Genomic DNA, 1,097,759 nt, shown 5'->3' with positions numbered 1-1,097,759 from the left:
AACAATGACTGATGGGGTAGTCAAAAAGTTAGTCATTACAATCAAACAGCCCAGGAAGTGTTACACCAGCTGTACTTACAGAAGAAATTGAGATCTCCTGGTCACTACCAGGAACTGGGTGCTGGGCTTCAGGGCCCAAACTTCCTCTTCCTATTCATCTTTCTGCCCTGTGCCAGTCAATCAGATTGGATCCTTCACTTTCCTGGGTTCTAGTTAAAACCTCAGATAAAATCAGTCCTACTTCCTCATGGGTAATTGTGCAAATTCACTTCTGCAAAATCATTGAGATACTTGACTGATTAAGCAGTAGTTCAGGGAAAGCCAGAATATCTCCCTGCCTTTTAGTGATCTCCCAATGAAACTTGGACTTGGCTGGGGGGGAGAAGGGGGGGAAACATGGCCTTTGAATCTGTGATGTTCCTCACACGTGACAAGTCTCTCCCCCCTCAGAGCACTTTCCCCCTTCCCAGGTCAGGAAGTCTCTCACTCATGGTCTCCCACTCCAGGTTTCCTTCAAGTCTCAGCTAGAGCCTTTCACAATCCTTTCACAATCCTCCTTAGTCCTCATCAGAGAAGACATTGATCCTGTATCTATTTGTTTGCACATGCTGGTTATTTTCCTGCTATCTTCCCCATTACTCCGTGGCCCACTTCAGGATAGGGACTGGTTTTTTGCATTTTTATATCCCCAGTGTCTAGCACTTAATAGGCACTTCATAAATGCTCGTTAAGTATACATATATTATATTTAACATATCCTTTAGCATATTTAACATGTTTTGGTCTACCTGCCATCTGGGCGAAGGGGTGGGGGGAAGGAGGGGAATATTGGAACAATATATATATATATATATCTTATAAATAAAAAGCTATAATAAATAAATAAATAAATAAATAAATAAATAAATAACTTCTGGAATTCTGACAGTTAATTGCTGAATGACAAGGCCTCAGGATTTAATTTCTCTAAGTCTCAGTTTCTTCAACTGTTTAAAAAAAAAAAAAGAATAGTTATATTTACACTACCTCCTTCATAGGTTTCTAAAGCTTTTTGTTGTCATTTTTCAGTTCTAGCCCATTCTTTGTAATCCCTTTTGGAATTGTTTTTTGTTTTTTTAATTTTGTTGACACACTAGAATCACACTAGAATCACAGAGTGATTGCCATTTAATTTTCTAGCTCATTTTATAGATGAGGAAACTGAGGCATAAAGGGTTGTGACTTACCCCCAGTCACACAGCTGATAAGAGTCTAAGGCCAAATTTGAATTCAGATCTGACTCCAGGCCTGGCACTCTATCGGCTGCATTATCTCACTGCCCTTATTGGTAATTAATCTGTTTCCAGCTAGCAGCCAAATCATCTCGGCTGAGCTATTTTTGCAGGATAATGGAAAGAGAGCTTGCTGGAATCAGAATGTAGAAAATGGGGTTGGAGATGTTGCTTCTGCACTAGGGTTGGAATGCATTGTAATAACCCACTTGTAAATGCCTAAGTGAGTAACTGGTTTTTGCCAATTTAGGCACTTACAGGGAACCATGACCAAATAAAATGAACACCAATGGGTGATATAATTAGGGGTGGGGACTCATATGGGGGAATAAGACATTTTATCATCTCTGTGACCAGCCAATGGGGAATCAAGTATTTCAGGACTGGGCATGAGCTATGCTTTGGTGCTTTAAGTGTGTGTGTGAACCTACCTGTTCTTGCAAGATGGTGAATAAAAATCTTTTCATGGCTTCATCAGCAAGTCTTCAGGGTTCCTGTTAAGAATCTTATCATTTATAAGAAGTTCTGGGTTAAAATTTTGCCTCCATCACTTACTACCTGTGGGATTTTAAGCAAGTCACACTTAACCTTTCTAGACCTCGGTTTTCACCTCTCTAAAATGATGTGTTTGGTTAAATGGTCTCTGGAGTTCTTTGAGCCTGTGAAAATGAAATGGTTAATGACTTTACTATCTTGATTTGCATGAGCTACCTTACTATCCAGAGGATACAGGAATCAGAACCAGCCAATTAGGAGGCAGACTGAGCATCCCTTAGGCAGGACATATTAGAAATCCTGTGTAGTACTGGCTTTCTGAGGACAGAACTCGCTCTCCTGTGCCAGCAGCCACAGAACCAACTCAGACCGGCTCATGCCAACCAGAGACCCAAACAGGCCCCAGGGACCTTCCACTCTGATCTACTTCCCTATACCCTTCTGTGCCTTATTATCTCTAAGAGCAGCTCAGCTCAGTGGCTGAACCTGCTTCTCTTCTAACTGGAGATCCACAAGCATGTCAGCTCACTTGAGGAAAATAAAGCAAGCATATAACCTGTTTGTCTCTTAGACCCAACTCTAAGGTTACCAAGTTCCAGATTTATAATCGTTGTCATTTTTTCATTTTCCCATCTTTCAAATGGGTTTAATTTTAGTAGTTTTTAAATACACGCTTGGGGCACAAAAACATTAATAAAAAATCCTATGAGTTTACCAAAGTCATATGCTAATTACAGCACTTCAAATATGTGCAAATTACTTCTCCATAGTTTGAAAGTGTCAATTCTTTAGTGCTCAGCTTTTCTTATAGTACAGCTCTCATAGCCATACTACTGGAAAAACCATACCCTTGACCATAACAGATCTTTGTCAGCAAGGTAATATTTCTGCTTTTTCGTATGCTTTCCAGATTTGCCATACCATCCCTTCCACGAAACAAGTGGTTTTTAAAAAAAATTTCATGGCTATGAAAAGATGGTCCAAGTCATTATTAATCAGAGAAATGCAAATTAAGACAACTCTGAGATACTACTACACACCTGTCAGATTGGCTAGAATGACAGGGAAAGATAATGCAGAATGTTTGAGGGGATTTGGGAAAGCTGGGACACTGAAACATTGCTGGTGGAATTGTGAATACATCCAGCCATTCTAGAGAACAATTTGGAACTATGCTCAAAAAGTTATCAAACTGTGCATATCCTTTGATCCACCAGTATGGGCTTATACCCCAAAGAGATTTTAAAGAAGGGAAAGGGACCTGCATGTGCAAGAATGTTTGTGGCAGCCCTCTTTGTAGTGGCCAGAAACTGGAAACTAAGGGGATGCCCATCAATTGGAGAATGGCTGAATAAATTATGGTATATGAATATTATAGAATATTGTTGTTCTGTAAGAAATGACCAACAGGAGGATTTCAGAAAGGCCTGGAGAGATTTACATGAACTGATACTGAGTGAAATGAGCAGGACCAGGAGATCATTATATACTTCAACAACAATACTACATGATGATCAATTCTGATGGACGTGGCCCTCTCCAACAATCAGATGAATCAAATCAGTTCCAATAGAGCAGTAATGAACTGAACCAGCCACACCCAGGGAAAGAACTCTGGGAGATGACTGTGAACCATTACATAGAATTCCCATTTACCCTATTTTTGTCTGCCTGCATTTTTTATTTCCTTCACAGGCTAATTGTACACTATTTCAAAGTCCGATTCTTTTTGTACAGCAAAATAACTGTTTGGACATGTATACATATATTTTATTTAACTTATACTTTAGCATTTAACATGTATTGGTCAACCTGCCATCTTGGGGAAGGGGTGGGGGGAAGGAGAGGAAAAGTTGGAACAAAAGGTTTTGCAACTATCAATGCTGAAAAATTACCCATGCATATATTTTGTAAATAAAAAGCTATAATAAAAAATATATATTTCCATTTTTTCTCTCTCTATTTGCTAGGAAGTGATGCCAAGTTCTTAGTTTATTTTTGTTTTGATTTTTAGATTATGCTTCAATAACTGTCGATAGTATAAAATATTTGGGAATATATCTACTAAAGGAGAGTCAGGAATTATATGAGCAAAATTACAAAACACTTGCCACAAAAATAAAGTCAGATTTAAATAATTGGAAAGACATTGAGTGCTCTTGGATAGGCCAAGCGAATATAATTAAGATGACAATACTCCCTAAACTAATCTATTTATTTAGTGCTATACCAGTCAGACTCCCAAGAAACTATTTTAATGACCTAGAAAAAATAACAACAGAATTCATATGGAACAACTAAAGGTCGAGAATTTCAAGGGATGTAATGAAAAAAAAATTAAGTGAAGGTGATCTAGCTGTACCTGATCTAGAACTGTATTATAAAGCAACAGTCACCAAAACCATTTAGTATTGGCTAAGAAATAGACTAGTTGATCAGTGGCATAGGTTAGGTTCACAGGGCAAGATAGTGAATAAAAATAGCAGTCTAGTGTTTGACAAACCCAAACATCCCAAATATTGGGATAAGAATTCATTATTTGACAAAAACTGCTGGGAAAACTGGAAATTAGTATGGCAGAAACTAGGCATGGACCCACATTTAACACCACATACTAAGATTAGATCAAAATGGGTCCAAGATTTAGGCATAAAAAACAAGAACATAAATAAATTGGAGGAACAGGGGATAGTTTACCTCTCAGACTTGTGGAGGAGGAAGGAATTTGTGACCAAAGAGAACTAGAGAACATTATTGATCACAAAATAGAAAATTTTGATTACACCAAATTAAAAAGTTTCTGCACAAACAAAACTAATGCAAACAAGATTAGAAGGGAAGTAACAAATTGGGAAAACATTTTTACAGTTAAAGATTCTGATAAAGGCCTCATCTCCAAAATATACAAAGAATTGACTCTAATTTATAAGAAATCAAACCATTATCCAATTGATAAATGGTCAAAGGATATGAACAGACAATTTTCAGATGATGAAATTGAAACTATTTCCACTCGTATGAAAGAGTGTTCCAAATCACTATTAACCAGAGAAATGCAAATTAAGACAACTCTGAGATACCACTACACACCTGTCAGATTGGCTAAGATGACAGGAACAAATAATGATGAATGTTGGAGGGGATGTGGGAAAACTGGGACACTGATGCATTGTTGGTGGAGTTGTGAAAGAATCCAGCCATTCTGGAGAGCAATCTGTAATTATGCCCAAAAAGTTATCAAACTGTGCATACCCTTTGACCCAGCCATACTACTACTGGGCTTATATCCCAAGGAAATACTAAAGAAGGGAAAGGGACCTGTATGTGCCAAAATGTTTGTGGCAGCCCTTTTTATAGTGGCTAGAAACTGGAAAATGAATGGATGTCCATCAATTGGAGAATGGTTGGGTAAATTATGGTATATGAATGTTATGGAATATTATTGCTCTGTAAGAAATGACCAGCAGGATGAATACAGAGAGGCTTGGAGAGACTTACATCAACTGATGCTGAGTGAAATGAGCAGAACCAGAAGATCACTATATACTTCAACAATGATACTGTACGAGGATGTATTCTGATGGAAGTGGATATATTCAACATAGAGAAGAGATAATCCAATTCCAATGGATCAATGATGGACAGAATCAGCTACATCCAGAAAAGGAACACTGGGAAATGAGTGTAAACTGTGAGCATTGTTTTGTTTTTGTTTTTGTTTTTCTTCCCAGATTATTTTTACCTTACGAATACAATTCTTCCTTTGCACAACAACAACAACAAAATTCGGTTCTGCACATATATATATTGTACCTAGGATATACTATAAGATATTTAATATGTATGAGAATGCCTGCCATCTAGGGGAGGGGGTGGAGGGAAGGAGGGGAAAATTTGGAACAGAAGGGAGTACAAGGGATAATGTAAAAAAAAATTTACCTATGCATATGTACTGTCAAAAAAAGTTATAATTATAAAAATTAATTTAAAAAAATAGATTATGCTTCAAGGCAGCTTTTAGACTCTCTTTTATTACCCTCAAAGAGGCTTTTTAATTTTTCTTCACTTTCTACCATTAGAATAATATTAATTCTATGTCTGAAATTGTTGATATTTCCTCTGGCAATCTTACTTATGGCTTTTTATTTGTCCAACTTGGCATTCTCATGATGATATACTCTGCATATAAGTTAACCAAATAAAGTGACAATGCCTCCTTTCCCAATCTTGAACCAGTCACTTGTTACACATTCAGTTTTAACTGTTGCTTCTCAACCCACCTATAGGTTCCTCAGGAGACAAGTACATGGCATTTTATTGATATTCCCATTGAAACCCATGATAGAGAACTTCATTACTCAAGGCAGAGTCCTAGTACATTATGAAGAATTTTCTTTAACACTTGATTCATAGTAAGCCCTCAGGGGAACCTTGAGAAATTACAATGGTACCACTCCCAACCCTCAATATTTTGAAACCCCCTTCCTACTTGTAAGCATATAATTCATAGTACTACAGAACAAAACTTTATTTAAAGGATGAAAAAAAAAGGCAAAAAGCCTCAAGCAAATTATCATTAATCCCAAAGATATATATAAATTTGCAAAACCACCTCTAGGTTCAAATATGAGGGTTTCTGTGCCCCATTCCCACTACAACACTTATCTTAGTTCAAAACCAGGAGGTAAGAATTCTCTTTCTCTCCCTCCTTTTTCTTCCTTTGAGATTGGTCTACCGGTCTTCTCAGACTGAGAGAGAATTTCTAAGGTTCTTTAATATTTTGGGGCTATGTTACCAGTGTAGCATCTTTAACTAGTTTAAATGAAACCAGTTTTCCTTTAAGTAAGGTAAAGTGGTTGAAAATTCCTTGTGTTTTGTGCTCAGATTCTACTAAGCAAATGAAAGGAAAATGCCATTTTCTCTGTAATAGAAATATAATACCGTGTTGTTTTTCAGTCATGTCTGACTCTTTGTGACCCCAATTAGGATTTTCTTGGCAATGATATTGGAGTGCTTTGCCATTTCTTTCTGCAGCTCATTTTACAGATGAGGTAATTGAGGCACACGGGGTTAAGTGACAGCTAATAAGAGTCTGAAGACAGATTTGAATTTAAGATGAGCCTTCCTGATTGAACACCTGACACTCTATCCATTGTACCACTTAATTGCCATAGCAAGCCATTTTTGGAAAAGTATAAAGGCAGAAGGAAAGATTTAGCTTGAGTATAGCTGCCAGGGAGAGGAAGTAAGCCCAGGATATATCAAGGTTTCTACTCTTCTAGTTGTTGCTAGAGTATGAGACTGAAATTACAGGGATTAGATTACTGCCAGAAGTTTGCTGAGGAAAAAGAGATGTGAGCAGGGAGGGACAGCACTCTCCCTGGCAATTCTTAGTAATCTTTGAGATTCCTGCTCTAGTTATAGCTGTCTACTGCTAACCTCTAAATCTAGGATGCTATTGTCATTTACCAAGTCAAGGTCAGGGCTGGACTCAGAGGTCATGGCAACCTGAGCAGTAATTTAGGTAAACTCAGTAATCCAGTAACACTGGTCTCTTTGCTGTTGTTCACAGAAGATATTCCATTTCCCAAACCTGAGCATCTTCACTCACTATTTCCTATACCTCCAACTCTTTTCCTCCTTGCTTTTACTTCTTTTCCTTGCTAATTTACTTCAAGCCTCCGCTGAAACCTTCCCTCCTTCAAAAAGCCTTTCCAGGATCCTTACCACTGGTGATTATCTCCATTTTATCCTGGAGACAACATCTTGTTTATACATAATTGTCTGCATGTTGTCTTCCCCCATTAAATTGTTAGTTTCTTGAAAATAAGAACTGTCTTTTGCCTTTTTTTTTTAATCTCCAGAGTTTAGTTCAATGCCTGGCACATAGTACGTACTTAATAAATTCTGGATGACAGTGAAAACATTTTCTTGTCCTTTTGATTCAGGTAAGAACACCTTTTGTTTTTGGAAGCTGAAGAGGATTTGAGTTCCATCCCTGGCTAACAAAGTTTTCCAAAGAAAGTAGCTTACTGAATCAGTTGTTTAGAATCAGTATGACATAGTACAATGGTGTCAAATTCAGATAAAAATGGGGGTCAGTAAAGCCATGTGTTAACTTAGAAAATCACATATTAACATTATCTATGTTCTCTTGCATTTTAAAAATTTTATTGAATATTTTATGCTTACATTTTAATTTGTTTCAGCTCCATTTGGGAAGGCTATGGGCCATATGTTTGTCACCTCTAATGTGATGGATAGAGCTCCATTTGAAGTCAGTAAAACCTGGCTTCAAATCCAGCTTCAGATAATGATTACCTGTGTAACCCTGAGCTTTCTGAGCTTCAGATCCCATCTGTAAAATGAGAAAGTTGAACTAAATGATCTCTAAGGCTCCTTATAGATCTATCTCTATGAGCCTACGATCACAATGCGAGTTAATGACAGAACTGGGTTCAAAACTTCAAACACTCAGATTTACCTGAGCAGCTATTTAGCTTTGGGAATGACTCCCTCTAGCCTCCTCTGATTAATCATTGTGCATCTGATACCAATTTAGATGCTGACTTTGTCATTTAGGTCTTTTTAAAATTTAATCTCTTTGTCCAGACTCTGAAAACTCTAGCCACAAATAAGGCTAATTGGTAGGCTCAGCAGAGAGACTGAGGGTTGAATGGTCACAGAAAACAAAACTAGCTGTTCTCCATGGACTTGAGCCCCTGGTGGAATCATGTGAGTAGAGAGGGTGGGAAAGGTCAGTCTGCTGTCTGCACTGAACCTATTCTGTGGAACAAAAAGCTTCAACCAACCCTCTTGGCCACACTGAATATGTTTTAAAGGAAATCACATTAAGGATAATTTTCTCTTGGGATAGTTTTTGATAATGTAGTTTTCAATTGTAAAACAAAACAAAAAAGAAAAAGAAAGAAAATCATTAATACAACTAAGTAAAAAATGAAATTATATATACATATGTATATGTATATATAACTACACATTCCAAGGTCACCAAAGACTTCCTCATTGATATTTCCAATGGCCTTTTTTCAATCTTTTTATCCTTGACTTTCCAGTGTCATCTGACACTGTTCATGCCTCTCTCCTGGATTCTCTTTCTTCCCTTGGTTTCTTTTATATTATTCCCTCCTGGCTTTCCTTCTGCTTGTCTAACTAATCATTCTCAGTTTTCCTTATTGGATTCATCTCCTTTCCCTAAAACTAGATGACCCATGTATTCCTAAGAGTTCAGTTATGACCTTATAGAGATGAATCCCAAATCTGCATGTTCAATCCCAATATATATCATAAAGTTTAGTCCAATAACTCTAAACTGCCTACTGAGAATTTCCATCTGAATGTCCTACTGGTGCCCAAAATTCAGTATATACAAACAAACTCACCTTCCCTCCAAAACCTGATCCTCTTACTAAATTCCTTATGTCTTGTGAGACTGCAATTTCATTCTCCCAGGCATTTAGGTTTCTAACTTCAGAGTAATATTGATTATTCCCTCTCTCCTGCCCTGTATCATATACCATTTAGTCGATTGTCTATCTCTCAAACCCCCATCTCCCTCCCATTCACACTACTACTTTTGTTTGGTATAGCCATATTTTTTGCCTACACTATTATAATAATCTAGTATGTGGTCTATCGTCCTCCAATTTCTATTCTTCTTTAATCTATCCTTCATACTCTTGTAAAGCAATCTTGTAATATTCGAAATTGATCTTCATTCATATGCTCAAAGTTTTCAGTGGCTCTCCAATGGATATCAAATTTTAGATTCCTTAGGCCAATATTCAAGACTCTTCTCATTCAGAACATTTCCTTTGATGTACTTTATGATGGCCAAACTGGTTGAATCAGTCTTCTCTTTCCCTGTGACTGTGAAACAATACAGAATTTCAACATTAGAAGGGACTTCAAATTCCATTTAGTACATCCCATATTTGAACAAAAATTCCTTCTATGATAATTGGCCATTTAACCTTTGCTTAAAGAACTCTAGGAAAGGATAACGTACTAACTCGATGGATAGGCTATACCACTTTTGCATAGTTCTAATTAAAAATAAAAATAATCATTTTTAAAAGTTCTTTACACCAAACTATTGCTAATTTCAAAAACTAATTTCAGCCCATTGATCCTAGTATTTCCCTCAATATCCAGACAGAATTAGCTTAATCCTTCTTTTATACTTTAGCCCTTCAACTATATCAGGTTGCTTATTATGGATCTCTCCCCTCTATCCCTCTACCCTCCTCCCCCAAGTCTTCTCCTCTCCAGACTAAATATGCCCAGTTACTTCAACTGCTTTTCAAATGTTCTGATCAAGGTCCTTCACCATCCCTATAGGTCTATCACTGTAGAAAATTTACTGCTTATCTTTGTTTTTCATAAAATATGGCTCCCAGAAATGAATACAATACTCCCTTGCAGTCAGACCAGGACAGAATATGGTGGAACTGTCATCTTCGTAGTTCCATCAACAAGAGTTTATTAAGCACCAACTTTGTTCAGCACTGTTCTAGGTGCTGGCTCTATACACTTTGCCTCATGACATATCCTAAAATGATTTTTTTGTTGTTGCTCCATCATACTGTTGACTCATAAAAAGTTTTCAGTTTACAACAACCCTAAAAATGAAAACGCCAAGCTTTTTAAAAAATGAATTGTTGTTTTATGCCAATGTGCTTATTGTTTACTCTAGAAATCTTTAAAAGATATCATTGTTCTATACCAGAGATTCTCAAGCTTTTGGTCTCAGAACTTCTTTATAGTCTTAAAAATTATTAAAGACCCCAGAGAGCTTTATATATGTGGGTCACATATATAAGAAATTAAAAACTGATACTTTAAAAATATTTATTAATTCATTTTAAAATGTAATAAACCAATTACATGTTAACATAATATATTTTAATAAAAACTATTTTTTCCAAAATAACAGTGAAAAGAATGGCATTGTTTTATAGATTTTTGCAATGTTTGGCTTAATAGAAGATGATTAGATTGTCCTTTCTGTTTTTGTATGCAATCTGTTGTGATATGTTATTATGGTCATAATATATAAGGGTAATCACACCTTGTATAGATATGTAATTATATTTTAATAGTCAAATATTATCTCATCCTTACCATGAAAATAGTTTTAACCTCAGAGATTCCCCTGAATGGGTCTCAGGGACCCCACAGTGTTTCACAAAAGACACTTTGAGAACAGCTTAACTACACCATTCTAAGTCTTACAAGATCAAGGCCAGGAACAGCAAGAATATTCTATGGACTCATTTGGGCCTCCCTTTATTACCTACGTGCAGGATCCTGATATGGGAAAAACAAACAAAGAAAATTTTCTTGCTAGAGGCAGTGGTCCTTTGGAGTTTAGGATTTGTACATGAGAGTTATAGTTATAGTTACATACCTTGAGGGCAATTCAGTTGGAGATCTTGGCCCAAAAGAAAGCAGGAAAGAACAGGGAAAATAGGTGAGAAAGATGAACCAAGACATCAGTGGGAAGGACCATCTGAGGTAATCTGAATAGTAATCCCTTTGAAAACATCCTGATAAGTAATTAAAGAGACCACCTCTTCTCCCTCCCCCCTCAACATTAATGTAGAACCCACTATTTCCCAAAACAGCATGAGACAAATGATTATTTTTCTATTAGATTAATAACCAATTATTAAATTGGGATTAAGGCTTTTTCTCTCTATTTTCTTATTCAGGGACCAGCCCCTGTAGGCCAGTCTCTGAAGAACACTGTTGATAGATGAGATTGCCCCAAATCTTCCTGGAATAAATTTCTCCATTTTGGGCCAGACCCCACCTATTAGAAGATACTACTTCCATTTAGTGTAAGGAGAATCTAATCTAGCCAAATTCCAGCCCCAAAACATTAATCTATGATTTCGCACCTCCCCACCATAGGAATTTAGGGTAACAGCTCATGAAGGAGAAAACCATCCAGAGTGGTTTGGGTAGATGGATTCTTTGATCTAGATTGCTGGAGGCAACTGAGTCTCAGGAACAATCTACTTCTCCGCAGAAAGAGCTGAAAGCTTTCAAACCCACCTCCTCTTTTGAAAGTCCATCCCCCCTTATTAATTATTAACCAATCAGGGTCTATTTTCATCTGTTTGGGGCACCCTTTTTTCCCAAAAATATTTAAGCATTCAGTGATCTCCCTGGTTTTGTCTTTAGTTATGGGGAGAAATCAATTATCATCAATTTCTGCATTATTTCTTAGCCTGATGAGGTCCTGAATGGTATTTTGGACCAAGAGAAACTAAAGAATTGATTCCTGAGGCAAGTAATCAGAAAGCTCTGATAGAGATCAGTTCTGCTCCATGGTCCCATCTTCTGGGGAGGTGGTTCAGTCTGAAATCCAAGTTATGTCAAACCCCTGAGATCCATTGTCTATAGCGGTCTTAAGCAGTCTCACCTTGACATGGCCTTTACCAAAGAGAATGGCCATTGTGAATTCTTCACATGACTGAACCCCAATTTTTGGTGCCTGCCATTATTTGGTGTCTGTATCATCCACTTCACTTTGGTCCATGAACCACATCATTTGGTACCAAACCCCACACCATAGATCATATCATTTGGTGCTCGAAAATCTTAGCCTTCTCCTGGACAAAAGGTAAGATATGCAAATCCCAATATTTTTCCTACTCCTTATCTAAAGCAGGGGCTGTCACAGCTGGGAACCACTTTGCTTACTGGGTATTGAGTAATGGACTTGAAAATAGAGGGGTTAAAACTTCTCTAGGTTTAAGGGTAAGATTTTGGGGTTTTAGGGATATTTGAGTCTCCAATATTGCAGAGGGAACTAATATAATGTCTGTCTAAATAAGATTTTTAAAAGTGTGTTTTTCTCTATATTATTCCTCTCTCTATGCTTGCATTTTTTTGGCAGTCCCAGATAGTTTGTCTTGTCTTTGCAATTCAAACTAACCTGAACTTTTCCTAAGTTAAGCTTTTCTTCTTGGAGGAGAGATTCAAGGTTCAACTCTGTCCTGATTAGATCACTGCCTTGATTAAAGATTTCTACCTCTTGTGATTATGTCTAGCCTCTCTGATGTACAATAGGTTCCCCAAAACTCTCTCTATGTATATCCTGGAGTTAGCCTCAGTTTCTCTCTAGATGGGGGCCTCCTGTGTTCCCAACTTCCTCCCCAAGTATATAAAAGAGTATGGCCCTTTCAGCTTCTCCTCAGGAGATACTTCTCCATCCTCTTTCTCTCTAGACAGAAACTGCCTCCAGATGGCTTAGGGAAATTTGGAAACAAAAATCTCTTTTGTACTTTAAGATTTTTCCCCTTTTCCTTCAAGTGAATAGGCTATGGAATATGAAATTCCTTAAATTATTTGAGGAAAATGGGACAAAAATGTATCCAACAATTTGTTGCGTTGCTTAAAAAACTGGTTCTTCTTACATAAATTTTTGCAATCAAATTAGCTTATATAAGATGAAGAAAGATGTAATATTTTTGAATAATTTTATAATATAATGTATTTTAAAATATTTTGCCACTGATAGACATACATCTGTGCCATAGAAACATTATAAATATTTTAGCCTTTCAAATTAATTCTGAAAAAAAGATTTAATTCTCAGTAGATTAAGTATTTTAAATTGATTTTCAATTATTCTGCTTAAATTTATTTAGAACAAACTTTAATTTAAGCTGTGAATTTGGGATCTTTAATGTAAATTCAGCTAATTTATCAGTTCATCTTTTTACTTTTGAATGAATATTTCTCCCCTTTCCATTAAAAATCATGATCCTCTTCCATATGGATTTTCAGGGAATCATCCCAGAGATAAAGCAGCAGTTCCCTGAAATTGACCAAGAATTCTAGATCTAAGATCCTGCTTGTGTTGAGGTTGGGAAAGGGACCCCAAAAGTTTGGGGTCACAGATTGGTCTTATGAGGTATCTCAAAAGAATTTGCAGATTTGAACTCAATTCCTAGTCAAGGGACAAAGCTTTGATTGTTCTTTTTAGATTGGGAGTGTGGGAAGTCCTTGAGAATTACTGACATTATTAGAACAGAAGCCCTAATACTATATTACATCATTTTTCCCTCTCAAGCAGTTTGTACCACAAATTCAATTAGGGCAAAGGGATGGAGATCTCATCTTCTAAAGCTGCTTCATGCTAATAAGGGGTATAGAGCTGTCCCTTTGCCTAGTGGGGCACAAACCAGGGAGGGGAGGCAAGATGGCAACAGCAACATTTAGGGAGGGTGTGCTGAGTGTCAGAATCAGTTAATCAGTGGTATTCAGAGTGAACAAATAGTTGGAAATTCATACCTTAGAGAAGAAGGAAACAAATCTCACAAGTAGGTTAAAAATGCAGAAGCCAATTATGAGCAAATAATAATAATAATAATAATAATTAACAGTGGAGTTAGGATAGGGCTTAATTGAAACAATAACCAGGAACCTCATCCAGAGAAAAGCTAGGGGTGGTAAGATGAAGCCATCATGAATGCCTCTCATACAAAAAGCTTTTCCTAGGATAAATACCAAAGAATGTTTTCCCAAAAATCCTTTTTCTCCTTGAAGAGGGGGGAGCAATGTCTGAAGCAATAGCATGGAAAACCCATTTTACAAAGAAAAGCATATCCCTTAGATGCACATATGGTACCTGAGGTTGAGTTTTGTAGTAACTTCCTAGTTAGTTGTCCCCAAGAATAATTATAATTGCATGACATTATATCAATCAGAATGTTAGTTCTCAGGAGGTTATAAAGAGGCTTCAAGAAAAGTGGTATAGAAGCGTTATGAGTGAGAATGTCACAATAATTTTGGAATTGATATCCTACAACTATGTGGGTAAGAGATCCTTTCTGGCAAGAAAACAGAATAGTTGGGTTAAAGTTATTCTCCTGGGGGAATAGCTAGTACAAATGGGGCAGCATCCAGGGCAGGGATGGTGCCATTTGGGAATTGGGCCATTGCAAATAATGCATCAGGACACATATGTGGGCTGCCTTGAGGATGCTGAGGGCATACCCAACAATCCTAAATGTCCCCACTGCCCACAGAGTTCCCTAGCCTGACTAAAGATTAAGGAGTTATCTCCTCACTGGCAGGGGCCACAGAATGACATCAAGAGAGCTGGAGAGAAAATACTAAGAGCAAAGCTCTCATCCTTGGAGTGTTGTTAAAGGTACATCTGGAAAAAGTGGAAAATGACAAGAAAGAAAGCTAGTCTTATTTACCTCAGTTACATTTAGAGTTATTTGAGAAGTGAAGGATGGGCCATTGTGGTGCTTCTAAGATCTGGGCTGGCCAAAAAGAAGTTCCCACTGACTTGCCTCTGGGAATAAAAGCTCACCTGAGGGTGTCTGAAACCACCAAGAAGGAGAAAGGGTGTGTCCTCTTTCTTCCAGGCTGGGGAAGTAAAGGTGCCATAGTCAGGAGCAATTAGGCAGCAGTGAATCCGAAAGCTGTTTCCCTTGCATATTTAAGAGAATATTTTGCTGTCAAAAGTTCCCTTTCTTTCCATATAGCTCCATGAGTGTACAAAATATGAAAAGCATATTGGAGTCTGTATAGATGTTCACTCATTCCTTTCTTCAGTTCCAAGACAACTGGACCCACCTGTAAACCATTCACCATCTGGGTTGTAATGTCACCCCACTCAGTGTTGTCAGGGAACAGAGTGTCAAGGTTAAGGATGTGGTATACCCAGAGAGTCGAGTTGGGGGGGAGTCCTAGCAGGAGAGGCTCAGTAAGCCTCCCACTGGCAAGCCACTGATACCCTTTGGCTTCAAAAATGCTCTTGTCCCTATGGTGAGCTTAGAGGCTTCCTCAATTAAAAGAGCTATGACTGCTAGTTCTAAGGCAGGAAGGTCACTCCCAAAGACACCATTTATTTGAGAAGTAACGGTGGGATAGGGTTCCAGCAACACCTTCCATCAATGTACAGTGTAAAAGGCTTTAGGTAGGACTAAGTTTGGGCAAGAAATTAATAGGTTTCAGGGTCTTAATCAGATTGATATGGGTCTTTAGACAAAGAAACTTCATAGCCCTGGGTGGGGGAGGGGGACTGGAAGATATGGGTTTGTCCAAATTGGACGGGGGGGTTGTCACAGATGCTCTGAGCTACCTCCATATTATGGACATGACAATCCATGTTCATTGGTGGGCAGTTACATTCATCTGGATTTGCCTCTTCAAGGGCAAAAATAAATTATAAATCTTTATGCAATGGTATGCAAAAGAAAGCATCTTTAAAATCTAGAGAAGGGAACCATTTTGTCCCCTGCAACACTTGCATTGAGTTCCTGGCTTCTACTGGCCATTTGCTCTGATTATAGAAATTTGCTATAAGAGAAACAAAACAAAACAAAAACAAAAACAAAAACAAAAAACAGGGACATGATTATAATAGCATCAAAACAGGTCATTTAGGCCTCAGTCTGAGAGCACATACATGACAGGAAAGCATCCTTAGATGTGTTTGACAGCCAATCATGCAGTAATAGTTAGCCAGACTCAGAAATAATCAGGTAGGAAACAAAGAAACAGGAATGGGAAATTGAGTCAGAAGGATCCCACCTTAAGCAGAAGCTAAGGTTGTCCTCAACTCTTGCCCAGATAAGACGTCCATCTAGAAACTTATGGCATTTTTCTTGAAGGGTGGGCTACTGACTTAATGATTAGGCAATCAAATTCAGAACTCAAAGGAATATCAGTTACAATCCCAAGAGATTTTATCTTTAACTGCAAATTCTACTAATCGCAGCTTAGGGCTAGATATATTATTTTGAAAGTCTATCTGGACCTAAATCTATAGGAGATTTTGTATAACATGTTTTATATGGTTAAATTTATTCTGGTGCAAAGGATCAATAATTAAACAAGCGTATAGATTCTTAGTAAACACATTCCTTGTTTAGAAACTGTAAATCCTAAACAGACTCATTTCTCAGGGTTGATGACCTTGCTTACCCTGATGATTTCAAGAAAACTGGCAAGTTTACAAATTAAGAGGAATTGACAGAGATCCCAGGGAAGGGGCTGAGCTTGCTGTTGCCCACTCCAACTATTCTTAGTGTTTTTGTGGGCTGTGCTGTTTGATACCTCCCCCATTATGTGAAGGGGGAAAAGGTGCTACACACCTCATACTTGGAGGGAAACTGATAAGGCTTAACATGGTGACAATAACTCCAAGTAACTTAGTTAACAATTTTAGAATTTTCCTAAGTAATAGCCAAATAATTTTAGCTATAATTTTTATTCCCTTAAATAAATTTCCCTTTTGTTTTTGGGAGAAGACAATTCTTAAAACTGAGATAGAACAGATTTTTTAAATTGACTTTGGTTAATGAGATTCCCTAGATTCCGATTAAATGTCTTAGACAAACTGAATTGCAATTTAGATATTTTCCAATTCACAGAAATCAGTTCTCTTTTGTGAACCAGGAAAAGGGTTAAAGTGCCAGTTTTTACTGACAGGGACCTCAGAAGTCTGATTCTAGATAACTAGAGTTTTTAAAACAGTGCCAAATTGCTTTTCTGTTTTCCTAAAGTTCCAAAACTCTTCAGTTAACACTATCAGTGCAAATAGATTACAATTTACAAATCTCTTTAGTAGGCTTTCATTAGAGCTCCTTTAAAATTGCTTTTGCTATCATATCTCAGACAAATTTACAAATCAGAAATCAAATATCAATTGGTCACATCTAAAAACCCATAAAGTTATCAAATATGAAGCACTTATATTCAATAAAGCAGTTAAACATTTATATAGCACATTTTATGCTAAGCACTTTTGCAATTATGGTTTTTCACAACTATTATTTCTTTTTACAAGTCAAAAAACTGGGCAGAAATAAAATAATTCTCCATTAATTACACAGCTAATACATATCCATAATTGAAACAGAGAATGACTGTCTTACCAAATGTCTGCATTTGACTGAAATTTGACTGAAAGAAAGCTGACTGGCTTTCTCACCCCACACTGCCATGCTGGGTATCCAAATTCTTCCCAGGCAGTTCCTGAACAGAACCCACTGAAAACTGGGGTAACTGGTGCCAGGATATCCCTTTGATAGTAGTTTCAGGTGCCAGGGCTCCGGAAGTGCTAACCATGGACCCTGACCCTTATTTCCCCCAAGCTGGGTTGGGAAGGTGTTGAGCAAGTTGTGTGGGTTCCCCACAGTTTTGCTTCCCCTATTTTTACAGGTGAGGCAGAATCTGAGTTTTAATCTGATCTGACGTGAGAGGGGTTAGCAAACAGAGAGACTGGGCTATATTGATCTTATTAGCAATCCCCACAACAGAGAAATATTCAGAACCACTCCAGGGAGTGGAGTGGAGAAAGTCTGTCAATACCTTCTGGGGTGCTTTCCCAAAGGAGCAGAAGGGGAACAAGATAGGAGTCAAGGAAGAGTTAGCAAAATGTTGCTATTTACCTAGTTTGTTTTTCCCTTTTTTTTCCTTCCAGAATGGGGTAAATTCCTGGAATTATCCTCAATGTTTCAGTAAATTTTCTTGCAATCTTAAAATAACTAATTTCCAAACTTCTTCATCATTGGTTTTAAAATTTTGAAAATCTAAAATGTTATTTTAATTAGCTATTTTGTGTGTGTGTGTGTGTGTGTGTGTGTGTGTGTGTGTGTGTGTGTGTGTAGCCTCCAGTTTGGCTAGAACTGAAGTCCACAGAAAAATATTAGGCTTTTTAAGAAAATTTCCCAGCATTTTAACCATAGCATAGAGGTTTTTTTCTTGCTGGTTTCTGGTTTTAAATCTTTCCAGGTAACAAAATCTAGCTCACAGAACAAACGTGACAGAGAAGCAGACACAGACAAAATGACATGAAAGAAGACTGTCCCATCTTTGCCAAAAGCCATAAAATTTTGCCAAAAATTATCCTATAGTACTTTCATCTTCTCTGGTGTCCTAGAGAAGGTGAAAGAGTGGCAAAGGTTCCCTAGGAACTTTGCTGAAAATTGCAAGAATTTTCCTATCTGGGCTTCCCCAGTTAAGGAAAACTTGCTAAACATGGAGCTCATGACAACCCTGACAAGCCTTCTCCCAGGGGATTGGAGTATCCCGCTATAGGACTGTGGGGAAAAAAATGGGGGGCTTACCTTGACAAGGAGGGAACCAAGGCAGGGGAGGCCAGACTCTCCTCCTACTGGGCCACCAAATGTTGAGGTTGGGAAGGGGACCCTAAAAGTTTGGGGTCACAGACCAGTGTTGCAAAGTAACTCAAAAGAATTGCAGGCTTGAATTCATTTCCTTGTTAAGAAGCAAAGTTTTACGTAATTGTAATGCTATTACAAGCAGGTTAAGTTCCAAGGAAATAAAAGCAAAGAGACACATTTATCCTGTTTTCTATTAATGAGGGAAAGGAAAGGGGGAACCCCGTTGGCTGGCACATAGATAGTAAGATAATCCCATGAGGCGCAGTGTCCCCTGTAAATGAATTTACAGGCCCGAAAACCAAGATTGATAAACAAAAGGTTTATTGTAGAAATTTGGAAGTAAAGTTCAATTAGAAAGACGCCAGGGCCAAAGGTGGCCGCTGGCGGGCAGGGACCCTTACATAGCTGGAAGGATACGTGTTGGCTAGGAGGGCTCCTGTGAAGAGAGAGCTCTGCTTGTCTCTTTTATACCTAGAAGGGGATTGTGGGTGGTACCCCAAGTTCTTGCCGGGCTTTTCAGTTAGCTCAGATCCGGTGAGGGCTGGGGGAAGCTGAGCAGATAGTGGGGCTGGGCCCAGATATTCAAAGGGTGCCTTTGACCAGGATTTGTGAATCAAGATCAGCCATGGGTTGGGCAATTAGAAAGGAATCTTAAAGGGACCTCAACCCCCATCACTATCATGTATCCCCTAAAATCAGGGGATCTCAAATTACATCACTTGACAGTCTTCTATGCTCTTGCTGACATTTAATGGAAAGTCATCCAATTTAAATTAGAGGTTATACTAAAACAGTAAATGCAGTATGGTAATACAGTTGAAATTCCAGATTTTATTATAACTGAGTTCTCCCTAGAAAGTTACCATTTCTCTGGAAACTGAATGGATGCCCATCAATTGGAGAATGGCTGAATAAATTATGGTGTATAAATGTTATAGAATATTACTGTTCTGTAAGAAATGACCAGCAGGATGAATACAGAGAGGCTTGGAGAGACTTACAGGAACTGATGCTGAGTGAAACGAGCAGAACCAGGAGATGATTATATACGGCAGGAACGATCTGATGGACGTGGCTCTCTTCAACAATGAGATGATTCAAACCAGTTCCAGTTGTTCAGTGATGAAGAGAGCCATCTATACCCAGAGAGAGGACCATGGGAAGTGAGGGTGGGCCATGACATAGCATTCTCACTCTTTTTATTGTGTGCTTGCATTTTATTTTGCTTCTTTTATTTTTACTGGTTTGATTTGATTTTTCTTATGCAGCACAATACTTATATAAATATGTATGCAAAAAAATAACAACAAAACCCTATATATGTGTTTTCAAATTATGGAACTACTACCTAAATCATGTCCATAATAAAATAAGTATAAAAAGTCAAAAAAATAATATGAAGTTATAAACAATAAAAAAAGAAAAAAGAAAGTTGCCATTTCTGATACTTAAATAAATATTGACTTTCTAAAATTTGCATTACTAATTCATTCCTAAGAAATTGCTAGTTAACACTAAATGCAGGAAAAGACTCTGATAGGGGCCAGTTTAATCTTATAGTCCCACTCTCTGTGGAGGTCACAGGTAGCCCCACTTTGCTGTTTCCAGCCAGAAATCCAAGTTATGATGTCCAGTCCCTGAGGATAAATTTCCTCTTTAAATCTGTCCATGGCTCACACTACCTTTGCTGAACCTCTGGGGTTAAGGCCATCAGAGTATTTTGCCTTCTGGTGTCTTTCCCCTCAGCCCTCCCCCATGCCAAATGGTGCCTTTCCTCTCATCCCCTCATCCCCCATGCTTCTCTTTCTTATAGCTAACTAGCTCTCTTAGGTTGTTATTTGGAACTTAGCATGCTCCCACCTCATAGAGCATCCTCTTTCTCCTGGTTAATTATGAATTTCACCAGAGAATTTATCTTTTCTATTGTTAATTGTTAAAACCCTTTTCCTTGCTAACTATATACTCTCTCCACTCAATTTCATATTAACCATCTCTGGTGTCTATTGCCTGTCTTCATTTTGTCTGTGACTGTAATGCCAGAGAGGCAAGATAGAGATTCGAGAGTTTTTAATATTTTATTTGGATTTCTGAGAGAGAGAGATCATGCTGGGGGCATGATGCCCCCAGGGCTGATGTCCAAAGCATCCAGCAGCAATGAGTTCTCAGTGACATATTTATAACTCTTAGTTCAGGTAGCTAAACAAAGGCAGGGGGTGGAGAGTTTTCTGGTGAGCGGGAATCTGCAGACATGCTCCATCAGTCCGGTTCTGACAGACTGGGGTAGGGGGGAGGTAGGACCATAAATTCTTACAAACTGGGAGTTAAGGAGGTGTCCAGCTTAGAGCTGGACTTAGAGGTATAAACAATGCCAATTAGATAGCTGATATGGGACATCTGGAATCTTATCTTCTGGAATGTCATATCTCCACAGCCCTAATTATCTCATTTCTAATGGGCAGAAAAGGGGTTTGCAACCAGGGAACCTGAGGCAGAACAAATCAGGGAAACAGACAGAACAATTAGAGAAACTGAGGCAGGACAATAAAAGGGAACTGTGACACAACATGACCTCTTCTTCTAGATAAACCTACTTTTTGCCAAGTAGAATGAATTGTGAATTTTTAAGTTATAGTATATGAATGTTTTACAATATTATTGTTCTATAAGAAATAACCAGCAGGATGATTTCAGAAAAGCCTGGAGAGACTTACATGAACTGATGCTACGGGAAGTGAGTAGATTGAAGAGAACATTGTACACAGCAACAAGAAGATTATACAATGATCAATTCTGAGGGACACGGCTCTTTTCAACAATAAATTGATTCAGGCCAGTTCAAATAATCTTGTGATGAAGAGAGCCGTCTACACCTAGAGAAAGGACTGTGAGGACTGAGTGTGGATCACAACATAGCATTTTTATTTTTGTTGTTGTTGTTTTCTTGCATTTTGTTTTCTTTCTCATTTTTTTTCCTTTTGGATCTGATTTTTCTTGTGCAGCATGATAATTGTGGAAATATGTATAGAAGAATTGCACACGTTTAATATATATTGGATTATTTGTCATCTTAAGGGTGGAAGTGGGGGGAAGGAAGGGAAAAAATTGGAACAGTTTTACAAGAGTGAATGTTGAAAACTATCTATGCATGTTTTAAAAATAAAAGGCTTTTAAAATGAAAAATTCTAAAAAAAAATAAAGTGTGTTAAAAAATAAAACAATTTTTAAAAAAATTTTTTAAAAGAATTGTGAATTCTTCATGTGATCAAACCCCAACATTTCATTTGGTGCTAAAATTGCTCTCAAACACATCAAGTTTATGGTGCTTTGCAGATCCTACATTTTTTACAAATTGAAGATCTGTAGAAACAAACTGCATAAAGTAAGGTTATTGGGACCATTTTTCCAACAGTATATGCACATATCATGTCCCTATATCAGATTTTGGTAATTTTATAATATTTCACCTTTGGTAATCTTTGATCAGTGATCTTTAATATTACTATTGTAATTGTTTAGGGGTGTCCATATGAGATGGGAAACTTAATAAATTTTGTATATATTATAACTATTCCACCAACTGCCTATTCCCTCTCTCCCTCTCTCTCTTTTTTATGGCCTCCCTATTCCCTGAAACATCACAATATTAAAATTAAGTCATTTAAAAACTCCATAATGGGGGGGGGGCAACTAGGTGGCAGCTAGGTGGCACAGTGAACAGAGCACCAGCCCTGAATTCAGAAGGACCCAAGTTCAAATCTGGTCTCAGACACTTAACACTTCCTAGCTGTGTGACCCTGGGCAAGTCACTTAACCCCAGCCTCAGGGGGAAAAAAAAAAAAAGAAAAGGAAAGAAAAGAAAAACTCCATAATGGCTTTTAAGTGTTCAAGTAAACAAAGGAGACTATTAATGGGGTAAACTGCATCTTTGTCCTTTTTTTAAGAAATTGCTACAATCATCCCAACCTTCACCAATTACCACCCTAATCAGTCAGCAGCCATCACCACAGAGAGGTAAAGATCCTCCACCAGCAAAAAATTACATCTAGCTGAAGGCTCAGATGATGATTACCATTTTTTAGCAATAAATTATTTTTAAACTAAGGAATGTACTTTTTTTAGACTATTAAATACTTAATAAACTACAATATAACATAAACATCATTTTTATATGTAATGGGAAACCAAAAAACTAGTATGAGTCACTTTATTGCAATATTTGCTTTATTGTGTTGGTCTGGAACTTAAATCACAATATATCTCTGAGGTATGCCTGAACATTTGATAACGTTCTCACAGAACAGAGTAGACTACTACTTTCACCTCCCTGTTTTTAATGTAACTAAGACCACTTTAGGTTTTTTGCGAATTTCCATACTATTGATTACAAATGAGATTGCACTACATCCATTATCTTTTTTTCACAAGAAACTCTTATTTAGCGATAATCCTCCACTCTGTATTTTCCAAGTTAATTTTTTTAAACCAAGTTTAAGATTTTTTATATTTATTCTTATTAAATTTTATCTTACTGCATTCAACACATAATTCTAGTTTGTTGGGATGTTTTTGCCTCTTGCCTCTCTTGTTCAGCATGTTAGTTCCCCCTCTTTAACCTAAGCTTAACCCTTTTGAATGACTTAACTGGCTATTAAGGCCAATTTGCCTAAAGCTATCCAGGATTGCTCATGGAAGAATGAGTCTCAAATTTTTGTTTAAAACTTTTAAGCAACTGGCACATTTCGGTTTGCTTTGTCTCAAGGCTGCCCCCCTGAGAATTTCTTAATTGAGAAATGCCTCTCTGTGTATCAGAACTGGGACTCAGGTACTGAAAGAAAGGATAGTCCAGGAGACAGTGGGGCTGGAGTAAGTGGGTGTTGCTGCTGGAAATGAGGGATCCAGAGGGAGAAAGAGCACAGTTTAGGCCTGGAAGTCAACAGAATTTGGAAAGGCATACAGGCAAAAAGAAAATAAATGGTTGTGAATTTCAGATAAATAGGCTAGACAATAGGTAGAGGGATTACATCAGGGCAGAGAAAAGAAACAAAAGTCAAACTCTAACTTTATGTGCCAGATAGAAAAACAGAGTAATAGTCAAGGGGTAAGGGGACCACAGGACAATCTGAGTTTGGGGTTCAGGGAAGAATTAACTTGGGCAAATAAGATCTCGGTATTAATATATTCTAGGGTGCAAGTTAAGGCTTTGCAACCTAGATGGACAGGTAGAGATTAACATCTCAAAGATAGAGAACAGTAGCTAAAGGGAAGAATCTGAGCATGAAGAGGTCAACCAAATGGCTTCCAGAAGAAGAGGAACTTAAAGAATTATTGAACCTCAGAAATTACATAGTCAGATAAAACTGAGTCGTGAATGCTCCAATTCTTTCTACAATATTCAAAAAAGCAACACGTCTAAACTCTGATTCAACACCTCTACTCACAAAAAATTTAGAAGTTCTTAAGGCAGCTCTTTCCATTTTGAGACAACTCTGATTATTAGGGCATTTGTAATTACATGGAGAGAAGCCAAAATCTTCTTTCTTGTAACCTCAATGCATTCTTGGGTTTTTTTCTTCCTCTAGAAAGGAGTTGTTAGCCTTTTTTTATGTCAGGAATCCTTTTTCAGAAAAATGTTTTTAAGTGCATAAAACAAAATACAATTACAAATGGCATTAACTAAATGGAAATAGAATGATCGAAATATGTATAAAAGAAATCCACAAACCCCAAGTTAAGAACCTCTGCTATAGAAATATAGAGAATTATTTATATTTCCTCTTCCACTAGTCTAGTATTTATTTATTTTGGGGGGCAAGGCGATCAAAGTTAAGTGACTTTGTACAAGGACACACAGCTAGTTAGTCTCAATTTTTTGAAACTGAATTTGAACTCAGGTCCTCCTGAGGTGTTCTATCCACTATGACATCCAATTCATCCTTACCAAAATATCCCTAACTTTTCATCCATTTGGCCTCCAACACTTAGTAGGGATGTGACGCTGCACAAGTCACTTAACCTTGGTCTACCACAACTTCCTCTTCTGTTAAAGGAGGGTAACAATAGTACTTACCTCCCAGGATTGTTGTAAGGATTAAATGAGGAAGAGATAAAGGATTTGCATTAGTTTTATGCTAAGGGGAGCTCAGTGATTTTTTTTTTTTTTCTCTCCAACAGATCTCAAGATCTCATGTTGCCAGAGTTTAAACACAGTGCTTGCTTGTCATCCAGTTGTGATGAATTAGACTTCTGCCATCCCCAAAGAGAGGCCCAAAAGAGATCAGACCACATTTAGTGAATTGTGTTTGTAGTTGGGCACCACATTGAGCACCATGTCTCAGGAAGGACATATACAATAACAGCAAAAAGTTTATGTTCAATGATGTCTGCAAGAACACTTGGTTCAAAGCCATCCAAGCCAAGAAAAAGTGAGGAACAGTTACTTCTGCACTGTTTCCCCCCATAACATGTACCAGTTTGGTTTCCCACTACTTGAATAACTCAATTATGGAGGACAAGGTCCACTTTTGTTCCCCTTCTCTCCAGAATACATTATCTGAGAACCATATTTTCTTTCACCTAGAAGTAATAGGGAACCAACAGAGTTTTGTAGGAGGGGAGTAGTGACATCATTATCCTCATCACTTTGCATATACTAATGCAATTGATCTTCACAATAATGGTAAAAAGTAGGGACTATTATTATCCCCATTTTATAGATGAGAAAACTGAGGCTGAGAGCCTAGACCACAGAGCTAGGAAGTATCTCTGTCAGGATTCAGACTCAGGTCTTTCTGGCTCCAGATCATTTTATCATCTAATTAACATTGTCAGTATACAAGTAATATCTTCTGGGAGCTGTGTGGAAGACAAATTGGAGAGGGAAATGAAGACATTGGAAGTAGGAAGTTCCAATTTGGAGGCAATTTAATAATTCAGATGAGAAGTAACAAGAGAGACTGAATTGGAGTGGGGGGGGGGTGTATGAGTGAATTTTAAAAGGGGATGGGATATAAGAGATGTTGTGGAGAGAAGTTTGACAAGACCTGGCAATTGATTGGGTATAATAGGATGAGGAAACAGGAAGAGTTGAGGTCACAAAACTCAAACTACAAACTACAAAGATTTCTTCCTCTTAGAGAGAAATACGTAAGTCAGGAAGAAGGCTAGGCAGTTATTGTATCTAACTTAATAAATATAAAGAAATAATATCCTTCTTTCTTTTCAGCATCAGATCTTGTAGATTAGATTTTCAAGACACCAGATAAATCTATATTTTTACCGTTTCTCATTAAATGAATTCCCATCTCTGACCAAGAGATTATGCTTTAATTTATGGTCCCAAATCTAATTTCATGCTCAGAATTATTTTGTTTATTTATTATTTATTTAACATTTTATTTTTTTCTCAGTTCTATATAAAACAATTTTTAATATTTGTTTTTAAAACTTTGAGTTCCAGATTCTTTCCCTTCTTCCCTCCCCCAATCCCTACCCCTTCAATTGAGAAGGCACAAGTTAGACACCATCTTCTTAGCTAGCAGTTAACTCAATTGATGCTTCCTCAAACCTAATAGCTTCCCATTTTCTTAACTTACTCATTTTCTGTGGCTTACTATTCCATTCCAGTTCAACTACACAGAGACACGGTCATCCCTTGACCTTACTATCACTCACAAATGAATCATTCCCTATGTTCTCGAATTCTGAAATTCCTTTGTCTTATCACAATGTCTCATCACTCTACCTTTCCTTCTGTTTTGCAAACACCAACCCCGTTCTTCATCCACATCCACATCTCTAGTCCATTAATCCCTTCTTTTGTTCTTTTCCAGGCCATAAACCTGTACTTGCTCTCCTCTCCTCATCTGACCCATTGTGAACCAGTTCAACTCTGTATAGTATATATATTAAATCCCTTGTCCCCTTATTCTAAGATCTTTCCTTGTCAAATCCCAATCTTACTCAGAATTATTACAACTATCTTCTGCCTTTATTTATACTAAAATGTTACTAAATTTGGATAGGAAAAAAATCACTAAACGGTGCTGACTGGATCCACAAATGTATGTTTCATAATTTCAAATAGGCTCTCACTACATCAAGGCAGTACTTTTGCCTCTCCCTAATTGATTCATTATCTCTCTCACCATAGAAGCTTTTGCAAACATTTTCCTTCCTTCTCAAATTTCCCAAGCCTTCCTCACCATCACCATCTCAACCAAGAGCTTTGCTTTATATTTCATTGGAAAATAAATGAAGCCATTCTCTGGGAACTCCTCCTTTCCATCATCTTCCACAACTATCTTTTCTTCCACCCCATCTTACCTGAAGGGCTTACCCTTGCCAAAGCAAATCTCTCATATGCATAAGTGGTCCTTTTCCTTCCCTTCTTTTCTAGCAGGTCATCCTCTGTACCATTCCTATTCTCTCATTTACTTTCAATCTTTCTTTCTTTACTGGATGTTTCTTTTTTACGTACAAACATTCCCCTAACTCCTCCATATTTAAAAAAAAAATCTTCATTGGATTCCTCCATTCCCCTAGCTGGTATCCCATATTTCTCCTCCCTTTGTGGCTAAACTAGAGAAGGCCATCTACAAGTCTATCACAGACGCCTCTACTTCCTTTTCTCTCATTCTCAGAATTTTTTGTATATGTCCTCTACCCTCATTTGACACTACAATGACCCTGATGAAGCCAATCAGCACCTTTTGTCTGGATTTTTCTGATAGAATATTGCTTGGTCTCCCTGTCTTGTCTCTCTGCATTTTAATCTTTCCTCTCTTGATTGTAAATTGATCTTACTCAAATACAGGTCTGCCCACATCACCCAATCCCACCTCCTGTTAAATTAATTCTGGTAGTTCCCTCCACTTCCCTCCACCTAATCTGTCCCCGGGAAATCTGTTATCTAGTGATCTCTTTGCTGATGCTGATTCTCCACCCTCCATTTCCCAACTCTGGGAATTTTTACAGACTGTTCCCCATACCTGAAATCCTTTTGTTTCTCATCTATATTCTTGTTTTCCTTGTCTTCCTTAAAGTCCCAGATAAGATCCCATCTTCCAAGAGAATCCTTTCCTAATCCTTTCTCTGACCATATTACTTATGTGAGTTGGACATTAAAAAAAATTCGTAAGAATTCTTACCCATCTTAAGGAGAGAAAGGGTATACAAAATAGGCCTGGGGACACATTACTTCTCAGAGTGAGATTGAAGTAATGGGTTTGGGTAATGATGCTTTCCTTGAAAGAATAGATTGAGGTTCACTAGTATTAAACATACTTAGTTTGTAGTCTCTGGAAATAGGTTTGGACAGGATGCATTTTTAAATTTTAAAAATTTCCATTTATTGAATTTTTTTCCTTATGCCAATTAAAAGTAAATAACTGGTGATCTGTATGCACATAAGCTGAATTTTCATTTTGCTTATATCCTGATCTTTAGAATGCAATATAGATGGGACTACTCCCTGAATTTCCAGCACTGTAACTAGATAACACTGGTTAAGTCATTAGTGGCAAAGAATCAGCTGAGCTGTCTTTGAGGCTTCTGCTAAGTGAAGAAATAGGAGGATAAACAGAGCTTTCCAACATGTTTTTAACATGACTAAGTCACATTTCTTCCCGGAAGCAAGAAATATTTCTGAGAATTTTCTAGAGGTTTTTTTTTTTTTTTTTTTTTTTTTTTTTTTTTTTTTTTTTTTTGAGGAGGAGGAGGATCTTAGCAGAGGAGGGATTGGGGCAGGGAAGTAGAAAGGTTAGTTGGATAAGAAATTGTTAAAAATCTAACCCATGTCCATAGTATGTGTTCAGACCCTCAAACCATAACAGAGTTTCTTTTTGACTGGTCCAAGTGAAATGCAGTTACTGTTTGAGGAAAGGATTAAAGGATTATAGTTGCTAAATCTTTTCCACTGGAAAGGGAATGGACACTTAGAAAGTTGTATTATTCAGTCATAGCCCTTTGCTTCAGCATCATACCAGGGTGGGGCCTGACAGTGATTCAAAGCTATGAAAAATCAATGAGGGAGAACACGGATTTCTTTTTGTCTTATTCTTTGCTTTTAGAAAGAAAAAAGATTTACAATGTGAACTATTCAGCTGCAATATTTTGCAAAAAGCCATTTCATCAATCGCCAGCTGATTCCTGCTGACTCAGCGTCTCTTTGTCTTACTTCTCCAGTGGAGCTCCAGCAGAGATGCAGCAGAACATGCCTGGGTGGGTGACCTCAGCCATAATGCCAAACGGATGACTAAAATGAATAAAGAAACACAAACCGTTGTCTTCAGTCTCAAATGCCAGCTTTGTTAAGGACAGAACTTTGGGTTTCTTTTTGGACACTCTTTGAGAGCAATGCCCAGATGCAGCCATCAAAGTCTTTTTTTTTTTCCATCCCAGTTCCTGCCCCACCCTACTCCATCATGATGTATGCCATATGTTCTAAGTGTCGAATAGCAGCTCCCTTTATTGACTGTGGCTACAGAAAGAAGAAGAGGACAGTATACGCAGACAAATTAAGAGGCAAGTTGAGCTGGCAAATTCTGCAAAAGACTTTTTTAAATGAATGAAAAGCAGAAATCACCAGCCTCCTACCTACCCTTCTTAGAACATGCTGTGCCATGTCCTTTCCTTATTGGAGAGAGAAAAAAGGAGACAGGTATATGATGTGTTCAGTGCTACTTTCCACATTTACAGAAGTGGAAACTGAGACAGAGTCTAGTTTATTCAGCATATCTACAGAGAGATTACAAAATAGTAGGACCAAGTTTTTTCTGTAACTCTTTTCTGTGACTCTTTCACCATTAAGAATTACCATCTAGGGGGCAGTTAGGTAGCACAGGGGACAGAGCACCTGAAGTCAGGAGAACTGAGTTCAAATCTAACTTCAAACACTTAATACTTCCTAGCTGTGTGACTCTGGGCAAGTCACTTAACCGCAATTACCTAAAAAAAAAAAAAAAAAAAAAAAATGCCACCTAGGAATCTCTCTAAGGCTTAGACCCATGTCCTTTTCTTCCTCCTACTTCTTTAGGTTAAAAATCAAGGAACTAATTCTCTTTTGATTGAGGATGGAGTTTCCAACACATCTAAGAATTCCATGGTAGGCATTAATTTTTTTTTTTTTTTTTGTAGAGAAGAAGTAAGTGTTATATAAAGTTTTGGTTCTTTTTATTGTTATTTTTCTTTTTCCCTTCCCTTTTTCCTTTTCTTTCCTGGGGGATTGGATCTTTCCAAATTTATGCCTCAGGAAATTGAGAGGATTAGGACAACTGGTTAATTGTGGGTTGGGTGAACTATACTGACTCCATCTTTGTGACTTAATTCTGAAACTAGCTCAATTCCTTTTTGATTCAATTATGAGTCTAGTCCAAATTCTGACTTGTGAGAAAACTTTATCCAATTGTGGAAATTGGAAGAAAATCTTATTGTATTATTTGAACTTAGCTAGGCATGGTGGAGAAGCTAGATCACTTCTACTTAATGTTTAGAGATCCTTGCTAAAGGCCTAAGTTATCTGGCATCCTGATCAGATCCAAAGACTAATACAAGGAGTTTTCTCACAATTATACCTCTCAGCCAACTTACATGTTTTATCTGAAAATCTACCCCATACTGATCAGTCAGGTACCTTTTCCATGTTTGTTTGATTATTCACAGACATTTGAGAGAAGTGGAGCACCTCTTTTTTCTAAATTCAAGGAATTACACTTTTTTTGCTCTCCCCCTCCCAACTTGGAAAGTCTACAATCTTTCATCCAATTAGAAATCTGATTACTTAATGATATATTGTTTCCTTTTAGTTAATTGGCTTCATTTGATTGTTTTTAACATATAAAAGTCTGTTTTCCCCTGTATCTGAGGTCCAAGACTAAGGTAAAGAGATCTAGTCCTAGGTTTGTTGGACAATTATCACTCATTTTTTAAAAATTAATATTCTCTAAAGAATGAGATCATAAATAGACTAGAGGAACAGAGAATAGTCTACCTCTCAGACCTGTGGAGGAGGAAGGAATTTATGACCAGAGGAGAACTAGAGATCATTATCGTTCACAAAACAGAAGATTTTGATTACATCAAACTAAAAAGTTTCTGTACAAACAATACTAATGCAAACAAGATTAGAAGGGAAGTAACAAATTGGGAAAATATTTTTACAGTTAAAGGTTCCGATAAAGGCCTCATCTCCAAAATATATAGAGAATTGACTTTAATTTATAAGAAATCAAACCATTCTCCACTTGATAAATGGTCAAAGGATATGAACAGACAATTCTCAGATGATGAAATTGAAATTATATCCACTCATATGAAAGAGTGTTCCAAATCACTACTGATCAGAGAAATGCAAATTAAGAGACAACTCTGAGATACCACTACACACCTGTCAGATTGGCTAAGATGACAGGAACAAATAATGATGAATGTTGGAAGGGATGGGGGAAAACTGGGACACTGATGCATTGTTGGTGGAGTTGTGAAAGAATCCAGCCATTCTGGAGAGCAATCTGGAATTATGCCCAAAAAGTTATCAAACTGTGCATACCCTTTGATCCAGCAGTGCTACTACTGGGCTTATATCCCAAAGAGATCTCAAAGAAGGGAAAGAGACCTGTATGTGCCAAAATGTTTGTGGCAGCTCTTTTTGTTGTAGCTAGAAACTGGAAAATGAATGGATGTCCATCAATTGGAGAATGGTTGGGTAAATTGTGGTGTATGAAGGTTATGGAATATTATTGCTCTGTAAGAAATGACCAGCAGGAGGAATACAGAGAGGCCTGGAGAGACTTACATCAGCTGATGCTGAGTGAAATGAGCAGAACCAGGAGATCATTATACACTTCAACAATGATACTGTATATATCTTCATACATTGAAGTGGAAATCTTCAACATAGAGAAGATCCAACTCACTTCTAGTTGATCAATGATGGACAGAAACAACTACACCCAGAGAAGGAACCCTGGGAAGTGAATGTAAATTGTTAGCACTACTGTCTATCTACCCAGGTTACATGTACCTTCGGAAGCTAATACTTATTGTGCAACAAGAAAATGGTATTTACACACATATCTAGGTTATACTGTAACACATGTAAAATGTATGGGATTGCCTGACATCAAGGGGAGGGAGTAGAGGGAGGGAGGGGAAAATCTGGAAAAATGAATACAAGGGATAATGTTATAAAAAAAATTACTCATGCACATATACTGTCAAAAAATTTTATAATTATAAAATTTTTAAAAAATAAAATAAATTTTAAAAAAATTAATATGCTAATTTGGAGCTGTGCCCATAAAACTAGGCATACCTTTTGATCCAGCAGTCTAACTACTTGTTTATATCCCAAAAGAGATCATAAAAGAGGGAAAAAGACCCACATGTGCAAAAATGTTTGTACTAAAATTCTTTTGTAGTAAAAAAACTGGAAATTTTGTAGTGGCAAGGAAGTAGATGCCCATCAATTGGGGAGTGGCTGAATAAGTTATGATTCATGAATGTAATAGAATATTGTTCTATAAGAAATGGCAAGGGAGCAGCTAGGTGGCGCAGCAGATAAAGCACCAGCCTTGAAGTCAGGAGAACCTGAGTTCAAATGTGGCTTCAGATACTTAAGGCTTCCCAGCTGTGTGACTCTGGGCAAGTCACTTAACCCCAACTGCCTTGGAAGGAAGACAAGAAGAAAGATGACTTCAAAAAAGAAAAAGAAAAATTTAAATCCATATATGCTCAAGTAATGAATTGAACCAGCTACACCCAGCAAAAGAGCTCTGGGAGATGACTATGAACCACTACATAGAATTCCCAATCCCTCTAATTTTGTCTACCTGCATTTTGGATTTCCTTCACAGGCTAATTGTACACTATTTCAAAGTCCGATTCTTTTTGTACAGCAAAACAGCTGTTTGGACATGTATACATATATTGTATTTAATTTATACTTTAACATATTTAACATGTATTGATTAACCTGCCATCTGGGGGAAGGGGTGGGGGGAAGGAAGGGAAAAGTTGGAACAAAAAGTTTGGCAATTGTCAATGCTGAAAAATTACCCGTGCATATACCTGGTAAATAAAAAGCTATAATAAAAAAAAAATCAATATGCTCAGAAGATCAAATCTTTGTTTCAAGTCATTTCATCTTTCACCTTCTAGAAGTCCTTGAACTAGTTCTTCCATCACTTTAATTTGGACCTTCTTCCCTTAACCCTTTTGGGGGCCTCAAAACCAGCAAATCAAATTAGTGTGACCAGTAGAGAACCAAATTGAGATTTGTATTGTAAGTAGGTTTAGCTTTAGGCAAAATTCTGTATAATACATTCTGTGAGCTTTTTAGACATGTTACATGGAGTACACTTTGTTGGATCCTCAGGGAGTGAGTGGTATCTCTGGATTAAGGATGGCCTAAGCTTGGTTATTTCTAAAACTTTAGCTGACAAGTTCCCATGGGTGTGCTTCCCATTAAAAGTCAGTGGACAGAGTTAGCTTTCAAACAGAGGCATTACTAAGATGACATAGTAAAAACAGTGGCTATAAAACATAACCCCCATAAACCTGGAGTACATTGTCCACAGCAGCAAGAGAGAGCTCAAACTTCAGGTAAAACAGTAGCAAGGTATACTAGCAGAAAATTGTATAGCAAAGGCAACTAAAAAAGTCTGGTACAACATAACCTGAGAGTCAATTTTCTCTTCAGAATCTTCTCATATTTCTCCTAGGATGCAGTGTTTCTGCTGTGGAAGTTGCGGTTCTGGCCTAGGTCTGATTCAGGTCAGTCCCTCGTTATACTTGGTACTTTGATGATGGAACAAAATGTGACGTCTGTCTCATTTGACAAGAAGAGATTTATTTAGCCAAAGCAGGAGAAGGATATTCAAAAAGGACAGTGTGAACTCTTTGAATTGAATCAGCTGAGTGTGACCCACAAGCAAACATTTGGAAACCACTTCAGCTTCTTGTGGCTGCTTTGTACTAGGGTGATGAGGAAGTGAAGTCACTTAGTCTTTAATCCTCTGAGACGACCAAATGTCAAGCAATGTCCCAGTAACTTTGATGGAAAAATTAACATTATCTGTATTAGGTAGGATCAGAATATTGCTTCTACCATTGTTGCTCAGTTTAGTTTTCCAGGGACTGCTTCTCTCCATGATTAGAGTTAGCTTTCTCTAGAGTGCATAGCTGGCTCTCTTCTCTAGGGGTCCTGTTCCTCAAAATTTTTTCCTTGATTGACTTTCTGTTTCTTTGGAAGTGTTTCTGAACAAATTTAGAGAATACACCCCAAATATTCACGCAGACTATTGACCCAACATGTGGTAAAACATCCTGATAAGCCTTAGGATACACTTTAACTTGATTCTAACATAGTGATGTCATTTTGGTTCTTTTCCAGAATAAAGTACAATAACTATATAATTTATTCTACTTTACCTTATCTCTAACTGGTGAACTTAGGTATTTTAAACTCTCCACGAGATATATCTGGGCAGCAAGGTGGCAGAGTGAATAGACCTGAAGTCAGGAACAGCTGAGTTCAAATCTGATCTCAAGACACTTACTACCTATATGGCCCTAGAAAAGTCACTTGATCCTGTTTGCCTCAGTTTCCCCATCTGTAAAGTGAGGAGGAAATGGTAAACCAGTCCAGTATTTTTATCAAGAAAACTCTAAATGGGGTCATGCAGAGTTGAAAATAACTGAATAATAATAGGGATGTGTCTAATTTGTTTGTTCAATCTATTGTGTTATTCCTTTCTTGACTCAGAGATATATGCTTACACATCATTTTTACACATTTTAATATTTTGTGATTACATTGTGGGATTTCCATATTGAGAAATGGGTCAAAGATACATACCCCTACATGTGAATGAGGTCACAGTTCTCTCTCTTCTTCTTCTTTTTCCTACTTCTTCCTCTATATAAACACATCCATTCATAACCTCCCTCTATTCCCACCCAAGCCTTATCATTTTTTATCATTCCAGCTTCTGTGCACTCAGAATCTGTCATGTTCATAGCCATTACCCTCTCTACCTTTCTGTTTTACCTAATTTTTCCTGCTACCCAGGTTCTAAGCTCACTTGTTTCCGTGCTACTACATGATCAAAAGAGATGGCAACACTGTCCTAGTATGTCAAACTTGGAAAAAGTCCATCATCCCACCCCTAGTTATGGCTCTTTAGCAGATCTATTGATGATCTTAATAATGAGGCTTTAAGGCCACTTAGAAGGGAATGGCTATACCAAAGAAGGTCCATGCAAGAAACGTTTTGCACAGTCTTGCATAATTTTTGAAATTACATCAACTATTGAGTGTTGTCTGTTTGATATACATATAGGATTTGATTCACCATTAAGAAAAAAATGAAGGCACTTGACCTTAACATTCTAAAAAGAAGAAACAACCATCTTCCATTTAACTGCCTCGATAATATCTAATGTACATTTTTCATTATCTGGTCCAACTGATTTCACTGTCAAAGTACCATAGAATTAATGATCATAACAACCAATGGACTGCTTTTTGCATACATTGCAGTCTGCACTACATTTATTATTCCTTGGCTCACTACTTAGATGCCATAACAATGGGAAAACATTCAAGCTAAAGATCTTATCTGCTCAACTCACAAGCATATAATGCCCACTTCTCAAATTATACAAGCAGTCTTTTTATAAGAATTCCATCAACATACAATTGGAGAATAACTTCTTTGGGAAGGTATACAATAATGAGATTATTCTGAGAAATTTTTTTAACTTGATAAGAGAAAGGCTAAATTTTCAGATTTTCACATGCTGCTTATACTTAAACAAGAAGTTTCTTGTCCTCATAATTGAAATTCAGAATTAATTTAACAACTGCTTGTGAGAGAAAATATGTTGCTGGACAGGATAGTGCATACCTCTGTAATCCCTACAACTAAGGAAGATTGATGGATTGTTTGAGTTCAGGAGTTCTGAGTAGCAGTAAAACTAAAGCTGATCTGGTATCCACAGTAAGTCTCACAGAAATATGGTGAGTACCCTGGAATGAATCAGAGTGATGGCAGGAGTGGGAGGGTGGGGCATACCAGCTGCCTAAGGAGAAGCAAACAGGCTCATCTCATAAATGGAGTGAGTCAAAGTTTGAAAATTTCTATGAGAATTAGCAGTATGATTGGCCCATAAATGTCTGTGCATTTCCAAAGGGAGGGAAGGAGGGAGAGAGAGAGAGAGAGAGAGAGAGAGAGAGAGAGAGAGAGAGAGAAAAGAAGAAGAAGAAGAAGAAGAAGAAGAAGAAGAAGAAGAAGAAGAAGAAGAAGAAGAAGAAGAAGAAGAAGAAGAAGAAGAAGAAGAAGAAAAAGAGAAAAGGGAGGAGGAAGGAAGAAGAAGAAAAGAAAGGGAGGAAGGAAGGAAGGAAGGAAGGAAGGAAGGAAGGAAGGAAGGAAGGAAGGAAGGAAGGAAGGAAGGAAGGAAGGAAGGAAGGAAGGAAGGAAGGAAGGAAGGAAGGAAGGAAGGAAGGAAGGAAGGAAGGAGGGAAGGAAGGAAGGAGGGAAGGAAGGAAAGAAGGAAGGAAGGAAGGAAGGAAGGAAGGAAGGAAGGAAGGAAGGAAGGAAGGAAGGAAGGAAGGAAGGAAGGAAGGAGGGAAGGAAGGAGGGAAGGAAGGAAAGAAGGAGGGAAGGAAGGAAGGAAGGAAGGAAGGAAGGAAGGAAGGAAGAAAGAAAGAAAGAAAGAAAGAAAGAAAGAAAGAAAGAAAGAAAGAAAGAAAGAAAGAAAGAAAGAAAGAAAGAAGAAAGAAAGAAAGAAAGAAAGAAAGAAAGAAAGAAAGAAAGAAAGAAAGAAAGAAAGAAAGAAAGAAAGAAAGAAAGAAAGAAAGAAGAAAGAAAGAGAAGAAAGAGAAGGAAGGAAGAAAGAAAGAAAGAAAGAAGAAAGAAAGAGAAGGAAGGAAGGAAGGAAGGAAGGAAGGAAGGAAGGAAGGAAGGAAGGAAGGAAGGAAGGAAGGAAGAAAGAAAGAAAGAAAGAAAGAAAGAAAGAAAGAAAGAAAGAAAGAAAGAAAGAAAGAAAGAAAGAAAGAAAGAAAGAAAGAAAGAAAGAAAGAAAGAAAGAAAGAAAGAAAGAAAGAAAGAAAGAAAGAAAGAAAGAAAGAAAGAAAGAAAGAAAGAAAGAAAGGAAGGGGAGAAGGAAGGAGAGAAGAAATAAGAAAAGGAAGGGAAGGAAGAGAAGTGAATACGTTGAAACAATATTATTACTTAAAAATATGATGCATTTCATAATATTAGTATCTACCAAAAATATGAATAGTTAACATATAAGTATACATAATAGGCACTTAATAAATGTTGATTATATTGTAAGTATTCTTACCTGACTATGGTGTCAAAATCTTTTTTATATGTATACACCTTCTCTCTGAATTGGCAATTTACCCAAAGAAAAAAATGTTCATAGCCTAAAAACCTGCTTCTGAACAAAGATGCTAACATACTTGCCTCTTTCTCATGACTAGGGGCTTCTCTCGATAACTGACACTTTCACATGTGGATCAGGTTCATTTCTGGGGGTATCTTGTACCCTAAAGAGGGAGTAGGCCCATTTTCACATTCTTTGGTGCTTTGCTCTCCCTCACATCCCCCATTTCTATCCTAACTTTGGGAAAATTACTTAAAGCTAAGGTCTAATTCACATCTGGGAACTCCGCAAAATTTAAGAATAGAAAGTAATCAGCAATGTAAATTAAGTATAAGACAGCTATTTATTTATTCCACACAAAAGTAATTCTAAAAACACAAAAGACTCACAATCACACTTTGACAAGAAAACTTAAATTATCATTAGCAATAACATAATTAAAACACCTAGAGTTGCTTCTTGATATTTATGGCCTCAGAAGTTCTTCCAGCCTTGGCATCAGGTTAGCCAAGAAGTTTCGATTCCTCTCTGCCCTTGATTGACCAGCTCTGCTGATTGTTTGGAAGACACTGAATTTGTCAGACACCAAACTGATTCAGGCAACACTTGGGCCTGTGGAACCAGGTAACACATCTGAGACTTCTCTTGCCTTAACAAGGTAAGATGTTTTTTCCCCTTCACAATTAATATTATGTGGATGGGTGTTGGAATACTCCCTGGAATACCACAGAAAACATTAGATTTGAAGATGAGGAACAGCTATCAATATTTTCTTTCCAAATACTTAACAAAAAGCTTTATGTTTTTATGCAAAGTGTTTAGTTGCTGATAATCAATGTTGATTTAAAACAGTAAAACTTATTTAAGAATAACTGAATAAGTGCTCTTGGATAGGCCGAGCGAATATAATAAAGATGACAATACTCCCCAAACTAATCAATCTATTTAATACTATACCAATCAGACTCCCAAGAAACTATTTTAATGACCTAGAAAAAATAACAACAAAATTCATATGGAAGAATAAAAGGTCCAGAATTTCAAGGGAATTAATGAAAAAAAAGTCAGAGGAAGGTGGTCTAAGTGTACCTGATCTAAAGCTATATTATATAGCAGCAGTCGCCAAAACCATTTGGTATTGGCTAAGAAAAAGACCGGTAGATCAGTGGAACAGATTAGATACAAAGGACAAAAAAGGGTACTTCTATAGCAATCTAGTCTTTGACAAGCCCAAATACCAACATTAGGGATAAAAATTCATTATTTGAAAAAAACTGTTGGGAAAACTGGAAATTAATATGGCAGAAATTAAACATGGATCCATACTTAACACCACATACCAAGATAAGATCAAAATGGGTCCATGATTTAGGCATAAAGAATGAGACCATAAATAGATTAGAGGAACAGAGGATAGTCTACCTCTCAGACCTGTGGAGGAGGAAGGAATTTATGACCAGAGGAGAACTAGAGATCATTATTGTTCACAAAATAGAAGATTTTGATTACATCAAACTAAAAAGTTTCTGTACAAACAATACTAATGCAAACAAGATTAGAAGGGAAGTAACAAATTGGGAAAACATTTTTAAAGTTAAAGGTTCTGACAAAGGTCTCATTTCCAAAATATATAGAGAACTGACCCTAATTTATAAGAAATCAAACCATTCTCCAATTGATAAATGGTCAAAAGATATGAACAGACAATTCTTAGATGATGAAATTGAAACTATATCCACGCACATGAAAGAGTGTTCCAAATCACTACTGATCAGAGAAATGCAAATTAAGACAACTCTGAGATACCTGTCAGATTGGCTAAGATGACAGGAACAAATAATGATGAATGTTGGAGGGGCTGTGGGAAAACTGGGACACTGATACATTGTTGGTGGAGTTGTGAAAGAATCCAACCATTCTGGAGAGCAATTTGGAATTATGCCCAAAAAGTTATCAGACTGTGCATACCCTTTGATCCTGCATTGCTGCTATTGGGCTTATATCCCAAAGAAATACTAAAGATCGGAAAGGGACCTGTATGTGCCAAAATGTTTGTGGCAGCTCTTTTTGTTGTAGCTAGAAACTGGAAGTTGAATGGATGCCCATCAATTGGAGAATGGTTGGGTAAATTATGGTATATGAATGTTATGGAATATTATTGTTCTGTAAGAAATGACCAACAGGAGAAATACAGAGAGGCTTGAGAGACTTACATCAACTGATGCTGAGAGAAATGAACAGAACCAGAAGATCACTATACACTTCAACAACGATACTGTATGAGGATGTATTCTGATGGAAGTGGAAATCTTCAACATAAAGAAGAGCCAACTCACTTCCAGTTGATCAATGATGGACAGAAACAACTACACCCAGAGAAGGAACACTGGGAAGTGAATGTAAATTGTTAGCCCTACTGTCTATCTACCCAGGTTACTTATACCTTCGGAATCTAATACTTAACGTGCAACAAGAAAATGGTATTTACACACATATATTGTATCTAGGTTATACTGTAACACATAAAATGTATGGGATTGCCTGTTATCTAGGGGAGGGAGTAGAAGGAGGGGAAAATTTGGAAAAATAAATACAAGGGATAATGTTATTAAAAAAATTACTCATGCATATATGCTGTCAAAAAATATAATTATAAAATTAAAAAAGAATAACAATCCTTTGAACAATTTGTGTTTATATTTTTGTTCAATTTCTTAAGTAAAATTGAAGTCAGTGTTCAAAAATGTTAAACAGATGTTAGAAGTCTGCAGGATTTCTGAATGGATATTTTACATTTCACCTTGCCTCTGCTATGTCCAAACAATTCAGATCCATAGAAGACATCTGATCATTCTTCTGCTGGTGGCCATCTTTTCTAAATAGGCTGTAACTGCACATCTCTCCTCCTACTTCCAGTGGACCCTGAAGAACCAAGAATCTCTGAACCTATTTATGAGCTTATCTTGCTGATACACTGCTCCTGGCTTGGGGGGAAATTGCCAGCTCCTAGCCCAGCCTTCTGAGGAAAGACACAAAGATTACGCTTTCAGATGGGAAGAAAGAAGAACCAAAGACAGAGTCATGCTTTTTTTTAAAGGCTCACTCTGGAACATCCTCTTCCACATATACTTCATGGGCTAAAAAAACTCCTGCTACAATGAGGATGAGAAATCTTGATCTGGAAGGAACCTCAGAGAATATCTAATCCAATCCCCCACCCACTTTTTATACAAATGGAAATTAAGGTTTTTGAGTTTAAGTAGTTTGACCAAGACTACACAGATTGTGGGCACCAAAGCTGGGATTTAAACAAATCCAATGACTCCTGAGTTGGTGCTTTTTCCATTGTAACACACTGCCTCAAGATTAGTAATAAAAAGGCTTTGAAGAAAAACTGCAGTTCATTAAATGAGGTTTGACATTTCCCAAAGGCAATTGAGTCTACTCTCTTTCTCCTATATAATCCTGGACCTAAGTAGGAACATTTCTAGTGTCTATTCAAGATACACACAAACACATAAATATATATACATATATATGGGAGACAATTTTAATCTATTAATGTTTATGGGACATCCTAAAAATATATTGGCGGACAATCTGCAGGCAATCTATTTAACTGCATGCCATAATTTGAACATTAGATATTATACATTCACTTGGTTCTTATTTTGTGTGTGGTTAGGTCAGAATCTTAAGACTTAAAAAAAAATCTTATCCAGGAGATTCTATGGTGTTTCTGAGCAAATAATACAATGTCATCTAAAAACCTCACTCCCTGCAAGAAATCTCCTATTTTTGTTGAATCTCCTTCATGACAATAGTGAATACCTTTTGTGATTGTATCTTCCTGTTTTATATCTTGACTGATAGTTATGATCAGAGGGCACTTTTTTCTATGCCTTTAAATGTCAATTACATGAATAATGTATATCAAAGAACTTTTTCTATTGTTGTTGAGTCATTTCAGTTCCATCCAATTCTTTGTGACCCTAATTGGGGGTTTCTCGGCAAAGACATGGTAGTGATTTGTCATTTCCTTCTCCGGCTCATTTTATTGATAAGGAACCTGAGGCATCCAGTGTTTTGTGACTTCCCAGAATCACACAGCTAGTAAGTGTCTGAGGTCAGATTTAAATTCAGGAAGTTAAGTCTTCCTGATTTCCAGAACAGCACTCTATCCAGTGTATTACCTAGCCGCCCACAGAATATTAAATGGTTAAGAAATTTGGGATTTAGAAATACATACAAAGTTGTCACATAGAATTTAATAGTAATTACTTTAGGTTATAGGAACAAGGATACCTCTGTTATATTTTTTCATGTAATTTTGAATAATTTTGATATATGGAAAATATCTTGTTAGAAGAGTCTTTTAAGCTGTTTTATTCTCCTGAATCTAATTTTTTTTTTTGGTACTCAACAAATTATAAGCAAAGAGGCATTTTTCAAAAGCAAAGAGGTATTCTTTCAATTGTGTGGTGATAAATATGTGGTCTGTTATATAAATTGCTTGTGAAACTTTTCCAATTCCCTATTGATTCCCTTATCAAGGGTGTCCTTGATGCACTGATGCTATTGATAGATTATTCTCATAAAGCTTTTAAAAAGATGATAAAGTAGGCATGTAAACTGAGAACTATTGATGCTATCTTGATGACCAAGTATTGGTATTAATAATATACAAGACCCCCCCCATATCTTCATTATCTTCCCTTCATTGAACAAAGGAATGATCATTGACCATAGTCAAAGAATAATGATTAAAATTTGACTTCTAAGGCCCACTGTAAGTCACTTTCTGGGCCTTGGTTTCATTTTGTATAAAATGGAAGAATAGAAGTAGATAATCTCTGAAGCATCTAGATGGCCTTTTAGATACCAATTTATAATCTCCATGATCTCTAAGGTTCTTTCTAGCTCTAACTCTATAATCTCTGTGTTGATGCATAAACTAAAATTATTTTTATGGTAGTTTGTTTTTGTTTAGTTTTTGCAAACTGTCCTTTCCAACATTTCAAAAGTAATTCATTATGGAAAAATCCCCACATGGGTAGAATCCTTGTAAAATGAAAAGGTTTACAATTATAAAATTACCATTACATTCAGTGGGGCAAATTTTTATATATTCTTAAATACACCCAAATTAATATTCATTTAACATTTTTTGATAAAAATTGTCTAATTGACACCTAAACACTCAACCAGGTACACATGTGCACCACACACACACACAGACACACACACACAAACCAGAACTGTAAAATTAAAAAGAAATAAATGAAAACAATGAAAAGCATATCATACCTAACAACTTGACACTATATTAATAATGGGCAGATAGAAAGACAAAGTGAGAAAGACTGTATCAGTGGTCCTGAGTCTGTTAAATACTTTCTTTGTTTTAGGAAGCCCGTTGCATGAAATTATCACATTTATAAACCAGCAAACTAAAAGTACAGAGGGAAGAACACTAAATGCAACACCTTCCAACCATACAACTGCAAAGATGACTAAATGGTGGTTCTTGTTTTGTGGTTCTCAGCTGCTTCCTAAGTGTAAAGAAATATCTGCTGAGCTAAAGTAGGGATATTCAATGAAATGTCTCATAAAGTTGAATCTTCAAAATCTAAATGATATATCTCATTGCATGACAATAGCTTATCATTAGTATTGCAATGTAATATCAAGTGTTCCATAAAATGTTTCTTGTTGCTTTGGAACACTTGGCAAAATTGACTCTGCCAATCCCTTCAATTTTTCTCTTTAAGGAGAGTCTGTGAGCTTGCTTCTCATTTAGCAATAGTTTCCTTTTTTCTTTTGGTTTCATTTGTAGTAAGATCATTAAGATGAATATAATTCAGTTCTTCCAGTTATGTCCTATACACAGTAGTCATTAGACAGGACACAGTACTAATAGCTAAGTTAAAGTTAAATATTCTCAAACCTGTGATTTCAAATATTCTCTGTCCTCCTTTCCACCACCTTCACCATTATGACAGAAACATAACAAAAGCATGAGAAACATTTGTATTTTTATGTGCATCATAAGGTGCTGTGCTGTACTTAGCTAGATTGTTCCTTAGAAAGTAAACTTTAGGGGGCAGCTGGGTGACTCAGTGGATAGAGCACCAGCCCTGAAGTCGAGGACCTGAGTTCAACTCTGGTCTCAGACACTTAACACTTCTTGGCTGTGAGATCTTGGACAACTCACTTAACTCCAATTGCCTCAGCAAAAAAATAACATAAAATAAAATAAATAAACTTTATCTGTTATTGGGACAATATTCAGAACCTGCCCTAGCTTATCAGTGGTACTCATTTAGAACTCAGGGGATTACCTCCTCACTTCTTTGTAGTATAGCAGTAGATGATTATAGAGGAATTCTACATAACACATTAAATTGATAATTTTCTGATTGATTAAATTTTTGACAGAACTAAGAAGATAATCAATAACCATTTGTGAATAAATGATTCAACATAGATTCAACCATTAAGATAATAGAAATGAATATTTTTGTATATTTATTTTGGTCAAGAAAAATGATCTGAATTTGTCCAGAAACAGCACTGTATTAGGTCTGAGTATACAGACTCAGAGTCTAAGTTTGTCACTTACTATCTGTGAAATCTTTTGAAAGCCACAATTTCTGCAGTCCTTAGTTCCTTCATTTCTAAAATAAAAATTTGGATTAGATAATCTCTAGATCATTTTAGATTATTTTACATGATTTCCAGCTCTAAATATTATATTCATACCAACCAGTAAGCAAACTTTATAAATGAAATCAGTTGAAAAGACATTGGTATATTATCTTTTTTTTAAAGAAAAGAGTCACTCTAGCTCTTTTCAACAATGAGGTGATTCAAGACAATTTCAATAAATTTGGGATAGAAAGTACCATCCATTTCCAGAAAGAGAACTATGGAGACTAAATATGGATCAAAGCATAGTATTTTCACCTTTTGCTGTTGTTGTTTGTTTGCTTGTTTTTTTTTTTCTTTTGATTTGTGTAGAGGGCCACAGATATTGGGGGAACTCTGGGTGAGGTATAAGACCCTTCAGCCCAGAGGGAACCTGCTGACAATGTCTGGTTCGGCTCCCCATTTCTCCTAAGAGTTTTCGGCTTTTCTGAGAAATCAGGAGGGAGTGATAATCTATGTTGTGATTGAAGAGAGTGATACAGGTGGAAGAATGATACCAGCAATACCAGTGATACCAGTGATAGCAAGTTGTTTCTGTGGTCCCACGTGCGCAGTATCTACTTAGTGCATACACAGTGTTGCTTTGGTTGGGCTCTAGAAAGCACACAACACCCTGGTGTGGGAGCTCTAGAAAGCACAGTATATTTTGTCACCCCAACTTGGGGGCTCTAGGAAGCAGGACACAACAGATTTGATTTTTCTTATGCAGCATAATGAACATGAAAATATCTTTAGGAGAACTGCACATGTTTAATCTATATCAGATTGCTTGTTGTCTTGGGAAGGGGAAAGGGAGGGAGAAAATTTGGAACACAAGGTTTTGCAAAGATGAATGCTGAAAACTATCTTTTCATGTATTTGGAAAAATAAAATACTATTAAAATGGGGAGAGGGGCAGAAAAGAGTTATCTTTAAGAATTTAATTCTAACAGGAATAAGACCTTATTGGCCCAAAAGTCATTCTCCAATAGATAAGTAGTAAAAGGACTTTACCCAACAATTCTCAAAAGAAGAATTGCAAATTTATAACAATAATGTGAAAGAATGCTTCAAATCACTAATGAGAGACATGCAAATCAAAACAACTCTTGAGGTTTCACTTCATATCCTACAAATTGGCAATGATGATAAAACAGTATTGGAGAGGTTATGGCATGATAAGGTACACTAGTACATTGTTGGGGGAGCTATGAGTTAGTACAACCATTTTGGAAAGCAATTTCAGGTTATGTGATAAAAATCATTCAAATGTCCATATACTTTGATTCAGAAATTCTACTATTAGGTTTATACCCGAAGGAGGCTATTGATAAGAAAAAAGTCCCCAGACACACACACACACACACACACACACACACACACACACACACACACACACACACACACATACACACATACACATATCCTTTTTTGTGATAGCAAAGAAGTAGGAAGAAAGTGAATGCTAATTGATTGAGATTGGCTGAAGAAATTATCATCCATGAATGAGTATAATGGAATATTATTGTGCAGTAAGAATTAGTGAATATAGAGAAATATGAGCTGATGCAGAATAAAATAAGAAGAGTCAATAAAACAATATACACAATGACTACACCAATGTAAATGGGGGGGAAAGCAGTCACAAAAAAGTAAAAAATGAATGTTGCAAAACTACAAAGAATAACTACGTCTAGAATGAAGAAATATGAGATAACTCTATCTCACCTCATTGCAGAATTGGGAGATCAATAAATGAGTGAACAAATTTTCAGACTTTTTCCCTACATTGTCAGTCAGGCTGATTTTATTTCTTTCTGCTTTTAAAAAATATTACTTATTATATGAAATAGTTTTTCAGAAGAAGGTGTAATATTGAAGGAAAATATTATGATGTAAAAAAAGCAGTAATAAAAACTTATTTAAAAATTTTTATTGGCTATCACAAAGTTATTTTTTTAAAAATCATATGTAGATAAACAGAGAAGAAGAAATTTGAAGCACTATTTCTCATTAACCCTACTCTCAGGTTGCTGAATATTTTTTTCTCCTTCAATTAACTTCATTATGCAAATTAGTACATGACCTCATTCCAGGACCAAAAATAAATTAGGTAGCAGTTGTGGGGGGGGAAAAAGTAGACTAAATTTTGCCTTGTTTTTAAATAATCTTTTTGCTAAATTGTTGTTGATGTATGTGTTGAGAATGAACTGGTGGGATTCAAGCATATATTTATCTCACTGATATGCCAGAGAAAGAGAAAGCATAAAATTGGTACTACTGATCACAAGAGGGGACAGTTAAAGCTGACTGGGCAAAAGAGATGTTTTAAAATATATTGGTATTTTTCATATGCTTAAAATCTATATGGTGCTGGCTAACATGTCACTAAGAACACACTATTCTGGGGCATCTAGGTGGCATAGCGAATAGAGCACAAACCCTAGAGTCAGGAGGACCTGACTTCAAATTTGGCCTCAGCCACTTACTGGTTGCATGACCCTGGGCAAGTCATTTAACCCCAGTTGTCTCCAAAATAAAATAAAACCACATCATCCAAATCAATTCCTATATATATGAATACCTGACTCTGGGTTCCTGAATCATACTGGGAGTTAACAAAAGGGAAGCCTTCATTCATCACATTTAATCTATGTGAAAGGGTCTTGCCTGATGACCTATGAGGTACTTTTTAAAATTTCCAGAAAAGGACATATCAGGGATGAGGCAACATGATGCAGTAGAAAGATTGCTATCCCTGGAGTCAAGATACATGGATTCAATTCTTGTCTCAGAGGAAGCTGTGGAGAAGTCATTTAACTGCTCTAGCTCCTTCACTTGTAAAACGGGGCAATAATACTTGTCTTACCTGCTTCATAGCATGTTATAAGGAAAATTTTTTTGTCAATCTTCCACTATAAAAATGTAACATTTTTATAGTGGAGAAACTCTATTATATAATGTTGCATTCTAGTGATACCTCCTTTCTGAGGTATAGAAGTTGTTCCTAGAACACTGTGATTAGGTAGGAAATCTCCAGCTGTTGTTAGGGAAAGTTGTTTCAATATCAAAACAGTGTTAGCTATTCTCTCTGCCCAATCAGCCCTATGAAGACTAACGTAAGGGAATGGATATGATTTCTTTTTTTTAACAACCACCTACCTTCAATTATGAGTGGGAAAGGGGTGAAAATGAGCTAATAAAAGGGCTCAATTTCTACTTAATAGGATCACTTTACACATAAATTCATCATCTTAACTCTGGGATACTGTGGACCCCTAAAAAAAAGCAACTTCCACAACTGCAGATTCCTTATTTGACAGACAATTGATGGTACTAATTAGATTGAAACTTTCCGTTTCTTTAGAGAATACACATTGTGTGATACCTCTAAAAGCCAAGGTGTTGTGATTTTCAGGAGAAGTAAAAGCTTTCTCAACTTTATTATTCTGACAGTGTAAGCACATCTGCTACAATCAAATTTGTTTTATAGGAAAGCAAGTAAGTCGCCACAAGCTATTGAAATCGACCTTTCCTTTCTTAAAGATTATTTGTTAAAGCAGAAATGGCAGCAAACTGAGCAAGATTTCTAGTTGCTTCTAAAAAATGAAAGCACATCCTGAAATAACATATTTTTTAAGAAAGAGAACTCCAAGTCAGGTGTTTTTCCTCCATGATTCTCTGAGGGAATTCTTTTAAGTCATGACTATACATGATGCTTTTTCTCCAGAGTTCCCCTTTCTTAAGGAATTTCTATCTTTAGAGCACTGTAGCTCTCATGGCACAAATAATTTGTATCACGAAGTGCACTTGAGAGGCAGCATGGCACAGTGGGCAGAGGACGGTCTTGGAGTCAGAAAAACTTAGGTTTAAATACTGTCTCTAACATATAATGGCTGTGTGAATATGGGTCAGTTATGTAAACTCTTTGTGTCCTAGGCAAATCACTAAAACTATCAATTGTAGCTGTTTCTGATCTACATCTGTGGGAGGAGATTCCTTACAGGGACTGCCTTCCATAAGGCAGGCAAAACAGATCCAGACAAAAACCAAACACAAATGCATGTACAGATGACATGGATAATAACAATTGTTGTTTAGTCACTTTTTAATCATGTCCAACTCTTTGTGACCCTATTTAGCAAGGATACTGGAGTGGTCTGCCATTTCCTTCTCCAGCTCACTTTACAGATGAGGAAACTGAGGTAGGATTAGGTGACTTGCCCAGGATCATACAGCTAGCTAGACCAGATTTGTCCTCAAAAGATGAGGCTTCCTGACTCTAGTCTTTCCACTATGCCACATAGCTACCTCGATAATAACAATAAAAATAATAGCTAGCACTGACATAGCACTTTAAAGTTTGCAAAGTGCTTTATAAACATGATCTCATTTTATATTCACGCCAAACCTACACTATAACTGATAGCATCTTCCCATTTTACAGGTGAGAAAATTAAGGCAGACAGATATGAAATGACATGTTGAGGGTCAAATAGCTAGTAGGTGTCTGAGGCAGGTTTTGAACTCAGGTCTTCCTGAATCCAAGTCCATTGTTTTATTCACTGTGTTGCCTCTCTCTCTCTCCCTTCCTAACCCCCCCCCCCATGTAGTTTGTGTATATGTGTGCCTCTATAAATACATAAATATATTTTCTGTTATTTATATATATCACAAACACACATAAACAGATGAATATGTACATATACACATAATATGTATTATAACACATATAAAATATATGCAACACACATATAGCATACATTATACACATAGACATAATCATTTTTAAAAATTGAATTAATCTCACACCTTAGAATCAAAGGCAATGGCCAGAGGGTTATAGCTCATCCAGGTGTTTGATGTATAATGTCCCTTTGTTTGTCTTTGAAAATTTCCTTCTGTTCAACAAGTGTCTCAAGCCAAAGAGGGATTATGCTTGAAAAGTGAGAAGTCAGCAATAAAAGTAAAAGGCACCAATCATTCCAGATTGCCTAGCAGAGCAGTAAGGCTCCAAGCCCCAGTACCAAGTGTGCTGTACTGTCTCCTCCATCTTCAACCACAAACACTAATTGATTGCCTATTTCATATAAGATATTGGGTTAGCTACTGGGGGTGTGCTGTATAAAGGTCTTTTTGTGTACAAGCATTGGACTCAGGAAAGCACAGTTCTGCTCTCAGTTCTGTAATCAGCTATGTGAGATTTTGAAGTCAGTTAATCTCTCTGGGCCCAGTTTTCTTATCCGTAAAGTGAAGGTGAAATAAAGTAAAGTGAAGTTTTCTTATGTGTAAAGTGAAGGTGAAGGTTTGTTGATCACTTCCTTTCAATTCTAATATTATATGATTCTAAAATGAATTACAGGTTTCAACAATAACAAACAATAATGCTTCAAAAGTATTAGATTTCCTGTCCTCAATGAGCTTAGTCTCATTGAAAAGACAGAAGTTTGCTGGATTTTGCTAGACCTCTGATCTCATCACCATGACTGCTCTCTTCATCTCTGTTAGTACAGAGTATAACCTATCCACATCTTCTCATCCTGTACACCACATCCTTCTATACATCTTCTACCCAGGTGTCAAAGCAAATATTAGGGGTTCTTATCCTTGGGTCTGTTAACTTGTTATATATGTCTGTTATATGTCTGTTAACTTATATTTCATTATAAGTGGTTTTCTTTGAAATCCTATATATTTACTTTATGCATTTAAAAACATTATTCTTAAGGAGTCTATAGTTTTCCCCAGACTGACAAAGAGATTGATGACACAAGAAAGATTAAAATCTTGAACTAGATCTATTGTCTGCAGCCAGCTGTCCTTCAGTTATCCCTAGTCTCGTCTGCCTCCTTTTCTGATCTCACATCTCTTGGGTGATTTATGATACTTCTTGTGGGCCTAATTCATCACTGACAACATGGTATAACCTATTTAAGCCTATCATGTGTTTTTACATCACCCTTTGGGTGATCTTTAGGTTTTCTTTTTCAGAGACTGTTGTAGTTAATCTTAGTGTCTTCCTTCTGAGATTAGCCCCAATCAATCTTGTCTGTGTTGTTTGTACATAGTTGTTTTCTTATTGTCTTTATGTTAGACTATGAGTTCCTTGAAGCCAGCTACTGTTTTTGCTGTTCTTTGTATCTCAGTTCTTTGCACATTGTCTGGCACATAGAAGGTGCTTAATAAATGCTGCATGACTTGACTGAACTTAATCTATACATTGCAAGAAGTATCCAAAGAATATTAGTGTTAAAAAAAAAAAAGATGAGTTTTTATTTCAGAGAGAAATTTGGGATTATCTAAAGTAGCTATTCTTAAAGTACAGTCTGGAGATCCCCACCTCTTTCAGGGAGTTCACAAGGTCAAAACTATTTTCATAATAATTCTAAGATATTCTAATTTCTAATATGGTAAATATCAATTCAATCAATGTAAATAGAATTCTTTTGGGTCCTCCTAAGTAAAGGGATCTTAAGACCAAAAAGTTTGATAACTGTTTATTTAAAGTATTCTATACTTTCTCAGATGTCATCCAACCTGATCTTTTATTCAATTCTAGACAAAGTTTATTGTCCAGCTGTATTGGATATATTTATATGGATAGACCAAGTCTATGGGATGTCCATCCAAGTAGATAATAGTTTTCTTTCATCCCCTTGAACTCATGTAGGTGATTATGGATCTGATTTAAGAGGCTATGCAGTGCTGCAGAATTTAATGTAATTAGCACAATGTCTACCTCAAAAAGAAAACAACTGGAAGACTATTAATAATTAACTGAGAACATTGAAATCATACTGCTGTGAGGCACCATATTTCTTTTGAGACTAAAGCATTAATGTCCTTGGGCTGGTTGAAAATTTCCTGTATCAGATGGGAGGAAGATTGTGTGCAACAGGGAATTAGTAGTGATGGGCAAGCCCTAGCATACTGAAAAGATCAGAGATGTGACTTCCAATTACTATCTGATCTTTAGCAAGTCATTTATCTTCAGGCTTCCATTGCCTCATATGTAAAATGACTAGATAATCTTGAAGGTACTTTCTAGCATAGACAATGACTTCTTGAGTAGATGAGCCATCAATATGGTCAACCATTATATATTTACATAATCTTGGACAAGTCTTTAATTTAGCTCCTTTGGGCCTCCTTTTCCCTAGGAATAAAGTGAGTGAGTTGGAATAAATTACTACTAAGTTCCTTTCCATCTCTAAATCTATGACATTAGCCATTGTAGATAGACAGATCTGGGCTCAGAACTGAACAGGAAGAAGAAAGAGGCTTGAATTGTATTTGGAAAACTGTAGAGTATTTAGTTATCCTAAACTGCTTCCTGACTCAAAAACCCATTAATTTATCCCATCAAATATTCTTGGGGTATTGCTACATGACTGTGAATCAGAGAATACCACATTCTCCAAAGAATCAAAATTGTTGGTAACTCACAGGACAATTGAGAGATGCATGGTGGGCAATAGCAGGCTGAAACACATTCTTCATGACTTGGATGGAAAAAGTAACATGTATGAGAATCTGCCACATCTTCTCTTTGGGAGAGATTTTCTAGGTCTTAGGAAATGCTTCACAAAGGGAAGCTTTGGGAACAAATGCCAAGATTTTAGTACATGAAAGAAATTGCCCCTCTTCAATAGGTACATGATTCTTTGTGTATTAGAAACAAGAGTTACATGAAAGAATAAAAAGGGATTTAATTCATTTTGTTCTCTCTCTTCTTCCCATCCAAACTGACAGTGTACAGCTACCAGCGCCAGGGCCAGTCTGGGAAGGCATCAGCAAATGCTACAACATGACTAATGCTGCCCAGGATGAGCCATGTTGAATCCTGAATGCTAGCAGTTTGATAATCTGGGAGAAGCATTATCTTCTCCAATTTTCTTTAATCCATGGGTGAGAAAAGCAGCAAATTAAAAACATCTTTTCCTCTGTTCCTCTATATGAGCTATGGATGCTCATAAAGAAGAAATTTTCTCCCATTCTCATCAGAAATCTGGGAGGGAAAGTAGGTACAATAGAGAACATTTATAATTTTTTTTTGCATTTCAATTATATGTAATTAAAATTGTGTAATCACAAACTAATTTTGTCCTCTCTCTGATTGCTGTGAAAGTGAAACAAAGTGAAATACTCCTAACGGGAGAAGGGTGGAGAGAATGGGACAATAAATCAAAAATAAACATAGTAAAGTTTGTATTTTATAATTTGATGAAAACTTTATCTCTTACATCATAGTTCCATCAGGGTGGTAGTTGACTTTAATGCTGTTTTGAAGGCATCCTCATTGAAAGCATCTGACAACATTGCTGAATTACTTTGCTAAACTTTCATGCTTAAAAAAACACACAATTCTATTTAGTGACTGGGAAAGCAAAAGAGCATCATGCATTATCCAGAACCATTGTAAATATGCCTTCAGAGAACTGGCATACAACACTGATGAACTTCTCTGGGCAAGCAAATTTTGCCATTAGTCCTCAAGACTGATAGTATTAAAGGCCAACACATCTTACGTATGGACCATGTAGCATTTCTCCTGGACTTGTTAAGAAGGAAACATCATTTTGACTGTCCCTTTGCTCTTTCTGAGGCTACACTGTCTTTCTCTATTATATAACTTGAAAAGGCTATCAGCTAAGACTATAAGTGGAGGGAGAATTGGTGCATGACTTTTTGTAAACAGATTTTGGGCACTCAATACAGCCTCGAAGCCCGAAATAGAACTAAATATGGATTGATTCTCTGCCATTTGTACTAATTTTGGCTTAATGATTAATACCAAGAAAATAGACTTTCTGTTTGACATCCAAGATTCAAACATCTATGGATGGTACGGTCAGTCAGCAACATACCATCCATACATGGGATCATTGCCAATCATCATTTTTCTTGCCAGAACTTGGATGACTCTGGAAGAGAGAGTAAGGCTGACGACTTTGTGCAGCTCTGCCTCCCTTATATCCATTCCATTCATGTAAGTCAAGACATTATCCCATGATGTCATTGATCTTATTTGTAATGAAGGATAAATAACCACACATATAAGCCCTAACTCCAAGTGAATCCTATTCCACATATATTTTCCTTACTACCCTCACCCCCATAAATTTCTATCCCATGGAAAGACTAGTAACAAGGTTAAACATGACAGGAAATTGAGATGTAATAAGGGTAAAACATAATAGATGAATACTTTGAATGTTACACTATCTCTATGAAATGTTAAGACCTAGAGGAAGATCTGTAGTAGATTTTCTTTGGGGAATTTATAAGAGGACATAGACAAGAATCATATGGGATTAGAAGACATGGATGAATTTTGATATATACTGTTGAAAGGAGTACCCATATCAATAAAATCATTGATCCATTGAAGTATTAGCAGGCCTGAGCTCACTGACTGAATAGTGTCAAGACTTTTTGCTATTTCCAATTATTTGCACCATTGCTCAAGTCTATTATGTTATAAAATTGCCTGTAGTTGTTTGAAATCCTTCTCCTTTTTTTTGATAATCTACACTGGTACCACTATACTAACAATAAGCCACTATATAAATCTGGTTAGCTGGACATTTGAGGTCAAGTTGTTAGAAACCTTATAGTATATATTGAATCTGTCACATTCAAGTGTAACCGCATGAAATTGCTCCAGACTGCACACTGTAATGCAATCACACAAAACCACCATATGGAGCCAATAAAAGGGGGTTTGAGTTTTTTTTTTTCTTAAATAAGAGGGGAAAGTTGCTGGTCAAATGTGTGCTTACCACAAAAAATATTTCAATCAGGAATGATTTTACCAATTCAAATGTAACTCAGGTTTTGTTTCTATTCAACTATGAATGAAATATTTTAAATTACAATCCATTAAGCAGAGGTTGCAAGACATGGGAAAGGCAATAATTCTTAACCCAAGTATAACAGGTAGAAACCCTCAGGGAAGAAATGTTGGTGATCTTTGAATGTAACCCTTGTGTCTAAGATCCATAACATGAAGGATCCTTGATAGATTAGAATTTTTCCTCTCTCTTGGGTACTATACATAAATCTTTCTGGGAAAGAAAGTACTTTTTCCACAAAGCTACTAATATATAACAGATACTCTAATAAACTTGCATTTATTGTTGTTTTGTAGTGTTATCAAACATTAAATGAAGAAAGCAAACCATAAATCCTTGAATGAGCAATCATTATGCCCAGATGTATGTAAATAACCAGAGAGACTTACAGAGACCCCTGTCCCAAAAAATCCTGCTTACTTGTTAAAGATGGAGGAAGGGGGAGGGGCCATTTTATCCTTTTTCTCTTCATCTTCTACACATTCTCAATGCCAGTGTCAATTATAGCTAGAAGACCAAATAGGTGCTTAAATAAGATGAGGGAAAGCCTCCTCTTTCAATACCATTGTCCATGTAAAATGTGTGAAACTGCAGAATCATCTTTTTTCTACCTCTGGGCGCCATTGCTCTTATTACATCCTTACTAGTCATGAAGCCCTTCTTCTCCTTTATCCTTTATCTAGTCTTTCCTCAGTTACCATCCCCACCTATGACTAAACATATCTGGATGATGGGGCAGAAATCACATTTTATTTTAAGAAATGGAGGGAAAGGGGGAAAGAATTTTAACACTTACTACATTTTGGAATTTTATACAAGGACCTTATTACTATCATGGTCTTTTAAATTGCTCAAGCCTAAAACATGATCTGGCCCTATTTAAGATCCTGAATTTATGTTTCACTCTCCCCCAATGTGAATTTTACCTACTACACATATACACTAGGGAAATGAAGTGAATTTGCTTAATTAGGCTCCTCAAGCTGACATTTCCCTTCTATGATTTCTCTTCCTCCACAAAGCTTATCTTAGGTTCATTTAACCTTATTTCCTAAGTACATAAAAAAGGGGAGGCAACTTGTACCCGCACATTTGTGTTGCCCTAGGACTTCAACACCCCTGAATGATAGAATGATAAGAAGTAATATTTCAAGAAAATTCACCATGACTTTTGATCTCTTTGCAAATATTAGTACAGTAATTTAAAATTTAAAATTCCTCTTCTAGGAATTGATTCAAAGTATTTGGGATGGGTCATACAATTTTTTCAGGCCATGCTGGACACTAGTCCATTCTATCTACTTTTTCTTGCAACTAAAAAAATTAACAATTAAAAAATAACAAAATATCCCAGGTCTGGAAAAATGAGAATCAATTGACATACTTACCTCAAAGAAAAAAGCATTTACTAAAATGACAGTGAGTGTTGCCTTGAAACATAGCTTCTGCTAAAAATCAAAGAAGAGAATAGATTTTGTTAGATGTCTTTCTCTAAGTAATACTAGTTTGTAAGAAGGTGGGACACTGATGCAACTGGCTTATTTTCTGAGGGAATGTGCACATGTGCCTGTTTCATTAAAGAATCTCATTTTCACTATGTCCTCAGGAAAGGAATGTTCAAACGACTTTGAAGGTGCACACTTTCTACAAAACAAAACTTGATACAATAGCCAAAAAATTCAAGAAAATTAAAGTGTAATATCCTGAAGAATAAAATGTTACTGTGGTGTTGAACTTCATTTCCGATGCTGTTTTTCCCAGAAGTAGCACCTGTCTAAACATCTCAGATACACTATCTAAATAAAAGAGTTGTGTTTTATTAGCCAAAAAAAAAAAAATCACAGCTTTTCTCCTCAACTTCTCCCCAAAATATATACAGTATCAGAGGGAAGAATGGACATAATTCATTGCACACTAGTAGAAAAGCACATGTCATAGGACAGAGTATGCCCATGGCCAAAGAAACTTACACCTCTGGGGCTAACAGGTCCTGATTTCTTTTCTTCTTCTCTGAGGATTATCATGTTGCTCCTCCTCCTCCATACAGCATCTCTTCTAGGCATATCTTTCTACTGGGCTCCTAAATCTGCTATACTATCCAGTCTATGTCATCTCCACTGTACACTCTATTTCCTTGCTGATCATCTTCCATCTTTAACAAATGGGAAGGAAAGGGAAATCCTCCTTCTGTCCTTATTCTTGAAGAGTAGGAATACAAGTGGAAAGGATAAAGAACAATTCTCTCTCAAGAGATGAGTTCTTCTTTTGCTTATTCTTTGTTCAACTGCCAGATATGACTCCCTCAGCTAACTCAAAGGATAACTTCCATGTGCCAATGATGATTCTCTTTATCACTGCTCATGATGTTTTAATGCTGCCAGGCTTATCCTTCAGTTATCCAATGGTTTTGTTGCCCCAAAATTCCATCAATTTGATTAATATATTTCTTTACATCTCTTATTTTACATTTCCTTCATGTCCTGCCCAAATTCCCCCCCCCCAGGCTGGGGTTAAGTGACTTGCCCAGGGTCACACAGCTAGGAAATGTTAAATGTCTGAGACCAGATTTGAACTCTGGTCCTCCTGAATTCAGGGCTGGTGCTCTATCCACTGCGCCACCTAGCTGCCCCCCCCCCCCCGCCCAAATTTGAAAGAGGAAAATGCTTTACAAGGTACAAATGAGCCATTCCCAATTCTGCACCCTGAATAATCTAAGAATAGGTCACAAAAAATTATGTGGTTCTATATATTTTACAAACTGTGTGGCAGCTACTCAAAGTTTTTAAGGAGCAAACTCTTAATTAATAAGTATCAATAAATCATAATTAAAATTTCATTGTTATCCACATACATAAAAAAAAAACAATTGATGGGAGCAGTTAGGTGGCATAGTGGATAGAACACCAGCCCTGAAGCCAGGAGGACCTCCGTTCAAATCTGACCTCAGACATTTAACACTTCCTAGCTGTGTGACCCTGGGCAAATCACTTAATCACTTAACCCCAATTGCCTCAGCCAAAAAAAAAAAAAAAAAAAAAAAAAAAAAGAAGAAGAAGAAAGAAGAAAGAAGAAAGAAGAAGAAGAAGAAAGAAAAAAAATTGGAAAACAATAGTAAAAACTAATAATCAATATTAATGTAAAAAAAGAAAAAAAGAAACAATAGTAAATAGTCAAAAAGAAGAGTATTTCTGCTAACTGTGATTTTCCCTATTTCCCTATCTATACCATATCTGGTGATCTCATCAAGTTCCCATGGATTCAACAATCATCTTAATGAAGATCATTTTCAGATCTATATGTCTAAACCTAACATCTCTATTGTTAACAAAGACAGAAAGATAGAGAGAAAGAAGTCTAGGATAACACCTAGAATGCAAGCCTAGGTAAATGGGAAAAGAGTGATATTCTCAAGAGTGATAGGGAAATTAGGAAGAGTGGGGGAAATTTAAGTTTAAGTTTAAGTTTAAGATGTCTATAAAACATCCAATTTGAGATACCCAATAAGCAGTTGGAGATGAGAAATAGAGGTTAATTGATATGCTTTACGGGTTTTTTTTGTTTGTTTTGTTTTATTTTGTTTTTGCTAATAAGGTATCAGTATGAAGTACTTTTCTCCTCTGACAATCCTGTTGCAGGATTTCCTAATGTGTGTTATACCTGGATTATTGCAATAGCCTTCTGCTTGGTCTTCCTGCTTGTCTCTTCCCATACCAGTCCATCTTCTACTCAGTTGTCAAGCTGATTTTCCTGAAATGCAGGTCTGAACATGTTTCCCCTCCCCCCCATTTCTCATTAAATAAACTCCATGGGTTCCTTATCACTTCCAAGATAAATTTAAAATTTTCTGCTTAGGTTTCAAAGTCCTTCATAACCTGATGCCTTCCTACCTTTCCAGGTTTCTTACACATTACATCTTCCATAATCCCCTTCACTCTATTGATACTGGCCTCCTTACTAATCTTCTTACAAGAAACTCCATCTCCCAACTCTCTGTATTTTTAATACCCTGTAACTCCCTCCCTCCTTATCTTCATTTCTTAGATTTGGGGGCAGCTAGGTGGTGCAGTGGATAGAGCACCAGCCTTGAATTCAGGAGGACCCGAGTTCAAATCTAGTCTCAGACACTTAACACTTCCTAGCTATGTGACCCTGGGCAAGTCACTTAACCCCAGCCTCAGGGGAAAAAAAAAAAAAAAAGAAATACATTTCTTGGATTCTCTGGCTTCCTTAAAGTTTCAGTAAAAGTCCCATCTTCTATAAGAAGCTTTCTTCAACAAAATCTTTTCTGGTAAAAAAAAAAAAAATATGCCTCAATCTGCATTCAGACATAATCAGTTCTTCCTCTGGGTAAGGAAAGCATTTTTCATCATAAGTCCTTCAGAATACTCTTGGATCACTGTATTGCTGAGAATAGCAAAGTCATTCACAGCCATTCATCCTATAATATTGCTATTACTTTGTACACATGTCATTTCACTTTGCATGAGCTCATGAGGACTTTCCAGATTTTTCTGAGAGCATCTTCTCATCATTTTCTTAGGACAATAACAGAATCACAGGATTTTGAGCCAACCTCCTATTATTTTTGAGGAAACTTAGGTCGAGAAAAATTCAATGGCTTGCTCAAAAGCTGAGTCTAGGAGGGGAACTGGAGAGCTCTGGCTAGAATGCATCTCCTGGAGTATTAAGCATGGTTCAGTCTAGGGCCTGGGAAACATATGGTTCAAAGCTGAAAATCAGCACTTTGTTTTAACATAGCAAACCCTGGGTGGTCCCTTGGTCCTCCATCACTCAGAGACAAAAGCAAAGAAAAGGCAAGATACTGCATTTTTAAAAGGAGAGACAGATTCTAGCTTGCTATCACTCTTTCTCACCGGGCTACCCAAAATCTTAGAGGAAAGTTGGCAACCCTCTTCTTTTTAACCAAAGGAGGGCCATCTCTGAAGGACCAACAGACCCCCCAGAAATTGTTGGATCATACCACAGTACTTTCAGTTGAGTCACATACTTCCTTAGACATGGTCATTGTTCAGGGTTAGCACTACATAGGGGTATTCTTATTAGAGCAGAACAGTTGGACCTGATTGTTTATTCTTCCTCTTAAATCAATAACAGAGAAAGGATTTGAACTCAGATCCTCTGCCTATGAAGCCATTGTGATTTCAATTATACCCTACTGCCTTTCAACCCAAACACTTATTTAGTGTTTGCTCTGCTAGATATGGGCATGCTGATAAATACTTAATAACCGATCTTCTGGGGGGGGGGGGTAATGGTATGAAATATTTTTATAAAAATAGTTTTTTATTTTTCAAAATACAGCCAAAAAAATTCACCCTTGCAAAACCTTGTATTCCAAATTTTTTCCTCCCTTCTCCCCACTCACTCTTCCCTAGACAGCAAGTAATCCAATATAGGTTAGACGTGTGTAGTTCTTCTAAACATATTTCTACATTTATCATGCTGCGCAAGAAAACAGATCAAAAAGAGAAAAAATTATAAAGAAAAACACAAACAAGCAAACAACAACAAAGGTGAAAATATGTTGTGATACGCATTCAATCTCCATAGTCTAGATGCAGATGGCTCTCTCCATCACAAGTCTATTGGAATTGGCCTGAATGACTTCATTGTCAAAAAGAGCCAAGTCTATCCCAATTTATCATTACATAATCTTGATGCTGTACGCAATGTTTTCTTGGTTCTACTCATTTTACTTAGCATCAATTCATGTACAAAATATTTAAAAATTCAATCTTCAGACTGAGCAATTAACAAAACAATAAATGAAGCCCTGATTTATATTATTTGTTAGTGTAAAAGTTCAAACTGAAAATTTAACTATCAACTCTCTCAAGCAGGTAAGAGTTGGCTCCAGCACACACTTGTCCTGACCAGAGCATATGTGAGTTATTTATGGGCTTGCTTCAGTGCCCATGTGTACAGAGGCTGTGTGTGCCATTAGTCATTAAAATGCCTTTTTAATGATTATATTTTTAAAGTTTCTAGTCAGTTTATAAAACCTAAAGAATACAAAATTTAATCTGAACACTCCTTTTGAAGAGCTCATCTTCAGCCACACATTTGCCCACATGCTCTTTTTTTTTAAAAATAACACCCAAACTAGACACCTCATCTAGTCAGCCTGTTGACTGAAATTTTCACCGACACCTCCTCCTTCCACTCTCTTCTCCTCAACCCCCACGCATATTCTATATATCTCATTATACTTCACAGAGAAACTATGGCATGGCAATTCTTCAGGGGATAATCACTAAATCTGAAATTGTTTAGAAAAAGAAAATGGATAGGATTCTTCTGGGTGATGGTGGAAGAATGAGATGCAACCTGTTTGAGATATCTTAAGATTTGCCAATGGAGTCAGAAGAGTAAAGCCAAACCTATTACACTTCTCTCTCCCTACTTCATCTCCTCTCCTTATCTTGTCAGTTATTTCTTGAGGAGAGGAGGAAGGCTGGTATTTTTTAGGAAGGCTATTATTAATAAGATTATACTGTTCAAAGGAATTACTTAATTAAAATGTGACTTTATCAATGGAGAATGTTGTTTAAACCCTATAGATGTGATAAACTACTACTGTATAATAAAAAAAATATGAATATGAAGAATAAATATGGAAAGATTTAGATAACTGAGGTAGAATGAAATAAGAAGAATCAAAAGAATCAAGATTATAACAATGGTTGTAGCGTGCTTTCTAGAGCCCCCATGCTAGGGTGCCAAAATATACCATCTGGACTAGCTCTCTCGAGGATCTTGGGACCAGCCCAAGTCCTTGGTCTTAGTGGAGAAGTGATGAAGCAAGAGACCCATGAGGATGGTCAAAGATGGAGTCCCTTTATTTCAAGTTTTCTTAGCCCCTAAATACCTTAGTATGATTACATCACTACAGCACACTGAGCATGTGCCAACTATAGTACCATTACATCACCACAGCACACTGCAGAAGTGTTAACTATAAGCACCCTTGTATTGATATGCCTCTTTATTTTAAGTATCCCTTGTTCAAGTAGAACACAGATGGTCACGCCCTCCTTGACTTCTCAGGAAGGGTGAGAGCCCTTAAGAGAGATGGAGAGCCAAACCAGATATTGTCAGCAGGTTCCCTCTGGGCTGAAATCTTATACTTACCCAGAGTTCCCCCACTGTCTGTGGCTCCCTACAAATGGTAATGAAAAGAAGCTGATATCTGAGTAATGGAGAAACCAGTGAGGGTCCTGGAAAAGAGATAATAAAATATACCCATTCGTTCATAGCAGACAAGTGTGCAGAACATATTATATACATTCTCATACATATCTTGTCAAATGTTTTTGTTTAATTTTTTTTAAGAAGGATGAGAGTCATTCAGGAGTAGGGAGTGGGAAAAGAATATTGTAAAGGCAAAGTACATCAAGAAAATGTGTTGTTAACAAAAATAAGTAACTGCTTAAAAGAAGTATAAGAAAAATTAGGGAATAATTGTCACTACACACTTTACTGAGTACCTATACAATTAAATATTATGTTAATTTTGAGGGGAAGGGATTAAAAGTAGGGAGAAAATAGCAGTGAGATTTTATAATTTATTAAAATGATTAAGGAGAGGCTGGAATGAGACATACTTTGATAAGAACATACTCACTGAATGTATTTTTAAACTTTCAGATATTTTTCATATTAAAACCCCTGTTTTGTATCATGTGATGATCAACTCTGGTGCACTTGGCTCTTCCTGACAAGTGGTGATTCAAGGCAATTCCAATAGATTTGGGATGGAAAACACCAATCACATCCAGAAAGAGAGAACTATGGAGAGTGAATGTAAATCAAATAGTATTTTCACCTTTTTGTTTGTTTGTTTTAGTCTGACCTTTCTTGCATAATATGACAAATATAAAAACATGTTTAAAAGGATTGTATATATTTAACCTTTATCAGATTGCTGTCTTGGGAAGAGAAATGGCAAATAAGGGAGGGAGAAAAATTTAGAAAACAAAATTTTTTAAAAATGAATGTTGAAAACTATTTTAGATGTATATGGAAAAGTAAAATATTATTTAAAAAAAGAATGTTGATGGAAATGGTTTTAAAGAAACCTATGAAGACTTATATGAACTGATGCACTACAAAGTGAGCAGAATCAAATGAACAACTTATACAATAAAAAAGTTGTAAAAGCAACCACAAAAACTACCATACTGTTAAGAAGGTCTTTTTTTGCATAGGATTTCACCACTAGTAAACAGAAGAGATAGAATTCAGATTTAAGTCCTATTGACTCCAAGCCCAAAGTTATTTCATTCTTTCCATGTAACTTAGGTTGTAATTTATTCAGGGTAGAGAAGAAAAAGCAAAAAGGGACATTTTGAAATATTTTATATGTGTTTATATTTAGTAACATAAATTTCTCACCTTGGCAAAATTTGTAATAGTCATGATAAAATCTTTGTGATAAATTATCATTAATTTGTAATAAATTGTCATGATAAAGCTCAAACACTCCAGTTAGCCATAGGTCTTAGACACTGCCTCATACACATAGGGGCCTCCTCTCTATTCAATCTACAATATTCTCTCCTTCCAAACCACTTTTCTCATTATGGTCTATACTATTAATTTGACACAACTTTATGCTATTTTATGTGCCACTTCCATTTTTTACCTCTCTTTTGTCAGCCCAGTCTCCTAACTGGGATAGGAGAAGCTCCAATAGACAGAAGAGCAACCCTCCCATTAACTTCAGACCACTCATTTCCTTATCCGTCCCTTGAGGGTAGAGGAGTAATGCCCTTCATTCAAAGATGAACATTCATATGATAAATGTGGAAATATGTATTGAAGAATTCACATTGTTTTACACATACTGGATTGCTTGCTGTCTAGGAGAAGGGAGAAAGGGAGGGAGAAAAACTTGTAACACAGGGTTTTGCAAGGAAGAATGTTGAAAACTATGTATTTTGAAAATTAAAGACTATTATTAAAAAATTTTTTAAACCTCAACATATTTCAATATACTGCCTTAATGGAGTAGAACTGTTTTTGATATTTGTTGAGAAAAAATGAACTGTATTTGTTGAAAAAGAAATGTGATCTATCATGGAATATTATTGTTCTGTAAGAAATAACCAACAGGATGATTTCAGAAAGGCCTGGAGAAACTTACATGAACTGATGCTGAGTGAAATGAGCAGGACCAGGAGATCATTATACACTTCAACAACAATACCATATGATGATCAATTCTGATGGACGTGGCCATTTTCAACAATGAGATGAACCAAATCAGATCCAATAGAGCAGTAATGAACTGAACCAGCTATACCCAGTGAAAGAACTCTGACGATGAACCACTACATAGAATTCCCAATCCTCTATTTTTTGTCTGCCTGTATTTTGGATTTCCTTCACAGGCTAATAGTACACTATTTCAAAGTCCGATTGTACAGCAAAATAATTATTTGGACATGTATACATATATTGTATTTAATTTATACTTTAACATATTTAACATGTATTGGTCAACCTGACATCTGGGTGGGGAGGGGGGAAGGAGGGGAAAAATTAGGACAAAAGGTTTGGCAATTGTCAATGTTGTTAAAAAAAAAAAAAGAAAAGAAAAGAAAAAAGAAAAAAAGAAATGTGATCAGGACTTAAAGTACACAGCAACTGTATTCTTTGATGACTATTGCTATGACACATCTTCTATGTAGTAAAATAAAATATTTTAAGGGGAGGAAAAGATGAACATTTGCACATCTGGTCACCATCCGTCACCTTCATATTTATGCCCATACAGCTGAACAAAGGTAAAGAAAAATCACAGAACCATTCTCACAGGGACTAATACAAATACATCTAGGGAAAGGGGTGGGGAGAAGGGGGGAAATTGAAATGCAAAGTTTTGCAAGGGTCAATATTAAAAAATTTTCCATGCATATGTTTTGAAAATAAAAATCTTTAATTTTAAAAAATTGAGATCATTCATTGTGAACTTCCTCTTCTCCCCCCCTTCCTCATTTCCTATTAGTTATGTTCTGCTATTCTCTCCTTCTTTACCCTCATCTCACATGGTAAAGTGTCCTTACTCCTTACCAACACAGACCCCTAAGCTTATTCAAGTGATCCCATTCCATCTTGTCTCCTCCAAAATATTGCTCTCCACTCCTTTATTTCTTCTTCTTCTCCTCCTCCTCCTCCTTCTTCTTTTCTTTCTCTTCTTTTCTTCCTTCTTTTCCTCTTCTTCCCTCTTTTCCTCTTCTTCTTCCTTCTTTTCTTCTTCTTCTTCCTTCTTTTCTTCTTCTTCATCTCCTCTTCCTCTCTCTCTTTCTTTCTATCTCTCTTTTTTCTCCCTTCTCCCCTTTGTCTCTCCCACACCCTCCCTCTTTCTTTCTCTCTCAGCTCTTTTCTTATGGCCTAGAAACATGACCATGTTTCCCCTGTTTTGAAAAAAAAAAAAAACCTCATTTAGTCTTTTGCGTCCTTGACAATGATAGTGCTATATTTTTTCTGCCCTTTGTGTTAAACTTCTCAAAAAAGCTCTTTATAATAAGTGCCTCCATTTCTCTACTCTCACTCTCCTTTTAACCCTTATAATTTGGTTCCAACATCATATTTCAAATAGTCTTGTCATAGTCCTCCAGGCAAATGCTTTTGATTCCAAAGAACATATATGCATGAGATTAAGAGTTTAAGAAATACATTTATTATGCACCTATTTATGAACAAAGACTAGAGGCCCTAGAGACACAAAGATGAAAAATGGCATTTTCTGCCCACAAGGAGTTTACAAGTCATGGTGGGAATGAGATATGTTTACAATGAAGTCCCAGATGTGCAATGTAGAGTGTCATAGAGGCAAAGCAAGGGACCAGATAAAAAGTTATAAGAAATATGTGGAGAGAGAAATCATTTTCAGCTGAAGGGAATCAAGGAAGGCTTCATGGCATCACTGGCACTAGAAATGGTTATTGAAAGAAAAAGAGGATTTCTTAAAATGATCTGAGGAAAACACCAAAACCTCAGCCCTATGGATACTTTGAGGAGCTCAGGATACTGCCTCAAGCATTAGGCTGTTCATTGCTAGTTTCTCGTTTAAAAGTAGACCTTCCAAGTCCAGGCGTTTTCAAAAGCTAAATGCATATTCCATCAAAACTGGTTTTTTTCTTACACATTTCCCCCACACAAGCCTTCTCTGGCAAGGGCATCAGCCTTTGTTTGCCATCTTGAGATGAGACAAAGGAAACTGGCACCAACAATCAGATCTCTGGATATTTACTTACCCAGATTAAAGATGACAATGATTTTCATTTTAATCTGGGTGTTGGAGGGATATGCAGATATGCATAGCTATCTGCCAACTAGAAATGTGAGATCAGAACTCAGAAGAGAGATATGAACTGATGTTTGTTATGAACTGATGTTTGTTTCTTTTTTTAAGTGTTTGGAAAAATTTGTTGGGATTTCCCTGCTTTAAATATGGTCTCATATTCCAAATAAGAAGTCAGGAGTCAATAGTACTCCTTAACCTCATTTGGTTTAGAGATTAAACATCTTGATTAAACATCAAGAGGTCCCGGCACCTGAAAGGATTAAAATTCCAAAGATTGGTACATTTGTATTAAATATCTTCAAGTTCTAAATCATTTTTTCTAAACAATTTCTACACCTGATGTGACATGTATAAACCTAGTAGCTGACTTTACTAAGGTAGTTTGTAGAAAACTGTATTAAGTTTTTGTTTACATAACAGTCTGAGATTGTTTTCCATAAACAATGCACTGGAAATACTGTAGGATTTCATTTTCATTAGTCATATGAACCAGACTTCTCTTTTGTGAAGTATCACTCCCTTAAAAAGTCTCCCTCCTCTACCTTCTCTCCACATGTGTTAAAGACAAAGTGATTGCTTTGGGTAGAAATAGTGGGGTTTATATAACTATTATTTTGCTGATTTTTGTCTCAGGAATATTATAAAGCATTATGGTCAATTGTGTGGAAAATTTATAAAAATGGAAAAAGTTGTCATATACATTTTCTTTTTAATTCTAAAACCTTGTGTTCTAACCACAAAAGGAAATTAGAACTCTAAATTATATACATGTATATACTAAAATGGGGGGAAAAGCTTCCATTTTAGAAAAGTAGTCACAAGCTTTTGTCATCATTTTGATCCCTAAGTGCATGAAAGCCTTAACCTCTAACTCAGAGCACTTTCATACAGAGTAAAGATTTTTTGTGTCATGGACCCTTTTGGGTAAGGAAAGGAAGGAAATAAGCATTCATATAGGATAGAACGTGTGTGACAAGCACTGTTGTGAGGCACTTTACAAATAGTTTCTCATTTGATCCTCACAGCAATACTATTATTATCCCCATTTTATAGTTGTGAAAACTGAAGTAAAGTAATTTGCTTGTAATTGTCTGAGGCTGAATTTGAAGTCAGGTTTTCTGGGCTCCAGGCACACCACTTTTTTCCATAGTCATTCAGCTGTCTTTGAAAGTCTGCTGAAGTGTAGGAGTTCATTCTCAGAATAGTGTATTTTAAATAATTGAAAGAAATGCTAATTTTTAATTAGAGGTAGTGATAATAAAGATAATTTTTTTTCTTTCAAATTTATGGACTCCTTGAAATCTATCTACAGATACCTCAGGAATCCTAAGTGGAGTCCAGGATAAGAATCTTTATTCAGAGGGACACCAGAAGTCATCAATTAACAAATGTTTATTAAACACTTACTATGTATTAGACAACATGTTATTCACTGAAAAAAAAAAAGGCCAAAAAAAAAGTCACTTCTCCTGAGGAATTCATAATCTAATGGGGAAGACATTGTGAAAATAACTATACACAAATAAGTGTAGAGAGGAAAAATCAGAGATAATCAACAGAAAGAAACACTAGTGTTAAAGAGCCAAAAAGGTAGTTGGAGAAGGTAAGACTTTAGCTGAGATTTGGGGGAAATCAGTGGATACAGAAGGCAGATAAAAGGAGGGGCAGGATACCAGGAATAGGAGATAAACCATGAAAATGTCCAGAGTCAAAGACTTATGGGAGGGAATTATAGAAGAAAGAGCAGCATTATGACATGTGTTGTGTCACTGGAACACAGAGTGCATGGCAGGGACTGGGAGGTAAGAAAGAGTTTGAATCCCTGAAAAGAGGATGTTATATTTGATACTAGAGATTTTTGAAGAGAACCAATGACATCACAAGGTGATTAAAGTGAGGTAGAGATGAACAAAGTCTCCGGCTACACTCTCTCTTCAGGAGTCCTCAAAGTCCAATTTGAAGACAAAAGTCAAAAGGACTATAATGGATCTCCTTGGGATCTTTTATGTCGCTAAGCATTCAGCCACCTTTATGACTGTTGAAACAAATTGTTCCCATCTGCCCATTCTAACAGGGGAAGTTTTCCCATGCCTGGAGTAGACATCCTTCTACCTCACCGATCAATTTGAGGCCTGTTGGTTATTCACAATAAACATTATTTACTTTATGGTGATTACCATGTATCATAATCAGGTAGATCCCAAATAACACTTCAAAATTATTTCCCTACAAAAGAAATATGTTATAATAACAAAGTTATTAAAATCTTTCTTGCTATTAAGGATAATATAATTGTCATGTAAGTAACATAAAATTCCTTCACAGTCCATTTTCAATTATGAGGCTTCAATTTCTAGCCAGGAATTCCTTTTAAAATTTTTCTTTAAAAACCACTTTAAAATTATGTACTGTATGGCATTAGTTTCAATTTAACAATTTTCAAATGTTAAGAACAACCATACTCCTAGAGAAAACTGAAGACATCTTAGAAGCTTGGAATCATTTTTCCTATTCTACAAGATGAGTAAAAGATTCCCTTGAGGGGGGAGAAACAAAATTAAGAATCTGAATCTCATTCTGCCACTTTAAGCAAAGATTATTCTCAATTCAACTAAGAGGAAAGGTTATTGTATAAAGGGAATCACTTATTAAATATGCCCAATGAACTTTCTTTAATTAGCATCTCTTTTCTGTCCAGTTGAATTTTTTTTTTTTTATCAGCTCTCACTTTTGTGCTCTGGACATAATTTCATTGGTTTTCATTTCAGTAAGAAACATACGATTCTTCTGGCAAAGTCAGAACTTTGTCAAGTATTATAGAACATTAGACCTTTAAGAGACCTTAAATGTAATTTAATTGATTTTTTAATAGATGGGGAAATCTTTAATTGATTTATTTTATAGATCAAGAAAAGCTGAGAAAAGTTAAGTGATTTTATTTGACAAAAACTACTGGGAAAATGGAAACTAATATGGTGGAAACTAAGCATTGACCCACACCTAACAACCTATACCAACCTAAGGTTGAAATGGGTTCATGATTTAGACATAAAGAGTAATATTATAAGCAAATTAGAAGAACAAAATATAGTTTGCCTCTCAGATCTGTGGAGAAGGAAGGAATTTGTGGCCAAAGAAGAAATGGAAATCATTACTGAACAAAAAAATAGATAATTTTGATTATCTTAAGTTAAAAAGTTTTGTACATAGAAAACTAATGCAGACAAGATTAGAGGGGAAGCAATAAACTGGAAAAACATTTTTATATTCAAAGTTCTGATAAAGGCCTCATTTCTAAAATATATAGAGAGCTGACTCAAATTCAAGCCATTCTCTAATTGATAAATGGTCAAAGGATACAGACAATTTTCAAATGAAGTAATTGAAACTATTTCCAGTCATATGAAAAAATTCTCCAAATCACTACTGATCAGAGAAATGCAAATCAAGACAACTCTGAGGTATTGCTACATATCTCTCAGATTGACTAAGATGACAGGAAAAGATAATGATGAATGTTGGAGGGGATGTGGAAAATCTGGGACATTGATACATTGTTGGTAGAACTGTGAACAGATCCAACCATTCTGGAGAGCAGTTTGGAATTAAGCTCAAAAAGTTATCAAACTGTACATACCCTTTGATCCAGCAGTGTTTCTACTGTGCTTATATTCCAAAGAGATCTTTAAGGAGAGAAAGGGACCCACATGAGCAAAAATGTTTGAGGCAGCCCTTTTCATAGTGGCAAGAAACTGGAAACTGAATGGATGCCCATCAAATGGAGAATGGCTGAATAAGTTATGGTCTATGAATGTTATGGAATATAGCTATGTTTCTATAGGAAACAATCATCAGGATGATTTCAGAGAGGACTGGAGAGACTTACATGAACTGATGCTAACTGAAATGATCAGAATGGAAATCATTGTACATGGCAATAACAAGATTATATGATGATCAATTCTGGTGGATGTGGCTCTTTTCGACAATAAGATGATTCAGGCCAATTCCAATGATCTTGTGATGGAGAGAGCTATCTACATCCAGAGAGAGGACTGTGGGAACTGAATGTGGATCACAACATAGCATTTTTACTCTTTTTGTTGTTTGCTTGCATTTTGTTTTCTTTCTCATTTTTTCCTTTTTGATTTGATTTTTCTTATGCAGCAAGATAATAGCATCAATATGTATGCATATATTGAATTTAACATATTTTTACCATGTTTAACATATATTGGATTGCCTGTTAAAGTAGGGGAGAGGAGTATGAGAAAGGGGAGGAAATTGGAATACAAACTTTTGCAAGGGTTAATGTTGAAAAATTATCCACATATATCTTTTGAAAATTAAAAAGTTTTAATTTTTTTAAGTTAAGTGATTTGTCAAAGATCATACAACTACTAGTAACAAAACCTGGACTAGAACCCAGTTGGGGTTTCCTTTCTTTCAAGCTCTTAGTGTTTTTGGTTGATGTGCTTGTTAAATATATCTCAATATAAACCAGCCTTAGTAAAAAAAAAAAAAAAAAAAAAAAAAAAAAAAAAAGATCCAAAGCTGTTGTATTGTGATCTAGTATCAGGAAAAAATAAAATAAAATACATATATATATATATACATATATATATATATATATATATATATATATATATATGTTTACTGTGCTTAGAAATCTTCAGTTAAAAGAAAAATCCCCCCCCCCCAAAGGCATCACTAAATATTTAGTTTTGATTTCTCTTGCTGGGATGATTCATAATGTCAGGCAGTAATGGAAATGACCTTAATCCAACCACCTTGTTTTATAGATAAGGAAACTGAGGCCCAAAGAAATTAATTAACTTGCCAAGGCATCAGATGGAAGAAGCATGATTTGATTCTGGAAACCCAAGATTTTTGCTTCCAATCTAGTGTTCTTCCCACTGAATAATGAAACCTAAAAAAATAAAAAAAATCAGAATTTCCCTTCAATTTAGCTGTGAGATTGTACAATGAATAAGAGTGGAGTTTTTTGTACCATTACTAGCTAAATAATCCAAGCATTGTTTTACCCATCTATGGAAGAAAAGGCAGAAATCTTATTTGTAGTAGGCCACCTAACACATGTTTTATTAAGTCAGTTTGTCCATTTTTTTCTTGCAAATTATTTTTTAAAAAATTTGAAATTGTATTGTAGCACCCTCAGCAGCAATTGTTGGTACAGATCACAACTGTGAAAGAAAGGGAGAAAATGTGTTCTCTGGAACTGTGATGTTGGAGGATCTACAGACAAATAACACTGGTTTTCTCCTTTGTAATAAAAATTGTTGATTATATGCCAGATTTCAGTTTCAGAGCTGGTTGCCTGGAAATCTTATGAGCAGAATATAAAATATTACAATAAACTGGAAAACTTAATTTAAAGTCATGTCCATCTAAATACAGTCTCCACTGGCATAGAGCAAAGGGTTAGAAACTCTTTAGTCGCAGCTGGTGAGTTTGTAAGAGCTACTCTGAATGCTTTTAAAAGGTGATGGCAAAACCCACAATATCACCATCAATACCTCTATCTTCAGATGCCCAGAAACTGTTTGGGAAGGACCCAAGACAGATTTGGCTGTATGTGAAGCATTAAGGAAAGCATTGCCAGGAAAATCTGAGGATATGATTTACCTATTAAGAAAGGGAGGATATTGAATGTGGATTGAAGCATAGTATTTTCACCTTTTTTTCTCATGCTTGTTTCCCCTTTGGATCTTACTTTTCTTGCACAACATGACAAATATAAAATTATTTTTAAAAGAATTGAAACTTCAAGGCAATTCCAATAGACTTGGGATGGAAAATATCATCCACATCCAGAGAGCAAACTATGGAGACTGGATGTGGATGAAAGCATAGAATTTTCACCTTTTTTATGGTATTATTGTTTCTTTGCTCATTTTTTTTCTTTCTCATGCTTTTTTCCTTTTTAATCTGATTTTTATTGCACAACATAAATATAGAAATAGGCATATCAAGCTGCTTACTTTCTTGGGGAGAAAAATATAGAACACAAAGTCTTATAAAAATGAACATTGAAAACTATCTTTACATGTATTTGGAAAATAAAATACCATGGAAAAAATTTAAAAATAAATTAAAAAGAAGAGGGAGGATAGATGCTGCAAAATTTTTTGATATGATAGATATTAAACTCTCACATTTATAAAATATCTCCCTGGATGTTGATTTTTTTATTCTTTTGTTTATAAGCATTCCACATATTTCCTATACCAAAACAAAATAAAACTCACACCAATAAAAACAAAAATTCTTCAACAAACTTTTTGAATCTGCTACCATCCTCATTCATTTCTCCTCTCTTCCTTTTACCGAATTTAAAAGCATTTTTGAAAAAAACAACTCAAGCACCAAATAAGAAAAGCATTTTCATATATAAAGTAAAACAGAAAAAGAGGATTGCACATGAAATTTCAAATCTTTATCATGCACATGCTTTTCCTTTTAATAAACTCAACATATAACTTTCAAAGCTGTCCTGTTTTTCTGTTTTCTTCTCGTTTTCCTTATGTTTTTCTCATGCATTTAAACAAATTATCTAATGAATCTCTTTTCTTTTTTTCTTTGACAACCCATGTCATTAGTTCTTCTTATTCTTTTCACAAATAAACATAGCCCAGAAAAACAAATTTCTACTTTATCATGTCTGAAAACATGAATCTCATTCAATACTTTGACCCTTCGCTTTTCTGTCAGGAAATATATCACCACACTTCTTAGAGAAATTCTCTATAGTTCATTAATTTTCCACACTCCAACACTCCCTATAATCCTTTGAAAATGGATTCTCCTAATTTGGAATTATATCCCTGGATATAAGCCTGGAAAGGCTTATGCTAAGTGAGGTGAGCAGAATTAAGAAAACATTGTACATAGTACCAACAAGATTATGTGATGATCAACTGATGGACTTGGCTGTTTTCAACAGTGAGGTGATTCATGGCAATTCCAATAGACTTGTGATGGAAAGTGCCATCCTTACCCAGAATGAGAACTATGGAGACTAAATATAGATCAAGTATAGTATTTTCACCTTTTTTGTTGTAGTAGTTGTTTGTTTGCTTGGCTTTTTTTTTCCCTCATGGTTTTTTTTTCCACTTTTGATCTGATTTTTCTCGCACAGCATGACAAATATGGAAATAATTTAGAAGAATTGCACATGTTTAACCTGTATTGGATTGTTTGCTATCTTGTGGAAGGGGGAGGAAAGAGGGGAGAAAATTTTGGAGCATAAGGTTTTTCAAAGGTGCATGTTGAAACCATTTTTGCATGTATTGGGGAAAATAAAATATTATTTTAAAAGAAAGAAAAGAAAAGTACCTCTCTTTCTCATTTTATTTCAAATGCTTTCTTGAACATAATGACCTTTTTTTTTTTCCAGTCTACATTTCTTGGTAGCATTTGGCACTATCGGTTATCCTCTTCCTTCCTGAAAAACTCATTCCTCTATTTGATTCCACATTACTGCACTAGCTTAATTCTACTATTTCTCTGACAGATGTTTTCTCCATTGGTACCTCTTTTCTTCTAAATGTTGAAATAGCCCAAGTTTTTGTCTTTGGTTCTCTCTTGTCTCTCAGTATAGTCTCCTTGGTTATTTCATCACACTCTCAATCTTCAGTTCTAATTGTTCTGCTCTGATGATTCCAAAATCTCTATTTTTATATATTTCTCTCATGTTCCAATATTTCAATTCCAACTTTCTGTTGATTATTTTCTGTATTAAGGCTTTACTCTTATTTTGTTTCTCAAATTCAAATAATATCTCCCCACATACCGCTTCTTCTCATTCTTATATATCCTTAATAATAGTCAATCATCAAATTTTTATCTGTTAAGTATGCAATATTTTCTGAACCTGTTACCTCTTCAGATCTCCATTACCTTGATTACTGAAAGTTCCCACATATAGTCTCTCCCTATGAAATCTATCCTATTATTATTTAGAAATCCCTGAAAATACTCTATAGACTGGCATTCAAAGCACTCCACATTCTGACTCCAATCTATCCCAAACCTTTTTTGTTGTTGTTGTTATTACAAAGTGAACAAAATTAATAGTAACTCTATTAATGTGCAGCATTCAGCACTCATAGTCCCTCTTCTGTGTATGAAAATGAAGGATATGTTCCAATCTATCTTTCTAATATTCTCTTATCACTTCCCTTCACACTCCCCATAATCTGGTCATTCTTAATTATTTACTATTTCCCAAACATGTCTTGAACTTCACAGACTACAGATCATTAATTCACGAGCAGAATGCCCTTTCGACTTGTCTGCATCTGAAAACATTTGTCCCATTCTTCCTCCCCCCACACACACCTCTTTTAGTCTATTACTTCTCTGTCTGGAGATAGACCAAACATTCAAAAAATGCTCTTCACTTTCTTATTCCCACTATTTTCTTCTTACACATAAAATGTATTCTCTGTCTATTGAAACTCTACTTGAGTTTCAATCCAGGTCCAATGCCTCATAATTCATGAAGATTTCCCTAAAAGAATCTTCTTTCAATAGAAAAAACACCTGTAAAATGTATGAAACTCTTTTAGAAATGTTTATCAAGATTCCATACAATGTGTCCCTAGGCCTTATATTTAAATTCCTCTGGATCCCCATAAGACTATATAAAACTAGCCAGTACAGAATACTCTGGGCATCCAGTGAAATGAATAGGGTATCAGAGCTTGAGTCAGGAAGTTGAGTCTTCCTGAGTTCAAATCTGGCCTCAGACACTGACTAGCTAAATGACTCTGGGTAAGTCACTTAATCCTGTTTACCTCACTTTCCTCATCTGTAAAATGAGCTGGAGAAGGAAATGGCAAATATTTCTAGTATCTTTGCCAAGAAAACCCCAAATAGGATCACAAAGAATTGGACATGACAGAAACAATCAATAATAAACAGACTATTGATACCATTTTTATTTTGATTATTCGAGATGCTACACAGACTGGGGAAAGTATAGGGGAGTTATAAAACTTTTCTTAGAAAAACATGGCTACTTATCTTCCCTTAAAATTTGTTGAGTTTTATATTTTACCATGTTTAACTTATAATGGATTACACTCCATCTAAGGGAGGGGGGAGGAGAAGGGGGGAATTGGAACACAAAATTTTTCAAGGGTCAATGTTGAAAAATTTATCCTTGCATAAGTTTTGGAAACAAAAAACTTCACTAAAACTTTTTGTTGAGTTTTTCTTTTTACATCTTTATTTCAGAATATTTCTTTCCCCCTTCCCTACCTAGTAGTTTATTTCATGTAATAAAGGTAAAGGAAAAAAGAATGTAGTTCAGCAAAATCTGACAATGCCTCTGTAAAGAAGAGAAGAACTCACTGTTTATTAAAACATGTTCATCTGTCATTATAATGTTCTAGGGACCTCTTAGTGTACACCTTCTAAGCTTCTTATCCAAGGAGACCATGGACACATAAGCCACAATGTAACAAATAACAACTATGAAATCTCATCTTTGTGGGAAAGAAACCCTGGTTTCTCACAGGCTGTGACAACATAGTATAAATCCTAGGAAGTTCCTATCCAGTCAGGAAGGCTTTGGGTAGGAGTCCAGTGATAGAAGTTATGTCTATGATTAATCTAACTAAAATGTTAGGCTGGCCACAAGGAAATGAAGTTTGAGTCACAGAAATTCTCAACATCTAATCTTAGTCATAGAGTAATTCATGTCACAGTTAGTAACAATCCATTGAAGAATTTGAAGAGCCCCTAAATATTAGTGACAATTATGCTTTTGATTATATGCTGTGGCAGGAGGGTAGCCTTGATGAAAACTCAAGGTCTAATCTTTTGCTATTAAGAATTGTTGTTGGGGCAGCTGGGTGGTGCAGTGGATAGAGCACCAGCCTTGAATTCAGGAGGACCCGAGTTCGAATCTGGTCTCAGACACTTAACACTTCCTAGCTGTGTGACCCTGGGCAAGTCACTTAACCCCAATTGTATTGACAAAATAAATAAATAATAAAAAGTTGTTTGCTGTTGTTATTATTTCAATCATGTCTAACTCTTCATGACTCCGTTTGGAATTTTCTTGGCAAAGACACTGGAGAGGTATCTTCAACTCATTTTATAGATGAGGCAAACAGGCTTAAGTGACATGCCCAGGGTCACACATCTAGTAAGTATCTAAGGTCACAAATGTTCCTAATTTCAGGCCCAGCACTCTATCCATCGTGCAGAATAGCAGTCTCAAAATCTGAGCAGATGTGGAATTGAACACCTTCAGGTCATCTCATCATTGGTAACTGCAATGTGGCTCAATGCTCATTAGGACTATGCTTTTTGAGAAGTACTTTTTTTCAGGTGGTGATATTCTTTATCAAGTTACAGCTCACTATTCACTTCTGCTGTTGAAATATCAGGAAAGTAGGTTCTTCAATGGAAGTAACAGCCTCAGCTCACATTGGATGGCACATGCTGCAAGTCATAACTCAAAACTCTTTAAATTATTTGAAGAAATAGGAAACATTGAAAAAGTTACTTTATAAATAGCAAGTCCTACTCCTTTGCTTCAAGAATCATTGTGTTCTGGAAGAGATAAGTTGACAGTCAAATACTTTAGAAAAATGCCATGTTCTGTCTGCTACTCATTCTGCTGTTATTGATAAAACTTCTGTTCTCCAGTCCAGAGAAAGTGACTCATCACTACAACTTTAAGCAGGGAATAAATAAAGAATACTGTGATTTTGCTGTGAACAATGCTGGGATTTCCAAAACTTTTTGCTTCTTGAATCTCACTTTACTAATATGCAAAACATAGAATGAGATGGTGACTTTCCACATAAAGATGTCTTATAGTGTGTGCTAATTATAATAATACAGCCTGTTTTTATAGAGAGCTTTTACAGCTTACACTCATTATAACCCTAGAAAGCAGAGATTAAATAACTTGTTAGAATTAGATTATAAGCAAGAATAAGATGTTCTTACTCTTACCTCTAGGTTTTTTACCCCCAGAGAAGAATGCTTTGCAAACAAGAAATATTATATGATATCTGAACACTTCGGAGAGAGTCAGAGTGCTTAAGTTGCCTCCATCTATAAGTTTATTACTGATGACTTAGGAATATTTTAATGTGTAACTTGCAGAGAGCCAGCTGAACTGCTTGAGAAATGTTCATTTACACACTAAAAATCGACAAATGTACAAATTGGGGTTGGGTTTATTATTGTAATGATGGTTTAAACTTAAAGGAATGGAGAAAATGTTAACAAGAGCAGATTAAACTTTAAAATGTATATTAAACTGTATGTACATATATATTTATAATGTAAAATTTTCATTTAAATTTTGAATCTTGAAGGCTCCATTGAATCTTTCTACATGATCACTATCCAAATAACTCTTTGCTTAGTTCCAGATTTGAAAGCAACTCCTTGCTGGGATGACATGTACATACACAGATGCATGTACATGTATAAATAAATATGCATATATTTACATATATATAAATTTATATAACTCCTTGCTGGGATGGCATATACTGACTGTATCAAGTTGTATGTGCATATATGTATATACATGTATAGATATAGACAATGTGTCATATATCGATATTATATATCTGTACCTATATATATATATATATATATATATGTATATGTACATGTAGTTTAATTTATCCAGTACACATCATACCAGCAAGGAGTTGCTTTCAACTCTAGACCTAAGCACATAGTTATTTGGATAGTGATCATGTAGAAAGATTCAATGGAGTCTTCAAGATTCAAAATTTAAATGAAAGTTTTACAATTAAAAACTAGTTCATAAGAATGGGAAAGGCTGTTGTTAAACCTTTACCAGAATACCTGTCTGTGTAAGAATTCCCTTGTCTTTCTAATTTTTCTTTGCAAATTTAGGGATGCTTAATCTGAGAACTACTATCTTAAGCAAATATATATATATATATATATATATATATATATATATATATATATATATATATATATATGTATATATATATATATATATATATGTATATATATATATATATATATATATATATATATATATAGACATAATTTTATACACTCAAGCCATTTAATTCAATATACATACAGGGTATCCTAAAATAACATTAGATAGCTATTAAAGCTTAAAGCTTGGTCAGAGATGCCATGGTCATCTACTGCATCTTGCATCATAGCCTGTTGTCTTTGTCTTGCTACTGGAATTCCATGATTCTAGAAGTAGATTAAGGTTTGACCTTGGTCAAATCCAATTCACATGCAAGTCAAAACAATATCCTGTGATGTCATTGGGCCTCTTTAAAAGCTATGGGCACTTTACAACAAGCATTGCAAATTCATTGTTGTAATGGCAGCTTTGGGGTATGAGCAGAGTACCAGTCTCAGGGTCAGGAAGACTTATGTTCAAGTACTGTGCATGATATAAACTGCACATATGACCCTGAGTCAGTTATTTGGTCTCCTGGTGGCCCAGGTACTCTTGGAAAATTTGAAGTTGCTGAGTGGTTTGCCTATTTGTAATGACAGAAGACTTTCCTAACAAAATAAAATGCAAATTCTAAAAATAACAGTAACACAACTAACACAGCACTTTATTCACAACAACACACAATTTCTGTTGTTTAGATGTATAGTGTTTCATCTCTCAATTGAGCTTAATCTCCTTAAAGGCAGAGACTGTGCAATTTTTGTTTTTGTATCCTGATCACCAAGCACAGGACCTGGCACAAAGTAGCATGTGATATTTGATAAATTATTATAATGACAAAGAGTAATAATATTAAAACATTTTCTAAAATATAAATATAGGGAAAGCATGGTACAATATGAATCCAAGCAAAGTAAACAAGCAGAAAAACAATACACACAATGACTATACAAATGACTATATACAAATTAAAATAATGTAAAACAAGTTGTGCATATGTGTACATGTGTATATGTATGCATTATGTGCTGTGTATTCATGAATGCCTTCATTGCACATTGTGTAAGTTTACATTCACATGAATGTGCACAATACTCCAATCACTTGGATTAATCCACATGCATGCACATATTCATGCACACAGGTAAAAGCAAACATGTACATGTGCACAATACATATTTATACACAATAGAATATGCATGCCCACATTTACATATTTTGTACATCAATATGTACACCCTGGTATATAACAGACAGGAAATACTGTATATGCTTATAGTATGTATGCACACATGGAACATGTATGCAAAGCAGTCCTTCAAATATATATGTGCATGTAATCATGTCCATACCTGTGCACATGAACATAGTGCACATACCTTTGAAAGACATCCATGTGCACATATACATGTGAATATAATGCACAATACAAACAATAATATGCCTACCATGCATTGCATATATTCACTGTGCACATTGGTATGGTTATATGCCCAAAAAAACTTCATACACACACAAACAAGAATGTACACACTGCACATATGCATATACACCACACGCACCACATGAATATGCAGTAACAAACATATTCTTATATACATGAATACATAAAGGTAAAGAATATTTTGCATACATAGGTAAAGAATATTCATATATACATATATATGTGTGTATAATGTATAAAGATATACACAAAACATACATATGCACACCAAATTATACACAAATGATAGCGCATGGCAATGTATGCATTGTATATTTAATGCAATGACTTGTACATGTATATCAGCAATTAACATAGGACCTGACAAACAGCAATCACTAAATAAATGTTTGTTGATGAGTTGATTGATTATATAAGTTCACAAATGCAGATGCATTTGTATATCTCAATACTAGGTATGAGTACATGTGCTTATGTGTCAGTGCATTGCATGTACACATGCACGTAATTATGAATATGTATATGATAGGCTCTGTGTTTTATACTCACATGTCTACATGCATAAATTATATGTAGTACATGGATACATGTGCCATTAACCTGAAGACATGTAAACATGTACTGTGCATGTGTGTACATGTACTTGGTTTTCCCATGCAAAAATGTACATGAAGGCACAAAAATGTGTATACATGTACACACACAACAAACTTACACAACCCACACACTTGTACAAATGAATATACAAGTACAACCTCACACAGATATGTAAATACATGCACAATTACATAAGAACAGCAAATATCATGTGTTTACATATGTGCATGGACCTTTATATTAACACAATATATGTATACTTATATAATGTGTATATGCATGTACCCATATCACAGCACACTGTGCACAAGCATGTGAATACAAAAAACACATGCACATACAATCACAAACTCCTGAACACATCCACACACTCATACACAACCACACATATATAAGGAATGCACATAAGCACTGAAATGCACACATATGTGTGTATGTATATGTGTACATATATATATATATGTATATATATATATATATATATATATATATATATATATATATATATATATATATATATATATACAGTTTCACAATGATTATGCATATAAGCATTATACATAAAGGCATGCATGAATGCACAAGTGTACACATACTCATATTGATCCAGATACATATATACTACATGTTTGTTTTCACACATTTGTGTATGCTTACTCACATGCATATGCAAGCATACTAGTACATACATTCATATACTTATGTGCAAACTTACACATATGTGCATGTATATAGGCTCTTACAGTTTTCTATGGTGCAATCATGCAAAAACATGATTTGTGCATGCACTACTCATCCATGCAGGCAAGTATGCACACCTATTAACACACTTGCATATGTGCACACTGATACTTACACATGTGTGCATATGAGCTTATACTATATATGTGTGTGTGTGCATACATTCATATCCATAAATACATGTTGCACACAGATATTGCAAGGGTTCCAAGGGTAATAACACCTCTTTTGTGCTCCTGGCAGGTGCCACAAAGTGGTCTCAGTGATTGCTAAATGCTTCACAGAGTTGGTAGCATGCTGGTAGGAAAGCACACCTGCTCATTCAATATGCTCCTCGAGGAGAGAGCAAAGAAAAATGGCAGATGAAGTTCAATGACAAGAAACAAATTCCTTGCCTCTGTCATTTGGATGAAACTTATGACCTGTTTTCTTCTCAGTTTTAGGCAGTAGTACCAGGAGCAGAGGTCAAGTCTGGATGGTAGATTCCAAAGCTTGCACTGGGAACAATATGTATTTCTAGCCCCACAGAGATAATCAATCAGCAGCATGTTCTGCAGGCAAGGGGATGGGTCTGAGGGTCATTGTCCAAAATTTTATCAGCAGCCAAAAGAGGGCGTAGTGACCTGTGGATCTGAAGCCTTAGCTGAAGCTATTTTACCCTGTGTCTCTATCACAGTGACCACAAGGAATCTCGTCAAATATTAGTTTTCTACAGATATTTCTGTGGTCCTTCAAACAGACATCCAGTGTTCCTGTATTTAAAGTTGTTAAGCCTAGTCTGCCATAGCCAGACTAAATTATAGTCCAGAAACCTTTTTAGCAAGCAGGAAAGAGCAGCAGAAGTGACTTTCCCTTCCTATCTCACAATATTTCTGAATGGGATAATGTTGTTACAAAACAGGAATCTTTTAAAGCTTCTTCATGAAGGGAGCTAAGGCACAGGATTGAAACCAGGAAACTGCCTCTAACTCCACCACAGAAGCAGACGAAAATACCTGTCCAGGTGACGACACACGTCTGGAAGGGCAGAATTGTTCAGGGGTAGGTGAAGGTAAATAAGCCAGCTGCTGCCTCATATCTGGATCTGATTTGCATGTAAATCCATTGATGTAAAAATATGTAAGGTAAACATCAAATACTAATCACAGGGACTCAATAAGGACAAGCTTTATGTTTTATAGATAGACATGGAAACTGTATATCTAATATCATCATCCGTAATTAGATCATTGGAAAGACTGAAAAGAATTTTGAAAAATGGAAAGAGCTGAGTATGATGTGATTTTAAAAAGCAAAACTGTGTAGGGAAAGTTAAAAAGAGTAATTATCTTACATAAAAGAGGTGTGAGAAGAACTGACATAGAAGAATTAGATGGGGTAAGAGGGCTGGTAGTTCTGGAACACATTTGTTCTTCCTTCTCAAAGAGGACCATGACAGCAAGAAGTGATGCTATGGCTTGACTCACTGCTAAAGCCATCTGGATTCAGTGGCAAAATATATATCAGGACAACAGGAGATGGTCCTGGATGTACTAGGACTTCTGGAACCCTATTCTCATCAGGAATAAGTTAAAGAGGGAATAATACATACATACTTATACATACACACATACATATTTACATATGTATATATGTATATACATATATAATATAGAAGTGTATAAAAGTTTTTATTTTATTTATTTCAGAAAGAAATAAGAATATAAGGGAAAAGGGAGGGGGAAGGGAAAAGGGAAGGATTTTTAAAAGGAAATCTACTCACATCAGATTAAGGTTAAAGAGAGAACAACATATACATTTAGAAGGGAAAAAAAGTCTTCTAAATGTATAAAGAAATAAGAGGATGAGGGAATAAGCTAAAAGGTGGGATATAGAAGGGTGGGCAAATTAATGGGAATCATATAAAGTGTGCAGATTAACTGGAAAGGGATAAAGAGGAAGAGAATGGGGAAGAGGACAAGGGAGGGAACCTGACAGAGAGGGGGAAAGGTCAAGTAAAAAGAGGGCAAGGTAGAGAGTAGAAGTAAAGTGAGCAGTCAGGAGGGATATGAAATAAGAGATACACACAAACATAAAAAACAGATCAGGAGTAGAATTTGTTATATAAAAAATCAAGAGCAGTAATTACAATCTCAGATAAAATTAAAACTAAAATAGATTTAATCCAAAAAGTAGAGAAATCATCGTACATGTCACCATATTAACAAATATTATATTATACTTTTAAAATAATTAAACAGTATGAGGTTGGAATGTTACTATGGCATGGGAAATGATGAATTGTTGGAAGATTTACGTTTTAATTTGGCCTCACACACTATCTGTGTGACCCTAGGCAGGTCACTTAACCTCTATTTGCCTCAGTTCCTCATCTTTAAAATAGGGATGCATTGGAAAAGGAAATGGCCAACCACTCCAGTATCTTTGTCAAGAAAAGACAAAGTTCATGCAGTTATGTAGAGTCAGACAGAATTGAACGACTGAACAACAATAGCAAATATTAGGGTTACCAGACTAAGGTTTAGGTATATATGCATGTGTGCATATATGTATGTGTGGTAATATACATGCACAGTCAATAAACATGTGAGCATGTGTGTATGCATGCACAATATAAATATGCATTTGCAGGATTATGATCAAGTATATCCACATAGTACTATGTATGTGTACCTACTTTGTGTAAGCACATGCATGCCTAAGGCACACCCAAACCCACCTACATGTACTGAACATGCACGGGACACACATACACATGCCTTACACACAACTACATACAGACACACACGTGCACACATTTATGGCTATAAATCTGTACTTTTACACTGCACATTTGTACAAGCTTGCATACCTGAAACTGAACTATCCATGAATACACAGGTGTTAAACATAGATGTGAATATATATGTATATCCTCGTAAATACACATTCATCTGTTTTATAAGTATTATTTCAGCACCTGAAACAGATTATTAGAATATAAGGTAACAAATGGAAGAACTGGGATTTGAATTAGGATCTCTGGCCTTACATCCTGACTTCTCTCTTTGCCACTAAACTGATCATATCCCATAGGCTAGATCCCAAACCCACTTTATTTGGCCATGTTATTTTAGTTGTATTCCTGAAGTCAGCAGGATGGCCTAGGTTAGGTCTCCTCAATTGCTTTTCAGTCAATAGATTCTCTGATTCTATATATTGTTACTCAAGTTTTGAAACTTGCCAGTCTATATCACTAAGAAAGAGCATTGGGGTAAATATTTGATATTTCAGACATAAACACAATTTTGCTTTAAATACATAGATAAGGCCAGAGCAGAATTATTTGTCCTGAATTATCTGTGTGGTTCTTTCAGGGGTGCTGTAGGATAAGAAATATCAAAGGGGGAGGGGAGAGGGGAGGAAGTGCAGGGACAGAAGCTAAACCAAGGATTTAGTTGTCAAAAGAAAGATTAACTTCTATATTTTACCACTGGAAATAAATAGGTTGGGAGACTAAGCAGAGGAACCAAGGAATGGATATCATTTAATATGATATGAAATATTATTCAATTTTGAAAATTACTTAGAGTACCTTAGGTTTGCAAAAGGAAAGAATAAAAGGCAATGCTGAGCCTACTTAAGTGGAAAAAAGGAAAACAATCCCAATTGTATGACATCTCTTTCTGTAGACTCAAATATTAATTTGGCCTTTGCATTGCAGAGAGACCAGGGATTTGTTTTTTTTAACTTCACAATTAGAAAAAGCTAAAAGAAAATCCTTCTTGACATCTCTTTTACAGGATTGATAATATTTTTTCTACTCAACCCTCTAGCCATGTTGGCAGAAACAAAATCTTCAACAGGACTTTCCAACTTAGCTGAATGATAACAAGTGAATGAAAGGATGTAAAGGACAGGCAGGATAACTGAACAGCCCACACAATGTCAACATGACTGTGTCTACACATGAAGGGAAAAACTTGGGCAACTGTCCATGCAATTAAGGTCCAAAACTCCCTCAAGCCTTTCACCTGAAATATCCAAATAATTAACAAATGAAGGTATAAATAAGATTTTCTGCATTAAAATATATATAAAATTAACTCAACTTCATCAGTGTCTCACTCTGTCAGGGAGGTGGGGTAGCTCTTAGCCTAGAGATAGCAGGAACTGTACATCTTAGCTTATTACTGAATGCTGTCTCCCTGTCTATTGCAGGATGGCATTTGGAACAAATCTAAATCCCTAACTAGATCACCCATGATCTTGGCACTATTTGAGAAAAGGCTCTTTGCCTCCCTTCCAGCTGGTACACTGTGCCTACACCTTAGGCCAAACATAATTTGGAGATGTCATTGGATTTATTGCTTTCATGACAGACATTTTGGTTCTATCCATCATGGAAAAAAAACTTCACTGCATCCAATAAATAATAAAACATCCATTACACAAAACAATACCTTTTATTCTTCAATGCTGCTTTCAAGTTTACAACTGTGGGCATGCTAATAGATTCAAACTTGAAAGGTAAAGCCAAGAATGCTTCATCATTGCAGCAGGTAATTATCCCATTGGCAAAATCCCAGAACAAGACCCAATGTTGACTTGGCAAATCAGTCTTTCTTTTCCAAGAACTCATTAAAAGCATACTTTAAGAAATTATTTGCTCAGTACATTGACCACATAGGAATAAGTCATAGAATTAATGGCAAAGCAGAGTGGGCAGCATGGAAATGATAACAATAGCTCACATTTATATGACAATGTCCCTAAAATCTTAATACAATTTTAAACTTTTTCTGCTTAATAATTATTTCCTTCACTCTGTTGGAGACAGTGCTCCCTGCTCACTCTCCGCCTCCATAATAGCTAGGTACTTACTTTTTAAAATTCCCTTTAAATTTTGTCTTTCTCATTAGAATGTAAAGTCTTGAGATTTTACCTCTTGTTTTCTTGGTTTTATATCTCTGGTGCTTAGCATGGTGCATAGCACTTAAGTGGTTTATAAATGCTTTCTCTATTTGTCTACTTATGATTATTTCCATATTACAAAAGATAAAACTAAGATTCAGAACAATTACTCGGATGAAAGTGTCAGGGCTAGAACCCAAATCTCCTGACAACGGGTATGGGAGAGGAGCTTCTAGGAAGAAGGAAATATGATATATAGCACTCAGTTATATATCACTTAAACATCAGGATTGCCTTAATAGCTGTAATGCTAGTGCTTCTTTTTTTATAATTTTTAAAATTATAGTTTATTTTAAAATTATAGTAATGCTATAGGCTATGAGTGGAGCATTCTATTTGTCAATTCAGAAAATTTAGAATTTTTTTCTCCTTTTCCCTTAACCATTCAGTTTTGCCACAGATTATCAACCATAGGCTTGAGATGAGAATTAAAATTTCATTTAAAGAAGGAAAGGATGTTGTGTATGAATTCCAAAGTAAAAACCAGTCTGTGTAGTTTGTATATTTTCCCTTGATAAACATGGAAAATTGAAAGCTCACTGTGGCCACGACTACACATACAACTAATTTTAATTGATGAATTGGTGTCAGAGTCTTGCATCCTCTGATTCCTAGAGCTGCATGACCTGAAAGAAGAGGGGAAAGCTCAGAAAGGGTTTTCGGGGACACATTTGTCATTGACAAGGTATGATGCCATAATTACTGAAGTTTACTGCTTTACACTCTATCTTTAGATATTTAATAGCTTGCTAGGTAGACCACTACATTAGGTTCTCCCCAAAGACACATATTATAAAGGAAAACACAAATTCAGAATTCCAGGGAAAAGCCACCCAATGAATTTGTTGCTCAATCATTTTTTCAGTCACATTGGACTCTTTATGAACCTATTTGGGATTTTCTTAGCAAAGATGCTGGAGTAGGGGTCAGCTAGATGGTGCAGTGGATAGAGCATTTAACTCTGAAGTCAGGAGGACTTGTGTTCAAATCTGGTCTCAGACACTTAACACTTCCTAGCTGTGTGACTCTGGGCAAGTCATGTAACCCCAATTGTATCAGCCAAAAAAAAAAAAAAAAAGATGCTGGAATAGTTTGCCATTTTTTTTTTCTCTACTCTATTTTACAAATGAGGAAACTGAGACAAATAGGGTCAAGGGACTTGCTCAAAGATACAAAGCTAGTATTTAAGGTCAGATTTGAACTCAGGAAGATGAGTCTTTATGATTCTAGATACTAATAATTTATACATTCCTAAACTATATTATTTTGTCACACAGAGGTCTCCCTTATTTCTCACATCATAGTCAATTGCAATAAATGGACCAGTTTATAAAGATAAGCCCAGAAGCTTAGTATAATCTGGTTAAAGGCAGAGAAATAGAAAGAAGCTGATATTATTGTTGGAATTATTGGTACCACTTGCTACCCTTGCCTTCCTTATGTGCTAAAAATTATTATGAATATTAGTAGCTGCCCCACTGGGCACCCAAATGACCAGTTCCAATTGGTCAATGTTCCCTTCCACACCACCATTCCTCCCTCCCTTCCTTCCTTCTTTCCTCATTGTTTTAATTTTATTGGCTCAGAGTGAATATAAATATCAAAAACAACTATTCTAGCCAGAAACCCTGAGGGTCTTCCCCTTCCAGATTGTTTTTTTCGTTTTTTTGAGTAGGCAAAAGAAACTCTCTTCTACCTCATTTCTTACCTAGCTTTAATTACTGAATGGGTGCTGCCTCAGACAAAGTGAGACCTTGGAGAGTGGACCTTAGCTTAAAAAGGCGAAGGTCTCCCTTTGCATCCAAGGCCATCTCTAGTGATCCTGATCTATATTTTGCCAGTAGACTCAGATGGCTCTGGAGAAGTGAGGTTGGTGGCTTTGCACAACTCTGGCCTCACTTAAATCCAATTCACTTGTAAGTCAAAACATTACCTTCTTCGTGTCACTGGTTCTCTTCCAGAATGAAAAACAAATAACAAACAACAAGCTAACAATTACTAAACTAATTGCTTGTTTTCAATGCTTGCTTGTTTTAATCCAATGAGTTAATTGTTAATACCTAAATCAGTGAAAATAGTTTTGTAAGTAATAAACTCATGTACTGTGGCAAAGAGCTCTTTTAGTAGCAATATATATTTAATCCTCTCTCCCACAAGCAATATATCCGATTACCATTGAGAAATAAAATGACTATAGTCATACTGTTGCGATATATTTATCTAGCAATAACAATTTAATGGGAAATCACATGAGAGTTGGGAGGGTGTGGCTACATAAACTGCATCTGTTTTCTTTTGGATCCCTTTAGAAGCAAGGGGGAATAGAAGATTTGCTGTTAAATGAAAGACATCTTACCCAATTCATTTCTCAATCACCTGTTAAGTGGAAAACATTTGAGAGGGGAACATTTTCCTTGAAAGCTATTCAAATTTTACTTGGAAATCACAGGATCCAAAATAGAGGGAATTGATATCTTTCACAAAAAAAAAAAGGGGGGGGGGGCTACAACGGAAACACTGAAGATCTGTTCCCAAAATTCTGTGATAACCCACTATCATTCTATATAGTGATTGTAGTGATAGAGAGGTCTATCATGTACATAAACAGATATGTACTGGTAAATATTTAACAACTGGCAGGGGGAGGAGAGTACACCATTTTAAGTTTAATTTGAATTAGTATTTTCTCCATCACTTTCTTAAGACTAAACAATAAATAAAGCAATCAATCAAGCCTTAACTTATAGCTGATTTCTCAGATATAAATGCTCACACTGAGAATTTAACGATTGGCCCTTGTGAGACAGTACACAATGGTTCCATTACAGCATGGTATGTAGATGTCTAAACATAATCATCAAAGACTAAACTTGGACTAACAGTAAACCAAGAACTATTAGAAAATTTATGGACTGAAGTTCTCTTTTTTGTTTTTGAAAGAAAAGACCATGTTCTAGAAAACTGACATTAGTTTAAACATGTGATGGATTCAGTTACAAAAAAAGACTGTAAAGTATGAATTTTATTTGGGTTGTGCTCTGTTAAAACCTATTGATTCAAGTTCTGACTTAGCCACTGCCTTTCTGGACCTTAGTTTCCTCATCTGTAAAATATACAGGTTGGAATAGAAGAATTCTATTTTCTCTCAGTTCTAAATATAAGTTGTGTGCATACATATAAATACATTTTACTCATGAAAATAAAATTATTGCATATTGGTATGTTGTCTATGTCAGTTGTTTTTTTTTTTTTCCCCCTGAGGCTGGGGTTAAGTGACTTGCCCAGGGTCACACAGCTAGGAAGTATTAGTGTCTGGGATCAGATTTGAACTCAGGTCCTCCTGAATTCAGGGCTGGTGCTCTATCCACTGCACCCCTATGTCAGTTGTTTTTCAAACACAATGGTACTATTTAGCAAGTGACTATTTTGGTGTATTGAGAAGTTCAGGTCAGTTAAAAAAGGGAAATAATGAGGCTAAAAGTCTTAATTTAATTACTTCATCTCTAACCAGATAATATACAGAAAAGGAATTCTATTTCATTGTCATGGGTTTTGTTCTGGAGTTATTAGCCATGTTTACAAATGTAGCTCAGAGTATAAGACTGAATGAAAAAGTATGAATGATCAGAGGAAATTCATACCCACTATTTTACATGTGGAAGATTGAACTAAATCACCATTTTATTTATTTATTGCTGTTTGACAACTTTTTTTTAACTTAAGGAATAAAACAAACATTACATAACAGTATAATAAAAAAAGATGATTGTGCATGAAATTGTGGATATATTATGGACAACTTGCTTTTCTTTTTAATGTACAACAAGTTATCATGTAACTAAATCTACCTTTAAAGTTCCTTTTTAATCAGTCCAAATATAGCAAAAAGTAAAGTCAAGGTATATGTCATGCTGAAAACATGTTATCTCCCTAATATAACAGGCAGCATATATATTTCTGTTATGTTTTAACCTGTAATGGATAAAGCATTTCCTAATGACTCTTAACATCTTGGCTGAGCATGTTTAGAGACTCAATGATTCATTATGAATACTAGTTGTAATAATTGCTTAAAGTATAGGTGCTCAATCAATATTTGTGCAATGAATGAGTAATATTCTAAAACACTTTATTCTTTATAGTGGCGCCTTTATCAGTGTTTACCTGGATGATGAATGTTATGATATTTAACTGCAACTGGCAAACAAAACAAAAAAAGTTTCTCTACCTTAGAAGACAATCAATGGAAATTGAGACATATGCGAAAAATCCTAGGCAGTTTTATATGTATTACTCTTATTTGATGGAATGTCACTTCTCCCTACAGGCTAAAAATAACTGAATTGCCAGACAAAAAATCCCCCTGAAATTTTTTATCAGTGGAGAGAAGGTTGATTATAATTGGTCTGATAGAAAAAAACAAACAAACAAACAAACAAAAACAACAAAACACTGGGTTTGGATTCAGAAAATGTGGTTTCAAGTCTTTACTCTCCTACTTACTACCACTGAGACTTCATACAAGCAATTTATACTATTATTAACTGTTTCCCTAATTGTGAAGGGGAGATGATTAATACTCATACTACCTACCCCACAAGGTTGTTGTAAGGGTCAAAAATAAACCTTGATATGATGAATGATATAAAAATTATTATGAACTTGTTTAACATAAATTATAATATTTCATCAGAAAAGTATGCATTTCTCTCTAATTAGCATAAAGTTAAATTTTTAATTCTTTGACAATCAGTTGTTGAGAGTTCCCAGTTTGTCTATCTGCTTGTTAAATGAATGAATGAACCATTGTTTATTAAAGATCTGCTAAGTTAAAATGTACATAGTACCTGATCTAAATTTTATTCAACACTAATCACATTATTGAACATTAATCACAAATGACAAAACAAAAACAAAACATTGTATGTGATCTCTAATTAAAGTTAGAGAAGCACCATTGAGGATGGAAGAGAAAAGGCAACATTTATTACCTTTCTGATCATATTTTATCTTTTTAGTAATTTTTTTTATTTTCAAAATATATGCAAAGATAGTTTTCAACATTTACCCTTGCAAAATCTTGTGTTCCAAATTTTTCTCCCTCCCTTTCCCCTATCCCCTCCCCTAGACAGCAAATAATTCAATATATGTTAAACATGTGCAATTATTCTATCCATATTTCCACATTTTTCATGCTGCACAAGAAAAAACTGTATCAAAAAGGGAAAAAAATGAGAAAGGAAAAAAGCAAGCAAATAATAAAAGAAAAAAAAAAGGTGAACCCTGTGATCCACAGTCAGCCTCCATAGTTCTTTTTCTGAATACAGATGGTTCTCTCCAACTAATCATATTTTAAATTAATTAACTCTAATGTCCTCTGCAAAAGTTCTATTTTGGCCAGGCATGATGACCCACTCTTGTGGTCCTTGCTAATGAGATAACTATACTTGGCAAACTACTTAAACCAGGGAGTTTGAAATGTAATGAGCTAAAGTGAAAATGTGTCCCCTATAATCAGAGGCCCCCAGGCTACCTAAAGAAGACTATTATAACTCAGATTAGAAACAGGGCAATTCAAATCTTTCAGGCCAATCAGAAAGACCAGGTTAACAAATCATAAGCTCTGGCAGAGCCTATCAAGCTGGAAAGATTTTGAGTATGGTTTTGCTAAAAGGTTGTGTCTGGTTACAAAGGACTAGTGTAACTAAGTATAGACAAGCTTGGTAGATTGACCATTTAGAATGGATTGTTTGGCCATTGCAATGCAAGAAAAAATTTAAAAGGCAATATGTTTGTTAGCAGAACTGTGGAAAATGGGATAAAAGATGGTAAGAATTATAATACTTTTAAGTTTTTTTTTTTCAATTTTAACTATTGATTCTCCAAATTTGAGATCCTTTACCAAAGATCAATGATTTGAACTACTATCAGTGGCACTGAGCCAATATTTGCATTATTGCTACAAATTATAAATTATAAGGAAATTCGGCTAAATGAAAAAAATAAGTTTTCTTGGAAGATCAAAGGAATTGGTAAAAATGATATCATAATGTATCCAAAAATAAGTCATTCTTCAATTTTCATATTGATTTTTCAATTTTTCTATTATCTTAGTTTTCAAATATATCCATCCTACTGTCTCCTATACAATGACTCATTTATCTTAATAAAAATATTTTTTAAAAGATGAAAGGAAAAAAGAAAGCAATTCAGCTGACAGTGTATGTAGTGTTCCATCTCCATAGAGTCCCATTCTCTAAAGTAGGGAGGGAGTATATATTTTTTCATATATCCTATTTCAAAGGAATTACAATTTATTTTATACAATATACAGTTTCAGGTTTTTTTCCTAGCTTTCCATTTACTTTGATGTTTATACAATATTTAATTTCAGGTTTTTTTCTAGCTTTCCATTTACATTCATGTAATTATATATACATATATATATATATATATGTGTGTGTGTGTGTGCGTGCACATATATACACACACATATACATATATACACACATGTATACACACACACACACAATTATCCTTTCCACATTGTGACTTTCCACATCATTGTTTTAAAAATCACAGGTCAGCATAAAAAATTAAATGAGAAGAGGCAGCTAGATGGTGAAATGGATAGAGTACCAGCACTGAAGTCAGGAGGACCTGAGTTCAAATGTGATCTCAGACACTTAACAATTCCTAGCTAAGTGACCTCGGGCAAGTCATTTAATCCTAATTGCATGGGTGAGGGGAGGGAGGAAAAATGGGAATTTGAAGAGAGTTTTGCAGAAACTACAGAGTTCAAGCAAAAGCCAGCAGATGACACAGGAAAGTTTAGAAATTCAGAAATGCATGAAATGTATATATGTGTTATATAATAACAACATATTTTCTCTTTTAATACCATAATAATTCAAACTTCTTTTCTGGTATAAAGGAAAAGTCAAAAAAATTTTATGTAGATTTTCCAGATCATAGTACCTTGCTCCTAACTACAGTGATGTCAAAGGGATAACTATTATTTTCCTGGTTCTTCTTCTTTTACCCTGTATCAGTTCATATATACATTTTGCCATGTTTCTCTGAATTTTTTATATTCATTCTTTCCACAATATTATATGATTTTTATAATAGTATATTACATTGATAATATTATCATTAAAATGTATTTAGTCTTTCTCCAGTTGATAGGCAGGTATTTTTGTTTCTTGGTTGTCATAAAAGAAGTGCTACAGTAAAATATATTTACTTATATGGTGCAACACTTTTTATATGTATTATGAACAACTTATTAAGAGTATCTTATTATGAAAACCTTCTTTCCTTTTTCCCTTCTTTTTCTTATCTGTTACCTCCTTAACTAACAATAACTCAAAGAATATGAAAATTTTAATAATTTTAGTATAATTTTGAATTACTATCTAGAATGATTGAACAATTAATAATTCTACTAATACTGGATTAATAAACATATCATCCTGAGGCCATTGGCTATTTCTATCTTTTGTCATTTTTTATAGCTTGTTCAGACTTGAAAGTCATCTTGCTTTTCATTTATCTAATTATTAACATCAAAAAATACTTTATGGGACACTTGAACATCAAAACATGTAGTGACCCACATATGCATAAGGAAAAAATTGCAGTTTATTTCTATTAATTGCATTGGATTTATAGGAATAACTTAACAGTATCTTCCAAACTAAGTCATTATTTATGTTAATACTTACGATTTTGATATATAATATATAAATACATATTTTATATCAAAATATGTAATATGTAGGGGAAATAATTTTTAAAATGTTGTAAAAATAGATACGAGATTAAGAAATCAAAGGTTTAAAATCTTGTATACTACATAGAAGTCTCACAACTCTATATCTTGAATACCTTAAGAAAAGAATAAGACTTCCTTTATTCTAACTTGACAAAGATTTAATAACATCACAAAAATAAAATTGACTAAGTCATAAGAGGAAGGAAATGACTCATTACTCATATGAGAACCATTTCCAAATCAATTATCAGTGCACAGACCATGAATTCATTAGAGCAAAAGTCAAAATCAATGCCAAATTAGAAGAAAGATGATTAGAACACACTGAATTTAATTACTACAGTTTCAACCTGACTTATTGATGAATACTATTGACTTGAAAAATAGGAAATAGATCAATAGATTATTATAATTTCTTACAGAAATGTAAACCATAAAAGAAAATACCTCAGTGAGACAGCCAAAAGAGCCCAGAAGTCACTTCAACTAGCCAATATTTAATAACCTCTTAAGTTGCTAGACAGAAGCAACAGGCAATGCCAGGTTAGAATACAAACTCATTTTATAATAAATGTATATTCTCACTCATTTGCAAAATTGTATATAAGAGGATGTAAAGGGCTGAAACTCTGAATAGGTGCACTGGAATCAGACAGCAGAGCACTTAAGGCTACCTATTGGCCATTCTCTATTAGCATATGCTTAGAAAATGGCCCTTCTCACTATTCTGTGCTAGCTTGATCTTTTGGTGTATACAGATAATCATAGGAGGGATTGGGGTGGAGTAAGATAAACCAGAGTCACTTTGGCAGTGGACAAAGAGAAGGAAGTTTGGTAGGTGGAGAGCTTGTCCATCTCCTTTACTTCTCCCCCTAAAGACCAAGGACTTCTGCTGATCCTGATTCTGGATGATCCTGAGGTCAACAGGGAACTAACACAGACTTCACAGGAGGATGCTAAAAGATAATGAACAAATTCACCTTTATAAAATTGTAAAGAATAGTCAAAGAGAAACTTCTAAAAATTAAAAGAAAAGAAAAAGACTAATAAGCAATTCTGAAGAAAGATTAGCACAAGACTTAATCCAGGCAATTCCAACAGCATTTATGTATATAACTAAAGGAGAAGCCACAAACAGAAAAAAAGTATAACAGATTTGTTAGAATTCCTAAGACATACTATTTTCATCAATGATTGTGGAACTATTGAATTCCTACTAAACTCCGGTCCACTTCAAACTAGTAATAGAAATGGCACAAATGTACACAATAAGATAATACAATTAAGATCAAGGTTGTGTTTAGATGTAATACTATTTTGACATCACTGTAGAAATCAATTTTTAAGATGACTAAAGGAAGAAAGAATAATAAAGAACTGGAGGGAAATGGTGATTGAAAGGGAAATAATTATTATTGATCTGTGCTTCATTTCTCATCTCTATCAAATCTTTATGTATGTATTGAAGGATTTCACTGATGAAAATATGAACAAATCAGATTTATTCTGATTGTTTTCTTTAAATTTTTAAAAAATTCTAGAGCCAATTCACACCAAGTAATATTAGCATTTCCATACAAAAAGTACAAAAAGAGGATTACACACAAGACCATGAATATTTTGAACAGCTTATTTTTATTTTTAAGAGCATTACTTTTAATTATTATTTTTCAAAGCCAAACTATTTGCCTATTTTTCCTACTTACTTTAGTTCTGCTCCACGTGCTTTTAAAATTGTTTTATTACCCTCTTTTGATTTTAATTCCTTGAATTAAAAAAAAAATTATTATATTATTTTTGCCCTACTTTTTTCTTCTTCATTTTGTTAACCTTACCACTAGGTTCTCTTCCAACTTCCACCCAACTCAGAGAAAGAAAAATAAAGATATGTTAGATATGCATAAGTAATACGTTAATCCCTACAATGGACATATGTGAAAATATATGCCACATTCTAAAGCTTGAGTTCATTATTTTCCTATAATATGTTTTTTCAAATCATGGTTGGTGATTACAATGATCAGAGTTCTTAAGTCTTTCAAATGTTGTTTTTCTTTTCATTATTGTCATTGTATTCGTTTTTTTCTGGGAAGTCTTGATCTAACTTCAGCTCCAGGTTACCCAGCCTCTGATTTCTTTCTTTTCCTTTTTTTTTCCCCCTGAAGCAATTGGGGTTAAGTGACTTGCCCAGGATAATACAGCTAGGAAATGTTAAGTGTGTGAAGCTAGATTTGAACTCAGATCCTCCTGACTTCAGTGCTGGTGTTCTATCCACTTTGCCACCTAGCTATCCCACCTCTGATTTCTTTATTTCACAATTTTTGCTGTGAGTCCTGTGTCAGTCTCAATCAAGACTATTCACCTTGTGCTTTCCTTTATTTCAGGATCCTCTCCACTACTAAGGCCATTTTGGGACCAAGCCCACCTTACATTGCTAGTTGTAGCCTCCTATCCTAATTTCCCCAAGCCATACTTTTACCTACTCCTACTTGCTATGAAAGGAAACAATGTTACAAAGGGAGAAACATCAGACTACATCTGAAGCCAACATATGTCCAATGAACAAAAGCCTTGTTTTTTTGCCTTGTTAGTTCTTTTTTGTTTTAGATGAAAGAAGTTAGAAATGGCTATGACCTTGTAAACATCAAAAGGTCAGGAGTAGTGAGCCATCAGATGTTTGTGAGTGAAGTCCATTCCAGATTTCTTGGCCAACCAGTCCAATATTGAGGCTCCAAGGAGCAAAAACCAGTCTTAGTAAGAACCCAGTCCAACAATAACCAAAATGTAGACTTAACCAGGACCTACTACATTTGGACATGAACTTAGTGGGACCAAGTAAGTGCTAAGTCTGTATTCACTCACAGAGACAGCAATGGTATGGGAGGTATGGGATAGAACATGCTCCCCAGGTGTTGGGAGGAAGCAAAATTCAACCTAAGTAGTTCATCTAGACTTGGTTGGTTCATCTTGACTTTACTGAAGACAGCTCAGTGCCTTCTTATCTCTTCATTTATGTAGGATTTCATTTCCCAGTTAACTAAAGCTCATTTTCCTTGACTAACAAAACAAAAGTGGAGTAGTTGAGCTTTTTTTTTTTTTTTTAACCATGATCCTTTACTGTATTTTGATCCAACTTGAACAGTAGTTCTGTGTTAGGATTACAAGGTGAGAACTCAGGTTGTCTGGGCAATTCTCTAGCTTAGAATTCACACATTTAGTTCTGGCCTTTAGGGGGAGTTTACACCTTTGAACTTCTGAGGAGAAGTTTACATATTTAAAGGAGTTTACATTTTAAAAGGAGTTCTGAAAAGGTACACAACCTTTAAAAGGAGCAAGTTCATTGGTTGAAGTAATTTTCCCACAAGCCCCTGAGTTCTCACATGCCCATTCTGTGGGAGAATAAAAGAGGCAGCATTGAGCCTGGAGTTAGTCTGACTAGGAGTTTGAATTTAGACGGTGGTCTGGGAGGAGAGTCTGATTGGAGGCTCCAGAACAGAAGAAACCTGCTCACAGAGGAAAAGATTTTACAGAAAAGAGATCTCCTCCCAGAGAAGGATTATAATTGAAGAGATGACAGGACCTTTATATTTTGGCACCCACAATGTGGGGCAAAGACTTTTGCTTATCCTGACCAGGACTTATTCTGAGCCCTTCAGAGGAACTAGCCCGGACCTTCACAGTTCTGCTTTGATCTTTTTGCCTCTTCCATGACTAACAAAAAAATTTTTTTTTCTTTAGCATTAATTGCAACCTTTAGCTCATTGTGGAATTTATTTTTGTTGTTCCTGATTATTGTTATTTTGGTGAGGCAACTGGGGAAAGTTACCTGCCTGAAGTGACAAAGTTAGTAAATATCTGAGGTAAGATTTGAATTCAGGACTTCCTGAGTCCAGGGTTGGTGCTCTATCCATTGTACCACCTAGCTGCCCCTCTTGATTATTTTTTTAGGATAATATTTCTCTTTTATCTTCATCTTTATATAGCCTGTATATGGCACCAACCTCCAAATCTCCTCAGGCTGGTCTCTCTCTCTAGAATGGGGCTAAATCCCACCTGCATATACTTCCCTAGTCAGCATGATTCCTTAGAGGAACAATCAGGAAGTCTCTGGGTTCTAGGAGTAATCCTTTTAAATGAATATTCTCATGATGATTCTCATGAACTTCTCTGATTCCCTGCTTCTACTCATCTAGACTGACTCCTTTATAATTACTGTAGAACCCATCACATAGCTTCAGGCTTAGATGATGCCTTCAACAGAAAGTGTTATATTCTTCTAGGTTAGCAAAAGTCTGCTCCCTTGGAGGATTCCTTTTTCCTCTTCCTCTTCCTCTTCCTCTTCTTCTTCTTCTTCTCCTCCTCCTCCTCCTCAATTTGTAATCAGGTAAATTACATTTGTCTCATTTCCACTGCACAATTTCATATCTTTATATTTTTGGTTATTAATCTAAAAGCTATCCAACTCTCAAATGCAAATCACTGAAGCTGACAGTGTTTTTCCATTCATTCAATGCTTGTCATATGCAAATAAGCAACTACTGTCTCAAAAGTCTGAGTCAGAATTAACTCAGGAACTGCTTATCTTAAATCCTGAGGATTTCTGCCCCTCCCCCAGCCTCCCAAGAGTGAACTTTTATAGGTCATTATATTTATAGGTCACTGAGCTTTTCTCTCTCATACATGTCTTATAAAAATCTGAACTGGTATGTTTCTGTGTATTGACATCAGTCTCTTTAGACAGTTCACTCTTTTCTCTCTAGTCACAATAACATTGAAATTTTCTCTTTAAAATTAGAGAACCTTGCATTCAAGCATGAACAGTACACCTATAAGCAGCTAGGCATCTAATTTTTTTTTTAATTTTTATTTTATTTTTATAATTATAACATTTTTTGACAGTACATATGCATGGGTAATTTTTTACAACATTATCCCTTGCACTTACTTCTATTCAGATTTTTTCCCTTCCTCCCCCAACCCCCTCCCCCAGATGGCAAGCAGTCTTATATATGTTAAATATATTACAGTATATTCTAGATACAATATATGTGTGTAGAACCGAATTTTTTGTTGCACAGGAAGAATTGGATTCAGAAGGTAAAAATAACAGTTTACACTCATTTCCCAGTGTTCCTTTTCTGGATGTAGCTGATTCTGTCCATCATTAATCAATTGGAATTGGATTAGCTCTTCTCTATGTTAAAGATATCCACTTCCATCAGCATACATCCTCATACAGTATCATTGTTGAAGTGTATAATGATCTTCTGGTTCTGCTCGTTTCACTCAGCATCAGTTGATGTAAGTCTCTCCAAGCCTCTCTGTATTTCTCCTGTTGGTCATTTCTTATAGAACAATAATATTCCATAACATTCATATACCATAGTTTACCCAACCATTCTCCAATTGATGGACATCCATTCATCTTCCAGCTTCTAGCCACTATGAAAAGGGCTGCCACAAACATTTTGGCACATACATGACCCTTTCCCTTCTTTAGTAGTTCCTTGGGGTATAAGCCCAGTAGTAGTATGGCTGGGTCAAAGGGTATGCACATTTTGATAACTTTTGGGGCATAATTCCAGATTGCTCTCCAGAATGGTTGGATTCTTTCACAACTCCACCAACAATGCATCAGTGTCCCAGTTTTCCCACAGCCCCTCCAACATTCATTGTTATTTGTTCCTGTCATCTTAGCCAATCTGACAGGTGTGTAATGATACCTCAGAGTTGTCTTAATTTGCATTTCTCTGATCAATAGTGATTTGGAACACTCTTTCATATGAGTGGAAATAGTTTTAATTTCATCATCTGAAAATTGTCTGTTCATATCCTTTGACCATTTATCAATTGGAGAATGGCTTGATTTCTTATAAATTAAAGTCAATTCTCTGTATATTTTGGAGATGAGGCCTTTATCAGAACCTTTAACTGTAAAAATTTTTTCCCAATTTGTTACTTCCCTTCTAATCTTGTTTGCATTAGTTTTGTTTGTGCAGAAACTTTTTAATTTGGTGTAATCAAAATGTTCTATTTTGTGATCAATAATGGTCTCTAGTTCTCCCTTGGACACAAACTCCTTCCTCCTCCACAAGTCTGAGAGGTAAAACATCCCATGTTCCTCCAATTTATTTATGATTTCGTTCTTTATGCCTAAATCTTGGACCCATTTTGATCTAATCTTAGTATGTGGTGTTAAATGTGGGTCCATGCCTAGTTTCTGCCATACTAATTTCCAGTTTTCCCAGCAGTTTTTGTCAAATAATGAATTCTTATCCCAAAATTTGGGATCTTTGGGTTTGTCAAAGATTAGATTGCTATTTTTATTCACTATCTTGCCCTGTGAACCTAACCTATGCCACTGATCAACTAGTCTATTTCTTAGCCAATACCAAATGGTTTTGGTGACTGTTGCTTTATAATATAGCTTTAAATCAGGTACACTTAGACCACCTTCCTCTGACTTTTTTTTCATTAGTTCCCTTGCAATTCTCGACCTTTTATTCTTCCATATGAATTTTGTTGTTATTTTTTCTAGGTCATTAAAATAGTTTCTTGGGAGTCTGATTGGTATAGCACTAAATAAATAGATTAGTTTGGGGAGTATTGTCATCTTTATTATATTCGCTCGGCTAGGCATCTAATTTTAAGACAAATACAAAAAAGCTTATTGAGTGTCCTCAGTTTTGTATTTTCTCAATAAGATGTGGGACATTAAAGTAGTGCAACTTCTTTTTTCTTTAAACAAATAAGAACTTATACATCAAGTTAATGTAAGGAAGTTAGAAAATGAATCTGATACTAATTGTTCCAAACATTTCCAAAAATCCTCTTTGGGGATCACTTTCATCATCAATAAAACAGTGACATATGGACTAAATAGAAGTTACATATTCCCTTTTAAATCCGAAATTTTATTTTCAGTCTATCAAATGCATGTGTATACTCACTGATTAACATTTCCATTTTTAAACCTAAAATATTATCACGCAGAGCAATCATCCAGCCTATTCAACAGATTTGTTTCCAAAACACCTCTAGCTGTTTTTTACAAATTAAATGTGTCCTCCTTTCAAATGCATTCCAATTAAGGAACTATGGTGTGCAGAAGAATATCTTAGGTCATGAAAGTGATATAAAGTTTGGGTTAGACATGGATCCTGTCTTGAAAGAGTTTATATTCTAGTTATATGATACATGCACAGACAGCTATAGTTTTAAAAATACACAATAACAAGAGAGGGGAGGAAATACCATTCCAGATATTTCCAGATTACAGGGATCAAGGATAACTTTTAATAGAAGATGTGGCATTTGAACTAGATTATAAAGAATAGGTAAAATTTCTACAAGCAATCTGTGAGAGAGGGAAGGAAGAGAACATAAAGAAAGGTCTGGAGACAAAAAAAAAAATTAGGGTACATAAAATAAATGATAGATACTTCAATTTGGCTAGGTGATGAAATAAATGGGGAGGAGTGGTATATGACAGGTTTTGTTGAGGTTAAGAAGGGGGAACCCTAAAAGTCCCAGACCAGTTTCATGAGGTATCTCAAAAGAATTTGCAGGCTTGAACCCATCTCCTAGTAAAAGGGCAAAGTTTATTAAAAGCGTGTGATGCCCATATATTGTATCTGGGTTATATTGTAACATATATAAAATGTATGGGATTGCCTGTCATGGGGGGAGGAGGGTGTGGAGGGAGGGGGGGAGGGAGGAGGGGATAATTTGGAAAAATGAATACAAGGGATAATATTATAAAAAAAATTACTCATGCATATATACTGTGGGAAAAATTCTAAATAAAATTTTTAAAAATAAAATAAAATAAATGTAGACCAAAAAAAAAAAAAGCGTATGATGCCATTACTGAGCAGACTGAATTCTAAGAGAATCCAGTCAAGAGACTGAAGCAAGGAGATATTTAGCTTTCAATCATAGATATGTTAATTCTATAACTAAGGGTTAGTGTAGGAAGTAATCTCCAGATGAATTAAGAGTGGTCTACTAAATTTGATTATCACTGACTAGCTCAGTAGTCAGAAATCAGACTGGGCATAGGAGTTTTCTAAGGAGTGGTCAGAATCAGATAGATTGGAGTACTCAGTTTCCTGAGGCAGACTCCAAAGCCAGAATACCTAGGACCACTGACCCATGAGAAGCCCCAAGGTCAGGGGAACCCAAAATCACATTACATCAATTTGGCACCAGAGTTTGGAGATCCTTAAATAGCAGGCTAAAGATTTTGAACATTATTCATTAGTAGTAGGGTCATAGTGAAGGATTTTGAACAGAAGACTTATATGTGAACTGATTTGGGCATAAGGAAGATTAATATGGAGTATTAATGATGAATTATCTGGAGGAATAAGAATATAAACATAAAATACTCCATTGGAGACTAGTAGACCAAAAGAGTATGTTTTCACAAGAGCTGGAGAAGGATAGCAGAGAGTATTTAGGAGGATGTAATCCACAGTATCCAATGATGAAGAGGTCAAAAAGAAAAGTTAAGGTTAAAATTTGTCCCAATAAAGGATTTTCAAAGAATCCCCAAATATATTGGAATTGAAAAGGTCACTTAGCCCTTCCATACATTAATTTCCATACATTAATCCCTTTACAATATGAATCAATCAAAACCAATTTTTTAAATTAAGGAAACAAATAAAAAGAGCAAAATTATCTTTTCCCCAAGAAAGCTTATATTCTACCAGAAGAAACAAAAGGTTTATATATGAGATATGCAGAATATAGTATAGGGTATTTAGGGAAGGAAGATACTAATAACTGGAGGTGAGGAGGAAGAATGAAGAAAGACTTTATTTAGAGGGTGGTACTTGAAGTAGGTCTTTTTTTTTTTTTTTTGGCAATTAAGGTTAGGATCACACAAGCTAAGCCTTAAATGTCTGAGGTCACATTTGAACTCGGATTCATTTAGTTCCAGGGCTGGTACACTATCCATTGTGCCATCTAGCTGCCCTTTGAAGTATGTCTAGAAGAATGAAGAAGGACTCTAACATGAGAATGAAAAGGAAGATTATTCCAGACTTGAAGGATAGCCATTGTAAACAGATGAAGATAGGTGATGAAATGTCAGATGAAAGAGTCAGAGAGAAGATAGGTTTGGTTGGATCATAGAATGTAGGCAATAATAATGTTCACTGAGGTTGGGGTCAGGTTGTGAGCCAAAAAACTTGATATTTTATCTTAGAGGGAATAGTGATCCAGAGGAGTTTGTTGTTGTTGCTTGTCTTTCATTCCGAAGAGGAACAAGACTTCAGGGAAGTGATATCATGATATGAAAGTGAATTGGATTTAAATGAGGGAAGGCTGTGCAAGGTCACCTGCCTCGCTTTCCTCTCTAGATCCAAATGGATCCAGTGGCAAGATGCAATAGGAGAACCTGGTCTTTTGAAACTAAGGTCTTCAACAGGTCTCAATTAGTCTGAGTCCACACCCATTCAGTGATTAAGATTAAATAGCAAAAGAGGAAAAAACAAAAACAAAACAAAACAAAAAAAAAAAAAAACCAGCCTCTTTCAGAGTCAATAAGTAAATAAACAAATAACAAATAAATCTGGGAGAGGAAGACCCTTAAGGTGTATGACCCAAGCAGAAATAATTGTTATTTATATTCTCTCAGAATCAATCCAGACCCAAATATAAGCCAATGGAGGCGTGGCCTCGGACCTACTGTTGGCCAACTAATGAAAGTCAGAGTAATCTGGGTCCTTAAGAAAGTCAATCCCAAAATATCTTGGGAAGGTTCATCAAGCCAAAACCAAAACAAACCAAAACAAAACCAACATCTACAGGGAAGGGGGAAGGGGAAAAAAGAAAGAATTTTCTAGTTGACCAATTGGGTCCCTAATGGGGCAGGTCTACTCACAGAAATTCTTTGTCCTTTGTTCTTGACGAAAACCATCACATCAGAAAGGTGATGTAGTGAAATAGGATGGTCAGATCTGTGCTTAAGGGAAATCACTTTGGCAGCTTAGTGAAATAAGTGGGGAGAGGCTAGCAGCAATTAAAACAATTAGGAGGCTGTTTACATTAGTCCTGATGAGAAGAGAGGAGAATCTGAACTGAGATGGTAGGAAGAATGGAAAAAGTAGGCTTGATGGGAGAGATATGGAGGTCTAAATGATAAGATTTGCCAATTAACTGGATGTGTGTTATGAGGGAAAGAAAGGAGAAGACCTCAGAGAATGAAATGTTAGCCACTGACAGGTGGTCATTCTGTCTCTTCTTGAACATTTATTAGCCCTATAGTTAGAGAAGCTTCAAGGAGGGATCAGGTGAAATACATTATGACTAATTATACCAATTTGCCAATCATTTTTATCAACTTGATATTTTATCCTAGAGGGAATAAATTGTTTTGTAGGACAAAGACCACTGGCTCAAATAAATTAAGGAAATTTCTCAAGGTAAAAACAGAAAGGAACTTTATTAAGATCTTGGGAGAAAGGGCGTCTCCCTCCCCACAAGCAGTTAGGCAAGTAGAGGCAAGGCCTAGTTAATAGACAGGAATTATATAGGGGCCTGGGCTAACACTCCCTGCAGGCTGGATCTTTGCCCTGATTAGCCAGGACAAATGACCTCACATTCCAAGTCATAAGTAGGAAAAACTTCTAACCCAACCACATTTTTAGGATTACTAAATTACTTTATATGAGAGTTTCAATGCCAAGACAGCCCCAACTTAATCTCACAAAGAAAAGGTCCTACTCCTTGTAAACCACATGATTTCTGGAGCAATAAACCTGGCCCTGGAGCAAAGCCGACCTTCACTCTTTAAAACACTATCTCCATCTTATGTGGCAGCTTTCATAGTTCAGTTCATTCATTGTTAACAGTTCATTTTAATTCTACTCAAAAAACATTTATTAAATACTATAGTTTAAGGCTCTGGGGATATAAAGACAAGATGAAAAAAAAATGTCCCCTGTATTCAAGAAGCATATATTATTTGGGGCAAGAATCATATAATACTTAACAGGGATAAATAAGTGCACAATAATTTGTGGAGAAACAACACTTTCTGGGAGATCAAGAAAGTTTCATTAAGCAGATGGAGTTTAAATTGATCCTTGAAAAAAAAATAAAAATTCTGGAAGGATATGAAAAAAGAGTGAATTCCAGATATTGGAGAAGGTTGTGCAAAGGAGGGGAGGAAATGAACTACAGAAAATAGCTCATTATCTAATAGGATTTTTGGAGGGAAAAAATGTTAAAATGATCCTGAAGAAGTATATTGGAGCCAAATTGTGGAAGTCTATAAAAGCCAGGCTGAGGAAGAGAGGCACCATTGAAGTTTTTTGAGGATGGAAGTGAAATGGTCAGTTAGACCTATTTTGGCAGGTATAGAGGATATATTTGATAGGTGAAAGATTAGAAGCAAGGAGAATAAATAAGAGCCATTCCTCAATTAATAAATGATTAAAAGATATAAACTATGCCCCAAGTATTATAAAATCATGCATATCCTTTGACCTAACAATACCACTCACTATTAGGCATGAACACTAATAGAAATTTTAAAAAAGAAAAAAGGAAAAGAACCTATATTTAAAAAAAAAATTATAGCTGCTCTTTTCTCAAAACAAAGAATTGGAAACTGAGACAATATCCATCAGTTGGGGAATGGTTAAATAAATTGTGGTACATGATTATGATGGAATATTATTGTTCTATAAGAAATGATGAGCAGGATGCTCTAAGAAAAACCTGTAAAGTCTTCCATGAGCTCAAGTAAAGTGAAATGTACTTTTGCAACATGACTTTTATGAAATTTCATATAACTTCACATGTCTTCACAATGCGGGGATGTGGGAATGAAGGAAAAGAATCTGAAACTCAAAGGTTTTTTTTTTGTTGTTGTTTTTTTGTTTTTTGCTGAGGCAATTAGGGTAAGTGACTTGCCCAGGATCACACAGCTAGAAAGTGTTAAATGTTTGTGACCACATTTGAACTCAGGTCCTCTTGAGTTCAGGGCTGGTGCTCTATCTACTACCTAGTTGCTCCAAAACTCAAAATTTTAAAAACAAAACTTTAAAATTGTTTTACATGTAACTGGGGAAAATAAGAAAATATTAGAAGCAAAGAGAATAACAGTTCAAGTAAAAGATGATGAAGACTTGAACTAGTCTAGTGACTGGAGGGAAGATTTTCTTTGATTAGCCCTTATTGCCCTTAGAGCTAATAAGCATACCTATAGTTATACTTGTCCATTAAGACCAGCTGGTAAAATCAAAGGCAATTGTCTGAGAAGTATTTAACAGATTATAGGGACCAGCGATTTAGAGCTTGGAGGGATCATAAGATTGATTATATAATTAGAACCAAAGGGGGCTTTAGGGATAAATATAATCCAGATAGACGATAAAATGACCAGCCCAAGGTCATACAGGTTGTAAATGACAGAGATGGTTTTTGAATGCAAGTTCTTCCATCTCCAAATTTAATGTACTTTCCATTAACTAACACTGTCTTTCTCTTTTGAGTATAACAATTTTGATTATTCACTTAGACAATTGGTGTTAGGGATAGGGGACAGGAATAAACTTACCAAAAAACAAAGAAAGAAAAAATGAAAATACTGTGATTTAAAAATTTCTGTCTGATTCACAGTGGCAATAAATTAAAATTATCTATGAACAATTTAAGTGATTTTTTTTGTTTTAAAATATAAAAAGGTTTAATAAATATGAGTTTTTCAGTAATATTAAGCAAATTACCTCATCCCTCTGGGTCTAATTATCTTCATTTGTAAAATGAGCATTTTTTTGAAATGTTTTTGTTTTTTTAATCTCTAAGGTCCTTACATTCCAGGATTTTAAGGATCTATAAAATCTAAAATCCATAATATGAAAAATGAAGATAACATGTTTTTAAAAAAAAACTCTGATTTTTGTTAATGAATCTATATATCTGTCCTATATTTAGATTACAATATAGTAATTTTACTTAATTTTTTTGAAAAATACTTGGTATGATGCTTCCTTCATTGTAAGCGTAGATATTACTTATATAACAGTAATTGAGACATTGTCTTGGGTATAAACTATTTTTCCTATTAAGCCAGCCTTTGAAAATTGAATTAACTTTCTTAGAACTCCAGGATGCTTTCAACTAATGCTCCTTCAGGCACCAGAAAAAAAGCTTAGTCTATGTGAGAAACTTTGGGCATCAATGATATTTTTAAAGATAAATAAGTCTTTAAGATCTGTCTAGCATTTTAAAAACACCACGGGATAGTTTATTTTTCTTTAGCCATTAAGGCAAAGTAACAAGTGGTCCTCTTTAAATGATAAGCCCTGAATTTTTTTTTAACCTCCCTACCCCCAGGGTGGGAAAAAAAAAAAAAAAAAAAAAAACTAGGAAACAAGCTTGAAGGTTAAAGGATCAAAGTTCACAATACGGAAGAATGAGCAAGAGTTATTTACCATTTGAACAGGTTATTGAAATCTCCTTTGCTGAAAGTATTAAAATGAGGACAATTTTATATCTGTCAGGAACTGATTATGTTTCAGAACAGGAAAATGGATTTAAAAAATTCTCATTTTATTTTTCTGTGATTCAATGAGCTAAACATTCCTTTTCCCTTTGTTTAAAATAAATCTCTATTAACTACCATTTTTTCTTCAAAGTACAATTCACCAAAGGCCATATTAAAAATTTCATTTCCCCAAATGAAGAAATGTATATACCTCCTAAATTTATGTTTGGCAGAGTTTTGTTCAAATTACCTCCTTTGCTTATTACCTTTACTCTAAATTTGGAATCAGGAGGGGGAGTTGTGGTTTTTTGTTTTTTTAAGCTCTTTTTAAAAAGATCTGTTCTCTTAGGCTTCAGAATTAGTGGAAGATGCCAGATGGACAGCCTATTAGTTCTGTTTTTATCTACAGAGAAGGCAGGTGCATACAGGGGCAAACTCAACATCCTACATAATCCAACTTGGAAGCTCTCAAGGAAGATTTAGGTTGAACATATAACACTGACTATATGACACCATCCAAATGATTTAACTTCTCAATATTCTCAGCAACTTCTTAAGACTTTAAGTTGCAAGAAAGGTGCTGACCTGTATTGATAGTTTCCTCATCTGGGACTTCCCTATATTAATGAAATCACATTTTCAGTCCCTATACACATAGACACACACACACACACACACACACACACACACACACACACACACACACACACAGGAGCATGCATAAGCATTCAAATACACACATCTACACATACACATTTATATATGTAGAGAGATATATGCATTTATAACAAACATATATTTATGTTGGCAATGTGCAATGAAAGTATGCTCTTTGCATTCAAATAGACAACATAAAAGAAGCACAAGCCAAAAGATAAAGGAAACTTCTCTTTTGAATCTAGCAAAAGAGCCAATATTGAAGAAAAACAATAACTTAGATTTATATAGTGCTTTAATTTTCAAAGTACTCTCCTCGCAAGCATTCTATGAAGTCTTTGATTGGGAGAAGAAAACCTTTCCTTTTCTTCATTAAAAAAATATATATATATATATTGCTATATTGAAAGGGTCAACAGTAAGGAGGCAAGTAATTCAGAGAGAAATAAAAAAGTGAATGGAGGAAAAGAAAATTCCTGGCATCATAAAAATAAGCAGGACCAGGAATCTTTTGAATCTTTATAGAGAAGTGCATTACATTAATTTGAGTGATACTATAAATATCATGAAATCTGATTTAATATGAAACTATCAGTAATGATTTACCTTATTAATGTAGCAGCTGACAGTTCACAATGTGTTTTCCTCATAATAACCTTATGATATATGTTGTTCATGAACAATATTATCTCCATTTTTACAGATGAGCAAATTGTACCAGAGTTAAGGTACTTGTCCCTAATATCATATAACTAGTTTTAGAAAAGCTAGGACCCATAGCCAATTTTCATACTATCATGTATTGATTCAGCCTAATTACATACATCAGTTACTCTTTCCAAAGATTTAGAGAGGAAAAAAAGAGAAAGGACACATTCTATTTTACATGAGGAAATACAGTTTCTGCACTGCACCAATGCTGTATATGTTTTTCTAACCAGTTTTTAGAAATGGGAAAACAGCCTACTTGTTGATCATTAGTTCAGATTAAAAATTATCTAACAACACTGAAACTAAGCAGCTAGAAATCAGGAAGATGAGTTCAAATCCAACCTCAGATCCTTCCCTTGCTATATGACCCTAGTCAAGTCATTTAATTTCTGTCTTAGTTTCTTCAGTTGTAAAATGGGGATAATAATAGCACCTACTTCCCATAGTTGTTGTGAAGATTAAATGATATAATTGTAAAATGCTTTATAACCAGCTGTTGTTATTATTTTTACTCTTTAACATAGACTCTGGCTATAGAATAGGTTGTATGTTGAGCTTCTTGAGTGGTAGTGTTAAATATCAAGCCAGGAGAATTTTTTCCATCAGGAGCTCTCTTCCAAGATTGAAACTACCTTCACTAATGCAGATTAGTAACTCAGCTGCAATTGTTAGTTTTAGACTGTTCCTCTGGACAATCCAAAGAGAGGTTAAGTCATTGTTCAGACTTATTGTTTAGAGTCACAAAGTTAGTATGTGTCACAGGTAATCATTCCAGGTTTTCTGGATTCTAACACTCAAACTTCCATTCACTATTTCATAGTGCCTTCTACCATAATAATATCACATAAAGACATAAAGTTTACATTTATTTTTAAAACAGGTTTATTTATGGTTTTTTGTTTTTATATTACATTCATTTTCTTACATATTCTCCCCCACTGAACCTTCTCTTGTAACAAAATAGTTTGGCAAACCTACCACATTTGACATCACCCATACTTTCCCTTCTCTATTGAGAAGAAGGAAATGTGTATTATCAGCTGTTCTTTTGGACTGAACAAAATGAAGCAAGGTCTCTCAAGAAAGTTATGAAGATCGAGTAAGGCTTCACTAATTCCAAAGTTGGTGTAGGTCTGAACCAACATCTATTAGGACATTCCTACTTCCCTTTCCTGCTCTTCTTCCATGACATCATTTGCTTCCTACCTCAACCTAAACCAAATATGGGCAGCTATGCTCTTATTGACCAAAGTTGGATTTCCTGAGGTAGTTCTCATGTTTAGAATGTTAAGATCCTCATTCATGAGGATAAAGGTCAGTGATGGGAGGGATTTGTGTATTTAATCTGCGTTCTGTCTCTAAGGCATCTTCTCCCTTCAATTGTTTGTTCGAGTGTAGTGAAGTTCACTTCTCTCAAGAACTTATAATAAACCTTTGTTTTGCTCCTAGAGATATCTCCAGCTTTTTTTATTATATGATGGTTACTTATTTCTCTGTCTGAGCCACACAGTTTTGGGGGCTCATCCGGGATCACATGACTTGGTGAATGGGCAAAGTTTTGGGTGCTAGCAGCACGGTGCCCTGTCCTGTTTAGGCACCTCGTGATCATCCAGGGAGTTTCTCCTTGCTCTCCAAGGTAAAGTGGCCCAAAGTGGAGAGACTTGGGGCAAAGCAAAAGTAAGAAACTCCACAGCAAAATTACACCCAGTTCAGTGTGAGAACAAAGCAATCAAGCAATTTATGTGCACAGAATCCAAAAAGTAAGTCCTGTAAGAACCTTGAGTCAAGGGTTACAGACTCTGGAGGGATGCTTTAGACAGAATAGCCCTTTTTGAGAAACTGAGGTTGGGTGGTAACTCCTGGCATGTTTGAGTGAGTGGAATTTAGATTTCATCCAAAATAAAATGGGTTTGTCTCAGTCCTAGTCATCCACCTCTACAGAGAATAATGATAAAAAATTTCAATAGATAGTCCCTTGGGAAATAAGTTAAGTAATTGGAACAAGTTGCCAGAATATAAGGGGAAAAGCAAGAAAAAATGACAAGATAATGTTGTTTTGCTGGGGCAACAAAGATATTGGTGGAGGCACCATTTGGCCTAAATATGCCTCCCCTGAAGACTGGGTGTGTCAAAAACTAAATTTGTATGTTAATAGTAAAGAATCTGTTAATCCAGAAGAGAGAGCATATGCCAGACTATGGCTCTCTGGGGGTCCAAAAAATGTTAAGCAAGGATCAAAGTGGAAAGGGGCTTGGAGAAAAGGAGGAGATTAAAAAGACATAGTCATGGGACCCATTCTTATCTCTCCCTCTTCCATACATATCTCTATCCCAGGAAGTCATGTCCAGACCTGGAAGGGGAGGAAAGGACTTGATTCAATCAAACCCAACCAGGCCTCTGAGGGCAAGAGAGGACTTGATTGAATTAACCCTGCCCAGGCTCTGGTGGGAGCTATATTCATTATCAAATTATCCCATTTGAGAACACAAGACCCCAAATCCTAAACTGTATCCTTTAAAAGAATTTCCCTTGGATCAGGGAGGTATAGGATATGTTTAGGACACTTTAAGAAGGAAGTCAGGAATTTTAAGAAGGAAATGAGGCCCTTAATAGAAGATCCCACCAAGAAGAACAATTTGACCAATTCCTGGACCCTAATCTTTTTACCTGGGGAGAACTTATGTCTATTTTGAATTCTCTCTTTTCATGAAGGGATACTAATTAAAGGGGCAACTATGAAGGAGTGGGATAGAAAATACCCTTCAGCTGCAAGAGTAGTCCCAACTGATCAGAAATAGCCTTTAGTAAATTTGAATTAGGATCACAATAACTCTGTACATCGGGAAAGTATGAGAGAATCTTAGAGAATTGATTAGTTATGGAAATTCAAAATGCAGTACCAAAGGCACAAAACATGAAAAAGACCTTTGGGGTGATTCAGGGGAAGAATGAGTCACCAGTTGAATATCTGATAGCTTGAAATTACACTTGTGACCAATACATGATCAGATATCAGTAAGAAGTTACAGAAAGTAGAAAGGTGGAATAATAAGAGCCTTTTCAATCTATTGGAAGAGGCCACCAAGCTGTATGTTAGGAAAGATGTTGAGAAACAAAATCTTAGTCCAGATGGTACAGAGATTTGCAAAGAATGCAGAAAAGCCAACAGGATAATGCAGAGAAGCCAACAGGACAAGGCCCCAAGGAGAGGAGACAGGGATACTCAGGAAGGAACAGGAGGCTTGCTGTCCCTGCTGGCAGAAAGCTTTTGAAATGTTGGAAATGTCAAAAAGTAGGATATATACAAAAAGACTGTCCCCAACAGAGAGTGGAACAACAGATATATTCCCTTGTTAAGCTTGACAAAGATTAGGGAAGTCAGGGGTACTTGAAAGACTCCCCCCAGAAATCTTTGATAAATTTAAGGGTGGGGCCCCACCAAAAAGCTGTTGTGTTCTTAGTAGACACCAGGGCTCAAGATCCTCAGTGACCTGTTTGCCTGAGGGAGTTAAATTGTCTAAGGAGACCCTAGTTATTTCTGGAATTAAAGGAGAAAATTTTCTTGTATCTATGACTATGCCCTGTAAAATTTGTATGGGGAAAAGGGAAACATTGGGCAGCTTTTTGTTCATCTCAGAAGCAGGAATAAGCTTTTTTGGAAGAGATTTAATAACTAAATTAGAAATTGTGTTGATTCCACAGGGACCTAGCATATATGCCAGTAGAATGGCACTAATAAATAAGGAAGGGCAGACTAGGTAAAGGTTTGAGGTTTGGGTGGGACCTGTTAATCCAGGCAGAGCAGACATAGCTCACCTTGAAAAATCCTAAGGAGGTAATGAGGTTCAGGCAATACCCAATTTCCCTAGAAGGAAGGAGAGGTTTACAAGGCTTGTAGAACCTTGTATTTCACCCTTCAATACATCTATACTTCCTATCAAGAAGAAGGATGAGAAATACAAATTGGTTCAGCATTTGAGGGAGATTAATAAGATTGTGTTACTATCTCACCCTATGGTTCCAGATCCATGTCCCATACTGGGCCAGATTTCCAGATCTGCCACGTGGTTCAGTGTATTGGACCTGAAGAATGCATTCTGGAGCTGCCCTTTAGAGGAGAGTAGTAGAAACCTCTTTGCCTTTGAATGGGAAGACCCAGAGACTGGAAGAAAGCAGCAGATGAAGTGATGTGTTGTACCTCAAGGGTATACCGAGTCACCAAATTTGTTTGGTGAGTCCTTGAAAATTGCTTGGGAAACTTCTATCCAGTAATGGGAACTTGGGTGTTACAATATGTAGATGATTTATTAGTAGTGAGGGATACAAGGGAACATACCAGTAGTTGTACCATTGATTTATTAAACTTCTTGGGAGAATTCGATTTTAGAATATCAAAAGAGAAATTGTAGTTTGTGGAGAGGGAGATGAAATATTTAGGGCATTTGATCAGTGAAGGCAGCAAGAGATTGGTCCCTGCCAGAATTGAGGCAATATTACACACAACCAAACCTAAGATGAAGACAGAGCTACGCAAATTCCTGGGGTTAGTAGGATATTGCTGGACATGGATAGATTCTTAGACTGTTATCACTAAACTCTTGTATAAGCACCTGCTGGAGAAAAGTCCAAATTCTATCATGGAATCAAGAAAGTGATCAAAAGTTTATATAATAAGTTTATATAAGTAGTTGTAGTTCCTAGTTGCATGACTCTGGGCAAGTCACTTAACTCCAATTGCCTCAGCAAAAAAAAAAAAAAAAAAAAAAAAAAAAAGAAAAAGAAAGAAAGAAAGAAAGAAAAAAAAAAGAAAAGGATGATCTAGTAATCATTGAAAATCATAATCTTAACCCTGCCTCCTTTTTGTCCCCTAGACCAGAACCATCCCCATGAGAGGAACATTATTGTTTAGAGTTAATTGATTATGAAACAAAAGTAAGAAAGAATTTACAAGAATCTCCAATCCCTGGGGGAATGAATTGGTTTATAGATGGTTCTTCCAGGGTGGTAGATGGGAAAAGAAAAAATGGATTTGCTATTGTTGATGGAGATAAAACTTTCACTGTTACGGAGGGTGGTCTACCTGCCCATTAGTCAGCTCAAACTTGTGAATTTTATGCCTTAAATCAAGCATTGAAATTATTGAGGGACCAGAATGGGAATAGATAGATAGATGGATAGAAAGGTTCGAAATATGCCTGGGGTATGATGCATGTATTTGGAAAAATTTGGGAAGAAAAAGGGTTTGTAAATAGTAAAGGCAAAGATCCACCATACATTTGTCAGAGAGGTAGTGGAAAACATTCTGGCTCCTAGGAATGGAGCAGTAATATATATAAAAGGACATCAGATGGGAAATTCTTTTGAGGTAAGGGAAACCGATTAGCAGATGAGGAGATCAAGGGAGCTGAAGACCAGGAGATTACTCATATAATGGACCGGTACTCCCCCCTAGTCTTCCCTCTCCCAGTTGGAAAAAGAGTAGGCCTTGATTCTCAGAATGGTTGAGAATATGGAAGGATGATGGTTCCTACTGGATGGCAGAGAGGTACTGACCAAAGCAAGTATGAGGCAAGTCCTTCAGCAACTGAACCAGAGCAGTCATTGGGATGTCCAAACCTTCTATGAAGCTGTGCTGACAAGGATGTTTCCCCTGGCCTGTATACTATGGCTGGACAACTGGTGGACGGCTGCCTCGAAGGACTAACAAGGCTGCTCAACCCCAGGGGCTGAAAGGGGGACAACCTCTAGGAATCAGACCATTCTAAAGCATCCAGGTGGACTTCACTGAGCTGCCACTAGTGGGTGGCCATAGTGGATCATCTGACCTCATGGGGGAAGCATTCCCCTCAGCCTGAGCAACAGCCTCAACAGTAAATAAAATCTTATTAGAACAAATTATTCCTAGATATGGAGTAGTGGGAGGATAGACTCGGATCAGGGAACACATTTTTTGTCCCAAGTACCAATTATTGCAGAATCTTTTTTTTTTTTTTTTTTAAACTAATTATTTTTATTTTTATTTTTTTTGATACTTTAAAAAATTAATTTTATAATTATAATTTTTTGACAGTACATATGTGTGGGTAATTTTTTTTTTACAACATTATCCCTTGTATTCACTTTTCCAAATTTTCCTATTCCTCCCTCTACTCCATCTCCTAGATGACAGGCAATCCCATACATGTTAAATATGTTAGAGTATATCCTAGATACACTATATGTGTGTAAAACCAAATTTTTTGTTGTACAGTAAGAATTGGATTCTGAAGGTATAAGTAACCTGGGTAGAAAGACAATAGTGCAAACATTTTACACTCAATTCCCAGTGTTCCTTCTCTGGGTATAGCTGTATCTGTCCATCCTTCATCAACTGGAACTGAATTAGATCTGCTTTATGTTGAAGATATCCACTTCCATGTATGAAGATATATACAGTATCGTTGTTGAAGTGTATAATGATCTCCTGGTTCTGCTCATTTCACTCAGCATCAATTCATGTAAGTCTCTCCAAGCCTCTCTGTATTCATCCTGCTGGTCATTTCTTACAGAGCAATAATATTCCATAACATTCATATACCATAGTTTACCCAGCCATTCTCCAATTGATGGGCATCCATTTAGTTTCCAGTTTCTAGCCACTATAAAAGGGCTGCCACAAACATTTTGGCACATAAAGATCCCTTTCCCTTCTTTGAGATCTCTTTGGGATATAAGCCCAGTAGTAACACTTGTGGATCAAAGGATATGCATAGTTTGACAACTTTATGAGCATAATTCCAAATTGCTCTCCAGAATGGTTAGATTCATTCACAACTCCACCAACAATGCATCAGTGTCCCAGTTTCCCCACATCCTCTCCAACATTCATCATTATCTTTTCCTGTCATCTTAGCCAATCTGAGTAGTGGTATCAGAGTTGTCTTAATTTGCATTTCTCTGATCAGTAGTGATTTGGAACACTCTTTCATATGAGTGGATATAGTTTCATATTGCAGAATCTTATTAAGGCCTTAGAAATCATTTGGAATCGACACACCCCTTGGCACTCTCCCTCTTCCAGAAAAGTGAAAAGGATGAATCAAGAAATAAAACAGCAACTGACTAAATTATCTTTAGAGACCCAACTACCTTGGATAAATGCCTTCCTCTTACTCTGGTCAGAATCAGAATCAAGCCACATAGAGATATTGGGCTTTCACTTTATGGATTGTTGTACGGTTATCCTTTCCAGGTTTATCATATGGGAAACTGGGACCCTATTTTAGAAACAAAATATTTCTTAAGAGATATGTTAAATCATTGGTACAACATTTACAAGAACTATAACAAAAGGGTTAATAGCTCAGAGTCCTCCTCTAGATTTCCCTGTTCATAGAATTCAGATTGGAAACTGGGTACTGAACTGATCCTGGAAGGATGAGAACCTGACTCTATGCTGGGGTGGATCCTACCAGGTGATACTGATCTTGGACACTGCAATTTGGACCCAGAAGTGAGGCTGGACACACCATACCAGAACTAAAGGACCTGTGGCACCACCTTTATCAGAGTGGATTGTCAAAGACATAGGAGACCATAAATTACATTTGAGGAGGGAGCCTCCAATGAATGGGATCACAATCTCTGAACCCAGTGCATTATAATTGTCTATATATTATTCTTGTAATTCTTTCTTTTTTTTCCCTACATTAACCAATTGAGGCCTCTTTGCCTGTTTGGAAGCTGATATACTTTCCTCCAGGAATTTCACTTTAATCTTGCAGCATAATAATAGTTGGACTCCATAGTGGGCTTTGGGCCAACTTGTTTCCTCATGACAGTCATGGTGGTTATAGAGATCAGAACCTTTACCTCCCAGAGATAAGAACCAGTTCCTCTTGCTCATACAGAATATAGGAAGGACTTTTAATTTATTAAATTATTGGATCTGTGGTGGGCCCCAAAATTTGAGCCAATGGCTATGGGTACTTGTTCCCTTAAGTCCAGTCTGGATCCTCAGTAACCAATTCCAAATTCATAATGGGATCAGTTTCTGGAATTTAGAAGAGATACATCAGTGGCCATTGACAGAAGATAGGAAAGTGAAATACTGCCTGAATCAGATGAAGCAAGGCTTGAAACTAGGGAATAGTGTAGAATGGACCTATTTGAGAAAAGACCTGAAGCCAAATACGATCTATTGTACAGAAATGTCTAAATATTGTCAAGACATAAATAGGAATCCCCAATTGAAATGTGGGAAGGATTGCAAAAATTGCACCTTGGATGCTCTCCCAGAAATGGGAAGAACAAGGATATAGTTATTGACAGATTTCTGCAATGAAGTGTAATAAAATAGAGTGGGATGTATTAAATTGTATAAAAGAGAATAAGAGGAAAGGGGACATATACAGGCGGTATGGTTATCAATGGGGTTAGTACAATGTTATCCCAGAGACACCTAAAGGTCATGGAAATTTGTTCCCCACCCTTTTGGAGTACCTCCAACTTAACAGATCAATGACCAGTTGCCAATCGTAATTAGAAGAAGGAGCAAGGATTATGAAAATGTCAAATGTCAATTTCATGGGGGGGAAGATCCCTTAGGGACAAGAGACCAACAATATTACCCCTTTACAAGAAATAGCTCAAACATATTCTCAGGGGAACCAACCTGTCTAAAGGGCCACATCCATTAGATTTGTGGCTTAACCACTTATACCTACCTGCCTCTTAATTGGACAGGGGTCTGTTATATTGGATTAATAAGGCCAAAATTTTTCTTTCTCCCTGAACTGACAGATAAACATTTAAAGATTCAGCTATATGATGATCTGGAATGAGGGAAATGAAGTTTAAATACCTCTATTACCCATTATCGACAGACTGGAGATGCAAATGGTTGGGATGACACCTGGCCTCCGGAAAGAATAGTTAAAGAGTATGGGCCAGCCACCCAGGGTCAAGATTTTGGAAGCTGGGGATATAGAACCCCAATATACATGCTGAATAGGATAATTAGACTTCAAGCAGTTATAAAGATTGTCACCAATGAGACAGCTGAAGTGTTAGATCTTTTGGTGACAAGCTACTCAAACCAGAGAGGCCATTTTAAAGCACAGACTTGTGCTAGACTATTTTTTGGCTGAAGAAGGGGGGGGGGGTTGTGCTAAACTAAATTTATCAACATGTTGTATAAGAATTGATGACAATGGAAATCTAGTGAAAAAAAAAAATCACTGAGAACATTAGGAAACTTGCTCATGTTCCTCTACAGACCTGGACCTCACTATTCAATACTTCCTGGTGGTCCTGGTTTGAGTGAAGCTGGTGGAAGCAACTTCTTTGGTTTGGCCTTATAGCACTTAGTGGTGTTATATTACTCCCTACCTATATACCTTATTTGATCCAATTGGTAAGTAGAATAATCTAAAACTCATTAGGTTGGAAGGGAAAGCTGAAGGGTCTATAAGATTGATGGTGTTAAAAGGACAAGGGTGGGAGCCCCTGGCCCAAAAAGACCAACAGGAGCCAGAAGGAGATGAGGAATTAGATAGGGAATGTGAAATTATGTTACGAAAATTTGAAGAGATCTTGGTAGACAAATAAAAGGAGGGATTGAATGAGATTCAGTGAGATCTCTCAAGACAATTGTGAAAATTCAGTAAGGCTTCACTAATCCCAGAGTTGGTGTAGGCCTGAACCAACATCCATTAGGACATACTTACTTCCCCTTCCTGCTATTCTTCCATGACGTCATTCATTTCCTACCCTCAATCTAAACCAAACAGGGGCAGCTACGTACCTATTGGCCAAAATTCAGTTTCCTGGGATAATTCTCCCATTTAGAATGTAAGACCCTCTGGCAATGAGGATGAGGGTCAGTAGGGGGAGATTTTAGTATTAGGGATTATTTAATCTGCTGTTCTGTCTCTAAGGGACCTCCTCCCTTCAATTGCTTGTTTGCCTAGAGTGAAACTGTCTTTTCTTGAGAATGTATAATAAACCTTTGCTTTACTCCTAAAACTATCTCCAGCTTTTTTTTTTTTTTTAATTATATAATGGTCACTCACCTCTCTGTCTGAGTCACACAGAGGCAAGATTGGAAGTTTTGATTAATCTGAATTTGACTGCTTTCTAGTGTTGTGTTCATTTACATTTCAATAGGTGTGGTGGATCCTGTTGATTATTTAATTTTAACTCAGTTTATTTAGCTGTCCCTATAATTCCCTGAATTCTTTATATTCATATTTTTTATATGTAATAATATTCCATTATACTCATATGCCATCATTTGTTCTCCAATAGATTGGCATCTACTTTTGGGGGGATATCATTTAGTCTATCCAAGTAATACCTACCTTAATCACAGAAAGTCTATAATACAAGATAATTACCTCCCATAACTTAGTAATCCTAGTAGACAAGAACATGCTTAGAAATTTTGACTCCTGATACAAAATGTGTGATAGGAACATATCTTCCCCTTTGTTTTTTAATTTATTGTTTGGCACAATAAATGATAACTTAAATTTTTATAATGCTTTAAGCTTTATAAGGAGTTTTCATCATAATTTTATGAAGTGGATAGTACAAGCATTACTTTAATTTTACAAGTGAGGAAATAGATTCAGAGGAGTTGTGACTTACAAAAGATCACATAGTTATTAAGGTATGAAAATCAAGTCTCCTGGTTCTAAATTTATTGCTCTTTCTAAGTACCATATCTATCATTCCATATTAAGGAGCCAGAGGATATGAGTTCAAATTCTACTTCTGATATTTCAAGCCCGTGTGGCTTGACATAATTTCTCTGTATTTAGACATCCTACATAAAGTCTCTCATAGAATGATGATTCCATACATTCTTTATCAATAGAAATGTTTTGCATTATGCTTTCCCCTTTACTATATACATTTCTTTGTCTATAAAAACCCTGATGAAGTATTGGCTCTCTAAATGTTATATGATTCTTTTATATTCTGGGGTGCAAAAGAAATACTAATTAGATGACAGTAAACTTCTTGAGGGTGGGAACAGTATTTTGCGTGGTGTACTCTATATATCTAGTATAATATACTTTGTCAACATTCATTAACTATTTGTTGATAATGTATATATTTTCTTCCTTCAGTACTTGTTTTCTAATATAAACACATTAATTTTTAATTTCCCACAACCATACATGAAGTAGATGAAGGAAGTCATTATAGTTTAATTTTTAAAAAATTACCACTAATTGTATGTTAGTATATTTATGATTTGTTGGAAGGGTCCCTGGAGATTATCTAGTAGAAGATTTGCCCTGACTCCCATTTTATTTATCCTCTCCTCCCTTTTTAAAATAGATGACAATTCTGAAATCCAGAGAGGGGAGTTGACTTTTCCAGTAATGTGGACCCAAGTTCACTTACTCCAAATCCTCATCATACTATTTTGCCAACTATACCTACTATATGTCTGACAATCATAGAATTTTACAGCAGGTAGGGAAATCTTTTACCTATTTTTTTTTGTGATACACATTTATTTAGTTCTTTTATTTCCAAAAAATTTTCATGGTTTTACTCTTATCATCTCTCTACGACAGAAAGAGCCACCATAATTACATTTTCAATTTAAAGACATAAAAATTGAGGCATAGAGTAGCTAAGTGATGTACAATATCCTTTTTTTTTTCAGAATTTTTTTTCACAGTACATATGCATGAGTAATTTTTTAAATAATATTATCCCTTGTATTCATTTTTCCAAATTTCCCCCCCCCTCCTTCCATTCCCTCCCCCCCCATGACAGGCAATCCCATACATTTTACATGTGTTACAATAAAACCTAGATACAATATATGTGTGTAAATATCATTTTCTTGTTGCACATTAAGTATTAGATTCCGAAGGTATAAATAACCTGGGTAGATAGACAGTAGTGCTAACAATTTACATTCACTTCCCAGTGTTGCTTCTCTGGGTGTAATTATTTCTGTCCATCATTGATCAACTGGAAGTGAGTTGGATCTTCTTTATGTTGAAGATATCCACTTCCATCAGAATATATCTTCATTCAGCATTGAAGTGTGATGTACAATATCCTTAAAAATTTGTATCCATTTAATTTCACAGTACTAAAAAAGTTACTTCTATTTTTGCAATGAATTCGATTTTCATGTATATGTAATGCCAGATAAAAACCTGAGATTATAGAAGTCAAAAGTAGTACAACTTAGAATTCTTAATTGTAAATGTTCATGATAGTTATTCAATCAGGCTTATGAATAGAGAGAGTGGGTTTTTAATAACTGGAGAAAAAACTTAATGTGATTTACTTTTATATTTAGTAACACTCCTTCCATCATAAGAATTCAGGAAGATATAGACAGTGATTCCTTTGTACTAGTGTCAGAATGAGACTGACTATCAGAGGAACTGAGTTTGAATCTCAGTTCTGAAACTTACTGTCATAAGTCAGTCAGTGAAGCAAATTGGGTTTTAGTTTCTTCATTTATAAAAGGATGACATTTGACTAAATAATCTCTGAGATCATTTATCCCTCAAAAATCTATAAATAGCCTTATTCATGTCATAAATGAAAGTGATTGGCTCTACGACCCTGACCAAGTAACTTAAAATCTCAATGTTTTTCTAAACACTATCACTATTATCAAAATGCTATATATAGCTTGCTTATGGATATCAGAGAGATGGGTTGACTGGGAAAGCTGTTATTTAAAGAGTATTTCCATTTTTTAGGCATTTGAGAACAAGTTAATTTAGCACCTAATTAGGAAGAATAAGGAATGAATCATCTATTTATAAACTTTGATCCAGGGATATCCCAATTAAGCATATATCTCTAAAGAGATCAGAGAAGAAGAGGAAGGACCCATATTATAAAATGTTTATAATAGCACCTTTTTTCATAATAGCATAAGAGATACCATTGGGGAATGGCTAAACAAATTATGATATATGAATGGAAGAGAATATTATTGTACCATAAGAAATGATAAAAATGGACAGGTTTAGAGGAAACTGGAAGATCTGTATGAACTAATGCAGAGTGGAATGAGCAGAATCAGGAAAACAATGACATTTTAAAGAAAAACAACTCTAAAAGATTTTAGAATGCAGATCAATATCGTTACATGATTCCAGAGTCCTGGATGAATGAATCATACATTCCACTTCCTGCTAGAGAGCTGACAAACTTGAAATTTATAACAAGACATACATTTTTGGACAAGGCCAATGTGGGATTTTTTTTTTTGTTGTTGTTGTTTGATTATACATATTTGTTAAGGTGGGTTTTTTTTTTTGTTGTTGTTGTTTGTTTTGTTTTTTAAGTTACTTAAGGGAAGGATATGGGGGAGAAAAATAAATGTTTGTTAATGAGAAAAAAATGTAAATTTTGGGGAAAAGCAATTTGTTGAATTAGAAGCTACTAGGTGATGGGCTTCCTTCTCTGGCTCACGTGGCCACACACCAGGATGCCCTCCCAAACCTGGTCCTTCCTTAACATTAAATTTTTCTTTAAAAGTTGAGTTGATGTTGCTGAGTGAAATGAGCAGAACCAGAAGATCACTATACACTTCAACAACAATACTGTATGAAGATGTATTCTGATAGAAGTGGATATCTTCAACATAAAGAAGATCCAACTCACTTCCAGTTATCAATGATGGACAGAAATAACTACACCCAGAGAAGGAACACTGGGAAGTGAATGTAAATTGTTAGCACTACTGTCTATCTATCCAGGTTACTTATACCTTCGGAAGCTAATAATTAATGTGCAACAAGAAAATGGTATTTACACACATATATTGTATCTAGGTTATATTGTAACACATGTAAAATGTATGGGATTACCTGCCATGGGGGGGAGGGAGTGGAGGGAGGGAGGGGATAATTTGGAAAAATGAATAAAAAAAATATACATATATATATATATATATATATATATATATATATATATATATATATATATATATATATATATATAAATTAAATTAAATTTAAAAAAAAAAGTTGAGTTGAGGAAATGTTTTCTGATGCTTGCCCTGAATGTAAAAATTGCTTGCTACAATGCTCATGTTCACTACTCATCTTTCAAGCATTCTTTTAGTCATTAAAATTTTAATTCCTCTATGATCATGAGGTCCCATAATTTGCTGCCATGTAGCTTTACCTGAAGGACAATACTATGTGGTAAAAATATTGATTACTTTTCAAGGAGCACTTTGGAATAACTGAAAGCACTTTACATTTCCCAAATACAGATCACATAAAATTCTAGACCCAGCTTATGATCCACTATGAGCTTTTATCTAAAGTACACATGTACACATACCAAATAAAAATCTCAGAGGACTGTTTTTCTGCTTCAATAGAAAGCTGCCAGTCTTGATAAAAGTATTTTCTTATACTGAAAGCTGAGAAGATACAGACCTTTCTAGAGCCTAAATCCCTCAAGAGACTACTCTTGTTGTGGAAACATTTGTTATGCATGAAAGAATTTCTTTGAAAGCCATTACACTATTTTGTAGGGTCTCCAAGCTCACTTCCTCTGGCATAGTTTGCTAGAGGTCAAAGAGGTGGTAGACAGATGATTCCGAACTTCAGTTTCAGTGGCAGTCACAGTCAACAGGAACAATTTATTTAGAAAGCTGGTCCTCTGGGAAATTCTTTTTATTTTCCCGCATTTTGCAACATCATCTACCACATAGCAGACATTGTTATAACATAGTGCTCAAGAAAAAATACTTAGCAACATCTGTTGCCTGGTTTTAGTTTAGGAAAAGTTACTATGTATCTATGTCTTTAAAGTAACCTATTTTGCTACTCATAATTTATCTGACTGTGAGTGTAAGAGATACTTACGTATTTATGCGCGAATGTACGAATATTCCCCTCCTACATTTCCCAAAGTGACTTACTACAGTCTCAGGAATTCCCACAGGCTTTTGAATTCATATAAGCTTTAATATCTTCTCAAAGATAGGAACCTGTGTTTTGTGTTCTGTGTATTCTAGCAACTTAATAAATATGTGGTCAATTTAAAAACTCACTATTAAAAGTCACCAACCTGTCAAAGACTTTTAACTTCCACTGGTAAAAACTGTATTTGCATACTTTGTCCTTGGCAGTGAGCTTGTATGAGAGAATAAATGTGATAAGACTTACCAGAGAAAAAAGGCCTGGGTCACTGGAAGAAATATGGCCAGCGGAAGTATACATGTAACAAACTAGCATTTCTTAACTACAGAAAATCATTCCTGCCCCTGCACTGATGGAGGAACCCCTAGGCAAATGCAGTCTTGTTCTGCAAGTCAGACACATGATGTATGAAGGGAACTGAATCTGGAGTTTGTGTTTCTGAATAAAAAATGTTTCATTCAGTCTAAACTAAGTTGCTAGTTTAAAATTTACTTTACTTGTTCCACCTTTTCTCTTCTTCTATTCTTCCTTCACTTTTGATCCTAACATGATTTCCTTTAACTTGGAAACATTGTGAATGCTATTTTAAAAAATCTTTTAAAATGGATGAGTGCGGGAAGCTAGAGAGGACTGTCTCTGGAATTAATTAGAAGGACCTGAGTTCAAATTTACTCTCGGATACTTACTAGCTGTATGGCCCGGAACAAGTCATTTAACCCCACTGCCTCCAAAAAAAAAAAAAAAAAAAAAAAAAAAAGTCTAGGTATTTGTAATTCATATACACATAAAAGGAAAATTTCCAAGCCAGATTTTGAACTAGGCAACATTTTTCTTTGGCGTTCCCAGCTCTCCTTTCTGCATTCCTTTTACCTTTTTTGGGGGTGAAATCAATTTTCTTTCCTGCCCCTTGATAAAAATCTGTTTCAAGAAGAGGTTTGATATATTTTACATGACCACTTGCTAACCTAGACTAAATTGCTTGCTTCTCAATGAAGAGGGGAGGGATGAAAAGGGGAGAATTTGAAACTCAAAATTTGAAAAAAAAAAAAAAAGTTAAAATTGTTTTTATATATGTTTAAAAAATACTATTTTTTAAAAGTTCCGTAACATTTTTTTCAGACTGAAGTATTACTTTTTCCAAAGGTATTTTCATCTCAACCCCTGGGGTTGATGCTTTAAATGTAAAGGGTCCAAAAAAGCAATTTTTACTACTTACTCTACGTAAGACATTGCTCTAGATTTCCCAGAGATACAAACATAAAACTTTTTGGGGAGAAGTCACGCACAAATGACGCGGTAAGACTGGTGTTCAACATATTTCACTGGTTCACTTCTGCCTCGTAGTGTTAGATTGTGAAATCAAAGCTCAGTGTGGAAGGACAGAACCAAATGGCCTTTAACCCACGATCTGGGTTCAAGTTCAACACTTATTATCACGTATGGTTTCCTCATCCGTAAAACAGGGATGACATTACTAGGTTGTGAGGAACTTAATGCCCCAAGTCTTTATTATATTGTTATGCAGCGTCTCTGACAGGTTGAGACCTTTAACATTTTGACCTTTAACCTTTGTGACTTTTTACATTTATGGCATGTCATTAAGTGCCCGAACATGCGGGACATGAAAGAGCGCAGGTATAGCTGTCTCTGACAAACAACAATTTAAAGTCCCGTATGTACTGTTATAAGAAGCCAGGACAGCGTCTCTTACACCGGTGTAAGCACCTCAGCACAAACGCGCCATTCAGGCAGCTCCACAAAGACAGAGCTGGAGGCGATGTCGCCAGATCATCTGGCCCGGCCCCCGCCTCGTGTACTTAATTCCCTTTGTTAGCGAGGCTGGACCGACGCCTGCCTCAGCGGAGCGGGCCTTGACTGTATAACTCTTTTCTTCCGTTACGAGAAGATATTGGAGGGAACACTATGAGTTAGGCAAAGCCACACTCCACCAGGGAGCTTCAGCAATCTTTGCGGAGGAGTTCGGCTTCCCGACAGGGGGCGTGGTTGCCGCGTGCGGCCTCCGCTAGCTGGAACTACGAGTCCCAGCGTGCCCTGGAGCAAGGGGCGGAGCCCCGGGTCCTGAGGAGGCGGAGCCTTGGAGAAAAGAGGCATTGTGCTGGGAGTGAGGTGCTGCTGCTGCTGCATTTGTCTGCTCTCTCTGGCGCTCGCGGATCTTTGTGCTATCTCCGGACCGGGGACTCGAGGGTGATTGTGTCAGGGACGGCAGGAGCAACCACAGCCGGGACTGATTAGCCGGGAGCAGCGTGGGCGGGGAGGACGTGTGGGAGCGGGAGGACCACGCGCGCCCGGGGCCAGGCGTGTGTCGGCTCCCGCGGTTTGCTAGCGGAGCTTGGGCGTGGAGGATGGTGCACCATGCCGAGAGGATCCAGGCGTCCTAACGATACCTCCCGAAGAAAAGAGGTCCAGGCTGTGCTCGGGAGGAGAGAGAGCCGCTGGCGAAAGCATGAAGGTGGAAGGAGGCAGGCTCCTCTGTGAGCGCTGCTAGAGGGAGACCTCGGTCTTCGACCCGCACGTTCGCCTCTCTCCTCTCTCGGGCGGGCAGAAGGGGGGCTTGAAGCAGGAGGGGGCGCCGGGTGGGATAGGGAGGTGCGGAGGAGGGGGATAACGGGAGAGAGCGAGGGGAGGGCTAGTGCAGCGCGTTTCTGATCTCACCCACGGACGGGAAGGGGGGCTGGAGGAGAAATCCCCCCCGACTCCGAAAAGCGGCTCACCATGGGGAATGCGGGGAGCATGGATTCTCAGCAGACCGATTTCAGGGCGCACAACATGCCTTTGAAGCTGCCAATGCCCGAGCCAGGTGAACTGGAGGAGAGATTTGCGGTGGTCTTGGTAAGTAGGGACCGGCCGGATACGTTCCATACTTAACAATACCCGTTTGCTTACGCTGAAGCAGAGCCCTTTCCCCTAGCCTTCCGCACTGCCCCTTTCTTTTTTCCTCTTTCCTTGAAAAAATTTTTGAAGGGAGGGAAATGTAGGATAGTCAGGGGGCGTCCTCTGCCTCCCACCTTTCTCACTCTCCTACTCCCTCTAGTTCTCTTTCCCCGCCTCTGAACCCGTTCCCCGCGGACCGGGCTCCCAAGAGATGGATCTCGGTGGCCCTCCCGGGGCTTCCAGGTCCCGGGCACTTTCCTGAAGGAGTCCTGCTCCTGCGGACCTTTCTTCCCCCCCATTGTCTGGAGAAAGGAGGCAGCTTGTGTGCCCGGAGGGGTGTGTGTGTGTGTGTGTGTGTGTGTGTGTGTGTGTGTGTGTGTGTGTGTGTGTGTGTGTGTGTGTGTGGCGGAGAGGGGCCCCGTTGCGCGAGGAGGAGGGGGGCTTGTCTGCTGGAGCTCTTTTTCTTTTTAAACACCCGCAAAGCCCGGACAGCGCCCGCAAATGCCACGGTCTGTCCCTCCCAGCACTTCGCGCTGACCGGCGGAGCCTCCACTCAGGCCCACTGGGCTCTGCCCGGCTTTGTAGTGGGGATGATGCGGCCCATGTGGCTATGAAAGCACGGATGGGGGCCACCCGGGAGAAGCAGTGATTCGGTCTCGGCCTTTCCGCAGCTGTGGCCGAGCCCCCTGCCGCTAGTCCTTCCTCATCTAGGAGGAAGAGTGGTCTGCATCTCGTTTGCCAAGTGGAAAAAAAGACAATCCCTAAAGCATAGCCCCTCGGAAAGTTAGGAGTGGCCGACTGCAAATAAGGAACGAATGATTATAGAGACGCTTCTCTTTGAATGGGCTTTATTGGGTCTTAAGTTTTGAAGGTACAAAAATATGTAGTTTGGGGGGAGCTTTCAGATTATCCTCGCCTTCTCAACTCTTCCAGCAGCCTGCCCCCCTCCTGCTCCTCCCATAGTTCCCTTTCAACTCTTCTGCTTCCCAACTCTTCCTCAGCTGTCTAGCATCTTGGAATTTCTGGCAAAAGTCTTTCCTTCTCTTTTACTTATTGGCACCAAAGTTTCTCACCATCTTCTGCTGTAAGCCCGGGAGAGAATTGGTTACAGCAACACTTTCCCCCTTTGAGATTTGGAGAGGAACTAGCCCCAAATACTAGGATTAATATCTTTTTGCAGTCAGGTGCCCCAAGGGCATATAGGCCCTTTGGGAGGGGCGGTGAAGGGAAGAGAATTCAAGCTGGGTGTAATAGCTTCCTTTTCCTTTTATCTCTATTTGCTCTATTTTGCCTTCTGCACCCTTACTTATTTGGAAGTCTGTGAAGGACTAAGAGTCTAGATTTTGAGAAAAAACTTGTCTAGATTGGATAGATTGCCTTGCTGCCTTTCTTCCCATTTGTTTTGAAGAGAGCCGCCTGAGGGAAGTCCCTAATTTTGTGGGGTGTGGGATTGCTAAACAGTCTGTGACATTCTATTCCCATTCCTTAGGCCTTTAAAAGGGGGCTATTTGCTATGGAGATCAGCATTCTGAACTGTGGTTTTCCTCTGTCCTGTATGCACAGCTACACAGGAGAATGCTGTTTTACACCACCTACAAACTGTAGTGGTGAAGCTTTGAGAAAGACCGACTGCATTGACTGTCTTGCCTTGTTCCTTCTGTGATCTCTTGCAGCTGCTTCTTTAGTTGTATAAGATGGGATACTAGGAAATGAAACTGCGTAGCCTAATTACTTCTTTGGGTAGTCTGGATACATTCTTGATCTGCCTTTTTGGAGAGAAGTATCTCCATACAAAACCTTCCTAACAAACATGTGGTCCCTGTCTCATCTTCTGGTCTTATTCAGTCTGCTCATCTCCACTATGGGTTTGTGTGAATGTTTGTAGATGCTTTGGTAGAAGGGGCAGTGACATAGGCAAACCAGCCATAATAATAATAACAGTTTAATTAGATTTGGCTCATCTGGACAGTTTTGTTTTTTTTTTTTTACACGAGTCTAGCATTTCTGTCTATTAATAACATATGGCATAGATTAATCTTTTAAAAATGGATGACCAATGACTAGGGTGGTGGTTTTTATTAATGTTATCTCAAGCAGTCACAGATTCCTCATGTGATCATTCATGGTTTTTATATTCAGAGTGCCTCAGGGCAGTGGTTGTTGCTGTGGCTACTTTTACTGTACAATGCGTCATGCACGGTTGCTGGATACATTTTCTTTCTTACTTGTTTACAAAATTCTTAGCCTCCAAAAGTAAAATACATCAAATCTGACCCTCTTGTTAGGAGAGACAAAACTTAGGGAAGTCTTGGTTTACAAGGCTTCCTGTGGGTTTATACTTCTACTATTGGAGTCTTGCTTAGTGGTCTAAGAAAACTTGACAGGATGCTCTCTGAGGAAAAATATTATGAGAGGATCCAACATTTAGAGAGCTAAAGGTATTGAGGAGGAGGTCCCAAGTAAAACAGTTTTACTCTGTGAATGTTTTTCTGAAATTTCATATGATTGTGTATGCTTTGCAAAGGTAAATGTTTGAGAACAGTTTAGTCAGACTTTTTTAATCTTTGGCATCAAATTGGGAAGACAAAGGCTCAAGTGGAAGGATTCTTAGACTGCCAAGGGATTATATTGGCATATCAACAAACTTTTATTAGCATCCATATCTCATATCTAATAAAGCTCACAAAAACCTGTAGGCAAACAAGCTAGTGATACTGTTCAAAAATGTGATCCTTTGTAACATGAAGTAAAAATCAACATTTGAGGTAGTTTTGACATAGAAAAAAGAGTTCCTCTTTTTTCTTTGGGCTTTAGATTATTTGCAGTCCTGGGAAAGAGAGAATGAAAAAATAAGATGACAAATGTATAGGTTATTTCTGGTTAGATGTGTTATCAAGTCATAGAGAGAAACCTCAGTGAATGAGCCTCTTACCTGTCTTACATATAGAATGATACTATGATTTAATGTGTTAATTGAATCAATCTGTTTTGAATTCATTGGCATAGGTGGAAGGGGAAGTGACACGAAGGTTATATTTTTGAATTAAAATCAGTGAAGTTTATGGGAAGGCCAGATTTATAGGAATTTAGCTAAATGGTCATCAATTGAGGATCAAATTTTAAAACAATCATGAGCTAAAGAAGAAATTCATCATCCTCAGTCAACTCTCCTCAGTTTTATTTTAAGAAGGTGTGATTTAGACCTAAATATAGTGGTTCTCATAATCTCCAGCATCCCTAGTTTAAAAACAAAACAAAACAAATTAAACAACTGTGTATCACTTTATGATAGCCTGACTTTACAGGCATCTGTAAAATGTAAATAATATTATTACTTAAATCAGAGGGTTATTATGAAGATCAAAAGAGATACTCTGTGTAAAGTGCTTTGCACTTTATTATATCATATTATAGTATCATTATTAACATTATATATTAGCTATTATTGTTAAGCATCAAATATATCTTTATTGCAGTGCTGGTGAAGTGATAGTTTCTAGTCTGTATTTTCAAGAAGACTGTTATGGATGGTAACACCTATCTAAGTATTTTAATGTAATTGAAAAGTCACACAAGTATTATGTGCCTAACTTTTCTTTCTATACTGGAAAAGTATAAGGTACTTTTTTCTGAGCCTGGGTTGCATCTAGACTTGACTCCATATAATCTTTAAGACTTTTGTCCAGAAAGAGCCATCCCCCATTATTTTGCCCTTTCTGAATTTCAAAAGGAAGGGCCATTTTTATTTCTTTCTCTGTTCTTGTAGCACAGAAAAAATTCAGCAGCTATAGAGAGTAAGATAAAGCCTCATGCAAGCAGATCTAAAAATATAGGTTAAGAACTATTAGATAGTTTAGGGAATTGACTTTCTAATGTTAGTTAATGAGAACTGCTTTTGATTTTAATTAAATTTACTGGGCTTCCTTTTTTGGTTTTCATACTTAAACCCAATAATTAAATTGAAGTTGTCAAGTTCAGGTTGCTAAAGAAAAGACACTTTAGAAGAGGTTCAGGAATTCTGTTATTAACCTTTTGGGAAATTTAAGGTTTAGGGGATACTAAGTCTAGGATACATAGGGCTCAAGTTAGAACTGTGTCTGAGGTTGTTAAAGATTTTTTCTTGGTAATCTAAATGAAATGCTTTTAGACCTTTTACCTTAGGATTTAGTGGACATCATAAGCTATTATCATTGGTCTGTATCACTATCACTATCTCTATATTTCTATCTCTGTCATTATCATGATCTCTAATTTCATTTTGCAATTTTCATTATGGAATGAGTAATGCTTTCTAGTCTAGAGGTTATTCTGTAATGACACAGTTGAAGTACCTTGTTTGTGAAACTCTCCTGTTCTTTATGGACTGAATCTTTTAAAAGAATGGGCATGAAGTTTTCAGTCATTTGGCTTGTCATTCAGTCACCTAAACTCTAAGTACTGATTACTTGTGAAAGGAACAAGGAAGGTCAAATTCTAACATTTGCTAAGTTTTCCTCTCTGAAATTACTTCCTTTCAACACCTTCCAAGTAAAGCAACTGCCATGAAGTCTGTTTAGCAGATGGATTGGCAGGCACTCATTGAACCATCAGTTTATACTTGCTGATTTGTTGGAAGGCATACCCTGAAAGAAAGAGGCATCATACTTCATCCAATTTTGGTCTTTCTAGATAGTGTCAACCAGACCCATCTTATCCTTGGAGATATAAGTATAAATTAGAGATTATCAAGTGTTATCTGAAAGTTTTCCAAAGGAGATCCATTTATTATTTTTCCAACCTGTATGTTAAGATTCCTATCAAATGCCATTCCCTCAAGGAGATCTCTCTTTTATGAAATAATAGATTGTATTTTTTTTCCCTCTCTTATGACACTTATCTTTCTTTGTGTTAAAATTATTTGTATTTTTTCCTCCCTGTCTGCCTTCTAGATCAAATGAGATTATATATAAAATACTCTGTAAGTCTTAAAGTTCTAGATAAATGTTAGTCACTATTGTGGTCATCATCATTATTATCATCATTCATCATCATCAGCAGCAGCAGTAGCTTCTTGAGTGTGAGGAATTGTCTTTTTTACCCCTGAATTCTCCTTGACATCTAATATGGCACTTTTCACATAGTAGACTCTTAATAAACATCCATTAAATTAAACTTCTGTGATAATATCCCTAAAAATAGCGATCTGTTTGTCAATATGGGATAGATAGAAAGATGATCCAATAACTATCTTTCAGTAGAAGAAAGCAATTGAAGATTTTTATACAACTTTAGAAAAGGGAATACAGGTCAGTATCTCTGCAAAAATCAAGAAAAGTGGGTTCTTGTTCTATATTTGTTATTAATTTAATATAATCTTTGGCAAATTACAACTTCTCTGGGCCTCAGTTTCATCAACAGTGTATAGGGATATGAGAGATGTTTTGGCATATTACATAGTATATAGCCTTTGGAGTCAAGAAATTCTGGGCTCTGGAAGGTCCTGTTTCTGACATATTAGTTGGGTAATCTTGGGCAAGTTATTGCCTTAGGCAACTCTTTAAGGCTCTAAGTTACTGGCATCGGCAAGCCGAAGGCTGAGACATCTCCTACACTGATGAACTTATAGATATGGACCAAAAAAGTCTGTTAGTACTTGTTTGCTTACTGCTAGAATTAATATGAGTTTTGAATGATGATGAGGACATTTTGAAGCACATAAAACACTATACAAAATATAAGAAAGTTTTTATTGATTAACTTTTCCCAAATATTTGAAAGGTTATCCTGTGGCATAAGTAAGTTTTCTTTTTGTTCCTCAGGATGGAAGTAGGGCCAATATGGGAAGTTTCTTTTGGCTAAATATGATGAAAAATTTTGTAACAAATATAATTGCCTTAAAACATAATTCCCTCCCCAAAGTAGGGAGCATCCCCATCTATTTGATAGATGCCCATCTTTCAGTTCACTTTCAGCTAGAACATGATATACTTATTTAAAATAAATTGATGAGTAATGCAGAGAAATAATTAGTTCTAAAATACTCAAGGAAAATGATGAATAATTAGAGCATTTAGTTGAAGGAGGAATGCTTAAGAAAGTGATTCTGATATGAGATGGCAGGCTGGACTAGATGTTCCCAAAGCATTTTACAGTCTTAATTCCTCTAGTAAGAGATAACATCCTCTGTGATGAAATGGGAATGTGCCATTTTGAAGGTCTGGGGTTATAAAATCTGAGAATTTTATAACTGTCAATTAAAGGGTAGGAAAAAAAAAGGTCATGGGATCAATTTGCAAAGAAACAAACAAAAAATAGCTTGTAAAGATTAACAGAAATTCCCCCCCACTCCTTCAGTCCATTGATTTTGTTGAATATCTATTCCTCCCAGGAAAAAAAAAAAAAAGTGACATTGCTCTAGTTGGGGCTCTTCCTGATTTTCAGATTGAATAAGTAATGCTGAGGTTAAATATTGGCAGTAAAAATGAGAAGTTTAGTTGATCATCTCTTAGTTTCCAAGTAGAAAATGACTCGTGATGAAGAGAAAAAAAGACTTTGGGAGCAAGGGTGTGAATGAAAAACTGTGGTTATTTGAGGAAAGCCTCTTAGGTCATTAATTAAATATGTAGGAATCTTTTGTTCAAATAAGTTCCCCTACCAAGGTGTTTCTTCTAATAGATATTGGGAAATTTCTGGCTTTTATATCATGAGTGAGCATGTCCACAAGCTTTAGGTTCTTATCTTCTATAAAGTCATTTATAAGACTGCCCCTGTAGGGTATAAGTCAAATGTCTATGTCCATCCATTCAGATTCTAGGAACTTGAGATATTGAGACATCTTCTTTGTTAATTCAGCTTCCCTGCTGTTTAAAATGTATCTGCTCCTAATACAGGGTGGTCCTCTCTCTCCTTTTGTCAAAATACTTAAAACCAAACACTGTGCTCTTTTCCACTGATACCATGCTTTGAAAATGTTATTTGTGAGGTGCTGGTTGGCTCATGGAATCTTTAAAATTTAAATGGAGATCTTTAAAATCCCATCAACTCAGTTATTCCATTGTGAGGAGCTGTTTTGCCTAATGAATTGCCATTGACTTATGTCCCTCCATGATCACTGGTCCATAAATGTATGTTGAAGTGACCCTGAATCTTTGGGGAGAGAGAGTCCATGTTTTTCCTGTTTGGAATATAACTTGATAAAATCAAATATTGTTCTGAATATTTTAAAAGGAGTATGAGGGTGAGAAAGGGAGGAAGGGAGAGAAGAGAAAGGGGACAGACTAATGCAGCCTCTGTTTAAAATTTTTGTCTCTGGAATAATTGTCTCTGAAAGGAACCTTGCAGTATGTTAAGGATGAAACAGTATTAGTTCCTGTTTCTCTCTTTCTTAACATTATACTTATAGATTTCTATGGCTATTGGCTTTGGAAACAATGGTATTTTGATTAATTTATAGGGATAATCCTACTCGATTTGCTTTTATGTAGTAGATGGTGCCAATGACTTGGTTTATCTTTTAAGTTTTGGCTTTAGGGAAGCCATCAGATTATTTACATTTTTGGTCCCATATCCTATACTATGGTATTCAGGTATGACAGTTGTTTGAAATAACTAAAGTTCTGAACTTCTCCATGGAATTAAGTGTGTAGTTCTCATTGCTTTTTTTTTTCCCCCCTTTTCTGGATTTTTGTAATTTCATATGTCTATATAGCTATTTATATATTGTATATATCTATATATCCAGGATCATGTAAAAATTTCTTGGGTGAAAAGAGGTTTGGAGTGAGAAATGTTTAAGGAGCCTTGTAGATCTTTAAAATCCCATCAACTCAGATATTCCATGATCTTAAGAATTAATTATAAAAGGAATTCTCTTTAGATAGTGTGTTGAATAGTGGGCATGCATCTGACTATATGAGGAATAACAAGTAGCAGAACAAAGGGAACACTACATATGGTACCTTGCTTCCTGCCATGCAAAACCAACTGGACTTGATCTTTACTCTAATTTCATTCTAAAGTGGACAGAAGTAATACAAACATCTTATAAAAGTTCCTTGTATTATGACTAATGGCCAAGTACTAGCCTCCTTACCATGGCAGGGGGAAAAAAGTTACAAATGAATTAATTATGCTTTGGCATTTTTATTTCTATTTCCAAGGCTAAATATTTTTTTTTTCTTATGCAGACCTTTTGTGTAATTTGAGACAATGATATTTGCTTTCTTGGTTTGAAATATAAGGCCTGTAAACATTTGATAACTTTTTTAAGGAGCATCTAATATAGACAAATATTCATATTTAGAGAAGTAATTATTTTTAGAGAAGAAAATGTTAGTAGGACAAGTCAAAAATTGAATGGTGATTACCATGGACCCACTGAATTATAAAATTAAAGCTGGAAGGAACCTTTGAAATGATCTAATCCAACCCTTCTAGAGATAAACCCTGAGAGAAGTGATTTGCTCAAGGTTATCTAGCTAGTTAGTGATATAGCTGGATATAGAACGCAGTCTCTTGACTTCCAGCCTAGAGTTTTTCCACTACACTACATCACCTCATTAGTCAACTCTCATTAGCTGGTATAATATATTGGCAAATATCCATTTCTATAATTCATCATCTTTAGTGGTTTAGTTATAGTAGATAATGTGTGTGCTTAGCCTAAATATAGAGGGGAAAAAAAAAAGGCAGCCTTATTTTCACTTAGAGATTTTAGTAAATCCTTGAAGAATGGTCCTTGACTGGATATTAAAAGAAGACATTTCTGTAATTGACTATAGAATGATAAAAAGTATAGAATAGAAAGTAGAAATTTTTTTATACTCAACTATAGATTATAGATTCATTTTTGTGGGGAATGGAAAAAAAGAGCTGGGTAGCAGAGGAGAATAAGTAAGAAAATATACATGACTATCTTTATAATTAGAGAGAATTATGGGAGGTCTCTTTGCCATCCATGGACAATGATCTCATTCAGCTTTGGGGCATCAGAAAATGAAGCATTATGGGAACTAATATCAGCTGGAAAAATTAAATGTGGGCTGACAGGATTAGGCTTGTATTCAGGCAGCATGTTTACAAGTTATGTATAGTTTGCCCAGTTTGAATTTGCCTTGAATTAGTTTACTTCTAGCAAGATAGCAGTAACATTTACTAATTTAGACCTAAACATAGCAAATGAAATGATCTACTGCTAATCTTTATTTTACAAATGGAGAAGCTGAAACCCAGAGAGAATTTCAAAGTTTGCTTCCAGTTTTGATGTTTTATAACTCAGTAAGTCCATAGTAATGAAGAATCATCATTCAATTTTTGACTTGTTCTACTAACATTTCTTTCTCTAAAAATAAGTACTTCTCTAAGTATGAATATTTGTCTATATTACACGTTCCTAATAAAACAAAAACAAAACTTTACATTTTAAAAGGCTTCTTCACATACATAGGCCTTATATTTCAGACTAGGAACCAACTAAGTCCAGATCTGGATTGGCCTGAGATACGTTCAATAGAACCTTTTCTTTGGATAGCAAAAGTGGGAAGTCCTAACTGCCTATGGATCATCTTTTTTCCTGAGGATTTTTGATTAGTGGAATTGTGGGATCTATTTTCATATAGAAGCCCAATACATCTGAATTCTGCCAACAGGTCTTTATCTGAAAACCAGATTATTTTGGGGATCTTTTGGACTGCTCCAACCTGAGCAAAGAATAATTTCCAAACCAGTAGAGCTTGCAAAAGAGAAATGGCTGCCTTAGAAGGAAATGAGATTGCCCTTATCAATGCTCTTCCAGCAAAGAATGGATGACCATTTATTTGTCCGTCTCCTTTTTTAGATATGGGTTGTATTCTGTAGTTGTTTAGATCCCCTCCATTTTGAAATTCTATATTCTGACCAAAAGATTATTTCAGAGATTGGCTTCAATTGAAACTAGCTCAGCTTTAAGCATATGAGAAGTCATTTAATTGTCTCTGATTATCTTAATTCTATATTCTCTATATTCTCTTATTGATCAGTTATTTTTCAATCATGCCCAACTTTTTGTGACCCCATTTGGAATTTTATTGACAGAGATATGGGGTGGTTTGCCATATCCTTCTTCAACTCATTTTCTAGATTAAGAAACTTGAGATAAAAAAGGTTGAAGCAAACAGTGACTTGCCTAGAGTCACACAGCTAGTAAATGTCGGAAGTTGGATTTGAACTCTGAAAGATGAGTCTTCCTGACTCTAGGTCTGGTGCTTTATCCATTGTACCACTTAGCAGCTGGCATACATTTTTACATACTCACAAAATTTTCTAATCCAGAATTTTTCTCTGGATAAATTTTCTTTTGGTTTTGAAAAGGATTTTAAAAAAATCATAGTCTCATTATCTAGTGGTCTTTACCTTTAAAAGTTGGGAAAATATCTGGATTTTTTTTTTTTTTTTTGCATTGGTTTGTATTTAGGCAATGTCTGTATAGATAGGAAGATCTGAGTTTGAAAGCCTTCTCAGATATTTGCTAGCAGCTGTGTGGTTTTTGGTAAATCATTCATCATTTTATGCCTACTACACATTAATAATTTGAGGATCAAATGAGATGATTTGAAAGCCTTAAAGTATTGCATACATATTAACCGTTATTATCATCTTAGCCTAATCCTCATTTAAAATGAATGAATGAATTATTATGAAATAACATGTAGTTTTTATGATCCCAAGAATGATACCACAATTTCTTAACTTATTTTATGTTATTCACTATTGATAATTATAAAAGTTGGACAATGTTAAAAAATTACTAGGAAAAAAATTCTGTTTGTATTTTCTTATATCTTTGTGGAATTAGACAGCCCCTTATCTTTAATCCTCTTCATAAATAACTTGAATTCAAACATATCATAAAAGAAAAAAATTGCTGCAGGATTGTTCCTAATGTTTCCCTTCTAAATGATCCAAGCAATGAGGTTTTCACCATTGCTATTGAGAGACTCCCAAATCTAACTAACTCTAGCTATTGGGAAATACTATCATCCAAACTCAATTTTCCATTGCTCATTGTCTTTGTTGCTTCCACTTGTCACTATTGAAAGTTAACTCTACTGGATATTTTAAACCATTTTTTCCTCTAGGCTTTTGCTAAGCTGTATACTACTACTTGGGTCATCAGAAAGCAACATATATGTATCATTATACCAACTTACGTAAACCAACTTTTATGTAGATTTTCAATACAAGTTTAGGAATCCAGTTAAAAGGTCTATATAGGGCTTTATGTCTTTTTTGGTGCTTGGCTAGAATTCATTATAATTTCAGGAACAATTTAAAGTACTAATACTCAACATGCTACTTTCTTTTATCTATTACATTACTATCTTTCCTTTCACTGAAGGCCATTTGCTAGTCATCACCACTACACTTGGAAAAATTGCTATTGTTTCTCTCCAGATTAATTTCCAGGGCCTATATTCTGCATACAATATATGTTTAGTAAATATTTGTTGAATAAGTGAGTTTCTCAATTTCACTAGTTCTTTTTCTCTTCTTCCTTTAGTAGTCATATTTAGACATTGGAATTGGAACAATATAAGGTTAGAAGAGGTAGAAGACCTGAGGAAGTTGGCTACTAAGTTGATTTTCTTTTTCTGCTACTTTTTTTTTTCATCTGTTAAATGAAGGCAGTGGAATAAACTTTTGAAATAATATTTTAGTTCTACTGTTCTGTATATTTTAGAAATCTTTAGGTCACTATTATTTTTCAAAGATTCTCCATGGCTACCTATCACTTTACTTTTCTAGTCTTATTTTCTACTAATTCCTCACATGAACCTCTATTTTAGCCAAATTGGTCTCTTAATTGTCTCTAGTGTATATCTAAATAATCATTTAACTCTTGGAACATAAAGACAAAAATGAAGGAAATGAAAAATCTCTACTGTCAAGGAGTTTGCATTCTAATGAGGCAAATAACATGTACATATATTAGTATGTACAAAATATACACAAAATGAATACAAGATACCTCTCTTCTAGCCTTTTTGCTAGCATCCAATCTTGTTTGGAACCCCAAATCTCTTATCTTCCGATTGAACTTTTACGCAGAGTCCAGTTTAAATTCCTGCTTATTGTATATCGTGAGGCTAATTATACTTATGAGCAGACATTCCCTGATCACCTTAGCCTAAAGTGATCCCTCCTATAGTATTAAACTATAAATCATATTGTTTGTATCATAATCACTATATATTACATCATTGTGATGGTACTCGTAATTGATAGCCTAGTTATGTGCAATAATTGTAAATTAATGAACTGGTTTTGTGTAGTCCCAATGTGCTTCATATGTTTATCCTGTCATATGTATGTGTGTTTTAATATGACCATCCAGAGATTATAAACTCTTTGTGGGCAAGGGTTCAATCTTATGTTTCTTTCTTTTTATGTGGTTTACTTCCTATATAATCAAGAAAGTATCAAGAAAGTACCAGGTCTTTATATGTCTAGTATCAAATAGGATTTTAAAAAGTTATCACCTAGAAGAATAGCAGGAATAGCCTGAAGTGCATAATATGTCTTTGTTTTGAAATGAAACAGTGTTAGATTGATAGTTCAGTAACAGTGAAACAAAGGTCATCCTACAGGAAGATGTAAGATGACTTACAGGAAGATCAGTGAATTTGGGAAAAGGGGAGGAGAAGGGAATCTGGAAGGGCCCAAAAATATCAGCCTTGCCAGATTGGTAAGCTGTGTTGTAATGCAGTGAAACTTGTGTGTAATGTGCTAGGGAAGACAATTTCATAAAGGAAAAAAAAATCTTTGCTCCAAAGTTTTTTGGTTTGTTTGGCATGAGATATTGATAGTCTTAGTTCTGTGTTTGTCTTCTAAGTTAATGTCATTGAAATTTTGTGCTCAATATAGTTAGTAGGAATTTATTCCTTCAACAGATGTTTATTGAATGCATATTATTGTATTAAAAATTGCATATATGTATATACACAGGCACACATATTTTATCTCTCTACACACCAGTGCCTATGCCTTTAATCACAGTATCTAGCAAGGAAGTATAAGCCTGATCATTAACACTAATAAGAAGTATTTGGAGTTTAGAGAAAGGAGTTATCACTTTCTGCTGGGGAAGGCTTGATTAAGGTATAGTGGGTCTTAAACTTGGATCTTAAACTTGAGTCGAGCCTTAGAATTCTGAGATGCCAGATGATTCACTGTGCTGCTTTGCTCAAATGATGCTGCTTAAAAAGATCTATACCCTTTTATATTTTAGCTAAATTGATCTAGTTGCTCTTCCTTGCACACATTTCCTCTCTATATCTTTGCCCTACCTGTTTCCCATGCCTAGAATTTACTCCTTCATTACCTCTACCTGTTAGAATCCTTAACATCTTTCAAGATTCTGTTGCAGAACCATCTCTTCTAATCTTTTCTTGTTGTCATCACTTTTTAAAAACAGTTTTCCCTTTTAAAAGTTTTTTTTGTATTCACTTAAAATGATTACTAATCGATATTTGCATAGTGCTTAAATGATTTAGAAGTGCTTTACATATATTATCTTATTTGAGTATTATAAAAACACAATGGGATAAGTTATAGGTGCCATTATTTTAATTCTACAGATAAAACTCAGTTTGAGTGATGTGATTCCCAGAGCTTAGTAAATATTAGAGGCAAGATTTGAATCTACTCTTCTAGATTTCAGATCCAGGATGCTATCTTTGATAAAGGACTATCCTCTACTTAACATAAACCTCTTAAAAGATAGGAACAGTGTTTTCATTTTTATCACCTTGTCCTCTGCCCCTAGCACCGGTCTTTAAACTTAATAGTTGTTCAATTAACTTTTGTTTTGTATTCTTGTCTTTTCGTTGACACTTTTGATGGTTTCTATTGTAATTTTTACAAATATATCAGCGAATTAAGTGCCTGGGTTTTGGTGTCTTTTTTGATTTTGTTTTGTTTTGTTTTGTTTTTGTCTTTAATTCATTTTAACATTTTGTCGAGCACTTTGTGTGTGTGTGGGGGGGGGGGGGGCCTAGAGTCACACAGATAGTAAGTGTTAATCTTCTCAGGCCAGATTTGAGCCTCTTTTGACTCCAGGTCCTTTTGATTCCAGGGCCAGTGCTCCATCCATTATACCATCTAGACAGCTCCACAGGTGCACTTTATAAAGTCATTCCTGGGAAGTGGCTTTATGCAGTAGCACTTCTACCACTGGGTTAGAATTCAGATAATTTTTTTCAAAAGAATTATTTATTTCAAGATTTTCATGGTTTCAGGTCTAGAAACTTTCCTAACTCCTAAGATTAGAAAATTGAATATATAGATTTCCTCCTGGGGTTATTTTACCTGGGTCTTTTTTGTAGTGTTTTGCCATGCCAGTTTTTAATCTGTTTGAAACCCTACAGGCAGTGCTTAAGGCAGACATCGGATAAGAAGAATGTGTGACTTGCTGTGAATCTTACTTTTTTTATTTTAAAGAGGCATTTTTTTTCCCTTCAGTTTTTTCTACTGCATCCAGGGCCATCTCCAGTCATTCTGATCTCTATCTGACTATTGGACTCAGATGGTTCTGGAGGGGAAAGTGAGGCAGGAACCTTGCATAGCACTCCCTCACTTCAATTCAAGTTACTTGCATGTCATGGCTATCACTTTCTTGTTAGTTTTCTTCAGGAAAGAAGGAAGGACAGACAAACTACTACCAGCTACAACAATGATATTCCTTTACAACTGGCCTAAACATTGTTGCTTGCTTCTTCTTACAGTGTGGGTCTTATTCCTGGGGCTTTGAATATACTGTTCTCTGTACTTGTCATGCTCTTCCTTCTCATCTTACTATTGAAAGGCCAGCTTCTAAAAGATACCTTTCTTGATTCAGTTGTTAACAAAAATGACATTTTATTTGTTTCATGTGCATAATTTTATTTACATATCAATATACCTTGTAGTTCACTCCTTTCTTCTCCTACCTCATTCTCCAACTGGGGAGAATAAATGCTATTTGAGGGTAGGCCTTTGTTGTTTTGTATTCCCAGCACCATTCACTATGACTAAATCCTTTTAGGTGCCTAATGAAAAAAGCTTGTTAAATTGTGTTCCTTTACTGGTGAAGGATGTCTAGGAAAGAATAATCATAATCTAAAAGAATTATTTGTACTTAGTGATTACTGTTCTCTACACATTTGCCTCTAGTTAAACTTTTTTTTTTAATGTATTATTGTTAAATATGTTAATGTTACAGAAGGTAAATAGAACCTACTTGCAGGTTTTACTCCATACTGATTAAGTTTAATTTATAATCTGTATCTAAAATGAATATTGTTGTTTCAAGGTATTTGTCTAGGGTGACTTTTTTTTTTTAAATGGTAGCAAATGGTGGAGCATGTAACATTGTAACTACTAAGTGGCCAATTTAGGGAAGGAAACATTAAGGTCATGGTCACTTCATTATTAACATACCCGCTTTCACAGTCCTTTCAACATTTGTCAGTTTCTCTTTTTCAATTTTGCCATTCTAATAGATATGAGGTAGAAACTCAGAGTTAAAGAGTTAATTAATTAAAGAGTTGTTTTAATTTATATTTCTCCAATTATTAGTGAGTTGGAACATTTTTTGCACATGGCTATTGATAGTTTGGATTTCTTCCTCTGAAAACTGCTTATTCATAGCCATTGACCATATATCAATTGGGGAATGATTTTTATTTTTACAAATTTGAATCATGACCCTGTATATTTTGTATAGATTCTGATGCAGTGTTGTAAAAATGCAAATCTCTGTGTATTGGACATTGTTTAGAAAACAGTTTCTATTCCATTGTCACTATTTTAAAATCAGTAGTAATGCTTCTTCTCACGTGATCTAGATTTAGAAGCTAAATTAGGTTGATCCATGGCCATACTAGGTTGCATTTTTTTAAGCAACTCATTGTGTGGTTCTCTTCCAGAATGTTGTTTTATTAGAACTTGGCTAACATCATGCAAAATCTGTTTCATGGTGTAGGACAGTGATTATGTAATTCTTCATTCTGCTTTACACTGTGCTGAATGAAATTGACCATTATTCCTCCTCCCATCAAGGAAAAAAATGGTGAATGTCATGTTTGCCCTGGATTTTAAAACAGCAATAAAATGTTTGGAATTTTTTAGATAAAAATATTTGATAGGGGAAATAGCACTTTTGAATGTTAGACTTCAAAGTCAAGATGTAGCTGTGATTTTCAGAGAACTGTGAAGGGTTTTTAAATTGTGAAGATTAATGCTTGCATACATGCTTTTTTTTGGTGGCATATTTTCATATTTTTAAAAATTGGCTTAATTTATTGGGTTTTAGTGATGAAGGTATGAACCCATTCTGTCAAACTGCATATTTCTTTGGCCATAGCCTTTTACTCAGCTTAGTATTGCATGAAAGGAAGTAATAAGCTTGCTTTAAAAAGACCCAGATGAAAAGGATTATAATACAGTGAAGAAGTATTAGCATGACCCAGTCTGTGCATGCAAGTCATTTCTTTTGAAGTATCCATTCTGACAGTCTTTTAGAATGAAACTCCAAGTTCAGTGCTAATAATCTTGGCTGGGTGTTAGACTTTATCCTAATGCTGAAGGCAATAATTGCCAAAAGTAAATGAAGAAGCTAATTATAAAAATGACATACGATATCATCACAAGTATTTTATTTTCATTTGAACAAAAGCAAATTTGGAACTAAGCAGTACTATTTTCACAATATCCCAGGAAGTGATCGCCATTATCTGGCTTCTGAGACTTAATGAAAAATAGTATGTAATAACTGAGTTTTCCCAATGTCTTTGACTAAACGAACAAAAGTCCACAAGTTTTTCTCTTATCCTCCTTTTTCTATTTTATCATCTTTCTTCTCTAGTATTTCTTGGAGAACTCAAAACTAATTGGATTTAGGTTTTTATATTTGAATAGTTCACACACCCTACTAGGCTCTGAACCCTTTTTTTTATCTCCCTTCCTTTATGGGATAGCTATTTTGTTTGTGGATCTCCCATTAACTTCAAAAGAAAAGATAACATAGGATTTAACTGGAAATAGAAATTTGACCCTTTGTATCTTTTTCTTCAACTCTCCTTGTGCCTGCATTGTTCCCTTTTGTGTAAAGAAGGACTTATAATACATTATATCCTGGCATGCTGTTTAAATAATCTTAAGCTACATTCCAAATTTAGGTTAGCTATATCTGTGTTTTTGGTCTTTCTCCATTCATTTACCTCCTAAAAGGCATTAGGATGTAAAGGAGCATTGGATTTAGAGTTAAAATATCTAGATTTGTATCCAAGCTCTATTGTCTTTGTGATACGTCAATTTGCATGCAGAATTCCTCAGCCCTCTCTCTGGAAGGGGATGATATTTTTTTACTCCTGAGTTCTTTAAAATTGTTTTGGATCATTGGAACAGTATATTGTTCAGAGTAGCCATTTCTTTCTTTCTTTCTTCTTTCTTTTTTTATTAAAGCCTTTTATTTCCAAAACATATGAACAGATAATTTTTCAACATTGATCCTTGATTAGCTTCTTCCCTCTACCCCCTCCCCTAGATGTCAAGTAATCCAATATATGTTCTACTTGTTAAAATGTTAACTCCATTATATGTAAACATATTTGTACAATTATCTTGCAGCACAAGAAAGATCAGATCAAAAAGGAAAGAAAATGAGTAAGAAAACAAAATGCAAATGAACAACAACAAAAAGAGTGGGAATATTATGTTATGATCCACATTCAGTTCCCATAGTCCTCTCTCTGAGTGTAGATGGCTTTCTTCATCATGAGATCATTAAAACTGGCTTCAATCATCTCATTGTTGTAAAGAGTCATGTCCATCAGAATTAAAATAAAACAAAACTGATACTTTGTTTTAGTTAATTTGAAGGCAACCATTTTTATTCTTTATAAATTTTTATAGTAACATATATGAGATTAAAAGTTTAAATTAATCAGCCTCCTCATTGCATACTGCTTCCTTTTAATTACAGAAGTTTACAGAGTATTCTCAAAATGTAGAGGTTCATTGACAGTGAAGTAATAAGGAAAAAACTGTCAGTTTGCTGTGATTTTTATGTTGGCATGTTGGTTGCCAGGTGTGAAGTTCATAAACAAAGTAAGAAATATCAGCTGTGAAAGGAGGCATCTCATCATTGGAAATAGCATTGGATAGAAAATCAGAAACCCCAATATTCAGCCTGTGTTCTGGAACATTTTGCAAGTCTTTTAACTTCTCTAGGTCCCATCTATAAGATCAAAGTTGGGTTTGATCAGTGGTGTTAAACTCATAGAAATGGGAGGCCACTAATCTATATATAAAGATCTTTGTGATATACATGTCAGTTTTAAAATGTAATATTATCTGTGTTTTATTGTTTTAAAATTTTATTTTATTTAAAATTTCCCAATTATACTTTAATCTCATTTATGTAGGTATGTTTAATATCCCTGGATTAGACAGATGATCTCTTAGTCTCTTTGCTAAAACATTTGATAATTTTTAAATCAAATGACAAAAATCTTTTCACTTATTCTATTCAGAAGTACCAAAAACTGTTGAGTCAGTCTTTCAAAGATATTATTTTTAGTATGGACCTGTGAATTCAATGGTAGCTGGACATCTACTCTGCAACTTCAGGCTGAGAAAGGTGTCTAGTATGGGATTAATGAGCAGTTCATTTTAAGTGATTTGCCCAGGATCATTCAGGTAGTGATTGGTAGACCAAAGATTTGAACCCAGGTTGTCCTTGTTCTGAAGCTGATTCTCTTCACTATATCATGCTTCTTCACAAATAGCTTTTTAAAAGCTGAACATGTAGTTTTTATGAGTCATAATCATAATTTGATATCTTTGTTGGCAGTGAGCATTAGTAATCTCAAAAAGTACAGTGTTATTCTACAAGTGTGTTATTTTCTCCTTTCTGGTGCCTCATTTTGATATTAAGCTCATACACATATCCATACAAGGCAGCTAGGTGGTGTGGTGGATAGAAGCCAGGCCTAGAGTCAGGAAAACTTGTCATCATTACTATCTCTTTTCAGTGTCCTTAATTTGAATCCATTAATCATTTTGTAAAACTTTTCAAAATAACCCCGTTGTTTAGTGTAGAGATACCAAATTCTCCATCAGAGGGGTGCCAGGGCCTGCAAAACTCTAGTGTGTGAGCAGATTAAAATCTAACTGAGAAATGTTTTAACAAATTAAAAATACAGTACAACATAGATAATGTTAACTTGTGGTTTTCTAAGTCAGGATTTCTTAAACTTTTTCCTCTCTATTCCTTTTTGCTCAAGAAATTTTTATGGGATCTGGGTATATAGTTATGTAAAATAAGTATACATATCAAACATTTACTGATAATAAATCATAAATATTTTAAAACAATTCTTTGGTTTACATGTAATTTTACCATTTATTAAAGATGAAGGCAAATTTGCATGCTAATGAAATAGATGTTATTTTTATGTATGTTATTACATCTTGGTGGAATATTAGATACATTTTATTGTTGCCAAATTTTACCTGTCCCAATCATTCAGTTGTGACCCACAGTTTAAGAAACATTCTAAGTCACACGTGTGGCCATCAGGTATTCATTTCTATTATTGGTTTACTAACCTTATGATTCAATTACTAATCATTTAATTTCAATTTTTTAAAACAATTTTGCTGTAGTATCATTAGGTATAAATGGTGATATTTTCCATGTTCTTCTAAGTATCCAATTTCTGTTTAATACTTAAATTGTTTTGAAAATTGTTTTTATAAGACAAAAGTTTTCAGACATATGCAAAATATCAGGATGCAGCTTTTGATTTATTGGTGTTGGCCGAATTTAAGAACATGAGAATCTTTTTTGAAAGCACTCTGCAGCTGTTTTCCTGCATGCTCTTATGCTCCACCCTTCCTTATGAATCCATTCACCATCTTGGTGACTTCTGAGACCATAATACCCCTCCCTGGCCACCATTACTCATTCATTTTTATGTGTTGTCTTTTCCCCTATTAGAATATAAACTCAAGAAGCTTTTTTTTCCTTTTTCTTTTTCTTTTTGAATTTATATTCCTAGTACTTAGCACAGTGCCTGGCCACATAGTAAGTAGTAAATAAATTTTTTTCATTCATTTGTGCCAGTTAGACCCCAATGAAAATTTATTGACATCTGTCATGTTTTAAAATATAAAAAGTCACATTTTAGAAAGCTTATGAAACAATAATTGCACCATTTGTGAGTTTAAAAATATTTCTATGAAATACTGAATCTTAGAACTTTTATTAGACTATAAAAATATTGTGTATATATCAGGCCAAATTAAAAGATTATAGAAATGTATAAATTGGCAGATTGTCTTGTAATAACTGAAACCATAATTAAAATAGAGAAAAATATCCTAAGTCAGCCAGTAATTTTATGTTCTTTTAGTTTTCTGGCAGTCTACAGTCTATGTGCTCATTTCTCCTGGTATGATGAGACAGACAGGTAAAACAATCCTTATCATAAGCTAGCTGGAGGCACAAGGGTTTTTAACCAAAACATTATTGAACAGTGACATAGTTCTTGAGGCACTCTAACTAAAACAATAAAAAGTTAAATTTGGCAGAATTTCTGAAGCAATTCTCTGACCAACCTTTCCAATAAATTAATGTAATTGGGAATGCTTCAAAGAGTTTTCTGCCAAGATTGTGAACTTTGCAAATAGGGGAAATCAAATATCTAATCCAAATACTTGAGTTAAAGTGTGTAACTTTGATTAAACATAGATGAGCTTCCTCAGTACCACTTCACTTTAATTTCTGAAATAAATTCAGTAGAGTTCAAGAAATCAGATTCTCATTTTACTAGGACCACAGATGAAGAGCTCAAAACTGCCTTAGAGGTAATCTACTCCATCTCCACCCCATTCCCCCCCATCCCACCATTTTATAGGGGAGGAAAATGAAACCCAGATTTAAATGATTTGACTGTATCAGATGGATAATCGGTTCATGTTCTATGACTCAAAATGTTGTGTAATTTCTGCTTCACCCAGCTGCAACTACTACTTCGGGATTAGAACCAAAAAATGCAAAATTCTCCAAAAGCAATATTGATTATTTTAGTATTCTGATTTTTTTTTCCTGCTTGGTTGTCCTTATCTCAGAAATATGTAGCATGGGACTAGACCAAAGCACTCAAATGATTGCCTGTCAGTCAATCATTCCATCTTCCACTTAGCTGCCAGATTTCTCTTGCTAAAACAGAAGAATGACCTCATGATTCCCTAGCTCAAGAAGCTTTAGAGGGTCCCTATTTTGTGTATAAATTACAGATTCCTTTGTTGACATCTAAAGCCCTTCTCAGTCTGTCTTCTGTTTATTTCAATCTTCCATTTCTCTTTCTCATGTTCCATGCATTTCTGCATAACTGGACTATTTGTTCTTATATGCAACATTCCACTTTTGGTACCTTTACTCATATTGCTCCCCAAACGCTGAAATGCGTTCCCTTCTTATTTCTGCCTTTTAGAATTTCTCACTTATTTCATGAGTCTGTTCAAGTGCCTACTAGAAGCCTTTCCTGATATCCACAGTTGTTAGTGCCACCTGAGCCCCCTTCACATTACTATATATTATTCTTTGTATATGTGTGTGTGAACACATGCAAATATTACACATATTCTTGTCTGTATTGTTATCCTTTCACAGAATGAATTGTATCCCTAGGTACAGGGACTGTTTTGTTTATTGATAACTACAGTGCCTGGCACTCTATAGCTTCTTAATAAATAATAGTTGAATGGAATTGAATCACTTATTTATAGAATGCCTACTATGTTCCCAGCATTATGCTAAGTGCCAGAAATGATAAGACATTGTATTTCTACCTCAAGGATCTTATGGTAAAAATTATAAGAATAAATACATCAAAAAATTAGAATTAGGTATTCAACTATTATACTTTTGTAAATGTAATCAGAGTTTAGAGAATGAGAGTTGGTTGAAATAGCTGAGAAAAGTTCATTGAAGAGGTGGGCCTTGAGAAAGGAAGAAATTAACATTCTGTATGTATGGGTATGTGGTAGGAGAGGGATAAATGGACCAATCTACTAAAATATAAATTTGAGGTGGTGGAAATACTGGGATATTAGCTTAATTAGGAGAGTAATTAGGAGATAGAGATTGTAGAGGGCCTTGAAAGCCAAACAGAGGAATTTGGATTTAATAGGATAAAATTGTAGTTTGGTAATAAGAAATGTTTTTTTTTTTTTTTTTTTTTTTTTTTTTTTTTTTTAGCAGAGGTAACAATCAGAATGATGTCGAAGGGAAGTTGATCTTGAAACTCTAGTAATGGTTTGGAGTGAAAGGAAATCCTAGTGATTGCTGGGTTAATCCGGGTTTTAGATAATGAGGGTATGAACTGGGGTGATAAAAGTGAAATGGAAAAGAGAGTATGAAGCAACATACCTTGATGACTGATTTACTATACTATTGGGGTGATGAAGAAGGAAGAATCAAAGTTATCCCCATGATTTCTGATCTTGGAAACTAGAAGACTGATGCTACAATTAATAGTAATAGGATATTTAAAATGGAAGAATCCTTATTGGTATAGGAGAAAGATATGTTTGATATGGAATGTGTTTTACCATACAGAAAAGACATCAAATACAGATCTTCTATAAGTTATAAGATTTCTTATCAGTTTGTCAGCAAAAGATGAATTTTTAGAGTACTTCAGTACTTAAAGACCATCTGCTGTTACAGAAAGACTATGTGTAATCTGTATAAGTGGGGGAAGTAGTCATGCTGATGAAATTGTCAATTCTTGAAATATTGAAGTAAACATAGAAGTTTGACTTCCAGGTAAAGAGTATATCATAAATGCCTTCATTGTATTCATTTAAAGTTTGCTGGGTGATTTAGGGTCTATATACATGTGATAGAATCAACTGAGTGACCCTGCTTTAGCTATAAAAGGCCTGATACAGCACACTGGGAACTCATCCCAGGGGCTCTGTTTTTTTTCATTCAGTATAGAATGCTCCATTCAGTGGGGAATATTTTCCAGTCTGGACTTCAAAAATTTATGCCCTTATTTTCTCACTGTATTTACAAAGCAGTTATACAAGAACTTAGTGTAGAACAAAAGCTGGGGTCTGTTTTTCAGTGTGATGCAAAAATGTTGATGGGCTATAATTGAAATAACTTCTCTTCCAGCCCTATTTATAGCTTTATGTTCAGGTGTTCCATGCTTGAACTGATAGAAATAAAACTTATATAAAGACTATGTGAAAGGACAATGGCAAATTACTAGGCCCCTGAGAACAGAAAGAATTTTATTTTTCTTCCTTCTTCTTCGCAAAAAGATTGGAATGAGATAGCTAAATCTCTTAAGTTTCCTAGTCCATCTTCCTATGTTGCAGTGGGCCCAAACTGATGATTCTGACTTATTCATAAAGATCTGATTCTGAAAAGGAGCTGAAAGTCTCAGGCTTACATTTTTGTAGGCACAGGTGTCCTTGATTTATTTGGTCCATCTGCTTAATCTGTCCCAGTCTCAGCCAAGTACTCCTGTGATGATGAACATGAACTAGAGAGAGGCCTTGAGTCTATGCCATATGCAAGTGATTTGAGAGAGTCAAGTGGGCATGTTTAATCTACAGAAGAGAAGATTGAAGGAGAATGGAATAGACATTTTTAGTATTTGTAAAGTTTTCATTAGACTTGTTTGGTTTAATTCCAGTGAACAAAAGAAGCAGCAAATGGCTGAAAGCTATAAAGAGGCAATTGCATGTTGAGGTCAGGAAAATGACTTTCTGATCATTAGAGCTGAACAAAATGGAGGGCACTAGCTGGTGAGGTGATGCTTCCCATCCTTGGATGCCTTTAGACTGTCTGATATTTTAGCTATGTTCATTTTTTTGTATGGTTGTATGTTTTGTTCTTGAGGGGTCTCCGACTAACAAATTACATAATCCTGGGGATTTTATAGTTGTGTTGATAAGTAATAACCAGGTACTGATTGTACTAATTGAATCACTTATTAATTTGTTGCCTTAGTTGAGCTTAGTGAATGTTGTAGTTAGAGACTAGACATATTTAAGATTATATTGAGCTTGACCATATTAGCATTTAAGGCTAGTTTATGGTGTCTTAATAATTAACAACTTCAAATGGTGGATTAGTCAGGTTTTTGAGTATTCCTATGAGTCAATGCATACATACTCTTTCAGGTGCACATTAGGTAGATGTGATAAGCATGTTATGCATATTCTGTACCAATTTGCTAGTTTTGAATGGCTAATTAACTTTTTTCCCTCTTACCTTTTTGTTGGTCATGTTGATCTATAGGGAAGGATGAACATTGAATTTATAGATTGTTAGCACTATTAGATCTTTTGCTCATGATCTAGTTCAGCCATTTCATTTTTTAAGATAAGAAAACAGATCTGTATAGGGGAAATAGCTTATACAAACCCACATGTTTGAGTGAGATCAGGATCTCTCTATGCTCTTGGGAAGCTTTCTATATATGGAAAATCATGACCAGGCATATGGTAGGACTTGCCTTATTAGAAATTTTTTTGCTTTCCTTATCCATTGAATATAAAATAATGTTATTATTGAATCATATTCCCTGCCCTTGAACTTCTCTATTGTTTTGGGTTTTTTCCACTTTGGCAAAGTGTGCTTGACTGTCCTTGGGTTTTTGAAATCTCCTCTGTATAACCTGAACAATAGCTGCCTATTATCGATTGGAGGCAAGTGTTTTATTTTTTTTCCCAATGGATTGTTTTTAATTTATTGCCTACATTCTAGTCTTTGGAGACATTGTTTTCATTGAAGATTATTTTTTGCTCTCTCTCCTCCTTCATTGGTTATGTAACTAATTGATGGAGTCTGAGAAAAAGGCAAGCAACTCTCTTGAGAGCAGGACCATTTTGAAAGAGTAATTCAATGTCTGTCACAATTTGATGCCCATCATTGGGTAAACGTCCCCTAGGGATGGGAAATTGAAAAGAAGTTCAGCCAGTACAATTCAGACAGACAGTTCTCACCTTGATGTGAAACAGCTTTATCACTTATACTGCTAATTCTTATAATAGTCATGTGTTGATTGTAAAGACATGTTGGAGTGTGTCTGATGTGAATATAAGTTACCATAACTTCTTCCTTATTTCTGAGCTCAAGCTTTGAAAATGAGGTATATGTAGTTTATCTTGATAATTTTGATAGCCTCTCTTCCTACCTTAATAGCATTTTTGGCTTATTGAATATCTTGAATTAGACATGAATAATTAGAAATATAGACCAGACAATTTCAGGGAGTTCTATTTTACTAAATGAATCAATCCATCTTTTCTTTTCTTTTCTTTCTTTTTTTTTTTTTTTTTTTTTTTAAAGTACCTGCTAAGTGTCAGACACTACACTGGATACTGAGGATACAGTGATAAAATGAATCTCTGCCATTGAGGAGCTCACATTCTATTGAAGGATATATTTAAATATGTAGGAATATATACAATACAGTCATTCAGTGGAGAAGGAAATGTCGAACTGTTCCAGTATCTTGGCTAAGGAAACTTCAAATGGGATCACAAAGAGTCAAACTTGACTGAATCAATTGAACAACAATAACCACGTAATCATTCAGTCTAAATAGTGTTTTTTAAAAAGTGTCATGTGCCAGATACTTTGCTGAGCTCTGGGATTTAAAAGGTATGGGGGGGAGAGAGTCCCTCTTTTCAAGGAGTTCACAGTTTAATAAAATATGTACAAAATCATTGGGGCTAGTTTCAGAGTGAAGGCACTAAGATTAAAGAGGACAGGAAAAGATTTCTTGTTAGGTGGTGGGATTTTTAGTTGAGGCTTGAAGGAAACTAGGAATGCCAGAATGTGGATATGGGAAGGAAGAGCATTCAAGGCCCGGGGAAATGGACTGTGAAAATGCTTGGAGTCTGGAGATTTTTGTGTGCTGAACGGCAAAGAAGATGCTTTCACTGGATTGTAGAATATATGTTTATGAGAAAACTGGAAAGGTAGAAGGGGCCAGGTTATGAATGGTTTAAAATCCAAACAGAGGATTGTATTTGTGATTCTAGAGGTAATATGAGCCACTTGAGTTCATTGAATAAGGGACTGATTTGGTCAGACCTATTTTACACTAAGATAAAGGTTTTTTGAGGAAAAGAATTAGCATCTGGGGTAGCGAGGAAGATAAGAAAAGCCCTTTTCAAAATGTGGTACTTGAGTTAAATTTTGGAGAACCTTGGAGGAAACTTGAATTTAGTTGGTACTCTAAATCAAGACTAGACTTCCTTCATGAACTTGTTTGGTCAGGTATTCATTACAATCTATTTTTGACTATCTTATTCACTCCAGAGCTTCAACTATCACCCATTCCTAGCTGACTTCTAAATCTATATTTCTATTTCTGACCTTTCTCTTCAGTTCTACTACTTCGTCTCTAGTTGCCTACATGACATCTTCATCTGAAGGATCCCTTAGGAATCTTAAGCACAAAATTTATAATTTTTCTTCCAAAATCTTTTCTATTTTGCCTTTATTTTTGACTATAGGAGAATTACTCCAGCAGTCTCCTATGTTCCAAATTTTGGTGCTATCTTTTGACTCTTTCTACTCCCACACATCAAGACAATCATTTTACCAAATCCTGTCACTTCTATGTATGAAATATCTCTTGGATCTCTGTTTTTTGTCTCCAGTTCCACTGTCCCAGCCTATCATACCACGATTTGGACTGTCAAAATAGGTCTAATTTACTAAAAGATCTAAGTGCTTAAGACTGTCTTTTCCGCTTTCATTCTTGCCTTCATGTTGCTTCCAGATTAATTTTCTTCCTTCATTTCTTCATTCGTTATTAAACCAATTGTGTATAAAACTCTGAGTTAAGGAAATATAAAGTTTAGATAAGACATCATGAAGCTACAATCTAGTAGGGAATCAAGACAAACACAGATAATTATAGGGAATATCTCATGATAAGGACATTCCAGAGTCAGAGAAAAAATTCCTATGTGTTGATCTTGTTCTGTTATTCTGCTGAAAAGCTTTTGATTGAATAAAGATTAAATTCTTTTGCCTCTTATTCAAAGCCTACTAAATTTCTGGCTAATCTAGATTATTTTAATCTTCTTTGTTCCACCCAAATTGGACCATTTATCCTTTCTTCATGGTCCCTTGTTTTTCTGACTCTAACTTGGTCACCTAGAATTTTACTTCTCCTTTCTCAGCTCTTAAATTCCAACTTTTTCATTAAAGCTTGAGAGAGAACTATGGAAAATGAGTGTGGACCACAGCATAGCATTTCCACTCTTTCTGTTATTGTTTGCTTGCATTTTTGTTTTCCTTCTCAGGTTTTTTCTTTTTTTCTAAATCCAATTTTCCTTAGGCAGCAAGATAACTGTATACATATATATACATATATTGGATTTAACATATATGTCAACATATTTAACATGTATTGGACTACCTGCCATCTAGGGGAAGGGGTGGGGGGAAGGAGGGGAAAAGTTGGAACAGACAATTTTGCAAAGGTCAGTGTTGAAAAATTGCCCGTGCATATTTTTTGTAAATAAAAAAAAACTATAATAATAATAAAGCTTAATTGATGTGCCAACTCTTTAGAAAGCTTTTACCTCCCCTTCATTTATAGTGAAGTGGTCCTCCTCCTACCCTCCTCCCAAAGTCAAATCTTGTTTTTTATATGAATTTATTATCATAGTGATTTATATGGGATTTTTTGACTAGACTATAATAGCTTCTGTGATTCTGAACTATTTTTTATACCCAGTAGATGCTTAATAAATGTTAATTAAATTGAATTTGTTTTAGACTATCCTTTTTTAAGCATTGTACTTGTATGTAGCTCTTTTAATGTACTTAGACCTTGCCTGGTTTCCTCATCTTTAAAAAGGGACAATCATGGGCATTCCTTTCTCAATTTCTGCTTTATAAGATTCCCCAATTGTTAATGAAAAGGCATTCATAAAGTGTTTTTGATCTGGGTGAAAGAAAGGCTTATGTAAATACCAAGGAGTTATCTTATTTTAATAAACAGTTGAGAGTCAGCAAAGGGTTGAACTAAGTTGTATCCCTGCTGGGCTTCATGTCATCACTTTGTTATGATTATGTGATTATCTTGGGAGTTGTTTTCACTTTGTTTCCAGCTGAGGCTTTAAACTCTCTGATCCTTCTTGCTCTGGTGTGCACTCAGAAAACGCCAGTGGGAATGTCAGTGGAGAAAAAGTGTACTCTGAAGTCCAAGGCAATGCAGAACCACCCCTCTCTGCATCCTTGGGATGTAGTCAGCTGTGGGGGGAGAGAGAGAAGGGAAGCTACTGAGAGCTAAGAATGTCTGAATGCTGAGTTCGTTTTAGCTACAGCCCTACAGTGTGGCCTTGGACTCTTCACCTGTCTCCCTGCCTTACCTGTTGCAGAATGGGGTTGGATATTGAGGCATACACCACATTAATCCCTCTCCTTTTTGCAAAATCCTGTGGTGAGATTTAAATAGTAAATGTTATGTAAGTATTTCCACCCACATTTAGCTCCTTTCCAACACACACACACACACACACACACACACACACACACACACACACATACACACACACATACATACACACACGGCTTTATGGCAGTATAATAGCTTTCTGTTGATTACACTTTAATAAATGTTTCTTCAGTAACTACTATGTGCGAAGTGCTGTGCAAAAGTAGGGGTTTCCCTGGTTCTGCCATAGAAGAACATTATTATCTAATTCATTCAGTCAATCAACAATTATTTATTGCCTAGTGTCAGGGATACACAGAACCCCAGAAGTTTCCTTGTGAATTATTGTGTATGTTCCTAATGCTAGAACCTTTCTGATATGGAGTGACAATGATAGAGTACCAGATTTGGTACTCTTAAATACTATTTCACACATTTATTAGTTGTGTGATTCTATGCAAGCTACTTAACTTCTCTGGGCTTCAGTTTTCTCATTAATTAAAATGAGGGGGGTGGGACTTTATGAGGTGCTTTCCAACTTTAAATCTATGATCTCATGTTCTCATAATGCTATGACATAGGCATTTTGAGAGTGTGAGATGATGAAGGAGCTATAAGCTTCTCAGGTTTATTGCTTAGCTGTGCCAGGCAAACTTTTTATTTTTTTTAATTTTTTTAAATTTAATTTTTAATTTTTTTATATATTTTAATTTTTAAAATTTTATAATTATAATTTTTTGATAGTATAAATACATGAGTAATTTTTTTAAATTCATTTTTCCAAATTATCCCCTCCTTCCCTCCACTCCCTCCCCCCGATGACAGGTAATCCCATACATTTTACATGTGTTACAATATAACCTAGATACAATATATGTGTGTAAATACCTTTTTCTTGTTGCACATTAATTATTAGCTTCCGAAGGTATAAGTAACCTGGGTAGATAGACAGTAGTGCTAACAATTTACATTCACTTCCCAGTGTTCCTTCTCTGGGTGTAGTTATTTCTGTCCATCATTGATCAACTGGAAATGAGTTGGATCTTCTTTATGTTGAAGATTTCCACTTCCATCAGAATACATCCTCATACAGTATTGTTGTTGAAGTGTATAGTGATCTTCTGGTTCTGCTCATTTCACTCAGCAACAGTTGATTTAAGTCTCTCCAAGCCTCTCTGTATTCCTCCTGCTGGTCATTTCTTACAGAGCAATAATATTCCATAACCTTCATATACCACAATTTACCCAACCATTCTCCAATTGATGGGCATCCATTCAACTTCCAGTTTCTAGCTACAACAAAAAGAGCTGCCACAAACATTTTGGCACATACAGGTCCCTTTCCACTCTTTAGTATTTCTTTGGGATATAAGCCCAATAGCAGCAATGCAGGATCAAAGGGTATGCACAGTTTGACAACTTTTTGGGCATAGTTCCAAATTGCTCTCCAGAATGGCTGGATTCTTTCTCAACTCCACCAACAATGTATCAGTGTCCCAGTTTTCCCACATCCCCTCCAGCATTCATGATTATTTGTTCCTGTCATTTTAGCCAATCTGACAGGTGTGTAGTGGTAACATGAGTAATTTTTTAAAATAACATTATCCTTTGTATTCGTTTTTCCAAATTTTCCCCTCCCTTCTTCTACTCCCTCCCCTTGATGACAGGCAATCCCATACATTTTACATGTGTTACAGTATAACCTAGATACAATATATGTGCGTAAATCCAATTTTCTTGTTGCACGTTAAGTATTAGATTCTGAAGGTATAAGTAACCTGGGTAGATAGACAGTAGTGCTAACAATTTACATTCACTTCCCAGTGTTCCTTCTCTGGGTGTAGTTGTTTCTGTCCATCATTGATCAACTGGAAGTGAGTTGGATCTTCTTTATGTTGAAGATTTCCACTTCCATCAGAATACATCCTCATACAGTATTGTTGTTGAAGTGTATAGTGATCTTCTGGTTCTGCTCATTTCTCTCAGCATCAGTTGATGTAAGTCTCTCAAAGCCCCTCTGTATTCCTCCTGCTGGTCATTTCTTACAGAACAATAATATTCCATAACCTTCATATACCATAATTTACCCAACCGTTCTCCAATTGATGGACATCCATTCATCTTCCAGTTTCTAGCCACTACAAAAATAGCTGCCACAAACATTTTGGCACATACAGGTCCCTTTCTCATCTTTAGTATTTCTTTGGGATATAAGCCCAATAGCAGCAATGCAGGATCAAAGGGTATGCACAGTTTGATAACTTTTGGGGCATAATTCCAGATTGCTCTCTAGAATGGTTGGATTCTTTCACAACTCCACCAACAATGTATCAGTGTCCCAGTTTTCCCACATCCTCTCCAACATTCATCATTATTTGTTCCTGTCATCTTAGCCAATCTGACAGGTGTGTAGTGGTATCTCAGAGTTGTCTTAATTTGCATTTCTCTGATCAGTAGTGATTTGGAATGTGCCAGGCAAACTTTCACCTAAACTGTCTTTGTAGCATGAGATATGTAGGAAGCAGTAATAGGATCAGAAGTAAATAAGAAAGCTTGAGTTCTGACTTTTTATGCTTTGGGATAAGTCATCAATTTACTCATCTATAAAATGGGGATAATAATTGTACTATTTATGGTTCCTACTTCTTCCCACTGCCTCTAGCAATGTGGGTTAATTACCCAGAAAGCATTAACTAATTGTACTTTTAGGGGTCACCCTCAATGGTAGATTTTCTAATGCTGTTTCTAATATTAATAATTTAATAATAGTTTCTAATATTCATAAGCTCCTGTTATATTGTATAGCCTGTTAATCATGAATTAGCCAGTAAGAGTTAATTAGATTTTAGTTAGAGATATTAAAGAGATATAATAAAAACTGTTGGTACAAAAATTCACCTCCAAAAGTCTGAAACATACTCTTTCACCAATACATACTGAGTCCAGGGAATAAGTAGGCATAAGATTAGAAAGAGCATGTTGCAAAGAAGTAGTCCCTACTTCCTGACTGAATTGGGTCTTGAGCTCCCTTTAGCTATCTGCAGAGATTCAAGAGTTCTGAAGCTGCCTTTCTCGGGTCTAATTTGTCATTTCAGCTCCAGATAAGGTTTTTGTTAATGTTCTAATCTCTCCAGTGATATGTGGCAAAGAGGGAAAGAATGACCCTTTCTAGCCCATTTCTGCCCATTGACAGAAACTTTTCTCATCTAGATTATGCCTTTGATCGATAGATTGATTCAAAAGAAGTGTTTAGAATTTGTTAATACCTATTTTATACCTTTAATTCTCTAACTCAATCTAATAGGTATTCTCACCTGATAAAAATGTCAGGGCATATAATAAAATAGAATATTTTACTTTAAAAATCTAGATACCTGGGGAGACCTTACAGTTCATTTAGTTGAACCCTTAACCCTTTTATTTTGCATATGAGGAAATAAATGCCCAGAGGGTTGGTAATAATAATATATATAGCATTCTAAAGTTTGAAAAACACCTTATAAATATTATCTCATTTTATCCTCACAGTAACCCTAGGAGGTAGATGCTCTTGTTATTCTGATTTTACAGATGAGGAGGCTGAGGCAAACAGAGGTTAAATGATTTGCCCAGGGTCTCACAGCTATTAAAAATCTGACAGTTGATTTGAATTTAGGCCTTCCTCACTCCAGAATCAGTGCTCTATTGACTGCATCACCTAGCTGCTTAAGACTTGTTTAAGGTCACATAGGAATTAGGTCCTCTTGACTTCAAAGCCTAAATTTTTTCTACAGTACTACTAGTTGATGTAGAAAAAATAAAAGCATTTTGTAAGCTTATAAAGCACTAAATAAATCTGAATTTAGTTGCCATTGTTTTTATCATGATAGATAATCTTCAGAGTTCTTTTATGGTTCAAAATACTATGTAAGGATATTTTGGAAAGGTATCTGTACCTATTTTTTTTTTTTTTTAAGACTTGTAGTGTTGAATATTTACTTTTATGTTGAACAACCCTATCATTAGAAGTGATTGCATTTTCCCCTCCTTTCAGTTGAACAACACTTATTAGTATTTATATAAAGAACATTGTGCTCAGAGGTTAGGGGAGACATACATAGATAAAATGTGGTCTTTGCTCTCATGAATTATGATCGGAGAACTTCACCAGAGGATCTGCGAAGCAAGGAATAAAGCATATCTCTTCCATTCTCTTTTTCTGTGTATGTACTCTTTTTAGTGGCTTGTCATTTCTTTCCTACCACTTGTAAATATGAGTTACATCTATCTAATCTGTAAGCCCAGGACTAAATGATATTTGCTCTGTTATGCAACAGTTAAATTTGTTTTCAGACATTTCAGACATTTCAGGCATTTTATGTCCTCCTAAAGTTTCATACAAGTAAAAAACAGGCTATTATCAATTTTTGTTTTGTCATATAATCATTTTGAGTGGACATGTCTCATGAGCTAAGGAGATTTCCTTCTTTTGAATTTACTTAAGTTAAAGGAGGAATTAATAAACAGGAGGTCCATCTCACAAGGTAATGGTGAGACAAAATATAAAGATGAGATTTGGAGAGGGGGCAGGGAGGATGGTGGATTTTGGACCTGTGATTTCATCAGTGATAGGAAATGAAAATTAATGACAGTTACTATTAAGTCTTCAAACATTTCTGATCTTGTATCCCCAATAATCCAAAGTTAACTATCTTAGCTGAATAAGCATGTTATGCAAGCATTGCCAGCTGAGGGCTATTCAAGAGAGAGACATCTTGGTCCTTGGAGTCTCCACTATCGTCATTATAGCAATACTATATGAGCAGTATCCTTATAATAATATCCCAGCCTTTCCTTGTACTGATAATTGTCCAACAATGAATAGGCAATTTTAAAAATACATATATAAAGCTGTGTAGAGAGTATGTAGTTTATCTTCAATAAATGCTCTTGAAATTCAAAGATGAATTTTCATACTACTTAAAAAAAAATTTTTTTTTGAGAAATTAATTGGGGATTGAATGACTTGCCTAGGGTCACACAACTAGTAAGTGTCTGCAGGCAGATAGGAAGGTCCTTCTGTCTTGCAGGGCTGGTGCTCTATCCATTGCACCCCATAGCTGCCCTTTGATTTAATGATAGAGACTTCTGATGAATCATACTCTTATTGAATTAGTGTTCTCTGTAAACCAGAGAAAGTAATGCCAGCCCTGTCTTTTCTACCTCTTTATTCTACATAATAGTTATAATAGAATAATAGTTATTTTAAAGGATCAAATAGTGATCCTTTATCAAGATGATCAAGAATCATGAGAAAAGCAGCTATAAATTAGTAATTAAACATTCTGTGTATGCTTAGCATCTTGAATGGACTGTGACTATCGGCAAAAGATCTCAAAGGAGTTATCTAGAAGGCACTTTGAAAAATGTGTGTGTGTGTGTGTGTGTGTGTGTGTGTGTGTGTGTTTGTGTTTGTTTCAAACCAATGAAATGAGTAAACAGTTCTAGGCAAAAGTGGGAGTCGGAAGGAATAAATAAAGAGAGCCTATGTGAAACTGGTCTAGGTAGAACATAGATAGTGATGACTTTGTCAGTCTGTATATTTCCAAAACTCCACTATTAGTGAAGTGAAAACAGTGGTGGGGGAGAAACATGGTGAAGCTGAGTTCCAAAGGTGGCGTAGGGAAGCTTGTTTAGACATGTGATTTAAAAAAGATATGTTGCATGTCTGGAAGTTAGACAGATGCCCCCTTCACTCTGAGAAACATTTTTCCCTGCTTTGGGGCATGATCTTGAATTGGAAGCAGAGCCTTTGGTTTTGTTCACTTTGTTTCAAAGTTCCTAATAAAAAACGATTTTTAATCTTTTTTTTGTCTAGGAACTCTGATACTCATAAGCTTTTGCAATAAATTTTTCAAAATGTTGCTGGTTTGAATTGAATTAAATATATTTTTGTTAGTTAAAGAGCTGAGCCATAGTAAACTGTTGTGATGTGTTTATAAGATGGAATATTATTGTTCTATGAAAGGTGATGAAAAGGATTCTCTCAGGAAAAAACAAAACAAAACAAAAACCCAAACCCTGGAAAGTCCTCCATTAACTGTACTGTATGTAAAGAAATAGCAACCCTCTGGGATGACCAGCTATGGATTATTTTGCTATTCTTAGTATAATTATTCACAATTACTCTGACAGACTTGTGAGAAATTCTGTCCATACCCAGAAAAGGAGTGGATTGTGGCCAAATACAGATTGAAGCTACCTCTCCCCCTCTCTCATTTTTCTAGAGGGTTTTTATTTTCATTAGGACGGGAAATCTATGTTGGGCTTTTTTCCCTCCATAACTTGACTATTATGGAAATATTTTGCATAACTTAACAAGTGGTTTCTTAATTGTGAGGATAAGGGAGAGAACCTAGAACTCAAAATTTTAAAACAAATGTAAAAAAAATTGCTTGCATTTATCTGGGGGAAAATATTAAATATTTATTTTCAAAAAGAACTTAAAAAAAAAAATAAAGAACTGAGCTGTCATAGTAAGTGAATTGGACCAGTCTTCACTGGGAATAGTCATTGTTGTCATAGCTTGACAAATCTATTGTTTACTAGGAATTATCTTTACTTTGGTTTATCCCTTGGCATATTTTGCTTTCAGGTTAATTGTCTACATCTATCCTATTTAATTACTTTAACTTCTCTTCAGAGAGCTACTGAAACCCAAATATTTAACTACTTTTTCTACTGCAAAGAAGCTTAAGACAGGGTAAATGCAAAGATAACAAATTACTTGTAAAAAGAATTATTTTGGGGATGTAGCTTTGACACTCAATTCCTTTCCAGATGGCTAACTTTAAATCCTCCCAACTAAAATCTGTGTAATTTTGCATTAGTTTGAGAGATAATCATTCATTTTCTGAATGGAGGTGAATTTTGTTTTTCCATTTGTCAAATGGAAATGCTAATATCTGCCCCCTACTCTATAGAGTTGTTGGACAAACATTTATTTAGATGGAATATTATGGAAAATTTAGAAAACAAAATTTCCAAATATTTCATGGCATGATTAACTTTTACTTTTGAAATCTTTAGGATTAGAAGCTTGAGACAGTATTTTTTGCATAGTTAATAAGACAGATACTATTGAAGTTATCAATTGGGAAGACGTTTATTTCCTATTTGGATATTTCAGCTTCATTCTCACCATTAATCTTAATTATTGAGATTTTGCAATAATGAAAATTATAGAAAATGCGTCAGTAGATAGAAACAGGCAAGTTTTTTGGAAATTCAAGAAATGAATATACTGGAAAGAAGTACAGTATATTTGAGGAGAAACGTTTTTGGAGCCATAATCTAAAAGGGAGTTAATTGGATTAGCATTTAAATGGCTTTGGGAAAGGGTGGTGTTGGAGGCTAATTAGCTTGACTTCTCATAGTGATTTGGTATTTATGGTCCTGTGGATCTGGTTGGAAGATGTTTTATAAAAAAGGAAAATACATTAAATTCTTGATCACTAAAGTCCAGTGGTATAATTCTTTGTTGTAGTCAGTTCTCAATACTGTATTCTTACAGTATCATAACCTAAGTTTCCTTAGAACCTATAACCATAAAATGGTTCTAGACACTGCTAAAGAAAGCTTAAGAATATGGCAAAACATCAGAACAGCAGCATCAAATGACCTCAGTGAAAAAGTATAATTATTTTGGTAGAGCTAGAGAGAGGAAGCTTTTGAAGTAACAAGAATGGTAAAAGACCAAAAAAAAGTTTCAGTTGAGGTTAGAACTTAAATGAAATTAGTGTAAAGTCCGTTTTCTAACCCTAATTCTTGAGGGAAAGAAAGTAGGGTCACGTGCCAGGCAAATCTGGAAACCAATTCAGCCATCACCTCCCCTTAGAGTCATATATGGGCAGCCTAAGACTGAAGCCAAGAGCCCCAGTTATAACTGTCCTCTCTTGGGACCACCAGCCCTGCTTCCAGCCTGGCTTACACAGCCATAGTTCAGGGAAGCATCCTTGCAGAGATAGGCTGTCAAATTCTTCAGTTGTTGGAGCTGTTGCAGAAGATCTAGAAAATGAAGTTTTTATCCCAAAAATCTTTCATATTAATGTGACACAACTCTTTTTTTAGCCATTTCTCTGCATTGTTTCATTATTTAGTGCTACAAGAAATGCTACCATAAATGTGTTGGTATTTAAAGGATCTTTTTTTTTTTTTGCTGAACCTCTTTTGGCTTTGTTCCTAGCTATGAGGTCTGGGGTTCTTTTTCTTACTTTTATAGCATAATTCCAAATTACTTTCTAGACCAGTTCATGTCTCTATCAATAATCCATTTGTGTGCTTATCTTTGTTCAGCTTCTTTGTCATTGATTATTTCTACCTTTTGTTGCCTTTGCCAGCTTACTGGTGTGAGGTGAAACCTCAGAGTTCTTTTGGTTTGTATTTTTCTGATTGGTTTGCTTGGTATTATTAGTCTCAGTTCACGAAAAGTGAAGTGACTGAAAGCAAAAAATGGGATGAAAATTGTAGTTATCACAAATTAGACAGATATAGAATCCTGAGGATCAGTCTTTCCCTGAGGAAGGTGGCATACGAGCATATGTAAAACTCATCTTTTTTTACTCATGACTTCATCTGGGAAGGGAAAAGCTAGACAATCAGGGATTCTGTACTGCTAAGATGTTAGTCAAACAATGGGAAGGACATGATGTTTGTTTCTGCTTGTTCACAGTAGAAATCTCGTTTGAAGTTCTTCTCTTTAATAAAAAAGAATAGGAAATAGTTTACTGTTGCTGCTTTTGAGATGCTGCTCTGCATGATGTCACCAGAACCAGGAGTTATCCTTAATATAGAGATAGCAAGTACTTTATTTTTAAAAGAACATTTTTGACACTTTCATCAGAGTTAGAAATATTTTCTTTAAATTCCCAGACTGCTTTGACCAACCCAGTAGCTATCTCATTCTTATAAGAAATTAAATTAAAGCACAGTTACATTCTAAATGTTCAAAGAGTGTGTATAACTAGAGGACTCCCCGGGGTAAGTTAGCATAATAAAAACTGAATTCAATATTAATGGTAATCACTTTATGCCAATTGATTTGGAGAATTTAATAGGTTCTGAAATAATGATGTGTTGAGCTAGTTGGTGCAAGGAAGTAACTCTTACCATTTTATTATACCTCAAAATTTTTTTTCTTTTGACTGTGGTATTTTTTGAATGGAGGTTTTCATAGTCTTTACTTCTTCCAGAGACATCAGCTAATCATTTTTTATAAAGATAAAAGAGGAAAATAGAATTAATGGAAGTGTGTTTGTTTTTGTCACAGCATCCTCTTATTGTCATGGCAGACAGCTCTAAATTAGCCTGGATAGTGTCAAGAAGCTGTACCATATTTTTGAGGATGAGCTTTGGGCAGATTGTAAGAAGGGAGTTAATGCAGTGTGGGAGATCTTATTCAAAACTTTGTTTTAGTGCAATCCCTGGTACAAGTCAAATCACAAAACAAAGCCCAGAGGTGCCATTTCCCGTACTGAGTGCCAGGCTGCCAGCAGAGAATGAGTGATGAAAGGGGGTTTGATAACTTCAACCTTGACTGTTCTTTCATCATCTCATAGAATGTAGATAAGAGAATGAAAAGAAAGAACAAAAAAATGTAGACAGACAATTAGCAGCTGTCATTTATGGAAAGATAGGATCTGGGATAAATACTGCTTAGAAATACAATGTTGGGGTAGAAGAGAAGCAGGTGGACTTTGGGAAATAAAAGCAGAGGGGGAAACTTCTTAGGTGAAGACAATGTACAAGTTAAATGATACTAATAATATTGTATTTTGATCTGTGCTGTTTTATGGAATTATGATATCCTTCTTGGTACTTCCTCTATTGATTCTATTACATAGTTTTCTTCTCCATAGTTTTATAACTAAAGATTGAAAGCCTGAAGAGTCTTCTAGGAGTTATCTTCTTTAGTTATTTCATTTTTACAAATGAAGAAACGTAGAATAGAAAAATTTCTTGACTTGTCAAAAATCTAGGTAGTTCATACCCAAATTCTCTAACTCTAAATCCATTAAATTATTCTTACCTGTGTTATGGTGATTAAAAAAAATTTTTTTTAAATTACTTCTCAATATATCCTTCTCTCTGGCCAAAGAACTATCTTTTTTTTTTTTTTTTTAATTTGCAAAAAAGCAGTTAAACAAAATTAACCAACTACAAAGATAAAATCTGACACTATATGGAATGTTCTACACTCACATTCCACTTTATGCATAGCACAGTGCCTGGAACATAATAGGCACTTAATATATTCTTGTTCCCTTCTTCTCCACCCTTGGCTTCTTCAAATGGGGAAAAAAGAGACCTTGCATTTTCTCATTTCAAGCCAAGCTTGAGCTTTGTGATTACTCTGTGTATGTATGCATGTGTATATGTACATATGTATATGCTTTCTATTGGCATTATTCCAATTATTGTGTATATTGTATTCCCTGTTCTCCTTACTTTACTCTGTGTCAGATCATATATTTCCTCCTTATCTTCCCTGAATTCTTCACATATGTTTTTTTCACAAAACAGTACTATCCCTTAACATTGGTGTACCCCAATTTTTTTTTTAGCTAAGTACCTATTTTGTTTCTAATTCTTTGTTACCGCAAGAAGTACTATTATGCGTATATTGGGATATATGGATTTTTGTTTGTCTTTGATCTCCTTGTAATATACATCCACAAATATGTAATTGTTGGTAAAAAGCAGGGATATTTTATTCACCTTTTAAAGCACACTTCTAAGTTGTTTTCGAGAACGCTAGCAGTACATGAGTGAGTGTACCTGTCTGCCTCCAGCTTATCTAACATTGACTGTTGCATCTTTTGTTATTGTCAGTTTGTTGGGTATGAGGTGAAATTTCATATTTGTTTTATTTTATGTTATACACCTTGTTTGTTGTTGTTTTTTTTTTCAATTTGAAGGTGAACAAACTCTGGCCCATGAGCCAAATCTGGCCTGTCTCTACTTTTTGTATGAGCTATGAACCAAGAATTTATTTTTTACATTATTAAATAATGTAGCAGCAGCATTTGGCTCTCAGACTACAGTTTCCCAACCCCTGTTTTATTTTATTTTTTAAATTTTCAAGTGTTTTTTAAAAAAAATCATAGCTTTTTATTTACAAAACATATGTGTGGGTAATTTTTCAACATTGACCCTTGCAAAACCTTCTGTTCCAACTTTTCCCCTCTTTCCCCCCATCCCCTCCCCTAGATGGCAGGTAGTCCAGTACACATTAAATATGTTAAAGTATATCCAACCCCTATTTTAAACAATTAAAGTTATTGTAGGAAAAAAATTCATCACTGGGTGACAGGTCTCTGGTATTGAATCTCCAAAATTTGCTGGGCTGGTCCTCAGCTGACAGACATAAAGTTAAGCACCAGACCATATTTATATCTATTCCAGATTGGTAAAACTTGGTCAAATTTAGGCTTTAGTAGCATCTCTTAATGTGAATTAGGCATCAGGGTTTAATTTGGATAAATGATCCATGATGGAATGACATTTTGAAAATAAGTATGTATAAAACATGAATGTTTATGCTATAGTTTGGAGAGGTGAAGAGAATGTAGCAAACTAAGAATTTGTTCATGGTGTAATATTTAAATTTTATAAATTCACTTTACAAAATAAATTTTATTTTTCCCTTTGGGTTTTGTTCCTCTGCTGGTTCATAATGATGAACTGTAGATTTCTTTGAATTCCTAGGATTGCTTTCCCTGGTTATTCCTTTGTAGATTGGGATGGAAGTCAAAATTGAGATCTGAGAATATTTGTGAGTACAAATCTCCTCTCAGTTTACCCTGGATCTGTGACTGGGAACTGGGTAAATTAGTTACAGAGCTGCCCAGTGCTGCCTGATTCTGTAAGCTACACAGGATCTGAGATTTCTTAACCTAGTACACAGTCTTTCTTTGGACTGGACTGCTCCACGGACAATCTTCTGGCCACATCCCATTCCCAATGTCTGAAGATCCTCTGTTTTTGTCTCCCTGTGCTGACTTAGGCTTCACTGTAATTTTTTTTCTTTGTATCTTCTGATAAGTCTGTTAAGTTTCTTATTTGGAGGGCTTTGGTTTAAGAAGAGAAGCTCACTGCTCTTGTCTTACCATTCTACTATCTTGATTCTCAATATAAATATTGATTCTAACAAAAACTCATGGGAACTATGGCCTCCTTTCCCCACCTCCCCCATTTGGTGGTCTAAACATTAATGACTCTTAAGAATTTTTGAAGGATGGGTTGGTTCATAGGTATTTCAACCAGTTTATAGGGCTGATCCTTCACTCAGTACTTACTGGCTGAAAGTATGAGTGGCTTCTTGAATATGGAGCAAAGTGGCACTGGTGCCAGTGTATGAAAAAATATCTAGTACATAATATTTAAACTTGGAATGAAGTGATTTGATATTGGCTCTGCCTTGGGGTACAAGGCATTGTGCAGATTAAAGTCAGGCAAAGATAAAATCCCTCAAGTTGAAGAAGGCAAGTGGAGAAGAGGAAATGTACCTAATGGTTTCTGGAGGATCTTGTGGCTTTGTAGCTTATAATAAAACTTTTTACTTGTCTTGTTGCTCTCAAAAATATGCTTCTAATAAAAACTTAAAAGGCAAAGGAGAAAAATTCTTCCATTAAGGAGCACCTTGCTGAGAGTTATCATGGCTGCTTAAAACATGTACTGTTATTAGAAGCATATTCTGTGAATCTGTAATTGTTGTCAGACCAGATAGTAATAATAATATTCATTGTCCTGGTGAGTTTAGATTAAAAAAATAAGACAACCTCCCCCTCCACTTATGCTTCCCCTAACCCCCCAAAAAATCCTCCACCCTTTCTTGTTTAAATACATGGTGATGGAGTAAGACTATTTAATATCTCTTCTATTGGTTCTATTATGGTTAACACAATCAGTTCAGAAATGATTAAATGGTATTAAACTGATTTGGTCAATGAGCAGATTTACTATAGAGGTCTGTCAATATCAACATTTCACTGTTATTTGGGGCTTTATTCATAGGTTTTGTGGTCTTGTTCATGAGGTTTTATTTAATTGACTTTTATAGGAGCAATCACAATGGATGCACTTTGCATTTAAAAAAAAAATTTGTTTTCATGCCACAAATATTTCTCAAGTGATCAACTTCACCATTTTTGCCTGCTTTAATGTTTGCTGCCAAAGTTTGAAGGAAGCAACTGTCAGCCCTTCCAATTGGGCTTTGAAGCCTAGCTATGATACACTTTTGTCCTCTGATGATTTTTGTTCCCTTTATATTTTTGATTCCTAGCTAGAAAAAAAATAAAAATGGGGGGCAGGTAGGTGGTGCAGTGGATAGAGCACCAGCCCTGAAGTCAGGAGGACCTGAGTTCAAATTTGGCCTCAAATACTTAACACTTCCTAGCTCTGTGACCCTGGGCAAGTTAACCCCAATTACCCCAGCAAAAAAAAAAAAAAAAAAAAAAAAAAAATTAAAATGCCCCTCCTTTCCTACACACAAGGAAAAATGTTTTCTTGAACATTAGCAATATCATAATAAGCGAACAACAGATTTGGTGGGATAAATTCTATGTTTGATGTCTTCTCTGTATCTCTCTCTCTCTTTCTCTCTCTCTCTCTCTCTCTCTCTCTCTCTCTCTCTCTCTCTCTCTCTCTCTCTGCGTATATATATTTATTTATTTATTTATTTATTTATAGTGACTGTGCTTGATTCTGGAGATATAAAGATGTATAATTACCCTATCACTCCCATCAGAGAGATTATAATAGAAAGGATTGATTGTAGAGATAGGGTAAATCCATAAATAAATATATCAGTCAAGACAATGTGGCAAGCACAAAGGAGAGATCTTTGAAAAGACCTGTATGAAAAGAGGTGGAAATCATTTCCCCTAGTAGGGGAAGAAGGGGAAAGGGAGAAGGAGATTCATAGAAGAGGTAATACCTAAATTGGCCCTGGAAAGAAGAGAATTTCAAAACTCGGGGATAGGGAGGGAGGGCATCCACAGAAATGGATGAGGAGCATTTACAGAACAATATTTAGTTTTGTGGAACTGAAAGCTTTCTGGATGCTGGATCATATAATTTCCGGAGAATAAGACTGGGAGCAGGGGGAAAGATTGATAAGAGATAGAAAAGGACCTTTTAGGCTAAGTGGTTTGTACTTTATCCTATAATGAGTTAAGGAACAATTTATGGATTTCTGAGGAAGGGGGATGACATAGACTGCATATTAAGGAATTATTTTGGCTGTTTTGGAGCCAACTTGAGCCTACAAACCAATTGTTAAATTTTTTGTGGGAGCATTTACACCTTAGAAATGGATAAACCATAGAAATCAGAGCTTTGGTGTTTGTTTTGGTGACTTGAGAAAATATTAATAAAACATTAAATTTAAAAGTGGGCATTCATTTTTTTTTTCTCCTGGAGAGTTGGTTGTTAAGACTTTACTAACACATTTCCTCCCAATAGTTGTGTTAGATAGATTAGAAAAGGAAGAGTAGGATAGGAGTATTGGCATTCTGACCTAGAAAGAATGCTGGATTTGGAATTGGAGAAATAGGTTCAAGTTCTAACTACTTATTATCTGTAGCAAGTCATTTTATCTTGTAAGACATCATCTTCATCTTCCAGACTAGAAGGCTTCTTGTCCTAAATCTCTTATGGCTTCAAATCCTTGGAGTAAGTTAAGGAATCTAATGATATAATGGTGTTAGTATGGACTTTACTAGAACTTAAAAGGACTTGTGGTAATTGTTCGATTATTGGTATTAAGCTTAGACTGTCATTAACTTACACAGTTCTCCCTTAATTGATCATGCTTGTTGTGGTAGACCAGCCTAATGGGAAGTGAATAACAGAAAAAATCTGAAGGGATAGCAAAGATAATTTTAGGGAACAGAGTGAAACAAGCCTGGCATTTCCTAGCATTTCTTTTGTAGGATTTATACCATCTTGGGTGGTTTACTTGGAATTCATTTCCTTGTAATTAAGTTGATTTAATATAAGAGAATGTATTGTAACCCCAGAGCAGCTCCTTCCTGCCCCTCTTTATCTTTGCTGGTACAATAGGAAGACACCTTGTGCTTTGCCAGTAACATATGGGAGGCTCTTTGACTTCCCAGAGTTGTGCATGGAGCATCCCCTTTCCCTCTCTTCCCCCTCTCCCTACTCTCTTGCCTTTATTTCTTGGTGTTTGACAAGGCTACTGCCATATCCTCTCTCCTTTCTTGAGAATAAGGCTGTTTTTATTAGAAAGAACTAGTTTTGGTACATATGATTTTTCAAGTATTTTCGAAATTAGAAGTATCCTTTTAAGTGGTAAATTGTTATTTATTTGTCCTTTTAGGTTGTAGGGTTCTGTTGGGCAGGCATTCTCGCCTTTTTTTAGTGTTTTCTTTCTTGCACCTAGTAATATTTGGAATGAATAGAGGGGGTAGGAGACAAATGAGTTTTTGAATTTAATATAATTTGAGTACCAATATACCCAGGCACTTAAAACTGCTTTCAACTTTTTTTTTTTTTTTTTTTTTTTTTGTTATTGCTGATTAGTTTGAGGGCTGCTGCAAATTCTCTACGTTTTCCTGACTCAATTTTTGTGTTTTCCAACATCCTCTTCCTTTAGGCTTAGATATTTCAGACTCTTACTCTCTATGTGATCTTGGGCAAGACATTTCTGTTTCCTTTAGTTTCTTCAACTATAAAATGAACTGGAGAAGAAAATGGCAAATCATAGTATCTTTGCCAAGAAAACCCCAAGTGGAGTCACAGACTCAGATACAACTGAATGACAATAATTTTATTATTGGTATTTCAGTTTAGGGATGGGAGAGTTCCTTATCTTAAGAGAGTTATTTTTCACTTAATTGGACAAATTTAAATCACTTTCTATTCATTCCTCTGTATTTTTTTTTTTTTTTGTTCACCAATTAGTCAAACACATTCAGCAGAGATACATTATTGAGTATTCTCTAGTTTTACTTTGATTTTTGTTGCTGTTATTGTTTCAGATCTGAGATTTTAGCTTAAAAGGGAACTCTTTGTTCAGAAACTTCAGTGCAAATCAGTATCTTTCTTCAATTTTAGAGTCTAAGAGAGTTGCCACTGACCTCCGAGATTAAGGGACTTATCCATAGTCATAAACTAGTATGTGTCAGGGAGAGGGCTTGCATCCAGCTCTTCTCCCTTTGAAGGCCAATGTTTTATTTTCAAATAGTAGGAGAAGACAAACTCTGTTAGCTTGTGGGCACTGCACTGGGTGAAGTTTGTAGTTATTTGACCCCTCTCCCTTTAAGAGTCTTGGGGAACAGAAACTTATTTAAATGAAGCAGGACTCTGCCACACAGATGTTTACATTGAATGGTGCTGCTTGTCCTCATGTCTCAGTTGGGGATAAGCCCAGACTATGGAATAGAAATGGCTTCTTTTCTGCCCTGGAGATTAGTTACATTGTTGGGTCAATGCTGTGGAAGCTGCGTATTGAATATCGGAAACCAGACAGCTGACTCTGAAGAGCCTTATATTATAGTAGCTCATTTCCACTTTACTAGACTGAAGAGTGTTTAACATTTTAGTAGGATAATCTAATTGAAAAGTTATTTCTATCTCTGGAACAGCACCTATTAAACATGATTTCTTGGGTTTTTTGAATGGAGAGGTTGGGAGGAGTCAGAGACACCACTGCTACAATCTAACCTTAAATAGTAAGTATATTTTCCCCCAACCTAGAATTAGTCAGAACACAACAAATAAAAAGTTTAGAAAGGTCTTAGTAGTAAAAAATTATATTGATTAATTAATTGTTTTAGCCATTTTGAGTTCTGGTAGTATTTTCCTTAGGAGAAAGCACATCAGATTTTTTAAAAACTTTTTTTTTTAAATTATAAATCATAGTATTAGCATTAAATCACATATTACAACTGATCTGTCAGGTTTAGTTTAACTTTGTATTTTAAAAAGGGGGGTCGTGGTACTGATTTACTGTTTAACCACAACTGAGTTTTTATAGCCTTAACACAGTACAAATATTTTAAATATTTGTTGATTTGAATTAAGATTCCATAACCATTAAGATCAACTATAGTACCTGGCTGAGAATTAAGTGCTAAATAAGTATTTGTTGAATTTAATATTTTTGAGCTTGGAGTCAGGGTCTAAAAAGACTAAGTAAGTAAGCCCTTTGAGTTGGATCTGAGAAATTCTGTGCCTCAAAAACTAAGTCTTTGTATTTTTTATAAGAAACATGCACAAAAAAATGGATAAAACTTAGTGAAGAAAAATCTGATATGCCAAGTGGAAACCTTTATATCTTCCATTGATGAAACATTCAGCCAGATTAGCTTTCAATTCACTTTAAAATTTACAGTTTAAACCAAATGCATAATTAGCAATAAGATGCTTTGGAGTTGAAGGTGGCATCATGGACCAAAGCCCAATGTGCTCAAGATGAATGTTTCATTTGGTATATTAAAGTGGGGAATGAATATACATTTGTAAGTAGATTTGTTCTGTGTGTATGCAGGATAAATTGCACTAGTAGGGGAAGCTCCCTATCAGGAATTTCTTTTCCTGCTTCTTATTTTTTGTTTCTTACTTGAGCTCTTAAAATCATTGATATAGTAATAAGTCAACATTCTCTTAAAATAGTCCAAAACCTTTAGCATCCCTTTAATATCATTTTTACCAGAAATAGTAAAAAATAACCAAATGTCTTTGTATTCAAGGCACTGACATGAAGGATCAGCATTAGATAGTCATTTTGCTGGGTTGTTTGTGATAGTCTGTCTTCAAAGTACTTGTGACACAGTCCTCTGAACTAATGGTACCAAAAATGCCTTATAAAGGTCTGACAGGTGGTTTAAAATCCAACTGGAAGAATAAGTTGAGGGAAAATGAGGCACAATCAAAGGAAAATTATTGGTTTGTATAATGTCTCAGAATTCTTTGATGATTCTTACATACAGTCTTCTCTTTAAAATGAGTTGTTGGATAATAAGAAAAAGCATTTTCAGAAAAGGCTGTGACACAGAGACTTTCTTGGATGAAGGCACTTGTGACCTTCATTGTCTAGGTTTGTTTAGGAAAGTTAGAAACATGGTCCCATGATACTGTTGCTTAGTGGTCATGGTCAGAGTCTTTTTTGACTGAAGTTTAAAATGAGGTGACAGTTCCAAAGTATAGTAGGGCAAATCCAGCCTTCTAGTGATTTTATCCTTCTCTGAAGAGTTGATGCTTTCTTGGCTAAGTCCCTAGCTTGAATACTGGGAGGATGTTAACCACCCCCTACTTTTTTTTTTGGGGGGGGGAAGGGGGTTTGTGTGGCTCTTCATGCTTTAGTTTTACAGCATAAATACCTTCACCTTTTTGTCCTGGCTCAGTGTGCTTTGATAAAGGAAGCATATTTTTCAAGTACCCTGTTGTATATTGAACAACTCTGCCAAGTGAGATGTAAGGACAATAACAACAAAAGGAAATAATATACTGTTCCCAGAATTAATAATACAATTAACGAGTTACATTCTCACATGAAAAAGACATTTAGAGATCATTTAAAAGGTAATGTGTGAATATAAAAAATAATGGAAATGGAGCTGACTTTGAATCTAGCTCTTGTAAATGGCTAGCTTTATGAACTTGGGCAAATTATATCATAGCAATAAGCAGTATCTGATTCGACCCTTACAAGAAGCTTTGTCATAAGTAGTGGATTATTCTTCTCATTTCATATATGATATACTACTTATGACAAAGCTTCTTATAAGGATCAAATCAGGTGTTAAAATTCTTTTATATCATTAAAGCACTATATTTGTAAACTTACTATAAACAAACATAAAAAATATCCCCTAAACTGAATAAGTTTGTAATAGAATAATCAGAGAAGGCTTCCATGGTAAGGTAAGAATTGAACCCAGGATTTAAAGAAAGAAAAGACTTAGAAAAGAATGGAGAACATATGTAAAACCTTAGAGATAGAAATGACCTTCACCTAGCCAGTGAATTTGCTTGGCTGGGGTCAAGATTATACAAAGTGGGAATTGAAAGTTAATGAAAAAACATCCTAAGCATTAGGGATGCAAATTGAAAAACATGACATTGACAGTCTCAAGGCTCTCCTGTACTAATAGGAGGAAGATAACATAAATGAGATTTTAGCTGAAAATAAGGTGGAAAGCCCCCATGGTCTTTAGGGTTCAATGGCAAAGATGGTGGTAGAACAGCTTGTTTAATGCCATAAAACCAGATGTTTCTGATGTTGAACTATTTGGAAATTCTAGGGATCTGGGTGCCAAGTTTTCTAGGTCTTCAGTAGCTGTGGCTTTTGGAGAGGCAGGGGCTACAGAGCCAGCAGAAACAGTTGCTGTATCCTATTATCAAATGAAGTTCATATGCTCAGGAAACATTTATTTAGTGCATATCCACTTCATGTAAATTATAGTAAGCCAACCTTGCAGATGGGTTTTCTTTCTAGTCCATCATTTCCTTTCCTTCTTGGGTTTCCCAATGGTACAGTACATGGTAGGACTGAGTTTGGTATTTTGGAAAAATACAGAACTACTATCATCATGACTTGTTACTTATTAGACTGAGTGTTTTGCCTTGGCTTAATCTTACTCTTAATCTTTTTAAAAATCTTTGTTTGGCTAAAGGAAATGCTTTAGATAGAATCAAATTAGAAAAATTGGTCCAGAAGGTCACAGAAGACAGTATCAATTAATAATCAATAAATATTTATTAAGTACTTATTATGTACCAGGCACTGTGCTAAGAGTTGGAGATTCAAAAAATAGGTAGAAAACAGTACCTACTCTCAAGGAACTTAAGATCAAATGAGGATGGTAACATGCAAATGAATATATACAAAGCAAATTATATATGAGATAAATCGGAAATAACTAATAGAGGAAAGGCACTGGAATTAAAAGGTTTTGGGGAAGGTGATATTTTAATTGAAATTTAAAGAAAGTCAAGGAAGTCAGTAGTTGGAGTGGAAGACCGATTTTGTGTGTGTGTGTGTGTGTGTGTGTGTGTGTGTGTGTGTGTGTGTGTGTGTGTGTTTTCCATATAACTTATGCCTCAGGGTCTCATTTTTAAAAAATAATAATATATACCCCAAATGATCTAGTTTCATCTTCTATATTTTCCTCATGCCTTCCTCACACTCCCTCCTTCCCCAGCTTACACGAAGCTTATATGAGATTCCCCTTTGAATCAGACCTACAGCTGAGAAGCTGAATAACTTTCTGGTTTTACCTAAATGTTGTGGGAAATCCTTTGTTTCCTTTGCTTAACAAAGCAAAGCCAGTCATGTCTTATTTTCCAAATCCCTGTTTATATGACCTCTCTTCAACTATGTGCTGTCTGGAGATGCCCTTGACCTCTGACTTATTGTGTGGCTTATAGTAAAATCATCCAATTCTTCAGAGCCTTATTTTTTTTCTATTGCAATACATGGGAACCATCATTCCTTTAAAGACTTTTCTAGCTCTAAATCTGTAATTCTGTGGTTCTCAGTAATTTTGTATCTCTTCCCTTTTCTCTAGTTGTACAATAATTATTGTAGTTTATCTCCTTATCACTTTTAAACTGAACTATTGCTGTGTTCTCTTTTTTGGACTCCTAATATCTAGTCTCTGCGTACTAATTCATCCTTCATACAGCTGCCAAAGATCTGACCATTTTAGTTCTTGCACAAGAAAATTCAGAAAGAAAATGTTTCTAGGATAAAGTATAAATTCCTCTATGTTTAGCATGGCCTTTCCTCAACTATTTTCAACCTCTTTTTTTCAGCATCATTATAAATTATTCCTCCCTCTTGCACACTCTATGTTACATCTAAACTCCTCTCCTTGTTGTTCCCTGCACACAACACTCCTTCTCCCATTTTCATGTCTATGTATATAGGTTGTCCCTGTTTTTCACATGCCCTGCCACCTTATCCCGACTGCTTTATTCAAGATTCTACTCAGATTTCCTGTATTTATTTAAGATGTGTCCCACCAGTAGAATGTAAGTTCCTAGATATCAGTAGCTATCTCTCATTTTTCTTTGTGTATTTATTTAGCTCAGCATCTAACTCACAGGAATGGGAATAGAGACTAGGCTTATGATTTCTTAATATTAGAATAATAATTATAACAACAACAATAGCTAGCTTTTATGGAGCATTTTAAAGTTTACAAATATCTCATTTTGTCTTCCAGACTTGGGGATAGGTTTCATTTTAGTATTATCTATATTTTATAGGTGAGAAAACTGAGGTGAACAGAGGTCAAGTCATTTGTTCCAGGTCACACAAACTAGTAAATGTTGTCCAAGGTCACATTTGAACTCAAGTTTTCCTGTCCCCAAGTCTTAAGTTCTAACCTCCGGTGCCACCTAGCTGACTTGGTGAACAAATTCCATCTACTAATGCAGGTATTTAATACCTTCTCTACAACTTAAGAGTCTTAAGACAGCTGCCTAAAATATTGAGAAGGTTACAGAATCATTGTGTGGTAGAATTTCTATTTGAACTCAGGTCTTCATTATTGACACTGAATAGTATGTGCCTAAAAAATGCATTTGGGTCAGATCCATTTTACCCGCATGGATTGTTAGGAAGAATAATGAATTCAGTATAAACTGCTATGCAAAATACTTTCATTAAAAAATGCCAAACTTTTTATTATGCTGTCTACTATAAAGTGGAAATTAAATAACTATTTTAGGAGTTGAATTACAGATACTAGTGGCCAAAACCTATGACGACATGCATTGAAAGCAGTCTTGATAGGAAAAGGATTAATTTAGATAAAAATTTCAGTTTTTGTTTGTTTTTTGCAAAGCATTAAGTGGCAAGAATATATAGCCAATTTTGCCTTTTGCAAGTATCACTATAGCTTTGGGTTTCTTGCATAGGGATTTAGTAACTATGTTGTTAGAGTCTTTGATCTCCAAAGGTGTTTTTGGTTCAGTAAATCACATGCTTTTCATCAGTGAAGGAGGAAGACTAGAAAAGAATCTATTATTTTGTGATATAGTGGAAAGTACACTGGATTTAGAGTCAGAGGACCTGGAATTTAAATCTTGGGTCTGCTCTTACTATTTTGTATGACCTTAGGCTAGAAATTGCTTCATCTTTTTGAGTCAAAGTTTCAATAAATGAGTAGTGATTGGGGTAATAGGTAATTTCTACCTTGTCAAGAATGTGTCTCTTCTCCCTCTATAATATAACATGATTAAGTCGATATCATCGATTTAGTTCCTGTACAATGAGAAAACACATGACAAAAGCTACTATGAATTTTTGCCTTATTAATCACAGTAGCATATGTACATATTTGAAATGTAGTAATTCACATATGTGTGAATGAGTTTATACACATTGTGTTCTAATCAAGTCAATGTTTTGATAATGGTAGAAAAGATTAAAATAACAGTGCTTGGTTCACTTAGAGATTTAGCAATCTCTTAGATTAAGACATTTGAACCACTTAGATGGCCTTTAAAGTGAACTCTAAATTTATGGCCCTATAATATCCTTCCTTTTACCTAACTTTTAAATCTTATGTCCTACTTCTCAGTTTGTGAGGCTTGTCTGTCTACAATCCCTTGAAGATTCCACAGAAATTCTTTCTGTCACACTGAAAAACAAGAGAGACAGAGCCTTGAGAATGAGAGAGGCAGTAGTAAGGCTCTGTGGAGTCACTGCACCAAAAGTAGCCAAGAATCTAGGGTGGAGGGACAGAAAAGCTAGCATAAGAAATCGGCAAGGAGACATCCTAAACAGGACTGATACTGAGGTGATTTTTGAGCCCAGCCAGAAGTTTCTTAAATACTTCTGTTTAGTTCAGACACTCATAATAATGATTCACAATATAAAGTTTCCAAAGTGCTTTCCTAAGAATAATCCTATGAGGTAAGTCTTCTTTTCCCTATTTTACTGTTAAGAAAACTCAGTTTTACAGAAGTAAAATGACTTGACTGTGACTAGAGACCTAAACAGATAGCAAATGTTGAGGCAGGATTTGCCTTCCCAATTCAGGTCTTCCTCACTCCAAATAAAGCATATTTTATTCACTATACCATGAATTTAGTATGCAGTCTTAGGCTGAAGTGGAGTTATAGTAGTGAAAAGAATGTTGTATTTAGGACCCAGAAGAGACATCAGTTCAAATCTCATTTCCAACACAGATTAGCTGTGCAACTGTGGGCCAGTCATATAAACTTTCTGTTGCCCTTTTCTCCTATGTAGAGTTAAGTTAATGATACCTATCTCATCAGGTTGTTATTAAGATTAAAAATGAGTTAGTATTACATTAAAGCACTATTGAATGACAGCTAATTTAATTAGCAGAGATTAATGGTAATAATGTTACTCTTCAACTTGGAAAAGAAAAGGTTGTGAGGTGACTACTTTTGGGCTTTATTAATATTTAGTACAGTGGATTCAATATGGGCTCTAGCATCAGAGCCCCACTTCTAGTGCTTATGATTGCTTAACTTCTTTGGGCCTCAGTTTTCTCATCTGTAAAATAAAGGGGTTAGACTAGGTGGTCTCTGAATGCCCCTTCCAGCTCTAGATCTATGAGCTGATGACCTATGTGATTCTTTGACTATAAGTCCAAATTTAATAGTATAGGGTAATCCCCCCACTGACTTGGGTTAAAAGTCCTCTCATTCTATATAATTCTTGTATAAATTCTTCCGTGGACCTATCTTGAAAGATCTACTCTATGTACTGAAAACTTTCCATTTGTAGACTCAGATGTCTATCTGTGGTCTCTCTTATTAATATGTTACCCACCCATATCCTTTTCTGATCAGACATGTCTTTGATAATGGCTTTTATGCCTCCTACATAATTTATTATTGGTGGTATATTGCAGCCCACTTTTTCCCTGCATGTGATTTTTCCATTGTCCTATCGGCTAATATTCTCTTTTGGTAATGGGTTCTTCAGAAACCATGGCATTCCATAACCATAGCATTGAGACTAGTGGAAACACTCACTGTATAGTTGTCCAACTATACCTTGCCCAGGATATACATAGTGATATACTAATTTGGTGAGTTATCTATCCAATTATATGTAATAGCCTGGGTCATGTTTGATTTTCTATCTACTTTGTTTTCTAACATGGATTGTTAGACTAATTTCTTTCACATGCTTTGGATTTCACTGAGGATGATTTGTAGTATTCTGGAGCTTGATGCAATTAGTACAATGCCATCTGTGATTAAGGAATCTGTTGCTTGGAGTTTTTGCAGAATATCTTCTATGATAATGGTGAATATGACTATTTTTAGGTTAAAAATAATCTTTACTAACTCACTTGATGACAAAATTTAGTAGATTGTTGAACAAAATTTTCATTGTAGTTAGATCTGTTATAGAATCTTATTTGATTTTTATTCATCCTCAATTTTCTCAACTGTAAAATGAGAATTAAATAATTGTTGCACTAAAAGTACATTGTAGTTTTCCTGGAGCTCCCACGTGATAATATAATATGTAATTAGCTTTGTAAATCTTAAGTGTTATATAAATGTCTGTTTTACCATGATTCTAGTTATTACTAATTTCTATGAGAGATACTGTATCATAGCTTGACATAGAAGATACCTTGTTTAAGGAAGGATCAAGTGAAGTACTCTGAACAGCCAATAAACAGCCAGCATAGTTGAGTCTTTTGTAATTCATACATTTATTTCTTGTGTGACCAATTTCATTAATATACAGGATGATTATATAAATTTTAAATTTTGTGCTCTATTCTGAGTCTAAATTTATGATTGTGGGGCAGCTAGGTAGCCAGTGGATAGAGCACTACCCCTGAAGTTAGGAGGACCTGGGTTCAAATCCAACCTCAGACACTTAATACTTCCTAGCTGCGTGACTCTGGGCAAGTCATTTAATCCAATTGCCTTAGCAAAAATTAATGAATGAATGAATAAATGAATGAATTTATGATTTTATCTGACTTTATATGGATTTAAATTATAACATAAGGGATTTAGATTAAACAGAAGGAAGGATTTATTTAGCATAAGACTTAACAAGCACTGGAATGGATTCCTAAGAATGGTTATGAAATCATGTTCTCTAAATGTCTGTAAAAGCAAGCTAGAATTCTCATCTGCCTGGTGTAATTTGGGTGTAGTCATTCCTGAAAGCAAAGAGATGGACCAAATAACTATTCAAGGTCCCTTTTTGGCCCATGAGTCATTCAAGAACACTGAGTAAGGAAAATGTTAGGTTACATGTGAATGCTTTTTCATCTTACTGGTGAATATTTTTCGATGTAATGACAGACTAGGAATGAAGTCTCTAAGTCTTTATTTACATCATGTGCTTATTAATAAATGCTTGTTGGTTATCTAGTGAAGTTGGAACATTCTTTTGTGTTTTACAAAAGCCACATCCAAAGTTAAGCTAAAGAGAGAAGCAATAAAGCTTATTGTTTGCATTTATGAATGGCATTCTTAATGAATTTAAATCCATTGATTCTGTTGGCATGTTGACCAAACAAATGTCTTAAAAAGGTAGAAATGGACCATTACATTTGTTGGTTTAGTGTCATTAATCTATGGTCTTGAAGTTATTGTGAAGCTATCCTTTCAATTTAGGAATTAAAGAATTCCAAAAGCTTTGCTATTTTGGCATTTTCATCCACCCCTACCTGGCCTGATTTCCCTTCACCCCAACAGTCTTTCATCATAAGGAAATGATTATAGATACTGATAATCTAGCTGTTAGAGTACAACAATCATTGAATTTGAATGGGCTGATCTTCAAGGATTTCAAATGGGAAACAGCTACTACCTGGTCTCTACTTTGGAAATGGTATATACTTAAAAGGAGGTACTTCACCAGTTTACTAGGAACATTTAAATAAGAGTCAGACACATTTGGATATGATAGCAAAAGAGCAAAGGATGAAAGGCACTGGAACCCTAGATACATTCCACAGTATGATGTACAGCCACTTAAGTTCTCCTAGAGTTTGGGCCAGCTTTTGGAACCCCTGAAGTCTCAGGACCACCCCAGGAATCTGGAAATACCCTTAGAAGTTTGTTCTGGGCCTAAGTCCAAAGGACTCTAAGTGGGAGGTTTGGTTCCAGAAATTTTGATCCATGTAGGAGGGAACATTGGTTTCCTTTTGCATGCTAGATCATCATGTCCTGAGAGTGCTAGTGTTTCATTGATCAGATCCCTGAGTGGAGTCAGAGACTGCTGGTAGTCTACAAGTGTCTTCTAGTTAGTTTTCTCTTGTTGAGTTAATGTTTACAATATAATGAAGCCAATGCTTTTGTTTCTGGAATGAATTAATTTATTTTTAATATCTACCAGAGTGTCAGGGTGTGGCTCACTGTTTTCTCATTAAAAGCAATACTGACCCTTCTGTAAATTCTGGCATGAGGCTAGGTATTTTATTTTGGCAGTGACAACCTGGAATTGAGTATAGGGTCAACCCAAAGTGGGGTAGAGGTCAATGGTTGTAGAGGAAGCACTATCCTTAAGACTAGGATATGACAGAACACTCTTTGAGCACTCTAAAAACAAACACTGGCAGCTTTTAGATGTTTGGGGAGATAGTTTTGGCCTACCTCCACTTCCCAGTCTTGCCTTATGATAATTTCTTCACTAGTTGTTTATGCAATAGAAATATGGCAGCAACATTCAGGAGGTTGGAATAGTCCATTTATTCCCTTTTTGGTTTGTTTGTCCTATTTTAGTCTGGCAGGTATGGAATTGTATCTTAGAACTGTGGTAAATCCTGTTGAACTTTTCAGGGTTATAGTTGAGGGCAATTGATAGTACCCTAAGCTAAGGTATGTCTCAGTTCTGAGATTCTGTGATTCAATCAATCAAAAGGCATTTATTAAGTACTTAGTCTGTGGTAAGTATTTTCCCTAACTTGGTTCTAATAAATACCTATAGGAATGGTTAATTTTTAAAAACTGGCTTATTTCTTTCTAAATATTTTTTATGAGAAGTGGCAAATTCACCTCATTTATGTTTCATAGGATAGGTAAATTAATATCTCTTCTTATGAAATATTTCTCCATTGATTCTTTGTTGGCACACGGTGAAATAATGTATTCTGAATTTTAAATAAAATTATCTTTGCATATGGGAAGAGTATCAAGAATAATTTTTACAGGAATTCTCTGGTTTGGTAAGCTGTTTGCTAAGTTGTACTTTGAACTAAATTGCCTCAATGCAATTTGAGGAGGGTGGGTGGGGGAACAGTTGTATTGAAAATAACAAATTTTGCCAGGAATTTGTTTTCTTCCTTTCATTTCTCAGCTTAAAAACATCTGCTTTTCCCGTATCAATTGCCCATGAAGAATAATACACTTTTGTATTCAGATGGCACAAAAGCACATCCTTCTCAGTTAACAGAATAGCTGTTAGGGAAAAGTTTCCACCTCTCATAAAACTATTGTGTCAGCAGCAGACTCACCTAACCACCTTTTTGTACCTTACAGCTGATTTTTTTTTTAATTTGTTGAAATTCTGCTACCAAAAAACCTACTTTTGATCAGCCTTTGTTTGTAGTTATTGTGCTTTTTCAAACTCAAGCATTCTTATGTTTAAGTTGTATTGCCATGTTACCTCATGACATGAGTTGGTGAAACCTAAAGAAGAAGAGTTAAAGGAATAACAAATAAGTGCTTGGGGTATGGATTGTGACACTACAGTTTGCCAACAACTTCTGGGCAAGAGTATGAAGTAAAATGTCTCAATTCAAAATATTATATGCTTGGATAACTACAGTTTATGTAGGATCTGTTGTATGGCTCACCAAATAGGTCATGAGTTCATTGGAAAATAAGCTCCAACTTTCTAATCTTTTGTACTAATCATTAACTATCTGGACTGATCTCAGAACATAAAAATGAAATTTGATATGATCAATTGAAGTGAGCTTTTAAATGTATGATTATTTTGAAACTAAATTAGGGTCATCTGATACTTATAGCTGATAGTTCATTTTCCCCACCCAACATGTATTAATAATATAGTAAATATAATATAATATAGTAAAGTAATAATATACGAATCGTTGGCTGTACACGAAACTACAATGTAGAATCTCTTTGAATTAGTCTTGGCAAGTCAGATTTATTATTATTTTTTAAATTTTTTTTGGGAGAGAGACAATGTGTTCTTTGGGTAGTTGGCTCCTGCATCCAATTCCTTCTTTCACATATATTTCAACAGCAGAACCTACTGTGAAATGAACACTTTAAAATACAGTTGAAATTAGGAGGGCCAACAAAAGAAAAGTCAAGAAAACTTGAAAGAAAATAGCCATATGGACCCTTTTGTTTCTGCTAATTTTGAAATGCTGCTGGCTTTTGACAGATCCTAAAAGTCTCTACTTAAGCATGTTTGTCACTCTAGAGCACTAATGGGCTGGATGGAGGAGAATTCTGAAGTTCTTTAATGTGGTTATGTAAATGTAAGCCTTCCTGTTTAATTGTGGCATTTCTATAGAAATGGACTTGGGCTCCCATCTTGCTCTGTTCAGAGACTTAGGTTTAGATTAAGCATTTGTATAGTCCTCCTTAAATATTTCCATATTGGACTGCAAGATGGACTTGGCTAAATATGTTTCTGATTTTCCTGGAAGAGATTCTCTTTTTCTCTTCTTTTCTTCTCTTCTCTTTTTCTCCTTTCCCTTCTTTCCCCCCTTTTCCTCCTATCCCTCCTTTCCCCCCTTTCCTCTTTCCCTTTCCTCTTCCCCTTCCCTTTTCTCCTTCCTTTTCCTTTCCCCTTCCCCTTCCTCTTGGTATATCTTCAACCTAGGCAAAGGTAGATCAAAAACAGCTGGCAAATTTCTGTGTAAACGTCTTTTTGTTTCAATGCATCTTCAAGTGAAAGACCTATTTTCTGTTTGGAATAAATTATTTTAAAAAATCATACCTTGATTATATTATTCAGCATAGCTTGCCCCCATCATTATCTGTAGCTTCTACAAATGTTTAGCTTCCTTTAAAGATCACTGGATCACAGAAGTAGAATGAATTGGGCATATTGTACAGCAAGCCAAGCATTTAAGAGTAAATCTGTTTATTATTTCTTATTTGCCTCATACATGGGCTGGAAGACTTTATTATCCTTGAAAATGCTATTTTATTGTTGTGAAATTGGTTGATTGCATTGTGATATTTGCAAGTTGTTCATGCATTCAGTGGAGGCAAAGTATTGCTTACCCAATCCTGTCTTACCTGGGCTCTTTAGAAAGATAAATTGAGAAGAAATATTTTTTGAAAGAATAAAGAAAAGGACTTAGTTGCTTGATATTTGAATCCAAAAGATTATTTAAAAAAAAAAAACACTTCATATAAGACATTTATAGTTCATTAGGTTAACATCTAGTAGAATATAGTCTTTATAAACATATGAAGGGGAGGACATTGAACATTATCTAAAAAATTCAGGGAAGCCCTGATTAGTTATTTGGAATAAAGTAAGGTTGGTTAATTTGTTTTGTTTTTTGAAGATTGAAGTTACTTGGTGTAATTGGCCACAAATTATTCTCACTTTCCAGAATAAACATCATTAAAAGTAAGAAATGTAACTTTTTAATATGATTCAAAGGGGTATAAGTATTTTTAGCTGGGGAAAAATAAAAAAGAAACCTTTTAAACAATCTCCTGGCTATGAAATAATTTTGAGAGGAATGATTAAAACTCCAATATCATTGAACTACTGGTCTCTACTAATATGATTCTCAAAAGATCTTTCTCAAAGGTTTTAAAATAATTAAGAAATACAATTGATGCTTTTAAAGAATATACTCAAGCAACTTCTCAAAACCACTCCCTTCCTCAGAATAAAAACAGTTAATTAAACCAACCTACATGATAGTTATAACTGGTAGCCTCTGTGTGGTTCTAGATGCATAGTTCCCCAGAGGAAGAAAATTTGTTTCTTCAGTGGTTATGTGAAACAAGTTTAATCATTACACCTAATCTAAATTCTGATGTCTTTTAGCGTTTTCATTCATGTATTTGGGGAAAGAAATTTTAAAAATCCTATCATCAAGAAAATTATATTCTAATAGAGGAAGGAAATTATATTCTAATAGAGGAAGAAAACACATATAAGGGAGAATGCAAGAGAGTGGAAGTCTGGAAAGTAAAAAAAAGTTGGGAAGGCATTACTCATTGTTGGACTTTAAAGCTGGATGTTCTGGAGAGTTCTGATGAACTCTCAAATTCAGCAATATCAGTTTCAGTATACACAAACAGAACTCTCTTTCTTTATTCCTCAAACCCACTTTTCTCCATTCTTCCAGTCTTCTGGATTATCCTTAGCTCTTTTCTTCATTCCATGTAATTGCCAAGATGTACTAATTCTACCTTCACAACATCTCTTGTGCCCTAGCACTTTTTTCAATTCTCAGCTGTCACCTTAGTTAAGGCTCTGGTCACCTGTAGCTTTGCTAATTGAAACAACTTATTAACTGATCCCCTTGATTCATGTCTTTCTCCATTTCATTTCATCCTTTTCACTACTGTCAGTGACTTTTTTGTTAAGTGTTACTCCCTGACTGTGTTACTCCCTTATTCAATTAATTAATTGATATCAAAACTTTGGTCCCACTCAAATAGGCTTTCTAAACTCTATTCTTCACATAATATTCTTTTTTCTATTTGGATACTTTTGCATTAACTGTCACAGATGCAGGGAATGCATTCTCTCCTCACCTTTTTCTCAGAGAATCCTTTTCTTTCTTCAGCGTATGGCTCAAGCTGCATCCCTCTAATGTTTCCTGATTTCCTCTGCTGCTGGTACCTTCTCTCTCTCAAAACACTTTAATTACTTTGTACTTATTCTCCTTATGCTTATTTTGTTGATAATCTTGTTAGTTCCCAGAGTAGAATATAAGCTCAATGTAAGTAGAGATTGTTTAATTTTTAATATTTGTATTCCCAGGATCTATTGGTACATTAATTAATAACTTAATATACTATTTTAATAATTAATAAATGTTTGTTAATAAACCGATTGGCTAAGTATTTGAAAAATCCACTGTGAAAATTAGGATGTTAGAGCTAATAAAGACTTTACCATGTATTAGGGAAGTATTGAATTTTAAGTACTAAATTTTAGCCCTCTTAATCATTTTAGTTACTTGGGTAATTAACAGGATTGTTCTTGCCATTCCTGATTCTGTGACAAAAATAGAATTATGGGCAGTTATGGGTAGAAGAATAAAAGGGAAACTTCATCTCTGAAAGTTTGGGGATTTTATCTATTTACATCATTCTGGATATTATTTTAGAGAAGTGTTTACTTTTACATGGACTTTGTTTCTTTTGTAATAAACTATTAATAAAAATAAGTACTCTTATAGGTTTCATCTAAAAGATTACTGAGATGTGTATCTCTCCAAACTCCCCATAAGCTTGTGGGAATTACTAGAGTATACAAAAATGGCTTGACAGAAGTCACCTAGACTATCCCAGCGTTTTATTTATTTATTTATTTTTTGCTGCCTTGCTGCCAGTTGTGAATAAATAATTCCTTTTTCATCTTGAAAGGGAAAAGAGAAGATGGGCTGGAGGCAAAAGCTTGAGCTTAAATCTGGGCAGCATTTCAAAGGAAAGGATGGTTTAGTCACTATATTGGTAGTGCTTCCAATTTCAGTTGAAATATACCTTTTAAAAACATGAATTTTGAGAGAAGTGTGTGAAATCAGAGGGGAAGGAAGAGTTGGTACAGGTTGAGACATTTCCCCTATTTCTAGAGCCCTAGGTGCTCATCTGTCCTTGAGCCTGAAGATAATTTTCTCCTTTTCCTTTTTCTACAGGCACTTAATGGAGAATAAATTAAGAGGAGTTGGTTTCACATTGCAAACTATTAATTGGGTCTAACAGTAGCCAAAAACTAAAAAGAAATTGAAATTTTCTTAAATGTTTTCCTTGAGTGCTTTTCATCTTTGAAATCTTTTAGTGATAATACAGATAAATGAAATGGCTTAATCAAGGTCAGAGAGAGGTAGAGGCAAAGTCAGAGATGCACTGCCATTTCTGCAAAGGAGGTTGGACAGATCCCAATGTGCCAGGTGGATTTTTTAAGGACTGCTGCTTCTTGTCCTGAACAAAAAGTGCTAATTGGACCATAAACTACACTACAATACTTCATTTGACCCCAGTGAAGTATCCAGCCTTGGTTAGAAGTAGCTTTTTTTCTCCTTAACAGTGACCCGAAGGCAGATACTACTGATCAACATTTTACTTTCAAATATAGTGGAAAAAACCCAAACCTATAAGATAATCAAAGTAGGTAGATGGAAGGGGTTGAGAAAGGAATATTCAAAGAAAAAGCCAAAGCCTTTAAAGTGACTCTGGCAGTCTTAATCTTTGTGTGCTGTTACTTATACACAGTACAGATACACAGGCCTTCTCACTTTCTTACTTTTAAGTGGTTGGTGGTCATCGTCTTTTTGAAAGCCTTTCTCATGGCTTATTTCTTTCATAGGGCATCACATCTCACTCCTATTACCCTTTATTCTCTTTTAGTATTAGATTTGTAAATTGCCTTCTAAGTAATTCTAAGATTTTAGTTATATGACTAGTCTGTCTCCTCAGAAAGTAAACTTGTTTTAATTTTTTAATGCTCTTTTTATCATCCTTAAGCACCGATTCTAGAGGTCTGTGCATAGAATACACTTAGTAGATGTAATTGCTAAATAACATGTATATGAATAAAGTAATAGTACTTTAAAATATACAAAGGACTTTTTCTTACAATAGCTAGGCAGTTGGGTATCTCATTTTATAGAGCACTGGGCCTGATGTCAGGAAGATTGGGTTCAAATTTGATAGCCTCAGACACTTACTAGCTGTGTGATCCTAGGTAAAGCACTTAATTTTAGTGTACCTTGGTTTTTTAAGTTGTAAAAACAAACAAACCAAAAAACCCTTAAAAAAAAAAGTCTGTTAAAAAAAAAATCTCTATTCCCTTCCCTTCCTTTCTCTTCCTCTTCTCCCCCCCTACCCATTCTCTTGTCCTCTCCTCTCCTACCTTCTTCTGTCCCCTCCCTTGCCCTGGTAAAAGGTGCAAAGACATTATCAATATCTACTTTTTTTTTTTTTTTTTTAATATAAGGAAATTAGACTTCCAAGAATCACACAGAAAATGTCCTTTGAAGATTTGTAACCCAGGTATAAATCTAAATCCAAATCTAGAGCTCTTTCCATCTGAACTATAGTGTCTCTGAAAGAAGCTCAAAGCCCAGAGAAATATAGCCAATAGATAGAATGGAAACCAGCCTTAATTAAAGAGCAGGAAAGGGGAAAAGACTAGCAGTAAGAGAGACTGGGAATAAAATTACTCCTTTTCCTTCCTACCTCAACCTTAAAAATTCCTTTTCTTTATTAGTAATTGAATGTTTGCACAAAATAAATACTTTGAAATAATGAATGCATGCAAGATGAATGTTTGGAATGAAAGGTATTCTGGGCAATGAAAGAAAGTCCAAAGAATTACCTGTTGAGCTCAACTCAATAGGAACTGTTTCCCTAATACTTCAGGGTGGTTCATGAATCAGAACAGTATCACAGTAGTGATTGCATGAAAGATAATGTATTTTGTACACAAGCCTTATTAGCATAGCTGATTCCATTTTGGGGTGTGGATAAATGCTCTCAGCTATGTAAATAGATTCAGGCTTTTTAAAAAGGAAGAATGTTCAAATGTACTATTTTCTCTTATTTTCCAAAGATAACATATAGCCCATAGAATATCAGGAAATCATGCTTTTGTAAGAGTCCATTGAAAATATCAGTATGAATGGCTCTTGTGGGACAGAAGCAACAGTGCTACCTATTCCTTGTTTTTCATTCCACTTCTCTTTTTCACTTGTTGCCTGCTCAAATATACTGTTATATAAAACATTAATTAAGCACTCACTGTGCATCAGGCCCTGTACTAAGCACTGGGTTTTCAAACATTAGCTGGAAAGACAATTCCCACCTTTAATTTTACATTCTACTTTAGAAAGATAACACATAGTGGGGAGGCCTGGTTCTGGCCAAGATCAGACGAAAGTTCATCCTTAGGCAGGATCCAGTGTTGTTGAAGTGAGGAAGAGTGTGGAAGAGAGGAAGAGATGAGGGTTATTTAGTGTCTGGTTTTGTCTTAGGTGGTCTGTGAAGTTAAGCTCACATAACCTCATTTCCATATGATATGTGTGAGAAAATATTATGAATGATGGCTGTCAGTAATTGAGTTGTCAACCCCTCAGTTGTTGGGGTAGCTTCTAATGAAGATGACTGTAGAGGAAAAAATTTCATGTTGCCTTATTCAAAATCAGAGTGGAACACTAATTTCTGGATTGAAAGACATTTTTGAGGGAAGAAATATGATCAAGAGAAGGAATATCCTTAATATGGCTAAGTGTTTTAAAGCACAGAATGCTAAGATGTACTTAGGTCAATATTTAATTGGACTTGGATTCACAAAGACCTGAATTCCAGGCCTGCCTCTGGCACATAATGCCTGTGTGATCCTAAGTTAGTTCATTTAACTTCTCAGTGCAGGCAACCTCCAAGTCACCAACCAGCTGCACATCTACATTGCTAGAGTAATTTCTTCCCTAGGAGTTCATGAACTAATAAAATCACTGTTCTAGTTTAAAAGAAAAGTTATCTAAAAGTGATTTAATATTTAGATATTATTTTCTGCACATTTCCATGGGTATTTGCTAGGGGAACATGTAAGCAGGTAAAAAACAAGAAGTTCTCTCCTCTAGGAAGCTGGTCTTGCCCCTCCCTGCCCTCTCTATGACACAAGACTAGTGTCCAGAATGTCAGTGCCATGACTCATGCTGCTCCCAACATCCAGTCCTTATCTCAGGGAAGGAGAATTGTTTTTTTTCACCCCTTACCCCTCACCCCTTCAACCCCTCCAGGAGAGCTCTGATTTTTCAAAGGAAAAGTGAGTCTTTTTACAAAGTCCAATAATTCTTATTGTCTTGTAAGTTTTCAGTGGAAGCATCTCAAATGTTCCAGTTGACCCTCTATTTGCCAAAAGTTTGAGATTTGGTTTTATTCTATTTCTAAAAGAATTAGTTGTTTATTTGGCTGGCTGATCAAGTAAGTAAATAAATTTTAGGCCTATGAATATTAATTGAAATTGATATTAGTGATTATTTAAAATTATATATAATATAGCAAAAAAGCAAATTAAGCCAGTTTGTTATATAGGATATATTATTTTAATAGTTATTAATACAAATTAAACATGAAACAGTAATTCTCATTTTATAAATTTTAAAATGAAACATGGAATTATATATGTATGTGTACATATGTTTATATTTAAGAATATGTACACACATAGATATACATGCACACACAGATATATATATATACACATATATATATACGCGTGTGTGTATGTATATATATATATGTACATATATATATATATATATATATATATATATATATATGTATATGTATACGTATAAATATATGCAATGACAGATAGATAGACACTAACTAGAAAGGACTTTAGAGAAGATTATCTGGTCCAAACCTCAAATTTTCTCAAATTGAAAATCAAGGCTCAGAGAGATTAAATAATTTACCCAGTCATACAGCTAGTGTAGTATCTGAATAACAATTAAATCTTAGTGAATTAATTATTTCCTCCTCCTCCATGCACATGACTGTCATTTATCTCACAGTGAGTCCTTAAATATAAAATGTGAATGCTATTCTTGTTTTTCCAGTACCACTCTTTTAATATCAAGTTTCAGCTGTATTTATAGGGAAGTTTATCTTGTTGTAATTACATGGAATTGAGCCTCTTGTCAAAAAGAAAACTACCCTTATGAACCAAAGTTCCTCTATTCAATGGTACTTACAGTGAAAGGGCTGTCTAGTATTAGGTTGCATCCTGCTTGTTACTGAGGTAACACGAGGGCCTCCAGTGATCAAAATATGTGCCTGAAGCTGGGAAGCAAGTAGAATGGTGAGGAAAGGACAGTAATAGGAAGGTAGGAGTCAAGCTTTAAATGACTTTCTTCTTAGGTATCTCATTTTAGAGCTGGGGGGGGGGGGGCTCAATAGGAAGAAAGAAATGTGACAAGTTGCTTAGAGATGATTTTTCAGTGATCTTCCATTCTTGTTCTTCATTACACCATCAATTTTTAGGTGAAGGTTGGGGAAGAGGAATTTTTCACTGAATATCTCTTTTTTTTCCCCCTTGTCTTCCATTGGACACCCATTATCAATAACATACCATGGCCTGATTTTGCCTGTTGAACAAAATAATGCATGAATGAGTTTGAAATTATACGATCCTAAGATCATAGAATTAGGGTTAGAAGGGGAATCTTAGATATCTTCTAGTCAAATCATTTTACAGCTAAAGAAACTGAGGCCCATGCAATCTGAGTATTTTGACTAAAGTCATGTCGTTAGTAATCATAAAAGCTGAGATTTGAGAGCAGTCTTCTTTTCTGTATTTTTCTGATTGGTTTCTCTGCAAGAACTTACTTGTATTTATGGTGCACATTTTTAAACCTTTGTGTCTATTCCCTAGTTTCCTTCTCTGTGAAATGTGGGAAAAATCTTTCCCTGCAGAAATTCACATCCTTTATTATAAAAGGGTTACTTAAAGCAGAAATTGCTTCATTTGTCTCCTTCATTTTCTTTTTAGATTATATAAACTCTTTGTCTCTTTCTTTCAGTGCAATAATAAGGATTCTTTAAATGCTTCTTAAATAACTACTGAAAAAATGAAAAAATAACATGCCCAAAATTTTTACCAACATGAGGAGTTTTTCATTAATAATATATATAATAATTGGGGCAGCTAGGTGGCACAGTGGATAGAGCACCAGCTTTGAATTCAGGAGGACTCGAGTTCAAATTTGGTTTCAGACACTTAACACTTCCTAGCTGTGTGACCCTGAGCAAGTCACATAACCCCAGCCTCAAAAAAAAAAAAAAAAAAAAAAAATATATATATATATATATATATATATGTATATATATATTAATTAATAATAATACTTATTAATATTTTCAGTTTTCATCTTCCTCCTTTGTCCCTTGTTTAGGAAAGCCCTGCCTGGAGTAAGAGACTACAAGCTGTATGTTGGCTTAGTGGGTATTTGCTATAAAAGAATAAGATGGAGATTGCTTTTCCTTTTCCCCTTTCCTCCCTGCTTTTCTCTGTTTACTGAAAAAAGTCCCAAATATCTTTTCTTTCATTGGGTTTTTTTTTGGTTCCATGGTCTTTCATAATTTTTCTGCTTTTTGGCATTTATATTTTTCATGACCATGAAAACAGGTATTTGCAGATTCCCAGAGTATTTTTGGTACAATCCTGAAGGCTCCTTTTACTCCTGTCTGGTCTCCAAGCTGCTCAGATAATTTTATTTATATTTATAGGACAAAGATGACAATACCCAAAGATTTCTATATCAATTCTTTTTTTATTATAGCTTTTTTATTGACAAAACACATGCATGGGTAATTTTTCAACACTGACCCTTGCAAAAACTTCTGTTCCAACTTTTCCCCTCCTTCCTTCCACCCCCTCCCCTAGATGGCAGGTTGTCTCATACATGTTAAATATGTTAAGTATGTTAAATACAGTATACACACACACACACACATATTTATACAGTTGTCTTGTTGCACAAAAAAAAAATCCGATTTAGAAAGAAGGTAAAAATAACCTGGGAAGAAAAACAAAAATGCAAGCAAACAATAACAGAGTGTAAATGCTATGTTGTGGTCCACACTAATTTCCCAGTGTTCTTTTGCTGGGTGTAGCTGGTTCTGTTCATTACTGATCAATAGGAACTGATTTGGATCCTCTCATTGATGGAGAGCTACATCCATCAGAATTGATACTCATTGTATTGTTGTTGAAGTGTATAATGATCTCCTGGTTCTGCTCATTTCACTCAGCATCAGTTCGTGTAAGTTTTTCCAAACCTCTCTGTATTCATCCTGCGGGTCATTTACTACAGAACAATAATATTCCATAACAATTCATATACCCAGTTTACTCAGCCATTCTCCAAATTGATGGACATCCAGTTTCTAGCCACTATAAAAGGGCTGCCACAAACATTTTGGCACATACAGATTCCTTTCTCTTCTTTAATATCTCTTTGAGATATAAGCCCAGTAGTAACACTTGTGGATCAAAGGGTATGCACAGTTTGACAACTTTTTGAGCATAATTCCAAATTGCCCTCCAGAATGGTTGGATTCATTCACAATTCCACCAACAATGCATCAGTGTCCCAGTTTCCCCACATCCTCTCCAACATTCATCATTATCTTTTCCTGTCATTTTAGCCAATCTGAAAGGTGTGTAGTGGTATTTCAGAGTTGTCTTAATTTGAATTTCTCTGATCAATAATGATTTGGAACACTCTTTCATATGGGTAGAAATAGTTTCAATTTCATCATCTGAAAAGTGTTCATATCCTTTGACCATTTATCAGTTGAAGACTCAGCTTTTATGATTACTAACGACATGACTTTAGATTTAGACTCAGATTGCGTGGGCCTCAGTTTCTTTAGCTGTAAAATGATTTGACTAGAAGATATCTAAGATTGGAAATGAGCCCTTTATCAGAACCTTTAACTGTAAAGATATTTTCCTAGTTTATTATTTCCCTTCTAATCTTGTCTGCATTAGTTTTGTTTGTACAAAAGCTTTTTAACTTGATATAATCAAAATTTTCTATTTTGTGATCAATAATGATCTCTAGTTCTTCTTTGGTCACAAATTTCTTCTTCTTTCGCAAGTCTGAGAGGTAAACTATCCTATGTTCTTCTAATTTATTTATAATCTCATGTCTAGATCATGAACTCATTTTGATCTTATCTTGGTGTACTGTGCTAATTGTGGGTCATTGCCTAGTTTCTGCCATACTAATTTCCAATTTTCCCAGCAGTTTTTGTCAAACAGTGAATTCTTATCCCCAAAGTTGGGGTTGTTGGGTTTGTCAAACATTAGATTGCTATAGTTATTGACTATTTTGTCCTGTGAACCTAACCTATTCTACTGATCAACTAGTCTATTTCTTAGCCAATACCAAATGATTTTGGTAACAGCTGCTTTATAATATAGTTTTAGATCAGGTACAGCTAGACCACTTTCATTTGTATTTTTTTTTCATTAGTTGCCTTGAAATTCTTGACCTTTTGTTCTTCCAGATGAATTTTGTTGTTATTTTTTCTAGGTCTTTCTTGGGAGTCTGATTAGTATAGCGCTAAATAAATAGATTAGTTTAGGTAGTTATCAATTCTTATGCTATATACTATATACAATATCTTAGCCATTTCCTGGTAGTGTCCACCTCCTATAGTTTTTGAAGTATTCTCAAGTAAAGAAGACTCTGAAAGGAAGAAGGAAGGAAAAAAACATTTATTAAACACCTACTATGTGTTAGCCACTGTACTAAGTACTTTATAAATATTATATGCTTTGATTATCAAAGCAATCCTGGAAAATTGAGGGTTATATTATTGCTATTTATTAAGTGTCTAAGGTCAAATTTGAACATACACTAAGCTCTTTTTATTTACCAATTAACTTTCCATTCATTCGTTCATTTGTTTATTCATTCACTCATTTATTTATTTATATATATTATTTATTTATTTGTTTATTTATTTAGAGGGTCCATTTATGGTAATGCTAAAGATTGTTGACATCATTCCTGGCATATAACACTTAATAAATTCTTGATGATTAAATGGTTGATTGATTCTATTAAGGAGCTTCAGTCTAAGAAGCCTTCACAAAACTTACAGTGACTAGAAGAGAGACAAATTGAATAATATAAGAGCTCTCTGAAAGGCCAACTCTTCCAATTCTTTGATAAAAACATCAGTTGGAGTTAAGAGCTATAGAAATACAGGGCAAGTTTACCAAAAAATATAGATCAGTGTAACTGGAAAAAGTTGGCAAAGTAGAAGTATTGGGATCTCCTGATTCATGACAGTGCTTCATCCTTATGCTAAATTATGAAGAAGTTAGTGATGCTTTCTTGAAGAAAACAAGAGGCAGACAGATTGCTGCTTATACTATCAATTACTGCTGACCAGCACCTAAAAAATATTTTTATATTCAAAGTACTTAAGTTCAAAGGACTTAAAGAAAATGCTTTACATGACTAAATCCATTCTTTATTGCTGTTGTAAATTGTGTGCCTTATCTCTGATCTTTTATGTTTCTTGGACTGATAATGTAATTGAAATTTTCCAGTTTGTTTATAAAATTTAATGGGATTTAGACTTGTGGAGTATGAGACACCTATGAAAATATCTGGGTCTATACAGTCCTTCTAGTGACTGGCAAGTGAGTGTATTAGCATCTTCTTTGAGCACTAGAACTTAAGCAACCAAGGAGTCAAATAAAAATACATCTTTTATGTGCAACTAGTTTTTTTCCTTTAAATATAACACATCCACACAAATAAATATTAGGTTTTTTGTTTGTTTTTTGCTTTTGAGGATGTGGTTAAAATTTGGAGAACGTTTATTCCAAATTCTTTCATCCTTATATACCCTTATAAAACCAAAGCAGTACTGCTCATGTGCTAAGTATATACTGCTCATGTGGGACCACAAAAACAACTGGCTATTGTATGTAGTTTGCCACCTGATATCATTCTTTGCCACCTGGTATCACTCTGCTTCAATCACAACATAGGTTATCACCACCCCCTGACTTCTCAGGAAGGCTGAGAGCCCTTAGGAGAGATGGGGACCTGAACTAGACATTATTAGCAGGTAACTTCTGGGCTGAAGGCTCTTATACCTCACCCAGAGTTCCCCTACTATCTGTGGCCCTCTACAGCACCCACTCCCAAGGTTGTTGTGAAGTCTTGATTATAAAGTGCTCAGCACAGTGTTTGGTGCATGGTAAACATCTTATAAATATTATGTCTTATGATTATCATCACCAAGGGCATATCACTTATTCTCTCTGAACTTCTTCCACTTTCTAATTTTTAAAATGAAACATTTGGGCTAGAAAGTCTCTCAGGTTCTTTTCAGCCCAAGTCATTATAATCCATAGTGATCATGGGAGTTAATGGAAGTAATGGATCTAGAATGAGAGTTGAGAAGAATTTGAAATGAGAGAAGTGGGATTTGGCTCAGACTAGTGGGAAGGTTATTGCAAGAAAGGAAATGAAGGCTGGGATTTTTTTTTCCAAAGCTGCAAAAAGCAGAGCCAGGAGCAGGAAGCAGCTAGGTTGCCTGGCTAGACAGGAGGTTTTATATATAGAGAACTGATGTCAGACCTTGGGGAAGGCAATTGGTGGAGTACTTTGAAGTCCATTGTTTCTCTTTTGTTATATATCCTATTGTGGGGTTCCAGGGGTACTTTTGTCTTTACTTACAGTCATTTCTAGGAAAAAAAATATTCCCTTCTCTCCTGTATAATGAAGAAAAAATAATTAAGCAAAAACATCCTCTGCAGGAATCTCTTTTGCCCATGTATGTGGTATTGTTCTCTAGTAGGTTCCATGATCTTTTCTTTGGGTCCTGACTTGATTTTTTCACCTACTCTGAATGCTACTCTCCTTAAATGATCTTTATATTTATAGAATTGTGGTCATTGTACATATCTTCGTTCCAATTCTGTTTATTTGTTCATGGGGTTCTTCACATTTTTTTTTCTGAGTTCCTCATATTTATGCTCTTGTACAAAAATGTTCTGTCTTTCTCCCTCCATCTCATATATAGGTTTCATGCTCATTTTGAACCCATTATGCTAGACAGTGCAAATTGTTCAGCAAAACTTTTCTGTTCAGTTGCTTTTTCCTAGCAACTCTTGCCAGAAAGAGAATCCTGTCCCTATTTATTTCTGTTCCTGAATTTACCAAATCCTGAGCTACTGACTTTAGTTATTTCTGTTTCTTAATTATTTAGGCTATTCCACTGATTGGCTTTTCTAGTTTTTTTTTAAACCAAGTGCCAAAAAGTTTTTATTATTGCTTAATATCATTTAAAGTCTTATGTATCATTCACATATAGTTTCTATTTGATGTTGGAAATAATTGGAAACTGCTTACGTTTTCTGAACAGAGCTGTATAATTGAGGGAGGTTATCCTTTCTTGGGTGGGTTAGAGAGGAGAGGGCTGTAGACTAGCCAGGAGTCAGTTGCCAGGAATGTGATAATTGGGACCCAGAGAAAGGCTTAATTATTGGAATGGAGAGGATATGGAGGGTTGGGGGAGAAACACTGAGAAGGAGAAACATTTGAAGGCTTTCTCAGAGGTCACCAAATGGAAGTTAGATGGCCACTTGTTGGGTCAATCTTAGAGAAGATCCCTGTTTTAGGGGCATTTTGGGCTGGTTGATCTACTGATTGTGAAATTTTATGATACTGTGAAAACTGAGACCATTGATCCAGAGCTGGAAAGGCTGAGGCCATTTAGTCCTACTCTATTATTTTATAACAGATAAGGCATCTAGGACTCAGGGTATCTGTGATTTACCCAAAGTTAATAGGTAGTAAACATCAGAGAGGGAATTAAGTCCAGGTCTTCTGCTCATAGAGCCGCTAAATTTTCCATGGTAGCATGCTTAACAATGGACTTGATGTGGGAAATTTAGAAAATTAATAATGGAAATGATTTTGCAGTTATAATTCTCTAGAGATAGGAAGGATGATGGGACTGATGAAAGGGAATCAAAATATTTAGATTTAGAAGGGATCTGAGACATCATCATCCATTACAAACGCTTCCTTTTTTCAGATGAGAAACCGGGTTTGAAGAAGTAACATGACTTAACTGAAGTTACATAGAAAATAAGTAGCAGAATGAAGATTTTGAAGTCAGGTCAACTGATTTTTAGTTGACTCAGAGCTTTTTTCATAAAATTAGTTGATGAATTTTGTCTTGGGTATACTCCACCCTCATTAGGAAATTTAATTCTGGAGTCAAGTGACTTTCTGTAGACATGAATTTTTTTTTTAACACTATTGAAATCGGGTCTTCAGGAATGCTGAATACTTTCTGTAGAAAGAAAACACTAATTTTCAGAGGATTGTATTGAAGCATCCAGTTTGAGCCACTTAATATAGATGTCTACTTTAGTGGCAGACTAATAATTCCGTTTCAAAACAGTCAACTATTTCGGAGTTGGCTGGATCATTAAGTTCACGATAGCTAATAAATATTCAGCCTCCAGGCCTTACAGATTGTTCTTTAATTCATGGAATGACACAGTTGCTATTCTGTAACAACACAGCTCAGTGAATTTGTCATTCATTTGACAAGCTGCATAAATACAAATACATACTCACTATACCAAATCATTCTACTGTGGCCATATGAAGATTCAGATTTTTAATGGTGTCTAATGGCATGGACAAACCTTGTTACAGCGTCTACTTAAGGGATTTTTAAAAGGTCCCTGTATCTGAGAATTCTAGGCATATGTTTGGGAATAACCTCAGTTCCTTGTCTATAAATAATCAGCTAGAGAAAGAAATTTTATCAAGAAAACCACAAATGGATTCACATTGAGTCAAACATAGCTGAAAATGACTGAAACTAATCAAACTTCTTACAAACAGAAGGGGAACTAGTTAAATAGTGGGTCTTGTGATATTTCTTAATATTAAGCTAACCCTGAATGAACCCAAGGTTATCTTCCTCTATGTCTCTAATATCATCATAGGAAGGCAACATACTGTAATGGAAATATGGCTAAATTTGGCCCCAGAGAACTTATGTGATTTTGGACTCTTTACTTTCTTTTTGGTCTTCAACTTTTTTCATCCGTAAAATAAAGAAACTGTACTATGTGATCAGTAAAAATGCTTGTGAGTCCATATACCTAATTTATTCTTGTACGCCTAGGTCCCATTAATAAAATAGTTAAATGTGAATACACAGCATTTGAAATTGCAGTTATATAAAATATGTGAATATACAGTGTATATTCAAGTAATATGACCACTTAGTGGTTTATATTATTTACCCTAATCAGGATCTAGACCTGCAAATACTCAGAAAGGTCTGGGTTCATGTCTAGCCTCTGGGGCTAACTGTTTGACTCTGTGAGAGGAACTCAATCATTATTACCTTGGGTAATTACTAATTTGTTAATTAAATAATGATTATAAATCTGGTAGAGTCTCTCCACTCCCAGTCTTACCCAGTCAGAGATCCTTTCTATTTCTCTTGCCTATATCTTGATCTATATGTGTATATCTAGGTACATATATCTATGACTTTCTAATTGTTATGGGACATGCCAGCAGACTCTTTCAAACAAACATTTGAGATTAGAGGTAAAAACATTTCAGGTTTTTCAAGCTAATTATATTTGCTTTGGCAAGTTCTAAAGAAGAAAAAACTGGGTCCTCTTTGAATTTGCTTTTTGTCAAATTGACTAGTATGTGAACCTGTGCTGTGAGCATAGAAGCTTTGCTCAGGGGAAATATAATAGAAGGTGCAGTAAAAACAAAAAAGCTTTTCCATCCAAAATAATCTCCTGCACCTGCTTGCCACACATCCAAAACTATAACATTGGGCCAGGATGGGGGCTGGAAGGTCCCTCATATAATATGAAATATTTACGTAATATCTCTTATGTGCCAGGCACTATACTAAGTGCTTTAGAGATATCTCATTTGACCCTTACAACTACTTTTTGTAAATGTAAATGGTCCCATTTTACATTTGAGGAAACTGAGGAAAACGGCTATTAAATGACTTGCTGAGGTTTACCTAGCTAATAAGTTTTGGAGACTGGATTTAAACTCAGATCTTCCTGATTCTAGAACCAGTATTCCATTACTGAACCAACAAATTGCCTTAGTATTACAGATTCATTCATTTGTGTTAAGGATTATTAGTTACCTGACTCCTTTCCCTTAAAAAGTAAATACTTCTGGGGGAGATGCTATGTAAAGGAAGCCATTAGCACCTTAGTTTAAGTTAATTTGGAAATGATTTCCTAAAGGGTAGCTTGTTAAGTGCTAAGGTCCTGAGATCATTAGGTGTAGTTTTCAGGTGCACAAGTTTATAAGGGAAAAAAAGCGAAATTGGGCACTTGGGAAGAGCAGGTCTGAATAGAATTAATTGTAGCACCGTGGCCTGCCCAGTAACAGTCTGAGGGTACTGGGTGACTGGCATATGGAAAAATGGGGTTTTATGAAGAGAAAAAGATCTGGATTCCTGGCACACAGACAGAGCCTTTAAAAATGCTTGTTGATTGATTGATTGAAAGGCCACTGTAGATAAATTGTTCTTTTTCCAGTTTAGTCCATGATCAGCATATTGACTGTATTCTCTCCATTTATGGGATTTTCAGTAGCAGAGTGCATGTGCACGGAAGGAGGTGAGAAGTGGGATGATGTGGGTGCCATCCCCCTGTCTTTCCCAGGAGGGAGCCCCTCTGTAGTAAACAATGACAGCTGTGACTGTATAGCACATAGCCTCAGGGGAGAAGAGAACTCTGAAGCTATTTATTCTAATATCCTAAGTGGCATTAAAACCACATCCGTATTGGTAACAGGCTTGTTCATTAAACCATTATTCCAGCTTAACCCCAGTACAATCCCTCCCTCCCTCCCTCCCTCCCGTCCATCTCATTCCCTGTAAAGCTCGGCAATTCTCCAATCTCTCTCTGAAAAACATAGCTTACTCAACTTGAATGGCTCTCATGTACTTAAATTGAGCACATGGTAGCTCTTTTATTTAGCTGTGTGAGATGACCTGGACACCCTGGGTGAACTTTGGGCTTTCAACAGAAATTATATCTAATTCCCTAGTGACTCTTGTGTTGTTGAGTAGGTAACATCTGTCAACTCTATGGGCCAGGCACTCAAGTTCTAGTGTCGATGACCCCATTACTCTATAGCCACAGATGAGATCACAGGGAGACTTTAAATGTTTTGAAGTCAAATACTGTGTCATGTTAGAGGGGGAAGATTATTCCTCCCCTTCCTCCTTTGAAGTTCTGCGCCTACCCAGTACACTAAAATGATAGGCATTTATGAAATTTGAGTTTTTTTGTGCTGGAATCCTCTCTCACTAAGTTGATTCTTTCTTTTGGATGATTTGAATACATTAAATTTTTCTTTTAAGTTTTAGAATCACTGGAGTCTGTGCTTGAGTTTGTGCAACAATATGACAGGTATATGAAGATTCCCAGGGCTTTGTGGATTTTTTACAACCATAAATGGTAACTTTAAAAAAGAAAAAAAAATATCTGCCAAGAAGCAACTAACAAAAACCCTATAACTCAATGACGGACTCTTACTTAAATCTTCTTTGGATAGGGGGAGATATTCCACTGTTATCATTTTGTTTGTTTTTGACTTTGTCCTTTCATATTCCTCTCCTCTTTTTTTCTTTTCATGTAGGCTAAGCAAAAGGAATCATATTCAAAGACCACAAATATAGTCAGAACTGAAAGGTATCTTAGAGATCATCTAGTCCGATTTATTAATTTTGTGTGTAGATGGAGCAACAAGTTCAGAGAGGAGAAAGAATATTCAGGCTTAATTATATTTAGAATTTCTTTTTCTTTGGAGGAGGGATAATAGCAATAAGAAATTTTTACTAATATGTTACTGTATTTATTTTAATTATTTCAAAGTGAGTGTTTTAGAAAAGTTTGTACTTTCTAACAATAGGATTGCAAAAGTTCCTATGAGGAAAAAAATTTTCACTTATTTAATTTTTAAATGCCATGTTTACCAGAATCTGATATTTACTAATTCTGTGGATAAAAGTACAGGTGTGCAGGTAATACAGGTAATGTTATCTAATCCTCAAGCATCAATTTCAAACTAGGGGATTTGTGACAAATTCAATATGTGAAAAACTCAGAAGAATCTAGGGATATTCTTTTCCCTCTCTCATTTCCTTTTAAAGTAGTTCCAAGTTAACTTGTTCCCCATCTCACTGTTTCCCTGTCTCTCTCTCTCCCTCCCACTCTCCCTTTCTCTTCTTTTCCTTCCATTTCTCACATTTTTTTCCTTCCCTTCATGCATATATCCAGGCACCAAGACAGGCTACTACTCAACTGGACAATAATACTGTCAAAATGGTTATCAACTTTTGGGGGGTATTTTTTCATATGGAAGGATATAAGACCCAGCCTGTAAAGCAGTGAAAAGTCAGTAAATGGAAAGTCTTTGGCTAACAAGATAAACTTCTAATTTATTGTGTTTCATTAACAAGTTTTTTTTTTTCCTGAAAAGGGGTGCTGAAATCTTTGAAAAGATTATTAATGAACTACTTTATTGCAGTGTTATTTAAGTTATGTTTCAAGTAACTACTCATGTAACTTGTTATTCAAGTAATTCTATTTGCCTGCGTATAAAGCATAGAACTTCAACACTGGGAAAGGATTCTTAGTGACCATTTAGTGGTCACAGAATTGCAGAATGTTAGTAACTTGGCCCCTGAAAAACCTTTTTGGTTTGAAATATATTGACAAAATGTTAGCCTAGAGGACCTGAGAATATTGAACATTACCAGAGTAAAAGGGAAGATCAGGGAAATTTTGGAGCAAAATAGAGCCTATATATATATATGTAAATTTCCCTCACATAGTAAATGTTTTTATTTATGATTGTTTTAGTAGGAGAAATATTGCTAACATCAGTATTTTCTTTCAAAACCTCTATTCTCATAGTTACATATCCTGGAAAAAGAGTTGGGGAATCCTAATTTAAGCCAACCCCCCTTAGCAAAAGGAAACTGTAATTTAGAGAGGTTAATAGGATTTTTATTTATAGAGAAAAATCCTCCCATTTAACCTACCCCCTCATGTAAAGCAAATAGAAAATGAACATTAAGATATTTTACATCCATATCTGCCTCTTCCGTATTCTCTTTCATGAAAATGTGGCCATTTGAAAGGAGTTTTTAAGTTGAGTGCTCCACCAAATCCAGGTGACTTCAAGGTGGCCCAAACAGAGGCTCACTAACTACAGTTGCTTTTTGCCTTGGAAGATTACTAGGGCAAATTAATTACAGTCATATTTTTAGGCCAAGGGTGAAATAGAAACAGCCTCCACTAAAATAAGTGCATTTATTTTCTGGGTATTTGGTTGGTTTTCTGAACGGCTTCCATCTGTCCTTGAGGAGCATGGATTATGACATTTTTCATTGCATTCCTGACATGTTTAAAAAAAAAAAAAAACAACAACTGCTTTTCCAATCTACTGTAGTTGATTGATGCTGGAAAAGTTCACCATTCCTAACAATAGTTCTTCCTCATGAAACACTCCATTGATAGAACTCTTAGAGCTAGCCAAACACTGGTTGTTTTTATTGCTGTATTAATGGAGCCTGGTACTTGGGTGGAGGGCAGGGGCAATGGTAGGAGGGTGGGTGTGGGAAGAACATAAGAAAAAAGTTTGATCAAGTTCTTTATCTAGTTATTAAGGTGAGTTGCTCTGCCTTTACTTGGAGTTTGTCAGTTTCTAATAAAACAATATAATCATCCCAATGAGAGGAGGGGCTAATGTGCTTATGCAGTGATGCACTAAATGAATTATTCCTAGCCGTGAGGAACAAGTGCTTTCTCAGGAAGAATCAGCAAGTGTGCTGTGTTTTCTATGGCTTTCTCTCATGAAGTTATTTGCTTTCTTAACGTGCATGGAGGGGGAACAAATCAGTTGTAAAAGATGTATGTGGGCTGACTAGGGGGATGCTATGCACTTGGCAAACTCCTCATCACTGCCAACAAGAAGATGGAAAATAGAGGACTTTTTTTTTTCTGGCTTCCCCCTCCCTTTTTTTTGTAACGTAATTAGCATCTTTCCCTTGTAGCTTATTGCTTTCATTTGGTGGTTGTCCTTAATGGATTTCACAGACTTATAGAATATATTTCATCTGTATCATTTCCTATTCTAAGTCTCTCATCTAAGCCACTAGCATTTTCTTAGGTTGCTTGTGGATTCAAGGTTGAAATTTAGAGATTACCTTCGGTCTTCTGTGAAGCACAGAGTCAGATTTGTTTTACCTCTTGGAGGAGAGCCAAGGCTAAGGCTTTTAGGCTGAGGTGCTGTTGGCAGCTGCTGAGATGATTGGCTCCCTTAAGTGACATTGTACAACAAAGGAAATATCTTGGATATGTGGAAGGAGTTCTAAACTTGCCACACACTGGGTTTTGTGATCATGGGCGAACTACTTAATTCACCTTTGGGAACTTTCATGAAATCATTTATAAAATGAAGAGGGGCATGATTCAGTGGAAAAAACACTGGCTTTGGAGTCAGAGTACTCTAGGGTCAAATGTCACCCTTGACCCTTCCTACTTGTGAGGAAAAATCACCTAACCTTCCTTGACCACATTTACCTCATTTGTAAAATGATTAGCCTCAGATTAGCCTCTGAGGTTTCTTGCATAGAATTATAATTACTATGACTAAATGATATATAAAGTCTCTTTCAGGTCAAAATCTTTAAGGTCCTATTTTCTCCTATTACTCTGAGAACCACTTAAACTAGGTTCTAGAGCTTAGTAAAAGTACTGTTTAGAGGTAAACTGAATTATTCGAAAAGTCTGCCATTTCAGCCATCTCCACCTGCCAATGATAGAGCAAGGATTTTCCTTCTTGTCTTGTTCCATGTCTATGCCACTGTCATGTAAAACACATATTTCTCTTTGGGTATAGAGAATAAGAAATTGTCATTTCTAATGTCTGTAAAATTAATATGCCTCTATTTTGGGAGTATCTGGGTGGCACACCTGGAGTTAGAAACAACTGGGTTTCAGTGTGGCCTCAAATGCTTACTAGCTCTGTGATTCTGGGCAAGTCACCCAAACCTGTTTGCTTCAATTTCCTCATCTGTAAAAGGAGCTGGAAAAGGCAAACCACTCCACTAGTATCTTTGCCAAGAAAACCCTAAATTGAGTCACAAGGGGTCAGATATGACTGAAAATGACTGAACTGAATTTTATTTTCCTAAATCTAGACGGACAATTGTTAGTTTTGTGATCCTGGATAAGTCACTTGATCTCTGTCTCCATTTCCCTGTTAAATGATAGTAGACCTACATCCCAGTGTTATTGAGGAAAATAAATGAGGCAATATATGTAAAGGATTTAAAACAGTGTCTGGCACATAGTATGTGCTATATAACTATTAGCTATCCTCTTTATTAACATAGCCTAAAACTGTTATCCTTGTCCATTCAAACCATCATTGTAAGGGAGTTACATAGTTACTTTATTTCCACATGTAACTGTCAATCCAACAAACTGTGTATTTGGCATTGGAAAAGAACGGGGGAAAAAGACTTATCTCTGACCTTGAGGAGTTTACAGTCTATGGGGGAGGATGTCTTGTGGATCTGGGGCTTTGTGTTTCCCTCCTCCCTGTACCCTCATAAATTGTTTATTTAGTACTTGGGAACATATGTAATAAGTTAATCCTTGTAATCACTAGTCAAACAACTAGACTCAGCTCAGTTTTTTGCTAGTAGTTTTTATAAATGTTTTGAGGGATAAGGGGAGCTAGAAGCTAATAATTAAAACTAAGGTTAAGGATTATCCATGGTTTATCATTCTGCTAGCTAGTCCTCTTCCTTTCCCTCTGCACTTTCTTCTCTTCCACTCCATTACTGATTGAGAGTTGTTTGTAAATGAGCTGGAGTTTTTGGCTCTGGTAGCTCAGTAAGTACTGGGAAGGAGTAGAAGAGCTGTTCAAGTGCTAGTGTTGTCTAGTGTTGCAAGACTATGGTAGCAGGAAATTATTTCTTCATACAAAGTTACCCAGCTGACTATTGCAACCAAAAACTCCACTGCTGATTTGCTGTGAATTGGATAGACAAAAAAAAATTTCATTGCTGTTTCTTTGGCCACTCTGAATTTGGGTCCTCTGAGGGACATCCGATAGTCTTGAGAGGATTTCCTCTCCAAGCATGGGTGATTGGAAGTGTCATTGATTCCAGCATCTGGAATATAGGATTTTCTTTGAAATTAGTTAAAGTGGCCATTTTAAAATGATCTTATATTAGGCATATTGGAGACATCTTTGAATTGTTAATTTTTTCCTCTCTCCAAGATACCAATGGAAAGGGTGTTTAGTATCTCTGGTAGTCAAAGGACTTGGTTTCAAATTACATCTCTGATTAAGAGTGAGACCCTGGGCAAATTATGTGGCATTCTTTAGCCTTAGTTTTTTTTTTTATAAAATGATGGGGTTGGATGAGATGACCTCTATGGTTCCCTTTCCTACTTCCTAAGTAAGGATTTTAAACTTCTTTCTGTTTTTTACTTGACTTTATTGTCTCTGACATGCTTTCAATTTCTGAGAGGTAAATAGGTGAGCATAGAGAGAGAGAGAGATCATTGGGGGGCTATCTTGCCAACACTTGGAAAAAGATAAAAAGATGATATCTGAGAAATAGTGTCCTTCTGTGTCAGAGAGCCAGGATTTGGTATGATTCCCAGATATCTGCAATTGCCTTCAAAAAAATGAATTCACTTCTCTGTAAAAGCAAAAAGAACAAATGGTGGTACCACATAATGTAGACAGCTAGATGGCACAGTGGAGAAAGTTCTAGATATGAAGGCTGGAAAATCTGAGTTAAAATCTTACATAGCTCCATGATTTTGGGCAAAGCAGAGTCTCAGTTTATTCATGTATTAAATGGGGATAATTATAGCACCTACTTTTCAAGGTTGTTGTTAGTATAAAATAAGAAATATTTATGAAGTATTTCACAAACCTTAAAGCACCACATAGATGTTGTCTTGTCATTATCATCATTATCTTTCTCTTACTAAACTTGGGAAATGAAATATTTTATTTTATATTTTTTAAGCCTATGGACCTTGGCTTTTACATTCACTTTATGGTTCTACAGGGCTTCCTTCAAATCCCATGACTTGTATAAAATGAAAAGACCAATAACTAATAACCAATAGCCAGATCGGTTTAATATAGACTCGATTCACTCCCATCCATTCTGTTTTACAAATGCAATTCCACTATAATCTTCGAAAACTTGGCTTCTGGCTCCCTATTAGACTTCTAGTTATGCCAAACTGAGAGATGCTTTTGTGATTTGGATGAGGATTTAAACACATTCATTTTTAGCTGCTATATTTAACTTTTAATCATACCCTATTTGGGATAAGCTTTCATTTCTCAAGTGTTGCAGCCAAGACATGCAAATGTTGGCCAAATAGGTTAGTGCTATATAAAAATTCCTTGATGCCTTGGAGTGTAAATTTCCTTTGAAGTAGCATTTAGTCAGTAAGGCTAGCTCTGTCTCAATCTTTACTTTTGAAGGACAACTGACTGTCCCTTCTGTACCAACTATATAGTTCCTTGGAGCCTTGATTTACCATTTATAAATATATAAAAAATGCTGAGAGACATACTTTCTGGGTAATTAATCATTTTATTAACCATGCTAGCATATAATTAAGAAAAGGGTCAGTGACACTCTGAAATAGCAAAGACTCCTCAAGGAACCTTTCTAGTGTTTATTATACTGCCATTGGAAGACTGGGTATTCTTGAGGATGGAAATCAACTCTGATATTGATAAGTGATGACATAATGAATATTATAATGAGTATGGGTTTATTCTAATGAGGGCATAGGGGATGTGACATTATCATTGAGTCTTGGTCAAGGAGACTTATCTATACCCCTATCATCCATCTATGGTTATCTAGACAAAGGGAGAATCCATTTTTCCCCAGACCTGTCTGAGTAAAACGCAAAGGGTCAGAATCCATCATTCTAAACCAGAATTTCTTTACCTTTTGAACAAATCCGAGTTTTCTACTGCAAAAGCTGTCTGAATAACCTGTAAGGGCTGATTTCTAAATGAGAAAACAGGAAAGAGGCAAAATCTTAGTTCTAATTCAACAATTGGCTATTAACACAGGAGAAAAAAATCCTTTCTCTCACATTATTAAATTTCTATTTCTAAAGGATATGTAGCTTACTCTTAGTTATGCCCATATGCCCCCATGAAGGGCATATGGGAGCCACCTAAGCCTTCTTTTCCCATGTGACTTTTGCCTGTTCCTTTGTCTAACTCCTCTTTAGAGAATCCATCCACCCAATGCACCAGAAGTCCTCCTTTGGTTCTTCATTATTTCTTGGCTTTGGGGATGGCATGGCTATCCTATCTTCTTCCTCTTGTTATCTTATCTTTGTACTGCCTTTTCTGGTCAGAAATATTGTCAATGATGTCTCTCATGCTACTCTTCATAAAGGTTACTGTGGATAATATGCTGCAGCCTACTTATACTTATCCTATGGATAGAGCTATGGGTCAGTAGACCTGAGTTCAAATTCATCCCCAAAGTCTTGTGTGAGCCTCAGCAAGATCACTTAATCTCTGTCTGCCTCTTCCTTTCTTAACTATAAACATGAAGATGATAATAATACTACTTCCTCCCAGGATTGTGGTGAAAATCAAATGAAATAACAATGTGCTTAGCACTTTGCTTGGTTGTACATAGTAAGTACTTAATAAATGTTGATTCCGTTTCTTCTCCTATTGCTCCCTTCCCTTGCCATTTATTTATTTTTTTATAAGATCTTGACATCCCAGTATCAACATCCAGAGAATATTGATGATAAAAAGATGGGTTTTTAAAATATTTATTCATTCATCCATTCATCCATCTTTCTATCTAACTTTGCTGAGGCAGTTGGGGTTAAGTGACTTGCCCAGGGTCACACATGGCCCAGGGACAGTTGGCTAGGATTCTGAGATGTTAAGTGACTTGCCAGGGTCATACAGCTTATGAGTAAAAGGGGCAGCTCCAGGCATTATGCTTGGTTGCTTGTCTTTACAGTGGACAGAGGTTTTTGGTTTTTTTTTCCTCTTTAAAGCTCAATGGAAGTAGAATATGGGATCCATGTTAATCTCCACTACACTTTGGCCCCACTAGAATGGATGATTAAGTATAGACTGTTCTGTGAGTAGATCCACATTGAACCTCTACCTCTTGACATGAAAAGTCCCTCTCTGCAGCTCCATTTCTTCTTTTTTTAGTTGTCATACTGGCTTGTCCAGTCAGTCCAGACAGAAAAGCAAATGTTTCCGAGTAACTTTTACATGTGTAGAAGATGATTTGTCTTTCTTCCCTCTGGATTAATTGACATGGATGTTGCATAAGTGAAAATATCCTTATGCTATGGTTAGCATATGCTATGGTGCTGTGAATGCTGGGCAGTGATTTTGATTGTGTAATACCAATGAGCAACTGCTTAGAAGAGGTATGTAAGTTTGATATTACCTGGAATCACAATTCTGCTTTGGGGGATTCTTGGATTTTCTAGTAGACTTTGAAAACTATGAAGTATAGGAAGTAATTTGGAGAAAGAAGTGGTTTTCATAGCATAGACAGAAAAACTTGTCTTTAATTCTGAGGGCTCTAACTCTTTATACCTACCGCATCAATAATGGCTCTGCCATGAAGTGAGAAAATGACTGAGTTGATTTGTTTGGTTTTTTAGGTAAACTTTTGTAATTAGAGCTGTTTGGAAAAGTTTTTTCATTCTCTTGAAACAAAGCAAAAGAAAGCAAGACAAATTCAAGAAGGTTTTATGTTTTCAGAGAAAAGATCTGAAGCCTGAGCTTCTAGAATTGGTTTCTAGAATGTTGTCTTTAAAACATAGCTTCAGATGCTTCTTAGTTCAATTAAGATATGGATTTATTTCAAAAATGCATTCATTTAAATTCAACAGATATTTGTTAATCACCAACTGTGTTTTAAGGACTGTGTCAAGTGCTGAAGATGCAAAGACAAAAATGGAAATAGCATTATCAATTTAAGGTATTTTTGATGTAATGGTTGTTCAGATGGAGGTAAAAAGCTTATTATACAGAGGGCTGATGTACTACTACTGTTTAGTAATATAAGAAAGCCACAAATATGACCACCAAGAAATACAATGGTATGATTAGTTATAGTCTATAGACTGCTGCTTGTTTAATCATATTGTATGGCAGTTTGCTATTTATGTGACTACATACAAATGAATTGGCTATGCTATGGCTGTTTTTGCTATGTTATAAAGACTAATAATAGTACGAAAATAATAAAGAATAGTATTTTTATTAGTTAGTAACAAGATCAGGCTGTATATAGTAATGTTTAAAAGCAGTTTTAAAAAATATTTTGAAATTCATAATATTTTTGGCTTTGCCTCTTACCAGTCCTATAGGTTGTTGTGAAGACTATGAGATAATATTTGTGAAAATGCCTTATAAATGGTAAAACCCCATTCAAATAAAAGGTATTGTAAAAGGTAAAATGTTGGTAAGAAGTTATGACTACTTCTTCTCCTCATCATTCCTAAACAACAGATCGATTTAGCATCATTTTTTAGTATTGCTTAATAAGTATTTGTTGACTGATTACTGGAGTGGAAGTAGTGAGTGGTTTGGTGGATGAGAGGTCTCTTATTCATAGAGTCATAGTTCACAGTTGAGTGTTAGCTATGTTGATTTGGTGAAAATCTAGGGCACAGCGTACAAGGCACTTTTTCATTCATTATTCAACTTAATTGTTATTTTTAGTAATTCTTGATTGATCTTGGCTAAGTTGATATATATTTGATAATTTTTGTAAAGCTCTTGTGAATAGAATGCCTAAATAGGTTTGATATTGTAAACTTCTAAACTAAGTGCCTGAGACTTATTGGAAGTGGTTGAATGAGAGAGTATGTTACGTATAGTTAGGTGAAGAAGAGCCCTGGTCTTAGAGTAAGGAGGATCTGAGTTCCAAGTAAGGCTCAGATATTTACTGGCTAAGCAAGTCATTTTAACTGCAATTGCTTTCAAAATAAATTTTTAAAAAGAGAGATTATTTTGTAGTCTGAATAAGAAAGACCTGACTCAATCACTTACTAACCATATGAATAATTCTTTTCCTGAGAGTATCACAATGTTAGAATTATAGGTACAACATAAACTGCACTCACTGTATTGAGTAATAGCTTCCTAGCAATTAGCAAATTGAGACAACCAGGCCCTGATAATAAGGGAGGAGAAACTGATTTAAAATTTGAAAAACATATCACCATTTACACTTGTAGCAATCAATGGCATCTTAACTGAAATGTACAGGCTCTGTTGATAAGAAACAGCTAGTTAAGGAAACCTATACAGACTAATTGAAGATGTCCTTGATAAGAAGCTGAATCTTTTCCTGAAATGATTCTCTTCAATTTTCTCTTGGAAGGATATTGAATTCCTCTAGGAGCCTTTAGAAATTTGAAGTGGTACATAAATGTACATTGAAATTCAAGTTTTTGAAGCTGGTAACAGGCTTTTTTTTTTTTTTTTTTTTTTTTTTTTTTAAAGCTCATTTCCCTTTGTAATTAGAGCCCTGTTCAGGGTTTATTAAATGGATGGCTTATGTTATATAAATAGTGTAAAGTCTAGATAAAAGGAATAATACTAGACACAGAAGAGAGACTGGAATATAAAAATCAGACCTGGGATTGGGGAGTGGGGAGAGGGAAGAATTTGAATGTGTTGTCACCTTCATGAAGGAGATTAAAGGGAGAGCCAATACATTAAAATGTATTGATAGTCATCTAGTTAATGAGTAAAGTTAACTGATTTTCTAGGAAACTGAGACTATAATAGGTATCCTCATATTATATTTACTCTAAGCACTCTAGATCACAGATTACAGATATTCTCCTAGGTTTAGAGTGGCTGTAGAACTTCACAGTTGAAATTTTCATTGCCATCTTTAACTGTGCTGATTTGTTGAAAAGTCTAGGGCACAATGTACAAGGGGTTTTTTCATTCATAATTCAACTCAATTAAGAATGTTGTTATTCCTAGTAATTCTTGATCAATCTTGGCTAGATTGTTGTGTATTTGGTAATATTTGTAAAACTCTTGGCACATAGTTTGCATAGTAGGCATATTATGCATATTCCCCTCTTTCCCTTGTATACTCTCTCTATATATTATACTCTAGGCCTTTTGATCTTGTAAAAAGAAATGGAACAGAAATAAAGAAACTGCATTTAGACACAGTTTTAATGTTAATTGATTTTGTTGCAAAGGCATAGATATGAAAGATTTAATGTTATGAGGAACAGAGAAAAGATTAATTTTGCTGAATTGCTGAAAAGAAGAGTTTGGGAATATGGGTGAGATGCAGCTAGCACAGTGCCTATACTTAGAAGGCACTTCATAAATGCTTGTTGGCTGGCCACATTGATGCTGGAAAGAGAGGTTAGGCCAGGTGTGGAAGACTTTAAAAGCTAAACAAAGAAGTTTATAGTTGATTCTATACATGATAAGGAGTTACTAGAACTTAATGAGTAGAGGAGTGAAGTGATCAGGTCTGCATTCAAGACAGTCTATTTGGCAGTTTGTGAAGAAAAGATCTGAGTGAAGAGAAATTTGAGGGCAGAAGGACAGTTATTGTAATCATCTGAATTATGGTGGGTGCTACATAAAATGTAAGCTATTGTCAGCTAACAGTAGGAATGAAAATTATATTCTTTACCCTTAGATTTCCAATTTTTTTTTTTTATACTTTGAGGAATTTGCGATTTTTGTCATGAGAACCATTTTTGCTAAGATTGGAGTGATGTTTTAGTCCTGAGATGCTCATTAAAGGAACAATGAAACATGGAAAGGAACAAATAGTTGAAGGAAGAGGTGAGTCCTTTATAAAGAGACAGTATCCTCCATCCTTACATTGAAGGTCATTTGTAGTCTCTGGAGTCCAGAATAGTATTCTAGGGGAGGGCATGGATATTTTCTCCTTGTTCATCTTCCTCTTTTCCTGTAAATGGCTCTGGAGCAATTTCCCCAGGCCTGCCTGGAAGGGTTGTCTATTTGGTGTGCTTTTCACTTGAGGTGAAGGTTCAGAAGCATTATTTTGTATTCCTTCCAGATGTTGGATGACTTATATGATTTCTAGACATGGCAATCATGGTGGTGCAATGAATTGTACTCAGCGCATCTGGAATTCCTTGGCGGGAAAAACAAAACAAAACAACAACAAAAAAAACAAAAAACAAAAAAAAAAAAAACTACTAGACATTATGAAACTTTTCCTTCAATCCAAATTCCAAAAGGAGAATCACCAAAGCCTGGATTTTCCTTATTTCTTCTACAATAGCTTATTTCCTACAAGGATATTGTCTTATTTTTTCTTTTTCTTTTTCTTCTTCTTTTTTGGTGTGGGGGGGGCAGGTATTGAGGCAGTTGGGATTAAATGACTTGCCCAGGGTCACACAGCTAGTGTTAAGTATCTGAGGCTGGATTTGAACTCAGGTCCTCCTGACTGTAGGGCCAATGCTCTATCCACTGCCACCATTTGGCTGTCCCAGGGTATTTTCTTAGTTCTATCTCAGTTGATGTTAATGTCCTAGATCTAGTGGAAAGAATTAGATTAGATTAGACTCTGTTAGAAAATATTCTTGTTTTAGATAGAACTGAAGCAGTTCCGTGGTACAGTGGATAGATAGTGCTAGCTCTGAAATTGGGAATATTTAAATCCATATCCATCTTCAGACGCTAACTTAACATGATTTTGGGCAAGTCATTTAACTTTTCTGAACCTCAGTATCCTCATTTGTATAATAGGGATAATAACAGCATCTACCTCACTAGATTGTTGTGAGGACCAAATGAGAGAGCATTAGTAAGGTACCTAGTAATTCAATTCAGTAAACATTATTATGTCCCAGGTGCTGTGCTATATGCTGGGGATACAGAGAGGCAAAAGACAGTCTTTGGCCTTGAGGAGCTTTCAATCTAATGACACACAGTTACTATTTTGTTTTTATTAACTTGGCCTTCAATGTATCTGATTTTCATCATTATAAAATATTGTAGTTTTCTGGAAGATGAATGGATGTCCATCAATTGGAGAATGGTTGGGTAAATTGTGGTATATGAATTTTATGGAATATTATTGCTCTGTAAGAAATGACCAGCAGGAGGAATACAGAGAGACTTATATCAACTGATGCTGTATGAAATGAACAGAACCAGAAGATCGCTGTACACTTCAATGTTGTATGAAGATGTATTCTGATGGAAGTGGATATCTTCAACATAAAGAAGATCCAACTCACTTCCAGTTGATCAATGATGGAAACAACTACACCCAGAGAAGGAACACGGGGAAGTGAATGTAAACTGTTAGCACTACTGTCTATCTACCCAGGTTACTTACACCTTTGGAATCTAATACTTAATGTGCAACAAGAAAATGGTATTTACACGCATATATTGTATCTAGGTTATATTGTAACACATGTAAAATATATGGGATTGCCTGTCATCTAGGGGAGGGAGTAGAGGGAGGGGGGGGGATAATTTGGAAAAATGAATACAAGGGATAATGTTATATAAAAAAAATTACTCATGCATATATAATGTCAAAAAATTTATAAATAAAATTAAAAATATATATATTGTAGTTTTCTTCTAGATCTCTTATTTTAGCTTATTAGCCCTTTATCCTCCTAAGTAAATAATGATAAATCATATTTAAATAATGCTTTGTGGTTACAGAGAGCTCTATAGACAATCTTATTTAATCCCCACAACATCCCTGTTAGGTAGATAGTGCATCTGTTAATTTATCTTCATTTTTCAGAAGAAGAAATCATGGTTTAAAGAGCTTGAGTTTTGCCTTCTCTTATTTCTGATTCATTTGGATTCAACAAAAGCCACTCTTAGATCATTATCAGGTATTACTAAGTAGCCAAGAAACACGGAAGACAGTGAGTTGCAGGACTCATATGGGATGTGATATACTCCACTGATACCAATGGGATATTTTTATTGTTAGAAAATTTCCAGCTGCAAAAATATGTTTCTTAATTAAAAACATATTTTTCTTTATGTTGATTTGTTATTATGGAGTTTTTAAGGTTGCTATTTCTTAATTTTATTTTTTAAATGTAATTATATAATACATTTAAGATTTTAATTCTCACACCATTAGAAATAGGACCCTTCTCTCCTTACTAGCATAAAGAGGTAAAGCAATTTTCTGTAGTTATTCATTGTAAATCAGTGAAACAACTAGGCATAAAACCTACTCTTTGTTTCCAGATGGGTGTTCCTTCCAATATGCTGCACTAACTCAAATGACACCACATGTCTTTATTCTGATTGAATCCTTTGGCTTGATCCCAGATTCATTAGCCAAAATCTTCTCTGAGTCTTGATAATGAATTTTATGTTTGACTCATATTATATCCTATGTTTTGTTTGGTTTTATTTGGGATGCTTAAAATTTGTGAGCAATGAAATTATTTTGGGTGAACAGTATCTTTACATTTCTTCATACTTATTCATGATTTTTATTAGAACAATGAAAATCCCTCCATCAGCATTAATTCATTAGTACCTACTGCAGTATGTAATAGGAATTATTTAATAAGTATTTGTTAAATAAATGACCAGATGATTAGAGATTTAGACTGGTTGTACCATCTCCTTGTGGCTTGAGGGGAATTTGAGATTTTTTAATCTACTAAATGTCAGTTTGTCTGGTTATAAAGTGGTACTACAAAGCATGTCAGGCCTGAGTAGGATCTTAGAGATAAATGAATCAGACATGCTCATTTTACAAATAAAGAAATTAAGACTATACAAATTAAGTGACTTTCCCCAAAGTTGTGCAAGTATAAGTAGCAGAGGTTAAGATTGAACCAAGTCTTGAGACTTCTTAAAAATGACATCATATTCTCAGAGTCTCACTTTTTTCATCTATAAAAAGGGAATAAAAATCTTTGTCTACCAATCTTATTCAAGGCTAATGTGTATTAAGTGATTTTTAAGTTGTAGAAGTTTTTAAAATTTTCATTTTAATGTTTTTTGATAAATCTGGTTATTCTTTTTTTTTTTTTTGATTGCCAGTGATTTAAGCTCCTAAACTGAAGCCATAATTAAAAATGAGTAATAAGAAGCATTTATTATATTTGTGTTAGCCACAGTAGTTTTTACAGTCAAAATAAAATGATAAAATTCCAGTTCTGTCCAGACGTGTAAACAATCTAATTAAAATTCAATAATTTCTAATACACTTTGCATTTTATTGTGAAATATACATCCACAGTCAACTTCTGAGCAAAATTTTTTCAGTTTTTTTGTGGCACAGAAGTGAGACATGCATCAGACTCAGTCAAGGTTATGGTTTGCCATATGTTTCTGATTGATGTCTTGTTTTCAGATGATCTTGCTTGATTTCATTGCTGCTCCAAGAAACCAATTGTTTTGGGTAAAAGTAGGCTTTCCAGGTCACTTGTGTCTTAGCAGCCTCTCATTGCTATCTTCTCTGATCTCAGTGTGTCTGAGTATAGTCTCCATCAGTTTTCAGTAATGCATTTTGACAGATTTAGGGTAGGCATGGATAATTTCTAAGATGTTAAAAACATTTTTATTTGTTGCAATCATGCTGAAATACTTAAGTATATTGGCATTTAACTAAACGTGGAAGCCAAGGAAAGAGGAGAAAGGAGGAAGAGCTCACAATTCCTTTATATTTTTTCAGCTAAGCTCACTGTAGTTGATTTTGTGGTGGCATCAGACTATGATTTCTCTCCAAAATAGCCCTAGAATATAGGGACAACAAGATGACAACATTTTGAAATCAGGAAGTGATTGGAGCCAGTACCTAGGATAATGCAGAATGTCCAATATTAATTGACCCTAAAGTCCATCTGTCAGCAGAGCTGAGCCAAAAAGTAGAAAACAAAAATGGGAGAAAGTAACAAGGAGGTGAAGGCTAACAACAAGGGAGAAAGTTAGCCTGGAAGGAAGCTCTGAAAAAGGAGCTCAAGGTCAGGCTTAGGGCCTTATTGCAAAAGGCAATATCAACTTTAAAGGCCAAATTAGCTAAAGTGATTAGATTAGTAGAATTTGCTTCAGGTAGACCAGCAAGAACCAAAGAGCATTTGTAAGAGTCAAAGCCTGGAGATCTTCAGATAGGAAAGCCCAAGATCTAAAACTTCTACGTTGAAACTTTACAGAACAACGGAGGGAAGCATCTTTCTTTTTGGGACTTTGTGAAGCAGGGAAACTTCTCAAGTCATGATCCCTTGGGCCTAGGGTGAAGTGTTCCAGGTCATTTTTATGGTGATGGTGATAGAAAAACATCTTTCTTTACCCATAATTGAGTGCTAGAGAAACAGATTATGAAAGCATGAGCAGTCAAATCCACAGTAAGAGAATTAGAACTGTGCTAATGTCAAAACCAAGATCATGTAGAAATTTAAATCCCTCAGTTAATATATTCAGTAAATGTCCTCTCTGTTCCAGGGACTGTGCTAAATGTCAGGGATTTAAATGTAAAAAGACAGTGTCTGCCCAACCAGAAGACTAGACTTAGAGCCCAATAATGACATTTGTGTACTTATGAGTTTTATCTATTATCTTATCATAGCCCTCTTCTCTTACGTTTTCTTTTTAGTATTTTCATTAATAAATACCCTTTTAAAACTATAAAGAGCGGGGTACAGTTGATTTGAGGGAGTGAGGTGGGGGTAAAGGAAGAAGGGGAATGAGATAAACTATGTGGTCTTCCTCTGGAATGGCTCAGTATTCAGAAAATCCCACCTCAGGGAATTGCTGATATCATGACCCAGTACAAAGTGCTAGTTAATCAGGATATTTGGCTGGATGCAATGTGAATGAAATATTTTCTTTGAGGGATGCTAAAAGGGATGGGACTTGGTAACCAGTATTCTTTGAATTTTTGAGACTCTGGGTCTGTGGAGCCACAGTTCTACTTTGAATTTGTTAACAACTTTAATTATGGAAAGTTGAAATTATTCAAAAAATAAGAAAAGAAGAGGGAAAAGGGAACTGATGTTTTAATCACAAATACCTAGAAGATGTGAAAAGGGGAAACCTTTTCAGTGAAGGGCATGGGAAAAAAAATCTGTTCTTTTGTATCATATTTTGATACTTTACCCTCTGAAATTTCTTCATTCCTATGGATATACTTTGTGAATTTGATTTTTTTTTTGCTTGTTTAAGTGTTTTCTCTTGAAAGGATCATATCTGACTCTTAGTAATTACTACTATGAGCTTGAAATGCTTATTAGCTTCACCACAGTTGCCGTTCATTTATTCATTCTGCCAAGAAAACATTTATGACATACTTAACCATATAAAAGACATTGAGCTAGAGAACTATGAAGATGGAAGGTGTGTTACAAATCTGTTGTATTTTAAAGTAATTTAAAATTAATCATAAATGTTATATTGCTTATCTTGTGAAATTAAGAAGAAACCATTTAATCCACTACTTTTTTGGGTTGTTTTTTTCCTGTTCTTCTTTCTTTACTTTCCTCCTGTGATCTCTTTTTATTCAAAGGCTTTTTTTTTTTTATTCTGAAGTCCTGAATATACATAGCATTTTAAATTTTATTTTATAAAGATATTCCTTTCAAATCAAACTGAAATAATACCTTTTCCTTGTCTGTAGTTCTTTTACAACATGGGGAAGGGGGTGAAGGAAGGAGAAGGTTATTAAATTCCTCAGGGTAAGAGAGTATAGGAAAAATATTGTATTTAATTAAGTTAAGTTGTACTTTGATTCTGTTACTTTTGCTTCTTAATCATCAGTTCATTCACTCAGATGAAAATAGATCAAGTCTTTGGGTAATAAATGGTCCTCATATTCCCAATTAATTTCTTCCTACTTAGACAGCTAGCTCACATATTTGGTGCTGTTCCTGTAGTCTGTCTGGAAATTCATCTAATACAGCTGTTTGAAAATGACTAAAGCAGAAAATTCATTGAATTTCATTTAAATGTATTTAACATGAGCACAAATTGGTTGTTCTTATTCTCCCTAGCCCAGGTTCTTGCTTCATACTCAAACACCTGTGTATGTGACAGTTCTGAGAATTAAATTTACTTCCTCTAGTAGACTGGGACTTTGGTCATAGATGTTTGAAGCAAAGTATGAACTAATTAGTAGTTCATTTTCTGCTGATGGTGATTCATTTTTCTTTTCTTTATAGGCGCTGACATGTTTTTGTGAAAATGTAAAGGGACAAAGGTGTAGTTTACTCTATTTGGGATACATTGGTAGCTTTTATTATAGAATACTCTATAGATCTAGCCAGGATTGGATTGTTAAGAGTAAATCTCTCAAGCTTTGGAAATGGCTTAGATATTGGGGATTCTGACTAGAAATGTCTCTGACTTCAGAAGATGGCCAATGGATTATATTCTAGGGAAATTCCAATAATAATGAATTTTTTTCTTGAATTTGCCAAAAATCACTGAAATGATATGACTTTCCCCCTTTTTTTTTTTCCATTAAGAGAATTTTAGCTCTCTTAATCTACTCTATTTTGAATCATAGAATCAAATATTGAAGTAGAACATCTTATATTTTCTAGCTGGAGAGACTAAGGCCCAGAACAGGACAGAGGCTGGCCCAGATACATAGAAGGGAACCAGATCATCCAACTTCAAACACAATATTCTTTTTACTACTCTTTTACTACACTGTGCTGCTTTTCAACATTTATTACCTTTTTTTGGTGTGGAAATTAGAGGTTTCTTTAATGCAGTCTTTGCAAGCAATATTTAATGGTTGAAGCATGGATGATATCAGGGGTTACAGTGTCAGGATATGGAAAGAACAGTGGCCTTTGCATCCTAACTAGTTGGGATTGGGGACAAAGGGAAACATTGTACCTGCCTGGGTTCCAGTTTTCTGATCTATAAAATGAAAAGGTTGAATTTTATAATAATATTAACAGCAGCTGACACTTAGAGCTCTGAAGTTTGCAAAATATTTTATATACATTCTTATTTGAATCTCACAACAACTCTGAGATTGCTCATTCCCATTTTACTTGGAAGGAAAATAAAGGTAATAGCAGTGGTTAGACTTGATTAGTGGTAGCACAACTAGTGAGTGTCAACTTTACTATTCTGTAGTTCTATAGGTGGTTTTTAATCTATATTGCTGCAGTTTTAAAAATGTGACTGAAAACAAATATTCCAAGGAGCAATCACAGTATTTTTTCCCCAAAAGTTCAGATATATCAAATGATGGTGGAGAAGTAATCTTTCTCTTACCACAGATTTCTTCAATCTTCAATTTCTCTGAGGGAATTAAGAAATTGTGACCTACTCACTCGAGGTCAGAAGATGAATGTTCTGGTCAGCCTGAACTCCTTCTAAATGTGATTATTAGGCCTTTGCCTTTGGCAAGGTCCAGGCCCTTCTCCCTTCTAGTATTTTTCCTTGTATTAGTTCTGCTATCCTTCAAGTAGTCTGGCTCTCAAGTGGAACATTTTGCTCAATTTAATTCAGTATAGAGAGGCCAAAATGGGCAGAGTTATAATTTAGTGTCATAAGATATTGTCATAAACGACCCTGCATTGCAAGTGACTGTTCATATTCTAATCCTCCCTCCTATCTTCCATCCTTTTCTTAGACTTTTGCATTAGTCATTGTTTTCAAAAACATGAGTATCAGAGCACATGACTTTTGTTGAGTTAATGGAATAAATTCCCTCCAAAGATGAACCCCCCCACCACCACTTTGCTATTTATTTTGGATGGTTTTGCTTCTCAAGGCACACAGTCACCCTAGGGATTGAATGATTCATTCACCTGATCCTTCAGTGTTTGTGGGATTACTTGATTCACCAGGGTTCCATAGAACAATGATTCTTCTTAGGTCACTTTTTGCTTTCCCTACCATGGATGGATATGGTGCCAAAACCAAAAATCATGAATGCTGCTTCTAGTCTTATAAGGAATGTTTTGAAGATGAAATGAACTGATACAGTAGAAGATAGTAGTGTGAGAATGGGTACAAATCCCACCCCCTTCATGATTGCTTATGGTATATAATTCTTGTACATACCTCTCACTCCCTATCCCCCCAAGTTTTACTCAAAGCATGAATACTTCTTCTTGTTCTTTCAGTATCTTGATATACCCCTTGCACTGCCTGTATGTATTTTCTCATTCTAACTAAATCACAAGTCTAGTTGTTTATGTCCATAATAATGTCTTTTGTATCACTTTTCAAATACAAGTTGTCATCAGTAATATGCTAATTTATACATTTTTCCCTTCCAATTTGGGGTTAATTATAATTTTTCTTCTCTTGCGATTCTGGCATTCCTTTATTTCTATCCATACAGAATATCATGAGAAGATTGTTTAAAGGCAAAGATTTTTGGATTGACTGGTGATTTGGGATATTTGAAAATGCTATATGATTTCCAAAATACAATCTATCCTAGAGAATTAGTTTTGAAAAGTTACTAATTCTAAATAGAATTTGTTAATTCCTAGTCCAAATGGTAAATCATTTTGAGCTTGATCTTAAGGAAATAGCATGGTATCTTAGAGAAACTCCTAGACCCATCTGTGGCTCCAAGCGTGCCACTAATTTTCAGTGTGAACTCGTACAATCTATTCATCTTGGTTAATTATTTTTCTTTGGAATAGGAACGATAATGGTTCCTCTACTAGGATGCTTACAATTATCTAATGAATTCATGAATGTGAAAGCACTTTAAAAATTGTTTTAAGTACATTGTAAATTGGAATGATTATTCAAATATCTGTTAGGGATTACATATTTCAGGAAATCTCAAAACAGAAGGTTCTTTAAAGATGTCTTATGTCTATAGATTCTTACCAGGTACCAATTCTGATGATCAGGTAGCATAAGAAAACCAGCTTCCCTTTGAATGAGGGGAGAGTCAAATCTTGTTAAATCATAAATGATAAAAAAATTGTTTTTCTTTAGTTGCCAGAATGAATCATTTTAGGAATCAGTGTCACGTTAATTGAACACTGCTTAAATGGAATGGTGAGGTTTTTTTTTTTCTTTTAAGATTCTAGTGTCAGTTTCCTCCATCTGTTTTATATTCCTACAAAGCTTTAAATAGTATCAATGTACTTTTTTTTTTGTTTGTTTGTTTTTAATGAATAGAAACTCATTTGCTAAATTTTAAATGTCTTGAGACTTCCTGAAAGAAGAGATCTGAGGGTCTTTGATGCAAAATACTTTATATGTGTCACAATGTAATAAGTAATAAAAAGCTTTCTTGTTGCTATTAGTTTTATTTTAATAAAAATAATAATGTTAGCTAGCATTTAATAATACTTTTAAGGTTTGCAAAATGCTGTATCTCATTTTCTTTTTCAAAACAACTTGTGAAGGTAGATGCTATTATTATTCTCATTTACAGATGAGAAAATAGAGACACAGTGACTTGCCCAGGATCAGTTCAGATTTTGTGCTCTATCCACTGAACAACTCTGTCTCCATTAGTTAATAAACATTTCTTACTAGATGTAAAAGCTACTGAAAAGTCCTTTATTTTAAAGTGTTTCTTAGGCTGATATATCTACAGAAAGGGAAAAATCCTTAATTTATTCAAAATACAGATTGAGTATGAAAGATTTTGTCTTGTGGTATAAAATTAGCCAGTTATTATTATTATTTTTTTAATTTCACAAGAGTCAACTTTCTGTTCCCCTTCACTCCCATGCTTTTAAATTGTCTGTGTTTTCTGAACATGTTATAGCTTGACATGCTGATTCAATCACTGCCTGATTTTGCAATAATTCATATTGTAGTGGAAGCATCATGAGAGAATTTTGCCAAATTTCTTAAGGCCCCAAACACACCCACCCTAATTTATAGTATTGTTTTAAGGATGCATCAGGAAACACACACACACACACACACACACACACACACACACACACACACACACACAAATACAATATTTAGAAAAGGTTGACTGCCTCTTGTCCTTTTTCTTCTTTTCCCTTTGTTTTTTTAAACCCATTAATAGAATGACTATACAAATGTTAAATCTATACATTGGGTGACCTTTACTGTGGAGGAGAAAATATAAAATATTTTCTGGAAATATAAAATGACTTGTGAGTACCTCATGTATTTGATGTAAATAAATCAAATCTCTCTAAATCTTTGGATGTTCCTTTGAAAATTTTAAATAACAGCTTAATGTATAGCATTTCAACCTTCTTGGAAAAGTATAAGCCTTCAGATGGTCATAATTTCAATAAACAAAAACAGCAGAGAGATTCCATTGCAGCCACTGATAGGAAAGGGAAACAGTGAAAGGGGCTGGGTCGCAGATTTTCATGGTTACCCTTAAATGTTTTTTTTTGTTGTTGTTTTTGTTTTTGTTTTTTGTTTGTTTTTTGTTTTTAAGTCCATGCTCAAAGGGTATAGCAAGGCTAGTACTCATCTAAGGAGAACAAGGAAATGCAGAGCAACAGAGGAAATGAGATGATTTTTAGCTGTTAAGCTACCTAGTACATTCCTGTAGCATATTTTACTAATACTGTAAAGTCCTGGAGAGCTGCTTTTAAAAAGAAAGCAAGTCATTTGTTTTAAATCATCCTGTATTGTTGGGATAAGCTATGCCCAGATCCCAGAAAATGTTTGGTAGAAGTAAATAAATTTACTAGCTACAATTTAAGTTCTTTAAAGTTTGTAAAATATTTCATATATTGTCTTTTTTTGATCATTACAGCAATCCTGTAACATAGGTGCCATTATTAGTATTATTTTATAGAAGAGGAGACTGAGATGAGCAGAGATTAGATGATTTGTCTAGAATCAAATAGCTAAAAGAGTCTGAGGGAGGATTTGAATTCAAATCTTTCTGAGTCCAAGTCTAGCACTATATAGCTGCATAATATTTAGATACCAATTTTTAAAAAAAAAGTGAATAAATAAAACCTTGTTCTTTTTTTCTCAGATGTCCTTTTTAACTTTGCAGAGTAACTTAAAAGTCTTAGATTTTTCTGCAATCCTTTTATTCTCCTACAATAATAATATGAGAAAACAAGATAGATCCTAACATGAGCAACATGTTTGGTCTGTATGAAGGCCAGGGAAAAAAAGAATGGCAACAGAAATGTGGTAAGGAGAGCTGTGGCTTGGGTGTTTCCATGGGAACCTTACAGATATATTAGGCCTGTAAATGCCTCTATGGTGGAGGAACCTATGATAAGAGGGTTTTAGAGAGTTCAAGGACAGCACATTTCTTTTATGTAATTGTTCTTCCCTATTTGATCCCCTACTACATAAAAGTCTGAGGCCCTTCTCTTTCCAAAGGCTAGTGGGAGAAATTAGGTCTGATGCCAACAAAGGGAAAAATGCATTGTCTTCCCTTACACTGATTTCCACTTTTAAATGAACAACACTTCATGCATTTGGGGTAGATCTTTCTTTGGAAGATGTCACAGACAGATTTGCAGAATCTGAGAATTGAAAAGGTCCTCAACACTACTTTACTTCAATTGCTATTGACCAGGACATTGTAAAACTTTAGGATTTTCTTTCTTTCTTTCTTTCTTTCTTTCTTTCTTTCTTTCTTTCTTTCTTTCTTTCTTTCTTTCTTTCTTTCTTTCTTTCTTTCTTTCTTTCTTTCTTTCTTTCTTTCTTTCTTTCTTTCTTTCTTTCTTTCTTTCTTTCTTTCTTTCTTTCTTTCTTTCTTTCTTTCTTTCTTTCTTTCTTTCTTTCTTTCTTTCTTTCTTTCTTTCTTCCTTCCTTCCTTCCTTCCTTCCTTCCTTCCTTCCTTCCTTCCTTCCTTCCTTCCTTCCTTCCTTCCTTCCTTCCTTCCTTCCTTCCTTCCTTCCTTCCTTCCTTCCTTCCTTCCTTCCTTTTTCTTCCTTCCTTTTCCTTCCTTCCTTTTCCTTCCTTCCTTTTCCTTCCTTCCTTTTCCTTCCTTCCTTTTCCTTCCTTCCTTTTCCTTCCTTCCTTTTCCTTCCTTCTTTTCCTTCCTTCCTTTTCCTTCCTTCCTTTCCTTCCTTCCTTCCTTCCTTCCTTCCTTCCTTCCTTCCTTCCTTCCTTCCTTCCATCCATCCATCCATCCATCCATCCATCACTGCCCGATATGTTTTCGATTTTAAAAATGTGACAGTCATCTGGCCTCTTTTTGAAAAGTTCCAGAGATGGCAAAATCTCCATTTGCTGCTCCATTCAACTTTTAGACATACCTAGATGGAAGTGTTTATAGGACAATACAAAAAAAGATTCATGCAGGATGGGATGAGATGACATGGAAAGATTAGGATCAGCATCAGCTGAAGGAACTTGGCTATTGCAGGAAAACTGGTACTATTTGTGTTGGATAAGAAGAAAAGAAAAGAAGTTGATTCTAAGGAATAGGTTGGCTAACTTGAATAGTAGGAAATTTTAGCTATAATTGTTCCATTGATTAAGAAAAAAAATTCTTCAAGCTCTTGGAAAGCTCTTAGTAATTAGCATAGTAACCACTAATAAAAGTTTTACTTGGACCTAGAACAGCTTAGACAGGAAATAGGCAGAGGAGCTCATTTTATTTAAACTGTGCTGTGTGCCAAGAAAGCCAAGAGGTGTGTTTCTTCATGAGAACAATCAGCAAAAAATTTGCAAGTGTGGAGTGAGGGAGTTCTATATATTCAGCAGATGATGCTAGGTAATCTTGGGACCTTTGAAAGCTGAATGACCTTGGATTTTAGGTTTTCTGCTTGTATGTGTAGAAAGCTATGAATACCAACAATTTTTATTTCTTTAAACATCATTAAATTCTTAAGAATTAAGACACTTGATTTTACATATATATGTATCTATAAATATATTTACATATATAGCTGTTATATGCATCTATACATAATGTGTATGTATATATACATACATATACTCTTTAGAGTATACAGAATGTATGTAGAAATTATGACTCTTATCTTAGAAAATTACAGAAAAATAGACTGATTTTAAATTGTACTATATTATTCAAGTTCACTCAATGAAGATAAATTGCTCTAGAAGCCAGGGTCTGCCAAACATATGAAATGGCAGTATTAATCAGATTCGGCTTTGAAGGTTTTTTGTTGAACTTAAAAAAAAAAAAATGGTTACAAAAGAGCAGTAATGAACTGAACCAGCCACACCAGCGAAAGAACTCTGAGGAGATGATCTATGAACCACTACATAGAATTCCCAATACCCTATTTTGTCCACCTGCATTTTTTATTTCCTTCATAGGCTAATTATACACTATTTCAAAGTCCGATTCTTTTTGTACAGCAAAATAACTATTTGGATATGTATACATACATTGTATTTTATTTATACTTTAACATATGTTACACGTATTGGTCAACCTGCATCTGGGGAGGAGGGTGGGGCGAAGGAGGGGAAAAATTGGAACAAAAGGCTTGGCAATTGTCAATGCTGTAAAATTACCCATGCACATATCTTGTAAAAAAAAAAAAAGGCTATAATAATAAAAAAAATTAAAAATTGAAACTATTATTAGACAGGTGTGATTCCTTTGATATTAAGGTCATTTGGGAGAAAATTTAGTTTTGTCCAGAATTCCAGAGACCGCATGGTTCCCCTAGACTCCACTGGGAGTTCCTTGACCAGGACAGCTGCAGGATTAAAGTTAATATGATACTAATCCCTGACATGGTCCCTCAGAGCAATGTGTTGGCATGTTTGTTTTTCACATCCAGAGTCCACAAACACATGCCCATTAATGCTGAACAGGCTCCAACTCAGCACTTGGAGACTGGACATCTTAAAAATGAGGAGGTTTTGAACTTTTGCCAAAACCATAACAATAGCTAACCATAGATCTTTAGACTAGAAGCTGATGTATCCATGGATGATGCACTGGTGTTGTGCTTCCTGGGTTTCTTTCTTAGAGAATGGGAACTTTTGGTGTAAAAAGAGGTAATGGCTCATGCTCTATAGCCTGTCTCTCAGTACCTCCTCATAGGGCATGGTGTGGAAAATGAGATGATCTTTGGGAAAATTCTTAGGAAAACAGGCTCTATATTAATCTAAAGTGCCTTGACTATCTGCTGTTTTAGATCATTTGCTTGGGGACTGTAGGAACACTAACTAAAGAATCTTGGTATATTTTTATGTTTCATCATTGGTATTCAGAGTTTGGCACAATGCATGGGAAATGTGGGGTGTGGTGCTGTAGGATAGACAGTGTTCATGCTAGCTCCCTAAATCTGAGGTGATGCAATACAGAACCTCGGTGAGACCAAACATAAAAGGTTAAAAATGTAGACAAGGAGAGATAAGGATGTATATGCATAGAAATTATGAAAAAGTGATGCATCTGTAACTTTGGATGGCAGTAGAAGAAACAAATAAGAGTCTGGGTCTTTGGGGTTGTTGTAAAGTTTATGTCAAGAGATCCTTATCTCTGGTTGGTGCATTTTAGAATCAGGAAGAAAAGAAAAGAATTCTACATTTTTTTTTAGGTGATGCGATCATCATGACTGAGTTTTGGATTGAGACAAGTTAAGACTGATTAAGATGATTCCTTCAGGTGTTATAATTGAGCACTTTGACTCAGAAGGACCTTGGTTCAAATCCAGCCTCAGATACTCATAAGCTTGTGATCTTGAGCAGTGCCTGCTTCAATTTTGTCATTTGTAAAATGGGAATTAATAACAGCACCTACCTACCAGGGTTGTTATGAAGATGCAATGCAATAATATTTGTTACGTGTTTTCCAAAACTTACAATGCCAGAGGAATGTTTACTGTAAGATATTACAATGATGATGAACATTATATGAGAGTCAGCTCTGAGCATAGATCTTACTGGTTTTAATTTTTGAAATGTATAGATATGTATAGATATTTATTGTTATGATTAGTCCCTAAGCATTCATAAATCACTCACTAGGCACTAGGCAGTATGTGTGATACTAGCAATATAAAAAGAAGCAAAGAACAGTTTCTGCTCAAAAGGAGACCCATTATACTTGAGAGAGGTCATCCAAGGGGAAATTACTATCCATTTGGGGGACTGGGAAAAAATATCCTGCAGAATGTGGAATTTGAGTTGAATTTTTTTTTTTTGAGGCAATTGGGGTTAAGTGACTAAGGGTCCCACAGCTAGGAAGTGTTAAGTGTCTGAAGCCACATTTGAACTCAGGTCCTCCTCACAAGGGCTGATATTTTATCCACTGCACCAACTGGTTGCCCCTTGAGCTGAATTTTTAAGGAAGTCAGGGAAATTTGAGCATTTGATACAGTGGGACTGTCGATAGAAAAAGTCTAAAGACTGGAGATGTGGAGGAGTTTTGTTTGTGCAAGGAACTGGAAATAAGGCAATGGAAGGAAAGAGAGAGTATAAGAGGCCTGGAAAAGTAAACTGTGGCCAGGTTATGAAGAGCTTTACAGACCAAAGGAATTCAAGTAGATAAATTACTGTGTTGCTTTCTATAAGTTTCTGAAATTTCTTATTGTTTTGGAAGGTAAATAAAGGTCTGGATTTGTCAGGTTTGGGGTTGTGACATCATGTAGTCTTGACCTGAAGAATTCTTAGCCATCACACTTTTTTCCCTAAGATCCCTCCTGAAAGCACGTATGAGGAATGTATGCATATTTTTGTTTGGAGGTCCTTGAAGACAGGAATCATGTCACAAAACATATGATAATTGAATTTTGTAGAAAATAAATTAATCTAATTCTGGTTACTCTATTAAGAAAAGGGTTAAGGTTGTCTCAAGAGATTCAAGTAAGGATCTTGACAGGAAAGGTGATGGATGTAACCTTTCAAAGAGGGCTCTTTATAAAGTTTATTTTTGAGTTATGAAAGGATAGCTATGGTACCTTTCCTCTCTGGTCAGTGAGTCTACTCCCTGGACAGGGAACAAGAGATGTACAAATAGCATAGTATAAAGGGAAAATCAGGGATCTTAGAACTATTCTTAGGAAGCTGTATGATTTTGGACAAGTTTTTGAACCCTCAGTGTTTGCTTGCTCATCTGTAAAATGGATATTAATGAGATCAAATGAGTCAAGATTTGAAAACTCTTTTAAATGTGTAAATATAAAACAAAAGCAGATATTTTCCCCTTGCCAACAGTATATCAGCACTGACTTTGATCATTTCTGATTGTTTCAGGTCCTCCCATCCCCTTCTAGGAATAGAAGAAACATATAGAGGTGTCTATCTGTCTATCCATCTATCTATGTCCCTCACATAGAGGGCATCTCACTAAAGGAAGCCTTCTTTTGCTTCCTGTAAAAAGGATAGACCAAGGAATATTAAAATAATGCTAAGAATGGTTTCATTGGTGATCTATTTAATTACATTCAAAACATTAAAATGACAGCATATATTAGTTTTTCCATTTCTCACAGCAGATATCTGAATTGTATTTAACTATTTCTTAGATAATTGACCTTTGAAACAGAGATCAGTTCTTTTTTTTTTCCTTCTTTACCATTATAGAGTTAGTTGTACTTAATACACAGCAACTTGATACTATTTTGCTTTTCTTCTTTTTTTTTGGTTATGAGCTACCTGTTCTAATGCCCTCCCCTACCCTTCTTTTTTTTTTTTTTAAATAAAAATCTAGATTTTTGAAACATTTCCTTTTTCTCTAGCCTTGAAGTTTTATGACTGGTCCTTGAATTGTTTTGTTTTGTTTTGTTTTTTGAATACCTGTTAGCTGCGACTTTCCAGTGCTGTAACCCATTGCACCTATCACCAGGATACCAAGTCATTTGGACAAGAATGCTAGATATACACAATGTCCCAAACAGAAGGAACACTGTGTAGTTCCTCATCTGTACTCCAGGCCACAGTGAAATTTAAAATTGAAAACACTAAACTTAAAGAGATCTGCAGCATTGGCCCTCAAATATCATTGCCTTTTTACTGTTTCTCTGATTATTTACTTAATCTACATGAACATTTTAAAGTAGTTTACTCAGCTCTACACACCACTCAGTTCAGTCTGAAAGGATATACTAAAAAGCCAGGGGACGACAAAACAGAGCAATCGAGAAATGTGTGTTCTGAACAAGAAGGATGTTTGACTTAGCTTCAGCATGGCAAACAAAATAAAAGACTTGCATGGCAACTTTGGTTGGTAGCTGTTTAGGGTGAATTTTGTTCTCAAAACTGGTATTTTTTTCCTCCTGAATGCTAAAGTCGATGGGCAGAATGCCTAAATGCTAGCATTTGGAAAGTTGGGAAAAGGGAAATTTGGATAAAAAAGGAGTGGAAGAATGTGATACTATGTCCTCAAGCCATTCCATTATCTAGATTAGTGACATTTTAATATTACAAAAAGGAATGTTTGTTGAGATTTTTTTCACAAATAGGAATGCTTTCCTCTTAGATAATATAAAGTATTTGCTATATATCATATGTTGATGGTCAATTTCTCGTGTTTCAAGAATGAAAAACATTTGTCCATATTCTGGCTCTTTCCTTTGCACTCAGAAAGTACCAGAATTTTGATGGTGGCAGATTTTTTTTGCTTCAACAGCAAATAAGGACTGTGAGCTATGTCTTCTCTGATATATTAAAAGAATTTGATTCAAATTCAATGGTCCTGGATTTCAGTACTTGTTCAGTCTCACTTTGCTCATCTAAATAAAGGGCATGGATAAAGTAGATGATTTCAAAGATTCCTGTATAGAGAATTGGGCTGTTTTTTTTTTTTTTTTTTTTTTTTTTTTTTTTTTTTTTTTTTTTTTTTTTAGTGGTATCCTCATGAAGTAATTTTTAGCTTTTGAGAGGATATTGTAGTTAGTACAGGAAAATGCACTGAGTTTGGTGTCTCAATATCTGGGTTTACAAAGTGTTTACAGCAGCTCTGTTTGTGGTAGTAAAAGAGTTGGAAATTTGAATGGATGCCCATCAATTGGGGAATGGTTGAATAAGTAACCCTATGTGAAATGATGAGTAGAGTGATTTCAGAAAAGCTTGCATTAACGGATGTTTAGTGAAATGAACAGAAATGAGAACATTGTATACAGCATAATTGTGTGATGACCAACTATGATAGACTTAGCTCTGCTCAGCAATACAATGATCCAAGACAATTCCAAAAGACTTGGGATAGAAAATGTCGTCTACATTCATAGAGAGAACTATGTAGACTGAATGCAATTTGCTTTTTCTTTGTCAGGGTTTTTCCCTTTTGTTCTGACTTTGCTTTCACAACATGACTAATATGGAAATATGTTTAAAATGATTATATATACTATATGCTTATTGACTTGGGAAAGGGAGAGGTAAAGGAAAAAAATTGGTACTCGAAATCTTACAAAAAAGAATGTTGAAAACTATCTTTACATATAATTGGAAAAATAAAATACTGTTTACATTTAAAAAAAAATCTGAATTGCTTTTTTCTAGCAGCTTCCAGTATTTTTTCCTTCGTCTGATGGTTCTTGAACTTGGCCAATATATTTCTTGGCGTTTTGATTTTAGGCTCCCTTTCAGTAGGTGAGCGATGAATTTTTTCAGTGTCTATTTTAACCTCTGTTTCCAAAACGTCCGGGCAGTTCTCTTTGATAATTTCCTGGAAAATAGTGTCCAGGCTCTTTTTTTCCTCACATTTTTCAGGGAGTCTGATTATTCTCAAATTGTCTCTCCTGGATCTGTTTTCCAGGTCTGTTGTCTTTCTAATAAGGTACTTGACATTCTTTTCAATTATTTCGTTTTTCTGATTTTGCTTGACTACGTCTTGGTTTCTCCTTGAGTCATTCATTTCTACTTGTTCAAATCTAATTTTCAATGATGTATTTTCTTCACTCACTTTTTTAATAGCTTTTTGTAATTGTCCAATTGTGTTTTTACGTGAGTTTTTTTCTTCTATGGAATTTTTTTCCTTTTCATCCATTTTATTTTTTAGAGTTTGTACACCTGTTCAGCTATTTACTAAGTGTGACTCTACAGTTACTTAACCTCTTGGGGATTTTATATACCTCATAAGATTGTTGTGAAGAACCAAATGAGATGATCTTTCTGAAGTGCTCTGTAACTGTAAAGTCTTATATACATATAAGATATCATTATCATTAGTCTATGGATAGTTGACAGTTTAAAGTTTTATTGTTTACTTGTAGAGGAAATAAAAAAATTAAATAATCCTCACCTGTAAAATAAAAGGAATTAATTCAGTTCTGTTTGGTTCCTAAGTTACCTTTGTCTTTCTAAATAGCTCAGGTTAGTATTTATTTCTTTCTAGAAAAATTTAACTTCCATTAATTAATAAACATTTATTAAGTATTTACTGTGTGCCAGGTACCAGGCTAAGTGCTGGGGTGGGGGGATAATATGTAAACAGATATATGTAACACAAGCTGTATAAAGGATAAATTGAAGATAATCTTGAGGGATGGAATTGAGGAAGGCTTCTTGTATAAAATGGGATTTGATTTGATACTTAAAGGAAACCAAGGAGGACAGTAGTTAGCAAGAAGGAAGAAATTTTCAGGGATGGGGGACAAGCCAGAGAAAATGCCTGGAGCTGAGAGATGGAGTATCTTATTTGTGGAGTAGCCAGAAAGCTAGTATCACTAGGTCAAAGGATACTAGTAAGAAGACTGGGAAGTTGGAAGGTGCTAGGTTATGAAGGACTTTGCATTCCAAAGAAAACATTCCTGGATCCAATAGGAACCTATTAGAGTTTATTGAGTAGAGAGACTGACATGACTGGGCCAGCTCTTTGTGGCTGAATGGAGAGGGATTAGAGTGGAAGGCACTTGAGACAGGTAGACCAAATAACAGGCTGTTGCACACTAATCCAGGGATGAGGTAATGAGGGCTTTTCCTAATGTAGCTAATGTCAGAAGAGAGGAGCGTACACATAGATAAGATGATGAAAAGATGAAATTGATGGACTTTAGCAAAAGATAGAGAGAATCGTGAGAGATAGTAAGGAATCCAAAATGAATCCTAAGTTGTGAACCTGAGAACTGAAAAGATGGTGTTATCCTCTACAGTAATAGAGAACTTTGGAGGAAGGGGTGGTTAAAGGGGAAAGATAATTTTGTTTTGGATATATTGAGTCCAGTATCTACTGGACATACAATTCAATATATCTGAAAGACAGTTGGAGATGTTGAATTGGAGGTAAACAGAGAGTGTGGGTCAGGGTAGGTAGATTTGAGAATCATCAGCATAGGAATTATATTTATATCCATGGGAACTGAAGAGAGAAGACCCAGGACAGCATCCTGGGGGACATGTACTGTTAGGAGTGATCTGGCAGAAGATCCCGCAAAGGAGACAAAGAAAAGAAGTAGTAATCAGATAGGTAGAAAGAGAACCATGAGAATATAGTGCCTGAAAACCTAGGGAGAAGAGATTATCTTTTTTTTTTTTTTTTTTTCCATTTTTTTTTATTATATATATATATATATATATATATATATATATATTTTATAATATCCCTTGTATTCATTTTTCCAAATTACCCCCCCTCCCTCTATTCCCTCCCCCCGACGACAGGCAATACCATACATTTTACATGTGTTACAATATAATCTAGGTACAATACATGTGTGCGAATATCATTTTCTTGTTGCACAATAAACATTAGAATCCGAAGGTACATGCAACCTGGGCAGACAGATATTAGTGCTAACAATTTTCATTCCCCTCCCAGTGTTTTCTTCTCTGGGTGCAGCTACCCCTGTCCATCATTGATCAACTGGAAGTGAGTTGGATCTTCTTTATGTTGAAGATTTCCACTTCCATCAGAATACATCCCCATACAGTATTGTTGTTGAAGTGTACAGTGATCTTCTGGTTCTGCTCATTTCACTCAGCATCAGTTGATTTAAGTCTCTCCAGGCCTCTCTGTATTCCTCCTGCTGGTCATTTCTTACCGAGCAATAATATTCCATAACCTTCATATACCACAATTTACCCAACCATTCTCCAACTGATGGACATCCATTCATCTTCCAGTTTCTAGCTACAACAAAAAGAGCTGCCACAAACATTTTGGCACATATATGTCTCTTTCCGCTCTTTAGTATTTCTTTGGGATATAATCCCAGTAGTAGCGTTGCTGGGTCAAAGGGTATGCACAGTTTGATAACTTTTTGGGCATAATTCCAGATTGCTCTCCAGAATGGCTGGATTCTTTCACAACTCCACCAGCAATGTATTAGTGTCCCAATTTCCCCACATCCCCTCCAACATTTGTCATTATTTGTTCCTGTCATCTTAGCCAATCTGACAGGTGTGTAGTGGTATCTCAGAGTGGTCTTAATTTGCATTTCTCTGATCAGTAGTGATTTGGAACACTCTTTCATGTGAGTGGATATAGTTTCAATTTCTTCCTCTGAGAATTGTCTGTTCATATCCTTTGACCATTTATCAATTGGAGAATGGTTCGGTTTCTTATAAATTATGGTCAGTTCTCTATATATTTTGGAAATGAGACCTTTGTCAGAACCTTTGTTTTTAAAAATATTTTCCCAATTTGTTACTTCCCTTCTAATCTTGTTTGCATTAGTATTATTTGTACAGAAACTTTTTAGTTTGATGTAATCAAAATCTTCTATTTTGTGATCAATAATGATCTCTAGTTCTCCTCTGGTCATAAATTCCTTCCTCCTCCACAAGTCTGAGAGGTAGATTATCCTCTGTTCCTCTAATCTATTTATTATCTCCCTCTTTATGCCTAAATCATGGACCCATTTTGATCTTATCTTGGTATATGGTGTTAAGTGTGGATCCATATCTAATTTCTGCCATACTAATTTCCAGTTTTCCCAACAGTTTTTTCCGAATAATGAATTTTTATCCCTAATGTTGGAATCTTTGGGTTTGTCAAAGATTAGATTGCTATAGATGTACCCTTTTTTGTCCTTTGTATCTAATCTGTTCCACTGATCTACCGGTCTATTTCGTAGCCAATACCAAATGGTTTTGGTGACTGCTGCTATATAATATAGCTTTAGATCAGGTACACTTAGACCACCTTCCTCTGAGTTTTTTTTCATTAGTTCCCTTGCAATCCTTGACCTTTTATTCTTCCATATGAATTTTGTTGTTATTTTTTCTAGGTCATTAAAATAGTTTCTTGGGAGTCTGATTGGTATAGCACTAAATAAATAGATTAGTTTGGGGAGTATTGTCATCTTTATTATATTCGCTCGGCCTATCCAAGAGCACTGAATGTCTTTCCAATTATTTAAATCTGATTTTATTTTTGTGGCAAGTGTTTTGTAATTTTTCTCATATAATTCCTGACTTTTCTTTGGTAGATGGATTCCCAAATATTTTATACTCTCAACATTTGTTTGGAATGGAATGGGAGAAGAGATTATCAAGGAGGAGAGAATGATTAACAGTATCAAAGAGAATGAGGAACTTTTGGAAGATACTGCTGTTGATAAAGATTAAAATAGCATGTACTGTATGGCTATTGTTAAAGACAAAGTAAAGGCTGAAGGGCAGAGAAAAGACATACAGATGAAATTGGGTTTCTATTCATCTGGGCAGTCTTGTAATTCTAGTAGTAGTGCAGGTGTCAAAGATGTTTTTTTTTTATTCCTGAACTCTCTCAAAGTCTTCCTGGACAGGAGGAAGGCTTCCATGTTTTTGATTTCCAGTAGCAGGCAGGTAAGAACTTATTTTCTCCTGTTAAACTGGTGACCTTTCTGAAGCTAATGACAGCCCAGGGGTAAGCCACAGACTGAAAAATGAACCCAGAATTCTAGCTCTGAGCCAGCTCAGCTCTGCCAAATGGAAGTGCAGTCAAGTTTTCTTGGATGTTTCTTTGGCACCAAAACAACTACTATCTCAGCTCCTGTGGAAATGAATAGGGAAAAGATAAACTTGATAAATGTGTGTAAGGATGTGGGAGTGTGCATGTGGTATGATTTTATATGTACAAAATAAAAAATCTTTTTACTAACATTAGGAATTTTTTTGTGCTATTCTACATTTAACCTTCATACACATTATTGAGGAAGAAAATGTGAGATGAGACCTTCCAGTGACCAGATTTGAGTCTTATGTCATTATTTTTTCATTTAATCCTAGAATAAGAGCAGTTTTTTCTTGGGATGTTAAATTGATGTTACTTTTGTTTATTATTCCCCCTCTGTTCTGAGGGTTTTCTCAATTATTATCCTTCCTCTAGGTCTATTTCACAAAAATTGTTCATGGTGTCTACTGACTTGTTATTAGCTAGTACAGTGGAGGTTGCCACTGAAAGGTGTTTCTGGTTCCATATTAATACTGTGTAACACTCTCCTACTTGCCGTGTGGCCAGAGGAACTTAATCTCTTTTTCACTTTTACTGAAGAAGGGGCAAAGTCAGCATCTTGGTAAGCCCCTTTTCAAAAGTTGCTGACTTATGCTGCTTTGAGTGCTTACCATGTAGAACTTATGGATTCATAGATGTCTGAGAGAAAAAAATATGCTCCTCATCTGAAGAATTTTCTTAGGGTTCCTCCTACCAGAATATAAGGACCCAATAGAAGAGCTGCAAGTTACTGTGGAATAGCAGTAAAATATGATATGTGACTAAACCATATAAACATATATGGCACATGTGGATTTGTAACCATTATGGTGGGGATATGAGAAAATCTTTTCTATGAAATCTGCGAGATTTCTCGTTCCTTTACCAAAGGAGAAAAATTTTTGTTCTTGCTTTGATAGAGAGGTAGGTGTCTGAAAGGCAGAATCCATATTATGGTCTTCTTCTTTTTTTTTTTTTTCCCTAAGTGTTTGGGAACTCGGGCCATCAGACATTTGTCAACTATTGTGTGTCACCTATGAAGAAATGCTAAAGACACAAGCTCATGAACTGGTGAGGGAAAAACATGCAGAGAACTATGTAAAACCCAAATTGACACAGGATAAATTGGAGATAATCAGGAGGGCATTAGGGGTAAGGGGACTTAGGAAAGACTTCTTCTAGAAGATAGGATTTTAGTTGGATTTGAAGAAATCCAATAGGAAGAAAAGAGGAGGAAGGGCATAGTAAGTATGTGTAAAACATCATACAAAGTCATAAAACATTGGACCTGAAAAAGGCCTTAAAAACACAGTCCAAATATTTCATTTTATACAGTTGGGAAAACTGAAGTGGGGGGGAAAGGAAATGGATCCATTCTTGACCTTGAAGGGGTTAAGAATATTTGAAAGCATAGGGCACATTCACTGTATGACTTACAAAAGCACGTATTAATGATTGCAAATATGTGTTCTTCAAACAAATGCTGAGAGCATGAGAAATAATGGATAAGTGTGCTGATGGTGGATTAAGTGGGGGCAGTGTTTTCGAGGGGATTAAGTTTTGAAAGAGATCAGAGACTTGGAGTAATGGACAGGAGTTGTAGAGTAATGAGAAATGAGGTGGGGGTGAGCAGTTGTTGGAAGCCTTCAAAAGACAATTTGAGAAATCTGGAAAAAATGTTAATGCCGTTAGATGGAACAATCAATTACTAGTTGTATAAGCTGTGATTTCTTTAGTGCTTTAAAGTGGAAAATATTTGTTTTGTGGTGCCTAACAATTTTAGAATTTCAGATACAACTGTGGTATTTTTTCCAGGGTAAAGTTGAAAATGAAGGAATACTAAGATGTCAGAAGTGATACAGATGTAATTCTGTCTCATGGAAAGCAATGAGAAGAGAGACATAAACAAAATTGGAAGATAGTTTTATATAATAGAATTAATTCACTCTATTCATCACAATTTTTTTTTCTTCAGTTGTGTCCAACTCTCTGTGACTCCATTTTGGGTTTCCTTGGCAAAGGTACTGGAATGGTTTGTCATTTCCTTCTCTAGTTCATTTTGCAGATGAGGAAACTGAGGTAAATAGAGTAAAGTGACTTGCCAAAGGTGACATAGCTAACAAGTGCCTGAGGCCAGATTTAAACTCAGGGGGATGTCTTCCTGACTGCAGACCTGCAATTTTATCCACTGTACTACCTAACTGTATACATCATGAACACTAGAAGAGTGTAATTCCGTTAGAAGCTTGGCACAATAGAAAAAGGGAGTTGGAAAATATTTGTTCCATCTCTAATTTGCCTCTTAGAACCTATGTGATCTTGAACAGGTCTTTGGGCCTTAATTTCCTTATCAGACACATAGGGTGATTGAAATAGAAGACGAGGTTTTTTCTAGTTGTAACAGAGGATCACAGATTTACTAGAATGCAAATTCATTCAATAAACCCTCACTGAGCACTTACAATGTGCAGAGTGCTCTCAGTACTGAATGAATGTGTTATTCTGGGTTTTCAACACAGTTTTAAAAATACCATGTAATAAATTCCTATTCTTTTATTTTCTGAAATTATCAAGGTATCTATTGAGAAGCATCCTCAACTTCTTTCCTCTCTTCTACTTTAATATTTCCTCATCCCTTTATTCTCCACACTTTCTTGTTTCAGTTGCAGATGGATCTTACCTCTTTACACAGCTTAATTAACTCTTCCACACATATCTTTAATCTTCTGTCTCCTCTAGGACTTGACTCCATCACTTATTATCCTGTTCTCGTATCTACACAATTTGTTTTTCTTCCTTAGAATTCAGACTTTTTTAGGGGTCCTCAAAATAAAACAACCACAACAACAAAAAGTCTTTGGATTTTCTACCCCCTGGAGCTACCAGCTGACCTCTTTCCTTCTTTTCACCACCAAATTTCTCTCAAGATATTTATGTATACCAAACTTTTCCCTTTCCATTCTGCCTTTCTAATAACACAGTTCTCCTAGGTAATCAGTGACATCCTGGCAAATCCAGTAATCTTTCCTAAGCCTCCAGATTCCCAGATGTCTTTGCTGTGCACTGTCACTTTTCTTGAAATATTCATGATACTGTATTCTCCTGCTTTTATTTCTACCCCTTTTTGTAAGTTGTGGATCCCTTTCACTATTTATGGAAGCCTTTGAACCCCTTCTCAGAATAATGTCTTTAAATACACAAAGTAAATTAAATTACAAAGAAAGACAATTATATTGAAATGCAGCTATCAGAATGTTTTTTGTTTGTTTGTTTGTTTGTTTTGTTTTAAAGTTTGAGGACCTCAGGTTAAGAATATCTTTGCTCTAAGTATTCATTATTCTTCATTTGGGATACTTTCTAAAGTTGTATTTTTAATCATTATATCTTTCAAGATTTCTAGTCTTTCATTTTTTGCCTCCAATAGGCATTTCTCTGGAATGTCATTTTGCAGTTTGAACTTAACTTGGCTAGAGTCTTCCTCCCAACACTAGTTGCTTCTTATTTTTCCTAGTTTTGTCAGTGTAACAACATTACTTACTAGTCACCAAATCCAATTTCATCTAATTTCCAAATAGCTTTCATTTCTATTCCATTCCTGATACTACCACTCATGTTCAGGCCCTCATTACTTCTTAACTGGGTTATTGCTCCCTTCTCTATTTTTTCACCCATTCCAATTTAGCCCTATTAGCAGATAAATCTTGTACAGCTTTGATTAAGTCATTTTCATGCTCAAAAACTATCAGAGGCTCTCCTGTGCTTACAAAGTCAACTTCAAATGCCTTATTGTCATGTCCCTTTGTCTTTATATCATTGTTTAAATTTTTCTCCTTTGCCTTATATCTTCCTTCCAGCCCCTTCAATCTCTGATGCCTAAAATACTCCTTTAAAGCCCAGCATCAATGCTACTTCCCATGAGACCTTTCCCCATTTTCTAGATACTTCTTTCTCTTAATTTTATACCTTTCTTATGGCTCTTAGCCACATTCTACATTGTTTAATTTGTGACATGTGCATACTCTGAAGACAAGAATAATTGTTTAGTAACCTTTAGAGTTGTTGTCCCAATCCCCATCTTCTTCAGATTGCCATACTTTGTAAACCACCAACACTATTTTTGAATAATTGAGGAGTTGAAGTACTCTGAATTTTTTAATTTCTAGAAAAAAACAAGCTCTTTGTTTTAAAATAATTGTCCTAACAATAAATCCTCTTTATCAAAGGATTTTCGTAAGTTCTAGGTACATAGGAATCAGTTCACTGCCCTTAAACATCTGTGTAGTAGGTGGATGCTATTCTTATTTGAGTAGTTGATTCTATGATAAAAGAACTAAGCCCTTCATATAGAGTTGCCAAACTCCTCAGTTTTAAGCAGGTTTGTGTTTCAATTATTAACTAATTTGTAGACCCTTAGAACCAAATTCCCTGAAGAAGATTCTTGAGTTGGTGGGCTCTTCTATTTAAATGGAGTTTGTGATACAAAAGTGAATTTGTGAGGTTCATTTAAGAAGAGCACTCAGGATCAGGAGTCACATCTGTCAGAAAAATTCTATGTGATGTACATTTGTGCATCTTTCCTTCTGTTGACAGACATGTGCATTAGGAGTCAGCTAAACTACTGTTATCTTCAAATGAATGAAAGAACCCTTCTTGTGTCTTCTCAGCCTCTTCATTGTTGAACAGCAGGAACTTGCCCTTTTGAACCCCTTCAGGTTGTCCAAGGGCCATGAGGACATCTGGGTTTGCTGAGTAAGATCCAAATTATGAAAGTGTAAGGCTTGAAAATAAGGACAGATGAGAAAGAAGGAAACTTTACTTTGTTTTCTGCTTTTTCTTTTCCTCATAAGTGGATTAGTACTTACTAAGTATGACTTCATAGAGCTCTAATTTAAATATTATTTTGAATATTATTGTCCTTGAGCCCATACTTAGGGAAATGATTAGTGTATCTTCTTTGAAGTATTATCACTTAATCAGGTTTTTTTCTCCTCCCAGTTCAAAGCCAGCTTCACTAAAAGGAAGCATAACTGGTTATCTCACATTAGACAGCTCTTTTGCCTAATGATATCTGCATGTCATTGCTGTCTGAATTTCCATACATATAGTTCTGTTCTTTTGGGTATCTTTCCCCAGTGATCTTCTTTGAAAATTGAAATATTTCTGGGAAAGTAAACATAAATTCATAGCACTATAGATTTGGAGCTATAAGATACTTTAGATGTCATCTAGATCAACTCCCTTCTTTAATAGATGAGAAAACTGATATCCAAAATAGTGAAGTGTGAAGTACCCAAGACAGAAAGCATCATAGGTAGGATTTGAACCCAGATCCCTCTGACTCCAGAGCTTTTTCCATTGAGCCACACTGCTTCCTAATATTAAACTTGAACTAAGGTATTAGTGATTGTTAAATTCTCTTTGTAATATGACAAAATGAAATTGTTCTCTGATGAGAAAGAGAAGAACATCTTTAAAAAGGAAGTGAGAAGAAATGGAAAATTTTTTTTTTTTGCCTTTCTTATGGTTCTCTCTAGGATCAGCCCTGTTCAAACTAAACTCAGGTTAGAAGGGGGATAACCTGGCCTTTCCTAAGCCTATAGGTTTTGGTGTCTTTTCCTTTAATTGGGGGTCAGCTACAAAGATATTGTTAAAGTGTACAATGTCCCCAAAACCCAAAATCACATATTCCCCTTTGACATTTTTTCAGTGTCATATGAATTTTGCCATTAATGACTGTGAGCTTCAGTAGCCTGAAAAAATGTATACCAAGTGCTATAGAAGATATTCTCTGTTTAGATTTAAATGTTAAGATGTTTTTTATCTTACAAGCTAGTTATGAATGGCCAACCCATCCATGGGTTTGCTTCAAGTTGACAGACATAATCCCATTAGGCCCTTAACTGTCAAGACCTGTTCAGATCTTTTCTTTCCAAATCCCACATTTAGTGGTACAGGTAAATTATTGATTTTGTAATCCATCCTTTGTATTACCTGGGATTGAGTCTAGAGTTGAGCAGATAGTGTTTGATTTTTTTCTTTTTTGGACTTCAATTTCAGGATATATCTAACTCATTCAGTAGAGCCAAAGGATATCAGGTTATATGTCTTTACATATGTGTATTTCTAGTTCCCTTGGGTCAAGGATATAGCTATGCCTTCAAGCCGGGTCTTTCTACTAAGGACAGTCCTCTCCTTATGTCCATCTTACCCTTTATTATTACAATAGATGCATCTCAAATATGCTGGCCACATGAGTATGAACAAGTCACTTAACATCTCAGCGCCTCAAGCCACAGCTCACTTGCCATTAGGAATAATCTGCGTTGGGGGAGAAATGTCTACAGCCATAGATACACCATGAAATCACAAGGTGCAGCAGTCTAAAATAAATATCCATTAGTTTTTGCCTTATTTAAATAAAGGAAAGTAACATTATTTTAGCTGGCATTAACTAGTAAGACAAGAATAAAAATGACTCATTTTCACAACACAAATGCTTCTTTGATGAAAACACAGAGCTACAAGTTTCCTGGGAAAATTTGTTTCTAAAGCATCAGGTGAATATTGGTGAAGTTCTCAGTAACTGGCATTCAGATGAAACATTATTTTTGCTTCTCTGGTGACTTAAGGCAACTTCAAAAAATTGGAAAAAGGTGCCAATTATTTAAATATAAAGAATTTAGAGCTGGAAAAGGGCTAACATTTCCTAGTTCAACTCCTTTATTTTAAAGATGAGGCAACTGAGACAGGAAGGTGGCTCACTTCAGGTTCTGCAGCTTATTCTTCCCTCAGCCTTTAGAAAATATTGGTCACATTAATGATAATAATATGACAAATTAGAAATAGATTATCTAATTCAAACCACTTCATTTACAAGTGAAAAAAAAGTGAGGCCCAGGGATTAAATGAAATAACTTACCTAAGGTTGCACAATGAGGAAATGAAGAATATAAAATGAAACCCAAAGGATTATTCATTCATTGATTAATTAAAAACCCAGGTCCCCTATTTCCCTAAACCATGTACTTCCCATTTGTACTAACCTATCACTCTCATTTCTATGGGAATCAAGAATGAAAAAAAATCACCATTAATAGAATTTTAATCAGAGAAAATGATGGGCAAGTTTTTTTTTCTAGTTATACATGTAAATTTTTTTAGAATACATTTCCTTATGAATCATGTTGGAGAGAAAAATCAGAACAAAAGGGAAAAACCAGAGAGAAAAAATAAACAGAAGAAAAAGAAAAAAAAAATGTGAACATGGCATGTGTTGATTTACATTCAATCTCCATAGTTCTCTCTCTGGGTGCAGATGGTATTTTCCTCCAAAGTCTATTCGGATTGCTTTGGATCACCGAAACTCTGAGAAGAACCAAATCTTTCATAGTTGCTTGTTGCACGTTCTTGCTGTTATTGTGTACAATGTATTCTTGGTTCTGCTTGTTTAGCTCAGCCTCAGTTTGTGTAAATCTTTCCAGGCCTTTCTATAATCAGCTTGTTCATCATTTTTTATAGAACAATAGTATTCTATTACTTACATATACCACAGTTTATTCAGCCATTCTTCAATTGATGGGCATCAACTCAATTTCCAATTCTTTGCCACAACAAAAATAACTTGAGTAGCATTTCTTTTCTTTTAAGACTTTCTATGTGGGATGCAGGTATTCCTTCCTTTTGCCAAGGTTATCCATATCACATGACAATACTTAGCTTGAAATAAAACTAACAGATATTTTCCCTCTTTAGATAAAAACTTTCAGTTAAAAAGAAAATCCAAACCATCATATTATTCTTATTCTGATCACCTGGTGGAGCAGCCTGAGTGATTTGTAAGGCTGGTTCAAGTTTGAAAAAATAGATTTTATTTTTCTAGTCCAGGTGGGGTTCTCAAGGACAGAGTAAAGAAAACTTTTCAAGGATTTTCTGAGGGTCACAAGAATTTCAACACATAAGAGGGTGCTGCTCAGCTTTGCCTCAGTTACAGAAATGAAAGGGATTGTGTGTTATTCACAGATGACAAAGAAAGATAGACAAATGGATTCGATAGGAACAATGAACCCCAGGATTATTTAGAAGTCAGGGTCATCCCTCTCCCTGGAAATTCTCTATCTGTTATCAAATCTTACTGTTTCTTCCTTTGAAGCATTTCTTACATTTATACTTTATTTTTCTTAATGCTACCATCTCAGCCTGAAACCTTATCTCCTACTGTCTCAATTACTGCCTGTTTTTCCTCATGATCTCCTGGTCTCGATGTCCATCTCAGAGTTGATCTCACACACTGCAGCCATGTTTATCTTCCTAAAATGTTACTTTTATCGTGTCATATCCTTGTTTAAGAACTTACAGTGGCAACTTATCTTCCTCATAAAGCCCATTTTCCTCTGTCAGGTTTTCCAAATACTTCACAGCATGATTTCATCTTTGTCATCTAGCTTATGTTTTCTGCTGTTGCCTACTTCTTAACTATTTATGAAACTCCAGTCAGGTAAGACTACCCATTATTATACTCACCTACCTCTGTGATTTGCTTGTGTTTCCTTCCTGTTTGGATTGTTTTAAATCCTATTTCTCCTTAAGATCTGGTTCAAATCCCACCCTTCTCATGAAATTTTCCATCTTCTCTAAACTAGAATTCTTTCTGTTTCACTTAGACTTCATCATTTTATCACTTGGCAATTTAATATTAGTTCTGTCTCCTCACCTAAACTATATGAACTTTTGGGGGACAGAGACCATTCAATTAAATTCAGCACACATTTATTAAGTGTGAGGCATTCTATTAAGGGGAAACAGAAAGATAAAATAATAAATATGGTCTCTGCCTCCAAGGAACTTAAAAATTTTATCAGGATGTAATAATATCTCATTTTATACTTGTATCTGTCACACTACCTAGCACAATTCTGGGTTCATGAAACAATAAACAGTTGTTGAATGATTGAATATGTATACCAAATGGGACAAGGCCTATCAATTCTACCTAATTTCATTGGTCACTTTCCAAGTCTTATATTATATGTCATACAATAAATATACATGGCATATAATATGCCATCCTTGTCTCTATAATGAATTGCTTTAACCTGGAGCATTTGTTTTGATAGATGGATTCTTAAACTTTTCTCTTTGGAGATAGTGAAATCATTGAAATGCATACTACTCCCAGCCATAAATCTTAGGGAAATATTGTTATAAATGTTTCTAAATAAATAAAAATAAAAATAAAATATCTACTGCTTTTGCTTTTTCACCTCTACTTTTAATGGACATTTTAAGATGGTATATTGAAATTGTTTGAAAGTTAAATCAAAGATCTTCTCACCTGCTAGGAGCTGGCAAGGGGGGAGGATAGGAGAGGTTTTCCCAAGAGATTTAGAGGATATCTTTGTTTTTTGAATGACGTTTAGAGCAGTGTGGGGAAAAACAAACACACATAAATTAATCCCCAGGAAGATATTTTCCCTGGAAGAAAAATTTTTCCCAAGGCAATACCTTCTGAAATATTTTCTTGGCCACAGAATCTGGTCTGTCCCTACTCCATTCACAAGAATAAGGCACATGAACTTTCTGATAAACTCTTCTTTGACTGGCCTTTGTTTGATAAGCTAAGCACTGAGTGAAACTTCTTGGGTTTCATTTTGTAAGCTTTGGGAAGTGATTTAATTGGCTCCATCAGGCAACTGTAGGCTATTCATTCAACAAACATTTATTAAGAACTGAAGAACGCTTACAAAATAATGTGCACATAGTAGGTTCTGGAGTGATTTGATACTTTTTCTCCCCCAGTAACAATATTGGAATGAAGGCAGTACCCCATTATACCATTTTAACTAGCTTGGATGAAGTATAATGAAATATTCTCAATTGAACTGCTTTCCTAAGTTATATAAGTCTTTTCCAAAGTTGTTAGTGTGTGTATCTCAGATGAGGATCTCTAATCTACTGTCCTTTGAAAGCCTGAAAAATAGGTTTTTGTGTTGTGTTTTTAAAAGGGAGAATTTTTAGCTGTGTACTTTAGCTTTTAAGAGGAAAAAGAAAGATTACTAATTCAAGCATTAATAAAAGATCAGATCTATAAAAGAAAACCCATAATGTTCTTTGGTTAACTTGGCATTCACTTGTCACGTCTAACAGCATCAGCTTCACCTAGCAAGGGCTATGTCAGCGTTTCCCAGGCTGGAAAAACTAATGAAGCACATGTGCCCTGTGCCTCTGAGCAGCTATCAAGGATTGGTTAACTAGAGAGTTTACATTCCACATACGTGCAGAGTTTCTTTTTACCTCCTGTTCTGTTTCTTTTTGGTCTTTATTTGTTGATAACTCCTTAGATTGTGACCTTCAGGTTTTAATCAGTAGCTACATGAAGCGGGGGAGAGCAGAATGTATGCAAAGATGTCATTTTCTCTACTTTTGGGCTATGGGAAAGAATCCACTTTCAGTTTTTTTTTTTTCCTTTCTTCTGATGCATTTCTGCAAAATTAATTAACAGTATAGAGTTTCTTTATTTTTTTTTTCCTCCATGACTGTTCCCCTCTGAAATAATCTGTTGTTTTATGGCTAGAGCAGCATGGCTCCTGCCCTTGCAGGGAAGGTACTAGTCAAAGTTTCCACAGCTAACCCTTTTCTTTTCAGTAGTTTAAAATTTCTTTCTCACAAATTTGCTTCTGGCTAAAAATGCATAGACGACATCTATATTGTCTGGGAGGAAATTTTCATTTGAGCCAACTAAATGTTCCTACTTAGAGTGACTTCCTTAGCTCAGCTTGTACTGATTCAGTAGGTTTAAGTGACATTTGGGGGAACATAAGGTTTCTTGCTTTTTTTCTTTTTAATTGAGATTGATATTTTGGTGGATATTCTCTCCAGCAATGCAGATTACAACCCATCCATGGTTCTTTAATTTTATTTTTATGTACAGCTCTTTGGATAATAAGGTCATTGATGTATAGCTAGAAGAGACTTTAAAGTCATTTAGGTATATCACCCTGATTTTTTTGATGAAGAAATTGAGACTCAGGCTAATTATTTGCTCAAAGTCATACAAAAGGTTGATGATAGAGATGGGTATTTGACTTCTGGTTTTCTGAGTCCAGATTTTTTTTTTCCTGCCAATTCTCATAAATCTGCCACAGGATAGCTGCCCATCATTTCTGCAGAACATTCTTCTCTTTCTTCTTCTCTTTCTTCTTCTCTTCTCTTCTCTTCTCTTCTCTTCTCTTCTCTTCTCTTCTCTTCTCTTCTCTTCTCTTCTCTTCTCTTCTCTTCTCTTCTCTTCTCTTCTCTTCTCTTCTCTTCTCTTCTCTTCTCTTCTCTTCTCTTCTCTTCTCTTCTCTTCCTCAATCTAGACACAAAAATAAGAAAACAAAAAAATGGAAAAAGAAAGACAGAAAAGGAAGATAAAAAGCAAAGCAACCTTAGCAAATAGTTCTTCCCATCATTTGAAGTCTTCTAGTTGTGATAAGGGGCTCACTGTTTTTTGTTTGTTTCACTTCAGTTCTTTCACTTTTGGATAGCCTGTTTCAAAGTTTTTCCATATCAAAAGCTGAAATCTGCCTCTTTGTTCTTGATCTAATTTTGTCCTTTCAGGTAGATACAGAAAGAGTTAATTCCTCATCCCCTTCAGCTGCTTGAAAACATTAATAATTGGTTCCCTGATACTAATTTTCTTCTCCAGGTAGAACCTCTCCATTTCCTTCAAATGTTCTTCATGGCCACTCTTGAACCTTTTTAGATCTGTAATCCTTGCTTCCTTTTCAGTTGATCTGTCAAAAGACAAACAACTTTTACTCTCAAGAAGCTAACATTCCAATGTGGGAAACAGCATGCAAAATCACTATGTACAGACAAGATATACAGTGTTGAAAATGGAAAGTAATATTACAGTGGAGACCTCCTTCAAAACATGGGTGGAGATGAGTTTTTTGAAGGAAGCCAAGTTAATAGGAAGGCAGAGATGGAAATAAGGAAAAAGCATGGGGAAAAAGTCAGCAAGAATTTTGTACTCTCATTCTTGGTGGAACTGTGAATGGATCCAGCCATTCTGGAGAGCAATTTGGAACTATACTCAGAAAGTTACTACTGGGCCTATATCCCAAAGAGATCTTAAAGGAGGGAAAGGGACCTACATGTGTAAAAATGTGGCAGACCTTTTTAGTGGCTAGAAACTGGAAACTGAGTGGATGCCCATCAGTTGGAGAATGGCAGAATAAGTTGTGGTACATGAATATTATGGAATATTATTGCTCTATTAAAAACGATTAGGAGGATGATTTTGGAGAGGCTTGGAGAGACCTATATGAACTGATGATGAGTGAAATGAGCAGAACCAGCAAATCATTGTACACAGCAACAACAAGCTTATATGGTGATCAATTCTGATGGACATGGCTCTCTTCAACAATGAGATGATTCAGGCCAGTTCCAATGATCTTGTGAGGAAGAGAGCCATCTACACCCAGAGAGAGGACTGTGAGAATTTAATGTAGATTACAATATAACATTCTCACTCTTTTTGTTGATGTTCACTTACACTTTGTTTTCTTACTCAATTTACTTTATTTGTTTGATCTGATTTTCTTTGTGCAGAAAGAGAATTGTATACATTTTTATACATATTGGATTTATATATTTTAACGTGTTTAACATATATTGGATTGCCTGCTATCTGGGGGGGGGGGGAAGAGGAGAAAATCTGAAACATAAGGCTATGCAAAGGTCAGTGTTGTCAAATTATCTGTGCATATGTTTTGAAAATAAGCTTTAAAAAGAAAAAAAAAGAATTTTGTAGTTTTCAAAGTCTAGCTCACTTGTAGTTTGTAGAGTGTTCTTTTAGGAAGGAAGGAAGGAAGGAAGGAAGGAAGGAAGGAAGGAAGGAAGGAAGGAAGGAAGGAAGGAAGGAAGGAAGGAAGGAAGGAAGGAAGGAAGGAAGGAAGGAAGGAAGGAAGGAAGGAAGGAAGGAAAGAAGGAGGGAAGGAAGGAAGGAAGGAAAGAAGGAGGGAAGGAAGGAAGGAAGGGAGGGAAAAGAAAAGAAAGCAAAAAGTGTGATATTGTCAATATTACAGAAGAATCTGAAGTCATGCTATGCTAACCAATTTTTCTTTGAACTCTTTGAAATTTGTTTTCCTAAAAATATGGGATGTGTGATATCCTGTGTCTGGCTTATATCTACTTCAAGTTCCTATTCCCATCATTCCTATTTCAGCAGCCATGCTCTCCTTGTTTTTAGAATCAGATCCAAATTCTGGGGAGACTGTATGTACGGAAATAAATGAGAGGCAGATAGAATAAGTACAAAAGAGAGGTCCAGGCAAATTGCTGTGAAAAATTTGAGGAGGGAAAGATCACTTTCAATTGAGGACATCAGAAGAATTTTTATTGAATGTATTCTTGAGCCCTGAATTGAACTTTAAAGAAAGAAGACTTCTGCAAATGAAGATGAGCTCAGAGTAGAAAATGAAGTCCAATCTTGGGAAATAATATATCAGGGATGAGAGAGAACAGAATGGGAATATGGGAATATGGAATCAGGTGAATAATCAAGTTTGGCCAGAACACAGAACATGAAGAATAACATGAGATGAGGGAGAAAGATAAAACATTAGATGTATTATTTTATTGATGAAACAATTTGCTCTATCAATGTAAGTATCTTCTGTGTAATTTAGAGTTTTTAAAAATTGCCTAGGGAATCTAGAAGTTAAATGACTTGAGCAAAGAAATAAAGCCAATATGTGTCAGAATCAGAATTCGAACACAGATCTAACTAGTTATGAGACTGTCTCTCTATTCATTATGCCATGCCAAGAAAAAAAAATAGATCAGAGCTGTGTACTTTATGTGTTTTGAATGTCAAGATAAGGTGTTTTATGCTTTATTTAGCAGGCATTTTGGAGGCAATAGTAAAAGTGTGTTGTTTTTTTTAAAGTAGAAGAGTACTATGAAAATCTTGGGCCAGTGCTTATGGTTCTGATTCAAGGATCTCATAAAACCATCCTATCAGTGGTAAGAATGAGTGTTATATTCAAGTGGTAGGTAAACACTTACAGGTATATTGAACAAGCATGGTTGGAGCCCAGGAATATTTAAATCCAAAGCATATCTGCCTTGGATTCCTGTTAGTTAAATTCTTTCTGTTCTTCTATCTGCACAATTTAATTTTATTTGATATTTGTTGCATAGAATTATAAATTTGATGTAAAGTGGACAATTGGAGAAAAATGAATACAAATGTTAGTTTGAATATTTATTATGCTACTGGGTAGGGAGGGCCTTCTCTTTCTAGAATGGTTAGAAATATGAGATAAGTATAGACAATATATATAATAAATAGATCTGACCGCTTGTCCTTAGAAGTCTTAGTGGGTTTCCAAGTGTAGTAGCTCCGACAAATATGCCGATATATTAGCATGTATATATTCCATGCTAGAAATAGCCAACTCTGAGTTTCTATATTTCTGCATTGTTTCAGATTTTTAACATTGGTCCAGCATATTTTGTGTGTGTATGTTTGTGTTCAGACCCTCACAGTTGTTTTATGATTCATAGAGCTGAAAGGTTTTTTTGTAGACTCTATACAACTGCCTTATTCATCCCACTTTTAAAAAAATACTTGTCAAAGTAGAATTCAAGGCTGCTGGTGCCGCCCCCATCTCCATGCCTCTCTATTTACTCCAAACAGAATCAGTTACTTCAGTGACCAATAGTGGAGAACTTCTAGGACACTTCTAGGACCAAAGACTTTCTTTGTGGAAACTTTCCAATGCCTCCTTACCAGTTTCCCCAATGAAAAGATAGAACATTTGAGAAGAGTGAAGTGGAGGGGAGTGGGGATTAAGAAGGAAAACATTCACTGGATCAAACAGATCATAGTTTCAACCACAAGCCATGGTTAGCCCACAGAGGTTCCCTTAAACAGCTGGACAAAAAGGCGACTGGCCTTGTATTCATTTGTTGTTGGTAGCTTTTCAGAACAACAAAAGCATGTCTGTGTTTCACTCACATGGACGTTTGGCCCTATGATTCACCATTGGAAGGGGTGAAGGCCTGTCATATTCTGGTGGGTTCAGACTACTGAGTGGAGGAGTGGGGAGCCATAGTTTCAGTGCAAAGACAAATGTGGGCTGTAAGAATTTGCAAGTAAAATAAATAAATAATTCGTTATAAGGGCATTTTTGTAATGTAAGAAATATGACCACAGTGGTCATTCCTCTCCTTCCCCGGAAAGCTTACTTGGGGGGTATTTTGGCAGTGTATAGTCAAATCATTTGGGAAATGAGTAGGCAGTTAAGTTTTTTTTTTTTTTTCTGGGAAAGTAAGGAAGTAACTCCTTTAACTACAAACTAGATTATAGTTGGAAGTTGTGTTTACTTTTATAGAAAGTAAAGGGCTCTTTTTCTCCCCATTCCCCTTGTAGATGCTGACATTTCTTTAAAGCTAATTGACCACCCCCATATTCTGACTCCCCAACCCTACTTTCAGCATTTGCCAACAATTGAGAAACTGTATACTGCTTGGAAAGAAGGTTGATAAAATTTTAAAAGCTAATTTATTTACTATTGTACCAACTGTATACTAGGAGTTTTAGATTAGAGTTTAAATAAGAAATAAATGTTGTTAAAGTCATTTCAGTTATGTCTGACTCTTCATTACCCCATTTGTGGTTTTCTTGGCAAAGATACTGGAGTGGTTTGCCATTTCCATCTCCAGCTCATTTTATAGATTAGGGAACTGAAGTTAAATGGGTGAAGTGACTTGCCCACAATCACACACAGCTAATAAGTGTATTAGGCTTAATTTGAATTTGGGCCTTCCTGATTCCAAGATAGGTGTTCTATCTACTTTGCTATCCTGTTGCACTAAGAAATAAATGCCTGTCACAATTTTTAATCAAACTTGAAATTCAGATTCTTCTGAATTAATTTTGAGAAAAGGGGAGTTGCTAGGAGGTTATAAAGATACAATCAACCCTTGCTTATAGCAGGATCAAGTTCAGAGGTTATCATTTCTTCTTCCTCCTGCCTAGGTTTTTGCCCATTTCATTGCTTTCTGTTTATGTCAGAATATAAGAAGGGGAGATAAAAATAAATTAAAAATCAACTATGTCTAGTTTTACTCCTTTATTAGCAATACTCCTTTAAATGTTAAATGTGGGCTGAAATAGGCAAATCAAAGAAAGGGAGAATTCTGGCTTTAAAATAACCATACTTTTCTATCTTTTATTATGAAGATTAATTGAGAGTTATTGCTGACTTTGAAAAAAAGAGAGAGGATCAGGCAAGTGTCTAAATATTTTGGTATCAATTGACAAGGCTTATAGAGTAATTACCTTCTCATGAAGAATTGTAGTAGGCTCAATGAGAATGCTATTTATTTAAAAACAAACAAAACACTTTTCTTTGGGACATCATAGTCTAGTTGGAGAGAATAACTACAACAGTAGGGCCATTTTATATTTTAGTCACTAAAGCAAAATGAATTACTTGACCAAGGACACACCGCTGGTAAGTATCTGAGACCACATTTGAACTAGACACTTTCCGACTCTAGTATCTTTGCTCTATCCAATAGACTAGCTGTCTCATTTATACTTATTATATAAGTATAAGTAATTTCAGACAAACCTTGATCCTTTTGAGGAAAGTCCTAAGAACAAAGATAGAATTAATTGTGTGTATCAAACTTCATGGCTTTCTAAGACAATTCAGGACTCCAGTTTGGGACCAAGGGGCAGGAAAAATGTTAATGGTAATGGATCAATCTCAATGTGGGATGGTGATTGCCTTTGTGTTATTGCTACTACTTCTTGAAAGAATACTATTTTTATGATACTTGCATTAATTTGAATTTTGTGTTGTAAAGGATTTAAAAATTTATATTTTAAGACAGTTTTGAAATTGAGATGAAATTATCAGTTAAACAGTGAAATGGTATATTGGTTGTTAGGTCTCTATTAGTTTTTTTTCCTCTTCGTATCATGTATTAAATTTAGATACATCAAGTCTCATTGCTAGTTCCCCAGAGATATCTAGGTGCAAATCTTCACACATGAAATTTAGAGCATCTGTCTTTTGGGAAATGTGTGAGCATATCATTTGAAAATTAATTGCTGTTAAAATCTTGTTATCGCTTAAGCAAAAATGAGGAACTATAGGGGAAAAGCTTCCATTTAAGAAGAAATGATATTTTGAGCACATGTGTGGCTGTGAATTTGGCTTTGCATGGAAGACTGGAAAGGACTGAAGGACAGACAGGAAAATCAAAGGAGAGAACAAAATTCTAGTTGGAAGGTATTAACCTTAATCACTAAAGTCAGATGAAACCCACCTTTTATGGATGAGGGAAAGCACATCACTGAAAGGGCTGAAACAAATTTAGATAAATATACATTCAAATGTCATTGATGTTACAAAATAGAAGATGGACTTGCTGGAGCAAGCAGAAACTAAGTGACCATGTGTCAGATATTAAAGAGGAGATTCATGCTTCACTTATGAGGAAGTGTTGTGCTAGTTGACTTCTCAGATCCATTCCAAGTTTCATGCTTAAGTAATATCTACAGAAAATAATTAATTTCAAAAAAATCAACATTTTAATTGAAGGACATTATTTATATTTCTGCATAGCCAGGTCTATGATTTACCTGTCTTTACATACCTAGTGCTTATCAAACAAAGCAATTTGAACAAATCAGTCATTAGGACACTGATTTCTAAAACTTGTGGGCAGAGGCTAAAGAGGTTAGATTTTTTGAAAGAAGATGTATGGAAACCTCAGAAAGATTTTATAGAGAAAACACTGAAAATAAAGAAGACTAATTTCTGTTTTTGGAGATGAAGTGAAAAGCCATGGATGCATTATTGGAACCTATTGGAAGAGGTGTTTTGTTTTGTTTTGGTTTTTTGTTTTGTTTTGTTTTGTTTGTTTTTTAAAAGTACAGACTTGGTTTTAATACATTTGAGTTACTGCTTTTGATGTTAGCTTAGGTCAGATACTGCTTCTTGGGATCACCCTCATTTTTCAAAGTAAACAGCAGTCATTGCACTAATATGTATAATATTTTTTTTAAATTGAGTCAGCCATGCTTCCTTTTTCACTTAAGAATTCCTTTAGAAATTCCATTTTGGATGGTGGGGTTCAGAAGGAGAGGAAAAAATGCTAGTTAGTGTACAGTGGCTTTTGTCATATAAAGTCTTGATTCCTCAAACTTTGCTCTGGGTTAGAAACATCACACCACCAGGTAGGGAGCCATGAAAGTCTTGAGGATATGCAGTCTATGTAGTTACTTATAAATTGGGATGAAAGAACTTAATCTCCTTGCTTCTAGCATCTTCCCACTTTGTATAGCATCCTAAATACCACCAAGAGATTAATTTTCTTAACGCACCATTTCTATGCCTTTCCCTATTCAAATCCTTTAGTGGATAAAATTCAAATTCCATTGCCTTTTCCACCTTCATCTTTCATTTGTTCAGAAGAACTCTCCATTCCAACTATTTTAGACTAAAAATTGGTAGGTGGCTCTTATTATTTGTCTTTTGTTATTGAAGAAGACCATGACATCAGGAAATTGATGCCATGACTTGCAAATAAATTAGATTTACGTGAGGAAAGGCTATGCAAAGTCACCAGCCTTCTTTTCTGTCCCAAACCCATCTGAATTCACTGGCCCATAAAGATCAGGATGACTGGAGATGGCCTCAGGTGCAAGGAGAGACTGTTCCCTTTTAAAGTTAAGGTCTTTCTTTCCCAAGTCTCAGTTTGGCTGCCCTTTCAGTGATTATGGCTAAATAAGAAATGAGGCAAAGAATGGCCTCTAATCTAGTCCAAAAAGAAATCCAGTCTGGGAGAGAAGAGCTAGATAGTGTATATCTGGACCTAGTTACAAGACATGCTGAATTCAAATCCAGTCTCAAACACTCTCTAGTTGTGTGACCCTGTGTTATTTTCTCATCTATCAAATGGGGACAGCACCTACCTCTTAGGATTGTTGTGAAGATCAAATGAGATAATAATAGGAAGACTCTCCACAGTGCCTGGCACATTGTAAACATTATATATAAACGGTAGCTTTTCTTATTAACTATTGGAGTACAGTATTCATTGGCATTGTAACATGTTGTGTACATGCCTGTGTTCATACCTTTACACAATTCTTTTTAGAATGTCTTTCTTCTTCCTTTCTACATATTAAACTCATATTCATTCTTTAAGACCTAGTTTAGGTACTTGATCTTCTTAGAAACTTTCTCTAACAATTCTGTATTTTGCATTTAGTGATTTTCTCTCCATGTATTCAACTAACACTCTGTTACATTATAAGTCCCTTGCAAGCCAGGTCTATGATTTACCTGTCTTTACATACCTAGTGCTTATCAAACAAAGCAATTTGAACAAATCAGTCATTAAGAACAATCTGGTGGGTTTTTTTTAATATGTCATTCATTTGTCCTCATTTCATCCTTATTGACAATATTTAGTGTTTGTCTATTTTATGGACCATAACCTTTATGAAGATAGAAATCAAATGGAAAAATTCCTTTGTATTCTTTAGCATGTCTCAATCATGGTGGTATGATAAATATCTTCTTTTTTTTTTTTTTTTTAAATAAATGCTGTATAAAGCTTTTCAGAAGGCTGCTTTAAGGTATTTTCATTTCTCCTCCAGTAGTTAGGTAGAAATGTAAACAGAAGTAAACTACTGGCATTTTATATACAAATAAAGTTTAAGGGGATAACTTGTAGCTTGTTTATCCTGCTTGGATTCTTAGAGCATCTATACAGTTTAAACTCTGGACATCACCTATCTGAAAGGTGAAATCTCTAAGATACTGGGTTTGTCAATCTTTTGTCTCTCTTTAAAATTTTCCTGCAACTTAAGGGATCTGAATTGTAGGAGTCCTGTTGGGAAGATTTGGAGACTTTAGAAAATAAAGGCCATTGTTTATTAGTGGCCTCCAGAAGGAACTTTGTACTTTCAGATTTCCTCATGATCCTTTTTACTAGTTCTTTGTGACAACTGGAATGCAAAGAATACCAAAAAGTCTGAATTCCATTGAACCAAAGCGGTTTTTGGAAGGCAACCTTTCATAAATACTCCATGATTTTTTATTTCTTCTCTTGTTAAGCTTGGAATCGTCACTATTATTTTTCATTATTTTCTAGGCCCCTTGGGGGCTTGGACCCAACTGCCTAACAAAATTTACTTTTGTTTTTTCACATTTGCAAGAATCCTATAACATCAATAAGAAACTGTTAGTAAGAGAAAAGCCTTTTTGAGAAAAATACTTTGGGTTTTTTTCTTTTCATATTTTAAAGTTTTCATTCTTTTACCAAACCACTTTAGAGAAGATTGGCAGATCAGATCATATATTTTCATTGGGAAAGAAGTTTTGGTTTTATGTCATGATAGAATTTCTATATGTTTTAAAAATTAAAGGTATGAAGTTGGGGCCAAAAGAAAGGCTAACTTAAGGATAACAGGTGTTTCTACCTGAGGAAACTATCATCATGGTAACACATGTGGATTGGAAATCACTAGAGTTTCCTTCTAACACCTAACCACTAAACAAAACAAAGTCAAGTTTTAGAGAAGCAATTATTCTGGTTGTCCAAAGGGAAAGATCTAGCATGATATTAAGGTGTTTGGCAATTTAAAAATAGCTTTCACCTTCTTCATTCAACTTGGTTGGTATTCTCTACAGTGATGACTAGCAATATGCCAATATCAAGAAAACAATTAAATATTTTGTTTAGCCAGGGTTAAGGCTGTCTCACAAAGGAATTATGCAGAACCAACAGGGTCTGAGTGTTATTCTGTGCATGAATTAGCTGCTATTAGTCCATACTTTAAAAGAGTTATGATTTTAATAATGTAATATTAAATTTTAATTAATAAAAATGAATTTTAGTAATTAAAGTAATTCTTTAGTTTCATACACTTGTTCTTTTTATTAATAACCATCATATGACTCGGAATGAAATTCTGAAAAGAATGGGAGCATTGACGTTATTACTACAGCTTAGCTTTTATTTCCTTTGGATGTAAATCTGCAATTTGTTCTAGAATTCAAAATCAGTAATTTAGTTTTATATGCTGAAACTCAGGAGCCGTTGAGATAGTAATTTAAGTTCAAGAGTGTTTATTGAACATGTTTTATGAGGCCAGCAATGTGATAAATACTTTAAGGAAATACAAGATCAATATTTCATATCCCCTATTCTCAAGGATCTTACAATGTACTTGTAGATGATGCCAGCATGCCTCAAATGCCTGGAGCACAATTGAAGGCTCCATTACTAAAGGCACACATTACTAAATTGTGTGGTGGAGTCTAAAATTGTTTTAGAAGTTTGGAGAAAATGGAAATAAAGGTAGGTTGTAGTGCCCCACAAAGTTTTCATGGAGGAAGTAGAATTTAGGAGAAAATTAAAGGATTGATACTATTTGTGAGAAGATGTAGAAGGACATTTCAACAAAAAGAATTAACATCAACAAAATCAATTTCAGGCTTCCATTACTAAGGCTCTGTTTTTTCTGTGATACATTACTTCTTAAAAAGCACAAAGGAAGAAGGAATCAAACAAGTCTTAATGATATCATAGAAACAATAAAATGAGCAGCCTTCACCAATTATGGCATGTTTTCCACACCCTTTTCACAATAGAGTCTCTGTCTTGATAATTAAAGAATGCTTTCTTTGTTGTTGTTATTGTTGTTTTAGAAATTAAAAAAACAACAACAATAATGTGGTGTTTGTAATAAAGAAGATTAATGGTTCTCTAAGAGAATACTGTTAAGATTTAGAAGACTGGGGCTGCTGTTCCCCCAACTGAAATGTCATACCTGTTAATTTCATAACTTGAAGAGATGTAGTTAGGACAAGTGTTTTAAAATATCCTTAAATGAAAGCCATGCAGTTTCTCTTTCCTTGAAGAAAGATCTCACCCCACATCACCTTGTTGATCTCGCTAAATCTCACCTTCTTATATCTGTGGGAAGTGGAATCATACTTATACCTTTGCTCTTGTGATGATAAAAATTTAAGATGGTAAATGCTATTTCCATACAAATGCCATTTAGTAATTTTCCTTATAACATTTTTTAAAGTTTTAAAAAACTCTTATTTTTTCATTGGTCATTTCTATTAACAAGCTATTAAAGTTTAAAGCTTCATTAAGACTTTTGGGATTGTTGTTGTTGTTTGTTCTTCATTTCAAAGAGGACCATGACATCAGGGAGGCAATGCAAGTGAATTAGATGTGGGTGAAGGAGGGCTGTGCAAGGTTACCTGCCTCACTTTTGCCTCTAGAGCTATTTGGGTCCAGTGACAAGATACAGATGAAAATGACTGGAGTAACCATCTATATGTGTATGTGTATAAAAAATAATCACACAGAACAAATACCAGTTTAGGGAGGAGGACATTAGCATTTGGAGGAACAGGGCTATCTGAGTAGAAGATGATTTTTGAGTTCTGTGTTGAAGGAATTGAAAGAATTCCATGTGGTAGAGGTGTGGTAGGAATCTCTTTCTGGCATAGGGATCACCTTTGCAACGTCAACACATTAGACCATGGTGGACTATGTTGGAAGAACAGAGAGAGGGCTAATTTGATTAGGCCAGGGAGTGCAAGAAAAGAAATAATGTGTGATAAAGCTGTAAAAATAGGTTGGGGTCAGAAGATGCCTAGAGACATAGTAGAGTGCTGGACCTATAGTGAGAGGAAGTCTTGAGTTCAAATCCAGTCTCAGATATTATAACCTGAGTGACTTTGGGCAAGTTACATAACCCACTGTCTACCTCAGTTTAAAATGAAGTTAAAAGTAGGATCTTTCTCCCAGGATGATTGTGAGGATAAATGAGATATTTGTAAAGTGCTTTGTAAACCTTAAAAAGCTATATATAAATGCTATTGTTATTGTGCAACAAGTTGTTATATTGAATTATCTTCAAAACATTTCACAATCATGGATACTTAAAATTGGAAAGAACCTTGGAGATTATATAGTGCAACTTCCTAAGGAATACAAAGGGAAGGGACTTGCCAAGGATCACAAAACTAATTGTTGACAGAGCTGATAATACAACTATATTGCTTTCTAAACTCTTTCATAGTAAACTTTGATTTTCTGTGGAGACCAACTGTGTGCACACACCATTGTCATGAATGTTTCAATCAGAAAGATGTAAAGTGTTAAAAAAAATATGGGGTGATCCTTGATTTTTGAAATGTTAAAACACTTGAAGCAGAGAATAATATGATAGTATATAAATCTAATGTAAGTTTTTAACTTTCCACAGAAAACAATGTTAAGATGACTGGAATGCAACTCTAATGTATCTCTGTATTATTTCTATTTTGGTGTTTTCTTCAAGAACTTTCAGGAAAGATTCCATGGAGAAGGTGGATTTTCAGTGAGTCCACAAATTGAAAAGATAGAATTTAGCAAGAATTCTACATTAAAGTATAATAATAATGACAATAATAATAAATTGATTTGTAAAAGCAACTATTATCATAATCTAACAAAATCAAATAGGAATAAAAGGTTTGGCTTGACAGATCAAGATGAAGATTTTTTGACAGCTATGATATTGTTCTTTTATTGCATACAGTGCCTAGCAGGATGTGTTACTGTTAGGTGTCTCACCTTGGACCCTAGTATCATTCTCAGACATTGGCAGCAGCCTGCCCCAGGCTAAACAGTTGGTGTAGGTTAGGAACAGATGGATCACCATCTCAGTGTTGTTGACTGGATTGCTTCCTTCCTGGGGCATTTTTTTAAGAAGCAGTCAGACTGTTTCCATGGAAGAATGTTATCAGCAGACTCTTTCCAAGATATAAGCCCCAATGCTTTGCACCTACATAGCAAAAGAAGAAAACTGAATATTTCTGGACATTTGATAGAGATGCAAATTGTGTTGATTAAGATATCAACTTGTACTGGATTTAAGAATTATCTGTCATTTAGGGTTGCCACGGGGGAAAATTGGATTTGTTTTCCTTGGGCAGGGGTGGAGTTGGGATGTGGGGGTTGTGGTGATGAAGGTGGACACTATGAGAACCACTGGGGTAGAAAATATAAATAAATATTTTTCCCCCTCTCAATATAAGGAAAAACTTTCTAATGATTAAAGCTATGTTCTCTTCCTCCACCTTCAAAAAAAAAAAAAGGTTAATATGGGCCACTTTAGTGAATAATGAATTCTTTATCACTGGAAATCTTTGAGCAAAAATTATTCTTCCAGGATATTTCTAGGGGAGGGGGGGGAGGAAGAAGTGTTCATGAATAGAGATGGGATTTAATGCTTTCTAATGTCCCTTCTAACTTTGCAGTTTTATAATTCTAAGTATAAATTTCACATAATTTATGATGCCTTAGTTTTTAGCAGTTAATTCATGAGGCTCCTTGAGAACCCCAAAGCACAGTGTCAAGAGTCCCAGTATATAGGTCTGAATCTTGATTCTGCCAGTGTACTACTACCTATGTGATTTGATGCAAGTCATATTTGATCTGTCTGGATCTTGGTTTCCTCATCTGTCAAATGAAGGTGTTGACCTGCATGACTGCTAAAATTTCTTCCAGTTCTGAGAATGAATCCTAAATAGCTTTTTTTCCTCTTGCCCCCAGAGACAGAGACAAAAAGTCATTCTTAGAAGAAGAGCAGCAATAAACAAAGCCCTTGCTCCCACCGAGGCTCTCTGCTTCTGGGAGAAATGTAATAACAAAGCTCTACATGGTTTTTGGTTGGTGTCACTGAGGCTGCTACTAGGCCAACAAAGCACCCAAGCTGCTCTGAGTGTTCTTCCCTGAAGCTTTTAGAGTGCAGATAATTATTCATCCTTCTCCTCCCTCCTGTAGAAATGTGGAAGGCTTGCCATAGCCTGAGGGACTGTGTGAGGCAGGAGGATGTCTTCAGGAAGCCAGCCCTGTGCATTAAGTAAAGTTTTGGCCTTGCCCCATATTTCTGTGAACAAGGCTGAGGTGGACTACATTTTGCTCTGCTGCTCTTAGGCAGAATCATATTGTTTAGTCTCTCCTTTCTTTAAGAAGTTAGGCGCTGGATACGTGTGTATGTTTCTTTCTTACCAGAAGTGCCAACAAATTTCTCCACATGAATAACTAGCACATTTGTACTTTCTAATGGATGGTCACTCCTTTTGGAAAAACAAAACAAAATAAAATACAAACTTCTCAGAGTAGATGGAAATAGATCCTTCACTCTTAATAAAAACCATGTGTGCTTATACTAAGAACTTACTTTGTACCACTCCCCTTCTCTGGTCTTCTTCCCTTTGTCCCTCTGTTCCAGAAATAAACTGTTATGATAGTGTTTCTATTGTGAACATTATTAGTTTTTCTGATTTCATGTGCATGGGTGATAATGCTACATCTTTATAAACCTATGCCAGCCTTTTAGACAGTGTGAACTGTTTATTGAGCTGCTTTATCTGTAGATGTTGTATTTAGTTAGGCTTAGGGACTGAGGTGGTGGCAACAGTGATCTTGGTATAGGATTTATTCTGCTTGTCATCTTGATAATGGGCAGTTTGAGAGTTTTTGCAGTGTGTGAGTCTGAGTTGGGGGAAGGAGAGAGGAAGTAGGTAATAGGGGAGGAAAGGAAGAGAAGGAGGGAGAGTCAGCCTGTACACATCCTCCAGACACTCATTCTCATTCCATGCCACACTTTGTTTCTGAGCAGGCCTGATGAAACTGTTTAACCTAATTACCATCTCAGGGATTTATTTAACTCTCAACTGAGGAAGCCCAGAGAAGCAATAACTTTGATTTAACCAGAGATATCTTCATTTTAACCATTCTGAAGAATTCTGACTTTATTACTTCCTTGAGAACTTTTCATTAAAAACCAAATCTTTCTGGTTTTCTGAGATTTCCTGCATCCAGTGTTGGTCCCTTAGGAGTTCAGATTTGTATTGCTCCCTGAGTGTGGACAAATAGGGTTCTAACTGATCTGTGTTCTCATTGCCTTGGAGATGAAGCCTATTATGTAGGATTGACTAGAAGGCACACTCTATGGAAAAAGCTATTGGAGCCTAGTTACTTTTTCTGGAAGGTGGCATTCCGTTTTAACGTATTCATGATGGTAATAAGCTATATCTGTATGGATGTGTAGGATGAGTGCTAGATCCTCTTTCCCAAATTAATTAATCAGAGATATCTTCAGTTATAAAGCATTTATTTAGTCTCTGCAAAGAAACAGACATGCTTGGGAGTCATCCTAACTCCTGCCATGTGCTCCTGGAACTTGACCAGCAGGAAGTAGAACATCTGGTTAAAGAGGAAAAGACTCAAGCCTTTTCATTGGATAGACTAAAAGGTCGTCACCAATGTTGTCTGCTTCCCACATATCACGCCACTTCCTGTAATTTAGGATTGACCTTTTACAAATCATGTGACTTCCCCAGGGTCCTTCTTGGACCCAGAGTCTCTCTCCCAGCTCTGGGAATAGGGATCATATGACTTAGGCCTAGTCTCAAACTGAGAAAACTTCAATCAGTCCCATTCAGATGTGTATATTATTATTATTAATTAATATCACGTTAATATATTAGTAGTTTCTTGTAATAATCTCATGAGATAGAGATAACTTTTTCCCCTAGCTCATATCTTAAATAGTACTTTATGTAGGTCTTTTCAGTTTATAAAGTGTTTTACTTTCACTATCTGATTTGAGCTTCGGAACAATCCTGTGAAGGTTTGTATAACAAATTAATTGTATGTAAATGTAACACTGATGCAGGACTGCCCAGCATGGCATCCCCTCAAGATGTGCTCTTGAGCACAGTACAATTGAATGTATTTAGAAGAAAGATGCTCAAAATTAGAGAATCCATCCCAAATGCTCAAAGTGACTATGGGGCAGAGTTTTCTGAGCTTTTATTGGTCTGATCAGATTAGTCACAGTCAGACACATAACTTGATTACCATAGTAATGTTATTTTGGTCCTCTTAGAGAACATTTAACAACTATTATCCTTTTATACAAATAAGGAAAATGGGGTTAATAAAGAGAAACGGAGTTGTTCTAGACTTTCTGAGTCTTAGAAAAAGTAACCCCTCAGGAGCAGTATGTCCATATTCTCCACCCTTCTGGATCCCAGGACCTTTTCGTTCTATTTCTTTTTTTTTTTTCCCTCTCCTAACTAGCAATGTAACCATTTGCAACTACTTCACCTGAGCCTCAGTTCAATTCATCCATTTAAAAAAGAAACAAACAACAACAAAAACCCCAAGAAATTTGAACCATAGGCCCTCCAAGATCTGTCCAGATTTAAAAATCTCACTTATATAATAGGTGGTGAAATGAAAAAAAAAAAAAGGTAAAATATCATAAGTAAATAATAATAATAATAATAGTAAGAAGTAAAACAAGTAAGCATTTTTGTCAGCATATTGGATACCTTTAGCAACCATGAAGAGTCTTTGGAGTCCAGCAACATGGAAAGACATTTTTTCCATTTTGGAGAATATGAATTGTATTCTGACTGAAACGTTCAAATACAAGCTATACATTTTTATACTAATAAGTCAAAAATGAAATAAAATACAAAATCCATGATATCCTTTGAGGTTTGACTGTCTTAACTAGTTTGCTAATTCTTTTTGCATTACCTTTCTAGAAGTACCTCATGTTGACTCCTAAGGCAGCTTCTATTGTTACAGGAGCAAGGAGATCATTGTGAAGGTTACAGTGACCTGCCAGGGTCTCCAGACTAAAGCAACAGCTGCCCAGGTGGGCAGGTGTCTGCAGACCAATGAGCTTGCTATTCTTTGAAATATTGGCTTTGCGAATATAATGTCAGCACATGGACCAAAAGTTGGACCTGTCCCTCAAGGCACAGCCAATAAATGAGGAAGTGACATTACCATCCTGCTGCTGCATATAATGCCATACATAGAGAGAAATATGTGAAACAGACACATACTTGAAATATATCAAACAAAGTTCTAATAAAGCAATTAGTTTAATTAGGCTTAAGTCTGAATACCTCTAGCTGCTTTGGAAGAAATGAAAGATTTCAGTAATCTGTTGTGTTTTGGATCTTTTTCTTTTTAACTGGTGATTAAAGAAATATTAGGAAAGGATTTTGATCATTTAGTGCTGGATTACCCAAAAGGCAATTTAGATACATGTTTATATTTCCTTAGAATTACCAAGTGGATACTGATTAGAGAAATGCAAATTAAGACAACTCTGAGATACCACTACACACCTGTCAGATTGGCTAAGATGACAGGAACAAATAATGATGAATGTTGGAGGGGCTGTGGGAAAACTGGGACACTGATACATTGTTGGTAGAGTTGTGAAAGAATCCAGCCATTCTGGAGAGCAATTTGGAACTATGCCCAAAAAGTTATCAAACTGTGCATACCCTTTGACCCAGCCATACTACTACTGGGCTTATATCCCAAGGAAATACTAAAGAAGGGAAAGGGACCTATATGTGCCAAAATGTTTGTGGCTAGAAACTGGAAGTTGAATGGATGTCCATCAATTGGAGAATGGTTGGGTAAATTATGGTATATGAATTTTATGGAATATTATTGCTCTGTAAGAAATGACCAGCAGGAGGAATACAGAGAGGCTTGGAGAGACTTACATCAACTGATGCTGAGTGAAATGAGCAGAACCAGAAGATCACTGTACACTTCAACAACAAGAAGATATATTCTGATGGAAGTGGATATCTTCAACATAAAGAAGATCCAACCCACTTCCAGTTGATCAATGATGGACAGAAATAACTACACCCAGAGAAGGAACACTGGGAAGTGAATGTAAATTGTTAGCACTACTGTCTATCTACCCAGGATACTTATACCTTCGGAATCTAATGGTATTTACACACATATATTGTATCTAGGTTTTATTGTAACACATGTAAAATGTGTGGGATTGCCTGTCATCTAGGGGAGGGAGTAGAGGGAGGGGATAATTTGGAAAAATGAATACAAGGGATAATATTATAAAAAAAATTACTCATGCATATATACTGTGAAAAAAAAAATCTAAATTAAAAAAAGAAAAAAGAAAAGAAAGAATGAGGGAAAAAAAAACCACACTTTAGTCAGTCAATAAGTATTCAATGACCAGAATCAAAAATTTTCTGTTTTAGGAATGTAACTGTATTTTACAGTGGGTTGTTCAACTAAAGCTAGAATACAGGACAACAATAAACTACCTATTTAAAAAAAAAAAAAACAAAGAATTACCAAGTGGAAACTAAATTGATCCCTGGTCATCCTACTTTTTGTTTCAGATTTTTTGTTTTGTGTATTGAGCATATCACTTGTACATAATAGGTGCTTAATAAATGTTTTTTGATTAATTGGTTCTTTCACTTCTCCCTTCTACCACAGCATTGAAGTGCTGCCCTGTCATATGCCATTTCTAAATGTAGAACTTGGTAAATGCTCTTGGTACCATAGCCTCTGAGATCTCTCTATTATCAAGCCTTTAGCTTTAGCTTTAGCTTTAAAGCTAATACCACTTCTACAGCACCAGGCCCAGGCTTGCTAACTTACACAATATGGCTATGGCTTTCCCTGCTTTGTTTCACAATTCTAACAAACCCTGTCTTCTGATGGGACATGGGGTTTTACAGAAAGGGGCCTCATTCAAGAAATCTTACAGGCCTAACTCCTTTATTTTACTGAGAAAAAGTGAGGTTCAGAGATGTTAGAAACTTCCTGTAAGTTATATAAGTAAGGTCCTCAGGCTCCACATTAGTGTTCTTTCCTACTGTGCCACAATTCTCTTTAATATTTGTGGCTATTACAGTTGTAATTGGGGGGGGGGGGGGAGTAACTGTGTTAAATTTTATGATTATAAACACTTCATAAATTTCTTTTGTTTTTCATAATTTAATTCATTTTACTATGTATTTTTCCATTTCTGATTAATTTTCTTTAATTTTATAAGTTTGTGTATGGTAAAAATAAAATAGAATAGTGTTAACTTATTAAAAACAACCCATTCTTGGACACTTACATGAGAAGCTTGTGAATTGGTGGAATGGGGTTTTGGGTTTTTTTTTTTTTTTTACATTTTTATAATATATATTTCCACCATATTTTTGTAATATTTTCAGTATAACAATTTTCATGGTGATAGTAGTTTAAAAAAAAAAAACAACTGTAAAAAGAAAGTATCCCCTTGCTTTCTTAATGATTTTAATTTATCATATTTATGGAAAGGATGTCTGAAAAAAAGTCATGCAGCTTCTGCTTTAAAATCCATCTCCTGCTGGTAAATATGTGGCTTCTGTTCTGCCTCTACCTTCACAAATCTTTGTGATTTCTTCTCCTAAAAGAACAGTGATTAACTTAGTTATATAACAACTGATGGACAAATTTATTGGGATTCAAATGTTGTTATATTTCTTATTCAAGAATTCTTTCAGTTCTAAAATTACTTCCTAGAACTTTAACAAAATTAAGCTTTTAACACAGTCAGATCTTTTAAAAAATCAAACCATTTTTGAAAATCTTTTTTAATAATTAAGAAAGGCAAGCTTTCATGCATTATTAACAAATATTGGTTACATTTAAGATTTCCTTTCCTTTGCTTTTGAATTTTAGGTATGGGACTAGAGACTTAGGCTCAGGGGAAGAACAAGACTGCTTCTCCAGCCTTAGATCACTGCTAACTAAATTGAGAGAAGGGGTTATGAGGAAGGAGTGTGAGCACAAAGATAAGACAGGATTATGTGGGGTACCATTTTTTCTCTAATTCTCAAAGAGAGAAAAAGAGGAGAAAGATAATACATAGTGTAGAAATACATGAATAAATCTGGTAATACATAAAGTGGTTAAGATGAGTAAATGGAAGGAAAAATGATCTTGTACAGAGACATAAGGTGGTATTTAAAAAGAGTTTTGGAGTCATAGGACATGATTTCAAATGTCAGTTTTGCCATATACTATCTGTATGACCTTGGATACATCACTTAACTATATTGAGCCTCAGATTCCTATTCTTTATTTTCTTCTTCATTATCATCACTGACATTTATGTAGTTCTTTGAACGTAGTAAAGCAAATATTATTTGTTATATCTCTATCAAAACGCCCAGGAGGTTGTTGTTATTCATTTGTTTAGTTGTGTCTACTCTTCATAACCCCATTTGGGATTTTCTTGGCAATTATAGTGGAGTACTTTGTCGTTTATTTCTCATTTTACAAATAAATACAAGGCAAACAGAGTGACACAGCAAGTGAGGCTGGATTTGAATTCCAAGTCTCTATTGAGACTTTTAGTGTATTAGGTTCTATTATTAGCCCCATTTTACAGGTGAAGAAACTAAGGCAGACAGAGGTTAAGTGACTTACCTATGAAAGCAGGATTAATAAGTGTCTGAGATGGAATTTGAACTCAGGCCTTCCTGACTAGATCTAGCATTCCACTGCACCTCTTCATTCCTTCTCACATGGCTTCTAATGTCTTATACGGCTCTAAATCTATGATATAATTACTTGTTCACTGAGATAATGTCCTTTCTTGTCTGGACTTCCTGCTATCAGTTGGTCAAATTTGTGCTATTTGGTGTCTTAACATTTCCAATTCTATGTTTCTCTATGACCTGATCCCTTAAATTTAATACATTAATTGATTACATATTGAGATTGATATCCAGGGGAACATCTGTGTTCTAATTCTATCTTTGAGAACTTTTTGTGATGGCCTTTGGAAGAATGATTTAATATTTTAGTGCCCTTGTTTTTCTATATACAAGGTAAAAACAGTTTTTCCAGGATCTTTATTAAGAAGTTTATTTATTTTTTAAAAATTATAACAGCAACTGAGGAAATTGAGGTCCAGAGTGGTCAAGTAAATTGTCCAGGATCTCGCAGCTAGCAGTGTCCAATAGTAGTAGAGGCTAGTATTCAAGCAACTAGAAATATTGAAATTTATGGAGCACTAACAAAATACTAAGGTCTAAACTGAACCTCAGATTAGGTGCCTTTTCTGCCAATGGGCTCATAATTTAAATTTCACAGATGTGCTAGATTTGCAATCATGAAGAGAGAAAGGGACCACACTCAGGGGGGATTTAATTCTTAGTAAAGTTCTTTGAAGATGAATCACTTATCTGAGAGCCAAGTATTTTTGATTGTTAAGTCAGCATCTTGACCCAGATTTCCTTTTTATAATTAGGACAGCATGTCTTATCTCCCTGCAACTCTCATCTGTTGGTGGTTACATTTTTTTGGTCTCCTTTCTTCCTTTTCCTCTTTTCTAGAGCCTTTAGTCCATCTTGTAGTGTCTGTGGTGAAGATATTGCATTGACTATTTACCTGTTTATGCATGGAGCTTCTTAGTCCCTTCCTTTTTCTTTTGTCAAATCTTCAAGACTATCCTGTATCTCAGATTACTACCAGTAGTATTTATGGGAGCATGAGTCTGATAACCAGTTGACTTCGTATAGCCATAGAGTCCTTGGAGCACTGTCATTGTCCATGTTGAAGCCAAAGAAATCACAGAACTTTTGAAGTATAATAGTTGATAAATACTGTGAGGTTCTCATGGGTCATTTGTGTTTAACTAGATATACCCATATATGCATATATATGTATGCAAAAACTGTATATATTTGTCTGGCAGATACATATTATATATGTCTCCTATATATACACATATGTACTACATGCATATGTGTATATGCATGCACATATAAACAAATAATACATTTATATATTACTTTTCTCTCTAGAAATTTTTTTGCTTAAGAGAAAAGGGAAGGGGTAATTTTGGAAATAAATGATTGTGACTTCCATAATTTCCATTTATAAGAGCCCTGAATATCATTGTTTCCATTATTAGCTAGAGATATGGCCTTTGACAAGGTATTTTACCTTTGAGCCTCAGTTTTACCAACTGTAACCTGAAAGAGTTGGTTTAGATTATTGTTTATAAGGTCCCTTAGTATTCTTTCACTTTAAGGCATCCAGGGAGCAAAAAGATCATTAACTGTGAAGCAGGTGTCTCCAACAAGTCACCTGGCTTTCAAAAAAAATTTTTGATTTCAAATGCTATGCTTAATAATATGCATATTGGGGCAGCTAGGTGGTGCAGTGGATAGAGCATCAGCCCTGAAGTCAGGAGGACCTGAGTTCAAATTTGCCTTCAGACACTTAAAACTTTCTATCTGTATAATCCTGGACAAGTCACTTAATCCCAGCTCTCTCAGCAAAATAAATAAATGAATGAATGAATGATTAATATGCTTATCCAAACCATCTCTTTTTTCCTAATCTTAATGGGAAAAGGGGAAGTTAAACAAGTTTTGCCCTTGCTTTAAGACAAAGTAAAATAAGAAAACAGAGGAGTCTGTATAGGTTACCAGAGAGCCGGCAATATTCCTTATGATTGGTTGTCTTCAACTTCCCTTAGCTGAAGACTTCAAAGTAGCCAAACTCAAGTTTTTGATTCCTTTTGCATTGCTGATGCCAAAGAGTGTTTAGAGTTTGGCTGACTCTGTAAGAATCAAGCCATGCTTATCATCACAGTCAATTCCAGGAACCAGTGATCATCTGTTCAAGTTGTTTATGTGAAGGATAAAGAGCCCACTCAGATAACCTGTTAGTCTAATCACATAAATTGAAACTTAAAGAAATTAGTAACCATTCATTTAAAAGTGGGAATCAGCTGGGATTTTCAAAAATGGTGTGTAGTTTAAAAAAAAAAAAAACTGGCTTAAAAGTATTAAAAAATTTTTCCATACTCGGAGTTATTGAATGTTTTTGCTCTTGTTTTCTAAAGGTATAAAGCAATGCAAGTGATTGTGTCTTAGTTTTAATAGTTTAAAATTTTAGAAATATGCTGTGAAAATAGAAGCAGATTTTTCTCTGAATTATTTCTACTAGAAGTAGGTTAGAGATCCAATCTACTTTAGTTTTCTTAGCATTGTCTGACCTTGTCTTTAATTCTACCGTCAGCACCTTTTGAAAGAATAGGGAAATAATTTTTTTGTTAATTTTTATAAATATAACATTTTCTTTGACAGTACATATGCATAGGTAATTTTTTTTTTTTACATTATCCCTTATACTCCCTTCTGTTCCGAGTTTTTCCCCTCCCCTAGATGGCAGGCATTCCCGTACATATTAAATATCTTATAGTATATCCTATACATAGTATATAGTATATAATATATATACAATATATATGTGCAGTACTGCATTTTTTTGTTGTTGTTGCAAAGGAAGGATTGTATTTGCAAGGTAAAAATAATCTGGGAAGAGAAACAAAACAAAACAAAAAACCAATGCTCTCAGTTTACACTCATTTCCCAGTGTTCCTTTTCTTGGTGTAGCTGATTCTGTCCATCATTGATCAATGGGAATTGGATTAGCTCTTCTCTATGTTGAAGATATCCACTTCCATCAGAATACATCCTCATATAGTATCATTGTTGAAGTGTATAATAATCCCCTAGTTCTACTCGTTTCACTCAGCATCAGTTGATGTAAGTCTCTCCAAGCCTCTCTGTATTCCTCCAGTTGGTCATTTCTTACAGAACAATAATATTCCATAACATTCATATACCATAATTTTCCGAACCATTTTCCAATTGATGGACATCCATTCATCTTCCAGTTTCTAGCCACTATGAAAAGAGCTGCCACAAACATTTTGGAACATACAGGTCCCTTTCCCTTCTTTAGTATTTCCTTGGAATATAAGCCCAGTAGTAGCACTGCTGTGTCAAAGGGTATGCACATTTTGATAACTTTTGGGGCATAATTCCAGATTGCTCTCCAGAATAGTTGGATTCTTTCACAACTCCACCAACAAAGCATCAGTGTCCCAGTTTTCCCACAGCCCCTCCAACATTCATCATTATTAATTCCTGTCATCTTAGCCAATCTGACAGGTGTGTAATGATATCTCAGAGTTGTCTTAATTTGCATTTCTCTGATCAATAGTGATTTGGAACACTCTTTCATATGAGTGGAAATAGTTTTAATTTCATCATCTGAAAATTGTCTGTTCATGCCCTTTGACCATTTATCAATTGGAGAATGGCTTGATTTCTTATAAATTAAAGTCAATTCTCTGTATATTTTGGAGATGAGGCCTTTATCAGAACCTTTAACTGTAAAAAATTTTTCCCAATTTGTTACTTCCCTTCTAATCTTGTTTGCATTAGTTTTGTTTGTGCAGAAACTTTTTAATTTGGTGTAATCAAAATTTTCTATTTTGTGATCAATAATGGTCTAGTTCTCCCTTGGACACAAACTCCTTCCTCCTCCACAAGTCTGAGAGGTAAACCATCCCATGTTCCTCCAATTTATTTATGATTTCGTTCTTTATGCCTAAATCTTGGACCCATTTTGATCTAATCTTAGTATGTAGTGTTAAATGTGGGTCCATACCTAGTTTCTGCCATACTAATTTCCAGTTTTCCCAGCAGTTTTTGTCAAATAATAAATTCTTATCCCAAAAGTTGGGATCTTTGGGTTTATCAAACACTAGATTGCTATTTTTAGTCACTATCTTGCCCTGTGAACCTAACCTATGCCACTGATCAACTAGTCTTTTTCTTAGCCAATACCAAATGGTTTTGGTGACTGTTGCTTTATAATACAGTTCTAGATCAGGTACAGCTAGACCACCTTCATTTGATTTTTTTTTAATTATTTCCCTTGAAATTCTCAACCTTTTGTTGTTCCATATGAATTCTGTTATTACTTTTTCTAGGTCATTAAAATAGTTTCTTGGGAGTCTGATTGGTATAGCACTAAAGAGTATTGTCATCTTAATTATATTCGCTCGGCCTATCCAAGAGCACTGAATGTCTTTCCAATTATTTAAATCTGACTTTATTTTTGTGGCAAGTGTTTTGTAATTTTGCTCATATAATTCCTGACTCTCCTTTGGTAGATATAGTCCCAAATATTTTATACTATCGACCATTATTTTGAATGGAATTTCTCTTTGTATCTCTTGCTGTTGGATTGTGTTGGTAATGTATAAAAATGCTGAGGATTTATGTGGACTTATTTTGTATCCTGCAACTTTGCTAAAATTCTGAATTATTTCTAATAGCTTTTTAGCAGAGTCTTTGGGGTTCTCTAAGTATACCATCATGTCATCTGCAAAGAGTGATAATTTGATTTCCTCATTTCCTACTCTAATTTCTTGAATCTCTTTCTCGGCTCTTATTGCCGAGGCTAGCATTTCTAGTCCTATATTGAATAGTAATGGTGATAGTGGGCAACCTTGTTTCACTCCTGATCTTACAGGGAAAGGTTCTAGTTGATTGCCATTACATATGATATTTACTGATGGTTTTAAATATATGCTCCTTATTATTTTAAGGAATAGTCCATTTATTCCTATACTCTTAAGCATTTTTAGTAGGAATGGATGTTGGATTTTATCAAATGCTTTTTCTGCATCTATTGAGATGGTCATATGGTTTTTATTAATTTGATTATTAATATGGTCAATTATACTAATAGTTTTCCTAATATTAAACCAGCCCTGCATTCCTGGTATAAATCCCACTTGGTCATAGTGTATTATCCTGGGGATGATTTTCTGAAGTATTTTTGCTAATATCTTATTTAAGATTTTAGCATCAATGTTCATTAAGGAAATTGGTCTACAGTTTTCTTTCTCAGTTTTCGATCTATCTGGTTTAGGTATCAGTACCATGTCTGTGTCATAAAAGGAATTTGGTAGGACTCCTTCAATCCCTATTTTTTCAAATAGTTTATATAGCATTGGAGTTAGTTGTTCTTTAAATGTTTGGTAGAATTCACATGTAAATCCATCTGGTCCTGGGGACTTTTTCTTAGGAAGTTGGTTAATAGCTTGGTCTATTTCTTTTTCTGAGATGGGACTATTTATTTAGACTACTTACTTCCTCTGTTAATCTGGGCAAGCTATATTTTTGAAGATATTCTTCCATTTCATTTATCGAATTGATTGGCATAAAGTTGAGCAAAGTAGCTCCTAACTATTGTTCTAATTTCCTCTTCATTAGTGGTGAGTTCTCCCTTTTCATTTACAAGACTAACAATTTGCTTTTTCTCTTTCCTTTTTTTAATTAGGTTTACTAAGGGTTTGTCTATTTTGTTGGTTTTTTCATAGAACCAACTCTTAGTTTTATTAATTAATTCAATAGTTTTTTTACTTTCAATTTTATTAATCTCACCTTTTATTTTTTGAATTTCAAGTTTTGTGTTTGTCTGGGGGTTTTTAATTTGTTCCTTTTCTAGTAATTTTAGTTGTAAGCCCAATTCGTTGGCCCTCTCTTTCTCTATTTTATGCAAGTAGGCCTGTAGAGATATAAAACTTCCCCTTATTACCACACAATTTGGTATGATGTCTCATTATTATCATTTTCTTGGGTGAAATTATTAATTATGTCTATGATTTGCTGTTTTACCCAATCATTCTTTAGTATAAGATTATTTAGTTTCCAATTATTTTTGGTCTATTTTCCCCTGGATTTTTATTAAATGTAATTTTAATTGCATTGTGGTATGAAAAGATTGCATTTACTATTTCTGCCTTGCTGCATTTGGTTTTTTATGTCCTAGTATATGATCAATTTTTGTATAGGTTCCATGAACTGCTGAGAAGAAAGTGTACTCCTTTCTGTCACCATTTAGCTTTCACCAAAGATCTATCATATCAAACTTTTCTAGTATTCTATTTACCTCTTTGATTTCTTTCTTATTTATTTTGTGGTTTGATTTATCTAATTCTGAGAGTGCAAGGTTGAGATCTCACACTATTATAGTTTTGCTGTCTATTTCTTCTTGCAGCTCTCTTAATTTCTCTTTTAAGAATTTAGATGCTGCACCACTTGGTGCATATATGTTTAATATTGATACTGCTTCATTATTGATGCTACCCTTTAGCAGGATATAATGCCCTTCCTTATCTCTTTTAATTAGATCAATTTTTGTTTTTGCTTGATCTGAGATGAGGATGGCTACCCCTGCTTTTTTGGTTTTGCTTGAAGCAATAGATTCTGCTCCACCCTTTTACTTTTAGTTTGAATGTATCACCCTGTTTCAGGTGTGTTTCCTGTAAACAACATATAGTAGGATTCTGACTTTTAATCCAGTCTGCTAACTGCTTCCTCTTTATGAGGCAGTTTGCCCCATTCACATTTATGGTTAGAATGACTAATTCTATATTGCTTGCCATCCTATTAACCCCTGCTTATGCTTTTCCCCTTTCCTTCCCTCTTACCCCCCTACCCAATATTAAACTTGTGAACACCACTTGCTTTTCACAGCCCTCCCTTTTTAGTATCCCTCCCCCACCTTAAAGTTTCTCTTCCTATTTTACCCCTTTTCCTCACAATTTCTGTATTCCCTTCCCCTTAGCTTACTCCTTCTCTTTCACTTTTCAATGAAGTGGAAGAAGTTTCACCCTAAATCGAATGTCTATTGATACACACTATGTTCATCTCCCTCCTTTCTTTCTCTCAGATATAATAGGTTACCTTTGCCTCTTCATGAGATATAGTACCACCACTTTACACTTTTTTATGATATAATTTCCTTTCCACCTCTAGTTTCTAAGACAAATTGTACATATGTTCTTTACAAATTTTTTTGGCAGAAGTATAGTTCTCAAGATTTCTTTTTACCATTTTAGAAATCTCTTGAGTTCTGTATTTGAAGATCAAACATTTTATGTAGGTCTGGTTTTTTCATCAAGAATAGATGGAATTCATTTATTTCGTTAAATGTCCATCTTCTTCCCTGGAAAATGATGCTCATTCTTGCTGGGTAAGTTATTCTTGGCTGCATACCAAGTTCCTTAGCCTTTCCGAATATCATATTCCAGGCCCCTTGTTCTTTTAATGTGGACGCTGCTAGATCCTGGGTTATCCTTATTGTGGCTCCTCCATATCTGTATTGATTTTTTCTAGCAGCTTCCAATATTTTTTCCTTTGTCTGATGGTTCTTGAACTTGGCCATTATATTTCTTGGTGTTTTGATTTTAGACTCCCTTTCAGTAGGTGATGGATGAATTTTTTCAATGTCTATTTTACCCTCTGTTTCCAAAACGTCTGGGCAGTTCTCTTTGATAATTTCCTCAAAAATAGTGTCCAAGCTCTTTTTTTTCTCACATTTTTCAGGGAGTCCGATTATTCTCAAATTGTCTCTCCTGGATTTGTTTTCCAAGTCTGTTGTCTTTCTAATAAGGTACTTGACATTCTTTTCAATTGTTTCATTTCTCTGGTTTTGCTTGACTACTTCTTGGTTTCTCCTTGAGTCATTCATTTCTACTTGTTCAAGTCTAATTTTCAATGATGTATTTTCTTGTCATGAAGTAAGTCCTGAGAGAAAACACGGAGCTCAAGCAGCTGTCTGCCTCCATGCCACCATCTTGGCCAGAAGTCCCGGGAAATAATTTAAAGTGAAGAAATACTTTGAGGAATGGTTCTTTTTTGAAAATAGACATGTTACTTAAAACAAACAACAAAGTACGCTTGTTCAGATTCTTTGGGAGATACTTAGAAGTAAAAGATGGTTTAGGTGTATCAAAATATATTTAGTCTTTATAAAGAGAGCTAAATTATGTACCAGTTCAGTCAGAAAGTTCTTCAGTTTCCTATGCCCAGCAGTTGTCTACAGGTTGCCTAATATAAGCAAGGGACCAAAAATAAGCAAAAGAATAAGCTCTCAATATAATCCTTCAGCTGAATTTGAGGAGCTGGGGATTTCTGTCCCACTGGTAGGATAGAAATGGAAAGGGAATGAGACCAGCTCCCAGCAGCCTTATGCTGTGGAGAGGTAGAATTAATTCTTGTTTTGTTGTGGTTGGATTTAGAAACTCTTAACCCTGTCTCCTCCCACTTCAGTCCTTAAATAATGTTCTTCTAGTAATGAGCTCAATTGGAATCCTACTTATTTGGTTAATTTAGTACATCTACCTGTTGTGATCTTTGTGAAATCCTGCTACTTTATTCACTGTGCATTTACTTAGAATGTCTCACTTTGGGGAGAGTCAAAGCTGTAAGTATCTTTTGTTAACATTCTGTAGTTGAAGTGGATTAAACAGAATTGTAGCAACTGCAGTAAAGAAAAGATAGGAAGTTGATTAACTCTTTAAATTCAAATGAGTAGCACTGTATCAGGCATATTTTTTTTGATTATATTATTAATCTGGGAAATTATTTTATCGCTCTCATTAGTCTGGCTCATGGCCAGGCATGGTATTATAGTGTTACATTATTAACTAGGTACATTGTAATTATCCACTGGCATAAAAATCTTCTTTTGATATGACAAGCACCTTAGAGTGGTACATTCTGAATTACTAGCAATAAAAATAAATGATTTCCATATCCTAAAGATATCCAAATAGTGATGTGGTTCTACTCTGGTTACTTTAAGAGCGTTCCTTACTCTGTATATTTTTTGGCATGGTCACTGAATCAGTCCATATATGTATTTGTCTCTCTTCTCTCCTCTTTCCCTTTTTTCCCTTCAGTCCCTCTCTCTTTCCCTATTCCTTTTCTTTCTTTTGTCCCCAGCTGTAGTGTGTATCCCTTTTCTTTACTAAGCCTAATGTGAGAGAGAAGTAATTTGAATAGCTTTCAGAATCTAGGAGAAATTGTTTTTGTGTTGTGAAGGAGCATTGCTATCCTTTAAATACAAGGGCCTCGTGGGGACACCCTTAATATGCTATGAAGAAGGGATGCTGAAGGAGATTCCTTTATATGGAAAATTCCTTCTAAATATTCATTCCACCAATTATAATCTTCCAGTTGTTGTTAGAAAATAGTTTATACACACACACACACACACACACACACACACACACACACACACACACACACTACACTGCATTCGTAAAAGGAAATGGAAAATGGATAGTTAACTAATTTGTTCAAAACAAAATATCTACCTTTTGATTCTACTATATAGGCAGTTGAGACAGGCAATTTAATTTTGGCTCTAATTATCTGAGTGGTTGACTCAACTCTATTTCATATTTCATATGTAGGCACAATCTAAAACCATCCATACAAAATACTGACAATGCTCTTCTGTTGGAAAATCCTGGCTAAAATAAAAGCTCATATTGAATTTCTTGGAACATGGACCATTTGTATAACTCCTTACAGTTGGAACCTTCTCCTCCTCCCCTTCTTCCCCTCCTCAGCTTCTCTACTTCATCCTTTTCCTCCTCTAATTTAATCCTAGGCCAAAATTTATTTAAACCCAATTGAAGTAGTGACAGGTAATTTGCTGTCAGTGGTCTCCACCCTTTTCCTTGAAGGCAAGGCAATTATCAAATACTCTGGACTCAATTTCCACTATACTTTTATTTAGAAAGCCCATTAACTCCATTGGAGAAGATTGCTTCTAGTCTGAGCCCAGGCAGAAGATGAGCTGTGCTCTAAACATAAAATATTTTAATTAATGGAGGAGATGAGAATTTTTAAAATTTTTTAAAAAATTTTTTACTATTTAAGTGGGATTCAGTCCTGTGCTCCTCAGAACTGGCCCTCAACAGTCCTATATATACACTTGTGTATGTACTTGTATATATTCACATGTAAACTCTTTGTGCATAGGGATTATTTGAAGAGATCTTATTTGTAGAACATCCTGCAAGCCTTATAGCAATATATAAGTATTCATCATCATGACAATCAGTTCATTGGTTAAATTTGTATTTGGAGTGTTTATTATAGTACTGGGTACATAGTAGACATTTCATGAATTATTCTTGATTGATTGACTTGGTATATAGCAGTAGATTAAACACTTTGCTTAATTAGTTTTCTCTGGACAGTAACACCTGGGGGTGCTTGCTAATGAATAATTAAATTGTCACGGTCTATTGAACTGAAAGGCAACAATACCTTATATATTCTAAGTACTCCATAAGTGTTCTTTAATTATATTTATCATAGATGTAATTGGTGATCAGTTAATCCCAAGGGCCATTGTTCCATTACTGTTGAGAAAAAAACAAAACAAAAAAAAAACAAATGAGAACTACAAGGAAGCTGAGGTAGAATACCTGCCATTGGCTTCCATGTCCACAAAACATTATTTTCTTACCTGTGAAATTAGAGAAAATGCTGTATTTACCTGCATATCCCCTAGAGATTCCATGTAAGATTATAAAAACAAGGGAGGTTCCAAAAATATAAAAACGCTGCTTATTCTGAACCTGCTCTTGAATCTGAGATTTATTTTGAGCTGTGCTTGGAAATTTGTGACCATGGACAAGTCTCTTCATCTCTTTTGAAGTTTATGATGTCATCTCTAAATTAAGGGGATTTAATTACAATTTCTTCTGTCTCTAAACTAATAAGATAAAAGCTATCTGGACTATGCTGCTTATATTACAACCCTATTCCCTCATCTTTTCCACCAAAGAAGTGACTTTGTGCAAGCAATAGTAACTAGTCTAGAATCATCAGAGTATCTGACATAATCCATCAGAGAAAATCCAAAAGTGGGATTTAAACATTGTTTAAAGGTTTACAAAATGCTTTATGCCTTCTCATTTCATTTTCACAATAACTCCTATGAGGTCCCAGCATCTATTATTATCATTCCTATTTAATAGACTTAAAAACTGAAACTTAAAAGGTTAAGTGAATTACTACTCATGATCATATAACAAATAAGTGTACATAGGCAAAATTTTAACTCAGATCTTTCTTACCGCCAAAGCAGAACCTCTTGTTCACTATTCCTTGTTGCTATAGATGGCCATAAAGAGACACAATTTTGTAGATTCTGTTTGAAGAAATTCATCATTTATGTTTCATCCTGTGTATTCTAGACATATCTATTTATTTGGTTGGTTTTTATTTTAGAATGACACCTATATTGCATACAACTTGGATATATGCTTAAGTAAGGAACCTATAAAAATTTAGTTTTCTTCATACTCTTTATCTAGAATAGGCATGCTAGATTAAAGGAGAAAGTTGTAGCTAGCACTCAATCAGTATTTATTAACCGCTTATCATGTGTCATCACAGTGCTAAGATTACAAAAAAGGAGGTCACAATCTAATGGGGGAACCAGTAAATAAAAAAAGAAATATACAAACTATATACAAGATAAATAGGAAATAATTAAAAGAGAGAAGGTACTAGAATTAAGTTTCTATAGAAGTCGGAACTTCAAGAAATCCAAGGAAGCCAATAGGTTCTCTCTGAGGAGGAAGAATATTCCAGGCATGGAGGAAAGCTAGAGAAGATGCCCAGAATCAAAAGACAGTGGGTCTTGTTCATGAGACAGCAAAGAAGCTGATGTTAATGGATCAAAAACTGTATTACAGAAAGTAAGGTGTAAGAAAACTGGAAAGATAGAAGGGTTATAGATTATAAAGGAGTTTGAATGCTTAATAGAATTTTATATTTAATCCTGGAAGCCATAGGAAGCTACTGAAGTTTATTGAATAGAGAGTATGATATGGTTAGACATATACTTTTGCAAATTTCTTTGGTGACCTAATGGAAGTTGAATTGGAATGGGGGAAACGAGGCAGATAGACCCATTAGCAGAAAAAATAGTGAAGTTACCCAACATTGAACGGCCTTTTAAATTTAAAATGTATAGAATTGCTTTCAAAACAAGAAATTAATGGCTTAATATTCTTTTATAATTCTTAAGGATACAAAAGAAATGAATAGGTATGTGGAGATGGATGAACTTCTCTCAGAACTCTCGTTTTTGAAAAACTAGCTATTGCTGGATCTTTAGAGAAAAAAATTTCACCAAGAACTATTAATTATTTGGGGGCTGAACTTAAGCCATTAAAAGCCAGTCATAGCTAACTTGGTTCCATACTCAATCCTAGATATTAAATATAAGACTAAAAAAGATCATGCAGTATTTTTTGGCAGTCACCAAAGTTACCCAACCTCGTAGTCAGTCTGATTAGTTGCCAGGAAATCATTTAATACAAACTGAATATAGATGACTTTGGAGGTCCAATCCATCTCTGAGGTTCTATGATTCAGTCCATTTTAATATTCATTGACCCAGCTCCAGTTTTCTTTCTTTTTTAAAAAATAAATTATGCAGATGATATAGAAAAAAGAAATAATATGAGCTGATTGGACTCATTTAGATGAAGGACAGGTTCATATAGTGGTCCATGAATATATCTGTTAAATTCCTACTGTATGCCAGACTCTGTGATGGGGATGGGGCAATGTAAAGCAAAGTTGAATTAATCTCTCCTCTCAAGGAGGACTCTAAGAATTAGTATAGCCACAAATCTATGGAAAGATCCAGGCCTTCAAATTTGTTGGCAAAGCAAATAGCATCTGACTGCTACAAGTTCTCAACCACAATTGCCTGCCTATTATTTTATTTCTCATTTGTTAGAATCAGCAGAAACAGTAGCTACACCAGGATACATCACATAGACAAGGTCTGCTTTAAGAAAGAACTTGGTTATAGAATGAAGCACCCAAGGGCTAAAATGGCCCCAGCAGTAATCTAGCATTCTTTATAGTAGGCATGACTTCCACGGAAACCAGATGTGGGCAGTAAAAAACTTATCACCAGCCTAGCACAAACTGTTCATTTTCCAGTGAGACCACCATAGAGACTGTGAATAGAAGGCCTGTGTTTTCTTACTGGATGACTCATTTTTGAACTATAGTTGGAACAAAATTTGGACCTCTGTAGTTGGGCTATTTTAAAAGTATATATATACACATACACACATACCAGTTATACTTTTATGATATATGCACAAGCCCCATCCTACATTCACATATAAATATTAAATATATGTGTCTAATCATTCTCTTTGTTTAAATATGCTGTATATGTACATATGCTCCATTCCTGGAATGCCCTTCATTGTGGTTTTCCTAGCTTTCTTGGAAGTTCCAACTAAATCTCTTGTGAGAAGCTTTTCCCTTTAATAGCTTTAATATCTTTCATTTCAAATACCTTTAATATAGCTTGTTTTTACATAGTTGTTTACTTCTTTAATTTGAATCTCCATTAGGATTTGAATTGCTTTTGCCTTTCTTTGTAACTATATAGATTAGCATAGGACATAGTACAGAAGTGATTAAAAAATGTTTTTTGACTTATGTATGTATCAACAAGTGTTTTATATATATATATATATATATATATATATATATATATATATATATATATGTATATACACACATACATATATATATATCACTATACATATATACACATACATGTTTTGCCTGCTATCTTGTGGCTATTAGAAAACATAAATACTGAAAGTACTTTTGACTCTATATTTTAACTTCTCTTCTCCATAGTAGATGAAATCAAAATTGAATACCCCTGTTTTTATCTAAAAAATACATCACATTTAAAATTTGTATCATGGATTGTAGCACAGATCCAGAGTTGGAAGGACCTCAGAAACTATCTAGTCCAACCCTCCTACTTTACAGATAGACAAACTAAGGCCCAAAGGAAGTTAAGTGCCTTATTCCCCTGGTAACATAAGTTAGAATTTGAAGCTGGGTTCTGTGAGACTCTAGAACTAGTGAAATCCCCATTGTACTTTAAGTTTAGAAAATACTTTTTCATAGGCATTGAGACCTGTGCAGACACATTTTTCAGAGGAGTAAATTGAGGCTCAGGACCTTGAGGCAATTTGCTAGTACTCACACAGTCAATATTGGAACTAGGATTTAAAGCCAAGCCCCTTTATTGCAACTGTCTTGATTTTTTTTTTTTTTTTTAATAGCGTAGTTCTTCTTTCAAGATACATGAAATGAATTGCAGCTGTTAGAAATATGGACTTGGTGCTGATTTTTTTCTCTCATATAGAAATGTATAGATGGGATTTTCTGAACTAGACAATTAGGACTTCAAATAAAAATTTACTTTCAATCCAGAAAGATCCATCAATAAAATGGATCATGTAGTACAAAATCTCTACTTCAATTTTCACTTGATGGAAAATTCTTCTTTTTTGCCTATTTTCAGAAAACTGTTTTAGATTCTTTCTCTTTGGACTAATGAAAAGAAATAGTATTAGTTCTATAAATAAACCTTAATGCTAGCCTTGAGATGACCTTCTTTAAAATGACTCTAGCCATTTGGAGAATGTTCTTAAATCACACTGTCTCAGTCAACTTTATAAACACTTTTAAGTTAAGTTGATGTGAACTTTCTACCACTTTGAGAACTGTCCCAGTGGATTTGTACTAGTGACCTCAGTAACACTGAATACAGTGGAGTCTTGTTAAGGAGTCCAAAAGTAACTTTCTCTTACCTTTCCTTGCCAGATGTCTGTGTAAATAGTTAATGACCAGTAAATATTTCGAATAAATGAATATTAAATTTTAATGCAGAGAAGACACAAAGCCTGAACATACGTATTATTTCACATAATTATTTAAATAGAGCAAAACCTTTTTTTTCTTCTATTATGTTTTTGACTTTTGTAACAGGAACTAAAATTTAGTTTCCTCCCTTTGGGGCTTATCTAAGAACAAAGCATATTTGTTGATCAGACTCTCAAGACTAATCTTAACTATCTGAGTAATTATAATCATCATCATGTATTTATATAGCACTTAATATCATATCATTTGTTCCTTAGAGAAACCCTGTAAGGTAAATGCTATTATTATCCCTGTTTTACAAATAAAACAACTGAAGCTGAGAGGTTAACCACTGCTACATAGTTTATAAATGTTTAGGGCAAGACTTCTGTCAGGTCTTCCTGATTCGAAGACCAGTGCTGTTTCCAATAGCTTGAACAAGATATTATTATACTAGAGTATAGTATAGAGCAATTAAATTGGTGTTTGGATGAATGATAAAGAATATTCTCTTGTTTATTATTGCTTAGTCATTTCAGTCTGACTCTTTTTGACCTTTTTTTTTTTTTTTTTTTTTTTTTTTAAAGCAAAAATATTGGCGTGATTTGCCATTTCCTTCTACAGCTCATTTTTATAGACTAAGAAACTGAGATAAACAGAGTTAAGTGACTTGCCCGGGAATCACATAGCTGGATTTGAATTTGGGTTTGCCTGACTCCCGGCCCTACTCTCTATCCACTGTACCATCTAGCTGCCTAGACTCTCTTATTTGAGACACAAAAACATACTGAATGAATAAATAAGTTCATTCTAAGGATATAGATATTTGGAAATAGGCATCCAATCAATGGGGAAAGAAAGAGTAGAAAGGTGTTTTCTTTCCTTACATAATAAATACTTATTCAAATGTTTGTGAAATTGAGTTAAATTTCCCTCCTTCCTATGCCCCTGGACATATATCAATTATCTTTAGGTGTGACACTTTGAAGCTAAAAATGGTTAGGCAACCATCTTCTGCTGAAATCAACTTCATCTGGATTGTGCTGCTCATTAGTTCCTTCTGTAGAGATAGAGAGCTCTCCGAGACCCTCCCTGTCTAGGATAGAGCCTGCCAGAGTTCCTCTGAAGCTTGGGATGTAACTCTACACGCATGTTTATAAAATGATGTATTTCTCTTTCCAAGCTATTCAGTTATGACTAATCAGTAGCATTCTCTCCTTCTCAAAAAATGGAAACACACCCACAAATGGCCACTGTTAAAAATGAAAAGTGTAAGCCTCAGGTTCCTATTTTTGTGGACAAAGCTCACACAGTGGCCCAAAGTCTTGTTTGAATCAGGTACAGCTCTTTATTGTGTGATATGTGATGACAATTTTTTATTTATCTCTTTGAGATTACTAAATATTTTGTGCAAACTTTTATTAAAACACATTTGTAGAGATGTCATCAACTATCTAATTTTACTACCCTATCACTACTGTGACTGTTGCTTTTATTATTCCTACTAACTAGTATTTATAGAGACAGTAAAAAATTGCAAAGTGTGTTTCAAATGTTACTTATTTTTTTCCACACTACAACCTAAGGGGCAGGTGCTATTATTATTCTCCAATTTTATATGTAATGCTAAATTTAAGTGACTTGCCTAAGGTAATTATAAATATGCCCACCAAGTGATTAACCAATCTGCTTGAAAATCTCAAAATCCACTTCCTTTTCAGGTACCCCATTTCATTTTTAGTCAGTTTGAGTTTTTAGGAGATTTTTCTTGCTTTCAAGACTAAATTTGCCTCTCTGAAAATTCTAACCTTGCTCCTGGTTCTGGCATTTTGGGATCATACAGAACTTCTACACACAAGCTTTGAAGATAGTGATCTTCTCTTCTCAAAATTAAACATGCCCTTTCAATTATTCCTCATGGATTCCCAATCTTTCATTACCCTATTGCTCTATGGGATATTCTTTAACTGATCAGTAGTTCCCAGAACCAAGCACAATATTCAAGATGGAATCTAATGAGGGTAGAGTACTATGGTGGAGCTGTCACTTCCTTATTCCTGGAAGTCATACTCCTCCTATTGCTGTCCAAACACATTTTTTTAAAATCTTATCACTTCATATTGCTGACAAATTGAGTCCCTGAAAACTCCCACATCGTTTTAGAAATTTATATCTATACATGGCTCCCTCATCACATATCCAAATAGGTTTTTTTTTTTAATTAATCAGTAACTTGGATATTTGATCCTTAAAAGTTGTAAAATAGATGGCATAAATACTATTATTCTTATTTTATAGATGAGGAGACTGATATACACTAAAGTTGTGACTAGCCTAAGTCACAAAACAACTCTTTTGATTTTAAATCTGATAATGTTTGTGCAAACAGGATGTAAAACAAGGAGCTTTTAGATTTGGTTTCAGTTGAAATTAATGAAATTCTGCTAACAGAAGCTCCCACTTAAAGAGAAATTTCAATATGATGACCAGAATACTTCGTAAATGGTTTCCTTGAGTCTTTCCTTCAAATCTTGGCTTATAACAGGGACATTAGTGTGTGGCTAAGGGTCTTGTTGGTATTTCCCTTAGAAACCTCAGGTTAGCAATTTGGCTTTAAATGTTCACTTAAGGCCAGAGTGTGGCTGCAAACCTATTCATCATTTCTTTTGCATTTTAAAAACATCTCTCATCATTTGTTGAAGTGTGTAAATGTGAGGGGAAAAGTATTAAAGATTTGGTAAAAGAGAAAGAAATAGGTGCTCATGGACTGTTTGGTCTGTCAGGTGAGCAATTTGGAACTACATCCAAAAGGCAATGAAACTGTGCCTACCTTTTGATCCAGCAGTGTCTTTATTGGGGCTGTAAAAAGTTCATTTGTAAATCAGTTGTTTGGACCTTTTCTCACAGGGGAAAAAATTAATTTATGCTTACATTCCCAGATTGACCATCAAAATGCAAGGTGTTTAGCTTATAATGTAGCTGAAAGACAATGCTTTTATGTTTTCTGCAAAATAGAATATTTTTCCTTCCTAGACTCCCCACTCTCATTATTGTTTGCCAAGAAATAAAGTTTCTTTTCCCCCTTTCTTCTGCTAAAATATATTACTTCCCTTCATCCTAGCATCCCCCTCCAAGGAAGGTCAGGGGATGCTTTTTGTTATTCAAAGTTCAGGGACTCTCTCCCCTTCTATCTTCTCTCCAACTACTGATATATTTATGATACCCAGCAGTAGAGTCACACCAGAAAAACCATTGGCACTTTGACCCAGAATGACAGTATCCAAGGAATGATCTTTCTCATAACATTGGTTCAGAGACTTCAGGTTCCCTATGCTGTACAAAAGAACCATACTCCTTCCCTCTCCCTACTCAGAGGATTTTAGTGCCATGAGAACTCTCTCCTGGGTCCCTAAGCTGATCTCTCTAAAGAGGTGCTGCTTTACTGTGCTGCTACTACCACAACTACTCACCACCAGCTAATCTCTGTGCCAACGCTTCCCACAAAACCCCAAGAAAAAGAAATTCTAATTTCTATGCAATAACATGGATTTTAGACGTTAGAGACTCCTTTTAAGGGTAAAAAAAACAGACTTAGCAATTCCAAGACTTGCCTAAGGTAAGAAATGGAAGCAGGAAGCCAGAATTGATTCAAATCCCTATCCTCTGATTCCAAATATGATGCTCTTTCTACCCCTCCAGGTCTATGTGTAAGTCAGAGAGCCAAGAACTGAATTTATAAAGAAGGTCTTTAGCTCCACATCCCTAATACAATGTATTTTGGCTTGTAAGTTACTTAGCTTTATTTATTTACCTATCTGGAGCAATGTGTGCTCACTTTTGTACTTTCAAATCCAGCCTTTGCTAAAGAGGAAATAGTGAGTTAGCTGCTTCTGTGTATCAGATTTCTAGTGGTCATTGAGAAAAATTTTCTCTAATCTTTTTCTGAGTGTTTTGTATACTTTTAAAAAATAACCAAGAAGAAATGCCAGAGTAGGTTATTGTATTGGTTAACACATACTCATCAACCCCAGGCCTAGCTTCCTTTCAGAATTGCATTCATAGGGTTTGTACAAGGATGCTGTGGGTGAGTACAATATTATGGCACAAAGATACGTGTCACAGATAGGAAAGAAACCTTACATCCTTCCTTCCTTTATCCCCTCATGACAAGCAAGAACTCTCCCTGTGGGTGCCAGTCTTGGTTATAAATATATAAGTATAAATATAAAATATATATATAAGCATATAAATTATTAATTTTTAGGTGGCAAAGCAGAAATATTCACAAACTTGTGTTATTCCACTCCTGAAATGGATTAAACATATATTTGAAACCACATCTTAGGGTCTTTGAGATATATGGACTTGAGATACACATGGACTTATTGACTCACTAATCCATTTATATATATATATATATATGTAATTACAATTATATATGTGTATATATATACTATTGTGTGTGATAATTGTCTCTTTGCTTCTTATCCCCATGCTTTTGAGAATTAAATGGGATGACATTTGTTAAGTGCTAAGCACTGGCCCTGGAATATAGTGGATACCCTATAAAAGCTAGCTGTTATTGTCAGATTGTAGGTTCCCTGTGTCTAAACTAAATTTGGTATCTCTTTCAATAGCTTAATGCTCTGTGCACATAGTAGATGCTTAATAAATGTTTATTGAATTGAATTATATCTTTTAAAAAAATATTTAAAGGATACTTAAAGGATACTTTAAGGACAAAAATATTTAAAGGATACTTAAAGGATACTTTAAGGACATATAGTATATTCATCATTAGTTCATTGGGATTGTTTGGATCATTATATTGATAAGGATAATTAATCCATTCACAATTCTTCATTGAACAATATTGCTGTTATTGTGCACAGTGTTCTGCTGGCTCTGTTTACTTCACTATGCATCAGTTCATGTAAGTCTTTCCAGGAAAACTTTAAGGATACTTTGTATTTGATCATGTTCAAGCAGTTAACATTTTTATAAATAACATTTAACCAAGCAATTTGCATATATTATCTCAGTTGAGAGTCACCACAATTTGGTAAGGTAGATATAGTACAATAGAATTATCTCCATTTTACATATGAAAACATTGAGGCTTGGAATAAAGTAATTAAAACAAGGTTTGAACTATATTTCCTAATCCCTAATTCAGTATGATAATCTCTACACCAAGCAAATTATAACTAGTTTCTTGTCAATTTTCTAGTAGAAATAGTATGATTAATTTTGGGTGTTACCTTTATGTGGGGAAGAACTGAGTCTCATGGTCCATGTCACATCTATCTAGAAAAATTCTAAGCATTTGAGAGAGATTCATCTACTTACACTAACTTGAATTAGGAAGGTAGCAGTTAGACTAAAATGAATAAATGTTTGCTATCTATTCACAGAATCAATAGGTACCAGAATTTTCAAGTCTAGAACTGTTATACCTTACATAGTGTAATAGGTATTATGTAGTTAATTTGGGGGGATCAGGAGGGGAGAAGCAAAGATTCCCCAAAAATGAATAATTGGCCACTATTTTGTAAGTGTAGATTTGTATAAAACCTGATTTTATTTCAGAAGGTCACACCTCTTTTGGGCCTTGTGTATATGTGTTTTGACAACAGAGTTCCAATATGACAACTGTTTACAAGGTCTTAGTGTTGCATTGTCATGCCCTTAGAAGAAGAAATGGTATCTATCAAACCTTAGTGTGTTGTGTCTATGCTTGCACTTGTGAAGAATACACATTCCAGGGAGGGAAAAAAGAGATTGCAGGCAGGTTTCTCTTGCATAATTGGCAAACTCTATCTCTGTTAGTAATTGTACAATTTCAAAGCATGAGGATTGTACATGGATGTCTGGGAGCCCTCAGGATAAATACATATAAAAGGATTGTGCCAGTCCCCATGGTTACCACTGTCATAATGTCAAACTCAAGTGGTTTGTCATTATGCTGAGACTCATGTAAGGGTCCTCCTGTGTTATATTTTATTTTGTTTCTGTCTTTTGATTTTGTAAAAGAATCAGTTGTGAGATTAAAATAACCTGGAGGATATTCTTCAGCTGTACCATGCTAACAATAATGTCAGTGGTGCAATTGTAATACATTTCATAATCTATCTTCAGTCCACTTTTCCAAGCTTATTTCTCACACAGCCATACTGGCCTACTAGCTTGTCCCTGTGTATGACATTCCACCTCCCACTTATGTACCTTTGCACAGCCCCTCCCTCTCTCCCTGGGATATATTCTATATTCATCCCTGTCTTGTGCAACCAGTTTCCTTCAGAACTCAAATCAAATGCTCTCTCCTACTGGAAGCTTATACTGATTCTTCTGACTATTAATTCCACCGTCTGAAAATCACTTGTATTTATTTTGCATATATTTTCTTAATAAATGTTTATTGAATTGAATTATATCTTTAAAAAAAACTTTAAGGATACTTTAAGGACATATAGTATGCTTGATCATTAGTTCATTGGGATTGCCTTGGATCATATAGTATTGAAAAGGATAGCTAAATCCATTCTCTGGATATTTTCTGTTTTATTTACTAGTGTTCATGTTGTGTCAAAAGAATGTCAATTCTTTTTTGTTAGATGCTTGTTATGTGCTATACATTGAGAATACAATTATAAATAAGGAAATCTGCTTTCAAGGTGATCTCAAGGAATTTAATAAGTGTCTGAGGTTGGACTTGAACTTAGATCTTCCTGACTCCAGTATTGCCACTCCATTCATTGTACCTCTGAGTAGTATAACTGAATGGTGAAAATATAAATTCTTTAGTTCAGGGAATTGTGGTTGTTTTTTTTGGTTTTTTTTTTTTTTTTTTTTTTTGGTCTATATGTCCCCAGGGCCTTGCACATACATCCTTAATAAATGCTTGTTGACTCAGTCACACTTGATTGTTTACTACTACTGTCCTTCCTCTCCCCCTACATCCTTTCTTCTCTGTCATTGCAAAAATTTTCATGATTCAGAGCAACAAAGCCTGAAATTTTTTATCTTTCTCTTCTTCCAGTTTTTAACATTTTTACTTTAAAATTTGAATTCCAAATTCTTTCTTTTCTTCTTTCCTTCCTCTTTCCCCTTCCTGGGACAGTAAGCATTCAAATATAAGTTATCCATGTACAATCATGTAAAACATTTCCATATTAATCATTTTTGTACAAGAATTGAACAAAAGGAAAAAATGAAAGAAAGTGAAAAATAGCATGCTTCATTCTATATTGAAACAATATCAGTACTTTCTCTGGAGACACATAATGTGCTTCATCATTACATCATTGAGATTGTCTTGAATCATTGTATTGATAAGGATAACTAAATCCATTCACAATTCTTCATTGAACAGTATTGCTGTTATTGTGCACAATGTTCTGCTGGCTCTGTTACTTCACTATGCATTAGTTCATGTAAGTCTTTCTAGACTTCTGAAATCATCCTACTTGTCATTTCTTATAGAAAATCTTGTTTAGCCATTCCTCAGTTACTGGACATCTCTTTACTTCCAATTCTTAAGTTACCACAAAAATAGCTGCTATGAGTATTTTTGTGCAAATTGGTCCTTTTCCCTTTTTATGGATGTCTTTCGGATGATTGACTCAGCAATGGTATTGTTGGCACAGTTTGATATCCTTTTGGATATAGTTCCAAATTGTTCTCCAGAATGGTTGGATCAATTCACAACTCCATCAGAAGCTCATTAGTGTCCTAGTTTTCCCACATCCCATCCAGCATCCAATATTTTTCTTTTTTATCATGTTAGTCAATCTCATAGGTGTAAGTAGTTCATCTTAGCCAATCTGAGATGTTTTAATTTGCATTCCTCTAATCAATAGTTATTTAGAATATTTTTTATAAGAGTATAGAGAAATTTGATTTCTTTGTCTGAAAACTGCCTGATCATATTGTTTCACCATTTATCACCTGGGGAATTGAAGTCTGATCTATCTGAATCATTTGGGTAGTTTAATCTTGAGGCTCCTTTATAACTGAGACATAGAGGACTAGGCTGTATAGATTTAGTGAATAAGCTGTAAAGACCTGGTTTTCTAAATAGTTGTAGGCTTTTCATCAAAATAAAACCTTTTAATTTGAATGCTCAGGAAAATGGGGTGTTCAGATTGCTTGAATTTTCTAGTGATTTGGAGATTAACCATTCAACCTCCCCATCTTCCCCAATTTCAACAATGTTAGAAATTGTTTTGAAATGTCTTATTTTCTAACCTTACTTAAGTTATATTCAGAGGGCACATGTTTCAGTGTTTATTTAATAAATGAAGATCTTCTGGTGTCCCAAGGGCATCATTTGGTATCTCAGCTCTTGTTGTACAAAACTGCAGATATAAATAGAATGTGAAGGAGGTTTGGGTCATGGTTTACTAATCCAGAGTAGAATCTACAACTTTTATTGTTGCTGAGAAATTTTTTTTTGCCACTTTATTTAATTGCTATTTGTGTACTTCTCATACAATTTAGATGGATGGTGTTACTCCTCCCTTCTATCCTGACCCATAATCCTTATCACTTAAAAAAACTTCACTGTGTTTGGAGATGAATTGTCACAACACAAATGGATGATTAATTTAGTTAACTGCTTAGTTAACAGAAATTTACATTTTTCATTTATCACTCTCTTGCATTACTCATTTTTTAGAAAGAGAAATTTGTCTCTTATGGAATCTAAAATGGTAGTGGACATAGCAATACTGATTCATTCATTGACTTTTGAAATATTTTTGACCTATTACAACTTACTTTTTTTCAATAGTATTTTATTTTTCCAAATATACATAAAGATGTTTTCCAGTGTTCATTTTTGTAAGATTTTGTGTTCCAGATTTTTCTCCCGCCATCTCTTGCCTTCCCACCTTCAAGATAGCAAGCAACCTAATACAGGTTATACATGTACAATCCTTTTAAACATATTTCCTTACTTGTCATGTTGTACAAGAAAAATCAAACCAAAAGAGAAAAAAAAAAAAAAAAAAAAAAACAAGACAAAGAAAAAAAAAAACAAACAAAAGGGGGAGGGAATACTATGTTTTGATCCACATTCAGTCTCATAATTCTCTCTCTGGATGAGGATAGCATTTTCCATCCTAAGTCTGTTGGAATTATCTTGAATCGCTGCATTGTTGAGAAGAGCCAAGATCATCTTAGTGGATCATCAAATGATTTTGCTGTTATCGGGGAGAATGTTTTTTTGGTTCTACTCACTTCACTTAGCATCAGTGCATATAAGTCTTTCCAAGCTTTTCTGAAATCAGCCAGCTCATTGTTTCTCATAGAACACCAATATTCCATTCTATTCATATACCATAACTTATTCAGCCATTCCCCATCTGATGGGCATTTATTCAATTTCCAATTCCTTGTCACTACAAAAAGCTGCTGCAAAAGGTTTTGAGCTAGTGGGTCATTTTCCCTCTTTTTTGATCTTTTTGGAATACAGACCCAGTAGTGATACTGCTGGATCAAAGAGTGTGCACAGGTTTATAGCCCTTTGGGCAAATTTCCAAATTGCTCTTCAGAATGGTTGGATCATTTCACAATTTCACCATTAATGCACTATTGCCCCAGTTTTCTCACATCCCCTCCAGCATTTATCATCTTATAGGCTTAAATTTAAAAAAAAAAAAAAAATTATACACTTAGAAATGTTCATCATCAGGTTAAAATTTTACCTTCATTTTCTTCACATGATATAGAGGCTTAAGAATTTAAGTATAAAGTAACTTGAGTGAGAAGATTGAGGCTGGGTATTAGCTAACTTTAAGGGAAAACAACCCCAATTTCCAGAAATGTCACTGAGAGCTTTGTTTCATTCTCTAACGAGAGAATTTGCAACTTGTCTTCTATTGATGGTGAATAGCTGAGAGCTGAGATTATCAAGAAACATTTTAATAAATGGATGATGTGTTTCCTTGGCTTCTGTCTTTAAATATGTACAGAACTGACTTCTAATTTTTCTTTCCCTTGTTTCTTGGTTAAGTGGCTAATACATGGTAGAGTAGATAGAACACTGGACCTGGACTCAGGAAGACTTGAGCCATTTATTGGCTGTGTGACTCTGGGCAAGTTACTTTCTCTGTGTGCCTCACATGTTTTGTAGAGAAAAATGTGATATTTGTAAAATGCTTTCAAGATACAAATAAATGTGTGTATATGTATCCTAGCTCTTACTATTGTTACTATTACCATTATTACTACTATTCAAATTTATTATTATTAATATTATTACTATTATTACAGAAGCTTTGTGGGGTGGTGAAAAGAATATGGTTATTGGAGTTCAGGTAACTGTCTTGAATCCAGCTTCTACTTTCTTTATCATCTTAAGCAAGTAAGTTAATGTTTATGGATCTCAGTTTCCTTAGATGTACAGTGAAGAGGTTGGAATAGTTGATCTTTTAGGTTCCCTTCTAGCTATACATATTACAGTCCTCTGAATTTATATACATATAAACAAAGTACAAAAGTAGCCACTGCCCACTGAATATCAAGTACAATCTCAATATCTAACCTATAAAAATGGAGTAGCTACGAAGTGGGATGAGAGGAGAACAGAGGAGGACACAAGCTCAAGTACTCCACTGACAACAGATATCAAATGAAAGCAATATGGTCAGGATAGTGCCTGCTTTGAAAGAACCATGTTGATGTGAAACAATCAGACTCACAAGATGTACCAGAGAATAGAATGCGTGTGGCTCTACAATGCCAGTCACTTATTGGATAAAATATTCCAAATTTCTGTGGTTCCACAAGTGCCATCTTCACATAAAGAAAGCATTGCACACTAGCATTTATTAAGATGGGGGGAATAGTCCATTGCTATAGTGCAATTAGATAGGACCACAAAGACAAAGGTTTGAAGCCTTGCTTTGCTCTAATTTCTCCAGGTTTCTTGAGGTCATGGGTTTGTAACTGAAAGGAATCGCAAAGACCATTTAATTGCAACCCTTATGCTTTATAAATGAAGAAACAAATTGTGATCCTGAGATATTAAATAATGTGCTGGAGGTATCTTAGGTAGGAAAAGCCAAAAGTGGGATATTACTATAATATCTACTAACTATAAGGACTGTTGACTTCTGAGTCATTGTTCTGTCTTCTGCCTTCTAGAACACATTTTGAGAATTTTTCTAACATTAACAAAAATAGAAATAAAGTAATCAAGGATATAACCTGTGTTTATGATAAACCACAAAACTTGGAGAATCTGTGCTCTGGTGTTTTTGTGGTTATTTATTAAGTGGAAAATGAATTGTATTCTGTGTATGTCCACATGACTGGAGAAATGGAGAGTTAATTCCTTAGTTTTTCTTTCTCACTGAGGGAAATTTGAAATAGTAGACAGATATCATGGAGAGGGTTCTTCCTGTTGATATCAATTAAAGATTCAGGGACTTGGAAAAAAATAATATGTGGAGTTATAGGTAATGTGACTTATTATATCACAGTTTCTCTACAAATAATTCTCATTATTATGAGATTTGACCTGATGGGCTCGGAAGAGCATTTCTTGTGGATAAATTACACTTATTTATACTTTTTGTAAATCCTTGGTTTTGCTGATGAGGGGCATACTCAAGTATGTGTTTGATGGATTTTAAGTCATCTCACTGTGACAATTTAAAATTTCATTTTGACATGCTCCAACTAAAATTTAACACATTGTAGACAAACTCTGTGCATACTTTGGTTTACTGCCTTAGCCACTGACACTGTATATACACTGAACTTAAGTTTCCTGGAAGATCTTGGCCTCTGTTCTGACTATGTTCCCTTGTGCAGGAGCCAAGAATTTAACAATCTTCCTGCATGCAGAGACTGCAGATGCTTCTTTTCACTCTTTGCTGTTCCTTTTTTTTTTTTATTTTTTATTTTTTTTTTTTTAATTCTAACTAATAAACAGAAAATCAACTAAAAATATTCAATGAGGAATCAGGCTAAAAACCTGACTTTGCTCAACAAGTTAAAAAAATTTAAAAACTTCTTTTAGGAAATGCCTTATTACAATTGATAAAGCAAGCAGTTACCTCTTAACTTTCCTGCTTGGCATTGCATGGTATCAGTCTCAGAGCAAATCTGGTACATACTAAAATGTGTGTGAACAAGGTATCTGATAGAAAAAGATTTACAGATGGGCCAGAATGTCTAGGCAAATACTGGGGTGAACAGTCTGCCAAACAATGCCTAGTTGTATAGAGGAAAAAAAATTGAAGAAAAATAATCATCTCAAAGGCAGTTTATGTGCTTTCTCTCCCCCCCACCCCTTCTGCTCCTTTCCTAGAACAGTGTCTTCTTCTTGAACACCAGATCTTCCCCTCTCACCTATAGCAATGGGGACTTTTGATTTTAATCCTCTTATCACTGGGTTTGGGAAGCATTTCAGGACATCCTTATTGGGACCAGAATGAAGGGGTCGTATTGAAATCCCATTTTGACTTTGATTTAAGTCTCAACTTCACTGGACAAAGTTCCTTCATTGAGTTATTGGACTTCCACAGACATGTTCTCATATCTTGTTCCATTGTTATGTGGGGGAAAAAAAAAACCCAACCCTTTCTAAATGAAGATATGGTCAAGAAACTATCCAGATTTCAGAGAAACTTCACTGAATTTGTGATCTTTTTTGCTTAAGTATAAAATGGGGAATGGCTGAGGAGATTTGCAGCTCAGTTATTTCAGGTCAGGATGCATGGGGTGGGGAGAGACACACCCTGGACCTGCTGCCTAAGCCAGAAAAACAGCTCCAATCAGCAGTGGCAACTGCCAGGGATGCTGTTATTTTCTGTTCCAATGCAATTTTTTGAAAGAACAGTGGGTGTGAATTGTTGACTAAAAGCTGTTGGGCTTATAAGGGTTAATCCAAACTCTTTGCTGATTTGGACAAAAGTCATTTTAGTGTGTTTTTTGGATTGTTTCCCCTGCCTACCCTTCAAAAAAAAGTCTCTTTTGATTTCCGCTTTGTAAAGCTTCATGGTTCACGTGCATATTATATGTACATACATAGCAAAACTCATTTGGACATTTTGAAGAGATTGTCTGAGTAGGCATTAAGCAACTGAGTCAAAAAGGTTGCCAAAATTTGAATCTTTTCTGACACTTAGCTATTTTAAAAATCTGATACAGGATAATCTTAATCATTTCCAAAATCTGAAATATTGAAGTAGGTTTGGTTTTCTTTTCCCCCTTATTAAAAAAAATCTCCAGTTGGATCCATAAACATAAATTACTTCAAGAAAAATGAACTCCAGAAGGTTGTCTATGATAGAGAAATTCTATCAGTGGCAGTTCAGAGTAACTGTTGAGAGGCTATTCCTGTTGAGGACAGGAAGATGGGATTCAGTTAAGTTGAAGAAATGGATATTTTAGTTATTAGGAAGGTTTTAGATCTGTGAAACAATGATAAATAACTTCTCAAGAACAACTATAGTAATTCCTTTTCTTCCTGTTTTAAAGGACAAGATAGGAACTGACTTGCATTGGATCTCATCCTGATTATAAAACCTCATCCTCCCAACTCTGTGATTCTATGATGAGATAATGTATATTAAAAATCCATTTCCATCACCTCACATATAATTTATGTTTTTTCCCTGTGATGGATTATATAAAAACCAACTCTCTGTCTATAAAAATAATTCCCTCTCAGGAAAGGTTTGGTAGGGATTATTTTTTCCCAGTGAAATAATAGCATCAATGCATATCTTTTCAGGAAAGTTCTTTGCAAAAGAGAAATTGGTTCAATATTTTTGGCTTTGTCATCATTGAACATCTAGTACTAGATAATGTTGTATGGTTATTACAGCTTTAGTTTTTATCAGCTGGAGGGAAATCTTAAGTCTTTGGAATTCTCTGCTCTTCTCTCCCCTTTCTCCCTCCACCCCTGCTCTCTCTCTCCCTCTTTTTTCCTCTCTCTTCCCTTACAATGTTATGAAAGCTGTGACATTTGCTTGCTTTTCCTATTTTTCATCATTTTATTCTGCATTTGTATTAATTAATATTAGCCGATGATGCTCATTGGTGGGTCTTTGAGATTTGGAAATACTCATTTCCCATGTTAATTTTTCTTTTGAAACTACTCTCCTTTACCCCCTTCCCTCAAGTAATAAATAGTATAGGGAAAGGACTCACCAGTATTTGCCTGGGTTGACCTTTCTACCTGATGTTATCCTCATAGATAGTGCTGATAAATTTGTTTATACACTGATGCATCCTTTCCCCTTTCAAAAATCCAGCCCGTGCTTCCTTTCCATTAACATCAATGGAAAAGAATTGGTGTTAAAAACATGGGTTTTTATGACAGTTAGCAGGGATTGTCAAAAGTACCTTCCAATTTCCTAGATATGATCCAGGGTATTGCATGGTAACCCATGGGTCTTCTACAGTTAACAAATAAGTTATTTTTTTTCCTTTAAGAAGCATCATGTTGTACTGAAAAAAAGAGTCAAGCAACATGGGTTTAAATCCTGCCTCAAACTCTTATTAGTTGTGTGGCCCTGGGCAAATCAATTAATCTCTGTTTCTCAGGTGCCTCTTTATGACTCGAGTTACAAACAGATGGAAGAGATATACTGGGGGAGGAAGTTTCCAAACTAATGAGTTTCTGTACAGTGAATTTACAGGTTGCAACAATAACAACAAATTCCATTAGTTATCTCTATTTATGTAAGTTATTTTTTTACTTTTTCTTTTTGGCTTATCTTGTAAATTTCATAGTGCCAAAACATTTTTCAGTCATCTATTATTCTTTGCTGAACTTGCTAGTGGCAGTATGGATATAGATATAGACAAGATAGCCTAGAAGCCACATACAAATGGTACTAAAGGACAAGTAAAGCAATGTTTTCAAGAATTAAGAAGTATGTGGTATAGTATCACTTAAACAGAGAAAAGACAGTTCAGAGATGCAGGCAATGAGAATAGGAGGAGAAGTCTTTATGAAAACAGGGGTGATTAGAAATTAGTCTGGAAAATAAAAATATTTTCTCACTAGAATCTATTTTATTTTGGGAATTAATCATTAGTTTATGGTTTCTTAAATAAATATGTTTATGTATATTTAGAGTAACTCGATCAGGTTAATAATCCAATCAATATTTGACATCTTTTCTCCATTCTCAAAATAAAATTTCAGAACAGGATTATCCAATTTCTAAGGTAATTTATGGTTATTAGAGTCTGTACCACCCGTTGACTCCGTAAATAGGACTGCTGTGTGTCAGGATCTGCCTGGATGCTTCAGTTTCTCTCTCTCTCTCTCTCTCTCTCTCTCTCTCTCTCTCTCTCTCTCTCTCTCTCTCTCTCTCTGTCTCTGTCTCTGTCTCTGTCTCTGTCTCTGTCTCTGTCTCTGTCTCTCTCTCTCTCTCTCTCTCTCTCTCTCTCTGTCTCTCTGTCTCCCTGTCTCTGTCTCTGTCTCTCTCTGTTTCTCTCTCTCTGTCTCTCTCTCTCTCTGTCTCTCTCTCTTTTTTTAAACAGTTTTGGTAAAGTTATTTGTTAGTTTTATTTTTCTGAACGAATATTAGAACTGGGAAAAGAACATTAAAATGGTGATGAAATGGGCATTCTCAATGATTTTCATAGTTTTTCAATTGGTACCATTTACTCATTTTTTATTCTCTCTTTAATGCATATGGCCTAATGCAGTGAAAGAAGCGTTGGATTTGAAGTCAGAAGCCCTAGATTCAAATGTCAATTCTACTATTAACTACCTGTATGGCTTTGACCATACCGCTTTATCTCTCTTGGCCTCTGTTTCCTCATCTGTAAAATGAGATGAGAGATGCTCTGTAAAGCACCTTCTAGCTTTAAATTATCGAATCTTATGGATTTCTTTGTCTAAATACTGAATGATGAAAATGGGTGGCAAGCATGCTCAGCCAAAAGAAATATATTGCCCCTTGTTTAAAGTATATTGTTTGTGTTGGTGGGACTGATGCTTTGTTATTTTTTTTATTTCACATGAATTGGGAATGGTTGAGTAGTATCATTTTCTATCCCATTCTCTTACCCTTTGCCCAACATTGTTGTATGTATCATGGACATTTAGAAACTACAGTTTTACATAGATAGTTAATTTGGACTGAGATGTTTATCTTCTTGCAATATGTGATAAGTGGGGGAATAATGAATGCAGGAAGTTGATTTTTTTTTTCCTGAGCAGTGAGCTACTCTTTTTATATAGAGAGTTTTGTGTTGAACTCAAACTATAAAAGACCTTTGACCTCTGTGTTAATGTACTTCATTTTTCAGCCTTGGGGTCTGACCTTAAGTATAAAGTATCTTTTGAGTAACTAAGGACACAGCTGACAACAGGCTATTAAATGAAAAAGGAGTCTAATTACACAGTTTGTAATCCTTGCCTCCTAGAAAATGAGATGGGAGTATAGTTAGAAGAATATACAGTCTTGATATCAAGATTCTAAGATGTTATTAATATAATAATGAGATTGTATTTTTCTTTTAAATATTTATTTTTAACTTTGGTCTAATTAGCTGAGAATGGAGCCAAAAGAGGTGTGTGTGTGTGTGTTTTAGTGCTAGACTTTCTAAATCAACATTCTAGGGCATAAGATCTTGATTTGCTCAGAGGTTTGCTATAGGATTAAGCTATGCTTGCATGTAAGATCTATAGACCAACTTAACTTCCATAGTTTTGATTACTACATACTGATTCCAATTAGCCATTTCCATGTATTTGGGGATCAAGAGCTTTCTAAGATCAACAAAATACTATTGAAGGTTGAATCAGCTATCTGAGGCTGTATCTACATTTGTTTTTTGTTTTTCATTTTTTGCTGAGAAAATTTTACTCAATTTATCCATTTTTGTCTGTTAGAGAAATGACCTGAGAGCCCTTGACCCCTCAGTGAGTTTACATAGTTACTACCACAAAAATGTAAAAATTCATGGAAGAAGGAAAGGGCTAGTAGGATTTAGACCTAGCAGCAACATGATTCTTCTTTGTCCTTGAGCCACAGATATTTTCTACAGTCTGCCAAATCTTAATCATACCTCCTTTGATTTTTCTTACCTTGATCTTGCTTCTTCCTCATCCACTTTATTGCTTCCCAGATTTTGGGCCAAATTGGAGAAAATATGTTTGCTGTCCTAGAGATTTTACAATGTCTAATACACATTTTTCCTGCCTTCAAGGAGTTTACAGTGTAATATAGGAAATATTATTTTAGGAAAGCATACCAATTAATCATCAAACATTTATTAAGCAATTAATGTGTTCCAGGCATTTTGATAGGCTTTGGGGAATACAAATAGAATTGATGAATCAAAGATAAATAATGTTACCTCATATTGCATAAAGCTTTAAGGTTTCTTTTAAAGCATCTCTCCTCAAAATAATGGATAAAATAGTGATTTAAAAAAAAAAAGTTTTGTGATACCCATTTTACAAATGAAAGTGTTGAATTTAAATATAATTTAACCTTTTGTCACACAGCTAAGTGCCAGGTCTGAGATCTGAAACTAGATCTCCTACTGTTTTCTTTAAATGAATAGCATAGATAATAAATGCTACAAAAGGTTCATATTAAATGAGGTGATGATGCCATCTATGAATAGATAGATGTAGTCTAGTTCTTCTTTGGTTTGTGATACCAATATGATCTGTAGTCCCTCTTCCCGGTTGTGGCCCCATTTTCATATCAATTAGTAATTGTCCCTAGCACACATCTTTCTTTCTCTCTACTTTTAGATTCAGCCTGTGATAAGTCCATACTTGTCACATAGGCAAAAATCAGGAGGATATGCTATATGCATTAGATTCTAGATATAGGTTTTAAGATACATTGTCTCTTAGGAGATCATTGATGGGCAGATGTTTTGAAAGGTAAGATGCTTTTAGACGCCAAGAATCTTAAAATATTGGGTAACCTGAATTTTAGCAACGTAAAAGATTTTTTTTTACCACTTTGGAAGCTTCCACATGTGAGGACTATTGAGAAATAACAAAGGTTCCTGCATTTTATTAATTAAAGGCTTTTAAGTGCCTATAAAAGGGATCATATATGTTTGTTAGAGATACATATTACTGTCAGTAGATGCGGTATGTGTGGAAAGATAGTTACAAATTTTTATTATGTAACTTGGCAAGATTCATGTTATTTGGGGTGGAAGCAGCTAGTTCAGAAAATTAGAACTGAGTAAAATATTTCATCATTTGAGGTTTGTTTTGACCCCAGGTGAAAAGCAACAAGAGATTAGAAAATGGATTAGTGATGGTCTATGGTGATGGAAGGATTGGCACCAAAGATTTCAAATACTAGAAGATCCATTTCTAGGCATTCTCTCCTAGCTAATAGAGCATCTTAAAACCTATAGGAAGCTTTTCAGAAGAGAGGAGACAGTCAGAGGGAGGGAAGGAGGAGTTTTAGCTATCAGTCAGCAATAATGTTCTTCCTCAAGTGGAGCAGTTAGACATATTGTCCTAAAATGCACACTTCTAATTCTTTAGTTTTCAAATTTTCTGCTCTTGGAATTAGTTGGATGCTTTGATTACTGAAGTTATTGATTTTTATGACTTTCTATAAATAAGTTGTAGAATTTTTTTACAAGTACTGCAGACCTCCTTCGGAACTGCAATCCAAAGGAATAATAAATCTCTAAAACAAATGCAAAAGAATGCAAAAGAAAAAAATGAGAAAAGGATTTCAGCTGGTTCTAAGCTAGACATTTGGAAGACTTTCTTGGCAGTGTTGCTAATTAATGGAATGGATCATTAGTGGAAGTTATAAGTTTTATTTTTATTTTTTATTTTTTTAAAACTGGAAGCCTATCAGAATAGACTCATGCCTCTTTAATAGATTTGTTTAGGTTCTTGTCTGGAGTTCATAGACAGAATAAATAATTTTTCTTCTAGCTCTTTGATTTTTAAAGAGACTAAAGTGATATTCATCTTTTCTTCCCCTCCCTCCTTCTATAAACAATGAAATGTACTAGATTCTAAGGATGACATAAAGACAAATAAGGCATAGTTCCTCCTTTGAAACAAATTTAGATCTATTAGAAGATATTATTTGGGCACAAATAGCTATAATGAAAATATAACTCAAATGTATAAGAAGATAAGTATATGAGAGTTTAGAGAATAGAGTGATCACTTCCAGTGAGGGTACTAGTCAGCATTCTGTCTGGGACCCCTTTCTCTTCTCTCTCTGCTTTACTTGGTGAAATCAGCTCCCATGGATTTAATTACTATCTCTATACTGATGATTCCCAAATCTACCTGTCCTGCCCTAACCTTTCTATTGACTTCCAATTTTGCATCCTCAGTTCTCGTTCAGACATCTCAAAGTAGATGTCCAGTAGACATCTGAAACTTAATGTATCCAAAACAGAACCCCTAAATCCTCATGCTCTTCTAGCTTCTGTTACTAGAGAAGGCAAATCTCTCAAACCCTAAAAATCATCTTTGACTTCTCATTATCTGTCCCCCTCCTTCCCTTCCCCAGCCCCATATCCAGTCTGTTACTGAAGCCTGTTGAGTTTACCTTTGTGAAAATTTTCAGATACACCCCCTTTTCTTCTCCGATGCTCTGGTGCAGGTTCTCATTACTTCAGGCTGAGACTATTTCAGTAATCTGCTGGTAGGTCTGGCTACCTCAAATCTTTTCCCACTGCAGTTCTATCTTTAGGGCCACCAAAGTAGTCAAAACACACACACACACACACACACACACACACACACACACACACACACACACACACACACACACCCATTCATAAATTCTAGTGGCTCCCTATTATTCCATGATCCAATAAAAAAATCCTCAGCATGATATTCAAATTTCTTCATAACATGGCTCTCTACTATTTTTCCATTCCATGGACAAAATGCTTCATCTTTCAGCTCTGGGCATTTTCTCTGACTACTTATGCTCAGAATGTTTTTCCTCCTTATCTCTGCCTACTGACTTCCTTTAAATTCTAACTGATAATCCCATCTTTTATAGGAAGTCTTTCCCAATCTCTCTTAATTCTAATGTCTTCCCTTAACTATCTTTTTATGCTATATATATATAGCTTATTTTTATATATTTGTCTGTTTCTTCCCCAATTAGATTTTAAGATCCTTGAAGGCAGTACTCTTTTGCAGTTTTTTCCTTTTTGGGGTGGGGGGGTGGGGGGGAAGGGGTAATCCTAGCACTGCTTAATAAAGCCTACATAGAAGGCACTTAAAAAATGTTTATTGATTGACTGATAGAGAGGGAAGGTATTAAAGTAAGACTGAAGTGAGAATTTAAGCTGGGCCTTGAAAGGTGGGTAGAGTGTCATGTAGTAGATATGGGGTAGAGGGAATGGAGGTAGGAGCACATTCCAGATATAAAGAAAAATAAGATTGATAACAAATAAATGGGAGAACTCAACAAAAGTGTAAGGAATATAAAACAGTGTGATTAGAGTGCAAAATGTATGAGTGAAGATGGTGTTGAAGTAAGTTAAGTAAGTAAGTTAAGTTGGGGTCAGGTCATGGAGGACTTTGCCTGAATAAGGAGTTCATTATTCTTCAGGAAGTTCAGAGTATGTATATCTGTGGAAATAAAGGGAGAGATAAATAGCTATTAGTACATTCAGTTTCAAGTTCCTGTTTTTGTTATTTTGGGAATTTGATGTTTGGCTTTTCCAATACTGGTTTCTGGAAAGATTGAAGTGCATTATTTTGCCAAAAAAAAAAAAAAAGAACCCAAACAAAACCTGGATACATTAAAAGAGTTTGTCGGAATTTCAGTCTCAGGCTTCTTCCAGCCTAGGAGGAGAGCCCTTGTCTGCTTTCACTTTCTCAGGTCTGAGAGTTACAAAGTTGACTTTATGAAGAAATGTTAAGATTTAAGAGTTTATGAAAAAGCACCTGAATCAGAATCAAGAGGTACTTGTGGAGCAAGTTAAATGAGAGAGAAGATAGATAACATGTTGTTATATTTCCAAGAAATAAAATGAAAATTGAGATGTTAGATTCTTAAGCACCATTAAAAGAATAAATTGTTAAATTGATCCCAAATCCTCTGCCATCCCCACACAAATAAAAAGATTTTCACTTTGATTTTTCTTATGCATCAAGGCATAGGCTTTAGCTGGTCATATATATGTCAGAGGAATCTGAGCTGTCTCTGAAAGGAATTTTGAAATGAAGTGATTAAGTTAGTTCCTCCAACCTTTTTTTTTTTTTCAGTCCCTCCTCTACTTAATTTCACTCCCACTGATATTTCTCCTCCCTAGGCCAAGTATCCCTGGGTAGGGATATTAGGAGTGCAGGAGTGCTCCATCATGTAGGATACACTCTAACTGATGTTCTTGGGAAGGCAACCTGATCTCTTTTTCACCGTTTCTTAAATCTCCCCTGACAAGTATGAATTTTCCAGGCCATTCCAACTCTCCCCATTTCTACCTCCCCTAATTCCTGGGAACTCAAGACTATCTAGGTAGAATGCTTTTAGGTTGGCAAATTTAAATCTAATTTATTAATTTATTCTCATCAAAGTCCTGTTCTTTTTCAATAGTGGCTGGCAGAATAAATCCAAAGTGAGAGTCTGGAATGTGTGTCAGTCTTCCCAAAGTGAATTAATTATTTCTTCTGTGAGGTTGCATTTTGTTCCATTTCTCTCATCCCAGAATGAAATAATTAGTATGTCAGTATGTAATAGGGCAAATGATACCCCACTTTGGTTCCCATCCTCTGTTTTAATTTGATGGCTTTACAGACCTTTATTACATAAAAGAGGCAATGTGGAAGAGTGATTGGAGAGTTGGGTTTGAATAATGAGCCAGGAATTCTTGGCACCTACTGACTGTGATACCCTGGGCAAGTCATTTTAACCTTAGTGCTATAAGTAGGCATATTGTAGGCATTTAATAAATGCTAGTTGACTTGCTGAAATGAAATAATATATGTAAAACTGTTTGGAATGAATGAATGGAGGCATTTATTAAATGCTTACTATGTGTCAAGTATTCTGCTAAGAATAGGAGATATAAATTCAAGAAAGCTCTTGTTCTCAGGAATTCATACTTAACTTGGGGAAGATGATGTATAAAGTTAAATTGCAGAGTGAATTGAAAGGCTTAGAAGTGCTCAGTAGAAAGGAGGGATAGCATGATAGAATATATCATTAGGTAAATGACAGTGCCCTGCCTGAGGTCTGGTGGGTATAGAATCAGTGAGGATGGTAAATCTTAGGAGTAGCAAAACAAATATTGTCTTATTAGTCCTCTGTCAATTAAGAAGGCCTACAGTTTGTGACTTTAAACTCATTAAGATGATATTATATGAGGATTGTGTTACGCTTACTAACTTGCAGCCCCATTGGATCTGGCCCAATTCCCTCAGGAAGAAGAATTAGTGAGGAAGGAGGAAAATCTGTGAGGGAAGTCCGATGCTAAGTCTTCTTACTACTCAGATTCTTGAAGGGGTCTGGAAGAGCCAGCTGTTGTTCTTATTTCACCTAGAAGAAGCACTGGGTAATAGTGAGATTGACTGCATACTAAATTCATCCTGTTGTCTCTGATGCATCTTATTCAGCAAAGACTCTGAGGATGTTCCATAGGGATTGTAGACTTTTCTCTTTTGGACTTCTCCTCCACCCCCTTTACATTTCCATATGCTTTATATCACAAAAACGTATACCTGACTTGTGGAAAACTTCTGGTAGAATAGACCAGCCTGTATCCTACTAACTTTTCTCTGTGTGTCCAGACCCAAGTCCAGGTGGCAGGATATGGTCTTATTTCCAGTTACGTGACAGCTTTGTTCAAGTGAACAACTTAATAGACAATTGTTAAACACCAGCAGGATGTTTCTGCTGTTCTTAGCAATCCAGAGCTCAACTGGTCATCATTATTGTGCATTTTTCAGTTTAATACAGTAGGAAAAATAAGTCTCTAGCAACTTCATATTTTATCAAGAACTGGACTTAAAATTTTAGGAAATGTTTTTGTTCTGTAAATGGAATTAATTTATGTTTTAAAGATTGCTTCATTAATAGTAATTTAATTAATGAATTTACCTCAAATTGATTTTTTAAATCACTGAATTTAACTTATGAAACTATCTATATGATAGCTTTTATCTACATTAATATCAATTTGCAAGATATCAACTCCAAAAACATGTCTGTTTTGCAGGAGGAATTTCTTTTATCTTGAAAATATAGTTTTCTATGCTGATCCAATTCTGCTGAGTTAATATCAAAAAGAGCTTTATTGAACAAACAGCTATTCTAAACTAACCATCTATTTTCTATTGACTCCAATGAAAAGTTGGTGTAGGAATTTGTCGCACTAATGACTGAAGGAAATTTCCATAACCAACAAAGGAGTAAGAGTTCTTCATTGGCTTAGTAGTGCTTTTGTATGAAATAATGGGATATGATGTAAAAAAAAGGAAAAAAATACAGTTGTGCACTACTCAGATTTTGTTTTGTTAGATATGTTTATCAACATTTTTGTAAAATTGTTTTTGGATCCTATCGTAGCTCATCCCTGTAGGCTGTCTCCATGTTAATGGGACTGGGATCACAGATGTCCTCTGCACTTTCAGTCTGAAAAGGGAAGGAGAAATGGGAAGACAAAATCTTTAAAAAGAAAAAAAAATTGAGTTTTTTGAATGAAAATATTAAACCACCTCTGAAGTGCAGTCTTCTGTGAGATGCATATTGGTAATATATCTAAGTTGCCAGGTGCATTATCTAGGCCATGATCCAAATATTCCAGCCCCTGTGAGTTGCATTGGTCATAAGATCCCTGGAAAAGACATTGATAATGGACTATGTACTATTAAGGAAAAAGAAAGACAAAAAAGAGCACATTTCACACACTTATACTTTTCCCCAAATACGTGAGATACATGCCTCAAAAATTCCTTCCTACTTTCATTTACTCTGAATCATGAAATAATTTTTTTTTAAATGCAGAAAAAAGTTCATTGTCACATTCCAGATCCCTGCTACATGATTTTATTGAAAAAACCTGAAGTTATGAATGCTCTGTACTGCAAATGTTTGTGACCATATAACCTATCCATGAAATGATGGGATACTTTTGCAAGTATCCCTGATGGGATTATAGTTCATTGGAAATTATAGTTTATAGCTTTCTGTACTCATAGTAGAGAACAGCATATTTTAACTATCAGGCTGAGGAAGGCAAGGGCATAAACAGGTTAGTGTTTCTCTGCCAGTGGCATAAAACTGACTTCCCTCCTTGCTTCTGTCCTTTTGCTTTGAATGAATGAGTATTTTAGGGTGACACTTTGTGATCTGCTGATCAAACAAACCAGTGAACCTGATCAAATCACTAGACCACTAGCTGCACCTAACTTACTTTTGCTGCACAAAGGTTTAACTTTTGTGTATATGTGTGTGCGTGCACATGGGTGCTAGTTTTACCTCTGCTTCCCCCCACTCCCAAGTAAATCCATAGACAAGTTTTAGTTTAGACTTGTTAGAAGTTGTTTCTCTAAGAACTTCATTTTTTATACGTATAGATGTGTGACATACTCAGATTTAGAAACTTGTCTGTAAAAGTACCACTTTAGAGAATATTTTCTAACCATTTGTTTTTATTTTGTTTTGTTTTGTTTTTATGTAGCTTTAATTTCTAAGATTTTGGTAAATAACAGCTGGGGTATTCAAAATAATGTAGTTATCATGCAGGCTTTCCTCTTTTCTGCCTCCTTCTCCCCTGAACTTTGTCTTTATCTTTTTGTCTCTTATCTCAGTTCTTCTCTTAAAGAGGACTAACTCTTGTAAGATGATGATATTGTGGATACAGTGACCCAGAGGTTGTTTATCAGAGATTCACTCTGCTTATATCACATGTGCTGATATCCACTTTTTAAAATTCACAGTTATTTCAGTGTCTTGACATATTATGTAAGGTTAGGCAAAAACATCTTTATTCTTTTTCCTTAAGAGAATGAATTTTGCTGAGCCAATAGAACAAATCCTCCCCCTCCCCTTAATTGTCATATGACTGGTTCTTTGGGGACTTTGTGAAAAGGAAATCTTTGTATAATTTTTTTTTTTTCTTCTCAAGGGAGATTGATGTTGGATTTGAGAAAACTGGCCAGCAACTGAGCTACTTAGGAAGAAAGTACAGTATTGTTGAATTTTAAGTACCTGTTAAATGAAGAAAAGTTTGAAAAACTTTAAGGAAAGGAAAAATAATAATTTACTGATTAGGAAATACATAATAGCAGAGGGGTAGGGGTGAAATTCTATAAGAATTAATGAAAAAAATCAAATTTTAATATTTTAAAAGTTGAAGGATAGTATTAGTGTTTTTTCTCCTTTCAAAAAATAAATTTTAAAAAAAGCAAGTTGCTTTCAGTAGCTGCTTTTCTTGCTTAATTTTACTCCTGTAAGTAAATAGGCAATCATACAGTTAGCACATTAATTGAAAGTCAATATGCAAATTGCTACTGAAAGATTCTTAAAAGTTCTTTAAAAATAATTCATTTCCCTTCACTTTTAAAGTAGACAACATTTCTTACTTCCAAGACTGTTTACATAATAGCTGTGAACTCACTAATGGTACTGAAGTAAATATCATCCTAGCATTAAATGCTGATTATGGATCATTCTTTTTTTTTTTCTGAATTCTTCAAATTCATCATTTATTGCCAAGCAATAATATTTCAGTATTCATTCATACATTATTTAGCCATTCCCCAATTTATATGTATTTCTTTTTTTTTCTTTCTTTTTTTTGCTAGATTATCCACACATTTATAAGAAGAAATGTAGGACCAATTTTTTTTCTATCCTTGACCTGACCTTGTCCTGAGAAATAATACTACCTCTTAGTCTGATTTATCTGACAGTGCTTTTAATGAAATGAAGATTTGGCTAATGAGGTTTTCAAAAATGTTAATATTGAGATCTGCTGTTTTCACAAAACCGAACTGCACAGTGATTCTTAGTTTTTTTTTTTTTTTTTTGCTGAGGCAGTTGGGGTTAAGGGACTTGCCCAGGGTCACACAGCCCGGAAGTGTTAATATCTGAGGTCATATTTGAATTCAGGTCTTGCTGACTTCAGAGCTGGTGCTCTATCCACTATAGAGCTGTCCCTGAAGATATTTTCTTAAGGGGGGCTCAGAACAACTATCTTAGACAAAAGTGGGGTCCTCTAATATCCTGTTCCAGTCTGACTAGTTGAAGCTTGTTCTTTTTGCTTACCCATAGAAAAAAACACTGAGTCAAACCATATGAACAATTGAGTTACTTTCCTTTGTATATCATATATTAAAATAGATATCCTGAATAGTTGGATTGCCTAATAACTACATCAACAATATACTAGTGTTTCTGTATTCATACCTCTCTTACTAGACCAAATTAAACTTTTGTGTTCATTCTTCATTACCTGCCTTTGTTTCCATTTTTGGCTATGTCTTTCAAAATCTAAATTGGTTGTTAAGTTTTTACAACAGTCTCTAGATGGCTTCTCCATTTCTTATTGGAATTGGAATTGTTTTCATAATTTTATTCTTGAAAATTTCCCCTCACTCTTGGCCTGAATTTTATAATCCTATCCTTCCTCTGAACCCTTTGAAATATTCTATTTCAAATCTAGTGTACATGCCAGGCCATGTCTGCCTTGTTTCTTCTCTGTCATGAATTCTAAGATAGTGTCCATTCCCCCCCCCCCCCAAAAAGGGTCCTATTGTTTTTACTTCAGCTATCATTTCCTCTTGGTTTGTCAATCAGGTCAAGAAGTTTTCCTTGCTGCTTCCTATGCCTTCTGAAGGTTGAAATTATCATCAAAGTAAGCCAATAATTTATTAGCTGCTTTGCTTTGGTCAGAGACAGAACTCAGCAGATGTTCAGATAATAGAAGGCCCCAGTTGATGTTATGTCATGCCTTCATCTCTGGCTTGTGATGTTTTCTAAGCTCACCTGTATTCTTCTTTTGTGCAGGTATACAGACTATTTCTGACAATATTGGCTTTTTTTTTTTTTAATTGATCTTCATCCAAATACTTTTTGCTGTGCTTCCATCCTTAGATTTCTGAATTTCCTGGTTTGACTATTCTTTTTAACACACAATGTCTTTTAAATAGTGTTGATATCCTTTTGAAACTATATCCCAGTCATGAATTTCATCTCACTGAGTCTGTTTTAACAATGAGGTCAAATTTCTCTCCTTGTATTAAATTATCCAACTTAATTGTGTCAAATATATATAGAAATTAAGAAAATACATATTAATATCTATGTTGTATTATATTAATACAACATAGATTAATGTGTTATATTCACTTTTCTCATTACTTATAACATTTGAGGCCTTAGGTTTTATTGAGTGACAATTTTCTAACAAAATACTGCTCATTTCTACTGTTCATATTTTTCTTATTATTATTGGAAGTAGTATCTCTCTATAAGAATACAAATTGATAAGCTATAAGGGCACCACCCTCCCTTCTCTTTTCTTTTTAATGGAGAATTCAAAGATTAACAAGACATTATGCTCTTAGATTTTACAGAATGATGGGGTAGATAAGCCATATATAAGCACTGATATGCATAAAAAGCTATAATAGATTCTGTAAAAAAAATAAAGGAAGCAACCCTTCTGGAGACACAGCCTGGTATCTCTTCCTGTAGGACTATAGCTATGATTTTTGAAGACCCAGAAAAGAAAGTACTAGTCATAGATGTCCTTGATACTATCAAATAATTCAACATCAGAATTTGCAGGATTTTATCAGTAGAAGTGGCATTAAAGAAGAGGCTTTATCATCTGCTTTGTCAGTGTACTCCAAGAACCATGGGATCTTTCTATCTGACTTACTATTGAAACATTTCATGTATTGAATCACTCATCAGAATGTGAGCTCCTTGAGATTAGAAACTCTCTTTTCTATTTGTTTCTCCCTATGCTTAGCACTGTGCTTTGCACATAAACAGTAAGTGCTTTATTTCATTCAAGAACAGTAGAAATATTAAAAGAAAGCTGCTTCACTTAATGCAAAGAACAGTGGATTCAAGTACCATCTTAAAAGTTATACGATCAAGGGCAAAATTCATTTAATCTCTTTAGCTCATGATATGTTTATAACATTTGAGGCATCTGGGTTGGCTAGATAATAGAGGATGTAGAAGGAAGGTATATCTGGAAAGTTAGAGCTAGATTGAAGTTTTATTCTGGAGGAGTTTGTCTGCCAGACTTAGTTTGGACTTGATTAGAGCACTGTCATATTACTACATGCTCAGAACTGCTGACAGGAGTATAAGATAGGATGAAAGGGAGGAGACTAGAGGAAGAAAATCCAGTTAGGGGACTACTGCAGTAGTAATGGTAAGAAGTAACTCAATGAAGACCTGAACTTGAACAGTGGCAGTAGGGATGAAGAAAAGAATACATTGTGGAAACATTTTGGACAAGAATCCATTGGTGACTGAAGATGGAGGATGGGGGGAGAGAACAGCATTCAGGGTGGTTCCAAGAGTTCTAATGTGAGAGATGAAGATCAAGAATGCAGATAATTTTGTTTTAGACATAAAGCTATGTGATGTTATGAAAAGAACACTAGATTTGGAGTCAGCGGAGCTTGGTTCAAATTTCAGCCCTACCTCTCAATGTCTATGTGACTAATCTCTCGGGCTTTAGTTTCCTCCTCTGTTAAATGAAGGGGTTAGGTAGCTTAGAGGATAGAAAGCCTTTCCTAGCTGTGTGACCCCAGGAAAGTCAGTTGGTCTTGTTGGTCTCAATTTCCACATCTATAAAATGAACTGGAGAAGAAAATGGCAAACCACACTAGTAATCCCAAATGGGGTCACAAGAAGTTGAAATGACTAAACTAAACTAGAGATTGAGCTAGTTCTCTAGTTCTTAATATGTGATCCTATGAATATTAGTGTATTCCATATACAACTGGAGATATCTAGCAAGCAGTTAGAAAGAGATTTAGAAGTCATTCTTTTTGAGGTGATAGAGACATGGGAATATCTGACGTTACCATGGGAGATATTATATATAGAGAAAGAGAAAATAATGACAAAAGGAGAGTTGAACCAAGTCATTTCCCTTTTTAATAAAATCATGTCATATTTCACCCATGCAAAGAGATAATTATAGTTTTTGTTTATATTCCTCTCAAAAAAAAAAATTTGTTTGTCAACATTCACTGATAAGTATCTAACACAACAATTAAATAAAGCCAAAGAATCTATGAAATAGAAGGGGGTTGAGGGGCCCTGGGGCCCTGGGAGAGAACTTAGTTTTTAGTATCAAGTTTCAAAGTCACTTTTAGGAGTGAAAATATTCTAGCTATATTGTTTTTGTTTTAGTTTTTGTTTTTCCTTCAAGTAAATTGTAAAGTCTTTGTCATTCTCACTTTTCACTGGAACTTTTAGCTATTTCTTAATTTTGTTTTGTTTGCATCTTGTTAAATTCTTAGCAGAAGGAAAAAGATCTGAGTTAGGGAGTCAATCTTAAGATTACAGAAAGTCTCAAAGAATCAAAGCAAACACTAAGTATATGGGACATGGCTGAGTTATCCAGCATTACCTTTGACTGCCATAGGGTTTGATGTTTCTCTTGCTTGGCAATGTGTTCACTTAGTTGGGTGTGTTGCTCCCTCCTTGAAGAGAGATATAGATGTAGTAGTGGAAAGAAGGAGTGGAGGGGTGTCAGAATGAAGAAATTAAATGACCACCAGAGTATTTCTGGTATCTCTCCAAATACATAGAGCTGTTTTAGAAAAGGACAACTAATATTATTTTGTTGAAAACAGAACAAGTGTTTTCTACTCCAAGTGCATCCAGTGGGTGGACTTAACTTAAAACAGTCCAGGGTCATGTCCTCATAGCCCACTGCCTGTGTTTGGCCAACAGAAAAGCAAATGGATTGGATAGTCTTCTTCCTAGTCAACCCCCCCCCCCCTTCTCTCACCTCCCCTCTCCCTCTTTGCACCCTGCCAAACTTGGCCCTTGGAACTGAAAGATTCACAACTCAAGGTTTGCTTCCGAGAAGCTGGATGCCTGCAAATATAGGTGTGCACATACTCTGGGAAAGAGTTTGTTTTTTATTCTTTGCTGTGGTTATTTCCTGTTGCCCTTTGGTGGCCCCTGAAATATAAATGAGACCATCCTTCCTTGTCTCTGGTCCAGCAACAGAACATGCACTTTTATAGGGTTTTGGTCAGTGGAAAGAACACTCTAAGAGGGAAAACATAAAACATGGGGATGACTTAAAGTGACATTCACTTGATTTCCTGTGGATCTTAGCACAGGGTGGGTGCAAATAACAAAGACTGACCTTTCATGCATCAAACAAGGACTTCCTTTTTTTTTTTTTTTTTTTTTTTTTTAAAAATCACTAAGCTGTGTAAGGGTTTAAATCCCACAATAAAGCAATTAGTTGGTTGAAAAAATTATATTTCACTTATACTCATAAAACCTGGCAACTTCTAGATTAAGTATTGAAAAAAAAGAAGGGTTTTTCTTTACTAGTGTTCTGCAGTTTGTTTTTTTAAAGCAGTTTAATTCAGCAGATTTTTAGGTCTGGTAGCTGCTACTCTGGGGGGAAAAGGAAAATAAGAGTGCTTTGGAGGTGTTGACTGAAGGTTATGACTCCATAAAACAAAATCAGAAGGTCCCTTCCCAGAAGTATGTAGTAGAGTTCAAAGAACATTGACCTTGGAGTTGAAAAGACCTGGTTTCTCCATTTTTACCATATGACCTTGGCCAAGTCTCATAACTTTATCTGAGTCTCATCTTCCTTATCTGTAAAAAGATGGAGTTAACGATTAAAAACTGGATTCTAAGTACTTAAAACATTTTTTCTTGGATAACTACACTTCAACTTAATTTATTTCTTTCATAATCTCATATACATACACACATACAAACACAGAGATACACACATATATGTAAATGTATGTACATACTTTTTTATATGTGCGTATATGTATATATTTATTATTTATATTATTCTGTGGAATCCATAGATTTTGCCAGACTACCAAAGGAGGAGGGAGGCATATGACATACAGAAAAAAATTAAGAAAAAATAAGAATCTTGATTCTGTGATTTTGAACACTTAAATGATTTATATTCTCAATGGGGAGATACTATATATAAATGAAACAGTTGGACAGTAATATATTATGTTTGCATGTTATAGAAGTTTAATAAATTGGTTTTTGAATGAATGAGATCAAATCTACTGAGAATTGGAAAAAATATATAGCTGTGGGGCAGAGTAGTCTACAGAGAGAAAGGAGAAGCAAACAGCTTTTAATGATGGGTTTTGGATAGGGTTAGGTAGACTGCATAGTAAATATGTAAATACTTTTTATTACCACTAAGGTCTAAGGAGAAAAGTCAAAGGAAGGCCTTATACTGTAATGCTAATATAGCCATCAACCACTAAGAAGTTAGTAGATTATACTTACTTTAACTAATCTGTTCCTACCTTATTGTTTTGTCTATTTAAAACCATCAAAGTTATTAAAAGATAATAATAATGATAATAGCTAGCACTTATGTAGTTCTTTAAAGGTTCAAACACCATACACTTATAATCTCATTTAATTATGTAACAGTAGTGCCATTAGTCCAGCATTGACAATGACAAATCATTTGTGGTCCCTAAAGTAAATTATGGGTGAAATTGTATGGGGGTTTTATTATTGTTGTTGCTATTTTTAATCGAAGAGGGAATCTTAACAGCTTTCTCTAGAGGCCAGTAAAAGACATACTTCAAATGGAATCAGAAGTATCAACTTCTCATTTGCAGATTGCTGATGGTGAGGTACTGGAAACAGTAGTACTTCCAATACTATTCATCATGTGTTACACAATAAAGCAGGTGATGAATTTTAGCTTCTTAATCCCTCTCACCAATGGGAAATAAGGATCAAAATCCTTTGCTTAGCTTTTGGGAAAAGTAGCAAACAAGAAAACAACAGCAGAAATTATGAGAATATTTGAGACTGGGGTGACAAGAAAGCTGGACTTTTGTTTTTTCTGTCTCTAGCACATTGTGACTTTTATGAAGTCCTTTCCTTCTAAGAACACGTGTTCAGACCTGGAAAGTGAAGGAGTTAATATGAGCTTTTAATGATCTCTTCCATCTCTGCCATTCTGTCTTCTTTGAGTATGAAGATGGTAAAGTGAGAGAATTTGGAACCCAACTATCTATGTCTTCACATTTTTCTGCTCTGCTCTGTCATTCTTGCTTCTCCTCTAGTTGAATTTGTTTATGAAGACAGACTTTGTAGTTCTCTCAGTACAGTGTCCCCTAGCCAGCAGTGTATAAATAAATGAAAATATAACAATTGGCAAAGCTGTTTCTAACATACCTCTGCTCCCAGCTCAATTGTGGATTGAATTGAAGATATAATTGTGGATATGAAATGAAGCTTTAAAATGTACCAGCTCAGTCATAGTGCTGGGACTGTGCTAATTTGTGGCCTACTAAGAAAGGCAGAAACTAAATATGTCTTAAAAGAGCTCACAGTATAGTGATGGAGACACACAAAGAACTATATACAAAATCCTTACACACAGAAAGGGGAGGGAAGTGGAGGGGGGAGTAAATTGAAGATCATCTCAAATGTAAGGCATTAAAATTCAAGAAGTTTGGGAAAATTTCTTGCAAAAGATGAACTGAGAAGAAGACAAGAGAAGTTGGAGAAGAGAAGAGAATTCCAGGCATGAGGAATAGAGAGTGAAATTAAGAAAGGGAATTTCTTATTTGGGGAATAGCCAAGTTGTCAATATTACTGAATTACAGCATATATTTGGGGAAGGAGAAGAAGGACTAAATTACAAGAAGACTGGAAAGACTGGAATGGGCCAGATTGAGAAGGTCTTTAAAAGCCAAACAAGATTTTACATTTGATGCTGGAGAAGTAGAGAGATACTAGATTTTATCATATGATGGGTAATGTTTGTGACATAGTCAGACCTGTACTTTAGGAAGATTAGCTTGATAGCCAAGTGGAGGATGTACTGGAGTAGAAAACTGAGACACAGAAGATAACCAGATGGCTATTTCAGTAGTCTAGGTGTGAGACAGTGAGGGTCTACTTATCAGTGTGGTAACAGTGTGAGAAAGGTTGTTACCAATATTAGTGTTTTGCTTTGTATAAAATAGAATTCTGTTTAATTATAACTTCTCTTTGATGAGTTCTTCAATTTTCAGTAATTTTTGTTATGATAATAATTATAATTAAGATCTAGATATGAGGTTGAAACCATATTTGCTTTAAAAAAATTTTTTTTGCATGCAAGAAGCACAGATGAATAATTTTAGGATCCAGGTTAGGGCAAAATAAGGACATGACCTTGTTATGAGCCAGTTGGTGGTAAGCAAGTAGTCTTGTGCAAACTATAGTGTATCTTTGCAATAATTTCCAGATCAAGAGCTCTAGAATTTATATTGGAGCTATGTTCAGATAGTTACAGTAAGATATCTCATAGACACCAAGGTTGAAGAAACCTTATTTTGTCTTGAATTTTGTCTGTTTGGTGAAAAGTCTGTCAAAAGACTGAATGAACAAGAAGCAATGTCAGGTCTATTTTTGGCAGTAGAAAGTTAGTCAGATGGAGACCAGTTAAAACAATCCTTGTGAACTAAGAAGATGCACCAAAGTATGGTAGAATGAAGCTTAGATGTGGTATATTTTGTTCTAATCCTGGTCTTGCTACTCATCAACTCTGTGTCTTTGGGCAGACCATCACCTTTCTGGAAACCTCAGTTCCTTCATCTGAAAGATGAACTAGATGAACTCTGTTAGGTCTCTTCCAATTCTATCATTCTGTGACTGAGATCAATATTTTGTTACTTGATTATGAAACAGACTATTCAAATAATGGTACAGTGGAAAGCATGGTCTTTGGAAAACCTGTTATTAGATTTTACCCCTGACATTTATTACCTGTGTGATGTTGGGCTTCTGTTTCCTTCCCTGTAAAAAGAGGAGTAGCTAAGTACTTTATCTTAGATTACCTCTAAAATTATCTAAGAATATATTTCTGGTATGCATTACTACTTTAGTTACTTTTCTTTTCCAAATGGCATATTCATCATCATAATGATAATTTTCTCATAAATCACTTTTATGTACTTGAAGGTCACAAAGTACTTTGCCTTACATTATTTCATTTGATCATCACAACAATTCTTACAAGGTAGTTCCTAACAGTTTTATTACCTGTATAAAGAACTGAATGCCCAAGATCACCAAGTATTACTGTATGAATTAGGTCTTGAACCCAGGTTTTCTTACTTGTGATCTAGTGTTCTATCCACATCAGCACATTCTTCCTCCGTGGAATTGCTCTACCATTAAAATAAACATCGTCGTGTATAAATCACATTGTCTGAATTCCTGAATGTATAATACTCATCAACAAACACAAGCAAAGATAGGATTTGGAATAAGAGGGTGTGGAAATATACAGAGAATTGACTTTAATTTATAAGAAATCAAACCATTCTCCAATTGATAAATGGTCAAAGGATATGAACAATTTTCAGATGAAGAAATTGAAACTATTTCTACTCATATGAAAGTGTTCCAAAAAACTATTGATCAGAGAAATGCAAATTAAGACAACTCTGAGATACCACTACACATCTGTCAGGTTGGCTAAGATGACAGGAACAAATAACGATGAATGTTGGAGGGGATGTGGGAAAACTGGGACACTGATGCATTGTTGGTGGAGTTGTGAAAGAATCCAACCATTCTGGAGAGCAATCTGGAATTATGCCCAAAAAGTTATCAAAATGTGCATACCCTTTGACCCAGCAGTGCTACTACTGGGCTTATATCCCAAGGATATACTAAAGAAGGGAAAGGGACCTGTGTGTGCCAAAATGTTTGTGGCAGCCCTTTTCATAGTGGCTAGAAACTGGAAAATGAATGAATGCCCATCAATTGGAGAATGGTTGGGTAAATTATGGTATATGAATGTTATGGAATATTATTGTTCTGTAAGAAATGACCAACAGGAGAAATACAGAGAGTCTTGGAGAGACATCAACTGAGTGAAACGAGCAGAACCAGAAGATCATTATACACTTCAACAATGATACTGTATAAGGATGTATTCTGATGGAAGTGGATATCTTCAACATAGAGAAGAGCTAATCCAATTCCAATTGATCAGTGATGGACAGAATCAGCTACACCCAGAAAAGGAACACTGGGAAATGAGTATAAACTATGAGCATTTTTTTTGTTTTTCTTCCCAGATTATTTTTACCTTCTTAATCCAATTCTTCCTTTGCAACAACAACAACAACAAAATTCGGTTCTGCACATACATATTGTACCTAGGATATACTATAAGATATTTAATATGTATTTAATATGCCTGCCATCTAGGGGAGGGGGTGGAGGGAAGGAGGGGAAAAATTCGGAACAGAAGGGAGTACAAGGGATAATGTTGTTTAAAAAAAAAAAATTACCTATGCATATATACTATCCAAAAAAATGTTATAATTATAAAATTAACATAAAAATTTAAAAATTAAAAAATAAAAAAAAGGTATAAGAGGGTGTGGGTTCAAATCTCTTCTTAATAGATGTATGATTTTAGGCAGAAAACTTATTGTTTCTTTTTGTTCTCATCTGGAAAGCGAAAGGTTTGTAAGATATATGCAACTTTAAAGGCGCCTTCTAACTTTAAATCTTTGATTTGATTTGAAACATTTTTGTGCAGAAGACATCAAGTTATATTTTATTATTCTCTAATGACTTTATATATTTCTTCTTCCCCTTTCCCTGCCCTCAGTAGAGAAGGGCATCTAAAGCAAAGACTTAATTATCCTTTTCTTTTATACTCTTCAGTACTTACTATAGTACTCAGCATGCAATAGGCATTTAATAAATACTTATTGCTTAGTATCTTGAATCTAAAAAAAAGTAAATTTAAAAAAATTTAAATTAAAAAATACAGAAGTACATTCAAAATTAGATATATTGAAACTGAGAGAAACTGAGCATAAAAATTCTCATTTCTGCTCCCATTTTGTTTGTAGATATTTGTAATCTTTATCTTGGGAAGTGAGGTGACAGTGGAAAGCACTTTGGTATGGCTATTAACTTGGTTACATGGGGAATAAAAGAATATGTAGATATGTGGGAGAGAGAATGGTTGGCATTGGTGTGTATAAGGATGAATAATGCAAATTATGTGATCTTTTTTTATAAATGAGGAAAGTGAAATGCTAAGTAATTTAGTCCCTGGTTTCAAAGGTCTTGACTCCTTTTATTGCTCATAATTGTGACAATTATAGGAACCTGAAAGAAACTAAACTTGAAGAGAGCTTTGATCTCTTTCACTTGAAATGAAAGAGATAAAGTATCCTTTCATTTCCTAATTGATGTTTGGAGAGATAATGGTGGGGGTAGTACTTAAAAATGCTTGTGGTTTTCCACAGGTATTGGGATGACTTGCAGAAAATTAGAATAGAACTTAAAACTGCATGACAAATGGAAAAGACTTTTTAGTATAAATAAATAAAATCTATAAGGTGGTATAGCTAGGTGGGACTATGGATAGAAGACTGATTCTGAAGTCAGGAAGACAAGGTATTCTACCAAGTCACCCAAGCTGATATTTCTCCTAACAATGCAATCAGTGACTAAAGTCAATTACATTTGTAGGTCATGTAGAACTTCTCATATCATAAATGGTTTAAATAGTTCTCTTTCCATAGTGTGATTTGAAGGGTTCTGACAGACTTAGATGTCATAAGATATCTCCTCACTAGTTCTTAAATTTCCTGTCACTGTATGTAGCACCTAAACACCTAGGAGAATCCTGAAGAAACAGTGATTAGAATATATACATTTTGGTTGAGGGAGTGGGATCAGGAAGCTTTGGAAAATAGAAAGGAGATCTAGAAACAGGCCTGTTGTAAAAGGCCCAAAGAAAGCTATAAGGCACAAACTGAGAGCAATGTATAGCCATTGGCATCGAAAAATAAATGAAGAAGCCATGAAAAACAAATATTTTTCTACAGAAGATATTAACCCCATTGAGTGAAAAAAATAATATTGGTGGGTCTATCAATGGTATAAGAATCTGATATGCTGATCAGCTCCCCTGTAAAAATTATTATCCTCCATGTTTGCACTCAGTTGTGTATTCTGAGTACTTGAATCAGTATTTTTTAATGTATCTGTGACATGAAACTTCTTGCTTATATGCTGACACTTTTAGGGATGACAGAGACATAAACAAAGTATTTCTTCAATTCCAAGACAAAATATTTTACACTGAAACATTAACTTAACTTCAAATGAGACTTGATTCGATACTGACTCTGCGTATATTTATTTAGTATACACTGACCAGCTAACTCCCACCTTTGATTAGCTTCCTTTATTATAGTTCAAAATATGTAACTGTGTGAGTCTTGACTAAAGAGTTTTGCATGCATTTTCTTCTAGGACAAATGTAGTTTGCTTTGACTTAACAGCCAATACTCTCTGAAAGCTTTTTACCCTTCCCTTTTTTTCTCAACAGGCAGCTATATAAAAAGAGCTTATTTTATAGTAGCTGATTTTTTCATCATAGTACTGTAGAAGCCTTTTTTATATTATATCTATTTTGACATCTTATTCATTTTTGTTGTTGCTAATTCAGCATCACAGTGAAATTCTGTGATATAAGTGAATTGGGATACAAGAGATGGGGAGGAAGCTGCAGTGGTCATTTGACTATTTTTTTTTTATTATTTTATTTTAATAGTTTTTATTTACCAGATATATGCACGGGGAATTTTACAACATTGACAATTGCCAAACCTTTTATTCTAATTTTTCCCCTCCTTTCCCTCTGTGTGGTACGGAAATGGTGAGGGATCACCATTTAATAAAAAAAGTTGGAGAGATCTCTAGAGTAAAGCAAAATTTATTGTACATTCTTGGGAGAAGGGCATCCCACCCCTGGAGCCTCCTATGGGCAGGACAGCACCTTTAATCCCTAAGGCAAACACCCCCTCCCACCACTGACCCTCATCCTCATTGGCTGAGAGTCTTACATTCTAAACAGGAGAACTACCTACAAAATTGAACTTGACCAATAAGTAGATAGTTGCCCATATTTGACTGAAATAGAGAAGAAATTGTGTCATGGGAGGATAGCAGGAAGGGGACTCAATTATGCCCTTGAATCAAAGCTCAAAGTCCTTCAGGCCTACTCAAACTCTGAAGTAGATGAAGCCTTACTCGATTTTCACAACTGTCTTGAAAGATCTCACCTCATTTCGTTCACCTCCCCCTCCCCCCCATGGCAGGTTGACCAATACATGTTAAATATGTTAGAGTATAAATTGAATACAATATATGTATACATGTCAAAACAGTTGTTTTGCTGTACAAAAAGAATCGGACTTTGAAATAGTGTGCAATTAGCCTGTGAAGGAAATTCAAAATGCAGGCGGGACAAAAATAGAGGGATTGGGAATTCTTTGTAGTAGTTCATAGTCATCTCCCAGAGTTCTTTCACTGAGTATAGCTGGTTCAGTTCATTACTGCTCTGTTGGAACTGATTTGGTTCATTTCATTGTTGAAAATGGCCACATCCATCAGAATTGATCATCATATAGTATTGTTATTGAAGTATATAATAATCTGATCATTTCACTCAGCATCAGTTCATGTAAGTCTCTCTAGGCCTTTCTGGAATCATCCTGTTGGTCATTTCTTAGAGAACAATAATATTCCATAACATTCATTTACCACAATTTATTCAGCCAATCTCCAATTGATGGGCATCCACATAGTTTCCAGTTTCTGGCCATCACAAAGAGGGCTGCTACAAACATTCTTGCACATACAGGTCTCTTTCCCTACTGAGCTTATATCTTTAGGATATAAGCTCAGTAGTAACACTGCTGGGTTTGACTATTTCTACTATTCTTTTCTTGTGCAATGAATTGCAGTCTGAAAGGGGCTTTTCTTTTTAATTAGCATAGTTAGTACACTGAACTAGAAATACCAAAGCAGAGTGAAATGAAGGCATTAAACCACATTATCTCATCTGTTGGGTCAGAATCTTTCATTGTGAACTTTGAAGGATATGGTATTTCACTTGCCCCATCGTTAAACTCTGAATTTGATTGGCATTGAATTCTGAGGTATTTGGTGAACAGTTATCTCATGAAAGAGGTTATGTGGTATAGTTTTTTTTGGGGGGGAAAAGCACTGGATTTGAAATCAGTAGAGTCCTGGGCTTGTAGTCTAATGCAGACACTAGCTATTTTTATGACAATAGGAAAAACCAGTTATTTCTGAGTGAGCATAATGTTCTAATGAGACCAAAGTTATGGATTTAATCCTGTTGTCATTCTATTGTCTATTCATAAATTGAATTTGTAATCTTGACTGGACAATCTGTGGTCCCAAGAGCAACTGGGCAAGACAATGTGAATTGATCAGTATTAAAGTATAATATCACTAATGGGAAAATAACTGAGAAAACATTCATATCCTGTAGAAACACATCAACTTTTTGTATGAAGAAAAGCAAATACCTAAAGTAAATTCCCAGCTTTGAAAAAAACACAATTCCATTTGTTGTTTAGAAGTTAGAACATATTTTCCAATGAAAATGGCATTATTATAATGGTGGTTAGATTCCCAGGCTAACCCACAAGAGTCTATTTACCTTGTAATAAAGCTGAAACTTTTGAACTATAATAAAGCCTTGGTTATTTAGTATCACACCTTCCAATAGCCTCAGGTATGCAGGCTCTGAAGTAAACAAATTAAGGTCTTTGTGAAGAAGCAGTCTCTACCACAACAGTAAGACCAAAAGACCTGGAAGCTGTATTCAGAATTGTGACTATTTTATCCCATTAACACTAAAAGGAAGCTTGACTGTAGCCTGTCACTTTACAGAAAACTGAGAAGTTAACATACAGGAAAAGCAAGAAGAAAGAAAAAGTAGTTCTGTAGTATAAATGAGGAATTGAATAGGCAGAGAAATATAGTTTCCTGTGCTTACTAGTCTTTCAGGTCCTCATTATAATGTACTAAGTCTCCAAAACTCAGAGCTAATTGATCTTGGCATACTAAACATAACACAGATTTTAGAACAGCTTCCAATGTGGAGATTATCCTTTAGCTTTAAACTTCTAGGCAGTGCTAAATTTAGCGCCTCAACTGTAGTAAGCAATTAGTTCATCCCATACAAGAGCTACTTTCTCTATTTCTTTCTATTCTCAACCCATGTTTTGCTTTTTAACATGTCTAGTTCTACCCAATATATGTTTTTAAGTCACCTCAGATCCTGTTAGAAGTAGGAATATAATGTACAAACAATAATAGACCTTCAATTATCCAAATTTCTGAATGATTCAAAGAGAATATAATTATGGTCAAAGAAAAAGGATAGGGGAAAAACATCCCAAGTGGAGCTTGCTTCTGAGATTAAGCTCAAGGAGAAATTTACTACCTGATTCCTTTTATAGAGGTTTTTGGTAATGTAGTAGACATCTTTTAGTACAATTAAAAAAAAGTTATAAAATGTTATTTGAATATGTATTTCTTGAAATATTAAATCAGTGCACAGTGAAGAATTTTTGTAGGGGGCTGAGGATGATTTGGTTATGCTAATTTTTTTTCTTTCTGGTGTTCTAATTTACTTAAGGTTATGGCTTAGAGAATTTTTGGTTTCAGGATCTTTTTACCCTCTTACTTTTTTGAGAATGTCAAAACACTTTTGTTATGCAGGTTATGGCCATCAGTATTTTCTGTATTAGAAATTAAAACTCATAAAAATTTAAAGTGTTTATTACTTCATATTAAAATAGCAATAGGACTATTACATTTGAATAATTAATATAATATGAAAATAACAATATTTCCTCCTTAAAGACAAAATTTTATGAAAAGAATGGTATTGTAAAAATGTAAATGTAAAATGTTTGGCTCTTTAATATTTGGCTTAATAGCTGAATTCCCATATCTACTTCTGCATGTATTTCTGTTACAATCTTTTATTTTTTTAAAAGTATATAAGATAATCTGGTCTTACACAGATATTTGATTTGGAAAGGGAGCAGTATTTTAGTAGGCAAATAACATCTTACTGTTATGATGAAAGTAGTTTCATTTATCAGGTGGATAAAATAAGCTTTTGTTAGGTGATAGATCTCACTGACTTAACTTCCTAGCAGTTCCCTTCCTTTAATGTAGATATAATTAATTGCTGGTTAAAATGAGAATCAAATGCTTTAGATGCTAGGCATGAGTAAACAGAATTGTTTTTTGATTGTGAAATTTTAAAAGTATGATGTGTTCTTACCCATAGGGAGATGCGGAGGTAGTCTATTAGATTAAATTTGTATTTTCTTACCAAAAAAATTTTGAATCTTTTAAATTCTTACATTACACTTGGTTGATCATGTCATCCACAAAGGAACCTCAATACCATTCCACTAGAAATGACTAATTTTGAATACATCCAAGTTAGTTCCTGTAGACACTTTTGAGTTCACTCACTATTGTGACGGAGCATAGTTATTATGTACAATTCTATTTATTTAAATTTAAAACATCTTCCAAGTATAACAATTTGCCTTCAGGTATAAATGTTCCTGAACTGCTAAAAAGTGTCTAACCAACAAATTCAACTGCATCTTAAGACAGCTTCTAATAATAATGGAGAACTAACAAGTACTATAGACCCCTTGAGAAAGCTGAAATTGATTTGCCTATCAGTAAATAGCTAGTGAGAGCAGAATTCATATTCACATCTTCCTGATTCCAAGTCTACCACTCCATTACTCCTGGGTCATGCTGCTTCTCCTACTCAGAGATAATTAAACTGACTGTCTTAAAGGAGGTTCTTTGTCTTTTTTGCTGTAGCAGAAAAAAATACATGCTTCCATTCATAATGAAAGCTGTATTAAATCGTTTAAATAAAAATCAAGAGGGAGGGCATAGCATTTGTTTGGCACCATTTATAAGTGGGGATTCCATCAATCATAAGATTTATCTTGACAAGTTTGACTTAGTATTGTTAAATTTTTAAAAAGTATTAATATATATCGTATGACCTATATTGAGATTATATAATTTGGTCCAAAGACCACAAATTTAGAACTGAAAGGGATCTAAGGGATTATTTTGTAGATTAGGAAACTGAGGCCCAGAGAAGACAAGTGATCTGCCAAAGCTCACACAGGTAGGAAATAGCATAGTGAGAATTTGAAGCTAGGTTTTCTTATTCCACATTCAGCATTTTCTGTATTCTATCTCCTTTCCTTTTTTCTTGTGAATAGAATGAGCCACAAATTGTGTAAATAGTTCTTCACTGTTTTCTCAATGAAAACATAAAGTGATTATATAAATAATCACTCATGGAATGTCTGTCCCCCAAACCTGATTGTTCCTCAATCAAAATAACAATTAAGAATTTGAGATTTTGTAATTTAAGAATGGGAAAGGGGAAAACTAGCATAATATAGTACAGGGATGACCAACAAATTATTCATTCTCTAATTAGGGGAAGGGTTACCTTTTTAAAAGATAGTGTAGACTTCATTTCTGTCTATCCTAGGGAAGAGTACATTTACAAAATTTGAAAGATAAGTTGTCCAGGATTGGTGTACACTATACTGTGCAGATTCTGTATTATTCTGTAAATCTACTGGCAAGGTATCTCGAAGGCTATTTTTAAAAGTTATAAATTATTGGTTGGGTATTTTAGATTGCTTAGAATTATCGACTTCCCTTTGGAAGAGCTCTGGAATCTACAAAAAATGGAGGGAACCATCTCAGGACTATAGGATTGAGAAACAACTTCTTGATAGAGGTAGTTGCTTGAGTTGTTTTTGCATAAGTGGTTATCTTTTTGTACAAATTTAACCTATATCAAATTTCTTGCTGTCTTGGGGGGAAGGGCAGGTAAAAAAGGGAGGTAGAAAAATTTTAAATGCAAAGTTTCACTAAAATGGATGTGGAAAACTATCTTTACTTGTATTTGGAAGAATAAAATATTGTTGGAATGTAAAAAAAAAAAGGGCTATCTTTGGCACCAGCTGAATTTTTTAAAAATTTTATTTATAAATTTTTTGACAGTATATATGCATAAGTAATTTTTTTATAACATTATCCCTTGTATTCATTTTTCCATATTATCCCCTCCCTCTCTCCACTCCCTCCCCTTGATGACGGCAATCTCATACATTTTACATGTGTTACAATATAACCTAGATACAATATATGTGTGTAAATACCATTTTCTTGTTGCACATTAAGTATTAGATTCTGAAGGTATAAGTAACCTGGGTAGATAGACAGTAGTGCTAACAATTTACATTCACTTCCCAGTGTTCCTTCTCTGGGTGTAGTTGTTTCTGTCCATCATTGATCAACTGGAAGTGAGTTGGATCTTCTTTATGTTGAAGATATCCACTTCCATCAGAATACATCTTCATACAACATTGAAGTGTACAGTGATCTTCTGGTTCTATTCATTTCACTCAGCATCAGTTGATGTAAGTCTCTCCAAGCCTCTCTGTATTCCTCCTGCTGGTCATTTCTTACAGAGCAATAATATTCCATAACCTTCATATACCATAATTTACCCAACCATTCTCCAATTGATGGACATCCATTCATCTTCCAGTTTCTAGCCACTATAAAAAGAGCTGCCACAAACATTTTGGCACATACAGGTCCCTTTCCCCTCCTCAGTATTTCTTTGGGATATAAGCCCAATAGCAGCAATGCTGGATCAAAGGGTATGCACAGTTTGATAACTTTTTGGGCATAGTTCCAAATTGCTCTCCAGAATAGTTGGATTCTTTCACAACTCCACCAACAATGTATTAGTGTCCCAGTTTTCCCACATCCCCTCCAACATTTATCATTATTTGTTCTTGTCATCTTAGCCAATCTGACAGGTGTGTAGTGGTATCTCAGAGTTATCTTAATTTGCATTTCTCTGATCAGTAGTGATTTGGAACACTCTTTCATATCCTTTGACCATTTATCAATTGGAGAATGGTTTGATTTCTTGTAAATTAGGGTCAGTTCTCTATATATTTTGGAAATGAGACCTTTGTCAGAACCTTTAACTTTAAAAATATTTTCCCAATTTGTTACTTCCCTTCTAATCTTGTTTGCATTAGTATTGTTTGTACAGAAACTTTTTAGTTTGATGTAATCAAAATATTTTATTTTGTGATCAATAATGATCTCTAGTTCTCCTCTGGTCATAAATTCCTTCCTCCTCCACAGGTCTGAGAGGTACACTATCCTCTGTTCCTCTAATCTATTTATGATCTCATTCTTTATGCCTAAATGGACCCATTTTGATCTTATCTTGGTATATGGTGCTATGTGTGGGTACATATCTAATTTCTGCCATACTAATTTCCAGTTTTCCCAACAGTTTTTTCCAAATAATGAATTTTTATCCCTAATGTTGGTATCATTGGGTTTGTCAAAGACTAGATTGCTATAGTTGTACCCTTTTTTGTCCTTTGTATTTAATCTGTTCCACTGATCAACTGGTCTATTTCTTAGCCAATACCAAATGGTTTGGCACCAGCTGAATATTAAGACTTATGCTACCTATTGTTGTGAGGAATGTTTTATTATTAATAACATATCAAAATCTGTATTCATTATTGTCTATTATAATTAATTCTAAATTGCCCGGTAAGATTTATTTCTATCTCCTTTTCCTATGAAATGAATTGCTAAGTGCAGATCTTTTGATGGAAAATGTCAGGTAAATTTTACTTTTGGTATTGATAACTTTTCTATGTATTTTGTTTTTGGCAACCTGTATTAAGGAAGAGGGCTTGAAAAAGTGTCACTAAGGGAGCCAGATTAATTATGGTCTATCTTGGTTAGAACAGAGATGATAGACAACCTGGAGCCATTATCTGGGAAGAAAATTAGACATTGAGTTGGGATAAATGGTATTAGTGGATAACAGTAATGTCACAACATCAGATTCCAGAGATAAGGGACAGGTTTCTCAATTGATTGTCCCCAAAGAAAAGCTATACAGAAGGAGAGATTGAAAAAAAAAAATTTTATGAAATTGAGTGTGTGTGTGTAGGTATTGCCTCCCTCAATCATTACTCTTAGTTTCTGGTAAAGAAGTTGCCCTATGCCCTATTCTGGACGAGATGGTGCTTCTAGGTAATCTTTTGGGTAAATCATAGAGAGGTCACAATCCTAATAAGTAAGGGTACAAAAATAGAAAAACAAGTACTGTGCATATTATAACATTTTCTCTTTTTTATTGCCTCTGAATGATCTTATTTTTGCTCCTGAAAAAATAAAAATGGGGGCACTGTGAATGTTGTTGTTGTTGTTGTTGTTGTTGTTGTTGTTGTCGTCTAGGAGTGCAGGGTAAAGATTGCATTTGTTCAGGAACATCATACTTACATACAACTATGCTGACACTTAAATCATTCAACAATTTTTATTCAACTTAAGATGAGTGAAAAGTGGTGGTAGGTGGCATTGAGAATTTAAAGATGACTTCAAACTGTCTATAGTCTAAGATGGAATCTAAGGCATTTTCTAGTCATATGTAATACATGGTAGAAATATAAAATTATTTTCACAAACATTCATTAAGCACTTATTTATAAAGTCTTTTTCAAGTTGAGAGAAAGAAAAGATACATTCTAGATTAAGGACTAAACAGGACCTCTGTGTGGAGATGATATTTGAGCTGTGCTCTGAAGTATGGGGGATAGAGATGGGGTGAAAATTGAATTTCAAGTAAAAGTTATAACATGAGCAAATACTAGGAGGTAGAAAGTAGTATTTATTCAAGGAATGGCAGGTAGTCCAGTTTGGCCATATCTTAAGGTATATAATTGTAAAGTAGTAGGTAATGAGATAAACTGAAGCCTGCTCATGAAAGGCCTTGAATGTTTTGTTGCTTTGATGGAGTGGTTCAGACCTTATTCTGAGGATAATAGGAATTACTGAAGGCTTTTGATAAGAGGAAGAACATTATGAGGGACTCTGCATTAGGAAAATTAAATTGATAGTGATTGGGGAGGGGGGTAAAGGGAGAATTAAGGAATGTAAAGGCCTGAAGGAGGAAATATGGGGAGGAGTACATGTATAGATATGAGTTAAATAGTCACAAAAAGAAGGGTATAATTATCCATGCCCCATATGGATACCATACCCAGTAATAATCCAATGAGTTACCATTTAGCTCAGTCAGAATAGAAAAATCTAGATTCTAGATTTTATGCCTCAAAGGACTATATATTATGTTCATAGTGTCTAGAGCAGAAGTTTTTATCCTTTTTGTGTGTGTCGTGAACCTTTTTGGCAGTTTGGAATTCTCAGAATAATGTTTTAAAATATATAAACAAAATATACAAGATTATTGAGCAAAACAATTCTGTTGACATATAGTTAACAATGTTGTTTTTTTGTTTTTTGTTTTTTGTTTTTCTTTTAAATCATGGATCTTAGCATAAGAAACCCCTGACCTAGAGCTAGAGGGAGTCTTAGGGACTATTCAGTTTACCCTCAATTTAAAGATGAGAAAACTAAGGTCCAGAAAGACTAAGCAAAGGAGTTTTTTCTGTTTGGTCAGAGTCTGCAGTTTCAGTATGATATGGCTATTTTGAAAATATGTGAGAAAGACTAGACCAGATTATGAATGGATCGTGCAAATTTGTCCTTGCCATTAGAAAACAATCAATCTGGGATGGGGAGGGAGAAGGGAGGTGATATTGGAATCATTGTATGAAAGCAGTGTTTATGTACATTTCTCTAAGAATGTAGACTGATTCCCAAAGTAAACCTTCTTCATCAATGAAGCAGAGAATAGTAGCTGTTTCTCTTGGCATTCATCCTAAGGGAAATATTTTCATTTACATTCTAGTTGGCCAATGGTTTTGTGATATGAGAGATGTGGATATTTCCACCAAATAACGTTCATCCTGTGCGGCTCTTATCCATGTCTCCCCACAGGTCTGTCACAGGAGTCCACCCAACATACTGAAGCATTTCCTTTCATTTTCTTGAAATTGTGTGAATTTCAATAGAGCCTATCCATCAGTTATACCTTGGTTTCTCTTTATGACCAGTCTATGTAATTTTTTTTAATACCCATGTTTCTTTTATGTGGGAAATGATACACATTCTCCCCCCCCCCATATCCTTCTTTAATGTTACTTAATTTTTTTATTGCTATTGCTTACTAAAGGGCTCTGGCACATTGAATTTCTTTTGGTGATTGCCTTTTTCTGTGAGGCAATGTCACATTCACAGAAGACTGGAATTATAGTATTAGCAGGACAAGGGGTGAAATTCTGATGACCAGTAAGTGGCAAAGCTGTCCGTTTAAAAGAAGGAGCTTTTCATTTCCATTGTTTGAAACATCTAGCTCTTTTTTCAAACCAATAGTCCTCAAATATCCTAATGTGGAATTTTGGGATTTGTCTCCATTTGAGGACACTTTGATGCTTAAATGGCTCCTTGTGGGGGAGGGTGTGCTTTGGGCAAACTCAGTTGCCAGGAATTCAAAAGAAAAAAATTGGACAACCACAATCATGTTATTTTGGTCTGCACTTCTGACCTTTTAGTCTGTTGTGGTATCTGAAGCATGTTTTCCCTTTCTTTGCAGAATGCAATGAACCTACCTCCTGACAAAGCCAGATTGCTGCGCCAATATGACAATGAGAAGAAATGGGAGCTGATTTGTGATCAGGTAAGGAACAATTCATTGTTTTCTGGTCAAGAAGAAAAAGGAAGAAAAAAAGGAAAAGCCAGATATCTTTATTGTATATGAATTCTTGTGTATTATGGCTTCTTGTCCTTTCATTGGACTTGACTTGTAAAAAACTGGAAAATAACATTTCTTTCCTGCCTGGCTTTAGTGTTTCCTTTACCATGGAAATTTTTCTAGACATTTTTACTTGTTATGTACTTCCTGGGTAACTTGAGCTAGTGGTTATTTCAGCTTTTGAGTAACCACTCTGTTATTCAGTTTCCTCATCTGTGAAATGAGAACACCCAACAAGTCACTCTCTGAGGACCCTTACTGTTCTTACAGTGAGTCTTCTAGTTTGATATCCTTATTAGAGTAATTTGTGCAGTATTATTAGAGTTAAGTCTCTACCACCATTATTCCTTTATTGAGGAGGGTTTTCTCATTGGAAAATAGTCAATTTTAGTACTTGTTTGTATGGACTGGGCAGTTGTTGCTTTTAGAGAGAAATTTTCTTAAAGAAATCAACCTGCGGGGGAAAGAAACACTGTTTAGTTCTGTTACATGAAATATACATACAAGACATATACACTGCCTGAAAAATTCTCTGGAGAACAAAATGATAGCCTTTAAAAGCTCCTGTGTTTTTTCTTTTGAGGATTGAATGCTAAAGAAATATTTAAAAAAAAATTTACGCTAAAGAAATATTTTTATAATCTATGATTCCATCAGTGTAAAGAATTTTCAAGCATACTATGAGGTTAAAAGACATACCCAGATCATACTGCCTATATATGTCAGAGATGGTACTTGAACCTAATTCTCAAAGGCCAGCTCTCTATCCACCACATTATACTATCACTGTGGGATTATATATTGTGGAAAGTCAATTGAACAAATGTTTATTGTGCTAAATACCACCTGATTGAAAGGTGGAATATATGCATGTATAAATACACACACAGACACAGACACACATACGTATACACACACACAAACATTCTTTCTCCTGATTACAACCTGATCTACCCTTCACTCTCTCCCTTCTCCCTCTCCTTCCCCTCTCTCCCTCGGTAAAATCTTCTTTGGGCTCTACAGAAGAAGAGTGCTATATGAATTCAAAGAGTTTTAAGTCTCTGCACTAGAGAATACATGATTTCCACTCATGAAACATCATACCATTAAAAAAAAATTTTTTTTAATCATAGATCAAGTTTGTTGGAAAGTATGTGGAAATAGAAAAAAATGTATGCATTTGTTCTTTGTCCTTGAGAGAAGTTATAATTAATCATCCAGTCAGGAAGCATTTATTGTGTCTTCTATGTGCCAGGCACTCTGCTTAGTTTTGAGGATGCTAACATAAACTCTATGTTCAAGGTTCTTATTTTCTCTTGGGGGAGACAATATCACACAAATGCCATAGACTGCATAAATGTTATTTATGTTTTAAGAATGAGCATTCTTTAAGCAGAAAAAAACAAAGTCATAAAAATGGTAAGGGAAGTAAGGGAAACAGTGATTGAAAGAGGAAAGGTGAGGGAATTGAGGGGAAGAGTTCAGTGAAAATGATTAAATTTGATTTACTATTTGAGTCATGGTACATCTAGCTCTTCATCTGTTCTATTTCTTCTCTGAATTCTGCATATAGTAGAATGATTTCATATTACCTTTAGGTTGTGGTTAAATGGTTTGGAGTCAGGAGGCCTTCTCATCTCTAAAGTGTTTCTGACAATACTACTGTCTTCCACACTCTGCTGCCTCTCTACCATATAGGCAATTTGTGTAACAATGAATGGTGTTAAATGTCAATGTGAGTGGTACACATAATAATATAGCAATTAGGCAAGATTAGACTTGAACTGTTGGATTTGAATAGACAGGTATTTGACAGAGGGGGGGAAAAGTACAGAAAATACAGCAATAGAACCTTAACTATCTGGAAAGAATCATTAGATCTGTATTTTTCTCTAAGTTAAAAAGGCACTCGGATTTCACTTCAGGAGAATGGGATTTAATCTACCTTACTGTATCATTTGGACTTTTCATTTTTCAAGAAATTTCAGACATATGAATCAAGCATTGGCAGATGTCTCCCAGTATCAGTTAATGCTTCTAGTGAATCCTGAGGAATAAACGTAAAAGAGTAAACTATCTAATATTTCAGTGGGCTTGGTTGTTGATTTCCTAACTCTTCAGCCAGTTGTTTAATCAGCATACAATTACTTGAGTTTTCATTCTTTTACCACAATGCTGTATCATCTCCACACTTGGGCCAGACACATTCAAAAAAGAATGCCTTTTCTTTCACTCTTGTCAGCAGCCTTGTTGACATGAAGCATCACTTGAACAGTTCTCCTTAATTCGCGGATTGCTGTTCCAGTCCCCTGTCATCTGACTGATTACTGGTGCTCAGTCACAATGAAAACATATGCAATAGGCTTCTCCTTTTGTGCTTTCATTCTCTATAATTTCTTTGTTGCAGTGGCCTGGGCAGGTACTTTATGTGTTGTTTTCTCCTTTCCATACCATACGTTAGTTATGTAATGGTATTAGCACAGATATAAACTAACATCATTTAGCTCATTCTTTTCTGTTAATTTAGTTTAATTCAACTCAACAGTATTTATTAAGCATGGACTATGTATAAGGTAGTCTACTAGAAAGTGAAGATAACAAAGATGAAAAAAAAAACAGTTCCTGTCTGCAAGGGGTCTTCTATCTAACTGTCCATTTATTGTTTTATTTAGCTGGTGAGGAGATAGAAAATAAATCTGATGCAAGGTAGAATGTGGTAGGGAATAAAGATCCAGGAATCCAGATGTTGCAGTGAATAGAGCACATGTCCTCGAGTCTGGAGGACCTGAATTCAAATGTGGCCTTGAACCCTTTACTAGCTGTGTGATCCTGGGCAACTCAACCAAAAAAAGGGAAAAAAAAGAAAGAAAGAAAGAAAAAGGTTAATTGAGAGCAGAGAGATAACTTTTATCTGAGAAGGAAAGGTTTCATCAAAGAGAAGGCATATCATTTAGACCTTGAAGGAAGAGAATTTTTAACAGGGTTAGATATGGATGGGGGAGTACATTCCAAATATTTGAGAGACAGAGAGAAAGAGAGAAGGAAAGAGGAGAAAAAGAGAGAGGGAGAGGGAGACAGAGATACAGAAAAAGAACAAAGCAGCAGCAGCATCACCACCACTATCAATACCACCAATATCACAAATAAACAAGATAAGGTAACAACAGCTAGTGGTCCAGTTTGACTGCAACGTAAAGTATGTGAGAGGATCTAGAAAATAAGGCTGGAAAGACAGATTGGAGCCAGTATAGAAGGCTGGAGGAATCTGTATTTTGTCCTAGAGGTAGTGGGAAATCATTAAAGTTTTCTGAGTAATAAGTGGGCATTTTCAGGCTTGTGATTTTGGGAGCTTAACTCCAAGTTAAAGTAGAGCCAATCAAAATAGAAGTTAGAATGAGTACTCTATTGAATTTAAAGTCAGGGGATTTGGTCAGTTTGTCCTATCCATTTCAGTTTCTTCATTTTGTTTTAAACTGAATTTGAGCTCCCAATTACTTATTTAATAGCAGTGTAGTGTACTGGATAGAAGGCTAGACTTGTATTTGGGAACAATTCAAATTCTGTCAAATACTTAGTAGCTGTGTGACCTTAGGTAAATAACTTATCTGGGTCTCATTTTCTTATCTGTGAAATAAAGGGTTTGAACTGAATGACTTTTAAGGTCCTTTTTAGCTCTAAGTCTACGATCCTATTATAGTTGGATAGAGTTCAGGAGGAGTGCCAGGACCCATTTTTTCAAGTGAGAATTAAAGGTATTTAAAATTTTTCTCCTTGTAATTCTACATAGAATGTTAACTCAAATTCTGTGGGATATGGGGATGACTTCCCAAGTCACAAAGATCCTAACAAGAGGAAGTAGCCTTAACAATTAATGTAGCTTTTAATTAAATCTGTGTTTATATATATACACACACATACATATATATAAACATATACATATATATATATATATATATATATATATATAAACACAGATTTAATAAAAAGTCATAGTTTAACAGTTATATGAAGAGTGGATACTAGTGCATAAATGCTAGTATCTTTGTAACTTAAGACAATATAGACATGACTGAAATTTGCCTTTGGGACCTCATCCTCAATTAATCTTCTAACAGCATATATTTCTATATTATTGAATGAATATAAAGATTTTTATATGTTTTCAGTGAGGAAATCTAAGACATTGTGAATATTAGATTATTGGGACAAGGCTACATTTTTCATCTTCATCAGCAACAAGTTGATTTCATTTATATTAAGAATTGAATAGATAGCATTCCATGAATGGAGGACTAACATTATATAAAGACATAGTAGAAATTTGCACAGCATTTATGGAAGAAAGGAGATTGATCTAACTGGGGCAGAGGATTCCTGTCTGATAGATGGAACTGTGTGAGATTATGGTGAACTTTAAAATCCACTAAGAGTTTGGCTCCAGAACATCCTTCCATCTCTTTGTCCCCATTCTGACTTTTTCCTCTTCCCCTCTTCTTTTTTTTTCTCCTCCAGATAGACTTAGTTTGCCATTAACAAGCAATTCTGAATCATATTATTTCATTTTGGAAACAAGATGATAATATAGAGAAAATACTTTGTAATTCTTAAAAGTGATATTATTTGGAAGTTTTTTTTTAAGAGTGAATCATATCTGAAAATTGATTAAGTATTTTCTGTGTGCACAATGCAGTTACATTTTTTAATTAATTGGAAAAGGCAAATATATTTGTTTTTAAGATGATAACAATTCTAATTTAATCCAGAAAATGGGTAAAAGATTTATTAAAAGAGTAAAGCCCAAAGTTGCTGTTTATGATGAAAGTTTATTCACAGAAAAAATTGCTAGGTTAATGCAAGATATTTGAAAAAGGACGAACATCACGTAAAATGTCAATGAGTATAGAAGACATAGTTACATATCCAGCCTATAAGACAAAGACAGATGTTTGAATAGAGAATTCTGTGTGGTAGTTAGGATTTAGCTGATTTACTAAAATTGTGAAGTGAGAGAATTTATGTGAATTGCCAAAGGGGATAGGAAGAGGAATAAAAATAGGAATAGGTTTATGTGCTAATTCCTTAGCAGTGATGGGAGGAGATATTAGGCCAGTCTGGGATCCACAGAGAAACTGAAAGAATTGATTGAAGATATAGGGATACAGAATCTGAAAATGTATCAAACTCTGTGATAGAAACAAAAACAGAACGTAGTCATTCTTTTTTTTTTTCCGAGTAGAATTTTTTAAAATTAATTTTATAATTATAATTTTTTGACAGTACATATGCATGAGTAATTTTTTTTATATTATCCCTTATATTCATTTTTCCAAATTTTCCCTTCCCTCCCTCTTCTCCCTCCCCTTGATGACAGGCAATCCCATACATATTAAATGTGTTACAGTATAACCTAGATACAATATAAGTGTGTAAATCCAATTTTTCTTGTTGCACAGTAAGAATTGGATTCCAAAGATATAAGTAACCTGGGTAGAAAAACAGTAGTGCAAACAGTTTACATTCAATTCCCAGTATTCCTTCTCGGGGTGTAGCTGTTTCTGTCCATCATTGATCAACTGGAAGTGAATTGGATCTTCTTTATGTTGAAGATATCCAATTCAATCAGAATATATCTTCATACACTATTGTTGTTGAAGTGTCTCCTGGTGCTGCTGATTTCACTCAGCATCAGTTCATGCAAGTCTCTCCAAACCTCTCTGTATTCATCCTGCTGGTCATTTCTTACAGAGCAATAATATTCCATAACCTTCATATACCATAATTTACCCAACCATTCTCCAATTGATAGACATCCATTCATTTTCCAGTTTCTAGCCACTACAAAAAGGGCTGCCACAAACATTTTGGCACATACAGGTCCCTTTCCCTTCTTTAGTATTTCTTTGGGATATAAGCCCAGTAGTAGCAATGCTGGATCAAAGGGTATGCACAGTTTGATAACTTGTTGGGCATGGTTCCAAATTGTTCTCCAGAATGGTTGGATTCTTTCACAACTCCACCAACAATGCATCAGTGTCCCAGTTTTCCCACATCCCTTCCAACATTCGTCATTATCTTTTCCTGTCATCTTAGCCAATCTGACAGGTGTGTAGTGGTATCTCAGAGTTGTCTTAATTTGCATTTTTCTGATCAGTAATGATTTGGAGCACTCTTTTATATGAGTAGATATAGTTTCATCTGAAAATTGTCTGTTCATATCCTTTGACCATTTATCAATTGGAGAATGGTTTGATTTCTTATAAATTAGAGTTAATTCTCTATATATTTTGGAAATGAGGCCTTTATCAGAACTTTTAATTGTAAAAATATTTTCCCAATTTGTTACTTCCCTTCTAATCTTGTTTGCATTAGTTTTGTTTGTACAAAAGCTTTTTAGTTTGATGTAGTCAAAATCTTCTATTTTGTGATCAATAATGATCTCTAGTTCTCCTCTGGTCATAAATTCCTTCCTCCTCCACAGGTCTGACAGGTAGACTATCCTCTGTTCCTCTAATCTATTTATGATCTCATTCTTTATGCCTAAATGGACCCATTTTGATCTTATCTTGGTATATGTGTTATGTGTAGGTCCATATCTAATTTCTGCCATGCTAATTTCCAGTTTTCCCAACAGTTTTTTTTTCAAATAATGAATTCTTGTCCCAAATGTTGGTATCTTTGGGTACATAGTCATTATTCTTAAGGAATAAGGAAGATAATGTTTCCAACTATAGTAGGAATAAGAATTTATAGACAAAGCAACTGGACCTTTGTTCATTTAATTAATCAATTATAAACATTTTCTAAATATTCAACATTGTGCAAAGTGCTGTGAAGGGTATAGAAGATACTGACTTCCAGGAATTTACTTTCTTTCTACTACTTCAAGCATATTACATATGTGTGTATCTATCTATCCATCTATGATATTCCAAAGAGACTAATACAAGGCAGTATCAATGAAACATTTTGGGTAGACTACAAAGGTATATTGTAGCATATATACCAAGAGTCATTATAAATTTTGGGAATACAAATAAAAAAGGAAGATAAATCCTTATTTGAAAGAGTTAATGGAGGAGACAACACATAAGGGAATCATAGCCAGAGAAGGGTGGTGCTGTTTTTTTTGGGAAGTTACAGGAATGGTGAGTGAAGCCAAAAGGGAGTTTATTGACACACCCTTATCCCCTTGCTAGAAGCCTTGGTACTATTTATTTTAATGTAGTTTTCACAGATTGAGGTAGGAAAGGAAGAGATAGTAGTGGGATGGATGACAAAAACATCAAGAAAGGAGGATGGGTGGCTTGTGAAATTTGGTCTCATCTGAGACAAGCTAAATACCAAAGAGTTTATAGGCTTGCTTTTCTTCTTCAGTTTCCTGATTGTAGGCCACTGCTAATATATTTTGTTGCATATATAGAGATTCCTTGTAAGTGCTGACCATTCAGGACCCATCCAGTCACTCAGGCCCTCAAACTTGTGTCATCTTTAACTATCCATTCTCACTCTCCCAGCATGTCCAATCAGTTTTGAAAATCTTGTTATTTCTATTTTTACAACATTCTTTCTAAGTATCCTTTCTACTCACTGAACTGCAGTGCTGGTTTAAGCCATCATTACCTTTTGCCTAAATTATTGCAAAAGTCTTATAACTAGTGGTCTCTCTCCACTCTAATTCATCCTCCATTCATCTGCCAGAGGTGATTTAAAAAAATTTAATAGTATATTATTTTTTCAAATACATATAGTTTTCCACATTCATTTCTGTAAGACGGATTTTAAATTTTTTCTTTTTTCCTCCCTCACCTCCCCTTTCCCCAAGGCAACAAGTAATCTGATATAGGTTAAATATATGTAATTCTTTTAAACATTTCCATATTTGTCATGTTGTGCAAGAAAAATTAGACCAAAAGGAAAAAAGAAAGAAAGAAGGAAAAAAAACCCAAAAGTGAAAATACTGTGTTTCAATCCATTTTCAGTTTCCATAGTTCTTTCTCTGGATGAGGATGGCATTTTCCATCCTAAGTCTATCAGAATTGCCTTGAATCACCATATTGTTGAGCAACGCCAAGTCCATCACAGTTGATAATCACATAATGTTGTTACTGTGTACAATGTTCTGTTGGTTCTGTTCACCCAGGGTCAGTTCATATACATCAGCCTGCTTATCATTTCCCACAGAACAATACATTCTATCACATTGACACCCCACAACTCATTGAGTCATTCCCACTACATTTTTACACATGTGGGTTCTTTCTCTCCTCCTCCCCCCATTTTGATCTCTTTGAGATACAGAGACCTAGCAGAGATACTGCTGGATCAAAGGGTAGGTACAATTTGATAATCCTTTAGACGCAGTTCCAAATTACTCTCCAAAATGGCTGAATCATATAAAAACCTCACCAATAATACACTAGTGTCTCGGTTTTCCCACATCCCCTTCAATGTCCATTATCATCTCTTCCTGTCATCCCAACCAATCTGAGAGTTTTGAAGATTTTGAGGATCAACTATAAACACGTGTTTGGTGTTTAAAGCTTTTCTTAATCTGGTTTTTTCCTATAATTCTGTTGTTTTCCCACTTTTCTTCCTTCTATATATTCTGTGATTCAGCTACACTGGTCTTACAGTTCCTTAAACTCAGTCCAGCTCTTTTTGCTGTGTTGTTGCAATATCTTTACACTGGAAGGCTCGAGCTTATTACTATATCATTTAATTTACTTCACTTCCTTGGAGAATCAGCTCAAATCCTCTCTTCTGTGAGAGGCCTTTTCTGGTCCTCATAGCTGCAAAGGACCTGTCTCCTCATAGCGACTTTCATCACCTCTGTATGCTATCTTTGGTGTAATTCATTTTATGCATGTTGTCTCCGTTTTTGTAATATAATGAAAAATATTTACTATAAAGAGTGAGGTGAGGTTATAGATAGGTCTTCATTTTTGTTCAACAGACATTAATTAAATTTCTATTTTGTGTAATGTACTGTGCCAGGTACTGGGAATAATAAAGTGTAATTCCTTCCTCAAGGACTCTATCAACTACTGAATGGATCTTGGAGTCAAAGTTCCTGATTCCCAGTTCACTTTTTTCCTAACATATTGTGTTGCATATGGATCTCTTGTTCCATAAAATGAACCTGTGAGTAAATAAGGCTATCTCCACAGAACCTTTACCAAGATTTCTGAATTGTCTTTTTAGAATCTTGTTATACTCTGTTCCCAGAGCTATCTAACTAGTAGCCTGTCTGGGTTGAGAGGTAAAGCTGAAAAAAAATTAATCATTTGGTGAAGTAGGGTGGCATTGAGTAAGAAAGTTTTAAGTTGAGGGACAGGACAAATTCACAAATTACTTATGCTGTTTAAAGTGGACTTTAGTAATAGATTTAAAAAACCTAATTTTTAGAGTTTAAGTATCTTAAGAGTAGGAACTCTGTCTTACTTATTTTGCAATTAGAAGTGAATAAATGTTGAATGAAATGAGGAAATTTTCAGAAATCAAGTGTCTCAGGCATGGAAGGGGGTACCCTATTCTGTGGGGGTGTCCCTCACATAGCTCTCTCTTGCCCTCTGATGGCTAACTATGGCATTACACTGCAGCCAGAGTGGGCTATGTAGAGGGGTGTATGATGGCTGTGAGAGAAGGGAGGAGTACATTCAACTTCATTTCTACATAATAATTTAGAAGAAAAAGAGAATAAAAAAGGCCCAAGACAAGGAGGTGGCTAAGAGCCCTACCTATTCAGATTTTCTTTCCTGTATCAAATCTCCAGAGATTAGATTCCTACCCTTCTAGCCTTGGCATTCTGCCTGGTAGGAGGAAAGGTGAGAACTCCTTCTGCCATTTGAATACAGGTATAAGTAAGCCAGGGGCTTCTATTGTGTAAGTGTCAGGATCTTTTCTAACAGAGTTGTTCTTCCCTTCCTTTGGGAGCAAGACCAATCCATGTCCTTTTAATTACTTAATCATAGAGATTATAATTAATAATAATTAATATAATAATATTCCTCTTGTCTGGCAATGGCAGATAACCAATCTTTATTTCACTTTCAATCATTCGAATATATATATTATGTCACCTTGGTTTTCCTATTTTCCATTGCTATAGTGAAGAAGACCCAAATTTGAATCCTGCCTCATACCCTGGACAAGTCACTTAATATTTCTCAACCTCAGTTTCCTCATATGTAAAATGGAGATAAGAATGCTACCTATTTTCACAGGCTTACATATATGCATGTGTATTTACACATATATACATTATATCTACATATATATAAATATACACGTGTGTATATATGTATGTGTGTATATATATACATATATATATATATATATATATATATATATATATATATATATATATATATATATATATATATATATAAAATGGTTAGTATGTGTGAACCATTTTTCAGATCTTATAAGTTCTTATGCAAATCTTAGTTATTGTTGCTTGGATCCAGTTATATTGTATAACTTGTATTATACTTGTATAAATATTGTATATTGTATATTGTTAGTTTTAGTTTATTTTTTTCCATTTGTGAAATTGGGTCAGAACATTTCAGGCAACTATCAAGGAGATTGAAAAGCCAGAAGTTAGAGTTGTCCTTGAATAAGGACAATGGAGACTTGAAAGGTTAAGGTCTCATTTATCTTTATCTGACTTTTGTCATGAACATTTATTGAGCTTCTGCTGTGTTTAGAGCACTGTGCTTGGCGCTTTTGTTCCTAAAGTTGAGACTAGAGCCTATGGTTATGGAATATATACCCATAGCAGATTTCATGGATATCCGTGAAGACCAAGGCTGATAAAGAAATGCTGACCAGCAGTTTTTCAGTGTTGAGGCAGAAAGATGGGGCAGACAGTACCTTGAGAGAGAGGGGTAGTTTATTGATTTATTTGAAATAGTAGCTGAGGTTAGAAAGGGCCATTAGATCTAGGAAAAGAGAAGAAAGACAAGAGGGTAATTTTATGATCAAGTCACCATCTGGGACCTTTAGTATCTTTGTAACCAAGCTCACAGTTTTCTAATAGTAGTAATAAAAATAGCTAGTGCTTTACATATATTAACTCATTTGATAATAGTTATCAAGATTTCTCTCCTCCTATTTCTATAGTCACCAGAAAGAGCTTGTGGACAGCATCTATTTCCAGTTAATCTAGATTGCTGTTGAAACTCCCATCCAAAAGATTCAGTTGCAAGTAAATCCTATAGTTGTGAAAAAATGCCCTCAGTATTTTTTCATGGTTCAGCTGCTGTCACTGAACTATAATAGCAGTAGATATTGGTAATTGTATTTTTAGTTGTCTCCTTTATACTGTAGTCTGATCCAAGTTGTAAAGGTTATTGAGAGCATTAGTGAAGACAAGGCATGTTGTAATGGAAAGAGCATGGAATTTGCAGTCAGAGAAGTCTTGGGTTTATATTCAGTCTCTTGTTATCACTATCTGACATTGGGTTGATCACTTTTCTTGTTTAAACCTCCATTTTTTTGTGTGTAAAATGAGAGCCTTGGGGGACATGCTCACTAATAAAACCCTGTACAGTTCTAAAACTTGTGACTTGGACTCTCGTCCATTTGACCTCAACATGACTGCTTTTTCCTGTTTTCAACTCTGCCCTCATCTTTGGCTGTATTTGCTCTGTTTAGCTCTGATCTTTCTTTTAAACAATCGCCTCCAGACTCTCAGATACACTTTATATAAATCTGTTTTCTTTGTTTCCAGCTGTTGAATTACATATTACCCTCCTCCCCTTATATTCTTTAGTAACTGTTGTTTTTTATGTTTGATCTAAATTCCAATTATGTTAAGATTGTGTAAAATCAATTCTAAATTGTTTAGATATTTTGATAATTTTGATAATTCCTTCTTATCCTTTCTTATCTTTGCTGTCATCCTATTAACAAACAATAGTGTTCAGGACCATATTCCCAGATGTGAACCATAACTGTTCTGGACTTCCCCTTATAGTTATGAATAAGATAGTATAAAAGTATAAACTAAGTATTTGTATTTGGCTGCAAGGAATTAAGTCCTCATTAAATTTTTTTTGTCTATATCTGTCATGTCATTGATCCTCAGAAAATGAAGGACAAAGAACAATAACACATCCATACACACAAAGATGATTTTATTATCTATATATATATCTGTCTTCTATTTTCAGAACATTGTTGATTAGAGTTTTCCCTATAGCAGAAGGGCTGAACATAGTCCCTGGTACATATTAAATACTTTATAAATGTTGATTAATTTGGGGGTGAACTTAGAAAATGACTGATCGGAGAAGAGAACTCTGTTATTTCTGTTTATGGATCTGTTTGTAAATTTTCAGCGTAAGAATATTCATTTGCAACTTGTCAGCAATGTGCCATGGATAGAAAAATACAGATTTAGAATTGAAAAGGACTGTAGAGATCTAACTTAACTCCCTTATTTTACAATTGAGGAAATTATGTGGCTTAACTAGGGTCACAGAGGCAATATGTGCTGAAGCTGGGCTCATAAAAAATCATGTTTCATAGTATTATGCTAGAATAGATAGGAAAATGGTAAGGGAAAATGTCATTTTTGCAGAAACTTAAAAACAACAGACTCCTAGTATGTACTCTATAATTGACATTTTTAAAGGGCATGTTTTCCTTTCTTTTTTAAGTAAGGGTGGGGTTAGGTGGAGGGATTTGAAGATTATCAGTTCTAGGAAGGTTACTGAAAGTTGTATATTATAAAGAGAAGGCTCTGATCCCCCTCCATATAAAGGAAAGGGAGATCTCTACTGGACTTCAAGTCTTAGGACTCGGGTTTCTTGTTCTAAAACTAACAGGCAGAAGGATCAGTGACCAACCTGCTGGGTTGTGGGCTATATCATATTTGTGTTCTGTAGGGTGTTGGAAAGTTGAGACAGAACCTCCAAAACTAGCTTTATTTTTTCTACTGATTCCCATTGTCATGCAAACTCTCTAGGAGAAAAAGATTAGCCTGTCAATACTATGGGAGGTAAAGAAAAAAAAAAAAAAAAGGAAGACAAGGCAAAGGAAGGAGAAATAAGCATTCCCTTTTTAACTCATTTTTGGCAGCTAGAATTAAGTGGTCTGTCAAATGTGCTTCTCAGCTACAGCCAAACTCAACAGAAGCCCAGACCTTAGTCAAATTCTGTGTCTTTCAGGCCATGTGCCGTGTGCCTGCCCATCTGGCCCTGGAAGTAAAATTTGAATTTTTTTCTTTAAAGAAACATGCATGCACCATGCACCATGTACACAGGGCCAAATGAACAGAGTTGTATGGCTGTCAAAAGAAACTGGATATTTTAGCAGAACTATAAAAGTAAGCTTTTCCTGGAAGGTTAGAAGCTCTAGTAGAAAAATGACGAGAACTTTGTCTAATTAAACTAGCTTCTGCTAATTCATAATTTTTGAGCATTTAGAAGGGGCTAGTTTATTTTGTGCTCCCCTTTGAAAGAACTTGTTAGTTAAGCAAATAGTGTAAACAATATTTTGGTTGGAAGTGTTTAACTATTTAGAGAATAAACTTTTTCAAGCACCCTTAAGCCTTTAGAATTATGTTTACATACAAACAATTGATATGCTAATTACAACTCTTTCTAAGCTTCTTAGAAGTTAATGAAGTTTTCAAAAGTGCCTCTGTTAATATCAGAGAATGGATAGGCACTAAGATATATCGAAATGATAATCTTTGAAACATTAAATTACTCAACAAGAATGTGCTAAAGATCATCAATAGATTTTAGCTATGCATTTTATCCACATTTATCCTCTAACTGGATGCATGGTATTCTGTCACAGAGACCCCAACAGAAAGTGGTGGAAAGGTAGATTTAGAGTTGGGAAGGCCTGTAAGTAAATCCCTCCTTTACTAGCACTATAGTGACTTGAGCCTGACAATTCTTTAAAAAGAGTAATCCACAAAGAAGAATTTCACATAAACAGTATCATAATTCCTGGATGAGTATGTATGTGTGTGTGTGTGTGTGTGTGTGTGTGTGTGTGTGTGTGTGTGTGTGTAAACTTGTCATTTAGCAGCAAACCTCCTCATTCTCCAGTTATATTTCTTTCTTTCTTTCTTTTTTTTTTCCTGAGGCTGGGGTTAAGTGACTTGCCCAGGGTCACACAGCTAGGAAGTGTTAAATGTCTGAGGTCAAATTTGAACTCGGGTCCTCCTGAATTCAAAGGCTGGTGCTCTATCCATTGCGCCACCTAGCTTTTTTATTTCTTAAAAAAAGTATTACATCTTCTAGTATAGAACTATCCACACTCAATAAGCAATGATTGATAGAATTTTAAGAGGTGAAATAAAAAGGAAAACAATTTTAAAAGAACTGGCTTCTCAGGATCATTTATTTATATCTGGAAGACATTGTACAAGATGCCCACCAACTGGGGACTGGCTCAACAAGTTGTGATATGTGATTGTGATGAATATTGTTGTACAGTAAGAAATGATGAAGGGGAGGGGGATGGTTTCAGGAAAACCCAGGAAGAATTTCATGAACTGATGTAGTGAGCAGAAAATTAGTATAATATTGTACACAGAAAGAGCAATAGTTCCAAAGGACCAAGATGAAAAGTACCATCCACATTTAGAAAGAATGAACTCTTGGGTATAGATTGAAGCATTTTTTTTTCCAATTTCTTTTTCATGTCTTTTTTTTTTTTTTTTTTTTTTTTTTTTTTTTTTTTTTTGCAACTTAGTAAAGTAGAAGAAAAAGAAGAAAAGTCTTGCCAATTCTCTAATCCATCCTTCACAGCCACTTACTATGGTAGTGAAACAAATGGCATTTTCTCATCTTTTCTTTCTTTTCCTATCCCTTCTGCAGCCATTCACAGCATCCTTATAACCTTCTGTATTGTATTTATCCTGCCATCTCTATTATTTTTGGCAAATTCCTGAGCTGTGGGACCTACTGTAAATTTCCTCTGTCTCCTTCCAAGCAGCCCTAATCTCACTGCACTCTCCTTTCCGGCCTGAGCTGGTATCTGGGCTTTTTGTATTTTTTTGTTTGTTTGTTTTAATTTTTAATTTTTAAAAATTCTGAACTTAAATATGAAATGAAAGCATTTCCATGTATATCATAGCATAGAAGGGGATCGATTGCATATGAATCTGTAAATATCTGTTATGTAAAGTTTACCTTTCTACTCTACTCTGTGTCTGAAGACAATGCTTTTCCTGTATTTGGACCAATGAAAAGCCCCCTGCTTCTGTAGCAGATTTTTGGAGAAAGTACTTGTGATCCAAAATTCATATCAGATTCTCAGGAGTGAGGAGAGAGCGGGCTTAGGCCAGCACAGATGTATCACTTATTGCCTTCCCTGTCCTTTCTTTCTTGGCTCCGTTCCTAGGGCAGTCACTCATTTATTTGCAAAGCTTGGAAGTGTTTTTTTACTCATTGGATTCACCATACCTCTTCCCCACCCCCATCTCCTTTTTTACTTTTCCATAGCGACCTCCAAGGAACTGCCTCTGCAGCTGTGAGCATCTGTGTACTAAGAGGCCAATTATAGTAGGCACTCAGGTTTCATACAAGCCAGATTTAAGGGGGAGGCAGGGCAGTTAGGGGCTAAAAACACAGTCTGTATTACAACAGTTTCAGTAATACTTGTTTCCTGAAGGCTTGAGAGGGGAGTTGAGGGAAGTAGAAAACATTGGTGTTTCTTGATTTACATTTCTGTTGGAGTTGTAAAGCAGTATTTTCTTCATTTCAGCAAAGGAAATCCGTAGTGTAACATCTAAGATGTTGTTTTAACCTATCTACATCCTTATTTGTAAAACAAAGGCCTTATCCTAGATGAACTCCTACAAAATATATTCTTTGTATCTACAGTAATTATTATAAGCATGAAGTGTGGGTTTATTCATGGTTGAATATCTAAATCTCAGGTGACTCAAGGACCAATGAAAAGATCCTTGATTTGATTCTAAGTAACCTGCAACATGTGTGTATGAAATAGTGGATAAGAATCATCTGTAACACATATGGACTAGGAAAAAAAATAAGTGCAGAGCAAGGAATAACAGATTGATAATCATAGCATTATTTATAAAATATTAAGAAGAAGAGGAACTCTCTAGGACATTTTCTGAGGAGGACTTATAGGAATATTGGCCAAAAGTCACAGTGGATGAGAAAACAAGAATGGATCTTGATTTGTATGAATTCAGAGAATATTTACATAGATGGGTCATGTAATGGTAGGTAAAGGAAAGGTCTGAAAGTCATATCACACAGAAGTTGTAATATCAATTTGTTTACCATTCAGATTCAAAGCAAAATGTTGGTGTTATTAGGTAGATCTGCCACTTTCCTGATAGACACACCAAATTGGTTGTTTGGCCGTTTTAGTCTCATCTTACTCTATGACCCTATTTGGGGTTTTCTTGGCAGAGATACGGGAGTAGTTTGTTTGCCATTTCCTTCTTTATGTCTTTTTACAGATGAGGAAACTGAGCCAAACACAGTTAAGTGATTTGCCCACGGTCACAGCTGGTAAGTGTGTGTGCATGCTATCTATTGAGCCACCTAGCTGCCCACACACTAGATTTTAAGATGCAAATTTTTTTTTCCATTTTGGGGACATAGTTTTATTATGGCTTATCCAGATATATTAGTCAGTAAACATTTGTTAGGCTTCTGCTATGTGCCAAGTGCTAGGACAAAAATGAAAGAATCTTTATCTTTAGAGAGGTTACATTTCAAAAGGGGAGATATGCCAGCAAATTAAAACAAATTGAGATAAATACTACTAGTTACAGGGATTGATTGGGAAAGACCTCTTTGCTATATTAGAGTGTTTAAACTGCATTTTAAAGGGATTCTAGGGATTCTAAGAGGTTTGTGGTTTGTGGACCAACATGATGTACATAAATACCAAATGATGGCAGATGCAAAAGTTAAGGTTTGGTCACGTGAAGAATTCACAATGGCCATTTTCTTTGGCAAAAGTTAGATTTATTTAGGGGAATAGGTTACAGACAAAATGAAGGGATACAATAGACACTGGGAATGGTAAATATAAAATAGAGTTGGGAGAGCATAGAAAAGACAAATTTCTCAGTGGAACTCACAATTATCCAGTAGAAAGGGAGCATCCCATAAGGCTGGCGCATCTAAAAAAATGTGCTTTGGAGCTGACAGGCTAAATCCTGAATGGGACTTAGCACCCTAAAAGAATTAGCTAACTGTAAGGAGGAGAAGTGGAGTTGGGAAACATAGTAAAGTTAGAGGAGATTACACATGGCTTGAGGAAGAGGAAGGGGAAAAAGATACCACGAGGCAGAGAGCCCTGAGACTGACTCAAAGGAGGGCAGCAGCTATGGGATGGGCCCATATGTAGATTTTTATAGGGAAAATTTAACCTCATGGACATGATGGGATTTCTGACAGAACATGGCAAGGTGAGACCGCTCAAGATCTCTATAGAGAGATATGTCTATATCTAAGACATAACTTGGATTTCAGACTGGATGACCTCCTCAAAGGGTGGGACCTAGCTAAACTGATCTCTATCAGTACCTTCTTCCTGTTTGCCTTGCATCAATTCTTTAGTTTCTCTCTCTCCAAAACACCATTCAGAACCTCACCTGGTGAGTAAGAGACCAGGATCTCTGGCATAGAGGGAAAAGTAATGCAAAAACCTGGAGATGGAAATAAAATTTCATGTAGGAGGAACACTAAGTTCTATTTGACTCAGCCATAGTGTGTGAGAAAGGATGTTATATAAAATGACTGGAAATATAGATTGGTGCCGAGATGTAAATGCTTTTTAAAAACATTTGTTTTTTTAACTGTTTGGACATGTATACACATATTGTATTTAATTTATACTCTAACATGTTTACCATGTATTGGTCAGCCTGCGGGGGTGGGGGGAGGGGGAAGGAAGGAAAAATTAGAACAAAAGGTTTGGCAATTCTCAATGTTGTAAAATTACCCATGCAAATATCTGGTAAATAAAAACTATTAAAATTTTTAAAAAATTGTTTTTGATCCTAAAGATGATAGAGAACTGGTGGAGTTTATTGAGCAAAAGAGTGACATGCTCAGACTTGTGCTTTAGGAATATCACTTTGGCACTTTTGGGGAGATTGGCTGGAAACAATGAGGAAGTTGTTTTAGGATCCTGGCCAATAATGATAGGGGCTAAATTAGGGTGAAGGCCATATTGCATGGGTTGGATAAAAGAGATGTTATACAATAAATTTCATATTAAAGAGATTCTACATATCATTTGTGGCTATTTGCCTACACAAGTTACACTTGAAAATCCCCATGTATTTAGAAAATCATTGCTATTTCAGTTTACATACCAATCTGATTGTTGTCTAGTGAGAGTTCTTTTGGGTGTTTGCAAATCAAGTCTTGGGAACATAAAAAAGGTTCAGCAAATAGCATTTGGTTTACAGTATGCCATTCAGTCAGTTAATGAGCATTTATTAAGCACTTACTATATGCCTGTCACTGTGAGGGTACAATTGAGTTTAGATCACTGAAATTTGTAGTGGTCCCAGTTGTTAACTTCTTGATTTTCTACTTCCATTCCCTTGCCTGTGAGTAGGATCAAAGAAAACATGGGCATAAGGATCAGAGTATTGTGCTTTGCATTTAAAAGGTATTCAGTGATGGTTAAATTTGTTCATTCTCTGTTCTGGGGGACTATTTCTATTTTCTAAATCTTCTGACTTAAGAAACTGATGACGGGTACTAGAAAAGAGAGATTTAATGGTGCTATTTCTGGATTGATGAGAGGTGTTACAGGCTGGTAAAAAGAATTACTGTTCGCAGATTGAGAAGACCTGAGTTAATGTCCTGCAGTAAAAACTATCTGTGTGACCTAACCTGTGGGACAAGTCATTTAATCTCTTTGAAGGTTGGTTCCCTTTTCTGTAAAATGGGAATAATGATAATTTCAATTACTATCTAAAGGGGTTTCTGTGAGGAAAATGCTTTGTAAACCTTAAAGCACTATATAAAATGCGAATTATTGTTGTTATTAAAAGAAGTTGATCAAAAATTTTAGTCTCATGAAAGGTTTAGTGATCCTATTTGTATATGCCCGAAATAAAATATAATGAACTAATGAGTCACAATGGGAAGATTTTTAGAAGGATGTGGAAGCAAAAGGAATTTATGGAACCATTTGGTGGGGCATGTTTATTATTAGTTCAGCTTTGAATGACAGTTTGGCTTGTATTTGGTCATTTTATTTTTAATTGTGACATGTTAAGCCAAGAATAAGATCAAGATAGACTTTTATAAAAGTTAACCACACTCATTTACAATGCATGTAATATAATTTGGCCAAAATAATTATTTTATGGAGTGTTGATTGTATCAGTATGATCTCATTCTTTATTAATCTTTGCATGGTGGGGAATGGGCTGGCTATATAAAAAAACTTATTCTACTATGCCTTTATATAACCTTTATATAATTTAATCAGAGCCACTGCTAAGATTCTAATTCTGTATCACTATAATAAATCACAGTCAATGATAATGGCATGGTTAGAAGGTGACATGTATTTGAATTTATTTGTTTTTCTAACCTTAAAAAAAAAAAGATATCTTCATTTCATATTTTAGATTACCTGCTAACATTAATGGGATTTCTTGATTATTCTACAACAATGTTGGGTATTTTAAAGTCAGCTTCTTCACTCTTATTCTTTCTGCCTATTTTCAAGACATAGTTGGTCAAAATGATGTTTCTAATGGAGATTTTTCTCATTTCATACTATATTTTTTATGAATAAATACCACTGAATGTGTATTAGTATAAATATTTTTAAAAATCTTTTGTTTTTACATTATCTGGATTTCCCCAAAGATCCCTTCTACCCTCCCCAGAGGTCTATGCATTGATAAAGAATAAAAAAACAGGAAAAAACAAAATAGTTCAACAAAACTAATTCACAAATCAATGTAGTTTAACAGAATATATATCATTTTGATCCATAGTCCCCTTCTGCTAGGAAAGGAGGAAGGTTTATTTTCTTGTCTTTTCTTTGGGAAGAAATTTGATCATAATTATAGGGTTGAGTTAATTTTTTTTCTCTTGACATTGCTATAGTCATTGTATATATTATTTTGCTGATTCTGTTTATTTCATCAGACTCTATATTTCCCCATTTTTCTCTGAATTTTGAACATACTTCATTTCTTATAGTATAATAATATTCTATATTACAGTTTGTTTATCCAGTCTCAGGATGATAGGAATCAACTGTGCTTTCAATTCTTTGCTATTACAAAAATTTCTGTTATGAATATTTTGGTAAACACAGTACCTTGGGTGAATGAAGCTTTAAAAGCCAACTGAAATGTATCTACATAGAAGTTATTCATAATACAGCAGTTTCTCTGCTCCAATGCTGTGTTTTTGTAGTCTTTGTCCCTACAACTGGACCCCACATTTCCCCTTCACTTCCTCTTAAAGAATTGCTAGCTTTCTTCAAGGTTTGGAGTCTGTGCCATAGTCTATAGGGAAATTTTCCTGGTCACCTTAATAGTTTTCTTCTTCCTTCTCAAATTATCATGTTTAGGCTTATTTGCTTACCTTTTATATCCTCCTAGTAAAAGGTAAGATGCTTGAGTAATAATGGCTAATAACAATAAGCATTTATGTAATCCTTGAAGGTTTGCAAAGTGCTTCACATGTTATTTTCCTATTTAAGACAATCTCTTCTGCCTGGTAGGTGCTTAATAAGTGGGAATTGAATTGGATCAGACTGTACCAATTTTGGGGGTGATTTGGAATTATAATTGCCTATTTTACCTTTGTTTGTAGATATCAGGGCTATAAAGTTCTGTTGTGTCTCTGTCAACAAATCTTGAAGTGCAAAATTTTGCTTTTTCTTTTTATTCTGAGAGCAACTGACCACAAATAGAGTGAAGTGATAGCAACCATAAATAAGAAATTATTTGTTGCATTACCAGTTTAGCTACTTAAACCAGGACTTGGGACTCCATTTAGGATTTTCTTGGCAGAGATATGAAGTGATTTGCCATTTCTTTCTCCAGCTCATTTTACAGATGAGGAAACTGAGGCAAACAGTTTTAAGTAACTCCTGTTTCTTGTGAACAATAACCTTCTGTGAGTAATGCTTATACCTTCCCTATTTCTACAGTAATAAATAATATAGGATTCCCATTTAATCCCAAATGATTATTAAACACGTACTATGTGTCAGACACTGTTAGATGTCAGGGATTCAAAGACAAAAATTAAAAAATTTATTGTCCTCAAGGTACTTATATTCTGTCTCAGAAAAGGTAATATGTGCATATCTATCTATATAGATATATATTTATATAAAAGTATGTAGGTGTTATAGTTGGTAGAGCTCTAGGCCTGTAGTCAGGAAGACCTGAGTTCAAATCTTACCTTAGTACAAGCTGTGTGATCCGGGGGCAAATCACTTAACCCTGTTTGCCTTAGTTGTCTCATCTGTAAAATGAATCGGAGAAGGAAATGATGAATGACTCCAGTTACTTGCCAAGAAAATCTCAAATGGGGTCATGAAGAGTTGGATATGGCTGACATGACTGAAAAACAACAAGAAATGAATTATAAAATAAAAGGTGCTGGGGAGAGTGGGGAATACTAGCAGCAAGGGGGGGTCAGGAAAGGGACTCATTTTGGAGATGCATTTGATCGTTTTTTTGAGAGAAACCAAGAATTGCAAGAGATAGGGATGAAAAAGTATTGCATGGAGGGATAGTGTTGCAGAGGCATAGAGCTGGCAAATATGAGATAAGCAAGAATGGGCCACTGAGCATGTAAAAGAAAGGCAACTTGAAAAGATTGATTGGAAGTAGATTGTGAAAGTCTTTAAAAGCCAAACAGATGAGTTTGTCATTGATCCTAGAGTCAATGGGGAACTTAATGAGTAAATGAGTGATATGGCTAGATTTGTACTTTAGGAAAATCCCACACAGCTCTGTGGTGGCATGAATGTGATCTTGTAGTTTCACAAATTTTCTTTCTTATCCTCTAAGTAACAGTGAGGGGAGGGGGGAGGGGGGAGAATCCCATATAACCCTCTTACCAAGTGGATTCCAGTAGCTAATTTCAATTATATAAGGCTTCAAGGTTTACAGAATGCTTTCTTTACAACAATCCAATATTGCTAGCCCCATTTTACAGATAGGAAAACTGATTGGGGAAGGGAAGACGCAGTTATATAATGACTTCTAAGTTCCAGGTTCTGTGCTAAGCATTGTACAAATATGTTTCATTTGATCCTCCCAACAAACCTGAGAGTGAATTGATATTATTATCCCCGTTTTGTAAATTGAGAAAATTTGAGGTAAACAGGAGAATTTACTCTTTCAGAGTCATATGGCTAATAAGTGTCTGAGATTGGATTTTATAAAATTCAGATCTTCCTCTCTATCCATTGTGCCACCCAGTTACCTCAAGTATCAACCATTTGCCCACAATCTTACAACTAATGAACTAGATTTTGAATCTAGTTCTCCTCACTTCAAGTCAAGTACAATTTTCATTGTGTGTTTCTTTTCTTTTAAAGATTGTTTGAAGAAAGCAATTTCTTTTCAAAAAATGGAAAGTTTAGCCTAAAAGGATTATAAGTTTTACTGGATAGTGGAAGGTTAAAAGTTGGAACTTAAGAAATTTTCATAAAATAATGAAATACTATATTGTTGGCACATCAGTTACTTCAAAATTAAATTAAACACTTTTCTGTTTTGGAAATTTTTGAAAGCTATGCCTGGGATTAGAGAATTCAAGTTAATATATACTGCTTCACTAGAAAATAAGTTGGAGGATATTTTGATCAAAAACGATCTGCTAAACTAGAAGATAATCTTCCTAGTCTAAATAGAAGGAAATAATTTGCTCACCAAAAGCTATTTTCAGACTTTGAATTGTAATGGAACACTTGGAAATTTTCATCCTTTCCCCAAATAAAAAAGTGTTTTATTTTCAGCACTAAAGAATGTTACACAATGTTCCAAAAAATCTTTGCCCATGGAATGAATCTGATGTGCTAAATTTTTTTGAGAAGAAGCACAATTGAGTGCAGTAATGGCCAATTAGCCAACTTTTAAAGATAGGAATCAGGGAAGGAAAGTACAGATGTTACTATATCATACATTTTGTTGGAGCTTAGATTTAAAATGACAGTGGCCTTGGTCAAGCAACAGGGCAGTGAAAAATTCAGTGAGAGTGATATGATTTAAGACAAAGAACTATTTAAGAAATTGAATTTACACTCTAATCACCTTATTGAGTCATTATAACATATCTATCAACTATAAATGTTTCAGCTGACTTCCTCTGATTATTGTAATGGTGAGGAAACCATCTCTCTCTCTCTCTCTCTCTCTCTCTCTCTCTCTCTCTCTCTCTCTCTCTCTCTCTCTCTCTCTCTCTCTCTCTCTCTCTCTCATTTTTTTTTGGCTTCTCCCTTTCTTACTTATTTTTTCTTCCTTATATATACATGGGACCGTAGGTTATAGAGGTATAGGAACACATATGTGTGAAACATAAAGCTCAGGATGATGAGCCAGAATTTGAACTCATCACCTGACTCCAAATCCAGTGCTCTTTCTATGAAATCAAATCAACTTCCCACTAGTCACAGAAGAAGAAATGTCCTAGGTTTAGCTTTATTCTTTATAGATACTTATTTCATCCTTCATTAGAATATATGTGCTTTGAGAGTAGATTATTTTATTCTTTATACTTTAATCCTCAGCCATACATGATTGGCACATAGTAAGTGCTTAATACTTGTTGATTGATCTATCTCAAATGTTACTGGGGGTTAAAAATTCTCCATGACCAATCGTTTTCATAGCATTGAACATTGTTACTCATCTACTTCTGACCATTTTGCTCTCCTTTGACTTGAGGGACATTACTTTAAATTAAGCAAAACAGTTATCAAATACCTTCTGTGTATATGACACTATACTGGAAATATGAATACAAAGAAAAGGAGCTCATATCCTACTATAATAATACTTGAATTGACTTTGACTTGTATCTTTTTTTATGCAAATTGTTTTCTAGGATTCATTGTCTGTAGGTTTTATTGATCTCCTAGGTTCTTGTCTGTAGGTCTTATGTAGGTCTGTCTGTACCTGTACTGTTTTCCACATTGTCAGCTTCTTTTGTTTAGCGTGTATTCTGAAGAACATTTGATACTATGAGTAAGTAGTATGCTTACTAATGGTATTTTCTTTCCCGTATTGTTCATGGTGATTGATCATTTAGACTATTGGTTTGCTTATTCAGTTATTAGAAAACAAACTCAAGTGGTTCACTTCTCTATAGGAAAAGGGAAAAGACAACTTATGACATCTGAAAACATCCAAAATGAATGTTTAAAGATCATAAAACATTCATAATGGTAAAATGAGGATGAAGTCTCTTTTATTCCTGATAATGCCAAATCAGCTTACACAACTTAGCTAATATATGACATATGCATATATAATATGTAGCCACAAACAATTTAAATAGAATGGGAGGGAGAAAAAAATCTAAATAATGCTGGGTCCCAGGATACAAAATTTCCTGTCTTCACTTCTCTTAGATTCTCTTTTCTCTGGTTTGCCTGATTTGAACACCAGAATTTCAAAGCTCATTTGAATGAACCTAACAGTATTCCGTTCCCTTCAGAGTTTAGGGCCCTGATAGTCAGGAAGTTCTGTGAGGACCATAAACTTCTTATTTTCATATTCAGCTAGCTATACTTGTTTTAATGTCTTAGTAGCAGTACCAATTAACATCCAATTAACTCCAATTAAGCATTTTCCCATGTAAGTATACACATACATATAGCTGAGTCACAAATTCTGCAGGTGTTATTGGGTGGATATATAAATTTAGAAATAGCTGTGGAAAGCCCTTAATTAATAGACTATGATCTAATTCTTGATTAAAAAGAAGCCAAGGTTTTGTTTTTCTTCAGAGATAAACTTCATTATAATATAGCTAGTGGTTTCAGTTCCATATGGTACAATTCAGCTAAGCCAGCCATATTTGGCCACTTTTAAGAGCTCTATGTTTTTAAAAGTTATTTTAAATTTAATTTTTGAAATAAATTTTAATAAATGATAAATAAAATAATTTAAAATAAAATTTTGAGTTGCAAATTTTCTTCTCCCTAAGATGGTAAGCAATTTGATGTAGGTTATATATGTACAATCATGTAAAATATATTTTCATATTAGTCATGTTAAGAGCACTATGTTTTTGAAACAGTGGTCAAAATAGATTTTTAAAAATGTAGCCATAAGGTCCAGCTTCCTAAATGCTGTCTTCCCCCATTTTTTCTTTATGAGCCATCACTGTCTGAGTAGCCCATTCTCATGGCCATTTGTGTAGCAGGGAGCTTTAAGATTTTCTTCTGTTTTATGAGAATTATGTACTTGTCAAGGATACTAAATTGATATCTCCTCCTCCTACCCCCCAAACATCAGAAACAAAACCAAACCCAAAATATCCCAGGAGTGGTATCATCATTGATTTCCCCAAACTCAAATACCTCAGAACTTTATGCCAAGGATCCATTCATTTTAAAATCTAAAAGCTTCAAAATTTGTCTCTTCATGGTTAAGGTAAATTATACTTTAAGTCAGTGTGAATAAGTGCTAACTCAATTTATATAGTGAATCAAGAACATATGCCTGAGTTATAGCAATCTCATGGTGCTTTTTCTTTCCCTCTTTTATCTCTCTCAGCAAAAAATAAATTGTCAAGGACAAGTATCCTTAACTTTTTTTCAGTGAGCAAAATTTGCCCTCTTTCCTTCCTACTTATCTCCCAAACTAAAAACTTCAATCACAAACATCAATAGTCAAGAAAAGCTAATTTCTGCATTGGCCATGTCCAGAAATTAAAATAAAACAAAACAAAAAAAATCTCATTTTTTTCCATTGAGTCTTTCATCTCTCTATGAGGATGTGGGTAGCTTGTTTTTAAGTGTTAATTAGTTCTCTAAAATAATGGTTGGTTATTTTGTTGACCAATGTTACTAAGTTTTTCCAGTTTTTTTATGATTATAATGTTGTTGTCTCTGTGTAAATTGTTTTCCTAACTTTGTTTCTTTTACTTGCTTATCAGTCATGTAAATCTTCCCAGTTTCTCTGAAACTATCCCCTCCGTCATTTCTTTTTCGTATTTCTCTCAGCTACTGAAATACAGTTTTATTCAGTATAAAATAATAACAACAACAACAAAAAAAAACAAACCCAAACCTGGTAAATAACATCCTTATCTAATTAATAAAAATTGAAATTTTAAGAGCAATTTATTGAATTGAATATTTGCAATTCTTTGTAAAGAGATGGGTTCTGAACTTCACAGACCCTATATACTATTGCATGCTGAGTTTTACCTTATCATTTAAGAAGTGAAATTTTGGAAACATGATTTAAATTATAGAGGGAATTGAAACATTTCTGAAATCAAAAGATTTATGATGAAAAATGGGTAGTAAAGTTTTTGTCTTTATATCAAGTACATTTCAATATAAATGAATTCAATTTCATTGTTATTTTGATTATCCTTTTGTGATAAAATCCACACATAAAAAAAATTGAAAATTGGTGGAAGTATATACAAAGAATAACTTTTCAAATGTATTGTGAAAAGTGCATAGACTCTTTAGTTAGAGGAGCATGTTCACATGACCTGTTTGATGCTTACTCCCTAAATGACCTTGGCCAATTTTTTTTTTTAACTTTTCTGGCTCCTACTGTTTTAATCCATAAAGATAATTGGATTAGATGGTCTCTCAGGTCCATTCCAACTCTAAATCTTATGCTGCTGTGATATAGGAGAGTCCTCAAACTCATTACATTTGAATATGGGAAATATCCAAACCATTATTATGACTACTTGGTAATATTCTAATCTTCATCAACTGTAGTCTGTCAGGAACAGGGGGGTATTTGTGGATTGTGAATCACCAAAACAACAGTATTATTGACATTGAAGAAGAAAAACTTAAGCAACTGCCTTCAAATTTAGGATTAGAAGTATTTAATTAAATGAAAATAACTGATTTAACTCTTCATAAAAGGCAATGAAAATATTGTTGCCTTTTTCACTTAAGTGATTCTATATTTTCAGTCTCTCTATGCTTTATCCATGATGTGTAAATTTCATTTATGCCTTCCTACAAATCCTTCATAGGGGAAACATGTGATGGTCTGAGGACCCAACTTCTTGTATTATTTAAGGGATAACAATAGAGCTTTGGGGTCATTAATGGGAAGTCCTTTTTGGGGGGAAAGGGGGTGGAGTTAAGTGACTTGCCCAAGGTCACACAGCTAGGAAGTGATAAGTGTATTAGGCCAGATTTGAATTCAGGGCTGGTGCTCTATCCACTGCGCCACCTAGCTGTCCCAGAGAAATACTTTTTAATGAAGATTTTCCTGTTGCTTCTCATATGCGAAGAACCTAGATTATTAATTTATTACCATTTTAATTTAATGATAAGAATATTGATAATATTTTAATGCTAGACAAGTATGTATTTTCAGTGAATTCTGACAGCTTGCAATTCCTCTACCTCATTGTAGATGGCTTTAGTGAATTGCTGTTGCTAAAAGTTCCTTCAACTAGGATCCAGTCTCCTGATGCTGAGACTCCCAGAATCTATTAGCTAGGTTGTTTGTTTTTTTTAATGACATATCAATGTTGAAGCTGTGTGGAGCAATGGGTAGAACACTGGATTTGGAATCAGAAAGGCCTAGTGTGATCCTCAACAAATCATTTAACTTTCCCTGTGCCCTAATTTCTACAACTCTAAAATGTAAGGGTTGGATTCTTTAAATCCTTTTGATACATAAATCTGTGATCTTGTGTTCAGCATAGCATACTTAAAACCTTGCAATCTTGGTGACATTTGCCAGTGCTTGAACTTCATTGCCATCACCTCAAAAAATCTAGAGCGACAAAATTTGTCATCAGAATAGGATTTAATCAGTAAAATAATGCTTACATATATTTAGCATAGTACTTGATAGTTAGAAAGCATTTTCATCATGACAACCCTCAAAAGTAAATAGTGCAAATGTTCCTTCTTCCAATTTTCCATATAAGAAAGCATATTCATAATATAAATTCTCCTGTTAACACAGTATTAGGTGTAAGAATCAGGACCGAAATATTTAACTTCTTTTAAAATTCAATGTTTATTCCTCTCTTTGAAAATAGGAATTATTTTGTTATTGGTATTTGTATCCTTAGTATCTATCTAGCTCAGGACTTGGCTTAAAATAGACTGATTTCATCTGACTATGCAGAGTATCTGCTATGGAAATTAGCATTTTAAAAGTCCTTTGCAATAATGTATTTATTCATGTTGGAAAATCATGATAATAAAAAAAGTACAGTAAATTCTATAACAACCCATAGTGGAGTAGGGGGTTTGCTTTGGGGCCTAAGCCTGAAGGAATAATGATGATACTTAATAGAGAGATAAAAAGAAAAATGAATTCTGAGTGCATAAAAGTGCTGTGTGGAAAGATGATAAGGAGATATTTGTTGTGAGGCTGCTTTTTAAGAAAGTATCAAAAAGTTATCTTAGAAAATGTCAGTTTTGAATTTCAGCCGAGAAACTTGGATTTTTGTGAATATGAATAAAAACAAAGCTTAATTCTCCCAAGAATTGCTTTAAATTGAATGCATTTTGGAGTAGTACTGTAGTTCTCTAAATATTAACCATTCAGTTGAAGAAGATTTGGTATCCATTACAACTATTCATAATGATTAAAAAAAAAAAAACAACAACACTAATGTTTTTTAAAGTTATGAGGTTTGCCGTTTCAGGTTCTGTGCTTGTTAATCAAAATGGTAGCTTCATGTGAGATTAGCTAGACAACCCCAAACAATAAGAGAATTCTTGAAGCTTTACATTTGTTTCCCCAAAACAACTTTATTTGATTCTCAGAAGAGAAGCATGTCAAAATGATCAGAAGACTTGGTAGTAAACATATGCTTTTAAAAACTCAACAACATTCATTTTCTAGTTCTTAGGCATAAATTAAAAAAAAAAAAGATTAAAAACCAGTTTAAGGAAGTATATTCTTATGCAATTTAAATTCCATTCATTTTAAAGACATAATTTTTTTTTCTTTTTTTGCTGAGGCAATTGGGGTTAAGTGACTTGCCCAGGGTCACACAAGTAGGAAGTGTTAAGTGTCTGAGGCTAGATTTGAACTTAGGTCCTCCTGACTTCAGGGCTGATGCTCTATCCACTACACTACCTAGCAGCCCCTAGACATAATTTTAAATTTAAAAATTAACAATTCATTTTTATTCCCTCTTCCCTTCTCCCATTATTGAAAAAAAAAAATCACCAAAAACAAAACTCTTGTAATAAATATGTGTAGTCCAGCAAAAACAAATTCCTGTGTTGTCTGCATGCCAAACAAACAAACAAACCCCAATTTGTTTCAAGGGTCCATCATCACTTCTTTGTCAGGAGACTATTTTTTGTCCTTGCCCCTGAGTCCCCTCTAGCATTTGCCGTTTTTCTTTTTTGTGAACTTTGCCAGTTGGACAGGTGAGAAATTGTTTTGCTTTGCAGTTTCTTTTCTTGTGGTGATTTGTAACATTTTCTTCAAGTGGTTATTTATAACTTAGATTTCTTCCTCTGAAAGCTTTGTCTTTATGTCTTTTTGACCATTTACTCAGTCAGAGAATGGTTTCTAAAATACAGTCACTAAAAAGCATACTTCAAAGACTTTGACAACTCAAGAAAAAGTAACTAAAAGTATTGCTGATAAGGAACTCAACGTAATTCCTATTCCCAACTTACCTCTGAATCTTTTCTCTCATAACCTGTCAGTAACCAAGTCTTATCAATTTTAATTTTTCTTTATGTTTTGTATATTGTCTTTTCTATTTTTCCAACCTAATAGCAAGGATGTCATTACCACCAAACTTGTCTGTTTAAATAGCATATTTAATAGGGTTCTCTCCTCACTCACTATCTGATCCCATCTGCCCTTTATAGTATTGCCAGATGTAGCTTATTTGTGATTAGATATCAGCATGTCTTTCTTTCCAGCAGTTGTCACTGGGTCCCTCTTGTCTACCCAGTGAAGTTCATACTCCTTTATCTGATGCTCAAGGTACTCTACAACATGGCACCATCTCATATTTTTATCATTGTCTCCTTTGGCACTGGCCAGATATCGCTGCTCACTGTCATGTAGGGAAGCCATGGTATTCTCTAATGTCCATGCCTTTTGTTCTTGACTATGTATTCATGCAATGTCCTCCACTTTTCTTCTTTCCATGTGTATTCTCCTATCTGTTAAAGTGCCCTACTCCCACTTCTCCCCCAAGAGATCTACTCCAAGAAGTCAAGCCTTCTTTTGGACCCTGATTTGGTAATGCGTTTTCCAGTCAAACTTCTTCTAGTATTTGCTTTGCAGCTATTGTGAAATATTGTATAGTATAGTTATTTATATTTGTGTCCTTTCAAAACTATAAACTAAAGACTGTGCCCTTTCCCTAGTACCTTGTACAGTAATATTCTCATAATAGGTGACTGATAAATGTGTGTTGTATTTATTATTGACAATACCTTTAAGTTCCCTCAAATAAGGCATAGAAAATATATTAACCTATTAAATATATGTATGTGTATGTGTATGTATATGTATATATATATATATATATATATATACACACACACACATTTATATAAAAAAGCATTGACTTTTTTGATCATGATTTTAAAGTGTTCAATCAGAACATTTTAGTATTAGAACAAAGAAATAATTGTGTTTTCAGATGAATTTCCTCACATTTCATGATAGAGATTTTTTAGTGCCAACTATCTTAATTTATGCTGAAGGACACTGAGGTTTAGAGAGGTTCCATAGTTCTCCCAAGGTCAGACAACTAGATGGCTAGTAGAGGGCTAGTGTGCTCACCAGTATACAGGGTTTTAGTAATTCACTGAATGGATGTAGTCTCAGTCAAACTGATACGTGTTGAAGATCTCGGCTTAAAAAAAGCCGTCTCCCATTTCATCCAGTGCCATCTCCAGTTATCTTGATCTATATTTTGCCACTGGACCCAGGTGGCTCTGGAGGGGAAAGTGAGGCAAGTGACCTTGCCCAAACTCCTTCACTTAACTTCAATTAACTTACATGTCATGTCATCTCATCCTTGATGTCATGGTCCTTTTCAAAAAATGAGGACAAACAACAGCAAACTTTGGGCAGATCATCCAATTCAGCAAGCACTTATTGAACTCCTATGATCACAGTTCACAAAGATAAAAATATGACACATAATGCTTGTCCCTAGGAAGGACATAATTCAAACAGATAAGTAAATATGAGATAATTTGAGTAGGGAGAGAACATCCATAGCTATAAAAATGCAGTCTGGTAGTCTAATAATAATAATGATAGCTAATGTGGGTGATCCTGGGTAAGTCACTTAACCCTATTTGTCTTAGTTTTCTTATTTGCAACATGAGCTGGGGAAGGAAATGATAAACCATTCTCATATCTTTGCCAAGAAAACCCCAAATGGGGTCACATGGAGTCAAACACAATTGAAAGGACTGAATAAAAGCATATACATATATATGTGTGTGTGTGTGTATGTGTATGTGCCGGACTCTGTGCTAAGTACTTTATAATTATTATTTCATTTGGTCCTCATTAGCAACTCTTGATAGAAGTTGCTATTATTAATCCCATTCTATAGATGACCAAACTGAGACTGACAGGGATTGAATAATTTGTCCAAGATCACCCAGCTGGTAAATATCCAAGTTTTTCTGACCCTCTATCTACCACACCATCAAAGATTAGGAGAATCTAAGTTCTTCCCCTATCACACTGTAGTATTTTGTGTCTCCGGGATAATACTTGAAAGAGAATTGAATTTTGTGGACAGAGTAGTTGCCTGGGAATTTATTTAAGTACTGTGGTACATAGGAGCTTTGTTGACTCTGGATAGGTAACAGCTCTTTTAGACTAGCAAGTGTGGGACAGATACTGATCTGAATTAGTAAAGGAAGTTCCTCACAGCTTCCTAAATGGATAAAAATCAAATGATTGGTTCCTCCTCCCTGATACTCCATTTCCAAAATGAAAAATGAAAATACTTGATTGATGTATTTGTCTCATTTTTTGGAAAATGATGGTGTGTGTGTATTGTGTGTATTTCTGTTTATGGTGTTCAATTAATGGTGGTCTTATTTATTACATTTATTTATTACATTTATTACATTATTACATTAATTATTTATTACATTTATTACACTAATGGCCTATTGTACTCTATCTGATAGTGGCCTAGTGATCATCTTGGTTCTCAAAGTCCTTACTAGTAGAGTAACCTACCCATATTCTACTCATGTGGGAAAGTTCATGCTAGGTGATCCATTGTAAGGCTATTATCTAGTACCAGCCTCAAGATTACCCACCAGGTAATGATTTGGAGCTGGAAAGTCACTTATTTAGATATGGAAAGATTGGAATTGTTATTAGAGAAAATAATATCCAAACCAATGAAATGACATCATTTGGGGGAAGAAATAGGTAAATAGGAATAACAATGGGAATGAGTTTTATGGCTAGTGGACTAGCTTTAGTCATGAAAATAGGACTAAAATTGTTTTGTGTAAGATCTTTTTAAGTTGGAATAAATAGAACTTGCATTTTACAATCATAGGAGCTTAGTTTTAAAGCTGGAAGGGACCTAAGAGACCATATAGTCCAGGGGTTCTTAATCTGGGTTCACCAGATTTCTCCCTAACAAGGGATCTATGAATTTGGATAGTAAAAATCAAAAATTTACCTTTATTTCCACTGATTTTCAACTAAGCATTTCTTTCATTTATTGAAGAAGAGGCTATAGACTTTACCAGGCTGCTAAAGCAGTCTGATACAAAAGTGGTTAAGAATACCTAGTTTAGTCCAATTTTTGTATATTAAAGCTGAGGAAACTGAGGCACAGATAGTATCTTGTCCAAGGTCATGCAGGAGTCAGAAAGCAGAAGCAGACTCTGAATCCAGATCCTCTTACTGTAAATCTGGACCTCAAAACTATCTCCAAAGCATTTGGAAACAAATTTGGTGAAGAAAGTAAAAACTATTTGGAGGGAAAAACCTTAGGATAAAATGTTTGATTTTTGTGTGTCTCCTTACTAAACATTTTATAGAATAAATAGAGGCTTAGATTTGCTCATCAATCATCTTTGAAATACTAAAACACTCTGTAACAAACAGAAGATTGGGAGAAATAAATATTTTTATTGTTGTTTATGGGAGGAAAAGACTTTTAAATAATTATTCTGGTGAAATTTAAGACTAGGAAGGACCTTAGAAATATCTAGTTCACTTTTCTTCATTGCTTATTTTTATAGATTAGAAAACTGAGGTCTCATCTTGCCTGAGGTCACACAGATAGAAAATTAAAGAAATAGGATTCATACACCTTGTGATTTCATATGCTACTTCAAGTACTAACTTTGACTTTATCTGAACTTTATGAATGATAATAACTTTAATGTAACTTATAAAGGTTTATAGAGTACTTCTGCCATAACCATCATCATTTTCTGAGCACCAGAGAAATAAAGTCATTTGTCCAGTGATGTGGGAGAAAAGTGGGAGAGCTATAACTCAAAACTTAGTCTCTTGTCTCTGGGTATTGTGATCTTTCCATTATACCAAGCTGCCTTGTGAATAGTAAAGGAGCATAGCAAAATTTCCCTAAATTTTAATTTCCATTATTAATCAGCTTATACTTCTAGAATTGACACGTATATTAGCTTTTCTGACCTGCAGCATTGTATATGTAGAGTACATAGGTCACTGTGGCAGTTTTCTTTATTGACATAAATAATGATTAGTAAAGAATGGTTGATATTTGATATAGTTAGATTCATTATGGATGAGTAATGGGAGTCATAGAAATAGAATGCTGCCTCTTTGATTTTGTTGAGGAGAAAGAGTTTATTGTATAAAACATGAAAATTCTTTTTAATGGGAGTTTTAAAATCTATCAAGAAAGACATTTTAGCTTAATATTGAAATAATATTATTTTTCCACCTCTGTTTTATAAAAGAGGAAAAGTACTCCAAAGTAATATAGTCATTTTTTATTTTGAGTTATTTGGTATTTTTTCACATCTTCCAGAAGTTCCTGGATCTGTGGTAAAGACTCATTTTATATAACATCCACAAGTAAATGTAGCAGAACTTTCCATAAAGAGACTATTAGGAAGATGTACTAGTGCCTGCATGGATTAGTGTGATGTAGTGAGCTCTTGATATGTGATCAGGAGAGAAAACCCAGTGTTTAAATTATGCTAATGATTATACCTGTGTGATCTTGGGGAAATCATTTGACCTTTCTGAGTATCATTTTCCTTATCTATAAAGGAAAAGACAATACTGATAGCTATGCCATGGGTTGTTATCATGATTAATAAGTTACTGTATTAATGAAATTTGTAAATCAATTTCCAAAGCTTTGTAAGTTTTTAAAGTGTCAGTTGTCCTCCTCATTCATAGTGTTTACTGAAGAGTAATAGAGCTGGGTATTTTGTTTTGTTTTTAAGTTCTAGAATGTTGCTATTGTTTTGAATCAGACTAGTAGAACACGTACCTTCAGAGGTCACTACTTTGAAAGGGATAGAGTTCTTTTAGATATATAGTTTCTGGTATGTCTATTTTCAAATCAGTCTTAATTGAGCTCTCAAGATCACACTAGTCACTTATGTAGTTAGTTATATTGAAATATGTATGTAGCTATCTGTGAGCTTCTTAAGAGCAGGGGCTGTTTTTTGCCTTTCAATCAATTTAAAAACATTTATTAAGTGCCTACTGTGTACCAAGCTTTGGGGATACAAAAAAGACTCAGAAGGCAATCCTTGACCTCAAGGAGTTCATCATTTAATAGGAAAGAGTGCTTGCAAACAAATATAACAAAGCAAACAATATATAATATAGGAAATAATTAACAGAAGAAAGGTACTAGAGTACTTCACACAATACCTGACACATAGTAGGGTCTTTAATAAATGCTTGATTAGCTGGCATATAGTAAATTTATACACACACACACACATATATATATGTATACATGCATGTGTGTAAATTCACATAGATGTAATCATACAATATGAGATGGATGTGCATACTGCTATACTAAAATTTGATAAGCTGTGTGTGTGTGTGTGTGTGTGTGTGTGTGTATGTGTATGTATGTAAGTGAATTAAGGAGACATATTGTAAAATGGGTCTTGCAATGAGCAATGACCACTCTATCAGAGTCTGCAGCTGATTAGTTTGGTCAGAGTTGTTTATCTTTGTAGAACCTCTTTTCCTTATCTACAAAACTAAAGGATTTGATCCTTAAATACAGCTCAGTTCATAACCAAGATCACTTCTCACTTTTGCCAACTGACTCTTTGTTAGGACTGATTTCATATTATTTCTGGTGTTGATCTGTGATATTTATCCTTATGAATATGAGAGGATATGTCATTCTTCGCAGCTTAAATATTTTTATGTTTTTTTTTTTGTGTTCCCTGCAGGAAAGATTTCAAGTAAAGAATCCTCCTCACACATACATTCAGAAGCTAAAAGGCTATCTGGATCCAGCAGTAACCAGAAAGGTAAGATGAATTTGATTGCTTTTTATGGTATGTCCTCATACATAGCAGAGAATCCTTTTGTATTTGAAAAGACTTTCCTTCCTTAAACACTAATCCTTTGCTAGATCCTTTAGGAAACACAGCCTTTGAAATTGAAAAAAATGAGAAGGGAGCAAAGAGAAAAGAAGTCACTTCCCCTGACAATCCCCATCACCTTAGTAGTTTGACTTTTGGGGGATATTAAATGGAGAAGGAAGGAAGCTGGGCAGAAGGTCTATTCAGTTATTACCACTTGCTCCCATTACAGTGTGCAAAGGGCAGAGCCCAAAGGTGTAGAGAAAAGTATGCCTAACAGAAAGAAAAGATGTTTGTCATGAATTGGTATATTTCCAGAGACCTTGAAAATAACTGGAGCTTTGTCAGCCCAGCTGTGTGTTCATATCCTGTGTTGCTGCTTTTACAGCCTCTTCCTCCCTCAAGAAGGTGAGGGGAGAATGGCCGATTCCGTTCTCAACTCATTCTCTTTCTTTTCAAACAAGCTCTGCTTTGTTGGAGCCACACAATTGGTTTAGGCAGATGCCTTGTGGTAAAATATGTAGCCTGGCACAGCCCTTGGGGCCTTGAATCAATCCCTGGCTGTCTCAGGGCAAAGCTGGCCTCCATCAAGATGGGCAAAAGGGCTTTTTACACCAGATAACGTTTGTTTTCCTGTTGACCTACTGCCCCTCCTTTTTGTCAAGGCTGCAATGAAAATATCTTCGGCTACAGTCCCTCTGTTGTTGCTACATGTGAACCAGGAGAAAAAAAGAGGAAAACTTCACTTGTTAGTTATTGGCTGTTGTTTCTGTGGGTTCTTGTTCTTTGCTTTTTAATGGGGGGAAAAAGGATATCAAACAAGAAAAGACTTTTCTCCCTTCTAAATTTTTTCTTAAATTTTATTTTGAGAATAGCATATGATTAGTAAGGAGGGGGGGGAAACTATGTGCATTTTAAAATTCATTGAGTGTCTTTAATATACTTTTGTTTTTAAGAGACTCCTGGCAGAGTGCCTTCTGTCTAAGAGAATACATTCCAAGGCAGCTCAGTGCATGACCACTGACTTTGTGGATAGACTGCTAGATCTGGATTTAAGAAAGCCTATTCAAATATATTCTCATACATTTTCTGATGCTTTGTCCTCTGTTTGCCTCAATTTCCTCAGCTGTGAAATACGGCTCATAATAGTATTTACTTCCCAGGGCTTTTGTGAGAAACAAATGAAGATAATATTTTAAAGCATTTAGCCCAATACCTGGCCCACAGTAGACACTATATAAATGCTAGCTATTTGATGTCACGAGTATCACCCATTCAGTAGTATAGCTCAAGGATGGATGTGGAGCTGAATTGGTTCATTAAATGACTGGAGTTATCCATGTGAATACTGCTCAGTTCTTAAATTGATGAATGATGGTTTTGTTTTGCTCCCTTCCCTAATTTAGTTTTCCAGCTTCTCTCATGGTGCCGCACGAATTCAGACAATTTTAAGAGTTTAAGGTTACAAATGTTTTCAATAATAACAACTTTGAAGGACTGAAGAGCTCCAATCAAAGCAATGGCCAGCCATGAATACTGATGAGGAAGCATGCTGACCAATTCCTGGTGATGAGGCAGTTGGTAGTAGGTGTAGTAGGACTAATACATTTTTAGATAGTACTAATAAAATTCAAATTAGTATTATTTGACCATACTTATTTGTTACTAAAAATATTTTTGTTGGGAAGGGAAGTAGGGGATAGTGATAAGAATAGAAAAAAGGAAGAAATGAGCAACAGGGAAGCATTTAAATATATAGAAGAAGTCAAAGGGAAGTCTCAGAAGAAGATGTGTAGACAGGCAAGGTAAGGCAAGAGTGAGTTTGCCTTTTAAAACTCATTTTTAAAAATGAATTACATGTTAATATAAATTAAATAAGGCCACAAATAACACACATATTGGCACAGTACAGTTTTTCTGCTAACAGTTTTCAGTAGCATTTTCTTAGAACTGGACATTTAAAAATGCGTTGCAAAGAACACCAAAATTGCAATTGCATCAGGATGGACTGTTTTGTGACCATATCTGGAATTGAGCAAGATGCCAAGTATCTGTACGTAAAACTGAACCTCATCCTCCTAGAAGCCTCGATTGTAGTCTTCCCAAGGTTATAACTGGATGCTCAGAGGCCTTGGATCAGAGTAATTCAAATTTCAAAACTAATAATTCAGTGGTTTACAAATTTCACAGAGTGAAAACATTTGTATACCCTTGCAACATTTGAATTGAAAACCCATTAAGGAGCACTTGGCTCCTTACCCAAAACCATCACAGGGAGGAAGAAACTGGGAGGGGTGGGGTTATCCCCATCTGGTTCCCAGCCTCATCATGGGACACTCCTTGGGATTGTTGCTTCCTGCCTGTACTGTACAACAAAACATAGCAAACAAAACAAAAAACAAAGTTTTCCTCTCTAACAAATAAAATCCAGAAGTCAACAACAAAGAGAGTTTGTTTCAGCTAGCCTTTGCTTCTGAGTTTACCTCCTTGGATGGTATCTGTTCACCCTGAAATGCTTTGTGGCTATTGGTCTGTGTTCCATTTTCCCTGTTCATTAATTCAGTGAAAAAAATTAAATAGACATTGAATCGAACCTCCCTGGTTTTAGAAAGATTTCTGTCAGGCTCTGGCAGCAAGGGACACTCAGTTCCACACAACCTAATTGTAATGCCTAAAGCCAAGAAAGAAGGAGATTTTGTTTGGAATAAGGCATGGTTTGCAGTTAAAATGAGTTTAAGATCCTCAGCTGTGTTATGGAGAGAAGGGAAAAAAAAAAAGAAAGAGATTTCAAACCAGGGCTTTAAATCCCAGCCAGACAGTCTCTGCTGAGCTGCCTCTATTTAACTGTCCTTGGAGTCACAGAATATTTCATTCATTAATCTTTGGTTCAAATCAGATAGAAGATAGTTAATTCTCTTTAGGAAAAAAAAGTGTCCAAGCAAGTTTTGTTTGAATATTCTTCTGTAATTTATTTCGATGGCTTAAAATGAAAGCAGAGAAGGAAGAGGCCAAATTAAGTATCTCAGTGACCAGAATTTGCCAAGCCAGCTTCACCATGCACTAGGCAGTTGTCTGTATACTGAGGTTTGTGCTGATGTCTGGCACCAAAAAAAGACCACAAACCGCAAACCAGCAAAGTCTGATTCTCTAAAGGGCAGCTGCAGTTTTAAAGGTTGTGAAATAAAACCTGTTATCTCTGTCCTCCAAAACCTTGCATTTTGCCACAAAAGAATCCCAGTGGACCTTTCTTTTTCAAGGCAGTTGTGGTGGAGGGCATTTGTGCCTCCTAACCCCAAGACATGGTTCATACTCCTATATTCTCTTGTGCCTTTTACTATTTGTCACTTAAGCATTTTGAATTTTACTAAAAAGAATGCTCTATAGAAATGGAAGGCATTGTTATTTGGCATTTATTTAATGGACAAGTGAGTCCTGAGGCTGACTTAGTTTGGATGAAGACTGGAGTACAGAACACAGAGAACTCAATCAATCATTAAACACTTATTAGGTACCTACTAAATGCTGTGTACTGTTTTATGCTGGGGATAATTATCCCCTTCTCCCCCCCTAAAAAAAGTTCCTTCTCTCAAGGGGCCCATATTCCAGTAGTGGAAAGGGAGAGTGAAATAATTGTTTGTGGATAAATAAATGTTATATATACATACAAGTTATATACCATACTGAGAAATACAAAGTGATTTTTTATAGAGGAGACTATTAATAAAGGAAGAATATAGAAAGGTGGCACAACAGATGTATAAATGAATAAATGCAAAATATATAAAATAATAATAATATAAAACTTTTTCTGGAGTTAAGAAATAAGAAGTAGGGGATGAAGAAATGTCTTATGTTATCTGATGTTACTTGAGATATCTCTAAAATAGGCACTCTTTCTTTTTTAATCTTCAATAGTATTTTATTTTTCCAAATATATATAAAGATAGTTTTCAACATTAATTTTTATAAAACTTCTAAATTTTTCTCCCTTCCTCCTTTACTTCCCCCCTCTCCAAGACAACAATCTGATATAAGTTAGATATATATAACTTTTTAAAACATATTTCCTTATTTGCCATGTTGTACAAGAAAAATAAGACCAAAAGGAGAAAAAAAAAAACATGAGAAAAAAAAACAACTAAGAAAACAAATAAGTGAAAATACTGTGATCCGATCCACATTCAGTCTTCATAGCTCTTTGTCTGAATGCATTTGTCATTTTCTATCCCAAGCCTATTGGAATTGTCTTGAATGACTGCATTGTTGAGAAGAACCGAGTCCGTCACAGTTAATTATCACAGTCTTGTTGTTACTGTGTACAGTATAGGACAGGTATTCTTAATATGGAGTCTGCAAACTTGTTTTTAAAAATGTTTCAATAATTGCATTTTAGTATAATTGATTTTATTAGTAATCCTGTATATTTTTATGCATTTTCAAACATTATTCTGAAATGAGATCCATAGGCTTTACTAGTTCTCCAGGAGGATCTATGACATAAAAAAAATTTAAGAACTCCAGGTCAATGGATTCACCAGGTTGGCTATTAAAAGACAATACACATGGAGCAGCATGTTGGTGCAGTGGACAGAGCACCAGCCCTGAAGTCAGGAGGACCTGAGTTCAAATGTGACCTCAGACACTTAACACTTCCTAGCTGTGTGACCCTGGGCAAGTCATTTAACTCCAATTGCCTCTGCAAAAAAAAAAAAAAAAAAAAGACAATACACAGACGCATGAAGGTGCATAAGCATGGAGTCTGGAGATGAGATGTCAAATACTGGGAACAAGTGAGTTATTTTGTCTGGATTATAGAGTGAGGAAAAGTAATGTTGATTCATCCAGAAAGTTGGAGCTAGACTATGAAGGGCTTATATAACAAAGAGAGGAGTTTATCTTTTCTTAGAAGCAAAAGGAAGTCATCAAAGCCTCTTGAGTAAGGCACTTACATGATTAGAATGGTAGTTTAGTAATACCAGTCTTCTCAGCTTTTCATTTACCCGGCAATTCCTACTCCCATTCCCCAAGTTTTTGTTTGTAAGACTGACTGGTTTATAACAAAATAACAGCAACAACAACAGCAAGTCAGCATTCGTGCATGCATTTATGTTTGTATATGTAAAAAGTGCCAAGGACCTTCCATTGGGCCTTAGGACAAAAAGGTAAAAGCACAGAAAAGAATATAGCACAGTAAATAATTTAGTGATTGTGTTGTACAGACTATATAGTCTAGAAGACAAGGAGCTTAGTAAGCACTAGCATTAATGAAGGATTTCATGAAGGAGGTGAGATTTGAACTAATCCCTGAAAGATGAGTAAAGCTTTGGATGGTATAAGGGAAGAGTGGAGGATAGTCTAGGCAGGGAACCAACTAGAGTGGAGAAAGCAATAAGAATGGAATATTGAGGTGCCTGACCTAACTAGAAAGACTTTAATTATATACTGTCAGAATTAGGAAAAATTTGCATATAAATATAACTTTTGCTTTTTGATAAGCTCTTTTAGGTAATTTATTCTTTGATAGCTTCCATTTTTGTCATTACTAATTTTTTTTTGTTAACGTGTGTAAACACACATATACTTATATATATACACATATATCACCCTGAATCCATCACCTCTTTGTCATGAGATGGATAGCATGCTTCATCATCAGTCCTTTGGAATCATAGGTTATAGTAGTACAGAGCTTACATAGGGTCAGATTATTGTGGGTCTTGAAACTAATTTCATGAAAATAAATATTAGGATTCCCCTTTATCTTGACATTTCCTGTAAAGACAAAAATAAAACTAAGATGCTTACTTATTGCAAGATTATTATAGTTGGCTCTCTGCACAAAATAAAAGATGAAAAAACCCACTTTAGAAGTGGTAGTGCTTTTCATATTTCATCAGTTTTCTTACAATTAATCCACAATTATGCTTAACTTATATAAGTTGTTTCTTGAGGGTTTTTGTTGTTGTTCTTGAATTGTAGAAATTCAGGAGACGAGTGCAAGAATCTACACAAGTGCTAAGAGAACTGGAAATTTCTTTAAGAACAAATCATATTGGGTAAGTGTTAATGTTTTAACTCTATAGCTCTGAGACCTTCCTGTGATAAATCTTCACTATGTAAAAGTGATACTATCAGTTCTAAGATATGAAATAGTTTTCTTTCTGGTCATTCCAAATAAAAATAGTTGGTGTGAGTGCTTCAACAGTTTATTTTGGGGAAATGAGCTTTTCTCTTGTTCCATGTAAAAGTATCAAGAGAAGAAGTCAGGTTAGTAGTCCTTGATTAAGTAATTGAAGGCAACTCATCCTGATTCCTCATAATCTCTTGTTAGGGTGCTTGAAAGTTAGGTTAAAGGTGAGTATGTCATCTAACTTGTGCTATAATGTAGTAGAAGTCCCAAATCTGAACACTGAAATCTCAAAACTTTACTGGATCTCCAGCCTGGTTGTAGATGACATATACCTCTTTCTGCTGTACTACCCCTTTCCTGTTTGTTGGAATCCTAGTATGATGAGAACAAAACTGGTAGGTACACTGTGTTCCTGCTGGTGCTTAAATAATCAGATCCTGCCCTACAGTGACACCAAAATAGTGGTCCTTCCCTAAAAAAGGATTGGAGATACTGAGCTAAACAACATAGGAAAATTTTACCATATAACAGCATAGTTGCCTTGACTTAAGTGAGATTCTGGGTCTTAGATGTAGCACGACATAATTGGAAGAGTAGTGACGTAGACATTAGGAGTTCGAAGCCTGTTTCAGCCTCCTGAAGTCTCTAGATTGGTAATATGAGTTGACTGGCAGACTGTAAGTTTATTTAAAAAACATATATATATATTTTTTAATTAGATTTTCTCTGAGGTCCCATCCAGCCTCAGAATTCTGTAATTCTCTATTATTATATTATATTTATTATTTAAAGTGAAATTTTTGTTGGAGATTTATAGCTTTACATTCTTCTCCCAAACCTTAATGTCTCTCCTCTTTGTGAAGATAGACAGTTTTTCACACTTGTATTTTTCTTAATTAAACTAAGGTCAGTTTAAACCTTCATGTGCCTCAGTTTTCTCATGTGTAAAATTAAGGACTTGTATTCTATGACCTCAGAAGTCCTTTTTAGCACTAAATTTTTGAGTCTATTAAATTACAAATAATTTAACTAAACAGACATTTTAAAAGATAAATTTTAATAATAAGTCTCTTTAAACTACTTCCCTGAAAGATGAAGGCTATTTTAAAGCAATGGAGCAAAAGTTAAAAAAAAAAAAAAAAAAGCTTTTTTCTTCAGTGTGTCATCTGCTTAGCTGTTGAGAAGCTTGGCTGAGCCTAGCTTAGAGTTTCTGTGTATTCACCTGTATCCTGAGAGCCAAAGAGGAATGGAAGTACATTCATGCCCTAACTTCTTCCTCTGAACAGGAATGAGATAGCCAGTGCTGAGGAACAAAGATGAGACACGTTTGTGTGGTGATTGTGGTGGTGAGTTGATGTGTTCAATAGTCTAAATTCAGGGAATTCATATGATTTTTGCTATTTATGGATTAGGATCAGCAATTCACTTTGAGGGCTAAGACTGAGAAATTGGCATCTTTCCTTGACAAAGTATGATGAAGTAAGTTGAGTTCAGGATTTCCACAAAATGTCAGAATGCATTTTTCAAACATTGCTAAAATGAAATTAAATTGGTCATCACATACCAAGGCAAAACCATCATTTCTAATGCAGAATTAGCAGAATGGAAGAAGCTCTGGTTGGAATGAGGCTGGAATAATCTGCAAGCAATTGGTATGGTTGGTTATTCAAAATCCAGAAAAAGTGCAGATTTTGTCCAATGTATACCTTTGCAATTTCCCTCAGTCTTCAGCCATGTGAAATAATCTTCAAAGTCCTAAAATGTAATTAAATGGCTATATCCAGACAAATGCGGGGATATCTATATAAAAAGTTGAACTACCATACTATGACTTAAGCATTTAACTTTCCAATTGGACCAGACCAGGTAGACATTGGATGTCTAATTTGGAAGGTTAAAGTTTTTTTAAAAATTGCCTCCATTTTTAGCATCATCATCTAGCTTGGTGGCATAGGGGTTGCTACATTTGAAACCTCTAAGTATTTTCATTCTACAGGAAAAAAAAATGCCTTCTCTCAAAAAATTTCTAGAATCAAGAAAACTGTCAGCTGCTTTAAAGTTGCAGGCAGCATTACTCTTTTAAAGTAGACCTTCTTAGTCAATTATAGCATCCATGCCTGAGAGAGTATGTTCCCCAAAAAGGAAATCAAAAGCCACCTTTCTAGGATACTTATTTTGGAATATTTGGAAAATTTGTACCCTTCTGTATAAAGCTTTGAGTATGAGTTATGAAGGCTTGGATATAGATTCTGCCTTTTGACATTTGACTAGCTATGATTCCCTGGACAAGACACTAAACCTAAATGTATATGTTTCAAGCAGCTTGCTTGTATTTATCTGGTATACCATTTAACATGTTTCTTCTGTTGAATAAATTCCCAACATTAGCAAAATCAGAGCTCTTTTAGTATTTCTGTTGTACTTTAAACTCACAAAGAGGGAAGATTTTTGAGATTGTTGATATGAGACTTTGGAAGATAACACCTCTAAATGGCAGATTTTTTTTTTTTTTTTTTTAAGAGAAGATTCCTTTGGTAAGTGTATGTAAACCTAAGACTCTACATCTCAGGGATTAGGAAGTGTTTGATTCTTAAGAAGATAAATCAATTTCCCTTTTGATTAATTACATTGATAGAAGTTGGGCTAGAAATAATGCTAGTCTCTTTTGTTTGGGGCCTAGGAATACTAGAGAAGAAAGGGGATTATAACCTGAAAGCATTTGATGTATCTTGAAATATACCTGAACCAAACCAAAAGGCATCACAAGAAAGCTTTGCAGTATTCATTCATTTATTTATTTTTGATTAGATAAAAAGGAGAATTCTTTGCTTCATTGCTTTCTTACCTAGCCTTAATCACTGAATGGGTAGTTTTCGTAGTCAGACTCAGACTTGTTAAGATATTAGCTTAAAAAGGCCAAAGTTTCCCATTTCATTCAGGCCATCTCCAGTTGTCTTGATCTATATCTTGCCACTAGACCCAGATGGCTCTGGAAGGGAAAGTGAGGCAGGTGACTTCGCAAACCCTTCCCTCACTGAAATCCAATTCACTTGCATGTCATGGCATCTGCTTCTTGATGTCATGGTCCTTTTTGAGAATGAAGGACAAGCAACCACCATGTTGGTATGAGTATAAGTAAGTAAGTACAATGATGCAGGTATCATAATGATATAATATCTAACTTTCATATAGTACTTAAATTTTTCAGAGTTCTTTAGCTATATTATTTCATTTTATCTCAGCAATCTTCTTAGGGTTCTTACTCATCCATTCGTTGTGATTTTCAATTCTTTTATTTGTTGCTTTCCCCTATTTTTATGTAAGTTCCTTGAGGGCAGAGACTTTTGGGGGGCATTTATACTTACATGCCTACCAGTTAGGACCACGGCTGGCAGAGAGGAAGCAGTTAATAACTTTTTTGTCACCTATTTGACATTTTACAGATGAGGTAAGTGAGGCAGTGATCAATGAAGTGATTTGCCCAGGATCAGAAACTATTAAATGTCTGAGACAGGATTTGAAATCCTAGTCTTTCTAATTCCAAATCCTGTTCTCTCTATTGATTAGGCCACTTTGCTGTTTCATATGATTCTTCCATTGTGGTGTTGAAATTAATCTTTCCCCAGGGGAAAAAGTTTTTAAGTAGTTGTATGGAAAAACAAATGAGAGAAATTCATTTTATAGGAACTTGGGTTAAAGATTGAGCAAGTTCTCACATTACTTTTTGGCTTCTTCCCTATTTAGAGCACACAGCTGGGGCCAGGATAAAAGAGAGAAAAGAGGAGGAATAAGCATTTATATAATGTTCACTATATGCCAGGCACTATTCTAAGCATTTTTACAAATATTATCTCAACAATGGTATTATTTTCTTCATTTTACATTTGAAGATACTGAGGCAAACAGAGATTGACTTGACTAGGGATACATAGCTAGTAAGTGTCCAAGGCTGAATTTGAATTCTAGTCCTCCTGACTTCAAGTCTAGAGTTCTACATACTGTGTTACCAACTGCCTCTCTTGTAGGGAGATCAAACGAGCAGCTGCAGGGAGACATGACCAACTGAAAACAAGCCCAAGATGTTAACCATTGAGCCTATTCCCATCTTCTGTGACAGACAGAAGCCATAAATGAGAGCCATAGTTGAAATGGAGGAATGAGGTAGAGGAATATCTAATATTGGCCACTAGTATGGTAATGCTATAAACCACGACTTTCCAATAATCCCAGTTTCCATTGGTGCCTGTAGAATCTTGGATGAATTTGTTCTGAAGAAGAATATGGCCAGAATTTGCTTTTAGCTCTGTGCTTTCCTAGCTGGGTCAGAGAGAGAGCAACTTAGAAATGCTGGCCTATACACCATGCAGAAACAATGATTAGTGGCTGTTGTACTCAGCTCCCGTTCCTATTTTCTGTCCCAGCTATTTTGTAATCCTCCTTTTCCCATTCTCTTGTTCCTCATATCTCCCTGACAATTCATCTTTTAGTTGGGACATGTCCAAATGCAAATTTATGACATAAGATAATTGCCATGAAACCATGAGGTATTGCATAAATAATGTGTGTCATCAGAACCAGGAATAATTCTACTTTCCAAAATATATAATTACCTAATTTGAATCTTTTTGTAAAGAAGATGTATAGGAAAATGTATGGAACATGCCCAGTGGTTGGAAAAAAAAAAAAAAGAAGAAGGAATTACTTGTTACAAGAACCCTGATTTTATGGCTAAGTTATTTGCATGATTATTTACATATTTCGGAACTTCAAGGTTATGATTTCATCCATGTGGTTATGACTCCACCATTGTGGATGATAGCTCCTCCACCCACCAAGCCTTACTAGACACTTAATGAATTGCTTTGGCTAAAGAAAATGGATCACTTGGTGGCCAACTCTATGATGAAGAGCTTCTCTGAACTTAGCCTGGCTGCTCTTTAGAAACAGACCTGCAGCTTGGTAGAACCTGTCTGAACTTGATCCCCTCTGGCATAGCCTAAGAAAACCTCCTCTTCCCCTACCCTGAGTTACCATGAAGAATTAGAATATTACCTTTGTGGAGGAGTGCAAAAAGGAGGTTTCTCTCCTTATATTTATATTCAATAAAGTAATATGACTGTTTGATGCCTTCCTTCCCTCCCTTACTCTCTCTTCCCTCCTTCCCTTCCTTTTCCCCTCTCCCCTTCCCCAGCAGATCCACTCAAGACCCGTTTTTACCCCCCAATTTTTTATTTTACCCCAGATATATAGATATATTAAAAGATTAAAGCAAATTTTAAACTAATGAGATATATGTGCTTATTTATTTCTATATAAAGAATTAAATCTTGGAGGAATGCTGTTGCCAAATTTTTATCTCCTCCCATTTAGTGTATAAGGTCACAACACATGGTTTTAGAAGCTCTGCTTTAGTGCAGTAGCGTTTTCATCAAAGTAGGTTCTCTTTCCAACTATTCATATCCTGACTCATCCACACCTTTTGAAACTGTGTGAGTCTTATCTGTGTCCTCTCAAAATTTTCCAAAGGAGGTCTGGCCTGTCAACATGTTTTGAGTATTAGTTCAGGATGAACACTGTCCATATTTCACATAGAAAGACTTCATATAGAAAATGGCACTTGAATTAAGGTTCAGTAAAATGCAGATAGAAGACCCCAAAATACCTTAGAGAGAAAAGCGGTAAGAGTTGAGTTACTATCAGGGGATGAAGGGCAAAAGAAGACTGTTTTCTATCTCATTCACATAAGTCCTTTTATTGCTCCAGCAGTGATCCCCCATCACTATAAATAGTGACTTCGTTTCCAGGATTCAGTTACTGTTCGAAGGTGATATACCATATGGTTATTAGAATGGGTTAGTTACAGGCACTTTTCTAAGTAACTGAGAGATTCCAGAATGAGGGCAGTATACATAAATCTTGTAGCTTTGGATTGGATTGGAGGTGAGTACAGTACTGTGAACTACACCTAAAAGCAGCCATCACCCGTTCCCTGTACCAGTGGTGTCAAATTCCAGTACTAAATCCAGTCACTAAATCATAGATAAGAATCTTTGCAGGCTGCATATCAACTTTGAAAAGCTATATGTATTCATATACATACATACACATGTGTATATGTGCATATACATACATAGGCACACATGTGTGTGTATTCGTGTAACGAATGCACCTACCCATTAAAATCAGATAGGAACTTTAATCTGGTTCAGGCCATACTCAGAGTTGGGGTGCATGTGGCCCAAGGGTTACATATTTGATACCTCTTGTTTATATAGCATGAATTTATCAATGTCCATTAGAAATATAGGAACATTTATTCTGAAGGTCTTACCTTTCCAGTTGATTTTTTTGTGTGTGTGAAGGCAAACTAGGCCATCTTTTGCTACAACTTTTACCTATACTCTAAGGCATTACCTTAAACAGACCTGGGAAAGACCTTAGCTTAAAAAGGCCACAGTCTCCTACTGTATCAGGCCATCACATTCTGACTCCTGTGGGCCTGGAGGAGAGAATGAGTCTGGTAACTTTGCACAGCTCTGTCTCACTTAAATCTAATTTACTTGCAAATGAAGACATCCTCCTCCTCCTGATGTTATTAGCTCCTTCAAGAACAAAGGACTACCTACAACAACAATAATCACAACAACAACAACAACAATGCCGTAGAACAACAACTTATTTGGGGACGACTACTCGCCTCATTTAATCTTAGCTTTCTGATGCCCCAGGGCAGGAAAGGACCAGGAATGACACAGAGAAGTAATTAACTCTCATAAAGGTCAGGATTTTGGTTTGCAGATGGATGCAAAGTATATAAAATTGGCATTTTGAGTCATTGACTACTTAGTGTTCCTCGTTCAGCTTGCTTTACATCTTTTCCTCCTAAGGAGCATAGAGATAGAAACCTCACTGACCTTTGGAGATCATTTAGTCCAACCTCCTCATTTTACATGTGAGAAATGTGAGCAGAATTTAAATGATTTGTCCTTCATTATCTAGGTAATAAGCAAAAGAACCAGGAATGAAACTTGGGGCCTCTGACTCCAAATACAGTGTTTTTTTCTACTATGTCACAGTATCATAATATATCAAAGCTTCTTAAACTGTGGATTGTGACCCCATATGGGGTAGTGTAATTGATTGTGAAGGTTGTAAATAATTTGGCAACAATAAAGGTATCAAATATGCCTTCAAGATTTAATTCTTTATGTAAAAATAATTACATCCATCTCATTATTATGTAAACTTGTTTTCATCTTTAATAAAAGTAAAATTATATGTATATTAAAGAATTGTTTTAAAATAAATTTCTTTATGATTTATTATATGCAAATGTTTACTTTGTATCCATTTTATATATCTATACATAGGATCATGTAAAAATTTCTTGGGTGAAAAGAGGTTGCAAGAGGAAAAAGTTTAAGCCCTGCCTTGAATTATCTTATTTTTGATTTTTTTTTCCTTTCTCTCTGACTATGGTTTTATGCTCTAGATAGTGTCTCAGAAGTTGCAAGGGTAAACTGAGAATCAGATTTTGAAAGTTAGTGTAATTGTTGCTACAGTTTGCATGCCTGTTTCTTTTTTTCTTTTTTTGATTTCTAAACCTCTAATTACCAACATTTTTAAATTGTCCGTGTACCCCAAGGCCTAATCACTGGGGAAACAGTTGCAATAAATCACATTTTTAAAAAAGATATAGAAAAAGATGCTATCAGATCACATAGCTGAACTGTTTTGGTATAGTTTTCATGAGAAAGTCATCTAATTTGTCATAACTGATGGTTATGGTCTTAGTATGTATCACAACCTTAAACCTCACTTAAGTGTATACACACCTGAGACTGACATATTACAATTCTTGTATTATGAGCGTCATGGGCATCTCTTCAGAATACCTTAAGTGGAAAATAAGAGGTAAATTTAACCTCTTTTCCTTCTAGGGGTCCCTGCAGGCCTGGATCCAGACAATGGATAGAGGAGAATCACATAGGCTTTAGCTGAGCTTAGGTTCAGCTGAGGGCTGATAATAGAACATGGAAAGAACAGATTCCAGGCTTCTCCTTTTGCCTCTTCCTCTTAGCACACATAGATGAGAACTCTTCAATGTAGGAAGCCCAGTCATTTTGTAAGTTATCTGTACTCAATATCAAGCATAGATCTGTCAAATTTTCACATCACTATTGTTTTGACAAATTAGATTAAAAATGTTAAGCCCTGAATTTCAAAGAATAGAAAAAAATCACTGACATCTTCGATTAATGACAGAGTTTATTAAGTAATATATAAACCAATGGTGCAGCATGTACTCATAATGAGCTATATGGGCCCTCTGCTTCATTACTTTACTGCCATCCTAACCCCTTGTCTTGATCTGTTTGGGAAGGTCACATGTGTCTAGCTACAGTCCCTGTAACAAGCTCAGTTTAGGTCACTGATTCTGGATGACCCACGGGTGTTAGAGGCTATCAAGGTAAAAAAATGCACCTGGCCATTCTAATCCAGGTGAGCAAACTTGAGGCAGAGCTAAACACAGGACTTAGTAGAATTCTGATGGAATCAGGATCTGTACTTGTGCACATCCATCCATCATTTAAGCTATTTCTATGTCTTCTTGTCCCTACTCTCATTTTGGGTTAATGAAAGGGCTTGACCTAGTTGGTCTGTATCATCAGCAAGCTATGTCACTGTGCTCTATACTAACTAGGTCCCTGATATCTTTGGTAGGTTAGACAAGAGGAACCTAACTGTTGAAACACATTTTGCACTAATGACTTCTCCCTGTCAGTTCAGTAGAGTTATTTTCTTAGTTAATCTTTATGGTCCTGGTTTTTGACTAAGGTTCATCTAAGAGATGAAGACAGTGAGATAATAAATATATGGAACCCCTGAGCAGATCCTTCAGGATTAACCCCATACCAGCAGCATAAGGGAGTTTGAGCCCCAATGGGTCTTCCCCATTCTTCTGATTAGTTAATTATTACTTTTTACCTCCTCCTTGAATGATGATCATGCCAACTTATACTAGTTAATTAGTTCAATGCATTGTTTTGAAAGAAAAATAATATGTACTTTAAAGATACATTTTTAAAAGAAAGATTATATTTGTCATGGCCTGGCAAGTGTTCTGTGGTGCCTATAACTTTTTCAAAGCTTTTCATGTTCATGGAAAAAATTAAGCCAAATCATTATGCCTATTGAATTTCAAGAAGCCCATAAACACTGGCCTGACGTTGGCTAGTTTGGTGGTTTCTACAGCTTGATGTGCCAGAAAGGAGATGAGTGTGGATTTGGAATTTGGCCTGAACTTCAGTGGTTGTGTCGTCATGTTACCAGCTTGCTGAATTCCCCATATAATCTTGGCCCCTTCACCAAGTACACTGCAGATCAATTTGTGGTGGAAAAGAGTGCAACATTTACCAGGTTTCTTTTTTTAGAAAGTTCCATAGAGGTTTCCTAAAGCCTTCCAAGCTGTAAAATGTGTATGCATGGCATAAGTATAAATTTTACACTCTGTCCTTCCATGTGTAATGATTTGGTTGCCTTAGTTTCCATATGTAAAAGGCTACTTTTAACTCATGTGAAAGATTAAAGGATTTATTCCACATTTCCTTTCATACAATTAATGTTTCTGAGAAAATATTTCCACTGTTCCCTTTCTTCAGTATTGTACTATAAAGTGAATTGCTCTCCAATGATTTTTCTAACAGATGGGTCAGAGAGTTTTTGAATGAAGAAAACAAAGGTCTTGATGTTCTGGTGGAATATTTGTCATTTGCACAGTACGCAGTAACGTAAGTACAACTAAGTTTTATGCATTGGAATTTCATGTGGTTACAGAAAAAAAAACTCAGTGGTACAGTTTTATACTGCATTAGGAAAAGGAAGAAATATAGAAGCAGATGTGGTGGTATTTAAAGAAGTTTATTGTAGCTTGGAACAAATTATATAATTGGAATTATAGGTGGCTGTAAGACTAAGATCTAACAGGTGATAAAGGGGCCCAAGGAGAAGGATCTATTCCTCTTCAAAATTGCTGTTGAAACTCATTATTAAATATGTTGTATTCTATTTCATAGATTGCTCCTAAACTGTTGGTAAGATTTGCAACAAATCTACATGTAAAGGAAAATAATCCTTTTTATGTTTTCTCCTCATGAACAAATAAATAATGCACAAATTAGGGAGGAATGTGGTTACATCTTGATCCTCTGTCAAACTAGAGGATCTAGAAACTAGAATTTGGTGGTTGTTTATTTTTTTCCTAGTGCTATTTTGAATAACAATACCATTTATGATGTTTTGAGTCCTCAACTGATATTATCTCTTTAATCTCCAACAATTTCTCTAAGAGGTAGGCAGAAGAAAGGTATAATTATTCCTACCTGGCAGATGAAGAAACTGAAATACCAAAACTTGCTTAGTTAGTTTTAGCTTTGATGCCTCCTATGAATCATATGGGACATACTCAGAAAAACAGATGAGCAAATTGTTACTCTCTTGAGAAATTATCCTATAAAATATAAGTTGTGTTTCATGCTTTTCATTTCCAAAGTTTGTTTCTTATCAACTTCCATGGTATCCAACTGCAAATTGAACATTTTTTAAAATATCATATTATGTATAAATATAGTATTTAACTCTTTTTTTTTTATTTTAAAAGTTTTTATTTACCAGATATATGCATGGATAATTTTACAACATTGACAGTTGCCAAACCTTTTGTTCTAATTTTTTCCCTCCTTCCCCTCCTCCCCCCAGATGGCAAGTTGATCAATGCATGTTAGTATTTATCTTTCCTTCCTTCCTTCCTTCCTTCCTTCCTTCCTTCCTTCCTTCCTTCCTTCCTTCCTTCCTTCCTTCCTTCCTTCCTTCCTTCCTTCCCTCCCTCCTTCCTTCCTTCCTTCCTTCCTTCCTTCCTTCCTTCCTTCCTTCCTTCCTTCCTTCCTTCCTTCCTTCCTTCCTTCCTTCCTTCCTTCCTTCCTTCCTTCCTTCCTTCCTTCCTTCCTTCCTTCCTTCCTTCCTTCCTTCCTTCCTTCCTTCCTTCCTTCCTTCCTTCCCTCCTTCCCTCCCTCCCTCCCTCCCTCCCTCCATCCCTCCTTTTATAATTATAACATTTTCTTTGACAGTACATATGCATAGGTAATTTTTTACAACATTATCCCTTGTACTCCCTTCTGTTCCGAATTTTTCCCCTCCTTCCCTCCACCTCCTCCCCTAGATGGCAGGCATTCCCATACATATTAAATATGTTATAGTATATCCTAGGTATAATATATATGTGCAGAACCGAATTTTGTTGTTGTTGTTGTTAAGGAAGAATTGGATTCTGAAGGTAAAAATAACCTACTCATTACACTCATTTCCCAGTGTTTCTTCTCTGGGTGTTGCTGATTCTGTCCATCATTGATCAATTGTAATTGGATTAGAGTATTTAACTCTTTATATGCATAATAATAGTTCTTCACTACCGATCTTAATTTTACTCACAAATATTTTTATTCCCCCCCCCCTTTTTTGGACCAGAATAGTGACTTTATTGGTTTAAAATATATATGTGTGTGTGTGTGTGTGTGTGTGTGTGTGTGTGTGTATATACTGATGAGAAAATGCCCTTCATTAATTTTAAATCAGCAGATACTCTGCAAGTTATAGTCTTAGTTACCTAGGACACTGAGAGGTAAGTAACTTTGCCCCCATTGTGTGTAAGAGGCAGAAATTAAACATGTGTTTTTTTTCGATTCCAGAGCCCCCTCTTTATGTACTATGACATGCTATCTTGTACATGTTCTTCTACATATGATGGATAATGGTACCACAATTTTAGCTTATTTATTGAGATTTTGTCACAGAAAAAAAAATCTGAAGTCTTGGTTTCCAATCTCATATTCTCATTTTCTCCCTATATTTCAGCTAAAGATTTCCTATATTATATTGATTCAGTTGAATATAGTAATCATTTATTAAGTGCCCACTGAATATCCTTGTGTATAGTGCTAGGTACTGGAGGTATAAAGACAAAAGTAAAAGTGTCCCAGAGTTTAAAGAAGTTACATGCTGTGTATTATGGGAACTCTATTCATGAAGTCTTTATTTTGTACTCCAATTATATACAGAAGGCATACTTTTATCTCCTCTGAAATGTGAATAATGAGGAAAAACTGAGCGCAAAGGATTTATTACTATCAGTGGCACATCCCAATTTATTTTTGGGGGGAGGGAGAGAGGAGAATTCCTTTGAAGTTAGTACTTGTGGCTTTTTTAGGCAGCCCTTTTCATCTTCCTTTGGGTAACAGAGAAGAACCAATTGAAAGGAACTTAGAAATAGGTAGTGTCAGGCTCTCAGAGGAGCCTTATCAATTGCATGATGAAAAGCTATAGAGCATTCCTCTTTTTAGAGCTTTGAGTGCTCTACCAGTTTGATTCAGTCTGTCCCATTCCTTGAAGGCTTCTAGTGAATGAAAGGTGATCATATTATCAATTATACTCATTCTAGTAAAATGGAATATTAGAATCACACACAAAAACAGTTAATTAGACAAGATTTAGAAAATATACATGAGGTACAAAATCCTGCCTGATTTTTTTTTTAATTTGTTCCTAAAATGGTTTAAGTGTGAGCAAGTTAACATGCCTATTTCAACATGACTAACATTAATAAAGACCTCAAAAAATGTCAGGAAAACAAGAGTCTCTTACTTTAAACAGCAACACATTGGGAGGAGAGTTAAAAAAAAAAATCAAAGAGAATCTATTAACTATGATGGTAATGTATCACACATGGTTGGAGAGTCCCCTTGCCAGCGCACCAGGAGAAATACTCAGTCATCATTGATGGGTAGGAATAAATTAGTACAAATGCAAAGTATTGATTTGTTAAAGGAAAATGAAGACAGCTGTAAGATCTATGTTTCCCCTCTTCACTGTAGCACTGCCATGACTTAACAAGTCAGCATAAGTTATATTTGTTTATATAGACATAAAAATAATACAGGAGTATTTAATTGTTCCTTAATTATATCCCTGAATTGTTTATACTTTTGTCCAGGTTTGTTATTTACCATAGTCTGTTTTTCAAACTGATAACCTTATTCCAATTCACTTGAAATCCTTTTTGATAAATTATTTTGTTATTTTACTCCACTGAGTCTTAACTGTAGTAAAGGAAACCTTGTGGTGTAGTTCTAGAAAAAGCTGTGAACAGAGAGTCAGGCTCTCTGGATTTGAGTACCCCTTTGTGACTGTGGACAAATTAGCCTATCTCGAAGTCAGTTTTTTATGTAAAACATTTATCCTGCTGACCTTAATAAGGTATTGTAAGGGAAGCCTTGCTGTTTAAAATAAATGTAACATAGCTAGGTGTGTAGTGAAAGAGCACTTGCCTTGGAATCAGGAGCTCAATATGTAGAGTGGTGGGCCTCAAGTCAGGAAGACCTGAATTCAAATCTAACCTCAATATATTAGTTGTGTGATCCCAGCAAATCACTTAATCTTGTTTTGTCAGTTTCCTCATCTATAAATTGATCTGAAGATGGAAATAGCAAACTATCTCAATTTTTTTGCTAAGTAAATCCCTAAATGGCATCATCGGGAGTTGGACACAAGCGAAGTAATAAAATGTAATATGCCATCACCATTACTATCAAAATGTATGGTTGATTGATTGTTGTCTTTTTGTTCTCAAAGGGGACCAAAATGACAGTACTATGTTAGAGTCGAGCTCCAGTGTGTCTGACTATGCTGATCAGACCAATATAAGCTCAGAGTGCTCTGCCACAGGTTGGGCACAAATAATCCCTGTAAACATTTGAAGTGACTTCTCTAACTTTTTACATCTCACATTTCTTCTGAGCTAAATCAGTTTTGCTTTGCTCATAGAGTACAGCATGGCATGCTGGGTGGTCTTGTGCCAGCAGCTCCCAGGTTGTGCAATCAATTCTAAAGTTATTAAGAGAGACCTTGAGCGTGTCCATGTGTTTTTTTTTTTTTAAATCACCATGTGAGCATCTGCCACATGTTAGTTGTCCATAAAATAGTCTTTTTGGCAAGCATAATTTGACATTCAAACAATGTGGCCAGCCCAATGGAATTGTGCTCTCTTCAATAGAATTGATTTCCCAATCAAAATGTAGGGAAAGAGGGCAGCTAGCTGCTACAGTGGATAGAGTACCAATTCTGAAATTGGGAGGACTGCATTCAAATCCAGCTCAAACACTTAATATTTATTTCCTAGCTGTATAACCTTGGGCAAGTCACTTAATCTCAAATGACTCAGCAAAAAAAAGAAAAGATAAGAAAAAGAAAAGAATAAAAAAAAAGAAAAAATATAGAAGGAAGGAAAGATAGAATTTTAATAATTTGTAAGTCATGTGTACTTTTATGTCCCTTTGCAAGCCTTCAGGATAATAATCTGTTTCTTTTTAGATTTGACTTTGAAAGTTTGGAGAACAATGTGGAAAACTCAGTGGATAAGTCAAAACCATGGAGCAGGTCCATTGAAGACCTGCACAGAGGAAGCAATTTACCCTCACCTGTTGGAAATAGCATCTCTCGCTCTGGAAGACACTCGACCCTACGGTAAGACTTTTTGATCAGGCAGCAAACATATAAACAGGAATCAGACAGGAAAGGTCATATTCCTGTCTGATACTTTCATTCAACAGACATTTATTAAAAATCTACTGGGTATGCAGAGTGATTGCTTTGTTTTTTATTTTTGTGTTTTTTTGGAAATGTGACCATTGTATTTATAAAATAGTACTATTCCTTTTCATTGAAGTCCTTTGTTCTGTCACAGATAGTTGCCATTCCAGTCATTATGAAGTGAGCTTCCATTTTTTATAGCTTTCTGGATCCCCTTTGTCTCTATCCAACAAAAAGAAACAAGTTATGGTCATATAATCAAGCCATAGGTCAGAGTTGGCATTTATACCTATATTGTGCATAAAATAAGTACTTAATAAGTAGAAAAAGAGGATTAGTAGGTGGGGGACATGGAAGGGCTTTGTATAGAAGATAATGGTTCAGGTAAACTTTGAAAGAAGCTAGGGCATTGAAGAGGTGGAAATAAAAATGGAATATGAGCTAGGAATGGAGGATAGCATGTGAAAAGTCACAGAGAGGGTAACTGGAGTATCTTGTTTGAGGTACAACATAAAGGACAATTTGGTGATCTGTACAATGAGGAGAGAGGAAGTAACATGTAATATATACTAATAGCATAAATACCAAACAGAAGTTTGAATTTGAACTTTATAGAGAACTACTAGAGTTTATTGAGTAGTGAAATGATATGATCAGACTTGTGCTTTAGAAAAATCTCTTGGGGTACTATGTGGAGGGTGGATTCGATGAGTGCATACAATGTTAAGCTAGCATTATATCAACTAAATTTCTTTAAGCTCTTTGAAGCAGTTACTCAAAACGCTTGACAAAAAGGAAATAAGAAGTGATATATGGGAGGATGAAGGGGCTTGCAGCACTGAAATTTTTTAAAAGATATATTTTTTCTGGGGGAGAATTTTGGAAGTACCCTGAAAATTAAGAGAACTTTCTGCTCCCATTTTCAGTTTTTATTGGTTCCTTTCATTCATGAACAACGAGATGTCTTCAATACAGATATCTTTTTTTTTTTTTTTAAGTATTGAGTGACCTTGTGCCTTTAATAATAAGGAATGTCATGCTCTTATATAGATCTGCTAGAAGAAGCCAATTCTAATATTCTTTTACTAAAGAAACATCAGATTAAACTAATGACTAATATCTCCCTTTCCCTATAATGTCACTTTGGATGGACTTTGTCATTTGATAGCATTTTGATCACTTTCATGCTTTCCTTTTATGATCCTTTCTTCTTTGTCACAATTGACTCATTCTAATTGTCTTCATCGCTATGAGAAAAAAGAATTCTGATAACCAATACCAGTGTCTCAATCATTATGGTTCCCAAGTTCATTGTGAGGGTTGATAAACTAGCATGATTGAATACCATTATAGCTATGGTCATGTCTAGATAAGTTTTACAAAGTGTTGCAATCAAAAGATGGTGAAATTATCAGTGGTATGTAAATTTTGACTATTAATTTATCCTTTTCTTTCTTTTGTCTTTCCTCCCCTTTCTTGATTTTTTTTTTTTTTTTTTTGCTTATGCATAGGAGAGGGTCTTAATAATTAAGTCAAGATTTTAGGATTTTGACATTCCCATCAGTAGTTTCCACTGTAATGTTGGGTACATTAGAAAAGTCAAATGAAGTATAATCTAAGCCCAGAATGAAAGCTGCAGGTTTATATGTACCAGGTTCAGTCTTTTTTTTTTTTTTTTAATTTTATTAAAGTTTTTTATTTACAAAATATTTGCATGGATTATTTTTCAACATTGAAACTTTTTGTTTCAAGTTTTTCCCTCTTCCCTCCTCCCCTAGATGGCAGGTAGTCTAATACATATTAAACATGTTAAAATGTGTTAAATCACACACACACACATATATATGTGTGTATATATATATATATATATATATGTATATATATATATATATATATATATATATATATATATATATATATATATATATACATATATATATATATATATATATATATATATGCAGTTATCTTGCTGCCCAAAAAAAAAAAAATCGGATCTAGAGGGGGGAAAAAAAACCTGCGAAAGAAAACAAAATGCAAGCAAACATCAATAGAAAGAGTGAAAATGCTATGTTGTGGTCCACACTAGGCTACCGTAGTCCTCTCTCTGGGTGTAGATGGTTCTCTTCATCACTGAACATTTGGAACTGGTTTGAATCATTTCATTGTTGAAGAGAGCCAATCAAGTTCAGTCTTGAACAGTTCTCAGTAATAACCTGTGTTATCCTTATTACTTTGGTAGCAAAGGTGGTGTAGTACATAGAGCTTTGGGCCCAGAGTCAGAAAGAATTTAGTTCAGATCCAACTTCAGACACATGCTAGATATGTGATCTGGTACAAATCACTTAATTTCTGTCTGCCATAATTTCTTGAACTAAGTAATTTATTAGCACCTACCTCCTAAAAGTTGTAGTGAGGATCAAATGAGGTAAGATTTGTAAAGCATTTAGCATAGTGCCTAGTACATAAGGGGGAAATTGAAAAAAATGTTTTCCCTTTCTCCTTGCCTTTTCTTTTTCTTAATGCCTGAATCCAAAGTTTCCCCTTGAGATTATCAGAATTTGAGTCATGTCTAGTTCATTATTACCTCCCTATCTACGCCCCCCCCCCCCCCCCCCCGGCCAAAAAAAAACTTACCTTAAATGTCATGCAAACTCTTAGTCTAACAACAGAACATTGAATGTAGGCCAGGCTTTATTTGGCCTAGTCATAATTTTATCTATGGTTAGATCTACTTCTAGTCAACATTTTAAATCAGAAAGAAAAGAATAAGAAAATAATCAGCATTTAATTTAGTGCAGCCTACTTATTGTATAAAGAAGGAAAATGAGGTCCAGAGAGTTGAAGTGATAATAACAGCTAGCATTTGTGTAGTGCTTTAAAATGTGCAGAAATGCTTTATATATTAACTTATTTGATCTTCTTAACAACCCTGGGAAGTAAATGCTACTATGTCATTTTACAGGGGAGGAAGCTGACCCCAAGGATGAAATTACTTGATCAGGACCACACAGTTAGGAAATGTCTGAGGAATTTTTGAACTTAGGTCTTCCTTATTGTAAGCCCAGTATTCTTTTCCAAGCTTCTGGTTTCACATTCCACACACTCTCTACATTATAAACTAAGTATAATAGAAATTCAGTTTATTTGAAAAGAGTTAACATACAAGAACAGGATGTTGCTTCCAGTAGGCAACTGTACTTGAAGTTAACAAACTTAATAAAAGAATTATGTTTGATTTTTTTTTAATATGTTAGAAAAAAGCCTTAAGTCCAGGGATTACTCTCTTTAATTTCCTTTGAAACTGATTCAGGGATTCTTATAATGCACTTTGGATGGACTTTGCCATTTGATAACATTTGAGTTGGAAAAGAAGAAAGCAGAATTATAGCTATATTACATGTTGAGTTTTACATAAGAATAAATTGATTTTTATTGAGTTGTCTTCATCTTCCTATTTCCCCTTCTTTGTCTTCTATACTTCTTTGAAACTTTCATGGTTTCCTTTTATGATCCTTTCTTCTTTTCCTCAATTGCCTCATTCTAATTGTCTTTATCTTAAAACACTTCCTCTGCCCTATTTTGATTCATTTTTATGTTACCATCTCTCTGCCTGAAGATCTTTAGTTAAAATGCCACAGAGTTGCTCATTAATCAGGAGTGTAAAATTCTTCTGAGAAGAGTTAGTGGCATATGATGGGGAAGGGTATATTAGTTCATTTTTCATCTAGTTATATAAAAACTACCTGGCTTATATACATCACCTTAAGACTCTCCATCTGAGGGACCAAAGAAAACATCACTGGCAACTAAGTATATACTCATTAATTATGATAAGTTTTTATAAACATTTTAGTTTATGTTTTGAAACACTTTAATAAATCATGTGGCTGTAGCATAAGCATTAATTTATTCTTTTAACATATGTTTTATTGGCTTTATTTCTTTATATCCAAAACGTTGTTAGGATCCATGAGACAGTGACACTTCATTATGTTCTAGTCCCTCTAAGATAATTGCCAGTCAACAGCAGTTTATACTGACATCAAATGTAACTTGGGAATATTTTTATCATAGGACTGATAGCATTTGGACCAAACAACTAGATATCAAGACAATTCAACCACTTTAAAATTCAAGTTTGACAGAAATGCTTTTGTAAATGGTAATGTGTAAGAGGATTTTGTCTTATGATACCAGAAATCTCTACTATATAGCTTCTTGAAGCATGAATTAATCTTTAAATTTACATTTATTATATATTTTATTGATACATATGGTATATTATTATGTAACATAAGAATATGTAATTTTGTAGCACAAGTACAATAAATTTACTTTTTTTCTTATTTAAAATGTTGAATCATTGCTGTAGAAAATATGAATTGGGTTCTGTCAAAGACAAAATAGCTTTGTGATTAATAAATAACAGTACACAAAACCAGTTAGTTTAATTAAATGCATTGAATATACAAGAAGGATATGCTCATGTGGCCTATAACATGGAAACAAACTTAATGACAGAAATGCAAAAGTAAAAGTGTGCTAATTCTCTCTGATAATTAAATAGATCTGTGATTTCATCAATTCAGAAGTCCCCTTCAAAGATCAATTTATAACCCATTTATCTCTTTATAACTCTCATTTAAGTCCTCCTAAACATTTACCACAGAGCATCTTTTACCCAGGTCTAGAGGTCTTCTTCACTTTTGTCCAACATCACAAGGGCACCAGTGGAGGGAAATACTTTGGTCATCTACCTGTCATCCCTTTAGTTTCATCATGTCTTTGCTATCATAAAATTCTTTGATATCATTTACTCCTGTTCTTCTTTGAAGTTTAACACTTCTGATATGTATGCTTTGAAAAAATGAGCCTTGGCTGTTATGGAAAACATGAGGTCAGTAAAAGTACTTTTCAGTTTTCCAAAATCAATCCATTCTATTATTTCAATTTTTCAACTCTAAATTTGTCTCATTTTCCTTATTAAGTGTTCAAATATATGTATTGTTGGATAAGCTTGATAATGTTTCCCTTAATAGGCATGTTGTGATTTGGACAGCACAAAGCATTTATCTATTTGGTCTTTTCTTGTGTTTGAGTGATTATGAGTCTCTTTTAGAAGGTTGTTCAGTGTCTTGAGATTTGATGCAGTCAGTATAATGTCAACTGCAATCAGGAATACCTAGACAACTTCATAGGTTTTGGGGAATTGAGTTCTAATTCTAACTTTCAAAAGTGTCTCTGCATATATTTGAATTTAATTCTAATTAGTTTTCAGCGGAAAAATAGGGTAGGGCAAAGGAAAGAACAATGGGTAAATCATATTGTCTTCTCTTGCCCTTAGTTTTCTTGTCTGGGAAATGGAGATAATAGTATGTATCTTGCTGGATTGTTGTCAGAATCAAATGAGGTTCCTTATGTATGTAAAGCACTTTGAAAACTTTAAAACACTATATTAATGCTATGTATGATGCTAATGCTAAGTAGCAGTGAGAATGATGAGGAAAAGACAATTGTTAAAAGAATTTTCATATGAATAGCACTTATTAAATGGTTTGCCAAAGGAGAAAGGAAGAAAGGTTGAAGATAGCTGATTTGGAAAATAGTGTTCCCTTATTGAGAATAAGAAAATTATAAGGGACATTTTCCAGTAAATAAATGAACAGACAATTTTTAAATGAACAAATGTAAGCTATTAAAAACCATGTGAAAAATGCTCCAGGTTATTAATAATCAGATAAATGAAAGTTAAGTAAGATTTTCTTTCTTACATATCAGATAGAAAGCAATGACAGAAGAGAAAAGTTATAATTATTGGTGGAATCATGACAGAACAGGCACACTGGTGTACTCTTCGTAGAGTTGTAAATTTGTTTAACCATATCGGAATTTAAGCAGAATTAAATTAGGAGATTATGCTTGATTATGAAAGGAAACAACTCTGAGATACTCTGAACTCTGATGACAGTTTTGATCAGTCATGAAAAAGACTAAGGATTAGAAATATATTCACTCTTTGGTAGAGAAATTGATGGACTATTGGTACAAAAATGACATGTAGCCACTGACAAGGTCATTATATTCTTTTTTTCCTGTGTGTGTGATTTGTTAAGGAAATATTTCTCCTGTGTTGGGGGAATAAAGTGATTTGGTGGGTAGTAACAGACATTTAAAAAAGTAATGATGTTTTATTAGTTGAAATTTGGCTGTAAACAATCATTAAATAGATACTGGTGGTTATATTGATGTTTAGAATTAAGTTTTCAAGAGAAATAAGGATTTGGACCCTATTCATGGTGTAGGGAGCACTAGTATGAAATCATGACCTGGAGAACTTACCCTTTTAACTCCCAGAATTTCCTATCTTGTGGCTCCACTTTTATAATTGGTTCTTTTGTCAGTTTAATATATCTAAGCTTGGCTCCAGTCATATCTTACTTTATTCCCAGGCCATTTTGCTGCAGTGTAACATTGTAAATACACACACACACACACACACACACACACACACACACACACACACACACACACAGAGTTACTCTAGAGATAGGCATAAATGACAAAGATTCACAAAATTTGAATTTATCTCTTCAAGTGATGGAATGGTAGATCCTATTATTTTTTCATTGTCTCTAAATTAAGAACTAAGAACAAAATGATGCAAGAAAAGGAGAGAAAAAAGTCAAAAGTGATGGGCAGATGAAAAATAGAAGAACAAATAAAGAGCATCTAAAAGTCATTTCTTCCATCTTGGGGGTGGTGGAGGGGAGTAACGTTATGGTGCTAAAGAGCTTGGACTCTTGAAGCTTTATGGTTCAGAAGAAATCTATAACTATCCAGAAAAAACCTAAAGTTTTTCTAAATTCAGAAAACTTCCCCCACAATAGTCTATAAGCTATAACCTTCTGGTTTTGTTTTGTTTTGTTTTTAGCAAGTCCATAAGAAGAAACAACTGAAAATGTGTGTGTGGGGGGGTTGTGAATGCTTTTTTTTGGTCAAAGAGTTGTAAAAAGGGAAAAAATGCATCCATACCAAGAATGTACATTCCAAGGTTTCAGCCCAGAGCATATTTTTACAGCCTAGTTAGAATGAAAATGATGATAGGCTTTAATTATAGCCTGCTTGTGGGTATACTCACAAATTTTCAAAACTTACTGGAATGAGAAAGGTTGTCTTTTGGCTTGTTCCAAATCCTTATAGTTCCTCTCCTAGGCCTGTCTGCAGAACTGCCTGAGATCAGATAGGAAAGATACCAAACTAAGGGAGAAAAAACACTACTATTCCAGACATCACAGTCATTGGGATCTTTCTCATAAGTCATTTACAGAGGTTTGAAATCCTTCTTGTTGAGGCAACTTGTAGAAGTGTGATAGGAGCATTTCAAAAGCTTGAGACTTTTTATTAATACTTGGTCTGCCAAGGGTACCCAGGAGTAGAAACTTACATGTTGAAAGAAAAGGATGTTCCAAGAATGAATTTTAGTTCAAACTCACAAAGTGATAACCATTAGACCCTCATTCATCTTACTTGAAAGTCTTTCCCACAGAATGATTTTGTAATTTATCCCCTCTGTGACTAGACTGAGCTATAACCCCTCTTTGCAATACTCATGGAAACCATTGTACTTTTAACTGAACTCATTCCCACAGGTGGGGCTGAGAAATATGTCAGCAGGGTTGAGTCAGTGAATCCTGCTTGTTGAAGCCTGTGGATTCCCTATTCTCATCAGATCACAGATTTGCTATTGGAGGGACCTCAGAGGCCATTTAGTCCAGCCCTCTCATTTTATGGATGAAGAATTAGAGACCCAGCAAGATGAAGTGATTTCCCCAAAGTCATACAGAAAGGAGACAGCAAATCTGGGAATTGAACTTTTTTGTGCCTTTGATTTCCAAATCCAATGCTCTTTTCTCTGTGCTGTGCTCATCGCCAAAGCTTTTAGTCAGTGTTTACTGCATGTAGATCCCTATATCCTCACCAGGAATACAAAGAAGCATAAGACATGATTTCATATAACAAGCAGTGTGAATTCTAACCTCTTTAAGCCTTTGTTACCTTGTCCTTTTTTTTTTTTTTAATAAATTTTACTTTTTTTTTTTTTTTTTTTTTTTTTTTTTTGGCTAAGGTTATTGGGGTTATGTGACTTGCCCAGGGTCACACAACTGAGGCTAGATTTTAACTCTCCTGAGTTCAGGACTGATTCTCTATCCACTCTGCCACCCAACTGCCCCTGTTATCTCATAAATCTGCAAAATGTGACTTGTGGAGAAGAAATTATATTAGAAAGGGTGCTGAATTGGGAAACAGGATACTAATTTTATTCCTGCCTTGGCCACTATCTGTGTGTCTGTTGGGGGATCTCTGCCATTTCATGTGTAAAATGGGAGAGTTGGAGAAGACCATCTCCAGTTTAGTAATTCTAAACTAGCTTATGCTAAGTACCAAACAAAAGATAATATGAGGCTACAGGACTATAAAGGAGGAAGCACTTATGAAGATTGATCTCTAAGTGTTATATTTAAGGATATTTTCTTTTGATTCTTTTTGTACAGTTTAACTAAGTTAGCATGATCCAAATACAAAATCGTAATAATAGCAACAACAATAATAAGCAGGAATGATAATGAATGCTTTAAGGTTTGTAAAGTGATTTACATATGTGATGTATTTGCAATTATTATTCTTGTTTTACAGATGAGGAAAATGAAGCAAAAATTAAGGGGTTTTCCAAAGGTTGCACACATAGTAAGTGGGTGTGACAAAATTGAACTCTGCTCATCCTGACTCCAATGTTAAAGGCTGTCAAATCCAACCTTGTTTTAACGAATTAGGAAAATGGGAGCCACATGTTAGTGACTTGGACAGGGTCATATAGCTAATAAGTGTCAAAAATGGGATTCAAACTCAGACCTTTCTGACTCAAATCTAGTGATCTATCCATTATGCCATGGTTCCTCCAATGAATATATGAACACAGATATCCAAGAAGTCCAAACTAACAACATACTATTTGTATATTATGGAAAGTAGGACCAAATCTTATTCTTTTTTGTACTCCATTAATATTCTTCATGGTGACTTGAACATAGTAGGTATCAGAGCAGGTATGGGCTAGGTGCTATGATTATCATTTTATAGATTCAGAACCAGAGACTGAGAAAGCTTAAACAAAAGAATTATATGAGGCAGAGTTCGAATTCAAGTGTTCCTGATTCTTGACCCAATACTCTATCCCCTATGCCACCTAGCTACCCAAGAATTATAAAGATGGTAATGTTCTTAAAAAGATGTGGTCACATCTGGTCTTCTCAAAATAAGTGTTAATTATAATTTACCTGAATTATGAATTCAAGTCCCCAGTGGTGATACCAGGTAATTGAGGATTGACTCTGGTTTCCAGAAAATTTAGACAAAAATTTAGAATTAATTTTTACTGATGTGATATTTGTAGACACGAATAGTTTGGAGTTTTCCCCTCTAAATTATCTGGATTCACCCACTTCAACTCTGTTTCTTTTGGTTTATAGAATGGTTAAAAAAAAAAAAAAAAAGTTCAGAGCTCATTTTGTAGGATCAGATCTTATATGAGTTTAATTGATAGACTAAATATGGTTTAGATGACATAATGTCTGCAGGGTAGAAGAAGGGAAGACCAGATCCAAAATCCTTAGGAAATTCCTCTCAGCCTAGACATTGGCAACGAAAGACTACTAACACAATCCAGTATAATTATGTGATGTCCTTTCTTTATGTGGGCCAGGTACATAATTTAATTGGACCAGCAACAAACATCGTCTTCCAAGAGAGTTTTAAAACTTTGCCTATTATTGGTCGATGTTTGCCTAATTTTTTATCTTTCTGTCTCTTTCTCTGTCTCTCTCTGTCTCATACCCACACGAATTCTTAGATAATTGTATTGGACTACTTCAGTTTATGGTGTAAATTGAAAATGCAACTTTCTGGGGCAGTTAGGTGGTGCAGTAGATAGAGCACCAGTCCTGAAGTCAGAAGGATCTGAGTTCAAATGTGGCCTCAGATACCTAACACTTCCTAGCTGTATGACCCTGGGCAAGTCAGTTAAACCCAATTGCCTCAGCAAAAAAAAAAAAAAAAAACCAACAACTTTCCTTCCCTCTTTCTTGGAACCTAGATAATGAAAATTTTGTAAGACTTTCTATGGAAAGGTCAGAGAATATTATGTAAAGAAAACCTTTATATGCTGTGTGTTAGGTGTCGGAGTAGTTTCTATAGGACACTGAATCTAGACTCATCTTCTTTAGTTCAAATCTGGCCTCAGGTACTTACTAGCTGTGTGACCTTTTGAAGTCATCTAACCTTGTTTGCCTCAAATATCCTCATCTGCAAAATGAGTTGGAAAAGAATGGCAGACCACCCTGGTATTTTTGCCAAGAATACCCCCAAAAGGGGTCACAAATAGCAAGATATGATTGAAAATTGACTAAACTACAACAATGATGAAAGTCTTTTAAGTTATTCCATGGAAAGTTCAGAGAGCATTCTGTAAATAAATAAGGGACCTATTTCCAGACTTAAGCTTCCTTCCATAATTCTGTGGTGTTTTCCATCTCAGAAAAATGTTTCTTGTCAAGAGAGTTTCCAGTTTCAATTCTGTTTGGTTCAGAGCCAAATTCTGTCACCTTTAGTAAGCTTGGTTTTGTACCTGTTGCTTGCAGCTGTTGACCTACAAAGAAAGATTTTTTCTTCTTGGGGAAAGTCAGTATACATTTACAGGATATTTCAACCTCGTTCTCCTCAAGCTCTGAGCTGTTCTTAACAGAGCTTGCTAATATTCAGGACTTATTATGCCTTTTGAGGGGCACATGAGTAATTAAGACAGCAGGTGAACTAACAGTCTGAGAAAATTTCTTCTTTGGGAGTCTGAGTGAATATCAAATACATGTAATCTGCCAAAATCCAGGGCCCAACATCTGATGGAGAGCTATTCTTTATTTCCTAATTGGCTCTTCATGTGGGATTCAGTCTTTTTCTGGTATCATTTTTTCCACATTTTAAAAAGTTGTATCTGCTTCTAATATATACAGGGGGTTTCAAAACTGATGTAAATATAACTATCTGTGTCACTGCATAAAGATGGATTCTTAGTAGCTGTATGTAAGGATTACATGGCAACATTTTCTGGACAAAATAGCATTATTTTTGTAACAGCCTTCTGTAAATGGCACAGTGCTGATCACATAGAAGGAGTGTAATAATTACAACACTAGTCACATTACTGCCTTACTCAGAAACTCTCTTGAGGTTCACCAATTTCTACCTAATCAAGTTACCTTGCATTCAAAATCATCCCACTTGAAGCAGAAAGGACATTGGACACCCAAGTCTTCCCATTCTGTGTCTATATGAATCACAGAATAGATATTCACCAAACTGTGTTTCTCTAGAGGTTTTAGTTAGGGCAACTAGGTAGTATAATGCAATAGAGTTCTGGGTCTGGAGTTAGGAAGACCTAAGTTCAAATGTGGTTTCAGATACTTATTAGCTAAGTATAATTTTCAAGGATGATATTTCTACTCTCACATCCCTAAACCACAGGTACTCCAGTAACTATCAGCTCTATATTTTCTTATTGTTTTTCTTAGTACTCAGAACAGACTGGGGAATTCACTTTTTCTGTAAGTGGATTGCATAAAATTTAACTGATGTAAATCCATAGACCTCCCCACCCCGAGGCATGAAGATGCAGAAAAACTTTGAGATTGTATATACAGTTTTTTCAAACATCCCAAGTACCTGAGGATTGGTTTAAGAGTTTTTCTTTTACTTCTTATCCTCTTTCTTTGCTCACACCTGAATTTGAATTGCGTTTTGAATTTTCAGGACCTCTTGCCTAGTCACTATGGAAACTTAGTTCTTTGATAATATCCTTTTGGTTTGATTCCTGTAGCCATTGTTTTATGCTTCTGATATTAACCTATTGTACATAAAATGCTTTTAAGTTTAAAAAAGGGGGGCAGCTAGGTGGCGCAGTGGATAGAGCACCAGCCTTAAATTCAGGAGGACCCAAGTTCAAATGTGATCTCAAACACTTAACACGTCCTAGCTGTGTGACCCTGGGGAAGTCACTTAACCCCAGTCTCAAAAATAAATGAATGTATGAATGAATGAATGAATGAATGAATGAATGAATGAATGAATGAATGAATAAATAAGTTTAAACAAAACTTATTTTTAAAAACTTAATATATCAACAAAAGGTTGAATATGCCTTATAATTGATTGAATGGTTGGATATCCCTATTCACCAAACTTGATTGATTCTATGTTACTTTTGAGACTTGGCTATAAACTCCTCTTTTTGGCATATAAAAACCTTTAACACAACCTGGCTCTTTCCAAACCTTTCCTACTTTGTTGAATTGCTCTAGTCCATATACAATGTCCAATTAAACTGGTCCTTACTGTTCGGTTGTACCCAATGCTCCATTTTCTTTCACTCTATTTGTACTGGCTATCGCCCTTGCCTTGAATAAACTTTAACACCACCTTTTGAAATTCTTATTTCCTTCAAAATTCAGCTGACATGTCACTTTCTGGCATGAGGCCTTTCTTGGTCCAAGGTTATCTTATTTCTCTCTCTCTCTCTCTCTCTTTCTCTCATACATACATACATACACACACACACACACACATTCTGTCCCTCTGTCTCTCTCTCTCTCCCTCCCTCTCCCCCCCATTAGCATGTAAGTTCATTGAAAGCATAGTGATTCACATTTCTCTTTGTATCTCTAGTGCCTAGTATAGTGCTTAACAAATGATTATTGATTGATTAGACCAAAAGAGTCACCTTGGCAGGAGATCTCCAGTGGAATATCTAAGTCAACTGTTATTTGTCATTTTGATCAATGATTTGAAAAAAAGACTTACGGAGATGACAGAAAATGTAGAGAGAGAATTCACATACTGTATTACCAAGTCAGGACCCAAGAAGATCTTGACAGAATTCAGTGGGGTTAGTGTAGATTCTTTCACTTGGCTTCTAACAAAAATTTGCAAGGATTGGATTGGGGTGATGGGGTTTAGCCAGCAGTTCATTTTGAAAAAGACTTGGAGTTTTAGTGAGTTGTAAGCGCAATGTTGGAGAGCTAGATAGCACAGTGCATAGAATACTATCTGAGGTCACATTTGTTAGTTGTGTGAGACCCTAGGCAAGTCACTTAACCCTATTGGCCTCAGTCTTCATCTGTAAAATAGATCAGAAGCTGTGTGTTTGTGTGTGTGTGTGTGTCTTTATGAGTGGGTAAGTTATAGTATATATAACTAACATGTCATACATTAATTAAGCCAAGGTTTTTTGTTTGTTTGTTTTTTGTTTTCATTTAAAAAACAACTGATGGGGCAGCTAGACCGCACAGTGATAGAGCACTAGCCCTGAAGTCAGGAGGACCTGAGTTCAAATCTGGCCTCAGACACTTAACACTTCCTAGCTGTGTGACCCTGGGCAAGTCACTTAACCCCAATTACCTCAGCAAAACAAAACAGAACAAACAAACAAACAAACAAAAAAAAACAAACAACTGGTGTTGTCCCTTAATAAAGTAAGGCCAATTACAAAAACCAAATTCTCACAGTTTGGCTTTGCTCAGATATATTTTGTCACCTGTAGAATTCAGTGAATAGTTCATTAGCTTACAAGTCCATTTTAGAACTATGTACTGAGTCACCAGCATTATTTCCTGCAGAGCTCAAAGTCTTTGTGGGAAGTTTACCATTCAAACATTTAACTTAGTCTGATCGTTGCTTATAAAAAGTGATGATGGAACAGCCTAAAGGGCAGTGGCATAAAGCCCAAACTATCTCTCCTTTGGTTTTGGTTTCATTTGAACACATTTGGCCTGAAGTAAAGAATGTTATTTGATCCTCAGTAGAATTTCTAGCCCGTAATGGATTACTATAGTGATTTCCCGCTCTACCTGGATGACATAAAATAATTCATATCCATGTAAGATGTGAAACAGCTAACCAGTAATTCTCATCCTACTTCTTGGAAGCCAAGCCTGAGTCTGCGGATTCAGTGGATGAGGTTTTTTGAAACGAGGTCTTTGGAACTGTAGTAAGTTGTCTATTTCTGGCAGGAGTTGCTTTGCTAGCATTTGGAACTGAATTACTCAAACAATTTTATCAGTTCATCAGCATCTTTCTGTCAGTGTGCATTATACTCAAATCCTGATCCATTCCCCCTTTTAAAAAAAGGAAACATTTTTAAAAGATACTGGGGGAAGAAAATAATTGCATTCACTATCTTAGAAAAAAAAAAGTCTGGCATGAAAATCTATAGGGAATTAACAGAGATTTGTAAGAGTAAGCCATTTCCTAATAAATAACTGGGCAAAATAAAAGAATAGTTTTCAAAAAAAGAAGAAATAAAAACAAGAATATCAATGAATCATTTAAAAAATAAGAGAGCAGAAAGAAGTGCAAGAGGAGATATAAATGAGCAGCAAGTTTTTAAAAACTAGTGTTAAATTTTAATTAAACAAAACAAAAATTACTGATATTATACATAGTTGAGGGCAGGGGAACCAAGTTGCAACACAGAAATTCCCCAGTTCAGTAATTCCTCTTTTTTATTTTTACCTTTAAATTTTGCAATGTTCATATTTCTTAATGCTCTTTAAATTTATAATAAAAAAGGAAACAATACTTTAATGGATTGCAAACTGTTGAACTACTTTCTGAACAGGTGCTCAAAATCACTAATATTCAAAGAAATGAAAATTAAAGCAAATCTGATGAATCTCTTCCTTTAAATTAGTAAGATGGTAAAGATAGAAAAGATCCATCCTGAAAGAAAGATAATCTAGGCACTTCTGTATACACCACACAAACTGTTTGCTAACTGCTTTTCTTCTGGTCTTTATCTTTCTCCTAAGTAAATGTGTTTTTTTGTTTTTGTTTTTTTTTTCCCACTTCTTGAATTTATGAAACAGTGACAAGCTCTTTCAACTTAAAAATTACCTGCTTTAAAGGTACTGAAATATTTGAATGAGGATTGACTAAGATGACAGGAAAAGATAATGATAAATGTAGGGGATGTGGGAAAACTGGAATACTAATATATTGCTGGTGCAGTTATGAATTGATCCATCCATTTTGGAGAGCAATTTGAAACTTTGCCCAAAAGGTTATCAAACTGTGCATATCCTTTTACCCAGTAATGTCTATTGGGCCAGTATCTCAAAGAGATCTTAAAAAAAGAAAAAGGACCTATATTTTTGTAGGAGCCCTTTTTGTGGTGTCAATAAACTGGAAACTGAGTGGATGCCCATCAGTTGGAGAATGGCTGAATAAGTTATGGTATATGAATGGTTCAGAATATTATTGTTCCATAAGAAACGATCATTGGGCTGATTTCAGAGAGGCCTGGAGAGATTTGCATGAACTGATGCTAAGTGAAAGGAGTAGAACCAAGAGAACATTGTATACAGCAATAGCAAGATTATATGATAATCAGTTCTGATGGATGTGGTTCTTTTCAACTGTGAAGTGATTCAGGACAGTTCCAATGGTTTTGTGATAAAGGAGCCATCTGCATCTAGAGTGCAAGATTATGGGACTTGAGTGTTGATCACAAAATAACATTTTCACTTTTTTATTGTTGTTTTCTTCCATTTTGTTTTCTCATTTTTTTTTTCCTTTTTGGTCTGATTTTTCTTGTGTAGCATGATATATATATATATAATATGTAAATATAATATGTTTAACATATATTAGATTACCTGCCATCTTGGGGAGAGGGTGGGGGAAAGGGAGGGAAAAAATTTGAACACAAGGTTTTGCAAGGGTGAATGTTGAAAATTATCTGTGCATATGTTTTGAAAATAAAAAAAAAAACTTTAATTAAAAAAAGAAAAAAGAAAAAAATGAAGGAGAAGCAGTTCCTTTAAGTCTGAGAATGTTAAAAGCTTTTTAGATTGGCTTTCTGTACAATGCAGACAGATCCAGCCAGTGCTTTACAGAACAAGATTTTAGACTATATTATAATGATAGCAAAGGAGAACTATAGCAAAACTCCTCAGATTGGCTTACTGGGCAATGAAAACAAGCAGAGCTGGCTTCTCATTCAACTGAGTTCTTCGTTATCCAGTAAGATCCAAGTCTTCTAAGATCACAAAACAAATGGGAAGCCTGTTCTCTCTTTTTTCCCCTCTAAAATCTGAGGGGGCAGTGGAGAGCAACTTTTTCAGCATGATCCCTGTCTTTTTTATTCAGTCAGTATGACAAAGAATAACTCCCTCAGCCTACTACAAGCATAGCAGCTGAAACTTTTCTGTCTACTATTCTCCTTCTTGCTTCTTAACTTTAAAAATAATAATAAATTTTTATTTTTCCAAATATATGCAAAGATAGTTTTCAACTTTCACCTTTGCAAAACCTTGTATTCCAAATTTTTCTCTTCACCTCCCTCCCCCATCCCCTAGATAGCAAGTAATTCAATATAGGTTGAACATGTGTAGTTCTTGTAAACATTTCCACATTTAGTATGCTGCAGAAGAAAAATCAGATTAAAGAGTGGGGGAGGAGGGAATGAAAAAGGAAAAAAACAAGCAAGCAAACAGCAACAGAGAAGTTGAAATACTATGTTGTGATCCACATTCAGTCAACATAGTCCTCTCTCTGGATCTTACTTCTTAACTTTGCTTTATCACAGCTGTTTCCTCTACTGATTGGTTTCTTCACTGTTTATGCCTCAAGCCAGAAGTTCATAGTATCTCCCTTGTGAAGTAAATCTATTGAAATCCACCTGTCAGTTATGAGAACCATAATCTTTATTTAATTGTCATTATCTTCAGCATTCTTTGATTTACCATCTTGTCATTTCTAATTTCTTAAACATGAAAAGCAATCACATATAAAAACTGAGAAACCATACAGTGCCCTATAGCCTGGGTCATTTCTTTACCCCCCAAAATGTTCTCTATCTCTCCCTACCAACCTGTATGGATGTTGTCAAATTTTCACACAAGTTATTTTTTCTGACCCTTTTCAGTAGCCCAGCTATTCATATATGAAAAGGGCAACACCTTACACATGAAAACTCTAATAGCATGTTTCATTATTTTAGATTGGGTTCTACAGCTTTTTTGTGTCATACAAATGCAAATGAGGTGAAACTTATCAGTTCCATCTCAGAATGATTCTATCAAATACATAGAATTATAAATGATACTAATTATTTTGAAATAAAAATATAATTTTCCCCACATCTAAATTTACAGACCCCATCTGAAATGTACCCACACATCCCATTTGTGGATCCCAGGTTAACAACATCTGCTCTAGATGATCTCTTGCAAAAATAATAATTGTTTATATGCCAATAAATTAAGGTAGAAATATAAAGAGTTGTATTGATGTTTAAAGGTATTCTAAGGTTATGTCTAGTGTATTAGGGTAGCCATGAGAAAACTGAAATTTCCTGCCCTACTATTGTTTATATGTAATTTGGACAAAAGCAGAGATGTAAAAGAAAAGTAGAAATGTATGGAGTGTAGGTAATTAAAAATACTCAAATGCAAAGGTTGTTACACTGAAGAAAATGTGCCTGCTGAGTATAAATGATATATTTTCCTTATACCATTGCAACAATCAGTGAAATTTAGCTTGCTGGATTTAATGAGGTCCCCAATTGAGTGTCCTCTGGAGGCCATTTGTTTGTCTAGAAAGAAAGATTTGTGGCATTTAATTGAGATGCTTTTCTATAGTGGGGGTGGAGAGAATGCTTTTAGAATAAGAATTCTGAAATATAGTGCAGAATTTCATACTGATCTGTATTGAGTATCATAACATGAAGCTTAGTGTAGGAGATAGAAAGTTGGCCTTGAAGCCAGAAAAATCTGAGTTCAAGTCCAATCTCTGACATATACTGAATGTGTGATTCTTTACCCAGGAGTTCCTTTTGCCAAAGAAATTATAGGTCTGGCTCCTATCTAGTTCTTCATTATAAGAAACAATTTACCTGAAAAGGTTTTTTAAAATAACATTTCATGTCATTAAAAAGAAACAAAATGAATGGGGTTGATAAGAAACAAGTGGCTTCTATCTAGGGAGAATCTCACAAGGGAATCTTAGCAGGGCCTTTGTTTTAAATGGAAAATGGTCCCTTAGAGCAGCTAAGTAAATTCTTTATTCTGCATTCTGACACAAAATACAGACAACCCTCCTACTCTCCCAAACAACCTGCTACTATTGGCAAACTGAACTTCCATGGTGGTTTAAATAATCGGTGTCCAGGAAAAAAAAATTAAGTCCAAAAATAAGTGAAGAAAAAGCTATTTCTGTATGACAGGAAATAAACACTTTGGCAAGGAAGAAGCCAGCACATATGTTTGCAGGCAGCAAGCTTTTAGCATGAGAATTCGATTGGCTATTAGTGAGGCAAGTTTCAACCTTGCTTTTTTTATCCTTAATTCTGTTTAGCCTAGTATAGGCCAAATATATACTGAGAAGGGAAGATGTCCTCAACCATAATATAGTACATTTTGAAAATAATTGTTCTTGGGGACAGTTAGGATACAGCACAGAAGTCAGGAGGACCTGAGTCCAAATGCAGCCTTAGATACTTATTAGTTGTGTGTTCCTGGGCAAGTCACTTAACTTCAATTGCCCGAAAGAAAAAAAGAAAATATGTGGCCTTGGTATTTTTTGGCAATCAAGGGTCATTTGTAAGTAAGCTACTTAAGAGCTGTTATTGATAATATTATTTATTTGGTCTGTCCCTCCCAGTGAGAATATTTTCTCTTCTCCTCTTTGTCTCTTGAAAGTTTTAATTTCCTTTGATTTAGATCAGATGCTACTTTTCCTGACCTCTCTAGTTATTGATGTTTTTTCTTTATTTCACAGATACCTTGTGTCAATCTTATATATGTATCAATTTATGTGCATGTTGTCTCACTGTATTAGACTTTCTTCTGTGCTTAGCACATGTAGTAGGTGCTTAAAAATGCTTTTTGATTGAAGTTAACTTCCTTTTCTTCACACATTTAGTAGGTTTCTAAGACTTTGACGCAATCTATTTTTGCCTCCGAGATTAACCCTGTCCATTGTCAGATTTTTCTGTTTCCTGTTTGTTTTATATCTATTCTATTATATATGCCTATATATACACTATACATAATTGTGGGGAAGGGTATATGCATAAACTAATGAAATTGATTTGTCTGAGCAGATCAACTCAAAAATAAAATCAGCTTTTATTACTTAATAAAGCTTTATCTTTTGCATATAGAATACATTGACTTCTTAAATATCTGCTTTAATAATTATATGGGATTTAACAAAAAGTATATTTAAAGGATAGGATAAGGACTAGACCTATAATTTCATTGATACAGAAAATCCCTCAAAAGGAAGCTTCTTCTGCCAATCCAGATTTGTAGCTTTTCTGCAATTTAGAATCTTTTTAAAACTTTTTTTACAGCATAGTTTTTTAAAGAACTAAATAATTTTTTTTTTAGAAAATATTCAGTCCCAAATGCTATTCTTCCCGCCAGCCATCTTCTCTCCATTGAAAAGGCTAACATTATGGTAACTAACATATATGTAAAGTAATATAAACATTTCATATTAACCATGTTGCTTAAAAAAAAAAAATAAAGTAAAATAAAGAGAGTAGGAGAAAAAATACTTCAATCTGCCCTCAGAGTTCATCAATTCTCTCTCTGGAGGTGAGTAGCATTTTTAATTTAGTCTTTTGAAATTGTCTTGGATCACAGTATTGACAAGAATAGCCCAAGTCTTTCACAGGTGATTATTGTTTCATTATTGCTGTTACTATGTACAGTGTTCTAATTATGTTCACTCCACTTTATATTAGCTCACGTTCAATCTTCCTAAGTTTTTTGTAACCATCCCCTTCATCACAGCTTATAATACAATAGCATTTCATCACGATTATAAGCCACAATTCATTCAGCCATTTCCTAGTTAATGGGCATCCTTTCAGTATTCAATTCTTTGTCACCACTAAAAGAGCTGCTATAAGTATTTTTGTACATGTGGCTCCTTTTCCTCTTATTTTGATCTTTTTGAGATACAAACCTAGTGTTGATATTGCTGGGTCAAAGAGTGCGCATAGTTTTATAGTCGTTTGGGAATAGTTCCAAATTGTTTTCCAGAATGGTTGAATCATTGGAGCTTAGGATCTTAAAGATTTGCATGGAGATTGGGTGATTTGTCCCAGGCCACCTAGTTAATATGTGTGAGAACTGGGACTTGAATCAAGGTCAACTGCGTGAGCCTACCCTTCTGTTTGAAATGATAATATAAAACAAAGCTGGTAATAGTTTATTTTTATTTAAATATGTAGTTTTATGAGATTATGCTGGTCATATAGTTTTATAAGAATCTTCATTATAACCTAAATTATAGGGGTTGTAATTTCAACCTTGTAAGTTGTAATATAAGTCCTTCAAGTATGGCTTATAAATCCTTTTGAATCATTGCAAACACATCTTAGCTTTATAATACTGCATATATATACTTTATATATACTGCATATATCCCAAGTATTGAATTGATTGAACTGCAATAAAGAAGAAAAAGAAAATACTATGACATTCATAGTTATTAGGTGAATTATTTAATCACTTGTTCTACTTGTTAAAATAATATTTATTTGGAAGGATTGAGGTAGATGAAATTCTCTTGGATGGAATATTTTGGGTCCCTAGATTTGTTTTTGTAATTGTTACATATATTTTCCACTTTTTTAGTTACAATAGGAGACTCTCACAACTGGAAGTGACTTTTATTGAAAATATATTTTCCTTTGGGATATTGGAGACCTTTTAATAAGGTTTCAGGAAATGCTTTCAATCAGAGAAATGAAGACTACCTCACTGCTTGTTTACTGTGTATTTAAGGACTGAGTCAACTAGAAAATAAATACTGGTGGGAGGAGAGACAGAAAGAAAATATAAGAAAAGGAGAAACCTAACTAGTAGGCCATGCAGATTAAACATGGCTGGGTCAGACTGGTGGTGTGGTGTTTGTACCAGTTTCTGTGAGACTTTCAAGAAATGTGTTACCAGTCATGCTCTGGTTATGGTTACAGTGAAATGATAATATTCAGGCATTTTTCAGTTATGTCCTAGTCTTCATGACTCAAAAGATTTTGGATTTTCTTAACAAATGGAGTAGTTTGCCATTTTCTTTTCCAGCTCATTTTACAGATGAAGAAATTGAGATGAACAGGGAGAAGTGACTCATAGGGTCACACAGCTTATAAGTACATGAGGCCAGATTTGAACACAGAAAAATGAGTCTTCCTGATTCCAGGTCCAGTGCTCCACCACTGGGCTACCTAGCTGCTCTATGTGAATGATGTGCCCTAGTGAAATGATAATTAAATTTAAAAGTTAGATAATGATATGGAGTTTAATATATAAATTGAACCTGTTTTTTTTTTTTTTTATTTCAACTTTTGTTTTCACAAAAACAATTGAAATAAAGCATAGTCTAACTGGTGGAATTTGAGAATTGTATTGCCAATTACAAACTAGGAATTTTTGAAATATAGCCCCCTTTTTATAACTAGTAAAATCAAGATAGTTTGATAGTTGCAAGTTTTCCTAAGTAGAAAAGAGTATTTTGATGCAATTGTATCCAGAAATTAATTTGGCCAAATAGTGCATTTATTTAAAGGACTAGTTTCTCTCTTTGTTCCCCTTAATAGCTTTTGAAGATTAATTTGAAGATCAATTGGCATGCTCAGTAAGAGTTTTAGATAATCATCTACCTGTCAAAACACTCATGGACATTTTAAATAATTAACCATCTGTTAATTTTTTTGAGAAATATGTTATTCACAAAGTATTCATTCAGTATATGTTATATCACAAAGTATTCATCACTATTTCTAATTTAGTATAGTTCAAGGACTGAGGGAATATAACTTGTTTTGTGCAGGCATTTCTGCCACTAATTTTCTTCTCAGAAAATAACTTTTTCACTTTTGAAATTTGTTTTTGTCTTGGGTTTGGAAAGAAAACTAGAATCTTATGCTTTTGTCCTGAAATCCTGTATGCACACCCAACATTTAAATCAGAGAGTTGTGATGTGTGGTACCTGCAGAATTTTTTTGGTGTCACTGCTACTTGGTCATTGTCAAGGCTATTTTTCTCTAAGATCTCCTAATAATGAAAAGTTTCTTGTTGTAGATGATAAAGAAGAAAGTCTAATTTTTTTTAATCAGTTTAATTTTAAAAGCATGGGCAAATCTCTCTCTCTCACTCTCTCTTTCTCTCTCTTTCCTCCTCACTTTCTTCTTTCCTCTTTTTCCATCTCCCTATCCCCTCTTCTCTCTCTCTCTCTCTCTCTCTCTCTCTCTTCTCTCTCTCTCTCTCTCTCTCTCTCTCTCTCTCTCTCTCTCTCTCTCTCTCTCTCTCTCTCTCTCTCTCTCTCTCTCTCTCTTTCTCTCTCTCTTTCCCTCTCCTTCATCTTCTCTCTCTCCTTCCTCCTCTCTACATTCCGTGTTTTCATCCAAGAATCTGCTACTGTACCTGCCTTTAGGTGAGTGACTACCTCAGAATCATTTGCACAGTGTTCAGAGTTCAGAGGCCTGGCACCATTAAGTGTTTGGTCCTGCCTGAATGTGCTGCTTTGCTTACGTCTGCAGTAGCACAGCAGGAGCTTCTGTATGTCACAGATGGCAAGTTTGGATGAGAATGTCGGGTTCAAGATGTGCCACATGTTCAAAGAGTGACAGAGTCATGAAGTTAAGCTTTTTCTGCCTCTCACCTCTTTGCTGCATTTAGGATGGCATGCAGCTTGCCTCAGGTCACTTCTGCAAAGCTAACTTAGCTTGTTCATTAGGAACCAGTAGCTGTTCAACATTGTTCATGTGGGTCTTTAGGCTTTTTGCATTCATTGAATGTGTACCATCAGTGTAGGATGCATTTTAGTGTCTTGTGCATAACCAACTGAGCATGTCAACAACTCAGGTGTTAGTTTGAAGGAAGGCTTTGGGATGGCCATTCTTGCATTGTTTTTTTGTTTTGTTTTTTTGCACTTGGTACTCGTTTTGCACCAGTATTGGAGAATCCAGTAATGTAAGTTATAAAAATGAGTCATTATCTGGCAAAAGGTAGGGCACTTTCATTTTTGAAGCCATATCCCTCAGTTAATAGAAGTCTTTTGTTTTCAATTGCAGCTATAATACTTTGCCAAGCAGAAGAACTCTGAAAAATTCAAGATTAGTGAGTAAAAAAGATGATGTTCACGTGTGTATCATGTGTTTACGTGCCATCATGAATTACCAGGTATGTATTCTTATTTCAGGAACTATTGATAGATTTGTTTATTTCCTATCCTCCATCACTACCCAAAGGTCCTCTCGACCATTCTAGACAAATTGAACCTAAAGCATATTTTAATTTTCTTCTTTATATTATTATATTATTTCCATTTTAAATGTTCCCAGATTTCCAATACAATATTATGGTCAGAAAGAAAATTCTAATGACTTAGAAACTTTAAATTTGGTCTATCTGGGGAAGGGATAGAGGGACATTTTTCTCTATAAATATAAATTAACTTTTCTTGTCTCCACTTTTGTAGAATATTTTTATCCATTAAAGACAGTGTAATTGTCAGAACATAAGCAGCCATTGCAAGAAGGCATCCTGAGAAAATTTAGGGAGATAGAATAGCTGTGACTAAAAATTAGCTCTAATGTCATTAGCTGCTGACCCTTAGTTATAATCCTTAACATCCTTCTGTCTTCATTTCCCTATGTATACAATAATGATGATCAAAGAACTTTATTATTATTACTATAAGGGTGACTATATGATGAAATGGCTACATGATGGCAAAATGAGTTAGAATTCAGTAGCCTGTGACTATAACTTAGTTAGTGGTGACTTCCCAATCCTCCAGCTTATTCTGTGATTTAGCCAGAATTTTATTAATCATTCATATTTTATAGAAGTTACAAAAGGCTTACAGAAATTACAAAAGTTGTCACATCCAGTGTTTAAATATTCTGATAATGGTTTCCATGGAAACTGAGTAGGCTTTACAATTTTTAATTTTTTAAAAATAAACATTTGGCAACTTCCAAACTGAGCTGAAAATGTTCTGTTTTTTATTGATTTCAGTATGGCTTCAATATGGTCATGTCACATCCACATGCTGTTAATGAAATTGCACTAAGTTTGAACAACAAAAACCCCAGGTAAGGTTATTCTATAATGTATAAGACTAGTAAAAATTAAGTCATAGACTTAAACTCTGTTTGGTCTGGTTAGATTATGGAGTCTGCCTATCTCTCTCTCTCTCTGGGATTAAATATGATGATGTAGGTTTAAGAATTTTTATTATATCAATTTTGTATAGCATAGATAAATGGTGACACTGTTCATTTTTAGGTCTCATTAGTTTCATTGCTTAGTAGACCTGCCTTCTATTATCTTCATCTTCATGTCTATTGGATGAATTAGGAATATCTAAAAAATGTATTAGTGGTGGAATCTTTGGAACCTCTACTTGAATACTTCTTGATATAGGTATTCACTTAAATGGGAATATTTTTATAGAAAAAGTACTCCCTTCCTCCTGTTATATGACCTTTAGACCTGTGGTCTTTGATATCAGGGTTATTACAAGAAAGTCTACATGGAATAATTTTTATTAGGGCTGCAAACTAGAACTATGTGTCTAAAAGCCTTGAACCTTGAAAAGAAAAAGAAAGGTATGTTCTTTTACTTTGTTTTCAAAGCATGTGTGTATATATTTGTATCAGTGTGTATAACTTTGTATATAGGTGTGTATCCATCTCTCTCTCTCTCTCTCTCTCTCTCTCTCTCTCTCTCTCTCTCTCTCTATATATATATATATATATATATATATATATATATATATATATATGTATATATATATGAATATATATATATATGCATATATATGCATATATATCAGTATATGCTTAAACTATCTATGATCTCATTGCTATAGATATTCCTTCCACCAGTGCATGTATGCATGTATATATATTATGTAAAGAGACAGCGTAACATAATGACCTAACATAATATAAAAGCAAAGAAAATCTTGGTTCAAGTTTCTCCTTTGATGAATATTGGCAACATATCATAGGCTAATCATTCAACTTGATATTGCTTTTGGCAATTCTTTGAAACAGTAAATAGTAGAGAAGGTGCTGTTATGCAACAATAGAGAGGACAACTCAACATTCTGTATAGAAATGAAGTCCCAGTTCCAATCCCCATCCTCATCATTACGTATGTTATATTGCAATGCATGTATATGTCTTGTTCATATGTGTGTATAATTCATGTGAGTGTGTTCTTATATCACAGATTTTCTCTCGAAGGGTCTCTTTATTATCTACTTCAAAGTTGTCCCATGGTAATTAATATTCCGGTAGAATATTTTATATCTCCTAATTATATTTTATTTTTGTTAGTTTTGTAAAGATAGATAGATAACCACATGCCTAAGAACTATTAGACCATCTAAAAATCTAATTTGAAATGAGGTTCTCTCCAATTGAATCACCATGTTTTATTTCAAGTGAGGGAAGCTCTGAGAGTTGGCAGATTAACTTCTTTGGTTTGCATTAAAATGTACTGATATATCCTTAGCCTCAATGCCCTAAGATCCCATTTGTTTTTGTTTAGCACTTTTTTATATCATTGGCTGTCACAAGGACTTTTGTCCAAATTAATGTGTGGGACCCTTTCTCCAAGGGGTGCTATCTAGCCAGATTGGCACCAAGAGCTGGCATAAGATATAACACCCTTGTTGTATTTTACTTCAAAAGTTTAGAAAAGTTTTCCCAATTTTCCTTTTAATAATATTTTCAGATGTAGTTTTATTTTTGTTTCTGGGGACAAGGGGAAAAAAATATGTATATTAGCACAGCTGTTATTTGCTAGTTCCAAATCACCTACATAAAGAGGGGGAGAGTAAGCTTGTTACAAATTCACATTGTCACAGAAGGGTTATTCAGAGCCATCTGTGAATGAGCACATTGGAAGCATGAGAGCATCTATTTAATTTGATTTTAAACTTTTTAGACAAATTAAATAGTTTTGATTATATAGCATGGAGAAAATATGCAACCAATGATTTCTTTCCCAAATGTTTCCAAATTTCTTAATGCCATTCAGCTCATAATTTTTTTTAAAAAATCAAGCAGAACCATTATTATGCAACATTAAAGGTTGGGGGACAATGTCCTTATCCAGAATTTAATAGCTAATGTAACTCTTTATTGATTTTTCATTAATATCTAATTTTGTTGTTAGAAAAATGGGGCAGAACTGTCAAATAGGTCATAAATTTCTATCTTAGACAAAACATAGATAGAATTGTAAGCCAGTAAAAATTAAAAACATACTCAGAACATAGAAATGTATTTCATATCACTGCATCCATTTTTCTTAGGAGAATCCAATTAATTATGTTTTCATTGATTTTCATTTTCTTCTTTTTTGTTTTGACAGAACGAAAGCCCTTGTGTTAGAACTGTTGGCAGCTGTTTGTCTTGTAAGAGGAGGGCATGAAATCATTTTATCAGCATTTGATAACTTTAAAGAGGTAGGAGACTCCAAATTTGTGGCATGAAATGTGCTTGCAGTAGTTCTTATAAATTTGAACAATCCTAAACAGTTTATCTTTTTCCTTGCTCTGGATCTTAAAGAATGTGGCAGTTAAATTTTCCAATATTCTTCAACAGGAAAAAAGTCTTTGAGAAATGAAAATTTTTTTTGGTTCCTAATTTTAGACTTCAGATTGTGATTAAAAATGCTTATATTATTAACTTACATTCAGGTAGCATGAAAATGAGATACCCAACTTGATGTATGTACTTTTAATTAGGACTTGTGTTTGGTGGCTTGTTTTATAAAATTTTATAAGCCCTTTTCATCATTGCTACCATTATCCGCTAGTATTTTTAGTACGTGTGCTTTCTGGGTATTGGACAAAATGAATAAAATAAACACAAGCCCTGATTTTAGGAACTTCTAATTTAAAACAGGTGATCTTGTCATAGGCAAAGCATAACCAAGTAGGTATGTATAAGCAAGAATAGAGACTAGAGAAATAGTTCAATGCCTGAAACTCTATACCAAGAATGATTTTAGGAAGTAATTACAAATAAAAGTAGCATTTCCTTGGAATGGAAGTTGATCTCAGCTTGGACCTTACTTCCTGGCCTACATTAAGACTCAAGGTCCTCTGGTTTGTCCTCATATGAATGAATGAGCATTTACTAAGCACAGTATATGATATGTGACAGTCACTGAGCTTAAGTCTGGACAGATACAAACTAGAAGTCAATATATTCAGGATACTTACATTCTAATAGGAGAAGACAACACATAGATAAAAACCAGAAAATTGGGGAGAAAAAGTGTGCATAATTTGGAAATGCCCTGAAAATGACATGGAGCCCTGGTTCTGATCAGGATAAGGTGAAAGCCCCTATATGAGAAGCCAAAATCCCAGCAACCATGGTTCTACATTCTAAGAGCACCCAAGCATTTGTTAGTACCTGCTGAGTATCTGAGTATTGAGGACATAAGGATAAAAGCAAACTGTTCCTCAACTCTAGGGAGTTTTCATATCACTATATTACTGAGGCATTGCGCTTCAGCCTAATGATTGATATTAAGGCTCTATGGTGGGAGAAGCTTAGGAGTATAAAGGAGGCCAAAATTCAGTGCTATTTGCAGTGGTACAATATGGCTGATCATTCTGCTTTTTAAATGATTAGTATGGTATTTCCCCCCCCTTTTTTTTTGGGTGGACATGTGGAGACATAATATATTTTTCTATACCCTTCACCTGCTTCAGCAGCTTCTGCTGCTTCAAAATTCCAAATGATGTCCAAATGGCAGACTTGGTTATGGAGGTAAGCACTGAATTGACCACAGAGTCAAGCCAACTTTAGGAAAAAATGAAGAGAACTCCTACTTTTCATTATAGAATCACAGAAGGTCCTTAAATCCAGACTGTAGTTTCTAAACAAAACATTTAGAACCAAGAATATTGATGTGAAGAAATATAAGTATAGTATGTATACCCAAGATAGCTCCTAATATTTAAATTCTTGATAGAATCAGATTTTAAAATGTCATAAATTGAACACTTTCCACTCTGGAAATACTTGCTGCATAACTACATCAATTCTCTGTCATGATTCTCTGTTGCCTTTGTTTGGATATATTCCAGGGAAAATCATGATCCACAGAAATATCAACTATATAAACCATATAAATATAACTTTATATAACTATATAAAGAAAATAGTGTTGCTATGACCTATTTAAAAAGTAGGTGTTAATTCTCTTTGTTTATATAACTATTTTTATAAAAGATAGCTATTGTATTTTACTTGACTTCCGAATCTAACCCTATAGGACAAGTTATATTCTTATTTAAGAAAATAATCCTAAAATTTTTCATGAGTTTTAACATGCTGAATTAGTATCATTTTTTTTATTTTTAAAAATTATATACTTTTAAATAAGAAGTAAATCATTTCAAATAATTGAACCTGAAGGGAAATTGTTTAAAGACTAATTCCCCTTGAACTAAGTATTATATCTAAAAGAAGCTGTTTCATCTATGACAAGAGGCATGGACAGAATTTCTTTCTGTTAGAGGTTCTGGACTTTTGTATAAGAAAAAGAATAATGTTCAAGTTTTCCCAATGAGGGCTGAAAATATAACATTTTACTAAGGAACTTTGCATATAGACCTTAGTAAGATGTTCATTTCATTTTAGATCACTTTTTGTCTGTTAAATTTGAAAATATAAAATTTCACAATAAAATAAAAAGTTTACATTTTCTTTTTTTAGTTGTTGTTTTTTTTTTCATGGAAGAAATTAAATGTTAGCCCTTTTAACAAAGGAATAGCATGTATATTTGGCTTTATAGGTTTGAAGTACAAAGCCCTAGTCTTATATATAGTCTTTCCCAGTCCAGTCCAGTACTTAGGCAAAATAAAATTCTGGATAGGAGTGTAGAACTTAGAAGAAAAAAGAAGAAGCTGTGTCTTAGTGAGGCAGTTTACAGAGAGAAGGAATACTTGGTGTTTTATTTTTTAGTTTGTTGCTGTTATTATTAATTATTTATGTTTTCAAATTATTGAAACCTTTAGTTCTCAAGTCAATGTAATAATGCAGAACATACTACTGACATTTGGTACCAGATGCTAAAAGGAAATTTAAAAAGACTCTGGATCTTAAATATCTAGCATTTTTCTTAGCAGAGCCAACAAACCAATTTCATGTCTAAGTTGACCCACCACTAATTGTTTCAAAGTGTAACACTAAAGGAAGGCCTCTTCCAATCCTCACAAAGATTGTCTTCTATATCAGACTGCATCATCCTCAACTAGATATTCAGTACTCCCAGTCAAAATGGGTAGAATCTTCTTGTGTTTAAGTGTTACTGAAAAAAGAGCTTTCTTGCTCTCTCTCTCTCTCTCTCTCTCTCTCTCTCTCTCTCTCTCTCTCTCTCTCTCTCTCGTTGTCTCTCTCTCTCGTTGTCTCTCGCTCTCTTTCTCTTACTCTCTCCCTCCCTGTTTCCCTCCCTTGCCTCCCTTCCTTCCTTCCTTCTCTCCCTTCCTTCCCTCCCTCCCTTCCTTCCCTTCCTCCCTTCCCTCCCTCCCTCCCTCCCTCCCTCCTCCCTCCCTCCTTCCTCCCTTCCTCCCTTCCTCCCTTCCTCCCTTCCTCCCTTCCTCCCTTCCTCCCTTCCTCCCTTCCTCCCTTCCTCCCTTCCTCCCTTCCTCCCTTCCTCCCTTCCTCCCTTCCTCCCTTCCTCCCTTCCTCCCTTCCTCCCTTCCTCCCTTCCTCCCTTCCTCCCTCCCTTCCTCCCTTCCTTCCTTCCTCCCTTCCTCCCTTCCTCCCTTCCTCCCTTCCTTCCTTCCTTCCTTCCTTCCTTCCTTCCTTCCTTCCTTCCTTCCTTCCTTCCTTCCTTCCTTCCTTCCTTCCTTCCTTCCTTCCTTCCTTCCTTCCTTCCTTCCTTCCTTCCTTCCTTCCTTCCTTCCTTCCTTCCTTCCTTCCTTCCTTCCTTCCTTCCTTCCTTCCTTCCTTCCCTCCTTCCCTCCTTCCTTCCTCCTTTCCTTTCTTTTTTGCTAAATCTGAAGCAGCCCTCTTTTTAATAGTAGAGAGTACCTCCAGAACAGTATTTGATGACATTCTGAAAAGTGCTAGCCTAGGCCTCATTTGGGGTCACAGTATTCCTTGCTAAATCTATGTGGACATGGCTGGCATATATAGGCTGTCCAGAAAGTCTTAGTGTGGTTTTACAGCTTAATAACTTCAAAAGTATAAATGCTACAAACTTTGAAAAGCAAGATTTGAAAGGTTATATAAAATTTCAAAACACTGAAATGATTATTAAAATTTAACATGATTGCCTTGTACTATGTATTGCTCTTGACAATTTTCAAACTTTGTAAAAACTTTCACCAGTGGGACAGCTAAAAGGTGCAGGGCATAGAGGTCAGGAGGACCTGAGTTCAAATCCGATCTCAGACATTTAACACTTCCTTGTTGTGTGACCCTGGGCAAGTCACTTAACCCCAATTGCCTCAGCAAAAAACAAAACAAAAGACAACAACAGACTTTCACCAGTGGCTGCTCAAGAATTGAAAGATTTGCATCTGTAATCCTAGCTTTAAAATCATCTAAATAACAAGGTTTAGGTGAATATGTGACTGTTTTGATGTTGCCTCACAAGAAAAAGTGAAATGGAGATACATCAAGTGACTGGTAGCCAAACAAGAGGATCTCTTCTGTTGATCCATTAGTCTGAGAAAGTGCCATCTAGAAACTATCCTAGTCAAATGATATATAATGAAAGAGTGATCCATCTTTTTGAAACTAAAAATTCATTCTTCAAAATTCTGAAATTCAAAATTCTGAAAATTGACCAGTATAAATAAATTTGAATAATTAAACTTTCAAAAATTGCTAGATTTTTTCCTTTCCTTTCTTTTTTTTGTAAACTTGTAGACATTATACTTAAGTTATTAATGCTGAAAATTGCATGAAAACTTTTGGGACACCCTGTGTTTATACAAGACAATTTACTTGTCAGGTGAGCTTATAAGGCTTGGTAATGACCACTGTAATGATTGTTTATGTTGAAAAAAAAATGAGACCAAGGCTGATTTTTTTTTTTTCTGAATCTTATTATCTGATTTGTTACATATTGTTATGTGGTGGTGGTGGTGGTGTGGGGGGTGTGTGTGTGTGTGTGTGTGTGTGTGTGTGTGTGTGTGTGTGTGTGTGTGTTTTAAACACAGATTTTTAGAGTCTTTTAGTCTCTGCAGTCAGATTAGAGAGTCCTATGCTCCCTATGCTCCCTTCCTTACCTCTCTCCCATAACTATCACCACCTCTTCCCCCTTCATTCCTATCTAGCTATTTATTGGTGTAGCTTTCTTTCTCGTATTTGATGAAGCTTTTCTCAGTATTAGGAAAAGGTCAATATTGGGATTCTCAGGGAATTCCAACATAATTTGACTCTTGGGCATCAGAAAACATTTTTTTTCCTCCTCTTCCCTTCTTTATTATATTCTTATTTGTATTACTGAAATCAAGTCTTTCAATTTATTTTCATTTTTTCCCTAGTATTAGGGCTAGATTTGAACTTAGGTCCTCCTGACTTCAGGGCCAGCACTCTATCTACTGCACCATCTAGTTGCCCCTTTCTTATGTCTTGAATTAGTTTTTAGTGCTAAAGTTTTAGGGCATTTGACTCTAAATATGTGATGCTGTTCTTGTGGAGAATTTCTGAGTCACTAACATGTAAAGATTTTAGTGATGGATTTGCAGCAGGACTGCTTCTAAATCTGACATAAAAAAATTTTTATATTAGTGTCTCTTCACTTAGTTTTAGTTATTCCTGTGTGTGACTGGGGTGCCTTTAGTCCTCATAATATTTTTAAAAAACCAAACATATAAATGCATATTACTATGGAACACATCAGCCTTGCCCCACAATCTTATCTTTTTCCTTTTAATCAGTTATTTTTGTAGGATTAAAAAAAAGTAATGTTCAGGCTCATACTATATGAGAAAATGTTATCATTTAAGTTCCACTGTCGAGATATATCTTAGAGTGGGAAAGAACAGAAAAGCATATTCAATTCTAAAGATGAACAGTACTTCTTAGTAAAGAGACATTTTTTACAAAATTGATAAGTTGTGCATAAGATATTGAACTTTGAGCTATTTGCACTATTCTTTCTGCTAAATAGGTTTTTACTGGATGTCCATAACTTTGTGCAGGATCTGACTCACTCTTAGGATAATTGGGTATTTGCTAGATTGATCAGTAGGATATTTTGTACCTTCTCTTTTTTTCAAAGAGAATAGGAGCCCTCCTGCATCTGGATACTAGGCTTAGTTTCTTTTCCCTTTTTCCCTAATGAGCATTTCACCATCTTGGTGAAATTGTATTTTGGACAGTTCAACCTAATTCAACTTTGTGGTTTGTTTAAAACTATAACAAGAAATACAAAATTGGTACCTAGATAAATTTATTTGAAACATTCCTAAATATCACAGTTCATTCCAGCTTGAATGGTTGTGATTTTAATTTTGATTGTACATGGGTAGATATTCCAGTTGGTGTGGTTAATGGTAACTGGTTGCCATGTTGGAGATTATAACAAAGAGATCAGGCTTGAAAACTAATTAGAATTAACTTTCCTTCCTCCTCCTCACTCCCCCTCTCTTCTTCTCCCTTTCCCCCTTAACACCCTCCCTCTTCCTCCAATGTAAGATCATCCTTAGGACACACTAAGAGTGTTACATTTAGAGTTGAGAAGATCTGGATTTAAATCCTACTGCTGACCCTTACTAGCTATGTGACTATGAATAAGTAATTTTTACTATGCCCAAATTTAACCCTTATTTTTCCAACTTCCAGTTGGGGAAAATAATACCTGAATGGGTTTTTGTGAGACTTGCATGATATTATATAAAGCATATGGACAATTTTAACATTCATTGTAAGTACTATGTATAACTAAAATTATATTTATATTATTTTGACTAACAAAACTTTTACATATTTCTTTAATGAAAAAAAAAGACAAAGCAATTAGCAAGGCTATAAGGCTGATTATGTGATTCTTATCTCCCTAAAGGTAATATATTTATTAAAAATAGAATGTATCTAGCATCCAGGACAGCCCTTGAAATGGGCCAGGTTGGGTGCTATGAGCCTAATGATTTTCTTTATTACTCATCTCATGTGAGTGGAAGCACATACAGCTGGCTTTAATAGTCATTCATTGAGAGCTGAATGGCATTGTCTTTTTTCTACATGTCTTAATACTGAAGACTTCTAATATTATTTATAAAATGTATAGATTTATAAATTTCCTAATTATATATACTGCTGTGGGCATGAAAGGAATTGTTTACATAATAATATTTTCAAGGGGAAAAAGCTTTTCCCTTTTTTGGGAAGTTTCTGATCGTATTCATTTGACCCTCATCAGACCATGCTAGGTAGGTAGTGATCCTTATCCACATATCACTGATGAAGAAACTGAAACCCCAAATTGTTGTAACTTTTGCCAAAAATATAAAAAAGTACTCACTTTTTATACCTGTAGTCCTTTGTTTTGTATGCAAGGCTGTATTTCCTCCAGATAATCATTCTGTAATAATAATAAAGTGTAAGCAAAGTACTTTACATATGTCATCCCATTTGAGTCCAACATCTACCCTTTGAAGAAGACTATTATTATGCCCATTTTGCAAATAAAGAGATTGAGGCTACAAGCATAAATGATGTTATTTTGCATCACACAGCTGGTAAGGATTTGAGGCAAGATTCAAATTTTGGTTTCAAGCCAAGCACTGTATTTACTATGGCATTTAGTGATCTCATTATGTCAACATGATGTCAACAAATCTAATGATATGTCTATTTCCCCTAGTTATCAATATAAATGCAAAAAGAACTGAATTTTTCTCCCTATGCTTCGCATATTTGAGATCAAACTCTGGTGAAATTAAAAGAAATCTCAAAACTTCTTCCTTCATATCTTTCATTTAGCTCTTAGATTGTCACCTGAATCAATTTGGCCCGATTATCATAGGATCTTTTCAACCTAGAAACTGTCCTTGTCTTGCTGTTTCCCAGCAGTCATCATGGTGATTATCTAGATAGTCATGATAGCTCCACTTCTTTCTAAAACACTTCAGCCAGAAGTAATGATGTCACTTAGTGCTTTGGGTTTATAATTGTTTCTACTTCCTTTAAGTACAGAAAAGCTCCCCTGTGGGCTTCTCTCTGTGCATCTCACATTTAGCCTATCCTAATTTCGTCCCTTTATCAGTAGAAAAACCTCACATCTTTTCTTTTCCTACTCTTCCTATAGTCTGGATGGGGATAGTGAAAATCAAAGTGAGGAAAAATCATTTAGAACTTGATGGCCATGATATCAAATTGGCTTCAGTGACATCAACAGATTGTCCAGATTGCTTGGGGAAGCACCTGGAATTGATCAGGATGTAGTACAATTCTAATTGTGATCCTTTGGTTCTAGAAGGGTAACATTCGGCCTTAAAGTAAAGTGACAAGTTTGGTTTTTAAAGGCTCCTCTTCCTCCTTCTTTTGATCTGTCACTAGAAACAGTGAAAAACTTGTGAAATATCTGCTAAAGTCACCATTTTCCTTGCCAGCCATGGTACCTCTCACAAGGGGTCTCTGCTTCTTTCTATAGAGATATTTCTTTGGGAATGCCTACATGGTTTGCCAGTTGGGCGTCAGAAACTATTTGTGCTATACTTTCTTAACTGGATTATTATTTCTTTGCTATAGACCAAATTGGGCAAGAGAGGGAGCAGATATTGGGCTTTGGTCCCCACCTCCCTCTGAGCACAATTCCACCTAATCCAATCTCTCTAATGTTTCAGGATAGAAGGATTACATTTTTGGCACAGAACAGTCCTGCCAGCTGCTTCACTGTCATCAAAGACTTTCACTAAGAAGAGCATGAAAAATAATTTTCACGTGCTTTTATAAAATTTCTTTAGTTTAGGGATTCACATTCTCAAAACCACATCATTTACCTGTTCATTCGTGCATTTGTCTTATTAAGAGAAAACTGTGCATCCTTATGAGTGCCACCAATTTGGATCTTATTAGACTGGTTTACTTTCTAAACCAGACCTACCACTTGGGTAGCTTCTAAGGAAGCTTTTATTGGTTCCTATCTAATTTTCCCCCTTGTTGTTTATATCTAGCCAGAACTTTTATAATTTTTCTTCTAATGTCTGTTTTCTTTCTTTGCCTTTTACTCAATCCCCAAATCTTTTATCTAGTTTATCCTCCCTCATATTTTGCAAAGTAACAACTTAGCAAACATAGAATTTGGGATATTTCTCTTAATGTTTAAGTAGTGAGGAAAATGAAAATGTTTGACTTTAGGTGGCAAAGATATCTATGTTTTTAAGTGAATCTATGTCATAAAAAAGACTTCACTTTTTAAAGGTACCATCAAGCAAGATTCATGAACAATATACAATAATGTATGTATGCAGATCTATGAAGGGAATTAATTGTTATTCATGTAAGAAAAAATAGAAGATAAGACGTTCAACTCCTTGCCACTGTGTTTAAGAACTAGGAAATAGTTTCAGTGATTGAGATGATTAATTCATATTTGCATTGTATAGTAATGTGCTTTAAATGATTTAATTACATAGTGTGGAGTCTGAATTGGACTATTCATAGTTTTTTTTCCCTAAACAATAATAGACGATTCCATGGAAGGGAGTGCCAAGGGCAGAGGTAAATAGAAATAAAAGGCTCCATTGTGCTTTATCTGTTCAGCTCTAGAGCAAGTCTCCTTGTGACATTTCTCAAAATATACCACTCACAGGCCCCCGAGGGGTGAACCCTTTTTGCAAACTTCCCATAGGAAAACCTGAAGTATATGATAGCAGTCTTAGGAGGCTGTTCCATTGAGATATTTAGTAATTCTCTAACATAGAATCTAGCTCTCCTACTATTGGATGTAACTATAACTTTCTAGCAACAGCAACAAAACAAGCAATGACTTAAAAAAAAAAAAAAAAAAAAAAAAAAGGTTATAGGAGGTCATTTATCCAGAATTTGTAAATGTCACCTTTAAAGACTTTTTAAATATTTGTTTTCTGCTATTTCATAGGCATAGGAAATTCGTGATGAGAATGCATTCTGTTATTGCAGATCAACAGCTGATCTTCAACTTTATAGTTTTATAGGGCTACATAAGGTAGTAAGAAGTTAACCAACTTTCTTTGAGTCCACATCTTTTGTTAAATCGGTCATTTAATAAGCATTTATTTAGGGCCTACTATGTACCAGGTCCAAGTCTAAGTGTTGTGGATTTATATGGAAAGGATGAATCCCTCCTGTCTAGAAGTTTACATTCTAATGGAAAAGTCAAGTACTTATGTGTTTCACCCCCATACTCACACAATAAATTGGAAAGGGAAAAAGAACACATGTAAATAAATAAAAAGTAATTTAAGAGAAAAAGTAATTGTGGAGGGAAGTTATTAGTATGGAGGGAGCAAGAAAAACTTGGAAGTAATAAGTGGTATTTGAATTAAATCTTTTTTTTTCTAGTTATGCAAATTAAGGTATATATATATATACCTATATACACACTATTATGGCAATAAGTTATAGAATCTTATAAATTTTAGAACTTCATTTTAGTTGTTAACTTAGTTTCTAGTGATCTTAGCTAATTTTTCAATTGCATATTAAAGGAAATTATGAGGCAGAGGGGTAGGAGGAAGCAAGGACATCCCAGGCTTGGGATTGGCCAGTGAAAAGTGTCAGAGCTGTTACTTGAACCCAAGATATTTTTGATCTCTAGATCAGTTCTCTGTTTATTACATCATGGCTGCTTTACCCATTTGTGATCTTTCTCAATCTCCTCATCAGAAAAAAATACATACTTAGATACAGATGGTATTAAATAGAAAAACTGATATGAGTAGCTGGTGCACATACTGAAGCCATAGAGGAAAAAATTCTGCTCTTCCTGATAAATATCTGTTCAGGAATCCTAAATGTATAACCATTAAGGAGAAAAAGTCTTAAATTAGGAAGAGGAGCAACAGGATAGGCATCTACTTAATCACATGACCTCCAGGATCCCCAACTTTACCTAGGAGTATTGTCACTCTGCTTTATAAAACTAGAAAAACAGGTTTCCTTTATGGCTACTGTGTAATCAAAAATATGGCCAAAAACCTTCAAAGCAGGACAGCTGCCCCAGGAAAGTTGGACACAGATTAAAAAAAAAAAAAAAATTCCCTCACTTCTTCTATGACTTAAATTTTCCCCTTCCTTCTGATGAGTAAAGAGAAAGTCAGTTTGATATAATTTCAGGCAGCTTTGCTGCAAATAGTTATGTGGTATCAAGAACATGAGGAGAACTGATAGGAAGTACACCCCCCAAATCTCTTAAAACATTGGACATTTGTAATTAGCTATTTCTGCCAGCTATGAAGTAGAGTCAATTTTATTGCAGCCATTAGTTGTTAAATGGGCATAAAGTGAGAACACTTTGACAGATGAGGGCATAGATAAGGTATTTTATATCAGTAATAGTAATTTTGTCAGAAGTATGCAAAATACCATTGGTTCTTCTTCCTTTGCTGATCATAATATGCTCCATCAACTGCTGTGTTTATTCACTTCTAATAATCTTCAGGGCCTTCTTTGATGTGTAAAAAAAAAAATAGATATGTTCAAGGCACAAAGGGATAATGGTGCCTTGCAAAAAATATTACTTAGGAATAGATTAAATGATCACATTATCACGATTTGCATCTGTGGGGCTGCTTTGCTTCACAATTCTGCTTTAATTATATTCCTCCCTCTGCCCTCAAGCCTGTGTGATATTTATATGACAAAGAGGTCCATTCTCTATCTTGTTCACAGCAGCCACTGTTTTTCCAGGAGAAGGTGCTTCCTTTGTCATCCTGTTTTATTTTTGTATGTATAAAAAGGATCTCTTTAAAACTTTAGCTTTTTGCCAACTGTGAAATAAGGGACCAGAAGAATGTTCCTTTTATCTGCTGTCTGCTGTTCCCTTTTTTATCCTTAAGAGATGACAAAGGAAAAGCAAAAATGCTGAAGAGAATGAAAAGAAAATGCTGAGTGGTTGGTTTTTTTTTTTTTTTTGTGTGTGTGTGTGTGTGTATAAGCCCCAGAGAATCTGAAACAGTGAAATGGCATTGGGCCTCAGATTAGAAGGTATCTTTTAAGAAGCTGTTGTCTTTGACATTTAGATGTATTTTAAAGATTATGAGGCACATGAGGACAATATGAAGCACTCTGCTGTGGGATAGAGCTGAGAAAAAAAAGCAAACAAGCCAGTAATAACCATGGCAATGCCTTTATCAAGTTAAAAAAAAAAAAAAAAAAAAAAACAAGAAACACCATAAAGATGGACATTTAACTAAATTTAGCTAGATTTTAAGATCTTTTCATCTTTTCAGCAATTAATTTGAAGACCCATGTTGACATTCCCTTAGCTTCTCTTTCTTACTTTGGAAGAAGCCACTCTACTCTTTTTCACCTGATCCCTGCTGACCCCACAGGGGATGGGGGATATAATTTGGGAAACAAGAACTGAACTGAGTTATTCAATATCCTTAATCTGCTTTATCAGCCTCATTAAAGACTTTTATATGGGGTAAAAATGAAGACTGTTGATAACTAATTGAATAAATCAAAGAATTAGAGATTAACAGTATTAGAAGGCCTAGTTAAAAGTCAGCTAATCAAATCTCCTGACTCAAGCACAGTTAACAGTTCCAGATAGTTATTTATTCCACTAAGTAAATTTACTGGAATGGTAGGGGTTCCCAGCTTCTAATAGCATTCCTATGTATTCCTAGTTCAGATGTTCAGGTTTTTCTTTCAATATAAGAGAGCCATTTTCCCTTATCCTCTTTGTATTTAGCATCTTTTGTGCACTATGTCTTCACTGGTGAAGATGATCATTTAACTTTTTTTTTTTTCAGATAAAAAAAACTGAATATTTTAAAACTTCTCAGAAACCAATTGAGAGTCTAAGAAAAAAAGAACAATATATGCCATTTTTGTCTTTGAAAAGTTTATTGTTAAAAGTAGAAAAATAATATAGCACCCTTTCTGGGTCAATTCTATAACTTTCTGGAAATTTGGATCCCTAGAGGGATGATTAAAAGAACCTTTTGGGGGCTGGGCCATAAGATATAAGCTCCACTCCATTGGTATGTTCTCCATTAATATTTAGTGAGCTAGACTTAAGAAGAAATTAATTTAGAGGATCTGGATTAAAATAATCTGTTATTTATTACCTTCGAAATGTTGAGCAAGTCACTTACCACCCTTCTTATCTTCTTTCCTCCCTCCCCTTCTCCCCCCTTCCATTTCCCCTGCTGTAAAAGGAGAAAGTTGAGATAAATTGCTTTTGAGATCCCTTCCATTTTTATATTTATGGTCCTAAATCACAGGAGAGCAAATTTTGACTCTTTTTATGCACCTATGACTGACACATTCTCTCTCTCTCTCTCTCTCTCTCTCTCTCTCTCTCTCTCTCCATAGATATACATATATGTAGATATAGATATTTGTGTGCGTGGTAATTTTTTATGTTATATATGAATATTTATTTTTTATATATTTCCATATGAGTCATGTTGGGAGAGAAAAATCAGAACAAAAGAGAAAAAGAAAAAAAGGTGAAAATACCTTCAATTCACATTGTCTCCATAGTTTCTCTCTCTGGATGTGGATGTACTGGATTTGAAATTAGAGAACTGGGTTCAGATTCCAGCTTTGTCACTTACTATGTGGGTAGTCTTAGACAATTCAACACAGCCAGGGGATAAAGTGAATAGAACACTGCATTTGAGATTTGGAAAATTTAAATTTGAATTCTGCTTCAGATACTTAGAAATGGGACTTTAAACAAGTCACAACCTCTGCCAGCCTCAATTTCCTCGTTTGTAATATGGGGATAATAATAGAACCTATTTCTCAAGAGTTGTTGAAAAGATAAAATGCAATTGTGTTTAAGTGACTTGAACAGGGTCACACAGACAGGAGATGTTAAGAATCTGAGGCCAGATTTGAACTCAAGTCCTCCTGACTTCAGGGCTGATACTCTATCCTATCCACTGCATCACCTAGCTGCCCCCTGGAGAAGTCTTTATGCAGAAGATGAAGTTTGACATAAATTTTAAAGGAACAGAAAAGGAGTCTAAGGAGAAGGTAAACTGGTGATATACTGGAGACATGAGAAATGGCTGCTGAAAAGGCCTGAAGTTGGGAGATGAAACATCCCATGTGATGAACATAGAGAAACCAGTTTGATTAAGTTTATGGCATGTGGTAAGATTCTATAGAGCTTTCAAAGCTAAACAGAGGAGTTATTTAATTCTAGAGGCAACAGGAAGTCTCTGAAGGTGATTGAGTAGTAGGCTTACTTTGTTAAATCTATACTTAAGGAAAACTACTTTGGTGGTAGAGTGCAGGACGGACTGAAGTGATTAGAGACTTCAAGTAGAGGGACTTGAAATTGGGAGACTTGCATTAATCAAGGATGAGGGCTAAAATATAGGTAGTAATTGTGAGTAAAAAGCAAGGAGAACATAAAAGATGCAGGTATAAACAAGGATAGAGGATTTTAGCTCCTCTTAATCAAATGTGATCATACAATCACAGAAAGAAGGAACCTTGTAGGTAAAATTGTTCAGCCTTTTCCCTTTATGGATGAGGATACCATGATTCAGTGTGGCTAAATAATAATAGCTAGTCTTTACATAGTGTTTTGAGATTTGCAAAGTACTTTACATTTTATCTTTTTAACAACTCTTGAGAAATGGGTTCTATTATTATCCCCATATTACAGATGAGGAAACTGAGGTTGTCAGAGGTTGTGACTTGTTTAAGGTACCATTTCTATTAAGTGTCTGAAGCAGGATTTGAATTTAAATTTTCCAAATCCCAAATGCAGTTTCTACTCACTTTATCACCTTGGCTGTGTTGAATTGTCTAAGACCACCCACATAGTAAGTGACAAAGCTGGAATTTGAACCTGGTTCTCTGATTTCAAATCCAGCACTCTTCCTAATGCAAAACATTGCCTCCAATGTCAGTTAGATCAGCTTGTTTTCCCAAGTATCTTTCTTTTATTTCCCTTTAAACTAAATTCCTTACATCTCCCCCATTTAGAGATAGGTTAAAAAAGTGAATTAAAAATGCAGGAGTCAAATTCCATGCCAGGTATTTGATGGCCAGCAAATCCACATTTATTTAGGACCAAACTTGGTTTATTCAGTGTTTAGAATACTCAGGTTTTATATTCATTATTTGAATTCTTCATGTCCATACTTCTCTGATAGCTCCTAAACTACATTCTGCCAATTGTAGGTACAGTGCTATTCTTCAGTCCTTTGCTCTTCATTCTGTTCTCCATTCCTACACAGGCCTACTCACACAAAACCAGAGGGTGAATATAGTTAATTCTAGGCAATGTCCTTTTATATTCCACCCTATTAAAAATGCACAATAATATTTAGTTTTCATTCTTGGTGACTTACTTCAGCTCTTAATTATTGTCAGTCACATATCATTCTTAAGTCTGCCATTTGTTTCCCTCAGAGAGTGGAAATAGCTAGTGTAATTTGAGTATTAGGCTCTATTGGATTTTGACAGTCAGATTTTGGATATTGCTGCTGAGGGCTCCTTTTTCTATCAATTTCCTGGCAATAGCTTAAAAGGCATCTAGATTCATTGACACCTTGCTTGACTCTAACAGAATCTAACATATCAGAGTGGTTTTCACTATACTTAATAAATAATGTTTTCTTTTTTGGTAGATACCCAGTGTTGATGTTTTATATAGATAATTCTTGCTTTACATAAATTCACATCATGCAAATTTGAATTCATGTAAAGAATTTTGAAGTTTGCATTGACAAAAAACAAAAACATGTTGACTTTATGGTACCATGCTCTCTCTCTCCACTCCTGCCCCTTGGCTTGATACTCTGCAGCCTTTTATCCATTAAAAAAAAAGACACCTTCCATAAACACCCCCCCCCCCAATAAAACCATTAAGTAAAACCAGAGCCTGACTTAACACCTCTGGTGCCAAAAGAGCAGACCTTTACCCTGCTCTACCCACCTGTCTAGGTGTTTGTCTTCCATGCATCTGCACTCAGGTCCCACTTATCTGTCTCGGGCTCCTGTATGGTCTGTTCTCTCCTGTCTGTGGCCGTGTCTAGCCTTTACGTGTCTGCCTCTTGCATCATCTTGATTCTGACCAGGTCCCCACATGGCTGGCTTTAGCCCCCATATGTTCTTCCTCTTGCTCTTACTTACTCATGCCTCTTACCTCCATGCGTCTATTTGTCCTTCCTTAATAGACACATGACCCCTTCCTTATCTCTCTCTCTCTCTTTCCCTTCCTTATATTGGTGGAAAAAATCTGTATTACATAAAAATACATAGAAATCTATGGAATACTCATGTAAAGTGAGAACTGTCTGTGTTTGGAAAATTATCATGAAATTCTATTTTTTTTTTCCTCTTCTCTCTATTTATATAGTGCTAGCAACTGTTGAGCTTAGTAATTTGAGTCAGTGGACCTGAATGTTTCCTCAGTCTTCTCCTTAGTTCCAAATTCTTTCTTGGAACTGAACTTCCTGGAGTAACATTGGTGGACCTTATAAACATATCCCTAAATAGATCATATAATTCCAGGATTTTTCTGTATATCCTTCAGAGTCATTATAGAAAAGCATTATTTAATGTAACTCACAATCGCATTATCTGATTAAGACCAAGGGTTAGATATGACCCCTAAAAACCTAACATAAGAGCAAAATAGGTTATTTCTACCTTCTCCTGCCTAGTGTAATTGTGTAGAAAATTCTTTTTGTGGTAAGAAGTAAGCCTGGTCTTTGAGAAAACAAGGCCTAATGAAGATGGCACTTGATTCAGAAGCTTTGTGTTTGAGTTGAGGCTTTTTATCCTTAAATTGTGTGACAGTGGCCAAATTGTCTTACTTTTCTGGGCCTCATTTTTTTTTAATCTGTGTTGCAGTTAGATTAAATGAACTCCAACACTTTTTAGTTTTAATGCCTGATATTTTGTTTTCTATAAGAAAAATCATAAGATACATGTCAGTGATGAAAAGAACACTGGCATTATTGAACAGACAGTAACTATTTATGTGATAATAATTTTCCCCCAATGTATCTTAACTTTTATCTGATATTTTGGGGGGCCTTGGAAGCTCCTTATGAAGAAATATTATCTATTATCTACTAGTGTTGTCCTAAGAGCTATATGGAGCATTGAAATATTTTAACTTGCCTAAGGTCACCCAACTAGTATATATTAAAGGTGGGTCTTAACTCTGAGATACTACTACACAACTCTCAGATTGGTTAAGATGACAGGAAAGGGGCAGGTACAGGTGGTGCAGTGGATAGAGCATCAGTCCTGAATTCAGGAGGACCTGAGTTCAAATATGGTCTCAGACACTTAACACTTCCTAGCTGTGTGACCCTGGGCAGGTCACTTAACCCCAAATGCCTCAGCAAAAAAAAAAAAAAAAAAAAAAAAAAAAAAAAAAAAAAAAAAAAAAAAAAAGAAGATGACAGGAAAAATAATGTTGTACAACATTGTATATATCAACAAGAATATTATGTGATGATCAGCTGTAACAGACTTTTCGACAATGAGGTGATTCAGGCCAATTCCAATAGACCTGTTATAGAGAAAACTATCTATCTAGAGAAAGCACTAAGGGGACTTAATGTAGATCACAACATGGTATTTTCACTTTTTTTATTGTTCTTTGCTTGCTTTTTTTTTTCTTTATCATTTTTTCCCCTTTTTTTATCTGATTTTTCTTGTGCAGCATGATAAATGTGGAAATGTTTAGAAGAATTGCACATGTTTAACCTTTATTGGATTACTTGTTATCTAGATGAGGGGGATAAGGGAAAAAGAGGGAGAAAATTTGGAACACAAATTTTGTTGAGGTGAATGTTGAAAACTATCTTTGCATATATTTTGAAAATAAAAAGTGATGTCTGACAACTAAGTCAGGTGTCTTTAGATACTTAGTGTTCTATGTGCCTCTCTACTTTTACTTCCACTTCCACTTCTTTCTTTTTCTTCCTCCTCCTTCTCCTCTTCCTCCTTTGGGTCTTGAATGCTTTTGATCTCAAGAAATTTCCCTGAAGAATTAAAATATATCTATGCTTAGGCGTATATTGTCAAAATTTATTGAAGCTGGTTTGGGGGATTTAGAAGTTTTCAGAGAAAAAGTAATTAAACCAATGGTGCTGAAAACAAGAAGTCATTTTTCAGTATATTGTAGCTTTTGTGAATTGAAGGCCTAAGGCCTAACTTGAAATATCCAGCAGCAAGAGGAAACATAGAATAGTGCATTTCACATCTGGACCTCAATCTATGGATAGAGACTAGCTCAGGTGAGTTGATTTTCACCAAAGGACTAAAAAGAAAGGACCCAGAAGAAGAAGCCTCTTTAATATCCTGCCTTAATATACCAAGCTCTGGTCACTTCTTTTGTTTAATGTGGCCCACATGGATTCTTTCTTATCTACAGGGCAGGTAGGAAGCACATGCAACAGCCAGGGGGAGGAGATGAAGGAAGGAAAGATTTTATTAAATGCCTAATATGTGTTGGGCTCAGCTAAGCATTGAGATTACCATCTCAGATCTCCTACCAGCTCCGGAGGTAGATGCTGTTATTGTCCTCATTTCACAGTTGAAAAAGCTGAGGCAACCGGAGAACCGGGGATTCACCCAGTCACACAGCTTGCACATTGAATTCAGGTCTTCTTGACTCCATGCTCAGCCCTCTATCAACTATATTCTCTAGCTGCCCTTAGGAAACACGGCCTGATATAGCCATTTATTATAAAAGCTAAGAGAGATTGGTTTGTTTCGATTTTCTACCAAGTTTGGCTCTCCATTTAAGACATCCCAAACCACTGTAGTTGGGGTGTACATACAGAGACTAGGCCTCTGCCATAAAAGGCACTCAGAACCTATCTATTGCAAATGATCTGAGATGAATGGAACATTTTGCTTTGAAGATGCCAAACATCTGGATATTTTGAAACATCTGCAGGAGTGATTTTTTTTTCATCCAAAGGTTTGGCATGGTGTAGTTTACAACATCTTTGTCTTAATTGGATGTTTACCATGCCAGGATTGATCCAACTGTTCTATTTAATGAGACCTAAAAGGGAATTGGGATGTTGAATAAAACCTCACTGTTTACCTTTCATTAATGTTTGCTCCATTGGAGTTAGATAAGGTTATTTAGCCTTTGCCTCTAAATGCTTCATTTAGATTAGAGTGCCTGCATTTAAATCACAAGTAGACTATTGCCAGCATTAAGTCCTGAGGATGCCCTTCCCTTACTCCAGCCATTTATTTTTCTAAGAACTACAGACAAGTTTGGGGGAGAGAAATGCTAACAACTCCTCAGGGTTCATAAAGCTTCCCTACTCTTTTCAACCCTAAATGAGTTTGTGGTGGCATCAGTAATCCCCATGTTGCTAGTTTTCTCAGTTAAAAGTAAAAGATGTATTGGGGGGGGGGGGGTTCTACCTAGGATTAAATATGAAATAACTATTTACTTAAGTAGGCCATCACAAGAAAATTGAACTTTTGTTCTCCAGCACATCCTAAGAATGGCAGCCTGAGCAATCAAAACAGACTGGGCCACTAAAACAGGGCCTTCCTGCTGGGAGCCCTGCTGATCACAGGGGTCTATTGTAAGAGAAAGAAAAAGACAGTATTGTGGCAGGAAAGCTGGGGCACAGAACGGAGAAGCAATGTTTAGGCGAGAGGCCTCTAAATTTTTATATAACTGACTCAGCAGCATATTTATAATCCACCTCCTAAGAGGTAGACTTCAATCCAGCAGTTGAGTTTTGGGGAGGCCATTGGTAGCTGCTGTTCTCAGGGAAGTCAAGGACTGGAGTTCGCTGGAAAGGCCCTAGAAATGTGTTTCAGGGAAGGGGTGGGTGGAACATAGAACTCTGTTGTTCATGTTCACATCTGGCAAGCAAGATGATAGTGTTTATTGAGAGTATCTTGTAAAGCAGACTCATTTTGGCTTTAGGAAGACTCATCTTCGAAACTTTAGTCTATGGGTTAGAGGCACTTTAAAACATTGACTCCTATTCAGTCAGGGCCCTGGGTTGATCCAAAATGGTTTGGGAGACTTCAGAAATTTCTTCAACAGATGTTTGAGAACATAGTTCAGTTGCTTTTTGGCAGCAGTTAAACTTTTTATTTCAGTTCTCATTTAAGTGAAAATATATTTTGTTTTTCCTGAGAGTGGATCTTTTTATCTGGGCAGGGCAAAATTTCCCAGCTTTTTAAGCATAAGAGTACCAGATGTGAAGGAGATAGTGGTTTGGCAGCTGTGTTCTATACCTCTAGCCAGCACAGTTAAACATCTTTCTTGAGTTGGGTTTGTGTGATGTTTTTTTTCTGTGAGGGTCTGTTGGGAGGTACTTTCTGTGTCTCAATGCCCTTGTGGAGGTATGAGCACATCACTCAATTTTTTTTCACTGGAATAGTTGGATAACAACTACATGCTATTAACACCTCATTTGATTTCTTATCATGTCTTCTACCAACAGCACACGTTTTAACTTTATAACAATAATAGCTAGCTTTTGTATTGCATTTTAAGATTTATAAAGAGCTTTACATAATATTATGTGACTATTCCACACCTTTTTCTTCACAACAATCCTAAGAGCTAGATGCTCTATAATTGTCCCCATTTTATAGTTGAGGAAACTGAGGTTGTAAGATTAAATTATCTATCAGGATCACATAGTTAGTAAATGAGGCAGGATTCCAGTTTGAATCTTACTGTCCAACACAATTCACTGTGCCACTTTACTGGATCTCAAATTTTGCAAACATATTGACCTCAGAAAAGACTTCTTGCTTTTTGAGAGGATCTTTAGCATTGTAAAGTGGGCAAAAACTGTGTGCTCCAACTTTCCTTGTGAGTCTCCCTCTCTGTGGTACTCAGCTGATATAGAGAATGACTAGATGGACCAAATTTGTATGTAAGGGTGAGGGAAAGATTAAAAAAAATATTAAAGGTAGGGAAATGATCAAGTTCACTAACATAAAAAAATTAACTTAAAAACTTATAAGAAGAGGTGGTAGGACCTCAAAAGTAAAAAGAGGCACTCCAATCATTACTGCTTTATTTTAACTATGTCTAGTGGTGGTGGTCCAGATGTGAACTATATGAGCTTAATACTGTTTCCTTTTGATGTGGGATATGTCTCTTACCAGCCTTCACTAAACATATCTTGCCATTTCCTGTAGTATTCCAGAATATATTTGTCTAATGAACACTGAGGTAATGTGGATATAAATGTGAATCTTGTTAAGACACTTCTCTGCCTTTGAGAAGTGGTGGGTGGTTTTTGAAACTAAGTTGTTCTTATGGATGAGTAAAAGCAAACAACGGTCCTCAAATGCCTAGTTATTTACATTTGACTACACAGCAATATAAAATTTTGTATAGACAGACAATTTGGAGAGCTAATTAAGATCCCTTTAACCCTTTCACAGTGGAAAACCATAATGATACAAGTCAATTATTCTTTTATTTACCTGAGCCTGGAATTGCATTCATAGACCTAAATGGCAGCATATGGTTTCTTGTAGTAAGGGTTCAGTTCATAAAATCGCAATCATCTGTAAATCTACAGACTATTTGAAACAATCTAATTTATTTTGAAAGATTAAAGGCATTTCTCTGACTTTTGTTACACACATGTTTCTAACACTGACTCATCTGATGACAGAATGAGAGATCCGTGAAGAAACATTGACAGCCAAGGGTTTGCTAAATGCCGACTTCACTCCACTAGGCTAGCACCAATGATTTACTGACTTCACCCAGTGTGAACTGTTCTGGTATCACTTGCTCTGGGGGCTAGATGGTTTTTCATTTGATTAGCAGGCTATAAATAGTTTGCTATTCTTCCTTTTGTCAACATTTTCTTTGAATATCCATATGGAATCAGTTCTGTGAACTCTTTTAGACTGGATCTTTGATTTATTCGTGAGTTTCCCTTTTGGATATATTTAGGCATTTAAGTTAGGTCAGTTTCTGTTGAATTCCTGTGATATCTCTTTTATGTAATTACATTTCTGAGAGGACAATATTGGGCTTTAATGAACTATTTTATAATTAATAAGTAAAAAGATAGAAATAGACAATTTTGTGGGGTATTTTTGTTTTGTTTTTGGTTTAGACAAATCATTTCATAGACAAGCATGATGACCAACATCCCTCAGCAAGACAACCAATGGAAGTCACCAAGTTCTCTATAGCTTCTAGTCTATATTGTTCTAGTATCAATTCTGATCCATAATTTAGTGATTTGTGTAGTCATTTAAGCATGAGCTTAGAGAAGTCATTTCTTGAAATCGTTGAACTTTAATTTCTTTGTAAAATGGAAATAATAGTTATATTTATATAACATGTTTATAAATTATTATATTCTAGGAAAGAGAAGCTTAAAAAAGCTACATTGATTTGTCCTTAGCTAGTAATTACTGGAAACAGGATATAAATTCACATCTCCTAATTTTAAATCCAGTGCTTTTTCTAGTACAACAGCTTGAGTTCCTGAATATTTGATAGACTTGTTATGAGAATCCAATGAGATAATGGAAGGGAAAACACTTGAAACAATGTTTACATAAATATATTATCTACCATCCAAATAAAAACAGTGTCCTTACCTTACATCAATGTCCTTACCCTTTAAAATAAAACTAAAGGAATCCTTTTACACCCAGGGGAATTTGTTCATTATTGGCATTAGAAAGGAACAGGAGTTTAAAATCAACAAAAGCAGCAAGCAATTGAAATAAATGAACGTTTGCTTCATAGAATTATAGATCTGGAAAAGATATACAGACAAAACACTTAAGTTGTCCCAGACAGTTGGATATATTGCTTTTAATTAGACCACCAGCAAAAATGATTAGTTATCCTTTTAACAATTGTTCATTTTTATAAATAATCTAAATTATCTAGTATTAATTGGTTAATAAGTTGACATCTTAACATTTGGGGGATTTGAATAGCAAAAGTTATTTCATTACTGTGATGAATCTGATTTATACTAATAATATAGGATTAATTGAAAGAGTTAATTGGTCTTTTATCACTGCAAGCTGGTTAAGGCCTATTATATTCCAGGGAAATTTATAACCATTTACCATTACTCTGATAATGAGGAGGGCAGTAATAATCGCTGTTCAGTTTGGAATAATGCTGTGAGATAGATGGAACAAATATTATTACTCTCATTTTTACAAATGAAAGCAGTGAAGTTCAAAATGGGTAACAGGCTTGTTTAGGATAACATGGATAGCAAAGGACAGAGTCAGCACTTGAATCCAGGTCTTTTTCATTCAAGTCCTATTCTTTTTCCTTTTGATTATGCAGTCTCATATTTGAATACAAAACCATTTACTGGAATACTGGAATATTCACATTTTAAATTGATCAAATCACTGTTATGCTTATGGAAAAAACTAGAAGTTATCAAATATATTAAAGACCAGGGTTTCTTAAAACATTTCTACTCATGACCCTTTTTCCTTAAGAAAGTTTTACATGGGTATATGAAGGTTATGGAATATTATTGCTCTGTAAGAAATGACCAGCAGGAGGAATACAGAGAGGCTTGGAGAGACTTAAATCAACTGTTGCTGAGTGAAATGAGCAGAACCAGAAGATCACTGTACACTTCAACAACAATACTGTATGAGGATGTATTCTGATGGAAGTGGAAATCTTCAACATAAAGAAGATCCAACTCACTTCCAGTTGATCAATGATGGACAGAAATAACTATACCCAGAGAAGGAACACTGGGAAGCGAATGTAAATTGTTAGCACTACTGTCTATGTACCCAGGTTACTTATACCTTCGGAAGCTAATAATTAATGTGCAACAAGAAAATGGTATTTACACACATATATTGTATCTAGGTTTTATTGTAACACATGTAAAATGTATGGGATTGCCTGTCATCGGGGGGAGGGAGTGGAGGGAGGGAGGGGATAATTTGGAAAAATGAATAAAAAAAAAAAAAAGAAAGTTTTACATGACTCCAGATATTATAGGTATATAAAATAGGTATACAAATCAGACATTTATTGTTAATAAGGAATAATTTCACAACACCCACATTCACATATGCAAATCCAGATAGAGTTACAGCCCTGTTGCCTATGTTAGCCTCATACACCTTTGTTGTTTCAGTTGAGAGAGATTTCAAATCTAATAAAGTTTGTACTAGAAGTAATTTTTGTTCTAAATAACTTAAAAATCCTTTAACCTGGGTCTTTGGGTGCTTGTGGACCCTAAGATATTTGTAGTATAATATATAGCCTGAGTCAGAAAAAGGAAATAAAAACATGGAAATATAGGCATTAGAACCAAAACACATCTTAGATATCATTTGGTCTGGATTCTCATTTTATAGATAATTAAATTGAGGAAGGGCAAAGTGACTTCCCCTAAATCACAAAGCTGTGGAGGGAAAAACTGGAAATTGAACTCAACTCTTAGAATTTTACATGTTATGATTTTTTAAAAAAGATTGAGTCTCAAGCTCCTTGAGGGTTGGATCTATTTAATTTTTTAAGTTTTAGCTCTTTCGCTGGCATAATGTCTGGCACATAGCACTAGACTTTTTTTTTTTTTTTTTTTTTTTTTTTTTTGGTTAATTGGTTGGTTGAACCAGCTAAAGTGCTATAGTTATATGACAATTTTCTGAATTGTGCTCTTGGATTGATTCCACTAAATGTCTAGGTCAGTACAAGTGAGAGTGAGAGACTCATAGCTAAGGAAAAAAGTTTGGTTACACATGACTGTTTGAGTATATTTTGGAATACTCTTGCTGCTATATACTATAAGTGACATGTGTCCATGGCTTATATCCTCAAAGACTGGAAAGGGCTAGTTGGATTCCATGCAAAGTAGTCCTGACAAACCTGTTTTAGAGCTTTCTACATTGGGACTCTTCTATCTCAGTCCCCTTTCCAACTCCATCCTTAACTGAAGCCTGATGTCATACTGATTACTTTTACCTGCTGGAGCTTGCCAACAGTGAATATCTAGTGGAAGGTGGTACCCTTGGTGCCACATCTAGCAAGTATACTTGTGGGGAAAAGATTAAAAATGGGAGCAATTTTAGAGCTAGAAAACCCTCAGAGTCTAAATAGTCCATATTGATTATTCCTAAACCACTTTGAATGCAAGGATTTATCTGTTATTAACATTGATGGGATGGGACTAGATGGCCTCTGAGGTTCCTTCTCTACTCTGGTGTCTCTCCTGTGTTTAACAGTCGTTGTGCTAATAAAGCCAAAGCATTTTTGATTTCCTAGAAAAAAATGGATAATAGCAATTCATTTTCTTTCAGTGTAATAAATCTTTCATACATTTTAAGGTAATTATAAGGTCTCCTATTGGCTATCTCTTCTTTATGCTATATAACTTCACTTCTCTTAATTTGGCATAACTTAGATAAAGTGTCATTGCAGAGTTAATATTTTGTAGAAAATTCCTCAGGGATGGCTTTTTATAACATATTATCCCTGAGTTTTCTTTTCTAAAGTCCTACATTGTAATGCCTCATTATGGCAAGGGAGATGACCCTAGGTTTCAATAAGGCCTATTGGTTCTGGAAGATCTTACCAAATGAGACAAATTTTAAATATAGGCCCCACATTGAACAAAAAAAGACTATTTTTTCAATCAACAAGTATAAATTAAACTCCTGCCAAATTTAGTGTACTATATCAGTTATTAAGGGGGTGGGGACCCAACATGAATAGGTAAGGCAGTTCCCACTCTAAAGAAATATATAATTTGTTCTGAATTCATAGTCTAGTAGCATCAAAATCATAGGTCCATTATTTTATATACATGAAGATTTGGGGGACATTAAAAAGAAAATCCTGCAAAAAGGACCCAGATAGATAACTTCCTGAAGGGAGTACCCTCATATAACTAAAATCAAAGATTCTCTAACTATTGAAAAAATTGAATTAAAAAATGGGATGTTCCAACCAGAAGCCTTTATTTTTCTATCATGTAACAATTTTCTGTGGTTTGGGCAATAATTTAACAAAGACATGTTAAATCAAGAAAGGATCTTGGAAGTCCTTCTGTTACAGATATAAACTGTTGGATTAAATCTGTGATGTATTAACAGCTATAAGTGATTAGCTTTTAGAGATATGATATAGGTAGAAGGAGGAGAGATGAGGAATCTAACAAAGAAAGAATCATTATCTTTCATTTGAACTTTTAAAGAGGCTCTTTTGATGACTAGAATACATCTCTGTAAGGTTACAGTTTGAACCATTTATTCTCTCATCTTAGTCCTCCTGGGCTCAGGAGACTTCCCTCTGCATGCTCTGTGATCTTGCTACACTGCTCCCATTCTTTGAACTCAACATTCCACATCCCATATTTTACTTTTGCTGAGACATGTTTGCCATACCTGAAGTCCTTTTGCTTCTCACCACAACCTCTTGAATCCTTGGCTTTCTTCAACATTAAACTCTGCCTGCCTTAAAGGCTTTTCTTGGGCTTCTTCAATGCTAGAACTTTCTTTCTGAAATCACTTGAAGTTACTCTCTCTGTATCTTACATATATCTATTGATTTATGTGGTGTTACTCTCATTAGCCTGTAAACTCTTGAGGGCAGAGACTGTTTTTCCTTCTTCTAAATTTCTAGTGTTTAACCTGACATAGGGTTTAATAAATTCTTGTTGATTACTGACTTGAGTGATTGATATATAAATTGACATTTTTTTGGTTATCACTGAGAAGTTAGGTGGGTTTTTTTTTTTTTTTTGAGGCAATTGGCATGTTAAGTGACTTGCCCAGAGTTATATAAGTAGTATGATTTAAATTTGGGTAGTCCTGATTCCAAGGCCAGTACTCTATTCACTGTACTATCTAGCTGTCCCCAGAAGTTAAATTTAAAAATCAATTCTCTAGCATGTTCATTATGCTCACACATTTCAAAGCCCCTACTACTTAGGAATATTCTTTTGTTAATTGTTTTACTGTTCTACAGTACCTTTATGAACTAAAAGAGTTAATATATTTTCAAATATGTCTAAATGCATCTCAGAGTCATCCTTAATAGTCTGGATATTTTGAGAAGCAAGAATTTTAGAAATGACTTTACAAACATTTCTGCTCTTTGTTTTTCCACCATGTAACAATTTTCTAGGATTCTAGGCACATACTTCAGAATTAGGTGGTTCACACAGACTGCCAGTAAAACAAAAACAGATTGAAAAAGGGTTTTAGAATATCAAAGCAACATGCAGAGAAAACCTAATATTGCTTTATGATACTTTTAACCTGACCCACATTCAGATCTGGGAGCTAAAGCAACCTAGAAAAGAATTATACGCTATGAGAAAAGAGAAAAAAAATACTGACTTTGTGGAAAGCCCTGTTAATTCTAATCATTTCTAAATGTGATTTTGGAACTCTCTAGGAAGAGATTTTACATGCATGGTGAAAATATGTGTGTCTTTTCAGGTTTGTGGAGAAAAACAGCGCTTTGAGAAGCTGATGGAACATTTCAGAAATGAAGATAACAACATAGATTTTATGGTAAGTTATTTTAGCAGCAAATTGAATGGATTGTTACATGAAGTTTCTGCATTTTGGGAAAACATGTAGATGATATATTCATAGTAAACATAATGAAACAAGAGTATAGCATGTTATTGTTAGACCTCAGAATGTCTGTTTTAATTTATCAGTTTTCTTTGGTGCATGGATATGTTTTGCTGTAGCATATATATTACATGATGTCATAAAAGAGACTCTAGGACCAACTTTGCAGCATTTTGAAGGAAGAGTCAGTTAGGAAAAAGAAAATCCAGACCCAATGCTTCTTGCCTCCAAAGACATACACAGTCCTACATCTGCAATGGCATGGCACTTATAGCAAAAACTGGTCTGATCTAGCAACATCTGCATTCTTTGGTTGGTACACAGCATGAACCTTCAAAGTCCTGGTACGACATTTTGAAGAATGAATATATGAATATGAGATGGATGTGTTGATAAACATTTCAAAGGAGATGCTTAAGAGAATACATTTTTGTAGCTTGAACTTCTGATAATCATCTATTAATGACTACAGTTTTATTAGAGGGTATGGTAAGATTTAAATAATTTTATTGTTTCCCTTCTCCCACCCCTCCCCTCCTTTTTCCACATACACAGAATAGTTTCACTTAGACTGATGAATATGAAAGAACATATAATGGAACACTATCCAAGTCTCCAGCCTGCAGTAAAAGAACAGGATGGTACATTAATTAATACCTTGATCCTCATAAGTTAACCACTGAGCATAATTTTCTCCAGTAAAAGGCCTCAGAGTAGAATTAGTTCCAGACTGCCAGATTCTTTCTGACCTAACTTAGTTTCCACTGGGTATCTCTTTGGGAACAGAGATAATATTATGTGAGTTTGACTTCCCAAAAAAGTCCTACACTGCAGCTGATCTACCTCGGTCAACCCACGTGGAAAGTCAGCACTCATTCATTCCAAGATAAGGGACATCAAAGGATCAATTTACCTTACTGAAATTTCTTGTGGTTTGGACTGTTAACTGCAAAATATGGGAAAGATGCATCACAAATGTTTAACCTCCAGAATAGCATAATTTTAATTTTTTGCTACTTAATAGTCATCAGTGTTGTGTATGTGTAATTTTTTTTCTTGCTCTATTATCACTTCTCTATATCATAGAGGAAAAGAGAAGTTTAGGAAAGGTATATAATTTGATAGTATATATCCATATATGCTTCTACTTTTAATCTGTAGAAATTATTGAGATGCTTTAATACTATTCAATGAATTTTTAACTTTGTCAGTGGTTTCTTAACAGGTACAGAGTCCATATTAGTTTGGGATGTTAGTCCAATTGAGAAGTCCTTAACTTGAGACTTCTTAATTTGACTAAAATTGTTAATTATATTAGGGATGTTTAAACATCTATTAATCAATCATCTGCCCATTTTACTTGATAAAAGAAAAGTATTGATCCCTTCCAATGTGTACATATGCAGCCATTATGTGAATGAGAGCTGCTAACATAAAGCTATGAAATATATCTCCAAGGGGATGCTTGTACCTTCACTCACAAATGAATTTGTTTCTCATTCTACTCTTTAGTGGGGTTGCTTCTTTTTGTCATTGAGCTTATTAAAAATATGGCAGCTTTGCTTCACAGAGTAGTACATGGTTAATAGCAAATAAGTGAACATTTGAAATCCTGCTACCACCATCTGGTCTTAACTAGAGTTACATGTTATTTAAAATGGTATGTAACAAATCACTTCAGAAGAGAAACAACAGCCTAAGTCTTGTAAAGGAAAGTTAAGGATGCTTATGAAGTGCAACTGGATCTTCTTTTCCCAGTTGTGCTCATCAGAGGGCTGGAAGAAAGAGTCCTTAACAGATCATTTGAAACTGCTTATAAAAAGATAGGAGCATATTCAGAGAACAAATCCCCAAATTTATTGACTCCTTTTTTTTAATTTCCAGGAATAGGACATTATATGACCTGTCTTGATGATGAGATTTAGTTAAATATCCTCAGCATTAGAAAGTTCTTCCTACAAGGAATAATGTAAAATCATCTTAGAATAATGTGTTGAACTGAAAAAATAACTCGGAGAACTTGGTTTGCTACCTTTATGGTCTTGATCAAAACACCTCTCTGATCATCATTCTTCTCATTTGTAAGATTTGAACTAAATGACCTCTAGTTTCCTGTTAGTTCTAATTTCCTTATTTGCTTGTTTTTTTATTATTTTCATTTTATTTTTTATTAAAGCTTCTTATTTTCAAAACACATGCATAGATAATTTTCAACATTCACCTTTGAAAAATATTGTTTTTCAAAATTTTCCCTCCCTTTCCCTAGACAAGTAATCCAGTATATGTTAAACATGTGCAATTCTTCTATATATATTTCTAGAATTCTCATGCTGCACAAGAAAAATCAGATCAAAAAGAAAGGGGGAAAAAAAAAGAAAAAAGGAAACAAAATAAAAGCAAATAACAATTTTAAATAAGTAAAAATACTATATAGTGATCCATGCTCAGTCCCCACAGTTTTGTTTCTGGCTGCAGAAAGCTCTCCATCACAAGTCCATAGGAACCGGCCTGAATCACCTCACTGTTGAAAAGAGCCACTTCTTTCAGAAATGATTATCATATAATCTTGCTGTTCCTGTGTACAATGTTCTCCTGGTTCTACTGAATTCACTTTTAGCTCCAATTTCTGTTGGTTTGTCTATATTCAGCATGGAAACATGTAACAAATCAATTATGGAATCTTTATATATGGCCTAGATATAGAGATTATCACAGCTGGAAGGAATTTTAGAGATTATGTGGTCTAGTCCTTTCATTTTGCAGGTAGGAGACTAGGGCCTTTGGTTACTCTGTAGTATTCTATACAACTACTAAGTACCCTTGTGATCTGAGAGAGACTGTACCTTAAAGGAAAAAGCAGTTACAGTTAAGTAACAGATGACTTACAGAAAGAATATGTACCAAAAAAACATTAAACTCAGAAACTGGAAATCATTCTTAGAAGATAAATGTAGTTCTTCTCAAGGACTTGAGTTTTCTTGGTAGAAGGTTACATGACAATCTTGAAAAAAATAGATATCAAGTTATCTTAATGTTTTGTAAAAATATCTTTCTCTTTTACAAAAGGAAAAGAGAATTGATTGAACTATATTACAGCATTTTCTATAGTGGATACCCAGTTAGCTGTGGGAAGATTTTAGGGTTAAAAGGTATCTATGGGGATGGAAAATTTGGGAGTTACATCATTCCTTGTATGGAGTTATTGTTAGGAATTCATTAAGGAGAGGAAGATAGTTTAAAAATCTCAGCACAACATATTGGCAAGGAGAAGTGAATGAAAATAGGGCTGCAAAACTGTCAGATAGGAAATTTTCTTGGAATAGTTTCCCCACAGGATTGGATGGAGAAGACATAAATGGGACTCGGGCTAGAGTGTGCTAACCTCTAGTTCATTTCCTTTCAGGTGGCATCTATGCAGTTCATTAACATTGTAGTCCATTCAGTTGAAGACATGAATTTCAGAGTTCATCTCCAGTATGAATTTACCAAATTAGGCCTCGATGAATACTTGGATGTGAGTATCACTGAGTCTACAGGATATACTATTATGTTTGATTTATGTGACCAGTTCTGATTAGCATATTTCCAAAGTGAAAGGAATTTGATGATTATCCAATCATCAGCCAATCAGGACCTCAGTATGGTCCAGTAAACTATGGCCCATGTTGGCTAAAGGGTTTGAATTGGGGGATTGTGTAATCTTCTGCTTCTGTGGGCTTCTCTGCCAATAAAGCCAGAATTTTTTCAGAGCTCTTGAGACCTTAATTTGTCTCCTGCCAGCAGCAGCATTTTAGTAGCAAAGTCAGCTAACCCCACACAAGCCCCAAGCTGCTTCTGTAGGCTCAGTTCTTACTTTGAGCCCAGACTACTGAACTGTGCAGTAGAAGTCAAAGACCATGACTGCAAGTGAATGGTAGATGATCATAGCACAAAAATAAAGCTGAAAGCAACTTGGGAAACCAATCCAGAAACTGACACCTTTTATTTTTATATGGCAGTTACCGCTTCAGAAGTTTGTAATTCTTGGACTAGGGATATAAAGAGACATGACCCCACATATGTCTGTTCTATTTTATACTCCCTTGCAAAGTGCTTACTTTGGTCCTGGAGTTCCAATATCCTGCTTTAGACTTCAAATTCTACTGTAACCTGATTCAGAAAATTTGATTGAAACTTCCCAAATGGTCTGAGACAGTGAGCTTAAATGCCCTTGGGACATCTGCAGGGTAAACCTTTGCAGAATCTGCTTATAAAGCATAGTGTATTGTGCTATCAGCTTGTTCCCACCAATAGTTATATTGACTTCTTATTTATAGATAGTCTAGAGCACTGTTCCCAGCTTCAGATTTCCTTTTTGAATTCTCATCTGTCTGCAAGTGTCTTAATCTTGGTTGCTAGTCATATTTTCATTAATATTATCACATAGTCTCTAAACAAAGGAAGAGAGGGCTATAAGGTAGGCCAAGTGACCCAGTGCAGAGAGGTCTCTAATCTTAAATCCTTAGTGTTGAATATATTTTTCACACATGAAATTAAAATTGTGAAAATTGCTAGGAGCTAATTCAGCAATTTTTTTTTTTATCATGGCTTTTAGAATCAGAACCTAGTCATACCTAAAGATTGGAATAAATGCTTACAGTAGCCATTTCCTTAATTTAATGTCTCCCTTGTCCTTAGAAACAAAATGAGGATCTTTGTAGACCAGAAGCAAGAATTTTCCTAGAGTCTAAAACTTCCATCTCACTGTCTAGCTGGTGACTTTGATCCCTTGGGATAGAGTGAAGTATTATTCTGTGATTATCCCCATTTTACAGATGAGAAAACTGACACTAAGAAAAATTAAGTGATGGGGGCAGCAGTGGATAGAGCATCAGCCTCGAATTCAGGAAGACCCAAGTTCAAATCTGGTCTCAGACACTTAACACTTCCTAGCTGTGTGACCCTGGGCAAGTCACTTAACTCCAGCCTAATTTAAAAAATAATAATAATAATAAGTGACTTGCCCATTTGTTGGTAGCTATCTGGACAAAATTCTAATTTGAGTTTTTCTGCCTCCAAGCCCAGCACTTTATATATTACCTTACTTATTTCTTCACTGACATCAAGAAATAGTTTATACTGAGTTTAGGGAAAAAAGAACAAGCCTCCCTCCTTTTGTTTTCATTTAGTTGTAGAGCCATACTTTGGTTATGGTGAATTTGGTAATAATTTCTTAACAACCATGCTTTGATGGACCCTAATGGTTGGTATCTTATTGTTACTCAAGGGGCTAATGAAGAAGACTTGTATCCAATGTAGAATCAAGTTATCTAACCTCCCCTTTTACTCAACCAGAAACCTCTGTAAATAAGAAAATTTCTTTAGATTTCAGGTTACCCATTTTGAAGTGTCTTTCCCCCTCTTCAGTACTCTTTTTAATATTTCATTTTAATCTCATTTCACCTATATGAAGTGTTCCAGATTGTGCTAAGGGTACTGATTCATTAGGCCCCATATCCCTGTAGGAATGACCACATGACCTTGGAGATGATCCTTAGTAATTGTTATGGAGGCTTTGAGGGAGATCTGGGAATTTAAAAGAAAAAATAAACAAAACAAGTGAAATGTGTAAAACGGATGGCGACTATTTGCTTTCTCTTTCCAAACCTGTACTAATAGACCATGTGCTTTGAATTTCAGAAGCTGAAACACACAGAAAGTGACAAGCTACAAGTGCAGATTCAGGCTTACCTGGATAATGTATTTGATGTGGGAGCTTTGCTGGAAGATGCAGAAACCAAGAATGCAGCCTTGGAAAGGGTTGAAGAACTGGAAGAAAACATTTCTCATGTAAATATACCCCCACCCAAAAGAGACCTTATTAATATTTCACTGTGTATAAAACTAGGAACAAGATTCATCTTCCAGGAAACGACCCTGCAGAAGTGTAGAAGGGTTGTTGGGACCCATAACCGTCTGAAGCTGGGGAACATTGAAAACCATTCTGATAGATGGCAGACATTACACACTTATACAGTACCATGGGCAGCTAAATGGTATAGTGGATAGTGTGACTGGCCTGGAGTCCAGAAGACTTTTCTCCACGAGTTCAAATCTGGCTTCAGACATTAACTAGTTATGTGACTCTGGGCAAATCATTTTACCCTATTTGCCTCTGTTTTCTCATTTGCAAAATGAACTAGAGAAGGAAAAAGGGAAAACTATTCCACTTTCTTTGCCAAAAGAACTCCAAATGGCACCATGGAGAATCAGACATGATTGAAAAATAATAACAATGAGATTCCATTCAAAATGGGCAGGTTTTCTTATCCTGAATTGACTTCCTTTGACTGAGGCTGACTAGGGAAGACTGTAGTTCATTAAGTAGGAAGAGCTTTGACTCTGATTTCAAATTCCATCTCTGATATATAACATCTCTGTGATTGTGGTAAAGTCATTTTACTTTGATGGACCTCATTTTCCTTATCTGTAAAATTTTATTATGGAGATTAGATTAGATCGCTTGAGGTGGTTTTCAGGTCTGTTTCTATGATTCTATGATTTTAATTCTTGGATGGCAGCTATAGGAGAGGTAGGTGATAGAACCCAAATGACTGAAAAAAATGTAATTCATATATGAACTACTTGGTCCTATATAAAGGTAAATAATATTCCTATTAGTTTCTACTAAGAATCTATGAAGAGAGTTGCATGGGGGTGGGGAGATAGTGGAAAGAATTCTGGATTTGGAATCAAGGTCTTGGCTTTAAATCTTATCTTTGCTAGATATCACTCATCATTTATCTCAGAGTCCTCTTCTGTGCAATGAAGGCTTTCTTCTAGATAATTTTTGAGATTCCTTTCAGCTCTCAATCTCTGATGGATGATTCAATGCATGATATAATGCATCTGGACCATCCTGCATACCTTCACATTTCTGCCATGCAAATTGTTTTTCAAGAGATAAATGAATTTTATTCAATGGGATAATTTTCAAAGAAATCAACAAGCCTGTCTCTTGATTCTTTTCTTTGGATATATTGGCCTGTTTCCATTCATGATTGCATGACCAGTCAGTAAACATTTATTAAGTACTGTTTTATATTGGGCACTGTGCTAAATGTTTGGGGTTAAAGAAAGGCAAAAGATAGTTTCTGTCTTCAAAGAACTCACAAACTACTAGGGAAAGCCAACACATAAAATGAAGCTAAGAGAGAAATTACTTGGCAAGGGGAAATGAAGTCCAGGAGTGTAGTCTAGGAACAAATTATAGGATGGCTAACCCTCTACCTTCAGTGGTGGATATGGGATAGGCTCTTCATACCACTCTCTATGTTCTCCAGCAAGAGGGAAGGGAGAAACTCCAGAATTAAGAGTGTACTGGTGAGGTGTGATATTCAGAGCGAAGGTATCTTGAAGGATGATGAGAGTCCAGAGGGCACAATGATGAAATCCAGGAGTGTAGCAGGTAGGTAATCATGAGATAAGAACATTTCTCCCTCCTGAGACAGAATTTTCACAGAAGGTAATGTTGCTGCTAACTAAAATTAACTTGATGAGAATGTGATTGGGCCCCAAGTTATTTATGTCAGTTAATTTGCAACTCTAGCTGGAATCACTTGGTAACTTGAGACATAACTTATTGTCTTATGGACCAGAAATTCTCATTTGGGTGGAAATTACAAATTCCTTGTCTCAGGGTAGAGCACCATTTAGTGTTTTATACAAATGTTCTTGGAGTTCTTGTGGCTTCTTGCACAAACATGTGTGCTAAAACGGAAACAGTTTTGAAAAAGTCTAGATAGTTTTTCATTTGAATGCAAGCAGATTAGGGAGTGAGAGTAGTTGTTCTTAAATGCAAAGCTTAATTTTGAGAATCTACATAACTTAATGAAGACTTGTGCTTGGTGTCAAAAGACCTGGGTTTCAGTTTAGTCGGCGTTCACAGCTTCTCTGAGTTTCAGCTTCCTTGTCTGTGAAATGAGGATGCATGGCAGTCAAAGGGTAGCTTAAGTTAATAGAGGGTAAGCCTTAGAATTGGGAAAATCTACATTGAAATCTTCCATCAGACATGAAATATCTGAGTCATCCTGATCAAGTTAATCTCTTAGTATCTTCAGCAAACTTGAAAACTCTTGTACCTATGAATTGCCAGTCTTCATGAGTTTGCATAACAGTGAAATTGAAGATCAAAATTCCCCCCCCTTCCCATAATAGGATAATTAATACTTGTATTGTCAATACCTCAGAGGATTATTGTATAAGCAGCACTTTATGATGTATAAGCCACCATATTTTGTTGTCATTGTCCAGTCATTTCAGTCATGTCTGGCTCTTTCTGACCCTATTTGGGGGTTTTCTTGGCAAAGATTCTGGAAAGATTGACCATTTCTTTCTCCATCTCATTATACAGATAAGGAAAACTGAGACAAGCAGGATTAAGGGAGTTGACCAGGGTCACACAGCTAGTAGGTGTCTGAGGCCAGATTTGAATTCTGGAAGATGAATCATCCTGACTAAAGGCCTGGCATTTTACTTACTGTATCACCCACCTGTCCACAGCACTATATACTATGTAATATTTTAGAGATTGTACTTGGAAGTCAGGAAGAGTTCATATTCTTCTACTCTTAGACAATTGTTACCTTTATGACCCTGGTCTGGTGACTCAACCTCTATGTACTGTAGTTTCTTCCTCTATAAAACGAGTGGATTGGAAGTCATGGTCTTTAAGGTCTTCTTCATCTCTAAATTTGTGATCCTATGTTGGTATGTTTATCTGTTCTGCTTGTAGCCTTTTAGATGAGGGAGGAAAGAAACTCATCTCAAACTGCTTAAATTTAGGAGAAAATTGGCACCTAACAAAAAGCCCTATGAAACACTTTTGTGATAAATATGAGCTGTTGACAAGAAATGAAGTATTTTTTCAATGTTATGCAAATTAAGTTTCTATTTTCTATATCCCAAGGCATTTTGCTTCTTTACAAGAGTAGTGTTGCTCTCCTCTAGGAATAATCCATCTTGTTGATTACTCAAGAAAATTATATTACATGCATTTGGCCATTGCACCCTTATAGCACATCAAAGCAAACTGAAAATGGGCATCTTTGTTGCTTATATTTAAACCAAGTAGTTAAGTCAGTAACACCTCCCCATATATCTAAATGATGCAGTCACTTAGCACCTCCTTTTCAGGATGTGAATTCAGTCCCAGTGTTTCCTTCCTGGCTTTTTATCTGTGTTTGTCTATATGTGTCTCTCACTACACATCTTTTTTTTTTGTTGTGTTTCTTTCCAATTAGCATCTTCCATATTTAATTTTCTGGTTGTATATGAGAACAACAGAAGTGTAAAAAAAGAAGTGGTGTACTTATTAGTAGGGAGACCTAGGAAATTGAGAGATGCTATCAATACTTCTTTTAAAGCAACTTCTCCACCCTCTTATAAAAGTGCACTTATTCTCCCCTCTGTGTTCTGTACAGAGTATCTCACTTGCTTTTCTACATGTTTAGCATTCACTCTCCTGCTTTCTTAACTTGCCTAGATCCTGGAATGCATTCTTTACCCATTTTTACCTCCTAGGATGTCATCTTCCACTGAAGGTATTCCTCAAATGCCATCTCATGATCTTGTTAATTGTTTGCATCCCTTGCACCAAAATTACTTGGTATATACATAAGGAACAATCTTTCTTCTCTGGGTATTAATAGAATTTTTCACCACATGGCTTTCAGAGTAGTCGTGGATGATTATATATTACTGAGAATAACAGTCATTCACAGCTGGTCATCCAGGAACATTACTATTACCTTGTATACACTTTGCTTGAGTTTATGGAGGACTTTCCAATTTTTTTCCCTGAAAGCATCCTGCTAATCATTTCCCATAGAACAATAATAGCCCATCATAAACACATACTGGAGGGGGCAGCTAGGTGGCGCAGTGGATAGAGCACTAGCCTTGAATTCAGGAGGACCCGAGTTCAAATCTGGTCTCAGACACTTAACACTTCCTAGCTGTGTGACCCTGGGCAAGTCACTTAACCCCAGCCTCAGGAAAAAAATAAAATAAAATAAACACACACTGCATTTGAGCCATTCCCCAATTGATGGGTATCTCTTCAGTTTCAATCTTTTTGCCCTGAGAAGAGATCTGCTTTGAATATTATTTGTACATATAGGTTCTTTTTTTCTTTCTTTTTTTTCCTCTGAATTTCTTTTGGTATTCATTGATATATTTTGTATTTGATTACTCGGGTATATTTTGTTCCCCACTGGAAGAATGAAAGCTTTTGAGTTGGGCTATTTTTCTGTTTTTGTCATTGTGTCCCTGATACTTATTATAGTACCTTATATATAATGGCATTAGTATATGCTTATTAAACCACATTGGTGACCTCACATTGAACTGAAATTGTAAACTTACATCAATAATTAGATTTATCAAATTATGCCTTTATTTGAGCTGCTGCCCAGAAGTGTGACTTTAGTTTTTGAGTAAATCCTAAACTACAATAATTGTTATGCTAGATGACTATTGTGGCTGAAAAAGTTTCCCAAATCAACATTTTCAAACAGCTCTTGATCTGCTTTATTTGGAGCAGTAAACTTCATAAGTCATTTGTTGTTCTTCATCAGAATGAATAAAAAGAGGACTGCTTTTGATAAAATAATCATGTATTAACTCTATTTATAATTATCACAAGTAATTATTGTTGCCCATAGAAAAATAGACACATTTATACTAGAAATCTTTTTTCCCCCCCGAGGTAGCTGGGGTTAAGTGATTTGCCCAGGGTCACATAGCTGTGAAGTATTATATATTAGAAATTTTAATAATCTATGATAATTCAATATGATTTTTAAAATTCATAAGGCTTACTGATAATATATTATAGTACTAAGGCAGGATAACATAGAAAGTTTTCTGAATTTTGGAAGTAGATAACTCCATGTGTGTCTTGGCTATGTTGTATAGTGATCTAGCTCCTTTTGTGAAACTCTTCCAGTTATCTGAAAAGTTGCAAGATACAGAGAATGAAGCCATGGCCAAGATTGTGGAACTGGAAAAACAGCTCATGCAGAGGAACAAGGAGCTGGATGTCGTCCGAGTAAGTGTGACAATGACAATTTGCCAAATGCAAAATTCCAGGGAGGAATTTCAAGCTTTCATCTAATTGGATGTGGAATAAATTATTTTCAGGAGAATAGAATGATGTGATGTGTTGATGAATTGAGATGATCTACAGATAAGTGGACATATAGAGCCAGAATTAATGTACTTTAATGTGTGAAGCATGGTACTAAGAGTTGAGTATTTTCTTATTGAAGGATTGGCGCTAACCATCCTTTCCCATCTGGCAAAGACATGAGCCAGTTAATGTTCAGAATTGCATTTGGTTGGAAATATAAACACAATATGAATCTGATTGATGCCATTTGTTTTTTATTAGGATTTAGGTTTCTTTGCATTGCTTTTCTTAATTCCATTTGAAACCAGATTTCTTGGCCTCTATGGAAACAATGAAATCATAACAAAGACGGGACTCGATGGCATCTACCAAAAAATTCAGAATAAATCCTTTTTATTATCAACAAGCTCAGATATTTTATTTGGCATTGTGTTTGTTCTTTGTGATGATTTAAGTGGTTCTGAAGTGCCAGCCATATGCTTGAAGCTATGCATAGCATAAAAAGATAAAGGTTGTCAAAGACTTCTAATCCATGGTCTGACCTTTACAAACACACCATTGTTCATTAAATGACACAGGCTTTATGTGATGGTTATCAAGTCTAGGTACTTTGCTAGCTATCTTTATATGTCCTGCAGTTAACTCCAGTGGATTTACTTTCTGACATGTTTTAGAAACAAAGTTTTAGCATATGGACTTAATTCACATTGAGATCCCCACATTGTTATTAGTAGACAGGGTGTGAAGCATGTTTGACTGTCTGCTGGAGGTCTAGGCTAAGAGATCTCTCTCTCACACATACACACACACACACACACACACACACACACACACACACACACACACACACATCCTGGCAAGTAAGATCTGTGCACGGCATGAACTTTCTCTCAGGGACCTGTTTAGATCCTGCTAAGAAGGAACTGAGGTTGGGGAAGGAGGGTTGCATTTGCTTAAAACAGTAATAGTAACTTCTTTTTCTATTTAAAACCTGGACTCTAGAAATGATCAATCATTGCATGATTTTGTTATCTACATCACCTTCTAGAAAATGAGGATAAGAGACTGTAAGCACTGAATTTTTGCCAGGGAGAAATTATAAGGATTTATGCAACAAACCAAGTGTAATCAACATCTGATTATTCATGAACAGATGATCCATTTTGTGCATTATCCCAGGGTATATTTTGTATCCAAGCTGGCTTTCCTCCAGCATGCTTCTTGGGCCATCTCCTTCCTTTTTCATCTGATACAATCCTGGGAAAGGAAACCTAATTTTATAATTAGGTGATATAAGACACAATTAGGAAAGGCAATTAGCTACTTGAAAAAAAGAAAATCATACAGTTGTTCCAAAGTCAACTTAAAATTTATAATTATTTTTGGATGATCTGTGCCCCACTTCTTTTCTGCCTATGGCTAATTGGCAGATGACTGAAGTGAAAAGTGCTATTATGTACAAATTAACATTTAACTAAAATAGGGTGCATGTTATATATCAGTAATAAGCACTTTTCTTTCTTTTTGTAGAGCTTTACATAATTCATATTGACATCTATATCTTTATCTTCATATTTTAGAATGTTCCTTCGTAGGGACCACCCTCCTACTTGTTTTCCAGGACAGTGCTGCTAATAATTCTGTCTCGGGTTCTTGACCGTGTTCTTTTGCAGGAAATCTATAAAGATGCAAATACTCAAGTTCACACATTGAGAAAAATGGTCAAAGAAAAAGAAGAAGCCATTCAAAGACAGTCTACTCTGGAAAAAAAGATTCATGAACTAGAGAAACAAGGAACCATTAAGATCCAGAAGAAAGGAGATGGAGACATTTCCATTCTTCCAGTTGTGGCCTCTGGAACATTGCCAGCAGGGTCAGATGCAATAGCTAATCCGAATGCCTGTGTAGGACAAATCTCTGGGTCTCCTTCTTCAGTACCATCGCCTCCACCTCCCCCACCATTACCTCCATCCCCAGCAACATCGGAAACAGGTAAGAAGCCTCAAGAATTGAAATTGGTAGCAGGAGCAGCAAGGCCATTACCAGTATGTAGACTTCTCTGCTGTGAGAGTCCTGAGAGTTAGTAGTCTGACCATTGGCAAGGCTCCAAGGAGAGAGGACTAACGAGATAGCCCCATTTTTAAAAAATTCAGCCTGTATTTCACTATTGCTTTCTCATATAAAGAATGCCTTAAATTAAAAAAAAAAAAAAAAATCTTGTTTAACATTTGAATGTTCTCACTGCCCTGAGCATTGTACAATTCCTAGAAAATAAGGCTGGTAAAAGTGAAGTACTGTGAAAGAAAGAAAGAGGAAGGAAGGAAGGAAGGAGGGAGGGAAGACATCAATAACAATCATCTAACCTTTAGACTCCTTCATAGGAGTAGCTTTTATAATTCCTCTTTTAAAATTACTTTCAGAATCTGCTGTGTGGTGTAGTTAGTAGAAAGAACTCTAACTTGGGAGTTAGAGAGACTTGGATTTGAATTCTGGCCTAGCCAACTAATGCCTTTATAACCTTGGGCAAGATGTTTAACTTCTTAGAACTTCACTTTTCTCCTCTATAAAATGAGGTTAATTTTATTCATATTGCCTCCCTTAGGGTTACTGTAAATTTTAAAGTCACCATATAAATATATATGTAACTATATGCACATATAAATATGTTATTGTTATTTTGAATATCCTCATCCTCATTTGATTTTTTTTAAATATAATGCACGTGGCTATCAAAGAAATAGCCAAGAGTAATTCAAAGTCAAATTTAATAAGTAACATGAATACTTTGAGGTAGGCTATACAATGAATAATGCATCTAGGTGGTCCAGGGGGTAAAGCACTGGACTTGGAGTCAAGATAAACCTAAGTTCAAATCCCAATTAGTTGTCTGACCCTTAACTGCTTTCAATCTTGATTTTTTTCATCTGTAAAATAATATCAGGGTTGTTGAGGGTCAAAAGAGATAATATTTGAAATGTTTTGAAAAGCTATGTAAATGGTACATGTTATTACCAAATAATAAGAGAATGTGTGGAAGAGGGGGGCGGTTAAAGATTTAAAACTGATCTTTGGGCAAACTTCCAAGAGGAAATTTTGTGAATGTTTGGGATGAGGGGTAATCCCTTCCAGGACATTCATTGAGTACTCATTTGAATATATAATTTTTGGGTTCTTGTTCAACCTCCATTGCTGTGGGAATGCTTTTTGGTGATGGATAACCACCTCCATGGTGATGCAGACCATAATTCTTCATGCTCCAGTAGACAGTTGGTACTGATGGGTTGCTTTGGACAGAACAGCTCACTTGATTATGACCAAGGGATATCTCTCTGAATTTAGCTTGGCTGATCCTTGGACAATAGTCAAACCAGCCCACCCTGAAACTTTTTCTGCTTTGTAGGTTCTGAAAGTTGGCACTCGGTCATCACGGGCCTTAAAAATTCAGAGTCAATTGTACAGCATAAGATTTTGGCATAAATGGTCCTGGAAGTGGCAGAGTGTGTTAAATATAAATTAACCATCTAATTGCTTTATAGTCACACCCCATATGGGACATAATTCCATGAGTCTTACATTTGATGGCTTTACAATGCTTGTCTAATTCATCTTTTCTTGTTACTTTTTGACTTCAGAAGTTTTAATGCCTTTTGAATTTATTGGAAACTTGCTGTCCTCCTTAGATCAACTCTCTTAACCTGGGTTTTTAAACAGCTTTCAGGAGTTAAAGTTGGGAGGGGGAGAGAAATTACATCTTTATTTCCCCTAACCTTTAACTGAAAATTTTACATTTCCTTTGATAAAGACTAAGACTTCTTTTCTCTCTTTCATATTCTCAATTAAATCATTTTTTTCCTGCCCCCTCTAGTACAAAATGGCCCAGTGACAGCCCCAGTGCCGCCACCCCCCTCCCCCACCTCCTCCACCTCCTCCCCCACCTCCTCTCCCAGGACCAGCTGCTGACACTCCACCAGCTCCTCTGCCACCCCCGCCTCCTCCATCGGCGCCCCCGCTGCCCGGCACAGCTTCCCCCACGGTGGTTTTCAACTCAGGATTAGCAGGTAAGATTGTGGAATTAGTCCAGAGAAGGGATCCCATTGCTTTTTTTCTGATATGTTCTCCAGAAGACCTTGAAGGAACCTTGGTACATTGTCTAGTGCTGTTAAGTATCTGTCATTAGCCATTATTTTGTCCATTCTCAAGTGACACTCTTCTCCCTAGGGCCAAAGCTGTTTTCTAGGTGGTCCATGCACTCCCATAAGTCTGCCTTTCAGACGTTGTTCAAGTCTTCCCCCACTTCTATGGCGAAAGCCAGTGGAAGGGGATTCAGTCCAGGTTCAAAGGTGAATACACTTTTGTTTATTCACACAGCAAATAATTTTTGAGTGGCTGTTTCCTGTCTAGTGCTTTCAGAGAAGTAAGTGCTTCCACTTTTTTAGTTTTATTAAGGACAGTGAAAATCTTGTCGGTAGATTGGAAAATTTTTTTTCTTCATAGTAATTGCCTGTTGTAGGCCCTTAGGCATCATATTAGTTTATTTTTTTGCATTAGAGTCTGCTCTCAGGTATTGGAGATTGCCAACAGCAGCTTTTCTCTGCTCCTTCAGCTACCTTAGAAGAATTCATGTTACACTTAAGTTTATCAGAAGAAAAAAAGTAAATTCTATGCTTCTTTCTTTATCAAAAATAATTTCCATAGATTATCCCTAAACTTTGAAATAGAAATCTTTAATTTTGAATCATAGGACTGTTCTTCTTTAAGTAAAATAGGAATCTGTTTTACCAGTCAGTACTCCTTTCACAGATGCACACACACCTGGGTGTTTAGACTTGTTCTGAGCCTCACCTGCTGTATTAAATAAGAGAGTGTTTCCCACCCAGATCAACTTCAAGAGGTTGGAGGTTATTTTGACAAGTAGGCTTTCTCACCTGGCTCTGATGGGGCTTTCCCACTTGGCCGTCTGCACCTGTTTGGATTTTTTTCTTGGAAATAGAAACTTCACTATATTAGCTTCCATCTCCACATTTCCTGTCCAAAGCCCACTAGGGCAACGATATCTTAGATAAGCCAAGCACATAACAATGCATTTTCAAACTCCTAATCCCTTGAAAAATATTTAGCCCTGTCAGGCTATTAGGGCTGCTTAGCTCATTTGGTAGCACAAATTTGCTATTGTCAAACTCTGGCAGTATCAGATCAGTACGATTCACTTTTATCCTTCCTTTTTTGTAGCTTTTATTAAAGACAGAATGTTCTGGAAAATGCATGACTTATTTCTCTTCTTCATATTTTCCCAATCTACCACTTTCTCCTAAAATTTTTCTTCTAAAAGAGAAGAGGATATAGAGAAGTTGATTCATCATGGTACTGGTAGAGAATGGAATGTTTTTGTGATTCTTAAAAAACCAACTCCCAAAATTGGGATTGATGGCCTCTTCGGTCTTTCCATTTCTAAATCTTATGATTCCAATAAAATTAATTGCAAAAACCTTACCATAAAAAGATCAATAAAGAAATTCCTTCCCCCCTCAAAAAAACAAAACAAAAACAAACAAACAAAAAAAAAAACACAACCCCAAACAGCTCTTGGAATCAATGCAGCTCACAGACCTGCCTTAATGATCACATGTAAATTCTATAATCCCTCGTGTATACCTGAGCTTTCTAATTAGGTTTTCCATTATACCATTATAAAGAGGGACCCAAATTGTTCAATGCATCTGTTGTTGAATTGCTGATTTGGCTCAGCATCTCTTCAGGCTGGGAGAGTGTGACATGGTGCCATATGTGCTGACATTCACCTCTCTTTCCTCCTGAGTTTGTCCTAATATTATTACTCAGCAAATTGACCTTCTAAGTTCTCTCTTATCTTTTCATGATTTAAAAAAAGAATGTAAACCAGCAATCTTGATTTGCTTGATGATAACAAGAGGCACAAAAGCCCCTTGTGAGTTTAATTTCACTTAGCTGTTTTCATGTCTGAGCACAGCTATTTCCAGAGCTGCTGCAATTAATTTTACTTTTTCTATGCCAGTGGTAATTTAGAAGAATGTGAATAGGCAGCAGGGCTTCCAAATTATGGGTCACTAGCTTAAAGCAATTTGGAGATTGCTTTAAGGATTTGATTAATTCTCAAGTGTCCATACCCAGTGTCTAGTGGGTAAGTAAGTGTCCATTAGCACTGGTAGCATCTAGTTGGATTTATAAATATGTGACTTTTATTTTCGTTAACCATTCCTCTCCATATATCTTGGTTTCTCAGAATAAATTTCTTTAATGATGAGAAACAGAAAGATTGGACAGTTTGGCATAAACTGTCCTTGTCATGAATTTGGTGGCAGCTCAGAATTCATTAGGGTTTTGACCGCACAGGAACAGCAGGCCATATTCATATAAGTAGAAGTAGTGGAGTATTTTTCCTTTTAGATAAAGAGGAGATTGGGTCAAAAGAAGGCTTTTATTAAAAGCCCATGTATGAAATATTTATTTGCATTTACAGACAAAATACTACTGCTCCTTATATCTAAGTGCCCAACTTACTCCACAAATCTGTGAATCTTTGAGGTGACTAGAAGCTTCCAGTGTCTTTTGAGCATCGCCTGCCAAATATATCTGGCTTTTTCTCCCAGGTTGACATATCTGCATGGAGGCCACTTTAATGCTGTGGCCTAGATGAGCTGTGCAATTTGGAGCTCTCCAGTTGGTTATAAAATTAAACATCTCTGTTCATATGTATATGAATTTATTGTGTGGGTCTCATGTGAAATGTGGGCTTCAGTTCACTTGAATTCTTTGTTTAAAATGAAAGGCTATTCATATTCTATAGGACTAGATAGCATCCTTCCCACATATATACACCCAACCATAGATTTTCATAGTTTTGTAGCTGCCGGAGGTCCTCGCTATGATATACAATAATGTGTTTGGTTTGTTTGTGTTCTAATAAGGATCTACAGAAGAAAAGATTAAAACAAGCTTTGATGCAGGCCTGCATAGATTTTGGCTCACTCAGCAATTAGTTGTTGTGAAATGCTGTGTCAGGATTAGCATGGTATACAATACTAAGAGTGCATGAATTGATGAACTGGATGACTCTAACCATGTCTAATTTTTGTTTTATTTCCTTTGTCTTCTGCTTCCACAAAAGATGGGCCAATCAAGCTTTTCTGTAGGTTCCTTATCACTGAGTGTTTTTAAGTATTTACCTCCGTCTTCCTGTCAATTGCTCTGTGCCTTAACATCTTTTCACTCCATGTTATTTTAAGGACAGACTCATTACATTCTGACTTTGTGTCTGAGGGGAGTCCTGATGTTGCCTTATTATTTCCCCACAGTTTTGCCCCAGACTTATTTAGCCGAATTGGTAGATAAGATTTTTGTGTTTTTTGTTTTTTGTTTTAGGGAAGTGTTCTTAGTTAGGCGTAACTATCTTGAATTCCTGAACTTCCAGGCCCCTGATTTCTGGGAAGGTCACAATACCTAGCGTGTGCAAAGACTTGCTAGCAGTCCCAAGATGTGCTGACCCACCAAACTATTGTTGCTCCATCAGTTGTTAAAGTAACAAAGCATATTCCCCTTGCTGGGCAGGATGGTGACAGTCTCTATTTCTTTATCTCTGAGCCCTGTCCCTATTCCCACCTCCCCACCTTAGCCCACATGTCCATTCTATTGGAAATGGCATCTCTCATTGCAAAAGTGTGGTTCCTTTACATTCTTTAACGATCCACTGATGGGGAGGAACACTCTGAAGGAGAAGAGATTTAAGACCAATATTGACTTTTCCTCACTGAAAATATGAGGAAGTAGAATTAAACACAGTATTGTTTTTGAAACTGAAGCACCAAGAAAAGCCTGCATGGAGAGTGTAAGCTTTCCTTAGGTTGTGAAAATTTCAAACTCCCTTCAAACAAGGGAAAACTTTAGTGGAATTCTCATCTCTGCTCCCCTCTCCTATACCACTACCATACTACCCTCATACAGGACCTGAAGTAAGGAAAGCAGAAGTTCACAGGATTTAGAACTAGTAGAAGATAATGATAGATTTTGTGGTATAAAGGCCTGATTTGGTAAAGACTGTGTTTGTGTTCCTGCATGCTTTTGTATGGATTTATATGATGACATTCCTGCTGTTTATATGGCCTTTGTGACACTGGAGGAATGAGAGGCAACATGTTTTTTTCCTTCTTTCCATTAGCTACAAGCAAGGAAAATGGCTAATAAGGAAAAAAACAAACAAACGTCAAATGTCTGTTACTGAATTTTCTGACCTGGAACATTGAAGTTTGTCATCCCTACTTTATTAATGATGGCAAATGGTGAAACTTCCCAGTCATAAAATGTGACTCAGATTTCACACTTGAGAAGACTAGCTGAATATCTTCAGTTTGTTTAATTAACTAATTGGATCTTTGGTGGGTCATCTAATCTATTCTCAGTTGAGAAAAATTAATTTGATTTCCTCTGGATTGACCTTCCTCATCTTATGAAAAGAAGTAAAAATGAATGTTTTTTGTTAAAATTTTATGGTCCTGTGTTAATAATTGACCTTCTGTTGAAAATTTGCTCTTGAGAAGAGGAAGAAAAGTATGGAATCCCTTTCTGAGAACCTAGCTTAATGTCTGAGCATCATTGGCTCTTCAAGAATTAGAAAGTATCTTAGTTTCTATTTTACTAATGAAGAAAACCCAGGACCAGAGAAGTAATGCTCACTTAGTGGTTTTGTCGACTTAAAACATTTTTTCATCAGTAGTTCATAGGGCTTAGTCTATTTTAGCTAACTAAGTTCTTAGTAACAAAACTAATCTTTCCATCAGTGTAATCCAAATTATGCAAACCATCCACAGGAATTTATGGCTTTGGCTGAAGGTTTGGCTTTCTTGAGTATACATCCTTGGCATTTTGGACAGCTTTATCTATAATGTTTAATGAAAGCCTTTAAAGATTACTTTAGAATTTGAATCTTGGAACCAAAGATTTAGGAAGTTAACATTACAGATCAGCTTACATTTGGCAAAGCAGAGCCCAGTTACGTAAGTGGCTCACTCACATTTTCTACTGTCCAGTAATGTTGGCAATAATTTCTGGACTCAAAGAAAAAAATGCCATTTATTCTGTTTTGTAATCTGAATTTATTCATTCACAATATAATGCAATAATCCAGTTGCTTAACTTTGGGGGGGAGGTGTAGAGATGAGGAACTAACAAATCTTAAATTTATAGACAATTTTAGAGTCCATCAACTAACTGAAAATTGAACCAAAAACCCCTCTGGGATTTTTTTCCATTGAGGCCAATACTATTTTCAGGATTTAAAGCTTTGGATGACTCTTGCCCATTTTCCTCCAGTGATGAAGTGTCATCTGCAAGGATTGTTCTTTGATTTTTCCCAGTGGTCCAAATTTCTTTGCAGAATTTTAATTTTGTTCCTTTGATGCTTTTAGCTGTGAAAATCAAGAAGCCAATCAAGACAAAGTTCCGCATGCCTGTTTTTAATTGGGTTGCTCTGAAACCCAATCAGATTAATGGGACGGTCTTCAATGAAATTGATGATGAAAGAATTCTGGAGGTAATGATGCCCTTAGTGGGTATAGCTTTGTTTTCTGACAGTCCAGCAAAGGTAGCTTGACTCAATCAAGGTAAATCTCAACATGGATGTAATTAATGCCAATAATTTCAGTTTCACAGAGGGGAAATAGGACTATGGATCTTGAGCTAGAAGAGAACTCAGAGGCTGTTTGGTCCAATTTTTTCATTTGACAGTTAAGGAAATTGAGATTCAATGAGATTAAACACCTTATGCAGGGCCATTTAGGTGGGAGATGTCAGTGGCAGGAATTGAATCAATCCTTGGACTGCAGAACCAGTGTTCTTTCAGGTGGTAGTTTCATTATTCCTTAGGCTCTTGCAATCTATTGTGTCAGGCATATATATGACATAATTTTTTTTGCTCCTTAATTTTCAGGTGTAAAAAGCGTCTCTTATCCATTCTGCCAATGCATAAGATTCAAGTATCACAACAGGAACCAACTATTTTGGATGATCAAAATGCATAGCTGTGGCCAGTTTAATTAGCTTTTTGAAATAATCAGTCGTTACCTACAGATAGTATTTTTTAATGTACTTGTGATTGAAGTTTCATTCCAATTTAAACCAGGAAAAGATCTAAGGCTCCAGTCTCAGGCAAAATATTAAGCAGAAACTCCTAGATTTCTGATAAGCATAATACTTGAAAAACTCTCCAGGGATTTTCTAAGTAAATTAGAAACACAGAACCAATTTTTCAATTTAATTATTTTCTTTCTTCAGGATTTAAATGTGGATGAATTTGAGGAAATATTCAAGACAAAAGCCCAGGGTCCTGCTATTGATCTTACTTCAAGCAAACAGAAGATAACTCAGAAAGGATCAAACAAAGTAACATTACTAGAAGCAAATCGGGCCAAAAATCTTGCCATTACTTTAAGAAAAGCTGGAAAGACAGCAGATGAGATATGCAAAGCAATTCACATGTAAGTTAAGGACATATTTCTGTAAAAAAATATTCAAGTATTTGTTCAAGATATATAAAAAAGTTATGATTTGGCAGAAAAAAGAAATGATTTTATAGGGATAAGAAGAATCAGCTGCTCTTGGTATCTATGAGCAATAGATTTCTTTTAAAAAGAAAATGTAACCTCTGAATTGTATCACACATTAATACTAAACAGGTGGAGCAAAAATTACCTTAGAGAGAACAAAATTAATGTCTCTTGGATTATTTTATTTTTTATTATATTAAGCTGCTATGGCATGGTACAGTTCTACAAGCATATCCTATATAAGCTTTACATGTGTTAGGAGGAAGAAAGGATGAAATGATCAATTTTTTCCAGAGTGTCTGAATTTAAGCCAAGTTTGTTGAACATAAACAATGTGGCATCTTTGGAATAATTTAAGTGAATAATAGAAGCAGATATGATGTAGGCATATGTGAAAAGTCATAAAAAGAAAAATGTGTTTTCTGATAATCTTTGACACATTTTAGACTGATCTTAAACTAAGGTTATTTTAGCCTTATATTGCATTAATTTATTTGCTTATTAGAAACAAGTTATTTGAAGATTATAGTAATCTGTATGTGAGAATAGGACACTATTGAAAATAGTTAAATTGTGAGGTTAAAAAGTCCTCAGGACTTAGACTATATTATGCCATTATAACATCTTGTTAGCATTTTATCATAGCCTTTTAGATATAGGAGGAACTTGAGGTTTATCTGATCCAGTGTCTTACAGCTGAATAAGAAGAAGATTCTAGACTGTTTTTATAGTTTTATTAGTTTATGATATTTAAACTTTATTTTTTTAAACATTGCATGGATGGGGTTATGTTGTGATTATTAAACATAATTTCATTATTTCTCTAAATGGGTAGTTCAGATTTAAAATTAAAGCTTGAGTTGAATATTTATTCAGATTAATTCCTTCAGCTTTCCAAGTGTGACTCTTAGGCTAAAATAGCTAGAATTAAGTGATTTAATTTAAAAAAGAATTTACTAATTTGAATGTCTTTACCAAGGTAAAATAAATTTGGGAGGCTGTTTTGCTGAATTTACCATTCTGTCCTAATATCATGTAAATAGCCTTGCTATTGTGAACATTAATATCTGGGATTCCCTAGAAAAACTAAATTCATTGTCCTTTCTCTCCCTACTTTGGCCAACAAAAGCCAAATCTCTTTTGTTTTGTTCCCTAGTGATTGATATTTAAGCTTCTTTTTTTTTTTTTGCCAAGGCAACTGGGCTTAGGTGACTTGCCCAGGGTCACACAGTTAAGAAGTGATAAGTATATGGGTCACATTTGAACTCAGTTCCTCCTGACTTCAGGGCTCTTGTTCTATCCACTGCACCAACTAACTGCCCCTAAGCTTTTGCTTTAAAAAAAAAAAAAAAAAAAATTCTTTTTTTACATGAATGGGATAGGTAGTGATTATTAAATATAAATTTGTTGTTTCTCTAAATATGGATGGTAATGATTTAAAATTGAAGGCCAAAATTTATATTCACAGAGATGAGTTCCTTCATCTTGACATAGTACTCTTAGGCCAAGATATCTTCAATTCAGTTAAATAAAGTTATTAATCTTTGCCATGATAAAAATATATTTGATTGACTTTTTTTGCTGAAGCTTTGTCATGACATGTCTCTGCAGAATATTTGGAATATACTGTTGTAGAACCTTTGACTTTTCCCCACCAAAAAAAAGCCAGCATTATGGTTTAGTAGAAAAAACAATAAATTTGGAATCTGAGGGGCCCAGGTTTCAAGTTACTGCTTTTATGACCTTAGGCAATTTTCGTAATCTCTTAAAACCTCAGTTTCCTCATCTGTAAAATAAACAGGTTGGATTTAGTGATCTGAAGTCATCTGTTTTCAGCTTTAATCTATGATCCCACAAACTAAGAATGAGAACCTCCTGTATGCCCAGATTCTTAACAATATCACACATTTATATTAGTTAACAAATTTCGTTCCTCACAATACAACCCACCTATGAGGGAAGAAATGAGGGAGGACATTATTGTCTCCATTTTACAGATGAGAAAACCATAGAATGGTGATGGGAGATTGGCTCATTACTTCACAGATTTGGAGTGAGACTTTGGACCTAGTTCTACTGACTTCATCTTACATTCTTCCCACTGTATTATGCACAGTTGCTTGACCTTCCATTGGGATTGTTTCAGATTAGTAATACCACATCAAGATTTTGAGTTCCATCTTTACTTCTACTAGTATTTTTGTTGTATTAGAGATGCAGAAGTCTCAGACCTCCAGAAATGCTTAATAACCAACCCTTTTAGAAGTACTGGGAGATAAGCACGATTAGCAGATGTCACTAAATATGGAGAAAGTTGTTTTTTCCCCTTTCTTTCAGCACAATCCCCTTTCACATATATCTTCTCCTCAGATTTGACTTGAAGACTTTGCCAGTAGATTTTGTGGAATGTTTGATGAGATTCCTGCCAACTGAAAATGAAGTGAAAGTGTTGCGGCTTTATGAGAGGGAAAGGAAACCTCTGGAGAACTTGTCTGATGAGGATCGATTCATGATGCAGTTCAGCAAAATTGAAAGGCTCATGCAGAAGATGACCATCATGGCCTTCATTGGGAACTTCTCTGAAAGTATACAGATGCTCACGCCTGTAAGTGAAGTAAAAGGCTGGGCGCCAGCCCAAAACAATAGAATTCCTCTGAAACTCACTTAAATGTTTGCCTATTCAGTAAGTCAATTCAATTCAATCAAATCAATCAACAAACTTCTCTTGTTCACTGATAATAAAGTAATGTCAGTTTCCCCTGTGGCATGCCTTTCACGGTGGTTATAAAACTCCCTGGACTTCAAAGGTAGCTCTAAAATTAATGAGGAGAAGGAAGATTTGAAGATTGGACTACTTGATCATTGTCAAACTCTCCAAAACAATCATATTGTCTGTTGGGTTGACCAGACTGAGAATGTGATGAGCATCCCTCCCAATCCCCTTCTCTCTCCCCAAAAGAACCCTGTTTCTTTTGGAAATAGGCATTTTATTTGAATTTTTAAAAATTATCTTAAAAGTTTACTTCTGTAGGAATTTGTAAAATGCTTTTTGAGACTAATTAGAACTATAGTCATTTATTTGCTGGCCAACTCAGTCTGTCATAGAGTAATTTAATAGAGAGAGATCACTTGCATACTAGGAAAAACTTTAATTTGTTTTCTGAAAGCATTTTTTAAAACTGAATGCTTCTTGCTTGCTCAGGGGAATCGTTTTGCTGAAAAGAATAAGAATTGACAATTATGCACTGCTTTAGAGTTTAATACTCAACAACCCTGTGCTGTGGTTACTACAATTATTGTTATTCCCCATTTCACAGATGAGGAAACTGAGGCCCAGGAAGATTTTTTTTTTTAACTCTCCTATAGTCAAATTCATTGTGTGGCACACTCTTACTGATTCCAAAATAAGACTCTGCTTGTTGAGGGTAATCATAACTTCCCTCTCCCTACCGTTTTTTCCTCAGCCTTTCTCTATCCTATTGGTTTAAAACTAAAAATATTTTTGTACAACATGGTGAGCTAGAAAGTTGAGGGCTCCCTAGTTGACTATTGTGGGGAATGTTTTAAGTAGCTAGTTACATATTTTGAGAACATGATGATTTTTTAAAAGTAATTTAAAATAGTGTTTATATATAATTACATAGATGCAATAGACACATGCAGGTTGAAATCACTTTATTCAGATACAATGGTGCTTCAGTATTGAAATTCTGAGAGTGAATTTAAGTCTAGTTTTCTGCATCAAATTTTAGATTTTTTTAGATTTTAAAATTAAAATTAAATTTAAATTTTTTTTTAAATTTTAGATTCAATTTTGCAAATGTTAACATGTCTTTCCCCCCCTCTTCTTTGATGTTAATCCAGCAACTGCATGCAATAATAGCAGCATCTGTCTCAATAAAGTCATCCCAAAAACTCAAGAAAATTCTGGAGGCAAGTAAAAGTTTTTTCCCCTATTATTTTCCCTTACATGTATACAAAAAAACTGTCACATTCTTTCATGTACCTATATATAAGAATGTCTTTGGCATCAAATCAACATGTTTCTCTCTTTCTTTTTTAAAAATTTACCTTGCAGATCATCTTGGCTCTTGGTAACTATATGAATAGCAGTAAACGGGGAGCAGTTTATGGATTTAAACTCCAGAGTTTAGATCTGGTAAGTGAAATAAAAGAAAAGAAAAAACAGGTGTCAGAGAGTGAGCTGTGGGAAGGTAAAAAGAGGAGGGAGGGAGAGATGGATGAATTACTGTGCTTTTCATTGTTGCCTGAGATGTATGAGCAGGATTAGGAAAAGTTTCAAGTTGCATATTCTATATTGGGGTCATGGGATGGATGGCAATACACTGAATTAATCATTTAAAGGCAATGTTAGTCATTTAAAATGTCACTTTGAAAGTGAGTGAGATGCTAGTTCCCAGGAACCTCTTCTGCCTATTATTGGAGGCAAGTAAAAGTTTTTTCCCCTATTATTTTCCCTTACATGTATACAAAAAGCTGTCACATTCTTTCATTTTCCTATATCTAGGAATGTCTTTGGTACTAAATCAACATGTTTCTCTCTCTCTCTCTTTTTTTTTTTTCCCCTTGAGGCTGGGGTTTAGTGACTTGCCCAGGGTCACACAGCTAGGAAGTGTTAAGTGTCTGAGGTCACATTTGAACTCGGGTCCTCCTGAATTCAAGGCTGGTGCTCTATCCACTGCGCCACCTAGCTGCCCACTCTCTTTCTTTTTTAAAAATTTATCTTGCAGATCATCTTGGCTCTTGGTAACTATATGAATAGCAGTAAATGGGGAACAGTTTACTCTAGCTTCTACCTTTTCATGGGTTACATTTATTAGTCTTAACTCTAAGGAGCTTGGGGATGGTCAGAAAGTTGGAAATGACCAGTGCGAAAGCACAGCTAAGTGGAGAAAGGTGGCACAATGCTTCCTTCCTACTGGCTGTTAATTTTGTGTGTGAGGAAAAGTTGACCTTGTATCATTTCAGTTTTTATCCTAGGTGAGTAGGAAGAAAAATCAGTGCCATCAGAATAAAGGATTACATGTGGGGGATCAGAATCACCCCCCTTGAGTTACAAAACCCACTGGCTGGAGAAGTCCTTTGCATTCAAACTAAAGAATAATTGACTTCCATCTGTAGCCTTAACTGTTAGCTCCTTGCCAGATCTCATCTGGAAATGCCAGAGAAAGTGGTCATCCTGTTGCTCTATTTCCTCATATTTCTTCCTTTGTGTTTCCCTCAGTTCTAAAAGAATGACCCTTGGACTGAACTGTGCTGTTTTTATGATGCAGATTTTCTACACCTGAACCTAAGCTCCCTTCCCTTTGGTTTTCAGCTCCTGGACACCAAGTCAACAGACAGAAAGCAAACCTTGTTGCACTATATATCCAATGTTGTAAGAGAGAAGTATCATCAAGTGTCCCTCTTTTATAATGAACTTCATTATGTGGAGAAAGCTGCTGCAGGTAAATGATATTGTTTAGTAACATAATATAATATGGTTTCTGCAATTATCTGGGGGTTAGTCACTGCTCTGATAACTAGTTAACCAAGGCTCATTTAACTTAAGTCTTAAGCATCAGGGTCTTCAGGGACATTCTTTTATTCAAAGAAACAAATTCAGAAAGGGAAGAAAATAAGCATTTATTAAGCACCTACTATGTACCAGGCATTATACTTTACACACATGCATTACATATTTATAATGTAATATGCATTACAAATATTATTTCACTTAATCCTCTAATAATCCTGGGAGATAGGTACTTTTTTTTAGTCTCCATGTTATAGTTGAGAAAATTGCAACAGAAGTTAGGTGACTTGCATAAGGTCAGATGGAAAGGGAACAAGCCTTTATTTATTTTTAATAGCTTTTTATTTTACCAAATACATGTAAAGACAGTTTTCAGTATTCATCTTTGCAAAACCTTGTGTTCCCAAGTTTTTTTTTTCTTTCTTCCCCTCCATCCCTTCTCATAGATAGCAAGCAATCCAATATAGGCAAAACATATGCAATTCTTCTAAACACAATTCCATATTTTTCATGCTGCACAAGAAAAATCGGATCAAAAGGTTAAAAAAATAAGCAAAACAACAACAAAATTAGATGAAAATACTATGCTTTACAGTCTCTATAGTTCTCTCTCTGGATGTGGATGTGGATGGCTCTTTCCATTACAAATCTGTTGGAAAAGAGCCAAGTCCATCACAGTTGATCATCATATAATCTCGTTGCTGTGTAAAATATTCTCTTGGTTCTACTCATGTCACTTAGCATCAGTTCATGTAAGTCTTTCCAGGTTTTTTTGAAATGAGCCTTCTCATCTTTTCTTATAGAGCAATAACATCCATTACAATCATATAACTTGTTCACTCAGTTTCCAGTTCCTTGCCATTACAAAAAGGCTGCCACAAATATTTTTGCACATGTGGGTCCTTTTCCCTTTTTTATGATCTTTTTGGAATAGAGACCCAGTAGAAACACTGCTGGATCAAAGAGTACACATAGTTTGATAGCCCTTTGGGCATAGTTTCAAATCGCCCTCCAGAATGATTGGATCATTTCACAACTCCACCAGCATTAGTGTCCCAGTTTTCCCCTCCAACATTCATCATTATCTTTTCTTGTCATCTTAGCCAGTCTGAGAGGTGTGAGTAATACCTCAGAGTTATCTTAATTTGCATTTCTCTAATCAATAGTGATTTACAGCATTTTTTCATGCAATTAGAAATGGCTTTAATTTCTTCAACTGAAAATTGTCAGTTCATATCCTTTAACTTTATCAATTAAGAAATGGCTGGAACAAGCATTTATTAAGTATCAGGCAGTGTGCTAAACACGTTACAAATATGTTATTCTCCTTGCAACCCTGGCAGTTAGATACAATTTTTTAAACCCTCTATTGCAGTTGAGTAAACTGAGGCAGAGATTTAGTGACTTGCTTAGAATTATATAGCTAGTTAGTGTCTAAAGTGGGATTTGAATTTAGATCTTCCTAACTCCAGACCTAGTGCTCTATCCACTATACTCCTTTGGTATTAAATAAAAAACAGATATTATCCACTCTCAAGTAGCAAAATGTTTTCAGAGGGCTAATGTAGAAATGAAAATGTCATTCTTCTAAGGTTTTGTCTGTAAAGATCACAGAATCTCAGAGTTAATGGGACACGAAAGCATCTAATTCAGCCAATCTGAAGCTTAACTCTCATGTATTTTTCCATCCTATTAAGAGGTCACTGTTTTTGTTCTTTGCTAGTCTTTGAAATTCTCCAGCAAGGAAAAAATCTTTCAAGCACTTATTTTTCTTACATCTCAGAATCATGGATTTCAAGCTGCCAAGGCCTTCTGATCAAACTGTCTCATTTTATGGATAAGGAAACTGAGCCTGAGGAGGGTGACAGTGACTTGCTTAAAGTCAGACAGGTAGTTAGCATCCAATATGAGGTTTGAATTCAGGTCCTCTTACTTGAGAGTCAGTTTGTTGCACTGGACTGGATTCTATTCTTTAGTATAGCAGTCCTTGCCAGTGCTGGGAGCACACATTAAAAAACAAATGATTGGTTGATTCATGGTTCCGGAAGATGAAGGGGGGATCACAGCCCAGAAGTATGACCAACCAGTCCTTGAAACCAGTGTGGGGCAATCAGTATTTGTGTTCCTTCTGGAAGAAAAATAATTGAGATTACCATCTAGTTAGTAAAAATCAAAATGGAAAGCCACCACATAGCAACCTGCCTTTTTTCCTTCCCCGAGGAGCTTCCTTAGTGACTGCCTTCCCTCCCAATGGTGGCCTTTGTCTGTAGGTGTTTCATGGTCTCCTCTGTGCATGTGACCTTTTGTCCTGAATTCTCTTCCCAAAGCCTTTAAATTCAATAGTTTGAGTCCTCTGGCATGTATGAAGCACCTGCTGTGTGCTGAGCATTATGATGCTGCTGCAGGTCAGTTCTGGGACTAAAAAGTGATTTCACTGATAGAGAGAACTCTTCTGTTAGGACAGTCCTCATACTGTGGGCTGGCACCCTTTCCATTACTGGTGACTGTAAGCATAAGTGATTTTCCCAGCATCATATAGGCAGTATGTATTAGAGGCAGTAGTCTATATATTACTCTTTTAAGTGCTGAACATAAAAATAAAAAACCAAAATAGCTTATGTGTTCAAGTAGCTTAAATTTTGGGTGGTCTGTAGAAAGGAGAAGAATAAGCAGGTACATGGATTGAGAGATGATTGAAACAAAATATATTCAGCCTGCCAAGAACCAGGCTTCTCCCCATGCCAAGTGATGTAGATGATATAATTTGAGGAGCTTCCCCAAAATGCTCATGCCCATACTCATAGTTTATCCTAAGAAAAGTCACCAAATATTACATGTTTCAACAGCTCTGGGAACAGCAGGATTGCTTAGGATAGATGCATGTCCTTCTTAATTAAGGAATAAGGTACATATGATCTAGAAAGCCTTGAAAGCTGGTTATTGAATTTTAGATTCTTTAAGGCAGAAATTCTTTTTTTTTTTTTTTTTGTATTACAGCTTTTTATTTACAAGATATATGCATGGGTAATTTTATAGCACTGACAATTGCCAAGCCTTTTGTTCCAATTTTTCCCCTCCTTCCCCCCATCCCCCTCCCCCAGATGGCAGGTTGACCAGTACATGTTACATATGTTAAAGTATAAATTAAATGCAATGTATGTACCCATATCCAAATAGTTATTTTAAAGCAGAAATTCTTAATGGAGTCAGTAAAAATTGTGCATGTTCCAGAGAGAGGAGTGTGGGAACCGAGTGTGGATCATAACATAGTATTTTCACTCTTTTTGTTGTTTGCATTTTGTATTATTGATCATTTTTTCCCCTTTCTGATCTGATTTTTCTTGTGCAGCAAGATAATTGTAGAAATATGTAGAGAAGAATTGACATGTTTAACCTATATTGGATTACTTGCTTTCTAGGGAGGGGGTTCAGAGAAAGGAGGGGAAATTTGGAACACAAGGTTTTGCAAAGGTCAATGTTAAAAAATTAATTCATGTATATGTTTTGTAAATAAGAAGCTTTAATTAAAAAATGTGTGTGTGTGTGTGTGTGTGTGTGTGTGTGTGTGTGTAATATTGATAATTACATTTCAGGATCATTTGTTTCCTTTGTAATAGACTGTGTATTTTATTTAGGTCTTTAAGAAACTTGATTTTGAGAAGGAATCTAGAGTTTACCAGAATGCCAAAGGGGTGGGGTCACATTAAGGGAAACTTTTTCAGCCTGGATTATTTATCATCAAGAACTCATAGAATAGATTTTTGCTGGTCTCAATTGATGGCCCGTTTCCATTTCTTTTCCTCCACTTTAGTGTCTCTGGAGAATGTCCTTCTGGATGTCAAAGAGCTCCAGAGAGGCATGGACTTGACCAAGCGAGAGTACACAATGCACGACCACAATGTGATGCTGAAAGAATTTATCCATAATAATGAAGGGAAGCTCAAGAAGCTACAAGATGATGCCAAGATTGCACAGGCATGCAGTGTGACCACCATTTTGCCCCCTAAATAATGCTTCCCCTACAATATCAAAGGCTCCTTTCTTTTGGAGCTCCCCACTCTCTTCTGGTCCCCATCTTTGTCTTCTCCCAGAGGCTAACTACTGGAATAGCTGTGCAAGTGGAGATACGGTGGATGATACTGCCCAAACCAGTCATGCTATTATATATAACTCATTCCAGCAGAATGTTATAGAGCCTCACTGCAAAGTCATATCCCCAACCAGAGAGAAAATGAGGAATCAGAATGTTTTCATTTGACCATAAAGAAAGAAACAGTGAAAGGGTTGGGTTTTTGTTTTTGTTTTTTTAATTTTTATAAAATAATTTTTCTACTGTCTGAATCTGTAGGTGGTCAAATCTGTGACCATCCACTGTTGTCCCCTGTGATAAATCTTTCCAGGGAGCTGGTCACCACATCTAACTTCCTTTAATGGACATGGGGCAATCCTTTTTTTTCTCACAAATGCTGCTAATCTGGCCCTTAAATCTTTGGAGAACCAAGCAAGGTGCTTGGTTTCCCTATCATTTCTGCTGCTCTTTGAGATGGAGAGATAATGTAACCAAAAGATTACTCCCAAAATGCTTCCACTGAAGTCATTTTGATTCATTCATGCCTTCTGCCTAATGTTTTTCCCCTCCTTGATCTCAATCCCTGGTTCACTCAGGTCACTCCTTGGGACTTTTATACTCTACTAGAATTCATTCCTTTTTAAAAAAAAAAAAAATACTATATAGAATTTGTATTGGATGAATTTTGACTGGCTAGGAACATAATGCCCAATTTCATTCATGTTCCTATAGAACAAGTTGCCCCCTGTAATATTGTAATATTGAGTGTTTTCTCAGAAGTGCTTCAGATGAAGAAAATTTAAGTCGTAATTCTCAGGATTTTTCTCTTTCCAGATATTTGCAGCTAATATCTCTCCTGTTATTTAAATCTGTCTTTATTTCTCTAAAGAATATTTTATATTTGTATTTCTATAGTTCTTGTATGTGCCTTGGTAGACTTTAAAATATTTTATTTTTTTTTGTTACATTATTTATATTTAACTCTTATCTAATTATTTTAAATGGAATTTCACTTCATCTCTTCTCCCATTGGATTCTTTTGCATTGTTCAGAATATTCTAGATGAGATCTCTGTGAGAAAACTTAGAAGGAAAAAAGATAGAAGGGTAGAGAATAGCAGATTGTCACCAATGAAGGTTATGTCTTCATTGCTTCTTTTTCAGTCAGCCCACCCTCCTTGGCAGAGTTATACATTGCAAACACTATGGTCATATGAGAGGGAAAGAAATGAATGAGAATGACTATACCAAAAAAAAATTCTAGTGAAGATTTTTAAAAAACTGAAATATAAATTACATTTTACTTTTATGAAATGAGTTCTCTCCAATTGCTAAGTAGTTGTGAAATAAGTTGTAGTATATTCAGTACTTTATAATAAATTTATTTATAAATAAAAATATTATATTTAAATATTTATAATTATAATATATAATGTAAATATATTAAAAAATAAAAATATAATGAATATATATTTTTTAAAAGATAACAAATCTTGCAATTCATGAAGCTTAGAAATGTACCTCTTTGCAGGATGCTTTTGATGATGCTGTAAAATATTTTGGAGAAAATCCTAAGACGACGCCACCCTCTGTCTTCTTCCCAGTTTTTGTGCGGTTTGTTAAAGCTTATAAGGTAAATAGGAAGACTTAATATTTCCCTCTGTATAACTTGTCTGATTAACTGAGACCTGGGGCCTTGGGACATCCAGCATTCTGTTGGGAGTTAATTCTTTTGGCTTCAGCAGAAACTTTCTCCACTCTTGACTTGTGAGGTTAAGTGTTCCTTATCAGTCCCAGTTTCTTTTGCTGTACTGAATGCCTGCCACTCTTAGCAAAGGGGTGGATCATGTCCTCTGCAAGATAATCCTGAGAATTAGGAGGCAAGACCTTCAAGCTGATGAGCACCATGTTAGCATCCAGGCTCTAACAGGCATGGTGACACCTTGTGGCTCCTTCTATAACTAGACCATAGATGGTCCCTAACTTACCACAGGTTTATATTTCTCTGGTGACTGAAAAAAAGTGTGTTTGCTATGGCTAAGGACATTTGTTCTATTAATCCAGGGTGAGGCTGTGGTTAAGGAAGAGCTGAGATTGCTGTGGCTTCAGGGCTGAGAGGAAAAGAGAATGGTAATTGATGACAAATTTCTCTGTCCCAAGTCATCATCCAGTACAGTTGCTTCCAGGAAAGGACCTTTTACAAATACTACTTTATTTGATTTTCACAACATCCCTTTGAGATTATTATCCTCATTTTACAGATGAGGGAACTGAGGGAAATGGGTTTAGTGATTTGATCACATTCATATAACTAGTTGTCAAAGTCATGGTAGTAGTAATAAGTAACAATAATCATTATTATTATTACTAATTATTCTTAAAGCTGTGCTTATTTGTGCTAGGAATTAGATACTATTATTAGCTCCATTTTACAAATGGGAAAACTGTGAGAGAAATTAAGTGACTTGCCAAAATTACATAGCTACTAAGTGAGGTTGGATTTAAACTCATTCTCCTCCTCTTCCTTGTCTTCTTCCTTTTCTGTCTCCTCCTTCTCCTTCCTCCTTTTCACCCCAAAGGGTTGTTTTATTTATTTTTATGATAGCTTTTTTTTTTCAAAATACATGCAAAGATAGTTTTCAACATTCTCCCTTGCAAAATCTTGTGTTCCAGATTTTTCCCTCTCCTTTCACCCCATCTCCTCCCCTAGACAGCAAGTAATCCAATATAAGTTAAACATATACAGTTCTTCTAAATATATTTCCACGTTTATCAAATTGCACAAGAAAAATCAGATCAAAAAATAAAAAAAAATTTAGAGAAAAAAAAGCAAGTAAACAATAACAACAACAAAAAAGGTAAAAATACTATGTTGTGGTCCACATTCAGTCCCTATAGTTCTCTTTCTGGATGCAGATAGCTCTCTCCATCACAAGTCTATTGGAATTGGTTGAATCACCTCATTGTTGAAAAGAACCAAGTCCATCATATAAACTCAGATTTTCTTGAATAAATTTAGCCCCAGTATTCTATTCATTATGCCATCAGAGGCCTCTTAAGATTGTCTTCTGGCAGCTTTGTGAGGTGTATTAGAATGGCGTTTATCTTGTAGTGATAATTTTTGTTGTTATTAAGTCGTTCAGTCATGTCCAACGTTTTTTGACCTCATTTTGAGTTTTTGTAGCAAGAATACTAGAATGATTTGACATTTCCTTCTCTGGTATGTTCCTCTTTTACAGATGAGGAACTGAGACAAATAGGGTTTACACTCCTGGTAAGTGTCTGAAACCAGATTTGAGGTCTTCCTAATTCCAAATGCAGTATTCTATCTACTATGCTACCTAGCTGTCTTATAGTGATAATAGTCAGTGGCTTCTGTTTCCCAAGGTGTAAATCACAGAGATTCAAAATTAATAGATCTCATTTTTTAAAAAAATGGATCTCAATGAACATGTAGATAAACTGGTCCTTGTGGTCTAGAGCAGGGGTTATCAAACTACAGCCCACAGGCCAGATGTGGCTCGCTGAAGTTGTTTATGCGGCCCGCCTATAGCAAAATCAGACCAGAAGTGACATTCGACCTAAATTCGCGTTAGCAATGCACACTTGCTGCACTGGGCTGAGGTGGCGGAGACAGAGTGTGAGGTGCTCCAACAGTCTGAGGGACAGTGAACTGGCCCCCCTATTTAAAAAGTTTGAGGGGGGCAGCTAGGTGGCGCAGTAGATAGAGCACCAGCCTTGAATTCTGGAGGACCCGAGTTCAAATCTGGTCTCAGACACTTAACACTTCCTAGCTGTGTGACCCTGGGCAAGTCATTTAACCCCAGCCTCGGGGTATGTGTGGGGGGAGTTTGAGGACCACTGGTCTAGGGCATCCCCTCCCACATTCCAAACAAGTAGTCAGCCAGGCTTGCTGAAATTCAGACTAAGCAAAAGGTGGAAACCCCAGTGCCAGTCCATTCCATTTTGGGGTAGCTCTGTTAGAACCAAAGCTCTAGATCCCGAAATCTGTTTCTGTAGAACTTTTACTTTTTAGTTCTGTGATCTAGAACTAGGTAGGGAGGAAGGAGAAGATCCTCTTCATGATGGCTTTTTAAATGCTTGAAGACAACCATCCTGTTCCCCCCATCTCCCATCATTACCCCCCTTTAGGTTCACCACCATTGCCCCTCTCCAAAAAAAAGAAAACAAAATTCTGTCACTCATTACATGTCTATGGAAGGCACTCTTCTAGGGGCTTGGAATTTAGAAACAATCCCAGTTCTTTCAGTTAATCCTCTTAAGACAGAATCTTAAAGCCTCTTACTATTCTAGATAACTTTCTGTATTCTTTCAAAAGAACTTAGAAAGCAGCCATAGTACACCTCACACTCTACTAGGTACTTTAAGGAAGGACACAAAAGAAATAGAACATTCTTTGTTTTAAAGAACCTTACCCATCTAACTGGGGACCCAAAATCTACTTATTAGAATTATAAAGTTCCAGACTTTGAAAGTATGTAAAGATTTTCTAGTTCATCTTCTGGTGTATAGGCACAGAAAAGAGACATTGAAGGTCACATTGATCTTTAATGACTAATCTGAGACTTGAATCACTTTGCTCAGATTTTAGCATACACGCACAGCATTAACTGAGACCATATACATTTGAGGCATCATACTAGGTTCTGTGAAAAGTACAAAGAGGAACAGACCTGGTATTTCCATGCCAGTAATTTATAATCTAGTGGGGGAAATAAGACATAGATTCAAAGAACTGTAATACAGGGAGGAACGTTTTAAATACTAGAGAACAGCTGCAAAGAACTTGATGAAGATGGAGGAGATGGGAGCTGGCTTCTAAACTGAGGCCACCAGGATCAGCAGAGAGATCATGGAAGAGGTAGCATTTGACCTGGGCTTTGGATAGTGTTTAGAATTTTATGAGTTAAGGATGAAGGAAAGGAGTATTCCAGAAGATGTAGAGACATCATGGTATGGTACATAAACTACTGAACTTGTAGTCAGGAATACGGATTCAACTCTAACCTCAGATTTTTATTAGTTGTGTGATCGTGGACAAACCACTTAACCCCTCTCTGCCTCAGTTTCCTTATACATAAAGTAAGATTGCACCTGATGACCTCTTAGTTTCTTGCCAACTTGAAATATCATATTTTGATCTTGTGAATGAAAGATAGGGAGATGGAAAAGCACAGCATATGTATGTTCAGAGACTATTTAGTTTTGGTGAGGAGTTCAGGTTGGGTAGGAGGTAAGACTCCTTACCTCTAAAATGACTTGAAAATTTCTGTTGTCAGTGCAAAGAATGTAAGGGAGTTCAAAATTCAGGTATGATTGCTGAACAGTTTCAGATTTGAGCCTTCATTTGAGTGCATTGGAGCTAAGGCAGGCAAATATTTTGCATTAGGCTGTAAAAACAAGTAATCTGGGCCAGAGGAGTTGTCAGAGTCAATGGTAGACCCTGGATTGAAATTTGGAACCTACTGAAGTTCCATTTCTATTTTCAGTTTTGGGGCCTGACTACTTTTAAATCTTTGCTTAATGAAAACTATCTTCCCGTTCCCCTTCTTTTGCCTTCCCTCCCCTTACCAGTCACATGCTATTAAATTCAGTTCTTTGTCATTTTGCATTAAACAGCAAGCTGAGGAAGAGAATGAGCTGAGGAAAAAGCAGGAGCAGGCTCTCATGGAAAAGCTCTTGGAACAGGAAGCACTAATGGAACAACAGGATCCAAAGGTATGAAATCTGTGCAAGACCTGTTTAGTTGGTGCTTAATAAGCAGTGAAGATCCCTTACAGTTCCCGGTGGCAGGTGAGAAGAAAGCTTGCCTTGAATATACTGCATACCAATCCTAGCTTTGAAGTCAGGAGAGCACCTACCCATCACCTACCCCTTTTGTTAATACTCTGTTCCATGGTGTGCCAGGTTGGGTTCTTTTTACCTTTTTAGAAAAATAAAATTTAAACCAGAATTATGTTTTTTCTTCCCCCTCTGCTAAAGCACTTTCTTGACTCCATTTCATTCAAGTGATCCAATGAGGTTTCTTTAAGTTCCAGATGGTAGAAATGGGCCATTTGCTTCTGATTAGCAAAGTAATCCTTTATATATTTTGAGTTTCCCTAAATTTTCTGTGGCTCATGGGTCCCCATTTATCCTCTTTTCTTTTATTCCAGTCTCCTTCTCATAAAACCAAGAGGCAACAGCAGGAGTTAATTGCAGAATTAAGAAGGCGGCAAGTGAAGGATAACAGACATGTATATGAGGGGAAAGATGGTGCTATTGAGGATATTATTACAGGTAAATGACCTTTTTTAAAAATCCTAAACCAGTGGAAATCCCCAACGACCCTACTTTCACTTTTCTGAATTCAGCAGATCATCTTATCATATGTGTCCATTGTGGGCAAGTCCTTCAGTGAGTCTGATTCCATTTCAGTGTTCCCTGTGCAAAATGACTCTTCAGAAGTGCAGTCATGTTTACATAATGTGAATCTCAAGCCCAGAGTATTGCCCATCTATCTGAATTCAGCAGTTTCTCCCAAACTTTGTCCCCTTCTTTCTGACTTCCTCTTATTTTTGAATCATTAATGGGGGTACTTTCATTTTTAGAATGTTTTTCTGTTTCTCTTAAGATTTACCACCACTTCTCCCCTCCACCACCTTATAAAAACTAGAAGAGAAAGCAGATCAGTATCCCAACATGCCTTTGGGGACATTCTTAGGAAGCCTTTCTCCTCCCCTGAGATAAAAGAACTCTGCTGTCATTAGATGAAGAGAAGATTATGCTTTCATTTAAATGCATTAATCCCATGACTAACACACAACTGGAGATTTCAGTCAGATTTGAAAGATTTATCTCTGAGTGGTTCCTGTCAGAATGAGCCCTGCAGATTAATCCATGCTCTCTGTTCATTGCCCCCAGTTTTTAGAGGTTCTCAATTTTCTATATACAAGAAGGAAAGCCCATTTTTATGGTGGGGACTAGAAACTTGGCTTCCTTACTCTGTAGTTTCCCAACTCTCTGGCTTTTGCTTTGATATCAGAAATGCAGCCCTAAAGATAAACATTCCTAGCCAGTGGACTCACAGAAACCTGTCACTTCTGAACCTCTACTCCTTGACCCCAAGTCTTGCAGAAAAAATAAGTAAATGAATCAAGAGGCTTTACTCCTCCTCCAGGATCACTGTACTTAGTGGGGTGGCAAAAATACCTCAAGAGAAGGCTCAGGTGGGATGTCCCAAAAGTTGTAGCAGAGAATAAGCTATTTACATTTAAAAATCGTCTCATGACTTCTGTAAAAACCTGTATATGTATAGTTCAAGCAAAAATTCCTTAAATGCCTATAAAATATGAGGTATCATACTTAGATATGAAAAATATCTTGACAGAAATGAAATGTGCCTATCCTCAAGGAGCTTACATTCTGTTGGAATATATTAGTTGTTCATGGTATGGATGATACAACACTATATTTGAAGTCATATAATTATAGATTTAGAAAGTGAAGATTCTTAGAAAACATATGGCTTAGCCTTCTCATTTTACAGGTGAGGAAATAGAGTCTCAGAAAGGTAAAGTGACTGATTACTGGTGGTACCTCAGATAATTAATTCCAGAGCTGAGATTCAAATCTAGGTTATCACACTGCAAAGGAAAAGGAAGGAAACAAGCAATTTTCTTTTTTTTCCTTTTTTTTTTTTTTTTTTTTTTGAGGCTGGGGTTAAGTGACTTGCCCAGGGTCACACAGCTAGGAAGTGTTTAAGTGTCTGAGATCAGATTTGAACTCGGGTGCTCCTGAATTCAAGGCTGGTGCTCTATCCACTGCGCCACCTAGCTGCTGCCGGAAACAAGCATTTTTCAAATACTAGGCACTGAAGTAAGCACATTTACAAGTATCATATTTGATCCTCATGACAACTTTGGGAAATAGTTCCCATTTTAGAACTAAGGAAATTGGTATAGACAGAAGTTAACTGATTTGTCCAGGGTTGCACAGCTTGTAAGTATCTAAAATTGGTCTTCCTGACCTCCAGACCCAGCATTCTATCTACTGTATCACCAAACAGCCTCCCATTCCACAAGAGCACATATAGTCACTTTACCTCTTTTAGGATATCATTTTGTCAAATGGGAAACTCAGACTAAATAATCATTAATGTCCCTTGTAACTCTAAATCTTATAAACTATATGAACATATATGCACACATTCTGCAGTAGTATCAGATTTCAAAACTATACACAAAGCAGTAAATCATCAAAATGATTTAGTACTGATTAAGAATAGAGAGGTTAATTAGTAGAAGAGATTAGCTACATTCTCTGTAGAGATAAAAGAACACAGAAGCCTAGTGTTTGATACAAAGACTCCAGCTATATATATATATTGAGGTAAGAATTCACTAATCAATAAAAACTATTGAAAAATTATGCATTAGTCTGGCAGAAAGTTGGTATAGACCAGCAGCTTATGCTAAGATAAGATCCAAAAGGATCTATGACATGAAAGGGGTGATATCATAAACAGGTTAGAGGAGCAAGGATCTAATGAAGAGGTAATAAATAGTTCATGATCAAAAAAGGGATCAAGATCAATATTATATACATATATATATATATATAAATATAAAGGACAGTTTTGATTACATAAAATTAAGAAGTTTCTCTAAAACCAATGAAGCTAGAAATTAGAAAGCAAGTTTCTTTGATAAGGACTTAACTTCTGAGATCCATTACTGATTCAAAGTTAAAAGAATAAAAAGCTAGTCTCCAGCTGATAAATGGTTAAACAATGTGAACAGGCAGTTTTCTAAGGAAAAAAATCCAAACTCTCGATAGTCATAAGAAAAATGCTCCAAATCACTAAAGAAATTAGAAAATGAAAAGTAAAGCAAATTGAAATTCCATATCACATGCATTTGCAGAATAGAACTATAGATATTTAAAATTAAAAGCCTGGATTCCCCCCTCCCTCCCTTTAACTCTTTGTCCCTCTTTCTTTGCCTCAGCATTTAGGGACAATACAACTTGATCCTTAGAAAATGTAAGCTCATTGAAAACAGGAACAGGTTCATTTTGGTCTTTATCATCCTAGTATCTAGCATAATGTTTTGTATTTGGTAGATGTTCAGTAGGTATTAAGTAAATGTTTGCTAATTGATTAATCAAAGAAGAGAAGAAGAAGGAGAGAAGGGAGCAATTTTCTTCAATATAAGAGAATCACGGGGGCAGCTAGGTGGCGCAGTGGATAGAGCACCAGCCTTGAATTCAGGAGGACCCGAGTTCAAATCTGGTCTTAGACACTTAACACTTCCTAGCTGTGTGACCCTGGGCAAGTCACTTAATCCCAGCCTCAAAAAAAAAAAAAAAAAAAAAAAAAAAATTTATATATATATATATATATATAAAAGAGAATCACAGCTTATGCTGCAACATGCAATAACTTTGTTAAGTTCAAGAGCCTATTGGTCTTTCATTTTAGCAGCTTTGCCTTTCTAGAACAGTGTACATACAGTTGATAAAATAAATCAAATATAGTTTTGTGATTCATTTGTGGTATTATCAATCATTTTCATTTAGGCAAAACTAAAAGGATTTTTTAAGTGCTCTGATTATAATAGCTGCCTTTTAACCACCTCTTTATCCCCAGTTAGGATTTACAAATCTTCTAGTCCTTATGTAGCTGATCACTATGCCTTTTGTAATCCCCAGTCATTAACAAAAGCACTAACTAATGCAGTGAATCTCTGCTTCTTACTCTGTTCTGTTTTGTTTGTCTTGTTTGGCTGTTATTTTCTATGCAGTGCTGAAGACTGTGCCCTTTACAGCTCGTACCGCCAAGCGTGGCTCTCGGTTTTTCTGCGAACCTGTTCTCACTGAGGAATTCCATTACTAAACTATTACTTTTTCACACCTGATGCTCTTAAAAGGTTGCTGTAGATTTTTGGCCAATTATCTCTATCTATGTGGATATCAAACAGGGTCAGATGACTTGTAAATGGATAGCATGTATCTGATGTCCATGTGGAATTCTGTTTTATGTTATTCCCATGTTGCACGGTCTTGCATTCAGTCACCTCTGAAATCCCCATCATCATTCTCATGATGACCTTCTTCATCTTCATATTCCAGAGCCATTTGGTCTGTGTGACAGAGCCATGGAATAGCAAGTTTTGAAATTGTACCTTATTTAAAAGTATCTTATTGGGAAAAGGGAAGGCTTGGATCTTGGTTTGTGGAGAGGGAGGGGACTTAGAAGAGAAGGCTCTAATTCGGCCGTTTCATTTTATAGATGAAAACACTGAGAGTTAAAAAGGTGGTAAGAATACTTGGATTCAAATAGGGCAATCTAGTTTTAGTGCTGACTGAACCAACCCCTTTTAAAACTTGGGGCAACTACTTAATCTTTCACTTTTTGACTTAACCTCTAAATAAATTGGAATAATACTAATTCCTTCTCCCTTTTAAAGAGGCAATAAAAGAAGAATTTTATATATATTTTAGAAGACAAAATGCTGTGGAGTTATTAAATGTTATTTTTTCCTCACTTTCAAAAAGGGCCAAGTTGAGTTCTAAATTGTGACAGTTCACTTGCTTTCCTAGGCTACTCACCCAGCCTTTAGATAGTTAACTCTGTGGAGTAGATCTGATAGAGCATGGAATAAATGAGCCCCCTCCACCAGAAGTGTGCATGGACTATCAGTGACAATATGTAGGTTCTCTTCTTGCCTTGTGAAAATCATCCAAAACCTTTCCCATTCATCAGAATGTTATGTGTATTGTCTTTCCTGGCTAACCAGCATGTGCATGTAAGAGCATCCTTAGAAGGGGAATAAGATAGATGCCCTCATTATGTCATTTATCATGCCCATCATTTGTGCCCAGTCCCATCCCACATCCAGAATACTCCTGAATCAGGTTCATGATGATTTATTGGATCATAATGTTAGGAATCATGGTCTTATCATCAGAAGACTGACCTTTGGGTGACGAAATCTTTTTAGCTATAGTAACTCATGAAGATTGTTTATAAAAAGTGCAAAGGGGCTGATTTCTAAATTTGTTAATATATTAGACATGGAGTGAGAAAACATGCCTTAAGTGCTTTGCATACTTTGAAAGTACTCATCAAGGGCCAGTTCTGATTGTCCTTTATCCACACCAACCAAATCACTGCTCTTTTGAAATATTGAAGAAGGCAATGTAGGAACAGTGGTGCAAATGAACTACCAGGACATCCCAGGAAACCTCAATATTGTGAGAAACCCTAGAAATGATTTAACATCCCCAAATAACGAACTAAGTCAACTCCAGTATTCAGCCACAGAAGAGATTCTTTGGGATGCCAAATAATATAGGCCAGGGACAATGGATGAAATATATCTGACAAGAAGGAGTAATGATGATGTTAACTCTTTTTTTAGTATACATGTCTGCAGGGTGGAATGGATTTGGAGCTGGGCACATGTGTATTAGGCAGTATTAATGGTTTGAAGAATGCACTTTAACCTGTCCTATGTGTGTTTTCATTTTGTCTTTGATGAAGTAACAAGTGAGGGATGGGAGTGGGGTGGGAGAGGGTAGAGTCCAAATTGTTCTTGCTCTGTAGTAAACTTAACTCACAGTGCTTATTAATCATGTTGGGACTCTAATCTGCTTGGCCATTATTTGCTCTGTCAAGTGAATTTGTTGGATTACTTTCCTGGAGCCAATCTTCAAAGCAGCTTGGAATTGGGTAGTCAGAGATCAAGGGGGTGGGAAAACCATCTCATCCTTTTCTTGCTGTATCTAACCCCAACTCATTGTGGTGACCTTCCACTCTCTTGTTCTGTTGGCTAACCTGCCTGGGATTTTTAAACATTGAGTTGAGTTGCTCGTCATTTTCATCCCATTTTTACTTAACCATCATTTTGTGTTTTGTTTTGTTTTTTTTTTTCTGTTTAGCCTTAAAGAAGAATAATATCACTAAATTTCCCAATGTTCACTCGAGGGTAAGGATTTCTTCTAGCACACCGGTGGTGGAGGATACACAGAGCTGGCAAGCATCACTTTTTACTTAGCTTCCTCCTCTCTCTATATATGCCAGACCAATGACTGTTAATATGACTGAGGGTAATACTGGGGAGAGTCTGTCTCATGAGAAGTCATCTCATCTCACATTCTAAAGATGTGGCCTTTATTCGCTCCTTTACTTTTATAATACTTAAATACTTACTGTGGAGTTTATACTGTGGAGTTTATACCCTCTATAATATGGTGGCTTGGGCGAGAATATTCAATGATAATTTCACTTGCTTTGGGTATAGGGGTTCCACTTGATTCTACCACTTATTTTATGCTTCTGAATTTTTTTTCCTCTCCCAAACTCCTCAGTCTCAATTAAGAAAGAAATGATCATTCCTGGAGGAATTACCTCCAATCCTGTATGGCACAAATTTCTCTGAGAACTTGGGTGATTTGGGCATCAAATGATATATCCAGGCTGGATAAAAGAAAAGATGGGGTCAGCTTTCTTTCCAATTTCACATCACACATTGAAGCTTGAAAACCATTTTTAAATATAATTTTGCCCTAGTGGGGCTTTGAAAGTAGAGAGAGTTTAGCAGGAGCATGGCTGGGTAGATGGATGAGAGTCGGCGTATGTGAGTGTATGTAAGTGTGTGCGTGTGTGTGTGTGTGTGTACATATGTGTGTGCAGGTATGTGTACATTTTGCCTGCCTAACCCCAGGAGACAAGAGGTAGGTGATGGGATACAAAGGCCACAATAAAGTTTTCTTCTAATTTTTTTCTCCTTTGGAAGATTAGTCTTAACTAATCCTACTAGCCATTAGTAAAAGTTACCACAGCAAAGCAAATAGAGGTAATAAAGGATAGACATTTGAAACTACTTCATTCATTCCCCTAATTATCATCTCTGTCCAAAGGTGGTGGTCTAGATAAAGTGCCTGTTTTGTTACATTGTCTGCTTCTGAGCATGTTCCCATAAATTCCTTTTCTTCAGCCTAATAGCCATACTTTCTGATGACCAACCACTTTGACAGGGACAAAGAACCACACACACACACACACACACATACACATATACACACACACACACACATACAACATTGATGATTGATAAATCATTAACTATAGCAAGTCATTGATTAACCAGAATGCTCATCAAAGGATATAGATAGAATTGGAATTTTTGGGGTAACTGAGGATTGATACCATCTCCCAACTTTTTTTTATATCATGCTTTATTATTGACTATCTTTCTAATATGAATTTTAAGCCTTATCTTTGCTATATTGTAATAACTATAATGGAACCTTTCTTTGTTAATTGAAGACATTATAGTATTGTGGATAATCACTGTACAGTTAATAAGAATAGCAATAATGGTGTTGATAGCTAACATTTACAAAGTATTTTAATGTGTATTAGCCATGTTACTAAGCACTTTACAATTATTATCTCATTTGATCCTCATAACAACCCTTGGAGGTAATTATTATTTTTCTCTCTGTTTTATGAGGTTGCTGAGGGAGACAAACAAAGTAAGTGGCCTAGGCCATATCTTGGCCAGAATTTTGTTTTCCCTGAGGCAATTGGGGCTAAGTGACTTGTCCAGGGTCACACAGCCAGGAAGTGTTAAATGTTGGAGGCTAGATTTGAACTCAGGTCAATCTATCTACCAACTAGCTGCCTGCCCCCTTGGCCATTGTTTTTTTTTTTTTAAATACATCCCTAATGTTAATATTTTTCCCCCTTGACCTTTTACATCTCCTAAAATTGATTTCAAAGGAAAATTCAATTTAATCGAAGGTTCTGGTTAATCAAGATTTTGCTAAATATGGTCATCATAAAACTTCAGAGCTAACCAGCTTAAAGAAATCTGAATCCCTCTTGCTATGAAAGGGCAGAAGGTAGGGTTGAGGCAGATTTTAGACCTTGAAGACTTAATTCTATCATGGAACAGACACCTATTTTCCAAGCATCAGCTGCCCCTCAGAATAGAGTGCAGTTTCTCTGTCCAAGTGATTTTTGGGAACTTGGAAAACAAGTATATCACCAGCATGAAAGACTGCTTACAAGCTGAGATGTTTGGATACCACCATGGACTATAAATATTAAAGGGGAAAAGTAACAAATTTTCTTTTTCAGTCACCTTTACCCTCATCACAGTGACTTATGATCAGATTATGTTTCTGGGATTATTTATTTAAAGCATCAACTGTTTCCAGTTGTTGCTACATTTTAAAGTTAGACTTTCTAGCCAGTGACTGAAATCTCCTACTATTTTTTCCTCTCCTCCTCAAAAGCCCACAAACTTACCAGCATTAAAGTAGAACCCGTTCATTTTGTCATTGGCTCACTTAAGCTCGATGAGCTTTTGGCTCTTTGTCTAAATCTTTCACACAAGCTGCTTTGATTGGCTGCCAGCAGAACTTTGTTTTGTCTAGACAGGCTGTGAAGAGCTGCATCCCCCTAATTGGCTTTTCCCTCTTACAGATCTTAGAAACCAGCCGTACAGACGAGCCGATGCGGTGAGGAGAAGTGTCCGGCGACGCTTTGATGATCAGAACTTGCGCCCTGTTAATGGTGCTGAGATAGCCATGTGAGCCAGACCTGCCTGCATGTGTAAAGTGGAGGGTGTACTTCAATGATAACCATGTCTGTGGGAACTCTTCTGGCTACCACTTAATGCAGCCTTGAATAATTATATTCTGAAGGGCCAAAAGGCCTAAAAATTGCATAGGAACTTTAAAAACAAAATTAAAAAGATGGGCTCTCCATTCAACCATAGTAACAAGTGCCTAAGATGAAAGTACCTGCTCAAATTAATCAAAGCAATAGGACTTGATTTGATTGGGTATCTTTTTACACCAATATGTTATTCAGTGTTTTTAACCAAAATGTAAATGTCATGTTATCTTCTTTTCTGTTACCTGCAACTTAATGATTGTCTTATGGCCCACCTTGGTTTCTTGACAGGTTGTAAATAACATACTCGGGTGAGATCTGCTCTGGATCCCTTTTGACTTTTACATGTCAATGTGCTGTCTAATAAGCAATTTATTTTGAGCTTCAAATAGCACTTCTTTCTAGGTTGCATCTCAGAAGGTTTGTTGTTGTGAGGGAAGCCATTCTCAGACTGTTCCTTCCAGTCACAGCCTAAGTCTGTCAAAGACTAAAGAGGATGTGATGACATGTAATTTCATTACACAGAGTCACCCAATCAGTCTTCATTTTTACATATGACTTTTTCTGTGCAATGCCCTGAGGGATGGTTTGAAGGGTAAGACTTGCAATGCTATACAAAATTATGGGAATATCAAGCAAGATATTTATGATACTATGTTCTTCAGAGAGGCAGCTTATAGGTAATATTTATTAATTAGCATCAAGCTATTAACATCTCAGTTATCAGTATTAGGATCTCCAAGAACCATTGAAGTTTAATTCTGAGCACAGTGAACAGTCATGTGCCTTGTCAGAAAGAAGTTTGCTTGACCGTTTGATGAGCATTCAGATCGCAATTTCCACCTGCAGAGTGCTGAGCTTGTTCTCTTTTGACAATCGCATTTGAGGGTTGGTTGGTTTTTTTTTTTAACGGCAGTGAGGGGTGCATTTGACCACTGGATGTAGAGAAATTCCAAAACCTAGTCTGATGCTTCCTTCCCCGGATATTTTAGGGGAAATTGGGAATTGATTTGTTAGGATCATGTGTATTTGGATGAAGCAAGGAAAAGACATATATGCAAAATGAGAATAGAAGGCAAGCCAGGCTCACTCTGCAGGTACAGGGCAAACCATTTGTGCTTTACGTGGCTTCTTCTTGGGCAGGGCACTTGATTTAGTCCCAAGTCAAAACCTGGACTGAAGATAAATTTGTCATTTTGGAAGATAAATCTGCTTCTGGCTTACCTTTTTTGGTAGCATTTCATCAATATGTTAATTGTAAAATTTATTGTATAGTATTTAACCACTGAATTCCTTTTCATTTATGTTGTGCTTAAGTGAATCCCTGGTGAAGGTCTCATTTTCCTTGGATGATGTGTAGTTATATGATAATCTGTTTTTAAATGTACAGATATTTTGCTACAAAATTGGTGCCATTTTTTATGGTTTTTACACCTCTTTAATTCCCACTTTAGTCTCTGGGTAATATTGTAAATATTGTTTAAAAAACTGCATTGGCCTGTGCTATACAATCTGAATGTTATTTTAACTTATAGTTCATTTTTTATATTTAACTACAAGGTCAGTTGAGGGATCAAAGTTGTTACTTTTTTTTTTTTTTTTTTTTTTTTTGCTTAACTTACAGAAAGTTTCATTTCAAACTGCCACTGCTAGCACATCTCCAGAAATGTGTACTCTACATGCTTTCAAAAGAACATGCCAAGATTGTGTGTCTGCTGACACTGATTGGACACTATACCTAAAGAAGCAATGATTTTAGCAATTAAGTGAAATCAAAAATTTTGGCATAAATTCAAATACACAAGTTTTAGACCTTAGTGCTAACATACAAATAAATTTTCATACATGTATTTATTGTTCTACAATTAGAATGGACCATAATGTTGGCATGTTCTTTTTGTTTTGTTTTTTGTTGTAATGGGCCTGCTTCTTAGCAATATTAGAAGTGTTTTATAAAACAGTTCATGTTACTTTTCTGGTCTGTTCATGGCATATGAGCAAATAAAACTATTTACACTACTATATGGCAATGCTTTGTTTTTTATTGGTCAGAATAGTGGGGTAGGGTGCTTTATCATTAGCATCTCACTTCTAGTTTTATGACCTCACATTTAAAAATTGATTCTACCCTGTCTACCTTCAATTCTATTCTGTCACTTGCCTTCCTACTTGTGTCAAACAAAAATATATTAGTATTTTGGTGTTTTGTGCATATGGCAAATTTATGAGCAAAAAACCAGTTCATTCCTAGAAACTATTACAAAGGAGAAAGGAAGCTGATCATGTTATAATCTTCAATGAGTACGTCCTGGTTAATCATCTAAGTGTAAGGTATTACATTTGGTACTGGGGATATATAAAGATGAAAAATGAATCCTTGGTTTTCAAGAATTTTTTACTCTATGGAGGACAGATTCAATGTATTTAGTAAATATAACACGAGTTTATACTATGGAGATGAAAAAATATCAATAATCTAAGAATAGTCAAGGATGCAAAGAATACATTTACCTACGAGATTATTAAAGGCTTCATAGAAGTGGCACAAGGACCTTTACAGGTAAAGAGAAGACTTTTGTTCCTAAATTCAAAGTTTTTTGTAGTCATGACAGGATCAAACTTTAATTTACCTTAATTTAAAAGCTTTGGCAAAGATAGAATGTTGAACATAGCTAGCTAGCATGGTAGTTGGTTAGCACAAAGTTGGAGCAAAATGAGGATTTCAATTAAGACAGTGGCAGTATAAGTATTGTTTTGTTAAGTATGTATGTAAAGGCATTATGGAAAAGACTGGATCTGAATGCCAGAGAGTCACTGATTTTTGAGGCTGGGTGACTGAAAATTTTAGGGCTATCAAGAAAAACAGAAACAGACACAGCTAAAAGGAAAACATGAATTGTGTTGTGGACTTGACTGGGCATTTGGGAGCTGGAGGTCAGAAAAGAGATCAGGATTTATATCAGTAGTATGATCATTTGATAACTGTGGGAAGGATTGAGACCTACAAAGAAAAAATTTAAAGAGAAGATAATCCAAGGAGAAAATTCTAGAGGTACATACACTTTAGATCAGTGGTCCTCAAACTTTTTAAATAGGGGGCCAGTTCACTGTCCCTCAGACTGTTGGAGGGCCAGACTATAGTAAAAATAAAAACTCACACTGTCTCCGCCCCTCAGCCCATTTGCCATAACCAGGCGGGCTGCATCTGGCCTGCAAGCCTTAGTTTGAGAAGCCCTGCTTTAGACTGTCAGAAAATCAATTCTTCACAAAGAGTAGTTAAGTAAAAATAGAACCATTAGTGTAGTGCCTCCAAAGAGGAAAAGATATCCAAAACATGAAGATTGTTTTATATAAATAAGACCATCACATTTGGCAATTGAGGGTCTTGTATGAATGAGAAATTTCTGCCCTTCCCTCTGTATTACTTAAATTTCTCTAAAATTTATGACTTCTTCCTCTCCCTCTGTATTATTTAAGTCACATAGAAAAGGGTTAAGGAGAATATCATGGTATGACAAAAAGGTTACCATATGAGAACAAAAAGATCTTTATTTTTAAGGGACATGAAGACAGTCTAAATAATTCAAATGATTATAGTACAGCCATTTAAGCTAGGATGTAATGTTTAAAAATTGCTCCATGAAAAGTCTGAGATGATAAACAGCACCTCACATTAAAGGGTCACCAGATCCTCTCTTAATCTAGGGTTTCCTATTTCCCGTTTTTATTGATTAAAAAAAAAAAAAATTCTACATCTGAGGACATCTTACACCACACATTGACCTGTCCAGGGGAAGAGTTATTTTTGAGGCAACTAAATTTTCACAAAACTTCGAATTCGCATTTATAATCAAATCCAACTATACACAATGTTAGTCTAATCATTTAACAGTAGCTAAAATGCACCTGAATTTTACTTCCTGTCATCTTAAGTTTAGCCATACTTCATGTTCATGCTTGCTTGAAGAAATATCCCAATAACAAAGGTCAGCTTCTTGCCCTTATCACAAAACAGCACTAATTACTAAATACAGTTTAGTGGAAGTGAAATTGTAAAGAAAATAATCCCAAGTTCCCCACAAGTTGCCATTTATTTCAGCACTCTGGGCCTGAGTTTCCTTTCTTGTAAATTCAGTTTTAATGTTTACAGTTAGTGTTTTTGTTCATTCAGCTTTAGGAAAAAGAAAAAAACCAAATCCATTGAAAAAGTGATAGGTAGCACACAATAGCTACCTATGAAGACCTTTGAGAGAAAAAAAGACGCATTATCTACTTTAGTAAAAGTTGCAATACCTTTTTCTAATAAATTATTTTTATTTACAAAAGGTCTAATTTTATTTAACAACTATGAGGCTTTTTAATTAATTACATCAGAACAATATATAAACAGAAAATTTGGCAATTACAAACACAGAAAATAGAAACCACTCTTTCCCATTAACTCAGCCTTTTCTTTAAAGCAAGTCCTCAATTTAATCAAGTGAGACTACCACCTATCTAAAGGGGGGGTTGTTTGCAAAACAAGTTTAAAACAATCACATTCATATCCCCAGGGAACAACAGAAAATAGATGCTATCAGTAGGAATGGCTCAGTTTGCTTTTTAAAGGGTCATTTTGAATCTGGTCCAGTTTATTATGTATGGGCAGCTACATAAGTCATTCTGGCTGCTTGGCTGATCCTACAAGCCACCTCAGGTTCTGCCTTACCAAGTCATGTGTGGTATTGGCAGTCAATTCATCACCAATATTATATTGCTTATGTAGCACTATACTGCGTCCTATGAAAAATTATAAAAGACAAAATACCATTAAAAAAAACAGACTGGATATAAAAGGACTCATTAATAGCCTAATATTTCATATCTATACAGGGAAAATAAATGGAAAAATGAAGGGATGATGGTAATAAAAACATTCTGTAAAATTCCCTTGTGAATTGGGCACGTGAAATTTAGACCTCCAATTTTTTCTGATTTTTTCCACATCATGTTTTGGAAAAACTTCCAATTACTTCTGGAGCTTGAACTCGATGGGTGGATTTTGAGACTTGGCTGAGCTGGTTCACTGAAAGAACCTGGAAAATGACTTGATTTATATTTCTATGGTATGATGAAAGCAGTATAGGGGAAAAAAATCACGGGTATTTTGAGAAATTCCAAGTTTGGAATCCGTTCCTATTTTTTTTACCCAAACATAAGGTAGCAAGAGTTAAGCATTATTCTCATTAACTGAATTAACAGTCCAGAAAAGAGGGTAGAGCAAGTAGACTATTTTAAGCCAATGCTCCTAACCAAGGTAGTATAATAGTGCACATATTTGGGTATAAATATGGTTTAAATTACTGAGTAACTTAAATGAAAGCTAGATGAATATAAATTCAAGTCAAACTAACTTAATCTTAATGAAAAAGTTTGCATACTGCATTAATAATTTGAAATGAGGACATTACTAGATGTTATGATGGATATTTTTCCCTTCTGCAAAATAAAGTGAAATGTTATCTATTCCAGTGAATGATATACATGATGTTGACACGTACTAGAATGTACTTGTGTATTTATGTATTGCTGGTATTGGAGAAGCATCCCTGGTGGGGGAAAAATATTAGGCCTTTATATTCAGGCAAATAAAAATTTCTCTATCAAGCTGAAACCAGAAAGAATGTGCTTCATCCTACCTTAATTTCATTTTGCTGCAAAACTGTTTCCTACATAATCCATATTTTACTTACATTATGCTCTTTAAAAATCCTGTTCTAAAATAATTCAAAACTTAGTCCTGTCTTCATCATTTGATTAAGAAAAGTATTTTCTTACCAAGTTCACTAAAAATAGTCAAGACTCAATCACTATGTGTGAAGAGACTTTTTTTTCCCTTTTCATATTCAGTTATAAAATTACCTATCCAGCATTGAGAACTCTTAATAGCTGGAAGGAATTTTTAAAAATATTGGAAGATTAGCTCCCCTCCACCCCCATTTTATAGTTGAGAAACCTGAGGCCTAGAGAAACTAATGGCAGCAGTTTTAGCCTCCTTTTCAGAAGTTAAACTGGTTTGATTAAAGAAGAGTACTATCTTTTTATTCAATGCTAAGAAATTCCTAACTGAGCAAAGAGAATCAAATACCTGCAGCTGTTTTCAGAATGATAATACAATGTTTTAAAAAACCTCTTGCTGGCACACTTAAGAATTTTAAGAAGTATGTTTTAAGTCATATAAAATTAATTTGGATGAAATGTTTATTAAACATATTACTTGTATGGTAATATTTCTTGCTGTTTTCAGATGAAATATAATTTACTTCTCAAACCAATTCAGTTTTCCTGCAAAAGAAATGAATTTAACAAGAGGGAAAGGACATTTTCCTCAAGGACAAAAAAAAATGCTTCTGTATTTAATTTAGTAACTAAAATAAAATGTACTAGTGGTTTTGAGGACAAATTAATGTCTTTGTAGTAGAGAGGTAGATCAAATAAACATGCAGTTATTTAATAAGCTATATTAAATTTAAATAAAAAGGTTCCCATAAATGCAAGATTATAAAGGTAAATAAAAAAACTTTAATTTGCATATTTGTAATTTCATTCTTTGAGCATATTGGTCAAAAACCAGTTTTGGTTTTGTCTAATTATTCTTTTCAGGGCTAGAGTTGACCCTAGGGTCTTATAGTTTCTGGTCATTAAAGCCTCAATGCTATGTAAAGGAATAGTGAGGCTCCAATGGATTGGTGCTGAATGTTGTGAATTTTTCAATTAGAATGTTAATTTTAATTTATTTAATTACCTATAGCTATTATTTTCAAGCCTTAGATAATTTCCATGGCTGATATAAGCTCTAGAAAGAGAAACGGGGGGAGGAGGGGGGAGAGGATAAAGATGGGTTGAGGGAAGTGGGTACTTAAGAGTACCCATTTTAGAAAATTCCATACAGATTGTCTAGCAGGGATTTAATGAGTTGATGCAAAATATCCTTGAGAAATTCAGAAAGATACATAAGAACATGCTAAAACACATATATACAGATTTTTATTTTTAATGGAAAAATAAAGACAAAACTTTTAAAGTAATATTTACTTTAAAAAAAAATCTTCCTCATTCATGGAAATTAGAAAAGCAAAGTTTTACATAAACTCTAAATTACCTTGTGAAACATGGCTACCTTTGTCAAAAATCATAAGCTTATCTTAAAGATTCCCCTTCTACTTCCATGTCAAATAAGCATTTGACATGATTCGTCCTATTAACTATATATTTATATATATATATATTTATATATATATATATGTATACCATAAACACAAATGGAGTTCTTCTGAAGGTAAACTAAAGTAAAAAATAAGCCCCTGCCGCCAAAGCTTTTACAATTCTTTTTGGTTCTAAATACAACAGTAGAGTAAAATCTTAAGCAACTCAATTTGATTGCTTCACATTTTCTCATACACATACAGTTTGATTCTCATACCTTCTGCAGAGCCAAGTATCTCCATGCAGTGAAGAAAAATTGACTATTTGGAAAGGAGAAAAGTTGGGAGAAGTCACAAAGCTTTTCATGGCTTTGCTGTAGGATAACATTGTAACAGATGTCACAGAAATATTTCCCTGGTTAATATGGTGAACTTGGGGGTTTAAATAGTCTCCTAATTTTTGCTAACATTGAACTCAAAGGTCTACAAAATAACCAAAATTAATAAAATAGTGACTGATGGATACCTAATATTTTTTAACACCAGATGTGGGGTATGCTTTATTTAATGTGAAAAAAAAAATTTCTTATACAAGAAGTGCTCCCTGATAACAAAAAATGCTATAGCCAGTTTTATCTTTTAAGTGACAAATACCAACCTTCTAAAAGCAAGCATATAAAATGATGCCTCTAGCTTCACTTAAACCAACTTCTCACAAAAATATTATGCATGAACATTTTAGTTTGAAGCACAAATAAAGGGGCCTCATATGCACTGATTTATTTATAAGTACTCTTATAAGTATCATTAGAAAAGAGACGTAAACTACATGGGAAAGGAAGATGAATTATTAAGTGAAACTTCGACGGGCTTAAGAGTAAATACACCACATTGTTGCTTAACTGAATCATAAAATATCCATATTTCTGTTAGAGCTGTACAGCGTATTTCAAGTAGAAATAAATACTAGTACACGCTAGAAGAGAAGGTTTAATAATTGATAAAAATGTACAAAAATATTCAAATCAGAAATGCTTTAGAATGTGTACCACAGAAGTCAATGCTTCTCACTGAGTAGGGAAAAGTTTTCTTCAAAGAAAGATTGGACAGAGGAGATTAAAAAAAAGAAGAAGAAAGAGAAAGACAGAAAGAGATCTGATTCTTTTTAAATCAAGACAACTTTTGTTAAAGAAAATGTTTAAGTCGACATTGATTTTTTTTTTTTTTTAGACAAGGATATTGCAACTGTCACTTAAAATTTGGTGGCACATTCTTTAGTAGGTCCTTAAGGCAACATATTTAAATTAATTTACAATCTGATTTGATGTTAAATTCTTTTTTTTTAAACATCGCCTCAAAATAGATGTTCAAATAATGCCCTCACAATAGCCTTCTGTTTTATTCATCCAAATGCTCTTAAAATTAACAATGGTGGCTATAATACAGCAGTGCTCTTTAGCACTACTATATAGTTAAGGGTTTCCATCAAAAAACACCTATTTTTTTTTTTTTTTTTTAGTTCACCATAAAAATTCACATCAGTTAAACCAGTTAGGAAGTGCACAAAAAAGCATTTTGATCAGTTGCTGGTGCTTTTTTTGTACCACTATGCATCCAAAAAAAGAAAAAAAAAGTTTTCATTATATCTTCAAAATCCAACTTCCGCAAATTTCAAACCACCTCAAAAATGTTTCATTGTGGTATTAACTTTAGAACACAAAAGTAAGGACATCTATGGCAATCAATAAATCACCATCTCTATTATTCTAATTTGCTGCTGTACCCTAAAAGGGGGCTTTCTTTAGAGTGGTGATATGAAAATGATTCTCTGTAGAGAATCAAAAGTTTTCATGTTTAGTTTTGAATTTCCTTCTCTTTTGCAGATTTAAAGTCAATTCCACAGTAACAATACTTTTAATGCACTTCTTCCTGTGATATAATTAAAACCCAGTGTTGCTTCAATGGAATTTAAAACATCAGAATCCCTGTCCTGAACTAGACAATTTTTAATTATACTGTAAACATATATTTGGTATAATTAATTTATTGATCATCATCCAGTTGTTCCAAGAGGGTCCTTCTCCGCTTTTCTAATTCCCCTTCACTCAGTTCACTGCCAGAAGTATCCCAATTACCCTGGAAAGACATTAATAATTAACAGTATTTTTTTTTAATCTTGAAAACACATTTTTCTTAAGAGGAAAATTACAAGGTACTTTAAAAAACCCATTAATCCTTGCTGAGAAAAAAAATTCATTATAAGGTATAATGACACAAAGTATAATTTGACACATACTGATGAAGCTGGTTTTGCAAAAAAGAATTTTAAGTTCATAGTATTGTCTTTGTTGTTTCAGAGAAAAAATAGAAAAACTAAACAATCCATTAGAATCATGTTATATCGTGCACTCAAGTTATACCACACTTGTCTAACTTATTCAAATGCCATGCCTGGGTCTAATCTACTCAATAGATTTTACCAAGAGTTATCATCAACACAAAGTAATTTCATTAGCTAGGATCAAAAGTCTAGAGACTATTTAATCAAACTTACTCATCTTTATAAAACTAAGGCCCAGGGAGGTTCTACTTGACTTATCCAAAGATACACATAAAGAATAAGTATAAGCTATTTTGTTATTTAGTATTTATTGAATATTAATTTTCATGTGTTTCATGCATTTCTTTCATGTTTTTGAAAGCATTGCTTTTTATCTTGATTAAAGTTCTAAACATGATGTGATTTCTCTAGAAATAGTGCAAGCCCCATGACTAGTTTAATTACATACAAAGAAAAACTCTATAGAGAAAACTCCAAATGTTATTTAAGACTTTGTTTTAGAATCTGATACAAACCCGGTCAGGTATATATTTGTCAGAAGCTGTTGGTTCTACTGCCAGATGGATAATCACTTCATGCAACCTTTCACAAGGTATCTGTTCTTTCACAAGGTAGCAGTTCTTTAGTTGTTTGTGATGGGAATTCTACCTGTTCTCTTTTTAGAAACAGCCTCTGGCTACTTATAGGTTTTTTCAGTTTTCTTTCCCTAGCTACTTTAAAAGATCACTTGAAGGTCTAGCAACGTGATTCAAAAATTAACTTAGATTATCTAAGAAAATACTTCACTGTCCTTTATTGTGAGAAATATCTCAATTTACAAGACTATTTACCTTGCTCCAAGTGAATAGAAAGTCCCTCATCTCACTTTTCTTTCCTGAATCTCATCCTTCCCTCACATTTGAGACACAAAAGAGGAAACACCCTAGAATTCAAGTAACTACTTAATTTTATAGATAAAAGCAGTCTTTTGCTATGAAGAGTGACTTTGTAATCATACTACTCTTCTTCAGTCTTCAATGAATTAAGTCTATGCTACAAATTTTCTTCTGAAGAGTCCAACAAATATCTTAACATTATGTTTATGTAAAATGTTTTAAAAAAAAAAAAATTAGGAGGCACTGATTAGCTGAAATTGGGGTTTTTCTAGGCTCTAAACATTAATAAATAAAGTATAAAAATTGTAAAGGAATTCTGAGGCAATATTAAAATACTTACAGAATCCTTTCCAGTCTTCTTTTTAGGTGATTTGTGTTTTGATTCTGATCTTTGCCTAGTTCTATCCTTTTCATTTTCTCGTTCTTTTTCTTTTTTATCCTTTTCTCGTTCAGTATCAGACTCTGGAGAATCCTACAAAAGGCATATAATTATTAAGAAAGCACATTACTGTTTAAAAATTGTTCCCTGAGATGAATTAAGATACACTGTGTACAAGCAGTATTATTATCAAACTATTAATCAAAAATGTGTCTTTTGCTAGAAAATAACAGCAAGCACATGGCACTACAATGTTACTGAGAAATGTTTCTCTGCTTATGGAGAGAGATATATAAAAAAGCACTGTAGGTGGAAATGGCAAATGATTTAATTACTCTGGAAAACAATGTGGAATTTTTTGCAACAAAAATGTCCATGGCCTTTGACTCTGGTCCCTTATTAGGTATATATCCCAAGCAGGTAAAATAAAGGGTGTGTGTGTGTGTGGGTGTGAGTGTGTGTGTGTATCTTCATATATTTTCATTTATCTACATATATATAAATTAAATGGAGGTTTTGTGGCTGTGTATTTGGAAGTCATATATATATATATATATATATATATATATATATATATATATATATATATATATGAAAATCTGTAAATTTCTTTTAACACTGATGATATGCTGTGATGGACTTGGCTCTTTTCAACAACGAGGCGATTCAGACTAATTCCAATAGACTTGTGAAAGAGCCATCTGCATCCAGAGAGATGACTATTAGAACTGAATGTGAATCACAACATATTTTCACCTAATTTTTGTTGTTTGCTTGTTTTTTTCTTATTTCCTTTTTTCATATGATTTTTCTTATGCAGCATGATAAATGTGGAAAAATATTTAGAAGAACAACACATGTTTAATCTATACTGGATTATTTACTGATGGGGGTAAGGAAGGGGTAGAAAAATATGGAATATAAGGTTTTGCAAGGATGAATGTTGCAAACTATCCTTGCATATATTTTGAAAATAAAAGCTATTATTTAAAACAAAAGAAAAAGAAAAGGCTATTTTTAAAAGTAAAGGGGAAAAAAAAGATTGATGATATAATAGAAAAAACAATGAACTTGGAAGAAAAAGTTTCTGGCTGTGACATTAATTAGAACTTATTTATTCTGCAAAATGAAAGTAGTTAGAGTCAATAATCTCTAAAGTCACTTCCATTTCTCAACTTATGATTCCACGAACTAAATTCAGATATCTGAGTGTTAGATGTAAGGTAACCATAGACAGAAAAAGAGAAAATGTAAAATGTAAAATGTTAAATGTTAAAAATAAAGTATAGTCTTGCAGGTCTAGCAGGAGCTAAAAGCCAAAAGAGGTGCAAATTCCAAAAGAGGAATTAAGTGCAATAAAAAACTCTCAAAGGTCAATAACCCTTAAAAAGCATCTAGGACTAAAAATATGATGAGGTGGGTTAAAAAATGGCAACAGGGAACACCCAAAAGACATTAGCAGTTTAACATCATAAAGCTGTTTCAGTTATATATATTTTTGAGGAGCCCCCAAACTCTATATGATATAATAAAGTTTAGATTTGTGCTGGAATACAGTGAACTGGAAAGATCATTATCAAATGGTATAATACTTAATGGAAAAGACTTTCTTTTGAAGGGGAGGAGAGTTCCTCAGCAATAGGGTAGTGACTCGAAAACTATAGTCTATAAGGTAAGACCTTGTAACTGCCTCTTTTTAATTCCTCATATATGAAATTCCATCTCTGTACCTTTGAAGTGGCCATTCCTTATGTTTTAACTTATTATCTTGCCTCTTGATTTCTTGGCTTTTTCTAAAACTTGGTTGACACCCAGTGGTTAGTACCTTCCTTTTAAACGTTAATTTTTACTCTTATTATTATCTACTTTGTATGTCTCTTCCATATAGGTATGTGTACATATTTTACCCTTATTCTAGCCCAAACCCATTCATGAGGGAAAGGCAACTAGTGATAGGATCTATAGACGTGTGCTGCTGCATCTTGTCATTTTTGTACTTTCTCTGTATCAAGACTTAGCATTTAGTAAATGATTGACAGAGCCACCAGATGAGGATGGCTAACTTACAGATTTGTGTCTTCTCTTCTTACTTTTCTTCTTATGCTTTTTTGATTTCTTGTAACTTCTCTCTAAGAAAGATAAGAGAAAAAGAATATTAGATTCTGAGGCAACTTAATTTCAAGTCAGTTTAACAAGTTAAAGAGAAAAGCTCACCAGACTCCGCACTAGAAGAACGTTCTGAAGCAGAGCGGGATTCTGACCGTTGCCTCTTTTTCTTTGAATGGCTATCATCATCATCTGAATCTGAGCCCTAAGAGAAGAAATCATTTAAGATGCAAATTTGTGATGATTTGGAGAAAAATACTCTTATGCTGATCTTCTGTGAACAAGAATCTTACCGATCGAGAACGTGAACGTTTCCTGTGATGTTTTTTGGATTTTTTTGAATGTTTCTTGTTCTTTGAATGATGATGCTGACATTCATGCTACAGTTTAAGGAAAAATAAGAGTTAGATTCGTTTTACACAATTCTTTGTAATGATCCTTTCCTAATGATATACCAGATATATATAATGAGAAAGGACTAGATCAACATGTCTAAATAAATACCCATTTGGTGGTAGGCATTAAAAACTAATCATATATACATGATTAAGACAATTTCCAAGTTAAATCTGTAGTACTATTCAAAAGATTGCATATCTCTTTCTAATAATGCTTTCTTACCCAGCAATCAAGAAAGTACATGGCTATAATATGATAAAATGGGAGCAGGGGACAAAGTACAGATGAGGAATGACATAAATAAGGCTGCATTATTTGCCATACATAGTCTAGGTAACTAAATTTCTAATACAATGAAATACAGTAACCTAGTCTTTAAAAAGCACTTTGACAACAACCATATTTAAATAAAGATATCCCGGTTAACATAGTTCCATAAGCTTTTATGACAAAAACCTCCCAGATTATACTGTCTTCTACTATATGAAGATTAAAAGCAGGATTATCCAGTGGCAAAACATGGAAAATTCTAGTACATTCTTTTTCTTTCTCCTACCTGCTATGTTATTCCCCACTCACTGTTTAGATACATGATGGTGGTCTTGCTACTTTTTAAACCATCTTGCAAAACAAGAAAGAATCAGGTATCTTCTATAAGTTGATAAATACCACTGTGTCAGTGCTCCCAAATATTTTCAATTCTTTTTTTCCAACTATGAAAAAAAAGGGTTTTGCAATTCATAACTAAAGTTATTGGGAGATTAAAATATTACCTTGACTCATAAGCCATTCTGCCTAAGGGAAACCAAATTTGTTTTTTAATATGAAAAAGGCAGAAAGCTAAAACAAAAGAATCTCTCTAATGCTACTCATAGATATTAAAAAGTCTGGGATCTAAAAACCCATCAACACTGTGTTCTCTGTACTCTCTTTTACTACCAAGTCTAACTTGAATGATTTATTTCATACAGTACAGACAGCATCATGTTTTCTTTCTCATTTAATAGCCTCATGACAATACAATGTTCCTTCCAATTCTGAAGAAAACCAGCACAGGTTCAAGGAACTTGCTCCTGATACTATGAACAGGAGTCACCATAGGAGAATGAAATAGGATCACTGGGTCTGTCAAATTCTGGATTCTGTCCCTCTCTTCCCCTTAAATCATAATCTAGCGGCCAAATGGCTGGTGATAAATCACTCTGGATTTAGTTAAATTGGTCATAGACAGTAAACATTATTACAGGGATGATTACACCAAGGAGAAAATGTTTCAATCAACATTTTTTTTTTGGATTTGAAATTGAATATTTTATTAACATGCTAGTTGTCTTTGTAACATGTGCACACACACACTTGCACACTCTGAATGATTTACCTGGGGGAAAAAATGTCTAAATATCCCTAAGGGGAAAATAAAAAATAATTTTAGGTTTTTCATTATCATAGGCAATTATGTCCACATCACTTACAAAGCTATTGCCGAATCTGCTCAAGGAAAGCAGAATTTTGGAGGAGAAAAGGGGAAATTCAACAGTGAACTTTTGCTTTGAAATAACAATCAACATTTAAAGTACTTACAGAATTGAGAAATAATAGAGAACAGAAAAGAGAAAAAATATTTGTAGGAATTTCCAAGAAAATTTTGTCCACTGAAGTTAAATTCCCAATGTCACAAAATTATGTTTTTTTACTGAAGACTTCAAGAATAAATTTATTTTAAGTTTGATATTATATTCTACATGATTTAGCTGGATCAGCTAAAGGAAACATTTCTAGGTTAAGTTCTGAACTTCAAACAAGAAAGCTAAAGTAAATGATGAAAACCAAAAGATGACTGCCCAAACAAGGCTGCAAGACAGAGTCTAGACTAATTTATTTTCATAGCTAAGAGATCCAGGTGCAACATAAAAGTGGTTGGGCACAATTGTATTCATTTTTAACAAATATTTTCCAACTACCTTTTAGAATTTTTTTCTAGCTTTTTCCTATTCCTAATCGATTTTTGGGGGGGCCAGGAGGGATTCAGGAGGGATATACTTGTCATTTCACATGAACATCTGAAATGCTCTACCTGGATGATATTTTGGGAAAGGATTTTCATTTCCTTTTAGGTTTATTTATGGCAAATAAAAAATGAACATTAACTTTCTATTTTGTAAAACAGCTTTTAAATTGTGCTGAAATTGCCCTCTAACTAACATATTGAAAAATTGTGGTTGAATTACATTTACAACATGTAATTAAGACACACATTATTTCTAAAATAAAAAAGTACTGGAGGAAGATCATCACTTATTATGCAGGAGATGATGGTAATCTTAAGTCCAAATTGGGTTAATCAAAGAATCTCTCTTCCCAAGCCAAAAGTGCTAAAACATTTGTATTGATGAATTTAACATGTATTATATTTGTATTGATGAATTTAACATGAAGTAACCCAATGGTGCTATTACTTTAAATTTCTGAGCTATAGATTTAATATTAAAATTTTTATTAAATATTAAAAAAGAAAAAAAAAAGATACATAAAATTGACCTAAAACAAAATCCTTCTGCAACGCAAGTATATTAATAATGGTATAAAAGATAGTTAGTAAAACTAGATTAAAATTACCTCAAGCACATGCATGAAATCCTTAAATATTCTTTTTCTTTCAGACTCTAGAGTAATGTCTTCAAATGCCGGTTCCTTTACAAATCTTTCTCGAATCTAGGTGAAAAATCCCACAGTAACATTACTAAATAAACAACATAAATTAATATAACTTTCAAAATTAAAAATAAGGCAATACATTCTTCAAATTTTTCAAATTCCTTCTAAGTTTATGGTTCAAAAAAGACAGTATGAGTGACCTACACTTCCCCCACATTAAACCAGGCTAACTGCTTTCAATTTCTATTTAAAATTTTGGCAGCAAAATACCATAAAAAGAACAATGCATCTGGAGTCAGAAGACCTGTGTTTAAATACTGGCTTTACCACCTGCTACATATTTGACTTCAGAAAGGGCTGTCTCTCTTTTTTAATCTACAATCCTTTAACTTTTATGTTTCTCAACATTCCTATCTGTAAAATGAGGAGATGGAACCCTGAAGGACTATGATAGAAGGACTCTATCCTGAAGGATATTTATGATATGTTTGGAATATATGGCAATGTTATTAATAAAATATCTACAGTGAATTATACAAACACAAGAAAGAATAAATACGTACATCTTCCCAGACTGCATCCAATTCTATTGGAGGGGCAGCCTGTTTCAACATACTCTTGAATGCAGACTCTTTTCGTTTCATCTTACGAGCCTCCTCCTTTTCTCTTTCCCGTTCACGGGCTTCTGCTTTTTCTAACAACTAAAGAAAAGATGTCTATCTTAATAGTGGGTACAATAGCAAATCAACAGTTTTAAGTTCATATTATATTTTGATATTTTCTGAATACTATCACAACATAATAGCATCACAATAATTTTAACAGATATAGTATTAATATTAGTTATTAAATGATATTTCAAGAGATTTTTCTACCTTACAAAATACAACTGTCATCCCACCTAACATCCCTTTTTTCCAATAATAAAACTATAACTTCATTAAATATATTTTTATAAATAACTTTTAACTTTTTTATTAGCAAAAAGTGACATAAGCTAAGACAATAACTTACACTATTAAAAGCCAATTTGATGTTTCCAGCATCTAATGTTGTTGATCTTTTAGTTGAACTGATTACTGCAACAAAATCTTCAAAGGTAGTATTTACTTCAACCAGAAATCCTTTATCCTATAAAACAAATGCCTCATTTATATGAGATATACTAATCCCAATTTGGCGAGCTCTTAAGCATATAGTTAACTGTTTACCATTATTAAGCCACTCAATGAAACACATCTCATCTCTTTACCTTTAGGATGTCTTTTATTATCTTCTTTTCATCATGATAACGTGCTTTTAGATCCTCAACATAAAACTTGAAAAGATCAAGTGCAGTTGATCCTAATGAAAAAACTAGAGAAGTCAAAAGCTAGCTCTAACCAAAGAGCTGCAATTACTTTTTTTCATTTAGAAAAAAAAATATCTCCCACTCACAATGACCACCCCCCATCCGTCCATTCCATATACAATTAAAGTATAAGTTAGGAAGTAAACAACCTTACCAGGCTGACCAAGCATGTTGGTAAATCTAATATCAGAACTAATTGTTGGATATAACTCCATCCAAGATGACATAGAATGCAACTGTCCGTGTTCATGCAACTCATCTAAAAATATCTGAAAATATTCATATTTAGATAAAAATAATCAGCTACATAAAACATAAAAGTTATATATCTTAAATTATGCTTAAGAAAACTCTACAAATATGCATCTCAAACTACTTAAAATTATATTAAACAGCCAAGTTTCCATTTCAAAAGCACTTCCTATTAAAGAATAACAGACAATTCTAGTGTTTGAGAATTTGCTCATGTTAAAAAAAAAAGTCAACATTTCTGTACTAAAGATTCATATAATTACATCTCTCAACCTTAATAAATTTTGAAGGTTCTGAAATATTCTATGGAATGATACACTCACAGTTCATTGTCAATTGAAAAACAAAAAAAATAATTCCCCAAAAACTCTTCCTTAAAAACTCCTCTTCCATCTTAATTTTGCATTTGAGAGTGGAGACAACATTTTTGACAACTCTGTATTCCCATTTTATTAATGATTATCGTTAAGCAAAAGATCAATTTTTGCCATAGTCACAGACTTTTACACTTTTTATACTATTCTAATATGCTCATGAGACACTTCTTACTGGAGGGAGTAGTTAAGGAAGCTATATTTTAAACTATTGAATCAACTGCTTTTTTTATACAAACATATGCCAATTAATATAGAGGGAAAGATTAAATGCTCATGTGAAATAGGTGCGTTATTCAAATTCAGGCAGCATGAACCACTGAATAAATTGTCAGAGATTACAAGAGGGATCTTATATATTCTGTTATTTTGCAATATAAATATCATTTGCAAATGCCTATCTGTTCCCTTCCTTGAGGTTGCCTTCAATACATATATAAATTATTCTAGAAGATTATACAGAAATGGGAAAAAGACTATTCATAAACCCTTGATGTTCTCAATTCCTTTCTTTGAAATTTTAACAACCTATGAGTCACTATTTCATGTAAGGATGCGGTTCCCACAAAACAAGAGAAGGGAATTGTAAGGGTCCTTTAAATGGGCAGCCACAGGGCAACAGGAGATTGAGTTGCCCAGAAGTAATCTCTGTGGATATAGGACTGCCCCGTGGGTGGGATCCTGGCCATATTGAGATAGCTTTGTAATGGGTGACGGCTCTCTGGCTGGTTGGCTGTGTGTGTGATGTCACAGGCCCTTTATAAGCCCACTGCAGACAGCAAGTCGTTCTCTTTAACCTGGCTCCCAAGCCAAGCTGATGGATAGCCAAGAGAGGTAAGGAGTTTGGTAATGAACACGTGGGTCTTCAGACCAGGTGTTCATTAGGGAGTTAACAAGTCAGGGCATTAAGTCAGGGCATTATGTGAGTAAGTATAATAAAGGCTTTTAAGATTACACGTGGCTGTTCTTAAGTGCGCTACCGGTTATTAAACAATAGATTTAAGAAATCATGGCTAGAGACCTTTGAAGGCCTCAGAGGAGGCAAGCTGGGTAGAGTTGACACTGCAAAGGTCAGTGATCAAAGGTACTCTGTTGGGCCTAGGACAGACTGGTAATAGTAACTGCCAGGAGGGCATGTTACAATTTCACATATTGTAACAGGGAAGAAATCTAATTTTGGAGTCAGAAGACAAGTTCAAAATCACGACTCATTTAAACTCTTTGGCCTTAATTTCTCCATCTCTAAAATAAGGGATTGGTCTAGATTAAACTACTTTCTTCTGTATTATGGTATCATATATATGATTAAATTCTTCTAAAACCATATGACCTCAACAGTCATTAGAAAAAGATTTTATATTAAGAAATGCTAAATTTTTATAAATGGCCTAAAGAAACTGCCAAAGCTTATACCTTTCTGATATAGCCATCAAGATGTCAGAGTTATCATCTTAACATGGAAAAGGTGAAATACTAACCTGAAAAGATTCTCTATTTTTACGCTGCCGCCTCCTTTCCCGTAACAAACTCTTTTGTTTTTCTTCTTCTTCTTCTTTTTCTAAAGCCCGGATATGTTCTTCAAAGCATATCAATGCATCTTCTTTATCCATGTCTAAAGGAGAAAAAAAAAGCTTTTAAAAATATATATAGGGGGCAGCTAGGTGGCACAGTGGATACAGCACTAGCCTTGAATTCAGGAGGACCTGAGTTCAAATCTGTTCTCAGACACTTAACACTTCCTAGCTGTGTGACCCTGGGCAAGTCACTTAACCCCAGCAAGGGGGGGGAGGGGAGAGAGAACCATATATATATATATATATATATATATATATATATATATATATATTTGTGTAAGGAAAGTAATAATTTCATGTTAATAAAATTACTTCAAAAATAGTATCTATACAATAAGGATTTCCCTTTTAAAAAGTGACCCAACATGTCCAACAAAGGAAAAACAAAACTTAGGGATATGGAGATCAAAACTGTGAGTTAATAAATGTAATCTGAATTATCAATGAAATTCACCAACAACTGACATGGCATGTTTTAATTAATTCCATGGTTTATCATATCTTGGGAAATTTCCATTTTAGGAAGGATTCACACATTTTCTAGAAATGAGAAATTCTAGTGCTGTCAAAATTATGCCTAACAGTACTTTTGAAACACTTCCATTTGTGATAGCAGTGGTCATACATGAATTTTTCTACCGACACAAAGCTGGCACTGATCAAATAAACTGAGTTTATTGAACTGAGTTTCCTACCTTTTTTATCTTTGTTGTATTCCTGTTGAATTTTGAATCGTAAAATTTTTATCAGATTTCAGAGCTGCTTTTTGTTGTGATTTTTAATCTGGATACTTCAAACTACTGGGTAGTTTGAACTAAATGAGCATACTTAATGACTACCAGTGATACTGCAAAGCATTGGTGTAGACACATATTAACAACTTTTTTGGCTTTTGTGCCAAAATATGGTCCAATAATAAGAAAAAAAGCAAACACTTTCAGAGGGATCTAGTAGATACTGGAAGGGTTGTTCCCAAGTCCTCTACAACAGAGCAGTACACACTTCTTAAAGTTGAAAAAAAGAGATACCATTGGATACAGACAGGGAAAAGAATGGAGAACTGAAGATGGAATTTTTTTTTACTTATGAAAATCACTTCATTAAGTCTAGATGAGCCTGTAAGATTTAGGCATCTATTTAATCAAAGTGCAAAATACCCCCCCAACCAAAAAAAAAAAAAAAAAAAAAAAAAAACCAAAAACTTTTTTAATTTGTTGAATTTTCAGTAAACTTGCTGATTTAAACCTAAATCTATAATGGAAGATGGATTTGGAAAAATGGACAGTTTCTCAAAGGAATAGTTAATATTCAATATGAAAAATGTGGTTTCATGAATTGAGGATGTGACAAAATCTTGTGAAATCAATTACAAATCATGTGACTTCAATAAAAGGATATTATATTTATTTTTCAAAGGTATGTTATATCTACTGTATAACCCAATAAATGTAAATATTTACTTGTCCAGTTAATTTGCATGCCACTGCATATTATAAAGTATTAAAATTCCCTCTGCCAAATGAAAATAATTCACTTATTCCTAGAAAATTCTTTTTAAAACTGCTTTTTTTAAAAAAGAAAATTTCTTGATTATCCTTACTCTGAAGTTCCTCATCTTCTGCAAAGGTAGGGTTATCCATCAAATACTGCTGGGCTTCAGACCAAGTAGTGGAGTAGGTAACATTAGCCATGTTGTCAAGTATATTTTTTAAGGCTTCCCAATTTCTCTTTCGCAACTGTTTTGCTTGTTCCTGAAACAATAGTATCAAAACACATAAGAAACAAATGATATCTGGAAGTCATAACTGTCAGACTATTCATTTTGTAAACAAATCAGTAAGTTCTTACTGACTCCATTATTCCTTCCAGAACTTTACTAAATATTCTGAATAAACATTTTCATAACCTTAATAACAGCCCAGCATAATAAATCATTAGCATAATTAAAAGCTTTGATATAATCATATTGTGCTTTTTTTTAATTTTAAATTTGACTCGTCCAAATGTTTTCATAGCATTGAACTACACTTGCATCCTTAGGTTGTTTTTTGTTTTTGTTTTTTTTAAAGGGGGGGGGTGGCTTTAATGACTATATCTCACTAAACTTAGAGGATTTTTTTTTTTGGCCAGTTTTTGAGAATCAGTTTAGTAATAAAGTATTAATAAAATAAAAATTAATTTTTCCCCCCAAAAAACAAAGAGTTCTATAAATTTTTCTGTCCTCCTTCCTCCTCCTCCAGCATCTTTAACATTATCTTAAATTTTTTTCTGAAACCGGATTAAAATGAACATACTGTTAATCTGGTTATTTTATAGTTTTGTAAATTCCTTTTTCAAAAATTCAAGTTTTTTAGTAGTAAAACTCTGAAGATTCTAATGTTTTAAAATTACTCTTCTGATTTTACTTAGTTCACTTTTCCAAATTTGTTTATTGTTACTATTTTGCATCCTCTTCTTTTTTATCAATTTGTTAAGAAGTTTTTCAAGTTTTGCTAGTCTTTTCAAAGAATCAATTTTATTTGATCACACTAAAGATTTTTTTTTCCAATTCATGTATTTTTTTTTCCTTTTAATTTCCCAGATTTAAACTTTTATGCTTGGTTTACATTCAGAGGATAAATTTTTTTTTGCTATTCTTGAACTGAGTAGCATTTACTTTTTCAGTTCTTTGTTAATAAAAAAGTGTTATAAATAGGTATTCTTTTTTTTTATTTATAGTAATGTTTTCGCAAATACATGCAAACATAGTTTTCAAAATTTACATCTGCAAAACCTTGGTTTCTAAACTTTTCTCCCTCTCTTCTTCCTTTATTCCTTCTCAAGACAGCAAGCAATCTAATATAGGTGAAATACATGCAATTAGAAAGAAGTATTCTCATAAGAGTCAGGAAAACCAAAGTTCAAAGCCAGCCTCAGGCCCTGAAGTCCTTTAAGTTCCATAACATGCTGGGGAAAGTCATTTAAATTGTTTGCCTCAGTTTCCTCACCTGAGGGTAATAATAGCAATTCACAAGACTGTTGTGAGGATCAAATATTTTAATATTTATGAAATGTTTTGCACAATGCCTGGCACATAAAGCCACTGTATAAGTGGAATTCCCTCTGCCTCCTCTTTTCCTTTCCTTTCAAAGCACTTTATAATTATACTAAGAGACTCAACTAAAGTAACGTGACCCCAAATCCCATTATTATGTGCAAATTCCTAGGAGGTATAATAAACAAGCTCCATCTATACTAAAAATTTTATGGCAATACTTTGATATAGCCCAAGAATTGCAAATGTAATAGATACCAACGGATTGGGGAAAAAAAACTTTATGCTAAAGAATATAATACTACTCTCCTGTAAGCAATGATGCATGATTACAAAGAAGTAAGGTCACACTTATGTGAACTGATATTAATAAAACAAAGAAAATGCAATATACACAATAATTATGTAAAAAAAAAAAAAAAAAAAAAAAAAACAATCAAAATAAAAACTTAATACTGTGTAATTATGATTACCTATACAGAATTAAGAAAAGACAGAAAAAAGCAACACCTCTGCTTTTAGAGTTTGGGAACTACCAATATAGACTTTCATATAATTTATACAGAGAATGCTATATAAGATGCTAGACTTGGTTGATTTTATTGCCTTTTTAATTTTAATTCTTTCTTATGGCTTTTGGGAAGAAAATGGGAAGAATATGTTGAGGAAAATGGCCATTTTGAATCAAGTCTGACTCTTCATGGTCTCGTGTAGTTTTCTGGGAAAAAATCCTGGAGTGACCTACTTGTAGCTACTTTCTGCCCAAGACCAGATCTGAATTCAGAAAGCTGGGGGATCTTGACTCTACTTCTAGTACTCTAGTCTATCCATTGTACCACTTAGCTGCCCACAATAAAAAATAAATTCATTAAAAAGCTAAGGGGGGGGAAAATAGTTCATGTAGGGATTTTCTATTTTTATTTTGTTTTCCATGAAATCATGGAACAAAATTTCTTTTCTATTTCTCCTGCCAGTATTGGAATAAAAGTCATTAAAATTTTACTATGTGTGTTGTGTGTGCAAGTAATACATTCCTCCCCTAAAAACATTCTATTTCTAAGAAGCTAAAAGCTCAGTATTAATGGATAAAGAAAACCCTGAAACCTGCAAAAAAGATTCATCATTTTATCTTCCAGGGTTAGTGGAACTCTAAATAGATAGTGAAAATCACCTTTTCTTTTTTTGAAAGAAAGAATAAGACATCTTCATAGATTTCAAGACGATCGCGCTCAGATATTGCATTCCATACTTCCATCTCTCCAAACATTTGTTCAGCTTTTCTACATATCAACAATATAAACAACAAAACCAGTTTAGTTTTAAGCAAATTCCTCAATATGCAAATTCTGTTGAGACATTTGATATTGATAGTCTATTGATATGCTGTCTTACTTTAAAATGTATTGTTTTAAATTAATGCTGTGATTAATAAAGGTTTATAATAATGAAAAACTCATTTGCATACTTTTTAGTTAGAAATTAATCTAAGTTATACACATTTATCTGTAAATTTTAAAGTTTAAGTACTCTTGAGAATCATTTTCCCTGGGAACCAATACAAAATAGTTTGAAATGGAAAACAAACTTTTGAGGAATTACTTATATCTAGTTGTAGAAGTCATTTTTTCATGGTTTTCAAGAAACCGTTGGAAGGATTCTTTAGCTTCCTTATATTTTGATCTTGCTTCTTCTTTTTCTTCTTTCTCTGTCTGTACTTTATATGCATTAAAGGCTTGCTTTTTTTCACTAAGCTTTGCCAGGGCACTAAAATGGAAAAGGAAAAAAATATGGTAATATTAACTTTAGAAAATGAAAAAATACTGCTTGCATTTCACAATATACTATGCAATGTAAATGAAGGAAAGAAGTAATTAACTGAAAAGGAAAACTATGAAGGATCTTTCCAAAAAGTTCTTTTTATTCTGAGGGAAAAAAAAAAAAAACGCACCACCAACAAAACACACCCCCAAAGCAAATCACAATTTATAGCTAGATTTCTCAAATATATAAACAAACCTTAATGATTAATCTGGAATATTCTTGGCAAGACTGCCCAAATATAAATCTATATAAATTTGCTTGTCTTTTCAATGAGGGAGAGTGGAGATAGACAGAAGGAATTTTTAAAAAACTACTTGATTCCAAAAGAATTGTCAAGTTTTGTTTTTCAATGATTAAATTTTCAAGAAAATCAAGTAAGTATTCTAAACTAGAATGGGATATAATTTTGAACAAAGAAAAGGGAAAGTACTACCTGTATCGGGGATCATTAATAATCATCTTCATTGCTTGCTCCCATGAAGCATTAGATGGTACTCGCTGTTGAGACAAATTATATAATTTAAGTGATAACAAACATGGCACTAACCTTTTGTTTTCGTTGCATTCTTATTTGGAAATATTTTTTCTTTGTATAAATTTAAATTAGAAAAGAAAACATGTCTTCAAAATAACAAAGTCATAAAGCCACACTATTTTCTAAAAATTCAACACAAACTCAAGTGTTGCTATTCTAATTCCGTCATCTTTAAAACTTGTGCAGAGAAAATAGTGTCTTAGATATAGTACACACTAAAATACACTTCAAATATTTCAAGAGGAAAAAGAAACTCATATTTTTAGGGCTGCAATTATATCATGTTTAGCTCTAAAATAAGGCATTTAAGGCTTTTTAAAGAATAACCTGGTTAAGAAATTTAATTTCTTTCTCAGGCAAAAAACCTCATCAAAAATATTCAGATATGAAATACCTTTTCTTTTAGTAACTCTTTAAAAGCTTGCTTCGCTTCTTCTTTTGTATTCCAAGTATATGTTTTTTTAGCAGGCTGACTATCTTCTTCCTCCTTTTTGGGAGTATAACTATGAAATCATGGAACAAAATAAAAATGTTATCATTCCTGTGAAAAATCATTGCTCTTATTAGGAAAAACAGACATTTTATTAGTAAATATTTGATAAAGTTTTTAACTTTTGTTGTGAGCTTCAGTCTTCATTGTTTGTAAGAGTTCTACAACTTATAAGCCTAAGAATTGCCTGAAACTTCCAAAATCATTAAATGACTAAGATGTGCCAAAGGCAGAACTTGAACAGAGGTGTTTCTGATAAGGAAGCTGGTTCTTTAGCTACTATGCCAAGCTGTTTCTTATTTGGGATATTAGTTTTTGAATTATCATAGATTTAAAAGGTGACTTTAAAGGTTATCATGAATAAACTCATCATTTTTCTAATAAGCAAAAAAACAAAAAACCAGTAACTTGTCTATTATCACAGATGGTGGCTGAAGCAGGACTTAAACTTGTGTCTTCACAACTCCAACTCCAGGACTCTAACCATATTACCTCTATAAAGCCAACGATGGCCTTTTTATTTCAACCTTGCTGAAAGTATTAGTACCTTTCTGTGTCATTAAATATATGGAACATAGTTAAAAGTGAATCTGACAACTAATAACACCATTATACAAATCAATATGACAATACTATAGCTAATATGGAAGAAACTTGAACATGCACTAATGCCATGATGTCCTGATCAAGTTTTTTTTTTTTTTATTCCCCAGCATTATTTCTTGCCATCTGTCAGTGTTTCTCTTATTCTTTCAATCATGTTCCCTATACCATTTCCTTTTTCCCCTTTTCCTAATTTTTCCCTCTCCATTCATCTAGATTTTTTAGTGGGATCTAGTCAATTGCCTCACAATGCTTGTTGAGGGGTTAGTTGAAAATACTAATGGTGATGGACATATGTGTGGGTAGTATCAGCTGGCCTACTATCAATTCCAGTATTAGAATGCAAATAACTACATTCCACTTACTGAAAAATTTAATGAACACCTTTTTTGGGGGGGGAGGGGGTGGTGGGTTGGGGGGGGTAAGGGAGGAGAGGAATGAGAGAAGAGGAAAGAAGATCTTAAAATCCTAAAATGCCAGAATTTGGTTCTTCTACATCTGGACGTTGTTATGAACTTGAATGGTACCATATAAAGACAACTTACTCTACTGAAGTCTCTTGCTTTGATGCTTCCTCTGGTACATTACTAGATACTTCTGCACTTTGTTCATGAACAATAGGTGTAACAAGTTGTGCTTGTTCCTCAGTTGAAATTGTTACTGTATTGTCATTATCTATGACAGTAGCAACAATGGAAGTAACTTCAGGCTCAGTGACAATTGGTGCACTTGAAGCAACAATGGAAGAAGGAGTTGATATGGCAGCGTTAGCGCTGGCATTAGCTGCAGCGGCTGCAGCGGCTGCAGCGGCTGCAGCAGCAACAACAGCTGCTGCAGCTTCAGCTGCAGCCATAGTGCTCATTGTAGTTGTAATCTCTGTTGTAGGAACTGGGGCAGTAGATGTTGTGGTTGATTCTTCTTTACTGTGAAGTACATTAAAAAAATAATAAAGAATGGACTTTAATATTAAGTCACATAAAAAGCAAATCAATCATGATTTGCAGCAAGGTAGGATTTAGGGGTAGTAAAAGGAGGAACAGAGTGGGAGGGAGGCCGACAGTACAGCAAATACACTAAGGTTAGTTTTACAAGAATTGACCAAATCACCTCCATTCACAAAATATTGCATCACACTTTCAATAACCATGAAATACAATCTAAAAATTTAAGTCTAAATAACTTGATAAGTTTGAAAATTTGTTTAAAAATAAAGTGTATAAGCTAGTAATAAATTTATATAATGATTTTAATGTAATTTTCAAGGTTATTCAAAGGCATATTTATTTAAACACCAAAAATATATCATCTATAATTTATATTAATATGCTATCAAGACTTCTATATTCTACAGAAGCATCATCTTAGCAGGATACCACTTTGAATTTAATAAATAAATTTCTCAAATGAGTTCAAAGCTGCCAAATTTAACAAAGCTAATTAATATTAGACTCCTGCAAAATACAAAAGCAAATGTAGAGATAGAACATAAATGTTTTACTTCAAATAATGTCCAGTAACTTCCATCTTCACAGACACCATAAGTACCCACAGATTTATATTGATATTACTGATTACTTACCTGCTTTCTTCTGCTTTGATCATAGCTGTTTAAAAAAAGGGAAAAAAAATTAATTCACTGATAGCTACTTTAAATATTGCTGAAAAACTTTTAAAGAAAAAAGAAAGAAATCCCACTAAGCCAACTATAACTATTTTTATTAATAGCTGCTTCACCCACGAAGTTCTAATGTAGAAATTACATTTATTAACCATTAAGGGTTTCTTCAAATCCTAGTGATTTCCCAATTTTTTGTTTTTATTTTCCCACAAAACACATAAATTATGTCCTAACCAGCAAAATTAGAACAAGAGAAACAGTATCTTCCTAAGGATCAAAAAGCTGATTGCTGAAAACCTAACCCAAGTTATTATGAAATCTGGAGTTCATTTGCTAAGATTGAGTAATAGACAGGTAGGTTAGAACTTAAGATATCTAAAACCCAAATAATGCCACTCAGGTTAAAGTTGTTAGAAATTAGCTTTCTTCTTTTTAAATGTCATGAAAAACTATCATAGAAAAAATAAATGATTTGAGTGTTTAGGCCAATTTTAGTTCCTATTTCCTACTTACACTTTAAAAATGGAAATTTCATATTCTGTTTCAACTTTAGCTCTGTCTCAGTCTACAGTAATGCCTCATTTATCCACTATCATTGCTTAGATACTATTCCTTAAACACAGATTTTCTACAAAGAATTTTAACTTTTTAACGGAATTTTTAAAAAAGCTTATTCCTTCTGAAACAGAATGCATGAAAACCGGATGACAGGAGTCACAACTATGAATGTGATTAATGTACTGTACTACTGCAATAGAGGCAGGCCCTCAAAAGTTACTACGGAATTATGAAGGTATATAGAGCTATTTACAAAAAGATTTTTAGAATTATGAAGCATTTTGATCTCATTCTTCTCTTTTCATTCATATTGCCTCCTTTGCTGTTATTCATTTGCTGCACTTGATATGCCTGCCTTTAGTTATCACTTTCCTAATTAATCAGCTAATTCAATTCATTTCAATAATAATTCACCAAATGTATTACCACATGCCATGCTCTGCATTGGGCACTAGAAATACAAAAACAACATTGAAACAGTACCCTCTCCTTGAATTAGTCTATTAAATGGAATCATATACAAAAATGAAATATATATTTATATATAAAAATAAATTGGGGCTGAGGGTAAAAGATGGGCAACACCAATTAACTAGGCAATAATAATGGTCTTGAACTGAGCCTTAAAGATTCCAAGAGGCAGAATTGAGGAAAGGAATATTCCAAGACTAGGGAGGAGCCTATGCTATAAAATTACAGGAATGTTGTGCAGACAGTAAAGAAAATAGGACAATTTAACTGGAGAATAGCATGTATGAATGAGGGGAATCAATGTGTAATAATTCTGAATAAAGATACTGCTCTGGTCTTTGGCATTTTGAAAGACAGAGACAATATGCTAAAAATGCAAAAAAAAAAAAAAAAAAAAAAACCAAAACCAAAACAAAAAAATCCCTAATAAACCTTTGAATTGGCTATTAAATAGCCAACATGTTTACCACTTTCCTTCCTTTACCTCACACCAAAGAAATATGCTAAAAACGGGGAAAAATTAGATGACTAAATTTACTTGAATTATACCCAAATAAAAGGGAATGAGGTCAGTATACAAAATATTCCTAAAATTAAAACAAGCTTTGGTAAATAGAATCTGTTCTAGTTATTTGGCAAACCTTTTTGCTTCTTGTGAAGTTCTCAAGAAGATTTTGATTATCTGAAGTGGCTGGATAAGTGAGGTATTACTAAACTTTTGATTCTTAATTTTTTTTTTTTATGACTTTCCAAAATGTTAAAATACTATCTTGAAACATTACGTTAGAAGCAAGGACAATTAACTTCAAATCATATATGCCATTTCTACAAGTATTCCAAGAGCATAAAGAACGTCTTGGTTCATTTGTTAATATTATTACTGGGACTTAAAATTTTCTAGTGAAAATATGTATCAAATTAAAACAAGCCATGTCTTAAAATATTATCATTCATATTCAATTTTCCCAATGAATTTGTCCAATAATGAAAAAATAAACAAAACTCAAAGTTGAATCCAGTTTTTAGTTTTACTTGATTTGTAAGAAATAATAAGTTATTTTCAGTCAACTATCATTACCATAATGATACAGAACCTTAATTTCAACTGTTATACAATTTCAAAAGAAATAAAAGCTCATTTCTAATGTAACTCTAATGGAAATGGTATTATTTAAGTTTTGGATTTTTACTCAAATCATGGTTAGTGAACAATATAGAAAAGTAAGTAATGACAGAAAGTGAATTATCAAAGCAGCTCACCATGCAGGTTTGATTTTGTAATAAGACTTCCAGCAACAATGGTATTCTGGTATCCTAGTTTCAGTGGAATCAAATAAAAATCTATTTAATCTACAGAACTGGGATCTACAGCAACAACAAAAATAATATTCCACAAAACTATTACACTAAAATAATTCCAACCATTTGATTTTTAACAAAATTGCCTTTATATTATCCTATAGAGGGGACAATTTGTTGTGAATGATTTAAGTCTGAAAAGAAAATTTAGAAAATTGTTCTACATTACCTTCAAGATCCTCGAGTTCCTTAGGTTTGGCCCAACGAGATTCCTTCGTTTGAGAATTATAATAATAAGGCTTTCCAGAGTCAGATTTGTACTCCTTCCAGGGGCATTTAGATAATAATTGCTAATGAGAAATAAATGCTTTTGATTAAAAATAACTTCCCAAATGCAATATTTAAAATCACTATTATTATTATTACTACCAAATTCTGATTTTAAAATATTAATCCTAACAACATCTCAGGTAAAATGAGTATGAAATATAGAAACAGGACTTGCCAAACATCATGATGTGAAGGAATGAAGAGTGAATCTAAAGTCACTGTATCACTATATCTGAAATTGTTGAACCAAATATTGTTCTATTGCTTGAAATATTTACTTTGAGAATTAAAAGAAATCAACCAATTTAAACTAGTTTGTGCTAAGAAAAAAAAAGTATAAATCTGTCAGTTTAAGAAAATTTTTTTTTAATCTGTTTCCCCAATATTATATACACACGTTTTCTAAAATATGCCTAATCATTAATCAGTCACAAAGCAGACAAAATTCTGGCTAAAGTTATTTATGCCCCTTTTCTATATTGCATTGTTGTACCTTTTTTTTTTTTTTTTTTTTTAAGTTACAGTGTTCACTGATTAAAGCTTATTCACTTTATTTTTAAATTTTTATTTATTATTCACTAAGGTTTTTAGGGTCAAGTTTGTTTTTGTTTTTTTACTTATAAAAAAGCAAACTATAAACTTATTAAAAGCACATGCTACCAGATTTTGCTATGTAAAACTGCTAAAAATTCTAACCTTAGGATTTTAAGTTGCAGCCTCAATTTCTCTCTCATTTTTAATTCTTGTTCTGAAAAGGGCAGGGTTTTAGGAGGGGTACATGTAGGATTCAATTCTGAAGCTCAGTAAGGAAACAAACATACCCACCATCTTGTGGTCATTTCAGATTCAAGTTTTTTTCTAGTAAGGATCTTTGTCCCCCTATAATATGCCTCTAATTATGAAAACACAGAGGGGTTTAGTAGAAATAACAGAAATTATTCAAATTGGTAAGGATACTAGATAAATATTAATTTTATAAGTTTAAGTATCTAGGAAATCTCTTATTTCCCACCCACACTATTTCCTCAAACATTATAGACTACCATATAATATCTTACTTATGGTCTCCTAGATGTGACATATGATGCCAGACAAAAACTTTCCAATATTTACCTCAGCAGGTGTTTTGAGATCATCAGGTTTTTCCCAGGTAGACTGCTTTGTTTCTGTGTTATAATAATAAGTTCTTCCATCAGGAGATTTATGTTCAGTCCACATTGATTTCTGAAGAAAAAAGAAAGTCAACATGAAGCAACTAAATTCAAACTAAGACCTTAAACAGATTACTATTATTTTTCTGTTGGTCCTGACAATGTAAAATGGGTAATTAATTTTAAGTGCCATTTTATATGTATGTATGTATGTATGTATGTATGTATGTATGTATGTATGTATGTGTGTGTATATATGTACACACATAATACTTGTATCAAAGAGCTAACTGTCCTATTTAAAATGTTAAAACTATGTAAATAACTTTCAAATAAAAAAATAGCTCTGATAAATCTAAATATATAAACTCGGTTAAACAGTGGACTAAATTATGTTTTTCACTATGTTTAAAAATATTTTAAGAATTGTGTGGTACTTCAGGATAGTTATTCACTGACAAACTCACGATTTGTCATGAAATAAAAAATGTTCACAGGAAACATGATAATTGCGTGACCTGACTGAAACCTCAGGTTATTTTTTAATATGCACTATGAAAATTGCCACGTAGCATAAAAAGCATTGAAATACTCTGGGCAAGTTAAATTTTAGAAGGCACTAACAACAAGATAGTCAGAAATTGGAAAGTGGGTTTTTTTTAAAAGTACCAAAAATAATATTTCATTAAAATTTTATTCTTTTACAAACCTTGAAAATTACAGCCAGAATATTTAATGCTCGAATAGATACGAGACTAATTGTATATCTCCAATATCTGCCACATATCTTAAAATTTTTCTAATTTATCAAAAGCATTCTACGTATATGACAAAACATAGACCCATTCCTTAAACAAAACAGGAAAATATAGGCTAGATGGTAGCTGGTTTGAAAACTATACCCAACAAATGATTACCAATGAATGAATCAATGTAAATTAGGGAACACAGTTCATTAATGAAATGCCACAAAGCTTTGTTTGTATTTAATATTAAAATCAATTTAATCATAAAAAGCATGCTATTTAAATATACAGATAATTAGAGATGTATGACAAGAATTTTGGCCCTACTAAAACCAGTAAATTGTACACTTGTAAGTTCAAATAATAGGCTGAAAATATGACATGAGTCCATATGAAAAAAAGGGGCTTTCATCGATAAGTATTAATGAATGTGATATAACTAAAAACCCAAGTACCTTACTTAGTATGTACTATGACTCTTAATAGTGAAATATCCATACAAAAATTAGATGCCTAGTAAAACCATAAACAAATTTTGAATTATTTTCCTAAATAGTTTTCATATTCATCCACAATAATTTAAGACTTAAATATCTCATACTATTGAAATAATCTCATTCACATTTCTTATCTTTCATCTTAATAATCAATTACCAATTTCTTTACATTGAATTTTAAATAGTTGGTTTACACTCTAATCAATTTAACATTTTCTATTTGAAATAATGTCCTGATATTACCTAGCTATGTGATCTGGGGAAAGTTTCTTTCTCTGGATTTCAGTTTCCTAATCTGCAAATGAGGGGAATAAATTAGATAATTCCTTCCAGGAGTTTTCACTTTTAAAAAGTATAGAAGGAGAGGGGGTCCATAAGAAAAAGACCAGAGTTTTAAAAGACTCTGAGATCAGGTCATAGTAACTAACAGTTACTGCATTCTGTGTTCCTCAGATCACAGGAGTTTCTGTACACCAGAATATAAGAGGGCCAATGAACTGGAGTAGATCCTAAGGTTTATTTTATCAATTGCTACAGTCAAAAGGCTTTTAAAGAAAGAGGTCAACTGTGGTTGTCACGAGGAACAATTCAACTGAGACTTGTATTAAGTGAATATGATGAAGAAGAAGAGATAGACAGAAAGAAGCCAAAGGTTTGAGAGAGAAAATGGTATCAGGAAAAGACTATCATACCAATTCTAGTTTCATTATCACACTATTTTGCTATCAACTACTAAAGAGATAGTTGACCTCAGTCGCTTGACCTCTTTCTTCATTGGCAAAAAAGGGAATAAATAAATTCTCTCATTCCTTCTATCTTAAAAAGCAACAATCCTAAGATTATTTCATTCAAAAATTTAACATTACTATAAGATGGGATAGTGTGGTATGCTAATACTAATATGTAACAATTAAATCATAAAACAGTTAAACTAAACTATATAGGTCAACTTCATGTCAAGGTATGATTTTTAAATTATGTACACACACACACACAGAATATAATCCTACTAGACCATTTTTCCATAAGGAACAATGAAGAAACTATAATGCAAAACTCATTGTTGTGTAAACTTTCCTTTAATCTATACCTCTCATCAAATTTGCCAACTTATGTCATGATATATTCAATGGCTTATTCTCAGAAATAGACCATTAGAAAAATTCAAACTTACTAATTATCTGTAATGTTTGCGAACAAAGAACATTTTACAGTATCAGCAAGTGACAAACTAAATATTCCAAGTTATGAACTGACATGTTAAAAGTTGAAATGCAAATAAGAATCACTACAGAATTATAATGCAGATATCTAAATTGATCAAAACAGGGCACAACTCCCAACACCTATATAAGGAACACAAGGATTTTCCCCTAAATCTTGATTTATAAACTTATACACTGGAACCTCTCCATTTCCAGGTCAATAAGAGAAGTTTACACAAGTTTAGAGATCTCTTATAATACTTTATAGTTATCTATTACTTCATTATCCCTAAAGCTATCTACTGTCTTCAGTCACTGGAGTCATTTTGGCTCCAAATCTTTAAAGTCATCGTTAGTAGGCAACCATTCTTTTAATTTGATGTTACATATAGCATAATTTTCAACTTCAAGTCCCTCAAATTATTCTATTTCTGATCCATTGTATTCCTTCATTCTCGAAGAGGACCAAAATGAAACCACCATGTTAGAATCAAGTTAGTGTATCCAACTGTGGCTGATCACACCAATATGAGCTTGAAATGCTCTGCCACAGATCAGACCCAAATAATGCCCTGTGAACATTTGGGGTGGAATCTCTAACTCTGCGCATCTCATGTTTCTCAAATGATTCTGTTTCTGAAACCAAGTAAAAAACCCAAAAGGCTACATATTTGAGATGTTTGTTAAGTCAATAAAAAGTTTGTGACATGGATCCTTTAACCTAAGAAAGAACCCCTTGTCTCAGAGTAATGTGTTTAAGTGCGTAAAATAAAATATGTAGTATCTTACAAGAGAAATAAATCATACTGAAAGAGATTTCTAAAAATATTTCCAAAAGTTTCTGGATCCCAAGTTGAGAACTTTTGCCATAAATGTTTAGAATAGTAAAATGGAGAACAGAAAGGTTTTTATTAACACTACATTTTGTATATAAGTTTTGGATTTATGTTTCAAAGGAAATGAAAATAAGCAAATGTCTAAAAGCTCAATATAGGAATTGAAAAAAAGAAATGTGAAAAACGTTAAGATTTTAAGATACAATACATACCCTTTCAAACATTTTTTTGTTGAAGTCTATCATTATAAAATCATCTACAATGGAAACCTAACATTAAAATACTATAATAATAATAAGTGAAAATACTGTAGAATGGTTAAGAGCTGCAATGGACCTTAAAGAGCACTTAATTTCTTTCATTTCAGAGATGTGAAAAACATCCCAATTCCTTATAATACTTTATAAATTATTGCTGCATTATCCCTAAACTATTTACTTTGTATTTCCAATGGAGTCATTTTGGCTTCAAATCTCAGAGATATTGTTAGTAAGCAAACATTCTTTTAATTTGGTCTTGTATGTACAGCAAAATCTTCATCTTTACTCCGGGTCCCTCAAATTATTCTGTTTCTGATCCATTGCTGTCCTTTGTTCTTGAAGAGGACCAAAATTATACCACTATGTTAGAATCAAATTAGTGGGTCCAACTGTGGCTGATCAGACCAAGACGAGCTTGGAACCTCCTAAGATCACATAGAAAGTTTTACAACTAGAAGCTTAAACCTTTGTGTTCTTACTCCAAGTCCAATGGTCTTCTCACCATACCAAACATTCTGTGTTCTTTGTGGTAACTCTTGAACAACATCAATCTAATCAGTAACTCTCTGTTATTAGAAAATGGCTCCTGCTAGAATCTTTGGCTAAATGCAACAAAAAACTTCTATGAAAATGAGTACCAAATAACTTCAAAAAGTTTAAGAAAAACAACCAAATTTTCCACTTAGAACAAATTAGTAATAATGAGATTATATAAATTACTCCCATACCCAGATACTGATTTAGAGCTTCTAAGAATTTCTCAGTAATTCTTTTATCATTCTGGGAGAAAACAAACATTTGGTTGTATTTTAAACTATGATATTGGGGATAAAACTCAGAAACTTCAGAGAAGTATTTACTAACATTATATATAATGTAGAGAATGTCATTTTTCTATACTTTGCAAATGACAACTAAAAAATGACAAGAGTATAAAACAAAGATGAAAATTTGTTAAAACCAAATACCAGAGGGAAAAAAAATCTAGGCACTCAAGAAGAAACGTCACACTGGAGACTAAAGAACCAAAGACAGGCTTAATCTCTTAAAACTGTCAAATTAATCACATAGTATTTTATTTTTGTCTAGTCCTATGACTTTATGGGTATATATGACTTAATTGGTATAGGGAACTACCAGGGTAGAAATTTCCTCCAGCACTGCACAGCAGCAATCTTTCTAGAAAGTCTTTAAAAACTAATGGGGCGCATAATGGTCAAGTGACTTACCCATGGGTCTCACATCTAGTATGTGTCAGAGGCAGTACAACCCAGGTCTTTGTGATGCCAAGACAGGCTCTCTATACACTATGCCATGCTGCCTCTCTACCACTTCTTTATGGCATAAAATTAACCCAGCATACCAGCAGACTGAAATTTTTTTCTATACTAAAGAACATTTCATGAAAATGAAAAACAGGAATTATCTCAAGCAGTTTCCTGCACCCTAAGAAGCTATAGGAAGGATGATTCTGTCTATGTAAATCAGGCTCAATTTTATCTTATAAGTCCAATTTATACTAATAAATGGTAGCAATTTAAAAAGATTCTCATTCTTCAAATAACAAGCTATTTCCATTACTCAACTTCCTCTTTCTCACTAACCAATCTCAATCTTAAAAGTTTGACAAAAATACCTTAAGAGTTAATAAACTTTCAATGGTTCTTAAACCTTTGACTTTAAAAAAAAAAAAAAAAGTTGACATATTAGCAATAAAAGAAGCAAAGGGTCACATCTTAGAAGTAGAAGCTAATCTTCTAAAAGGGGACAAGAAATGAGTGGTGAAACAAAATAATATCAAACTATCTAGGCACATCTAAGTTTAAATAAATCCCAAAGCCTTAGATTTTTACTTACTTGTGTGCCAGATGTTGCACCTAAAAAACAAAAAATGGATATTTATCAAGTGATTAAAATAATTCTCTTAAACAATTAACATCCATAAAGATCGAAAGCATTATTGATATAAATAAAATCATGCACAAGCCAGAGACCACTAAATTCAACTTCTTATAATTAGTCAAAAAATGTCCTAAATATTACCTGTCACATATTTTTAAATTATTTTTTCCTATCAATTTGTGCTTTCCTCCCCCAATACTATACCATACGACATTTTTCTTCATTTCCTGTCTCTCCTTCCAAAATCATGCTGTTTAAAAGCTTCCAGTAACTAATGACTATCTGAAACTTCAGTCTTCAATTTACTCTAAAACGTTTGTATCAAATACTCTTGAACACTGAACCATTTTGACAATTGTTTAAAACCCTTTGCTTCTTCCTAAAACTATCTTGATTAATTTGCTGCTCTCCAGAAAACCACTAAACAACTGACAAGAAAAGTACAGCACCTCACTTATCCAGAACACAACAATGAAAGTTTCTAAGCAATTAAAAATCACCCATGCAATTTTACTTCACAGTAGAGGCAGCATGGCATAGTGGAAAGAGTACTGGACCTGGAATCATCAGATCTAAGTTTAGTCCCAGCTCTGCAATTTACAAGCTGTGTGACCATGGTCAAGTCAACCACTTTAAACTTCAGCTTCTGAAAATATATAGAAAAAGGAGATACTACTGCTAACCTAATAGTATCACTGGAGCAAAATTGCTTTGTAAACTACAGAGTATTTTTAACTGTAATCTATTATATCATTGGAGGGATCTCACCCCAGTCTAAAGATTCAGAATTATCAACTATGAAAATAAGTTTACTTTTTATAGGTTATAATAGCTTAAAAGCTAAAATGGGCAAGGAGCTTGCCCTGAGGGTAACTATACAACAATGACAAGAAGAAGAAACGGAAGAACTACAAAAGCATGGCAGATAAAACATTACTATTTGTTGTTGTTTCCTTCATTCTGGAAGATGATCAGGACATCAGGAAGGTGATGCCATTACTTGCATGTTATCTGGATTTAAGTGAGAAAGGGCAATGTAATAGTCCCAGACTTGCTCTTTCCTCCAGAGCCATCTGGGTCCAGTGACAAGATATAGATCAGGATGACTGGAGATGGCCTTGGATACAGTGGCAGAGCTTGGCCACCACCTTCTTCTTTTTCTTTTTTTCTTTTTTTAGTATTTTTATAAAAGGAGGTTGAAACTATTGAACAAAATGCGACCTGAGAGTTTCAATGATCAATGCCATCCTAATTTCTCATTTCCACAGATGATCAAGATGTCCAGAAGTTACCCTACTTCCAATTGAATTTATTACCATGTGACAGAAATATTACTCATGCAAATACAGTATGCATTGATGCCCAACTTCCACTTTAAACCATTCCATACTCCTCTCCCATATTCTCAACCTTACTTAGACACTTTATTCCCTTCCTGGACTTCAAAAAATAAAAAATAAAAAGAAATGAACATTTTTGTAAAAATGATGAATTTGTACAAAGACATCCTTAACTATATATAGATGTATTTATGCTTCTACCTCAAAAACCTTCTAATGAACACTTTATCCTTTAGATTAAAAATTGTTGATTTGTTCCACAGACTCTACATTTGCTCTAATTACAATGAATAGAACCCATTTAATATAGCATTTTAATTTCTGACAAAACAAATTAAAGTCCACCAATGAAAAGATTCTCACTACTTTTTTCCCCCAAAACCCGAAAATGTTAGTATAACACTAAAAATACTTATTTACTTAATACAGTATCATATATTAAGTCAATGAAAAAATCTTTGCGACAAGTGATAGCAACTTTGTTTTGTTTAATAAAAGCATTGAAGAAACCAACTCCTTTAAAAAAAACCAACAATTTCTATAATTGGGTTAAGAATGTAAAAAAATTAAATTCTTTCCCATTAATAAACCGATATTACATACCTACTGCTACATCCATATTGTTTACTCCTGGCTGTAAGAATAAAAAATAAAATTGATAAAGTATAGTATTTTATTTGCAATTCTTGAATTCCTAATAAGAAACTAGATTGACTCCAACTGCTTATAGGTTTCCATGGCAAACTATAAAACTGCCACCAAATCAAACATTTCAAAAAACTGTGTCTTTTTGATGTCCACATACATAGTAGAAATACAAAATTTTAATTTGAAAATTACTTTTTTTTCCCCAGGGTAAATATTTTACTTACCTAGGACTATAAGATTTCATAGGAAGATGACTTGGAGGAGACATTTAAGCATTTTGCAAAGGTGCTATATTTTTATAAAAAACTATTAGTTACATCTAGAAATAAATATTTGTTTTAATAACTATACCTGTTAACCATCAAGCCAATGTTGTAGAGAACAAGAGGGCAAACTAATTCAACTCCAGTAAATACTAGTGAGTGTAGTGACATCAAAATTTGAACCACAGTAGGATTCAGATTAAAAATGTAATTATGGCAGCTAGGTGGCGCAGTGGATAGAGCACCAGCCCTGAATTCAGGAGGACCAGAGTTCAAATTTGATCTCAGACACTTAACACTTCCTAGCTGTGTGACCCTGGGCAAGTCACTTAACCCCAGCCTGGGGGGGGGGGGGGGGGGGGAAATGTAATTGGAAAAATATTAAACAAAATAAATGAGAATATAATGTCTGTTGTTTTCTAAATCAATAGTCTTCAGAAAACACAGGCTCCAGAATTAAGACTTCAGGTTACATCCTGAATGATATTGCCTGTGATACCTTAAGCAAATTATATATCCTCTTATGCTATATTAGATGACGCTTAGATACCTTTCAATTGTAGAATCTAGATAGTAAGAATCTGGATGGAGTGCTGGGCTTTGAGAATCAAGTAGACCCAAGCTCAAATCTAGCCTCAGAATATCAGTATGTCATTTAACCTATTTGCCTCAGTTACCTCATTTGAAAAATGGGGATAATGACAACTTCTTCCAGGATTGATGTGAGGATGAAATGAGATTTTTGCAAAGTGCTTAGCACACAGCAGATACTTAATATACTTTTCTTCCTTCCTAAGTTTATAATGTCATCTTGATTAATTCTGTATTTCCAGCTTCATATTTAGCTACCAGAATTTTTGAGAAAAGAATGTAATTTTCTACTCAAGTTAACTAATTTAACTAACTTCTGAGATTTAATTTCCTTGTCTATGAAATAGAATATTTGCATCATCCAACCTCAAAAAGATTTTTATAACATCACTTTTTACACTGTTGTGATGTGATGGGTTTGGTTTTTTTTTGTTGTTTTGTTTTCATGAACTCTAATCCTATATTCCCCTTCAACTATTTTTAAAATCTTTTTAAATAGGAGTAAAGACAGGATTTTCCCAACTAATTTATAAGAAAGGTATTAAAACATAGGAATTTGTTTTACAGCTCACATTTTCTGATTTCAAAAGTTGTCCATTTGATCATTTTCCCCCAAAATAATTCCTAGTATTAATGAAAAACATATTTTATGGCACTCCAAATACTGTTTCTGAAATAAATTTCTTTTTTAAAAATACTAAATCAAATAAACTTTCAAAAGATTACCGGTAAAGCAGGCTGTATGCTAGCCTGAGACATATGAGTCATCATCATCCCAGGCATGACTGAAGACATCATTCCAGGCATCTAGAATAAAAGTAATGAGGTATTATTACACTGTACAGAAGTACTAAAATAACACAAAATTTAAATGTACCTATCATAAAGCTAATAAAAGATAAAGTTTAACATAAAAATGAGTTGGACAAAATTTCTATGCAAACTATTTTCCTATTTATAGAATGTGTATAGGTCAAGTGTAAATGAAACATTTATATTTAAGAAAAAAATGTATCATAAACTTTCTATATGTTGCCTTTATTCCCCTAAACCAAATATTAATAGACTTAAGGTTTATTTTTATTGAATGTTTGAAAATTTTTACTAGTTTATATCACCCCCAATGTAGGGTTTCCCCTACTAAATTTTAAAGCAACCCCCAATTTCACCATACTAAAAAAGTTTTAAGCAGTGGGTTGGTTTTTCTTCTCACTTCAATAAAAGAGAAACTTAAAAAAACAAAACAAAACCCTGAAATATAAATACCAATTTTAAATCACTAGCAATCAACCAACCTCTAACTTCCTACAGTCTCCACCCAGTCCTCTGGTCCTTCCCTACCTACAGGAAACCTGAAAAAATGTTATCTTAAATTTGCAACTAGTTCTAGTATAATTGATGAATCACTGAACTCTAGGAAATATGATCAAGAATTATAAAGATTAATAAAGGCAGTCAAGGGTAGCAGGAGACAATGTCCCAGATAAAACTAGTATAATTATGACATTCCCTCCCCATATTACAACTATTAATATACAGGGGACAGGAAGGCAGGGGGAAGAGATTATTCAATTAAATTTAGTAGTAATTAAAAATAAATCATAATTTCAAACACAAATAGTTTCAAATAAAAAAGTGAAATGTTAAATCTTAATGATAGGATAATAGGTTAACAAACAAGGAAGATGAAAGTCCTATTGACTATGCAAAAAAGCTCAATGATCAGGGTAACTTCTACAAACTGAATTCCAATCCCTGTTCAAGTCAGTTTATTTTATCTGGAAGAAAAAGATAAAATAAATGATTTACTTTATGAAATGATGGGATGAATAAATAACAGAAGAGAAGGTATTCTTAAAGAGCATAAATTTCTGTTTAAAATGATTACACAAGGCGTTCTTACTTATTTTGAAAAATTTCTGTCAATAAAAAATAAGCCCAGCAATTTTTAGTCAGGAGGATTGGTCAAGTGAATATTTTTTTAAAGTTGCAATTTTAGTAAACTTAAATACATTTGGAAGCATAGGCAACTCTTAATTATCAAGACTAAAATAAAGATGTAGTAAGAAAATGAAAACAGAAATGTTAGGTAATACAATTATGTAAATAACCCCCCCAAAAAAACAAACCACCCCAAAGCCAAACAACTTTAGGTTTTATAGATTTTGGTATTCTCCTCAACGATAGTAGAAGAAATAGAATTAATTTCATATTTAAATTGTACCTTAGCTAAAAGCACAAAGTTGAAATTCTCTAAATGGATAGTAACTGAATATTTTGGAGTAAGAAAATAAAAAACACACTGGGTAGCAGCAGGTAAAAACCAACCTAAGATTTAAAGTAGATTTAAAGAAGTAATAGTTGAAGACATAAAAATTTCAAAAGATCTAAAGCAAATTTTTAAATGATTCCAAACACCTTTCAAGAAATATCACAGAAACTTTGAGGAAGCACAAGTTAAATTCCTCAAAGTAGTTTAACACTCCTCAAATTGTGGGTACATTTAGGCAATATTTTATAAATGAATATAACCTTATGTTTTACACACACACAAACAGAGGCACGCACGCATGCACTATCAGAATAAAGAATTAAAACAGGTTAAATCCCATTACATAAACATAATACTAGATCAAACTCAACAAGCTATCCTTTGTAAACAATATCGGATAACAGTATTGCTTCACAGTAGAAACATATGAATTATCCCTCAATTTGATGAAATGGGATTTAACCTATAGTAATTCTTCCAAATGCTTGATTATTTCCATATTTCTTAACTTCTGACATTTTCTTTTGGTTTTCATCATATGTAAGTTACCTGCTTGCTACCAAATGAGGAATTTTTGTGCTAAGCAAATAGAAAATAATAATTTCACTTACTCCTGCCTAATTACTTCCTTAGATGGAAAACATTGGTTTAGAACTTCTGCAGAATTATCAATCATCTTTTTAATTTGAAAGATCAACCAACTAAATATTTTCATAAAACTTTAAGCAGCGTAGATAGGATATCTATCATAATTTAGCATTTAAGAATTAATGTCGCTCTCCAATTCAATAGTATCAACTCAAGAGAAATAAATTTCTGCAAGGTTACATGACTTAGAAAATCTCAAATTAACATTTTCTTTATTTTTTATTGTATTTTTATTTGTTGAACACCTCTCAATTATATCTGATTTAGGAGGGATTTGATTATTTTTAATACTTCTATTAGAAGCAAAAACATTTCTAACCTAAGGGATTTCCTCAAATCTACTGAATATCCTAGGAAAAGATAATTATTCAATCCAGGAAATAGCTAAGCTAGGGGAAAATGTCCTATTAAAAAACAGAAAAAAACATCTCACAAAACTTACTTATATTCTTAGCAAAAATTCCTGCAAGGATAATTTATGAAGTCTCTGTATTAGTCATCTTTAAGACTAAATACTGACTTAACATCTCAAAATCTAGCTAATTTACTATCATCTATAAGAAAATCTGTAATAAAACACAAAAACTTGCTGTTATCATTAATAAATTATTATGTATTCACATCCGATGATTATAGCAAATAGGTTCGTTGTTCTATTACGGATTTCCTTATGAGTTTTGTAAAATTAATTTATGTAGATGTTGAGATCTTTGGACCAATACTGAACATAGTCTAGCTAATTTTTTTTTTAACTGTGAACCAGTTAGAAATACTCTTTTATCATGACCATTTGTAAAGTTTGACAGTTTTCTGCCTAATTTCCCTCAATGCTAAATTTTTTTAGAATGTATATTAAAAAAAAAAAAAAAAAAATCTATCTTTTCTAGGAATAAGAGAAGGGACACAAGAATCAACTTGATGAGGAAGATCCCAGAACTTAGCTAAGCTGGTTCTTAAAATACAGACATAAAGGTGGACATTAGGACATACACCTAAAATCTTTCAGGCTTGGTAGGGCCTGGTAGAAGTTATGGGTATAATGCCAAAACATAATTAAGAATTAAAGTAGGAGTCTACTGGAAAATATGAACGACCTCTATAAATGTGGGAAAAGAAACAATGGAGAGGCTTCTCTTGGTGTTCTTTCTTATAAAAGGCTTTGTTAAGAAAAGGCTTTAGTACAGTAGAAAACAATTAGAATAAAATTTAAAGATACTGGCATAATCACAGTTGTAGCAGTGCTAAAATGACCATCACTTCAAAATTCCTACCTTATTTTATAACTAGTCAAGTAATTTCTTTTTGAAGTGGTTCACAACCTGAACTTCTAATTCTAGAACAGCAGCATTTCATCTCTGCTCATAATACAATTATCTTCAATTCAGAAGTATTTTTACAACCAACATTTAAGCTGAACTTGAAAGCCTACGCAAATTTGTTTCATGATCTTTCCTTTTTTTCCTTTTAAATAAAACCCAACAAAGTGGAAAATCACACTTAACTACATAAGGATAATGAAAACTAGTAGATAAGATGAGTCTATGTACCATTAATATGAAGACATTTAAAAATGAAAAATTTTCTCAGCTAAAGAGGAAGAGATGACTGTGTGATCTGTAATTTCTAACATAAACTACATTAAACTCCATTCAATAGTTAAAATTCAACAGTCTGGTGACAACCAATATTCAGAGTAAGATGATAATATACCTCATACTCTGAACATAGATTTTATTTCCTCAACCCTCCTTCCTTCAATCTACCATATTTAAAAGGAATGACTAATAACTAGTGCTATTTTTCAGCTTATACCTAAATTTTTATATCTATATTAGGGAAACAGCCTGCATTTGGGAAAAAAACAAAACTTTTACTTACTTCACTGGATCTGTGACCGATGTGAGGATTCCCTCCAAAAGTGTAGATCACAACCCATCCACATGTTCTCATCCTGTACCGACTTGTCCATATCCTCCTGTAAATCAGCTATAGAAGTTCCACCCACATATGCTGGAAAGGTTTCCTCTAGAAACTCCTGACTTTGCATTGATACCAATGGAGCACATGTATTTGGTAATACCTGGCTCTCACTACATGAATGGCCCATCTTTTCCAACATGTATTTCTCCAATGACATTCTTTATACTACTTTTCCTGAGCAATTCTTCATTGGATATTAATGTCTTGTAGCCTATTCAACCCACCATTCACCTCTCCATTGCCTTCGAGTGAACCTTCAAATGAAAATCTTCAGGATGAGAAATATTCCACAAGTCACAGCCATGTAGCATCACTAGATGATTATTGTTTAAAAAGTAAACCTTTGTTTCAAGATGTTTTGAAGTCATTAAAAGTAATGTGCAACACATTCCAGAAGCAATCCCAGTTGCTCTCTTCCTTCTGTACAATTCCAGCCCAGTTCACTGTCCACTGGCAGAACTGTCCACAATGTATACTTACTTGATGGACAAATTCTATGGGTCATTCATTCAACAATATGTAAAATTCCGGACATGCAGTATTCTTCAGGAAGTTCAATTATACCATTATTTATCAAGTGTCAATAATGTGCACTTGGTTTTCCCTGTGTGGCTAGTTACACCAAATTGAACACAATTAAGCATCTCATTTATGAGGTTCTGCAATGTTCTTCATTTAATATCAACAGCTTGTCATCTGTAAAAAGGAACATCTGGAGGATCTCACTATATATGGGGAATTTCTCTTCCATTTAGGTTCCTCCCTGAACATCTTCCATGATAGTGGCAAGCAAACACCCTGTTTTAATGTCTTGATTAATATTAATCAGTCGCTGTTAACAAAGTTACCTCATTTATTGTTACTTGTCTCAAAGAATCTTGAATTAACATGAGAAACACTTTGTTGGAGGAGGGCCTTGAAGGCATTTTATTCTACTGAATCAAATGTTTTTTTTAATAGATCAAGAGAACTAATTATAATGAAGAAAATTCTATGAAAAAGGATGTGAACATATCAATGCCAAATAATGTCACTGATAGCCAAATAACATAGTATATTACAAAACCCAATTGCAATAATATTCAGCTGATATTCCGAGATGAAAATTGGATGAAGGATGAATACGAGATAATACTTAAAGGTTATAACAATCTGTTTAGTTATTGTTTATTAGGCTGAATCCATAGAACTACCTCCCATATAACACTGTAAAATAAAGGAGCTCCCAAACTTTTTTAGTAAATCCCTTTAACATCAAATTTTACAAATGTCCATGTTACAGTTAATTAAGAAACTATATGACAAAAGCAGTATGGTATAGTAAATACAGTTGAAGATGTGGGTTCAAATCCCACTTCCAATATTTATGAGCTGTATAATCATGGGCAAGTCACATAAACTCTTTGAGTCTCAATTTTCTCATTTGTCAAATGGGGATAATACCTGTGGTACCTACTTCAAAAAGATTGCCATAAGGCTTAAGACAAAGTTTTCAAACCTTAGAATTCCAGTTTTCCAAGAGATCAGTGATCTCACTGATATAAATGTCCCCCACAATGATACAGATCACAGATCACTCACTGGTATTTTTATATGGCAATAACTTTTGCAAGGCAGTGTTTAATGTAAGGTTGGCTCTGTTAGAAATTAATTCCCTTTCTTAAAATATACTATGACCCTCAGCAAGTTATAACCTCTAGTGTACCAGACAATTCTCTTAAGACCAGAAGTTGCAGAGCAATTGCCAGATTTGCATTGGTAGAAAGGATTCCTCAAAAAGAGTGTTCTGTGTTGATGAAACCACAGATACATACTGCCCTCTCCAAATAAAAAACCAACTAAAATCAAAACCAACCAAAAAAAGTATCTACAGGATCTCACTATTGTTCTAGGTGGCCCTTTTTTCTTATTCATTGGTCTTATTTTGAGAGTGATGACCAACCTCAGAGTTGGAATGCCACTAATGTATGCTTTTCCCCTGTATAAAACTAATCCTTTTCACTTGCACATAGTAAGTGTTCTTTATGCATAAAATACATATTCATAAATTTGAATGTCCAAAGCTACCAGTTTCCGCTTACCCCTTTTTTGGGTAAGGTATGCAAAAGGCGTCTATGATAAACAATAGTAGCTTCAAGGTCATTCCAAGATTTTTATAAGAATCCAAGCAAAATAGACTCTCTATAGAGATAACCAATTCTTAATGGCACTTTCTGTATATTAATCGTGAGGCTAATTATAAGAAGCACCTATCTAAGGCTACTGAAAGTTTTGAATATGTGCCAACTAGCTTCAATGACCAATTATTAGTATGAAATAGACTGTTTATAATCTATTTAATAACCATTGGCATTGTGGCCAGTTAGTATTCTTAAATTTTCAAATACTTGAAGAAAAGGGGTAATGTCAGTGATTTCTTTTTATAAGCAAGAGCACTCAAACATCAAACTGCATTGCTGCTGAAGAATTATCATTTGACTCTACTGATGTTTTTAGATATAAGTATGAAGGAAAAAGGAACAGAAAATCCACAGGCTCAGGAGTATAAGTACTAGTCAAGAGAATCTTGGCAGATTTTCTGCTCTTTGCACTTATCATTCATGAGAACTGGCTAGCCGTATCCTTGTATAAATTTTAGTAGAACATATGTTTCTAGGTTTTGCTTTTATCTTTCAGTGACAATTACCATGTAATTATGCATTTGGAGGGTATCTGCTACTAAGTCCTAGAGAATGGGTAAAAGATCCTAATCAATAATCCAACCTTTAAACCTTGAAACCCATAACAATCATGTATTTTAGAAGAATCCTTTTTCCATTTGATTAGTAATAGAAATTCTCCATTATATAAGGTAAATACCTTCAGCAGGTGTCTCTTCCTATTTTATACCTTCCTTGGAATTAATATTATTTTATGAAACAAAATCTTTTAAGTAACTTATGAGTCCAATCCATGTTCAGGAGACTATTGTTTGAAAAAACCTCTCTTTTCCCTTCTAATACTTTTTTAAAGGACACACTTTATCATCTGTGTAGATCACAGGATTCTAGATAGAGAGAACAAAGACCTTGGAGGCCACTGAGTTTGAAGCTCTCATTTTAAAAAGGAAGAAACCGAGACATCAAGCAGTTAAGTGACTTGCTCAGGATCATATAGCAAGTTAAGTGTATGGCAGGATTTGAACTTCGTCTAGAACACTCATTTATAGATTCTACTCCAAAAAGTTCTATAGCAATGGGAACATAGACACACAGATTAGGTTGTTATTAATGTTTTCTCTGTTGCTTTCTTTTAGTGAGAAAGTGTATAATTTCCCCAAGGAAATTCTTTCAAATATTAAGAATTGATCCCCTCAATGTCCTCAAAATCATATTGTTTCCATAAATCTCTTTTGTATACTTGGTATGATCCAGTTGTTCTTTCCATTATTATTTTTCTCCATTTCTTCTTCCTCATTTGGCACAGTGGGGGGTTATGATGTTAAGAGTACAAAGTAGTACTCCACTGTCAATGATGATTACATATTCCCTGAATATGTTTTTGTTAATCTTTTCTTTTTGTTATCTGTTTCTTGTCCGCCTTCCAGTTTGATTTTTAAATGTCCATGGATTGATCCTATTAGGTTGAAATTCTTGCCAAACTTTCTTTAGAATTTTTTTTAAATTTCCATCAATGTTTCTCTTTTTGCATGAAGCAATATTTATCACTCTCTTCCATAAGATATCTAAAATAATGTTGCCCTAGGCTATAGTCTCTATAAGTAGATACTATTATAAGGAAGTCAAATTTTGTTGGATGAGTTTCCAGCTCCTTATGATATCCATTATGGGAAATGAGTGAAATTGTTTACACTACTTTAGAAAAATGGTGACAGTTGGTATAGATATTTGCTTTTTTACCCTTTATTTGTGGTATCGATAAATTAAGGTAGATTGGGCTTGTCTCAAATGCACATGCCATATCTCATTTCTATTTTCCTTGTCATGTACTTAATGAAACAGATAGTTAATTCAGAAACAATTCCTTTGATGGTAATAGATCATTTTTTATCTGTTCAAATAATCAGTTTTAAAGAGGCAACCCAGTATAGTAGACAGAAAGCTGGCTTCTAAGCCACAAGCCTTAGGTTCAAAGTACTGCTTGACATATACTAGGGCTATGTGAATCTTGGAAAAATTTTGAATTTCTCAGTGCTTTAGAAACTAAGTTGCAAAGAAGGTATTAATTTGCTTTGGCATTGTTTCCTCACCTTGGAATTCTCTATTCTACCAAATAGCTTATCTCTATACTCAAACTAGCTTTTTATGATGTTGTTTGGACCTTGCTATCAAGCAACTCACAACTCTTCTCAAAGAAAGTTTCTATATAGTGTGCAAGTTTTTAATGGCCTCTCACCTTTCTTTTCTTAAATCATACTTTCTAATATTTTCTGTTTTCCTTAGCTATGTCTATCTTTGCAATGGAATCAATGATAAAAGTACATGTTGATTTAATTTGGAGAATGCTATTATTTGTAGAATTTCTTTAACTAGATGCAATTACATTTCAGTAGTCTTTTTGAAATTGCTTCTCATAAATACTGCAATTCAAGATTGATAAAAAGATCTATGAAATTATATTTCCTGCTATTTTTGGATCCAAGATAAAAAACAATTCTGCCAACTCTTCTACTTGCCTTCTTTCCAAGAGAATCTGTGCAACTTAATGTCAAGACTGATGTGATTTCTCTAGGACTATGCTTACTTGTGGGTCACTTGGCATTTTTCTTATTTTATGGATTCTGTGACGATAAAGTGGCTAACTATATAGGTAGGCCAATTCTTAGAAAACCATTTTCCTCTGCATCACAGCACAACCTATCAGAGCTAATATTTAGAATAATTCTTCAGCAGCCAAGGTCAGTTCCATTCCAAAATAAAGTTTGAGGAAGCATAGTATAGGAACTAGAATTATGATTTCACTGATAAGGGAATTTCCAGATGAGGAAACTATCTATGCAGATTGGGACCTTTTCTGTAACTTAGTCTTAGAAAGCTACCTAGCACATTGAGAGATAAAGTCATTTGCCCAGGGTCATACAGCTCTCATGTGTTAGAGGTACATCTTCAAAAAGTTATTTGTGATCAGCTCTCTAATATGTCATGCTACATCTCTGAAAAGACCAACAGTACATATATAAAACACTGTTAAAAAAATGAAATGCACCATTATGAATATTTTACTTTTTTAAAAGTGGAATTCTGCCACTATGATATTGTTATGATTAACATCATTTAGATTAAGACTATTATGATGTTTCTTAAGCTAGAAGGTTCTGACCTGAGGTAGAAAATTTCTGAAGAAATTTAGGTCATATCAGTCTGACAGCATAAACTCAAACTCTTAACCAGAAAAACATAGATAAAAACCTCTTGTTATGCCTCATACTATCTTCTTTTACTACCTCATACTTTGCCTACTTATTTCTATTACATAGTTCTCTCCTAGAAGGGAAATCACCATATGCATCATACAAGTCATGAAAATGTAATTGCCAAGACACAAAGACTTGGCTACCCATCATTCATTAAAAGTACTTTTTAAAAGGCACATCAAGAATTTCTATCAAGGTGCTAGCTAAATTCAACAAAAGAATTTTCTGGGGGAAAAAAGGAGTTGCAAGAAGTTATTGAGGAAGCTGAAACTCTAACATAAAGACCAATTTAGAAAACATCCTTCTGGTCATTGAATTTTGGCAGTGGTAGTGAGACTTCGTGAGTGGTAATAAGACTTAGTGAGACTCTCTATCACTGGAAAGAGTAATCTGAATGAGGATAAAATAATATCAAATACATTAGTAATATTTAAGCATAGGATACCTTTCCTAAAAGTAGCAAAAGGAAAGGAGAAAGATTTCTAGATATGATTCCATAGGAGGAAAAATTTAGAAGATAAAGTTGTCAAGTCAAATGAACTGTGCAAATTACAGTTTTTACATTTAACTACAGTATTACTGTGCAACATTCTAACAATACTATAAATGATAAATCAGATGATCCAAAAGTAACCCAAAGGTCATGTATCACTTTTTCCAACAAAAACTTATAAACAACCGTGCATGGAATGTTTAATGCATTCTTAAAACCCTAAGAAATAGATGAAATAAAATACCACCATATGTATAAATGTTAGGAAGCCACTTTACTAAGCTATATCCTTCCTACTGTAGTTAAGGAAAGTATTATCTTCAAGAAGGTGATCATTGTCCTCTAATTACAAAGATAAAGATTGGCATTCCCGAAAAAGCATTATGTTTCTCTGGTTATTTGATAGAAAGCTCAGTCCACACATGTACCAAATGTGCAAACTATCACTTAATGTTTATTCCCACAAGCTAAAAGAAAGTTTGTAATACAAACATACACAAGAAGAGTAGAATGTAACATTTGTTGAATTTTAGTATGAGACCAGAAACAAGCACTAAAATAAAGAGGATCAAAGACTAAGATAAAGAAAAATTCTGTTTTGACTCTGTCTTTGTTTTTGCTATTATGTCTTGCCTTTATCCATGTGATTAGGTGCAATTCTTAAATCTGAGAGAAACAGACACAGATCTACCTATACAAAATTTTGTCAAGTCAGATGGATCAAGTCCATGAATTTTAAACCCATTACTACAAGTCTTTGTACAATACTTTTTGTCAACAAAGAACAAATAGCTTGATCCAAGAATGGAAAGGTGTTCTGCTCATGAAGGAGTCCTAGTATAGATACCAGGTTAGAGACAGTTGCAAACACAGGATTCAAATAGAAAGAAATTTCTTTAGCTGATACCTCAGTAATCACTATATTTAAAAACTCAGAAAAGTCTAAAAGGGGGGGGGGGGGAAGGGATTAAAATAAGCAGTAATATCTTCTGACTTAAAAAAGCGTTTTTCATCTTCACAATTTTACCTATCAAAATCTGACTCCATGTTTACAAAGTATAAAAGATCACTTAAATGTGAATAACAGTGGGTCAGTCTCAGGTGTGTAGTATCCACAAAGTTTTAACATCTATAAAAAGCTTTATGATTTTCAAGATTCAGAAGTTATAGATTGCAACAGTAGTGACACTAGCCCCAACTACCATCCACAATGATTAATAATTATCTATTTCTATATTAATATCTTCATGTCAGTGCTTTTGGCCAATCTTCCTTTCTGCTCTCCTCTACTTAACAAAAATTGATTCTTTCCCCTAGAACCTCCCTGCCTGGATACTACTCTCTTTTCTAGTAAAGCACAGAGATATACTTTTATAATATACCTGTACTGACAGCTATGTGTGTGTGTGTATATATATTTGCAATTCTTACTCCTATCTTCATAGTTTTACATCCTTTTTAAAAATATCTAATAGTACTGCAAAGGTAATCTTAAAGGCAATTCTGATGATGGCAATTTCCAGTTCAAAAATCTTTAGTAGTTCAAAAACCACCTACCACTCCAAACCCCAGAATGTGGCTTCCAAGTTCTGGCCCCCACCTACTCTTCCAGCCCATCTTCTTGTACTCTTCTACATGAACCTTGGGGGGGAGGGGAGAGGAAGAGGAGGTTTTCCAGATAAAAGACTTTAGTCAGTTCTGATTATTATTTACCCAAATGAGGGAAATGAAAATAATTATTTTGTCTGACTTGTAATGTGTATGACAGTAATAGAATTCACTGTATTTGGGGAAGAAAAAGACAATTATTTTCTGAATCTGATGAATTTTTGCTGGCACTCTTTGTACCTATGAATGTGGTACTATTATGGACGTGAATATCCACATTTAATCTAAATGATTTAGATCTATATTAGGATAATGCAATTTGTTAAATGAGTATAAAATCAACACAAAGTATTCAACAATTGTGTACTTTGAATATAAAAAGTAAATATCTGATGCCACACTACTTACTGGGTTCTGTCCAGGCTCCATGATGTTTGATTTTTGTATACTTGAATATTGAATATTAAAACTAACATGAAGAGTTAATTTCTCCCAAGCAGTTTAAATCCTAAAATGAACCTAAAATACTAGAACATCTGAATTAAGCTGCACATATCCTATAGGGCTCAAAGTGACTGCCTGTGTTTATTATGTCTTCTTTTTAGGAACGTGTATTCCATTCATTTATTTGAAAGTATTTGATAGTATGCTATATTCAAAATTCTGAGAAGAATGATAAACTTTAAGCCATGAGATCACAGATTTAGCTTAGGGACCATCTAGCCCAATCCCCTCATTTTACAGAGGAGGAAATTTGTCCTGTGATTTGTCAAAAGTAATAATAGAGTAAATAGCAGAGCTAGGTTTCAAATTCATTGCTGACACAAAAATCTAATGTTCTAATTCATCAAAGTGCCTATCTTTCAAGACTTCATAATTAAATCGAAGAGATAAATTTGTATAGATAAATTACATAATAAGAAAACTGCATTAAAATCAAAAAGAGGGGCATAAATATAGGACAGTTATGGAAGGTCTCTTAGAGGAGATGGAATTTGAGCTGTATGTCTTAAAACAGGAAAAGGCATTGCAGCTGCCTTTTGGGAGAGCAGGGAAGAAAAGAGAAAGGAAAGTATGCTATAAACTAAGCATCATATTCTGGAAGAGACAGGTTAGCCTAGAGTTTAGGATTCAGGCTGGGCAGCCATCTTTTATAAGATAAAGCCACATACAATAAAGGTTGAAATCAGACTGTTAAAGATTTTAAATGAAAAGTTTAAAAATTTGGCTTTTATCATAGAAGAACATGGGAACAACTGGAGGGAGACTAGAGCAAGGTAGTTAAGACAATCAGAGAAACGCTTCAAAGGAAGTTAATCTAGCAGATTGCAAACAAAGTAATTTAAGGTGGAAAGCAACTGGTAAGCATATAGTTAGGAGGCTATTTGAATTGTCCAATAAAAGTTTTACTGATTATCTAAAGTTTTGAGTCAAAACTACAGCTTCATTTCTTGGTGTAAAACCTAAGAGTAGGAAACTGATACATACTTGTGAAATGCAAATATAATTTGCAACAAATTGTAATCAAGGCCAAAATTTATTCTTAACAAAATTCAAATTTAGTCTTTCTTCCCTTTCATACCAAGCTATAAAAATCCCTTTAATAATTACCGACATTGTGTATTAGAATCAAAATTTTAAGAGCCAGGAAATATTGTATATTCTGAACCCATTTTACTGATTAAAGAAAGCAAGGATCAGAGGTTAAATGACTTTGCCAAAGATTACACAGTTTCCTAAAGTAGAAGTTAAAAAAAAAAAAAAAAAAAAAAAAAGTGTGATCGAAGAAGGCAGAAACTACATAAGATAGGCACTTTAAAAATGTTTGATTTGTAAACATTATTTCTGGGGGAAAAAACAAAACAAATATGTTCTAAAAGTAAAGAATTATTAACAAAGAGCATGGAGCAAGGTAGCGAGGAAATGCAATCACATTAGTCTGTGAAATATTATTAAAGTATGTTGAAGAGACACAGAACAAGGTTTTTAGCTCTTCCTTATGAAATCCAGTAAGTACATTTTAAATGAGTGATCCTTAGAACATTCCTCTATGAATATCACATTATTCAAAGCTTGAATGCTTTGAATTTCCTTCAGACTCTAAAACTCCGATTCTGTGAATACAGAAACACAATTTACTGTAACAACTAACCATACAGCTACATTAATTGGTAATAGGAAAGAATGAGTTGTAACTTAAGAAATGACAACAGCAAACATGGGAGAACCAAAAACAAACTAGTTCAATGTAGTTCATTCAATTTATTATTTGGGAGCAGATAAGATATTCAACTGAGCCTATTTAACTTTACTTATGAATATTAAAAGGGCAAGGATTAATGTTTAAAGTATAACATAAGAATACAAGTCTCCTTCCCACCTTTATTACTGTGAACTAGAAAATTAGTTGATATGAAAAATCTTTGTTTTCTCAACCAATTTTAAGGAAGTATTTTGCAAATAAGAAAAAGTTTACTTCAGAAATCACATTTATTGCATTTGCTGACTACTAAGAACTCCACAACTTCTAATGAATATATAAGACTAACATCAATCTCAGCTTTTCATATAATCTTAAATCGGCCCTAGAATGAAATATGAATATTTCATATGAAATAGCCAACACCGAGCTAGTTTCCCTAAATTCTGAGAACCGGTCATCACACAACCTGATATCCCAAATTCTAAGGTTCAAAGACAAAGCTTCATCAAACAAACTTCAAAATTGGTTAAATTATGTGGTAGGAAAAAACCTCCACCAAATTAGGCAGGCTAATGTACACACAGAGGCCTTTTACTTTTGCTTCTTTAAATTTCCAGACATTTCACTGCTCGTGAAAACCTCTGTCAGAGGGTGTGAGCAAGTGAAATGAAAGAAGATGAAAAGTGAAACAATTTTGCTATTTGTTAGTAATTCTTTGGTGGTTTAACAGTTGAGTTAAAATGGGGTCTTTGAATCATCCATGGATTTTAATTATCCATGCTGTCTGTCTCCTGTTACCATTGATAACCAAGAACTGGCTGTGCCAAGATCCAGGGCTCCATTTTAAAGTTCTAAAGACATCAATACAAATAGGAGCATTTATAAGAATCTAAGGTAAGCATTGGAATGAGAATTTCTCTAAGGATCAGTGTTAAAGATTCCTGAGACAGCCACTTATATTTACAGGAGTCAATAGAGAGATGGAGTCCTCAAAATTTGAGCAATCGAGATGTGTATGCACATGACATGTTGGGAAGAGAATGGGAAAGACCACAAAGCACAACTGCCCAATTTCTGAACAGATATGTAGTTAACTGAAAAATAAACCCCAAAAGGAAGTGGTCACTGCAGCACCTAAAACCATAAAGACCTTAAGGTAAACTGTGATTAACTGACAAAACACTAAGACAAACCAAAACAATTATAAAAAAGTAAAGTCTTTCCATTTAATTAGAAAATGACTAACTGGTCTCTTGGTTTTGAAAAATAGTGCCATGGCACCATAGCAAGGGTAAAAGCAGGTCAATCCCTTGCATAACTTACCTTGATTGGCCCAATGGAAACAGAAGGCCCCAGAAAAGAGAGAAGCATCTGGCAGTAGCAAATTGTTTTATTTTATCTTTCTGTGGAAAGAAACTAATTTTAAATAAGAACCAGAGCATTTAAAGAATAAATATTTTTTTTTTTAAAGCTCAATATCTAGTTAGAGCAGCTCTATCAAGAAATCAAGAGCTCCTTGCTGCTTGGGAGACTGTAAAGAACAGAAGAAGGATCACAGAATTGTATCTTCACCACCAAGAAAGTTTTGAAACTTGTGTTGTTCCTAAATCAGAAGGCCAATGGCTCGGTTATTTAAGGAGATCCTATAGCAAAGAGCCAAGTCTCTTGGGCCAGATACCTCTGAATAAAGTTTTAAACTAGTTACTGATTTATTATAGAAAAAACTACACAGAAGAAAAGCATTTGTGGTAAAACCTTTTCTTAAAAAAAAAAAAAAAAAAAAAAAAAAAAAAAAAAAAAAAGATTCCTTTTCTTTCCTGATTTCCATACAATTTCACTATGAAATCAATGATCTTTTAACAATTATCAAACTAAACAAAAACTAGTTAGAGAATGATCATATTCAGTACCCTTGATTGCCTCCATGTGATAAGTCTAGATTTCTAATGATTTATCAAGATTCTTATGGAGAGAAACCAGCTACTCAAATTTCATATAGCATCTAACAGACTTAAAGTATAAATATCATTCACAGTAACTGAATTTACTTTCCCTGATTAGAGCACTATAGGGTGAAGTTTCTAATGAAGTTTCTTGATATGAATCACTCCTATTTACAACTTATACTAGAGAAAGAAGGGATAGTTCAGCAGGAGTGAAGAAAATCAACAAGCACTTTCTCACTTCAAAATAAAAATAACCTATAGAAAATAGGAATATGGAACAGGAAAATGCAAGAAGACTGTTTTGGTATCAAAAAATGTAAAACACTGAAATTCTAAGGCAATACACCTAAACAATGCTGCTGATATAGGTTTTCCTATTTTTACAAACATTTCCTTCACTTGGGTAACCCACAAAAGACATGGTAAAATGAACAGAAAGTTTCTATATTTGCAGCTAGGGCATAAGACCAAATTGACTTGCTTGAGAAGATCAAATCAGGCAACTAAACATACCCTTTAAGCTACTGTTATTCAAGTATATTTTTTCAAAGTGGAAATGATCATTTTTATGTGGACGACAGCCTCAGTACAGTAAAAACTCTGGTAACGGACAAAATTTAACATTTCGTTTTTGAAACCTTTGAATATATTTTGGGGGAAATATTAATCCTTGACTTATTTACTAACAGTTAACCATGCTTTAAATTATCACAGTGATGCTACAAAACCAATGTAATTTTTAAAACTGTCTTACTTGTCCCATTGGAGGACCTCCCATAGGGGGCATCATTTGCTGCATCATTCCATGAGGTACAGGTTGCATGTTTCCTCTCTGACCCATAGGGTGCATTCCCATGGGTGGATAATGCATACCAGGGTGTCCCATCTGAAAAAGTGTTAGTAAAGAAAACATCAGTTAGAAATAAAGTCTTCCCATCCCCAAAAGCACTAAGACTGCTATTACTGAAGTAAGATGGCAAGATATTTGGCAACACAGGAATTTTTAGAGATTTGTCCATTTATAAAATCAGACTTCTGGAGGGAATTACCTACTGTTTATAAATAATAAAGAACGACAAAAAATAACTTGTACCGTAGTATTATTATTTTTTTTACTAAAATGTAATTTGTCAAAAAAAAAAATCAATAATCCATTTTAGGACCAATTCTGGGGGGGAAAAGACCTGATATTCTGTCTTAACCAAGACCAGTCTTTAAATTTCAAACGAAATTATTGTTTTACAAGTAATGGAAGGGTAATTTATAAAGGTTCAAAGAATACTACAAAGGCTACCTGTGGATGTTTCCTAAGTGACAAGCCTGTCATTTCCCTGAGAAACTCTTACTAAGGTAGATCAAAACATTGTCTCTCTGAAAAGCTATTTAACATCATGGCCAGCTCTAAGTCAGTAACTGCTACTGGTTAGTCATTCGGCAAACTATGTACAGTAAGCAATAGAAAGAGTACCTGCCTCAATAACTTCGTAAAATCAAAATTATTTAGGCTACAAAGGTGCCCAATGCCTCAAATCACGTAAAGTAAGCATACGGTTAGTAACTCTACCTAGCCTTGGTCACTCTTTCTTTTATCTTTAGTCACATTCCTCCTCTCTCTACCCTGGACAAATCAGGCCTGCACCCTACAGCAGACTCCTGCTGCCAACACCCAACCACCGGTTCTGCCCAAGGCTCTCTCCTCCATCATCGCCACAGTAATACCCATTTCCCGGGGACCCACATCTTTTCCTTTGTGATACTCCGCCCTCCATTTCCCTCCCTCAGAGTCAGATCCCGCCACCTCAGGCCTCCTCCTCAGTCCACCTTTTTTTTTCTTCCCCACAGGGAGAAGGCTTCCTGTTTCTTTTTTTTCATTGTGCCGCTTTCCCCCGCCCCACCGCTCCCTTACCGAGGGCCGTCTCCTCAGGTAGCCGTCCGCAGAGGCCCATGGGCTGGAGCAGAGGCTTGAGCTGGACAGTCTCCGCTCCCCGTTCCCGGGACCCCGCGGTGGAGGACGGTTCTCCATTTCACTCACCATGAGGCCTCCACGCTCGACTCCCGTCCCCGGCCTCATCGTCGGGCTGAGGCTGCTCCGGCGGCGGCCGCTGCCGCTACACATTCCAACAAGGAGCGATCTGAGTGGCTGGCGCCCGCTGGGGCCAAAGGGTAGAGGCTGCCCGGAGCTGCGGGGCGGGATCAGCGGGGCCAATAAGCTGACTGGCTTCCCCGCCGTCCAATCAGAGCGCGCAGCTTGCACGCAGCTCTGCGGCGATTCGCCCCCGGCCTCGGCCTCGCTCGGCGTCGCCTGCATGGAGGGGGGGAGGGGGACGGAGGAAGTTTCTGCGCCGAGTCCCCCGCCGGGAAAACTCCACCAACTTCCCCCGGGGAAGAGAAGAGTACGTAGGCCCCAGCCTCCCGGGCCTAACAGCCACCTCACCCCGTAGGGGGAGGGGCAGTGGGGGGGCTGCCGCCTTTACCCCCCACCCGAGTTACGCACGCCCCACAAACCTGAGGCCGCCGGGGAGCCAGGAGGGGGGGAAGCAGCTTCTAGCGTTAGCGGTGGCTGGGACGGGATGCGCGCGCGCGAGGCTCGAGATTGGGCGGGGGAGGGGGGAGGAAAAAGGGAGGGAGGAGGGGAAGAGGAGGGGGCTCGAGGACGCGGAAGGCACCGGGTGAGAAAGCGCGAGACTGGCGAAGCGCGCGATGGCCGAGGTGAAGAGGGGGGAGCGTGACGCTGCACTGAGCGAAAAGTGAAGTGTGGAAGTGGGGAGATGGTTGAAAGTCGAGTAGGGGGTTGGGGAGAAGCGATTTAAGCAAAGGAAAAGACGGGCCGCCGCGAGCTAAAGATGCCGTTTAGGCGAAAAATCAAGAAAGATCTCTCGCGTTCTTAAGCAGGGAGGACGCGGGGAAAAGGCGGACGGACTGGGGAAGGGGTTTCAGAGGGGGTGCGGACTGCAGCAATGGCGGCAGGCGCTAGGACCGAGCACCAGAATTGGCGTCTTAAGAAGGGCCGGCTGGGCCGGAACGCGTGCGGCTTGCCTGGAGGCTACGCGGCAGCGGAGGCGGAGGTCTTGGGGCTGGGACCAGACGCAGCGTGGGGAGGGGAATATGATCTTCGACATGTCCGCCTTCCCTTCCTGTCCTTTCCCCCGCCTTCCCCTACTTCTTTCAGCCTCCCTCTTCCCTTAATCCCCAGTGTCGCGTTCATTCCCTTATGCACTTTTTCCGGGTTCTTCTGCTGCCCCTTTCCCAATCTTTGGGCGCAATTCCCCCCTCCCCCTAGGCCTTCGTTGGTAGGCACCGGGGAACCTTCGGGGCGCTAATTGGCCAACGATTGGGGGGGTAGGAAATCCCAGAGCTTCCGGGTTCCGTTGCCCGTTTTCCCGCCATGTCGTTCTTGACTAGTGGGAGCCGCTCGATTCGCCACCGCCGAGTGGGACCTCCGGCCACCCTGGTCTTCCCTGCCTACACTTCTCCCTCCCAGGGTGGGGGCAGCTGGGGGGAAGGAGAAGATAACTACGAGGAGGACGGGGTCAACGAAGTGGTCCGAGACCTCCGAGCAGAGCTTTTGGCTGACTCGCCGTCGCCTCTGCTGCACAAACACAATGGGGTCTCCCCGAGGGTATCTGAAGCCGCCCCAGCTCCCCGGGGCCGACCGTGGCCAATACAGATCCTCTCGGTGATTTGTTCTCTAGTCTTCGCAGCCCTCCTTGCTTTCCTCCTAGCAATCGTCTACTTAATCGTGAAAGGTACTGGATCTGCTAGGAAGGGTGGGGACCTCAGAACGGAGTGTAGTGGGTGGGGCTCGATTTAGCAGTTAGTTACCTGGTATTTAGCACCTATCAGGTCGGTTACTGACCTTAGTGCTGGTGGTAACAAGCTAAAGGCATCCTCTGCTTCTAGGGCTTTCAAAATATACTTCGAGGAAAATAGTATAGATAAGTCTATTTAGGTTAAAATGGGCTACAGTCTCAGAGAAAGCACTAAAAATAAGAACTGGTAAAGATTTCTTACAAAAGGGAGGGAGGCCAGCTGAGATCTTATGATTGATTGCTCTAGAGTTACATTCGTGAAGTGCACTATTCTCTTGTGACTAATTTGGGGCTTTCTTGGCAAATATACTGTTAATGATTTGCCATTTACATCTCCAGCTCATTTTACAGGTAAGAGAACTAAAGTAAATGTGGTTAAGTGACTTGCCCAAGGTCACAAAGCCAATAAGTGGATTAGAACTCAGGTCCTACAGCACCAATTAGCTACCCTATTGTCACATGTTTGTTAGCTTATTGAATTCATTGTATTGAAACAGCTGTTAATTCAATTTATTACTTGTCATTGTCTTTTTTTTTTTTCCTTTCCTTTTTATGGAGGAGGGAAAGCCAGTCACATAGTTGTACTGCGGTTAGGACCTCTCTTTATAGTGGTTATTGACTCAACCTTGGAAAGAACACTTTTCAGTCACTCCCATGGTAAAATGGGAAATAGAGGGATCATTTCATAATCAGTTGTCTTCCTAAGATTGTTTCCAACACAAAACATACTATCCATGATTTCATCCATTTCTGCCTAACCTGATTTTTGCTTCCTTCCATACCTTTGCAAATTTACAGCATTCTTTTGGTGTGATGTGGGCCCATTTAAACAGGGCACTACACCAGCAGGTAGTAAATTAGTTAAAGCTATCCTTTTCTCTACTCCCAGCCACTGTCCTATAAGATCAAACATTTGAAAACACTGGTCTGAATTTAGACCATTTATCTTATCAATGTCTTCTTTTCCTCATCTACCCTACTTGAAATCTTAATATGTTATCTATAATATTATTAACATATATGGAAACATTCCCTTTTCTCAGAGAGCTTATAGTCTAATGGAGGATATACAATATACAACTATGTATAAACATTGTGTACAGAATAAATAGGAAATCTCACAAGGTACTAATATTTTGAAAACTGGGAAAGACTTCCTAGAATGTGGAACTTTAACATAAAAGTCAGGAGGCAGAGATGAAATGAGATTTCATGCTAAAAAATTTAAAATTCACTTTTTCCCCACCATTTTCCTAGATTCTAATGAAAGGCATTGCTACCTTTTATTCTGACTTGCTGTATTTCATACAGAAAAGACAAATTTAGCAAGATTAAGATTGAAAGATATGCCTTTAATGTGACTTGTCAGTGCTAAGTGTCCTCTTGATAATGAATTTTTATATTTGTATTTAAGGCATTGTCCTCATCATGAGACTTCACAATCTTCAAATCAGCCTAAACTCATCTTTCTTTTTTAGTCAGTTGGCAAGTTATGAAAATTCTGCCTCTATAAGCTTTCTTGCATTTGTTACTTGTGATTTTCTTTTTCTTCAAGACATTTATCTCTCACCTGGACTATTAACAAAGTCTCCTAATTGATCTTCTAAGTGCCTCAGTTTTTTTTTCATATAACTGCCAAAGTGATATTACTGAAACATGCTAACTCAAAAAGATTGTCTCCCTTCTATTTGAAATACAATAAAAATGTGTCTTTAACTTCTGCTTACCTTCCAGATTTATTAGATATCCTGTTCTCCCCAACTGTTTAAGTTAGCCAGATTGGCTTCCTTGCTGTCCTTTACATCTCACACTTTAACTGTGTCATTGAGGAATTGCTTTCTACTTCTTAAAAGCCTTAGCCTTCTCTAACACTTATCTTAATCAGGACTTCCTCCTCAAGGTTTTTCCTGATGACCACTACTCCCCTTCCAGTATTACCTTGTACTATTTATGTGAATAACTCACTCCCTTTTACTAGAATATAAGCTCATTGAAGGCTGTGATATATATATATTTTTTTCAATTCCCAGTTCTTTTCACATAGTTGGTGAATAAATACTTGTTGATTGATTAGGAATTAAATTACTTATCTATCTAAACTCTTTTTTTTAATTTACAGAATTACATGCTGAGAATTTGAAGACTGAAGATGGCGTAGAAACTGGTTTATTAGGTATGAACAAAATAGGTAATTGGCTTGATTTTTTTTTCCTTTTTCCCTAGATGTGAAATTTCCTGTCCAAATAAATAGTTCACACACAAATTAATGGTAAGTGGTAAATATACCAAAATGGTAAAACAGGAGATTATACCAAATTATCTAATAAGGATTAATAGGATTCAGTCCCAACTAATTTATTTTCTTTCTTTGGTATTTACCTCATATTTGAAAGACATTTTATAGTCATGTAAAAATAAATTAACATATTTCTCCTTCCTTAACCAAATAGAAAATCCCATTACTATTCTATCACTGAATGAGAAATTATTCAATATACTTTTGTTAGTTGATTTTAAGAAAAATTCGATAGAAACATTTGCGAGAGTAGCCTAAGTGATCTAAAACTACAACTACTTCCACCATTTCCACCATGTACCATAAATAGTGGCTTTTTATCTGCCCAAGCTCCATCTACTCTTTTTAAACTTTTGAACTGCTGAATGCAACACTGAAATGGTCTCCTAAGCTAATGGGGATGAGGTTGTTTATCTTAAACTGTCTTAAAGGAGATGTGAAAAAAATTGACATGCAGCCAGAATATTTAACCAAATAAAAACCCAATAGCTAGGAAAATCGCCCTTTTCTTTCCAAATTAAAAAACAAAACATTTATTACTATATAGACAAAGATTACTAGTAGATTATGAGTGCTATTCTTCTGAACCTTGTTAGCATTGGATGCAAAATTAAAAAGAAACATTGCAGGAAATGTAGGATCTTGATGCTTACTAAGTCTTACAAAAAAAAAAAAATTAATCTTAGAATCATTTCTTGGCCTGTTTATCCAAAGATTTCTTTTGGTTTGAGCTATGCTGCTCAGGTTTACTAAAAGGTTGTTCTTCTTTCTAGCTGGTTTCATTAAAGCTGTTTTTCTTCAACATTGGATATATCCCTTTATCTTTTCTGAAAAGGCTAACTTATTAAAGTTAGCCTGAAGCTTATTTGCTAGTCATTTTAAGACTGGTTCTAATCATGAGGGAAGTTAGTTTTAAGCTTTGATGATAACAAGCTAACAGACTTTTAAATTTTAGCTAGTTCCATATGTCTGGAACCTGTTTTTATCAATTTCACTCATTTTCTAGTAGTTAGTCTTTTGTCTTGTTGAAAAGTTTTCCTCTTCTGACTTTTACAAAATTCTTTGATGACTGGGTTATGCCTTTACTTCTTAGGTGATTTGTATTACTAGAGCTGTTTCGCATATCCTGAAAATGAAGAATTGAAGCCTCTCATCTGAGGCCCACTTCCCATATAGCCTTACTTAACTCAACTCCAGGAAATGGTCTTTCAAAATCTTACCCTTACTATTTTGTAATGTAATATTGGAAATTAAGTAGAAGCCAAAAAGTAACAAAATTTATTTAGAAGAATCATGCATGGCAAACTCAAAATAAGGTACAATGCTGTAAAATATATATTGGTAAATGCTGATTCAGGAGATTAGAAATGAAAGAAAAGTTAGTGAATATAAGGTACCTTCTAAATTCCTAAATTTGTGTATATGCATATACTGGAGAAAGGGATAACTGATTTATAGACATTTATTCCTGCAAGAAGGCAGTAGCATTTTAAAGCCGGAACTTCAGTCATAATAATGTTATGCTACTTTTTAAAATCATTTGTGCCATTTGTTTTGGGTGGATTTTTTTTTTCTAACAGTTTATATCACTATGCTAAGCTTAAATGAAATACCTGTTCGTGCACAAAATTGAGGTCCTTCAGTTTCTAGTATTTTTTCCAAAAGCAAAGTCTTCTAACTAGCCACTACTATTGCTTCATGGGTATCTTGAATATTTTTGGGAAAAGGGTTTTACTTTTAGAGTTTCTTCTGGTGATAAGTTTAACTAAGACTTTTAACTTAGTGTTTATTTTGCTCCTCAGAAGAAAAAGCATCTTCTAAAGACTTTCAGGAAGGTGCATCCTGTGCAGCTGTTAAAGTAGCTGAGAGTCTGTGATGGAGCAACTATAGAGATTCGAGATTGTTTATCAATCCCCATTTCGACATCAGTTAAGGGGAATGCCCTGAGCAAAATTTCAAATCCATAAGATATTTCTTTTAAATCAGAACTTTTCAAACTCTTTCTTTACTCTACCCTTTTTTTTTTTTTTTTTTTTTTGCCAGAGAAATTTTTGCATGACCCTGGGTGTGTGTGTATGTGTGTGTATGTATGTGTGTGTATGTCTAGGTAGATAAAATAGGCATACAAATCAAACATTTACTGAAAGCACATCATAATTTCATGACCCCCATACTCTGGCTTTGCAATTCACAGTTTAAGAAGCTTTGCTCTAAGTAGTAAGGTCCTCCAATTAGTTCTGTTTGTAGATACCATTATACTGATTGCCTAGAGCTCCAGAGTACTATAGTATCTGCAGTGAATTCTGTGGTCATCCAAGAGATTGGTATATAAACTTACATAGGGTAACCTAAGTAGATAAAGAATAATAGTGTCTCAAATTAATCAATATGCTACCAATTTGTTGGATAGATAGCAACATATAGATTTTTGTTCTATGATCTATTGCCAAGAATGAATAATCACTTAAGAAATAGTGTAAAAGATAATTAACAAGGATATGCATGACTAGAAGGGCCAGAAGGTAATAAATGGGCAGTCTTAATAATGGTAATAATCATTAATATATAAATTGTAACCTTTAAGAATTAAAGGAAGGCTGCCAGCATATTAGGTGAGTTTACACTATAAGGCATAAATGAGCTATGACGTATACTAGTAGAAGTGGTTCAAAATAGTATCAAAAATACTGTACCATATCATCTTTATATGTATGTTTTCTTAGTCCCTTCTTTTCCTTAAAAAGAGTATCCTTTTGTCTTACTGATATTGAGAAATAGTTTGTGACCTTGATCTTATTTGAGGAAATTCTCTCTGCAAAGGAGATCAGATTCTTCTACAACAAGGTTTCTATCTATGTTGCAAATTGTAAAATTATAAATACAATGTATTCATAGAGACTCAAACTATGGCTATTTAAAGGCAATACTTAATTCTATTAGATCAGGTATGCTAATAATTACAAATAATAGATATTACTTGTCACCATCAAAAAGTTTCTGGCTCTTTCTACAATGTTATTGAAAGACACTGTAAAAAGATTCTCTACAGTATAACAACTTTCTTATAAGGAAATATGCTTATAGGGGAATTGTTGTGGGATGTATATCCAAATTATTAAAAATAGCCATCTATACTATTTATCAGTTGTGTGAGTTGAAGATTGGATTTTACATATTTATTCACAAGTTTCATAATTTTTCAGATGCTTTCACTATTTAAAAACTGTGCTTTCATAGTAATTTTTGTAGTCTTATTAACCACTGTTTTAATTTTATTAGACTTCAAGCTAAAACTAAACAGTTAAATAAGTCTCTAGAATGGAGCATACTTTTTCAAGAAGATACATGAAAGAAAAAAACAAGATATTCTAGGATGAAATGTTATTGTTACTATTAAAATTGAAACAAGAGTTTCAGAGGAGCTCTTCTTTTCCTCTAGATAACCTAGGTGTCCCACTTTCAAGTGTCTAAAATTGTTACCTCTCCACTACCGTCCTGAACTTCTCAAAATTTTCTTCTTCAGATTAGAATTAGAAGGGTTAGAACTGAATTGAATCATAAACATGTGGTTTATTTTATAGTCAAAGGTACAGGCCAGAGAATTTATTTGTCTGAAATCATTTAGGAAGGATCTAAGATTCAGATTATCAAAGATATTAGGAAGATTTGAACTGTTCTATAGGGAGCTATTTTAGGTGGTTCAATGGGGAATTGAAATTATGTTTCAGGATTTTATGTAAGTGATTAGAGATTATTTAGGTATACTATAAAAGACTAGTTTCTGTTTTAACGTGGTAACAGTCTGAATTGAGATAAAGGGTAAATCAAAGATGCATTTCAAAGAAAAAAGGTACACTTAGTGATAGATTAGACTGAATAATTTATCAATGACTAATGAGTTCCTTTTTCTATTACCCTTTCAATTTAACTGGATTATAAATAGATTTCTAATACAGATACCTAGTTTACATCTAGAACCATTTTGTAAAGGTCTTGTATAGTTGGGTTTTGGAACAAAATTTAAATTGAAACACTAATTTGGAGTTGTAGAAAATTAAATTCTGGCTTTTCATTCATAATATGGAAGAACAGAAATACTTGAAATACTGGATAACTCAGTATTTTTACTGGAAACCCAGTAGATGCCTCCAAATAAAATCACTTATACATATGTATCATACACAACTGGTTGTCATGTACCAGAAAGGAAAGAACTGAAAAATTCCTAAGAATGTCAGTGGATTGATATAAAAATCTCTTAACAGCTAAAGTGGACATATTTCTGGTTTTAGGAAGTGAAATCATGTGTGGGACAAAGAAGAGATAATAAGTTTAGTAACCCAAAAATAATAAAAAGTTTTTATTAAAAGATTAGAAAAAATAAGAAATTGAAAATAATAGAGATGACATGATATAAATTTTAAAACAAAACTTGGCCTTAGAAATTGTGGGCCCCAGACCCTTCATTTTGTAGATGAACATTTGAGACCCAGAGAATTACCTAATCTCTGGGTCTCAGACTAATTTGATAAAACTAGAAAAAAATTGCATAAAAGATTCATTATTTTAGAAATAACTATTGGAAAAATTTGTTAGTAATGTGGAAAGATAAAAGCTTGGAGTCCCTCTAATACATTAAATTTCAGCTACCTACATTGCAAAATATGCTTTAAAATAATGAGGAAAATAATATAACAAACATTAAAGATGGGACAACATAGCAAATATATAAATATCAAAATTATAGGGGACTGGTAAAAATATAGATAAAGTTCAGTTCCTAAAGGAACTGTTAAAAGGTTATGAATTGACAGTTTACAAAAGGAAATGTTTTTCATTAAAAAAAAAATGCCTAGCCTTAAACATAATGTTCATTTATGTCTGATTTCATGAATAGGGGCCATTTCCTCTCATTTTAAAGATAGATGAAGACATTGAGGCAAATGATTAAGTGTCTTGCCCAGGGTCACACAGTAAATGTCTGAGGCCAGTTTTAAACTCAGGAAGATGAATCTTCATGACATATCAGGGCTGGCATTCTATTCAATTTGACATACAAAATTTGATGGGGCAGGCCACCAGCACATTTATAGTCTGGTCTAATAATTTTGTTATTGATATCTCCAGAGTATTATCAGAAAGTTTAAAAAAAGTTGTTTATATAGAAACATTCTTATTAAACAATATGTTTTTCCATTTACATAGAAAAACAATTTTAAACATTTTTTTTTTTATTTGAGTTCCAAATTTTCCCTTATCCTCTTCCCTAAAATGATAATTTGATAGATTGTATGTGTGCAGTCATGTAAAACATTCCTCTACTAGTCAATTTTGTGAAAGAAAACAGATTTTTTAAAAATTAAAGTCTTGGAATTAAAGTATTGCTGAGAGTAGTTGAATCATTCAGAATTGGTCACTCTATGATATTGCTGTACAATTATACAACGTTTTGGTTCTGCCCCTTTGATTTTCATCAGTTCATTGAACTTCAGGTTTTTGTTAAAGCATTCTGTTCATAATTTCTTTTTAGCACAATAGTATTCCATCATAGTCATAGCACAACTTGTTCAACTGTTCCTCAATTGATAGGCATCATCTTAATTTCCAATTCTTTGCCACCCCCCAAAAAACCCTATAGCAACATTATTATTATTACAAAAATTAAAAATAGCCAGTGTACCAATGTACACAAGTAAAAAATGGCTGAACAAATTGTGATTTATAATTAAGATTGATATAAAGAATTTGTGTAACTATCCATATGAAATTGTGATTGTAGAAGAAATGAACCAAGTTTGTTAAATTTATTTTATTTCCAGGACCCAGCATAAAACCTTGGAAATAAGTGCTTAATTAAGACAATAAATGTTAAGTGCCTCCTATTTACCAAGTATTGTAAAGTATTGAGAATTCTAGGAAAAGGAGGAGGCAACATTTAAACAATGATGTGCAAACACCATATCCAAAACAGACTATTAAGACTACTTTTTATATAGAGAGATGAATAAGAACATTTGTAGACATTTACAAAGTTGATTTAGCAGTATTTCAATGTAATTATAACATTACATTATGTAATTACAAATAATTGTAAAGATATACAGCAAAAGTAGTTTTAAGATAGCAGATTTAGGTTAAAGGAAATGAGACTCAATATGTGATTTCATTGATACAGTTCCCAAGTCTCATCAATCCAATCAGATTTGGTATTAACACCTCATGAAACTCTCTTGTTCACTTGTTCTTTTTCAGCTTTCTTTTGTATATTCATTTCATTCCTTAGATTTCGAGTTTTTTCACAGCTGGAACTATTTTTTGCCTTTATATTCTCAGCATTTATCACTGTGCCTCTTCATTGACTTTTAATCTAACTCTTTTTGACTTTTTTATTGATTCTAAATCTTTCCACTAGATCACTTCTCTACTAAATTTAGGCAGTCCCAAGTTTAAAAAAAAAAATCCCATATCTTCAAATTTCTGTTTCAAATGTACAAGTGCTACTGTTCTCCCCTTATATCTTATAACCATGTACAGAAAATCTTAGGGAGAGGGTGGGAGGAGACAATTGGAAAAGAAAAGTGGGGAAATTAAGAAACTTAAAGTCTATATATTAGTTGATTTCTAGTCTGAGAAAACCTAATGTTTTTCAAACCTGACACCTCCATTCATCCAGATTCCAGAATTACGGTAGGAAGAAATGCTCTTTTTTAGAATGTAGCTATAATTGAAAGGGGATTAAGCATTGTCAGTCATTCAGACCAATAATTCCTACTTATTTTGGATACACTTGAAGAGATGGATGTTTTGATTGGGTTGAGGGGAAATCATTTTGCAATGCTGAGATATAGAACAAGTATGTTGGGGGATCTAAGGAAGAGGGAACAGGAACCCTTGTGGAGGGATTCAAGGTAGTTTAAAAAGGTAAGTATTAACTTAAGTTAATGGCCAGCTCTGATCCTGATGCTGGGAAATAAAACATTTTCTGCCTCATTAGATTGCACCCATCCTCTTTCCCTTCTCAGAACTTTGATAATTTTATAGCTTAACTGTATTAATAATAGATTTTTAGTATTGTTTCTTTGGGGATACATTTTGAAAAAACTAATTTTGCAATAGTTGATAAATGGAAAAACATTTTGTAGGTTAGCAACTGCATATTTTTGAATATGGTTAAGCTTAAACTTAAAATTGATTTTAATTACTCAGCTATTAAAATATTTAAAGGTGAAAAGGAAAAAATTCTTAAATCTATTAGTATGAAGGAAACACTAGATAACAGACAACATGGAATGGTAGATAGAAATTTTCTTGGATTTGATATCAGAAAAATATGGGTTTGAATCTGTAGTGTCATTTTGCAATGACTTTGAACCTCACTTATTGAACCAATTCCCTTAGCCTTAGCAACTGAAGTAAGAGGATAAGAAGAACTATGAGAGTTATAAGAATCAAGGAGGTTAGTATATGAAATACCCAGCAAATCTTTTAAGTGCTATTTTCATTATATAGTATTCTATAAATTGTAGGAGTTACCAGACTTTATCACAGAAAGTGTTAACTGCATCCCACTTAGTGTGGTATGGAAAGAGTCCCACTTCAAAAAAAAAAAAAAGTGACATGCTAAGGAATAATGGGACCAACATTTTTGCTGTCTAAAGCCATAAGTTTCATTTTTGTACTTATTTTTCTATTGCTCTTTCATGGCTTCAATTAAATTTTATACTGACATGTCAGAAGAAGAAAAGTTTTTAAATTTGATATTGATTTGAATAAAATTGGTTGCCTCAATTTTACATTCAAAGGTTTTGATAAAGGCCTCATTTCTAAAATATATAGGGAATCGACTCATAAGAAATCAAGCCTTGTCCAGTTGATAAATGGTCAAAGGATATGAACAATTTTCAGATGAAGAAATTGAAACTTTCTAGTCATGAAAAGGTGCTCCAAATCAGTGTTGATCAGAGAAATGCAAATTAAAGACTACTCTGAGATACTACTACACACCTCTCAGATTGACTAAGATGACAGGAAAAGATAATGAGGAATGTTGGAGGGGATGTGGGAAAACTGGGATACTGATACATTGTTTGTGGAACTGTGAATGGATCCAACCATTCTGGAGAGCAGTTTGGAACTATGCTCAAAAAGCTAATCAAACTGCATACCCTTTGACCCAGCAGTGTTGCTACTAATATCCCAAAAAGATCTTGAGGGAAAGGGACCCACATGTGCAAATATGTGGCAGTTCTTTTTGTAGTGGAAACTGAATGGATGCCCATCAATTGAAGAACGGCTGAATAAATTATGGTATATGAATGGCATGGAATATTACTGTTCTGTAAGAAAAGACCAACAGGATGATTTCAGAGAGACCTGGATGCTAAGTGAAATGAGCAGAACCAGGAAACAGCAACAAGAAGAGTAAAGATCATCAATTCAGATGGATGTGGCTCTCTTCAACAACGAGATGATTCAATTGAGTTTCAATTATTCAGTGATGAGAGCCATCTGTACCCAGAGAGAGGACTGTGGGAACTGAGTGTGGACCACAATATAGCATTTTCACTTTCTGTTGTTTGTTGCATTTTGTTTTCTCTTTTGGGGTTTTTTGTTCCTTCTTGATCTGGTTTTTCTTGTGCATCAAGATAACTATATGTATGCATATATAAATATTGGGCTTAACATATATTTTAATATTTAATATGTATTGGAATACCTGCTATCTAGGGGAGAAGGAGGGGGAAAATTATCCATCCATATATTTTGTAAATGAAAAGCTTTAATAAAACTTGTTTTTAAAAAAATTGGTTTTCTCAGTTATTGTCAAGGATTTTAAAATTTACAAGTTTTATTTTTTTTCCCCTCTTTTTTCTCTTTTATTAAGGATTCTGGACTTTATTCATTATATCCTTAACAGCAGGATTCTCATGTTGCAGTTTTTCTTGGACAGTGACTTACTTTGATTCTTTTGAACCTGGAATGTTCCCTCCTACTCCTCTTTCACCAGCAAAGTTCAAGTAAGTATTTTTGTTTTTAGATATTGCCTCTTTAGTTCTTTGTGAAAGAAATAAGAATAATCAGAAGCCTGTATTATTTTTTTTAAGCGATTTACAGAAGTAAATTGTCTACCCACAAAAGAGACATGGAACAAGTTTTTAATTTTGCCTTTAAACAGAATCTGTTATATTCATTTTAACTCTGTTGAAGATATCCACTTCCATCAGAATACATCCTCATACAGTATCATTGTGGAAGTGTATAATGATCTCCTAGTTCTGCTCGTTTCACTCAGCATCCGTTGATGTAAGTCTCTCCAAGCCTCTCTGCATTCCTCCTATTGGTTATTTCTTGCAGAACAATAATATTCTATAACATTCATATACCATAATTTACCCAACCATTCTCCAATTGATGGACATCCATTCATTTTCCAGTTTCTAGCCACTACAAAAAGGGCTGCCACAAATATTTTGGCACATACAGGTCCCTTTTCCTTCTTTAGTATTTCCTTGGGATATAAGCCCAGTAGTAGCACTGCTGGGTCAAAAGATATACACATTTTGATAACTTTTGGGGCATAATTCCAGGTTGCTCTCCAGAATGGTTGGATTCTTTCACAACTCCATCAACAATGTATTAGTGTCCCAGTTTTCCCACATCCCCTCCAACATTCATCATTATTTGTTCCTGTCATCTTAGCCAATCTGACAGGTGTGTAGTGGTATCTCAGAGTTGTCTTAATTTCCATTTCTCTGATCAATAGTGATTTGGAACACTTTCATATGAATGGAAATAGTTTTAATTTCATCATCTGAAAATTGTTCATATCCTTTGACCAATAATGACTCCTTATTGCCTCTAGAACGAAGTATAAACTCCTCAGTTTGGTTTTTATTTTACAGTCAAACTGGTCTTCTCTATGTTCTTCACATAAGATAATTACATCTTTATTTATTGTGCCTTTATTCTAGCAATTCCCCATGCTTTAGGATATTCTTCTTTCTTAACTAGACTTCATAAAGTTTGTCTTCCTTCAAGATGAAATTCAGGCTCTGTCCTACATGAAGTCTTTCCTAGCTCTTTCACTTACTAGTGTTCTTCCCTTCAAACTGACTTGTACTTATATACATTATACTTTTGTATTTATGCTATTTACTTACATATATATGTATGTATGTATGTATGTATGTATACATGTTCTCTCTCACTCATTTGTTCTCTTTCACATCTTTTCCCTAAATAGAGGAGATAAATTTCTTGACAATAAATTGTTTCATTCTTTGTATTTGTGTACTTCATGTCCAGCACAGTGCCCAGCACATAGTAGATGCTTTATAAATGTTTGCTGATTGGTTTATTAGTAAATTCTTGTTGATTTGACTATTGAAGAAAAATGTTGTCAACTTGTATTAATTGTAGAATCTGTAAAGGCTACAGATTCAGAGATAGCATAATGTGATGGAAAGAGAATAGGTAGGATTTATAGTTAGGAGAGGTTGGAGTTTGAGCCCTAGGTCTAAAACTTTCTAAACACGTAACCAGTGGCAATTCAATTCTCTTAGAACTTCAGCTTTCACTTCAATAAAACATGAATTTTTATAACCTTGAAGTAGCATGTGTAAGATATGAATTGTTTTCATTATAATAATGAGGATATGTTTAGCAGTCCTTTATAAGCAAATGTTCAAGGAATGAAATGTTACCTAGTTATTGACTTTAAATTGATGAAACTTTTTTTTGGGGGGGGGGCTTAAAATTGGTTTAATCCCCAACAAATACCAACATCCAAGTTGAAATAGGATAAAACCAGGTATCCCAACTAAGGGAAATATGATTTCTAGAAGGCCTGGGCCAAGTTGAGTACTTCTTTTTCCTTATAGCCAAAAAGTTTATCAGGGTAAAATGATAGAAGACATGTAAAAATGAGTTAAAGGGGCAGCTAGTTGGTGTAATGGATAGAGCACCAGCCCTAAAGTCAGGAGGACCTGAGATATTTAACATTTCCTTGCTATGTAACCCTGGGCAAGTCACTTAACCACAATTGCCTCAACAACAACAACAACAAAATAAAACAACCCAAAATAAAAATGAGCTAAAAAGATGTAGAACCATTTATTCTCTTTTCTACAACTTGGGCAGAGGCAGTGTGGAAGTTCAATCAATATGAATCCCAAGGTACATGATTTAATATTGAAACTTAAATGTATTATTTTACATATTACAATCAAATAATAAATTATTAAAAAAAATTACAAAGCATCAAGATGAAATTTTTGATTGCTGTGGGGAACAGGTACTTGGAGATTGTCAGATTTGAGGAGATCTGATAATTAATGAGAATTAGCCATCTATTTAGTAATCCTTTCTAGGATTTTATTAGGGATCCTTCTCAGAAAAGGAAAAAGGACTTTACTGTTTTCTTGCATTCTTTTTTTGTATTATTCAGTTTTGCTGTGAATATTTTGCTATTTATAAATTCTTTCAGGGCTCTGAAATATACAAAAGATAGACAATAACAACAAAGTAATTACCATGGTACCTTGGTACTTGTTAATTGGTTCCAGATAGAATTGTACGTATTTTGAACAAATTTTCCCTGGAAGGAGTACATTTTCAGTCTGCAGACTTAACCATCCCTCCCTACCCAGTTACCCAAAGGAGCAAATGGAACTTCTTGGAGAAACAAGCCAGCTGGGGACTTTTTTTTTGATTCAACTCACTTTCTGGGAGAAAGTTGACCCTTGACCTTTATACTCTTCCCCACAACCCAAGCTTCCTTGGTGGAAATGGGAAGGTGCCTGGATGTTTTCTGTCTTAGTAATATACTTCTGTTTTATCATTCCTGAAGTTGGTCATTCTTGTTAATGTGAAACATTTATACAAGCTATCCTTTATCTCCTGTGTAGTCTTCAGCTTTTTTGGAAGCCTCTGATTTTTTGGCTATTGGTCTTCCTAGCACTCACTGGTTTTCATTTCCATTCATTCTTGTATTCTGAATATGTGTTACCCTTTCATCTTTATGCATGTCCTTTTTTTCATCAACTAAACTAGAGACACTTGTAGGTCTGTTGGTTTCTTTAGATGTGTTCTTCCTTCATTAGAATTAGCCATCAGAGTCTTTCATCAGTCTTGAACTAAATTAGTTTTACATTATAAAATTTAAGTTACTGAAATGAAATTTATTTCTTGAAGAGTTGAAAACATTTTTAAGTAGAAGATAGAAGCAGGTGAACAAACCAATTAATTCTTTGTTGCATAGTGGTTACTTTCCAGTAAATCTCATCCTGATAAGTATCTTTGGGACCCTCAATATTATTCTCTATTTAAGACCATGTCAGGAAAGCCTCAGAGACTTCTCTTCTTCCTCAAATCATCTGGGACATCTAAACTCAGTCCAGCATCCAAAATGCTGATACTGAACTATTTGGAGAAGAATTGTGAGAAGCTTGAATAGAACTATATAGTTCCATGAATCCATTTTCCTTCTCTATATTTATCATCTACTATTCCATAAAAGCTACTTCTCTTTGAGGTCAATATTTAGGATTCTAAAGCTGAATGAAGCCTTATCGAACTTTTCTACTCCCTGGTTAAAAAAAAAAAAAAAAAAAAAAAAAAAAAAATCCTTTCTAGAAAGCCACTACAAAATCTGCTCTGTATATTTGTTTTATGGCCACTAGATGGAGATATTTATTTGAGTTTTCTTTTTACCTTTCCTAACCTGATTTTGGCAAGAAAAATGGGACTTATTTTTTGAAATTTCCTTTGTGCAGCTTTAGGCGCTTAGAGCAGTGAGCTATTTGAAAGTATTAAAAAAGAAGAATATTTAACATGTTCCCCAATTCTATGCAAAAGCAAACACGTTTTTTGTTTTTGTTTTTTTCTTTTTTGGCATTTTGAAAATGTTTATTACCTTTAGCAACAATTTTGGTTGTTTAGGAAGTAAGGATAAAATTTATCTGATAACATATTTTCCCTAAAGGATGAGGTGAGAGAACTGCTCAATCTTTTGATCAAAATGGAGAATTAGAGATTTATGATAAAAAATAAGCTGATAATGTGAGAAAATCTATAGAGAGCTATTTGGGAAATATTCCATCCCTGTCCTAGATACTTTTACAAACATAGATGTCATTAGTTTAACATAGGACAATAACCCTCCTCGATATCAGATCCAATCTTTTCTTGCTGTGTATCTCCTCCCCTTCCCCTCCCCATTTAGAAGACAAGCAATTTGAAACTGTGCTTCAGTCCATATTCACACACCATCATTTTCTTTGGGATGGAAAGCATTTTTCATCATAAGTCCTTCAGAGTTGCTTTGGATCATTCTATTACTGGTAATAGCTAAATTGTTCATAGTTAGATCATTGTACAATCTTGCTATTGCTTTGTACACAATACATTTCACTTTGCATCAGTTCCAATAAGTCTAAAAAATAGCAATTCAAAAAGAGAAGTAGTAGTAAAATCCATAGCTTTAAATGTCTATACAGACATATCCAAAGTTTAGACAATAAACAGTAGGAGCTAGAAATCCCAATATATTATAATTTCCTGTGTATTACCGAGATATGAGAATGAAACCTAGTACTTGGCCAGTACTGGTAAGTGTCAGGTAAGTGAAGGGTGATTAAGAAGGTATACTCAAGTGAAGAAATCTAGGAACTAGACAGCATTTGCGTTAAAGGTTCAAGAAAGAGAAAAATAATTTTTATAATTGCAGCATACTACAGAATATTTATCCAAGAGGGTGATATTAAAAATAAAGGCAAAGAGAGCCAGTGGAAATAAGTGACAATCATCCACCCCATCTCCACACACAAATTATGCTAACGTAACAGAAGAAGCATAGTCCTATGTTCACAGCAAAAGTTGGAGGAGGGAGGAGTCATAACTTAAAAAAACAATGTTGCAGACAAATGGAAGAAAATATAAATTTAACTCATAACTTAAATGTGAATGGATTAAACATTTCAATAAAATGAAAAAGAATGGAAGCTCTGAGAAGTAATTAAAACATTATGTATAAGAAATACATATAAAATTATAAAGATGTACACTAAGGTGATGTTAAAAAAAAAATTACCTCACATCAAGTGAATTTTAAAAAGCTGAAGTTGTCTGCCTGCTACCTGACAAAAGACTGCTAGAACTTGTTTTTCTTGGTAGTAAGATGGGAAGGGGAACCAAGATGAACTAGAATGGAAAGAGAGAGTACAGTACTGTATAGTAAAATTAACATAGGTTTCAGAATTCTATGTGTAATGTAAATTTTACGTAAATTGAGAACTATCTGTATACAGGAAAAGATTTGAAGGTTTTAGTGGACTGCAAGGTCAATGAAATCTCTCTGGTAGCCAAAAAAGCTAATCCTTTATTGGGCTGCATTAAGAAGTATATAGCTGCTAGGAATAATGTGATGATTGTCCTTCTGTACTCTGACCTATGCCAGACCTCTTCCAGAGTCTTTTAGTATTCAGTATTGGAAACCATAGCCTAAGAAGGGCATTGAAAAGCTGAAGAGTACCAAGAAGAGCACAACTGGAATGGTGAAGGGCATTGAATGCGTGAAGATTAATTTTTAAAATAGGACATGTTTGACCTTAAAAGGAGTAAACTAGGAAGGGATTTCTGTATTTGAAGAGCTGTCATGTGAAAGAGTGATAAGAATTGTTGTGTTAGTTACTAAAAGGCATAACCAAAAGTAATAAGTGGAAATTGGAAATAGGTCATTTTAGCCTTGATGTCAGGAAAAATTTCCTAACAATAGATGTATCCAGAAGTGGGATGGACTGCCTGGAAAGCTGGAGAATTCTTCCTCTTTAAAAGTGTGCAGATTGAGGCTGGATCCATTTATTTGTTGGATTTGTTCCTTTTTTTAATATTTGGATTAAATAGTCATTTAGTTCATCCTTTTAAGCAACCAGATTCTGTGACTTTGAATTTCATTATAGAATTGGGATGGTGCCAATAAAAATTTTTGAGTAAAGGAGTTATATTAAAATACAAATTTGAACATTGAATAGATTTACACAAAACATTTCTTATATTTGTGCCTAGGAATTAGAGTTACGAGGAAATAAGGTAGTCCCTGCCCACAGGGACTAAGACACATATATTCAGTCATTAAGCATTTACTAATAGTCTGCTATGTGCCAAATACTATGAGGATAGAGAAACAAAAACAAAGCATCTTTCCTCAAGCATATTATTTCTACTGGTGAAGCCACACACTAGGTAATTTCTCCAGCTTAACAGTTTTGTCTCACATGATATATAAGCAGCTGGAGGCATCAGGAGTAATCTCATATAGAAGATAGCTTCTGAGCTTAGTTTGAAGGAAAATGGAGATTCCAAGATACATAGGTAAAGAGTGTGTTCAAGCATGGGAGGTAGTATATATAAATGAACCGAAATCGGAGATGTAATGTCATGTGAGACAAAACTGTTAAGATCAATTTGATCCATAGAGTGTTTGAAAAGAAGCAGTAATGTAATAATTCTAAGCAAAGGGGTTTATATTTGATCCTAAAGGGAATAAGGAACTGGTGTCAGTTGTTCACTGTCACAGTTTTACTATCTTCTACTTCATAAATTTCACAAGACTACAAAAAAAATTAAGAATTTCTGGCCTAGAGCATTGAGTTGAATCTGGCAGGGGAATGACACATTCCAACCAGTTATTTTTGAGAATATCAGTTTGGTAGGTGGATAGAAGATGGATTGGAAAGGGGGGATTTTAAATCGGGAGGCCAATTAGGAAGCTATTACAGTCTTAGTGAAAGATGTTAAGACCCTGAACTAGAATGCTGATGGTGCAGAGTAAGGAAGAGATCTAAATGATGTAGGAGTAAAGATGTCAGTGTGGCAACTAATTGGATGTGTGAAGGAGAATGAGGTGTTGAAGGATGTGAATTTAGTTACCCTCAATAGGTGGGCTAAGTGGTTTGGCAGGAAAGATAACTAATTCTGTTTTGGGCATGTCAAATTGGAGAAGATAGGTATGGGGATATCCAGTTGGAATCTAATAGATAATTGGTTGTATGGGATTAGAACTCAGGAGAGAGACTAGAGATCATGGATCTGGAAGTCATCTGTTTAGAAATGATAATAGAACTCTTGGGAACTGGTGTAGTCATCAAGGGAGAGTGCAGACATTAAATAGAGTACACTAGAGTTCATTCACAGCTGTAGAGAGATGAATGGTAGTCTAATAGGAGTGGTCAGAGAGCCACAGTAGAAAAACCTGGAAAGGAGTATTCAATAGGGAAGCATTAGTTAGATCTTGCACAAAGGTCAAGTAATTGAATTATCAAATGACTATAAATGAAAGCAGAATGTATTAACTGCAAGATAAATTGCTATGAAAGATTTAAAATGAACCTGATGATTGTTCTTTTTGGAAGGTGAGAAACAATGCACATAAAAATAATTTGGAATTTTTGCTCTTTTAAAAAACATTGCCAATGGTTCATCTAATTAGTAGAATTGCTTCATACTATTCTCAAACATTAAGAACTTGCACTACCACTTATAGGGGAAAAGTATCTTTAGATAAAATATAATTTGACTTTTCCACATTTATAGTCTAGGAACTTTTATAATCACCTACATTTTCACATTGTAAATTTTTTTTTAATTTTATAATTATAAAATTAAAAAAATTTTTTGAGAGTATATATGCATGAGTAATTTTTTATAACATTATCCACAATGTAAAAATTTTAACTGCTTTAGCATACTTTTATTCCTAATAATGAAATCATTCCATGTTAAAATTTTTCTTTTTAGTAATGAGATTGTTGCCAGTTTAAAAAGATCCAGAATCTTTCATAATGTAGTGAAATAATTTTAATTATAGAAAAGAAATTATTAATCATTTTCACATGCCAGGCTGAAGTTTTGAGTGATTATAAACATCAGAAAATGAATGTAGTTAGACCTTCAGATAAAACACATCATATGTGATATTCTTAAGTGGGTTATATAATAAGTAGGGTTTCAGATTAGATTGTGAAAATCCTGCCATCTCTTGTCCTTTTTGGAAAATACATGGTATTTTTAAAAATGGTAGATCAAGCAGTATGTACTTTATGATGCCAGCAGGGTGAGTGCTTGCACAGTGAAACAACTTTTTCAATTTTTTGTAGAATGACAGCCTTTAGGCTTTATTTTTTGTTGCATCTTATTGGTGTAGAACAAAAGATTTTTGTGGGTGTTAGGACTCAAACTTGCCTATGAAAACACATCAGCTTCTTAACATGTTTACATCAAATAATTTTTTACATTTTCATTTTTAAACATTTGTAAGAACCTTGGATTTTTTTCTTAATGTGAGGAAGAGACTCAAGTATTATCTAGATTCAAATATAATTTTCCAGAAAATTAAAATTCTCTATGTATAGCAATTTTTTAAAAAGGGGGTTTTTGTAATGACTTGAGCAATTCACCGGTCTGGACCTCTATTTTTTCATCTAGGAGATAGGAAACTAAATCCTATGTGTTGTTGCCAACTACAGTTTGTTAACTAGAGGGAGGTGGTTTTTTGGGTTTTTTTTTTTTTTTGTTTTGTTTTTTTAAGACTATTTGCAAAAAAAATGTTTTCTTCTACTTCTATAAACATGACATTCAGACCATAGACAGGCATGCCTAATTTGTCTGAGAGCAATTGGTTAAGTATTCAGTCTATTGATAAAAATTGAAAACTCCTCAAAGGCAGGATTCCGATAAACATTGTGTGTGTACACACATTATATTTAATAAAGGCCATGCAAATGACTTATGGTTAAATATTGCTAATGATAATGCAAAGTGTTGTTCCTGTGAGTCAGGGTATAGATTGTGTTTTTTAAAAAAAAAGATATAGTTGAGAAAAGGTGATCCGCTTAATAGTTTCTAGAAACTTGTAACCTAATATTAACATAAGCTGGATTTAACTACCAAGTCTAGAATCACTGTTTTTTCCATCTTTGTGTTTTTAGTGACATTTTAAATTCCTTATTGTCGTACTTTGGTGAAGATTATAAATTTATTGGCTACGTTGTCACTGATAGAGTTTTAAACATCTTTACTCATCTTTACCATTTATCATGAAACTTTTTTATTTCATCCTTAAATACCCTCAAAATGACTTATTTTTAGTTTTATTTTATGCTAAGTTTTCATTAGACTTGGTTTTTTCTCTACTTGTTTTATTACTTGATGCTACTCATCTTCCACATCATCCTCTGTAAGATCTCAGAAATGAGTTTGTGTTTTAAATTGGTGTTGTCTTGGCAAGAAGATTTAAGTTTCTGCTGACTGAGATGGTTTCTAAGTTCTTTAGAACTCATTAAAATGATGAATTAAGTATTTGATTAAACATTTAAGGAATGATAATCGTACTTGCCAATAAGTGGTCTTAATATCCATTTCCCATTTTTCTTTGTGATAAATATTTGTGAAATTTGTTTTGTCTACAAGTCTTTGACCTTTCATTTCTTTTTCCTGAGCCATGTTTTCTAGTATGTATTTTTTGCTTCAGCCTCTGAGCTTATTCACTTTACTTTTCTTATTGGCTTAGCACAAAAGTCTTTTCTATAAGAGCAAAGACCAGTCATTCAATTTATGAGAACATCTTTTTGCTCTTCTAATATACCACCCTTTACATTTTATGTACATTTATTTCCTATATAGCGTAAGGAAAACTTTTAAAGATTGGAACCCTACATCTGCCTTGAGTTGGGGGTTTAAAATTAAAACTATGTAGCACAAATAGAATTGTAAAAATGGAATTCAGAGAAACATGATTGGTCTTTTAACTAAGGGGTTGGCATGCTCTGGAGCATAAGAATTATTTTTAATATTTGACTTAGAAATTTCTTTTCCAAAATACACTAGATTTGACAGTGAGTTCAATGCATTGTACTCTTTATAGCACTTTTGGAGGGTTGCCTCTTTGTATAATCAGATTCTTTATTGCTATGAACTAGTGAAACAGATGTCAGATGGCTAATTGCAGTAGGAAAGAAAAAGCTGCTGACAAAAAGAGGATAGATTAAAAAAAAAAAAACTTGGCCTTGGTGTTTGAATATCATGAACTTTTCATTATCTAGTGACTATCTTTGGATTCTCAATTCTAGTGCTGTCAAAACTAATGTAATTTATTCAGAAGTTGTAGTTTATAATATCAGAGGGTTAAAACATTCAAATCTGAGATTTGAGCAGGATACATAGACACATATAGTCATATTTAAGTAGGTTAAAATATATCTCATGGGAAATAAAAGAAGACAAAACACACTAATTAATTCTGGTTTTCCTTTCTTTTTGTAAAGTTGTCCAGATAATGAAAGTTTACTTTTCCTCCTGTTTGTTATGACTTTTAATTGCAGATTAGTAATTGAATAATGACAATTAGGGTTTTATCATAAGGCATCAAATTTAGAGGGTTTTGATCATAGTGATAGTCTTAACTCATGTGCATGTAGAAACAACTGAGCTTGGCACTTAACTAACAAGAATAATTCATTAAAATAGGGAAAGTTCCAGATAATAGGTTGTGGGTAGACTTTACCTCTTTGTGTAGCCACCTTATACTGATATCTAGTCTTTTGTCTTCATCTCATAAAACATGGTCCCCTCTTTCCCTATATATCTGTGAACATATGAACATCTGTAAGCAATATTTTGATTGCTTAGCCAGATGCAAAAATTCCTACTTATACTTCTGCATAACTATGTTAATTGATAGTAGAAAAAGTGAATTAGTGTATCTATTACAATTGGAAGATCCAGAAAATTGTCATTGTTTTGATATTCTCTTAGTACTGAAGGAGGAATGTTACTAATAGGTAACACTAGCACTTTCCTCCTTTTAAACTTGTTCTGTTTGTTGTTCTTCATTTTCTTTTAAAAAAAAAAAATTTCCATTTTTTTCTTCCTCCTTTTTTCCCCTTTCCCCCTCTCCAAGGTGGAATTCAATCTAATATAAATTCTATATGTTCGGTCATACTAAACATACTTACACATTAGTCATGTTGTAAAAAAGAATTGGAGCAAAAGGGGGAAAGCATCAAAAAAATGAAAATAGTATGCTTCAACCTGTATTCATACTCCATAGTTCTTTCTTTGGCTATGGATAGAATTTCCTTTCATAAGTCTTTTTGAATTATCTTAATCATTGTATTGTTGAGAAGAAAAAGTCTTATCATCCACACAATGTTGTTGTTTCTGTGTACAAGGTTTGTCTAGTTCAACTAGACAAACCTTGTACACAGAAACAGCAACATTGTAAGTCTTTACAGGTTTTTCTAAAATTTTTTTTCTAAAATCTTCCTGCTTGTCATTTCTTATAGAACAATAATATTCCATAACTTTCATATATCACAATTTGTACACAGCCAAGTGTACCATCAATCATATCATCTAGAAAGTTTTATTTCTTCATTGTCTTCTAATTCCTTCGATTTTTTTTTTCTTTTATTGCTAAAGTTAATATTTCTAGCACTATATTGAATAAATAATGGTGATAATAGGCATCCTTGCTTCATCCTGATCTTTTTGGGAAAGCTTCGTTTGAGCTTGTCCCTTTTATATAAAATGCTTGCTGATGGTTTTAGATCAGGGGTTCTTAAACTGCGGCCCGCTTAGGACATTTATGTGGCCTGATGGGTTATGGCAGATGAGCTGAGGGGTAGAGACAGAGTGTGAGTTTTTGTTTTTACTATAATCTGGCCCTCTATTTTAAAAGTTTTAGATAAATAGTCCTTATCATTTAAGGAAAACTCCGTTTATTCATTTTATTTCTATGTTCTCTAGCATAAGAATGGATGCTATATTTTGTCAAAGGCTTTTTCAGCATCTGTTGAGTTTGTTATTGCTATGGTCAGTTATATTGATTAGTTTTCCTAATATTGAACCAGTGCTGTTTGTACTTGTTCTTAATGGTTCATGGGTTTTGAATACATACAAAATGGGAGTGGAGAGTAGTAGTGGAACCATATTTTTTTCTGTCTATAATACTGTGTGTGTGTTTTTTTTTGTTTTTGTTTTTGTTTTTTACCCTAAAATGAATCAAAAGGCATCTAGTAGTAGAGTGGATAGAGCTCTAGATCTAGAATCAAGAAAATGAGTTGAAATTGTAACATAGACACTTAATAGCTTTGAAACAGCATATGTTAGATCTTGGCAAACTATGTGAATTCTATTATGCTTATCACCCATAATATGCAGTCTTTAAAGGAAACTTCATGACTTCCATATTTCACTACCTATAGAATGAATGAATGGGGGAAAAAAACCTGTTTTTTATCATATATATTATGTTGTGTAAGAAGTCATCCAATCAAACAGCAAGTAAATAACCACAAAAAAAGGCAAAATACTATGCTTCTGTATTTATTTGGTCTTTATAGTTCTTTCCCTACATGATGATTGCAGTTTCCATCTATATTGGAATTGTGTTCGATCACCACAATACTAAAAAGAGCCATGTCTTTCATATTGATCATTATATAATCTTACTGTTACAATGGAGAGTGTTGTCTTGGTCTGCTCATTTCACTTGGCATCAATTCCTGTAAATCTTTCCAGGTTTTTTAGCAATCAACTTGCTCATTATTTCTTATAGAAGAATAGTACTTCATCATATTGATATGCCATAATCTATTTAGTCATTCCCCAATTCGTGGGCATCCACTTAATTTCCCAATTCCTTGTCACTACTAAAATTGCTGCTGCAAACATTTTGTACATATGGACCCTTTTATGATCACTTTGATAAATAGACCCAATAGTGTCACTTCTAGATCAGAGTATGCCCAATTTTATAATCCTTTGAGCATAGCTCCCAATTACTTTCCAGAATGATTGGATCAGATTTTGACTCCACCAACAATGTATTAATGTCCCAGTTTTCCCACATCCCCTCCAATATTTATCATTATTTTTCCTGTCATTTTAGCCAATTGGATTAAAATTGTACCTCAAGGTTGCCATAATTTGCATTTCTCTAATAGAGCATTAAAATATAAATATTGAGTACTATGTGTAAAAAGAGTATGCTAAGTGTTGGGAGATTAAAAAAACAAAACAACAACAACAACAACAACAAAAAACAGTTCTTGCTTTTAAGGAGCTCACGTTCCAATGGGAGATACAACACATGTAAAATTTTAGCTGCATGTCACCCCGAGGCCCCGAATGGTGTCATGTCATCTTTCCTAGGGAACAAAGAAAATGGTAATGCATCTTCCTTGATAGTATTTTCATTGATAATATCATATTCAGTTCTATTTTGAATCTAATGTTGACACCCAGCACTTTGGTAGCAAGAACTTTTGTTTTCTAGATTTTCATTAGCTATGGAAGGCAGACTGTTACTCTAGAAGATGCTATTCACAAGGCCCTTGGGCCAAGTATTGGGCCTCTCTATGATGGTCTAAGTAAGTGGTTTAACCTGCCAGAAATGTAAAATTTCCTTTCTCTTCTTTGGGATGCCTAGGCTGGCTTGCTTATCCTATGAGAGGCAGTTGGAGGGAATGACTGCATTCTTCTCCGTGAGACTTGCTCCCTTGGACAATCTTAGTGATGGCTACTCTTAAAACAGAGCCAAAGATTTATGAGATATTGCAGTTCCCAGGATTCTTGCTGGCCTGCCTGCAAGTCATTGGTGGCAGTGGAAAAGATGATGGGTCCATTCATTAGAAGTTTGCTTCTAAAGAGGTTTCTTCTATTTCCTTTTTTGAATGTTAAACGGCATGCCTCTAGTAGGTGGCCCCTTTTGAAACACTTTTAGGTATACTAAGTAGTCAAGTCACTTCCATAAAACTTAGGTAAATATAAAACCCCTTTTCCTGGTTTCTATGAAGTGTCTGCTTTCCTAGTATTTAATAATGTCTTTTGAAACTTGTCCTTTTTTTTTTTCTTTTTTCTTTACTATTCTATATGAGATCTGAACAACTTTGATGAAAATCTAGAGGTACAGATAATTAAGTATTTAAGTACTCTAGTACACTCAACATGCTTGTTATCACAGGGAAAATATTTTTAAATGTTTGGTTTCTGTTCCCTAGAAATTCAGCATTAGAATAGAATACTATTGATAGATGGATCATTTTTAGCTTAGGAAGTTATATTGAATTTAATTGTGGTTTTTTCCTTATCAAAGAGTAAGGAAATCAGAAGATCTACATAGGAACCTGATCTTTTGTCATTGGAGCTGGAAGAGATGACAAAATTGTAAAATACTATTGAATAATTTTTAAATATCTTTTTGTTTACTGTTTCAAATAGTAGACACTAATTGATTCATACTTTTTGCAAACTCATGATTAAAATTAGATATTTCAATTATTCATAAGAATTGTCAATTTTTTTTCCCCTTTGTCTGTATAAAATATATCTGAAAAAACTACTGAGAAATTTACCATTCTACCTCTGATGAAGAACAAGTGTTTATTCTGACTAAAATTTAAGTTTGGGTTATGCCTTTACTGTTCTGCTTAATGCAATATCATTTAATCTTAGCAGTTATTTAATTTTAATTACTTATCCTTGCTGACAGGTAAAAGCAAAAAATGCCTAGAAGGAAAGGGAAAAATATATACCTGCTAAAATAGGTCTTATCTTTGAAGGTTTCCTTATATAATATATAGAGAACACTAGTTTAAAAACTTAAGTTATTTAAAGTGGTTTTAGTAACTAAGTGAAAATCAGCTGAGATTGTTAATAAGTTTTCTATTTTAGTTGTGAATTTACCAACATGAGTATAAAAGGATGAAGGTTGAAATAATAATATACCAAATAATACTTGAAGGGGCTATGTAGAATGATGGGAAACATGAAGACTTAAGAAAAAAATAAATTTATTTCTTTCAGGTTTCTTTGTATATTGCCTTTTTAATGTTATTTCCACATCAGCTCTTAAGAAATATTTCTCAGGAAGAACTAAGAAATAGGAAATAAGGAAAAGCAAAAAATTATAAACAAGAAGACAAAATAATGTTATTTTAGAAATAGAAAATTCAGAATAAGGAAATAAAGAAGTTTTGTTGCAAGGTATAGCAAAATGAGTTTCAATACAACTTCTGTATGTTCATGGAGTAGAAGAGAAATGTAGAAGAGGTAAGAGTTTAAAAAAAAAAAAGTAGATGAGAAGATAGAGCAAGGCTTTTAATAGTTTTCCCTATTCTCTCATTCCCAATTAATATGTTAAGTTCATAGTGAACATATTATTTGGAGCAATACCTACTGGTGATCCATTGTCCATTCTCTTTATGTCTTATATCAGCTCAAGAGACCCTGCCAAATCTGCCCAAAACATATTAATGAAACAATCCCATTAACTTTCTGGCTCTTTTTTAAAAGGGTGACTTCTCAAATATTCATGCAACAATGAACATAAATGTATTTTAATCTTATAAAGTTGAAGTACCAGTGTTGATAAACAGTGTGGCAAAATATGTAATGAATGAATGAATGAATAGATGAGCTGCAGAAACACATAAAAATGGGCCTGGGATAGTAAATGAGAGCTGGGGATAGGTCAGCAGTAGAAAGAACAGAAGTTTCTTTCAGTGGTCTGACTGAGTCAACTTCTCTAAATTTGAAGTTTGGAAAATAGCTAATTTTAAGCGCCTATGCCACAGAGCTCTGATGGACCAGGATCCTCATGTTTGAAATTACCTAAGATTTAAACATGTTACTTTGCTGCTGAGAAATGAGCCTACTGTTTACCTTTGTATTTTTGTTACTTGAAATTTGTTTACAAAAATTAGAAGAGAGGATTTATTTAGGGAACCTGCTGTGCCCAAGTGAGTCCATTAATTATCACTCAAATCAAAGAATTAGGGTGAAAATAAATGTCAGCAAAGATGCAATCTAATTTGCTGATTATTTTTTTTAGTCATGTGGTTGTTTTCAGTTGTTTCTGACTCTTTATGATTCTATTTGGAGTTTTCTTGGCAAAGATAACTGGAGTGGTTTGTCATTTCTTCCTCCAGCTTATTTTACAGATGAGGAGACTCAGGCAAATCAGGGTTTAAGTAACTTGCCCAGGATCATAAGTGTTTGAAACCAGATTTGAACTCGCTCAAGAGGATGTCTTTTGCTGACAGGCCTAGTATTTATTCTATTCATTGCTCCACCTAACTTCAGTTATTGTTGGGCATTTCTTAATTTTTGTGTATAAGTATAAAATGAGTTTCCTTACTATGAAGTATCTTAAATTTTATTGCTGGCAAAGCAAATTAAGAGAAATAAAATGTATCTTTATATAGTTGGATCAAAGCAAGAAAAAGAAGGCACAGAGAAACACAATTTTTAATAAGGAACCAGTGGATGAACAAGATTCTAACATAATTAAGGTATTAGCCTGTATTAACCATGTATCTAGTCCAGGCTAGTCCAGTATGTGGCCACAAAATAAGAGTTAAGTAGCCTATTTCATTAATAGAAAAGGTTTGGAGAGTAAGTAATTCCCAAATTTTAAGATTTTTAAATGAATAATTATGTCTTGTTGCATTAATTGACATTTTGGTTTGTTTCTTCCCTAGGAGATTGACAGGTCATTCCTTCCACATGGGCTATAGCATGGCAATTTTGAATGGCATTGTGGCTGCTTTAACTGTAGCATGGTGCCTCATGTGAATCCACATTGGCTCCTGGGTAAAAATGCAGAACATCTGGTTAATTTTTTTTTTTTTTTTTTTTTTTTTGATGACACAGAAGAACATCATTTCCCATTTCAAAAGAGACTGGATTATCTGTTATTCATTAAATGTGTCAAATTCATCATCGCCAACAATAAACCACCACCTTTTGAGTGCTGGTGTAATGTGTATTTTGCTGTCTTAAACGAGAAGATTCGTTGGAGTTTCAGGTGCTTTCATATAAAATTTGAGAATTTTACCTCACGATTTAGCATTTATATGTTTATATTTTTTGTGGGTTTGTTTTGTTTTGTCTTTAAAGAAAGCAATCCTAAAACTTGAATACAGGTCCTAATTTTGACAGTATGCTTATGTATATATACTGTTCCTCCATTAAGAAACACCAAAATTGCTACATAACAGAATTATGACTCTTGTTTTTATATTAAATTAGTGCTATTAGATTAAATCAGTAAAGGAAGCACCTGTTTCCTACTTTTACATTTCATACTTTTAAAATTGTTGGTGGCCTGTATGTACAGTCAGAATTTTTAGGCTTTGAATTACTCACTCACTAAAAATTTATATTTTTCTATTTTAATATTCATTTTTATATAATGTTCTTTGTATATTTAAACTTATTTTAAATTACTTTTAATATAAATGCCAATTTAAGAGATTTTCAAAGTTAATAAGTAATTTTAGAATGCCATTAATTGGTTCTTAACTAGTTCATTAACACTTTGTTTTGTTTTGGGTGGTTTTTTTTTTTTGTGGGGGGGAAGCACACTACAGCCCTAAATTTTTACAAAAATAACCTTGTTTTATTTGTAAGAATAGATTTTAAAAGTAGTGAACATTGAGATTATAAAATAATCTCAATTCCAGAATATGAAATTTGAAATAAACTGTTCTTTCTAACACCACAATTAGATTAGGAAAAGTTGTGTTTTCAATTCTCTTGGCATAAGATAAGTGAAAATGGAGCATTTTCATTTTATTTCCCCAATTTTGGTTATTTTGCTATGTGATTTAATGAACAAGTTTTCTAATAGCATGGAATTTGTGTCTATTTTCCTTTAGAATCTTTAAAAGTTCTCTTAAACAAAATTATACAGAATACTTTCATAGATTAATGAGGTCTGCAGTTCATATTTAAATCAGGATTGATATTCATCATTCATGTTAGTGATTGGTGGCTAGAATTCTTATGCCTTATTTTTGAAAGACTCTATGAGTCTTAGTCTATTAGGAATAAATGTCTAGAACCTCAGATCATCTCTTTGCAAACATGAAAATGCCAAGAGTCTTCATGTCACTCAATAGATCCTTCAAGTCTATTGCTAAAGTGTTATTTCTTTTCACTAGGATATCAACACAGACATTCAGATGGTCAATACTTACTGTGACAAAGAATGATATATCTAGGAAATTTTGTTTAATGTAGTTGGCCCATGGTCTTTTTTTCCCCTTTTTCTGGTTTGACCTCACTTTATGTGAAAGCCATTAATATTGTTTCATTGTACTTAATCTCTTTGGAAGGACACATAGATGATACTTTTGTGGTCATAACCAAGAAATGGACTCAGTGATCCCAAAATGCTTTAAAGCTTACTAAAACTCAATTCTGTTTTTAATCTATGTACTACTTCTTTAAAAATTGGTCTGTGAATGAAGGGGAAAAAATGTTATTCATCTGTTCATCAATAAGTACATGCAAGAATGATAATATATTTATAGAGTGCTTTAAGATTGGAAAAATGCTTTATAAAAATTATTTTATCCTCACAACAACCCTGGGAGGTAGGTGCTATTATCATTTCTATTTGACAGATGAAGAGCCTGAGACTGAGAAAAGCTTAAGGCTAGTCAATGTATAAGCCAGGATGCAACCTCAGGTCTTCTTTGGCTCTATGTTCAGCTCTCTTCATCATACAACCGCATTCCTACTTAAGAAAGTAGAATATTTCTTCTAGTTGAAGTAATGTAGGCTTTTTTTGTCTTGTGGCAAATTTGTTTTTGCTTTTGATTCTATTTTCTTCGAGGGATGAACCACTGTTAACTTATAAAAAGCTCCTTTTTAAGGTTTTGATTAATTTATGATGTTTCTTCATGTGTACATGAAGCAAATAACTAATAATAAGAGAAATAACAAATCAAAACAACTCATTGTTTCACCTGACACCCAGTCACTTGGTAATGAAGCAGTCAGACACACAAAGTGCTCTAATTCTTCTGTATTTTAGAATTATGTAAAGAAACTGAATTCATGTCCTCTGAGCAAGTAACTGCAAAGACAGAGTATTGATTCATACTGTGATTATATATGTGTGCCTAATAGATGCTAAAAAAATAATACTTGGCTCTCATTCATCCCCAGAATGTTATTGAGACTAATTTTTTAAATGAAATGCCTTATCTCAAAACTCTGCTTAAAGAATTTATACCAGGAATTTCATAAATATTTTTCATCCATTTGTTTAAGGTCACAAATTTGAATTCATTCAAGGTCAAAAGCCCCTCCTCTTCCTTAGTACACGTGTACACACATACACACATGTTTGGAAGAACCATAAAATCATCAAACTGGAAGAAATTTAACGATTATCCCAGTCAAATCTTTAAATTTTATAAATGAGGGAACAAGGCAGAAAGTGAGTTACTGCAATTATTTTATCCAATTGAGAAAGACTAGAACCCATATCTTCAACTTCTTAGTCCTTGTTGTTTCCTCTCACTCTGAATTTTCTTTTCACTTTCAGTTTTGGGAAGAAAATGGGGGGGAAAGGGATTTCCTCCCGCATCAGGAGCCACTCAGAAGACTTGGTCAGAGCAGAACCATATAAGTGTGGTAGCTTTATCTTGGTCTTAAAACTTGTCTTCAACATTTATTCTTGTTGCATTTATAATATTCTTAAGATCCTGTTTTACAGATTTAATTTTTTTTTTTACTCTTAAGAACTTGCTTTTGTAATATGTAACTGCCATGTCCTTTAGTATATTTGTTTACAATATTAAAATAAACTTTTCACAGCCAATTTTCTGAGATTTTTTAATACTTTGTGTGAAGATTTGAACTCATAAAAATATTTCCAGATAACAATTTTTGGGGTTTTCCTTTCTTCTTGAGTTGATTACCCCCCCCAAAGAATTTTATGTTGTAGATATCTTTCCTTTTTCTGAAATGATTGAAATATGCTCTTTAAAAATATAGAGATTAATACTGTAGATCACTAGTAATACGAAAATACAAATTAAAGCAACTCATTATTTCAGTTGACAACCAATCATTTGTAATGTAGCAGCCAGTACCAGAGGGCTACAAGAAGAAAATTACACACTTAAGTCAGTATTGGTGAAACTATGAATTTGTCCAAATGCTCTAGGAAGACATTTTGCAACTATGCACTCTATTGGTTAACTTACTGTCCTTTGAACCAGTAATCCCACTTATTTCTTCACTTTTCATGACCTCCTTTTCCCTATCTCAACACAAGAGACAATGGCTTTGATCTTGCAATCACCTACAAATGTATTATTATCATGTTAATGAATTCAGAAATGGTCAGAATTTCTGACCATAATCTATTGGCTTTCCATCTCTAGTCTTCCTTCCCTTACCATATCCTAATCTTAATCCACTTCTATTGTTTTCCAATCCATTCATCCCTCCCTCCCTCAGTTTTCCAGGCCAAATTTGATTTGAATTGTTTTAGGAAGATTCTAAAGATCACCTGCTAACTAGACACTTAGGTCCTTTCTTGGCTGAACTGCCAAGCATTTAAACTCTACTGCAAAAAGTGCAATTAATATGGGCTGGCCATGTTTGAATGCCAAACAAGTTTGTCTAAAAGAATATTTTACAGAAATCAGAAACAAGGCAAGTGCTCAGATGGAGATAAGAAGAAGTGATACAAGAAAACTTGCGAGGTCTCTAAAGAATTATGGAGACATGGAAAGACAATGGCACAGGACCACCTAGTATGGCATACTTGTATGGTGTGCTTTATTGCAGTAACTCAAAGCAGTATTACTAAAGCTCAAAAGAAACAGATGTGCAATTTTAGAGCTATCTCCACTCCAAATATTAACATGAACTATTTGTGCCCAATCTGTAATAGAACTTTCCAAGCTTGAGCTCTATTGGTTTGACCAGCCACAGTCAGATACACTGTATTTGGACCCCAACATAGTGATGTCGTTTTGATCCTCTTGGAGCACAAAGACAACAATTGCCATCAAGACCATCTTTACTAGCCACTTTCCTTTTTTCTCTATCTTTATCCCTTAATGAATCAGTTCAACTCCACATTGTAATGTGTGGTCCCCTTATACTGCTGATTACTTCCTTCCGATCCAAGGAGTTTAAAGATATAAATAAAATACAAAGCAGCACTTTATTGTGCTAACAGAACTGGAGTGTGCTTATCTGGAAAATTGTATATGACCAATGAAATATTGGTTAGTAGATATTAATAAAAAACAGTTCAGAACTGATGAGTGACAGCAAAATCAACAGAATGGAAGGGATGATCACATATAAAAATGTAAATAACACTAAAAACAGACCAAATTCTGAGCAACTGCCAAAACAAGTTGGGCCCAGAAAATCAGATAATGCAACATAATCTATTCTTTTTGGCAGAGGCAGAGCATTATATGCACAGAACAATACATTGTCATATAATCAATTTTTACATAATGACTTTTATAGTTTCCATTCCAGGGCAAAGGTAGCCAGAAATAACTGCCACGTTTAAAAAAAAAAAAAAAACTTGGAAAATCTGATATGTTAGATGCTGGAACTCTGTCTTCCCGGAAATCAGCCGGTATCAGGCTAATCTTAAAGTCTTTAGTCTCTTGAGCTCACTGTCAGGGGATTAGATCTAGTAATCTTTACACCACCTCCAGGAGAATGCCTCAATTTCCTCCTACTCCACCCACACGTAGTCACTTCCCCCTCTTTGTCCCACCAACCAAGTCAGCACAGAACTGCTGGGGAGGGTCAACCTTCAAACATGTTAATGAACCATCCAATTGGCAATTAGTCTCATGTGCTCCATTATCCAAGTGCATTTGCTCAGTTCTACCCTTTACATCTCCTGCTTTCTTTTGTTTTAGAACACAGATGGTCATGCCATCCCTGACTTTCAGGGAGGTGACAACCCCAAAAAGGTGATCACATCCCCACATCCCCCCCCCCACTTCTCAGGAGGAGAGATGAAAGCACTAAAAAGGAGATAATCACGCCCTCTCTAACATCTCAGGAAGGGAGATGGAAAGCACCAAAGGGAAGTGGGGATTGCTAGTGGGTTTTGGGGTTGAAGGGTCTTATTATGCACAAACCCATCACCATGGGAGTTATTACACAAGCACAGAATAACGCAGAGGCTATTAGTATGACTCTCCCCACAGTCAGTGCGGGCTCAATGTGGTGTAACAAATATGAATTGTACATGCAAATAGTGATATAACAAACAATATAAATCAACACGGTTTTGTAAAAGATTTCCAGAAATCCTAGAAGGGGAGGGTATGTAAACATCAGTCACACATGCTTTTTTCAGCATCCAAGAGATAGTCCAAAACCAATCTTTTGTCCATTGATTCATGTGTTAGGGAATCCAATGATCCCCACAAGTTTTTGAAGTCCTGCAACAGTCTTATGATGCTTCAGAGAATCCAATGATTCCTGAGGGTTTTCAAGTCCAATAATTTTTGATGTCCATGAGTCAAACGCCATAACTGCCAGGTTCTTAAAATAGTGGGCACAGTCAGCAATGGAAGGAAGAAAAGAAGGCAGGAAGAAAAAAAAAAAGGAAGGAGGGAAAGAAGGAGGCAGAAGAAAGGAGGGTGAGAGCAAGGAAGGACAACCAGAACTGGCCAGTTGGGTCCCCAGAAGATTAGCCCTATTTGTTCATTGAATGCCTAACTAAGTGAGATTGCATGGGTGAATAAGGGTTTTTGGTGAAATGTTGGAGGTTTTAGTGAACTGCAAAAAAATAGGAGTCAACTTTATTATTGTAATCATACTACATTTAGAGGTGTAATGTAGAGAAGAGCAAGAAAAATGATAGTATCCCTATCATCAGGAGATAAGTATGGAAAATTGTGAAGCTTGGTTTACTATGATTGAACTTCATTTGTCATCCTGAATCTGCTACAGTATTAAGTGAATGGCTTTGAGCAAGTAGTCTGACTCTGAGCTTCAGTTTCCTCACTTGCAAAATGAAGAAATTGGGTTAGATGACCTCTAAAATATTTTTCAACTCTATATCTATAAACTCAACTAAATAGCTTACTTAGCTGCTTCTTTACTGTTCCACTTAACCCATCTGTAGTAGCAGATTGTGATAATAAACTGATAGAAATCATTTTCCTTCTGGATCTTCATGAAACAAATTATATAAGGTTTTGTAAACCTGTTTAAATTCTCTCCAAAAAAAGTAAAGCAGATATTAAGATATAATTGTAGAATCCAAGGGGAAAAAAATATTTTGTGTTTTCCTTTGTTAAAAAGTTTAAAAAAAAAAAAAAAAAAAAGAAAAGCTAAGTAAAAAAACAAAGTCTTTAGGGTTGACTCATCCTTACAGTAGGAAGTAAAGATTCACTTTGGAGTAGTCATAGTAATTTTTAACATTTCAGTGCAAATAAAGCTCTAAGTTGAGGCTGGGTAATACAATACAAAGGAAAAACTAAGGAAAGTCTCTAATATGGAATAACAGCAGTGTGAACATTTGAAAAGGTCATAGAAAAGTCTAATAGAAATAGAAAATGAACAGTCTTGTAACTGTAAGAAAATAAATTAGTCAAATTTGACATGATAAAATAAGTTCTTAATAAATAACTAGAATGTTGCTAAATGAAATGAGCAAAACCAGGAGATCATTGTACATAGCAACATCAATATTATATGACGATCAATTCTGATGAACATGACTCTTTTCAACAGTGAGATAATTGATGTCAGTTCCGATGATTGTGTGATGAAGAGAGTCATCTATACCCAGAGAGAGAACTGTGGGAACTGGATGTGGATCACAACATAACATTCTCTTTTTGTTGTTATCTTGCATTTCGTTTTACTTGTTAGGGGCCAGAACTCTGAAACAAGGATTCTTACAAGGTGTTAAGTCAGTGGAATTGATAAAGATAATGGTTATCAAGTTTAGCATGGTGCTTAGTAGTTCTCTAGTTCAGTACGTGTACTTAGTACTTAATATAGTTCTGCAAGATTCACACCTTTGATAATGTAATTATAATAGAGTATATAACAGCCAGCAAGGACTGGAGGAGATTCATTCCATCTTTGGTCAGACTCCTGCTGGCTCTCCTGGCTCAAAGACAGAGCCAGAGAAGACAAACTGACTGGAGGAGGGAGCTCAAGCTCTCGGAGCCCAAGAGAGACAGATTCATTCCATAGTCCACCTTTGTGGTGGCTAGAGGCTGAAGCATAAGCCCTGGGATTCAGAAAGATTCATTCATTCCATCTTCATTAGCCACATTGTGGTGGCTGACCTGGCCTCCTGCACTTCTCCACTGAAACCAAGACTCCAGAAAGCCTCTAAGAAAGCCCCAGGCAAGGAAACTAGATTGTGAAGGAGATAAGAAAGGATTTGGACTTTAACATCTGGCTATTCTTGTGGTGATTAATATGCTGAAAGGAAGGCTGCTCCAAGACCTCCAGAAAACCAACAAGAACATTATACTTACTCATTTACTTAATCTTTTTTTTTAATCTGAATTTTCTTGTGCAGCAAAAGAATTGCATAAATATGTTTATGCATATTAGATTTAACATATATTTTAACATGTTTAACATATACTGGATTGTCTGTCAAGTAGGGTAGGGGGTAAGGACAAAATCCAAAACAAGGCTATGCAAAGGTCAATGTTGTCAAATTATGTATGCATATGTTTTGAAAATAAAAAGCTTTATTTAAAAAAAAATAACTGGAATGTTAAAAGCCCACCAAATTGTGCCTCTTGCCCTTTCATCAATTTAATTAATATTAAACACTTTTTAATTTTCATAATTTCATTCATGGATATGGTATAGTAACCCCCTTTCTTTTTCTGCATCCATCTGTATCCTTCTACCATTGCAAATCCCAACTCCTTCCATCCCTTGGTGAATGGGTTTCCATTAGATTGTAGTGACTAAAAATTCATTTTCTGATAGCTAATCATAAATCTTTTTTAATATAATTAACCCTTTGGGATGGGAGTGAGTTGAGGGTGGGGGTAGGAGATTGAGGAAACTCTGAAGTTGAAGAAACTCCTTGCACTAATGCAAGTTGGCAAATTTTTTTTTTTAACTTTACAACCTTTAAGAGTTGATTTAGCTAATTCTAAGGAATGACTGGAATCTTCTTAGTAAAATGCTAATAAACATCAAAATGACTCGAGTTCTAAAAGACTGACAAGGGAATGCAGCTCCTGGGAGATCCTGGAAAGGCTTCATCTGAGGATTGACTGGGTTTGATTCAGTTCATTGTCAGAAAGTTGGCCATCAGGTGATGAATATTTTGTAGCCACAACAACTCTGAACACCAATATACCAAGATGTGAGACAACTTGTAATATGTTGTCATTTAGTCATTTCAGTTATATCCAACTTTTTATGACTTTTTGGAAGTTTTTCTTGGAAGAGTTATTGGAGTGACTTGCCATTTTCTTCTCCAACTCATTTTACAGATAAGGAAATTGAATCAAATTGACTTGTCCAAAATCACATAGGCAGTAATGGCTGAATTCAGATTTGAACTCAGATCTTTCTGACACTAAGTCTGGTCCTCTGTCCACTGTGCTACCTAGCTTCCTTTTGCTGTATCTCTCTCTCTCTCTCTCTCTGCTCTCCTTATGGGTGGGTCCTATCACAAAGCTTCAAGAGCTCAGAGGGGAAGGATCAAAAAGCTATGATATGTGTGAGGGTGGAGGAAATAGTTCCAATCAGAACTTCTGAAATTGAATTTCTAGAATATAACTTAATAAATGATTTGTCAATCATTCACTCATTTGTTCATTCATGATAAGGTTGTATGGTACAGAAAAAAGTCAGAATTCCTTAGTTCTAGTCCCAGATCTCTTCACTTATCACTTATGAAGTCACAGACATATCACTTTACTTACCTAAAGCTTCAATTTATCTTCAAATGAGGGGATTGGATTGTCATTAAGGTCCTTTCTAAATTCTGTGATTCTATAAGACAATACAAATGTATGATCAACAATAAGCCATAATTGATTAAATGTGGAAAGAAGGGAAAGGGAAGAGAAAGGCAGGAAACAAGCATTTGTTCAGCATCCATCAGCCAGGCACTATGCTAAGCACATTACAAACATTATCTCACTTGAACCTCACAGCTACATGGGAAGTGGATGCTATTATCCCCATTTTACAATTGAAGAAGCTGAGATAGAGGGTAAGTGATTTGCCCAGGATGTGAGCATCTAGAAAGTATCTGAAAATTTAAGTTGAGTGCTTCCTAAATCAAAGCCAAAGTCTTTATCCATTGCCCTAACTGCCTCCAAGTTAAAAACAAAACAAAACAAACAAACAAAAAAACACAGGTGTCAAGCATTAAGCAGGCAAAAATGACATGTCTTCTGGAGTTCCTAGAATTTTCCTCCAATAAACACACACATGTTAGTCCAGGGCATGATTTATTAGATACATATTCTCTATACTCTCTTGACAAAAGAGGGAGAAATTTTTGGAATAAATCTAGAAATTGATTTGATCTGTATTATTTCTCTTATACCCTTCCTTAGATTTTCTGTTTGAAAGAAAGGAATTTTTGAGTAGCTTCCTATGATTCATTCAGACCTTAGCAGCATATGATACCCTTCTTCACTTTGGCAAGTTTCAAATGCCCTAGAGCAACATCAAACCTTAAATACTCATTCAATATTTCTTTATGTTGTGATTTGACATATGAACATGTCATTTTGGAAATCATTCAGTAAATGTTTTTTGAAAGTCTTCTTTGGTGATTTTATTCACAGTCAGTGAGAAGTCCTTATTCAATTCTAGGAGGAAAAAAGCCAAGTAAGGTACTGAAAAAATATGAGTTCTCAAGGTGGGGTGTATCTACCTAACAAAGTTGTTAAAAGTCATTGAGTTACTCTTCAGTCTCTTCATACTTTAAATCCCTGCAGAATTTTGAAGAGGATAGCTTTAGTCCTCAGCCCACTTTCCTGGTTTTGTGTGCTATGTATCTTCCTCAATACTTTTTCTTCCTCTTCCTCTTCCTCTTCCTCTCTCTCTTTCTATACCCTAGGACCAGAAGTTCTCGTGTCATCTCCCAATTGGCTATAGATTCTAGTGTAGAAACTTACATAGGACTTACAGTAGTACTCCATGATTCTGTGGGCCTTTTTCTTCTCCATAAGGTAATGCTGGAGAAACTGAGGCAAGATAGAGATTAGAAAGTTTTTAATATTTTATTTGAAAGGGAGAGATTTGCTGGGACCAAATGGATCCATGGTTTGGTCCTAGGGCTGAATGAGACTGTTATTTCCAAGAATCCATCAAACAATGTGAGTTCTCAATGACATGTATATATATGGAGTAGACAGGTAGCAGGGGAGGAGTCATAGGGCTGAGAGTGGTAATGGGATTAACAATTCAGTTCTGACAGGGTGGGGGGAGGCATTCTGATAAATTAGGATTACAGAATGGGGAGAAACTCTGGACATTCTGATGATGTCTAAGATAAAAGGATTTTCTCCTTATCTGGATCATCATGATTAGGAGGCAGTGATGGTTTTGCAGTATTAAGTAGAATAATTAGGAACTGAGACAGAATAATTAGGAAACTGAGTCAGACAATAAAAGAGCACTGTGGCACAACATTCCACACTCTCTCTCTTCTGAATATTCAGATCATTGAATTACCTTCCTTTAGATACCTAGAAGGTTTAGCACCATAATTTTGACCAACCCTATGTGAAGCAAATAAACCAAAGTAAAACTAGAAAAATGTAAGGACTTATGGCAAGGACAAGTCTCTCCCTGATAACCCCAGAGTTGATCAGCAATATGCAGGCTCCCTATTGCAAGCATGTCAGGTCCTCTGCAGTTCTGAAGCATCTCAGCTAGAGAATCCAGTTTGAGATGGACAGTTCATTGAGTTAGGTCTTTGTCATTTGTGCGTTTAACTCAGCCTCTGCTTATAGAGCAACAGGGATCAAGACACATTCAGAGGGGCAACCCTCTCCAGAGGAGAAGGGTGAGGCTTGGAGTAGCTCCACCTGTCCCCACCAGAGGAACAGACAGGGCTTCAGAAGGGATCAGATTTCTGAACAGATTATGCACACTTAGACCAACGCAGACAAATCCAAACTTTTCGAGGCCTGATACAAACTGCAAGGTCCTTTGAGAATGCTGAAATAATAATTAAGGAACTGGGGTTACAGAAATGGAAAAACAGTTCAGAGAAACTGCCAGTCTCAAACAGGTGTTTGATTTCTGGTTATTTCTAAAAAATAATAATTCCCAAAACTGAGTCTGTTCAACAGAATAAGAGATTTCGAAGTTAAAGCATAACCAGAAAATTATAATCCAGTAAATTTAAGGGCTTCCAATTCAATCTGAACTAGTGAGATAGGGGGTGAAACAGCACTGCCTAAGGCAAAGTGAATAGGAACTAGAGGTACCTATTTTTTCAGGTATTTGGAGAAAAATCCACCACTTTCCCCAATTTCCTATCTCTTCCTCCCTTTTTTTTTTCTCATGGAAAGGAATTATCAAATAAACATCCCACATATAAATCCCAAGAGTGAATCAAAATTCCTATACATAACAGACTAGTACAGTAGGGCTTCCTGAAAACACCTCAAATATAACAATAGTTATACAGTTTTAACAAATTCCATCCCAAATCTTAAACACACAGTAATAAATCTCCTAATCAATCATTCATCAACCATTCCCAAATTCCCCCATATCAGTCCATCAGGTATAACGTATGAAGCCTCATTCAAAACCGCTTCATGCTGAGGATGGGTCCAGACACTCAGTGCAGGGAGGGAGATGTGTATGGCCTGGCATGTTGACAATCAAAGCTGATCTAGGTCCCAGAAGCAAGTTAATACCTATAATTTGACCAAAATCTAGAAGAAAAAAACACAAATTTAACAAATAAAGATTAGAATAGTCTGACATAGAAAGACTGGTTCACAAGAACTGCTACAAGATGTGGAGAGGCCAAACTAGATTGGCCAACAGCTTCCTATGTAAAGAGATGCTTGTCTCACAGGCAAAAGGCTGTCAGCTATAGTTTCCATAAAAAAACAGCAGTTACGTCTCACAGACTACTGTTAATGGTCTTCTTATTAGTTAGAAACCTTTTAAAGAAACACTTGAATATCATAGATACAATATCCAGTAACAGATAGATGACCAGGCTAAATACTTATTTGCCCAAGTATTTAGGATATAATGATTACATATAACCAGATTGGAAATAGCAAGGTATGACATAATTGAAGTGCATTAACAGTTTCTATTGAACATCATTCTGATCATAGAAATCAGTCACAGGAGGGAAAAATACAGGGATATGACTATAACAATATAAGCAATCAAAACTGATGCCTAAGTTCATATAGGATAACTAGCCATTTTAATCCAGTTTTACTCCAGATAATTGTCCCAATGGAGCTTTAAAATTCCCAAATAATATTAACTATAAGCCCAAGAAATTTTACCTCCAATAACAAATCCCATTAACCAAGGTTTCAGATAAATCCCAAACAGGTAATTATCATAACCTTATATTTATAATGGTAAGAATTTGTCTCAGTAAGTTCACTTCTTTCATATCTAAGTAGACAGTTTGATAAGTGAACATTATACATACAAATCAGTTTGCTTTTAAAATACCTTATACATAGGCAAATATCCCAAATTGCATGTTGTCCAAAACAGAAACATTTTCAAAAGAACAAAGAAAAAAAAAAACTATTATTTTCAGAAGCTCTTTAAATGACCTTAGGATGACCTAATATAATCGAATTAAAACTTAGATAGAATATCCTATACAGAATATCCTAATACCACATAAAAGAATACAAGAGGTTCTTAAAAATATTACACTTTTAGAAATAACCCTACCAAAGTATGGATCACATTTATGACTATATTCCTTAAGCAAGGAAACTATTATGTGTCAAAGGAAACAATTCAATAATTAACTTAAATCACAGTTTGCTCTTCCAGGTGGCTACAACTTGATAAAAAATGTCTGGAACACACTTAGTGGGGAGTGGAGGAAAGAGAGGATTCCACATGGCCACCTTCCTCCCCACTTCCATCTCCAAAGAGGCAAGGGAGAGGGAAGGTGAGCTAAACTGTTCCCCTGGACAAAAGATTCCCTCCAGTTTCCCACTCAATTTTCCCCACACAGAAATCCTTTCATTAAAAACTTTCCTCTGCCTTTTCCTTATACAATTCCCAGCCCTACAATTTTTCCAACTAAATGCTCAATCACTAAAGTAGCAGAGAGCAGTGGAGGAGGTGAGTTTTAATCTTCACTTTTGAAGACAAAAGATCCAGTTTCTCCTTACCTCACCCAACCTTTTTTTCCACAAGCAAATTTTCCTTCTAGTCTCTCCTACATCACCTTCATTCTCTTTTTCTTCAAAATTTAAGATTCACAATACAGTGAATGACTCCATTAAAACCCACATGTCCAGCAGAGGGGGATTTAAAGCATAATTTATAATGTTAACAAATTACCCAAAGTGTTTTAGAGGGTAACATACTTTACCTAATTAGAGGCCCTTTCAGACAAGTTAACAGAACTTCTCTTTAACAAGCCATTGTTCTTGTTCTTATACTTATAGCTAACAAATCTAGCCTGCATAGTAAAATTATTTCCCACAATTTAAAAACTGCTCAAAAGAATACTCAGAACAAATTTAGCATGCAAAGGCAATAGTAAAATTTCCCACAATTTCACAATCATCCTAAAATTCCTAATCAAATGTTTTCTCCTGCCTGAGTTTCAATCAGGTACGGTTTTGCAAGAGGTTAAAAAGTTTAAAATCACAAGCAAATTTTGTACTAAGTACACTTGCAACACTGAAAAAAGCAATTCTTGTTCTTAAACCTTTAGCAGAGCTCTTTAACCAACAAAACAGAGAAGTCACACAGAGCACAGAACACAAATCACACAGACATAGACTGCACAATTACAGCATTAAAACATTTAACACATAGTCAGACCAGATGTGTCTTAGAAGACAACCAAACCAGAGGGTTTGGCATCCTGGAATGATAGATACCCTTCTCAGAATTTAATGCCCGTCAGCATTCTATTACTCTGAGAATTCAGAAGCTAGCACAGACAGACAGAACAGGCAAACAGATCAGATTATGTCCTAAGACATCCACATTTACTCTCTAGTGGCTGAAATGGAGCAGCTGAAAACTGCTCTTTCCCTGGAGACTCTGGGAAAAAATACAGAGGGCCAGCCTCTGCAGGTCAAAAACCCAGATCCTCAACCACCCCAGGCCCAAGGTGGAGACCCAAATGTCTCCATTCTCTAATCCTGTTCTCATTTTCTAATACCATGGTGGGACGTCTCCAATATGTAATAATGGAGAAACTGAGGCAAGATAGATATTAGAGAGTTTTTTAGATATTTTATTTGAAAGAGAGAGATTTACTGGGACTAAATGGATCCATGGTTTGATCCCAGGGCTGAATGACTATCATCTCCAAGAATCCAGCAACAATGTGAGTTCTCATTGATATTATATATATATGTGGTTCAGCTACAGGGGTAAACCGAGGCAGGGGTGGAGTCAAAGTGCTGAGTAACAGGACTATCAATCCGGTTCTGACAGAGTGGGAGGAGGAATTCTGATAAATTGGGATTACAGAATAGGGAGAGGCACTGGACATTCTGATAAGTTGGAATGGGGAGAGGCACTGGACATTCTGATGATGTCTAAGATAGAAAGTCTTTCTCCTTACCTGGATCATCATGATTAGGAGGGAGGGATGGTTTTGCAGGATTGAGCAGAACAATTAGGAACTGAAGCAGAACAATTCAGGGAAACCTAGGCAGGATAATTAGGAAAACTGAGTTAAGACAATAAAAGAGAACTGTGGCACTAGCAATTCCAATTAAGTGTATTTTTCCCATGGTCATATCCCTTTCTGCTAATATGAGAGTGGTAATCAGATATGCAAGCTGAAATCAACTTCTTTTTTTTTAATAATATTTTATTTTTCTGCCAGTTACATGTAAAGACATTTTTTAACATTCATTAAAATTTTTTTAAAATTAATTTTATAATTATAACTTTTTTTTTTTTTTTGACAGTACATATGCATGGGTAATTTTTTACAACATTATCCCTTGCACTCACTTCTGTTCCGAATTTTCCCCTCCACCCCTTCCCCTAGATGGCAGGCAGTCCCATACATGTTAAATATATTATAGTATATCCTAAGTACAATATATGTGTGCAGAACCAAATTTTTTGTTGCACAGGAAGAATTGGATTCAGAAGGTAAAAATAACCTGGGAAGAAAAACAAAAGTGCAAACAGTTTACAGTCATGAAATCAACTTCTAATAGCTAGCTCTGTGAGTCCAATAATTTGTTCTTTATGGGCTTCACTTTTCTCACCTGTAAAGTGAGAAGGTTGGATTAGATCAATGGTTCTCATGGTTATTATTATTCTTTTTTAAACATAAAATGTTATTCTTTGCCATAAGGAATCTGGGCACAATACATGAAAGTTGGGAAATTCATACATGTGTGTATGTGATTGCACCTGTTAAATTCTATGTAATTCCCAAGATAATCCAGTCAAAATTTCTGTGGCACACACCCCATTTGAAGGCCCACTAGATTAGATGATCTCTAAGAGCCATTCCATCTAATCTGGACATTCTATGCTTCTAATCTTTTGGCTAATGTTACTTTTTCTAGGTAGTACAGAATTACAGAATTTAAAGATATCTTAGAAGCCAAACTAGTCTAACCTGTACCTGAAACTTGACATTCTGTGTATCTGTGGCTTTTTAGAATTAATGCTTTAACCCAAAGGAACAACTCTAATAGTGGGATATTATGGGCCAGAACTCTGAACTTGAAACGAAGGATTCTTACAAGGTACTAAGTCAGTGGAATTGATAGAGACAATGGTTATCTAGTTTAGCATGGTTCAGTATGGTTGATTTAATCCTATAAGGAGATGTTATGGGCCAGAACTTGAAAAAAGGTACTAAGTGGAATTGAGGAGACAATGGTTATTTAGCCTGGTGCTTAATTGTTCTCTAGTTCAGTACATGTACTTAGTACTTACTATAGTTCTACAAGATTCACTCCTTTGATAAGAGACCATATAAGTTCAGACAAACTCAGCCAGAATCAGAACTAGGGAAGACCAGAGAAGTGGTGGCAGGCTCTCCTCCTTCGCTTCTCCACTGAAACCAAGATCCTGAAGGCCTCCAGAAAACTAGCTGAGCCCCAAGTGAAGGAGATAAGACTTGGAAAGAGATAATTAAAGGATTTGGACTTTAACCTTTGGCTACTCTCGTGGTGATTACTGAACTGAAACACAGGCTGCCTCTAGAAACCCCAAGAAAAACTCAACAGAGAACATTACATTTTGGAAAGAATATTACAGTGGGATTTCAGATATTGTGGTGATTTAGGTAGAGATAATAGCGTATATAAAATGTGCCCTTCTTTGTCTCCAAAATGATATCATATAGGTAGCAAAACCTTGTGCTCCAAATTTTTCTCCCTCTTTCCCCCTTTCTCCTCCTCAAGAAATCAAACAGTTCAATATAAGTTAGACATATGCAGCTCTAAACATAGTTCCATATTTGTCATGCTGCTCAAGAAAAATCAGATGAAAAGGGGGAAAAAAAACCCACACACACAAAAAAAAACAAGCAAACAACAAAAGTGAAAATACTGTGTTTTAATCTACATTCAATATCCCTAGTTCTCTCTTGGGATGGAGATGGCACTTTCCATTCCAAATCTAAACAAATATTCATGAAATAATTACATTGAACAAGGCTACGTGTTTTATATTTGAGGATATAAAGGTTTCTAGGAATGTGATACTGTTCTCAAGAAGTTTATAACCCAATGGGGGAAGAACAAATATACATATAATAAAAATACCAAGGAGGTGAGATAGGTACACAGGCAAATCATTCAAAAATCTTTATTTTCTTTCTTTTTAAACGGTTTCTATCTCCTCTGAGTTTAGAAATATAACCAACAATTTGAAGGCTGATACCACCATTCCTTGGTACAGAAAGAACCACTTGTTTCATTTCAAACCTGATAATGCCCAGTGTGTGTGTACATATTGATACTAAACTTAATGAAGACCCAGATCATCTTAACCCACTGAAGTTCAGAACATCTAAAATCAGAAATCCAAACTTCTTAGTAACTGGAATTACAGGAGCATGCTACCACACTTAATAGGTACCCTAATTCTTAAATAAATGAAAATGGAGTAAATTCTGATCTTAGTTAATTTTTTAAAAATTAATTAACGTATTTCATTAAACTACTTTGCTAGCAGACTGTCTGGGTTCTTGAGGAGACCTAATTCTAACCATATTAGACTGAAAACTGAACCACTTTCCTAAATCATCCCCAATTCCATGCTGAAAGCAGTTGACTAAGAAAGAGTACACCAAAATGAACACTGGAGAAATGTAAAAAAAGCCTAATCGGAAAAAAATTAATCTCCTATTTTGGGGTCTAATGTTAGATGATTTGCATATCATTTGTGCTACTAAATATGTTAATTCAGATGACATTAATTTGCAATACATTTTAGTATATTTGTCTTTTTGGCATGTCTTTTATTCACAGGTATTCATAATTCTCTACCATTCTATAGGAAATTCATTATTGGCATAAACTTATGTAAAAAATCTCCTGAGTCTTAGGATTCTAACTTGTCAGTACCCTCTGGACCTTAGATTGGGGGCTGGGACCATAAATTCCAAACTTCTATTTAGAGAGAAAACTGCTCAGGAAATCTAATTTCTCCTCTGCTTGCAATATTCTGGGACTTGGACTTTTCGATCAAGGTACTTTCCTTGGTCACTTCCTTATCTTTCACTTCTCCCTTCCCCCCACTTCAGTTTCCTTTTATGTTTTATCTTCTCATTAAATTGTAAGCTCCTTGAGGGCAGAAATTCTCTTTTTTCAAATGTGTATCTCCTGTATTTAAAACAGTGTCTGGGTCTTAGTGAATGTTTATTGTATGGAATGATTGACAAAGAATTCAAATGTGCCAGAAATATTTAAATAAAAGTGAAATGTTTACATATTTTCAACCCCAGCTATCCTCTAGTATCTATTTGCATATAAATCATATGGCTAGACAGTTTACTGGGGTGTGGCCATTGCATATGCTGCAGCTTTTTGAAGTTGGGTTGATGGGTTGGATGCCAAAAGGGAATGAATAGTCCTGAAAAGAGCTCATATCAAGATGCCAGTCCTCCTTTGACATCTCATACATTATGGAAAATTGACTAGATATAGATTAATAATAATAGTGCTATTTAACATTTATGTGGCACCTACTATATGCCAGGTATAAATATTATCTAATTTGAACCTCACAATAACCCTGAAAGATAGCTACTATTATTATCTCCATTTTCCAGTTAAGGAAGTTCAGACAGAAGTTAAATGGTTTGCCTAAGGTAAAAAAGCTAGCTACTATTTGAGGTAGAATTTGAACTCAGACCTTTCTGACTCCAGGCCCAGTGCTTTAGCCCCTTTATCAGTTCTCTGCAGATTCATTAGAGATTGTGAGTGACATAGGGGACAATGGCTGAATTCCTTAGTGACAAGGTCCTGACAAAGAAGTAAAGTTTCTAATAGAGAAATCCCAACAGAGAGATATAAAGTCTCATTAGGGAAATAGGTGAGAATAAAGAGAGGGTAGCACTGGAAGAGAATATTTCAGCGGGCAGAGCTTGCTATGCCAGGAAGAAAAATAGTTTCCTTGGCATGACATATTAGCTCCTCTGTGAGGATTGCGTTTAAAACTGTCATTTTTATAATAGAAGCCTTTGGCTACACGCCTAGGCCTGCTCCTGCTCTTGATGAGGCTGGTGGGGGGAGTTTGAGGTGGAATTGAATAGAAAATCTTCAATTGAATAGGGTTGGAATTCTCCAGTTTAGGACTCAACCAGCCCCATCTAGATAACAGAATAAAGCTATTTGTCCTCCAGCAGGGTCTTTACAGTGGCAGGATTCAAGGAGAAGCTGTCCTTCAAGGAGTTTCGGGGCTCCCTTGTCAACTTTCTCTCTTCAAAATCTACATTGAACTCTTAAAGCAGAATTTGAATCTTAATATTAAACTTTATGACAAGTCTGTGGCCCTATGTGAGTTTTTGAAAAATAGATTATTTTTATAGAAGAATGGGTATATTCAGCAATACAATTGCTATCTTCATTGTTTTTCTGTTTAGAATTTTTTTAAAGTTTATATTTTTATGCCCCCATATCTTTATTTAAAAAATTAAGTTGAACCAGACATTTATTGTTAAGATATTCAGTAGAGTTTTTAAGGATAGAGACTTTTGTGCCAATCGTTAGACAATTGTTACAAGCGCATAGACAGTCTGTGGATTGAACCTGGATTAAAGTTCCCCTGAGAGTATCCAATGATGTCAGAACTCTGAGAATAATTTGAGTATGAGTGCATAACGACTCCCAGGGAGCATCAGCAACCACTGGGGCATAAATGTTGATCATGACACATATCTCCTATATTAATTCTCCTCTAATTGGCTTTATAATACATTTTCTACTTTCCACAGTGATTTCCAAATGTTTGCTTTCCTCAAGCTCCAGATTTTATTTCTATTTCCCACTCCACTCCTAATACCTGTGTGTTATACATTACTGAAAATAAAGATTTCCCTAATTTATTTTCCTTCCTTTTTATATCTTCATCTACTCTTCTTTCCTTGTCCTTGATCTGAGAGGATAACACTTGATTCTGATTCTATCTTCTTTCCTCATTTTGTTGCAATCACCATTCCCTTTCTCTCTCTTTTTCTTTCAATATGGGGAGAATTTTCAAAATGGCACATTTTAAGACACATCAAATTTGAAAATAATTCTACAACTCTATGCTGTGAATTTTGAAAAAAAAATTAACATATTTTTCTTAGAAGTAGTGTCAAAATTGTTCCAAAAAGCGCTTTCTATAGTTAACATCTTGGTATTCTTTTATTTCCTATTGTCTCTTTTCTCTTTGGTCAGGTAGCCCAAACAAACAAAAAATTCTTCCTTTTGCTTAAATAAACAAGATTCGGGATCTTTAGAGGAGGAGAGACCATAGAAAGGATAGAAGTGTCTGAAAGAAAAACATAAAACCTTCTCTGAGTTGGCAGCTGTTTGCAGCTACTGTTTTCATTAGGGGATTTGTAGGAATGTACTAATTGTAGATCAAATGCACCAGAACACCTGAGCAGGTTGCATTGTGTACTATGTGAAAAGTTAGGGAAAGCCCTTGAACAAAGCTGGCCAGACAGTTATGAATAAAAGCTTTTCCCAGAAGCCTGCAGCACCCTGAATGGCTAACAGATGTGGCAAATGTGATGTAGGCTGCAACAATTAGCTTGAGATTTAGGAGTAAGAGAAATATAATACTAAAAATTTTCATTTCAGCAAATTGGGAGAGTAAAGGAACTATTCTAATGATTGGCAGAATTTTTACTATGTTAATGTTTATTCTGGTTCTAAGTATAGTTATCTTTCCACAAAATGTAGGTTTATTTATCCACTAGAAAATTAGGTAATTTTTCTTTTTTGTTATAACTTTTTATTTACAAAACATATGCATGGGTAATTTTTCAACATTTATCCTTGCAAAACCTTCTGTTCCAACTTTCCCCCTCCTCCCCACCCTTCCCCTAGATGGCAGGTAGTCCAATACATCTTAAATATATTAAAATATATATTAAATACTATATATATATATACATATATATATATATATATACACACACACATATTTATGCAGTTATCTTGCTGCATGACAAAGATCAGATCTAGAAAGAAAGAAAAAAAAAATCTGAGAAGGGAAACAAAAATGCAAGCAAACAATAACAGAAAGAAAGGAAATGCTATATTATTGTCCACACTCATTTCTCATAGTTCTCTCTCTGGGTGTAGTTGATTCTCTTCATTACTGAACAATTGGAATTGGTTTGGATCATCTCATTGTTGAAGAGAGACAAATCTATCAGAATTGATCATCATATAGTATTGTTGTTAAAGTGTATAATGATCTCCTGGTTCTGCTCATTTCTCTCAGCATTAGTTGATGTAAGTCTCTCCAAGCCTCTCTGTATTCATCCTGCTGGTCATTTCTTACAGAACAATAATATTCCATAACATTCATATACCACAATTTATTCAGCCATTATCCAATTGATGGGCATCCATTCAATTTCCAGTTTCTAACCACTACAAAGAGGGCTGCCACAAACATTTTTGCACATACAGGTCCCTTTCCCTAAAGAAAGTTTTTTAAAGGATTGGAGAAATGCAAAAAAAAAAAAAAAAAAAAAAAGACAAAAAAGTACCCAAAGAGACCAAAGGAGTTTCTTCATCTGACTTGTGGATTAGAAGAATGTGAGAGAAAGCAAAAATTCTGCCGTCCTTGGAACAATGTGTTAATTTTGAGCATCTGCTGACTGAATGGAAAGATCAGTTCATTGAGGAGCAATGTGTTGCATTCCAAGGAATGATAAATTCCATCAGCAGAAAGGGTATCCAGTACTGGAGAAGGAGGGAAAAGATAAGTCGTCTTGGTTGATGGCCCTCTAACAAAGGTTATCTACTAAGATAAATATATGTTGAGTTAATATGGACAATCAGCATGCATGGTATCTTTCTAAGATTTATTTTCAGCAGTTTCCTGATATTTTTAAGGTGTATAATTTTTTCCAACTTCCGATAACTCCTGCTGAGATAAATGAGCTACCAGAAGGAATTTAGAAAACATCAGAACAGATTTTGAAGTCCTAGGTTGGCAACTAAAGATAGGTACTTTAGAAGAAAGAAGATAGATAGATTTGTAAGATTTAACAGCTTAGGTAAGAGGAAATGGCTGAGAATGGCATTTGGATTTTGGACCAAGGTCTTAGATATAAGAATAGTGGGCTACCTTTTGCCTGAGTTCTCCCCAAAACTGCAGAATCTCTGACAGAAAAATCATGTCTCTTCTTCTTCTATCCACAATAAATAAATGGCACATTCTCATTCAGTCTATTTGTGAAAACGAAATGAGCTGGAGCTGTTTTGGGATAATAGGGTAGGGATGTTGTTGCATCACACAAGGCTGCCTGGGCCTGTAAGAATAGGAACTGATCTAATGATCTTGTAATGAAGGAGCCATCTAAATCCAGAGAAAGGACAATGGGAACTGAACATGGATCACAACATAGCATTTTCATTTTTTTTGTTGTCTGCTTGCATTTTGTTTTCTTTCCCATTTCTTTCCCTTTTTGATCTGATTTTTCTTATGCAGCATGATAACTGTAGAAATATGTATAGAAGAATTGCACATGTTTAACATATATTGGATTGCTTGCCATCTAGGGGAGAGGTTGAGGGGATAATTTGGAACCCAAGATTTTGGAGAGTCAGTGCTAAAAAAGTATCCATGCATATTTTTTGAAAATAAAAAACTTTAATTAAAAAAAATAAGAATAGTAACTGAAATCTATCTGAAGACAATTCTCTTCTTTTAGGGGACAGACAGGATAGTGATCCAGGCCAGAATATCCCTCAATATTCTATGAGAAAAAACAACATAACTATAAAGCCCAACTTTGGGGATTTACACTAAAACAAATGGAGAACAACCACAAAGTGAATGAAAAAGCAATTCTTAAACATCAAAGTTTTCAAGAAACACGTTTCAATAAAAACCTAGAACTTTCAGAGACCTAGAAACCAATGGGCATGGGAAGGAGAGAAACAAAAACAAAGAAGTATAAAAAAAATATAAAAGGAAACAAAGGGATAAAGATATAAGCAGAATTTTAAAGGCTTGAAAAGGTAAAGGAGCTAGAATAAAATATCATGGAGTAGCCCTGTGATTTCTACTTCCCACGAGTGAATCAGATATTAAAATTTTCAGAATATACTGGAAGACAAGAACTAGACTAATGACAAGAACATGGCAAAGGAAAAGAGACAGACTAAAAAAATTAATAAACATGAAATTTTGGAGGATGGAAAGAAAGGAGAAGTATGAAATAACTAGTTAACTAAGAGGGATAATAGGAAAGGGAAAAAAGAGGATGAAACAGACAAAGAAAAACAAATAATTTAAGTAAAACTTCAAATCAGATTAAAGGTAAGTAAATGGAATGAAGAAATGCTGAGAGAGCATGTGGGAAAAGTGTTGCATCAAAGTATTTAAACAATACTAATCAAAGGGACAAAGTACAAAATTAATAGAGGAAAGAGATTAAAAAAAATTATTAAGTAAAAATACTAAATGAACCAATGGAGAAAAACACAAGTCTGACTTTCCTAACTTTAAAATTATGTATGAAGGTACAAAGAAATTATAAATTTTTAATATTACATTTTAAGAAAACAAATACTAAAGACATTCCTTACAAATCATCACAATAAAATTAGCCATAAATGGAAAAAGCACAAGTAAAAGACAAAATCTAAATGAAGGCTTAATGTATGGGATAGTGACCCTTACCCAAATTAAAATCAGAGACTTTCAAGGTAAAAAGCAAAAAAGGATTTATTGGATCTCCCGGGAAAGGGCAACTCTTAAAAGACAAGGTGTCTATAAAAGCAAAATACAAAGTGCAAAACACAAGATTATATATAGTGTCTCCATCCCCTTCTGACTTTTTCTCCAATTAGCTGTAGAGTTCTAATTTACCCAGAGACTTAATATCAATCCTAAAACACATTTTACCATATTAGGTATTTAAATACTAATGAAAAGATGGGAAGGAGAGACAAGAGGAAAATTTTATCTAAAACAATGGAACACCTACAGCTTTTAGCTACAGCTCAACTTGCAAAGTCTCAAGTCACTATTAGAGCATAGGTCTCAGTTTATCTCATTCAGTAATAACATATTGAACAATGAGTGGATAAAAGAACAAACCTTAGTAGCAATTAATAAGTATGGAAAAAGCAATGATAGAGATGAGATAGATAACATACTAAAATTTGGGGAATTTAGCTAAAGAAATCCTCAGAGGAAAAGTATATGTCCAAGAAAACACAAGAATAAAATTAATTAATGAACTGAATATGAAATTAAAAATTAGAAATTCAAAAAACAAACCCAAAATAAGCACAAGGTGGGAAATTTTACAAATTAAAGTAGAAATAGATGAATTGGAAACTTCAAAATACTACCTAAGTGATATAGCTGGTTCTTTGAAAAAAGTCTAAAAATTGACAAACTTAACTAATCCAATTAAATGAAGAGGGAAGGAAATAAAATTAACAAAATAAAATGAATAAAGGGCAATCATAACAAAGAAGAAATTAAATAATCAGAACATATTATATATCATTTTATACCAACAAAATTACAAAAGAGAATATCTACAAAAATATGACACCTAAATTAACAGAGAATCAAACACAAATTTTAATTAATACTACTTCAGAAAAGGAAATTAAACTCTAAGAAAATACAAAAGAAAAAACACCACTGGTTCAAATGGATTTACAAAAGAATCCTAGCTATTTTTGAAAAACAATGAATAGGTCAATTTTACGAATTATAATCCAAAGCTGAGAAAGAAAACACAGGGAGAATTCCTTTTGTGAGACAAATATTATCCTCACACACATTCCAGAGAGAAAATAAAGCAAAGAGTATCATAAGCCAATATTATGGATGAATACTAATAAACATTTTCAAAGAAGATGTCAGATACAATAGCAATTTATTTTTAAAATCAATTATAATGGATTTATTCCAGAGATATAAGAAATGGTTTAACTTTAGAAAAGCAATTAACTACATGAAAAGAAACAAACAAACAAACAAACAGAAACAAAAACATATCAAAAGATTCTGGGAAAGTCTTTGAGAAAGATTTCTGTCAACTAATGCATTGTTGGTGGAGTTGTGAACGAATCCAACCATTCTGGAGAGCAATCTGGAACTGTGCTCAAAAAGTTATCATACTGTGCATACCCTTTGATCTAGCAGTGTTACTACTAGGCTTATACCCAAAGAAATACTAAAGGAGGGAAAGGGACCTGTATGTGCCAAAATGTTTGTGGCAGCTCTTTTTTGTAGTGGCTAGAAACTGGAAGATGAATGGATTCCATCAATTGGAGAATGTTTGGGTAAATTGTGGTATATGAATGTTATGGAATATTATTGTTCTGTAAGAAATAACCAGCAGGATGATTTCAGAAAGGCCTGGAGAGACATACATGAAATGATGCTGAGTGAAATGAGCAGAACCAGAAGATCGCTGTACACTTCAATGCTGTATGAAGATGTATTCTGATGGAAGTGGAAATCTTCAACATAAAAAAGATCCAATTCAGTTCCAATTGATAAATGTGGACTACTTGCATTTTTGTTTTTCTTCTCAGGTTATTTTTATCTTCTGAATCCAATTCTTCTTGTGCAGCAAGAGAACTGTTCAGTTCTTCACACATATATTGTATTTAAGATATACTATAACTTGTTTAACATGTATAAGACTGCCTGCCATCTAGGGGAGAAGGTGGAGGGATGGAAGGGAAAAGTTGGAACAGAAGTGAGTGCAAGGGATAATGTAAAAAAAAATTACCCATGCATATATATTCTGTCAATAAAAAGCTATAATTTATAATTAAAAAAAAAAGATTTCTGTCAAAAAGTTGTACTTTGAACAGATAATTCTTAGACGAAGAAACTATTTCTAGCTATATGAAAAGATGCTCCAAGTCATAATTAATCAGAGAAATGCAAATTAAGACAACTCTGAGATACCACTATACACCTGTCAGATTGGCTAAGATGACAGGAACAAATAATGATGAATATTGGAGGGGATGTGGGAAAACTAGGACACCGATGCATTGTGGGTGGAATTGTGAATTCAGCCATTCTGGAGAGCAATTTGGATCTATGCTCAAAAAGTTATTAAACTGTGCATACCCTTTGATCCAGCAGCGTTACTACTGGGCTTATATCCCAAAGAGATCTTAAAGAAGGGAAAGGGACCTGTATGTGCAAGAATGTTTGTGGCAGCCCTCTTTATGGTGGCCAGAAACTGGAAACTTAATGGATGCCCATCAATTGGAGAATGGCTGAATAAATTGTGGTAAATGAATGTTATGGAATATTATTGTTCTATAAGAAATGACCAACAGGATGATTTCAGAAAGGCCTGGAGAGACTTACATGAACTGATGCTGAGTGAAATGAGCAGGGCCAGGAGATCATTATACACTTCAACAACAATACTAAATGATGATCAATTCTGATGGATGTGGCCCTCTTCAACAATGAGATGAACCAAATCAGTTCCAATAGAGAAGTGGTGAACTGAACCAGCTACACCCAGTGAAAGAACTCTCGGAGATGACTATGAACCACTACATAGAATTCCCAATCCCTCTATTTTTGTCAGCCTGCATTTTTTATTTCCTCCACAGGTTAATTATACACTATTTCAAAGTCCGATTCTTCATGTGCGGCAAAATAACTGTATGGACATGTATACATATATTGCATTTAACTTATACTTTAACATATTTAACATGTATTGGTCAACCTGCTATCTGGGGGAAGGGGTAGGGGGAAGGAAGGGAAAAGCTGGAACAAAAGGTTTTGCAATTGTCAATGCTGAAAAATTACCCATGCATATACCTTGTGAAAAAAATCTATATTAAAATAAAGAAAAGTTGTACTTTGACCAAGTACATTTATTTATTCAAAAACCCTAAAGAACATAGACATAAAAGTACCTTTAAAAAATTAATCTTTTCAACAAACAAGAAATTGATTTTCTCTTCCTTCCATCTGTCCTTTTTTACTGGGGATTAAGGAATAGTGGGAGAAACAAAACAAAATTACCTTTTAAAATATGTTAAAATTTTCTAGATTTTTTTTTCTGATAAATCAGACTGGATTTTGATCTCTACTTATTGCCAGCAGTTGTTTTCTCTGTGAAAAGCTAACAGTCATCTCTGTTTAATGGAGCAAGGACCTCAGAATATTTGGAACTCATAGGTCACCTCTAAGCCTGGATATATCTGTCTGAGGAACAATAAAAATAAGAGGTAGATCAAAACCAGGTTCAAGTTTGCCCACATTTTTTTCTAGTGTAGGGAAAGTGTTTCCTCTTACCATCTTTATAGAACTGTTACTTGCCACTTTTCTAGAGAAGAAAGCCAAAGACAGTCACTCACTTTTAAAAATTCTATTATGTCATCAGTTTTTCCTGTTTATTAGCCAATAATTTGACTAATATATTTTGAATGAACCAATTCACAACTTTGTCAGCACTGTATCATGGCTTTAATTTTTCTAGCTCTTGAATTTTATTGTTTTTTATTACCTTTACCAAATGAATAAGGGGCAAGAATACAACAGATTTATTTTAATTTTTATTAAAGCTTTTTATTTTTCAAAACATATGGGTGAACAATTCTTTAACATTAGTCCTTACAAAATTCTGTGTTCCAATTCCCCCCCTTTCCTCCATGCCCTCCCCTAGATGGTAAGTAGTCCAATATATGCTAAACATGGTAGAAATATATGTTAAATCTAATATATGCATATTTATTTATTTATTAACAATATTCAGACTTATTTTATTGTCAACAATACAGATGAAGTCACAAAAGATAAGATTCACATAAACCATGTCCTGAATCTTGACCTTAATTTTAAGGTCAATTAAGGGAATTTTAAATAATACTAAGAGATTCCCATGGTATACTCAGGTTATTTAGTACTTCACATTAAAGCAAGAGATGGATAGCCTGCTCCATCACCATTCCTTTGTAATTTCATGACTTACTTCATTGAACAACTTTCAAAATAGTTTTTCTTGACAATATTGTTGTAGTCTATAAATTGTTCTCTCAGTTCCATTTATTTTTTCTTTTCATTTTTAGATTTTTTTGTTTTGTTTTTGTTTTTTGCTATTTTGAATTAGTGGTTGCTACTTCTTCATTTTTGAGCTAATCTGAAATTGATTTTACTTCAGCCCTTTATTTTAATTATGTGGATCTACAAAATCTACAAAAAAGGCATATTTTTTATTATATGCATATATATTTATACAATTATTGTGCCACACAAGAGAAAAAATGAAACAAAACAAAATGCAAGCAAAAAATAACAAAAAAGAGTGAAAATGCTATGTTGTTGTCCATACTCAGCTCCCACAATCTTCTCTCTGGGTGTAGATGGCTTTCTTCATCACTGAACAATTGGAACTGGTTTGAATCATCTCATTGTTGAAGAGAGCCATGTCAATCAGAATTGATCATTGTATTATCTTGTTGTTCCCATGTATAATGATCTCCTGGTTCAACACAGTTATTTTAAAGAAATTTCTCTGACTAATAGAGTTTGAAGACTTTTTTGTAAGGTTATTTATCATTTATGTATATTCTTTTAAGAACTGTCTCTTCATATCCTTTGACCATTTATAGCCTGGAGAATGGCTCTTACACTTGTACATTTATCAGACCCTTGTAGATTTTAGATGTCAGATTTTGATGGATTTTACGCAAAATTTTTATTTGTATTTTATTGTTTTTTTTTTTTTTCATTCCTTTTTACTCTGTATTGATTGCTTTTCATTGTGAGGAAAAGTTTTTATTTGTATATAATCAAATTTATTTTATCTCATAATATTTTCTAAATGATGAATAGTTAAGCATTTTTCACTTCACAGGTATGAGAGATATATTTAATCTTAATTTTATATTTAATTTTTTTTCTATCATTGATCCGTTTGTAATAAATTATAGCATTTGGAGTTAATAGTAAGTTTACTGTCATTTTTTCACCAAACTGCTCTCAATTTCACTAAGAGTAATTGTTGAACATTGAATTCCTTCCTCAGTGTTTTATGATCTTGGCTTTCTTAAACAGTAGCCCATAATTTTCATTTCTTTCTAGATCATGATGTTACATGTTGTTCTTTTAATCTATTTTTTAAAAATTCAGCACTAGTTAGTTTTGACAATTACAGATAAATAGTATACTTTGAAATTATAATGTCAAAAGATTTAGAGATGGAAGGGTCATTGGTGTTCTGCTTATTTTTCTGGGAGGAAGCTGAGGCTTAGAGAGTTTGTGATTTGGTTAGTGTTACACTAAGCTAGAGGTGAGATTTAAAATCAGCCATCCTGCTTCTTTTGTTGAAACCCTTCCCCTGCTTTCTATTGGATGAAATCCTTCCATTCTTTCAAGGAGTCAGATAACAATTTGTTCATAATTTCTGCCTCTCTCCATTTCCTAGATGGAATTTATCATTCTCTTCAATATTTCAATGCCGGGTGTATAAACCTTATTTTAGCATTCATTGCAGGCAACTTAATGGTACAGTAAACAAAGCAATAAGTCTAGATTCATTAAGAAGATGAGTTAATCCTGTCAAGTTATTTCTTCAAATGTAAAATACAGATAAAAGCATCCACCTCCCAGCACAAAGTACTATAAAGTACTTTGTATAGTGCTTGGTATGTAGTAAGTTCTTAATAAATGCTTTCTTCTTCCTTATTGTTTAATTCATAGATACAGACATATGTACCTTGGTTATCTCCCCTGTAAACTTCTGAATAATAATTGTGTTGGATTTCATCTTTGTATTCTCAGAATACAACATACCATTTTCTTCACTTTGTACTTAATGTTTGCAGAACTTGATTTGCTAGTGTAAAACTCTAATTTTTCACTTAAAAATGAGTTGCTTTGTTTCCAGAAGTATTTTTTAGAACCTTAAAATTAAATTAGCCTTTTTATTATGAAATATTGGATTTTCTTTTCTCAAATTTGGTTAAGTGTTTTTTACTCCTTTCTCTCCCTTTGTTTCTCTATCTGTATGTCTATTTCTCTCAATTTTTTTTAACCTGAGGCTGGGGTTAAGTGACTTGCCCAAGGTCACACAGCTAGGAAGTGTCTGAGACCAGATTTGAACTCAGGTCCTCCTGAATTCAAGGCTGGCGCTCTATCCACTGTGCCACCTAGCTGCCCCTTATTTCTCTCAAATTTAATGCAAGCAAGCATACAGATAAAAATCCTTTATAAGCTTAGAATAGATTTAATTATCTATTTACCATCTCTTTAATATTATAAAAATATCCTTATTCTTTTCTTATGTTTTTACTGTGTGTTTAATTTAGAGATCCAATAAATATATATATCTTAACTGCAATGCAAGTTTTCATATATTCAATAAAAAAAAAAAAAGAATAAAGAAATCATTATTTAGGAGTCTCTAGCTAATTAACCTTAGTACTTACTATGACTGTTTCTGGAACTGCAATTGTATTTTGCCTTACTACAAAGCTTTACAATTTTGTTAAATTCAGCAGCATTCACAATTACTTGTTTAAGAAAAGGATGAAACTTTGAGTTTGAGGTGTTTATAGACAACTGCTCTTACAAGTACATGCTTGATTAGTAGGCCCAACACAAAGATTTCAGTTTTTGATACATTATCCTTGGTCAAAAGTAGTAAGGTTGTTTTTTTTTTTTTCTTCCCAGGTATTATTAAAAACCTTAAGAATATGGGTACTTTTCTTTCTAAATCTGATTTTTCTTGTGTAGAAAAACAACTGTATAAATATGTATACATATATTGTATTTAACATATACTTTAACATATTTAACATGTATGGGACTGCCTGACATCTAAGAGAGGGAATGGAGGGAAGGAGGGGAAAAGTTAGAACAGAAATTTTTGCAAGAGTCAATGTTGAAAAATTACCCATGCATATGTTTTGTCAATAAAAAGCTATTTAAAAAAAAAAAAAAGAAGAATATGGATACTTCTGAATGGTGTCTAACACATTGTCTAATTGCATTTGACTTAGTTTGGTCAGTATTTGATTTAATGATGACCTAGAGAAATGGCATGAAGTTTTTAAATATCACAACCTTAATGTATGGAGAGTCACTGTTGCATTATGAACAGAGCTTCAATCCAGGAGTCAGTTTTCCTTATTGAGCTCAAGTTTGACCTTTGTCACTAACAAGTTTCTTAACCCTGGACCTCTCAGATACTTAGTGTCCCAGCAGTCTAAGTATATAAGTAACTGATGTACATTAATGAAAGGAATAGAGAGTTCTGTAGGAATAGGGATTAGGGTAAGCATAGGCATAGGGATGGAGGCAGGACCTATGATTTCCTTTTGTATGTGGAAGTTCCAGTTTTTCAAAACACCCTCTTCCAATGTAGGTAGAGATTTACCGATAGTAATGGTTCTCAAGCTATGGTCTAAAAACCCCTAGGAGTCCCTGAAACCATGGGAAACCCAGAAGTCAAAGTGATTTCCATAATCATCCAAGACATTATTTGTCTATTAAAATACTCCTTCCTTTTCCAACTTCATATCTGTGTGAAACCATATTTTCTTCTTACACTTTAACCAAAAAAAGCATACGGCCCATAGAAAGCAAAAATAGATGAGAATCCATCTGTCTTCTATTAAGCTAGTCAATTAGGAGATTTGTAAAAATAGATAAAACAATGCTATTCTTTTCATTAGATTTTTTGTTTTGTTTTGTAAAATAGCTATTTTTCATAAAATGTTATTTTAAAGTAAATATGATTTTTATGCTTTATTTTTCTATACTGTAATAGTAGAATTCACATAAAAAAGCTTAATAATTTTTAAGAGTACAAATTTTTAGAGTATAAATTTAAGGGTATTTAAGATTATAATTTTTAATAGTATAAAGGGATCTTGCAGAGAGAGAACTGAGAAGTTAATTGAATGCAAACAAGATTAGAAGGGAAGTAACAAATTGAGAAAATATTTTTACAGTTAAAGGTTCTGATAAAGGCCTCATTTCCAAAATATATAGAAAACTGACCCTAATTTATAAGAAATCAACGCATTCTCCAATTGATAAATGGTCAAAGGATATGAACAGACAATTCTCAGATGATGAAATTGAAATTATATCCACTCACATGAAAGTGTTCCAAATCACTACTGATCAGAGAAATGCAAATTAAGACAACTCTGAGATACCACTACACAGCTGTCAGATTGGCTAAGATGACAGGAACAAATAATGATGAATGTTGGAGGGGATGTGGGAAAACTGGGACACTGATGCATTGTTGGTGGAGTTGTGAAAGAATCCAACCATTCTGGAGAGCAATCTGGAATTAAGCCCAAAAAGTTATCAAACTGTGCATACCCTTTGATCCAGCAGTGCTACTGCTGGGCTTATATCCCAAGGAAATACTGAGGAGGGGAAAGGGACCTGTATGTGCCAAAATGTTTGTGGCAGCTCTTTTTGTTGTAGCTAGAAACTGGAAGATGAATGGATGTCCATCAATTGGAGAATGGTTGGGTAAATTATGGTATATGAAGGTTATGGAATATTATTGCTCTGTAAGAAATGACCAACAGGAGGAATACAGAGAGGCCTGGAGAGACTTACATCAACTGATGCTGAGTGAAATGAGCAGGATCAGAAGATCATTATACACTTCAACAACAATACTGTATGAGGACGTATTCTGATGGAAGTGGAAATGTTCAACATAAAGTAGATCCAACTCACTTCCAGTTGATCAATGATGGACAGAAACAACTATACCCAGAGAAGGAACACTGGGAAGTGAATGTAAATTGTTAGCACTACTGTCTATCTACCCAGGTTACTTATACCTTCAGAATCTAATACTTAATGTGCAACAAGAAAATGGGATTTACACACATGTATTGTATCTAGGTTATACTGTAACACATGTAAAATGTATGGGATTGCCTGTCATCGAGGGGAGGGAGTAGAGGGAGGAAGGGGAAAATTTGGAAAAATGAATACAAGGAATAATGTTATAAAAAAATTACTCATGCATATATAATGTAAAAAAATGTATAATTATAAAATAAAAAAAGAGAAGTTAATTGAATTTCTCTGTCATACGTTATTAGATGTGTTTTAGATCTGATCATATCCCACCTCACCTGAAAAATACTTATTGCCAGACCATCAGAATTTGCCATTTATGTTCTACTCAATGACAGAAATCCCCATTTACCATATTCAGTCCATATGTGTTATTTATTTTCCAACTATATTTTCTTTACCTAATTCCCATTTCTATCTGAAAGGACAATGTTGAATGTGCCTATCTTGAGTATAAAGGAAAGAGAATTGTTCTTTCTTTTCTCTTTCATTGGCTTATGGACGCCTATTTCCAATTTCCTCAAAGTTTATGTGACACCAGAGAAAAGATCCTTACTGAACAGTTTTCAATAATATGCGATAAACCTTGGATAAGGGAAGCCAGAGAACACCAACAAAGCATATTCTGAAGAAATTCTGATGGTTATGTTTTTGGACCTTTTTTACTTAATCCTTCCTCTTAAATCTATGGACCTGTGACTGCATAAATAAGGAGTCCTTTAATGCTTGAGAGATTGGAACTGGGAACAAAAGCTCTTCCCCACTGAAAATTGATCATTACTATTCTCTTTCATTTAGAGGAAATATCCAGCTTATTAAATTCTGAACATAGGATTTGGATATCACAGGAAAGACAGAGTCCCTGACCTTGAAGCCATCTGTTCAATTATCTAAGACATCCTTGTTTCTATTTAGAGTACTCTTAAAAGATAAACACTAAGACTGGGAAAAACATGAAGATATTCTTTCATGAAGTGGCTTCCAAGATACAGGTAAAAATTTGATCCCTCAATCTTTCTATGTGTGAGATACATAAGAGAACACCTTTAGGATGGAAAGTAGGACATTTCTATAGAACAAGAGACTGGCTAATTAAATTCTGTTCCCCAGAATTGAAATGCTTTTAGTCTTGTTCATTTCTGATTTGGAGAGAAAGCTTAGGAAAAAAAAAATTTTTTTCCTGATGCAAGAAGACTACTGAGTGGTTTTAGTTGAAGACTTAATATAGGTTATTAAATTTTTTTACTTAAGCCATACTAATCTCCAGGCCTTAGGGTCATCAGTCCACCAGGTAAAACATATGAATCTATTTCCCTGCTCTCTTCCCCAGCTCATTTTCATATGTGAGAAATGAGGTTTAAATGATCAAATAGAGTCTGGAAAACATTTAGGTTAAGCTGAATGTCTAAGATGGAGCAGCTTTTGTGTCTAAAGGGAAAGGACCAGCTCAGTATTTGCCTTGGTGATAATATTTTTGGGGGAAGCAAAGAGGCTGAAAGCCCTAAAATCGAACGGAATACAATCAGTATAAAGACTCTGGAATTTGTTGCCACTCATTCAGCCCAGGTTAGCAGGGTGTAGTGAATAATGCTGAGAACTTGGTATCAGTAAACTGGGTTAAAATGCTCCCTCTGACACTAGTTGTTTGACCTTTAGGCAAATCCCTTTATTTTTCTAACTTCAATTTCAGTATAAAATGAGGATAAACAGTGGATTAAGGCAGTACAAAATGAAAATAATTAAGACCTGTTGTACTTTATGACACCTTACATGTTGTTGTGAGGTTCAACTGTGTGTGTGTGTATATATATATATATATATACACACACACACATATATGTGTATATGTATATAAAGTATTGTGAAAGCCATAAAGCAACAGTAAGTTATCACTATTAATATTTTATTGTAACCTGGATTTTTCAATAAGGCCTGGTTTGTAGCAATTTTGAAATGGCTGGTATTTTGAACTCTAGTTAGAGAGCAGGCAGGATACTCTATTAATGGGCAGGAGTTTTTAACTCTCAGCCTTGTTTTCTCTCTCTGTTTCTTTCTGTCTCTGTCTGTCTCTCTGTCTCTCTCTCTCGTACCTGTCAATGTTCTTCCACAGTCTCAAATCACACTGAATGCCTGACAATACTCCCCTGTTAAGGGACAGGTCAATTCTCCAAGAGCCTTCACAGCTGAGGATCATATAATCTGAATGAGTTGCAAGGCAGCCTTTGCTGATGCAGGTGTTGCAGACTAGAAATTAGATAAATTGGAGGCAGAGGGAAGAGGAGAGAGGTCAAAGAATGCAATGGCCTCTCAGTCAGAGAGGTCAGAGAACAGCAACTGCCTCAGTCTCCTTGTATCATCCTCTCACAAGAGGAGATCCATTCTTCAGGGTCTGGGTTGGATCTCCAGCAGCCACTGTCAGGTGGCTCCCCAATTACAAAACCCTCCCCCCCATAATCACACAAACTGTTTCCATCAAATGACCACCACCTCTCCACCCTTCTCTCTTCCTTTGTCTTTGCATCTTCCACAGTCCATTTCCAGATGTAATTTTTCATTCTCCATAGCCACATTTAAAGGCTAATCTCACATTAGTTTTCTTTCTTCCCAAATCAGGAAGAGCTTCAAATCTCAAAGGGCATTGTGACCATCCTATTTTTTGCCCTGTGTGGTTACATATGTATGTGAATCTCAGGTCTTTTTTTTTTTTTTTAGTAGCTGCTGAATCAGTTTTTTCTCATTCTAAGTCCGTTTTCTTTAGTTATTGTTCATTGACCAGGTATTTTCTACTTATGGAATGATGGACCCTGGGGGAATTTTCTCAATTTATTCCACCCCAAGGTTGCTTCTACTTTTACTTGAATTCTGCCAAAGACTTCTAGAATTTAAGCGAAACAAAGTCAAATAATATTGGATATATGTAAGAAAAGAAATATCCAAATTATCTTCTGTCATAGGGCAGAGTTCACATGAAAACCACATAGGAATAGGTTAGAATGTTTTATTGATACCTAAACTCCAAGCCAAATGCATCACAGGAATATACAGCAAGGCATTCAAGCCTCCTTTGTCCCCATAATTCCATGGGGTAGCACTTTGTAGGGGGGACCTGGATGAAAAGTGGGAGGTATTCTTTGGTCAAAGGCACAGAGCTTCCCCAGTCATGAGATACACAGAGTTTTTTTAGATAAAAAAAAATCCTTATATCAAGGATCTACCATGGCAACTATCATGTCATTGGAAAGGCAATAGCGTCAAAAAGCCAAGGACCAATGGCAAAAGAGAGATTTCTCAAAATTAACCAGGTAGACTGAAAATCTATCCATGATGAGGTTTGATGGAATTACAATTATGCCAAGTCAGCAAGCTTGCTGGAAAGTTTCAACATCCAGTTCTAACTACAACTGAGGATGGTTTAAACTTTAAACATACCAGAGTTTGTAATAGGGGATAGTTTTTAAGAGAATAGGACCACAGCCTCCTTTATTTATTCAGTCCATCCCATGGTTCCACCCTCCTGGCCCATAAACTGAATAGGAGATTCAATTTAACCAGATACTAAATGACTTAGGTAGAATCTGTTGAATACAGCTCAGGCCATACTGGACCAACCTTAATACTGTGATAATTAAGTTGAGGATTAGGATAATTAATTATAGAAAGCCTCTGAGATATCCTTCCCAAAAGAATAGCTCAGATCAGGAGAAATCCCATGGCTCTACCTGTTGGATCTTAGAGACCCAGGTGGCTTGTTCTCTAATCTTTGGAGACTGTTTACTTCCCCATTGGTATTCTTTTCAAAGCAACAGACGTGTTGGGTGAAGACACCCCTTTGACTAGCTAGCAAATTATCTAAGGTAATATTTTCATCAAAAATCATTGGTGCCACGGAATGAGGTTTTCTCTCTAATGCACGGATGGCTTTATCTGTTCCTTTGGCTTTAAGTGGTTGGGTTTATAAATTGGCTGATAAGTTAAGGATCATGCTTCTACTCTGTTTTTTTCTAACTAGGGTAAGGAAGACCCTGACAAATCTGTGGAACCTGATTTCTGAAACACTCCACTAGGCTGTATTGACAGATCTTGAGTCAGCCAATATACCAAGGATTCATGGGAACCTTGCACCTAAGGATACAATCCTTATTAGGAACTGGTGTGGATGAGACGATGACATTACAGAGAATCATAGGTCCTTTATTCACTTGCAAAGATAGAGAACTTGCATTAAAACTAATGTTCTAGGTGGGGCATTCCCAGGTGGTTAAGGCAATGTTCTTCCCTTTGACAAATTCTAAGACTTTCACAGTTATAAAGTTGGAAGAACTTGGTTGCATAGCCAAAATTCTGAATGTCCCTAAATTTGAGGGGAAGGCATGAGTAGCAGAAGGATCCACACTGACTAGTAACATTGCTTAGTACAGCAAAGAAGCTATTTGAAAAGCAGAATTTACAAAAGACATATTCACTACCATCGAAGTATTTACTAATGATGTCTAAAATGCCTTTCTTCATTCTAAAAGAGTTGGTTTGTCTGATAACCATCAGAATACTCCCTACTTGGATGTCATAACCTGCATGTTAAATTCTCTTTTTTGGGGGGGTGGGCCCCCTAGGTAAAATTCAACAACAACAAAAAAAACTTTAGACATGTCCATTGAGTGTTTCTGAGGCCAAAGAATGCTGCAAGTTTCCTGGATGAGGCGACTAACTGATCAGTCTCATTAGTATATTTTGGTTTTATGTAGAGCCTCCTGGAAGATCCAGGCCAGGGTGGCCACCAGGAGTATTGTGATCCTTAATGCCAGCCATGGTAATATGATGATGTGGTCACAAGTGATGAGCCAGTGGTACAGGTTACAAATCAGGTAAATCAAGAGAACCCTCAGGAGAAAGAGGAGGTAAGTTGATAGTGTTTCTATCTCTTCCTCAGGTCAGGTCCAGGCTGTGTAGGAAAGCGCAAGCTGAAAAACATGCATGTACAGGGCTTGTTGCTCTATTTTCCGTTACTATTTATCTGACTCATATTTGAGGTCTGGTGGCTTTTAATTCTACCAATTTGTTTATCTTTTTCCTCTCCTTTCATTATCCACAGATTTTTGCCTGTCCCCAGCCTATCCTTTCCATAGGAAACCACCTATCACTCTCTCTAGCTTTCTACCATATTTCTTGCTCCACATCCTACAATCAGTAAAGGATCTGATGTACTAGTTCCTGTGGGTTGCCCCAGTTGCAGATAAAATCTTTAAGGGGAAAAAATCACAACTCTGGGTAAAGAAAATAATGTGGATGCTTTCCCTGTAAGACTGACTTTTTTTTTTGACCTGGAGGATTCAAAGGATTGAGGTCAGTAGCCCCAATATTTATGGAACCTGATGTAAACAAAGTCCACAACTTGCTTCTGTGGTTTTGAAGGGAAAAAGAAAGAGGCATCTGGATGTGTATTTATTCAGCGAAGAACAGCTGTCCTCCTGACTGAGTTTCAGTGTGGGTTTATGAGTTCTTTCCCCTCCTCCACCTCCTGTTAGTAGATTTGTAAGGAGATTAGTGAGTGGTGACAGCCTCTTTCTTTCACTAAGAGTGAAGAGGCTGTCTACCCAGCCTTTCAAGTTTTACTTAGAGTCCTGTATCTTTAAGAATTATTTGAGGTGACCATCCTATTATTCCACAACCTCCTCTTTCTTATCGATCACATAGGATATATGCCCATTTGATACACTGCTATTTTACCTATTTCTGGGTAATTGCTGATGTGAAAGTGGTCACTATCACTGGAGATACAGTCAGGACATCATAGCCTGAGACAAATATCCTTTCTTGGGGAATTGATAGAGGTTTAGCATCAAAATACACTTTGAATATGAGAACTCCATACTTTAAATTAAATGCATTATTATGTTAGATGCTGAGGGTGCAAAGTTCCTGTTCTCAAGGAGATCACAATCAAATAGGGGAGATAACATGCAGGATAAGTTGAGGATAATCAGAGGAAAAACACTGGAAGGAGTTCAAAAAAAGCTTTCTGTAAAAGATAGGATTTTAGGTAGGGCTTAAAGGAAGCTAAGAGGTAAAGAGGACATATAGTAGACAGAGAAAAATATTCTAATTCAGGAGAAGGAGGAAGAAAGCCAGTGTCATTGGATTGTTGAATGGGGAGAGGGGAGAGGATACTGGAGGATGTAGATATAAAAAGCCTGGCAAGGTGGGGTGGGGCAGGTTATGAAGAACTTTGAATGCCAAAGAGAATATTTTGTATTTGAATCTGGAGGTGATAAGGTGTCACAAAATTTATTGAATAGGGGAATAATGTAGTCAGATCTGTACTTTAGGATGCTCACTTTAACAGATGAGTAAGTTACATGTAACGGGGTATGGGAGGCTGAACTCCCAAAATGTATTGAGATTTCAGGCTAGTATATTGAAGTGTCTTAAAAACCTTATACTATCTCCAAAGCAAGAGGCAAAGATTTTATTATGCTATTGACAGTGGATTAAGTTCCAAAAGGGAGTTTAGCAATTAACAAGAGGAAAGATTCAGGCTAAATTCCTTAGCAGAATTCGCCATCAACAAGAGGGAAGATGCCATAATTAGGGTGGGCAAGTTCCTAATGAACTAGCTAAGCCATAAGATAGGCAAACCTCCTAATTAACTAGCCAGCAACAAAGGAAAGATGAAAGTAATGACCTGATGACATAAGGCAACGTAAGTTCCTAATGAATTAGGCATGACATAAGATGCTCAGTTCCTGATGAACTGGCTATAGGAAGGAGAAAGACACCATAATGCAGCCAAAGTACGTAGAGAGCTAACCATTGTAATGTTTAGTAGCAGGCTAAGTTCCTAAAAGGAGTTAGCAAGAAGTGGGGTACCAGTAGGTTCTTTTATAGGACAAAAATAATCTAGGCAGTTGACATCTATAAATTGGCCTTCTGGTTGAATACAATAACTGAGGGTTATAATAATTTTGTCCATGTAAGAAATTCTACTAGGAATTAAAAATTGATCCACTGCCCACTTTGGGACCACAAAAGTGGACAAGATAATCCTGTCAATCCTATTTGCTTCAGGAAATAGCAGTGGGAATTCTACTAGAACCTACTGCAACAAAGGCCCACTGAAATTCCACCTTAATTCAACAAAAGCATGCTCCCTATGGCCCACCTACCTATCATGGAGTTGGGGTCTTTTCATAGAGGTCTTATTCACCCAATCAAATGGAACTTTCCACAGCCATTTAAATATAAGAGAAATCTCTCCATAAGCTGTTGAGGAATCAAAGGAACCCTCTTTTGAATTAAAGCTGCTATGCAGTCTTATCCTGAGAGGAGGGGTCTCAGTTCTTTTAACTCATAGTCTCTGTGGCTATCATCACCATTCTTTATGAATCAGCACTCATAGATAATCAGCCCCAGAAGGCCTTAAACAATGTCTATCTTTTTATAAATGACGTTTTTCTCCCTGCTTCTGCTGACTCTCCTTTGGTTTTGTAGCTTTGAAAAGCTTTTGATTCCTTTCAAGTTCTGAAAATCTTCCTGGGAGTTTTACCTAGCAAGACTAAAAGTAGTTTTGTGGAACTAGAAATCTCATATCTGGCTTTCTTCTTAGCAACTAAATTGCTGTCATATAAACTACATAGATTATATTCTAGATTGTTAAACTGGTCTAAGTGATCTAGATCCTGAAAGAGATGGACAAGGAGAAAAGAAACAAGGCCAATAGACAGGATTCAAAAAAAAAAAAAAAAAAAAAATGGAAAGACTGAATATTTGGGGAATATTAAATATTATGGGAGGTTTTTTGTTTTTGTTTTTAAAGTTTCAAAATCTCCATTTACCAGAAGATCACAGAGTAAGGTTGCTGTTTTTAAATCAAACTTTAAAATGCAACTAACAACGAAATGCAAGTAGTCGGATATGAAAGTCCAGACTGAGATAAATTTAAGGAAACTCATATGACTTTTTAAAACTGATTAATAGTTCTTGCGATGAATCTATGCAGAAAGAGAAAGTGAGGCTAAAATAAGCCTCAACATGATCATTAAATAAAGAGAAGCAGTATTATATAGTAGAAAATATGTGGAACTTAGAATCAAAAGACCTGGGTTTGATTCCATTTCAGGGCAATGAGTTGGGGCACTGGATAAAGTACTGGCCCTCTGGAATCTGAGTTCAAATTCATCCTCAGACACTTACTAGCAGTGTGACTATAGTTAATTATTTATTAATATTGTTTGAAACTAACTTCATGTGGCTAGACATTGTTTAACCCAGAAGGTGAGTTGTGGGTAATACTGACCCAAGAGGGCTGTAAGGAGTAATTGAACCTCACCCAGCCTGGGATTTTGTATTGAGAGAAATTATTATTTTCTATTGTAACCAATTTTTAAATTATGATTGAGGTTTTTCCTTTTCTATTTCCTCACTTAGGGACCAATCCTTGTGGGCCAGTCAGCCTCTGAAGGACAAGGTTGATGATGAGATTGACAATCTTTAGGGCACATTCTCCTCCATGTAGAGAGAGACTCTTCCTCCCTCCTCCCTCCCCACCTCAAACTAGGCAAATTTACTTCGGATTAAAGTGTAAATAGAATCTTATCTAATCTAGGTGAATCCCACTTAGGCTTTGGCCCTTGAAATGTTTCCCATAGTTTTTAACTTGAGTGATCTGGGTGGAGATGGCTATCTTTGTCCTGACCGCTGGAGGCAACTGAGTCTCTAGATCAAGTCAAACTCTCAGTCTGAGGAGCCAAAGGCTTTAAACCCATCTCCTGGTCTACCAAATTACTAATTGTTCACCAATTTAGGTTGATCTTCCCTGTCAGGGGCATGTACTTTTCCATTCCATGATCTCCATAATATTGTTTTTGGCTACAAAGAGAGACTACAGACCATCAACTTATTTCCTAGCCTAAGTAATAAATTGATTGTTATTATCAAAAAGGTCCCTCTTGGGCTTTTCAGTGTCAGCATGATGTATTCTGCATCAATTCTCAACTGACATGACCTGAGCTTCAGATCATAGTTATATTACTTTATAACATGATTATGATGAAAAGTTCTGTGTGAATGTCTTTTTAATAGTTACTACCTAGTGACTGGCCTAATACATTTTGTTCATTTATTTATTATCTGAAGCTAAATATACTTAAAGTAGACAAAGCACCAAAACTGCCTGGTCAAGGACTCCTCAAGGTAATTCTTGTTGGGCAATTATTGTTTTTTATTAATTTTATAATTATAACATTTTTTTGACAATACATATGCATGGGTAATTTTTTACATTATTCCCTTACACTCCCTTCTGTTCCGAATTTTCCCCTCCTTCCCTCCATCCCCTTCTCTAGATGGCAGGTATTCCCATACATGTTAAATGTGTTATAATATATCCTAGACACAATATATATGTGCAGAACCGATTTTTTTTGTTGCACAGGAAGAATTTAATTCAGAAAGTAAAAATAACCTGGGAAGAAATATAAAAATACAAATAGTTTACACTCATTTCCCAGTGTTCTTTCTCTGGGTGTAGTTCATTCTGTCCATCATTGATCAAGTGGATCTGAATTAGATCTTCTCTTTGTTGAAGATATCCACTTCCATCAGAATACATCCTCATACAGTATCCTTGTTGAAGTGTATAGTGATCTTCTGGTTCTGCTCTTTCACTCAGCATCAGTTGATGTAAGTCTCTCCAAGCCTCTCTGTATTCCTCCTGTTGGTCATTTCTTACAGAACAATTCCATAACCTTCATATACCATAATTTACCCAACCATTCTCCAATTGATGGACATCCATTCATCTTCCAGTTTCTAGCCACTACAAAAAGGGCTGCCACAAACATTTTGGCACATACAGGTCCCTTTCTGCTCTTTAGTATTTCCTTGGGATATAAGCCTAGTAGTAACACTGCTGGATCAAAGGGTATGCACAGTTTGATAACTTTTTGGGCATAATTCCAGATTGCTCTCCAGAATGGTTGGATTCTTTCACAATTCCACCAACAATGCATCAGTGTCCCAGTTTTTTGGGCAATTATTGTAAGATCGCATAAATGTTCTCTTTGCATCCAGGCTTCCACTTCTTCAATTCTTCTTCCACACAGTTGTCAAACTGATATTTCTCAATTGTAGGCCTGATTGTTCCTGCCACTCCTCTGCTCAAGATTAGAGACTCATCATCTTTAGGATAAAATAAAAACTTTGGGTTTCTCAAATAAAATCTTTCATAATCTGTCTCCAACCTATATTTTCAGACTGATTTTGTATCATTATCCCTCATGCATACTAATATCCAGTCAAAACAAGTCTACTTGTTGCTTCCTGTACCTGATACTCCATCTGCTGTTTCCATACTTTTTCATGGCTACCTTTCATGAATGAGAAGAATTCCATTATTACCTTTACCTCTTTGAAATCAGGGATCCATTCAAAGTTCCGCTTCAGTGACTTCTTTTTTAAGAAACCTTTTTGGATTCTCATATTTGTTAATATCCTGTCACAAAATATTTATTATTTAATTTGCACATATGCTGTATGTATTTATTTCTGGATTATTGTATTGCTTTTGTAGAATGTAAGCTCCTTGAGCTCAGGGAGTATTATTTACTTTCCTGTTTGTATTCTCTGTGACTAGCATAGGACCCTACCATATCATAGGCATTTAACACATCTTTGCTTATTAATTTGAGACAATATTCTGTGATCTGTGTAAGTTATCCAGCTGGAGGAAAGGGATGGATTGTGTCTCTCCTATTCTTTTCTATGTGGGAGGAGAGGTTTCAGAGTTTTGTTACTTAAAACTCCAGGAATACTTCTTTATGCTGAATTTGATGTAGATAATTAAGCTGATGCTGAATTTGATGTAGATAATTAAGCTGTAGTCTTTATAAAATAGCTTTCTTAAGTTATATTTACATCTTAGAAACTTTAATGTAACTCTTAAAACAGATATTTCCATTTCTGCAATTTTGACATGTGAATAAAAATTGATTGCCAATAAGCAGAGGAAAGCTTGTACACCTACAGAGAATAATCAAGATAAAAGTATCTTGATTAGATTCTTCAGACTTAGAAATTCTGAAGACAAGGGTACATCAAAATACCTCCACCTAAGTTAGATAAGGCTGAGTGATTTAAAAGTGGTGAAAGCATTTTGTGGTTCATAGATTTGCAAAGTGATACTCCAAAGAAGCTGGAATCTCACTGATATCTATATTACTTCCAACAATTCAGATCACAACCCATCCATGTCTTCCCATATTGTGACTTAATGAAAAATAAATTTTTGTTCTTTTATTTGAACAGAACTCTCCCTAACTATTTTACTAAGAAATAAAATTGAATTTTCATTTAACAATGAAGATCTGCGTGTTTAATACAACAATAGGTAAACAACTTTATGGAGTCCTCTCCCTCTGAAGTGAGGAGAGCTCTAGACTCATGCATGTGCAGTCCTGGAGCACATGAAAAAAAGGGTCAAGCTTTCTTATTGTCCTGGGATCTTTACAATCCTACCTGGGGAAATTACTTAAAGCTTAGCTTTTAAGTCTTCCTAAAGGGGACAAGAAAATCTATATTTGTAAATCAAATACGAGATATCTATCTTCTGCTCTCTACATAAAGGAAAAACTTAATACCACAACTGGCAAGTAAACATCTACAAAATAATTATTTTTTAAAATTAATTTTTCTTTTCTTTTCAAAGAAAGATCAACCTTCTTTCTCTCCTTCACTCTCCCCCACCCCACTGAGAAATTAAAAAAGACAAAATCTATTACCAAGTATGATCAAACAAAAGAAATTTTTTTCATTGGCCATCTAAAATATGTGCATCTATATTGAATCCAGTCATTTCTCTTCCAGGAGAAGGGCAGCATGTTTCATCATGAGTACTTGGAGATTGTAGTTTATTATTATGCTGATCAGAATTCCCTATGACACCTTCTTTCCTTTTTTCAACTGTTTGTACTTTGTACACTCCTCCCTGCCTCATCTACCTACTTTTACTGGCATCTCATTTCTCAAGGTGCACTGGAGTTAATTTCCTTATGAGACATTTTGAACAAGTGAAACAGAAATAAATAAAAAGTATGTAGAAGAAATTTTTCACAAGACTGGGAGGCAGAGTGGGGCAGGGGAAAGATTTGAGCCCCAGCTCTGCTATCAACTTTTCTATACAAGTTCAACCAATTAACCAGCAAGAATTTTTAGATAGTTTTTCTATGCTAGACACTCTTCTTGGAGATGAAGATACAAGTACAAAGAATGAAACAGTCCCTACTCACAATGAGCTTATTTTCTAATGGGTGACCCAAACTTTGAGATTCAAACTAACTCCTTTCACACAAAACAAGTGGTCTTTTCATTTGCTCTTCACTTAGGGTCCTCAAATAAACCACATCTCCTTGATAACCATAACATTATTAATAAGAATACTTAAAGTACCTATTATTTTCCTGATGTGAGATACAACCAAGGGCAGTACCTTACTTGAGAGCAGATTATTAAATTTTCAGTGTTAACATTTGCACCTTGGAAATTAGTAAATACTACATATCAGAAGGGCAGCTAGGTGGTGTAGTGGATAGAATCATGGACCTGGAGTCAGGAAAGATTCATCTTTGTGAATTCAAATTTGGACTCATGAGCTTTTACTAGCTGTTTGATTCTGGGCAAATCATCACCCTGTTAACTTCACTTCCCTCATCTATAAAATGAGCGCTAGAGAAGGAAATGGCAAACCATTCCAATATCTTTGCCAAGGAAACCCCAAATTGGGTCAGGGAGAGTCAGATAAGACTTAAAAAAGAGTGAACATATCAGGACTTGACTTATGATGGAGAAAAAGTGTTTTGTGCATTCATTCTTTTTTTTCCTGTAGAGCCAGTCGGTAAAACATTTAGAAGTACATCCCAGACATCTGTCTACCACAGCAGATACCAACTGTTCTATTAGTCCGACATTCTTTGTAAATTCCTAGGTTCAAAAATATTTAAGATCTGTTGGCCAACCTTATCCATGGGCTTTTCAGAATTTTACTGGGCTCCTTCTTGGATGACAGCTGAAGAGACCCTCACCAAAAAACCCCCACTTAGAGCTAGTGTTCCATTTATATCATCTTTGAGGACCTGATTGATTGTTGTCTTTTACCAAAATGACATCACTATGTTAGAGTCGAGTTACAGTGTGCCTGACTATGTGTCTGACTGTGGTTGATCAGACCAATATGAATTCAGAATGCCCTTTCACAGCTCAGACACAATAATCCCTATGAACATTTGGGGTAGATTATCTAACTTTGTGCATCGCGTGTTCCTTCTGGGCTAATTCAATCCTGCTTTGTTCATAGAGCACAGTGCCTTCTCTGATGAGGGCACACCATGCTGGATGGTCCTGGGTCAGTGCTTCCAAGAGACTCCTTGAGAGTGTCCTTGCATTGCCTTTTCTGACCATCTTGTGAGCACTTGCTCTGTGTGAGTTCTCCATGGAATAATTTTTTGGCAAGAGGACATTTGCATTCCAACAATGTGGCCAGTGAAGTTGTGCTCTCTGCAGTAGAATTGGAATACTTGACAGTTGAGTTCAAGAAAGGACCTAGTGTCTGGTATTTTCTCCTGCCAGGGAATCTTCAGAATCTTCCTAAGACAATTCAAACGGAAGCATAGTGCTGCAGACTGTCCAGGTTTCACAGGCACACAACAGTGAGGTCAGCACAATGGCTCTGCAGACCTTCAGTTTGGTAATCAGTCCATACCTTTCCTCTCTCATATTTTCTTTCAGTCTCCCAAACACGGAGCAAGCTCTGGCAATGTGCGTATCAATCTTATTATCAATGTGGGCATCCCTGGAAAGTGCACTGCCAAGATAAGGGAACTTATCCACAGCATCCAGAACTTACTATTTACTGTAATGGTTGGTTCTACATATGGATGATGTGGTATTAGCAGATGGAGGACCTGTGTTTTCTTGGTGTTAATTGTTAGGCCAAAATAAGCACGAGCAGGAGAGAATTGATCCATAGTTTGCTGTATCTCAGCTTCAGAGGCTTCACTGAATGCACGATCATCTGCAAACAAAAAATCATGCACCAACACTCCTTCCTCTTTAGTTTTGGCTTGTGGCCTTTTCAAGTTGAATTTACCATTAGCTAACTTTGATTCCATGTTTGTCCTCATTGAAGGCATTTGACAACATGGCTAACACATCATGCTAAAAGGCATGGGAGCAAGCGCACAGCCTTGTTTCACTCCATTGGTGATTTGTAAGGGCCCTTTAAATGGGCTGCACCACAGCGCATCATTGAGGCCCGGAAGTAATTTCTGTGGATATTAGGACTGCCTTGCAGGTGGGATCCTGGCCATATTCGTAATGGGTGACTCTCTCCCTGATTGGCTGTGTGTGTGACCTCACAGGTCCTTTATAAACCCACTGCAGGCAGCAGTTGCTCTCTTTAACCTGGCGCTCTTCACCCTGGCTCCCTAGCCTGGGTGGCCAAGCCAAGATGGGTAGCCAAAAGAGGTAAGGATTTTGGTAGTGAACACGTGGGTGGATCTTCTGACCAGGTGTTCACTTGGGAACCAACAAGTCAGGGCATCAGCCAGGGCATTCTGTGAGTAGGTATAATAAAGGCTTTTAAGATTACACGTGGCTGTTCTTGAGTGCGCTACCGGTTATTAAGCTATAGATTCAAGAGATCGTGGCCAGAGACCTTTGAAGGCCTCAGAGGAGGCGAGCCGGGTAGAGTTCACACTGCAAAGGACAGTGGTCAAAGGTATACTGTTGGGCCTAGGACAGACTAGTAGTTGTAACTGCCAGGAGAGCATGTTACAGTGATTGGAAAGCTCGAGAGCATTGCCCACTGTCCAGAACACGGACAAGCATACCAATGAAATTGATGTACTATAGTGATGAACTTCTCTGAGCAATTGAATTTTGACATAATTTTCCATAAGCCCTCAAACTGACAGTATCAAAGGTGTTGGTCAGAGCTACAAATGTTGTATACAGACCTCTGTTCTGCTCCTGGAATTTTTCCCGCAGTTTTTGGGCCGTAAACACCATATTGACAGGTCCTTGGCCCCTATTGTAGCCACACAGGCTCTCAGGAAGATGACTTTTCTAGGTGTAGGGTCAGCCTATTAAGGAGAACTCTGGCAAAAATCTTGCCAGCAATGGCTAAGAGAGATGACTCCCCTCTCCCCCTTTTTCCCTTCCTCCCCCTTCTCTTGCCCACCACCATGATTGCTACAGAATAATTTATTCACTTTACCTTTACAAAGATGGACAGCAGAAGCATCCTTGAACTCCCCGTGGCATGACTTTCTCTTGCCATATAATCTGGAAAATTTCAGTCAGCTTTTCTATGATCAATTGACGGACTCTCCCTCTCTCCTTCCTACCCCCTAGGTAGGTCCCTCCCCCGCCCCCCCCCCCCCCAAAATCTCAGTTGGAATACAGTCAGCACCTAGTTAGTGCTTTACTATATTAAAATTGCCTAATGGCACTCAAAACCCCCTTCTTCATTTGGAATTTCAGCTAGGAAGTGATTGATTTTAACTTAAGATAAATAGTTTCAGCATTAATTGATGATGATGGTCTGTTGAGAGCCCTATGGAAGTGTTTAGCCCATCTGTCTAGGATCATATCCTCATCATTAATCAATGAGGCACCATTAGCATTGAGTAATTGAGAGGCACCATAGGTCTTTGGCCCAGAAGTAGTCTTCAATGCATCATAAAAATGCTTTGGATTGTTACTATCAGCATAAAACTGAATTTCATCTGCCTTTTTAATGAATGCATGCATCTCTCTAATTTACTTTTGATGGAATTGAATGCTACCTTCCTAGAGATCTATCTATCTATCCATCTATCTATTATCTATCTATCTATTTATCTATTATCTATCTATATCTATCTATCTATCTATCTATCTATCTATTCTATCTATCTCTATGTTTATATATAAAAAGGGGCGGGGGAGATATCAAGATACATTTGAAAAAGTATGTACTTTGATTCATAGGATTGAAAAAACAGCTCAGCTACTTATTGTCTTTGTAACCTTGGGCAAACTCTTTAAACTCTCTGGGTTTCATTTCTCTCAATTATAAAAAGAAAGGAGACTGAATTGGATGACTTTTAATATGCCTTCTAGATCTGAAATCTAGAATAGTATTCTTATGCCCTGATGACATCTTAGGTTCCTTCTTACTCCAAATCATAAGATCATATAACTCATTCTCAGTGGTTCTTTACTGACTAAAGCTTATTATTTTATCATTAAAACAACTCTGAGAGTTGGAAGCTATTATTACCTTTTTTTTTTTTAGTTGAGGAAACTGAGGCACAGAGAGGTTAACTGATTTGTTCAGTTACCAGATTTCTGAGGCTATAGTGAGTTATTAGAGGACTACACTGCAGGAATACTGAGCACAGTAAAACATCCCTCACCCCACTATGATCTTTTTTGACTTTTCAACATGTTCCTCCTAAAAGTTAAGCGAATAGAGGCTCAGAACAAATATTAAGAAAATCCAAGTTCACATGGTCAGCTGACAACAGAATTAGGCCCATTTGGACAGTGAATGCATGACACATAATTAATAGATTATAATAAACACAACAAATATATGCTAATATATTAATATAATTTTAGAAAATATATAATATAACATTATGATTATAATTTTAGATATGCAAATTACAATTTATAATAATAATACACATTATAATATTGTACATCATATAACACATTATATAATTATATTAATATTATAATAAATTAATTAATTTCTTATTGATTGGCCCTGTGCACATTTGGTATAATGCTATAAAGTTAGAGTAAGTGGAGTTAAGAAATGACACATTTCCATTAGATTAATAATTTGGCCCTGAAGTCTTTTTTCCTATCACTATATAAAAAGGGGCGGGGGAGATATCAAGATACATTTGAAAAAGTGTGTACTTTGATTCATAGGATTGAAAAAACAGCTCAGCTCAGGTAGTGATATGCTCATGAACTTTCAACAGGTGATGTCAGAGGATGTAGTCTAAACCTGTTAGCCTGGAATTCAGGGTTCTAGAAAGAGCACTGAATGGACATCTGAAGACTTAGATTTGAATCTTGTCTCTGCCTAGATATATACATATTACAATTCATGGAAATTTTCTATACCACAATCTCATCTGTAAAATTGGGGAAATGATACTACTTATTGAATAGGACTGTTATAACAAAAAAAAAGTTTTTAAACTTCCAAGCAGTATATAAATCTCAGTTTTGGTTATTACTACCCTGCTTCAATTTACATATCTGATTTTATTTTCTACTAATACTAAATCCAAACTCTCTGGTCTCCAGAGATTATTCTCCTTTCCATCCTCTCCAAAGTGTTCTCCTTCCCCCTTTACTCCTATCCTACTTATTCTTCACATTTAACTCAAATCCTCCTCCATAAACTTTTCTGGATTATTGCAACACATGCTATTCTCCCCCTTCTCTAGCCACGGGTTGCCTGCTAACCTTATTACTTAATGGCTTAATATGCATATGTCTTAGATCTTCAACTACATTATAATTTTTCTCCAAGACCAGTTCTTAAGCTTCTTTGATTTGTGCTGGAAACAGAGAGGATGCAGAATGATTATTTTCTGAATAAATGAATGAAGATTTTACAATTCTGAATGAAAAGTATTTGCGACTGTTTTGCCATAGTCTCTTTGAAGTAGTCCTACCTCAGTTACTCTGCCCCAAAAACCCAGGCTATGATCATTCCCTCTTAAAGTTCGATGAGATAAAGGTCTTTATCCATTTTAGACATCATTAGAATATCAGGAGCCCCTCCAGTACCTCCCTCAGTCATGTCATCCTAGGTTCCTCCTCCCACTAGGTCATCCCCATCCAAGTACCTCCCCCATTATGTCATTGTTCTTGTTACCCTGTAAAAGAGTCTTGCATTTTGACATTCAGGGCTGGATTCTTTGAGACAAGAGACTGATCCAGTCAATTGATTTATTCTCCAATAAATTAATAATCAAATTGTTCTCTAATCTCTATTTTGCCTCAGTTTCTCCGGCATTACACTACAAAGATCTCCAAAAAAAGCAAAACTAAGAATAAAGTGTCCCCATGTCTTGGTTCATAGTCAGTTTGAAAGAATTAAAAGAGATTTTTTTGTAGTCATAAAATGTAAAGGGCAGGAACTGAGCAGATGCACTTGGATAACCAAGCACTGGAGGCTAATTATCAAATGGACAATACTCTATTAACATATGCTTGGAGAATGGCCCAGCCAACTATCCTGTGCTGGCTCGATCTGTGGGTGTGGACAGAGAAAGAGAGAGAAATCAGAGGGTGGTGTAGGATAAGCAGGATCATTCTTTGGTGGTGGAGAGAGAGGAAGGAGTTGTGGAGATTGCTAGATCTAATCCCTTGATGGTGACCCCAAAAGACCAAGAATAAAGACTTTTGCTTATCCTGATTCCTGCTGATTCTAAGATATCCAGGGTACTAACGTGGGCACAACATTTGGTGCCCAAGGTGGGGGCCAAGCACCCTACTTTCACTGAAGAAGTCCCCTGTGACCAGGAAATTAGGTGAATATTTTTTTCCCCCCCTGAGGCTGGGGTTAAGTGACTTGCCCAGGGTCACACAGCTAGGAAGTGTTAAGTGTCTGAGATCAGATTTGAACTCGGGTTCTCCTGAATTCAAGGCTGGTGCTCTATCCACTGCACCACCTAGCTGCCCCCTAGGTGAATATTTTAATAGACAAACAGGGAACTCACTTGGTTAAGGGCTAAACTAGTAACCTTTTCTAGCTGAAATGGGGCAGATATTAGGAAAAGATTCTCTCCCCACCCCAGCCCCGCCCCAAGAGGATGCTATAGAAAGCATGCTTAAGTTGATTAAGGCGCAAGGTTTAATTATAACCTGGGAACAGATTGCTAGACTCTTGAGTACATTAGGAAGCATGTCCCCTTGGTTCTTAGAGGAAGAAGAAATAAGTGTAGATAATTGGAAACTTATTCAGTTTCCAAGGAAACATTCTATATGTACAACTTAATACAATTGCCCTTTAAAAATCCTGCAAGTTGTAGGAAAAAGAAAAGTTTTAAGAACTGCCAGATGAGGAAGTGTGAGGAAAAAGAGGAAGCCTAATGATCATATCACCAGAGGGCATGGGAACTTAAATGAGGTTCAAGACATGGTTTCACAGCACACATTAATTTGTGCATTAGTATAAAAGGTGTATATCTTGTCAGGTCTTATCCCATATAACTGTACTGCTGGCTTAATGGCCTTAATAAGATTCTAGCCACAAGCACTGAGTAAGGAGGAAGGATTGTGCTGGGAGGTTCACCCATTCTCAAGAGGCTTTGAGAGAAGTTGAACTGGTTTTATTCAATGTGGTTGAAAGAGTCACTCAAAAACCCTTGGAAATATCAGTTTTTGCTACACAAGGGGCACCCACAGCAGTCCTTCATCAAGGAGACAGTGTGATAGAATGGGTGAACAAGATATACACCTTTTATACTAATGCACAAATTAATGTGTGCTGTGAAACCATCCCAGAATGGCAAATTTTATTAGCCATGGCTCCAAATTTTTCACACGGGTCTCCATTAAAGATAAGCAGACTATTACATAATTGGTGATGGGTTCTTGAAGAAAAGTTTTCTAAAGTTCTTCTTAAAGGACAAACTATCTTTACAGATGCATATAAACATAATATTTATGCTGTATACTCTTGTGACTTAACTATAAAGAGAGTAGTCAGAACTCCTTTTCACTAAGGAATTCCACTAAGCAGAATGAATTGTATGCAATCATTCTAGCCCTTACTTATTATCCAGGAGATATAAGTATATCTGATTCGGCCTATTCAGTAGGTGTGGTACAAAGAATTGCCACAGCCCAAATAAAATTTGTAGCCTCTAATATATATCAGCTCTTTAAGGAACTTCAAGAGCAAGTGAGAAAATATCCAGGCAAGATTTATACCTTGCATGTTCACTCTCATACTGGACTTTCAGGTCCTATTTTTGATGGTAATTCAAGGGCAGATAGCCTTCTAACTATGTTGGCCAATACTCCTTTATTTAAAGAAGCCCAAGAATCTCATTTTAAATGTTATCATGCTGCTTGAGCTTTACATTTGCAATTTGGAATAAAAAGAGAGGAAGCTAGGAGCATAGTAAAAGCCTGCACAGCTTGCCTTCCTTTCCATGCTCCTACACTCCCTCCAGAGAAGAATCCTCATGGTTTGAGACTTAGTGAAATTTGGCAAATGGATGTGACCCATTATAAATCTTTTGGTCATCTATCTTTTATCTATGTTGTGGTAGACACCTTTTCAGGATTCACTTTTGCAATGCCAGCAGCAAAAGAGACAGCCCGAGTGGTCACTGAATTCCTTATACAAGCATTTGCAATTATGGGTGTGCCACAAGCAATAAAAACAGACAATGGACCTGCATATACTTCTAAACATTTTGTACAGTATAAGATTTTACATACCACTGGCATACCCTTTAATCCTCAAGAACAGGCAATAGTAGAGAGGAGAAACAGAGACATTAAGACGCTCCTCCAAAAACAAAAGAAAAAAGGAGCCACGAGTAACCCTAGAGAACTTCTAAATCTAGCCCTTTATACTATTAACTCCTTGATCTTTGACAAAGATGCACTGGCTCTAGCAGACAGGTTTTATAACCCACCGGAAGGGCAGTGTCCAGTGCGATCAGCTCCACTATCTGTAGATAATTGCCAGGTGATGTGGAGAGACCCAGAAAGTGGTTAATGGAAGGGACCAGATAGGTTAACTGCTTGGGGGAGAGGGTTTGCTTGTATCTCTACAGATGGAGAAGGAATCAGATGGGTGCCAACGAGCCGTATTCGCCTTGTCCATTGGAGAGAGATGGAGCAGACCCTGGAAACAAAGAAGACCCAAGAAACATCGGGTGGTTCTGTTGCTAACTGTGCCCACCACTGAAAGAGCATGGCAGTTATGGCGTTTGACTCATGGACATCAAAAATTGTTGTACTTCAAAATCCTCAGGAATCTTTGGATTCTCTGAAACATGGTAAGACTATTGTAAGACTTCAAAATCTGCAGGAATCATTGGATTCCCTAACATATAAAAAGACTGTTGCAGGACTTCAAAAACTTGTGGGGATCATTGGATTCCCTGACACGTGAAGCAATGGACAATAGATTGGTTTTGGACTGTCTCTTGGCTGCTGAAGAAGGTGTATGTTGATTGATGTTTACATACCCTCCTTCTAAGACTTCTGGAAATCTTTTACAAAACCGTGTTGATTTATATTGCTTGTTATATCAATACTTGCATGTACAATTCATATTTGTTATGCCTCATTGAGCTTGCACTGGCTGTGGGGAGAGTCATCACTAATAGCCTGTGCATTATTGCTATGTGCTTGTGTAATACCTCCCATGCTGATGGGTTTGTGCATACCTGCTTCTAATAAGACCCTTCAGCCCAGAAACCTGCTAGCAATCCCCACTTCTTTTTGGCGCTTTTCATCTCCCTTCCTGAGATGTCAGGGGGAGCTTGATCACCTACTTTTTGGGGTTCTCACCTCCCTGAGAAATCAGGGATAGCATGACCACCTGTGCTCTAAAACAAAAGAAAGCAGGAGATGTAAAGGGCAAGAACTGAGCACATGCACTTGGATAACCAAGCACTTAAAGTTAATTACCAAGTAGACAATACTCTATTAGCATTTGCTTGGAGAATGACCTGGCCCACTATCCTGTGCTGGCTAGATCTGTGGGTGTATACAGTGAATGAAAAGAGGCATCAGAGGGTGGAGTAGGATAAGGGAGATCATTCTTTGGTGGTGGAAAGAGAGAAAGAAGGTGTGGAGATTCCTTTGTTTATTCCCCTGACTGTAACCCCAAAAGACCAAGAATAAAGATCAAAGACTTTTGCTTATCCTGACTCCAGCTGATTCTAAGGTATCCAGGATGCTAACTCGGTTTTCACAATAAAAGATTTTATTATTTTTTTCTTTTTTTAATAGTATTTTTTCTCTCAATTGCATGTTAAGACCATTTTTATCATTCACTTTTACAAGATTTTTAGTTCCAAATTTTCTTCCTCCTTTCTTCCCTTCCTTCTTCCTAAACTAGTAGATAATTTGTAAAGTAGTTTATACCTGTGCTACCATGTAAAATATATTTCTATATTATTTACATTGTAAAAGAAAAAACAGATCAAATGGGGAGAAAACATGAAAAAATAAAGTAAGTGAAAAAATATTCTTTGATCTGCATTTATTCCATCAATTCTTTGGTGGATAGCATTTTCTTTCCTGAGTCAGTTTGTGCAAAATTTTCCAGGTTTTTCTGAAATCTGCCTGTTCATCATTTCTCATTGCACAATTGTCTCTGATTACATTACTATATCACAGCTTATTTAGTCATTCCCCAATTAATGTCATCTCCTCAATTTCTAATATTTTGTGATAAGGAAAAGAATTGCTTTAAGTATGTGAATGAAGTGAACTGTGAAAGCTGTCTCACAAGATGGAGACAGTGTTCTAAAAATTGAGCAAAGTTCAGCTGTGCCCCAGGTCCAAGTTTCTTTCTCCAGAAATCACGTGGTTTACAAAGGGATCATATAGCCCTTTTCTTTGTGATACTTTAGTCTTATCTTGGCATTAAAACTCTCACATAAGGTAATTTAGTAATTCTAAAGATGTGATTGGGTTAGAAGTTTTTCTTCATTTATGGCTCAGAATATGAGGTCATTTATCTTGACTAATTAGGGCAAAGGTCCAGCTTATATGGAGTGCTACCTCAGACCTGTATATAATCATTCTTTGCTTACTGTACCTTGCCTCTCCTTGTCTGATTGCTTGTTGGGAGGGAGGCACTCTTTCTCATGAGATTACAATAAAATTCCTTTCTGCTTTTAACTTGAGAAATCCCTTTGATTTATTTGAGCCGGTGGTCTTTGTCCCACATATATGTAAGTCCTTTTCTCTTTTTTCTGATCTCTCTGGAAGGACATGCCCAGTCTGGTTGCCCTTCAGCCCAATTCCAAATTGCTCCTCAGAACACCTCCACCAGCAGTGCATTAATGTTCTAATTCTTCCACATCCTCTTCAACATTTATAATTTTCCTTTTCTGTCACATTGGTCAATCTGAGAAGTATGAGGTGTTATTTGAGAGTTTGTTTAATTTGCATTTATCTAAAGTTGTAGATAGCTTTGATTTTGTGTGGGATAGGTACTAGTGTAATGCCAGAGAAACTGAGGCAAGACAGAGGTTAGTTTTTAATATTTTATTAGTGGAGAATTTGAGCTAACTGAAACTAGCCGAAGCCAACCAGCTGAATGGGACTTTGTCTCAAAGCATTCAGCACCAAGCAATTAATTCCAGAGACTTTTATAGGGTTTCAGCTATCAGGGAAACAAAGGAAAAGGGGGAAGAACACTGAGTAACCCATAACTTAGTCCTGACAAGTTGGGAATCAAGAAGGTGGGAACAGGAGACAGATTCTAGAGCAGGAGATAGCAATACCCAGGCATTTAAGATAAGCTAGCTGGAGTTTTATGATTCACTGGAATGTGAGAGTGGTCAGAACTTGATGGGGTAAGGAAGTGGGAGTGGCCATAATAATTTTATTTAGGGCATAGCATAATAATTCAGGGAAACTGAGACATTACACTAGATCCTTTTATCCAAATTAACTACTCAAAGGCATTGTCAAATACAAGAAGGAAGCATTTATTTGGTCCTTGCAAGGAGAGGTCCAAACACAACAGCTGAGCAGAAACAGAGCCTTTCAACTTCCATTTTCCAGCATGGTGTGCCTGGCCTAGCAAGCCGGAAATAGTGAATTCGTTAAATAGTAAAAGACTTGGGTTCATTGGATGGATTGAAAAGGAAGTAACCATTGAACAATGGTCAGCAATGCTGTCTACTTCCCGTGGGTCATGTAACTTTCTGAAACGTAAGCCTGGGGTCTGACCCATTCTATCTCATAGACTTTATAAGAAATCTTCACCTAGTCCCATTCAATTTCTTCATCTGAAAACTGCCTGTTAATATTTTTTGTCTATCAAGGGGGAAATGGATTGTATTCTTATAAATTTAACTCAGTTCTTTATGTATTTGAGAAATGATGCCTTACTGTAGAGACTGTCTCTCAGCTTTCTGCTTTCCTTCTAATCTTGATTGCATTACTTTTGTTTGTGTAAAATCTTTTTTTAAAGATATTTAATATTTTAAATTTTCCCCAGTTACATATAAACCAATTTTTTTACATTTGTTTTTAAAAATTCAAGTTCCATATTCTCTACCTTCCTTTCCACCCCCACCATCCATTAAGTGTGAGAAATGGATTTATTTGATTTCCACAGTATAAAAATTAAATTGGAGAAATGAAATTTAAATTGGAAAATTGAAACACAGATACATTGGAGGGTAGTCTGGGGTGAGGTTATATTACCCAAAAGAAAGTAAGAATGTAAATTTCTTAAGGGCAGGACCTGGGTTTTGTATTCAGGTAGTGGCCTAAGATTTGAAAAGACTCTTTTGTTCTTTGCCCCTAGCTTTCCACTGTTATCTTCCTCTCTAGAATGGAAGTTCCTTGGGGGCAAGAGACTGGATGGAGTGGTTAACATTTTACACTGTTAAACATTTAATAGTCTCAGGCTTTCTTTTTAGAAACCCCAGCCAATGGGGAAAGGAGCGAGGGAGTTGGGGAGGGGAGTTCCAGTGGAAGAATGAAAAAGGGAATACCCTTTGCTTATGTGTGTCTCTCTAAAATCTTGCTTTGTGTATCACATTTTCTCTACTTTTTCCAACATTCATACTCAGATTTCTGATTGTTTTAGTAGTTGCTACTGTCCCTCACAGAAGGCATATGTGAAGTTATGCAAAAAATTTCCATAAAAGTCATGTTGTGGGAGAAAACATAAATCCTTCTCCCTCTCCCCCCCAAAAAAAAAAACCCTTAAGAAAAATAAAAGAAAAAAGTATATGCTTCAATCTGTTTTCAGACACAATAAGTTCTTTCTCTGGATATGGATAGTATTTTTTTCATCATTCAGAAGAAATCATTATATTCCCGTTTGCTCACTTTCCCAGACTATTACTTAGCTTTTAACTCTTTGATAGGGCTCTTTTTCCAGGATGGAGGGTACATGTCCATGTACTTCAGGGGTTTTATGCAGATTCTGCTAGGGATCCTTTGTTTCAGAGCTCCTTCTAGTGACCCTGGAATTGTGAGGAGGGTCCTCACTCCACTGTGGCTATAAGTTCTAATACGCTAAAGCAACAGATTCTCAGTGTAAATAAAAAGACTTCCTGAGAGCTGAGGCCCCTGGAAGCTGGCCACTGCCTATTGCTGGTCACATCCACTCCTGATTTGCTTTTTGAAGACCCTCTCGACCTACAAACAAACCTTTCCTGCTGACCTTCCAAATTGTCTTTGATATCTCTGAGTTGAGAGGTCTAGAAACAGCTTGTATTGCTACTGATTTAGGGGCTCCAGGCTAGGGCTGGGGCTGCACCAGGGCTTTGAGCTAGACTTTTACCCTGGTGCCATAGACTTTCCTGCTGACCTTCTCATTTGTCTTTAGCTGGAAAATGTTCCACTCTGTCTTTTTGTGTTTTCTGATGCTCTAAGATTTAGAGTCATTATTTAAAGGAATTTGGAGGAGTTTGGGGGACAGCCCTTTGAGTACTGCCTTTATTCTATCTTGAATCTGTTTCTCCACAAAAGACTTTGTTACACTATACATGTAAATCTGAACAGAAATACTTTGGAGAGAATTTTGGAGCATATGGAGATATTTTATGCTTGGTTCTGGTCTGCTGAACATGTGGTTAAGCAAAATCTTTTCTTTGCTTAGCTGTAACTAGTGTTATCCCAAAAAGTCACTAGCCAACTAGAGTCTTAGGCATTTTCTTCAGCTTTTGTTTCTCTCCCCCTCTTTTCTTCCCATCCCTCCCTTTTTCTTTTTTGCCTGTGTCTTTGTGTCTCTTTAACTCTTTCTGTTTCTCTCTCCATTCATCTGTTCCTATCTATCTCTTTATCTGTCTCTCTCTTGTTCTTTTGGAAGAGGGGTGTTCACAAGGATGACAATTCTGATTAGCTAACAGTTAAGAAGAGGTGGACTTAAGGGAGAGAAGTAGGCTTACTACAAGGAGGGGTTGAGAATGACCAGAGGGGTCCCTAGCTTGGGCAATTTAGACCAAAAGGTCTGTCTCCACCCAGCTTTGATTCAGTGTAATTCACCTTAGACTAGAGATTCTTTGTAATGTTGGGTGGGGTTGGAGGAGACAGCTCAACCTTCAGAGACAGAGGTCTTGAAATAAGGATATAGAAAATGGGGAAATTTAAATCTCCCCAAATGATTATGATGAGAGATAGGAAAGGGGGAACCTCGTTTTTGTCGGTGCAAAGATAGTAAGATAGTCCCATGATGGTGCAGTGTCCCCTGTAAATGAATTTATAGGCCCGAAAACCTAGATTGATAAAAAGGTTTATTGTAGGGATTTAGAAGTAAAGTTTAAGGTAGAAAGATGCCAGGGCCAGAGGTGGTCACTGGGTGGGCAGGAACCCTTACATGGCCAGAAGGATACCGTATTTGGGGGGGAAGGGCTCCTGCAAAGAGAGAGCTCCAGTTTGGCTCTTTTTATACCTAAAAGGAGATTGTGGATGAAGTCCCAAGCTCATATTGGGCTTTCAGCCAAGGTCAGTGTTGAATAGAATTCAAGGGTTTAAACTGTGGGGGTTGGGAAACCTGAGCAGAGAGTGGGGACTGGGAAAACCCAAGCCAGCTCAGATCTGCTGGGGGCTGGGCCTGGATATCATTGGAATTCAAAAGGGTGCTTTTTGACCAGGATTTATGAATCAAAGGTCAGCCATGGGGGCTGGGGAATCAGAAAGGAATCTTAAAGGGATCTCGACCCCAATTATTTATTTATTTATCTATCTATCTATTAATTAATTAATTAATTTTTCCCTGAGGCTGGGGTTAAGTGACTTGCCCAGGGTCACACAGCTAGGAAGTGTTAAGTGTCTGACACCAGATTTGAACTCGGGCTGGTGTTCTATCCACTGTGCCACCTAGCTGCCCCTCCCCATCATTTATTAATAATAATTTCTCTCAATTCTTGTCTTGGTGTTTGTTCTTTAGTTTAGGTAAAGGAGATTAATTTGGAAAGTCCAAATTTTATGAGATTTGAAAAGTCAAATAATATTTATTAAGTACCCACTAAGCTAGGCACAGTGCAAAAGACAGCCCTTATCTCAAGGGAATTTACAATGCAAATAGATGTATACAAAGTAAGTCACAAACAGGATAAATAGGAACTAATTAACAGAGGGAAGCCATTGAAATTAAGGGCATTTGAAGAAAGGCTTCTAGTAGAAGGGGACATTTGACCTCATAGTTACTTTATACAATCTGGAGGATACATTATAGATGTCAACTCCTGGGATTATTTCTTTTTGAGACTAGCTGGGGAAGTATTGACAAGATTATCTAGTCCTTAAGTAGGCCTTTGTGGAAGTGGGCTCTACTTGAATTTCCTGCTTTGATAGGATTATCTTGACTCCACTGTTACTGTATACAATGCCAACTTCCAAAGTTATTTTGAATAACTTTTTGAGGCAAGTAACTAGCATAATTAGTATCTATAAAGGCTCATTCCCCACCCCCACCTTGTTCATTGTGGGCTCATTAGGGAATTTGCCTATATATGGAGGAATTGCACATGTTTAACATATTTTGGATCACTTGCCCACTGGGGGAGGGGAAGAAGGGAGAGGAAAAAAAATTACGACACAAGGTTTGGCAGAGGTGATTGTAAAAATTATCCATGTATATATTTTGAAAATAAAAAAGCTATAATTTAAAAAGAAAGAAAATTTGCCTACCTCATGTCATCATAATAAAGTTTTTTGACTGTTGAATAGAAGAAGGGTTTGAGTAATTTGAGTAATTTATTACTGATACCTTCTTGCACTTTTGATTTCTCATCCATGAAGACCTGTGCTGTGTTGGTGGTCACATCTGAGGAGAGAAAAGAGATGTTGTAAAGGTGAAATCAAAGTCTTGGTTACTGGTTATACAGTGGGGTGCGATGGGAACCCATATGGCAAACATTCTATCTCTATATCTGAACTTGATGCAACAAATGCTATGTAAACCTGTGCTCATTTTCACCGTAAGGGAATAGGAGAGGGTGAGCCTTCAAAGTGCAGAAGAAAGTGTTTTTGTTTTTGTAATTGTTATGATCTTTGATGTAAATATTCTTTGAAAAAGCAAATTGACACTAATTAAGTAAAACCAGAGTACTAGTCAGTCACTGACACTTAATAAGAGTAAGGTGAGAATGCAATGTGTAGAGACTGACAATAACAGCATTTGAGATATAACTTATTGCTGAAGATATACCAAGAGTCCTGAGTGAGGGAATGTAGCAGCCTGGTTCTGGAATAGAATCAGAACATATTCTCTACAGACATTTCTAATCATATTATTCCTCTATTCATTTCAAATGGCATGTCTTTCCCCTGTCAGCAATAACCTACCTAACAGGGCAGCTAGATGGCACAGTGAATGGCACTAGGCCTGAAGTCAGGAAAATTTGAGTTCAAATTCAGTGTCAGACCCTAAATGTGTGACTCTGGGTCAGTCACTTAGTCTCGTCTGCCTCAGTTTCATTACTGTAAAATGAACCTGAGAGAGAAATGATTAAGACCTCCAATCTTTGCCAAGAAAATCACAAATGGTATCACAGAGAGTTGGACAAGATTAAACAACAAATTTATATTTGACAATTCTAAACAACAGTATTTCTGAGGGAACATCGGAGCTGGGGATCAAGCTGATCACATTAAAGAAAAGACACTCTCCAACACCTTAGGGTAAGATGTAAAGAAGGACATTCTGGGCATTGGGAGGAATGAGTAAAGGCACAGACTTGGTTTGTGACATCCTTGGTATGGGAATTATTTCCATGAAATTCCTTCTCAAATTTAATAGACAGAGGCTTAGAGAAATTAAGTGATTTGCTGATGGTCATGTAGTTAGTAAAGAGGTAGTATTTGAAACCAGGTTTTCCTGATTCTGAGTCCAAAACTCTATCTACTACATCATGCTTTGGTGTGTAATGCTGGAGAAATTGGGGCAAGATAGAGATTAGAGAATATTTAATATTTTATTTGAAATTTGCTGGGACCAAATGGATCAATGGTTTGGTCTCAGAGCAGAATGAGACTATGATCTCCAAGAATCCAGCAAACAATCTGAGTTCTCAGTGACATATAAACACATGGCTCAGATACAGGGAGTATTCAGAGGCAGGAGTGGAGTGGGGGAGGCACTGGAGATGGGGATGACATAATGGGGGTAGGAACCGGAGATGGTGAGATAAAACTGTATCTGATATTCTGATAAATTGGATGGGGAGAGGCATTCTGATATTCTAAAATATAAGATCTTTTATCCTTATCAAATATTCTGATGATTAAGAGGGAGGGATGGTTTTGCAGGATTGAGCAGAACAATTAGAAACCAAGGCAAAACAATTTAGGGAAACTATCAGGACAATTGGGGAAACTGAGTCAGGACAATAAAAGAGAACTGTGACACAACAGGTGAAAAGACAGAGAAAAACATTGAATCTAAATCTCACTCTCCTAATCTGTAAACCTGACAGACTTCACCAAAACAAGCTAATTTCATCAACTTCAAAGAGAGTTTTAAGAGTCATTAGTTGTAATGAGATCTTACACTAATAACACTTTATTGCACTTATAAAATACATACTTTATTAGTTTGCTACAAAGTACTTCCTAAAAAATGAGAAAATCTAAATTTTACCTATTTGAATAAATCAAGGAGATACATTTTGCTTTTAGCATTTTTCATGTTTATGTTGTTTGTTGACATATTCATTTTCTGAATTGCAGAGTATTTTGTTATTAAAAAGTGTGATGGGTTGCTAATTTTTGCAATCATACTTAGCACTAATGTAGCACTTTCAAATATTAATTGATCCATATTGATGTTTTACAACAGCCCTGGCAAGGAAAAAAAAAACAAAAATATTTCAATTGTTTTGAGAACATCACAGTGTCCTTAAGAGACTTTTCAATATGGAGTAGGAAGGAATAGTAGTTACAGAAATGCAGTGAGGTGGCAGAGAGGACAGAGAATTGGACTTGAAATTTGTCACCTTTAAAACGGGAAAACAAAAACAATAACCTCCCAGTGTGATTGCAAGGATAAAACAAGAAAATATTGGTAAAATTTTGGCAAACCTCAAAGAGCTATGTAAATGCTGGTTCTTTTAATCTGTTTGTTCTTTATATTTCTATGGGCCACGATTCAAAGAAAGAATGTGCAAGTTTGCTCACCTAGTTAAAAAGCAAAAGTTCCTCATTGTTTTTCCACTCATTTAAAAGTCTTACTATTTACTGTGCTAACAGCTTACTCTTTCCTAAATCTTCACTGTATTTATCATCTTTAAGTGACCATTTGAGGTTTTCTTGGTAAAGATATTGTAGTGGCTTGCCATTTCCTTCCTAGCTGCCTCATTGCGTTTATTTTGACCATATTAAATTTGCATTAATATATGTCTATATTTTCTCTCCAAATAGGATGAAAACTCTTTGAGGATGGGGAGTATTTAATTGTATCTCCAGTATTTACCACAAAAAGCCTGACACAGTAAGTGCTTAATAAAAGTTTCTTGAATGATGTTATAGTTAAAGCTTTACTCTCTATAAAGATCACTATGGAAATTCAAAAGAGAGTTGATATAAGAAGTCATTTGAATTGAGGAAATGGGGCAAGAGATAGTTAAGTTTAGTAGGTAGAGAAAAATCTGAAGTGTGGGGCAACAATTGGAAAATGAGGTTTTAATAGGTTTGGATTTTTTTTTTTTTTTTTTTTTTTTTTGGTGCTGAGGGTTAAGTATGAGGCAAATTTGAACTTAGGTCCTCCTGACTTCAGAGCTGGTGCTCTATCCATTGCACTACCTAGCTGCCCTTACATATAATTTTAAATTTCTATATTAAAAGAAAGGCTTTTGTGTGAGATGGATGCTAGACCCCCTTTCCCAAATTAACAAATCAGAGACATCTTCAGGTACAAAGAGAAAGCATTTATTTAGTCCCTACAGGGAGAGGACCAGACACACCTGGGAGGCATCCCAGCTCCCACCCTGTACTCGTGGAATCTGATAAGCTTCAGGCTTGTCAGGATTTAGATAGCAAAAGACCCAAGCCTTTTCATTGGATAGACTAAAAGGTAGTAATCATTACTGACCAATGCTGTCTGCTTCCTGTGGGTCATGTCATTTTCTGTAACTTCTGTAACTTAGAGTCTGACATTTAGAGATCATATGACTTCCTACAACCCAGGGTCCAAGACCTAATCTTCTGGCTTTGGGAATAGGGGTCATGTGACTGAGGGCTAGTCTCATAAACTGAGAAAACTTCATCCAATCAGTCCCATTCACTTTCATTAAGCATTTTAGGTTTTCTTTCTTTTTTTAAGTTTCAGTAGTAACTTATCAGGGGGTAATGTAAGGGTCCACAATTCCTTGGGTGTAGAGGACTGGAACTCTGAAAAGGTGTACTTGAATCTAGGTCAGCATGGTGCTTATAGTTAAGCACCTACTCAATGTGAGATAATGGTTCTCTATGGTGATGTTTCAAGTGCTCAGTGTGTTGTAATGATGTAATCATACTGAGATACTTAAGGGAGTCTCAGACACAGAAGGCTCTCTCAGCCACAGACACAGAGAAGACCTCAGGCTCCAGACTTCAGATGCCAGACTCCATCTTTGGTCAGCCACATGGCAGCTCTCCTGCCTCCTTCAATCCTCCACTAAGACCAAGGACGTGGGCTGATACCGAGGTTCTCCAGAGCTATCCCAGACTTTGCATTTTGGTGGCCAAATGTGGGGCCTTAGAAATGCAGGGCCTTGCAAAGCAGGGCACAAAGCACTTCCACTGAGGCAATCATGAGCTCAGTGGAGAAGTCCCTGTGATCTGCAAATAGGGTGAGTATAAAAATAGACAAGCAGGAAACTTTGGTAAGAGCTAAACCAATCCCTTTCGGTTTTTAGCTGAAATAGGACAAACACTAAGAAAAGAGCCTCCTCCACCTCAAGGGAAGGGCGTAGAATGCATAGTTATATTAATAGAGAAGCAAGTTTTGTTGGTAACCTGGAAGCAGATCACTGGACTCTTAAATATATTAGAGTGCACATCTCCTTTGATCTCTAAGGAAGAAAAATTAGAGCCAGACATGTGGAAAATAATGGAAGGACAACTATTTCGATATTACAAAGTTATGGGTCCTGATTCAATTCATGAGGAAATATTCCTTATGTATAATATAATACAATTGGCTTTAAAGGAGCCCACAAATTCTAAAAAAAAAAAAAAAAAAAAAAAAAAAAAAAGGAAAAGTTCTAAGGAGAACAGCCAGACAAGAAAGTGTGAGGAGAAAGAGGAGGAGGGGGATGGTACTGACAAAGCAGCTGGAAGGCAAAGCACTGAAGCCAAAAAGGAAGGGCAGGAATACCTCTGATTTGAGAAGAGAAGCATACCCTGTGATTGAAGAGTTTGTTCAGGTCAAGAAAAAAGAAGATACATTCCGTTTAATCTGGAAATTATCAAAGATCTGAAAAAGGCTTGTACTCTTTATGGGGCTATATCGTCTTATGTTAAGATGGTATTAGAGAATTTGGCTTTTGAAATTTTAACCTCTAGTGATTAGAAACTTATAGCAAGGACATGTTTAGAACCTGGACAAAACTTGTTGTGGCTTTCTGAGTAAAGTGAGCTCTGTAGAACGCAAGCCCAACAAAACAGGCAACCTGGAGTTAATATACCAGTCACCTCTGACCAACTAACAGGTGTAGGTCCTTATGCAGACACTTTAGCACAGATTTGACAGTATATGAGCAATTTGCTTCTGCTGCTATCAAAGCATGGGGCTCTCTCTCAGGAAGACAAGATAGAGGGAAAGCCTTTTAGAAAATACCACAAGGACCAAATGAACCCTTTGCTGATTTTGTGGGATGTCTGCAGACAGCTGTCATATGAACTATTGGTGAAAATGCAGTAACAGAAATCATGATAAGACAACTTGCTAAGAAAGTGCTAATGAGGTTTGTAGAAGAATTATACTAGCACTACACAAGGATGCTCCTTTAGAGGAGATCATAAGACACTGTGCTACAATGGGCACAAATACCTTTTATATCAAAGCTATGATGCAGACTTTTCAGGATCTGAACATGGGAAGATAGGGTCCCTTTTGACAAGGGACTTCGAGAGAGACTCTTTAACACTTGCAATGTGGCAAAGTAGGGCATTTGAAAGCTCAATGTTGGCATAAAGATAGAGTGAAAAAACTGAGTGGGAGAACAAGACCTAAAACCCCATGTCCAAAATGCAACAGAGGTTTCCATTGGGCATCAGAATGTAGATTGACTCAGGGAAACAGGAAGCAGGGCTCAACTCCAGGGTGCCAGGCAAAAAACACTTGGGGCACGATGGCACCTCTTACACCCAGAGAATCTTTAGAAATTCAGTACTCCGATGCGATTGATCAGCCAAGAAAGCCAAGATTGATGGGGGAAATGGATTGCATTTGGGGAACAATGAAGAGAGTGATTTTACATGATTTGCCTGAGGAAATGTGTCATGGTGGACACAGAGCCAGCATTGAGACCAGGTAGACTTCATTCAAGACTTACCTTTAAAATGTACTGTCTGTGTGTCCCTAAACAAGTTGTTTAATGTCTGAGTACTCTAGGCAACTTCCTAATACTGTAAGTTGCAGAGAAGGTTCTAGTCTGTACTTATAAAAGAACTTTCTTCAGCCCTCTTTATACTATTAATTTTTTGATTTTTGATAAAGATACACTGGCCCTGGCAGACAAGTTTTATGACCCACCAGAAGGCAGTGTCCAGTGAGAGCAGGTCCACTATCTTTAGATAATCGTCAGGTGATGTGGAGAGATCTAGAAAGTGGTGAATGGAAGGGACCAGATAGGTTAACTGCTTGGGAGAGAGGGTTTGCTTGTATTTCTACAGATGGAGAAGGAATCAGATGGGGGCCAATGAGCCATATTCACCTTGTCCATTGGAGAGAAAAGGAGAAGACAGACCCAAGAAACATCTGGTGGCTCCATCTCTGACTACAAGTGCCACTAAGAAAGCAAGACAGTGAACATCAAAAATTGTCAATGAGTGACCCACACTTAACACTGTACACCAAGATAAGGTCAAAATGGGCTCATAATCTAGGCATAAAAAATGAGATTATAAATTAATTAGAAGGACATAGGATAGTTTACCTCTCAGACCTGTGAAAGAGGAAAAAATTTGTGACCAAAGAAGAAGTAGACATCATTATTGATCACAAAATAGATAATTTTGATTATATTAAGTTAAAAAGGTTTTGTACAAACAAAACTGATGCAAACAAGATTAGAAGGGAAGCAATAAACTGGGAAACATTTTTTTACAGTCAAAGATTCTGATAAAGGCCTCAATTCCAAAATATATAGAGAATTAACCCAAATTTATAAGAAATTAATCCATTCTCCAATTGATAAATGGTGAAAGGATATGAACAGACAATTTTCAGATGAAGAAATTGAAATTATTTCCTCTCATATGAAAGAGTGTTCCAAATCATTATTGATCAGAGAAATGCAAATTAACTCAACTCTGAGATACCACTACACACCTTTCAGATTGGCTAAGATGACAGGAAAAGATAACAACAAATTTTAGAGCAGATGTGGGAAAACTGGGACATTGATACATTGTTGGTGGAATTGTGAACAGATACAATCATTCTGGAGAGCAATCTGGAACTATGCTCAAAAAGTTATCAAACTGTGCATACCCTTTGACCCAGCAGTGCTACTACTGGGCTTATATCCCAAAGAGATTTTAAAGGAGGGAAAGAGACCTGTATGTGCAAGAATGTTTGTGGCAGCTCTCTTTGTAGTGGCCAGAAACTGGAAAGCGAGTGGATGTCCATCGATTGGAGAATGGCTGAATAAATTGTGATATATGAATGTTATGGAATATTGTTGTTCTATAAGAAATGACCAACAGGATGAATATAGAGAGGCTTGGAGAGACTTACATCAACTGATGCTGAGTGAAATGAACAGAACCAAGAGATCACCATACAAGGGTTTTAAAAGCCTCTAGAAGCAAAGAATGCAGTTCAAGGCATGTGGGAGGACCTGAGGGATGAGAGGTTCTGAGGCACAGCCCCATGAGGCGGTGTCTGATTCCAGGTACCACGCCTCCCTCAGTGCTCTCAAAGCCTAGCACGCCTCCCTCCTTCTTCTCAGGCCAATCCCATTATGCCAGATTCCTAGAGGACCCCCCCTTTTCCCCTATATCATCAGTGGGGTATAAATATGTACTATCTAAGAATAAAGTTCTCTTTCGCTTCACCCCTACCTCTTGGTGGTCTGTCTCTATGGGATCCGGGTTGGTGATGGAAGATGGGTAAGTGAGGCCTAGCTGTGCCGTTGACGGACGAGCATTAAGAGTAGCTCTAAGGGGAGCTACCAGGTTAGAGTAGTCCTTAGGGGTGTAACAACTTCAACACCAATACTATCAGATGATCATTCTGATGGATGTGGCTCTCTTCCACAATGAGATGATGCAAACCAGTTCCTGAACAGTTGACCAGTAATGAAGAGAATCAGCTACACCCAGAGAGAGTACTATGGGAAATGAGTGTGGAGCACAACATAGAATTTCCACTCCCTCTGTTATTGTTCGCTTGCATTTTTGTTTTCCTTCTCAGGATTTTTTTTAACCTTCTTTCTAGATCTGATCTTTCTCATGCAGCAAGATAATTGTATAAATATGTATACATATATTGTATTTAACATACACTTTAGCATATTTAACATGTATTGGACTACCTGCCATCTAGGGAAGGGGGTGGGGAGAAGGAAGGGAAAATTTGGAACAGAAGATTTTTTAAGGGTCAATGTTGAAAAATTGCCCACCATATGTTTTATAAATAAAAAACTATACTAATAGTAAAAATAAATTATCAATGAGACAAGAGGTGATGAGAGCTGAACCAGATATATTCAGCATGTTCCCTCTGAGCTGAAGGATCTTATATCTCACCCAGAGTTCCCCTACTGTCTGTGGCCCTCTACAGGAGATGAAAGTGAATTCTGAATGATTTGAAGAAAGTGCTATATTTGTGTTTGGACTAGTACCCAGTCAAATTTATATATGTGAAAAGTAAAACTTTTCTCTATTCCAGAGGAGAAAATTGAAGGACTGGAGGAATACCTTCTTACTATTCAGGTTATCAGAGAGAATTAAGTATTCCTTGAAATAGGAGAAATACTTTAAATAAGAAACAACAAAAAGAATGGAAAGTGATAGAGGAACATTTTCACTCTTATCAAGAGGATGGGGGTAGAATAGTGTGAAACAGAAAAAAGGAAGGAAGGAAGCAAACAAGCAAAGATTTCCCTGGAGATATGAGAATTGTATATTCTTCTTGAAAAAATCATGTAGTTGAATAATCAAACAGTTATAACAGAATCAGATTAAATGAGAGTTTCACTTAAATTCTCAAAATATATTTCAACTCTTCAACTTGTGTTGAACAAAAAGAATAAGGAAATGGAGAAATGATTAAAGCCCAGGAGGCATTGCCATTTCTACAATTTGATATGACCTTGCCTCACTAGGATTTCAATGAGTAAGTAAAACTCTTCAAACTATGGTAGAAGAAGCATAGCAAAGTTTGGGAAAAGTGAAGAAATAATGTACTTAAAAATTGCCCTAATTTTTCAAAGTATATGAACATAAAAAATAAAGTCTAAGAAGAGGTCTCTAGCCTGAAACAGAAAGAAAAACAAAATGAATTGGTTGAGAAGTTGTATAAAGTGTATAGTAATAAGTCATTAGAGGACAACAAAGTGAAACGGGGGGCAAAAGTTAACCTGGAGTCAGGAGAGATTCAATCTGATACTTATTAGTTAAATGACTCCTACTCTTCTTATTTATGAAATAGAAATAATAATAATATTTCTGTGCTTTGTGATACAAAGTCCCTGGTGAGTGTGAATAGTAGCCAATTAACAACCAGTCAATTAACAATCATTTATCAGTGCCTTTTTTGTGCTTATCGCTGTGGAAGTCACTGTGGATGTAAAGGGTTTTAAGAACTAAATAGGGGAGTTTATATTTTAATTGGATTAGTGAAAGATTTGAAGTAGGGAGCCCAAATGAAGGGAGCCTATAATAATATAGGTAAGGATGAAGGCCTGAGTTAAGGTGGTAGTAGTGTGTGTGCAGAGAAAAAGTGATTGTAGAGTTATATATGATAAGATTTGGCAACTGATTGAATATATACAGTATATATGAGTTGGGAAGTCCAAGATAAACCAAGGTTATAAATCTGAGAGGCTAGAAGGTACCTTCAGTAGATATGGGGGACTTTGAAAGAGGTTTGGATTTTGGGTGAAAGACAGAGTTCTGCTTTGGACATATTTATTCTTGGAAATGATTGGGAAACAAACAAAAAAAATGAGTGTAGTTATCTGAATATAACATTTGAGAATAGGTAATAGAACATGGCACAAATCTAAAGACCAGAATAACCTCTCCAAACTGCAGAAGACAAAAAAAAAAAAAAAAAAAAAACCAAAACAAAACATGATGTTTGATTATCCTTTCAATTTAATTTAAGCCACAATGAGATTTAATATATTTGAGATTTATTTATTTAATTATTTCTGTTGGGGTTATGGAAAGGGCTAGAGAAAGTTTAAACCAAATGAAAACTATCTGGAAGGGAGGAAGTGTTAGCTAAGAACAATTAGAAATAGTGAGTCATTAAAATGTCTTTGCTTTCAGTTTCCAATTTTATGGAACATGCCAACACATATCCTCCAGTAGTCAGATCCAAAAGAATCAGACCATTGGTTTTAGTACTTCTTATTGATTATAAGACTTACCTCTTAGATTTTTTTCATTGAAAAAGTCTAGAGTTTTGAGTTTAAAATCTCATTAAGTTAAAATCCTCATTAAGGAAGATAATAATATTGGATTAAGTTAAATAATTTTAAAGTATATTAGAAAATAACAAAATGTGGAATAGTGAGCTTTTCTTTCTTGGACATGAGTTATCTATCCCAATGGGATTTTGGTTGTGTATAAACTAATCCAACAAAACTAATCAAGAAGACTTGGTGGTCTGGGAGATGACTATGAACTAATACATAGAATTCCCAATCCCTCTGTTTTTGTCCATGTGCATTTTGGATTTCTTTCACAGGCTAATTGTACACTATTTTAAAGTCTGATTCTTTTTGTACAGCAAAACAACTATTTGGACATGTATACATATATTGTATATAATTTATACTTTAGCATATTTAACATGTATTGGTAAGCTGTCATCTGTGGGGGGAGGAGGGGAAAAATTAGAACAAAAGATTTGGCAACTGTCAATGTTATAAAATTACCCATGCATATATCTGGTAAATAAAAACTATTTTAAAAAAAGAAAAAAAAAAAAAGAAGACTTGGTGGAATTTTAAGGCATATATATATCCAGAAAGAGGACTGTGGGAACATAGCTTTTTCACTGTTTTTTGTTTGCTTGCATTTTGTTTTTTTCTCATTTTTTTCCCCTTTTTGATCTTATTTTTCTTGTGCAGCATGATAATTGATTAAATAAGTATACATATATTAGATTTAATTTTACATATATTTTAACATGTTTAATATATATTGGATCACTTGCCATCTAGGGGAGGGGGTGGGAGAAAGGGAGGGAAACATTTGGAATACAAGGTTTTAACAAGAATCAATGTTGAAAAATTATCCTTGTATTTTTTTTTTTATGTATACATATTTATAGTTATCTTGCTGCACAAGAAAAATTGGATCTAAAAAGAAAGAAAAAACCTGAGAAGAAAAACAAAAATGCAAGCAAACAATAACAGAAAGAGTGGAAATGCTATGTTGTGATCAAAGGCTGGAATACTTTCCATCTTTGCTTCAACTTCTGGACATTCCTGGCATCTTTCAAAACTCAATTCAAATGTCACCTTCTGCAGGGACCCTTATTGGATTGTCTATCCTTTTATAATTTGCTTAGGGTTATCACTCTTCTGTTCTGAATTCCTTATGTTTGTAGTTAGTTACTTACATGTGTTGTCCATTAGTATATAATCTCTTTGAAGAGAGTTGATATTTTTGTATTGTTGACATTCTTTATATTATTTAGTTCTTAGCATAATGCCTGGAAAATAGTAAGCTTTTTAATAAATCTTTGTTGATTAATGTAACATGTGGTAGGAAAAGTAAGGTTAAAAAAGCTAGGATTCCAGATATGTGGCCATAATTTTTTCTAGAAAACTAAAAAATAATTTTCCAATAAAATTAAGTGAAAAAAATTCAGAGAAAACAGATGCCTTTGGATCAATAAGATCATTTGTTCTTGCTTGAATGTGTTTTAATAATTTTGATTTTGGGGAATACATGAATAGTATACTTCTACCAATAAAGACATGTGTTTTGGACTGCATCTTGAAGAGAAGAAAGTCGAAAACCTGAGAAAATAATTGATTATCAACTAAGCTGCTTTTCTAATGGAAAGAGTATAGGATTTTATCAGTCACTTTAAAATATTGACTTTGCCAGTTATTATATATTTGAACTTGACTACTACACCTTAACTCTGAAATTGTTTCCTCATGCCTGAGAGGATGGGACAAGATAGGACAAGATGATCTCATACAAACAACTATGTACAGACAAGCTACATATAGGATAAATTAGAGGTACTCAGTAGAGAAAGGCCCCAGAATTAAAGGAGGAGATCTGGAAAAGTTTTTTATGGAAGGCAGGATTTTTTCTGGGATATGAATGAGAGCAAGGAAGCCAGAAGTGGAATTGAAGAGGGAAAACACTTTCAGGCATGAGGGACAGTCATTGAGAATGCCCAGAGTCAGATGATGGAGGAATACCAAATTACTATACTGTGTAGATCATAGATTGTGTGATGAAGTTTTTTTTAATCACCAACATTAATGTAATTGATTTTTGATCCCAGTTCAATAGTTATTATAGAAATAAGAGGATCGTTAATACTACCAGATGAGACAAAGTGCTCCTAAGGTCTCCCAAGCTTTTTCTTTTAGTATCCTTCCCTGGTATCTTGTCAAATTCTCTTCATATTGGCCTCGAAATTCTCCAAACTAGTTCTGCCCTCAGAAAAGAATCCGATAAACTTATATTCACAAGATGTTTCTTTCCACCCAACAATTCTGGAGAACAATTTGTAACTATGGTCAAAGGGATGTAAAATTGTGCATCACCTTTGATCCAGTGATGTCACTACTGGATTTGCATCTTAAAGGAATCATAAAAGAGGAAAAAGGACCAACATGTAAAAATATTTGTAGCAGTTCTTTATATAGTAGCAAAGAATTGGAAAATGAGTAGATGCTCATCAGTTGGGAAAATTCTGAATAAGGTATGGCATATGAAGGTAATATAATATTATTGTTGTATAAAAAATGATGAACAGGCTGTTTTTAGAAAATTCTGGAAAGATTTACATGAATTGATGCTGATTGATACAAGCAACAAGTACAATGTTTTGTACACAATGACAACAAGATTGTGTGATGGTCAACCAGAATAAACTTGGCTCTTCTCAAAGGTTCTGTGATCCAAGGCAATCTCAATAAACTTTGGATGGAAGATACTATCCACATCCAGAGAGAGAACTAAGGAGTCTGAATGTAAATGAACACATGCTCTGTTCACTTTTTTTTTTCTTTTTCTTCCACTCTCCAAGTTTTTGACATAGGTGAAAATTCACCTATACCATTTCACATTTTTTTTTTCTTCTTGAATTCCCCCTTTTAAAACCTCTTCTATTCTTTCAAGGAACTATGGAATAATTATGTGATTCCCTGGACCCTTCACCTTTTTCTTGGAATGAAGACTATCTTTATGGAATGGAAGGATGTTACTAAGAGAAGAAAGAGGAAGGAAAACTTAATATATGGAGCTAAGTAATAGCGATAAGGCTCTTTTTACACAGGGAGGGGCTGGATCATTTCAGAAGGGAACAGTTTCATATTTTCCAAGAAGTTATGATGATTTTCAATAATCCAGATGAAAGGCCATCAGCACTAGTCAGAGGGAGAAGATATAAAGAAAATATTGTGAGAACTGGTGACTTCCTGGTGAAGTAAATCCAAGGTAGTTTAACTGACATAAGTAAGAAAGAGGAAAAATCTTTTTCCCATAGCATATATTTGAGGATATTATGAACAATACTTGTCAAATCTAAGATCTATTATTCATATTTGGTGATTCATTAAAGTGACAATGATGCCACTGGAAGAAACTTACAGAACATTATTAAAAAATTATAAAGTCATTGGCAAATCAAACATCTTAGAGTGTAGATAGTATTTTCAATGCTACTGACTACAGCTGGGGATTCAGAAGAGAAAGACAGATTTAGTAAATAAACATCTAGCTGGAAAGATAGTATCTCAGGGATTTGGATTTCTAGACCACTGCTTAAAATACAAAAAGATGACCTCTTGTTTACAGATGGATTATATTTTATAAAGTCTGGTTAAAAAAAAAATACATCTGGTTCAAGATGTACTCCATAAGTGTTCCATAAATTCTATAAATCTCATCAAAAGACTTCTAAATTGTAAAGGAGAGAGAACTATTCACACAGTTCTGACATATCTGGCATGATAATACAGGTATAACATAGGAGAAAGGAATAACAGAAGAGAAGACAACATCTGATAAGAAAACTAGCTTTAAAATCCATACCTCTGATCATTATACACTTAAACAACAATATTATATGATGATCAATTCTGATGGACGTGGCTCTCTTCAACAATGAGATGAAACAAATCAGTTCCATTTGTTCAATAATTTAGAGAACCAGCTACACTCAGCAAAAGAACTATGCTTGCATTTTTTATTTTCTTCTCAGGTTATTTTTACCTTATTTCTAAGTTTGATTTTTCTTGTGCAGTAAAATAATTGTATGAATATGTATACATATATTGTTTTTAACATAGACTTTAACTTATTTAATATGTATTGGTCTACCTGCCATCTAAGGGAGGGGGTGGGGAGAAGAAGGGGAAAAGTTGGAACAGAAGGTTTTGCAACGGTCAATGCTGAAAAATTACACATGCATATATCCTGCAAATAAAAAGCTATAATTAAAAAAAAAAAAGAAAAAAAAGGAAGAGGAAAAAAAATCCATACTTCTTTCTAAATGCAAAGATGCTTAACAAGGCATTTACAAAAGATCCTAATTTAAGAAGTCAAGTTGGATTTGAGAAGTCAATCCTATAAACATAGTAGTATTTCAATTTTTATGTTTTGCTATTCTGAACTTGACACATACCAACAAAAATGAACATTTCTATAAAAAACTACAGAAAAAAAGGTTGCATATAAAACTGAATCTCCATCATATTTTTGAAAATATAAGAAAATCACACTTTAGTTTCAAAGCTATCCTACTTGTTTGGATCTTCTCTGAATTTTTGTGCATTGAAAATGCTACATTGAAACTTTTAAAAATTCATTTTTATAACTTCCTCTCCTATGTAATTCCTGCCCCTGCTTAGAATAAAAGAAAAGTTTTTCTTATAGCATTGTCAAGCAAAACAAATTTATTCATTTATCATGTTTGAAAAATATGCCTCATTGTCAATCTCTTTTTTGGCAGCAGATGGAAGTATGCTTTTTATTAGTTTTCTAGGATGGTGGTTGGTCATTGCATTTATAAGAGTTCTTAAGTTTTTCAAAATTGTTTTTTTTTTTTTTTTTTTTGTTTTGTTTTTGTTTTTGTTTTGGAGAGCAATTTGGAACTATGCCCAAGGGGATATAAAACTGTGTATACCCTTTGATCCAGCAGTGCCATTAGTAAGTCTGCATTGCAAAGAAATCATAGAAGAGGCCAAGATGTTTGTAGCAGCTCTTTTTGTGGTAGCAAAGAATTGGAAAATAAGTAGATGCCCATCAATTGGGGAATAGCTGAATAAGTTATGGTATATGAAAGTAATGGAATATTATTGTTTTATAAAAAGTGATGAACAAACTTATTTCAGAAAGGCCTGGAAAGAGTTACATGAATTGATGCTGAACAAGATAAACAGAACCAGGAATACATTGTACACAGTTACAGTACACAGCAAGATTGTATGATGTTAAACTAACATAAATTTGGCTCTTCTCAGAAGTTCAGTGATTCAAGGCAATCCCAAAAAGCTTTGGTTGGATAATGCTATACACATCAAGAGAGAGAACTAAGTAGACTGAATGTAAATCAACAAATGTTATATTCATTTTTTTTCTTCTGTTTTATTTTTTCTTGTGTTTTTTCCCTTTGTCCTAATTTTTTTCTTTCCTAACATGATTGATAAGGAAATATGTTTAAAAAATGTACACATATAACCAAAAACAATGTTGTTTTTACATGTCACTGGAGAAAATAAAAATTAAAAAAAAAATAAAAAAATTCAGAACAAAAGGGAAAAAACTCCAGGAAGAAAAGAACAACAACAAAAAGTGAAAACAGTATTATGTTTTGATTTACATTCAAACTCTATAGTATTTCTCTGCATGTAAATACCATTTTCTACAATAGTCTTTTGAAGTTGTCTTAAATCATTGTGTTGCTGAGAAGAATAAAGTTGATCATCTGTACAATGTTGCTGTTATTTTATACAGTGTTCTCCTGGTTTTGGTTTCTTTACTCAGCATCAATTTATGTTAGTTTCTAGGTTTTCTTAACTCTCCTTGCTCATCATTTCTTATAGAACAATAGTATTCCATATACCACGATTTGTTCACCCAGTTGATAGGCATTCCTTCAATTGCCAATTCTTTACTACCACTACAAGAGCTGCTGTAGATATTTTTGTGCATGTGGTTCTTTTTCCATTTTTTAATGACCTCTTTGGGACACAATGAATATGATAATCTCAATTGTGTGTAATAAAAAATTCTCTATTTTGTCTTCTGTGATTTTCTCTGTTGCTTGTTTGGGCAAGAATGCTTCCCCTTGAATTGTTGTGAAACCTATCCCTCCCTTCCTTTCTTTATTCTTTGCTGTGAAAGGTATTTGCTTTCCTACTTCTTTAATATATTTATGATATGGCCATATGTAGATAGATGTCTTTGTAGATAGTGTCTGTCTCTATCTATCTAGATATCTATCTATCTATTTACCTATCATTTTCTCTCTGTCTCTCTCCAATTGGAGCTTATTTTGTATATGGTATTAGATAGGGTCCTATTTTCTTTGTTCTTATTCTTGTTTTTTTTTTTTTTTTTTTTTTTGGCTGAGGCAATTGGGGACCCTGACTTGTCCAGGTTCACACAGCCAGGAAGTGTTAAGTTTCTGAGACCAGATTTGAACTCATGGCTGGTGCTCTATTCACTACACCAACTAGCTGCCCCCTATTTTAAATTACTGCCAGATGCATCTTCAACTTTCCCCAAGACTATTTATCAGATAGCAAGTCTGTGTTCCAGAAATTGAGATCTTTCTGTTTATCAAACATTATGGTACTATATTAATTTGTTTCAGTATGCCATGCAAGTAATATCTTTCACTGATCAACTTTTATATTTGTAGGTATTACCAAAATAATTTTGATGACTATTGGTTTGTGGCATAGTTTGAGATATAGTATAACTAGGTCAGAAGGAAGTCCATTCTAGGCACAGAAGCCTGTCAGTGCAAATGCATGAAGAAAACAGATGTAATACAGTGTTTGAAAAAAAAAAAAGGAAAAAAAAAGTTCTATTTGATTGTCCTATAAAATATAGGAAAAGAACAATATGTAAGGAGGTTGGATAGGTTTGGGACAGGTCATAAAGTGAATTAAAAGATAAATGAAGAGTGTATATTATATCCTGGAGATGAATAGTCATTAAGGATTATTAAATAAGACAATGACCTGGTTAAATTTGTATTTAAAGAAAATCATGCTGGCATCTGTTTGAAGATTGAATTAGAGTGGGTAGAGAAGGAAGTTAGGGAAAACAGGTGAGGCGAAATTAGCCCAAGTGAGAGGTTAAAGTTAGTATATAAAGAAAGAAGGGGTTCAATATGAGAAATATGGTGGTAGAAATGGCAAGTTTTAGTAACTGTTTGGATATGTGGTGTGAAGGAGTGAGTTGTTGAGGTTATTATCAAGGTTAAAAACCTGGAAGACTGGAAGAATTGTAGGGTACTCAAATGAAAGAAGGAAGTTTGGTAAGAGGGGAAAGGAAAAAAGAATGTTTTTATTAAGTGCAACTACGCACCAGACACTGTGTAATCCTTTTGCAAATAGCTCAGCAATCTCATTGACTAGTTTTTCCTGTATCCATGGATCTGGGAAAAATGACTTGAACTAATCACAAGTGTGTGGCTCAGAATGGTGAGTGGTTACCATTTAATAAAAAGCTAGAGATATGTCTAGGAGCAAAACAAAAGTTTATTGTACATTCTCATGAGAAGTGGGCGTCCCTCCAGTCCAGCAAGCAATCGAAAGGAGGAGGTACCTTTTGGGATAGGTTTTACACTTTAAATAGTCCCTACCACAAATACCCCTCCCACCATTGACCATCATCCTCACTGGCTGAAGGTCTCACATTCTAAAGGCAGAAACTACCCAAGAAATTGAACTTGCCAATAAGTACATAGCTGCCCATATTTGATTGAAGTAAGGAGAAAATGATCTCATGAGAGGATAGCAGGAAGGGGACTTAGGTATGCTCTTGAGTCAATGCTTAAGGACCTTCAGACCTACTCCAACTCTGAAGTAGATGAAACCTTATTCAATTTTCACCACTGTTTTGAGAGATTTCACCTTGTCTCATTCACAAATATCTATTCGGCATGTCACTATTTTCTATTTGCCTTGGGTATCAAGTTCACATTAGCCATTTTTAATCACTAAAGTTTTTGCTTAATGTATCTAAAATTTAGTCAATAAGTTTTGCCCTTTCCAGCCTCAGTATCTTAGCAGAGGAAATATGCAAAATAAAATTCCAGCAGCTCTATCTTCTTGTCAACATATTATTATATATTCCAAGGAATATGCCCCTTATAGCCTTTCTTTGATATCCCTGTTCACAAAATATAGGTTTTAAATCCCCTATTTATTATCTTTATATTTTTCAGCACTCTGGCTCCCTTATCTTAGAATATTGTGTCACATTTTTGTATATATTCTCCTTTACTTTGAACTTACTTCCACTTTCTATAAATATCTTTAAAAATAATCTAAATTGCTGACCTCCCTGTGTATTCACATTGTGACTTTAGACATCTCTAGTTTTTCATCTTTGTCAGAATTGTTTCTTTTTGTGACTTCAAAATTTAATTCTTTGGAGCATCTATGAATTAACATGGCCTCCACAGGAATACTTCAATGGTCAGGTAGTACAAACTTTTCTTTGAATAGAACTCAGTCAATATTTATATAATATCTCTGAACATAATTCACAGGAGGTAGGTCTTCCCAAGACTCCACTGTAGCAGCAAGATCCTACTGAATAGTAAATGTAACCCAGGTAAAGGAGCCAATCAATAGCCTCCTAACTTGAACAGAGCAGGCTATTCCATCTTATTTACAGAGGTTATAAAAAACCCTTAGTGATCAGGGCATTTAAATTCAAGCTTCTTCCTTGGTCAAAAAGCTTCAGGAAGAACAGAAGGTATAAAATCTAGTAATTGTTTTTTTTGTAAAAATGCTAAAATTACAAAGAAATAAAGTTATAAGAAAGATTCATAAGACAGCAATGAATATGGGATCACAGAGATGAGATCTGCAGTGTTGGCTTTTACTTGTGTACAATAGCCAGTGATAAGAGAGGAAATCCACAACATCCAGTGGAGGGGATACTGACAATAACATTGCATGCTACTGAATGGCAGAAGAACACTTTTTTTTTTACTTTACTTTTTTTTTTTTCCCCCCTTTCATCCTCCCCACTTCCTTGTGGCAGGCTACAGTTAAGCACACACACACACACACACACACACACACACACACACACACACACACACACACACATATATGTAATGCCGGAGAAACTGAGGCAAGATAGAAATTAGAGAGTTTTTAATATTTTATTTGAAAGGGAGATTGTGCTAGGACCAAGTGATTTGACTCCAAGAATCCAGCTGCTAATGTGTGTTTCCCATGAAGTATATATACATGTGGCTCCAAGGGACTGGGGTAGACTGAGGCAGAGGCAGAGTCAGAGCATTGATAGAGGAAACAGCCTATCAATCTGGTTCTGACCAGGTGGGAAGAGGCACCTGACATTCTGATAAATTTGGGATCAAGAAGAACAATGACAGAATGGGGGAGAGGCACGGGACATTCTGATAAGTAAGATAAGAAGGACTTTTTCCTTATCTGGACCAAACATTTATAATTTATAATCTTAGTGTAGCCAGCCCTAAATTTTATCAGTTCTAGTGATTAGAAGGGAAGGCTGGTGTTACAACCAGGAGGATTGAGGCAGGACAATTAGGGACACTGAGGCAGGACAATTAAAAGGAACTGTGGCACAACATATACATATATAGATATACACATACATATACATTCACAGTCATGCAAAGGCCTCCACACATAGACATATATCTGAAGCTACAATGCATACATACCTACAAATACTCAGACACATACACACACACACACACACACACACACACACACACACACACACACACATATATATACAGGCACATTTACCCATATATAAAAATGCATCTAAAACAATGTTAATATGGCTGACACATAATGGAAATTTCTCTTTTGATTGGATCTTTAATTCTAAGATCAATGATTACAAGTCCTGCTTTTTTTTCTAATAAATTCTACTCTTGATCCTCATTGTAGTGTTTGTGTATCTCTTCCTTCCTATCCTGCCAACTCTTCTACTTTAATTAATTAATTAATTCTTTAACTGGCCTTGCTATTACTTAATCTCCCCCTACCCATGGATCTCTATTTTCCCTGAGGGATCTTCTTCTTTCACCCTTTGTCTCCCCCTCTCTCCTATTTCTTTATAGATTTTGGAGGGTCCTATTCCTTTCATGGTATATTTATAGTGTTGCTATTTAATCCATTTCTGATGTGAATAGGTTTTCAGAACTATAAATTCCCTTTGCCCTGTAATGCCTAGATGGTACAGTGGATAGAGCATCAAGCCTGAAGGCAGGAGGACCTGAGTTCAAATTTAACTTCAGACACTTTAGACTTCTTAGCTGTCTGAGCTTACTTAACCCCAATTGACATTCACACATACTAAAACCAAACAAAATTCTAATCTTCCTCTCCACCTCATTTATATAATTACTATTTTTTACTCCCAATATTTATCATTATCTTTTCCTGTCATCTACTAAGGATTTTTTTAAAAAGGATATGTTCCATAACTATAAATTAATTCCCTCACTGCTGCAGAGAAAAGGTTGAAGAAAGTGCTTTCTCTTAAAACTTTTTTTCAATCAAGCTTAGTTATCATAATTTCACAGCATTTAGTTTCCAATGTTTCAAAGTTATTCTTTTCATTTAGGTATTGTAGTATCATTTATATAATTTTCCTGGTTCTTCTTACTTCACTTATCAGTTCTTACAACACTTCTTGGTGTTCATTATATTAATCATTTCTTATCTTTCAGGACTTTTTTGAATGGTTTAGTTTTTCAGAAGTGTTTCATCCTCTCCTATTTTTATTCTTTGTGATAAGGAATGGCTTTCTGGGAAGGGGAAGGAGGGGATATAAATGCAAAAAATGTAGACATTTATTCTTTAGAAGAAGAGAATTGGTTACTATAGATGCTAGAAGGCTGACTTTTGTTCCTTTGGGAAATTTGGATTACTTGCAAGCCAAGAGAGAGTCAGGTGAACCTACAGTGTGTGGGAAGGAAGAGACTGCATTTTCTGAGTACTAATTTTCCTTATATAGCTTCATGTCTATCTCTTCCCCTCTATTATGTAGCAGGAAAGGAGCCAAAAAGAGTGTGTTTCTCTTTGTTCCTATCCTGGATGTCTGCTGTTTTGTGGCAATACTTGGTACTGTAATGCCAGAGGAAATGAGGCAGGATAGAGATTAGAGAGTTATTAATATTGTATTTGAAAGGGAGAGATTTACTGGGACCAAATGGATCCATGGTTTGGTCCCAGGGCTGAATGAGACTATTGTCTGCAAGAATCCAGCCATGATACAAATGGGATACAAAGATTCTTTTATAGGGTAACAAGAACAATAAACTGGGAGGCACCTGGGATGGAGGTGACATAATGGAGGGAGGCACCTGGGATGATATAATGGAAGGAGGTATGGGAGATGGGGAGAGGCACCTGATATTCTAATGATATCTAAGCTATAAGATCTTTGTCCTATCAAACATTCTAATGATTAAGAGGGAAGGATTATAGCCAGAGGCAGAGTAACTGAGGTAGGACAATTAGGGAAACCATGTTAGGACAATTAGGGAAACTGGGTTAGGACAATAAAGGGGAACCGTGGCACAACAGTACTGTCTTTGCATTGGCAAATGTCATTTTCAGTAAGAATTGAACCTGAGGTGAGAAGGCATTTTAAAGATAGTTTGGGTTGGATTTCTAATACCACTGATAAGAAATCAGGGGAGAAAGATCTTTTTTTAGGGTCATAGATATTATAGGATGGTTCCAGCTATATTCTGGATAATGACGAAAATTCCATCTCTAACATAGGAAAGGAATTGAAATTGTAGCAGATGTGTGCAAGCAAAATAACAGTTCAGAGAAATGGTCAAAACTTAGAAAAATGCAAGACCATTAAAGACTAAAGAGAAGGTTATTATAAGTTAGACCCAATGTTTCAGGTCTAGGAGTTTAATATCAAGATCAGCTGCAGAGTACACTGGAGGAGGTGGGAGGAAGGGAGAAGAGTAACTCAGTGGTTAAAAAAAATAAGCTGGAGAAAGAAATAGAAAAAAAAAAAACACCAAAACAACAACCTCAAAACTGTAGCTAAGTAAGTGTACCAGGTCAGGAAATGTACCAAGGTTCCAGAAAAAAGAGAAATTCATATGACTTACCAATTTATTTAAGGAAGCTTTATACTGCCTTGGCTCCTTAAATTTAGTAGGCATAAATGTGAAGTCATGTTTGGGTCCAAAAATCAGTTTTCCAAATACAAAATGGAAGAAGCATGGTTAGACAATAACAGTTCAACTGAAAAAGATTGCAAGCTCAATATGAACTCATACTATATATAATAGCAAAATAATGAATGCAAATTTTTGAATGCATTAAGAGAGGCAAAGTATCCAAGGTCTAAGAAAGTGATAGAATAACTGTACTTTGTTCTGGTTAGATAGCACCTGGATTATTGTGTTCAATTTTGTATATCACATTTTAAAGACATCAATAAATTAGATCAGAGGTTCCTAATCTTTTTGTCATGTATCCCTTTGGCGTTCTGTGAAATCTAAAAGAACCCCTTCTCAAAATAATGTTTTAATTGTTTAAAATAAAATGTACTGTTGGATTACTTGCTGTCTAGGGGAGAGAGTGAGGGGAAGGAAGGGAGAAAAATTTGGAACACAAAGCTTTGCAAGGGTGAATGTTGAAAACTATTTTTGCACATATTTTGAAAAAAGCTATTATTAATAAAATAAAATAAAATATACAAGATCATAAAGAAAGTGAATTCTGTCAAATAGTAAAAAAAAATTAGAAAGGCAAAACAAATTCACTGGCCCCAGTTTAGGAATACTTGAAAGAGAGAATTAAGAGGGCAATTGGAATAATAGTCTTGAGGTTACTTCTAACAAGAATTAGCTGAATGAGATTAGAGAATTGAAGATTTGGGGGAGGGAAGCAAGATATCTGTTTTCAAGATTTGGAAAAGCTGTTATATGGAAAAGGCATTAGACTTATTCTTCTTGGGCTAGAAGAGAAGAGCTAGAAATATAGCATTTTAAGATCTGATATAAGGAAAATTCCCCTGACAAATAGAGATAGATTCCTGTGGGCTGTTTTGATTTATTAAATAAATATTAATCAGGTAAATATTTCCACAACACCTTTAGCAATAAATCTGTTATTAAATTTCTTTTTTTTTTCTGTTGGTCAGGCAATTGGGGTTAAGTGACTTGCCCAAGGTGACACAGCTGATGTTTAACTGTTTAAGATCAAATTTGAACCAGGTCATTCTGACTCCAGACAGTGCTCTATCCACTGTGCCATCTAGCTGCCCTGTACTCTTAAATTTCTTTCTTTCTTTTTTTTTTTTTTTTACTTACAAAGCATATGCATGGGTAATTTTTCCAACATTGACCCTTGCAAAACCTTTTGTTCCAAATGTTCCCCTCCTTCCCCCCACCCTCTCCCCTAGCTGGCAGGTAATGCAATACATGTTAAATATGTTGAAATACATGTTAAATTCAATATATGTATACATATTTATACAGTTAATTTGCTGCACAAGAAAAATCAGATCAAGAAGGAAGGAAAAGAAAAACTGAGAAAGAAAACAAAATGCAAGCATATAACAGCAAAAAGAATGGGAATGTTACATTGGGATCCACACTCAGTTCCCCCAGCTCTTTCTCTGGGTGTAGATGGCTCTCTTCATCACTGAACAAGTGGAACTGGTTTGAATCATCTAATTGTTGAAATGAGCCACATCCATCAGAATTGATCATCGGATAGTCTTCTTGTTGCTGTATACAATGATCTTCTGGTTCTACTCATTTCATTTAGTATCAGTTCATATATATCTCTTCAATCTTCTCTGAAATCATCCTGTGTAAAGGGCTGAAACTCTGAAAAAAGTGTGCTTGAATCAGACAACTGAGCACTTAAGGCTAATTACCTATTCAAAATGAGACAATAACTCTATTAGCATATGTTTGGATAAATGACTCTTCTCTCAGTTGATGGGGTGAATGTTTGGTGTTAAGATAATCATAGGCAAGGATTAGAGGTTGGAGGGACAGAGGGCAAAGACTCTTTGTGGCAGAACAAGGAGGAGGAGAGAAGTTGATGACTTTGGATTGAAGAATCAAAGATACATCTTTGTCCAGCCTCGTGGCAGTTTGCCTGCTTCTCTCACTTCTCCTCCTAAAGACCAAGGACTTTTACTTATCCTGACTCTGGCTGATCCTGAGGTCTCCAGGGAGCTAGCCTGGACTTAACAATCCTGCTGATTGTTTCTTACAGAACAATAATTTTCCATAGCATTTACATACCATAACTTATTCAGTCATTCTCCAATTGATGAGCATCCATTCAGTTTCCAGTTTCTTGACACTACAAAAGGGCTGCCACAAGCATTTTTGTACATGTGGGTCTCTTTTTCTCTTTAAGATCTCTTTGGGATGTAATCCCAATAGCAGCACTGCTGGATCAAAGGGTATGCACAGTTTGATAACTTGTTGAGCACAGTTTCAAATTGCTCTCCAGAATGGTTGCATCCATTCACAGTTCCATCAACAATGTATCAGTATCCCAGGTTTCCCACATCCCCTCCAACATTTGCCATTATCTTTTCCTGTCATCTTAGTCAATCTTAGAGGTGTCTAGTAGTATCTCAGATTTGTCTTAATTTGCATTTCTCTGATCAATAGTGATTTGGAGCACTTTTTCATATGACTAAAAATAGTTTCAATTTCTTCATTTTAAAATTGCTCATATCCTTTGATCATTTGTCAACTGGGGAATAGCTTGAACTATTATAAATTTGAGTCAATTCTCTCTATATTTTAGAAATGAGGCCTTTACCAGATCCTTTGGATGTAAAAATGTTTTCCCAGTTTATTGCTTCCCTTCTAATCTTGTATAGTTTTGTTTGTACAAAAACTTTTAAACTTAATATAATCAAAATTATTTTGTGATCAATAATGAGCTCTAGTTCTTCTTTGGTCCCAAATTCCTTACTCCTCCACAAATCTGAGAGGTAAATTATCCCATGTTCTTCTAATCTGTTTATAATATCATTCTTTATGTCTAGATCATGAATTCATTTCGACCTTATTTTGGTATACAGTGATGTATGTGTCTATGTTAGGTGTGGGTCTATGCCTACTTTCTGCCATACTAGTTTCCAATTTTCCCAGCAGTTTTGTCGTATAGTGAATTTTTATCCCCAAAGCTGGGGGCCTTTAAGTTTGTCAAATACTAGATTGTTATAGTCATTGACTATTGTTCTATGAATCTAACCTATTACCCAGATCTACTTCTCTATTTCTTAGCCAGTACCAAATGGTTTTGATAACTGCTGCTTTATAGTATAATTTAGATGTGGTATAGCTAGGTCACCTTCATTTGCTTTTCTCTTCATTAATTCCTTTGGAATTCTTGACCTTTTGTTCTTCCAGATGAATTTTGTTGTTATTTTTTCTAGTTTGGTGAAATAGTTTCTTGGGAGTTTGGTTGGTATAGCACTAAACAAATAGATTAATTTAGGGAATATTGCCATCTTTATTATATTTGCTCAACCTATCCAAGAGCACTTGATATTTTTCTAATTGCTTAGATCTGACTTTATTTGTGTGGAAAGTATTTTGTAGTTTTGCTCATATAGTTCCTGACTTTCCCTTGGCAGATAGATTCCCAAATATTTTATACTATCAACAGTTATTTTAAATGGAATTTCTCTTAGTATCTCTTGTGGTTGGATTTTGATAGTGCTATATAAAAATGCTGATGACTTATGTGGATTTATTTTATATCCTGAAACTTTGCTAAAGTTGTGAATTGCTTCTTTTAGTTTTTTAGTTGATTCTTAGGATTATCTAAGTTCATCATTATATCATCTGCAAAGAGTAATAATTTGGTTTTCTCATTACCTACTCTAATTCCACTCTTAAATTTCTTAACGCTCTTTAATTGGATTTGTAATTTGAACTTATCTCAATTTTCCTATTATAGTTATTTTTATGTATTTTCTATTCCCTCACCCCCAGTTAGATTACAAGTTCCCATCTATCGTTATATTCCTAATGGCTAGCATAGTGTCTTGTACTTATTAAATTTTTCATATTTGTTCAGTGATTTGAATTAAGCAGAATTTGATCAGAATTGTGTTGTAAAAATTTCTTCCTAAGTTTTAAATTTTGAGCTCTAAACTGACAACACAATTCTGATTCTTGTACTTAAGACAGCTTATATTAAAAATAAAGAAATCTGGTTGGAGAAAAATAGGATTTTGCCATCCAGAGAAGCTACCCCCAAAGCATAGGGTAGACTATACTGCTTTAGGAAGAAAAAGCAGCATGAGTTTTAAACTATTTTTGAAGAGATTGGTGGCAACTATTGGTTTTGGCCCCTGTGCTGTAGGCCTTCAACCTTACTACCTCAATTTTTTTTCTGGAACTAGTTCTTGATTTGTTTAGTGAATTCTATGATCACTCATTGGAAGCTTCTTTGGCTACTTTTCTCTGTCTTTGCTTTTTGATGTGATTCCAACTAAATTGGACAGCTCGAACTTGAGTATACTATTGTTTTCTGAGCAAACCTTAGCTGACTTAGAAAAATGACCTTTAACTTCTCTGATCACTAGCCAGCTCTGCCAGCTGGCCTGGAAGAGAGAAAATTGGAATTTAATGAAGCAATTTTGACATACTTACTGTCAAGTTGTTTAAGTAGGATTTTACCTTCTTAATTAACTTTTATTAAAGTATTCCATTTTGATATTGGTTCTGTAGAAATGCAAGATCATTTTTTGCTCAGAAATTCTTTTATGCTCATGAGGCACTTTTAAAATTTTCACAATTCTTTTATTATCTTTTCTGAGCCTCAGAACAATCTTGTAAATAGATAGAGTAAATGTCACTATTCTCATGTTAAAATGAGAAAAACTGAACCTGAAAGGTGATTTGCCCCAAATCCCACAGATACTAATTAGTGGAACAGGATATGAATATTTTTTGCTAAAGCCAATGGAGTAGAAATAGAAGTGATGTTGTCAAGAAGAATATATTACAAACCACTTAGATAGAAAGAGGAGAATAAATGAGGAATTTAGAAAATCCATAACAAACCTGGTATATCATCTTTTCCCTTAAACCACCCCACTTCTCAAATTTCCTATTACTACTATGAACACAATTATTCTTCTGATCACTCAGTTCAAAGCTCAGTTTTATCATGGTCTCTTTTCTCTTGGTTGTCCCACAAATACTTGCTAAATTTTGTCATTTTTTTTCTTTCTTTTAGATATATTCTTTTCTCCACTTAAACAGCCCACTCTCCTGGTTCAGTTAGACTTCATTATCTCTTATGTGGATTATTGAAAGAATCACTGTTCATGTAGTAGCATAAATAATCTTCCTAAAGCATGTCTCATCCTTTTGCTCTGTCTTGTTCACTAAACTGCAATGGTTCCCAGTTCCTCCTGCAAGTAGTACCTTTCTCTCTAATGCTACTTTCTATCTAAGCAGCCTCTATCTTATATCTGCTGATTTACATACCGGTTGTATCCTCCATCAAAATATAAACTTGCTAAGAGTATGGAATGTTTTTGCTTTCTTAGGGGATGGAATAGGTAACTAGTGCTTTTCACAATAGAAGGAATAGCGCTTTTTTTTTTTTTTTTTTAAATCTTTCTTAATTGTTGGGTAACTTCATCTAGAAGGAAATAGGAATTTTCTTTTCTTTTTTTTTTTGGGGGGGAATTTTCTTAAGATAGTTTTATCCTTCAAAAGGTGGAGAAAATAACAATGAGAATTGATATTCAGGATCTATCTCACCAAGAAGGAAAACTTAGTTAATATAATATGAAAAATGGGAACCTCATGAGGAAATAATTTCTCCTTCTTATAATTTGTTAGAAGAGAGAAAAATTAATATAGGGGATATGCATGTACTGTAGATTTCAGGAAAGAAAATTTCAAGTGGTTCAGAGAAAGAATAGGTAGGATTCTATGGCTGAGAAATTTAATAGGGGAAATCAGACCAGGAAGAATATAATTTTCTCAAGAACAAAATTCTGAACACACACACATACACACACACACACACACAAACACACACACACACACAAACACACACACACACACACACAAATATTTCATTGAGTGAGGAAAGGGGAGTCAGCTGTCTAAAGAGACTGACATAGATGCAGAGAGAGTTCATCAATAAACTTCACATATTGAAAAGCAGTTTCCAGAAGATGGAAAGAGGTAATGGGCAGACAATGGACGATAAACACAAAAGTCTTGCATGGTTTTGCAAGAATAACATTAGGAACACCAAATTTGGGAAGGAAAGTTAAGAATAACAAACTGTGTTATTTTAATTTATATTTGGGGAAAAGAGGTGAATCAAAGAAAGAATAGGAATGCCATGAGGGATGGTTGGGACAATGATGAATAGACAACATTTAATTATTTATTTCTTTTTCTTTCCCAGTTCTTTTGGACTGGAAAGGATAGTACAGAAATGGCTAATAGGTGTTGATTCCTAAAATAAATAGGGGGACATGTGGGATAAAGACCATCAACTTGAATAAATCAAATAAATCAAGGAGATTTCTCAAGGTAAAAGTAGAAAAGAATTTTATTATGATCTTGTGAGAAAGGGCATCTCCCTCCCAACAAGCAGTCAGCTGAGGACAAGCAAGGCCCAGTTAACAGACAAGTATTATATAGGGACCTTGGCTAACACTCCCTTTAAGGTGCATCTTTGCCCTGATTAGCCAGGACAAATGACCTCGCATTCTAAGTCATAAATGAGGAAAAACTTCTAACCCAACCACATTTTTAGGATTACTAAATTACCTTATATGGGAGTTTTAATGCCAAGGTGGCTCCAACTTCATCTCACAAAAAAAAAAGGGCTATATGATCCCATTCTTTGTAAACCACGTGATCTTTGGACAAGGAACTTGAGTCTGGGACACAGCCAATCTTTGTCCTTCACTCAATTCTTAGAATACTGTCTCCATCTTGTGAGATTGCTTTCACAGTTCACTTCATTCAGGGATAGCTGAAGAACACCTAGATTCCCCAGTGAGGTCAAATTACTGAGGCTAAATGGAGAATATCCTTAAGTAAGAAAAGAACTGGTAGAAGTTACATGCTGGGCCACTGTCTGTGTCATAGAAAATAGAATTGGAGAAGCACAAATGTTATCTCAGTTGTCAATAAGGAGAAGTAAGTAGAGTTTATAAATTTCAAGCCAAAGAACTTGACTTCCATTGCAAGTAAAATGCCTTTTTAAAAAGATGACTATTTAACATCTAGAAAAAAAAAAAAATTAGTGGTCACAAAAAAACCACTATGGCTTCACTGAAGATAGTTCATGCCAGACTTGTTTCATTTAACTTTTTTGGACAGGATTACTCAATTGGTAGGTCAGATAGCACTATAGATATAGTTTACCTATAATAAAGCAAAGCATATACTTGGGGATATTTGCTATATTTGGGGAAATGGGGAGAACTTGTGAACTTAATTATGTTAGGTAGGTGATTTAAAACTGACTGATGGGCTACATCTAAAAACAGTTATTAATGGATCAGAGTCAGCTAGAAAGTAGTTTTTTACTCATTTGTATTTGGATATATGCTAATTAATGTTTTTTTTCCAGTGACTTAGATATAGGTACAGACGACATTTATCAGATGCATAAAACAGAGCTGGAAGGTATAGTTAGCACATTGAATGACAAAGTCAAGGTCCCAAAAAGATAATGACAAGCTAGAATGTTGGTCCAATCTAATGTGATGTTATTTACTAGGGATTACATGTACATACATTCTATTCCCAAGATAAACTTCATAAGTACAAGATGGAGAGTAATAACTAGGCAGCAATCTATCTGAACAAGACTGAGAATTTTAGTTGACCAGACACATTATGAATCAACAGTGTGATAGGATAGCACCAAGGCTATCACACAAGAGAGGTATTGTAAGGGCCACAGGTAGTGGGGAAACTCTGGGTGAGGTATAAGACCCTTCAGCCCAGAGGGAACCTGCTGACAATGTCTAGTTTGGCTCCCATCTCCACTAAGGCCTTCCTGAGAAGTCAGGGGGTGGTGATAACTTGTGTTGTGATTGAAGCAGAGTGATACCAGATGGAAGAGTGATACTAATGGCAACTGCATACAATAGCAAATTGTTCATATGATCCCATGTGTGCAGTATATACTTAGCGCAGGCGCAGGATTGCTTTGGTTACATAAGGGTATTCAAATATATAAGGGGGAAAGAACTTGGAATAAACAGACTCCATATTTCCAACATCCTCAGGAGTCTCACTTCATCACTCCTCCACTAAGAAAGTATATTTTAATCACCCTAACATGGGGACTCTAGAAAGCATGGCATATTTTGTCACTCCAACTTGGGGGCTCTAGAAAGCAAGATACAACACTCTTAGAGCTCCTGATTTCTTAATTTAAAGAGGGAACTTCTAATACAAAGGTTATTTCTGGTTTTTGACCCAGGCCCAATCCATTTAATACTGATCAATTCTTCTTAAATCTGGAGAAGCTAGTTTCTACTTTTCATTATTTCCTTTGCTTGGTCCTTCTATAATTCTTTTCTTTTGCTGGCTCCACCATTCACTACCCTCTTTCTCCATATAAAATTACAATGAAGTATCAAATTTTCTTTACTTGTATACATTGTGTTGTAAATATAATGATCTCTTTGAAAGTTCTGACCATTTCAATGACCAACCATGATTCCAGAGGATTGATGCTACCTATTTTCTGTGAAATTTAATTAAAATTTAAAAAATAATTACAATTGTCACTTGAAAAGAAATTATATATATATATTGGATACATTCAGCTATAGAATAGGTTCCTTAAGGAAAAATACTACACCATCTATTTTCGTTTTTTTCCCATATTGTCTTGAATATTCCATTGTGTCTAGTTGAGCTCTCAGTTTTCATGTTCTCATGGAATTTTAGAGTTGGGGACTTTAGTTCAATACTTTAATTTTACAGTTGAGATATTAAGAAATGAAGTAATTTGTTAAAGATCATATAGCATATTAGTGTCAAAGCTAGGACTTGAAAATAAGATTTTTTTTTACTAAGTGGCAATGTATATTTGAACTGGAAGATCTTTCTTTTGGCACTTGTATAGATTACAGCCATAGTTTTAATGAGATATAAATAGAGCTCATTAGTGTAAAAGCAATTGTCCTTTGTTTTCTTTCTTTCTTTTTTTTATTGTAGCTTTTTATTTACAAGATATATGCATGGGTAATTTTTCAGCATTGACAATTGCAAAACCTTTTGTTCTAATTTTTCTCCTCCTTCCTCCGACCCCCTCCCCCAGATGGCAGGTAGACCAATACATGTTAAATATGTTAAAGTATATATTAAATACAATATATGTGTACATGTCCAAACAGTTATTTTGCTGCACAAGAAGAATTGGATTTTAAAATAATGTGCAATTGTGGAGGAAATCAAAAATGCAAGCAGAATTGTCCTTTCTTTTCAAGATGGCCAAGTTTTGGTATGGTGAGGGTAAAAGGAGCAAACTAGAGACTTAAACATGCTTATCTGCTTGTTGTTTTTCTTTTATTTTCAATTAACTTTTTTTTTTCTAACTACCATTATCTCCCACTGAAGAAAGAAAAACAAAATACTTGTTATAAATTTCAGTAGTCAAGCAAAATAACTTCTTGCATTGGCTTTTTCTTAAAATGAACTTTGTACTGGCTTGATTTATGGATTGGGTTTCTGAACTAAAAAGCTAAGGATTCTGAGCTGTAATAGCCCAAAAGGTGATTGGGTGGATAGGGAAAGGTGAATGGGTAGAAGATCAGGAGAGACAAACAGACCCAGTTTGGAAAATTGGAGTAAATCAAAGCTTTTGGATCAATTAGTTTTTTTTTTTTTTTTTTTTTTTCTGCTCTGTAATTTTCTTTTTTCTTTCTTTTTTTAAAAATTCTTAAAAAAATTTTTTATTATAGATTTTTAATTACCAGATATATGCATGGGTAATTTTATAGCATTGACAATTGCCAAATCTTTTGTTCCGATTTTTCCCCTCCTTCCCCCCCCCCCCATTGCAGGTTGACCAATACATGTTAAATATGTTAAAGTATAAATTAAATACAATATATGTCAAATGGTTATTTTGCTGTACAAAAAGAATTGGACTTTGAAATAGTGTACAATTAACCTGTGAAGGAAATAAAAAATGCAGGCGGACAAAAATAGAGGGATTGGGAATTCTTTGTAGTGGTTCCTAGTCATTTCCCAGAGTTCTTTTGCTGGGTGGAGCTGGTTCAATTCATTACTGCACTATTAGAACTGATTTGGTTCATCTCATTGTTGAAGAGGGCCAGGTCCATGAGAATTGATCATCATATAGTATTGTTGTTGAAGTATATAATGATCTCCTGGTCCTGCTTATTTCACTCAGCATCAGTTCATGTAAGTCTCTCCAGGCCTTTCTGAAATCATCCTGCTGGTCATTTCTTATAGAACAATAATATCCATAGCATTCATATACCACAACTTACTCAGCCATTCTCCAGTTGATGGGCATCCAGTCAGTTTTCAGTTTCTAGCCACTACTAAGAGGGCTGTCACAAACATTCTTGCACATACAGGTCCCTTTCCCTCCTTTAAAATCTCTTTGGGATATAAGCCCAGTAGTAACACTCCTGAGTCAAAGGGTATGCACAGTTTAATAACTTTTTGAGCATAGTTTCAAATTGCTCTCCAGAATGGCTGGATATATTCACAATTCCACCAACAATGTATCAGTGTCCCAGTTTTCCCACATCCCCTCCAACATTGTACATTGTCTTTCCCTGTGATTCTAGCCAATCTGACAGGTATGTAGTGGTATCTCAGTGTTGTCTTAATTTGCATTTCCATATGGCTAGAAATAGTATAGTTTCAGTTTCTTCATCTGAGAATTGTCTGTTCAAATCTTTTGACCACTTATCACTTGGAGAATGGCTTGATTTCTTATAAATTAGAATCAATTCTCTATGTATTTTGGAAATGAGACCTTTATCAGAACTGATCAATTAGTTTTGAGATCAGACCTATATGTCACTACTGTACTCCCAGTTGAGTTGAGACAGAGAGGTCCAATCTTGTTAAAATTTTTTTCTCTCTCTCTCTTTCCTTCTTTCTTTTAGTATATGCATACTAAATCTATCAGTCTATCTCTTTCAGAAGCTATTCATCATATTTCCTCATAAATCCTTTGGAATCATGCTCTTACCTGCTTTTTCCATTAAACCAAGATGCATTTTTCATAGTACAGTTCAATGTTAGGTTAGAATTTAAGAGGATACCAATGACTTCCCACATAATCACATTTGTCCTTCTGATAAAAATAATTTTTTCCTAAGCAAATAGGTATTATTTGCCTTCTATTGTACCATTAATGGCTTTTGCATTATACCATATGGTTTCCTTATGTAATTTTGTCTTCATGACTTTATATGCTAAGCTTTCAGAGTCTTTCAGATATTTCTGGACACACAGGGAAAGCTTAAATAAACTCCATTTTAAAGAGTACAGATCCAAGGAATCTGCATCCGTTACTCCACATCTTTCCTTTTTGTTTTTAAATTTTTTCCCATGGACACTTCTTTATTTAGATGCATGTATTATTTATTATTATTATTTTTTAATTTTTAAAATTTTAATTATATAATTATTAATTTAAATTAATTTAATTTTTTAAATTCTAATTTTTTTTTATCAAACTTTGTATCTTTGGGGATTGTCAATAGGGTGGCAAGTCTTTTCTATCAGTAGTAATGAATCTGCCACAAATCAGACCTGAATGTGTTATGTTGTGGTTGATGAATGGCTTAAATGAACTAACAATTTTTCATTTCACCTCTGGTTAGGACATTTGAAGCATTCAATCCTATTGTGATGAGATAGTGCAAAATCTATTCTTAATTGGTAGGACCAGCACAGCAGGGAAGAGTAAACAAATGCAATTATTATTTCCTCTTGACTTAGAGAATCCTGATACCAACTGCTATTGGTCTATAGCACCAATTTCCCCCCCTGCAGTATTGTAACTTGGAGGTGGATATTGAAAATGATAGCCAACATTTTGGTATTGGATGCATTATTATAGTAAGGTATCTATCAGCAAGGGAATTCCTTTATTCTTACTTTCCTGTGAAAGAATAGAAGCTGAAAGGAGAGCTCAAAACATGAAAAATGCAAAGATTTATTAACATTTCTACAATAAATAATTTTATCTGCCAATAATGGTGGAGCTACTTACTATTCTTGGATTCTAACACCACATTCCCTGATGGGCTGCATGAGGAAATAGAAATAGTACTAGAGAAAACAAAGACAGGAAGAACAACGTCAACAGATCACCCAGAGGAGGTGTGTGCTTGAGGCAACACATTGTGAGGACATCAAGGAATCAAATCTCAGGATATATGAAAGAGGGAAAAGTACATAATAAAGGGGAAAAGAGAGGGAACTTAGATCTTAATAATACTGAAGAAAGTGATTATGTGAAGCTATCTGTAACTATCAAACCATATGTCTACTTTCTCATCTCTATAAAATCTTCATGAGGGTAATTTGCACATTTATCAAGAGTGTATTTCATGAAAATATCATAAGAAAAGAATCTGAGTTTTGCAAATGATATCTTATGGCAAACTTCATCTTTATATTCACACAAGTGACTGAAAGATATAAAGATTCTATGTTCCAGATGTACTGTTCAACATAAAAAAAAGAAATTTGATTTGTAAAGCAAAATTCAGCCTTAAAGGTTTTCTTCTAGTAAAACACATATAAGATTATAAAAGATTCTCAGACAGATTAATAAAAGATAACTTTCTTCATTGATTTTTAGTATCAAGAAAGATACTGTTGGGGAATTTCTCAGTCTATGTTCCTGGACGTCCCAGGAAGAATTTCGTTCATGGGCTAAATCCACTGATGGGAATGGGAGAGGCATTAAATAACCTAAATAGTGAAATAGGAAAAAAAAAAATGATCTATTAGCATGTTGAGGAAGACTGCTAGCTGAAAGCCTCTTTAGTTTCTTAGAGTAAAGCTTGAGGAGGTTTTTTTTTTGTTGTTGTTTTATTTTGTTTTGTTTTTTACATTTACATTTTATTTTTTTCTCAATTACCATTAAACAAAAATTTTTAATATTGTTTCTTTTTAAAATTTTGAGTTCCATATTCTCCCTCTCCTTTCCCCCAACCCCTACTCCTTGAGAAGGCAAGCAATTTGATATGGATTATACATGTGCAAGCAGCCATGCAAAACATTTCCATATTAGCAATGCTACAAAAGAAGATACAAAGGTTAAGTTTTTATAAGATTTTAGGACCCTAACCAGCATCATTCTCTGGCAATTTATGTTAGATAAATAGCAACTTTTCCAGGAGATATTGGGGTAGATAGGGGAAAGAAAAATCATTTAAAGGAGAAAAGTGGGAAGTATTTGAAAAGCAACTGACAGAATTTATTGGAATGAAAAAATATTCTCTGTTCAAGTGCAAAAAAAAAAATGGATGTGACCAAATACTTTTACAACCCTTAGAGAAATCTGTTTAATTTAAGAAAGCAGGGGTGAAGTAACCTTTAACGAAAAGCCTTAGGCATCTCTTATCTAAGAACAATAAATAGCTTTACACTAGTGGATGAGATCATTTGCAGTACCAGATCCTTGTGTAGTTTATCATATTTTTGTTTCTCCTGCTGCATAAGCCAGGAGACATCTGCTAACCAAAGATGTTTGTCACTATCAAGAAGGTTGAACACAGCTTTTAAGTGGAAGGATTTTTAAAATCTAAAATCCTTCCCATTTTCCTTTCTGTGTATGACATTTGATTGTACCAAGTCCTTCTCCTAAATTTTTATTCATAATCACTTAGGCTTGGACCTAAATCGAGTCCTTAGAAGAACTAAGAAGAATGCCCATTGTCCAGACTCTGATGTATAGTTAGATGCATAGTTCACTGAACCAGGGCGACTTTTATATAGCTATCGCATAGTACACAGGAATCAGATTTGAATAAGGAAGAGAGTGGGTTATGTTTCACTTGGTAAAATATGTAGCTTTTTCTTTGCATTTTTTTAATCTTTTGACTTAATGTTACCTAAATTTCTCTTTCTATCCTATATTACCCTATCCATTGCAGCACTCTCAACAAAAATCCATCTTTTTAATACCAAGTTTCCTTAGGTGATTTAATGCTAATATTTATATTATCAGGAGAGCATTGGTGGCTAAAAGATGAGCTTTTGATTCAGGGGAAAATTTTAGTTAATTTAAATCACTATTTCCCAAATACAATTTAGCTCACTTTCTTCCTCCAATATTTTTTTTCCTTGGCCTAACTCATTGTCCATCTGCCAGTCTTTGTCCATAACATTGACATTGTACCATTACGTACTGAATTAAGTGTTAAATCTAGAAAGGTAGAACCCTTGACTAAAGCAAAATGATACTCTAGCGTTTATATAGTATACTGAAGAGGCCCAAATGCACTAACAATATAAAGCAAGTTAATGGGGAGACCAATGAGAACATATTAACTAGAGTATTTAAATTAATTGGTAATTTTACTCTGATCATATTACTTTTAAAGGTCTTAGTTTATTCTAGAGTCTTTATATTATTATATTATTATACTTTGATTTCTTATCTCCCTATGAACCATCCTTATTTCCACATCTGATCCTTTATTCATCCACTTACCTAATGTCCTTCACACTCATTATTTTTCAAAATCCTACAGAGCTTTCTAGATTCAGCTAAAGTTGTACTTTCTTCTTGAAGCCTTCCCTGAAGAATTGTTTTTGGCTTTTTTGCCTCCTTTTTAAGCATCCTAAAATGCACTTGGTTCACTTCCTGGAACATAGTAATAAATGTTTGTTAAGTTGTTAGCTTCCCTGACTAAATGAGGTAGGGCTAATTTCCTTATCAAAAACCAATATCTGTTAATAACTATATGAAGCTAAGTAACAAAATATTAATAACAAATGAAGCAGTATTTAGTCTGTTCTCAAAAATTTGTTACATAACAAGACCCTAAGAATTCTAGCCCAAGTCAGGAATATTTGAGCATTCATACTTAGGATCACTCATTCTCAGTTTTCCTGTAATGTTGAGTTGGATTATATAACTCAGAGGAATCCTTTCAGTTCTAAATCTACCATTTTATGATCATGTATTTATGTGTTTATAAACAAGGAACTTATAGCTATCACTATCACTTCAGTATTTTTGCCAAATGATGGGGCAGGAAGAGTTGGACATGAACAACAACTTTAGAGCAAATCTCTACAAAAGGCAAAGCTCTTTACAATTTCCATATTGAAATCACTGGCTTCTTCAGAGATTAAAGATTTGAGTAGAATTGTTTGTGTTCAGGAAAAAAAATGAAATGTGTTGGTATTTTAAAGACTATCAACAACCCTCTTGATCAGCTTGGCATGCCTAATTCAATTATTCCTCACAATCATGAGCAATTAATTCTCAGCAAGCTTAAGTAAGAGAGAGCAAATCTCTCCAAAAGCTCATAATGCTACTTACAAAGGTCTTCTTGATGACACATTCACTCCATGTTATGAATGACCTAAACATATATTTTCCAAAAAAGAATGGAATGGATCTCATTTAGTGGAGAATTACTCTATAGTTTATGTATTTCCCAGCAAAGATTACTTTAAGGGGATTCTCTTAAAGAATTTCAAATTTCCATGTGCATTTAAAATAATGTCATTATAATTGAGAGGGGAAAAAAATACCACAAGCCTTTTAGGAGGGGGTAGGAGTTTCCTTGTCACAAATCCCAGGATATAAGTTCCCAGAAAAAGAGAACTTTTGATTCACTTCAGCAAGCATTTTTATTACTAGCCATGTGCTGGTAATATGTGTGCTAAAAATAAAATAAAAAAAATTTAGGAAAAGAAATATTTTCTGGCATCAAAGAATTTATATTCTAGAGGGAGTGAATATACTCATATAAATAAATCTGTGGATGGTGAGGGAGGGGGAGACTAAGAACACTTTTTAGTCCCAAAGAGTTTATAAAAGGGAAAAGGACCCACATATGCAAAAATATTTGTAGCAGCCCTTTTTGTAGTGGCAGGGAACTGGAAACTGAGTGTATGTTCTTCAGTTTGTGAATGGTTGAATAAGTCATGGTATATGAATGTAATGGATTATTATTGGGCTGTAAGAAATGATAAGCTAGGTAATTTCAGAAAAGCCTGGAAAGCCTTATATGAACTTCTACTGAATTAAGTGAGAAGAACCAAGAGAACATTCTACAAAGGAATAAGAGGATTATGTGATGATCAATTGTGATGGACTTGGGTCTTTTCAACAATAAAGTGAGTCAAGCTAATTCCAATGTGATGAGAGAGCCATCTGCATCCAGAAAGAGGACTATGGAGATTGAATGTGGATCACAGCATAGTATTTTCACTTTTGTTGTTGTTTGCTTGCTTGCTTTTTTTTTTTTCCTTTCTTGTGTTTTTTTCCTTTTGATTTAATTTGTGTGTGTGTGTGTGTGTGTGTGTGTGTGTGTGTGTGTGTGTGTGTGTTCAGCATGACAAACATGGAATTATATTTAGAAGAATTGCACATATATTAAAAATAATAATAGCTTTTCATTTTTCAAAATACATGCAGTTTTCAACATTCACCCTTGCAAAACCCTGTATTCCAAATTTATCTCCTTTTATCCCCACCTTTTCCCTTTCCTAGACAATAGTTATGCAATTTTTTTTTCTAGTGAATTTATTTATTTTTAATGCACATTGCTTTATGAATCACATTGGGTGAGAAAAATCAGAGCAAAAGGGAAAAACCATAGGAGAGATTTAAAAAAAAAAAACAAAAACAGAAAAAAGAAGTGAACATAGTATGTGTTGATTTACATTCAGTTTCCTTAGTTCTTTTTCTGGATGCAGATGGCATTTTCTGTCCAAAGTCTAGTAGGATTGTTTTGGATCACTGAACCACTAAGAATAAGCAAGCCTTTCTTTCATAGTTGATCATCCCACATTCTTGTTATTAGTGTATACAACGTATTCCTGGTTCTGCTTGTTTTGCTCAGTGTCAGTTTGTGTAAACCCTTCCAGGCCTTTCAAAAATTAACTTGTTCATCAGTTTTTATAGAACAATAATATTCCACTATCTTCATTGCTTATGTGCAATTCTTCTAAATATATTTCCACCTCTATCATGCTGCACAAGAAAAATCAGATCAAAATGGAAAAAAGTGAGAAAGGAAAAAAACAAGCAAATTAACAATAACAACAAAAACTAAGGTGATAATACTATGCTGTGATCCATATTCAGTCCCTATAATCCTTTCTCTGGATGCAGATGGCTCTCTCTATCACAAGTCTATTGGAATTAGCCTGAATCACCTCATTGTTCATCAAAATTGATCATCACATAATCTTGTTTCTGTGGACAATGTTCTTTTTTACTTACTTCATTATTAGTTCATGTAAATCTTTCCAGGCCTTTCTGAAATCAGCTTGCGGATAGTTTGTTTTAAAGCAATAATATTCTATTACATTCATATACCATAACTTATCCAGCCATTCCTCAACTGATGGTTACCACTCAATTTTCAATTCTTAAAATTTTTAACCTATTTAACCTATATTTGACATATTTAACCTATATTTGATTAATTGCTGTCTTGGGCAGGTGGGAGGGGTTAGGAAAGGGAGAAAAATTTGGAACACGAGGTTTTGCAAAGGTTAATGTTGAAAATTAATTATTTTGAAAAATAAAATAATATTAAAACAATAAAAAGAACACTTATTAGAACTGAAAAGAATGCCAAAGGCTTCATGTGGAAGACAGCTTGATCTTTTTTTTTTTTAAATTAAAGCTTTTTATTTTCAAAACATATACATAGATAATTTTCAGCATTCACTCTTTCAAAACCTTGTGTTCTAATTTTTTCCCTTTTCCTTCCCCACTCTCTTCTCTAGATGACAATAATCCAATTTATGTCAAACATATGCAATTCTTCTATACATATTTCCACAATTATTATGCTCTACAAGAAAAATCAAATCAAACTGGAAAAAAATGAGTAAGAAAATAAAATGCAAGCAAACAACAACAAAAAGAATGAAAATGCTATGTTGTGAACCACATTCAGTTCCCACAGTTCTCTCTCTGGGTGTAGATGGCTCTCTTCATCACAACAATAATTTTCCATAGCATTCATATACCATAATTTATTCAGTCATTCTCCAACTGATGGTCATCCACTCAGTTTCCAATTTCTAGCCACTACAAAGAGGGCTGCCACAAACATTCTTGCACATAAAGGTCCCTTTTTCTCCTTTAAGATCTCTTTGGGATATAAGCCCAGTAGTAACACTCCTGGGTCAAACTGTATGCACAGTTTGATAACATAGTTTGGCCATAGTTGCAAATTGCTCTCCAGAATGGTTGGATCCATTTACAGTTTCCACCAACAATGCATCAGTGCCTCAGTTTTCCCACATCCCTTCCAACATTCATCATTATTTATTCCTGTCATCTTAGCCAATCTGAGAGGTGTGTAGTGGTATCTCAGAGTTGTCTTAATTTGCATTTCTCTGATCAATAGTGATTTGGAGCACCTTTTTATATGACTAGAAATGGTTTCAATTTCTTCGTCTGAGAATTGCCTGTTCATATTCTTTTATCATTTATCAACTGGAGAATGGCTTGAATTCTTATAAATTTGAGTTAATCCTCTATATACTTTAGAAATGAGGCCTTTTTCAGAACCCTTGAATGTAAAAAAGGTTTTCCAATTTATTGTTTCCCTTCTAATCTTATCTGCTTTAGTTTTGTTTGTACAATTTTTTAAACTTAATATAATTAAAATGATCTATTTTATGATCAATAATGATCTCTAGTTCTTTTTTGGTCCCAAATTCCTTCCTCCTTCATAGGTCTGGGAGATAAAGTGTCCTCTAATTTGCTTATAATATCACTCTTTATGTCTAGATTGTGAATCCATTTTGACCTTATCTTGATATATGATTTTAATTGTGGTTCATTGCCTTGTTTCTGCCATACTAGTTTCCAATTTTCCCAGCAGTTTTTGTCAGTGAGTTCTTATTCCAAAAGCTGAAGACTTTGGATTTGTCAAACACTAGATTACTATAGTCATTGACAATTTTATCCTATAAACTTAACCTATTACATTGATCAACTACTCTGTTTCTTAGCCAGTACCAAATGGTTTTGATGATGGCTGCTTTATAATATAGTTTTAGAACTGGTACAGCTGGGCCACTGTCATTGGCATTTTTTTTTTCATCAATTCCCTTGAAATTCTTGATCTTTTGCTCTTCCAAGTGAACTTTATTATTATTCTTCCTAAATCTGTAAAATAATTTATTGGGAGATTGATTCGTATGCCACTAAATAAGTAGATTAATTTTGATAGTATTGCCATTTTTAATATATTCACTCTGCCTACACAAGAGCACTTGATATTTTTCCAATTGTTTAGATCTTCCTTTATTTATGTAGAAAGTGCTTTGTAGTTGTGTTCATATAGTTCCTGACTGCCTTGGTAAGTAGACTCCCAAACATTTTATATTATCAACAGTTATTTTTAAATGGAGTTTCTCATTGTATCTCTTGCTGCTGGGCTTTGTTGATAATATATAAAAATGCTGATGATTTATGTGGAACTATTTTGCATCCTGCAACTTTGCTAAAATTGTGGGTTGTTTCTAGTAGTTTTTTAGTTGATTCTCTAGGGTTCTCTAAGTATATCATAATATCATCTGCAAAGAGTGATGATTTGATTTCCTCATTTCTTACTCTAATTTCTTTAATCTCTTTTTCCTCTCTTATTGTCAAAGCTAACATTTCTAATACAATATTGAATAGTAATAGTGACAGTAGGCAATCTTGTGTTACCCCTGATCTTATTATTCTAGTTTGTCCCCATTTCATATGATCACTATGTAATCTTGCTGTTGCTATTACAATGTTTTTCTGGTTCTACTCACTTAACTTAGCATCAATTCAATTAAATCTCTCCAGGCCTTTGTGAAATTATTCTGCTGATTGTTTCTTAGAAAACCATAATATTCCATAACATTCATTTATCATAACTCATTTAGTCATTCTCTAACTAAGGGGCATCTACTCAGCTTTCAGTTTCTTGCTCTACAAAAAGAGAGAAGTTCAGGATCCAGAAAAAGAACTAAGGAGACTGAATATAAATCAACACATGCTATTTTAACTTCTTTTTTCTGTTTTTTTTTTTTTTTTTAAATCTCCCATTGTTTTTTCCTTTTGCTTTGTTTTTTCTCTCCCAACATTATTCATAAAGCAATATGTATTTAAAAATAAACTTACTGTAATTAAAACAAAACCAAATCAAACCAAAACAAAAATTGGACATCCTTGAAGGAAGCTAAAGTAGTATGCTACACTGGATAAAGCTCTGACTTGGGTTCAAGAAGCTCTGGATTTGAATCCTGATTTAAATACTGGGACTTTGGCCAATTCACCCAAATGCTCTAGGCCTCTGTTTCTTCATCTGCAAAATGAAAGTTTCCATATCTGAAAAATAAAATGAAATGAGTCTTGATAACCTCTAACATCTCTTTTAGGTTTAAATCTATGATAATATGATCTAAGAAGGGTGATAAGGAGGGAGAGCATTATAGGCAGGCAGAAGATAGCTTGTGAGATGCCATAGAGGGAAGAAATAGAATATTTTTGATGAAAAAGGAAGGGGAAAAGCAAGCAAACCAGTATATCTGTCATGTAGAGACATGTTATGAGTAGATATTGTCTTAATTTTATATGTTGAGAAATGTCATATCATAAAAGCACAGATTTAGAGGCCATCCAATCCAACTCTCTTATTTTGCAAATGAGGAAATAGGTGACTTGTGCAGGGATAAGTAAATGGCAGAACTAGAATATGAACCCAGATACCTTTCCATTGCTTTACTATATCTTATTCCAGGGATTTTATTTAAAAACCTCTTTTCCCTTGCAGGTTTTAAAATCAAAGTAATTGTCAAATAACAAAAGCAGAAGTCAAAAATTGTGGAGATTTTAAATTTCATTTTCTTTTCTTTCTCTCTCTTTTTTTAATTAAAGGTTTTTATTTATAAAACATATACCTGGGTAATTTTTCAACACTGACCCTTGCAAAACTTTCTGTTCCAAATTTTTCCTTCCTTCCTCCCACCTCCTCCCATAGATGGCAGGTAGAAAAATACATGTTAAATATGTTGAAATATATGTTACATCCAATATATGTATAATATTTATAGTTATTTTGCTGCACAAGAAAAACTGGATCCAGAGAGAAAAAAAAAAACAAAACAAAAACCCTGAGAAGGAAAACAATATGCAGGCAAACATCAACAAAAAGTGTGAAAATGCTATGTTGTGAACCACACTCAGTTCCCACAGTCCTCTCTCTGGGTGTAGATGGCTCTCTTCATTACAAAATCTTTGAAACTGGTTTGAATCATCTCATTGTTGAAGAGACCCACATCCATCAGAATTGATCATTGTATAGTTTTGTTGTTGCCATATATAATGGTTCTGCTCATTTCACTAGCATCAGTTCATGTAAGTCTCTTCAGGCCTCTCTGAAATCATCCTGTTGTTCATTTCTTACAGAACAATAATATTCCATAACATCCATATACTGTAATTTATTCAGCTATTCTTCAACTTATGGGCATCCATTCAGTTTCCAGTTTCTAGCCACTACAATAAGGGCTGCCACAAACATTTTTGCACATGCAGGGTCCCTTTTCTTTCTTTAAGATCTCTTTGGTATATTTTATTTATAATATTCAAGGTTCAGGGCAGTTCCTCCTGCAACTTTTGATTAACTAAGTCTATTGTCATTAATAATTAGTCTCCTTAACCAAAACCTGATTTATAGCAAATAATATTAAGGGAAGACGAATTCCTGTGATAAAAGTCAGAGGAGAGTTTGAACTCCACAAAGTTATTGAGTTATTTGTTAATTCCCCTAATTAATTATGTAAGGAAGGGTTTCCTTGATACCAATTCTTTTGATTATCTTGTTGACATCTAAATTTACCCCCTCTATGAGCAGATTGTGAACTGATTAAAATAGTTTAATCACTAACCTGACTTAGTTTATCCTTAGTGTCTGTTTAATTAAATTTGTTTTCTTAGGGAATATATAAGATTATTATTTTGCTTAAGTTTGTTCAACTTTTATGATAGTGAAGGAAGTATGGGATTGTGCTGTCTTTTCTTTAACTTTTATAACTTGAGGAATGTTCAGTATTGTAATATGTAAAAGAATTATTTTTGTCTGATGTAATTTTGTCCATGAGAAGGACAAATTACTAAAATCCTCATGAGGTTCAGGGGTTATTTTTCTACCTTTCTGAACCTGCACTTAAATATGATAAAATCTAAATTTTTGCCTCTATAATTTCTACATTATAGTAGACCTAATTTGATAGCAATTAATTAAAGGAGATATTTTTCCCATGACATAGATTTTCTTCTTTTTCTCATGGTTTCATTTAATTATTAGTTTATTTATTTAATAATTTTTCTTTATTTTCATTTAATCTCAGCTCTTCCAGGTTCTTTTTCTGAAATTCTCTCTCTCTCTCTCTCTCTCTCTCTCTCTCTCTCTCTCTCTCTCTCTCTCTCTCTCTTTTTTAATAGATAGTGAAAGCACTATATGTACCAGTCTTTCCAGTCCAGAGTTACTGCTGCTTTCTTTCAACCTGTCTTCTCATATAAATGGTTTCCTACTGTGTCTAATCTGTATTTTAATACCTTTGATAGTAGTTCACTGCTGTTTTTATGGTATTCATGAAAATGCAAAAAAGCGGTATTTTTCCAAGATAATGAAACTAATTACCTTGTATTACCTCTAACTCACTTTCCCCTTTGAATGTCTACTAGAATTTAGGTTGAATTTATTTCAAAATGGGTTCCTTGTGTCTACTTCTTTGTTAGAAAATGGTTTCTCATTTGAGACACATTTTACCAAACCCATGCCCAGCATTCTCATATTTCAGTCCAGAGCCCTACTGATACTGATGACACTTGATGAGACGACAGTCTGGAAAGCATTTAGACTATTATATTAAAGTGCTTTGGTTTTCAGGGTACTGACAAAGATAGGAAAGCAAAGAAAAGAAGGTGAGTCTAATGGAAGAGATCCCTCTGAAATGCATCAATATGAAAATAATGATGTTGATGCACACAAAGGGATATTTAAAATTATTTTTAACCGTTTAGTATCTTACTGTCCTTTAAACAGTAGATCCAGAAGCCTATCTTTCTTCATTGAGATGATAGGAATTTTTCCCTGTCCTCCAGCCATATAAATTTACTGTCAGCTATTGACTCAGTACTACACCAATGTAAACTTTCTCCTCATTTTGTGTTTTATCTTTCATGCAAAGATGCAGAAACCTGAAAGATAGTGGAAACCTTTGGTATTAAGGGAATCTCTCCCTTTTCTACCCTCTTCTCCATCTATTAATAAAAAAAGAAACCAGGGATTTCATTCCACTATGAATGTGCTAGTCTTTGTTTCTGTCATTCTTCAATCTAATAAACTCCGTACCAGTCTCCAGGAAATATGCAATTGGAATACTGGTGCTTTGCTCAGCAGCAGAAAGGAAAACTAATTGACAAGACAATGTGATCCTTTTTGGTTTAGGCAGGCTTTTTCCCCCCTCTCATACACAGTGGTTTATCTAGGAAAGAAATTGCTTCCAAAAAAACCCAAATAATCCCCCAAAAGCAAACAACCACCATCATTCATCTATTCCTCAAATCTATCCTTTAATTATGAGACATGAATTCACTGATTCCAGGAGAGTTACCAAACCCTGGGGCAAGAATCTCGTAGGAAAGGTCAGCCCAAGGCAAAATTGTGAAGTAATTGAAGTTTTCTTTTGGCTCCCTGCCCAGTTCTCTGGATTTGATTTACCTTACCTCCTACCAGTGCCATAATGGGGAATCTGAAAATCCAGAGCCAACTCCCAAGTTACCCTGTTGATACACTTTCCCTCCCTCAATTACAGTGTATCTGTTTCCCCTACATTCCTTTCAATTCATATAATCATTTTTAACAGTCCCTTAGGTACCAATGATTGTATTAGGCATTGGGGATTCCCAGACCTAGAAATGAAATTTTCCTTACATTAAGGATTCTTCATTCTACTGAAGAGAAACAATCTGTTCATAGACAAGGAAATGACCCCATTTGGAGTTTTCTTGACAAAGATATTGGAGCATTTTGCCATTTTCTTCTCTGAGTCATTTTATAGATGATGAAACTTGAGGCATACAAGGTGAAGTGACTTGTCCAGGATCACATAGTAAATGTCTGAAGCTGCATTTGAACCAGGTCTTCCTTCAGCCCCAGTGTTCTTATCTACTGCATTACCTTAGTTACCTATCTACAGAGTAGATACTCAATAAATACTTATTTTCTAACTGAATTTTGGATTTGAATTTGAGATACTTATGGAATATCCAAGGATGTATAACAGACAGCAGATAGTATGAAACTGGAGTTCAGAAGGGAGACATGTATTGGATGTGTGCATTTGGGAATCATCTGTCTAGAAACAAGCCAATGGGAGTTGATGACATTAACTTAGGGAAAATGGGTATATAAGAAGATATACTTTGGAAACATTTCTGAAAAGAGGATGGAACATAGATGATGTTCTTCTTCCAGGGGGGGGATCCAGGTTAGCCATCTGCTAATCTTCTTGCCTTTGTTTCTAATTTGGTCACCATGTTATCTTCTACCCTGATTTTCATCTTTCTTTTATGTGTTGTCTTGTCCTTCACAAGGTATGTATGTGAAGAGTATGAAAAGTTGGGTTTCTATAGATATTGTCAAAACAGGATGAAAGGAAAGGTGAAATATCGTAAGCTATCTCCAACCAATCACCTTGTGAAGCAAGAAACTAATTAAACAACAAAGTTCCAGGTCTAAATTGGTCCAAAGCAGCTAGGGTCAGTGACAGAGCACTAAGGAAGCACTTGACAGAGCACTTGAATTGTAAATCCAACAAATTGTAACTAACTCTAATTGTAAATCCATCCAATCTGAACCTTGAAGGGAGGGTTTAAGAACTAAACTAACAATATAAAGTTTGCTCTCTCTTCTGTATTTGGTATGAGCCCATGAGTACACCAGCTTCTCATGAAAAGCGTTGAATGAAAGATTCTTTTCTCACTCTAAAAGAATATTGGTTGTAACTATTCCTGGACAAGTAGGGAAGCAGTGGGCAGCAGCAGCTAGTCCTGTTCTTATTCCCCAATCCTGCTGAGTTCCAAGGGGTATTTTGATAACACAAAGTAAGATCATGGAGGGCCTATTTTTATTTCTGCTTGAATTTAGCATTATGCCTGGCACAAAGTAATCTGTTGTTCATTTGTGTCTGACTCTTCATGACTCCATTTGGGGTTTTCCTTGGCCAAGATATAGGAATAGTTTGCCATTTCCTTTTCTAACTCCTATGGATGACTCTAGGCCCAGGGCTCTATTCACCTAGTTTCCCAAAGGAGTTTGTATGAAAGCTTATTATAAAAGAAAACAAACAAAAAATAGATAAGGACTGGTCAGACTGGCTAAGAAGAAAATCAATAAGAAAAGCATCATAAAAACGCAAGGAAAAAGAGATCATTAGAAAAAAAAAAAGGAGAATTATCCACATGTGTAAAAATGTAGCAGTCCTTTTTTGTAGTGGCAAGGAATTGGAAATTGAGTGGGTGCCCATAAACTGGGGAATGGCTGAAAAAGTTATGGCATTTGAATGTTAGGGAATATTACTGTTTTAAAAGAATCAATCAGCAGGATGATTTCAGAGAGGACTGGAAAGATTTACATGAATTGATGCTAAGTAAATAGGATCAAGAGAACATTGTAGACAGCAACAGCAAGATTATGTGATGATCAATTCTGATTGGCAAGTTGATTTGGTCAGTTCCAATGGACTTGTGATGGAGAAGCACTTTGTACTCAGAGAGAGGACTGTGGGGACCGAATGTGAATCACAACATAATATTTTCACTTTGTTGTTGTTTGCTTGCATTTGTTTTCGTTCTTATTTCTTTTTTTTTTTTATCTGATTTTTTCTTGTGCAGCATGATAATTGTGGAAATAGGTATAGAAGAGTTGCACATGTTTAACATGTATTGGATTGATTGCGGAAGGAAAGGAGAAAAAATAATTTAGAACACAAGATCATGCGAGGATGAATGTCGAAAACTCCATGTATATGTTTTGAAAATAAAAAGTTTTATAAAAAAATTAAGAAAAGACAAATATAGGAAGTCCCTGTTCTGAACTAATGGGATCATGGATTCTACTTTCACTTAGACTATTTTAATTGAAAATGTTGGGAATACAATATCTTTATGCCTATAAATTGATTTTGGTAGCTGGGATAATTATATTTATGTTTCAAGTAAGCCTTTTAATACTTCCCAAAAGTCAGCAGCAATATGACTTCCTAATACATATTTCAACACGAACAGCCTCCACAATAATAGTTGAACTTTAGTTCTTTAAGCACATTAAAATTATTATTGTCTTTGATATGTAACAATCTTGTGAGGTCTTTGCTGCTATTATTATTCCCATTTTGTGGATGTGAAAACAGACAAAGGGAGATTGTAACTTGCTGATGGTCTAATAGGTAATTTGCTTCTACTACTTACCTTCTTGGCTTCCTTTAAGGCTTACCCTCTATAGAAAGCCTTCCCAAACCCCTTTTAATTTTAGTGTCTTTTGTTTTTTAATTATTTCCCATTTATTTTACATATATATGTTGTTTTGTATATATGTTTATTTGTTGTCTCCTCCATGAGGCTGCAAGTTCCTTGAAGTCAGGTACTTTCTTGCTTCTGTTTGCATCCCTAATGTTTAGCACTGTGATTGGCATGTAGACACTTAATAAATGTTTATTAATTAATTGATTGATAACATCTTGGGGGATCCAGAACTAATAAGATCTTCTTTCAGGTCTGGGTGGGAGGTCAGAGCAGAGGAAAACAGAAGGCCTAGCCCTACAATCTACAAATAGAATCTACAAACAACCACCAATCAAGGTGATTGGAAAAATACATGTTGTACAAAGAGCATTTTGTGCCTGCCCATTATTGATGCTAACTAGCTTGATAACTGTCACAATCAGTGAATAATAGACAAGAGTATGGAGAATGAAAAAACCTAAACACAACTAGATCTCATTATTAGAATATGCATTTTATCTGAATTACCTTTCCCCTTTCCATTCTTTTAGTTAATTTGGATATTTATAATAGTCAAAATGACTTAATTGCTCAAAATTATTCTTAAAAAAGTATTTTATAATTTAAAATCAAAGAATTGCTGAGGGAGAAAATTACTAAGAGGTTATCATTTATCCAGGACTACAAGGATGTGCTGAAACCAGCTTCCAGCTTTTAGAGTTGTTAAATTTTCAGTGTGGGCATTTACACATCTTAAAAATCAGCAAACATTTTAAATCAAGGTTTGATTAATTTTTTTTTGACTACTCTTAGGAAAGGGACATAGAAAATGTTAATAATGCCTATTCAACTTAAAAGTGGGTCAGGCATACATTTTCCCTCTTTGCTTTTTCCCCCCACTAAGTTTGTAAAACTTTTACCTTCATGTTACTGTAAAACTAATATTTTCAGCTCTTCAGAGGAAGGGCTCTGAAAAAAATCCCACCCCAAACACTAGGCTTTTCTGACTCAGGCTAGCCCTGGACCCACATTATCTCAGAGATAAAAAATTAAACAATATTGCACTTGTCTTCTATGTAGTCTATAGTCCAACTTGAAACCAGCATATATATTCTGGAGCAAAGGTCAGACTGATCCTGACCAGATTACTAGTTATCTTCCACATTATGGGAAGGCAACTCTCCAGTTTCATTAGTTCAGGAATTAGTGATCATAGATGTTAGTGGTAGGTGGCTCTCACCTCCTTTCACTACATCATATTTTCTAGCATTATAAGATCATGTAACCCAATCCTCTCATGTTACAGGTGAGCAGACTGAGGTCCAAGTTTATAGTAACCAGTTCCCACTGGCGGTAATAAGAAGCCAGAGCCTATGATTCCAAATCCAATCTTCTTTCTGGGATATCATTGTTGTAGCCAGTTTGTGAAAACAGAGTCAGAATACAGAAAAACAGGTTAGGAAAGAAGGCATAGAGAGAACAGGGCAAAAGGCAATAGAAATAAGACAGAAGTAAACATTTGTATTTCAGTATAAAAACTCTAAATCTACTGATATAAATTATATTCCCTTTAACCTTTGGAGAGGTCCTGAAACTGTGTCCCCTTTAATCTGTGGGGGCAGGGTGATTCAGGGTCTCTAGTTCTCCCTGGGAGGGGCCACACCCTTCCCCCACACATTAAAGGGGACACAGTTTCAGGGCCCCTCTAAAGATTAAAAGGGACATAATTTACATCATTTTCCCCAAAAGATTTCGGTTTACATCACTACCATGTTTAAGCAATGATCAAACTGATGGGGAATGATTCAATCCCCTGAACATTGTAGCTTTTCCCTGGTTTTCTCTGAACTTAGAATGTTCTCCCTCCTTACCTCTTTGGCTCCTGGCTTCCTTCAAATCTCAGCTAAAATATCATTTTTTACAGGATATCTTTCCTATTTCTTTTTAATTCTATCATCTTTCTTCTGTTGATTATTTCTAATTTATAAAACTTGTTTTTACATAATTTTTTTGCATATTGTCTTCCCTATTAACTTGAGAGCAGGGATTAGCTGTTTGCTTTCCTTGTTTTTCTAGCACAGAGAAAGTGATTAATGTTTATTGATTGTTGACTGATTTCAAGTCTAAACCTGTACACTACATATTCACATAAATTGCGAGCATCAAAGAAAGAACTGAACTCATATTCTTGGATTCCCATATTTTTTCCCCTGTAGCATGATTTGATTTACCTCAATTTTAAAGAGGAATTTTCTATATTCAAATTTCTGAAATTATAAATCCATTTGTGTCTTTCAGTATTTTTGGTGAAAAAAAAATCCATACATGCATCAAGAGCAGCCTTGATGAAGGAAAAAGAATGGGACAAGTTTTTGCAAATACATTTTATATAAGATCATGTCTTTTGTTGTATTCAGTAGTTTCTGACTCTGTGATTCTATTCCAGGTTTTCTTTGCAAAGATAGTGGAATAGTGTGCCATTTACTTCTCTAGTACATTGCATGAATGAAGAAACTGAAACAAACAGGGTTAAGTAAATGCCCAGGGTCACACAACTAGTATCTGAAGCCAGATTTGAACTTACAAAGAGGAATTTTCCTGACTTCATGTCTGGTATTCTATTCACTTCGAGATAAGACTACCTTGTGTTTGTTGCTTTTTTTTTTTTTTTTGAGGCTGGGGTTAAGTGACTTGCCCAGGGTCATACAGCTAGGAAGTGTTAAATGTCTGAGATCAGATTTGAACTCTGGTCCTCCTGAATTCAAGGCTGGTGCTCTATCCACTGCGCCACCTAGCTGTCCCCATGTTTGTTGCTTTTGATTACAAAAGCTCATCTTTTTCTTCAATCCATTTTGTGTATTAATCAAAATCATACAAGCATAAGGGAGTCTTGTCTTCTCTTAATATTTCAATCAATTGTGTGACTATAAAGACATGATCAGATGATATAGTAGACAGACACTACAAACAGTGAATTTGGACCAGAATTAAACAGAGGTAGGGAACAGACATGATTATGAATGGGAAATAGTATAGGTTTTTTTTTTTTAATTTTTAATTTTGTATTTATTTTTATTATTTTTTTAAATTTTGTATTTATACATTTATTCAGTATCAGGGTTGGCAAAACATCTTGTATTATTGAATTCCACCAATTTTGGATATCTACTCCCCAAACCAGTACAGTGGATGAAATAGTATTTTGCATATACTTTGGGATTGGGGAGGACAAAATTTAGATAAATAGTAGTGGAAAAGTGGATATAGGCCTAAGGTTCATCTTTTTTTTTTTTTTTTTTTTTTTTTTTAATAACAGTATTCTTCCAATGATATATAGCTGCAACTCATGGAATTTCACTATCTCTGAAAAATTAAACTTAAGGATCATTCAAATGGTAATGGAAAAATGCATAACGGGTATGAGTAGACTGCAGAATACTGTTAAGTGAGAAAGTATGCAGAAAAAAAGTATTATAAGAAGATTATACCATCAAAAAAACCGTATGGCTGGGGAAAGCAACTGACTAGTACCGTAGAAAGAGCAAGGTATAACTAATGGATGTTTTACATTTTTCATTCATATCTCCACAATGTTGAGAAAATTAATGGAAGGCTTCTAGCAAATAGGGAAGATCCCTGGGACAAATTTATGGCAGGATATCCTGTCCCACAAAATCAGCAGGTACAAAAGGTTATTGAACTGCATTACTTGGTTAAGTACCTGTATCAAAGAGATCAGGGATCCACTAATGACTGGAAACTAAAAATCATTTTCTGAAACATTTGAATGGAAGAGAATAAGCATTTATATATAGGTATTGTGATAAATGCTTTAAAGGTTTCATTTTTAAAGATTTCATTAGATTTCATTTAATTCTCACAATCACTCTGGAAACTGAGGTTAGATGACCTGATTAGGGTCACACAGCTAGGAAATGACTAACATTAGATTTGAATTCAGGTCTTCCTGGGTCCAGAACCAGGACTCTATAAATGCATCTACCTGCATCTGAGTCAATCTAATCTTTAGTTCTTGCCTTTGTTTCCAATTCATCATTCTTCCATCAATAGCTATACTGAGGGAAATGACTCAACTGCAATGGATGACACTGCTTGGATCTTTTTGTGGCCTTTATGTTTCAAGGGAGTTGTTGTTACCGTTCAGTAGTTTCAGTTGTATCCAACTCTTCATGACAGCATTTGGCATTTTCTTGGCAAAGATACTGAAGTGGTTTTCCATTTCCTTCTCCAGCTCATTTTACAGATGAGGAAACTGAGGCAAACAGGTTTAAGTAACTTGCCCAGGATCACACAGCTAATAAGTTTTTGAAGTCAGGTTTGAACTCAGAAAGATGAGCCTTTCTGCTTCTATATTCAGCCCTGTATCCACTGAGACATCTAGGGATATAAAAGTACCCATTCTTGTATTTTCCTACTTAGAAGTTCTTAGCCTACCCTTAAATTCTTGAAAATTAACCTAAAAGTATGTCTTCCAGCAATATTCCTGACTTCCTTCAAAGCTTAAGCTGAGGCATTACCCCAGGTATGAGACCATTCTTTTTTTCTTTTCTTTCTTTTGTTTTTTAAATAAAGCTTTTTATTTTCAAAACACATGCATAGATTTTTTTCAGCATTCATACTTGTAAAACCTTGTGTTCCAATTTTTTTTTTCTCCCTACCTTCCCTTTGCCCCCTAACCCAGACAGCAAGTAATCCAATATATGTTAAACATATGCAGTTCTTCTATACATATTTCCACCATATCATTCTGCACACAAAAAAAATCAAATCAGAAAGGAAAAATAAAACAAAAGGTAGGCAAATAACAACAAAAAAGTAAAAATGCTATATTGTGATCCACACTTAGTCCCCACAGTCTCTTTTCTGGGTGCAGATGGCTCTCCTTCACAAGACTTTTGGAACTGGCATGAATCAATTTGCTGTTGAAAAGAGCCATGCAGGGGCAGCTAGGTGGCGCAGTGGATAGAGCACTATCCTTGAATTCAGGAGGACCCGAGTTCGAATTTGATCTCAGACACTTAACACTTCCTAGCTGTGTGACCCTGGGCAAGTCACTTAACCCCAACCTCAGGATAAAAAAAAAAAAAAAGAGCCACATCCATCAGAACTGATCATTGTATAATCTTGTTGCTGTGTAAAATATTTACCTGATTCTGTTCTCTTCACTTAGTATCAGTTCATTTAAGTCTCTCCAGGTCATCCTGCTGGTTGTTTCTTATAAAACAACAATCCATTATACTCATATACCATAACTTTTCCAGCCATTGTCCAACTGATGGGCATTCACTCAGTCTCCACTTCCTTGCCATTACAGAAGACTGCTACAAATTTTTTTTTTTTTTTTTTTTTTTTTTTGCATATTGGGTCCTTTTCCCTCGTTTATAATATCTTTGGGATATAGATTCAATAGTGACACTGCTAGATGATACTCCATTGGGCACAGTTCCACATTGCTTTCCAGAATGGATCAATTCACAACTTGATCAACAATATATTGGTTCCTATATCCCCTCCAACATTCATCATTATCTTTTCCTGTCGTCTTGCCAATCTGAGAGGTGGGTAGTGGTACCTCAGAGTTATTGTAATTTACATTTTTCTAATCAATAATGATTTTGAGCATTTTTTCATATGACTAGAAATGGTTTTAATTTCTTCATATGAAAATTGTTCCTATCCCAAGATCATTTATCAATTGGAAAATAGCTTATATTTTTATAAATTTGAATCAATTCTCTATATTTTAGAAATGAGGCCTTTATCAGAACTCTTAGATGTAAAATTCCCCCACCCCCCACCCCGGTTTATTGTTTTCCTTCTAATCTTGTCTGCATTGGTGGTTTGTACAAAAACTTTTTAACTAGTCAAAATTATTCATTTTGCATTCCATAATGATCTCTAGTTCTTCTTTGGCTACAAATTCCTTTCTTCTCCATAGATTTGAGAGGTAAATTATCCTTTGTTCTTCTAATTTGCTTATAATATTACTCTTTATGTTTAAATCATGATCCCACTTTAACATTATCTTGGTATAGGATGTTAGGACGGGTCAATGCTTAGTTTCTGCTATACTAATTTCCAATTTTATGAGACCCTAAACTTTCCAGGTATTAATGTTTTTCCATCCTAGAGATTATTTTTTGTTTATTTGCTATGCAAACACACTCAATCTATCTCTCCCATCTGTGTGTATGATTGTCTCTATACGTCTTTCTTTAAACCTATTTGCCTACCTATCATCTATCTAGCTATCTATCAACCATGTATTTGAATAATTTTTTTTTCTTTTTAGTAGTCAAAAGAGTAAACTCTGAGGACAAGGACTATTTAAAAAAAACAAAAACAAAAACAAAAACAAAACAAAAAAACCTTTGGATTCCCATGGCTCAGCATAGTGCCTGGTAGATAGGTGCTTAAAAATTTCTTTCTGGGTTACATTGCCCACAATTTTATTCTCCTTTCCAGAAGCCATGTACAATCATTTCTTCTCTACTTTCAGGTCTTAGTCATATGTATTATTAGCTTGGCTCAACTTACCTGACTATACATGACACTAAGAATGAAGAGTAAGTTTTAAGGCCCCCAGCTACTAAAAAGATAAAAAGAAAAAGGGGAAAAAAAAGTAAATAAATAAAAAAAACCCAACAGGATGCTCCAAATAATACATAATCACATTTTTAAAAAATAATATATTTTTCTAGCCCTTTCCCTAATTCAATGTACTAATTTGTCTAGTTCTATAATTTCAGTGGTATAACTCAGGAAACTCTAAAACATGATAAATAATAAAACTCCTTCAACTAAGGAAGATCCAGAAGTACACCTCAACAGCAACTCTGATAGATGCTGGGGCACTAAAAGGTTGGGAATTACTTAGGGTCATATGTTACAGGTAAGGCTTGAACTGACAGATTGGCTAGAATAACAGGGAAAGATAATGCACAATGTTGGAGGGGATGTGGGAAAACAGGGACACTGATACATCGTTGGTGGAAATGTGAATACAGACAGCCATTCTGGAGAGCAGTTTGGAACTATGCTCAAAAAGTTATCAAACTGTGCATACCCTTTGACCCAGCAGTGTTGCTACTGGGCTTATATCCCAAAGAGATCTTAAACGAGGAAAGGGATCTGTATGTGCAAGAATATTTGTGGCAGCCCTCTTTGTAGTGGCAAGAAACTGGAAACTGAGTGGATGCCCATCAATTGGAGATTGGCTGAATAAATTGTGGTATATGAATATTATGGAATATTATTGTTTTCTAAGAAATGATCAACAGGATGATTTCAGAAAGGCCTGGAGGGATTTACATGAACTGATGCTGAGTGAAATGAGCAGAACTAGGAGATCATTATATACTTCAACAACAATACTATATGATGATTAATTCTGATGGACGTGGCCCTCTTCAACAATGAGATGAACCAAATCAGGTCCAATAGAGCAGTAATGAACTGAACCAGCTACACCCAGTGAAAGAACTCTGGGAGATGATTATGAACCACTACATAGAATTCCCAATCCCTCTATTTTTGTCAGCCTGCATTTTTTATTTCTTTCACAGGCTAATTATACATTATCTCAAAGTCCAATTCTTTTTGTACAGCAAAACAATTGTTTGGACATATATATATATATATATATATATATATATATATATATATATATTACTTAATTTACACTTTCACATATTTAACATGTATTGGTCAACCTGCCATCTGGGGGGGGGAGGGTAAGGAGGGGAAAAATTAGAACAAAAGATTTGGCAATTGTCAATGTTGTAAAATTACCCATGCATATATCTGGTAAATAAAAACTATAATTAAATTTTTAAAAATTATCAAAAGAAAAAAAAAAAAAAGACTTGAACTGACAGCCTTCTGGATTCTCTATCAAGACTGGTTCTTTGTTTACCATGCCATGTTACCACTCAATGTTCTAATGTGTCAATGGGAATTCTAACTTCTGTGCAATGTTATTAAACATATTAAGACCAATATAATGTCAATGTCCCATAATCTAATAAATCTTTGTAGGTCACTCTCCCCCCTATCCAACTTTTCTGACCTGGAAGCAGAGAGGGGTCATGATTGTGTGATGTGTGAATGCTCTTCTGATCATGTTTCTTATTTCCATGGGGAAGAAAAAAAACAGTCAACCCAATAAATTATAATTCAAAGAAGTTTCAGTACATAGAATGACTTCCCATCCAGGAACAAAGGGGGCCTTCAGATATTTGGAACTTTGAGGCAAATTATCTTTGGTTCAGTCTGTTTGCCTGAAGATCATTTATAATCAACTGTTTGTACATTAGTGGACTGAAACTGAAGGATGAAATTTCATAAAGAATAAGCCTTTCCCCGGGAAAAAAGGGTAATAGCTCAGACATAGTTCACTCTGGAGATTGCTGTCCAGAAAGTCACAAATGGATCCTCTAAAGTTGCCACAGCAACGCTAGCTGATTATGACATGGAAGCAGAGAGGGGTCATAATTGTGGGATGTGTGAATGCTCTTCTGATCATGTTTCTTATTTCTGTGGGGAAGAAAAAAGCAGTCAGCTCACTGAAAGAAATTTCAAACAAGGAAGGAGATTCAGACGCTTAGGCAAATGGTTTTCAAAATTGAAGGATTACCAATAATTCAACAGAACCTTAGAGATCTAGTTAAAAAAAATGTTCAAAATAAAATCATTGAAGACTTGGCAATTGAATGAATCCAGGCTAACATACTTTTACGTGATGAAGAATGTCTTTAATTTGGATAATTAGAATAACAAAAAGGAGACAATGATTTAAGATTTTTGAAAAATAGTTTTTCTGTGAGGCAGCTAGGTGGCCCAGTGGATAGAGCACGGGCCCTGAAGTCAGGAGGACCTGAGTTCAAATCTAAGTGTCTGACACTTAACACTTCTAGCTATGTGACCTTAGGCAAGTCACTTAACTCCAATTGCCTAAGGGGAAAAAAAAAGGTTTTTCTTCAAGCTTCTTCTAAAAACTTTTTTTTTTTTGAGGTCACCTGTCATTTGACACATTGATAATCTGCAGTTGTATTAAAATTCATTAATTCTTAGTAAAGTGTGAAGTAGTAAAAAATCTGAATCACAGAATATTTAAAAACAAATTCTTTTTTTTGTTTGTTTTTTGTTTACTTCTAAATACAAAAAAGTATTAAAAATTCTTAGGGTCTAGAATCTTTTCCCAGAAGTTAGACTACTATATTTGAAATCTAGAGACTACAACTAGTGGATTCAAATACCTTGCAATCTTCATAGTGGTAATCTTGAAGTTTCTGACTGAATTTTAATAGAGCAATCAAACTGGAATGTACTATGAATTCCTGGAAAATGAGTTTTCATTATGACTGAATATAAAGGACCTGTGGTTTCTTTGGAATGGGAACCACTGATTGATACAGACTGCAATATATTCATAATCTATATTACCCTATAATATATAAGAATATATTCATAGAGATTTGCCAAGGGTCTTAGAAAGGTTTACTGATTTACCTAAAGTCACAAAACTAGTATTGCTCAGAGGCAGGATTTGAACCCATGTTCCTGACTGCAGGTCCAATACATTATCTATTGTGTCTTACTAAGCTTTTTATTAAAAATTAAAAAATATATATATTTATACATGTAAATAATTTAAAGAATTAACAAATTACAATGACAGGAGTTTCAGTTATGTGAGATGAACCAGAGAGAATCAATATGTCTATAGTTGTAATTTGTATTGACAAGGATACATTTTTTGATCAGATCTTTCTTAGAGGTTAAGTCATTCCCACATTTTCAAATAGTACCTTTATGCAGGTGACTCCTATGTCTTTATCTCTATTCCCAACCTCTCTTGAGAGAGACTAACTGAAATCTCATAACTTCTTATAGGAAATCTTTCTGTGTCAGTCCATTAATAGGCATTCGTTAAACACTTTCTGGGGGAAGCATAGTGCTCCTGCAAGCACTTCAATATGCTCCAAACTGAACATCCTCTCAATTCCCTTATATCTTTCAATGGATACTCTCCTGCTACTTATCCAGGCTCAAAAACTCATCTTTGACTTCTCTTTCCTCATCTCCCTCTTCTAGTTAATTGCAAAGGCCTGTTTATACCATTCTCTCTCTGCAATCCCTTTAATATAATCCCCTTCCTTTTCATCTCCATTATCACTACCCCAATCCAAACTTTTATTGCTTTTTCTTGTACTAGTGAAATAATCTTTTATTTGATCTCCCCACCTTCAGGCCCGAGATTTCAGAGCTGACACTGAAATTATTATTGTCCAGTTGTTTTTTAGCTGTAACCTTTTTCATGATCCCATTTGAAGCTTTCTGGCAAAGATGTGGTTCACATTTCCTTCTTCAGCACTATGAGAAGCACTATGCTTCTCAATCTCACTTCTCCTTATAACTAACTTTTTTAGGATGCTAAATCCCTTTCAGGATGTAGCCTGACAGCTAAGGGCATGCCTAATTTCATGGGGTACTCCCTTTCTATTGAGTAATTATGAGCTCCATTGAGAAACTTGTCTTTCCTATTCTTTCCTAGCTCTATTTCATTTTTGCCATTCTTGATCTTTATTGTATCCCTTCATTTTGTCTGTAATCTAGTCCCCTAAAAAACCTACCTTTTGTCAAAGAGAATGGCTGTTATGACTTCTTCATATGTTTGAACTCCAATTTTTGATGCTTACTACCATCTGGTATCTACATCACTCACATCAGAACCATGTCCAAAAATGCCTTTCCTTTTCTGCATTGTGAGTCCAGGATTTATTTCTCTGTCAGAAGATGGATAACATGTTTGATCATTTATCTTCTAGACATGTGGATTGTCTTTGCTTTGATCAAAATTTCTAAGTCTTTCAAAGTTATTTGTCTTTATTAGGTGGTTATCTTTATATAAATTGTTTTCTTAGTTCTGCCTACTTTACTCACTGAAACAGTTAATTCTTTATCACAATAATAGCATTATACCATCCTGTTAGCTGTATTAATGTAGCATAAATTGTTCGTCAGTTCCCTAATTCATGAGTGCCTCCTTAGATTCTAGTTATCTCTTTTTTCCTTTCTCTCCTCCTTCTCTCCTTCTTCCCCTCTCCATCCTCTTTCATTCCTCCTTCAGAATCAGAGAGCTTGTTTGGGTGGCAGCTTCCCTGCCTGGTATATTATTTTCCCTTTTAATCTACTCCTACTTGTTTCTTTGAATTAGTCTGATATATTACTTGTTATACCAAACTGTTTGTTTTCACTTAACCTAGGACACAGGCAGCCCTTAATAAATACTTGTGGACTTTTGATTTTCTTGATTGTATTCAGTTCTGTTTCAGATAATAGTGATTTTCATCTGATACTCATTCCTCCCATCATGTAAGGTTTTTTGCCCCTTTTTTCCCCCCTCTTCTCTCTGCCTTTCCTTCCACCCTAGAGATGGCTACCATTGTAAATATGTTTATATAAAATTATCTTATACATGCTTCTATTTATCAGTTCTTTCTCTGGATGCAGATAGCATCTTTCTCCATATGCCCTTTATTTTTCATCTGTATATTTATAATAATCAAAATGAATTAGTTGCTTAAAGTCATTCTTAAAACAATATTATATACATTGCTCTCTTAGTTCTGTTCATTTCACTCTTCATCATTTCATGCAAGTCTTTCAATGTCTTTCTAAGATCATTAAGCACATTATTTATTAAAACTCAGTAGTATTACATCACAACCATTTACTCAAAGTTGTTTGTAATTTCTTTCTACTTTTTACTCCAGTGTATTATATTTATTGTAGCATTATTGTAGCATCTCTTTCCTCTCTTAAAATCTTCAGAACCAGTCTACCCTATGGTCCTCTTTTTCTTATTTAACTCCCTTAATATCCTTAACAGACATAAAGATTGTGTAGAGACATTTGTTTCTTTGTCCCATTAGAATGTAAGTACTACATTATCATGTATTCCTTTCCAAATGCTCAACAAAACTATTTTTGTAAGTTTCTCTTGACTTGTGTTTATATTTCAAATTTTCTATTCAGCTATGCTTTTTTTCATTATAAGTACTTGAAAAATTCTCTATTCTATTAAAGCTTTATTCCATTCTCCCTCTCTCCATAGAATAATATTCAGCTTTACTAGGTAAATTATTATTGGTTACAAACCTAGATCTTTTGCTTTTGAAATATATTTGAAGATCTCTCATTTATAGAAGAAGTTGTGAGATCTTGAATGTGATCCTTCAGACACCTCAAAGTATTTTTTCTTTGATATGAAAGCTTTGGATTAGGATTATGACATTACTAGAACTTTTTCTTTATTTTCTGGTAATCAGTGAATTTTTTCTATATTTATTTCATCCATTAGCTCTAGTAGATGGAGGACAATTTGTATTTATTTCTTGAAATATAGTATCCAAATTTTTTCCCCAGTGGAGTCTAGTGATTCTTAAATTATATATTTTTATCTATTTTCTAACTTAGTAACTTTTGATATCAGATAGCTTACATTTTCTTATATTTTTTCAGTTTTGTGATTTTTGTTCTGGTATTTCTTATGGAGTCACTGATTTCTGTTTGTTTTAATTGTAGTTTTCAGAGATTTTGAGTTTTTTTTGGGTAAAGTTATCCACTTTCTTTTCTAGGCCTCTCATTCTCCTTCCAATTTTTTCCCTAAAGAACTTTTATTTCATTTTTAAATCTCTTGCTTCAATTTTCCAGGTACATTTTCTTTTTTTTTTTTCTTTTTTTCTTTTTTATATATACATGTGTGTTTATTTCAAAGATAAGAATAAGTTAACATAGACATTATATAGATATATTCAACATATATAAACACAATCTATGTGTGTCTTTATGTGTGTGTCTGTATTTCCATATATATATATATTTATAATATTATCCCTTGTATTCATTTTTCCAAATTATCCCCCCCCTCTATTCCCTCCCCCCGATGACAGGCAATCCCATACATTTTACATGTGTTACAATATAACCAGGTACATTTTCTTGTGAACTAGGTGGGAAATTCCTTTTTGCTTTAAGTCCTGTTCAGTTAGAATTGCTCTTTTTGGTGTATGTAGCTGTTTATTTTGTGGAGCTAGGTGGCACAATGGATAAAACTATCATGCATGGAGTGAGGAAACTCATCTTCCTGAATTCCAATCTGACCTCAGACATTTACTAGCAGCACCTGTTTGCCTCAGTTTCCTCATCAGTAAAATGAGCTAGAGAAAGAAATGGCAAACCACTTTGGCATCTTTGCCAGGAAGATCACAAATAAGATCACAAAGAATCAGACATGACTAAAAAATGACTGAATAACAAATTTAGATCCACAATCATTTTTATACTGATTGACTTTTTAAATTAATTGATCAATAAATAATTATGGACATAGAAGAAGCCACCATATGAGAAGTGATTCCTAAGGGAAGGAGTAAAAATTGGGAGGATTAGGAAAGTTCTTTTGCATAAAGTAGAATTGGAGCTTAGTCTTGAAAGGAGCTAGGAAGCAATGAGTAAAGGTGAGGGGGGAAAGCATTCTGGACATAATGCTCAGTCAGTGAAAAAGGCACTAAGAAGTTTGGATACTGTGTGTTCAAGAACAAGAAAGACAGTGTCACTGAATGATAGCATAGATGAATGGGAGTCAAGTGTAAAAAAAAAAAAAAAAACTGGAAAGGTGGGAAGGGATCAGATTATAAAAAGTTTAAAAAACCAAGTAGAAGATTTTCTATTTGATTGATCCTAAAGGTATTAGGAAGCCATTGGAGTTTATTAAATAGAGGATTAGATCTGAGCTTTAGGAAGATTAGTTTAATAGCTAAGTGGAAGATGGATTGAAGTGGGGAGAGAGTTGAGGTAGGGATAGATGAACTAGAAGCCTATTATAATAATCAAGGTCTGTGATGAAAGTCTTTGGCAGTGTCATGGATATGAGAGATATAATCAAGGTAAAAACTGAGAGCAATTCACAATTTATCCCATCTTTATAGGAATAAGATAGAAAAATGTATGCCAAATGACATTGCTGTTAAATGGAACCAGAGATAGTTGATCCCAAAGAGTAGTCATTAATGAACTGATAGCAAATTCAAGGAGGTTTCCATGAAATGCCAGAATGTATAGTTGGACTGGTGCTATTTAAGATTTTTATCAATGGCTCAAATGAAGGCATGTATAGCATGCATATTAATTTGCAGATGACATGAAGTTAGAAGAAATAGTGAACATATTGGACTAAAAAATAACAGCCTAAAATGATGAATTGAATAGTGTCCGCAATATGGTAGTGGCTGCACAAGTAGAGAGATTTAGATTAAATTGAACATTGATTTTTTCATTCTATTTTGCTAAGACTTAATCAAGCTAGATTCCCCCTCATTGTTCCTTATCCTTGCAAGTTTACTCTGGTAACCTTAGGTCAATTAGACCACAATTCTATTCTTTGGATTTTTTATCTCCATCCTACTCTTTTGACTTATGTCTCCACCTTTCTACTTTCCAGAGAAATTTTACCTTTCTCACTTACTTTCCAGAGAAATTTGATTAATCTAATGGTTAATCTTGTCAATTTAAACTCCCATGATCTGTAGACTAATCCCAATCACCAGTGAACTGATGTCCTCTCTCAATGATGTAATGGAAAGGCACTGAGATGACATTTCATCTCATCTCTTCATTTTGCTTATCAGTATAAAAGAGCCTGTCATGCTTGATGTAAGGTCTTTAAGGAATCATTGACTCAATTTACTGGCTATTGATCCCCTAGCAGGGTGTGATCAGTGGAGTCTATCTTTGGTCATGAACTAGAGAAGGAAATGGCAAACCATTTCAGTATCTTTGTCAAGGAAACCCCAAAAGGGGTAATGAAGAATAGAACAGAACTGAAAATGATTCAATAACAAAGCCTGGCTAATAAAATGATTGGGCTGGGATCCTTGTTGCCTTAGTCTACCTTTATTTCCATTGTTAGAAGTTTCTTGCACAGCTCCTTGACCTCTACTTCCTGGGGTCCCTATATCATCAAAGTTGAAAGCATGGTGTCCGAAGAAAGAGTTCTACAGACCTTAGCCCCTCAACAATTGGATTGTCACTACAAGAACCGAGTTCAAATCCAGCCAGAGATTACTGAGACCCTCCTTTTTTTTTTTTCCTTTGTGTAAAGATCAGATTTTAATTTTGTATTTTTTAAAGTAGTTTTTATTCACCAGATATATGCATGGGTAATTTTACAACATTGACAACTGCCAAACCTTTTGTTCTAATTTTTCCCTCCCTCCCCTCCCCCCAGATGTCAGGTTGACCAATACATGTTAAATATGTTAAAGTACAAATTAAATACAATATTTGTATACATGTCCAAACAGTTGTTTTGCTGTACAAAAAGAATCGGACTTTGAAATAGTATACAATTAGCCTGTGAAGGAAATCAAAAATGCAGATGGACAAAAATAGAGGGATTGGGAATTCTATGTAGTGGTTCATAGTCATCTCCCAGAGTTCTTTGCTGGGTGTAGCTGGTTCAGTTCATTACTGCTCTATTGGAATTGATTTGGTTCATCTCATTGTTGAAGAGGGCCATGCCAATCAGAATTGATCATTATATAGTATTGTTGTTGAAGTATATAATGATCTCTTGGTTCTGCTCATTTCGCTCAGCATCAGATCATACTACATCAATTTCTTCTCCTAAACTGGGAGATAATAATAGCACTCACCTTTCAAAGTTGTGAGGATAAAATAAAATAATATACATAAAGTTATTTTCAAACCTTAAAGTATTATATAATTGTTAGCTGTTATTTTCAGCATCTAGGTGACAAAGTAAATAGAGAACCTGGCCTGAGTGAGGAAAACTCTTCTTCCTGAGTTCAAATCTGACCTCAGGCTCTAAGCTAGCTGTGTGAACTTAGAGTCTAGATAAAGCTTTGTTGTCTTGTTTCCTCTTCTGTAAAATGAACTAGAGAAAGAAACGCAAACACTTTATGTTTGCCAAGAAAAGCCTTAAGTGGGGTCACAAACAGTTGGATACTGTGGAAAAAAATAACCAAGGAATAATAAATCATTTTTATTTATGTGGGTTTGTCAATTATTTGTAAAATCTCTTCTAGATGGTAAGATTTATGAAAGTAAGGAATATGTCTTCCCTAGTTTTCAGCACATTCCTTCTCAAATACTAGGAACTTAATATATGCTTATTGAAGTAGGAGGATAGGGAAGAAATATAGGTTTCCTCTCAGCTCTATGAATGAGAGTGGGGGAAGAGGGAAGTTATTCCTTGATAGTAATTTTCTATCCCTCCTATGCACAAAAGAAAGTAATTAAGGTATAAACTAAGTTCATCTTCATTGTTATATGATCAAATAAGTATGTATTTGCTAAGGTCATTTTCATTTCTAGGTTGTCAAATAAATATGTGTTGGCTTTTCCATGAAACCTTTCCTAGTCATCCAATGTGGGTTGCTTTAAATTCTATCATAATTTTGATTTATAATACTGCTTCCTCTCCCAACATTATTATCATCCCAAGAAAATGTCATTTTTTTGTTTTCCATAGAGACATACAGAGTTCAGAAAGAGTCTTACATTGGATCCTAGCTGCTAGAAAAAACAGAATTTACACATAGCAATCCGGGAAGTTTCCAAGGCAACACCAGCTTCTTATGACATCCTAAGAGAGGTCACAATTGTGGTAGGCATGTCAATATTGCTGGTTAAGCCTTGAGGGGCCCTTTTTGGTTAGGATGTGAACATCATGGCCTCACCTTTGGATTCCAAAGCAGATTCGACTCAAGAGTTCTTAAAAAAACAATACTTTTATTGGCTTCTCATCCTTTGGCAACAACACACTCATATGCAGCTTGTTGATTTGGCTGAATCCTTCATCCAGGAGCTCGGTAAGTAGTCTAATCCTCAGGGACTATGTCTCTCTCTGAAAGAGACATGTATAAGCCTTATTGTAGATAAGAGACTACTTGACTAGATTGCTCTTTTTCCCTTTGGTCTCCATAGGTATCTATTAACTTGTGGTCAGAAGGAAAAGAGTTTTCTTTCTCAGCTGGGCCTGTTTCTTGGTACTGTTGCTGACCTAATTGACATTCACAATTTGAGTGTTGACTTGTCTCTCTTAAGGTTTTCTTTTTAAATAGGACCCAGAAAAAGAGGATCCTTAAGGATTAAAATTCTTAAGATGATTGTTATCTTGGATATTAGGGTTAATAAAATATTTTTCAAGTAAATTGAGATTACTACATTTTAAGATAATTTTCATGTGTTTTTAGAGTTGTAATGTAGAATTTCTGCTGCCTAGAGTATGTTTAAATATTAAAAAAATTTAAACAAAATGATTTTGAGAAAAATAATTCTAGAATTTGCAATGACAAATAATCTTAATATCTACTGTAGGGATAGTACCATTAATATTTTTTATTTTGGAAAAAGAATCAGCTTGGTGGGAGAGAAAAGAAAGAATAATCTCATGGAGAATTTGAAGTGGCAAAAAGATAATTCCTGATATTCAAAGAATTTGAGATATTTCCTTTGTGATTTTCTCCCCTCCCCCCCTGTTTAGAAGATAATTGCATTACAATAAGAAGGGAGATGAAGACTGGTCAATTAAGAATAAGCTCATGGTTTAGGAGTTCAACTTTTGGAAATAAAAGAGATGGGAGCAAGAATTTTAGTGAGAAAAAAGCAAGCTGTGGGAATCAAAAGATACTGCCATTCTAAATTTTCTTGAAAGATAAGTAGAAAAATGTGTGGTTTTTTAAAAGAGAAAATAAGATTATGGAAATTCTGAATGTTTTTATTTAGCATATTATCATCTTCAGAAGAAAAAGGATATGAAAGTGGTTCTTCATATAGAGATAATTGTTGGGTATCTTGAGAAAAGGTGAATAACTGTGTAGGAGGACATAGGTAGCAAGGTTATTAAGGCCATACAAAGGAAATTAGGTGGAGATACTTAGGAGAAAATTGCTATGTAAAAAAGCAGTAGTGGGTAGCCATTTGTTGATGTGATGTTTGTCTTAAGTAGTAATAAGGGAAAAAACAAGCAAGATGAAATGGTATATGGTACCATCAGGCAGCTAAGTGGTACAGTGGATAGAGCTCTTGGCCTAGAGATAGGAAGACCTGAGTTCAAAGGTAGCCTCTTCCTAGCTATTTAGCCCCTGCCAGCCTCAGTTTGTGCCATTGTAAAATGAAGATCATAATAGTACTTACATCTGAGATTGTTGTGAAGATCAAATGAGATTATATTTGAAAAGTATTTAACTCAGTGCCTGGTAAAAGGTAGGTGCTTAATAAATATTTGTTCCCTTCCTCATATGTTTTAGAATAAAAGTAGGTCTTCAACAGGAAGTTAAAGTTGGAAAGTGTGTGGATTTTTAAAAAGTATTAGAAAGATAGGAATTTGGAGTAGAAAACAAATGACATTGGGGAAGAGGTAATCTGTTTTAAGATGAAAAAAGAACATGAAAGTGGTTTCAAAGAAGATAGGGGGAAAAATAGTTCCAAATTGTAGGACTAGGATTTTGATATTATGAGTAGAAAGAAATGTGAAGAAGGTAATTGCCTTGTGAATATGATTTTTCATGAGACAGGAAGAACTGGGACTGAGATTAAGGATTAGCAACAAGCATATGTTCTTTATGTGGCTCTGGAGAAGTTGATTGGGTTGAGAATATGAGAAAACAGAATTTCTTCAGACAAAGGAGGAAATTTATTTACTTATCTATTTATTCTTATAAAAGTTTCATTAGCAATGAAGAAGAGAGAGCAAAAATCTTGAATACCTAAACTGATCCTTTAGACAAGGGTTCTTAAACCTTTTCTGTGTGTCATGGATCCCTATGGCAGTTTGCTGTAGCCTATAGACCTCTACTCACTATAAGGTTTTAAAATTCATAAATATATATGATTACAAAAAAACCAATTACATTGAAACCTAATTATCAAATATTTATTTATTTTTAACATAACTTAATTTAGGAATTCTTGTTTTAGAAAAATAAAAATTTTCTTGGATTCCTAGTAGAGACAGGTATAAAAAAAACATTGTACTTAAGAAAGGCATAATGAAGATGAAAACCAAATTTTGTAGATGATTTTTTTGATAAGCATTTTAGGAAAAAAAAAATGGAGATTCTTCTCATAGAAAGAATGAGATAAGATGGAAGCTTATTTTTATTTCTGGGAGATTTTAAAATTTATCTACAGTTTCCTCAATGAATTCTCATTCCCAAGTTTTCACCCTGTGTTTTTGTCATATGTCTCCTGCATGCATCTAATTTCATAATCCAATTGCCTGTAATATAAATCACCAAAAAAAGAACTTTCTTTTATTAATCTTTGTGGCAACTAATGAAGACTAATGAGGATGAAGGAAGACAGTGTTGTGTGGAGGCGGAAAACTCATTTCCCACTGTGTTGTATAAAGGCAAATTTGTTTTTAAGGGAGAGAAGTAGGAAAAAATAGAATCATCTAATTACCTAATTTGTGTTGAAAACTAACGATATTGAGCTAACTCAAATGCAGACTTCTGGTTAGAAAGGGAACACATGCACACAAACTGGAATGATTTTTCTTGTAACAGAGACTAATTTTTTAGTCTGAAAAAAAGAAAGAAAATGTCTTTATTTATTACTGAATGACAAACACTTCAAGGCATTATGAAATGGTAGTTGGCTTTAAAGACACAGAAATTTTGGAACCTCATAAAGTTCTTCCACTCTCCAAATAGTAAAAATTGCAATGTTGGGGCTGCTCTCTCAGAACTGCAGTTCTTCTCTGATCTATCACTTAAGTTTACTAACTAGGTAAGCTGGTTAGTAGCTTATTAGGTATTAAGTAGCTATTAGGTGGATGTTAGGGTTGAAGCTTCACAATCTCTTTAATGCAATTAACCACATCAATCTAGAAGAGACATTCAATAACAGGACTGTATTTTACCCTTCTTGCTATTTGGTTATTTTCAGTCATGTCTAACTCTTCTTGATTTCATTTGAGTGTTTTTTTTTTTTTTTTCAAAGACTAGTGTTTGCCATTTCTCTTTCTAGCTTACTTTATAGATGAGAAAACTGAGGCAAACAGGATAAAGTTACTTGCTATCATCACACACTAAATGTCTGAAATTGCATTTAAATTCATGAGTCTTCCTGACTAGTGCAGCGTTCTATCCATTGTACCACCTAGTTGTCCCTGCTTTACCCTTAGACATTTTATTTATTTTTTTATCCTTACACATTTTAAAAATAAATATAATCTTTAAATCTAAGGGATTTTACAGTATGAAGGACTGAGGATCATTGTGGAGAAAAACCACTTCTCTGGCCTCTAGCTCCATCTCACCTCCACCCCCAAACTCTGGAAATATCACTATGTCTCATCACTGTGTATCCTGATAAAAACTCCCACTTCAAGTCTGAAGTTCATGATATTAAAGAAGGAACATCAATAATAATAGCTAGTATTTATTTAGAATATGAGCTCTTTGAGAAAGGGAATGTCATACTTTTCTATTTCTATCACTAGTGCTTAGCTCAGTATTTTGCATGTAGCAAGCATTTAACAAATACTTTTACTCTCCCTCCCCCTTTATTCATTCTATAATTCCTTAAGGTCTACTAAGAAATTTTTATATATTTCTCTCATGTTATCTTCACAATAACCTTAAAAGATAGATGCTATTTTTAGTTCCTTTTTTATAGCTGGGGAAATGAAGGCTTAAGAAATGTTAGGATAGAGCATTGGCCCTGGAGTCAGGAGGACCTGAGTTCAAATGTGGCCTTGTAACACCTAACATTTTCTAATTCTGTGACCCTGGGAAAGACATTTAATCCCAATTGCCCCTCCAAAAAAAAAAAAAAAAAAGAGGAGGAAGAGGAGAAGAAGAGGGAGGAGGAGGAGAAGGAGAAGAAGAAAAGAAAAGAAGAAAAGAGAAGAAGAAGAAGAAAAGAAGAAGAAGAAAAGAACAAAGAAGAAGGAAGAAGAAAGAAGAAAGAAGAAAGAAGAAGAAGAAGAAAGAAAGAAAGAAAGAAAGAAAGAAAGAAAGAAAGAAAAGAAGAGGAGACTGACCATATACCTCTCTGGAAAACCAACTGACTGGATCAATTCAAGAGAGATAATGTCAAAATCATTGGATTACTTGAAAGGCATAATCAAAAGGAGGACCTGGATGGCATTTTTCAATAAATTATCAAGTAAAGCTACATGATAAGAAGCAAAGGACAAAAGCAGCATTGAAGGAATCTACTGATCACTTCAGGAAAGAGATCCCAAAATAAAAACTTCAAGAAACTTTCAAATTATAGATCAGGTCAAAGAAAAAACACCACAAGAAGCCAGAAACAAACAATTCAAATATCAGGGAGCCACAATCAGGGTTACACAGGACTTAGGAGCTGTAATATGAAAGGATCAGAGGTCATGGAATATGACAGGATGCCCTGCCCAGCATAATACAGCTGGTTGGTGTCTGAGGCAATGTTTGAAAGCAGGTCTTTCTAATTAGAAGTCAGGAAGGATAAATAGAAAGTCTAGCTGTTTTAAACTAGAAAAGTTTCATTAAGAGTTTGAAGAAAACAAAATGAAGTCAAAATAGAACCTTTGGAAAACAAATAGAAACCTCTTTGTCTGTTTTTAGGTGTTGCTCTTTGTGTGGCTCCTCCTGCAGTTCTTTTTGGTTCTCAGCCCACAGCACTAGGAAGTGCTCTCAGGTAAGTTCAAAAACCCTCCATCAAAGAAAATCTTGGTATAAAGATATAAACAATTCAACTCCATTGAATCCTTTTTGTTTTCTTTCCTTGTTTTTACTTTTTTAGGCTTCTCTTAGGCTTTGATTTTGGAGATCAATTTTTTTGTTCAATTCTGGTCTTGAAATCCTTCTATTTCATTGAATGACCATTTTCCCCTCCTTGAAGTATTAACACTTAATTTTACCAGGTAGGTGATTCTTGGTTGTAGTTCTAATTCTTTTGCTTTCCAGAATATCATGTTTTATGACTTTCAGTCCTTTAATGTTAGAACAGCTAAGTCCTGTATATAATACTAATGTGGCTCCCTGATACTTGAATTGTTTCTTTCTGGCTATTTGCTGTGTTTTTTCCTTAATCTGATCTATAATTTGGAACTATTCCCTGGAGTTTTTATTTTAGAATCTCCTTTCAGAGGTAATCAATGGATTCTTTCAGTGCCTATTTTACCTTCTGGTTCATATCTGTGCAGTTTTGCTTGATAATTTATTGAAAGATGCTGTTCAGATACTCCTTTTGATTATGGTTTTCAGATAGTCCATTGATTCTGACATTGTCTCTTGGATTGATTTTCCAGATAAGTTATTTTTCCAATGAGAGATTTTTTTCATTTTCTTCTATCTTTTCATTCTTTTGAATTTTTTGATTGATTCTTGATATTTCACATAGTCATTAGCTTTTTATTTTATTTATTTTATTAAAGCTTTTTATTTTCAAAACATATGCATAGATAATTTTCAACATTCACCCTTGCAAAACCTTGTGTTCCAAATTTTTCCCTCCCTTCCCTCATTCCCTCCCCTAGACAGAAAGTAATGCAATATATGTTAAACATGTGTAATTCTTCTATACATATTTCCACAATTATTAAGATGCACAAGAAAAATCAAATAAAAAGAAAAAGAAAACAAAATGCAAGCAAATAACAAGAAATGTGAAGATACTGTGTTGTGATCCATACTCAGTCCCCACAGTCCTCTTTCTGAGTGCAGATGACATTGCAGTTGAAAAGAGCCACATCCATCAGAATCGATCATTGTTTAACCTTGCTATTGCTGTGTATAATAATCTCCTGGTTCTGCTTATTTAACTCAGCATCAGTTCCTGTAAGTCTTTACAGGCCTCTCTGAAATCATCCTGTTGATTGTTTCTTTTTTTAAAATAATTTATTAATTTTATACTTATAATTTTTTTTGACAGTACATATGCATGGGTAATTCTTTTTTTACAACATTATCCCTTGTGTTCACTTTTCCAAAATTTCCCCTCCCTCTTCTATTCCCTCCCCTAGATGACAGGCAATACCATATATATTAAATGTGTTACAGTATATCCTAGATACAAAATATGTGTGTAAAATCAAATTTCTTGTTGCTCGGTAAGAATTGGATTCCGAAGGTATAAGTAACCTGGGTAGAAAGACAATAGTGGAAACATTTTACACTCCTTTCCCAGTGTTCCTTCTCTGGGTGTAGCTGTTTCTGTCCATCATTGATCAACTGGAACTGAATTGAATCTTCTCTATGTTGAAGATATCCACTTCAACAATTCTAGCTTTTAATGAGTTATTTCCTCAGTTAGATTTTGCATTTTCTTTCCCATTTGGCCAATTCTAATTTTTAAGCAGTTGTTCTTTTTCTTTTTCTTTGTTTCTTTGTTTCTTTTCTTTTCTTTTCTTTTCTTTTCGCTGAGGCAGTCCAGGGTCACACAGTTAGGAAGTGTTAACTGTCTGAAGTGAAATTTGAACTTAGATCCTTCTGACTTCAGGACTGGTACACTGGGCCACCTAACTGCTCCAGCAGTTTTTTTTTCTTAAGTCTTTTTCTAAACTTTTGACTTTTTTTTTCATAATTCTCTTGCACTACTCTCATTTCTTTTCCCAATTTTCTTTTACCTTTTAAATTATGATTTTTAAGTTCCTTTTGAGCTCTTCCATGAATTCTTTCTGAGCATAAGACAACTTTTTTAAAAATTAGTGTTTTACCCATGGATGTTTTGATGCTGTTATCCTCCTTCTGAGTTTGTGGCTTGACTTTCCTTGTCACCTGGATAACTTTGATGGTCAGATTCTTTTTTTGATTGTTTTTTGCTCATTTTTAAAAATTCTTTTCTTTTATTTTAGATTTGATCTCTGCTCCTAGGGTGGAAGGCACTTTCTCAGGCTTCTGTGTTTACCCTGTGCTGCACTGATATTGCTGGGAGGCCCATGGGGAAACCTTTGCGTCTGGTGCTACTGAAGTTTATAGGGGTCCAGCAGTTTACCTATTGCTGGACTGGGCTCCTAGTGTGGTATACTAAGGCTGTAAGGTGGTGGTATAGTATTTCCCTAGTCTACACTGAAGCCTGTGTATGTCTGGCCTCTAGAGGTGCTCAATGCTATGCTGAACTTCTTGGTGGCTCTTGGAGCTGGAGTCTGCTTTTCCCTGGCTATGTTGAGGCATATTGAGGGGTCCTGATGTTGGGGGTTTGCTGTTTCCTTGCACTGGGGCTCATAATCTCCTTTTGGTTTGCTGAGGTAGGGTTTACTATTGGCTTACTGAGATGCTTCCTGTCCTGGATTGCATTCCCCTTTTGCCCCCATGTAAGCTCTTTCTTGGTGAGATTCCTGGTTTCTTGGACTAAAAGATTGTTTCACCTTTTTTTTTTTTTTTTTTTTTTTTTTTTTTTGCTTGTTCTGTTCCAGGATTTATTCTGTAACACTATTTTATGGTTGTTTGGAGGTGAACATGAATTAAAGTGATTTACTGGTTTACCATCTTGGTTCCTGGAAGTCCCTAAGAGCTTATTTAAGGAGAGGATGGACTGATATCCTGTTGCTTTCTATGTTCAGATGTAGTGTCTAGAAATTGTATACCCTTTCTATAGCCCTGATAAAACATATCTTACCTAGTTAGGAATTGATAAGGTATGATTGAGTAAGAATCTCGACTGTGTAGGATTATCTATTTATTCTGAGTAAGAGGAATAGTGGACACTATTGATTTTGAGAGAGGAAGAAAGGTGAGGATAGGGAACAGATTTTGGCATTGGCTACATAAACATACTTCTTAAAAAATACAGTCAGTCAAGAATATTAAATATTTTGGCTAGAAGGAACTTTAGAGATATTTCAATACCCTCATTTTACAAGGAGGAAAGTGAAGCCAAAAAAAGTTATGGGTCTTGCTGATGGAGGCCATACTTCTAATAATTGACCCCAACCTCAGGTATTTGGCTATGAGTCAATTCCTTAGAAACCAGCTATTTTCATTTTGGCTAAAAAAATCAGAAAAATGTTATTTGATTAAAATTTATTTTCCATATTTTTTCTTAATTTTAATAAAATAGCAACAATAACAATTTATTTGCTACTTTTTATTAGTGAAATTATTTTGTTTTGGGGCTTTTACAAATATAGTTGTCAATATATATATTTCCAATTTTACTGTTATTACTTCATATCATTTCATATATTTCTTATAATTTTTAACTTATTAGTCATTTTTTATAGTATAATATTGCAATGTATTGAAATGCTATTTAATGTTTAATTCTCCAATCTTTGGTCACATATATTAATTTGAGCTTTTGATTATTACTGATAAAGCAGCTATAAATATTTCTGTACAGTTACATCTCCATCTCCATTTAATAATATCTTTAGGGATATACAAGTAATAGTAAGATCCTTGAAGTAAAAATATTTGATCAGTTTAGTAATTCTTACTGCAAATTTTCAGGTTATTCTTCAGAAAGCTTTTATCATTTTAAAAGTTTAGTAACAATGTTATAGAATATATTTTTCACTTCAGCTGAAATCACTACAGTTGAATTTTTTGTCATTTTAAGTCTTTTTTTTTTTTTGCCAATTTAATGGATGATAATATACCTTAAAGTTCTTAAAAATATTCTCTATTCATATCAGCCATTTTTCTATTGGGGATTATATTTTATTCTTATAGATTCCTATTAACTTCTCATTGCTTTTGAAATGTCAGATTTTTATCAGACATATTTATTGCAATGATTTTTCCTCAATATATTTATTTCATTTCTATTTTGGAAGCTTTGCTTTTACTTATACATTTTTTTTTTGTTTCTGTGTAATCAAATATATCTATTTTAATCTCCAATATTCTCTTCTACTTTTTGATAAAACTTTTTCTCTCCACAATTAAGAGAAATATATTCCTTTATTTCCAGTTTTTCATGTTCTTAAAATACTTAGATGATTGCTCTAATTGGTATTTACTATAGCATATGCTGAGTTGTCAATCTAAGTGATTTTTAAAGACCATTTTATTTTCCAATTTCCAATAATTTGTATTGATCTAATTGGGATTTACTGTAGCATATGCTAAGTTGTCAATCTAAGTGATTTTTTTTTGCCATTTTATTTTCTAATTACCCCAATACTTTATATTGAATGATTCCATGACTCCTTGTTTTGTAAATTTGGGTTTATCAAGTACTAGTCTCATATTCATTAGGATCAATTTCTGTATTCTCTATATTCTCTTGCAGGCTTTAAAAAAATTCAGTACCAATTTTGATAATTGATGTTGTAGCCTATTTTAAAATCTGGTACTATGAGAGTCTCCCTTTCATGATAAGAACTCAACATTTATTTAGTTTTCTTTAAAGCTTAGCTCAAGGATTATTTTCTATATAAAATCTTTCTTAATTTGCACAGTTAGTGCCTTTGCTCAAGCTATTGGCAATGAAAAGTCTATTGGGAATTGTCTTGGATCAATATTGTTGAGAAGAGCTAAATCTATGGTAATTATTAATGCTCTAGTTCTGCTCATTTCACTCAGCATCAATTCATGTAAGCCTTTCCAGGCTTTTCTGAAATCAGTCTTCTTTCTTTCCTCCTCCCTCCCTCCCTCCCTCCCTCCCTCCCTTCCTCTTTCTCTCTTTCTCTCTTTCTCTCTTTCTCTCTTTCTTTCTTGCAATTGGGATTAAGTGACTTGTGGAAGTGTTAAGTGTCTGAGACCAGATTTGAACTCAGGTCCTCCTGATTTCAGGGCTGATGCTCTATCCACTGCACCACTAGATGCCCCTCATCATTTCTTATAGAATAATAGTATTCCATTACAGTCATATATTATAATTTATTCAGCCATTTCCCAGTTGATGAGTATTCTCTCAGTTTTCAATTCTTTGCCATTACAAAAAAAGCTGCTCTAAATACTTTTGTACATGGGGGTCCTTTCCCTTTTGTTATGATTTCTTTGGGAAACAGACCCAATAGTGGTACTGTTGGATCAAAGGGGGTTCACAGTTTTATAGCTCTTCAGAAGAGTTAAAAGAAGAATGTTATAGAGTTTTAAAATTTAAATGGATTTTAGAAATTGTATCTAAATGAAAATTCATGATATAGTGGTTGGTATATACAGCATTAACCTGAGAATTGGCATACTGAATTCAAATACCACCTCTGACACTAACTAAATGTGTGACTTTGGATCTACCCTTGGAGTAGATAATTTTTGGGTCTGCCCTTTACTTTTCTGATGCTCAGTTTCCTGAGTTGTAAAATAAAGGGATATAGAATCATTTTAGATCAGGAAAGACTTGCGATAATCAAATTCAGTGCAATTAATGTTTGTTCTTGCTTTCATGACTATTAAATTTGAAAAGTAGGAATAAAATCAGAATGTTCGATTTGAATCTTTAGAATATGTCAACAAAGCAGATTATAAAAGCATTGATTGGGCAATTCTGAGAAGGAGAAAACTGCCATTGTTTGTTTTTGTTTGTGTAGAAACTGGGTTTGGTATATTATGTATATGTATATAATTATTTTAATGAAAAATTTGTAGATAATTATTAAGGATATTCTTAATGAAAAAAATTAAAAGAAAGTAGGTTTTCACAGATAGTTTTTCTTTTACTTTCTGTTAAGTCCAGATTCTTCAAGAAGCCTTATCCTGAGCTCAGTGAAAGGTATTATCCTTTATGTTTTAGTTAGTTTGTTTAATCAATTGAAAATAAGAAATATTCTGGCATGTCTTGGAATAGATAATACTTTTATGTTTTATAATTTTAAATGTATTATTAACATCTGTGATTACAAATACACTTCATTTGATGAAGTTCATTGAATTCTGGTATGCCAACATTATGTCAATTTGCCTCAATATCAAGTGTATCTTAATACCAAACTTCTAAATGCCTTTTTAAAAAAATTCGTTGGCCTCTTATGAACTGTGTTTATCCCTTGTGCTGCATTGAACCAATTTATTTAATAGTTTTAAGAGTGAGGCAAATAGGATGAGATTCATTAGTATTGAAGTGATCTGGACTCAGGGGACATTTTTTTTTTTTGACAACTTAGCCACCTAGTAGACCCTAGAATACCAGTTATTAGAAAATACTGTGTTGATGGTGAATTTGTTATTGAAGTGGATACATTATCATCTAGGCTCCATCTACAGCAGTATTTGGTTAAGTGCTTAAAGCAATGGGGCTGTTTTGTGTGATTAAAAAAATTACAGAATAGAGTAGGTATATATATAATGGTGCACCTGCTGCAACAGTTAGATTATGAACTTGCAGTTCATTTGGAACTAAGTATGCAGAATCTGACCTTTGGTTTGTGGTAAGAGGAACTATGTCAAATTTCAATATTTTGGTGCTTGGATGTAATTAGAAAAGATGTAAAAGGGATAAGACCAACTTTGTGCCAGTGTGTCTGGACTAACTTATTCTGTTGTCTATGTGATATCAAACAAATGGTTGATAAAATTAAAAAAAAATCTCATCAAAATCAATTTTTTTCTCATAGACTAGTTGTATAATAAACTGCATAGTAGATTCATTTCCCACCTCTTCCCTCCTTTTTTTAAGCTAGTGATTTTTAACATTATGTAAATGTGGAAAAGCAACCTTTCCTTGGGAATCTTAATCCCTCATAAGACTCTCTGATGTAGCAGTAACATTTGGCCAGTTTTCTCTCCATTTTCTTTTTCTGTCTCCATCCTGTGCTGTATCCATTGTTCTTATTGAGAGTTTTTGTCCAATCTACTACTAAATAACAAAAATATGCATTTGATTGAAGGCATAAACTTTATTCTTCTGTCTGCTCTGCAAATGCTGAACTCTGTGGACATAACTAACTTATTATCTTAAGATGAATTATAGAATGAATTAAAAGTTAAAATTGGAGAAAGATATAAAAGTATTGAATCTGGAAATATTTTCATTTTAAAAATGACACAAAGGATCAACCTAAATACCTTAAATTTTACTTCTGTTTATTTTATTCCAATATAAAACCAGAGGGCACATCTACTTAATAACACTGTGAAGTCGATCACTAAGCCATTTTATGTTCTGTCCATCTTACTCAAAAACCAGTGTTTGAACTAGAACTCATGAACTCAAAGGGATGAGTATTTGAGGAAGCAGTAGTGCTACCTCTTATATTATCAACTTAAATAAGGTGACAGTATTCAGGGTTGCTGTTGCATCAAAGCTAAGAAGCAAAAGGGCTGAAATTTTCTCAGAATGAAAAAACAGAAAAGAGTTTTAGTTGTAGAATACCTGTCAGTTTCACTCTAAACTGAAAGCAGAGCTATGTACTTCCCTCCCTTAGCTGAGGTTCCTGAAGTGCTGTGGAAGTGAAGAGGGTAGAACACATGGGCAAGACTATTACAGGATGTGGATGGGGAGGGAGAATGGAGAGAAGAAAGGAAGCAAAATAGGAAAGAAAACAACTCCAAGCCCCATCGAATAGCTTCCTATTTTAACTACTCTTACTTATTAAGTATTAGTTTCTGTTGTTTCTACATACTGGAAGTGCCATTAGCCTCTTCCAAAGTTGATGCCCTCTAAATCACAGGTTTCCTGGACCAAAGACCTTGTTACCTTATCCTTGTTGTAATTTTGATTAAAAATCAATGAGCATGTACAAGAACAAGGTTGAGGTTAGTGGCACAAAAATAAGACTGAACAATTGTAGCTGTCTTTATAGGTTGTGGTTGGCACAGAATCACTCATTTTGGTTGATTAAAATCTTTTTAATCAAGTGATCAATTTAATTCTTTAAGTCATGCTATAGAAAACTGATCAATTCTTCTAATTCTTCTGGCCAAAAAAGGACTGTTAGTTTCAATTAAAAATACTCTATTGATGAATATTCTATTTCAAAATATATGTCTACAATTCTTATATTATTAGGATTTATTCTAGCACAGTACTTCTGGATAAAAGACAAATCTATTTAATGAATTATTGAATTCTGAAGTCTTCATTTTCATGGCAAAATCCTTTTTGGGTGTTTAAATTTGGCAATACTTGTTTTGATGCTGAATATTTTTAGGAGTACTATTATAATAGATATCTTTATGAAAAACTGAATTTAGGTTTTAGTAAATAAAATCAAATTTTTAAATGTCCCATGGGAGCTCTTTTTAAGAAATAATTCATTTATGGTGAATCCTCTAGTTACAAGTATTAGTTTGTGTGTGTGTGTGTGTGTGTATGTGTGTATCTTGGACCTCTTTGGTGGGTTAGTGAAATCTGTGAAACCCTTCTCAGAGTAATGTTTTTAAATGCATAAAACAGAATACAAAGGATTACAAAAGAAATCAATTTTATTGAAATATAGTTTTCACTGAAAAGTGATTTGGCAGAAACTAGTTATAGACCAGTATCTCACACCACATATGAAGAAAAAATCAAAATGGGTACATGATTTAAACATAAAGGGTGATACCATAAGCAAATTAGAGGAGCATGAACAATTTTACCTCTTAGATCTATAGATAAATGAAGAATTTATAACCAAACAAGAAATTAAGAGCATTATGGGATATGAAATGTATAATTTGACTACATTAAATTAAAACATTTTGGCACAAATAAAACCAAATACTTCCAAGATTAGAAGGAAAACAGGAAACTAGGAGAACACTTTTTTTTACAGAAAGTTTCTTTGATAAAGGCATCACTTATCAAATTTACAAAGAATTGACTTAAATTTATAAAAAACACAACTCATTCTCCGATTGATAAATGGTCAAAGGATATGAACAAATTTCAGAAGAACTTTCAGAAGAGATATAGTCATATGAAAAAATGCTCTGTCATTATTGATTAGAGAAAGTCAAATTAAAACAAATCTGGTTGACTCAAATCTATCAATTGATTGATAAGATAGAAAAGGAAAATGATACATATTGGATGGGATGCAGAAAAACTGGCGAAATTATGAACTAGTCTAACCAACCCAAAAGGCTATAAAACTTTCCATGTTCCTTTTGAAGGAGCAATACCACTATTAGATCTGTAACCCAAAGAGATCAAAGAAAAAAAAGAAAAAGACAGTACACAAACATTTTTTATAACAATTCTTTTTATGGTGGAAAAGAATTGAAATTGAGGGAATGCCCATTAATTGAGGAAAGGCTGTACAAGTTATGGTATATGGTTTTGTTGGAATACTGTTGTACTATAAGAAATGATGAGCTAAGATACTTTCAGAAAACCTGGGAAGACTTAAGTGAACTGATTCAAAATGAAGTGAGTAGAACCAAGAGAACATTGAACAGTGACAGTAATTTTGTAGTGATTATCTATGAATAACTTATTCTCAACAATATCATAATCCAAGACAATTCTGAAGAACTCAAAATGAAAAATGATATCCACCTCTAGAGAAAGAATTGGAATCTGAATGGTAAACTAAAGTATCCTTTTTAAACTTTATTTTTCTTGAGCTTTTTTTTTTTGATTGTTTTCTTTTACAGTGTGGCTAATATATTTTGCATGAGTACATATATATAATCTATATCAAATTGCTTGTTTTCCCAATGAGGACAGAAGAAGAAGAGAGGGAAAAATTTAGAATTTGGAATTTAGAATTTGCAAAAACATTAATTACATTTAATGTAATTGGAAAAAACAGTAAAATAAGAGAAAGTAAAAGAAATGCAGTTATCAAAATTATTTTTTTTAAAAAGTTCAAAGACCCCAGATTAAAAACTGCTTTTAACTGTAAGTTTAAAAATATATCCATTTTATTTGTTTTGAGAATTCCAAGTAATTTACATTTTATATTTAGTATCTATGGTTCCTTTCTTTACGTTACTCCACTTTGACAAACATACAAAGACAAACATGAAACAGTCCCTGTCCTTAAGGAGTTTACATTCTAGTAGGGGCTCAGGGAATACAGCAAGTATAGAGAAAAATAAATGCAAAATTATTTCAGGAGGTAGAGGAAGCTTGGCATGAAGCCAGTGCTCATATTTTTTGTTGTTATTGTTGATCAGGAAAGCCGTGCTGAGGAGGAAACAATGCTATTTGGAGGGATCCCCTATATCCATATAAGGCCTGCCAGATTCTCTTCACCAACTAGTTTTGCCAAGAGCTTGGTGCTGTTCAAGAGAAACATAACTCCCCAGGAGGTAAAGGGGATCAGGTAATTCCCATACTCCTTTAGGGAGGGCATGACAGAGAAGATTAAGATATTTTAATCCTTCAATTCAAGGAACAAATAGCATTTTAACCTTTCCAATTCTCTGGAGAAAATGAAATTGAAAAAGCTATATCTATTTGATATAACTATAGACTTTTTTTGGAGAAAAAAATGAAATAATTTGTTTCATTGTCTTTCCCTTTATGTGTCTTTTGAACTTAATATTTCACCTTTGTGTTTCAGCATAATGATCCACATGTGAAAATCTGTAGCTTAATGAAAGTTTCTTGAATTGAATTGAATTACATAAGCTTTTGGAAAAGTTGCATACAAATTGTTTGAGTAAAATACACATCATTTAAAATTTTCAGGTGTGGGGAGGCTACAACAAGCATCAGGCAAGTTATTTTTGCTAAAATGAAGACCTCCTTCCACCTCCAGTCTTGAGTTTTGTAAACCTGAAAGCTATACAAATGTCAGCTGCAGTTGCTATGGGTATTAGCTTTACCTTCAGGCCCACCCAGCTTCAGTCAAGCCTATGACCTTCACTGAGGAGACAGAATCTAGGAGGTCTCTTACCACACCAACTTTCTAATTAAAGTCTTGGAGCGGCTTTATAATGGAAGCTTCTGTTATTTCTTACTCTTTCTTGTATATGGCCAGCAAATCTCAATTTCTCATTTTCTTAATCCCTGACATTCCAAGCACAAACAAAGGGGAAAAACCTTTTTCCTCAGGATTTTCCCCTGTATTCTATATTGATTTCAGTCCTACCTTTGCTTTTCATCTTCTGTCTGATCCTTTTCTACTTCATTCCTCCTGGAATTCTGGCTTTCCTCAGTAGATTCCAATCTTCTATCACCTTCTTTAGTGTTGTTCCCCCTCTCGTGATTCTGGATTCATAAGATCTGGAATTGCTGAGAGATATTATAGTCTTTGTCCTTGCTCCTACACCTGTTTTGTCATCCAGATTTTTGTCACTTCAATTCCTTATTTAATTTTTCTCTTTACCCCAACCACTGATCTTATCCTTAATGACTCCAGTATTCATGATGATAATTTTCCCAACACCCTGTTTTCTCCATTTATCAGCCCTCTTAATTCTTAAGATCTCAGTCTCTACTCTGAAAATATTTAACATTTATACAATACCTGCTATGTGCCAGGCACTGTGCTAAGCATTTATACTTATTATATCACTGATCCTCACAGCAACCCCATGAGGTAAGTACTATTGTTATCCCCATTTTACAGAGGAGGAAACTGAAGCAAAGTGATTTGCCCAAGTCATACCCTTGATAAATGAGACTGGATTTGAATTTAAGTATTCCTGACTCCAGGCCCCAGTTTCTAACCCTTGTGCAACCTAGCTACCTTCATGTTTTATGATTTTCAAAGTGTTTTCTTATGAGAATATTATGAAGTAGGTATGTAAAAAGTATTTTTCTTTTATATATATATATATATTTTATTGCTGAGGCAATTGGGGTTAAAGTGACTTGCCCAGGGTCACATAGCTAAGAGTATTAAGTGTTTGAGATCACATTTGAATGCAGGTACTCCTGACTTCAGAGCTGGTGCTCTATCCATGGTGCAACCTAGCTGCCCCTATATTTTCTACGTTAGAAAACAGAAGCTTATCCAAACTCAGTTTCTTGCCGAGGGTCACATAAGTATTATGGGACAGAGAGAACTGGCATCTGATACTCTTTTCCCCCTAGATCATAGTATCTCTAAAACTGATTTATAATAGGCTTCAATTGAAATAGTTATGAAGTATATTCTCTATCCCCTATTCACCAATAAAGATGAATGCTGATCATCATTTGCTTTTTTAGACATATTTACCGTATTCCATCTTTGAATCTTCCCTGGGTTCCTGACAGCTCCAACAGAGGCATTGTTGATGAGTTATGGGTGAGTTCAGACATTTGTCTTCTAAATGTTCAACTTGCATTGCAATTATTTGCCTTTTCCCTCTTCAAGGCGAGTTGAGTGCAATGGTTAAAACTTTAAATATCTTGGGATCTTATATTAGACCCCGACCTGTTATGGAATAAGAGAGGAGCAGCCAACTGTCAAGCTCAAACATGACCTTTTAAAACCAAGATACAAAAATTGAATGGACCAAAATGTGTTCTATGACTAGACCTATTTTCCAAAGTTGGAAAATAGCATTTCTTTCCTGCTGTCTTTATTTTTCAAGGACTTGGAAAATCACAGTTTTATAAAGTTAGAAGTGGATAGATTTAGGAATGAAAAAGATCCTGTGACAGAGTGATTCTCATTCTCCTTGACAAAGTGGTTATCACTTAAATACCTCAAAGGTAGAAGATTGATTAAGCAGGATTGCAAGAAAGTATCAGCTGTTGTTATTGCTACTATCTTTCCTGGGGCAAACTTGACCAATTGTCTTTGCCTAGTCTGTTCTCATAATATATCTTCCCCTGCCTCCCTTCCCCCATCCCTGCTGTCATTATTTAGGGAGAGTAATATGGTATAGAGGAAAAAAACACATTGGCCATAGAGTTGGAAGATTTGGATTCAAATCTTGTTACTTTTGTGACCTTGGGCAAGACAAGTTACTTAAATCTTCTAAGCTTTGGTTTCCTAATCTGTAAAATAAAGGAGGTAGTACTGGACTGAATAATCTTTTAGGACTCTCCCAGCTGTATGGAGCACAGAATCATAATTCTCTGAACCATCATGTGAATGGAGAGGACTGGGAAAGGCCTCTTATATTTGAGACAGTCTTGAAGAAAGTCAGGGATCATTAAAAGTCAGAGCTAGGTGAGATGGAAGAACATTGCAGACCCAGATGTCAAAAGAGATCACAAATTTTGATGCAGTGACAATTTCTTATTTGTCATAAAACTATCAGAGAAGTTCATGGATATCCTTATTAGCCCTAGTCATTGGACAATTTTTGACTTAGCAATTTATCAAGATTTTATCACAAGACATGGAAGGATTGTGATCTGTGTCAATGGAAATACTGGTGAAAACATAAATCTTTTGAAATATTGAAGTTGGAAAATATTTAGCTCTCTGAAAATAGCAGGACACTTTTAAAGTTTCATTTATATCATTAATGTTCTCTCAATCACTTTCTTAAATTTAGGCACTTAATAAAATATTAAATCAAGCTCTTAATTGTAGCACTTGCCAATATCTGAGGTGTAAATGCTTACATTCTGCCAGCCCTCAGAAGCTGCCTCCAATACATACCTGGCTATGTGTTATCTGTAGTGCTTGGCTGTTCAAAATAGACTGAGATTCCTTAGAAAAGGTTAATGGAATGATGGACAGAGTACTGGATTTGCAATAAAGGGACCTGGATTTATTTCTTCACTCTGCCATTTATTTCCTGTGTGAATTTTGGACAAGTCACTTTACCTCCCCAGGTCTTAGTTTCCCTTTCTGTTACATAAGAGAGTTGGACTAGATGATGTCCAAGGCCCAATCCAGATTGAGATGGATGATGCTTTTATTCAAATGAATTTGTATATCTCATCAACCTAGCTGTTCCTTCCATTATGTCACTCCCACTCCATTTTTCCATCTGTGCTTACCCATACAGTGATACTCCTGGGCATGTCATCTCCATAAGTTTAATATTCTTTTGCTGTCTTTTATGTTTATCCTACATAATTCATATAAGTTGTATGTATATGCCTGCTATATGTAGAAAAAGTGGTTGTCACATTGCCTTTAATCCTAGGCATGTTATCTCAGTATTCCTTTTCCACCAACATTGCTTTGAGATTTTTTTTTATCTTGATGAAATTTATTTCATAATTTATAGAAGGGCAAATCCAGAATTCTCTTATATTAGAGGACTGGGTGATATTCAGTTGAGGGCCTCTTATTGCATTCTTAATGAATTTTTTAAAATATCTTTTAAAATTTAATATCACTTCAAATTAAGTTTTGTTTTTCCTAGCTCTTTTAAGATTCATTTTATCTTTCTGCATATTTAACATATAAATAATTATATGTCTATATATCTAATATATATCATATAACATATAAATATATGTGATATATACATATATATATCATATTAATTTTTTTCACCAATGCAGTTTACAGCTCCTTTATGTTTTAGTAGATCATTTTTTGTGAGCTGCTGTGGCAAAAAGTTTTCATTATCTGGTGGTCAACCTTATAGCTATATGAGTCTTTTGAAATTATCTAGATTGTCAACTCTGTTGACAGATATATAATCTGTCACCAAGCCCATACTTGAAGCTTTCTGCCAGTGCCTGTTTACTTTTGGCATAGCCGATGAGAACCTATCAGAGAAGGACATTAGTGTGGGACCATTGAACATCTTCATCAATTAAAATTATCTATAAGCCATAATGTTTTTCACGCAATGTGAAGATGATGATAAAATGAAATGGGTAGGCGGCCAATGCATAATCAGACAGAGGGGAAAATGCAAATGGACTTAAATTTTAAAATAATGGAAAACAGGGGAAGGAGAAAACAATGGTCATTTCAAAGACAAACTGATATTTCTTATCATAAATAATGAAATGTCATACAATCAGTGGAAGAGAGAAATTCTGACAACATTCAGTCACAAATTATCACCTACAAGTGGGTAAGAGATTAGAAAGTCATCACCATAAATGGTGTAACCTTCACATGATGTATTTATTATAACTGCAATAGAAAATCAATTTCTTCTTTATCATCCTTCTATCAATTTGATGGCTAATATCATGGCAGAAATGTTCATCACTAGCTAAATAGCTTCTTTTAATTGGTCATTATTATACTCATTTTAAAAAAATAATCTGAATGTTAAATTAAATATAAAGAAGGCATGGACCCCATCTGTTTCAATGATAATGTAAGGACACTTTGGGGTTGTTTCTTTCAAAGCAAGTGGTATTTACCCTTTATTAATACCATCTTCGAAATTATCCTCATCTCATTAGATGAAATTCCTTACACATTTTTTCTCATCAAAGACTATTTATAAATTAATGGGATTAATAATCATAATGACAATAACACTATCATTTATATCTTGTTTTAAGGTTTACAAAGTATTTTATAAATATCTCACTTGATCTTCACAATAACCTTGGTAGATAAATGCTATTATTATCTCCATCTTACAGATGAGGAAACTGAAGAAGATAGCAATTAAGTAGTTAATGTCTGGTCCCATGCTCTATGTATGTGTCACCTAGCAGCCCTAATCTAATAAAAAAAAATATATATCTATATATATCTACACATGAGTATGTGTGTGTATGCATATATGTAGTATATGTAAATATATATATATATAGTAGGAATTTAGTAGATACATCTCAAATTTTCCTCTAAGGAAACACAGATTAACCTCAGGCAAGACTGGTCTGTTCTGATTTCTAGTCCAATCTTCTTTCTTTTATATTTTGTGCTGTCATCTATACTACTAGACATCTCATTGGAAAGAAGATATAATTTACTCTTTGGGTAAATGAGAGAAAAAAACAAGTGATCAATGAAATTGCATTGTTGATTTATAAGGAGAGATTAAAATACATGTAATCTGGCTAAGGGAAGGATAAAGGGAAACTGATCAGGGAGGCAATTTGGTATCATGTGGGTAGAGTGTTGTATTTGGAATGGGAAAGATCTGAGTTAGCTGTGTAACTCTGGCCAAGTCATCTAACCTTTCTCAGCCTCAGCTTCCTCATACAGAAAATGGGAACAATAATAGCATATAATTCATATGATAAATTCATATGATATCAGTTCATAGATAAATTGCTTTGCAAACGGTTCAACCTCTTTTAAGTATACATAGCCATATCTGTCTATCTAAAAATATAAAAGCATATATGTATGTCTTTATAGTGCTATATATGTATTAAATGATTAATAACTAGCCAAAAGAAATTGGAATAATAACATGATATTTTTGTATAAAAAAGTACTGTTGGCGATCTTTCTGTAGATGTTGAGAAGCACTATCTTAAACCCTTAGAATCTGAGGTGAAGCTAATGGGGAAAATTAGCCATTTTTCAGGGAGCCAGGGAGAAGGAGAGAATGTTTTCAGGAAGTTCTTCAGAACTTGTCATTATGCTTAGTCCCATTCCAATAGTCTGTAGGTAAGGAATGGAGTGGCAAGAGAAAACAAAGCATGAAGCTATTCCTTTAAATAAAATAGGAATCTACTTAGTGAACCTATTACAAATTTCAATCACTTCCAGTGATAAGGACAGATAGAAAATGATGAAGAGGATAGAAAAAAGCATCCTGGCATTCTGGATGGACAGTCAGTCTTGGAATCCAAGAAGACCCAAGCAAATATTCTACCTCTGTCAAATGTTGTCTGTGTAAACATGGGACAGTCACACAACCTTTTCGAGTCCCAGGAAATTGTCTAATATGGGTAGATACAGACCAAGTGCATTGCATTGGTGGAGGAAATTCCTCACCTTGCTTTCCTTATTCAAATGAAATCATAGGTTTGAATTAAAAAAAAAAATAGAAAAGGAATAGTTGTTAAAGGAGCAGAATCACAAAATGTGGTCCCTGGGGGGTCTTCTTCCTTTATGTTCCTGTAAAAAAAAAAAAAAAAAAGATTTATTTTCCACTGCAACTAAGCCTGTGCAGGTTAGCCCAATATTACTTTATGTTTTAGAAACAGGGTTTGAAGCCCTGGGCCTCATTTGTTAAATGAAGAGATTCAGCTAATTTTTCTCTAAGATACTTTCCAGTTCAAAATCTGGAATCCTAGCATGTTTGGCCAAGACTGTATCCACTTGGGTATTAAACAAAAATTTACTAACTGTATCACTGGGCAAATCAGTTAATTTCATTTGCCTCAATTTCCTCAACTGTAAAATGAGAATAGTAGCATCTATCTTGAAGGGTTGATGTGAGAATCAAATGAGAGAATATTTGTAGTTGTAGCATAGCTCCTGGCACCTCGTAAGTGCTATATAAATTGCGCATTTCCTTCACTTCTTACACCTCCCTACTCCCATAGAACAATTCCTATATCACTTCCCAGTTTGTATCCAGGATACCTAAAACCAAGCCCTCTAGTTTTTTCCTTGCCCTACAGGGGAAAAAGAAAAGGTCTGTCTGAGAGAAATCTTCTTTTAAAAACAAATTGTCAAGAAGCCTTTTTTTGCAGCTATATTTGGAAACCAAACCATAAGAACTGGGAGAGATTGGGCTTAGGATCACGGGCAATTTTAGACTAAGCCAGTGCAAGAATATAGTTGGAAGTGGGAGGCAAGAGAAGGTGGGAAGAAATAACTCTTCAGATTTCTCCCACCTTTAGGAAAAGGCAGCCTTGAGTCCAATACAGGACTAAATGTCAAAGATGATATCTTGAAGATTATGGGGTGATCAGGGACAGAGATAGTTAGCAGGGTGTCTCCTGTGTTTTAACTTGTTCATTTTCTTGCAGCAGGTCTAGCCTGGAGTTGCAGAAGAGTGCTTGGAGGTGGTGGCTGAATCAGAGCTGGGCAACGAGGACCATGGGGAGCAAAACAGTCTACCTTTTAGCAATGATCTTTATTTCTGTCCTTATGTCACCATCCTCATCTCTACTCCCCATACTTGCCCTTCTACTTGTCCCTTTATGCTCCTTTCTTAGCCTTCTCTTCCTTGAAGCTAACTTTCGTTTTTCATAATTACTTACTCTGTCTCTGTAAACGTGAAAACAAAACACAATCTTTTCCCCTCTCTCCCCAAACATCCCACACAATAAAAAGACTTTGTAGGTTTTATGATTTATAACTCTTTTCTAAGTTGCAGTGAAAAATTTTTGCCTATTGTAGAGGAAGCCAGAAGCCATATTTTTCAATTTCATACAATACAGCTGGTAGCAATCAATCAGTAAGCATTTATTATGTGCTTGCTATTTGCCAGGCACTGTGCTAAGTGATCCTGGGTAAGTCACTTAATTTTTGTTTGCCTCAGTTTCCTCAAACTTAAATGGCTTTAATAACATTTATATCTCAGCATTTTTATGAAAATAAAATGATATATTTCTTAAGAGTGCACAGTGCCTGGCATTTAGTAGAAATTTAATAAATGATCATTTTCTTCAAGTATTCAAGTGATATAATGAATTGTTTATGGGTATTCAAATACAAATAAAAACTGACATTCCCTGCCCTCAACGAGCTTACCTTCTAATGGGAAAGACTACACTCAAAAAGCTGAAAGAAAAGTGGAGTGTAGGGATGTCAAAATACCCAAGGGGCATGAAGAAGAGTTCTAAAGAAGTCCAAAAATAGAGAACTTTAGCTAGAAGGAAAGGGGGAAGAAAAATTGTGCTGAGTCCCCCCTCTAAATTTTATGCCCTAGAGTCCATGGCCCTATTCTCCACAACTAAAAGTACAGAGAGACAGTATAGATGAGATGTATGAAGCAGATTGTTTTATAGCATAATGAGATAGCACAGTGTCATAGTCAAGAAGACAAATAATATCAACATCTGAGTTTACATGATCCTGCTTTAATGCAGGATTTTTAAAGCATTTAACATTATCTTATTAGGTCACATTCCTGCAAGGTTAATTCCATGGGTATTAATGCCCCATTTTACAGATGACAAAAACTTGAGTTTTAAAAGATTATTAAGTGAAACTTCCCCATACTCCTACAAGTAAGTCAAAAATAGAACTTGAATCTAGCTCTGGAATTCAGTTTTGGGCGTGTGAAGATTAAGCTTATCCAGAGTATATTGGTGAAATTGGAGATCAGCAGAAAGGTCAAGGCTAGAAAAATCAGAACAATTTGCAATAGAAAATAATTGATCCATAGGAGTTGATGAGATCAAGTAAAGTAGTACAGGGGAAGAGAACTCCTAGCACTGATGTGACTTGGATGAAGATCTAGCAAAGGAGACTGAGAAGTAGACACATAAAAACAAGGAGAAAGCAGTGTCATGAAAAGCTAGAGAAGTGAAAGTGTCAGAGAGATCATTGTATCAAAGCCTGCAGAGAGAGGTCAAGAAGGATGAAGACTGAGACAAGGAAATTAGATATCAAAATGAAGAGATCACGGTAACTTCGGAGAGGACACTTCCAGTTGAATGAAGATTTTGAAAGCTATGTTACAGAGTTAAAAGGACAAGAGGAAGAGTACCTCCTCTTCAAGGAGGTTAGCCACAAAAAAGGGAGGAGAGAGAAATTATAACTAATGGGGATGGCAGGTTCTAGTGATTTATTTTTTTTTTTCTGAGGCAATTGGTCTTGTGACTTGCCCAGAGTCATATAGCTAGTGTTAAGGGTCTGAGATCAAATTTGAACTCAGATCCCCCTGATTTCAGGACTGATGCTCTATCCTTTACACCATCTAGCTGTCCCAAGTGTTTTTGTTTGTGTTTTTGTTTTTGAGGATAAAAGAGACATGGGAATACTTGGAAGCAAGTAGGGAAGCAGCCAGCATAAAGGAAATACTAGAGGCAATCTGCTAGAAAAGATTAGATGGAATGCTCTCACTTATGCATGCACTTATGCATGACAAAATGTCTTGTGAGAAGGGTTTATACCTCTTCATGCGAAATGGCTGGAGGGAGGATATAATAGCAAACATCTGAATGATAAGTGAAAAGGAGAGGAAAAAATTCTTAGAGAATTTTTTTTTTCTTCAGTAAAAGTCCTTTCCCCCCTTCTATTTTTCCCTATTTCATTAAACAATTTAGAGTAATGCCTTATTTTTTCTTAATTACATGTAAAAACAATTTTTAATATTCATTTAAATACTCTCCCTCCCCTCCTCATCCTTGAGACAGTAATTTGATAAAGGTTATATATGTGCAATCATTCAAAACATTTTCATATTAGTCATGTTGTAAAAAAAATACAGATCAAAGAATGAGAAAAAGTGAAAAATAGTATGCTGATTTGAATTCAGATTCCATTAGTTTTTTCTCTGGTGGTGGATAGCATTTTTCCTCATGAATCCTTTGAAATTGTCTTGCATCATTATATTGCTGAGAATAGCTAAGTCAAAGTTGGTCACATAATCTTGCTGTTTTTGTGTGCAATGTTATTGTTCTACTCACTTCACTTTGTTTCAATATTTAAGTTTTTCTAGATTTTTCTGAGAGCATTCTGTTCATTTCTTAAAGCATAATTATATTCTGTAATGTTTGTGCTAGCTTTTTGGAGGTCCCTCTGGAAGGGCCTTGGTCTCAGCAGGATAAACACCATGAGAATGGTCAAGAATAGAGTCCAAAGTCTTTATTGTCTCCTTGATAGTTTGTGTCTGTTGTAATCTGGCCCAGTCTCAGTCTTACCCAGTCTCCTCTAGCAGATTGACAGTCTCAACCTGAGTCTGACTTTGTCCCCTGTTTAACATCCTATTACAATTACATCATTATAGTATACTGAGTATAAGCCAATCTAGAGTTATTATATCATATCAAACTAGAGTGATTATTTCACTATATCAAACTAATTATATCATACTAGATATATGTGAACCTAGAGAACCATTATCTCATCAATTCCACTGAATTAACACCTTGTTTCAAGTATACTTCTCCAGAGTTCTGACTCTCTACAGTATTCCATTATAATTATATCCCATGACTTCTTCAATCATTCCCAAAATGATGGGCAATTTCCTCAATTTCCAATTATTTGCTACCACAAAAAGTATTAATAACAATTCCTTCTCTTCTCCTTCCCATCCCTTTAAAATTTTTTCTTTGGGATTTAGATCTAGTAGTGGTATTGCTGATAGCTGACACCAAAAGAGAGTGTGTCCCAATTTTTCCACATCCCTTCTAATTATATAAAGTTTTAAAGACAAGGTAGGAGAAAAGGGAGCCATGAAAGTTTGAGGAAGAATGAAAACATTAGGAAAAGCTATTGTGGGAGTTAGTAAAATAAATTGATTAAGGACATTTAAAAGGATTCCCTTGTTTCATTGAGGGCCCAGTTGAATGAATTTATGGTTTACTCCACATGGTTTCATGTTTTTTTCCAGCATATGCTAGGGATGTCTAAGAAAGGTCTTGAGTAAAGAGAAAGCTCTAGGAAGGGTTTCAGATTCCAAATAATCTAGGTCTCCATGTCTTAGTTAATGAGTGGTTTGAAATACTATTTCCTTTCATATAATCATCACTGGATGAAACTGGGAAAGTCATAGGAGGAGGAGGTTGGGTTTATCTAATAGAGTGCCTCCTTTTATGGAAAACTGATATAGTCAAACTTCTAGTTGGTACTGAAGAAGAACTTGGACTTGAAGTACTAACTAGAACTCTGGGACACCCAAGCTATGACAAAGATGGAGCTGCAACCAGAAATTCTGGTGGGTGGGATAAGTTCAGTTATGTGGGAATGGATAGGAGAGGAGCTAGAAACCCCATTGATGTTCCTAGAGAGGCCATCTCTGCCAGTTTTGCTTATCCTGGTCATGGAGGGTAGTTCAAGTGCATAGGTCTGCCAGCACAGACCAGTCTGACCCAGATGTGTTCATTTGTACTGGTCCAGTGATAAGGGAAGGTGGATCTTGATAAAGTGACAAAAGTACTCTCATGAATTGGGGGGCAGGAGGATGTGGAAACTGGCAGGGCTTCCAAAGAAGTATAAAAAATGAAGGAATATATGCACTCTCACATAGTGACACAAATGGGCAAAGTACTGTTTGCCCCATGTTTAAGTCTCTGGTAGTACAGCACTAAACTATAGGGTGATGATAAAACATGTGATAATTGTTAGATAACTCTTAAGAAAATTGTCTTTATTCTTATCCAAAATACCCTAGATCTTGATAAATCAACTGATTATGAGAAGAAAAGATGCTACTGAATTGAAATGGATATGAGCTCAGAGGCTGGACCCTAAAATTCTCATATGGCTGCTTCAACTACTAAAATAGATTATTTCAACATGTGACCAGTATTAAAAATCTCATAGGAAGATAAAATAGCTATTTTAAAGTACCTAAGAGACCTAAAATAGGTAAAGTATTAGCTAAATATTATGCTAATTTAAATTTTTGTCACAATGGCAGTAATGCCAGATAGTTTACCAACTTCCTTCTCTCCAATATTGCCAAATGTCTACTGGAAGCTTATCAAAGATTCAAGATAATTTGCATGGCACAGCTACTAGCAGACAGAGGAATAATGAGAGTTATCCTAAGCCAGCTAAGGGCGAAGATAAAGAGATTTTTTTATTGAGAGGAGTTAGAAAAGGCCTTGACAGATTTCTAAGTGACCTCTTTGTCTATTCACAAGGTGTGTCTGGATTCTTTTCATAAAGGACTAGAAATATGTTGATTAGTTCCTAAGGTACATTGATCTACAAAAAAGCAAAAGTTTCTTCATCTCCCTCTCCTTGAATATACATACACCCAAAAGAAATTATTACAACAGAAGACAATTCCAGTAGATATTAGTATCAAATCAGAAAATAGGCAGCATATCGCAAGGGACTCGGTATTTTTTAGGACTCAGTCAATACATTTCAAGAAGCACAGCAGACTGCTTGAAAATGGAGAAATGAGATGTTCCAGCCTCCATGGGATCCTTCCATAGTTTGAATTATTAGTTGTCCTTTCACAATGGTGAAGAAATCTGTGGGAGACTGTAATTTCAAAGTGTTTATGACAAAGAATGATCATATTGATTGATTTTTCTATTTACTTTGATATCCTATTCAGATTAAGTGTTATATTATTTAATTTATGGTTCTTTCCTATTCTGTTCATAGAGGATTTAATAGACGGGAACTTGAGTCATATTTGCACGTGTATATATTTTTTTTGTTCAGCCATTTTTCAGTCATGTCCAATTCTCTGTGACCCCATTTATGATTTTCTTGGCAAAGATCCAGGTTGTTTGCCATTCCTTCTCTAGCTCATTTTTATTTTATAGCTTTTTATTTTTCAAAATATAGTTTTCAACATTCATTCTTGTGATCCAAATTTTTCTCTCTCCCTTCACTCTTTTACTCAATATAGGTTAAACATGTGCAATTCTTCTAAATATATTTCCACATTTGTCATGCTGTGCAAGAAAAATCAGATTAAAAGGGGGAAAAATGAGAAAAAAACAAGCAAGCAAACAATAAGGTGAAAATCCTATGTGGTGATTCACATTCAGTCCCCATAATTGAGGTAGATAGTTCTCAACTCCATTGGAATTGACCTCATTGTTGAAAAGAGTCCCACCCTTTACAGTTGATCATCACATAATCTTGTAGCTGCTGTGTACCATGTTCTCTTGATTCACTCACTTCACTAAGCAGTTCATGCAAGTCTTCTCCAGGCACAACTGATATCATCCTATTGATGGTTTCTTATAGATGAAGTATTGAGACAAACAAGGTTAAGTGAATTGCCTGGGGATCACACAGGTCAGATTTGAACTCAGGAAGAGGAATCTTTCTGACTCCAAACTCAGTATTCTAATTATTATACTACCTAGCTGCCTTTATTTACATTATTATGATTACCAAAATCACAGCACACTACCTGGGCTATTGAGTTTCTAAAATCATATGGGACCTTTGATACATTAGCCAGAAAATATTGTGGTCTCCTGATGATACATTGTCAAAGGATAATAACAGGGCTTCAGTTCAATTAAATATGGATACAAGTGACTTTGGTCACATTCTTCCATCTCTCTGAGTTTCAGGATTGTATATAAAATGAAAGGGTCAGAATAGAATCTATGAACTCTAAGGTCCCTTCCAGACTCTAAATTCTGTGACCCTATAAATAGAACTGCACAGCCATCTGATACAAAACCTTTTCTAGAATCATATTGCAGCCTTCAAGGACCATAAATCAAAAGATATAAAACACTAGGGAAATAAAAGGAACAATATTGCTACACTATATCTATCATACATCTTCCATAAGGGGTCACGTTTTAATGAGCATGGAACATGTTATCTGAAGCACCCAAAATTTTGATCTATTCTCAGATTTCCCACTTTTGCTTTCCAATTTCCTTCTCTCCAAATACCCTTTTATCAATTTTCCAGTAAATTTTTAATGAAATTTCTAGAAGGTGCAAGATCCCATTTTCTATTTGACTATTTGAAGAAAAAGAATAGCAATTTCTTTTTTAGAAGGAAAATTTCACATGCTTAAGTTGGTTAGCTTAAGTTCACAGGTTGGTGATTGATAATGAAGTCTTAGAAAATTAGGATCCAACTGTTGAAACATCTGTTGAAAGATGGTTTGGGGAAGAGGGTGGATTCTGGCTACAGGCCTCAGGTTTTCTGATCTGAAAACTTGTCATGTTCCTCATTGATAACGATTATTCACAAAATAGAAAATCTCAGCTCTTTTGGTACCTTGATATCACCAACCAAATTTGCTTTATTTTCCCAAATCCTTTCCATTCTCTCATGGCACAGCTTTGGGGCTATTGAGGTCTTCCTACTGCAGTTTCATTAGCCACATAGAGAAAAACTATCCTATTCTGGTTCTATGACATAATATCTTTTCTACAAAGCCCAGAGTAGCACTGATCTTTTTTTTATTATTATTTTTTTTTACCAGTATCACATACTCATGTTTAATGTGTCATCTGCACTGTCCTTTGCCAATACAATAGATTGTTTTCTCTGTCAAATTTCATGTGGCCAGTTGAAATAATCAAACCAACCACTCTTACCATCCTGTGTACAGATTCTTCCATAAATCTATTTCTTTTTGAAAGCATTTTATTCTTTATGAAAGACTCCTTTCTCTCCTTCCAAAGGGACATTTCAATTATCAGAGCAAATGCATTTGTAATCATTTGTAATTTCCATCTACAGGAGATGGGAAAGTGGTGGAGATTATATGAGGGATGGGAGACTTCTTTTGGCGCTGGTGTGATTGAAATTGTCATGCTGGATGTTGCTCTGCATTTATAAATTGGAGACTTGGCAGTCACACCTTCCACCTGGAAAACTTCCCTAGCTCCAGTGATCTGTCAGAAGCATTAATGATAACTGACAGTTTCCAAGGAAAAGAGAAGAAGGCTCTCTGAAAGAACTGGTGCACCTGTAACCGCCAATACAGCAGTCAGACAATGGAAGCCTGCTGCTGTCTCAGACTTCAGGTGAAAGATGGGAATGGTCACTAAATGAAGGGTTTCAGGTTTTGAAAGTGGTTACAATTTCTCTCTGTCATCTGAATAAAATAACAAGCAGCAGTCTTGAATGCCTGAAGACAGGGAAATAAGAGAAATGGATTTTCAAGGTCTCTTTCAACTCTAGTTTTTATACAATAAAACAACAAACTAATGCCATGCAAATTTCTTGTTTCCCAGAGAAGGAGAAACATGTTCTTGCCCAGATGAGTATAATAAAACAAATTTCTTGAGAATGTCTATTACCAAATATTTTCATTGCCTTTTTTCTTTCCCAGGAAAGACCTCTTGTTGGAGATTCTAGGACAGAGATTTTTTCCAGAATTTTGGGTAGAAGCTTACAAAAGTGATCTGATCCCAGCATATAACATGAAATAAATATTATACACTATCTATCCCCACTTTCCTCCTCTTTCTTTCCTGCTCCCTTTCTATAATTATTTTTCCCCTCTCTGTGTCTCTGTCTCTCTCTGCTTCTCTCTCTCATTCTCTCTGTCTCTCTCTCTTACACATTCTTTATAGATCTAAAATTTTTGGTGCTTAGAAAAATATTATGAATGAGTTTTAGCTAATGAAATTATCATTATATGAAATTTGTAACTGATTAAACTATTTTAAAATCTAAACGAATTTACTTTCAGAGTATTGTTTAGAATGAAGCTACAAGTCATAACTTTAAGGAATCTGGCTGGTAGTACCTAGTTGATGTCAATTTGTGAAAAATAAGAAAAAATGCTTGAACAAAGACATAACAGAATCAAAATAAAACAAAATTTTTTGTTTGTTTGTTTTTCCTTGATGGTGGTGCCTTGCAGAGTTTTAATTAGATGAAAAACATAGCCAAGAGTGATGGTCCAAGCCTGTAATGCCTCTACTGGGGTGTCTGAGGCGCGTTGAGTTTGGGAGAGACCTGAATTTCAGTGGGCTAAAGCTAATCTAGCTTTATATAGCTAGCACTGATACATCGAGTCTCAGCAGGTGTAAAGCATAACACCAACCTAGCAACCCAAAATAGGAGACATTATCTCAGGTGGATAGGGGTCAAAACTCCCATCACAATTAGTGGTATGGCTGAGTCTATAAGTGGTTACTGTAGTTTTGGCCTGGGCAAGACATGGTGATCCAATTTTTTAAAAAGACAAAAGAGAGACAGAGACAGAAAGAACAGAGGTAGAGATCAGAGACAGAGAGGGAGGAAAAGAGGAAAAGAAAAAAAAAAGAAAATTGAAAGAGAAAGAGAGAAAGAGACAGACAGAGAGAATGAACATTTTAAGAAAAAAAGATCTTAAGGGAAAAAAAAAATCCACTATTATTCTCCCAGGGGAGGGAAGGAAAAGCTCTTGGATGACATTTTGTCATATAAATGTTGTGTCATTGGGTTTGTTTCTTGGACTATCACTATCAGCAATTTTCTCTTCTGAATGTTTAAAAAATATATTCAATTCTGAAATATGGAGATTTTTCCTGAATGAGATAAGTTTTCCCCCTATTTCACACATTATTTCATTTCTTGGTTTGTGGAGGCATATTTTAAAAACAAAATTTTCTTTTACTTCCTGCAGAAGGTAGAAGTAGGTAAGAACAAAGAGCAATTTCTTGAGTACACAAAAGTGGAGTAAGAACCAGAGAATGGTTATCAATTGCATCAGAATTGATTAGAAGAAACCTGACAAATTGGATTATGTAGGAAATGTTCTTTAATATTCTTGTCAAGGGTCTAGGTGATAAGATGCTTAGTAAGTTTTAGTTTTAGGTGATGTGATGGAAAAGGACAGGTTCAAAATTGAAAGAAATCTTATTTGATTAGAAAAGTCATATGTAAGGTTTTGAAAGCTGAGGGGGAAATCTATAAAAATAAATATTCAATCTAAAAATTAAGTTCTCTGGTTCTCTTACATTGGAAAAATTGGTGGGTTTTTTTTCAGAATGAAGAGTGAAATGTTTATAATCAAGTGTGTACTTGCTTATGTGAGTTTACATCATGATGCCTCTCTGGAGTGCAGTTTCCTTACTCATAAAACTAGGTATTATGAAGACACATTTCTTAGACGTCTCTTAAATTAGGATTCTGTATATTTTAATTCATTCAGCCTTTATCCCTTCCTTCAATGTGGTGGCAAACTTTTTACATGGCATAATTTCTTACAGGTAGAATATCTATTTCATTTCAATAAACATTAATTATCTACTATATGTAAGTTATTTCACTAGGTGCTGGAGATACAGTCACAAAAACAATAGTCCTTTTTCTTGAGCAAATTACATTCTGTCATACATTCTGTATGTCATATATACACACACTGATTAATATAAAAGAAGGAATGAAGTGAGACAGTGTTCTAAGAATATTTGGGAAGAGAGAAAGAAATAACAAATGAAGGTTTCATGGTAGAAGTGGCACTCAAGTCAGATTTTGAAGGTATCATTTAAATGATGTGACAAGTAATTGGGTATGAGTAATAAGGGAAAGGAAAGAGTACAAAAGGATTCTTTTTTTCCCCTTCAATAATAGCTTTTTATTTCAATTTATTTCAAAATACATGCAAAGGGAATTTTCAGCATTCACCCTTGCTGAACCTTGTGTTCCAGATTTTTCTCCCTCCCTTCCCCCACTCCTCCCCTAGACAAGTAATATATGTTAATATAGACAAGTAATACATGTTAAACATGTGCAATTCTTCTATACATATTTCCACACTTATCACAAGAAAAATCAGTTCAAAAAGGGGAAAAATGAGGAAAAAAACAAAAAGCAAGCAACAACAAAAAAAATGGTGAATTAAGTATATTGTGATCCACACTCAGTCCCTACAGCCCTCTTTTTGGATGTAGATGGCTCTTTCCATCACATTGGAGAGAAGTGGTCTGAATCACCTCATTGTTTAAAAAACCCATATCCATCAGAATTTATCATCATATAATCTTGTTGCTGTGTACAATGTTCTCTTGGTTCTTCACTTCACTTAGCATCAGTTCATGTAAGTCTCTCCAGGTCTTTCCGAAATTATCCTGCTGATCATTTCTTAATATTTTATAACATTCATATACTATAATTTATTCAGCCATTCTCCAAGGAATGGGTATCCACTCAGTTTTTAGGTCCCTGTCACCATAAAAAAGGCTGCTACAAACATTTTTGCACATGTGGATCTTTTTCCTTTTTTATGGCCACACATCTGAGGCCAGATTTTGAACTCAGATTCCAGGGCCAGTGATCTATCTGCTTCCCTATCTAGCTGCCCCCTCTTTGAAATTTCACCCATTATCTCTAGTACTGTACTCTCAGGAGCTAAGCAGGAAAAAATTCTATCCTTCCACATGTCTTTCACAAAGTTAAAGAGAGTGATTATATTTCCCCTCTCCCTTAGACTTATTTAGGCTTCTTATGGACTTATTTTCTGCATGTGTTTTTCATACTTAAGAGTCATTATTTCTCCCTTCTATGTTAGAATTAGATAGATTTTTTCACTTGATGATTATATGATATGAATTTTAGCCCTTAATTACTAGAGTTTCTCTCCTCTGGATTACCCTTCAGATTATTAATAACCTTCCTAAAATGTGATTCCTAGAGCTGAACCTGCTTATCCTAATTTAATTATTTCTAAGATACTATCATTCATTCAATCTTCCACATTTGTAATCTTGGTGTTATCTTCTCTGCATATAAAATCAATAACCAAATCTGGTTTCCATGTCTATATTTTTTACTGAGAATGGAAAGTATATACCTGCAATTCCTTGTATTAGAGAGACTAAGGGTAATGAATTACTTGAATTTAAAAGTTGTGAACTGCAATAGCCTAAATTGATCTGGTATCTACACAAAGTCTATGGGACATAGGATTGAAGGATAGCAAGTTGCCTAAGGAGGAGCAAAGTAGTCTGGGTTAGAAACAGAACAAGTAAAAACTCCCTTACTTTGATCACTTTGATCAACAGTGAGATCAGGACCATGAGTGACCTTTGTACTTCCATCCCAGGTCAAGACAGGGAGAACTATTTTCTCTCTCTCTCTCTCTCTCTCTCTCTCTCTCTCTCTCTCTCTCTCTCTCTCTCTCTCTCTCTCTCTCTCTCTCTCTCTCTCTCTTTCTCTCTCAGACATACACAATTACCCTCATATTTATTATTTAATTTCTCTTTCATCTGCTGTCAACTTAATACAATTTCTCATTACAATTCATATGGACAACTGAGGTAGTTACTTTAAAGATCATTTGACTTTCTCCTCCATTTTTAATATGTCTGCCAGAATAATTTTTCTTTTGTATGTCATTTTTCTGCTCAAAAATCTTCAGCAGCTCCCTGTTGTTTACTGAGTAAATTTCAAACTATATAGCTGTTATTAGAGGTCCTTGGTAAATTACAGACACCTGATCTTTTTAGTCCAAACTTGCTAACCCAGCAATCAGGTTTCTCCAAAACATGGCATTGATATGGTCTTATCTCACACTATTCCATTTTGCTTACATGCAATAATTTTTTTTTTTTACTATGTTCTTATTTCTGCATCTTGGCTCACAACATTTTCTATGCCTGGAATACACTCTCTAACTCTTCATGAGTTTCTTATTCTTCAAGGCATCTTTCAAGATGCAGCTCAAAAGTCTCCTCCTCAGGAATTTGTGACCAAAGAAAAACTAGAGATCATTATTGATCACAAAATAGATAATTTTGATTATATTAAGTTTAAAAGTTTTTGTACAAACAAAACTAATGCAGACAAGATTAGAAGGGAAGCAATAAACTAAGAAAACATTTTTACAGTCAAAGGTTTTTATAAAGGCCTCATTTCCAAAATATATAGAGAATTGACTCAAATTTATAAGAAATCAAGCCATTCTCCAATTGACTGGCCAAAGGATATGAACAGATAATTTTCAGATGAAGAAATTGAAACTATTTCTAGTCATATGAAAAGTCATTATTGATCAGAGAAATGCAAATTAAGAGAACTCTGAGATACCACTACACACCTCTCAGATTGCTAAAATGACAGGAAAAGATGATGAATGTTGGAAGGGATGTGGGAAAACTGGGGCACTAATACATTGATTATATTTCCCCTCCCCCTTAGACTTATTTAGGCTTCTTATGGACTTGTTTATTTTCCACATGTGTTTTTCATAATTGAGTAATTATTTCTCCCTTCTACCTTAGACTTAGATAGATTTTTTTCATTTGATGATTATATGGTATGAACTTTAGCCCTTAATTACTAGAGTTTCTCTCCTCTGGATTACCTTTCAGATTATTAATAACCTTCCTAAAATGTGATTCCTATTGCTGAACCTGCTTATCCTAATTTAATTATTTCTAAGGTACTACCATTCATTCAATCTTCCACATTTGTAATCTTGGTGTTATCTTCTCTTCATATAAAATCAATAACCAAATCTGGTTTCCATGTCTATATTTTTTACTGAGAACGCATTAATGTCCCAGTTTTCCCACATCCTTCCAACATTTATCATTATCTTTTCCTGTCTTAGCCATCTTAGTCAATCTGAGAAATATGAGGTTGTACCTCAGAGTTGTTATAATTTGCATTTCTCTAAACAGTAGTGATTTAGAGCATATTTTCATATAACTACAAATGGCTTTAATTACATCATCTGAAAATTGTCTGTTCATATTCTTTGACCATTTATCAATTGGGGAATGATTTGTATTTTTATAAATTTGATACAGTTCTTTATATATTTTAGAAATAAAATCTATCAGAAATACTGGCTATAAAGATTTTTTCCCGGCTTTATACTTTCCTTTTAATCTTGTTTCTGTTGGTTTTGTTTGTGCAAAACCTTTTTAATTTAATGTAAGCAAATTATCCTTTTTGATTTTCATAGTTGTAATGTGCTGTTGTTTCCAGAAACTGCCGATCGTTCTCTGGTCTAGAGGAGAGACTTCTTCTTCCAGAGAGCCGCCTCAACTCTGGCCTAGAGCAGAGACTCTCTATCTTTTGAGTGCCGCTCTCTTTTATCCTCCAGAGAATGGGCGTGGGATAATGCAAGGGCTTCTGGGAAAAATTACTTCAACCAATGAACTTGCTCCTCCTAAGCATGCAAGCTCCTCCCCAGGAGTTCACAAGTCAAACTCCCAGTAAAGGCAGAACTAGAAAATTGTTAAGTACCGATTTAGCACTTAGTAAGAACCTAATATCTCATTATCTCATTAACACGTAGTAAAAACCTAACACATAGTGTTCTCTAATTCTTCTTTGGTCATAAATTCCTCCCTTCTCCAAAGATGTAAGAGGTAAATTATCCTTTGTTTTCCTAATTTGTTTATGGCATCAACCTTTATGCCCAAATCATGTAACTATTTTGATTTTATTTTGATATGAGGTGTGAGATGTAGGTCCATGCTGAGTTTCTGACGTTATTTTCCAGTTATTCCAGCAATTTTTGTCAACTAGTGAGTTGTTATTCCAGAAGCTGGAGTTTGGGGGTTTATCAAATACTAGATTGCTATAGGCCTTGATTATTGAGTCATGTATATCTAATCTATTCCACTAATCTACCATTCTATTTCTTAGCCATTGTCTATTGGTTTTGATTACTGCTGCTTTATAATATAGCTTTAGGTTTGGTACTGCTAAATTATACTTCTTTATAATTTTTTTTTCATTAATTCTCTTGCTATTCTTGACTTTTTGTTCCTCCAGATAAATTTTGTTATTATTTTTTTCTAGTTTTATAAAATAATTTTTGTCAGTTTGATTGGTATGGCACTGGACAAGTAGACCAATTTAGACAGAATTATCATTTTTATTATATTAGCTCAATCTAGCCATGGACAAAGGACCTCTGACTCTTCAGGGATCTAAGAGCAGAAGGTCTGAATTAATTCTAGCAGTGCACCCATCTACTCAAGGACTAAGAGAATTCTTGAGAAAATATCTGCCCTTTCTATAATGTCCCCTTCCACTGCCCATCTCTCCACAGGCACAATGTAATCTGAAGTTTTCTTACTGAAAACATTTTCTAGTAGCCTGAATTTTGCTTCAATCACAAATAGACAAGGGATTAACTAGAAATAGATGTAATTGTAAAACTAGGAAGGCAAGCAGTGAAGAGGCATTTATTGAAGGTTTACCATGTGCCAGGGACTATGTAATCACTCAGGATCCAAATGCAATTAAACATAAATATGATCCTGGTCCTTGAAGAACTTCCATTTCAATGAAGACAGCACATAAAAGAAAGCTGAAAAGTGAAAGAAGATAGAGAAGTTACCCAAGTAGGTAGCATGTTGTCATAGTCTGGAGAATCAGAAGCAAAGTTGGAAGAGGAATTAAGGATGGTTGTCCTGGTACTTGTCCTTAAAATGGAGATTCTGGGAGGAATTCACAATAGGAGAAAAGTGAAGGGATGTTTCAGACTTAGAAGGCAGTTATTCCTGCCTTCTCTAAAAGGACTTATATCACTGATTATGAAATTGATTTAGTTAGATTTAAGTGAGGTAGAGTTTTTCAAAGTCATCAGCTTCACTCCCTCCACCAGTCTTCAAAGTCTTAAAGGCAAGATCAAAGGCAGTTAAGGAATAGTGGAAAAGTCTGAAGAGTCAGAAGTAGAATTTCAGAGAGAAATGAAAGCTCATTCTCTACCTAAATTATATTAATTTTTCTAGTTGAAGTCACAGAGCAATTGGGATTGAATCTACAACTTTTCATCTAAAATAAACCCCCAAAGCTACAAATGGGGGAAACAACTATATGTACTTCAAGGCCATTATATTGACTTTAGGATTAAAATGAGCTAATTATCACAACAGAATTACATGGAAAACATGAATTCCTAAGAAATTTCAGTAGTTCAAAAGAAAAGAAATGGATGATGAGTGTAATCCATTTTGGGGATGGGCTTGTATGTTGTATGTAAATAACATTCAAAACCTAGCCTAGGTACATAGAGAGTAATGGGAATAGAACAATTGACCTGAGAAAACTAGATTGGAAGTTATATTAGGATAGGGATTTTGTTTTAATTAAAACTTCCCTTGAAACCTAGGATAATGCTGCATTCACAGTTATGCTTTAATGAATACTGCTGCATTCTCTTGAATGATCCATCAAGTATGCAAGAATTGAAGAATGGGAAAAATGAGAGGAGCATGGATTGTCACATGGGATTAAGAATATTGAGTTAAGAGAGATTGGATGAGGAATTGTGACTTTTAAGGCTGAAATCTAGAGTATGGTTTTGGAACTCAAAGCCTTATATAACCTGGCCTTCTCCTCCATTTCCATTTCAAGAACTGTGTAAGTCAGTTCAGTGGATTCCTTGCTGTTTCTTGCATTACACTTCATCTTCCAAATTTATGCATTTTCACTGACTGCTCCCCACATCGGGGATTCTCTCCTTCATTTCTGTCTCCTGCTTTCCTTGATTTCCTTTAAGTCTCAGCTAAAGTCCCACCTTTTGCAGGAGACCTTTCTTAAACATCCTTCTTCTTAGTGCCTGCCCTCTGAAAATACCCCCAGTGTAAATCTTGTTTGGACATGGTCATTTGCATGTTGTGCTCTCCTTTGGACTGTGAACTCCTTGACAACAGAGGCTGTCTTTTACTTCTTTACATCCCCAGCACTTGATTCATAGTAAGTTAAGTGCTTAATAAATTCTTGCTGACTGCTTCCTTTCACAAATACAGAATTCTTCAGGCTAAAATTTAGGAATTGGAAACTAAGGAAAAAGCAAATTTTTTCAATTAGCCACAACCTAAAAAAAAGTGATGAGATAAGAAGTTTAATGAATATGAAGAAAAGAGAGGTGTCTTCCTTTTTTTTTTTTTTTTTTTTTTTTTTTTTGTGTTGCCTGTTCTGAACTATACTTACTGATTGCTGGTACTGAGGGTTCTGCTGGTGGTTTGAGAGATACCAGGAGCAGATGTTTTACAAGTGGGTTTTAATCATATCTTGTAAGAGACATGCTCAAACTATCCCCAGCCTCTTTGAAAAAGAAAGTGACAGGAGTGTTAAAAAACATTGTCAGTTTTGTGATGAGGTTCTGGGCAGAGGCCACCAGATTCTTGGACTTTTGGATATTATTTTCTTTCTTTCACCTCAACATCTGGCACACTTCACTAGGCAACCATCTTTTGATGTTCCTTTAAAGGGGTATATTTACATGCTGCCTCTGCGCATACATCTAGCATTTGCAGTAGCATCTGTTGACTTATTTTTGTTGGTGTCGAGCTAATGACAATTTCCACAGTATTCTTCTCTCATTACAATGGAAATAGTGGCTCATGTTCATGTCACATGCCTCTGAATCATGGCATTTTGGGCATTTGGCACTGCATGTGCTGTCATTAGGATCATATGGCTATGTTGCAGGAGGAAGATGCCCAAGGCAAACAGAAATTGAAAACAAGATGATAAATACATCCCCAAACACTGCACGTCATTTTGGAAACACTGAAATATAGAACAGAACCTTAATATGGGTAGAAGATTCTACATATTTCCCCTTCCTGCTGTTGGTGGTGAAAGCAGCAATTTACAAGAATAAGAAAATGGACCAGCAGCACTAGAAAAGAGGCCAAAAAGTAGTTAGGAAAGAGATGGGTTTGCCTATTTTTGTTTGTCTGCTTTATACCAAGGTGGTAAGAAGAATCCTGCTATGGTATAGTGGAAATTACAGTGGTTCTAGATTTGGAGGAGTTGAGTTCAGATTCTGCCTCTGGCATTTACTGTCTGTGAGACCTTAATCTAATTGTTTAACTTTGTATTGGGCAACCAGGTGGCAAAAGGATGGAGAACTAGTCTTAGAATCAGGAAGACTCTTTATTGAATCAAATCTGGTCTCAGAACTTGCCATGTGACTCTGGCCAAGAAACTTAACTCTATCTTAGTTTCTCATCTGTAATGTGCTGGAGAAGGAAGTGGTGAACATTTCAGTATCTCTGCCATGAAAATCCCCAAATGGGATGATGAACAGTTGGACATTACTGAAAAATCAACTGAACTGAAGAAAACAAAGTGAACTTAAGTTTTGTTAACTGTTGGGTAGTGTAGGGTATAGAATAAATGGCCTCTGAGCTCCCTTCCAGCATGAAATTTGTGGTCCTTGTACTCCCTCTTCCTCTTAGCATACCAAATGCACAGAAAAATAGATGTACAGAGTGGGAAGGACATCATTCTAATCCTTGCTGCCTTTTTACTGATATAGGAATTCTCTCTACAATATTCCTGCAAGAGTTCATTTGACTCTGACTAGAACATCTTCATCAGAAACTCATTATCCCAAAAGGCAAATCATTCCTTTTCAGACATCCTTAATTGCTGAAAAATTCTTTCTTATATTAAGCTCAAACCAACCTTAAAGCTTAAATTATGTGAGCACTGTTCTCTAGTTAGTGTGCACAGATTTGTAAGAAGCAATAGCGACACATAAGGAATTCCACCAGACAAATGAAGAAAAATGGGATGAGGAGAGCAAATCAAAACTAATACATTTTGGATTGCTTTTTAGAAAAACAAAAGAAATGAAAAGAAAAATCCCTGAAACTCATTTTCAAGTCGAAGGTGCCAGGAAAGAAAGGGTTTGGAGTGGGAAAAATATTCTCTACCTTTTCAAAAAAAGATTTTTCTCTAACCATATTCTCTGCTAAAGAACTATTCCTCGATAAACTGGTACCAGGATTAAGGTCCCTTAAATTAAGTTTACCTGTGATTGAATCAGTGTTGTTGATCAACAATCAATAAAATGCCCAATAAAAAGATAAGTATGCCTATGTGTCCTTTCTCATAAGAATGAGTTCTTTGAAACCTAGTGCTACTAGTTTTCTGGTTTTTTATTTTTGTTTTTTTTTTTAATCCTCTATAAAAGGTCTTAGCATACTATGCTTAAGCCATATGCTAGAAGCTGAATAGCTCTGTGACCTTTTCCCTGCTTTCCTTAGGCCTAGAAATGGGATAGTGGGTATTTATATTAAAAGTAAACAAGGAATTTCAGTGTTAATAATACTGTCTGTGAAGGTTCTCATAGAAGGTAATGAGAGCTTTTGCTTTATTAGACTATTTCTAGTGGCTTTTAAGAAAAGCTTTTCTAAGGGCAATATAGTTATCCTTTAAATATATGTGTCTGTTTGCCTTCAGTTCAGCCATAGGGCATAATGGATAGAACACTGGCTCTAAAATGAGCAAGATAGACATGAGTTCAAATTGAGCCTCAGACATTTACTAGTTCTGTAGGACAAATCATTTAACCTCTGCTCTAGCCTCAGTTTCCTTGGATAATAATAGTACCTACCTTATAGGATTAAGTGACACATTTATACAGTGCTTAGCAATGTGTATGGCACAAAATAGATGCTATATTCATGGTTATTCTCTCTTCCTCCTGCTCCTCCTTCAATTCCTCACTATGTATTGGAGTTTTTTCTTTCTGCAACAATTAGAAATGTTCCAATGAGTTACTACCTGTAATTGATATACCAAACAATGAGTACTACTAAAGTTTTCAAACTCTGAAATGGTTTTTCCTCATTGTATCTTTTTGTTTGCCATTGTTCTTCTCTTTTTATCCATCTTTGTCTTATTACTTTCCAAATCACCCTCTTCAAAATAAACAAACAAAAAAACAAAAAAAGGAAACATTCTTCTGGGCCCAGGTTTGAAATGTAGCACTCATCCTTAACTCTTAACTATTTGAGACCCCTTCATATCCAATCTGTTGCTAAAGCTCTTTGATTTCACCTATGCAACATCTTTCATATACCCTTCTTCTTCTCTGACCATGACTCTGATGAAGGACCTCACCACCACCTGGCTAGCCTAGTCTGTTGGATAGCCTGCTGGTTGATTTCCTGCCACAAGTCTCTTTCTCATTCTAGTTCATCTTTATTCAGATCTTAATATGATCTTTCTAAAAATATTAATCTGATCATGTCATTAGTCTCTCCTAAATAAACTCTAGTGGTATTGTATTATATTCAGAAACAAATATAAAATCTTTTGTTTGGCATTCAAATCTCTTCACAACCAGGAACTTCGCATTTCCCCTCCCACTCCTTTCCAGTCTTGTATCTTATTTTCTTTCATATACTCTTCTCACTGTTTCTCATAGAAAACTTTCCATCCTTGAATTTCATGCATTTTCTTTTTTTTTTCCTGAAGAATTTTTTATGGATATTTTCTGCTTCTTACATCACCATATTATCCCATTATCTCTCTTTCCCACTCCTCTCCCCTTCTAAGAGAACTATTTTATAAGAAAAATGATGATTTTTTTAAAAGGAGAAAAAAGTCACTTTAACCAATGAATATATTGAAAAAGTCTGAAAACATGTACAATGTTAACTTCTGTGGTTTTCCTAACTTTAAGACAAGAACAGGATGAGTTGTGTATGCTGGGGGGAAGGTTGGTCTCATATCTCTCCATTTGGATTCTGTTTTATCTTTTTGATTTTGTTACATTTATTTCCAAATTTTTTGTTGTCATTTTTTATCCATTTACAGATTAATGACTAATTTTCTTGTTAATGACTAGATTTTTTTGGTTCTGCTTACTTAGCTCTGTAGCAGTTGTTGTAAACCTTTTCATGCCTCTCTGTATTTATCACATGCACCATTTCTTACAACACAGGTGCATTACATTCATGTATCACAATTTGTTTAGCCATTCCTCAGTTGATGGGCATCTGCTTTGTTTTCAATTCTTACCTGTCACAAAAAAGTCCTGCTATAAATACATTAGAGTATATAAGAATTTTTTGACTACATGAATTTTCAGAGACTATCTTCCATGCCTCTAATGCCCTTTCTCCTCATCTGTCCCTCTTGGCTTCCGTGGTTCCTTCAAGTTCTAGAGAAAATTCCACTTTCCACAGGAAACTTATTTACCTTAATTCTAGCACTCTCTGTTCTTTTAAATTTATATTGTATATACCTTGTTTGTTCATATTTGTTTGCATGGTGTCTCCCCCAGCTCCTTGAGATCTTGTGCCTTTCTTTTTATTCCTAACATTTAGCATGGTACCCGGCACATAGTAGGCATTTAATAGATATTTATCGACTGACTTAATTTTCCATCTTCTTGCTGTCCAAAGTAAACAGAAAAACCAAAGTTGTAGCCTGTGCCTTTTATTGATTGTTGATCAGCAATACTGATTCAATCACAGGTAACCTAATTTAAGGGATCTTAATCCTGGTAACTTGTTGATAGAGGAATAGTTCTTCAACAGAGAATACAGTTGGAACTAGAAAAGAAAATGTGTATAAATATTGATATGATAAAATATTGAATGAATGATATAAAAATACCAAACAAAAAATTGAGAGCATTATGGGATGTAAAATACATAATTCGACTACATTAAATTAAACCATTTTCACAAATAAAACCAAATGCTTCCAATATTAAAAAGAAAGTAGGAAATTAGAACACTTTTTTATAGCAATTTTCTTTGATAAAGATATCACTTCTTTTTTTCCCCCCTGAGACTGAGGTTAAGTGACTTGCCCAGGGTCACACAGCTAGGAAGTGTTTAAGTATCTGAGATCAGATTTGAATTCAGATCCTCCTGACTTCAGGGATGGTGCTCTATACATCGCACCACCTAGCCACCCAAGACATCTCAAATATACAAAGAATTGACTTAAATTTATAAGAACAAAACTCATTCCCCAATTGATGAATGGTCAAAGGATATGAACAAATTTCAGAAGAATTTTCAAAAGAACTATAGTCATATGAAAAAATGCTCTATGTCATTATTGATTAGAGAAGGTCAAATTAAAACAACTTATTAAGTTTATATGTTCTAGAAATGGTGCTTAGTACTCTGGGTACAGATGGGAAAAAAAGAAAGAGACAGTCCTTACTTCAAGGAACTTACATTCTAATTGCAGAAGACACCGTCTATAGCTTGATAATCAAGAAAGAAAGTTTGTTCTTAATGTAGGGGATAGCATATACCTAGCTGCAGGCATATGGTAATATGACTTGGGTAAATGACTGGATAAGTTGTGACATTGAAGCATGGTCTGGTGTCTAGACAAGAAAAAGCTTTTACAGTGGAGAAGAAAAGGGGGGACATGATGGGGAGTGAGTGAACCTTACTTTCATCAGAATTAGTTCAAAGAGGATAAAAAATCTATCTTATCTTACAGGAAAGTAGGAGAGAAAAGGAATACTAAAAGGGTAGGAGGTGATTGAAAGATGGTCAGATTGGGGGAGGAGGTAATCTTTTTGAGGAGAAACAGGGTAAAAGGAAAAAGAGGGTGAACAGAAAAAGAACAGAATAAACAGGGTGGGGAGAGAACAGGATGGAAGGGAAATGTAGATAGCAATCACAACTATGGAAAAAAAATTTGAAGCAAGTTTCTTTAATAAAGGCGTCATTTCTCAAACATATAGAGAATTAAGTCAAATTTAGAAAAATAAGATCCATTCCCCACTTGATAAATGATCAAATGATATGAAGAGTTTTCAAATGAAGTAATCAATCATAGCTATCTATAGCCTTATAAAAATATTCTAACTCACTATTGATTGGAGAAATGCAAATGAAAACCATTCTGAGGTACTACCCCATATCTATTAGATTGGCTAATGGGACAGAAAAGGAAAATTTTGGTAGAAAATGTAACTTCTGAAAGCAATAAACAGACTAAAAGCTGTAAACTCCTTTAAGATGAAAGAATCATTTTATAAAATTAAAAACCAAAGGAATGAGATGTATTCTTTTCAACAAAGCAGGAAAGGGAGACAGCCATTACTGTGATTTGGGAATATCATTTAAACAAAAGCCAGACTATCAGATAGGAATATTATTTTAAAAGTTTTGAATGATAACTTTCCATCTCCAAACTGCATGTCTAAATAATTTTCTAGTCATAAAAATAGGCACATTATTATGCATATGCAAATAACTATAGTTGAATCTCTTGAATGATACTCTGACTATAAAGTCTCCCTACTTCCCAAATTGTTTTTTGTTTTGGCTTCTATTTTGCTTTAAAATTAGAATTTATTGAGCTTAGTGATTTTGTGAAAAATGTTAGACTAGATAATTCCCTTGAATCATGTTGGCTTACAGTGAGAGTCTCACTTAAATGTAAGTAATACACATTTCAATCTGAAATGTTCCCTGTACATTTGATTATATAAGTTTCTTTTTTCCTGTGCAGAAAATGAGAAATAGAGTTAATTCATGCTAATTGCTAACCACAAATTAGCTGTCATCCTTCCTCTTTTTCTTCTTTTTCGTAGTGGTGACTTAGGATGACAGTTATTCCTGTGAATCTGGAATCTTCCAAGTGGGGAATCATAGCTTATATATTTAGAACTGAAAGTCTTTGGAATTCCTCTGTTCCAATTGCCTTATTTTTAAGTGGGGAAAAACTAAGACTTGGAGAAGGAAACTGACTTGCTCAAAATAATGGTGAATTCTAGAATGAAGATTCAAACCTAAGTTTTCTGACTACACATCTAGTGCTGTCATTAACCTGCCCAGCACATGTCATAGAACAGAAACCTTAGAGAAAAACTTGTAACCAGAAAGCACACATTTAGTTTCATTCTTTTTTTTTTTCTTTCCTGAGGCAATTGGGGTTAAGTGACTTGCCCAGGGTCACAGATCAAGGAAGTGTTAAGTATCTGAGGTCAGGTTGAACTCAGGTCCTCCTGACTTTTCAGGGCTGGTGCTCTCTCCCCTGCCCACCTAGCTACCCCAAATTGTATTCTTTTTTAATTGATTAAATGCATCAAATATAATGTAGCTTTTGTAGCTATTTTGCCCATAGCTACTCTAATAGCTTAACTGAGAGTCTAATACTCTGACTAATAGTATTAACACACTATTCTTCCTCATTTAGCTTTGTACTTTCTTTCCTGTGTGATGAGTGGAGGACGTCCAGAGGAAAGCTGGCATTCCATTTGAGGATAGTTTGAAGACCGAGGATTTTTTAGGGGCAAGATAGAGTTTAAATATTTGAGATATTGTTCCACAGAAGAAGTATTATTCCAGCTCTGTCCATGAGGCAGAAACGGCTGGAATGAATAGAAACTGCAGAGAGACTGATTTAAGATTGATGTAAAGACAAATTTTAAAACAATTAGACTTGGACTCTTGAAGTGAGAGGCTGAGAGAAGACAGTATGACTTTCTACTTCTTTTATGAAATAGAAAAAAGCTCAAACACGGATGTTAATTATTGCTAACTAGAGAATGGGTAATTTTCTAGGAGCCTTGTACTAATATGACCTTTGATTAGCTTATCTGTGTGGATGATCTTATCTTTACTGGTCTATCTACTCTCAGCCTCAATGACCAAAATTCTACAAAAGGGAGAAAAAAAGACTGGCTTAGTTTAAACAAGTGAGCTTTGGTGTATTAGGATCAGTGAAGTTTTCAGCATGGGGCTGACAGATTCCTCTGGGAAGGAAATGTGTATGCAGTACTGGGAAAAAATGGTTCAATATTTCACTTACCACTTTTTATGCTCTACCTTGCTGAATATTCAGTTGGTTGAAGAGCAACATGTAATTGAGAAAAGCTGTTTTCTTTTTCAGTTGTGGCACTATCCCATTTGGGATTTTCTCAATGAAGATACTGAGGTGGTTTGCCATTTCCTTTTCTAAATCATTTTATAGATGAGGAAACTGAGACAAACAGGGTTAAATGACTTGCCTAGCTTGACACAGCTACTAATGCCTAAGGCCAGATTTGAACTCAGGAAGATGAGCTTCTTGAGTCTGGGTCCAATACTCTTATCAATACACTGTTCCTTCTATCTGTTCTCAAATTGAGAGGAAGTAGGTGAAATAAATCTGTTCAGTACCTGAAACAAGAGTTCTCTCATTGAGATAAAAGAAAACTTCCTTCATCTACTCATCACCTTATTGGGCACAATGTTTTCCTAAATCCTTCACATTAATTGATATTGTCATTTCTGAGTCTAATTTCTGAGTATGTCCAAGGAATGTTTGATTTGCCATATGGGAATCACCAGCTTTATTGGAAACATTGAGAATATAGTTTTGAAGTTAAAAATCTGAGGAAAATCTTTTGTTCTTTTCCAGGATGCATTCTGGACTTGTTCTACCATGACTCAGAATTTTTTTCATTCTGGAAGCTCAATCCAGTGCTAGAAGTGTAGGAACACTTGTCAGTATTTCTTTGCTTCTTCTCTCTCCTTCTGATTGAATGGCTCCTTTCTGAAGTTCCATTAAAGGAGGGTTCCCAGATAAGTTAAATCTCATTCTTTTCCTAACTCCACCTAGATTTCTTCTACCAAACTCCAGTAAGTTGAATGTGTATGTCATACCTGCTTCTGCTTTTGAGCTTTTAAAAATATGTTGTTAGAATTCATCTTCCTTGGGGCAGGTACTGTCTTTCTGCTTCTGTATTTGTTGTTGTTGTTGTTTAGATAAAAAGGTTTTATTGACTTTTTTTTTTGTTTCTTTCATCATCATAGTTATCTCATTTATCCCTTCCCCTTCCAGAGAACCATCCCATATAACAAATAGTAATTTTTTAGAGATGGGGGAAAAAGGCAGCATAATTGAGTAATATGTTGAAAAGATCCAAGAACATGTGCAATGTTTAACATCTTGAGACTTCCAAATACCACAAAGAAGTACATGGTATCCTCTCATATTTCTTTATTTGACTCTTGAACTTATAATTTGATAACATGTACTTCTTTTTTATGGGTTGTTGCTTTTTCCATTTATAATGTTTTAGTTAGTATTGATTCTGTTGGATTTACTCTGCATCAATTTATATAATTATTGCCATTCATCACACACCCCATTTCTTATAGCATAATTGTATACCATTACATTCAAGTATAATATGAATGTAATTGTTTAGACGTTCCCCAATTGGTGAGCATGTATTTTGTCTCCAATTCTTAGCTGTCATAAAAAGCACTACTATAAATATTTAGGTGTGTTGCGGGGACTTTTTTCATCCATAAATTTTTTAGGGTATAAGCCCAATAATGGAGTCTCTAGTTCAAAGAGAATGAACATTTTAGTTACTTTATCTGTATAATTCAAAATTATTTTTTAAAATGATGATATTATTTCAAAGTTTTATCAACAATGTATTAATGTGCCTATCTTTCAACAATACTTCTGACATTTACTGCTGTCAGTTACTCTCCCCTCCCAGTTTTCTACTTCTGAAGTTTTTTAAATTCTTCTGAAGGGTTTTTTAAATTTATACTTCCCTTATTAGTGATTCAGAGCATTTTTTCATATGGTTATGAATACATTTCAGTTCTTTTTAAGAAATATTTATTCAAATTCTTTGTGACCATTTATCTTTTAGGGAATGGCTTTGTGTGTGTGTGTGTGTGTGTGTGTGTGTGTGTGTGTGTGTGTGTGTGTATAATATACACAGACACATCTAATGAATACCAAATCCTTATCAGAAAAATTTAATACAAAGTTTCCCTCCCATATGAATGACTTACTTCCCTTTTTATGCTAGATGTATTAATATTTTTTCCTAAGTAATTTATGTTTTCTGGTTTATCAAACTTTATACAAGTTCTATTTTTTTCCTGAATTTCCCTTGTCTAATTTGTATCATTAATCTTAACTCTTTATTCTTTAACAACTAACATAGTTTTGATGGCTGATGTTTTATAACATAGTTTGATGCCTGGAAGAGGAATACTCCTTTATCCTTATTTATTTTCCTCATTTCCCTTGATATTCCAGATGTTTTATTTTTTTCCAAATGAATTTTCTTATTATTTCATCAAATTCTTTAAAGTATCTTTTTGGTATAGCTTTAAACGTGTCCATTAATTTTGATAATATTGTCACTAGAAGTTCAGATATTTGCAGCTCTGGTGTAATAGGACTTTGACTCATGCCAGGTTTTCCTTCTTGAAGGATTGAGGCTCCATTGATTTTCTGTTGTAGCTTATGCAAATTTCTGTTTACTGGAGATCAGGTCTTAGTGGCACTTAAAAGAGCAAAGGATTCTCAGATTAAAAGTATGTTTCAGTCCTTGGACAGATTCTCCTTGGACAGATCCAAGTGCAGCCTTGGTGCCAATAGCTTGGGAGGCGTGGAAGGATGCTAAGTGAGATCAGGATCAATGTCTGTTCAAGGTTTGGGGGCCTTTTGTAAAATTTTGATTTCTTTTGGATTCTGGGTGTATAAAACTATGGAGGCAATTGAAGTAATTTTATCTTTGAGGGATAATTTCTGTTTGGAGGGGATCAGAGAAAAAAAGCTAGTCTTTTATCTTGTTGCTCACATGATCTCTACTTAATAAATTCTGCTTTTATTTGCATTCCCAGAACTTAGCATAATGTCTGGCACATAGTCCTAAATGAACGCTTGATGATTGAAAGGAGACTTTGCCATGATGAGGGTGGGAGTGGAGTTAAGGATGGAAGTGGGGAAGGAATCTTATTTGCCTTCATGCAAGGTAGATAGAGTTCAATGAAATTTCTTGAAGTTTAGTAAGAAAAATATATCCTGCCAGGGTCAGGAGTATGCTTGAGAAGTAAAAAAGAAATCCTGAAAAGAGAATTTTTCATACTTTATTATCCTCATTATAAACCTCAAAAATACAGGAGATTTGAATATAACTGCCATTTTAACCTGAACCACCTCATTATGACTTCAGTGCTAGAATATTCTCGCTGGACTGGTTTTTTGTTCTTTAGCAAAGCATACTGATGCTGTTTAATTGGCTCAGCTCTTGTTCTTAACAGTAATTCATGCAGCATGCCAGGGTGTAGTGCCTGATTTTTGCAAAGGTTAATCTATAGGAGTAATGAGAGATAAAGATTAAACAGCATTGACATTCTGCTTTCACATCCATTGTAGCTAAAATATTTATACTTCAACAAAAATCAATTTAAGAAGCAGATGTTACTTTGCAATTTGTCTCTTCAATCAGCAGTTTTAATTAACAAATGCTTCCTTTTGATGAATTATTTTTGAAAATACCATAGAATGGGCATTTTCAAAATAGCCATCTAGAAAATTTTTCTTTCTTCTTGTTTGTGTATGTGTGTGTGTGTGTGTCTCTGTGTGGGAGGGTGGAATGGAGGGTGTAAGTAGGGACTGGAGGTAAAAGATATAATTTTTTATATGATGTAAAGCAACCATAAACCTGTAGGCTGCAGATATGGAGTCCCTTGACCCCCTACTCCATGTGTGGTATATATATATATATATATATATGTATATATAAACACACATATGGATACACAGAGAAACATGATGAGAGAACAACAAGGGATTAGGAATTGAGACTTGTCATAGTGATGATATAATTATACTATACTCATTTTACAAAAATGCCTCAGGGTAGAGGTGGACTTGGGATCTCAATGATTATAAGCTTTGGCAGGTTCTACATGTTGGAAAAGCTTTGAAAATGGACACATCAACAGACCATTAAAGACCAGTCTTACAAAGTACTATGAGAGGCTTGACATCAGTAAGCTGGCTACTTGGTGATGATTTCTTTGTCAACCTATGGAACAAAGAAAAATACCAAAATGACCCTTATTTCAGCCCTTTGTGGACGCTCTTCTGCTTCTGTCATGATAATGGTAGAGTGAAGGAAAGAGGACAGAGGTTGCTAACAACATGGTTTTGAGATTGTCTATACACTTTAACATTTTTCTTGTTAGTATTATAAATATGAGATCACTACCCAGTGATGAATAAATGATCACTCTGCTAGCAGAACTAAATCGTCTTGGCATTACTACTATTAGTGAAACCCAAAGAAAGAAGAAATTGTAGCCAAATGGAAGAATTTCTCATAGGTAACTTCTTATATTTAGTAAAAGTAAAGAAAGGAATTGGCAGAATTGGTTCCATCTTCCAAATGACAATTCTTCAAATACTTGAAGTTGGGTATTTTATCTCTTTTTTTTTCATCTTTTCAAACTAAATATCCTAATTCCTTCAACTGACACATTTTTGGCATGGTATCCATCATTCTTATCATCTTGTTCACCTCCTCTGGACTTGCACCCAGAACTGCACACAATTCTACAGGCTGTTGACTGACCGAGTACAGTGGGCAATCACCTTTCAAGCCACTTGATAACTTATAAATGATCCATGGAGTAGTCCCAAGTTTCCTCAGCCTATCTGCACATGATTCTGGTACACCATCATTTTAATTCAAAGAGATTTTAGAATTTAGCTTTTTAGTATCCTATAAGTAAGATTGCCTGAGACATACTCCCTGGTTAAGGTATCAAGGCTAAAATAGTATGGGTTGGTTTCAAGTTCACTTGTACATATATATAATGTGAAAGTTGGTCTCTGTTTTAGTAAGAAAGCCAAAAGGGCTAAAAGAAGACATTTTTTCTTCTCTCCATATTATTAAGGAGAATAAAGTATTTTTTCTTTTAACTTGTCATTCAATTGCTTCAATTGTGTCCAAATATTTTGTGATCCTATTTTGGCAAAAATATTGAAGTGGCTTGTCATTTGCTTCTCTAATTTCTTTTATAGATAAGAAAATTGAGGCAAACAGGGTTAAGTGACTTGTCCAGGGACAGCTATTAAGTGTCTGAGATTGGATTTGAACTCAGGTCTTTCTGATTCTAGGCCCAGCATTCTATTCACTGTGTCACCTCCCTGCCTGTTATAAATGATCAGCTTCAATTAGTTCAAATTTAAAGTTATATATATTTGCCTTATGTTACAGCTTTCAGTATGCTAAAATCTTTCAGTTTTTTTTCAGGTGAAATGTAAGTGTACTTCCCCTTCCCAGACTTATACCTATAAAGCTGATTATATATACATAAAGTTAAAATAATTCTTATAGTTTTGAATCTACCCAATTACTATCCTCTAATTCACATTTCTCCATTGTATAATAATAATAATATTAACAAAATGATATTTAGCATTTGGAGAGAGATTTAAAGATTGCTAAGTACTTTACAAGTATGATCTCATTTTTATCTTACAACAATTTTGGAATGTAGGTACTGTTAATTCTCTTCATTTTATAGTGACTTACAGAGTCAAATAGCTAGTAAATGTCAGAATCTGAATTTGAACTCAGATCTTTTGACTACAAGTCCAACATTTTACCAACTGCATCACCCACTTGCTGCAAATATCTTTTATATCCTCAAGGAAAACAAAACCTTTATTAAATATTTTTCTAATTTCCTTCATCTACTAGTATAGTGATCCTAGGAAAGAAGTTAATGAATTTTGTCTGACCTAATTTGTTTCTGGTAAAGCCAAACTGGACCTTAATAGTCACCAAATGATCATTTCAGATACTTAAAAGATACGCTGAACTTTTTTTAGGAATAGAAATCAAATTCATTGTTGGGCAGTTCACAGTTTCTATCTTCTTTTGAAAACTAGGACATTTGCCATGTGGCAGCTGAACTATGTAATAACTACTATGGTGGTGTAAGACCTATGAGGGTAATTCTCTTCAGCTTTCTCCCTTTTCTGTACTTCAGGTAAATTTGGGGGTTTGTTTGCTTTTTGTTTATTCATTCATTCTTTTTTTAATCTATCTTTTTTTTTTTTTTTTTTTTTTTAACCAGCCTTTATTATTTGCCCTCAGTTTCTGGCCATGAGCTCATCATTCTTGCATTTTAAACCATATTCTAGTTGTCCAAATTCTCTGATCAGTTACCATTGAATTAGTTAACTGTTCATTTCACAGATATTTTTTCCTTTTCTGAATCTCTTGTCTTCAGTTAAGAGTAGTGAGGACAGCATCACTGGTGTCCCTAAGGTCATTAGGGTTTTACTTAGGATTTTATATTCCATATGTTTTCTAGTTTCCTGATGGTTATCATTTGTCTCCACATAAATTACCCAGAATGGGCAGTAGTTGTCAGGTTTAATGAGTCTTGAGATGTTCTCTGTCACATTCCAATACCTTCTCAGGGAAGATAGCAATCCTTTCTATTTTTTTGTATGTGAGGTTGATAAATTGCTTCCTTGCTATCCCTCGACAGGGAGTGATTAACTCCTACTACTTGTCACTTCTTCTTTTGTCATTATGGGATAACCTCCTACTGGATGTCACCATAGAGTCAAATCATTGTTTGTAGCCTGAGAAACTGCCTTCTCCTGAGATGGTCCAACTCTGGCCTATATGGGAAAAACTCATAGCTATTACTTAGCTAGAAATAACTGTGGTCCTTCTTTCTTTTTTCTCATCCCCTTGCTGGGTCACATCTTCCCACTATCCAACTTTGTGATATAAATGAAAATTCCCTATGCTTTTTTTCATACTTAATTTTTTCTGTTACTTTCTTGAAACATTTCTTTTTCTTTTTTTTTTTTTTGGGGGGGGAGGAAATTGGGGTTAAGTGACTTGCCCAGGGCCACACAGCTAGGAAATGTTAAGTGTTTGAGATCACATTTGAACTCAGGTCCTTCTGACTTCAGGGCTGGTACTTTACACTGTACCACCTAACTGCCCCTTGAAACATTTCTTAAATTCTTCTAAAGTCTTATTTTCTATGATAAAATGGAGAGTATAAAGATGGCCTCCTCCAGCCTTTTCAACTTTTCCCCTGAAACAGACATCAATTTTCATGTCATACATATGTGAGGGAGGAGTTGAAATCAAACTATCCTATTTTAAATTTCATACTTTAAATAGCAAGTCTTAATCAGTATTACTCATAGGATTTAGACTAATTGTTAAAAGTCCTTTGAATTGAAAGAGTGGCTTTCTAAGACTCCTCTGAGGCGGCCACTGTTTTGGTGAGGGATAGCTATGACTTTGACTGTGACAGGTTCTTCCTTTCAGGTCCCTCTTGCTTGTAAAAAACCTTTGTGATTCTCAAAGGTTTTTAATTTTCTATTTTTCCATCGTTATCTTTATAGCATCCCTGGATTATCTGGAAGTAGAATCTGAGTCAGTAGTTTATGGTAAGACAAATTCATTGGGATCCAAGGGGAACTTCTAGTGCTCCTTACCAGTGGGAGAAAAGAACTTCCAGCAACCAGGACCTATGAGTAATCCTTTTGCACTCTCTATTATTGATCCAATTCTGCTTTGGACTCTATATGAACTTTTGTGTAATGTTCTGTTTCTCTATCTGTTCTCTGGGAGCAAGTTTCTTGGGGAGCTTCTGGGGCAGCCTTAGTTTTAGTTTCAGTTCAATAATCCCAAAATGCAGCCAGGAGTTAAAGTCTAGATCCTATATTGTGTCTTTCAAAATCCTGAATCTTTTCTTGAGGTCCCGTTAGCTTTAGTAGAGGCCTATATCTCTTCTTGACTCCCGAGAGCTCTTGTGCAAATGTCTCCAAATCCAAAGGTTTGTCCTTCAGCCTCCAGCCTCTCGTCCTTCCCAGTGTCTCCAACCAGCATGAGGGTAGATGTGGGAATGAATCTGCCTCTGTCTCCAAGTGTGGGATTGTGGGTTTCCCAGAAGTCAATCCTAGTTGTGAATCTCCCAAAGTCCTCGCCTCCGAAGACCCCTGAAGTTCTGGGAAGTCCTCTCCTTGACTGAATCCTGGCTTTTTATATCCTCCCAGAGAGTGGGTTTGTGGTTACTCCCTGGGCTTGTGGGAGCTCTTTAAAAGTATGCTCTTTTAAAGGTGTGAATCTCATGGAAGTATATTACTGAAGTAGAGTACATTAGTAAGTACATTACTGAACTAGAGAATTGTTAAGTACCATGCTAAATTAGATAATTATATCCTTTCTAGTGACTTAGCACCTTGTAAGAATCCTAACACTTTTGTAAATGGGAGTCATAGAGTTTTGGGGAGATATTTTGTATTAACCTTCCTTAATATGCCATATTAATAAATCTTTTAAAAAGATACTTAAGATTGGATGACTATGGTATATAAAGGTACTATTCTATAAAAAAATGATGAGCAAACTAATTTTAGAAAGGCCTGATGATTTATATGAACTGATGCTGAGCAAAACAAACAGAACCAGGAGTACATTATACATAGTGACAGCAAGAATATGAGCTGATCGATTATGAAAGACTTGATTCTTCTCAGTGATTCAGTGATCCAAGGCAATTCTAAATAAACTTTGGATAGAAAAATGCCATCTGCATCCAGAAAAAGAACTATGGAGATTGAATGTAAATCAACACATGGTATGTTCATTTCTTTTTTCTGTTTTTTTTTTTTTTCTTTCTCTCCCATGGTTTTTCCCTCTTGTTCTGATTTTCCTCTCCCAACATGATTCATAAAGCAATATATATATATTAAAAAATAAACAAAATTTTCCTTGAAAAAACAAAAAAAGACTGGATGATGAAATAATTCCCTACTAATTTTTTTGGGGGGAAATACATTCATTAGGGCTACAGTCAATGACACAAGAAAGCCATCACACATCCCCTTATGGCCACCAGAATTTTGAGGGGAGAAATGCAGCCAAAATCTTTTTTATTAGTGAAAAGGGAGGTTGGGATAGAGGTTGTCAGAGATTATGGGGACTATACATATAGGCATTTTTATGGTACAGGAAGAAGAAGAAAAATACTCTGGTGTTTCATGCTTACTTGGAGCCAGAGCCTTATTCGTGTGTGTGTGTGTGTGTGTGTGTGTGTGTGTATGTGTTATTATAGTATTTTTTTTTTATTATTTCATTATCTTTTTGGTTGACTCCTGTGGCTAACTGTTCTGCCAGTGACTTAGCCTTGTGGTTAGATTTTTTCTGTTGGGGTGATTCACTTGGTTAGATTCTGAGGTTAATGTGGGAAATTACTCTTTGTTTCACTTACAATCTGGCTCTTTATTTCCACTGTTTGTTAATTGACTTAGGGCAAGTTTTTCCTCATATAATCTTATCTGATACCTTATCCTAGAGTAATAGCAACTGAATTCTCAAAAATGACAAGAAATATAATTTCATGGAATATTTATTCCTCTTATATTACAAAGATTATTATAAATATTTGTAAAAACACAAGAAACTAATTGATGCTAATCAAAAACTGCAGAGGATAAAATAATAAAGACATCCTATTAAAAAAAACCCTCCATATTAAATCAACAGATCTTAGGATGTTTGAAGACTTCAGAGATAAAGTAGTGAGGTTGGCAAAAATACAGTCTAGGAATTAGGAATGAAAGAAGTTAAAGAATTGTAAACTATCTAGTAACTTCACATCTATACATCATTATTACTTTCAAGAAAAGAATCTGAAGGCCTTGAATGCCAAATGATGAGTGCCAAATAACTAAAGCGCCAAATAATAAAAGTATGAGTACATTTTAATAAATAACAAACCACATATTACTAATGTAGAAATCAGTTACCATAGGCAATCAGACCACCAATTTAACAGAATAAAATGAGAAAAGAAACATTCCTTTAATTAGTTATTATTGTTTCTTCCAGGATCCAATAAAAAGGGAAATACAAACTAACTCACTAGCAGAAATCCAAATGGTTTTAATTGCCTGCATTGTTTCTCTTTGGCCCTGGTGTCCAGATATTTCGTTACATTTTCCTGGACTTTTGACTTAATGATTTCAAAATTATACTTTGGAAAGCTTTCTCATCTCTCTTAGAATGACCTAATGGTTGCATTTGAAACCATATAGTTTAACTTTTCATTTTTCTGAAACCTTTGAAAACTGTTCTCCAAACTTTAATGTGTGTGTTTTTCTTTTTATTTTCTATTGTAAGTTCTAAGATAGAAAAATAATTTTTCCCTGAGTTTCTCATCATTTCTTTTTTTTTTTTTTTTTTCATCATTTCTTTACTACAGCTACTTTCTATATGAAAGCTTCAGTCTTAGGTTTAAATCCAAGAGGGACTTTATTATCTGTTAAATGAGACCTGAAAAAGGTAATAAGCATTAAGACTTATCAGCTATTTAGATAGTGGTGTAAATAAATTTATTAGAATCTTTTCTGAGAGCAGGTTTTGATAGAAGTGAACAAAGAGAGTTCATGAGAAGGCCCTGTCAGATTTGTAGAAGGATGAAGAAAGATATGGAGGACAATGAGGTCTAACTTTTGCTTATTTAATTATTTTTCCCATTTGGTGATATTAGAAATCCCCCTTTTTCTATTCTATATGATGATCTGGGTCAGTACCAGATTATATTTTTCTAGATGATTAAAACCTTTAATAAAGAATTAATTTTAAAGAAAATAAACTGATTTATAGCATGTCAGATACTGTGTTAAGTTCCAGAGATACAAACATAAAAACAAACATATTCTTTTGCCCTCAACAGGCTTTCATTTTAATGAGATAAGACTGCATATGTTAGGGAGTGGTGGGGCCAGGTAAGAATATTTTGATTTGTAAAGTTACAGAAATGTTGACTAAAACTATAGGGGGATGTGTAGGCAATCTCTCCTGCATCAATGCCATAGTTAATTTTATTAAAATTTCAGAGCTGGAAAGTATGTTTTTTGGGGCAAGGCAGGGAAAGGGAAGGAAGGACGGATGTGGGTGATCAAGATAGTGTGTATGGCAGCTGCAAGATAACCTGGAAGCTATGTGAAGTGTGGCAGGGGCTAGCACTAGATGTCAGGGATAACTGAAGCAGTAACCGATCTGTAATCACTCCCCATTACTGAGGTTACAGTTAGGAAAGGCTTAAGTTTCCCTAAGACTCAGAAAATAAGGGTTCTTGTAATCACAGAACCATTAATTTCTAAAACTGAAAGGAATTGTTAGGATAATCTAATCCAAACCAGACATTTTGCACATGAGGAAATTGAAATCCTTGGATGTGACTTGACTAAGATCATTCAGTGGGAAAATTGGTGAGCCAAGATTTAAACCTAACTGATAATGCTGTGCTTTAAAAAAATGCTATCAATAAATCAATTATTATTGCTAGTATTTAACTGGTTTTCTTTACTTTTTGCTGAAGCCCAACATTCATAGCCCTTCATAGGAATATGATGTGACTTTAGGCAACAATTTTACTAAAATCAAGCCTTTAAAACAAAACAAATAAATAAGAATAAGATGACCTACTGTTTTAGTGGCATCTCTTTTCTCCGAAGATCTTTGGAATGAAAAAAAAAACAAACACTTTTTTTTTTTTTTTTTTTTTTGGTTTGGAAATTTTTTTATATCATGCATTTTATTACTGAGCAGGCAGCTATTACTGAGCAGAATTATTAAAGCAACTAATTCTTGTTTAAATTCTTGTTAAATTAATTAAATTCTTGTTCTCTGCCATATCAGGTCATCATTTGAAATGTATTGATAATTCCTTTCAATTTTTAAAAATTTATTTTATTTTTAATTTGTGGGATAAAACTAGCATTTCTATAACATAGTATGTAATGTTCTGATTAGCTTTCTGGAGGTCTTGGGACAAGCCTTGGTTTCAGCAGAATAATCACCACAAGAATAGAAAGGAATAAAGTCCAAAGTATTGTCTCCTTCACAGTCTATCTCCTTCACCTGGGGCCCAGCTAGCTTTCTGGGGGACCATTAGACAAGCCTTTGTCTTGGTGGAGGAATGCAGAAGGCAGGAGAGCCACCAGGATGGTGGGAGATGGAATGTCTCTTTTCCAGTCCTTGTTGGCTTTTATACACCTTATTGTAATTACATCATTACAGCATACTAATAATGTGTGAACTTAGAGAACCATTACATCGCCATGCTAACCACTAAGTATATGTGTAAACTAGATAACATTGTCTCATCAATTCCTCTGAGCCAACACCTTGTTGGACATATCTGTGTAGAAAATATATATATGATGATCATTCTATGCATACTGCTATTTATCAGTTCTTTCTCTGGATACAGAAAGCAATTTCCTTCAAATGTCCTTCCTAGTTAATTTTGGTATTTATAATAATAAAAAAATTACTTATTTTTCTCAAAGTTGTTCTTAAAACAATATTGTTGTTATTGTATATAACATTCTGTTGATTCTGTTCATTTTGCTCTTCATAACTTTGTGTAGGTCTATTTATGTTTTTCTAAGATCATCAAACTCATCATTTATTATTGCACAGTAATAGTCCATCATAATCATATACCATAGTTTGTTCAGCCATTCCCCAATAAGCAATCATTCCTGTAATTTCTAATTATCACCACAAAACAGCTACAATTCATTTTTTGAAAAATAATATCTAGGTTCTTTTTCTTTTTTTATAATCATCTTTGGAGATAGACCTATTAGTGATATTGCTAGTTAAATGGTATAGGCAGTTTAATAATTCTTTGGGCATAATTCTAGATTGCTCTCAAAATGGTTGAATTAGTTTACAATTCTAGCAACAATAAATTAATGTCCCAATTTCTCCATATCTTCTCTAATATGTCTCTTTCTCCTTCAATCATTTTTAGCCAATCTGATAAGTGTAAAATTATACTTCAAGATTGTCTAAATTCTCATATCACTAATCAATAATGATTTAAAGCATTTTTATATGACTATAAATTATTTTGATTTTTTTAATCTAAAAACTGCCTGTTCATATTCTTTCATCATTAATCAATTGGGAGATGCCACATATTATTACAGGTTTTACAAAGTTCTTTATATATTTAACATGTGGGATCTTTATCTGAGAAACTGTGTATAAAATTCCTTCTGCCCCCAATTTTTTGTTTTACTTCTGATCCTGGCTATATTTGTTTTATTAGTATAAAACCTTTTTAATTTAATGTAATGAAAATTATTCATTTTATGCCTCACTCTGCTCTCTATCTTTTGTTTACTCATAAGTTGCTTGCCTATCAATAAAATAAATCTATAAGTGATCTATTTCATATTCTTCAACTTTTCTTGTAATCTCTCTTTTTATCTAGGTCATGTTTCCATATGATCTTATCTTGGTAATAGTCTAAGATATTGATCTATATCCAACTTCTTCAATTTCACAACAATCTCCCCAATAATTTAAAAAAAAACAAATAATGAATTCTTATCCCCAAATATTGTCAAAGATCATTATATTTATTTGCTGCTGTAAATTGTATATCTACTCTCTTGCATTGATCTACCTTTCTATTTCTTAGCCAACAACAAATAATTTTGATAATTATTGACTTATAATATAGTTTAAAATCTGGTACTGCTAAACTCGCTCCTTTTTCATTTTTAATTATTTCCCTTAATATACTTGATTTTTTTTTTGCTTTTCCAAATGAATTTTTATTTTTTATTATTTGCTATTATATCACCAATATCATTTAATATTGTATTGGAAATTCTAGCAATAGCAATAAAAGAAAAAAAGTAGAAGATATCAGAAGAAAGAATGAGGTAAAAAAACTATCTCCTTTTGCAGATATTATGATATACTTGAAAAATTGCAAACACTCAACTAAAAAGTTGAAACAATGAATAATTTTAGCCAAACAGCAGGATATAAAATAAATCCACAAAAACTATCAGCATTTCTCTATATGTCACACACAAACCCCTACAAGAATATACCTCATTTAAAGTAATTCTAGACAGTATAAAATAAAAAGTACACCTGTCAAAATAAACCCAATAACAAAGCAAACAAAATTATACAAAACTTTTAACAAAATGATATCAGATTTAAATAATTGGAGAAACATTAATTGTATATGAGTAGGCAGGATCAATATAATGAAAATGATAATTTTGCTTAAACTAATTTACATATTCAATGCCATCCCAATTAAATCACCAAAAAGTTATTTTATTGAATTAGAAAAAAAATCACATTTTCCAAGGAATTTTTTTTATTTATTTGCAATTTTCTAGGGAAAAGTTTTGTCTTCGTGTCAGGAATTCCTGTATTTGCAAACTTTCTTGTCACATGTTAATTTGCCATAGGTAAAATTAGATCCGCTTCATAAGACATTCCCACAAGTCAGTATAAGAAATCAAAGTTAATTATTTTTACTGAAATCCTATATCATGACATTCTAAGAGTTTCTATCATCTATTAGATATGGCACTTTAGATAATTTAGACCTAACAGATAGGTAAATCCTGATTATAACTTATTCATATTTCAGTGCTAAAAGCTACACACTGCTGCATGATTTCATTTTCCCTTTATAAGTGCAACTTTATTATAATGACAAAATTGAGGTTGCTCAAACACTAACCTACATTTACTTTTAATAATATTATAAAACATGTAACTAAAATTTAAAATAAATGAAACAAATTGAGAACAAATGGCTATATTTTGACTAATGAGAATTCTGTATTTTAATGAGACTTCCTTAGGCACTTTCTTTTTATTTTTAAAATTCTTTTTAATTTTTTATTATTATAACTTTTTATTGACAGAACATATGCATGGGCAATTCCTTCCTCCTCCACAGGTCTGAGAGGTAGACTATCCTCTGTTCCTCTAATCTATTTATAATCTTATTCTCTATGCCTAAGTCATGGACCCATTTTGATTTTATCTTGGTGTACGGTGCACAGGCACTTTCTTGACTTTAAAAGACATTTTTTGCCCTGTAAAATTACTAAAAGCCATTTGCTTGCTGTTAATTTAAAAAACATTTTTTGGAATCCTGGTTACTGGAGGCTGTAGGTGTTATAATTTGCCAAAGGAGTTTTTAATGAGTTGCTAACTCTAATTGCTTATAGCTAGAATGATATTATTCCTGTCTTCCAGACTGTTTTCCCTCATTTTATGTCCTTGGGTTTCTTTCCAGGGTCCCAGCAGGAAAACTCCTTTCATATTTATTCTTCCTGTGGCTTAAAAGTGAACTGAAACTCAAAAGACAACATGCTGGCCAGGTACCAAGCACTGTTGGCATCATTTAATGATGATTTTTGTTTAGTTAAGAAAGGTTATTATGATCATCTTCTTTCTGGTCTAACATTCCATTCACTGTCAACTCTGAAGCAAAGATTATGAAATTTACCCCTCTTAATTCCTCACTTCTTTCTAAGCACAATAACAACTTGCATTTATGCAGCTTTTTGAAGTTTACAAAATATTTTCCTTATAACCTATGAGATAGGTTGAAACAGTATTTTAATTCTCATTTTGTAGATGAAGAAATTGAGACTTTGAAAACTTAAATGACTTTCCCAAACTCACATAATTAATAACTATTGCAGAGAAGATTTGAAGTATCTCCTATAACTCAAGCCAAGTGATTTGTAGATAATACTGTTCCTGTTGCTAAATGACTTTCGGATCTTCACTAAGCTGGATCTCTTGTTCCTCATTTTCTTTCTTTTTAAAAGATGGAATCTTAAATTTTGATTTTATTCAAAGACAAACTAGAACATTTTATTTTATTTAACTTTTCCCCCAGCTACATTTAAAACAAAAAAAAAATTACATTTGTTTTTAAAATTTTTGAGTTCTAGGTTCTCTCCCTTATCCCCACACACAAGACAACACTTATGAAATTATGCAAAACATTTTCATAAAAGTCAAGTTGTGAAAAAAACATAGCTCCCCCACCCTAATGAAAATAAAAACCATCAAGAAAAAATTAGTTACAAAAGAAAGAGAGAGAGAAAGAGATTATTATTCTGCATTCAGATGCAATAATTTCTTTCTCTGGGTATGGATAGGATTTTTCATAAGTTCTTCAGAGTACTTATGGTTGATTGCAGTACCGAGAGTAGCAAAATCATACAAGCTGATCATCCAGGAACATTGCTATTACTTTGTATACAGTATATTTCACTTTGCTTCAGTTCATGGAGGACTTTCCAAGTCTTTTTGACCTGAGAGCATGATGCTCGTCATTTCCCATAGAAAAATAATATTCAAGTATAAACCTACACCACAGTTTAAGCCATTCCTCAATTGATGGGCAGCTTCTCAATTTTCAATTATTTTTCCCTGAGAAGAGAGTTGCTATAAATTTTTTTGTACATTTTCCATTCCCCCTCTGAAATCTCTTTTGTTATTCACTCCAAGTAGTGGTGTTGTTAAGTCAAAGAATATACACAAATTTATAGAGCTTTTGACATAGGTCATATATTTTGATCATTTATCAACTAGGGCATGGCTCTTATTTTTTTTAAGTTTGATTTAGTTCCCTCTATGTTTGATAAATGATGCTTTATCAGAGAAACTTGGTTCAAAATTCTTTTAAAATTACTATTGCTTTTGAAGCTATGCCCAAGAAGTTATCGGACTGTGCATACCCTTTGACCCAGCTGTACTACTACTGGGCTTATATCCCAAAGAAATACTAAAGAAGGGAAAGAGACCTGTATGTGCCAAAATGTTTGTGGCAGCTCTTTTTGTTGTAGCTAGAAACTGGAAGTTGAATGGATGTCCATCAATTGGAGAATGGTTGGGTAAATTATGGTATATGAAGGTTATGGAATACTATTGTTCTGTAAGAAATGACCAGCAGGAAGAATACAGAGAGGCTTGGAGAGACTTACATGAACTGATGCTGAGTGAAATGAGCAGAACCAGAAGATCACTGTACACTTCAACAACAATACTATATGAGGATGGATTCTGATGGAAGTGGATATCTTCAACATAAAGAAGATCCAACTCACTTCCAGTTGATCAATGATGGACAGAAATAACTATACCCAGAGAAGGAACACTGGGAAGTGAATGTAAATTGTTAGCACTACTGTCTATCTACCCAGGTTATTTATACATTCGGAATCTAATACTTAATGTGCAACAAGAAAATGGTATTTACACACATATATTGTATCTAGGTTTTACTGTAACACATGTAAAATGTATGGGATTGCCTGTCATCAGGGGGAGGGAATGGAGGGAGGGGGGGATAATTAGGAAAAATGAATACAAGGGAAAATATTATAAAAAAAATTACTCATGCATATATACTGTGAAAAAAATTCCAAATTAAAAAAAATAAAATTACTATTGCTAACTATATTTCCCTCCCATTTATTCTCTCTCCTTTCACCTTATCACTCCTCAAAAGTGTTTTAGTACTGACTAATCCCTCCCTCAATATGCCCTCTCTTTTAGCACCCTCCCTCCCTTCACATATCTCATTCTCCTCCTATTTTCCTGTAGAAAAGAGATTTCTATACCCATATTGATTATGTATATTATTTCCTCTTTGAACCAATTCTAATGAGAGTAAGGTTTATTCTCTCCCTCTCTCCTCCTCTTCTTTCCCTCTCCTGTAAAAGCTTTTTCTTGTCTCTTTTTTATGGAAGATAATTTGTACCATTCCACTTCTATTTTTTCCTCTCTTCCAATACATTCCTTTCTCAACTCTTAATTTCATCATTCTAAAAAAGATATTATTATATCTTCACATTCAACTCACATCTATGCTCTCTGTCTATATATATTCCTTCTAACTGCCAGGATAATGAGAAAGTTCTAATGAGTTATAAATATCATTCTTCCATATAGGAATGTAAACAGATAAATCTTAGTAAGCTCCTTATGATATCACTTTCCTGATTACTTCCTTATGCTTCTCCAGTCTTGTATTTGAAAATCAAATTTTCCATTCAGCTCTGGTCTTTTCATGTTTGAATGTTTGAAAATTCTTTATTTCATTGAATTTCATTCACCTTCTCCTCTGAAGGATTATACTCAGTTTTGCTGGAATAGGTGATTCTTGGTTGTGATCCTACATCCTATCTCTATTGCTCTCCGGAATATCATATTCCAAGCTCTACAGTCCTTTACTGTAGAAGCTGCTAAATCTTGTGTTATATTGACTATGGCTCACTATACTTGAATTGTTTTTTTTTTCCTGTATGTTTGTAGTATTTACTTCTTGACTTCTTGACATTTACTTCTGATAATTCCAGAATTTGGCTATGATATTCCTTGGAGTTTTCATTTCATTTCATCTTTTTTAGGAGGTGATTGGTGGCATCTTTCAATTTTTATCTTACTTTCTGATTCTAGATTATCAGGACAGTTTTCCTTGTTAGTTTCTTGAAGGATGATGTCCAAGATCTTTTTTGGTCATGACTTTCAGGTAAACCAATTATTTAAAAATGATCTCTCCTGGATCTATTTTCTATGTCAGTTGTTTTTCCACATTTTTCCTTTTTTTTTTTTTTTTTAAAGTTTTGCTCTATCTTGATTTCCCACAAAATCATTGGTTTCCATTTGCTTGATTCTATTTTTTTATTTCTTTATTTGATTACCTTCAGGATTTAAAGCTTTCACAAAGACTAACTTTTTTTGATAGTCTTTTTTTAAACAATAGCTTTTTATTTTCAAAATACATGCAAAGATAATTTTCAACATTTACCTTTTCAAAACTTCCCTCCATTCCATATATCCCCTTCCCTAGAATCCAATATATGTTAAATATGTGCAATTCTTCTATACATATTTCCACATTTATTATGTTGCACTAGAAAAATCAGATGGAAAAGAAAAAAAAAACAACAAAAATGGTGAAAGTACTATATTGTGATTCACATTCAGTCCTCATAGTCCTCCTTTTTGATGCAGATGGATCTCTCCATCACAAGTCTATTTAGATTTGGCCTGAATCATCTCATTATTGAAAATAGCCAAATCTATCACAGTTGATTATCACACAATCTTATTGTTGCTGTGTACAATGTTCTCTTGGTTTTAGTCATTTCACTTAGCATCAATTCATGTGAGTCTTTCCAGGCCTTTCTGAAATCATCCTGCTGATTGTTTCTTATAGAACAATAATATTCTATAACATCCATATACTGTAACTTCTTAATTCTATTTTTTAAGGAATTATTTTCCCCAGTGAGTTTTTGCACCTCCTTTTCCCCTTGACCAATTTTTTTCCTCATTAGTTTTTTTGCATTTTCTTTTGCACCTCTTTCAATTCTTTCCCTGATTATTCCCTTTTCTCTCTTACTTGATTTTCAAAATCACCTTTAAGCTCTGCCCTTGATGTCTTTGAATATAGGACCTTTTCTTGTATCATCTTCTGAGTGTGTTTTGATTTTCCTTGCCATCATAATAACTTTCAAACAAACAAAACTTTTGTTTTCTGCTCATTTTCCTGGCCTGTTACTCAACTTTTATTTCTTTGCTAAAGTAGGGCTCTGTTTCCAAGGCAGAGGATGCACTATTAGAGGAAGGATTTTGTACAGCTGTTTTCAGAAATTCTTCTAGGAATCTGACCACAAGTACTCTTTTCTGCCCTAGAGTTGTTAAGAGTATCCCATCCCATTGGAGTAGTAAGATCTAGTGTGTCAAATCAACAGAGTTCTGCTCACTGACCTTCCAAGCCTCCTTTGTGTTACCAGACAGAGAGGTACAGAAGCCTTCAGCACTCCTGGTGATTCAGAGGCCCCACCTCCCGGATGGCTGGGATGGGAGGGAGGAGGGGAATGCTGGGTCTGGGGCAGCTTACTGGGCTCCCACCTTTGTTCCAGACCTTTTCTGCTGACCTTCCAGGTCCTCTCAACCTCTGGGATGAGAAGTCTGGAAGTCACCAGGATTGCTGCTGATTCAGATGGGGCTAGGCCAGTCTGGAACTGGAGTTGGGTTTGGGGCTGCACATTGGGCTCCCACCCTGGTGTAATAGAACTTTCCTTCTGACCCTCCCAAGTTCTTTTTGGCTGGAAAATGTTTTAATCCACTTTTGGGGGGTGTTCTAATGCTCTAAATTTTTTATTGTCATTATTTAAAGGCATTTGTAACAGTTTGGAGGAGAGACTGGGCAAGTTCCTGCCTTCAGGCTCTCTTGACTCTGCCTCCCAAAATAGAATTTTTTAAAAGCACATAATTCTTCACTTTTCAATATAACCCTTTCTGACTCTTAATCATTACAGGAATTTTACTCACTGGAAATTCCATTTTGGTGATACCATGTAGAAGGTCATATCATGTAGAAGGAATGGAAGCTTTTCATGAATCTCAACAGGTCCCTCAATTTCACTATTTTTTTTCCCAATACATCATTGAAGCATCTTTAAGCATTCAGTTCCTTTTATCCTATTATTTTGATATGATTCGATTATACTGTCTAACTTCACATTCTTTTAGCTTGAAAGCAGGAATAATATATAGTTTCCTCATCTTTAAATCATTCTCCAGGAGAGTTGACTTTAAGGGTTATAGGAAAAATGATAAAGAATTGAAGATCATGCTTTAAGCAATTTTGGATAATGTGGTGATTTTTACAATATTCTGTATAGAGAATATTATTTTTTTCTTCTGCTATAGTGAGGGAAGACCGGTTCAAAGTACTCAAAGGACAGCTTGATCTCCCTGATCTCTCTTGTAAGAACAGAAGGTAAAGAAAGGGATTTGAGGAATGCCTGCTCTTTAACTTAACAGGGAAAATGAAGTTTGCTTTAAAAATTAGAATCAAGGGAATTGATAAGGGATTAGTGAATGCTCAATTATTTACAGAAAAAGAAATATGAAAAGAAGAACATGACAATTTATTTGATGACAAAATTCAGTGCTTGGACTTTGTAACAAGAGTATAACATGCATATCATAGATATTCTCTTTAGTCCTCTTTAGCATACAATAGGTTGAAGCAGATTTGGAAATTTGAGACTAATTAATTTAGTTGAAAATTAAAAATTTCCTGTTTCACACAGAAGTGGCTTCATCATTATTTGATGTGTGGGATAGTTATTGTATAGGACAAAAGTGTTGGCTTCAGAGTTAGAGAGACTGATTTTGAATCCTACCTCTTAAATTTACAAGGTGTGAGACACTGAGCAATCAGTTAATTTTTTTTTAATCTCAGTTTACTCAGCAAGAAAATGGGAATTGTGGCTATTAATATCCATGTCTCAATGATTAAAAACCACTTGTTTTCATATGAATATTCTTTCCTCATAAAATACATAAAATAATCTATGTTTTTAACTTTTTATTTTGGTTTAATTTGCTTTGAGGTTAACTTTAATTTAGTAGTTCTGTTCTGCCATTTATGTCTATTTCATTATTCTAGCTGTGTGATCTAACTATCTTTTAGTGTCTCAGCTACTCTAAGAATCCAAGTAATTGGATTGGCATGCATCATGGGTTCAAATTCCTTTTTCCCTCCCCCAAAAAGGACTCTTAGATGTGTACAAAAGATAACTTCTAATTCAGAGCAGTGTGGATGTTGGAGTATCTGACTAAATATCACTGCCCTTTGAAAAGATAATATGGTAATGAATGATCACATTTCCAAGTGCTGTCAGTTAAAATAATTCTTATCTTTATGTCATATTTGCTTCATCAAGATTTTCTAAATGATGAAAAGAGTTGGAAGCAACTCTTTCTTATTTCTTCTGCTGTTTAAAGTATTTGATCTCGGTTAACTAAATTGTGATATTCTGTCCAAGTTGTCAAGGAAACAGGATTAAAAGAACTTTTTAAAATAAAAATGTGATACTTGAAAAATATCATTAGGAAGCATTTCAAGGAGGGAGACAGCTTAATAATGGACCATTATTGAAGCCCAAATGTCTGATTCTCATTGATGGCAGAGAATTGATCACTCTGCAAGGTTGTTGCCCTTTTGAATAGAAGTGCATACTGTCAGACATGAGCTTGGCATTTAACAGCTATACAGCAATGGTGGAGAAACCAACAATAAAAATGGGCAGTTTTCTGGAGTGTTGGGGGTGTGTGTGTGTGTGTGTGTGTGTGTGTGTGTGTGTGCCCATCTCAATAGTATCAACAGCAGCTTCTAAACTTATTGTGAAGAAAAAAAGGAGAGGAGTGGATAGGAAAGCTGGGGCAGAGAATTTCTTAGCTGTAAAAAGGGTCTATCAAGGTAGCTGTTTGTTCTTCAATTTTTTTTAAACTGTATTCCACAAACAACTGACTTGGTATTTTGCCAGAAGTTAATAATTCAAACAAATCAGGAATTGTGATCCTGAGACATGTAATATTTCTCTGCCTTTCTCTCGCTCTTTAATGTAGTTCATCTAATTTAAATTGTTGAGGAGACAGATTTATGACATTTTGGCTTTAACTGAGTATTCATTTGTTATAAGAACAAGAAATCATTCATTCAGCTTTTTTTTTTAAGGATGCTGAGAAAATAAGTCATGACAAATAGAGGTTTGGAAGGTGTTTTATTGCTTTCTTGTTAGTTTTGCTTTCATCTTAATTTAATGGTTGATGTTTAGTTTCTGTTATAGGCAATACTTCATGTACAATCTTTGGATTTCTTATGCTGTGGTTTTAAAGGGAAAAAAGTAATTGAAACAAACTATTTAATAAAATGTCACTACTTAAAAAAAAAAAAAAAAACAACGGATGCTATGTTAAAATTGTGGGCAAAGGACAATGGTGTTTTCTCTTTTTTCCACCAGTTCCACAGGCACTAGGCTGATGGACTGATTGAAAATTGTAATGGACTCTTAAAAACCACTCTGCTTAAATTTTTAGGGGGAAATTTGACCTCCAAGTGGGTGCTGATGTTGCCTGAAGCCCTCTGAACTCTGAATAGCATCCCTCAGGATCCCTTGACTTCACCCCAATAACTACAATATCCTGGTACCTGTGTCACTCTGTAAAACAAGAAAGATGGCCTTAAATGACACCCTGAGAGAACCTTGGATATCCTGACCTCCATCTCTAAGGTAATCCCACATCTTTTCCCCTTGTAGTGATAGGGGAGAAGAGAATGTAAGAAGGGGAAGTTGGTAGAGATGACAAAGGAGTGGTGATACAATGGACCTCTGACCATAAAAGGAAAGGAAAGTCCCACAGTACCAGTGACTAGACCATCTCAGACCACCAAGTTCATTACATTGACAGGTGGGACAATGAGGGCAACCCTAGCATTAATGACATGATGGCTCCTCATGTTCAGAGGGGAAGATGAGTCAGTCATTAGAGCAGGAAACCTCATACAACACTACCCAGGTGACAGTCTCAGCTTCAACCAAAGGTAAAAAGCCTGTGTCAGAACAAATACATATGTGTGCTCCACCTTAGGGAAAACAGTAAACACCACAGAGAGTATCATTGAAAATACTCCAGTAATGGTACAGGACACTCATGGACTCAGAACTTTATTCGGTCATAACCCACACCATTTATAATCCAGGACTTCCTCTCCTTTACCATTCTGAAGCTCAAATCAGTGGACTCACAACCCAAGGGACAATGACTCCTGGTAAGCTATCCACCACACCATTGGCTTTTGACAGCAAGGCATCCAGGAGATGTATTGTGGGACCATTTTGGCCCATGCACCTCTCCCCCAAATCTGGTCACCTTCATGCAAATAGGAGAACTTGGCACTCCCCTCCCAATTTGCCAAGGTATGTGAAACCCGGAATTGTGTCAATCTCTTGCAATTTGCTAAACTTTATTAACAATAATGTCCTGAGAAGGCTAGACTGTCCATCCTTCCCATGTTCCACATCAACACCATCTGCTTGGCTTATTATAAGTACTCCCAATCAAAGAACAATATTTACACGACAATGGCTAAAACAACTTCCTCTGCACAGAATCTTATCCAGTGCTGGGCCTGCTATAACTCAGGAACATTTTGGGATAAACTGTTTACCACCACAGCTGACATTTGCACACCTAATCTCACTAAAGCTTTGTAACCAAATGAAGCAAAAACGCCTTTTAGTTTTCAGCCAGTCATTGCCCACGGACTGCTTCAGCCCAACAGCACAAGGATCCGTGATGTTCCTGACAACACGAGTGGGTGTTGTAAATTGCTCAGGTACTGTCCTCACAAAGTATCTCCATATGAAGATATGTGCCCCTAGCAGTAAAATTTGGACTGAGTCAGCAGATTTGAACACTACAATGGTCACCTGGATGAATTAAACCTAATTGGCTGCGCCAGAATGTGTACACCAGCAGTTCTCCATTACCTTGCCTACATGCACATTTAATACCTTTTGTTCTTAATTTGATACACACCCTAGTCACCATGGAAATGAACCTTATTTTCTACAGGGATGCCCCAACAATATCCACCATATGCCTTGGTATTTTGCACATGACCGATGTGCAGTGGGACATGTCTTGATAGATTTATGAAGCCTTTTTGGATTCACAACCTGGGGAGTTGCAGAAGAACAGAACATAGGAAGCTGAACGAAGCATAGATAACTATTTTTTTTTTAGTAATAGCTTTTTATTTTTAAATTATATGCAGAAAAATATATGTAAAATTTATACACAAGAAACCTTTCAACATTCAGTCTTGCAAAACCTTGTGGGTGGATCTTTCCAGGCACATAAGGTTTTGCAAGACTGAGGTTTCTTGTGTATATATTTTCCCTTTATCCTACCTTCCTACCCTAGACAGCAAGCAGTCCAATTTATGTTAAACATGTGCAATTCTTCTATAGGTATTTTCACAAAAGGTAAGTAAACAACAACAAAAAAAGGTAAAAATATTATGTTGTGATCCACATTGAGGCTTCATAGTCCTCTTTCTGGGTACAGATGTCTCTCTCCATCATGTCTATTGGAATTAGCCTGAATCACCTCATCGTTGAAAAACATCAAATCCATCAAACTTGATCATCATGTAATCCTGTTGTCTCTGTACAATGTTTTTTTGGTTCTGCTCATTTCACTTAGCATCAATTCATGGAAGTCTCTCCAGGTCTTTCTGAAATCATCTTCTTATAGAACAATAATATTCCATAACATTCATATACCATAATTTATTCAACCATTCTCCAACTGATGGGCATCCACTCAGTTTCCAGTTTCTAGCCACTACAAAAAGGGCTGCCACAAACATTTTTACACATATGGGCCCCTTTCCCTTTTTTATGATCTCTTTGAGATACATACCTAGTAGAGACACTGCTGGTTAAAGGGTATGCACAGTTCCAAATTGCTCTCCAGAATGATTGCATCAGTCCACAACTCCACCAATAATGTATTAATGTCTCACTTTTCCCACATCCCAATCAATATCTTTTCCTGTCATCTTGGCCAATCTGAGAGGTGTGTAGTGGTATTAAAAACACACACACACACACACACACACACACACACACACAAAAAAAAAAAAAAACTATTGCAGAACAATTAAGGAATCAAATTGAGGACAATGCCAGAGGACTTAGCAAATTGGTTGAAGGAAAATGTACTATGAGAATTATGGTGAGGGACCATCAGAGGACCTATAAAATTAGGAACTCTAAATCTAGCTGCCCAAGCACTCTTTCATCTCCATCAGGCCCATCCTGCTTCCAACCCTGATCCATGGTTCCATGAGAGGAATTTGCAGTTTTGTAAACTCTTTCAATTCATACAGACTGTCCCTCAGGAGAAATAGCTCTCATCACAGACTCCATGAGAAACAAAGTACAAATCATAGCAAATATCAAAAACATCTTGTCAGGGCCTGTATTTTTACTGTTTTTTTTTTCCTACTGGATCTTTTCAGGCAAATGGGCAGGATTCCTGCCAGGTTCATTTGAAATTATTGTGATTATAATGCTTGCTGTAATTTTGTTTAGATTACTCCATAGATATGGTATTTATATGATGGTAGTCAGGGGACTAGGGAGAAAATTGTGTTAAGACTGTCATGTTCTGATCCTCCTGACTAACATTCCCCTTCTAATTAATATAGACAGTTTTCTTTACTTTTTTTTTTTTTTTTTTTTTTTTTTTTTTGAGGCAATCGGGATTAAGTAACTTTCCCCCTTCAGGAAGTGACTGAGGTCAAATTTGAATTCAAATTCTCCTGAGTCCAGGCCATTGCTCTATCTATTGTATCACATGGCTGCCCCAATATATAATTAGATGAAAATAAGATTGCAAAGGAGAACCTGGAAGTCATGTACAAACCATCTGAAAGAAATCAAAGAAACATAACTTTCAATTATTAACTAAAATTAGCATCTTAGTAATGTGTCTAATTAGGGGAAACCATCTATGACCTACTTATCAAGGTTCTTGTATTACAACATGAAGATTCTAGACAAAATCAAGACCTTCACATCTCTAGCCTAACAGAACATCAAAAAGGTGCCAATAATTTTGAGATCATGAGTTTAAACTTTTACTATTGAGATGATTTAAATAGGTTAATGAAGAAACTTTAAGATGGCATAAATAAGGATTGGTCTGTTTCTCCCCCCAAATAAAAGTTCTATAAATTTAAGACCTTAACATTTATTCCCCAAATACTCTTTCAGTTTCATAGGGTCCATGCTGCTTACCCTGATCCACAGTTACATGAGAGCTATTCTCTGCTTCTCCACTTCCCCTCCTTTTCCCCATGCTGTTCTCCTTCATCATCCTATCCCTGTCCCCATGCTACCATCTGCCTCTGTACCATTCTTCACTGCTTGTTTCTGCCTTTATGGCCTTTTTGCCTCCATACCCTCTGTGTTTAATTAAAGTGTGATTGCCAATTGTGATCTTTCTTGGCGAGTGTCCAAAAAAATCAGCATGCCTGCCCCTATTTCATAATTTTATAAATTAATGATTAATGCAGATGGATGCCATGGAATTGTATAATGAACTGATTATCCAAGGCCATAAGAGAAGAAAAAAATGGAACAATTAAGTATTTAAAAGAACTCAGTTTATCTAATTGTACAGTGATAGAAGAATCATCCAATATTAGTACCAGATGGAAACTTATAGTTTATCTAACTGTTCTTTGTATAGTGATTTGTATGAACATATTTGCATTGTGATTATAAATTTTGAAATTTCATACTTTATATTAATACATTATCTTCTATATAAGACACTAATAAATTAGGTATAGACAAAGTGAATTAAAATTCTGCTCTTGAATATTCATGCTTTAGTTTCCAAAGACTCTTTGATCTCTAAGGATTATGTCTCCATTTGTAAAAATCTTGGCCTTCCTTCAAGGCATAAGTCCACAGTTTCCTCATCTATTAGACTTGCTTTAGTATTTCCTACACACCTTTTCCCATCTGTAGCCAGAACTGATCATTCTTTCTTGTAAAACTTTATGCCTCTCACCTATGTTGACATTTTTGTTTGTGTTACATTTATTTTGTACCTGTATTCTACAGCAATGTAAGCTATAAAGTAAGGATGGAGACTAGATCTCATTCATATGAGATCTGTAATATAGCATATGAGTCTTATAAATGGTGGACTCTTAATTCATGAGTAAGTGGTTATACAGTAACTTCTCAGTCTGCTCCAATACCTTAAATAATTAGGAAAGAGTTTATGAGTCATTCTGGAGTAGTATAGTGAATAGTGGATTTAGACATAGAGTATAGTGACATAGGGGAGAGAGAATCAGCCTATGAGTCAGAAAGACCTGGCTTCAAACATAACCTCTGACATAATGGCCAATTCATGGTCACCTCTAATCTCTCAGTGACCAAAGCAATCTTCTGAGACCACTAGACTGTAAGCTCTTTGAGGACAGTAGTTATCTGTTGCCTTTTTGTGTGTGTCCCTAGTAACTAGTGGTTAGGTAATTAAAAATGTTTATTGAATTGAATTGAATTGTACATTGCAGAATCTATTGATTGAAGAAATTTCTTCATAGGAAACTCCCAACACTGATGAAATCACAGGCAGGTCTAGTGAGAAAAATAAAAAGGTTGATTAGGGTTATTTTTTAATGTGTTGAGACAATAGTCTCTTTAGAAATCTGAAATATGACACAAGATGGGAGATATTATCTGTATGGAACAGAGGGCCTCTTTATTGGGGTAGGCAGGACACAAGAAAAAACTCGCTTACTTCACAAATTTGACTGAAAAAGTCTTTGTGGGATAGTAAAAAACAGAGAGAAGGCAGACAAGCAACCATGAAAAAAAAAACAAAAACAAAACCAAAACCTTTTTCACAGTTTTGCCTCACTTGAAATCAGTATAATGTACTTTAAAACTTTCTAGTTGTGGTAATAGATTGGCACACAGAATTCTCCTGTGATAACATTTGCAGATGGTATTAAGGTTGCAATCTAAGCTCATGAATGAAAATAGGAATGACACTGTCTAGTTCACATGAGATTATCCTGATTTTGACTTAGAAAATATACATTTTTTTTGAGGTGAGGGAACAAATATATATACATATATATATATATATATATACACACACACACACTGAGAATTATAAAACATTCAAAGGAGTTGTTTTTAGCATGTTGAAATAAATAAATATAACCTGAATTGGCAGAAGGTATTTTGGAGCACAGGACAACATTCTTTCAAGAATACCTGAGTTCAAATCTGGCCTTAGGCATATTAGCTATATGACTGGGCAAGTCACTTAATTTCTGTCATAATCTTTATATGAGTTTCATCAAATGTAAAATGGAGATACTAACAGCATCTGCCAACCAGATCTGCTCTGAGAAGTAAATCACATTATATGTGTATGTAAAGAATTTTTCATACTTTAATGCATATATATGCATTATATAAATTCTACCTATTATTAGAAGCAAGACAGTTCATCTGGCCCTACAGATAACAGAATTCCAGTGCAAGTCATTAAAAAAAGAAAAGTAGAGAACTAAGGTTCTTCCATGACATTAAAACTTAGAACATAATCATTACCTGGGACCATATCCCCTACCCCTGTTTCACAGAACCTGATAGACCATTTGATAAACTTCAATGGAATCACCAAATTTAATTTATAAAAATCTTATGGTTTATTTCCTCACAATAAATGGAATATGACCTTCCAACTCTAATACATCCTTTATGAATATTGAATTGAGTTGAGGTTGTGCAAAATATAATAGTTTTGCAGAAATTCATGAATTCAATTTTTAAGACCTTTTGAACCAAGTCTTAGAGGTTCAATTCAATGATAACTTTATATCTTCCCAAAATCCCACCAAAGATGTCCATTTGGTTAAAACCATCTTCCATCATTTCTATGAATACTACCTATTTGCTAAATTGAAGAAATGTCAATTTTAGGAGGAACAGATGAAGTTCCTGAAGTACATAATAGAATGAAGGTAGGTATATATGTATTCCCAGAAGAAAGAATCCATAATGAATTGGGAAGCACTCCTTTCCACTGAAGATCTGCAATGAGGAGAATGGATTAACTGATCTCTAAGGTTCCTTCTAGCTCTGAAATACTAGGCCTCTGATATAATGTCTTAAATTTTGCAACATGCCTTAAATTTTAATATCTTCCTGGGGTTATGAAATATGAATATTTTCTGAGATTGAGACAAACTTCTAGGTCTATTTATATTTTTGTTAATTTCTTGCTTTGACACAAGTATTTCCAAGTAGAAGCCACTTTCTTTTACATCCTGCAGAAGGCATAGGAATATAGAATAGGGAGTAAGCAAAATGTTTTAGAGGCTGCATTATGCATAGACATTGTGATTATTTTGTAGGAGAGAGATAATTGTCAGGATGCCAGATTACATTCCTGGATCTGAGGGCATTTCAAAGAACAACCTATAAGTGTATAGTTCAGTTATAATCCAGTTTAGTTCATGTACATCTACTGTACTTTTACATGTAAGTAAATGGATTCCATTGCCAGTATTCACTCATTCACTCCATCCCTTGAGTTTCAACCAGGAGGATAGGAATATGTTCATCACTCTCTGTTCAGTTAGCATTGCTCCCTAATAATCACGGTTACAAAATTTTTGCAACGTGAAATTTGAGGGGTGACATATTAGTGTCCTGTCTCTTCTGAGGAAGGACTCACATGTACCAGTCATTAGGTAAACCTCTGAGCAAGGGGTGCAGGCAATCATTGTTCAGAGAAGAAGGGTGGGGGAAGGGGTTGGTGTCCATTTGCCAGGAATTCCAAAAGATAGACACCAGTGTGACTGAGGAACCATGAAATCTAATAGACTGAAATGAATGTCAAGAGTTGCTGGAATAGAAATTCAAAGGTTGGGGAGTCTGAATTCGATTAGGAAGTCTGAGAATGTCTAGGAGGCAAAATTTTCTCATTCAATTAGATTACTTTAAATCTGTCTCTCAGCTCTTGGACCTGTTGATAACAGGCATAATATAAGTAATGACAAGGTAGTCATAGATAGGGTCAACCTAACTTCCTCCTGTCTTAGCTCCTTTCAGGTGATGATCAAACCAATTATCACTTTTCTTAAAAATCCTTCTGTGTTCCAAAACTGTGTCTTGGTGATATATTGGTAGAAGATATATTACCAAATTTGAACCATGTACATTGTGCTCTGGTCCTTATGGGTTTTCCTACCTTGGTCTATCTACTAGATTTCATCAGCTCTATGTTTCAAGAACATGCTTAATGATGAATCTGTCCTTCCGATCCATAATAATTGGTAGGAGTTAGAGAGACCTGTGTTCAAATTTTGTCTTAGATAATTGTTAACTGTGAAGCATAGACAAATAAGTCACTTAATCTTTCTGTGATCAAATTTTCCCAGTCGGTAAAATAAGACCTTTCCCTTTCTTCACTGCAGGTGTGAAGGACTATGGGCATGAAATATTGCAAATGCGGTCAGGTGTGGTTGATGAAGTGACTAGTTTTGCTGTTTCTTTTTTCTTTCTTTTAAAAATTTTGTTTAAAATGACAAATTGATTAATTGCGTTGACAAATGCAACACAATTCTATTGAAATGTAATTAATATTACATTAAATTTAAACTGCATTTAAGTGCATCAAGAGAATACAAACTTTTTCAGTACAGGGATTGTTCCATTTTGTATTTACATTCAGTGACTAGCCTATAGTAGGTGCTTAATAAGTGCTGTTGAGTGAATCAAAGGAAAGACAATAAATGTATATATGCATGTGTATATGTATATGTTTGGATCTCCAGAGAAATGAGGTACAATCACTGATGCCTTAGCATGACTGTTTTGCAAGTTTTGTGATCTTGCTCAGCAATTGTATATCACTGCAATCAAATCCAAGTTCTTGTAATCAAGCTGTTTCTTAAGTGCTCAGAGAGAATAGGGGTGTACTGAGTTTGGGGGAAGAATCATGGCCAAAGTTCAAGAATTTTGGGTGGATGTGAACCAGCTTTCTAAATATAGCAGTAAATAGGATATTGTTATTTAGAAGTTTTCAGATATAGTCACTTTCAAGGAGCCATTCACTTTCTTCCTACCCATCTCCATAGATGGGGACAGTAAAATTTGTGAAACCTGCAGTATTTTGAGAAAAGAGTGAAGAAAAATATCATATAGTAGGCTATTAAGAACCTTAGGAGAAAACCATGAATTATAGGCATTTTAGAAACAAATATTCTATTATTTTTCTGATTGTTGTTTTTTAGGATGATACTAAGGAGATTATTACAAATTGGTAACTTCTCTTAAAGTCTCAGTATGATAGAGAAGGGGAAAGAGATAGAGATAGAGACATAGAGACAAAGACATAGACACAAAAATACAGAGTGAGGTAGAAGCAGAGGCAAAAAAAAAGTGGCAGATGAGAGGGACACATCATGACATGATGCACTGAGAAGAATGTTGGAAGTTAGAGTCAGAAGACATGAAATTGACACATATTGGTTGAATGACTTTGGAAAAATAACTGAATATCTCTGAAATTCAGTTTCATTATTTGAAAAATTCAGTAACTACTATTGTAGTATTATTGTTGAGAAACTTCCTAAAACTTAAAGAACTATAAAATGTAAGTTTTTTTTTTTTTATTATGAAAGCTATTAAGTTAGGAAATTTATTGGAGGAGGAATCTTTCATAGGTATAATTCTCAATGAGCTTATAAAAGCATCAATGATTTTTGGCTGATTGCTTAATAGTTTTGTAGGATCCAAGTTTTGTCTAATTACAATACATAAAGGATTGGTTATGAAACTCTTATTCTTCAAAAAATTCCAAGAACTCTCAAAAATGTTCACAGCTGCATGATGTTTTTAGTTTTTTTTTAATTGAGGAGGTATGAATCCCAAGGCAAATTACATTGTATGATATCACCACTCCGTAACATCCGGTAGAAATAAATAGCAAAGGCAGCACTGTTCAACAGAGCTAATAATACTAGGAAATATTAGGAACTGTCAGTTGGTACAATTATTGCAAAGAAAAAGCAGCGGCCAAAGGGGATGTGGTCTCACAGAAGGGCAAAGATCTAGTTTGAGAGGTAATTATGAATGATGGAAGGGGAATTATGCTCAGTACTCAGCCCAGTTACTGGTATAGGAGTTTGCTATTCTGAGTAAAATGTAGTTCCAATCCCCTGATTCTTGAACATCTTGGGACCCAGGATGATTACTCTGAATGACGTTTTATATGCGGGGTTACAGCTCTGTAATTAGCATGACTTAATAGAGAAAATCTCCTTAGCACTTGGTTTTAGGACTTTGAGTCTGGTTTGAGTTCCTGTTTTGTTCATGTATGACTTTCGACAAGTCACACTAATGAGAATGATATGCTTCAAATCTATAAAGGGTAAATGCTCTTGGAATAGTTTTTAGCAATGGTAAATAAGATGTCCAGTGAACAGAATCTCAGGGAATTACCACGAGAGACAGGAGACTAATTTTGTTACCTTTTAAGGAAAATTAATTCTTGTTCTAAGAAGGAAAGAAATCCTCAATTTAACTCATGTAGCGAAGAGGTAAGAGGGAGGCATGGACCTTAGTGATGCTCATGGGAAAAAGCTGGTAGATGCTAGTGCTATCACAAGAGAAAGATATATGTCAGAAACAAGAGATTTAATGGAGGTTAGCAACTATGATAATAACTGTTGACCCACTTTATGAGAATGACTGATCTATCTATCTATCTATCTATCTATCTATCTATCTATCTATCTGTTATTCTTGAAATTACTAGAAGGGAACAGACTGGCTTTTAAAAATGGGAATCAATAGCCAACAATTTCTTTGTAGTTCCGAATTAGCTGAAAAGTCCAGAGAACACAAGATGCCACTTATTATTTATTAAACATTAAAAAAACCCTTTTAATTCGGTAGAATAAAACCTTAACATTTTTCTACAGCATGGTATCTTTTGGGAAAAAGATGGACTAGTAAAGAAGTGACATCTTATGGAAAAATACATGCATTCCACTGGTACTGGAACAATGTTTAGAGAATCAAAGGAAGACTGACATTTTGGGATGATCCCCAAAGGAGGATTTTTTTTGAGGATATGGACAAGACTTAAAATCACACAGATTCCTTGGAATAACAGAGATAATGTTGTTCACTTGTCCTCTGATTAGAAATATCAAGCAAGGCATAACAGTGACATATAGGCTTGAAAACTTGTTTGTCACTGTCATTGAGAAAACTTGTTTTTTGCCACTGTCTTAGAGAATCTCCAGTACAGTCTAAATGGAAAAGAGATTCCTTTTAGATGGTGAGGTTCTCCAGATACTCCTGTTTGCAGGTTACATTATGCTAATTGCATTAAGCCCTGGAAAATTGCTGTGATTTCTAAATGATATTTGTAATCAAACAAAGTAGTTCAGTTTTACTATTCATGTAGTTAAAACTAGAATGAAGAATTCTTCTTGTCTAGACTATGAGGTAAAGTTGGATAGATAGCTCATAAAATTAGTCTACTTTTTGGATAGGCACTGAAAATCAACAGGGAACTAGGCTCAGAATTAAATATTTGGATGAATGAGAGTTGGATTGATTTTGGGAAATTATACAGTATTTTTAAAAATTCCATGTATTTTGAAACAGAAGTGTATTGAAAATAATATTTTCTGATAATATTATGTAGCTGAAAAATATGGAAAAAACTGTAGTCTCTGATGACATAAGATGTGGATTTCCCAAATGGCAAGAAGAGACATTTTGCACATGAGTAGCCTTTAATATATTTTCAAAATCATAAATGATTTTGTTGTTGCTATTGTTGTTTAGTTATGTGTAACTTTGTGTGACTATTTGGGGTTTTCTTGACAGAGATGTTGGAGTGGTTTGCCTTTTTCTTTTTCAGCTCATTTTACAGATGAAGAAACTGAGGCAAATAGAATTAAGTGACTTGCCTAGGGCCACAAAGCAGAAGTAAAAAAACAATCAGAGCAATATGCAATTAGAAAAGGAGATTAGTCAATAAAGAAGAAAGAGTATCAATAGGGATCTCTTGGGCATTTTTATTGCAGGGTCCCTGGTAAAGGATTTTTGTGAGGATATGAACAAGAGTTAAATGGCATTGAAAAATATAGTTGAGTTGAGAGTTGAACTGTAAGAGGGGGGTACCCTCACTGATAATATTTCAAATCCATTAAAGAAAACATGCTGAATTATCACTGAATTTTCCATGTTAGTACAACTACGCAAAATTTTCAAAATTACTTTTCTAGATTGAACAGCATAACAGTTATACAAAAGATCTAGAACTGATAAGCCTTTCTGAAAAGTGGCTGAATGCACAAATTGGTAAAGATCATAAAAAATGAATACTCAAATTAGAGAGGCTATGAGAACAGATATCTATTAGCATAGTTACAGTTGTTGTCCTTCATTCTCAAAGAGGACCAAAATGACATCATTAATTAGGGTCAAGGTACAGTGTGTCTGTATAGTGATTAGACCATATCATTTCAAACTTGAAAGGTCTACCAGAGGTTGGGTCCAAATAGTTTATATGAATGTACATATATGTGGAGATGGCTCTAAATTGGTGCATCTCATGTTTCTTTTGAGCTATTGCAATTCTGCCTTGCTCATAGAGTACAGCATCTTTTAAAAAATTTATTTGATTGTAGCTTTTTATTTATAAAACCTATGCATGGGTAATTTTTCAACATTGACCCTTGCAAACCCTTCTGTTCCAAATTTTCCCCTCCTTCCCCCCCATCCCCTTCCCTAGATGTCAGGTAGTCCAATACATGTTAAATATGTTAAATATATGTGCTAAATCCAGGATATGTATACATATTTATACAGTTATCTTGCTGCACAAGAAAAATTGGATCTAGAAAGAAAATATCTGAGAAGGAAAACAAAAATGCAAGCAAACAATAACAGAAAGAATGAAAATGCTATGTTGTGGTCCACACTCAGTTCTCATAGTCCTCTAGGTGTAGATGGCTCTCTTCATTACTTCATTACATTGGAACTGATTTGAATCATCTCATTGTTGAAGACAGCCATGTCCATCAAAATTGATCATTGTATAGTCTTGTTCCTATGTACAATGATGTTTTAGTTCTGCTCATTTCACTCAGCATCAGTTCATGTAAGTCTCTCCAGGCCTTTCTGAAATCATTCTGCTGGTTGTTTATTACAGAACAATAATATTCCATAACATGCATATGCCACAGTTTATTCAGCCATTCTCCAATTGATGGGCATCCTTTCAGTTTCCAGTTTCTTGCCACTACAAAAAGGGCTGCCACAAACATTTTTTCACATGTGGGTCCCTTTCCTTCCTTTAAGATTTCTTTGGGATACAAGCCCAGTAGTAATATTGCTGGATCAAAGGATATACACAGTTTGATAACTTTTTGAGCACAGTTTCAAATTGCTCTCCAGAATGGTTGGATTTGTTCACAGTTCCACCAACAATGTGTCAGTGTCCCAATTTTCCCACATCCCCTCCAACATTCATCATTATCTTTTCTTATCATTTTAGCTAACCTGAAAGGTGTGTAGTGGCATCTCAGAGTTGTCTTAATTTGCATTTCTTTAATCAATAGTGATTTGGAACACCTTTTCATAGGATTAGAAGTAGTTTCTATTTCTTCATCTGAAAATTGTCTGTTTATATCCTTTGACCATTTATCAATTGGAGAATAGTTTGACTTCTTATAAATTTGAGTCAATTCTCTATGTATTTTAGAAATGAGGCTTTTATCAGAACCTTTAAATGTAAAAATGACTTCCCAGTCTATTGCTTCCCTTCTAATTTTGTCTGCATTAGTTTTGTTTGTACAAAAATATTTTAACTTAATATAATCAAAATAATCTATTTTGTGATAAATAATGCTCTCTAGTTCCTCTTTGGTCACAAATTACTTCTTCCACAGGCCTGAGAGGCAAATTATCCTATGTTCTTCTAATTTATTTATAATATCATTCTTTATGTCTAGATCATGAACCCATTTCGATTTTATCTTGATGTATGGTGTTAAGTGTGGATCAATGCCTAGTTTCTGTCATACTAGTTTCCAATTTTCCCAGAAGTTTTTGTCAAATAGCAGCATCTTCTTTAATGTAGACATATCATGTTGTATAGTTCTATATCAGCGTCTCCTATGTTTCATAATTGATTCCAAAGTTCTTCAGAAAGATCTTGAAAATGTTTTTGTAATTAATTCTTCTGCATTTGTTTTAATTCTCTATAAAATAGTTTTCCGGATAAATGGATTTTTTGGTATTCAAACAATGTGGCAATATATTTAGTTTTACTCTCTATAGTAAAGTTTGATTGCTTGGCAGTTCAGCACAAGAAAAAACTTCATTGTCTGCTACCTTAACTTGCCAGGTAATCTGAATCTTTCTAAAGCAATTTAAATGGGAGTGATTCAGCTTCCTGGTACAATGCTGGTATGCTGTTCAGGTTTTACAGACATATAACAATGAAGTTAGCAAATATCTCTGTAGTTTTTCAATTTGATAATCAGTTTATTCCTTCCCACACTTTTCTTTAGAATCTCCCAAATACTGAGTTAGCTCTGGCAATGCCTGAATAAATTTCAATAATTATATATACATCCCTGGAAAGTATATTGCCAAGGTAAGTAAATTTATCCACAGCATTCAGAATTTCACCCTTTGTTGTAACCAATGCTTCCACATATGGATGGTATAGGGCTGCTTGATAGAAAACTACTGTTTTCTTGGTGTTAATTGTTAGGCCAAAATTAGTTGCAGAAAATCAATCCATGCTTTGTGGCATCTCAGTCTCAGAGACTTTATTTAGTGTACAAATATCTGTGAACAAAAAGTCATGCACTAATTCTCCTTCCATTTTAGACTTGGTTTGTAGCCTTTTCAAGTTAAATAATTTATCATTAGTGTAATAAATGACTTTGGTGCTATGTTCATCCTCATTAAAAGTGTCTAACAACATTGCTGAAAACATTATGCTAAAAAAGCTCACATCCCTGGTTTACTCCACTAGTGTCTAGGAAAATACAAGAGCATTGTCCATTTTCCCTAACCCAGCAAGCTGATGTACAGTACTGATGAACTCCGGACAACCACATTTTTCTATAATTTCCTATAAATCTTCATGATTGGCAGTATCAAAGGCCTTGGTTATATTGATGAATATTGTGTACAAACCTCTGTTCTGCTCTTGGCATTTTTCCTGGAGTTGTTGAACAGCAAACACCATATTGATTGTTCCATGGTCCTTTCTATTAATACACTGTTGGTGGAACTCAGCTTTGGTCACACAATTCTAGAAAACAATTGGTAAGTTTACTATTAAAGTGCCTGAAATGTTCATATCTTTTTATTTTAATAGTGATAACTACTATTTAATACTATTTAATAGTAATACTATTGGATATACATTTTAATTTTAGAGATAGCCATAATGCCAACAGTTTTAGATCTGTTGTATTACCTTTTTTTTTTTTTTTAATTTAAAGCTAAAGGCTAAAATTTTTAAATTTTTTAAAAAAAATTTAAAGTTAAAGGCTAAAAATCTTTCTCTTCTAAAGTTTGAGCTTTTTCAAATATCTTCCATGGAGGCACCTGGATGGCATAGTGGAGAGCACACAGGGTGTAGAGTAGGAAAGATTTGAATTAAAATCTGACTTCAAAAGGCAGCTAGGTAACACAGTGATAGAGCACTAGCCCTGAAGTCAGGAGGACCTGAGTTAAAATCTGACCAAGAAAATCCCATGGACTAAGCTCATGGGATCCTATAGAATCAGATGTGATTGAATAACTGAACATCAGTTTGTTATAAGGGAAGATTTTTTTTTTTTTTGTGAAGAAGGATTTTTAGAAAGTTACATGTACTAACGGACATCCTTGTTTCATCCCTGATCTTACTGGGAGTGTGTCTAGCTTCTCTCCATTCTTACTTAGTAAGAACCTAACAATAAATATGCTTATGGATGGTTTAAGATAGATGTTGCTTTTTATTTTTAAGGAAAAATCCACTTATTCCTATGCTTTCTAGAGTTTTAAATAGGAATGGGTGATGTATTTTGTCAAAAGACTTTTCTGTATCTATTGAGATTATCATATGATTTCTGTTAGTTTTGTTATTGATATGGTCAATTATGGCAATAGTTTTCCTGATATTGAACCAGTCCTGCATTCCTGGTATGTATCACTCTTGATCATAGTGCATTATCCTGCTGATAAGTTGATGTAATCTTTTTGCTAATATTTTATTTGATATTTATTAAGAAGATTGGTCTGTAATTTTCTTTATTTTGGCTCTTCCTGGTTTAGATACCATATTTGTGACATTCAAGGAATTTGGCAAGACTCCTTCTTTACTTATTTTTCCAAATAGTTTCCATAGTATTGGAATTAATGTTTCTTTAAATGTTTCACTTGCAAATTCATCTGATCCTAGAGATTTTAAAAAAGTGAGTTAATTGATGGCTCATTTAATTTCTTTTTCTAAAATGGGGATATTTTTAAGTAATTTATTTCTTTTTCTGTTAATTTGGGCAATTTATATTTTTGTAAATATTCATCAATTTTGATTAGATTGTCAGACTTGCTGGCATACAGCGTACAAAATAGGTCCTAATAATTGCTTTAATTTCTTTTACATTGGTGACAAGTTTATCCTTTCCAGTTTTGATGCTAGTAATTTGTGTATTTTATTCTTTCTTTTTTATTTGTGGAGAAGTATTTTTAGAAAGTGACATGTGCATATGGACACATATATACACACATATGTATAAGCAAAAATAGGGTGAAATGGAATATTGATACTTGTCCTATGCTCCTGTGCTCAGACATATCTCCTGTTAGTTTTCAAAACTTTTATCATTAACAACATTCTCCCATTCTCCTATATATGTTGTCTTCTCCAATAAGAATATGTTCCTTAAGAGCTAAAGCTCTTCTGTCAATAAAAAGCTATAATTTAAAAAAAAAAAAGAACTAAAGCTCATAAGTGTTCAACTGTGGAGTATTTAGGACACAGTCTAGCAATAATAAGCTTTTAATAAGAGCTTTTTAAATTAACCAATCAATTAACTTTTTAAAAAAATTCAGTCATCAACAAACAATTTTAAAAGCAATGTCACCATGCTTGCTGAACTTCAGTGGAAAAAATTTTTTTTGAATTTTACTATAGGCAAACATCTAGAAACATTAACATGTGGTTATCAGAATTGTCTTTGAAAGGGGAGGAACAGACAATCAGATAACCTTTATGGTAAGATTCGAAGATTGCTGGTTCTTTCATTGTGCAGATTTTTAAGAAAATGAAGAGACCAGAAAGGAGGTCTGAGATCACACAGTTAGTTGGTGTCAGAGCTGGGACTAGAGCCCACATCTCTAAGGTCTTATAAAGTGCTTTTTCTATTCCATCATGACTTGAATTTTGAGAGTGAAATTTGTTACCATACCAGTTTTTTAACAACTGAATCTGAAAATATTGGTAAAAAAATTGAGTTTACACACACACACACACACACACACACACACACACACACACACACACACACATATATAAATGAATTTGTGCATGTCTATATATACAAATGTTGGGCAGAGTTCTACACCTCCACCATAACATTGTACTAAGTACTAGATAAAGATACTTTCTTCTTAGTTCTGATAGGCTGCTCTCTCTAGTGATAGGTAGGGAGAAGCAGGCTCAATATGTATAATGTGTAAAAAAATACTTTCATCACATGTAAATTAGACTCTTGGCTCTTGGACTGAAGAAATTGATCTGGGCAGAAAGAAAATCTTTATTTCTCTGTTTAATAGAGATGTGAATATGTGATGAAGAACTGAAATTAAATACTGCCATTCATCTTGAAGTGAAGCAAATGTAACCTGAAAATCAGTTCATTATGGTTCAAATGACAAAGTTTTAAAGGTAGAGTTGGAATAAAAACAAAATGTTGTTTAAAAGATGAGATTCATAATGGAGGGTGTCTTAGATAAGTAATCTAAAAGTAAATTTAGAGGGATAACTGAATTTTTGTCATGTGAGGCAAAAAAAAGGAAGAATACTTCTATATTTAAAGATAGTCACCTTAAATTCAGTGGACTATCACCTACTCTTTGAAGTAACAATATAAAATCTATATTTAAAAAACAGGGGCAGTAAGCTTTTAATTTGTTGTACCCAGTAGTATACAGCTGCTAAACAATATCTATTTATGAATACTATGACAGTAAACTCTAAGTGATTTTTGTAATGGATTTTAAGCATTTTCATCTGGTGATCTGAAGCAGTATTTTTGAATATGAAAAATGAACTACTTTAATTTTTAATTCTTCTCCAAATTTTTAATGACCTTAATTACCATAATTTGGATAATTCTAGGCTGCTTTCACTCAAATTTAAGTTTAATTATCTAGCATATAATATGAGCTTGTTATTTTTCCTGAATCACTTCCATCCATATGATGAATATATTCAACAAACATTCAATTAAAATGGACCCATCCTGTTTCAGATACTGAGATAAAGGGTTATGTCTCGAGCCAAAGGCATGAAGATTTATCCAACTCCTTGTTTTTCATCTCACTCTGGAGCTTTGTTCAACATTTTAAAAGCAAGAATAATTTTCTAAATCTAAGTAAAATTATCATTTTTAAAGTTCTATGAAAGTCCATGTGACTTTATATATCTGTGGGACTGGTTTTGATCATTTTGATAATATAACTACATTGGGATATTTCTGGGTCACTTAGTGACCATAAGACTGAATTATTTTAATATTGAAATACTTTATAGTGAGAATTCCTCATTGTGGCTCAGTCACTTTAGGATTCCATTTCAATGATTGAATAACTGAATAAATAAGTGAAAAACATTTATTACAAAGGACTTACTCTGTGCTGGTCATGCTAAATATTAAGAACATGAGTGATGGTCAATAGTTTGTTGCAGTTGATGGTCTCATAGTTATATATGGGGCCAGGTCAGCATAGAATCCTCATTGTCTCTTGTAGGACTGCAACATTTGTAGCTGGAATATTTCATTGAGGTAGAAACTCAGAAAGAGCAGTCCAACAGTTGGTCTACCAATGACTGAACTGTTTTGGGAAAAGAGCATGGACAAGCTTGTGCTGAAGTTGGACAGTTCAGCTGAACCCTGTTTCGTGAACTACATGGAGTGATTCATTGACACAAGCCAATTCATCCTGAACTGATTGGAGCAGGTACAAAAGTCCAGGCCAGTCTTCTCAGAAAGCTTGTCTGATTGAACTCAAAACAACTCTCTCTGTTCCATTTTCAAAAGAATTTTATAGTTCAAGAAAAGAATGGAGACGGGATACTTGTGAAAGAAAAAGCTGTGGGGAGAGTGACTTACATTTTTAATCCCAGTCTTTGGGAAAAGAACTTTATAGTTGAAGAAAAAAACTGTAATAGTATAGTTGTGAAATCCCAACCTTTGGGAAGTATGCTCTTCTAAATGATCAAAGAACAATTTTGTGAGTTTGGATGCTGTGTTTTGTTTTGTTTTGAAATTTTAGTGTTGTGAAAATTTTAGACAGTTGAATGGAAGACTATTAGATACACAAACTATACAGAAGGCTATATTGTTAATGTTCCATTGGCTTCTTTTTTTTTCTGAGTCAATTATTTTTTCTTCTTGAATTATTTAATTTCTCTTTTATTTTTCCCAATTACATATAAAAACAACTTATTTTTTATTTTGGTTATACAGGTGTATTCCTTTTTTTTTTTTAAACTTATTTCCTTATGAGTCATGTTGGGAGAGAAAAATCATAACAAAAGGAAAAAAAATCATGAAAGAGAGAAAAAAAACAGAAGAAAAAGAAAAAAAAAGTGAACATAGCATGTGTTAATTTACATTCAGTCTCCATAATTCTCTCTCTGCATGTGGATGGTGTTTTCCATCCAAAGATAATTGAGATTGTTTTACATCACTGAATTACTGAGATGAAGAAAGTTTATCATAGTTGATAATTGTACAATCTTGTTTTTGCTGAGAACAGTGTTTTCTTGGCTCTGCTTGTTTTGCTCAGCATTAGTTCATGTAAATCTTTCCAGGCTTTTCTAAAATTATTCACTTCAACATTTTTATATAACAATAATATTCCATTACTTTCCTATATTACAACTTATTCAGAAATTCTGCAGTTGATGGACATGTACTCATTTTCCAATTCTTTGTCACTACAATAAAAGTTGCTAGAAACATTTTTGCACATGTGGGTCCTTTAACCATTTGTTAATTGGGGAGTGATTTGTATCCTTACAAATCTCACATAATTCTTTGTATATTTTTAAAATGAGGCTTTTATCAGCAATACTGGCTATAAACTCCCCCCCCCAGCTTTCTGCTTTTCTTCTAATATTTGTTGCCTTAGTTTTGTTTGTGCAAAAACTTTTTATGAATTTTTATGAGTGAATGAATGAATGAATGAAATCAAAGTTGTCTATTTTGTTTTTCATAATGTTCTCTAGTTCTTCTTTGGCCATAAATTCCTCCCTTCTCCAAAGATCTGATAGGTAAACTATTCCTTGCTTTCCTAATTTGCTTGTATTTGGTTTCTTTTTAGGTCTTTAAACTGGAACTTTTTAGGTAGACTTCCTCATTTGTAAAGTTAACTTCAAACCTTTTGGGAGAATGTGGCTGAGACAACACATCTTTCTATCTAACAGCTGGTGGGGAGAAGCCATTTAGTACTTAGTTTCAAATCTCCCTATCCATTTTGTGATGTATAGGGGCTGGACAGCTCTGTAATATAGTGCCCATTCTATACACCTCACTTCCAATGATAGCCATCTTCCTCCTTTACTGCAACTTATTTTAACTATATCCATATACAATAGTTCTCAGATAATGCTAAGAGGCTAAAGGCTTCTGGAAATAGAGAAATCTAGTTTAGTTATTTAGTGAACATGATTTTTGCCTCCCTCTTGGCAGTTTCAAAATGAGAGTAATTTACCCTGAGTTTCAGGGTCTTAAATTACTGCAAGATGTGCCTGTATTCATTGTAAAAGTTTAATCCAGCCACTACCCCAGATAGCTATATCAGGTAAAAGGGCATACTTAATGTATTGATTCCTTCTTCTACTTAATGCAAATCTTCTGACTACTGAAATAAAACTTCTGCCTCAGGTTGGGAAAAAAAAAAAAGAGAAAGTCTCTATCCTTAAGGAACTTACATTCCAAATGGAGAAAATAGCATTTATAAGGGATTGATGAACAAGAGGGAAGCTTTGTTCTGGGGAGGTAGGAAGCAAGAGGGGAGAGGTGTACAGGGATGGTGTCAGGTAGATTTTGAGCTAGTCTGGGTAGATATAAATGGGATACAAAGATGGAATATGGTCTAGTATTAACTCCTTTAATAGATATAATGAACTGAAGCACCAGTCAACTAAAATGGGCCTTCAGATTGAAAGATGAGTCTGGATTTCTTTAGAGACTACATATGGATTCAGTAAGACCTTGTATGTAGGTCCAGGTCCTAAGTCTAGAATGGAGACCTGGTCAGTGGTGGCAAATACATGGTGAGATAGCCTAGGTGGATGACTGAATGGTATGTGAAGTTGAATCACAAATTTTAATGAATGAATGCTCTCAGTAGCTAAAATATGTGGAATATTTTATAAAGGGAAACTAGTGAAAAATGGTGATTTAAGAGAAGAATACATAGTGTTGTGGGAAGGTACATGCTTGGGGAGGCAAGAGCTGGATATGAAGCCTATCTAAAAGCTTTTAATTATCTGAACTTTTATGAAGTTTTTTCCTCTCAAAAATAGATAATCCATATGTAAAAAATCTATTTTGTGGGTTTAATGCCCCAAACAGGGAAAGAAATGTGGTACAGAGCAAAAAGCATTGGAGTAGGAGTCAGAAGACCCAAGTTTTAGTCTTTGTTCTTCTGTGTCCTAGCTGTGTAATATTGTCAAATCAGAGATAAAAGGAGTATTAGAAGAAGTCATGGGTCAATAGAGGGAGAAGAGAAGAGCTTCTTTTATAATTAATAACAGCTACAATTATCACCATTGCTGGCATTTGCAGAATTTTTTTAAGGCTGGCACAGCACTGTACATGCTGTCTTATTTGATCCTTGAAACAATCCTGCGAGATACATGCTACCATCCCCATTTAGAGCTAAAGAAATTGAGGCTGATAAAGATTGTGACTGGCTTAAAGACACATAGCTAATAAATATCTAAGGTAGTGCAGCCTGATTCCAGGTTGAGTGCCATACCACATTATCTGTGACTCTTCTAATTCAACTTTTTTTTTTCCCACCTGGAGAAATTGAATTTTAGAGAAATAAAGCAATTCATTGTTAATTAGTAGCAGAACCAGGTAGAACATCTCTACTTCCTCTTTAGTAATTTCATTACATCTCCTGAGTCTCAGTTTTTCCCTTCTCTTAATAAGACCTGACTTGCCTACATCATAGGTTTGATTTGAGAATCAAATAAGAAAATATATATGAAACTATTTTGGTAAATTTTAACATTATACACATTCAATTTCAACATAATGCATATTCAATTTAACATTATAAACATTCTAAAATATTATTAATAATTATTATTGTTACTAGAATATTTAGTTGTATTGTTTTCTCATTAATGTGTATCCCAGTGGGCAGATTTCTTCACTTTTGATTGTGTGTGTGTGTGTGTATGCTTCCTATACTTTTGCATTAATCTTTCCCTGAGGCTTTAACTCATGAACTTGCCCTTGTCCTTGATGCTTTTTTAAAAATCACATTTTATGTACAACTTATCATTGATAACATGTTTCAGTATATTTACATTCATTAAATATCTCTTCATTTTGGGAAGATAGAAAGTACAAAGTGGGTGGGATGATGAGGTGGTCTAGTTGGGATGAGGGATGGTCTAGTTGGCTAGAGGGATGGTGTCTAAGATCATTCAGTAGATACAATGGGCACACACACACACACACACACTTTTTGGGAGACATCTGGATTAAATAACTTGGCTGGAGTTACACAGTTAGTAATTTGAGGTCAAATTTGAATTCAAGCACTCCAGAGATGGTGTTCTACCTACCGCTTCACCTAACTGCTCTTAAATGTCATCTTTATTTTTAAAAAATTTTGAATTTATTTCATTCTGAATTTAAATAAATACTTCTATAACATAGTAGAATAGAAAAATATGATTTGAACTGTGAATCTATTATGTACTGTAATGATCAGGCTAGCTTTCTGTAGGGTCTTGGGATCAGCCTTGATCTTAGCAGAATAATAACCATGAGAATGATCAGGAATAAAGTGCAAAGTCTTTATTGTCTCCTTCATCTCCCAGTCTGAACCAGTATCCCCCATAGTGCAGAAGGCAGGAGAACCACCACGAGCATTGTCAAAGATAGAATGTCTCTCTTCCAGTCCTTGTTAGTCCTTATATACCTTATTGTAATTACATCATTACTGAATATGTGTAAACTTAGAGAACCATTACATCATCATACTAAGTGCTAAATATATATGTGAACTAGAGGACAATCGTCTCATCAATTCTATTAAGTTAACACTTTGTTTCAAGTATACTTCTGGCTCTCTACGATGTACAACTTGCTATTCCTTTTAAATATATAAGAAAGTTTTTATCGTATAACTTTCTTTTTTTCCTCTCCTTTTCTTCTTCTCTCCTTCTATCCCCCTCTGTCACCATGGCTATCATTAGAGACAACAAAAAGTATACATACATGTATTATATAATATGTATGTGTGTGTATACACACACACACACACACACACACACACACACACACACACATATATATATAAAACCATTCTATACATAATTCTATTTAGCAGTTCTTTCCTCTGAACTCAAGGAGCATCTTCTTTCATATATCCTTTTTAGTTAATTTGAGTATGTGTAACAATTAAAATGACTTAGTCACTCAAAGTTGTTCTTAAAACAATACTACCATTATTGTATCCTCTTGGTTCTATTCATTTGCTCTTCTTCAGGCTAAATTTCTCAGCTGGTCTCAAAAAGGTCTTTACTAATGTAGTTGCCTTCATAAAGGTTTTCCAGATTTAATATCCTTCTTGAAATATGATATCTATACAATTTATAGCAGCAGATGAATATAGATGTCACATTTTAAGAAGGACATTAAGAATCTGGAAAGTCTCTAGAAGAAGACAACTAGAATAGCTAAAACTCTTTAGGTCATGATCAATAAAGAATCTGAAGAGTTTAGCCTGGACAATAGAAGGCTTAGGTTAGACACATATTTAAATAGTAGAAGTTGTCTCAGGGAGGAGACTTTAGATTTGTGACTGGCCTCAAAGGGCAAAACTAGGAGTAATGAGGTAGAAGTTAGAAAAGGGCATGCTTAGACTTTAATACAACAAAAAATTCTTAATAATGGAGTTTCTTAAAAGGGGTAATAGTGGATTCTCTTTCACTAGAGATCTTTAAATAAAGGTTGGGCCATTCTTTGTCAGGCAGATTATTCAGGTTTGGGCTTGACAAATGTCTTCAGAGGCCCTTTCTAATTTGAAAATTCTATAATTTTGTGTAATGTTACTCTCTTCTTAATTCTTTGCAACTGGTGGGAAAATACAGCTATTCTTTAAACCTTTTTCATTTTATTGTGAGAAACTTGAGATTTGAAATACCACCCTTACCCCACAATTGATATCTGTTACAGAAGTAACAGAGCAAAGCACTTTCACACCTTAAAATCTCAAGCTTTATCTTGTCTTAAGGGCTTAGAACAAAAATTCTAGATGGACGAAAAAAAACAACTTTTATTTTAAAAAAATGTATTCTCAATTCCTTATGAGTCTTATTTAAATCCAAATTACTCTCTGTAGTATGGTTTGAGGTATTAAAAATATCAAACCTAGGTATCAATATGATATTAACATGCTATGCTATTTGGCTTATTTTTAAATAAATTATGATTTTTGCTTGTCATCTACTCTTTACTCCATGCTTGGGGCCAACTTATTATGATGGTGTCTTGTGTGTGTCCTATTTCCTTTTTGAAGTGCTAGGATGAATGAAAAGAATAATCAATTAAAAACTTGTTTATCATGCTCTATTAAACTAGTACTGTTAGAGCTCATAAGAGAAGAATATAAAATACACTTCGATGATTAGAATTGTATGGGAAATTAAATTTGCCCCAGAATGCTAATCACTGGAAGGGTTGACAAAGAAGATGACTTTTGTGCAACATGAGCATGATGTCTTTAAATAAACTGTAACTGAAAATGAAATATGAACTTAGTGGGTTGCCAACAACTTAATGAAGAGAAGACAGCTGCATTATAGAATTGCAGTTCTGCTTCATAAGACTTGTAAAAACAAATCTTTGTATGTGATGTAGAAATCAGACACTGCAAAGAGATTAGAGAAATTCTAAAGGATGCAACAAAAGCATTACTATCAAGTATTGAGTTGTATTCTCTTCACAGTTTACAGAACACAATAGGGCTGAGAGTCAACATAGTTTTGGGAGTGTGAAGAAGTGAGGGTTCATATTATTTTTATTATGCCCTCTTCAGCAAGGGAAGATCGAGTAGTTTTAGAAAATGGATAAACAAGGCTGAACTTGAAAGTGTTCTAGCATGAGTCTTCCTTGAGTTGAGTTCACGTGTGACTAAGAAGACCCTTATGATAGGTGATGACCAGGTAATTTTCTAGAATAAGTATGTCAACATCCACATGTATTAGAGAATATAGGAATGGTCAGAGGGAGATTCTTCTTTTTCTGTGGTAAGAAGGGTGAATTTTTGATAACAAAAATTTGATTACAAAAGAAAAAAAAAAGAAATAATATTTCCCAAATCATGATCATTCCATACCAAAAATGAGGTAAAAATCCCAGGTGATTTTGAAATGACCACAGGTAAGGATGAATGATATTATGTGAGTTTTATAGAGGTCATTCTAGAGAACATGACCACTGTTCCCCTGGAAACACCAGTGACAAAGTGACTTATCCCTTAGGCTTTTGGAGAAAAATGTTCTGGCTGCTTATGTAGTGGTATAGAATTGAAGGGATTTTTTTTTAATCGGCACATTAACTAACATGATAAAGTTTGAATGTCTTCTCTGTTGTCCTCTGCCCCATTAACAGCAAAATAGGGGATAGAGTTCTATAGATAAAATAAGACATTTTCACCTAGTGTCTCTCTTGGCTGTAGCTTTCAGGGGACAAAATGTAATTTTACTGAAGACTGAAGAACATGTAATGGCATCAGAGACTCCCCATGTTGAGGATAGTCCCAACTAATTGTGCTTGTACCAGTGTCCTAGGCTGTCCTTTCTTGTGAACATTAAAAGATCCCAGAAGGCTTGGGATTGCTTATGAGAAGCACCAGTGTCTACTGGAATGATTCTGCTTGCAGATTCAACAGCAAGAATGGAAGGGTTGACTTTAGAAAGAAGGAATCACTAGATTCCATATTTGATTGGATCATGCTTAGTGATGGGTGACAAGTATGATAGTTATTTTATAGCACTGCAAATAACTGTTTAATCCTCATTCAGGCTTGAATGTTAGCCTCTTAATTGATTATATTACTAGTGATTTGTTACTAGAATTTGGTCCAATCATTAATAATTTCTTTATACTTATCATTTAACTTCATCCATATTTGCACTTGAATGCATTTTTTTCCTAATCCTTTTACTCTTTGGAAAAACCATAGACTATAATCAACAATTTCTTTCAGAAAACCATCAATAAAAATTATAATTGGGGAGACTACATCCCCTACATAGAAGTCAGGTTTCTATTAGAGATTAACACTGAGAAACAGATAAAAGACAGATATTGATTGGCCCAGGTTGCCAGTTGCTGTAGCCTCAACATAGTTCTGCCTATCTGTTCACTGTAATAAATGATAATTCTAGGAACAAAAGTCCAAAACTAATAAATAACTAGGAATATATAGGAAGATTATGAACAAACTTTCTAATGCTAGAGAAAGGCTATAATTCATATTTAAACTTGACAAAGTGTTTTCTTTATAGTAACTCAGTGAAGTAGGTAATGCATTGAAAAGCACTGCTATAATGTGGGATGATCATCTGTGAATGACTTTGTTAGTCTCAGTAATACAATGATCCAAGACTATTCTGAAAGACATGATGAAAAACTCTATCCATATCCAGAGAAAGAACTGAGTGTCTAAATACAGATAGAAGCATACCTGCTCTCTCCCTCCCTCCCTCACTTTCCCTTCCTTCCCTCCCTCTCTCTCTTTCTCTCTCCTTCCTTTCCTCCTTCTCTCCCTCTCTCTCTCCTTCCCTCTCTCCCCTTCACTCTCCCTCTCTCTATCCTTCTCTTTTCCTCTTTCCCTTCCTCCTCTCTCCTCCCTCTTTCTCCCTCCTTTCCTCTGTCCCCCCAACACACACACATTCTCTGTCTCTCTCTTCTCTCTCTCTCTCTCTGTCTCTCTCTCTGTCTCTCTCTTTCTGTCTCTTTCTCTCTCTCTGTTTCTCTCTCTCTGTCTCTCTCTCTCTGTCTCTCTCTCTTTTTCTTTTTTTTTAAGATAGAGGAGATCTATGTTTTCTTTTATAATATGACTTTTATGGAAATGTTTTGTATAACTTTATATGTATTTTCTTAGTGGGGACTGGGGTGCGGATAAGGGAGAGAATCTGGAACTCAAAATTTTAAAAAATATTAAAAAATTTAAATATAATTGGGGCAAAATAATTTTTTTAAATGTAATGCGACATACTTATAAAAGAATATTTTGCATTCTTTTAAGCTCTCTGAAGATGTGAAAAACTTAGAATTGATTCAAGAAATGGATGGAAATAATTAATGAGGTAGAGAATGGCACCTATGAGAAGAGGTTCATAAGATTATTGATCTGGAGCTAGAAGGTATCTCAGAGACCTTCTAGTCTCCTCATTTATAGAAGAGGAAATTGACATCCAGAAAGATTAAATGAAAGTCTATAGCAGTGGTGCAACCTGAACCCAGTTTCTCTGACACCCAAGCCATTGTTCTTTCCATTATTATCAGGTTATTTCTGCAATAAAAGGGAAAGACAAAAGGTAACAACAGGATTCAAATATAGAGGTTGTAATTATCTGTTGCTCTCCATTTATATTAAATCAAAGAAAAGTAATTCTCCAATTAAAGAAGGGCCAAATATGAAACAGTTAGACCTCCTATTTTAGAGCAAGATACTATAAAAGACCATGGAATTTCTATTCTTAGAAATTTGGAATTAGAATCATTTACTTTTAGCCAAAGTTTCAGCTAGATTCATTGTTATGTGGGTAGACTGTGGCTGATTTATTTGACTAAAGATGTAGGAAAATCTAAAGTCCCTACAGGTAGAAGTAAAATTTTTTTTTCACTTTATTTTTTAAAAATTTTATAATTATAATTTTTTGACAGTATATATGCATGAGTAATTTTTTTATAACATTATCCCTTGTATTCATTTTTCCAAATTTTCCCCTTCCTCCCTCTACTCCCTCCCCCCGATGACAGGCAATCCCATACATTTTACATGTGTTACAATATAACCTAGATACAATATATGTATGTAAATCCCATTTTTTTGTTGCACGTTAAGTATTAGATTCCGAAGGTATAAGTAACCTGGGTAGATAGACAGTAGTGCAAACAGTTTACATTCAATTCCCAGTGTTCTTTCTCTGGGTGTAGTTGTTTCTGTCCATCATTGATCATCTAGAAGTGAGTTAGATCTTCTTTATGTTGAAGATATCCACTTCCATCAGAATATATCTTCATACAGTATCATTGTTGAAGTGTATAATGATCTTCTGGTTCTATTCATTTCACTCAGCATGAGTTGATGTAAGTCTCTCCAAGCCTCTCTGTATTCCTCCTGCTGGTCATTTCTTACAGAACAATAATATTCCATAACCTTCATATACCATAATTTACCCAACCATTCTCCAGTTGATGGACATCCATTCATCTTCCAGTTTCTACCCACTACGAAAAGAGCTGCCACAAACATTTTGGCACATACAGGTCCCTTTCCCCTCTTTAGTATTTCTTTGGGGTATAAGCCCAGTAGTAGCACTGCTGGATCAAAGGGTATGCACAGTTTGATAACTCTTTGGTAATAATTCCAGATTGCTCTCCAAAATGGCCGAATTCTTTCACAACTCCACCAACAATGCATCAGTGTCCCAGTTTTCCCACAGCCCCTCCAACATTCGTCATTATTTGTTCCTGTCATCTTAGCCAATCTGACAGGTGTGTAGTGGTATCTCAGAGTTGTCTTAATTTGCATTTCTCTGATCAATAGTGATTTGGAACACTCTTTCATATGAGTGGATATAATTTCAATTTCATCATCTGAGAATTGTCTGTTCATATCCTTTGACCATTTATCAGTTGGAGAATGGTTTGATTTCTTATAAATTAGGGTCAGTTCTCTATATATTTTGGAAATGAGACCTTTATCAGAACCTTTAACTGTAAAAATATTTTCCCAATTTGTTACTTCCCTTCTAATCTTGTTTGCATTAGTTTTGTTTGTACAAAAATGATGTAATCAAAATCTTCTATTTTGTGATCAATAATGATCTCTAGTTCTCCTCTGGTCATAAATTACTTCCTCCTCCACAGGTCTGAGAGGTAGATTATCCTCTGTTCCTCTAATCTATTTATGATCTCATTCTTTATGCCTAAATCATGGACCCATTTTGATCTTATTTTGGTATATGGTGTTAAGTGTGGGTCCATATCTAATTTCTGCCATACTAATTTCCAGTTTTCCCAACATTTTTTTTTCAAATAATGAATTTTTATCCCAAATGTTGATATCTTTGGGTTTGTCAAACACTAGATTGCTATAGATGTACCCTTTTTTGTCCTTTGTACCTAATCTGTTCCACTGATTGGCCAGTCTATTTTAGAAGTGAAATTTAAGGGCTGACAACTCTTTGATATGATTTACCTGTAGGTAAATTAAATCTTTCCTCTAGGCTGTGCAATGGATTAAAAATCTCTTTTTAGTTCTTTATGCTCTAGCTCTCTAGCTCTAGCTATATAACAAAGGATGTGTCTACATAAGTTTGGTCTGATTATATGTGGTGAAAATACCTGGTTTTCCTAATTTTCTATAGCTCATTATGATAATCCTTTCTATTAGTGGTAAGTCTTATATTTCTCTCTTCATTGAATGGATCACAGTGAATCAGATGGAATTGTATATTAAATATAATTGACATTGTATTTATATTACATTATATTATCTATTATACATATGTTAGGTGCAATTGACAATAATGCAGGAGACATGAATAAAGGTTCAATTCTGATAACCTGAAATTTGACAATGTGCATTTTATTCACAATAAAATTTTGGGAGTGAGACCTGCTGAACATGTTACAAATATAACATGAGCACTGAAACTAACTTATTGTGCTTGTCAGAGAAAAGTGACATTTTTTTTTCCTGAGGAAATTTTACTAATTTGATTCATTCTTAGTAAAGAAAAGCCCTATTGCAAAGATTATAAAATGTAAACAATGTTTATTGATAGGAAAATGAGTCTATCTTTTATGCTATATACTAGGTTGAGTTCATTCTGGTTTCATGATTATTAATATCCACTCAAATATACAAATTACTAAAGAAAGATCCTATTGATTAGAAGAGAAAGTCAGGGGAAAAATCTTAAAATTATTTATTATGGGGAATATTTTTCTAAGGAATTTTTCATTGAGTGAAATCTTACTTGGAAACTAAGATATATATATATATATATATATATATATACATATATATATGTATATACATATACATATATATATGTATCTATTATATATATTATGTATAATATATATATTGCTGAGGCAATTGGGGTTAAGTGACTTGCCCAGGGTTACACAGCTAGGAAGTGTTAAGTGTCTGAATCCAGATTTGAACTCAGGTCCTCTTGACTTCATGACTGGAGCTCAATCCACTGCACCACCTAGCTACCCCAAAACTAAGATTTCTTAGAATTTTTCACAGTAATCACAAAGAGAAAAGATGAAACATCTAGTTATATCACATCTATATCTATATCAATGTAAAGAATACAAATCTTAAAAAATAAATTTTTTAATTGTTACTTTATTGTCCTTGTCTTCTTGGTTTCTGAAGCACAAAAACAGGTTCCATATAAACAATAATAACTTTTTTTCCTATAAAAATGCATGTAGGATTCTGAATCAATTATAAATAAATTTCTTGGGGAATACAATTCAATTTCTACAGAATTTTTATTCAGTAGTCTCTGTCTTCAATATGATAACAAAGTTAACTAATAAAGATTGACTTCTGGCCTGTTAGATTGTTATTTAACCTTTTCATCTTAAAGTTGCCATTTGGGGATAAACTGGTATGGCTCAATTAATTGTCTAATGCTTGTCAAAAAGACTGACTTACACTTTGCTTTCTCCATCTGCTTGCCTTAGTGGAATTATGTTTCAGATAAGCAAAGTTTGAGGTATGAAGAAATGACGATATTGGAATTTTACTATTAATTTCACACACTGATTCCCTCTGAAATATTATCTTAAATTATCTTTACTTTTATGGAATGCTAGGCCATAAGGCTTAGAAAGGACCTTACAAGTCATCTAGTTTACTACTATACCCTAATATACTATAGGACATTTCATTTAGGTACTTGCTTAATTCTCTTTTTTGAGGTGGGAAGTGGGAATCATAGGATACATATTAAAATGTTAGCAGGTGGTATATAACGTTTAGTGAAGAGATTTCAGAAGTAAAAATGAAAATTTAAAGAAGTGTGAGAATTTAATCTATTTTGAGATTAATGTTATTCTATTTTTATTATACTTTAAAGATTAGGAGCAAAATTGGTTGATTTTTCTACTTATAAAGAAGCTAAATTAAGGAATACATTTTAGTAAGATATAAACTTCTAAAGGCTTGGATGGAAGGCTAAGCCACACTGTAGAAAGCTTTATTCTCATGATAATTATAAAACTATCCTTGAGAGCCTTGTGTCTGTTTGAAGCCCGGAGGGAATAAAAGCTTTCAGGCAACCTGTAATTGTTAACAATTAGTGGAAGCTTTCATGTCTGGTGACCCTTACTCATCCATATTAAAGTAACGGTTTGAGCATCTCATGATTTGGTCTATTTTGGGAGGCCATGTGAATATTGATTAGTCTTACCACAGAGGCAATGGGAGAGACACATTGCAACTTTTCCTGTGCTCCCTGGTTACCATATGCTGTGCGATTTTCTTTCTCATTAGTAGGCATTTAAAGTCTGATCTATGATAATTAAATGTAGATTAAAATGTGACAAGATTTAATATAGACCTCTATGCTTCCAAGGTAACTACAATTAGAGGAGCTTATATTCTGGACACATTTTTTTTTGTCATTGCGTTATGATCTGTGATGTTTATTTCATCAGTTAGCTAAAGGTGGCTGATTTATTCACTGCTTTTGAGTTGGAGAGACATTGCCTATCCTCCTAGAGAAGGTTGGCAGTTTTCCTTTTTGAACAGATGGTAAGTTATCCCAAAGAGAACCATTTATCCCCATTGCAATGTTATGATCGAGAAGGCATTTGTAGACTTGTGTTAAAGATGGCTGAAATGTAAGAAAATATAGGAATAAGTACTTCTGAAACCCTTTCATGTAATGCCATAGTAATGTCATGAAATGTCACTCAAAATCCTTCTCACCCCACTGGGAATGATGAGGATGAGAATGACGAGAAAAGTATCCAGAATAAAAACATAAAAAAATAATAAAGTGGAGAGAAGCACTAGGAGTTGGAGAGAGAGACTGGAGAAAGAACTGCTACCCTGAGAACCATGCAGTCTGGAAGCCCTTGACCTCTAGGATTTGCAGTTGACCTAGACTTATAGTTGCTTTCTTTGAACCTTCCTCCATACCTTCACATCTTCTTGCAGGATCACTATGAGAAGGCAAAAGTTCTGGCCCTTTCTCACCCATCTCATCTCCTGACATGTGTTGATGTAAGTTTATTGGGTCTGGAAGCACAAACTGCTCTTGGATAGACCTAGATGGCAGAGAACCTAGCAAGACATATCTGTCCTAGGTCTCCTGACTGAGTCAAATCCTTTCTGCCCTTCAATCTCAGTTTTTCCCACTACCAACAAAGTCATTGCAGTCTCATTTAGGTGACAAGCACTTCTTACTTTAGGGTTTATTTACTCCTCATCTGTCCAAAGATGAAAAATTCCAGATTATCCTTCATTCATGTTAGTCCACCCAAGTGTGTGTGTGTGTGTGTGTGTGAGGACTGCAAAAGGTGTAACAAAAATGGATAGAATGGAAAAAATGGAAAAATTGAAATGGATAATATGTTTTAAGGGAATTAAAGCAAGGCTCTAAAATGGTCTAGAAAACATAAAAGATGGAATAATAGTAAAATGGTAACCAAGATCTATGAACATCTATGAGGAAAGCAAGAAACAATCAGTGAAATTGAAGATCAAGAAAAAAAAATTAAAAAATAAACCCAGGAAGCAACAAAACAGAAAATGTAAGTTAAGTAAGAAGAGCAAATAAGAAATTTGCAATACAAAGCAAAAGAACAAACATTATGTTAGTTGAGGAGCCAGAAGATATTTGGAAGACACAGTAGGTACTGTAATTGAGGACTAAATTAGTGAAAAAATTTCACAGTGGCTAGAGCAGTAAAGAAAATATACAATATATTAAAAAAGGAAAAATCCTGATTCTTACTTAGCAACATTCACAATTGTAAAAGTATGGAATCATACAGAGGAAAAAAAAAGTTTTCAAGTCTAGAAAAAGGAAAAAAAAAGTAATTTAAAAAGAATAAGTAGAGTTAATGTCAAACTTTTCAAAAATGACAAAGAAGAAATGTCAAAGTTAGTTTGATATGTGCCTAAGTTTTAGAAATAGAACTATTTTGTTTAAAAATTGAAGAGCTCATGATGTGAATGTGAAATAGTTTTACTTGACTGCATTTATTTGTTACAAGAGAGGTCATTTATTTTAGAGGTACAGGGTAGAGAATATCAATAGAGATACAAAAAGAAAAGTGTTGAAATATTTTAAAACTATACAAAAGAGAAAAGATAGAAATCCTGCATGGACAAGCAGGATAGTGTTAGTAATACAATATTAAATTTAATATCTTAAAAAAAGGAATAATTTATATGTAACAGAAATCAATACAATCTTCTTTTTTGTTAATATATTAGGGGGCGCTTATATAGCACTTTAAGGTTTGAAAAGCACTTTATATTGTTAATCTTGTTTGATCTCAACTTTGTGTAAGAAACTGTTCATATCTATTGAGAGTTAACAGGTTCATAGCATAAAACTGATATAACTCACTTCATAGACAAATTAGACCTGAAAGGATTTACTAGCCAAAATTTACAATTGACAGAATTCTTACACACAGTGGAATTATGAATAAATGATGAACAAAAAAAATACTTGTTATATATAATTTGTTATGAACCTGCTTGTGACTGATGTTTAAATTTATAAAAACAGGTATAAAAATTAGGTATGTAACCTTTTCTGAAGGTGATAGAAATAATAAAACTGGATTTTGGGATAAAATATGTTTTATATTGTGGTCTTTGTAAAATGGTTTTATTCTCTTTTCTTTTGTACTGATGACTTGGGTCCCCAAAACAAGAAGATAGCTACTTATGCCTAATCCAGGATTCCAGCTGTGATCTCTGAGGGTTTGAAAGTTACTTTCTGATGCTATAAGCTCAAGTCCTCATTCTGATGTGTTCTCTCTGCTTTCAATTACCAGTTATAGTTTTTATTTCCCTTAAAGCATTGATTAATTTAATGATTAGTGCCCTGTATTAGTTAACCAATAACTACCAATTACAAAGGGATATTTATGGAGAAGATATATTAAGAATAGAAGTATACCATGTCTACCCCATCTCATCCAGAATTGGGAAAATATTCTCCCCTGTACTACCTTAGGCCTTGGGGAAGGTAAAAACTGAAAAGTGATCTAACCACTAATGATAATTAGAGAAGAAATAAGAAAAAAAAACCAAAAACAATTATAGAGTATTTAAAGTATAATGACACCAATATCAAATGTCAAAACTGTTGGGATGCAGTTGTATGAAAAATTTATATTGCTAAATGCATAAGTATACATATAAGGTATATTGTCCTAATGTCTTTAAAAAAAATTCTACTTTGCATCTTAGTTTGAGGCTTATATTTCTTAAGTAAAGTTTATTTGTTAAATTACAAAATTAACTTTAGTTGTTTTAGTTTCTTTAGTTTGATGAACAAAAATGTCCTTTATGATTGAGTATTCAATAAATGTTCAGTTTAAAAAAGTAAAATAAAATCCCTGAGTACACATTCTAATGAAACATTTTGTACATGCCTATGGCTAAGTTCCTAAGTTAAGAAATAAAAGAAAAAATGAGCTTGAATTTAAAGGCCATTAGAAAAGGGGGAAAGCCTCCCCAAAACAAAACAATAACCCAAAGGAAAGTGATAAAATAGAGATTACAAAGAACAGAAATAGATTTAAAAAGAGAGGAAAAACTGAAGTAATAAATAAAACCAGTAGCTATTAAAAAACCAAGAAACTCCCAACAGAATGAACCATTAGCAAATTTAATTTTTAAAAAGGAGAGAAAAATATAAATCAGCAAAATTTCAATTGAATTATACATATAAAAGTATAAAAATGAAATGATCTCTATTCTCAAGAAGATTACATTCCAGTAATGGAAACAAAAGAACATATAAATACATCCAGAACAAATTATAAGTTAATAAATGCAATATATGCAAGGTAACTAAATATAAGATAGTTTGGGAGGAAAATTGCATTTGGAATAATTAGGGGAATCTTTGTGCAGAAGATTATGTCTTAAAGGAAGGGAGGGAATCTTTGAGGTGGAGTAAAGGAGAGGATTACCTAGTCTCTGAAATTGTTGCTGAAAGCATGGAGAGAGAAGATTCAGTGTCATGTATATTGAATAAACAGAACTCTATTTGACCAGATTTGATTGCAGGAGGGAGAGTAATGTTCATTGAGGTTGGAATATAGGTTGAGATCAGATTGTGAAGAACCTTAAAAGTTAAACAAAGGATTTTATATTTTACCTCAGAAGCAAGAGAAAGCCCTTTAGAAATAATTCAGAATTTTAGCAAAGTTGCAGGATACAAAATAAATCCACATAAATCCTCAGCATTTTTATACATTACCAACACAATCCAACAGCAAGAGATACAAAGAGAAATTCCATTCAAAATAACGGTCGATAGTATAAAATATTTGGGAATATACCTACCAAAGGAGAGTCAGGAATTATATGAGCAAAATTACAAAACACTTGCCACAAAAATAAAGTCAGATTTAAATAATTGGAAAGACATTCAGTGCTCTTGGATAGGCTGAACGAATATAATTAAGATGACAATACTCCCTAAACGAATCTATTTATTTAGTGCTATACCAATCAGACTTCCAAGAAACTATTTTAATGACCTAGAAAAAATAACAACAGAATTCATATGGAACAACAAAAGGTCGAGAATTTCAAGGGAAGTAATGGGAAAAAAAAAATTAAGTGAAGGTGGTCTAGCTGTACCTGATCTAGAACTGTATTATAAAGCAACAGTCACCAAAACCATTTGGTATTGGCTAAGAAATAGACTAGTTGATCAGTGGCATAGGTTAGGTTCACAGGGCAAGATAGTGAATAAAAATAGCAATCTAGTGTTTGACAAACCCAAAGATCCCAACTTTTGGGATAAGAATTCATTATTTGACAAAAACTGCTGGGAAAACTGGAAATTAGTATAGCAGAAACTAGGCATGGACCCACATTTAACACCACATACTAAGATTAGATCAAAATGGGTCCAAGATTTAGGCATAAAGAACGAAATCATAAATAAATTGGAGGAACATGGGATGGTTTACCTCTCAGACTTGTGGAGGAGGAAGGAGTTTGTGTCCAAGGGAGAACTAGAGACCATTATTGATCACAAAATAGAAAATTTTGATTACACCAAATTAAAAAGTTTCTGCACAAACAAAACTAATGCAAACAAGATTAGAAGGGAAGTAACAAATTGGGAAAACATTTTTACAGTTAATGGTTCTGATAAAGGCCTCATCTCCAAAATATACAGAGAATTGACTTTAATTTATAAGAAATCAAGCCATTCTCCAATTGATAAATGGTCAAAGGATATGAACAGACAATTTTCAGATAATGAAATTAAAGCTATTTCCACTCATATGAAAGAGTGTTCCAAATCACTATTGATCAGAGAAATGCAAATTAAGACAACTCTGAGGTATCATTACATACCTGTCAGATTGGCTAAGATGACAGGAACAAATAATGATGAATGTTGGAGGGGCTGTGGGAAAACTGGGACACTGATGCATTGTTGGTGGAGTTGTGAAAGAATCCAACCATTCTGGAGAGCAATCTGGAATTATGCCCAAAAAGTTATCAAAATGTGCATACCCTTTGACCCAGCCATACTACTACTGGGCTTATATCCCAAGGAAATACTAAAGAGGGGAAAGGGACCTGTATGTGCCAAAATGTTTGTGGCAGCTCTTTTCATAATGGCTAGAAACTGGAAAATGAATGGATGTCCATCAATTGGAGAATGGTTGGGTAAATTATGGTATATGAATGTTATGGAATATTATTGTTCTGTAAGAAATGACCAACAGGAGGAATACAGAGAGGCTTGGAGAGACTTACATCAACTGATGCTGAGCGAAACGAGCAGAACCAGAAGATCATTATACACTTCAACAATGATACTGTACGAGGATGTATTCTGATGGAAGTGGATATCTTCAACATAGAGAAGAGCTAATCCAATTCCAATTGATTAATGTGGACAGAATCAGCTACATCCAGAAAAGGAACACTGGGAAATGAGTGTAAACTGTTATTTTTATCTTCTGAATCCAATTCTTCCTGTGCAACAAGAAATTTGGTTCTACACACACATATATTGTATCTAAATTATACTGTAATATATTTAACATGTATAAGACTGCCTGCCATCTGGGGGAGGGGGTTGGGGGAAGAAGGGAAAAAATCTGAACAGAAGTAAGTGCAAGGGATAATGTTATAAAAAATTACCCATGCATATATACTGTCAAAAAAAAGTTATAATTATAAAATAAAATTAAAATTAAATTTAAAAAAAAGAAAAAGAAAGAGAAAGCCCTTAGGAATGTTTAAGAAAAGGAGCCCTATGGGCAAGTCTACACTAGAAGAAAATTGTTTCAGTAGTAGTGTGTAGAATGGATTAGAGTGGAGAGAGATAAGATATGAAAAGCAATTAGAAGCTTCTTGGAATATCAAAGGCAAAAACGAGTAAGGGAGGAAACTAAGGTGGGAAAGGATTGTATGCCATATATTGTGAAAATTTGAAATGTCCACTAGATAATTGATGTTATAGGACTAAAGGTCAAGGGATAGACTGGGACTTGATGTATAGATTTTGGAGTCATCATAATAATTGATCTATTGGGAATTAAGGAAGTTACTAAGAGAGGTTATAGAGGGAGAAATGGAGGTCTGGGGCAGAACACCCACCTTTAGGAGGTTTGATGTGAATAATGAGCTAGTAAAGCAGATAGAAGAGTGGTCAAATAAATAAATACATAGGGAGGAGATGCAGGAATGAATAATATCATGAAAACTCTGATAAAAGAGTATAGGGATAGAATGGTCAATATTGTCAAATGTAGAAGATGTATTGAGAAGCACAAGAAGTGAGAAAAGACTATCAGAGTTGGCAATCATTGGTAATTGGAAAGAGTGATACATTTAAGTGATGACAAAAAACTAAGAGACAAAGTGAAGACACCAAGTATAGAAAACTTTTTCAAGAAACTTGGCTCAAAAGAGCAGGAAAAATATAGGACAATGTCTAGAAAACACATTAAGATCTACTGACCGTTTTTGTTTTAAATTTATATTTTAATTATTATTATTATTTTTAAGATGAAGGGAACAAACTTGTTTGAAAGAAGTAATGTAAAGGGAAAGATTGAAGTTTTAGAGAGGGTTTATGTTGAAGTTGAAATCTGGAGAAGAGTGGATCTATATGCAGCACAGGACAAGCCTTGACGTGGAAAGATCACAACAAATACAAAATAATAAGATTATTAGAGAATTTTACATGCAAATTCATTCTAACAAATTAAAGAATTTTAAGTAAACATTTATTTACAAAAACATGACTTGATAAAGTTGACACACCAGGAAATTAGTAATTTAAATAGATCATCATCATTGGAGGAAGAAATCACATATACTAATGGTTTATGTTGAAAAAAAAATCCACCTTGTCTAGATTAATCGTATGATTCTTTCAAAATGACTAATTAGAAAATGTTTAATAAAAATAAAAAAATAAAAATTAAAAAATAACATTTATAGAATACTTTAAGGTTTTAAAAAGTGTTTTACATAAGTTATTTCATTTATTTACAATAAACCTGTGATATGGGTGCCATTATTATTCCACTTTTACAAATGAAGAAACTGAGGTTCAGAGCTTAAATGACAATTATTAAAATGTCTGCTATAGTATTTGAATTGGTTTAGTTTGGCTTTAAGAACCTTTCTTTATGTGCATAAGAATAGAGGAAGATGAAACATCTAGAATTTTTTGTTAGACAAATATATTAACTTTAAAACCAGATTGTTATATATATGTATATATTATAGAAAGAAAATTACAGAAAAATTTCCCTAATGAATTTAAATTATCCACATTTTTACAAAGGAGGGCTTTCATTGGATGGTAGGTGATTGTGGTTGTGGTTGTATGTTCCCGGGAAGCAAAAAATACTCAGAAAAAGGGAACGCACACATACACACATATACACACATCCCAATTTAAAAGTGTGCAGAATAAAAAAAGAACAGAAGGGGAAACAACTAAATGGAATAATTTGTTAAAAATATTAAATTGAATATATTACTATTCATAACAAATTTCTTAAAAAACCAAGAGATAAAAGATCATGGTTTCTTATACAATTCTCTTTTTTATTCTTTCTATATAAAAATGGTTATGTTTATTGAGATTGTTAGATATAATAAAAAAGAAAACCTAAGCAAATAAATGTTAAATAAAAATTTAGCTAAGAAATAGAGCAATATATTTTAAAAATTATCTAACATGATCAGATAAGGCTTCTTCCAGGTATATAAGATTGATTTCACATCAGAAAAACTATTAACATAATAAAACATCTAAACCAACAAACTAAAAACAAAAGCTATGTGATTATATTAATTAACATAGAAAATGTCTTTAATAAATAAAATTTTTCTCTTTGACAAGAATATTTAAAAGAATAAGCCTAGAAAAATGTCTTTTTTTCAACAAAATAAAATCATTTTCCATAATTTGAGTTAATATAATAAATATGGTGGGAAGAAACAGAAGCATCTCTGCTATAGAGACATGAGGCAAGGATGTCCATTCTTGCCACTCTTAGTGGATGTGGTATTAGAAACTATTAACAGTTACAATGGAATAGAAAAAAAAAGATATTCAATTCTAATAGTTGGAGGAACTAATATAAAACATGAAAAGTTCAAATTAGCATTATTTTTAGAAGTCATAATAGAATCTATCAGAAAAACTATATAATACTTAAAGAGAAGTTCTTGAATGCTCCACTAAAAGGACTCCTAAGAGCTATGAATTATCTTGATATCATTTTTCCCCTGGATTCTGTATATATTTGTGGGAGAGTGAATTGCAAATTGCTGAGGATATTCTTTTTTTAGTACCTGTTTCTAAAAGCAAATTAAATCTGCTTTGATAATTGCCATCAACTTATAATTGTAGGGAAAGCACATTTGTAAGCAATACCTTTAGAATACCACTCCCCAATCCCTCAGGGATATTTCTACATATCTGAAGAAATAAGGAGTAGTCGTTCTTTGGTAAACTGAACTTCTGGTCCTGGGACCAGAATTAGAATAATAGCACTGGAGTGCTAATTGAGCCACATGCTATAATTGATTTAATGGTTATATGATCTTGAATTTGTAATGTAAAAAGGTAGATTCAAAGATATGTCTGCACCAGGAAAAGAAGTTGTCTGATCAAAACTGATGGAATTAAAAAGCATTTATCTATTAGCTGGCCAAATCTGGTGGCACTTTAAAAAATGAGACCCAATTCTTAAGGAATTAGATAAATAGGAGACAGCTTTGAAAGATGTAATCTCCAGCAAGAGAAAGAAGAAAGCCATCTATGGAAAAATAATTCAGCCTTTGAGAAGGAATCTCTTACTTTTCTTCCTCCCACCAATTGTCCACTATATTTTGTTGAACCATCTGCCCGGAAGGAAGAATTGCACCCTGCAGGTCGAAGAGTTGGTTAGTTAATTGAAAGTTGAAACAGGAGACAGCTTTGAGAAATATAACTTCTCTGAGAAAACAAAAGAGCCAAACAAGTTGAGGAAAAAACCCAGAGTAGATGCTATACTTTACACACACACACACACACACACACACACACACACACACACACACACACACAAATATATATATATATATATGTGTATATATATATATATACATATATATAATTTTGAAAGTAATTCAATCTATCCACAAATGTTTAATGCTCTATATTTATTTATTTAGGTTTTTCTTCTCTTCAGTCATTATAATTTTATGATTGTACTTATACAGTTCTTGTGTATTCCTAAATAGGCTAATGTCTAAATATTTAATGCTGTTGTTATTTTAAAATAAATTTATATTGAAATTATGTTTTCTTGATCCCCATTACTAGTAAATAGTAATGTAGTTAATTTTGTATCTTGCAATTTTGTTAAACTTATTTTTTGTCTTAGTTTTTGCAGAGACAATTGAATGGAAAGAGGGGAAAAGAGCAATATACTGGGGAAGAGACAAGGGAAATGAAAGGTAGGGAAAATTATTTTATAATATTGGTGCACAAAAAAATTGTTGTACAAAGAAGAAAGGGTGTGAGAGGGACTAATTAATTGATTTATTTCAACAATGGTTCTTAATCTGGGTCCCATTATACATTTCAGAAAGTCTGTAAAATTACATGGAAAAAACCTCTGAGGCAACACACCAATTTTTTACAATGGGACCATTAACGAAACCCTTAAATTGGAACAAGGAAAGCCAGAAAAGTAATACCATCAAGACGAGTGCCAGGAAGAACTAGTGTGGTCTTTAGGCTATGAAAGAAGGAAGGAGACTGTGATAGTCTTTTGGTACATTGCAAAACAAAGATTCACTGGGATTCCTAGACCTGTCTTGACTCCATATAATTCCATGTTAAATGAGCTAGTTGCTTCAGCATTGTTTCCAGGCAAACCTATGACAAGACTTGGGCAACTTGTCATAAAGTAGGGAAGGAGGAAAGCAGACTGGGGATGAAATGCAGGACAGATGCTGAAAGGGGGAAAAATGGGTGATGAAGATGATGATTGACTGATTATATTATCAAGACATTTGGCAGAATATAACTCAACCACTTTAAATGAGGTTCTTGTGTGTAAGAGAGACATACACACACACACACACACACACACAGACGGAGACATAGAGACAGAGACAAAGTGGGGAGAAAGGGAAAGAGACAGAGACACAGAGACAGAGAAAGACATAGGACAGAGAGAGCAGAGAGACAGAGAAAGACAGAGAGAGAGAGGAGAGAAAGAGAGGGACAGAGAGAGACAGAGAGAGAGGAGAGAAAGAGAGGGACAGAGAGAGACAGAGAAACAGAGACAGAGAGACAAAGACAGAGAGAGTGAGAGAGTGACAGAAAGAGAAAGAGAGAGAGAGAGAGAGAGAGAGAGAGAGAGAGAGAGAGAGAGAGAGAGAAGAGAGAGGAACCTTTTTGGTAGTCTGATAATCCCTTTTCAGAACTTTTTTGACTAGGTTTATAATTAAAAGAAATATTAATTTTAGTTAGTGATTAGTAAAAGTAAAGATTTTCTGAAATCTATCCATAGACTCAGGTTAAGAACTCATATTGAAATAAATTAATTTAAAAATTGACTAAACTTTTTACTCTTCACCTTGATATTTTGGCATTAAGGCCTAAGACAAGATCTAGCAACAGACAATTCATGGATTTTTGTTGAGGGGATGAATATGTGAAGTAGATACCAGCTGTCAATTGAGAGATTATATAATTTCCTCTTTAGGGGTGACTAAAAAGAGGAGAGAGACAAATAAGTGGTTTAGATGTGAAATTGGTCAGGGACAGGGACTAGATAGTCTCTGAATTCTCTTCCTTGCCTATGATTTCATCACAGTATTCTATTAAAAGAACATTCAGCCATATTTCTGTGTTAAATTAGTTTTACTTGAATTAATTTTTTTCCTTCAAAGGAAATCTCACAATTTTTATTCCAAAATACTCCCTAAATTTAATGTTAAGGCTTCTTTTTTTCTATTCTTTTTGTACAAATGAGTTATTCAACCCACTCCCACAATGACATTTCTAGGATATTTTCCAATCTTTTTTTCCTCTTTAAAGTAGCTAACACCTTATGTTACATCTTGAAAAGCATTGTATTTATTTGCAATTTGGCATTTGTACTCTATATTTTCAGGGCTATGAAAAAGGTGTTTTGCTGAAAAGCAATAGAGAAAGTTCAGTTTTATCTCCTTCAACCTGTTTCCTCTCTGAGCTTACGATTCTGTGTTTTTCATATCCAGTGTTGTCAGGTGTGTATTTTAAAGTATGATAATATGCCTCAAATAAAGAGGTAGACAAAATTCAATACAGTTGGCAAATGCATTCAGAAAAAAAGATTACAGGAAAACCTTAATTTCTTCAGTAAGAAATCTAAGTTCAGATTGTTATTGGGCCTTCAAAATCGTTACTTTCAGACACAGACAATGGTAGAAAAGATGTTGATTCTCCTTTAACTAACCCCAAATGAAAGCAATTATGGGCAATCAATTTACAAACTTTTGTGGATCTAAGACAGCATAGCATAGTATATAGAACCATACAATACTAACTGTAGAGATAACACATACTTGTAGGTTGAAGTAGATATATACATTAAGCATCATAAACAGGAAAAATATAAAAAGCCCCAGAATTTTACATCTTTTTTTTCCTATTATTTTTGCAAGAAGTATATAAAAAAAGAATTTTTTAAATAAAAGTCTATAATTTTTAAAGATTTATACATGTTGAAAGGTTTATAAAGGCATATTATTCTTCCTAGAGAAAATTCTCCATTTCAAATATGGTTATTTTGATCATAAAGGAATTTCAGAACTTCAGAAAAAAATAAGAGGAAAAACAATTCATGAGTAGAACTCTGAATTTTTACAAAATTTCAGAGGTTGAGAAACTCTTATAGTCTTCTAATTATCAATTTGGAATTAGAAGACACCTTGAAGGCTGAATTCAACTCCCTCTTTTTTAAATGAGGAAACTACCCATAGAGAAGTTAAGCAACTTTCTGAGGATTGCACAGGTACTAAGTATTTGATGCAATTATTTGGAATCAGGTAGTCAGGTAATCTATTCATTGCTCCCCTATAGCAATGAGGTCTGGAAAAGATCTTAATTTGAAAAGGCCAAGGCCATTTACTGCATCCTGGATTATCACTAGTCATTTTAACCTATGTTTGGCCACTGGATTCTGTTGACTCAGGAGGAGACAATGAGGCTGATGACTTTGCACAGCTCTGCTTCACTTAAATCCAATTCACATTCAAGTCAAGATTTCACCTTCCTAAAGTCATTGGTCCTCTTTGAGAACAAAGGACAAATAACAAACAACATGACTCTGGAGGAGAGAGACTGATAACTTTGTGCAACTCTACCTCACTTAAATTCAATTCATGCACAAGTCAAGACATCACTCCTCTTGTAATTGGTTCTCTTAGAGAACAAAGAATGAACAATAGCCTCATTCCCCACCTGAAGCATAAATCTCTCTCTCTCTCTTTTTTTTTTCCTTTTAGATAAAGACTTATCAAGATTCCACATGAAGAGCAGTTCAAGACTTTATAAGACAGTCTATTCTATTTTCAGATACCTATAAATACTGGTCAATTCTGCTTTATCCTATACCATAATTTGTCTTCATATAATTTCCACCTTTTAGTCCCCTTTTTGAACTCCATATTCACAAAGAACAAATCTACTACAACTTCCAAAGGACAGCCCTTCAAATATTTGAAGACATTGATTGTCTCTCTGCTCAGCCTTTTTTTCTCCAGGCTAAAAATCCCTAGTAATAAATTTCTTCTGACCTGCTGGCATTTATATGCCTTTCCTATCATTCCCTCTCTGTGTGGGGGACACTAATTCTCACTCAGAAGTATCAAAGAATAGATTCACAAGTGCTCTGCATCTTTAGAAGTTCAGGGTCTTTCTTTTTTCCTGTGTCAATTCTTTTATTCTACAAGTTCTTGACTTTAAATTTAATTTAACTCCCTTTATCTCTTTACATTCTTTTGTATTTTGCAAATAGATGACTAAGGAAAAAGCTATAATGCCTTTTAAAAAAATTTAATTTTTAATTTATGGAAAAAATAAGCATTTCCATAATATTGTATAATTAAAAAGATTTTGCAATTGCAAGTCTATTATACATAACTTGTTATTTCTTTTAGATATATAATAAAGTTTTCATATAAATTTCTTTTTTTTCTTCCCCTTCTTCACCTTAGAGATGGCTATCATTACATACAATTAGGTATATATATGAAAAAATTTTCTATAAATTTCTATTAATTCTTTCTCTGTTTGCAATGCAGATGGCATTTTTCTTCATATGTCCAGTATTTTAAATTTGTGTATTTATAATTATCAAAATGACTTAGTTGCCTCAAAGTCATTTTTAAAACAATATTGCTGCTACTATATATATATATATATATATATATATATATATATATATATATATATATATATATATATATATATATATATATATATATATATATATGATATTCTCCTGGCTTTGCTTATCTCTTTCCTCATTTTTTCATGCAAATATCTTCATTCCTTTCTAAGATCAGGGAGATCATCATTTTTTATATCATAGTAGTATTCCATCATAACTATATACTACAACTTGTTCAGCCTTTTCCCAATTGATAATAATGCCGTCTTAAATCTATGATTAGTAATTATTGGTTTTGGCTTTCTACTAGCCTGAGGTACCAGATCTACTTGTTCCTCTTTCCTAATTATGTAAAAAAAAAAATGAAAATGACCTTTTAAAATGCAGAAATTTTGGTTGGGGTGGTTGTGGTAGTAAGAATTACTTTTTAAGTGTCATTAATGCTTTAGTGCGAATTATTTAATGGACAGTGTTTTTCCATGACAAGACGGCAATAGGCAAACTGACGGGGAAGAGAGATAGAATAGTGTATAAAAAAGCATGGGAAGGAAAGTGGTGGTGGTGACAAAATAAATGTCAATTACTTCACAATTTTGCCTGGGGCTGACCCTGTTCACATTCTTTTTATGATTTTATAGACTTCTATTATATTCTCCCTCAATCTTTCTATTTCCTGACTGACCAGTTCTAGTTTTTTTTTTTTTTTAAAGTCTATCCTCATATTTTACTTTTCCCCAGAGTACAGTATTAGCAAAAGGAATTCTGCTAACTTAATTAGAAAATCCTTCAAATATTGAGAATGTTTAGGGGACATTCCTTGATCCAGATGGCTAACTACTTTTATTAAGGTTATGTTTTAAAATTACAGATAAGCATTTCAGTTTTTCTTACAGAATAAAATATCAAATAAAGTTTGTTCAAAATTAGTTTTTTTCAGTATTAAGCTCTTTGAAGAAAAACTATGCCTTTTAAAATGATAAAGCCTTGCTATTCTTGTTTTTTTATTAAGATTTTTATTTTTTAAAACATATGCACAGATAATTTGACAACATTGACCTTACTTTTTGACCAAAGACTTGTGTTTCAGATTTTCTCCTCCTACCCTTCCCCCCCATGGCAAGCAATTCAATATATGTTAAACATGTTAAAATATATGTTAAATCTTACAAGTATAAACACATTTATACAATTCTCTTGCTTGCACGAGATAAATCAGATCAAAAAAAGAACATAAATGAATAGGAAAACAAAATGTAAGTGAATTATGTTTTGTGATCCACATTCAGTTCCCACAATCCTTTCTCTGGGTGCAGATGGCTCTCTTCATCACAAGATCATTGGAACTAGCCTCAATCATCTCATTGTTAGAGTCACTTTCATCAGAATTGATCATTGCACAATATTGATATTGCCATGTACCATGATCTCCTGGTTCTGCTCATTTCACTCAGCATCAGTTCATGTAAGTCTCTCCAGGCCTCTCTGAAATCATCCTGCTGATCATTTCTTACAGAACAATAATATTCCATAACATTTATAAACCATAACTTATTCAGCCATTCTCCAACTGATGGAGATCCACTCAATTTCCAGTTTCTGGCCACTGCAAAGAGGGTTGCCACAAACATTCTTGCACATATGGATTCCTTTTCCTACTTTAAGATCTCTTTGGGACATAAGCCCAGTTGAAACATTGCTGCATCAAAGGGTAAAGCATTGCTATTCTTATAAGTTTTAATTAATATATAAATATTTAATTATATTATAATTTAATTATAATTATATTTAATTATATTAATTTAATTAATTATATTTATATTAAAATAAAACAATTTGGAATTAAACCACTTTTTTGTTTGAAGCAAGAGAAACAAAAGCATATAGGCAAGAAAAGGTGAATGACTTTTTAATATCTAGACAAAGGTCTTGTTTTGACTATATAGTGGTTAGTTAGTGAGCATTTATTAATGCATTGTGCCTGACACTGTGCTAAGTGCTGAGGATAGAAGGAAAAATAAATGACAAGTTTCTGCTTTCAAGGAATCTATGTAAATTCAGGGCAGTTATTTCAGTCTTTGTTTTTGTAATCCATGCTTCTTGGGGCAATGTAATTTCTATGATGGAGATGCTCTTGAGGTGCCTTTGAGCATAACCAGTTTGCCTAAAATTCAGCATTTTGCATCCCTGCCAGGTGGGTGAAGGAAGCCTTCTTTGACAAGCTCCCTGCACCTTTAAAACTATAAATTGATCATATTCAACAGCCCTTAAAGGATGACTAAGTATTGGAACTGGGCATTCCCAGAGAATCCTGGTTTATATTATTTAAATCATTAGTCATAACTCTGTCAATGGAGTCACTGAATAGAAGTCAAATAAATGATTTATTGGCTAATTGATTAGTAGATCCTTAAATACAAGAGGTATGTAGGGTTTAGGCTATTATGTTTTTGATTATTCATATGGGCCACTTAATTTGGGTTAAAATGAGATAATAAGGGAAAAGAAGAATGGAGAGCTTTATAAACATGAGTATTCTCTGAGTCTACAGAGGTGATTCAGAGCTTAACAGCATTAGTAAAAAGACATTAGCATGTCATCAGTTTTTTGATTATAAGTAGACCAAAGGAATTGATATTATGCAGGGATTTTGCTATGTTTGTCTTCCTGTTGAAGACTATCCACAACTACAGATCTATTCAATGTGAATGGGTGGCTTAAGATACAAGTGAAAGGTGTTAAGTAAAGTTCTGTACAGCAGCTTTTTAGAAGGAACAATTCCCAACCATGACCAAAAAAGAGACTGCAATAGGAACCCTTCCAACAATCCACCCCTTCAATCCTCAGTTCTTTTATAGAGTCCCTTTTGTCTGGATGTTGCTTGTTTATTCGCCTTGTTTGATATATCTACTTTAATACCCATCAATTGGGGAATAGCTGAATAAGCTATGGCATATGAAAGTCATGGAATATTATTGTTCTATAAAAAATGATGGAAAAGCTGATTTTAGAAAGGCCTAGAAAGATGTACAAGAACTGATGTTAAGCAAAACAAGCAGAGCCAAGAATACATTGCACATAGTAACAGCAAGATTGTGCCACATTCAACTATGAAAGATTTGGTTCTTCTTAAAGGTTCAGTGATCCAAGGCAATCCCAATAAACTTTGAATAGAAAACGCCATCTGCAGCCAGAAAAAGAAATATGCTATGTTCACCTTTTTTTTTTTTCTGTTTTTTTTTTTCTTCTGTTGTGGTTTTTTCCTTTTGTTTTGATTTTTCTCTTCCAACATGATTCATAAAGAAATAGGCATTTAAAAAGTTAATATACATGTAAAAATAAATATACATAACATATCTACATATTATTGATATTAATGTAGAATATTTATTAGTTTTCTATTTTGATTTTTCTTTCCTCTAGACCTTATTTAGGTCATCTAATTCTGATCTTTTCATTCATGACCTTGACCCTGATTTTGGATAGTTCTTTGGATAATAACTTATTCACAAAGGTATAGAATCTGAAACCTTCTGGCTACAAAGATGGCTTTCTTTGAGAATGAATAATGAAAAATAAAAATTATTTACCAAATTTAGTGATCCTAATGGTACTGGGCTTTTGAAAGATACAATTGTATGATTATTTGAAAAGAAGTAAGACTTTTTTTGTTGTTGTTAAATTATATTAGTTGTTGAATCATATCAATTCTTCTTGATCTTATTTTTTATTTATTTATTTTTTTTTGACAAACATACTAAGAGTGCTTTGTAATTTCCTTCTCTAGCTCATTTTACATATGAGAAAATTAAGGCAAACAGGATAAACTGACTTATTCAGGCTCACACAGTTAGTGTCTAAAGCCAGATTTGAACTCAGACTTGGGAAACCTTCCTGGCTCTATATCCTCTATATCACCTAATGACCCAGGACTTTATACAGGAGGTATATGTTTTTTTTTTTTGTGAATAAAGTATGATAGAGTTAAATTGACTCAGCTTCAAATCCTGCTTTTGATATTTAGTAGTTAAATAACTTTAAGAAGTCACCCTTTTAAGCCACAGATTGCTCATCTGTAAAATAAGGCTATTAGAATAGATGGCTTCTAAGGGCCTTTCCAGCTCTGGATATATGATCTTATAATCTAGTACTTTCTTAGGGAACAATCACATATAGTTAGTGGTTATTGATCCATAAGAATGCTTCTAATTATTGGAGACAGTAAAGTACAACAGAAAGAACACCAGTTTTAGGTTCAAATATTGCCTTAGAAATTTGCTATTCTTGTGAATTTTCACAACTCATAACCTCTCTGGACATCAGTGTCCACGTCTGTAAAATGAGGGGATTGAACCATATGACCTTTATGATTTACTCAAAATCCACAATATATAATCTATAATCCACAGATCCAATCTTTCTAAAAGGTATATAATGCCACAAAACAAAATAAAACAAGAACAAAGTTTTCTGAAATGGTCTATTAATTTTTTCACCTTTGGATATAAATAGGAGTGTATAGAAAGCAGCTGTAATTCATTGGCAGCACTGGTGGTTAAATTTCCAGTGTGAAAATTTATATCTCAGACATTTTATAATCTTATAATCACCACAATTCAAGGGTTGATTTGTTTGTTACTTTGTTGATTTTTTAGACATAAGAAAGTATTTATAATACAGATTAAACTTTAAAAGTGTGTTCATGCTTAAATTTTTAAAAAAAATTTTGCCTCAAAGAGCTTGGTTATTAAATATTTACCAGTATACCCTTTATTGTTCTCTTAAAAACAGATTGAATTTAGAAAAACTTAGAAGGCTTAGGGATTGAAACCATCCCTAGACTGGAGGCCTGGAGATCACAGGATAATAATAGTACCAATATCAACAGCAGCAAACAATAACAATAATGATGATGATAACTGGCATTCATATAGCACTTTAATGTTTGCAAAGTGTTTTACATCCATGATCCCATTTGAACCTCACAATGTGTCAGAAGATAGAGCATTTGGAACCAACCTTTTCTTCCTCCAGACAGGCTTTAGCTGCTGCAGACAAAACTCTGACCTGGATGGAACACTGACTGAATGCTGCTGGGCCTTTCTTAATGCAGAAAATGAAGATACATTTGTCAATTACAGATTGAGAAGACTACAAGGACCAGGGAAAAATCTTAACAGAATTATATTTATATATTAAAGGCTGCTATACTGAAGCATATAATCTAGTTTTAATTTGTTATGCTGTGTGATTCAGTATTTAACAGCAGGACAGGAAAAAAAGAAATGTTCATTATTTTTAGTGTAATTTGTAAGCAATTCTTATGTAGCTGAGTTTCTCCTGATGGTATCCAGGCAACAGGCATTACCAAAAGCGTATGTTGCACCCACTGCCCTTTGTATAAATTTTTATTAAACCTTTAAAAAATATTTGTCTATAATTAGCATTTCCAGTGTTTCCCAAATCATTTATTATCTAAATCCTAGTACTTGGACTAAAATTAATGTAGTTAATAATGAATATACTTTTAATTAGCTGTTATTTTAGTTTGAATTTCATTTGGGATTTTTAAACTTTTTTTTCTCTCATGTGAATCTTTTCTTTGGAAAAAATGTGGGGAGTGGAGGAGTAGGTGATTTTTTTCTCTTTTAAAATATAATTCTTTTTTTCTCTTTTTTATTAATTTTATAATTATAACATTTTTTTGACAGTACATATGCATGCATAGGTAATTTTTTTTTTTTACAACATTATCCCTTGGACTCTCTTCTGTTCCGAATTTTTCCCCTCCTTCCCTCCATCCCCTCCCCCAGATGGCAGGCATTCCCATACATATTAAATATCTTATAGTACATCCTAGGTACAATATATATGTGCATAACCGAATTTTGTTGTTGTTGTTGTTGCAAAGGAAGAATTGTATTCGGAAAGTAAAAATTATCTGGGAAGAAAAACAAAACAAAAAAAAAAGCTCAGTTTACACTCATTTCCCAGTGATCCTTTTCTGGGTATAGCTGATTCTGTCCATCATTGATCAATTGGAATTGGATTAGCTCTTCTCTATGTTGAAGATATCCACTTCCATCAGAATACATCCTCACAGTATTGTTGTTCAGGTGTATAAAGATCTCCTAGTTCTGCTCATTTCACTCAGCATCAGTTGATGTAAGTCTCTCCAAGCCTCTCTGTATTCCTCCTGTTGGTCATTTCTTACGGAGCAATAATATTCCATAACATTCATATACCATAATTTACCCAACCATTCTCCAATTGATGGACATCCATTCATCTTCCAGTTTCTAGCCACTATGAAAAGGGCTGCCACAAACATTTTGGCACATACCGGACCCTTTCCCTTCTTTAGTATTTCCTTGGGATATAAGCCCAGTAGTAGCACTGCTGGATCAAAGGGTATGCACAGTTTGATAACTTTTTGGGCATAATTCCAGATTGCTCTCCAGAATGGTTGGATTCTTTCACAACTCCACCAACAATGTATCAGTGTCCCAGTTTTCCCACAGCCCCTCCAACATTCATCGTTATTTGTTCCTGTCATCTTAGCCAATCTGACAGGTGTGCAATGATATCTCAGAGTTGTCTTAATTTGCATTTCTCTGATCAATAGTGATTTGGAACACTCTTTCATATGAGTGGAAATAGTTTTAATTTCATCATCTGAAAATTGTCTGTTCATATCCTTTGACCATTTATCAATTGGAGAATGGCTTGATTTCTTATAAATTAAAGTCAATTCTCTGTATATTTTGGAGATGAGACCTTTGTCAGAACCTTTAACTTTAAAAATATTTTCCCAATTTGTAACTTCCCTTCTAATCTTGTTTGCATCAGTTTTGTTTGTGCAGAAACTTTTTAATTTGATGTAATCAATCCTCTATTTTGTGATCAATAATGCTCTCTAGTTCTCTCTTGGACACAAACTCCTTCCTTCTCCACAAGTCTGAGAGGTAAACCATCCCATGTTCCTCCAATTTATTTATGATCTCATTCTTTATGCCTAAATCTTGGACCCATTTTGATCTAATCTTAGTATGTGGTGTTAAATGTGGGTCCATGCCTAATTTCTGCCATACTAATTTCCAGTTTTCCCAGCAGTTTTTGCAAATAATGAATTCTTATCCCAGAAATTGGGATCTTTGGGTTTGTCAAACACTAGATTGCTATTTTTATTCACTATCTTGCCCTGTGAACCTAACCTATGCCACTGATCAACAAGTCTATTTCTTAGCCAATACCAAATGGTTTTGGTGACTGTTGCTTTATAATATAGTTCTAGATCAGGTACAGCAAGACCACTTTCATTTAATTTTTTTTTTTCATTAATTCCCTTGAAATTCTCGACCTTTTGTTGTTCCATATGAATTCTGTTGTTATTTTTTCTAGATCATTAAAATAGTTTCTTGGAAGTCTGATTGTTATAGCACTAAATAAATAGATTAGTTTAGGGAGTATTGTCATCTTAATTATATTCGCTCGGCCTATCCAAGAGCATTGAATGTCTTTCCAATTATTTAAATCTGACTTTATTTTTGTGGCAAGTGTTTTGTAGTTTTGCTCATATAATTCCTGACTTTCCTTTGGTCGATATATTCCCAAATATTTTATACTATCGACCGTTATTTTGAATGGAATTTCTCTTTGTATCTCTTGCTGTTGGATTGTGTTGGTAATGTATAAAAATGCTGAGGATTTATGTGGACTTATTTTGTATCCTACAACTTTGCTAAAATTCTGAATTATTTCTAATAGCTTTTTAGCAGAGTCTTTGGGGTTCTCTAAGTATACCATCATGTCATCTGCGAAAAGTGATAATTTGATTTCCTCATTTCCTACTCTAATTCCTTGAATCTCTTTCTCAGCTCTTATTGCTGAGGCTAGCATTTCTAGTCCTATATTGAATAGTAATGGTGATAGTGGGCAACCTTGTTTCACTCCTGTTAAATATAATTTTTAGAGAAGATATAGAAAATTCTTGATTCTTTGAATAATGAACATTAAATTGTGAAAAACAGTGATTTGACTCTAGAATGGACAGGGTTCCAGATTGTAGTTTTAAGGTTCTATGTTGACTTTATATTCAACTTTCTTGTTAAAAAGTGACTCAGGACTTGAAACAAATGAGCTGCGATATATGCTGAGATATGTATTTTGAATTTTTTAGTTCTGTGAAGCAACAATTTTATAAATTTATGTAGTGCTTTAAAATTTATAAAGTACTATTCCCACAACAACCTCATTAAATAAGTAGTATAAGAATTATTATGTTCATTTTATAGATGAGGAAAGTGAGGTTTGAAGAGGTACAATGACTTGCCCAGGTTCACAAAACTAGTAAATATTACAGCCAGGAATGCAACCTTAGCTTTCTGTATTGATCCTCCCATGCCCAATATGCTGCTTCTCTAAGCATATATCTCAAAGGAAGCTCAATGTATTTCCTCATAGGATTACCTGTATACGATGGGATCTAACATGAGGGCATTATTTTGGGGTCATTACTTTTAAAATATATGAACGAAGACAAACTTATGATGTAGTAAATCCTTAGTCCCTCCTCTCCCAGTATATATTTATTGTGAAGAAATTGGACAATGAAGTACTTCTCTTTAGATAACAGAAGCTGAAGTAGGTTAGGCCTTTGGAAAAATAAAAGTAAGAGTTGGCCATTGGCTTTGATTCCTACAAGATAAGAATCCCTGATATTTGATGTCAGTCGTGCCTCATGACTCTAGTGCATGATGAAAATGTTTATGTTCAGAGATGAGCATGAAGCAACCCCAAGAACAAAAATGCAGAGGCTGAGTCCTACACTGGATATGTGCTTAAGAAAATTTGATTGGTAATTTAACTCTGGCTTTGATTGTTAGAATTCTCCCTAATCCAGAACCTTACTCTAATCTAGAGAAGATGTGAGGTTTTTTTTATTTTTTAGAGAGTATTTTATTTTTCCTCCAGTTACAAGTTAAGAAAATTTTTAACATTCATTTTTACAAGATTGTAAATTCCAAATTTTTTCCCCTTCTCCTTCTCTTCCTTTCTTTTGAGTGGTATTAGATTTTATAAAAAGGGTTTTTTGATGCCTTTTGTTTTAATATCAGAATACTTTATAGAAATATTCCCCTCCCACTGTCGTTCAATCCCCCCTCTTTATCACTTAACTGTCCTTGCTAATAAAATTTAACAATTAAACAGATCACAAAATATAATACATTTGATAACAAACAAAATGCATAAAAAACCCATTGGTATGAGATTCTCTTCTCACTAGTGGAAATTAATGTGTTCCACCTGCATGAGGGATGGGATGGAGTTCACATGAGTGGATCAATTTCATTAATGAATATGGATGCAAAAATCCTAAATAAAATGCTAGCTAAAAGATTACAACAATATATTACAAAGATTATGCATTATGGTCAAGTGGGAATTATACCAGGAATGAAGAAATAGTAAAATAGCAACAAAATTGATTATATCAATAACACAAATTAAAAAACCCATATGATTATATCAATAAATAAAGAAAATTTTTTTGATAAAGTACAAAACTTATTTCTATAAAAAATACTAAAAAGTATTGGTATAAATGGATTTTTTCCTTAAATTGATAAAAATTTATCTAAAACCATCAGCTAGGGGATTCTAGAAGGATGTTAGAGTAGGTCAGAAAATTCCAAGCCCTGTGGATTTCCTCACAAACAAAATGAAATTTCTCCTTAGGGTGAACATAGACTAGTGAAAAATAAAAAAGACTTGGGGCAGAACTAGGTCCTCCTGGGACAATCTGAGAAGATACAAATAATGACCCCAGGACTAGGATTTAATAAATGTAAAGTGTAAACACCTCTAGGCTAGTTCTGCAGAAACAGCCAGCAGAGAGCCTGGTGCTAGCTGGGTTTGTCGGGAGCTTCAACCTGAATCACAGAAACTTCACCTGCTGTTAGGGTTTGAATCCCTGAAACCTCTGCTGAGTAGCAAGGCCAGCTCCAGCTGTGCTGCAAAGGCACCCTGGGTGAGAAGGAACCAGCACCCTCAGTGAGTGCTGAAGCAGTGGGACAATGTTGGCTGCAGGCACTTGCAGGAGAGGGGAGCTTTTAGTTTGGGGTTCCAGGTCTGAGGGGGGAGCTGAAATAAAATCAGAGGCACCATCTCTTTCCCTTTGACCCCCTAAAATTAGAGGTGCTAACACTAATAGTTCTCATAAAAAATGGACAAAGTAGAAAGAACCCAACCATTGAAGCTTACTTTGAGAGGGGAGGAGTGATTGTGGCTTCAAGGGAGCAGAGGTCTTTCCTGCACAAAGACCAAAAGTTCAGATAAGAAAAGCATTAACTACACCTTTATCACCATCATTCATCCTTTGAAAGGCTTTTAAAAAAACCCTAAAAACCACCCAGGAGTGTCTGTGAGAAAAGCAGTGTGGAAAAAGCCTTTTCTTGGAACAATGATTGCACCCTGCCTTTCCAAAGGTGAACAGAGCTCAAATAGATTAAGTAACAAATAAGACAAATGATTTAAAAAAAAAAACTTAAAAAAGAATCTGACCATAAACAACTACTATTATGATAGGGAAGATAAAGCTATAGACTCAGAAAATAGCAATGACATAAGAACTACTAAAAAATTAAAAAAAAAATGAATTGGATTGAAACCATTAAGAGTGAGTGAGCTTTAAAAAGAAATAGCAAATGATTTTAAAGTCAAATAAGAGTGTTAAACATTGACAAATTAAAAGGATATATGAAGGAAGATGGTATCTGCAACCAGAGAAAGAACTGTTAAATAGAAGTATGTATAGAATACTTTTAAATCTTTACATATAAATATTTATACATACACATATACATAAATATATATACCCATATGTGTATTTTTAAAGATATACACACACACATTCCATCTATCATCTAGACCCTATTTGGGTATAATGGTAGGCATCTCTGGGGGAGAGAAGAAAAAAGGAAAAAGAAAGGAATACATCAAAACTTTATTATATATTAAAAAGGACTAGCAAGCTGTACATAATGGATTTGCAGTTTCATGTGCAATCATCTTTTTTTTATTTTACTATGTTATGGAAATGTTTGTATGATTACATAAAATTAAAATTTTTTAAAATTAAAAAATAAAGCTTCTGGATCTTCTCATTAATGTTTTTAAATGCATAAAATAAAATGCATAAGATTACAAAGCAAATGAATCATATGAACATGGTTACCAATATATGTTTTTTAAAAGTCTGTTTATGTCATGTATATGATTTAAGAACTCTTTAAGCTTAATTTCCTTGAATTTCCATTTCTGGAAGACCCTCTAGAATAAAAGTAAATTAAGAAAGGGTTCAAGTTCCAGTGCTGCCACTTAACTATCCAAATTCCTTTGATCATAAGCAATTTGATTGGTTCTAAGATTTAAGAGGTAGCTAGATAGTGGAGTAAAGAGAATGCTGGGCTAGAGTCAGGAAAACTCCTCTTTAGGAGCCCAAATCCTGCCTTAGACTAGCAGTATGAGCAAATCACTTGTTCCTGTATGCCTCAATTTATTCATCTATAATGAGCTGGAGAAAGAAATGGCTAACTACTCCAATATCTTTGCCAAGAAAACCCTAAAGAGTTGCAAAAGATTTGGACAGGACTGAACAACAAATCCTTGCTGAAAAGAACACTTGTCATCCAGTCAGGCTTGAAGCTGAAGGTGGAGAAGATTATGGTTAATCAGTGTGTCCATCCCTCCAGCGAATGGTCCAGTGAATCAATTCTTCTTGCTCTCTCTAGCAGATGGTTCCCAGACAGCTGAGCAACCTCAGAAGTTCATTGTAGGGAACATCTACAATAGACCCACAACTGTTCTGCAATTTATGTTACTGTCTATGGGACACTTAAAGACTGAATTGCTCATAACAAATCTGAAGCTGGATTTCAACCCAGTTTTTCCTGTTTCTGATGGGCAAGTTCTCTTGGAGACATATTGCCTTTTGAGGCACTTTTTGTAAACCACTAAATTTATCAATTTAAAATATTTGTGGTACTGTTTTAGTATTTTCTTACCTCTGTTACCTCCTTGTCCAGATATCTGCTGCTCTCCTGCTCAAATAATGCATATAAAAATGCCAATCACATCATAAATCATCATCTCAATGGAATTATTGTTATTATTATTAGTAGTAATAGCAATATTCCTGACCATATTTAAGTGATAGTTGATTTAATCTCACTTGGCTGAGATATCCTAGCAGTAAGTAGCTAGCTCAGAGGCCTCTGTACAATAAGCTGAAACTGGGCAGATGGAAGAAATGCTATCTGGGACTAATGAAGCACAACTTCAAAGAAATGCTACACAGTTGTCACCTGTTGTGTAAAAGCAGCTACAGATAGAGAGGAATGGGGGATGGGACATAGAAGGGGGAAGAGAGCTTTTTTTGAAAATAGTTGTCAGCCAGCCAGAGGAGGAGGCAGAGGTACAAACAGCAAGGTTTGGTATTGGAGCCATAGTCATGAGCAGATGGGCAGAACACACAAAAAGGTTGCTTACTATTCATGGATCTTTTCAGTGACCATTGGAAAACAATGTTATTAGTATGGCCATTGTGAGATATGAAGGAAAATGCCATATGCTTTTTGCTCTCAGTTATCCATACTTAGGGATATAGATAACTAAACAGATAATCCCAAAGAATAGATAACAGATAATTTATTTATGATTATTTTTAGAATGCATAATTAATTTTCTAGCAGCTGTGACTTTCCATATTTTATGTAGCTTAGGCTGATAGTACAATTAATTAGTTTGCTCAATTTAACAGATTGCAATGGAAGAAAAAGACACCTAAGTGTGTGTGTGTATATATATATATATACTTATATCTTTAAGTATGTATATAAGCATATCCCACCTTATATCTTTAATTGGGTCCATGAAGACCTTATATTAGGTAAAATTATGTTACAGAGGGCTACTGTCTACCATGTATGTCTGCTATGTCTACTATGTATCACGCAATATACATAATTAGGAGAGTTTACGATGTTTTTGGGACATCCAGTTTGAAATGTCTAATAGAATGACTTATAGATCATGCTGGATGAATATGGGGAAATGAAGTTGTTAAGCTTGGAAATTGGAAGATATAAAAGGGATATTTTATTTCTGCCTTCAAATATTTGAATGACAATATAGAAAAGACTTGTTCTTTTTGGCTCCAAAGCTGAGTACCATGTCCAATGGGAAGTAGAAAAGATAAATAAGTTTAATGTAAGAAAATACTTCCTACCAATTAGATCTAAATTTAAAGGTATAATGATTTCCTTTATGGCAATGGGTTGTCTCTTATTGAAAATCCTCTACTACTCTGGAGTATATGAGATCTGACTCTTCTGACACTATTTTCATCATTGATATTCTTCCTTTCTCTTACTTGTTCTATTTGTACTATATTCATTAAAGATATATAGAGATAAACATTCTATTTATCTTGTATGATGGTTTGTGAACTATAATATGTAAGGATGTTGAATTTGTAATTGATTTTTTTTTTGCTTATATTCTTTGATAAGGAAACAATTCTCCCCAATACAGATAATTTTTGGTATTACCAGGTAAACTACTACTATTATGGGAGCAACTTGTTAATGGTTGCTGGGTATTACAGGAGCCACCTACTAGTGGCTGCTGAGATCTGATTCTGACCAGCCAATACATCCCTTCATATGAGAGGATGATGATGATACAAGGAGACTGAGAAACAGTTGCTTTCTCTGACTTCTCTCCTCTTCCCTCTTGCCTCCAATTTATTTTATTCCCAATTCACAAGCAACATCTACATCAGCAAATGCTGATTTGCAATTCCTTCAAGTGTGTTATGATTCAAAGCTGTGGAGGCTTTTGGAGAATCGACCTACTCCTTCACACTTAAGCATCTTTAAAAAAAAAAAAAAGAAATCAATTACTATTATTACAAAAGAACATTTTAAAATTAATAATTCATTTTACAATGCTTTATGATTTACAAAGCTCATGACATGTAATCCTACATCAATGGCTTCTTATAGAATAAGAAACATTTGGGGAACTCTCACTTATCTGGCTTGCTGTCCCATGTAGGAGAATTATGAGAATATCATTACGTGACAGTCCAGCTACTCCCTTTATAAGTATTCATACTTGAAAGGTATAAAATATATGTTTTATTTACACACTAATGCCTATCAAAATGATTCTAATCCAAGCCCAGAGAGTACTGAGAATCTTCCTATCTTCATAGCCACATCCCTGCACCCCTACTCCCTACAAATTTATAATACTTACCTGAATGAGGAAACAAAAAGAGAGAAAACTCAGGTTTGTTGTTTTCCATTGTCCTTTATCTGCTGTAAATACTTCCCCTTGGAAGCAGTATGGTACACTGGAAAGAACACTGGATTCACTCCTCAAGTTCAAATCATGATTCTTGGACATTAGAAATCTTGTATATACCCAGTCTAAACTTTGGGGTGAAAGTTGTTGTTGTCAGGCTAACAATTTTACTATATTTCCATATATTGGAAAAAGAATCATATAATTTTTTGTCAATACATCCAACCTATAACTCCCAAATACACCCTTCAAGGGTCATCTAGCCTTTCCATCATGAGAGTGAATCTACTACTTGTAATACAGTCCATTTTCCTTATGGATAATTCTAGTAAGAAGATTTTTCCTGACATCAGTCTTAATCTTTTCCCTTTGCAGCTTGTGCTCATGTTTATTGTTCTGGTCTGTGGGGTCAAACAGAACAAATCTAGTTCCTGTGGCATCTATGTAGTATATCTGTTTATCATGAAAATATTTTTAAAAAAGGTGAACATTTGGATTGGGGAGAAACTTGGGAGCAATTAACATGCCTCCTGAATAAAAATAAATTTTGAAAATTTTATTTCAGGAGAACTGATTTTCTTTGTAATCATATATTTTTTATTTTATATATTTTAAAACATTATTCTGAGAAAGGTCTATAGGATCATCAGACTGCCAAAAGGATTCTTGACACAAAGGGAGAGAAATGATTGTTTCTCTCTTGAATTAATAACTAATTAACATATTGAAGCCAAGATTTTTACTCTTTTCTACTTCCTAAAACAGAAATCAACCAGTATGGGAAATCTTGCTAAAAGATTTACTGAAGCCAATATCTAATCAGACAATAAAAAGTTCTAAGTTCCAGCTAGTGGGACAATTCCTGCCCATTATCTTTATTCAGATAGGTCTGGGGAAATGTCGATTCTCCCTTATGTCAGACAAGTGTTTTGGAAATTTATAAGTCTTTTTGATCAAGATTTGGGTGAATAAAACCCAAGGCCCTCATTGGAATATATAACCTAGCCTCACATTGTAATAATCATTCTCTTATTAATTATTAACCAATCAGTTGATTGCCATCCTCAGGAACACCTACTTTTCCAAGGGCATATATACAAACTATGACCCCACTGCCATGAGGGATCTTTGGTCTAAGACAGATGACCAAATAACCATTTTTTTTTATTAATAAACATGCTAGCTTTAATAATAAAATGATCAAATCACCTAGAACTATGTCTCTCAAACTTTAAATATGCCACAAAAGAAAGTTTAAGAATCCCTGATTTAGGGACTTGACTCAAATAATTCCTCTCACCAAAAATCCCTACTTATTCCTCTAATTAAAAGTGATTATCTCCCTGTTCAAAGTTGTCATAATACTGCCTGCACCTCTTCTTTATACCTATTACATTTCCTTTTGTCATATGTATATTTGTGTATACACCTTTTTGCCTGTTAATCTGTTAGCTCCTTGAAGACAGGGTCTGTGTTCTTTTTCCTCAGTGGTCAGCAAGTGGTTCATACATGATGGCACTTATTTGATGTTTTTTAAAGTGAAGTTAGAAATCTCTATACAGATGAAAAAAAAAACTATTTATTTGCAGAGTGAGAGAAATGATTGATTATAAAAGGTATATATCCCAAATCTTCTTGAACTTACAGTTATGTTTGCAAGAATCATATTGAAGTTCAGGAAAAGATATTTTATTTTCCAGAATTCATTTTTTGACCCCCTTTCTTTCTGACAATAGACCATGTGATTTTTTGCAGCTTCAGCTTTGGATTCTTGCAAACTATCACATTAGAAGAATTTTTAAAGTGTAGTTCAAGTTACTTTGTGAAAGGTAAACCTGCTTCTCTGACAAATTTAGATCTTTCCCCCAAAGGAACTTTAAAAATAAAATAAAAATAACCTCACCATTTTGTGAGTGTTCACCTAACAATGTTGAAGAAGAGACACTTTCATTAATTACCTATCCACTTTTAAACCCCTTGGGCTACTTATACCTTCTTTCTTTAGAGATCCATTTCTCTTTCCTTTAGAAATCTTAAAAATAAAATGTGAATGCAGAATTCTCAACATCAATCCAGGAAATGTCAGCTAGTTGTTTTCCTCTCTAACACATTCCTTACATTGTGGCTATTTAAAACTTTCTACTTTATCCTCAATCTTCTAACCCTACTCCTACCTAGACCCTCTGAGTGGATTATCTCAACTCATTCTTTCCTAGGAAGGTAAAGGCCATTCAGCACAAGCTCCTTCAACTCTCCTTGTCCAGACCTCAAACTTATCACCATTTTTTATTTTCCTTCTGTGCCCTTGCCTCCATTTCATTCAACTTCCTTTGTGAAATTGCTTTCTCATATATTTATATAATTCTTTAAAGTTTTCAGAGCATTTGCAAATACCTCATTTGATCCTCACAACAACTCTTGGAAGTAGGCTATTATTCTCATTTTATAGATAAGGAAAAGGGTAGACAATAGTTTATTGACTTGTCTAAGTTCACCCAGCTAGTGAATCTCTTAGAGTGGGTTTGAACTTAGAATTTGATTTTAGAATCAAGTGCTTCTCCCAGCTATCTATATATATCTGACACATATACTTTAAAATGTTTTTTTCTCTACTGGTTCCATCCTCTTAATTCTTATACATGTCAGAATAATCCCTAGATTAAAAATACTTTCTGTTTATCTTTTAAACCCCTCCCCCCTTCAGTTACCATTCCATCTCTACCTTTCATAGCCACACCTTTTCTAAGTCAATGCCATTTACATTCCCTGCTTCCCTTGATTTATACTCACTCCACACTTCTTTCCAATCTGGGTTTGCTTTCTGACACTGCCATTGAAATCGCTCTATCAAAATGCAACTTTTATCACTAAATTTCATGAATTTGCCTCAATCTCTATTCTCTTTATTTATTTTTTATTTATTATTATTATTTTTTTTTTGGTAATTATTTGACATTGTGTACTAACCTGTTCTTTTGGGCATTTTTTTGTAGATCCATGATACTTTTTTGTTTTAGCCCTCTCTCCTCTGATTTCTCAAATCTATCCTTTTATCTTCTCTGCTGGTTTCCCTTTCTCTTTTCACCTCCTTATTGCTTCAGGGTTCTGACATTAGTAGTCTTATTTTACCATCATACCTTCAACTTTAGTGATCTTAACAAATCTCATGACCTTAATTCCATGTGGATAAGTCCTATATTTATACCTAGAGCTCTGCCTTCTCCTATGAGTTCCACTTGTCTGCCAAGTGGAGATTGTTTGTTGCCTCAAAATCATACTGTCTTTGGCCCAAACCTGTCCCTCATTTTGATTTCTGATTTGGTACCATTTCTCCAGGTACCATGACTGAAACCTCAATTTTATCTTTCTCTATCATAATTCTCAAAACTAATTAGTTGAAATGTTTAACAACCTTACCACTGCAATTTCTGTCCCAATCTTTCTACCTCCACTGTTACCAACTTCAAGTTCATTACCTCTTATTTTCACTACTGCAATAGTTTGCTGCTTTTAGTTGCTATCAGTTCTACATCATCCTGCTTTGTCAAAGGAATCTTCCACATTCAAAGATTTAATGGTGGTATCCAACTACTCAAAACTCTTAAGGGACCAACCAAATGTAATCCATTTTCCTTAGTCTTGCATTCAACAATCAATCAAACATCAATTTACCTTTATAACCTCACTTCCTATTTTTACCTTTCAGATATTTTGTTTCAGCTAAACTAGATTATCAATTGCCTTCCACCTGGGATTTATTTATTTTTGCTGTACAAAGCATTTTTTCTTATGTTTGGAATGTGGATTGGTCATTAGGTGACATCCTCTTTATTTAACTCATCAGCCCAGTAACTACATCTTAAAATCCAAATTTTCCTTTAAGGCTCAGTTCAAGATCTATTTTCTGCAGTAGGCTTTTTTGATTATCCCATCTCTTCCCCTACGATCTCTATCCAAATTGAAATCCTACTCATTCTTAAAAACTCAGCTCACTTGTCTCCTCATTCATTTGAATTTCTCTCAGAAATGAATTTTTCTCCCAATTATTATGGTTTTGTTTGTTATCTCTATTGTACATTTATTGTGTTCATATTTTTTTCTTATCCAGAAAGCTCCTAGAGGAAGGAACTATATTCTGTTTATCTTTGTGTTTTCCTTCAAATCCTATGTAGGTAGCACAGTGCTTTGAATATAATGCTGCTTAAAAAAAAATCATTTGACACATTAAGACCATAGGATCTATAGCTGGAAGGGACAATAAAGATAATCTATTCCAATTTTTTCATTTTACAGATGAGGAGGCTAAGGCCCAGAAAGTTTAAATGGCTTGCTTAAAGCCAAACAGGCAGTAATTAATGGTCTAAATTTGAATCTACATCCTGACAACAAATCCATTTTTCTTTTCACTACACCATTCAGACTCTCAGAGAAGGCCTTACAAAGAAAACATTCCCCATTTTGTTTTTGAACTGCCTGAATTGTGTTTTAAAATATTCAGTAATTTTAAAAATTCAGTATTTCAGATACTTTGCATATACTCTTTGTTTAGAGCTGACACTTGGGCTGCTGTAAAAGTAACAATGCTTTATAAGCAGGTGTTGACTTGCATATTGCCTTCCTGAAACCGATAGAAAGGCAATGTGCCACTGTTAATTATCCAGCAAATGAGTTCAGTCTCTGAACTGATCACCAGATGACATTGTCTTTGACTCACCAGCCCAGTAACTACTTCTTGAAATCCCAGTTTTCCTTCATTGCTCAGCTTAAGACCTATTTTCTACAATAGGTTTTTTCTGCTTATCCAGCTATGCTATACTTTCTCAAAGTTTGTTGTTTATCATTTCAGTCATGTCTGAATCTTCATGAACCCATTTGACGTTTTCTTGGCAAAGATACTAGAATGATTTGCTATTTCTTTCTTCAGGTCATTTTATAGATGAGGAACTGAGGCAAACAGGTTAAGTTTTACCCAGGGACACACAATTAGTAAGTGTCTGAAGTTGGATTTGAACTCACATTTCTAGGCCTTTTACTTTATCAACTGTATCACCTACGATGCACAATAACTACTTAACAAATACGTGTTCCCTCTTCTTCCCTTCTAGTTTTATGTCTGCAATCCTATGAGCTGTCTTTGATTCATGTAGTAAGTACATAACACTTGAACTTGGACTGAAGTGCTGAGTTACCAGGAATATGTTTTACAATTTGGGGTCAGAATGAATGTTGCTTAATAGGAGTTGGGCTTAGTAGGTAAAGATACTTAACTTGAGCCTCAGGGACTTGTACCTTGTTCTATTTTTCTTTAACTTTTGCCCTAAATTGTAAATCATTATGCAAATTGTAGGAGACTCACAGACTCAGTAATTAGTGTATTAAATATTAATACTTTCATATCCACGAGAGAGTTACATATTTATAGAAAAAGCAGTATTGGTTAAATTGTGTTTTAATACTGCTTCCCTTAATTATATAATTGTGGATGCCTGTTTGCCTAAAAGACCATTTTATGGAGAATAAGGGAAACACTCTCCTGGAGATCAGAAGAAGCAATACAAGGACACTCTCAAGGTCTCTGTGAAGAACTTTGGCATTGATTGTGAGAAATTGGCACAGTATTGCCCAATGTATTGTGCCCTTATCAAAGAAGGTGCTGTGCTCTATGAACAATGAACTTCAGTAGCTCAAAAGAACCTTGGGATGCACACATTTAGAGACTAATTTACAATTAGTACCTGAGATGGAATTTGACTCCAAGGATAACAATCTGTCCAAACTGTAGTTCATAGAAGTATAGCTTAAGAAAAGCCAATCTGATTTTGTTGGCCTTATTTTAGGATTCTAATCCTATTAAATGCCCATCATTACTTCAGCTTTCTATAACAGGAGGAAACCTGAGAAGGCCTTAGAATATCACTCTATTGGGGGATTCTGCATAGACTTGCTTCTCTAGGCAATCAGTCTTAGAGCAGTACAAGTGGGCCTTGAGGAGTCTAATAGTATTGCAATGGAGCGGCCCTTGATGGATGCCGAGAGAGGGCTCAAGAGGGGTCATTGTTACAGGAGAATTTAGATCTACACTGGAAAGGAATAGTAGAAAACTGTCACTGGTAAAGGAAATCGTTTTCAGAAAGTTATCTATGGACAGTGAGGTAGACCCAGGACACCAACAGGAGAGACATTATCTGAATGCTGATTGTCAAAGGAACAGCTAGGATGCTAAAAGGTAAAGAGGATACTAACTACAAGAAAGGCAGGCTGCCATAGTTTCAATATTATCACAACAAGAGTTAATCTATCAATAAACATTTATTGCATTCCTACAAGGTGCCACATACTAAGCAAGGAAAAAATATGTCAGTCTTTCATAGGGCTCCTAGGGGAGGGTAGAGATTATACATATATTCTATTGGGTAACAAAAACAAAGTGATTTCATAGAGACTTTTTCTGGCTTGGCTTTTTTTTTTTTTTTTTTTTTTTTTAACCACCATTTCCTTTTGACAGTGGATCATATAATTAATTAGAGACTGATAAATTTCACTAAAACTTCAAAGTTTTATCTCAGATGATTAACTGGTTAGAGATGAGAGATTTCTGGGTCAGCTTTATTATGTCTATTTATTTAAACTCAACAGATTAAATATCGAACTATAGCTCCTATATTAATCATCAGTCTGCAAGTTTTAACTTTGTCTGCAGTGTGTACTGATCAGTTCACAATTTTATCAGGTACAGATATTTCCATTCTTTTTTTATTAATTTATTTTTAAGTTTAAGTCCTTACTTTTATAAGGATTTTATTTCTATTTTTCTCTCTCCCTCTTTCTCCTTCAACCTCCCCAAGATGGCAAGAAATCTGACATAGATTATACATGTATAATCATATTAAACATATTGCCACATTAATTATGTTGTGAAAGAAGAATCAGAACAAAAGGGAAAAACTATAAGAAAGAAAAACAACAACAAAAAAAAATGAAAATAGTATTGATGAGGGGGACCCCCAAACTCTCTAAAACTCCTTCAAGGAGAAAATCTCCTTGAATCCTGCCTCTTTAAAAGACCCCTCCTGAGGGAAACAAAATAAACAGCTTCCTTCTATTATCTAGATGGGACTAGTTGAGTCCAGAGCTGGAGAATTCCAACCTAAAGACTCATTCAATTCTATTCAATTCCAGCTCAAGTTGTACTGACCAGCCCCTATCAAGAGCAACCCCTAGCTTGTAGCCAAGGCTTATAAAATGAGCCAACTTGGGGCTCAGTCCTTGCAGAGGACCTAACATGCCATGCCATGCCATGCTATGCTAAGGAACCCTCTGTCCACTGAAATGATATTCTCTTTCAGTGTTACCCTCTTTTAACTCTCTCACCTAAGACTTTATACTTCTCTGTTGGGATTTCTCTCCTAGAAACTTTACTTCTCTGTCAGACCTTGCCACCAAGGAATTCAGTCTTTCTATTCATGCATAGCAAAGGCTGACTTCCCAATGCTGATAATAAACCTCTTTTTATCAGTCTAGCTTTTTGGGTTCATAAATTCCTTTATGAAGGACCTCTGCTCCGCCAGAAGGGGGTTCCCACAGCTCCCTACTTTGTGCTGAATCTTAAGGGGGATTTAGGAGATCCAGACTTCTTCATTGGTTCCCTGAACCCTGAACCTGCCACTAACCTCATCATTTAACTCCCTGACCACCAGAACCCTAATCTCATCATTTGGTTCCTTGACTGGGAACCCCAAAATATAGATCTCATCATTTTGGTTCCCTGAATCTAACTTCATCAGTATGCTTTAATCTGCATTCAGACTTCATAGTTTTTTCTCTGGGTGTGGATAGTATTTTCCATCATGAATCTTTTGGAATTGTGTAAATCATTGTATTTCTGAGAAGAACTAAATCTATCAAAGTTGATCATTGCACAATATTGTTACTGCATACAATGTTCTCCTGCTTTTACTCACTTCACCTAGCATCAGTTCATACAAGTGTTTCCAAGTTTTTCTGAAATTTTCTTGCTCATCTTTTCTTACAACACGATAATATTCCATTACATTCATACACCACAGTTTGTTCAGCCATTCCTCAATTGAAGGGCAATAATATCTACCATAGACTTCTTAGACAATTTTTATGTTGCTGATTAGCTAATGAGCATCCAGGTATGTTGGGAATCTGGGAGCTGTTTTGTGTAAGCTCAGGGGGCTGCAGAACCCAATTTGAAAAATGTTGACTTGTACAACATTCAATGCCTTTGGCATTCTGGACCTCCCCTATCTTTTCCCACTATTTCTCACTTCTATTTTTCATGAGCCCTCTGTTATAGCCAGGAAAGAGCACTAAACTGAGAAATAGAAGGTCTGGATTTAAGTTCAGCCAACTTTGCCACTTACTTGCCATCATTTACTGTCTCTGGGTCTCACTTTCCTTCTTTGTAACACTAAGATAATAAATAAAGTCTGTGTTACTTTCTTCTCTGCTTATCTGAGTTGCAGGACTAATTTGTATTCCATTTCCCTATAAAACCTTCCTTAATTACTCCAACCCACAGCGACTTCTCCCTCCCTCCATCCTCTGTGTTTCTATAGAACTTATTAGCTCTACTCTTTTATGACTTGTTCTTTGTGACAGTTTAGTCATTTTCAGTCAAATCCAACTCTTTGTGATGCCATTTGGGGGTTTCTTGACAAAGATACTGGAAGTTTTCTATTTTCTCCAGATCATTTTACAGATGAGGAAACTGAGACAAATAGGGCAATGTGACTTCCCCAGGTCACACAGGTAGTAAATATCTAAGGTCAGATTTTAACTCATCACATAGCTGACTTCTCACTTGTTCTTCCTAGCTCTTATTCGTTAGGTCCAGCTCTGGATGCCTAGCTAAATGCATTATAACTGTCCTGAGAAACCAACACCCAATTCGGAATGGGAAAGGATGGTGTCTAGCAAAGGTAGAAATTGGAGTGGGAAGGTATTGAGGGATTAGGGTAGATGTGATTGTGTTGGTAGATTATCTATTAAAAAGAGGATGTGATTCAACCTATCTTTGTACCCTCTGATTGTTCACACAACCAATGGGGGGGTGGACAGCTAGTCTGGGGTGACTAGCTGGTTGGCTTTGTTGTTTCTGATATGTTCTAAATGTGAAACTGGACAAGTCACATTAACTTGTCTGTGCTCAAAGAAAACATTTAACATTTTAAGTTTTAGACCAGGTGTAATGTGCATTGAGAGAGTTTTCTTTCATTGGGAGTTATCTATACCTAAGAACCATAAATTTAATTAAAAAACAAAACAAAACTGGAAAATTAAAAAACAAAACAAAACTGGAAAACCTAGATTGTATATCCTTTGTAGAGCTTTGAATTTCCCATAAATGCTTTCTATAGGGTAGGCTTTAATAGACACATATTGTTTCTTTGACTGATTTATTTATATCTGGCATTCCCTAAATAAATTATTCCTTTCAAAGCTACTCTTCTAAGTCAATCTTTTCTTATGTTTTCTCCTAAAAATAGAAAATGTGCTTGATTAGCTATTACAACAAAATAAAATGAAGCTTTTCAAGATCAATTTTCCTTTTCTTACAATGCCATAATGCAATCAACAGATGATGATAATGTAGAATTTATGAAATCAGTTTAGATAAGAAATGAGAGAGCAAAACTGAGGATGGAAATCTAATAAAAACTTTCAAACTTAAAGTCATGAAAAATAATGAAAAAAATGTTCATACCTGGCAATATTGGGTATGTCTTTGAATTATTGATTAGAGGAGAATGGAGCTTGAGTTATAGAATAGGATTATAGAGAGTTATTTCACCTGCATTTAGCTACTGCTTTGCATGACTTCAGCTTTACTCTAGATGTTTGTGTTCTGTGCCTGGTAATTCTCCTCTTTCCTCAGAGTGTATTCATATTCTTTCCTTGTACTTGGGTTTTGCTTGTCTGTCACACTCAGAGTATAAAAATCCCTTGACAGGACAGGATCTAATTCTATGTTCTGTATAACATAAAGCAGGCTGTTGGCATTCCATCAACATGGAGTCATCTCATATTGTTGACCTGCTACTTAGAAAATCAATGTAGGCACAGAAGCCAGATTCTTAAGGCTTTTAATGTATCCCAGAAATATTGACCTAGGTCACTCAAGCAATGTCTTGGGTCTTAAGAAAAGTGACAAGAGAAATTGAATATTCACACCTATTTGCCTTCTTAGCCAATGTACCATTCAAAGCAGTGTGGCTGATGGCTGGAAAGTAGCAGTAAAGTGTAGATGACAAGACTCAGTTTGAGTCAAAACCTCAAAGATTCCACAAGACCCAGAACAAAGGGTGTTTGTTCTGCCACATCTAATGATCAGAAAACACAGACTCAGCCACAGGCTGTGCATACATCAGACTTTCTAAGTCACACTCGGCACACAGCAACAATTGTAACTCTGGATAAAAAATTAAATAATTAAATTAGGCCTGCAGAGCCTTAATACAATTTCCCCCCTCCCAATTTGCTTGCATTCTCACTGCATTCCTGGAAGCTATGGTCCCATAATTTTATAGTTGAGAATAAGCAATGACAGTAATCTTGATAGTGGTTTGCCTTTAGCCAAGAGGCAGGGAATGTGGCTTATCCACATTATTACAGAGACAAGATTCATCAAGAATTGTCTGAAGGCATAATTTAACTTTATTTTTCATTGAGCTGTTAGGTTTAAATTTAGCTTCACCTCCTTCCTCACAAATCTACCTTTTGCTATTCTGGCTTCCATTTCACCAGTCCACTGAATTGAGCCTGCTGTCTCAAGGAATACTGGGGCCCTTCTAAATGACCAATCCAATGATTTTTCTCAAATGCTCATCCTCCTATAGTTTCTGGCATTGGTGATCATCCCTTTCTTCTGGAAACTCTCTCCTGCCTCAGCTTAGAGATAACATCACTGAGCCAATTTTCTTCCCAAGCTTCTAATCAGTCTTTCTTTGTCCTCTGTATCCTTGCCCTTTCTTGACTTCTTAAGGTAGGTATTCCACAATTCCTGGTCTTCTTTTTCCTTTCTACCACACTCCCTTTTCCAATTTCAATTATTTCCGTGGTATTCAAGTATTATTTCTATGTGAATAATTTAAATCTCTATCTCTATGTCTAGTCTTGACCCATTTTGGTCTAGTCTTATATTTTGAATTACTTACATTTCTATCTAGAAAGTCCATTAAGATCTGAAACCTGAAATTTTAAAGCTTTCTTCTTAAACTTATACCTTGTTCTGACTTCCCTATTTCTGTCAATGGCCTTGCCAAGTATCTCATGTTGGCAACCTTGATATCAGAGTTACAGATAAGCATTTTGATTCTTGGGCAAAAACATACATAAAAAGGCAAGCAAAATAAAACATTTCCTCAAATCAGCTTTATAATTCCAGATGTGGGAGTAATCTAAGAAATAAATAAGACAAATTCAATTGCACAGAAAGGGAGATTAGTTACTATAATAGTATCTGTGTTACTGAAGAAATTAATGTGTTATAATTTTTGGCAACCTCCAAACTAAGGTACATAGGAAACAGTATGGCTCCAAACAGTATGGATGATACAAGGAGACTGAGAGGCAGTTGCTGTTCTCTGAGTTCTCTGACTGAGAGGCCGTTGTGTTGTCTGACCTCCCTTCTTTTCCCTCTGCCTCCAATTTAGCTCAAAGGCTGCCTTGCAACTCCTTAAGATGTTATGATCCATAGCTGTGGAGCCTCTTGGAGAATTGACCGGACCCTTAACATAAGATGATAAAGGTTAATATGACTTCTGCAGGTATCAGAAGCAAACCCAGTGAAAATCCTACATATGACAAAGGAAAAACATTTTGATGGAGAAACTGAGTTAACAATCCAAACATAGATGCCAGTTTATGTATATTCTCAGTTTTTTATTTTTCATTATTTATTTATTTTCTGAGGCTGGGATTAAGTGATTTGCCCAGGGTCACACAGCTAGGAAGTGTTAAGTGTCTGAGGCCTGATTTGAACTCAGGTCCTCCTGAATTCAGGGCTGGTGCTCTGTCCATTGAGCCACCTAGCTGCCTCTATTATCAGTTTTTTTATAAGAAAACTAAAAACTTTCCATTGCCTTGGATTCAAGTTGGATGGTAAAATGGCTTTGCCATATTATATTCACCCCAAATCCAGGATTCAAGTTCAAATAATAAACCAATTGTTCAGTCTTTTCCATTGCCTTTAATAATTGTGGCTCCTCCCATCCCCATCACAACAACCATGGTAACAAATTTTCTTCACAATAATTTTGTATGGTTCATATGAAGATTTTGCTAAACAAAAACAAAAAGGAAGCTCTGAATGATTCTTTTCCTTTGAAAAGTGAACTGAAAAGAATTAAATTAGGCAATATGAGACTATCAAATTGCATTATATAAATGCAAATGAAACAAAATATATTAGCTATAAACTGCCACGAGGTATTCAGAAAAGTCTAATGAAATTTATGTGAGTTCTCATAAATAAAATTCCTCAGGTTACCTGAGTTCTTCATGTCTGGGACAGAGCACAGAAAACTCTAGTCTTTGAAATCTTGAGAAGACACACTTTTTATTTGTTTCTTATGTACCTCATTTAAGATCACATAGTATGAGATGCTAGAAAAGTTTTAAAGATGAGATCTCAGCAGGCAAAAAATGTTTATGCTTGTGCATCTTGTCTTGATGATGTTGATGTGCTTCTGTATGGAATGGGTCACTCTGAGGTCAGGCTAATGGATGCCAGTTGGATGGATTTGTACATAATGGTATTATCTCTTTTGCCCCAATGAAAAACAAGGATAAAATATAGACCTCCCTCAACCCCTCATAAATTAGAACCTATAAATATTATGATAGGACAGTTTGTGATGTAGTGAATAGAATGCTAGGATTGGAGTCAGGAAGACATCCTTCTGGGCTCAAATTTGGTCTCAGACACTTACTAGCTGTGTGATTCTGGGCACCACTGTTTGCCTCAGTTTCCTCATATGTTAAATGAGCTGAAGAAGGAAATGGCTAACCACCTCAGTATATTTGCCGAGAAATCTATTGGGTAATGAAGAGTTTAACATGACTGAAATGACTGAATAATAAAATAGTTGAACCATGAAATTATTTTGCAGTATTATAATGCAAGAATCATATAAGGTATAACAGCTTGAACATCTCCCTCTCATCCCCATTTCCAGGGGAAGCAGTATAGCACCCTGTGGGGTATGCACCAATTTAACTCTGCTACACTAATAACCGAAGAATAATGGAAAACTGTGTAGTTGTGAACCAGTAAGTATGGCTATGGGGGCTTAATTACAACAAGTAGCCAATCAAACTATGAGAGAACTAGAGGCATTTGAACTAGAAATCATTACCTCTCCTCAATAATGTTGCCAATTCCCCTTGTGAAATGAAGCTGAGATTCTTTGTTTAAGCAAGAGAGGCAGCATGATTTCACTGAAAGAAAATGGTTTTGGACTGAGGAAAATCTGCACACAACAGTGCAGTGCAAAGCACTCAACATGTTCATGCTAGGGCTTACTTGTGTTGCTTGAAGATCCTGTAATTCAAGGAAATCACACTCTAGTCACTACTCTGCCAAAGGAAACCTGGATATTTGAGTCAAGGTTGATTTTTTTTTTCCTGAAGTACTTAATGTATATACTTCTTTATTATTATTTTCCTTTTGTAACTTCAGTTTCCAATTTCAGAATTTCAATTCAATACCTCCATCCTCCTTTCTAGCTTCTCTCAACAATTCTCCATCCACTAGATCATAGCAACATAGATTTGAACTGGAAGAGCCTTCAAAGCCCATCTAGCATAATTCCCTGTCTTTCTCTCCTTTCTCTAGAGCTAAGGCCCAACAGACCAACTATGCCCAACAGCAAAATGTTATATAACAACAATCCTTTCTAATCACTCTCTGGATTAACTCTGCTGCAATTAAATCACAAAGCTGATGGTCCAAGAGCATGGGTGAGCATCCACAGGCCTGGTCATAAAGCCCTGCTAGGAAAAGACTTTGTTTTTGTCAGACAATCTTGCAGCACCATTGCTATTGTGCTTTACCACTGTTGCTATACTTCATTGTTGATTCTTTGACCATGCACAACTATATGTATCAAGCCTCAACCTCATTTCAGTGGATGTCCTAAAGGAGACTCTAGTACACTATGTCTACTTTTTCTCCTCCAAAGGAATAATAAATGCTTTTTGCTTATAACTACTGTTAGCTCTTTGGTTTTATCTTATATTATTATGTTTTTCAAAGTTAACAGTTGGGATATTACCTCTTTGAGCTTTTTGGTACTGTTCAGTTAATAGCACTTAAATAATCTCTTTGACTTTTTGATCATTTATTTTCAGAGTTGATATCCCTTGTTTTGCAAACAGTCCCAGGATTAAGTGACTTGTTTATGTTACACAGGTTCACCCATATGAATGTTACTAGATTTTTTAGTATGTGCCAATAGTTCTTAAAGCTCATTCTACTCATAGTATCATAACTTTGGAGTTATGAAGTACTGTATTAGGCATTGAGTCCAACCCTCTCATTTTACATATGAAGTGGTTTCATCACCATGCACACATAAAACCATGCAGCTGATGGATTACAAGATGACATTTGAACCATTCCCTTTAAACTCAAAATCTAGAACTCTTTCTGCTATTCTATACATTCTTAAGCAAATATTTGACTAATCATTTGTGAAGTCCCAAACCTACTACCAACTGCTCTCTTTTAAATAAGCTTTGAATATCTCTATAAATGTACTCCTTGTGGCAATCAGAAGCAGAGAAATGACCAGTTGAAAAAAGAATATTCTTTTATTTCCTGACCTTTACATCACTGCAGATTGTGGTGTAGGTATACCAAAATAGAGGTCCTTTAAAGGAAAAGAAATAAAAAAGTTTTTTTTTTTTTGACTAGGGAACTGTTAGATTAATTCTTCTGGCTGGGAATTGTGAGACATTCACCACATGGTGCCAAGAGTTGAGCTGTCTCAACATCAACTCAAAATGAATTAGTACTGTGCAAGTAATAAGACAATAGACCTTAATCCATCAGCTCCCAAGTTGACATTAAAGCACTCTAGCCTTTGAAATGAAATCAGACAGTTTTAGGTCTTGTTCATGAAATGTAGCATTATTTTTCTCATCATAAGTGCTTAAAAATTAATCTCCATTGTGTGAAGAATAGCTGTCCTAATCTACTTCTCTGAGTAATTGGTTATATCTGTTATATGTTGTGAAAAAAATGTAAATAAGAAGCTATTAAAGAAGATAATGAAATAAGTGAGATTTGAAACACAAAGGGATTTCCAGATTCAAACTAAAAGACAAAGAAAAGTCCTTAGGATCTTACTTTTTTACCTCAGTCATTTTCACTTTTTAAAGCAAAACCTTATAGGTATCAATGTCACAGTGGTGAATAAGTACCTCTCTTCTTTCTTTGAATATTGAATCATAGATCTGGATCTTAGAACTGGAAGGAAACTTAAGGGTCAAAAAATCCAATTCTCTTATTTTTTTAAACGAGGAAATAGGATCAGAGAGTTTAAGCAATCTGTCCAGACAACAGAGCCAGTCAGTGTTTAGGAGATTTGAACCCAAGTTTTCCTCCATCAGTTAGCTAATAAACATTTTAGAAGTCTTCTATGAGTTATACATTGTATTAGCTGGGGGTACAAATATAAATGAATCCAGTTCTCTATTTACTAGCAACATTTTCTCATTAAGGGCCTTAAGAGAATTTGGATCATATTGTGGGAATACATTCTGGGCAACATTCTCCTGCAAAATAACTAGGGGCAAACATTGGAGAACTATACAAAGGAAAGCTCCTTTCTTTGTAGACTTAGCATTCTAAGTAGGCAAAAAGACTCCTTTTCTAATTTTTTCATCCTTTTTTTCCTTATCTTTCACTCCCAATTATTCTTTTTATTACTCTAATATGATAGCCTGGGAGAAAAGCATAGTCTGGTAAAATGGCAAAAAGACTATTACTTCCCTTACTAATCCCTAACTTATTGCATATTCGGTCTGAATTCTAATCAGAGCATGCAGAGACATCCTTGGACTTCTTCCTGTCAGATATGACTTGGTGCTGAGGAGATCTGAACTGAAGATGACTTTTTGATTGGTTGTTCAGCTATAAAATCTAATGACAGTGGAATACTATCTGTGGCTCTGAATGGAGGTCTCTTGGGGGGTAATTTTCAATTACTTTCAATAAGGAACTCTAGTCAGGAGTTGGAGGAACTCTTGGATCCCAGTGATTAACAGAAAGCAGTCAGAGGATATCTGCTTATTCTTTAAATGAATGACAGAGATGTCCATGTGCTTGACTCAAATAATATAATTAACTGCATATTTTAAGAAGGGGAGTATCACCTGGGAAACCTATGTGATAAAATCTCCAGTTTTCCCTCCCTCCCTTCTTAACTTCTTTATACACACTAATTCAGGAAGGTCTCCATTTTACATGGGTTTACCCAAGTTCTACTGAGTGTTACTACCTTTAAGCCATGCATACTTGGATCATAGTGGCACAACACTGAAGGGAAAAAGCTCTGGATGAATCAGGATAGGTGGCTTGAGTATAAATGTCAGCAGCATAATTATACTGATTCAATTCTATTCAATTCAGTAAATTTTTCTTAAATTGTTATTATATGCAAAAAGATCTCTGCCCTCAAGCAGCTTGTTGTACCCACAAGGAGCAAGAAGATAAATAAAATACATTTTTTTGTAAATGCTACAATTTCAAGAAGTAAAGAGGGTTAATGACTGTGGAGTTGAGGAATGGTTGAAGGAAGTGAAGACTGCTTTAAAAGAAGCTAGGAATTTTAGAAGAAGTTAAGGAAGTATGAAAGTCACCTATACAAAGGTACACATGGAATGAATCAGGAGATGAAATGTTAGGTTCTAACTGGTCAGTTTGCTTGGAAACCAAAATGAATGAAGGGAGTAACATGATATGAAACTAGAAAGGTAAGCAGGAACTGTATTATAGAGGGTTTTAACTTTTGGGTTGCGAGAATTAAGTTTTTGATGGAACCATGAAGATCAAATTGATTAGAGATTAAATTTTATAGATACATTTTTAGGTGATCAAAGTGTTGGAAAACAACTTATTTGAAAGAAAATACATGATAGTAGTAGCAAATATTTACCAAGACAAGTTTAAAAGAATGTTGCGTTTGAAAAGTTTTATTGTAGTACACATGGATTCCTCAGGGAATAGATTACAAACCATTTATAACCTAGTAGAAAAGTTCTAGAAACTAACCTGAAATTCTAAAAGATTAACTTTCCCATGGTTGTATAACTAATAAATTTCTTTTTGGCAAGGCAATTGGGGTTAAGTGACTAGGGATAGCACTGCTAGGAAGTGTTAAGTATCTGAAGCTGAACTTGAACTCGGGACCTCCCCACTCCAGGACCAGCATTTTATCCACTGTGCCATCTAGTTGCCTCTAGTGAATGTTAGTAGCACTCATGTTTTTCCTATTTCTGGTCTAGCACTCAGTTAATCAGCAAGTATTTATCAAGTTCTTACTATGTATGAGATACTATACTATTAAAAAACAAGGGATAATAAAACAAAGATGAAACAATCCTCACCCTCAAGGAATTCATATTCTATTAGGAAAATTGACATGTGTAGATAAATAAGTATAGAATTTACACAAAATAAATTTGAGGCAATTTTGAGAGAGAGGACCTAGATATGAGGTACATCAGGAGAGGCTTGATGGAGAAGGTGGTATTTGATCAGAATCTTGAACAAAATAAGAGATCCCAAGAGCCAAAGGGGAGAAGCGAGAAACATGATAGATGCCTTCCAAAGGCTCAGAGATGAGATCTAGATTATTGTGTCTGACGTAAAGAGAGAAGGCCAATTTGCCAGAACCTCAGAGTAAGGTAAGAAGGGAAGGTAAGTTAGGGCCAGATTGTAAAGAGTTTTAGGTGTCAGTTATAAGAGTAATATTTATCCTAGTGGCAGTAGAAGCCACTGGAATTCAATGAAAAGGGGAACATGGACAAGCCTGCACTTTAGTAAACATTATTTTGGCACTTGTATATAAGACAGTTTGGAGAACAGAAAGACTTGAGACAGAACAATTGGGAGAATATTTTAGTAATCCACATGAGAGGTTATTAGAGCTTAAAACTAGAATGGTAACTGTGTGAGGAGAAAGGCTAAGATGTGAGAAGTATTGTAGAGATAAAAATGATAAGATTTGAAAGCAAGATGGATATGTGGGTGAGTGAGAGTGAGGAGTCAAAAATAATATCATCATGGCTATAAACTTTGTTGACTAGAAGGAAGATGGTACCCTCAATGAAAAAAGGTCAGAAGGGAGGGAGGTTTTGAGAGAAAGTAAGTTTTGTTTTGAATATACCCATGGAACAAATTTAAAAGGTTTGAGATTGGAGCTTAGGAGAGAGATTGGGATTGGCTTTATATTTCTTGGAGCTTTCCATATGGAAATGATAATTAAATCCATGGGAACTGGTGACTTCATCAAGTGAAAGATTTTAAAGAAAGAGAAGATAAAAAGGCCTACATTGTAGCCTTGGGAGACATCCACGTTTATGGAATATGATATATATGATGATCCATCAAAGAAGGCTGAGGAAGAGTAGTCATGATAATAACCATAAGAGGATAAGAATTTATATATATGTATATATTATGTATATTACCTATATGTGCATATCTATATCTGTGTAAATAAAAAATAAAAAGTATATATCTATATCTATCTATTGCTACTATGTGCTAGACACTATATTAAACAATTTACAAATATAACATTTAATCCTAACAACAAGCTTGCAAGATAAGGTGCTGTTACTATATCTATGTTACACTTGAGAAAATTGAGGCTAAGTGTCATATAATTAGTAAGTATCTGAAGTCAGATATAACTCAGGTCTTCTTAACTCCATTCCCAGTGCACTATTGATAGCTGCCTCACATAGGTAGTAGGTGGGAGAGAGGAAAGAGTAAAACTAAGAATGAGGAGTGCCATGAAAACCCAGAGAAGAAAGTATCTAGGAGGAAAGGCTCTTTGGTAGGTGTAAAATATTATTATACCCTACTACCTCTCTTTACATGGCTGTTGTTCAAGTTTTCTTGTGTTACTGTAGTCATGAATCATATGGCCATTCCTAAATGTCAGAAGACATATCTCCAGATATCTCCAGAAGATTAACCTAATACCTCTCAATATTTAAAATTGTATTTCTTTATAAAGCATAGCTCTTGGATTATTGCTGAGGATTAAATGATAAAATCATGTTTAATCATAAGTCTTGATTCCTAATTGCAAAGGGCTAAAAATCAAAGATAGAACATTTTTTCATATGCAACAATTATGTTTTCAGGTTCTGTGTGATTTGTGGCTCCTTTGATTTCTGTTTGAGAGTTTTCTAAGAGTAATCAAGTTCATTGAAAATAGCATTTTGTTTGAAGGGGGAGAGTCATTTGGGTTGTTGGAGTCAATTTAGCTTAGAAAGACTTCATGCTATCACAAATCTGTCTCCTTGACCCTCTCCAGGAGGCAGCGATATCAGGGGATTTTGAGAGAGAGAGAAAAATAGGGATGACCATGCCAGAGTACAAAGCATGAGAATGCTTCTAGAGCTCTTATTTGTGGTATGGGTAAAGTGCCCCATGTCACACATTTAATTTTTTATGTGACTTTTTTCTTTTTCTTACAAGGAAATGGCTTTGAAAGTGGATTGCTAACATGAAAGAGACTGACTTACCCTGTCTCTTGCATTCCATTGTGACTGCTATCCCTAGTCTTCTTTCAAGAGAGCTCTTTAATAGTTTTGTTCTTAAATTACAAGTTCTTCACTAGCCAGAGCACTTATTTTCCAACTATGGGATACATAGATTTTTTTTTTTTTTTAACAGATCAAAGACTTATTTTCCTCTCTTTCAGTATCCCTTCCCTTCATATTATAACTATAATAATATTTAGTTCTTGTATGATGCTTCAAGGTTTCTAAAGTACTTTATCTAATTTTCTCATGTGATCTTTACAATAACCTTGTGAGGGAGGTGCTATTATTCTTTGCTCTTTATAGATAAGGAAACTAATGATAAGAGGTTAACTTACCTAGGTTCATAAACGTAGTGTCTGAGACTGAATTTTAACTCAGGTGCTTTATATTCCAAGTCCACTACTTTATGCCCTATGCCATTTAGTTGCCAGATCCAATCTCAAGGAAAAATTAAAGTAACTATCTGAAAGAAATAATAACCAAGAAAGAAGGGTTTAATAATAGTTTTATTATAATTATTATTTATCTTACATACATGTGATATTTTACAATTATAGAATTTTAAACTACTTATTGGAATTTTATAGAATTTTAAACTACTTAAACTACAGATACTAAGGATAGCATGGCAAATGTGATACAGGCTGCCCTTTCAAGGAGGCAGGAAAGAACAATATACACAAATATAATAAAAGAGAAATTGAGATAAGGGCAGAGGAGAGATGCCCTTCACCTCAAAGTATTGTAAGAAAGTTGAAGCAAGAGAAAGATTCCTTTAATTTAGGGTATATGTATGTGTTGGAAGGGAAGAGGCAGTTGGGAATAAAGAGTAATGAATTCATGAAAAGAAATTTCAGGGAAGAAGAGGAAGATGAGCTGGGCCCTAAAGGATAGTAAAGGCATTATCATATAAAAAGATAGGTGGAGGTAATTCATTTCTAGCATGGAAGATGGAATGAACAAACTCATGGAAATGAAATCAAGAAGGATGAAAACAAGAGAAGAATAAACATAGTTTTACTAATGCAAAATACACGGAGATGAACAGCACAAGAGAAGTATGTGCAGACAGGTTGCAACCAGATTGTGGATGACTTTGAATACTAGTACAGGGAATTTCCACATAATTTTGTAGATGGCGGAAAACAATAAACTTTTGAATGAAGGAATGACATGATCATAGTGGTAGATTAGAAAGATTATTTGGATACATGTATGTGATATACTGGGAAGAAGACAGAACAGAAGAGTGGTGTCAAACTTGGAATGGGTGATATATAAAAATCCCTGTGAACTGCATATTAACTTAGAAAATGATATATTAAACATTATCTATGTAATATTGTATTTTAATTTTGTTAAATATTTCTCAAGTATATTTTAATCTGGTTCCTCCTCACAGATTTTGTACAATTAATTGGTGGGTCAGGTACCTCTACACACCTCTGAACTAGAGGAAGATAGATCAATTGGAAGGTTATTTTAATAAACAACAAAATTGATTATATAAATTGCAGTTACTGCAGTAAAAACAGAGATAATCAATAAGGCATGAGAAATATGAGTAGAAATGACTAGGTATGGCAATTGATTTATTATTGGGTGAAAGGGAGAAAGTGTCAAAGATGACACTGATGTTTGCTGGATAAGGTGACAGTGGTACTATTATATCATGCTATTTATTTTTTGTAAAGATCCCTATGAAGGTAATATTATAAATATCTTGACAAACAATTATAAATTCCCTCCTCTATTTTATAGATAACATTTGTAACTCATTTTACATGCTTCATGGCAACTTTGAAGTCGATACTATAGGTACCATTAAGCCTCACCTCTGCCCCACTTTCTTCCTTTATGTAACCAAAGTGGATAAAATACCCTTTGACTCAGAGATTCCATGGCTAGTCATTTTCTCCAAGGAAATCATTTGTAAAAAGAAACTCTCTACACCTACCAAAATATTTAGTAGAATTTTTTTTTTTTTTTTTTTTTTTTTTTTTTTGTGATAGCAATGAATTGGAAACAAAGTAGATGCCTTTTGTTTGGGAAAATTTATTTCTGTTTTGACCAGATATCTTGAGGGTCTTCTCTTCCAAGATTTATTTACTTAGATTTTTTTTTTTTTTTGACTAGGTGAAAGTAGAGATTTTTTGCCTTAGTTGCTACCTGGTTTTAATCACTGGATCGGTACTGCCTCAGTCAAACTGAGACCTGTTGAAGACCTTAACTTAAAAAGGGCAAGGTCTCCCAATGCATCCAGGACCATCTCCAGCTGTCTTGATCTATATCTGGTTACTGGTCCCAGATGGTTCCAGAGGAGAGAGTGAGGGCTTGCATAGTACTTCCTCATTTAAGCCAATTCATTTGTATGCCATAGCATTACCTCCCTGATGTTATGGTCCTCTTGGAGAATGAAGGACAAACAATAACAACAGCAGCCATATGTTTCCTTCTTTAGAAAGCGAACTCCATGATGGAAGAGGCTGTTGTAGCCTTCTATTCTCAATGTTTAGCCCAGTGCTTCATATATAGTAAGCTTGTTAAGTGGTTGCAAGTATTGACAAGGAACCTGAAGTCAAGAGAAGAAAGAAAATGGCATTTGTAAGATCTGACCCCATGTTTTCTTATCTTCAAGTCTAATACTCTATTCATTATGCCACGTGTCTATTTTCCACTGGGTAGAAGAGACCCATCCAAATGCTATTCTATTTTTCTTAGTAGTTTTTCTATCATATTAAAATAGAATTAAAAAGAACAAAGTTTGTAAATATTTTTGTCAATTCTGATGTTTCTGATATATATTGTTATGCTATATTAGTATATTATGTAAAATATGTAATATTTATATACAAGATTATATATGCATATATTTAATATATTTATGAATTATATTTTTGTAGTGCTTTAAAGTATTCAAAATACTTTTTATGTATATTATCTAACTTGAGAATGACATGAACTCTGTAAGATAAATATTATAAATATTACAATGCTTATTTTACAAATGAAGAAAGTGAGAAGTAAAAAAGTGATATGACCAGGCTTACATAACCAGTATTTGTCAAAGGTGGCATTTGAACCCACATCTTCCAAGCCTCATAAACTATTGGGAGGGATGAGGTAGTAAGGAAGGAGGCAAAGTGTAAAATTAATATTTATTGTCAATAGGAGCAGGACTTGGCAGAGAAAGTGAAAAGTGATATAGATCCATCTAATCATAGAGAGAGCCTCTTATTGTTGTTTTCCAAAATTAGGTAGATTATATGATTTTTAAAAAAGTGATTACTTTCCTCTGCAGTTTCTAAATGGAGATCTGGAGTCTTCATATTCTGATACTACCTAAGGAGCTGACCCTTCCACACCTAGAAAGAGCCCTGAATACTCCAGACAAGATCACAATCAGGCTAGAAAAACTGGCTTTCTCCTTAGCCTAAAAGACACTAAAGGATCCCAGTTGGAGGACGACTAGTCTTCCCTGTTTTCTTAACTTCCATAAAATCTAAATATTCTATCTGAGTTTGGGTTTAAATTTGAAAAATGAACCCAAAAATGAGTAGAAATTCTCTTTAAGTACTCCCTTATTATGCCTTAGCCATTTACTCATTCATCAAATAATTAATTTTTGTTATGGCAACCCAAATCCTGATTTCAAGAAGCTTATGATTTAATAGACCACCCCGAAGGAAGCTTTTATAGTCAGTTTGTTAAATTGCTTATCTTGAATCCCTGACCTAGTTCCTACTCAGCCCATTCTACGTAAAAGGCATTAATTGGTCCAGCTGATCTAGGAAGAACCATTGTCAGTCTAACTACACTGTCTCATTCTTTCCCATACATCGCATTTCCCTTTTCCTTCACCCCATCCACACCCCATTTTAATGTCTAAGACAGGAAAGGGAGACTTATAATATTCATTTTTAAATGTTCTGCCTATTCTTTGTGCCTATTTACAAACAGGCATGTCTCTGCAAATTGCAGATTTAAAGTTTGCAGTTTGCAAGTTGCAAATCAAAGCACCATCTGCTTTATAGTTATCTGCACCCATCTACTGCTACTTAGGTCTGACTTGCTATGTATTTGGGTCTTTAGCCATGTCAATACATTGTAATGAGGAGGAGAGTTCCTTTGTTCCCTAAATGCTACTATGTTAAAAGTCCTAAGGACAATGAAGTTGTCTGAGACAAAATATCATTTTGCTATTATTGCAATGACTACTGAGTATGCCCCAAGGGAAGTAAACCTTACATAAATTTGGAATGGATTGGCTTCTAGGCATAAATGATGGCCCAGCTCCCAAAGATATTAGACTAGCATTAAGCCATTCATAATTTCTTGCCCAAAGAATTTCCCCATTTCTTCCCTCAACCCCCTTTTCACCCCTCACCTTGCACTGTGGATATGAACTCCCTTTCAACTCTCTTTCAACAAATCTTCAAGGATGTTTCTTCCTTAAATATTGGCTTAATTCACTCTGGATTTGAGTTACTTGCAGTGATTATAACTTGGATTATGTTCTTTCCTCCCAAGATTGTTTTCTCATTCACTGGATATTAAATTCCCCTATTTACTGGCAGGGGCAGAAGATCAATAAAGGGAGTGGCAGAGCGAGTCCTGGGGCTAGGTCAGACATGGTTAGGCATGTTCCCATAGACTATTTAAATGTAACAAATTAAGAGAGCTCTTTGTCAAACTTGTCCTCCAATTTAACTTATAATAAACTACCATAACACAACTTGCTGGCCTTTCTGTCTAGTCCCCTTGCTTTTTGTTGTAATTACTTATTTAGACTCTTTCTACTTCCATGCCTCCTTCCTCTGCCCTTTTAGCTATATGACATGCAATTCTGGTTATTGATCTAATTTTGTTTTCATGGTGATCCTATTAGTTTAATGTGTAGGAACTTCTTGGGGGCAACCTTATTGCCTAAATCAAGAAGACTTCAGTCAGTACCATGGGAATCTGCTGAAATCAAGGCCATGATATGTAACATCACATCAGTGTTGTCTAATACTAGTTTTCTTAAACTTTTCCCACTTGTGACCATTTTTCACTAGATAAATTTTTATGTGATCCTGGGTACAAAGGTAGATAGATAAACAAATCAAACATTTACTGATGCTAAATTAATTTTTAAAATAATTTTAAATAAATACTATTTCCAAAATTTTCATGACATCTGTATTCAGTTACAAAAACTCATATGGGGTAGTGACCCACAGTTGAAGAAACTTTGGTCTAATAGGACGTATGTTACAGTGGATACGGCATGGAGTTGGAGTTAGGAAAACTGATTTATTTTTCACCCGTGATATTTACTAGCCGGATGGCCCTAGACATGCTGCTTAGCTTCTTTGTTCCTCAGTTTCATCTTTTGTCAAAAGGGGATAATAATACTGGGGGCACATAACCCAAATAATTATTGGAATGTTCAAATGAGATGTACTAAGAAAAAGCACTGTGCTAAATTCTGGGGAAACAGAACAACAAGGCCATCACTGTTTCAAGATACTCTAATTCGGAGACGCAACACAAATAGGAGAGTTCAGTTGTAGGACAGATGGAAAAGGAACCATGGTCCTTAGGGTATAATGTCAAATCAGTTGGAAATGATGAATGGATATTCACCATGCCATTTATCATACCAAATGGTATCATCTGGTGATTAATTTTATCAGAAAGATTGCACATGGTGATTCCTTCTTCATCTAAGCAGTTTGAGTAGTCATATCTCTGATAAATAACTGTCAGAAAGTGAATAGTGGTACAGTTATCCTAAGTAAGTGAGTGGAAAAGGTCTACTCCTGAGGGTATGATGGAAATAATGGGTTTGGTCAGTATCCAGTTATAATTTGATATCCAGTTCCAGAACAATGGAGTCTGGATGAAAGGAGATAAAGGATTCTCTATGGGCTGCTCTGATGAGACTTGAGATTTACAGGAATAACTAGGTAGGGGAAGGGAAAGTCTCCTTGAAGGCAATTCCTAGATGGCTGAATCCTCAAAACACCCAATGATAATTATGACTTTTTAATATATAAAGAGGATTTTGCAGATCTGAAAGAACTATGTAAATATCAGTTATCATTTGCAATAGGTGCACATTTTTCCTTAAATGTACTGAGACCATCTTTAGTGGATTTAGACTAAAGACTCAGATTAGTGACATCATTTCTTGATCACCTGAGTACAAAATGAATATGAGGAGTTCCAGACCCTGTGTAACAGGACAACAAGCAGAGATGTGAGCCCCCCTCCCCCCCTAGCAATGGACAGAAGACAGAAAGGCAGGCACTACTATCAGTGGACAGCAGTGACAAAAAACACACTAATGCAACCCATTGTTATTATAATGCAAAATGGATCTACCCTTTCAATTTTATCTAGTGATCTTTATATAAATCCTTCCAGGAAAGGCTTTGGATTTTTAAGAGGCAGCATTGTTGGTAAAGGGTGCGTTTTAAGGCTTCAAAGGGATGATGGAAGTATAACTCCCTCCCTCCCAAAAAGGAGGGAAACAGTCCCATTTAGGTCTCTTATGAAGTAAAGATTTTGAATTCCCAACTCTCTCATGGGGCTCCTAGGAAAGAGAAGGAACACTAAGTAAATTAGTGCCATAGAACAATTCTTCCTGAACTGTGATGAGGATGGTAACCACGTAGCAAGTTTCATTACTTCTGCTAGTCCGAATGTTTCTGAGGCTTCTGATTACCTTTTTAAATTGAGAGCACAATGTAAAAATTTTTAGCATCACACATAACATGAATTTGTTCATTTATACTTAAGACTTGATCCTTCTTGGGACTGTCCCCTTAGTCATTCCTTCAGGGAACTATTTCATCATTTTGTTTTTGTCATATTTCTGTTCTGGTTTTTCTTCTTTTAGTGTTGCTTATATTAGGTTTCTGCAATATCAGGCATCAGGGTTAAGTAATAACTCAAAAGTCATCTTAGTGGTGTATGGTCTTTTAGAAGTCCTTAGAGACCTTACCACCAAAGGACAGAATATGACAGAAGCAGTATCTTAATTTTTGCCTTAATGCAAATTAGTTTAGTTTTTCCTTAAAAGGTAATGATACTAATTTTGAGATTTAACTGGTTCAGGAGACTAAAGGCTCAGACTGTTGATGTTATTTTTCTTCTTGCTTCAATATAAGATAGCCTCAAGGAGCTCCAGAATTCTCTCTGAAACTTTCACTAATAACTTACAAAAAACAGCTCTGGCAACAGAATTTTTCTTAGGTGAATAAACTCAAGATGTTCTAAGAGTCCAGCTTTTATGTGTATGAGGACTTTCATGCATGCTAATCAACTAAGATGTAAGCACCTATGTGAAAGATATCAGGCACCTACTTCTGGGGTAAAACATTCTCTGTTCTTCTACCATGAGTGGGAACAGCTTCTCCTTTCAATTAGCTGTGTAGCAGGAATTGGCGGCATCTTTAAATTTACTTGATGGAAGCACAATAGCGCTCTAGTGGTGTCCAGGGATGAATGTCTTGTTTATTCTCAGCATGGACAGTATGGGCTAAGCTGGGTGAGAGGGGGACCCTTTGCCCCTTCTCCTTAGAGTCTGTGGCACTGAGAAATGTGCTTGCGGTCTTTATCTTAGAACTTTTCAGTTTGAAGTACAGGGAGTGAAGTCCCAGACCCCAATTCCAAGCCCTGGTGAACTTGGAACTAGAAATGCAGTCCAGATGTTGTTGCCAGCTTAGCCTTCACAGCCTTTTCATGAGTTACTTTCCTACCTGAACACTTCTAATCTTGGTCTCTGCCAGTTCAAGAGTGAATTTTAAAGGAAATATGAAATTCAATATTTCCAAATGTGAGGGTGAATGGGGAAAAACACCTGCAAATTCTTTTCTCTTTACTTTTATCAGTAGATATTTTAGAACCAAGGCAACATAAATGTCTTTATGCATACATCCAGTTTTTCATGACAAAGCCCTTAGGAAGGGTATTTGCTCTCCAAGTGAAATCAGGAAGAAGAAAATACATAACTCTGTGCACCTGGTACAAAACTCTACTATGCCTTCTTGTACTGTGTAGTAATTCTCTTACTGTTTAGAAGAATGGGCAAATTTGATTGATTAAAAATCAAGCAGCAGCAATTTCTTACATTTTTGATTAGGTTTTGAGACATTATTTCTGGATACATTATTGGCAGGTAGAAATAAGTGCAACCAATGTACAGTGCTTTTATTAGCCTCTTGAAAAATAATTCCCAAATATGTTCATTACAAGACTGTGTAGGCCAACTTGAAGCTGGCAATCGGCAAACATGTCAGAAATATAGAAGGTGAAGTTATCATAGCAAGGGTCACTTCCCTCAATTGCAAGCCTGAAGCTCTCTTAAAATTGAGAGTTATGCTGATCAATAACCACTTAAGTTATATTTTCTGCACAGGAATCTTACTTGCTTCTCCTGCCTGTGTTGCTCCTCTGCATACTAAGTAAAGACCATGGAATGGCTTTCACAGGTCAGATTCACTTATAGGCTAAGTATAAGCCCTCTCTTCTCGAGTCTTTTGAGTAGGGATTTATAATTTAGAAATTAGGATCTTATCCAAGATGTTATCATTTCAGACCTAGATTACTTTGTCAGCCTACTGTGCCTATCTATCTATAGCTTTTTTGTTCCAATCTGTACTACATGTTGTTGTGAAAACAATTTATCTTAGCATCATTTTTTGTTGTTGCATTTTATTTCTCTAAATTATTTAGGTTAGTCTTGGTATAATCTGTATATAGCTCATTGCCCATAATTGAAACCTTGAAGATTTTTCTCCACTGACAGAGAGAGACTTCAGTAGAAAAGGAAGGACATTTAGTGGATAATTAAAAAAAACTTTATCATAACTTTTTCCTTTTTATTTATTTACTTTAAACTTAAATACAAAATAGAAAAAAAAAACACATTGCCATATGTACAACAGAACATGAGAGGTTTCAAAATATAAAGCAATAAATTTCCATTTTAAGTAAGCCTACATAATAAGTAGTGGATAATTCTTGAGAATATAAATATGCTAGAAGTTAGCTCTTAAATACTCAACAGATATATAATCATATCAATTTAGATGTCCCCTCTAATGATGCAGGTTGAAACTCATCTATGCCTGCTGATTATTCTTGTATGTGTGTGTGTGTGTGTGTGTAATGAAAGCTCAGCTGCTTCTGTAACTAAAACTTTATAAAACTGATCCTTTCTCTATTAGTTGAACACCCAATTACTAGTGTTTAAGTTCCAAAAAGAACTGTGCTTTACTTAAACCATATTCCTGAAGTGCTTAGCACAGTACTTTAGACACAGTAAGTGATTAATAAATGTTTGCTAAATTGAGCTTATCTTAATTAAGTCTAAAAGATATTTACATTTATAATACCCTAATCCTTTTTTCCCCCTCATATTTTTTGGGAGTGTTTGGTTAATAGTATGATCACTTAATTGGGCTTAGAACTGAATAAGAAATAGAGAATAGATTAAATTGGTTTTGGAATATTTTACAGAGATCACAATGAGCATGTGAGATGGCAAAATGTATGGATAGAAAGATTTATTTAGATCTAAGAAGGCCCAGATTCTTTTGCTGACATACCACCTGCTGATCCTGGGTGACTGACTCACTTAAACTTGCAATGTTTTAGGCAATTAATACAAGCTTCAGAGAAGGTGCCAATTTGCATTGGCAAAGGGGGGTATCTCACTAGGAATTTCCCTAAATAAATAATTGGTCCATTTCTTATTCCTATGCTTTCTGTGACTCCAAACTTCTTTCTAAAATAAAAATCAACTTTTAAAAACATCAGTATTTTGCTGGTACTGTTATGCAGTTTTGCATTGTGGAATATTGTAGTCCCTGAAGAATTAAAATTACAAATCGATCAAAAAAGCAATGAAAAGAAGCATAATGGCTTTAGTACAACTAATAATGTATTATTAGTACAACAGCTGTTTTACTAGTAATGCATTGCACAAAAATTATAGGAAAATATGGCATTTAAGAGATTTATGTTCAGAAAAGGAAGTTGGCTACTCAGATGTTGAGAGCATGTCCTGTGCTGAACCAATACTATATAAATTTGAAACTTCTTTCCAAGACTTATAGAAGAATATGGAAAAAAAATTCATCTGTTCTGTTCTGAAGATATGGATAGTTTGAAATTTGTAGCACAGGAGGGAATACATTAATGAGATCATAGATTCAAAGACATAATTCCACAGATTCAATAACAAATATTGAATTTTAAAAATTTATAAAGTACATCATGAAGTAAATTTACTTCTTAAGGCAAAAGTCAAACATTCTGATGATAAAGGAATAGTTCTTTTAAGTTCAATTGCTTGTAAAATTTTAAGATGTTTTCCAAACTCAGATTTGCACCGTATGTAAGGGATTTAATTGGTTTATGAACAGCAGTTACTTTAGTCTTCAAAATGAGTGGCCCCTGAAGTTTACCTCAATGAAAACTAGACTAACCAAAAAAGGCTGTTGTACAGCTCTGGAGAAAAATATAATGGCGGTTACTTTATAGTAAAAATATCAGCATTAATATAGCTCAATTTCTCTATAAATATGTCAATTTGGTGGCTATAAGCCTTGTATTCAGAGTGCCAATAGACAATTTGATTTTCCCCTGTATTCTATTACCCTGCCATCTTCTATAAAGAAAAGAAAAGGGAATGATTAGGACTGAAGACCATTTTGCAGAATAATTAATGAAAATGTAGTTATTGTTGGGCTTCAGTAATTATAATTATAAGAGAGGGAAAAATGATTTCTTGTGCTATTACCTAAAGTCAACAAAGCCCTTGTAGTAACTAATCTCTAGTTCAGACATAGTGTAAGCTATATTTGGAAGAGTAAAAATATGCTATTTTATTTATTTTTTGGAATGGAGCAAATAGATTACAATTTCTTCTTAATAGAATGGTGCAATAGAAACTCCACATGGCTACTGCCCTTTCCAAAAAAAAGATAATTTTACATTTTTGCTAATTGCTTATTTTATACTCCTGATATGGACTTAAAATACTTCTTAAAATACCTATTGCTCATCAGGGACAATACTATCAACTATGATTTCATTGTAGCAATTGTCCAGTTGACAGTGGCTTGTTGAACCCCAGCACGCTCACTATTTCTGGAAAACATGAAGGACACTTAGGAATACAGAGCTGATCAAAAGTCACATTAGGGATTTTCATAGGATCATAGTTTTAAAGTTGCACACTTCCACATACTTTAGAGACCATCAAGTGTAATGATTCATTTTTCAGATAAGGAAACAGAGGCCTAGTGACTTGCCTAGTAATTAGGTACTAAGTAGGCAGAAAGTGGAAGAGATAAGATTTTGAACCTAGGCATTCAGATTCCAAATCCAATGAATTTTCACTAAACCTCAGTGTCCATTTGGATTGGGATGGAGGGAACAAGCATAGATGAATTATAATAGATCTGGAAAAGCATCCTTGGGGTAGCATAGTGGGGAGAGCAATGGGCTAAGGGTCAGGAGATTTTGGTTCTAGCCCTCATTCTGCTACTAACCTGCAGTTATCAAAGATAATTAAATTCTCCACCCCATCCCCCCAAAAAAAAACCAACCAGTTTTTGAACCTGTATCAAGATGGCTGGATTAGATTGGCTTTACATTTCCCTCTGGTTCTCTTAGAATAAAAATTCTAATTTATTTTAGAATTCCAGGTCACAGTCCTTCATAAATTATAATTATTTATACATTACATGCATTTTACTATGCTATAAAATTCATGTATTACATATCTTTCCCTAGAACATGAAACAATGTTTTACCTATATAGTAAATGTGATAAATGAATCAAACCCTACAGAATGAAAAATTTAAGAGGGTGTGTGTGTGTGTGAAAGAGAGAGAGAGAGAGAGAGAGAGAGAGAGAGAGAGAGAGAGAGAGAGAGAGAGAGAGAGAGAGAGAAAGAGAGAGAGAGAGAGAGAGAGAGAGAGAGAGAGAGAGAGAGAGAGAGAGAGAGAGAGAGAGAGAGAGAATATGCATGATTTTTGTCTTTTTTAACCATAAATTTCCAAAGAAACAACTGTGACATTGAGGCACAGAAATGGCCATTAGCTTATTTCCCCCCTTCTATGTGTGTTTATATCCCTAGGCACAACATCTTGTATAAAGCAGGAATTTAGTAAATTTTTGTTGAATTGAAATCAAAACCTTATAAATAAGTAAGAAAGGCCTCGTAGTCAAATGACTCTCCAAGTCTATGCAGTTTATTGCTTATGTGCTTCATTCATGAGAACTCTTCAACCTTCAATCAGAGCTCTTTGCTCTTATCTTTGATAGAATTCTGACAGTTTTCATTATTTGATTTCACCAAACCCAGAAAATCAGAAATAACAGATTTGGAACCTGATCTATCTGCTTCAAACTTGGGGGAAGGACAGTGGTGATGGCAGCAATGAGAAATGACAGCTTATAGAATCAGAATTTTAGATCTAGATGAAATCTTAGAAATTAGATAGCCTCACCATAAACTTTTTGGGAAAAAATCAGCCAAGGCTTTTATTTTATCTTATGGAATAAAACAATGCCTTTCTATTAAATGGTACAATTAAAAAGATGATTGCACATGAAACTGAAAATATACCATATGCAACTTGCTATTCCTTTCAAATATACAGAAAAATTATCATGTAAATTTATTTTTTTTTCTCCTTACTCTAGACATGGCTACCATTAGACCCAAATAGATGTATATGTGTGTATATTTATCTATATATGTGTGTACATATATGCTAATATATGTAAAATTATTCTATGCTTACTTCTAGTTCTCACTTCTTTCTCTAGATATAGATAACATCTTTCTTCATATTTCCTTTATAGTTAGTTTGGGTAACTTATTTATTATTTATTCAGTCATTCTTAAAACAGTATTCCTCTAGACTCCAATATTTTCATCTTTCAATATCATTTCCCTTTTGAAAAATGAAGAATTCTCCCCACCCAGTGTTATTCTTTTATTCTCCTGGTTTCTTTCCACAGGCCTTTCCTTTTTCCTGCCTTCTTTAGTTTCTCCCAGCTACTATTCTCACCATCACAATTGGGAGGGAAGATAAATTTTATTCCCCCAAGTTATTCATATGGGAAGAGAACAAATATTTGTTAAGTACCTAAAATTCCAAATGGGGTCATGAAGAGTAGGGTGCAACTGAAATGTCTCAACCACTGTAACAATTCTAGGGAAGGAAAACATAATATTTCTACCATCCCTCCATGTCCACAGAATGATTTTAAAATAGTAAGGCTATACTTATGTGAGACACTAAGTGATTTAGTAGATAGAGTACTGGGCCTGAAATAAGGATGACTCATCTTCCTGAATTCATATCTAAACTCAAATACTTACAAACCATGTGACCTTAAGCAAGTCATTTAACCCTGTTTAATTTTCTCATCTGTAAACTGAACTGGAGAAGGAAATGGAAAATCACTCTAATATTTTTGTCAAAAAAACCCCAAATGGGTTCATGAAGAGTCATTTGAGTGAACAACAATTCTAATCTGAATTAAAAATAGGTTACAATCCAGAAATCTTCATTAGATTACTTACTTGGACCCTCATTTTAGCTGGATATTAGTTTAAAAAAATAAATAAAACTCAAAGAATAATCAGATAACTTTGTCTCAAGGGTCAAGGTATTTTCTCAAGCTTTCATTTAAGACATGTAGCAATGCTCTCCAGCCAACACTGCATGAAGAATTTAAAAAAAAAAAAAGAAAAAAAAAAAGGTTGAAACATTTAGCCAAGACCCAGCCATGGGCTAAACTGCAATCATTCCAAAAGATGAAAGAGCTTAGCATGGGAGCTTTCAAGCCACTAAGCACACAGCTTGTGTAGCAATAGCTTTTGGTCAATGTTGCCAGAAGAGAATGGAAGCTAAGAAAAATATCTCATCCTTCATTTCTGTGGGAATCTGACACACAGTACCAATGACTCTAGCAGATGGGTCACGGACAGTCTTTCAGTAGCCTAAGGAGTGGAACTTCTGCCTATGGGCTACAGAAGTATGCCAAGGAGGCTTGCTCTAAAAATCTGGGGACCTTTTGAAGATTGTGGAAAGGAAAAGGGAAAGGAGAAATTCTAGGATAGGAGAATAGGCTAAAGTACAGAAGGAAGAGTACAAGTGATGTACTTTATAGGAAGAAAAAAAATGCATATATGACTCTAGATGGAGGACCTTGAATGCCAGCTTAGTGGTTTGGGCTCTAGTCTATAGACAACAGGAAAAGAGTGACAATTTTGCACTTGATGAAAAAATTATTTTAGGAAAATCATAGCAATCAGAAAAGAGGCACCGTGACACAACACATAGAATTTTGAAGCCCTCTGTTCAAATCCATCTTTTGAGACTTAATTATTAGTCCTACAAGTATGGGCAAGATTTTTCTCTGTCTGAGGCATCTCTAACACATCTACTAACTTATAAAATTAACATCTGTGATTTTGTTTTTTTACATTTGTGGGGAAATCATATATCTTTGATAAAAATGTGCAGGAAGCATTTGATGAAGGAGAATTTGACTCCTCCCTCTGATACATATTATCTCTGTATAGTACACATACTTGCTCACCTGATGGTATGTAAGTTCCTTACCTTTCTAATCAATGGCCCAGATATCTTTCCAAAATGATAAATGATACAATTGCTTATTTTTAGAGAAGTATTATTCTCTGCATTAATGAAATTCATAGGTCTGGAAGGGGGGAAGTAATATTAACAACAATAAAATAAAACATTCACAAAAAATGAGGAGAGTTAAGATGCTTAATTTGTTTATTTCCTTTAGTTTTGAACCTCTTAAGTAAAGCTCTTAATTTTTATTTAATTTGAAGACTTGTAATTCACCTAGAGCTTTATTTACCATGTTTTCATTATCTACAAATTAGTTCAAACTGGTCCAATATGGTTTAATCCAGTCCAGTCTAGTTCAATGCACTACAATCTGGGTAAATCCAGTCTTTTTGGTCCAAAATTATTTAATCTGACTCAATTTCATCTAGTCTTGTTTCATTGTGTTCAATTTGGTCTAATTTGGTTCAGTATGTACAAATATAGCAAAATTTAGTCTATTCAATCCAATCTAATTTAATCCAGTTCAAAATCCAGTCTAATCCAGTCCAGTCTAGTTTAATCTGGTTCAATATATTCTGTTTATATGGTTTAATCTGATATAATTCAGTTCAATTTTGCTCAGTTATGTTCAATTCAATTTGGTCCCATATGATTCAGTACAATCTGGTCCAATCAGTTCAATCCAGTTTAATCCTGTTCCATCTTTTAAAAATCTAGTTCGCCTTGTCTAGTATGATCTTTTCCAATGTGGATAAATCTAGGCCAACCTGGTTCAGGGCTATTCAGTGTGGTCAAATCCAATTCAGTCTAGTCTAGTTAAAAAAAAAAAAAAAAGTATTAACTTAACAACATGCAAGATAGTGTGTTAGCTGGGTTAAGAAATATTTTGAAAGATATAAACCATGACTTCAAGAAGCTAATATTTTACACTTAAAAATGGTGGTATGATGTGAGGATAATATGAATAATAAGAAGTGTAACTCAATATAGGGTTTGGTAGGGAGGGAAGGAAGTGAACTAGACAAATGACTTATTTAGAAAATTGAAGAAAGGACAAGACTTCCAGCTGAGGGGTTGAGAAAAGGTTTTACAGAAAATGCTTTTTAAAGTTGAGGTTGATACTCAAACTATTCTTTGAGAGAAGAGAAGGATTTTGAAAGGTGCCTGTGTTAATGTGAAAGTTGGAGGGAAGGTAGGCATTCTAGACCCATACAACCCCAAACTTGAATGATTGTAACTGGGTTTGTTGTCAACTCATAAACTAACTATACCTCTCAGGGGGATTAACAAATATATGATAGGGACTAGTGATATATCAATTAAAATAAGACAACATGATTCACTTGGCTCTTTCTTTGAATGATGTGTTCATGATATGTTAGAAATTCTAAATAAATTCTCAGAATAATGATAATAATACTAAGAACAGTAACAACAACAATAGTTATATAACTATTAGTATTAAATATTTCCAAATTTCCAAAAAATAAAATATTTCCAAATTTTCCTTTCAAAAAAGTATTCTGAGGACAGCTATTTCTCTAGTTCTCACCAGATTCACTTCTTTTTTACACAGCTCCATCTTTTGAAATTACAACAGCATATAGTTATGCCAATGTAGATACTCACTTCTCATCAATATCCTCAGTTCTGTCTACCCCTTTAATTGGAGTGCTTAGGCAAGTAATAAAGAATTTTTAAATTTTAAGACTCCTTTTAGGCTAGTCTATCTATATATCTACCTATGTATGTATTACATATATTACTCATGTGTTACATATAGTATATTACCCATGTCTAATAAATGACATAAATGTTATGTGTAGTATGGCTAACATTATCGATCATGTCCACATTATTTATTCTTTTTGATATATGCTATATATATATGTATACATATATATATATATATCTTACATGCATGATATAGAAATGTTTTGATGTTATAAGTGAAATAAGTTTTGTAGTGACAAAGAACTAAATAGTTAAGAGAATGGACTTAAATTAAGGGAATGGTTGAACAAATTATATGAATATTACGGAATACTATTTTGCCATAGAAATAACAAAAGAAAAAGTTTGAAAGAAATCTGGGAGCATCTGTATGAATGGAATAGCATTCTTCAAAAACTCCCTTAAGAATTTCATTGCAGATGGCTTAGTTAAGTTGGATCTATATGATTAAGTTTCTATCTATATACAGTTGGATTTCCAACTAAAGGGGAAAAGTTCATAGGAAAAGTATTTTGGCTTTTGAGAAATGGTAGAAATGAATTATCTATTGCATCCTTGTAGTATGGTATCATCAGCTTGTGCGGAGGAGGTTTCTGACTATTAGCTGAACTCAGCACTTTTGAATTCTTCTTTGAGGTATTCAAAGAACTCCATTTGACTCATGTGAGTCTATATCAGATGTGAGTAAGTGAATAATAGAGTTTGGTATACTTGCTATATCATATAAAAGCAGAAAAAGCAACTAAATTAAAAGAAAATGACAAGATCATTCCTGCTCATTTTTTAAACAGCATTTACCAACAATAGGGGGAACCAAAGACTGAGCCTGAAAAATTATGTCTGATTATCTAACACCAAAAATATAAGTTCACACCTATAGTATTGGACCCAGGATTATGAAAAACATTCCTTGTGACCTGCAAATGAATCTTTGAAGAAATAGATTTGATTTTTCCCCCCACTGATGTGAAAGAGGTATTTACCTACTGTTTTGATTATGGCATATCTGTTAAAAGCTTAAGGATTTGTGTTCTTTGAATAAGATATATGTGGCTACAATTAAGGAATCTTTTCAAAATGTGCTGGAAATTAACCTAATTGGTATGAAATTTGGATTGAACATTGCTGAATAATTGGCTCAGCTGAGCTTTTCAAGCAATTCATTTCTTTTAAAACAGGGAAATAGAAGTTGGTAAATTGTTTTTTAGTAAGCAAAAGTGAAATAAAAATATTAAGTGGAATACTGTTCTGAGGCACACTTTAAATAAATCTCTGCTCAATTTAATTTGAGCACTTGCTTTCTTTGTAAATTTTTATCCAATGCTAAAGTGAGGTTGAAATAAAATGGAATAAAGTTCTGCTTTAAAGAGCAATGAAATGGAAGGTTCTTTGGGTCAAGATCAAGATATTAATGACTTTAGGAAGACATAGAGTAAAGTTTAGAAGCCTAAAGAGATACCAGACAAACTCATTAGTGGTGGGAAACTAAATATGCTTCCCTCCAGAAGTAGATTGGTCATTATTGGAAAGCTTGATTATGAACTTCAGAGAGCATGTGCAGTAGAGAGTGTAAGCAGAAACCTTTCAATTACTCAAATAAAGACAATGCTATGAATTTGGAACTATCCTAAGAAAGTGTCTATATTTTTTGACTCAGAGATCTCACTGCTAAGTATATATCCCAAGGTTCAAAGGAGTTCAAAGATAGTTTCTTCAAGCACCAATATATTTTTAGTAGCATTTTTTGTTGTAGCAAAAATAATAGCAGCAGCAGCAAAAACAGCAACAACAACAACACTGGGAAAGGTAGATGTTTATGAATTGGAGAATGACTAAACAAATTGTAAACATCATGGAATATTATTGAACCACAAAACTTATAAGTATAAAGAACACAAAGAAATATGGAAAGAATTAAATGGGAAGACACAATGATAAGTAAGGAGTGCTAGGAAAACCATATGAAATGATTACAGTAATGTAAAGGGAAAAATAGTAACAAAAAATTGGAACTAAACATTTATAATTTTAATGATTATGCTTGGCTCTGAAGAAAAGACATGGGAAATTACCTTTTTCTCTTTTTTGTAGATAGTGGGGGTGGCAGCGGAGGAGAGAGAAGAATGGATATGAAATAATGTGTGTATTGTAAGACTTTTAGTTTATGTGTTAGTTAATTTTAAAATTTTTGTTAAAAAGGATAGCTCTCTGGAATGGGGAATATTGGGAAATGCAGAGGATATTGAAAAAAGAAGATTTAAATAGAAAGTTAAAAAAAATGGCAAAAAGAAAATGTAACAATAATAATCCATGTTTGTACAGTGTTCTAAGATTTCCTCACAGTATATTTGTGAAGTAGGCATTGCAGATCTTATTATTCCCATTTTGTAAGACTTTAAGACATTAAGTTACTTGCTTATGGCCACATACCAAGTAAGTGGTAAAGCTGATATTTGTATCCAGGTCTTCAAATTAAACTATCTTACCTTTAGAGTATAATGTGTTGCTATGTGCCAGGAGAGAAGATATCTGAATAATACCAGAGAAAGAGTGATGCTAAATTGTTATTTTGTTTAAAAAATTGTCATAACTTTTTTGAATAGAAGATCTGCTTTCATAACTAAATTTTTTCTGAAGATAACATTAAATTAGATATCATTCCCTAAATATAGTCTAGGCACTATGTGCAGCTAGAAAGAGGTGGCCCTTATATATATCAGGAGGAAGCTGGCTGGAGAACTTAAGTTTGCTTTGGATAATCTTCAAAGCAGAAGACCCAAATGAAGATAATAATGAGATTACTGTAATTAGATAAAATCCTATTACATTGCAAGCTATTATTAAGAGTGTTCTGTTATATTACAACCATTTCTATATCCATGTAGATGATTTGTCCCTACAGTATTTTGGGGGGAGGCATGGTTATAGTGAATTTTGTCTAACATATACAAACGAGTATTTGCCTTAAAGCTTGTCTGTACAACACTCAATGAGAAATTTAAAAAAAAATCACTTCTCCTGTCCCTTACCACCCTGACTTTGTTAGTATACTTTGAGGTTGTGGAGAGATTGTAATTGTAGTTAACCTTTATTTCTTGTAGTAATAATTACCTGACAAATCCCCTCTATTTTTTCTTGTTTCATATATTCCAACCATATAAACTGTTTTTTTTTTTTTTTGAGAGAATAGTTTCCTAAAATAAAAGCAATACATCATAGATGTTGAAATCTGAGAGGGAAAATGATGGTATATTACCAAAGATGGTAATATAGCTCTTTCCTGAAAAATCAAAGCACTTGATAACTCAAAGCAGAGACTGTATCAGCTTTGTTTTATCACTGTGTCCTACAAAATGGGGATGTTTGCCAAGACTTGGGCTTCTTATGTTGTACCTCATTCAGGATGCACTCTACTACCCCTCTAAGAAAGGAAAAAAAAAAAAAAATATATATATATATATACATATATATATATATGTATATGTGAGAATTGTGGTCACATGACAAGTTTTTACTTTTACTTTTACAAACTCTGCTTTTCCTGCTTTTCCGCTTCATTTTTTTCTGCATATATTTCTTGGTATCCTATCTCTGAGAAGTTATTTGGCTTAGTGAATAGCAAGTTGGTTTTGGATTCTAGAAGACCTGGGTTCAAATCTCATCTCTCACACATGTTCCTGGACAAGTCACTTAACTTCTCAATACCCTGGGAAACTCTCTAAGATTATAAATTGCAAAGAAGGTTAATCCAGAAGTTACTAATATCACAAAAATCATAGGTTGTATGGGTACTGACAATTGCAGTTCCCTGTGAAAGTTATGAGTTTTGGACTTATGTCAGCAATTTCCCCTATCTTGTCAATTCTTTGTCTTCAGAAGATATTACTGCATACTATTACCTTAGGTCAAATTATTTGACTTTTTTAATAAGAATAAATCAGTTTTAATTATTATTATTATTTTTTGTTTGTTTGTTTAGTTTTTTTTTTTCTTTTTTTCCTGAGGCTGGGGCTAAATGACTTGCCCAGGGTCACACAGCTAGGAAGTGTTAAGTATCTGAGACCAGATTTGAACTCGGGTCCTCCTGAATTCAGAGCTGGTGCTCTATCCACTGCGCAGTTTTAATTATTTTAAGGTGTTAAAAACAAAGGTGTAGTCATGATGTGAATGTGGAAAGAGACAGATGACATACATGATTTATGTGGTTGGAATGTATGAAACAAGAAAAACAGAGAGTAATTGGAAGGCAATTACCACAATAAGAACTACAGAGTTTAACTACAATTCAATCTCCTCTCTCCCCAACTTCAAAATATACTCACAAAATCAAGGTGTTAAGGGACAGGAGAGAGGATTTAAAAAAAATTTTGTCTCATTGAGTATAATACAGACAAGCTTCAAGGCAAATACTTGTATATGTTGGACAGAATTTACTATTACTATGCCTCTCCCAAAAGAGAGAAAGAGAGAGAGAGAGAGAGAGAGAGAGAGAGAGAGAGAGAGAGAGAGAGAGAGAGAGAGAGAAGAGACAGAGAGAAAGAGAAACAGAGAGAGAGAAAGAGAGACAGAGAGAGAGGAAAGAAACAGAGAGACAGAGAGAGACAGAGACAGAGACAGAGAGAGAGACAGAGAGAGAGACAGAGACAGAGACAGAGAGAGAGAGAGAGAGACAGAGAGACAGAGAGACAGAGAGACAGAGAGACCAGAGACAGAGAGACAGAGGAAGAGGAAGAAGAAAAAGAAGAGGAAGAAGGAGAAGAAGAAGGAGGGGAGAGACAGAGAGAGAGAGACAGAGAGAGACAGAAAGAGACAGAGAGAGAGACAGAGAGAGACAGAGACAGAGAGATAAAGAGACAGAAACAGAGACAGAGACAGAGATATACACACATATACAGAGAGAGAGGGAGGGAGGAAAAAAAGAGAGAGAGAGAGAGACATACACAGACACACAGAAAGAGACAGAGAAGACAGGAGACAGAGAACAGAAGCTTGGGACTATATCAAATTGGAGAGAATAATAGCCTTATTTATAGACTTTTGTTCTACATGAAACATTAAACTATAAAAGCACAAAGTAAACAAATTTGTTCTAAATGTCTGTATATGAACTCCCAGAAACCTTATGAAGCTTTAGAGGTATATTTTTGTCTCTTTTGTGATTTGAAACTAAGTATACATCTGTTTTTTCTCTGTATTCAAGAGGCAACTCATAAAAATTAACTTTCAACAGATGGTTGTAAATGAAAGCAAAACTACCTTATTTGGACTAATACACATTCATAATGAAGATGCTACTTTTCTATCATATTAAGTGTTCCCCATAAGTATCCTCAATAGATTGGTGTATGCGATTTTATGAACTAAAATAAAGATTAAATAAGGCCTAATCATTTTTCTCCCACTTTTCTTATCCTCCAACCATATCTTCTCTCCTTTGTCTAGGCCTTGTCTCATCCGCACCTTTGCCAAAAGATGACTACAGCAGAGACAGATTTCTGTCCCAAGAGATTTAAATGTAAATTTGTCTTCTCAAGTGCGGATAAATTGAATCATTCTACTGACACATTCAGGTATATAAGAGACAGGGTCCTAGTGATTATTTTTAGAAAATTTGCTTTTATCCTTTATTTGGTAAGAAGTTATTATGGGAAAAAATTTAGTTACATTTTTAATTTTCCTTTTTTTTGGTCGATATCTTAATAACCACAATAACATCTGACATTCATGAGATTCCTTATGGTTAGCAAAGCATTTTATTTATATTCTTATTTGATCCTTATAATAGTGAATTAGTTACTATAAGTATCATCTATACTATATTATACTAAAGGAAAGTGAGATTTGTAGAGGTTAAGTTTCATATACTTGGTAATTATCATATTTTTTTTCCTGAATCCAAGTTCATCACTCTTTCAATTATTTATAACTCTCCTTAATGAGAAATAGCTTAGTTTTTATTGTACCTCTGTTCTGGGCTTTCCATATGTAGCAGCTATTTCTGCACATCTTATATATCTTGCGGAGTTTAGTGCAATGCCTTAGAAATCCTCCAATATTACAATGCAGCTGGATCCTTATTGATATGAGTCTTTTATTAGTATCAAAACCCATGTATACCTGCTCATACCTGCTCATCTTATGCAATCTCATTCATGTCTTCCCACAAATTTGGCATGGAATAAGGATGGGGCAGACAATGTACTTGAAACATAACTTGTATTCTTTTTATATACCATGAGTACACAGCCTATTGTTTTTGCTATTATTACATGAGAAGTCTATAATTTTTTTTTTCTGCATTTACTGCACAATCCCTCAACTGCAATGTATTAAAGCCTGCTTATACTCCTAATTGCCTTTTGATTGACCCATAACTTCATTTCTTTGGAGACTGTAGTATTCTGTGACTATGAGTAACTAGACAATATAACTGGAAGGATACCAATGTTAAAAATATATGCCACTGATTAGGGAGATGCTTAGGGTTACTAAGAACACTGGACAGTTTCCTAAAAGCAATCCTATATTCTTTTTTCCTTAACTCTGTGACTAGTTCATTAACTGTCTGCAGTATTTTTTTTTTTTTTTTTTTTTTGGATAACAATAACTAATAAAAAGTAATAAAATCTCTTAGTTTTCTATTCTTCATTAATTTAATTTTTGATGGATAAACATGCTAAATTCTTGAATAATTACAGACTCATCTAAGAAGTTTTTCAATATTATAGGACTTCATGCTTTTTAGTATAAAATTTTGTGAAGATAATCAATTGTCTTTCAAGTGATAGGTGGATAAAATATTTACTAAAAACATGATAATGAAAGGAATCCTGAACATAAGGAGTCAAAAGATTTGAATTTGATTCCATGGTCTACTACTATTTAGCTCTATGACTTTATGCAAGTCATTTCCATTTAGACTTCAATTTTTTCATCTTTAATATAAATTAGCTATACTATATCATCTCTAGGGCTCCTTTCAGTTCTTAACAATCTGCAAGAATAGATTCTAACAGAGGAAATAATGATACCCTTCTACCTTTGGATTAATTGCTTCCATCAGTGTTGAACTGATTTTAGAGAAGGGAGAAGTCAATGCTATTTGTTGGATAGAAGAACAATATATTAAAGTGAATTATCCTAAATTATTCATTATAGCTTTATAAATAACTACTCTAACCTTACTACATTTTACCTTTTACTAGCCTACTCTCTCTCTCCTCAAGGAGGGCTACTATTAAAATGAAGTCATAGATGTTATAGCTAGATGGACTCTTGAATCAACTAGTTCAATTTCTTTATTTCATAGATGAGGAAACTGCAACCTAACTTGTACAAGGTCACAAAACCAGTAACCAACGTCAGGTTTATTTTCATTTCTACTTCTCTGCAATGATGATTATCTACTCCTTATCAATAGATATCTTGAGATTGTATTCTTTACATAAAAGGAGTTACCTACTCAAAAGCATATTGCAAAGTTGATCAGATAAATGACTCTCTAAGCAATCAGCCTTTAAAATCTCACAGGAAATTAGCTAAGGTGCTTTAAAATGCGGGAGCATTGGTCCTTGCAATTTCCTTAAATCTCTGTTAGAATCAAAGGATCAGAGTTATTGAATTATCTTTGGTTTTAAAAATGACAGTGAAAATGTCTTTGAAAAAGCTTGTCCCAATACTGTTTTATAATCCTATTAGCAATTCATCCAGGACCATCAAATGCAAGAATTCAACAAATATTAACCATTTATTGTGTGTGTGTGTGTGTGTGTGTGTGTGTGTGTGTGTGTGTGTGTCTAGCTGTAGGTGCTAGAAAGACTTTGAAGAAAAAAATACATTTTCTTCCAACTTGCATATAATATAGTATGTAAGTATGTAATATAAATTAGAATGTGATTAAGTAGTTAGGAAAGATCAGAGTGACATGATAGAATCAAGGGAGAAGAATTCGTGACTTGCTGGGATCAGGGAAGGCTTCATGGAACAGAAAATACATGCCTTAAAGGCAGAAAGATATTGAGTTGATATGTGAAAGTTTACATTTTAGATAAAGGGAATAGTACATAAAAAAATGTAGAATTGATAGAACACTGAAATGTTGGAGTGACAAACAATTCAATGTGGTTGGAGCATAGAGTTAAGGAAGGGGAGTATTAAGATAATTTGATTTAATTTTAAAAAATCAAGATTTGCATGTTTTTTGTTTGTTTGTTTGTTTGTTTTTTAAATAGGCAATGGGGAGCCACTAAAGGATTTACAGAATGATGTAATCAGACAGGTAAATCATCATCATTATCATCAAAGTATGTATATAGTACATTAAGGTCTGCATTACATTTGCATATGTTATCTCATTTAATCCCTACAACAACCCCATGAAGTAAGTGCTATTATTATTTCCATTTTATAAATAAGGAAACTGAGTCTGACAGAGATTAAAGGACTTGCCTAGGATCCCAGAGATAGTAAGTGCCTGAAATTGGATTCTAACTAACTTATTTCCAGGTCCAGCCTTCTATCTCTTATGCTACCTACTACATCAGCAATATCATATGGGCAACAGATTGGAATATGAAGGATGTTCTGAGGGCAAGACCCCGAAGACAGGATACTAGGTTGTATAAAATCATATAGTATTTTTTTTTCCTTTTTATTGTTGTCAGTACAGTCAGAAGTAGGAGTAAGTCAGAAGTATTGTAGTAGAAATCAGTGTTATGGCTAATAAAAAGTCAGATCTTTTAAAAAAAAGACTATTTAGTAAGTGTGGGAAGTAATTTGGAGCATTAAAGACTTTGAAAAATGTAAGAATAACCATAACTTAAAGATACTGACTGATAAAAATAGTTGATTCCCCAAAATGGCACCATGAATATAACTTGCAAACTGATTTAGCAATGACTTAGGAGATGTTTTTACAATGCATAGAATATCAAAGAAAATGCAAGTTGTATAACTTTAACATCAGAATTTTTCCCCTTGATAGAATTCCAGATATATTTTGGACAAAAATGCAATTGAATCATCTATAAAGATAGTGACCAAACAGACTTAGAGAAAGTTGAGAAAATGTACCTCTTTGCTTTCTCTAAAAAAGTAGAGATAAATGTTGGAGGGGATGTTGGAAAACTGGGTCACTAATGCATTGCTGGTGGAGTTGTAAAATGATCCAACCATTCTGGAGAGCAATTTGGAACTATGAGCAAATGGCTAAAAAACTGTGTATATCTTTGGCCCAGCAATGCCTTTGTTGGGTCTGTATCCCCCAAAAAAAATCACAAATAAGGGAAAAGGACCCACATGTGTAAAAATGTTTGTAGTAGCTCTTTTTTTGTGGTAGCAAAAAAATTGGAAAATGAATAGATGCCCATCAATTGGGGAATAGTTGAACAAGTTGTGATAATATGAAGGTAACAGAATATTATTCTTCTATAAAAAATGATAAGCTGATTTTAGGAAGGCCTGGAAAGATTTACATGAAGTGATGCTGAGTGAAACAAGCAGAATCAAGAATACATTATACAAAATAACAGCAAAAATGTGCAATGATCAATAATGAAAGACTTGATTCTTCTCAATGACTCAGTCATCCAAAGTAATCCCAAAAATCTTTGGCCAGAAAATGCCATCTACATCCAGAAAAAGAACTATGGAGGGTGAATATAAATCAACACATGCTATGTTCACTTCTTTATTCTGTTTTTTTTTTTTTTTTAATCTCTCCCATGATTCTTCCCTTTTGTTCCAATTTTTCTCTCCCAACATAATCTCTAAAGCAATGTGTATTTTAAAATAAATAAATTTTAAAAACAAATGTAAAGAAGTAGAGGACTAAGGGTGTAAAATATTGCATATACTGGTAGATATAACGGATTTATTTTTCAAAATCTTTAAAACAAAACTGGAAAACAAAAGGTATCAATAAAAAATAAGGTGGATTTTTTACAAGTGACTGACAACCTTTCCCTTATTTACAGAATTAAAGAAACAAATAAATCATAAAACGGGAAAAGATGTTACTTTTGAACATTAATTGGTTACTGGGTTTTAGTTACCATATATAGAAGAGTAGCTATATAAAATAATAGTAATGATAAAAATAATCAGACATATTTGTGATCTTATTGATCTGGGGACTCCTTTAATAATGTGGGTCTGAATTTATCTATGCATACCTATACTATGTGACTTTTGTCACATGTCCTCCCGTAAGTTTGTCATAATTCAACATGCTTTCCTTGCCTTCTTCTGACATTGTGAGGATTACAGTGAAGCACCCTGGCTGGCCACCTGCCATAATAGTTTTTTCACATGATTTTTCTATCTTGTCTTATAATCAATACATTTCTTGATTAAGTGTCTTGGTGACAGCTTTTATTGCTCTTCTGCTTTGAAATCCCTCGCTCATTTTTATATTATGGTTTGCTCACCTTCATTATGTCTTTCCAGTGTCCTTTGTGTGATAATCATGCTTAATTTTTCTGACGCAGTTGTATTCTACATCTCACTGTCATACACAAAGAAAATATTAGCTTTATTAAAAGACAACACCATGGAAGATGATAATAGAAATTGAATATTTCTACTTAGTTTTCCCAACCCAATCTTCTAAATGTAGTTTTAAAAGTACCTAAAACCAAACTCTGAGTAGAATAGTAGCAAGAAAAAGTCAGAGAATCTCATTTTTTTCTGAGCCAAGATAATTTAGGAGGACCAAAGTGAGGTGTTCATGAGGACAATGTAGGGTGTGTAGAAAGGGACAAGTTGTAAATGGGATAGAGGAAATAGAAATAGGCATTGAATCTGAGATGTTAGCAACAACAGAAGTGTTGGCATCAAAAGTGGCAAGAAAACTAAACACTTGGTCAGAAAAATACTACAGAGGACCACTGTGTTAACATTGGGCATTGAACTAGATGCTATTTAGTAGATTCTTTACCTCTTGCCTGTCTCTGGATCATAGTTACTGAATAGAATTTCTAAAAGGTTTTCTATATTTCCACAAGGTTTCTACCTTTATGTTCTGCTATTGAGAAAGAACAGAGGCCCTACCTGTTCAAGGATCAGAATACACACCAGAACTTTTCCTGACAACATTACTTTATAAGTGCCAAAAACTCAGATCTATCCATAGAAATTCAGTATAGTCACTCTCCCTGCCCTATCCTCATGGAGATGAATAGAATCCACTTCTAATATAAGGTTCAAAATCAATAAATAAACTTGAAAAATGAGCAAACAACAACAAAAGAACATGAATTTTTAAAAAAAACTTCTATCTAATCAGGGAAGATCAAAACAAATTCAGAAGACAATTAAAAATATCTGTAAGTAAGCTTCAAAGGAAAAAATGTGTTGAGTATAGGTCTAGCAGCAATTCCTATATAAAAAGATTTTAAAAATCAGAGTAGTCAAGGAAAAATTGAGAAAAGAAATGAGAGAAATATAAGAAAATTTAAAAAAGAGAATCAATAGCTGGATAAAGGAGGTATAAAATTTTACTGAAGAAAATAACTCCATAAAATTTAGAACTGGTCAAGTAGAAGCTAATGACTTTCTGAGAGAGCAAGAAACAAAATTAAAGGAGTAAAAAAAAAAAGAAAAAAAAAGAAATATCTCATTAGGAAAATAATTGATTTGAAAAAATTGATTGAGGAGACATAATTTATTGGCATAGACATAATATTTAAAGAAATCATAATGGAAAACTGCTCTGATACCTTAGATAAGGATAAAGGATAAAGTGGAAATGAAAATAATTCACCAATAACCTCCTGAAAGAGATCCTAAAATGAAATCTCCCGGAATATCACAGCCAAATTCCAAAGCTTCCAGTCAAAGAGAAAACACTGAAAGCAGTTATAAAGAAATAATTCAAATTTATAGAGCCACAGATAGAATCACATAAGATTGAACATTTACTACTATAAAGAATAGAGAGCTTGGGATATAATATTCTAGAAAGCAAAGGAGATAGGATTATAACCAAAAATAATTTACCCAGCAACACTGAGTAAAATCCTATAGTATAAAAATGAAAATTTAATGAAATAAAGGACTTTCAAACATTCTGATTTAAAAAAAAATACAAGCCAGAGCTGAATAGAAAGCATGGATTCAAAAATAAGACTTGAGAGAAGCATAAAAAGATAAATATGAGAGAGAAATAATAATGGACTTAATAAAGCCTAACTATGTTTATATATGGGAAGATGATTCCTGTAACTCCTAACAACTTTGTTATTATTAGAGAAATTTGAAACTGTGTAGAAAGTGGGAATAGGTCTGTAGTGTTGGAGTAATCTCAAAAAAATAAAGAGTGGAAGAGTGAGAAAGAAGAAGGAGGAAAAGAGAGGAATAATGGGGAAAATAATCTCCTATAAAAGAGGTACATGAAGAAGAGTTTTTGTAATAGTGAAATAATGGAAGGACAGTACCAGATAATACTTGAACCTTACTGTGATCTGAAATGGTTCAAAGAAGTAAATACACACACATGTAGAGGGCTGAAACTCCAAAAAGGTATGCTTGAATCAGACAATCAAGCACTTAAGGCTAATTGACTATTCGATGTGAGACAATGACTACATTAGCATATGTTTAGATAAATGGCTCTTCTCACTGTTGGTGGTTGCTGAAAGTTTGGTGTTAAGATAATCATAGGCAAGGATGTGAGAATCCAGGATTCTGCTTGGCTGCTTCTTTCACTTCTCCCCCTAAAGACCAAGGACTTTAATTTGTCTTGACTCTGGCTGATTTTTAGATAAATGGCTCTTCTCACTGTTGTCTTGAAGAAAAATTTAAATGAATTATAGGAAGAAGTAAACAATAAAACCACATTAATGGAGGACATCAATTTATCTCTCTCAGATCTAGATAAATCTAACTATATATTAGAGAAGAAAGCAGTTATGTGGTTAAAATTTTTAAATTACAAACAGTTTAAAATAAAATTTTTAAAAAGTTAGATATCCTAGATCTCTGGATAAAATCAAATGGGAATAGCAAGGAATTTACTTTTTAAAAATAAGTTTTACCTGACACTTTCACAAAAAACTGACCATGCATTGGCACATTAAAAACCCTCATTATACCTTTCTGACCAAAATAAAATAGAATTATATTCAATCCAATGACTTTGAAGCATAGATTAAAATTAATTGGAAATTAAATAATCCTGAAGGAAGAATGAGTCAAAAAATAAATCACAGAAGCAATTAATAATTATATAAAAATAAAAATAATAATAATAATAATAACAATAATAAGATGACATACTTAAATCTGTGGGATGAAGACAAAGCAATAATGAGAGGGAAAATATATACCCATAAAAACTTACATCAAAAAAAAATAAGGAACAGATCAACAAATTGGATATGTAAATTAAAAGCAAAAAGTAGGGGTGGGGGAAGTAAATTAAAAATTCACAATTAAATAACAAAATCTAAATCTTGAAAATCAAAGGAGAGTTTAACAAAATTAAACATTGCAGTAAAACTCTACAGGAACATACAGAAAGAGAAATTCCATTTAAAATAACTGCGGACAATACAAAATACTTGGGAGACACACACAGGAACTATGTGAACACAACTATAAAAAGCTTTTCATACTAAAAACATTTAAACAATGGAGAGATATAGTAACATAGTTTAGAATGCCAAATTTAAAGGAGTGATTTTATATGTAAGATATTACAGAAATCCATTCAAGTGAATAAATGTTATTTGGCTGGCAAAAAAAAAATATTTTTTAAAAATCCATAATAATATTTTTGCTATTGTTAGGCTTCATTTTTATATTGTGACTTTGAAAAATCACATATAAAAGCATTGCAAATTTGCAAGATGATATCTTGAGGATAATGTAATTGTTGCTTTAGAAAATTAACTTCTTTTAAAATTTGTATGTGGTGTGATTATCAATTGAGATTCAGAGAATTTGGTCACAATGTTTAAAAACTGTTAAATATTTATTGTATATATTTTGCATCAAAATGGGAAATAACAATAGCTTATTGTTTGGGAAAAATACCACATTTAGCATGAGTTTTAAGTGGCCAGTGTTTTTTTTTTTTTAATTTTAGTTAAATTATCATGTATTCAGTTTGTGTATAATTACAGACTATTATTATTTTCTTAATTTTTAATTGTTGATTTCCACTTCAGTATGGATTTATATTGAAAGGATCAATAATATAAGAACTTGTATGTACCCAATAACCATTACTACAACAATAATAGAAAAAGAATAACTGAACATAATACTAAACTATGATTAGTGAAATGCCATTTGAGGTAAAATCTCTTGGGATTGAATTTTTATATTCTTCTGAATATTTATTTTAGATAATATTGTCAAAATTATCATTGAATCAATTATCTATCATTCAGGGGTATGCATTTCTCAAAGTGGAGAATTGCTACACATAGATGTCTATGTTTGGGAACACTAAAAGGATGACTTTGCAAATATGATGGCAGAGTCCTCTTGACTCAGATTCCTCATTACGCTAATTAATAACTTTCTGAATACGAATTTTTCCCAAGTGGTAAATTATGAGTCCAGTATACAACATAGGCCTTTGCTAAATGGTTATCTGTTAGAAAAAGTTAAATATGACTTATAATATCTTATTTATATTTATGCTTATGTCAGGTTAGTCTGTACTTTGAAGGGACAATCTGGATATCAACTTTGTCCTTGTTTCTTTCTTTCATAGCAAATTCCTAAATCTAGGGCAGATGATCTGTAATTATTTTATATGATGAATCTTATTGTTGTAATACCCAAACTTTTCTGAATTTTTATGATACAAGTATGAAAAACCTTAATATCTTAAATTTTGCTATTCTGAATTTGTGATCACTGTTTCAACTTTCTAACCTAAGCAACTAGGTAAATAAAGCAGATAGAGGAGAAAAAACACTTTAGAATCTCCATGGAAAAGAGGCATATTCTAGAATTCACAAGGGAAAATATTTCCAAAGATCAGACAGTCTCCTGCAATGACTAATACTTAAAATAAGCTGATTAAATGAACATTTGGAGTGGGGTACTAGGAACAAGCTCAATCCAGTATGCTTTATGTTATTAAATATTACTCTTGATTGTCTATTGTATCTTATGTTTTTCAATATTTATATCAACCTGCACGAATGTTTGTATAACTCCAGGTGAAAATGTGTCATAGAATTTAGAATTGCAGACTTTTTTTTTTTTTTTTTTTTTTGATTAAAATAAAGGACAATTATAGGAATTTTTTTATTTTTTTAAATTTTTATTATTTAAGGCTTAAGACCATTCTTCCTGAAACTTTTGGTGGACTACCTTGTCTTCTGTTAATATTAATCTGATTTGACAGAAATCTAACTGATAGAATAATAACATCAAGGCAAGACTGACATTCTTTCAATAAAAGTGAAAGAAGTTTTAAACTCCACAAAGTGATTTAGGTATTTGTTAGCTCCTCTAGCTAACTATAAGAAAGGATTTCCCTGATGGCAGTTTTTCTTGGCTCTCTTAGTGACATGTAAATTTTTTCCTTTTTAATTATCCTATTATGAATCCTTTAAAGATAATTTAATCTATAACTTGACTTAGTTTATGTATAGAATCTGGTTAAGTAGATTGGTTTCTTTAGGGAATGTAAAGAAAATATTTATCTGTCATACTAATATAATTTTGTCTATAAGAGGCCTTGTTAACAATTTTAATTTTGGTTTGGATTTGTTTTTAGCCTGAGATTTAAATTTATACTTAACCATAATAAAACCTAGGCTTTGCCTTTATAATTTCTGTATTGTGGTCGACATTTTATGGCATTACCATATGAAATCAAAAAGGAGATATTTCTCCCACATCAATTTTAAGTCCATCTTAAAAAAAAAAAAAAGAAGAAGACTGATTTTCCCTATCTTGTTCAAGCTGGAAATAATGTAGAGGGCCTCTAGCATTTACTAGTATTAGAGGCACTGCCCGGTGAGTTTTTACTTTAACGACTGCGGTATCCTGACCTTGCGAAGGTAGCATAATCACTTGTCTTTTAAATAGGGACTAGTATGAATGGCATCACAAGGGTTTAACTGTCTCTTATTCCCAATCAGTGGGACTAATCTCACTGCTAATTGGCCTGATCAATCCTGATAGTTAGGTAATTTCATTACAACCAAAGTCATTCAAAAGATCATAGATTTCGGAATTGTCAAGAATTTTAGAAATAGAATGTGAACTTTTTATTTTACAGAAAGACACTGAGCTTCCGGGCAAGTTTTATGACTAAGATAGCAGTTTCAGTCTCAGCAAAAAGGAGTCACAGGTGGGTTGGACACCCTACTTTGTGGTCACTTACAGACCAGAGCACAGGCCAGAAGAGCAGTGATCTTTCCTTTCCTTAGATCACATCATCTTGGGAGATCTAAAAACCAACAAATCTCCAGAACTGGTTACAAAAAATCTAAAACTTGAGACAGTGCCTCTCCACCCTAAGAACAGAAGTAAACTTTAACATGAAGTTAAAGTCAAGAAATCGTCTGAAAAAATGAGCAAAAAACAACAAAATGACCCTGATCATAGAAAGTTGCTATAATGACAAGGAAGATAAGAACACAAACTTGAATTTTTTTCATGATTTTTTTGAATAGATCATTTCTTTTCCCAATTTTCTTCTACCTTTTTTTTTTTTCTTTTTGCTGAGACAATTGGGGTTAAGTGACTTGCCCAGGGTCACACAGCTAGAAATGTTAAGTGTCTGAGACCAGATTTGAACTCAGGTCCTCCTGATTTCAGGGCTGGTATTCTTATGTTGAAGTTGGAAATAGCATTGTCTTCCAAACTACTAAACCTGTTTTCAACTCAACTCCCACAGCCTCATTGAAGGAAGAAATCATTGTGGAGCAAGGACCCACTTTTCTTTATCTGATGACAAACCACCACCAATCGACAGACCAATGAGCTCTAAGAAGTGACTGTGCCCCTCTAGAGCAGTAATTCTTTTTCCAGCATGGTCCTCTCAGTTATAATCCAGGGAAACAACTATTTTAGAGAATGAATTAGCCTACTAATTGCAATACAGTAAATAATCAATAATCAATTGTAAGGGTCCTTTAAAAGGGCGACCACAGAGCAACAGGAGATTGAGTACCCCAGAAGTAATCTCTGTGGATATAGGACTTCCCTGTGGGTGGGATCCTGGCCATATTGAGATAGCCTTGTAATGGGTGACGTCTCTCTCGAATGGTTGGCTGTGAGTGTGACCTCACAGGCCCTTTATAAGCCCATTGCAGGCAGCAAGTCTCTCTCTTTAACCTGGCTCCCTAGCCTGGGGTAGTCAAGCCAAGCTGATGGATAGCCCAGAGAGGTAAGGAGTTTGGTAGTGAACACGTGGGTCTTCAGACCAGATGTTCACTAAGGAGTTAACTAGTCAGGGCATTATGTGAGTAGGTATAATAAAGGCTTTTAAGATTACATGTGGCTGTTCTTGAGTGCGCTACTGGTTATTAAACTACTATTCAAGAAATTGTGGCCAGAAACCTTTGAAGGCCTCAGAGGAGGTGAGTCAGGTAGAGTTCACACTGCAAAGGTCAGTGGTCAAAGGTAATCTGTTGGGCCTAGGACAAATTGGTAATTGTAACTGCCAGGAGGGCATGTTACAAATGGCACCTGAACGTGGGGCATCAGAAATTATCAGGTTTTGAAAATTAATATTTAATATTCGGAATTAAGATTCTGAAAGATCCAGTAGAAACGCAGCCTAGGAGGGAAGGCAGAGAGGCAATATGGACCCAGGTAACTCTGGGCTCAGGCTCAAGTATTTACTAGTATTAGAGGCACTGCCCGGTGAGTTTTTACTTTAACGACTGCGGTATCCTGACCTTGCGAAGGTAGCATAATCACTTGTCTTTTAAATAGGGACTAGTATGAATGGCATCACAAGGGTTTAACTGTCTCTTATTCCCAATCAGTGGGACTAATCTCACTGCTAATTGGCCTGATCAATCCTGATAGTTAGGTAATTTCATTACAACCAAAGTCATTCAAAAGATCATAGATTTCGGAATTGTCAAGAATTTTAGAAATAGAATGTGAACTTTTTATTTTACAGAAAGACACTGAGCTTCCGGGCAAGTTTTATGACTAAGATAGCAGTTTCAGTCTCAGCAAAAAGGAGTCACAGGTGGGTTGGACACCCTACTTTGTGGTCACTTACAGACCAGAGCACAGGCCAGAAGAGCAGTGATCTTTCCTTTCCTTAGATCACATCATCTTGGGAGATCTAAAAACCAACAAATCTCCAGAACTGGTTACAAAAAATCTAAAACTTGAGATAGTGCCTCTCCACCCTAAGAACAGAAGTAAACTTTAACATGAAGTTAAAGTCAAGAAATCGTCTGAAAAAATGAGCAAAAAACAACAAAATGACCCTGATCATAGAAAGTTGCTATAATGACAAGGAAGATAAGAACACAAACTTGAATTTTTTTCATGATTTTTTTGAATAGATCATTTCTTTTCCCAATTTTCTTCTACCTTTTTTTTTTTTCTTTTTGCTGAGACAATTGGGGTTAAGTGACTTGCCCAGGGTCACACAGCTAGAAATGTTAAGTGTCTGAGACCAGATTTGAACTCAGGTCCTCCTGATTTCAGGGCTGGTATTCTTATGCACTGCACCACCTAGTTGCCATCTTATTTGATTTTTAAAATCCTTTCTGAATTCTTCCAGGAATTCTTTCAGGACCTGAGGCCAATTCACATTCAAGAGCTTGGAAAAGGAGGTACACACACACACACACACACACACACACACACACACACACACACACGCACAAGTAAAGGAAAAAATACTTTACAAAACCAGAATAGGCTAAATAGTAAAAGATTTACAGAAATCCATTGAAGAGAGGTGAAGAGAAGAACTCATCAAGAAGAGAAGATTTGGCCAAATAGAAAGGAGTTACAAAATCTCATTGAAGAAAATTTCTTAAAAATTAGAATTGGGTAAGTAAGTAAAGGCTAGCTCCTTTATGAGACATAAAGAAATGATGAATCAAAATCAAAATAATAGAAGAAAATGGGAAATATCTCATTGAAAAATCAACTGATCTGGAAAATAGTTCAAGGAAAAATTATTTGAGAATTATTGTAAAGCCCCAAAGCAATGATTAAAAAAAATAGACTATACATAATAATTCAAAAATTTATCCAGGAAAACTGCTGATATATCCTAGTACCTGAAAGTAAAATAGAAATTGAAAGAATCTACACATCATCTTCTGAGAGCCCTAAAATATTACATCCAAATTCTAGTTACCAGGTCAAGGACAAAATATTAGTTAATCAGAAAGAAACAGCTCAAATATCATGGAATCACAGTTAAAATAAGACAAGATTTAGTAGCTTCTACATTAAATGACTGGGGGTTTAGAATATGTTATTCTGAAGGCAAAGAAGCTAGAATTCAGACCAAGAGCCACTTAGTAAAACAGTATAGCCTTTCAGGAGAAAAAAAAAAAAGGATATTTAATGAAATAGAGGATTTTCAAGCATTCTTGATGAAAAGACCAGAGCTAAATAGAAAATTTGCCTGTCAAATTCAAGACTCAAGAGGAGCATAAAAAGATAAACAGAAAAATATCATAAAGGGTTCAGTAAGGCTAATATGATTGAAAGGAAAATCACAAATGTCAATAAAGATGTAGAAAAAATGGGACTATTGTACTGTTGGTGAAGTGGGGAATTGATCTAATCATTTTGGAGAACCATCTGGAATTATGCTCAAATTGCTATTATACTCTCTATATCCTTTGACCGAGTAACACCACTACTAGGTCTATTTTCAAAGATGGAAAAAGACCTTTACGTACAAAAGTATTTATAATAGCTCTTATGGCAAATAACTGGAAATTAAGAGGATGCCCATCAATTGAGAAATGGCTAAAGAAGTTGTGGTATATAATTGTGAGGGAATACTATTGTGATATATGAAGTGATGAGAAAGATAATTTCAGAAAGACCTGGAAAGACTTATGTGAATTGTTGCAAAGTGAAATGAGTGGAATTGGGAGAACTCTGTATACAATAAGAGCAACATTATATGTTATCAACTGTGAATGACTCAGCTATTCTCAGCAATGCAGTGATTCAAGACAATTTTTAAAACGTTTGTCTCAGTAATAGTGGCAGATGATACTGAGGTTAAACCTAGATCTAGGGTGGGTCCCTCTCTCTTCATAGTAAGTACATCCTCTGGTTATTTGATTCATGGACAATGATTACTTGTACAGAGAGGCCACAAGGCAAAGGGAATAAATAATTCACCTCAAAATCAAGAAGACCTGAGCTCAAGTTTTGTCTTGACACACCGGCTGTATGATCCCATGCAGGTCATTTTTGTCTTTCAATGCTCTATGTTTCAGAAAGGCTGATCTGCATAAGTAGTGGAGTTTCTTCAGTTGGGAGTTACCTCTACCCTGTATCCTACTGGAATTAATATCAAAGATTCATTAGTGGTTCCTAGTGGTTTAAGTAGAATGAGTGAATTGGATCTTTACATCTCTCAAGAGAGAAAACTGGCCCCACTAATATAGAGTATGAATCCCTTAGAGTTTAGAGAGAAAGTTTTTGAGGAAAAGGAGTCTCTATCCCAAATCCCACTCTGACTGATGAGTTGGGTTCTGAGAACACTACTAGCTATATTCCTTCCCTCAAGAGTTTTAGGAATATTTCTAAGTGGTCAAGTCAACAAGCATTTCTTAAACTCTTACAGTGTGCCAAGTACTGTGCTAAGTGCTGGGAATACAATACAAGCAAAAGATAATCTCTTTATTTAAATAGTTTATGTTCTAATAGGGAAAGAAAACAAATGAAGTTAAATTAAGAAAAGTGAAGTACAGATGAAAAGACGTCATGGAAGAGAAAAAGTCCAGTAAAAGAGTCCAGAAAGGAATAAAAGATTGAACATAGCTAAGCTTGTTTACCAACTCCCCTCAGACCCTGTTGGATCTTGAACCTTTGAGCCTTGGAAATAGTAATATTTCTAGTCCAGTGCCCTTCTTCACTGTCCTGGGAAGCAATCCCTGTGGAGATAAAGCTTGACAACTACTATTGAAAGTGCTACAACCACAACTATAGCTGACCTAGAAAAGAAAATACTTGCTACCAGAGTCCTTGACATTGTCAAAGAGTTCATCATCAGAATCTGATATGATTGTATCAGTGGAATCATATTAAAGAAGAGGAATTACCATCTGGTTTGCTGCTGTGCCCTAACAATCACAGGACCTTTCCATCTGACTTGCGGCTGACACCTTCCACAATTTTCCCCATTAGGATGTGAAGTCCTTGAGAACAGAGACTGTCTTACTTTTCTGATTTTTTCTTCAGAGCTATGCTCAGTAATTTGCAGATAGTAAGTGCTTAATAAGTGCTTCATTCATGAATAATTTATTAAATTCCTATCATAAGCAGAACATTATACTAGGGGCCAGGGAACAAATGCAGTTTAAATATGAAATTATTCCTGCCCTTCTCTCCCCATAAAGAACATAGAGGCCCACTACAATTCATTCTAATATCTTTTGAGATGATCTGATTTGACCCTTTAATTTTAAATGATTCAAATCTACAAAAAGATTTTTTAAATGGACAGCCCACACTTATCAAGGTCTTCTTTTTCCTAATCAATTGAATTTCTTCCCACTGTTTATGAGGTCTTAAGAACTCATAGTCTTTTCTCTCAGGGTACTTCCTATTTATCCTTAGAGAGAGGGCAGATTCGTTTTGGCTTTGTAATCTTTTGTGGTTTCTCTGGCTGAAATCATGTATTCCTTATGAACACATATAATATTGAATTTTGGGACATGAAAGGACATCAGATCAGACTTTCAGCATCAGGGAAGGCAGCTAAAATCTAGTTCCTAAAGGATAAAAAATTAGTCTGACTCCAGATTTATAGTAATTTAATAGTTTACTGAGAATTGGAGGATGTATTTCTAGGACCTGAAAATTGAGTCATGAGTAGTAAATTTAGGGAAATTTGGATTTGGTGATTTCATCTGAGGGTCTCCCTTAAACTTCTGAAATGGAGGATGAAGCACTTTCCAGGAGGGTTTTTTTTAACCTGGTTCTTTTACCTTCAGGAAATTAATTGAATTGGTTTCCATAAATTTAGAAAGTGCAGTTAAATTTAATACTGGTGGTTGTTGTGATGATGTTGAGTATTAAGTAATTCTCCAACACTTAGGCAGAGGTTCTTGATTTCCTAAGGTTTTTCATTTGATCTTTATATGGTATGACTTTGAGTATTCTTATTATGCTGCTCACTCCCTTACTCTTATTATGCTGCTAATATGTTAATGTCCTTGCTAAAATGTGTTTTTCAGTACTGAACATAATACTCCAGATACAATCTGACTAGGATAGAGAGCAGCAAGACTAGTATGACTCTCCTTTTGAACACTATGCTTTTTCTAATTCAATATAAGATGGAATTAGTTTGTTTGGCTCCCATGCCACAATGTTGAGTCATGTTGAAGTTGGAAATAGCATTGTCTTCCAAACTACTAAACCTGTTTTCAACTCAACTCCCACAGCCTCATTGAAGGGAGAAATCATTGTGGAGCAAGGACCCACTTTTCTTTATCTGATGACAAACCACCACCAATCGACAGACCAATGAGCTCTAAGAAGTGGCTGTGCCCCTCTAGAGCAGTAATTCTTTTTCCAGCATGGTCCTCTCAGCTATAATCCAGGGAAACAACTATTTTAGAGAATGAATTAGCCTACTAATTGCAATACAGTAAATAATCAATAATCAATTGTAAAGGTCCTTTAAAAGGGCGACCACAGAGCAACAGGAGATTGAGTACCCCAGAAGTAATCTCTGTGGATATAGGACTGCCCTGTGGGTGGGATCCTGGCCATATTGAGATAGCCTTGTAATGGGTGACGGCTCTCTAGAATGGTTGGCTGTGTGTGTGACCTCACAGGCCCTTTATAAGCCCATTGCAGGCAGCAAGTCTCTCTCTTTAAGCCTGGGGTAGTCAAGCCAAGCTGATGGATAGCCCAGAGAGGTAAGGAGTTTGGTAGTGAACACGTGGGTCTTCAGACCAGATGTTCACTAAGGAGTTAACTAGTCAGGGCATTATGTGAGTAGGTATAATAAAGGCTTTTAAGATTACATGTGGCTGTTCTTGAGTGCGCTACTGGTTATTAAACTACTATTCAAGAAATTGTGGCCAGAAACCTTTGAAGGCCTCAGAGGAGGTGAGTCGGGTAGAGTTCACACTGCAAAGGTCAGTGGTCAAAGGTAATCTGTTGGGCCTAGGACAAATTGGTAATTGTAACTGCCAGGAGGGCATGTTACAAATGGCACCTGAACGTGGGGCATCAGAAATTATCAGGTTTTGAAAATTAATATTTAATATTCGGAATTAAGATTCTGAAAAATCCAATAGAAACGCAGCCTAGGAGGGAAGGCAGAGAGGCAATATGGACCCAGGTAATTCCGGGGTCATGCTCAAGGATACAGCTGAACATAATGCTTATATAAAGAGGTTAAAGAGCCAGATGGAAGATCTTTTAACAAAGATCACCACTGAAGAACAGCAGGAAGCTTGTAATCAAGCTCTGAGAAGGCTATCCTCACACCCATTAAATATAGCTTGAACAGGGAGCAACCTACAGCTAATGTGTTTGTATGACAGCATAGAGTATAAAATGCCACAACTAGAAGTTGAGTTAAAAATAGAATGACAAACAATTTAAAAAGAGTTGCTAGAGTTACAGGTTAAACTACATATTGAGATAGAGAAAGAAGAAAAAGCTAGGTTACTACAGTTAGAACAGGAAGAATTCAAACCAGTGGCTGAAGCTAAGGAGGGAAATAAAGGAACCACATGGACTTCAGTTGGAGAAATTCTTCTTGGCGTTTTGTTGGTTTACCTTGTGTATTATTGTCTTAAGGAATTTATTGATTACTCTTCCATTGAGAAGAGGTTTAGTTCTTTCTATGCGCAAAGCTTGGGTTGGATTTTAAATCAGCCTTTGGGGAATTTTCCAATTCCAGATCCTCTTCCCTCAGCCCCACCTTCGTGGGCCAAGGGAGAAGGAGGAGGAGGAAAAGGAAAAATGATAATATCATCAGTACTGTGCATTAATTCATTCAAAACTCCTGTGTCTTCATTTCAAAAGACAGGAGTAGGCTTTATGGCCCAAGGCAAAAAGGAATTGTGGTGTATTGACTATAATATTCAGAAAAAATTTTAAAATACAGTTCAGTTAATTTCTAAGAAACCTTACAAGGATAAGACCTTGCAGTTAGAGAGAGTGGAGTTTTATACTTATAAAACCTTTAGGATCATCTTTGGAGAGTTGAAACTCCTCTTTTTTTATCTCATGGATTTTCCACTTCCACAGGTGGACTTAATTACCCATCCCCTATGAGTACTTATAAAACAGTGTTTATATTTAGAATGGTTTGGAAAATTGCTGTCTTAATCACTAGGATAGATAATGTATGATCTTTGACCCAGGAGGAAAAATAATAGCAGATTTATTGATTCATACTCCTGAAGTACAATTCGGTATCAGAAATTCAAACTTTGATTTTAGGCAAAAGAATTCAGGGATATCATGGACTGAAGCTTTCATAGCTGAGTGTCCTTTTCTCATTAACTGTATGAGTGGCAGACCACTGAAAAGGTTGGTAGACACAGATGTAAGTAATATAGCTATTAGATATGCCAGCAGGGCGGTAATTGGCTAAAAATCACTAAAGAGGAAGGTAGGAGCATGGCAGAAAGCTACACAGCTTATCTTTCTTTTCACTCTCCTATGCTCCCTATAGGACAAAGCCCTTATGGTTTGAAATTTAATGTTTTAAGACCAATGGACATTATGGATTCATTCCAATCTGGAGAAGCAACTAGACATGTGATCAACCATTTTTCCATTGTAGGAATCTCACATGCATTTAAAACAGTTTATGGATTAGCTTACAAATATTTTGCCTTTAGGTGTTTTTGCATTGAATTTGACTTTGCCCATTCCATTGGCATTTCTTATAATCCTTATAATAAAGTCATTACTGCACAGACTATATCCCCAAGATCTTCTCTTCTAAACAAGAGAAGGGAATTTTGGGATATGCACAAGATGTGGCAATACATATATGTGATTGCTTGCAATTTTTAAATTTTGATTTTACATTTTTAAACACTTTTGATTTTACAGTTTTAAGTTATTTTGATTTTACATCTTTAAAGTATTTTGATTTTACATTACTAAATTATTTTGATTTTATATTTTTAAGTTATTTTGGTTTTACATTTTTAATCTATTTTGGTTTTACATTTTTAAATTATTTTGGTTTTACATTTTTAAATTATTTCAGTTTTATGTTTTTAACTTCTTTGCATTTTACCTTAGCAATGCACTTCTGGCATACATAGAAATTGCAGCTAAGTGACAGACTGACTAACTTTTGTTTGACTTTTGTTCATCTTTTTGACAAGAACTTTCCTTCCACTGTGATATGGAAAGGCCTGGATGGCATTTGGAAAGGCCCAAGTTGGGCCCTGGGTACATTCCTTCCATTCTAGGTGCAGATCCAGCAGCAGAGTTGATCCCCACCAGAGACATTTGTGAACTGGGGATCCAAGAGAGGGACCAGACAACAGCCCAGAGGGACCAGCCAGATGTCAGCAGCCCTCCAGACGCTGATGGCAGCAATGTCCCCCCTGACTGTGATACCAGAGACATCAGACACAGTTCCAGTGTTGCAGCTGAAATGGACTATCTTGGGTGATATGCAATATAAAGACTGTAAATAGACAATGGGCCTGCTTGCTTCTCCTGTGGCTACTTGCCATATGGTGGCCTGGGGAGAGGCTTTGCCCTATGCTTTCTATCGAAGCACTGTGTGTTTAAATTAGTGGGTGAAAAACCAACACACCCACCTGCCATTGTTATTGATACAATGTTTCTGGACATGACTTTGCTTATGTGAACCTGTGAAACTAGAATTGGTTTAGAATTGTGACAAGTGTCATATGTGTAACTGAACTAGAATTGTGACAACCTACCTCACTGATATTTAATTGTTAACTAGAATTGTGATGTTTTACCTTGTTGACTTCCCACCTCAGTGTTGACATCCTACCTCATTGGCATCCAACCTCTTTGGCCTATTATCTTGAGTATGACTTTGATGAATGGGTTGAACACTTGGCCACTGTTGAGCCTGGTTCTCATTGTCATACTTTTGTTTACTGATCTGCTGCTTTGTACCTACTTGGGTATTACACTCTGTCATCTCATAGATCAAGTGAACTACAGCTGGTGCTAAAAGTTTAGCTTGATGAGATGAGCGGTTCCCACAAAACAAGGAAGGGAATTGTAAGGGTCCTTTAAATGGGCGGCCACAGCACAACAGGAGATTGAGTAGCTCAGAAGTATTCTCTGTGGATATTAGGACTGCCCTGTGGGTGGGATCTTGGCCATATTGAGGTAACTTCATAATGGGTGACAGCTCTCTCTCGCTGGTTGGCTGTGCGTGTGACCTCACAGTCCCTTTATAAGCCCACTGCAGACAGCAGTCACTCTTTAACCTGGAGCTCTTTAACCTGGGGTAGCTGAGCCAAGCTGATGGATAGCCCAGAGAGGTAAGGAGTTTGGGAGTGAACACGTGGATCTTCAGACCAGATGTTCATTAAGGAGCTAACAAGTCAGGCAGTAAGTCAGGGCATTATGTGAGTAAGTATAATAAAGGCTTTTAAGATTACATGTGACTGTTCTTGAGTGCACTACTGGTTATTAAACTACTATTCAAGAAACCATGGCCAGAGACCTTTGAAGGCCTCAGAGGAGGTGAGTTGGGTAGAGTTGACACTGCAAAGGTCAGTGGTCAAAGTTACTCTGTTGGGCCTAGGACAGACTGGTAATTGTAACTGCCAGGAGGGCATGTTACAGTCAATAAACATTTATTTAACACTTAGTATATTCCAGATACTGTGCTAAACCCTGGGAATACAAATACAGGATAAATTAATAAATGAAGACAACCCTTAAACTCAAAGAACTTACAATTTAGTGAAAGAAAATAATTCCTAAAAGGAAGTTGAAAAACTGTGAGTGAGGGTAGTTTAGAAAAGATACCTGATGTGGAAGCATGATGGAGAACTAAAGAATTCAAGAAATAGTGTATCCAGGTGAGAAACGATGAAATGTTCTGAGGTGAGCTCCCTCCTTAAATGGAAAATTCATCCCCCAAACACCAAACAGGGACAGGGGGATGGTGCAATGTGGATACAAAGGATGATGGAATGATAAGCCAGTCTAATTGGTAGTGTAAGAAGAAAGACAGGAGGCAAGTATGTGCCATGCAAATCAAACTACCCTTGACCACTATCTCTTTTCAGTCCTTGTTGGAAAAAACCCCAGAATCCACGAGACTGGAGAATAATAGTATCTCCATCTCAGTGCCCTTCCCCATTGCTTGAGAAGCAATCCTTATGGAGACAAAGCTTGGCAGCTGCTATTGGAAGTGCCACAGCTGTAGCAGACCTAGAAAAAAAATGTACTTGATGCCAGTCCTTGGCATTGTCAAAGTATTCAACATCAGTAACTGATATGATTATATCAGCGAAAATCACATTAAAGAACAGCATCACCATCTGCTTTGTTGCTGTGCCCTAAGAATATAGGACCTTTCCATCTGCATTGCATCAGACACCTTCCACAGGAGTTATTTTACCCATTAGAAGGTGAACTCTTTAAGAGCAAGGACTATCTTACTTTTCTGATTTTCTCCCCAGAGTCAAGCTAAGCATTGGTTTGCACATAGAAAGTGCTTAATAGATTCTCCATTCATTCATTCAATAATTTATTAGATTCCTACCATAAGCAGAACACTATACTAGGTGAGAAGGAAGGGTTTAAATATGGCATTATTCCTGTCCCATCCTTTTGTAAAGGACATAGAAATTCACTATGCTTCAAGCATCCTTTGATTTTTTTTTAATGATTTAATCTGACCTGTTCATTTTGCATGATTTAGATCTGCAAACATATTTTTAAAATGTATGCCTAGTCAGCCTACACTTATTGGGGTCTTTTTCATCCTAATCGGTTGCTGCACCTCCTACTGCTCTGTACATCACTATGCTAAGAAAATATAAATAGTTGAATATGTGATTCAGAATTCATCTGCAAACATACTAGTATTTAGAGCAAAAACTAAATGTAGCAAAAATAGAGCTGGAAGGGACTTAGGGATGCAATTTATTTCTGCTTTTGTTTTATGGATGAGGAAACTAAGGTCACTATATTAAATGCCTTGCCCAGATTTATATAACTAATTGATAGATAAGTTGGAAATAGAAGTCAGGTTTCCTGATTTTTGATCCTATGCTGATTTGATAACAACATATCATCTCCTTGAAATAGAAAGGAGAAATAAAACTGTCTTGCAATTTGGACACTTCGTTTTAGGAAGGACAATGACAGCTAGGGCATGTCCAGGAGAGGGATATTAGGGTAGTGAGGAAAGTAGAAACTATATCATAGAATCAAATGATATAATGTATGTAAAGCATTTTGCAAATCTTTAAATGCTGGAAAAATATCAGCTATGACCTCTATCTCCACCACCACCACCACCACCATCATCATAATGATAAATTGCCAAAATTTGGCAAGATTTAGTAAAGAAGTAATAACTCTTTAAGTATTTGAAGGGTTATCATATGTAAGTAGCATTTCTATTACTTGATCCAAAAGGACAGAAGTTGGAGCAATTGCAGAGAAATAGATTTCAATTTCACATAAAGGAAAAAAAAAACACAAAAAAACCTTCTAAATGTTACTACAAAGCTATTGCAAAATGGTAGTAAGTTTTTTGTTGTTGTTGGAAGCCTTCCAGTGGAGTTCTGATAGTGACCTATTGGGATGTTAATGAAAGGCTTCTTGTTCAGATACAAATAGGGCAAAATGACCTCTGAGGCTCTTTTCAATTCTGAGATTCTATTATCTTGTGACTTAAGGTGGACATGACAGCTGTCTTTAAATATTTTAAGAGCAGTCATGTTCAAATGATAGTAAGCTTAATCTTTTTAGGTCCAAAAGGCAGAAGTAGAAGCTAAGGTGAAAAGTTCATGAAGGCAGATTGTGACTCAATATAACTATCATGTATTTAAAACTATGCAAAAATGGATTGGGAAGTACTAAAAGTCATGAGAGTTCTGTCACAGATAATACTTAATAATTAGCTAAATTACTAAAAAAGAATTCTTGCAGGGAACAAGAAGTTGAACTATATAACCTCTAGGATTTCTTCTTAACTCTTATATTTTGTAGTTAGCTATTTTTGTCACATGACTCTAGGCAATCCCTTAATCCTGTTTGCCTCAGTTTTCTCAGTTTCTATAAATGAGCAGAAGGAAAAAATGTAAAACTACTCCCAGTATGCTTGCCGAGAAAACGGTTATTTTTCTACCATACTACTTTTTGGATACTCTCCTCTCCATCCAAGATTTCTACCCCTCAAATTCCAACTCTGGCCCTTGGAACAATAATCAAGTGAACACTACCATTGTTAGAGAGGATAAGCAAATCAATTGTCCTGTGATTCTATTCATCATTCCTATGACTTTACTAACCAAAATATCCCTCTCTGGACTTTACTCCCCCACATATGGTAACTTTCCCTTATTAGAAATGTAATCTCCCTGAAGATAGGAACTATCTTTTTTTAAATATATATTTATATTAACCTAGTGCCAATCAATTTTGAAAGTACACACAATGCTCCCTTCTCCTAACCCTTTTTCTTTGCAAAGAAGAGTGCTATACTTTCTCCTCCCTCTGGCTGTCCTTGGTTGCAATAATAACACATATGCTTAGTTATATAATGTTTAAAATGAATATGTACTTATCCTCACAGTTTTTATTCATCACTTAATCCACATATCTTCTTGAGAGACAACATGGTAGAGAGAATATTTGTGGTCAAAAGACTTGGGTTTGAATCTTGGGCATGTAACTTGGAGCATATTATTTAACTTTTAGCCTTGTCTTTTCTCATTTGAAAAATTGGAATAACCCATATTACCTACCTCAGCACTATTGTGAGAAAGGCACTTAAAGTGCTATGGAAGTTATTATTGGTAGTATTCCTGAGATGAAGAGATGATGCTAAAGTAAGCTTTATACAAAATTTATGAAGTGGGTAAAATAATTTTATTATCTTCCTTTATGCTTTGTCTGTACCTTTCTCTACCTCTAGTGTTTTTCTTTTTTAATCTTTCTTCTTCTCTGGATCTTAATTCCATCCTCAATCCACCCTCCTGATATTTCTTATGCTTTTCTTCCCTACCAAGTCTTGTTCACCATTGGCCATCTACTCAGTGTTAAATATCTTTTAAGACCATTTAGATTTCACCAGAAGTCCTAGCTTTTTTTTTTTTCCCTCAATTTCATCTTTGGCATTGACATGTGATCTTGGGCAAATAATACCATTTTTCTAATCCTTAATTCCCTTTTTGGTAAAATGAAGAAGTTGGACTACAGCAGTAGTTCACTGCACTAGAAACAGGAATCACTAACCTGCAATAAAGATGCCTGAGGGCATCATAAGGACTTAGAAAATCACATATCAACATTATATATGCTCTATTGCATTTTTATTGATTTTGTTAAATATTTTCCAGGTACTTTTTAATTTGTTTCACATCACTGTTTGACCCTTCTGGACTAGGTGATTCTTTTCAACTCTTTTGAATTTCTATAATTCTAAGGACCCCAAATAATTAAACTACCATGATAGAATAATAGGTAGTGACCATTCAGACAAATATTTCTTCATAAGACCAGTCCTATAAATTCTTTATTACTTTTAGTATTTTCAGATGATGAGTACGGAGAAGTGTTCACTGAGTTTTCAGTAACATAGTATCACTGATGAAAAAAGAGCCTTTTCAGTTTTCCAACCATGATGAAGATCTGCAACAAGGTGACAGTGTCAGAGGAAAGAGGGAGGCTTTTACAAGAGATGTCACACAAGTAGAACTGAGAGAAGTTGGAAATTGAATATGAAGGCATGGAAAATGAAGGAGGAATCAAGGGTAAAAAATAGGTAGCAAACCCAAGTGATTTGGATAATGATGGTACCCTTGACAATAATAGGGAGGTTAAGAAAGGTAAGTGTAGGAGAAAAGATAATGAGTTTATTTTTTAAATATTGAGTTTAAGAAAAGACTGCTGGTTAGTCTTCCTGTCTCAAACGTTTTCCCACTTCAATCCATTCTTTAGTCAGTAGCCAAATCAATTTTCCTAAAGGATGTCTGATCAGGTTAATGATCCCTTTAGTCAATAAACTCCAAAGGCTTCCTATTGCCCTCAGGATCAAATCTAAAATCCTCTATTTGGCTTTTAAAGTCATCCATAATTTATCTTTTCCCTACCTTTCTATTTTTCTTGCACCTTATAGTCCTTTACCTACCATATACTCTGTGATCCAGGGACACTGGCTTATCCTATTAGTCCCACTCAATATGCCCATCTCTTGATTCCATATATTTCCATTTGTCATCTACCCCTGAAACTCTCTTCCTCTTCAAACCTACCTCCTAGCTTCCTTTATTTCTTTCAAGTTTTAGTTGAAGTACACCTCCTACAAGAAGCCTTTCTCTATACTCCTTTATATTTGTGCTGTTTACTCTATTATCTCCAATTCAGTCTGTATATATACATATATATATACTTGCTTGTAGAGTTTGCCTCCCTCATTCCACTATAAGTTCATTAACATAAAAACCTAATTTTTTTTTTTTTTTTGGCTTTTCTTTGTATCTCTAGATTTTAGCACAATAACTGGCACACAGTAGCACTTAATAAATGCTATTTGACTGACTGATTAAACACAAATCTCCTATTATTTATAATACTATTTGGTACTTAATATTATATTTCTTTATGACAATACTTGTTTTGTTAATGTGTATTTAATTTTTATGTTTTCTCCTTACATTTATTATTTGGCCTTCTCCTTTACATTCTATATACCATTGGAAGATTAACTTTGATTTTTTAGTTCAATATTATTAATTTCTTACTCAAAAATCTTCAAGGGTCACATGTTACATTAAAAATAAAATTCAAACTGCTTAATGTAACATTGAAGATTATCTACTGTCTGCCATTTATCTTTCTAGCTTTATTTCATACTAATCTCCCTCAGCATTCTATACTTATCCCTTCTATATCCCCATCACAGTTTCAATATATTGTAGGTTTGGCATAAGAATTTTATTTTATATTTTTATTTTCCCCAGTTAAATGTAAAACAATTTTTTATATTTGTTTTTTAAAAATATTTGAGTCAGGAGCAAGTAGGTGACACAGTAGATAGAACACTAGCCTTGAAGTCAGGAGGTCTTGAATTTAAATCTGGCCTTAGACCCTTAATACTTCCTAGATGTACGATTTTGGACAAGTCACTTAAGCCCAATTGCCTCAAGGGGAAAATGAGTTTCAGATTCTTTTTCTTCCTCTCCACTTTCACTCCTCATTAAGGAGGTATATGTGAAGTTATGCAAAACATTTCTAAAAAGTCATGTTGTGAAAGAAAACATGGATTTCCCCTCCTCCCCTCAAAAAAAAATCCTCAGGAAAAATAATTTTTTTTTAAAGAGTTAGGTTAAATCTGTATTCAGACAATTCTTTTTCGGGGTATGAATAGCATTTTTTTTTTTTTTTATAAGTCCTTCAGAGTAGTCATACATTGTGTTGAGAATAGCAGTCATTTACAGCTGATTGCCCCACAATGTTGCTATTACTTTATACACAGCACATTTCATTTTGCTTGGATTCAATGGAGGACTTTGCAGGTCTTTCTGAGGGCATCATTTCCCCTAGAACAAATAATATTCCATCATAATCACATACCACATTTTATTCAGATTCTCCCCAATTGATGGGCATCTCCTCAATTTTCAATTCTTTGCCTTGAGAGAAGAGAGTTGCTATAAATAGTTTTACATATTTAGGTCCTTTTCATTTTCTTTAAAAAATCATTTTGTGATATATGCTTAGTAGTGGTATTGTTAGGTTAAAGAATAAGCATAATTTTTATAGCCCCTTGGGCATAGTTCATATCCTTTGATCATTTATCAATTGCAGAATGAATAACTTTAAAAATAAATTTGACTCAGTTTTCTATATATTTTAAAAATGTATTTTAAAATACATTTTAATTTTTCATCAGAGAAATTCACTTCGAAATTTTTTCCAATTACTACTGCTAACTATATTTCCTCTCTGTTTATGCCATTTTCTCTCCTTTCTGATCCTCCTTGAAAAGTGTTTTGCTACTGATTACCCCTATCCCAATATGCCCTCTCTTCTTCCCATATCTCCTTCCCCTTCTACTTTCTTACAGAGTAAGATAGATTTCTATATTCATCCTGAGGGTATATATTATTTCCTCTGAGCTAGTTCTGAGGAAAGTTCACTCACTTTCTCTCCTCTCCCCCCTTCCTCTCCAATATAAAAGCTTTTTTTTGCCTCTTTAATGATAGATAATTTACACCATACCACCTCTCCTTTTCCCATTCTCCTAGTAATCCAAGCTTCATTGCTCTCTGGAATATATTCCCAGCCTTATGATCTTTTAATGTAGAAGCTGCTAAATCCTGTGTTATTCTGACTGTGTTTTTACTATAATTGAATTGTTTCATTCTGGATGCTTGCAATATTTTCTCCTTGACCTGGTTGCTCTGGAATTTGGCTACAATGTTCCTGGAAGTTTTTATCTTGAGATCACTTTCAGGAGGTGATTGCTGGATTCTTTCAGTTCCTATTTTAACCTCTGGTTCTAGAATATCAAAATAGTGTTTCTTGGTAATTTCTTCAAAAATAAAGCTCCTTTTTGATGATGGTTTCCAGGCAGATCACTTATTTTTTATTTTTATTTTTTTGCTGAGAGAATTGGGGTTAAGTGACTTGTCCAGGATCATACAGCTAGAAAATATTAAGTGTCTGAGAACAGATTTGAACTCAGGTCCTCCTGACTTCAGTATTTATTTTATTTTTGACATCAATAGTTTTTCCAATGAGATATTTCACATTGTTTTCTAATTTTTCATTCTTTTGATTTTATTTTATCATTTCTTGATTTCTCACAGAGTCATTTGCTTCCATTTACTCAATTTTAATTTTTAAGGAATTATTTTCTTTTGTGAAGTTTTTTATTTCCTTCTCCATTAGCCAATTTTGCTTTTTAAGGCATTCTTCTCATTAGTTCTTTGTATTTCCTTTTGTATCACTTTCAATTCTCTTCCCAGTTGTTCCTCTATCTATTTTTTTTTAATTTTTATTTTATTTTATAATTATAACTTTTTTTTTTGACAGTACATATGCATGGGTAATTTTTTACAACATTATCCCTTGCACTTACTTCTATTCAGATTTTTTCCCTTCCTCCCCCAACCCCCTCCCCCAGATGGCAGGCAGTCTTATACATGTTAAATATATTACAGTATATTCTAGATACAATATGTGTGTGTAGAACCGAATTTCTTGTTGCACAGGAAGAATTGGATTCAGAAGGTAAAAATAACAGTTTACATTCATTTCCCATTGTTCCTTCTCTGGGTGTAGCTGATTCTGTCCATCATTGATCAATTGGAATTGGATTAGCTCTTCTCTATGTTGAAGATATCCACTTCCATCAGCATACATCCTCGTACAGTATCATTGTTGAAGTGTATAATGATCTCCTAGTTCTGCTCGTTTCACTTAGCATCAGTTGATGTAAGTCTCTCCAAGCCTCTCTGTATTTCTCCTGTTGGTCATTTCTTACAGAACAATAATATTCCATAACATTCATATACCATAATTTACCCAACCATTCTCCAATTGATGGACATCCATTCATCTTCCAGCTTCTAGCCACTATGAAAAGGGCTGCCACAAACATTTTGGCACATACAGGTCCCTTTCCCTTCTTTAGTATTTCCTTGGGATATAAGCCCAGTAGTAGTATGGCTGGGTCAAAGGGTATGCACATTTTGATAACTTTTTGGGCATAATTCCAGATTACTCTCCAGAATGGTTGGATTCTTTCACAACTCCACCAACAATGCATCAGTGTCCCAGTTTTCCCACAGCCCCTCCAACATTCATCATTATTTGTTCCTGTCATCTTAGCCAATCTGACAGGTGTGTAGTGGTATCTCAGAGTTGTCTTAATTTGCATTTCTCTGATCAATAGTGATTTGGAACACTCTTTCATATGAGTGGAAATAGTTTTAATTTCATCATCTGAAAATTGTCTGTTCATATCCTTTGACCATTTATCAATTGGAGAATGGCTTGATTTCTTATAAATTAAAGTCAATTCTCTGTATATTTTGGAGATGAGGCCTTTATCAGAACCTTTAACTGTAAAAATGTTTTCGCAATTTGTTACTTCCCTTCTAATCTTGTTTGCATTAGTTTTGTTTGTACAGAAACTTTTTAATTTGGTGTAATCAAAATTTTCTATTTTGTGATCAATAATGGTCTCTAGTTCTCCCTTGGACACAAACTCCTTCCTCCTCCACAAGTCCGAGAGGTAAACCATCCCATGTTCCTCCAATTTATTTATGATTTCGTTCTTTATGCCTAAATCTTGGACCCATTTTGATCTAATCTTAGTATGTGGTGTTAAATGTGGGTCCATGCCTAGTTTCTGCCATACTAATTTCCAGTTTTCCCAGCAGTTTTTTGTAACGTGCTCTCCTGGCAGTTACAATTACTAGTCTGTCCTAGACCCACCAGAGTACCTTTGACCACTGTCCTTTGCAGTGTGAACTCTACCCGGCTCGCCTCCTCTGAGGCCTTCTAAGGTCTCTGGCCACAATCTCTTGAATCTATAGCTTAATAACCGGTAGCGCACTCAAGAACAACCACGTGTAATCTTAAAAGCCTTTATTATACCTACTCACATAATGCCTGACTTGATGCCCTGACTTGTTGGTTCCCAAGTGAACACCTGGTCAGAAGACCCACGTGTTCACTACCAAAATCCTTACCTCTTTTGTCTACCCATCTCGGCTTAGCCACCCAGGCTAGGGAGCCAGGGTGAAGAGCGCCAGATTAAAGAGAGCGCTTGCTGCCTGCAGTGGGCTTACATAGGGCCTGTGAGGTCACACACAGAGCCAATTAGCGAGAGAGTCACCCATTATGAAGCTATCTCAATATGGCCAGGATCCCGCCCAAGGGCAGTCCTAATATCCACAGAAATTACTTCCGGGCCTCAATCTCCCGATGCGCTGTGGCACCCATTTAAAGGCCCCTTACAGTTTTTGTCAAATAATGAATTCTTATCCCAAAAGTTGGGATCTTTGGGTTTGTCAAAGATTAGATTGCTATTTTTATTCACTATCTTGCCCTGTGAACCTAACCTATGCCACTGATCAACTAGTCTATTTCTTAGCCAATACCAAATGGTTTTGGTGACTGTTGCTTTATAATATAGCTTTAAATCAGGTACACTTAGACCACCTTCCTCTGACTTTTTTTTTCATTAGTTCCCTTGCAATTCTCGACTTTTTATTCTTCCATATGAATTTTGTTGTTATTTTTTCTAGGTCATTAAAATAGTTTCTTGGGAGTCTGATTGGTATAGCACTAAATAAATAGATTAGTTTGGGGAGTATTGTCATCTTTATTATATTCACTCGGCCTATCCAAGAGCACTGAATGTCTTTCCAATTATTTAAATCTGACTTTATTTTTGTGGCAAGTGTTTTGTAATTTTGCTCATATAATTCCTGACTCTCCTTTGATAGAGATATTCCCAAATATTTTATACTATCGACCGTTATTTTGAATGGAATTTCTCTTTGTATCTCTTGCTGTTGGATTGTGTTGGTAATGTATAAAAATGCTGAGGATTTATGTGGATTTATTTTGTATCCTGCAACTTTGCTAAAATTCTGAATTATTTCTAATAGTTTTTTAGCAGAGTCTTTGGGGTTCTCTAAGTATACCATCATGTCATCTGCGAAAAGTGATAATTTTATTTCCTCATTTCCTACTCTAATTCCTTGAATCTCTTTCTCAGCTCTTATTGCCGAGGCTAGAGTTTCTAGTACTATATTGAATAGTAATGGTGATAGTGGGCAACCTTGTTTCACTCCTGATCTTACAGGGAAAGGTTCTAGTTTATCACCATTACATATGATGTTTACTGAAGGTTTTAAATATATGCTCCTTATTATTTTAAAGAATAGTCCATTTATTCCTATACTCTCAAGCGTTTTTAGTAGGAATGGATGTTGGATTTTATCAAATGCTTTTTCTGCATCTATTGAGATAATCATATGGTTTTTATTAATTTGATTATTAATATGGTCAATTATACTAATAGTTTTCCTAATATTAAACCAGCCCTGCATTCCTGGTATAAATCCCACTTGTTCATAGTGTATTATCCTGGGGATGATTTTCTGAAGTCTATTTGCTAATATCTTATTTAAGATTTTAGCATCAATATTCATTAAGGAAATTGGTCTATAGTTTTCTTTCTCAGTTTTCAATCTACCTGGTTTAGGTATCAGTACCATGTCTGTGTCATAGAAGGAATTTGGTAGGACTCCTTCAATCCCTATTTTTTCAAATAGTTTACATAGCATTGGAGTTAGTTGTTCTTTAAATGTTTGGTAGAATTCACCTGTAAATCCATCTGGTCCTGGGGACTTTTTCTTAGGAAGTTGGTTAATAGCTTGTTCTATTTCTTTTTCTGAGATGGTACTATTTAGACTACTTACTTCTTCCTCTGTTAATCTGGGCAAGCTATATTTTTGAAGGTATTCTTCCATTTCATTTAAGTTATCGAATTTATCGGCATAAAGTTGAACAAAGTAGCTCCTAACTATTGTTCTAATTTCCTCTTCATTAGTGGTGAGTTCACCCTTTTCATTTTCAAGACTAACAATTTGCTTTTTCTCTTTCCTTTTTTTAATCAGGTTTACTAAGAGTTTGTCTATTTTGTTGGTTTTTTCATAAAACCAACTCTTAGTTTTATTAATTAATTCAATAGTTTTTTTACTTTCAATTTTATTAATCTCACCTTTTATTTTTTGAATTTCAAGTTTTGTGTTTGTCTGGGGGTTTTTAATTTGTTCCTTTTCTAGCAATTTTAGTTGTAAGCCCAATTCGTTGGCCCTCTCTTTCTCTATTTTATGCAAGTAAGTTTGACTTTCAAAATCCCTTTTGAACTCTTCTATGATCTGAGACCAATTCTTTTTTTTTTTTGAAGGCTTTGAATGTAAGAGCTTTGATTTTATTATCTTTTGAGAGTGTGTTTTGATATTCCTTGTCACCATAGTAAATTTCTATGGTCAAAATCTTTTTCTGCTGTCTTCTCATTTCCCCAGCCTATTATTCTGCTTTTAATACTTTGTTAAAGTAGGGGTCTATTTTCAGAATGGGCTTATTGTCCCAAGCTTCCTGGGTTTTGTGCAGTCATTTTCTGAGATTCTTCCCAGGACCTGACCATAAGCAGTCTTTTCTGCCTTGAAAATGTGAGGAATGTTCCAGCTCTATTGTGGCTATAAGTTCTAGTGTAATAAAATAATGGAATCCTTCCTCAGTTCTAGTAAAGAGATCTCCAGAAGCTGACACAGCTGCAATTGCCCACATGTATTCCTGTTTGCTGGTTTCCCAAGGCCTTCCCACCCTACTAACAAACAATTTCTGCTGGCCTTCCAAATTATCTTGGGTGATTCTGGCCTGAGAGGTTTGGAAACCTCTGTGGCTGATTTGAAGCCCCAAGGCCCATTCCTCCTTTGCTGGTGCCCTGGGGACTGAGGGTAGGGTGTGCTGGCACAATCTGCCCTGGAACTGTGCTCTGTACTCTCACTCTGGTGTCACAGACTTTTCCTGTTTTATTTTTAAGTTGTGTTTGACTGGATATTCCATTCCATTTTTTTTGTATGTCCTGACTCTCTTAAATTTGTTTAGTCATTATTTAAAGGAATTTAGAGGGACTTGGGGGAAAGCTCAGCAAATCCCTGCCTTTACTCTTCTTCCATGTTGGTTCTGCCTCTTTTAGCATAAGAAATTAAATGGGAAATTTTGGAGTTTTGTGGAAGCTGCAGGCAACATGTGAAGACCAGCAGATCACAAAGAGATCTATAACTAAATATTTAATCCAAACACTACAATAAGGTACTATAAAATATAAAGAGAATAATAAAAGAGAAAGGAAAAAAAAGCAGACTTTTTTGCTATTGTGAATTTGTGTTTTTCCAGATTGTGGAGACTCTGTGCCCCCTAACCCCTGTGATATAGAAGAGATAACTTTAGCCAAACTGATTCAAATATAACCTAGGAGATCTATTTCAATCTTCTGTCTATTCCAAAGTATTTGATTTGGTCAGGTACTAGGTCTGGTAGTCTAGTTGTCCCTAGCTCTCCCCTAGGTGACTCAGAATACCAGTCTGGATTCCCATCTCAGAATAGATTTCTTCCCTACTTCTGTAGCTAATAGCAGGTTGGGTGGAATGAAGACTCCAAGTATGTGTGAAAAAAGATGATAAAGAAAAAGGTGGTGCAGTGGATAGAGCACCAGCCTTGAATTCAGGAGGGCCTGAGTTCAAATCTGGTCTCAGACACTTAACACTTCCTAGTTGTGTGACCCTGGGCAAGTCACTTTAACTCCAGCCTCAAAAAAGAAAAAAAAAGAAAAAGGTTAAAAAGGTTAATCCACTTTAGCTTTGTCCTTTTCTTCAAAGACTTTTTTGGTTATCCTGAAAGTATTTTGGGGGAATTGGATTAACTATTGCATAAGGATGGTGACAACTCCATTGATTGGAATAATTCAGGATCCATCTGTTATAAAATACTCTATCAGATATTATTGAAGGACACCAGAGGGTTTTTCTTTGTTCCTGTTTCTTCTCTTCACTGTTCACAAGGAGAGCACAAAAGTCTTTGTCAATGGCATTGCTAAAGTCTTGATATGCTGTAGCAATAACATTCTCCCAGTCTATCAATATTGTTGTTCAATCATTTTCAGTTTTATCTGATTCTTTGTGACCTCATTTGGGGTTTTGTTGGCAAAGATGCATGGGTAATTTGCCATTTCTTTTTCCAGCTTGTTTTTATAGATGAAGAAACTGAGGCAAATGTAGTTAAATGAGTTGCTCAAAGTCGTTTAACTAGTAAGTGTCTGAAGTCAGATTTGAATTCACAGAAATAGGTTTTTCTGAGCCCAGGCCTGGCACTCTATCCATTACATCATCTAGCTGCCCTTTTACTAATATAGTAACCTTTCTAATGAACTTAGTTTGGCATGAACAGCTTGTAATGAAGAAAAGATAAACTAGATCAAATTCTTTCCTAAATATATTCTAATCAATAACATAGAATAGAAGAACATTTTATTCTAGAAAGCTGTAAATAATTGAAACCAAGTTTTCTGGAATTTGCTTTATGAACTCCATCATCACTTTTATTTTGAAAATTGTGATGTGTGATAATTATCCCTTTGCCATGCTGTGACTTTTCTAACTTTATTTACTCTTTCAAATATTAATCATAATGACTTAGCATTTTATATCTCACAATTCTTTTATCATCTTGGTATATAGTTCAGGCCTAATAACAAGCTCATTAGGATATATAGATACTTTTTAAGCATCTCCTCACTTATTTTTGTTTTCAAATGGCTGTTAGCCATTTTTTCCCCTCAATCTCAAAATCATGGTCTTTGAATTGTATAGATTTGCCTTTTTTCTGTTAGCTACTATCTGTATATCAGCCATCCTAAGTATTGGTAATATCTCTCCTTTGAATCAAATTAATGAGATTCTTTTAATTTCCTTTTGTTCCAGATATAGTTACTTTTATCTGATTCTTTCTCTCTCCATCTCTCTCTTCTTTCTTTTTTCCCTCTTTATTTCTGTCTCGATCTCTGTCTCCCTCTGTCTCGATTTCTTGTCTCTGCCTCTGTCTCTTTCTGTCCCTCTGTCTGTCTGTCTCTTTCTCCTTCCTTATTCCCTTCCTCTCCCTCTTTTCCCCCTCCCTCCCTCCTTCTCTCTCTCTCTTTCTCTCTCTCTTCTTCTCTCTCCCTCCCTCTGTCTTTCTTTTTCTCTCCTTCCTTGTTCCCTTCCTCTCCCTCTTTCCCTCTCCCTTTCTCCTTCTCTCCCTCCCTCCTTCTCTCCCTCCCTCCTCTGTGTCTGTCTCTGTGTCTCTGTGTCTGTCTCTCCCTCCTTCCCTCCCTCCTTCCCCCCTCCTCATTAGCATGCACCCCCAATCTCTATTCATTTTGAGCTTTGACACTTCTAACATTCTTACAGGAGTCTTCATCTTTTGATATTCCTCCTTCATTAGTACTCGTTCCAGAATCTTTTCTATGTTTTTTTAAAATATAAGTTGGCTGATGAACTGCTTGTGCATTCATAGTGTTTTCTTTAGACATCTCTACTTTTCTTGGTCAGAATAATTTCCATTTTTGATCATTTTGTGATTTTATGATTTTGTCTTCCATTTGTACTAATTCAGTTCATGAGATCATAGAATTATAGATTTAAAGCTGACAGGAACTTTAGAAGCCATCTAGTTCAAATCTTTCATTTTATAAATGAAGAGAGTGAGGGATTCAGATAGAATAAGGGACATAACCAAGGTCAGTCTCTCTCTCTCTCTCTCTCTCTCTCTCTCTCTCTCTCTCTCTCTCTCTCTCTCTCTCTCTCTCTCTCTCACACACACACACACACACACACACACACAGTAAGTGACAAGTGACAAAGGTAATATTTGAGCCTAGATTCTCTGACTCCAAGTCAAATTCTCATTCCACTCTGCCTTCCTGTTAGCAATGTATTCATCTAAAAGTGCAATAACTTACTAGATTGCCCATTGGATAGAATGATGAGCCCATAGACGGGAAGACATGGGTTTAAATTCAGCCATTTACTAGCTGTATGACTCTAGGCAAGTCACTTAATTCTGGTTGTCTCAGTTGTAAACTCATTGATAAAAAGAGCTGGAGAAGGAAATGAACCACTCTAGTATTTTTGCCAAGAAAACCCAAATAGGATCATGAAGATTTGGAAACAACTGAACTATAGCAACAATAATAGTAAAAGTAATAGTAGTTTTAATAATTTTTATTCATATACTTTTTCCAGCTGAGGAGTTCTTATTCCTAAATAACTGTTTATTAAAAAGAAGACATGATATTATATTCTTCCCACATCATCAGTATTTGATTTTGCTTATCTTTAAACATTCAACAAAATGAAATTTGCATAACAAGTCATAATTGCTAGTATGTTGATTATTGCTTATTAGTTACAAGTTTGGAAACACTCTGACAATTTGAATTGAATTAATGAGATTTTTTTGGCCTGTGTGATCATCAACAAACATTTATTGACTGCTTCATATGTATTTAGCTGTGTGCTATCTTGTTTTAGTGTATGTTTATGATGTAAATGGAGACAGTATAATGATAGGGTGACATTCAGTCAAAGGTTTCAGTCAGATTTGTCTAATAAGATTCCAGTTCTTTTTTACTATGAACCAATTAAACTTAGGTCATTGCTTTGCCTTAAGGCAACAACATAATTCATGATCAATCTTTGTGACTTTATACTAAAGGGTCTTTTATTTTTAATGAATAATAGGCCTGAGGTACTTTATGGTCTTGTTCATTAGCGTTTTTAGCCATGGTATCTAAAATGTTGCTGTATGCTTAAATTAAAATTTTGGTTTTAGGGGATGAACTAAAAAAACAACAACAACAACAACAACAGAATATTACATTATACATGAAGGACAAGGGAATTTGAATTAATAATAAACCAACGCAAACTGAGTTGTCTTGAAAAAGACCCAAAGATGATTGTGCAAAGGAGTAAGCAGCTAAATTTATGCTAAATTAAAAAAAAAAAACAAAAAAAAAACTTTCAGGACATAAAATTTGAAACATTGATTGTAATGTATTGACCAGAAATTGTTTTTACTGGAAGAAATGGTAGGCGTTCTTGGTGAGTCCTGTTCTTAAGGAAGATCTATGGAAACAACTGAAGGATAAGGTTTTAGTGTGATAAGGTTTTATTATAATAATAACAATAGGTGACATATCATTATGGTACTTTGTGGTCTCAAAGAGCTTTCTATACTTTATTTCATCTGCTTTGAAGTAAGGAAAATGATTTTTATTCATATCAGAACTTATATATTGAAATAAATTATTTCCAAATGGTCATTTTAGGAAAATATATATATATATACTTATTTAATGATGAGGCATCATAATTTCTAATCTTTATGGGACTGCTATCAGAACTAATCTATGCTTCTTCCAAGAAAATTTATTTTACATTGTTTTATGGTCACTCCTTTTATATAGAAAAATAATATTGTTGTTGTAGTTTGTATAATAAAAATCACCTAAATAATAATAAGTGGGATTTATTTGGTGCTTGGGGCAACTAGGTGGTACAGTGGATAGAATCCCGACCTTGGAATCAGGAAGATCTGAGTTCAAATTCTGTTTCAGATACTTAGTAGCTGTATGACCCTGGATTAATCACTAAATCCTGTTTGCTTTAGTTTACTTATCTGTAAAATGAACTGGAAAAGGAAATGGAAAATCTTTGCCAAGCAAGCTCCAAATGGGGTCACAAAGAGTCAGATATAATTGAAATGACTGAACAAGAACAACAACAGCTAGCACTTTAAAATTTCAAAACCATTATTTTTTCCCCACTTGAATCCACTATATATGGTGTTTCAGGAAACTGAGGGTAAAGGAGGTTGTGACTTTCTCAGTGCCATACAACTAAAAATTATCAGAGATAAAATTTGGACCCAAGTTTTTCTGACCCCAAATCTAACACCTTATTTGCCATCTACCCAGTTTGTTTACTTATTATGTTTTCTGGTTTTAGAACAAAATTATCAATTTTTTGCTATTAAAAATCAATCTCATGTCTCAAAGATGAATATTTATAACAAATGAAGTTATTCATCAGAATGTACTATAGGCTCCCACAACAATTTCAAAGGAAAATCTATTGGGCAATGGTGACATTATTGGAATAAGATCATGGTATCTGAAAGCAACTACTCTGAAGGGATCAATTGGATGTGAAATTCAGAGTATTTTTGTTCAAACTCAATTATATTGCTTGGTCTTCACAACTCAAGTCTGAATAGAATAAAGACTTGGGGCTCCTTACACCACTGGGTGTTATTTTCAGAATGGAATAGCAAGTTGATGTATGATTCAATTAAATTCAACAAATATTTATTGAATGTATACTTTGTTCCTGCACTATGTGCATTTTCCTTGAAAATAGGAAAGAATGATGCCCCAAACAGAAGGGGACATTTAAGTTGTACTAATCTCCAAAATGGAAGGAAGCAGTATTATATTAATTCTCCAGGAAAAGGCGACAAGACATGTTATTCTCTTTGATACATCTAACTATAGATGTTAGTATTTCAATTGTGTGGCTACTTCAGGATATGATGTAGAGCAAGAGCAAGTAAACTATGCATGGTCTGAGGGACAAATCTTGTCACCTATTTCTGTACAGTTGGTGAGCTAATGATTTTTTTAAAATATATTTTTAAATACAATAAGACGTTATTCAAAATGTAATATGGAATCTTAACTCTGAGCATAAAACTGCCTTAACTATTAGATTCGCCCAGGGCTATAAATTGTTGATCTCTAATTTAATGAAACCTCAATTAACCAGAACTGGGATTAACTCTTCATTTCTGAAGAGCTAAAGGTCTATTACCAGAAAAGTTAATTGATATTAGGGATTTATTCACATTCACTAAACATCTTTTGGCAATTGTCCAGAGGTGAAATGTATTCAGAACAATCTTATAAACTTTCCATATATATTATATCACACTTTATAAATTAAGATTTATTATAATGGTCCCGAATGCCAGGTCAAGATCTTTAATTACATTGAAAATGTCAGTTATTTTTAGGATACTATATAATAGTAAAGTGAACTAGTCCAGTTTAGCAACCTTTTCAATGGTAAAAATTGAGACAAATGTTAGAGCTAATCTTTAGTTAAAAGGAAATTCAAGATTACTAGAATCTTTCCTACTCTCTTAAGTATTTAAATTCATCAATATTTTACTATGTGCATATTGGTTTTTCTGGATAGTTCATTTTAGATATCAAACAAATATGTGTAAAAGGGTTTCCTGAGGCCTTTATTTAGAAGAGAAATAGCTAGGTTTTTTTAGCCCTTTTCATGTTTATAACTTCTTTCTCCCAGCTGCCTAAACATAGTTCTTTTTTGATTAAAAACTTACCTCGAATTCCACCTCTGAGCCTACTATTCCCTCTTGTCTTTTTTTTTTTTTTTTTTTTGGTCATCTCTCCAGTTTGATTAAAACTCACCAAATAAAACTAAAAATCCAACAAAACAAAGTATCAGCTCAATTCTCCTAGGTTAGCAGTCCACTCTTCTGGTATAGAAAAAATAGGCCTTCCTTTTTAGATTATAAAAGACAAGGACTCATCACAAAAGACCAATGTTCTTCAGACTTTTTGTTGGACAATTTCAACCCTCCTACAAGGGTTTCAGATTTGGTTTGGGGAATGAGGGCTCTGTGTGTGTGTGTGTGTGTGTGTGTGTGTGTGTGTGTGTGTGTGTGCACGCATGGGCAACAAGAATTTCAACAAGATTATGTGATGATTATATGTATTGGGACTTGGCTCTTTTCAACAATGCTGTGATTCAAGGCAATTCCATTATACTTGGGATGGAAAATGCTAACCACATTCAGAGGGAGAAATATGGATCAAAGCATAGTGTTTTCCCTTTTTTGTTTCTTGTGGCTTTTTCCCCCTTTTTGGTCTGATTTTCTTGCATAGCATGACAAATATGAAAATGTATAAAAATAGCACATATTTAACTTATATCTATTTGCTTGCTTGTCTTAGGGAGGGGGAAGGTAAGGAAGAAAGGGAGAAAAATTCGGAAAACAGAATTTTACAAAAAGAAATATTAGAAACTCTCTTTACATGTATTTGGAAAAAATAAAATACTGTTGAGAATAAAAGTTTCCTTGTGCTAGCTTTATCAGCTTCCTCTGTCATACCATACTTTCTGAGGTTCTGTGATGTCAGCTTATAAAAGTAATATTTGTGATTCAGAGGAAATCATTGAACTTTATTGTGAATTAAGTATGTTATACAAAGGAGAAAATAATTATAGCATCAAAATCACGGAATCTTGGAAATCATCAGAGATGTCAGAAGCATCTAGCATAACTTGTACTTGAGCAAAAATTTCTTTTTCAATTTACCTGATAAGTGTTCATCCAGACTCTTTTGTGGGGAACTCACTACCTCCTGAGGTAGCCAGTTTCAGTTTTGAATAGCTTTATATTTAGACTTTATTATAGTAGGAAACGTGGTACAGTATAATAATTAATTTGGTGACATTAGAATTCCAACTTTTCTTATTGCTTGTGTGACTGTGCAAAGTTATTTTTTGGAATAGTCACTTTTCTGGCTCTCAGTTTTCTAATCCATATAATATAAGTCGGAGTAGATGATATTAAAGGTCTCTTTTAGTTTAAAATTTAGATAATCCTATCATCATGTGTCTTTTCATAGTCTCCATTTTGTTAATGCCCTTCCTAAAACATTGTGCTTGGAAATGAAAACAGAAAAGAAAAACAGTTCAAATATGATTGGACTAGAAAAGAGTAGAACAAATCTGTAAGTTTTCCAAATTAAGCCAAGTCTGAGAATTGCATGGATATGTGCAGGATTGAATGAGGATTTCTTAAAAATGAATAATAAAAAAAAAGAAAAACAACACTGTTCTATGAGTTGAAATCTATATTCAAATCCTAACTCCTATATTTTCTAAGCAGCACCTATTTATGGGAAAGTCTCTCTTTCACTTTCCACATCTGTAAATTAGAACTAATAATGCTTTTTTCCCCCACTAAGAGGATGTTTTAAGAAAGTTACCTTGTTAATCTTGTGAGTTATTATTGAGAGAAAGGACTCTAATGTATTTATCATTCAATCTTGTATTCCATATATGTATCTTAATCCCCCTCTGACCTCACAAGAGTGCTAATCAAATTTTATTTAAACTTTTAATCAACATACTCTGTAGACAGAGTGATTAAACATGATGAATTTTTAAAAAGACTAAATTTTCTTGTTTTGGACACTTTTTTTATTATATCCTAAGATACCATTAACATTTTTGGCAGCTATATGTCACCATTTAGTTATACAAACATTTGTTAAGCAAGTACTTTGTGAAAGACAGAATCCTAAACTTTGGAGATGTGCTTCAAATATTCCAATGAATCTGGGTCTCATTGATATGGATATTCTCTTTAGTATAACAGATTGTAAGCCACCCATGCCCAGAGATACAGAAATATAAATTAATTAGATTTTACTTTCTGAGAGCTTTGCATGCAATTGAGGTTGATGTAAGATATTCCAAGATAAGTATTTTACTGGATGGGGAGTTTGAGGATAATAAAGAGACCCAAATAAAACCCTTTAGAAATATCTAAAGGTAGATTACTGTTTGAATTGGGGAGTAGATAGGAGAAGATATATAGGGGAGGAAGTAGCTGAGTTGAAGTTTAAAGGAAGAGTATTTTTGAAAGCAAGAGATAAGGAGAGAGTGCATTCCAGGCAACAAGAGACAGCTTGTGTGAATGCATGGAGATAGAAGATGACATATGGAATTTAGAGAATAGCTAGTGAACCAATTTAGCTAGAAAGTATGTGAACAAGAGTCATATGAAATAAAGCCAGTTTGTATTTTATATTTTGTCCCCGGGGGTAATGGAGAAGTACTCAGAGATTTAGAGTATAGTAATGTTCTGTGCCACAGGGATGTCCTTTTGGTAGCTCTGTGAAGGACAGATCAGATATAGGGATTTGTGGGAAGAGAAACAGTAAGACCAGCTACGAGGTGGTTATCCAGGTGGTGAATGACAAGAACAAAGATGTTAAATGCCTGACCTGCAAGACTCAAGAGTATTGTCTCAATTAGATTAAAATGTAGCTAAGAAATATTTAATAAATTAAATAAAAATACAATGGAATATTGTCAATGTTAATATGAGTTTTTAAAGTTAACATGTAGCTTGCAGGAATCTTACATGGTTTAGTGGCCCTTCTATTTGAGTTTGACAACAATGGTGTAGAAGACTTAAATTAGGAAGATCGTTGTGTAAGTGAGTAGAAAGGAACAGATGTTAGGGATAAGGAAGTAAAAGTGATAGGACTTAATAGTAACTTATTAGATATGAAGAATGAGGGAAAAAGAAGAGTCAAAGTGATAGATAAGTGAACTTGGGTGAATTAAAGGATGATGCTATTGTTAGGAAGATGGGGAATCATCCAGAAAGAATTTTCAAGTTCAACCCATCTCTAGGTCAAGGGGTGAAACTATTATGATGCCATAAGGTGACTTAAGTTCCTTAACTCCTAATTTACAAGGGAAGAGATAGAACCTTTTATGGGAAAGGACCCAGAGCAAGGGGGTGCTAACTATGCTATGTGCATCAAGAAATCAATCAATAGTCCTGGTCATCTCATTTATATAAGATAGCTTCTGTGGTTAATGTGGATAGCTTAACCTCCAGCTTGTATATAGTAACTGTGGGCATGAATACAAGATAGTTCTGTCTGTACAAGATAACTTCACAGGGTCAGCTTGTAACTCATTAGGACCCACTCAGATACTGGGTTGCTTCCAGGAACATGTTTTTTTGCTGGTGTACATTCACTCCATCTTTGTTAAAAATGGAATTAGATTTAGCTTTAGCAGGAGGTAATTACTTGGATTGGACATGATAAGTTTGAATTTTGTTAAGATAGAGAGTTGGAAAGCTCTATTCAGTCCTGGAGTTCAGGAGAATATAAGATCCAGGTTATGAGATCATAGTCTTAGAACTAGAGAAAACCCTGGATGCCATCTACTACAATTGCTTTATTTCACAGATGATAAGAAAGCCCAAAGAATTTAAGTGTCTTGTCTAAGGGCAGACATAAAAGTGACAAAAATGACAAAAAAGTGACTTTAAAACGGTAAAATTTTTCACTGTACTGTGCTATTTGGGAGTCATCTAGTGATAATTGAACTCTTAGAAGAGGCTGAAATCCTTCTGAACACTGAAGGCCATTAAAATATCTGAGGGCTTTTTCACCACTCTCTTATGTACCCTATTCTTTATTTGGACAAAGGATTTTTAGGATGAAAATTCACATTTTTTAATATTAAATTTAATTTTCTTCTATTTTATCCTATAGAATAGGATATCCTATCCTATCCTATAGAGATGTCTTTGGATTATATTCTTTTTTTCCCCCGGGGCAATTGGAGTTAAGTGACTTGTCCAGGGTCACACAGCTAGGGAGTGTTAAGTGTCTGAGACCAGATTTGAACTCAGGTCATCTTGACTTCAGGGCTGGTGCTCCATTCACTGAGCCCCTTAGCTGCCCCATGGATATATATTCTGTCATTGTTTTTCCCAGTTTATGTTCTGTGGAGTTTCACTTTATATAGTCTTTAACAAATAATGATATTGGCTGAAATTATGTAGCTGTAAAAAAAAAAACTTAGATAAATTTATAGGTGATAGATCCATAATAGGTCATTATGGAAAATCAGGATGATTTGAGGATCATAGCTAACTGTTTCTTATAGAATGTCTCCCATTGTCTCTTTCATAGAATAAGAGGCTGGGCAGACCTTAAGTTTGTTTATATTCTTGAAGTGTTAAAAAGTGAAAAAAACACAGAAAGCCAAATATAATAAAACTATAAAAAGGTTTATTTTATTAAATAAATACAAAAAGAAAGATTTATAGGAATAAAGTAGGCTTCTGTAGCTCTAGGCGAGTTTCTTTGTGGGATTTTTTTTTTTTTTTTTTTGTTTTGTTTTGCACATGAGATCTATTTTAACACCATTTCTTTCCCAGTTTAATTTCTTTAAGGGCTCTTGTGTATTGACGTGACTGGGATTGGGTGTTATTAGTCAGTGCTTTTTTCTAGAAAAACACATGCACATTGTTGCACATTCTTGATTTAGGTATGCAGAAGGAGTTTGTTGGTCTGATGACTCCTCAATATCTTGTCCTTAGCTCAGGCAGAAAGACAAGCTTATTAGCACAGAATTTTCAATGGCTTACAAAAGCATGGGTAATAGAAAGCTCTCCTCCATAATTTTTACCAGTATTAGTGGTGAATCTTTTATTTTCTCTGTGTCTTTCTCTCTCTGTCACTGTCTCTGTGTATCTCTTTTCCTCCACTATTCTTTTCTTCTTCTCTCGCCTACGCCTCTCCCACTTCTACTCCCCACCCGACAAGCTGACCAAATTTAATCTTGGGATTGTTTATATTTTGAGTTTTAGTGTACTAACCCTTAGTCAGACTCTCTTGAAAGATGCTTATAAGTCATTAACAGGGCATGACTGCTTTCTCTGACAGGATCAATAGGCCTTGGCTTTCAAGTGGAAGTCCAGTCTGACAGCTTTAATGGAAGATGCTTGGAATCTTAATGCTGCTATAATAGCAAGTGGCACTAAATGCTGCTACCTTCTAATGTGATCCCATTAATACTATGGTTTAAATATGTCAATACCTTGTAAGAGAGAATTCCAGGGACAAAGTCAGGATCAATTTTAGAGCTTTTAACCCAAATCATATTTATTATAATTAATATTTGAAATTATTAAAATAATTATGTAAAACACCTTAATATACACAACAGGCATTAAAAAACCCTTTATTGTATAATACAAAAAAATACTGTCTAGGTGAGATTGCTCTGTAATTAGAGAGTGTTTCCTTTTATTATTCTTACCTTTAAGTATCCACAGATTCAATTATTTTAAGTTCAGGCAGGGACAATTTATGTAATTTCCTCTTGGTTTTAATGGCATTGGACATAGAATTGGTTCATGATGGGTAGAGGATATATATATATAATATATGTCCACAATTATGGTCTTGAGAAAATTTCAGAAGCCCTTTGAAGAAAATTGGAAGACTATAATAGAGTGAAAATTTGAAATATAAATATAGACTCACATTTACAGGCATATACAGTTATATATTGTTAGGATTACTAAGTGAGAACTGAGGTTGTCTGGATAGTGACAAGGTGAGAACTCAGGTTGACTTGATAGAGGGGGCAAGCTCATTGGCTGGGGTGGTTCTTCCCAGAAGCCCTTGCATTATCCCACGCCCATTCTCTGGGAGAATAAAAGAGAGGACTCTCAGAGAAAGAAGAAGACTCTCTGTATTACATCAGGCCTGACGGGGCTCTCTGCAGGAAGGGAAGTCACTTCTAAGGACAAGAGTTAACAGCAACTGCCTGGAGACAACGGTTCACTACAGGAAGAAGAATCTGTCTGAGAGATTTGAGTAGACACAGCAGATCTCTTCCCAGAGAGCGATCCAGCAGCTTCTAGAGACGACAGCTCGTTACATTTGGCGCCCAACGTGGGGCCAGGACTTTTGCTTATCCTGACAAGAGGAGCTAGACCAGACCTTCGCAATTTGGCGCCCGAACAGGGACAGACACAGTCCTGATTCCAGTGGAAAAGCTTCTGATCTAGATCTCAGTCTCTCTGACCCAGAACCGTGAGTAACGAGGAAACTTTGTTAAAGATTAAGTGAGCGTGCTAATAGATAAATAAGGAAGTTAACTTGTTAAGGGCTAAACCAGGAATCTCTTATAGTGAAATGGGGCAAACACCTTCTGTTCAAGGAAAATGTTTAGAGAGCATCATCAAGGTTATGAAAAGCCAAGGCTTGATTATAATTTTAGAGGAGATTACTGAACTTTTAAGAACTGTGAAGGTCATATGTCCTTCTTTTTCTCTGGAAGAAGAATTGGATCCAGATGAATGGGAATTAGTAGGAGAGCAATTAGGTGAACACTACAATTGTCTTTGTGACATTTTACCCTTTGGTTCCAGACCAAACTCAGTTTCCAAAGATACAATTCATACCTACAATTTAATCCAAATGGCTTTAAAAAATGTTATTCTAAAGGAAGAGATGAAGGAGCAAAATGGGCAAGTGTCAACTAAACTAGGTGAAAAGGATGAATCAGATAACAATGAAGTTAAGTACAATTCTGAGCAACAGGAGCACCTCCCATCTCCTCCCTCAATTAACCCTTCATGGGTGGAGCAAGAAGGAGGAGAGGAAGAGGCAGAAACACAAACAGAATTGCCTGTGAAGCAGCCTAAGCCTATGACAAGATTAGAAAAAGCATTGGTTAAAGCTAAGAGAGAAGGACAGGATATAAGTGATTTTATACATGCATATCCTGTGATTGAAAATACTGACTCTGTAGGTAAAAAAAGGAGAAGATATGCACCTTTAGATTTGAATAAAATTAAGGATTTGAAAAAAGGTTGTACCCTTTATGGGGCTACATCAGCTTATGTCAAAATGTTACTAGATGGTTTGTCTTATGAAGTCCTAACCCCGAATGATTGGAAATCCATAGCAAGGACATGTCTGGAACCTGGAGAAAATTTATTATGGCTTGCGGAATTTCATGAATTATGTAAAATTCAAGTCAGATGCAATTTGGAAATAGGAGTTAACACACAATTCACTTTTGAGCACTTAGCTGGTGAAGGTCAGTATGGAGAGAATTCGGAACAGATTAATTATACCATGACAATATATGAACAAATTGCTAAGGCTGCAATAAAAGCTTGGGGTGTCCTTCCTGGACAGAAAGATCGTGGAGAGGCTTTCACTAAAATACAGCAAGGTCCCAATGAACCTTTTGCAGATTTTGTGGGACGTTTGCAAACTGCTGTCAAAAGAACTATTGGAGAAAATTCAGCTACAGAAATAATGACCAGACATCTGGCTAAGGAAAATGCCAATGAGATTTGCAAAAGAATTATATGGGGATTAGACAAAGATGCTCCTTTAGAGGAGATCATAAGACGTTGTGCTACAGTGGGAACAAATGCTTTTTACACCTGGACAATGATGAATGTGGAAAGACAGGGTCCCTCCTGGCAAGGGCCTTCTAGAGAAACTCGGCGATGTTTTCAATGTGGAAAAATTGGACATCTAAGAGCTCAGTGTAGGTATGGAGATACAGTGAGAAGACAGGGTGAAAGAAGACCTAAAACCCCATGTCCAAAATGCAACAGAGGACTCCATTGGGCATCAGAGTGTAGAATAATTCAGGGAAATGGGATGAGGGGCCCAGGTCCAGGGCCCCAGGCAAAAAAGACTTGGGGCATGATGGCAGCTGATGTTACACCCAAAGAACCTTTAGAAGGCCAGGACTCTGATTTAATCAACCAGCAGAAAAGCAATCACATGGCAGAAAGGGATTACCTGATAAGTGAGTCAAAAGGCAATCAGATTGCAAAAATGGATTACACTTGGGGAGAATACAGGCCTTTTAAACCAACAGGCCTGTGTCCAGTGCAAACAATTCCAATGTAATTGTCAGATGATGAGAAGAGATTTAGAAAGTGGTAAATAGAAGGAAATTAGATAGGTTAACTGCCTGGGAGAGAGGGTTTGCTTGTATTTCTTCAGCAGGAGAAGGAATCAGATGGGTGCCAACCTTGTCCATCAGAGAGAGACAGAAAAAGATAAAGACCTCAAAATAAAGGAGAAGATCTAAGAAACATCTTACACCGAAAGAGCATGGATAATAAGAAGACTGTTAAAGAACTTTAAAAACCAGCAGGAATCATTGGACTTCCTCACACAAGATGAGACTAATGGACAATGGACTTATGGACATTTATAAATTTTCAATTTATGATTATGATTATGTTATATACTTCTAGCATGTATTATGTTACTATGTTACTATGTGCTTATGTAATTTATGTAATTATCTGTAATACTTCCCATATTGATGGATTTATGTTTCAAGGTCATGACTGTCCTATGTTCTAAATCAAAAGAAAGGGGGAGATGTTAGGATTACTAAGTGAGAACTGAGGTTGTCTGGATAGTGACAAGGTGAGAACTCAGGTTGACTTGATAGAGGGGGCAAGCTCATTGGCTGGGGTGGTTCTTCCCAGAAGCCCTTGCATTATCCCACGCCCATTCTCTGGGAGAATAAAAGAGAGGACTCTCAGAGAAAGAAGAAGACTCTCTGTATTACATCAGGCCTGACGGGGCTCTCTGCAGGAAGGGAAGTCACTTCTAAGGACAAGAGTTAACAGCAACTGCCTGGAGACAACGGTTCACTACAGGAAGAAGAATCTGTCTGAGAGATTTGAGTAGACACAGCAGATCTCTTCCCAGAGAGCGATCCAGCAGCTTCTAGAGACGACAGCTCGTTACAATATATGTTGTATCTACATATATTTGGGACCACTCAAATCTTGTATTTTCAGAGTATTTCAGTCACTTCTTGACTTCTAATAATCTTTTTGGTTTGAATAAAAATCTCTGCTACTTTCTAAGGCTTTACCGATAGACCCCAAAGCACTCTATCTACTTTGTAGATAAATGAAATAACAAAAGGAAATATTTGTGGTAACAGTGAATTTGGTCTTATAATTCAGGTTGTAAACTTGTGGAAGAAGAGGAGCATGGTCATATTTATTTGATATATTCCTTAGGTTGCTTAGTACTTAGTACTTAGTACATACAATAAGTGCTCATTCAATATTTGCAATTGATGATACTTCCTTTAAGTTGAGGATGTTTACTGAGGTTAAAATCTGCTCCTAAAAATAAATCCTTTTAACCAGACACAGTAAACTTCATAAAATACACTCATGAATGTAGGCTTTTATCCAACCTGTAACTTTACCTATGTGGGAAACCCCCAGAGTAGAAACTCCCTTCATCAATGTAGAACAGTTAGTCACTATAATTTACAATCTTAAAGTGTTTTCTGATGATTAAGTGACTCACCCATGTCATCCTGTCAAAGTGAGTCAGAGGCAGGCCTTGAACTCTTGCTTCCTGACCCCAAGGCAATCTCTCTATCTACTTTGCCACACTGCCTCTCAAATGCAGTCATAGGGAAGTTGAGCTATATGTAAATGAAAGCTGAAAACCTATGTTCTAATTCCTATTCTGCAATCTACAAAATCAATCAATAAATATTTCTTAAGCATCTACTTGTACCAGGCATTTTGCCAAGCATAGGGGAAGCAAACAAACATAAAAAAGCAAAAGGCAGTCTTTGTCCTCAAGGAGCTTATAATATAATGAGGGCAATAATATGCAAATAAATATATACAAAGATATTATAGATAGGATAATTAGGAAATGATTAATAGAAAAAAGGTACTAGGTTTGAGTGTTTGGGAAAGGCTTTTTGAAGAAGATGGAATTTTAGTGGGGATTTAAAGTAAGTAAGGGAACTTAATAAGTGGAATTAAGAACACAGGATGTTTTAAGTATGAGAAAAAGACAGGCTTTTGTAAATCAAACAGAGGATTTTATATTTGATTTTGAAGGCAACAAGAGCAACTGGAGTTTACTGATTTGGAGTGTGATGTGATTAGATCTGTGATGTGATTAGATCTGCATTTTAGGGAGATCAATATTGATGGATTGGAATGGGGATACACTTGAGGCAGGAAGAACAAGGATCAGGATAGTTCAAGTGTTGAAGGTGTGGAAAATCTGTACCAAAATAGTGGCAGTATTAGAAGAGGAATAGAGGTCTAAAAGAGAGATGTTACTAAGGCAGAAATGATGAGAACAGAGTCTAATTTGATGCCTAGATTGCAGACATAAGTGATTGGAGAAATAGTGGCGCTCTCCACAATTTAAAAAAAAAGTTAGAAACAGGATTTGGAGAGATAACATGATAACAACAATAGTAACAATAATTAGCATTTATACAATGCTTTAAATTTATAAAATACTGAACAAAATATACCATTTGATTCTTGCAATCTTGAGAGGTAGGGGCCATTATTATCCCCATTTTATATATGGGGAAACTAAGGCAGATAGAGATCAAGTAAGTTTCTAAGTCAGGATTTGAGCTCAAAATTGTCTTAATCCATTGAGCCAATGAGTTTAGTTTTGGATATTTTAAATTTATGACATTTGTGAAAAATCCAGTTCAAGAAGTCTAAAAGGTCACTGAAGATACAAGTTTAAAAGTTGGGAAAGAGACTAAGGCTGGATAGAGAGTCATTTCCAGAGACAGTAAGATAGTAATTTAAATTATGGAAGCTGATGATACCACTAAGTGAAATGTTATAGAAGAAGAGAAAAAAACAGAAGACAGAGCCCTGTGGAGTCCCTACTGTTAGTAAGTATGAAGACAATGAAGACCCAGGAAAGAGAAAAAGCAGGATTGGTTAGACATGCATCACAGAAACCAAGAGACAATGGTTTATTGAGGAGAAGAGGAGGCTGCAGGGAGATCAAAAATATAGGACTGAGAAAATGCCTGAGAGAGAGTAGGTTCCATAAAACTTTCAAGTCATAAGTCATACTGTGAAGAGTTAAGAAAAGAGTGAAGGTTAAGGAATTGTGGAGTTGTAGAATTGTAGATGGCTGTAGGGGACATCTGTCTGTAGCTTAATGGAAGGGCCCAGGCAAGGCAGATCAGAATTATTTTGATAATGTTCATTGAAAAGCTTATGTAGTGTTGTAGGATGAATATTGGACTTGGAATAAAATCCTTTCTTTGATGCTTATTAGCTTTGTAACCATGGCCAAGTAATTTAACCTCCCTGAGTCTCAATTTCCTCAGCAATAAAATGAGGATGGGGAGGATTATTTTTTTTATTACTTGTTCAGTCTTCAGATAGATTGTTAGTTATTATCCTGAGCCTCATCAAGAAGAAGGATCTTACCCCATGTTCCTTTCCATCCTCACCTTGGCAGATAAGTATATTGACTCTGCTGGGTGGCAGGATTGTTTTCAGGGAATAAATGTTTTTACTATCATCCTCTCTGAGGGCAATACTGTCTTACTTTCTAGTGAGGACCACGGGAGCTTTACTCACTTAGAATAAAATCCTTAGTCCCCACTCCTGGAAAATCCCACTTTTCCCCCTGATATACTAACTTTTTCTTATTAGGATTTTATTAGGAGGGGATGCTATTATTATCATCATTTTACAGATGAAGAAACAGAAGAGTTAAGTGATTTCCCTAGTGTTATATAAGTAATGAGTGTGGGAGGCCAAATCTGAACTCAGGTCTTCCTAATTTCAAAGTGTATCACTATCCATTTTGTTACCTAATTGCCTCTATAGCTTTGCTCTACTTTCCTTGGAAATGTAGTACCTGGGGAAACTAACACAATTGGAGTATACTTAATACAGGAAGTGGTGGGGTTGACAGAATGAGGGAGGGATGTAGTATATTAGAATGAGGAGAAAAAGTGGCTCAGCCATACATCTTGTTTCCTTACACTTACAAGTTGAGAGCACTGCAGAACTGACATCTTGTTCCTACCAAAAAAAAAAAAAAAAATGGAGTCATCTGGTAAGGTCAGCTCCAGTTCCAGATGATGATAAATATGAGAGTACTAATCAGAATCAAAAATGTCCAAGATTTCACACATCTATAAGAAATATGGTAGTTCACAGTATGAACACAATGCATTCACTCAAAAAATTAGTTTAGAAACAGAAACCTGTGAAAATGTAATCTCCATCACCACGGGACTATATTCCTGTGGGGGAGATGGGCAAGTTGTTCACCAACATCTCTATCATCCCAGTTTGTGGAGTCAAGACTTATGTGCCCCGGGGTAGGATGGGTGGGATTGTGAGAAGATAAATCTGTTTGCCTAAACTATTATTAGGAAGTGTTGCTTCCATAAAGTACTCCCTTGTTAGCATAAGCTTTGAAGTAAATTGTTCTTATTCTTAAAACAATATATTCTAAGTGATTTACTAAAAATAGCTAGATTAAAAAAGGTTAAAGAGTTTCCTCTCTGTCTCTGTCTCTGTGTGTGTGTGTGTGTTTGCATATAGAAGAGAGGGAAGGAGAGGCAAAATGAACCCATTAAAATATCTAGCAAAAGAGAAAGCAGAATTAAAATACAAGAATTATAATAAAATAATATTGAAGTTTAAGAATAGTTTATATCTGGCTTGCTATGTGGTGTCCTAGGCAAGTCATTTAATCTCTGATTGCCTCAGTTTCCTTATCTGTAAAATGGAGACCCTACCTATCTCACAGAGTTGTTGTGAGGATCAAGTGAGATAATATTTGTAAAAAGCACTTAGCAAAATGCTGTATAAATGCTTATTCGATTCTTTTCCTCTTCTTCTAGGAAAAAAAGGATGCTTTTTGTCTTTATATCATCATTTCTGGTAAAAAAAAAATGGTCTCTCACTTCCCAGATTATAATTCACTCCAATTTTCATCATTATTGGGATGTCACTTAATTAAATAGCTTTACTAGATCTCCACAGAGCATCACATACTGGTTTGATTTGGGAAGAATTATTTCTGTGAAAAACAGTAGGGATCTCTCTTTAATGACAGAACAAGATAGAAAGGCTACTGGATATTACTTGAAATCTAATCAGTTATAGAAAACATTTTCTTTTTTAATGTATAATAAGCGTAGATAATTTTCAATTATGTAACATAATTATCAGATGAATATAGATTTAAATTTTGGATAGTTTAAAAATAAGTATGAAATATAATAAACATGGTATATGCTTTCCAGAAATAAAAGAAGATAATCAAATTCTTCTGTGATAGTTTTCCCTAAATTTAGACAAATGTGACCTAGAAACAATTTTGTAAGAAAAAATTACCTTATAAAACAACTTTGCATGAAACAAACTGTTTCTCCTGAGTATAATGACCAGGTTCTATGCAGAGCTACTCTTGTGCAGACCTTTGTATTCCTGGAAGATAAGGAATGCCTTTTTTTTTCTCTTCTGTATCCTTTTAGTACCTAGTATGAGACTTTATTCATAGTTTTATCTCTTGTCATTTTAGCCATTTAAAATTCATATCACTGCCTATTTTTAAAACTGGCAAATAAAAATGCAATTAACTGTACTGTTCAGTTCATTAAGAATGACATTTTTCTTCTTTGTCCTCATGGAGAAAGCTCAATGTTGCAATAAGAACAAATATGTTGTTTAAAATGGAGACAATATGATGCTCAGAATTGTAGGACTGTATAGGCCAAAACCTTCAAAAAGGATCCAAAGAATTGGTTCCCAGCCTTATGAGCTAGAGTTTCTACTTTGTATTTCCTAGTCCTTCAAGGAACAGAAAAGAACTCACTTTTCCCCCTCTTTTCTTTTCTGTGACTTACAATACCAAAGACTCAGTTAATAATACTTACTTTTGTGTAAATATAGATTAAAAATCTCATGTAGGCCTGAAAGAGAACAAGTAATGTGTGCTCAGTACTTTTCTTGTGTGGCAAGATAATTGTATGAGTATGTTTTCATATATTGGATGTAACATATATTTTAACATGTATAACATATATTGGATTGCTTGCTATATAGGGGAGAGGGTGGCGGGAAGGAAGGGAAAAGAATATTACAGAATGGAAATACTATGTTGTGTTCACACTCATTTCCCATAGTTCTTTTGCTGGGTATGGTTGCTTCTCTTCATTATTGAACAAATGGAACTGATTTGGTTCATCTCATTGTTGAAGAGAGCGATGTCCATGAGAATTTATCATCATATAGTATTGTTGTTGAAGTATATAATGATCTCCTGCTCCTGCTCATGTCACTCAGCATCTGTTCATTTAAGTCTCTCCAAGCCTTTCTGAAATCATTTGCTGGTTATTTCTTACAGAACAATAACATTTCATAACGTTCATATACCACAACTTATTCAGCCATTCTCCAATTGATGGGCATTCACTCAGTTTCCAGTTTCTAGCCATTACAAAAGGGCTGTCACAAACATTTTTGCACATACAGGTCCCTTTCCCTTCTTTAACATCTCTTTGGGATATGAGCCCAATAGTAACACTGTTGAATCAAAGGGTATGTGCAATTTGATAACTTTGTGGGCATAGTTCCAAATTGCTCTCCAGAATGGTTGGATTCGTTCACAATTCCACCAATGATGTATCAGTGTTCCAGTTTTCCAACATCCCCTTCAACATTCTTCATTATCTTTTCCTGTCATTTCATTCTAGCCAATCTGACTGGTGTGTAGTGGTATCTCAGAGTTGTCTTAATTTGCATTTTTCTGATTAATAATGACATGGAACATCTTTTCATATGGCTAGAAATATTTTTTATTTCTTCATCCGAAAATTGTCTGTTCATATCCTTTGACTATTTATCATTTGGAGAATGGCTTGATTTCTTATAAATTAGAATCAATTCTCTATATATTTTGGAAATGAGAAATCCTTTATCAGAACCTTTGACTGTAAAAATGTTTCCCCAGTTTATTGCTTCCTTCTAATCTTGTCTTCATTAGTTTTGCTTGTACAAAAGCTTATTAGTTTGGTATAATCAAAATTTTCTATTTTTTGATCAATAATGATCTCTAATTCTTTTTTGGTCATAAATTCCTTCCTCCTCCACAAGTCTTAGAGGTAAACTATCCTATGTTCTTCTAACTTATTTATAATCTCATTCTTTATGCCTAGATTATGAATCCATTTTGACCTTATCTTGGTGTCAGTGTTAAGTGTCGGTCAATGCCTAGTTTTTGCCATACTAATTTCTAATTTTCCCAGCAGTTTTTGTCAAACAGTGAATTCTTATTCCAAAAGCTGGAGTCTTTGGGTTTGTCAAATGCTAGATTATTAAAGTTATTGATTATTTTGTCCTGTGAACCTAACCTATTCCACTGATCAGTTAATCTATTTCTTAGCCAATACCAAAATGGTTTTGGGGACAGCTGCTTTATAATATAGTTATAGATCTGGTGATTTTTTTTTTTTTCATTAGTTCCCTTGAAAGTCTTGACCTTTTGTTCTTCCAGTGAATTTAGTTGTTATTTTTTCTAGGTCATTAAAATATTTTTTTGGGAGTCTGATTGGCATAGCACTAAATAAATAGATTAGTTTAGGTAGTATTGTCATCTTTATTATATTTGCTTGACCTATCTAGGAGCACTTAATATTTTTCAAATTGGTTAGAGCTGACTTTATTTTTGTGGAAAATGTTTTATAGTTTTGCTCATATAGTTCCTGATTTTCCTTTGGCAGATAGATTCCTAAATATTTTATACTATTGGCAGTTACTTTAAATGGAATTTCTTGTTGTATCTCTAACTATTGGAGTTTGTTAGTGATATATAGAATGTGGATGATTTATGAGGATTTATTTTGTATCCTGCAATTTTGCTAAAGGTATGGATTATTTTTAATAGTTTTTTTTTTTTTTTTTAGTAGAATCTCTGGGGTTCTCTAAGTATACCATCATATTATCTGCAAAGAGTGATAATTTGGTTTCCTCATTACCTACTCTAATTCCTTTAATCTCTTTCTCAACACTTATTGCTGAAGCTAGCATTTCTAATACAATATTGAATAGTAATGGCGATAGTGGGCAACCTTGTTTTACTCCTGATCTTATTGGAATGGTTCCAGTATATCTCCATTACATATGATTCTTACTGATGGTTTTAAATGATACTGACTATTTTAAGGAATAGTCCATTTATTCCTATACTCTCAAGTGTTTTTAATAGGAATGGATGTTGGATTTTATCAAATGCTTTTTCTGCATCTATTGAGATGATCATAGCTTTTTGTTAATTTGGTTATTGATATAGTCAATTATGCTAATAGTTTTCCTAATATTGAACCAGCCCTGCATTCCTGGTATAAATCCTACTTGGTCGTGGGGATGATTTTCTGTAGTTTTTTTTTTTGCTAATATTTTATTTAAGATTTTTGCATCAATATTAATTAGGGAGATTGGTCTATAATTTTCTTTCTCTATTTTCAACCTACCTGGGTTAGGTATCAGTACCATGCCTGTATTATAAAAGGAATTTGATAGGATTCCTTCATTCCCTTTTTTTCAAATAGTTTATATAGCATTGGGGCTAATTGTTCTTTAAATGTTTGGTAGAATTCACATATAAATCCATCTGGTCCTGGAGATTTTTTCTTAGGGAGTTGATTAATAGCTTGTTTTATTTCTTTTTCTGAAATGGGACTATTTAAGCAATTTACTTCCTCCTCTGATAATCTGGGAAACCTATACTTTTGGAGGTAGTCATCCATTTCATTTAGATTATCAAATTTATTGGCATAAAGTTGGGCAAAATAACTCCTTATTATTGTTCTTATTATTGTTCCTCTTCATTGGTGGAAAGTTCTTCCTTTTCATTTTTAAGACTAACAATTTGAATTTCCTCTTTTCTTTTTCTAATCAGATTTACCAAAGGTTTATCTATTTTATTGGTTTTTGCATAAAACCAACTCTTAGTTTTATTTATTAATTCAATAGTTTTTTTTTTACTTTAAATATTATTATTTTCTTCTTTTAATTTTAGAATTTCAAGTTTAATATTTGATTGGGGGTTTTTAATTTGGTCTTTTACTAGCTTTTTAAGTTGCAAACCCAATTCATTGACCTTCTCTTTTTCTATTTTATTCAAGTAAGCCTCTAGTGATATAAAATTTCCCCTTATTACCACTTTGGCTGCATCCCACAAATTTTGATATGTTGAATTATTGTTGTTATTTTTTTGGTTGAAATTATTAATTGTATCTATGATTTGCTATTTCACCCATTCATTCTTTAGGATGAGATTATTTAGTTTCCAATTATTTTTGATCTATTTACCCCTAACTTTTTGTTGAATGTAATTTTTATTGCATCGTGATCTGAAAAGAAAGCCTTTACTATTTCTGCCTTTCTGCATTTAATTTTGAGGTCTTTATGTCCTAATATATAGTCAATTTTTATATAGGCTCCATGAATTGCTGAGAAGAAAGTATACTCCTTTCTGTCTCCATTAAGTTTTCTCCAAAGATCTCTCATATCTGATTTTTCTAATATTCTATTTACCTATTTAATTTCTTTCTTATTTGTTTTGTGATTTGATTTATCTAGTTCTGAGAGTGCAAGGTTGAGATCTCCCACTACATTAGTTTTGCTATTTCTTCTTGCAACTCTCTTAACTTCTCCTTTAGGAAGTTAGATGCAATATCACTTGGTGCATATATATTCAGTATAGATATTGCTTCATTGTCTATGCTATCCTTTAGCAAGATATAGTTTCCTTCCTTATCTCTTTTAATTAGATCAATTTTTGCTTTTGCTTGATCTGAGATAAGGATGGCTACCCCTGCTTTTTTACTTCCCTTGAAGCATAATAAATTCTGCTCCAGCCTTTTACTTTTACTCTGTATGTATTGCCCTGCTTTAAATGTGTTTCCTGCAAACAACATATTCTAGGATTCTGGCTTTTGATTTAATGAGGTATCTGACTCCACTTTATGGAAGAGTTCATCTCATTCACATTTATGGTTAAAACTACTAATTCTGTATTTTCTGACATCTTATTATCCCCAGTTATACTTTTCTTTTCCTTTCCCCCTTAAGCCCCCTCCCCAGTATTAAATTTATGGGCAACACTTGCCTCACACAGCTGTCCCTCTTCAGAATCCCTCCCACTCCCTTTAAGTCCCTCCCACCTTTTCCTTATTTCTCTGTATTCCCTTCTATTTACCCTACTCTTTTCCTTTTCCATTTTCCTCTCCCACTTTTTAATGAGGTGAGAGAAGTTTCTCTGTAAACCAAATATGCCTAATATTTTCTCTTTGAGCCAAATTTGATGAGAATAAGATTCACACAATGTTCCTCTCCATCCCTTAATTCCCTCAGATATAATAGATTTCCTTTGCCTCTTTGTGGGATATAATTTCCCTCTTTTTATCTCTTCTTTGTCCTTTTTTCTGATACAATCCCCTTTCCACTTCTATGTCTCTTTTTAAATTATTATAACAGCAAAATCAAATTATACACATAATCTTTATATATGCCTGTAATAGAAATACAGTTCTGAAAAGTTCTTTTATCTTTTATGGTTCTCTTGAGTTCTATATTTGGAGGCTCTGGTTTTTTCATTAGGAATAAATGGAATTCACCTGTTTCACTGAATGTCCATCTTCTTCCCTGGAAGAAAATTCTCAGCTTCACTGGGTAGTTTATTCTTGGTTGTATTCCAAGTTCTTTTGCCTTACAAAATATCATATTCCAGGCCCTTTGATCTTTTAATGTGGAAGCTGCTAGATGCTAAGTGATCCTTATTGTGGCTCCTCCATATTTGAATTGTTTTTTTTTCTGGCTGCTTGTAATATTTTTCCTTAGTCTGGTAGTTCTGAAATTTAGTCACAATATTCCTTGAAGTTTTTATTTTGGGGTCTCTTTCAGAAGGTGTTTGATGAATTCTTTCAATGCCTATTTTATCTTCTGATTCTATTACATCTGGGCAGTTCTCTTTGATGGTTTTCTATAAAATAGTGTCTAGGCTCTTTTTTTTTTTTTTTTGTCATAATTTTCTGGAAGTTCAATAAGCCTCAGATTATCTCTCCTAGATCTATTTTCCAGGTCTGTGTTTTTCCAAATAGATATTTAACATTTTCCCCCTATTTTTTCATTTTTTTTAGTTCTGCCTGACTTATTCTTGATGTCTCAACCAATTGTTCACTTTTATTTGTTCAGTTCTGATTTTTATTGAGTTATTTTCTTCATTAACTTTTTTCTACTTCTTTTTTGTATATGTCCAAATTGAGTTTTTAAACAAGTTGTTTTGCTCTGTGGAATTTCTTTCCATTTCACTTTTTTTTTAATGAGTTATTTTTTTCTTTTTTCAATTTACAGATCCTACTTTCTTGGGAGTTCTTTATATTTTCCAATTCACAAATCCTACTTTCTTGGAACTTCTTTATATTTTCCAATTCATTAATTCTGTTTCCCTGGAAGTTCTTTATATTTTCCAATTCACTAGTTCTGTTTCTCTGGGAGTTCTTTACCTTTTCTATTTCACATTCCAGGAAGTTGTTTTCTTTTTCAAGTCTTTCTTTTAATGAGTAATTTTCTGTACTCTCTTGCAGAGCTTCTCTTTCCTTTCCCCATTTGTCTTCTAACTCCCTTTTAAGATCTTTTATAATTTCTTCTAGGAAAGCCTTGTGTGATGGGGACCAGTTTGCATCCCCTTTTGGGGTTTTGTCTGGAGACTGTCTGCTATTAGTTTCCTCAGGGTTGGAAACCTGCTCTATTTCTGTATAGAAGCTATTTATATTTAGAGTTTGCTTGGATTTTTTTTACTCATTTTTTAAAAAGCTTTTAGGGTCTGTCTTCAGGGCAAGGACATTCTCAGCTTCCTTTACAGATAAGAATAGAAGAACAGTAGCTGTCCTGCTAACGGGCTGCAAAGAGTGGCCACCTTCTAGGGAAGTGTTGCTGCCCTGGCCAGAGCCTTGGTTGTGCTGGAAGTACTACTGCCCAGGGAAGAGCTCCACTGTGTGGATCAGCCACTGCCCTGGGATGAGCAGCTGACCAGTGAAAGTGTGACTGCCCTGGGCAGAGTCCCGCCTGCAGACTGTGGCTGCCCAGCTGCACTGTGATTGTGCTGAGTCATTTCCAGTGCTGGGTTGGTGTGGTCAGGTCCTGTTTAACTCTGGGTTTTTGGGTACACTCTACTTTGGGCGTTTGTGTAACTTCTCTGCTGATCTACTGCTTTAGAACCAAAGCAGAGCAGCCAACCTGCGGTAGAGTCCTCCCTGCAAATTCTGCACCCATGGAGACTGCACCTGGTGCACTCATCATGGGCTAGCCTCCATGTTCTGTCTCCCTGCCTGTGCTGGCCGCCTCCTGTCCAATCAACACAGACCTTTTCTGATGATCTTCCAAGTTATCTTTGGCTGGTAATTTGTTGTACTCTCAATATTCATGGATTTTACCAATCAAGCACTGTTTCTGAGGCTGAATTAGCAAGTGAGGGTAAAAGGGAGCTTAGAATGATGCTTGTGTCCTCTCCGCCATTTTGACTCCACTCTCAAAGTACAACTTCCTAACAATTAGTGTTGTCTAAAATAGCTGATAGAATGTAGTGGTCTCTTGTTGTTTGTCTTTCATTTTTAAAGAAGGCAAATGACATCATGGGTGATGTTTTAACTTTCAAGTGAATCATATTTAAGTGGATCAGGATGACACAAAGTTATCAATTTTACTCTCTCTTTCTGAGTCATTAAATCCAGTATTAAGACAAAATTCAAGGTGACAGGCAATGGCCTAAGATGAAGTAATGACCTTTGTGTCCTTAATAGTCTTTTAGGCACTAGAGAATCAGAGGATTATAGAATTAGAGATGGAAGGAATGTTAGAAATCATTGAATTTGACCTTTGCTCTTTTCTCATTTTGTAGATGAGGAAATTGATTCAAATAAGTTAAACTCTATTTGAAGATCACAGTTTATAGATAGTGAACTTGGATTTTGAAAACTTGATCCATTATGTCTAAGTTCAAGACTCTTTTTATTGCTCCACTGAAGCTTCTCAAGCAGAGCCTGAAAAAGATAAAATTTTTTGAGTTTTTATTTTTTTATTTTATTTTACTTTATATTTTAATAGTTTTTAGTTACCAGATATATGCATGGGTAATTTTACAACACTGATAATTGCCAAACCTTTTGTTCTAATTTTTCCCCTCCTTCCCCCACCTCCCAGATGGCAGGTTGACCAATACATGTATAGATATGTTAAAGTATAAATTAAATACTATATATATATATATATATATATATATATATATATATATATATATATATATATATATATATACATGTCCAAACAATTATTTTGCTGTACAAAAAGAATTGGACTTTGAAATAGTATACAATTAGCCTGTGAAGGAAATCGAAAATGCAGAGGGATTGGGAATTCTATGTAGTGGTTCATAATTATCTCCTAGAGATCTTTTGGTGGGTGTAGCTGGTTCAGTTCATTACTGCTTTACTGGAACTGATTTGGTTCATCTCATTGTGGAAAATGGCCACATCCATCAGAATTGATCATCATATAGTATTATTGTTGAAGTATACAACATTCTCCTGGTCCTACTCATTTCACTCAGCATCAGTTCATGTAAGTCTCTTCAGACCTTTCTAAAATCATCCTGTTGGTCATTTCTTACAGAACAATAATATTCCATAATATTCACATACCACAATTTATTCAGCCATTCTCCGATTGCTGGGCATCCACGTAGTTTCCAGTTTCTGGCCACCACAAAGAGGGCTGGCATAAATATTCTTGCACATACAGGTCCCTTTCCCTTCTTTAAGATCTCTTTGGGATATAATCCCAGTAGTAACACTGCTGGGTCAAAGGGTATGTACAGTTTGATAACTTTTTGAGCATAGTTCAAAATTCCTTGAAAAGGATAATTAATTGCAATATAACATAAACCCCTTGCTACAATCTGAAAACAATCTCTTTTTATGAAATATGACATATTATAATATATGATATAACCTTGATACCCAAACCCTTTGAAACAAAGAAGAAAAAAATAGACTAATATTCTTAATGAACATGGATGTGAAAATCTTACATAAAATATTTTTGTGTAGTTCTCACTTACATATTAGAATAGGTTGGGTTTGTAACAGAAATGAAGGATTGATTCAACATAAAGAAGATTACATAATAAACTATACTGATAATATAAATAATAGACATGCAATTGTCTCAATAGATGCTGAGATATATCATTTCTCATTTCTTCATTTCTTTTCTTTTCTCTTCTTTTTTTTCTGAAGCAATTGGGGTTAAGTGACTTGTCCAGGGTCACACAGCTAGGAAGTGTTAAATGTCTGAGGCCAGATTTGAACTTGGGTCCTCCTGAATTCAGGGCTGGTGCTCTATCTACTGTACCATCTAGCTGCCCCCAGCCATCATTTCTATTAAAAATTCGAGAAAATATAGCAACAAGTTTCCCTTTCTTTAATGTAGTAAATAGTATCTATCTACATTGAAGAACAAACATGTATAATGGAGAAAAGCTAAAAGCCTTTTCATTAAGATGCCCACAATTTACCAACCCTATTTAACAGAGTGCTAGACATGCTAACTATAGCAATAAGACAAGAAAGAGAAATTGGAGGAATAAGCATAGGCAAAGAAGAAACAAAATTATTATTTTTTTGCAGATATTATTGTGTACTTAGAAAACACTAGAGTCAGCCAAAATTAATTCTCCAAAGTTGGAGGACACAAATATATATATATATATATGTATATATATATATAATCAGCATTTCTATATTATTAATAAAACTGAGGAGGAAGTACTAGAGAAAGAAATTCCATTAAGAAGAATTACAAAAGTTATAAAATATTTGGGAGTGTATGCACAATGATGCACCCAAGAACTATATCCTCTAACTACAAAATACTCTTTGTAGAAATAAAGACAGATGTAAATAATTGAAGAAACATTAATTGTTCATGGATAGATAATCCTAATATAATAAAAATGTCAGTAAACTAATTTACTTCTATTCAGTGTTGTACCAGATTTCCAAAAGTATACTTTTATAGAGCTAGGAAAACAACAAAAGAATTTTATCGGAAGAATAAAAGGTGAAGAATCTCTTTGTAATAATAAAAAATAGGAAGAAAATATCTATCAGTAACAAATTTCAAACCATACCACAAAGTGATTGTTAAAATGATTTATTATCATTTTTAAAAAAATCTGAACAGATTACGCAAAGAAAATTAAAGAAGCAAATAAATATAACAGCAGAGTAGTTGAGTAACCCAGGGGTTCCTGTTCCTAGGGAGAAAGGCTCATTTTTTGAGGAAAACTACTGGGAGACTTGGACAACTGTCTGGCAGAAATTAGGTTTATATTAACACTTCTTACCAATCACCAAATTAAATTTCAAACTGATAGATGACCTAGATATAAAAAAATCACATGATAATTAAATTAGAGGAGCAAGAAAAATATTTTATAGATCCTGAATAGGAGGACTTCATTAACTAAACAACTAATACGATCATATAAGATGAAATGGACAATTCTGATCACATAAAATTGAAAAGTTTTTTGTAAAATCTAATGTGATAAAATTATTTATGCTAGTTAGCACTAATATAGTGATTAAACATTTGCAAAGAACTTTATAAATATTATCACATTGTATCTTTATATCAGCCCTAGGAGGTAGGTACTGTTACCTTTCTTTTACAAATAAGGAAATTGAGATTTAGAGAGATTAAGTGACTTCTCAAGGTCTCATATTAAGTATCTGAAGCCAGTTTTGGATTCAGGTCTTCCTTACTCCAAGTCCAGGGATTATCCACTGCACCAGTCATCTGCCTTAAGATAGAAGGGAAACATAACAGGGCAAACTTTTTGCAACAAATTTCTATGATGAGATCTCATTTTCAAGCTATATAATTAAATGTCTTAAAATCGATAAAGCTTTTCCAACAGGTAAATCGTAACTGTATATGAATAAACAGTTTCAAAGGAAAAAAATCTTGTTTTCAATAGACATATTAAAAATATTCCAAATCATTAATAATTAGATGAATTCAAATTAAAATAACTTTGAGGGTCTACTTTACACCTATCAGAGTAAAAATATAACAAAACAAGAAAATGACAATGTTGCAGGGCTTGTGAAAAAATAGATATGCCAATGAACTGTGATCAAACTGTGAAATATGGCCAGAAAGTTAGCAAACTGTGCGCACCTTTTGTGCGAAAAAGAAATAAAAGAAAGAGGAAAATAATGTGTATTGTACCTGCTCTTTTCTTGGTGGCCAACAATTTGAAACTAAGAGGCTAATAGGTATGAAGTAGATCCTTACATCTGTTTTAATTTGAATTTATCTAATTACTAGTGATTTGGAATATATTTTTAAATGGTTATTGATAACCTAGAATTTTTTTTCTCTTTTTCTTTTCCCATTGGGATGGTATATGGATATAAGGGAATGTTATTATGCCAGAAAAAATGATGAAATGGGAAATTTTAAGGAAACAAGGGAGACATTTATGAACTGATACAGAATAAAATGAGCAGAGGTAGGAGACCAATTTTCACCATAATAACATTATGGAAAGAAAAAATAAAACTTTGAAAGACTTAAGAATTCTGATCAACTCAATGAGAAATCATGAGTCCAAAAGAATGAAGAAGAAATGCTCCTTTTACTTCCTATAATAAATGTAATGAACTTAAGATGCAGAAAGAGATACATTTTCAGATTTGGCTAAGGTAGGAATTTGTTTTGCTGGATTATATAACTATATATATTAAGGATTTGTTTTTTTTAAAAAAAATTTCAATAGGGTAGAAATAAGTGGGAGGGGCAGATTAAAGGTAATTGTTAAAATAAACAAAGGGAAGCTGATTGATTATTTATTGCCTTTATTATGAAGATAATTTTAGGGATATGGATTGGACTATATGGAGGCTCATGTCCCAAATCTGAAATCATATGATTGTTAGAAATCTGGTTCTCTGCAATTTCCATCTTTTACTTAGTTAGCCCTCTGTAGACAGGTAAAATAAATCCAGTTTCTCTTCCTATTAATAATCTTCCCAATTCTTAAAGACTTAGATCATTCTTGGAATAAATGAATAAATTGAGGAAATATTCGTCTATATATCGATATCCACTATATATAGTGAAAGTGCTGAAGGATAGATGTATTTAGGCTGGAAATTTCATCTGTACCCAGACATTTATAATGTGAGTGACTTTATACTATTTATGAGCAGAGCTGGCTATAGGAAAAATGTAAAAAAAAAAGTTTGCTTTTGGCACCCTTTTTGTCATATTCTTTTCTGTCTCCTTTTCTTTCTATTCTCTAAATTCCTAGAGCACATTCTTCTCACTTTGACTATGGATTTTTATATCTCAGTTGCTCCTGTTGGTCTGAAATTTTCTTGATTCTCCTTCTATGACCTCCTCCTTGCCTTCAAACTTCTCTCCCTCCTCCTTCATCCCCCAAACTAGCAAGTAGTTAATCAGCTGAATCAATCAAATTATAAAGTAATGTCCAATGATGGTTCAAATTGTTAATTATCTAGGATATAAATATAGAAAGACACACACACACACACACACACACACACACACACACACACACCCCTTTAACCAAAATAAATGACAGGCTACATTGGGAAAAATGTGTGTTTGGCATAGCACACATTGTAGTAGCCATCTCTGCTTTTACAGAAATGTGAAATTGTTGGTTTAGAAATAAAAAAATATTCAAGCTTCCTAAGCTGGTGGGAAAAAAGTCTTCAGTATCCTGACTAAAATAAATCCATGCTCATCTGTCAAAAATAAGGAAGCTCCTCCATACTTGTTGAAATTTTTTTTCTGGCAGTGACAAGACACTTTTTAATTAACATCAGAGTTAATATTAAAAGCTGTTGTAACTGAAAAGTACCCTTGATAGTTACTGTCATTCCTCTGTGTGAAAATTTGGAGATGGTACTGTGTGTATTCTTGGAGATTTAGAATCAATTAAAAGCAAGTTCTCAAAATAGAGGATCTGTGTGGGTTCTTGTTGGCACTTTTTCCTCCTTCGTTCTCTGGAGTTCATACCATCCATAGATTTACACCTGCAGCCCAACGGCATTTGGCAGGAGCTCATAGAATTATTGAATCATTAAATCTTAGAAATGAAAGGGTCTCCAGAGGTCATCTAATCTGAAATACTCCACCTGTTTTTCAAATTTGTTTAGAATCAGCCTTGCTCAGTAATATAGTAACAATGATGTATGATTTGGATTAAGGTAAATTTTCTGGTATTAATAATTCTATGGGCAACTCTCCTAAAAAGAGCAGAAAAATAACGTACCTACCTGTTTTGCTTACTGGTGCTGAATGCTACTCTCAAAATCTTAGTGAAGTGAATTGAAATGGCCTAAGCTTGAAAATATACTATTAGGTGAAATTATGAAACAAAGATATTAAAATAAGATTGGGTCTGTATTCCAGTTCCATATACAAAACAAGGGTGATCTGGAAAGGAATAAGGGGAAGGGTGGTATAAGGATAGAATTTACAATGGCTAGTTAAGAAAGAGGACACTACCAGTAGAATAATCCATATTGCTCTCTTGTCTCACAGAAATCATTTGAGTCTAAGAAAATGATGCCCAGAAAGATATTGTCCAATTTATGATAATCCTGGCAGGGAGTATGATTGCCTATCCTCACTTTGGAATCTATATATTCTTTTTTTTTTTTTGTAATAGAAGTGGAATAAGGGTTATAGGATAAAAGAATGATAATGTGCTTTTCACCTTCCCCATTTTCATTTTTCCTTGGATGTGATAAGAAAAAAGGCAGGAAGGGCATGTGTCTCAAGCATAAGCATGACTCTAGTAGCCAGGGTCTACCCAGACATCAAGGTTGGATATGATCATTATTATTTAAAGATTTCTGTGAGATAAGAGAGCAGTGTAGAACCTCCAAAACTACTCCAGTAAAAGGATTATTGATTCAAAATTGGAAGGAGCCTTAGAAGTCAATCAGACCAATTCTCTTAATTTACAGATGAGATCCAAAAAAATCAAATGACTTTTCCAAGGTGAGCTGTCAAGTAAATAACACAGGTAAGGTTTGAATCCAATCTCTAACTCCAGATTCAGTGCTCCAAATCTGCTATACCTCAAGGATTTTTGTTAAGGTTTGAGCAGAAAAATCAATTAGAGGAGAAGGAACATAACATAGCAAAAACAGCTGTGAGTTGAGAATGACGACTGTTTTAGTTCCACTTCCAAATGGGTATGTGGTCTTGCACACAACATTTCAGTCTTCTGGGACTTAATTTCTTCTCTTGAAAAGTAAGAGAGTTATTTTGATTTGTGATATCAAAGTCAAATAGAAACAAGGGCAACTCATTCATAAGATCCTTGTAGGTTACATGTTGACAGTTTAAAATGTAGTGTCTGTGTTTTATTGACTTCTGATTTATTTTGTTAAATATTTCTCAATTACATTTCAATATGATTCAGGTCTCACTTAGGAGCATTGCTGACTTTGTGCTGCCCCTCATATTTGGCCCCTCTGAATTAGATGACTTCTCTATCCAACATTAAATGATTCTGTACATATGAGGCTTATAGCAAGAATTATCTTAAGACAATGCGGGCATTATCTGGTATAAATAACCAATGTTAGAGCTTAGAGGATAATTCTGACAAACTTTTTAAAGAAACAAATGGTTGACATAATGCCATAAGCAATAAGATCCTCATCAGAAGTGGGCAGTGAGTTTGATGTAAATTATCTTATTTAAAGGTTTTGAGAATGAAATAATTAAAAGTTGGCTAGGCAAAAACAAATGCTACAATTTATTTCAAATGGATCAATGTTTCACAGATATTTTTAAAATCACCATAAAATATCAAGAAACATTATATCTTTCTCAGCTGTGGAGAGATAATAAATTTCTAACAAGCTCTAATTTAGATGAAATTATTAGACTAAAATACATTAGATTATGTAAAAATAGAAATATTTTGCATAATAAAAACATATAGATGAGAAAGAAAACAGAAACTTAAAAAACCTTTGAATCAAATTGTTGTGATAAAAAATCTGACATTCCAAATTTATAAGACTAAGAAATAGTCTCGTAGGTAATTAATAACAGGATTCAGGCAATTCTTTTAAAAGGGGGTACAAAATTTTAATAACCACATAAATATTCATAATAGTTATTAAACAATAAAATGCAAATTAAAATAATTCTGAGATTTCACCTGACTCTCATAAAATTAATACATAACAAAAAATGACAAAATTCAATGCTGATTTGATCATACTTTTTGGAAAGCAATATGAGTATATAATGATAGTTATAAAAACTTATATGCACTTTGGCTACTACTATGATCAAAATTCAAAGAGGTTATTGACTGAGGAAAAAGTTCTTATCTATACAAAAAATTCTAAGTAATGCTGTTTATAAGAGCAAAAACCTGAAACTAAATTAAACAATGATTGAAGAATGATTCAATGACATGATATAAGAATGTAATAGAATATCATTTCTTTGTAAGAAATGTTGATTATGAAGAATTCAAAGAAATATGATGACATATGAAGTGATGCAAAGTAAGGAACTTAAAGAATAAAATAAATACAATTAAAACTATGTTATTAAAGATGACATCCACAAAAATTTTCTTTTCTTTTTTAAAAAAAGTATCTAATATTTTATTTTCCCCCAGTTATTTGTTAAAAAACAATTTGAACATTATTAAAAAATTTTTTTTATTTCCAAATTTTTCCCTTCTTCTGTCCCTAGTCCCTCCCTCCTTATTGAAAATGCAAGCAAGTAATATAGATTATACACATGTAGTAATGTGCAACATTTCTGTGATAGTCATGTTGTGAAACAAAATATAGGCCAAAAGAATTAAGAAAATAGTAAAACAAAAAAATAAAAACTATGCCTCAAACTGCATTCTGACACCATCAGTTCTTTCTTTGAAATTTTCATCAACCCTTCAGATTTATCTTATAACATTGCTGAGAATAGTTATATCATTCACAGCTGATCATCTTACAATATTGCTATAACTTTGGGTACAGTAATCTCACTTTTCATTAGCTTATGGAAGTCTTTCCAGATTTTTCTGAGAGCATCCTGCTTATAATTTCTTATAGTACAAAAGTATTCCATTATAATTACATATTATTTATTTAGACATTCCCCATTTTATGAGCAACCCATCAATTTCCAATTTTTTTCCCTCAGAAAAGAGCTGCTATAAGTATTTTTTTGCACATATAGGAACTTCTTTTTTTCTTTTTTGATCTCTTTTGGGATACAGACCAAGTAGTGGTATTGATAAGTCAAAGGGTTAACTTTGGGCATAGTTTCAAATTGTTTTACAGAATGGTCAAATTAATTTAAAACTCCACCAATAGTGCATTAATGTCTCATTTTTTCCACATTTCCTCCAACATTTATCATTTTCCTTTTTTAACCTATTAGTTAAATTAATAGGTATGAGATGGTACTTTAAAATTATTTTAATTTGCATTTCTCCAATAAATAGTGAGGTTAGAACTTATGGTTTTTCATATGGATAATAGATACTGGCTTAGATTACTTCATCTGAAAACTGTTCATATCTTTCTCTTATTTTTGTAAATTTGACTCAATTCTCAATATGTTTGAGAAATAAGGCCTTTATCAGAGAAATTTCCTTCAAAAATTTTTTTTACACTTATGATGGCTACCTATATTTCTTTCCAACTTTTCTCTCCCTACCATTTATTCTATTCTCTCTTTTTTTTCACCCTGTGTCTTTTCAAAAGTGTTTTGCTTCTGACTTCCTCTCTCCCCATTTTGCCTCCATTTTATCACCACCCTCCTCCTCTTATCCCTTGCCCTTCTACTTTCCTGGAGAGATTTCTATACCAGCTGAGCATGTATATTATTCCCTTATTAAGCCAATTCTGATTAGAGTAAGCATCACTCTTTCCTTTTCTTCTCCTTCCTCTTACCTTCCACTAAATTTTTTCTTATTTCTTTTATGAGAGAAAATTTACTTCATTCTATTTATCTGTTCTCCCTTCTTCTAGTACTTTCATCTTTCACCCCTTAATTTTAATAGATGTAATATTTTTATAGTCAACTCACACCTGTGCTCTGTGTCTTTATATATTTCTTGTAACTGCCTTAATAATAAGAAAGTTCTTATGAGTAACAAGTATCATCTTTCTATGTAGGAATGTAAATAATTTAACCTTAATAAGTCATTTTATGTACCTTCTTATACTTCTCTTGAGTTTTGCATTTTGTATTCAGTTCTTGTCTTTTCATCAAGAATGCTTAAAAATGCTCTGTTTTATTGAATATCCATTGCATTCAATTTAGCTGGGTAGATGATTGTTGGTTGTAATCCTAGCTCCTCTGCCCTCTGCAATATCATATTCCAAGCTCTAATTCTTTAATGTGGAAGCTGTTAAATCTTGACTTATCCTGATTGTGTCTCCACTGTATTTGATTTGTTTCTTTTTGGATACTTGCAATATTTTCTCTTTGACCTGGGAGCTCTGAAATTTGGCTATAATATTCCTTGAAGTTTTCATCTTGGTTTTTTTTTTTTTTTTGGTTTTGTTTTGTTTTTTTTAGGAGGTTATTGCTGGATTCTTTCAGTTTTCATTTCCCCCTTTGTTTCTAGAATATCAGGATGATTTTTCTTGAAAATTCCTTGAAAGGGGGCAGCTAGATGGAGCAGTGTATAGAGCATCAGCCCTGAATTCAGGAGGATCTCAGACACTTAACGCTTCCTAGCTGTGTGACCCTGGGCAAGCCACTTAATCCCTATTGCCTCAGCAAAAAAAAAAAAAAAAACTTGAAAGATGATGGTTAGGCTCTTTTATTTTTTGATCATGGTTTTCCCATAGTCCAATAATTTTCAAATTATCTTTCCCATATATATTTTCCAGTTAGTTGTTTTTGTAATGAGATATTTTGCATTGTCTTCTATTTGTTCATTCTTTTTGTTTTGTTTTATAGTTTCTTGATTTCTCATAAAGGTATTAGCTTCCATTTGCTTAATTCTGATTTTTAAGAAATTGTTTACTTCAATGAATTTTTTCCTTTCTTTTTCCTTTTGGCTAATTCTACTTTTTTGAGGAGGTTTTAAAAAATTTCTACAGTGAATTTTTGTGCCTTCTTTCTCCCTCACCCCCAATTTGGCTGGTATTGCCTTTTTAGGCATTTTTCTTTTTATTGCTTTTTGTGCCTCTTTTACCATTTGACTTAGTCTTTTTTTTTAAGTTGTTGTTTTCCTCAATTTTTTTTTTTATGTCTTCTTTGCCAAGTTGACTTTTTTTTCATGATTTTCTTGTTTCACTCTCTTTTCTCTAAATATGAACGGCTATATTTGTTACTAAAGGGTAAGATACAATTTATATATTAAAAAATAAAGTATTGGCTAAAATAATTATTTAAATTACCTTTACATTACTTGTTTTTATATGTTTTATTATAATCTATTTTTAGTGCAAATCTATTTCCTTCACCCCAGTTCTACCCAATAAGTTAAGCTAGAATTTCACAGATATGGAATTTCATAGCTGTCAAAGACCTTAAGAGCAATCTACTTTAATTTTTTCATTTTATGGAAAAAAAAAGCTGAAGCCCAAAGAGATTAAATGTCTTGGTTAGAATTTAGATGCAAATCACAGTGGGATTTGAATTCAGGGCATATGATTCAAGAGCCAATGGACCTTCTACTCCTAGTTTCTCCTGAATCTCTCAACTATTGTTAAAGAGTATCACAGTATGTCAGAGGTAGAAAGAATATTAAAGGTGATTTAGGCCACTACCCTCATTTTACACAGAAGGAAACTAAAGACAGTGAGATTTTGAAAAAAAATAATTAAGGTTTTATTGGTAAGAACTGCCAGACTAGATTTTCCAACTTAAGTCTTGATTCCAAATATTAAATTACTTTCCTATAAATTGTGTTGAACAGTTTGTTGTGTTTTCTTGATATCCTAAAAATGATTAGAATAAAACATTGTATTAAGATTTAAATTGTGCATCACTTATGTTGCAACATCCTTAGCTCCAGCTTAAAAGAACTGGGTTCAGTCTTGGGTAGAGGCCCTAAATTATTCAATCTTTGGTTCATTTTGCACCCAATGAACCCTTTATGGACTTTATGACTCATCTTCCTGAGTTCACATATGGTCTCAGGTACTCAATAGCTGTGTGTGTGGGCAAGTCATTTAACCCTGTTTGTCTTGGTTTCCTTAAAAACCAAACTCATTCTGTAAAATGAGTTGAAGAAAGAAATGGAAAACTGTTTCAATATCTTTCCCAAGAACACAATCTGTGTTGTCTGGAAGCTCTCTTTTCTCTTTCTAGAAGGTGAGGTGTTAGAATTTTCCATGAGTTCAATATCATTCAAGAAATCCCCTCTCCTCTATCCTAGAATATGGGATCAGGAACACAGATCCAGAAACTCTTCTCTTGGATGACCATACTCTTTGGATGACTACAGAATACCTCTATACCAAAGCTTGTTATTACCATTTGAACAGATTTATTTTTTTCCCCAAGGGATCATATAATCAAATCTTTTCTTAGCTCTATTCTGCTCTATATTCTGTCCTCTGAAAGGAGAAGGAGGGAGGGAGGGAGGAAGAGAGGGGGAGAGAGAGAGAAAGAGACAGAGAGAGAGAGAGAGACAGAGAGAAAGAGAGAGAGACACACACACAGAGACAGAGACAGAAAGATACAGAGGCAGACAGAGACACAGAGAGAGACCAGAGACAGAGACACAAAGATAGACAAAGACAGAGACAAAAAGAGAGGAGAGAGAAAGAGAGAGAGGAGAGAAGGTGGGAGAGAGAGAAAAAGTTAGGGCTTATTACATCTTATCAACACCAAATTCAGACCCCTATTTTCTCTCATATAAGTTCCCAGTTATATTTTAGGCTTTCAATCTATATCTCTAGTCCATTCTTCACCTATCTGGTAAATGGAAAGTCTTTAAATATTGGCCTGACCACATTGCTGTCTTGCTAGAGATGTTCTATAGGAGTCCCTATTTCCGGATAAAATATAAGTCATTCTATTTGACTTTAAAAGACTTTTTCAATCTAGTTTCAGGCTACCTTTCCAGACTTGTCATAAGTTGTTTTTCTTTACACCTTCTATGTTTCAGGCAAACTGATCTACTTGTTGAAACAAATTTCTCTTCTATTTCTATGTCCTTTGCATATGTTGTTTCTCAAACCTAGAAATACACTCCCTTTTTACCCTCACTTGTTAAAAGTCATGGTTTCCTTCAAACCTTAGTTCAAATACTGTTTTTTTTTTACATGATTGAATTAGCCGTTAGTGTGCTTTTTCTCTCACACAAAATTATTGCCTATATCACAAAGGCTGCTGTGAAAATCAGATGACATAATATTGTAAAATTTGAAAATGATAAAGCTTCATATAAATGCAAGACATTCCTCTTGTTACTATCATCATTATTGTTATTTGTGATCAAAATATATTGATTGTACAACTAAGCTAATTGACTGCATAAAAACCTGACATTTATATGACCAAAAAAATTGATTTGCCTAAAAGATGGTTTGTTCAGCAGCTAATTATTTATAGGAAAATTGATATAAAACTGTGAGGGAACACAGAGGCCATGTAGTTCAGTCTATTCTATAGTTAAAAAAGCTTAACTTGGGGATTTGCCCAAAGTCAAATAGGTGGGAAGCTTTAGAGAGAGAATTTGAACCCAGAGACAAAGCACTTCATACTTTTTGATTTTCTTCTGAGAATCTTAAAATTCTTTATAGGGAAACATAACCTTGAAGGTGAATTAGAGAAAATATGACCTATATAGGTGAAGAGACTTAGCAAAAATAATTTATCAAAAGACTAGCAGGAAAGAGACAGTATCTAGAATTTGCCAGTATCATGGCTGTGGCTTGTAATTTTCCTCCTTAGAATCTTCAAATAGAAGACTAAGCTATGCAATTTTCAGATTCAAATTGACATTCAAGACTGCTTTATTCGTTCTCTGTCCATGTTATGTCAAACAGACTTATTTGTAGGGTTCTTGTAGTGGTCTTCTGTCATTTGTTATTTACCTGTCATCTGCCACTTTACAACACTCACTTTACAGACTGATGACTAATTAACTAATAAATTCATCTATCAATCACTCTATTTATCATGTTTACTTATTTTGAAGAAGATAGTAGAGATAAGGAATAAATATGTTGGTGCCTCAAATTGCAGTAATTTATTAACCAGAAAGGAACAGAAAACAACACTTTGCTTCCCTTAATATAAAAGGACCAGGAATTAATTTATGAAATCCAAAATATTTTCCTTTGAGTTGAAAAAATATAAACATTGTATTGCTATGAAAAGGGGGAACATTATGGGATGAATGGAGGGTTATCAGAATAATGCAATAAAAACTAGGAAAGAGCATCAATAAAAACCTATAAACAATACACACAAAAGAGAATAGAAAGAAATTCCAAAAGAACATAGACACAAGGACAGTTTTGGTATTACCTTGTTAGAACTGTTTGTGTACTTTAAAAACCCACAAGCTATACATAATAGATCCGTGCCTTTATATATAATCCTCTTTTTCAATTAATCAATCAGTTAATCCATTAAAAACATTTATTTAGTGTCTACAGTAAACTGTTTTAGGTTCTGTACCAGACACTTGGAATTCAAATCCAAAGAATTAAATGATCCTGAAGTTTAAAAAATTTTCATTCTAATTAGACTCTTCTTTGTGTAGGGGCAGCTAAGAGGCAGAGTGGATGGTATATTGGAGCCTCATAAAGAAGCTGTATGAACCCAAGGACCCCAGCCTTTGAGATAAGAACTCAATGTTTGATAAAAATTGCTGGGAAAATTGGAAATTAATATGGCAGAAACTGGGCAATGATCCATACTTAACACCGTATAACAAGGTCAGGTCAAAATGGGTTCATGACCTAGGAATGAAGAATGAGATTATAAATAAATTAGAGGAACATAGGATAGTTTACCTCTCAGACCTGTGGAAGAGGAATGAATTTATGTCCAAAGAAGAACTAGAGATCATTATTGATCACAAAGTAGAAAACTTTGATTATATCAAATTGAGAAGTTTTTGTACAAACAAAATCAATGCAGATAAGATTAGAAGGGAAACAATAAACTGGAAAAACATTTTTACAGTAAAAGGTTCAGATAAAGGCCTCATTTCCAAAATATATAGAGAATTGACTCTAATATATAAGAAATCAAGCCAATCTCCAATTGATGAATGGTCAAAGGATATGAACAGACACTTCTCAGATAAAGAAATTGAAACTATTTCTAGTCATATGAAAAAAATGCTCCAAATCATTACTAATCAGAGAAATGTAAATTAAGACATTTCTGAGATACCACTACACACCTGTCAGATTGGCTAGAATGACAGGGAAAGGAAATGCAGAATGTTGGAGGGGATGTGGGAAAACAGGGACACTGATATATTGTTGGTGGAACTGTGAATACATCCAGCCATTCTGGAGAGCAATTTGGAACTATGTTCAAAAAGTTATCAAAATGTGCATACTCTTTGACCCAGCAGTGTTGCTACTGGTATGTATACCAAAGAGATCTTAAAGAAGGAAAAGGGACCTGTATGTGCAAGAATGTTTGTGGCAGCCTTCTTTGTGGTGGCCAGAAACTGGAAACTACGTGGATGCCCATCAATTGGAGATTGATTGAATAAATTGTGGTATGTGAATATTGTGGAATATTATTGTTCTGTAAGAAATGACCAACAGGATGATTTCAGAAAGGCCTGGAGAGACTTACATGAACTGATGCTGAGTGAAATGAGCAGGACCAGGAGATCGTTGTATACTTCAACAACAATATTATATGGTGATCAATTCTAATGGACGTGGCACTCTCCAACAATGAGATGAACCAAATCAGTTCCAATAGAGCAGTAATGAACTGAACCAGTTACACCCAGCAAAAGAACTCTGGGAAATGACTATGAACCACTACATAGAATTTCCAATCCCTCTAATTTTATCCACCTGCATTTTGGATTTTCTTCACAGGCTAAATGTACACTATTTCAAAGTCCGATTCTTTTTGTTCAGCAAAACAACTGTTTGGTCATGTATACATAGATTGTATTTAATTTATACTCTAACATATTTAATATGTATTGGTCAACCTGCCATCTGGGTGGGGGGGAAAGAGGGGAAAAATTGGAACAAAAGGTCTGGCAATTGACAACATTGTAAAATTACCTATGCAAATATCTGGCAAACAAAAACTATTTTATATATAGGTCTTACAAATTATATATATATATATATATATATATAATATAATAATAATAATATATTATATATATATATATATATATATATAACCTTGAGCAAGTCACTTAACTCTGTTTATTTGCATTTTTTCTCATCTGTAAAATGAGTTGGAGAAGGAAATTGGCAAACGACTCTAGTATCTTTGACAAGGAAATCCCAAATGGAGTCATGAGGAGTCAGATGACTACACAACAACTAGTTATATATGGAAATGAAAATTTATCCTTTTTGTCCAGTATATCACAGGATTTTGAGCTCAGGTAGAACCTAGAAATCATTTAGGTCAACCTTTTATCTTTTTTTTTTTTCTTTCAGTTGGAAAAACTGCACATAGAGAGTTTAAGTGAGTTACAAAAAACAAAAAACAAAAAAAAACATAGAGAGATTAAGTATAAAAGTCAAGATTAGAATTTAGCTTCTCTGACTACAAATCTCATCTTCTTTCTATGAGATTACTTAATATAAAAATAAATATCTTTCTGATGACTCCATGTTAAATTAGCATCCATATCATTTCTCTGGTAGCCCTCTCATTTTGGAGAAATTGGGGGAAAAGGAAAGCATGGAATGAAAAAGGGAATTTCAAATTGCAAAGTGTAGGGATCTTTTCTATAATTTTCAAGGCACCTGTCTACCCATTAACTCTTTTGTGGCCAAAGATCTTTAGGTCTTATAGTTACCATTCTAAGCCAGATTCCAGCACATATACTTAATATTTTTCATGTCTCTTGTTGCCTCTGCTAAAATAATTGTTATTTCTTTTTGGTCAACTTTATGGTCTCAGTACAACAAATATTGAAGCTTGGTCCAGGCATGAGAGAACAGGCCACATTAAATTAGTCTTGAAAAACAGCCACAGACCTTTCAGTTCCATTCATTTTTCAAAGAAAGTAACAAGACCTGCCAGAGGGAAAGAGGTTAATTTGGTGGATGGAAACATTTTTGAGTGTCATGGACTATATTCTCAACACTATAGGTTCAATTCTCTTCCATCCCTCAAAAATGTCACTATTGTGACATTTAATTGGCTTAAAAATAACATTTTAAAATTTGGTCCAGAAAGGTAAAGTTCTCTTTCTGTACAAGCTACTAATGATGCTTAGAGATCAGATACTTTTCTACAACTCTAATTCATTTAAAAGCTTTTATAAGATGTACCTGACCTAAGCAAATCTTTAAATGACAAGCACAGATGTTCACATTCACTTTTAAGCATCCTCACCTTGGGCATCCATCATTGTTTGGGTCATTCTTTGAAAACTTCTAAAATATTCAGCCAAGCCTGATCCCTCCTTGTGTCCCTGAACCATTGTGAGGGTCATTGGTTAATTAGATATTTGAAAAGCACCTTGGGATACACACTATAAATAAATCTACTTCTACATTTATAGAAAACAACACGGAAGAAAGAGTCACGAAAAAATCCTTGAAAATCCATATATAAAGAGACTGTGGAGGTCCATCTTAGGTCTGGATCCTTTGTTCTTCCCTGTAACCCTCTTACCTGATGCTTGCAAAATGAACTCTAATTTTTTACTCAGCAACACACACACATATATATATAGAGAGAGTATCTACTCTGCCACCAAATATCAGAGCCTGAAAGAATCTTAGAAAACATCTGGACAAATCCTGTTATTTCACAAACTGGAGAATGAAATAGAGAGATGATGTAATTTGCCAAGTATCACGAGTCTGTTAGAGATTTTACTAGATCTTGGTTTTTCTTGGCCCGAGAATAGGGTTCATTTTTATATTCTGCACTGTTTCATGTATGCAATACTAGAGCAGGCAATATGATAGAGAGCACAAAAACAAAGAAAAGAAAAGAAAAAGAAGATGATCTCTTCTGTCAAGAGATTTGAAATCCCTTTGGGAAAAATTGATTTCCATATAAGACTGGTACCCTTACAAGTTTTAGTTTTGAATATTAACTGGGGTGTCTTGGGTTCCTTGTTCTTCAAGGTCGCAACTAGAATGCAATGAATCAACTCTCTAGTCTCTATCTCTGTTTGTACAAGAATAAAACCCCTTGAATGTTTGTCATTAGATTTAGCCAAGTAAAGATGAGAAATATGTCTGTGAACAGGATGTTTAAAAAAATCACTCAAAAATAGTGTGGCAATATATATATATATATATATATATATATATATATATATGTTACATAAATAAAAACATGAAACCATGGGGAGCAGGATTTTAGTTGTTAATCTTTAGCCAATTAGGTTATGTCTCCAAGGTTGTTGATTGCATGATGATAATAATACTGAAAGTTTGGGCCCTAGAAAAATTAAGTGGAATTCTAAATATATTTCTTAATTGGATCATTTTGGAAACCAAGGTCTTTGATGAACATATAATTTTGGCATTAGGGTTTTCAGAGTGTGTGACTATCATGCACCTGGCAAAGATGGATTGGGTCCAAGCTCGACCAGACATTTGGTGGCAGATGGCTTCCAGCACAGTTACTCTAAACTTGGAATGTGTAAAAAGTTAAATTTTTTTTTCAGAAAATAAAACCTCATCTATAGACTATAGATTATCTAAGGCTACAAAATGTATAGTCTAGAAGAAAATAATAATGATCATGGTAATAATAGCTAGCATTTACATATGGATTTAAGTTTGCAAAGAAAACTACATATATTAAAACTGGATCCTCACAATAATACTCTAAAATAAGGGTTTGAATCATTTAATGAACAAAGCTTCTTAAATTGTGAGCTGTGACCCTATATAGGGCTGTGAACTGTGTGAATTGTAAACTGAAAGCTGTGAAATTATGATTTATTATTAGCAAATGTTTGATTTGTATGCATATTTTATATATTTATATTCCTGGGGTCACATAAAAATTCCTTGGGTGAAAAGGGTTTCAAGGGGAAAAAGTTTAAGAAACTCCTTTATAGAAGAGAAAATTAAAGTGGAGAGAAATAAAGTGATTTGCTTAGAGGTATACAGTTAATAAGTGACTGAGGCAGCATTTGATTTTTTAAATTAATTTTATAATTATAATCCTTTTGACAGTACATATGCATGAGTAATTTTTTACAACATTATCCCTTGTATTCATTTTTCCAAATTTTCCCCTCCCTCCCTCCACCCCCTCCCCCAGATGACAGGAAATCCCATACATATCAATGTGCTACAGTATAACCTAGATACAACATATGTGTGCAAAACCAAACTTCCTGTTGCACAGTGAGAATTGGATTCCGAAGGTATAAGTAACCTGGGTAGAAAGACAATAGTGCAAACAGTTTACATTCAAACCTTCTCTGGGTGTAGTTATTTCTGTCCATCATTGATCAACTGGAAGTGAGTTGAATCTTCTTTATGTTGAAGATTTCCACTTCCATCAGAATACATCTTCATACAGTATTGTTGTTGAAGTATATAGTGATTTCCTGCTTCTGCTCATTTCACTCAGCATCAGTTGATGTAAGTCTCTCCAAACCTCTCTGTATTCATCCTGCTGGTCATTTCTTTTAGAGCAATAATATTCCATAACATTCATATACCATAGTTTACCCAACCATTCTCCAATTGATGGACATCCATTCATCTTCCAGTTTCTGACCACTACAAAAAGGGCTGCCACAAACATTTTGGCACATACAGGTCCCTTTCTCTTCTCTAGTATTTCTTTGGTATATAAGCCCAGTAGTAGCACTGCTGGATCAAAGGATATGCACAATTTGATAACTTTTTGGGCATAATTCCAGATTGCTCTCCAGAATGGTTGGATTCTTTCACAACTCCACCAACAATGCATCAGTGTCTCAGTTTTCCCACATCCCCTTCAACATTCATCATTATTTGTTCCTGTCATCTTAGCCAATTTGACAGGTATGTAGTGGTATCTCAGAGTTGTCTTAATTTGCATTTCTCTGATCAGTAGTGATTTGGAACACTCTTTCATATGAGTGGAAATAGTTTCAATTTCATCATCTGAGAATTGTCTGTTTATATCCTTTGACCATTCAGAAACTGGAGAATGAGTTGTTTTCTTATAAATTAGAGTCAGTTCTCTATATATTTTGGAAATGAGACCTTTATCAGAACTTTTAATTGTAAAAATATTTCCCCAATTTGTTACTTCCCTTCTAATCTTGTTTGCATTAGTTTTGTTTGTACAAAAGCTTTTTAATTTGATGTAATCAATCCTCTATTTTGTGATCAATAATGATCTCTAGTTCTCCTTTGGTCATAAATTCCTTCCTCCTTCACAAGTCTGAGTGGTAAACTATCCTATGTTCCTCTAATCTATTTATGATCTGAGGCAGCATTTGAAATCAGGTCTTCCTGGTTCTAAGCCCAGTACTCTATTAACTACACTACCTTTTGTAGCAGGAAGGTGATACCATGACTTGTAAGTGAATTGGATTAAGTGAGGAAGGGCTGTGCAAAGTCACCAGACTTTCTTTCTAGAGCCATCTGGGTCTAGTGGCAAGATATACATCAGGATGACTGGAGATGGCCCTGGATGCAATGAGAGACCTTGGCCTTTTTAAGATAATGTTTCTACATCTCAGTTTGACTGAGGCAATGCCCATTCAGTGATTAAGGCTAGGTAAAAAAAATAGGTAGAGAATGACCTTCTTTACCTGGTCAAAAAAATCACAAGTTCCTTATTAGATACTACTGGACTAGAAATATGGAGCCCTGGATTAACACTGACTAGCTACAAGAAGGCACATAATCTTTCAGCAATGTTAATGACTATGGGACAGCTAAAGACAAATTAAATGGAAAAAATTATTTGAAATTACTTAGAAGAATCTGATCAATGTTGAATCTTGCCAAGTATTACTTCCCAAATCAATTTTAGTATAATTTTGTATAGGTAAGTAGATATTCATATTGTTTCCTCTGACAGAATACAAACTCTTTGAGTACAAATACTATTTCATTTTTAGCTTTATATTCTCAGCATCTAACACAGTTATTGGCAGTGTTTAATAAAATAAAAAATGAAATGACTAATTCATTGGTTAATTCTCTCTCTTTTAAAGAACATCCATATTATGTTTATTTTTTAAAAATATTGAATATACAGTAAAAAGCAGTATTGTTTTACGAACAACTTTGAGTTAATGGGTAATTTTGATGATTAGAAATACCTAAGTTAATCACAAAGGTCATATGAAGGAAGTTGCTATCTGCATTCAGAGAAAAAATTACCTGATAAATAGAAGTATATATAGAATGATTTTACATATATATACATATACATATTTGTGCCCAATAATAGCCATTTTTAAGGCAGAGAGAGGGAAGGGAAGAAAAAAAAAGTTACATGATAAACCAATTCCCAAATGAACATAGAAAGACTTTCTTAAGCACCTCAGATTCACTGGTAGAGGCTCTTTCTGTGGAAGAAGGATACTCAGTAGGACAGCTTCAGAAGGGAGTCTACACCTAGATGATCCCACTGGTGCTTACTATGGAATCCTAGTCCATGTACCCTCCTTATGCAGCAACCATCCAGCTGGTGCCATCAGGGAAGTGATCAGCGGTGGCTATGGTCACTTATTGGTTGAAGTGATGGCCCATCCATAGGTAGTATGTTGTGAGTTAGCTCCCAGACCCTTGTTTATTGGTGCCTCACTGGCAGTGGCCCAGGGCTCTTTTTAGCCTAGAATTTTCATCTGCCATGTGCTTAATAGTGTCTTGTAAAGATGTTTTTGCATATTCTTCAGATAAAAGATATTCAGATAAAAGATAAAAGATTTCCAGGGAAATGCACTTTACATTCAGAGATGAATGGACACCAAGCTGTCAAAGAGATTTAATTTTATTTTAATCTAAACAATAAAAAGTCAATAAAACTTTCAAACAAAAAAAAGTTACATGGTATCTTCATTATATATTTCAAAGCAATAGCAAGTTGTATGTAACAGATTTGCCATTTCATGCACAATCATACTTTTTCTATTCTACTGTTATGAAAATACTTATTTTATTTCTTAAATTCAAAATAAAAAATAAAAAAACAATTTTAGAATAATAATAATTTCAAAATTGACCTTTGTTTTTAACAGAATCTGTTTTCTTTCTTAGTTTACTTTTACTCTTTCTTTGAGGCACTTAGGGACCTCTGAGCTGACTAGTATAATTCCCCTCTTATATGCCTTCTAGGCACATAGGCAGTGAATGGAATACTAAGCCTGAAGTCTGGAAGACCTGAATTCAAAATCAGCTTCAAATGCTTGCTCTCAGTGATCTTTGGTAGATCACTTAAAGTGGGGTAAAGTAAAATGGGGGTAATAGTAGCACTTACTTTGAAGAGTTGTTATGCAGATCAAGTGCTATTTGTAAATCTCTTAGCATAGTATCTGGTGTTTAGAAGATTCTATATAAATACATAGTCTCTTATTCTTCTTGTTTATATTCTGTCTAGAATGCACCAATTTGTAAACAAATTATTTTAAACTCCACACTGGGAACTAATTAACAGCCACCCTCCCCCAATCTGTGGATTAAGTTTTTCTCCAAGTTTTGGAGTCAGTCCTGTCATAATCTAGTAGCTATGGTGCACCAAGTGGTCTCATTCTGAGCTTGCATTTGGATTCTGATAATTGGGATCTAGCATTGTTCCTTTGAAAATATGAACTTGACTTGCACTTCAGGTACATAAATTGAGCCTTTGTCTTATCTCCACATGCTCTATTTCCCTCCTTCTTTCCCCTTTCCCTGCAAGGCACATGCTTTCAATCCTTCTGAGGATTGGAGTCTGGTCTCAATGCAGATTTTTGGATTGGTCCTAACTACTTGCTCTGAGATCTCTCTGATACCAATTATTCACCTGTTTGCTTTACTGCCTACTATTTGCAGTTTGACACTATCCTGATCACCTGCTTTTAGGTTCTAGAAATGATAGTACTAGATTTGAATCTAGTGATCTATTCTTTCTTTCTTTTTTCCTCTTTAATATTTAAATTTTTCCCAATTACACAAAAAATTTAATATTCTTTAAAAATTTGAGTTCCAATTTGTTCCCTCCCAACTCTTATCGAGAAGGCAAGCAATTTGACATAATCTACATCTGCAATTATGCAAAACCCATTTCTATGGAAGTCATTATATGAAAGAAAACATAGTTTTAAAAAAACAAGAAAAAGAAAGTAAAGAAAAGAATCTTTGATTTGCATTTAGGCATTGTCAATTCTTTCTCTGGAAATGAGTAGCACCTTTATATATCCTACAAAATTACTGAGAATAGTAAAGTCATTCATAGTAGGTCATCATAAAATAATGCTATTACTGTATACATTGTTCTCCTGGTTCTGCTCACTTTATTTTGCATCAATTCTGTATATATTACCATGTTTTTCTGAGAACACTCTACTCATCATTACTTAAACCATAATAATATTCTATTCAATCATATACAGCAACTTAGTCACTTCTTAGTTAATGGACGCCCCCTCAATTTCCAATTTTTTTTCTGCCACTAAAAGAGCTGCTATAAATATCTTTGCACACATAGGTCCTTTTCCTTTCTTTTTTTCTCTTTGGGATACAGACCTAGTAATGGCATTGTTTGATCAAAGGATTTTATAACCGTTTGAGTATAGTTCCAAATAGTTGAATCAGTATAAAACTTCTCCAATAGGATATTAGTGTTTTAATTTTCCCATACAACCTCCAACATTTGTCATTTTTCTTTTCTGTCATATTAGCCAATCTTACAGGATTGAAATAATAGTTCAGAATTATTTTAACTTGTATTTCTCTCATCAATAGTGCTTTAGAGCATTTTTATATCACTATAAATAGTCATGTCTCACTATAAATATGTATATGTTAGTAGGGTTAACCACTAGTTAGGTTAGTAGGGGAGATATCTTGGGCAAGACAGATTTTTCTGGCACCCTTCAAATAATATCATGTAAGTAATTATCTATTCTACCTAGGTTGAGGGCTGACTTTGGCAAATTCACTCATCTGGGATCTATCACGTGTTTCAGAACTCTTGTTTCCACTGTAGTTATTCCAAGTTTCCTAGTTTTCCCCTCTCAATCCCCTCTTACTTGTGTAAATCAATCACTAGTTCATCTTTTTGTTGCCCTCAGGATTTTCCATATTTTAATTTTGTCTCCTTTCCAAAAACCTAGTAGGTTTTTCATAATATAAACATATCCTGTTCCAGATGGTTTTGAAGCTGAAGAAACTAACATTTGGAAGGTGTAAAAATGAGGTCCTTAAAGTCAGATAGGAATTACAGTGCTTTGTACATGTGGGAAATTAATTTTATTGAATAAGGAATTTCTTCATAATATGTTTCATTATTTTGGGGTCCTGGAATATACTCATAGAATTACAGATTTAGAATTTGGAGGGATTTTAGGAAACATTTAGTTCAACACACTAATTTTATAGATGAGAAAAATTGATTCAGCATGGTTAAGTAAATTTTCCAAGATCATGCAGGTCTCAAGTGAAAAAGCTGGGATTGGACTTGCCTCTTCTTGATTGCAAAGCTAGTAATCCAATTTGAAGGATCATGATTACATAGCATTTTAATGCTTATAAAGCATGTTCTTATAACACTCTTGTGAAATAAGGAAAGCAGATTTTTCATCCACATTTCATAGATGAGGATCATAGAGTTCAGAGATAACGTGACTTGCTAAGGTCACAGAGCTAGTAAATATCGGAACTAGGTCTTGAACCCTGTTTTTTTGATTCCTGATCAGGTAAGGCTTTCAGTTAGTTATGCTAATAACACATTATTATGAATATTGTGAATAATAAAAAAAAAAAACTTCGTACATCTCTAATACATCCCTGAAAGTATTTGGTTCTTTAGATCAAATTAACCCCAAAGCTGCTTTTTTTTTTTCTTGTCCATCTCTTTATGATTTTTCTTGGAAGAGATACTGGAGTGGTTTGTTTTTCTCCAGCTCATTTCCTACATGAGGAAATTGAGGACAACAAAGTCACACAGCTAGAAAGTGTCTGAGGCTAGATATGAACACAGGAAGATCCTCTTCCTCACTGTAGGTCCAGCACTCTAGCCATTGAGCCATCTAGCTGGCCCCCAAATTTGATAATAAATAGTAAAACGAGCAGATTTTTTTTTTTATCACCTTTTGTCCTTTGTTCAGGGACAAGAGCTATGGGAAGAGAAAATTAGAGTCTGATAAATCTCTGATGATATTCCTGAGAATTTGATCTGCTTCTTTGTGGGTAGGCTGGATCTGGAGTGAAGATTAACTGAGATTAATTCTAGAAGCTTCAATTCCTGAAGCAGCCTGAAGAAACTTCTGAATCATACCCTTTACTAAGATAAAGTAGAAATAAGTTCATGATTTAGATATAAGCGATACTATAAGCAAATTAGGAGAGTAAGAGATGGTTTACTTGTCAGATCTTTGAAGAAGGGAGAAATTTATGACTGAACAAAAGATAAAGTTTATTATGAAATGAAAAATGAATAATTTTGATTAAATTAAAAAATTGCATAAACAAAATCAATTCAGGCAGGATTAGAAGGGAAGCAGAAAGTTAGGAAATATTATTTATAGTCAGTGTTTCTGATAAAAGTCTCATTTCTAAAGCATAGGGAATGAAGTTAAATTTATAAGAATACAAGTCATTTCTCAAATGAAAAATGATCAAAGTATATGAACAGACAATTTTCAGATGAAAAAATTAAAACTATCTATAGTTATATGAAGAAATGCTCTAAATCTCTATTGACTAGAGGAATGCATATAAAAACAACTATGAGATACCACATTATACCTATCAGATTGGCTGAGATGGCAGAAAAAGAAAATAATTAATGTTGGAGAGGATGTGGGAAAACTTGGACACCAATTCATAGTGATGGAGTTGTGAACTGATATAACCATTCTGGAGCAAGTTTGGAACTATGCCCAAAGTACTATGAAACTGTGCATACCCTTTGATTCAGAACTGTCACTAGTGGGTCTGTATACCAAAGAGATCATAAAAGGTTGCATATGTGAAAACTGTAGCAACTCTTTTTGAAGTGGCAAGGAACTGGAAATTGAGTGGAGGTCCATCAACTGGAGAATGGCTGAATGACTTATGTTTTATGATATAATGGAATACTATTGTACTATAAGAGATGGTGAGCAAGAGAATTCTGAAGTCTGAAAAGACTTATATGAACTGATGCTGAGTGAAGTGAACAGAATGAGGGGAACACTGTACACAATAACAGCAACTATGATAAACTTAGGTCTCCTCATCAATACAGTGATCCAAAACAATTCCAATAGACTTGTGACAGAAAATTCATATCCAGAGAAAGAATTATGGAGACTGAATGCAGATTGAAGCATACTACTTTTACTTTTTTGTTGTTTTTCTTTCTTGTAGTTTTTCCCTTTTATTCTGATTTTTCTTTCTCAATGTGACAAATAGGGAAATATCTTTAAAATGATTATACATGTACAACCTATATGAGATTGCTTGCTGTCGTGGGGAGGGTGTAGGGATAGGAGGAAGGATGAACAATTTGGAACTAAAAATCTTACTAGAATGAATGTTGAAAATTATTTTACATGTCATTGGGAAAAATACTATTAAGTAAAAAAAAATAACTTCTACAATATTTCTAGCAAGGTTACCTTACAGAGGCTTACTTTCATGTGCACAGCATTCTTTTAAGGAAGTGATGACTTAATAAATTTATATTCAGCCTGGCTATGAGACAACATAGATTTGCTCATAAAAGATTTAACTTGTTATCTTTGATAACATTTAATTTATCCAGGCTCCCATTAAATTCTCTGAATATAAGTGCCTCAAACAACTCTCTAAAAGACTGTTATTGAAATTAGTAATAGGTTAATCATTTGTATCCTTGGAAGGAATCTCTATGACTGGGAATCTCTCACATTGACAAAATTAGAGGGAGGGAAGGGTAGAAGAGGGAAGTAAGGGTTAGAAGAGGGAGGGGTAGGTATAAGACTAGCATTAGAATTATATTCATGTTATTGACTGTACTTCATCCAAAATTATACTCTTGTGCCCTTCTCAACAAGAATAAACTGCTTCTGGGGAACTGGGCATTTTTCTGGAAAACCAAAATTCTTTGCCTTTTCCCTGTTTTCTTTATCTTAGCATGGGTCATATCAGTCACTTTAATTGCACAGGTTTGTTTCTCAAGATAAAGTCCTCTAAACTTCATGTTTGAAATATGTACACATTTAATTAAACTTGAATGAAAGAAAAAACAGTTTTCTCTTTAAAAAAATCTTCTAGAAGTAGCCTAAATGGTACATATTTCCTCCTTAAATAACCTCTTCAGAGGTGTTGATTGTTTCTTAGCCCTTTTGGTCTCACTGAAAGAGATGTATAAGATAAAATAAGAAAGAAGTAGCCTTCTTTAGCAAGCCCAAGCTCTTAGGCTCTCAGTGCTCCAGGAAATATGCCAGTTTCCTAGCTCAAGATAAGATCAAACATCTGCCAGGCACCATGCCATCTGCAGAATGGTGTTGCTAGATTGCTGCTGGTGAGAATTAAATCTCAAAGATGGTTAAAGCTAAAGCTGTGCCAGGGCTCTCATCCTTCTTTCTTTTTTTTGAGGGAAATAAATGGAAAGGGAGGAGACCCTTTTGTCTGGTTGTTTTCAAACTGAGGAAGAAGAAGATGAGATTGAAAATTACTATTGCTTTTTTTTTTTATACTTGATTCAAATTGTTCCAGATCTAATCACAGACTAATATGTCCATAATTGGACATGTCAACCAGGAAAGGACAAGGGAAGAGCAGTAGTTGCCAATCTTTGCACCTTGGACAGCATAAACTATACTTGGAGCAAATTATCTATAACTGGTCACAGGTTGGGGTTTTAATTTGGGGAAAGGGATGAGTATAAAGCAGGGTGAGCAGGGGCAGGAGCAGGAGGTAGGTCCAATCAGAAAATAGTTTACTTGGGAAGCAGTGCATTTGATAGTTTCCCCTCTTAAGCTAATTCTTCTTGCTAAACAGATGTCAAGCTTTATTGTTTCTACGCTTGTTGAAGGACTGCAAATTTTTCAATGCTTTCTAAATTCAGCAGGCTGGAACAAAGCTCTGATTGCTCTCTTTTAGTTATAACTCTGACAAAGGGTGAAGAATAAAGGTGCTAATGTATTGATACTATCATTCATTATGCTATAAGTGAGTTTGTTGATAGCATCCTCTTTATTCCTTATTCCTCCTAATCAGAAAGTAACCAGGGTAACTACATCAGCAGAATATTTACTCAGCTCAATGTTTCCAGTCTTTTCCCCCAACAAATTGGCCTTTCAAAAAAAAAGAAAGAAAGAAAAAGAAAAAGAAATGAACCTGTACTCAGAAGGCTAACAATCCCATTTAAAAGCAACAGGCGCTTTAAAATTTAAAAATTCCTTTAGGAAGCACAAGAGCTATAATACTGGTGGATTAAGGATTGATGTTTGTCAGTGAAGTGTTTTCTTCTGGCAAAGAAAGGCTTAGAATGCTCAAATTGTGACCTTTAGAAAGTCAATTTCCTTTTTGGTCTCAGTTTCCTCATCTGTATGATAAGGGGTAAGATGATTTCTTGGGTCCAATAACTCTAACAGTCTATGATTCAATAATTTATAAACAACAACCAATTTAAAAAGCCCAAAATAGTCTTTGTGAGTCAGGAAGCAGTATAGCACAGTAGACAGAATTAATTTCTGCATTTGGAGTCAGAGAATTTCACTTTGGATGCTGGCTCTGGTCACGTTGCTTAACCTTACTTGGCCTCAGTTTTTTAATCCACAAAATGAAGAGATTGGACTATTTGTTTGTTTATTTTTGATTTTTTCAGTCTCTTAATCTGTAATACAATTTAATGGCAGCAAAGTGGAAATCTTCTAAAGTCTTAGTATAAGGGGAAAAAATCCACTGGACTTTTAAGATTACAACTTGAAACACTTTGTAGGTTGGCAGGAAGTTTAGGGACTTATGCAGGTTATAGATTCAGTTCCAATACAACCATAACATTAAGTCAGTTAATTGAGATTCATTTATTAAGTTCTTGGAACTAAGGCAGACAATGGGATACAAATAAGAAAAATTAAATAAGTTGACATTTTAATGAGGGAGACAAGTGTGCAAAACAAAACTCATTCTCTTTTTTTCCACAACCTACCTTCCTTTCAAATGTCTTTATTTCTGTCAAAAGTAGCACCATTCTTCCGGTCTCTGGTTCTTCGTCAAACACTTCTCTTCTCTTCCTCTCTGTTTCTGTGTCTGTCTGTCTTTCAATATTCTGAAGTTAACAGAGTACTGATTAAGTTAGCCATTTGCTTTCTCTCCCCACTACACAATTGGACCATCTTACTTTTTAGTCAAATATATCCTGTATAATGTTATTTAATCCTCTTTTTGCAGGGAAGTTGTCACTGGTAAAGACAGTGTTACAATGTATATATAACCATTGTATATACCTTTTTATTACTCTTTGAATTGTTTGCAATTTTAATTCTGCAGTTACAGTATTATAATATATTTGTTTATTTTTTATTTGTGTACATTTATATGTATACATGCCTGTATATAATTTACATATAAACATCTATGTGTATACTTATAAATATTTTACATATGTATTTATATGTACATGTATATATATACATACATATATATGTATATATACATATTTATGTAACATCAACAACCACAGTGAATGCCTGTAAATCTTGACTTGGAGTTAGGAAGATATACCTTTCTGAGTTAAAATCTGGCTTCAAATACTTATTAGCTATATGATTCTGGGCAAGTCACTTAACCCTTTTTTGCCTCAGTTTCCTCATATGTACAATGATCTGGAAAGAAAATGGTAAACACTCCAGCATCATTGCCAAGAAAATCCCAACTCGAATTACAAAGAGTCATATGTGACTGAAAATAACCACACATTAACAAAATAGCAAGAATACATTAATGAGAAAATATTGGTATTAAAAGATGCTGTTTTTTTGTGGCAACAAGCAATTATGAAATTTTTGGAAACCCTTTCTGGTTTTCTAAGTGCAATCAAACTTGATTTCCCTCTTAGACATAATCTTTAATAAATCTCAGTTTGACAGAGGCAACATCCAACAAGTAATTTAAGGCTAGGTAAAAAAAGAGGTAGAGAATAGGCTTTTTTACCTAGTCAGGGGAAAAAAAAAATCAATCTGGGAGAGGAAGACAGTTAACCAAAATAGAAACAATTGCTATTTATATTCATTCTGAGCCAATCAGAGCCCAAAGAATGACCAAGTGAGGCTTTCCTTGGGGCTTACTGTTGGTCAATCAATGAAAGCTGGAGTAATTTGGGTTTAGGGCATGTCCTAAACCATAACAATATTCTCCCTTTTTTCTTTTTTCTTTTTTTCCCCTTCTCTCTGTCTACGTAAGTTATCATACTCTTAACTGAAAGTGCTCTGTCCAAAGGAATTTTGGTCACTGAAACCTTTTAAAATATATTGGGATTTACAAGCTAGGACCATGCCTTAAATCCAAATCACTCTGGCTCTTGCTGATTGACAACAATAGGTTGCAGGCTTGGTCATTGTTTGGGCCCTGATAGGCTCAGAGTGAATGTAAATAGCAATTGTTTCTATTTTGACTAGAAGCCCTGATTTTTCTATATAAATAGCTATAGATATAGACATAGACATATATACACATACACACACAAATTTTATGTTACACACAATTGCATATATATGTATATGATGTATTTATATTGACTAGTATAAAAGAAATCATTCTCAGCCTCATTTCTTAGTCAAGTTGAGACCTGTTGAAGACCTTAGATTAAAAAGGCCAAGGTCTCCCATTGCATCCAGGGCCATCTCCAGTCTTCCTGATATACATCTGGGTACTAAAGTCAGATGGCTCTGGAGAGAAAAGTGAGCCAGGTGACCTTGTCCAGCCCTCCCTCACTCAAATCCAATTCAATTACATGATATGACATCATCTCCCTGATGTTATGGTTCTCTTTGAGAAATAAAGACAAATTTTGACAGGTCTAGTTCTCTATCTATATTCAGTGTCAATATACACACATTGATATGTTAATTTGTTAGACTGTCCAAACATCTGGAAGTTATCATTTGTACAACATGCATTTTCTTCCCCTTTTTTGTCAGTGTAAATAGTTATGCCGCTTTTTATCAACTTGGGCCCCATGAAAATTCTATGATTTAGGGTTGTTTGTTGTTGTTGTTGTTGTTGTTGTTGTTGTTTTTTGGTGGGAATGTTGCAGTGGTGTTTTGCAGAAGAGAATAATAAGACCATCAATTTCACTAGTGCAGAGAGTTGGAAATAAGAAAGTCTCCTCTATCAACTCAAGTCAGCCTAGACTCTGCAACTAATAAGTTTAGAACATTATCTAGAGCACTGAAAATTTAAGTTACTTGCCCAAGGCAAAAGAAAAGTCCAGAAGCTGGACTTAAATATGAGTCTTTCTGACTCCAACAGCAGTTCTTTATTCACTCTGTGATGCTTACTGCCTCTCAAGTTACCATAGGTGAGATAGCTTGCTATAGATATTATTATACTCATTTTATAGATGAAGAAATGGAGGTTGAGCTATGGTGCCCATAGCCAGCAAGTAAGAGGTAGGATTTGAATTCAGATTTTGCTTCTTGACTCCAAGGCTACCATTCAATCAGTGCTACCCCATTGCATCTCAGCATAGACTCTATCCATCTAAATGAATAAATCAGCAGAGTAAGAAGATCCTTTCTTTTTTATTTCCTCTCCTCAGGATACTAAAAGAGGGGAGGAATTTTAATGGGAGATACTTGATTTTAAATGCTATAATTTCTAATTGTTAGCCTTCCCTTGAAAGTTAGTAGAAAGTGAGTCAATAAGAACTAGCTGAATAGAACTGAGAAGACAGGAACAGCTCACATAAGGGAGAATAGTGGACCATTCCTCCCTCACCTTCTCTAGAGGTGTTAATGAGAATGACATGGCCAAACAGCAGAGAGGACCAAAGGAAGGACCAAAGAAAGAGCAAAAAAAAAGTCAAAGTTCTGGATAATTCATAAAATTAGTAATCATGCCCTTAACAATTGAAATTTAACTATTAATTGCAAAAAAATTACATATACCCCAAACATTGTCATTGCTCATATTGTTCATGTTCAAATACTAGAAGCTATCTTTCTAAGCTTAATGCATAATTTTCCCTAACTGCTTTAGTGTTCTGCCTTTGTTCAATTAGGTTGTTTTGTCACCAGAATGTTAATCATAACTTGCCATGAAAGGACAAATTTATGTTTGTGTCATGGAAAAAATGCAAATGATAAAATGTTTTCCTATTAATGGCAAAGTTATCCAAATTCTCTTTTTCATAAATAATTTCATAAATAAATGATTACTTCAAGACTCAGAACAAAACAAACTTTTGTCAATTAAATAAACGATGAATTGCTAAAGCAAAAGCTTTTTAATCAAATGGCGTAACAAATTAAGTGAGAAGAAAATATTTCATACATGCATACATAGCATATGCTGTTGTACAGATGACCATTATAATGTTAGGGGAGGGCAAAAATATAAAGAAACATAAGTCTGTAGAACTTTAATGAAAGGCACACATATATGTGTTATGTCATGGAACATATGGACATGGAACATGCTTGAATGGGGTATATATGTGGCCAGGGACATATGTAACTGGAATAAATCACACCTCTGATCCTATGCATATGCTATTGATGTCATCATGCTTTCTCTGTGTCTCTGCTGGATGTGGTATCTACTCTCTTCTGGGTATCTCTGCTGATTTTGTGGTTGCTAAGGTGCTCTCTGCTACAACATGCTGGTCCTCAAACGTTCCAGGACCATCTGCTTCTCTTTGCTACCATCTGCTTGGGAGTAGCAGCTAGTAAGCTCTCCATGACAGGAAGGGCTGAAGCTCACTTAAGGAAAAATAGAGCACTATTAGTCCCAAACCCAGTTAATGAAGACCTCAAAAACCAACACATTCTTTTGACTGGTTCTTTTGCTCTTCTAATTCCTCTTACTCCTTCAGGTCAGCTCTCAACTATCAGAAATTCCTTCTCTCTTTTGTTATACTCTCTAGGAATATGGTAATATTTCTTGGGAAATATTTTTAGAGTTCCATGTTAGGAAATTGCACAAAAAGCTTGTGAAGCTGTGGTGGGACTCATCAGATCATGGATTTAAATAACTAGAAAGAATCTTAAGAGGTCATTTAGTCTACTCTCTAGCTAACAAGTCTCCCTATTCTAATCTGTTCCTTACCCCAACTGCCAAAATGATCTTAAAGTGCAAATTTGACCCAGTCACTCCCTTTAGTCAATAAATGGCAAAAATGTCCTTTTTATCTTTCTAGCGTTCTTAATTTTACTGCTCTCCACATACTCTCTAATCCAGCTACACTGTATTGTCTGGATTATACCAGTAGTTACTTAATCATTCTTTTTGTCTTCACTCTATCCCTCATTTTTTAATGTAACTGTGAAAGGAGTTTGAGGATATTACTGCTCTTTCAGAAACTTTGAGTTATTTGTTATTGTCTTTAAGATAAAATATAAATGATTCTTCTTGTTATTCTTCACATGTGAAGAATCTACCTACCAAGTCTGTATCTATGCACTTCTTTTTTCTGATTTACTATGAAATTCAACTTAAATCTCATCTTCTGTAAAAGGCTTTTTTTTGGTCCCTTCCACATGCCTTTCCTCTGAGAATACTTCCCATTTTTCCATGTATATATATGGTATAAACATAGTTGTTTACATTGCCTTTCCAATTAGAATGTAAGTTCTTTAAGGGTAAGGGCTACTTTTGCTTTTTTGTTTGTTTCTCTGGTGTTTAGCACTGTGACCACTAAGTAAGTGCTTAATACATGCTTATTGATGGATTTATTTGGATAACATTTACCCTTGTATGTACTTTAATAATCTGTAAGCCTCTTGAAGGGTATAGTCTCTGTTACAATTCATCTTTGAGTTTCCAGTAATTTTTTAGTACTGTGCTGAAATAAAAGTACTTGCTTAAACTGACTTCTCTCAGTATTGCTTACCCTACTGATTCAACTCATCAGGAATGCCACCAGACAAAATTAGCATCTCGATCACAGAATCTGTGATTCTGCAGACGAATTTCTCTTCTGAGAACTATCAGAGAAGAGCCAATGGCATCACACTCAATTACCAACATAGCACACTGTCAACCAGGTCTCTGGACAAGGTATGACATTTGATTAACAACTGGCACATCTGGGATGAGTTTTTATGTGAGATCATGATGTTTGGCAAAAGGACCCCAGATCATGAACCGATTATGGCAGGAAGAAGTTAATCTGGCAACCATTCTTCTTCTTTCCTTTATGTTGTGGCAAAATTGTTTTTGGCCTTCATGGAAAGGAAAAGCTGCAGCACAGCTAAATACACACGAGGCAATGAGAGGCATTAACTGTTCCATCTGTTGTTTCTTAAATAGGACAAACTATTCTTGGAACTTTGTGAAGTGCCTGCTTCATTTCATAAGAGTATGAAATAACTGGGCTTCTTAGTAAGTGGAATAGGTGGAAGATGTGACATTTAAAGCTAAAAGAGAAAATTGAGACATAAGGCATATCCAAGAGAGTTGTCTAGCAAGTGCTTCTGTTTCTAGAAAACTTTGGCTAATATAAGATGTTTTGAAAATAAGAAACAAAAACTTATTCATGATCCAAAAAAAAACTCTACAAAACTCCTTATTTAGGAATCCGCCACTCTGTTATGTCCATTTGATGACCCATTTGTAAGTGATGAAATTCTTAAATGACAGGTGCGCAGCGCCAAGGTTTGGGGAGGTGAATATGATATGACAATGTTACAGTCGTCATATGATAATTGCTTTCTTTTTTAAAGTAGTATTTTATTATATTTAAAGACAACTTAAAATTCTTTTAAAAATAGATTTTGAGTTCTACATTTTCTCTCTCCCTCCATCCTCTATTTAAGACAGGAAGTAATTTTGTATAGGTTAAATATGTGCAATCATGTAAAACATATTTCTATATTACTCATATTGTGAAAAAAGAAACAGAACAAAAAGAAAAATAACCCATAAAAATAAATAAAAATAAAGTGAAAATAATATGCTTTGATTTATATTCAGACTCCATCAGTTCTTTCTTTGGATGTGTATAGAATTTTCTATCATGAAATCTTTTGGAATTGTCTTGGTTCATTGTATTGCTGAGAAACGTTAAGTCAATCATAGTTTATCATCATAACAATATTTTACTTTTACTATGTATAATGTTCTCCTGGTTTTACTCACTTCATTTTTCAATAGTTCACATAACTTTTTCCAGGTTTTTCTAAAGTTCAGTTGCTCATCATTTTTTATAGCACAATGGTTCATATTCTATTACATACATATACCATGACTTATTCAACCATTCCTCAATTGAGAATTGAGGGCACAACTTCAAATTCTAATTCTTTACTACTGCATAAAGAACTACTGTAACATATTTTTTGTAGAAGTTTCTTTTTCCCTTTTTTATGATTCTTTGGGATACAGACTCAATAGTGTGTTTGCTGGATCAAAGTGTATGAATAGTTTGGTTGCCCTTTGGACATGGTATGGATGTTGTTTTCAAACTACTTATGGTTTTAATGGGCCACCTAAATCTCAGAGAGCTTTAATGACAAGTCTATAGTTACACAGCTAATAAGTATTAGACATTCCAAGAAAGATAAGTCAGCAACTAGATTTTATACCATTAATTCTATAGAATGTCACATAAAAGTTCTACCAGCTATGAGCAGAAAGAAAACAACTAACAAAAAAGATCCTCTCTATTCTCATATCTAAAGCTTTAAATGCAAAGAATTTTGGATATCAGAGATTTTGATGAAGCGGTATAAAGTAATTTCTAATTTCCTTGTCTTCTCAGGTATCTGCACTATTTGTTACTAGGTCCCAACTCAATCATCAGATCAATATCTTTCTGATTCAGCAGTATTCTGTTGTGCTCCTTGGGGGGCCATCATATTAATATAACCAAAATGGTCATCCAGCCTTATGGGAATGGTGAGAACACTGATATCACTTGACATTTTGATCCAAATAGTGTCCTCAATTGTTAAGCTTGATAAGGAACATTAGAAAGTAACTGGTATTGGGCTGGCAAGGTAATTTGAATTCAAATAAAATTTTGTTTATTTTCATAAAATACTACTTGGTCTAATTCTTGTGATAACTTCCAGAGAAAAGGGCCGTCTGATATTTGTAGTCAGCAATGGAGTCAGCTCTGTTCTCTTTACCTCTATGTGTTCTTAGAGGCATATCCAAGAATATTGATAAATGTCCACTAGGCTTTTGCCTATTTGTGCATGTAGAATCAAACTCTTAACTTTGAAAGGGACTCACAGGTATTATCTACTCCAACTACTTATTCCATACAGAAATATAATCAATGTCATCAATATATATTGGAACACAATCAAGATAGGCTGTTAAGGTATTTGAAAGCAGAAATGATTTAAAAAATATCCTCAGTGTTTTACATAGTAGGTACTTCATCAGGACTAGATTGAAAGAGTTTCTGACAATGATTGTTTTCAACAGTTGTTGAATGTTTTGCCACAGTTGGTTATCAAGGATTTGGAAAAGGAAGTTATTACAAGATACTTTATTCCATTTAAAGAAAGTTCTAATTGTTAGGAAGATCTTCATATCAAACAGTCTGCCTTTTGGTAATTCTTCACTATTGGTCCTGCTTCTCTTCTCTGAAATGACACAGAATACATAGAATCTGAATATTAATAGTATAAAATAAATTGTAGTTATAGGCCATATACTTCTTTCTTATGTGTCTGCAGCTGACTTTTTGAGTCTAAGTTCAGAAATTTACATTTATCACTATTAAGTTTCAATTAGTCTCATAAATGGTATATTAATAATTCATTACTATTAAAATAATGTAATTTGAATATTTGTAACAAAGGGTTAATGCCAGATCTTACTTATACTCTTATTTTTACATTTAAAATTATCCTTATGATATTACATCTTTTATCTGTTTACTTTTTATGGCAGTTGGGGTTAAGTGATTTGCTCTGGGTCACACAGTTAATAAATATTAAGTTCAGATTTGAACTCAGGTCCTCCTGATTCCAAGATTGGTGCTCAATCCATTGCAGCATTTAACTGATATTACATCTTAATGATAGTATGTCAATATCTCTTCAATCCAACTTCAATGCTTGATCTCATTGTATCATGTGGTATGGCAAGTCAGTGGGGTTACAGTACTTGGTGCTAGGAAAACCTGAGTTGAGATCCCAATTCTGATACTGAATTTATTTCTTAAGTAACTCAAGCTCTTTGTGTTTCAGTTTATTGGTAAAGTGAGGTAATTGAACTAATATAGCTTTTCAGGTTTCTTTCAGCTCTAAATATTTGATCCTTATTACTTCTCTTCTTTAAGCCCTAAATATTACAATCCCATAAGTCATACATTATGAGCATGCATTTGATAAAACTAATTTACAAATGATGGTGTAATAAAAATGAAAGCATAACAAAACATAGCCCTAAAATTCCTTATAACTCTAGCTTCCCTATTGAAACCTTAAGGGCTAAAAATATTTTAATGAAAAATTATTCATGATATTATTTGTGAAGACTCACTGCATGCCTAAGACAAATTAGAAGTTGGCCTAAACAGCTGCAGAGAACCTCAAACTAGAGATAGACTTGTTTGTAAAATGTGTTTCATGTCTAATTAAAAAAAATTCTCTGTCAGAATAAAATGAAATCAAAGGATGACACATTGTTGTTTTTTCCATGGAGAAAGAATTTCTGGTGATTCTTTTAGAGACTCCCCTTAGAAAGTAGAACATCATATGATTTCTCTCTTAGAAATAAAAGAGAATCCAAAACTATTTTGTGAAGTTATCTTGATGATATTGAAACAATTAATAAGGTGTTTCATAGAACTGGAAGTTAGGACAGTTTTTAGGCAATGAAAAAAAAACATCAACTGACCTTGTAACTGGAATGGTCTATTTCTTTAAAAGAGTTGTCATAAATTATGTTTATAGATAGGTAGCAGTAGAATAGAGTCAGACAGCTTGGGTACCATTTTGATATAAAGCTTTTCCTTTATAACCCCAGAGCTTAGTACTAGTTTTCACTTAAGGTGCCATGGTATTATTTTGTATTCACTTTGTGTTATGCTTTGAATTTATTTAATCTATGTGCATGAGGGAAAACAGCATGATATGGTAGAGAGCTGGCACATAAAGCCAAGAAGATCTGAATTCAAGTCCCACCTCTGACTCATACTATGCAATCCTGGGCAAGTCATTTTACCTTAAAGTACTGTAGGCAACTCTCCAAGACTATTAGTTTCAGAAAAGATGTCAACTTGCATTGATAGAGGAAATTTCCTTAGGTACAAGTTCATTAAATTGTGGGCTGGTGAAAGCTAGTTGGACTAGTAAATACCTATTCTCCCAAGAAGCTTGGGCACCAAGGCTAATAAACCCAAAGACCAGCCATTACCTTCTTTCCTTTGCCTCTTGCTGGATTGGCATAGAGTTAAGTTCCCTATATCCCTCCTCCTCATTCCTTATTCCTTATTGGTAATTTAGAAAATGCCTTCACTTCACTCATTCTGACTCTGTCCTTCTGAATAACAACAGCATAGGCTTCTATTGATGCTGGTTAGCTTGATCTAAAACTTCATATAAGTCTGAGTCCCAAAAGTACCTGGGATCTTTATAAAAGAAAGCTATTGAATGGTTCCATATTCAGAATTCACCCCACTGTGTGATGCCCTCAGCAAGGGGTTTGGGGCAAAGAAAATTGTTCCCTGTTGGCAACTGTTCTTCTCTTCTTGTGAGAAGTAATAAATCTTTATTAACTGTTATTGCTATGAAACTCTGCTGCTCTTCATCTGAACTCTCCTGCAACACACAGATCAATAAATTTTAAGTCAACTTCCTATCCCTATATTCATGATGTTTTCCCAATATCACCTCAGCTTCTTCAAGTCAAGGCCCTTTTAGTCTTTATATCCCTAGTGCCTAGCACAATGCTTACTTATTTATTGCATCATTTCTTATAAAAAAAAGTAGGGCAATTAACTCTTTTCCCCCATATATTCACTTTTAATTTCTTGAAATACAACTCTGAAAAAACAGACTTTGATTAAGCTCATTTTAAATAGAGCTACCTGATCATGCTAAGGCCAGTTTAGTTTGGCTTTCACTAATTGGTTAATAACCCAAACCTCATTTGAACAGAGTTTGGGTTTTGATATCTCAAAGTGAGGATGAACAGCAATTGTTTCTATTCTAATCAGAAACGCTGAGGGTCTTCCCCTCCTAGTTTGATTTTTGTTTTTTATTTTTGAGTAGATAAACTAATCCATATTTTACTTCATTTCTTACCTAGCTTTAAATCACTGAATGGGAGAAACTGAGACCAGGAAAGACCTTAGCTTAAAAAGGCCAAGGTCTCCCATTGCACATGAGACCACCTCTAGTCGTTCCATCCTATGTCTTACCACTGGATTCAGATGATCCTGGAGGAGAGTAAAGTTGACAATTTTGCACAGCAGTTAAATCAAATTCACTTGCAACTCAAAACATTACTCCTGACATCATTGATTGTCTTATAGAACATAGAATAAACAGCAATAGCTTGAAGATAGTAAACACTTAAGCGCTTGTTGGTTTGAATATTTTAAAGCAATTTTAAGTTGTGTTACCCTTAAGAGATCATTTAAATATTAACTGATTGAGATTATAATCACAGAATCAGCCAAGTGTGATAGAGCATCCAATTGATGCTGGTTAGCTTGATCTAAAATTCCATTTAAGTCTGAGTCCCAAAGGTACCTGAGTCTTTGATAGAAGTTTGGTTCCATATCCAGAATTCACCCCACTCTGTGATGCCTTCAGCAAGGGCTTCTGGGGAGGCTGAGACTGTTGGATGCTTGAGTTCCAAACTACAGTAAGTTTAAGAAGATTAGATAGGTGTGCAACAAAGTCTGACATCAATATAGTTATATTTCATGTTCTAGAAGCCCCACACTGCCTAAGAAGGTACAACCTGGACCAGATCAGGAATAGAGCAGGAAAAAGCTTCTGTGCTTATCAGCAATACGGTCAGCTTTTTAGAGGTTACTGTACGTCCAGTCTGGGTAAAAGGAAAGAAATCTAAAAACAAAGGAATCATAGAAAAATAGAGTTAATTATAACATAACCCATACTTTTACTTTGTAAATGAATAAACTAAGGCCCAGAGAACATAAAATATTAAATATAACCTAATCAATTCTTCATTTTATTGATAATGAAATTTTGACCCAAGTGAAATAACTTGTCACTGGTGCTAAGCATTAAACATTTAATGTGCTCTTTGTAATTGAGAACTAGGGGCCATGGTTTAAGATTTTCTATTTTGAAGATATTTGATCTATTAATTTAATCACAAAGATCTTAAAGAAACAAGGAACCTAAATAATAAAGACTATAAAATGATCATGACTAGGCTATGCCAATATAAGAAAATGACAATACTCTCAAAATTAATTTACAATTTCGCAGTTATAGCAATCAAAATTTGCATCAGAAGAATCAATAAAATAATGACAAAATCCTTTTGGAGGAATAAAAGAACTAAAATATCAAAGCAAGTAATCTGAAAGGTTAGAAAAGAAAGGAGAAATACAGTTTCTAGTCTTTAAACTTAACTATAAAGCATGTTATAAAAACCATTTTGAATTGGTTAAAAATGTAACAAACTAGACAAGATAGAATATGCAGAAATAATGCATCTCGACAAGCAAATATATGTTTGGCAAACTCCAAATCATAAATTACTTAGGAAAGAACTCCCTATTGGATAAGAATAACTGGGAAAACTAGAAAATAGTCTGGCAGAAATTAGGCTTAGAGCAACATCTTATGCTATATTCCACAGTAAATTAAAAAACGTTATCTTGAAATTGAAGATCGTGTCATTAAAAATTCTTCTTTCAGGTATTTGAGTAGAAGGCATATTCTAAATAAAGCAAGAAATATAGACAATCACAAAAGATAAAATGGAAAATTTTTATTATATGAAATGGAAAAGTCTCTACACAAACAAAATTAATGCATTTAGACTAAAAAGAGAAATGGTTGAATAAGAAAAAAAAAATTTTTTATCAAATTTCTCAGGTATAGGAATGTATTGTCTCTTTCATTTGAGTTTGAGATCCTTAAGCCCAGTACTTTCTTCACTGTACCATATAGCTGCCTTTGACCTCAGACATACTTTTCTCTACTCCTTTGCATGAACATACGTTTTCAGTTTTTTTTTTTTTTTGGATGTATGCATTTTTTTAGTTTTGTGTTTGACTTTTTTTCTTCTTTTTCTTTAAAAAAATTATTTCTCATAGGAGTGGCTTTCTGAGAGAGTTAAGGAAGAGGAGTATATAAAGGAGAATTAAAGCAATGAAGAGCAAAAAATATTAATAAAATCCACTTAAAAAAGAAATATATGGCACCCTATTAAATACAGTATTCTTAAACCAAACATGGTAAAAACCAGATAGTTCATCAATTAGAGTGATAATTATGTCCCCAATTACATTTCTCTTTCATCTTTAGAGGGAAACCATTTTATTTACATTACCTCACTTGATCCTGACAACAATCATAGGGGATGTGGGGGACAATATATTATCTTGTTTTATCATCATAAACCTGAAAAATAGATACTGTTATTATCTCCATTTCAAAGAAAAGAATATTGAGACATGGAGAAAGTTCAGTGATTCATCTAAGGTCACACACTTAGTAAGGGTCTTTTTAGCATTTTTACAACCCATGTCTTCTTGATATCAAGTCCTATCCTTCATCCACTATGGCCCACTGCTCTCAGTACTGTCAGCCACTCTTCTAGTTTATAAATGATCTTGAAAAATGTAGTATGCTTGAAGAACAAAGTAAAGTCATGTTCTTTTTGGTTAATTAAATTCAGTGTTCTTTAATGATTGGGAACATTATGTATTTGGTGGGAAATAAATTGCCATATAAATGATTTTAAAGCATTTGTTAGGTTTTGTCACATTAAAAGTATGTTTTAGAATATTCATAAAAGGAAAAAGATGTTCCATAAGGGAAGGTCTTTGTTTAGAACTTGGCAATTTACAAGCCAGGCAGTCTGGGTGATAATTATTGGAAGGGAGTGAGGGAGAATTTTTTTTTTTTTGATGTAGATTTATACAATTGTTATCTAGTTACCAGGGACTCTTCCTAAACCTTGGAAGCTCAAATCATTGAGGCTAACAATCATTACCCCCACCCACCTCATTTTCCCTGGGCATTCAGATCTAGAGGTGTCTGAGGGAATATGCTTAGAAATCACTCACTTTTTTAGGCCCACAAGAATTTAGCAAGTCAGCCTGAATTGTAGTTTCAAAAGAATCTGAAGCCTTGTGGCCACTGGGGGAATAATTACAGTTACAGATTTCTGGCTGCTGGGACCACAGGCTATACGGTTAGGGAGACTGTGTAAAACTCTTGTGTAAAACTTTTGACCTCAGTGCTGATTGGTACTATCCAGGCTTTTTGGACAGAATTTCAAACTCTGGGCCTTTCTTTTTCTTTTTTCCTTCCTTCCTTCCTTCCTTCCTTCCTTCCTTCCTTCCTTCCTTCCTTCCTTCCTTCTTCCTTCCTTCCTTCCTTCTTCCTTCCTTCCTTCCTTCCTTCCTTCCTTCCTTCCTTCCTTCCTTCCTTCCTTCCTTCCTTCCTTCCTTCCTCCCTCCCTCCCTCCCTCCCTCCTCCCTCCCTTCTTCCCTCCGTCCTTCCCTCCCTCCCTTCCTTCCTCCCTCCCTCCCTTTCTTCCTTCCTCCTCCCTCCCTCCCTTCTCCCTCCTTTCTTCCTCCCTCCCTCCCTTCCTTCCCTCCTTCCTTTTTCTTTCTTCCTTCCTTCCTTCCTTCCTTCCTTCCTTCCTTCCTTCCTTCCTTCCTTCCTTCTTCCTTCCTTCCTTCCTTCCTTCCTTCCTTCCTTCCTTCCTTCCTTCCTTCCTTCCTTCCTTTCTTTCTTTCTTTCCTTTCTTTCTTTCTTTCTTTCTTTCTTTCTTTCTTTCTTTCTTTCTTTCTTTCTTTCTTTCTTTCTTTCTTTCTTTCTTTCTTTCTTTCTTTCTTTCTTTCTTTCTTTCTTTCTTTCTTTCTTTTTTGCTTTCTTTCTTTTTTACTTTCTTGCTCGCTTGTTTTCTTTCTTGTTTGCTTGCTTTCTTTTTTTGCTTGCTTGCTTTCTTGCTCACTTGTTTTCCTTTTCTTTCTTTTTTGCTTTCTTGTTTCCTTTCTTTCTTTCCTTCCTTCTTTCTTTTTTTTAAACTAGGAAATGATTTTATAGAATGATAAAACAGAAAAGTGAAGGATCACTTTTTGATTTGTGCAATAATTAAATGAAGTGGAAGAATCCTAGGATTAATAGGCCCTGCTACCTGAGTTATACACCCAGCCTACATGACCAGTAACCTCCTAGAATCTAGACTAAAGCTTCTTAAACATTTTCCACTCACAACCCCTTTTTGCCTTAGAAATTTTTATACCACCCCAGGGCATGTATAGGTATATAAAATAAATAGGTATACAAATCAAATATTTACTGGTAGTAAATCATAAAGAAATTTATTTAAAATAATTCTTAGGTATACATATAATTTTACCATTTATTAAGGATGAAAGCAAGTTTGCATACTAATGAGATGGAGATATTTAATGCCTTTTATGTTGACATATTTTTCATAACCCTACATAACATTCAGTTATGGGAATTCAGTTTAAGATTCTAATTTAAACTAATAGTTTCACAAGCTTTGATCTAGGCAAGTCACATTGAAAATGATCTCAGAAGGCACTTCTCACCAGTTAGTTCATGTACTCTGATTCATCCTTCTACTTTCCCAGAATGTGGAATATTTCCCTGTATATTCATTTACATTATCTCCTTGGACTTCCTGGATTTTTTATGAATAATATTTTCAGATATCATAGCTTTCTGCCAACACTAAAACCATGAATAATGATATTTGACATGAGTAATGATTCAAGACTTGCCATAGTCCTTAATACATGATACCATTTTTCTTTCTTTCTGACATACATGCCATTATTATCCCATTTTACAAACAAGAAACCTAAGACTTTGAAGATCATAAGAATTGGAACAGATAAAACTCTAATCAGCAGGACAAATTTGCTAAAACATAAATTTTCTATCATCTGCTTGTTTCCTTGTCCCTGTCAGGTTTCATAATAGAGACTGTATTTTTGGCCAGGACCCAAATTGAATTGTGGTCCACATTTCTTGGAAGCTTGACCACAGTCATAAATCATGACCTATCCTTTTTTGAATTAATGAAAGTTCCTACAGTAAGGAATTGGAGAATATTGGAGAGAAGGCATGGGAGAAAGCCCTGTTTTGATTCTACCAGAGGAGTCAATGGAATTAAGTGCAGTACTAGGTGTCAAACACTATGCTAAGTAGCATGGAAATGGGAAAAAAAAATAAAAAATATGGTCCCTGCTACCTGTATGTGCCAAAATGTTTGTGGCAGCTCTTTTTGTAGTGGCTAGAAACTGGAAGTTGAATGGATGTCCATCAATTGGAGAATGGTTGGGTAAATTGTGGTATATGAAAGTTATGGAATATTATTGCTCTGTAAGAAATGACCAGCAGGAGGAATACAGAGAGGCTTGGAGAGACTTACGTTCAACTGTTGTTGAGTGAAATGAGCAGAACCAGAAGATCACTATACACTTCAAACAACAATACTGTATGAAGATGTATTCTGATGGAAGTGGAAATCTTCAACATAAAGAAGATCCAACTCACTTCCAGTTGATCAATGATGGACAGAAATAACTATACCCAGAGAAGGAACACTGGGAAGCGAATGTAAATTGTTAGCACTACTGTCTATCTACCCAAGGTTACTTATACCTTCGGAAGCTAATAATTAATGTGCAACAAGAAAATGGTATTTGCACACATATATTGTATCTAGGTTATATTGTAACACATGTAAAATGTATGGGATTGCTTGCCATCGGGGGGAGGGAGTGGAAGGAGGGAGGGGATAATTTGGAAAAATGAATAAAAAAATTAAAAAAAAATATGGTCCCTGCTATGAAGCAACTCATATTCTAATGGTGGAGACAACATGAAATAATAGCACTCTATACCTCTCTTCTTCCTCCTCCTCCTCCTCCTCCTCCTCCTTTCTTCTTCTTCTTCTTCTTCTTCTTTTTCTTCTTCTTCTTCTTCTTCTTCTTCTTCTTCTTCTTCCTCTTCTTCTTCCTCTTCTTCTTCTTCTTCTTCTTCTTCTTCTTCTTCTTCTTCTTCTTCTTCTTCTTCTTCTTCTTCTTCTTCTTCTTCTTCTTCTTCTTCTTCTTCTTCTTCTTCCTCTTCTTCTTCTTCTTCTTCTTCTTCTTCTTCTTCTTCTTCTTCTTCTTCTTCTTCTTCTTCTTCTTCTTCTTCTTCTTTTCCTTCTTCTTCTTCTCCTTCTTCTTCTTCCTTCCTTTCTTCCTTCCTTTCTTCTTCTCCTTCTCCTCTTCTTCCTCCTGCCTCTCCTTTTGGGCTCCCTCTGCTCCTTCTGCTGCTTCTCTGTTTCTTTCTTTCTCTTCTCTGCTTCTCCCACCCTCTTCTCTGCTTCTGTTTCATGGCTGAGTAAAGTGTTGTTTTTAAACATTCATTAAAACAATTTTTTGAATTTTGTTCAAATATATGACAAAAATAATTTTTAAATTTAATTTTTGTAATAAAACAAGCATTTCCATAATACAATAAATAAGACAATTATACATGAAAACTGAAAGTCTATTATGTATAACTTTCTTTTCTTTTCAAATATAGCAAAATTATGTAATTTCTTTTTTTTCCCCTCCTACTCCTGCCCTAGAGATACCTGTCTTTAGCTACACACACATACATATACACATATATGTATAATTATTCTATACATGCTTCTATTTTTCAGTTCTTTCTCTGGATTCAGATAACATTTTTATATGTCTTCTATAGTTAATTTGGGTTTTTATAATAGAGATAATAACTTAGTCACTTAAAGTTGTTCTTAAAACAATACAGCTGTTATTGTACACAGTGTACTTTTGCTTCTGCTCATTTCTTTCTTTATCATTTTGTTCTAGTCTTGCCATGTTTTTCTAAAATCACTAATTTCATCATTTCTTATAGTACAGTAGTATTCCTTCATAATCATATACCACAGCTTGTTCAGTCATTTCCTCAAATTCCCTCTGTTTTTGTATACTCCTTCTAACTGTACTAATGGTGTTACAGTGCTTTAGAATTAGAAGTCTTTTTATTTTGGGAGGTAAACATTGAATTCTATATTCAACAAAACATTTAATCCTTTATGTTTTCTCTTTCCTTTTATGCTTCTCTTAAGTATTGAAATTGAATATCAAATGTATTTTGTTCGTTCTAGTTTTTTCATCAAGAAAATTTAAAAATATTTATTTAATTGAATAATCATTTGCCCCCCCCACCCGAGAATTATGCTCAGTTTTACTGGGTAGGTGATGATTCATTGTAGTCTTAGCTTCTTTGCCTTTCAGAGTATCATATTCCAAGTCCCACAGGCCTTTAACACTGAAGCTCCTAAATCTTGTATAATCCTGATTGTGGCTCCCTGACATTTAAATAGTGTTTTTTTTGGGCTGCTTGCAATATTTTCTCATTGACTTGAGAGTTCTGAAAATTTGGACACAGTTTTCCTGGGAGTTTTCATTTTGGAATTTTTTTTCCAGAGGTGATTTGCAGATTTTTTCTTTTCTTTTCTTTTTTTTAATATTTTATTTTGTTTTTTATTAATTTTTATAATTATAACATTTTCTTTGACTATACATGTGCATAGGTAATTTTTTTTTTTTTTACAACATTATCCCTTGTACTCCCTTCTGTTCCGAGTTTTTCCCCTCCTTCCCTCCACCCCCTCCCCTAGATGGCAGGCATTCCCATACATATTAAATATCTTATAGTATATCTTAGGTACAAAATATATGTGCAGAACCGAATTTTGTTGTTGTTGTTGCAAAGGAAGGATTGTATTCGCAAGGTAAAAATAATCTGGGAAGAGAAACAAAACAAAACAAAACAAAACAAAACAAAAAACAAAACAAAAAACAATGTTCTCAGTTTACACTCATTTCCCAGTATCCCTTTTCTGGGTGTAGCTGATTCTGTCCATCACTGATCAATTGGAATTGGATTAGCTCTTCTCTATGTTGAAGATATCCACTTCCATCAGAATACATCCTCGTACAGTATCATTGTTGAAGTGTATAATGATCCCCTAGTTCTGCTCGTTTCACTCAGCATCAGTTGATGCAAGTCTCTCCAGGCCTCTCTGTATTCTTCCTGCTGGTCATTTCTTACAGAACAATAATATTCCATAACATTTATATACCATAATTTACCCAACCATTCTCCAATTGATGGACATCCATTCATTTTCCAGTTTCTAGCCACTACAAAAAGGGCTGCCACAAACATTTTGGCACATACAGGTCCCTTTCCCTTCTTTAGTATTTCCTTGGGATATAAGCCCAGTAGTAGCACTGCTGGATCAAAGGGTATGCACATTTTGATAACTTTTTGGGCATAATTCCAGATTGCTCTCCAGAATGGTTGGATTCTTTCACAATTCCACCAACAATGCATCAGTGTCCCAGTTTTCCCACATCCCCTCCAACATTCATCGTTATTTGTTCCTGTCATCTTAGCCAATCTGACAAGTATGTAGTGGTATCTCAGAGTTGTCTTAATTTGCATTTCTCTGATCAGTAGTGATTTGGAACACTCTTTCATATGAGTGAAAATAGTTTCAATTTCATCATCTGAAAATTGTCTATTCATATCCTTTGACCATTTATCAATTGGAGAATGGCTTGATTTCTTATAAATTAAAGTCAATTCTCTGTATATTTTGGAGATGAGGCCTTTATCAGAACCTTTAACTGTAAAAATGTTTTCCCAATTTGTTACTTCCCTTCTAATCTTGTTTGCATTAGTTTTGTTTGTACAAAAGCTTTTTAATTTGATGTAATCAAAATTTTCTATTTTGTGATCAATAATGATCTCTAGTTCTCCTTCGGACACAAATTCCTTCCTCCTCCACAAGTCTGAGAGGTAAACCATCCCATGTTCCTTCAATTTATTTATGATTTCGTTCTTTATGCCTAAATCTTGGACCCATTTTGATCTAATCTTAATATGTGGTGTTAAATGTGGGTCCATGCCTAGTTTCTGCCATGCTAATTTCCAGTTTTCCCAGCAGTTTTTGTCATATAATGAATTCTTATCCCAAAAGTTGGGATCTTTGGGTTTGTCAAACACTAGGTTGCTATTTTTATTCACTATCTTGCCCTGTGAACCTAACCTATGCCACTGATCAACTAGTCTATTTCTTAGCCAATACCAAATGGTTTTGGTGACTGTTGCTTTATAATACAGTTCTAGATCAGGTACAGCTAGATCACCTTCATTTAATTTTTTTTTTCATTACTTCCCTTGAAATTCTCGACATTTTGTTTTTCCATATGAATTCTGTTGTTATTTTTTCTAGGTCATTAAAATAGTTTCTTGAGAGTCTGATTGATATAACACTAAATAAATAGATTAGTTTAGGGAGTATTGTCATCTTAATTATATTTGCTCGGCCTATCCAAGATCACTGAATGTCTTTCCAATTATTTAAATCTGACTTTATTTTTGTGGCAAGTGTTTTGTAATTTTGCTCATATAATTCCTGACTTTCCTTTGGTAGATATATTCCCAAATATTTTATACTATCGACCGTTATTTTGAATGGAATTTTTCTTTGTATCTCTTGCTGTTGGATTGTGTTGGTAATGTATAAAAATGCTGAGGATTGCGGATTTTTTCCTTGCTTATTTTACCCTCTTGTTCTAGGATATCAGGGCAGTTTTCATTGATGATTTCTTGAATTGTGATGTCGAAGTCCTTTTTTATGATGACTTTCAAGTAGTTCAGTAATTTTTAAATTATCTCTCCTGGAAAAATAATTGATGTGGAAATTAGATCCAGGAGAGAAAGTGTAAAAGGATTATAAAAAAACCAGGAAGGGGCCAAATGACAAAGAGAAAATTTTATGTTTGATTGTAGAGGAAATATAAGAGGCTGCTGGAATAAGTTGAGAGAGGGAAGGGAATTTCATATTAGATCTATGCTTTAGGAAAATCACCTTGACATCTGAGTGGAACACAGAGTAGAGGTACTTGAGACAGAGTCCAACCAGGAAGCTATTGAATTAGTCCAGGTGAAATTGATAAATAGTCAAAGTATATAAAAAGACTTTTCAAAGAAATCAAAGCTATCTAGGAAAAATTCTCTAAACCACAATTGATTAAAGAAATGCAAATGAAAGCTACTCTGAGATACTATATCAGACTCATCAAATTGGCTAGTAGACAGAAAAGGAAAATAATAAGTGTTTGAGGGGATGTGGGAAAACTGGGACACTAACACATTATTGGTGGAATTGTAAATTGATCCAACCACTCTGCAGAGCAATTTGGAATTATGCCCAAAGAGCAATCAACCTGTGTGTATCACTTGACACAGCAATATCACTACTTGGTTTGTATCCCAAAAAGATTTTTTTAAAGGGGAAAATGAAATATTTGACCAAAAACATTTATAACAACTCTTTTTGAGACACCCAAGAAAAAGAGAATATTTGTATATGCACAAAAATATTTATAGCAGATCTTTTTGTTGTGGCAAAGAATTAGGAATTGAGAGGATGCTCATCAATTGGGTAATTGCTGGACAAGTTGTGGCATATGATCGTGATGGAGTATTATTGTGCTATAAGTAATGATGAGGAGTTTCAGAAAAACATAGAAAAACATATATGAAGTGATGCAAAGTGAAGTGAGAAGTGCACAAAGATCATTGTGCACAGTAATGCCAATGTAATGAGGATCAACTGTGAAAGATTGGCTACTTTCATCAATACAATGATCTAAGACTATTCCAAAGGACTTGATAAAAAAATGCTGTCCACTTCCAGAAAGAGAAATGATGAACTTTGAGTGTAAACTGAAGTAAACTTTCTACATTACAATTATTAATATTGCTTTCCTTTGTGAGATGACTAATAGGAGGGAGAAAATCTGGAATTCAAAGTTTAAAAAAAGAGAATGTAAAAATAAATAAAAAGTGAAATATATATATATATATATATATATATATATATATGAACAAAGAAGTTTGGAACCGGATTATAAATTGTCTCAAATACTATACTGGAAGCAATGTTGAAGGATTTTGAATAGGGTAATGATATAGTTATATCCATGGCTTAGGAAGATTACTTTGGATGGGTGAGGGAGGGAAGACAGTGGAGGCTGGTAGATCAAATAGAAGGCTAACAAGTAACCAGTGTTTCACAGGTAGTGATTCTCATAGTTAGGCTTTTAATTCAAGTTTTCTGAATCTAAACTTAATAAATTTTCCCTTGTAACAAACAAAAGGATATACTGACTTCTTTTGGACAAACATATTGGGGTTCCTGAGTGAAGGAGTGACTATCCCCTTTCTTCCCTAGAAGGTACCCCCAGATTCAATTTCAACTTTTGGAGGTTGTTTGAACCAAAACTAGATTGGACTTCTTGGGGTCTTTTTCAGATGAAATTTATCTACAAATCTTCTGCAATCTATCTCTCACAATTGCAAACTAGTCTTTCTAGAATGGAGACTCAGTTGTGATTTTCAAGGTAGTAACAGGGAATGCTTCTTTCATTAGTTTCAGAATTTAATCAAATTTTGGAGTCTTTTTATATCCCTAACACTCCAGGCATGATTGAGTTTATTTCCTTGAAAAGCTTGTTTATAGAATAGCTTGACTTATTCATCTGGTATACTTTTGGGTTGTAAACTTAACAGGCAGAAAATTGGGGAAAGTGTGCTGAAAAGCCCAGAGGGCACAGAATTGGCATATCTTTAAATTATACTAAATTATTCTATTACATTTGCAAGATTTGTCATCTAGTAGAATCTTCTTACATATAGCTTTGGAAGTCAAGGACAATATCATGCTATCAACTTTCTGTAGTATATGGAAGGAAATGCACTCCACACTTCTTATCTGTAGTGACTTGATCTATAGTGTAACAATATCTATGATGCAATGTTTTTTTTTTTTTTTTTTTTTTTGCTTTTGTGCAAGGTATTTTCATTAAAGCAAAATTATCTTGGTCCCATATTTACATGAAGGTACAACCCCCCCCCCAGATTTATTAATGCCAACTTATATTTGGAAGACTTTAGTGACATTTTTGTGTGTATATAAGAGGGGGTTGGTTATAGCTAACATTTGGAAATGTTGTTTCTGGGTAAGCAGTTTCATTTATGCTCTTTGGCAGTAGCTTTCATTTGAACTAAATTTTAGTTGTCAAATTATTTATGCAGACCATGGATTGACAGAGACTGACACCTTGTCTCCTATCTTAACAGGAGCTGTTTTGCATGGGTTATATTCATTTCCCATTATGTCTTATGACAAAAGTTGTTTATAATGTGTAAGTGCTGATACTTTAAAGAGAACAAAATACAAAGCCTTAGGACATGAAGTTAAATTTAAGGTTAGAACATATTAGACAGAATTTAATTTTGTTCCAATAATCAGAGTAATGGGGTATACAATGGAGAAGGAGAGCTAGCCTCAGAGCTAGGAAAAGGCTTGCTATATATTGCCTGTGCAACCATGGACAAATCACTGAATCAGTTTTCTAGTCAACTCTAAGAATAATAATTATAGAGGATATGCCAACATGCATTAGTAAAAGAAATTTTCTCATCTGGGAGATCTGTATATTAAGATGATCACAGATCCAGGCTCTATTCTAATTAGTTACCATGTTGTCAACTTTGGTAATTTTATTTTTAATAATTTTTTTTAACCACAACTGTTACTTTAAATTTTTAAATTCATTTTGAACTTAAATACTTAAAGACAAAAAAGAACATTTCCATGTACACAGCACAACCTAAAAAGAGGATTTAATATAAACCAATGAATTTACATTTAGCACTATTTTTTGAAAAACTTTGTAATAAGAATTACTCATCATTTTCAAAGCTACTTTGCTTTCTTATGCTTCCTTCTATACTTTTTAAATTTTTTGCTATGAACCATTTATATTTTTTCTGTCTCTCCCTTTTTCCCATCCTAGAGATGGCTGCCATTAACACAAATTTGTGTTTGTGTGTGTGTATGTATCTATATCTATATCTATCTATCTATCTATATCATCTTTCTTCATAGGTCCTTTGTAGTTAATTCGAGTGTTTATATTTTCAATATTATTCAAATATTTACTTGGTTCAATTCAAATTGACTTAGTTATTCAAGTATCCATTTATTTATGGAAGAATATTCTTGGTGGAGAGGCAGTCCAGTAATATTATAAGAAAAACTGTTGTAGGATGAATGCCTCAATTGTCTATGTATATAAGGGGATTCAATTCCTGCTTACATGCAGCCATAATTCTTCTGTTATATATGGTTTATCCCCATTTAGTTCAGTTTGTAAATGTTCTGTCTCTAAATACCTTAAGGCTGTCATTAAGCTCCTAATGAGGTAGTTGGGAGAGAAAAAAAGAAAATGCTTGAATCACATATTTTAGATTACTGGGGTTTTTTCTCTTAAAATTAAATAGCAGTGAAAAGCCAAAAACAAAAATCCTTATCATGAAAAATCCATCAGCTTTAACTATCCAATAAGCTTTCCTTATAGCTCAATATTAGAATACCAACGATATTTAAAAATGTGTTGGATTAAAAACTTGTCTTGTTGTCTATTATAGTGGAAGGGATAGACTCATTTTTCCCACTTTTATTTTTGTCTGAGGTGATAAGAATTCTTCTCCAGTGGAGCTGAGTCCATGCCATTTGAGGGAATATGATTTAGTTTGAGGATTGGGTATGGTTGGAAAGGGTGGACAAGATCAAGATTGATAACTGGGAAAGAGAAGGAGACAGTTATCAGCTAATGAGATTTTTACATATGGTGTCTTTGTAGCCACTTCTGTCAGCTATCTTCATTAAAAATACCAATATTGACTGACTTGCACAGTCGCTTCTTATTTGTCATCTAGAATCTAGAATGGAATATGATTGACCTCCCTCTTTTTCTGATCATACATTTATTAGATTTTTTTTTTTGCATCACATTTGGAAAACAAGAAAAGAAAAAATAACTGTAGAGTGAATTAGATGTCATTTTGGATTTACACTATCTGATTTTATTATGTGATTAATAAAATTTCACCCATGGGACACAGATGAATAGTGAGCTTTGTGTAAAGCTAATTAGTATCTTTCCACATGTCCAGTGTATATGGTACATTTCTTCACTGGTCTTTTAGTCATTGTAATTTTTATTCAACAATATTGTCTTGTATTTAGCATGAGCCTAGTGCAGGTTTCTTGAATTTAACTGATTGTATTATATGATTTGCAATCATATAACATCATTAAATGATTCCATCCATTAGATGGGAAGGTCATGATATTGAGGATTTTTGATTTTGTTGGTGTGGGAACCCTCTTAATAAATGTAGATAAGATCTTTTCTATAATTTAGTAGACATATTGTATAAAGTTTCCTGAGGCTTAGGGAAATTAAGTGACTTGCCTATGGTCATATTGCTAGGAAGGACTGGAAGCAAGATTTGAATCCATGTCTTGCTGACTCTGGATCCAACACTTTGGTCACTATATCATGTTGATTTTCACAAGATATTGGCTTTTTAAATAGTAATAGCTTTTTATTTTTCAAAATACATGCAAAAATAGTTTTCAACATCCACTCTTGCAAAATTAGGTGTTCCAAGTTTTTCTCCTTCCTTTACCTTCCCTCCTCCTACTCAACAAGTAATCCGATATAGATCAAACATGTACAATTCTTCTAAACATATTTCCACATTTATCATGCTGCCCAAGAAAAATCAGATCAAAGGCGGAGAAATGAGAAAGAAATAACAATAACAACAAAGGTGAAAATATCATGTTATGATCCACATTCAGTCCCTATAGTTCTCTTTGGATGCATGTCTCTCTCCATCATAAGTCTATTGCATTTGCCCTGAATTACTTCATTGCTGAAAAGAGTCAAGTCCATCACAGTTGATCATCACATAATATTGTTTTCGCTGTGTTCAGTGTTCTCTTGGTTCTACTCACTTCACTTAGTATTATTTCTTGTAAGTCTCTCCAGGCCTTTCTGATAATTTCCTATAGAATGATAATATTCCATTATATTTATATATCATAACTTATTCAGCCATTGCCCAATGGGCATTCACTTAGTTTCTAGATCCTTGCCACTATAGAAAGGGCTGCTACAAACATTTTTTATACATGTGTGTCCTTTTCCCTTTTTTATGATCTCTTTGGAACACAGGTCCAGTACAGACACTGCTGAATCAAAGGGTATGCACAGTTTGATAGCCTTTTAGGCAGAGTTTCAAATGGTTCTTCAGAATGGTTGGATCAGTTCACAACTCCACTAACAATGTATTATTGTTCCGGTTTTCCCACACCCCCTCCAACATTTGTTATTATCTTTTCCTGTCATCATAGCCAACCTGAGACAGGATATATATATATATATATATATTTTTTTTTTTTTTGTGAGTGTAAGAAGATACTTTGGGATGCAAAGATCAAGCACTACATTGATGTATGAAATCTTAGAGGAATTGACTGATAGATATCAATCAATAAACAGTTATTAAGCACCCACTATATACAGGTACTGTACTAAGGACTGATAATAGCAAAAAAAAAAAAAAAAAAAAAAGGCAAAAGATGGTCATTGCTTTCAAGTATGCAATATGCATACAAATAAATACAAATATGTAAACAAATAAATACAAAATGCTATATGTAGGATAAATAAGAAAGAATTAACAAAAGGAAGGCACTGAAATTAAGAAGAAATGGAGAAGACTTTTTGAAAAAGATGGGATTTAACTGGAACTTAAAGAAAGCTAAGGAAATCAATAGATAGAGATGACAAAAGAAAACATTCCAGGGATGAGAGACAGCCAGAGCAAAAGGTCCAGAGTCAAGGGATTGATGATAGATAAATAGATGTATAAATAAACAGACTGATAGACTTTACCTTTTGTGGCTTCTTTTTCTTTTTCTTTTTTTTTTTCAAGGAAATTGCGGTTAAGTGACTTGTCCAAGGACACAAACTCTTCCTTTTTTGAATGAGAAATTGTTGGAATGTCATAAAATAACCTGGAAATTAGGAGTTCTTTGTCTTTACTGCAAATTTCCAAAAGAACAATGTGGTGCCATGGAAAGGATAGTGGATTCAAGATCCAAGGACCTGGTTTGAAAATAAAGCATCATGGCAAATAATTCCTTGTTACATACTACCTTATTACCAAGGCAAGTCACAAAATCTTTCTGGTCCTCAGTTATATTTTTATCCATGTGTATATGTGTGTATGTAGCACATTGTATTGCTACCACTACTTCTATCCCATAGCTGGAACATTTCTGATCAAATAATCAAACAGGGGGTCTTTGTTTATCCAAAATAACATTTCATTCATGCTACAATTCTGTTTTTACTTATCCTAGATTTTCTACATCATAACATAATTAAGTAGAAAATGAAACAAAACTTTATTTAAGCCTTCTTTCTTGTTCCAGTATACCCTATAGCAATTTACGTCTAGGAAAAACAAAACAAAACAAACTACATAAGCAAATTTACCAAATAGGCTAATGAAAATCATTTTCTTGTTCCCTTGATTTTTAAAATCATTTCTCAGTGGGTTGAGGTGACTTTCACTTTGATGTCACTGAACTAAAGGCATGCCCAAAATTTCAGACTCATGGATTCCATGTTGGAATCAATTAGCCTTAGCTTTTTAGGTCAAGGCTTTGTTCAAGAAAGAAAATGGCCACCACCCCAAGGTTTTTAAATCCTAATGTTCTTTGACCCATTAGTTTGTGAAGCTGTATCTCATTGTCTAAAATGAGAATTTATGTAAATGCCACATTCCAAAAATAGACTTGAATATCAGGTTTGTTCTAAGTTACTTAATTGTCATGTTTGTTGAAATAAAACCAATCTAATTAGATAGAATGGATAATTACAGCTGTATCTAATTTGTAGAAGCCAATCATATTCACATTGGAAATGCTGAAGATAGTGATTAGAGGCTTAAAGCTTAATGGGGGCACATTGTTAGAAGACAACATCATTATAACAAAGTTAAATCAAGATCTTCATAGTAAAAACCAAAAAAACTGGATCTGGATTTGAGTTATAATAGTAATTCATCTACTTATTACTTATGTGGCCCTATAACCAACTTGTATATGTTTTCTAAGATTGACAAAAAGGAATGGACTATTCCATTCAGCTATAAAACCACCAAAATCAAAGATTTTTGTTGTGATTGCTTCTTTTCATTAACTAATTAATTTATTTCATTCCAATATCCAAAAAAATAGTAGTTTATTTAGTGACTAGAATTCTGGGATTAGAATCAGGAAGCCCTGGGTTCAAATCCCTCCTTTGATACTTACTACACTTGCATCTCTGGGAAGATTAACTTAAGCTTTCTGTGTTCTACATGTTTCCCTAGGATCATTTATTTACCTATTTACCTCAGATAGTTGCTCAGTTGAGGAATCTTCATGGAGAATCTCCAACTTTTGTACAATACTTAGTACATGGTAAAAAATAATAAATGTTTATTGATTAATTGATTTTAAAAATTGAGATGACTTTTTAACAATTAAATGCAAGACCAAATAATAAAACAGAAGAACAGAATAAAAACCATTTAAAGGGAACAAGTAAATAGATGCTACTAGGCATCTGGGATGAATGGATCATATAATTAATCATCAGAATAATAACTGGCATTTCTATAGGAATTGATGGTTTATAAATCATATATAACCATAATGTACTAGTACAATTTCGAAAAAGAAATAGTAATATTCTTTGATGAATATTTCATATATTGATCATCTGTAAATAGAGAATGAGATTATTAAGTTAGTGAAAGCATTTCTTTGGGAAATTAAGATAATGTACTCTAGAAAAATTTTCTTTGCTTTTTGAAGCTCTAAAAATACAAAAGCTAGAGCTAAAGAAACTAGAAGAAGCAATGATTACATATTTAGATGATTGCTTTTATTCAATATCGAAGTTTCAATTAATCCTGTGCTACATTGCTACCTCAATTTTATTTTTTACCAAGAATAAGGCCCATATCACTTTTTCAGGAAAATAGATTGTAGTAATTCCTTTAAGTAGATCCACTTCTCCTCTCAAAAAGGAGCTTAGCATCTGTTCAAGAATTTGGGTAGTAAATATTGTTAAAGATTTATACCATGGAAGGGAAAAAGCTTGAAAAAATTTAAGGGCAGATGTTACAAATTGATTGTGCTGACCATATGAGAATGTACTAATGCAGTCTCACTAGACTTTCTGATTTCAAATCATATTGTATCTCCATCTAACAGTTAAGGTAAGTTCATGTCAAAAGGGCCCTTCAGGTAATTGATCCAACTACTTTCTTAGATGAGATTACTTAATATTGTTTATATGTGTTGTAAAATGTTTGATTAATCCAATAATTTTATTTTTATTATATTTGAGGCCATAAAAGTGATATGATATATTGGATTCTGTGCTATGCTTAAAGTTAGAAAGACATAACTGAGCCTCTGTATTTGATACCAGTTGTGGGATTCTCTATGTTTTGGACAACTTCTTAGGATTCATTTAATGAATCTTTTATGTGTTGTGTTCTGCTTTGATGTATAGAGTTTCCTATACAAGCAGTTCCCTCACTAAGGAAATCACAGATATTTGCAAGTAACCATATAATTGAGGCTTAGACATTCTTTCAACCAATAATTGATGAGTAGGTCCACTTGCTTTTTAAATCTGTTCCTTGTTTAATTAATGAAAATTTCGTCTTCTTTCGGATTGTAGTCACTTTCCATTTTGCTAAAACAAGCAGGCATATTTTCAATGTATCCTAAAGCTATGCCAAATTGTTTAAAATCAAAGGGGATTAGCATAGAATTGAAAAGCCTCCATTAATAGGTCCATGTCAGGCCTTGACTTAAGACTAACTCCAATATTGGTTTGCATGCAGAGGGAAGACTTCTCACTGTCTGGACTTTCAGGTTTCCTGGGCCATCTCCTAGGTTATATGCCAGGCAATAACCTATTTCCCACCTCAGTAGTGATCTGCCATAAGACCATCTCCATGGCTGGGTTGTACCCTCTGAAGACCTTCTTCCATGAAGATGAAGCTCCTGTTTATTCTTTAGTGCTCAGTACATAGTAGATAAATAACTTATCAATTTTTATTGCATTGACTTGGGCCCTATCACTGCTTAGAAGGATTTCCAAAGGCAGTATGATAATGGTTTTTAAAACTTTTAAAATTGTTATTATTTTGAAAAATTACATGTTTGACTCTAAAAGGGATAAAAGATATAAATCTATATGTCAAGTCTGCAATAGATAATTGTTGATTGATTTAATGTGGCTATCATTGAAGTTTGTTGGACAGGAGCCAGTCACCAAATTATTTCTTTTCTTCTTAATGATCTCATAGAAAGTGTTGGACTAGGGACCAGATCTGGGTTTGAAACAACTACAATTAATTAGCTCCATGGCTGGGACAAGAAAACAATCTCCAGAAAGGAAAGTGTACACAAGACAGACATTTAAGCTTAATCTTCATTAATATAATTTTCTCCATCATTTTCTTAAGTTTAGACAGTAAAAAAGAAATGCTAATTACATCCTGATTTGTCTCAGAAGGAAGTGTTTCCTTCACCGTCAATGAAGATCTTTGGATGCATGACTACTTCTATGGATTCTTGTACAGGGTATTCTTGGATAGGTTGGACTCTTAAGATGGTGGAAAAAATTTAACCTACAGTTTTTTTTTTCTTTTGCTATATACTTGTACATGTGCATGTTCCATAATTGTTTCCCTTTTTAGAGTGTTATTATGTCAAGGGGAAAATTTTTTTTCAAGCTTGTCACCAGCTATGTATTAATACCTAGTACATAGGACTCTTTTAATTGATTAAGTGATGAATTACTGGTTCCTTCTAGGTCAAAGACTCTGTCTCAGATATTAGATGATTAGTTTTTTTTTTTTTTTGTTTTGTTTTTTAGAAATTCAGTAATGGGGAGTCACTTTCTCAAAAAGTCCCTTCTCACTTCTTGCCTTTATCTATATGGTTCAATTCCATTCAGTACACATTTATTAAGCAGATATTCTGGGAAGAGTTTTGTGCTAGGTGATGAGATAAAATACAAAGTTCAGATAAGATATAGCTCTTGCATTCATGGAGTTTATAATCTAGCCAAAAAAACTGATGTATATACACATTAACAAATGAGTACCAAGAAAGATGGAAGGAGCATGCATTTTGAGGTAATGCATATTGGAGGTAATGATTTTATAATATTATACTAGGCAAAAATGTAAACAACCCAGGTGAAAACAAAATTCTCTTTAATAAAGTTCTTTTGTCTTTAAAGAAAATTCAGGGCACCCTGGTTTTCTCTTCTTAGAAAGAATAGATCTAAAATCTGCTGTTATTTGTGCTGAAATGTCCTTTTCTCTTATTTTGACTGACTATATTACTAGAGATAGAATGAGTACGTGGTGTGTGTGTGTGTGTGTGTGTGTGTGTGTGTGTGTGTGTGTGTGTGTGTGTGTTATATATTCTTATGCTATTATTGATCTGGGTCTGAAGCAAGAATGCCTGTGAGGCTAAAATTAAATTTTAGATCAATAACTTCAGAATCTTAGATTGTAAATAAAGGGTTTGCCTGGGGTTGGGGAGGATAGGAGCAGAAGTGGATTAGAGGAGGGGAATAGAAGAGGTCTATAAACTTTGAGTAAATGGTAGGAAGCATATGGAAAGAACATCTGTTTCTTTACTAGTTAATGAAAAGTTCTGTCTCCCTCTAATGCTCTTCTGAGTTGGTTCTAATTTCTTAGGTAAATTCACTCCTCGTGACTTGTTTTTGTCCCTGTGCTTCAACCCTCCCTCCCCCATCCTAAGTTTAGGCTCTGCCATCATTTGCTTCCTCTCTCAACTTGTCTCTTCAAATTCTTATCATCTCCAAATTGGGGATCTCTACTCTACCCCTCACCAAGGGGTGTGTAATCAAGCAATGGGTCTAGGTGAGAAGATGGGTTGCATCTCACCTTCTCTCAATAGCCAATTATGGAGTTTCTCTCCTCCATCTTTCTCCTCTTATAATAAAATGTTCTCTCTCTCTCTTTCTCTCTCTCTCTGTGTATATATATATTTATATATGTATATATATATATACTCTCAGGGGGAAGACACTAAAGTTAGGACCTAGGAAGACCTCCTCATGAAAGTAGGATTTGAACTGAAGGTGGCCACGCAAACCAGGAAGCAGCTGTGGAGCAGTGGAGCATTCTAGGAGTGGGGACAGCCTGTGAAAAAGCACATTGTCAAGAAGTGGGGTGTTCTGTGGGAGGAATAACAAATAGTTTGGAGTCAATGAATTGTAAAGTGTGTGGAAAGGAGCAATATTTAAGAAGTCTGGAGAGATAAGGAATAGAAGAAACCACTGTCATTGGATTCATTAACCTAATTTCCAAAAGGAACTTACAGCTGCAGCTCCACCAATGTCATTTGGAAAATTGCATGTTCCACCCAATATGTATAAATAAGAAATACTTTTTGGGTATACAATGAAAGAGAATTTAAAGAATACTAATTTAAAGATAGAAGCTAGTTCTCATAGTTGAACATACTGAGATCAATTCATCAATCAATAAACACATTAATCACCAAGTATATACCAAGCATTGCTAAACTCTGGGGAAACAAAAAGAGGTAAAAGACAGTACCTCTTCTTTACGAGCTTGGGGGCAGGGTATGTGAGATCAGCGTTTGTGTACAAATCAAGCTATATATAGAATAAATAAGAAGTAATTAAAAGAGGGAAGGCACTAGAATTTAGAGGGATTAGGGAAGGCTACTTGAGGAAGATGGGATTTTAGCTGGAATTAAAGGAAGCCAGTTAATTGTGTGGTTCACTAGATAGAGCTCCAAGCATGGCATCAAGAAGACCTAAATTCAAATTTGGCCTTAGTCACTTTTCAGTGTGACCCTGAGCAAGTCACTTAACTAACCCTGTTTGCTTCAACTTCCTCATCTGTAAAATGAGCAGGAGAAGGAAACGGCAAACCACCCGAATATCTTGGCAAAGGAAAACCCCAAATGAAGTTGCAAAGGGTCTAACAAAGAGAAAAACAACTGAACAACCAAGAAAACCTAGAAAATCAGAAATCAGAGCAGAGGAGGGGAGGGTTCAGGCTTGGGGGATAGCCATGGGAAATGCCCAAAGTAGAGAGATGGAGTGTCTTGTTTGTAAAAAGTTTGTAAAACAATAAAGTACTGGATCAGAGGATGTGTTGGGGAAGTAAGGTGTAAGGAATTGGAACATTAGGAGTGGGCTAGATTATGAAGAACTTTGAATGTCCAAAATTTTTTTTGTATTTGCTCCTTGAGACAATAGGAAGTTCCTGGATTTTATTAAATTGGGGGCTGGGAAATATAGGAAACAGGAAAATCACTTAGTGGCTGAATAGAGAACAGATTGGAATTGGACGAGACTTGAGGCAGGCTGACTCACCCGCAGGCTGTTGTTACAAACAGGTATGACAAGAAAAGGACTTAGACCAGAGAGGTAGCTATGTTAGAGAAGAAAAGGGGAAGTATTTGAGAAAAGATACAAAGGTGAAAATGTCAGATCTTGGTAACAGCTTGGATGTAGGGAATGGCTTGCAAATGGAAAGCTATAGATCCAACAAACTACAGTTTTCTCCTGAAGTCTCTCTGGTTTAGTAGCACTGCAGTATAAAAAGTATTATTCACTTATATCTAGTACTGGATTTCATTCTCTTTCTCTGACGTTGGGTTTTACTTCTGCAACACTTCAGAAAAAGAGACCCTGGGATTCTGTACCTTAAATCAGTTTGGTTATTCTTGACTGGGTGAGTTTGCTTGTGTTGAGCACATTCAGGATTGTCTTAAATACATTTTTTTCCCAGTGGAATGAATAAACTAATGTACAGATTAGATATAGATGTTCCTCAGTTCTGAGAAGTCTGCTTGAGGCAAAAGACCAGCAGAAAATATGCTTACTGGATCACAAACTTCTTAAAGTTTGTTTCATTCATTCATTCATCCATTTATTTATTTATTCATTTATTCATTCATTCGTTTGTTTGTTTGATTATCTGTATATTTCCCATGATAACTAGCACAGTGCCTTGGACATAGCAAGTGCTCAATAAATATTTGTTAAATAGGTTGAAAAAGGAAAAAAGGCAAAGTAACAACCTACCACTATTTCTTTTGTTAGCTATACTCCTTCTAGATACTCACATTTAAAAGCTCAGAATTATCTTTGTTTCTTTCTTTTCCCTCACCTTTTTCTTGTCCAATTAATTGCTGTCTTCTTGATTCTATCCCAATAAAAGCTCATGAATCCTGTGAGTCTATCCACTCCTCTAAAATTATACTGCCATAGACTTTATTTAAATTATCATTTTCATCCACGAGCCAATGTAGTAGCCTAGACAGATCCTGGATAGTTGGATAGATTTCTCCAGAGAGAAATTGCAGCATCAATGGAATTATTTCCTGAGCCAGGCAAGCAAAAGATCAGTTTAGTTTAGTGGTCTCACCCCGTATGGAGGTTCCTCTTCCCTTGTGGGTGAACCCCACCTTGCTTTGTCCAGCCAAGAAATCCAAGTTATGGAGACTATCTTATGGTGTCTTTTCCTCCCTTCTTCCTCCATGCCATGCAATCTCTCTCCCAACTTCACAATGCCTTATGGTGTCTTTCCTCTCAGACCCCACTTTTCCTCCTTATAGTTAACTTTTGGGGTGCTAAATTACTTTTAGGATTTAGTCTGCCAGCTAAGGGCACACTCCAACCTCATGGGATGTTTCCCTTTTCTTGGTTAATTGCAGATTCCACTAGGGAACTTTTACATCACTAATTGTTAAAACCCCTTTCTTTGCTATGTGCTCTCCCACTCTATTTCATATTTACCATTCCTGGTATCTATCGTATCTCTTCATTTTATCTGTAACCTCTCCTAAAGAAACCTAAATAAACCTTTAGCCAAATGACCACTGTGAATTCTTCCCATGACTGAACCCCAACATTTCATGCTTCTCCTAAAGCACATCACCTGGTGCCCCATCAGCTACATCACTAGCAACTGACTTTCAACTACTCTTATTTTGGAGATCCTTTACCCTGAAGCCATAAAAACTTTCTTAACCCACGAATCTAATCATGTCAAAAATCTCTAATTACTCAATCTCCTGTGCCTTTTGAAAGTTAAAAAAAATTATTAATTACTTGTATATGAGGTATTAAATCGTTGAGATAAAACTATCGTTAAGCTATGCAATTGCTCTCAAGGAACTTACATTCTTATGGAGGGAAGTACACTTTCAAAGGATTTTGGAAAGGTGAGGGAGAGGATACAGTAGAATGGATATAGTTGGAAAGGGTGATGGTGGATTGTTTCCAACAAAAATAAGTCAAAAGCTCACCCATCAGAGGTAGGGGACTCTGAAACAGAGACCAAGTTTGCAAAGTGGTGAGCTAATGGAGGGATGAAAATAATGTCCAGAATGTAAAGAGTATAGAGTGGAGATGGCTAGGAAGTGAATATAAATTCCTTAATTGGGTTATAAAGAGTCCCCTCTTCCCCATAATGTAGAAGCATTTTACTTTTTAAAAAATTTTATTTCATATTATTCTGCTCAACACACTGTTTTCTAGTTGCACTGCCTATTCACTGTAGTCTGATCTTATTCTTTTCCCATTCTGGCTCTTTTACACAATACTGTTTTCTTATTTGGAACAGATTACCTCCCAACTCTCTTCACCTTCCCTACCTTTATTTTTTTATTCTGCTTTTCTGTCTCACTTGAAGTTGCCAGCTCACCATCAGCATTGAGTTTTTGTGGTTATGCTCTTCTCACATCCTCCTCTCTTCATTAATATAATCAAGCTTAGATGGAACAGAATGCAATGATTAGAGATGGTCTTATTGTCTTTGTAGCCATAAGTGCCTTGCTCTATTGTGGTATTTAGTTGTAGTAAGTAAATGAAAGCTTCAATTTTTCAAAAACCATCAACCCTAATATCACCTCCCTTCCATTCAACTGCCTTCAGCACTTTTCACTCCCTGGCAAATGTTATATTGTTTATCAGTAGACAGGTAAAGGATAGATGGGAAGTCTTTTAATATAACAAGTTTGTTTTTGTTTTTTTCCTACAAAAGTACTTAGGTCTCAGCATTATTACTAGAGGCAACCATGAGAACAAGACTTTATATAATCCAACCCTTTGTTGAATCCTATTTTCTTTAAGAGCTTTACGGTGCATCTTTGTACCCTTTATAAAACATCTATTTAACTTCCCTCCTTCCTTCCACACATGGCATGACAAATTTAGAAATGTATGTAAAAGAATCAAATATTGGAAAGTTGGGTTAGGCTATGGTACCAATGAGTCAAAGGATGGAATTTCATCACTAAATGGTTAGCTTTACAGAAGCAAATTTAATAGTGTGACTGGCTCAGGTGAGTTTTAGCTTTTCAGAGACAAATTCTTTTACTGCCATATATGAAACCCTGGCATAAGGATAGCAAAATACTATTTCTTGTAGTCCATGACCACTACTAGGAAGGCAGAAGGCAGAAAGCAGAAGGAAAATAACTCATTGATATGCTGAATACTTATACTTAAAGCACAGTAAATATGTCTTTGATTAGGAAAAAGGGAAGGATTTATTTTTTCTTATGTCTGAAAAATAAGATGATGATATCTAAGATATATAATTGGTGTGTTTTGGGGATTCTCTTTATCTCAATCAAATGTTCTTCTTTGATAAATACCTCTTTCCTCTAAACTAATGGCATATTAGAATAATACATTTGGGATTCAGTTTAGGGACAGTGGTTATTCTTTTCCTTTTTTATAGTAATATTCTTGAGGGCTTATCCCCTCCTTTTGAAATGATTCAGTTATCATTCTTTAATAATGTGCTAACAAAAATCAATACATACATTCTTTGTTTTCATGTAGAGAAAATACAGGGAATGATTTCAGTTGGTATGGTTCTTTTCAAATGAGCAAATATTGACTTCTTCTTTCTTCTACCCCTGCTCTTTTTTCATTAGAGCTGAGCCTTTCAGTGGACTTCCTCCTTAGACAACATCAATTTCATACTTTGATTTTGATCCAACCACCAAGAAGGAGGTTGATTGTTTTGGGGAGGTATATATGGGAATTTAATATTTTATTTCACTCAGACTTCAATTAGTAAATTACTTCTTATAGTTTTCTATGTATGGTACCCAAAATTACCCCCCAAAATTAATATTGTCTCTTCCAAGTCAAGCAATTCCTGCCCTCACTTCTTTCCCTTGCAGAATCAGGGCACCTTGTTAACACAGTTCTGGGAAGGGGGTTATTTGACAAAATGTACTTTCACTAATTTCCTTGACTGAATTTATGGCTTGAGTAAAATATTCCAAGTGATGCCTTGAAAGGAAGTATTAAAAGAAGCATTAACAATTGGCAAGACATTATATTATTATATCCTTTGATTTGTTGATTTCCAACCCTTTTAGGTCTTAATTTAATTTCTTTGTGAAAATCTTGGGAAAGTCATTTCTGAGTCTCAGATTCTGAATCTGTAAAATGAGCAAATGGAACTAGATGTTCCCTATTCTACCCTCCAAACTTATGATTCTGTGAACTTATCTTTGTATAAATTAGAACACTAACTTTTCATAGCCATTGACAAAGAAAATATTGAATAACTTACATACCCTGCCTCTATGATGTCATGGAAAAATCATTAGTTTTGTAGTATGACGATTTGGTTTCAATCCTCAAATCTGATTCTTGCTAGCTGCTTATGTCTTTGGGTATTCCTTTTTCCTCATCTTTGCAATGAGTCAATCATTCAGAAATCTATGTTCTCCCCTTTAGTTTCCATCCATTGGAGAAAGAAAGAAAAGCAACTCATAACAAATATGTAATCAAATGAAACAAATATTTATATTGGCTTGCTCCACCAAATATGTTTCATTCTTTATTTTGAGTCCATCACATTTGTCTGGAGATGGGTAGCATACTTCATCATCAATCTTTTGAGCCATGGGTGACTATTGCATTGTTTTATAGCTTTTACAGCTTTCAAAGTGATTGGTTTATTCAGGAAGGCCTAAGTTCAAATTTGATTCAGTTATTATTTGATTGGGAGATCACTTAATCAATGAGGCCATCTGACATCCAGATAGAGTGCTGGGCCTGAATTCAGGAAGATTCATCTTCCTAAATTGAAATCTGCCCTCAGACACTTACTAGCTATGTGAAAAATCATTTAATCCCATTTGCTTCAGTTCATCATCCATAAAATGAGCAGTAGAAAAAAATGGCAAGCCATTCCAGTATTTCTGTCTAGAAAACCCCAAATGGGGTCAGAACTGATGCAACTGAACAAAAAAAAAATCACCCTCTTTCTTAGTTTCCTTATCTGTAAAATGGTGATAATGATAACATCTACCATTCAGGGTTGTTTTGAAGGTCAAATGAAATAACAATTGTAAAGGGCTGAGCATAGTGCCTGGCACATAGTAAACACTATATAAATGTTAGCTATCATTAATATTATGGTTATGCAAAATGTTCTGCCTTTGTTCATTTCATTGTTCACTAGCTCATACAAGCATTCAAAATTATTCATTTTTATAATGCTAGTGTTATAATATCAATGAATTATTTGGTTCTGCTCACTTTATTTTGCATCAATTCATATACATCTTTTCATGTCTCTTTGAAATCACCTTTTTCTTCTTTTCTTACAACACAGTAATATGGTATCATATTTATTTATGCTGATTTGTTCAACCATTCCCTAGTTGAAGTTGCTGAAAGATCTTAGAAGATAGAAAAATGGTACAGTGTTGGATAGATTATAGTACTTGAATTCAGGAAGATTTGTATTCAAATTTTGCCTCAATTGCTTTATGACTGAGCAAAATGGAAATAATAGTAGTACTTTTCTGTGAGATGGGGTTATTGTGGTAATCAAATGAATTAACACATGTAAACACTTGTAGATGTTCAAGCACTATGTAAATATTAACTTATTAAAGAGGAAAAGGTCCTATATCTACAAAAATCTTTAAAGCAACTCTTTTTGTGGTGGTAAAAAGTGGAAACTAATGGGATATCTCACAAATTATTCAAGCTTTAACCAACATTCATTAAACATTAATTATGTACAAGACATGAAAGAGAATTGAATTGGCCCATATGCTGCACTCAATCTGAAAAACTTAGATTTAACACTTACACATGATACTACCTATGTGACATGAGCAAAACTTTTCAGGCTTATGAGGCTCACAAAACATTCAAAGTGGAATCCTCACACCTATTAAAGTCATATCTTTTTTTGATATATTTGTTATGTATGAGGCATTACAGAAATGACAATTAAGTAAGGTTTAGTTCTTATCATCTAGGAACTGACAGCCAATTTGATATATACCATAATTACAAGATAAACTCAAACTATGATCATTGTATATGAGAAGAATTTATAGATTATAGGAATTCAGATGAGAAAGAGATCACTGGAAGCTGGAGAGACATCATATAATCAATCAATTTATTAAATAACTACAACATGCCAGATACTTTTAAGGCTGAGATTTAAAGATGAAAGTGAAACAGGCCCTGCCCTCAAGGAACTTATACTTAATTGAGGTGACAACATGAACTTTTTCAAGGGAGTCTTTTTTCTTTCCCCATATAAATACTTTAGATTTAGGCTATGCCTGGATTCATTTGGTCTTTTTCTCTGCTATTGCAGAATTATATAATATGGACCAATAATATCTCCTTTCTTCTAATTGTGGGCCTTAATTTTTATAGGGTATACCTCACAGTTTTAATCAAAGAAAACATTGGAGAACCTAAGGCCACATTGTAATATTTAGATGCTTTAAATTGCTAGCAAAGTTGGCCAATCTACTCTTGTTGGAGTTTTTGTCCTAGTTCACTGTAGTGCCAGAGAAATGGTCCTATGAATTGAAATTATAATGGTAACAGCAGCTTAATGAGGGTCATCTGTGTGGGAATTTGTTTTCCTAATGCTGAGTGATAAGTGTAACCAAAGAACTCATTAGAAATGAGATTACATAGGGTGAGGACAATTGATATCTGGAAGGAAGAAAAAAAGCCTGAGACTGTTCAGATCTTTAAATGTTTGATGTATTATGCTGAAAAATAATGATGGTGTGGTCAGAGGCAACTAAAACAGCTTCCAATGAAGGGGATTTGTTAAGTGAGGCTTTTTTATTATGCAGCCCATGTACTTATTAGCTTTATTTTTTGAAGACTTTTAAAGCAATCAGAAATGAATAACATCCTAACCTCCCTCAAATATTGGTATAGGTATCTTGAAGAATTCAAATAACCCAGCAAGAAAAAGAGATCAAGATTAGCACATATTGGTTATGTGTGTGTATGTGTGTATGCAATATGAATGCATATGTATATATATATATTTACCTATATATATAATATCTATATAATCTTTCTTTTTATATGTATGTATATTAAATATATGTATTTGAATGTACATATATATGCATGTTTGTATTTGATTGCATTTTGAAGCTTAAAGTACCTCCCCAAAAGAATCTTTTATGAAAAGCATGTCTATCTCATTTTATATATATATATATAATAGCAAAAAAGCTATAGAAAGAGAATAAAACAAGTATTATATTGATGGAAGTCAGAAGTAGAAATTTGGTAACTTCAATGTTAATTTCAAGCAATAGAGAGCCAAATTCTGTAATCAAAACCTGATTTTGGGGCCTTAATTAATCATCGAATGATATCTAACCAATTAGTGCTTTATTTTTTAACTTTGTAATCAATAGATACAGCTCTATGTAGACAAAATAACAAAGAAAAATAGACATTGCCCAGGCAGTACCCACCTTGTACTGATCATATAGTGATTCACTACATGAAAATTTACAATAAACAATGGGATGAATAAAGTCAGGAAGAAATTTGGTACATGGTTCTAGAAAATAATCATAGTCAGAAGGATCCTAGGAACATGTTAACAAAATGTGCTTCCTAACTGCATGTATCTCACAATTGTCCCATTAAGCTGACAAATAATTTTCTTCCCTATCTTCTTTGAGCACTGAATATTAATTGATGTTCCTATAACACTTTAAAATTAACAACACACCTCATGTATCTTCAAATATGAGTCTCACAACTATGTAAGGTATATTTTGTTATAATTTTGTAGATGAAGAAATTCAGAAAGGTTGAATGCTTGGTTTATGATCACACAGCTAAGTAAGGATCAATAATGGATTACAGAATTAGAAATGGAAGGGAACTTTGAAGTCTTCCATTCCAACTTTTGAATTTTATAGTTGAGGAAACTGAGAGATTAAATGACTTGTACAAGATTACACAAGCAGTAAGTGTCAGAAGCAGTATTCAAACCCAAGTGCTTTGGCTCTAAATGTAATATTCTTTTTCCCTGAACCACTCCCAAACTTAATATTCTATCCACTTGGCCATAAAGTGTCTGTATTTGAAGAAATAGAGCTTTTGAAAGATGGATAGTTTGCATAGCTATGGCCTGCATCTCTTACATCCTTTTCTTCATAAGGTCATCATTTAATAGAAAGGGTGCAGAGAGGAAGAGACCAAGGAGATCCTGAAAGAAGAATGGTTGTCATGATGGAGAGTTGCAAACAGCAGCTGTTCCCATCTCTCGTTACTCTAATCTCTGTCATCAGAGGCAAAGTGCAGTCACAAGAAATGGAAAAAAATTTACCTGCCAAGGGTTGTTTGTCACAGCTCAGATCAGCTTCTATTCTTCTCTTGGCATATATAATCAGCACCTACTTAACTATCTCCTTCTTTGTAGTGGAAATCAATGGGAAACTCACTTAATTGTACAGAAATCTATTTTATGACTGCTATTTCAGAATTTTATCTGCTGTATAGAGAAAGTTACATTTAATCGGTGCCCAGCTTTCCTTCTTCCTCCATAGCTGGCAAATCACACATTTAAATGTCCACCAGGTATTCATGAATTTGTTTGGGTTCAGTGGACCTACTTCCTTCTGTCTCAACAAACACAATCCTTCTTAGTCCTATTTGTGTTACTAGGCTGAGGAAGCATGTATAAATATCTGAAGACTGAAGATAACCTAGAAAGGAAAAGAAACTCTTATTAGACATTTTAAGAGTGTTTGCTCTGAAGCCTGCCTTAGTTCCATTTTAGGCTGACCTCATGTTCTCAGGAACTTTATTATATCTCCTATAGCACAGTATGCTCTGCCCATAGTCTGCATTTAATTATTACATTCATCAATTAAGTCAAAAGAATTTAAAGCATAGAGGCTGCTAATTTAGGAACATTGTCTGAGAGCAAACAGAAGTACACTGGATGATTAATTCTTGCTGGCATTTGTAGCATAAACTCTTGGAAAAAAATGTCAGGTTACTTGTGACTCAGCTGATGTTCTGATCTTTGCCAAAAGAATAATCACCTTTTCATGAAGAAAATATATTGGAAGTGATGACGGCAGAAAACTTGTTTTTATGGAATAAGGTCTATTTAGTTATCTTTTCATAATGGAAGGGAAAAAATGAAAAATTCAGTTTTGGATAGTGGGATTCAAGGACTATTCTCTCATTAATCTGATAACCATAATTAGTTTAAGCAGAAGTCTGGCTGCTTAGTATGGAAAATGGATGTAGTCATGTAAAGTATTTATCATCCTGTAAATTGCTTTTTGGTATTGCAAAAGATGCATGTATGGGGTGGTCATATTGTCTAGGGTAATTGGATTATCTAATGTTCCATTAGTGTTCCTCAGAAACTGGATGATCCAGATGAGTGGAATGTTCTCTTTGTCAAATATTCTGGCCATTAAATGTTAGTATCCATCACTAACTTTTAACACATTAGAATATCATACCATAAAATGAACTTTAAAAAGTCAATACTTCAATATACCTCAATACTTCAAGGATCTGTAATGTAAGAAGTAAAATATTTACTGGTATCTAATAATTAACATCATTTTATTTTGTTTTTTGGCCTGGAATTTTGATTGTATCTGTGTGAGGAACTCTCTATATGAAAAATAGAGAGACAGACAGATAGATAGATAGATAGAACAAATGAATATCTGTTAACTACATGCTGCATGAGTGTTATTCTAAGAGATGAAGATATAGATGTGAGTAAAAAAATAGTCACTCCCTGCCCTCAACAAGCTTACATTCAAATGCCTGAAGATAAAGAATAAAAGAGAGCTGGAAAGGGGATGAGGAGAGGGAAAGAACAATGCAGCAGGTCAAGCTAAAAATAAGAAATAAAAATCCAGGCATATTCTTTCCTAAAATCCTTGTTTTGAGGAATAAGTCATCAATTAGAAGATGAGGGTTTCAGAGAAAAGATTTTATCCCAAGATGGCAATGTCGAATATTAAGTATTTGAGTTGAGATTTGAATGCTAACCTTCCTGACTCCAAAACAGAAGCAGGATTTGTCTTGGGGTAGATTTAGAATTAGATAGAATGCCTCACAATATAGTTTGGCCATTTTTGTTTTAAAGCCAGTGGAAATGGGAGAAAGAGACCAGGAACTCAGAAGGTAACACTGAGCACTAGCAAAATCCCAGATTTGGTGGACTTCGCTAGAACAAGCAACAAAGAATCTATCCCATTCTTGTTAGGAGACTATAACATTTGGCTTGTCAAGAGAACAAGTCACAGATGATGTATGACATCCATCAAACATGGCCCTAAAAAAGAAGTCTTTAGCACCTTCCTCATGACTAGAAGTGGAAAAGACAGTTTGCTGGGAAGTGATATTAAACTAGAAATATCATCCTCATAGCCACTGTGGCACAAATTCAGCCACTCTCCTCTAAAATCAATTGTTCTGGGAAATAACACTGCATGGGACTGACACATAGAAGCACTTTGTCACAAATAATTATAATATGCTACATTAAACGGCCTTGTAATCTATTGCTGGTATAGGGTGCTGGACGCAGCAACGTACTTCTAAAAATAGCACAGTAATGAAGTGTTTTTGTAAACAGAGCTTCATAATTTCATCCCAAGCTTTTAGAAGCTCAGTGTGAAGAGAACCACAATGGTTGCCTATTCAGAAATAGACAATAAGATGAAGGAAGATATGAACCTTATAATTTAACATAAGAAAAATGTCCTCAAAACTTTGAAAAACTGCTTTCTAAAGAATTATAGAAAAGGTAGCATTTGAGCATTAGGTTGTGAGGAGGATTGACATGATCAGATTTATAGCTTGTGCAGATTTATCACAGAATGCTACTGATCCTCAAATTCATTAGTAAGGAACTTTTTTATTGGTGGGTTCTATGCCCATAGACTCTACCCTCCACTCCTCATGCATATTTAATCTCTAGTTTCTTAGTGGAATATTGTGGAAAGAGCCAGAGGACCTAATTTCAAAATCCATCTCTGGGATTTATTACTTGAATGAACTTGAACAATTCATTTAGTGTTCCTTAACCTTGATTTCTTCACTTGTAAAATAAGAAAGTTCAAATATCTGACCTCTAAGGTTCCTTTGAATTTTACATTTGTGTACCTATAACTCCAAATCAACATTCCACTACAGAAGATTATTCTGGCAGCAAATCAAAGATTGATCAAACATAGGTAGGGAGAAGTGGAAAGCTAAGGGATACAGTGGATAGAGCATCAGGCCTAGAGTCAGGAAGATCTGAGTTCAAAACCAGTTTCACATACTTATTAGTTGTATGACTAGACAAAACAATTAACTGTTTTTGCCTTACTTCCCTCATCTGTAAAATGAGCCAGAGAAAGAAATCATAAAACCACTTCAGCCTCTATGCCAAGAAAACTCCAAATGAAGTCACAAAGAGTCACACATGATTGGACAACAACAGAAGTGGAAATATCCATTTTTTAAAAATAATTTTTATTATATATTTTTAAATAATATTATCCCTTGTATTCATTTTTCCAAATTATCCCCCCCTCCCTCTACTCCCTCCCCCCGATGACAGGCAATCCCATACATTTTACATGTGTTACAATATAACCTAGATACAATACATGTGTGTAAATACCATTTTCTTGTTGCACAATAAGCATTAGATTCCGAAGGTACATGTAACCTGGGCAGACAGATATTAGTGCTAACAATTTACATTCACTTCCCAGTGTTTCTTCTCTGGGTGTAGCTACCTCTGTCCATCATTGATCAACTGGAAGTGAGTTGGCTCTTCTTTATGTTGAAGATATCCACTTCCATCAGAATATATCCTCATACAGTATTGTTGTTGAAGTGTACAGTGATCTTCTGGTTCTGCTCATTTCACTCAGCATCAGTTGATTTAAGTCTCTCCAGGCCTCTCTGTATTCCTCCTGCTGGTCATTTCTTACAGAACAATAATATCCCATAACCTTCATATACCATAATTTACCCAACCATTCTCCAACTGATGGACATCCATTCAACTTCCAGTTTCTAGCTACAACACAAAGAGATGCCACAAACATTTTGGCACATATAGGTCTCTTTCTGCTCTTTAGTATTTCTTTGGGATATAAGCCCAGTAGTAGTACTGCTGGGTCAAAGGGTATGCACAGTTTGATAACTTTTTGGGCATAGTTCCAGATTGCTCTCCAGAATGGTTGGATTCTTTCACAACTCCATCAACAATGTATCAGTGTCCCAGTTTTCCCACATCCCCTCCAACATTCATCATTATTTGTTCCTGTCATCTTAGCCAATCTGACAGGTGTGTAGTGGTATCTCAGAGTTGTCTTAATTTGCATTTCTCTGATCAGTAGTGATTTGGAACACTCTTTCATATGAGTGGATATAGTTTCAATTTCTTCATCTGAGAATTGTCTGTTCATATCCTTTGACCATTTATCAATTGGAGAATGGTTCGGTTTCTTATAAATTAGGGTCAGTTCTCCATATATTTTGGAAATGAGACCTTTATCAGAACCTTTGCTTTTAAAAATATTTTCCCAATTTGTTACTTCCCTTCTAATCTTGTTTGCATTAGTATTGTTTGTACAGAAACTTTTTAGTTTGATGTAATCAAAATCTTCTATTTTGTGATCAATAATGATCTCTAGTTCTCCTCTGGTCATAAATTCCTTCCTCCTCCACAGGCCTGAGAGGTAGACTATCCTCTGTTTCTCTAATGTATTTATGATCTCATTCTTTATGCCTAAATCATGGACCCATTTTGATCTTATCTTGGTATATGGTGTTAAGTGTGGATCCATATCTAATTTCTGCCATAGTAAGGAAATATCCATTTTTAAAGGAAATTTTTAGGAGAACTTTTGGGTAATAATAAAGCTCTCTATTTGAATGAGGGAAATGAGAACAAAGGAGAAGAGATGGATTCAAGAGATAATGTGGTATCAGAATAGTTATGACTTTGTAATCAGCTGGATGTGAAGTGTGAATAATAGTGATTAATCAAAAACAACAACAGCTTTTAAATATTGGAAAATGAATAAATCAATGAACTATTCTTCATTATCTATCCTTTCAGACCAAGCAGATTAATCTACTCCTTTTTCCACATCTCAAATATTGCCATGTATCCTTGAAAATATTCAATTATTCCTCATATGACACAAGTTTCTAACAATCTTGCTGTTTTTCCTGGATGTTCTTAAACTTATCAATATTCTTTTTTAAAGTGTACCTATTTTGGTTACATTTTGATGATGTTGAACAAGAAGTTAAATGCAATAATGAAAAAATATGGATAGGAAGTTCAAGATTTTGAACATGATGCTGCTGGACCTAAAGATAAAAAATATCTCGTTTCTGATCTTACTAATTGTATTACTTTGGGTAAGCTATTTAACCCGTGTCTCTCAGTTTTATTATCTTTAAAATGCAGTAATAATAGCATCTGTGTCCTAGGGTTGTTGTGAGGACCAAATGAGATAATACTTGTACAATACTTTGCAAACCTTAAAGTGTTATATAAATATTAACTGCTGGTGATTGTAGTAGCTGTTCTTTTTGTTGCACTACTTGATGGTGTTGAAATGGCAAGGGCATTAGAGAGGTGGAATTTGAAAAATGGTATGATCAGGATCTTAGCAAGGTTGTGAATGTGCTAAGGATTATGGTATGGGATCAATAGAAGAAGAGGACAACAAAAGAGTTGATGAAGTAATTGAGAAAATGGGAGAGTGACTTGGAGGTCAGTAAATGACAGCCACAAGGATGGGGAGAATCTGACCAGCATGAACATAACATCATATGTGTCTAGTTCTTTATGATGGATGGATTGTATGAACTGACAAGTATATTGAGGAATGGAGATAGAGTAGAAGTACCCTCTGCATAGGGTAATAGTGGAGAATAAAAATTATATTAATCCTTTGCCATATCCATATAAGTCAGGGAAATGTAACAAAGCATAGTCTTCAGTGGAAAAGATTGCAAGGAGAAAGATTTTAGTTAAAGTAAACAGGATATTTAATGTAAAACAGTGTCAATTGGTTAAAGAATGTAGTGGAACATCATTAGTATATATACATATATATGTATATATATACATATATATATGTATATGTACATACACAGAATAAATTTCAATCCTAGAGTATTAAAACTAGAAGGGATCTTATTGATTATCAAGTTGAAACACCTTCTTTTCTAGATAAAGGAAGAAACTCAGAAAGTTTAGGGATGCTAATTTAGCTTTTTGAAAATTCTCAATAGCAGTTAATCTTAAGACAGGCTGGATGCTGGGTGTATGGATTCCTAGTCCAGTGTTTTTTTTTTTTCATTGAAACTTGCAAATTATATTTGCAGTGAGGAACAAGACAGATGAGGATGGTGCCTAGGATTGTACTGAAAGACTTATGAAGCTAGTGATAGAGAATGGACATTCCTGTATATGCAGGGTTTAAGGTGAAAATGAGGAAGAGATGGGGACAGGTGGTAGGACTTGGATGCAATATCAAAGTTATGTATATATGTGTATGTATATACACATACATATATCATTGATGCTTCTTTGTGAATATGCTTCCTTTCTTGTGGATTCTAAATTATGTGAGCCAGAGCCATACTTTATTTTCACATATTTCCTTGAAGGTGGATTGTCAATTGACATTGAGACATCAAATTATGGTTATGAGAAAAAAAAATCTGTGTTCTGGATTAGAATCATTTATAACTGAGAAACTATAGCATCTGAAAAACCCAATATACCTAAGCTTTTTCCTAAGGGAATAGAAACTATCAATCAGAAGTTAAAGAATTTTATGGATCCTCAATGTATGTATTGGTTGAAGAACACAGTGACAATTTTATGATTGATATGCACAAATAGAAGGATCACACTTTTAAATGGACTTTGTTATTTTTCTTTGTTTTGCTTTTCCTTATAGGATTAATATGAAGGACTTTGTAAAGTGCTATATACTATGAACTAGAATTTTCACCCATATAAATCAATGTTACTTAGCTTCTAAGCACCCAGATTAAAAAAAGACATCATTTGTCGTCTTAATGTTCACCTGGGAATTCTTTTTGAAAATCTGACTGGAATCTGCATTTGAGTTCTTTTTTGAAGAGCTTTCTTCTCCACCACCTTTTAAAAATTCATTATTTATTTATTTATTAGAGTCTAAGCTCCCTAAGGGCAAGGATAATTTGATTTCTGTTTCTATTCTTAGTAAGAAAGGTGATATCTTGCACATTGAATGTACTTAATAAACGCTTACTTATGTTGAATTTTATTCTGAGAAAATGTTGTGAGCTGAATCTGCTGAAATATAGTTTTAAGAAACTATAAAATATTAATGAAATCTACATAAGAAAAATTCTTATGTCAATCTATCTCTTGGAGCAATACCTCTATGAAGTCAATGTTCGGTAGTGTTTAGAAAACTGGTCTCAGAGTCCAAGAGACCTGAGTTTGAGATGTGAGTTTAAGACTTGTCTCTGACTTCCACTGGTTGTGGGACTTGAGACAAATTTCTTAACCTTTCATTCACCCCCAAATAACTATAAGCAGGAGGGCATGTATTTAACTACTTTGGTTGAGGAAATTTACTCCCACAGTCCTGACCATTACTCCCCCTCCCTTCTCAAAAAATCCCTCTAGCACTTGAAGTCCAGACCATGTTTCTCATTTGATTTCTGACAATCTATAAAGCATTTGTTCACTATATCCAGGGTATTATAATACCCAACACACTGAAATCGACCACGGATTTAATCCTTTGTGTCCCACAAGAGCATCTATCTCAAGGATTTTAGGATTGTCTTTCAGCAGTGTAGGTGATTTCAGCACTAATGCTAAGCAAAGCAAATGCTGATTTTCCAATTTCATGTGTGCTTCAAATCGTTTTGCATTTTTACTTTCCGAGGTCAAGTTACGGACTCATCTTATAGCTGTTGCAATCATGCTTTTACCTTTAAAATTAAGACAAAATGTACAGAACTGCTTATTATTTCAACATATCTATTTGTCAGTCTCATCCCTTCTTATCTGGAAAGGAGAAGCTGAATTGCCAGTTAGCTTTGAAACATCATCATATCAGGATTATGAGGAAAAAAAAAACTGTCTTCTAGGTTAGAATCATTTATGATTAAGAAACTACAGCATCTGGAAAACCAGTATTCCCTATCAATCATAAACCTTTGTCCAAAGTGGGCATGAAATTAGAAATCCAAAACACCCCTAGGAATCTTCTGTGTAGATACCAAAAATAATGATCTTAGCATGTGCAGTGATGAGAGTGTCTTAATTGTCATATGGAACTAGAATGGAAGGGGAGATGTCAGTATGACCTAAATGAATAGCAAATAGTGCCATGCATGTCAAAGCTGTCAAAGTTCTCAGGGAATGTTACCTCCTCTTCTCAACTTCTCATCTTTATGAAATGCTGTGTCAGGGCAAAGTTTTCTAACTTCAGATTTAGCCAAATGTTGAAAATATCTGGTATGAGAGGTTTGAGAAAGAATGATTTAATGGATGAAATATGTTTAAGGCTAAAGATGAAAAAGAAAATATTTATAATAGCACTGCCTGTGTCTTTGATGCTCACTAATACCTTGTTGATGGATGAATTTGACAATGTTATTCCACAGACCCCATGGTATATATTCAAAATCTTATCATTTTTGGCCCAAACCAGTTTGATCATCCTCTTCTTATTGTTCTTTCTTTGAGTTTTTGAAAAGCTGCTCATTCTCAGTTCTATCTTTTTGTCTTCTTTTTCTCAGACTCCTTTGCCGGATCATCACCTGTATCCTCTCCCTAATTGTGGTGCATTTGCCCACTGTGCTTTCATTTAGTTCCCTATTTCTGTGAATCTTTGTGATCTTTTGCCTCAAGGACTTTGCAGAGACTCATATGCTTTTTCTTGTTTCTAAGATCTCAAATTACACCATATCTTCTTGACTCATCTGAAATAGATTTCCTCATTGAAGCACTTAAAGTTAATCCATTACTAGCTAGACTAAACACTAATTAATGTGACATAGTAATGATGAGCTTTAGATTGAGACCACTAATTTATGTCTCACCTGACTATAGTCATAACCAATGAGTTGGATGAGGTCTGGAAGAAACATAAATTATAGTCTCTGTCAGTATTCTAGTTCACCCAAAATGAAGATAGGAAATATAGGTCACTAATAAAAATTTATCTAAAGAACTTAGACTCTAGAACAAAGTAAAAACACAAAAGGAAAAATTGTAATGAAAAGTGCATTCAATTTCCCTAATTTCCTGAGCATCCATCTATTTTCTTCCTCTAGCTTTGACCTCATCCATCTTCTACCACTTTATGATTTCAAGTATGAAAAATCTTCTCCTTCCAGTTAGCTGTCTTCCCCAGATATCTTAGCAACTTTACTGCTATCTTTTTCTTCCCACCTAAGGCAGCACTGCAGACAAAATTGCTGGAGAAATGTCCCCAGTCTTTTAGGATGTTCATTGATACAGCTTTAGAACTCTAGTCTTGAGTCGACTTGTCTTGATTGGTGAATAGGTACAAACTCAATGATCCCATTATCTCTAGCTATTCCCCAGCCACCAATGGGACAGTGGTTGCCAATCCAGTCAGTAGTTCATCCAGGTTATTTTGCTATCTGCCCTGATTGAACCTTTCTACATCCTTCTACCCCTTTCTTTAGGTTTACTAATCAGAGCAAACTATCATACTCTTTTTTTTTAAGGTTCTTTAATCAGAAGAATACTACCATAATGTCTTTGCTCCAGAAACTGTTGGTTATGTCACTTACTTGCTATATAGATTGATATAGCTGCCATGTAACTAATTCTGTAGCCATTCCCTTCCCTAACTACCACTCCCACTCATGTATTATCTGAACTAAGAGAATATAAGCTATTTGGCAGAGCCTACTTTTTTTTTTCTTTTTTATTCCCAACTCTTAATAAAGGACCTAGCAATACTAAACAATAAATATATGTTTTTTTCATTTATTTTATATTTTAAAAATTATAAACAGGACAAATATTATCATATTTGCTGAACCAAAAGAATATAAGCTGTTTCTCTTTTTTATTCCTAACTTTCAATGCAAGACCTAGCACATACTAAATAATAAATAAATGCTTGTTTTTTGTTAACTCATTTTATATTTTTAAAATTATAAATGACAAAGATCACCATAAATGGACACCTCCCTATTAAAAAAAACACAGAAGATTATTCATGAAATTGTGAATTTCTTTTGCAGTTAAATGGCAGAGTGCACTGGATCTGAATTCTGGAAGATTTGAATTAAAATTTGAACCCAAGTCATTTAATCTTTATTTTGTCTCAGTTACCTCCTCTGCAAAAAAGGGGATAATAAAAACACCTGTCTTCCAGGATTGTTGTGAGACTCAGATGAGACAAATGGCAAAGCATTTGAACAGCGCCTGGCACATTGTACTATATGTGTTAAGTATCATCATCACCATCATTACATAACAAGTTTATTTCTTATCTAAGTACATATTGCATTTAATACAATAATATCAACATTTGTCTGTCTCATTCTGTTCCTTCTGTTCTTTTCTGTGTGTTTTAAAAATGTTTCACTAATGCTCTTTTTTCCTTTTGCATCATTATTACTATCTTGCCATTAAACCTCACAATTTTTCCCTGCCCTTCTACCCTACTCTATGTACCAGTTTTCTCTTGTAACAAACAAGTTTACCCTACTAAATTCTAAAAATATCTATCTCATTCTGCAACCTCTCTGCCTAAAAGTGGGAAATATGCTCCATCAACAGTTTTCTATTATTGAGATCAATTATGTCACTGATCAGTTGTCGAGTCTTTTCAAGCTATTTTCCTTTGCAATATTATAGTAATTGTGAATAGACTTTTTGTTTCTAGGAGAGGGATTCCTCTAGCATCTCATGCTGCCATCTGAACCAGATTCTCTCATTTATTTATTTACTCATTATCCACCCATTGCCCTAGAATCTTCTGCTTCTCACTTCCTAAGTCTTCCCCCAGTGACTCAATCTGATATCTCTGCATCTAGTCTGAGGTGCTATGTATTATTAGAGAAAATCAGGAAATTAAATGGATTTCGCCTTGCATAGCAATTATGATACTCAGCCTCATCTAGATGTTACAGTAATGCTTCTACTGAATACTTATTTCTCATTTCATAAAGCAGCTTAGAGGTATAATAGATCAGGCATGGAGTCAGGAAGATTAATTCTTGAGTTCAAATATGTCTACAAATTCTTACTAGCTATGTGACCCTGGGCAGTTTACTTAACCCTGTTTGCCTTAGTTTCCTCATCTGTAAAATGAGTTGGAAAAGGAAATGCAAACTATTTTAGTATCTTCACCAATAAAAGCCCACATGGCCAAATGAAACCATGAGAAATTGGATGATTGAATAGCAACATTCCCCAGAATAATTATTTTAAAACTTTTTTTTTTTTTTTTTTTTTTTTTTTTTTTTTTTACTGATGCCCTCCTTTTAATATAGCTTTGTAGCTTTGTATTTACAAGATATATGCATGGGTAATTTTTCAGCATTGAGCAAAACCTTCTGTTCCAACTTTTTCCCTCCTTTCTTCCACACCCTCGCCTAGATGGCAGGTAGACCAATACATGTTAAATGTGTTAAAGTATATGTTAAATACATTATATCCATACAGTTATTTTGCTGCACAAGAAAAATCAGACTTAGAAATAAGGTACAAATAACCTGAAAAGAAAATAAAAAATGCAAATGGAAAAAAAAAAAACAGAGGGAGTGGAAATGCTATGTTGTAGTTCACACTCATTTCCCATAGTTCTTTCGCTGGGTGTAGCTGGTTCTCTTCATTATTGAACAAATGGAACTGCTTTGGTTCATCTCATTGTTGAAGAAAGCAACGTCCATAAGAATTGATCATCAATATTGTTGTTGAAGTATATAATGATCTCCTCATCCTGCTCATTTCACTCAGTAGCAGTTCACATAAGTCTCTCAAGGCCTTTCTGAAATCATCCTGCTGGTCATTTCTTACAGAACAATAATATTCCACAACATCCATATACCACAACTTATTCAGCTATTCTCCAATTGATGGGCATCCATTGAATTTCCAGTTTTTAGCCACTACAAAGAGGGCTGCCACAAACACACATGCACCTTGCACATGCAGGTCCCTTTCCCTTCTTTACAATCTCTTTGGGATATAAGCCCAGTAATAACACTGCTGGATCAAAAGGTATGTACAGTTTGATACTTTTTTGAGCATAGTTCTAAATTGCTCTCCAGAATGGTTGGATTCGTTCACAATTCCACCAACAATGTATCAGTGTCCCAGTTTTCCCACTTCCCCTCCAACCTTCAGCATTATCTTTTCCTGTCATTTCATTCTAGCCAATCTGACTGGTGTGTAGTGGTATCTCAGAGTTGTCTTAATTTGCATTTTTCTGATTAATAATGACATGGAGCACCTTTTCATATGGCTAGAAATAGTTTCAATTTCTTCATCTGAAAATTGTTCACATCCTTTGACCATTTATCAATTGGAGAATGGCTTGGTTTCTTATAAATTAAAGTCAATTCTCTATATAATTTGGAAATGAGGCCTTTATCAGAACCTTTGGCTATGAAAATATTTTTCCAATTTATTGCTTCCCTTCTAATCTTGTCTGCATTAGTTTTGTTTGTACAAAAGCTTTTTAATTTGATATAATCAACATTTTCTAGTTTGTGATCAATAATGATCTCTAGTTCTTCTTTGGTCACAAATTCCTTCCCCCTCCACAAGTCTGAGAAATAAACTATCCTATGTTCTTCTAATTTATTTATAATCTCATTCTTTATGCCTAGATCATGAACTCATTTTGCCCTTATCTTGGTGTATGGTCTTAAATGTGGGTCAATGCCTAGTTTCTGCTATACTAATTTTCAATTCCCAGCAGTAAAACTTCTTTTTCCTTAAGCCCAACCACAATATAATTTTTACTTCTATAGGAAATGACTTGATAGGAGTGTTATTACTTCATTAAGAAAATTGAGGTCTTCTGAAGTGAATTCACATAGCTTCCTTCCTATACTTTTTAAAACATCTCAATATTTTAAGTACTATATTTCCTGCTATCTTAGGGGAAGAGATATAGCTACTTCTTGTTAAGGTGAATCCTTCTATTTGCTCCCTTGAGTTCATTTCTTCTCTTTTTCTTCAAGAATTTTATTTTTAGAAATAATCATTCAGGGGCAACTAGGTAGTGCAGTGGATAGAGCACCAGCTCTGAAGTTAGGAGGACCTGAGTTCAAATCTGGTCTCAGACACTTAATATTTCCTAGCTGTGTGACCCCAGGCAAGTAACTTAATCCTAATTGCCTCAGCAAAAAAAAAAAAAAAAAAAAAAAAAAAAAAAAAAAAAAAAGACAGGAAAAAAAAAAAAAAGACATAATCATTCAACAGACATTTATTAAGTACCAGGTATGTACCAGACTACCAGACACAATCCTAGGCTCTGTATAAAACATGGAACAATTCCTAATCTTAAGGAGTTTACATTCTAATGGAGGTGATGTAATCCATTCTAATAGATCTTTAATTTATCTAGTACCTCCTTCCCATCTATTAATAAATGTAATCGGAATTCCATTCTACTAAAAGAATTTAATTTTTATTTTAATTTCTCTTCTTTTCTTCACTGCAAAACTTTCTCAAAAAGTTGCCTATGCCCAACAACTCTACTTTACTAACACTCAATTCACTCAATACTTCTGTCCCCTTCTGTCCCCATACCTTTACTGAAACTATTTAAAGGTCATCAAACTTACAATCATAAAATTCACTGTCATTTTTATTTCAATACTCATTTTTCCTAAGCCATTTCAAATATGAAATTTCACTGTTGATCACCATTTTCTTCTATGTATTTTCTTCCTTTAGTTTTGTCTATAGCCCATCATCTTGATTCTCATCCTATTCCTGTAATTATTCCTTTTCTGACTTCTTTGAATGTTGGTTCCTCTTTTTCTTCCCAACTGCTTATGGTGGCCCATGATTCTGTTTGAAGGTCCTCTTTTTTTTTTTTTCTCTCTCTATACTTTCATAAATCTCATTTACTCCCATCAGTTCAACTATTCTATTTTGCTAATGACTTTCAAATCTTTATTTCAGTCCTGACCTCTCTTCTAACATTCAGACCTGCCTGCAATTCTAACTTCCTACATATATCATCATTATCTGGATGTTGTCACTGATATATAAAAAGCAGCATTTCACAACAAAATTTATTATCTTTGATTCTAAACCTGTACCAACTTCTGATTTCAGTATTTTTTCTGATATCACCAGTTACCCAATTTCCTTTGTTTATTTGGATACTTTCCTTTTTTTTATACTGTTGATTCCATCTCCACCATCTTTTGCATTTTTTTCTTCGATATACTTCCAAAATCTTTCCACCTCCACCCTTCCCTAGACCTCTGATACTTCCTACTGTTTTCATGCTAATCTTACCTATCTGATTCAATTAAATAAACATTTTAAAATGTTTATATGGAAGGTACTGTGTAGGAGTTGACAGGATAAAGACAAGGGTGAAATGAGTCCTATCCTTAAGGAGCTTCCATTTTACTAGAGAATACAATATTCGTATAAGCATATTGTGTGTAATAGATATAAAATGATTATAGAAAGGAGAGAATGATAACAAAGGGATTAAAATCCATTACCTAGAATTCAAGGCCCTCAACATTCTGGTGTCACTCCTCCTTTCCAGTCTTATACTTTTTTTCTTCACATACTTTATGGACTATCTGTTTATTTTACAATCCCTCTACCATGCTCTTCAGATACACAAAATCCTAAGAATTAGAGGAGGCTTTATAATAATCATGTTATCTAATCCCTTCTACTTTACCTATTAGAAAACTGACATTCAGAGTTAAATGACTTGTCCAAAGTTATGCTAGTGGTAAATGCTGGGCTTCAAAATCAAGTGTTTTCACACCAAATCCAGTTGCCTTTCTATTTCTAATAGCTTTCTTTTTGGAAAAAGTGCTGCACAGAGATTCAGCTTCAAATCCTTTCTTTGGCACTTAACTAATAGTATGACTATCAGTAAGTTACAACCTCTTTGAATCTATTTCCTTACCTGCAAAATTAGGATAGTAATGCCTAGCACTTACCTCACAGTGTTATTTTGAAGAGTAAATTGGCTAATATACAGGGTGTTGGAGAAAGTCTTAATACAATTTAAAGTTGTTAAAGTATGAGAATCACCTAACTAATTGCCTTGCTCTTAAGCTTTAACATTTAAAATTGCACTAAGAGTTTTGGGACATCTTTGCCAACTTCAAAGAGCAAATACTTATATCTTGTTATTATTGATGTTATTAATAATCTACTTTTGATATTTTAGCAAACTTATGCGCATATACTACGTGAAAACATTGTGCTAGGTACCAAAGGAGCTAATCCTTCATCTCTCTTCCATGGCAAGGAAACTGGAGTATTGCTCCTTTGTATTGAAAAAAAAAAATCTGTCTTCCTATCTTTATATCAGAAAATGTCATCACTATCTCACCTTTGGGTTTTTTTTTTTCACTTAAAGATAAAATCCATCAAATGAACAGCAAAATGGGTTTTATTATTGAAGTATGTGACATTTGACTGATTTTTTCCTCTCTATTCTGAACAACACATTCACCTTTCATCCCTTAGCCAAGGTTGGTTTGCTATCAAACCAAGTATATTCCCAAGACCATATTTAACTTCTTGGGCAAGTCCTTACCTTGACATTCAATCAGGATCCTTTTCTAAAGCACAGATAAATTACATATCAGTTATCAGTGGCAATCAGACACTGTTCTCCTCCCCTCCCCCCCACATAAATCAATCAATCAGATTTCCTCTAAGTAATTTTTTTGGGGTAAAAAAATCCATGCTGCCCACCCTTAATTATTTAATCAGTTTTTATTTTTGCCCTTATCACAAGTCTGAAGAGTTTTAAAATCCTATGTTTATTATCTATTCTATTAATGACTTTATAGAAGTATAGATAGCACTTGCTCAATATGGGTCAATCAGAAAATAATGCCTCCTAATTTTAATTTTAAAGCCATTAGTATTTGGAGACCAGATGTCTTTCCAGGTCTTTGAGTTTTACTACTTAAGCGGCACTGAAATCCATCAGAAAACCCTCAGAAACTAAGATGAAAACAATGCAGATGTGTGACTGAACGCATTGGAGAATTTCTAACTATAGCTGCAGTTGGATGGAATGGGCTAGCTCTTCAACACAATCTCTGAATACTTCAAGGAACTGAGAGCCACTTTTAAGGTTACTCTATGCTTCAGTTATCCAAGAAAGTCAGATAACCTTGGCTATTCCACAATCAGGTACGTGATTAAGGAGGTTTGTGGCTACTGTGTGTGCCTGTCACTCAGCAGGCACAGATCATCTGGCAGAACTCTTGTGTTGTTTATCTGCTAGTGATTACTGTAATTTGAGGGAAAGGCATGTTAAAAAAATATTTCAGAACTTCAATAGGATTTGAGGAAAGTTCGATTTTTACAATTGCTTAAGATGAGGAATATCAAGAACCCTCAGCCAGAATCAGGAGTTGCTGATCTAAATGACTGGTACCAAAAAACTAAAACAAAAAACACACAAAATCTCAAAAAAAATCAAAACAAAACAACATGAGATTTTTAAGATTCAGTGTTTTCATTTCTCATTAGACTAACTCATGAATATTGATGAATGTCAAAAAGCCATCCACATTGTCTTACATCCCTTCCTCTGGTGACAAAATGTATATATATATATATATATATATATATATATATATATATATATATATATATATACATATATATACATATATATATGTATATATATATACATATATATGTTTACAAAATAAAATCTCTGAGCTAAGGGTGTAGTTTATATCTGGAGAACAAGTTTTACTCTCTTTGATGTTAATTGGCTAATTAGAAGTTTAAACCCACAATCTCAGCCTCATTATGCCTGTGGTAGGGAAGAATCCTACATCTTCTTCCAATCCTCTGGTGACAACTCTTCCTTGAAATCTTCCAAATCCCTGCTGTTGTAATGTTCTCTCCGTTTTCAAATTTTCCTGAAGCACTTTGGCCGATTTCTCTTTTCTCTATTTAGTATTTTGCATAATAATCCTTTGTACACATGTTGTCTCTTTAGTAGGCTTTTCATTTTTATCTTTATACCTCCAAAACTGTATTTGCTTTTTGATCAGATCTACAATTTCATTTGGAAGTGACTAGATGGTGCAGTGGTTAGAGTCATGGCTCTGGCATAAGAAAGGCCTGAGTTTAAGTTCATCCTTAGATACTAGCCAATGGTTTGCCAAGTCATTTAAAAACAATCTACCTCAATTTCCTTAATTGTAAAATGGGGATAATAATGGCACATATCTTGTTGCAGGGTTGTTGTGAGAATCAAATGAGATAATTATATAAAGAGCTTTGCATATCTTAACACATTCAATCTACTTTGGTAAATATAATGCATTTATTATTGTTATAATTTGTAGTATTATGGAGAACTCCTACTACTTGATTTCTGCCCTCTAATTCACAATTTTGGAGGGTTGTCTGGGACACTAAAAGGTTAGGTGACAGTCCGAGAAGAAGGATTTTAATCCACATCTTTCTGACTAGAAAGCCAACTCTTTATCAAATATGCCAGTTGTAGAAACTTAGTCAATATCTGAATATTTCATCACATTATGGTGGCTACTAGCTGCTAACCAAGATCTTTCTTCATCTCTCCTTGAACTCCTTCCCAACACTTCGTTACCTTATATTTACTGACTTTTATGTATTTTATCTTTATGGAGAATGTGAAATCTTTCAGGGTAGAGATTATTGGGTCTTTTATAGTTTGGTAAATAGAATGGTGGGCACTCTACAGGAAGACCAGAGTCTAAATTTGACTTCAGATACAAGCCCAGGCAAGTCATCTACCCTGTTTGCCTCAGTTTCCTCATCTGTAAAATGAACTGGAAAAGGAAATGGCAAACTACTCCAGTATCTTTGTAAAGGAAAACCCTAATTGGGATCACGAAGAGTTGGGCTTGCTGAACAACTGATTTTCAAGTTATAAAGGCTTACATTGAAAGTTTAACACTGGCTTATTAAAGTTTCTTCAGCATACTACTAAATTCTCCCAGCCTTACAGAACCAAAATTTTGATTTTTGTGACTTGGAAATCACAAGAAAAAAACTAGAAAGGCAAAAAGGTTTATTTTTTCAGTTAAATCTAACTTACTGGGTCAGAATTAAGACAAGGAAAAGGGAACATAAATAGCCACTTAGAGTACAATATGCAAGAGGTAGAGGCACATTAAGTGAGGGGATTTTTTAAAAAATATTTACATGTGTAAAATATGTAAATGTTTACATATTTGAAATACATGAATGTGTCAAAAATCTATGTTTTAATTTAAGATAAGTAATTTGTATATTGGAAAAGGTTCATGCAATCAATCAAGAGATATTTATAAAACATGGACCATGGGCTAGTTTCTGATAGGTGCTGGGAATAGTAAAATAAAAATAAGGCCTCACCTGCTCTCAAAGAGTTTAAATTTTGTCCATAAAAAACAATATCTGCAAAGTTTACAAATACAAGATAATTTTTGGAGGGGAACTTAGCATCTAAGGGAATCCAGAAAGTCTAAATGGTTATGTTTGAGATGAACTTTGAAGGAAATTAGGGATTCTAAGGGGATGAAATTGTTTTAGTAGAGAAATTTCTGAAGGGTTTTTTAGCCTGGAAAACCTATATAAAAGATAGAGAAAACAGCAAAAGAGACAATTGGCTAGATTGTAGACTATATGAAGGAGAATTCTATATAATGAGACTGTGAAGGTAGGTTGAAATCAGATTTGAAAGTCTTTAAATGCCAAGTTTGCATTTGACTCTAGTAGTGATAGGGAGCCACTCGTAAAGAGTGTCGATATTTATCATTTGTAATTTCTAACCCTTTGGAATTTTCAAACATTATATTTTTCAACAAATGCCTTAACTTAAATTTTCAATGGACCCTTTAACTAATTTCCTTTAGACCCCAACTTATTTCTTTAGCTTTCATTGTTGTCCAAGACTGTGCTATTTTATTAGTATTTCTTCTTGGCTATTTCAATCGTGACTTCCGTACCCTTCCCCCTTCTTCCTTTATGCTCTTATTCTTTGAAACAAACTGTAAATTGCCTCTCTCAACTTCAGTTACTGTAGAATCTACTAGCAATATAGTTATACAGTTCTGATGATACAGAAGTTGGAGCAATGCCAGCAGACACATTAGGTCTCTTCTATCCACCCCCAACGCATAGTCTCAATTTTTTGAAATTTGGACTCAGTTCAAAAATGACAGGCAAATGAATCTTAGGGTATAGAGATTTCAAATCCTCCTTAATAATTTGCATCGGTTCATCTCAGAGAATAGTTTGAAAACAGCAAGATTATGTGACTGTATATTGAGTGTGGACTACAACTCTCCATTGGAACTATCAAAGTCATGTCCTTTGAGGATCCTACTTTATGTTTATCCCTCACTCTTGAGAAGGAAAGCAGTTTAATAGTGGACTTTAGAAGGAGAATATTTATTTTGTAGCCAAAGCAGCTGATGCTAGGTTATACCAATTATAGAGCTATTAGGCAATGACTTGATAGGAGTAATAAGGACTAAATAAATATACTGACAAAGAAAAAATTGTCTTCTATTTATCCAAAATAGCTTTATCAATCAAATTATCTTGTGAAATACATGATGGTTCATTGGTGGTCATTGGCTTGGTCACTCTTTAAAAACTTTCTGAATTTGGTTCTTAGTATTGACAAAGAAGAAATAAATAATCAAGTGTTTTATTTTCCTTTTAAGAGGACAGTTAGAGGTGGGCTTGGAAGTGAAATAAGCCAAAATTATTTATTTGATTATTATTTTTTGGCTTTTCTAGGACTTTAGCAATTTTGGTGGGGCCCTTGACAGTGAAAGGAAAGTTAGGAAGAGGGAAAGCTTTTGAGGAAAAGATGAGTTCACTTTTAGATATATTGAGCAATTCCTTTTATGATGATTCTGGCATAAAAATTATTCCTGGTAATATATTACAAGCTTTTTCTGTCCTCCACACACATTTTCTTTGATTTTTAGGTTGTTTATAACTCTGATTCTTTGGAAGTCATTGTGTTTAATGATTTGTTATCATATAGTACCCCTAGAGAAATATTGCTATTAAAGAGATGGGCTTTATGTATTGACAGGCAGTTTGGGAATCATTGGAAGCACTACACAGTTTCCTGAATGTGATCTAGTTCAATTTCTTCCTCTCACTCCATTTTAAACCCATCTCATTACTCATCTGCTGTGCTTGTCTGAGATATTCATATGAATGTAATACTTTGATGGGCTACCCATTCAGCTGCACTCATAATCTGGCCGACATGCATTTTTCATGCTTTGTTTTTCCAGTGTGGATGGTTAGTTAGACAAGGTTATTTTACATTACTGTGGATTTTTCTGTGGAGGATTTTTCCCCCTCCTTTGGAAGTTTAATGCCATTAATATTGTGTCATCTGAAGTTGTAGAAGCTCACTTAAAAACAAACAACAACAAAAAGCAACCCCAAACCTGGGCCTATTATTTCATGGGGAAAGGAATCTCTTAGTGATTTATTTCCTTTTCAATGTACACCCAGCCTTTCTTTCCAACTTATAGTCTTGGAAAGTCACCTAGGTCTCTAAGAAGTAAAGTAAAGGTAGTCCTATTCTCAATAGGAAGGGTCTTCCTAATAATTTTAGTGAATTGTTTGGTTGAATACACATATGTACCCATATATGTAATCATACATGTATGTATAACTTGTGTGCTTCCATTGTAATATACACATATATAGGCAAGAATTAGCTGAATGTAGCTCACAGGAGACACTGAAAAATATCTTGTCCATTCTTCTCCAAGGGAAGCTGTGATTCCTGTCTTGAAAAGCACAGGAGAAAAGATCACAAGGCTGTTCTACTCTGCAGTCTCTGAGAGTTATTGGACTAGAAGTATATTTATCATTTGTCTTTCTGTATTGTTATTCTTGAGACATGACTGGCTCAGGGGAAAAAGCTACTTTCTTACCTCTCTGCTGTGTTCTGTTTTCACATTACATATACTTTCAGATAATTCCTACTTTGTAAGATGTTTCCTAATAAGGTAAAACAACTAAGTAAAATTAATAATACAATGAACTTATCTGAAAGGGCATAAAAACATTTATAAAAACATTATTTTTTTATAAAAGACAACCAAAACCAAAAATCTATTTTCTCTGTTTCCCACCTTCTAACACATCAAAAAGAAAAGAAATTACTTGTAATAAATGTGCATAGTGAAGCAAAGCAGTGTCATACTCAAGATTACACCCACTGAATTCAAACTAACTTTTTCCTACCAAATATTCTTTACCTATAAGGCTATAACTCTAGTCCAGCTCCTTATCATCTCTTGCCTGTACTTTTGCAATAGTTTCCTAATTGGACTCCTGCTTTCTGATCTCTTATGTTTCCAATCTAACCTCCCTGCAGTTGCTGGAATAACTTTCCTAAAGTACAAGTCAGCCTATGTGACTGCCCTGCTGATTAACCTTTATTGACTTCATAGTCACTAAATAAGGATAAAATAAAAATTCCTTTTGACATGTAAGTCTGTTAGTGTCTGGCTTCACTCTCTCTTTCTAGGGCAATTTCATATTATTTCCCTTTACCTAATCTTAGTTCTAGATAAATAATCATATTTACTCTTCCCTGAACCCTCTTGCCCTTTAACACTGGCTGACCAACATACCTGGAATTTACTACTTCTTTCCTTTCATTATTTGGGACCTTTTTTCCCAGGTTAAGCTCAGCTGCCATTTCTTGCAAAAAGCCTTTCTTGATCCTTCTAGTTATTGGTGCTATCTTTCTATATTAAAATGGATAACACACACATACTCATATATTTATGTTTTGTATCCTTCCATTAGAATATAAGCACAAAATAAATGCTAGTTGAATTAAATTGGATAAGATAGAAATTATTAAGTGACCTGTAAAACTAAATTCCATCCTTGAGTTGATATCTCAATGTTTTTGTCCTCTTCTTTATCCCAGTAAGTATTTTTTTTTTTCTCTTGTCCCAGGTACAAAAATTGCTATTTTTTGCTCTGTGATAATGTCTTGTCATTTTCCTTTTTTTTTTGTAAAGTGACATTTAAAATATTTTATGTTTTCTTTAGAAAATTTCCCCTTTTTGAAGAATTTTGAAAATTGGTTCCTAAATCCCTGTTAGGTTCTTACTAAGTGCTAATGAGATAATGAGATATTAGGTTCTTACTAAGTGCTAAGTCGGTACTTGACTTGGCAGCTTCTGGAGACAACAGCACGTTACAAATTGGCATCCACAGCCTGGCTAGCTCAGTCAGTAGAGCATGAGACTCTTAATCTCAGGGTTGTGGGTTCGGGCCCCACATTGTGGACGCCAATTTGTAACATGCTGCCGATCCCTCTCTGGGAGGAGATCTGCTGTGTCAACTCAAATCTCTTGGACAGATTTTTCTTCCTGTAGAGAGCCAACTTCCCTTCCTGCAGAGAGCAGCCTCAAGTCTCGTCCAGACAAAATTCTCTCTTTCCTCCAGAGCTGCCCTCTTTTATCCTCCCAGAGAATGGGCATGGGATAATGCAAGGGCTTCTGGGGAAAATTACTTCAACCAATGAACTTGCTCCTCCTAAGCATGCCAGTTCTTCCCCAGGAATTCACAAGTAAACTCCCAGTAAAGGCCGGAACTAGAGAATTATCAAGTACCAATTTAGCATTTATTAAGAACCTAATATCTCATTATCTCATTAGCACTTAGTAAGAACCTAACAAATCCCTTAAAATAATTTCTCTTCCAACATATTGCTTTTGCTTACATAGGTTCTAGTACAATCATATTTCTGTTATTGATCTTCTCAAGTATAATCTTTGGTATTTCATGTAGTACCTTTAGCATTAAGGTAACAGCATACAGATTTGATAATTTATGAATTGTTGTATATGAAAAATATTACCGTGAAATTGTATTGCATTTCAAATAAAATTTCCCCCCAAGTTGTACCTATAAATATTCTTTGGCTAATCAGGTTTAGCTATATTGCATGCCAATCATTTTGCACTCTTTAGAACTCCTCATTGTGGTTGGTTTTGTATAAATAATTTTTTTTCCAGGAAATGATTAGAATCAGAGTCATTGCCTTTACTTTTATCCATTTCCCATTTTCCAAAATTGATAGATTGTTGAATCCAGTTGAGTTAGAGCTGCCATAATCCTATGTAATACTTTTCTTTTTTATCTTTATCTTTTCTTCTAATCTGGTATTAACTGTAACATCTGCTTTCACCAGATGGTAGTCTGACTACAAATAGACAGCTGACTCTGAAATGACTTCTTTGTAACCAGTAACTTTCCTTGTTTGCTCCATTTTTTATTGTGTCATTCAGTGTTTGTTTCATCCAGTGCCTTCTTACTTTCTTCTTTAATAAAATGTTTATAGTGAACACATCTGGGATGTTTCTGAGTTCTCTTTGATCTCTTTCCTTCCTTCTCAAAACAATATTCTGCAACCTCATTTTTTTTTTTGCTGTGTTTCTCAATACCCACTTTATTATTAACTTCACCAATGGTCAAATTATAATTTGAAGGATTTTTAAAAAACTTCCTCAAAGAATTTCTCTTACTTCAGTGTGTAAATTGTATTATTGTTTATAAGGTTATGTTTGTTTAATCATTTTAAATACTAAAAGGAGATGTGATCGATTATTCCATACATAACAAGTTTTTGATTGCTTTTGGGTACATAATCATTTCACTTCTTTATTCTTCTCTACAAGGAAAATATGTGATCTATCAAATCCCTTTATCTGTAACTGCTTTACATCTTCTTGTCTTATATATAGTATGAATGTCAATATGCCTATTAATCAGTTTTTCTTAGAAGTAAGTCCGCTCATTGGTCCTTGAATATTTATTATATGAGAGAATCTGTATATTTTTAAAGGATTTTAAATCTTTGGGTTTTTTAGGGCTTCTTACTAGGATTATCCTTATGTATGACACGTCAAATTGTTTGCTAAATCAAGGAGAGGGAAGGTTGGAAGGGTGATTCAAAATTTTAAAAATGTTTAAAACTGGTTTTACATGTAATTAAGAAAAGTAAATGTTATCTACAAGAGTTGCTTAAGGACAAAAGGGTCATTTTGTATTTTTTGGAATTTTCATCACCACTCTCCACCAATTGTGTGTGTGTGTGTGTGTGTGTGTGTGTGTGTGTGTGTGTGTGTGCATGTGTATATATATGTAACATATATACACATATAGTATCCATCTTTGTACCAAATACCTACTCTCTGAATTAGACTTGTGTTTGGACAATAGGCATATGATTTGCCACTACATACAGATTTGAAGATTTTCCTGGTCTGGTAGGATCCATAAGAGTTGGGAATTCACTGGAACTGCCTTTAAAAGTTATGGTTCTCTCAACTCTCATCAAAATAAGGAGTTTATTTCAGGAATCTCATTATATGTCATCATCTTTGCTAAGCAGGGAAGTAGAGGGAGCTTGAAGTGTCCCATAAGCAAGGAATTTTAGCAAATTTTATTGGTTTTCAATGATAGTGATTGTGATTTTGGGAGTCTTAAACCCTAGAAAAAACCTCTTGCTCTACAGATCTAGTATGGATGGTGATTTCCATGATGCTAAGTGATAGTTTTCAACTACAGGAAAAAGAAATGCCAGACTATATGTTGTCCCTTGTCAAAGCTCAGAAAGGATATCAGAATATCATTAACCTTTTATTCCATCTTGAGCTGATGTTTTAAAAATTAATTTCAAAGCAAACAAATAGGTAGTCATCTAATGTGTTGGGGTAATTAATACATTTTAATAAAAATGTTTTGAGGTAAACAGAGGAAGTGGTACCTCATTTCTACTCTGGCACATTCCATTTTGAGGTCAATAACTCCTTACTTTCAATTCAGATCTGCATAGGATATGCAAGATGTGAAAATTATGAATTCCTTCATATAGTTTGTTAAGCAAATTGAAGTCTACCTTATATATTATTACCTTCAATAGCCAAATGTCAGGCAAGAGTGACAGTTTACATTGGTTTTAGTTTGAGTTCTGATGGAAAACAATAGGATTAAAAATTTTAAATCTGTAAAGAACCAGCTTTCCAAACCTTTTGGGTCTAATCACTTCATTCTACAATTAAGGAAAATGAAGCCTATAGAAATAAAGTGATTTGTTTAGTATTACACCTAGTAAATATCAGAGGTGGGATTTAAACACAGACCTCCTGGACTTAACATTAGTCCTCAATCAGATACAATTGAATATTTTGTGTTATATGGTTTGATTCCTATGAGAGGTCTTATGATTTGAAATTTATGTGAGACAATAACTAGAGTACCTTTCTATGTTGTCTGTTTAAACCAGGGAAATAAGAAATTTTTATTCCTTTTTGAAAATGGCACCAAATTACCAATGTTCTTAGGGTTCTTGACTAAATTTTATCTCCTTTCCATACTCTTTTCCCCTTCATTAAAAAAGCATATCTTTGGGGAAGGGAAAGATCATTCAAAAGTGGGATAGATATTAATTAAAGATCATGGTCAAATCTTTTCCAGGAGGTAAGAATTCCATTTCAATGCAAGGCTGGACAAATATGCTTTGAATCCAGGTGCTAGGAAAATTTTTATCTTTAAAGGGAAGAAAAAAAGCTGCATGTTGATATATGCCATTTGGAATCCAAATACAAATTAGGACTATGTATAATGCTTGTAAAGAAAGGATTCCTTAAAAAGAATTTAGTATGCATTGGCATAGTACTTTAAGATTATACATTCAAGCAGAGATGCTGGTAGCTGGCAATGACTCCTATCAACTTTCACTCCCTCTGTCTTTTTCCTATGTTCTTATCCTAGGTTAGAGTTAGTGTAGTAGTGACTGAGAAGCTTGAGTAACCCTCATATATTTCTCCATTGTTCCCTTTACTCAATGGCACTTTGTAGTGCAGCATTGTTTTATGTTAAATTTTTAAGGATGATAAAACTTTTATGTATATGAGCTAAAAGACCTAAGAGCACTTTTCAGCTTCAGGTAATATTGTGTTGATCTCATTTCTGAGATTTGGATTCTTATCAGCAGTCTCAAAAGAATTCATCTTTGGATACTCAATGGTATAAGTGTCCAATTCCTCTGAACAATCTCCACTTCTAAATCTGACCTTTAGAACCTTCTATTTTTATTCATACTCATATTCAAAGCTGAAATATTTTGTTCAATTCCCTTTGTTAATTAGAAAAGTACTGTCCTTCATGTCCTTTCTGTATAAGTCTTGGTTGTTCTGTGCTTGTTCTATTCATTTAGCTTTCAAGTTGAAAGTACTCTCCTTGAACCTTGAATGGATTTTAACTTTGGACTTTGTCCAAAGAATTCTTTTTTCCCTCAGGCTAATAGATATTTATATCTTTTGCTTTTCTATCCTCTTCACTCCTGAATATATGCTCCCCTCCTTTCCTTCTATAGAACAATCCCTTTATAGCAAAAACATTTAAAAAGGTGAAAAAAATTTCAGCAAATCTAACAATACAACTACCAGTTATATTATACACCACAATCTACATCCATGACCCTCTACCTATTTACCTAGGCAGAGTAGTAATTTTCATTTCTATTCTTTAGGGCCAATTTTGATTTCTATAATTTCCTATCATATGTTTTGATTTTTTTTGAGGTTGATTATTTACCATATGGTTTTCTTTATCCTTCTCATTTCACTTTGTCTCTATTTATATGTCTTTCTATGGTTCTCTATATTTATCATAATCATTAATTATTATAATTTAATAATTAATATTCCATTAGATTCATGTGCCATATTCAATGTAGCCATGTCACAATTGATGCAGCTGCTTAATTCTCAAAGATTCTTCACTCTTTTGGTTTCCCTTAAAATCATTCATACTCTTCTTCTTCTTTTTTTTTTTTTTCATTCATAGTCTTCTTCACAATCCCTGAGTCACACATCTACAGAGTAGTCTATATCAACATCTTGAAATTATTTATACATCTAAAAATTGAAAGTATTTTTTTAAAATTTGAAGATGACACAAAGCAGGATTGGAAAGTTAGCACATTCATAGATGATTTCAGCTTTTTAGGGAATCTCTACACATTAAATTTTGTAAGATAAAATATAATAGGAATAAACCTAAAGTCCTACCTTTGGTTCAAAATATCAATTGTGAAAGTGGTAAGCACTGGGAATATAAAGAAAGGCAAAAGGCAGTTTCTGTTCTCTAGGGAGAAAACATGCAAACAAACAGGTTTTAAACAGGATAAATTGGGATAATCTCCTAGAGAAGATTAAGAAAAATTAGAAAAAATTTCTTGATGAAGGTAGGACTATAGGTGAGACTTCAAAGAAAGCCAGGGAGAAATAGAATTGCAGGCATGGAAGACAGCAAGTGAAAATGTCAGCAAGTATTATATGTGAGGAACGGAAAGGAGGCCAATGTTATTAGATTGCAGAACATATTGGAATGGTAATGTAGGAATACAATGTAAAAAGTCTATAAAAGTAGGAATGCTGCAGGTTTGGGTATCTTTAAAAGCAATGATTAAGCACTTACTATGTGCCAGGAACACAGCTAAGAGTTAGGGATACAAAGTAAGATCAAAAAAAGAAGTTAAAAAATACCTACACAATCCATACTTTCAAGGTCCTCATGTTCCAGTGGAAGTATTGTGAAGAAAAATTGTAGTTACACAATAATTTCTACAGAAAAACTCTTTGGGAGTTGGAGTGTTTTGTAAGTTCAACAGTTTGATAGGATGATCAGAAAAGCTAAGACAATTTTAGTCTATATCAAAGGGGGAATAATATACAAAGTGAAAGAAATGAAAGTGTCAGTACTCTACTCTGGTTACTCTATATACTGGACATCATCTTGAATGTTAACCATCACATTTTAGGAAAAGTCATTGACAATCTGAAACACATCTAAGAGAGAGCAACAAAATTGGTGAAGGGAATGGAAATCATGCCACACAAGAACTAATGGGGATATTGGTCAAAAGATTAGATTTAGATGGGGAATGAGAGCTGTCTTTTAGTATTTAAAACGCTTTTGTGTATGAGGATTAAATTTGTTCTGGTTTGCCCCAGAGGGTATGGTAGATCTAGCAACTGTGGTCAGAAGATGAAGAGAGGCATATTTTTGATTCAGTAAAATGAAAAAAATGTCATCACAATTAGGGTTGTCCCAAAATGGAATGGTCTGCTTCAGGGAGCAGTGATTTCCCAGCTATTGGAGATCTTTCTCTGAAGATTGGGTGCTTAGTTATTGAAGATGTATTCAGCTATAGGTTGGCTTGAATTTCTTTTTAAGAAATTATATCTTTTATTTTTATGTTTCATTTCCCAATTCAACCCTCCTCATACTCATTTCAGAGAGCAATGCCTTCTAACCAGAAGAGATCAGCATTATTGACTCTTCCCCTGCTGATCTTTGGTTTGGGGCTTCTTCTTTTGCGTTCTTTCTTGATCTTAGATGAATAAGTAGTAATCCCCGAATGAAATCTTAGATTAAGCAGTCCTGGCTCATTTGGGAGTTGATTGGAGGCAAAGGAAAAATTTCCAGCAACTATTCCAATATTGAACTGAAACAAAATGTCAAATCACCTACAAAATGGATAACCAAAACCAATGATTACCTTGCAGGTAAGCAAAAGAAATGTTGCCTTTCTCTAATAACAGTTACAGGGAATCCCAGCCTCTTTTTACTTGATTGCCCTTGAAGACTTCTTAAATTTTTCAGGGAAGTAAGACCTCAGTATTTCTGAAAGAGGAAATTGGGAGTGGGTGGGTGGGCATTTGTGTGTTTTCACTTTAGATCAGATGTTGGAATCCCATGATTTATAGATAATATATATCTTTCATATTTGATGATCTTGGTTGGCTTAATTGGTACAAATAATTTAGGAATATGATAACCACTTCCTATGATAAATAGTTAAGCTAATCTAATTTTGTCTAGAGCTCCAAGCAAGGGTATAGGGGTGGGAGTGTGTATGACTTATTATAGAGCTCTGCTAAGCTGGTGCTTCCTTAAAAGGTATTGAAACTTTCCTGGAGATTTAGTTGGTCAAGGAGACTAAAGCTAAATACCATTTATAGACTTTTCTTTGCCTAAATACAAAAGGCAACACCTGAGGAGTCAAGTGATTTTCTCACAGTCTATGACTAGCAGGCCACTACAACAAATAGATAGGGAAAGAAGCTGCATCCAACTTAATTAATACTGTATCTGTGCTGAATATCCTTTCCTTACCATGGCTAAATAAGCTTCCTTTTGTTGTCTGCCAGAAGGCTTTTTTTTTTTCCATTTTATCCCAGTTCTGAATCTGACCTAGTCTGAGTCAGCCTGGCTCAGAACACAATACTAGTGAGATCATAGCTTCATTTGAAAATCTGAGTATTTTCTAATGGCCTTATCTTAATTTTACCTAGGGCATTAGGTCTCAAATTCTAAATGGTGGTACCTGCTTTATAATCTTACCACCCTGAAAAAAATGTGGTTTTTTTCCTACTTTTCATAAAACAATCCCTTCAAATAATTTTCTTAGATCAAATTTTATTCTAATACAATTAAGCATTCATGACAACTTTATCATATCAAATTTCAAGCATGCAATGAAATTATTATGAACAAATTTATTGACAAAATACCTTTTCATTTTCACATTTTAAAATTTTAAAATAATAACCATAGTACTATTAATTTTATTTTGTATGGATTTGTATTTAGTGCAATTTTGTCAAAATGCAATATTTCGATGCTGCTTGATTTTAATTAAAAATAGAGATCAATATTTGTAATCACATAGATGTGGCAGAAATCTCCATCTCATAACACCAAGGTCTTAAAAATGGTAATAAAATGTGTATTATTCTATTGCTCTATAAGAAATGACCAGCAGGAGGAATACAGAGAGGCTTGGAGAGACTTACATCAACTGATGCTGAGTGAAATGAATAGAACCAGAAGATCGCTGTACACTTCAATGCTGTATGAAGATGTATTCTGATGGAAGTGGATATCTTCAACATAAAGAAGATCCAACTCACTTCCAGTTGATCAATGATGGACAGAAATAACTACACCCAGAAAAGGAACACTGGGAAGTGAATGTAAATTGTTAGCACTGTCTATCTACCCAGGTTACTTATGCCTTCGGAATCTAATACTTAATGTGCAACAAGAAAATGGTATTTACACACATATATTGTATCTAGGTTTTATTGTAACACATGTAAAATGTATGGGATTGCCTGTCATTGGGGGGAGGGAATGTAAGGAGGGGGGATAATTTGGAAAAATGAATACAAGGGATATAATATTATAAAAAAAATTACTCATGCATATATACTGTGAAAAAAATTCTAAATAAAAATAAATAGATAAATAAAAATGTGTATTATTTTGTTTGACTAAAAAAAAAAAAAAAAAAAAAAAAGGAAAGTATTAGAAAACTTGAGTTCCAATTCCTGCTTTGCAGCTTCCTCAGTATGGTACCTGGGGCAAATCACTGGAATAGCAGCTTCCTCTTCCATTCATGAATAAGCATCAGTTCTGTATCTCACAGGGTTATTTTGATGACCAATCAAAATAATATGTGTGAAAGCACTCTCAAAACCATTTGGCACTATACAAGTAAGGTATTATCATTATTTTTATGATTAAGTAAGCCAAAAGGGTAGACATATAGTGAGTCTGAATAGGTTTTGGCATGCTACTAATGATATTTGCATTCAATAAGTTGCATAAAAGACATCATGGAGAGTAGATGTATGAGTAGAAAAGGAGTGGAACTGGTCATGTTGTCAGAATGAAAGACAATAGATGGATACAGCAGGAACCACTGGTGCTCCTGAGATATTGAGAGAACCAGAGGAGGGCCTGCATGTAGGATATTGGATAGATCTTGTATGAAGGAGTCATGATAATCCTTCAGCTATAATTGCTCAGGATGAGAAGGCATGTCAGGCTAGTGATTTGTACTAGTAGAGGGAGTACCCACAGTTATCAAATCACAACCATATCAGTGTACCAGAGGAAAATATCATCAATAGAAGCAACCCAATGTGACAGGCTTTTTTGTAGGCCTGTGTGTATAGCCATTTAAGATTCCTTCCTGGGCTGTGGTCCCAACTGGAAGTTAAAGTGTAGGAATTTTCAGCTGTGAATGTTAATTTGAGCAGCTGCAAAATATAAAGGAAAGACAGTAAAATACCATGTGAGGTAAAAATAATGGGTTTGAATGGTATTGGACAAGAAGATTGGTATCAAACACTGCCAGCTCTATCCATTAATCAAGACTATCTTTAATTAACCTGCCTGCAATCAAATGCTACACATTTCAGGCTTCCAGCTCAATTGAAATCCAGTGGAAATGTTTATTTTTGCCACTGGCTTGTGTAATTTTCTGCCAAATTATACATATAGTAGGCTGGGGCAATGATGGTACTGATTTTAAGTACCAACACTTATGGTCCAAGTTAAAAGTGCTCCATACTATAGTATGTGATATAGAAATTTACTGTATATCTTGATCTGCTTGATATTAAAATATTATTTCCCCTAAAATCAATAGTACAGCAACTATAAGAGATCATAGTTACTTGTATATACAATTGCAATCTGCTTTTCAATCAATGATTATTACTGGAAGGTGGATTTCCTGTTTGGTTTTTGTTTATGAAAGAGTAGGTAAATGTCTTGGCTGTTAATAATTATAGCTAGCATAGTACTTAAAAAATATTATATCCTTCAATCCTCATAACATCCTAAAAAGTAAGTGTTATTACCTTCTTTTTACAGTTGAAGAAATTGAGGCAAACAAATTAAATGACTTTATTCAGGATCATATTGCTAGTAAGTGTCTGACATCCTAGCTTCCTAAACAGCAAGTTTTAGCTGTGTGTGTGTGTGTGTGTATGTGTGTGTGTGTGTGTGTGTGTGTGTGTGTGTGTGTGTGTGTGTGTGTACAGGAAAAAAACAAATGAATTCTGGACTTTTGTTTGATTTTGTTTTGTTTGATGTTAATAATGCCTTGTAAGTGTTAATATTTTTAATTAATACCAATATTCCATTTTATTATTCATAGAAAAAGTTAAGCTTAATTTCTTTTTAGTTATTTATCATGGCAAGACTCATCAGGGAAATTCAATACTTTGCTGAGTACTGATAGGTACAAATATGAAAGTAAAGATTGTTCCTGACTTCAGAGTTCACATTGTCCTTGGTGGAGAATGGTGAGAGTGGTATATATAGTCAGATTAAGGGGAGTGCTAACTAGGGAAGAATGCTCTGGTTTGGCAAGATAAAGAAATGGTGAGTAGAGTCATAATAGAGTGAAAGAAGTAATTATTTTTCTATTATATTAATAACCAATTATTACATTATACTTAAGGCTTCTCCCTACCCCCGCCCCCATTTCCTTAATTAAAAATCAGCCCTTGTAAGTCAGTCTCTGAAGGACATTGCCTACATTCTCTAGGAACATGCTCCTGGATCTTGAGTTAGAAGACCCAACCAACTAGAAGACCATACTTCTATTATGAGTGTAAGCAGAATCTAAGCTAAGTAAATCCCAGTAACAAAGCACTAAGCCCTTGTCCTTGTTCAGTCTCCATTGGACTTTAGGGTAAGCTAACTCATAAAGAAAAAAAACCAACCAGAGTTGTCTGGGTAGGGATGGATTCCTTTGTCCAGATTGCTGGAGGCATATGAGTCTCATGATAAAAGCTTTGTTCTAAACTGGAGGAGCAGGAAATGATGAGGGGGGTCCTGAAACTCCCATTCTCTTTCTCAGACTTTGGGGGGAAAACTTGAATAACTCCCTCAGAGAAGCTCTCCCCTGAGAGACCTGCCCCAGGGAATCAAGATAAACTGGTTTCATTCTGTTATCTGGGTGGGACTAGTTGAGTCCAGGACCACTCCTACTTAGCTGGAGATCTAGATTTCTATCCAACTCTATTGAGTTGGAGATTAGTCCAGGGACACTCATTCAAATGGAAAATCTCTATTCACTTCCCAAAATGTATGATTCCAGATCAAACTGCCTCCCCCCCCAGCCTCTAGCCAAAACTTCAGTTATAAAAAGAATCAGCTTGGAGCTCATTCATTGCAGAGAACCTAACATGCCATGACAAGGAACCTCTCTCTTCTTGGCATAGCTGCAACCCTCTGCCCACTGAAAAGATATTCTCTTTTAAGCATTACTCCTTCTTTATCTCTCTCACATATTTCCGTAACAGGACCCTACTCCTATTTACCTCTCTGTTGGGATTTCTCTGCTAGATCTTTACTTCTCTGTTGGGACCTCACCACTAAAAAAGTTAGCCTGCAAAAGCTGACTTCTTAGTTCTACTAATAGACTTATTTTGCCAGTTTAACTTTTTGGGTTCTTAAATTCATTTGGGAAGGACCTGTACCAACCAGAAGGGTTGCGCCAAACCTCATGAAAGATACTTAACCCATATCCTCTTTAATAGACCCACCCACTTATTAATTATTCATCAATCAGGGTTGATTTTCACCTGTCAGGGGCACCTCCTTTTCCAAAGATATGTAAGACTTCAGTGATCTCCATGGCTTTGTCTTTGGTTACCATGAGAAACCACTGATCATCAATTTATTGACTATCAGCTAGCCTAATTAATAAATTGATTATTAATTACCTAAAAACACTGTCTCTTAGGCTTTTCATTTATCTCAGGAGTATACTATGTTTTCCTTCTTCCTCTTTTTCTATCTCCCCTTCTGGTAGCAGTTCAGTGGCCAGTGGATAGAATACTCAGTGTGCCTAGAATTAGGAAGAATTAAAATTCATCCTCACACACTTATTAGCTATATGATCCTGAGCAAGTCAGTTAGCCTCTCCCTATTTCAGTCTCCTCATATGCAAAATAGGAATAGTAATAATATTGTCTATCTCTCATGGTTGTTGTAAGGGTAAAATGAGTTATTATTTGTAAGCACTTAACTTACATACTTTCTAAATCTCTCTCTCTCTTTCTCTCTCTTTCTCTCTCTCTCTCTCTCTCTCTCTCTCTCTCTCTCTCTCTCTCTCTCTCTCTCTCTCCCCTTTTTCCTTTTTTTTTTTTTCAGACAACAAACGTAAACAATCAAAATAATTGCCACATTTAGATTTATTGCAATTTTGGTTCCAAAGAACAGAAGATGAAACATTTTCCTTCTCTCTAGAAAAATGGAAGTTTATAGCTATGGAATATCATTTATGCTTAGAGATATAGTCTTTTGGGGGATTGATTATGCTTAATTGTTTTTCTTCAGTATAGAGGTGAGATGGGGTCTTGGGGCAATATTGGCAAATTATTGTGGTATAAGAAACAAAGAACATCAATAAAACTAAAAATAAATGTTATCGTCCTCAAACCAGCTCCTCTTGCCTTCCTCTTTTTGTTAATGATATTACCATACAGCCAAGTCTCCAGGCTCATGACTTCAGAGTCATCTTTCATCTTTGATTTTTACCTCTCCCTTGATCCCCACTATTCAATTAAATTGCTAATGCTGTTGATTTTGCCTCTGAAAATTTCTCATACTTATTCCTTCCTTTTCATTGCTACTGCCATTATCTCAGTTTAGATCTTTGGTGCATCTCAGATCAACTACTGTAATAACCTTATTACTCTTCTCCCTGCCTAACATTTCTCCTCCCTCCAATCAATGTTTTTAAGTAGCAAAATTTCTTGATTACCAGTCTAGGATTTTTTTCTCTTCTATTTTTTTTCATGAACTTAAAACACCAAGCAAAAAAGATTATTAACATTTACATAGCAGAACACTAATAGAAAATTTGTTAATACATGTAAAACTGTGCATCTTCATTTCCTACCACTTGCTTAAAAAAAAAAAAAAAACTTTTAAAATAATATATAGATCTTTTCAAAACTGTTTCAAAACTGCTAGACTTTGCTTCCTTCTGTACTTCCTTCTATTCCATTCTGTGCAATTTTTAAATGTGTTAAAATAACCTATATTTTTGTCATCACTACTGCTAACCCCTCCCCCTCTGCTTTCTCCCTGTGCCTATTTCCCCCTATGGACCAAGATAAGAAAAATAAAAATAAACAAACAAAAAGTCTTTGAATAAAGGAACATATTTTAAACAAAACAAATCTAAGCAGTGTCCATATCCAAAATCATACAACAAAGTTGTCACTCTGTCAACTGTGACAGAGTTGAGTTAGTGGGGGGAAGAGTGGCTAGAGAAAGCCCTAGGTGGAAGTGGAAATTAAAACAACTACCTTTCAGCATAGCATGAATTCCAGCCATGAAAGGGTTAAATCTTTCAAGGCTTGATTTCTGTCCTGGGAAAAGTTATATAGTAGGACCAAGTAAGCTGTATCACATAACAAGGAATTATTAAGGAATCATTAGGGATATAAATCAATATATAATTGAAAGTTTTTAAAAGCTTCTGGTCATATGGTGGAATCAAGATAAAACAATGGACAGTCATTGTCCTCTATTGAAATTCTTTTAATGTTCATAGAAATTTTTAAAAGGGTCCATTGGGTGGATCCTTTGTAGTGAGCTTATAGGAGTAGATGGACAAGAGTCAAGTGATAAGTTCCTGGGTTGAGATAAGCATTGATAAATATTCATTAATTCAAAGATAAATTTGAGTATTTATCACATTTACATGAATCATGTATGGAGCATATATGTCTGAGGACAGCAATTTTTTACAATGAAAGGAGAATTAAATCTTGGCTAAGAGGGACTGGTTTCAAATCCCAGTTCTTCCATTTGCAATCTGTGTGACCATAAACAAGTAATTCCAAGTGCACTGGTCCTTAGTTTTCTTGTCTTTAAAGTGACAAGTTGAACTCAATGACCTTTAATATACTTTTCTGCTCTATATATGGTATTCTGCCCTCTTCTATTGTTTCAAGTTTCTGGGGAACATGGCCAGTGACTTTTTTTTTATTCAGAATCTGAAACAGTCCTTCCTTTGTATATAGTGACTACTTAATGAATCATTGTTAAATTATTATAAATTCTGCCTATATTCAGGGCCCCCTCCCAACTCTATCCTGCAGGCTTTCCAGAATCCAGTTTCTCCTATTTTTAGATTTTTCCTTCTCTCTGACTCCTATTTCTATCCTCTGAGTCTTTGAACATCTCCAGATGATGGAGGCCAGGATGAGCTGATAGAAAATTTAGATAGTTCATTAGTCTGATTATAATTTGCTTTGGAACATGTGTTGGTAGAAGAACAAAATAAAGTATAAGAAACAGTTTTATGGATGGACACCAGCCTTGGAGTCAGGAAGTCCTGAGCTTAAGCTATAACTATAATATATATTATCTGTGTGAACATAGACAAATTTTGACCTCTAGATACCTCAGGCAACTCTCTAAATATATTATATTAAAACTATAAATTACAAAAGAGGTGGAGATCTAAAATGGTGAGGGAATTTCCACACCAGATAGTACTCCATACCACTGAAATTAGAAATGAGAATAAAAAACTTCTAAACATTCTTTCTATTGCCAAATCTTAACAAATTGTTGCATATGAACACAATAAAATAGTATTTTGTTATTATAAATAAACAAAATTATGAGGGATTCAGAGAAGCATGGAAAAACTTAGATGAATTTATGCAATGAAGAATTAGTAAAATAATTCACATAATTACTATAACATTGTGAACAAAAGGAATAATAATGAATAATGTATAATTATAATGATTAATTTTAGTTCTAGATTACAGATGAAAAATGTATTTCCTTCCTTTTGTTGAGGACTTAGAGCACTATGGGAGTAAAATGCTACATACACTGTCAGACAGGATTTTTGTGTAACTCTGGTTTCAATTGTCTTTTTGCTCATGTTATAAGAGGAGTCTCTGGTAGTTGAAATGGGGGAAGGCATATTTGGAAATTATAATGATAGAAAAAGCAAAAAGATTCAAGAAAACCTGAAAAAATAGATTTAATCATGAGTTAATTATATAGGCATTTATATTCATTGCAGATAAGTAATATTTTCTAGGAAGATGTGTGGATCAGGGAACATCTGAATCTAGAAGAAACTTGGCATTTTCCCTGTTTTTTCCCCATTTCTTCTTTGACATATGCTATAATCTTCTCCATAAAATATGTTCACATTTTCTTCAAAAATAAACACAATTATGTTCCAAGAATGTGATAGAGGCTTAATGATCTTTGTAATGCTTGATATAGCTACAAGTCCCAGCCATGATTGTTAGCTAGGCAATATTGATAGAAATTCATGCATTAAGATTAAATTTACAAGACCTCTGGTGTGATTACAGCATAGAGTTATTTCATGCTTCTTCAGAATTTTAGAAAATAGTTCCTGAGCCAAATTGCTATTAGTTTTAAAATTATTGAGACATTCATAGAATATACTGAATTTCTCATTTGGGATTTAATAAATGAAATATATATTTGTACTGAAAAAGGAGAACAATGCTAAAAAAGATGGGATCCTAATTTCGTCTGAATAGGTTTCCTCACTTTTTGATTTTACTGTGGTTTCCTTTTTTTATTCGTAGTTTATCTCTTTGACTTACCATTTTCACTTTGAACTTCATTCAATAAGCCTCCTCCACTCCCTATCCCCACTCTCCTACTCTTTCCTTTTGAGAAGTATAGACTTAAATTCCTTTTGGCTTTTTGAGAAGTACACTGGGGAAGAGGTAAAAATGCCTATTGGACTTATCATTTGATGTTTGTGAAGAAGGAAAGACTTTCTTTTTTGAAGTACTTTAAAAATCTCATTATTTGTATTGTAGGGAAATGGGCTCTATCATCATTTTCATCTTCATTGTTGTCATCTTTACCATATAGTTATAAGTTTAATATATATTAATATGCAAATGTTTTGTGTACACAATTTACGGAAATATAATTGTATATACAAAACATTTGCATATTAATATATATTAAATATTAGATATAATATATTTCTGTACATATATACATATTATGCACACACATATACATATGTGCAGTGTTCTGCTGCTGAGGTCAGTGCTATCTGTAGCCATTTAAATTTGAATGGAAATACTATAGCAGGATTAAGAAGAAGTGGGATTGCTTCTGTGCTAGAAGAGGGGTTGTTACTATGAATTAGATACATTATTTTCACTGAAATACCAGCAGTGGTCACTACTTCCAAGTCATATACAGTTTCTTCTTGACTGAATAACTTAAACAGTTTCACTAAGACTGCTTGGCACAGTGTTTACATAGTTTACATAGTGTGTACATAGTTGATGTTTAATAAATGCTAGTTTCCTGACTGATAGGTAGAAGGCAAGATACTCTTAGGAATGCTTCTGGAAATATATAACGAAGCATCATTTTGCTTGATCAGATATGCAACCTGAACTGTTTCTGAATCACCTCCAAGAAAGTTGACTGCTGGCTCCCTTGAGTCTGAGTACCAAGCACAGTCATAGTTTATGAAATGTCTAGAAGGGAGAGATAGACAAATAATTACCCCATTATATGGAACCCTTTTTGCTCATCTAACTCTATTTCCTACTGCCTGTCTTTCTATTAGATCAGAATAACAGAAAGTGCAGAGCACAGAAGGGAAGGTTTTATGATACCCCAATAGTCTTATAGAAGTCCTTTCCTTCCTGGAAGGGATTACTTGAAAGGAGTAATCCCAGCAGTATTACTTGGATCCATTCTTTTGATTCATTCTAGAATAGTAGAACTATAGATTTAGAGGTGGAAGCAACTTCAGGAGACTTTCTAGTGCAACCCCCTTTACAAATAAAAATATCTGAATTGACACAGATATCAGTGCTGTAACCAGTCTTACATCAGCCAGCAATTAAATTTGCTTTCCCATCTCTTTACACACCATAAACTAAATGCCACTTCTATACATTAATTGGTGGTGTAATTATCCACAAAGCATCTTTGTCTGGAGCCTTTGTGGCAACATGGGGTTTACCTAATTACCATGCTAACAAAGCTCCCTTTTGGTACTGCTGCTGGCTTTGTTCTTGACATGAGCATGGATGAGGATATTGTGGAAAGTTGTTTTCCATCCTCCTTTGCAATATTTTTCTTCTTTAAAAAAGTCAAGCCCATATAATTTTACATGGGTTCAGGTAATTCTTCCCAAAGGGATGGGTATTTACATGTCTTTGAATAATGATCTCTCCCAAGAGGCAATTTCCTGTGTCTTAAATAAACAGCAGATGTCGAATGTGAGGTAGCTGGAGATGGAAAGGGATGTGCTTGGAAAGATGAGAGCCTATTTATTGTTAGGTTAGCTAAGGGACTGAACAGGATGTTCAGTGAGGTGGAAGAGATTAGAAAGTTACAGTATCATTGGGCACTTCCACTGTTTGTACTTAATAATAATGATGATAATAATACAACCCAAATAACAACACACAACCTTCACAGCCTTTGGGATGTGAGGGGTATAAAATATAGCCTTGAATAAAGAAAAAATTCTCCTGTAGCATGTCATGACTTCCCCCTTTTAACCAGCAAACAGAAGCTAAGCCCTGAAGAAGTAAAGGTCTTATAATCAAAGCTTTAGACTTTAAGAACAAAAGAATATCAAAGATCTTACTGATGCATGGTAGGAAAAAATTATCTCTAAGGAAACCAGGTTTTTATAGATTCAAACAGGTGAAACATGTTCACTGACTAATTCTCTTAAACCTCTGAATTGTCACATTCGGTGCCATCTGAAGCTTTCTGGTGATTTTCCAGGCCTCCCTTCTAGCACATTACTCATTACTGTGATCTTCTCTGAATATTTCACAGGCATAGAAAACTGGAGTTGGCGCCACATTAGAGAGAAAGCCTCACAATCTCTGTATCAAATGGCTGTGGAAAAGGACACTTAAAGAGAGATTAGATAGGGCTGCTAGATACTTTACTCAGCACTTTTACATACTTTATCTCATTTGATCCTATCACCGACACTGGGAAGTAGGTGGAAAGGACATTATTTATCCTCATGTTACAAATGAGGAAACTAAAACTCAGAAAAAGTAAGTGACTTGTGAGGTTCCATGTCTAGAATAGCAGAATCCATCCCAGAATTCAGGTCTTTGGCACCTGAACCAGGGTTTTTTCTATTGTTCTGTCTTTGTCTTTGTCTCTGTCTCTTTTCCTTTGTTCTCTCTCACAGAGCAAAAGGCCTGAAATCAGCAACACGAATTCAAATATGGCCTGAGATAGTTACTAGCTATGTGATTGAAGTAAGTCATATAACCTTTTTATGCCTCACTTTCCTCATCTGTAAAATAGAAATAATAATAGTACTTACCTCCCAGAGTTATTGTGAGAATAAAATGAGGTAATAATTGTAAGACACTTAAAACTGTGCTTGGCACATAGAGAGCAGCATATAAATATAACTCTTTTTCCTGTCTGGGAAAACCCAGGTTTCTAATATTTGTATAGAAATCAAAATTTCATGGTGGGGAGAAAAATAGTTCATTTACTAGAATTGACTATAATATTGTGTTAATAAACACCTGTCCACCTGTAAGAAGTGATATAAAATGGCCATTACCTTTAAATATGGCAGGATGCATTTTTAATAGGTTCCATAGTTAGCAGATGATAATTTAAAGGCTTACATAAAACAAAATGCTTTTAGGACCCCTGGCAGAGTCCCTGTAGAACTATAGCTACAATCCAAGGTAACTGTGGAAGGAAGGACAGCTGACTTGAATGGAAGTAGAAAGCATATACAGTATATAAAAATGAAACATGCCAAGCTAAGGTAGAAACAGAAAGGAATTTTAAGATTTTTTTTCTCTCCTGTATCTAAAGAAATATTTAAACATTAATCTCAGAGTATTTTTGTTTATCTCAATATTGGAGTCCCTGCAAGATAACACAGTTGCATTTGCCCCCTAAAGTGTTAGGGGGGCTTTTGCTTCCTGACAGTCACTTGTCATTTTTTAAAGGGGATTTTTAGATTCAATTCTAAAGAATGAATATGGAAAATAAGACTGGGTGAAGTAAGGTAGAATGAATTGACTTTAGTCTGAGGAGAAAGCTTAATAGAGCAATCAGATTTTCAAGTTGCATTAGCACATCTTTGAAAGGTAAAAAGCCCCAAATCTAGTATTAAACTTTTAAAAGCAGGCTTTGAAGGAATGCAAAATTGGTTAAGAATCCTTTGAGCTAGAAGGAAAGGAAGAGACTCTGTTATATTATTCATTCCAGGAAATTTTAAGGCAGCTTATTTTCTCCTCAGCTAGCTTATTTTAGTTTTAATGAGCATTAAGTACTATATCAAAGAGGAAAATAATAAACCTCTAAATGTCAGCCTGAAAGAAGTCATTATATTCCCATAAGCAACTGTAAAGTTGGAAAGATAATTCAAGATCTACAAAACTGAGAAACATTTTGAAAAATTAAAAAAGGGAACCTGATAAGAATTGTAGGAAATTATGTAGACTTTTAAAAGGTTCAAATAGTATTTAAAGGAAAAAAGAGTCTTAACTATCTATTCAACTCACACTAATGAGAAATAATCTTTTCCTTTGGAGAATATTTTTGAATTAGAAACACAAGATAGGAGTAAGAAGAGAAATTGATCTTCTTATGTCTGTCTTTAAAAATAAAAATGAACATTTAGGGAACTGACTTATCTGAGTTGATTGATGGTTTGGAAAGTAAATTTTCTGACTTGCAAATGATACTAAATTAGGAAGAAAAGCAAACATACAAAGACCGATTCAATGAGCTATAAGAGGACATAAATCATTTTAACACCATGGCTAACAAATGGTGAATTCACTTTGAGTTCAGATGAAAGGGAAAAAAATATTTATGACAATAAGGGAAGTTTCTACAAGTGAAGAGTATCAAAACATTTCAAATGCAGGGAGATTCTGGGCTGATTAAAAAAATCCCTCATAGTGGGCAATTAAAAAAAACAAACAAACATTATTTAGAGAAAACAAAAAGGTATAATTTAAGAAGAGGGAATCTACATTAAAAAGAAAGGAACATTCTAAGGAGTCAACATTTTACTTAAAAGAAAGCTGGAATATATTGACTAGAAGGGATAGATTTACCAGAGAGATTTAAAGCAGACATTTTCCAATCTTGAACACTAGGGCTTTTCTTTATTATTAGTAGCTATTTTGGTTTTTTGTTGTAATCTTTTTTGTTCTCCATGGATTGGATTGTTTTTCTATTTTCCCATTGTCCTGAATTTGAGGGGATAATTTCAGAGTATGGAGATATAATCAATCTTTCCTTTTTACTCTCCAACATTTAGCAGCAAGTACTCCTTAAATGGATCTTTATTCAGTAAGCATTATGTCCAGATCGTTGAAAAATGAAAGAACATCCCCGAATATAACTTATATGTACAAAGGGGGAATATTGAAGCTTATAGTATAGCTTTACAGATTCCAAGATGATGAAAGAAGGCTTGGCTATCTCTGATGGTTCTCTGGACTTGTGATGAAATGCATCCTCCAATTTTCATCAGCTTTCCTCTTCAGCAGCCTAATATCTTTGTCAGAGTATGATTTGAGACTGAGAAGCCTCTGTCTATAAAAGAAAAAACCCCAATTCTACTATAACTTATCTCCAAAGCCTCATTTTTAACATGTTCATAAAGATTTTGAGAATGCTAAATGGGCCAAGATACAGAAATGGTTGAGCTAGTGGACAGTCTTTCTAAAATTGTGATTGCTCTTTTGGGCCATTTAACCTAGGCACACATTCAACACTCTCAGTAACCTTAAACACATAAGTCTACTATCTGAATAGGAGGGATGTACTTGATAGTTTCTCATAATTAGCTTAAGGATGATGAGCAACTTTAGAATATAGTTGTTATTTTAGGAGAGTCTACCCAGTATAGGTGCTAAGGATTATGATCTTGGGAGAAAGTATGGAAAGTATGGACCACCCATAATAGAAATGGGCTAGAGTTCTTCTGATTCTTGTTGTAGTATTTCCGTATATTTCTTCTTTCCTATCCCTAATAACTCTTCTACTTTAATTCTGCTTTTTAACTTGCCTTGCAATTACTTAACCTCCCCCCATCTATGGATCCTTCCCTTCTCTTCTCCCCCCATCCTTTTCTTCTCTTTTTATCCATGCCCATTAATCTACACACCTTATCCCACTCCTATAACTCTAAATATCCTCCTGTACCCCAATTTATCTTATTCTACTCTTTCCCCCTTCTTTATCCCTTTCCCCTTAATCTACATATATTGTCCCACTAACAAAACTCTAAAAATCCTTCTGTATCTCACTTTATCCTTTATGCCTTACCCATTAATCTATGCACTTTGTCCCACTCCCATGAATTTACACATCCTTATATACCTCACCTAATCCTATTCCCTTCACTCATCCTTCCCCCCCTTTGTTTCTTTATAGATTTTGCTATACCCTTTACGGTATATATGTAATGTTGCCCATTTAAGTCATTTGTGATGTGAGTAGATTTTCAGAACTAGGAGCCCCTCCTTCCTCTAATGCCTCTGTGAATATTCTTCCTATTTTTACCTTTTTCTTGACAGTTTTGCTTTTTTAAAGTCAGATCATATTCTACTTTGCCCCAAACTTTCTTTTGAGCTATCCACTTACTGATATCAGTATTAAACACATGGTATACATTTTCATGTATAAAATACAAACAAGTTATCCATGTTAAGTTTCTTAAAATTAATCTTTGATCTTGGCTCTTATATGTTAAACTTTCTATTAAGTTCAGATTGTTTCTTGCACTATTATGTTATGTTTCTTTTTTATAGTCACAATTTTCAGGGAGTCCATTTTCTCTTTTTGGTCTGTTCTTTAGCTCTGCTGTTTTTCTTATATTTCACATTTTTTTTCTTTTTTTTCATTCTTTATATTCTGTTTTGTTATTTCTTGGTCTCTTACAGCTTCACAAATAGTTTCCCCTTGACCAATTCTAATTTTCAAAGAATTGTTTTCTTCTTTAAGACTCTGCATCTACTTTGTTAAACTTTTTTTTTTCATAATCTTGTTTTTCTTGGATGATTTTTATTTTTTATTTTTTCTCAATCGCTCTCATTTGATTTTTAAAGTCTTTTTTGAGTTCTATAAATTCTCTCTGGGCAGAGAGCCATTTATCATTACTTTTGGGGTAGAATTTTTTTTTTTTTTTACTTCACTGTCCTCCTCTGAAGATGAACCTGGATCTTCCCTATTCTCATAATAAGTTTCTATGGTTGAGTTCTTTCTTCTTTGCATGTCCATTTTTTAAAATGAGAAATATTAGTATAAACACTTCTAATCATGGGGTAGAAGAATGGTACCTCTATTTTCACTTTAGCTCTTCCTTCTGACCTGGAACTCCAAAGCAAGAACTCCACCCTCCAGCAAGTACTGGCAGCCAGCAATGAACCTGTTCCATTGCCTCTGCACTCACTAGGTATGTTGGTTCCTTCTCATCCATGGCCACATCTCAGCAGTGTGGGTGGGCCTGTTGTTCCTAATGGGCAGATGTTCATTCAGTCTTCCCAGATTCAGAACATCAACTCTACATGCTGTCTGGGAGATGAAAGTTTCTGTGATTCCTCCTGAAGCTCCAGTTAAAGCCAGTTAGGTCCAGGGCTCTCTACTTAGTATTCTGTGGAGTTAGCCTGGAGGTACTTGTCCTTCACATTGGTTGATCCCCAGTCTGTGGGCTTCAGATATTCTTTTATCAGGAGCATCTCTGTTCTGCCCCAAATCTTGATTTTTCACTAGTCTATGTTCACCCTGAGGAGCAAATTTGTTCTATTTGTGGGGAAAATCTGGAGAGATTAAAATTTATTGTTTTACTCCACCATCCTCCCAGAATTTTTCCTTCCCAGAATTTTTCCCTCCGGACTAGGTTTCTTAATCAAAATTAGTGAGAATCAAGTGATTCACTCAAATTTAATAGGCATGCAGACAGGATTTAGCTCTTCAGAGTACCAATGAAAACCATTAATTTATCTATAGAATTAACCTTTAAAAAGCCTAAAAAGAAGCAGAGTACACAGTTTCCTATATTAGATTGTGGGATTTAGGGAAAGATCCTATCTTCATATTTCATCCTCTATTAGTCAGTGGTCTGAATTCCTATCATGTATTCCTTTATGTTTAGAAGCATTTTAGACATTTTAGATCTCTTATTAAAATGTATTCACCTGATAGGTAATATATATTACCTCATCCATTTTATAGATGACAAATCTGGGGCCAAAGTATCCAGTGTTGAACAAATAGTATTCATCAGAAGCAGGATTTGAATTCAGGTTTTCTAGCTGCAGAGCCAGGGCACTTTTTCTTATACTAAGGTTCTTTCTTTTTTTGTGTGTACTCTTGCAGAATATCCCCTTTAAATCTAAATGGCAGTGCTCAATAAATGCTGTTTAGTGATAGAAGAAACTTCTTGGATCTCCATGTGAAAGTGAAATGCACTGGCCTGCATTGTTTGACTCACTGCTGTTCTGGGAATGGGTTGGGGCTGGGGTGGGGGAGGTGAGGAGAGAAGGGCAAGGAGGGAGTATTTAGGTAGTGAGTTATCTATTTAGATTTATTATGTTACTTTGTGCTAAAAAGCTAAATGGGGCAACTGCAAGTAAGAAGGGCAGAGGAAATATTTTAAATTTGCCTTGAAGCACTGCTTCATATAACTGTAGTAACCAGGGCACCTTTAATAAAGTTAGTTTTCAGTGTCCCCAGCTTCCCCTTTCTTCATGCTTTTCTACCTTTTCCTCCTCCTGCCCTTGAAGTCCTTTCTTCCTTATTCCCCAACTTTCAGAAGTCAGAATTTCTATATTCTAACCTGTTCTCTCTCTCTCTTTCTGTCTCTTTCCCTATCAAAATTTGCATTCTGGTATATTTTTATTATTCATTTACTTCTGGATGTGAGTTTTAATTTAGTTATTACTTTTTTAGAGTACTTATGTTTTAATTATTATGTGAAATGAAAGTTCTGATCTTAGAAAAATGTCAAAGATTAGCATAAGACACAAAGGGTCTGGGAGAAGGGACAGCTTCCCAGTGCCTCTTTTACAAATCTTACCTCATTTCAGACAACAACTTACTACAACTATATTTAAAGAGAATAATTGTGGAATAATTCTAAGCATGAAGCAACAGACTATAAAGTATAAAAGGTAGACTAAAGTGGCTAATTGGGGACAAAGTTCCTGGAAAAGCACAATTATAAAACTTATAGATAGTAATAGCTTCTTCAAATAAAATCCATCTTTATGGATTTAAAATACTGAAAGGACTCTTGATTATGCACTGACTATAGTTTAGAAGAAAGAATTCTGATTTCAGGATGCCTAGGTCCTCAATATTGGTGTGATTTTGAGTGACTTATATAACCTTTCTGATAGTTAGTAAAATGGAGAAAGAAGAGTGGAATGGATACCAGTTTTTTTAGGTCACTTTCTGTTGTGATTTTTGATGAGAATAATTGATATTTATTACAGTGATTTTTAAAAATTTTATTATTATTTTCAGTTCCCAATTCTCTTTCTTCCTCTATCTCCTCCCTCATTTATTAAGAAGGAAAGAAAAACAATACCAATTATACATATGAAGTCGTGCAAAACATATTTCCATATTAGAAATGTTTCAAAAAAAAAAAAGCAAGTAAATTTTTTTTAAAAACACTTTGATCTGCTCTCTGAATCCATCAGTTTTCTATTTGGAGGTGGACAGTAATTTAACATCATGAGTTTTGGGGTGTTGTAGAATATAGTATTGATTAATTACCACGTAATGTACAGTGGATTATCTTTACAATATTGTTGTTACTGAGTAAGTTCTTTTCCTTCTCATTTCAGTTTGTACCAGTTCTTACATCTTTCTACATTTCTTTTATGTTAGATAACTTTCCTCTTTCTTCCTCTCTCTTCCTCCTTCTCCCAGAGCTTCCCTCTTTCATATTCTTTGAGTCTTGAGACTCCATCTAATTGCCCTAATGATGATAAAGTTCTTCAGGTTGAAATGTATTATCTTTCCATATGCAAATATAAACAGTTTAACCTTATTAAATTCCTTATGATTTCTAATCCATATTTATCTTTTTATTCTTTTCTTGAAGTTTGTGTTTGAATGTCAAATTTTCAGATTTTTTTTTCATCAGAAATGCTTGAAAATCTGCTCTTTAATTAAGTATCTATTTTCTCTTCTGCAGGATTATATTTAGTTTTGCTGAGTAGGTTATTCTTGGTTGTTACTATAGTTTCTCTGTTCATTGGAATATCATATTGCAAGCTTTCTACTCCTTTATAGTGGTATCTGTTAATGTTGTGTGCTTCCAACTGCGGCTCCATAGTATTGGAATCATTTCTTTTGGTAACTTGCAGTATTTTATCATTGTTCTGGCTGCTCTGGGATTTCACTATAATATTCTTCAGAATTTTCATTTTGGCATTTCTTTTAGGAAGCGATTGGTGAATTCTTTTTATACTTTAATTTTCACTTTGCCCTTTGGTTCTAAGATATCTGAGAATTTTTCCTTATAATTTCTTGAAATATGATATCCAGACTCTTTTTGAAAATCATGGCTTTCAGGTAGTTATTTTCCAGATCAATTATTATTCAATTGAGAAATTTCATATTTTCTTCTATTTTTCTTTCTTTTGACTTTATTGTTTATTGTATTGATTTAATGGTTTGTAAAATCATTAGCTTTGATTTAATTAATTCTAATTAGTAAAATTTTGTACCAATTTTGCTATTTGGCCAATTATGCTCTTTAAGAAATGATTTTCTTTGTATTAAAAACATGCTAGCAGTAATTCTCTTTTCATAATTTTCTTGCATTGCTATAATTTCTTTTTCAAATTTTTGCTATTATTCTTATTTGACTAATGCTTTTTTTGCTGCTTTTTAATTTCTTTGTTTAGCTTTTTTTTCATGGCAACTAGGGAGAGCAGAAGATAGAATATGAACTTGGAGTCAGAAAAAACTTAGATGTGTTTTAGTTGTATGATCTGGGCAAATCACTTAACTAATCCAGTTTCCTTCAGTTTTCTCATGTGTAAAATGAGCAGGAGAAGGAAATAGTAAGCTGTTCTCATATTTTTGCCAAGAAATCCAATGGGGTCATGGAGAGTTGGACATAAATAAAATGACTGAACAACAATTACATATATGTATGCATATATATACATATATACACATGCATGTATATGTACAGACAAAGACCTGGTGTGTGTGTGTGTGTGTGTGTGTGTGCGTGTGTGTGTGTAATTAATATCTCTTGGGCTACCAACCATGGTTATGTAATATGCCTTATGAATGTATAAAATATTTCGCAAAAAAGAAGCTGACAGTTTTTAACTTCTTGATTTGCTTTTATTGGTACACAGTGGGGGTAAATCACACATGTGTAAAATTATATATCAGAAGTTTGTGTATGTGTGTGTGGGTGTGGGTGTGTATGTATTTTGAAGTTTCAGAATTTTATTGGTTTTCTATTTTTACCAAATCACAGTTGGTGTCAGAATAACAATTAATTTCTTTATTTCTTTTTCTTTTTTTGTGGAGTAGGGAAGATTCTATACTATTTATTTCTCATGATTATTTATATTTATATGTTGGTAGGATCAAAGCAGAAGACAGCAGTGTAATAGTGAAATAACAAAGGACTGGCTATCTGGATTGTCTTTCTGAAAGCTGGTAAAAGCTTCAGGAGATTTCCAATTTAATGGATACAAAATCAAAGCAAGTAATCTGATTATGACCACATGTGTAACTTTTCATAGATTTAAGACTATCTTCAGGTAAGTCTGATTGACAATTCTGAAGACAGGTTAGAAAAATAATTAAAGCATGGAGGAAATCTTTTTTAAAATAATATGTGATAATTTAGTCTGGTCAATTTTCCTTTGGGATTATCTTAGAGATATTTAATAATATAAGTCTTGGAGAGAAATGTATATATAAAATATATATATATGTATATATATTGGGGGGGGAGAGACATACAAAAAATTGAATGAACAAACCCAATACGCTGAAAAGCAATTCAATCGTCTTCCTCAAATAAATTTAGGCATTACACATTAGAATAGATGTAAGAGTGTAAAGTGATATGTCTCCTTGATTCAAATAGTTCTCTCCATTGATTCTGTTCTCTAAAGAGATATACCAAAATAGTCAATTGATTTTCATAGTATATATTTCAAACAAAATTTTTTCACAATATATTATTCCTGATAAAAGATTTTCATACAGTAAAAAGAAAACCAAAAGGTAGCTTCATTTTTTTCCTTTTTAATATTTTTCTCCAGTTACATATAAAAATAATTTTTAATATTTATTTTAAAAACTTTGAGTTCCAGTTTCCCTCCCATTTCCCCTCTCTATTCTTCTTCATTGAGAATTCAAGAAATTCAATATAGATTATACATGTGTAGCCATATAAAACATTTGCATAAAAGTCATGTTGTTTGAAAAAAACAATAACACAGATATCCCTCCTTTTCCCCAAAAATAAAAACTAAAGAAAAGTGAAGACAGTAAAAACAGTATATTTCAATCTGTATTCAGATTTTCTCTAGGTATGGACAGCATTTTTCATAAGTCCTTCAGAGTTATCTTGGATCATTGTATTGCTAAGAAGAGCTAAGTATTCACAGGCGATCCCTTTACATTATTGCTACTATTTCGTGCATAGTACATTTTACTTTACATAGTTCATTTTCTTTGCAAGGAAGTCTTTCCAGGTTTTTCTGAGAGCACTCTGTTCATCATTTCTTATAGCACAATAGCATTTCATCATACACATAGCATAATTTGTTTGGTCATTTCCCAATTGATTGGCATCCACTCAATTTCCAATTCTTTGCCCCCTGAAGAGTTATATAAATATTTTTGTACATGTATGTCCTTTTTTCCATTCTTTTTAAAATCTATTTTGGGATACAGACCTAGTAGTGCTGTATTACATGGTATGCATGGTTTTGTATCCCTTGGAACAGAGTTCCAAATCACAGTGTAAAATAGTTGAATTAGTTCACAATTCTACCGACATGTCTGAATGCCTCATTTTCTTCACATTCCCTCCAGAATTTATCATTTCCTCTTCTGTTCTATTAGCCAATTGAATAGATATGAGGCAAAAGCCAAGGATTGTTTTAATTTGCATTTTTTCAATCAATAGTGAGTTAGAACCTTTTTTCAGGTGGCTATTCATAGCTATGATTACTCCATCAGAAAACTTGTTCATATCTTTTGATCATTGTTTAATTGGAGAATGATTATCTTCATCAATATTACTCAATTCTTGTATGTCTGAGAAATGTGGCTTTATTAGAGAAATTTATTTCAAAAATTTTTTCCACAATTATTATCGCTAACTTCCTCATTTAAATTCTATTTCATCTCTACTTTCACTTTGTCTTTTTAAAAAGTGTTTTGCTTCCTATTATCCCTTTCCCAATCTACCTTCCCTTCTCCTTTCCCCCTTCTTTTATCCCTTTCCCCTCCTATATTCTTATAGGTTAAGACAGATTTCTTATTCCCTATTGAATGCATGTGTTATTCCTTTTTTGAGCTAATTATGATGAGAGTAAGTTTAATTAACTTCCCTTTGCATCTACCCTTTTCCCCTAAACTGTATAATTTTTTCTTTGCCCCTTTTATATGAGATAATTTAACTTGTTTTATCTCTCTATTTCTTTTTCTCCCTGCATATTTCTCTATTACCTCTTAATTTTATTTTTTAGGTATCATCCTTTCACAGTCTACTCACACCCTTGTTTTCTGTCTACATACACTCCTTTCAACTAACTTAATAATGAGAAAGTTCTTATGAGCTACAAATATCATCCTTCCATGTAGAAATGTAAAGAATTTAACCTTATTAAGTTCTTTGTTATTTCTCTTTCCTGGCCTTTTTGTTCTTCTCTTGAGTCTTATATTTGAAAGTCAAATTTTCTCTTCAGCTTTGATCTTTTCATTAAAAATGCTTGAAAGTTCTCTATTTCACTAAACATCCATTTTACCCCTGAAGGATTTTGAGGGGTAGATAATTCTTGATAGTAATCTTAACTCCTTTGTCGTTTAGAATATCATATTCCAGGTCTTCTAATCCAATTTGGAAGCTGCTAAGTATTATGTTAGCTTCACTGTGGTTCCACAATACTAGAGTCTTTTTTATTTTGCTGGCTGCTTGCAATATTTTCTTCTTGACCTGGGAATTTGACTATAATATTCCTGGGAGTTTTCATTTTGGGATCTCTTTCAGGAGATGATCAATAGATTTTTCCCATTTCTATTTTACCCACTACAGTATCAGGGCAGTTTTCCTTGGCAATTTTTTGAAAACATCTAGGCTTTCCAAATCACTATTGATCAGAGAAATGCAAATTAAGACAACTCTGAGGTATCATTACACACCTGTCAGATTGGCTAAGATGACAGGAACAAATAACGATGAATGTTGGAGGGGCTGTGGGAAAACTGGGACACTGATGCATTGTTGGTGGAGTTGTGAAAGAATCCAACCATTCTGGAGAGCAATCTGGAATTATGCCCAAAAAGTTATCAAAATGTGCATACCCTTTGACCCAGCCATACTACTACTGGGCTTATACCCCAAGGAACTACTAGAGAAGGGAAAGGGTCCTGTATGTGCCAAAATGTTTGTGGCAGCCCTTTTCATAGTGGCTAGAAGCTGGAAGATGAGTGGATGTCCATCAATTGGAGAATGGTTGGGTAAACTATGGTATATGAATGTTATGGAATATTATTGTTCTATAAGAAATGACCAACAGGAGAAATACAGAGAGGCTTGGAGAGACTTACATCAACTGATGCTGAGTGAAACAAGCAGAACCAGAAGATCATTATACACTTCAACAATGATACTGTACGAGGATGTATGCTGATGGAAGTGGATTTCTTCAACATAGAGAAGAGCTAATCCAATTCCAATTGATTAATGATGGACAGAACCAGCTACATCCAGAAAAGGAACACTGGGAAATGAATGTAAACTGTTATTTCTACCTTCTGAATCCAATTCTTCCTGTGCAACAAAAAATTCGGTTCTACACACATATATTGTATCTAAATTATACTGTAATATATTTAACATATATAAGACTGCTTGCCATCTGGGGGAGGGGGTTGGGGGAGGAAGGGAAAAAATCTGAATAGAAGTAAGTGCAAGGGATAATGTTGTAAAAAATTACCCATGCATATGTACTGTCAAAAAATGTTATAATTATAAAATAAAATAAAAAATTAAAAAAAAAATTAAATTAAAAAAAAAAAAAAAAAAGAAAACATCTAGGCTTTTTTTTTTTTTTTTTTTTTTTTTTTTATCATGGTTTTAAGGTAATCCAAAAATTTTAAAATTATCTCTCCTGGATCTATTTCCCAGTCAGTTGTTTTTACAATGAGATATTTCACATTGTATTTTATTTTCTCATTCTTTTGGTTTTGTTTTATTGTTTCTTGATTTCTCATAAAGTCATTAAATTCTATGTGCTCAATTCTAATTTTGAAGGAATTATTTTCTTCAGTGGGCTTCTGTACCTTTTTTCCTAATTGGCCAGTTATGTTTTTTAGGCATTCTTCTCATTGACTTCTTGTATTTCTTTTATCATTTGGCTTTTCTGTTTTTTAAGGTGTTATTTTCTTCAGTATTATGTGTGTGTCTTTTTTTTTTTTTTTTTACAAATCTGTTGAATCATTTTTCATAATTTTCTTGCATCCCTTTCATTTCCCTTCCCAATTTTTCCTCCACCTCTCTTACTTAATTTTCAAAATCCCATCTGAGCTCTTCCATAGTCTGAAACCAATTCATATTTTTATTGAAGGCTTTGAACGTAGAAGCTTTGACTTTTTTTATCTCCTTCTCAGTGTAAGTTTTGATGTTGTCACCATAGTAATTTTCTATGATCAGAATCTTTTTCTTTTGTTTAGTCATTTCTCCAGCCTATTATTTGAATTTTAACTTGTTGTTAACTTGTAGGCCTCTGCATCCAGGGTGGAGAATGCACTTTTACAAACTTCGATGGTTTTATACAGCTACTTTCAGAGATATTTCTAGGGACCTGTAAGTTTTCAGTCCTTTCAGGGTGATATGATCTAAGGAGAGTGTATCTGCAATTTTCTTGATCTGTGCTCTGGTCTGTAAGGGACCACAGCATTCTTTTCTGCCCTGGAACTATGATGAGGATCTCTGATCCACTGAGTCTGCAAGCTTTGGTGTGTTAGTGCTCCTCCTTGCCCTGGGTCTGCCATCCAGGACTGTGACCTGGATCTGAGAACAGACAAAGCAACACAGTCCTACTTTAATGCTAACAAAGTGTTCCATTTATTTTTCTTCTGACTAGTTGTTCAATACTCTTCTTGCCTGTGGATTAGAGAGCTCCAGAAGCACCCACTGCAGCTGCTGAAACTCTGGCTCCTGGCTTGTTAGAACTGAATATGTACTAGTGGCACCTTCCCTGGACTGTGCTCCACACTCATTCTGGTCCAACAGACCTTTACTGCTGACCTTCTAAGTTGTTTTTGTTTGAAAAATAATTTTACCTGCAAATATGTTCAGTTTTTATTTTATTTTATTTTATTATTATTTTTTTAGGGATTTTGAAGGGTTTGATGGAGAGCTTAGGCAAATCCCTACCTTTACTCTGCCATCTTGGCTCTGCCTCCTGGTAGCTTCATTTTTATTTGTGAGGGTAAGAGACAAAGATAATTGAAATGTTTGCTCATTGAAATCAGGAACTAATTTTTTTTCTTTTCCTTATACCTCCAGAATTTTAAAAATAAATGCCTGGCACATAGATAATATTTAATAAATACTTGTTGATGAACTGTTATTAGTAGAAAAGTTCATTAGAAAAGTCTAAGTAAGATGGGGAAAAAACAGAAAAAAAATCTTATTCTATGAAACTTTAAAAAAATATCTAGAATTTATGTTTATTTTCTATGATACAGTAACTCCCTATTTATTCATCATTATTAGACAATGAAGTATTCTCCAGAACTGAACATGCCAGTTATCCAAGCATGCCTTTTTAGGGCTAGAACATTTCTAAACTATATTAATTACTGTGTACTTCCCAGCTTTTATAAACAGATCAAATAGAACAAAAGATCATAAAGAACCTGAGTTGGATGTGTCAGGTCTGTGTCCCCTTGAAGGAGAAGGATAAAGGTAAGGGCAAAGACCAATGGAAATAATACTGTACTTTGGGTCAGCACACATACATACATGCTCAAGATACTGAGCATAATCAATTCTTTCTTGAAAACTCAGTGTCATCTTTATGTATCTGTCTATCACCTTTCTCTTTTCATAATATATATGATCACACAAATACATATATATGTATATGCATATGTACCTTCTATCTCTGAATTTTTATACCAACTTTCATTTGTTGAAAAAAAAAAACTGGGTACCTAAAAGCTGGGTAATAGAGTAAGGATCCAAAAAGACTTTGACATTCTTGAGCACTTGGATGAATCTGTAGAAAATTCAATAGGAATAAATGTAAAAATATTTAATTTGTGTACAAAAAAAATCAGTCATAAGTATAAGATAAGAGAAGTATGACTACATTTTAGTTGTTTTGAAAAAAACAATCTAGTGGGTTTAGTGAATAGCATACTTGAATCATCAGTGTGATGTAATGACCTAAAACCTAATAAGATCTTGAATGCATCAAGAGATGCATGGCTTTCAAAAATACTGAGGTGATTGATCCGTATTAATATTACTATTCTCTTATCAGTGTTGCATTCATTTCTGAGCCCATAATTTAAGAAGAACATTGATAAACTTCAATGTGTATTGAGGAGGGTAACCAACATATGCAGATACTTTGAAGGAATTGAAAATGTTTAATCTAGTGAGGAGAAGACTTGTGAGGGATAGATAGCAGTCTCCAAGTATCTGAGGGTCTATCATATTAAGCAGGGATGAAGTTTGTTTTGTTTGGTCTCAGAAAACAGACCCAAGAGCTTTGGGGTAGAGGTTACAAAGAAACCAATTGTTGGAGTCTAAATTGGTATGAACAGTTTTGAGAGCTTGTAGTTTCCCTTAGAAAGGTTGAAGACCTCCTTAGAGGAATTTTAATAGAAGTGAAGTGATTAATTGTCAGATATAGTAGATTGTCTTCAGACTGTTTGCCTGCCAAGATCCTTTACAATTATTAAATTCTGTGATTTTCAAAATTTTTTTAAAATTTTGTCTTCTGTGACCATCAGATCCTAAATATTCCTTCCTACTCCAATCAGTCAATCCTTTTTTTCTTTCCTGCAAACAGAAATATCTAGTATATTAAGGAAAGGTGTCTCTTTCTTTGAATATTTTTCTTCCTTCATCTAAGGTGGGTTTGAATTGTAGGGTAGAATATAAATTTTACAATATAATTTTTAAAATCTTATAACTTTGAGAGAAAGGTTACAGGGAGGGTTGGGAGTATTGAGTACCCAGTGAAACCTCAAACTCTCCAGTTTTAGAGAAGGGAAAAAATAAGGCCAATTATCTCTGCTTCCATTCTTTCTGAAATAAGAGAAATGTAATTTCTAGGGGGAGGGAGGAAGGAGTATTTTTTCATTTTAATATCTCAAAATCCCTAACTTCCTTCAAAGCTCAGCTCATGCCATCTACTATATGACACATTTATCGATCACACCAGCTTCCAAATTATTTTGCATTTACTTTGTACATATTTTTCAAATTTACTTGAATATGTATGTTTTGTTTTCCTCTAGTGCTTGTAAGTTCCTTAAGAGCACAGATTTTTTTTTCATTGTTGTGTACCCATTTAGCACAATTCCTGTTCCATAATAAAAATTCAATAACTGTTCACTGAATTAAATTAGATCACAGATCATATAATTAAAATTAGAAAGTACTTTGAAATCAAACTAGTCCATATTTATCATTTTATAAATGAAGAAACTGAGGGCCAGAGAAGTCAAAAGACTTGCCCAGGTCATTCAAATAGTAGGAAACAGCCAAGATTTGAACCTACATTCTCTGGCTTCAAATTTCTTACTTTTCCCACTGTATCAAGCTTCCATGTTCATTGAGAACATGTAACCTTGAAAGCATTTTACATAGTTTCCAAGGACAGTTTACTTTTTTTGTGCTATGACTACTGAATTAATGCATTTTCTCATGGGAGCAAATTCAAGACTAGAATAGTAATGGAAAAATAAACTTTATTCCCATGAAATACCACTCATATAACAGATTGGGAAATGACTTGGCATTTTTTTCTGGATAGTTATTTGTGTGATTGCCCTTCCACAATTTTGTAACATCATTTGGGAAGGCATCATCCACATTTGCTGTCTGATTAAGCGATTTGCATCATACTCCTAGGCTGTATTGGGCAGTGAGCTTGACTCCTTATAACTAGATAAAATTGAAATCACAGTTGGGTAGGATTAAACAAAGAATCATTAACAAATGAATCAATTATAACCTGGAGAAATGTCTCTTGTGAAGTTCTATAAGATTTTGTTATTGTGCCTAATTTGTTCAAGAATTTCCTAAACAACTTGGATGAATACAGTCTAATCATCAGATTTTCTGATAATAAGAAGCTTTAACAAATGTCTCAAATAGGATAAAAAAAAATCTTGTATAGAGCAAACAAATTGCTAAAATCAATAAGATAAAATTAACAAGGATAAATATACATTTTGACATTTAGTTTTTTTTTTCTTAACTGATCTGATATACAAAAAATATACAAAAGCATAGAATTTGGAAGACTCTGCTCAAGAAGGATTCATATGAAAAAAGACCACAAATATCATATGACTCAGCAGTATGGTGGGATTCCTAAATGAACCAATGTAATCAAAGGCTATGTTAACAAAAGTACTGAATTTAGATTAAAGAAAATACTAGTTCCATTGTATCCTTTACTAGTCAAATATATCTGGCTTATTATGTATAGTTTTAGGTATCACAGTTTATGGGGATGTTGACTAACAGTCACAATAGAACAGGCAGTGAATTGCTTGTCACTGGAAATATTTCAATACAGTTTTAGACAACCATTTGTTAAGGATGTTCCAGAAAATTCCTATTTTGAAGAGGAAAGTTAGATTAAGTGACCTTATAATTCCTTTCACTTTCATGATACCACACACATACGCACGCACATACACATACACACACACACACACACACACACATATACACACAAACTAGCTATTAAGAAAATGAAAAGGGACAGCTAGGTAGTGCACTGGATAGAGCACCAGCCTTGAAGTCAGGAGAACCTGAGTTCAAATCTGGTCTCAGACACTTAGTACTTCCAGCTGTGTGACTCTGGGCAAGTCACTTAGCCCCAATTGCCTCAGGAAAAAAAAAAAAAAAAGCCTAGTCTGTTATTAAGATCATTAGACTTTGAGAGTTATGAAACCTATTTAAATTCTTGTTTTGCCATTTGCTATGAAATATTAGTCTCTTTGATCTTGATTTTCTTCATCTATAAATATGATTAATAATACTTCGTTTGCATTAATATTATGCTTTCTAAGGCTTCTATGGGGATGAAAAGAGATGAGTGTGAAAATGCTTTGTAATTAGAATACACTATGCAAATATAAATAAAATTATTATTAATGGGAAGGATATGGTATTCTAGTCTCAGGAATTCAAGATCTTCATCTTACTAGGTCTTATTTTTCTCATCTCTATAGTGAAACGGTTCTGTTACATTATTTCTAAAGTCTGCTCCAGTCCCAATAGTCAGTTAGATGGCTAAACCAAGAGTGGGCAGATCAAGTTGAATGGAACTTTAATGAGTGAAATAAGGTCAGAGAATTTCAATAACAGATAATGATGTCATGTAAGAACTGAGAAATTTTGAATTTTTAAAGTTCTTAGGTAATTTGCAATGCTATCCACATAATTACTGCAAAATTAGATTTATGTACAAAATTCGTAGCAATTCTAGACAATTTAAAATAATACCATGTATACATCTATACTAAGCATTCGGTAGAATTTAAATGAAAACCTCAGGAGAAATGGAAAAAAAATATCAGCACCAGGCTCAATGATTATTTTGATTTGTATATAATATCTAGAGTTCCTGTGAAAAGGAGAGCCTGCAATATTAGCAATTGATCTAAGTCATTTTTGAGAGGAAATTATGAAAGTTTAGTTAATAGCGGATAGCTCATGGTGAGAAGAAAGAAATGAAAAGTTAGAAATGAGTGTTAGTGGATTTCTTTAGAAGACTTTGATGAAGACAGTAGTTAAGAGCAGGAAGTGACTATTTTCACTACCAGGAATATCAGGAAATTTTTATGTCTGTTATATGACCATAGTAAAATGGTAGAGCTTAGCTTATCCTCCCTGAACATATTCTTCAAGACCCTATAACTATCTCTATGACATCATGATGTACCTAGTTGGTGGGGATAAAGAAGTTCTTAGCATCTTCCTGATACAAGATGAGCATTAATTACTTTTATTTTTTCCAGTGCAAAGCCTCAGTTGTTTTGCTTTGGGGAGTGCCCAGTCTATACATGCTGCCTCTTTCCTAAGTAGTTCTGAAGTACCTTTTTTCAAAATATATTTTTTAATTTTTTTGACTATTAAGATATTTCTACTGTTAATTGTTTTCTCCTTAGGGAAAAAAAGGAAAAAAAAAACTAATAATGATAACATCATTGTATCATGTAAACGTAGTCAAGCAAGCAAACTGCCATGTTGAATATTTTCAAAAATGTTTCTTCTTCTGCATATTAGTCCATCCTGTCTGTGCATTAAATAGGCAATGTTTTCCTATTCTCTAGTAGTTTCTTTGTTACTACTTTGTTACTATTCTCTCCTTCCCCCCCCCACAAAGATTAGTGCTCTACTTTGTTGAGACTTGAAACTCAGACAAATGAAAGATGCTATAACTCATGGAAGAAGTGGAGAGGAGAAACAATAAAACATAGCATCCAAAACAAATAGGTCCAGCCCCTATTCATTGAGAAGGAATTCCTAAGAAAAAGGTTTTTTATAACATGCTAAAATGTCTTTTCCCCTAGAATTTAGGCTTGGGAAAAGAAGTACTGGCCCTTTAAGTTCACTTAACTCCTCATGCCCTCTGGTGGTATTTCCATTACCTTCTCCAGAAATGGGGAATTAAGTGAACTTAAAGGGCCTTGTGATTCTCACTCTCACAGCCCAGCTTCAACTCTGCCTACACCTGAGCCAGCTTTAGACCCTCCTCCAACAACTTCATCTTCCTGGGTGTAGGGAGGGGGAGGAGTAGGAGAGGCAGTGACATCACCAGTACCTCTCCCTCCAGCCACCCCCCCATCCCACCCCCTGGCCATGACTCCATTGCAAAAGGCACTACTTAAAACCAAAGAGAAAGGACAGAATAGAGCTGATTTAAGAATAGAAATTTATCCTGTGATTGAACAGCTTAACTCTTGAGGTCAAGAAAGAAGATAAACTCCTTTTAATCTAGAAATTATCAAAGACCTGAAAAAGGCTCTTTATGAGTCTACATCATCTTAGGTTAAGATGTTATTACAGAATTTAGCTTACAAAATTTTAACCCCTAGTGATTGGAAATCTACAGCAAGAACATGCTTAGAACCTGGACAAAACTTATTAAGGCTTTCTGAATATAGTGAATTCTGTAGGATACAAGCCCAACAAAATAAGCAAACTGGAATTAATACACCAATCACTTGTGACCAACTAACTGGTGTAGGTTTTTATGCAGACACTTCAGCACAGATTAATTCCCCCATAGCAACATATGAGCAAATTGCTTCTGCTGCTATCAAAGCAAGGGGCTTCCTCCCAGGAAAGCAAGACAGAGGAGAAGCCTTTACAAAAAATAGAGAAAGGTCCAAATGAACACTTTGCTGATTTTGTCAGACATCTACAGACAACTGTCATACAAACTATTGGTGAAAATAGGAACAGAAATTACGATAAGGCAACTTGCTAAAGAAAATTCAAATGAGATTTGTAGAAGAATTATACTGGGACTACACAAGAAAGCTCCTTTAGAGGAGATCATAAGATGCTGTGCCACAGTGGGCACAAATACCTTTTATAGCCAGGCTAGGATGCAGACTTCCCAAAATCCGAACATAGGAAGAGAGGGTCCCTTTTGGCAAGGGACTTCCTGCCATCTAGGGGAGGGGGTGGAGGGAAGGAGTTGAAAAATTCGGAACACAAGGGAGTACAAGGGATAATGTTGTGGAAAAAAAAATACCTATGCATATGTACTGTCAAAAAAAATTATAATTATAAAATTAATAAAAAAAAAAAAAGAAAAGATTTGCCTTTTCAGTGCCCAGCATTAACTTAGTAGAGTCTTATAAAAGATATGAATGGACAGTTTTGCCACAGGAAATGAAAAACAGCCCTACTATGTGTCAAATGTATGTTGCTGTTGCTCTTGCTCCAGTAAGAAAAACATTTCTAAAAGTAATGTTATCATATTACATGGATGATATATTGGGATGTGCACTTGAGAAGTAAATATTAGAAGCATATCTACAAAAGACCATAGAAACACTAAGGAACTACACATTGCAAATAGAGGAAGCAGTTAGCAGACTGGATTAAAAGTCAGAATCCTACTATATGTTGTTTACAGGAAACATACCTGAAACAGGGTGATACATTCAAACTAAAAGTAAAAGGGTGGAGCAGAATCTACTATGCTTCAGGTGAAGCCAAAAAAGCAGGGGTAGCCATCCTCATCTCATATCAAGGAAAACAAAAAATTGATGTAATTAAGAGATAAGGAAGGGCATTATATCCTGCTAAAGGGTAGCATAGATAATGAAGTAGTATCAATATTAAACATATACACACCAAGTGGTGCAGCATCTAAATTCTTAAAAGAGAAATTAAGAGAGCTGCAAAAAGAAATAGACAGCAAAACTGTAATAGTGGAAGATCTCAACCTTGCACTCTCAGAATTAGATAAATCAAACCACAAAATAAATAAGAAAGAAGTCAAAGAGGTAAATAGAATACTAGAAAAGTTTGATATGATAGATCTTTGGTGAAAGCTAAATGGAGACAGAAAGGAGTACCCTTTCTTCTCAGCAGTTCATGGAACCTATACAAAAATTGATCATATACTAGGACATAAAAAAATCAAGTGCAGTAAGGCAGAAATAGTAAATGCAATCTTTTTAGACCACAATGTAATTAAAATTACATTTAATAAAAATCCAGGGGAAAATAGACCAAAAATAATTGGAAACTAAATAATTTTATACTAAAGAATGATTGGGTAAAACATCAAATCATAGACATAATTAATAACTTCACCCAAGAAAGTGACAATAATGAGACATCATACCAAAATGTGTGGGATACAGCCAAAGCAGTAATAAGGGGAAGTTTTATATCTCTAGAGGCCTACTTGCATAAAATAGAGAAAGAGAGAGTCAATGACTTGGGCTTACAACTAAAATTGCTAGAAAAGGAACAAATTAAAACCCCCCAGACAAACACAAAACTTGAAATTCTAAAAATAAAAGGTGAGATTAATAAAATTGAAATTAAAAAACTATTGAATTAATTGATAAAACTAAGAGTTGGTTCTATGAAAAAACCAACAAAATAGACAAACCCTTAAAACCTTATAAAAAAAAGGAAAGAGAAAAAGCAAATTGTTAGTCTTGAAAATGAAAAGGGAGAACTCACCACTAATGAGGAGGAAATTAGAACAATAGTTAGGAGCTACTTTGCTGAACTTTATGCCAATCAATTCAATAACTTAAATGAAATGGAAGAATACCTTCAAAAATATAGCTTGCCCAGATTAACAGAGGAAGAAGTAAGTAATCTAAATAGTCCCATTTCAGAAAAAGAAATAGAACTAGCTATTAACCAATTCCCTAAGAAAAAATACCCAGGACCAGATGGATTTACATGTGAATTCTGCCAAACATTTAAAGAACAACTAACTCCAATGCTATATAAACTATTTGAAAAAATAGGGATTGAAGGAGTCCTACCAAATGCCTTTTATGACACAGACATGGTACTGATACCTGAACCAGGTAGATTGAAAACTGAGAAAGAAAACTATAGACCAATGAATATTGATGCTAAAATCTTAAATAAGATATTAGCAAAAAGACTTCAGAAAATCATCCCCAGGATAATACACTATGATCAAGTAGAATTTATACCAGAAATGCAGGGCTGCTTTAATATTAGGAAAACTATTAGTATAATTGACCATATTAATAATCAAATTAATAAAAAACATATGATCATCTCAATCGATGCAGAAAAAGCATTTGATAAAATCCAATATCCATTCCTACTAAAAACACTTGAGAGTATAGGAATAAATGGAGTATTCCTTAAAATAATAAGGAGCATATATTTAAAGCCATCAGTAAACATCATATGTAATGGCGATAAACTGGAACCTTTCCCTGTAAGATCAAGAGTGAAACAAAGTTGCCCACTATCACCACTACTATTCAATATAGTACTAGAAACACTAGCCTTGGCAATAAGAGCCGAGAAAGAGATTCAAGGAATTAGAATAGGAAATAAGGAAATCAAACTATTACTCTTTGCAGATGACATGATGATATACTTAGAGAACCCCAAAGACTCTGATAAAAAGCTATTAAAAATAATTCAGAACTTTAGCAAAGTTGCAGGATACAAAATAAATCCACATAAATCCTCAGCTTTTTTATACATTACAATACAATCCAAGAACAAGAGATACAAAGAGAAATTCCATTCAAAATAACTATCGATAGTATAAAATATTTGAGAATATATCTACCAAAGGAAAGTCAGGCATTATATGAGCAAAATTACAAAACACTTGTCACAAAAAATAAAGTCAGATTTAAATAATTGGAAAGACATTCAGTGCTCTTGGATAGGCCAAGCGAATATAACTAAGATAACAGTACTCCCTAAACTAATCTATTTATTTAGTGCTATACCAATCAGACTCCCAAGAAACTATTTTAATGACCTAGAAAAAATAACAACAGAATTCATATGGAACAACAAAAGGTCGAGAATTTCAAGGGAAGTAATGAAAAAAAAATTAAATGAAGGTAGTCTAGCTGTACCTAATCTAGAACTATATTATAAAGCAGCAGTCACCAAAACCATTTGGTATTGGCTAAGAAATAGATTAGTTGATCAGTGGCATAGGTTAAGTTCACAGGGCAAGATAGTGAATACAAATAGCAATCTAGTGTTTGACAAACCCAAAGATCCCAACTCTTGGGATAAGAATTCATTATTTGACAAAAACTCTGGGAAAACTGGAAATTAGTATGGCAGAAACTAGGCATGGACCCACATTTAACACCACATACTAAGATAAGATCAAAATGGGTCCAAGATTTAGGCATAAAGAATGAGATCATAAATAAATTAGAGGAATATAGGATAGTTTACCTCTCAGACTTGTGGAGAAGGAAGGAGTTTGTGTCCAAGGGAGAACTAGAGACCATTATTGATCACAAAATAGAAAATTTTGATTATATCAAATTAAAAAGTTTTTGCACAAACAAAACTAATGCAAACAAGATTAGAAGGGAAGTAACAAATTGGGAAAACATTTTTACAGTTAAAGGTTCTGATAAAGGCCTCATCTCCAAAATATACAGAGAATTGACTTTAATTTATAAGAAATCAAGCCATTTTCCAATTCATAAATGGTCAAAGGATATGAACAGACAATTTTCAGATGATGAAATTAAAACTATTTCACTATGAAAGAGTGTTCCAAATAACCATTGATCAGAGAAATGTAAATTAAGACAACTCTGAGATATTACACACCTGTAAGATTAGCTAAGATGACAGGAACAAATAATGATGAATGTTGGAGGGGCTGTGGGAAAACTGGGACACTGATGCATTGTTGGTGGAGTTGTGAAAGAATCCAACCATTCTGGAGAGCAATCTGGATGCCTCAAAAGTTATCAAAATGTGCATATCCTCTGACCCAGCAGTGCTACTACTGGGCTTGTATCCCAAGGAAATACTAAAGGAGGGAAAGGGGCCTGTATGTGCCAAAATGTTTGTGGCAGCCTTTTTTGTAGTGGCCAGAAACTGCAAAATGAATGGATGTCCATCAATTGGAGAATGGTTGGATACATTATGGTATATGAATATTATGAAATATTATTGTCCTGTAAGAAATAACAAACAGGAGGAATATAGAGAGGCTTGGAGAGACTTACATCAACTGATGCTGAGTGAAACGAGCAGAACTAGGAGATCATTATACACTTCAACAATGATACTGTATGAGGATGTATTCTGATGGAAGTGTATATCTTCAATATAGAGAAGAGCTAATCCAATTCCAATTGATCAATGATGGACAGAATCAGCTACATCCAGAAAAGGAACACTGGGAAATGAGTGTAAACTGTGAGCATTTTTTTTTTGTTTTTCTTCCCAGATTATTTTTACCTTCCGAATACAATTCTTTCTTTGCAACAACAACAACAACAATAAAATTCGGTTCTACACATATATATTGTACCTAGGATATACTATAAGATATTTAATATGTATGGGAATGCCTGCCATCTAGGGGAGGGGGTGGAGGGAAGGAGTTGAAAAATTCGGAACACAAGGGAGTACAAGGCATAATGTTGTAAAAAAAATTACCTATGCATGTCTACTATCAAAAAATGTTATAATTATAAAATTAATTAAAAAAAGAAAAGATTTGCCTTTTCAATGCCCAGCATTAACTTAGTAGAGTCTTATAAAAGATATGAATGGACAGTTTTGCCACAGGAAATGAAAAACAGCCCTACTATGTGTCAAATGTATGTTGCTGCTGCTCTTGCTCCAGTAAGAAAAACATTTCTAAAAGTAATGTTATCATATTACATGGATGATATGTTGGGATGTGCACCTGAGGAGTAAATATTAGAAGCATATCTACAAAAGACCATGGAAACACTAAGGAACTACACATTGCAAATAGTTCCAGAACAAATTCAAAGACATGCTCCTTTTCAATATTTAGGATATGAAGTATACCCTAAGATGCTTACAATACAAAAAAGTTTCCTTAAGAACAGAGAAGCTAAACATCTTAAATGACTTTTAGAAATTGATAGGAGATATCCAATGGTTGCGTCCAGTGTTAGGCTTGACTATCTATCAATTGCAACCGTTATATGACATTTTGAGGGGAGACAGTGCTTTAAACTCATCACGCCAGCTTATAAAAGAAGCTCAATAGGCTTTGAGAAAAGTTGAATTTGCTTTATCCAATGTGGTTGAGTCACTCAAAAACTCTTGGAAATACCAGATTTTGCTACACAAAAGGCACTCACAGTAATCCTTCATCAAGGAGACAGTGTGATAGTGTGGATGTACCTCCCAGTACTATCAGAACAAACCCTTACTCCTTACCCAGTGCTTGTGGCTAGAATTTTATTAAAGGCCATTAAGTAAGCAGTACAATTATCAGGTCTTCTCCTAATAAGAGATAACCTTTTATACCAATGCACAAATTAACGTGCTGGGTAAACCATCCCACAGTGGCAAATTTTATTGGCCATGGCTCCAAAGTTTACACATGGGTCCCCATTAAAGATAACTCAACTATTACATAATTGGCAATGGATTCTTGAAAAAAAGATTTTTAAAGTTCCTCTTAAAGAATCAACTATCTTTACATATGCATCCAAACGTAACATTTGTGCTGTATACTCTCATGACTTAGGTATAAAAAGAATAGTAAGAACTCCTTTTCAGTCCACTCAGCAGAATGAATTGTATGCAATCATTCTAGCTCTTACTTATTATCCAGAAGACATAAATATAATATCTTATTTGGCCTATTTAATAGGTGTGGTACAAAGAATTGCCACAGCCCAAATAAAATTTGTAGCCTCTAATATATATCAGCTCTTTAAAGAACTTCAAGAGTAGGTGAGAAAGCATCCAGGTAAGATTTATATCTTGCTTATCCATTCACATAGTGGACTTCCAGGTCCTATTATGGAAATTCAAGGCAGATAGCCTTCTAAGTATGTTGACCAATACTCCTTTATTTCAGGTGGCCCAAGAATCTCATTCTAAATATCATCAGGCTGCTTGAGCTTTATGTTTAAAATTTGAGATAACAAAAGAGGAAGCTAGGAACATAGTAAAAACCTGTATAATTTGCCTTCCTTTCCATGCTCCTATGCTCCCTCCAGGAAGAACCCTCGTTGTTTGAGACCCAATGAAATTTTGCAAATGGATATGACTTGTTATAAATCTTTTGGTTGTCTGTCTTTTATCCATGTTGTGGTAGACATCTTTTCAGGATCATTTTTGCAATACCAGCAGCAAAAGAGACAACCCAAGTGGTCACTGAATTCCTTATGCATTTGCAATTTTGGGTGTGCCACAAGTAATAAAAACAGATAATGGACCTGCATATACTTCTAAACATTGTGCGCACTTTTGTGCACAATATAAGATTTTACTCACCACTGGCATCCCCTTAATCCTCAAGGACAGAGAAACAGAGACATCAAGACACTTCTCCAAAAACAAAAGAAAGGGGGAGCCTCAGGTAACCCTAGAGAACTTCTAAATTTAGCTCTTAATGCAATGAACTTGATTTTTGATAAAGATATACTGGCTCTGGCAGATAGATTTTATAACCCACTGGGAAGGGCAGTGTCCAGTTTGAGCAGCTCCACTATCTTTAGATAATCACCAGGTGATGTGGAGAATCCAAAAAGTGGTGAATGGAAGGGATAAATAGGTTAATTGCTTGGGGGAGAGGGTTTGCTTATATCTCTACAGATGGAGAAGGAATCAAATGGGTGCCAACGAGCCATATTCACCTTGTCCAACAGAGAGAGATGGAGCAGACCCTTGAAATGAAAGAGAAGATTCAAGAAACATCAGGTAGTTCCATTGCTGATTGTGCTCACCATTGAAAGAGCATGGCAGTTTTGGAAATTGACTTATTGGGATATCCCTGAGACATGATAAGATTGTTGTAGGACTTGAAAACCCTCAGGAATCATTGGATTCCCTGAGGCATCATAAGACTATTGTAGGACTTGAAAACCCTCAGGAATCATTGGATTCCCTGACACATGATGAGACTGTTGCAGGACTTCAAAATCTGCAGGAAATCATTGGATTTTCTGAGACATGATAAAACTGCTATAGAACTTGAAAACCCTCAGGAATCAGTGGATTCTTTGAGACATGATAAGACTGTTGCAGTACGTGAAAACCCTCAGGAATCATTGGATTCCCTAATACATAAAAAGATTGTTTCAGGATTTCAAAAACTTGTGGGGATCATTGGATTTCCTGACACGTGAAGTAATGGACAATAGATTGGTTTTGGATTATCTCTTGGTTGCTGAAGTAGGCATATGTGTGACTGTTGTTTATATACCCTCCTTCTAAGACTTCCGGAAATCTTTTACAATACCATGTTGATTCATATTTTGTTTGTTATATCATTACTTACATGTACAGTTCAATGTTTGTTACACCACATTGAGCCTGCACCAGTTGTGGAGTCATAATTACTAGCCTGTGCTATATTGCTATGTGCTTGTTTAGTACCTGCTGATGGATTTATGTATATCTGTTTCTAATAAGACCCTTCCATCCAGAAACCCGTTAACAATATCTGGCTGGACTCCCCACTTCCCTTTGGTGTTTTTCATCTCTCTTCCTGAGAAATCAGGGAGGGCCTGATCATCTCCTTTTTAATGTTTTCACCTCCTTTCCTGAGAAGTCAGGGAAGGCACGATCACCTTCTTTTTGGGGTTCTCACCTCCCTGAGAAGTCATGGAGGGCATGAGCATCTGTGTTCTAAAACAAAAGAAAATGGGAGATGTAGAGATCTGAAACTCTGAATCAAACAAGAGAACACTTAAGGCTACCTATTCGATGTGAGATAATGGCTCTATTGTCATATGTTTGGATGATGGCTCTCATCACCATTGGTGTTTGCTGAATGTTTGGTGGTGAGATAATAGTAGGCAAGGATTGGAGGGTGGAGAGAGAGAAGTCAAAGTCACTTGGCTGTAGGATGAGGAGGAGAAAGGTTGGAGACTCCGCACTCCAGAATCCAGGATACATCTTTGGCAAGGCATGTGGCAGCTTGCCTGCCTCCTTTACTTCGCCCCCTAAAGATCAAGGACTTTGATTTATCATGACTCTGGCTGACCCTGAGGTTTTCCAGGGAGCTAGTCTGTATTTTACAAAGAAGAATCTCTGGGAAAAGGAAAGGAGTGACTAGTAGTAAAGAACGTTCCAGAGAATAGGAAAAGAAATGCTTTGAAGATAAAAATAGTGAGGTCCTTAAAGGAAAGACTAAGAATAAGGAAAATAATATATGAGAAAATGAAAAGTTGTTACTTGGCTGAAACTTGAATAACTGAATTTTTTTAGATCCTGGCATCATAGCAAGTTTAGAGTTCAGTTGACCCATAGGAATGGAGAAAACTATTTGCTTAGTGGCCCACTTTTGTAATCTTGATGATCTTTTGAAATCTACCATCTTTATGGAGTGCTCATCTTTTTGACATTGTGTTTTAGGGCCTTTTTCCTTTCTCCGAGGCTAATACTTGAAATTCTAAATAAGGAAAGCAATTCTTTATCATCAATGTCTATTTCCCTTCCATCTTACCTCAAATAAAGTTTATTTTGGTATACTCCACTGAATAAATTAGGAAATTGCTATAATTAATATTGATAAAGGCAATTTCAGTTCTCAATTAGTATTCTATTCCTGGTCCCCTACTCTACCCCAAAAGACATTGACCTTGAGTTTTTTTTCAGTCTTTTCAACTGTATCCCTTACTTTTAAAACATTGTTGGCTGGGATTTGGTTTATTTTCTTTGCTTGGTTTTTGTTTTATTATCACTGATTCATCTAGTCTAGACATTTTACAAAGTCTCTTGCTGCTGTTTTCAGTGAGTACAGAATGTAAGACATGTTCTTGAGTTTAATTTCAATATTAATATTTCTGACTTGAATCTTGAGGTCTTTAATTCATGGGAATATTATTTAGCGGGTTTTGTATTTAAATTAAAAAATTGATAACTGGTTGGAAATTATCTGTGACAAAAATATATTCTTGAGTTCTTGTAAGTCTTAAGAATGTTTACATATATTTTCAAAGAGCAGTGGTTCTCTTATGAATTCCCAAAGATATCAATAGCCAATTTCAAGGGGCAATCTCTTTGAGGTCCAAGATCATCTCAACTATGTATCTTCTTGTCCTTTTTTATGTGTCTGTGAAGCCTGAATATTGCAATTTAAAATTCATTTTAATTCAACAAGCATTTGTTGAAAACTGATTTTATGTAAAGTACTGTGATAGATGCTGACAAAAATATAAAGATAATATGGCAAGGTTCAGGTTTGAATTGAGCAAGGAAGCAAGGGTAGCATTTAGAAGGAGATATTTCACCAAGCTAAAAGAAAAACAAAATAAAATACCATACTCTATATATACATATAGAAACATTAGTCTTTTCTGAAGGATGTTTGAAAGAAATGAATTCAAAATGTTAAAAGAACTTAGGTGATTTTTTTTAACTTTAAGACTGAAATAATCACTATGATGTTGCTTTCTCTTCACTACCCCAGTGTAAATCTTGCCACTCTTATCTCCCTACACGAATTACAAATGAACCTATGATTATTTCAGGCAAATCCCTGGAAGTCGAGTTTTTTTAAAGAGTAGAATTCTTCAGAGAAAAACAAAAATTTTGAAGGAGATTTTTATGCTTGCCCATGCTTTTAAAAATAATCAAAATATAACTTTATTCTTGAACAGTATTGTTCCAACAAGTTTATTTATATCCTAGTAGCTAGCACAATATCTGCTCCATAATAAACATTTAATAAATACTTGTTGATTGATTGATCAATATTTACAGTTTTACATGGCAGAAAGGAAACACATAAGATCAGTTACATTACATAAAGGGGTGTGTGTGTGTGTGTGTGTGTGTGTGTGTGTGTGTGTGAAATATTTTCAATCCATGCTTTTCTCTTGATTTTAGAATAAATAATAAAATACTGTTTAAAAACATAGCAGTCATTTCTAATTACCTGCTACACATCCAGAGTTTATCTCCCTGATGATAGAGCAAGTTCTGTATATGGAATGCATATGAAATATGAGGATGGGAATGAGAATTTATGATTAACACAATATTAACACAATTATTCTAAGTATTGGATTGGGAGCTTTGGTTCAGCTAGATTTATAGTTTACATTAAGCCGTCTGTAGTCAGAGAGATAGCATGAATGATGACATCCACACAAACCATACAACCTCAACTTGATCATTAGTTTCAATCCCATTCCTCTACTTTTTATCAGCACTATTTTAAAGTAATGACGTTAATTTGTTTGAATTTATGATCCTTTTTTCTGTCTATTTTCTAAAAACCAATATCTCACCTATCATTATTAGTTGGATCCACCTAAATACAACATAAGGTGAAAAAATGTTACAGAGGACAAGCAATTCAGCAAGTTAGATGTGTTCTTAAACAAGAAGAAGCAGGGGAGGCAGGAGATGGGACAGGATTAAAGACAAAAGGAGTTTTCCAGTATTGAAATAGTTGGTATAATGAAGGGCAGTATGGGTTATATGTAGGAGTTTGCCATGTTAGGATGGAGAAGACAACAGAATTGTATTATTTAGGTTATTTGAGAACTGGAGTCTCATAAATCTAAAGTAAAGGTGAGTAAGATATTCATGCTATAGTATAACAGTACTGGTTGGAGCCAACATTACATGGGAGTATATCTGTAATTATTTCAAAAGTAGAAAAACAGAGAGAAAAAGAAAATGGTACAGAACAACAAAGAACCTTCATATTCAGCAGTTCTTTAATAATATAATTATTCCTTATTCTGTCTATTTGGTATTCTGTCTATAAACTTTAGGAATGTTGAAAAAAGAATAGACATATCCTACATTTATATAACATTTTACAGTTTTCAGAATTGGAAAGTTATCTCATTTAATAAGAAACATCATTTAATAAGAAACATCATGGTATTCTAGATAAAGAGATAGTTTCAGATTCAGCAATCATAGGACGATAGATTCAGAGTCAAAAGGAATTTTAGAAGTCAATGAATCTAACACTCTCATTTTACATTTGAGGAAATCTAGTGAAGTACTTCTAGTAAGTATTTGGGGTAGGAGTTGAATTCAGATTTTCCTGATACTAAGTCCAACATCTCATCTCTGATTCTGTGTTTTGTGATCCCGGGTAAGCATTTACCCTCTCAGTCTTCTATGCAACCATTTAAGACTATTAGTTGCAGAAGGGCCAATCTATCTTGGGAGTTTTCTCATCTATAATTTCTTTAAACCAATGATATTGTTGATATTGGTATAATAAAGAAACTGAGGCTTAAAGAAATTAAATGATCTTACCTGAAACCAGATACTCAGGAAAGATAAAAAGATTATAATCATTAAAATTGTGTTGAAGAATTAGAGAAAGTCATTATTATTTGATATTTATTAACATTATTTATTGTTATTATTTTATATTTTATTATATATTTACTATATATTATATATTTATAATATTATATATAATATATTAATAAATATATTATTATTTATTAACATTATTATTTAACATTTACCCAGTACTAAGATGAACAACATTCTGATATGGTCTCTACTTGAATAAACTTAAAATTAGAGGATTCAATATTGATGGAAACAATCAATACCAGATAGAATGTCTTAATTTGGCTATTGTTTTATTAGCAAAGCTTTGTTAAAAACAAAATACTTCTCCAAGTCCATCCTATTCAGTTTTAAGCATGTGATTAAAAAGAAATTCGTTTTTTACTTAAGTCCAATCTTGTCTACCATGGAGCATGAACAAAGTCATATTCACCTCTAATATAACTACAGAGTAAATTATTTGTGTACAAAGCACAGGGGAAAAATCCACTCATATAAAAAGAATACAAAGACAAAGTTGCTTTTTCTTCAATCCCTGCCTTGGATCTGGAGAGATGGAGCTGCAAATATGAACACAATTCAATAAATAGATGCCACAGTTCCAGAATATAGGTGCATTTTTTAGAGGTCTCAGGAGGGTAGAGACTGGATACTTTTACACTAAGGTTAAAAAAAAGGCATTGGACCTTTTCATAAACCCATTAGTCTAGGGTTTGAATGGATGAATGACAATAACCAACAATCTGGCACTCACAGATGGCTACAAGAAGCTGTAGCATGCACTTGGTGACTAAACCAGGTTGAGTATAACTAACAGCCCTCAAACCTGTTACTGAGTTAGGAGGTTGTCTATCTCAAGCATGAGAAGACTTCTCCCAATGAATTGGGTAGATGAGATTAATTTGTTCCAGTGATTATGAAAGGGTTGAAGGAATCAAAAAAAGAAACCCTACAGGTCATCCACTGCATGCTGGGCCATCACCAGTCATCCTAACATCTGTCAATGACTCTTGAAGAAAGAATGAGGCTGACAACTTTGTGTAACAGAGCTTCATTTAAATCAAATTCATGCATGAATCAAGGCATCACCCCATGATGTCATTGGTCCTCTTTGAAAAAAAATAAAGGACAAAATAGCAATCTAGGGTAAGGATTGTGATACCTGTTGGAATCCATCAATCATGAGTATGTTAGATAAGATTAAATGCACCATTTGTTTAAATTTCTTTGGTTATAAGGGACTGTACTCAAGAGTTTATCAAGCATTATAGTTGCTTTGATCCAGTTTTGGATGCTGGACTTGGAGCCAGGAAAAACTTAATTCTAATCCTGCCTTACTAGTCATCTGATTCATTAAGTGTGTCACTTAACCTCTTTTAGCCTCAATTTTCTCACCTGTAAAATGGTAGCAGTGAACATACCTCTCAGATTGGTTAAAATGACAGGAAAAGAGAATGATGAATGTTGAAAAGGATGTGGGAAAACTAGGACATTAATACATTGTTGGTGGAATTGTGAACTAATCCAACCATTCTGGAGAGTAATTTGGAACTGTGCCCAAGGGCTATCAAATTATGCATACCCTTTGATCCAGCAGTGTCTCTACTGGATTTATATCCCAAAGAGATCTTAAAGGAGGAGAAGGGACCCACATGTGCAAAAATATTTGTAGCAACCCTTTTTATAATGCCAATAAATTGGAAAGTGAGTAGACTCTCATCAGTTGGAGAATGGCTGAATAAATTATGGTATATGAATGTTATGGAATAGTATTGTTCTATAAGAAACGATCAGCAGAATGATTCAGAGTGTCCTGGAGAGACTTACATGAAGTGACGATAAGTGAAATGAGCAGAACCAGGAAATTGTTGCCATTGTACATGGCAACAACAAAATTATACAATGATCAATTCTGATGGATGTGGGTCTTTTCAACAATGAGATGATCCAGGCCAGTTCCAATGATCTGGTGATGAAGAGAGCCATCTACAACCAGACAGAGAACTGTGGGAAATGAGTGTGGATTCCAACAGGTATCATAATCCTGCATTGTGAACCAACCTGTATTCCTTACAAAATTAATATTTTCTCAAAATTATTTTGAGCTTTTAGTGTTTATTCCCACAGTTCAGTATTAATACTTTTATAGACAGTAATCATCAATAGCTTGAAGAGATATGATATGGTATCATAGTTTGATTTTTATTTAATTTCAATTTCATTGTTTTTAATCCTATCCTAAAACTTACTAACCATATGATTCTGAGAAAGTACTTTATTTCTTTGAACCTCAATTTTTTCACTTGTGAAATGGGGATAATTTTCCTGTATTGTGAGAATGTGCTTTACAAATTCCAAAGTACCATCTGCATATGACCTATTATTTTAGATTCTGGATTTGTCATTCTAGTTTATGTTGGAATGGTTGCAATAAAAGTCCCTATGCAATAATGGCATTAAGATATAATGTTACTTAATACCTTAATCTTACCTTTAATGAGATGGACCAGTTACTCAAGAACAATACAACATAACCTCAGCTCTGCCTTGTTCATCCCAGTGCAGAATCTCCCAAGACTTCTAGATAATTATTTCTCTCTAGAACCCCTATCACCAGCTGAACCTCCATTTACAGAATTTCAGATTGCCAGCATAGGTTTATGCTGTTGTTCTAGCCAACCAATTTAGTGATTTTCTGATAGGAATGGACCTCGTTCCTAGTTAGTTCTGCTCTGCTCAGTTCGTTTTTATACAACTCACTGCTCCCAGTAATGTTACTTTGCTTATAGTATTGTTTTCATGTGGAACTAATAAATGATGCTGGCCAACATATGGCTTTTTTTTCTAAATACAGTGGCACTTAGGCACTTGTCCACTTTGAAACCTATTGAATTTGGTATCAATAAGAAAAAATATTTCAGCACTTGATACTTGCTTGGCACTCACATTTGATTGTCTTGGTTGAGCAGTAGGGATGTGAGGTTGGCCCCATATACTGCTCAGCCCCCACTACTGCTCTTATTGCCTTCATTTGTGGGTAACTCCTGCAGGCTGAAGGCAAGGTGGCAGTGAGCAGAACTGTCAAGTTGGAGCCCATAGTACTGAGATGAGTTTGTGCACCTTGGCTGGTAGATTGAAAGGCAGTTCTTGCAGGACAATGTGGCTGCAGCATATAGTCTCCAAGCTCCCAAAACAATAGCACTGGAAGGGGTACAAAAGCTGCAGAGGAGTGACTCACAGCAATTGTGGGAGCCCAGGAGGAGGTGGCAGCTGTGAAAGATCTAGGACTCCTAACAGTAGTGAAGGACTCAACCATAGCTTTTGCCTCCACATCTTTTCCCTTCTCTCCCTCCTCCAAGGAAGCATAGATAGCACAGGGTGAGGGGAAAGTATAAAAAAGTGAGTTTGATTAAGAAGGAGGAACTGGGCTGAGCTCAGCTTGCTTGGCTTGTTTCTCCATTGCTGAAAGCCCCACTTGTCCCATTGGGGAATTAGGAGGTTAGGGATGGTTAAGCTGCAGGCTGAAGATGTACTCCTTAAAGTACCAATGTCTTTGGTACTTATTGTTTTTGTCTTCTGATGCCAATTAATGGTGAGTACTGAGATATCACTGAACCTCACATCTTAAGCCTATTCGTTGCACTGTGACATGGATTATGTGCCTTTGCAATAAGTAATCTTGGGAATACAAGAGGGATAGGGAGTCTGGCATCTTGAAAAGAACTGGGGATCAGCATGAACACAAAATTGTTATTGCTGTAGAGAAGAAGGTATTGAAAGGAGAGAGAAAATAAAATGGCAACTTTCACATTTAAAACAATTTTAAAACAATGGCTCATAACCCCACAGTTTACAACATTGCATTGATTTTACCTTGATTTTATTTTGTAAAATAAAGTCTTTTTAAAAATATCTTAATTTCTTCTAATTAAAGAAGCCTATTTTAATAGTTAGTATGTTGATACATGAAGTGCTTTCAACTTCTAACACATCAAGCACCGCTGTTCACTAGGGAACTTTTTTAAAAAGACATTTAGCATAGACAGTAACTTCTCCTTAGCAAATGCTAAGCCATAATTCATGATCACCATAATGGAGATACTATTCTCAAATTCAGAGGCAAATTGTGTAAACAGACAGCAAAGTTATGCTTGGATATTTAATTATTCTTTATGCATGCAAGAGAATTGGGTAGCGTAGTGTGGGAGATATCTTTTAAATGAGCAATGGGTGATGCTTGTAATTTTAATTCTTTCTGCCTTTATTAGGAATATGTGCCCTGGCATGAATCCAGCTCTGACTGGATGCTCATGATTCCTGCCTTCAGCCATTATAAATGACTTTCAATTTCAACATGTATTTTATTGATCAAAACAAAACTCTGGATTTCCAGAAGTTTAAATTAAATTTCAGTGTCTCTTCTTGGCCTTTTGTCTACCCAGAAAGGTCAAAGTGCAAGGGTGAAGTTGTTGATCACATTAGCTTGCTGCTCAGAAGCTACTGGTTATTACAGCAGGCTCAGGTTTTTCAGGGCACCACTGTGAGCCTCAAGGTAGTCATTTCTTGTAATTAATGCCTTGGAGAAAGTTCAGTCCCATAATAGCATAATAACCTGGTAAGCCTTCCACTGAAGTGGTCCTTTCTCAAAAAGCATACATTTCCTTTCTCTCTCCCTCCTTTCCTCCCCATTCCTTCCTTCCTTCCCCTTCCTTCCTTCCTTCCTTCCTTCCTTCCTTCCTTCCTTCCTTCCTTCCTTCCTTCCTTCCTTCCTTCCTTCCTTCCTTCCTCTCCTTGCTTCCTCTCCTTCCTTCCTTCCTTCCTCTCCTTCCTTCCTTCCTTCCTCTCCTTCCTTCCTTCCTTCCTCTCCTTGCTTCCTTTCCTTGCTTCCTTTCCTTCCCCTCCTTCCTCTCCTTCCTTCCTTCTTCCCCTTCCTTCCTTCCTCTCCTTCCTTCCCCTTCCTTCCTTCCTCTCCTTCCTTCCCTCCCTCCTTCCTTCCTTCCTTCCTTCCTTCCTTCTTCCCCTTCCTTCCTTCCTTCCTTCCCTCCCTCCTTCCTTCCTTCCTTCCTTCTTCCCCTTCCTTCCTTCCTTGCTTCCTTCCTTGCTTCCTTGCTTCCTTCCTTCCTTCCTTCCTTCCTTCCTTCCTTCCTTCCTTCCTTCCTTCCTTCCTTCCTTCCTTCCTTCCTTCCTTTCCTCTCCTCCCTCCCTCCCTTTTTATAGCCTTAACAGAGATCCTATTAAAAATTAACATTATTAAGAGATCTGCTTAGAAGCTCAGTTTTTACCCATGTTTCTTAGACCGAGCAGGACTGGACTGAAAAACCCACAGAGATTCTTTATCCAGAGTGTTGATTTTGTTCCTCACTTATCATTCTCTGAATTTTATTGGAAGCAGGTTTATCCACTTAAGGTGCATAATTTGTGCCATATACAAAATCTTGTGGGGCTAATCAGTGGCATGAAGTGAAACGGAATATTTGCTTAGCACTTAACAAACAGACTGTAACAGCTTCTCTAGTTACAAAGAACTAATTTCACCAGGAAAATTACACTATTTGCAAATAACATGCTTGTAATAACTGTTCACTCTGTGCCCTAAACTGGAATCAGATAGTGGCTACTGTATAACCTAATAGAAAACAAAGGTAACACAGGTATCATTTTTAAAGGCCCAGAGAAGCTAGGTTTTTCAAAACCAAATTGTTCTTCTGTTAGAAGAAAACTTGGTTTCTTAAGTTTGACTTGAGAAAGACCTATTTGGTTATTTTCCTTTCTACCAAAGAGAAGTCATTGGAAAATAGATAATGGAATCATAGATTTAGGTTGATAGGACCTTACAGATCCTCTAGTTCAATTTCCTTCTTACAAATGAGGAAATTGAGTTACAGAGAGGTTTGAATATCTTAGCTAAGGTCACTGGGCTGCTCTTTTAATCTACCTTCATCTAAATATTAATAGAATGTTTAATAAGTTGCCAATAGTTTAGTTTCAGAGCTTGCTCTTCTCATAGAATTATATCTTTAGTGCTAGGAGTCCACTCTTTTCTTTACAGATCAAGCACTTAAGAGTCTAGGTCACAGAGCTAGAGAATAGTAGAACTGAGACTCAACTCCAAGACTTGAATCCTGGACTCTTTTGCATTGTATCCCAATGGTAAGTTCATCTATGATGGATTAATTCGAGGATAAGTCATTTTTGTGCATTTTTTGAAATATAATTTAACAGGCCATTTCATGGTGTGTACTATGGTACATTTCCATAATTTGGCTTTTTATTTTGTGCCCTGTTGACTTCATTTATAATGATTTATTGACACCACTGAACTTAAAGAAAAACACCTCTCTTAATAGACATAGGATCACGGACTTCAAACTAGAAGGTCCTTAGAAGTCACCAATTCAAAATATTCCTTTTATAGATGAAGAAGCTGAAGGTCGAAAAAAGATAAGAGTTTTGCCTAAGACCCTGGAATAGTTAGTATGAGAGATGGAATTTGAACTTAGGTTCTTCAATAATAGATCCTGTTTTCTTCCTATTTTACCATGCTAACCCCTGGATTTATTGTTGTTTTAATTATTTTAAAATAAGATAAATGGCATTAAACATTGGACAATTAAAGTCCTGATTTTAACTACATGCTATAAATTTCTACCATTAAAAGAGTAGAAGATATCTGGTAATAAAGTTCATGTTGATTGTAATTTAGTCTTTCAAGGAAATAAAAAATAGTTGAAGTTGAAAGGGATGAAGACTTAATTCCTCAAAAGGAAGATTCTGTGTGTGTGTGTGTGTTTCTGCCTCTCTCTGTCTTTCTGTATCTCTTCTTATCCTTTCTTCCCCCACCTTTCTCTCTCCCTCTGTTTGTCTGTCTCTCCTCTCTATTATTTTGCCTGTCTCTCTGTGTGTAAGTGTGCCTTTTGCTGCAACCCCTCACATTTCTTTATTCATAAAGGTCTAATAAATCTAATTTGAGCAACAAGAAATCTTCTTAGAGGAACTTGACTGCAGCCTTTTGCAATGAAAAAAGCTCTCAATTTAATGTTGAAGCATTTGGTTTTGAGTGTTAGGTCTTCTACTTTCTAGTTTAGCTTAGTGATCTTGGACATGCCAGTTAGTCACTATTAATCAAGCACTAACTATGTTCCAGGTATTCTGTTAAGTACTAGGAAGAGAAAAAAAAAGCAGTCCATACTTTCAGAGGTCTCACATTCTAAGAGAAAAATAAAGATGACAATAATTAGTTACATACAAGATATATAAACAGAGTGAGTATATGAAAAAATAACCTTAAAGAGGAAGATGCTAGTAGCTTGGAAAGACCTCTTACAGAAAGCAAGATTTGAGATGAGTCTTAAGTGAAGCTAGAGACAGGAGGGAGGATTGGTGGATATGAGTAGAGCAATCATTTAATAAATATTTATTAAGTGCTAGGAAATGTACTAAGGACTGATGATTTAAAAAGAAGTAAAAGACAGTTCCTGCATTAAAAAGATCACAAGGTAATGGAGAAAGCATTGTAAGCAAAGAGCATAACTAGTATAAAGAGATGGAACATGAAGTATCCTGTGTAAGAAATCCAGTGTGACTAGATTAAAGAGTATTAAGCAGAATAAAGTGTGATACTGGAAAGATAAGGAAAGAACCTTTCTCTTTGTCTTAGTTCCTTCATCTGTTAAATGAAGGATTTGGACTAAATCAAGGGTTCTTAACCTTTTTTGTTTCATGGATTTTTCTGGTAATCTAGTGAAGCTTATACCCTTTTCCAGAACAATATTTTAAAATATGTAAGATAAAATATATAGTATTAGATAGGAAGTCATTTGTTTTGAAGTAGTTTTCTATGTATGTATGTATGTATTGTGTATGTGTATGTATGTATCTAATCATCTATCTTTATAAAGGTTACAAACCACTGGTCTAGAACCCCTGGATTAGGTGTTCTAAGGTTTCTTTCTTCTCAGGATCCCATGTTCCTTTCTGTCTCAGGTTGGAAAAGTCTGTGTAATGTCTTTAATGAGGCGCTAGGGGGTACAATGGATAGAGTGCTATTTCTGGATTTAGGAATACTCATCTTCCTGAGTTCAAATCTGGCCTCAGAGACTTATTAGCTATATGACCCTAGGCAAGTTATTTAACCCTTTTGCCTCAGTTCCTCCTTGTAAAATGAATTAGAGAAAGAAATGGCAAACTATTCTAGTATCTTTGCTGAAAAAACCCCAAATGAGGTCATGAAGGGTTGGATATGCCTGAAACATCTAAATAACAACAACTGTGGGATGTACCCTTTAAACTCACTGGTTGTACCAGACTTTAAAAAAAAATATTTCAGATGACACCTATCTGCGTGTAGAAAGAATTATCAGTCTCTGATGATTATAGTGTAAAGAATTATCCTGGAATTGTGGTCTGGAAGCTTTCCACCCACCTTAGCCAGCTTATTAAATTTCTTCAAAGTAAGGTTTGCCACTTGCACATGTGACATCTGGCTGCAGACAATGGGCATTCTGGATTGTGATATCATACTCACTTTGAAAGCTGTGCTTTAAGCTTCTGTTTGGAGAAGAGTCTGAATTCAAGCCCAGGCATAGTTTGTTTTCAAAGACTGATGACAAGGTTGCTCATTAAAGTCTGTGTTCCAATTTCATCCGAAGAAAGATAAGCACATTCAAAATCAAGACCACAGTTTCCATTGCCCTTAATAAAATATGTCTCTCATAATGAAGAGTGACATTTAAACAAATTCAAACATCTCTGTTCCCTAAAAATCCTACTGGGTCGTAAAGGAGAATTTCTGGGTAAGTTGATTAGTATGTAAACTAACCTAGGCATTTTACAAGGATGAATTTCAAAACACTCCATAGAAAATTCATTTCATTTTGGGTGAAGCTTTACAAGAAAATTAATTAGTATTCATCAGACTTATACTTTCTACTTTAGAAAATGACACGATGTGTTTTTCCCAAAAAAGTTAGTGTTTTTTTTTTTAAACAATGTGCGAAATTAATTCTGAAGAACAAATATTTATAACTGAGGCCATGACGTTGAAAATGACAGATTTTCTAATCCTGTATAGAGTGCTTAAATTTGCTAATTTGATTAGAGAGGAAATAGTCTGTCCTGTTAATTTGATAAAATATGTATTTTTAAAAAGCTGGCATATATTATTGCTCATTTTAAATATGATTATCTCAAAAAACTTCTTGATTTCAGCACAGATTATCATAGCTACAAATATGTTTTTTAATTGTTACTTTGTTCCACAAGGACATCATTATATTGAATCCTCAAATATTCTAAAGCAGGGGTTCTCAAACTACAGCCTGCAGGCCAGATGCCTCAGCTGAGGATGTTTACGTGCTCCCGGATTATGGCAAATGGGCTGAGGGGTGGAGATAGAGCGTGAGTTTTTGTTTTTACTATAGTCCGGCCCTCCAACAACAGTCTGAGGGACAGTGAACTGGACCCCTATTTAAAAAAGTTTGAGGACCACTGTTAAAGGATTTGTGATTAAGTTTAATAGGTGTGCTAATATAGATTGAAGGCCATGTACACCTGCTTAAACTTATGTTCATCTCCCTCCAAACTTTTGTACAAACATGTTTGCAGTGTTCCTTCCTTGTTTCTCTTGATGTAGTGAGGACACCAATGAAGTCCTCTGACTGACTACCATCATCCCACTCTTATAGCATCATGTGGAAAATGGAGTTAGTTGAAAAGTTTAGATATTTAACTTAGTCTCCTGTAAAAAAAAATGATCTGATGTTGACTATTTTCCATTTACAAGTTTCTATTACATATAACTCACACAATTATGTTCTTAAGGCTGATAAAATTGTTTTAAAATTGACATTAAATATTCAAGCCATCAAAATAGGCTCTAGTCTAAAAGAAACTTTTCAAAGACATTGTTGGACTGATTCTTTGAGCCTTTGTGCTGTCCTAATTGCCTGGTTGGGAGAAATACATGATGTTATTTGTCATCCATTTATCACTTAGTGACTTTTCTGTGACAGCAGCTGCAAGAGTATCATTGCCTCTAAAGAAGAGACATTTGCAGAAAACAGCAAGCCTCCTGAACCACTTCTCTTCTAGTTTCAAAAAAAAGTGGCCTTGATCAAGCAGTGGAATAATGGAAGCATTCAATTACATGAAGGGTACATAAGCCTGACTAGTGCAATAGTCTACTTTTATCCTTGCTTTCCTCTTTATATCTGGCATTACTAATGTAGTGATCCCATAGTTTTGAAAATTATTCATTTCCCAAACAAATCTTTATCACTATCCCCTCCCCCCCTTTTTTTCCATGGGGAAAACATAAACCTTGGATTAGGCATATGCTATTTATTTTCTTCCTAAGAGGGAGACATATTAACTGGGGAGAAAAGATAATAGTAGATTCAAGACCCTAATGTAGGAATGAGGCCCTATTTCTGAAATATTGCTAATAGCTCTTCCACAGACCTTCTCTTAGTTATAATTCAATACTTCCAAATTAAAGATTTGTGTCCACAGGCTTGTTTCACTTGTAAACTCATACCAAGAGACATCTGCCATTCCACTGAAGAGGAATAGCCTCTGGAGTATAACTCTTTTTTTAAAAATTTATTTATAATTTTTTTTCACAATATATATGCATGAGTAATTTTTTTTATAATATTATCCCTTGTATTCATTTTTCCATATTATCCCCTCCTTCCCTCTACTACCTCCCCTTGATGACAGGCAATCCCATACATTTTACATGTGTTACAATATAACCTAGATACAATTTATGTGTGTAAATACCATTTTCTTATTGCACATTAAGTATTAGATTCCAAAGGTATAAGTAACCTGGGTAGATAGACAGTAGTGCTAACAATTTACATTCACTTCCCAGTGTTCCTTCTCTGGGTGTAGTTATTTCTGTCCATCATTGATCAACTGGAAGTGAGTTGGATCTTCTTTATGTTGAAGATATCCACTTCCGTTAGAATATATCTTCATACAGTATTGTTGTTGAAGTGTATAGTGATCTTCTGGTTCTGCTCATTTCACTCAGCATTAGTTCGTGTAAGTCTTGGAGTATAACTCTTTATAGTCATAACTCTTGCCTTAGAAATTATTAGCTTGGGAGATTAGTTTAATTAAGAAATACTTCCTTCTGCTAATCAATTAACAAGTATCTAGTATGTGCAAGACACTAAGAGAGATGAGCAAGAGAGTCTCTATTCTCAAGAACTTATTTTATTCCTTCCAGAATATCTCCATTGGCTTGCTGTCATTCAAAGGTTAACTTGTATAAGGGAAAAAACAAATATTATAACTTAAGAACATTCTCCCTATTTATATTTGCCTCCCACTCCAGTCCAGCCTGGACAATCTATCCATTATGATCTGGAATGTTTTTTTTTTTCTTTTATTTCTTCTTCCTTCCTTCCTTTCTTCTTCCCTTCCTTCCTTTCTTCTTCCCTTCCTTCCTTCCTTCCTTCCTTCTTTCCTTCCTTCCTTCCTTCCTTACTTCCTTCTTTCCTTCTTTCTTTTCTTCTTTCCTTTCTTTCCTTGTTTCTTTCTTGTTTCTTTCTTTCCTTCTTTCCTTCTTTCCTTCCTTCCTTCCTTCCTTCCTTCCTTCCTTCCTTCCTTCCTTCCTTCCTTCCTTTCTTCCTTCTTTCTTTCTTTCTTTCTTTCTTTCTTTCTTTCTTTCTTTCTTTCTTTCTTTCTTTCTTAGTTTCTATCTTTCTTTCTTTCTTTCTTTCTTTCTTTCTTTCTTTCTTTCTTTCTTTCTTTCTTTCTTTCTTTCTCTCTTTCTTTCTTTCTATCTTTCTTTCTTTCTTTCTTTCTTTCTCTCCTGCCTTCTTTCTTTCTTTCTCTCTCTTTCTTCCTTTCCTTCCTTCCTTCCTTCCTTCCTTCCTTCCTTCCTTCCTTCCTTCCTTCCTTCCTTCCTTCCTTCCTTCCTTCCTTCCTTCCTTCCTTCCTTCCTTCCTTCCTTCTTTTTTTTTGCATAAATTTAAAAATAGATAATTATCATTAAAAGATAGACAAAATGGTATAATAGTTGGAGAGCTAGTCTCAGAGTCAGGACATTCTTGGTTGAAGCCTTTTTGCTGATGTATAGTAGAAGATGACTCTGGACAGATTACTTGACTTTTCAGAGACTCAAGCAATTCTATAACACTCTCAATTACAGAATACTTGCTGCTCTCTTCTTCTCCAGTATTTTCCTACATCATATGTAAAAGCATAGATCCTGACAAACAAAATTAGAATTCATATTTCTTTAGCATTTTAGGCAGTGATTTACTACTCTTTTCAGTCTATGGATCTCTTTTTAGTATCAAAAATACTCACATACCCCATATTATAGTACTTGTATTGTTAGTGTCTGCTGATTGAGAAAATAAGAGTTTTACTATGAATTGAATAATGCTTTTACATGAATTTGAATTTTATTAATCATAAGTATATCTATATAAATTTGAAAAAAATGTATGTGAGGTATTTACTCATTCTGTTTACAAAAAGACAATGTTCTGATTTTGTACAAAAAAAAAAAAAAAAACAAACCAAAAACACTTTGCTTCTCTCTGTCCCAAGGTGTGTTTGGCCTATAGATTTATGATTGATAACATGTGTTTTTCACAGTCACTCATGGAGTAAAAAATTATCTCCATTTTACAGTTAAGAATGCTGAGTTTCATGGAATTTGTGAGTATGCCATACATCCAGTAAGTATTAGAGGTAGGACTAAAACCCTTACTTCATGATCTGTCTTAAAACAAACAAACAAAAAACAAAACAAAACATTATGCTATCTTCTATTAAAGTAGGTGGTACTCATTGATTATTTGAACTACTTATACCAGACTTTAACTTCAATTATGTTTTAGTTAGTTTTAGGAAAAAAACCATACCTTATCTTTACCTATTATCTGTCATATTGTCTTTTAGTGCCAACTATGAGAAATACTGAAAAGTAAGGTCAGAGCCAAGATGGCAAAGAGTTTTCTGAATTCTTTCTGGATTCCCTCAGATCAATACCAGATGAATTTGGGAATGACAGAACAAATTTCCAGCAGAAGACATTTTAGAAGAACTTCAGAAAAAGTCTGGTTTAATGAGGCATGGGGAAAGGCAGCTGAGTGAAGGCTCAATTGCAGGGACCTTGGGGGAGTGGTATCTCTGTGATGGGGAAATTTACCAGGAGGCTCTTAGCCAAAATGCAGCAGCATTGGCTTCTCCATCCTGATTCAGAAGCCAATGGATCAGCAGAGCATTTGTGAGATATCCAACAGAACCACAAAAGGCAAATTGTGAGCCTTTGAACCCCACATGTTGTGGGACTTGGCCTTGCCCACCCAGCATAGGAAGGAAGCCAGCAGCACCAGCCTGAGCAGTGTGAAGCCACTATTGCCTGTATAGAAAGCTTGGAACTATCTCTCCTTTGTCCTAAGAGCAAACCTTTAAAAATGAGCAAACTTTTAAAAATGAGCAAAGAAAGCAAAATGCTATCTGACCATAGATAGCTTTTATGGAGAGAGAGAAGAAAAGACCTCAAACCCTGAGGACATTAAAGGCAAACTTCTTTAGATGAAGCCTCGAAGAGTGATATAAATTGGTCTCCATCTCACAAGGCTCTCTTGGAAGAATTCAAAGAGGATCTTAAAAGAGAGTTAGAAGAAAAACAGGGAAAGGAAATGAGAACTCTGGAAAAGGAAACACAGAAATTATCTGAAGAAAATCACTACTTAAAGAATAGTTTTGGTGAAATGGAAAATAAAATCAATTCCTTGAAAAACAGAAATGTTGAAAAGTTGGGTTTCCACAGAGTGTTGTAAGCTTCGAAGTAGTGTAGTATAGTGGGTACCAGTGACCAAGAGGTTTTCAGAATGTGAGAGGTTAAGGGAGGTTAAGGACGTATGATGAGGGAGGGGGAACATGTATAGCCTAGAAAGGAATGGACCAATTCAGTCTCTGAAGGGAGGGATTGCACCAATCTAACAAGTATAAAGCTCCTGCTTCTGTCCTCAAGGAGCAGAGCCTGCTTCTGGTAAGAATCATTAAGAGGATTCTTTAAGATTCTTTTTTAATAAAATTTCCTCCATATCTGATTTTCAGTGTCAAGAATGTGTTTCTAACACAATCAAAATTTTATCTTTCATAGGAAGTTTTTCCTAAACCCTCTCAATCCCAATGCTTCCCCTCTGTATTTCCTATTTATTGTATATATAGCTGCTTTGTAGATATTTGCTTGCATGCTCTCACTTACATGCTCTTACATGTCTCATTTCCCCTTCAAGCTCCTGGGGGCATACTCTATTGGTTGCCTCTTTTTTTATACCCAGGACTGATGTGCCTGATGCGCAGTAGGTGCTTAACAATATTGCTCAATTAATATAGTAATACTAAAATCTAATGGGGAGAAAAGAGTAATTTGAGATTCAAAACAGTTAATAAAAAAGTACTTGGCATCATTCCTTAGCTCCCTGTTTTGGAGAAAGGTACTCCAGAAGCATATCTAGAGTATGTGGAAAATGAAAAACCCAAGAGACAGAGTTTTTATGTAATTAATCATCAATTTATCAATTAAGCTAACTAATATTCAATAAATTGATGGTGAGTGGGTTCTCTTGGGAAATATTACTTGCATTACTAACTTTACAGAGTTGTAAGGAAAGTGCTTTGCAAACCACAAAGTGTTATTAAAACTTTAGGTCAGTTTTTAATAATTTATGATTTCCAGTAATACGACATCCCATTCATACAGCCATACTTTCTTCCCCAATTTGCTACTTTTAGTCTTTGTTGTTATGTGGCAACATTTATTTTGTAGATAATGTTTGAATATAATCAGAAAGAATCATTTTACTTCCTGATGGCTAATTTACTGAAACATTAGCTTTTATTTTTCAGGGATACATACTCATCTAGTTATGAGATAGGCTGGCAATGTATAGAATATATGACAAAAATATAACAATAGCTTCTTCTACATGACGATGATAGAATCAAAGCTGAATGAAAAATTTACTGTGTCTGTTCCTTGTAGTTTGGAAGTCTTGAGGTGTGTATGGGTATCTACTTCTGTGTCCTTTTTGGCTTTCAAAGATATGTGGGATGTCTTTAGTAAAATAAAACATTTTAAATTTTCTATTGTTCAAAATGGTTATCCAGTCAATGAGTATGGGTTTTGGTTCACTTTTTTTTCTTCACTAAATTTATTTGTTTCTCTAGAACAAATATAATCTTTCCTGTCTTACTGTAGTCTCCTTGAGAAATAGACTTGCTATTCTGGAACAGGAAATATAATATGTCCTAGTGTAATTCAAAGGAAAAACATTTTTCTGGAACCTATATGTATACTTAGACTATTTGTGTCAGGTTTCATAATAAAGGCCACAGTATTAGTTAATGTTACAAAAGAGTAGGAAACAGTTTATTTAGCTACTTTCTGAACTGAAATAGTCGAAGATATTGGATTCTCCATCCCCAATTTGAGTGATCAGATCATTGTCTAGAGAGGAAAAAAAGTATTGTCATGCTCAGCCTATACCAAATATCATGTCTTTCAATGCAGGGGAAAAAAAAAACTTTATTGATTTGTATAGATAATGAAGAATCAAACTAATAATTTTGAATTAGTCAATATGGACAAAAGTAAGAGAGAATATGCAGGCTCTTTATATTAGTTTTAAAATTCTAGTTATCTGAAGCATGTAGGTAAAAATAGTGTATAGATTTGATATTATTTTTTCCAAGTTTATTTTAAACTTAAATATAAAATAGGAAAAGAGAAAAAAAAACTTTTTCATGTGCTCAGAACATGAGGAGATTCAAAATATAAAACAATAAATTTCCATTTCAAGAAAGCCCATATAATAAATACTACACATTGTGTTCAGAGCTCTGATCTTTTCTTTGATTCCTTATAGGTTTTCTTTTGCTCTCTGCTGTGTACTTTTTATTTTATTCTTTTCCCTCTTACAGCCCTCCTCCCTTAAGAAGGCTACAATTAAGCATTGATATATAAACACACATGACACATCTATACATCTAAATACATACATACACATTTACATATATATATGCATATACACATATATCTATAATCGTACACATATATACATATACATTCATTTGCCTCCATGTAAATCCATATTATGCTTGTTTGTTTTCTGTTTCTCTGAAGGTGGATAACATCTTTTTTCATAAGTTTGTCTTTCCATATTTTCTAAAAAATACCAACTCATTATTTCCTACACCATAGCAACATTCCAACTTTATACTGTCTAGTTATTTTAAATAGTCTAGAACAATATTATTACAGCTGACAGATGTGTAATTTCCCCATCTTTCTCTTTTGATTAAATCTATTTTAGCTTTTACTTTGTCTAAGAAAATGATTGCTACCCCTGCTTTTTTTTAACATAAAAATTCTACTCTTCATCTTTATTTTATGTTTGTGTGTCTCTTATTTTCAATCCCTTGTGACTCCTTTAGTTTACATCTACTTGTTACCTTGCCCTCCTATTACTAAATATACCTCAGCCTAAGGATTCCTCCCTTTTGTTCACTCCCAACCCATTCCTCTTGTCCTCTTGCTTCTATGTGAATTTAGAAAACTTTTACAGCCTTCCAAAATATATGATGTTCCCTGTTTATTCCATTTCCATTAATCTACACAGCCTTCTATATTACTCTCAATCTTTCAAGGAGTCATTTTCTTTTGGATCTCCCCCTACATCTCATACTCCATACCAAAATAAGGTCAAAATGGGTACATAATTTTATAGAAAAGAGGAATTTATGACCAACCCCCCCTAGAAAACATTATGAAGTGAAAAAAAAATAGATAACTTTGATTACATTAAATTAAAAATTTTTGCACAAGCAAAAAAATGCAGCCAAGACTCAAAAGGAATCATAAAGCTGGGAAAAATTTTTTTCAGTCAATAGTTCAAATAAAGGTCTCATTTCTAAAATACATGAGAACTGTTTTCTTTCACAACTTGACTTTTATGGAAATGTTTCTTATAACTTCATATGTGGTTTTTTTAATTGTGGGTCGGGAGAGAACCTAAAATTCAAAAATCTTAAAAATAAATCTAAAAAATGTTTTGAATGTAACTGGGGGGAAATATTAAATAAATAAATAAATAAATATAAATAAACTGTGTGCTACTGCTGGTTCTATATCCCAAAAATATCATAAAAGATGGAAAAGAACTCACATGTACACAATTGTATGTAGCAGTTCTTTCTGTGGTGGCAAAGAATTGGAAAATAAGTAGATGCTTATGAATCAGGGAATGACTGAATAAGTTATGGTATGAAAGTAATGGAATATTATTGTTCTACGAAAAATGATGAGCAGGCTAATTTTAGAAAAGTCTGGAAAGAGTTATATGAACTGGTGTTGTCTGAAGCAATAGAACCAGGAAAATATTGTACATAGCAACAACAAATTATGTGATGATCAACTATGATAGACTTGGTTCTTCTCAACAATCAAGCAATTCAGCAATTGAAGGCAATCCCTATAACCTTTGGATGGAATAATCCATATGCATCCAGTCGAATATGGATCAATGCACACTATATATTTTTTTCTTTCTTATTCTTTTTTTTTCTTTTTTGTGGTTTTCCCCTTTGGTTCCAATTTTCCTCTTCCAACATAATTCATATGGAGTTATGTGAAAATGAATGTACATATGTAGCCTAAAAAAATCAAAATTGAAACAAAAAGAAAATAAAAGGTTCTGTATCTCCTTTTCTAATTGATTTTCTTTTCATAGGCATCTTATTTTTTTGGATTGTCCTTAATCTTTTAATTTTTTCCCCTTAATCTCTCTCATTTGATTTTTAAAATATTTTTGAGTTCTTTTATGAATTCTTTTTTGAGTGGATAACCATCTAATGTTACCCTTTGGGGTAGAAGAGGCTTTTCTCTCTCTCTCTCTCTTTTTTTTTTTTTTTTTTGCTTCAGAATCCTCTTCTGAAGATAAACTTCAGTCTTTCCTATTCCCACAGTAACTTTCTAAGGTTGGGTTTTTTCTTTTTATAGCTCAGAACAGCTTGCTATTTAATAACCTCTAGTTCTAGAGTGTGGGGATGGTGCCTATGGTAGGTCCTCTTTCAGTTTTTCCCTATATCTTGGAAAACAAAATTCACCATGCTATAAATTCCTGCAGCCACCAGTATCCTTGTCTCACTGATTTTGCATTTACCTCATAAATTCTGGTTTCTTCTTGCCTGAGGCACTTCTCAACAGCACAAATGGGTCTAGTGGATCTTTTCAAGAAAGGTTTCCTCAATCTTTCCCCACTCAGATACCCAACTCCCATACCCCCTGGGAGGTGAAAATTCCTGTGGCTGATTAGAGGCTATTTCCCAGTCCAGCTAATCCTAGGACTTGCTGCTTAATGTTTCAGCTGGAGCTAGCTTGGAGGTATTTACACTTTGCAGGGGTCAAATCTCTATCCTGGAACTTTTCTTCTGATTTCTGGTTGTCCCAGGAGGATCACTGTTATGTTCAAACTCTTGTTTATTTTTACTGCTCTATGTTCATCCTGAGATGTTATTTTGTCTTGTCTGTGGGGGAAAATCTAAAGAACTTGAAATTTTTTGACCTAGTCCTCCATCTTCCCAGAATTCTTTCCAAAAATAGTGTATAGATTTTAACCACATAACAGTTCATTATTTTCTTAGGTGGGAATATATGTATAACAAGTAACACATAGAAATAGTCTGTATTTATACAAGGAAATCAGATAAAAATAGTCATGAAAAGTTTATGATATTTTTCAGATTAGATGGGTAACATGCTAGACATGTTGGTACCTCATTACTCAAAATCTTTCAGTGTCTCCCTATTACCTAACAAAGTTCAAAATCCTTTGTCATTAAAAGCTCTCTAGTTCACCACTATACTATTTTTGTGGCCTAATATACTGTTACCCTCTGTATCTTCTACATTACAGCTAAACTGAATTTCTTGTTATTTTTTAGTAATTTTCAGGTGTCTCACTATGTGTCAGATACACTTTTGGGTTTTTCTTGGCCAAGATATTAGAGTGGTTTGCCATTTCTTTCTCCAGCTCATTTTACTGATAAGGAAATTGAGAGAAATAGGGTTAAGTTACTTGTCAAGAGTCACATAGACAGTATCAGAGGCCATATATGAACCTGAAAAGATGAGTCTTCCTAACTCCAGGCCCAGAACTCTATCTACTATGCTACCTATCTGTCCAGTTTAAGGACACTATCATCTATGTATGCTCCCTACTTTTTTGACTCTTTGCATTTGTTGAACCTATTCTCTTGAGTAAAATGATGTCCTTTCCTTCCATCTATTAAATTCTTACTCACTCTTTAAATGGTGGATAAGAATTTCCCACTTTCATGTCTACTAATGATAATAAACCAGATATATTATTTACATTCTTATATACTTATAATGAATATTTTCTGATTTTTTGATTTGAACTCCATTATGGCAAGGACAAAATCTTACCGAATATCTGTATTTCCCATTGTGCCCAAGTGCAGTGCTATGCACAGAGATGGTGTTTAATTCATGACTACAGAATGGATTAAAATAGAACAGAATAAAATAGAATGAATTCCATGGCTTATCTCTACAGAAAATATTCTGTTTCTCTTAAAGAATTAACAAAAATATACATTTGGTGGCATATATTAAAAATACCCCTAGAATTAGTATTCTAATGGTTTATTATATTTAAAAAATAGGATTACATAATCTGAGAAATTTGTGGAATTCTTTTTCACTAGTTCCAAAAGCTATTTACACCTGCTTTTCTAGATCTGATTATTCTCAATTTAAGGAAATAATTATGTGTATCTTCTACACTACTATCAACCATATTATTGGGCACATCTATAATTAGTATTCAATTGCCTTTGGATTAAGAGATGAGATTTTGCTAATCATACTGCTGAGATGTCAGATTGTCCACTATGATAATATCCTGAAAGAATAAAAACCTTTTTAAAATTTAACATTCTATCTGCTTACCTTTTAAGACTAAAATGTTTTGAAAAATCAGTATATGTTTATACTAGAAATAAAAATGGAGTAATTTGCATGGGGTACTAGTGCTCAAGAGCAAGAAAAGTATATCTACACATCATAGAATTAATTGAACAGAAAACAATTTTCATACTATCATGGTATGGCTTAGTGAATAGAATCCTGCTTTTGCCTTTGCCATATACTGGCTGGATGATTGGGTGACATAATATTCAATGACATAGAAAATCTGGTACCCATCTGTCTTTCCAAACTTTTCTCAGACTACTTTATACAAACTTACCATATACCTTATGCTTAAGGCAAATTGAACAAGTCACTGTTCCCTTAGTTCCATTTGCTCTTTCTTGTCTCCTGCCTTTGCATGTCGTATTTCATTCTTGAAATGGAATTCTCACATTCTTCTGTCTCTTGAAATCTTTCAAGATCACCTTAGGTGGTTGTCCATGATCTCCGAACAAATAGAAAGTATCTTTCCTCCAACCTTCTCATAGCAAATTTTTTTTGTCTTGTCATATTTGAATTTATATTAATTATTTTCAAGGGTGTAGTAGTCAATGTTTAACAACTAGCTCTAGAATGAGAGATATGTTTTTTTTTTTTTAACTCAGTTACATTATTGCCATTTTTTCCATTATTTTTTTAAGTCTAGGAAAAAAATAACCAAGCCCTGATTTGTAATGTTTGCCAGTTTTCAAAATGCTCACACTAGAGGAGAGTGGAATCAAGATGGTGGAGTAGGCAGGAACTTGCCCAACCTCTCCCCTAAACTACTCCAAATTCCTTTAAATAATGACTCTAAACATATTTTAGAACATCAGAACACCCCAAAAGACAGAGTAGCACTTTTTCCAGCCAAAGGCAACTTAGAAGTTCAGCAGAAAAGGTCTATGTATGACAGGGTGGGAATCCTGGGATGGACAGACACACTTCTGAAGCCCAGAATGGAGTCTTACCCTCGCCCAGGCCTGACAGCTGAATCAGCTGCAGTAGCTTTCAGACCACTCAGCCTAGAGACACCAAAGAGGAGCTGGAAAGTCAGCAAAAAAGGTTCTGTGGAACTAGAGTGGGACCCCCAGTACACAACCTCATTGCAGGCCCAGCCCTGGCCCCAGGTCCTGTTCAGACCCCAGTATTAGCAAGGTGGGATCTCTGAATCAGCAGCAGTGCTGGAGGCTTCTGGGAGACACTAGGAGGACTTAGAAGGTCAGCGGAGAGGGTCTGTGGCAATGGGGTGGGAATTTGGTGTGCAATGTGACCCAGGTCAGTGGAGCCCCAGCAAACTAGATGGAGACAAATATAATAGCTACAGTGCAGAAAAGAGCTTGTGGTCAGATTCATAGAAGGATTTCTGAAAACAGCTGCACAAAATTCAAAGAGTTCAAAGCCAAATAATACACCTCGAAAATGAGCAAAAAACAAAAAACAAAAATTTCTGACCATTGAAAGTTATTATGATGACAAGGAGGATCAAAACAAATACTCAGAAAATGATAAAATCAAACTCCTCAAAAGCCTCCAAAAAATAAGAATTAGACTCAGGCCATGGAATACCTCAAAAGGGACTTTGAAAATCAAGTAGAGAGATAGAGGAAAATTTAAGGAAAAAATTGAGAGAGATGCAAAAGGAAATTTTTTTTAAAAGTGAGAAAAATGCTTAAAAAAGCAAAATTGGCCAATTGGAAAAGGAAATACAAAACCTCATTGAGGAAAATAATACCTTAAAAATAGAATTGAGCAAATGGAAGTTAATGACTTCATAAAAAAACAAGTACAATAAGGCAAAACCAAATTGATGAGGAAAAATAGAAAAAGAAAAAAAAAGAGTGAAATATCTCATTAGAAAAACAAGGGACCTGGAAAATAGATCCAGAAAAGATAATTTTAAAATTATTGGTCTACCAGAAATCATGACTTAAAAAAAAGAGTCTGGACATCATCATTCATGAAATTATGAAAGAAACCTGTCCTGATTTTTGAACTGGAAGGTAAAATAGAAATTGAAAGAATCCATTATTCACCTCCCGAAAAAGATCCCAAAATAAATGCTCACACTAAAAATTTAACAATGACTTCCCAGATAGTTTAAGTGACTCCAGCATATCCCTGGTTATTTTTGTAAGTAATCTATCTCACTGCCTAGAATTTAGGCTTCTTGAGGCTATTAGAAGTTTTCATTTTCATTCCTATCACTTAAGATCTTATCTTTCATATAATAGATATAACATGATTGCTGAGTGGAATCCTTCTGATTTCCTCTATATGTTAACTTTGAATCTGAGTTAATAACAATTTGAGTGAAAGAGATCCAATTTTAAGTACTACTCTTTTAAGTAGCTTAACAAGGCAAAACCTGAGCATTAATTGTGCTTCATTTGACTAAATTAGACACTACTATTTATGCAGATTAAAATGGTACCATTACATTAACAAAACATTACAATTAAAATTTTTAATTTCTCCAAATTAGGAAATCTAAAATACTTATAGGAATCCCTACTTGCTTGCATAGTAGCTAATGAGATACCTAATTAGATCATGCAAAAACTTGTATGAATCTATGTAGCTTTTGTTATTTTCTCTTAGGTTGTAAATTTTCCTGTTAGTATTTTCTTTTTTCTTTTTACTACATTATTTGGTTGAGCTTGTAGAAAACACTTTCCCCCTTTTATTGTCATGAAAATATGTATAAAAATATTTTTTTTCATTATGCATGTGGTAATTCAATGCCTAGTTCTTTGTTCTTGTGTGCTGTAGAGTCTGATAGCTTGATTTAACGGATGCCAAAAGAATAGCAATGTACTGTATTATTTTAGAAAATATTTGTTACATTGATAGTTGAGAAATAAACATAAATCCTAAAACTAGTCCTTACCCTCCTTCCTTTGCATTACTTTTTCTTTTGATAATTAGCATGATAACCAGAGTCAATAAACATTTATCAAGCCCCTAATATGTTCCAGATACTTTGCTAAATGCAATCTAATAGGAAAAAAGACAGAATATAAAATGAAAGGGGCTACAGAAGGATCATGAAGTCCTTACCTAGAGTAGGTAGTATTTAAGAAGATATGAATTATAGAATTGAATTCATCTTGCAGAATGACGAGTTTTTGGAAAATATCAAGTGAAGAAGATTGGTGGAATGGGAAATAAACATTATATAAACAGTGTTTTGTATTTTGTAGTTTGAAATCTCTGCTGTAATGGTAGCCTATTCAAAGGGTACCTTGAAAATAAAAGAATATATATTTTACTTATGTTTGATTAACTGTAATATACTGAATTTACATTCATATATATTCAATAGATAAATCAGTCAGTAACAAGGGATATCAGTGATTGTAGATGACCAACAAATCATTGTAGTTCAATAAAGCAATTAGAAAACTTCAGGGAAATCTCAGTATAAAAAAACTTCGCTTGAAAGTATCATTTTCCTGACTACTTAATGGCTACATCCCATTACTTTCTGAAACATCCTGACATCCAAATCTAGTACACTAAATCATGAAGACTGTGTTATGGATAAGCTACTTTGTTGGGCTTTTGAAAAGTGAAATTATTTAAATGTGAAGCCTGGCACAGATGTCTTTATCATGGTTTGGACTTTCAGAAGTGAGCAGCATGCAGTAACAACATTGGAATAATAGGTGTTGAGGGGAACTGCCAGTGGAAGGTATTGTGAATGTAGAGCCATATTCTATTCCCCTGCAGTGACAAGTTAGTGGTTCCCACAGAGGATACTGGCAGTACTCCCAGCTGTGGTTCAGCATAGGAACTGTCTATCAGTTCATTTGAACCTGGTGGGAGGCACAGAGACTAAGGTTAGACTTTTGAGAATTAGTGAAGCTTCTTTATTTCACTCCTTTTCTCCCAATCACTTCTATTCCTGTCACTGCTATTCCCTTGGATGGCCAGTTGGTATGGATGACACTTGTCGGTGGTAGGTAGTGCTGTTGTGGAATGTTTTATCTTTAATTGGGAGAGACACACAGTGTACATGTGGAAACTATATAAAAAGAGGGTCTTTTTAAGGAGAGGAAATAATTGGAAAGGGAGAGATCTTTGAGTTAGTAAGTGACATCACCATGGCTGTTTCTTTTTTAATAACAGAACTATACTTCTCTGCTCAACCCCAAGACTTGTTATGCACTAGTTACCTTCCTTTCCTGATTTGTGTAATCTCATTAAAACACACATTCACTTTCTGCTCCTGAGAATATTCTTAAAGTCACACTTCATTCCCCAAGTTCATTTCACATGATTTCTTAAATATATGTCTATATAGATATTTATCTGTATATCTATGTCTTCATCCATCTTGTGACATTTAAAAAAGGTTTGAGAGGCAGATTCTGGATAATTTAATCATTTTATTAATAAAGCCAGAAGTTTTTTAATAAAAGGATGGTCATTTGGTCATTTCTGTTAGACCAAAGATCATCATGATAGTGGGCTCACTTTAAATATAGGTGATGCTACTTCATCATCATATCATCCTTGGTCAGAGAAAATATTTCTATACTAGACCACTCCTAGCTTGGCTAAATAGACAAAAGGATCTATAATCTACTCAAGTTTAAGTAAAGCACAATGGACTTTCCTACACGAACTTAAGCAGAGTATAATGGACTTTCCTAGAGTAGATTAAATTCCTAACACAGTGGGGTGGAGTGTGACAAAGACTGAAGAGAATAAGTGCAATTTCATTATAAGTAATGTTCTTCTGAAGAAAAACTGAACTTTTAAAATGAGGAATTTAGAAGGAGAGAGTCTGCATCTCCTCAAGATATTAGTTATTAATAACAATTTCTTACAATATGTATCTATATATTTCTCTCTCACACTTTTTCTCCTTATATGCTTAGTAGGAAACTATTAGAGGAAATGAGATTTGGTGAAGAGAAAGCCACTGTAATCCAGATTCAAATTCTATTTTAGACACATATTGGCTGTGTGATCCTGGGCAAGACACTTAAATTCTCAGTGCTTCAGGTAATGAATACAATAAATTGCAGAATAAGGCCTGATCTGCATTGGCAGAAGATTTCTCATCTGGGAGTTTCCTATGCTGACAAAGGCATAAGTCTAGGAAGACTAAAAGAAAAAAGGTATCATCTAATTGTATAAATATGTATACATATATTGGATTTAACATATATTTTAACAGTTAACTTGTATTGGATTACCTGCCATCTAGTGGAAGAGGTGGGGGGAAGGAGGGGAAAATTTGGAACACAAGGTTTAGCAAGGGTCGATGTTGAAAAATTATCCGTGCATATATTTTGTAAATAAAAAGCTTTAATTAAAAAAAAAAGTATTATCAATTTATTCAATTTCCTTTACATAATTTAAAACATGAGATGTCATGTCTCTTTCTTAGGACC

At 34.7% G+C, this 1,097,759-nt stretch overlaps 3 protein-coding genes and 3 long non-coding RNA genes across 15 annotated transcripts; 3 read left to right on the top strand and 3 right to left on the bottom strand.

The window, feature by feature from the left end:
- The first annotated feature begins 124,570 nt into the window (after positions 1–124,570).
- Positions 124,571–486,933, top strand: FMNL2 (formin like 2). Its single transcript, XM_074303437.1, is given in 27 exon segments — positions 124,571–125,311; positions 328,356–328,439; positions 364,101–364,181; positions 370,215–370,291; positions 380,073–380,156; positions 384,787–384,939; positions 408,200–408,308; positions 409,149–409,225; positions 411,519–411,612; positions 438,737–438,811; positions 442,281–442,391; positions 444,557–444,706; positions 449,865–449,966; positions 451,721–452,039; positions 453,913–453,946; positions 453,948–454,105; positions 459,485–459,609; positions 460,350–460,552; positions 462,992–463,226; positions 464,486–464,554; positions 464,700–464,780; positions 465,960–466,089; positions 469,969–470,132; positions 471,757–471,858; positions 475,866–475,964; positions 476,402–476,525; positions 484,723–486,933. Coding segments are annotated over 27 exon segments (3,267 nt in total). The 5' UTR covers positions 124,571–125,194; the 3' UTR covers positions 484,833–486,933.
- Positions 486,934–493,064: 6,131 nt separating this feature from the next.
- PRPF40A (pre-mRNA processing factor 40 homolog A) lies at positions 493,065–543,924 on the bottom strand. Of its 6 annotated transcripts, none has more exons than XM_074303438.1 (26): positions 543,072–543,924; positions 541,920–542,051; positions 525,329–525,409; positions 523,704–523,734; positions 521,716–521,735; positions 516,277–516,387; positions 515,063–515,183; positions 514,795–514,848; positions 512,467–512,491; positions 511,433–511,810; positions 510,189–510,297; positions 509,693–509,757; positions 509,038–509,202; positions 508,610–508,718; positions 506,005–506,155; positions 504,309–504,442; positions 502,359–502,473; positions 502,106–502,209; positions 501,868–501,984; positions 501,417–501,554; positions 500,815–500,910; positions 498,093–498,179; positions 497,908–498,004; positions 497,761–497,822; positions 495,655–495,786; positions 493,065–494,234 (listed from the first exon to the last, which is right to left on the bottom strand). In XM_074303438.1, the coding sequence occupies exons 1-26, from the start codon at positions 543,471–543,473 to the stop codon at positions 494,142–494,144; spliced, it is 3,129 nt and encodes a 1,042-aa protein (XP_074159539.1). In that variant the 5' UTR covers positions 543,474–543,924; the 3' UTR covers positions 493,065–494,141. The 6 variants fall into 6 exon arrangements, with proteins under 6 accessions (XP_074159539.1, XP_074159540.1, XP_074159541.1 ...); XM_074303439.1 differs by having other exon boundaries at positions 502,106–502,197; XM_074303440.1 differs by lacking the exon at positions 514,795–514,848.
- Positions 543,925–544,538: 614 nt separating this feature from the next.
- On the top strand, positions 544,539–575,942 carry ARL6IP6 (ARF like GTPase 6 interacting protein 6). 4 transcript variants are annotated; one of them, XR_012488292.1, is made up of 5 exons: positions 544,539–544,911; positions 547,094–547,162; positions 556,155–556,287; positions 572,981–573,134; positions 575,667–575,942. XR_012488292.1 is itself a non-coding variant. In XM_074303447.1 (5 exons), the coding sequence occupies exons 1-4, from the start codon at positions 544,551–544,553 to the stop codon at positions 572,900–572,902; spliced, it is 642 nt and encodes a 213-aa protein (XP_074159548.1). In that variant the 5' UTR covers positions 544,539–544,550; the 3' UTR covers positions 572,903–572,928; positions 572,981–575,942. The 4 variants fall into 4 exon arrangements, 3 of the variants coding, with proteins under 3 accessions (XP_074159548.1, XP_074159547.1, XP_074159546.1); XM_074303447.1 differs by adding an exon at positions 572,809–572,928 and having other exon boundaries at positions 547,094–547,147; positions 572,981–575,942; XM_074303446.1 differs by lacking the exon at positions 575,667–575,942 and having other exon boundaries at positions 547,094–547,147; positions 572,809–573,080.
- Positions 575,943–582,031: 6,089 nt separating this feature from the next.
- On the bottom strand, positions 582,032–633,879 carry LOC141562981 (uncharacterized). 2 transcript variants are annotated; one of them, XR_012488294.1, is made up of 3 exons: positions 633,743–633,870; positions 621,090–621,157; positions 582,032–582,106 (listed from the first exon to the last, which is right to left on the bottom strand). It is a non-coding gene; the product is annotated as an uncharacterized LOC141562981 (long non-coding RNA). The 2 variants fall into 2 exon arrangements; XR_012488293.1 differs by lacking the exon at positions 582,032–582,106 and adding an exon at positions 610,512–610,785 and having other exon boundaries at positions 633,743–633,879.
- Positions 633,880–741,242: 107,363 nt separating this feature from the next.
- Positions 741,243–745,170, bottom strand: LOC141559688 (uncharacterized). The gene is made up of 3 exons (XR_012487525.1): positions 745,090–745,170; positions 742,809–743,118; positions 741,243–741,305 (listed from the first exon to the last, which is right to left on the bottom strand). It is a non-coding gene; the product is annotated as an uncharacterized LOC141559688 (long non-coding RNA).
- A 16,295-nt stretch (positions 745,171–761,465) lies between these two features.
- Positions 761,466–810,634, top strand: LOC141559687 (uncharacterized). The gene is made up of 3 exons (XR_012487524.1): positions 761,466–761,557; positions 769,098–769,291; positions 810,562–810,634. It is a non-coding gene; the product is annotated as an uncharacterized LOC141559687 (long non-coding RNA).
- The last annotated feature ends 287,125 nt before the right edge of the window (positions 810,635–1,097,759 follow it).

The sequence above is a fragment of the Sminthopsis crassicaudata genome, chromosome 3 (assembly GCF_048593235.1).
Source record: "Sminthopsis crassicaudata isolate SCR6 chromosome 3, ASM4859323v1, whole genome shotgun sequence".
Taxonomy (NCBI): domain Eukaryota; kingdom Metazoa; phylum Chordata; class Mammalia; order Dasyuromorphia; family Dasyuridae; genus Sminthopsis; species Sminthopsis crassicaudata.
Note: the sequence above shows the minus strand (reverse complement) of the source record. Positions and strands in the feature narration are given on the sequence as shown.

What these genes read in the sequence shown, in the direction of transcription:
- PRPF40A (XM_074303438.1), bottom strand. Translation starts at nt 543,473, where the DNA reads ATGCAGGCGACGCCGAGCGAGGCCGAGGCCGGGGGCGAATCGCCGCAG. An exon ending in GGAACTCGAGGATCTTGAAG is followed by an intron (nt 514,849 to 515,062) that starts GTAATGTAGAAC and finishes CACTGAAACTAG; the next exon opens with GATACCAGAATACCATTGTT. An exon ending in CAACATGCTTGGTCAGCCTG is followed by an intron (nt 502,210 to 502,358) that starts GTAAGGTTGTTT and finishes TGACTTCTCTAG; the next exon opens with TTTTTTCATTAGGATCAACT.
- ARL6IP6 (XM_074303445.1), top strand. Translation starts at nt 544,551, where the DNA reads ATGTCGTTCTTGACTAGTGGGAGCCGCTCGATTCGCCACCGCCGAGTG. An exon ending in CGTCTACTTAATCGTGAAAG is followed by an intron (nt 544,912 to 547,093) that starts GTACTGGATCTG and finishes TTTAATTTACAG; the next exon opens with AATTACATGCTGAGAATTTG. An exon ending in CTTTCACCAGCAAAGTTCAA is followed by an intron (nt 556,288 to 572,808) that starts GTAAGTATTTTT and finishes TTTCTTCCCTAG; the next exon opens with GAGATTGACAGGTCATTCCT.